This window comes from Saccopteryx leptura, chromosome 2 (assembly GCF_036850995.1).
Source record: "Saccopteryx leptura isolate mSacLep1 chromosome 2, mSacLep1_pri_phased_curated, whole genome shotgun sequence".
NCBI lineage: Eukaryota > Metazoa > Chordata > Mammalia > Chiroptera > Emballonuridae > Saccopteryx > Saccopteryx leptura.
Window position 1 is genome coordinate 218,346,292 of NC_089504.1, and position 1,153,433 is coordinate 219,499,724.

At 42.0% G+C, this 1,153,433-nt stretch overlaps 4 protein-coding genes, 1 non-coding gene and 2 pseudogenes across 9 annotated transcripts; 3 read left to right on the plus strand and 4 right to left on the minus strand.

Annotated features, from left to right (window-relative positions):
- The first annotated feature begins 42,913 nt into the window (after positions 1 to 42,913).
- On the plus strand, positions 42,914 to 43,321 carry LOC136391815 (fatty acid-binding protein, heart pseudogene; annotated as a pseudogene).
- Positions 43,322 to 102,728: 59,407 nt separating this feature from the next.
- Positions 102,729 to 739,401, plus strand: DSCAM (DS cell adhesion molecule). The gene is made up of 33 exons (XM_066370162.1): positions 102,729 to 102,835; positions 235,934 to 236,251; positions 241,910 to 242,056; positions 493,858 to 494,004; positions 504,606 to 504,884; positions 508,492 to 508,767; positions 516,040 to 516,336; positions 517,071 to 517,346; positions 544,221 to 544,499; positions 555,892 to 556,011; positions 575,836 to 576,009; positions 619,085 to 619,281; positions 620,336 to 620,432; positions 621,026 to 621,154; positions 628,900 to 629,067; positions 634,647 to 634,717; positions 650,073 to 650,313; positions 651,793 to 651,939; positions 659,725 to 659,880; positions 664,904 to 665,037; positions 676,849 to 677,002; positions 680,261 to 680,378; positions 682,645 to 682,808; positions 684,660 to 684,758; positions 688,001 to 688,189; positions 689,770 to 690,060; positions 693,691 to 693,867; positions 704,988 to 705,018; positions 710,901 to 711,016; positions 714,472 to 714,621; positions 722,454 to 722,651; positions 724,160 to 724,462; positions 738,441 to 739,401. The coding sequence occupies exons 1-33, from the start codon at positions 102,793 to 102,795 to the stop codon at positions 738,791 to 738,793; spliced, it is 6,039 nt and encodes a 2,012-aa protein (XP_066226259.1). The 5' UTR covers positions 102,729 to 102,792; the 3' UTR covers positions 738,794 to 739,401.
- LOC136396485 (U6 spliceosomal RNA) lies at positions 507,478 to 507,581 on the minus strand. The gene has a single exon (XR_010749771.1). It is a non-coding gene; the product is annotated as a U6 spliceosomal RNA (small nuclear RNA).
- A 95,814-nt stretch (positions 739,402 to 835,215) lies between the features above and the next one.
- PCP4 (Purkinje cell protein 4) lies at positions 835,216 to 885,277 on the minus strand. The gene is made up of 3 exons (XM_066365923.1): positions 885,161 to 885,277; positions 860,302 to 860,353; positions 835,216 to 835,619 (listed from the first exon to the last, which is right to left on the minus strand). The coding sequence occupies exons 1-3, from the start codon at positions 885,167 to 885,169 to the stop codon at positions 835,492 to 835,494; spliced, it is 189 nt and encodes a 62-aa protein (XP_066222020.1). The 5' UTR covers positions 885,170 to 885,277; the 3' UTR covers positions 835,216 to 835,491.
- Positions 885,278 to 918,272: 32,995 nt separating this feature from the next.
- On the minus strand, positions 918,273 to 920,896 carry LOC136393309 (unconventional myosin-VI-like). The gene is made up of 2 exons (XM_066365924.1): positions 920,308 to 920,896; positions 918,273 to 918,430 (listed from the first exon to the last, which is right to left on the minus strand). The coding sequence occupies exons 1-2, from the start codon at positions 920,779 to 920,781 to the stop codon at positions 918,392 to 918,394; spliced, it is 513 nt and encodes a 170-aa protein (XP_066222021.1). The 5' UTR covers positions 920,782 to 920,896; the 3' UTR covers positions 918,273 to 918,391.
- Positions 920,897 to 936,747: 15,851 nt separating this feature from the next.
- Positions 936,748 to 1,101,302, minus strand: IGSF5 (immunoglobulin superfamily member 5). Of its 5 annotated transcripts, XM_066370163.1 has the most exons (9): positions 974,616 to 975,021; positions 970,961 to 971,039; positions 964,140 to 964,457; positions 961,907 to 962,206; positions 953,090 to 953,230; positions 949,975 to 949,999; positions 946,100 to 946,212; positions 944,416 to 944,489; positions 936,748 to 937,352 (listed from the first exon to the last, which is right to left on the minus strand). In XM_066370163.1, exons 2-9 carry the CDS (start codon positions 971,016 to 971,018, stop codon positions 937,257 to 937,259), a joined length of 1,125 nt encoding a protein of 374 aa, XP_066226260.1. In that variant the 5' UTR covers positions 971,019 to 971,039; positions 974,616 to 975,021; the 3' UTR covers positions 936,748 to 937,256. The 5 variants fall into 5 exon arrangements, 3 of the variants coding, with proteins under 3 accessions (XP_066226260.1, XP_066226261.1, XP_066226262.1); XM_066370164.1 differs by lacking the exon at positions 970,961 to 971,039 and having other exon boundaries at positions 974,616 to 975,031; XM_066370165.1 differs by lacking the exon at positions 961,907 to 962,206 and having other exon boundaries at positions 974,616 to 975,022.
- A 33,121-nt stretch (positions 1,101,303 to 1,134,423) lies between these two features.
- Positions 1,134,424 to 1,135,531, plus strand: LOC136391822 (tropomodulin-2-like; annotated as a pseudogene).
- The last annotated feature ends 17,902 nt before the right edge of the window (positions 1,135,532 to 1,153,433 follow it).

Genomic DNA, 1,153,433 nt, shown 5'->3' on the forward strand with positions numbered 1-1,153,433 from the left:
TTTTTGAAATAGCTTGAGAAGGATAAGAGTTAGTTCTTCTTTGAATATTTGGTAGAATTCACTTGTGAAGCCATCAGGCCCAGGACTTTTCTTTTTTGGGAGTTTTTTGATAGCTGTTTCAATCTCATTTGTTGTAATTGGTCTGTTTAGGTTTTCTGATTCTTCCAGATTGATTTTTGGAAGATTATATGATTCAAGGAATTTGTCCATTTCATCTAGGTTGTCTAGTTTTTTGGCGTACAGTTCTTCATAGTATTTTCTTACAATATTTTGTATTTCTTGTTTACGCACCAATTTAAATCCCCTTCCATTCATTACACATTCTTATGTCATCAACGTTCTGGGGGGACATTGGCAAGTCAGATGATGATGGAAAAAGAGCAAGCTATTTGTCCCCACAGCTCATGTCTACATAGAAACTTGGGTCTGAAAAGTAGATTTCCCATTTTATTGTTATTTTGTTATCTCCTCAGGCCTTGCCTTAAGAACACACTTTCTGGAACTTCAATCCTTGGAAAGATGAAGTCTCTTTTGGAGTTAGTAGCTATAAGTTAGACAAATGCATGGCCTCATAACCATGGTTGGCGTGCCCTCCAAGTGTGCTCTCATTGCATAGACCTTGGGAAGACAGGGCCAAATATTTCCCCCAATCTGACTTACATGTGATTTCTAGAATAGCATCTGCAAGAAGTTTAAAAACAATCTTTTTAGTTTCTATTCAGTTACACCTCTGCCAGAAATGGAGCATGGGCTTGATGGATACAATTGCGCTGCAAAAATAACATTGTTTGGGATGAGAATCTGACAGTATGGGGCAGGGGAATCTATCGTGATGGGGCTGGCGTGGCCGGACAGCAGAGACAGTGTGCTCACATGAAGGAGGTGGCTGTTGAAGGGCCTTTTCGCTTTTCTCCAGGTTGGCCAGTGTGTTTGTTTTCCATTGCTGTATGACAAATGACCAGAAACCCAGTGGCTTAAAACAACGTGCATTTACTATCTCACAGTGCTGGAGGTCAGAGTCCTAAAGTGAGGAGTCAGCAGGCTGGTTCCTTTGGAAGTCTCTGAGCCCTGTTTCCTTGCCTCTGCCAACTTTTAGAAGTCATCTGCATGCCTTTGTCTGTGGTCTCTTCCTCTACCTTTAAAGCCAGTGTTGTAGCATATTTGATCTCTCTCCTCTCTCCGACTCATGCCTCCATTCTGTCATCACACCTCTCTGTGTCTCTGTCCCTCCTGCTTCCCTCTTATAACCATCATAGTGATTAGATTGGCTATGTCACACAATCCAGGAAAATCTCCCCATCTCAAAATCCTTAATCCCATCTATAAATTCCCTCTTGGCATGTACGGTAACAAAGTCACAGGTTCCAGGGATGAGGAAGTGGGCATTTTCAGGGACTATTGTTCTGCCACCACACTAAGGACCAGGAATTGTTTCCTGTGGCCCCATCCCAGGGCTCTTGAGCAACCTGACTCAGATGCTGCCAGCTTTGTCATGAGTGGCACAGCTACTGGGTGACATTCTGCTCTGATGACCTGCTTTCATTTTGAAGACCACAACAGCAAAACCCTTTGATAGTTTAAAGACAATAAAGAGCATCAACTCTGAAACAAAAGTCCTTTTCATCCCAAATACTAGCTGCGGCTCTCTATGAATTAAGGCAACTAGAGCTTCAGAAACAAAATCAATACTCTGAGGCCAGCCTCTTCAAACAGGAGAGTTTTCCAAAATTCTAGCTCATGAGTGAGTGCATGGTGGTATTGACATGAGCTGCTTTCTCTCCTGCTCTGAAGGGAGCCCTATCAGGCTTGGTTTTTGTTTTATTTTTGTGGGTTTTTTTTTTTCTTTCAAAATTCCTCCTCTGGTACTGAGGGGTCTGATCTGGAAGTTCAGGGGACTTGTCCCCACGGAGGGCACACCTATTGATTTTGGGCATGTCTGCTGTTTTCTTTCCCAGAGCTTCAGTCACTTTCAACAAAACAGTGAGAGAGGGTTGATTACCTCTGAAAGTGGCAGACTCAGGTATGTAATCAGCGCTAATTGGAATGACTGAGTGCTGAGTCTGGCCCCTCAGATGGGCAGACTCCCCCCAAGGGTTGTGGGGAGGATAAGTACAATGCTCTGTGTGGGCCTCTTGAAGCCCCTCCATGCTTCATAACAGAAATGGAAGCAATCAACACAGTTGTTTGAGCTGCATGACACAATTCCAACCACCTCTCAGTAAACACGATTAATCCTCTTTTAAAAACGTGTGGTGAGAGAAAAGAAATTGCGTTTTGAAAATCTCTCCCCGCTACCCAGAGCTGTCCGCACCGGGGCTCAGCTGGGGAATGAGCTAGAGACAGACCAGCCCACCCAGATGTGGACCCAGTGACAAATCGTATGTCACAAACAGATGTGCACAAGGTTTCCCATTCCGATGAGGCTCTGTAGGGTAAGACTTCACTTCTGGCCATTTCTGGGTTTGTCCAGGTGCAGGGCTGGCTGAGGTCTGGGTTTTCTGCAGCCCAAGGTCTGGGGAAGCTCTCTGCTGTCTTTTAAAAAATATTATGGAATGGGTCTAGAGTAGCCCATTCTTAGGGCTAGTTTATCTCTCTACTCAGACATAGCCCTTCTCGTGTCTGTAACGAATGCCCCATGTGCTCAGTGAACAATTGCTATCTGGTGGGTACCTGCATAATCCCCAGTCATGTGTGAACTCTGGAATGTTTTAGCCTATAATTACCACAAATAAGTTTTCATTCCCCAGTCATTGTTCCTTGTCCAGCCTTGTGGCTTTTTACCTTGCACCATGTGCAGATTCGTATTCAAGGGACTCCTTGTGTAGATTTTTAAAGCCTTTCCCTGTTTAGGTAACTTCCTTCTCGCTGGGTAACTGCTCCACAAGTTCTACCTGCCACATGGCTCCTGAAGTCTAGCCGTTTTCCCAGCCCAGCAGATGGCTGGGTTCTGTTTGTGTTCCCTTCTCTGTCTTGTGGCCGGAAACTGCTTCCAGGAGTAGAACCTGGACATCCCCCTTGCTTCCCTCACTTGCTGTCCTTAATCAGGAATCACAGCTCTGTACTGTGTATTGTCCAATGTCCAAAAATATCTATTTCATACGTTTTTCTACTCTGTTTTAATGGCAAGCATGCTCATACTCTATCAGTTACTCTTCTATGGGCAAAAACAGCAGTTTATATATTTTAAATTTAATTCTTAAAAACCTAAGAGATTAGTGTCATTATTAATCCCATTTAAGGAAAGTTAGTCACTGAGGGTTCAACAAATTGATTATATCACTTAGCTAATGGTCATTTAGCTTTGTACCGGTAATTAATTAATTAATTCATTCATTCATTCAACAAATACTGAGCACTTACTTTGTTCCATTCAACAGGCTATGTCTAGAGTGATGAATAAAGCATGAATAATTATTTACTTTGCAATTTTCAGGTAATGCCCAGCATCATGCCTGGCCTATTGTAAAAGAAAAATTTTTTGACTTTCCATCAATATATACAATTGAGGTCATAAGAGCCTCAGCTAATGTGTGGACAGAGGGCCTCAGCCTTGGCTCTCCACTCAGTGCATTTCCACAGTGTTCCTGGGTCATGGTTATGCAGCTTTGGCTTGGTTGCTTCCCATGATAGGGAGCTTGTTATCACATAGGGAGTACAACCCATTTTGGATATGAGGGGGCAATGGGCAGATGGAAAAGGGTGGAGATTCTCTGCAGAGGGGAAAGGGCATGGGGTTGGGAACCTGGGAGCTCTGAAAGTAGACTTCGTTTATCACTCTTCCCGGGGCCAGCTCAAGTGTTGTTCATCTTTAAGTCCCCGAGGTCCCTCCCTCGGTGCCCTAACTCAGCAGTTGAATGACAGCTTGTCAGAGAGGCTGTGCAAGGAACTCATGTATGCTGTGTGAGTGTCGGGCTGGGCTGGGCTGGCCTGGCCTGGGTGACTGCTAGGATTCTTTTGACATCTAAGACCTTTGATTCAAGCTTTCTTTTTCTACTTTTATTCAGAAGCCTTATTTACAGCCAGCCCTAAATAGTATAAAAGCTAATTTCAGCATATACCCCTTTCTGCATAGTCTTTTTAGGAGTGTTTATGAAGGGTTCATTTAAAATCTGTCCAGTATTACCCTCTGCACTATATGATTGAATTTCTTCTGGCCCATCACCACACTTTTCCTTATTCTTCTAAGTCCTGGCTCCCACCCCCAAATTCTATTGTGTGCAATTGATCCGAAATCTCAGAGATAGTAAGACTGTTGTCAGTAACAAGGGCCTGAGGAACCCATGTTCCAATGTCTCCCTTTGGGCCTGGGCAGCCAGGTCTACCAAGTACATGCCACATTTGTAAACGGAGAAGTTTTAAAAGAAAGTTCTATTTATTTTAATAAAGAATTTTAATTTACTTTGGAGAAAGCAAGAGAAGTCTAATTGAAAATAAGGGATAAGATTGCCCTATAAAAAACATGGTTCTATCACAGTGATTTCAGGCTTTGAATAACCTTGTTAATTCAATTCAACTATGTGCCCGGGCTAGCTGAGCTGGCGCTTAATCCAAGGAGACAATGGGGTAAATTGGATTGCTCGTAGCTAAAGCACACTTCCTGTCCTGCTGGCCGGCTTCCTTCCCAGGACAACAGATGATGCACACACTTTGGCTTTAGCCATAAATAGAACACCTGCTTAACCAGCAGAGAAATATATTTAACTGAGGGAATGAACCTTTAGCATGTAGATTACTTTTCACATAAATATTTCAAATAATGAATATGAGACAGAAATATTGATTGTTCAGAGTGATAGTATTAAGAATCAAATGGGTCTCTGCCATGCCGTATGGATGAGCCTAGGGCAAACCTGCAGCTGGACAGCTCACTAGGAAGCCCCTTGTGCACGTCTCCAGTCAAGGATTCACAAGTCTATCAGCAACGCCGGTGGGAAGTCCCAATTTCTGGGACATATAGGATGATTTTTTAAAATTTAATTTTATTTATTTATTTATTTTTATTTACAGAGACAGAGAGAGAGAGAGTCAGAGAGAAGGACAGATAGGGACAGACAGACAGGAACGGAGAGAGATGAGAAGCATCAATCATTAGTTGTTTGTTGCAATACCTTAGTTGTTCATTGATTGCTTTCTCACATGTGCCTTGACCGTAGGGCTACAGCAGACCTGGTGACCCCTTGCTCGAGCCAGTGACCTTGGGTCCAAGTTGGTGAGCTCTGCTCAAACCAGATGAGCCTGCGCGCAAGCTGGTGACCTCGGGGTCTGGAACCTGGGTCCTCCACATCCCAGTCTGATGTTCTATTCACTGCGCCACCACCTGGTCAGGCATGATGACTTTTAAAATGTGCTAGAGCCTGGTATTTGATATACATGCCCTCTACATGGTTATAAAACTCACACAGTCTTCCCAATAATATTCTTTCTGCTAAATTTTAACTACTTTGACTGTTTGCACCTCTCATTAACCACACATGTGTCTTAACTATCCCTCAACACCAAGAAATGGATTCTGTGAGAAGTTCTCCTGGCGTGGCCTTGCGTGACCAACAATAATTATTTTTGCTTCACATTCTTCCCCCAAAGCTATATCCTGACCTTCTATCTCTCCTTCCCCCTAAAGACTTAGCCCTGCACACACAAACACATTTATTTTTTGAGGGGGAAGACAATTTTGAAGATCCTAGGTTATTGGGGGGTTTTGGGGGGGTTGCTTTTTAAAATAGTATCGTTAAACATTGGAGATCCAAAAAACCCCAGGGAACACATGCAGAGCTTAATTAGTCATTCTAATGGGAACACACTTGCACCTGAGACCCAGGCCAAAATAGTGCTTTGCTTTCACCCAGAAACTTCTCCATGGGCCTCACTCCAATCACACCAGATCCCCCAAAGTAACCCCCAAAGTTTCATAGTGACAACTGCCTTGCCTGTCTTTACAATTAAACCCCCCCCCCAAATACAAATCCCTAGTATAACTTGGCTTATTCATTTTTTTCTCTAATCTGACAGTTTCTGAAGCCTTTGAGTCTACATGTTCCCATCCATCCCTTCCATCTCCTTTCTTGTTCTTACAATGTGCGTGTTGAAGCATCTGTGCTGTGTGACCTGCAGGCTTTCCCAGGTTAGATTTTGCTGAATGCACACTCACCATACAGCTAGGTTACATTTTTTTAGATAATATTTTTCTTCTTTTTTTTGGGCAGGGTTTTACTGTGCTCTAGATTTCTATCATGGCTAGTATCTATTTTTCCCAACCCCCCACCCCCACCATTAACCAGATGGTAAACATGTGTATTATAATACTACATGAACTCCTACATGTCACATCTGCGTGGATGCAGGTCACTCACTCACACAGTCGTTACATTGCATGTTGGAGAGGTAGAGCTCTTGAGAAACAACTTTCTTTTTTTTACAGTGAACACAGGTAGCTCCAGGTGACAAAGGAGATGCCTTTGACTCAATCCTCTCTCCTCTCCTCTCCTCGACAAGCATGCAGGAACAGGCAGGCATGACCCTCAGCATCTCCAGTCAGTCCCTAATGCTCTCCTGTGTTTAAGCCACATCCACTGATCACAGTTCCTGTTCTCCTCCCCCTCTCTCCCTCCTCCCACTCTGAGCCGGTATCTGTCCTTGGGGTGAACCCAAGGACCCAGGTCAGTGATAAAAGCTTCACACTGTGTCTCTTCTGCCTTGTCTTTGCCCAGGCCCTCTTGGGAACATTGATTCTTCCAGGATACCCCCTCCATTTTAAAATTATTTATTTATTTATTCATTTTTTAGAGAGGAGAGGGAGGGACAGAGGGAGAGAGAGAGAGGAGAGACAGAGAGAGAAAAGGGGGGAGGAGCTGGAAGCATCAACTCCCATATGTGCTTTGACCAGGCAAGCCCAGGGTTTCAAACCGGCAACCTCAGCATTTCCAGGTCGACGCTTTATCCACTGCACCACCACAGGTCAGGCATCTTTTTTTACTGGGCAATGTTCCTGGATAAATCATGTATCCCCCCAAATTTATATACTGAGACCCTAATCTCTAATGTGACTGTATTTAGAGATGAGGTCACGAGAGTGGGCCCTAATGCAATCTGACCAGTGTCCTAATAAGATGAGGCAGTAAGGACAAACACACAGAGGGGCAGGCATGAGACGAAGCAAGGAGAGGACAGCCATCTATGAGCCGTGGAGAGAGGCCGCAGGAGAACCCAACCCTGCTGACACCTTGGTCTTAGATTTCCAGCCTCCAGAATGGTGAGAAGATAACTTTCTGTTGTTTCAGGCTCCCAGTCTGTGGAACTTTGTTATGGCGGCCCTAGCAAACTAACACAGGCTTTAAGTGCAAGATACCAAATATCAGTTTTGAGTCAGATGCAGTAGTACTTTTAGGGAGAGTCTGGGAAGGACAAGGACACAGTTCATTGGCTGAGAATATTTTTATGTTGAATGCTCATCATTCTTTTACTCCAAATTAAATAACTTTAATCACATTTAAATAAATCATATGTACATTTTATTGTATTATTACTTTTATTGAAATGTAGTGGACATATAACATTCTGTTAGTTTCAGGTGTATGGCATAATACAATAGTTCAGTATCTGTGTACATTGTGAAATAGTTACCACAATAAGTCTAGTTAATCTCTCCTTCACCCTACATAATGATACGTCTATTTTAATAAGCAAAATAGTACTGTGTTTATAACTGGGCACGTTCACTCTTTAATTTTTGAGAATAGTGAGGGTGATATTAAGAGTTCTGACAATACACTCTAAGAAACCCCATTGAATTCAATGGGGATAACCCTTTAGATGGTGCCTTTGTGCCTTATGTCCTATCTTTGGAGAATGATTTATAAACAGAGGAAAGATGTGTACAGAAAATAATTGAGATAGGAAGGAAAGTTTATTTCAACATTCAGAGAAATTTTAAAGAAACTATGAAAAATCTGTTAATTTCTTTTAACTGAGGAAAATAGAATATCTTTCAATAAAAAAATCCCCCTGGGTTCTCTTAAGTGCCATATTTCCAAACCTCAGACCTGGATTGTTTCCTGAATAGTCTATGGCCTCAGACAAGGATGGTCAAGCTTATGACCTCTACCTCTTGAACCTCCTATTATGCTAAGTGCAGTCCCACATGCATAGTACTGGTCCTTAACACACCTGTGCCCACTTATAGATGGTACACGAACAAGGGGAGAAGTCTAGAATGACCTTCATCTTGTATCCTGGGTATGTCAGTGGTGGAACCGCCACACGAAGAACCTAGTGACTTCAGCCTTATTGTATGTATGATGTAACATCATTCGATCTAGTTGCCTTAGAACCCAGGTCCAGCACTGAGGCCTGCCCTCTACTCGTCCTCCTGTTAAAACATAAAGTCCCAGAGTGACTGTTTTAAACCCCTTAGAGACTCCCAAAGAGTAAAATCCAAGCTCCTCACTGGGACCAAGGAGGTCATGTAGGATCCGCCTGGTTGGAGACTTAGCCTTGACTTATACCTTATGTCCTCAATGTATGCGGTCCCAAAGACCATTGTTGAGTTTTCCCAATGGTCTAAGCCAGGCATGGCCAACATACAGCCCGCGGGCCAAATTGTAATGAGTTTATGCGGCCCCCCGCAATTAAATTTTTAATATTCTCCGCTACTTTAAAATCTCAGCTACTCAGAAGCTGAAGCGTCTTTGATTATTGGAAATCGAGATATTTAAGAAGATAGTGATACATGGAAAAGAATTCTGGATGTGACTAATCTAGGGTTAACTTCCAATAATTGGTCGAATGGATTCACAATACTTCTTTATTTTTTAAAAAAATTTCATTTTAAAGATTTACAACTTTTGTACTCATCTGTACTTGATATGAACTGTTTGACGTTTAGCGGTGATGTGAAACCCACATTCTTTTAGGTGGAGTTTGCCAGTATGCACCCAAGGTCAAACAATTCGTTATTTTTGTGGTCAAGTGTGCTGAATCAAGTGGCATTGTAGCATAGACAATAGCTGCAGTTGATAACTGAAAATGTGTCCAGGCTGTTTGTAAAATGAAATAATTGCAATGCAGTTTGGATATTTATGTAGTATGTAATTATATTTTTATTAAAATATATTTTTATTAAAATAATATTGTATATTAAATTTTTTTCACTCACATTTATTCATAAACAAATTACATAATAAAATTTTATTTACTTAAATTAATTGTTTTTGTATTTAACATTTTTAAATTTTAATATTTCGTCTGGCCTGTGAAAAAAGTTTTTTCTAATCTGGCCTGGGAGCAAAAACTATTGGCCATGCCTGGCTAAGCCCTTTTCAGCTCTGGGGTTGTTCTGTCAATAGAACACACACAAGGGGTTGGCCAGTGTCCCAACCTGGATGAAATGGTTTCCTATACTTTTTCTTTATGGTGCTGTCTTGGTTATGAGAATATTAATTCTGTGTAATCAGTTACTACAGCTAGTGCTCGACTTAACGACCACGATTGGTTCTGACAGATGGTTGTAACACGATTTGGTCATAAGTTGAGTAGGCTATATGTACAGTACTATAAAATGATGTTATAAAAATCTCTAAGTCATATTTTATCATAATTTTCTTTCATTATTGTTATATATTATAATTTTCTTTGTTCATTTATGTCATTTGTATTATCTCTACACCATTTTGTTTCTTATTTTTACATTCATCAGGTTTAAGCAAAACACTGCATTACCAGTACAACTGGTTTAATATTTGCAAAGACAATTTCCTCTTGGTAGACATCTTGGGAGGGGTTTGATGAAAAATATCCAAGACACAAAACACAAATTGCTGTACCGAGTCTGGGATAACAGTTAAAATGGTGCATGTGGAGATGGTAGTGCTGCCGGAAGCTGGTCCGCACTGTTGTACGCCCAGCTGGGCAACGCTTGTGCTGCCAGACGTGGAGCAGTCGAGGCTAGCGATTGTGGTCGTAAAGTTGAATGGTTGTAAGTTTCATAGGTTGTAAATTGATCAATATTTGTATCTAATTCACATTACTGTAATTTCCACAAAGGAGGGGTCCTATCTGTTCTGTTCACTGATCTCCTCTGCACTAATATCTATTGTTATAATAATTGTACTAGTTGTTGACTATGTGAAAATGTATACAGGTTTCCTGAGCTTTTCCTCTTTAGGAAAAAGAATGCTACCCTGGGACACTCCCCATTTTGTTAACTGATGCTCATTAGCAGCCGGGATTAAATTTGTAAGCAGTTTGAACTAGAGGGCACATTCATCACCAGTAGAGAGGAGATTACCCCTTTGTAGTCTTAAATGAGGTCTCCTAAGAACACACCCTTGACCTTGGGCAATTGTACATTTTCCTTATATGCAAATGAGGTGATTTAGATACCCTTTCCCTGGCCCTGACATTAACATTTGATAAGACCATAAACAACTATAATAGAATACTAATGTTTGTGTAGTATTTTTAAAAAAGATTTTATTTAATGATTTTACAGAGAGGGGGAGAGAGAGAGAAAAAAGGGGAGAGGTACAGAAAGCATCAATAGTTGCTTCCCATATGTGCCTTGACCAGGCAAGCCAGGTGTTTTGAACCAGAGACCTCAAGATTCCAGGTCAGTGTTTTAGCCATTGCGCCACCGCAGGTCAGGTTGTATAATATTGAATAGTTTACAAAATAGCAGTTTCAATTTGCACATAGCTTCTGGGGAAGAAAGCATTCCTTGCGTGCTCCTTTATGTTGGGTCCTGTCTGTGAAGGCCTCCCAGGCACGTGGTGCACAGCCAGCCACGACCTCCTTCTTGGCCTGGTGTCTGCAACCTATAGGCTATGGGCCAAATGTGGTCCCCTGTCTGTTTTTGTGTACCTTGTGAGCTAACAGTGTTTTTTTATATTTTGAATTGGTTGGGGGAAAAACCCATCAAAGAAGAATACTTTGTGACATTTGATAATGACAGGAAAAATGTAAATTTCAGTGTTCATGAATTATTTTATGGGAGGACAACTGCCCCTATTTGCTTACTTTTTCTTTCTTTCTTTTTTTTTTTTTTTTTGTCTGTGGCTTGTGCTGTAATAGCAGAGTGGGTAGTTGTGACAAGTGCAGTTTGCAAAGCCAACAATGTGTCCTAGGCTGTCCTTAGTAGAAAATGTTTGCCAGCACCTGCTTGTAGATGACATGCTCCCGGGTTCTCGTCTCGCCTGCCGTCAGCCCAGCTCCTCTCACACTGTAGCATCTCAAAGTCAGTGCAATTCTTCCTGGTTAGCCTTCCAGACCCTAGCTTACTTGGGGTCCCCAGTCCCTACTTTCTTATAATTCTGGCCCCTCCCCCAACCATACTATGTTTTTCCTTCCTAACACTTGCTACAATTACTACTGGTGTGATCTGTGGGTTAAAATTCATCCTCCCCTATGGACTGGAAGCTCTGTGAGAGGAGGCGCATGTCTGTTTCATTCACCATTAGGTCAGGAGTAGTCAACACGGGACAGAAGAAGTATTTGTAGAATGAATGATTGAGGTTTTGAATGCCATCTCATACAGAGAAGAACCATCTTGTATTCAAGAGAAGGTACCTCTAGGAACTCATCCTTTGTACCATCCACTGTCCATAGCCATAGGCTATGAGGCAATCATGGCTGATGAGATCCACAGGTAAACATCCTCTTTCTTTAACTCAGGAAATCTCCAAGGAATTGTTAATCAGAAGCAAAATAACCAGTGTTTGTACTACTTGGAAATTTTTACCAGATCCTGGAGCCTGCAGCAGCAAGCAGCCCCAGTGATGAGCTCATAATGCGTCCCAGTAGAGCCCAAGCTCTACGCCGATTAGGCATCCCTGATTCAACTTCCCTGTGAGGTGGGACACTCCTGCTTATCAGCAGGACTGGCAGTCTTTTCGAGACTACTCTTGAGGTGGCTATGAGGATGCTACTTCTCAGTGCCCACACTAACTGCCACCAGAGGAAAGACAATCAACACGCAAGTTAGTTGCAGGAATCACACAGGCAGTTTATTACTCACAAATCCTTTTGCTGTGCCTGGGTACAGCTTAAGGGGCCCTGTCGGCGTGCTCCTCTCAGCTGTCTTTGGTCAGAGCAGCGGAGACAGTCCACGTTCATGTTGGAGTCTGGGCGACTACAGCAGGGGGCCCTCAGCTTTAGTACCTTTTCTGGCCAAGGCCTTCTAACAGATGTCAATCTACAAGATTATCACCTCAAACCACCTTTTTGGAAATTCCTTGCAGGGAGCCCTTTTTCTAATAGTCTACTGAAATGTTACATCAAGCCACTTTAAAGATGTTCCTAGGGAAGCCTCCTGTCTACGTCAACCCACAGAGTTATGACATCAAGCTACTTCTTATCTATATGTAACTTCACGCACACACTGAGCCCTGCTCGAAAGGCAGAGTCTGTTTATCATAACTGTACACACTATATTAATTCCTATCCAGACAGCATAACTTTATTTAATTTCCTTAATTGCTTTTAAAATTATATTCTAATTATTTTTATATATCTTTCATGTTTTTCTATAGTTCTATATATTTAATTACTATAACCTTATATTTCTGCCACATAATGATTGGCACATATGTTACATCAGGGCTAAGTATCATGGGTGTTAAGAGGCAGTGATCCTAGCCCCCATTTTACAGGTGCAAAATGCAGGCAAAGGGTATTAGTCTTGTCCAGAGTCAGAGTTAACGTCTAGACCTGTTTTTCCCATCGTCCCATAATGGGTAATTGCATAGGGATGACTAAATGCCAATTTCAGAAATTTGCCAACACCTTGACATTCTGGGGGCTGCAGATGCTGCCAATGACACGTAGAAAGCGGGCTTCTAAGGGCAGTTGAGCATACATCTCAACCCCAGTAGCTGCTTCAGTTTGCAGAGTATCTAACTGGGAGCTGAGGATATGTTTATAACACAATACTGTGAAAATAATCTATTTAGAAGGTATTTTTCTCAAGATTTCCCTTGGATAATCCTGAAGGGCAAAGTAATTGTGAACCCAAAAGCAAATAGTATTTATGGCGCCCCCTTGTAATGGAAATAATGCCAGTGTTACTGCTTGGGGCCTCTGGATTCAAACCTAGCTAAAGGATACAGGAAATACACTTTTGCTAAGGTCACGTAATGCTTATAAACCACAAATATTATATAAGGTAAATATAACTGCTGACCATCATCTGCTAAACAACACCTAGTCAATATGTTTTCCTTCACCTCCATCTCCAACTTGACAGGCAGCAGCCTGGACAGCAGTCTTCGTCTGTCTAGGTAGATTCCAATTTCTGACTTACATAATTCTTCATTTTCCTAGAGGACTTATTTTATTATTTCTTATAGCATAACTCTGTTAGCCATGAATTCATTCAGCCTTGGTCTGAGAAAGTCTTTATCCTTAAAAAATGGCATCGGACTTTATGGATTATTGAGAGAGTCAAACTATCAATCATACCTTAGACAACAAAGAAAATATTTATTCTCAAAGGAATAATTCAAAAAATGACATTTTTAAAATCAGAATTCAGTAAGACTGAAAATGGATATCAATATTCTAAAAAAATTACTTAACCATAAACACTTATCATATATATCATCCAAAGTCATTGATTTTCCTGTTTGTTTAGGTGTTTCTTGTTTTAAGTGTATAAAAAAATCACATATGCTCTAAGTAATATCTTCTTTATCTTCTGTGGGCATATAGGACAAGAGACTGATCACTTCAGTCCAGTTAAGATGATTGTAAATTCGGCTGAATGTAATTTTAGCAGATTCTTTTTCTTATCTGGTAAGTTCCTGTTTCTTGGGTGTGCTCCTAGGTTTTTGCTCAATCACCTCACCTCAGAATATTCTATGCCCCAGGGATGTGAGCCTCTCACCTTTCACAAGTTCAGAAAATTTGGCAAATGTCTTGACCCAGTGTATATTTTTGGCAGGGCCCCTTCCTCTCATGGGATGCTGGCCCCTAAGGGACTCCAGGGAGATTTGCCTCAGTTGCTATGCCCAGCCCCCTTATCCGGCATGACTGTCCTAGACTTCTGATTGACAGTCTCTGTTTACTCAGCTCTGAATATTCAGTCTTTCAGAGTTTCTGAGCTTAGCTCTCCCTTCACACAAGTGCAAACACAGCTGATCACTTCAGAGGGAGACTGCCTTTGTTTTGGGGGCAGAGTTTTTGTCTCTGCTGGGACTTGGTCTCTTAAACTCTGGATTACGGTATGAAGTGGCCGTCTATGTTTGTCTGGCTTCCAGCGCTGCTGCAGAGCTCAGCAAACGTCCACAGGGAGGACATGGTTTTTCAGGGGCTCTGCTGGTCTCCAGTCCCTCGCTCTTTGTACAGGTGCCTGCCCAACATCTACGAGCAGCACCCCTCACTGTGGGCTGAGCCTGATCTTCAACTCATGTCCAGACCTGACAAATATGCTGAGAAGAACAGCCAGCAGTTCCCACTTCACCTAGGAGGAGCCCTGGTACCTCTGAGCCTTAGCACTTCTGGTCTCACCTTCATAGTTCTTCAACCTTTTGAAAACATGAGCTGTGTAATTTATCCAGATTTTTAAAAAAAACTTTGTAGCGGTCATGTAGGTCTACCATGTCTTACTATATCAACCCAGAATCAGAAGACTTAGATTATTACTTTTTTTTTATAAGAAAAAACAGAATTCTTTCATTTTGGCATTTTCCTGCATAGACCACTCTGGCAGTAGGTCTCAGCAAGGCTAATCCTCACCTACGGGCTCATCAAAGTAGCTGGGAATATGCAGTTACTCCTACATGTTCAGAGCTGGTCTGTCAAGAAGAGAAGGAATCCGATATTTGTGTTTCCAACTTAGAAAAGTATAACAAACACACATCTGTCTCTGGTTCTTTTTTTTTATGGTATTCTTTTAAATCATTTTTTAAAATTAAATTTAATTCAGTGACATTGATAAATCAGGGTACATATGTTGAGAGAAAACATCTCCAGATTATTTTGACATTTGATTATGCTGTATGCCCCTCACCCAAAGTCAAATTGTCTTCTGTCACCTTCTATCTGGTTTTCTTTGTACCTCTCCCCTCCCCACCCCCTCTCTCCTTCCTCGCCCCCTCCCCCCTCCCCCCCACCCCCAATTACCATCACATTCTTGTTCATGTCTCTGAGTCTCATTTTTATGTCCCATCTATGTATGGATTCATATAGTTCTTAGTTTTTTCTGATTTACTTATTTCACTCCGTATAATGTTATCAAGTTCCATCCATGTTATTGTAAATGATCCGATGTCATCATTCCTTATGGTTGAGTAGTATTCCAAAGTATATATATACCAAAGCTTTTTAATCCACTCGTCCTCTGATGGACACTTGGGCTGTTTCCAGATCTTCGCTATTATGAACAATGCTGCCACAAACAAGGGGGTGCATTTCTCCTTTTGGAACCGTTCTATGGTGTTCTTAGGGTATATTCCTAAAAGTGGGATAGCTGAGTCAAAAGGCAGTTTGATTTTCAATTTTTTGAGGAATCTCCATACTGTTTTCCACAGTGGCTGCACCAGTCTGCATTCCCACCAGCAGTGCAGGAGAGTTCCCCTTTTCTCCACATCCTCGCCAGCCAGCACTTATTCTGTGTTGTTTTGTTGATGAGCTCAATTCTGCCTGGTGTGAGGTAGATATCTCATTGTGGTTTTAATTTGCATTTCTCTAATGATTAGTGATGTTGAGCATTTTTTCATATGCCTATTGGCCATCTGTATGTCCTCTTTGGAGAAGTATCTATTCATTTCTTTTTCCCATTTTTTGATTGGATTGTTTGTCTTCCTGGTGTTGAGATTTACAAGTTCTTTATAAATTTTGGTTATTAACCCCTTATCAGATGTATTGTCAAATATGTTCTCCCATTGTGTAGTTTGTCTTTTTATTCTGTTCTTATTGTCTTTAGCTGTGCAAAAGCTTTTTAGTTTGATATAGTCCCATTTGTTTATCCTGTCTTTTATTTCACTTCCCCATGGAGATAAATCAGCAAATATATTGCTCTGAGAGATGTTGAAGAGTTTACTGCCTATGTTTTCTTCTAAGATGCTTATCATTTCATGGCTTACATTTAAGTTTTTGATCCATTTTGAGTTTATTTTTGTGAGTGGTGTAAGCTGGTGGTCTAGTTTCATTTTTTTGCCGGTAGCTGTTCAATTTTCCCAGCACCATTTGTTGAAAAGGCTGTCTTTACTCCATTGTATTTCCTTACCTCCTTTGTCAAATATCAGTTGTCCATAGAGCTGTGGGTTTATTTCTGGGTTCTCTGTTCTGTTCCATTGATCTATATGCCTGTTCTTATGCCAGTACCAGGCTGTTTTAAGTACAATGGCCTTGTAGTATAACTTGATATCAGGAAGTGTGATACCTACCACTTTATTCTTCTTTTTTAAGATTCCTGAGGCTATTCATGTTCTTTTTTGGTTCCATATAAATTTTTGGAATATGTGATCTATATCTTTGAAGTAAGTCATTGGTATTTTAATTGGTATTGCATTGAATTTATAAATTGCTTTGGGTAATATAGACATTTTAATGATGTTTATTCTTCCTAACCATGAGCACGGTATGTGCTTCCACTTGTTTGTATCTTCCTTGATTTCTTTTATCAACGCTTTATAATTTTCCAAGTACAAGTCTTTAGTCTCCTTGGTTAAGTTTATTCCTAGGTACTTTATTTTTTTGGTTGTAATTGTGGAGGGGATTGTTTCCTTAATTTCTCTTTCTGACTGTTCATTGTTGGCATATAAAAATGCCTCTGATTTCTGAGTATTGATTGTCTCAGGTTCTTATGAGCATTTGAGGCAACCCTGTACAGAAGAATTCAGCATCCAGAAGGTGGAGCAGAAAGCACAATATCACGCAAAGCAGAGGAAAACTGGCTCCAGCCTGTGGGGCACTTTAATTAGAGCCCAGAAAACTGCAATTTCTTTAGAAACAACACAAAGAACAGGAAACATTCAGGGTAGAGTCACAAAGGACTACTTAGAGATAGACCAAAAAAAATTATCCTGGAAATGGCGAACAGGGGAGAGAAACTCAGAAACAAAAGGAAAAAAAGAAAAGTTGAATTTAAAAAAATCTCAAAATGTTTCAACATTATATAGCACTAATCAGGTCACACACTCAGAACACACAGAAAAACCAGAAAACCACCATGTTAAATTCTCCACATCCCTGGCAAGGACATGAGCTGTCAAGCACATAAGAAGGCTGTAAGACAAATAGTCTATGTGACTTTGAAGTGGTCAGAGTGCAAGATGGTGGCAGGAGGGCAGGGAGTGACAGTACGAATCTTGGACTGCACAGATCTTTGTTCACTTTGGGAGTTCTCTAAGGTTGAGATGTGTGCCGTTCAAAATAGAGGAGTGCACTATACACATGCATTTGTGATGATTGTGTGAACTGGAACAAAGCCTGGGGAACTGTGAGCCACTAGTTGTACACTTCGATACGGGCATTCTCCTTTCTATGTATGAATGAGAATAAATAATCTGATGTGTATGTGTACTAAAGGGTCCCAAGGAAAAATTCCAGGCACATTGAGATACTGTGCTGTGTCAGAAAGAATGTGGATTCTAGAGTCAGATGTAGGTTCAAATCCTGACACTACACTGAACTAGTGGATGAGAATGAGCAAGTCATCAACCTTCCTGAGGCTCCAGTTTCCTCCTATGTAGGGTGGAAACAACACCTAGTTCATAGGGTTTTTGTTTTTTTTTTTAAAAAACTTAGTCTTTTTTTTTTTTAAGATTTTATTTATCCATTTTTATTGAAGAGAGAGAGAGAGAGAGAGAGAGAGAGAGGAAAGAGATAGAGAGAACAGGGGGAGGACCAGGAAGCATCAACTCCCATATATGCCTTGACCAGGCAAGCCCAGGGTTTTGAACCGACAACCTCAGCATTCCAGGTCAACACTTTATCCACTGCGCCACCACAGGTCAGGCTCATAGGGTTTTTTTGATGATTACATTGATACATGATTACTATCAACCACGGTGCTGGGTACATGCTGGGCATTCCAAAAATCACAGCTCTTATAACTACGTGGTGCACAGGAGACAGGAATGATCAGGTCGCTCTTAGTAGGACATGACTAGAAAGGTGACATTTCAAGTTGAGGAAGAGGTTTATTGGTAGCACGTGGACTGATAAAGTCACAAGATTAGAGGTAGAGGGAGCACAATTGGAGGATGAAAGCATCTAGTGCAAGTATTACAAGAAACATGGGTCCCAAAAAGGTAAGAAAGAAAATTACTGAAAAATGCAGAATGCAGGGGGGGGGGGGAAGCCTGTGATTAGCTCCCAGAAGTGATTCCCCAAGTGTGGCTCCTTTTAGGTTCTTCTGGGCTGTAGTTTAGTTGTGACCCTGTCTTCTCATCAGTCACAGTAAATCTGGCAGTCCACTGTCTCCATGGTTGTCTCCATAAAGCCAGTCTAGGGTCTGGTAACTTCAAGGATTCATGTGTGACCTAATTCTGCTCACATGAAGTCACCATAGGGGACTTGGCAAGTTACCTGATGGCATTGTTCCTACCATCCTCCTTTGTAAGCTGAGGGGGCTGATATCTTTGAAGACTTTTTCAAGGCTAGAAATCAGGGGCCTGGAATCTATGGCTCTTTCGATGGCTCACAGACAAATCTTTAATAAAAAAAAATAATAACTTAAAAAAGATAAAACATTCTCATGTATTGCAATCCATTCATTTCCTACTGCTCATGTTCATGGTTGTGGGTGGCTGGAGCCAGTCACAGCTGTCCTCCGGGACAATACCAAATTTTTATTGGATAATGCGCAATGTACACGGGTCATTGTATGGCTCTCATGGAATTACATTTTAAAATATGTGGCGTTCATGGCTCTCTCAGCCAAAAAGTTTCCCGACCCCTGCTACAAACCCAAGATGTCTAAGTTGATGAAACACCTGACAATATTTTCAAAAAAGGATCAAAGTAAGTAAAAAGTGTATAAGTGTCACATGCAGTGAGAGGTAAAAGAAATTGCAAGTGACTTCTGTGAGAATCAAAGGAAAACAATGCAGTGGTCATAGTGAGCTACAAGCCAGGAGCACATCTTTATCTGTGGCCACTAAGAAATAGGGTAAATGAGGAGAAGGAGCAATTTGAATTGTGTGATGAGATCAAATAACCATCTTGGGTAGGGTGGGGGTGAGGAAAGATGAAAGTCAAGGAGCTAACTCAGAACACAGTGCTTCATTCAGGTAATGAGAAATAGTGGCTACTTCCTTCTTGACAAAGTCACTGCGGAGAGTGGTTTAGAATGTGGTTCACTTTTGCTTCTTTGGCTGGGAGGACTTTTTCTCACTCTATTTTTAGCCTTTGGCATGATTGGGCAAGCTGAGTAATTGGCCTCTTAATTAAATTTTCCTGATGAAGAAAACATTTTGTGCTTAGTCAAACAGTGGGTAAGAACAGGGTATGGAAGCACACCAGTGAGGCGGAATGAGTGTACTTCTCATGAAGTTGGAAGAGAATTCCAAGGAAAATCCAGAACAAAGTTGATCGGAGTGGATGAAGGGAGGATGGGCCAGGTTTCCAGGAGGAGAAGCTTCCATGTGTGACCCCTCATTCCAAAATAAGATGCTGGCTGCTCCCAAGATTAAGCTAAGGGCATTCGGTTCTGTGCAGGGGTGGGAAAGGGTTAGTGTGACCTTGGGTTTCCTCCCACACCTAATATTTATGAAATGCAGCATTTTGTTCCAAGGTATCAGAAGTGATTGGACCGTCTTCTCTCTCCCCCATTCCATTCTGTGCAGGAGAATGTAGGTCAGAGGGATGAGTGAGAGGTGACCCTGCTCTCTGGCCCGGATACCTCCTGCCTTGTGGTTTGCGGCATGGAAAAGGGGGATACCACCTGGTAGCCCACTTTTCTCTCTTTAGCTTTGCCCCTCAATGGGGAATAACCATAGTTGTTGCAAAGTGATGGTGTCACTTCCCTTGCAAACAGCTGCTGGATGCTGTGCAGGAGAGAGAGGTGACAGTTCTCTTTAATTTTATTTCTTCCTGTGGTGGACAGAGCCTCTTGTGATCCCCAATGATCCCATGCCTTTGAGAAACCCCTTCCAATGAGTGGGGGTGGATACCCAATTCACATGTTATTAATAGAATATTCCAAAGGAGTTGAGATTCCTTATAATAAGGCTGTCTTGTTCGAAGTCCGGCTCTGCTCTTCTGCCTTGAGGAACATACTGTGGACTATCTATGGAGAGAGCCATGTGGCAGGGAACCTTAGGCATCTGTAGGAACTGTAGACAGCCTCTGGCCAGCAGCCATGGAGAAATTATAGCTCTTCATTCCTATGACTTCAAGAAAATGAATCCTGCCATCCACCTGCATGAGCTTAGAATTGAAGTTCTCTTTGGTCCAGCTTCTAGATGAAACCACAGCCCAGCGGACACCTTGACTGCAGCCTGTGAGACCCTGAGCAAAGACCCAGATTCGCTGTGCTCGACAATCCTGAACCACAGACACTGTGACGTAATAACTGGGCGTTGTTTCAAGCTGCTAAGGTTGTGGTAACTTATGCTACAGACTATATTCTATATGGGGATTTGATACCTTCATGTTGAGAGTCCTTGAGGCAGTGGTGATGGTGCCCAGTTCCTCTATCCTGTAGGCTGTCCACAGTGGCAGGTATGCAAAGCCATCCACAAGGGGCTGACCTTCTAAAATGCATCTTTAATCTCAAGGGACAGCCAACAACATGACAGACCCACTCTACAGAGGTTAATGAAGGCAGTGCTTCTCTTGGGCATGGATTCGCCTATTTCCTGATCTTCCTGGGTGTCAGACTCTGGGCGAGGCACCCTGGTGGAAATAGTAATGGTGAAGACAAGGAACTGCCCACAGAAATCTCAGTCCAGGGGACAAGAAGGGTATTTGGATAAACAACCTTAATTTAAGGCACATGTATGGTCCAGGCATGAGGTGGTCCTGAGGTTCACAGGAACCAGAGAAAGGTGCTGGCTGTCAGGGGCTCTGCTCATCACATCCTCCCTCAAGCTGACATCTCTGCCCGTTTGTTCATGCTCTAAGACAGGGCTCACAGTGGGCCTCATTTCCCACCCCAGACATGGTGAGTTTTATGGCATTGTCCAATGCTGCGTGTTCTGTTTTCTGAATATTTCATTATTCAGTGGTTCTCATTTTTGCACAATTTTATATTAAGTGAATCTCATCTCTGGCACATTGGTCTTTAATTCCTGCACCCTTTGCCCCTCAGAAGTCTGATTCCTTCCTCTCTATCAAATGCTGGTCCCCACAAGAAGCATCTACTATGTCAGCCCTCTCTTCTGACACTGTCTTTCAAGTGGACCTATGGAACTGACCCTTCCCCAAGGATACTTGCAGATTAAGTTTATCAGTGTGGATTAAAAGGTTTGGTTACCATTTAAATGGAATTTCCATTTGGGATTGTCTAGGAAGACCTGTATAGACCATTAAGTAACAACCTGATCTGCCTGTGCATAAGACTAGCCCCTCTAGTGTCACCTGTGGCTAGTGCTACATGGTCTATCTAGTTAGTATCACAAGTGAATTTATGACAATGATTCTCAACCAGAGAAATTTTGCCCCCTACTGGACATCTGGAAATATCTAGAGACATTTTTGCTTGGCACAATTCAGGGGTGGGGACGTTTCTACTGGCATGTGGTTCATAGAGGCTAGGGTTACTGCTAATCCTCCTACAATGCACAAAACCGTCCCCTACATTGAAGAATTATTCAGCCCAAACCATTAGGAGTGCTGAGGTGGAGAACCCCTGATTTAACAGACTTAAAGTGAACCCCATATATTTGGCAAAGACAATAGCACCAACAGCAGCACTAGATGAACTTGGAATTCCTTCCACTGACCCCATTCTCTCCCTTCAAACCAGCCCCTCTTGCCTTGACTGGGTGCATGTGCAGCTCAAAGAGGAACAAAGTAAGGTAACTTTTTCCTTTGAATCACTGTGGGATTTTGATATTTGTCTTATTAACTTTGTCTTGAGTGTGCACATGAGGAGTTCTGATTAGACATAGGTAGGCCTTATTCATTGTTCTAGCAAGTAGTGACCACTCCCTGATTTTTACACCCTGGGCTGATGTGATGAGAGCCAGGTCAGATGTCCTACATAGACAAACTTCAAAGTCTGCATCTAGGTGAATAATGAATGGTCTCTCCTCCCTTTTTCAAAAAGAAAGAGAAAAATCTTTGCTTATGAGGGGTGGAAGGGAAAGGAGGCTGGGTTCTCATTATTAACTATGGAATGTTATCACGTCCCTTCAAAGGCCCAGTGAGCCCTGGTGCCCAGGTGCAGGGACCTGGAGCAGTTTCCCCTTCTTCCCCCTTGAAACATAAACATAATTCTAGTATCAGGTAAATCTCTCTGGGGTTCTATCACTCTCTATGCAGCTGTGAGTTAACTTCCCAAGGATGTGAGTTAACTTCTGGGGGCAAGATGGCTTCTCTCTTCTTGCTCTGGAACCTTCCAGTTCGTAAGAATGGAGCTTGACCAGTCTCAGTACCCACCTGCGGGCCTTGCCCAGACAACAGGGCATTTCTGGAGGTGCTCACAGTGACGGAGGGTCAAGTGAAACACGGTCCCATTTTATGACAAATGGGGCCACCTTTTAATTAAAGGATGGACAATAGGTCACATTGATGTTTCAAAATATAGTGGCTTACAAAGATTCAAATAACATACATATCAGAGTTTTGTGCTGTAAAATAATACCTTTTCATGGAAATTTGGTGTGCTTATCTGGGCAGTTGTGATTGCCTAAATACTATTTGTTAGTACAATCTTGGAGTCTGGGGGTGTGGCTTAATGGTCCTGGGCGCAGACTTTTAATAAGTAATTTTGTGGTTCTTTTTTCTTCTTGAAGGTAAGTATGGGCCATTATTCTTACGGCCTCCCATTAAGGCTGGCATGCCCTGCAAGAAATCTCATTACATTACTTATTTCTGAGTCAAAGTGCTTACGTTCTAAAGCAGCTAAAATTTCACCTGTAGGAAAATTGGCACAATTTCTTATTTTACCCTGTTCAGTGCCAAGCACACACAAAAAATGCACTTTCTGTTTGGGTAATTTTGCACAGCAGGAATTTTAAATTATTTACAGCTTTCCTTATCTGGAACCAGAGGGAGCACACCATTTTCCTTGCCACAATTTACACTGTGAAATGTTTTTAGAAAAAAAAAAATGACAGTAAATGATTGATAATGTACAAGAGTCAGAAAGAACAAAGGCACACTAAAAAACAAGGGGTGGCTTTGTCTTGCTTTAGCCAAGGCAGATCTAAAGGACTCTTCTGGGGCAGGAAACACTACGGTGACTAGCAACTGCTTTGTTCTTGGTGGCTTCTGCTAAATGGTTCCAAAACAAGCTGCTGTGAATGACCAAGGGCTTGAATGAAGGAAACCTGGGTGTGAACTTGGAAGCAGTGCCCATGGAGGTGTCAGCTGGTGGGCAAGGTTGTGTCTTGAAAGTTGGTCCATGTCTTTTGGGAACGCAGTCCTCTGGTTTCCTGGGCAGAGCGTTTTTTGCACACCTGGAGAGACAAAGGGAGAACCACAAACAATATTCCTTTTCATCAGCCTTTGGCTCACTCTCCCTTCCCATTGAATATCCCTGTGTGCCTGGAGATATCCTCCAAAGAGTGTTACTAAGCATTGCTACACGTTAATCAGTCCTAGTCCCCACTGCTAATTAAGAATTTCACATCTTGTTTTATTTTATTTTTTTTTTATTTTTATTTTTTGACAGAGATACAGAGAGGCACAGATAGGGACAGACAGACAGGAAGGGAGAGAGATGAGAAGCATCAATTCCTTGTTGCGGCACCTTAGTTTCTCATTGATTGCTTTTTCATTTGTGCTTTGTTGGGGAGGTTGCTACAGCAGACCGAGTGATCCCTTGCTCAAGCCAGCGACCTTGGACTCAAGCTGGAGAGCCTTGCTCAAACCAGATGAGCCCACGCTCAAGCTGGTGAACTCAGGGTTTCAAACCTGGGTTCTCTGAGTCCCAGTCCAATGCTCTATCCACTGTGCCACCACCTGGTCAGGCTCACATCTCGTTTTTGAACTGATCTCTCAATTTAATTAGTGAGAATGAATCCACAAAGAGCCTAGACCACTGTAGTTAAAGACCTTACCTTACACTGGAGAGAAGGGTCGAGGTGCCATTCTTTTTGGATCCTGCTTCTAATTCTATTAATTGACTCAGTTCAACTAAACATAGCAGTAACAATGACACTATATTCATTGAGCAGGCATGAGTGAGTATCATAGTCCTATCTTCCTTATCCTCACTTCAATTAAATACATAGCCTCACACAAATTTCACAGTTAGAGAAGAAGCTGATGCTCACACAGGCAGGAAGAGGTGTTGTGAGTACCCAAATTAGACACTCTGCCTGCAGAAACCTCCCTCCCAACCACGTGCTACACTGAGTCACAAGCAAGCCCATGTCAATGCAAGTTATTGTTTGATGTAACTCATGAAGCTGTCCCTTGGCGTCCATTTAGTTCATCAACTGCCCTTGTAATAACATTATTGATAGCAAAATATTTATTGAGTACGTTATAATTTGTGGAATGTTTTCTCATTTCATGAACTTTTGAGCCTCACAACAATCTCAGGGGTAGGCAGGACAAATGTTTCAGCCTGTTTTATGAGAAAATAGCTTAACTCAAGAAACAGTGGTGAAGACTACTTGCTAAATGAGCAAAAGAACTAAACACAGCCCTCTGAACCCAAGGCCTAAGCATTTTACTTTATATCACAAGCCAAGCATACCTCTCCCATTCTAGGATGTCTTTTCTCAATAAAGAAAATCATCTTCATTAAATATTGGCAATGATGAGTGTCTGGGTTCAAGCTAGATGAAGCACAGTGCTGGGCAACCAGGCAGCAAACAGTGTTAGAGTTTGTCTGGTTCATTCCTGCTTGGGTCTTGCACCCGGCCAGGAGGCATGCCAGAGCTCAGGGCAAAGAAGGCTTGAGTCTTAAAAAAAATTGCCACTGGCAAGGCTGGACAGAAGAGAGGAACCAAAGAAAAAGACTAAACTTATAGACAAATTCAATGGCAGTTCAGGGACTGGCAAATGGGGTGAAGAGTCAGAAGGCAAAGGGAGGTTAAGAGCACATTTGAAGGTGGGACAGGAGCTTCTCTGTGATGGTCATGTCAATAGGAGAGTCTGTGTGAACTGCAGGAGCTCAGCATAGGGAGCAATGACAAAAACAGGCATGGGGGCTTTGGCAGGGGTGTCCTGTTGAGAATGAACTTTGGAACACCCCAATATTTCATAACATTACACACACACACACCACATCTTTTTATCCATTCAGCAATCGATGGACACCCAGTCAATAATATTGTGGTAAGTTTGCATGGTGACAGGTGATTACTAGAATTAGTGGGGTGATCACATTGTAAGGTCTGAAAATGTCAAATCTCTATACTGTACACCTGAAACTAATATAACTAATATAATATTGTACATCAACTATACTTAAATAAAAAATAGACCGATGCAATCATCAGAAGTTTTTTATGTAAATACCAAAAATTTAACCTCATCCTTCAAACAACTGTTTCTAAATGAACAGATCATAATGGATTTACACATTTCTAATATCATTTACAGTTGGTATTAGGGTTTCTAATATTGATATCTACTGTCTATCATATTTTTTTATTAATCTTTACTTATATTTTTATTTATATTTTATAAAGAGCCCCAGGATAGGCAATGGGCAGCAAGATTAGGGCAGAAGTTAAAGGTTTGACAGAGATGTCTGACCAGGGTTCTGAGGTTGAGGGCTCAGGAGAAATTAGTGCCTTCAAGTGTAGTCACACCAATCCTTATGGATATGTGGTTTGTCCCGCAGCCCTCAGCAGACAGGGGCCAAGCGCCCTCTTTGTGTTAACCAGAAGCTAGAAGAACGTAGGCTTTTCTTCACTTGCTGAACATTGTATGTCCCATGCATATTCACAGGGAAGGCTGGGTAGAGCCTTGTCTGAAGGGCCTCACGCCCTGATAATACAGTCATTACCAACCCTACATCTCCAGGGGGCCTGCGCTTCCTGACTCTGCCCACCAGCCCAAATGCCATCCCAGCAGTAATCATCATAACTACAAGTATATGTTATACCCTGACTTCATTTCTGGAGCTGTGTGATCACCTTTGCATGGATTGTTTTAATTTCCATAGCAAGAATTGTGTATTATGTCACTTTTTAGACTCAGAAAAAAAAATTGATAACCTATTCAGACCCCTCAACTTGGGGGTTTTGTTTTGAGGTTTGAGTGGTGAGATTTGCAATATTCCATTCCACCTCTTCATACACTCAGTTAGTTCTTACCAACCACCCATGTGTGCCAGGTGCACAGGCTGGTGATGAGAAGACAGAGGTGGCCTCAAGGAACTTACAAACCAACATAGGACACTTCACTCTCCTCTGTGCACGAGTCACTCCCACCATCTGCACAAGGAAGCAAGATTGTTTTAAGAAAACTTGACACAGACGTTTTGATGCCATTCTTGACATTAGCAGGGTCATGACAACTCTGTCAACTTATAAAAACACTGTTCTTTAAATACCAAATCAGTTTGCAATAGACGTTACTAAACCTGGCTGAGTTCTTAACTCCTTTGCTAAAAGGTATTTCTATTTTCCAATGTAGCAATTTCTATAGTGTTTATTTTCTCCCTCCTTCCCTCCTTCCCTCCCTCCCTCCCTCCCTCCCTCCTTTTCTTTTTTCCTCCCTCCCTCCCTCCCTCCCTTCCTTCCTTCCTTCCTTCCTTCCCTCCCTCCCTCCCTCCCTCCCTCCCTCCCTCCCTCCCTCCCTCCCTCCCTCCTTCCTTCCTCCCTCCCTCCCTCCCTCCCTTCCTTCCTTCCTTCCTTCCTCCCTCCCTCCCTCCCTCCCTCCTTTTCTTTTTCCTCCCTTCCTTCCTTCCTTCTTTCCTTCCTTCCTTCCTTCCTTCCTTCCTTCCTTCCTTCCTTCCTTCCTTCCTTCCTCCCTCCCTCCCTCCCTCCTTTTCTTTTTTCCTTCCTTCCTTCCTTCCTTCCTTCCTTCCTTCCTTCCTTCCTTCCTTCCTTCCTTCCTTCTTTCTTTTCCTTCCTCCCTCCCTCCCTCCCTTCCTCCCTCCCTCCCTCCCTCCTTTTCTTTTTTCCTCCCTTCCTTCCTTCCTTCCTTCCTTCCTTCCTTCCTTCCTTCCTTCCTTCCTTCCTTCCTTCCTCCCTCCCTCCCTCCCCCCTCCCTTCCCTTCCCTTCCCTTTCTTTTTCCTTTCCTTTCTTCTTCCCCCACCTGCTGAGAACAAATTGCTTTTATGATAAAAAAAAAAAAGTAATAAGGATTTAAAAAAAATGTTAGAACTGGATTCATTTCTAAACATTGGCAGCCTAGTCACCCCAAATCATACTTTTTAAAGGGTTTATGATAGTAAATATATTACAGACCAATAGAAAAAATACTCAGTTATTGAATTAAGAATTTCCTGCCATAGCTAGATGCCTAATAAAGGATAGCTCTGCAGCACAAATGTCCTCTTCTTCTTTATCCCCTGGCCCTGTGGTGACATGGTCCATGCAGGCCGTCAAAAGGTAAGCATAACTGTGAAGCCACCACAAAGCAGGGCTGTGCAATGTGAATGGTACATTTAAAAAATTTTAATAGTATTCATTTTTAGATGATCTACTTTTTTTTTTTACAGTTTTTACATGACTCATTTGCATAATGTTTACAAAGTGCAAAAGAGAATGTGTCGTTTTTCTTCAGTTCTTTTCTGCAGATGCCCAGGTCCCTTCCCTGGAAGTGGCTGAGTGGTGGCACACAGAGAAACACACTGTGAGTGGGAGTAATACACATATGTGTGCACACTATATGTGTGCACATGTATATATACACGTATCTTTTAATGCAGATAGAACCTGGATTACAACTCTAGATCACGCAGTTTACATGAATAATAGCACTGTGCTCATGTGTCATATGTCGTCATCACCTTTCACAGATCCTTTTCTAATGAACATTCATCTACAAACTGGCATCCTCTAATCTGCCTCCATACCAAGACACACTACTATTTTATGTGCCATTAAAAAAGGGGGGGATTGCTGCTAATAAGCCACAGCATCTTTTGTAAAACTGATGCCAATTCTCAAGACACATCTTAAGAATGGAGGAAATATAGCAGATTGTCAGTCAAAGCTGTACGATCAATTCCCAGGAGTGAAACTGCAAGTTCTAAGTGTCGGTTTGTTTGTAATTTTTAAATACCTAGTTGTGCCCACAGAGGCTTTGCCAATTTACACGTGGACCAGCCAGTGCATAAAATTACTGTTCTCTACTACTTGTCAAATCCATGGATAAACAAACATTTTATGTTTTCTAATCTGATAGATAATAAATGGTATCTCAGTGTGGTTGTGTTTTGCACTTCTTTTCTCATAATGTGTGATACTAAACTTCACTTAAGAGCTATTGAAGTTTTCTTTGAGAACTATTATATTCTTTGCTTATTTTTTCATTGATTTGTGCTTTAGGTATGGCTTTATAGGTAGGTGCTTTATTCTATTTTCAGAAAGCCTTTTGTGACATGAGTTACAAGTAATTTTTTCACAGTGTTCCAGTTCTCTTTTTCTTTGATTATGTTGTTTTGTTATGCAGATTAAAACAAAATTATGTTGTTGGCTTTGGTCGGTTAGTTCCATTGGTTAGAATGTTGTCCTGCAACACCAAGGTTGAGAGTTAGATCCCCCGTCAGGGCATAATATACGGGAAGAAACCAATGAATGTACAACTAGGTGGAAAACAAATGAGTCTTTCCCTTTCTCTGTCTCTCTCTCTCTATCTCTTACTCTATCTTTCTCTCTAATATCAATCAATAAACAATAATAAAAAATTATGTTGTCAAATATATTTATTTTCTCTTTTAAGGCTCTTAGATTTTGTATCATACTTAAAAAGTCCTTTTGAAGTATAAGATAAAACAAATTATCCATACTTATATATAATACTTTTATTATTTCCATTTAAAAAAAATTCTGAAGCTTGTTTTGATTTATGGATTTATATATAAATTCATAATTTTTTGAATGGCCATCAAGTTTCTCCCATAATATGAAATACCCTAAACATATAATAAAGTCTATGCATTTGGGTCTATTTTTGGAATCCTTCCTGGTTCTCATGACATCATCACTTATTACTATTCTTCCTTGGATCTTGTTTTTTTCTAGTGGATTCAATCAGTTGACTTTTGGACTCAAATGAGGTTTTTTATTTCCTGTAAAATAATACATTTCCTCAACCCTCTGTTACTCCACATGTGAGTCTACACATTTTCTTCTTTTTATAGCCAAACTTCCAGAAAAAATTTTTTCTCTATTTTCTGACTTTGGGTTTACTCCTCAGTTCTCTGTGATCTGGATTCCACCCAATTCTGCATTGAAATTGTTCTTATTAAAGTCACCGATCACCTTGAGTTCTCATCTCTCTTCAGTCTCTTGACAGTGGTAGCTCTCACGTGGCAGCTCTCACGTGGCAGCTCTCATGTGGCAGGCCTCGTCTCGCCACAGCCTCTGTTCCTGGCCTCTGTAGCACCACCTGTCCGGGGGCCTTTCATCCCTCAAGTGGACCATCTCGATGCCATTTGCAGGCTGGTCCTTACTGAGCTCTCAAATGGAGCTTCTTGATATCTGGACCCATTTCCCCTTCTTTCAGTGACACGCTCTCTCCCTGGGGAGTCTCCCTTGCCCACAGCTGTCTTCCACCAATGCTGGATGTCCTCTGAGCTGGTCCAGATTTGTGTAGCCAGTTGCTGACTGGGAGGTTTGGTTGACATGTCTGACTTGACAGGTTTGATTCTCATCCCATGATCCCAAACGAATGCCTTCCCCTCTGCACTGACCTGGTTTTCGTCCACATTTCCACTCCGAGTGAGTGATAGGCCATCTACCTCCCTATGTGAGCCAAGCTTCTCGCGTGCTTCCTGGACCTCTGTCTTTGTGCTTGCTGTGTGCCGGAGCTGGCTTGGACTGGCTCACGACAGCTGCTTCTCAAGTTCTCCAGTCTTCTTCGAGCTGGTTTTTAAATATCAAATTATAAAAATGCAATTATCAAAAAATAAGTGATATCAACTTACAAGTAAATACAGTATACTAAAAATAAAGGTAGTAAATATGGGAAACCACCACTTAACTATTTTACTACATATGGTGAGAATCAACTGGCTATGTGGAATTGACAGTGAAGAATATTCTAGATGGTGTTATTATCTGTAAATGATTGGGATAGTTCTTCATTTTACTACCTTAGTCCAACCACTGCCATCTCTCCAATGAATTACTGAGTTAGGCCCCAAAAGTGCCTCCTTGTGGTCATTCTTGCCCTCTCCATCTTTTGAAACCTAAATGTCATCATTTATCTTTTTCTTTTGATGAATACCTTGTTGAGGGACTACTATGTGTGCTACTCTAGAAGCTGAATGTATACAGAAGTAAATAAAACAGACATATATCACATTCCTCATGGAGAATTAGAAATTAATAAATATTTTACCAAAAAAAATGGAGTAGAGAGGGGGTGAGAGGGGGCAGATGGTAGGTTTGTCCCTGAAATAATAAAAATTGCCCAGGATAGTTGTATACCATTGCCTCAGAGACCTGCTCTGGCTCTACCCACTAGTGTCAGCCTTGAACCCAGTTGGTCCATTCTATTTGACATTGGTTGTAGGTCTCCTCCAGCCCTACCTTGTGGCAGCTTTTCCTCTTCCCTCATCCAAGTTCCCATGCAGCCAGTGAGAACCCAGCCAGGTGAAAGCCTCAGGCTTCTAGTATGCTTGAGAAAAGAATTTGAATAAAAATCTGAAGCCATAGCCTTATTGCAAGGAAAATTTTTTCCCTGACAGTGATTGCTAGAGGGAAAATGTCTAGGGTGAACTAAAATGTCATTGAAAGTGCACATATTTTAAACACAGAGGGTGGAATTACACTGTGCAGTGTGATGAACTATGTTACAGATGGCGTGCCTGACACAAATGAGTCCTTCTTTCACGGGCCCCACCTGCTTGCAGGGACATAACAATGACCAACAGTCCCGGGGCTGTCCTGGTTAATTAGAAGACCCTTTTTCTTCACAATGGCTGACAAAGTATGTTAGTTTTCTATGGCTGCTATAAAAATTATGACTAACTCTAGGCCTTACAACACAAACCTATGACATCACAGTTCTGGCTATGAGAAGTTCAGAATGGCACAGCTGGTTTTTTCTCTGGACCTCACAAATCCAGAATCAAGGTGTTGGCCAGGTTGGGCTTTTGTCTGGAGCCTCTGAGGAAAGATTGTCTCCAGGCTCACTCAAGCATTGGAAGAATTCAGTTCTGTGCATTTGTAGGACAAAATTTTCTGTTTCCTTGCTTGCTGGTGTCTAGAAGTTGTTCTCAGTTTCTAGAAGCCTCCACATTTCTTTGGTCATGGCTCCCTCCACCAACAAAGCCAGCAACAAAGTCTCTCAAACACTTCTCCAGCTTTATGTCTCTGACTTCCTTTTCTGCTAATTTGAAGGGCTCCTATGATTGCATTGGTTCCAACAAAATAATCCAGCATAATGTTTCTATTTTAAGGTCATTTGATGAACAGCATAATTACATCTAAAAAGTCCCTTGTGCCATCTTATGTAACATATTCACAGCTTAACACCAGGAATCTAAGTCATGGGGACCAACGTTCTGCCTACCACATTTGTCCTATAGTCCCCAAGATCCACGCCCATCCTTCATGCATCCTAAATCTCTCAGAGGCCTCATCCCATCACAGCATCAACTCCAAGCCCAAAATCTCATCAGTTCTAAAGAACCAGATCTCACCATCTAAATCAGGTGCATGGGAGTAAATCTATAAGTTCATCTTCTGAACTTCTGGGCACAATTCCTCCCATCTAAGAACCTGTGACACTGAAGAGATAAGATACCTGCCTTCAACATATAACAGTGGGACAGGCACAGGTTAACAGCAATGGGCATTATTATTCAAATGGCAGGAAATGGAGAGTAAGAAAAAAATCATCAATCTAAAAATATTTTGATATCCAGCCAGGCAAATGACTAGATTTCAATGCTCACAGTTTCACCTCTGGGCTCTCTTCTTCTTCTTCTTCTTCTTCTTCTTCTTCTTCTTCTTCTTCTTCTTCTTCTTCTTCTTCTTCTTCTTCTTCTTCTCCTTCTCCTTCTCCTTCTCCTTCTCCTTCTCCTCCTCCTCCTCCTCCTTCTCCTTCTCCTTCTTCTCCTTCTCCTTCTCCTTCTCCTCCTTCTCCTCCTTCTCCTTCTCCTTCTCCTTCTCCTTCTCCTTCTCCTTCTCCTTCTCCTTCTCCTTCTCCTTCTCCTTCTCCTTCTCCTCCTTCTCCTTCTCCTTCTCCTTCTCCTTCTCCTTCTCCTCCTCCTCCTCCCCTTCCTCTTCCTCCTCCTCCTCCTCTTCTTTTCTTCTTCTTCTCCTTCTCCTCCTCCTCCTCCTCCTCCTCCTCCTCCTTCTTCTTCTTCTTCTTCTTCTTCTTCTTCTTCTTCTTCTTCTTCTTCTTCTTCTTCTTCTTCTTCCTCCTCCTCCTCCCCTCCTCCCCTTCCTCTTCCTCCTCCTCTTCTTTTCTTCTTCTTCTCCTTCTCCTCCCCCTCCTCCTCCTCCTCCTCCAACAACTTCCTCTTCTTCTTCTTCTTCTTCTTCTTCTTCTTCTTCTTCTTCTTCTTCTTCTTCTTCTCTTTCTAATTCAGTGAGAGGAGAGGAGGCAGAGACAGACTCCCACATGTGCCCAGACTAGAATCCACCTGACAAGCCCAATAGGAGGTGATGCTTTGTCCATCTGGGGTGTTGCTCCATCGTGCGGCAATCGAGCTCTTCTTAGCACCTGAGGCAGAGGCCATGGAGCTATCCTCAGCCCCCAGGGCCAACTCACTCTAATCAAGCCATTTCTGTAAGAGGGGAAAAGAGAGAGAGAGAGAGAGAGAGAAGTGAGAAGGGTAGGGATAGAAAAGCAGATGGGTGCTTCTTCTGTGTGCCCTGACTGGTAATTGAACCCAGGACATCCACACACTAGGCCGATGCTCTACCACTGAGAAAACTGGCCAGGGTGGAAAGGTAGCATTTCTTTCAGCTGAGAAGTTTCATCTACCTGCTTCCTGCCAGTAGAATTGGGGGAAGGTGTCCAACAGCTTCCTCTCACTCATCCTGTCTCTGTCCCTTTTGGTCCAACTGGCAGTGCTTCCACTCATACAGAAGAGAAAGATGGAAAAATGAGAAAGAGAGAGATAAAAGAAACAAAGAATTGTAAAAGAGATTTCACCTTTTAAAAAATTTGGGTAAATACATTTCTTTTCACTATTTTCAATTAATTTAATAAAAAACATCATAAGTCCCTATTCTATGCTCTGATCTATTCCAGGCACATGGATTTCAATAGTCGAAGAACAGTTACAATGACCTTTGGCTTCATGTAACTTGGATTCTATTTGAATCTCCCATTGTCCTAAGGGGAGTCCAAAAACATGCAACTGCATGGGAGTTACCTTTTGCATGGGGGCTCTCTAGTTATTTTCATTTCAGGCACATTCCTGCCCTCTGAGTTACCATTAGCCTAGACACAGCTATAACTATGCTAGTGAGCAAGTGTTAAAGACTTTCTTAAAAATTTGAATTGCATTTCAGTCATTATCTGGTATTTGACCCTGTCACCACATAGTGATGGTCCTTTAGGTGAGAGCCAGATGGTCTAATTTTATTTTATTTTATTTATTTATTTTTTTTGTATTTTTCTGAAGCTGGAAACGGGGAGAGATAGTCAGACAGACTCCCGCATGCGCCCGACCGGGATCCACCCGGCACGCCCACCAGGGGCGACACTCTGCCCACCAGGGGGCAATGCTCTGCCCCTCTGGGGCATCACTCTGCCGAGACCAGAGCCACTCTAGTGCCTGGGACAGAGGCCAAGGAGCCATCCCCAGCGCCCGGGCCATCTTTGCTCCAATGGAGCCTTGGCTGCGGGAGGGGAAGAGAGAGACAGAGAGGAAGGAGGGGGAGGTGGAGAAGCAAATGGGCGCTTCTCCTATGTGCCCTAGCTGGGAATCGAACCCGGGTCCCCCGCACGCCAGGCCGACACTCTACCACTGAGCCAACCGGCCAGGGCCCAGATGGTCTAATTTATATGAAGTATATCAGCTACTTTTGAAGTAAACCTAAAAAAACACTTTCCCTCCAAGCAGGTTAGTATTCCGTAAACCGAATACTGATTGCATGTTTAATTTCCCTATGGGCTAGAAAGAGTTTAAAGGAATCAAAATGTGTTACCCAATTTCCTGCAGAAACTGAATCATAAAGATTCAGATGATACAGTAAGATTCTGATGCTGAGTCACAAAGCTTGGTGCATCTAGGCACTGGTTGCCATGCTTCATCTTATGCAGATGCAGGAAAATGTTTTCTGTAAAACTCAAACTTCCTATCCTCTGCACTCCTCTGGTGAACATCCACATTTGATGGTCTCTGATTCTCTTTCAGAAATTCCCTTCAGTAAATCTGATTCAATGCAGAGCAGAGAGCATCTGCCTGGCCACAGAGCTGTGATTTGGCTGGCAAAGCAGAAAGCCACATCTTACATCTTAGAGAGTTTCAGCTGCATTACAAATAATAAACTCAAGCTAAAGTCAACAACAGTTTCATTGCATGTTGTATGGAAAGCTACCACAATTTAGGAAGAAGGCCTTATTTTATGTTCTTTTTTCTCTGTAAAAGCTAGTATTTCATGGAAGCTAGTATTTAATATATTATCCTATGAATAAATTATTCCATATATTTACCAATTTTAATTTAGTTTGTCTTTATTAATTCAGCACATATTTACTGAATTCCTACTATGTGCCAAGCTGACTGAGCTGGTTGGTTGAACATAGTACTTTTCATGTTTTGGGCTGCTCACTCTACATTTGAGTCCTCGGTTTCCTTTTTCTGTTTCAGTGGATGGCCTCATTTAGTTCCCTGTTTATCATGAAGTATATTGTTAAAATATGAATTCACTTCTCCCACTTTTCTAAAGCAATAATCATAATAATTATGATTATAAAAGGGCAAGCCTATTCAACGTATTCAAATGTTAACTTTATTGCTAATTTCAGTGCCAACATGTTTCAAGTCACTATTATAAAAAAGGGTTAAATATGACTAGAAAAACAAAAGAACTCAGGTACATTGTGCCCATCAATGACCTTGAGAACTTGTCGTAAAAATCTTTTAAATTTTGAAAGGATGAAATACATGGTTGGAGAGTGACATTTAAAAAAATTATATGTAGTTATAACAATACACTCAGCTAACTAATTGGGGCCGGTTTTCAGTAAAGACCCAGCCTTTTGTCCATCACCAATGCAACGGAAAGCGCTAACAATGTGACATTGTGTGCTCAGGGCACGCGGAGGGTTGTGATATGAAAATTATCCTTCAGTACACTTCTTCAACCTTGATTTCAAATTGAACCCTTAAAGGAATATTTGGTCAGGACTATGCTTTCAAAATAAAGCAGATGAACTTAAACTTTTCTTAAATGTTAGAGAAAATGGCTTTATCAGATTCATGGGGATTAGGTGGATGTAGCTGTAATTTTATGCCAATGCCTTAACCACTCAGCTGTTTGGGCACCTTGTAGCTGTAATTTTAGACCAAAAAAGGTTAGTTTCAGGAGAGTCTCCAACAGGAGTTTAAAAAAGTTAAACAAAACATGCTCATGCAATGAAATTCCATGATGGCAGCTTGGAGAACAGAACGAACAGGTCGGGGTCGGGAAACTTTTTGGCTGAGAGAGCCATGAACGCCACATATTTTAAAATGTAATTCCATGAGAGCCATACAATGACCCGTGTACGTTACACATTATCCAATAAAAATTTGGTATTGTCCCGGAGGACAGCTGTGATTGGCTCCAGCCACCCGCAACCATGAACATGAGAGGTAGGAAATGAATGGATTGTAATACGTGAGAATGTTTTATATTTTTAATGTTATTATTATTATTTTTATTAAAGATTTGTCTGCAAGCCAGATGCAGTCATCAAAAGAGCCACATCTGGCTTGCAAGCCATAGGTTCCCGACCCCTGGAACAGGTGGTCTCAGCTCAGAACAATAATCAATGATGGTTAAGACAAAAGGAAATCAAAATATATAAAGTACACCTAGAGTTTTTATAGGAGTTTACTCATTTATTTATTTTTGACTGAAATGACCTATTCCGGTAGGAAAGCTGACTTTGCACTGGGTCTTCTAGTGGAAAGTCAAAGCAAGGGGGTGAGACAGCACATGTCAGAGGAACTCTTCTCTAAAATAAATAAAAAATACATGTACACTATCTCTGATTCTTCTAGCCTATGCATAATGGACTGGTGGGCCTCCTTCCTGTCTACTACTTTCTTTCTTTCTTTCTTTCTTTCTTTCTTTCTTTCTTTCTTTCTTTCTTTCTTTCTTTCTTTCTTTCTTTCTTTCTTTCTTTCTTTCTTTCTTTGCCTTTTCTTTTTCCCCAGGACCCACCACATTCATTAAGACCTGAGCCCTTGACTCACGTTAACCCCGAAGCCCCTCTCCTCTCTATTATGTGTCTGACACCTCTTTCTCTAAGGGCCTCTGGTAGTTTTCTGTCCTCTGCTTTAAAAAATTACCACAAACAACATGGCTTAAATCAGAAAAAAATTGTTCTCCTACAATTCTAGAAGTCAGAAATTTAAAAGGCCACTCATGGGGCTCAAATCAAAGGGGTGGAGGGGCTGGTTGAAAGCCTAACCCTCAGCGTGATGATGTTCAGAGGCCGGACCTTTGAGAGGGGAGCAGGTCCTGAGGATGGAACCCTCATGAACCAGACTAGTGCCATTGTTAAAGGGCCCCTGAGAGCTCTCTATCTTTCTCTGCTACATGAAGACAAGTAGAAGATGGCTATATGCAATAGGAAGAGGGCCCTTACCAGAACTAGACCATGCTGGCACCCTGATTTCAGACTTCCAGCTTCCAGATCTGTGAGAAATAATACTTGTTGTTTAAGCCACTTGGTCTGTGGTATTCTGTCATAGCAGCTCTAGCTGACTGAGGCACTTGCCTTTCTCAACTTTTAAAAGGTGCCTGCATTTTTTGGCTTGTGGCCCCATCTTTGCATTGCCCTGACTTCCGCTCATCTCATTGTATCTCCTACTGTCCCTCTCATCTCCTGCCTCCCTTTTATAAAGACATTTGTAATTTCACTGTCTTGCTTAGATAATCCAGAATAATCCTCCTCTCAGAAGGTTTTTAATTTAACCACATCTGCAAGGTTTTACACCACATAAGGTGACACATTCACCAGGGATTAAGAGGAGGGCATCTTTAGGACCATTATTCAGCCCACCACATGGCCCATCAAATTCTCCATCAGAAGATGTCCTATGTCCTACAGCCTGCCACATTTTCCTCACTGCCTGGCTCCCTCAGCAGCTGGAATCTAATGGTTTTAGTTATCCACTTATATGCCAGAGGGGTTTCCAGCCTTTACAATATGTACTGTCCACTGTCCACTCTGAGATATGTTTTTGGGCCATTCTGAGCTCTGTTCCTCAACATGACAGGGCTGGGCTCCTGGGCTGTTGGCTGGTTGCATTCAGGCTGAGTTCCTGCAATGGATGCAATGGAGAAGGGAGATGCCAGGGCATCTCTCATCTTCTCTCTGGGTCGTTGGAGCTCCTGGCATCAGCTGCATGTCCTCCATTGAGCCCCTCTTGCTGGTGGCCCCATTCCTGCTTTTGTCCTCTCCACTTGTGTTGCTGATTTCTGGGTTCCCTTACTTTCTCTTACATGCTCTTTCAATCTCCTAAACCCCTTGTTGTTAATTCTCCAAATTATATTCCCTCTACTTAATTATCTGGTGGAGATTTTGTTCCCCCAGCATGTTCCTGATGGATACACTTTTTCAACAATGTGGGTACCAGGGAGACAAACCGTGGCTTCATCTGTGTTCTCAAAGGCTGAGGAGGCGACTGAGGACACACAGGAGCAAGAGAACCTGCAGCACAGGATGAATAAGGCTCCACCCTGCACCAATAAGATGCCATGAGACACAAAGGTAGGATTCTGCCAGAGACTATAAGCTTGACAGGCATTTGGTTTTGAAGGATGGTAGAATTTCAAGACAACAGGAAGAAAAAAGACATTCCCAGAGGAGGAAGGAGTCAGTAGAGCATGGAGGCAGGGAGGTGGGGGTGGCGCTGGGGAGTGGACACCAGCCCCGTTTGGCTGCAGGGACATGTGCAGGGACAGAGGAAGAAAGGGCAGTAAGAGGGAAGCAGGCTGTGTGTCAGTTTTCTGGGGCTGCTGCCATAAAGGTCCACAAACTCAGTGGCTTAAAACAACAGCATTTATCGTGTCTCATTTCTGAAAGGAAGAATTCCCACATGAAGTTGTTGGGAGGGCTGTGCTCTCTCTGAAAGCTCTCCCAGTTCCTGGCGATTTCTGGCAATGATTGGTGTTCCCTGGCTTATAGAAGCATCACTCCCATCTCTGTCTTATCGTTACATGGCAGTCCTCCAGTGTGGGTCTTTGTCTTTGCCCAAATCTTTCTTTTTTTATAAAGACACCAGGATTTAGGGTCCACCCTAACCCAGCCTGACCTCATTTTAACTTGATGACATCTGCAAAGACACCATTTCCAAATGAGGTCACACTGCCATGTAACAGAGGTTAGGGAATAGACATATCCTTTTGGGGGACACAACTCAGCCCATGGAGAGTCCCTTATGCCAGGCTGAGACATGTATATTTGTGACGGGCCATGGTTTTAGCAGGGAAGTGACACAAGGACTCTTGTCTCTTGGTACATTTCCATGATTATTTAAACCAATCTCATCCTCTTCTTTAATAACAAAAGCAAAACTAAACAGCAACCTTCTCAACCCCACACTTCTTCGGGGACACCTTGTCCACACTCGCTGTCCTCCCCATCCACTCCTTTGCCCACTGAAATCTAGGTTCTGCCCCCCCCCACTATCACCTGCTCTCTGTGCTGTGACCTGCCATCCTTCCACCTGTTGCTGATGGCACTCCACTCTACTAAGTAGTGCCACTCACCAGCCCTAAAGCACCTGCAACTCACTGTCTTCAAAATGGAACTACTTTCCCCCCCCAGTTCTGAGTCCTCTGTGGCAGTGAACCCTACTAACCCCCAGCTTTCAAACCACCCTCAGCACCTTTCTGTCCTTCCTGGAACCTCCAGGCCTCCCGTAATCTAACCTCTCCCACTGGAAGGCTGCTCCCATCTCCTACGGAGTTCCCAGGCTCTCAGTCCAGCAGCCCTATGGTGCTCCAAGCAGCCAACTGATTTTTAAGGATGTGATTCTGTTGTGTGACTTTCCTGCTTAACACCTCTCCAAGCCCAGTGAGATAAGTCAGACAGAGAAAGACAGATACCATGTGATTTCACTTATATGTGGACTTTAAAGAACAAAACAAACAAAATAGAAACAGATCTGTAGACACAGGGGACTGGTGGTTACCAGAAGGAAAGGTATTTGGAACAGGATGAACAAGGTGAAGGGACTGAGAAGTATAAACTGGTAGTTACAGAACAGTCACAGGGACGTTGAGTCAAACAAGAACAGCACAGGGAATATAGTCAATAATATTGTGGTAACTATGTGTGGTACCTGGTGGGCAGAGGTGGATTTAACGGCAGGCACAATGGGCGCATGCCCTGGGCCCCGACTTCTGAAGGGCCCCACAAAACCCCAACTCTACACTTTTTTTCTAATGACACCAAATTTGGCTTCACATGTACAATTTTAACATTGATAGTACATAATATTTTTTATTTATTTAAAAATATGGTTAGCATATATTTTTATTTTTCCTGTCTCTCTCTCTTTTTTTTTAAAGTGGCCCAATATTTTCTTCTGCACCTGGGACCTCAACTGACCTTAATTTGCCTCTGCTGGTGGGTACTGGAAATATCAGAGTGACCGCTCTGTAAAGTATATGATTGTCTATCCCAGGGGTCCCCAAACTATGGCCCGTGGGCCGCATGTGGCCCCCTGAGGCCATTTATCTGGCCCCCGCTGCACTTCCGGAAGGGGCACCTCTTTCATTGGTGGTCAGTGAGAGGAGCAGAGTTGCCATTGAAATACTGGTCAGTTTGTTGATTTAAATTTACTTGTTCTTTATTTTAAATATTGTATTTGTCCCCGTTTTGTTTTTTTACTTTAAAATAAGATATATGCAGTGTGCATAGGGATTTGTTCATAGTTTTTTTTATAGTTCGGCCCTCCAATGATCTGAGGGACAGTGAACTGGCCCCCTGTGTAAAAAGTTTGGGGACCTCTGGTCTAACCAATATGCTATACACCTAAAACCAATACAAAATAATACTGAATGTAAATTGTAATTGAAAAAAAAAAAGAAAGAAAAGAAAACCTCTCCATGATTTCTGATTATCTGATTATCTAGAAAATACCCCCTGACCTGGCTGGTCTCTGCTTCTCACCAAGCAGGGTGTGTGTTGCCCTGCATGATCTCTCGGCTACTCTGAAACTCACACTCCTGTCCCCTAAATATGCTGCTTCTCGCCTCTCTCCTCAAGGCCTTTGTCCAAGAGAGAAGACCCTCCTCCCCCCTCGTTACCGAGCCAATGCCTACTTGTTTCATTTTAATGAGGCACTTAACAAAGAGAGTGTGTGAAAAGTGGACATTGCAGTTACCTTTCTGTAGCTCCCTACTTACCCTCCCTCCAATTCCCTTCACTTAGGATGGAACCCAGGCATCCTCTCTCCTAGCACCACAGGACCAAACCTGCCATGAAAGCAGGACCAGTAGCCAGCCCACCTCCATCACTCACACCAAAGGGCAATTTCCTAAATGATGAGAGCGCTTCAGACACTTATCAGATCCCAAATGGAGGGGGTAGAATTGAAAGTTCAAATAACTCTTTGATTTCCAAGCCAAGAAGATATAATTTATGTAAATGACCAAAAATGCATGGTTCTTTACACCAAAGTCCCCATGTGGACAGGAGTACCTGACCATTCATGCAGGGACGACTAACAGAACCCACATCTATAAGAACATCCAAGTGAAATCCACCAATTTATATTTTGGGAAAGGACAATGATATCAATGCTGACAAGGGTCCTGGTGGTCACTTGGTCCAACCACTCTTCTCAATATAGGTAAGAGCAGATGGGTGTCGACAGAGAAGGTGACTCACTCAAGGTGACTTAGCTTATTATGGAAACAGCAGATACAGGTACTATGTACCTTGAGCCCCACATGAGTGTTACTTTAACAGGCACTTGTTCTTTCTAGTGACTTCCCATCCCCATGGTAGCAGAGCGAAAAACAAGTCAAGAGAGATTTGGAATCTGCTCACCAGCTCTGTGATCCTGAGGAAGCTGCTTATCTAAGCACAAGTGCCATGTGCTGTCATCCTAGTGCGAATAAAAATAGCATCTCTCAGGCTTTCCCCCCTCCGGCTATGTGGAAGGTTGTGGCTGGGGCCTGCTGTCAAAGATGCTCTTCATAAAGAGAGGCCAGCCTGTGCCTGTGACATCAGGCTTTGGCCTTGGTTCTCTCCAGGTGCCGCTAGCCAACATGCTGTGATGCTGGGTGTCTTTGTCTGCTCAGGCTGCTGTGACAAAACACCAGAAACTAGGGGCTGAAACAACACAAATGTATTTATTACAGTGCTGAGGGGTTGAAGTACAAGATCAAGGTGCTGAGCAGTTTGTTTTTTTTTTTTTTTTTTTTTTGTACTTTTCTGAAGCTGGAAACGGGGAGAGACAGTCAGACAGACTCCCGCATGCGCCCGACCGGGATCCACCCGGCACGCCCACCAGGGGCTACGCTCTGCCCACCAGGGGGCGATGCTCTGCCCCTCCGGGGTGTCGCTCTGCCGCGACCAGAGCCACTCTAGCGCCTGGGGCAGAGGCCAAGGAGCCATCCCCAGCGCCCGGGCCATCTTTGCTCCAATGGAGCCTTGGCTGCGGGAGGGGAAGAGAGAGACAGAGAGGAAGGAGGGGGGGTGGAGAAGCAAATGGGCGCTTCTCCTATGTGCCCTGGCCAGGAATCGAACCCGGGTCCCCCACACGCCAGGCCGACACTCTACCGCTGAGCCAACCGGCCAGGGCCGCAGTTTGGTTTTTGATGAGGCCTCTCTTCCTGGCTTGCAGATGGCTGGCTTCTCACCATGTCCTCACCTGGCCTTTCCCCAGTGCATGTGTGTGGAGTGACAGAGAGCGGGTGGGCTTTCTGGGGTCTCTTACAAACATGCACATCCTATTGAGTCAGGTGCACCATGTGACTTCATTTAACATCCTTCATTTCCTTTGAGATCCTGTCTCCAAATACAACCACACTGAGAGTTAGGGCTTCAATGTATGCATTTGGGGGGCACAAACATTCAGTCCCTAAGCTGGGGGCAAGAGTGCTCACTCTGATGCTGCTGACGTTCCCCTGCTGTGCAGACAGCTCGTTCTTGTATTTTTGGTGTTCCCAGAAAGATAATCATCCTTTAGGCTTTATTCTTTATTTGTTTGGATGAGCAGAAAAGCATTGTCAGGATGTTGGTTCCTCTTTCTGGAATGGATGGCACTGTCCTTGCATGTACAGAATCACATGGGTCTGGGACACTGTGGTTGTGATCTTCTCAGCAGACAGAACCCAGTTTTCCATTGGGCTCACCCAGCCCTGCATTTGTCAGCCCCATTGCAGAGTAGAAACGTTGTCCCCAACCACAGATCCTGGCTGAAAGGTCAATGACAAAATACACTCTGCCAAAACAAAAAGGAACCCGAAGGGGGTCCTAGAGTCCTTCCTCTCCAGCGTTGTCACTTCTTCTCTCTCAACCTAGCCCAGCTTCGTCATGATGGACGCCTTTGTAGGCACAGGGAAGCTAGTGGACAGCAAGAATTTCGATGACTGCATAAAGTCAATCAGTGTGGGTTTTGTTACCAGGCAGGTGGCCAATATGACCAAGCCTACCCCAATCATTGAAATTAAAGGGAACATTATTCCCATAAAAACACAAAGCACCTTCAAAAGCACAGAGGTCAGCTTTAAGGTGGGAGTGGAGTTCAGTGAGACCAAGACAGATGACAGGAAGGTCAGGTCCATCGTGACGCTAGATGGAGGCAGTCTTGTCCTTGTCCAGAAATGGGACAAGCAGGGAACAAGGCTTGTGCCGGAGCTCATGGATAAAAAACTTGTTCTGACACTCACCTGTGGCAGTTCAGTCGGTACTCACTCTCGTGACCGCCCACCCCGTCACTGACCACTCCTCTACCAACTGGTGCCCTTGTTTATCCTCTGGAGTTTTGTATCAATCCACCTTGGTTGGGGAAATTCTTCTGGGGTCCAGTGCACCATTCTGGATCCATTTCCAGTTCCCATTTTGTTTGTTTGTTTTGTTTTCACTGCATCCAAAGAGTGCTCTGAGGCCAATAAAGCAAAGCCAAGGCCAATTATTAATAAAAAAACAAACAAAACAGAAGGGAGGGACTGAGATGCAAGAAAAAAGCTGATGAGCACAGATGGCAATAGAATGTAAATCTAACTGACGATGAGCTATAAAAATGAGTATTTTTTTCCCAGGTTGATAAATGGGGAATTAAGTCTGGACAAGAAAGGTAAGAGAAAATCATATTCATTTTATCAAGAGGGGTTGGCTAGAGCTATTGAGATACAAAAAAACTTTTTATTCAATTAAAGTGGTAATAAAGTTTGTGCATTAACAATTTCAGAGTAACAACCAAAGAATAGAAAACGATTTGTAATTTCCTAACCAACAGAGATAAGTGCTGGTGAAGAAAATGTAATAAAGAAATCAATTTAGCCAAAGGCAGGAGAAGAGGAAAATAAAAAAACAAAGCAAAGGATAAAAGCATCATAACAAAATAAAATGGCAACAATAAATTAAAATATGTCACAAGAAATACCAGCTCGAACATGAGGTTGTCATTTTTTTTTACGTAGAACATTTGAATATTGGTATTTGCATATGGTTTAGATTATTCTATAGCACAATTATGTTTCCTCAAAAAAGACAAATAAGGAAATGGATCTTTAAAAATTCAACTTCCTGATGCTGGAAAGAAACACCTACACAGAGTGTGGGAGGAAGGGTGAGAGCAAAGTCGAATAGAAGAGACGGCGGTCAGTACCAACCCAGACGAAGCCAATGCAGCTGGAGAAATGTCAGCCATACAGAATTCAAGGTGCAAAGCACCACCAGGGACACAAACAGATGCTTTAATAATAAAACAGACATTTTCCTGAGAATAAGCAGCAACCACAAACCTGCACATGTCTAAAAAATATGCAGCCTAATAGATACAAAAAAGACAAACTGAAAAACAAATCTACTTAGTTATCTATCTCAAAAAATTATAAGAGGAAGGTGCGCCCTGGCTGGAGGCTCAGTTGGATAGAGGGTCATCCTGCAGCACAGAGGCTGCCGGTTTGATCCTAGGCCAGGGCACATACAGGAACAGATCGATGTTCCTCTCTCCTCTCTCTCTCCCTCTCACTAAAATCAAGAATTTTTTTAAAAAATGAGAAATTGACCTATGTACAATATTGGTGAGAAAATTTAACACAACTATATCAGAAATTGATAGAACAAACAGAAACAATTATAATATTATAAAAGATAAGCAAAAAACCATTTACACAAGGCTGAAAAAGAGTATATATCTTCTCCCTTATAAAATGCAGACTACACCATTTTTTCAAATCCATATTCAGCAATGAAAAAAATGGTCATGTGTTAGGTCATGAAGAAAAATATTCAATAACCAAATAATTGCTAGTATCCAAGTTATAATGAAGTTAAATAAAATTGGAAATTAAGACAAAAACTTATTGTGTGGGATATTGCCTTCATGCACCAGGAGTCCCGAGTGCACCCCCAGGCGGACTGTCCCAGAGGTGATGCCGTAAAAGGAGCAGATGACCGTATTAAGATGCAGGTGGAGGAAGGGTAAAGTATCACGCTCAGAGCAGGTGCAGTGTGAGCTTCCTGCATCCAGGGTCCAGGGTGCTCATGCGTCCTGTCTCTCCTCTGCCATGTCAGCTCCCCACTGAGGGTGTGGTCAAGAGGACTGGAGTGAAGGTTCCCTGGGGAACTGGCACATACCTGCTCCTTGGATGAGACACTGGGGCAGGTGGATTTGGCTTGGCTGTAGTTCCCTAGTCTATTGAGCTATGGTTTTCATCTGTTTCTTGGGCAGAGCACTGGGATCATGAAGAGGCCATAATGGGTGTCACTGATGGCTGGCCGCTTCTGGGGGAGACTTCATTAGGCCAGACATGACACAGTCATGACTTGTTTTCTATCCTGTGTCTGCTATTTAGGCAGAACCTTCTTTAATACATTGTATTTTAAGGATTTATGTCATCTGCCTTGACATGTCTTGTAGGTCAGTGGTCCCCAACCCCCAGGCTGTGGACCGGTACCGGACCGTGGGCCATTTGGTACCGGTACGCAGAGAAAGAATAAATAACTTACATTATTTCTGTTTTATTAATATTTAAGTCAGAATGATGTTTTATTTTAAAAAAATGACCAGATTCCCTCTGTTACATCCGTCTAAGACTCACTCTTGATGCTTGTCTTGGTCACGTGATACATTTATCCGTCCCACCCTAAAGGCCGGTCCGTGAAAATATTTTCTGACATTAAACTGGTCCGTGGCCCAAAAAAGGTTGGGGACCACTGTTATAGGTTGTTAACTTACTTTTTATACTTAACATATCTTTCAATTTTGGCTGTGTTTCATGTGCTACTTAATTACTCATGATCTGTATCTAACCTACCCAATGCTTTCACTTAAGACTTTATTTAAAAACTATGCTTAACTCTTTTTGTGGTTTGATAATAAACTCCGCACAATCTTTAGAGCACCTGAATGAGCTCTTTGGAAAACACACTCAAAGGTTTTAGCCTGGGTTCAGACTCTTGGGGCAGAATGACTGCGTGCGCGCGCGCACACACACACTCTCTCTCTCTCTCTCTCTCTCTCTCTCTCTCTCGGTATACCCACAGGGGACAGAAAGTGACTTTGGGTGCTTCAGATGGCTAATGTGCATCATTCAACAGCTTCATTTTTCACTCCTCAATAGGTAATTTACAATCATCTGATGGTGGAAGAGGCTGTAGCATGCTTCACTCTGTGAGGGGTTCAGTTTACACCCACAGTGAACCCCACTGGCAGTTGTAATTGGAATATAAAAATAAAAATACTCTTATTATATTTATATCCTATTATTATATTTATAGCCTATTAATTTTATCATTGTTAGGATATTGATAACAATATCATAAAGGATTCTGGGCCTTTGCCTTCCTCTGACTTTAAATGAGCTGTGCTCTTCCTGAAGGTCTCTCTTTCTCTCTTCCCTCATACCCAGTATTCTCACCACCGTAAACTCACAGAGTCTTACAATGAAACTCAAGACTGTTATGTCAGCCCTGACATAGCCAGCTTCTTTTTTCCCATCATCATTTCCTTCTTACAAGGAAGGTGGGCTCTTTGACATTGGATGACAAAAATAATCGGGCATGTCTCATCATTTTTTTCCAAAGCAGAACCCCTTGTCTGACCCTGAAATGCAATAGAAGAAGCTCCATCTGAGCTGCCCCTGTTCAATGTCATGTGCAGGAAAGAGAGCGTGTTGCCCTACGGTCAGCTCAGGTGGGAAAGGCAGTGGGTTTTTTCCACCATCCAACATGATGTTTATTCGAGAAGGGGTAATATAAATTTTAAAAAGTGAAAATATAACTCCATTGAGCTCTTCACATTTTGTCATTTACCTGAGTTAGAAAATTGGTATTAGTATTTTATTTTTTAATTTGGAGGGCAGAAGTGACCTGTGTGTGAGAGGGTATGGGACAAAAACCTAGTTGCCACTTCAACCCCAGTTGGCACTTTTCAACTGGTAAGAAGAACCACATCTGTTTAAATCAAGAACTCAGACTACAAACTGGAGAGAGAGATTACATTTCACAGGCCTTGTCCCCTGGAGCATCTGTTAATCTCTTTATATGTGGAGCATCTGGGATTTTCAATAATTAAAAGAAAACTCAGAGCAGACATTTCCTGGAGGAGCCCGAAGATTTCAGGCTGCAGGTTCTGTATAACCCCTGGCACTCTGACACTTCCAGTACATTGGTTTAAATTGGGCATTTTAGATCTATTGGTTGGTGATGACTAGAAACGTGAATGCAAGAGGAATACATTTCTATTTGTTTTAGATACTCGCACTGCAAGGACACTGTTTCTCATGGTCATTTATACAGGTAACCAGTGGCCATGGCAGGTCCAGTGTCCGACTCCATTAATCCTTCTGGTCTTGGTCAGCCCTTTACTGCGGCCCCTTTCCCCGCCCCTGTCAGTGTCTCAGCAAGATCTATATGGTGATCCCTGGCCTCTCGTGGGGACAGCCACCACCCGTGCCCCAGCCTTCCCCCCTGCCTTTGGGATAGAACAGGCTCTAGTCCTTGTTGCCTTCCTTTTTCTCTACGCACCTGGCTTTGCTTTTACCAACCACTGCTAATGAATGAAATTTGTGGAGTTATGATTTCCCAGGACAGGTGAAGATTTCTCTCCACTCCCCAACACCACATTTGAAAAGGGGAATTTCCCCTCCAGATACAGCTCATAGACTATTTGCATTTAGACTTGACTTTCATGGCTGTCACTGTTCAAAGCTTCCTAGTGTAAAAGGGCACAAATGCTGGTCCCCCAGACACTCACTGAGCTCAAGGACAATGTGTGAATAAAAGTACACAATGCATTCTAGCATAGTAGCACCTCCAGTGTGCAGGGCTGTTCTGAGGTGATTGCACCACTGGTGATGAGCGGGACTCCCCATGAGCAGTTGCATACTATGTATGGCCATGATCACCCCTAGAGTTGCTGCTCGGATTTCATCTCATCCTGTGCCACTTATGTAGAAAAGAATGGGTAAGGGTCAAGCAAGCTCTGAAGCTGTTGCTGTGTATGTGAATTACAGTCCTCACAGGAAACCCACAGGGCAGTCTCCAAGGAGGCAGGAACTCTTACCTTCTAGCGCCAGGCTCTTGGCAGAATTCTCCAGCTGGGGGTCAGTCAAGGACAGTCATAAATCCTCGACCAAAAATTTAAAATCTTTACTTTCCAATATACTCAATTAATCAATTAAGTCCATCATCTCATAGCCAAATGGGGCAACAGGTCAACCAGATGCTAAAATTAGGTTAAGGCAAAGCAGGAAAAGAATGAGAATGGGACACACTCTATTAAGCCCCAAAGCAAAAAACAGATTTACATTTTACATTTCTAGACACATCTAAAACAATCCCTGAACGTTAAAAATCGTGCACCCATTTGGAATAATTGAAACTGAAATGTGAAAAGCATTGCATCTCACTAATCTGTTTTCAATGGTATAAATTGCCTCTCATAGCTGACTGCCAGACAGGCTGCTTTATTTAAAAAAATTTGAGCACTAAAGTTCCCTCCTGACCCAGGCAAAAACTGTTTTGCCACCAACAGTGGGATTTTCACCCCTTCCTCCCATTTCCTGAGGTGGCCTGGCTGGGATCCAGGGCCTTCCAAGATCTCAGCCAACAGGAGGAGTCCCTGCTCAGCCTATTCCCAGCATCACATGGGCCTTATTCTGCACATGGTGAATCTTGAGGACACAAAAAAGGCATAAAGAACACATCTTGTTTTGTTCCTAGGCCGTGATGGCTCAATACCTTATAGTTGATAAGAATAGAATATGCATGACTATTATATCTGAAGAGCAAGAATGGGGATCCTTAGAACTTTCTCCACAATAAAATCATCAGAAAACTTCTGAACCAGGGCACCCCAGGGAAATGGTGTCAGTGAGACGCAGATGGCTGAGCAGCACGGGGCTTTGGGGGTTGCTTCTCCCAGGCAGCAATGGCTCGGGGCCCATTTGTACAGTCCTGCTGTCTTTTCAGTCTGAGTTCTCCTGCTGCTTCGGTTTTGTACAGGTACATGAAGCATTGATTTGCTCCATGTAAAGGCTGGAGGTCATAGAGGTGTTAGGAGGAAAAGGGTTGGACAGCAGCAGTTCTCCCGGGATGGGTCATGGACCTCTGGGAATTTTGACATTAGACATACTTTCGTGTTATCATATTAGCAACACAATTTTCTTAGTATAATGAAAGAATGCCACTTGTCTTTTTTACAGTGTAGACATTTGCACTGATAATGCCGAAGCAATGGTGGGTGTATTAGTCAGAGTTCACCATAGAAACAGAAACAATAGGTTGTGTGTGTGTGTGTGTGTGTGTGTATGTGTGTGTGTGTGTGTATGTGTACATACCTATATACACAGAGAGAGAGAGACATAGAGAAATAGTACTCTTTGGTGGGACATGCATATATAATATACATCTAGCTACAGATTACATAAACAGATACATAGACAAACAGAGATATTGATAGTGACACACACATAAGTTAAATTTATTTTAAGGAGTTTGTTTACAAAATTTTGGGGGCTGGTGTAGTCATAATTGGTAGGACGGGTTGGAGACCCAGAGGGGAACTGAGGCTGCAGCCTGAGCCTGAAGGGTGACTGGAGGCAGGATTCCCTCTTCCTTGCGGACCTTAGGTCTTTGCTCTTAAAACCTTCATCTCATTGTGTGAGGCCCACCCACTCACAGAAGATAATCGCTTTATTCAAAGTCTTCTGATTCTTCCTTTTAAACCATCTTCTGTCACTATATACTTGGCCTTCTTTACCCTCCACTATCCCTCACCTCTTCCCTCTTGTAACTACCGTACAATTGTCTATCTATGAGTCTTAGTTTTATATATATCCCACAAATGAGTAAAATTATATAGTTCTTAGCTTTCCTGATTTATTTCACTTAGCATAATGCTCCCAAGGGCCATCCATGTTGTTTAAAATGGCAGTGTCTCATCTTATAGTATGTTTTTTTTAAATTTTGCTTTGAAAAGGTGTGTTGCTTTTTAAAAAAATAATTCTTCTTTATTTAGAAATTAAATTTTAATGGGATGACATTGATCAATAAGAGTACATAGGTTTCAGGTACACATCTCTATAGCATTTGAATAGTCGATTACACTGTGTGCCCATCATCCAAAGTCAGATCATTTTCTGTGATTATCTGTTCCACTTCACTCCTCTTCCCCCACTGCCCTCTCCTTCCCCGTAACTCCTTTTTTTTTTTTTTTTAATAAATTTTTATTAATGTTAATGGGATGACATTAATAATTCAGGGTACATATATTCAAAGAAAACATGTCTAGGTTATCTTGTCATTAAATTATGTTGCATACCCCTCGCCCAGAGTCAGATTGTCCTCTGTCACCCTCTATCTAGTTTTCTCTGTGCCCCTCCCCCTCCCCCTAAATCTCTCCCTCCCTCCCTCCTGCGTCCTCCCTCCCCCCACCCCTGGTAACCACCACACTCTTGTCCATGTCTCTTAGTCTTGTTTTTATGTTCCACCAATGTATGGAATCATGTAGTTCTTGTTTTTTCCTGATTTACTTATTTCACTCCGTATAATGTTATCAAGATCCCACCATTTTGCTATAAATGATCTAATGTCATCATTTCTTATGGCTGAGTAGTATTCCATAGTGTATATGTGCCACATCTTCTTTATCCAATCTTCTATTGAAGGGCTTTTTGGTTGTTTCCATGTCTTGGCCACTGTGAACAGTGCTGCAATGAACATGGGGCTACATGTGTCTTTACGTATCAATGATTCTGAGGTTTTGGGGTATATACCCAGTAGAGGGATTGCTGGGTCATAAGGTAGTTCTATTTGCAGTTTTTTGAGGAGCCACCATACTTTCCTCCATAGTGGTTGTACTACTTTACATTCCCACCAACAGTGTATGAGGGTTCCTTTTTCTCCACAGCCTCTCCAACATTTGTTATTACCCGTCTTGTTGATAATAGCTAATCTAACAGGGGTGAGGTGGTATCTCATTGTAGTCTTGATCTGCATTTCTCTAATAACTAATGAAGCTGAGCATCTTTTCATATATCTGTTGGCCATTTGTATTTCTTCCTGGGAGAAGTGTCTGTTCATGTCCTCTTCCCATTTTTTTATTGGATTGTTTGTTTGTTTGTTGTTGAGTTTTATGAGTTCTTTGTAAATTTTGGATATTAGGCCCTTATCTGAGCTGTTGTTTGAAAATATCAGTTCCCATTTAGTTGGCTGTCTGTTTATTTTGATATCAGTTTCTCTTGCTGAGCAAAAACTTTTAATTCTGATGTAGTTCCATTCATTTATCTTTGCCTTCACTTCTCTTGCCATTGGAGTCAAGTTCATAAAATGTTCTTTAAAACCCAGGTCCATGATTTTAGTACCTATGTCTTCTTCTATGTACTTTATTGTTTCAGATCTTATATTTAGGTCTTTGATCCATTTTGAATTAATTTTAGTACACGGGGACAGGCTGTAGTCGAGTTTCATTCTTTTGCATGTGGCTTTCCAGTTCTCCCAACACCATTTGTTGAAGAGGCTTTCTTTTCTCCATTTTGTGTTGTTGGCCCCTTTATCAAAGATTATTTGACCATATATATGTGGTTTTATTTCTAGGCTTTCTATTCTGTTCCATTGGTCTGAGTGTCTATTTTTCTGCCAATACCATGCAGTTTTGATTATTGTGGCCCTATAATATAGTTTAAAGTCAGGTATTGTAATGCCCCCAGCTTCATTCTTTTTCCTTAGGATTGCTTTGGCTATTCGGGGTTTTTTATAGTTCCATATAAATCTGATGATTTTTTGTTCCATTTCTTTAAAAAATGTCATAGGAATTTTGATGGGAATTGCATTAAATTTATATATTACTTTGGGTAATATGGCCATTTTAATTATATTTATTCTTCCTATCCAAGAACAAGGAATATTTTTCCATCTCATTGTGTCTTTTTCTATTTCTCTTAGCAATGCCTTGTAGTTTTCTTTATATAGGTCCTTTACATTCTTTGTTATGTTTATTCCTAGGTATTTTATTTTTTTTGTTGCAATCGTGAAGGGGATTATTTTTTTGAGTTCGTTTTCTAATATTTCATTGTTGGCATAGAGAAAGGCTATGGACGTCTGTATGTTAATTTTGTATCCTGTGACCTTACTGTATTGGTTTATTGTTTCTAGTAATCTTTTTGTGGAGTCCTTTGGGTTTTCGATGTATAGGATCATATCATCTGCAGAAAGTGATACCTTTACTTCTTCTTTTCCAATATGGATGCCTTTTATTTCTTTGTCTTGTCTGATTGCTCTGGCCAGAACTTCTAGCACCATGTTAAATAAGAGTGGAGAGAGTGGACACCCCTGTCGTGTTCCTAATTTAAGGTGGAAAGTCCTCAGTTTTACGCCATTTAATATGATGTTGGCTGATGGTTTATCATATATGGCCTTTATTATGTTGAGATATTTGCCTTCTATACCCATTTTGTTGAGAGTCTTAAACATAAAATTGTGTTGTATTTTATCGAAAGCCTTTTCTGCATCTATTGATAAGATCATGTGGTTTTTGTTCTTTGTTTTGTTGATATGGTGTATTACGTTAACCGTTTTGTGTATGTTGAACCATCCTTGAGATTCTGGGATGAATCCCACTTGATCATGATGTATTATTTTTTTAATATGTTGTTGTATTCGATTTGCCAGTATTTTGTTTAGTATTTTAGCATCTGTATTCATTAGAGATATTGGTCTGTAGTTTTCTTTCTTTATGCCATCCTTGCCAGGTTTTGGTATGAGGGTTATGTTGGCCTCATAAAATGTGTTTGGAAGTATTGCTTCTTCTTCAATTTTTTGGAAGACTTTGAGTAGAATAGGAACCAAGTCTTCTTTGAATGTTTGATAGAATTCACTAGTATAACCGTCTGGGCCTGGACTTTTATTTTTGGGGAGGTTTTTAATAATTTTTTCTATTTCCTCCCTGCTGATCAGTCTGTTTAGGCTTTCCGCTTCTTCATGACTCAGTCTAGGAAGGTTGTATTGTTCTAGGAATTTATCCGTTTCTTCTAGATTGTTGTATTTGGTGGCATATAATTTTTCATAGTATTCTACAATAATTCTTTGTATATCTATGATGTCTGTGGTGATCTCTCCTTTTTCATTTTGGATTTTATTTATTTGAGTCCTGTGTATTTTTTCCTTGGTGAGTCTTGCCAAGGGTTTGTCGATTTTGTTGATCTTTTCAAAGAACCAGCTCCTTGTTTTATTGATTTTTTCTATAGTTTTTCTGTTCTTTATTTCATTTATTTCTGCTCTGATTTTTATTATCTCCTTTCTTCTGCTGGTTTTGGGTTGTCTTTGTTCTTCTTTTTCTAGTTCCTTAAGGTGTGAAGTTAAGTGGTTTACTTCGGCTCTCTCTTGCTTGTTCATATAGGCCTGAAGTGATATGAACTTTCCTCTTATTACTGCTTTTGCTGCATCCCAGAGATTCTGATATGTCGTATTTTCATTTTCATTTGTCTGTATATATCTTTTGATCTCTGCGCTTATTTCTTCTTTGACCCATTCATTTTTTAAAAGTATGTTGTTTAGTTTCCACAATTTTGTGGGATTTTCCCCCTTTTTTTTACAGTTGAATTCTAGTTTCAAGACTTTATGATCAGAAAATATGCCTGGCACAATTTCAATTTTTTTAAATTTGCTGATATTGTCTTTGTGGCCCAACATATGGTCAATTCTTGAGAATGTTCCATGTACACTAGAAAAAATGTATACTCTGTCGCTTTGGGATGAAGTGTCCTGTAGATGTCTATCATATCCAGTTGTTCTAGTATTTCATTTAAGGCCACTATATCTTTATTGATTCTCTGTTTGGATGACCGATCTAGAGCCATCAGCGGTGTATTGAGGTCTCCAAGTATGATTGTATTTTTGTCAGTTTTTGTTTTAAGGTCAATAAGTAGCTGTCTTTATATTTTGGTGCTCCTTGGTTTGGTGCATATATATTAAGGATTGTTATGTCTTCTTGATTCAGTGTCCCCTTAATCATTATGAAATGACCATTTTTGTCTCTGAGTACTTTTGCTGTCTTGTAGTCAGCATTATTAGATATGAGTATTGCTACACCTGCTTTTTTTTGGGTGTTGTTTGCTTGGAGTATTGTTTTCCAGCCTTTCACTTTGAATTTGTTTTTATCCTTGTTGCTTAGATGAGTTTCTTGTAGGCAGCATATAGTTGGATTTTCTTTTTTAATCCATTATGCTACTCTGTGTCTTTTTATTGGTAAGTTTAATCCATTTACATTTAGTGTAATTATTGACACTTGTGGGTTCCCTATTGCCATTTTATAAATTGCTTTCTGTTAGTTTTGTATCTGTTTGATTCTTCTCTTTTGTTTTTCTATCGTTTGTTTTTGTTTGTTTGTATTCCATACTTCTTTCCTCTGTTGCTACCTTTTTTAAGTCAAGTGTTTTTGTGGTGGTTTTTTCAAGGGTGGTTACCATTAAGTAATGAAAAGGGTACCTACCATATTCATTGTAGTACCCTTTCTTGTGAGTATTTCGTCCTTTGCTACTGTTAATCTTCATCCTTTCTCCCCTTTTTTTTCCTTTTGTTGTCACAGTTTAAGTTTGGTTTTATTGTTTTCTTGGTGGAGCTGTTACTTGTGGTTATGTTTTCTTTTGTTCTTTGAATCTGGTTGGAAAACCCCCTTTAGTATTTCCTGGAGTGGGGGCTTTCTGATGATAAATTCTCTCATCTTTTCTGTATTTGTGAATATTTTTATATCTCCTTCGTACTTGAAGGATAGCTTTGATGGGTATAGTATTCTTGGCTGAAAGTTCCTCTCTTTCAGGGCTTTAAATATTGGGGTCCACTCTCTTCTAGCTTGTAGAGTTTCTGCTGAGAAATCTGATGATAATCTAATAGGCCTTCCTTTATATGTTGTATTCTTCTTTTCCCTGGCTGCCTTGAGAATTTTTTCTTTGTCATTGGTTTGTGTCATCTTCATTATGATGTGCCTTGGAGTGGGTTTGTTGTGGTTAAGAAAACTTGGTGTTCTGTTTGCTTCTTGAATTTGAGGCTTTAATTCTTTCCATAGGCTTGGGAAGTTCTCATCTATTATTTGTTTGAGTATATTCTCCATTCCATTTTCTTTCTCTTCTCCCTCTGATATACCTATTATTCTTATGTTATTCTTTCTGATGGAGTCAGACAATTCCTGTAGGGCTTTCTCGTTTTTTATTATTTTTGAGTCTCTTTCTTCTTCTCTCTGTTGTGCCTCAAGTTGGTTGTCTTCTATTTCACTGATCCTGTCTTCTATCTGGGCTGTTCTATTAGCTAAGCTTGTTACCTTGTTTTTCAGCTCTTGAATTGAGTTTTTCATTTCTGTTTGATTTGTTTTTATAGTTTCAATTTCCTTGGTAATATATTCTTTGTGATCGTTGAGTTGTTTTCTGATTTCCCTAAATTGCCTTTCTGTGTTTTCTTGTATATCTCTGAGTATTTTTAAGATTTCTATTTTAAATTCTCTGTCATTTGGCTCCAATGCTTCCAATATGTTAAATCTTTTCTCCATAGATTTTTCCACATCTATTTGTGTTACCTCTCTGTCTTTTGTATCCATAATGTTCGATTTCCTTTTTCTTATTGGCATCTGAAGGTGGTCTTGATGATAGTGTTAATTGGAATTAATAAAAAATAAAAAGAAAGAAAAAAAAAAGAAAAAAGGAAAACACTCCACAAAAAAAAAAGTAATAATTTATTATTTCCCCCTTTTTTCTTTCTTCTCTTCCCCCCCCTCTCACCTCCTTAGGGAAATATCGTGATGACCTGTGAATTATATTATGCTAAATGGAACAAAAACTGCCTATAATGGAGCGCCTAATTTGGGGTGAAGAGTTCAAGGGGCAAAAAAGGGAGTAGGGACCTACTAAATACAAAAAAAAAAAAAAAAAGGGGGGGGGAGAAAATCTTAGACAAGCATATAATTATTTGCTTGTAAATGATGGTCGACTAAGAGATATAATGAGAGGGATGAGAGGGAAACAGAAAAAAGGAGAGAAAAAACAATAATTAAAAAAGAAAAAAATAAAAATAAAAATAATAAGTAAAAATCTCTTGTATTAAGTGGAGCGAAGACTAAATACAATGGAGACTTTGGGTTGGGAGGAATGCTAGTGAGTTAAAAAGCAATGTAAAAAGTGCCCAAAATGCCACAAAAACAAACAAATAGAGGAAAATCAAGAACAAAAGCAGAAGAAAAAAAAAAAAAAAAGAACAACAAAAAAAACCCCACAAAAACTTGAGTCCCAAATTAAATAATTTGTTTGTGATTGAGGCTTAAATGGGAGGAAAAGTAAAAGGAGAAAAGAAGAAATGAATAGAAAGGAAAAAATAAGAGTAAGAGAGAAATGAAGGAAGAAAAAAAGGAAAGGAACAAAAATAAACAAAAGGGGAGAGAGTGAGAGTTAAGGGTTTTGGAGTGTAACCCTAAAGGAGAGTTAGGATGAAGAAAAGAAATAAAATGTAACACTCATGGGTAGTGTAGTTCAAGAAAAGGGTAGCATAAGATGGGCAGAGAGTAAAAGGACCGAGGTGGAAGAAATAGAAATAATAATAAAAGCAATAAGATAGAAGAAAGAAACAACAACAACAAAGAATTAGTGGAACAAGTTATAAAGTCTGTGGATTTTTCTTGATTTTGAGAGGTTAACTTCTTCCTTTTTTCTTTCCTCCCCCTCTTCCTGGTCGGTGACTCTGTACCCCAGGTTCTGCCCCTGTGTCACTCTTAGGTAGGAATTTGCAGTTGATGGGATTCTATGGCAATGTCATATAATTGGCTTTAGTCTCGCTGGTAGTCAAGGCTTGTTGGCGTTTGCAAAGTCCAACAATGAGAGAGTTTGCTTTCCTGGAGTCTCTTTCCTAGTCTCTCCTTCCTGAATTAGCAGCCTGTAGATCCAGCTATGAGGCTGCCACTGCTTCTGTCTGGGGAGTAAGAGGCTCAAAGAGCTGGGAAATCCCCACTCTATCTTCACTCAGCGCAAGGCTCTGGGTAAGGCTCTGGCAGTCAGAGCCTCCAGCGTAATCAGGTGGGGCTGGGAGTCAATTGTTGTCAAGGTGACTGTTCAGCGCCTATCATTCAGTTGGACCACTCAACCCAGGCTTTCCACACTTGGTAGCCTGTTTTGGCTGGGAAGAAAAAGCACTAGTCGCTGTTAGCTTTATGGATCTTAATATCTGCCAAGTCCCTCTTGTTAGGTATATCCCTGAATATGGAGGCTCTGTCAATCAGAAGTTGCCCCCACCCCTTTAGCGAAAGGCACTGAAAAATATCACGCCTCTTGTCTTGGATCGCTGAACTGGGAGAGATCTTATCAATTAGAGCCCTGTGGGTACGTAGATTTCGTGGGTTAAGCTAATTTCAGTGATTGGATCCGCAGCTGTGCTCCAGAAAGTATTTCAGGCTGGCTGCGCGCCCCTCCCCCCAGCGCTTGATTGTTAGCTTGAATGGCTGGGTGAGGTGCCCCGCCCACGGAGAGAATCTACTGACTAGGAAAGACAGCCTTGGCGCTCCTCCCGGACCACGGCTCGGGGCGCGTGCGCGCGGTTTCTCGGCACGCCAGTGGCCGGGGACCGCGGCATGGGGCGCGCGCGCGGTTTCTCAGCACGCCAGTGGATGGGGACCACGGCACGGGGCGTGCGCGGGGTTTCTCCGCATGCCAGTGTCCGGAGACTGTGGCACGGGGTGCGCACGCGGTTTCTCAGCACGCCAGTGGACGGGGACCGCGGCACGGGGCGCGCACGGGGTTTCTCCGCACGCCAGTGGTCGGGGACCGTGGCACGGGGCGCGCGCGCGGTTTCTCAGGGTATGCTGGGGCGGCTGCCAGTGCCCAGGCTGTGGTCCCCGAGTGTGGGCGGGCAGCTGCACATGTGGGTTGACTCACCACAGGTGTGCTCTCTCCTCAGCAACAGTCCTTTTGCTTTCAGTGTGTGTGTGGAACTCCGGAATGCTCCGAGGATAAATTTTTGTTTCTAGTTGATAAATTTGTTGAGATTTTGGGGAGATCTGTCAGACGCGCTGCTCACAGCGCCATTTCCGTGACGTCACTCCTCCGTAACTCCTTTTAACTAAGTCCATGACTCTTATTTATTGATTGAAATTTATCTAAATTTACTTATTTAAATTTACTTATTTAAAAGCCTACTGATTTAATGTTAATCAGGTATTTTTAAAAACCTTCACAGTGACAACTAGACTGGTGTTTGATGCAGCAGCTGCAGACCGCAGCCCCGCCACATCGACACGTGGAATTAATTAACTGTCATGGTGGGTAAAACTGCTGGTGCCTTGGCATGAATGAAGGCCATGGCATCAGACTGTCCTAGTGGCCATCAGATTCTTCACTACTGGGCACACACAGTGAAAGGAAGGAAATAGTGAAGGAGAGGAAGGCAGTTTCAGTTTCACTGAAGAATACTGTTGGTGAAAAACTAAGAAATACTTAATCTTATTCAATCTTGTCTATTAGTATATACTGTGTGACGAGATGGGCAAGATGAACAAAATACTTCTGCTGTGCGTGGAAGCACATCTGTTGCCGAGAAAAAACACTTGTGTGGTTTCAGCTGCCAGCTAAACTAGCCTCATTTGGGTTTTTCCAGATTTCCACTCTTACCCAAAGGAACAAGTGGCAAATTGGTTCCTCAGCTGTGGGTGCGCATCAGGCACTGCCATGAAGATGAACTCATTGATCCTGTTTCTTCAAAGTCTGAGAGTGAGTCAGCTGGCCCTCCCTGCCGTAGGCAGCCCTCTCGATTGCCACTCTTTCATTTTATTAAAAGAGAATGAAGGAGAAGGAAGAGCTTCTTCACTGGGCTCAGGTGGGAACAAGGAGAGTGACCCTTCAGTCTGCAGTGGTAGAATTTGGAGGCCAGTTTATAATGCACGCAAAGTGGGAAGAAGTATGCCTGACCTGTGGCACCAAGATTCTGACATTGAGTCACTGGGCGATCAATGGCTCCTTTGCTTGAGAAATAGAGAAGGAGAGGCATTTCAGGGGAAATTTGCAAGTTCAACATTGCACATGTCTAGTCTAAGGGGCCTTTGGGACATCCAAGTGGAGAAGCCCAGTCTTCAGGTGGAAATTTGACAGGAGGCTCAGAGAAGCCCTGGAGATAAGGCTGGGGCACCAGAGTTTATGGTAGAGAGCATGCTTTTCTGGGCCACTGGCAACCCCAACACTGATGGAAGGCATAGAGATTCTAGAATCTTCTCTATATTTACGATGGAGCCCGTAGTTAGTAAAAGGTACTTTTATCTTCCTCCTCTCTCTCTCTCATCACATTTACCTCGTGATATTCTGGATATCTTATTTTGGCTCCTAGAACAAACTCACTTTGCCCCACCAGCAGCCTCACTGCAGGCAGGCCAGATCAGCTGAGATCAAAATGCATTCAATCTGTCGCATCTCCCTTTCATGCCTTGCACCCTGCATCCCTTTCCCAATCTCAGTCTTTTTTTCTTTCTTTCTTTTTTTTTTTTTTTTTTTTTTTTTTTGTATTTTTCTGAAGCTGGAAACGGGGAGAGACAGTCAGACAGACTCCCGCATGCGCCCGACCGGGATCCACCCAGCACGACCACCAGGGGCGATGCTCTGCCCACCAGGGGGCGATGCTCTGCCCCTCTGGGGCATCGCTCTGCGGCGACCAGAGCCACTCTAGCGCCTGGGGCAGAGGCCAAGGAGCCATCCCCAGTGCCTGGGCCATCCCTGCTCCAATGGAGCCTCGGCTGCGGGAGGGGAAGAGAGAGACAGAGAGGAAGGGGGGGTGTGGAGAAGCAAATAGGCGCTTCTCCTATGTGCCCTGGCCGGGAATCGAACCCGGGTCCCCCACACGCCAGGCTGACGCTCTACCACTGAGCCAACTGGCCAGGGCCCAAGCTCAGTCTTTCCTATTCTTTTAATACTTACCTCTGTGCTGACCACCCAGAACTTCCAGGTCCAGAAAGCCTGCAACACCCCTTACTCAGGGCCTTTTCTCTAGTTTCCTCTGCTGGGAGTGTTCTCCCTCTTTCCATACGACTCAATCTCTTTGTTCTTTCCTTGCACATCATTGTATTGGGGAGTATTTTTTTACTGCCCTATGTAAAGGGATACCTTGTCATTTCCTGTCTCTTGACTTTGCTCTGTCCTTTCATATACCCTTCTAGTCTGACCTTGAGTTAGTAGTGGCTCCCTGTGTTTCTACCCCCTGGGTCTGAGCCCAGCGAATGAAGGGCGCTGGTCTGCTTCAGGCACTGTTATATCCCTGTGAGTTAGAGCAGTGGTAGGCTTACAGCCTGTGTTCAATAAATACTTGTGAATAAACTGATTCACCCACAAATTCTCCCCTTCCCTTTCTAGGTATAAATAAGGGTTTTTAAAACACACTTTTTAAAATGAAAGAAGGAAAAAGAATTTCATAAATGACTGCATTCCCTTCCTCTCCCAACTGCACGTCTCACTTGACAAATTACCATCTCATTGGGAGCATTCCTTAGTGGGAGCTTCACATGGTGCAGCACATTTGAGGTTTCCATGTCAAAGTGACCCGGACACAGTTCTATCCACTCAAGTCAGAGAAGACTTCTGTTCTCACACCAAGACATTCTCAGTCAGTGCCCACCAGGGAAGCAGAGAAGGGGGCAGAAAAGAGACATTTTAAAATTTATGAAAATCTTAATTTTAAAGCTTATTGAAGTAATTATTTTTCTGTTAACTATGACAGGAATACATGTATATTGCAGAAATTTTGAAAAAATATAAAAATTTAATTTTATTTATTGATTGACCTTATTTGATATACAATTATGTAATGCTTACCCTGTGCTGGGCACTAGTCCAAGAACTTTCTTCAGAACAACCATGGAAGTAGATACTATTATTATTCTTTTTTTTTCCCCCGGTGGAGAAATTCAGAGAGGTTAAGTAATTTCCTTGGGATCACACAGACAGTTAGGGGTAGATGTGAAATTTCCACCTGAATTATGGCTCCAGAGCCCATTCTCTTAGACACTGTATATAAATAAAATAACAACTAATATACAAACATAACTGTATTGATATCATGGTATTTTTCTCTTCTCTGTGGGATTTTGTTTTCTTCTTTCTCTTTCATTCTATCTCTGTCTGTCTGTCTGTCTGCTGGCAAATTCTGAGTCATACTGCAGAGTGCTGTTTAGTTTTATAAATAACTTACTTAATAAAATATTATATCATTTTAACATTTTTCCAGATCATTACATCCCTTTGAAATCATGACCGTAGTGGCTTCATGGCACTTGGTCCCATGGATGTAGCAGAGCTAACTTAAGCAGCTCTGACAACTGAACACTTCTCAGGTTGTTCCATGTTTTTCTCTTTCAGGAATCCCCCCTCCCCCCATCGCTGTTCTCCCTGTGAAACATTGTGGCGAGAGTCCAATGTCTTTAACCTTTAAAAATGCTTTGACTTCTGTTGTTCTGGTTCCGTGGGGACTGTTAGGAGCAAGATGGGGCTCTGACTGGCATCTCTGATGAATTCCATGTATTTTATATTTCTGACAATATTACCTCTGAGACTGAGTTTGAACCTCCATCATCGGCCAGTAGCAGAGTGGCCAGAACAATGTGTGTGCTCGACGCCACTGAACGCACAGTGCTTGCCCCTGGCATGCCCAATGGTCCCCGCCAGTGATATCCAGGGACAATCTTCACAGGAAAGAGAGGATTTATTTCCATCCCCGCCCCCTTCCCAAACTTTCTATCTCGGGATGCACAATGTGACCTGACCTGTTGAGCGTCTTTCAGGAAAGATATCTCCCGCCGAAGTGCCCTTTCCAGACAACAGGAGTTCACTGCTTTAGCTGCTGTCACCTGCGCCAGCTACTTTTGTTGGAAATATGTTCAAATTCAGCTTTTCAGGGCAGGGATGTGGTTGTTATCATATCTCTGGGGTCTGGAAGAACATCTGGCACGAGATCAGGCACTTCACAAGTAGTTGTAATGTATTGAATTCATAAAGTAGGGTTGGCCCCATCTCCTGCAAAGGGAACCCCGTAAGCAGTTCTGCATGGCTCAGGATGACACTTGTCCAACCTACCTTTCCTGCCTGTGGGACAGCTGCAGCACCACCAGCCCCACTCCTGCAGCACGCAGCCTCAGGGCTCCCTCGGTGTGTGCTTGCTCTCTGTGACCTCTCTTTGTGACTGCTGCCACCACCTTGTTACTGCTGGTCACATCTTGTTATCAGTGCTGCTTCTAATCTGATGTTGGCCCATTAATTACTAATGAACGTTTGAGAACAGTACAGTTGGCAAAGCGCTTTTACAGTGTAAAAAAAAAATCAGACAATGTCGTTATTAGCATCTTAAGGTATTTCTTGTGACAAACCTGTGGCCAGCAGAGGTGCTATGAGGATGTCGTGAGGCATGGCTGAGGGTGTACGTTTGACACCATTTCCCTGCTTTGCCTCAGGCATACGAAGATATTTGCTGCAATTTGTAAGGTAACAGTAACTCCTGTGAGGGTGTTAGCATTTGTAAGGAAGAGCAAATTTATCAGCACTGGGTCAGGGACAGCAGCCCAGAAGGAAGATGAAGTCAAAGAAGTCTAAACATTGCCTGAGGAAGAAGGGAGTGGTTTCTGAAAGTTTGATGCCTGAGAGATGGGGGTCTCTCTATTTTAGGTATGATGGGGAACCTGCTTGCTGAGAACTTGGCTCAGCTTAATGCCTCAAAGCTTCTAGTCCTCCTTGACCCGTGTGTGGCTTGGGGTCCTCCATGAAGCTGGTCTAGGCAGAATTCAACAGCCAAGGGACTCAGCGAGGGGTGCTTGTGCAGGATAAGCCAGAGAGGGAACACAGAGAGTCGGAAGGGCTTCAGGACACAATACAGGTCTGACACCTGTGCAAGGAAGGTAGGGAGAACTGGGAGAAAAGAGCTTCGAACTGAGATGTGGCTCAAAAAAAAAAAAAAAAAAAAAAATCTTGGCCGGGCTGGCAGGGAGCCCCAGAGCAAATTGCCTTAGAGAATCCCAGCGTTGGGCAGGAATGTCCTGGTTTCTGTACCCTACTAGAGCTGCCTGGGGTGTGTAGCCTCAGGGTCAACTCTGTAGCAGATTTTGAAGGTGTGGCAGGGCACTGCCAGCCAACTACCCTCCTCACTGCAGGTTGTCAGGACTCCACTACAGGACTCTCTGCTCTGATCGAGTCCTGTCAGGGTGACAAAGAGCTCCGAAGGCTCCTTGAGCTGGCTGTTCAAATTTGACCTAGTCCTGGGACGTTCTCTGCTCTGCTGGGCCTGACCACTGACCTGGATGGTTGCATCTCCCCAGTGTGCTGGTCCTCTGGTTTTCAACAGAGCAGAGTACCAAGTGGGAGGCAGGGGTGGAGGACTTGCGGGTAGGAAGGGAGACAGAGGTTTGGAAATAGCTTTCCATGTTAGTCCCTGGGTCCTTGACACCTTTGTCCTGATCTGCCTACATCTGAGAAGGAGGACCTCTCATTGAACTCTCCTAAGAGACCTAAGGGACGACAGTGAAGACACTTCCCCTCTAGCCTGGTGGGGAAAGCACTTCCTTCTTTCCATGGAAGCACTAGGTACCTTACCCGTAATGCTATCACTACCTTTCCTCCTTACAACACACAGCTGCCCCATGTGGAGGCCTTTGACAGAGGACACAGACACAAGGTCTCTGACTCTCCCCTACTCCGCCATATCTGTCCTACCCCTAATTCTTTAATTTCCTGAATTTTTCTTTAATTTTCTCAGTAAAAATTCCCAATTTTTTTTGTATCCATTAAGAGTTAAGTAAACATCCTTTGAAATATTGTTTCTGGTATAATATTTATCCCAACTCAGATCACTGAAACAAAAATATAGATGTTGACCATTTATTTAATTTCACAAGTTTCTCACATCTATTACTATTTGTACTAAATTTTGCAAATAGCTTGTTCCATTTTTCCTGCAACACAGCTAGGGCACTCTGGGCTTAGCTCCATGATGTTGTGTACAAACAAGGAGGAAACAGTTGTACCTCTCATGGAAACATCAGTTAAAAGTAGTTATGCCAACCTAATGGAACAGATCCAAAAGATAATATAAAATGAAATATATTCATAATTTGCCATAAATGCGGTCAAACATATGAGCAGACTTCCCTTGCCTGTTTTGTTAGTATCATTGCCTTGTTAAAAATTATTTTTTTGTAAATAAATTGGCCAATCATACCTGCTTTTAATATTGGCTTTTTACTTGAACTTGGTATTTCTATCAAAATAATGACTTTAAGTTCCCTTTCTCCAGGTGCCTCTAGTGAACTTCAAACAGTGTATATCAGAAACCAGTACAAACACAAAGTGGAATCTCCCTCATACCTACCCTAAACCTATTCTTGTTTTCAAACCTGCCATGAGGGAACTGAAAACTTATCACCAAAATTTCTCACGGCACAGCAAGAGGTGAGACACAGTGTAATTTGGCTTTTAGTTTGTTCGCTAAATAGATTTTATGTGTGAGAAACCTATTCCCTTCATCTACAACATTAAATTTTTGTTTTTTATTATGGTGAGAAAAATATACCATTTTAACATCTTTTTTTTTTTTTTTTTTTTTACAGAGACAGAGAGAGAGTCAGAGAGAGGGATAGACAGGGACAGACAGACAGGAATGGAGAGAGATGAGAAGCATCAATCATCAGTTTTTCATTGTGACACCTTAGTTGTTGTTCATTGATTGCTTTCTCATATGTGCCTTGACCATGAGCCTTTAGCAGACCAAGTGACCCCTTGCTCTAGCCAGCAACCTTGGGTCCAGGCTGGTGAGCTTTGCTCAAACCAGATGAGCCCACGCTCAAGCTGGTGACCTTGGGGTCTCAAACCTGGGTCTTCCGCATCCCAGTCAGATGCTCTATCCACTGTGCCACCACCTGGTCAGGCCATTTTAACATCTTTAGTGATATGAGATACATGCACCATCCTTCTCCAGAACATTTTCATCCTCCCCAGCTGAAACTCCCTATTGAAACAATGATACCCCATTGTCACAACGTTTGTGAAGCTTGATTCTACGCTCAGTGTAGAGTCTCCCTAGTGTCACATGAATGGCTGATGAGCACATGATCCTTATCCAACTTGTTTATAAAATATAAACACCAGATGTCTATACCATGGGTCTTTAATATGCCAATAGCGAACCCATTGGTCACTATAACAACCTGTCTGTCAACTGGCACTCTGGAAGCAGTTGTCCAATCAGCTACAATCCCTCCAATATTTGGCTTCCTCGTAGCTCTCCATTGAGTTCATAAGAATGTCAGTCTCTGTCAAAGGACTTGCTGAAGTCAAGCTAACATGGCCTGTGAGCTTGATCCCTAAGATCTAACAGAGCCTTCTGATCTAAGAGGCCAGTAATCTTTCTTAAAAAAAAAAAAAAAAAAAAAAAAAAAAGATGCTTTTGGCATCTTTTTTTCAGGCCCACATGCTTTTTGTTCAGGCCCACTTATTGGCTGTTAATTGCTGTTCTTTGCTCATAATCACACTGCAAGGCCTATTTGTTCCCAGCATATTCAGTTGTTCTCATCAGGGAAATAAGTGGAGAACTTGTCTGTACTATAAAGTGACAGGTACATCTCTAGAGAATATGTCCAAGCAGGTGCCACTTCTTTCAATGATCCCTGCTGCCTGGTATGGCCTTCAATACCTAGGTACTGTCTGTTAAGCACCCTCCACCATGGCTGTCCATCACCTCCTCCACACCCTGGCACTGGCTGATCCTCTGGGCTGCCTGCCAGCCTGTTAGGCACTTCTGGACCCTCCTTCCCCTTCCCCAGGTGCCACCATCTCTTGCAGTTCTCTTGTGACAGCCTTCCTTCTGAATTTTTCAGTAAGCTCAGATTCCTCTCTTCTCAATCAGCTTTGTGAGTCTGACTTATATTCATAGAGCCTACCACTTGCCAGGCATGGTTTTACTCTTTGAATCCTCAAAACAGTCTTTTGAGGTAAGTATTATCTGTTACCTCCATCCTGAGATGTGAGATTGATTATGACAAAATGACATGACCCGCCCAGGAACTGGACCCATGTGAGGCTGCCAGGCTCTTAGCCCTGTGCCACCCTCAACTCCTGAACACACCAGTCCTTTCCGGCACTTAAATGTCCCCTTGTCTCTCTTTTTAAGTCTCCTAAGATAAAAAAATTTCAAATATTTAATTTATTGATTTTAGAGAGAAGAAGAGAGGAGAAGACAGGAACATCTGTTCCTGTACGTGCCCTGACCGGGGATTGAACTGGCAACCTCTGCACTTCAAGATAATGCTCTAGCCCGGGGGTCCCCAAACTTTTTGTACAGGGGGCCAGTTCACTGTCCCTCAGACCGTTGGAGTGCCGCCACATACAGTGCTCCTCTCACTGACCACCAATGAAAGAGGTGCCCCTTCCGGAAGTGCCGTGGGGGGGGCGGATAAATGGCCTCAGGGGGCTGCATGCGGCCTGAGGGCCCATAGTTTGGGGATGCCTGCACCAATCAAGCTATCTGGCCAGCGCTTCTAAGATAAAATTTTTAGCATTACTGCTAAGTCCATGACGGACTCCTGTTCTCCTTCAGATGAGTGAGGTTTCCATCAGAGGCTCACTCAGCAGAAACCCCCAATAGCGGTTACACACAATGCAGATGGGGCTTTCCTGTGACCAGGTACAGGAGAGCCCCGACTCTCCTCACCCACAAGCTCATCCTTAGAGTCACTCTCATTCTGTGGACCTTCAACTAGGTAAGTGTCTTCTGGACACAAAGTATCATGACTTAATCTCTCTCATTAAATATTTAGTTTGGAAAGGAATAAAGCAAGTATCACAAGTGCCACCCCATACATACGGCAAAAAAAAAAAAAAAAAGAACCCTCCCTCCCAAATGTATTCATATCTTTAATCTAAATTTGTAAGCGTCATTGGTATGATGCCTCTACCATTTTATATCTCTGCCCTGCGTTCCTGTGTCGGAGCCAGGTAGTCTCAGGGGCTGTGTCATATGATTGCACACACACTAATGTTTTCTCCCAGAAATTAGGCAAAAACATGAATACCAAACCAGGAGAACAAACCCTGTCAGGCCAGCATTGTGCCACACTGCAGTTAAGGGTGGCCTGGGCAAAGATGCTGGAGAGAGGGGAGGCCAGAGGGGGCGACACCGCGGAAACAAGATGGAAGTCCAGCAGGTACGGGAACTATCAACATGACGTGCACACTCCAACACCGAATGTTCCGCTGTAAATATGGATTGGCCATGAGTCTCCTTTCTGACCTCTCTCTTATTACTTTGCCTCTTTTTTTATATTAAACATTTTCTTCCCGCCTGACCAGGTGGTGGTACAGTGTATGAAGCATCGGACTGGGATACAGAGGCCCCAGGTTCAAAACCCTGAGGTCTCTGGTTTGAGCGTGGGCTCACCAGCTTAAGTGTGGGGCCTCTGGCTTGGGTGTGGGATCAGAGACATGACCCCTTGGTCACTGGTTGAGCCCAACGTCGCTGGCTTGACCCAGGAAACAACTGCTCAGGCATTCGGATGTGGTGGTCTGGGTTCAGTGGGGCAGCCGTTGAGTCACAATGGCTCCCCATAGCTGTGTGGACAGGTCACCCACATCAGAGGCCAGTATTTGGCAGGTAGATAGTGTTACTTCTAGTCTGTAGGTCTGGGCCAGCACTGTGTTAACTTTTTTGACTTGTGTATTTCATTGGGTTGTGGCTTCAATAGTTGACATTTATTGCCACCATTCCCTTTTGTCTGGTACCCAACCCTTCCTGAACTGGCCAGGCTCCCAAGTACAGATGTCATAGCAGAGATGACATGGTGTCACAAAGTAACGCTGAATCTTATTTGTCTATTTAGTTGTGTCTTGTACCCTAGCAAGTGACAGCCATGAACTCCGTCTCTCCAGCTGACTGTTGCCAGTTCGGTAGGGGCTTCACGCATTGCAGAAAGAAGAACGGACTCATTGGTAGGCACTGCAGTGTCCCTGAAAGAATGCAGTATGGCTATCACCTCACCAAGACAAACACGTAAATTGACAAACGAACCATTCTAGTGACTTTTCCTCCATGTGGGCCTGAGGTTGGTCCAGCCCTCCAGTGGGTTAGCCTGGGGTTTGGATCATTTCTCTCTACCCAGAGCATGGCCTTCTCTCCAGAATGATATTGACTAGTTCTTCTCCGTGGCTTCCTGCACGTCGAGTGGACTAGAAATCCCTGGACTGAGAGAGGTCCTCTGAGAGAAAATCATCTCTTCTTTTATATATAATATCAACAGAAACGCATGTTCCTTTTTTTAAGTACTCCAATGAGATCCCAAATACTGACTTTATTTCCTTTTACATTTTAGTTTTCAATTCCAGTCTACATTCAGTATTATCTTGCATTATTTTCAGGTGTGCAGCATAGTGGCCAGACTGTCATATGCTTTACACAGTGTACTCCCTCCTCCCCTGATACTAAATCCATTTTCTTTTCATCGTGTCATAAAACACTGGAGGAGTGGGGGGCGGGTGTGAGAAGAAATACAACAGCCGTTGGGTCCGCTGTCACTGTGACTGTTAGTTAACCTGGGTGTTTTGGGGCCGGACAAGCATGAGACACGAGGATGCCTGTGTCTGGGGACAAATAAAGCATCTGTTTATTGGACATGGGACTCTGGAAAAGGAGCAGCCTGTGCTGCCATGAGCCCTTGTCATCCTCGGGGGTGGGCTGGCAATGCCCTCAGCACAGAGGGATCATTGGAGGGATGAGAGGTTGTACAAAAATCAAAATGCTTGTTTTTATTCTGGTATTGAAGGTGGGGAGGGGATGCTGCCATAACAATATACACGAACCACTGAAGAGATTAGGGTTTCAAATTAATGCTCTGACATGTCATTGGGGCGAAGAGTTCTGGGGGTGGATCACCAATGAGCTTTTTTGAAAAGGGCAATTTCTTTCTCTGAAAGCAAAAACTCTAGTGGTGTGAGTGGTTTTATGTTTTATTATTTGTTCTCCGGTATATTCCAGGCTTTTATGTGGGTCTGTCCTGTTAGAGGTGTAAACAATGTACAATCACTGGAATACTCAAATATGCATCCTCCCACAGTTCCCTGCAGAGCAAGAAATCATGCAGCTGGTTCTAGGTTCTGCCAGTGATGCTCGTCATGCACGTCATGCAGTCATGTCCTGGCCACAGAGCAGAATGCAGCTGAACCCTCAGGTCTGGAGTTGGTGATGACTACAGTTCATTTTGTTCTGCTTTGCCTGGAGTTACATGATCTAACTTACAGTCCCCTGTCAATGTAAGGTGATTCCAAATTAAATGTAAACAGTGGTTCAACAGCCTGGTGAATCTGTGTGCTGGCTCTCTGCGCATGTGCCCTGTTTGGGTACCAAATAGTGAGGGGTCTTGGGGAATGGCCCTGTGCATGTGATATGGAACTTCTCTCTGAGTAGCTGACTGAGAGATGAACAAGTGAAATCTTGGCAAGTTATCTGTGGACATCACCTGTTAATAGCATGAAGATTACTGCCACATTTCTCAACATGCACCACATGGGTAGGCACTAAACATCTCTACGTTGCTGAGAGAGTGGCAGTGAGAACAATAGCCACTTCTCAGGCCTTTGAGTCGGGGGAGGGGTATGGCTTTGGTGAAGCAGTATGCATGGATTGATTGGTGGTATTGAGAATCGTAATGAATAAATTACAGCAGGTGACACATATTGAACACTGACCATGCCTAGAGCTGCTCTGAGCATCTCTGAGATTAGATTCACTTCATCTTCTCAGCAGCAGTATGAAGCCAGGGGTCAGATTGGGCTAGGCCAGGACAACTGTGCCTGCAGTAGTGACATGCTGGATTTTCAGGAGGATGCTCAGAACCCCTGACAGACTTCCACACCTGTCCTGAGACGATGGCCATAAGCTGCCATCACTGACCCCCAGCCGACTCTGAACAGCTACGAGGACCTTTCGTTGGCAGACTCTAACTTGGACCCACAGCTAGAAGAGTGGGTCTCCAGGCTGTACCCCTAGGGAATAGGGGAGAATTTTGAGTCAGTGTGGTACTAAACATCAACACATACTATCCAGGACTCACAGTAATACTTCTATTATTTTGATTGTGCAGAGAGAAAACTGAGGCACAGTTTGATGCACTAGTGATTTGTGCAACTGGTTGTCCAGCTGGTGAATGGTAAGCTAGAAATCTAAACTCAGGGAATCAGCTCTGTAGTTCATGATCCTAACCGCTGTGACCATGCCACCTGTCTTCCAGGTTCCACTTGTGCCAGCTGCTCTGGCAAGGGCTTCAACTCAGCCACCTCATCTATTCTTCATGACAGCCGATGAGCTAGACAGCAGAAGGTAGAGACTTAATTGACCCCATTCTAGCGGTCAAGAAGTATGCTTGAAGTTGTGGTCTCCCTAAAGCCTGCTGGCAACTTCCGCGCCAGTGGAGGAAGGAGCTGGACCACATCCTTCCCGACTTCGCAGAAGGAGGCAGAGTCATGGTTGTCAGGAAAAGGCTTCCACCAACAGGAAGATGTCTGATGTGAACTCGAGCAGCAGGTGAGGCAAGCCATAGCATGTGTCCATCATGGGGGCCTCTTGTCTGGTGGGGATGGCAGAGGGTGTGAGGTAGCTTCTTGAAAAACCCATGAGAGTGTCTGTGAGAGAAGGAGCCTGCATTTGAACTTCTGTCGTGAAGGACCACAGGGTGCACTGATGAATCAAGTTACAGTTTTAGGTCTCCAATGGTCTCACTTTCTTGTCACTCAGGGAGGAGGCAGAGAGAACATGGTCAAGGAAGGATGGGAGAAACAGCCTGCTGTCTTCCTTATAGATTTTCAAACCTTAGTCATGGCTGAACTGTGGGAAAATCATTAAAATATTGAAATCTAGGAATTAGACTAGACGAACTTTTTAACATCCAAAAATGAGGCTTTTTGGATATCTGAAAGTGACAAGAAAAGCTATGGGTTTCTTAGAGACATCATCCAACTCAGTAGAATAGGGAATTGAAAGCAGGTTTGAAGATTGTAGTATGTTAACAAAAGTGAGACTGATTCTTGATTACATGCTCCCCAAGTTCAACCCCTTCCATAAACTGGTTACACAGGCATTGTCAACATCCATCTTTTCAAAACACTCTCAGGTCAGGTCATTATCTCCATTATACAGACAAGAAAACTGAGGCTCAGAGTGTTTACTGATTTGCCTGATGTGAGATCACAAAGCTCAGAAATAGAACCTGACAATCAAAAAATGTGCTGTTGTGTTAATACAGTTGAGTTGGTTGAAGACTGCTTGAACTCGTATGTGTTGATTGACTTCTTTTTCGAAAGTTGGTTCTGTCTAGATGTTAGACACTTGGCTGTGGTATTGTAATAAAATTTCATGGAAGCGATTATTAGATCAGCACTTAATGAGAAACTGGTTTGTAGTTAATGAATCATTAATATTCCAGCAACGCAGCCACTAATTGTGATATTTGTTAAAGAATCCAAGTCTGAGTCACTATTAATACTTGCCTCTGACATTGATTTACTCAGAAGGACATTAGGTGGTATTTTTACTACTTGGCATGAGGAGGGGCCAGGCTGAAATGACAGAACCAAGAGATCAATAATCCCTTTGGGAGCAATGATCTGTTGGGAAAAAAGAGAGACGTGAAAATGATGACAGCAGAAAGACAGTGATTCAAGACTCAGTTTAATCAAATTAATGCTAGAAGTCACATAATTTTTATCCTGTGAAATATGCCTATAACCCTTAAACACAGCAACCATGCCAAAATTCTAAAACACTCACTGATTAAATTTATAAGAAAATATATACAATATATGGTATAGTATAAAATAGCATTTAATGGAGCTTTTGAAAAATGAAATATGGAAGATACTATGAAAAAGTAGAGTGGGAAACTAAATATCAGCTTTGAGACACCATTCTATGCTTTGTTTTTATTTATCCTTGTATATTTGAATCCAAGTGCCTGCTAAAAAGATAAAATAAAAGGTTCACGTTGCCCTGACTGGTTGGCACAGCAATAGAGCTTCAGCCTGGGTTGTGGATATACTGGGTTGATTCCCATTCAGGGCATACAAGAAAAGGGACCATCTGCTTCTCCCCCTCTACCCATTTCTCCTCCTGCAGCTATGGCTCAAATGAGCAAGTTGGCCCCAGGTGCTGAGGATGGCTCCATGGCCTCACCTCAGGCACTAAAATAGCTCACTTGCTGAGCAATGGAGCAGCAGTCCCAGATGGCAGAACACCAGCCCCAGATGGGGGTTGCCGGGTGGATCCCAGTCGGGGTACATGCAGAGCCTGTCTTTCTACCTCACTGCCTCTCACATGATTTAAAAAAAAGGTTCATGTCTGTGGGCAAAACTTCTTAACGTAGAGTGAAATTTAACAAATTACTACAAAGTCAACTAAAAGTGTGCCAGTAATTCATAATTCTGCACCTGGGTCATTAACAAAGTTTTAAGGCAACATGAATACAGTGCCTCTTTGCCTTCAACCAGAAGCAGCAGGGCGTGGTCATCACACACTCACAGTCCTGCCTGGCCTGCCACCCTGGAACACTCTGGGGAGTTACGTTGGTGGAGGACGGAGCTCACGATGATGGCTGTCCACACAACAAGCTTGCTATCCAACATTCTTTTAACTATAGCTCTTTAAAAAAATCTCTCCACTATGAGAATTGATGTCCAGAAAAATAACCGCATTGCTGAACAAACAAGGGACGCTGGATGAGTGTGACTTTGTAAGCCCTGACCTGATACTTCTCTAGGATGCTGGTTCCTTCTTTTCCTCTTTCTCTTATAACTTAAGTCCTTTTCCTTTCTCATAAAGTTATACTTTTAGATGAATAAGCATATATGCTTAAAGAGGTAAAATATGAAACTTTTTTCAGTGGTAATTGACATTTACCTGTGAGCAGAAGTCCAAGTCACAGAAGTGAAATACCAATGAAGAAATGCCAGGCATCGCTGAATTGTTGAAAGGTATTTGGGGGGGGGGGACGACACAAGAATATGACCTTGAATACAGAGGTGGAGGTACAGAGCCGACTATACAATTCTGAACATGCCCTTTGATCATAAAGACTGCACTGTATTCAAATGGTTTGGATGTGGGGTACCTAAGTGCAGTCTGTCACATTTAAAAAACAGTGATTGGCTTATATGAAATAATAATTTCTTTTTTTAAAAAGATCCTGCATCAAGAAGTGCCAGGCATTGTGCTAAGTAAGTCTTTTCAGATTTGTTTAAGCAAACTCTTGACCTTGTCTAGATATCACTGAACCTTTCTGGATCTACTGAAGTCCTTAACCTTCAATAACTTTTCCAAACCTGTCCCACCTCAGTGCTCCTCAGCTCCCTCAATAGCATTATGTTTGTAGTTAACTCATTAGTCTGGGGGTTCAAAAAGCCAGAAATGAAATATCTGTGACATGTGAGAGTTATGTGAAATTTAGATGTATGTCCATAAATAAAATTCAGTGGGAGTACAATCACGCCCACTCCTTTCTCTGTTGACTGTGGTAGCTTTTGTGCTGAGAAGGAAGACTTGAGTAGTTGAGACCAAAATCATATGGTCCAGAAAACCTAAAATATTTACCCTCTGATTCTTTTGGGAAAAGTTTGCCAACCCCTGCACCAGACCATTGCTCTTCCATGGAGACCCATGCCTTGAGTTATTTCTGACCTTCTCACATACTGAGAGACACACGAAGGGGGCATCTGCTTTGTTCTGTGTGTCACATGAGGAACAGTAAGCAATTCCCACGAGACAAGACATAGGTGATTCACACAGTGGATAATGGGGATTTCACCATATATAGGAAAACGTAGCCAGTTCAGTAAGTAACTTGGCTACATTTATTTAGTGTACCCCATGATCCAAACTCTTTACAAATAGCTTACTTAACTGTCACTTCAGTCCTGTGTATGGGGGATTATTACACCCACTTTACAGATGAGAATGCAAAGGCACAAATTGGTTAAGGGATTTTCAGGGGTCCACTAATCAGTTGCCGGGGAAGAGACAGTCTTGAAACTAAATCAATGGACTCTAAAGACTGCAATCTTAGCTACTTTGCTGTCATGAGAACTTTGATGGAAAGCCAGAGCGTGAATTCAAATCTTTGCTCCTCCAATTTTTAGATATGTGATCTTGGACAAGTTCTTAAGCTCTCTGGTGGCCTGATGAGAGTTACCACATGGGCCTGCTAAGAGGCTAAAAGGAGGTAGTGTCTATGGATATGCCTGGTAGACATCACACAAAGTATGGTGATCAAGTATCAGTAAGTTATGGGCTTTATAAAATTTCTAAATGCCCTATACCATTTATTCTTGACTTAAAATGTACTGTTTCCATTGATCACAATATTTTATTTCATTATTTTAACCATTATGTGTCCAGTGACTTTGATATTGATCTACGTTGTTGGGAGAAAAATAAGCCCAGACCCTGAGCATTCATTTTTTGGACAATGCTTCTTCTACAATATCACTGAATAAACGAATTCAAATTGTAGCAGCAGTGGGCTAGGGGAAGATAAAAGAATAAAACAGTTTTTATTTTTCTTGAAAGAAAGATTTGATAAGGACTGCACTGATAGCACATGAACAACAATTTTGTGCAATTTGCCTTGTGGATGGTAAAGAAATACATTGTCACAATTTTTTTAGCTGAGAATATTTAGCTGAAATCTTCTAGAAAGTAGAAAAGGAAATCAGGAAAGGACTTCCAGAAGGTAACACCCCGACCCTACATGGTGAGGTCAATGGTTAGGTTGAATCAGGCTGGTGAGTCTTTTTCCTCATTCACTTATTGCTCCTGGCTTGCGGTACTCCTGTCTAATAAATATTTTACTATTTCTATTAGGTACTCTGACTAGTTTAATGTTAAAAATTGTAGCCTTCCTATTATGTGATAGCAATAAACAGTGATTTTAGAAAATTCAGACATAACAGGAGTGGTGGTCAGCCCTGCTTCTCCACCCAGGGCAGAAATGGCTGGGAGGGAAGGTTGAGAACAGGAGGGGAAATGGCAGGAGACACCGATCCAAAACGTGGAAAGAAAAAGGATGAGTCTCCTGTTTCCAGTCTTCTCCCAGATCACTCTCCTCAGCTCAAACCCATCAAACAGGTGTCTGGTCACAGGGAGAATTCAAGAATTGTGGCTGCTTTCCTGGGAGTCCCAGGAACCATCCGTCAACAGGTAAGCCTGTGCAGACATTGGCCACCAGGTGGAGCCCAACTGCACAAAGGACCAGCCTTTGTTGGGCCATGTGCCCAGATCTCCTGGACAGGCAAGCTTACCCTGATCATTCATTAGCCTTGAAAGAATGCCATCAGCACTGACACTATTGACTTATTTTAAATGCCATTTAAAAATGGCACTGTATTCTAGCATTCCTAGATTTAAAAAAGGGGTGGAATACATGACTCCACCCCTCCCACCTATAGCTTGCACTCCCCCAAAGCAACTTTCAACATTTTAAAGCTTATCTGCCCACCACCAAGTATTTGCCTCCATTATTTCTCAATAACTTCCTTAAATTGTGATTTCTTCATTTTTTTTTTTTAGTTGGAGAAATGATCTACTGACTTCCTGCTATGGCTCATGGAGTTTTAGTTCTCATACACCTCTTCTGCCCACCACAGACATCGGCACTGTTCCTCCTTACTTCTTCCGAATGTACTCGTGTAATGACTTTTGCCTAGTTCAATTTTAGTATTTTTGCAATCACTGTGTACATATTAGTCACAGTTGGGTCAACAATTCTACAATTATATCTCCTTTCTTGTACGCGTGTTTGTTACTCCTGAAGGTAACAGGTGCTGCATGTCCTCCCTCTGTGTTATTGTCGACATAACTACTGTGAATTTGTTTTACACAGTCAATCAGAACTCTCATTCTCTCCATTCATTCAGAAATATCTAACCTCTTAGTTTTTTGTTATTTCTTGGAAACCTACCCCTTCAAGCTTTCTGTGCCCTGACCTAAAATGGACCAGCCGCACTTGCCAGCGGGTGATACTTCTGTCCTGGGAGCTTCCTTCCCAGTCCTTCCGGGAGGGCCCTTTGCCTTTCTCTCACAGGAATCCCTTCTTCCTGGGGGAGGTCCCAGGGAATGTCCTTCTCTTTCACGCTTCACTCCCCAGCTTTGCTCGTCTTCCAGTAGATTCCTTTCTGAGAAAGGATTCATGGGAAGGGACACTTTATTCCAGCCTTCCTCGATGAGATTAGTGATGTCATCCCTCCGTTTTCAGATTCTGTTCCTCTGCATTTTGGATTGCTATTGAGAAATAAGGTACCCTTCTGGACCAGGATCCATGAAAGTGGGAGTTTTTAGGAAACTTTTAGGGTTTCTTCTTATCTCTCATGGTCATACATTTCCTAATAAAGAGCTTTGAGATTTTAATTAATTATTGAATTAGTTCATTTTTGTGCTGTGTGTTCAGTGGGCTTTTTCATTCCAAAAGTGCGTGTCCTCCAGTTCTGGGAAAACTTCTTGCATAGTTTTCTCAATAATATTTTCCTCTACATAGCCTTCATTCCCTTTTTTTTTTAAAACTCCTATAATTCAGATATTGGATTTCCTTGATTCGTTTTCTAATTATTATTTTTCCTCCTATTTTTCATCCCTATTTTTGTTACTCTTCTACTCCTTGGGAAACTTCTTGATAACTCTATCTTCCAATCCTACGAATTTTTAAAAATTCTGCCACTGCATTTTCAGTTTTCAAGAGTTCACTCTTACACTCTAAGATGCCCTTTCCTAACATGATATTCCTAAATTCTTGTCTCATGGTTGAAAATGTTTTGGTTATTGTTCTGAGTCATTAATTATATGAGGATTTTTTTTTTTCATTTTAGTTTCCTTCTTCTTAGGTTTGGACTTTCCTAAACAGTCTGTTAATTCTTGGTTATATGTTTGTATTTCAGAGCAAGAATCCAAGTGTTGATAGGAAATTCTACATGTCAGTGCCATGCATGTGCGGTGGGAAGAGTGGGCCTATCTCCAGGCCATTAGTGGGAGCCCCAGCTTTTCCACTGGGGAGCCTCATGCCAGCATCTGTGGTCTTTCTCCTGTGGTGGTCACTTCCTCAATGTGCAGGCTGCAATTTTATGGAGGAAGAGGCGGGTGCAGGCAGGAGTGGTGGAAGCTTGGCTGCCTGCGTGGAGCCGAAGCAAGGGGAAAGGAACCTTCCCAGCTTAGGGGTGTAGATGTCAACTGAATTCCTTTTGTCAGGAGTGACAACCCACCCCAGTACACATGGTTCCTGGTGACCAATCCAGATACTCTCTGGAGGTTCATATAAGTCTCCTGCTGGGATCTGGGAGAAGCCTACATTAGGCTGTCTGGGCTAGGGTACCTGGCTACACCCCTGCTGCTGGAAGATACTCCTTCAAGGCACCTGGCGCCTCCAGGCCCCTCAGCCCTTCCAGGGCCCTACACGGCAACTGCCTTACCTCTGTTGAACTGTCTCCCACCCACAACAGCTCCAGGTACTTTCCTATCCAGTCAGCACACACTGGCCCTCTGTGGCTTTTCCAAACGCATCAGCTTCTTTGTCCTGTGGTCATCTCCCCTCCCATTATTTGTCCTTTTTGGACTCAATTCTTTAACTGCCATTTGAGTAAGGCTCCTGAGGGAAGCTGGACACCAACATTACCTGGAAATCCCCTAGCTTTTACAATACAGTGTGTAGTTTTAGGCCTTTAGGGAATGATCCACAAAGAATTTAGGAAATGTTTCCTTAAAGAATAGTTAGGAAGTGTAAGGACAAATGTGGCGGCAAGCCACAGAATATGACAACTGGCTAACAACAATGGCCAGAATTTAGAAAGACTGAGCTTTGTTCCTCAACCACTTGGTTGTTCCAGGAGGGGTCACACTTCTCTAAACCTGCTTCCTCCTGAGGACAGTGAGCGGACCCTGCTCCTACCCTTGCACCCACTGCTGTGGACTGGGAGGAGCAGGGAAGCATGCTAACTGTCTGAAAAGGTGAAGCATGACATTAAAGGCCGCCTATTTTCATCACTTACCTTAAAGTTGGTACATTTATTAGTGCGATATAATATTTCTTTAGCCCTTTGGAAAACATACTTTGGAACATGATGTAAGGCTAGACTGCGCTTATGGGCCTGGAGTATACACTGCAGACCAGTCCACCTTTGCAATTTGGAGGTTGAATCTACTCGCTCCCTGCTGTTCTTCCCTCCCTCGCACCCTGGTTCCCCGCTGCTGCTTTAAGACTGCAGAGCGCCCCCAAGGCCAGAGGCAGGGGAGGGGTCCCCGCTCACCTCTGCTCTGCTGCTCGCTCCTCGCCCGCCCGCGCGCCTCCCCAGGAGGGAAGGTGAGCAGGGATCTCTGAGACTCGGACCGCGGGAGAGAAAAGATGCGCCTGCCCGCCCGCCGGCTGACTGGATGCGGAGGCTGAGGGCCGGCGCACCCGAGGCCGCTTGCTGCGCAGTCCGGACGGCGGCGCCCGGGAGCAGGTGTGCAGGAGCGCGGCGCAGCGAGCGCAGCCCTCGCCCGGAGGCTGGCCTTGCCGCGTGCCCGGGCGGCTCGGCAGCGGCGGCGGCGGGCGGATGGCGGCCCCGGGCAGGTGGCTAGAGAGCGGAGCGAGAGGAGCGCGGGGGCGGAACGCCGGGCGCACAGGGGACGGTGGATACTGGCCTTGTCCATGTTGCAGAGCTTCGCCCAGTTGAGCGGTCACCGCCCTGCTGGTGTTGGTCCTTTGAAATCTCCTCTAGTCAAGCGTGGACATCACCCTTCTAGAAAGGATTTCGGTGATTTATGCCCTTTTGTGTTACAAGCGGATGAAGAAAATGCAGACAACTCAGTCGCCTTTCAAACTGGACTCTATCTAGCAAAGCCACAACTTAATGGAACTTTCAATCAATGGCCCTTTTATTTTCTCAACTCCCCTGCCCTCACCCTCTACTCCGTACCTGTGCACATTTCAGAAGAGTCTTCTCACCTTCTTGCCAGGCGCCTCTTCTGGCTGGTTCAAAAGGGACAGATTACAGTGTTGTGCTAAATAGACATGTTCAATTGTGTGTTGCTGCAAAAGTAGCGGGTAGATTCCGTGAAGGGGCCACATAGTGATGCCTGCGCTCCACATTGGGCTTAAATTAGGGCTGACACTCACCTGGTGGCTGCTTTTACCCACTTTTTGGTTTTGCTGTTGCAGTTGGCTTGAGAGCTTCAGTGGTGAGTCTTTTCTGGACAGAATAGTCAGCGACATGGACTGATTCTGGTCGCACCCCTTTCGGGTCGGACTTTTATGGAGCTTATGATGCACAGGGGTGAGTTCTCCTGTATCTTGAAGCAAAGTTGGGGAAAGGCATCCAGGTGAACTAGTTTTCCCACTCTGGCAGAAGTATACCACTTTATTCCCCCTGGAGGGCATGGGTCTTCTCTGTGGACACTCCTCCAGGCTCCTCCTTTGCTGGTATCTAATGACAAATTCAATGTTCCCTGCATGTGACTGGGAAGGAGAAACTGGTTCCTGTTGGCCTGAGCCCTGTGCCTCCCCCTCCACAGGGAACCTGTTCTGTTTTGGAGCTGGATAATGATGATTGCTTTGTAATTCACATATTTTTGTCACTGTTGTTGCTTTCCTTTTGGTGAGAAGCCTGGCAGGCGCGCAGCATTGCCTGAGCACCGGCTGCGCGTGCCTGTCCCTGGGTTGGCACCGTGCAGGAATCAGCTCACTTGATCCACGCATGGACCTTAAGAGGCAGATGGGGTTCTCCTCAAGGTGCATTGTCGTCAATGGTAGGGGATCTGCCTGAGCTCGCACAGCAGGGGGATGTATGTGAACGCATGTCATCTAAGAGAGAAGCTTGGAGATTAATTTCTAAAAATCAGCCCTGACCCCCATACATTGTTTGTATGAATGTAAAATTGTGAACTCGCTTTGGAAAACCATGTTAATGTTCCTCAAAATGTTACAAGTTGACTTAACATGACCCCAGCATTTCTGTTCTTGGGTATATACCCAAGAAAATGAAAAGAAATCTCCACACAAAAACTTGTACATGAATATTCATAGCTGCATTACTCATAATAAGCAAAAAGTAAAAATAACTCAAATGTCCATCATCTGACAGATAGATAGAAGGTAAATATGATGGAATATTATTCAGCCATGAAAAGGAATAAAGCACAGACATATGCTACAACATGGATGAACCTTGAAAATACTGTGCTAACAGACACAAAGGTCACAGAACATGTGATTCCATTCATATAAAATGTCCAAAACAAGCAAATTCACAGACAGCGAGTAGAATGGTCCCTGTCTAGGGCTGAGGGCAGGGGTGGTAGTGGAGGGAAATAGGAAGAGAAGTTTAATGGATATGGGGTTTCCTTCTGGGGTTGAAAAAATCTTCAAATTATATTTGTTGATGGTTGCTCAACTCTGAATTGTACAGTTTAAATGGGTCAAATGTAGGATATATGAATTATCTCATGAAATCATATCTTATGAAAGATATCAGCTCTGTAGGTCACAATTACTTGGACATATTGAATGTGAGTGATTTAGACCTTGGGAAAAAACCTTGAAAACGGGAAAGAGAAAATAATTTTCCCTTTTGGAATCCTAGAGGTATTATTATTTTTGTGAACTTATTGACACACAGGGATACGGATTTGAAAAATTTTAATCATTCTTCTCTGAGTAAAATATTAACCTGTGTTTGCACAAACAGACGGGTAATAATCGATCTACACTACCTGTTTCTTCATTGGGTTCAATGAGGAAGCATAAAATAATGGCCCCTGGAGCACCATGGATTTTTTTTAACTTTAACCCTCAGAATTTAAATATTAATATGAAAAACACATTTCTATCTTATATATCTGAATTCATAGTCATAAAATAGAGAATTAATAAAAATAAACATAGGATTCTCAGTAACATAAATGGTCTACATTTTTATTTTAACAATGTGTTTGTGACAAGAAGAAAAAGGCACAAGCAATATTATTCCCACTTTATAGTCACTTAATATCAAGGGTTATAGAAGTTAAGTGACTTACGTCTTATTATGTGAATTACTGCACCAGACTAAAACCCAGGGCCCCACACTGAGCTTTGTCCTACCTGGCTGCTCCATTTTAATGCAAAGGGAATGACTCCATCCCCCCATCTGATGCCCAGTGAGAGACATACATGGAGTTTATTTTATACTTAAAATCCTCTCTCTATTCCTCACCCTCAGTTTTTACATGTGTTTATGATCTCAGAAATCTAGTGGAAGATCTGAAGGAAAATTGAAACATTCGCTCCTCGGTGACACTTCTCCCTGTGGAATCCCATCACCCTGCCACAGTTCTGAGCTTGGAGAGCAGACTCGTCACTTCCTCCAGGAGACAAAGGGTCTCCAAGAACAAAGGATGCCGCTTTCCTGGGAGGTTCATCATATGGCCTCTTTTATTTCTTCACGGAATGTTTGAACTGACCCAGAGGTGGGGGTAACGAGGAGAAACTAGCAAGACTAGTCCGTATCTCCTGTGAATGATCCACTTCTGGTGATGGAAGCCGCACCCGGAAGAAGTGCTGCGTGGAGGGGTGGAGGTCTGGATTGGAGCCAGGAGACCTGGGCTTGATTTCCAGCTCTGTCACTACCTGGCTGTCATCTCAACCGAACCTTCTGAGTTTTTATGGTTTTATACAAACAAGAGCTAGGCTACTGAGAATTTTTATTTGACATGCACACAGGTGAAGACAGTTTATTAGCTGTACCGCCAAATATGACCATGCACAGTGGACATTTTGGTGAATGAGGTCGGACGAGGTACTTTCCTTGATTTTAGACACTCTGCACAGCCTGGTGCTGATCCAGATGGTGGAGAGGCGAAGGTTACCTTTGATGCCCTGTCAACCTCAGCATCAGTGTTTGCTCAGCACACATGACCCTCCCGAACCTCACATGTCTAGCCTCCATCTTTCTAGCACTGGGAGGAAAAAGGCAAGGGGACCAGCACTGGGCAGAGTTTGCCCAGCTTCAGCTCACTATGGAGAATGCTTACATGGGTCACTCTGCTCGGGTGCTGTCGACGGAGGCTGTCAGATAATCAGAGAGGGACTGAGATAGGATCCTGCCCAGAAGCCATAATGTGTTAATAGTGACAGGTTAAAAGGAATCAAACATTTTGAGTCACTCAAGCATTCCTTTATCTGTTCAACAATCATTTATTATACATCTACCGGAACATTTATTAAACAGCCTTGCCTGCCATGGGGGGTACAGAGATAAGAGGCTCACACTGTCAACCTCGTGAGAAGCTCTCAAGCCAATGTCAGCCTTCTGGGGACACTGTGGGTGTCCAGCGCTGACTCATCCGGTTTGATATCTTGGCCACACCAGCTACTAGCCATGTAACTTTGGGCAATTTTTATAACTTCCAAATGTTGGGTTTCCACTTAGCAAAATGGAGGGAGACTTCTCTTGACCTCTGAAGGTGTTGGGACGCTTGAGTGAGCGGACACTTTTAAAGAGCATCCCATGGGAGGGGCCAGGAATGCTCAATAAAGACCTGATATGTTTGAGTGTGGTTCCTGCATGTGACTCCTGATGGCCCCCAGAGGAGATGTGGGTAAACAGATAGCCCTGTGGGAATGTGGGCAACCAGAGAGGGCGCCAGACCTTGACCTGGATGAGAGGAGGTGACAGCTGAACAGGGTCCGAAAGGTGAAGGGTGGGATCTCCCCAGGAGAAGGGAAAAGGGGGTTTCTGGCCGAGGAACCAGCATCGTATACTTGGTGTTAAGGGAGCTGTGGATGTCCCGTGGTGCTGACACTTAGTCCGCCTGCATGATGGTGACGTGGGCGAAGATGGGTTTCCAGGTTGGGATGTGGTTTTCAAGGTCCCTCTATGATATGGAAGGAGCCTGGTTGGAAATAGGTTTTCCAAATTCTTTCCAGATGCTAATGTTTACATTATACTGTGGTCTATTAAATGTGCAATAGCATTATGCCTAAAAAACAAAAACAAAAAACAAAATAAAAAAACTGCTAACCATCACCTGAGTTTTCAGTGAGTAGCAGTCTGCCGATGTGAATGAATCTGAAGGACCGGGGCCTTTGGCCTCTGCAGACATACAAACTTCAAGATAGAATGTGATATGATGATTCTGACCCCAGAGGGTTCATGTACAGTAAAAAACTGATGTGAGATGTCCTTTCTTCACTGAATCCCCAGCAGCAAACATGGCAGTCACGAAGAAGGACCATGTGCCCAGATGTGGGCACCAAGGAGTGGTGATGATGTAGCTAAGTAATGGTGCTAGCAAAATTAAGGGGCGAGGGGCATGGAGGGGGTCACAGGCCTCTCGTGATAGTTCAAACAAATGTGGAAGACAGGATCACAGCCATGAGGACACAGGCACCGTCCTTACCATGGTATGGTGGGGAGGAAGGAGGGATGGTTGGCCAGACCCCTGTCTCCCTGCCTTCTGGTCTCCTGTTCCAGTCTGTATGGGCTGAGCCCGCTGGCAGCCAGAGTATGGCCAATGCTGTTTAAGAGGTCAGGTGCACAGAGGGAAAGGAAGGGCCAAGGGACACATGGAGACCAACCAGCCCCACAATGTTGACTCTGTGTCTGTATTATATTTTTTAAGTTGTCAGAAAAATTAGTTGAATTAGCATTCTTATTTTATTTCTAAACATTTTTAATAGATCAAGAGCTATTGCTATGAAACATTTGATCTCATGTGAAGAATATTATGGCTTCAAGGGGGAAAATTATCTAGAAAGCAAAGAGCTTCTATGCTCACTGAGAAATTTGCATAAATATCATCTGTAGCATCATACCTGCCTTTTGCTTATGCATTTTTCAAAATAGCCACATTGTGATGTTATTCACATACTATGCAATTCACCTATCTAAAGTGTATAAGTCACTGGTTTTTAGGATATTCACAGAGATGTATACCCATCAACGCATCTTATTTTAGGGCTTTTATGTAATCCCCCTAAAAAAACCCTTACCCATTAGAAGTCAATTCCCACTGCTCCCTTAACCTCCCCCTCCCCTAGCCCTAGGTAACCATGAATCTATTTTCTGTCTCTATGAATTTGCCTACTCTGGACATTTTATAGGAACAAAATCATATAACGTGGGCTTTTGTAACTGACTTCTTCCACACAGCATAGTGTTTTTAAGGTTCATCCATGTTGTAGCATTCCTTTTTATAGCTGAATAATAGTTCATTATATGGATATACCATATTTTATGTATTTATTTATCTGTTGATGTACATTTGAATTGTTTCTGTTTTTTTGGCTACTATGAATAACTGAAATAATTATGAATTCTAAAATATTCATGTACAATTTTTTATGTGATTATCAGTTTTTCTTTATGTTGAGGAGATACCCTAGAATTGCTGGGTCATATGTTAACTCTATGTTTAATTTTTTAAGGAACTGCTAAGCTGTTTTTCAAAGGGGCTATATATCCTTTCACTTCTCCAGCAACACTAAAGAGGGTTTTAATTACTTCAGATCCTTACCAACATTTGTTACTATCTTTTCCTAATATTTAGTTAAGTGCTCTCTCATTGGTGTTTTTATTTGTATTTCTCTGGTGACTAATGATGTTGAATATTTTTCTATGTTATTGTTCATTTGCATATCTTCTTTGGAGAAATGTCTAATTATATCCTATTTTCAAATTGGGTCATTTATTTTTTAATCATGACAGTGTAAGAGTTTTTTTTTTAAATGTATTTTGGATACAAGTCCCTTCTCAGATGTATCATTTGGAAATATTCTCCCTGTCTATGGACTGTGTTTTCACTTTCTTGATGGTAGCATTTGCAACACAAAAGCTTTTCATTTTCATGAAGTCTGACTTATGCATGTTTCTTTTGTCACTTGTGCTTTGGATAAAACTTTGCCTAATGCAAGGTCACAAACCTTTACTCTTATGTTTTCTTCTAAGAGTTTTATAGTTGTAGCTCTTACATTTAGGTCTGTGATTAATTTGGAATTAATTTTTTGTGTATGGTGTCCAATTTTATTTTGTGTGTAAATATCTAATTGTCTTAGCTCAATGTGTTAAAAAGATTATTCTTTCTCCTTTGAATTGTCTTAGCACCCTTGTTGAAAATCAACTCACCATAAATGCAAAGGTTTATTTCTGGACTCCCAGTTCTGTTCCATTAATTTACGTTTCTGTCATATGCCAGTACCACATTGTCTTGATAACTATGGCTTTATAGTTAGACCCCCACCCCAGTTTTATTGTTGTAAATGGCAAATAACATGTATAAGTTGAAAGTGTACAACCTAATGACTTAATATTTGAAGATATTGCAAAACAATGTCCCCATGAGCATTTCTGCTGTGCCAGCACAGCTGTTATCAGAGATGGTGCTTTGTTTAACCTCAGAAGAATCTGTTAGCATTCCCATATTGCAGATGAGGAAACTGAAGCCTTGAGAGATGGAGTGAATTGCTTAAGGTCCCAGTACTAGTAATTAGAGAGACAAACTTTAGCCCTCATCTATTTGACTCTAAAGTTGATATAATTAATCTTTATTTGAAGAACTGTCTTTTGTTCACTTATAATGTCTCCCATAAAAGAGAAATTAATTGGGAAAATTCATTTATGGAGAACATGCCATTAACTACCCTTGCTATGGTACTTAATTACCCTTAAGAATGGATTGGGTCACTGTAAAAAAAATAGAGGACTGGATGAAGAAGATGGGGCACATATACACCATGGTATATTATTCAGCTAGGAGAAATGGTGACATTGGATCACTTATAGAGGAATGGTGGAGTCTTGGTAGCATTGTGCGGGGTGAAATAAGCGAATCAGAAAAAAACAGGAACTGTAGGATTCCATACATTGGTGGGACATAAAAGCGAGACTAAGAGGCATGGACAGGAGTGTGGTGGCTATGGGGGGGTGGGGGGAGGGAAGGAGGGAGAGGGGGAGGGGGAGGGGGAGGGGTACAGAGAGAACTGGATGGAGGGTGGCGGAGGATGATCTCTCTTCGGGTGATGGGTATGCAACAGAACTAAATGACAAGATAACCTGGAAATGTTTTCTTTGAATGTATGTACCCTGATTTATTGATGTCACCCCATTAAAATAAAAATTTATTAAAAAAAAAAAAGATTAGATGTTGTCATCCTGGGTCCAGACAAAAAAAAAAAAAAGAATGGATTGGGTAATGGTTGACCAATGTAAAATTGTCAATACTTATTTAATTTGTATTCAGAACCACTTTGGTAGATAAAGAGAAAAATAAAACTGACTCTATCATATTTCACCCCTTTGCATCTTCTAAATGAAGGCAGACCATAATGAGGTTGTATCTTCTGTTTTTTTTTCAATCTGAGAACCAATGATTAGCAAAAATGTATTATTTAATTGCATCCTGACTCCACTACCTTGTCTTGAGGCTCTCCTGGTGAAATGCCTGGCCTGGGACAGGATGTTCTCTGTGAGCTGGGCCAGGTCCCATCTTTGTCTCACTTTCTTGCATGGTGAGTTCAGATCAGGTTGCTATAATAAGCTCACCCTCATAAAAGTCTGCAAATGAGAATAGAAGAGTGTTTGGTATCAGGAGATTTATATTCTTCTCATGGTAGCAAGAAGGTCATTTGGTGCCCTGGCCAGTTGACTCAGCAGTAAAGCGTCAGCCTTGCATGTAGAAGTCTTGCATTTTATTTCAGGTCACGGTACACAGGAGAAGCGACTATCTGCTTCTCCACCCCTCCCTCTTCTCTCTCTCTCTCTCTCTCTCTTTCTCTCTCTCTCTCTCTCTTCCCCTTCTGCAGCCATGGTTCAAATAGATGGAGCAAGTTGGTCCCGGGCACTGAGGATAGATCCATGGCCTCACCTCAGGCACAAAAATAGCTTGGTTGCCCAGCAATGGAGCCGCGGCCCCTGAAGGGCAGAGCATTGCCTGGAAGGGGGTTTGTCAGATGGATCCTGGTAGGGGTGCATGCAGGAGTCTGTCTCTCTGCCTCTTCACCGCTCATATGTGTGTGTGTGTGTGTGTGTGTGTGTGTGTGTGTGTGTGTGTGTAAAAGAAGGTCATTTGGAATATCTGCTCGCAGGTAAATACACAGCTTTGTGCTTTCTCTGCAGGTTCTAAGTCCTCTCCTTTAAGACAGCTCACTGCAGTCTCTTCTAGGAAGTCCAAATATAGAAAAAAGAAATTGACTGAAAGAACATTTGTATTCATCCACACTCCTTCCTCTAGTGGTTGGTTATGGAAACCCCCAGGCTGACAGATGGCTGGGCGTGGGGTTTCGTGTTGAAGATACTATTATTAACAAATGAAATGCATGTGTCCTCTACAGAGGGTTCTCTGGAGGGCAGCTCTTCTGCCAGATGCTGAGCTGAAATCCTGTTAGCTGGGACTAAGGCAACTCTGCACACAGAGGGAAGAATCTTAGAATCAGCTACTTTCACACCTTTCTGAAGGGCAAGGATAAGAACTAATTCTTCATTTATCTTCCCCCTGATTGGAAGAAGACTTCTGAGTCTTAAGAGTGACTTCCTGGGGATTGGACTGGCCAGGACCCCAGTTTGAGTGGCTAGGGAAGATTTAAATTCATACCAAACTGATTAAGGAACCCAACTAAAAATTTCAGAGTGGAAGGGTGGGCAATCGCTCACTGATACATTGGTTCTCTGTGATTTATTGAGCCAAGTGTATTGCTAACACCCCTTAGGGATCTGTAGTTACCCAAGCTTAACTTTTAGCTGGGACTGTGGCTTCTCAGAGCCAGGCGGCACCTCAGAAACCTAAACCAGTCAGAGGATAAGGGATCTGAAAAAAAGTGTTGCCACAATAATAAAAAATTCAGATGATTTTTGGCTTGTTATTTATTTTTTATTACTTTAAGCTTATAAATAGCATCAATAAATACTGAATAATTTAGGTTGCCATGGGGCAAAAGTACCTAGACACTGTAATACTTAAAATATATGCAGGATAACTTAGAGCCTTAAATCACACTGTCAAAGGTTAAAGGGATGAGTGTCCCGCTTTCCTGGTGGTTAAAGAAGGTGGGAGATGGACAGATGTTAAGTTATATTTAAAGAAATGCCAGTCTTGTTCTATGGTGCAAAATCAGTTCCGTATTTTTCTTCTGCCTTAACTCTACTATGAAGAGCTAAGGCTTAGATATTAAAAAAAAATCTCTAGCTCCAGGTTTGAGAAGAATACAGTGGTACTTCGAGGTACGAGCAGACCAACATACTATTTTAAGATACGAGCTGCGAGTTGGTCCATATTTTTGGTTGAGATCCGAGCAAAATTCCGATATACGAGTTGTGATTTGGGAAGCTGTTGCTAGTTGACACGTTGGCACACGGGTCCAGTATCGGCAGCACAACACTAGCTTCTCGTTCTTTCTCATGTGTTACCCACAGAATCAAGTCGAATCTCATGCACTGTATTCGTTCTTGCATCATTTTTGCATTTTTTACTAACTTTTTTTGTGTGCTATCATGGGGTTGAAGAAAGTGAGTGTAAAGGACAGTAGTGAGAAGAAGAAGAGAATGATGTCAATAGACGTAAAGCAAGAAATAATAGAAAAACATGAGCGTGGTGTACGAGTGATTGAACTGGCAAGGCTGTACAACCACAATACATCTACAATTTGTACCATCCTTAAACAAAAGGATGCCATCAAAAGCGCAAATCCAGTGAAAGGAACTACAATTTTGTCTCAATTAAGGACAAATATCCATGAAGAAACAGAGAAGCTTCTGCTAGTGTGGGTGAAAGAGAAAGAGCTGGCAGGAGATACAGTGACGGAGACTGTAATATGCAAAAAGGCACGTATTATTCATGGCGACTTGAAGAAGAAAGAACCATCAACTTCAAAAGAGGCAGCAGAAGATACATTTAAGGCAAGTCATGGCTGGTTTGAAAATTTCAAGAAGAGATCTGGCATCCACTCGGTGGTGAGGCATGGTGAAGCTGCGAGTGCTGACGTTAAGGCAGCTGAGGAGTACATCGCACATTTTGCTGTGCTTATCGCAAAGGAAGGTTACATCCCCCAACAAGTGTTCAACTGTGACGAAATAGGATTGTTTTGGGAAAAAAATGCCCCGGAGGACTTTCATCACCGCAGAGGAGAAGAAGTTGCCAGGCCATAAGCCCATGAAGGACCGTCTGACCCTTGCATTGTTTGCAAATGTTAGCGGTGACTGTAAAGTAAAGCCACTGCTAGTGTATCATTCTGAAAATCCTCGAGCCTTTAAGACTTGCAAGATTCTTAAAGAAAAATTGCAGGTTATGTGGCGTGCCAATGCTAGGGCATGGGTTACGCGGCAGTTTTTTATTGAATGGGTAAATCTCGTCTTTGGTCCTGCAGTGAAGAAATATCTTAAATATCTTCAAGAAAATAAACTCCTGATGAAAGCATTACTAATCCTGATAATGCTCCAGCTCACCCACCTGGTCTTGAAGATGACATTCTTGATGAGTTCAAATTCATGAAAGTCCTCTACCTCCCACTCAACACAACTTCAATCTTGCAACCTATGGATCAGCAGGTCATTTCCAACTTTAAAAAGCTTTACATAAAGCATTTGTTCCGCTGCTGCTTTGAGGTGACTGAGAATACAATTCTAACCTTTCGAGAGTTTTGGAAAGATCACTACAACATCGTGATATGTTTACACATTATTGACTTGGCGTGACAAGAGGTTACAAGAAGAACCTTGAACTCGGCATGGAAATAGTTATGGCCTGATGTTGCAGACAGGGATTTAGAAGGATTCGAACCAGAGACCAAGACTGAGGTAGAAGCGTTGGAGGATATTATGTCCCTCAGAAAGTTGATGGGTCTCGCAGGCATCCCCAAACTACGGCCCGCGGGCCACATGTGGCCCCCTGAGGCCATTTATCCGGCCCCTGCTGCACTTCCGAAAGGGGCACCTCTTTCATTGGTGGTCAGTGAGAGGAGCACTGTATGTGGTGGCCCTCCAACGGTCTGAGGGACAGTGAACTGGCCCCCTGTGTAAAAAGTTTGGGGACCCCTGGTAGATGAGGGTGACGTAACGAGCTTGTCAAGGAACATGAGGAGGAACTCTCAACTGAGGAGTAGAAAGAGACACAGATGATGCAACATACAGAGCTTCTGCAAGAAATTAGTAGTGAGGAGGAGGTAGAGTCGGAGGAAGTGATTTCTACAAGTGAAATTAAAGACATTCTGGCAATGTGGGAGAAGCTTTCAAGTTTCATTGAAAAGAAACACCCAGAAAAAGTTTCAACTGGTCATGATTCAGCACTTTTTAATGACACTTGTTTGTCACATTTCTGTAACATTTTTAAAACGCAGGCGAAAGCAAACCTCTTTGGATAGATTTTCATTTGAAAGTCCTGCAAGTGCCGAAAGTGCAGCCAAAAAGGCAAAAACAGGTGATGATTAAATGAAAAATACGTTATGTTAAGCTTATGTTAAGTTTAAAGTTAAGAAGGTGCATTTTTTTACAATTAAGTTTTTGTGGTTTTATTTTAAGTAAAGAAAGTGCAGTTTTAGTTTTGTTTAAAGAAAATGCAGTTTTAGTTTACATTTAGTGTTAAGAAAGTGCAGTTTTAGTTTACATGTCTACAGTGCCCGGATCCCTTCCTCTCTCCCTCCTCCTCCGCCATTCACCTCCATTAGCCGCACTCGTCTGTCTCCAAGGTAAGAATACAGTACTAAATAACACTTTTTTCTTTTATTTCATATATTTTGTTATGTGTTGCTAAAGTATACATGTGTGTTTCTTAATTAAAAACATGTCTTTTTTCATAATTTAGGATGGTTTGAGGATGTTTCACAGGGCTGGAATGGATTAAATCTATTTTAGTTATTTTAAATAGGAGAAATTTGTTTGATATACGAGTTGACTGACTTACGAGCCCGGTTACAGAACTAATTGAACTCGTATCTCAAGGTACCACTGTATTCAGCTCTGTCCTATAAAACTGTCTGCAATAGTGAAAGCATTTGATATCTGCACTGTCAAAATCCTAGCTACTAGCCATGCGTGACTACTGAGTGTGAAGCGACTAAATTTTTATTTTAGTTTAATTAATTCACTTTAAATGTAAATAGCCATATGTGGCTAGTAGATGACATATTGGTTCTGACATATTTGTTCATAGAGTTCTGACATGTTGGACAGAACCATAGATAATAACATGAAGTTCATTGATATTCTTTTATGCTAATGACTTAATTGAAAAAGTATACATATGTATAGGAAAATGAAATAAAATTAATAAGAAATTATCTATTTTATAGAAAAGACTATTTCATGAAGTTATGTATTCTTCCCATGTCCTACTCCAGTCCCCTTTCTGAGATGCAACAATGAACAATAGCTTCTTATCTCTTCCAGAGGTTGTCTATACATTTATAAACATGCAAATGTATACACATTTTATTATGTAATGGGAACATACAGTAACCACTGTTTTCTCTACCCTACTTCTTTCACTTCAAAACATTCTGGAGCACTTGAGATATGGGTGCTAAAGCTGCCTCATCTTTTTAAAGGCTACATAGTATTTCACTACCTAGGCATACCATTGTTTATTTAACTGGCTCCCAATAGTGGACATTTGATTTTTACTTCCAATTGCTATTGCAAACATCACTTTAATGACCCTACATCCACTTATATCTTTATATGAATGTATACCTATACCACTGCTATCTTTTGTGATTGTAAATTGCATGAAAAGGGAACTCTTAAAGACAACACCAGGATCAAATCAGTTAGGATTTAATAAGTTGCTTTCAGAGCAAACCAGAGTGAGTATAGTTTCTATCTGATGGGTGTAATGCTGACTGTAAGCCTCAAGGGTGAAGTGGTTGTCATTTGTTCACCAATGTAACTCATGTGCCCAGTGTCCTAGACCACAGCAGGAACAAAATATGTTTTTGCTCTCTACCCATTCTGTAACCATCCAGTCCTCCTGCCATTCCCTAAGTCACCTCTGCAAGGGCTTCTGCCAGGTAGGCCCTGGAAACAGGCCTGTCTTTCTACTGTTACCTCCACTGGGTTTGGGCTCCTGACCCGAAGCTCAGCCCTCTGAGGGAGAGTGGGAAGTGGACATGAATGTGTATGTCACATCACTGAAGGATTTTTATAATGAGGAAAGGCCAAAACAGGTTCTCATCCAATACATAGTCAGTGTAGTGGGACTCAGTGTGCACTCCTTCCTACTGTGGCTTCATCAGTTTGCTAAGTGACTTTATGTATTTCATTAGTGTCTCTTAATTTAATTTTTAAAAATTCTTATCTAGAAAAAAAAAAAAGATCACCCTGGCCAGGTAGTTCTCCAGGTTGGTTAGAGTGTTGTCCAAAATCACAAAGGCTGCCGGTTCAATCCCCAGTCATGGCATATATAGGAACAGATCCATCTTCCTGTCTCTCTCTCCATTCCTCTATCTCTAAAATCAATAAATAAAAATTTTTAATAGAAGAAAAGGAATCAAACAACTCAGAAAAGTATAAAGAATAAGCTGATATCTCACTACAGGCAACTACTATTAGCATTTGAATTTGACATTTATATTTTATATAAGTGAGCTCATGTTAAAAATGCTGCTTTTTCTAAATGACCCCCCATTTTTTCTTTTTGTTTTCCATTTAGGATTTTTAATCTTGTGTTGATAATGAAAAAAAATTTTATTTTGAAATTAAATTTAAGAGGATGACATTGCTCAACAAGAGGACAGAGGAAACCCCCTTTTTCCTTTGAGTTATTTTCTCCTTTCTTTTGCCTCCTTCCTCCACCTCAGCCCAAACAGGTAACAGAAGTTTATATTTGTTGTGCAACATTTTCACACACTTACAAGATTGCTTGCACATACACATACACACACACAGGATTTCTGTGATTTGTTTTACAAAAAAAAAAAAAAAAGGTATTTTGTATGCTCCAGTGCATCTTGCTTTTGTCCTAAATAAATGTGGTTAAAATGTCTTCACGTACTAATTTTTTTTACTGTAATGTTCTAATGTTTGCATATTACAAAATTTACTCAACATTCCCCATTCATGGGCACTCAGATAATTTTCTTTATCTTTTTTTATTTATGTTTACTCAGAAAATAATGCTGCAGTGGATAGAATTGTACAAATAGTTTTAAGTACCAGTTATTTATTTGTACTTTTTACTTCAGTAGGACAGATTCCCAAGAGTAGGATTGCTAAGTTGAAAGGTAAGTGTATTTTATTCGTTTTGTTTCTTTAAAAATACATATTGCCAGAATCTGTTAAAAAGAAAGCTATGAAAACATCACACCGCCACCAGCAATGTCTCAAAGTGCCCTTTATCCCATCCCTGCATCCCACCGACATTAGAGTTTCTACTTCTTTTGATTCCTTTGGATTTCATGGTGAGATGCAATATCCAATTGTTATTTAAATTTTTATTTTGTTGCCTCTGAATTTGGTTGAGCATTTTCTCGGACTTGCTGGCCCTGGTGTTTTCTTCTCTCATGAACTGGCATATTCAAATCAAATGCCCATTTTTTTTTTCTATTGATTTGGTGGTCTTTTTGTTATCAATTGGTAAGCATTCAATCTTTATCAATATAAGACCTTTATCTGTCCCCAGACCCATCCTCCCATTTGTGCTTCACTTTGTTTGGCTATATTTTGCAAAGAACGCCTGTAGTTGACTGTCTTTTATAGCTTCGGGGGCTTCTGTCATGTTTACAAATATATCCCTGGTCCCTAGGTTAGACATACTTTCTCCAGGATATTCTACTCTCTGAATTGGCTGGCTTAATTTTTTAATCATTTAAAATGTTTCTCTTATTTAGTTTATAAATTAAGCATATTTCAGCTATGTCTGACATGAGATCAGGGTGCGATTTTATCTTACCCCAGCTTTGTCTCTCTAAAGCCGTTAAAATTTGATTCACAGAAATCAAAAGGAAGCCTTTCAATATTTTTCTACTCTTTTTCACCTACTGCTGCTTCCCTCTATCCTTCTTTCTGTCTTCTCCAGTCCCTGATCTGACCTGTCGCTCCTATTGTGCCCTTTCCTTCTGCTCTTCCATTCTTGCCTGAGCCATAAAGACCTCACCAAGTGCAGCAGCAACAGTAGAGGCGGCGGCAGCAACCACTTATGTTTCCTGGGCTCTGTAGGCTCTTCATGTCAGGCACCGTTCTACGTGCTCTCCCACTTTAACTGGTCTAGTTGTCTCTGCAGCCCTGTGGCCTGGTCATGGTGAGTATGGTAGACTTTTGGGTCAGAGACTAAGCCACCACCCAGGGTCACACAACTCCATGGGGCCTGCCAGGGCCTGACCCTACAGCCTTTGACTTAATGACCCTTGTCCAGACCCACAACACAGAACGGGAACATAAGACTTGATCTCCTGGCCTTGCTCACTTGCTGTTTGGGCCCCTTGCTGCTCCCTGTCCATTTTCCCTCTGGTGTTTCAACAACACTCCTCGGAAAGGTGTTTCTGTGCAGCTCACAAAACCACAAGAGCTGAGTTCTGTTTGGGGACATGGGAGTCTCCTGATGAGCCTGGCCTGCTTTCCCTACTGACACCCTCAAGCCACACAGGTCATGTTGCACATTGTCAAAGCTCCATGCTAAACCCAGATGGATCGCTTGTCCAAGTTCAGAAGGAGGCTACTGCACAGCTACCTCGAACACCTCGTGTCTGCGGGAATCTTGTGGGAACTCCAGTCTTTCCAGAGGGGCCAGTTTGCAATGCCTGGTTTCAGACCCAGGTGGACAGACAGGGGTGGGCCAATGAAATGCCTCAGGCAGATTTCCCCTGCTCTCTCCTCTTAGCCCCTTCCCTCCATCGTCCTTCCCTTCACTCAAATCCCAAAGGGCTGATGTGATTGGCGCTCTCCTCACAGACTTGTACTTCCCTTTGAAGTGTTCGCTGCTTCTAAACCGTATTTGATACCAACCCCTCCTGGACCTTCTCTTCTAATTCAAATCCCTAGGCTCCGTAACTGTCTTCATTTGAAAAATAACTTGTTAGAGTGCCCATAAGCAAGCCACTTGACCAATGGGGAGTAAAGAAATATTTATTTTGATGAAATGTTTATGCAAGTTGGATTATTTGACATGTAAGAAAGTTGTTTTCCCCTTGTATCTGGGTCTGCTTTTGTTATCCCAGTTCTGTGTGTTTCCCAGGAAGTGAGACAGAGGAGATGGAATGCAGGGTTTCTGAGGTTTTGCTTCATATGAACTTTCCCTTGAAAACCTAGTCTTTCTTTTGCACCATTCAGCTGGTATTCCTTGAGCACTTACTACATGCAGAGCATTATTGTGGGTGTAGTGAATACAACAGTGAAGAGAAAGACAGAATCCTGGTTTTGTAGAGGTGGAGTACATAAACATCAGAGAGTAAATACTGACAGAGTAGGCATGCTGTTGGTGTAGGACAGGGGTCCCCAAACTACGGCCCACGGGCTGCATGCGGCCCCCTGAGGCCATTTATCCGGACCCTGCTGCACTTCTGGAAGGGGCACCTCTTTCATTGGTGGTCAGCATTCACATCCTGTGCTCTTAGAGTACTGTATGTGGCGGTGCCGCAAAGCACGGCGTTGCTCACGTACAGTACTACTTCCGGTGATGCGGACGTACGCGTCATGGCTCCAGAAGCATGTCATATCACTTGTTACGGCTACCAGTGACAAATATGGAACTGACATTGACCATCTCATTAGCCAAAAGCAGGCCCATAGTTTCCATTGAAATACTGGTCAGTTTGTTGATTTAAATTTACTTGTTCTTTATTTTAAATATTGTATTTGTTCCCATTTTATTTTTTTACTTTAAAATAAGATATGTGCAGTGTGCATAGGGATTTGTTCATAGTTTTTTTTATAGTCCGGCCCTCCAATGGTCTGAGGGACAGTGAACTGGCCCCCTGCGTAAAAAGTTTGGGGACCCCTGGTGTAGGAGGTTGTGAGGAAAAGCTTCCCTGAAGGGAAGGCCTTTGTGTTGGCAGTGAGGGAGCCCTGGGGGCATCCAAGATGAAGTGTTTATGTAGAGGGTGGGCATGTGCTTGCTGGCTGTGCTTGAGGAAAATCAAGGAAACCAGTGCCAAGTGTGCAAGTGAAAACACAACAATTCTGCCCCAAAGTCTGGTGGTAATGGGGGTGGCGGCGGCAGCGGCAGTCGCGGAAAGCACATACACATATAAGGACATTGGATTCTATGCTGTGAAAGGTCAGAAGGCAATGGAGAGTTTTGACCAAGATGTCCAGTGATCTGGTGTGTGTGTGTGTGTGTGTGTGTGTGTGTGTGTGTGTGTGTGTGTGTGTTTTAAAAGATTATGCTGGCTGCTTTATAGACACTGGCATGTGGGTGTCAAGGTGGAAGTAGAGAGGAACATTAAATGCCTCTAAGAGATGATGGTGTTCCTTTATTTGTTCAGGAGCTCCTCTGACCAGACAGGCATCCCAGATGAAATCCTGGGAGTCACTTTGGTGTCCTCCCTATCTCTCCCCACTTCCTGCCTACCTCTCTCCACTTTCCGCCCACCTCTCCCTGCTTCCTGACAATCTCTTACTACTTCCTCCCTTTCTCTTACCACTGTTCAGAGAAGATCAATCTTTTCCAGTCCCCAGAGTGTTGTGTTTGGATTCAGGCCAAGCTCTGTCCCGTACTAAATGGGTGCTACAGGGCATGTTTCTAAACCTCTCTGAGCTGAGGTTTCCTCATCTGAATGGGAGTACCAGTAATAGCACTTACAACCCAGACAAGAATTGAATTCAGAATGTATGTACAGTACTTGGCACTGAACTAGACATACCAATGCTGAGTAAACATCAGTGATGAGTTGAAGAACTGCTACATTGACATTGATGGCAGCTGTCATCACTATTAGTAGTATTTCTAAGTTCTGATTATCTTACCTTTTAAACGTCTTCCAATACTATGAGATACAAATGTCTTCATCCCAGTGCCCTGGCTTTCATCAGGTCTAAATCATTTTCCATTTGGACTCAGGCTAATTTTTTAATGGTCTTCCTGCATCCTTCTCAAACCCCTTAGGCCATTTTCTACTTTGTCCTTATCAGGGAATGTTTCCAAAACATAAATCTAATCCTGTCACTTCCTCCTCACCATACACCCGTGGTTTACTCTTGTCTTCAGTAAAGTCCAAATACCTCCTTGTACGGGTCCTTCCATCCTTCCATGCCTGTCTCATTTTCTGACACACACACACACACACACACACACACACACACACACACACACACACACACACACACTAGCTAGCAGACAGATGTGCCACCTCCTGATTGTAGAGTTTATCATATCAAATTATTGTACTTATTACCTGAATCCCTCACTAAATTGTAATATTGGTAGGAACTATGTTTAGTCATTTTTTATATACAGTGAAGGAGTAAACTATACTATTCTCAAATATGCAGCTTGGTGAGTTTTTATATGTGTATGTGTCCTTGTAGCTCCTACTCGGATCCAGATAGAGAACATTTCAAGTGGCCCAGAGTTTCCCTAGAACCTTTCTGGTCCATACTTATTCATCTTCAAGTTCCCAGGATCTATTCTAGTGATAGCAGGTAGCAGGTATGGTCCAGATATTTGTGGAAGGTTTCCATCAGTTCACTAGAGGAAGAAATAGATGGGCCATTGCTGACACTCTTGACCATTGCTGCCCTTTGCAGTTCTGAGACCAGCGGTGTAATAGTGCCTGATTTCAACTTAATCAAAGCATCACCAGCCAGAATGAGGCTTTGTCAAGTAATAAATTTACTAAATGGTTTTACAGGCTCAGTTGCAGACAATAACTATTTCATACAATTGTTCTCTATGTAATCTTTAACGAAACCAGATCCCATATCTCATTTGATCATCTCAACAATCCTGTAAGGTAAGAAGAACAGGTATGATTGATTCATTTCCAAGGGAAGAACCTGAGACTCCAGGAACTTCTTCTCTGGGCATATGCACCACGAGCGGGCCTTTGGTACACATGGTACAAGTGAGAGGTGGGGAAGGCCTTGGAGCCATCGTCCAAGTCCACGGTTCTTTCTGTCAGGAAACCCTGCCCATGCCTTTTGCCTTTCTATTAAGGTATCTTAGGTCCTGTATGGATTGAATTGTGTGTCCCCCAAATGGTATTAAAACCCTAATCCCCAGGATCTCAGAATATGACCATATTTCAAAGTAGGGTCATTGTAAGTTGCAGATGTAATTCCTTAGGATGAGGTCTTCCTGGATAAGGGTGAATCCCTCATTGATATGACAGCTGTTCTTGTAAGCAGAGAAGAGACACAGAGACACACACAGGGGAAGGCCATGTGGAGACAGAGAATGGAGCAATGGCTCTACAAGCTGAGAAAGGCTGAGGACTGCCGGCACCCACAGAAGCTGGAAGGGGCATGGAAGGACCTCCTCTCCAGGTTTTGGAAGGACTGTCCTGCTGACACCTTGATTTGAGATGTCCGTTCACCAGTATCGTGAGACAGTATATTCCTGTTGTTCTAAGCTATCTGTGTGTAGTCCTTGTTTCGGCAGCCCAAGGACACTAACACAGGCAAATATTTGTCTTCTGGGTCAGAATTAACCACACATCTCAGAAGGGTGTGAGCCATCCCACTGTGGTCACTGCTGCCTTCCCACCCACAGTGCCTCCTCATGCATTCCATCTACCTTTCCCTCCTTTAGAACATGGCTCAAATGCCACCACCCCTGTCCTTGACCCTCCAACGAAAAGCAGAGGCATGATAGACAATGTAATTGGTTGATACTGCTCACAAAAATATGTGGTTTCTCATTTAATATCATTCAAATGGACACAGAAGCAGTCTCTTTGGCTTTGTCTCTCCGGGAGGGCTGACAGTAAGCAGACAGCATGGGGGATTGACGACAATTCTATATGAAAGGCTTTCCGGTCAAAGGTTGATCTTCAGGAGGCCAGATATTACATTAGTTAGGAACACAGAAAAATAATTGCATTGTTGGAGGAGGTATTAAGAGGGACAAACTGCAGGTTGATTCCGGGCCGGAAGGGGAAATCAGAGGCTCCTCCTCCTAATCCTTCACTCCTCCTTCCCGTACTAGGAGCCCCTTCAAAGATGAAACTTTGGGAGAGCAGGTATTGCTGAGATCGTCTGGAACCTTTACATGACTGAACCTCATGAAGGCCTCCACATAAACTCTTAGGATACTGAGAGGTGGGAGTGGCCAGCCAAGACAAGCCTCATACTCTTGCTTATTAAAACTGCTACCTACCTATCTGTAGTGGCCCTCAAATGTCACCTGGGTAACCCCTGAGGGGGCTTCAAGCCAACACATGTTAAATCTGAATGTGTTTGATAAAGTTGGCTTTTCCTGATGTCCACTGGATGAAGGTGGAATGCCCCTTGCCTTGATTCAATTTTCATGTTGACATCTTAACTGAACTTAAAGGCTCAGCTCAGTTGACATTGACTCCAAAAAGACTTCTCTGAGGTTGACTACAAAACACGCTTTCTCGTCTTAATTTCCATGGCACCTTCTGAGTATGTATCTTGGAATATGGGTCATTTTCCACAGGTGTTTGAGATCTGCATTCCATTCCAGGAATATTTACTGGATGGGTTCATGTACCAGGCACCATGCTGGGGCTTTGAGGACACCTTCTTGAACTGGGGAGATGCAGTGTCTGAGTATGGAGCTGACAATTTCATGGGATGTGTTTTCAGACTGAACTATGTTCTAAATATATTTGTGAAAAAAGTTTGATGCTCTGTTAGGCCAATTCTAGATAATTAACCAATTCATTCTACACAGGTACATTAGACAGATAACCACAGAGGGCTGGCTTCATGGGGGTGAGACCAGTGTACTTATACTGAAAATGACCTACAACCCCAGGGCTTGCACTTGAGGTTTAATGCTCTGTAGTTGTCATCTTGAACTTTCTGTTAATTTTAGAAATTAATTTTATTCCTTTATTTACAGCTCCTGAAGCATCCTTTCTCCCACAGACTGCCTAGGAGGTGTTCTTGGCTGACTACTTCTCCATTCCAAGGTGCCCTGGGCCTTGACCAGCCTCTGTCCCCCAAGTCTGCAATCACTCCTGCTTTTTTACAGGGCAACAACTGGATCAAGTTGGAAGAGAAGGCCTGCGTTCTGTTAGTTACCCTCAGTCTGCTGGTGGCAGAGGGGCTGGGATCCATGCAGAGGAGTGGGTGTGTGTACCTGCATTTGAGAGGTATATCAGGGTGGGGCTGGCAGCAGCTGTCTGTCCCTGCCACAGGCCACCCTTCTTGTGGCATAGTCCACCAGTGTCTTGAGTAGGGAAAGCCTCTTTCCACCTCTGATCTGGGTTAGTCCTTCCCAGCTTGTCCTTCTATACCTGGGGTATACCTGGGGACCATCCCTCCACTGAGCATTGTGGCAGTAATCTGTGGGGAAAAGAGACTGGTTGCTCCCCCCTCCCCAACGCTGGCCAGGGACACAGCACATTGGTTCAGTGGAGGGTGGTAGATGTGGGTCACTAGTGCTGCCTTGAGTCACATTCAGTCATGGGCAACTATTACTATGCCCAAGGAAGCATTGATGTTAAATAATAAAAATTTAAAAAAGCAGCATGACATGTGGACAGATACTGAGAAAGAAAGAGATATGTCTTATATGTTAGTACCTTTAATGGTGCTTTTTTTCCTTTTTAAAAAAGGAGCCTTTCATTTCCATTTTGTCCTGGACCCAAAATATGTAGTGGGCCCTGTCCCCAACCTCAGTAACAACCATAGCCATCACTTCTGACAGTACCAGGTGCTGGGAATGTGCCATCAGATCTTCTCAATCATTATGAGTTAGGGCCTTTGATAACTTCAATTCTGCGTAGGAGGATAATGAGGCACAGTGCAATGCATGAGGCCCATGTTGAGTAAGTAGCCAAGCCGTTCTCTGCCCCCAGGTGTGTGGGACTCCAGAGCTTGAGTGCTAATATGGATGCTGAGTGGAACCTCCCAAATGGCTAGTGTGCAGTGAAGTTTGTGAATTGAAAGCATGTCGCTGGGAGCTGGCTGCAGGAATAGGAACCACCCCACCACCCGCCCCCTGGACTGCATTCAGGAGAGGCTGTGAGTGCCCCTCACAGCGTGCAAAGCTGGAGGATGCTGGGGCATGTGATAGAGCAGGGCTGGGCCGAAGTCCTGAGTGGGCAGCAGCACGTGACCACCTGCAGCTGCAGAGTGATGGCGAGCTTGCAGCATCACTGGCTCAGCTGGCCCTGTCTTGTACACAGGGCCTGGCCATCTTGTGCCCAAGTCGGGTAAAGCACCATTTTGTTTCTGCCTCACCATTTGCTTTTCCTGTTATTTGCAAGCCACTGTAGGTGTGTTCATTCCCCTCTTGTATTTGGAGAGGCTCATGGGGCTGAGGTGGAAGACACCCACACCCTGGAAGCCCACTGAGACCACCCTCCCCTGCAAATGCTCCTCCTCAGTGAGTTTGCCTGGCCTCTGGGGCATTCCATCTTGGATCCTAAATTGGGGTGCAATCCAGCCCTGTGGACCATTATTTTGCAAAGTGAGGAAATATGGATGCATCCCCTTTTTAAAGCCTTTATTTGAATATTATTATGACTTCAAGAACCTTACAGAATATTCAGGAAGTGTGATCATACTGGCTTCTGACAGTAATGTGGGAGGGATTATAGGTTTGGAATTACTCAAATTATCAGCAATTTCATTCAGGTTTTTATTCCCCACCACTCAGAAAGCAAAATTAGAATTGCCTATGTTTGTAGTTTACAATGTATTGGAGATGATTAAAAATTGGCTGGTGAAACCATAGAGATCTTTTATAGTAGCAGCAAAGATTTGGAAGCATCATTCCCTCCAGGCAAATGAACTGGACTTTTATGACAGTAAATACAAAATCTGAATCCATCCGCACATTTTATTAAAACTGCTAACATTTCATGGTCACCTCTGCTTAGCTGACAACCTTCTGGAATAGTCACCCCTAGCCATATCTTACTTGCAACCGGCAAGCAAATAACTAAAAATAATCGGCTGTTGAAATGATTATTTAAGCCTCTAAGAAATGCATTCTGATGACTGTGCGTGAGTGTGTAGTGGCTGCGCTCTCGCCGGTCCTGCCTCCAGTTCCTCACCACTTCTCCGCTGCTGCTTTAAGACTGCAGAGCGCCCCGGTGGCCAGAGGCAGGGGAGGGGTCCCCGCTCGCCTCTTCTCGGTTGCTCGCTCCTTGCCCGCAGCCCGCCCGCCCGCCCGCCCGCGCGCCTCCCCAGTAGGGAAGGTGAGCAGGGATCACTGTGACTCGCGGCGCGGGAGAGGAAAGATGCGCCTGCCCGCCCGCCGGCTGCCTGGATGCGGAGGCTGAGGGCCGGCGCACGGGAGGCCGCTTGCTGCGCAGTCGGGGCGCCGGCGCCCGGGATGAGCTCACGCCCGCGTCGGCGACTGTGTGCACCTGCCGACCTGCCGGCGGCCCCCTGAGCCGACGGCGCACCTGGGCTGCAGCCCGGCGGGCCCGCTCTGGCCGCAGCGTGGGGCGCGGCGCCCGGGAGCAGGTGTGCAGGAGCGCGGCGCGCGGCGAGCGCAGCCCTTGCCCCGGACCCCGGCCGCGCCGCGTGCCCGGGCGGCTCGGCAGCGGCGGCGGCGGGCGGGCGGCGGCCCCCGGGCAGGTGGCGAGAGAGCGGAGCCGGGCGGAGCGCGGGGGGCGAGGCCGGCGCGTCGCTCGCGGGAGGCCGGGGAGCAGCAGGGGCATGTGGATACTGGCCCTCTCCTTGTTCCAGAGCTTCGCGAATGGTGAGCCTTTCGGTTTGTGATGAATTTCATTTCTTGAATTGACTGGAGTGTGGGGGGACTGGATGCATGGGTGAAGTCTGTCCCAGTTTTCCCCATTTGTGCTTGCTTATATTTTCATGCATTTATTTTTAAATTATTTTTTATTTATTTTGGGAGGAAAGGAGGCTATGAAGAGGCCAAGGGAAAATTGGCTCTCTGATCATTTAGAGGAGCTTACCTAGCAAAGTGACAGCTTGGAGATAACTCCAGTGCTAGGTAGCTACCTCATTCAGAATCAACCTGGTTTGGGGAGAGGAGAGACAGGGAGATGGGCACTTTGACACATTACAGCCTCAAAGGGAGGTGACATTCCAAGTGCAGGCAGGTGGAGAGGCCAATTAAGAGCATTTGCCTTCGGATCAAATCTGTTACAATTGAGCCCCAGCAGCAGTGAAGGCTTTAAGAAAGATCTGTCTTCCGCCCCCGCCCCCCACCTTCTCTGTAGTACACTGTCCTCACAGACGTTTATGGAAAAATATGCACTCATAAGCATTACATCATCTGAAATGTGGACCAATTTTTAAAAACACCTGTATAGTTGTAAAAATGAAAGCAGTGAATATTGTCAATAAGTAGCCTTGCTTTCCTCATACCCATCCAATATTACATTTTAAAATGCTTTCTTCCTGAGTATTTGAAAAGCTATTGCTCTTGACTGAATCAGACCCAATTAGTAAGTGTGACTGCACCTTCGGCTGCCTGTCACTGCGTAAATATGAACTTACATGTCTGAATAGCTTCCTCTTATTTGGGAACGAGAGGAAATTGTCACCATTTGGCATTGCCTGGGAGTAGCTACAGCGTCAATTCCTATTTCAAATTTTGTAACACAGATCTGCATGATATGTATGACCTGCTGACAGTTAAAATTAAAGCATTGAGAAGAATCCCCTACTCAGGAGAGGGAGGGAAGAAGAGGGGGAGGGAAGGAGAAAGGAAAGGAGAGAGAGAAGGAGAAAGGTGGTGGGGGCAGAAATCTTGCCCTTGTGAGAAAATACCAGAAGCCAAGGGGAGGCTCTAAGATTTTCTTGGAAGATGCATAGGGAAGCTCCCAGTGTTAGCTGCATGGGGGTACATTTTCTTTGCCCATCTAGATAGTCCTTAAAGAATCAACACACGACAGGCCCAAGGAAACCCATAAACTTTGCAAAATTATAAAGTAAAGATGACAGAAGAGGGAAAGCTGAAAGAGGGATCTCCTCAAATTCATATTAAAATGATGCTTTGCTCTCTAATATAACCTAAAGCAAAGTGTTCAAAACTTTCATTTGGAAATTTCCTAGCAGGAAAGAATTGCAACAAGTTCTGACATGACACCCATCTTTCCCAGAGGGCACTACACCTCAGCTGCAGCCTCGCGGGAATTTACCTTGGGGGATAGATCTGCTTTGGCTAATGTGTGGTGATGCATCAGGACATTGGCCCTTTATGCTGCTCTGCTAAAGCGAACTCAGAGAAAATGTAGGCATGCACACATACGTGTTTCCAGTGCCACAAAGCCTTGACGGCGTGTCTCACCTGTCAGGGCGTTCATCTTTGAGCTCCTAGGAGAGGCCTGGATTACAGGATGAAATACAATTTCCATGCTATTGGGAAGTGTGTTTCAGGATGACTAAAGAGATTGTGCTTGTGATTGTCAGTCAATCAGCACTCGTTTTACCGTTTCACTGTTATATGTGACAAAAATAGTGTGGGAGAATTTCTGATACAGAGGTGCCATCAAATATTGAATCAGTGTTTATACTTAATATAATTATAAAAGGCTCACATAGATTGAGAAAATTGTGTAAAAACCTCAATTGGTCTACCCTATGGAAAATATATGCAAAGCATATGTATGGGCAGAATACCAAGTTCTGTGAGCATTATCCTTTACACCTTTTCCAAGACATTTAAAGTTGATTGATAATCAACCTGACTGGTACTGTAATGAACGCAGGCAGGTTTCACAATATAAGACATAGATCGGACATGCACATGTATATTTTACATTGCTGTATAACGTGTTCTGATCCTGTCTACCAGAGGCTGTGGGACTCTCTTACATAAAAATGGCTCTCTCTTTATGTGATCAAGCATGGGGGTGGGGAGTGCCTGACTGTAGAGCATTGAACTCTTTCCTTTTGAGGAAGCTTTGAAGAGTTTTTCAATGAATGATGCTCAATGTTCAATGCATATGGTGCAAAGAACCATAAAATACATAGTCATATCAAAAATGAAATGAGTCCAGTTTGAATGCTGCCTGTTCATAGGACCATATGTCAAAAATGTGAAATTAAGGGGTGCCTACCTATCTGAATAAGACTTGAAAAAAAATGGAGAAATACGCTTTTTCAATAACTGTCACATGTTGGTCTACCTTAATTTTAAAAAATCCCCAAATGTGCTTGATAAAAGATTCATGAACTCTAATACCTAAACTGATTACTTCTAGGCCACAAACATTAAATGGTCTGACATGCTTAAAAAATATCTATTTGTAAAAGATTATGTAGTTTGACATGTGGGATGCTAGCAAAATGAGATCTATCTGTATTTTAACAGTAGACAGCAGCGTTTCCCCTGCAGATGTAATGGGATATACATTTATTCCTTACTATAAGCATGGTTGCTGGACAGGCTACAGAGAGTGTTTTGGGTAAAAATGAGGAGTCAGAGAGCAGTATATCATGGGTTAAAGCCTTGAATGAATTACCTCACCTGATCAGGTGCAATCATCATGTTTAAAGCAGTCAACTTGTTCTGTAATGTTCCAGAAACACTCATGGGAGAACTTCAGTCACGGTGTAAGGAAACGGGTCCACATACATGCAGACCCACATGTCCCTCCATGTCTCCTCAAGACAGAATCATGCTACATTGGGTTTTGTCACAGTTTCTCTTGCTTTTAACCCAGCGAGCATATTCTAGACTAGAATTCTTTCTAAAAGCATAGGTGGGCCTCCAGATAAGCAGAATACGGAATAGTAAGCAGATTACATATATATATATGACAAATTTTTGTCAGTATCCTGGCATCTCTGTTTCACATGCACATGTGTCTCTCACATCGCCTCTTTCTGAGCCGTGGACTCTGGTGCTTTGCTGCGTTGCTGTTCTCAGGGAGCTCGGACATTAGGGAGGGTGCGGTGGTAGGAGAGAGAGGGTGGTTGTTAGAGAAGATGGGTGCCCAGAGCCTTCAGGCATCACCAGTTCATCTTGACAAGGAATTACATGCCACCAACTTGGTACTATTTTTAAATTTAGAAGCAGACCTTTGTGAGTACAAATGCACTCACATGGCTTTTAAGGTGATTTTCCTTTAATTCATGTAAATATTTGTAAGTGAATAATGGTATCAGGTGAGTAATTTCAGGGCCTCCTCCCCTCCTTCCCCTGCCCTGTATTTAATAAGCAGATTCAAATTCTATCCCAGAATTTCAGGATTCATCCAAAATTTTTAGGTCTCTTAAGTTGCATGCCCCTACAAAATGCCATGCAGACCTTTAATAAATGGCAGCTGATCCTTCCCGACTCCCGGACTATCTTCTGGATGCCACTTTGCTGTGACCACAGTTCATTGCTGCCCCCGGGGGATCAGTGACTCCCTGGCCAGAACTGGTACCATACAGCATGCTGGTATGGAAAATAATTGCTGATGGCAAAGAAAGAAAAAAAAAAGCTCATCTAAATCCCCAATTCCTGGACCCCTACGTATATAGCTGTCAAAGTGTTTTATGATGTGCCCAGGATGAGGGGCAATGAATATTCCTAAAGAGACTCAGTGCAGTGTGCATGGAAACTGATGTAGGGCAGGGTGGGGGGAGGAAGAGGGGGAGATGGAAAAGGTCATTTCATAAAGGGAGACCTATGGACACTGCAGGAAGCTGGAGATTTGTGTTTGGAAAATAGAAGAGTGGATTTCTCAGCGGATATATTTACATATCCATGGCATCCACATTTCACTAAATGAGTCAAATTCTGCGGGTGAGATTATGAATGTGCTTCATTCATAATTAATAAGCAGGGAAAATAACACAGCATTAGGCTGGGCAGTGGCGTGTTCAGAGTCTCCCATTTTCTCAGTCTCCTTGTGCGTCCAGCACAGCGGGAGGAGCGTGCAGAGCCCTGGGGTGTTCACATGCAGACCGCTGCACCTGGGCAGTTTCCTGGCTGCTGTGCTGAAGTGCCTGCTGGCTTCTGGTGACCGGCTCCCGTCAGCGGCCTGGGAGATAGTAAGGTGGTGCTACCTGCATGTCAATTGTGTCCCTGCCATAGGACACTAGTGGGCGGCAAACCTCACAAGACTGCTGCAGCAAGCCTTCAGCAGAGCAGGCAGCCTTGCCGCCTCTGAGGGGGAAATGCTCTGTGTGGGGTGGTCAGAGGCTTTCTTCCCAGCATTTGATTTCTCAAGTTCACGGTGCCGGACTCCCATGTGAGGGAGTTCATTCCAACTGGAGCCAGGGAAAGGCTACAGCTAGCCAGGCAGGGTCTGGCTGTCTTTGTTTCTGATTTTACAAAGGAGGGTCATGTTCAGAGCAATATGTTGAAATCTAGATGGTCCACGGAAAGGCAGAGGAGGAACCTGGGGGCTGCTGGGCCTGCACCCCCTTTCACATGGGCAGGAGAGCCCTGCCCAGCCTGTGTGCATCTCCTCTCGGAGGTGGCAGCTCCAGGAGCAGACCCGCGCCTGATTGGCTGACCTTCCAATGTCATTCCAGGAGGCAGTGCTGGCTTCTCCTCCTGCCTCTGGTGACAGGGGTGATGATCCTCCGCAGTCCATCAGACTGCTGGCTTCGGTGTGCTTCTCTGGGCAGCAGCTGGAGCCCCCACACCCACCCCAGGGAAACTGAGCAGCACCATTTCCCCTGGACTAGGCATCAATAACTCTTTGCATTCCAAAGAACTGCTCGGCACAGAAATTCTCATCACTCCCTGCCCCTCCCCCACCATATCTATCTATCTGTCTATCTATCTATCTATCTATCTATCTATCTTCTATCTATCTATTATCTATCTATCTATCTATCTATCTATCTATCTATCTATCTATCTATCTATATGTTCATGCTTTGAAAATGAGAGAAAATTCAAAGTTGCATGTCCTTCACTGCATTTATGGACTAAGATAAGACAGTGGGAATATGAGATTCCAGCAACCTGACATGTACTCACTGTGCAGTTCTGAATTCCCAGAGTGCAGCCTGAAGGGTGCCTTCAGCAGTTGATATACCAGCCACCAAGGTGGTGGGAGGGAAGCACCACGGGTCAGGTGCACATAACCGGGTTTTTGTTCAGCAGCTAGATAGCTTCTGCTCAGGATGTTCAGAAGGGTTGGCTCAAAGACCCGCTCCCCCAAATTAGATTCCTGCACTGTGCTCTGTTACCAAGCCTTGCACGTTCCCCCAACCATGTCTAGGGCAATCTGTAACTCTGTTTATTTGGTACTTATTTGGTTAGCGACTGCTTCCCTCCCTGGGTGATATGGTTCACAGGTCAGGCCCCTGGGATGCCTGAGTGTGTTCTTGCACACGCATGTGCAGAACACATGCATGGAGGAGGGGGACACCCATGTTTAGTGATTGAGTGAAGAAGGGTTGAATAATTCAAGGAACCTTTCTCTCCTGCCTCTATCTCCTTCCTGCTGAGTTTGCTCCTTCCTGGCCCCAACCTCCATTTCTAACATTGTGCAAAATGTATGTAAGCCACTGTGTGGATTTCTTGGCTTCTGCCATCTTGCACAGACACGCAGACTCCATGGCTGTAGAGGCATTTGTTTTCGAGGATGCTTTCAGGGCATTTTCTCCCCTTTTCCAAGGGGGGCTTGCGTTTGAATAATGCAATGGGACTTCATCACTGTTACAGAACATGATAGGTTGGGGTGATGGCCCTGCAGCCAGGAGTGGCTCAGATGTCACAGAGATAAGTTTGTAAGTGCAGTGGGCCCCTTGCGCTCACGTGTGTTTGCCACGTGGCAGGATTCAAAGCCCTCAATGTCCAGCTGGATCTGGACACCAGAAACACCACACCGATGTGTTCGTTTTTTTCCTGCAGGTTCCTGGGAACTCATTTCTCTATCACAGAGTCACCTAGGACATCAAAAAAAAGCTTAGCTCTTAGGCCTTAATTGTCTTAAAAAACAAAACAAACAAACAAAAAACAACTAAAAACCTATATACCCTGTTGATTGATGGGTTTCTCATCATTATCTGATTTTTGTATTTTGCCACAGAGCCAAATGTAAAAGTTTGTTCCCTCATCAAAGTAACACAAAAGGAATATATTTTCATCATTGTTGCAATTTTAATTTTTTAGGCAAATATGAGAATTAGGTGTCTGATAGCTTAAAATATTTACCATCTTTTAATTTTTAGAGGTCTGTGTTTGCTCAATGATGACCAATACTTAGGATTTTTTTTTAAAAAGTCATTGAATTTGTTTAATTTTTGTTTTTTCAGCCCTCCCCCCAGGTTATATAAATATATATATTGGTGTAACAGAGAGGGGATGAATGGAGTTGACAAGATCAGTGATGAGATAAGAAGGAGGAAAGGCTACTCCATGGAGAGCAGCATGGCGAAGACTGATGAATTTTGCCTGCTTCCCTACTTCAGATTATTTTTACACAGAAGACAGTGAGTGAGATTTAAGAGTGACCAAGCTGTCCTATTTATAGAAAGCTGGTTTTAAATGAGGCTGCCAAGAGAGGAAAGAGAGAACCAAAAACACAAGAGATCACCTCCTTACGGAATGCTGCTTTCCCTAACCTCCTGGTGCCACACAGAATTTTTGGAGGAGGAAAAAAGCAGAGCAATTCTTTCTGAAACATTGTGAAATCACTTTGACTTCACAGAACCTCCTAGAAATACTTTCAGGATTTAAGTCCATGTCAGACTTGGGTGGCAGGTGATGAGGAGTTAATATATATATAATTTAAAAATTGCTCTCAAGTGATGGTCAGATGTTGAATTTGCAGCTCTGCTGCAAATATTTATTTCATAATAAGCTCGCTCTTCTGGCAGAATCCACATGCATGTTTATAGCAGAGCCGTTACTGAGAGAAGCTTTCAAATGTGGGGTCTTGGGATTGCCACAGGTCCCTTCATGTTAATGAGGTATGACATTTCATGACATTTAGGAGATCATTTTTTATCTATTCAGTGAGAAGTGGGGAGGCAGAGAGAATGCACCTCAACCAGGATCCATCTGGCAAGCTCACTGTGGGGTGATGCTCTGTCTGGGACATTGCTCGGTTGCTTAGTAACTGAGTTCTTTTTAGAGCCTGAGGCAGAGGCCATGGAGCCATCCTCAGTGCCCAGGGCCAACTTGTTCCAATTGAGCCATGGCTGCAGGAGAGGGAGACAGAGAGAGAGAGAGAGAGAGAGAGAGAGAGAGAAGCAACAGGGGGTGGAAAAGCAGATGGGTGCTTTTCCTGTGTACCCTGACTGGCCAGTCAAACCCAGGACATCCACACACCAGGCCAATGCTCTACCACTGAGCCAACCAGCCAGGGCGACATTCTGGAGATTTAAGTTGTGGTTTATGCTCTTCTCATTGGTCATTCAAAGGTGGCAGAAGATGTCGCTGCAGGTTGTTTGATTGACATATATATTACTAGACAAAGAAAAAAAGAACACACTTGCTCTGAAAAATGAAATAATCTTTCTCGTAGGAAGGCATCTCTTCCTTGTAACATTTTGGTTTTTACTAGATTCAAGTGGTCCATATTTTCTATGAAGAGCAGAATCCTCAAATTTGTATGGCAAATATGGGTTGATTTTAGATTGGTAGTCTGGACAAAGCCAGGTCCTGACCTGCCCGTGAACCTGATGCTGTGAAAAGCATTTGCCTCTGACTTATGAAGAACCATATGTGAAATGGATGGCATGGCCATGCTTGATGAGGTGATGGAAAGAGATGTAAATAATTTAATTACCAATTTTGACTCAGGTGAGCCTTGCCTCTTTTAATATTAAAATGAGGAACCAGGAAACAGTTTTTAGCTGGTTTTACACAGCATTGAAGCTACTCTTGTTGTCCACTACATAAACACTGTGAAAATCAATTTATAGTTCTTTCTAGAGTCCCAAGCTCTCAAATTATTGGATGCTGCTGCCAAACAACAGTGGTGCCTTCTGTATCCTCATGGGACCATCAGGATTACATGTGAAGCTGGGGTTACAGCCAGGTGAATGGATTGCCTCAGGTAGGCAAGATGCTGACTGAGGTAGACTGTGTCCCACATGGAAGAGCCATGTCATTTGAAATGGCTGATGGCCAGGGAGACTTACTATTGATTCCTTTTCCTCATATTGAGTAGACCACTGATTTTTTTTTTCATGAGTCCCATCTTATCACTCATCACAATAACTTTAGGGTGATGGGAAAATATTTACTATTATACTATAGGACCAAGGCAAAGTCTGAAGATAATTAGAACCACTGCAATTCTGTGTGTTTTTAAATTTTATTCCTTTTTTTTTATTCCTACATAAAGACCCTGAGTGGTATTATGGAAAGTTTTGAGTCAGCATGCTTTCCTGTTAGAGAAACTGCTGTTGCATGTAGTCCCTCCACAGTGGCCCCCTGGGGCAGGTTTGATCTTGGGTTCCCATAGGGCACAGAAACCCCCAAGCCCCAGTCTGCATAATTACAGTGTTTACTTCTTAATATCAGTGGTAGAGCATTTTTAATAACTGATTTGTAGCTACCAGGGTAGAAATAACAATACTTTGTAATATTACATGTGGGACTTCAGGAATAGCTGAAGACCCCCTACAACAGCTGGCTGTATGGGCAACTTGACTCCACAGAGTGAGCGCCATGGTGATTTCATCACCCTGGCTGTACCTGGGCATTGCCAGTTCCTGCGAAGGGCAGTCATTTATCTAATCCGTTGGCCAGTGGAAAGGAAATTTGGAAAATAAAATGGGAAATGCTCTCTAAGGAACAGAATTCTTTCATAAATTATGCAGGTTGGTAAAACCCAATTTAGCAGTCTCTTTCTGGTACCTTGACGTGCCAGCAGAGAGTGGGTAGAATGGTTAATTACCAGGCATGTGCGTGCGTGTTATGACTTACCAAAATCAATCGCCGTTAAATCTTCGGTGGCTACTGTTTTGCAGTAGGCTTGATGGATATTTATAAGGAAACGTGGGGAGGAAAATTGGACCTAGATATGACCTATATATTTGCTTTGGGTAATTACTTTGATCAATTCTTGGTTCATCTGTGTCTTGTGGGATCTCAGATTACCAACTACACCCCCCCCCCTTGTTATTAAGTCACAAGAGACCTCCGCCTTCTCCTTCCCACTCCCAGTGCCCCATGGCTGAGACTGTGGGCTTCTGTGCTATCAGATGCTTGAAGGCAATTGAAGTAAAGGTGATGAGAAGTCTGAGAATATGGAGGAAGGGGCTTCACCAACCCCCAAGTCAGAATAATAGAAATAAGAGGGGGGAGGAAGGAGAATGCAGGGTGCCTCGGGGCCACAGCCTGCAGACACCTTGAGCCCTAGTCTAGTTAATGTGCCCTGCCTTGACCTTCCCAGGTAAGGATCAGGGCACTGGTCCCAAATCCCGTGTGGGCTGGCTCAGAGAGGAAGAAGTTACAAAATTCCCTAGAGAGCCTTTTTCCTCACAAGCCTCCCATTGGAGATCCTGATGCTGTTTTGGAAATGGGCTGTAGTTTGAAAAGCTATTCAGGTCTAATTCTGATCTATATTTTTGGCATCTTTTCCCCACCCCTACAGGGGCCCTCAGCTTGACTGTGTGTAGGCTTACCCGGTACTTTATATACTCTGTCAAGTGGTTTCCCAGGTATGGTTCTGCACCTTTAGGGTATGCATGGCTTAGGACTCTGCATTATTACTACAATCTAGGTTAGGTGACCCGTAATTTACCTCTGGAAGAATATTCACTTAAAAAGGGGCTGCCTTGTCCCTGTTTGAAGTAGGTCAGATATAGCTAGAAAGTCAACCCCATAAAGTTTCAAGTGGACCCCAATGCACTGTTGAAGAACTTGGTTTTGAGTAGTGATATATTAAGGGGGGGGGATGTATGTGCAATCTTAGGTTTGCACATACATTTGAGGAGAGTGGTACTGGGGGCTGCTAATGGGAGACCCTGAGTGGAGGGAGGTGAGATTCCTCCTGGGCACTTCTAATTTGGATGCTAGTAGACTGAGAATCATTTATGTACATATCTACTACCTATACATATTGGTATCTACCTATATAAATAAACGTGTGTATATATATGTACGCCAGTTTTTTAAATTGTCTTAACACATCTGATATTCGGGTTAATCACCAGCATGTGTTCTGCTTATGGACTTGGGTCCATTGTGTTTTCTTGTATGAACCCGGCAGGTATCCTAGCAGAGAAGCGCTTTGAAACCTCAATGTGGCCACATTGCTCCATGTAATAGCTTGATAATAGGAAACCATTTGGGTTACTGCACTGAACAAGCTTAAAAGGTGAGCTAGGGTGGAATGAGACAGGACAGGGAAAGGGATCTGCAGCTTGAGTTTTGCTTTGGTGCAGGCATGGGGAAACACCAGACGCCCTCACTGAAGTGTCAGTGCACAAACTTCTCCCACCACCAGATACGTGTGACTTGCAGTCATTTGCTTGCTTGGATTTTCTCTGCTGCCTTTGTTTAGGTAAATGTCCCCAAGTTGGCTGTATTTATCACATGAAGCAGGTATCCTAGGTTGTTGTAAAAAGGGAAAATGCTGTATAAGGACACACATGCATTTTAGACCTCGTCACATATATGATAAAATTGAGGACAGTTATTAGTGGCAGAGTAATCTGTTCAAAACACCGTGGCCTTGATTTTTGAACTAAAATAGACTCGAATGTGTGCTGGAGTGAAGCCTAAACTCAGAAGCTTAAAAATATCATTTTGTGTCCTGAGATCTTGTTTTAGATCATATTAAAAATAACTTTTCCTCCTAGGCATCTTAAACAAGTTTGATGTTAGAATGCTTTGGCGGTTTTATTGTGATTCACTATAGAAATTATCTTTCAGAGCGGCTGTTTTGATTTTTAGCTTTAGAAGAAAACGGCATGAAAGACCTTGTAGGCTGAACAGACGTGATTTCTGCTTACTCATAACAGCACGAATCAGGGCAGTGCTATTTCTTCGCTGCGGTGGGCTTCGATACCCATGTCCCTTTAAAAAGTGGGGAGGGCATCATGCTCAGAAGTCACAAGCTCTGCCAAGAGAGTTTGTACAAGAAGATATCAGTTTAAAATAGCTCATGATTCCTTTTTGATTTGGAGTTTTCCCAACCTGCACAGCATTGTACAGACTGTTCTCTTTTAAATTTCCAGCAGAGTAGGCCAACCTTTCTTCATCTCTCTCCCATGGGAAAGCCATTAATGCACCCGTCATCAAGTGGAATAACCTGTGGTAGACTCATGAGTAACTGAAAATGGTTAAATGTGTTGCTTAGAAAAAAAATACACGGAAAGATTATGTGGCTCAGGTTTATTATTAGATCGAACTGCTTTAACGGTTATTTATTGCATACCTTAATAAGAGTTGAGCGTTCTTCCCATAGGTTGCTAACAGCTCTCCATAAGAACAAATGTGAGTAGGTGCAGTTTGACTGATGGCCAGGGCTCTTTAAGAATTGCTATTGTAGTGCAGACACATTTGCAAGAAATGGAGGGGTTGTCTTCAGTCTCTCGTTGTCACTTGCACCTTTCTCTCTCCCTCCTTGGGAACTCGGAACAAATATCAGAGTGTAGGTCCACACAATGAGAGTGTGGAAAGACAGTCTGGTTCCCCAGGGTCTGAGCCTTCCCTGCCTCCTCTATTGGTTTCCTATGTCTCAGGTGGCTTGCTGTCATGTGGGCAGGTAGAGGGACACTGCTCTGATCCCTCAGCTGCTCAGGGCTCCTGAGGGCTGGAAGCAAGCAACAGTGGTCTTTCAGCCTATGGATGTTCCCCTCGGGGATGCCCCTGGGAATCTTCTGTGTCTCTCTAGCTATCTTTGAATGGGGTTGTGGGGGGGGGGGGGGGCGACTGATATTTAATTATTTATTTTCTGAAATGCATAGGCATAGATGTTATGGGTTATTATAAAGTTCTAAACAGAGCCATGAGATACAAGGCAAACTCCATAGAACTTATTTTAGGCTTATTATTTTTGACAGGTGGGTATAAAAGACTCCCCCACTCCTTTCTATAGTTTGATTATTTAAGAAAAAAAGATTTGCTCCTGACAAATTGCATTCTTCAGTTAAATTACTGGTTTTAACTAAGGATAATTTGACCCTTTAGGGAACATTGAGCAATATCTGGAAACATTTCTAGTTTTTACAATTCTGGGAAGGAGGGGCTGCTACTGGCATCTAGTGGTTGGAGGTCAAGAATGCAGCTAAACATTCTATAATTCACAGGACAGCCCCACGACAAATAATTATTTGGCCCAAAATGTTAGCAGTTTGAGCTTGAGAAACCCCAAGTTAAATAACTTGGAGTCAAGTTGCTTCAATATGATATAGTGTTGTGCTTTTCTATGAATGCTAGGTTGATCCTGGAGACACAGCAAGAAGGAATATGTTCTAAATCTCAATTGTAATTCCTTTGGCTATAAAAACCATAGCTAGTAATGCTTGTCATTGATTAAACGGTATTTACTATATTTCATGTAAGAAAAGAAAAAGAAAAAATACAAATCTCTGACCCCTTTTTCATCAGTCACTGACAACATGACTACATGATTGTTAAGGTCTTCCTGGGTTCCCCAAGCCATTTTCCACTCAAGTAATAATGCTAATTAGTGTTTGATCATATGATCAAATTATAACTCTATTAATCCTGTGTGCTAAACACTATGATTGCATTTTTTCTTGCCTGGTTACCTTGTGCCCGAAGAACCTGTTCTGCAGGCTGATGGAGGACTGTCCTTCCTGATGACATCATTTTTCAAGGCTCTATAAGACCTCTTTGCTGCCTAAGAGAAGGAAGAGAAGATGTTTTTATAGCCTGTTCTCCCAGGCAAGGGCTGGGCTGCAGAGGGCTCTGGGAAATACAGAACCCCAGTTGGAAAGCACTGAGTATTTGAAGTGATTAAATGCATAGAAAGGTCGGAGAGACCTCCCTGTTTGCATTGCCTTCACTTCCAAGTGTCACATGAACATAAGCTTTTTGTGTCTGTGGGGAACATGGACGGTTGTCTTTAAGTTTATTTCAAATGTGTATTTTCTTTCTTTTTTTTTTTAATAATTTTATTTTTTTAATGGGGTGACATCAATAAATCAGGATACATATATTCAAAGATAACAAGTCCAGGTTATCTTGTCATTCAATTATGTTGCATACCCATCACCCAAAGTCAGATTGTCCTCTGTCACCTTCTATCTTGTTTTCTTTGTGCCCCTCCCCCTCCCTCTTTCCCTCTCCCATTCCCCCCTCCCCCCCGTAACCACCACACTCTTATCAATGTCTCTTAGTTTCACTTTTATGTCCCACCTACGTATGGAATAATGCAGTTCCTGGTTATTTCTTTTTTTTTTTTTTTTTTCTGAAGCTGGAAACAGGGAGAGACAGTCAGACAGACTCCCGCATGCGCCCGACTGGGATCCACCCGGCACGCCCACCAGGGGCGATGCTCTGCCCACCAGGGGGCGATGCTCTGCCCATCCTGGGTGTCGCCATGTTGCGACCAGAGCCACTTTAGTGCCTGAGGCAGAGGCCACAGAGCCATCCCCAGCGCCCGGGCCATCTTTGCTCCAATGGAGCCTTGGCTGCGGGAGGGGAAGAGAGAGACAGAGAGGAAAGCGCGGCGGAGGGGTGGAGAAGCAAATGGGCGCTTCTCCTATGTGCCCTGGCCAGGAATCGAACCCGGGTCCTCCGCACGCTAGGCCGACGCTCTACCGCTGAGCCAACCGGCCAGCGCCTGGTTATTTCTGATTTACTTATTTCGCTTCGTATCATGTTATCAAGATCCCACCATTTTGCTGTAAATGTTCCGATGTCATCATTTCTTATGGCTGAGTAGTATTCCATAGTGTATATGTGCCACATCTTCTTTATCCAGTCATCTATTGACGGGATTTTTGGTTGTTTCCATGTCCTGGCCACTGTGAACAATGCTGCAATAAACATGGGGCTGCATGTGTCTTTACGTATCAATGTTTCTGAGTTTTGGGGGTATATACCCAGTAGAGGGATTGCTGGGTCATAAGGTAGTTCCATTTTCAGTTTTTTGAGGAACCACCATACTTTCTTCCATAATGGTTGTACTACTTTACATTCCCACCAACAGTGTATGAGGGTTCCTTTTTCTCCACAGCCTCTCCAACATTTGCTATTACCTGTCTTGCTAATAATGGCTAATCGAACAGGTGTGAGGTGGTATCTCATTGCCGTTTTGATTTGCATTTCTCTAATAGCTAAAGAAGATGAGCATCTTTTCATATATCTGTTGGCCATTTGGATTTATTCCTGGGAGAAGTGTCTGTTCATATCCTCTTCCCATTTTTTTATTGGATTGGTTGTTTGTTTGTTGTTGAGTTTTATGAGTTCTTTGTATATTTTGTATATTAGGCCCTTATCTGAGCTGTTGTTTGAAAATATCATTTCCCATTTAGTTGGCTTTCTGTTTATTTTGTTATCAGTTTCTCTTGCTGAGCAAAAACTTCTTAGTCTGATGTAGTCCCATTCATTAATTTTTGCCTTCACTTCTCTTGCCTGTGGAGTCAAATTCATAAAATGCTCTTTAAAACCCAGGTCCATGAGTTGAGTACCTATGTCTTCTTCTATGTACTTAATTGTTTCAGGTCTTATGTTTAGATCTTTGATCCATTTTGAGTTAATTTTTGTACAGGGGGGAGACTGTAGTCCAGTTTCATTCTTTTGCATGTGGCTTTCCAGTTTTCCCAGCACCATTTATTGAAGAGGCTTTCTTTTCTCCATTGTGTGTTGTTGGCCCCTTTATCAAAAATTATCAAATGTGTATTTTCTTAAAAACTCTTCTACCATTTTGTTTATGTTTGTTTGTTTGTTTTGAATAGCGTGGCTAAGATGTTGGTGTTCATCAGTGTTTGCCTTTAGTGAGTTTCCTGTTGCAGGCCAGCTACATCAGTCTAGGTAACTTTGAGGTCTGTTGAGTTAAAATGCTTATGAAATGTTTTCTGATCTAAGACAATGAAGAATGCATAAGGAATGACATAAGTGAGAAATACCAAGCTGTGTTGCTGTCAATGCATTTCTGCTCTTGAACCAGAGGTTACCATAGTTCGTTTTGTAGTTCCTGATGCCCAGCAATGATTGGACTTTTCCTTACACCCTGTTACTTTTTCACTCTGTAATAACATAATGAGGTAGTCTGGTAACCAGAAATGTACTTAGAATATATATATAGGTAGGGTTTTTTTGTTGTTATTTTTTAATATCACAACGTGCATGTGTTTTCATCTCACCGGAATTTATAGCATCCTTCATTTAAGAATGGGCCACAAATGAAACTATATTGCCCTAGTCTCATATAAGACCTTCTGGTCCTCCAGAACTAATGACAATAGAGAGCATAATTATCTGCTTAGATTTTCACATCTCCCCCAGTCTGAAAACCATACAATATCATTTGTAGAGGTTAAAATCTCTTGATTTTCTTGGAAGAAAGAAACCCTGCCGGTACTTCTTCTCATATGAAAAAAGGAATGTGAGTAAGAGGAAGCTTATGTTTGCGGAGCATCTAAAGTGTACAGGTATTTGGCTTACCGTGTAATACACACTAGTGATGATTAATATAATAATAGTCGTGATAATTTGTCAGTGGTAATAGCTGACACTATTGATTGCTAGACAAGAGGCACTACTATAAGTGTTGATGGTATTTCCAATAATGCCCCAAGATGGGATGTTGGCATCATGACGCCCTTGGAGATAAGCTGGAGTTAGGCAATGTGCTGCTCATCACAGTTGTTAGATGGCAGGACTGGGCCTCCATCCATGTCGCTTACAAACCTGCTGGTCTCTGTGGCCTCCATTCATCCTCAGACAGTCCAGTGAGTAAGTTCCTTTAATCCCAGTGTGACAGAAAACGAGATCAGTTTTGGAGATAGTGAATATCTGCTTGTGGTCAAATGGGACTGTGATTTAAGGGCTTAGTGTCCCCAAATCTTTCAGAGCCACATGTATTCATTTAACTTTTTGCAACTTTGAAAATGATTATGTTAAAATTGCTTTCAAGTTAAACCATAAAGAATTATTTTGAGGAAATGAAATACCAGTTTTTATGAACCAGTGTATAATGGGGAAAAATTCATTTATTCTTCCTTGTCAACCTCTATTCACTTACTTGAGTTCAGTTAGGTAAGTAAGATGGTGAATTAACTTTTATCCATTTCAGTTGTTGGACTATTTTGTGATTCTGTGTCCTATTTTTAGTGTGTTTAAGAGTGAAATTGGAGGAGGGGTGACATTTATGTTATATTCATATTACAATATGGTATCTTTACTAACCCCCAAGTATGAATTGACTATCTGTCTTTAAGTACATTTAAAAATGTTTCATTTGGCCTGACCAGGCAGTGGTGCAGTGGATAGAGCGTAGGACTGGGATGCCGAGGACCCAGGTTCGAGACCCCGAGGTTACCAGCTTGAGTGCAGTCTCATCTGGCTTGAGCAAAATAAAAAATGCTCACCAGCTTAGACCCAAGGTCACTGGCTCAAGCAAGGGGTTACTCAGTCTGCTGAAGGCCTGTGGTCAAGGCACATATGAGAAAGCAATCAATGAACAACTAAGGTGTCGCAACGAAAAACTGATGATTGATGCTTCTCATCTGTCTCCATTACTGTCTGTCTGTCCCTATCTATTCCTCTCTCTGACTCTCTCTCTCTCTCTGTCCCTGTAAAGGAAAAAAAAATGTTTCATTTGTCCTGAACTGATGATCAATTTTCTCAATGCCAAAATATCAGATAAAAATATTTTTGAAAGTGGTAATTGGAGACTGAAATTGAATGTGCATTCTGTATCAGTTAGGGCTTTTATGAAAAAAGACACCAATCATTTTTATTAATACTAGTCTGAGCCTTATTGCTGCAGCTAAATTATTTTATGGTTATATGCACAGGACATGTTTCTTGAAGAGTTTAGACAATTCTACCTAGACCTTCTTACCAACTGAACTTAAATAAAAGTTCTTGTAATTACTACTACTAATAGTGTGAGCATGTGTGTGTGTGGTGTGTGTGCACTTATAAGTCATGCTATGGTAACACTCATATTACCTTTGATATTTTGGTCACATTCAAACCAGTTACTCACACATACCTATTTGCCTTCTGTGATGTGTGGGAAGTCCCACTGTCTGGATGTGATGAACATTGTCAGAGCTAGAATGGCCTAAGATTCCCTTAGCTGCTGGCTGCAAGGTAGCAGAAGTCTTTCTATTGTCTGGGTGGCTCCCTTGCACTGCACTCTCTGTCTGGTTCTCATGGCATCATGGCCCAGATCTCCCAGTTGGGCCCCCGTCATGGAGGTTGCCTTTATTCCTGTCCAGGCAACCATATCATGAACCTTGGGTTGTGGTCTCACAAAGGACCTGACCACAGAGCAAGGAAAAGATATTTGGTGTCCTCTCTACTGGCTAAGCAACCTTGAAGTTTATGGCTATGATAACACCTACAGAACTACTTCTTTAATGATTGATGAACCTATTTATAATAATTTCTAATACTTATTGATCTCTTACTGTACACCAGGAGCTATGCTAAGTGTTTCAATGTGTCATCTCATTTAATGCTCAGCAAGTGTTTGAGGCACTTACTTGTATCATCCCCATCTTACACTTGGGGGAAATCAAGATGTGAACGGAATTCCATGAAGTCACATTCCCATCTAGTGGTAAGGGCAGGATTTGAAGCTGGGCAGTCTAATTCTAGAACTATACCTTACTACTGAGCTATATTCAACAGTTAACAAGTTGTGGTATTTGGCCTGGTCCCTGAGCATGCACACTATTTTACGTGACAATACTTATCTGAAGAACTGGAAACATAAGATACTAAAATCCCCAACAAAATATTAGCAAACCAGATCCAGCAATACATTAATAAGATCATATACCACAATCAAGTGAGATTTATTTGAAGGATGTAAGGTTAGTACAATGTTCGCAAAACAATAAATGTGATGCATCACTTAAACAATATGAAGGATAAAATCATGTGATTATACTAATAGATGCAGAGAAAGCGTTTGATAAAATCCAGCACCCATTTATGGTAAAAATTATAAGTAAAGTGGGAATAGAGGGGTCACATATCAACATAATAAAGGCCATGTATGACAAACCAACAGCTAACATCATACTCAATGTTCAAAAACAAAAACATTTCCCCTAAGATCAGGAACAAGGCAGGGATGTCCACTTTCAACACTCTTATTTAACATAGTGCTGGAAATCCTAGCCACAGCAATCAGACAAGAAGAAGAAATAGGAGGCATCCTAATTGGAAAGGAAGAAGTAAAATTGTCATTATTTGAAAATGATATGATACTGTACAAGGAAAACCCTAAAGACTCTAGACTAAAATACTACTAGAACTGATAAATGAATTTAGTAAAGTAGCAGGATACAAAATTAATATTAAAAATTGGTGGCATTTTTATACACCAATAATGAACTATCAGAAAGAAAAATTAAGAAAACAATTCCATTTACTACTGCAGCAAAAAGATAATAAATAAGGTACTTAGGAATAAATTTAACCAAGGAAGTAAAAGACCTATACTCAGAAAACTATACGGTACTGAAGAAAGAAACGGAGGAAGACATAAATAAGTGAAAGCATATACTATGTTTATGATTTGGCAGAATTAACATCATGAAAATGTTTAAACTACCCAAAGCAATTTATAGATTCATTACAATTTCTATTAAAATACCAGTGGTATACTTCATAGAACTAGAACAAATATTCCAAAAAACTTTATATGGAACCATAGAAAACCCTGAATAACCTCAGCAATCTTGAGAAAGAAGAACAAAGTTGTAGGTATTACACTACCTGATAATCAAACTATACTAGAAGACCATTGTAATCAAAAGAGCCTGATACTTGTATAACAACAGGCATATAAATCAATGGCACAGAGCAGAGAGCCCAGAAATAAACAAACCCACACCTTCATGGTCAATTAGTATTTGACAAAGGAGGCAAGAATATACAATGGAGTAAAGAGAGCCTCTTCCTAGGAAAATTGGACAAGTATGTACAAAAAAAAAAAAAGAAAGAAAGAAAGAAAGAAAGAAAGAAAGAAAGAAAGAAAGAAAGAAAGAAAGAAAGAAAGAAAGAAAGAAACTAGACCACCTCCTTATGTCATAAACAAGAATAAACTCAATGGAAAAAAGACTTAACAAAAAGACTTAAATGTAAGTCATGATACCATAAAAATCCTAGAAGAAAACATAGGCAGTAAAATCTCTGATATCTCTTGCAGCAATATATTTGCTGATTTATCTCCTCGGGCAATGGAAAAAAGGAAAAAAAATAAACAAATGGGACTACATCAAACTAAAAAGCTTTTGCACAGCTAAAGAAACAATCAACAAAATGAAAAGGCAACTTACTAAAAGGGAGATCATATTCACCAATTATATATCTTGATAAGGGATTAATTTCTAAAACATATAAAGAACTTATACAACTAATACCAAGAAGACAAACAGCTTAATTAGGAAATGGGCAAAAGATCTGAATAGACACTTCTCCAAAGAGGACAATCAGATGACCAGTAGACATCTTTTATGAAAAGATGCTCAACAACACTAATCATCAGAGAGATGCAAATTAAAACCACAATGAGATATCACCTCTCTCCTGTCAGAATGACTATCATCAATAAATCAACAGACAACAAGTGCTGGCGAGGATGTGGAGGAAAGGGAACCCTCCTGCACTGCTGGTGGGAATGCAGACTGGTGCAGCCACTGTGGAAAACAGTAAAGGGTTCTCATTTGACCCAATGGTCTCTCTTCTGGGAATATATCTGAAGAAACCTGAAACACTAATTCCAAAGACTATATGCACCCCTATGTTCATTGCAGTGCTATTTATAATGGCCAAATCTGGAAACCACTCAAGTGCCTATCAGTAGATAAATGGCTAAAAAAAAGCTTTGGTACATTTATGGAATAGAATGCTACTAACCCATAAAAAAGAAAGGTATTTTACCTTTTAGGACAGAATGGATGGACCTGGGAATTATTATGCTAAGTAAAACAAGCCAGTCAGAGAAAGACAAATGACATAAGATTTCACTTATATGTGGAATCTAATTAACAATAATTTAACAAACAAAATAGAAACAAAAGCGTAAGTCAGCCTCAGGTGCTAAAAATGGATTGGTTGATTTGAGAGCATCAGTTCATTCCAGATGGGTTGCAGGATAGATCCTGGTCAGGGCATATGTGAGAGACTGTCTTACTATCTCTCCTCCTCTCACTTAAAAAAATAAAAATAAAAGAAACAGAAGCATAAATACCAATAGACTGATAGTTGTCAGAAGGGAGAGGAGGTTGTGGGGCTGGATGAACAAAGGTGAAAGGATTAAGTAAAAAATATATGGCACAGTCACGGACAAAAGTGTGGTGATGCCAGAGGGAAAGTGAGGTGGAGGAGGTACAGGTGGGCAGAGGGGATCAATAGGGACAGAAAGACACTTGACTTTGGGTGGTGAGCGCATGATGCAGTGTGAAGATAATGTTTAATAGAGTTGTACACTTGAAACCTGTATGATTTTATTAACCAACATCACAATCAATTCAGTAAAATAAAAAAATTATAAAGTACCACACTATTTCAAAAGAAAAAAAAAAGTCATCCCCCAAACACTTATTTTTTTCTTATTTATATACTATGCTTCAGATAAATCTGTGATATGGTTAAAATATATATAAGTTAAATTATTGATTCCATGTTATAAATATCCAGTTTTCTCTGTTCTTAAAATCGGTGGAATTTACCATATTTTTGCTCCATAAGATGCACCTGATCATAAGACACACCTAGGGTTTTAAAGAGGAAAATAAGGAAAAAAATATTCTGAACCAAATGGTGTGTTAAAATAATATTTAATAAAATACCATATTTTTTGCTCAATAAGACACACAGGCATTTCCCCCTCCACTTTTTTGGGGAAAAAGTGTGTCTTATGGAGTGAAAAATATGGTAACTTAGCTTCAAAATAATGTACAGCTCAGTTCATATTCCACATTTGTCCTCTCATATTTTTTTTGTTATGTGATTTATATGGTTTCTCTTGATTTATTTTTTCCCCATCTCCTTTTCTCTCTTCCTTTCTCTCCTCCCTTCCATGCTCATTCACACACACAATGTATCCTGAGATTAAGCATTATTTCTCATAATTTATTAAAAACTCCTTTGCTTTTGTACTTGTTGATAGAGAATTGTATTTTCAAAACTGAAAAATGAGATAAGAAATACACACACACACACATACATATTGTGACAGACTGGCTGACCATTTGTAACAAAATGTTAATAATGTTAATAATGACTAATGAAACCAACATAAACTGGCCAATAGGTTTTCTCAGGAGACTGTTAATTAACCTGAAAATACTGTGGTTGTTTTATGCCCTTGGGGAATAGGAAATAAGATGAGAAAAACAGAAAGATTATTTCTATTCTTAAAAAATTGGCCATTTCATTGCGGAATTATGACATAAACAACTACAAGGGAATAAAATCTTTTAAACATTGAAGTATAAACTAATTAAATAAGGAGATAAATTTGGTAATCTAATCTAGTTGAATTAAAAACTGAGTTGTTTATGGTTCAGAAAAGACATTGAATTTGAAAGTTGAGGAGAGAGCAAGCTTAGTTAGCTAAAATCAGGGAAGGCTCCTGAGAGGAGGAGCAACTTCAGCAGAATACTAAGATGCCTGAATCAGGGCTGGACAGCAATTTGAGGAATGGGCTGGGTGTTGGCAGCTATAGTGTGTGTGTGTGTGTGTGTGTGTGTGTGTGTGTGTACACATGTGTGTGTACACACATGTGTTGCATGTGTGCAGCTTGCAAGCTTGGAATTAGATGCGAGTACTATAAATTTGGAGACTGACTGACAGGTTTGTAGGAGTCTGAGGAGCAACATTTCGGCAGCAGCAAGAAGCTTTCAAAAACTCTGAGAGTGAGGCTGTGTGGGAAAAACTCAGTTTCACATTACAGAAGGGCATTTGGAAATGGAGGCACTTTTGTGGTGTTCCCGCTTGAGGCAAACAACTGTATGGAGGAATGGAGAGTGGCTCTAAGTTTTTGCCACATGGAAAGAACAGGGTTTTGTTTTTAGCAGGAAAAGAGGAATGAGAGAAAGAAAATGAGGGAAACCTAGTGAGTTCTCTGTCAGTTACAAATGAAGAGTTTACAAATGGTAAAACTTATGACTCTCAGGATTCTTAAACCAGCCACGTTTTATGATTCTGTCATTCTCTAAAACATGTTGCACAGACCTTGTTGTCTGTGCACACTTAGGGGTTTGTGTCGCAGCTGCAGGGGGGAAAGGCAGCCCCTGGGCGAAGATGATGTGACTGTGATGAGTGTCAGGAAAAAAAAAGACCTTTAGTTAGTAATCAAAGTCTAACCTGGTCAAATTTATTTTAATCCTTTTAATAAGCAAATAAAATTATATTTTAGTTCCCAACTGATGAATACACGACGTGGATTAGCTCTCCCCTCACCGCATCTGTGTGTCCAGGTCCTTTGCTATCGTTTAAAGTAGACCCACTTCCTAGATAGCCTGACGCTTCTTGTTTCGCATGCTCCTTTGTAACAAGGGGGATTCTACTTTTTCAATGTCTACTCATTGAATGGTGCTTTGGGAAAGTATTCTGGAAGTGACATAATGGAATAACTAAAAACCTGGACAGATGTGAACGGGAAACTTGACTAGGATATGACTGTAATAGCTGAGGGTCTGGAAATGTGAAGGCTTGGACTAAGAAGTGGTCATTTCTTTCTTTCTTTCTTTCTTTTTTTTCAGAGACAGAGAGAGAGTCAGAGAGAGGGATAGACAGGGACAGACAAACAGGAATGGAGAGATGAGAAGCATCAATCATTAGTTTTTCGTTGCGCACTGCAACACCTTAATTGTTCATTGATTGCCTTCTCATACGTGCCTTGACCGTGGGCCTTCAGCAGACCGAGTAACCCCTTGCTCGAGCCAACGACCTAGGCTCAAGCTGGTGAGCTTTTGCTCAAACCAGGGGAGCCCTCGCTCAAGCTGGTGACCTCAGGGTCTCAAACCTGGGTCTTCCGCATCCCAGTCCGATGCTCTATCCACTGCGCCACCACCCAGTCAGGCAAAAAGTGGTCATTTCAAAGAGATAAAAGCATACAATCAAAAATGTCCCGAGTCATAGGATGTGAATAGCCGAAAATGACAACTTGACAAAATCAAAATGGTGGAGCTGTTTTATGGATCTAAAACTGAGACTCATGGACCTAGATAAAAGTGAAATGGTTACCTGGGGGAGGAATTAGGAGGGGTGTAAAGAGGGACAAATATATGGTGATAGAAAATAATTTGACTTTGGGTGATTGCCACACAACACAGTCAATAGTTCAAATGCTCTAGAGATGTTCACTTGAAATCTATTACTCTTATTGATCAATGTCACCCATTAAATTTAATTTCACAATAAAATTAAAAAAATTTTTTTATTTATTCATTTTAGAGAGGGGAGAGAGAGAGAGAGAGAGAAAGGGGGGGGGATCAGGAAGCATCAACTCTCATATGAGCCTTGACCAGACAAGTTCAGGGTTTCGAACCGGTGACCTCAGCATTCCAGGTTAACACAATAAAAAAAAATTTTTAAATAAAAGAAATTGGAGTAGACCTGTTTTTCATGTTGAGGTAAAGTTACATGCTTTACTAGATTATTGAAAGGAAATGTTAAAACAACTCACTAAGTTACAGGCATAATAAAATACAACCTATCATTATGCTCTAGAGAAGTCTTTGCTCAATAAGGAAGTTGATGCTAATTCCCACACCTGCGGGGTCACTGATGGTTAATTAAGTTGGAGTAAATCCTAGATGGAGCTGGGTTCTGGCCATGGTGAGCTCCTCATCCAAAGCCCCGCCCTCGTGATTTTCTGTCGCTATCTTTTCTCATGGCTATGGGCTTCAACTTGAAGGTAATATTTGTCTTTTCTTTTTTTCTCTCAGTATACAATTATGGCTCAAATTCTTTCCTGAAGTGCTTTTTATATTTCTGGTCACACAGAGCAGGTAGTCATTTATGTATTTTGATATGCATTATCCTCCCCCACAGACATTCCCCTTCCCACCTCATCCCTCTCCTGACAATGACACCCTCCTTTCCCAGGTGTAAGCCTTGGGGTCCTAAAACCATGGACAGTTAGAGATGGAAGGGGCTTGGGCAAACACCGTGACAGGTGACTTTTGTTTATGAGATGAGAGGGAAGAAAGGATCAAAGACGTAAACTGACTTCTTTCCTAAGCCACAATATGATGTGGACAGAACTGGGACTTGACCCAAGCTCTCCTGCCTCCCTGCTCTGGGAAATTTATGTGATCCCAAATGTGTGAATGGGAAGGATATTAGAAGACATCAGAAAGGAAAGTATAGGTCAAAGCCGGTCAGTATGTAATGCCATATTGCATGATCTGTTACAGGAGCCAGACCCACGATCATCTACTTAGTTGACTCGGGTGGGTGCTTCATACAGGAAGTTGGTGAGGATCAGTAATTACCTGGCATTAGCTCTGTGTTCCTTGCATTCCTGGTGTAATGGATGCTAAATGTGGCTGCAATTGGAAACATGGACACAGCCATTGCAGGCTTGGTCCCTACATTTTCCTCCCAGGATAGGGTGTCTTTTGTGAAAGTCCAGAAAGATGTCCTAATGAGAAGGGCAACCCCTGGCCTGGGAGAGTTAATACAGGGCCAGAGAATGCCCGTTCCCTGGGCACAGCCCAGCAGAGTGCTGTGGTTCAGGGCACTCTATGTTCAATTATGGTAAAATGTTAAATTAGCTGAAAGAGAATTTTTCTGGTTACTTGAATCCGCCTTTTGGACTCCATTAATCATTCACTCATTAAATCATTTACATTAACCCTTTCTTACTAATCCTAGCATAATCAACTTTGAGGCCGCTTGCTGTTTCTTCCAAACTTGATGGGAATATCACATGTGTACTTTAGATCTAAACTTTATTATAAATCTAAGAATACTTTCTTATAAAATAATTGATTACTTAAAAATAACAATGTCCTATTCCAAAAATCATCTGTTTTCTTTTTTGAACAACTATTCCTTTTTTTCTCCAGGGGGTTTTAGTTATTATATAAATATAGGATTATCTTAGATTTTATCATATGTTCTAAAAATGATATTTTAAAATACAAATATTTTTAATGCCATCCTATGTAACCAACCTCAGTCTTGGTGGAAATTAGAGAAACCATATGCATTTGTGAATTTATTTCCAAACCTTCAGTTAACTTTGGCTATTCCATGAGCAAATCACTCTGTGCATGCTTGAGCAGGGAATAGATGTCTTTCGTGTCTTGTTTATTTAAAAGAAAAACAGTACATGCCCTGGGGGAGGTGTTCCACAGGCACAGGGCCCTGAAGGGATGGGCGGGGCCTCTATTCCAGTGCATTCCAGTGTGTGCCTTGGGGGGCGGTCCTCCCCAGGAGTTGGGGAAGCAATGAGCTCTGCAGCCTCACGTTCCTTTGCCTTTTCCCCCGCTCTCCTATAAATGATGACAAATTGCCTAACTGTAAATTTGAAAGTCCCTCAATGGCATTTTTAGTCAAAGCCTTTAGAACTAAGTGCTTACTCAGAGAGATTTTTAAGTCTAGAAAGACGGGGTGCCGGGGAGCAGGACTAATTATTATGCATCATGACACAATGCATTATGCATCATGCTGCTTTTCTGCTTTTTAAACACTTGTCATGGGTGATGAAACTAATTTAAATGGACAAACAGGGCGCTCTCCTGCACATTATTCCTGTGATGTCATCTTCCTCCTCCCATGGAAGCCCCTCAAACATGCATATTTTAATAAGACACTATAATAATTAGCTTAGAGATAATTGCCAGTCAAGGGAAAATAACCTTTTATCAAAGGTGCCTTGAAAGTGGCGTGTTCAGGAAAGAAACAAGTGATCTGATTTGCACTTAAGGCTTGTTCCCTTTCCCTCCTGGCGTTCATACGGAATGAAGTACTACAAACGGGGAACTGTAAAAAAAGGCAAAGTGTGGGTGTGGAAGGGGAAGCCAGAGCTGTCAAACTGTTAAGACAAATGGGGCTTAGAGAATCCTAATTAAACTTGAAATTGCTTAGAAACAGGAAGTATGTATTCCTAATTGTTGGCACTAGGAAAAAGAAAACCTAACTTACTGCATATCTTTAATAAGGATAACCCATTATTCAGCTGTACGAGATTTGAGATTTCAATCCTTACGTATCGTGTAGGTGAGTGTAGCGATTTTAAATGCTGTGAAATTCACCTGCAAAGTTCAACACTGGATATAATAAGGAACTTCAAAAAGGAGCAGAATTGGAAAGTAGGTGTAGATTCTGTTTTTAATTTTCTTTTCCTGGATGTAGTCTAGTTATATCCTGGGGATAATTTAGTGTGTTTGAACCCTCAGAAATATTATTTGAGTGTTTGAAAAATAAATACAGGTATATATTCTAAAGACTCAAGGTGTATATTCTAAAGAAAATAGATTGTTTTGAAGACAGTCTTGTTGTATTGCTTAAAAATAATAAAATGCTATCTGCCGAGCTGGACTTTGGTTCTGGGAGCATGCTCAGGACCTCTGAGGAAATGGTGAACCAAGTTCTCTCCTGCCCCTGCAGCTCTTGGTGGAAATGACCACACACACACCACCACCACCACTACCACCACCTATTTTTTTTAATTTGGAGTCAGGAAAGGCTGCCACAGTCTTGAAATCTGGAATTCGTCACCACACAGTTAAGGGCAGAGCTAAGGACAAGCTGCAAGCTTTGCCCAAGCTTCAAATCACACAACCCCTCTCTCTTTGACTTCCATTTATTTAAAATACACATTTGACCCAAGAACCAGTTTATTTGCTTCTTTTTGCTGCTTTTTTTAAATTTAGAAATTAAATGTAATGGGGTGACATTAATCAATAAGAGTACATAGGTTTCAGGTGAACATCTCTATTGCATTTGAACTGTTGTGTTGTATGCACACCACCCAAAGTCACATCATTTTTCATCACTGTACATTTGTCCCTCTTTACTCCCTCCCCCTGGTAACCACTTCACTTCTGTCTATGTCTGTAAGTCTCAGTTTCATTTCCCACCTATGTGTGAAATCATAGTTCTTAGCTTTTTCTGATTTACTTAGTATACTGTTCTCAAGGTCCATCCATGTCATAAATGGCAATATATAATCATTTTCATGGCTGAGTAGTATTCCATTGTATATATGTATCAGATATTCTTTTTTTTTTTTTTATTGTATTTTTCTGAAGCTGGAAATGGGGAGAGACAGTCAGACAGACTCCCGCATGCGCCCGACCGGGATCCACCCGGCACGCCCACCAGGGGCAATGCTCTGCCCACCAGGGGGCGATGCTCTGCCCCTCCAGGGCGTCACTCTGCCACGACCAGAGCCACTCTAGCACCTGGGGCAGAGGCCAAGGAGCCATCCCCAGCGCCCGGGCCATCTTTTGCTCCAATGGAGCCTTGGCTGCGGGAGGGGAAGAGAGAGACAGAGAGGAAGGAGGCGGTGGGGGTGGAGAAGCAAATGGGCGCTTCTCCTATGTGCCCTGGCCGGGAATCAAACCCGGGTCCCCCGCACGCCAGGCCGACGCTCTATTGCTGAGCCAACCGGCCAGGGCCTCAGATATTCTTTATCTAATCCTTTATCAAGGGACACTTTGGTTGTTTCCATGTCTTACCTACTATGAGTATACTGTGGTGAACATGGGAGTGCATGTGTCTCTGTGTATCAGTGTTTTTGAGTTTTTTGGGTAGGTGCCCAATAGAAGGATTGCTGGGTCATATGGTAATTCTATTCTCTTTTTTTTATTTTTTATTATTATTAATTTTACTGCGGTAACATCAATAAATCAGAGTACATATGTGCAAAGAAAACATGTCCAGGTTATCTTGTCAATCAATTATGTTGCTTACCCATCACCCAAAGTCAGATTGTCCTCCGTCACCCTCTATCTAGTTTTCTTTGTGCTCCTCCTCCTCTCCCTTTCCCTCTCCCTCTCCCCCCACCCCCCGTAACCACCACACTCTTATCAATGTCTCTTAGTCTCGCTTTTATATCCCACCTACATATGGAATAATGCAGTTCCTGGTTATTTCTGATTTACTTATTTCACTTCGTATGTTATCAAAATCCCACCATTTTGCTGTAAATGATCCAATGTCATCATTTCTTATGGCTGAGTACTATTCCATAGTGTATATGTGCCACATCTTCTTTATCCAGTCATCTGTTGATGGGCTTTTTGGTTGTTTCCATGTCTTGGCCACTGTGAACAATGCTGCAATGAACATGGGGCTGCATGTGTCTTTACGTATCAATGTTTCTGAGTTTTGGGGGTATATACCCAGTAGAGGGATTGCTGGGTCATAAGGTAGTTCTATTTTCAGTTTTTTGAGGAACCACCATACTTTCTTCCATAATGGTTGTACTACTTTACATTCCCACCAACAGTGAATGAGGGTTCCTTTTTCTCCACAGCCTCTCCAACATTTGCTATTACCTGTCTTGTTAATAATAGCTAATCTAACAGGTGTGAGGTGGTATTTCATTGCAGTTTTGATTTGCATTTCTCTAATAACTAAAGAAGATGAGCATATTTTCATATATCTGTTGGCCATTTGTATTTCTTCCTGGGAGAAGTGTCTGTTCATGTCCTCTTTCCATTTTTTTATTGGATTGTTTGTTTGTTGTTGAGTTTTATGAGTTCTTTGTATATTTTAGATATTAGGCCCTTATCTGAGCAGTTGTTTGAAAATATTATTTCCCATTTAGTTGGCTGTCTGTTTATTTTGTTATCAGTTTCTCTTGCTGAGCAAAAACTTCTTAGTCTGATGTAGTCCCATTCATTAATTTTTGCCTTCACTTCTCTTGCCTTTGGAATCAAATTCATAAAATTCTCTTTAAAACCAAGGTCCATGAGTTTAGAACCTATGTCTTCTTCTATGTACTTTATTGTTTCAGGTCTTATATTTAGATCTTTGATCCATTTTGAATTAATTTTAGTACAAGGGGACAAACTGTAGTCCAGTTTCATTCTTTTGCATGTGGTTTTCCAGTTTTCCCAGCACCATTTGTTGAAGAGGCTTTCTTTTCTCCATTGTGTATTGTTGGCCCCTTTATCAAAATTTATTTGATCATATATATGTGGTTTTATTTCTGGGCTTTCTATTCTGTTCCATTGGTCTGAGTATCTATTTTTCTGCCAATACCATGCTGTTTTGATTGTCGTGGCCCTATAATATAGTTTGAAGTCAGGTATTGTAATGCCCCCAGCTTCATTCTTTTTCTTTAGGATTGCTTTGGCTATTTGGGGTTTTTTATAGTTCCATATAAATCTGATGATTTTTTGTTCCATTTCTTTAAAAAATGTCATTGGAATTTTGATGAGAATTGCATTAAATTTGTATATTGCTTTGGGTAATATGGCCATCTTGATTATATTTATTCTTCCTAACTAAGAACAAGGAATATTCTTCCATCTCATTGTATCTTTTTTGATTTCCCTTAACAATGGTTTGTAGTTTTCATTATATAAGTCCTTTACATTCTTTGTTATGTTTATTCCTAGGTATTTTATTTTTTTTGTTGCAATCGTGAAGGGGATTATTTTTTTGAGTTCATTCTCAAATGTTTCATTGTTGGCATATAGAAAGGCTATGGACTTTTGTATGTTAATTTTGTATCCTGCGACCTTACTGTATTGGCTTATTGTTTCTAGTAGTCTTTTTGTGGATTCTTTGGGGTTTTTGATGAATAGGATCATATCATCTGCAAAAAGTGATACCTTTACTTCTTCTTTTCCAATATGGATGCCTTTTATTTCTTTGTCTTGTCTGATTGCTCTGGCTAGAACCTCTAGCACCACATTAAATAAGAGTGGAGAGAGTGGACAACCTTGTCTTGTTCCTGATTTAAGGGGGAAAGCCTTCAGCTTTGTGCCATTTAATATAATGTTAGCTGATGGTTTATTATATATGGCCTTTATCATGTTGAGATATTTTCCTTCTATACCCATTTTGTTGTGAGTCTTAAACATAAAATTGTGTTGTATTTTCTTGAATGCATTTTCTGCATCTATTGGTAAGATCATGTGGTTTTTGTTCTTTGTTTTGTTGATATGGTGTATTACATTAACTGTTTTATGTATGTTGAACCATCCTTGAGATTTTGGGACGAATCCCACTTGATCATGATGTATTATTTTTTTAATATGTTGTATTCGATTTGCTAGTATTTTGTTTAGTATTTTAGCATCTGTATTCATTAGAGATATTGGTCTGTAGTTTTCTTTTTTTGTGCCATCCTTGCCTGGTTTTGGTATGAGGGTCATGTTGGCCTCATAAAATGTGTTTGGAAGTATTGCTTCTTCTTCAATTTTTTGGAAGACTTTGAGGAGAATAGGAACCAAGTCTTCTTTGAATGTTTGATAAAATTCGCTGGTATAGCCGTGTGGGCCTGGACTTTTATTTTTGGGGAGGTTTTTAATGTTTTTTTTTTTATTTCTTTTCTACTAATAGGTCTGTTTAGGCTTCCTGCTTCTTCTTGACTCAGTCTAGGAAGGTTGTATTGTTCTAGGAATTTATCCATTTCTTCTAGGTTGGTGAATTTAGTGGCATAAAGTTTTTCATAGTATTCTACAATAATTCTTTGTATATCTACGATGTCCATGGTGATTTCTCCTCTTTCATTTTGGATTTTGTTTATATGATTTCTTTCTCTTTTTTTCCTTGGTAAGTCTTGCCAGGGGTTTGTCAACTTTGTTCATCTTTTCAAAGAACCAGCTCCTTGTTTTATTAATTTTTTCTATAGTTTTTCTGTTCTCTATTTCATTTATTTCTGCTCTGATTTTTATTATTTCCTTTCTTCGGCTGGTTTTGGGTTGTCTTTGTTCTTCTTTTTCCAGTTTCTTAAGGTGTGAAGTTAAGTGGTTCACTTGGGCTCTCTCTTGTTTGTTCATATATGCCTGAAGTGATATGAACTTACCTCTTATCACTGCTTTTGCTGCATCCCATAGATTCTGATATGTTGTATTGTCATTTTCATTTGTCTGTATATATCTTTTGATCTCTGCACTTATTTCTTCTTTGACCCATTCATTTTTAAAAGTATGTTGTTTAGTTTCCATATTTTTGTGGGATTTTTTTTCCTCTTTTTTGCAGTTGAATTCTATTAATAGTTTCAAGGCTTTATGATCAGAAAAATATGCTTGGTACAACTTCGATTTTTCTGAATTTGCTGATGTTGTTTTTGTGGCCCAACATATGGTCAATTCTTGAGAATGATCCATGTACACTGGAGAAAAATGTATACTCTGTCACTTTGGGATGAAATGTCCTGTAGATGTCTATCATATCCAGGTGCTCTAGTGTTTTGTTTAAGGCCAATATACCTTTATTGATTTTCTGTTTGGATGACTGATCTAGAGCCATCAGCAGTGTATTGCGGTCTCCAAGTATGATTGTATTTTTGTCAGTTTTTGTTTTAAGGTCAATAAGTAGCTGTCTTTATATTTTGGTGCTCCTTTGTTTGGTGCATATATATTAAGAATTGTTATGTCTTCTTGATTCAGTGTCCCCTTAACCATTATGAAATGGCCATTTTTGTCTCTGAGTACTTTTGCTGTCTTGTAGTCAGCATTATCAGATATGAGTATTGCTACGCCTGCTTTTTTTTTTTATGTTATTTGCTTAGAAAATTGTTTTCCAGCCTTTCACTTTGAATTTGTTTTTATCCTTGTTGCTTAGATGAGTTTCTTGTAGGCAGCATACAGTTGGATTTTCTTTTTTAATCCATTCTGCTACTCTGTGCCTTTTTATTGGTGAGTTTAATCCATTTACATTTAGTGTAATTATTGACACTTGTGTGTTCCCTATTGCCATTTTATAGATTGCTTTCTGTTAGTTTTGTGTCTAGTTTGATCCTTCTCTTTTGTTTTTCTATCTTTTGTTTTTATTTGGTTGTATTCCATACATCTTTCCTCTGTTGCTATCTTTTTTAAGTCATGTGCTTCTGTGGTGGTTTTCTCAATGGTGGTTACCATTAAGTAATGAAAAGGGTTCCTACCCTGTTCATTGTAGTGCACTATCTTGTGAAACTTTTGCACTCCATCGTCCTTTGTTACTGTTAATATCCATCCTCCCCCCACCCCGTTTTCTTTTGTTCCTGTCACAGTTTAAATTTGGTTTTATTGTGTTCTTTTTGGAGCTTTTACTTGTGGCTTTGTTTTTTTTTTGTTCTTTGTATCTGATTGGAGAACCCCCTTTAGTAATTTCTGGAGTGGAGGTTTTCTGAGGATAAATTCCCTCATCTTTTCTGTATCTGTAAATGTTTTTATTTCTCCTTCATATTTGAAGGATAGCTTTGATGGGTATAGTATTCGTGGCTGAAACTTTCTCTCTTTCAGGACTTTAAATATTGGGGTCCACTCTCTTTTAGCTTGTAGAGTTTCTGTTGAGAAATATGATGATAATCTAATGGGCCTTCCTTTATATGTTGTATTCTTTTCCCTGGCTGCCTTTAGAAGTTTTTCTTTGTCGTTGGTTTGTGCCAATTTCATTATGATGTGCCTTGGAGTAGGTTTGTTGGGGTTAAGAAAACTTGGAGTTCTGTCTGCTTCTTGAATTTGAGGCTTTAATTCTTTCCACAAGCTTGGGAAGTTCTCATCTATTATTTGTTTGAATATGTTCTCCATTCCATTTTCTCTCTCTTCTCCCTCTGATATGCCTATTATTCTTATGTTATTCTTTTTGATGGAGTCAGATAATTCCTGTAGGGCTATCTCATTTTTTTTTAATTTTTGAGTCTCTTTCTTCTTCTCTCTGTTGTGCCTCAAGTTGCTTGTCTTCTATTTCACTAATCCTACCTTCTATATGACCTGTTCTATTAGCTAAGCTTGTTACCTTGTTTTTCAGCTCATGAATTGAGTTTTTCATCTCTGTTTGTTTTGTTTTTATAGTTTCAATTTCCTTGGTAATATATTCTTTGTGTTCATTGAGTTGTTTTCTGAGCTCCCTAAATTGCCTTTCTGTGTTTTCTTGTATATCTCTGAGTATTTTTAGGATTTCTATTTTAAATTCTCTGTCATTTAGCTCCAAGGTTTCCAAAACATTAATTTTTTTCTCCATAGATTTTTCCTCATCTATCTGTGTTACCTGTCTTTTTTTTGAATCCATGATATTCGATTTTCTCTTCCTTAGTGGCATCTGAGGGTGGTTTTGTTGATAGTGTTAATGAGATTTAATAAAGAATAAAAAGTTAAAAAAAATAAAATAAAAAATAGAAAAGAATTTAAAAAAATTAAAAATTAAAAAAAAAAAAGAAAATTATTTTTCCCCCTTCTTTTTTCCTCTCCTCTCCTCTCCCCTCTTTCTTGAGAAGATCTTGTGGTGAACTGTGAAATATATTGTGCTAAATAGAACAAACAATGCCTATAATGGAGGGCCTGAGTTGGGGAAAAGTAATAAAGGGGCAAAATAAGAGGGTATGGACCCACAAAATGCAAATAATGAAAAAATTTGTGTCAAGAATAAAATGATTTGCTTTTAGGTGTTGGTTGACTAAGAGATATGATGAGAGGAATAAGAGGGAAACAGGAAAATGGGGGGGGGATAAAAAATTACTATTGTATTTAGTGGAACAAGAAATAGATAAAATGGAGAGCCAGGGTTGGGAGCACTGCTAGTGAGTTAAAAAAGCAAAGTAAAAAAAACCCCAACATGCCACAAACATAAGTTTGAGTCCCAGATAAGATAATTTGTTTGTTATTGAGGTTTGTATGAGAGGAGACATAAAGGAGAAAGGAAGAAACTAATATAGAGGGAGAAAAGAAAGAGAGGAAAAAAAAGAAGGAGGGAACCACTAAAAGAAGAAAAAAGAAAAAAAAAGGAGAGAGAGAGAGAGTTAAGGGTTTTGCAGTGCAACCCTCATAGAGAGAAAAGAAGAAGAAAGAGAAGATAATGGGAGATGTAACACTTATGGGTAGTGTAGTTCAAGGAGAGGAGAGAGTAAGACCAGCAGAGAATTAATAACCAAATTGGAAGAGGAAAAAAATAATCAAGACATGAAGATAAGAGAAATAAATGAACAAATATAATAAAATGGGATAGGTTATAAAGTCTGCGGATTATTCTTGATTTTGAGAGGTTATCTTCTTGCTTTTTCTTTTCTCTCCCTCTTCCTGGTCGGTGACTCTGTACCCCAGGTTCTGCCCCTGTAGCACACTCAGGTAGAGGTTTGCAGTTGATAAGTCTCTATGGCGATGTCGTATATTGGGCTTCAGTCTCGTTGGCAGTCGAGGCTCATTAGTATTTGTAGGCTCCAACAGTGAGAGAGTCTGTGTTCCTGAAGCCTCTCTCCTAGTCTTTCCTTCCTCAATTAGTATCCTGATAATCCAGCTATGGGGTTGCTGCTGCCTCTGCCTGGATAGTAAGAGGCTCAAAGAGCTGGCAAATCCCCACTCTTTTCCCACTCAGCACAGGGCTCTGGGTAAGGCTCAATCAGTCAGAGCTGCTAGCATAATCAGGCAGGGCTTTCGCCCACCCAAAGACCTCTGACTCTGCCACTCTGTCTGGAAACACGGGCAGGCGCCCACTCCCGGGGCACTTGGAGGAATCTGTCACTCACTATCTGCGCGCACAGCCCAGGATATGGAGCAGGCCGTCTCTTACTCCGAATGAGACCCCCGCCCATACGGAAAAGTTCCAGTGTTGGAATTAGTTCTCGCTCCCTCCCCATGTGCGCCTTTTTCAGGGTGCTGGGGCGGTCCTAAGATTCCACTTTCGGCCCACACAAAGGCCCCTGACTCTGCTCCTCTGTACGGGAACATGGGCGCCCACTCCCGAGGTGCTTGGAGGAATCTCTTGCCCATTCTCCGTGCGCACCAACCAGGATATCAGGCCAGCCGTCTCACACTCTGAGTGAGACCCACACCCGCACAGAGAAGTTCCAGCTTTGGAATTAGCTCTCGCTCCCTCCCCATGCACAGCTTTTTCAGGGCACTAGGACGGTCCCGAGATTCTGCTTTCGGCCCACACAAAGGCCTCTGACTCTGCTTCTCTGTGGGGTAACACAGGCGCCCACTCCTGGGGCTCTAGGGGGAATCTCTTGCCCACACTCTGTGCGCGCCGACCAGGATATCAGGCCGGCTCTCTCACACTCCGAGTGAGACCCACGCCGGCATGGAGAAGTTCCGGAGTTGGAATTAGCTCTCACTCCCTTCCTGTGCGCGGCTTTTTCAGGGCACTGGGGCAGTCCCGAGATTCTGCTTTGGGTCCAGACAAAGGCCTCTGACTCTGCTTCTCTGTGGGGTAACACGGGCGCCCACTCCCAGGGCGCTCGGAGGAATCTCTCACCCACTATGTGCGCGCGGACCAGGAGATCAGGGCGAATGGCTGCCCCACTTGTCTTTCTTTTTTTTTTTTTTTTGTATTTTTCTGAAGCTGGAAACGGAGAGGCAGTCAGACAGACTCCCACATGCGCCCGACCGGGATCCACCTGGCACACCCACCAGGGACGATGCTCCGCCCATCTGGGGCGTCGCTCTGTCGCAACCAGAGCCACTCTAGTGCCTGGGGCAGAGGCCAAGGAGCCATCCCCAGTGCCTGGGCCATCTTTTGCTCCAATGGAGCCTCGGCTGCAGGAGGGGAAGAGATAGACAGAGAGTAAGGAGAGGGGGAGGGGTGGAGAAGCAGATGGTTGCCTCTCCTGTGTGCCCTGGCCGGGAATCGAACCCAGGACTTCTGCACGCCAGGCCAATGCTCTACCACTGAGCACTTGTCTTTCTTTGTGTGGGTTTGGCGCGAGTGCTAGCTTGTATTGGCTGGGTTGCCACAGGCACAGTTTTTCCTCGGCTTGGATCTCTGTGCCACAGCCTACTTCAGCCAGTTGTGCCGCAGCCTGGATCTATTCACCCCCTTTGCCTGCCTTAGTTTCTATACTCTCAGTTCCCAGTGAAAGCAGCCCTATTTAGGTTAGTGAGGAAGGTGGAGTATTTCTTACTCCCTATTTCCTTCGGGGTTTGATTATATATTTAGCCATTTTTTCAGTCGACCATACCTTCAGGTGTATTGCGGAACATCTGGAGGCTCCGAGGATAGATTTTTCTGTTTCTGGTTGAAGATCTCGTTGAATTTTGGGGGAGATTTATCGGTATCACTCCCTATAGCGCCATTACTCTGATGTCACCCAGTAGTTCTATTCTTAATTGTTTGACTTATCACCACACAGTCTTCCATAATGGCTGTACCAGTTTACATTTCCACCAGCAGTGAACGAGTGTTTCTTTTTCTCCATAGCCTTTCTAATACTTGTTATTTATTACCTGTCTGTTGACAACAGCTGATCTAACAGGCATGAGGTGGTGGTGGTATTTCATTGTAGTTTTTGATTTGTATTCTCTAATAGCTTGTGAGGATGAGCATTTTTTCATATATCTGTTGGACATTTGTATGACTTCTTGGGAGAAGTGTCTGTTTAGGTCCTCTCCCCATTTTGTAATTGAGTTGTTTACTTGTTTGTTGTTGAGCTTTTTGAGTTTTTTATATATTTTGGATATAACCCTTTATCAGAGATGTTGTTTGTGAATATCATCTCCCATTTGGTTGGTTGTATTTTTATTTTGTTGTCAGTTTCTTTTGCTGTGCAGAATATTTTTAGTTTGATATAGTCCCATTCATTTATTTTTGCCTTTACTTCCCTTGCCTTTAAGGTCAAATTCATAAAATGTTTTCTATGGCCAACGTTCATAGATTAGTACCTATGTTTTTATCTATGTAATTTATTGTTTCAGATCTTATATTTAGGTCTTTGATCCTTTTTGAATTCAATTTTTTTGAATGGGGACAAACTGTAGTCAAGTTTTATTCTTTTGCATGCGGCTTTCCAATTTTCCCAGCACCATTTATTGAAGAGGCTTTCTTTTCTCCATTTTGTGTTTTTGGCTCCTTTGTCAAAGATTATTTGTTTATAGATCTGTGGTTTTACTTCGGGACTCTTGGTTCTATTATAATGGTTTATATGTCTGGTTTTCTGCCAATACCATGCTGTTTGATTATCGTGGCTCTATAGTATAATTTGAAGTCAGGTAGTGTGATACCACTGGCTTTGTTTTTTTTTTTTTTTTCCTCAAGATTGCTTTGGCTATTTGAGGTCTATTATGATTCTATACAAATCTGGTGATTTTTTTGTTCTATTTTTTTTTTTAAAAAGGACTTTTGGGTTGTAATGGGTATTGCATTAAACTTGTATAATTTGTATATTGCTTTGGGTAATATGGTCATTTTAACTACTATGTGTTAATTTTTCTGATCCATAGACATGGAATATTTTCCCATTTTATTGTGTCTTTTACAATTTTTTAAAATAATGTTTTGTAATTTTCATTTTAGGTCCTTCACATCCTTTGTTAAGTTTATTCTTAGGTAGTTTATTTTATTTTTGTTTCAATTATAAAAAGAATTTATTTTATTTTATTTTCTGAAGTTTCATTGTTGGCATATTGGAAAGCATAGATTTTTGTGTATTGATTTTGTATCCTGCAAATATACTGTATTTTTTTATTGTTTCTAATAGTTTTTTGATGGAGTCTTTGAAATTTTCTATATACAGGATTATGTCATCTGCAAAAAGTGATACCTTTATTTCATCTTTCCCAATATGGATGCCTTTTATTTTTCTCTTGCCTGATTGCTCTGGCTAAGACTTCCAGTACTATGTTGAATAAGAGTGGAGAGAGTGAGCAACCTTGTCTTCTTCCTGATTTTACAGGAGAAGCTTTCAGTTTTTCGCCATTTAGTATGATATTGGTTGATGGTTTGTTATATAGTGCCTTTATTATGTTGAGATACTTTCCTTCTGTATGCATTTTATTAAGTGTTTTAGACATAAAGTGATGTTGTGTCTTATTGAATGTCTTTTCTGCATCTATTGATAGGATTATAAGATTTTTGTCCTCTGTTTTGTTGTTGTGGGGTATTACATTGATCAATTTACAGATGTTGAACTATCCTTGTGCTCCTGGAATGAATCCCACTTGATCATGATGTACTATCTTTTAATGTATTGTTGTATTTGATTTGCTAGTATTTTGTTTAGGATATTTGCATCTATATTCACTAGAGATATTGATCTGTAGTTTTCTTCTTTTGTATTGTCCTTGCCAGGTTTTGGTATCAGGGTTGTTGACCTCATAAAATATGTTAGGGAGTATTGCTTCTTCCTCTATTTTTTGGAAGGATTTAAGAAGGATAGGTACCAAATCTTAGAATGTTTGATAGAATTTACTAGTATAGCCATCTTGTCCCAGGCTTTTATTTTGAGGGAGATTTTTGATAGTTATTTCTATTTCTTCTCTGCATATAAGTCTATTCAGGTTTTCCACTTCTTCATGACTCAGGCTAGGACGAGTATATCAGGCTAGGAAATTACTAATTTCTAGATTGTTGAATTTGATGTCATATAATCTTTCATAGTATTCTAGTATGATCTTTTATTTATATATGATGTCTGTGGTAATTTCTCCTTTTTCATTTCAGATTTTGTTTATATGAACCCTTTCTCCTTTTTTCTTAGTGAGTCTAGCCAGGGGCTTGTCAATTTTATTGATCTTTTCAAAGAACAGATCTTTGTTGTATTAATTTTTTCTATAGTATTTTTGTACTCTTTCATTTAGTTTTGCTCTAATTTTTACTATTTCCTTTCTTTTGCTGAATTTGGGTTGCCTTTGTTCTTCTTTTTCTAGTTAAGATGTGATGTTAGGTTGTTTACCTAGGGATCTCTCTTGTTTCTTGATATAAGCTGTCTTATTACTGATTTTGCTGCCTCCCAGAAGGTCTAGTATATCATGATTGTGTTGTCCTGTACACAGGATTTTTCTGTATGTGTCTTTTGATCTCTGCTTTTATTTCTTCTTTGACCCATTTTTTTAAAGTATGTTGTTTAATTTCCACATTTTTGTGGGTTTATTTATATCTTTTTTGCAGTTTAATTCTAATATCAATGCTTTATGACCAGAGAATATGTTGAGATTAGTTTTGTGGCCCAATATATGGCCTGTCCTTGAGAATGTTCCATGCACACTAGAAAGAATATATAATCTGATGTTCTGAATTGAAATGTTCTGTAAATGACCATTATATCCATTTGGTCTAGTGTGTCATTTAAGGCTGGTATTTTTTTTAAAATTTATTTTCTGTTTGGATGATCTATTAAAAGGTGTCCATGGTGTGTTGAGACCTCCAAATATGATTGTGTTTTTGTCTATCTTTTTTGTTCTGTCAGTAGATGTCTTATATATGATATTTTAGTACTCCCTGATTTGGTGCATATATAGTAAAAAGTGTGATGTCTTCTTGATATAGTATCCCCTTTACCATTATCAAATATTCCTCTTTGTCTCCTGTTACCTTTGTTGTCTTAAAGTCAGTATTGGTAGATATAAGTATGGCTACACCTGCTTCTCTTTGGGTATTATTTGCTTGGAGAATTATTTTCCACCTTTCACTTTGAGTCTACTTTTGTCACTGCAGCTTAGATGTATATCCTGAAGGCAGCATATGGTTGGGTTTTGCTTTTTCATCCAATCTGCTACTCTGTGCCTTTCAATTCATGAGTTCAGTCTATTTACATTTAGGGTAATTATTGACACATGAGGGTTCCCTATAACCATTTTATGTTTTGTATTCTGGTAGCTCTGTGTTTCCTTCATTTCTTTTTCTTTGTGTTTCTGTCAGTTGTATTTGTTTGATGGTATTCCATGCTTCTTTCCTTTATTTCTTCTTTTTTAAGCTATGTATTTTCAGTTTTGGTATTTTCGTGGGTGGTTATAGTTAAGTTATTGAGAAAAAAAAATTTATATAGATGAGAGTCCTTTGTCATATGAGTGCTTCTGCATCCATCCTCCTTTGCTACTTCAGACCTTAATTCTTTCCTCTGTTATGTTTTTGTTGTCACAGATTATCCTTGTTTATATTGTAACCTTGTTGGAGCTTTTCCTTGTAGTTTTTTTGTTTTTCTGTTCTTTGTATTTGGTAGAATAACTTCCATGAATATTTCCTGCAGTTGGGGATTTTCTGATGATAAATTTCCTCAGCTTCTATATGTCTGGAAAAGTTTTTATTTCTCCTTCATATTTGAAGGGTAACTTTGATAGATATAGTATTCTTGGCTGGTAATGCCTCTCTTTCAGTATTCTGAATGTTTGGGTCTCCTCTCTTCTGGCTTGTAGAGCTTTTGCTGAGAAATCTGATGGGTCTTCCATCTTATGTTATAAGCTTCTTTTTCCTAGCTGCCTTGAGGATTATTTCTTTGTCATTGATTTTTGACAGTTCTATTACAATGTGCCTTGGAGATGGCCTGTTTGGGGTGAGGTAATTAGGTGTTCTACTTGCTTTTTGGATTTGAGGATCTCTTTCCATAGGCTTAGGAACTTCTCATCAATAATTTGTTTGAGTAGGTTTTCTATTCCTGTCTCCCTCTCTTCTTATGAAATACCCATTATTCTTAAATTATTCTTTGTGATGGAGTCAGACAATTCTTACAGAGCTCTCTTATTTTTTTTTTAAAAAATTTAAGTCTCTCCTTTCCTCTGTATCATCTTCTAGTTTTCTGCCACTGATTCTCTCCTCTATCTGGCCTGGTCTATTAGCTAAACTTGCTATCTCATTTTTTAATTCATGTGTTGAGTTCTTTATCTCTGTTTTTTAAGTTTTAATCTCCTTGGTGAGGTACTTATTTTGTTTTCTGAGCTCATTACATTGCCAAGCAGTGGTTTTTTGCAATTTGTTCAGTATTTTCAGAACTTCAATTTTGAATTTTCTATTATTTAATTCCAAGATTTTCCTCTGATTGAAATTACTTTCTGAAGATTTTACAATTTTTTTCCTGAACTATATCTCTTTCTTAGGTACTCATGGAATTTGTTTTTTACACCTTGAGGGTATTAGAGAGTCATATTGTTAATAAATTGAGCAAAGAATAACAATTAAAAATAAAAAAAATAAATTTAAAAATGAAAATAAAATAAGGATAAAAAATAAATAAAAGAGAAACCCCACAAAAACAATAAAACAAACAAAACAATAAAACAAACAGCAAAAAAATAAAGAAAAAGAAAAATATAGAAGAAAAGAAAAATCCCCCCTAAACACCCAAGTAGACTTCCAAGAAGTTTTTCTTTCTCTTCCAGTAGGTGGCACTGGATTACAAGTTTTAGCTCTGTTAAATTCCCAGTCTGGCCTCCACTGAGAAGCTGCTATTCAATGATGTAGGCGGGGCTGTAGTATTGATGATGGGTGGGGCATGCTCTGAGGGCTTTACTTTAGCAATGGCAATCGCAGGCCTCTGGGTGCTCCTCACTGTGTCCCAACAGACCAAGGTACCAGACACAGAGCACCTCTGTTCTTCAGGGAAAAGAATGGCTCTGGAGCTAACTTTAGGGTATATGTCTGCTACTCTCCATACCCATGAGGAGGAACGTGGGATCTGTAAGACTGGGGGGCTACACTTTGTATTTTTATGTCCCCAATAACAGGCTGTGGCAGACCACAGGAACACTGGCCATGACCCCTCATTCTGCCGCAGGCTTTGGTTTAGTACAGTGGTTGGCAAACTCATTAGTCAACAGAGCCAAATATCAACAGTACAATGATTGAAATTTCTTTTGAGAGCCAAATTTTTTAAACTTAAACTATATAGGTAGGTACATTCCTTATTGAGGTAGCGCCCGCACGTGGTATTTTGTGGAAGAGCCACACTCAAGGGGCCAAAGAGGTGCATGTGGCTTGCGAGCCACAGTTTGCCAACCAGGGGTTTAGTATCTCTTCAACTTCCCCTTGATCTCATTGCTCCTCTCTGCAGAAGAAGACCCAGTTGCTCTGGGTTTCTCTTCTCTCTGGAGCTGACCACGAGTGCATCTTATCTATTGTGCTCCTTCTCAGCCCTTCCTACCTTTAGTCCATTCCATGTGTGGATCTTTCAGGCATACCTGCAAGCCCAGCTGGAGTTCCTTCACTCAATTATAGCCATTCAATTTGTTGAAATTTCAAGGGGAGAGATCAAGGGTATCTCTCATGTTGCCATTACTCTGGCATCATCCTTTTTGATGCTTTTTAAGTTGTTTTCATGGTGGTTTGGAAGAAGTGATAAACTGGGGTCAGGAGCCAAATCTTCTGTTGGTGGTTGAGTTTCTAACTTTGGGATCCTACTGGCTCTTAGCCAGGTAGCTTCGTTGGTGGTGATGATGATGACGACAGCAGATATAACAGTAATAGCTACATTCCATTGAGCACTGTACATCAATCTTTGATCATAACATTTAATTCTCATAGGAAGCCTTTACTTTAAAGCTCTCTTTACAGATTGGCAAACTGAGTCACAGGAAGGTTGAGAAAATTGTCCAACATGAACTCAGATCTTCTGACTCAGGACCAGTATCAAATCCCTAAATACTGGCTCAGAGTGCATATCATCTTGTATACCTCACAAAGTTATGTGAACATCAAAGCAAATAGTCCCAATGCATGTGAAAATGCCTTAAGAAAGGAAATGGACTCTGGTGTCTACCACCTCACTATTATTATCACTCTCTCAGGATTTCATCTGCAAAACACACATATTGCAGCTGTCCTAGAAGACACTGGCATTCAATAAGTGGAAGAGATTTGATTAGCATTGGAAAATTTTGCCTTTTAATTTTTCCAGCAGAGGTTGGTTCCAGCTTTATCCTGGGAGATAAAGGGACCTACATTTGCTCAGATTCACTGAATAGGTTTTGCATCTCAGTGAGGGAGCAACTTTCCTTTGAAACATTATCTGTGTCAGCCCAGGTTATGGGCTCCAGGAGGGGAGCCTGCTAGTTGAAACAAATGAGTTTTGTTTAGGGGGAAAATAGCCTTATTTATGTTAAGTCTGTTCATTTCTGTTTGTTCTGAGAAAATTACCAAATGATAAGCACCTCATAGAGGAAAAATGCAGTTTAGATTGAGGTGGCCTTAAGATTGCTTTTTGTTTTTGCAACTAGCAATAAACAAAATGGCGACGAGAATGTTGAGATGGGTGACAATCGGTTTCTTTTCTCCATCCGACCTGAAAACTGTAAAAGCCTGCTCCCATCACATTTCTGTGGCATTTGAGCCTTTTTTTTTTTTCAGAAGCTGAACAGGTCATGTTTAGAAATTTTGATATGTGGTTCTTCTCTAGTGCTGGTTTTTATTTGTATCTATTTGAACTTTTAAATTTTCATCACATTTTAAAATCTTGCAATTATTGTATTTTTTGAATTGCTGTTTTTCACTAATAAGAATATGAGATAAATAGATATTCACAGTATTTTCTTTTGCTATTAAACAATTGAAGCTCAGTGTGTGAAATGCCTAGATATTTTAGTTATCTGGTCTACCTCCAGCTAATGGACTTGCCTAGTCGCCTCTTGCGGATAATCCTGTTTTATTTCTGTCTGTAGAGCTGCAAGGATACAGTTCTAAGTCAGTCATTCACATATACAGGTCAACATCTCATTTATTCCTTCCTTCTATTATTTTTTTCTTCTCTGTCCTAAGATTAAAATCTCTCCATGTCAAAGAGCTGTTTGTCGATGTTACTGCTAATAGAGATATACAGCTCTTTTCCTCATCAATGCATTTCTTTATGTGAGCTGTAAAAATAGCTACTAGATGTAACTGAGAAAAAGCAATATTTCTTTTTTCACAGTACATCTTTTCAAGAGAGGTTTCAGCATTTCTACCTTTGGTCCTTTCTCTACTACAGTGAGGTGGGGCCCCCATATTGATTGTTCTTAAAATTCCAGTAACAACACCAGTAAAGCTTTAGGCATTTTAACTTGAGGTTAAACATTGAAAAACTTTTCTAAAAGGTTCTGAAAGGAGCAATTGGATATATACATAACTGGAGAGTCTGCTTGGCTCTGTGATTCTTTATATGTATGAGAATTGTTCAGTTGGCATACCCATCCCCACTTTTGGGGGCACAAATAGAACTGTTTACCAGTATGCTCCAGTGACATTCTGGCCACCTGTGCTTATTAGTGCCTCTGCTTTCTACTTTCTCTTGGGTATTTTGTGGTCACTTGGCTGCAGCAGTGACTTTCAGTTGTGTCTGTGTGACTAATAGAAAATTGCAACTAACTAAAACAGTCAGTGAGTCAGGTCTGCCCCCCTCCCCCATCTTCGTGTGCCACAGTTTAGATTAATGGCTATGTTTGGTCTCATTGGCTTCTGTTTTCTTGCTCAACTGTGGTTTTCAGATCAAAGAGATGTGGGTTCAATGCCAGTCAACTCACCCCCTAGTCTTTTGTGGGATGAAGTAATATTTTATTTCTGCTGTTTCCACCATCTCTATTATGTAATTTAATATATATTTGTCTACATTTTCATGCACTTGAGTTCTTTCTTGTTTATTTCACTTTCTAATTTCCTCCTATCTCTCTCTTTATACTTCAAAGCCAGATTTCACTAAAAGCCTGCAGCACTCACTGACCTCATGTCCTTACCTTGTAGTCACTCGTCAGCCAATCAGCCCTTTTCCTTTACTAAAACAGTTGACTCCAAGGTCACCAATTACTTCCATATTGCTAAATTCATGGACAAGTTTCAGTTCTCACAGTGCTTTTCAACACTGGTGGCCACTCCTTCCTCATTGAAACAATCTCTTTTTTTGGCTTCCAACTTCCCTCATGCTCCTGCCTTCTCCTGTTTTTCTAGTCTCTGCCTCAGTCTTCTTTGCCAGTGCATGCTTGGCCATTACATGTTACAATTTATTAACACTCAACTCCAGGTTCTCTTCTGTCTTTATTCTCTACTTCTTTCCCGGAAGATAAAATGCATGCCCATAATTTACTATTTTCAGCTCTACTCGGAGAGTTTCAGACCTGTGTATTCAATTGTCTAGACATATCCATCAGGAACTCTCAGTCACTTCTAAAGCAAATAGTCCACACCAAATTTTGTTGTTTCCTTCTGTCCCCTACAAGTAGTCATGCCTCAAAGTCACTTCTAAAGCAAATAGTCCACACCAAATTTAGTCTTTTTCTTCTGTCCCCCACAAGTAGTCATGCCATAAAGATGTGGGTAAAATTGTTCATCTGTATCTAGAGGGGAGCACAGGAGGGGGTGGGAATCCAGGTGTCATGGAAGCCTGGGCGTGATTGTTGAGAGCTGTGGTGGCAGGGACAGTTGTCAGGGTGTTAGGGGACAGTGCAAGGAGGCTGAAGATGTGAGCACTGGGAAGTCACCTGAGAAGACAGGGCTGGCCATCACCATCTTTCACACATTCTGGTTGTGGCCTTTGACCTGAGTACCTGCAGTGAAAGTGACCCTCAAAAGATCTGTTTCTTGATACTGGGGTGAGGCAGTTTGTGAGGTTATATGCTAAGGATTTCTGGAGGCAGTTTTTGAAGTTATATGCTAAGGATTTCTGGAGGCAGTTTGTGAGGTTATATGCTAAGGATTTCTGGAGGCAGTTTGTGAGGTTATATGCTAAGGATTTCTGGCTGCCATCTATTTGTTATATATTCTCGGGTATATTGCTTTCTGCCCTTTGTTGGTTATTTCTTCGCCGTCTAAGGAGAGCTCCACTTTCCATTCATTTAACAACACTTTCCCTGCAAACCTCACATCCTTTCCTTGTTCTATTGAACTTCCCTTATCAGCCATCACTTCTACTCCTGAGTCCCAGGAGGTTGGTGGATGGAGAAGGAATGTTCTCTTTTCAACAAAGCATCAGTGCCTCAATGGAGAATACAGTGGTTGTAAATTATGATCCAAAACCAAGCTGGGCTTACAGTGGTTCCAGGTTTTTGTCCCATAGGAGATCCTACACAAGTCTTCATCAGTCTTCTACCCAGCCTGACTCAGCCCACAGGAAGAGCAGGAGGGAGACACAGATTTCTCAGGATGCTGAAGAAGGACAAGGCCTGAAAAGTGCCCCAAAGCTGAACGAGCTGCCCTCAGTCTCCAGGCTCACACAGGGTTTCACCTGTTTCTCTTAGAGTGCCAGCTCTGTTTTTCCTGCTGACCTCCTTCCTCTGCGCTCTGGCATGGCCTGCCCTCTCTGCTGTTCCCGGCCCCCTTCCTGATTTCTGGAGGAAAGAATCCATCTCCGCTTTGGCCCATCTATGGGTGAAATTTAAATTTCTTTATAGTACACTTTCTCGTATGATTCATGTTGGTGAAGTTGTAGGAAGAATTAAGTAAAATTCAACAATCACGACCAATCATTCTTAGCTATCAGACACTTGACTGAGTGAAGCCAGGATTGATTCTCAGAGAGTCACAGTTTTAAGAGAAATACTCACATGAAGCCCTGGCTCTCTAAAATGTGGAGCCTCAAATACTAACTTGGAAGTTCTGGCTAGCACATAATTCCCCCAAAAAGTCACTCTGTGTTCCATATGTTACAGGATGCTCTTCCTCTTCCTCTTTGAGTCTGCATGCTCTAGCATGGAAGTGGTGAGTTCAGACTGTCTTCTCACTGGTGGATGCTCACTAGAAGGGCCTTTTGAAACCCCCAGCAAGAGTACACCAAGTCTTTGGTTGTATTTGATGACTGGCTGCACCAGGGCTCTGCCCATCTAACTTAATGACATGCTCTCTCCTGGGGCTTCCTTGGCACCTAGCTGAGTATTTCCCACACTAGTCATGGTACATCCTCTCATTTCAAACATGCCATGACCTCGAGTAGAAAATTTTATTGTTTTAGTTGCACAAGTGAGAAAACCGAGGTCCAGAGTGGTTAGAGCTTGGGGAGCAAGTAACCGATGGGCTGGATCCAAACCCAGATTCTCGGACTCAAAAGCCTAATGCTCTATCCACCCACCTACATCCTGGTTTATATAACTTCCCACAGGAGTAGTTGTTGGGTCTCCAAGGCCAAGGAGAACGTCCAGTGAATCCTTCTCTTGTGGTGGAAGTTCTGTGCCCCTTCACAGCCAGCCTTCGAAGAGAAACAACCTACATCTCTCTAGAGTGGGAAGTAGCCCCCGATGCCTTCTTGGTTCGCAAATTCAGCCATGTGTCCAGAACCTGACAGTGTCAGTGGAGCAGCTAGCAGCTTCTGGCCCTGTGGATTGGAGTAGTGGACAGTTGGCTGCCCTTTTTTAAAAAAATTTTTCTCCTAAGACTGACTTGCTAGGTCTTTAACTAAATGTCCCATCGGTTTCTTTCTTTTCTTTTCTTTTTCTTTCTTTCTTTTTCTTTTTTTTTTTTTTTACAGAGACAGAGAGAGAGTCAGAGAGAGGGATAGATAGGGACAGACAGACAGGAACAGAGAGAGAGATGAGAAGCATCAATCATCAGTTTTTTGTTGTGACACCTTAGTTGTTCATTGATTGCTTTCTCATCTGTGCCTTGACCGTGGGGCTACAGCAGACCAAGCAACCCCTTGCTTGAGCCAGCGACCTTGGGTCCAAGCTGGTGAACTTTGCTCAAACCAGATGAGCTCGCATCAAGCTGGCAACCTCGGTGTCACATCGATTACTTACACCCAAGTCATCACACTTTTTTCCTTCACTGTGCTAGTCAGCTGCTTATAAGAGTCTATTTTAGGGGAAAGGTTTTGTAAAACCTTTTTATAAAGCATTATTTTAATGTCTAGAAAATGTCTTTCTTTCTTTCTTTCTTTCTTTCTTTCTTTCTTTCTTTCTTTCTTTCTTTCTTTCTTTCTTTCTTTTCTTTTTCTTTCTTTCTTTTTCTTTCACCTCCACTGTACTCCAATTCAACAAATAATTGTTGAATGAACACTATAGGCAAGGGACTCGGCTATAAATATAACAAAGATGAAGATACCAGCCAATGAGAAGCATTATGTTTGATGGGGACACAGACACATGTCAACAAACTCTAGTCTATGGCTAGTGGGGTCTGACCCCAAGGTTCAGTTGACTAGACACTACCTAACTTTATTTTTAGCATCTTAATTGAGCTATAATTTACTTAGCATAGAAGTTATTTGGAGGTTTATCTGTGCTGTAGCATTCATCGGTGCTGCATGCCTTTTTATTGCCATATCCTGTTCTATCACATGGCTAATACCATGCGGTGTTTCTCTCTTCTCTAGTTGATGGGTATTTGGATTAGTTCCCATTTTTGGTGACTATAAATAATGCTTCTGTGAAATTCTGGGTACAAGTTTTTGTGGGACCTATGTTTTCATTTCTTTGGGGTCTATACCTAGGAGTAGAATTGCAAAGTCATACGGTAAACCTATGTTTAACTTTTTAAGAAAATGACAACCTGTTTTCCAAATTGGGTGCACTAATTTTTCCATTCTCACATTCTCCACATTCTTGTCATCACTAGTATTATTTAGAACTTTTACTAGAGCCCTTGTCCTAGGTGTGAGGTGGTATCCTATGGTGGTTGTAACTTGCATTTCCCTGAAGGTGTAATGCTGAGCATCTTTTATGTGCTTACTAGATATTTATATATATATTTTTTAGATAAAATCGTCATTCAGATCCTGTGTTTATTTTTTTTTTCTATTGTTTTTTAAAAAACTGCAAAGGATGTTGAACAATGTAGAAGTCTGCAGGTATGGTTGGTTTTAGAAATTAGCACCAGTGCAACATTCAGCTGGCTCTGAACCTGGTCTCCACCATTTCCCTACATACCTCAACAACCACAGCGGAGTATGAGGCTCAGTCAGTCTGCAGCCTGGAGGGGAGGGGACGTGGAGTGTGTTTGCTCTATGACATGTTCTCTGCCCCCAACAGATGCTGTCTGCACCCAGCCAGGTACCTGGACCTTCAGTGACACATGAAGATCTCCACTACCAGTGTCTGTCTCCTCTGCCTGGGGCTCTCTTCCAAACAAGGCAGGCCATAAGTGCCCGAGGATTAACACCTCCCGCTTTCCATGGCAGCCCTCAGCTGACAATTGATGGTTGTTAGTGGTGGTGGGTCTCTTAGTTCACGTTCCTATAACAAAGCACTGTAGACATGGTGGTTTATCAACAACAGAAATTGACTTCTCACCTTCCTGGAGGCTGGAAGTCTAAGACCACAGTGCCATCAGGGGCAGGTTCTGGCGAGGGCCCTCTTCTCGGTTGTGGGCTGCTGTCTTTTTATATCCTCACATGGCAGAATAAAAGGACGAGTGAGCGAGCTTTTAAGTGGTTAGGCACTGTGAATAAATCAAAGTCACCCCCTTCTTGGTGTATTGGACAGATCTTGTAGTATTGTGGTCACTTATCAGGAATAAGCCTAGGGAGTGGACAGGAAGTGGCTCCTAGAGGGGTGTGAGCGCAGTGGGACCAAGAACCTGCAATCTAGTCAATAATAGTTAAGGAGAATCAAAAGACCAAGGGCAAGAACTAGCTCCTAAGTGGCCAGCTGAAGGCTCAGGAGGCTAACCTGGAAAAAGGAGGCTATGAGAACCCATGTTCAGACCACAGGTTTGTAGGACATAGATGTTTTTCTTAAGGAAAAGGAATTGGATACCATATGCTTAGGTGGTCATTCAGCAAGAGAGTTCAATAATAATAAACCACTAATCAAATATTTATAACCCTTTACATTATATATTACCTTGAGTCTGCTATGATGATGCAATTAATGGGAATCTGACCCTCAAATGCATTTGTAAATATTAAAAAAAAAAAAAAAAAAAATATATATATATATATATATATATATATATATATATATATATATATATATATATATATATATATATAAAATAAGCATTTATAAATTGTTTGGACTCCATGACCATCGAAATGAAGGATGAGTCTTGAATATCTCTAGGATTTGTAAGTAAATGGTGTCACTTTCTACTTAAGGTTATCCAAAGCTATTTAAGTAGCAATCCTGCATTTATAAGAGCTCCAATGAAACTTTATCATCAAAGACCCACCGGGTAAACTGGGGATATGAATTTGTTGGTTAACACATTTTTATTGAGCACCTGCATGGTGCCAGGCATTGGGGGTGTTGGGTGCCACCCACATGGCCCCTGCCCTTGTGGGGCTGACATTGAAGAGCTATGTCAATAACAGCAGTATTTCTGAGTATATCAGCAGCACAGTAGACCACACATTGGGAGCACAGAGTGGGTGACTAAATCAACCTCTATATCACACAGGGCAGTAGGACCTACCTCAGTTGTGACAAGGCCTCCAGGAATATAAAACATGGCATGCTGAGGGCTCTAAGAAGAGGTTGGCAGGATTGGAGTGCAGAGGACAAGGGCTTACCGATCCCAACAGGAAATGAAGGGCACTCTCACATCAGAAAAGACCAGGAGCGTTTAGTAAAGGGAACCTTTCCAAAGGTGTCAGGAGAGCACAGAGGATGGTGCCATGTCCTCACACCTGTGAGGTCTGACGTGTCACTGACCATAAGCCTGGTGATGTGAGGGGATGATAGAGTGATTCCCAGAACCTGGAAGGAGAGGACCAATGTGATGGGATAGTGACCTGTGGTTGATGGATGCAGTAACCTCAGGAGGCCTGTGAGGAAGTGAGTCCATACTGGTCAGCCTCACAGGCCTGAGAACAGGATGCAGATAGGACGTGGATCAGCAAACAGAAGGGATCTTTCCAAAGAGAGGGAGGGTGACACAGGACAAGTCTGACACAGGACTGACTGGAGAAATGAGCAGTGGCCAGGTTAGAAAGAGATGGTTTTTTCATATTAAGGATTGTTTTACTCAAAGGCCACTCAGCAATTATTAAAGCATGTAAGCAAGGGAGTGATGTGGCCATATTATTATAGGAAGGTAATGAGGTAGCAGAGTGGAGGATGGATTTGAGAGGGACAAGAGTGGATTCTGGAAGGACATTTAGGAAGTTGTTACAGCTTGCTAGGAGAGGTGAGGGGAGCTTGAACCAGGGCCAAGGAATGCAACACAGAGAAGCAAGGCAATTCAAGATGTGTTTAGGAGAGTCTGTTTCAGACACAGAGGGAATGGGCCTTTCACAGTTGAGGAAGCATTGCAGTTAGAGCAGTTTGGGGAGTGAGGAAGGAGAGAACATAAGTTCAGGTGTGGGCCACATTGGTTGAAATGCCCATGAGCACATTCAAATGGTGTGTCAAAGAGCAGTGGGCCTGCAGATCAGGAGCCAGGCTTGGGGAGTATGGAGAGTTTGCTTATAGACGGCAAACTAGGCAACGGCTATGACTGAGGTCTCTAAAAAGAAAATATAGTGTGAATTAAGAAAAGGGCCTTGGTTATAGTCCTAAAAACACCAACATTTTGGGGATGGACAGGGAGAGGTGACTCAGCAAAGAAGACTGAGAAGCATTGGCCATAATGGTGGAACATTGCCAAGTGAAGGAAGAATGGGTCAGATCGTGGCATGTCTGGGGATTTGGTGGTGGTGGCAATGGTGGTGGTAAAGCGCTTCAAGGGGTTTGACCTGATGGCACTCCCTTTTCCCAATAAGGAGGGAGGGAAGCCTGGTTCCTGAGAGTGAGGGCCTAAGGCTTGGAGAGGTTAGAGAAGGTGAAAGGGCATTGTGGAGAGCAGGAGAGGGAACCTCTCCTTGGACATGGAGGGGCCTGGGTAGGTTAGTGACCATACATGTGTTGTGACACACTCTTCCCAGTTGTGTGATTTTCTTCAACACTCAGGAGTCCAGATAAGAACCCAAAGGTGGCTTTTCTCCATCTTGGGGAGGGTGACAGGGTGGCACATGCGCACTCACATGGCTGCTGGTGGTCTCATTCTCTCACTGCTTTCCTGGCAAAGAGAGGCCATAGGAAAGTCAAAGCCATCATTTGCATTTGTAAAGCAAAAGCCTCTGATCACATCTGCGTCAACCATATGGCAGACATATAGTAATTGTTTTTAAAAGCATGTGAGTTTTCAGCTGTGCAGCACTCATCCAAGACTTGGGGGAAGAAACAGAGATTCAAAAATGGGTATTCCTTTCCCTCCTAGAAATCCATTTACCCGACGTACCTTCGATTTAATCCTTCTGAAGAGAATCAGAGCTTGTCACAATTCTAAAATAGCACCAAAAATGTGCCAAATTGCTGCTCTATGGAGAATTCTGTAGGATGGGCTTCATCTTGCTGATTAGTAGTTGTGGTAGCTGAACAATGCTTCTATACCCCCCAGGAATTGGTGTCATAACTCTTGGATATTACCTTATATGGCCAAAGAGATTTTGCAATTGCATTTAAATTAAGATTCTGGATGTGGGGAAGTTATCCTGGATTATCTAGTAGGCTTGATATAAGCACAGGCATCCTTCCAAAAGGGTAACAGGAGATAAGGGGGTGGTGAAATGAAAGGTTGGAATGAAGTGAGGGAGGGGTCACGAGCCAAGGAAAGCAGGAAGCCTCAAGAAAGTTGGACAAGGCAGGGAAACAGATTCTCTCCTAGAGCCTCCAGAGGGTGCATTGCTCTGCCCACCCCTTGATGTTAGCCTCATGAAACTGATCTTGGATGTCTGGCCTTCATGTCTGTAAGAGAATACATATGTATTGTTTTCAACCACCACATTTGTGTTAGTTGGTTACAGTGGCAACAGGAAACTCATGCTGTAGGATGATTTAAGTTTTTTCCCCTTGTGTTTTAATGATCAGTTACCCTGATAAAGTTTCATGATTGCTTTTTCTAGATAAGGGGAGGTGATACAAGCAATAAAGTAGAGTTGGTATGTTAGCTCTCATCTCAACCCAGTGGCAATGTGAATGTGTGGATTCAGTTAGTGAGGAGGCCTCACCCACTCTAAATCTCCAGCGATCTCATTCTGTCAACCCTACTCACTACAAAACACATCGGGTGTTCAGTTGCAGACACAGACTCTGAATTGAGGAAGTGGAATTTTTCTTTGGGTCCACGCTATCTCCTTACATATATGACTCAACATTATCCTTTGCCTACAAGCATAGCTGCTAATCTCTAAAAATGTCAGTGTAGAGTAGTGACGTTTGTCCAGAATTTACCAGATTACTCCTAGAAGTAAGATATTTCAGTTGTTTAAGCTATAATTTTATAGCATTGGAAGAATTTTTCTGCCCATTTATGCTAAAGTCTTTGGTCTGAATTGTTCCAGTTTCAAATTCTTTAATTTTTTTTTAAAATGCTGATTATCATTTTTTCTATTTGTAAAATGATATATATCAAATGTGTAAAATTTGTAAAATTCTTGAAGCACACAAAAGCAAAGCCAAGAAGGCAGTCATAGTTCTACAGTGTAGAGATAGACAGTGTTACTATGTGCGGATTTTTTTCATCAGATGTTTAAAATTAGGTGCTTTTTTCTTTTTCTTTTTTCTTTTTAACTGCTTCCATAGCATTCTGTTTTGCTATATGTGTCGTCTACAACAGACTTAGGCAGTTCCCCTCTTGTTGTGAATTTAGGTTGTCCCTGGAATTTTGTTGTTGTTGTGGTTGCCTGTTCATTTGCTTTGCCCATTTCTTTTTTGGTATGATATTTGAAAAATAGGTTTGGAAGTGTTTTGTTATGTGTTAGGGTTATTAATTTTTTAACAGATACGTAAAATTTTGAAGTTCATTGTTTGTGTTGTTATTTTGCTTATGGTGAACTTTTTGATACAGAATATCATTAAATTGTATGTACTGTGAACTATTTGGCTTTTCCTTTTTGAGGGCATCTGTGGTGATTTCTGTGCTTTAGTCTTCACAGATTGATTTCCTTCCATTCTGATGGGGTGCCAGAACTTAACCACCTTCTCCTTTTAGATCAGCTAGGCAGTAGTGTTTCTAATTCTTAACCTATAACTTTGGTCATTCTTTGTTAAGAATAGAGGTTTGTTTTTTTTCTGTTTGCAAATTTTTGACCTGAAATCTCCTTTGTTGGCTAATTTGATTGTTTGACCATGTAATCTCATCTTTTAGGAGCTCCAGGCTAAATTCAAAATATATAAGGATCAATTTGATGTGAATCTGTGAATGTCACATATTTATACTGTGAATTAAATACCTATGAAAAGTGTTTGCATCCAATGAATAGTCTTCTTTACCCCCACATAATCATGAAAGAAAATCCCTGGCATATAAGCTTTCATTTTCTACATATAAGTGATGTTTCTAATCTTAACAACATAAACTGATAAATTAGAAAAAAAAATTAGATCCTTTCAATTGTGTTAAAATTTGAAGAAAAGAATGATTTCTTTGCAACAAGGCAGGGGAAGAAAATAACAAGCTGAAAAAAACTCTGGGCTTCTGGAATTTCCCATTCAGCTCTTTCTCTGCTTATGTTCCAAACAATTGCGTAAAAGCAATCCTAAGCAAGTGTTTATAGAGGCTGCACTCTGAAATACTGGTAATGAATTCTACATAACAAGCACACTCTTTCTCCCGGCTGTTTGAATTTAAAGTATACATTTTGCAGTAATTTTGATGACTTCATTTTGCAACAGTTCCTAACAGACATTTTGGAAATGTCTCACGTCATGAATTTATTTATAAACCAGCTTGTCAAAAACCTTAGTTTTCACTGGGGAGAATGTGTCTCAGATTCTTGGGTAGTTGTTCTACCTACATCATCCTCCATTTTGGAAGATCATTACTCGTTCCCACTTCTACTTGGATGGTCTAGCTCACTGCCACTGGGTTTTAGGATTGGAGAAGAGACCATGACATTGAGTTCTCATCTGTGTAGCACTGGGTAAGGCTTATATTCCTCTCCCAGTTATGATGATAACATGTACCGGGGAAGCTATGGTGGTTACTGGTATGGTTAATGTTCAACATCACTCATCAAAAGGGTGATAAACAAATAATGGTACTTTGGAACAGGAGAGTAAAAATAAACACAATGTGTTAGTTTTTTTTATGTGCTAACATCCCCTAAAGAGAACTAATAGGTCTGAATGTTTATTTGTTTAATAAACAAGCCATTGGGTTGTGAGTAAGAGGTCAGTATAGCAAGCAATGAGGTGGGAGCTGCTCCATCAAGGGATGTTATTTGGTGGCTAGAATAAGTATGGGAAAGTTCTGCAGTAATATCATGGTAGTTACAGTACATGGTTCTTCCCCCTCTGATCTCCGAGGAGTGAGGAGAATAAGTGAATGCTGGTGTCTTGCCATTCCCAGTTGATAGCCCTTTGATCTTGCCCTGTCCTGAGGCGTAGCCATCATGCAGAAGTGTTAAACCAGTGCTTCTTACATGTCAGTGTGAAAATGCATCACCTGGAGAGTTTGATAAAGGCTAGATTCTGGAGTTGGAGGCTGATATTCTGCATTTTCAACCAACTTTCAGTTTATGCTCATATAGTTGTGGGTCTTTGGACCACATTTGGAGGAGCATGCTGATTACAGCTTACAGGATGGAGAGAAGAGAGCCCACCAGAGTAGACACAGGGACTCTTCTAATAATAGAACATGTGCTGAAGGGGGAAGAAGAGTGTAATGGATAAAAGTGTAGGCTCTGGGTGTGTACCTGGGTCTGCCATTGTTAAGTTTGGGGTAGTAGCAACCAACTCCCAAGTCTCTATGGCCAACAATAACAAAGATCTAGTTTTTTGCTCATGTGATGCAGATATTGAGCTGAATGTTGGCCACAGATCTGCTCATTTAGGATTCACCACAAAGGCAGCCTTATCTGGAGTGTGCTCATTTCTCTACTTCTGTTGGGAAGCTGCAGTGACTCCTAAAACTTCTGCTTGGATTAGCATATATTATGTCTGCTCATATGCCATTGGCTAGAGCAAACCATATGGCCAAAAGGGAGTGGAGGGTTGGGATAAGAACAGTCTCTCACAGTCAGTGGGCAGCTCTGTGCTCTTGTTATTTTCACAGGGTTGTTTCCAGGACTGAATGAGCTGAAATGGATAGCACATAGTACCTGACATGTAGGAGAAGTTAATAAAAAAACACAAAAAACAACTTTGTAATCATAATTGTTATTGTTCTTGTTCTTATTCCTCACTCTGATCCTCAATGCTGAGTTGCTGCATCTTCCAGGCTGGGGAAGACCCCCCTCCCTGCCTTCCATGACACCCGGGACACACAGGTCCAGTACAAACCATGCAATCAGCTCACCTGAGTTAGGCACTCACCCGCAGTTCCAGGGGGCGGGGTTTCATGCAATCAGTTATTTCCAAATAATTTTAGTCAGTGGCTTAATTTTCCAGCCCATTACATATTCTGAGTGTTTAACTTGAATATCAGATCACTTGATTTCTCTTGTCTATTCTTGTGTTCTATCTTATGACCCATTCTTTGATCATTTCATCTACAGATATTTATCAAGGATCCAGTGTATGCCAGATATATGAGGAGCAGATATACCTATATCTATCTATGTGTATCTATCTATCTATCATCTAGCTATTAACTGTTATCTATCTATCTATCTATTTATTCATCTATTATCTAAAGTATGGTACTGTTGGATGAGAAGTTGTGTCTGCCACATGTCAGTCCTCATTCATTACCATCTAACTGTCAAGTGCTTGTGGATGAGGCTGCAAAGGTGGAATCCAGCTTGAACAAATGGGAAAGTGCAAAGCTTGGGAATATTTAGTGAGTAAAGGGGAACTATTATAGGTTTGTGAGCAGGGCAGGTACATTACTTGGGCTTAAAGAAAAAATAGTTGGGTAGTATGTGAAGGCTGTAGGTGTGCCCAGCGATTGGGGACTTGGTAGAGAGAGAGATTATAGGCATGTGGGCTGCAGTGAAGTGACAGGGTTGGGACATATGTACATATGGGAGAGGACTGTAACCAGTGACTATGGACCTCTAAAGATGATCATGATGCCATAGAAAGAGGAATTGTAATTAGGAAAATATTTTAGGTGAGAGGAGGAGTAATGCATTCAATATGAAATGTGAGTTTGTGTTGCAAGAAGGATAGCCAGATAGAGATATCAGTAAAAGTGTTTCAGATAATCCCCTAACCAGCTAACCAGATCAACTGGCCGAGGATCCATTACATAATATAAATACATGTTAAAGATATATCAGTTTTAGTGGACCAAAGGAAGAATGCAGACCAAGGCACACAAGTCCTTCAATCCTGATGTCTTTCTTAATGTAATGGCTCCTGGTGGGAAATTTTTTTTTCACTTTGACTAATACTAGGCAGACTGAATTCACTACTCTTTGTTTTTGGAGCTGCATGTTGCAAAATAAAGTTAAATGCTTTAAATTTCACTGTGATTTAAATTGATGTTGCCAGACTATCCAGAGAACTATGAAACACAAGTGGGGTAGAAAAAACAGCCACATCCACTGTTGCCCAATGATAGAAAAGATGTAAAAATCAAAGGCATCCGCTTAGCCTCACTGTGCAGCAAGGAACAAAACTGGATTAATAATGAATAAACTGAATAAATAATTTAAATATATCACTTATTGCCTCTTTATTGCTCAACACTTGAAAAATTATTTCAATTAGAAACTTAAATGGAGTTTGATAGATGATGAAGAGTGTGCGGCTCAAGATAAATGTAAATCCCTTTGTGATATAAAAATTTGATTTTGCAGTATGAGGGCTATTAAAAAGAAATTAATAATCTCCAGAAAAAAAAAGATCATGCCAAGAAAGGTTGGCCTTTTCTCACAGAATATTGCTTATTGTAAGAGGGAAAAAAATCCATAAGCTTATTACAGAGATAATTTTTTTAAGGCACACCACAAAATACTAACCACCAAACCTCGCAAGCAACAAAACTAATAAACTTTTGTTTCTGGGGTATCATATTAAAATCGTAGAGTAGGAGTACTCTCTGTATTTCACACACACACATATTTTCTTCTCTGCCCCAGGAATTGGTTCATTCTCTGTGTGCATTTGGCCTTGTAAGTTGACAACTGCCAAAACTGGCATGGGTGGCTCAGCTAGTCGCGCCTGCAGAGGGAAGGATCTGTCTGGCTGAAGCCATACTGGATCTTCCCCAAGACAAGAGTGTCATAGAAAGTTAGTTCACTTTCTGTGCTTCCATGTCCAGGGGCTGTGAAGCCCTCCCTTCATCCTTGAGGACAGAGTGACTAATTAAAGGGAGCACCAGCCTGTGTATGTCCCATCTAAAAAACCAGAATCCTTCTCATCCCAGGATGTCCAGCAGTCACCGCTGGCAGATCCAAATGGGCTGGCACCATGAAACCTGCCCATCCTCTGCCTGCGGTTCTGGGAGCTAAGGATTTGTACCATCGATCTGACATAGTATATAAATAATTCGTCCGGTTTGTTAATGACAAGCACACATCTATCAACTTATGTTTTAGTTCAGGCTGTAGGAATGAGTTCTTTATATTCTGTCTGTGAACAATAAGGGCCAGAAGTAAAGTTAAAAAACACACACAATTCAGTGATGTGTGTAGTCTAACTTTTGTTGTCTATGTATACATCCGAGGAAACTAAATACATGCTACGAATCAGCTCCCTCCTCCCCCCCCCAGAACACATGGAATTCTCATCACCCAACAGAAAGCAAACACAAAGCAAGTGAGCAGCTGGGCCACCAGTGCCAGAAAACAAAGGGGTTTTGTATGAGGAAGGACAGGAAGCTGCTGGCGGGGAGGGGTCCTTATAGAAGGGAGAGAGGCATGAGGGGAGTTGGACAGTTTGTTCAGAGAACTTGGGATGTGATGGAGAGTAATTGGAGGACCAGCAGTTGAGAGTTGAGTGTGTGTGTGTGTGTGTGTGTGTGTGTGTGTGTGTATGTGTATGTGTATTGGGGGTTTTAATGTAGGATGAGGATGCTAATTTTTTTGACTCTGTGTAATGAATGTAATTGCCTTTTGGCATACTTCCAGAGACTTCTGTAAAGCTTTAATTTTACTTAAAATTTTTTTGCCTGTCAGCCTGGTGTTTTTTTCTGATGTGCTTTGTGGTATTTCTCAGCTCTGCCATACATCATGGGCGAGAGCATCTTAGCAGGCTTATAGAGACATACATATATGTATGCATGTATGTTAATGTATATACAAATCACACATATAAACATATGCACATACATGTTTGTGTGTATGTGTCTATATATGAAGTTGAAGTGGGTTTTGGTTTATAGTGGGCTTAATAATCAATAGAAGTTGACCAATCTCATATCAGGCATGAACCAAAGAATTGGCTTCCAGATTTATAATTTTAGACAAGTTCTTATTTTAATCATGATTTCTTTATCAAGTAATTTGACTCAGTGCAAACTGGTAATCTGTCTGTTGTTTGCAGGTCATCATTTCTTTTCAGGGGGAACTAGTCTTCGCAAGATCAGTGTGTGGCACCCATTTCATTGGTATGAAGAACCTGTTTTTGTCCACAGTAATAATATTGCCCTTAAACTTAAAAGGAATGAGAGGCGGAGGCCACAAAGGGGTCTACTGGTTGAAGATGGTTCTTACATTTTATAAGTTGTATAAGTTTACCACCATAGCAAAGTACCACAAACTGGGAGCTTAAACCACAGAGATTTATTGTCTCACAGTTCTGGTGGCTAGAAGTCTGAGATCAAGGATTGGTTCCTTCTAATGGCAACGAGGGAGGAGATTCCAGGCCTCTCCCCAAGCTTTGGTTGGTTGCTGGCAGTTGTGGTGTTTCTTGGCTTACTTATCTTTACCTGGCATTCTTCCTGTTTGCATGTCTCCGTGCCCAATTTTATTTTCTAAAGACAGCCATGTTGGATAGGTGCCTTCTTCCTCTAGTATGATCTCATCTTGACTAATTACATTTGCAGGCTAATCTATGGATGAGAATCTTCAATAAAGCTAAAGAAAATCAAATAGGCTTCAAATGAAATGAGTGTGATTTTCCCTTTCTGACGTGTGTCTCAGAGGATGCATTATTTAGATCCCTTAGCTGAGCCAGGTGAGGGCTGGAGGGACGGACAGATGTGAGAAGCCCACACGCATCAGTCCATGTTCAGCGAGCTGCGGCACAGCCTGCAATTTCGTGCTTTGTTTCTTAATCCAAGCCCAGGTTCCTGAGGCTTGGATTAAGATAGTATGAGAACTGGCCCATTTATTTATGTCTCAAATGATTAGGCAGCCTCTTAGGAACAGGATAAGAAGCCATTTCAGGTCCTGGCCATTTGGCTCAGTGGTAGAATGTCAGTCCATTTTGTGGATGTCTGGGTTTGATTCCTTGTCAGGGCACACAGGAGAGGCGACCATCTACTTCTCCACACCTCCCCCTCTTGCTTCTCTCTCTCCCTCGCTTCCCCTCCAGAAGCCATGGCTTGATTGGAGTGAGTTGGCTACAGGCATTGAGGATGGTTTTGTGGCCTCTGCATCAGGTCCTAAGAATAACTCTGTTCCCGAGCAACAGAGCAGAGCCCAGATGGGCAGAGCGTCACTTCCCAGGGGGTTTGCCAGGTAGATCCTGGTCAGTGCACTAGTGGAAGTCTGTCTCTGCCTCCCCTCCTTTCACTGAATAAAAAAAGGAAAAGTAGCCATTTCACTGTATTCTTATTCCAAGAATAACAACAATGAAAAAATGACTTATTTTGATGTTTTATTATTTTGTTTATTATATTTATATAAATAACTAGTGATGCTATGACTATTTAAGAAGATGCAGTCAGAGTATATTGTATGCTGTTTTCCTCCTCGATTTATTAAGGCCTTTTGGAAGACAGATATAGATGCCTATGAACCTCCATTCATCCATGTGAGTGCTCATAAAGGCTTCTGCTTCCATCAGCCCTTCAGTGCCAAACACATTGCCATCAAATGTTTTCCCCATTATAGGAAGCATCAAGCATGCATTCTGGATGAATAACCAGCACGAGTGGCATGTTTACTGTTTGTTTGTTATATGATCCCTAGAGAGTATTATAAACTCTTATATAAGTGATCAGTTGTGCTCTGTCCCATGGCATCCCAGACATCTCTGATGTTTTACTGCACTGGAAGCATCACACGGGCATGCATGTTCATGCACACGCGTGCATACACACTGATTATTCTTTCCAAAAGTCAGCCAATCCCACTTGCCTGTTCAAGTGATTATATATAACAAGATGATGGGAATACAAGCATCAGGAAGCCTTGATGGAAATCATTTACATGAATTTATCCCGTGTCATGTTCTTTAAATTTCAAGTACATGCAAGGATGAGGAATTCTGAAAGCAATTCCCTCACAGAGAGCAAAACAAGCTGTCAGGACCACAACAGGTCCCATTATATATATGATAACTTGGAATTCCATCAGGGCCTATGAGACAAGCTGCCTATGATAAGCTAAATATAGGTAAACATTCAAATGGGGAGGGGTTTTTTAACTAAAAGATGTGAGGAGCCTATGAATTCCGGATAGTGGCTTGTGACTCTCTGCTTTTGGGAAGGAATGGGACTCACCCATCCGTCTCTTTACTGAGCCTTAAAAACCAAGGCAAGGCTCAACCCTAGTTGGGAGTAAGAACCAAAACCCACTGATGCTAAATTGGCTGAGATGCCAATCAGAGCAGTGGAGATGGTACCTCTGTGGTCCAGGCCTCCAGTGTTGAGGCTGGGAATGAACATCTGACTTAAGAAGTAGAGCAGCCTGGCCAGGCAGTGGCATTTGGATAGAGCGTCGGACTGGGATGTGGAGGACGCAGGTTTGAAACCCCGAGGTCACCAGCTTTAGTGTGAGCTCATCTGGTTTGAGTAAGGTTCACCAGCTTGAGCCCAAGGTTGCTGGCTTGAACAAGTGGTCACTTGGTCTGCTGAAGCCCCCCCTTCAGTCCCCCATCAAGGCACATATGAGAAAGCAATCAATGAACAACTAAGGTGATGCAACGAAGAATTGATGCTTCTCATCTCTCTCTCTTTCTGTCTGTCTGTCCCTCTCTGTCTCCCTCTGTCTCTAACACACACACACAGACACACAGACACACAGACACACACACAAAATAATAGAACAGAAAAATCAATCTACTCTTTGGCCTCACGTGTGACATTTTAATTACCTGGGCATCTTCTCAGGACAGAATGAAGCAGCTGCTATGATTATGGAATTTAGTCCTAATTGTTGACAAAGCCCCAAAGCTACTTCTGTGTCCTTGTTGTCACATCTCACAGGCTTATGTTCTAGAGCAGGGGTGAAGCCCGATTTATTGTCCAACCTAGTTCATCGCTCCATTGCTGTCACTCTTTGGAGCCAAAGGACCAAGATTTGAGTTGTTCCCCAAATGTGTGACTCATTTTTATCACAGTTGTCTTCTTCTGCCCTCGGGAACCTTTCCTCATTGTCTCATTGGCCTCAATGCCTCTCTGGTTTCATTCTGTCTTACAATATTATGCAACTGCTCTGCTCTGTCACTGTCCGTCTGACTGAAGGGGGTGCAGTATACTCCCTGCGTATCCCAAAGGATGAAAGGAAGCATTTACAGTAAAATACCTGTCACACTTCTTAGCAATATTCAATTATTGTTTCAACCCAAGTGACAACTATAGTCCAGGCAATGGCATAAAAATATTAATATTTTTCTAGTAAAAATTCTAGACTTAGATTCGACTTGCTACGTGGAAAACACTCCTTTTATTGGTTAAATCTAAAAATATGGTACTGCTAATACTGTTACATTACACTATAAAACAGTGTAAACTACTGCTAAGTTAATCTTTTTGATTGATTACTGAATGTCCTTCCACTAATCTGTTTTAAATTAAAAGTTGGATTATGGTTTTCGATTTAAATTATCATCGAGTCTCTTCCATATGATTTTTTTAACAGTAAATGAATTCTGATATTAAAACAAAATCCACATGTAATATTCCCTAGGGAATTGCACACAGTGTGTGCCCAGATCGCTGAATTTATAGGGCACTGGTGTTTGGAGAATGTGGTTAAAAATAGCCACTGCCAGAAATCGTCTAATATGATTGGTTCTAGGATAGCGCAGGGAAGTTGGAGACAGTAACCAGCAATTCCAACACCCAATGAAATGGAAGAAATGGACCAATATGGGTAAGAGATGCAATAGTTTTAATAAGCATGGCTCTGCTTCCATTTTGCCTGGGAAGGCCATGGTACAGCATTTCTTCCAGTGGAGCTATAAAATGAAACTTCTTTGTTTCACCAACCAAAGCTACCCTTTAAACCCAAAAGGTAACCAAATTTATTCACAAATAAAATACAATAGGCCGGTCACATCCCTGTTGCCTGAACTTTCATTGTGTTGTCCTTTTAGATTAAAAAGTAATTTGTATGTGCTGGTTAAACATTTATTTTTATTCAAAACACAGAAATACAGATTTTTAAAAAATCCATATCCATTTGTGTGATAATGTTTTCTTATTGAATAATATGCATTCATTTTAGAACTAAACACATTTTAGTTAATTGTGAATATTTGAGGAATTCTTGGAAGAGGTGAGAGAAGCAGGAGGCATTTTTGATTCTGATACTAATTTGCTTGAGTGTTACACATAGAAACAGTCAGCTCTCTGTGTGGCAAGACAGGTCCTCCGCTATGGGTCAGCTTTGCCAGCCAGCAAGGAGGTGGCCACTCCTGCCTACCTCACACAATGTCCGTGTGTCAGTGGCTTCTTTTCTTCATGTTTGCCACTGATGATTATCTAAAACTGATTTATTCAGCATAACATTAGAGAAGTAGTGGAGAAGATGATTATTAGAGCCTGGGTTTTCCCATGTCTTCTGGGTCTGATACTATCTCTCCCCTAAGTCAACCCATGGGTAGAATGCTATATCAGAATATGCTAGACTAACTGCTGTTGTTGAGTGTACATTAATTTCAGCTTGAGCAGAGCATAATTGTAAATGTGAAGAGCCTCATATCACATTGACCTGCTTCTTGGCACATGGAAGGAATTTAATAAACAAGCTCAAAATGGATGAGTAACAGTGAATGTATGTGAATCAACCATGATGAGAAGAGTCTAAGATGAGCCACTGTTCAGTTTTAAACAGTACAGGACAACCCAAGTGTTTTGACATTACAAGGAAGGTGAATGAATGTTTATTTGAGAAATGGTTTCTGTAGGCTATAAGTGCCAAGCATGATATGAGCAAGTGGTATATCCATTTGGGCCAACTATTTGCTGCTAATGGGAGGAGATTACAAAAGTCCACTGTGAGTGTGGACCAGGCCATATGTGACTTTTATGTTGCATATGTTAATGGCATGCCAATAAAGACAATTTGGCAGGTGTATCTGATATCCGAGGTCTGGAGGAAACCTTTAAAATGTGTGTGACTCACGAGTGGCTGGAGTGTAAACTTTACCTTTTAAAAATGATGACACTTTTGATGGAACCCTGAGCCCCACATTTCTGGGGGCTTCTCCATGTGGAGTAGAGATCTGATGCACTGTGATAATTTTTCTTTTGTGAAAAGACTTCCCCAGTCTGTATTTTCTGTATTTCATGGACTAGACCTATATGATCTTCAAAAAGTAATAAAAAGCTGTATTCACACTTGGGGAAGTTTAGTGATCAAATATATTTACAAAACTGCCATAAGTTTTGAACTGAGCCTTTTGGCTTTGAAATCAGGCAAGGTGGGGTTCTAATCTCTGTTGGTAAATTGCTAGCTGTGTCATCTCGGGAAAATTACTTAGCTTCTCTGAGCTTCACATTTCCAATTTGAGAAATGTCAATAATATTTAATTTTTAGTTTTGTCTGAATATTAAATATAATTATATATATTTATAGTTATATCTAGTGCATAACCTAAATAAATATTCTATAAATACTAGTTATTATTCTTGTTTTTATTATAGTTAGTAATGATTTCTTCCTCTGAATATTTGAAATGAACATCAAAGACTCTGAAAAAACCCATGGCGAAGAAATTGATGACTTGCTTTAACCAACAATTTTCCATGCTAACTGACCAGCAGTCTCCTTTCTTTATGTAGCACCCAGATGTGGAGTTCCCTGGAATGAGCTTTCGGAAAAGCGACTTAGAGCAGTGCGTCTTAAAATGGAATGTGCGTGAGACCCCCTGGGAGTCTTGTTAAAGTGCACATTCTGATTCATTAGGCCCAGTTCTTGCATGGGGCCTCAGAACTACTCTGATATCGTAGAGCACATTTAGTATCCGTAACTGCTCCATGCACTGGTGTGCTAGGGCCGCTGTGACAAAGGATCACAGATTGGGTGGCTAGAAAAACATTTATTTTCTCACAATCTGGAGGCTGGGAGGCTAAGATCAAGGTATTAGTGGTGGTGTTCCTTCTGAGGCCTCTGTCCTGGGCTTGTATACAGCTGTCTTTGTGTGTCCTCCATGTTCATCCTTCTGTGCATCTGTGTCCTAATCTCCTCTTCTTATAAGGACACTATTGATTTAATTAGGGCCAACCATATGACCTCATTTATCTTAATTACCATTTAAAGGCCTTATCTCCAAATATAGTCACATGCTAAGGTACTGGGGGTCAGAACTTCAACGTATAAATACCGGAAAGACACACACCAGTCCATAATACTCTGTTTGGCTTTTCATTGCCTGAAGTGTGAACACAGAAAAATAAATTGTTGCTTCAAAGAAGCAATTAGACAAGTGAACCTTGAATGTTGTTGCTTTGGACCTTGACAAATTTAAAGCAATATTTTTGTGGCCAGGTCTTCTCTCTGAGGGTTGTAGTCTGAATATGGACACCTGGAATTCATTCTCTATTGTAAAGGAACACGTTTGCTTCTTCTTTGGGATCATAAAAAAAAAATCTCTTTACTTATCAATTAAGTGTTATTTTCTCCTCTGGATGGAACTCTTAAAAGGGCCACGTGCTTTTAGGAACACGTTACTGAGCTAGCCATTCTAATCAGAGCTTCCAGCCCATGGCCATCCCCCTTTAAGCTGCTTAGGATGTGGCCATTTGGTTATGATTGATTACTACCAGCTCTCTCCTTGTGTTTACCTCTGGGAAGCTAGTTCCCTATGGAAGAGACTCTTGGGAATGTACAGGTAAACCCAATTGTTATAAACTCAAGCCATGCATTGGGATTTTTCTTCCTTATCTTTTTCTTTACTTCCATCTTGTCTTTAATCTCCCTTCAGAGAGAGAGAAAAATATATCTACTGTGCCTCTTTTATTTTAGCTGATGACTGGAATATTTAAGATGGAAGGCAGTGGTTTGTTTCCTGCAAGGCTAGAGAGCAGTTCCTGAACTCAGTCATTCTGAGGAAGGGAACCCGTTTGCCTAAAAGACTGTAAAAGAGAACACTCGTTCGCCAATGACTTTTTCCCAGATCAGGGCAAGTGGTGGTGGCAGAGCGAAGATAAGTCACTTGCCCACACTCACATGGGCTGTTGGTAGCAAATCTGGTAATTTGAGCTACTCCCATTTCTGCTATTTCTACAACTCCCTTGGGTTACTGTGGGCATTGGATATAAATAATGCATGATACAAATTTAAATGGAGGCCTCTGACTTCTTACATAAGAAATGCAGATGGATGATAGAAGACACTTGGAAGTCTTCCCGGTCTGATTCTGCAGTAAATTAGACAGTATTCCATAATTATCCAGTGAACCAGCCAAGCCAGACTTCAGGGGCATGACAAGTGGCAGCTGTGATTAGAGCATGCTTAGGTCATCCTGTGAACAAATGTAAGAGTTACTACAAATAATGACTGACTGAAATTACTCAGGGGACATCACAGCATGGTGGTAGAGAACAGAGTCCCTGGAGTCAACACACCTGGCTTTAAATGCTGGCTGTATCACCGAGGGACTGGACGACTTTGGGCAAGTTACTCAATTTCTTTGTGGTTCCCGTCCCACATTATAAGATGGGGTTAATGATATACTCTCTTATAACAATGTAATGATGATTAACTGAATTAAAATAAAACACTTAGGTAGAGCGTCAGCCTGGCGTGCGGAAGTCCCGGGTTCGATTCCCGGCCAGGGCACACAGGAGAAGCGCCCATCTGCTTCTCCACCCCTCCCCTTCTCCTTCCTCTCTGTCTCTCTCTTCCCCTCCCGCAGCCAAGGCTCCATTGGAGCAAAGATGGCCCGGGTGCTGGGGATGGCTCTATGGCCTCTGCCTCAGGCGCTAGAGTGGCTCTGGTCGCAACAGAGCGACGCCCCCTGGTGGGCATGCTGGGTGGATCCCGGTCAGGCGCATGCGGGAGTCTGTCTGACTGCCTCCCTATTTCCAGCTTCAGAAAAAAAATACAAAAAAATAAATAAATAAAATAAAACACTTAGAACAGTATGTGGCACATAGCAAGGGCTACATAAACGTTGGCTACTCTTAAGGTTACCTGTTGGCCTAATGGCTCACCTTGATGCTTCTGATTTTCCAGACATTCTAGTGCTCATATAGATAATATATGTCAAGTCTTGTGAGAAAGGATGGTTCCTAGCAATGTGTATTGACTTGTGAGGATCACCTTTTGGCAATCAACTGATGAGTTTTTGTCCCTGGCCTACTCAACTGAGTCTGCGCACTTATGAGGTTGTCTTCTCTACCCTTTGGGTAAACCCAGCCTGGAAGCTTTCTTAAAACACACATCAAAATAATGCAACCTGAGCTCAGTTTTAACTTTGTGCAAGTCCATATATGTTAAATTTCACTAAAACTTTAGAGTAATGACATTGGAGATAAGATCTCAAGTAAGATGGCCAACCAAGTCTAGGTCACAGACCCTCCTGCCCCCAAGCATTAGTGCACTTAGGAAAGCACACAGGCAAAAACTAATGGTGGGGCAGTAGGTGGTGGGTGAATTCCAGAAAAGTGAGTCCTCTCCAGGCAAGGAGAGATAAGCAGTCTCAAGAAACCATGCCTGGCCTCGGCCTTCACCCTTTCACCAGTAGATGACCCAGAAAGTTGAATGGACAGTTTTGAAAACCTCAAGAACATCCTCATTTCCACCCAATTTGGAGAAAAGCAGACTGATGGGGGGTTGGGATACCAGATATAGCAAATATATTACAGGAGTCCCAGTTAAACTGGTTCCAGATGAACAATGAATACTCTTATGTAAGCCAAGCATTGCATGGGGCGTTTTGTTAGTTTCCTCAATCTATCAAAGTGCCACAACCTGTGTGGCTTACACAACAGAGAGGAATTCTCTCATCTCTCATAGGCTGGAGGCCAGGAGTTGGATTGAGGTGGCAGCAGGGTGGGTTTCTTTTGAGGCTGTGAGGGAGGATCTGTATCATGCTTATCTCTGGAGTTTGGTGGTCCCAGGTGGTCCTTGGTTTGTAGCTGCCACACCCCAATCTTCCATGGCTCTGTCCCTATGTGTGTCTGAGTCTAAATTTCCCCTATATGGACAGCAGTCATTTTGGATTAGGGACCATCCAACTTTACAGCACTACGACTTCATCTTAACTAATTATATCTGCAGTGACATCATTTACAAACTAGGCTACATTCTGAGATACCAGGGATTAGGACTTCAGCATAGACAAAGAATTTAAGTATTTAGGGGAGGGGATACAATTCAACCCATAGCGGACTTGCTTATATTTTAAAAGTATTTATTTATCTGAATTCAAATTTAACTAGGTTTCATGTATTTTTATGGGTTAAATATGGCAACCGTAGCGGGAGGTTGGGTTAGTAGGGAAAACAGGAATAATTTGGAGGCTTCTTACCACCTGAAAAATGCTGAGGGAAGAAGTACTGGAAATGACCATTATGTATGTCATTGGTTTGCAGGAAAGAGAATAAAGGTGACTGGTAGGTTGTAATCGCCCATAATTAATTCCATCTAGTGATAAACAAGCATTCAGCTGAAGGCATTGGTCAGAAAAAAAAAATGCTAAGGAGGCCTGTGGCCCAAGGCAAAGGGACACAGGAAACCCTTCTGAAACCTTCTTTATCTTCTGTAGACTAACTGGGCCCCAGTCAATGGCTTTCTCTCTCTTATTTCTTCAATCATAGAAGTAAAGGCAAGGTGACTTCGGGGGCAATGAGGGCCTTACCATTCCTGGTACAAAGTCTCCCAGGCCCACCTTGGGTAGAATGATCACCCCTCTCCAACCCAAATAGGTTATGACTCTGACTAGCTGGAGTCAACCTGGGATGAGATTCCAAATTAAGAAGCAGAGTTTGGTGCTTTCAGCCAGAGTCTTAGAGACCGTCTGGTGCTCAGCACCCAAAACCAAGCTCCCCCTTGGCTGCAGACTGATCTCAGCTTCAGAGAAGTGTACGGACTGCAAATCACCAAGCTACACCTCAGAATTTCTGAAAGTTAAAATCTAGTTAAAGTGGGCAGAGCACCAGGAAAAATGTACCTACTCTGAGAGAAATAGGAGGACTAGCTTGAGCTGCTCAATTTAAATGTGAGTAGCATATAGAGAAATTGCACAGGAACTCTGCAAAAATAATTCATAGAAAGAAAAGCAAAGAAATTAACATGTAAAAGACCTATGAGAAACCCCTCTGGGGAGAAAAGCACTCAGAAAGAGAAGAAAATACAGTGTTTTGTTTGTAAGAGAATTTCAAATATCACAAAGCCAACTGAAGAGAAAGGAAAGTAATTGATAAAAATATAATTTGATTAAACAATATATGGTTACTGAGAAACAGGATGAGAACCAAAACTCACATTTTTACAAACTAATATATAAATTGGACATGGCAATAAAGAAGAAAGACACTGGCCCTGGCCAGTTGGCTCAGTGGTAGAGTATGTGGATGTCCCAGATTCAATTCCTGCTCAGGGCACACAGGAGAAGCACCCATCTGCTTCTCCACCCCTCCCCCACCCCTTCTCTCTCTCTCTCTCTCTCTCTCTCTCTCTCTCTTTCTTTTTCCTTCCCATAGCCATGACTTGATTGGCCTCAGGTACTGAGGATGGCTCCATGTCCTCCACCACAGGTGCTAAAAAAAAATGGCTCGGTTGTTGAGCAATGGAGCAATGGCCCCAGATGGGCAGAAAATCGCCCTCTAGTGTGCTTGCCCAGAGGGATTCTGGTCAGGGTGCCTGCAGGAGTCTGTCTCTCTGCCTCCATTCCTCTCACTAAAAAAAAAAAAAAAAAAAAAAAAAAAAAAAAAAAGAACGACACTGATGGAAATGAATTGATTTGGATGGCATATAATAGTGGTTCCCAACCCCCGAGCCGCGGACCGGTACCGGTCCATGGGCCATTTGGTACTGGTCCACAGAGAAAGAATAAATAGCTTACATTATTTCCATTTTATTTATATTTAAGTCTGAACGATGTTTTATTTTTAAAAACTGACCAGATTCCCTCTGTTACATCCATCTAAGACTCACTCTTGATGCTTGTCTCGGTCACATGATACATTTATCTGTCCCACCCTAGAGGCCGGTCTGTGAAAATATTTTCTGACATTAAACAGGTCCATGGCCCAAAAAAGGTTGGAGACCACTGGCATATAATACATATGGTATTCTTTCTTTATTTAATACAATCATTTTACTTTTCAATTATAGTTGACACACATCATCATATTAGTTTCAGGTGTACATCTCAATGATTAGACATATAAGTTACTAAGGGAACATCCTGACCAATCTCATACCCATCTGACACAATTCATAGTCAGTGTTATACCATTGCCTCTGTTCCCTATGCTGCCCTTCACATCCCCAGGACTATTCTGTAACAACAAATGTGTACTTCTTAATCCCTTCATTTTATCACCTATCTCCCCAACCACCCCAACCCCAATCTGGAAATCGTCAGAATGTTCTCTACCTATGAGTTTCTGTTCTGCTTGTTTGTTTATTTACTTATTTTTTTTTCATTCAGTTGTTGATTGGTATTTAATCATTACCATTTTATTGTTCATATTTTTTAACTTTTTCTTCTTAAAGAAGGTCCTCTTTCTCGTGACTCATTTTTTTACTTTATTGTAGTTATATTTTCTCCTTTTTTTCTTTGCATAATGAACTTTGTTTATTTATCTTTTGCCTGACTTAGTTAGGATTTATTTTTTTTCAGCTTCTGTATGTTTAACTTTACCTTGGGATTTTACCATGTGCATTTAAACCAGCAGAAATCTATGGTTAAGTAACAACCTAGCCATCCTCCTCCACAAAAACAAAACAAAACAGGTGCTATAGATTGTTCTTGGCTTTCCAAATATCATGCTGAAATCCTAACCCCCAAGGTGATGACATTGGAGGTGACTAGATCATGGAGCCCTCCTGGGTGGGATTAGCGCCCTTATAAAGGAGATCCCAGAGAGCTCCTTGCCCCTTTCCCCATGTGAGGTCACAGCAAAAGGCACATTCTGTAAAGGAAGAGAAATTTCACCAGACATTGGAGCTGCTGGTGCCTTGATCTTGGACTTCCAGCCTCTAGGACTATGGGGAATTAATACCTATGGTTTATAAGTCACCTGATCAGACTAAGACAACAGAGTATGGGAGCACTTGATTTTGATCACCTATCTCAAGACAGACATGCTCTTGTTGTTCTGTGACCCTCTGCATTTCATTTTTTCAATCCCCAAATTAGGCATTATTTTCATATTGCTTTACTCAATGACATTTGTATGGATTTACCCTCAGCTTTACCACTTCATTTGTTTATTCCTACTTGGATCTCAGATCATCCTTGTGGGATCATGTTCCTTTTTTTTTTAAAGTATGTCTCTTAGACTTCCTTTCTTTCTGATCTCTGTGGCACACGCTCTTAGTTTCTGCTCTGTCTGTACTTCATCCTATCTGTGAAGGAGTTCTTGGCTGGGTACACAATTCTACCATGACTGGTATTTTCCCACTGCACTTTGAAGGTGATATATCACTACCTCTGGCTTTTATTGGTGTAGGTGGGATGTCAGCTGTCATTTAAATTGGTTTTTATAGGTGATTTGTTGTTTTACTCTGGCTGCAGTTTTAGACCTTCTCTTTGTATTTTATGTTCTGTAATTTTGTCAAAACGTGCTTAAATATAGATATTTTTATATATCCTACTTTCATTTACTGTAGTATGTTATGCTTTTGGGATTTTTGTTTCATGTTTTCTGCCAGTCCTGGAGATTTTTAACATCACTTTCCTATTAATTATTTCCTCTTACTCATTTTTATATTCTTGAGATTCCAGTTAGATGTACATGGCCTTCTCGTTCTATTCCTCATTTCTCTTAATGTAACTCATATTCTCCATCACTATTCTATTATTGTCTGCCATATAAATGATCTTCTATAATTCCACACGGGACATTTATTAAAGATAGTGATGACAATGATGATGATTTTAGTACTTTTTCCCCCTGAATTATGTCTCATACAGGGTTCATGTTTTCCTTGGTCATCTTCTTTTATGATGTGGGCTTTCCTTGAGTGTCTAATGGCTGTTGGTTGTCTATTTATATTAAGATTGAACAGACAGAAAGAGAAATGGGAACATTATGTAGGTGGTCAGGGCTCATGGAATCACCATTTTTGCCTTGTGGTGAGAGGGTCTTTACTTTAGAATTTGTTGAAATCTCTTGATTGCTGGTAGCTCTATTTTCTTTGTATTAGAGTTCCCCCATTTTCTTAGCCCTTTACTCTTATTCAAAGGAAGGTTTGGGAGAGAAGAAAGGGCGTTGGTAGATTTATTCTGCCACCTTAAATTAATAAGCCAGCATAATTTTTTTTCAAAAGAAGAGTCCCTTCATATTAATCTCTTGCTTTAAAACATGCTAATTCCTGGGCCTGGACAGTTAGCTTAGTGGTAGGGTGTTGGCCTGTTGTGTGGATGTCCTGGGTTTGATTCCCGGTCAGGGCACACAGGAGAAACAACCATCTGCTTCTTTACCCCTTCTGCTATCACTTCTCTCTCTCTTCCACTCCTGCAGCCATGACTTGATTGGAGTGAGTTGGCGCTAGGCACTGAGGATGGCTCCATGGCCTCCACCTCAGGTGCTAAGAAGAGCTCAGTTGCTGAGCAAGGGAGCAATGTCTCAGATGGTCAGAGTATCACCCCCTAGTGGGCTTTTTGGTGGATCTCAATTGGGGCACATGCAGGAGTCTGTCTCTCTGTCTCCCCTCCTCTCATTAAATAAAAAGATAAAATAAAAATAAATGCTAATTTTCCATAGAACAAAGACCAGCATCCTAGAACTGCTCAAAAAGGAGAAATGCACCCCCATGTTTGTGGCAGCATTATTTACAATAGCGAACATCTGGAAACAACCCAAGTGTCCGTCAGAGGACGAGTGGATTAAAAAGCTTTGGCACATATATACTATGGAATACTACTCAGCCATAAGAAATGATGACATCGGATCATTTACAATAACATGGATGGACCTTGATAACATTATACGGAGTGAAATAAGTAAATCAGAAAAAACTAAGAACTATATAAACCCATACATAGATGGTACATAAAAATGAGACTCAGAGACATGAACAAGAATGTGATGGTAACAGTTGGTGGGGTGGGGGGGTGAGGAGGGGGCGAGGAAGGAGAGAGAGGGGGTGGGGGAGGGGAGAGGCACAAAGAAAACAGGATAGAAGGTGACAGAAGACAATTTGACTTTGGGTGAGGGGTATGCAGCATAATCAAATGTCAAAATAATCTGGAGATGTTTTCTCGGAACATATGTGCCCTGATTTATCAATGTCACTGTATTAAAATTAATAAAAATAAGATTAAAAGAAAAACAAAAAAACCCCCAGCATCCTTATTGTGATCTCCAAAGTTCTAAATAGATTTGTCTCTAAATGCATTTTCAAGCTAATCTTAAGTGACTCTTTTTCTTATTCCTCCATCCATGTGCCTTCAAACCCCAGAATAGAGAAAACTACACTCGTAAATAGCCACATAGCATCATGTGTCCTTTGTAGCACTTACGAGAGAAGTAATTTTACTTTTGTTTCTATGACCACCTGGTTAAATATGTCTCATTCCCAAAATAAGTGCCATTAGGATAGTAATTATGATATATCTGACTTTGCTTATCATTTTATTCCCTAGTTTTTATTCAGTGAAACAATACTGTATAAATGAATGATAAGTGACTAACAGCGATAAGGTCTATCTCAGCCTCTTTTTTGAGATTACTTAGATCTGAGTTGAGCCCTTTAAGTGATCATAACAAGATGTTTAAACTGATTCTCAGACTCATCTGATATACAAGTAAGACTATGTAATGATTAATGTGACTTCTAGTATAAAGGTGCTTTATTTATGTTTAAGGTTTTTAATGTGGTCTCACATAATTGGACTAATTTGATCTTCATACTTTGTGAGATATTATATGGCTCATTTGAATGCACTAGAATAAGACTGGTTCATATCATTGTAAGTAATGAGTGTTTATTAGAAAGGATTCATTTGGGAGTGAGAATGCTAGGATCCTCAGATACATGACCAAGTATCAAGAAAGAGAGAAAAAAGAGAACTATAGCCCAGGTGGACCTTCTGGAAACTAGAACTGGAAGACAACCGTGGCTTTCAGACAGCTCTGGAGTACACATCTCATTGACCTTTCCCGTGCAATGCATGAATCTACACTCTGCTTCCTACCAGGAGCTTCAGTTTGTTAGGTGCTGGGCGTAGCCACATTTATCTACGTGCTTCTTATTTCATGGCCCACTGTGACATATGCTTGTCTTTCCCTTTATCACTCTGATGATCTTTGACTCTGTATTTTATATTAGAATCTCAGAGAGAAGGAAAAGATTGACTTTATAGCAAAGCTGTCACTGTCACCAGCCCTGGGCTGTCTTTGTAGGATGTGGTGGAAAGGCACAGCTCTCTGCCGGAGCTCAGGGGCTCTCTCCTGCCAGATGGTTGCTCAGCTGGCACGTTCCCCCTGTTCCTAGTGGGGGAAACTCAACCCAATTTCAGTTTCCCGAGGGACCAATGGCTTCCCTCCCATTGTGGGGTGCACCTGAACCAAGCTGTCAGTGTATCCCTAAGGCTCCCAGGTGCGGGCCATCCAGCCTTCCCAAACAACTGCTGCACACAGCTGGCCCTGCAGCCCACACTGCCCTGGGCCCAGCTGCCTGACTGTTTCCTTGCTTGCAGGATTGTGCTCACACTTGCCCTATATAAGAAGGGGCAGCAGCACAGGGGAGGGGACCTCCCTGGAATTCACAGCCACAATGACATGTCCATCAGTGTCCTGAGCCAACGTGCCTTTCTGTGGGGTCAGAGATTAGAAACATATGCCTTCTCTTGCTGATCCTGTCTTTTAGGTACTTGGCTCAATTGTCTTAGTTTGGTATAGTGGATTGAATAATGTCCCCCAAAATCAATGTTCACTGGGAACCTCAGGATATGACCTTATTTGAAATTAGGTTCTCCAGATCCAGAAAGGATTGAAGATAAAATAATCTTGGATTTACAGTGGGACTTAGAGAGTGTGAGGAGCTAGGTGAGTCTGGGATGGAGACTGGACTCGGCTTGACCTCCCAGGACCTCTCTGGAGCTCAGTGTCCTATGGGGCTTGTTCTGCCTGTGCAGGAAGGACAACCTTTTGAACTTTAGGCCAATCAAGACTGACTGTGGGCTCTTTCAGGGTGAGCTCGTTCTCATTTGGCAGAGACATTCTGTCTGTGCCTGAGAATGGGGGGGGGGGAGTCTCATGATTTGGAGGCACAGGGTATTTGCAGGAGAGGCTCATGAGCCATAGAGGCCATTGGGATGGACGAGACTCCCACTGAGGGGAGAGTGGGGCAGTTTCTACATCAGCGCAGCGGAGCTCCGGACAGAACCCCAAGCCACCTATGGATGGTATAGGGTGCGAGTCTGAAATAGCTTTCACTGAGAAGAGAGAGGTAGGTGGTAACCGCTGTATTGCTTTTTATCTATTACTCACAAAACACTTAATAACAAAAACTAGAAATAAATTTGTGTTGACATAATAGGACATTATTTCAGTCCTTATTATAAAATTCTGTATTGGCTCCATCAGTCCCAGCCATATTATTTTGCAGTATTAGCATGGGTAGCAAAAATGAATATTTTCTATGGCCTCCTTCCCATTAATGTGGTCACATTTTATGAAATAATAAAAAGCATTCACATAAAGATGACATCATCAACACTGGTCTTGATATTTTGTTTTCCCCTTCTCCATCGTAGGCGACGCGTGCATTTCCCTTGGAAATGAAGCATGCATAAAAAATTAAATTACCTGGCTATTTTAGGTTGCATTCCCAGTATACCCACTTAGAACACCTTTCCAAATCAAAAACAGTTTTTGAGGCAGTAACAATAGCATCACAAATCAAACAAATTGGTTTTCAGAGTTTTACCTAAAGTGATTGAGAATAAAAAAGGTATTGTTCAGGGTTCCCCATCTTCCTTGTGCTTGATTTGCTTAGAGGCACAGTTTGGATGGAAATGAACCCCGCACCGAGGGACAGAGAATGCAGGCTCAGCCAGTTCCAGAAATGCACCCCTCGGTAGCGGGTCCACAGAGGTGCCCGGTCTCACCCGGTGTAGGTGATAAAAAAGGAAGACTTGTTCACTGTCCTAGACAGCAGCACCCATTTTCAGAATTCCACATTCTAGAAAAATTTCAAAAGGCAGACTGTTCTTTGAGATGACCTTCACTGCTTTCTACTCCTGGGACGACCCCCTCTATCTGGCTCCCATCATCTAGCTCCTCACCGAGTTATGGCCACAGCCTGAGCATGCTCTCAGGCCCTTGAAGGACCCCCGGTGCCTGCTCAGCGTGAACACCCAGAAAGACGAGCCACGTGTTCTTGTGTGGATGGAGGCTCATTTTCCTTGCATGTCTCCATGTGCCCCCTTCATGCAGCACACCAGCTGGCCCATGTCTCACAGCACCATGCCCACACTTCTCTGTCTGCCCGGATGGTCTGCAGCCCCCCAGCTGGAGTCGCCAGCCTGGGAGCAGTATGTCACACCCAGACGCCTCCCCATGCTCCCCATGTCTGTCCCATCCTCCACCTTCATTGGAAGGCACATTGGCAGTGTCTGCCCAATGGCAGGTGGTAACTGTTAGCTCTTACTTCTTCTACATCTAATCATGCTGCTTTTTCCTTTCCAGACATTCTAGATCTTTCTAGGAGTTTCCAGAAGAAAAGACTGCCCACGTCCTCGTGTGCTGCTCAACTTCTTCTTTTCAATTTTTAAAAATTTATATTTATGTTTTATTTAGATTTTATGTTTACTGAGGCTCTCAATACACTTTTGCTTCTTCTTAGTAACTTCTACAAAGGTTTCTGGCTTGGGCTTTAAATATTTTGGAGTTTGATGCTCTGTGTCTTTTACCAGCTGTATGGTTTGGGCAGTTTCCCTGACCATTTGTGCCTCAGTTTCCTCAGCTGGAAAGTGGGGAATAATAGTAACATCTGCCTCCTGTAGGGCTGCTGTGGAGACTTTCCCCTTTCCCTCTTAGTTCTTTTGGCTGGTCGAATAATTCAAATGACGTATAACAGATTAACAAGAGAAAATTAAGTTTACTTACGTCTACATCAGGGGTCCCCAAACTTTTTACACAGGGGGCCAGTTCACTGTCCCTCAGACCATTGGAGGGCCGGACTAAAAAAAAACTATGAACAAATCACTATGTACACTGCACATATCTTATTTTAAAGTAAAAAAACAAAATGGGAATGAATACAATATTTAAAATAAAGAACAAGTAAATTTAAATCAACAAACTGACCAGTATTTCAATGGGAACTATGCTCCTCTCACTGACCACCAATGAAAGAGGTGCCCTTTCCGGAAGTGTGGTGGGGGCCGGATAAATGGCCTCAGGGGGCCGCATGTGGCCCGCGGGCCGTAGTTTGGGGACCCCTGGTCTACATGGAAACTCCCACAATCATGAAAATTCCAAAGGCAGGCAACATGAGGTATGCATGTCATTCTGGACTAAGGAGGGGGAGTCAGGGGTCTTAGGACTTCAGAAGCAGGTGAGGAGATTCACAGGAAGATGATCAGAGTTAATGTTCAGTGAACAAATGTTTGCTGGGCCATCTGTAACCAGTGGACACAGAGAGGACTTTGATCAAATGGGCCTTGCATGGTTCCTTCCTGACTATCATCTAAGTGTTGACAATGCTACACCATCTTTTCTAGAAGACTGCTCTGAAAATTCAAATGATTGGGGGAACAATTAATTTATCACAGAGAAGTAAATGCTCCTTTTTTTTGGAACGTTCCGTGTGTGTGTGTGTGTGTGGTATCTGGCTTTGATCACAGCCACTCATGGTTCCTTCCTGACTATCACACTATTCATATTAAACTATACTTACCTAGGATGATAGCTCTCTTCCTAAAGCAGGTCTTCTACTAAATGCTTTTAGGCTATTGCAGGGGAGGTCAAAGGTTCTTCCTGGCTTTTCTGGGCTTTTCTGATTTTCAGCTTGAAATAATCTGCATGCCAGAGGGGCACATCATATGGAGACTTTTGCAAACTCCCACATGACACAGCTTCTAGAGCAGTGTCTAGCCAATGGCAGGTGGTGAATGTTAGCTCTTACTTCTCCTACATCCCCAACCATGCTGCAGAGATGCACAGGGCTGCATGCCCCAGTTTGGCTCCACCTGTGAGCTTGATGACACTACACTCTGATTTCATGGGGAAAACTCAAATATTATTTTTGGGTGAGTTTTGAGGCTGGTGTAGGACCACCCCTATACTTGTGGTTCCAGACTTGGACGGGGCCCTTGTGTATGAGTGTATCAATGTCCTGAGTCCTGGAGAGGTGCCTTCCGGTATGCAGCCTTGACTTGTGACCTTAACATGCCAACAGAAGAAAAAGTGTTGAAAAGTCTTGGAGAACTGATTCTAAATTTGTTTTTCATATTTCAGTAACTAGGAGGGGAAACTGAAAAAAATTAGGAAAACAAGTCTTTTAAAATATTAAAGGTCATGATCTATTTTGTTTTGGGGGGTGGAGAATGAAGACCAGTATGTAATAATTCCCTTTTATTTTTAGGAAGATAATGGATATCATTTAGAGGATGATCTTCAGTCTGACTTGGGGGAGAACTCAAAGTGCTATGTTGCTGAACCAGGCAAAGCCGTGAGACCCCCTCTTCTCCAGGGTAGTGGAAGGAGAGCTGGCCTAGGACTCAAGCTCTCGGTGGGGTTCTCACCATGATGCTACCTGACACCGGGTGCTGGTAAACTCACCTGGTGTGCCTGAGTGCAGGGCTTACCTCCTCTAGAATCTGAGTGTTGACAATGCTTCACCATCTTTTCTAGAAGACTGCTTTGAAAATTCAAATGATTGGGGGAACAAGTAATTTATCACAGAGAAGTAAATGCTCCCTTTTTTTGGAACGTTCCGTGTGTGTGTGTGTGTGTGTGTGTGTGTGTGTGTGGTATCTGGCTTTGATCACAGCCACTCAGAGCCTTAGTGGAGGTGGCAGAGGATAGGGAAGGACCCGTGAGCCTCACAGGTATCCCCAAACTACCGCCCGTGGGCCGCATGCGGCCCCCTGAGGCCATTTATCCCCCCCCCCCCGCTGCACTTCCGGAGGGGGCACCTCTTTCATTGGTGGTCAGTGAGAGGAGCACTGTATGAGGCGGCCTTCCAATGGTCTGAGGGACAGTGAACTGGCCCCCTGTGTAAAAAGTTTGGGGACCCCTGTATGTAGACTTAAGTGAGTCATTACAAGCAAACACCCCCTACTGCCTTCTAGAGATTTTTTAGCCCCCAAATGACTTCCCCTGTCATCAAAGGAGGTCTTTACCTACCATATTTAATATCAATCCTTCTGATAACCTCCCCTTTCGGAAAAACTTCAGCCATATTTCTCATTGACCTCTACTTTCCTTTTGAAAGGAAAAGCAGTGGTTTTCTCCTTCTCCATAAGCTCCACCATCCATACACTTGCCCATGGTCTAGTGCAGGGGTCCCCAAACTTTTTACACAGGGGGCCAGTTCACTGTCCCTCAGACTGTTGAAGGGCCAGACTATAAAAAAAACTAAGAACAAATCCCTATGCACACTGCACGTATCTTATTTTAAAGTAAAAAAACAAAACGGGAACAAATACAATATTTAAAATAAAGAACAAGTAAATTTAGGCCCTGGCCAGTTGGCTCAGTGATAGAGCGTCGGCCTGGCGTGCAGGAGTCCCGGGTTCAATTCCCGGCCAGGGCACAGAGGAGAAGCACCCATCTGCTTCTCCACCCCTCCCCCTCTCTTTCCTCTCTGTCTCTCTCTTCCCCTCCCGCAGCTGAGGCTCCATTGGAGCAAAGTTGGCCCCGGGCACTGGGGATGGCTCTATGGCCTCTGCCCCAGGCGCTAGAATGGCTCTGGTTGCAACAGAGCAATGCCCCAGATGGGCAGAGCATCGCCCCCTAGTGGGCTTGCCGGGGTAGATCCCGGTCGGGCGCATGCGGGAGTCTGTCTGACTGCCTCCCCATTTCCAACATCAGAAAAATACAAAAAAAAAAAGAAAAAAAAAAGAACAAGTAAATTTAAATCAACAAACTGACCACTATTTCAATGGGAACTATGGGCCTGCTTTTGGCTAATGAGATGGTCAATATCCGGTTCCATATTTGTCACTGCTAGCCGTAACAAGTGATATGTGCTCCTCTCACTGACCACCAATGAAAGAGGTGCCCCTTCCGGAAGTGCAGCGGGGTCCGGATAAATGGCTTCAGGGGGCCACATGCGGGCTGTGGGCCGTAGTTTGGGGACCCCTGGTCTAGTGTTTAACATCTGTCCCTGGTAATTGCTGGCATCTCTCTGATCACAATTAACATGTTCCTTGGGAAACCTGCCTTCCCCTTGAAATACTTCCAGAATGGGTGATCAAAGTGAATCAATATTTCTAAAAGCTGACGATTGCTACATTTACCCAGGAAAGACTGTCCCGTGATGTTCACTGAACCTAGCAAACACCTGGAAATGGAAACGGTGTATGATGAGAATGAACTTGAGTCTGAATTTATTCGTTAGGCCCAGATATTGGCTGGTCACTAGTCTTGTCCTCACCAGTTATGCCTGCAGGAATTCCTGGGATGGGAAGAAAACAGTAGTTTCTATTGGTGGAAGACAAGATGTGACTAGGACAAGCATTATTAGATCAGACAGTGCCCATAAAGTCACTTGGGCACATGCATAAAAATGCAGGGTGAATATACAGGGTGGGCAAAAGTAGGCTCACAGCTGTGAGCTCACGAGACAGAGTTAATAAAGCGACTGTATAATAATCACAACCTACGTGTCTCTTTCTATACGAACAACTGTAAACCTACTTTTGCCCACCCCTGTATGTTAGGATGCTGTTCTCAAATGATCACACCACAGTCCCCAAAGGCAGTGTCACTGTAAAGTAATGGGACAGGTGGGTAGGTCCCCTTTAGCAGCCCAGAGCCTCAATGTTGGGGAACAGAGTGGGTGTGGGTAACTGTTTTCTTTAGTGAAGTTATAGCTTCTGTGCTAAAGCGTGGATGAATTTCTAAAATCCACATTTCCATTGTTCGCCATTATTTGTCAATGTTGGAATGTTTTATAAGTCATTTTCAAGTATTCTTGGTTTAAGTATTTTTTCTTTCTCTTTGACACTGGCACCAAACCTCTGCATTTGCAAGGAAAATAACATGGAATATATCCTTTAGTGAAGAGAGACAGAAAGAGAGAGAGAGAGAGAGAACCAAAACACATAACTGGCGAACTGGCCATGCTAGATCATAGGTAATACAGCTCAAAAGATCCCAAATGTCACATGGGGCCGCCATCTGCAGAACTGGCAGTTCCTCTCGTCAATTTGCTGTGATGCCCAGGACCAAATATTAGCTGGGCTGGAATTAATACCAAGTGAGGTTTGCATCTGAAATTCAGTTAGGAGCTGTGGTGAGCTGTCCAGTGCTAAGGCCGCTGCTCTGAATGTCAGAGAGGCTGGTGCATTTAAAGGGGGTGGCTTCTGTTCCCGGACACACACAGGGTACACGCTCTTTCCTCCCATCCTGGCTGTGGAAGCTTACTTGCATATGTCATCCTAAAGGTCACCCTGATCAGGCTGAGAAAGAAAGCAGGCCTCGAGGAGTCCTTGTTCAAAGGGATGTGGACCCCATGTTTCTGGTGGGATCTGTCAGTGCTCTCGTTTTGCCCCATTGAGTCACATGTCTAATTCGATCCCCGTTATTTCAGGCTGAATAGTTGCCTGAGATACCCCTACTGGCTGAAGGTAGCTATGGTCACTTCCTTGCACTCACAGAGCCAGGAATGTCGCTCTTTTCAGAGTAAAAGTCTTCCACATTCTCTCTTTTATTTTTCTAAACTCACCTCTGCCATCTCGCACTGGGCTGCTGACGTGTGTGTGTGTGTGTGTGTGTGTGTGTGTGTGTGTGTGTGTTTGTGTGTGTGTGTATGTGTGTGTGTGTTTTAAAATTTTTTAAATGTTTTAATTACAATTGATACCCAACATTATATTAGTTTCAGGTGTGCAACATAATGATTAAACAGTTATATAACTTCCAAAGTGATCCCCCCGGTAAGCCTAGTGCCCATCTAATACCTTCCGCAGAGATCACAGCATTATTGGCTGCATTCCCTGTGCTGCACTTCACTCCCGTGACTGTTTTCCCATCCGGCAGTGTGCGTGTCTCCGGCCCCGCCCCTTTCTAGTACATGTAGTGGATGGAAAGACCCATTTGTGTCTCATCTTTTTCTTTTCCTCCACTACCCCCCCGCCCATAATCCCACATAGTCCTAGTCCAGCACTTTATCTTTTCAAACACAGAGCCACAAAATAAGAGGCTGTTATTTTTGTTGTTATTTTTAAAAATCAGCGACGGCCATCAAAATTAGAAAGCAGTCACTGGGGTGAGATGTTCGGGGCTTTCTCTCTCTTCATTTCATTCATCACCAGCAATCACTGTCTCACAGAAAAAAAAAATCATACAGAGAAAGAGTTTGAAATGACCTACTTTAGAAATGACATCAAACCTTAATGTTCATATTCAGTATTGTCATATAGTCTCTCAGTGTGTAGTTTATGCCATCTTCCATTAGGTTTGAGAATGTCACGCATCAGATAACCTGCTCTGAGATGTGCTCGGTGCTTTGGTGTATGTACCCATCTCTACCAAGTACATGCAAAATGGGAAGAATAGAGTTTGTAGTTTGCTCAGTGGGGGAAATGGGAAGCCTATCCTTACTCTGCAATTTGGCCCTAACAGTTCATTATTTTTAATAAGTAGCAATCTCACCAGTAGCACTTTCCCACTGCAGGTTTAATAAGCCTTTTCCCCAATCCTTTTGCTCGTTGACAGAGTCGAGAGGAGGGAGACGGCGGCAATTTGAAACCTTGTTAGAAATTTATGAAGTGCTAAAATGTTTTATTCCCAGAGGCTGGCTTGCCAGCTGTCACTGGGGCGCTGGCTGTCTGCCTCCCGTGGGTCCAGGGAGCAGGGTGGAGGTTTGGCTGCCAAGCATGGGCCTGGCATGGGGCAAATGAGGCCGTGTAATTAGCGCAGGGTAGGGGAAGCTAATTATTTTCCCCACCGTTGACCATGGTGTGGAAGACAGACCGAGGGGCATCTGGAGAAGGAAGAAACAAAGGGCCAGAGATGTTGAGCGTCTGCTGTCCTTAGTAACACACGTTGGCGTGCCAGGAGAAGGTTCGGCTTTGGTCATGGACATCAAAACAGATGAACACCTATGGGGGGGGGGGGGTCCAGCAGGTACTGAACCTATTTATAGCAAAATGGCCCGGGACTAGTTACTTCCAGAGAAAACCCCTTCTCGCAGCTCTCACAAGGTGTCAAGGCAGGTCTTGTGTGGGGGAGCATTTGACTTGATGCCTCCAAATCCTTCTCCTCTGCTTCTCTAGTGCCTTGGATTCCTTTCTCAGGGGACAGTTCTTTTGTTGTTCTTAACTGGAGGTTACCATTTGTGGCCACAGACACCCTGAAGAATAAACATCTCGTAATAAAGGTGCAGAGGGTGTACACAGAGCTATGGGCTGCAGGGAGAGCTATACCTGGTGCCTGATCTGTGACCCAGTGAAGTCCAGGAGGTCCCACAGAGGTGGCAGGGTGAGCAGGATGGGGCCTGGCAGCCTCCAGGCTAGGAGAAGTCGGGGTTCCAGGAACAGCACTCTCTGCCTGTCTCAGAACACCTCACTGGGGGTGTGGCGGCTGCCCTGCCCATTTGTGCTTTAATGCAGTGGTCCCCAACCCCCGGGCCGCAGACCGGTACCAGTCCGTGGGCCATTTGGTACCGGTCTGCAGAGAAAGAATAAATAACTTAGATTATTTCCGTTTTATTTATATTTAAGTCTGAATGATGTTTAATTTTTAAAAAATGACCAGATTCCCTTTGTTACCTCCATCTAAGACTAACTCTTGACGCTTGGCTCGGTCACGTGATATATTTATCCGTCCCACCCTAAAGGCCGGTCTGTGAAAATATTTTCTGACATTAAACCTGTCTGTGGCCCAGAAAGGTTGGGGCCACTGCTTTAATGCATCCTGAGAAGTCAGTGACTCAGAAACTGATGCCCTAAGCCCTCTTCTTATCCAAACAATTAGAATCAAACATTTTGAAATTTCTTGTAAGTTCATTTAAAAAAATATTAATTTTAATGTACCAGGACCCTATTTATGTGGGTTCATATCATTTTTATCTGTATCAGTTTGCTGAGGCTCTTGTAACAGGCACCATGAACTGGGTGGTAAGTAACACAGCCCCGGGGATGGTTCCTCCCAAGGGCTGGGAAGGTGTATATGTGCCTAAATTTTCCCTTTTTATGAGGACACCAGGCATTTTGTACTGGAGCCCACCTTAATGACCTCATTTTACTTCTGTTAAAGATCCTATCACCAAATAAGGTCATATTTTGAGTTAATGGGGTTAGGACTTTAATATATGAATTTTGAGGGGACACAGTTAAGTCCACAACACTGTCTGTCTATCTAAGAATTACATGTCAAGAATCCATCAAGGACAAGCCCTGTGAGATACTAAGCTTTAGAAGACATAGCTTCTCCCCTATAGGTCTGCACAGCCCTTTGTGAGTCATGGCAAGTGTGGGCATTGTTGTAGGCTGAATAATGGACTCCTAGAATGTCTATATCCTCATCTCTGGACAATGATTCACCCAGAGATGTCCTCGTCCTAATCCTGAAACTGGTGAATATGCTACCTTAGGTGGCAAAAGGGACCATTTTGCAGGTGTGATTAAGTTAAGGATCTTGAGATGAGAGATTGTCTGGGTTATCTGGGTGGGCCCAGGGTCACCATCAGGAGATTTATATGAGGAGAGCACAAGGGAAGAAGAGGGACAGAGAGAGTGAGAGAGGTAGATGAGAGAGATGGAGGCAGAGTCCACGAGCTTCAGACTACACACAGCCTCTAGAACAGGGGTTGGGAAACTTTTTGGCTGAGAGAGCCATGAACGCCACATATTTTAAAATGTAATTCTGTGAGAGCCATACAATGACCCATGTACATTACGCATTATCCAATAAAAATTTGGTGTTGTCTCAGAGGACAGCTGTGATTGGCTCTAGCCACCTGCAACCATGAACATAAGCGGTAGAAAATGAATGGATTGTAATACATGAGAATGTTTTATATTTTTAAGGTTATTATTTTTTTATTAAAGATTTGTCTGCGAGCCAGATGCAGCCATCAAAAAAGCCACATCTGGCTCACCAGCCATAGGTTCCCTACCCCTGCTGTAGAAGCTGGATTAGACAAGGGAACATAGTCACTCCAAATATAGTGTTTGGAAAGAACTCATCTGGGCTCTGACCTCTAGAACTCTAAGATAACACATGTATGTTATTGTAAGTCACTAAGTTTGTGATGATTTGTTATAACAGCCATAGGAAACTAGTGCAGGTATCAAGCTGTGGGCTTGGAGCAGCCAAAGCTGCACTTGCAGAGTAGAGAATGAGAAAGTCCCCTGGTTGTAGTGGAGTCACTAGCAATTTCCAAGCCCCGCACCAAGGTTCCATTCAGTTCAGATGCCAAGCCAGCAGGTTCCGTAGGGAGTTACCTGGTTACAGGTGGGATGGAGGCATTCAGGGCAGGATGGTAGAAATTTAACAGTGATCGCTATGTCATACGTGGAGAAAGATGAGATGAACACCGCCTGGCTGTGATCCAGGGATCTCAGGGTTGTAAGTCCTTCCATCCCTTTTGAAACTGAGTTGAGGCTCTGCAGTGTCTGCCTGTCTCTCTTTCTAATGTATACACAGGCACACGCACACGCATACTGCGAGGTGTGAATTGGTGACTCCCAGCAAGGTGTCTTGTAGGACCCTGTCCTGATTAAGCTGCAGCTCCAGCCCCAGAAGGATGAACGGTTGGGTGGGAAGGACTGTTTGGGGACAAGAACAGTTTCCCAGGAACAGGGGATGGACAGGCAAAGCATAGGCCAGTGGAGACTTGAGGAAGATTTGTCCAAAAGGAAAATTTCTCACAGCTACAGTGACTTCCCTGGCTCTTGTCTACATTAATATGGCCAAGCAGCTCTGCTTTGAGCTTTTGTAAGTGGCACTTTTACCCTTCGTGCTTGGCCTGCGATCAGGGCCTCTGTGGTCTAGGGTAGGGCTGGCCAGGTAGCAAATCTCTCAGCCTTGACTTTCTTACCTGAGAAGTGGGAACCATCCTGTAATAATTGGAGCAAGGACCAACAGAAAGAGTGCATGAAAGTTTCAAATGCCCAGCCTGATTCATTAGTGGGGCTCCGGAAGGCGAATGCGCTGCTTACCACCCCCTCCATCCCCGTGGGGATGGAGTAACAGCTGGATTTCTATCTGGGGCAACAGTGCTGGAAGGAGGGTGGGAGAGGGGATAGGGGTCCTGAAAGCAGAGGCCCACCCAGGGGGCTTACCAACAGCCACCAGGTAGCCATCTCAGAGGTAGTGGGCAGGGGGTTATGGGTTTAACTTTGACCACTTGTATTTGAGCCAGAGTTGGCTAGTTCTCATGCTAATTTAATAAGTGCTCTGGGGTCCACCAACCACAACAGTAAGCTCAGCCACCCGAGAAGAGGGCCAGCTCTGTGCTGAAGGCAGCAGAGAAGGCTCTTGTGTCCCTTAGTGCCTGGAATGCCAGGCTGAGGCCAGATTGTGGGGTCACTGGGAAGTGTCAGAGATGTATCAGATGTTTGTTGTCATGGAACCAATCATGCCAGGACTTCGTGCTAAAAGCAGTGAATATTGTGATGTCTCCTGATTCTGTGGGCTGGCCAGGAGTTGTCCGTGTGCAGGCAGGCTCTGTGGGAGGTGAACTCTATTACATGTCTGGGCTGTAGTTGGGATGGCTGGACAGCTGAGCCCTACACGCATTCCTATGCCCCAGGGGGCTAGCCCAGTACATCCACATGGTGGTCGCCTAGTCTCCAGCAAGTCCCAATGCCAAAGCACTTTTCAGCCTTCTGCTTGCCTCACATCTGCCGATATCGTATTGGCTATAGAGAGTCACATAGGCATGCCTAGATTCGTGGGCCTGAGAAGCGGACTCATCTCTTCATGGGAGGAGCAACAGACACATCACACATGGGACAGGAGAGTGCATTATAGCCATTTCTCAAAATATATAATCTACTATGGAAGTTGAATGATATGAACACTCATATATGTAATAGAGTAAAAATGTATATATATTACTACATGGTTGATAACTTTTCTTACAGAGCTATGGAATATTCTAGAGATTAATTGCACAGGCTTACGAGCTGCATCACTTGGGTTGCAATTCCAGCTCTCAGACACACATTGTGTGACCTTCAGTCAAGCTTCCCGTGTCTCAGTTTCCTTACCTATGAAATGGCAATAAAAATTCCTTTCTAGCAATGTGGGTGGTCAGGATGAAATGAGTTAAAATATATAAAGCATTTAGCACAGGACCTAACACATTGCCATTGCTAAGTAAATGCTCTCTGTTTTCATTAATGCATCGTTTCGTTCCTGAACTGTCAGCTAATGTGTGAAGTGCTTGTGTGCGTGGGGATCCTGGCCCGGCCCACCACACCAAGGCTGTGGGTGACTGTGGTGCTGCCTCTTCCCTGCTGTGCCATTTCCATCCTGCTGCGGCCTCTCGGGGTGGGAGGGCTTCCCTCTCCTCATGGCCTCCCCCCGGCCCATGCAGAGTTTCTACATCTCCTACCAGTCTTCCTGCAACACAAAGATCCCTCCCGAGAGCCTAGGCAGCAGCTTCCTGTCTCATCCTGCCTCATCTCTCCATGTTGCCGGAACTCGGCCTCGATGTCACACCCTCGGTTCCCCCCCATCATGCTGTAAAGCCAGACTCCATCATCAGACCTCCAAACTGCACTTGCCTTTAATACAGGAGGAGAATGCTGGAAATTAGAAAATCCTTTTTCCTCTCAGCCACCCATAAAGCTTGTCTTTCAGACTGAACACTTACCCTGGACACAAGGGATGGAATTCTAGGCTGTATGTGTTCTCTCTGACGTTCTGGCTGCTGCCAACATGGTGTGTGAAGTAGCCACAGGGCAGCAAAGAGACAAAAATGCCTGGTTCTGTAGCAGATGTGGTTGGGGCCCAGACCTTCTCATTCTTAGTAGTTCCAGCAGGTAGTCAGACTCGGAGCAGCGGACAGAGGCAGCATATTGCCAGGGCTCTTCCTGGAAGACAGAGGTGTCTGGGCATTGATTCCTGGGAGCAGCCCTCAACTAGTGACTGCTGGGAGTGGGTGATACAGACCTGAGCTTCTCAGGCAGGCTGAGGTGTGTGGTTGTCACTGGCTCTGCAAGTGTCCCAACAGTTAAGCTATCTTTGTTCATACTGGTGACTTGCCTGATAGCTCACCCTCCATTGGCCATCTTCCGTCTCCCATCTTATTTTCCCCCTTCCTTGCCTATGTTTTCTGAAATCACCTCCTAAAATAAACTACTTTCACCTGAGCCTCTGTATCGGGTCTCCTTCTGAGAGAAACCAGAGGTAGACAGAGGTAGTCAGAAGCATTGCTTGCATGGCAAGTGTTTCCAGAAAATGCCTGTTAGAGGAGTGGAGACTGGATTGGAGAAGTGGCACTGGTGAGGACTCTGCTGTGGCGTTTGTTCCTGGTCCTGTGTCCTGTGCCTGCAGGGGGTGGTGATGAAGTCAGGAGGGCAGGACTTTCCTAGTCACAGGTCACCAGAAGGGTGGCCCCAAGGTGTTCGGTGTGGTGAAGATGTCTGTCCCACCAACTGAACTGAGCAGACTCTGTTGTTATTTCTCCCCCATTTTAGTCACTGCCATGTTCATAGCTTCACTGCCCACAGGAGCTGTGAGAAATGTCAAGCACTTGCACAACCCCCTCCAATTTTTCGAGGGAAATTTGAAGTACAGAGAAATTAAAGTGGCAAGCTCAAGGTAGTGGTCAACTGTAAAACAAAAGATGACTAGGTATTCTATCACCAAAATAATTAATTCAGAAAAAAGAAAGGATTGCAATCCGATACACGCAGACATGGGGAGCCATGTGCAGGAACTGAATGGACAAGATGGAGGAGGTGCTTTACAGAGGGTGGGGGGAGTTCAGAGGAGGAGCTGGGATAACCACAGAGCTCTGTTGCAAACATAGAGCTTATCCTGGAGGGGTTGGGGAGGGGGTATCTCACAATGACTTGAGAATGTGAGAGCTCCTCCCAGAGATCCTTTAATTTCTGCCCAGGTTGAAGTCTCTGTCATAAATTTTAACATCATAAGCTGCTGAACCAGGAACAATGACTGAGGCTGGCTTTGCTCAAAGGACTGTTCAGGTTTTTGTCTTAATTCATGGAACAAAGTTGATCTTAAACTTTTTACTTCTGACTCTTCCAGTTGTCCTTTTTAAGGCATACTAGGTGTGTGTCCATTAGCCTGATCTAAAGTGTAATTTCTACAATAGAAAAGGGAGTTAAATAGGATATTTAAGGTGACTGTACTCATCTTAAGGTTATTTAAAAGCAATTACTACCATTAGTTGAAAGTGCCACCTAAGGCTACGCTGATAGTAATGTGCACCTAACCATCCAGTTAGTTTGTAAATGGATTAGTTTATTTCTTGGTCAATGCATTTGCTTTAAATTCAGCATGATACAGGTCTAAAGAGTGTCAGTTTTATCTGCTTACTCTTTGTATAAATTTGTTGTTTCATCTTTAAGTGGAGGATCTAGCCCCATTAAATGTAATTTTATATATAATTTTTATTTTTAAACTATTATTCATGTCATTTTTTAATCTCCTAATCCTTATTAAATTATTTTATCTCTTTCTATAATTTCAAGAATTTTTAGCTGGCTTATCCTGAGCATCCACTGGGCAGATGTGACTACTGAGCCCTTGAAATGTGTTCAGAATGACCAAGGATTGGAATGATTAATTTCATTTAATTTTGATGAATTTGAATTTAATAGCCACATGTGGCTGGTGCCTGCCATATTGGACAGCACAGCTCTGGAGGAGAAAGAACTGCAGCGGAGCTATGGGAGGTTTGGACAAGACCAAGGTTCTCTGTAACCCGGAGGTACAGGGCTTGATGTCACCACATTGAACTCGCAATGTATAACCAAATTCTCTGTGGAGTAACATCATTTTCTGGGACCCAGAAGACCAAGGAAAACCTCCTGGATCACTAACTAAGATGGAATCTTGTAGATACTCTCCCAAAACATATAATAATTAAATGAAATAGTGTGTTCTCAAACAGCTGCCATGGGGCAGGAGCATAGATAGGTTGGCAAGAGACAGAAGCAAATCTTTCGTAGTGGGAGCTGAAGGGCTGATTGTGTGGGCTCAGGTGTAGCATACCTGACAAGGTGTTAGAGATTTGGGGTCGTATTGTCTTCAGTATGTCTGACATCTATTATTTTCTTCATTCATTTGACAGATATTTTTTGAGTGTATATTATGTAATAATTGTTGAGCCTATACTAGTGAACAAGACACCTTCTTTTCCCCCTTCTCCCTCCCTCCTTCCTTTCTTCCCTTCTTCCCTCCTTTCCTGCTTTCCTGCTCCCCACTCCCCCTCCTTCCTCTCTTTCCTCCCTCCCTTCCTCCTTCCCTCCTCCCTTCTGTCCTTTGTTTCCTCCTTCCTACATTCATGCATTTATTTATTTTCTTGAGCTTTATCCACAGGGCTTCCTTTGAACATCTGTGTTCTCATCCGGTGCTATAAGGATATTTTAAATTAACTGCATGTCTTCCCACATATTAGTTCAGATTGCCAGAGATAAGTAGAACCACAGGTAATTTTCCCAAGAAAGAAAGAACATTTAGTGGCATCTCTGACTTATGGCACAGTTTTCAGCTGTGGGAGCATGTTGAGGACCTGTGTGTGGGCGAAGAGGGACCCACCTGCTCTCAAGGCAAAAAGGCATGCTGGGCTGGCCTTTTAGAAAACGAGGGACGGAGCAGAAAGGAAGCAGCCACCCATTCTTGACAAAGCAAACCTTTGGGAGCCCACTCTCTTAAGAGTACAGACCCTTATGCTACCAAGGAAAACCCTGGGGTTTGTGTAATGAATCAGTAATTGTTTCATCATTGCCATGTACAAAGTGCTGCTGGGAGATGCAAAATAAGGGATAATCTTCACCTTCTCCTTCCCTTGACTGTTCTTGGGGGTCACTCTCTTGAGATGAGTTTGTCATGCATTTTGGCTCCAGAGCTAAAAAGAATAGCCTGATTTTGCTGCACAGTGAGTTTGTAATACAGCCCGGTAAATAGAACAGAACACCAGAATGATGGTGGAACCATTTATATTAGGAATATTGGAATCTGGAGAGGTGATGTGGTCTGATGTGCTCTAGTGATTTTTCTTGTCTTTTTAAAATGCAACTAACAAAATATAAGCATGTAGAGAATCCTTGTCTAATTTAAGAAACTGAAGAGTGTCCTTGAAAATTCTCTTGAGTTTCTGCTCTAATCATGTCCCCTTCCCTAGAGGGACCCCTTCTCCTGAATTCGATGTCAGTCAATTCTTGCTATTCTTTGTGGTTGTGCCATGTGTGTCTGTAGCCTTGCTAAGATGCGTGTGCTCATGAACTTTATGTAATTAGAACCACAGAGGAGGTGTTCATTTGGGACTGGCTTTGTGCACAGTTTGTTCATCCATTCAACAGAAAATTCAGGGAGGGGGAATTACTGTGTGTCAGGCACTGATTCTAGTTGCTGGGGATATAGAATGAACAAAACAGGGAAACCCCATACCCTAAGGTACCTAAATTGTTGTGAATGAGAGGGGCCAATAAAGAAGATTAATAGTCTGCTGTATTATAACTGGGGTACAGAGAAGAATGAAGCAGCAAAGAAAAGTAATGTTAAGGGAAGAGTAAGGTTAGGGAAGATGTGGAATTTCAGAGAGGGAGGCTAAGAAGGGGACACTCGGGTGAATACCTGGAGGAGGTGAGGAAGAGTCATGGAGGTGTGTGTGGGAGGTAGGTTTGGGGGGGGGACTTCCCAGGCAGAGTGAACAGCCAGTGCCAGTGCCCTACTGTGGCCTGGGGTCTGGTGTGTTTCAAGTACCATAAGGAGGCCACTGTGACAAGAGCCAGGTAAGCCAGGCAATGCAGTAGTTGATGAGAACAGAGAGGAAGGGGAGACTGAAGTCACTGAAGGTGTTTGAACAGAGTGACATTATATGACTCATTATGTGGCAAGGTTTCTCTGGTCACTGTGGTGGAAAGTAGACCTAATAGAGGCAGGGCAGGGAGCTACCTGACCAGATAGGGGTCATTGCAGGACCGCTCATGACCGATGATACAGACAGGGAGAAAGGTGGGCATGCGTCCAGTAGATATAAAGGTTGAGTGTTCGGATTTTCTGATTAATTTGAGTTTGGTGTGACAGAGAAAATGACGGTTGCCTTCTAGTTTTAAGTAAAATTGCTATAGGCTGAGCTATTAGGCTGTCAGAGGTGCTGCTCATGGAGCTGGGGGAAAAGACAGGAGAGGTTGATGGTCATGGAGAGAAAGACCAGAGGCACCATGAGGAGTGTTGTTTGTGATGCTAAGACAACATCCTGGAGAAGCTGGAAGGAGGCAGCTGGGTGTAGAGCTTTGAGATCAGAGGTCTGGACTAGAAATAGAGATGTGAGAGATGGCAGCCTGGAGATACTCTTGAAAACCTCCAGAATGGATATGATTGTTAATGGAGTGAGTATAAGTAGGGATGGGAAAGAGTCCAGGCACCAAATGCTGGAATGCTTCGAATTTTAGAAATGACAGAATGGGAGGGAACCAGCAAAGGAGACCGGGAGGAGCAGTAAGAATCTTCCTGTCATAGGGAAGTAAACCAGGCATGTACACTGGTATCAGTGTCCTTGCCTGGGTGACATGTGGGTCACTGCTGACTTCTGTCAGGTTTTGGTGGAGTGGTGGGGACAACAGTCTGCTTAAATTGGAAGAGAAGAAAGCTGGAGGGAAAAGTGGAGTCATGGAAGGATTTGAGGGGAGAATTAATATTGAATATTTCAGGTATTTATATGATGTTAGGGATGATCTAGAATAAATGGAAAATTTGATGATTTGAAAGAAAAAAGGCAAAAATGTCTCCATAATATCTCTGGTCAGTTAAATACATAGATAAATAAATAGATGATAAATAGATTTGAATACATAATTAGTAAATAATATATTCCATGATTAATAGGTTTTTGCATAGTACGCAGGTTTTTGTTTTGTACAAATATATACTAGCAGCAGAAGCATGCGTCTTTATTTTAAATAATTTTATATTTTTTAATTACAGTTGACAAACAATATACATATGTTAGTTTCAGGTGTACAACATAGTGATTAGATATTTATATAACTTGTGATGTGATCATCCTGGTAAGTCTACTACCAATCTGATACCATATGCAGTTAACACAATATTAGTGCCTCTGTTTCCTATGCTGTAGTTTACATCCCCATGACTATTTTTTTTTTAAATAAATTTTTATTAATGGTAATGGGATGACATTAATAAATCAGGGTACATATATTCAAAGAAAACATGTCTAGGTTACCTTGTCATTAAATTATGTTGCATACCCCTCGCCCAAAGTCAGATTGTCCTTCGCCACCCTCTATCTAGTTCTCTGTGCCCCTCCCCCTCCCCCTAACTCTCCCCCTGTCCTCCCTCCCCCCACCCCTGGTAACCACCACACACTTGTCCATGTCTCTTAGTCTCATTTTTATGTTCCACCAATGTATGGAATCATGTAGTTCTTGTTTTTTTCTGATTTACTTATTTCACTCCTTATAATGTTATCAAGATCCCACCATTTTGCTGTAAATGATCTGATGTCATCATTTCTTATGGCTGAGTAGTATTCCATAGTGTATATGTGCCACATCTTCTTTATCCAGTCTTCTATTGAAGGGCTTTTTGGTTGTTTCCATGTCTTGGCCACTGTGAACAGTGCTGCAATGAACATGGAGCTACATGTGTCTTCACGTATCAATGTTTCTGAGGTTTTGGGGTATATACCCAGTAGAGGGATTGCTGGGTCATAAGGTAGTTCTATTTGCAGTTTTTTGAGGAACCACCATACTTTCCTCCATAATGGTTGTACTACTTTACAGCCCATGACTATTTTTATAACTGGCAATTTTCACATCTTAATCTCTTCTTTTTTATCACTTATCCTCCCTAACACCCCTCCCATCTGGCAACCATCAAAATGTTCTACGTGTTCATTTCTGTTTTGTTTTTTCATGTATTTTCTTTTTTTATTTCACTTATAAGTGAAATTATATGGTATTTGTCTTTTTCTGTCATACTTATTTCACTTAGTATAATATCCTCTAGGTCCATCCATGTTGTTTGAAATAGAAGATTTAATTCTTTTTTTATGGCTGAATCATATTCCATTGTGTATATATATCAACTCTTATTTATCCATTCGTCTATCTATGAACATATAGGTTGTTTTCATATTTTGACTATTGTAAAATAAGGCTGCAGTGAACATTGGGATGAATATGTTTTTTTAAATTAGTGTTTTGGGTTTCTTCAGATAAATACCCAGAAGTGGATTTGCTGGGTCCTTCTTTGTCTCTTGTTTTAAAGTCTATTTTATCTAATATACATATTGCAGAATGAACTTTAGCGTAGATCTGGTGCCTATCAAGTTCACTGTTTGGATGTGTCATTTGGGGAGGTTGTAGATGGTGCTCTGATATGTCTGAAGCTGACCACCAGCTGTGTTGGCTCTGAGACCTCTTGGGTGGGTGCTCTGGTATAGGCCAAGGTCAACCACTGCCTGTGCCTAGCCCAGTGCTATGTGGTAGTTGCTACAAAGTGATCTACAGATTGTTGCCACTTATGCTTGGCTTAGGGATGCCTGGGAAAGGCTAAGCTATGAACTGAGGCCACTGCCACTAGTGATGGGCTTGGGGCTGCTTAGCAAGAGTTACAAGTTGATGAGGCCAGACACTGCTTGCTTAGGGCTTGTGAATCTTTGAAAGATTTTAGCAAAGTCTATAGCATAAGCTAGACAGGTTAGTTGTATGAAAAGCTGCTGGGAAGCATCTTGGGTGGACCAGCAAGTTGGGTGGGTAGAGTCTCAGGGCATTAATTGAGTGATTTATCTTTTTTCTCTTGTTTTTTTGGGTTTTTTTTGGTTTGTTTTGTTTTTTGAGTAATTATGCATTCTTTATGCTAATTCTTTTTAAGTTATATTGTTACTAAAGCTATAAATATCTTCCAGTTTGTGGCTTATATACGATATTTTACCTTACTGTTGTTTTTCTTGATTAATAGGTGACCGTAGATTAATTTTACAATTGTTGATTAGTGTTTTGTGTCTTAAAAACTGCTTTCCGGCCCTGGCTGGTTGGCCCAGTGGTAGAGCGTCGGCCTGGCATGTGGATGTCCTGGGTTTGATTCACATCCAGGACACACAGGAGAAGCGCTCATTTGCTTCTCCACCCTTTCCTCTTTACTTTCTCTCTATCTCTCTCTTCCCCTCCTGCAGCCAAGGCTCCATTGGAGCAAAGTTGGCCCCGGGCTCTGAGGATGGCTCCATGGCCTCCACCTCAGGCGCTAGAATGGTTCTGATTGCGACCAAGCAATGCCTCAGATGGGCAGAGCATCACCCCCCGGTGGGCATGCCGGGTGGATCCCAGTAGGGCACATATGGGAGTCTGTCTCTCTGCCTCCCGCTTCTCACTTCAGAAAAATACAAAAAAAAAAAAAAATGCTTTCCTACTGTAAGATTTCCTTTTCCTCCCCTCTAGATCATTTTGTATTACCTTTCTTTCCATTAAGGCCTTAATTCATCTAGAATTGACTTCTGTATGGTGAGAGATAGGGATTAAATTTCAGTTACCTCCATCCAGATAACAAAGAGCCCCAGAATCATTAATTGAACTATTTCATTTTTTCTTCCCATTATATCTCTGTCCTATGGATACCACTTTTCCACATATGTGCAGGTCCCTGGACTCTAATTTGTTCTAGAAGTCTGCTAATCTATTTCTATACCAACACGGCAATGACTTCATTAACAGAGTTTCATAATCAGTCTTGTTTTCTAGGAGGGCAAGTTCTTGCTCTTCTCACCTCTTTAGATTTTGGGGTAAATTTTGAAGTAAGAAATTCAAGTTCCTCTTAAAGTCCTCTTAGAATTTTGATGAGAGCTTGAAACATTATGCTGAAAGAGACAGGCTCTGGAGACAGTATGCTTAGGATAGAATTCTGGCTCTGCTTCCTGGTAGCTTTGTGCCTCGGTTTCCTCATCTGCAAAACAGGAATGACTAAAGTATCTGCTCCTAATGGGAAGAGTAAAGAGTTACTGTCTATGAAGACTGTGAACATTGCCTGGTACATGGGAATTGCTATGTAAGTATAAAGCACCAGAATTATTCTTTTTTGTTGGACTTTACTTTCAGTTGATTGATTGTTTTAGGGAATTTGACTCTATCACAAATGCAATGACAAATTTTGAGGGATGATTAGGAGAGTTCCTCAGATCAAAAACTTGTGAGAAATACTGAGAAGTTTTGACCAAATAAAATCATTGTCTCTGAATAACTTTTTGTGCCATGAATAAATTTTATTTATAAAATTATGCATTATAGAGTTAACATTTATAAAATTTAATTTATAATAAAATTTATAATTTTTCTTCATCTAAGATTGTACTTTTTAATATAAATTGAATTTTTTTCTTTCCAATCTGAGCAAACCCTCATTGCATTTTTTGGGTGGGAGATGAAATTTTACCTCTCTAGTAGGCTGACAATCTCGTTATGTCCGGGTGGAGAAAAAGTACAGAAATGGCAATGCAGATGGAGCAGTGTGGCCTCCAGGAGTGGATGATGCAAAAACAGTTTCTTTTGGGGACGATGGTATTGAATGGCGTGTAGTCAGTTGCATTTTACCATGTTAATTGCTGTATAAACTGTGTCTGTGGACCACCTACAACACTCACGTTTGGGATGGGCTGCTCTTCTCAGGTTGCTAGTGGGGAAATCTGCTCTGTAGCTCTTTGGAAGTGGTGGCTTTGGCCACTTTGCTTTTAGGCCATAAGATCATTAACTGGTAGACTGCTATGTTCTAATTGGAGTAGAATTTTAGAACTCAATGCAAAAAACATTTTCAGATAGTAAGTGTTAATTTGTTTAGGGGAAAGTATATTTTGGAAATTGTACTTTTGAGACAAGTATACATGGGTTTCAATCTCCACTACTTACCAGGTGAGTGGTTTGGGGGACATTATTTAACTTTTTTTTAAATTTAGTTTTCTCATCTTTAAAACCAAAATAGTGGTGGTGATGGTGATGGTGATAATTATAATTATAATGATAACGATAAAGACGGTGATGATGATAATGATAGAAGACAAAGATGATTATGATGATGATAAAGACGGTGGTGGGGGTATTATTGATGATGATGATAATGGATGATGATGCTGTCACCTTTCTCACATGATTGTTGCAATCTGTGTAAAGTAACCAGCACAGAGCCTGGCCAACTAAAGAGGGGAGGGGTCAATAATTTCACTTGCTTTTAACTTTTCTCCCAAACCTCTATTTCTCTGAATTTTTAAAATTTGAGTACACATAACTATATCAGTTTTATACTGCTACTGTATCAAATAATCACAAACACACATTAGTCTCTTACGGTTATGAAGTTCAGAGGTCCAAAATAAGTTTCACTGGACCCAAGTCAATGTCAGGAGGATCATGGTCCCTGCAGAGGCTATAAGGGAGACAGCAGTCTCTAATCTTTGCCACTCTAGGGCTCTGTTCCTTGTATTCCTTGGTTCCTAGCCCCTTCTATTTTTAAAGCCAGAAGTGTAGCATCTTGTCAACAGTGGTCACACTGTTTCCTTCTCATGTATCAAATATCCCTTGGTCTCTCTCTTATAAGGACAGTTGTAATTGCATTTATGGCCTACCCAGATAATCCAAGATAATCTCCCATTCTCAAGATCTTTATCTTAATCACCTCTGTGAAGTCCTTATTGCCATATAAGGAAACATTCACTGATTCCAGGAATTAAGGCCGGGATATTTAGGGGGCTGTTATTTAGCCTACCCCAGCAGGAATAAAGTAACTTCAAAAGGAAAATACTACATATTGGTTACAGTTCATTACAAAATAAAACCACCATGCTCAACAAAGTCATAAACCATAGTGTCCCTTAGAAGTTAATAAATGCAGTAATTATACAAAACAGAATAATACAAAATCAATTCACTGGTGCTATTGAGACTTCCTGTAAAGTCTTTGGCAGTGCCCACAGCAGAGGCTTGAAACTTATGTATTCTACATCTGTAAGTGCCAGGCTTTCCTTGGGCTTCAAGCTCAGATGTTGTGTGTGGCTGTACGGGATGTGTACAGAGATGTGAAGGGCACCCACTGGAGGTTGTGTAGTGTACAGCTTGTGTGGCTGTAAATGGTGGGCTTTTCATGATGCCCACCCAACTATCAACTCTAGAAATGTGTAACCCATGGCCATCTTAGATCCCCATTGCCACTGCAGTGCTTGGCATTACTAGGCATTTGCATTTGTGAGAACAAAGGAATGAAGAGAAGAATGTTCAATACAAGAACTACTAATTAACCCCTCAATGTGGGACCCAAAGCAGCGGTTAGTCAGCATTGGCTACACATTTGAGTCACCTGGGAGAGATCTTTAAAAAGATACCATATTTCCCCATGTATAAGACGCACTCTTTTCTGAAAAATTTGGGGTCTAAAAACTGGGTGTGTCTTATACAGTGGGTTGTAGATTTTTTTTTTTACTTGCATTTCCTGCTTTTTTGCACTTGTCTTTGTGCTTACTGTTTTGCACTTGTTACCAGTTTATTACGGTAGGTTACATTTTGCCACATTCTTCCCAGAAATGGCTCAGAAAAGATTTTCTCACAGGGCTGAATTCAAGTTAAAAGTGATCCAGTTTGCAAAAGTGAATGGAAATCGTGCTGCTGAACATAAGTTTGCACCTCCTCCAACTGTGAAATCAATCCAAGACTGGCTACGGGAAGAAGAAACCCTACTGAAAATGCCACAGCAGAAGAAAGCCATGAGTGGCAAGTCAGCAAAATGGCCTGATTTAGAGAGGGAATTGAAGATATGGATTGAACAGCAAAGGGCAATTGGAATTCCTGTGTCCACAAAGATGGTGCATCATAAGGCAAGAAGAATTGCTGATGATAAAGAAGTTACTGATTTCAAAGGAGGACACAATTGGTGCTTCAGGTTCACAAAATGGTATGGACTAAGCATACATACATGCACCAGGCTTGCCCAAAAGATGCCTGAAAGCTATGAGCAGAAGGTCCTTGAATTTCATCGTTTTGTCATTCAATGTCAGAAAAACACATCAGTTTGAGTTGGGACAGATTGCAAATATGGACAAAGTTTTCCTTCAATTTGATGTCCCCAGTAAGAGAACTGTTGATAAGAAGGGGGTGAAAACTGTAGCTGTGAAGACAAGTGGACATGAAAAGAGCCATTATACAGTTGTTCTAGCAGTTGTGCTGATGGAACCAAACTGCCTCCTGTGCTGATTTTCAAATGCAAAACAATGCTGATAGAAGACATTCCTCAAGGAGTGATTATCCATGTTCATGACAAGGGTTGGATGGATCAGGATGGAATGAAGATCTGGTTTGAGAAAGTTTGGAGAAGGAGACCAGGTGGGCTCTTACGTAAACCTGCCCTTTTGGTGCTTGATCAGTTCAGGGCACCCATAACAAAAAACACAAAGAAGATTGCTGCAGAGCAAAAAACAAAACTTGCCACCAACCTGGAGGCTTGACATCCTAGCTCTAACCACTTGATGTCAGCATTAACAAACTCTTCAAAGTTGCCATAAGACATGAATGGAACCAATGGATGAAGTCTTCTGGGAACAATTTGACAGCAGCAGGAAGAATAAAGAAACCAACTATAGAAGAAGTTTGTACCTGGGTGAAAAGATCCTAGGATAATAACAAGATTGAGATCACTGTCAAGTCATTTAAGAAGTGTGGCATTTCAAATGCCATAAATGGAACTGAGGACGGGGCAATATATGAAGACAGTGATTCATCATTAAACACAGATGAGGACAAACTAATGGATGGGAATTTTGACAGTGATGAAGAGTTGTATAAATTTTATGATAGATAAAACTTGAGTTCAATAACTTTACATAATACATTTTTTTTTTCAAATTTTGGGCCCCCAAATTAAAGTGTGTCTTAAATATGGGAGTGTCTTATATGATATATAGGGAAATATGGCAGTTCTGGGCCTGAACTCTATTCATGCAGATTCTGACTTATTTAGTCTGGGTAGGGCCATGGTATATACTCTTTTTAGAAATATACCAGATGAATCTAGTGTTCAGCCAGGTAGCTAACCCTTGGTCTAGACTAGTGGTTCTCCAACTTAAGTGTACATTATAATAACTTGGAGAGCTCATTAAAACACAGGTTTTCTGATTCCATAGGTTTGTGGTTGGGGCTATGTTATGCATTTCTAACAAGCTCCCAGGTAAGGCTGATGCTATTGGTCTGGGAAACCACACTCTGAGAACCGCTGCTCTGGAAGGTAGCAGACAAGCCCCTTTGGTATGCACAGGGACAAATAGTTGGGGGTGGGTGGTGGGAGAGTGTGTGTGTGTGCACATGTGCATGATTGTTTATGCAGATATAAAAGATATTAGGCACCCACCCTGTGTAACTTAAATATGCAGTTTTATTCTGTCCAACAGCCTTTCAACTAGGCATTTTTTATCTCCAGCATAGCCATGCTTGATCTTTTCAGTACGTCACAGAGTCACACCCTCTCAGAAACTAGAGATCATTCTGCTGTGAGAGGACCCTTGGAGCTCATGCTATTCTCCCCACTAAGTTCCATATGAGAGGAATAGAATTTGTCCTACCTGCATTGTACATAGTGGCTACTTAGCTAAGAAACCTTGAATTAATTTGAATAGAGAGACTGCATGCTGACTTATCTAGTCTTGGCAAATGACATTACATATGTACCACAACTTTTTTTCCCCTGCTCATCTACTGATGGACATGTGGGCTGTTTCCAGATCTTGGCTATAGTATTGTAAATAATGCTGCAAGGAACACAGGGGTGCATATATTCTCTTGAATTAGTGTTTAAGGTTTCTTTTTTTTATATATAAATAGATTTTTATTTTAATGGGGTGACATCAATAAATCAGGGTACATATATTCAAAGAAAACATGTCCAGGTTATCTTGTCATTTAGTTCTGTTGCATACCCATCACCCAAAGAGAGATCATCCTCCGTCACCCTCTATCCAGTTTTCTTTGTACCCCTCCCCCCCTCTACCTCCTTCCCTCCCCCACCCCCCCGTAACCACCACACTCCTGTCCATGTCTCTTAGTCTCACTTTTATGTCCCACCAATGTATGGAATCCTGCAGTTCTTGTTTTTTCTGATTCGCTTATTTCACTCCGCATAATGTTATCAAGATTCCACCATTCTGTTGTAAGTGATCTGATGTCATCATTTCTTCTAGCTGAATAGTATACCATGGTGTATATGTGCTCCATCTTCTTTATCCAGTCTTCTATTTTTTTTACAGTGATTAAAAACCTTTAAGCAAACTCGTGGCCAATACAGCAAGAATCCATAAAAGAGTAGTGTCCTTAACATGTTCACCAAGTCCAAGTTGGCCCCATCACCATGCCAAATCCCTGAAAAATGCAACGCAATCACAGTTCAGTCTGTTAGGAGCTGTCACAGGGAGCAGGAGTCCAAGAAAAGTACACATCCAGGAAAAGTCCGCATGGCACTGGAATTGTTGTCACCATTCTATACATTGCAGCTCATGTCCAAGTCCCAATGACCACTGCTTCTAGCTGGTAATGATTCAGGTAGACTGGAAAAGCCATTTGCAGCATGTGTGGATATGGAGCTCTGTTCTCCTCTGCCTGGATAGATGAGACCAGGTTGCTTTTCCCTGGAGCTCTGCGACTGTGGCATGGTAAAGAGAACCTTGGGATACACTAAGCTAGGTGGCAAAGGTAGATTCATAATAGAAGTTGGCAAAAGGGGGAAAGAGAGCTCTAAATTAGGAGTAGGTCCCAGCCTGAAATATGAGTGGGGCATTGAGGTAGGAGGGATAAAGGAAACACTATATATTAAGCAAAGCTGCAGAAAATAGGACTATCAACACCCACAACAGAGATCTTTGAGGGAAGAATAAAAAACCTGACTATTCAGGCAAAACATAGTTAAGTGGCCTTTGTGCAAATGAGATCAGTTTACCTGCTTCTTGGAAGAAATACCCTAGGCTCGTCCACAGTGTTGTAGATGGGGCCGATGGCCCTGGGCACCTTCAGCCTTCAGTGGCAAACCCCAGCTTTCTGGGCAAGGTTAGGACATAGGTGGCTGGAGCAGGGCTGGGAGAGACTGAACCCTCCCTTAGAGGAGCGAGGGGGAAGCCTACCTTCCGGTGTCCCTGTCTCCTCACAGCAGAGGCATGTAAGCCTGGCAGGCTTTAGCTCAATGACCTTCCTTTCCACTATTGAAGCAGGACCCAGATGGCATCCTATGAGACCCCTTTGGGGCGTTAGAGCCTTTACGGGTGTATCCTAAAAGCTGGTAGTTCCCCTGATCTCTATTGGGCTTTTTCTGCCTCTAGGTATCTTAAAAGCCATGCTCAGTAGATCTCGCTGAGGGGTTTGAGGATCCCCATCTGCCTATATAAATCTTTTCCAATATCTGGATCTATTTGGAAAAAGACAAATCAGTGTTATTAGCTGGATCTAATAAAGAAGGTAGTAGTTTGCAGGTGAAAAGATTTGGTGTCTCCTGTTCATCAGCATTCCAAAGAAATGTAAATTTTTTTTTTAAGTAAAAAGCATGATATGGTAGACCTGTAGGTGTTCCAGGATATAACTACCCTCTTTTAAATTTTTTTTTTAAATTGACCTTAAAATGTTTGCTGAGTACACTTTAATAATACCTTAACTTTAAAGATTGTAAGTATGACAAAATACAGTAAATGCTTTTGCTCCATATGCAGGAGCATTTTCAGTTTAGCCAGTTTAGGAAATCCAATAATAGAACAATGCATACAGACCATGAGCTATAGCATGCTTAGCAGCCTCTCCTGTTCTGACAGAGGTTACTATAGATCCGGAATATGTATCCACTGTAATGTGGACATACGACTGTTTGCCAAATGAAGGTATATGAGTAACATCCATTTGCCAAAGTTGTCCTGGTAGGGGTCCTTGAGGGTTAACTCCAAATGAAGGGGCAGTATAGAACCCCTTGGACAGGATTTCCCAATCTGCCGTGCTGCTTCCCGAGAAAGTTAAAACTGTTTACACTGGGCTGCAGCGTTCTGGTGATGAATAGTATGAGACTCACTTCCTCGGTCTGTCATGGTTGCTCCATATAATTTTCTTTTGGGTAGCTTGATCAACAAGGGCATTCCTAGGCCCTGGCCGGTTGGCTCAGTGGTAGAGCATTGGCCTGGTGTGCAGGATTCCCGGGTTCGATTCCCAGCCAGAGCACACAGGAGAAGCGCCCATCTACTTCTCCACCCCTCCCCCTCTCCTTCCTCTCTGTCTCTCTCTTCCCCTCCCACAGCCAAGGCTCCACTGGAGCAAAGCCACCCCGAGCACTAAGGATGGCCCCATGGCTTCTGCCTCAGTCGCTAGAATGGCTCTGGTTGCAACAGAGCAACACCCCAGATGGGCAGAGCATTCCCCCCCTGGTAGGCATGCCAGGTGGATCCCGGTCAGGCACATGCGGGAGCCCATCCGACTGCCTCCCTATTTCCATCTTCAGAAAAATACAAAAAAATAAGTAAATAAAAGAAAAAATATAACAACAACAACAAAAAAAAAAAAAAAAAAAAGGAAAAGAAAAGAAAAGAGAAAAAAAAAGGGCATTCCCTTGTGTTAAAGCTCCAGGGAGCATGGAGTGAGCTTGAGTATGTCCTATGAAACATGGAGCTCTCTGTTAACATATAAGTCTTTGAAGAAGGAGGAACTGCTGAAAGAGTTCATCAGCATTTGTCCCTAAGACAGCAGTCTTTATAGTGGAAACACCATAAGTAAATATTTGCTGTCTGTCTATAGATTAAAGGGGGAATATGGCAAATGCTGAAAAGCCATGATCTTTGTGCCCCTCCCCTCCCCCAACCCCCTCCCTCTCCTCCCCCCACCCTGTAACCCCAACACTGTTGTCCATGTCTCTGAGTCTCATCTTTATGTCCCATCTATGTATGGAATCATATAGTTCTTAGTTTTTTCTGATTTACTTCTTTCACTCAGTATAATGTTATCAAGGCCCATCCATGTTGTTGTAAAAGATCCTATGTCATCATTTCTTATGGCTGAGTAGTATTCCATAGTATATATATACCAAAGCTTTTTAATCCACTCGTCCACTGATGGACACTTGGGCTGTTTCCAGATCTTTGCTATTGTGAACAATGCTGCCATAAACATGGGGGTGCATTTCTTCTTTCCAAACAGTGCTATGGTGTTCTTGGGGTATATTCCTAACAGTGGTATAGCTGGGTCAAAAGGCAGTTCGATTTTTAATTTCTTGAGGAATCTCCATACTGTTTTCTACAGTGGCTGCACCAGTCTGCATTCCCACCAGCAGTGCAGGAGGGTTCCCTTTTCTCCACATCCTCGCCAGCACTTATTCTGTGTTGTTTTATTGATGAGCACCATTCTGACTGGTGTGAGGTGATATTTCATTGTGGTTTTAATTTGCATTTCTCTAATAACTAGTGATGTTGAGCATTTTTTCATATGCCTATTGGCCATCTGTGTGTCCTCTTTGGAGAAGTGTCTATTCATTTCTTTTGCCCATTTTTGGATTGGATTGTTTGTCTTCCTGGTATTAAGTTTTACAAGTTCTTTATAAATTTTGGTTATTAACCCCTTATCAGACACAATGTTAAATATATTCTTCCATTGTGTAGTTTGTCTTTTTATTCTGTTCTTATTGTCTTTAGCTGTGCAGAAGCTTTTTAGTTTGATAAAGTCCCATTTGTTTATCCTGTCTTTTATTTCACTTGCCTGTGGAGACAAATCAGCAAATATATTGCTGCGAGAGATGTCAGAGAGCTTACTGCCTGTGTTTTCTTCTAAGATGCTTATGGTTTCATGGCTTACATTTAAGTCTTTTATCCATTTTGAGTTTATTTTTGTGAGTGGTGTAAGTTGGTGGTCTAGTTTCATTTTTTTGCAGGTAGCTGTCCAATTTTCCCAACACCATTTGTTGAAGAGGCTATCTTTACTCCATTGTATTTCCTTACCTCCTTTGTCAAATATCAGTTGTCCATAGAGCTGTGGGTTTATTTTTGGGTTCTCTGTTCTGTTCCATTGATCTATGTGCCTGTTCTTATGCCACTACCATGCTTTTTTTAGTACAATGGCCTTATAATATAACTTGATATCCGGAAGTGTGTTCCCTCCAGCTTTATTCTTCCTTTTCAAGATTGCTGAGGCTATTCGTGTTCTCTTTTGGTTCCATATAAATTTTTGGAATATGTTTTCTATATCTTTGAAGTAAGTCATTGGTATTTTAATCGGTATTACATTGAATTTATAAATTGCTTTGGGTAATATAGACATTTTAATGATGTTTATTCTTCCTAAAGTGTTTCAGGTTTCTTAGGATATATTCCCAGAAGTGGAATCACTGGGTGAAAAAACATACTCAATGAGAAAAAACTACAAGTGTTTTCCTTAAGATCAGGAAGAAGACAGGGATGTTTGCTTTTACCTCTCTATTCAATAGTACTGCAAGTCCTAGCCACAACAGTCAGACAAGAAGAAGAAATAAAAGGCATCCAACTTGGAAAGGGGGAAGTAAAATTATCATTATTTGCAGATGAAATGATATTGTACATAGAGAGCCCTGAAGATTCCACCAAAAAAAAAATACTGGAACTAATAAAAGAATTTAGTAAAACCAGTTGCATTTTTATACACCAATAATGATCTATCAGAAAGGGAAACCAGGAAAACAATACCACGCACAATTTCTTCAAAAAGAATAAACCACCTAGGAATAAATTTAACCATGATGTAAAAGACTTGTATTCATAAAATTATAAGACACTGAAGAAAGAAATTGAAGAAGATACAATCAAGTAGAAGCATATACCATGTTCATAGATAGGGAGAATTAACACCATTAAAATGTGCACATTACCCAAAGCAATCTATAGATTCCATGCAATTTCTATCAAGATACCAATGGTGTATTTCACAGAACTAGAACAGATATTCCAAAAATTTATCTAGAATCACAAAAGACCCTGATAGCCACAGCAATCTTGAAAAAGAAGGATAAAGTTAGAGGAATTATGCTACCTGATATAAAACTGTACTACAAGGCCAGAGTAACCAAAACAGTATGGTACTGGTATAAAAAACAGACATATAGATCAAAGAACAAAACAGAGAGCCGAGAAATCAACCCACACCAATATGGTCAATTAAATTAATATTTAACAAAAGAGTCAAGAACATAAATGGAGTAAAGACATTTTATTCAATAAATGGTGTTGGGAAAATTTAACACATATGTGTAAAAAAATAAAACCAGACCATCTTCTTACATCATATAGCAAGAATAAACTTAAACTGGATTAAAGATTTAAATATTAGACAAAAAACTATAAAAATCCTAGAAGAATATATAGGCAGTAAAATCTCAGACATTTTTTGTAGGACTATTTTTTCTGATATATCTCCTCAGCCAAGGGAAACAAGAGAAAAGATAAACCAATCAGACTATATCAAACTAAAAAGCTTTTGCACATCAAAGGAAACTATCAACCAAATTAAAGGACAACACATTGAATGGGAGAACATATTTGTTGATATCTCTGATAAAAGTTTAATATCCAAAATTTATAAAGAACTTATAAAACTCAACACCAAAAACAACAAATAATCCAATAAAAAATGGGCAAAGAACCTGAATAGGCACTTTCTAAGGAGGACATATAGATGGGTAAGAGACATACAAAAAAATGTTCAATGTCACTAATCATTAGAGAAATGTGAATTAAAACCACAATGAGATACCTCCTCACACCTGTCAGAATGGCTATCATCAATAAATCAACACACAACAAGTCTTGAAGGGGTGAGGAGAAAAGGGAACCCCTAGGCAGTGTTGGTGGGAATGCAGATTGGTACAGCCACTGTGGAAAGCAGTATGGAATTAGCTCATTCTCAACTTCTGATATTTGACTAGTACCTGGCAAAATACAGGAGATGTTTTCAGGGCCTTACCACTTATCTTAAAGTCTCCGGGCAAAATTTCAAAGGAGTCATTGCTCCTTTGCTGGCTATCTTTCCTGTTTCTCTGAGCCCTCTCTCAGCCCCAGGGTCTCCACCCACCGAGAAATATGTGGTCTCCAGCCTGCCTTGCTTGGGTCAAAGACCCTAACTCCATCCAAATGGATCCAGACCTTCCCTTCCATCCACCTTATCCAAGCTGAAGCTGTCCATTCTTGAAACACATAGCAGCACTCAACTAATGCAAGAAATTGTGTGATTAAGTTAATTTGCACTAAGATGTAAATGAGGCTTGATGCTACTTGGAAATCTTGAATTTTAAAGAAGAGCTTATCGTGCCTGTCCTGTATGGAAATGTACTGGGGAAGGGGGTACCTGTGGACAGCTCCTCACTTGGCAACCTGAGTTTATCTGGCAGGGACCAAGCACAAGGCATTAGGTTTCTGACCAACTCACTCATCCCCTGAGCTCCCTTTGGCTTTGCCAGGAGGCTGCAGTCAAGCATGTCAGACTTGGGCAGGCATGGCTCAAAGCTAACTGAATATTTGAGGTTGCAAGTCTCAGATCTGAAAGAAGGCTGTCTGTCTCACTTTATTCCTCCTTACAGTGGCTTTAGGTTTCCTTTCTCTCAGAATTTACAGAGCTCTTCAAGGGCAGTTTACAGTTGCCAGCAAGGGCTGTCCATGATAGGAGCTTCCTTCGCTCATATACAGTTCTCACCTCGAGCCTAGCAAAGATTTGCTTCGTGAAGTTTTGCTGTGGCTCTTGGTTTAAATGTGGCCAGGAAAAGCCTCATGTGCTTTGTCCAGAACTGGTCTTTCCAGCTGGAAGTCTCTCCCTGTGATAGTGGCCAGCTTCTGAAACTCACGTCTGAGAACTGGAGACTTCAGTGAACTGAGCAGCTGAGACTACACCGCCCACCAGGGTTAGAAGGTTTTCTTCATGGGAGAAAACTGTAATAGACATGTTTTAAGTGAGAGTGACCATAGGAAATAAAAGCTGCATATTATCCTCAGTGCTGTGGGCTGAATTGAGTGCTCCCCCCAAGAAAATTTCTTATATGGAAGCCCTACCTCCTAATATGTCAGAATGTGCCTGGATTTAGAGATGGAACCTTTAAAGAGGTAATTAAGGTAAAATGATGTCGTTTAGGCTGGGCCCTAATCCGATATGCTTCATGTCCTAAGGCAGGGAATAGGACACGTGTACGCAGAGGGAAGACCATGTGGGGACACAGAGAAAGAAGCCATCTATGAGCAGAGGAAGGAACCTCAGAAGACACCAAACCTGATCTAGACTCATAGCCACCAGAACTGAGACAAAATGAATCTCTGTTGTTCAAGCCCCCCAGTTTATGGTGTCTGCTATGGCAGACCCAGCAATCCAATACATTGACATTAAGTTACAAAAAGAAAGGCAGAAGTTGTTGGTGAACGTGCCCCTTTCTTATATATACAAGCATCTCTCAGTCACTGCATCCCCCCACCCCACGAAGGTGGAGCTTCTCTGTCAGAGAACTTAGGGGCAGGACCCTACCCACTGTCACAGCAGACCAGGCTCCTCCCTTTGTCATGTGGTCCCCTGTCCAGATCTGGTGGGCACTTCTTTTCATCTTGGTCAATGGCTGAGATACAGAGAGATAATGAGAGGAGGAAACATAATCCTGTCCTCAGCGGAAGTGTGTAAAGCAAACAAAATTTACATAAGATCTTTATTATTGCTACTATTTATATTTTAATACTAATAATATTAACTACCCTCCACTGAACATTTATTGGCCAGAAATAACACTAAATATACATATTAATTTGCATGAACATAAACTAGTTTTTGTGTCTGTTTGGTAAATAAATGGAGGCTTGTATAATTTAGTTTGACCTGGGTCCCGTTGCTGTCCAGCTCAGCAGAGCTCAATGGGGCAGCCCAGTGAACAGAATGGTCCAAGAAGAGGTCAGCAGGAAGTTGGTCAGTACTGTAAATGTCAGGTAAAGCAAGCCTACAAGTAGGAAGGAGCTGCCCCAGGCTCTCCCCTCTGGTTTAAGTTCATAAGAAGAGACTGAAACAAGGCCGACCCAGGATTGTTTTCTCCTCGCTGTGACTTAGTGCCATCAGCCCTGTAATTAGTTGTTGATCTATGACATATGACTCACTACCCAGAGAGGTTGTGGAGCTTTTAAGTGCCAACTTCTCCAGTAGATGGGTAAAGTGCTGATTTATTTCCTTATAAAGCTGTGTCTCTCTTTTTAGCAAATGTGTGATTTTTATAATATACATCATTTCTGTGTTGCAATGAAATCAAAACCTGCCTTTATAACTTACAGTCAAAATTCAGAAACCCATTAGTAAAAGCCATCCATTGTAAAAAAAAAATAGGGAAAATATCTATTATTTCCTAACTCCCATAATTCTGGAATATTCCTTATATTCTTTTTTATTATTTTTTTTGCTTATATACTTGTTTCTCTAATTGAAATCACTGTGTAATCACAATTATGCTTTCTGTTTACATTGTATTTCTATAGTATTTTATAGTCTTTTTAAATATAATTCTTGATCCATAATATTGTACTCCATAATCAATTTTCTTCTTATGGCTTATTTTAAAATTTAAAAAAAAAATTTATTTATTGATTTTAATGAGAAAGGAAGAGGGAGTGAGAGAGAGAGACAGGAACATAGATCTGTTCCTATATGTGCCCTGACTGGGCATCGAACCCGCAACCTCCATGCTTCGGGATGATGCTCTAGCCAACCGAGCTATCAGGCTAGGGCTGTTATGGCTTATTTAGATAATTTCCAATTTTGTGGGATTTTAAATGAGGTTGGAAAGGATGACTTGATGCAAAAATCATTTATGCTATTTGATATTGTAACCTCAGAATGCATCATGGAAGGAAAACCCTGGGCTGGCAAATGTCACAGGTCTGGTTTGAGTCGTGGCTCTGCCACTGTTTAGTCATGTGGCCTTCGTGGCCATCCATACTTGAACTAATAAATAGGAGCCTCTGTTTCTCATTCTTAAAATGAGACCACTACCCATCCCACAGGATTATTGTTGTTGCCTGTTGAGGATGAAAGGATACAATGACATTTAAGGTGTCTTAGCACAATTATAGTTAGGTACTTCACGAAAGGTAAATATTAATACTATAATATAGGCTCCCCAACAGGGAAATATCAGATGAAAGGTTTTTCAGGATCTTGGCATGCTTTTCTGAGGCTGGTTTACTAAGCTGCCCCAGGGCAGAGCGTAGGAGTGCAGGGCCCTCCACAGCTCCCCTCACATTTTTCAGGATCTGTGACCAAGTTGCCTTCTAAAATGTGTGTACGCTTTCATTTTAAATGAATGCAAATGCATTTTTTAAAAAATTTTCAAACATTTGTTATTCTGGGGCTGCTTGTACCAGTCGGCAATGACCAAAACAAGGATTAACTTAAATCCAACTTTGTCCAGATCAGGAAAATCTGTGGGTCAGAGGGAGGAGTTTGTGAAAATCACAGACACATTTTAAAGGATTAAGCAACTCACATGCAGTGTTCTTCCATGGGAACGGCCAAGTTCCGTACTATTCCAACACTCTTCCCAATTTATACTGACTTGGTTTTTTGTACTATTTGTTTTCTAAATGTCATAATATACTACCAATTAAAGATAACTTGTTTCTGCAAGATTCCTTCCTAAAAAATCAAGTGATTCTGGAAAAATAGGGACTTTCAGTTATTCACACATTTCTGTAAACTTGTTTAATGACACCTGACACCAGCTGTGTTGGAAAAATAGATGGAGGGGCTATGACTAAGAGGAGGAGAGAGCAAGTAATTTTTGGAATTTGGAGACTTTAGGAGTTCAGATGGACCAGTGATGGGACTGTGGTGGTGAATACAGAGTGCCAGGAGGGGAGGGGAGCTTGATGAGAGGTGTACCGGATCCTGAGAGAGTAAGGCAGAAATTGAGGTGAGGGGATAGATAAGGATACAGTTCAATAATTTGGATCTTTCTAGAAAAACATCCATTGGCTCAGAGGATAGAACATAATAGTCTTTCCTCTCTTCTGCTTGTCTTTATTCCTGCAAAGACTGCCACCTTCCCCTACCATTTATACTCAGGCTAACATGATTAATACTGTGACTAGTCTATTCTGGGATGTATTAGCACTTTTGGTCTACTCTGGGAAACTGATTACCATGAACAACATTCATTTTTTTAAATTGATTTTAAAGAGAAGAAGGGAGAGAGAAAGAGAGAACTATCTATCTGTTGTTCCACTTATTTATGTCTTGATTGGTTGATTTTTTTTAATTTTTTCTTTTTTTAATTAATTTTAATGGGGTGACATTGATAAATCAGGGTACATATGTTCAGAGAAAACATCTCTAGGTTATTTGACATTTGATTACGCTGTATTCCCATCACCCAAAGTCCAATTTCTTTAATTGAGATAAATTCTTCATGTTCCTTCACTAGTTGTATTTCCTCTTTTGAGACTTATAAGCTCACGTATGCTGTGAACTGAATTCAGGTCGAGGAACATTTGTAAGTATCTCACTTGCATCAGCACTGCACTAGGCATTAGGCATGCAGGGACAAATGGGATTTGGTTCTAGCCTGTCTGGAATTTTCATTCTGGTGTGAGAGAGAGGGCATGGGAATCAACATAATAGGATGATGTAGGCAGCAGCAGGCGTGTGGACAATGGAAGAGGAAAGAGTATTGGTTCCTTTGCCAGTGTATCTCTGGCTGCCTTAGCAAGTTCTATAAATTGAATTGCTTAATTTTCACACCAGTGAGCACCTCTGCTTAAATTTCACACCAGTGAGCACATTTGTTTTGTGTCATAGGTGCAAATAAAGATGACGAATCAAACCCCAGATTCTCTTACTTTTCTCCTCTTCCAAAAACATGTTACATTTTTTCTTCTGCATAAATACATGTGTGAGGAGATGCCTCACCCTGTGGGACCCTCGGAGGTGGAGTTGACAAAGCCAGAGGTTGCTAAAGATCACATATCTTAAGCAAGCAGAAAAACTAACTCCCTAGTTTTGGAAGAATTCATACAGGCATCTGTGAGGAAATAAGGTGTGAACTGAAAAAAAAAAGAAGTCCTGGAAAACCCACTGGGAAGCCCTGTATTCAAATTCTGACTGCTGTGGTGGGGGGAAGGGCTTAATTGAATCTGTAGAGACCAGGCTGCCTGTGTGTTATGTATGGGCAGACCTCACAAACAAATCTACGTTCATTCAAAGGGACACATTGGACCCACACTGCAAGACGAGAAGAAAGCACAGTGATCACCACATGGGTTCCATCCTTGGAAGGAAGGACCTTTGATACTCCTGGCTGGACTCCAGGATGGTCATCATCGCCTAAAGAGGCCTTTTCCCAGGTGCTTACTGATCCTTTACAAAATATAATTCTTTAATGTTAATATAATTTAACTTTGAAATTGATATATAATTAACATATAATAGATACTGGCTTTAGGTACAACAACATAATCTAGATTCAGTATATGTAGAGAGTGTGAAATGATCACCATGATAAATCTAGCTAACCTCCAGCACCACACAGTTACAAATTTTTTTCAATTAAAAACATATTTTAAAGGCTATTCTAGAGTAGCCCTACAGTCTGATCTCTTTAGAAGCCATTAAAACCAGAGCCTCTAGTTAAGCTTTCCTTGAATTGGAGGCCCTCAGTTTTGTCCTCATGCAGGTTCAGAATTTGTCGGCAGGGCGCTAGTGCCCCTCCAGGTGGTCCTCTGCACACACATCTGACTTGGTCCTCCTGGAGCTCGGTCTCCTCCTTGTTTATTATGTGGTGACATTTGGAGAATTTAGTTAAGGCCTGTTATCTATTTTAAGTTTTAGGGTAACTGATGCTGGTATTTTAAAGATGCTAATGATACATCCTGGTTCCCTTCCCACACCTGAAGAGAAAGGGAGAGAGATAAGGAGAGAGAGAGAGGAGTCACATGGAGATCAAAATACCATCATTTTATGGCAAAGCCTCAGTTTGAAGCCCAGAGCCAGGCTGAGCTCAGAGTACCATGTGGGGGAGAGCTGACCAGAGCACTGGTCCCTGCAGGCGGGCATGGGGCAGCAGGAGAGGGGAAGGGAAGGAAACATGCCCCTTCTTTCTCCCCAGATTGCCTTTTGTCTGGGGGGAGGGCAGAGAGACTGTGGATGTCCCACTCTCACACAGGGTTTCTCCACCATGGTACCGCTAGCTTTGGGGGCTGGATAATCCTTCCTGCGGGCCCTGCCCTGCATCTTGTAGGAGCTTTAGCAGCATCTGGGCCTCTAATCATCAGATAATGTACTACGCCCCCCCTCCAAACTCCCAGTTATGACAACCAGAACAAATTGGCCCTCAGTAGAGAACCACTTCTGCAGTAGAAGGAACCCTCAAATGGAAGAAAAGACCTGGAGCGGGGAATTGAAACTGCCAAGCAGCCAGCGGCAGCATTGTCCCCAGTGCCCCTTACAGGCTGACAGACAGCACCCCTCACAGGCTGACAGACAGCGCCCCTCACAGGCTGACGGACAGCACCCCTCACAGGCTGACAGACAGTGTCTACTGCCCCTCTTGGCTCTGTCCCAGCGTTGTGCATACCCCCTCCTTCCCACTTTCTCCACCTCCCTTCTTGTCATTACTGTCACCTGTGGATTAAAGCAAGGGCAGAAGCCACCTGGTTTTATGTTCCTCCAGTGCCTACCTGCGCCCCTAAACCCCACCGGCACTCCCCAGTCCCAGGCCCAGTCTTTAGCATAGTATGGCCCCATGGATGAATGGGAGTATTGATTTTGGAGAGTGTGTTTCTTGGATATTGCAAGAAAAATGGATGTGAACATTTTTCCATATAAAACTTTGGCTGTCATTGTAATTTCCCCAAATCATTTTATGCATTCATCTGACCTGCCAAGTGCATAGATCTTACCCAGCACAAAAAATGGAGACTTTTACAGAAGTAGGAACAATATAGCAGGTGATCGTCAGCTTCAGATGCTGGCTGCATGCCCAGGCCCAGCACAGAGCATCATTACATAGTAGTAATAGTCACATATATTACCTTCTTCACATTTTGATTCCTGTCAAAAAGTGATTTTAATTCATCATTCTTATGCTTGTATCTTGGGTTTCAACTATAATCTTCCAGTTATATGATGCATGCAACTAATTTAGGACTAGTTGAGGGGCAAAAAGTAATGTAATTTTGCCAAGCATGTTCACTTGAAATTGTCTCAGTGATTCTGTAAGTTATTTTAGGGATTAGAGCAGATGTGTAATTAATTACAAGACCCTTTCCACATCACTCACAAAGGGAGATTCCAAGAGGATCAAGTGATAGAATCAATATATCTATTCCAAGGCAGAGAAGTATGCCTCTGACAGTTATAGTTATTTCACGCTTCTTAATAGAAAGGCGGAAACACCCAGACATTGTCCAGTCAACCTTCAAGGCCTGTGACTGCAACAACACATCACTCTCCTGAAACACAGCAACACTGGCCTCAGCGTTGGGCAATTCTCACAGTCTGCCTCATGTGGAGGCAAAACCTGCCTTCCATTAACTTCCTTCTTGTGGGTGCTGGAGCCACAAGAACATTTCATCCAATTGCCCTTAGCTTTCATTGCAGAATCTTCAGAATTCTTCTATCATACATGTCTCAAATTCTCCTTTTCTGCCTCCATTTTTGTTTTTCTTTTTTATGGACTGAATTGTGTCCCCCAAATTTCTATGTTGAAGCCCTAACCACTAGTTTTCCAGAATCTGGTTACATTGCAGATACAGCTTTAAAGAGGTGTTTAAGACCACCTGAGGATATAGAGGGAAGACAGCCATCTGCAAGCCAAGGAGAGAGGCCTCAGGAGGAAAAGGCCTGTTGATGCCTTGATTTTAAACTTCTAGTCTCCAGAACTATCAGAAAATGAATTTCTGTTGTCCAAGTGACCCAAGTCCGTGGTTAAGATGTTATGGAAACCTGGGAAGACTAATACACTTCCTACTGGCCCACCCCAAAAGTGTAACTTGTCAATAACCTGACTTAACTTTCTCCCTGTGAATGGAGACAATGGTACCTGCCCCGAGGGGCTGATGGGGGATTAGAGGAGATAAAAAACAGTGTTCCACACAGTATTGAATGAATGTTACTTTTTGTTAATATTATTCTCATTATCATTGCTATCATTATATTATCTTTGTTTCAGTAACTACTAAAAATGTTAAATAAGACAAAGAGGACCAATCTAATGCCTAGAGACCTCAGAATTTCTTTAGGGTTGACTTTGATTCATTTCTAAATACACTGCTTACAAAAATTAGGGGATATTTCAAAATGAATATGAAGCGATAAAAAAAGAAGCATTTTATTTATTTTTTTATTAAACAAGAACATCAGAAAAGCAAACAAGTCAAAGAAAGTTGTTTGATTATGCAAATGAGATGCAAAACCAACTTTTATTTCATTGGTGAAAATGCACTATACAAAAGGCTGAAAGTACTGGAGTATCTGCACATTCTGATCCCCTTATTTTTGTGAGCAGTGTATTTCTTCAGACATTTCTACTTATGGTTCACATTGTTGCATTCATACCTGCCTTCCTGAAATTTAAATTTCTTGTCTATGGCATTTTTCTAGTTTACTGGCCTCATATTTTAAAGAAATGACTCAAAGATATATCAATTTCTTTGTTTTCAAGCATATAGAGTTGATCCAAGTAGGCAAACATGAAAATAGGTCTTGTGATGATTCCTTAGGACCGTGGGATTACTTTCTATTGGCTATTTTTTTCTAATAGAATTGCTTTATAATATTTCCTAGTGATATTTATGTTGAATTTCAGTAATCGTGAATGACTTGCATGCACTATGGTTGTTAATATGATACTGTAGCCATTCCAAAATAGGCAAATAAGGATACTACTGATTTAGAAGTTGGGATATGGTGAGTCCTGCTCCACATTCCAATACCCTCCTTTCCTGTACATGGTGTTGCTTTGGTAACTTCCTCGTCATCATCTTACACCAGGTTATTATCCCTTGGACAGAGTCATAACAGGATCAAAGCATGCTGGGCTTTGATAGACGGGGCATTATTTTCTCCATATAATACCATTTAAGGTCTTTACAAATAAGATTGAGTTTTTATCAAACTCTGGGAAGGACTGTGAGTGGCGCTATATTCATGCTTCCTTTTGGAAATGAGTGATGCCAAGTTGGTTTAATTTAAAATTTTCCAGTAATAACTTTTAGACCTTACAACTCAATTTGATTTTCAGAAGTCATTGTGAAGGGAAATTTTAAAAGTCTTACTCCTTTAAGTTTAAAAATGTTCTGGAGAATTAATTTGGCAACAGCCAGCCACCCACTCCAACCCCAACCTTCTAGAAAAGATATGCCTTCAGGACATTTCTCCAAATGAAGTGTCAAATCCAAATCAAGTCAAGTTTCCAGTGTGGGTAATGGACTCTATTTTATGACCTTCTTCGGAGCCCAGAGCTGCTTGGGCCCATTGCATAGCTGGTTGGTGGACATCAGGAAATGGATTTGAGTGGTTGTGTAGTTTCTGCTCGATGAAGCCCAAACCACATTTCATAGGTTCTGGGGTTATCTAGTTGCCTTGAAAATCTTTATATTCTATTTTGTTCTGAATACTTAATAGCAAGAAGAATGAGATTCTTCTCTTTTTAATGAACTTTCTGTGAGTCAGCGAATCCATTCTCTAGTGATAGGAAAACTGTCAAAATTAATGAATTCTAGCTGAGAGTTAGTCCCCTGAGGGAAAAGCCCCATGCAGTTGTAAATTAGCACTAATGCCACAGTGTATTTGGAACTTGCTACATTTCCAATGTGGAGCCTGGCCTGGGGGATGTCTTTAGAGGAAACCAGTCTGAAAGTCCTGTTTTCTAGTTTGGTTGTTTCAGTCCTTAATCACAGTTTTAATCTTGGAAGGAAGTACACCAAGGTAGATAATTTTCTAGGAAAAAAATAAAGAAAATAAGTGGTATAATCAAAGACATTTCAGTGTCAGAGGGTTCTGTGTGTGTGTATGCAATTCTCACTTAAAGATATTGCTGAGCCTTAGTCTCCTGGAAGGTGCATAATTACAGAGATGCAAGGTGACAGAGACTCAGTTTATAAGGCTTTGTTTGCAACGAGCCCCGAGAGATTCAGTACCTAGCCCCGTATGTCTTGTGATGAGATTCGAAAATCATTATTCTGCAGTAACGTTTAGATCAAAGGTGTCTAACATGGGGATTTTGACCTGTAAGGAACTGAACAGAGAATCCTACGTGCCTTTGTGTCCCTCCTGAGGAGAGAATCCAGGACTTGCCTCTCGTTCTTGGAAGGTCTGAGCCTGATCCCAGTGACTCCTGGGACCAAGTCCTAGATCTGTTTCTTACTACTGAGGTCACAGTCAATGTGGCCTCTCATCTCTAATAGGAAAACAAACCTGTAAGATTTGTTTGAGGATTAATGAAGTTTTATATTAAAGTACTTTGCATGGTTCTGACACATAATACACATTCAGCAAATGTTAGCTATTCCATTATTGTACAACCAAAAAAAAGGCAATGCTAACAGATTTAAATAAAATTTAAAATTTAGTAAAGCATTGGCAATACTGTCTTGGTAGAAATGAGGCCAGCAAGCCCCGTAAAGAAAGATTACAATAAAGTCATATATAGATGTATCTCACTGAGTGAAGGGGACACTCTCTCTCTCATCTTTGTACTGCTCAGATCACACACACTGGGAGGTCCTGGAGAGATAAGTCCTTTCCCTTCTCTTGACCTCTGTCTTGTTACCTAGTACAGGGTGTAACAGTAGACACTCCCGAGACTGAATGAGACAGCGGTAGGAGGAGAGGCTTTGGAATGGAGAAATGCTCTGTAAACATACAGGTAGAATTTGAATCACTGATAGTGAATGGCAAGTTGAAAATTTTTATGTTTTTCTTTGAGATTTTTTATTTGTATGGAGTTGAACTGAATCAATCAGTTATGTTTTCAAGAAGATATATTGAGATACACCAGGGAACAAAACCCACCAAACATCTGTCCTTTAGAGACTAAAATTTGAAAGGGAGGAAGAGTCTGACAATCAAAAAGATAATAAAAGCAATCAATGAACAACTAAGGTTCTGCAACTACGAGTTGATGCGTCTCATCTCTCTCCCTTCCTGTCTGTCCCCCCGTCTCTCTCTCTTTCCCTCTTGCTAAAAAAAAGATACCAAACATGTAAATTATGCAGGGAAAAGTAATCAATGCCATGGACAGAAACAGTGATGTGAATAGCCATGGTTCCTCGCTTTGGCGGAGGCACTTGGTCAGAGCAAGCCTCAGTGAGGAGGGGATGGATTGGCAAGGACTTGAAAAGGTGAGGGATGAGTCAGGGATACTGGTAGAGCATCCCGGGCAGAAAGGGAAGGGCATGTGTAAAGGCCCAGAGGTCCAAGCCCACCATAGGGATGGTCAGGGGACAGCAAGAAGGCCAGGGAGGCTGGAATGGAATGAGCAAAGATGAGTAGGAGGTGACCTCAGAGAGGGGACAGTGAGCATAGACCACAGAGAAAGATGAGCTTTTGTATGAGAGAATGGGGACCCTGGAAGGTTCTGAGAAGAGAGAGATAACTGGACATGTTCAGCTGGGTGGCTCTGGCTGACAGATCAGAGTGTATGTGTGGGTAGGGGCAAAGTTAGTGGCAGAGGGAGCCATGGACACCATCCTGGCAATCCAGGGCAGAGGTGGTGGTGGCTTGGCCCAGGCAGGTGACAGAAGAGATGGCAAGCTGCTTATTCTGCATCAGTTCTGACGGTGCAGCTCATGGACTTTCTGATGCAGGGAAGGTAAGTAATGAGAAAAAGAGAGGCACCATGGTGGCCCCAAGTGTTTGGTCCAAGCAACTGAAAAAATAGGCGGCCATTAGCTCTTTTATTTAAAAACTCATAGTTTATGGATCGCATATTTGTGTATGTGCCTTGTGAGGTTCTGAGTCCTTTCTGAATTATTATCAAACAGGGGAAAAAATCACTTGTAAAAGGAGGAGATAGGAAACTATCTGATATGTTAGGAATGCTGGATCCCACATTATGGGTGTACCTTGGAGGACCAGAAATTTTGGGGAATAATTTACCAAGATTTAAATCAACAGAAATTTTTTCTAAAGCCTGGAGTATGTGTGCCTCCCAGATAAGCCTGTGTGGGTGTGAACGCCACACCCTGCATTCCGTCATCAAAAGCGAGTGTGGTGTCAGTGCTTCATGCTGGGTAATGGAGGCAAAATATCGGCCATGTAATTGGATACGAGGAAGGTGTTGTTCTGCTTCTGAGCATAATTGGAATGAAACACCCTCTATAGAAACATGTTCACCTACAGACTTTTGCTTTCTGTGGTTTTTTCCTTTCTAAGCTCTTTCTCTGTATCGGGGTGGGCAGAAGTAGGTTTACAGTTGCATTGCGACTTTATTTTTTATTACTAAAGCTTTTGTAATCATCATAACCTGAATATTTTTTTCCATAGCAGTTAACAATAAACCTACTTTTGCCCACCCCTGTATTTTCAAATTCTCTGTTTGCATTGAAATATTTATGTTTTTAAAGACTTGTAAATCTATTTTATGGGCTATGAATACCTTTCCTCCTAATCTTCTATTTTTTCCATGTAACAATATTACCATTTTGGTTTAAATTAATATTTAGGGTTTACATTATTATAACTGTGAATATTTACTACAGCTGAGCCACATAGCATATTATAAACAGTTTACCTTTCTATGGTAGCCTCAGGTTTTCCCTAGGATTAATGATCACTTACTTTTTTGTTTACTTGGTTTTTACTGCATGTATAACTAATTCATCCCCCAAATTCTACAGCAGGACTAAATACGCCTTTTAATCCTCCCAGACACATCAGGGTCTTCAGAGGTTTATTTATGCATTTGTTTTTTGAAACCCCTCTCCGGGCACTTGCTTCCTGCACTGACCGGACTCGCACCAGTTGGACAGTGACATTGGAGTCTCCCAGTCGCTCTGGGAACTCCTTTTGTTTCTCACCAGTGTCTGAACCTCCATCTCCTGTGTGTAACCCATTCCTCTTTCTTGGGTTGCCGCCTTTTCATTCATCGTCTAGTAGCGTTGAGATAGGGTGCACGGCAGTTTTGACTTTGCCTTATCTAACCATGTCTTTGTTGACTTGCCTGATACTGCATGGAGGATTTTAGGCCAGTCTCATGGGTTTTTCTATAAATGGGCACACAGAAGTGCAGAGAGCGAAACAGCATGCCCTTGGCCTCCCCTCCTCAGAGATCAGAAGAGCAGTTTTTAGCTCTGGAGAACCCTCAGGGAGGTAGCAGCTTTTGTCCCAAAGAAACACCCTCCTACTTCACTGGAGGCCTGACTTGAGTGACATTTAAGTGTCCATTGCATTATCTGTGTCCTCAGTGCCGTGTAAGCAGATGGTGTGAATGGACAATAATGTCCCTTTTGGTACAATGCAAAATACAGATGGATGTTTTAGCAATGAATCAAGTCACATGATGGAGAAACATCTTGCAAGGGCAAAACAAGGCAGGCTGGATAAGCTGGTGTGAGAGCGCCAATGCCAGGGAAGTCAGGGAGTTCTGTGCCATGTTCCCCAGCACCCTGTGGTGAGACAGAGGGCTGTGTTGTACCTGGGCCCCAGACACAGGTTTTTTTTGTCACTGCTTTGGAGACAGCAGGCATTGCTGGTAAGGCAGGGCAACTGTGCATCCATGCTCTGCTGCTATTTGCCCACCTGCCCCTGAAGCTCCCTCCATTAAGATAATAGTGAATAAAATTACACACAGTCCTAAGGACAGTGAAGAGATAGGGAAGATGATGGCATCAGTTAGATGCCAATGGCAGTAGATGAGTATGTGTGTGATTTAATGTTCTGGAGAGAACTAAAGAAGTCATATAAGAGGAAGCAGTGAGTGGTCTCTAACTTAGACTGGTGCATTGGAGGGACCAGGTTAGACTAACATCAGTCCTCTCAGAGTCTTTCTTGTTCAGAAAACTGTTGTCATATAGGGTGTATTTGTAACTACGAGAACGATCATTTGTTTTATTACAAAAAACACAAAATAAATTATATAAACTTCCTGAAGAATAAGTTACTTTAAAAATTAGAGTTATGCAAGTCCTCAGACCACAGCAAAATGGAAAATTTAGTGCCCTTGGGTAGCATGAAGTTCTAGCAAAAGAAAATGATGCTGAACAATGAGATGAACAAGAATATGTATCATTTTGTCATCGACTTCCCTGCTTTCTCTTAACACTGGAGCTCAGGGGTTCACTGCTGGACTTAGACCTTATACTTCTTTCTGTTGAAGTCTCATTAAAGTCCCTGGTTTGAATTCATTTTGCCCCTTAATCATAGGATAGGTGATTGAGTCGGCTACAGTTAATTTCATTCTGCCCATCCCTTTGATAGTGTTATTTTACTGTTGCTTTGCTGCTTTGTTTTTAGTATATATTGCTGTATTTCTGGACAACATTCTTTTTTGTAATTTTCTCCTTTTCACCAAGCCTTTTAATCTGTCAAAAACAGTTTTGTCAACAATATCATAATGTTCTCTTTTTCTCCCCACTCTGCTTGTTGATGATTTCTTAAATTTATAAGTCCTTATGTGAATCTGCACTCATCCCACTTTCTTCACTAATTTGTTCTATTTTTGTTCCCAAATCCTAAGGAGTCATTTACATTATTTTGGTTTATTCATGTGCTTTGTTGCATATAGTCATAATTCCCAATGTATCTTCTGCTCGTTCCAAATCACCAGCCACTTTCATGCCTTTTGAAACCTTTGAGCTTAAAATATAAATGCCAGAACATAGCAAACTACACGCACATTACTCATTACAGAGTCTGTATTCTTTGAAAATGTACACTTAACCTCCAGCAATGTTACTGAGAGTGACTTTCATCCATCCAAAGGGACAGAGACTTTATCTCTAAGATGAATTCCCTATACACATATGGAAATAATTCTCTGGAAGGATATTGCAAACAATACTAAGACATTTTCTGGGTAACACATTAACATTTTTCTTATTTTTTCCCCTCCAGAGATTTGTAAAACACATAGCAAAATTGAGCTCTTATTCCTTGTAGAAAAATCAGTACAAATATTGGATAAAAAGAACATTCTTACACATAGTTGCTAAAAATCTCATAAATGTGTTCTTCTTAAAACATCTGAGAAATTCCTTCTCTCAGCCACTTGTTCTATATGATGAGATTTAGAGTATAATAAGTGATGTATATGAATTACATTTTAAATATTTGTTCATTCAAAGAAATTATATATATATATATATCCATAATATAATTTTAAATATTTATTTATATCTTTTTGGGGGGCTTCTGTTATGTATTACTAACTACATTGTATACCAGGAATAAGGTTTCACTGTCTATATATAAGGTGCCTCTTGTAGGTTACAGTATAGAACGTGGAGGGGGGGATAACACACACACCAAGGAGCTAATATAAGATTGGGGAAGGAAAATGCAGGAAGCTGAGAGGACATCGGGTCTAGTGTGGGCGATAAAAGACCAGGAATGAATTCCAAAGCAATTGATGCTTAAGCTGAGATTCAAAGAATGAGTAATATTGAGCAAAGGATGGCGAAGTATCCCAGCACAGAGTCCAGTTCTTTTGTGGGTCTTGAGGTAGGAAAGAGTTTGGAGTCCTTTCAAGGTATGGAGGAGACCTGTGTGGGTGGACCCTGCTAAACCAACCATTGGCATAAGAGATAAGATTGGATTTTTTGTATGTACCATGTATTAAAATCAACATACAAAAAGGCCGATTAATATTCAATAAAACACATTGCTGTATCACCCTAATGGCAGTTAGCACTAATAAAGAAAGAAACTCAGTTCTCAGTTGTCTCTAGTTTAAAGTTCTCTTATTAGGTACATAAACCTTTAGGATTGTCATCTTGGTGAATTGACCATTTCATTAGTAGGAAATAACCATCCTAACAATATTTCTTATCTTGAAATCTACTTTGATATTTATGTAGCCACTCAAGCTTTTTTAAGAGTAGTGCTAGCACAGTGTATTTTTCTATGCTTTTGGTTTTAATCTACCTGATTTAAAAATATACATATTTATAATGGGTTTCTACTGGATAACATATAGTTAGATCTTGATTTTTCATCCATAAGACAATTTCTACCTTTTAATTGGAGTGCTTAGGCCAGTGGTTCTCAAATTGTGTGCCAGGGCGCACTGGTGCACCCTAGAAGATTTCCAGATGTGCCCTATGGTATTCCAGAGAAAATGTGCCTGTTAGGGACCAGAAAACCAACAGAGTTTTTGGAGTTTAGATTTTTTGGGGACAGAGGTGTGGGGAATTGGCTGTAAGCTGACAGTCTGCCCAACTCCCCACCTCACTGCCTGATTAGCTTGCAAAAGGCTGTTAAGCTGTGGTGCTGGATTGTTTACACTACCCCCCATGTTCCCCAGAAAGACTGGAGGCAAGTTTCTTCTATCCTTTGTTTGGTGTAAAGTTAAGATGATATGTATTGTGTGAGTTTTCTGCACTCAACACAATTAAGAGTAAAAAGAGAGGAATTCTTCAATGTATTGATGAGGAAATGAGAGTTTGCCTTTCAAATATATGCCCAAACATCGAAGAAATTGCCAGGACAACACATCAGGCTCATGTTTCTCATACACACAAGAATGAAAAAACTTAACACATTCACGCCGGGACCTGCTGAATTTACTAAATCTTATTAAGAAATCATATATATATATATATATGTATATAAAGATAACTTTTTTGTCTTTTTAATTTTTTAACCCCTCTTTTTTATGAATTCTAAAAATCATAACACAAAAAATGTAACAAAAATGCTTTTTAATGTCAGAATAAATTTAATTTTGTCATATTTATTTCATTTAATTACCATAAAAGCATGCTTGAACTTTATTTTTTTCTTTAATATTTGACTTAATTATTATATCATATTTCTCAGAAATTTGTATATAGTACACCTCCAATTATTTATAGGATTTTAAATGTGCCTCAACTTCAAAACGTTTGAGAACCACTGGCTTAGGCCATTTATATTTAATGTGAATGTAAATGTGTATAAATCTAATATTGTAATATTTCAGTAGCCTGCATTTCTACTGAAAGAATTTACTGCTGCTAATAGCACGTATTTTCCAGCTTGTGTCCAATATTTTATTGGATGTCAAGTGTCATAAATGTTTGATTATTGATTATTGGATTTTGTTGTTTTTCATTACTTCGTATTGGATTTTATTTGTTGTGCAGTTAGGTTACTTGGAATCAACTTAATTTCTTCTGGTGTCCATTCTGGGATCCCTGTCACGTGTGTTGACTACTTTGGTCTCCACCAGTGTGATGATACCCTTTTGAGCACTCCATCTGATACCTTGTAAGTTCTTTCTACTCTGTCTGTCTGGGGCATGAACTCGCTCTCCCCCTGAGAACTTCAGTGACTTCACTTGCCACTTTATGGTGTCTCTTATTCAGCATCAGGAGTTTTCTGACACATGTGCAAAATCAGTAAACAGTTGAAGACTCATCAAAGAGTTCCTTCTTCCACTCTCTGGGGCTCCCTCTCTGTGTAGCTTCCTTCTCTGTGCTCTGCAGATCCAGCAACCTTGGCCTCCCAAAGCCTCTCATTTTGTCTACTCTATGGAGAAATCCCACCAAGTCTATTTAGGTTTTCTCCTTTTGAAATGATTTGGGAACTCTCTCTAGGAAGTAAGCTGGGCACTAGCAAGGAACCACCTCCTTTGTTCTCTTCTTTCATGGCTCACTGTTCTATATTGAGAGGATGTTTACATGCAGGAGGATAAATCTAGTTCCTTTATTGTTTTATTAGGGATAGATTTTCATATTTTTAAGTTCTATGTCATTGTGTGAAATTTCATCTGATTTTTATTCAGAAAGACATTGCTTCACTCACTGCTTCAAAGGTAGGAAATAGAATTACTGAAATATATCAGAGTTAAATGCACAATTGTTATCTTTTTTTAACCTGTTTTGGAAATATTTTATAAAAGTTTGGAATGCTTTCCCAGTAATGATTAAACCATACATTTGCCCGCTTTCAGATTGTCTGATCAAGATGACACTAAATTTCAAAGCATTTATTCAAATATAAAGAAAATATATAAATATTTTGGAGTATTAGAATCAGGTAAGGGTTATGCTTTCTAGTTAATATTTACCTAAGGCTAAGTTATACTGTATTTCTTTTCATTTTGAAAAACCTTTACAAAAACAGTGTATTTTGCTAAGCATATCCACTTACGTATTCCTATAAAATAAATAAAAGTATCTGATTTTAAATGGCATTTCCCTTCAAAAGGAGTATATCCAATTTGCAAATCTAAGGATCCATTTTAGTTCTCAGGTTTGCTGATCTCTCTGAAGTAACTGACACTTTTGAAAACCCCCAGGTGATGTCCCCAAATGCTGTCCTTTTGTTTTAAGGCATCCTTCTCTTTAGGATTTGGGTTACTGACCTCATAATTTCTTCTTTATATTTATGCTGGTTCTTTCTTTTCCATTTCTCTAAAAATATTTACTTTTTAAATTGAAGTATAGAATATATACATAAGGTGTGTAGAGTCTACAGCTCAATAAAATTTCATCAGCTGAACACATCAGTGTACCCAGCCCTGATCGAGAAAATGAACACAGCTGCAATCTGGATGCCCCTCATGTCCTTTCCATTTTCTCAGCCCCCCTGCCACTGTGGGTAACCATTATCCTGGCTCTTAACATCATAGACAGTTATTCCTATTTGTATGCTTGGCTTACATGAAATAATACACTATATATTCTTGTGTTTCTTTGATTTTCTTCAACATTATGGTCATGAGATTCATAATATGATTGCATAGATTATTTATTTTTATTGTTACATAGTGATTCAGTGTACAAATATATCACAGTATATTTTTTATTTTATTACTGATGGATATTTGAGTGGTATTTACTTTGGAACTCTTACAAATAGTGCTGCTATGAATAATACAGTATGTATTTTTCTGTGAGCGTATGTCTGCATTTGTGTTGGATATATATCTAGGAGTTGAATTGTGGAATCATAGGGTATGCATATATTCACACTTTGTAGCTACCGATGAATAGTTTTCCTCAATGATTTTTATCAATTTTCATTTCCACTTGAAATTTATGAGATGTCTGTTGCCCTATATCCTTGAGACACTCAACATATTCTGTCTTTTCCATCTGAGTTATTGAAACAGTTGTGTAGTAGTAAATCCTTGTGCTTTTAATCTGCCTCTCCCTAATGACAGTGATATTGAGAAGTTTTTATGTGCTTATTGAATACATTTATTAGACTTTGTGCCCATTTTTATTAGGTTATCTTTATTTCTTATTGACTGCAAGAGTTCAGTATGTTTTTGGGGTGCAATCCTTAGTCAAAAATCCTTTTCTCAACTTGTATATAGTAACTGTCTCCGAGGCTCCATCTTAGGACTGTGTCTCCTTGTTCTTCACCCTCTCCTTGGTGTCTCCCCCAGTGATGGGCTTCAGCTTCCCTTGCTGTTCAGTATCTCTCTGGGGTCTCTGACCCCTATTCCCAATTTGCTAGTGGATGGCCCAAGAACAGTGCCCCCTTAACCTTAGTGAAATTGACACTGTTGTTTTCTCTGCCCAACCAACTCTGCCTTATATGTTCTATGTTTTTATTCACAGTGTAATTGCAATCAGGTAGACAAGCTATTCACTTAGGATTATAGTGGCTTTTTCTTTTTTTCTTTTTCTTTTTTTCCTGAAGCTGGAAACGGGGAGGCAGTCAGACAGACTCCCGCATGCACCTGACCGGGATCCACCCAGCACGCCCACCAGGGGGCGATGCTCTGCCCATCTGGGGCGTTGCTCTGTTGTGACCAGAGCCACTTTAGCGCCTGAGGCAAAGGCCATAGAGCCATCCCCAGTGCCCGGGCCATCTTTGCTCCAATGGAGCCTCAGCTGCGGGAGAAGAAGAGAGAGACAGAGAGGAAGGAGAGGGGGAGGGGTGGAGAAGCAGATGGGCGCTTCTCCTGTGTGCCCTGGCCGGGAATCGAACTTGGGACTTCCGCATGCCAGGCCGACGCTCTACCACTGAGCCAACCGGCCAGGGCCTATAGTGGCTTTTTCTGAGTCCTTACCCCCATCACTTCTCTAGCCCTGACGACAAGCTCTGGTGGGATCCATTAGACTTCCTCCTTTCTTCTCACCTCAGTGCCCAGGGAAGGTGGGGCTACCCCTGCAGCCTCGTCTGACTTCCGGCTCTTGCTTCACTCCTCATATACCTGCATTTACTTTGTAAAACAAGAATTTGAGATATTGTATGTTCTGTGTCAAGGCCTTCATTGACTCCCTATTTTTAAACAACTTTATCGAGATATAATTTATGTACAATAAAATTCACTCATTTGCACTGCAATGGTTTTCAGTAAATTTGCAGATATGTACAACCTTCACCACAGTCAGTGTCAGACCATTTTAATCATCTCAAAAGGAATCTCTGCATTCTTTAGTTATCCCTCCCTTCCCTACTCACACTTTCCTCCAGCTGGAAGTAAGCTGTGCACCTACTTTCTGTCTCCATAGAGTTTCCCATTCTGGACATTTTATATGTCTATAACCATAGAGAATGTACGTGTGTGTGTGTGTGTGTGTGTGTGAGAGAGAGAGAGAGAGAGAGAGAGAGAGAGAGAGAGAGAGAGAAGAGGAGAGAGAGAGAGAGAGAGACTGGCTTTTGGCTTAGCAAAAGGTTATCAAGGGTCATTCATGTCCACAGCATTATCAATGTTTCATGTCTCTTCTGCTGAGTAAAATTCCATTGTGTGGCTATACCAAATTGTGTTTATCCATTTTGTATTTGATGGATCCTTGATAAGTTCACACATTTGGCAATTATAAATAATGCTGCCTGAAACATTTGTCTACCAGTTTTTGTGTGGAAACACATATAATACATATTTCTCTTAGTTGCATACCTAGGCATGGCACTTTCCACTGCCTGCAGAATTAAGCACCTACTTTTCAGCACGAGATTTGACATCTTTTGATCTAGACTTTCCATTGAGCATCTGAATGTAAGCTCCTGTAAGTCATCCTTTAAGCCTTGGTTGTGAGTGTGTCCCCAGCCCTTGGCACAATGCCAGGTCATTAGTAGGCACTGAGCAATTATGCACAGAATAAGTAAGTGCATAGAAAGAACCTCCAGCCCCCACTCCTAAAGCACACATCCCTGTTAGTTCTGTCCTGCTGTTCCTGTGATCTAGCATCTTCTCATTTCCTTCCTTCCTGTGACAAGTCAGTGTCCTAACATTATAATGCCCCCTGCCTAGAGTCTACTGCCCTTCTTTCCCCTGGAAAGCTTCCCCCATCTTCCCCAGGTTGGGTTAGTTTCTTTATCACTTAGGCTCCTGTAACATGTTGTGTGTAATTCTGTCACAACACACAGCCAAAGAATTATCACCGATCTTTTCCCGGCCATGGCCCCCTCCAGACCAGAAGTTCCAGGAGAGCAGTACCATGACTCATGCTGATTTGCATCACCGGGACCTTGCACAAGGCTTGGAACACAGCAAGTGCTCAGCAATGAGTAATTGTGTCATTGCTTCCTGTGACATTTCTACCTCATCTCTTCTTTTCGCCATATTGAAATTTTTTTAAAAAAGTACTATTGACTTGTTTTTCCTTTTAGCATAACATTCTTCTTCCTGTTGTCACTGGAGCCTTGGCTATACCATCTGCTGTAATGAGATAAAATATGGAGAAATCTGCAAATAGAGTAACAACCCTCCCCCGCCAGCCCTCCCTTCAGTGCCCTCAGGGTCCATCCCCAGGATGTTAGATCTGAGCCACACAGCAAGGTTATGCCAAGTGTTTTCCTTAGCTTTCTGTTATTAAACTGCAGTTATTTTCAGGGAACTTTCACACACATATAATTCACATTAAGATTGCCTGTGCACTTCCTGGAGGGAGCAAATGTTACTGTATTTAAAGTGCACACGGCTCTCTATAATATGAAATGCTATTATTGAAGCAGATGGATGGTCCCTTAGATGGAACAAACAAAAGCTGTTGGAATATAGTTTTTTTGTCTGTGGCCATATGATGTGTATCTTAGAGAATGAGTCTATGTTACATTATTAAACTCAATGGTGTGAAACAGAAAGACTAATGTAAAATACCTTTAAAAAAATGTAAGGAGAAGTGACAGTAATCCAGTAATCCCTCTGAGGTCACTTATCACTTTAACTATGAGGATCAAACATTTATTTAGCATTTTTCTCACATTCATTTAAATAATTTCACAAGCTGGCTCTTGATATATGGTTACAATAGGAAACTGTACAATTTAACTTGGAAATCTGTCTTGTACACATTCACATTTTCAGACTTGCTATTCTTAACAAGGCTCCTTTTATAATACAAAAGAATAAATTCAAATAAGTCTAAATTTTATTTCATTTAAATTATCCATATCCAGTTGACTGAAGAGTAATGTGAGGAGGGGAAAAAAAGAATCTAGAAGAATTAATTAGCTCTGAAGAGTGACAGTTACCTTGTTCCTAACAATATGTTTGGGGTGATGTCAGTTTCCTAGAAAGCTCAAATAAAAACTCACAACTATGCTTGCGATCTGAACTAATTCTTAGTTAGTGGTAATTTTATATTCTTATTTACAGAGTATTGCTAAAGACTAGAGTTATGGTTGGAAGAGAAAACTATCAAACAGTTACTACTTGAGAAACACCCCTGTTTTCTCTTTGAGTAAATCTACTGCTTTCATAAAGTACATTTTTCTCCACTGTCTTTTGACAAATGGTATTCACTCCGCTTTCCTAGCTTAGAGCTTGTCAGCACTGGCTCCTGGGGCCAAACTCATGGTTTCTGCAGTGAGAGAGACTAAGAGACAGTAGATGAAAGTTCAAGTAAAATATTGGAGGATACTAAAGCTCATGAACACAGCTTCCTTGAGATGTGGCTTTGTAGAATAAAGGCAGCTATATCATGAAATAAAATCTTCATCAGAAAGCTAAATCAAGTTCTTCAACCTATTAGCCCTGAATCCTTGGTCAAGTGACAACCCCTCTGAATCTCCAAATTATCTTCCCCAAAGAGGAGCCTCCAATCACCTGGCAGAACTGTTGTTCACAAGAGTAAATAAAATAACACCTCCAGGCCCTGGCTGGTTGGCTCAGTGGTAAAGCGTCGGCCTGGTGTGCAGAAGTCCCGGGGTCGATTCCCGGCCAGGGCACACAGGAGAAGCGCCCATCTGCTTTTCCACCCCTCCCCCTCTCCTTCCTCTCTGTCTCTCTCTTCCCCTCCCACAGCCGAGGCTCCATTGGAGCAAAGATGGCCCGAGCGCTGGGGATGGCTCCTTGGCCTCTGCCCCAGGCGCTAGAGTGGCTCTGGTCGCAACAGAGCGAGGCCCCGGAGGGGCACAGCATCGCCCCCTGGTGGGCAGAGCGTCGCCCCTGGTGGGTGTGCTGGGTGGATCCCGGTCGGGCGCATGCGGGAGTCTGTCTGACTGTCTCTCCCCGTTTCCAGCTTCAGAAAAATACAAAAAAATAAAATAAAATAAAATAACACCTCCAGTCCCATAGCATTGTCCTGGTAAGACATTGGTGCTCAGTAAATGTTTTCCTCATCTCTGCCCAGTGAGGCTAATTCCAAGTCTGGGGTTTCTTTTGTTTCCTGTGAAGGTGTAACTGGGGTGTGCATTTGTTCTTAAAAAGTCACGTATAAGCACACATGTCTGAGAAGTAGGTCTTTGTGGCATTTATAATATTTTGTTTAATTTGGGGGTTCTCAATGTTGAGTTTCCTTTGTTCACATAAATGATACTCCATAACTATTTGTTACTGAGTACAGTAAGGTATTTTTCCCCACCGAGAAGGAAGGAAGAGGGCTTGGAGCCGCAAAGTGTGGAATAAGTAAATGGCTTTATTGAGTACAGAGCGCACACCCCGCCCGGCAAGGTTTCCTGGCCCCGAGGAAAGAAAAATGGAGGCTAGGGAAGTTGCAAAGATTAAACCGTGTGGGAGGTATTTAAAGGGTCCCTGTAGGGAAGTGGAGCTAACATGACGTGGTGAAATTTCACTGGCTGGCAGACGATTGCTTCTTTCCAAATGGTTCCTGGGAAGCTTCCTTTGGCGGGCTTGATTGTGGGCGGTCCTAGCCAAAGTGGGCAGGTCTGAGTTCCCCACATGACCATGCCCCATTATCCACTGACCTTACAAGTACTCAATAAATGAATTAAAAATCCAAATGTGTGTGAAGAGCTTTACAGATATTTTATTTGTAGTAATTGAAACAAAAAGCAATTAAGTAACCATCTTTGAGATGTCAAAGCGTCTCTTGACTGGCTGCCACAGCACCTAACCTTGCTGTATCTAAAACTTGGAACTAGTGATGAGTTGGTAAAGTCTAAACTATGCCCTGAATTTATTGCATAAATCATTTTGTATAAAATGTATTGCATAAATAATATTATATAAAATGTGTATCCATTAACATTTACTTGTGAAGTCTGTATAGAAAGATGAAATTATATGTACGAAATAATGTCAAGAGAATGAAGCAGTCTATAACAATTGCCTTTTTTATGTATGCACATTCTAACATAGTATAATTATATATATAGGTAAGGCATGAAGGCAGATGAACCAGAAGAGAAAATATAAAAATTGAGACAAACTGTCTTAGTCTAATGGAATTAAAGGATGCTTTTTTATGTCAAAATTCTCTTTATTATTGCTTTATACTTTCAATTTAAAAAATGCATTGTTGATTGGATACTATTTTGCTTTTTAAAGTGCTTTACATATGATCTTCAATTTTACCAAAAAAGAATTGTGACTAATTTCATTCAAAATTAGCTCTCAATGTACCTATCCACTAGAACAATTTGATCCTAACAACTGGATCTGGTCATTCATTCATCCAAGCTTCTCTTTGCTGAGCAGTCACTGCATGCAAGGTAATAGTATAAGCAAATCAGTACACTGTTCTCATAGGGCATGTGTTCTGGTGGGAGGCAGCTAAAACGATGAATACAAAATATGTAATATAAATTCTGATAGTGGTCAGTGTGGAGAGGACAGAACAAGGCAGGGAGCTTAAGATTCTGAAAAACTTAGATGACATCTGTGTACAAAATATGAAATGAGGATCCTAACTTAATTTCCAGTACCAGCCTCTGTCTAAAGTAGGTTGGGAAATGTTGAATAATTGAGTTTTAGTGGAATCCTGTGATTATTTCTCAAAATAACTTCCTAAGGCCAGGCTGATTGAAAGTCAAGTTCAGAAGGAGTGCTTCACTAACTGATTCTTGTGTTTTCTTCTTGTAGTTTTCAGTGAGGACCTTCACTCCAGCCTCTACTTTGTCAATGCATCTGTGCAAGAGGTAGTGTTCGCGAGCACCACGGGGACCCTGGTGCCCTGCCCTGCTGCAGGCATCCCTCCTGTGTCTCTCAGATGGTACCTAGCGACGGGCGAGGAGATCTACGATGTCCCCGGGATCCGCCACGTCCACCCCAACGGCACTCTCCAAATTTTCCCCTTCCCTCCTTCAAGCTTTAGTACCTTAATCCATGACAATACTTATTATTGCACAGCTGAAAATCCTTCAGGGAAAATTAGAAGTCAGGATGTCCACATCAAGGCTGGTGAGTCGAGTTTCTCAGACTTTGTTCCTTCTTGCCTGCTTGGGTGCGGGGCCGTGACGAACATTAAAATGCCATCAGGTGGGCAGCAATGGAAACCCAGCCATCAGTTCCTTCTGACGGTGCCAGTAGCTGTTTTGAGAGTATCTCTTGACTGTATTTCAGTGTACCTGACGTTGTCAATAAAAATATTTGAAATTACTGGTTCTCATTCTTGGGGAAACAAATACACAAATGCCTGTAAATAACAAACTTTCACCATTTTCTTCCTGACATATTTCTGTTTTCATTCTATATTTTTGCCATTTGAACAACGACATGCCAAAAAAAAAATGTTCAGTGCTTTTGCAATCCCTTAAAACTCTGCTTCTGCAACTCACCCAACACTGGAATATTGGGGAAAATTCTTCTGTGAAATGAACATTAAGTTTTCAATGCAATACTTGGGTCAATTTGAATATATTCACTCAGAAAATATTGTTTTGAGCTTCTGGATGGTTCTGACACTTTGCCAGAGTCAGGGAATAGATGGGGAAGAAAGAAATGGTGTCTGCCCTCATGGAACTCACTTCCTAATGGGGAGTCAGACATGGGCAAAGGAGCAAAGTTGAGTCAAAGTTTACAGTGGAAAGTTGGCCTCTGCACCAGGCAGTGTGATATTTGCTGAGGATGTTGTGAAAAATTCAAGCAAGAAAAAGAGAAAGAAAGAAACAAAAAACACCATCAGCTGAGAACCAATGGAAACTCTATCATCAATTCAATGTGAGACTGATGATGGCTTCTTTGAGATGTCAGAGCATCTTTTGACTGGATGCCACAGTGCCTTACAGTGCTGGATCTAAAACTTGGAATAGTCATGAGTTGGTATGGTCTAAACTGTGCCACGAATTTACTGCATTTTGATTAATTGATACTCTAACTCAGTCAGTGTCTGAAACCCCATGTGTTTGTTTTCTGTTCCTCTTTCCTCCCCACACTCTGTCCTAGAGGTGGGTAGTGGAGGGGGCAGGGAGGAGTCAGAGGGACAGAAGAAAAAGGATTGAGCTGGAATAAAACCATAGCAGCAACGTGTGTTGTAAGTGAAGCAGACACAGTCTAATACTTTTACATCCCTTGTGAAATGAAAAAGGCACCATTAACATTTTTGATGGTGTCACATGTTGCTGAAACATTGTCCATGGATAAACCTTGAATTGGTTTTTTTGTTGCTTTTAACATCATAATGTATATATATTTAAAATTGTTATCACTACAAGTCAACTCAGAAATACAGCCTCTGGTTCATGGACATCAAGAGTTACACATCTGGGACATACTGTGTCATTCTAAAGATTTAACAAACCCCTGGAAAACAAAAACAGACTCCAGTTAGCAAGCAGTGTTTTAATTTTTATATTATTATTATTATTATTATTATTTTTAAAAAGCCTAGCTTTTCAAATACTGGTATACTGACTTCATGTAATGGCAGGGCAAAGAGAATGTGATTTTGATTGTTGTCTTGTGCACTGGGTAGCCGGGGGAGCTTTGCTATCATTTCTGTGGCAGGTGAGGAGGTGTTCCTTGAAGACATCACAACATGAGCAGAATAGGAAACGTTTCCAAAAGCCTGCGTGCGATCCCTTTGATGTAAGTAGTCAAACATCAGACTGACTCATCCTGCCAGAGTGTCACTTTCCCAACTGTATTTTGATCTCTGTGACATGCTCATGAATTCCAGGACTGGTGAAAAAAAAATGCACTTAAGGAAGAAAAAAGATTGGCTTTAATCAAGAATTGTGAAAAAAACAATACACCAAGTAATTAAAATCAAGCAAATTTGTGTAGGGACCTCTAAACCTGATGACAAGGGAAGTTAGTGAATGCCTTTTACCTGGCAGGCTGAAGATTTTTTTTAATGTGTCATTAAAAAAAACATATTTATAGACTACAAAGTACCACTTATAGCAAAACCTAGAACTTCAAACAGCTATACTTGTTATGTGCTAATCTGCTATTTCTGCCTCAAGTATCCTGTCAGGTAAAAGAACTAAATGCTTACTCCTGTTTTAAGTGCTGTTTTCCAAATTTGTCATAGGCTTGATTGCTTTAGCACGGCAGTGGAAGTTTCAGAGGGTGGAAATCCCATCGTCTTGTCTGGCATCTCTACTACCTTGCACATAGTGCACATTAGTGCTGCTTGTGTGCCCGTCTTCCTGACTCATGATGCCCGACAGGGTGTGAGCCCAGTGTCCACACAACTGCTGTGTCTGTGCAGACTTGCAAGAGAGACAGTCACGTTGCCCCAATGAAATTCCTTTTCTCATTTAATTTTACTTCTTCTTAGGAGAACATTATGGTTGTAATAATGTTTATCAGCGGCTTGAAACCTGGCTTTCCCCCTTTTAGGTAGATGCTGGTCCAGAATGAGTTGCCATGCAGAAGAGCAGCTGAGGGACGTCTGGTGCCCAGTGATGGCTGTCATGTAGCTTGGACTAGAATGAGCGCTAACTCAGGAGCCATCCCCCTGTGTGTTAGATCTTCCTAAATGTCTCAAGGCCCCGCCTTTAGCAAGAGTTCCCTCGCCTTGATGTGTCCTCTTAGTAATTTTCAAACTAACAAAGTAGACCTTAATGTACACTATGGACATTAGTTGATAAGAATATATAAATATTGGCTTGTTAATAATAAAAAATGTATCACACTAATTCAGATACTCACAATGAGAAACCACATGGAGTGGTGAGGGAGTATGGGGACTCCCTGTATTTTCTGTGATGTTTTCTATAAACCTAAAACATTTAAAAAAAGTTTATTTGCCACAAAAATTAAAAAATACTTCAACTCATTTAATATATAAATGGAGTCCCCAAAGGAATGGATGATTAAAAAAATGTTAAAAATACAGGCCAAAATTGTTCCAAATTTGATGAAAACTATAAACCCACAGATTTAAGGAGCCCAAAAAACTCAAGCACAAACTTTATGGAAAAATATAAAATACAGCAAGGCACATCATACGGAGATTGCTCAGGACCAGTGATAAAGAAAAAATTTTAAAAACAGGTAGAGAGAGAAAAATACAAAAAATAAATAAATAAATAAATAAATAAAAACAGGTAGAGAAAAAGGGCACATGACCCACAAATGGGCAAAGGCAAGGACGACGCCGGTGTCTGTCAGAGTGGGTGTGAGGGAACCGCGTTGAAAGGAGAGCCGCCTGGGAACCCAGACACCAGCGCGCAGAGCATCCGTCAAACATCAAAGTGAAGTGCAGGCTTCTTGGACACACAGAAACTGAAAGAACTCAGCAGCAGCTGACTTGCACTATTAGAAATCATTTTGGGAAAAAAAAACGTGTCCTACCATTAGAATAAAAATGACATTGATGGCATCTACTCCAAGGAAAGAAGAAGAATGGAAAAAAGTAACTACACAGATGAATAAATCACCTTCTATGTTATTTAAAATCCTTTAAAAGACAATTGATGGTTTAAACCAGGGGTCTCAAACTCAACTCAGCATGTGGGCCGCAGAGCAAGATCACAGCCATTCGGTGGGCCGCACTAGGTCTACAAAAGGCAACTGTTACGCAACACTTTTCTCACTGCAGTTGAAAACAAAAAAAAAATCAGTACAACAAGCACAATCGTGCATGCAGTTTACTCAGTGTCACAAAACGACCAGAAACTGTAGTTCGCATCACAACTGCTGTTAACTAAGCTAATATCTAGCTAGGATGCTAGAGAAATGAAAAATACAAGTAGGCCCCTAGGCTTACTTAATTTTATCCAAAATATTTTGAACTTCGTGGATTAGTCTGCAGGCCGCACAAAATTGTTCGGCGGGCCGCGAGTTTGAGACCCCTGGTTTAAACAAAGTAACAACAGTGTCTTGTGGGGATTTTAACATATGTACAAACAAAATGGATGACAACAGTAGTGAAGACACGGAAGTACAATACTTTAGAGCAGGGGTCCCCAAACTGTGGCCCCCTGAGGCCATTTATCCGCCCCCGCCGCACTTCCAGAAGAGGCACCTCTTTCATTGGTGGTCAGTGAGAGGAGCATAGTTCCCATTGAAATACTGGTAAGTTTGTTGATTTAAATTTACTTGTTCTTTATTTTAAATATTGTATTTGTTCCCATTTTGTTTTTTTACTTTAAAATAAAATATGTGCAGTGTGCATAGGGATTTGTTCATAGTTTTTTTATAGTCTGGCCCTCCAACGGTCTGAGGGACAGTGAACTGGCCCCCTGTGTAAAAAGTTTGGGGACCCCTGTTTTAGAGTACTCTCATTCTATGGGAACTTGCAGAGCATCACCTGAATATAAATGAGAAGTTACACGTATAGACCATAAAACCTAAAGCAACCACTGAAGTAACTAAACAGAGAGTTAATAGCTAACATGCCAACAAGGTGGAAACATTGGAGTCATTAAAAAAAAATAATAATCCAAACAAAGAAGAAAAGAGGAGGAAAAGGGAAACGAAGAACAGGGTGGAATTGTTACCTCTCCCCAGGAAGACATTTACCTTTTGAAACCACTCCTATCTTTGTTGACATGTTATTTTTTTAAATTAATACCATGCCAGGTTTCTTGACACATATTTTCCAATGAATAACTAAAATTTTAAAAGGGCTGATTACACGAGAGTAAGTTAACTCTGTGGAGATCTTAGGAAGTGCAAGATTTGTAAAATCCAGACCTTGAGGGTCTTGTCCCAACACCCTTGTGGTAGATATTTTCAAACTTGGGGACAATAAAGCCCAGGACAAGGGAGCCTGCACCCTGATTTGAAGAGCTGGAATGAGGTTTAAGTTGGATGGGACACATGCATGTCTCCTTGTCCCGAGGCAGAGGCCTTCCCCTCAGCAGAGGTGGTGTGGACTCGCGTAGCTTCATCCCAGCCTGTTGTGAGCGCTTTATCCACGATACCTGAGTCATTACAATTGCCCTATGTGGTAGATATTTTCATCAAAACCCCTGTTCTATAGATGGCAAGAGAGACAGCCTGCCCACTGTGTAAGTACTAGGGCTTGGATTTGAACTCAGGCAGTTGGATTACAGAGCGGGCCGTGAACCCCAGCACTACCCTTCCATTAGCCCATCATGGGGGTCCCCTCTGCACACTTTCTGGGGCACTCCTATTGTCGGGGGTTTGGACAGGCTCCGTGATTGGTGATGGGAAGCAGGATCACTGTTTCCCAAACTGCTTTGCAACTGTCGCAAAAATGTCGCTCTTGAAGAGTTATTAAAATTGTCATATAGTTTTCAAAGATTTCTAGGGGAGGTTGCTTTTCTTGAATTTTTAAATTATTTTTCTTCCTAGTCTGAATTTTTTTTTCTTGGTCCTCAGGATATGGAGGGCAGGATTTTTTTTTTTTTTTTTATCATCATAACTTTTCTAATAAAGCTAACTAGCCCCATACAGCTACATGGAGTGGGTAGGTGAACTCTGTTTTGGCATATTCTTGCCCTGCAGTGTATGAGGTAGCTTATTGTGAATGAAATGAAAGTTTTAAAACATAAAATGTAGGTTGCTTAAAATTGTTTCCAATAACTCTCTCTGATGCAATTTGTATATATAGAAGCTATAATGCATGTATTCAAATGAGCTCCTCTCAGAATAAGGTTGCCTGCATGTGTCACTGAGGGTCCACCTCCTCCTGTCTTCCAGTTTTACGGGAGCCCTATACAGTCCGTGTGGAGGACCAGAAAACCATGAGAGGCAATGTTGCGGTCTTCAAGTGCATTATCCCCTCCTCGGTGGAGGCGTACATCACCGTCGTCTCATGGGAGAAAGACACTGTTTCACTCATCTCAGGTAGGCTGCGTGCCCCCGGTGGGATGCCGGGCCCACAGCTTGTCTCAGCCGGTGCACTGGGTGTCTTTCTGCGTCTTTATCACACATAGCAAGAACCGGTATGCTTAAGATGGGCGCTATTTTATGATTACATACAATCTCAGTGTTTTCTGTCGGTTTACATGGCTCTGAGTGAATTGACTGTTGGATAGAAACTAGTTACTTGCGCCATATGTTACAGCTGGTACTGTGGTTTTATTTCTGCTGCTGGGGATGAGGTGGTAGGACTGTCATGTCTCTGTCTGAGACCTCGTTGATACATTTAGGACCGAATGTCTGCAACTAATAACTAGAAAATGGATCTCATACTGCTGTGCACCTTTCCAAGGTCTTTGAGTTATGCGGTATCTTTGACCTCGTTTTTGAAGGTTTTATTTAGAATAGTTATGCAGCCCTGAAATAGATGTATATTTGTATGTAAGTGATTTCTTGCCTTCTTTTTGGGATCCACAAAGGCCACTTCTTCATGCTGGTTTCTGAGTTGGGCTCTCTGCCCCGCAGTGCGCACCCAGCAAGGCCGTGCAGGCACGAGGCTCAGCTTTCCTGTTTGGCTCATCGTTGGATAATGACCACTGGCTACTTTTGGGAAAAAGCTGTGCTGAGCCCTGAATGTGGCATGCCGGGGTGTAAATGATGTGTTTCTTTATATGTGATGTATGTGTAGACAAGTCTGTGTGTACATACACACTGTGATGTAATTCTTGAATACCATCAATTTTGTCAATTTATGGAGATGAGAAATTAGAACTGAACTCTCATGGTGACACAGCATTTATGATTTTCCACTTACTGATTTGCTAGACAGTATGGGTTACTATGTAAGAGCAATGGGAAAAAAATCATTAAACCATTAAAAAGTCCAAATCAAAAATTAAATCGTTGTTCTCTGAAGTATATCCTAATAAAGTAGGATGTAATAGATGTTTTCACCTTTATTTTACATCATCTTTACCATAAAGTTGAAGTCCCTCACACTTCACTGAACAGTAAGTTTCTTGCCGTTAGGTTGATTCATCATCCTACATATGTGTTAGAGTATTGGAAAAAATACTATGCTTTAGAACTGAAAATTCTTGTAAGAATAAGAGTAGGCACTCATCTGTACACCTCTGTTTGCTAATTCTGATTGTTAATGGTTTTAATTGCTTCTCTTTAGAGGTCATTTTAGTTTTTTGATGGCAGATGGAGAGATTTGACTGTAACGAGTCCCTCTGGCTGAGCCCAGACTCAGCTCCTGAGAACTTGGGAGAGAACTTGCAGCACCGTGTGCAATCTCCCGCACCTGGGGGTCCAGGCTGATGGGGCTCCACCGTCTCTTAACAGCCATCTGACAACCTCAGTGTCTGCCCTGTCGGGGGAGAGAGCAGGGAGAATTGCACACTGCCTCATGCTATACTCATTTGCGGGTTTCATCTTTTTGCAGTCAATGTGAATACTCTTTTTTAAAAAAAACAAAAACAAACATGAACCCAATTAAATAAAATGTAAGGAATTTTGTATCTATCTGCTGAGACAGAGTTGGCGCACTCAGGGGGACTGATGACTCCCAAGTCTGCTCCGCAATCATGGAGCTTCAGAGCTTCAACCTTCGGCAAAATTCAAAAATAAAAACATCTACCATGGATAAGCACCTGGCTTTTCTTTTTTTTACAAAAATATCCAGAAAACAAACATAGTACCAGTATATACTTTTATCTCACTTAGGAATACATTAATACAAGTTTTTATTTGTGAGTAAGCCATTGAACCAAACATGAAGTCTTCTCAAGAGGCTCTACATGGCAGAGATAGATGGATGATAGATGAGAGATAGATAGATAGACAGAAAGATAGATAAGTAGTAGATAGAGATATTGAGACAGACAGAGGGAGAGATTCTGACAGAGAGAATGCAAGATATTTTCATATCTAGGCAGTTCAATCTGAGAACAAGGCCCCAAACAAGTATTATGATCCATAAGTAGAAAGTCTGGAAATTCAGCCTTATGATGTGACCTGCTATGGCTTACTGTCAGCCCCTGTTCCCAGTGTCCAAGCCCCATAGAAGAGCCTGCCAAAAATGCCCAGGGAAGGAGATCGTGAAGCCACTGCAGATTCAAATGGCAAAAGTCACTGGTGATCATAATAAACTGGTTTTGGCTTTTTTAGGTGGAGAAGGTTTACATTTCTCTCTGCTAAGTAGGATCCTGAGTGCAACAGGGGTGCTGAGAAGCTCAGAGGAAAATCCTGGCTGGGACCTCCCTCCCCTGGGGCTCCAGGGGCTGAGTGGTTGGCATGGCACTCAGATTCTTTTTTTTTTCTTCGAAGGATTTATACTATCCAGTCTCAAACTTAATGATAAAGCGATAGTAATCAAGACCACATGATAAGCATGCTGACTTTGCGTGGAGAGTCTAGAAGGAAATAATCACATGCATGGCCAATTGGCTTCTTTACTTAAGTAGAATTTAAATACAATGTTACATTCATCCTAGGTGTACAATGGAGTGGTTCAACATTTATGTACCTTACAATGTGATCACTACAATAAGTCTGGTAACCATCTGTCACTGAACAAAGCTATTTCAATATTATTGATTACGTTCCCTGTGCTATATATGACATCCCCTGACTTATTTTTTTATAGCTAGAAGTTTGTACTTCTCATTTCCCTTCACCGGTTTTTCCCTTCCCACCTCTATCCTTCATTTTGGCAAGCATTAGTTTGTTCTCTATCTCTATGAATCTCTGTTTTGTTTTTCAGATTCCACATATAAGTAGAAGCATGAGGTATTTTGTCTTTCTCTGTCTGACTTATTTCACTTATCATAATACCCTCTAGGTCGACCCATGTTGTTACAGCAAGATTTTATTCATTTTGATGGCTGAGTAATATTCCATTATATATATCTCTATATATACCACATCTTTATCCACTCATCTGTTGATAGACACCTAGGTTGCTTCCATATCTTGGTTATTATAAATAGTGCTGCACTGGACATGGAGATGCATATATCTTTTTGAGTTAGTGTTTTTGTATCCTTTACATGAATTCCCAGAGTAGAATTGCTGGGTCTAACTTTAGGGCTGCCCTTGAACAGCACAGAGTTCCCAGGAACTGAGGGGCTTTTTCTGAGTTAGCCATGGGCTCCAGGAGAGTCATCGCAGATGTCACGTTCACAGCAGATGGTCTCTAAAAGATTAATGTGTCTCTGTTTTGTAAACCTGATGAGCCCAATAGCTCCTTGTCAAATGAATTTAGATTTAGTCATTGGCAGTGGCTGTGACCCTGCCTGTCTCTTCCTGGGATTCTGAGACACCCCAGCCTCCCGTGAGCCTGGCTGCGAACACTTCCTTCAGTTCTGCTACTCTGCATGGTAAAAGTGAGGAAATGCTTCAGCCACGAAACGCAGCCTGTGTGAGTGTCTTAAAGCAGCTCAGAGAGTTGGGGAGAGGCCTGGGAGTGGCGGCTTCCCTGAGGAAGCTGGGAGTTGATGACAGTCACAGGAGGGCTGTGGCCAGAAGTTACCTGCATAAAGGGACCTGCCTGCTGTGGTGATATTTAGTTCCACCCCTCAGCACCCTGGGTCCAGAGCAGCAAGGGCCTGCTTTTCCCAGCTGAGTATTGGGTTTACACAAATGTTCTAGACCAGGGCTCTTTGTAAGGTGAATAGGTTTTTGTCATCTAGAAACTCCTTTGCAATTAAAAAAAATTAAAATATTGGTGTATTTCTAGAAATAGGAGCAAAGTGGTTTTCACTGGCATGTCTTACTACTCTTTGTCCTTTATCTTTGATGAGGAAATAAGTGACTGGGTTATGTTCTTACTGGGGAGGGAAATATCCACCAAGTGTCCGTCTGGGCTTCCATGTGAGCCCTGAAGTTTCAGCAGCCATTCCAGCATTTGCTCTCGTTAACTCGTTGCCCAGGAGCCCATATGTGATTTCCTCCTGGGGGAAGTTGAAGTTGACCTGATGCTATACTCAGGAATCAAGTTGTACCTCTTTGTAAGATGAGGTCATTAGACCACTGATGTTCAGAACATAAATAATTTCATTTATTTTAAACAATCTTTGGAAAGACTATCCCAGTGGTCTTGTTATGGACAGAACATTTGTGTGCCCTCAGAATTCATTTGTTGAAGCTCTATCCCCCGATGTGACGGTATTGAGAGATGGAGCCTTTGGACGGTTATTAGGATTGGGTTATTTCATGAAGGTGGGGCCCTTGTGATGGGACTAGTGTCCTTATACGAAGAGACAACAAAGCTCTGTCTACCATATGAGGACAATGTGAGAAGGCTGCTATCCACAACCCAAAACGGGAGGCTCTTGCCAGAACCCAACCATTCTGGCACTTTGATCTTGACCTCCTACCCTCCAGAATTATTAAAAATAAACGTGTTGTTTAAGCCACCCAATCTATATTTTGTTAAAGCAGCCCAAGGTGACTAGGACAGGCCTAGAAGCTGGAATCCCATCATTCCCCAGGGAAGGAGAGCCTTTGAAGGTCTGATGCTGTCTCCCTCTGCTTTGCCATCTGCCTGGGCTCTTCCCCTGGGCCCTTCACTGGGGCTACCAGGTACCACGTGGGTGACCTCTACTCTCAGACTCTGGAACAGTGGATCCCAGGAGGTTTGAAAATGTGTAGAGGAAAAAATATTTCAGAGCCAGGTACACACCCTGCCATCTGATGTCCTCAAATTTTATGGTGGATCCTGACTTAACTACCACCTTTTTGGCTAACCAGAATGAGCCAGAAACATGAGTGATGATGTATGTGCATTTTAAAAACATTCTTATCACTTTCCTAAGCCAAAAAGAGAGCCTTCCAATTATCAGCTTTTGAATGTAGCCCAATGAAACTATTGTAGTTGTGTTAGTGCCTTCAGAAGTTTGCTGATGTAGAGATAGATATGCTATGTCTCCATCCTGGAAGAGAATAATAACAACAGCTTCAGTTTGGGGTTTCACGCAGTGGCCTGGTGTGAATTTCTTCCCAGTCAGGAGGGCCAGCAGTGAGAGAGCCCAACATCCCACGTCTGCTTTTGCTGATAAAATTCTGAGGCTCTCACTGGATGTTTCGCTACATTAACATCAAAGATACAGCCCAAGGGTAACGGGATTTGGAAAATGGAGAAAGCAAACATTTTGCTCTTCCCTGAGAATCTGCCTCTCTTTAGCTCTTCCAATTTGCTGTTACAATAGTTCCCATGGGAACATCTCTATTAGTAATGAGTCAAGGAGGACTCTCTATCTCTTAGGATCAATGAGTTCCAGTCCATGGATGATTTTCTTCTTTCCGTGTTTTGGATAAAAGTGAACAATTTTCTGCCCACCTTAAATATCAAAGGATGTCAGCCTAGCACTTCATTCACATGAGGCGTCTGTTATGGTTCTTGGGTGCCACATTTGGGTCTGGTCATTGTAGATAAGGCAGGGCCTGTGTTTTAGGTAGCATCCCTTCCACGACCCCCCCCCCCCCCGTGAGGGCTTCTGCTCTCAGGGAGCCCCAGGGAGAGCTTACTGCGCTGTGTGGATGTGAGGGCTGTCACAGGCACACGGGCAAGATGCTTCAAGGACACACACCCTCAAATGATTTTCTGGGGATGATAGTGGCCACTTAGGAAAGTCTATTAGCATTTGAGGGTTTGAGAGAGAAATGTATTAGAGATACAGTCAGCCCAATTAGGCACAGTTTTCCTTAAGCATGCTCCAGCACACTTGACCTAAGAGCAGATATGCTAGGGTCTACCGTCTTTAGGAGGGGCGAAGGGTATTCCATGGTGGGTGTGTCACTATGTATGTGCTCTATGACTGACGTAGGGCTCTGGGAGTCCATGTTCTCTCTTCCTAAGGCATTTATATTTTAATTTTATTCTTAGTCACTGAGCATGTTCAAGGTAGCCTGCTGCATAGCTGCTCAGATTGCTATGGTGATAAGATCCTGTTTGCCCTCAAGGTGCTTATAAGTGAAGGGAATGAGATCAACCTCAATATGACTTAAAGAACAGACCTATAGTCACCAGGAAGTGCCCTCTTTGATTTAAAAGTACCAGAAATTTGTAGGATTAAAGAACCATTTCTGTAACATGCACTAAGGACAAATGGGTAGGACTAAGTATAGAAACTGTAACAAAACATCCTTCCTTCCTTCCTTCCTTCCTTCCTTCCTTCCTTCCTTCCTTCCTTCCTTCCTTCCTTCCTTCCTCCCTCCCTCCCTCCCTCCCTCCCTCCCTTCCTCCCTCCCTTCCTTCCTTTCTTCCTTCCATCTATCTATCATCTGATTTTTGGCAAATAGAAGTCACACTTCCAACACTGGGCATTATTTTTAGCACAGCAGGTATGCAGCAGACTGGAATTAGAAAAAAGGACTGATGCAATATTTTCCCTGTGTCATATTTTGGGGAGTGAGGTAACTGGTACAGGGCTGGGAAAAAGTGCATTAACTGTTGTTATTATGGTCCAGGCAAGCTGTGGTCATTATAATAGCTTTAGGAACTCAAGAGAAGGTCTCATGGCACAGTAACCCTACTTTTGTCCCCCTGTGCCTGCAACATGATAGCTCACAGATAGGGGGGTCTTATTCTCTTTTTTTTTTTTAAACCACAAATTGATGACAATCTTGACATTTATGACTACTGCTCACTAAATTCATCTTTACATGTTACTCTGCTGCCACCTGGAAGTAATTAAAAACTGGGTTGTTTATGCATCTGGAGGAAATTCTTCAGGACACCGAGAGTGAAGGTCATATTATATGAGTGGCTGGAGTCAGTGCTTCCAAAAATAACCCACTAACAAGATCCTGAAAGATGGAGAGTAAACAGAGAGTCTACTACATGTCAGCCTTTGGAGAGAAGGCAACCTCCCCTTCTCCCAACTGGAAACTGTGTTGTAGAAGACAGCCCCCCACCCCCACCCCAGAATATATGTTTGACTTCTGAAGTACTGGGCCACATAAACACATTGCCAGAGACATCTGATCATAGTATTTGAGAGAAAGGAAAAGAAAGAAAGAAAGAAGAAAAGAAAGAAAGAAAGAAAGAAAGAAAGAAAGAAAGAAAGAAAGAAAGAAAGAAAGAAAGAAAGAAAGAAAGAATGCGGGAGGGAGGGAGGGAGGGAGGGAGGGAGGGAGGGAGGGAGGGAGGGAGGGAGAGAGGGAGGGAAGAAGAGAAAGAAAGAAAGAAAACCAGAAAAGTGTGGTAACCAATTTAGGCTGGAAGATCTTAGGAGAGCCGTGTGTGTGTGTGTGTGTGTGTGTGTGTGTGTGTGTGTGTGTGTGTCACACCCCATCTGCTATGAAGGTCAACCTAAAACACCCCTTGCTTTCCCACTCCTAGTGTTCCCAGGAGAACATGCCTCCTAATCACAGCTCTAACACAGAGTTGCTCATGATCTAGGAAAAGTACCTCTTTTTTTGCATCATCTTCCTCATGTAGATAAAAAATAGTTTCACTGGTTCCCCTCCCAATAAAATGTCAGGATATAAAATCCCAAACTGAATATTTCATTTATCAGGCCACCTACTGTCCAAGTTATGTTTTTCCTTCTGAGATTGAATCCCATAGAATTTCCATTATCTCTGTGTGTCAGAGGTTCAGTGGGTGCATTCCCAAAGCTTGGTGCATTGTGCTCCTCACTGCTATGATTCATTACAGGGAGGGACACAGAGCAAAATCAGCAAGGGAAAAGGCACATGGTGGGGGAGACCTGGGGGAAACCAGGCATAATCCTCCAGGAATTCTCTCCCCGTGGCATCACACAGGAAACACTTAATCCCCCTACCAAGGAACAGTGTCAACCAACGAGAGGTGCTACCTGCCAGAGAGGCTTTTTAGAAACTTGATGCCCAAGGTCACATGGGCGCCCTCTGATTGGCCTATACATTAATTCCAGACTTCCAGGAGGAAGACAGGTGGCCAGCATAAACAGTACTGTTTGCACCATGTGGGCACAGTGAGCCACTCTTATCCTTTAGGGTGGTGGAACCCTATAGAAACCCCAGCTCCCAGACACCAGCCAAGAGTCTAACTTGCAAAAAGGACTTTTCAAGGAAAGCAGTCCCAAACCTACTATGTGGACTCCTTTCTGTATAATTCAGTTTCCTCACTGATGGTGGCTCATTTTTCCACTCATTTAACTCACTTTTGGAATATGCCCAACACCAAACAGTGGAGAAAGCAAGTGAATGAGTCACGCGATACTTCAAGGACTTCATCACCAGGTATTCTCAGCCTTTAGTTAGAGCTCACCCCAAATTATTTTAATATCCCCAAACACACTGACCCAGACTCTTTCCTGGCTTCACCTAAATGTCCCTCTAATTTTCTATTCAGCCGGGAGGAATCTGCCTACTTTCCTCTCTTTCTAAGACATTTGGTTCTTTCTAGACAGAAGAGACAGATGGTCAGCCATGTCAGTCGGATATAGTTTGGACCCAAGAGTATTCTCTGGTCTCTCATTCATCCATGAGTTTTCATAGCAGGAGAGCTGAAGAGGATAACAGGATCATTCACAAAATAATATCAGGCAGTACTAACAATGATACTGTTAATATCATTGTCATCAAGCTAAAATCAAATATCAGGAATCAAAATTTGCTTAGGCAATGTGCCATTGTATAAGAAACCCGAAACCAAGATTTACAAACATAAATCTTACACAGAAAGATTTAACTAAAAAAATTTATAAACATAAAGAATAGGAGGTCAATGCCCTGGTCAGATAGCTTGATTGGTTAGAGCATCGTCCAGATACACAGAGGTTTCTGGTTCAATTCCCAGTCAGGGCATATACAGAAACAGATTGATATTTCCATCTCTCTCTCTTCCTCTTCATCTCTGTTTAAAATCAATAAATAAAAAATTTTAAAAAGAAAGAGGTCAACACGAAATCAAGGTCAAGACCTGAGATAGACATAGATTGTACTGTAATCACTGTAATCTTGACGCTGCATCAGTTGTGCTGGGCTGACCCATGTGGAAGAAAGTCCCTCACTAGGTGGATTGGTGGCAGGAGCTCCAGAAAATCACCAAACAGAGTCCCAGTGATTGACATCCTTTTGCAGCTTTGCTCCTGTGCAGCCAGGACAGGGCAGTGAAACTTGTAGCACCTAGACTTCCTCCCTCCTCAGTGGCTCCATCACCAGTAGTCTCCAGTCCAGGTGGTTGCCACCATTTTCTTTTCCCTCCTCCAGCCTGATTGGCATTGCTATGGATTGGTACACTAACCACTCATGCCAATTGATTTTAGCTGACCCTTCATTCTTTCTTTGAATCTTTGAATATTTCTGTTGAATCCTTTCATATCATTGAAGGCAGCTTAGCCAAGCTTCTCCTCAGAGGCTTAAGCTCCCCATTTCCAGCCTTTCCTGGATCTACTCTCTAGTCTTCAAAGGGTTATCTGTTTATGTTGTGGAGTTTGAAACCAGCCCTCTCAGCTCTCCCTCCTACCTCAAACATTGCATTTATGATTATGTTTTCTCTCACAAATGACAAGATCTTCCTTCTTCCTTCCAGGCTACACCTCAGCCAACACTGTTGCCACAATTCCTGGCATTTTCTAAGACCTCATTTCATCAGGTTTCTCCTCTTGCCTCTGTGATCATCTCTTTAGTGATGACTGGCACAGGTGCTTCAGGTCCCCCAATTCTTTTTTAATTTTTAATTTTTTTTACTCATATTTACAGAGGAGGGAGAGAGAGAGAAAGAAGGAGAGGGGAGTGGGAAGCATCAACTCCCATATGTGCCTTGACCAGGCTAGCCCAGTGTTCCAGGTCAACACTTTATCCACTGTGCCACCACAGGTCAGGCCAGGTCCCCCAATTTTAAAGAAACTTTTTCATTGCCAAATATCATACTACTATATGTTTTTGTTCTTTTGCTGGAACACATGAAAATAATAGTCTATCCCCACTACTATTCCTAATTTCTCCTGATTTGGGCTCTGCCTCTTAAATTCTACTGAAACTTAAAATTTCAAGGTCACCCATGATTTTCTAATGTCACATTCCAAGGAAATCTCAACATGGTTCTCTCTGACTGGCTCCAAGAACCTGCACAGCTGACCTCCCTCCTCCCTCGGTGCCTCTTTTGGTTAACAAACACTATATTGTCCCAGTTGATTTTCTTTTCTCTGATCATTTATTCACTGTCGTTTTCTTTAAATTTTCTTTCTTGCTCGGAAATATAAGTAGACCCCAAAACTCAGTCTTTGTTCCCTTTTCCCACCAATCTCCACTTTCTCTGTTGGTTGTTCCATTTCTTTCCTGGGACTTCATCCACCACTTCTCTGTAGATGATTCTGACTTTAGACTTGTCTTCTCTCTTGGCTTGCTTGTGCCCCATTACCTGATCCTCCCCTGCCACCTCCAACCAAATATTAATTTGCTTTTGCATTACTCTTTTCTTTTTTAATCTGATGGTAACTATTAGTTTCCAAAATATCACAAACTAGGTGATAAACAACACAGATTAAAACAACACCTTCAACCCCACCTTAAAATAATAGAAATGTATTCCTTCACAGTTCTGGAGGCTAGAAGTCTAAGATCAGCAGGGCCACACTCTCTCTGAAGGATCTAGGGGAGAATTCAGCCCATGCCTCTCTCCTAGCTTATTTCACTTCAGGCAATCCTTGTGTTCCTTAGTGTGTAGAGGCATCACCCCAATCACTGCCCCTGTTGTCACATGGCCATCTTCCCTTTGTGTGTGTCTCTTCTCCTCTTCTTATAAAGACACCAGTCATATTGGAATGAGGGCCCACCTTATTCCATCATGATCTCATTTTAACTAACCACATCTGCAGTGACCCTATTTCCAATTAAGGTCATAAGGTTCTGGGAAGAACATGAATTTTGGGAGGACACAGCTCAACCCAGAGCATTAACAAATCCTTCCAATACCTTTTTGACCTTCTCTCACACGTATTTCATGTCTTCCTATCTCCTGCTTCGCACATAGTAGGTAGCCAATAACTGCATATTACATAAGATCCTTAGATAAAAATAATTTTTAAAAGGAAGAAAACAAAAAGCAGAAATCCTTGTCAAGAAGTGCCGATACCAGCATGCCCCCATACTGCGGCTGTAGTCCTGCTGCACTGTGTTAGAACACCAGCTGGCAGCCACACCACCTGTCCCTCAGCTCCTGTGGCCTGCCCTGTGTCAGACTGGGTGGGGAACCAGGTTGGAGACAGAATCAAGATGGTCCAGGGTCAAGACACCAGGGACTCTGGGCAAACTGCTTGGCTTGCATTTTCAGGTCATGCTATGGACTGAATTGTGCCCCCTACCCAAATTCATAAGCCCTAACCACTAATGTGATAGCATTTGAAGATAGGATCTTTAGATGGTAATTTAGGTCTAATGAGGTCATAAGTGTTGGGCCCTGATCCAATAGAAACGTGGCCTTATAAGAAGAGGAAGAGAGGCATATGAGCCTACAGCAGGAACAAAGCGAGACCTCACCAGTACCTGACCGCTCTGGCATCCTGCCCTTGGGCTTCCAGCCTCCAGAACTGTGAGCAGATCAATGTCTATTGTTAAGCCATCCAGGTTATGGTATTTTGTTATGTAGCCCTAGCTAATGAATACAGATAATACGCATCTAAACTCACTTTCAAAAGCTAATTCTGCAACTTCTGAACTCCTTGTGTCACGTTACTCCCCTGCCCAACCTTCCGGGTTCTCAGGGGCATTACTCTGTGGCAGACTGAGTGAAGTGAGCTGGTGATACTCTGAACACTCAGGCTTCTGATAAATGCTACTATTTTCTTGTGCAGTAGGTTATTCGGCATCTGAGTCCTTTGTTTCCCTCCTCTAAAGGAAGGGGGACATAGTGTCCCTCCTGCTCAGGACTCCATGGTTTTAAAACAAATAAATTGATTATTTGGTGGAGCTTGTTATGTAGTAACAAGAGAGGTAATTCTATTTCAGAAGCATTTCAAAAGTGTGAGGTGCGCTCAAGGAGTAATGGCTAAATGACCTGAAATCCTACAGTGTCAATATAAGAACATCAGTGTGCTACTGAACTAATAGTCTGCTGGATTTTATCAAAATAAGCAACTCTTCACTTACTTGTGAAATGTTAACATCACACAAAAATTGGGTGATGTAAAACAAGCCATGAACTTCAGTGAAAGGGTTTTTGTTTTGTTTTGTTTTGTTTCCTTAATCAGCACAGATAAATCAGAATACATTTGCAGGAAAGGTTTGGACTTGTATTACAACACTTGCATACATTTGGGTTATTGAGAAGCTAATAATATATGTCAAGTTCTATCTTACAACTTTGCAACAACCTTATAGGCAGTTGTTCTCCTGGGCCCCACTTTACAGATGAGAAAACTGAGGCACAGAAAGTTCCAGAACTTTTCAAGGTCCTGTCTTGTAATTCTCACTCTCTAGTAGAGCTTTTTTTCTTTTTTAAAAATAGTATGTTTCAGCTTCCCACTATGCATAAATACCTGAGAGTCAACAAAAATTGTCAACTGAATGACATGCCAATTAACCAGCCATAACTTGACAGTAGGGACATATTTAAGCAAGAAAAGCATTTTAAATATGGTATGATCCAAGCTAGATATAACCTTCTGGACATTTGACATATTTAGGGCACTCCATTGTGGTTTGAGGACAATATACTTAATGTTTTCTGAAACAACATTGCACAACTAGAGAACAATCAAAATAGGTGAGGCTGTTTAGGATTCAAATTTTGTTTTCAATTTTTTAAAATTTCATTTAAAATCATCTCTTCCCATTGACCTCAAGTATAACACAATGATGCCTGCCACAAAGTAGGAACTTAATATTTACTGAATAAATTTAAATGAGCAACTTTTCCATCAAAATAATGGTGCTATTTTCTTTCAAATGACTTTTGATATTTTAAGAAGAGCTTTTACTTTCCTATACTTTTTCTACTCTTTCAAAGTGCAGTTTTTCAGCCCCTCTGCTCCCAGTGCAGTGTCAATGGGCAGGCAAATCAGAGGCAGCCTGGGCGTCATAGCTGACATTGCAACATAATGCTGTTCAAAGGGAAGTAGATGTTTCACGTCCCCAAGACCTATCTGTCCCAAATCCAAAGCTGTCTTCTTTGATTTTCATGAAATGATTTTAATTTTTAAAGCCTCCTTAGAATTTATACTGCAGCATTTGTTAAAACACAGCCCTTAATATGAGTGAGTGTGCAAGTCAATGGAAATCCTCATATCCAAGATGTTTGGAGGCATTTTGTGGCCTTTCCTGGTGTACTAGATCCACAACCAAGCCATTGTGCCTGGGACTTTACTTTTCTAGTTTTCCTAAGGGGACACACACACACTCACACAATAAATATAGCATCATCTTTTATGGCTTTTATGTGTGGGTGTGCCTATTTCAAATAGGGATCAGTATGCTCCACCAATTGATGAAGGTTCAGCTCAAAACTTTAGAATTCCTGTGTGTTAGAGTGCTGGGTATCTTTCTGACCTTGATGGTGGAGCCCTGGAAAGGTGGGCAGCAGGAATGGTGGATCCCTAGCCCGTGGATGCACCCACATGAGCCTCCCTGTGGAAGGGAGTGTTGCCTGGAGTATCCACCCATCTCTATCACAGGGTCAGGTTGCCTTGGGAAATGATTTCACGGATGAAGAAGGAGTCTCCTGGGCAGTGGACTCAAACCCGGGATTTTGCTGTGGTTGTTTTTCCACTGGGAATGTATAGTTCCTTCGTTCCTGTCATTTAAGCACTTATTCTGCATAAAGCATTGTTTTTAAAGTTGTTGTATGTTACTGTATGAGCCACTTAAGAGCACAGGTAAGAAAGAGGCACACCGGATAGAACATTTAAAGTCAATAGGTTTACTCTACTGAAGAAACTACCAAACCTAAAGGGGCGATTTTAACTACTGATTTGAAAGAAGTTTATTAGAAATTGCACTTCTCAAAAATGAATCATTTTGAAATTGACTTAGAATTCTGAGTTTGAAAGCTTTAGATCAATATCAAATATTGGTAATGCATTTTGGTGCAAGCAATATGTTGTGCACCTGAGACTGTTTACCTGTAGTGTCTGGAAGAGATATATACCCACATATATTTCTTTTGGGTGGAAGTGTCCTTAGATGAATGGTTCTTGACTTTTTTTGGATCAAGGACATGCTAAAGAGATCAGAATGCTATGGAACAGTGGATCCCCAGAAAAACACACAAGCACCAAACCAGCACGAATGTCAGGCTTCATTTGCTTCCCTTTAATCTTATTACCCATCACTTAGTCTAACTGGGGTTCATACCATGTTGAACACTCTGATATAGATGTTAGGGAGTATCTTTTTTAAACTATGTTTCATATCAATGTCCTTCCTCATGCTCACTCCTTTTCTGACCTCCTATCTGTCCTTGCTTCCATTGCTCCTTTGTTATGTATGCATACCTTTTTTTCCTCCTCTTTCTGTGCCCATTGCATTGTGCTAGTAACTTTTACTACAATTGTTCTTATGCCAGAAAAAAGAAGGTTTTTTTTTTAATAAAAAGCCTTCATCAAGCCATTTTGAAACTCCAGATGATATTAGGAAAGAAAGAACATACTGTGTCCCCCCCCCCCCTAATTAGATGGTAAAATTTTTAGTTCTTGGCATTATTATCTGATTGAATTGAAACCCTATCATTGAGAAAGCCAAATGAACTTGAAATTGAGGAGGGCCGTTTCCCAAAAGGGAATGCAGCCAGGTTTGAGCCCTCTGCGGAAAGCCAGAGCATTCACCATCTGGATGCCCATGACCTGTTTCTACAGCTCGGTTTCCGAGCTAAGTAATTTGCTCTTTAAAAATTATTCTAGGATTCAGGATTTTCAAACATGGTCTCTATTACACATTCCCACCATGAAAAATCAACTGTTGAAGGAAAGTGATCTCAGTCTTACGGATAATTTTTAAATGATTCACAAGAATTACTAAGGGCCTGTAAACTTGGCATTGTCATAATTTTCTGTCAGCCTACGTCCGGGTCTGTGCCCCGGTTATTCCCTCTTCTGCAGAATTCTACTATCTCTCCTGTCATTGGGTGAGGAAAAATAATGCTAATATGTGCCTCCACCAGTTCCACTGCTGTGTCACCAAGTGAAGAAACTGAAACACCCTGATGCTGATCATGACTTCAATGATTCTACGCTGGAAGGTGCCCATGAAACTCAAGTTGATTTCAGATGTGAGGTCCACAGAACCTCTGGGTTCTCCGAGGCCTGAGGAATGACCTTCACTGAGACCCTTGCATGGTTTATTTGTGATTTTGCACATGTAAATCTCGGTTTATTTTTCTCAATCTCTTGTTCTTTGTTTACTGGGTGTGATTTGTTGATGCAAAAGATCCATTGTACATATATGTCCCTCTTGTCTTTTACAAAAATTACCAAAATATTTATTTTAAATATTTTTAATTTTAAATTCAGGATTTTAAAAACAATTTTTTTTGTAGATGGCAAATGCATGCATAAGTGTCTATTAGAGAAAATAGAAAACTACTTCTCTGTACTTAAAATACACATTTATTGCACATTTATCACAGATATTTCCAGATTTTATTCCTATTTGCAAAAAATATCCAAATATCTATTGTTGCTTCTATTTTTAAATTCAGGATCTACAATTGGGCTCCTTTTTACTAATAGTGTCTTGATTTATAATCATTCATCTGTACCTTGTAAAATGGTTATGCAGAAGGAGAATAGGAAGGGACTGCAGATCCTGACTGAGGATACTTCTGTATCAGAAGGTCTGGGAACTGAGGCAGCGTGGGCATCAAGTGTAACATCAGGGCATTCAAGGTGATGAGAGTCAGACCTATGTAAAGGTTCAGTACAATTCTTTGTGTACATCAGGTTATTACATAGGATGTAAAATTCATTTTTTATAGACCAGTTTTTTTATTAGTAACTATCATATGTGACCAGAATTTAAAGTCTCGTAGGATAAGAGCATTTTAGAATGCAGTTTTTCCTTTGGATTTAAATTTGACTTATTTATCTTTGTTCTCCAGTCCTTTTTTAAAAGAATGTAGATGGGACAGAAACTGTAAATCAGGGACAGTTATGTGAACTTAGTTACAGCGTTCTATAAGAGAAACTGAACATTAGAAATGAAAGAAAACTAGAAGAAAAAAAGAAAAGCAAATTGGCCCTACGTATGCATTTCACTCTGTGCAGCCTTATTCTCTCTGACGGCTGCATGATTAATTCAGAAATATATTGATTTTTTTTTTCCTCTTTGCTCTAGCCCACTGACCTGTTTTTGTTGACAGGTTTGTGTGGATCAAATGGATCTGACAGTCAAAAGTGTGCTACCTTCTCGGTCCCTAATTTACAGATATTTTATACCGAGACCTTATCGGCAGTAACTGAACATGAGAGAGACTCGTTAACATACCTCCCTGTGCCCCGCTATAGAATAGAATGGTTTTAGAGACATCAACCTAAAAGCAAAAGCAATGATAATTATGTGTTTTGTGCACTTTGTGTGTTTACACATGTATAAATGTTGGGTTGAGACTTTCACTCAGTCACAAACATTAACTGACAGTTAGCTCTTAAAAAATGCCTTTCTGATATCTGGGATTTACTTCCAATTAATCCAGGGTGTGGGAACAGCATACAGGAAGAGTTGATCAGTGTCGAAATGGGTAGCTCATTATACTCGTTTTTATCTTTTGTTTTCATTTAAAATACTCTATAATGGAAACCCGAGGAGAATATACCTGCACAGGAAACCAAGGTTGCTTTTATTTGAACCTCCTGAGTGCACAGTTAAACATGAACAATTGGCACGTCATCAAACCAGGACTAGGCAGATTATGAATGTCATGTTTTAAAAATTAATGATACATTCCGTGGAGTGTTGTTTTCCTGCTGGTTATGAGCCCTGCAAGTCTAGGACAGGGCTGGAACCATAAGGAGGACTGTCCTTTAAAATTAGTGATGCTCCTCCAAGTTGAGAGTGTTCCTTCTCAGTAAAAAGTTGGGATATTTTTAGCCAGCATTTTCCAAGCTGTGTCCATGGAGAAGTTAAGTGGATAGGAAAAAGATCATGTGCTTTCTGGGTTCAAAAAAAATTTAGAAAGGATATATTTAAAAATAACAGCACAGTTATTTACCAAAGGACCATGACCCATGAATCCTAAGTAATCAGGGCAATGTTCATTTTTATTTACTTTTACCTTTCTTTTTTTTATTTTATTTTTTATTAAGTGAGAGGTGGGGAGGCAGAAAGACAGACTCCTACTTGAGCCCTGACTGGGATCCCCCTGCCAAGCCCTCTACCAGGCAGTGTTCTGCTCATCTGGGGCCCTGCTCTGTTGCTCAGCAACCAAGCTATTTTAGTGCCTGAGGCAATGTAATGGAGCCATCCTCAGTGCCAGAGATCAACTTGCTCAAACCTATCGAGCCATCACTGCAGGAGGGGAAGAAAGAGGGAGAGGAGGAGGAGGGGTGGAGAAGCAGATGATCGCTTCTCCTGTGTGCCTTGACCAGAAATCAAACCCAGGACATCCATATACCAGGCAGACACTCTACCAGAGCCAACTGGCCAGGTCCTATTTTTACCTTTCAAGACCAACCACAATCCTTCTTATAAGACAACTTGGGAATTCCTACTTTTGAAATCAAGACAACTAAAACTGATTTGTGTAAAAACATTTTTCTTTTAAGCCAAGATTAAAGAGTAAGTTTGGCCTAGATATTTTCATAGGACTGGATGACACTTACAGGTAGAACAGAGCTGATAATTATATTTTTCTAGAATCTAGTTTATAGATGTCACAGGTTTCATTGAATTTGGATTTTATTTCATACCTTTCTGGGCATCATTTATACCACTACTATAAATAAAGCAAGGCATCATTGTGGCCAGCTCCGGAAGGGCCAGGTGTGGAGGGGGAAGAAAGGATGGAGCAGGAAGAGGGAACCAGTCATGTGTGGGTCCTCAGGTGGGAAAAATGCCCCCAAGAGACAGGAGCTTGGAGACGGAAGCTGAGAGGAGCTAGGGCCTCCTGGGCCCCATTGAGGAGTTTGGGTTCTTTTTTAGGGATAATGGAAAACTACTGCATAGGGCAGGGGTTGGGAACCTATGGCTCACGAGCCAGATATGGCTCTTTTGATGGCTGCATCTGGCTCGCAAACAAATCTTTTTATTATTTTTTATTATAAAAAAAATAATAATAACATTAAAAATATAAGACATTCTCATGTATTACAATCCATTCATTTCCTACTGTTCATGTTCATGGTTGCAGGTGGCTGGAGCCAATCACAGCTGTCCTCCGGGACAACACCAAATTTTTCTTGGATAATGCGTAAGGTATACAGGTCGTTGTATGGCTCTCATGGAATTACATTTTAAAATATGTGGCGTTCATGGCTCTCTCAGCCAAAAATATTCCCGACCCCTGGCATAGGGGGACCATGTGGCCGTGATTGCTACATGGAGAATAGTGGGGAGTGGGACACTGCATCAGCAAATAAGTAGTCGGGAGATGCAGCGGACACTTGACTGACTAGTAGACCCGAGGACAGACTTGAGAAGAGTCTGGGGAAGACTTGATGTGTTGGCTGATAGACTGAGTGTGAAAGGTGAGGGGAAGATGGGCACCAAGGACGGCTTAGATTTTTGGATCAGAGAATTTAATTGATGGCAGTACTATTAATAAGGTGGAGAAACATTATTTAATTTTATCAAATAAAGTGAATAGCTTCTAATAATGGGCACAGACCTTTAGGAAATCTCTTCTTGGTGTGGATGGGGAGGAATGTTCCAGCAACCTCTCAAGCTCACTGAAAATGTCCCTACAGCGAACTTTGTGCACTTGCACCAGGCATCGCCTCCCGCCACACTGGCCCGGCTGTCTCGGTCCTGTCTCCCCAGGGGCTCCCTCTGACTCTCTCTGACCTACCTCACCCCTGATGTCAGCCACATTCTCTCTGACCAGTGTCAGGGTAGACCAAATCAAGAAAAGGAAATGGGATTGGCATTTGAGACAGAAAAAGGGATGGTGGGCTCTGCTCAACTGCCCCACCCTAAACACTCTGGGAACAAGTTTATACCTTACCGTGATTCTGTCTTTAATTTTACTTCATCTAAGCCATCAGGAGCACGTTCTGCTCTTTTGTCTGTGTGTGGTTTCTTGGAGAAGCACTGTTTTATGTTCTCCTTATCTTCTAGGTTTTATCTCATTGAGCTTTCAAGTTGTTTTTAATGTGTCTTTATTCGTTTAAACTATTTTCTACTTGGCCCATGTTTGCCCCTTCCTCATTCTTGGTTACTATTTTTTTCTAGGCTATACTCAGCCATTTCCTCTTCAGAAGAAATTCTTCTACATCTTATAAGTTTATAATTTTCAGCCTTTGGGTCATTTTCTTTGCTCTCTTTGATCTCTCTCCAAATACGTCTCCATTTAGGACAGAGCTAAAATTTTCTTCTAAAATCAAGTGGTGGGGAAAAATAACTTTTCTAGAAAGTAAATGTGGTCAAATCAGTTTTCTCTGGAGAAGCTCAATGTGGTTCCAATTTCTAATTAGAGCATGGATATGACCTGTGTCCTTCTCAACTTGTCCCATGCTTTTGTCTTACAGGGTGATGTGCTTAATTTTTTCTTAGTTTTAACTTTTAAATCAAGATGTGTTTTCCTCTAATTGAATAGCAATGTTATTTGATGAAGGCCAAGTATTTTCTTTAGTACAAGTTACATGAAAAAAATATATATATATATATTTGACTTGTCTTCTACTTGTGCTATTTGATTTTAAGGAAGAATACTAAGTCACCTATGCAGAGCAACTGGAGACTAATTTAAAAAAAATTGTTGAGGGGATATTTGCACACCCATGTACACAGCAACATTATTCACAAAGCCAAAAGGTAGGAATATCCCAAATGTTTGCAGACAGATGCCTGGATAAATGGAAGGTGCTATATTCATGCAAGGCAATATTATTCAGCCTTGATAAAGACAGAAATTCTGACACATGCTACAACATGAATGAACTTTGGGAACATTCTACCAAGTGAAATAAGCCAATCATAAAAAAACAAATACTATGTGATTCCATTTATGTGAGGTACCTGAGTAGTCAGGTTCATAGACTTGGACAGTGGAATGGTGGGGGCCAGGGACTGGGGGGATGGGGTGGGAAAATAGGGAGTTAGGGTTTAATGCAGGGGTAGTCAACCTTTTTATACCTACCGCCCACTTTTGTATCTCTGTTAGTAGTAAAATTTTCTAACCACCCACCGGTTCCACAGTAATGGTGATTTATAAAGTAGGGAAGTAACTTTACTTTATAAAATTTACAAAGCAGAGTTACAGCAAGTTAAAGCATATAATAATTACTTACCAAGTACTTTATGTCAGATTTTTGCTAAGTTTGGCAGAATAAATCTTTATAAAACAAATTGCTATAATTAAATCTATCTTTTTATTTATACTTTGGTTGCTCCGCTACCGCCCACCATGAAAGTTGGAACGCCCACTAGTGGGCGGTAGGGACCAGGTTGACTACCACTGGGTTAATGGATCTAGAGTTTCAGTTTTATAAAACAAAATGCTCTGAAGATTGGTTGCACAATAATCTAAATATACTTAACAGTACTGAATTGTACTCTTAACAATGGCTAAGATGACAAATTTAATATTATATGTATTTTACCAGAGTTAAAAAATAATTTGGGTGGGAAAATTGGTTTTGTTAATACATAAAGACCTTAAATATATTAACTTTAAATTGCTTTATATGTGTAACATTGTATTTTAGAGACAGCTTCTTAAATCATCACAAGAATGATTTTGTCCTAGTGTTTTTTCAAAGAATGTTGTTGATGGTATTGTATTTGCATAGTTTTTTTTTGTTTCTTTTTATATAGCCATATATTTTTAAAAAGGAGTCAGCCCTTAGGAAATGAGAAAGAAATAAATTTTAGACTTTAAAATTGTAATAATATTTGGAGAAAAAAGGATAGGAATTTACTAGTCTTTATTTTCTTTAATGCTGTGGTTGCCTGAATGATCTATAACTGTGATATAAGCTACAAGAAAGAAGGGATTTGTTTGATCAGTTTTGTTAATGTCTAGACAGTAGCTGGCACCTTGTGTAAACTCAGTGGGTATTTACTTGATGAGTACATGTGGAAGGTATCTGTGTACCTGGGCACGTGGTGGGTAGAAGAGTGTGCTCCTCAACCAGTCTTCCTGTGTTTCTAGATATATGGATTCTTGGTGTTTGTTTATCATCGATCATTTATCAGCGAGCTTTTAATTGCTAAGTATTTTGTATCTTAGAGTAAATAATTCGAGCAGATCATATAGATAAAAACAGTGAAAAACTGAAGGATAAAGAGTTTTTTTTTATTGTTTCAAAATAAATGAGTAATAGAGCTGTCCTCTGTTCAGGAAACTAAATTATGCAATAAGTATTTAGTGAGTATCTACTATGTGCAAGCCCTGTGCTTGTCTTTGTGGATATAGCTGTGAGTATATCTGTGAATGAGTGAGAAGCACAGTCCCTGCATCAAGGAAGGGATTTATCAGCTGGTGTGTATTAAAGGGAGGAGATGATATAACTTGTTAGTGTCCACCCTCTACCACATCGTCTTGCCTTAGCCCCCATTTCTGAACATTATCTTTATTCTTTCTCAATCATCATCCTTTGGTGGGGCGATCCTAAAGAAAAGAAACAGAATCCTCTGGCATCTCCAGAGCTCTGCATCTTACAGACAAGTTGTTACATGGCTATTAGTTTCTGACAGTGATACCATAGGCAGCCTAAACTGTATCACAGCCTATGAATTCAAAAGATAAAATGTGATCTTCTGTTGTCCTAGAATAGCATTTCTGCAATTTCTGTGTGCACTGGACCATTCAGGGATCTTGTTAAAACAGATTCTGGTTCAGTAGTTCAGGGAGGGGCCCAAGAATCTGAATTTCTAGTGGGTTCCAAGTGTTGCAGAATCTGCTAGTCCAAGGGCTGCGTGGTGAGTGGAAGACTGTAGGTTCTTGGTCCTGCAGTACATTCTGACCCCTCGATGGATCTGATATACACTGATGCGCTGTTCTCAGAGATTCACTTTCATTGGTCTGGCTTTGGCCCTAGCATCCCTATTTCAGACAGTTTAAATGTGCTGTTGGTGCTGAAGACCACTGCCCTGGACAACCGTGACAGGTACTTGTCTGTCACTCTGTGTCCCTCAACCCACTGATGTGATTTGGTACGTCCCAGTGTTTCTTAGGGGTGTAAGGAAAATAGGGGAAATGATCATGACAGCACCAAGCACAGGAACAAGAGTTCAGAGATATGTTTGTTGGGCAAGTGTATGAGGTGACTGATCGTTTCCAGACACTGCATATTATGGTGAGTGACTTCGTCCCAGGGCCACAGTCTAGTGTTCCAGCCACTGACTTAATGGAGGGAGAAAGGGGCCGTGTACTCTTAGATACATTGGGGCAGGTACTGGAAAAAAGTTTACATCCATGATAGATGATGATAAATAAAAAGATGATAGATTATGACAGATTTAAAAATGATAGATGATAGTTAAATAGATGATCAATCGATAAATAGATAAGGCAAGATAAGATAAAAACAAAACAAACATGCATGATGGAGGTGTATGAATGCCCCTGAGGGACTGAAGTTGGAAGTCACAGATAGACATTATGGGTAGATAGCTTCAAAGATGTTTAGCAAAATAATCACTTATTTTTTGGCAACATATTTAAATAAAATTAGAAATTAAGCTTTAAAAACTTCTCCTGGGCCCTGGCCGGTTGGCTCAGCGGTAGAGTGTTGGCCCAGTGTGTGGAAGTCCCGGGTTCAATTGCTGGCCAGGGCACACAGGAGAAGCACCCATCTGCTTCTCCATCCTTCCCCCTCTCCATCCTCTCCATCTGTCTTCCCCTCCCGCAGCCAAGGCTCCATTGGAGCAAAGTTGGCCTGGGCACTGAGGACGGCTCCCTAGCCTCCACCTCAGGTGCTAGAATGGCTCTGGCCACAATGGAGCAATGCCCCAGATGGGTTAAGCATTGCCCCCTGGTGGGCATGCCATGTGGATCCCAGTAGGACACATGCAGGAGTCTGTCTGTCTCCCCACTTCAAACTTCGGAAAAAACAACAACAACAACAACAACAAAAAACTTCTCCTGGAAGAAAGTATGTTTCTCTTGCTAAAGACTGCTTTTCAGATGTTGCCCATTTGCATTCCAGCCCATGACAGATGCTGAGAAGCAGGATCTCACTGTGTTGGTAAAGATGTGAGGAGAAAGTATACTCTTCCACCAGAGCAGAAAGCGCTTTCTGGTTTATTTTATGAGCTATTATTTTTACTGCATGATGAGACCTACACAGGATGTGGCTTTCCTGTGGACTGATCTTTCTAATCAAGCTTCTGAAAGTCATGATGAGAAACATTTTTCTCCATAGGCCTCTTCTCCAGTAGGTGCAGGGTCAGAGAACAGTACACTGCCTATGTAGCTTTGGGGTAACCAAGACCACATGCAGTGGTTTCTAAAGGTATGATGGCTACTTTAGGAGCTTTGCAAGGCTGTGCAGTATCCCTCTCACAAAACACCTGCCATGCACTAATGTTGGGAATAAAATAATTGAGGACAACCAAATACCAAACACAAAATTAAACTAAGTAAATTTAATTTTTTTTTAATTTTTACTTATTTATTTATTTTTACAGAGGCAGAGATAGACAGGGACAGACAGACAGGAATGGAGAGAGATGAGAAGCATCAATCATTAGTTTTTCATTGAGACTTTTTAGTTGTTCATTGATTGCTTTCTCATATGTGCCTTGACCACGGGCCTTCAGCAGACAGAGTAACCCCTTGCTGGAGCCAGCGACCTTGGGTCCAAGCTGGTGAGCTTTGCTCAAACCAGATGAGCCAGCGCTCAAGCTGGCGACCTTGGGGTCTCGAACCTGGGTCCTTCCGCATCCCAGTCTGATGCTCTATTCACTGCGCCACCACCTGGTCAGGCTAAACTAAGTAAATTTAGAGATCGAATTGGCTTCATTAAACTATTCATGAATTAGGGAGCATCTTGTCCAGCAAGCAGAGTGATAATCTGAGCGGTTATATAAGATGGAAACCCTTTGTAGAAAGAAAGGTGGGACTAGGAAGTTATCAGCAAGAAAAACATGGAAGTTCATTGAAGGAAAGTAAGAATTCATTTGAAGACAGCTTTTCATTGGCTGAGCTGCAGCATTTCCATTGGCTGGGCTTGTTGCTGGGCAAAAAGAAAACTTTCCTTTCTCCCGCTGGAGTACTAAAATAGTCACACTTCCTGTTTGGAGTCTCTAACAGAATTGACTATGTAATTAAGGTTGTTTTCCTGCTTGGGGTTACTAACCATGGTTGGTAGTGCTTTCTCTACAGGCCTTCCCAAGTCCAATTTTAGTTGAGGTTTTCTTTATTAATTTTTATGCAAGAAATCCAGCTAATACGAAAACATTAAGTTAAAAAAGAATCAACTAGCCACAATGACTTTTGCAACTCTTGTGCTTTGCTGCACATCACTTTGAAATAATCTGTGCAGTCCTTGCTTCTGATTCTTGGGACATTTGGCTGGTTTTTGTGTCTCTGCTGTTTAGTACTAGCAACAACTACTCCTGCAGAACTTCAGTCTACTAGGAAGGCATGGGGCAGAGTAGCCTGGGTGTGAGAACTGAGGGCCTAAATGCTTCAAGGACAAAAGGGACAGGAAAACATTTTTCAGGGACTTTCCTGTTCTCATAAAATGGAGGTGTGGCTGTCCTGACCTTATTATGCAGAAGGAGCCATTGTAGGGACAGGAAGGGTCGGTGACAATGGACAGGGGTGGAAAGCAGCCATGTTCTGCAGTGCAACTGCCTGGAATCTGTGCTGTGCCACTTCTTTGTGGTGGGATCTTGGGCAAGTTACTTAGCCCCTCTGCACCTCGGTTTCCTCTTCTAGATAATGACACTGTTGATAGCCCTGTTAAAGTGTTGTTTTATGGACTTAATGGGATATCTCATGGAAAGTACTCATTTGGGGCCTTGCCATGCAGGTTGTTGTGTTTGACTGTCATGGTCTTCATAATTTGAACACTTTACCATGGAGATCCATAGCATGTGAGTGAAGCATCTGGGACAGGAGAAAAGCTTCTTGCTTCCTCACCTGGCATTTTTGAGTAGTTGATCTCCCTATGTCACCATTAGATGATTGAAGGCCCCCACGGAGAAGAATCAGTCAACTGTACAAGAATCTGTGGCCCATGGCTGGTCCTCAGGCAGATGTGAACCAGAAGAGATGTTTGTCAAATGGAAGTTGGGGAAAACCTGGCTTTGGGACACAGGGATGAGTGGCACAAGGAATTCAGGGAATGTAGCTGTAGCATGTGGAACCACCATTCTGAAAACTTTCCATCCAAGTCTTCACATCAAACATCATGGTCATCAAAGTTCTCTGTCCTTAAGAGAGGCAGGACTGCACACGTTAGTCATATTCATTCAGTGATTCATTTAATGAATGTTTATTAGGCATCACTATGAACCAGATATTGCATGAACAGAGTGCAGAGTGTGGAACAGTGAGCAATAATGTGGGGTTCCTGTGTTCAGTGGTCTTGAGGATGCCACAAATAACCATGCAAATAATTCTCTAGTTTAATTGTGAGACATGATAGAAATGGAAAAGGGGATGGGCATTGTAAGGGGAAGTTGCAGTGGACCTTGCCTATTGGAGTCCAAGGATGTTGTTTGGATTGGTGGGAGATAGAAGGAAAGGAGGCACTCCAGGCAGAGGAACAGACTGTGTGAGAACCCCAAGGAAGGGTGATGATGACAGAAGGAACTGACAGAAGCTGGGAGCCTATAGTGGCATGAGTGAGGAGGAAATGGACCTCCCATGACACACTTCTTATTTACTGAGTTGGTTGTTATCCCCTTGATCTGCTTTTATTTTCTTCTCATGTCTACCACCAGAATACTCTATTGCCAGATATTCAAGGGGCCTGGCTGGTCCCTTCTTGCCATTCAAATCATGGTTCAGAACAAACTCATCCAGAAGGCTCTTTCTGACTGCTCACTTTGCATCTGCCACCACCTCACACCTATCATGGTAGCAGTTACCACCATCTGAGACTGTGTTTTTCCCTTCCTCCTGTGCTTGCTTAGCATCTGTTTCTTCTCCTCTAAGGAGAACTCCTGAAAGTAGGCTCTGTGTTATATCCAGTGCCATCCCTGTATTTACAACAGTGCCTGGCATGTCATAGGCACTCACTATCAAACAATGGGCAGCAGTTTCTAGTATGGCCAATGTTTCAGTAGCATAGCAACACAAAAACATTTGCACTCACAGGTCAAATACACAGAATGACTTTGCAATGCGATTCTTGACACAAATGTCTTACTTTGACTGTTTTTCTGGGTTTATGTCACTTGTATTGGGACCTTGAGCTTGCAAAAAATAAGGAGGGTGCGCAGGGACCAAAAGATGAATGGGGAGTTTACTCTCTCAGCCTACTTGGAGGTTCCGTGTCTTTCTTAGGGTACATTTGTAACCCCCTTTCCCAAGACAGCCGCTCCTCTGTTCCCTTAAATGGAAAGTTTTTGTCAATTTCTCAGGAAGCAGGATTATAGTCCAGTTAACCTGCACTTTCATCCATGGGGCAATAACTAAATGACTCAAGATGTAAGGAAGCAAACTCATGCAGGAAAACACAGGCCTGATAGTAGCACACATAGAGAGCGAGTGACCAGGTCTTTCGGAGATGATGAGAAAATCCACGCATCCCAGTGGACAGACCCCACTTACTCCTTCTGTGAGAGAACAGACTTTTCCAGATGCCACAGCTGGTGCTGCACGCACATGCTGGTGTGGGGAGATGTTTCTCAGCCTGGGGACAGGAGCATTTGCGGGGGGGGGGGGGAGAGACAGATGCTTAAGGAGAGGAGCACTGGCTTTCTGAAGATGAATATATAATTGGTGCATCTATTGTAACCTGACGATATTTAGGCAGATGGGCATATAAAGACATATTTATAAGCATTATACACTTGTAATTCAGAAGTACTGTAATTTATTTATTTTGCAGCAATAAACTAAGTTCAGGAGTTGGGCAATAATTTGCACTAGCCAGGAATCTTTTGATGACAAATGACAAGCAAGAACAAAAAGAGGTCTTTGCCAGTTGGCTCAGTGGTAGAGCATCAGCCTGGCATGTGGAAGTCCCAGGTTCAATTCCCGGCCAGGGCACACAGGAAAAGCACCCATCTGCTTCTCCACCCCTCCCCCTCTCTTTTCTCTCTATCTCTCTCTTCCCCTCCTGCAGTCAAGGCTCCACTGAAACAAAGTTGGCCCAGGCACTGAGGATGGCTCCATAGCTTCCACCTCAGGCACTAGAATGGCTCCTGTTGAAATGGAGCAATGCCCCAGATGGGCAGAGCATCACCTCCAGTGGACATGCTGGGTAGATCCCGGTTGGGTGCATATAGGTGTCTGTCTCTCTGCCTCCCCGCTTCTCACTTCAGAAAAATACAAAAAAAAAAAAAAAAAAAAAAAAAAAAGAAAGAAAGAAAGAAAAAAAGAATGTTATTGGTTCACATAACTAAAAATTCCAGGAGTTGCTGCCTTCAGGCCCAGCTGGATCAGGCTGTTCAAACAGCTGTGACAGAAGCACATCTCACACTCGCTGTCAGTCTCCCTGCACTGGCATTCTCTCTAGGTTAAATTGGCTCCTTGCAGGCCAGGTGCAGCTTGCCACTGGTAGGGGGAAATAGTTCTATTCTCCAAAGTTCGTGGGGTGCGCCCATGTCACAGGTCCATTTATGAACCTCTGCCATGTCTAGGGTTTTAGTAGTGGTAATTGTGGTCTCATGCCAATGATGCATGGTCCTTCCAGAAGAACCAGGTACTCTTACCTTCAGAAGGGGCAGTGGAATCCCTGACACAAAATGACAGGTGTCCATAAATCCGTGTTAAAGGAGTGGTGGTGGAGGGTTGGCAACATGGACAATCCAGTGTTATATGAGTCTGGCTTGTGCGTGACAGGGTGGCCCTGGGCACTCATGCCAACAGGACACACACACACCATTGACAACCAAGAAAACCCCTGAGAATTTCCAGAAACCCCTAAAATTGGTCTTCTGATGAGCACTCTACTACTTTTTTTTTTTTACCTCCGTATTCTCTAAGTGCCTTGAAAGGAAGTGAAAGCAGTCCACTGGGACAGCTGAGGGTGAAGCAAACCCTGGATAGGACTGTACTCGGCATCTCCTCTCCAGGTGTGCGTGAGGCGGGTGCAGGGAGGTGCGCCTGCGCACGTGGGCGTTTCCAGCTGAAGCGCAGCTCCCGTAGATGCCTGCTCGCAAACCCAGCATGCCTCTTTTGAGAGGAAGATACAAAACAGACACATGTGGACATGGACGTGTCTGTCATAGAATCAATTTTGATAGATGGTAAATAAAGAGAAAAGATCACTAGAACTGTAGGATCAAAGATCACCAGGAACATACTTTTCCAGAAAGAAAGATTAACAATGACCATTCTTTAGATATTTGTTTCTTATATATTGTAGATGCTCATCAATTCTAGTGTTTTTGTCGCTATCTTTTTTTTTTTTTTTTTTTTTTTAACAACTTGATGTCCTTGCACTCAGGCTCTCAGGATACCTCTGTGACACTTACCAAGGCCAATCCCCGTGGGCTACCAAGAGGCTGGCAATGTGATTTTATGTTCTAATTCTATGTGCACAATATGTACTTTGGAAAAATAAAAATAACTTGATAGAAATATTCACAGTAATGAAAAAATCTCAATTTTGTAGTTTCATTTCTTCAAATACTTATTTACTATTTGGCTTACATTTACTCCCCATGCAAGGAATTTCTGTCAAAGAAATAGGCCTAGTTTTGGAAAATGTAGTTAGATGTCTTTCCATTTCATATTGCCTTCTGTCCCTTGTTCAAATTCTAAGGCAGAGATCCTGCTCTCAGCAGAGATCTTCACGGCCTCGGGTCCTCCTGTCTCTCTCCCTCCCTGATTGATGGTCTACCCTCAGGTTTTTGTATAGTTTGAGGCTATGTCACTTTGATAGGGAACTCTAGGATCATTAATTATTTTACAACCTAAACTCTGCTCAGTGAAGCAATGCAACACTCTTCTCATCTATGCTATGAAAAGTTAGTTTCCTAGTTCTAAAGAGACATAGTAAATTGATAACAATTTGTTATTTTAATTATGAAACCTTTCACATAGGGATTTTGTCTGTTTTTTCCCTCATCTGGTTCAGTGCCAGGCACAGAGTAGACACTCAGGAAAGTTTATTTTGTAGAAATGATTGTTGAATAAATACATGCATGTCAAATAAACATAAAAAGACAGAGAATAATAAAACAGGCACTTCAACTCAACATAGAGACAAAAGTTTATGCTTTGCCACATTGTATTCTTTTTTTTCATAAATAATATTAGATAGAACAAAAGTCCCACTCATATTTTCTATGCATATTTTGATACCGTTACAACCTACTTATGAATCCATAAGTTATAGTAGCTGTTACTTGGTGGATTTTAAAATTTATATAAGTGATACTATATATGTTAAGATTTACCTTTAGGTTTCTTTCATTTTTCCAAACTCTCCCTGCTTTTCTACAGAAACTGCATCAAAATATTCTATTTGCCAAGCCTCAAGGTCAAGGTTTGGTGAGCCTTAGGGTGTAAATGTAATCAGGGTGCAGCAGTGGCTGTCCTTGGGCTCAGACTAAACAGGGTTATGAAATTAGCCTGGAGGGGAGAAAGGATGATGTCAGATCTTAATGTGATAACATTGCCCCCGGTTCTCATTGCAATAGAGCAGGCTGCTTTTTCTTCCATCAGTTATTGAGATGTATGCTTCTTTTTTTATTACGTTTCTGTCATTGCTGGCTTGGCTTTGATCACAAGTTGTTTTCTGGTTGCTTTGATTGTCAAGGACATTTTATGGCACAGAGATTCTTTGGGTCAACGGACACTACAAGCTCCCAGCCCTTATCCAAACCTTGGGGACCAACTATGTTTCAGATTTCTCAGGTTTTAGACAAGCGACAATGTGCATATTCTGAATGTTCTATACACCCCACCCCACCCCCACTCCCCGGTGGAGCTTGGGGCAGCACTGCTTCAGTATTTCTGTGGAACTTTGGGATTTTCATTCCAGGTGTGATTAACCAGGACCAAACTCTCCCCTGTCAATTAGGGCCAGGTTTGGCAGGCAGACAAATCATGAAGATACTTTCTCAGCTCTCAAATTTTTTTTTGATGTTGGAATTACAGACTGTAGCTGTGTGTTGTTGTGGTTGTGGTTGTTACTGTTAGATTAAAAATTGTACACTTTCTGGCCATTTGGTGGCATCATTCCTGTTTTCTAGCACTGACTCAGCTGCCTCCCTCACTCCTTCCCTACCTTCCTGCCTCCCTTCTTACCTCCTTCTCACCTCCTTCTCTCTTTGGTCATTTCATTAGGATTCGCAGAGAGGCAGCCATGTGCGGTCTTTAAGGACTCGGGTTTAAGTCAAACAGATCTACGCTGTGCTCTCTACTGCTCAGGCCCGAGGAACTCTTAGGGCCTGCTCCCTGAGATGACCCCCTCCACCTCCTCAGGTGTGTGAGGACATGACAAGGGGATGGGTGTGAAAGCCATGTGACATGGCTCTCAGCACGTAACTAGCGCTCTTTGGGTGGCAGATGCTATGTACCGCTGTTGTCATGTCACAGTTTCACAGAGTGTCACACAGAATCACACTACTTCTGAGCAATGAATTTATTCACATTGTTTTTTTTTAAATTGTGGAATGCATTAGTCTTTGCTTCCATGTAAGTTATTTGGTAATACTTTTCTGAAAATACTCTCTATTGTGGTTTTCTCCATCAGCCTTAGTTTTAAAGGCCACCTGAAGTATATGTTTACACAAACATGCTTCCCATGTTACAGGTAGATGACAGGTAGGTAGGTAAATGATAGATAGCTAGATAGATAGCTAGATATATAGATAGATATGGATTAATGATAGATAGGTGACAAATATGGATAAATGGATAGATAGGTAACTCTGAATGGATGGATTGACGGATGGATGGATGGATAGATAGATAGATGGATGAGTGGATGATGAATGATGGATAGATAGATGTATAGATGATAGATATATGATTGATAGATAGATAGATAGATAGATAGATAGATAGATAGACAGATAGATAGATCTGAGACTCAAGTGTTTATTGACAGGATGTGCTATGAACTCCCACAGGATTCTGCATTTACTGCGGACCAGAACATATCCAAGATTCTTACCAAAAGTGAGAAAAGAAGAATTCATACAGGCAAAGATTATTTCTTGCTAGGAAATCATAGTCCTGACAGAGTTTTAATTACCTCTGTTTTTTTTTTTTAATCAAATAACAGATACATGTATGTACTTGAGCTCCTAGCTGACAGATTGGCACATCTCAGCACGCAAAGCCATACTGAGGGTCGTTCTGTTCATATGTTGCTGAAACCCGAGTCCTGGTTATTTCAAGGTGCTCCACTCTGCTCCTCTCCAAAGTAGCCCTTAGGATCTCAAGTCGCTAATCTCAGAGCTTTAGGACCTGGCCTCATTTGGCTGTTACTGAACTGACGGGATGTGCATGGAGCCTTCGCAACTTCCTCTTTATCTCAGTAACTGAGTCTGTATTATCTTCAGGACTAATGTCTTACATTCATGATTTCATTTGATTCTTTTTTTCACCAATTTGAATACTGTAGTTGATTACAAGTACATAATAAGACCTTTTGTGTGATCGGCATTTTTCTTTCTCTGGGTAAACAGAGTGCCTCTTGATCTGTTTTTCGTTTTCTTCCTTTTCCTCTTAATTCGCTCTCCCCGTGCTGCTCCACACACAGAGCCGGGGTGTCTCCAGGGAACCGTAGTTTCCTTGTTCATGTTTCAGACTTGAAAGCAGTATTCAAATGCAGCTGTAGTTTACAGATTGGCAATTTTGCTATAATTAAGCTTCATGAATATGAAGATTCTTATAGAATTCCCATGATGCCCCCATGGTGAGGATTCGCAATAAAATTTCTTCTCGGCTCACTGTGACCTATTAGAGTGTCACTTTGGCTCAACTGCACCTTGATGTTTACTCATACGATGTGCAAACCTCATATTAGTTCATTTATAAGCCTTCACTGAAGCAGAGAGGCACATTTGTCCAGAGGGCTTGACAGAAACCCCGAGAAGGTCGTGTCTTCACAGATCCAGAGAGATTCCGAAATTAAATGCTAATGCTGTGAACCCAGGAGGAGGTGACATTTGTGGAGTGGCTTTAGTTATGTTCTCTTCCCCCAGGATTGGCTTTGTCCTGGTGAAATCTTAGAATGAGCCAACTTCTCTGTAATAGAAAAGGGGCTCTTTCTTAGGGATGGCTGTTTGGTGACAGGTCCTGGCAAGAAAGCTTTACCTGGCTGACTTGTTCCCACAAAGAAGCATCATCTGAATTGGAGATTACTGTTGTCTGGTTCTTATTATTTTATTTACTTCTGAAAATAGGTAAAACATTATTCATTTAAAACTCAAAAAGCATTTTTAAAAAATAGAGAGAGAAAAGTGTAGCTCTACCTGTCCACTCCCCTATCCCCGTTCCCACATCTGTAGACCTGACCCTCAAACAGGTACCTACTGCTGTTTGTTGTCTATCCTTCCAGAAACTCTCTGCTTATAAACAAATAAAAATGTATCACTTTGTAGTAGTCAGCACACATTGGCTTTCCTGCTGAGCACTTTCTCCTCTAACTGTAACATTGTAGAAGATTTCTGCCTGTCCACAGGACCTCCAGGAAACGGTGGCCATGTGGCTTTAGGCTCCATTGTCAGAGCACGAGGTTATTTCTTCCTTGTGGCTCTCTGGCTTTGCTGTTCTCAGATGAAATGAAACCCTGGACTTGGCCCTTTTCACTTTTTTTCCTTGCAATCTGAAAGACACTTGGACTAGCCCCCTAATGTTGTTGCTTTTAACTCCTTTTACATTTAAAAAAGAGTTGTACTCTGGTTCATTTGCTCCTATTATCTGAGAAGATAGCCTGAATAATTAGGCCAACAGAGAATCACATCTTACGGGCTAGTTATTGATATATTTCTCATGTCAGTCTGACAGTCACCTCTGAGGATGGAAGGTTAGGTGGAGCAGCCCTGCCCGAGCGTGAACACTGCTCATTACTCTGTAAGCATCTGTCCATGCAGGGTCATACTAAGGCGATTCACACACTCCATCACCATCCAGAAAGACAGCCACCCATGTGGATAGTATAAATAACCAATCAACTCATTCCTGCAAAACACCACCACCAACAAAACAACTCACTTTATATTGCAAGATTTGGTGAAAGTATATATTTTAATTTTTAAAATGGTTGTCTTTTCATCGATAAACATAAAATTTGGGGGTGCCATACTTGCATGAAGGGATTAATGCAAAACTGTGCTTTGTATACAGTTGGCACTGAGTATTTTCGGCTCCCCCAGTTTCAACTTTGACCTAGATTGGATAGGCTAGCATAAGATACACTCCACCGCCAGACCTCAGCATACACCAAGCTGATAGCATTGTTTCTATTTCTCGTTTTTCTCACTGTGGGCCGGAACTGCTTGGGCGTGGCTATTTTTGTCCACGTGTTACACCTAATTAAACTCCAGCCTTCAGATTGCCAACATCAAAGCCAGCTAGGAGAAAAAATTACACGACTGACATTCATTGTTTTGCGGTAGCCACCACCACATTAGTGGGAACCTGACAACAGGGCAGAAATGCCCCACCTCGTTCTTTCCAGCGAGGATGCAGCGGGCATGTGCCGAACTCATGCTATGTAGCGAGGTGTCTAATAGTGCATTTCGGCTTTTCCCTGTCAACGGAGTCTCGGGCAGAGAAATAACACCCAGCTGGTTTGACAGCTACTCACAGATCAGCTGACTATAGCTGTTGGTCAGGCACCGTACGGGCTTGGCTACAGGGTTTGCAAAAAATAGATGAAGAATTTTCACCTTAGGGTTTTGAAGGGAGTCAGTCGTGAGGAACCTGAGGTCATTACCATTTGTGTATGAAAATAAAAGACTTCCAAGAAAGATAGCATGCAGCCTTTAAAGGGGATAAAAGGGACGAAGTGAAATGAGAGTGATATTGTCGATTCCCAAAGTAGGAGCAAGAGAAGCAGAACCCTTACACATCTCGTTCTTGGCAGGATGTCTCTGTGTGTGCGGCCTGCTTTGGATTGGGCACTGCAAGGAGGCTCTGGGGAGAGCCTCTGGCTGCCTCATTCCCTGCCTCAACCAGGGATCACATCATATAAACATGGGTCCATGTTCATCTCTCCATCCAGACTGAGAGCCTCTTGTGGACAGAGATGATATGTTAATTCATGGCTGCTTATCACCTCTGGGCCAGAGCCTGATTCTATGTACAGTCAGCCGAATCATCAGTTTCACGTCCTCACTTCCAGAATGTGGCACTATGGGACCTTACTTGGAGAAAGGACTTTGCAGGAGAAATTAGAGCTCTTTAGATAGGGAGGTTACCTATATCAGCTAGGCTGGCCTGATGTCACAAGGGTCTTTATAAGGGAAAGGGGAGGCTGGAGGCCCAGGCTCAGAGGGGTAGGAGGTGAGAAAGAATCAGTCCCCCATTGCTGGCTTTGAAGATGGAGGAAGAGGCTGTGAGCCAAGGAATGCAAGTAGCTTCTTGAAGCTGGAAAAGCCAGGGAACATCCCCTGGAGCACCCAGATGGAACCCAGCCCTACCAGAACCTTGATTTTAGCTCAATGAGACCCATTGAGGACTCTGATCCCTAAATCAATGGGATCAAACATTTGTGTTGTTTTAAGCCACCAAATTTGTGGTGATTTGTTGCAGTAGCCTCAGGCGGTTAGTCGAATCAGCAATCAAAATGGACTGGATAACCTTGCTACACAGAGGCTGTGACGTGTGCCCATGTTACCTCAGCCAGGCTAAGAGACGCTACTGATTCTGTCTAGTTCTATGTACTTGTCTCTACGTATCCATTTTGTCTTTGGCTTGCACATCTCCCACTTGTGTTATTTCCTAAGTAGTCCATGTGATTTGTAAGGAAAACAAAAAGATTTTTATTAACCTTAGGATTTTTTGCCTAGGTGATTGGGTTAAAAAGGTAACATATTTTTATGTGTGTATTATATGTAGAGCTCTCAAGCCACGAGCATATTATGTGTTAGAATTTTGTTTTTATATATCAAAACATTGTTTATAATATATACCACATTGCACTGAGTGAGGAAATCATTATTTCTTTTGTTCATGATGATCATACTCGGTTTAAGAATCACTCAGTCATGGTCTTTTCCAGCCTGCACTTAGGGGGGACTTCTCTGGGCTGGTTCAGAGGTGGTGCAGACAATAGAATAGGTGAGGAGTTGAAGACAATGGTGGGAAATTGGGGTCAGGGCCAAGACATTAGTCCTTTAAGTTCAGGCTATGTGGAAAGTGTTGGCATCCAGTGCACATCTATCTAGTCCAAGCACTTCCTGTGTGACCAGGTACAGGAACCTGATGACTATCAACCTAAGGGAAGTGATGGAAGTGTGTGATGCCCAGTCCTGGCTCAGCTAGGGGCATGGTTCAGCTCAGGACATTCAAACCAAATAAACTATCACAAGAGCAGCTTCCAAAATCAGAAGTATAGGAACGATCTGGTGAATGATTGGCCCTGTAGTTTCAGACACTGGATGAGCAGTTTGTGTGTGCGCGCGTGTGTGTAGACATGTATAGTCAGAGAAGAAGTTTATTTTTTAATTTAATGAGTGATTTGTATAGCTGTACAGGTTGTTAAATATTTTAATATCACCCTGGAAATGTGCATTGCAGGAGTTACTGAATCTTTTATTCCCCTTTTGCAAAATCTTATTTTTTATGATTGTAAGAATATGACCTATAATAGTGATGCCATTGTAGTTTTTCTGTTTATTTCTCTTGTCAACCTGTGCATATTCTCTTGCCTATTCCACCCAAACTCATTTTATTCCCTAATGAATGTCAGCATCTTTCCTCCCCACTATGCATTACATTACTGCCCACTCAAATCATTATTTGACACTTTCAATGTGCAAGACACATGGGTGGATGATTCCAGAGCATCTGGACATTTAGAAACAGCTGGGTGCTATTCAGCATCTTATTTTTTTATACAGATGTGTGGTATCTTATAAACCAGTCACATTTTTATTATTGTTGAAAATCCTAGGGTTTCCGAGTCATGAAATGAAAAACAGCTCTCACTTATCATACATAATCTGATGAATTTGAAGGTAAATAGTTGCAGAAGGAATATTTTGAATTGACGTGATTTTTCAAGTGGTGTATAGTGTATATTCTGACTATCCAAAGGTTCTGTGTTCTAACTATGTGGGCAGTGTTAAATCTGGGCCCTGTTCCTAGCAATGTTGCCATTTTAGGCAGGAGAGCCAGACCTTGGACTGTAGTTTTTACAATGGGATTTTTTAGAGGTCAAATTTATTTAATAATAAAAACATATAAAATTTGCCATAATACATCAAATGTTACTTTGTATCATTAACCCTAAGAGTGATGTTTAATCAGATATTTTTGAAATGTATGATTTGGAACATTTAATAAGCTATTTACAGTTATTTTCTCAAATATGTCTGAGAGAGAAACATTACAGAAGATTCAAAAACACTTTGCAGAAAAAAAATAATACAAAAATAATTACTAGAGAAATAGCACTTGTACCCATAGGGCTAAGGCCCGAATTGCTACTGTTACAATTTAGGGGCAAGTCTTAGGAACTGAAAATATGACTACAATGCAGACCCCAATACAGTGATGATTATTGGATGAGAAGCCTCACCTTCACACTGAAAAGTTAACATGGCCCAGTGAATAGTCACGGCTTGAACTTTTCCTCCGTAAAAGCCCAGAGTAAAATTTGAACCACTTTGTGTCTTTGTGATGTTTAGATGCTCAACACGAACAATCAAGGCTATAGCAAACTTTGGAAGAAAATACTGGAAGAAGACCTGAGGGGCTGGACCAGGGCCCCATTTACTGTCACATGTATGTGTGTGCCTGGGGCACAGAGCTCCTTAGAAACTCTGGTGAGACTTGGGGACAGTCCAGTTACTCTAGGGACACTCAACCACATGGTGCTTTCCACTGACTGTGTTTATTTCATGTTCCATTTCTTCTGTATTCCTTTAGGCCTAATAATCTGTCCTCTTAGATACTTTATGTTTGAGGTCAATATATCTGTCATCTCTAAATACTTCATCCTAGGAAGAAAAACTAAGATAAACTGAAAGGAAAAAAAAGAGAAACTGAGTTTGTAGGAAGTTCAGTGGCCAAGAAAACAAACTCTAAGTCAGTGACACACTATTCCCTTTGGGTACAGGAAATCGGAAGTCAGGCTATTGGGTGAATGCCCACTTTCTCCAGTGATTTATTTTTAGGGTGATTAAATTCTTGGCCTTATAGCCATCAGTATTTCTCACTTTTCAGTCACAGATTTTTCAGCCAGCTTCCCTCATTGGTTCAGATAGTTTCGTGGCGTTAGCCCTGGCTTCCTCCCCAAGAAGGATATCTCTGTAAGTTACTGCAGTTAATTTCATGGCCTGAAGCATTGGGTTATAATATGTGTGTAGTTTTCATCATGCCTTTTCCACTCTGCACACATTATACTTGTAGAGGAAATGTCTTTAATGGCATAAGATTGCTTAAGTAATCTATTGCTTTGGAATGTCCCGCATACAAAACAAATTATGGTTTAGTGTAAATGTTGTTTTTTTCTGTCCTCCTTTTCTTCCCTCCTTCCTCTCCCCACGAATTACCCTCCATTTAGAGAGAAACTACAATAAAGAGACTTTCATGTTAAAAGGTTCTATGTTTCCCTTTTGTCTAACTGAGTCGGATTTAAAAGTGAGTGAGATAAAATGCTGTGTAATCACTACGTGGTGTTTAGGCCCTCGTCCCAGTATCACATGTGATAGCGGTTTGCAAATGATGGGAGTGTTTGTCTCAGACAGACCATCAGAATGCGTAACAGGAGGGAGGACCCCTTGTGTTCTTGCTGACTCGCGTGGGATTTGGAGACTCCTCTTACCTAATGGGGCTCCTGTGACTGGTGGATAAAGCCTTCAGTAATGAGTGGCTGCCTTTCAAACAGCAGTAGGGAAGGAAGGACCACACTACTGCACAAGAACAGGCCATCCCCATTCACACTGCTTCGCGATAATTCAAGTAACAGCCCCTCTCCACTCTAGCTAAATCTCGTCTCGACGTCTCATCATCTCTAACAAAATCTTGTGTCCATAGCTCATGAGCCACCTGCTCTTTCTCCAGGACTTCAGGTTTTGTTCTTGTTTCTTGTGGCTGTGAGTGCCAATGGGACATGTTAAATTATGCTGACCAGGAGAAAAGGTGCTGATGGTTATTCCTGTGCCCAAGAACACTTTTTCTTAATTGCTGTAGATTTCACGACATCAAACAACTGCCATGGAAGGAAAGAATGGGAAATATCAGGGAGAAGAGAGGCAAGGTGAGAGTATATAAATTCTTCATGGGAGAGTCCATTAGACTGTCATCCTAGAAAAAATGTGGCTGATTTGACAGTTTCCAGTGTTTGTGGCCAAGCCTAGAGCTGGAACAAAACAGAGCTTTTTATTTTTTGTATCCTCATTTGTGAAAGTTAATAAAAAGAGAGAGAGAGAGAGAGAGAGAGAGAGAGAATGCCTGGCTTCTAGTGATTTAAAAAATAATTTAAGATATCTGGCCATTTTGTACAGATAGCTTTCCTACAGTTGCTCATGGTCCCCCCTTTACATTTACTACCTGTGTAGCTGCAATGACGTGACCTTCAGTGTCCACCACATGAGCCACACTGGTGCTGCCATCAAGACTGTGATGTGGCTTGCTGGGGCACCTTCTCCTGATGGCCACCCCCTCTGTTCTTCTCATTAGACAACCCTTCCTGTCTGATAACGGCGAGAGGAAAAACCGACACTGACCACCACATACACAATGCTGTGCAGGGTGTTCCCTTCTCTACCAGCTGTGGGGGTCTTTCTGCAAGCCCCCCATGTGCGTCCCCAGGCACAGGGCTCAGTTATAGCTGTTCTCTTCTCACCTGCACACCGGGATGAGATGATTTCAGTGTTTGTATTTCTTTCTGAAAGTGGAAATGTTTTCCTAACTTGCTCCTACATACTATTTTAAAAAATTGTAGAAGTTCTTAGCAGCTAATCTCTCATCAGCTTCTCTCCTAGAGTGTGATGTATATGTGTGTGATGTGTCTGTGTCTGTGTATGTTATATGGCATGTTTAGTATGTTTTTGGTGTATGCCTATGTAGTGTGTGTGTGTCTGGTGTGTTTTGTGTGTGTTATATGTGTATATGTGTGTATGATGTAGGTATGGTATGCATGAGGTATGTAGTGTGTGCTGTGTGTTCTGTGTGTGTGGTGTGTGTGTGGTGTGCTTATGGTGTACATGTGGTGTATGGGTATGTGTGTGTTCTGTGTGTTTGTGTGTAAGGTATTTGGTGTGGGTGTGCTGTGTGTGGGGTATGTGTGTTGTGTGTGTCTGTGTGTGTGTGGTATGTGTGTTATGTGTATATATGATATGTACATGGTATGCATGAGGTATGTGTATGTTTGTGGTATATATATATAGTATGTGTGTGGTGTCTGTGTCAGGGGAAGGAGGGACAGAGAAAAGGGGAAACTATTTGATTGTTTTGTTTTCTGCCTCTTTCTTTCTCTGAAGCCTTTTTGGATGTTTACACAAATGACTAATGGCAGGTTGAGCCCTTGCATACACATGTCTAAGGAACCTCTGTCCTCCACACCTTCCTTTTCTTCCCAGGCTCCTCTTCTCCCCAACACCTGGCTTCCTAGAAAATCCAGTCCCCGTGTCTCCCACTGAACCATACATTAATCATTGGCTATCCATGTGAACTGAACTGACTTTCTCTAAAGCTTTGCATTATTTATTTTCTATAGTACATTTCCAGCTAAAATTTTATGAGGCAGTTTGCACACAATTAAAGACAGGATGGCTGCCTCATTCTTTCCCTTGCTAATAAGAAGGTGTAGGTCAAGGAGGGAAGGCTTAGGATGACCCAAAAGGGAAGGGGCAGAGACCAGAGTCCAGCCCAGGTCTGTCTGATTCCATCTGTCTTCCAAGCTGCCCACAGTTATCACTGCAGCGAGAGGTCTGAGCCCATTGCCAGGGGAGAAAGCCTAGGAACAGCAGGCTGCAGCATCCCCTCAAAAGGCAGAGGCATCCTTGCCTCCCTCCAGTTCCTCCCCCCATGTTTCTTCCATGGCTGTTCCTGGCGTCCCTCCCGACGGCTGCTTTGAGGGGGGTTACCTGCAGCCACACTCGCCCCTGCTTTGCATTCTGTGTACCATAGTGGCACCATCTAAGGCTCATTAAGGGAACTAATCAATTCCACACATTGCTCTAGCACAGCAGATAACCACACACACAGCCATTAGGAGCCAAGCATTAACACATGGTATTTCCGTGAATCAATATGGAGCCCATGTAAGACAAGGTGTGAGCTTCCTAGCCCCCACCTCATTAAGAAAAACTAATGCCAGAAACAACTTTTCTATGTTTTCAAGTATGCCACTTAGGAAAAGGGAAATCATGCTTTTTTTCCCTTGAAAAATCATGCTTTTGTGTGGGCCAGTTGGGGACCATGATGGCTTTTCTTTTTCCTGGAACTGTCATAGGACTTAGAATTTGGAATTGTACCCCAAGTAATCATGATATACACAGAAAAATGTTTTCAAAGCATCACAAAGAAGTATATGCATGGAGAACACATTGTTTGACACACAAGTATTTACTCTAAAACAAATACCATATTTAATATGAGCTAAAACCTATGTTCAGTGAATGGTAAGTCTATATGTGCTTTCTTGTCATGAATTAATTTTTTTAATATAGTTTTTTAGCCCATACAAACTATTATGTTAATAACACCAACTAGAAACATGGTGGCTAAAAGTGAATCCAAATATATTTCCCCACAGGTGTTATCAATACACCTGATGCCTTGTTAGCAACTAAAATGTAAGTGTTGTGCCTTCTTAACATTGTACTCAACGGCTTTGGAAGGAAATCTTGGTTGTTTACTGGACAGTGTATATTAACTTATTTTACCATGATGGGAAGGAAAAGGACTTCTATTTGTAAAAGTGATGAAAACAATAGCAATGTTATATTGCTGCTTTATTCATTTTATTTCAGACTAGGCTGAGTTTCTGCTTTACCTGAATGCTGGACACAGAAGAGGTGCTCGGGAGGTCTGCAGAGACTCCTGTAAGATCACACGTGCAGGGATTGGAGGGCTGTGGTGATTGGAATAATTAGTAAATGGGGATGTTCCTTGCTGAAGAGCTGTCACAGAATGCAGGCTGGCTCCAAGTACCTTGAGCATGCTGGTATCCCTTCAATAGGATCTAAAATGAGAGCTCTGTCAACAGGGAGCGGGAGAAAGGCCTCCTTCTATTTTTAAAAAATATCCATCATTCATGTTTTTTTTCATATTTTCATAGCCTGTAATTACTCCTAATCAAAGTACAACAAATAGTAAACAGTAAGAATGAAATAAATGTCACGACAGTTTGCCAATAGCGAGGAGAAAATGTTCCATCTGTCTAGCCGCGAGTGAAATGGGTGTAATTACTGCTCATTTTTCTCCTAATTGCTGAGTTATTCGTTTAAAGCTTACACCCAACTGGTGAGCAGTGAGTACTACCCATTCCCTAATTACAGCCCCGCGCTGCCGAGCTGACAGAGCCATCTGAACTCACCCTGCTTGCAGAGAATGGTGACTGTCTTATTTAATTTGAATTTTATGGACTCCGGTTTCCCTTGCTACCCAAATATTAAACCCCAGTGCTTGTCATTCTGCTTTGAATTACAGTTTATTTTTAGGCTAATAGTCTTGAATCCATTTTCAGGGACAAATTTGTGAGGTCATTTTTGCTAGGAATGATCCAAGCAGACTACTACCTTTGTGTCTCACTTGTTAATGTAACACTTTGTTTCTTTGTAGCCAGGACTCTGTTGGTGGCCATGTTAGCATCTTGTTATTAAGAAAATGCCATTGGAAAGTTCAGGAGTACACATGGGTAGCCAACCTTGACAATACAAATAATGTAGCAGGGCAAACATAGAAAAGAGGATTCTTCCTTGATTGTTTCTGTTTAATACAAATTGTCACATTAAGTCAAGTATAGCTGCAGCTTATTTATTCTTATACTGCATTGCCTTATCTCTGAGATTCACTCAAGAAAGACTGAATTTGATTGTCTCATTAGAAAAATGAAGACCATGGATACCTCGGCCTATGATTATTTCAGCAAGAATAGCTGTTCTAGGTCAGTTCTATTTGGATCCATCTCTTTGTTCTAGACAGGGAATTAGAACTCCCTTCTGATGAAGCTAGTGTTCCAGTGATGAGGACGGGCTTGATTCTACAATACGTTTGTCACTGGGTTCTGGGGCATTCTGAGTGAAACCTGCAGGTGTGACATGCCTGTGATCTAGGAACACTGACAACAGGTTAATTGATTTGAAAGGCACATTCTTATGCTACGGAGTATTTATTGAATGAGATGTTGTGAAAAGAGCCATGAGAATCCTAGATGAAAATACTTAGATGGCTGTGGCATTCCTCCCCGCCCCCCAACAAGTCTAGTCATTGGCGTTATCAAAGAGAAGACAATGGAGATACAGCCCATCACCGTCATTTCCGTCCTCTCAGCCTGAGGGATAGCGAGGCATGTTTGTCTGTGTACATCAGAGGTACTACCCTGAGAAAAAGAAGGGTGATGGTCACATGGAGTGTGGGATGTTTACCGGTGCAAATCTCATATTTTCAAAAAGAGGGGAGCTGAGGGGAAGGCTTTAGTGGTTATGAGATAACCTAAAACCAGAGAGTCAAAGTCATTTGTATTCCTAGCTGCAGAAGCAGCAAATTTCTCTCTCTCTCTCTCCCTCTCTTTCTCTCTCTCTCTCTCCCTCTCCCTCTCCCTCTTCCTCTCCCTCTCCTTCTCCCTTCATCTCCCTCTCCTCTCTTATCTCTCTCCCTTTGCAGTAGAGAGAGACTGTTTAACCTCTAGGTGGAGATAAGCTGGTGAAAATCATGAAACTGTATTTTAAAAATCTGTGTTCTAAGCCCTCGGGAACTGCAGCCTCCAAGACTGTTTTGAACTCCGTAGCTGTCTCCCTGGATCGCCAGTGCATTACGCATAATCCTTCGGCTGTGTTAGCCAGCTGCAGAGCAGAGATAGGGTGTGCTGCAGGCTGGCAGCTTTAAAAATGGTGCCGATACTTCACCCAGAAGCAGAGAAATGAAACGAGTATTTGCATAATCTATCCAAAGTTACCCAGGCTTCTTTCAATCTTCTTATCATGTTTTTTAAAAAAAATACATTAAGAGAATATTAGAACAAAATGCGTCTTCCTCTTCTGAGAATTTATTTTTCCTCTGACTCTGGGTCCTACAGGGCTTTTCATTTATTTTACTTTATTTCATACAGGGCATTTATCTTATTTATTTATTTTACTTTGTTCCTACTATTGTCTATGTGAGGCAACAGCATGTTTAGGTCAATTCTTTTGACTTGGAAACTTAGTTCCAGGCCATTGTACAATAATTATCAAACAAGGTCCTAAATAAATTGAACTGTGAATATTGTGAGTCTCATCTCCTGGAATTGAAATAGAGAAGCTAAAATTCACAGTGCCAGTGGCATCTTAATTTCATGTCAATTTCTCCCTTTGACTTATAAATTTAGAAATCATGATAAAGTTAGTTTTTGTGTACTTGAAAGGACTTACTCCTGGGTTTTTGCCATGTTCTCAACAAATATGCATGCTCCGGCACACACATACACACAGACACTCACATACACACTCAGACACACACATTCAAATACTCAGACACATGTACACACACACACTAACACACACCTTCTAAAGTAATAAGCCTTCTTCCCAGATTCTGTGCTGCTAACACCTGCTGGTCGGTTGGCCTCCTTCACTCTCTTTCTTCCTCAATAAAATTGTTTTAATTAACTCTGTTCTTTAAATCTTAGCAATTTGCCAGTCTGGATCCTCCTGAAACCACTTTCTGGAAGGTCACCCACAGTATTTCAGTCTGAATCCCATCGTCAGTACACTCTGGACCCCACATGGGTTTGGTGTTGCTGTCTGTCCTGCCTCCCTCCTGAGCGTGCCTGTCCCTGCTCCCTTCTTTCTCTTCTGTGTCTCTTTACCCTCCTTCTTTCCTCTTTGTTGATTCCTCTTTGTTCTGCCGTGGCTGCCCCTCTCTCTGTACCCCTCTCTTTATCAAACTGTGACCTCCACACAAGCTGTTCCCAAATGCCTTTACCCTTCCATTCCTCGAACACGTGTTGAGCCCCTGAGTGTCTGTATGTGCTGAGTACTGTCCAGGACAGGGACACATGGAGAACAGAGCAGACAGGAGGTCCTATCTTTGCACAGCTTGCAGTCCAGTGGGGGAAGAAGCTAGATAACTATTCGAGTCAGCTTGTAAAATATGGATGTTTGATGATAAGTGCTGCAGAGAAAAACTTATCAAGAAAGGGTGATGAGAGGGTGAGGCTGTTTCAACTTTAAATGGGACATTGGGGGACAGCTTCTTGGAGAGCTGAGTGAAGACAAGAGGGGGGAGATGAGGATATTTAAAGGAAGAGCCTTCCAGGTAGACAGAAAGTGAAAAATCAGGAACATTTTCATGGAGGAAGTCACAAATGCCCCGTAGCTGTTGAGTGAAGAACCTGAGTGAAGGTTCAGGCTGCAGGGGGGTGAGGAGACTGGGGACAGCTCTGTGCATATAGCAAAGGGCTGATGCCACAGGTTGTTACACAATGGGCATTCTCCAGGGATCTTTAAATGGAGCTGCTTACATGTTGTGTCCTTGAGACTTTTAAGGAATATATCCTAATATACTGAAGAATAAATAGCTGTAGGTTTTCTTTCTTTCTCTTTTTAACATGAGAGGAGGGGAGATAGAGAGACAGATTCCCACATGAGCCTCAATTAGGACCCACCTGGCAACCCCTGTCTGGAGCTGATGCTTAAATCAACTGAACTATCCTCAGCACCTGAGGCTGATGCTCAGACCAACTGAGCTATCCTCAACACCTGGGACTAACACTCAAACAAACCAAGCCACTAACTACGAGAGGGGAAGAGAAAAAAAAGGGGGAGAAGAGGGTGGTCAGATGGTTGCTTCTCCTGTGTGCCCTGACCAAGGATTGAACCTGAGATATTTGCATGCTGGGCTGACACTCTATCCACTGAGCCACTGACCGGGGCCTATAGGTTTCCTTAAAAAAAAAAAATAGTCGCCCTGGCTGGTTGGCTCAGCGGTAGAGCGTCAGCCTGGCATGCAGGGGACCCGGGTTTGATTCCTGGCCAGGGCACATAGGAGAAGCGCCCATTTGCTTCTCCACCCCCACCGCCTCCTTCCTCTCTGTCTCTCTCTTCCCCTCCCGCAGCCAAGGCTCCATTGGAGCAAAGATGGCCCGGGCGCTGGGGATGGCTCCTTGGCCTCTGCCCCAGGCGCTAGAGTGGCTCTGGTCGCAATAGAGCGACGCCCCGGAGGGGCAGAGCATCGCCCCCTGGTGGGCAGAGCGTCGCCCCTGGTGGGCGTGCCGGGTGGATCCTGGTTGGGCGCATGCGGGAGTCTGTCTGACTGTCTCTCCCCGTTTCCAGCTTCAGAAAAAAAAAAAATTAGTCTATGTTCCTGGTTTAAGAAAAAGAAAGGGAAAATCCACTGTGTCCTTCCTTTGAGAAGAAATAAGCTTGTGTTTCCAGTGTGTGGTGCTCTCCAAGTTACACACACCCAAACACCTTCTGCCTTTGACCACTCCGTCCCATAACACAGGTGGCCCTCATTTTTTTGCTCTATTGTGCCCATCAAATTGTTCTTACCCTGTCATCCTAACTGATGTCTTATGTGTAGTGATCGCATCTACACTTTCTGGCCGAGCCCCTTCTTTTTTCTTTTTTTTTTTTTTTTTTAAATAAATTTTTATTAATGGTAATGGGATGACATTAATAAATCAGGGTACATATATTCAAAGAAAACATGTCTAGGTTATTTTGTCATTAAATTATGTTGCATACCCCTCGCCCAAAGTCAGATTGTCCTTCGCCACCCTCTATCTAGTTCTCTGTGCCCCTCCCCCTCCCCCTAACTCTCCCCCTGTCCTCCCTCCCCCCACCCCTGGTAACCACCACACTCTTGTCCATGTCTCTTAGTCTCATTTTTATGTTCCACCAATGTATGGAATCATGTAGTTCTTGTTTTTTTCTGATTTACTTATTTCACTCCTTATAATGTTATCAAGATCCCACCATTTTGCTGTAAATGATCTGATGTCATCGTTTCTTATGGCTGAGTAGTATTCCATAGTGTATATGTGCCACATCTTCTTTATCCAGTCTTCTATTGAAGGGCTTTTTGGTTGTTTCCATGTCTTGGCCACTGTGAACAGTGCTGCAATGAACATGGGGCTACATGTGTCTTCACGTATCAATGTTTCTGAGGTTTTGGGGTATATACCCAGTAGAGGGATTGCTGGGTCATAAGGTAGTTCTATTTTCAGTTTTTTGAGGAACCACCATACTTTCCTCCATAATGGTTGTACTACTTTACAGTCCCACCAACAGTGAATGAGGGTTCCTTTTTCTCCACAGCCTCTCCAACATTTGCTATTACCCGTCTTGTTGATCATAGCTAATCTAACAGGGGTGAGGTGGTATCTCATTGTAGTTTTGATTTGCATTTCCCTAATAACTAATGAAGCTGAGCATTTTTTCATATATCTGTTGGCCATTTGTATCTCTTCCTGGGAGAAGTGTCTATTCATGTCTTCTTCCCATTTTTTAATTGGATTGTTTGTTTGTTTGTTGTTGAGTCTTATGAGTTCTTTGTAAATTTTGGAAATTAGGCCCTTATCTGAGCTGTTGTTTGAAAATATCATTTCCCATTTAGTTGGCTGTCTGTTTATTTTTATATCAGTTTCTCTTGCTGAGCAAAAACTTTTTATTCTGATGTAGTCCCATTCATTTATCTTTGCCTTCACTTCTCTTGCCATTGGAGTCAAGTTCATAAAATGTTCTTTAAAACCCAGGTCCATGAGTTTAGTACCTATGTCTTCTTCTATGCACTTTATTGTTTCAGGTCTTATATTTAGGTCTTTGATCCATTTTGAATTAATTTTAGTACACGGGGACAGGCTGTAGTCAAGTTTCATTCTTTTGCATGTGGCTTTCCAGTTTTCCCAACACCATTTGTTGAAGAGGCTTTCTTTTCTCCATTGTGTGTTGTTGGCCCCTTTATCAAAGATTATTTGACCATATATATGTGGTTTTATTTCTGGGCTTTCTATTCTGTTCCATTGGTCTGAGTGTCTATTTTTCTGCCAATACCATGCTGTTTTGATTATTGTGGCCCTATAATATAGTTTAAAGTCAGGTATTGTAATGCCCCCAGCTTCATTCTTTTTCCTTAGGATTGTTTTGGCTATTCGGGGTTTTTTATAGTTCCATATAAATCTGATGATTTTTTGTTCCATTTCTTTAAAAAATCTCATAGGGATTTTGATGGGAATTGCATTAAATTTGTATATTGCTTTGGGTAATATGGCCATTTTGATTATATTTATTCTTCCTATCCAAGAACAAGGAATATTTTTCCATCTCATTGTATCTTTTTCGATTTCTCTTAACAATGCTTTGTAATTTTCATTATATAGGTCCTTTACATTCTTTGTTATGTTTATTCCTAGGTATTTTATTTTTTTTGTTGCAATCGTGAAGGGGATTATTTTTTTGAGTTCGTTTTCTAATATTTCATTGTTGGCATAGAGAAAGGCTATGGACTTCTGTATGTTAATTTTGTATCCTGCGACCTTACTGTATTGGTTTATTGTTTCTAATAATCTTTTTGTGGAGTCCTTCGGGTTTTCGATGTATAGGATCATATCATCAGCAAAAAGTGATACCTTTACTTCTTCTTTTCCAATATGGATGCCTTTTATTTCTTTGTCTTGTCTGATTGCTCTGGCCAGGACTTCTAGCACCACGTTAAATAAGAGTGGAGAGAGTGGACAACCCTGTCTTGTTCCTGATTTAAGGTAGAAAGTCCTCAGTTTTATGCCGTTTAAAATGATGTTGGCTGATGGTTTATCATATATGGCCTTTATCATGTTGAGATATTTTCCTTCTATACCCATTTTGTTGAGAGTCTTAAACATAAAATTGTGTTGTATTTTATCAAAAGCCTTTTCTGCATCTATTGATAAGATCATATGGTTTTTGTTCTTTGTTTTGTTGATATGGTGTATTACGTTAACCGTTTTGCGTATGTTGAACCATCCTTGAGATTCTGGGATGAATCCCACTTGATCATGATGTATTATTTTTTTAATATGTTGTTGTATTCGGTTTGCCAGTATTTTGTTTAGAATTTTAGCATCTGTATTCATTAGAGATATTGGTCTGTAGTTTTCTTTCTTTGTGGAATCCTTGCCAGGCGTTGGTATGAGGGTTATGTTGGCCTCATAAAATGTGTTTGGAAGTATTGCTTCTTCTTCAATTTTTTGGAAGACTTTGAGTAGAATAGGAACCAAGTCTTCTTTGAATGTTTGATAGAATTCACTAGTATAACCGTCTGGGCCTGGACTTTTATTTTTGGGGAGGTTTTTAATAGTTTTTTCTATTTCCTCCCTGCTGATTGGTCTGTTTAGGCTTTCTGCTTCTTCATGACTCAGTCTAGGAAGGTTGTATTGTTCTAGGAATTTGTCCATTTCTTCTAGATTGTTGTATTTGGTGGCATATAATTTTTCATAGTATTCTACAATAATTCTTTGTATATCTATGATGTCTGTGGTGATCTCTCCTCTTTCATTTTGGATTTTATTTATTTGAGTCCTGTGCCTTTTTTCCTTGGTGAGTCTTGCCAAGGGTTTGTCAATTTTGTTGATCTTTTCAAAGAACCAGCTCCTTGTTTTATTGATTTTTTCTATAGTTTTTCTGTTCTCTATTTCATTTATTTCTGCTCTGATTTTTATTATCTCCTTTCTTCGGCTGGTTTTGGGTTGTCTTTGTTCTTCTTTTTCTAGTTCCTTAAGGTGTGAAGTTAAGTGGTTTACTTCGGCTCTCTCTTGTTTGTTCATATATGCCTGAAGTGATATGAACTTTCCTCTTATTACTGCTTTTGCAGCATCCCAGAGATTCTGATATGTCGTATTTTCATTTTCATTTGTCTGGATGTATCTTTTGATCTCTGCGCTTATTTCTTCTTTGACCCATTCATTTTTTAGAAGTATGTTGTTTAGTTTCCACATTTTTGTGGTTTTTTCCCCCTCTTTTTTGCAGTTGAATTCTTGTTTCAAGGCTTTATGATCAGAAAATATGCTTGGTACAATTTCAATTTTTCTAAATTTGCTGATATTGTCTTTGTGGCCCAACATATGGTCAATTCTTGAGAATGTTCCATGTACACTAGAGAAAAATGTATACTCTGTCGCTTTGGGATGAAGTGTCCTGTAGATGTCTATCATATCCAGGTGTTCTAGTATTTCGTTCAAGGCCACTATATCTTTATTGATTCTCTGTTTGGATGACCGATCTAGAGCCGTCAGCGGAGTATTGAGGTCTCCAAGTATGATTGTATTTTTGTTAGTTTTTGTTTTAAGGTCAATAAGTAGCTGTCTTATATATTTTGGTGCTCCTTGGTTTGGTGCATATATATTAAGGATTGTTATGTCTTCTTGATTCAGTGTCCCCTTAATCATTATGAAGTGACCATTTTTGTCTCTGAGTACTTTTTCTGTCTTGTAGTCAGCATTATCAGATATGAGTATTGCTACACCTGCTTTTTTTTGGGTGTTGTTTGCTTGGAGTATTGTTTTCCAGCCTTTCACTTTGAATTTGTTTTTATCCTTGTTGCTTAGATGTGTTTCTTGTAGGCAGCATATAGTTGGATTTTCTTTTTTAATCCATTCTGCTACTCTGTGTCTTTTTATTGGTAAGTTTAATCCATTTACATTTAGTGTAATTATTGACACTTGTGGGTTCCCTACTGCCATTTTATAAATTGCTTTCTGTTAGTTTTGTATCTAGTTTGATTCTTCTCTTTTGTTTTTCTATCATTTGTTTCTGTTTGTTTGTGTTCCATACTTCTTTCCTCTGTTGCTACCTTTTTTAAGTCATGTGTTTTTGTGGTGGTTTTTTCCAGGGTGGTTACCATTAAGTAATGAAAAGGGTACCTACCATATTCATTGTAGTACCCTATCTTATAAGTATTTCTGCACTTCATCGTCCTTTGCTACTGTTAATCTCCATTCTCTCCCCCCTTTTTTTTTTCCTTTGTTGTCACAGTTTAAGTTTGGTTTTATTGTGTTCTTGGTGGAGCTGTTACTTGTGGTGTTGTTTTCTTTTGTTCTTTGAATCTGGTTGGAAAACCCCCTTTAGTATTTCCTGGAGTGGGGGCTTTCTCGTGATAAATTCTCTCATCTTTTCTGTATTTGTGAATGTTTTTATATCTCCTTCATACTTGAAGGATAGCTTTGATGGGTATAGTATTCTTGGCTGAAAGTTCCTCTCTTTCAGGGCTTTAAATATTGGGGTCCACTCTCTTCTAGCTTGTAGAGTTTCTGCTGAGAAATCTGATGATAATCTAATAGGCCTTCCTTTATATGTTGTACTCTTCTTTTCCCTGGCTGCCTTGAGAATTTTTTCTTTGTCATTGGTTTGTGTCATCTTTATTATGATGTGCCTTGGAGTGGGTTTGTTGGGGTTAAGAAAACTCGGTGTTCTGTTTGCTTCTTGAATTTGAGGCTTTAGTTCTTTCCACAGGCTTGGGAAGTTCTCGTCTATTATTTGTTTGAGTATATTCTCCATTCCATTTTCTTTCTCTTCTCCCTCTGATATACCTATTATTCTTATGTTATTCTTTCTGATGGAGTCAGATAATTCCTGTAGGGCTTTCTCGTTTTTTATTATTTTTGAGTCTCTTTCTTCTTCTCTCTGTTGTGCCTCAAGTTGTTTGTCTTCTATTTCACTAATCCTATCTTCAATCTGGGTTGTTCTGCTAGCTAAGCTTGTTACCTCGTTTTTCAGCTCGTGAATTGAGTTTTTCATTTCTGTTTGATTTGTTTTTATAGTTTCAATTTCCTTGGTAATATATTCTTTGTGTTCATTGAGTTGTTTTCTGATCTCCCTATATTGCCTTTCCGTGTTTTCTTGTATATCTCTGAGTATTTTTAAGATTTCTATTTTAAATTCTCTGTCATTTAGCTCCAAGGCTTCCAATATGTTAAGTCTTTTCTCCATAGATTTTTCCACATCTATTTGTGTTACCTCTCTTTCTTTTGTATCCATAATATTCGATTTCCTCTTTCTTATTGGCATCTGAGGGTGGTCTTGTTGATAGCACTAATTAGAATTAATAAAGAGTAAAAAGTAAAAAACAAACAAACAAAAAAAAACAAACAAAAAAAAACAAAAAAAAAAAACAACAACAACAAAAAAAAAACCAGAGGGTAAAACACCCCACAAAAAAAAGCAGTAATAATTTATTATTTCCCCCTTTTTTTTTTTCTTTGTTCCCCTTCCCTCCTCTCCCCTCCTCAGGGAAATATCGTGCCTATAATGGAGGGCCTGGTTTGCGGTGAAGAGTTCAAGGGGGCAAAAATAAATAAATAAAAAAAAAAAAAAAAAAATTAAAAATAAAAAAAGGAAGAAAATCTTAGACAAGCATAAGTTGATCTGCCTGCGGGTGACGGTCAACCAAGAGATATAATGAGAGGGACAAGAGGGAACCAGAAAAAAGGACAAAAAAAGGAATAATCAAGAAGAAAAAATAAAAATAATAAGTAAAAATACGTTGTATTAAGTGGAGCAAAGACCAAATACAATGGAGACCTTGGGTTGGGAGGACCCAAAATGCCACAAAAACAAACCAACCAGAAAAAAACAAAAACAAAACCGAAAAAGAAAAACAAAGCCAAAAAAAAACAAAAAAAACAAAAAAACCCTTGAGTCCCAAATTAACTAATTTGTTCGTGATTGAGGATTAAATGGGAGGAAAGTAAAACGAGAAAAGAAAAAACGAATAGAAAGGGAAAAATAAGAAAAAGAGAAAAACGAAGGAAGAAATAAGAAAGCAAGAGAAAAAAACAAAATAAGGCAAAAAAAAACAAAAGAGGAGAGAGTGAGAATTAAGTGTCCTGGAGTATAACCCCAAAGGAGGGTGAGGATGAAGAAGAGAAATAAAATGTAACACTTATGGGTAGTGTAGTTCAAGAAAAGGGAAGCATAAGATGGGCAGAGAATAGAAGGACTGAGGTGGAGGAAATAAAGACAATAAGATAGAAGGAACAAACAACAACAAAAAAAAACAAAACAAAAAAAAACAGTGGAACAAGCTGCAAAGTCTGTGGATTTTTCCTGATTTTGAGATGTCAACCTCTTCCTCCTTCTCCTCTCTCCCTCTTCCCGGTCGGCGACTCTGCACCCCAGGCCCTGCCCCTGCGCCACACCCAGGCAGGGACTTGCAGTTGATGGGGTTCTACGGCAATGTCACACAATTGGCTTTAGTCTTGCTGGTAATCAAGGCCTGCCGGCGTCTGCAGGGTCTAACGACGAGAGAGTTCGCCTTCGTGGATTCTCTCTCCCAGTGCCCCCCCTCCCGAACCAGCAGCCTGGCGATCCAGCCACAAGGCTGCCACTGCTTCTGCCTGGGGAGTAAGAGGCTCAAATAGCTGGGAAATCCCCACTCTATCCCCACTCAGTGCAAGGCTCTGGGAAGGGCTCTGACAGTCAGGGCCTCCAGTGTAATCAGGCGGGGGTGGGAGTCAATTGTTGTCAAGGTGATTGTTCAGCACCTAGCATTCCGTTGGACCTCTCAACCCAGGCTTTCCACACTTTGTAGCCTGTTTTGGCCGGTAAGAAGAGGTACTAGTCTCTGCTTGCGACTAGTTTGGTATAGATCTTATTATCTGCCAAGTCCTTCTTGTTAGCGTTTATCCCTGAATATGGAGGCTCTATCAATCAGAAGTTGCCCCCGCCCCTTTAGCGAGAGGCACCAAAAAATATCACGCCTCTTGTCTTGGGTCGGTGAACTGAGAGAGATCTTATCAATTAGAACCGAGGGTGCGCAGATTTCACGGGTGAAGTTAATTTTAGTAATTGGGTCGCAGCTGTGCTCCCGAAGGTATTTCAGGCTGCCTGCGCGCGCCCCTCCCCCAACGCTTGATTGTTAGCTTGAATGGCTGGGTGAGGTGCCCCGCCCGCGGAGAGAATCTCCCAAGTAGGGAATACCGCCCTGGGGCCTCTCCCGCTCCCCGTGCGCGGGCCGCTGGGAACGTTAGCGGTGCTCGGTCTGCAATGCTCGGTCTGCAACCAGACCGGGAGCGCGCCAGCAGCTGCTCGCCTCTCGTTCTGCAACCGACCCGGGCACTGCCCGCGGCAGCGGCCGCGGCTGGCGGCGGCTTCCGAGTGCGGGATGACTCACCACTGGCGAACTTTCTCGCGGCTTGAATGAACGTCCCTGCGGTAGCTTCCTCCACACCCTCGTCTCTCAGATTCGAGCGATAACAGTCCTTTTGCTTTCAGTTTGCTCCGAAGATAAATTTTCCTGTTTCTAGTTGACAAATTTGTTGTGATTTTGGGGAGATCTGTCGGACGCGCTACTCACGGCGCCATTTCCGTGACGTCCACCCCTTCTTTTTTCATACTCAGTTAATCCCTCAAATAAAACCAGCATATGTGCATACTAAGGACGTACACATGCACAGAGAGGCTTTAAACTTTTATGTTGAGATTAATACATTTATTTAACCTGGGATTTTCTAAGTAATTATTTTATATTTAGGCATATTTTATTTTACTGATTGCTTATTTGATTTATTCAGTTGCTGTTTGCCAAGAATAGGAATTTTGAGGACATACCGAGTGCACAGGGTGGGTCCTTTGTGGTTACGGCCGCCCTGGCGCACCTGAACTGTGGTGAGTTCATGTGATGCTGGCGCATCAAACACCACACACCCAGACATGACAGGAAAGCAACTCTGTGGTCTGATCTTGCGAAGTCATTGTCTGCCTCCCAGGACCACCACAGCTTGATAGTGCCTTCCTCCATGACCCTGTGACAGATACCACAGAAAGACATCATCACTCTCTACGTCCAAACCCAAGTACCACCTTCAGAGTTGGGATCTATTAAAGTAACTAGCATTCAGCGTATCTTTTTATTCTCTGGTGATGACATATTAAATAGGGGAGGACCACAGACTGGGAAGATAGCCATAAGCTATTTAAAGGGGTTTGAAAAGCAAATCGATGTAGAAAAATGAATGGAGGCAATGACCAGGAAATGGGTAATTAACTCCCCTCCAAGCCATTTTGTAAAATCTTTGAGAATAAATGTCCTGAGGACAAAGCTAAGGAAAGAATGATGCATAGGAAACCTTAAGCAAAGGGAATGGTGTGAGTGTACCTACAATCCCTCAGGTCTCAATGGTGCCCTGGTGTGCAAGTGGAACTAACATGCCCTTGCAGGGACTCCCATGTGGTCACATCCACTTCCCAGTCCCAGAGCCGCTGGGCCCTCGGTTGACCCAGTGTGGTCGTGTGACTCCTGCTTTCTCAAATTGCTGCCCAAAGTCCAGACAATGAAAACTACAGGTTGGGAAATAAGGAGGATGTGAGGGAATGGGCATGTTTCCCCTGAGCCATCGCAGTCTGTGATACAACCAAGTCCTCCCAACAAGCATGTGAATCATTTCCCTTTAAACCTGAGGGTTCATAGACCAAGGATAGTTATAACTTGTGTGTGTGAGCACAGCAGGAACTGTTAGGTGCTTTATGCTTTACCTGCTTAGCGAGTGTGTGTATGGGTATGAAACAATTTTAGTATATGTGCATATCTGTATAGAACAACAGTTTGATAGGATCATGTATAAAACCATCCTTTAACATATGTATGCCTTTTAATATATGTGTATATTTATATATAAATGTCTTATATGTAGGTACATATATAACATGGCCCTTTATGTGTGTATATATGTACATATGTAATTTTGCATGCATGTATGCACATACACATGTATATATGCCTAAGACAGCCCTTTTGCATGTGTGCATGTGTGTAAAATGATCCTGTAGAGTAGGGACCATTATTCTTCTCATTTCACAGACAAGAAACTTGATTGGCTGAGGGGCCCATATCTACTAGGTGGGGCCTGTGGTCACAGCACTACCCCAGACCACAGAGATTCACCACTCTAGAAGGGCAACTCTGCTGGGCCAGTGTACAGAGTGTCCGTAAAGTCATGGTGCACTTTTGACCCGTCACAGGAAAGCAACAAAAGATGATAGAAATGTGAAATCTGCACCAAATAAAAGGAAAACCCTCCCAATTTCTGTAGGATGATGTGGCAGCATGTGCACATGTGCAGATGATGACATAACATCATGTATACAGCGGAGCAGCCCACGGCCATGCCAGTCGAGGTGTGGATGGTACAGAGGAAAGTTCAATGTGTTCTGTGGCTCGCTAAATTCGAATCTGTGACCAAAGTGCAACGTGAATATCGGCGCGTTTATAACGAAGCCCCACCACATAGGAATAACATTACTCAGTGGGATAAGCAGTTGAAGGAAACCGGCAGTTTGGTGGAGAAACCCCGTTCTGGTAGGCCATCAGTCAGTGACGAGTCTGTAGAGGCTATACGGGATAGCTACCTAAGGAGCCCTAAAAAATCTGTGCATGAGCCCACATCGAACTGCACTGAATAGGTATGAAACTGGGAGAGTTTTCCTTTTATTTGGTGCAGATTTCACATTTTTATCGTCTTTTGTTGCTTTCCTGGGACCGGTCAAAAGTGCACTATGACTTTACGGACACACTGTATAAACAGGTAGAGTCTTCTCTCCAGTTCTGCTTTCTGTATATCTAATTCAATGAGGGCATAGAAAAAGTGCCTCACTAATCAAAGCTTAGAAGGATTCCCAAGATGGTTCCTGGGGAGAAGACAGAGGAGAAGCTGTGTTTCCGCCTCCTCTAGCACTTGGTCCCCTCCCTGTCCCCTCTGCACCCTGACCCTGGGTCTGGGCCGAGGGGTTTTCTTTATTTTCTGGAGAAATTTATGGCCTTTCCCTGGTTAATAGCTCCAGCCTCAATCTGTCACTCCATCAGTTTTTGTGATGTAGTCTGTATACCAACAAAATTCTTTATAATGTGATTTTTCTGATTAAACCCCAAATACCTATAAGCTTTTTTGACTTTATTTGAATATTTTATTCAACTTACCTGGATAAATATTTACTGAGTGCCCACTACATGGCAGTCTGTGCCAAGGTTCAGGGATGGGGTCCTCCTGGAGCTAAATAAATGGCTGCCAACCATGTGATGATGGATGTCACGGGTCTGTGCACACAGCCATTTGGGACTGCTGAACCCAGCTCTGACAAATGAGGATGCACTGTGCAGGGAGGAGCAAGGGGGAAAGACATTGGGAATGTCAGAGAAATACCATCTGCAGACTCACAGGACCGAAAGTGTGTGTGTGCAGTGTATAAAGAGTGACATATTCATTCATTCTTTGTTTCAAAGCTAATTTTTGAGCACTCATTTTACACAGGAAGGCCCTTTGTCTCAATGGAAGGACAAGTTAAACTTAATTGGGCAACACAGTTGAATACAACTTAGTCCTTGTTTCCAAGGAGACCAGAATTAAAAACTATAACATGAAGTACTAAGTCACTTGTGGGGGGGGGGTAATAAAACCACCGGGGGTCTTCAGATGCCTCCCTCCATCGTGAGGGAGCAGGGGAAGGGTCAGAAGACCCTGCCTTATCCTGGGCCTTTTGTCTCTGCCCCCAACCCGTGCCGGGGATCTGACACTTTAGTGCCTTCCTACAACTTCCTAACAGCCTCTCTCTCTCTCTCTCTCTCTCTCTCTCTCTCTTTCTCTCTCAGTTACAATCTCATAGCTACTTGACAGTTTCAGTTTAAATTAATCCCCTTAGAACTCTGCCTCATTTATTTACCTTGACTTGTGGCATTGCCTATCTGTTGAGTGACGTTTTGGGTCACATCAGAATTTGCTTTAACCAGTGAGGTTCTGAAACAAGTTCTGTGTCATTACAGAATTTCAGACTTTACAGGGGCCACTTACCTTTACATATATTTCTTATGGTTTTTATATAAAATACTAATTTAATATTTGGATTTACCATATTTCCCCATGTGTAAGATGCACTCTTTTCCAAAAAAATTTTGGGTCTAAAAATGGGTGCATCTTATACAGTGCTCATGGCATTTCAAATGCCATAGATGTAACTGAGGACGAGGCAATATATGAAGACAGTGATTCGTCATCAGACACAGACGAGGACAAGCTAGTGGATGGGAGTTTTGACAGTGATGAGGCGTTGTATGAATTTTATGATGAATAAAACTTGAGTTCAATAACTTTATGTAATACTTTTTTTTCCTCAAATTTCAGGCCCCCAAATTAAGGTGCATCTTATACTTGAGAGCGTCATAAACATGGGAAAATAACGGTATTTTACACGTTGTATTTACATAAGGGCTGGCGATTTTAGAACTCTCTAAAGTGGATCAAGGAACTCTGATTTCTATCTGGTTCAGATCACAGCAGCACACTGTCACAGAGCCCTGGAGAGCAAGGGAACACTAATCAGAGACCTCACTGCTCAGGTACATTTGAAGGGCAGGTCAGACCCCTGGCTTCACTGGCGAGAGCCTGGGCTGTGTGAAGAGGCCACTATGCCTGGGCAGTGCTCAGAGGCTGATGAATGCTGGGTGCTGAATAAATGGCCAGGGTTGTGCTGCCAAAAGAAACACAAAAGGACTCCAAGAATAGCTTTTGAGGCAAAACAGCCAGGTTTCAAAACCAAGGATCAGTTAAGGAAAGCTGAGTGCATGGAGACACCGTAGGTGTGTCCATGGCCGTTAATGCTCTCAGATGGCCACAGAGGACAGGGCAGCCAGGGTGGGGAGGCATCACCCACCCATCCTTCCTCCTCACGTGGGCTGTGAGATGAGGTGGTGCTTACAGGTGATGCCCAGATTGGGCCCGACTTGGTTGGGTAGCTCCGGCTGGTGGACAGCTGCTGTGTGCATTGCTGACAGTGAAGCCCGCTCTGAGCGCTGTAGGCTAGCTGTCCCTGTGCTGGCTTTGGGCAAGGACAGCAGAGGTGCCCAAGCTCCTGTCTTCCAACGTACTCTGAACCCGTAGCACCCATGGCATAGCTGTGGCCGTGTATGGTGCAGCTGATCAGAACCAAGAGTGCCGTGAATATTAACCACATGCAATATTTCAAACATGTGGTACAATATAAAAGAATGTAAATTCTCTTGTTAATAATATTTTATATAGATTAGATATTGAAAGAATCATACTTTTAATATACTACATTAATGAGCTATATTGTTAAAATTAACTTCACCTATTTCTTTATTCATTTTTAACATGACTTAAAATCTAAGATCACACTCATGGCTCTCTCATTTATGGATCATAGTACATTTCTGTTGACCGACACTCCTTTAGACAGAGGGTGTGTGGTGAAGTTTAGTTGAAGAAACATGCAAACACTCTCCCTCTTCAGGTTTCTAGTGAACATATCTGAGGACCTTTGGGTCCTGCAGGGGACACCTGTCCACATTAGGCCACTGTTTTAGGCAGTAGTTTGACCATGCATGGGATCCATTCTTTTTGACACCCTAGCTATTCACCATCCATGAAACATGCTTAGGGAAGCATGGGGAGGTGCCTGAGGCTGCGGTCATGGGAGTGGGTCAATGAATATTGCATCTCGTGACAGAAATTATAAGCATAGTTTGCTGACCCATCACCCCTCCTCTTTGGGGGTAGGGTGTGGGATGAGGTAACAGAAGAAAGCTGGAGTCAAGGACTTTCCCAGAATTGCACAGCATTCTAGGAAACATGCACACTTTCCCCTGGGGGCTGGAAGTCACATCCCTCTGAGGAGGACAGAGCCTTGCCAACTCCAGTGTTTGGTGCAGCCCACACTTCTTCACAGAGGTCTGGGCTGTTTCTTAGTTTGTGTTGTTTCTCTCGTTCGCTTCAGTTTGTTGAGGAGGCAAATCCAAGGTAGCATACAACCTCAGATGTATCCTGCATGCAGAGGCGTGTCTGAGCGATGGGACATGGAGGGGAGAGTCTGGACTGTGTTCAGTCAAAGCACCATGTTGTCCTGCAGTTCTCTGGCACTGGCTGCCAGTATCGTGGGCATTTCATTCTTTCTACCATAGACAGTGGGTGTTTTCTTGCTTTGTGGGGACGACAGGAGATGCCGATGTGCCATTTCTCACCACAGACTCCTCAGGATTGCCATTTGGACTATGACTCTTGCCCCACTTTTATTTAAACAATGTTTGATCATTAGGAAAGGTGTTCTGCAGCCCTATGAGTCTTGGAAACCATCCGTCTCCCTATAAGGTAGAATTGTAGTGTCTTATACATTAATCCCACAAGCACCATGACCCTGTCTGATAGGCTGTTACCAGCATCATCTTGAGACAAAAACACTGAGTGATAAGAAGCATTCTAATCATCTTGATGGTCTCACCGCCATCTGTGCATCCTGGGAGCAGTCTGCTCACCCTCTTTGCGAAAGCCAATACTGCCCTTCCATTACCACTATTTCCCATACAGTGTTTCCATTGTAGAGAACGCTCCTTCCTCTCCAACCAGAACTTCCAGTTTCATTTTTGCCCCCATTCCCAACAAAGCTGTCCTGCTCCTGATCATCTTTCTTCGTACTCGCTGAGGGGCACCTCCCCTCCCCACAGCATGATTAGGAGGAGCATTGCATTGTGTTAGTCTACACAGAGCAGAGATGCAAGACACCTCCCTATGAGCATAAATTTTAATTGCTGTCCTTGCTATAAATCATAAAGAACCCTAGCCCCAGTATCATTAAACATAAGAAGAAAGAAAGCCAGGCAGAACATAATAAAAAGGTATTAATTGATAACTAACCAGGTGTTCTATCTTGTTTCAGTATCAATTTTATGACACTGATTAAGTTAAATTACTTCTTCTGGCACTGAAAATTCCATGTGACATACAAAGTTTCAGTCTTCCTAGACCTGATTGTAGAAAATGGTGATGTAGAAACCTGAAACAATGCGTGGAGTCAAAATCTACACCTGGGAAGAACATAAAGATATCCCTGGGTATGAATCTGGAGTAGCTCAGACAACTAACACCCGGATTTTAAGGAAGGAGAGATGGAACGGTAGCCTGATGTCTTTGTAACCAACAGTGCCTCATCATTAAAGAAAACAGGGCATTTAACTTCTTAGTAGGTCAAGTTATTATTTAGGTTTGCCAACAAATAAAATAAATCAGTATTTCCCAAATGAAGTTCCATCAAACACTTCTCTGGGGAATTTGGAATTTGTGCATTTGAATCCTGGCTTTGGTAGTCAATAGATTTGAAAATTACTTCATAGCAGAGATCTCTTTTTGAGAGTTTAAAGCATATAAGCAGAATAAAAGTGTTCAGAGATATTATGGTAAAAATACCCATTTCACATTCTCTAACTCACATTTTCAAAGTCTGTTTGGGTATAAAACCACTTGTTTTGAGCCATGTCTTTTATTTTCCTTAGAATGCCAGTTCAGGAGATGCAACAGTACACACTGATGCATGGTGTAGGACGGGCTGGTTTGTTTTTGTTACTCTCCTGGGAAAATTCAGCCAGTTCCCCCTAATTGTATTGAATGCATTTAATCACAGAATATTTTATTGTTCTTTCCACCTTAAAATATATTTTTGAAATATCAGTCTCCATAACTCACTCCATTAAAATATACTTCCATGGCATTCCAAGCTTATAGCAATGGAATATAATGTGATGATGTCACCAGGTTTTTAAGACAATTCTTTTTTCTGTTGTGATATGAAAATCTTTCAGTAAAGTTTATTATGATTGTATGTACTTCATAATGAACCTCCTTCCAGCATTCGTGGTGTCTTTTTATTATTATTATTTTTAATTTATTGATTTGAGAGAGAGAGGAAGGGAGAGAGTGGGAGACAGAAACATCCATCTGTTTATGTGTCCTTACAAGGATTGAACAGGCAACCTTTGCAGGTCAAACGATACTCTAACCAACTGAACTGTCTGGCCAAGGCTCATGGTGCCTTTAAGTTTGATACTTCTCTCTTTTTAAGAACTTTGAATGAATGGATCGCCAGTGAGAGCCATGGTGAATGCAAGCCTGAGCTCTCCAGCAACTCCCCCATTGAAAGCTCCCCTTTCTTTGTTGTTTCTTTACATCAGCCTCTGTAGGGCCACACTGGCCCACCCCCTTCACACCAGCTTCCTCCTCCATCTGGGAAGGAGCACAGTGAACAAGACAGGTCAGGGTGAGAATATTCTAACCCATTGTCTGTGCTTATTTTACCCCTTGAGGATCAAGTATTGCTTTCTCCTTAAGAAAGAGGTGGACTGAAATCCTTGGAAAGATGAAAATTTTTTTTCTTTCTACCAACTCAGCATTATAGGCCTGTGTCGTGCAGGGGAGTCAGTTCTGAATAACTTGGGATGCCTTTGTTGAATAAGATGTCCTTTGCAGACTTTGTCCTGCAACTGATTGGAACCATTTATCTTGCTGTGATTTCATAGCACAAATTTAATCGTGATTGTTTTACTGGTTCATTGCTGATTAAATGAAATATAATTGTGCTGTTTGGGTGGGAGGAAGAAGAAATTATGAAGTTAGTTGATTTTAAAAGGCTGCCTAGAAATATAGGCAGGAAGATTACTGGTGTTTTCAGTGGAAGAAAATGACACGGTGGATGGACTCAGTTTGGAGCAGGGAAACGTTAGTTCCCTGGAGGCATAAGAGGTACATTTGATGGGAGCTGTGATGGCGCCCAGAGACAGTCTTCTGGGCAGCCACAGTGCACGCCACACCTGTGGGACCTTGGGCAAGTTCTCAACTAATGGGGTTCCCTCGGGTAAAACTAGGGTTTAGACTGGAGGGCAAAATCAGCCAAGAGCCAAGTTCAGCCAGATAGAATATTTCTGTTTGAGCTACATGGTGTTGTCCTATATGATGCTTAAACATTTATTTTGATTAATTGCCAACATTTAAAATTTCAAAGGTTCCAAATAATCTAGATGAACTGTTCCATTTGAAACACTGTAAATTTAGCAACACAAGTTCTTATTGCCACTCTAACTCTTTGAGCTCTCCTATCCAGGTCACCAGTGTCCCCACCACCCACCTGGAGGTCCCTTGCACTGAGACAAAATACCAGTCACCAATTATATTCACAATATGTGACTGTTTCTTTATAGTAACTTAGAAGTATTAAATGATTTGTGGGAGTCACATGTGAGTGAAGAGTAAAATAATTGTTTCAAGAAAAATAAGATACAGCATATTTTTTGTAGACATAAAGAATATGTGTTTAACATATAAGTAAAGAGTATTTTATTTTTTATTTAAATTCCATCCAACTTCACTCATGCTTGCAGCTACCTTGGCCCATGATGGCAGGTCAGTTTGTAGCCTTTAGAGCAGGGGCTAGCAAACCATGGCCCATGGCCAAATTCAGTTCACCACCTGTTTTTATAAATAAAGTTTCATTGGGTTAGAGCCATGCCCACCATTTGCATCAGTCTGTTGCTGTTTTCACATTCAAACTGCAGACTTGAGCAGTGGCAATAGAGATTGTATATCTCGCAAAGCCAAAAATACTTTCTTTTTGACCCTTTATAGCAAAAGTTTGCTGACTTTCAGTTTTAGCTCTGAAATGTGTAGAGCTTGGGAGTCATCACTCAACCCCTTCACGACAAGAAAAAATGCTGAATGAACTGAAAGTCAGTGACTTTGTTTAGACTCACCAGACAATTGAGGTCACAGGGCAAACCACCACTCTGAAATCTGGAGAGACAGATCCAAGCAGACAATGACAGCTAAGGTCATCTTCTTGGGAACAAAACTGGTAGGAACATTAAAACAAGTTTGACAAATTGCTGGCAGCTAAGTATGAATGACTAGAGAGTGAAAATTTCCAGGGAGTCCCCATTCTTTCCTGAGTTTTACCTCCAGGAACCTCATCACGTTCTCACATGGAGATCTGAAAAAAATCCCTTCTTGTTTCAGGTGTGGGGAGTGGAAAAGTTGCTATTTAAAATAACCCTAGTGCATTGTCAGTAATCCAGTCCTGGCTTCTAAGGAAAATTACTTCACTAGAACCTTACCTGACTTGAGAAAGAGCAATTAGCCAACTGCAGCCCCCTCTAGCTTCCCTCCTATCTCACATAAAGGAGGGGAAGCTAAGCAAAAATAAATAAGCTAGCTTTGAAGGTTGCAATCAGGGTTGAGGGGACTCAGGGATTTTAAAGCATAAGATTTAGTCATACCATTATGGGAGGCTTCCTCTCCCCACACCTTGCCAGCACACCTTCCCACCAACTCCACGGAAGCCCAGGATAATAGTAGTGTATTATAACTGAGAGAGTAGCCAGCTGCAGACTCTATCTAAGAAGGAATTCCTAGAGAAGTACAAAGACCCCAAGAGAGAGAAATAAAAATAAAACAAGAGAACAGAAACGTCTGACACCTAGGGCTACATCAAACATTAGAGATAGCCCAGATCCAACCACACTAAAATCCTAATTATCTCAATTCCTATAACTTGATATATTAAGACTGTTTTCCAATAAAAAAAACTATAAGGAATGAAAGCAAGTGAAAATATATCTGTAGAGACAAAACAAGAGTCAGAACCAGACTCAGGTATGACCCAGATATTAGAATTATCAGGCTTGAAACTTAAAAAAAATATGATAAATATGCTAAGGGCTCTAATGATAATAGTAGACAACATACAAGGAATGATGGGTAATGGAAACAGAGATGGAACTCTCAGGAAGAATCAGAAAGAAATGCTAGGGATTAAATTCAACGTAACAGAAATGAAAGAACACTTTTGATGGGCTCATTAGTAGAGTGGAAACAGCCACATGAGAGTCACTGAACTTGAAGATATGGCAATAGAAACTTCTCAAGCTAAAATTCAAAAAGAAAACAAAAAGAAACTGAAAATTCAAACAATGTGGGAGTATTACAGAAGGTGTAATGTATGCATAATGCAAATGCCAGAAGGAGGAGAAAGAGAAAAAGAAACAGGAAAAATAGTTGACAAAACAATAGCTGAAGTTTCCAAAATGAATGAAAGACACCGAATCACATATCCAAAATGCTTAGAAAACATTAAACAGGACAAATATCCAAAAATTGTACATCTAAGCATGTCAAAGTCAAACTGAAAAAAGCAAAATAAAAAAGGAAATATTGTAAGAAACCATACATAAAAAATACCTTACCTATTAAAAAAAGTAGTGTAGGAAAACTACACAGTGTACAGATGATGTGTTGTAGAGTTGTGCACCTGAAACCTGCATAATTTTGTTAACTAGTATCACCCCAATTTATTCAATAAAAAGAAAAAAGAAAGGATTTTATTGGACCTTTTGCCTCAAACCATGCAACCAAGGGAGTATAGTAAAATATGTAATGGGTCAAAGAAAAAAAAATCGACTAATGTAAGATTTCATGTTCAACTTAATGATTCTTCAGAAGTGAAGGAGAAATATTTTCTTAGACAAAGACAGGAGGAATTTATCAGCAGGTGATCCGGTGACCTGCCTTGTAGGAAGGTCAACAGAAGTTTTTCAGAGAGAAGAAAAATGACATAAGATCTACATAAGAAAGGAGGGGTATTATAAAAGGAATGAATGATGGTAAAATAAAATTTGCAAGGGAAAATACACAAACTCATTATTGTAGAAACCTCAGCATGTCTCTATCAGTGACTGACAGAGCGTCCAAGCAGAAAATCAGTGAAAAATCGCAGACCCGAGCAGCACCATGACACCACAGAATCTAATCAACATTTATAGAGTTCTTCAGCAACAGCAGAATGCACGTTCCTTTCTGACTTACATGCGATATTCACTGAGACTACATTCTGGGTCATAAAACATACCTCAACAGATTTACAATCATACCAACTGTGGTCTCACACTGCAATACAATTAAACTACATTGGACTTAAATTTAATTCAATAACAGACAAAATAGCTTGAAATACTCTAAATATTTGGAGAACAAAAACACACTTCTATATAAAAATCAAGTTTCAAGGGAAACTGAAAAATATTTTGAAATAAAGGAAAATAAAATATAACTTACAAATATGTGTGGAATACATGGAAAACATTGCTTCAACAGAAACTTATAACCTTAAAGGTGCATTAGAAAAGAAGAACTATCTGAAATTAATCATAATGCCTTCAACTTAGGAAGCAAGCAAGAAAGTGCACTATAACACTAAAGCAGGGGTCCCCAAACTATGGCCCGCGGGCCGCATGCGGCCCCCTGAGGCCATTTATCCAGCCCGCCGCACTTCCGGAAGGGCCACCTCTTTCATTGGTGGTCAGTGAGAGGAGCATAGTTCCCATTGAAATACTGGTCAGTTTATTGATTTAAATTTACTTGTTCTTTATTTTAAATATTGTATTTGTTCCCGTTTTGTTTTTTTACTTTAAAATAAGATATGTGCAGTGTGCATAGGGATTTGTTCATAGTTTTTTTTATAGTCTGGCCCTCCAAAGGTCTGAGGGACAGTGAACTGGCCTCCTGTGAAAAAAGTTTGGGGACCCCTGCCCTAAAGCAAGCAGAAAATAAATAAATAAATATCAGAAAACAATTGAATTGAAAGCAGGAAGTCAATAGAAAAAATAAGTAAAACTAAAATATAATTTTTTTTAATAAATGAATTTTTTATTTAAATGGGGTGACATCAATAAATCAGGGTACATATATTCAAAGAAAACATTTCCAGGTTATTTTGTCATTTAGTTCTGTTGCATACCCATCACCCAAAGAGAGATCATCCTCCGTCACCCTCTATCCAGTTTTCTTTGTACCCCTCCCCCTCCCCCCTCCCTCCTTCCCTAACCCCACCCCCCGTAACCACCACACTCCTGTCCATGTCTCTTAGTCTCACTTTTATGTCCCACCAATGTATGGAATCCTGCAGTTCTTGTTATTTTCTGATTCGCTTATTTCACTCCGCATAATGTTATCAAGATTCCACCAATCTGCTGTAAGTGATCCGATGTCATCATTTCTTCTAGCTGACTAGTATACCATGGTGTATATGTGCCCCATCTTCTTTATCCAGCCTTCTATTTTTTTTTTACAGTGATTAAAAGCCTTTAAGCAAACTCTTGGCCAATACAGCAAGAATCCATAAAAGAGTAGTGTCCTTAACATGTTCACCAAGTCCAAGTTGGCCCCTTCACCATGCCAAATCCCTGAAAAATGCAACCCAACCACAGTTCAGTCTGTTAGGATCTGTCACAGGGAGCAGGAGTCCAGGAAAAGTCCACATCCAGGAAAAGTCCGCATGGCACGGGAATTGTCACCATTCTATACTTTGCAGCTCATGTCCAAGTCCCAGTGACCACTGCTTCTAGCTGGTAATGATTCAGGTAGACTGGAGAAGCCATTTGCAGCATGCATGGATATGGAGCTTCTGTTCTCCTCTGCCTGGAGAGATGAGACCAGGTAGCTTTTCCCTGGAGCGCTGCAACTGTGGCATGGTAAAGAGAACCTTGGGATACACTAAGCTGGGTGGCAAAGGTAGATTCATAATAGAAGTTGGCAAAAGGGGGAAAGAGAGCTCTAAATTAGGAGTAGGTCCCAGCCTGAAATATGAGTGGGGCATTGAGATAGGAGGGATAAAGGAAACACTATATATTAAGCAAAGCAGCAGAAAATAGGACTATCAACACCCACAACAGAGATCTTTGAGGGAAGAATAAAAAACCTGACTATTCAGGCAAAACATAGTTAAGTGGCCCTTGTGCAAATGAGATCAGTTTACCTGCTTTTTGGAAGAAATACCCTAGGCTCGTCCACAATGTTGTAGATGGGGCCGACAGCCCTGGGCACCTTCAGCCTTCAGTGGCAAACCCCAGCTTTCTGGGCAAGGTTAGGTCATAGGTGGCTGGAGCAGGGCTGGAAGAGACTGAACCCTCCCTTAGAGGAACGAGGGGGAAGCCTACCTTCCAGTGTCCCTGTTTCCTCACAGCAGAGGCATGTAAGCCTGACAAGCTTTAGCTCAATGACCTTCCTTTCCACTATGAAGCAGGACCCAGATGGCATCCTATGAGACCCCTTTGGGGCGTTGGAACCTTTAAGGGTGTATCCTAAAAGCTGGTAGTTCCCCTGATCTCTATTGGGCTTTTTCTGCCTCTAGGTATCTTAAAAGCCATTCTCAGAAGATCTTGCTGAGAGGTTTGAGGCTCCCCATCTGCCTATATAAATCTTTTCCATATATCTGGAGGTATTTGGAAAAAGACAAAACAGTGTTATTACTCTCCAACCCTCCCCCTCTCCTTCCTCTCCGTCTCTCTCCTCCCCTCCCATAGCCAAGGCTCCACCGGAGCAAAGCCACCCCAGGCCTAAGGATGGCCCCATGGCCTCCGCCCCAGTTGTCAGAATGGCTCTGGTTGCAACTGAGCAACCCCCCAGATGGGCAGAGCATTCCCCCGGTAGGCATGCCAGATAGATCCCGGTCAGGCGCATGCGGGAGTCCGTCTGACTGCCTCCCCATTTCCATCTTCAGAAAAATACAAAAAATAAATAAAAGAAAAAATACAGCAAAAAAAAAAAAAAAAAAAAGAAAGAAAAAGAGTAAAAAAAAAGGGGGGGGGGCATTCTTTTGTGTTAAAGCTCCAGGGAGCATGGAGTGAGCTTGAGTATGTCCTATGAAACATGGAGCTCTATGTTGACATATAAGTCTTTGAAGAAGAAGGAACTGCTGAAATAGTTCATCAGCATTTGTCCCTAAGACAGCAGTCTTTATAGTGGAAACACCATAAGTAAATATTTGCTGTCTGTCTATAGATTAAAGGGGGAATATGGCAAATGCTGAAAAGCCATGATCATTGTGCCTCTCCTCTCCCCCAACCCCCTCCCTCCCTCTCCTCCCCCCTCCCTGTAACCCCAATCCTGTTGTCCATGTCTTTGAGTCTCATCTTTATGTCCCACCTATGTATGGAATCATATAGTTCTTAGTTTTTTCTGATTTACTTCTTTCGCTCAGTATAATGTTATCAAGGCCCATCCATGTTGTTATAAAAGATCCTATGTCATCATTTCTTATGGCTGAGTAGTATTCCATAATATATATATACCAAAGCTTTTTAATCCACTCGTCCTCTGACGGACACTTGGGCTGTTTCCAGATCTTTGCTATTGTGAACAATGCTGCCATAAACATGGGGGTGCATTTCTTCTTTTCAAACAGTGCTATGGTGTTCTTGGGGTAAATTCCTAACAGCAGTATAGCTGGGTCAAAAGGCAATTCAATTTTTAATTTCTTGAGGAATCTCCATACTGTCTTCCACAGTGGCTGCACCAGTCTGCATTCCCACCAGCAGTGCAGGAGGGTTCCCATTTATCCACATCCTTACCAGCACTTGTTCTGTGTTGTTTTATTGATAAGCACCATTCTGACTGGTGTGAGATGATATCTCATTGTGGTTTTAATTTGCATTTCTCTAATCATTAGTGATGTTGAACATTTTTTCATATGCCTTTTGGCCATCTGTGTGTCCTCTTTGGAGAAGTGTCTATTCATTTCTTTTGCCCATTTTTGGATTGGATTGTTTGTCTTCCTGGTATTAAGTTTTACAAGTTCTTTATAAATTTTGGTTATTAACCCCTTATCAGACGCTATGTCAAATATATTCTCCCATTGTGTAGTTTGTCTTTTTATTCTGTTCTTATTGTCTTTAGCTGTGCAGAAGCTTTTTAGTTTGATAAAGTCCCATTTGTTTATCCTGTCTTTTATTTCACTTGCCTGTGGAGACAAATCAGCAAATATATTGCTGCGAGAGATGTCAGAGAGCTTACTGCCTATGTTTTCTTCTAAGATGTTTATGGTTTCACGGCTTACATTTAAGTCTTTTATCCATTTTGAGTTTATTTTTGTGAGTGGTGTAAGTTGGTGGTCTAGTTTCATTTTTTTGCAGATAGCTGTCCAATTTTCCCAACACCATTTGTTGAAGAGGCTATCTTTACTCCATTGTATTTCCTTACCTCCTTTGTCAAATATCAGTTGTCCATAGAGCTGTGGGTTTATTTCTGGGTTCTCTGTTCTGTTCCATTGATCTATGTGCCTGTTCTTATGCCAGTACCATGCTGTTTTGAGTACAATGGCCTTATAATATAACTTGATATCCAGAAGTGTGATCCCTCCTGCTTTATTCTTCCTTTTCAAGTTTGTTGAGGCTATTCGTGTTCTCTTTTGGTTCCATATAAATTTTTGGAATATGTGTTCTATATCTTTGAAGTAAGTCATTGGTATTTTCATTGGTATTGCATTGAATTTATAAATTGCTTTGGGTAATATAAACATTTTAATGATGTTTATTCTTTCTAACCATGAGCACGGTATATGCCTCCACTTATTCGTATCTTCCCTGATTTCTTTTATCAATGTTTTATAATTTTCTGAGTACAAGTCTTTTATCCCTTGGTTAGATTTGTTCCTAGGTACTTTATTTTTTTGGTTGCAATGGTAAAGGGGATTGATTCCTTGATTTCTCTTTCTGACAGTTCATTATTAGTGTATAAAAATGCCTCTGATTTCTGAGTATTGATTTTATATCCTGCCACATTGCTGAATTCATTTATCAGGTCTAGTAGTTTTTTTACTGAGACTTTAGGGTTTTCTATGTACAATATTATATCATCTGCAAATAATGATACTTTTACTTCTTCTTTTTCAATTTGGATACCTTTTATTTCTTTTTCTTGTCTGATTGCTGTGGCTAGGACTTCCAGGACTATGTTGAATAAGAGTGGTGAAAGGGGGCACCCCTGCCTTGTTCCTGATCTTAAGGGGATTGCTTTTAATTTTTGCCCATTGAGTATGATGTTGGCTGTGGGTTTGTCATAGATGGCCTTTATCATGTTGAGGTATGTTCCCTGTATTTCCACTTTGCTGAGAGTTTTGATCATGAATGCGTGCTGGATTTTATCAAATGCTTTTTCTGCATCTATTGAAATTATCATGTGGTTTTTCTCCTTTCTTTTGTTTATGTGATGAATTACATTGATTGATTTGCGAATATTATACCAGCCTTGCCTCCCAAGAATAAATCCCACTTGATCATGGTGTATGATTTTTTTCATATATTGCCGGATCCGGTTTGCTAATATTTTGTTGAGGATTTTTTCATCTAAGTTCATCAAGGATATTGGCCTATAATTTTCTTTTTTTGTGTTGTCTTTGCCTGGTTTTGGAATCAAAATTATGCTTGCTTCATAAAAGGAGTTTGGAAGTCTTCCTTCCTCTTGAATTTTTTGAAATAGCTTGAGAAGGATAGGAGTTAGTTCTTTGAATATTTGGTAGAATTCACTTGTGAAGCCATCAGGCCCAGGACTTTTCTTTTTTGGGAGTTTTTTGATAGCTGTTTCAATCTCATTTGTTGTAATTGGTCTGTTTAGGTTTTCTGATTCTTCCAGATTGATTTTTGGAAGATTATATGATTCAAGGAATTTGTCCATTTTATCTAGGTTGTCTAGTTTTTTGGCGTACAGTTCTTCACAGTATTTTCTTACAATATTTTGTATTTCTGTTGTGTCAGTTGTTATTTCTCCACTCTCGTTTCTAATTTTATTTGTTTGAGTCTTCTCTCTTTTTTTCTTGGTGAGTCTCATTAAAGGTTCATCGATCTTGTTAACTTTTCAAAGAACCAGCTCCTGGTTTCATTGATCCTCTGTATTGTTTCTTTAGCCTCTATGTCATTTATTTCTGCTCTGATCTTTATTATTTCCTTCCTTCTACTAGCTCTGGGCTTTACTTGTTTTTCTTTTTCTAGTTCTTTTAGATGCAGGGTTAAGTTGTTTATTTGAGCTTTTTCTAGCTTCTTGAAATATGCCTGTAATGCTATAAACTTCCCTCTCAGGACTGCTTTTTCTGTGTCCCATAAATTTTGAGTTGATGTATGCTCATTATCGTTTGTTTCTAGGAATTTTTTAATTTCTTCTTTGATCTCAATGTTAACCCATTTGTTATTTAATAACATGCTATTTATTTTCCAAGTGTTTAAATGTTTTTCAATTTTTCTATTGTGGTTGATTTCTAGTTTAATGCCATTGTGATCAGAGAAAGTGCTCGATATGATTTCAATCTTCTTAAATTTGTTGAGACTGCTTTTGTGCCCTAACATGTGGTCTATTCTAGAGAATGTACCATGAGCGCTTGAAAAGAATGTATATGCTGCTGTTTTAGGGTGAAAGGTTCTGAAGATATCTATTAAATCGAGTTGATCTAATATATCCTTTAAGTCTGCTGTTTCTTTGTTAATATTCTTTCTTGAGGATCTATCTAATGATGTTAATGAGGTATTGAAATCCCCTACTATTATAGTATTGCTGTTGATCTCGCCCTTTAAGTCCATCAAAGTCAGCTTTATATATTTAGGTGCTCCTATATTAGGTACATAGATATTTATAATGGTTATATCTTCCTTTTGGATTGCTCCCTTTATCATTATGTAGTGATCTTCTTTATCTCTAACTATGGTCTTTGTTTTAAAGTCCATTTTGTCTGATATAAGTATTGCTACCCCAGCTTTTTTTTCATTTCCATTTGCATGAAATATTTTTTTCCATCCTTTTATCTTCAGTCTCTGTGCATCTTTTGATTTAAGGTGTGTCTCTTGTAGACAGCATATGTATGGGTCCTGTTTTCTTATCCACGCAGCAACCCTATGTCTCTTGATCGGATCATTTAATCCATTAACATTTAAGGTTATTACTGATATGTAATTGTTTATTGCCATTTTTTTCTTTAAAACTGTATTCCTCTTTTGTTGTATTCCTTCTTTATTCCTTCTTTTTTTCCTTTGATCTGTTTACAACAGGTCCCTTAGCATTTCTTGCAGCCTTGGTTTGGTAGCAGTGAATTCCTTTTTTTTTCTGTAAAGCTTTTTATTTCTCCTTCAATTTTAAATGATAGCCTTGCTGGATAAAGTAGTCTTGGTTGTAGGTTTTTGTTCTGCATTACTTTGAATATTTCTTGCCATTCCCTTCTGGCCTCAAGTGTTTTTGTTGAGAAGTCAGAAGTCATCCTTATGGGGGCTCCTTTGTAGGTGATAGTCTTTTTTTCTCTTGCAGCTTTTAATATTTTCTCTTTATCACTTAGCTTTGGTATTTTAATTATGATGTGTCTTGGTGTTGGTTTCTTTGGGTTTCTCCTTAATGGAGTTCTCTGTGCTTCCTGAACATATGAAATGTTTTCCTGCCTTAATTGGGGGAAGTTTTCTGCTATGATTTGTTTGAACAAAGTCTCTATCCCTTGTTCTTTCTCTTCTTCTTCAGGAACCCCTATGATGCAGATGTTGTTTTTCTTCATGTTGTCACAGAGCTCTCTTAGAGTTTCCTCAGACTTTTTGAGTCTCTTTTCTTTTTTCTGCTCTGCTTCCGTGCCTTTATTTATTGTGTTCTCTAACTCGTTGATTCGATTCTCTGCTTCATCCATCCTGCTTCTAATTCCTTTCATTGTATTCTTTATTTCTGATATTGTATTTGTCATTTCTGACTGATTCTTTTTTATTATTTCAATGTCCTTTTTTATATTTGTTATCTCTTTATTTAGGTTTTCATAATGGCCATCTATGGTTGTTCTAATATCTTTGAGCATCCTAACAATTATTTTAAACTCTGCATCTGGTAATTTGGTTATATCTGATTCACTTAGGTCCTTTTCTGGGGATTTCTCTTGGTTTATTTGTGTTGTATTTCTCTGCCTCTGCATTTTCTCTTCCCGGGAGTGGCTGTGATCACGTGCTCGGGTGCACAAGTGCTGGTGGCCTTGGCCTTTGCCCCGCCCCCATGTGTGACGTTATGCTCGGTCCTGAGGGCACTGGCGAGCACCTTTGCTCAGCTGCGGGTCTCTGCCTGTTTCCAGGCTTTCGCCCTGCCCTTGTAGGAGGAGCCTGCTCGAGGAACGGCTGCTAGCCTTGGCTCTACCACCGGGCAGGAATGCTTGCCCAAGCTCAGCTCAGTAGCGGAACTCCACCTCTTCTGGGCTTTTGGCTCCACCCCCGTGGGAGGCGCCAGCTACCAAGTCAGACCGCAAGCCTGGGTTGCACGGGCGGGGCAAGGCTGTGCTCCTCTGCCCTCTGCCCTTGCCCCAGGGCTTGTCTCCACCTTTTCTGGGGTTCCCACCCTTCTCCCGCAGGCTGGATTACAGGCTGCCGGCAGCTGAGTTTGACCGTTTTTGCTCACCCCTTCCCCCAGCTGGGCAAGATTGAGCTCACACCTGAGCCCAGTGGTGGCCAGCTGGCTTCTACCCCTGCCTACAGAACTGTGCTTTTGTCTCCCGCTGCCACTGGCCCTCCGGCAAGCCCTCAGCCGCGTGGGTGGGGGCGTTGCAGCTCGGACCCTAAGACTCACTGCTGTAGACCCAAAAGCTCCCTCCTTCTATGCAACTCTGCTCTGAGTGCTGTGGGGGAGCTTGTTTGGCTGCTCTCCTGCTTCCCTTTGCTGATATTGCTGTTTCCAGGGGAAATATTCACTTCAGCTTTGGGGAGTGACCCGTCCCAGGGGTTAGGGTGGCTATCTCCCAAAATGTTTCTCCCTGTGCCTCCTAGATTATACTCTCTTCCTGTTACTCTGGTCCTCTCCTCTCTCCCTCCGTCCCCAGGAGCCCCGGGTGAGTGTTTGTGAGAGAGATATTCTGCGTGGTTCCTTTAAGAAGGATCCTGGGTCTGAGAAATCAGACTCTTTCTCACAAACAGTATCCTGACATATCCAGCTAAATACTGTCCTTACACCTCTTCTGGGCTCTGGGGCTGCAGGCTGGGGCTTTGTTCCTGGGGCTCAGGACCCTTTCCCCTCTGCTAAACTCACTTCCCGCCACGTGAGTCTCTCCCTGCTGCTGTTTGCTCCGGGGAGCTGGGCAGGCCTCTCCACATTTCTGCTTTTCCTACCAGTCTCGGTGTGGCTTATTCAGTGTTCCTTGGTTGAAGGGTCCTCTTAGTTTAGTCCAAAGTTGGTTTTTCCAGATGATAGTTCTTAAAATTAGTTTGTATTCCACTTTGTTTCTGGGAGGTAGATGTTGGTATGCCCGCCTACTCCAGCGCCATCTTGTCTCTCCTAGAACTTGTAAAATATAATTTTTTGAAATAATCAAACTGGTAAACCTCCCACTAGTGTATCAAGAAAAATGGAGAAGATACAGATTATTAATATCAGAAATGAAAGAGGGGTTATCATTAATGATCCCACGGACATTAACATGATAATAAATGGCTGTTATGAAAAACACTATGCCCACAAATTTGGTAAGTTAGATGAAATGAGCTAATTTCTTAGAGGACACAAGCTACTAAAATTCATGCAATAAGAAATAGATCAGCCTGACCAGGCAGTGGCGCAGTGGATAGAGCGTCGGACTGGGATGCAGAGGACCCAGGTTCAAGACCCCCAGGTCACCAGCTTGAGTGCGGGCTCATCTGGTTTGAGCAAAAGCTCCCCAGCTTGGACCCAAGGTCGCTGGCTCGAGCAAGGGGTTACTTGGTCTGCTGAAGGCCCACAGTCAAGGCACATATGAGAAAGCAATCAATGAACAACTAAGGTCTCGCAACGAAAAACTAATGATTGATGCTTCTCATCTGTCTCTGTTCCTATCTATCTGTCCCTGTCTATCCCTCTCTCTGACTGTCTCTCTGTCCTTTTAAAAAAAAAAAAAAAAAAAAAAAAAAAGAAATAGATCATCTGAATCAGGCTATATGTATTAAAGAAATTTAATTTAATAATTAATGACAGAGTTCATTGGGGAACTCTGTCAATCTTTTAAAGAAGCAGAGAAAATACCTCATAAGTCATTCTGTGAGCCCAGCAATACCCAATATAGGCATGCCTCATTTTATTACACCTTGCTTTATTGTGCTGCACAGATACTGCATTTTTTTTTTACAAATTAAAGGCAGGACCCTCCATCAGAATAAAGATTACAAGTCTCCAAAGGCTCAGCTGTTAGTATGTTTTAGCAATAAAGTATTTAAATTTTTTAAAATTTAATTAATTGGGGTGACAGTGGTTAATAAAATTATACAGGTTTCAGGCGCACAAGTATATAATACATCATCTGTATAGTGTGTGTTCTGTGTATAGTGTTCGCCATCTGAAGTCAAGTGTCCTGCCACTCCATCTGTCCTCCCTCTACCCTCCTTTACCTCAGCCACCCCTTTTTCCTCCTGCAACCCCTACACTGTTGTCTGTGTCTATAAATTTGGTGGGGTCTTTTTTTTTTTTTTTTTTTTTTTTTTTTGCTTAATCACTTTACCTTTTTCATCCATACTGTCCAACCCTCCTCCCTTTGACAGCTTTCACTCTGTTCTCTGTATCTATGAGTCTGACATGCTATTCACTGCGCCACTGCCTGGTCAGGCGACAGCCCAATTTTTAAAAGGGCAAAAATATAATAGGTAGCAAAAGAGCACTTAAAAAGATGTTCAGCACTTTATATCATTACTGGATTGCAAAATAAAAAAGATATCACTTTACAGCTATTGAAATGCTAAAATCCAAAAAACTGCACCAAACACTGCTAAGGATGTGAGGCAATGGAAACTTTCTTTTATTGCTGGTAGGAATGCAAAATGGTAGAACCACTTTCTTGACTGTATCCCAATGTAATTGTTTTTTTGGCATGGCCATCCACCATAGGATTTACAGAGGAAAATAATTCTCTACAGTTTTTAGTATTATATCACTTGTGTTCAACTGAAAGGGACTTGTGAGAAATAGCAGAATTTCAAATGACATATTGTGTAATGTATGAAATGATGAAGGTGATTTTTCTGGAAATAAAAAAGCCCAACAAAACAACAAAAGCAAATAATATCACAGTTTAAATTATGTTCCTAGGACCAGGTTTAACATTGCATTTTGGAACATTAGTTTAAGCGAGAAACATTTGTGAATAAACACCAAATGTTAGCAGCTATTTAAGAGTTAAGTCTAACTTACTGATGAACATCAGATATGGGTCCCCTGGAGAATGAGTCCACATGTCATGTGGTTAAAAGATGCTAAACCTGCTTGGTTTACTCTGGGAGGAACTCTGCCTCTGAATATGTAATTAAATGAACTCTCAAACATTTGTCAGAAACTCATCAGGCTGTGTATTTTATTGGATGAAAATGACATTTCAATAAAGTTCATGAAACTAAAAATCCAAAAACAGAAGAACTCTTGTTAACATGCTGCCGTTGGGCATGAGCTGTAGGTTCTCACCAGTTAGGAGTCAACAGGACACAGGGAACAGTCATGTTGCCATGTTGCCTGTCCAGCCCCTTCCTCTCTATTCACACTGAACATGGTAGCAACTTACCATTCCCTCCACCGGTTTCCCTACATGTTTTCCGGCCGTGCCTATAGAAGTTCTGGATCAACATTCCTGGTCTTGGAGCATCTAGGAGTCCTACCATTATGGTCATCCATTTCTCCCCTGGAACTGCAGGAAGTGCCAGTGGAACCTTGGATGGCAGAAAACTAGGCTCTGTGCAGTAGCCCTGACTAGGGTTCTCATCTTGGCTCTATCTTTTACAAGTCTGTGATCTTGGCCAAAACACAGCTCTGTGTATTGATCAGTTAGCCTTCTTTCCCAGAGTCAGGGCACAGAGTGACAATTCTTTGAAATTTTAAAAAATATGTAGTTTCAGTATATGAAAGCATAGAATGTGAATGTGGGATTGGAACACTGACAGGGGAGGCTGCCAAATCATGGCATAAGTGTAGAAGTTTTCACTTTATTCCATGGCAGAAGTGTGTGTGTGGGGACTAGCTATTTACAAGTTATTAATGTCAGAGACTTAAATAAAATATGGCATTTTTTTAAAGTCAAGTCCCAATATATAAACTATATCCTTTAACTCATCAACGTTCAGTGTAATTTATGTTAAAAAGTTTCTAAAGCAGTTCCAAACCTCAGCTTGGGGTATAAAACATTTTAGTCCTCATTTTGAACAATTCAGGACCTATTTTGACATTTCAGACATCGTCAAATGTATTTTGTTTTACATGTTCCAGAACTTATTTCAGTTTAACCACTAACACATTATCTGTGGTTTTATTGACACAACAAATATTTATTGAGTACCTAGGTTGAGTTCTTATGGACTCTCTTAAGGGCCAGGGACAGTGACATGCAAAAATGAGACCTTATGTTCTGTGGGAAAAAGTCAAGTATGTAATGATCATCTAGGGTGACACTGGACTGGGGACGATGGGACAGATGGTTAGAGCCTCCTCTAAGTGTTCTCTGAATGAGTGACACTTCATTCAAGACCCAAATGAGAAGGAAGGAGCCAGACAGAGGAACAGCATTGGCAAATGTGAAGAGACAGGAAGGAGCCTGATGTATTGGAGAAAATGGCTGTTTCACAGAGAACGTTTGTGGAGGAAGATGTCTCAGGATGACCTGGGAGAGACTGAAGGGGGCGAAATCAAGCTGAGTCTCATAGACAACAGTGAGGTGTTCTCATTTTATTTTAATTGCAGCAGGGAGCCATTGCCCCAAACCAGGGGATAATTGGCCCTTCTGTTGCCAATTTGAGTCTCTTTAGTTTATAACAAACATCGTTAAAAGACACAATCCCCTACAACCATGTGATATTTGATAAACATTGAGCTAATGGAGTTTCCAGGCTAAATCAATAGTGATTTCTAGTCCTTTAGAATATCCTTACTGATACTTTGACTTAGGAACTACATCAGAACTCCTTGGGGAACAATCACTTTTTAAGGCTAATTCCTTGCCTGAAAATATAGTACTTATGTATATGAAAGTCAGATTAAAAGTAACATTTAGTGTTAAAACTATCTTGGGATATCATCTCCTTCCTCACAGGAATAGACCTTCTCCTTCTCTGTCACACATGTAGCAATTCTCAGTGCCACTGGGCAGCGGGGCTGTGCAGAAGGGTCCCCGTTGAATGAGGTTTGAGGAAGGCCCTGCCATTTCTCACTGTGTTTTTCTCAGGCAGATCATGAAATTTCTATGGCAGGTGCCATGGGCCAGCTGTGAAGGGCTTATTTAGGTCTCGAGCGGGAACAGTATGGAATTGATGAAAATAGACAAAGAATTAAAGACATATAAAAGATGGGTTTCAGGAGGGCATTACAGCTCCCTGCCAACAGTAACTCCCACTCTGGCAGAGCTGCAAAATATGGCTGCCCCTAGAAACTACACCCTTCTTTATTTACAGGGAAAACTTGAAATTAGCAAATCAATGATGTTTCCAAGGCAACCCAAGAACTCCACCAGGTACAGAAAATCCCCCACCAATACTTAACATACACAACCTTACACAAAGAAGTAACTTCCTTCCAGTTTTTCTGGGGAACATGGGAGATAGGTCGAACTGAAGCACAGCCTTTTGCAACTTAATCAGGTAGGTGAGGTGGGGTGTTGGGCAGACTGTCAGCTTACAGTCAGCTCCCAGCACCTCTGTCCCCCAGATATCCAAACTCTAAAAATCTTGTTGGCTTTTTTGGTCTTCAACAGACAGGCAATTCTTTCACATGTCAAATGGGCTGATGTTTGCTTTGTCGACTAACTGCAAGGACCCAACAAGCTGATCTTAGGGAAATGGATGATGAGCTGTTAAATGACATATACATCCAAGGCATTTTTTTCTTGAAACATCCATAGAGTCAGTCCTTAGTTGACATATGATTAAAGATTGAAATGGAAATTATTAAACTAGAATTCAGTGTATCCCTTCCATAGCTGTGGAACTTTCCTGTAATTGCTCTAGGAGCCCAGGCACAGTCATAGTTCAGTAGCCCACTTACTTCTTCCGGCTCTCACCTGAGATAGAGTGACTCCAGACACCTCAACCCTGGTATGCACTGCTGCTTCTCACAGTGGAATTTGCATTCCCAGGACAGCCCCCCTGCAGATTTGAATGTTTCAGATACCGTCACAATATGCAAGCTAAATGACCTTTCCTGACTTCAATCAAATTGACTACATGTGCCCTAGGAGTACTGAGACCTTTAACAAATGGTGTTATATGAAAAATAACGTTATATGTTTAGGTGACTTGTGTGCTTGGTTCGTCATTGGTGGTAGTGTGAATGGCTGTTGCTTATTCATTGGCCCCAGGGACACACATTCTGCTGGACTTCAAAATCGCTTCCTCATTAGAGAAACAATGTGTGACTTCTTTCCTGCCACCCTTTCTCAGGTCTACCTGGTGGAAAGTTTAGACAATTAGGAAAGGTGGTCACGATGGGGAACCTCAAGAGGAATTTTTATTTTATTTTGGGTTTTTGGGTTTTTTTTTGTTTATGAACCCCATCAGCTAAAATCTTGACCCTATCTATATTTGCTTTCATTAATATTTTATAGTTGTGTTGTTCTTCCTTTTTTGGAAATCATCTGTTGGCATCAGACTTTCGGCTAGTTCCCTACTGAGGAAGGAGTCTGTACTTCATAGGCAGTCTCTCTTCTTGCCCCTGTGAGATTTCAGTCAAGGCAACACCTTTCCCTTCACAGGCAGGGTATTGAAGGACCCAGACAGGTGAGTTCCAGCTGCTCCCCCAAGCAAGGCAGATGTTCGGGGACTTCACTTTTCTAAGGTGCAGTTCCCTTTTCTGAAACAAGATAGCCACCATCCTGGAAAATGTCCATGCCATTTTTTTTCAAATGATTGTACTTATCAAAACTCAGGGAATCTATTTCTTCACATCACACTTCTGAAGTTGAAGATGGTGTCAAAGAATTGGCAAAGTCAAAAAAATTCTTTATATAAAAGGGGATATTGGAAGAACTAGAAAATCATCTCAAACTTTTCTCTTCTGCTTTGCAAAGCCAGCACTTAATTTGAAGCTCAGTCATCCATTGTCTCCTTCTTGAGTCTCTCTCTCTCCTTGCTCTGGCTGTCACACTTGTTCCCTCCATCTCCTCACCCTGCAGTTTGTAGAGTGCTCACTCTTGATGCTGCACACATCTCTGGGTGCCTGTTTACTTACCCCCTCTAGAAGGGAAGTCCTCAAGGATAGGGATCTGCTCTGCTCTGCTTGCTGCAGCTGGGGCCCCAGCACCCAGAACACAATCACTTATACAAGAGAAATGAAGACTGCATTGTTGATTTATGTCTATTACTGCCTCTTTCTGAAAGCTTGTCTCCTTGACATCTCTCAGAAAGAGAGTGGAAGAGAGAAAAGAGCCCCAGCCCCGCCCAGGGCTTGGTTGATGACTCAGCCAAGACAGAAGACCTCTAAGTCTTTGTTCATCAGAGAAATGAGGATGATGGTGTTGTGCAGGACTTTCAGTACTGAGATGATATTCAAAAGTCATCTTAAAGAAGAAAAATGCCAGGTATAGTCTCTTGTTAGTTTTTCTTTTCTTTCTTTCTTTTTTTATGTTTACTTTGAAACATATTTTCTTCAAAGTGATATTATTGCTATACCACCTGCTGATGGATTACTATCCCAGCACTATGCTAAGCCTCTTTGTTTGTTTGTTTTTTAGAGAGAGAAGGGGAGAGGGCTCTGGAAGAGAGAGATGAGAAGCATCAACGTGTAGTTGCTTTTTACTTTAGTTGTTTATTAATTACTTCTCATATGTACCTTGAATGAGGGATTTAAGCTGAGCCAGTTACCTTGGGCTCAAGCCAGTGACCTTGAGATTTTGTCAGTGATTCTTCACTCAACCCAATGACCCCATGCTTAAGTTGCGAAGCTCCTGCTCAAGCTGGTGACCTCTGAAGTGGGACTCTTAGCATTCCAGGATGACATTCGATCCAGTGTGCCACCACTGATCAGGTGATGCTGAGCCTTTTAAATATGTTATGTCATTTACTCCTTCCAGTGACTCTATGATGTTGGGCTTACATTCTTCCCATTTTATATATGAGGAATCTGCAGTTTGAGAGTTACTTAACTTTCCAAGAGTTCACACAAATAGCAGAGGAGAGTGAGGATGTGATCCCAGGTCTCAGAGCCCTGGGTGGAAGCCTGTGGAGACTCCCTGAATGGTCAGTGTGCCCAAGCTGGGTGAGGAAAGTGGACTTAATAGTAGAGCACCAAATAGGGGATATTAGAAACTCACATATTTCCAAGTATCACTGTCCACATGATTAATATTCTATATTTATACAGTTTCTGTAAGCTACAGACTTGGTATATGAATCTAGGCCTTTGACTTCTGGCTTGCTCTTTTCCTTTGGGTATGAAAAATATTTCATTTTGGGTCTGTTACTTGGGCACATGGAGACTTCAGTTCAAGATGTGGACTCTCTTATAAATGGCAGAAACTGACTGCCAACCCCCATTAATGCACTTCTAGGGGAGAGGAATTGGATGTTAGCAATGGCTTTTCATCCTTCAAGAAACTGGAGGGTGGAGGGGAAAGGGTGTGCTAATGTCTAATGGTGGGTTAGAAAGAGAGCCAGTTTGTTCGTAGAACCTCTAGTTTGCCTCTCGAAACATGAGCCACCAGAGGACAAAAGAGTATATAACACAGGGCTGGGCAAACACTGGTTTATAGTTGCATGTGTTGGAAACAATGCAATAATTAACTGATAATAATACAAGAGTAAACTGTGTTTCCCATACAAACTGTAACCCTGCTTTGCTCCCACACTGTAGATCTATTATTTTTTCAATAGTTTTCATTCAGCAGTTGGGTAATGACGGTGGTTCTGTGATGCTGGCAGGTGCAGAGGGCAAGCCTTGTGTGATTTTCATCACTGCCTAGGATTTAAAAAACTATCAGCTTACTTCACTTTCCTTAAGGGGGAGAATACCCTATATCTTAAAAGAAACCTTCTGTTTTTTTTCATGTTGTTTGGCAAGGAAGCATGCATGAAACATTAATTGGACTGTATCGACCACCAAAGTATAGAAAATGGATTTTGGAAGGAGAGCTGCAGGGTAGATTGGTGGTTCTTTATTGATTATCCCCATGGAAAATCTGACTTGTTGATAGATTGCCATTTTGTTGTGCATGATCGTTACTTTTGCAGACTTTGGAAAACAGCTCAGAGAAGCTGGCAGGAATACACAGGCAGGCTGTGATGTGTCACGTGAAATAACTTGACTGAATCTTCTCTTGTCCCTATAAATAAAGCCTTGAGCTCCTCATTATTGAGATAGAAAATTCGGCTCTTGAAAAGAAGTCTACAGAATAATGATAATTAACTGCTATTTCCTCTTCTTTGCATAAGTGGTTTCACTTTTTTTTCTGCAAGGATAAACTTTTCCTTCTTTCTTGGTCAAAATAATTTCTTTTGTTCTTATGCAGTTCTTTTTCTTTTTTTTTTATAGTTTTTTAAAAATTTATTTGTGATTTTAATTTGTGTTTACATAGATTCAAGTGTCCCACCGAATATATCTCCCCCCACCCCTTTATTTCCCTCAGCCCCTCCAGGCCCCCTTCCCCCAATGTCTCCTCCTTTTCCTCCAGGATTTGCTGTCCTGTTCTCTATAATGCTGTGTTCATTAATTTCTTTCCCTTCTCTGATCCCGTCTTCTCTTCTACTTTCCCTCTGACTGCTTTCCCTCTGGTCCCTTTGATCCCGCCTCTGCCTCTGCTCCATTGCTCAATTCACATTGTTCATATTTGAGGTCATATGGTATTTTTCTTTCTCTGCCTGGCTTATTTTATTTAGCATGATAGTTTCCAGGTCCTTCCATGTTGTCATGAAAGGTAATATTTCCTTCTTCCTCATGGCCGTGTAGTATTCCATTGTGTATATGTACCACTGCTTTTTAATCTACTTGTCCACTGACGGACACTTGGGCTGTTTCCAGATCTTGGCCATTGTAAACAATGCTGCAATAAACATGGGGGTGCATTTCTTCTTTTGAATCAGTGATTTGGTGTTCTTAGGGTATATTCCTAAAAGTGGGATGGCTGGGTCAAAGGGCAGTTTCACTTTTAATTTTTTGAGGAATCTCTATATTGTTTTCCACAGTGGCTGCACCAGTCTGCATTCCCACCAGCAGTGCAGGAGGGTTCCCTTTTCTCCACATCCTCGCCAGCACTTATTATATGTTGTTTTGTTAATAAGCGCCATTCTGACAGGTGTGAGGTGGTATCTCATTGTGGTTTTAATTTGCATTTCTTTAAGGATTAGTGATGTTGAACATTTTTTCATATGCCTATTGGCCATCTGTATGTCCTCTTTGGAGAAGTGTCTATTCATTTCTTTTACCCATTTTTAATTGGATTGTTTATTTTCCTTTTTATGCATTTCTTCACTTGTAGAATAGTGCCCATTGAATAGTATACCCAGAAAAAATCCTGTTTTTCTTTTTTTTGTCTATGTCATGAGAAAATGAGAGACTAGAATATTTACACTATAATTATGTATTTTAAATTGTCATTATTTATTCCTTTGCTAGTCAGTTGTTGTTATCCATCTTTTCTTATGAATCTGTAATAAAACAAGAGTAAAGATACACTCTCCATAATATCAACAAGTAGAGCATATCACTCAAAAACATGACAGTTCCACAATTTTTCCCTGTCACCACGAGCTGAAACTTAAGGCATCCACTGGTGCTTATAGAAGCTTTTGTCATCCAGATCTTTTCTTGAGATCAATTACAAGTTTATTTCTCCTACTTAAAGATTTTTCAGCCAATGTTGATATTAACCAAGTGATATTCACAAAGTAAATTCTCCTGAACACGTGACAACATGTAATGTCAGAAGGTTGTGCCATGCAGTGAGAATGCACTTTGAAGTCAGTAGAAATGGCCTCTTTCTGGCATAACTGAGGGCTGGCCAAGGTCCCGAGAATAAACTGTGGAGTACGAATCAGGAATGATTTAAGTACAAGCCTGATACTTTGTACCCCAAGCCACTTGCTCACCAGGCAGGAAGAGAAGGGACTGGTAGTGTTTTTTGTCCCCAAACACTGAGCAGGAGTCTGAATTTTAGATAATCCTTGTATCAGTCTTGTGAAGTCCTGTGTACCCAGATGCCTGATCCTACAGACTGGAACCAGATGAAACAAGGCTTGTGAAGTCCTAACCAGGTGGGCAGCATTGTACCAGGAGTAGCCCTTTGTACTGGAGAATCAGAGATGGACTGTTGGCAAGGATTAAAACCCAGGCTCACCCATGCACGGGCTTTGATCTTCCCCAAATCCACTGAGACAGTGGAAATTTCATGGGAAAGTGACAAGGACTTCCTAAACCAAATGCAAATAAATGTTTAACTTTCAACTTCAGCTCAAGCCTGAAGGCTTTGCAAGTGCATAAAAGGAAAACCCTGGCTTATAAATCAGAAAAATGTTGATTTTTACAGAACATTCCAATTTGAATGGGCTGAAAGTTAAATTACAGCATCTTTAAAAAAAGAGTAAGTTCTCATATAGCTGATTCTTATAAGATTTCAATGATAGATAGGTGTTCCATAGAGATAATGTTATTCAGAGGGTTTTTTACTAGAATTTGGAAAGTGGCAAATTCAGTTTTTTTGATAAAGACCATGCATTTTCTTTTAGTAGTACAGATAATTAGGGGCTCTACAGCCTTTTTTCTCCTTTAAGTAAATGATGCTAAGAAAATATTGTACAAAACTTAATAAACACAGAAAACATTTTCCAACATGAATGCATGTTATAATTAACATAGACTTGTGAATGCCTCGTTAAAATGTCAGTTTATAGATAAGCATTTTTATAGGGAAAAATATGTAGTTATGAATTATAGTACAGAATTTGTCATGAAAAATTATGTGCTTTAGATTCAGACATGGCCCTACATTTCTGGTAAAAAAAAAATGTGGAGATAAAAATTAGGTGATTTCAAGGTAATTTCCAATTAAAAGACTGCCCTCTGTGATCTTTTCCAAATCTTCTTGAAAGTCTCATTTCACTGATGAGATTATTATTATAGGCATTGTTATTATTAATTTGTTCTTTAAGTTATTATTCTCCTTTTTTGGGGGTGTTTGTTATTTAGTTTTTATATTTTCATTAAAATGATTTTAATAGGTTTAAAAATTTTTTAGAAAAGATTCTGTCCTTTAATGGACCCTTTGAATCACTCACCAGCTCTTCTTAATTTCTGTGCAATGGAATGAGTGACTTGCTTTCTTTTCAGATGCCATGTTAAGTGATTGCTGCCCCAAATGTCATCTTGGCTGCCTTTTAAAGTCCAGCCTCCCCTTGTCCTGTGGTTCAGTTTCACGATTATGAACAGAATATGGGATTATTAGGTACAGAAATTTGCTTTAGAAACAAATGGCAGGTTGCACAGGTATTGAGGGGACAATGGTTCTGTCCTCAGTGGTCAGGGTCTCCAGGAACGCGGGGTTGGGGTATGGGTCTTGTCTCTGCCTTCTGGGTGTAGTTCTGCTACTGTGCTGTCAGAAGCATCTTGTCACCCTGAGGGTATTTGTGTGGCTGTCAGCACTTGCTGGGCGCTGGTCAGAAAGGCAGACCCTCAGACCCTTCTCAGACCTCTTGAATCAGAATCCACATTTAACCCTGGCTGGGTAGCTCAGTCGGTTGGGACTTCCTCTCAAAACACCAAGGTTGGGGGTTCGATCCCGGTCAGGGCACATATGAGTGTCAAACAATAACTGAATAAATAGGTGGAACAAAAAAAACAAAACTCAATGTCTCTCTCTCTCTCCCTTCCTTTCTAAAATCAATAAATTAAAAAAAAATTCACATATAACACATCCTCAGGTGATGGTTACACACACCAAAGTTTCAGACGCGCTGGGCTAAAACGTCCTGTCCTTCACATCAGCCTTAGGCTGGAATTTCTAAGGGCTCCCTCCCAGGACACAGTTCTTTCATTCTCTGTAATCTCCACTGCCTGTGGGATATTGAACATCGAACATGATGCTCTCACTCCGTCAGTTACATCTCATGAGAGGGGCATGGGGCCATTTTCCTGTTACCATTAAATGAGGAACAATGAGCCCTCTCTGAAATCACCTGTGTTTCTTGCTATTTATTGCCTTGGCACTCTAAACAACAACAACAAAAAAAACCCTGTAAATGTATTAATATTCACAATTTTTAAGTATATGTCCTTTTAAGCATTTTCCTCTAACATTTAATGACATTCCTTCATGGAGCTGATGGGCTCCAGGGCATCCCATCTCTGACCCTCTATGTGTTTCTATACCTGGGGATCATCGGAATCACCTGGCCTTACAGCTTTTAGCTCTAGAGCTGGGACCACAGGCCCCAGACGTTGTATTTGTGAAAAGCTGCTCAGGATTCTGGAGACCCACCATCATGGGGGCTTCTTGCTCTGACTTTGTTGAGCCCCTGTCCCCTCTTCTCTGAGTGTTGGAGGTAAAAGTGCTTCACACACTGCCTGTGGTACCCCACCTCTCCCTGGGCCCTTTTTCTTGTCCTTCCGTTCTGCGGTGCTTACAGACCTTATGGGTCCATGCTCCATTTCCCAGCACCTCCCTGCCCCTCTGCCAACACTGCTGAGATGGGAGTGGATTCCAGTCCTTATCCTCATAACTCTCTTCCATCTGACTTGCAGATGGATTTGCAAAGTATATATAATTTGTTTGCTTCCCCAGGCCCAACCCAGGGACCTGTGCTCCAGGTAACTCACACCGAAAGCTTGGAAGCTGTAGCTCTTGGTGCCCAGGTGAGCTGTGCCTAGACCCCTGCCTGACGTCCAGGGAGGAGCCAACAGGAGGGCTCACAGAGGAATATTGCATTTTTCTTACAGATTGCTCCTTGATATACATGGGCAGTTGGGATCGAGCTGTAGGGCTGTCTCTGACTGGTGTAGAAGTGGTTTTCCCCTCCTAATTCCATTTATACCAGCAATTTGCCCATTTCTTTATGCATAGAAATCTTGCCCTTCAGAAAGAGAGAAGGGCAAGACCTCTTTCATTACTGGATTTTACTTCCTTTGAGTCTTTTGTTTTTTTACAAAGCTCAGTATGATGCCTGATGGTCATAGTCAGATAGTCAGAGATGCTAATCACTCAGCTCAAGCGTGAATCCACATACTAGATGACCTGATGCTGCTGCTGTGAGCCCTGAACCTTGCCTCTCTGCAGAGGGTGCTTCATCCCCAGACCACTCAATCACCTTCAAGGGGGTAATGGAGGTGGGATGATGACGTGATGAGACATAAGAGATTTTTTTTTTTAAGTTGGTAACTCTCCTTCACAAATGGGTGATTTTCTTCTGCATATAAGAAAGCTTTTAATTTCTCATGAGCCATGTTAATGGGTCACATGACAGTATACTACATAAGCCAATCAAGACCAAGTCAGTCAAGGTGTTGGCTGATTAGCTGGTTAGAGCTTCCTCCCAAAACACCAATGTTGCAGGTTCAGTCCCCGGTCAGGGCACATTCGGGAAGCAATCAATAAATGCACAACTAAGTAGAACAGCAAATAAATGTTTCCCTTTCTTTGTCTCTGTCCCTCTCTCTCTCTTTTCCTCTACCTCTCAATAATATAAAATAAAATAAGGCTTAAGAAAACAGTCAACACATCTGGGGTTTGGCTCCATCATCTACACAACGAGAGTTCAGATGGCACACCAACATACTCTAAAACACTCCATCTTCTGGCTTCCTGGTACTGTAGCAGAACTCAGTCATTACGCATGCACATGAGCCCAGTTCTTGAGCATTCTCCTGAGACTCCCTGATTACTTATTGTTTCATTGAACATTTTAGAAAGACTCAAGAAAATTTTTTTAGAGCCAAAAGGGAATTCACACTTTTTAAAACTTAAGATATATTCTCACTCTTTTCACTTTTCTACTTTCTCACAGCCATTCCCCTGCTTGGTCTGGGGACCCTCAGAGTGGGGGTGATGCTGGTTAGAGACCACCAGGGACAGCTGAGGCAGGTGTAGGGCTGTGGCAGAATAAAGGAGAATAAGGTGACACTCGTGTTCTCTTCAGCACCCACGCCCAGAAGCTATTTGTGTCTATAGGCTCACTGTGGCCTTTCCTTGTGAAAGTTGTGCCACAAATGTGTCTTTTTGAAGTTGAATGACCAAACACCAAATTAGTGGAAGTCAAACTCAGCCTGGAATTGTTAACATAATCGGTCCTCAACCTGGAAGCCAGCGAATGCTTTGGACAGGACAATGTGTGCTTGGCCCAGATAGTCTTCTGTGTTGCTGGTGGGGACCATTTCATACCATTGCTTTCCATTTATAAAATGGGTCTCTTGGAAAATACAGGGCTGGTTTTATAGACATTCTTTTATGATCCCATCTTGTACTTTTCTTAATTCTTAAGTGGTCTTTCTTCAACAGTCCATAGATAGCCAGTTGTCCTTGGACTTGTTTTCTTTTATTGCTTTCTAAAATGTTGTGGTGAATTTAATTCCATTCTCCCATCTACTTATGACTTTAATAGTCTGCTCCAATTATCGCATCACTTCCCTATTGCTCAAATATCTGTATGCAGCCTGTATGAAGTTGTGTCCCTTTGTCTACCTAAGGACAGTTGCCCTGAGTCATTTCTATGGTTCCATCGGACCCAGGGTGTAGGTTCTGATCACTCATACTCTCTTCCGAATCGAATGTACTTTGTTCTGAACGCTCGCATTTTGCTTCTAGCTAGGCAATGCTCTGGATACCCTTTCAACCTCTAGTAAGTACTGTATTTATGAGTAAGGCCCTATGTTCTCTAATCAGTTTTGTTTTCTCCAGATCTTATCGTCACGTGCGTGGGATGTGTATAGAATCACAATGGTTGAAAGTCCCTTAAATATTTATTATGTGCGTTCATATCTATTCACATTGCTCTCTGTCCTCCTGCAATAAATGGTGCATTTTAAAAACACTTTCTGGGAATGTTACAGAGGGTGTGTGTTTACTACCTGTATGTTTATGACATATAACCCATGAATGTTTTATTTTTGTTCTCACTCCTTCTTGCTGTGACTGTATCTTTTTCTTTTTCTTTTTTTCTGTATTGTGGTATTGGTGTGTGTGTGTGTATGTGTGTGTCAGAGAGAGAGACACTGAGTTTCTTTGTGTGTCTATTTTCCATTTTGGAACTAAAAGAAAATAAAATAGCTACAATCTGAAGGTCACAGTGAAAACATTGATTTACGATTTGTGCTTTTGAATAAGTATTCTCATTATTTCAACACAATTGTGCATCTCTTTTTGCTGTAGTCTGATATGAAGATTTCAATTTAGACATGAACTCAGCCACCAGGGCATCCACTCAGAATGGACTTGAGAATGAGTTACTTTGGGGATTTTATTACATATAGTTCCCAGGACTAGGTAGCCCATTCAGGGAGGGCTTAATCCATCACTGTTAAATACTGGACTTTAGGACTATAATCCTAAACCACCAAATGACATTTATCTAAAGTAATTACCTTGTGACTAGTATTTGCTAATCTCATCGGCATATGGGATCAGGGAATTAAAAATAAGAAGCAGCTCAAATAAATTACATTTTATAGCTTCCTTAGAGGATAATATGTGGAACTGCAAATACGTTTGACTGAGTTACTTGTTTATATGTTTTTATGTTTTATACTTGTTTATATGTTTTTAAAGGAGAAATTAGAAGAAATAATTCCCAACATGAAGATGCTGTTAAGCTTTAAAAGAGTAAGAATAAATTAGTGTAAGCTATGAATCTCCAACTCTAATGCCTTCTCAACTGTTTCTGGGTAAGGCCTGTGTGTTCAAATTCTGGTGTACTCTGAAAGGCCTGGGTGCCAAGTGGATGCCCCAACCTTGGGAAGATATCCCAGGCAAAGCTAACAAAACTTGAAAGTCATTCTTGGGAAGAATGAAGGAAAGCGAACATAGTGACCTGACATTTTCCCGTATTTCTCTTCCTGTCCCAATCCCCCCACCCCACACTCACACTGGGGAGGAACAGGAAGTTGCTGCAGTTTTAGGATTATACATTTTGGAATGACACAAACGAGTTTGAAACCTGGCTTCCCCACCAGTTGGCTGAGCAAACGTGGGTGTGCTATTTGACATCCCCAGGCTCTTTGTCCTTACTTGTCAAGTAGGGGCGACTGTCCTCATCTCAGCACTGTAGGGTGAAGGTGTAAAAAGATGTGGTGTGGACGCTTCCAGCTTAGCACTTGACACAGAGCCCCGCCACTCAGGATGGTGCACAAGCAGCAGCAGCCCCTGTGCCTGGCAAACACTAGACTCCTTGCCCCTGCAGGACACTCAGCAAGCATCTGCAGGAGAGAAAGCCAGTGTTCTGTTCTTCCTATGAAGGATACTCTCGTGATTCAACTGCATTGCTGTGGTTCACCCATAGTTGTGTCTCCTCTTCATTCCTAACTGTTATTGGCACCTTGTTGAAATACTTTTCTATATTATTACTCTTTTAAAAATATATAACTTTATTTTAATCTCACATTTTGCACTTGATATCTTCTAAATAATTTTTAGTTTACTTCATTCTTCTAGCTTATATCGTTGAATATTAACTAGTTTGTGTTCAGTCTTTTTCTCTCTTAAAAAGAAGTATATTTAAAGCTATAAATGTCTCTAATGAATACTGCAGCTACACTACCCAAAATATATATTTAAATCCATTGTAGTTTGTTTTTAATGGGTCATTTATATTTCCTTGGATCTCTGATATATTTGGTATTTTTCATTCATCACAGTTTGTCCTTGACTCTTCTCCTATCCTATGGAACATCCCTGCTGCCCATTAAATTGCCTGAGTTTTCCTTATTGCTTCTACTGGTGTGGAATTTACAAGTTCCATCCCTACTATTTGTTGTTAACCTAATGACTTTGCCAGCTATACTTCACCTGCAAAGTTTAAAGTTAGTGAGCATATTTATCCTTTTCTTAAACTTCTTGCATTCTAATCTCCTTCTCCTATTTTCCATGTTGCTCTTTTCTAGAATTTTAATTTTATCTTATTTTTAACATCCCCATTAGTCTTTTTAAATGCTAATACTTATATAGATTTACCACTGTATTCTCGAGTTCTTTATTCACCATTGTTCCTAATGGGATGATCTAAATAGTTGAGCACAGGTATCCCTCAGCCAGTCAGGAAATGGCTGAGAACAGTAGTGAGCACACTGACTGAGGGCCCACTGTTACTACAGGGCTCCTTTCCTTCTTGCTGAAGTACAACTTTCAATAATTTCTTCAGTGGGGATTTGAGACTAGTAAGTTCTCATTCTTTTTATGGCTGAAAAGATTTTTCTGTTTCATTTGGGGTTGATAATATAGCTGGGTATAGAATTCTATATTGCCATTTACTTTCCCCTAGAATCTTTTGGTGTCTTATTCTTATTTTCTCATATATTGTATTGCTTATAAGCAGTTGGCTATCAAATTATTTGTTCTTACATTGCTAGTAATCCATCTTTTTCTCTTTGATGATATAATGGCCTATGGTTTTATATAGTCAAGCCTTTAATTTAAAAAAAAATTTATTCAGCTTAGGTTGGAATATTTCTGGAACCAGAACAGTCATATTGTTCATAAACTCAGGAATTTCCTTTCAGTTTTATCCCTTCAAATGCTGTCTCTCCCATTGTCTTCTTTCAGCATCCTGTTAAAAATGCTTTTGATTTCTTACTCTTTTCTTTATTTGTTTTAACTTCTTTTTCACAGAGTTCAACTCTACCTCTCTGTGATGCACCTTGGACCATTACATCATATGAACTTATAGCAATCTTTAAATTTTCTGTTCCTTTTTCTTTTATGTCTAGTATGAAATTTTGGTTTTGTTTGTTTTAAGTTTAGTTTCAGAGGATTCTAGGACTCTGCTGTCATGTTGTGGCACACTGTGGTCATTACTCTATGTGAGAATCCCTCACCCTTGTTCTGTTTATTTCCTTTTATTTCCATTGCCCACTCCCTGGGGGCTCCTCCCATCATTAACACAAATGTGCTAATGTGTCATCTTTTTGTATGTATTTTTGTGCACTGTGTATTGTTTTGTGCAAATGTTGGTTTAAATTTACATGTTCAAATGATGTCATACATCTTTTCATTGTTATGAACATGGTGTTTGGGATTTTTCCATGCTGCTATATGTAAATTGAATTTCTTGTACCTTACAGCTACATTGTACTCTAGTTTGTAGCTACCACATTTTATTTATCTATTTCTCCAGAAATGGAGACAGATTTATTTTTAAGAATATATCAACATAAATATCACTACACTGAATATCCTCATATTTGTCTTTTATTAGACCTGCTTTAGAGTTTCTTTGGGAGATATGCACAGAAGGATTTGACTACATATTAACAGATTATTCTGTACCATGGCTTGTTAGCCTACACCCTACTTACAAAGCATGAGGGTTTCTACATTCTTATATTCTTACCAACCCTTGGAAATACCTGGTTTTCTAATTTTTGATAAACAAAAAACCATAAAATATCTTGCATTTTAATTCTTTTTTTTTTCTGATTACAAAGAACCTATGGGCTTTCTTTTCTAAAAAAAAATTATTTATATTCTTTGCTCTGTTACTATTGGTGTTTCTGTTCTTTTTGATTTTCAAGAGTTCTATATTTATTAAAAATTAAGTTTTGTTGATTTTATACTTTGAAAATATCTTCTATTGTGTCAGCATTTTAAATTTGTTCATTGTCTCTCACATTAAACAGAAATTTATATATTTTTCTTATTCATAAGTTTTTGAGTTATAAGTATATAAGTTTTGAGTTTCTTATTCATGATTTTTGAGTTATAATTTATGTATAAAATGCACTGGCAAAAAATTTTCAGCTTAATGTGTTTTTTCATTTGAATATACTCTTATTAACACTACCCATAATGAGATGTAGAACATGGCAATTAACCACAGAAAATTCCCTTGTTCTCATTGCTAGTCAATGTCCAATCCTCCACCCCAGAAATGCAGCCAATTTCTGATTTCTATCAACACAAAGTAGTTTTTATCTATTTGTGGTTCATAGAAACAGAATCATACTGTGTGCATTCTTAGGTACCCAGCTTCTTTTTCTCAAAATAAACATGTTTAAGTAAGTCACACATGTTGCAGCTTCATAAGTTTGGTTCTTTATTTAAAAAGAAAATTCCCATTCTTATTTTGTCAAACTTTTGGGCTGTTTTCAGTGTTTGACGAAAATGAGAAAGGCTGGTCTAAATATTTTTATACCAGTCTTTTTGTAGAAATGTGTTTTAGTATTTCTCTTGCATAATGATTGGGAGTGAGAGTGCATATTTTTTAGAAGAAACTTCAAAAAGTACCACTTAAGGTCTTGCCAGAACTGTATGATAGTTGTTGTTGTTCCTTGGTCTCCTCAAGTTCTAGTATGACTTTATTTATTATTTGACTATCTTGGTGTATATGAATGGTGTTTATTAAGGTTTTAATTTGCCTTGTCTTATATACTAATGGTGCTATTTCATATGTTCATTGGTCATAGTATATCTTTTTTGGTGAACTAACTATTCATGTATTTTGCCTAGTTTTTGTTGGATTGCTTGTCTTTCTATTACTTAGTTGGAAAAGTTGTTTATAGATTTTTTCGATATAAATTATTTTACAGACATAATATTTTGTTTCCTATTTGTAGCCTCCCTGTGTATTTTTGTGTGTGTGTGACAGAGACAAAAAGAATCAGAGAGAGGGACAGATAGGGACAGACAGATAGGGAGGGAGAGAAATGAGAAGCATCAATTCTCATATGTGCCTTGATGGGAGGGGGGGGTGCGCTACAGCAGACTGAGTGACCCCTTGCTCGAACCAATGACCTTGGGCTCAAGTTGGTGACCTCTGGGTCTTGAACCTGGGTCTTCTGCATCCCAGTCTGACACTCTATCCACTGTACCACCGCCTGGTCAGGTTCCCTGTGTATTTTTTAAGTGGTGCTTCTCAATTAGCAAATTTAAAATAAATTGATAAAGTCTAATTTCTTGATCTTTTTTTTAAATTTCTTTTTTATAATCAGTGCCTTTTTGTCCATCTAACAAACTTCTATTCTCCTAGGCTTTCATTTACTAATGTATGGTTCCAGAATTTACATTTGGGCCTTATGACCCATCTTCAATTAATTTTCACATAAAGAGTGAGGTAGGACTCATGCTTCATTTTCCTCTGTCTTCTTACAACATCAGTTGTGAAAAAGACTTTCCTCACCCCACCTTCCCATTTAATTCACTTCGCACCTTGATTAAAAGAATATTTGTGTATGTGTAGGTTTAATTTTTTCCCCCTTAATTCTGTCAATTTTTGCATTATGTGTTTCGATGTTCTTTATTAGGTGGAAATAAATTTAGGTTAAGTGATTTTTAACATTATGAAGGATTTCTTTTTATTTCTGGTGTTACTATTTGTCTTAAATTGAACTTCATCTGATATAAACACAGCCTTAGGTAGTACATTGTTTGTGAACATTTCCTTTTCAACCATCTGTTACTTTATGTTCTGAGTGTGCTTGTTGTAAGAGGCATACATTTGGATTTTGCTTTTATTTTTTATAATGTAATCTTTAAGTACAGTTTAGTCCATTACTATTTAATATAATTTCAACCATGACTGTGTTAAAAGTATTTTATCTTGGTATAGGTTTCTTTTTCTTCCTGCCTCATTTTGAATGATCAAGTAATTACTTAACCCTATGTAAAATTTTAAATATATATATATTTGTTATTTTTAGGGTTGCTAGAAATTATAATATGTGTCTTTAATTTATTGTTGTCTAATTTCCAATTATATTAAGCTCTACAAGATGTAAGAGCTTCACAATTATATAATTCCATTTAGCTCACTGCCGCCCCTGTGTTCTCTTATTCCTCTGTATTCTATGAACCCCACAACATGTTATGATATTTGCTTTGAAAAAGTATAGCTTAAATCAATATTTGATATATGTTACCTATATATCCCAAACATACATGCATATAAAAGATAATAAATAGGTTTTTTATTTTTACCCATATATTGTACTTTCTGTGGTTTTAATTCTTTCCTACAGACCTGAATATCTATCCTGAATCATATCTCTTTACCCTGAAGAATTTCTTTTAGGATTTCTAGTAGCTATAAAATCTCTAGTTTTCCTTTGGCTGAAAGAGTCTTTATTTAGCTTTCATTTTTGATATATACTTTGGCTAAATATAGAATTCTATATTGTCAGCTATTTTTCTTTTGGCATTGAAGATTTTATTTTACTGTGAGAAATTCAACCATCTTTCTATACTTCCTTTCCTGGCACATGACATTGCTTTTATTTCCTGCCTAGTTTTAAGAATTTCTTTTTCATTTTAGCAGCGTGCCTCTGATGCACTAGATATGATTTTTTAATTCTTGATTTGATTTATCACCTTTGTGGTTTGCTGAATTTCTTCGATATGCATATTGATATAGTTCATAAATTTAAACATTATTGACTATTATCTTTTAAAATACTTTTTATTTTATATCTATCTCTTCTCCATCTGGTACTCCAATTATTGATATTGCTTGGTCTTGAATACCCTGTTTTATTTTTTTTTCTCTTTTTATTCTCTTTCTATTTCAGTCTAGATAGATCTATTGCTTGCCTTTGATTTCACTGATATTTTTTTCTTTGCTGTATTCAATGTGCTAATTAATTAACCCATCAATTCAGTTCTTTTCTGATATCACATCATTCCATTCTGATAGTCCAATTTGAGTTTTGTCTTTACTATTTCCATTTCTCTGCTGAAATTTCTCATCTGTTCATATATGTTGTCAACATTTGTTTCTAGATTCTTCATTCTCATGGCTTTGAAGTCCTGAGTAATAATTCAAACATCTGGGCCATTTCCATATTTGTTCTCTTTTTTAAACATGGGCCCCATTTTCTCACTTCTTTGTGTATCTTGTGATTTTTCACTTCATGATAAACACTATGCTGGAGTTGAAATAAGCAATATTTGCCCCTGAGAATGACATGGCCTTCTGTCAGGCTGGTGGTGTGGGGTGGGGCTGAGTCAGTCTAACACATCACTGAGCTGGTTCTGGACTCTCTTGCAGAATTAGAATCTTTAGTTACATTCAGTTCACTGGGGGTTTCACACGTTGTGGAGGTGGGATTGAAAATTTGCTTCAGAAGGCTTGGGATCTGAGCACCAGCCAGACTCTTTAGATCTTTTTGTGCTTTGCAGTCACCAGCTTTCCAAATCAGGGAGAAGATCTTTTTGTTCTACAGCCTGCCTGCAGCATTTTGAGTTTCTGGAGAGTACTCTATACTCATTTCTGACTTTCTGCACATGGGGGCCTCTCTTTCTTTTCTAGGTATCTGCCCTCAGCCTTTGGAGTGTCACTGCCGTGTACATGATGAACATCCAGGGATCTTTATTTTTATAGGGACTTGTCTCAGTTTTTCTGCAGTTCTCCCAGATTTTGACATTTATTTGGTTTACTAAATATATTCTTGCCTCTTTACTTTTCTACCATAAAGTTTCTTTTGCTGTTTATTAATTAGGCACTATGAAATATTTTGTGTGTTATATTATGACATTTAAATCTATGATATCTTATTATGTTGATATCTTAAATCCAGTTTGAGGGAAAAAAAGAGGGCATAGAAAAACAAATAAGCAATTTAATAGAAGGGGGAAAACCTAAGTTTTGAAAACCTACAAAGAAAATTTTTCATTATTCAGAACTGAAGCCTATGAAAGATGCTATGTTGTTCTGGAGCAAAGGTGCATGTATCAGTCAGATTGGTCAGAGACCATTGGAGAAAGAACCAGTAGGAGATGAGTGATAGAGTGATAGATAGATAAATAGATAGATAGATAGATAGATAGATAGATAGATAGATAGATAATAGATAGATAGACATGTATTTCAAGGAATTGGCTCACACAATTATGTAGTCCAGATAGATAGATAGGTAGGTAGGTAGATAGATAGATAGATAGATAGATAGATAGATAGATAGATAGATAGATAATGTATTATAAGGAATTGGCTCACATGATTATGGAGTCAGGGTAAGTCCAAAGTCCATGGGGCAGGCCTTCAGGGCAATCTGAAAACTCCAGAACAAAAGCTAATCTGTAGTCCACAGGAAGAATGTCTTCTACCTCAGGAAAATCTAAATTCTTTTTAAAGCCTTTTAATTGATTAGATCAGTGGTAGTCAACCTGGTCCCTACCGCCCCCTTGTGGGCGTTCCAGCTTTCATGGTGGTGGTAGCAGAGCAACCAAAGTATAAATAAAAAGATAGATTTAACTATAGTAAGTTGTTTTATAAAGATTTATTCTGCCAAACCTAGCGACAATCCAACATAAAGTACTTGGTAAGTAATTATTATTATATGCTTTAACTTGCTGTAACTCTGCTTTATAAATTTTATAAAGTAAAGTTACTCCCTTACTTTATAAATCACCACCAGTGGTTGGTTAGAAAATTTTACTACTAACAGAGATACAAAAGTGGACAGTAGGTATAAAAAGGTTGACTACCCCTGGATTAGATGATGCTCACCTAGATTACCCAGTGTAATTGCCTTTACTTACAATCAACTGGTTGTTTATGTTAGCCACATATCCACATATACAAAATATATCACAACTATATACAAAACATATACAAAAAACTAGTACTTGTATTTGTACTTTACAGCAACACCTAGACAAGTATTTGAATAACTTGGTGCTGCCACCTACCTATAAACTGACACATAAAATTGACTATCACAGTGGAGATGGGTATATTTTACAATGTGGTACAAGTATGCTTTAGAAAGAAAATAAATGTAAACAAAAGAAATGAAAAGGTTTCTCATCATCCCACCAAGAGGCATGCTGGTGCTGGGTATCCTAGATAGTGGGTAGGTTCAGTTGAAGAAGTTCTCTGCATCCCATGAACCTCCTATTTTATAAGCCTGTGCAAAATCCCCCTAAGTAAGGGGGTAAGCATTGCATCTAGGGTTAGCATCAGCTGCTGCTGGGATTGTTGGTGAGAGCCAGCTGCCTAGCACCTGGAGACGCCCCAGCCCATGGGAACCTTCCTTCTATGCCCCAGTGCCTCTGTCAGGGGAGGAAGCCTCATTCAGATGCAGCCCTTCTGCCAGCAGAAAGGATGGCCCTGCCCCCAGTGGGCTCATTGCCCAGTGACCCTGCGTCAACTCCTGGGGCCATCTCAGAGCATTCTGCTCATTGCACCCAAATCGTTTGTAGGGGAGTCACCCAAATGTTAGCAAAAGGCACTTTGTTTTTGTAGGATGTGATTTTATGATCATAGTTCTTTTTCCCCCTAACCTTTCTATATTTAGAGAAGTTTTTCTTCCAATGGGAATCTATTAATTTTATAGTCAGAACTCAATGAAACTACGTATTAACATTTTGAATAAAAATGGCAATGAGTTTATATTCCACAAGGCAGAAAAGATGGTTATTAACAGTTTTGCCTCTTCCATAAGGCTTCACCTATAATCACCGTAAGCTTCTCCGTGAGTGTGCAGCCTGGAGTGTGTGCATGGGGGCAGTGGGCCACCAAGGAAGCCCTGAACCATGGAAAGCCTTTCTTTGCAGGAAACAGGGAAGTTCATACATTTGAGATATTAGAAGTTATTAACCCAAAGTTATTGTCTTTTTTCAACTAGATCAGAAAATCTTAAGAAAAAAATTAATTTGAACACTATGCTAAAACATTGTGTGCTTTAAGGAAGTTAGCCCAGTAACTTGGCCAATGTGCACGCGATGCCCTTCTTGATTTATAGAAAACTGTCAAATTTACATAAAATTTAGACAAGAAGCTCCAGAATATGGAGAGGAATGTGGCAGAAGAGGAGAGGGGTGGCACAGGCATATTCTGCACCCATGCTGAAGTCTTCTGTCAAAAGATATTTACATACTGGAAATGGAAGAAGGATAGACAGATAAAGTATTCTGCACCACCAAAAATATGAGGTCACATTGTAGTTTTGCAGAGGAAAAAAAATCCTCATAGAAAGTACCCCCCAAAAAAGCCTGAAGACTGAATTTTTAATATTTTTCAAACTAGTGTTTCTGATGATAATTTTCAAGCCAAGGCACTTTAGCAACTAATATTCACCAGGAGCTTATGTTGTGCCTGACACTAATCTAAGTGTCAGTAATAATAACACAGTAGTAAACAAAACAGACCTACTCTTGCCCTTAGAGTGCTAATGCTCCAGTGAGGATGAAGAGATGATGGACATCATAAGTAAGTCTGTTATAAAGTAGGTTAAAATGATAAGTAAGGGAGATAAGGCCTGGGAAATGGACTTTGGTGTATAAGGAGAATTGTTATAAAAGATGAAATAAAAATCCTACTTAGTACATTCCTTGAAGTGGGGCCATTTGGCTAGTTCCCTTAGGTGTGAGTGGGTGACTGACAGAAATGGCCCTGACCTCATGAGGCTCACTTTGTCTGGATGCCCAGCTCAGTCTCTCAGCTCCCACAGAGAGATGTCTGTGGTCTTGCCACCATTAGTGTTTATCATTTTATGGAGTAAATTCTCTTTTTATTGTTATTTGGTCGGGCAAGGAGAAGCAGAAATGAAGAGCCTGAGCTTTGCCTCAAGTCCAAAGCCGGGTGCTATCATCTCCATTTCCTTCATCCTGGTAACAAGGACATTAAGGAGTGAGCTGCCCTGGGCAAGGGCAGTGCAGTTCACAGGTGTTGGAAGACTGAGCCACTGGTATGAGGGACCCCACGCCAGGGTCAATTTATCCCCCACGCAGTAGGCACAATGTCTAAGGCCATGGTGATTCTAGGTGCCTATGAAAATCTTTTAATTTCTTTTACAATCAGAAGAAACAATAAACATCATCCATCCCAGATTATATTAGTGTTTATAGTGATGCAATCATAAAATACAATCTTTAACAGTTGTGTTGTTGTTTTTTTAATGGAGGAAGGACTGTGAATATCCTAATGTGGCCCTGCCCACAGCCCCGTGTCTTTCACAGTACAGTTCCATCACCCTTCCTAGTGGTTTGTCATTGTTTCTCCCTTGCACTGAAGAAAAGATTCTTAGGAGAATGGAATGGGGTCATCTCCAACCTGTGCTCATGTACCTTCTTCATGTGTCATAAAGAGATGCATGCAGAGGAGCAATAAGGCCTTAATTGTCACCTTCCATGGAGCCCAGCGCTCAGTAGTGGTATGATGCATATCTGAGTGAATAAATACCTATGAATGGACGCTTGGTGAGTGGATGCTTCCATAAATGAAAAAAGGAATAATGGAATGAATGAGTAATAGATGAATGAGTTAAGTGACTCACCAAGTGAATGAATGAGTAAACTTGAGTGAGTGAATGAAGAGTAAATGAATGAATGATAGAATTCTTGAGTGAATGAAGCAATACTTCAGTGAGTAATGAAAGAATACATTTTCAGTAAATAAAGGTTTGAATGAGTAAATTCTTGAAGGAATAAAAGCTTGTGTGAGTGAGTGAATGAATGAATGAATGGATTCTTAAGCAACAGGATAAGTAAAAGAATGAATGCATACACGAGTAAGTGAAACAACAAAACTCCCATGCCACTGCTGGTTGTGGTGATGTCACTTCCTTTTCTTCCTAGCTGACAGACTATTTTTTTCAGAGAAATATGGCATCAACCCATGGAATGTTGCAGACAATGGGGTTGTTTTAAAAGCATCCTGTGCTACATAATGTATACTACTTTAAACTAAACAAAGCATCAAAAATAATTCAGAGTTCAGTTAAATATAAATTTGCTGAGCCCATGAAAAACTCAAATGACTTTTGAGCCATGAAGAGCATATTGGGTGGTGAGCAGCAATGTGGACAGCCAAGCCTAGGGCATCAGGGCTCTTAGAGAGTCTTAAACCACTTGGGTGCTGTTGAGGGTCAAAGGTCTAGCTATTTCTGTCTTTCAATGTAGAGAAGGTTCCACGGGTTCCCTTGAATATGTTATTAAGAGTTGAGTTTATTACTTTTCATCTTTCCCTTCCTCTGTGTGATGAAGTGTCCGGGCGTGGGTCAGGTCATGGCACCCTGCCAGCGTCTCAGGATCCAGTCCCAGAAGCGACTGGCTGTTCCGCGCCACAGTTCCCTGCATCACTCACTGTGCCAGGTGCTCCATGCTGACTCCTGAAGCACGTGCTTAGGACAGGCTAACTGGAAAACCCTGAGCCATGAAGTTTTGGGCAGCAATAATATATGTGAGGGTGGGAAAGGGATGAAAGCTAAATGATCCCTTCAGCAGAGGAAACAGGACTGGGGTTAAATCTGAACTGAAAGGTCATCCCTTTTTGGTGTGAGCATTGACATGTTAACGTTATTTATGGGCCCTTTTTCACAAAGCTTCCATTGGGTAGTGTGTGAAGTTTATCCAAAATGTTCCTCTGTTGCAGGTGTGTGTTGGAGGTGGGGCCCGTGCATGTGTGGAAGCAACAGAAGCTATAATAATCCCAATTTGCAATATGAGGTTTCAGAGGAAGAACTTTGTAGTTTCCTAAATGTGGCTGAAAGTGATACATTAAGAAGTATTTTCTTTCCTTTAAAGCTAAAGCTCGCCTTTTTATGTAATGTTAAAAAATGAGTGTGGACAGGAACCGTTATCCCGTGCATAGATGAGGAGGTCTGGCTGCTGTTTCTGTCCATCTTGGAGACCCCAACGCGCCGAATGGAAACATATGGTGGTTGATGATAATTCAGAAGTTGTGGGGACAGCAATTGAGTTGTATGCAAATAAATTCCAATTTAAATCTGATATGTGATTTATCCTGGAGTGTCCCTTATGGGGGACTTATCTCTGAGTACAGTGTCATGAGGCTTCTCCTGAACACATTAGCATCTTAGCCTTCTTTTTGGGGGACTGACATTAATCAGTTGAAATCCTGAAATCCTGGCTGGTCTGGAGTCATCTCAAAGATGCGTTACCACCACGCTGACAGGAGAGTCCGTGGAGCCCCAGGAGACTTCTCTTTTCTGTACAGGTAGAACCTATTCTCTTTTCTTTCTCCTCTCCAGGATTAGTGTCTTCTCATCTAACTGCCCCAGTTGGCTGGCAAGCTCTCAGGTGAAATAAGCCTCATTGGCCACCTCGGTCATTCAGTCACAGGTGCCCAGCAGTCCTGGGACCCAAGAACAGGTCTGGCTATAGAGTGGCCTGGACCTTGGCTGGCAGAAGGCAGCGCATGTCCAAAGGCTGCCTCTGTGATTTCCGTCTGTAGTCTTCCTTCACTTTGTAGCCTTAATGGCATCTCACCTTTAAATACTATGGAAGAGACAGCACTCTGGGATCATGTGCTTGGGGAAGCAGCATTCTCCCTGGACTCTACTGGCCAGTCACACCCCTCGGCTTCTGATGCCCACTTTGGAGGCACACCTTATAGGCACACATATTTTCCTTAATGCCAAGTAATGCTCACTCTCATTCTGAATTAAAATAAGCTCACACATATTACTCATAAAATGTAGTTCATGCATTTTTTAAGCCAAAATACAAAACTTTAAGAAATTTGGTGCCCATGTCAGACACTGGAGACTTTGTCCATGGCAGGTCCTTGCCACTGTCTCAGAGTCGAGCGACCCAACAGCGTGTCTCAGCCTCTTCACGCCTTTCTCTTTCCCTTCTCCTCCTAGAGCCAGCCCCCTTCCTTCCATCCGGTGTCAGAGCTTCTACCACTTCAGGCATCTACCCAGCTGCATTCAGCTTCTGTCCTCTGTCTGTCTGCTGACAGCTTTTGTAAGTCACCCACCTGGACTCCTCAGGCAGAGGATCTGCTATTCAACATGCCACCCAGGGCACGCCCCAGCTCCACTGGGCAGCCTCAGGTCAACCATCATGAAGTGTGAAGCCTGACCCTTTGGAAGGAAATCCCGGAGGTTGGGGAGATGAGGGAGCCTTTCTAAGTTTCTCTGGTGGGTCAGGGGAGCTCTGTGCTCCTCCACACTGTCCGACCACTACAACTTTGGATTCCACTTGGCTCCCCTTTTCCCTTCCCATGGCCATTTCTCTCTCTCTCTCTCTGAGTTCTGTGCAATTTTTAATATCCCTCCCCTCTCTTTCACCTGCCAACATAGGCATGGATCTCATTCTTGAGTAAGTCTTGAAAGCCAAATGCATTTGTTCAACATGAAAACCAGGAAAGAGTTTGATGCTTTAGAAGACATAAGCACTGTAAGATGCTTTTTTGAATGGCGGTTCAGTGTGGGGCTGGTGGCAGCCCAGGGCTGAGTCTGGCCACAGGAAGCAGGAATGGGGCCAGGTCTGCCTTGCACCATGGGCTTGCTCTTGGGTAATTCAACTCAACCCCTCTGAGGTTATTTTTAAAATAAAAACAAAGGATTTGCAAGGATGTGTGCAAAATAAAAACCTGGTGGTTCTCAACACTTATCAAATCTAAACTCTCTCTGGATAATAAATATATGGAATAAACCTTTACTCTCTGAAGTGAATCTTATAAATAATATTGCCGATGTACCTATACATAGGGTTTACATTCGTAGGCATCCTAGTCAGACTGATTCATTGCAGAGGGGCCAGCTTCAGGCCTCTTGTGTCTGATCATGTACACAGGGAAATACTTATTTTATTAAAGATGATTTTTATGTTATCTTTAGAGCATACTTAATTCATTATATTGAGTTTTAATACCTTTATTCGGGCATAATTAACATATCATAAAACTCACCCATTTTACATGCACCACTTAATAATGTTTAGTATATTTACAAAGTTGTGAAGCCATAAGCAAAATCTAATTTTAAAACCTTATCATCAGCCCAGAAAGAAACCCCACACCCGTTAACAGTACTTCCCCATCCTCGTCCCAGCATTAGACAACCACTAATCTACTTTTTGTTCCAGAGATTTGTCTTCTTTGGCCATTTCATGCGAATGAAATCATGTCATGTTTGTGGTCTTTTATGTCTGAAAATATTTGTGCTCAATAAGCTAAATAATTTTTTAATTTTAATTTTTATTTATTCATTTTTTTTAGAGAGGAGATAGAGAGAGGGAGAGAGAGAGACAGAAAGGAGAGAGAGACAGAGAGAGAGAAGGGGGGAGGAGCTGGAAGCATCAACTCCCATATGTGCCTTGACCAGGCAATCCCAGGGTTTCGAACCGGCGACCTCAGCATTTCCAGGTTGACGCTTTATCCACTGCGCCACCACAGGTCAGGCCTTTAAAATAATTTTTTTTATAAAGACTTTATTTATTCATTATAGAGAGGGGAGAGAGAGAGAGAGAAGGGGGGGAGGAGCAGAAAGCATCAACTCTCATATGTGCCTTGACCAGGCAAGCCCAGGGTTTTGAACCGGCAACCTCAGCGTTTCCAGGTTGACACTTTATCCACTGTGCCACCACAGGTTAGGCAATAAGCTAAATAGACTTAGATTCTGGAATCTGATAATTAACAAGTTTCTCATCTATATCGACACAACAGGGCATTAGAAGGCTGGGTGCCATTGTTCCCCATGTAGGGGTAGCTCTTTACCTTTGGGACTTTCAGAATCCTGGCTTCTCCCTGGCTTGGCTTTTGCAGCCCCACCCTAGCCCCAGGCTTCCTGGATGCAGGAAGTTCTCAGAAGTTCCCAGAATGTCCCTGCACCCTGGGCTGGCACTGCCCCATTGAAATTGCACTAATGGAGCCCACCATGTGGACCTTTGTGGACTATTTACAACGTGCTCATCATGACGCTCACATCCTGCCTGCTCCTTCCTTTCATGGCTCTGACTTGGCTTGTAGAGGAGGGGCCTGTGTGAAGCCAGGGATGTGCTAGGCACTGACTCCAAGTGTGTGTGTGTTTGAACTGGGATATAGGAAACCAGAAAAGGTGGCAGAAGAGGAGCAGGGGGAATAGGGTGGGGCACTGAATAAATAAAGCTGCCCTGCCTCCCACACTTGGGCTTATTCCTGTGCGAAAGCAGAACTGTTTCCGCAAATTTACTCTGAAGATTAATTACCCAGCCTGAGTGGAGAACTTCCATGAGGCACATTCACCACTGCTTTCATTTCTCTCTCTTGTGGGGAGACTCATGCTTTAGAATCTTTCTGTTTTGTTTTGTTTCTGCAGATGGTCTGTTTTGAAGAGTACCCTAAAGCCCTAAAGCACTCTAACACAAGGTTTCTAGGGGGGAAAACTGCAAAAGATGTTTTATGGTGGTTTCCGTCTCCATATTTTAAAAGCCTGACCAAATACCTTGATTGTAGTCATCATTAAATGTTTAATATTTAAAACGGAGGGCAGGGTAGAGGGTAGGTGTTGATGGACAGGGAGGTTAGGCCAGGTACCTCCAGACACTGCCTCTGACAGCCCTTCCTCCCACCTCCACCCTGCAGGGATATGCTTTTTCAAGAGGCTCCTTTTGTTTTGTTTTGTGTTTCTATAGCTTTGCTTCTAAACATGCAACAGAAAACTACAGGTTACTAAATAAGCTAGAAGTGATTGTCCACTGGGGAATTTTGTTATATATATCTCCCTCACAATCAAGGTAATATTGATCTAGTAAAAGTTTGCCAACTTCTGGATCTTTCATTGCTTCTTGCTATTTGCTAGTATGTCTCATGGTAACAGGGTCATTAATTCTCCTGGGTACCGGGGACAGAGGAATGACTTTCAAAATGATTTGAAAGTGACTTTAAAAGCAATTTGATAAAGGAGTGATTTTCAACTGCGATGCGTGACTTTCAAAACCAAAACCTCTGTTTTCAGTTTGCAAGAGCAGCCTGGCCACTTCTGCATAACTTTTCTTGGGGTAGAAGTCAACCTGCCTCATACCCATTGGCCATAGCCTTCAACAGCTAGATTCTTCACATGCTTTATTTGAATATCTCTCTCCTTCCTGTTGATCATCATGTGTCGGCTGCTCAAGTCCCATAGCGTCCCCTCTGATGGGCCTTTTTCTAAGACAGAGTGCAGTAAAGAATGAGGTTCTGTGTGTAGCGCAGTGAGGGGTCATTTCTTTTCCCTTTGCAAGGCTATGCAGGTGACCTCCGGCAGCACTATGGTGAGACACAGGGCTTTAGCTTCCCACACTCAGACACATCCCAGGGTGCCTCGTTTAAGATCAGTATAATTTTGTGCAATTATATTCAATTGCTCACTCAATCTCTGATCACTTTCTAATGAGCTGTTATTTTTAGAGGTAGTAGAAAATCAGTTCAGGAAGAGATGCTGATGTGAGGGAATAAACAGGGAAGTGACTGGTGAGGAGGAAGAATTCAAGGTAAACAGCTAAGTTCTATAGGGGCGGGGTGCATTGTTTGATGTTGGAAGGATGTGGGAGAGCACACAATTATTTTACAAGAGCTGAGCACACCTCTCTCCCAGGGAGAGGCTGCAATGTGGGCAAAGTCAGGAAAATGGACAGATGCTAGATTTGTGTAGTCTTTGAAACAGCCAGCAAAGTCACTCCTTTTTTAAATGTAAAGACTTTTTTTTTAATTAAGTGAGAGGAGGAGAGACAGAGAGACTCCCCCATGCTCCCTGACCAGGATCCACCCCCATTCCCCCTATGTAGCGATGCTCTGCCCATTTGAGGCCATTGCTTTGTTGCTTGGCAACTGAGTTATTTTTTAGCACTTGCGGCAGAGGCCATGGAGCCATCCTCAGCGACCAGGGCCAACTTGCTGAAACCAATCAAGCTATGGCTGTGGGAAGAGAAGAGAGAAAGAGGGAGATAGAGAAAAGGAGTGGGGGAGGTGTAGAGAAACATATGGTCACTTCTCCTGTGTGCCCCGAATGGGAATCAAACAGGACATCCACATGCCAAACTGATGCTCTACCACTGAGCCAACCGACCAGGACCAAATTTAAAGACTTTATACATATAGAGTATTTTTAGATTCGCAGCAAAATTGAGGAAAGGCACAGAGATTTTCCCTTGCCACCCTGACCCACACAGGGCACAGCCTCCTCTACTATCAAATCCCTCCACCAGACATTACACTCGTGACAGTTCCTGAACCTACACTGATGTGTCATGATCACTCTGAGTTCACAGATTTGTTCTTAGTGCTGTACATTCTGTGGGTTTAGATAAATGTATTAATGACCTGTATTCATCACTACAGTATTATACACAGTATTTTCACTGTCCTGACACCCCTTTGTGCTCCACCTACTCCCTTCTCCCTCCCCCTCACAACTCCTGGCAATCTGAACCTTTTACTGTCTCCATAGTTTTTCCTTTTCCAGATTTTCCTATAGTTGAAATCACAGTGTACAACCTTTTCAGGTTGGCTATTTTCACTTAGTAATATGCATTCAAGTTTCCTTGACATCTTTTTATGGCTTAATAGGTCGTGTGTGTGTGTGTGTGTGTGTGTGTGTGTGTGTTCCTGAAGTGAGAAGCGGGGAGGAAGAGAGACAGACTCCCACATGTGTCTGTCCAGGATCCACCCGGCATGCTCACCAGGGGGTGATGCTCTGCCCATCTGGGCCATTGTTCCATTGCAACTGGAGCCATTCTAGCACCTGAGGTGGAGGCCATGGAGCCATCCTCAGCACCAGGGCCAAATTTGCTCCAATGGAGCCCTGGCTGCAGGAGGGGAAGAGAGAGATAGAGAGAAAGGAGAGGGGGAGGGGTGGAGAAGCAGATGGGCACCTCTCCTGTGTGCCCTGACTGGAAATCAAACCCTGAACTTCCACATGCCTGGCTAACACTCTACCACTGAGCCAACTGGCCAGGGCCGGTCATTTTTTTATACTGAATAATATTCCATTGTCTGGATGGATCACAGGGTTGTTGTTTTTTTCCATCCATTCACCTACAGGATATCTTGATTGCTTCCAAGTTTTGGCAAATATGATTAAAGTCACTTTTAAATAATGAAAAATGTATGAATTGAATAGTTAAAAATGCAAAATATACCTCGACATATTAAAAAATTAACATGTCCACACTGGGTCCCCCAATCCAGGCTCCCTTCGTCCTTTGGCCATGGGTTTGGTTTCCCCTAAGCAATTTCAGCAGCTGCCCAGACCTGCCTGCCCATCCCCTCAGATGGAAACAACTGCCTTGTCTGCTTGCTTTTGTCATTATTCTGTTTCAAGAATGTCATCGGGAGAGTTGGGATCTGAACTAAGATTGAAGCAAAAAGAAAGAGAAAGTAAAGGAAATCATCTCGTGGTGACAGGCCTTCACAAATCCCATATTTTATTAAGAAGTGAAACATTGGAAGAAAAGCCAAGGGACAACAGAGGAAATGAGGTGTCATTTCACCAAACAAACTGATGGGTGACCAAATAAATTGTCTCAAATGACAGCCCCCAAAGCAGTACTCTGTCACTGAGGAAACAGTTAGTGGAAACAGATTTCAATGAAAACAAGGCGTTTTTCTAAGAACTTTCTTCTGTGAGAAAGAGATAGAACGTGTATTTGACATATTCACGTGAACTTATTTTTTGTCAGTTACACTTTAAAAAAATTTATGTATTCCAAAAGAGAAACAAACTGTTGCATGTGGGATAGGTTGTCCCCATGGGATGCTGGGTGCTTGTGCCCTTAGTCTGAAGGGCTGGGTTTTCACTGTAGACGGTGTCCGCTTTAGGCAGGGTCAGTGTGAAAATGGCGGGCATGCCCCAGGGTCGACTCTAGCCCAGTTCCCTATCAATCCAGTCTGAGCCATTAACTGTTACACTCTACTGTTCAATATAATGTTGGCAATATCACACTTGTCCATTTCAGATTTTTCTTTCTTTCCCCAAAGTAGCATTTATTATTTGTTAACCCCTGGCTCCTAATGGGTAAACAAAGAGGACTTAGTGAACAAAGAGGAGTTAGTATAATATTAACAATGGACAGACTGGAGATGCCCGTGTCCTCACCATGGTTCAGCATGGTGTCAATGTCAACATCAAGGTGCTTGTGCTTGTAAATATTCACAGGAATGTGGGGTCATGGATTCTGGAGCTGGCCAGGACTTTCCAGATTACACCCTCCAATTCCCACATGACACAAGTGTCCCTGAGGAGCTACTCTGCCTCCCTGACTACTGGGTTTACAGTCTTGCTTGGAAGGTTTTGGGGCACCTCCTACTTCATAGGGACTTATTTTATTGAGGAACATAAAGGCAATTCATGGGAAATTCCCGTGAATCCTGCCACTCGGGACTGACATCTTCTCATCTTCCTTAACAGTGAATGAGAATTTGACAGGTGTTGAATTTAAAAAACAGAAAGTTTTGAAAAGCCCAAGGACAGACTTTAGAGGGAGTCACAAAGTACTCAAGTATCTGATCTTTGAGCAACTCCACTGCAACAGATATTGTGATGAGAGAGCTTTGGGTGTGACGGGTCTGTCTTTGATCAGTGTTAGTGTACGCCTGCCAATTTTTTGTCTGTTGTCTAAATGAGACCATCAGGCCCCAGCACTACAACTTGAACTTCTAATGAACTTCCTGTGAGTTCTGTTCTACACCCACGTGGGGAAAGTTCTCATCATTTCTTTTATACTTAATATTGAAACCCACAAGGGAAAAGAGGTATCAGATTACAGTGCCATCTCTACTTCATGGCAAAATGGAAAGAACAAGCATCAATAACTTCAATGAGAATTCTTAATATTTCTTTCTCATTCCGTTAGCAATGAAATAATTTGTCATATGGGCCACAGGAGAAATAAAAATAATAATAATAATAATTTGAAAGAATTTTCAATATGGTTTTCAAAACTGTTAGCTCAAGCAATGTTAATTTGTTTGGATATGAAGTAGCAGATAAATATTCTTCTCTTCTTGACCACGTACTGATATCTAAGAGACAGAAAAGCTGTCAACTCTTGCCTTCGTTAAACAAAAATGAGACCAGGTCTAATATTTGAGGTGGTTTATTTGGTTGGCAAAAGGAGAAATACAGGGTTGTTCCCCACAACATCACTGGGAAAAAAAACCTCCCACAGAGAAAGGATTGTAGGGGGAAGCCTCAGAAATGGCCAGGGGGCAGTCAGAAATGGACTCATTTTCCAATCAATGCACAGGGAGCTGGGAATTCCAGGGCAGTAGCTAAGCTTTGAGCTCCATGGCCCCCCCCCCCCCCCCCCAGCCCAGCTCTCAACCTGGTGGTACTCAGGTGCTGAAATCACCTGTTAAGTCTGCTCAGATGGCAGCCCAGTATTAAGACTTATTTATTTGTGTGTGTGTGTTTGTGTGACAGAGACAGAGAGAGCTACAGAGAGAGGGACAGACAGACAGGAAGGGACAGAGATGAGAAGTATCTTTGTTGTGGCACCTTAGTTGTTCATTGATTGCTTTCTCATATGTGCCTTGACCAGGGGAATACAACAGACCGAGTGACCCCTTGCTCAATCAAGGCAGTGACCTTGGGTCCAAGCTGGTGAGCTTTGCTCAAACCAGATGAACCTGCACTCAAGCTGGCGACCTCAGGGTCTCGAACCTGGGTCCTCTGCATCCCAGTCTGACCCTCTATCCACTGTGCTACTGCCTGGTCAGGCCCAGTATTAAGTATTTGATGTGAGTAACCCTTCCCCAATCTCACTTGTAGGGATTCCCTACCAGGAGTTGTGGCCAGCCGATGCATGATTCCCTTTGGAAGGCAGTGGAGGGCAGTCAGGAGGGTTGTCCAGAGCTTCCCCCACTTTGAGGTTTAAAGTTTGTCAGTGTCCTGCATTCACAATTCTAATAACTATTTTGTATAAAAACATTAAATTCATATTATTTCTATAATTGAATAGAATATGTGAATTGATAAACTTTTCATTCTGAATATTAATTTGACACCATTAAAAAGTATAGTTGCAATTGAATCTTAATTTTAAGCTACTTTCAGAAGCCAATTTAATAATGCCTTCAATCACTAAATACTACAGCGGTGACATATAATAACTTTCTGGTAGTGAGGAATCGTTATTGCTTTTTGGGTTTGACCATTGAAACATTTTTATATTCATCTATAAAATATCTGCCTGTGTTAAGGTTTATATGCTTTTGTTTTTGTTTCTATTTTTTTTTTTTTTTTTTTTTTGTGGCAGAGACAGAAACAAAGAGGGACAGATAGGGATAGACAGGAAGGAGAAAGGTGAGAAGCATCAATTCTTCATTGAAGTTCCTTAGTTGTTCATTGATTGCTTTCTCACTTGTGCCTTGACTGGGGGCTACAGCAGAGTGAGTGGCCCCTTGCTCAAGCCAGTGATCTTGGGTTCAAGCCAGTGTCCTTGGGCTTCAAGCCAGCGACCTTTGGGCTCAGGCCAGCAACCATGGGGTCTTGTCTATGATCCCATGCTCAAGCCAGCAACCCCGCACTCAAGCTGGTGAGCCCACACTCAAGCCTACGACCTTGGAGTTTCAAACCTGGGTCCTCTACATCCCAGTCTGATGTTCTATCCACTGCGCACCACCTGGTCAGACAAAAGGTTTATGTATTTTAAGCACTCAAGATTACGTGTACTTTATCTTTCCTGAGTTCCCTGAGCAGGTGGCATGCTACCTGGATTCTAGATATGGCTTTCCTATGTAAAGGGTATACAAACCGGAGCTAGTCACTCAACTTTGTCGTTTTTCTGAAAAGTGGAGCTAGCAATGCCTGAATATTTAATTTTGAAATATGCATGTTAATAATTTTTAAAGTGTTTTGGAATATAAGGTATTTATCACTTTATTCACTGACCCATATATTGATTCATTAATTGAGTCATTTACTGATTTATTAATCCATTTGTCAACAATTTATTGAATGCCTTCTGTGTGCTCAGATCTGGGCTTGTTGCTAGATACTGAAAAATAAATGAGACATTGTCTTTAAGAGACCCACAATGTAATGGAGAAAGCTGAAAAGGAAATCTACATTTCTAACACAATGTGTTAACTGATAAATTCTGGTACAATGGGCTAATGGTTACAACAATGCTTTGAGATGTCATTAGAATAGATTATGTTAGTATCCTACAGAAGCTTAGCAAAATGCATTTTTTATTTCACATATAGTTTGGTCTGCCATCTTCTAAGAACACTTAAAAATACGATTCACCTCTGTAATTTTTAAAACCATACTCCAGTGGAATACAGACTGTGAGGAGATATGTATCGCTGTTTGTGAGTGAAAGAATCATCTCTGTATACTCTTCTGAGTCAAGATTGCCAGTGACATTCTTTACTCAACACCATATTTAGTACCCAGTGGAATCCTTGTGACTGTTGACTAGATGACTGTGAAGACTGGCTGATTTCCTTAGAATTTCCCACATGGTAAGAGACGTGAGGGACCCTGAGGGGCTGGGTTCATACAGGACCATCTCCTATGGAACCAACCAGGAGCAAATGTCCCTGCAGCAGAGGCAAACATTTCCGAGGCACAGTAAACCATCTTGTTTTCACTCATAAAAATGGCAGCTACCCTTTCCTCTGGATCTTTTGCCTGAAGACTTCACCAGGAAATGGCCTGGTTTTGTTGAACTTCTCATTATGTTCTTTAACTTTTTAAATTGGTTCAGTATAACATTGTAACATCATAAAAAAAAAATCAGATAAAAAAACCCCACCAACCAACAATCTAAGCTTGTACAAATGACAAGAAAACAAATACCCTACTATAGGATTTGGGATTTTTGGTTGTTTTTCTTCCCAGGCTTGGCTCCTCCACTTGCTGTGATCCAGATGAATCAGGTAAACCCTTGGGCCTCAGTTTATCATGTCGATTGAGCAAACTGATCTTATGATCTCTCAGGAACCTTCCATTTCTCATTGTCTTACTTCAGTGACACTATAACTGCCTTAGGATGTTAAAAAAAAATTACAAGTTGAACTGCATTTGAGAGTAGAAACAAATTGCTGGTGAGTGTTTCTCAAGCTTCTGGATGCAAACTGGTGCACTCTCTTGAGAATTAAGACTGAGAAGTGTTTTGGTATTTTACCACAACTCCTGGTTGGCAGAGGAAAGATTGGTTAGAAGAGTTGAGTTTGTATTTGGTTTAATAATATTTAAATATCTTATTTGTTTGCAAAGATTTAAGAAAAATCGTGTCTGGATTTTCCTGCATTGCATGTTCTAGGCAGGGAGGGCCTCCCCTCCACGCCCATCCCAGGAGGGTCTTCTACACAGGCGGTCCCTCAGGAGAGGAGCCCTGATGACCTTTGCTCCATGGGCCCTTCCACATGAAACGCTCATTCGAATGAGACATTTTTCTGGCGTGGGTCTCAAGGAGTTACTGGCAATGGTCAGAGGGAAGTAGGTGATCCTCAGAGAGAACGTGTGCCCTTGCTGAGATATCAGAGTGAGCACTCCAGTACTGGTACAACAGCACCCCTCACATGTAGTAACAGAACCCTAGCTGGGGTTCTACAATAGAGACAGAAATATTGGGACATGTGCTGTTTCTTCTATTCTTAAAATCCACCAATCAAGACTGCCTCTAAGAGGCTTTGTCCCTTAATCTAGGCTGATGGTTAAATGATTTGTTGTCTTACAATTAAGTGCAGATGGTTTTTGAGCCACAATTAGATAAACAAAGATGCGATTTAGGGATGGTTCAATTTCCGGGTTGGATTTGCATCCTAATCCTAGGCTTAAAGAGTTAGAAAACTATGTCCAAATGACCTGTATGTTCTTTTCTGACAATCAGAGTGATACATCAGGAGTCCTTACACAGAGGACATAACGCCCATTATTATGCTGGGCATGCAGGAAGCTTTTAAAGAACAGAACATATAATTGTAGTCTCCAAACTGTTTCCAGGGCACAAATCATAGTGAAATTAGTCTGCAAAAGTGGGTAAAAAGGGCAAAATGCATAAAGGTTGTGTAAAGTACCAATTTCTGTAGATTAAAAAGAGTGAATGAAAGGATTTGGTCAGATGTATTCAATTTAAATGTAGTTTGAAATCTGGTTCAGAAAGAAAGGGGCCGGGACAGATAACCTTTGGAAACCCTGTGTGTGTGAACCCGCTGAGGTGGAGTATGAGGTGGTGCAAGAAGGTAGAAGTACTTCTGACAGGTGGAAGATCTCGGGGCAACGTGGCCGATGCTGGACACGGCTCATGCTGGAGCACAGTGGGCAGATGCTCACAGGGTCCACAGGGAACCTCCGGATCCCAGAAGGGGAGTTTCTGGTGTGTCCTCGTTGAGGACTGCAGTATGCTGAAGGCCACCACCCTGACTGTCCATGCAGATCTGCTGGATTCCTGTCATCCTGGATAGCTCTGGGAATGGGCAAATGGTGCTGGTGCTTTCCTGGCTTTCTCACTTTGGAACTTCCACGACTGGGGTGTTTTGTTGCTGGAGTCCTGTGGCGCTGGACCTCTCTTTTTCAGCCTTGTCTGTCAATCCTGAAAAACAGCTAAATCATCCTTAAAAACCTGGCCTGTGATCAGCTTGATGATGCAGTTTCCATGTGCAGAGAAGCAGTGGACACGGCCCATACACAGGATACTTGTATGTCATGGACTTGGTGGGGAGCAGTTATTGAGAGGCTGCCAGTAGGACTACAGAGCATCTCCTGCCTCACAATTTAAATTCTTATTCAAACCGTTCCAAGAGGTCAGTGTTTTGATCTGAATGTATTTCTTTTAATAATTTAGCTTCAACTTTTACCAGAACCTAGCTTGAGTGTCTTGTGTGCTTGGTAAAATCCCCTGTGAATTCTCATACTCTAAATTAAAGAAACAGAGGAGATTTCCTACTTGCTGGTTGTGGTAGGCCGAATTCTCACGTGAACTCTGAAGACCCTTGCCTGTGTCCAGTTTTCTCCCATCAAGTGTGGAAGGAACCAAGAGCAAGCTGAGATCTCACTCATGTGATTATGTTATATGACAAAAGGGATTCTGTATTTCTGATTAAGGTCCTAAATAAGCTGACCTCAAACTAGGAAAATGACCAGGGTGGGCCTGACCTAATCACATGATCCCTTTAAATCCAGGTCAAAGGTCAGCAAATGAGAAGAAATTGAGAGGAGGTGACCACATGGTAAGAAATTGGGCGACCTACAAGAGCTGAGATCAGCCTGTAGCTGACAATGTGTGAGATCATAGGGGCCTCAGTCCCCAAGCCACAAGGGACTGGGTTCTACCAACAACAAGATACACTTGGAAGCAGAGTTTTCCCCAGAGCCTCCAGTGAGGACCCTGCCTGGCTGACTCCTTTATTTCAGCCTTATGGCATCCTGAGCAGAGAGCCCAGCCATGGTGAGCATCTGATGCATGGAACTATGAGCTAAAAAATGGGTAGAATTTTCACTGCTGAGCTCATGGGGATTTTTCCACAGACATAGAAAACTAATACACAGGCTCATCAATAGTCAATTAGACCATTTCATTTCTTCCATTAAATATTTCAGCTCCAGTAACTGAGAGGCAGAGGCACGAGGGTGAGAGGGGGGAAGCTCAGAGAAAGAATGTTGGTTGAGTTGAGTTGAGTGTCAAGCCTGGGGTTAGATGTTGGTTTGGAACTGGATTCAGTGACCAACTCCCAGCTGGATGAGGGTAGACATTTCCTGTAGATTAGAGCTGGTCTTCTGATGGGTTTCAGTTCATGAGGCAGTAGGACTGAGAACACAAAAGACTACAAAGGACCAAGTAGTGTTTGATACTTCATAGACATTCAATAAAGCCAGGCTGCTTGCTTAACTTTTTGTTATTTCACTCACTTCAATGCTATTTCATTCATTTCAACATTTCATTTATTTTTATTTTATTTTTTTTAATTTTAATTTTATTAACTTTTAGAGAGAGAGAGTGAGAGAGGGAGAGAGAGAGAGAGAGAAGGGGGAGGGAGGAGCAAAAAGCATCAACTCCCATATGTGCCTTGACTAGGCAAGCCCAGGGTTTTGAACCGGCAACCTCAGCATTTCAGGTTGATGCTTTATCCACTGCGCCACCATAGGTCAGGCTCAACATTTCATTTATTAACTTTTATACAGCAAATTCTTAAGTAACAATATTTCATCCAACATTATTTTGTTATAGCATTAATGAAACACCTTAAGAACTTAACATTTGTTTGTATCCATGAGCCTATGGTGAAATGGGTGCATTATACGTTGTTTCACTGAAAGTTACAGAACCTATGGACAGTGTTGAGTGAGGCCTTTCTGTATATCCCACATGCAGAGGACTGGACAAGTCTTGGCTTAGCCAGCAGGCTTTGTCAGCTTGTAAATGAGTGGTTATCAGCAGCTTCCTGTGTACCTCCAGGCGGTCTGTCCCATTGCCATTGCCTCATCCCTTCTCTCCATTTGCTTAGCTAGAGTTTCAAAAACCTCAATATAACAGATACTGCCTTTTAGTTAAATAAGGAGGAACATGAGGTTACAATCTGATCTGTCCCAAAATTTAATACCTTCCTCATGGAAGAGGCAGGATGAGAACCTGAGTCTTCCAGTCCCGAGGGTCAGCTCTCTCACTCCGACTCACTATTTAACCTTATTAAAGTAACACAGTCTACCTGGCTCAGCACCACAAATCATCATTTCTGGGAGCTGAATTTTATTTAGTTTGGTCACAGAAGCTGAGACACCATTGCATAGCAACGCCACTTCCCCTTCTAGCCACTCTCTTTGTCAGCACAGCTTCATAACTTTGGGTCTGGTTTTTTGTTTTGTTTTGTTTTTTCATTTCATTTCAAAGCAGATGACCAAAGAATCTTCTGGAATAAAACTTAATACCTTGGCCTCTTTGCTGTTCCATCAGTACCTTAGGAATGTCCTGCCAATCTTGGTTTAAAGTTCAAATTTACACCTTCATTTATCTTTAATTTTTTTTTTTTTTTTCTCAAAACAAGAAGATAAGAGGCATTCTTAATATTTTACCCTATTTCAACACTTTGATATCTTTGGGGAAATGCACTAGATTTTTAACTCTCTGGGCCACTTTCAGATAAAATTTCAATGTGTACTACTCTTGATATATTAATTTGTCTTCTAAAAGACAATTCTGGATCCCAACCCTGTGATTGCTTAATGGGGCCTTGGGAGAAAGGGCCAGTTTAATGATCACTCTTTGTAGGATGCGGAAAAACCCTGATGTCAGTCTTCCAACCCCGCTGCATTCAGCTCAGTAAATTGAGAAAAGATTTCAAGAGAAGAAAGCTCTCCTTGGGTGTTGGGATTGAATGACTGCTTTAATAAAATTGGAAATGGTTTCAGGAGTTTGCTTCTGCTATTAAGCTTTTTCTCTGGTAATTCAGAAGAGGAAATAAAAATGCAATATGTATTTTCATATATGGTATCTACTACGAGAGTATATATTATCGTGCATTCTATTTTACTAGTTTACTATATAGATGTTCCACTACATTTTTTTATTTTTTTGATTGGAAATTAATCATGCAGGGTCCTTAATTGCTCCCGGCTCTTTACCAGTCACCTACAGTCTTGCAACCATGCGGGGAATATTTGACGTGGGCACTTTAAGCTGAGCTGGTTTGGCATTTACTTACTTAGTTAAAGATCATCACCAAGCAGAACCCCCTTGGGAGGAGTCACTGGCTCATTGGGCCCCATGGGGAGGGCAGTAATTAAACTCTGAAGGCAGCACTGATGTTCAGCTAAAAGCTTGTCTTTAAATAGTAATACACTTGCGTTGTAAAGTGGTAGGCCCTCGGGTAGCTGTTGACACAGTGTGAGGAGCTGGCTTTTTTTTATATAAAAGCCAAATTGAAGAAACTGTTATGAGCTCATCTGCATAAAGCAATATGATTCTGCCTGAGGGTGCAGGCAACGGGGAGTGATTAGGAACTGGCTCTTTCCCTGCTCCTCCACGGCTCTGTGTTAACACACCACTTGTCACTAAAAAATTGGAGACACCATATGCCAGGCTGCCTCTGCCAAGCGCCCCCTGCTGATGACAGGGCGAGGAATTCCTCCCCGCTTCTGGAGGCTGCAGGGGAGCTGTGCCCCATCTGCAGAGGGAATGTGTGCATGTTTCTGCTCCTCCTCTCCTCCCTGCTGTTCCCAATGAGGACTGGGACATCCCCTCGTTCCTGGAAAGGTGATAGAGGCCTCCTGAGTTTGCTCAGACAATTTGATGCACATATGAAGGATGGTGGATGCTTTGGTCCTTCCAGAAACTGGCCTGGCTCTGCGTGTCTCCTCTTCCCTGTGCATGCTGCTTGGGTGGCAGGCAGCATGGGACCTGAGGACACAGGGGTCATGAGGACCCCCTTCCTCCCTCGGAGTTCCCACTTTAAAGCCTATTTTGTGTCTTGTCTCTCTCTATTCTGTGCTCTATTAATTATGCAAACCTCTTTTGCTCCAATGTATAAACAGTGCATTAAAATTTTAACCTTGAGGGGAATGGTTTTCATATGGTCTGACAGCTGAGTGCAGGGCTTTGAGAAAGAGCGGGCTGCCCTTGGCCTTGAGGCGTGAGCTCTGAGTTCCCTCCAGGTGATAAGCTGGGTGCAGGGCAGCTCCTGGGCTGCTGTGAATTTGAGCCACCATTTCATGTTTCAGCCACCTGGATTAAGACCTTTGTCCCAGCGGGCAACTGAGAAGGAAGGGAAGGCCAGGTGTGGCGTGTGCAGGGAAGGGGACTGTAGAGAGGCAGCAGCTGCATTCTGGGTGCTGTAGGGCCCTCACCACCAGAGAGCAAGGCCATGGCCTCCCTGGGTTGGGCAGGGTTGGGGACAGACAGGATGATGCAGACCCCCCTGATGGAGAGTGGACATGTCATGGCACCATTTGGTTGCTTTGCTTGGCCTACGGGGGAATGTGGTTGGCTGACTACGCCTCCCTCGAGGAGAAATGTTCTCCAGCAAGCCCATAAGAGCATCAGCCTTCATTAGGTGTCCTCCAGGCCCTCCAGTCCAGCCCGGGCCACCACAACCACGTTGCTTCTCCCTAGCCCTCTCTGGTAAGTCTTACACAGTCCCAGACAAATTTTTGTTAAATTGATCATACTTTTAAATGAATAATCTCCATCCAAATAAAAATAACCTACAAACCTAAATAAAAATAACCTACAAACCTAAAGTCACACAAGGCCTAATTCCATGCCCACCAGATATATAAAATGTATAAAACCACAGCCGCCTCCCTTCCACAGGCCCCCTGTTCATAGCCCTGAGACCCCTGGGACCACGTTTTGAAACCTACCCCTCTACCATCTGGATTGTGAGGGAGAAGACACCGGGCTGACAAAGGCGTTCTTGTGACATTCTTCACCCTAACAATTTTCTTTTATTACAACTTCACATTCAAGTCGAATAGGTCATTTCCAAAATGTCTCTAAGGGATATTGTAACTTCCCTCTTTGGAGATTAAATGCTTACTTTTGAAACATTCTATAGGTTTGGAATAATCAAGCATCACCCCCAAAATTAATTAAGCTCATACTGAACCTTGAAGAGATGGCCAGTGAGAAATAGGAGAATCAGTTAATACCCCACATTTTCAGATAAGTGCCCCTTGCGAAATCCCTGAGCCTAGTGTGCCTTTTCTTCCAGCTTCCGTGGTGTGTTCTGCTCTGCTCTTGGCTTCCAGCTACCGACCCATGCAGGTAGCCTGCTTCGTGAGTGTCACAGCTACATCATTCCAACTGGACTTTTCCTATTTTAAGAGACCTGCTGAAGACCACAGCCAGACGCTATTGCTGTCCACTGTGACACCTACCAGGTCCAAAGCAAAGATGAATTTATATTTACCCCAAATGCCTACTTTGTATTACTTTTAGGGCAGCATATGTTGCTCGATTTAGATGCATTTCTTCAAAGTCTTTCTGGACATCAATATCCTGGACAATGATTCCTCCTTGAGGATAGTCATACCATCTTACCTATTAAGGTTATTTTTAATAAATAGAATAGAACCACAATTTGCCAAAAGTTGGTCTTAGGTCTTATAATACATATATTAATATGTATCTGAAAACCCACAGGATTGCACATGTATTCAAAGTATCTTTTTCTTAACTATGTCTTCATTTAAAATTTTTGACAGCTGGTATGCCCTTACTTTGCGATAGGTTTCAAACTTATATGCGGAGTGCATCAGACTTGAGACCCTATCAGAAAGGAAATTCCATTTCTATAAATTATATGAACACCCTCCTGAATAATGATGTGCACACATTAAAATTTTTTTCTAGTAAACATGTTAACCTCTGAACTCTGGAAAGGTCTCCATACATTTACTAGTGAGACAGTAACTTTTAATTTATGAAGGAAATTAAACCATAAAAATGGGTGCAAACAACAGTTGGTGAAGACATTTCTTGTGATTCTTCCCTAAAAGTACTAGCATTTCAGCTTTGCCATTTATTCTTGCGTATTTATGACTTCTGTCATCTGACACTTATTGGCATGTCCCTTATTTTGTTTATAAATTCGCCTTTTATATAGGTCCAGTTTCAGTGTAGTCTGTGACTGAAGCATGTGATGACTCAATATTAAACTAGACTCTACTGTAGAAACTTCTGGGTTAGTTATAATGTAGTAACGTGGATTGCTTTTTTTCTTATTGAAAATTTATACATGGCCCTGGCCGGTTGGCTCAGCGGTAGAGCGTCGGCCTGGCGTGCGGGGGACCCCGGTTCGATTCCCGGCCAGGGCACATAGGAGAAGCGCCCATTTGCTTCTCCACCCCCCCCTTCCTCTCTGTCTCTCTCTTCCCCTCCCGCAGCCAAGACTCCATTGGAGCAAAGATGGCCCGGGCACTGGGGATGGCTCCTTGGCCTCTGCCCCAGGCGCTAGAGTGGCTCTGGTCGGGGCAGAGCGATGCCCCGGAGGGGCAGAGCATCGCCCCCTGGTGGGCAGAGCGCCGCCCCTGGTGGGCGTGCCAGGTGGATCCCAGTCAGGTGCATGTGGGAGTCTGTCTGACTGTCTCTCCCAGTTTCCAGCTTCAGAAAAATACAAAAAAAAAAAAGAAAGAAAATTTATACATTTTTTCTGTAACTTGTAGACTAGACAGATAAACAAAAATAAAGATGATGGCTTGTAAAAATAACGGCATTTAATATTTTTATATAAAAAAGGCCTGTGTATCAAGTTTATATTTCTATGTAACTGTGTTTCCCCCTAGCTATCTTATAGTTTCATTTTCAACATTTCATCTTTTAAGATATTTATGATTTCCTTTAATAAAGTATGTTCTCAGTGTGGTGAGGTGGTTGGCTCAGGAGTTCCTGTTGATGAAGTTATGTGGCTGAAACCAGCCTGTAGAGGATGTAAGTGGGACCAGGTGGCCTGAAAGGATGGACGACCCTATGAGGACATTTTGACATAAAGCAAAGGCAATACAATGAGTGGTGATAGATGGAAGGGTAGGCAGAGGCTTCCTTTTGTAAATGTTTGTTTGTGATCAATATTTTTACGATTGACATTTTTTAAGCTTTTGTGTCATAGAGAATTTTATTTGTTGGCTCCTTTACCAAGCTTCGTACACTTTGGAAGAATCGAGGCCACATCTAGTGAGAGTACACACACAGAGAAGGTGAAACATGGTCCTGGTGCCCCAGAGCTCGCCGTGTGGGGGTGACAGGAGGGAGGGGCTTTGGAGATTATGATGGACAGAAAGAAGCTTACACCTCGTCTGAGGGCAGAATCTCCAAGCCCTCTGAAAGAAAGAGAGAGTGATTGGTTGTACTATCTGGAAAATTGATGGAGTCATCTTAGAGGAATTAGTTGCTCCATGTGTCCTTTACCTTCTCAAGAATCTAAATGAATCTTAATGAATGTTTAGTGAATGAAATAATGAATAAAGACTTTCATTTTTCTCCACTTTTTGGTTGTGCTTGTGAATAGGCGTCACATGTAGAAGGAAAAGCCCCTAAGTTTGACAGCTGATAATTAGTCAATATTTTTAAAGAACTCGTAAGTTCCAGTAAGGATATTTGGATAATCATGCTTAAAAATAAAGCAACCTTAAATGTGTAACTCAACTCAACAGAAAAATGTTTGTGAAAAGGTGTTTATACTAAAATAATAGGTACTAGGCATATAAGTGCAGTATCTTCTTTTTAAATTCTATTTCTTCCATAATACCTAAGAAAATTTAGGAACATAAAACATATTTGTGGCCATGATAAATTAGATCAGTTGGTTAGAACATTGTCCTGAAACACCAAGGTTGTGGGTGTGATCCCCTGGTCAGGGCACATACTGGAAGTGACCGGTGAATGCACAACTAAGTGGACCAACAAATGAATGCTTCTCTCTCTCTCTCTCTCTCTCTCTCTCTCTCTCTTCCTCCCTTTTCCTCTCTCTGTCAATCTAAAATCAATCAATAAAAATATAATAAAAATATTTGTAAATAATTATTTGTGAAAAATGATATTTTATTAGGAAAGCCATTAGATGAAATGAGATACACCTGGAATGCTCTGGATTATGGCCATATATGGAGAATACTCTTCAAAACTAAGTGTAGAGACCTTGGCTGTATTTGTTTTTTTCAGAAATTCAGGAACTGATTGTTCTTTCAAGTGAGCTATCTCAATATCCTCACTCATCCTGTGAAAACAGGAGAGAAACCAGGATTCTTGCTCTGTCACTAAATATAGGTGATTTCACCACAGTTCATCTCGCTGTGACTGTTTTCTTTGCAAGTGGTCGTGGGCTTTCAAACTTGTTTTTAAGCAATAAAACCCATTTATCAAGTAATACTTCATTTGAAATTCATTATTTCTAACAAGTAATCAATCTCAGGTGTTCTGGTTGGTTCTGTGTGGACATCTGGAGTTCAGCCCCCTTCCCAGCCTCCTAACACCTTGCACTCTTCCTCTGGAAGCCCTGTAGCTGCTCTGAAAAACCGGCACTCCTGTTGTATGGGGGGAGGGGCTCCCCAAACAACCCTGGACTATGATCATAAGGGTCATTCCAATCCCAAATTCTAACCTGTGAAAAGTGCTTCTGAATTTCTTTTTCATTCTATGAAGTGCAAGCCTTTTTCTTCAGTATATGAATTAATTACCTCAATGCCCCAACCACTGTGCCATGTAAGAAATAGGGGACCTGGAGAAATAGATCTAGACCTCTGTGAACCACCTGGATGGCTAATTCACACGCACAGTGCTGTCCTGCTCCCTTCCTACGCCTGGAGCAAATCTGTCAGAGAGGCCTTCAGATCTGATTTGAAAACAGCATCCCTGATGCTTTTCACAGCAGGTGGTCCAGAGAGCACACTTGGAGAAATAACAAAACAGAAAAATAAATCATTGCTCTAAAAATCCATAGATGGCACCCACAGGAAGTTAGCACAGCATCTAAGCAACATTTCATTTCATACTTAAGAATTGCTTCCTTTTTTAATTTGAGCCAAATTCTATTTAGCAATATAAAGAAATCAGAGTTCTTTTTTAAGATGGAGTCATTTCCAAGGGTGATTTAAAACATAGACACTTTATGCTTTGGGGCTGTTCCTGGAAGTCAGATAAGTCAGATGTTTGGGGAAGCCACTCACTTTGGTGTTGCCAACAGCTCTTGGTTCCACAGGATGGCACTGGACTGGGGGCACTGATCCTGCTATATTGGGTACCCCACTGTTCCCCCATTTCTTATGAAATGCTTTGTGTTAAATAAGGATCCCCTCATCTTTCTCAACTAGAAATGAAAAAGAGTAAAACTTTGTTGGGGCAAGTAATTGAGGGGGAGGAGCTACCCTGCATTCTTTACTGGGAAACAGACTTTTCTTTATCCAGCCTCACTGTTAGCCAAACCCTACATCTGTCCCTTCATCCCTCTCCTTTTCACTAGCTCAGTTGCTCACCTACTGCTGAAGCATGTATTAAGCATTCCAAAGTCCAAAGAGGGCTGCCTGGCACTCACTGAGAGAGGCTGTGAAGCCACATGGGAGAAGGAAGAGTGCTTCACAGAATGCAGGAGGTTCCTGGGAAGTGGGCCAGTTTGCTCGGGTTGCTGTAACTGTGTACTACAAATGGGTACCTTAAACAGCAGAGATGTGTTGTGTCACTGTCTGGAGTCTAGAAGTCCAAGGTCAAGGTGTGGGCATGTTGATGCCTCTTAAAGGCTGTGAGGGAGCATCTGCTCCATCCTCTTCCAGCTCCTGGTGGTTTCTGGCAAACTGGAGATCCTCAGCTTATAGAGGGACCGCATCTCTGCCTTCATCTTTACAGGCAGCAGGGCCTGCTCTACTCCAGTGTGGCCTCATCTTTGAGTCACATCTTTGACAATCCTACTTCCAAATAAGGGTCTGAAGTACTGAGTATTAGAAATACCATGTCTTCTCAATATGATTTGGTCAAATTGTGTTAAAAAAAGGAAAGGATGTGGGAGGCAGGAAGGAAGAGAGACAGACAGACAGACAGACAGACAGACTGACATGTGGACTATTACATATCTGTCCATGCAAACATTTCTAGAAATAGGAAGTGCTTTTGAATAACTGTGAGAAAATGAAAAGTATGCTTTCACTGGTGGCAGATCTAATGTAGCAAGAAGAAATTAATGAAAGAAAATGCTAAGGGGTAAGGATTGAATTATGTCCCCCAAAATTTATATACTGAGAATAAGTTCTCTCTTTCTCCCTCCACTGCCCCCTTCCTCCTCCAGTACTTTGTTCAGTAGGATGGATGAATGGATGGATGGATGGATGATAGATGAATAAATGGATTTCTTTTTTAGAAATATAAGTCAGATCATACCTTTTGCTTACAACCCTCTGTTGGCTTTCTCTTTTCTTAGAGGAAGAGCCAAAGTTCCAGGAAGTTCTTCCTTAACTGCCCTGGTATAAATTGAAACATACCTCCTCACCTCTGATTTCCCCATAACCTTAACCCCTAAGGAGGTCATATATCTTTGTTATCTGTACCCACCCCCAACCTGGGAGCTCCACCATTTCACTGAGTGTGTCACAGCTGTGAGGGACCATTTCTGCACAGACGGCTCTCTCAAAGCCTTAGGAATGGGAAGGAGATATGTCCACATAGAGACTGTGGCAACCCCTAGGAGGTGGGGTTGTATGGAAAGGATTTTTCATATGCCATTATAATTTGCAGAGCACACTTCTGACCTGTGTGACATGCACATTAATTAATTTCTCTGGACTTCAGTTTCTTCTGCTGAAAAAGTGGGGATAGTAATGGTACCAGCCTCTCGGGGTGATTCTGAGAGTTCAGCAGTTAATGTAAAACTCTAGGCCAGCACCTGTATTGAGAACAACTAACTTAGTACATTTTCACACCTTTATTCCCTTACTGCTTTTTTTCAAAGTTTTCTATTGCGAACACAAATTACCTTTATGATCAGAATTTTTTTAAAACAATGTTTTAAAAAGCAAAACAAAGAAGGAAATAACAATTACATGGGGTCTGGGCTAAATGTTGGTGCCCAAGAACTTTGCTCAGGGATCAAGTTTGCACCAGGGGCCTTTGCCACCAAAGATACGATAAGCTGTGGATGTACCGGAACTCCTGGGTCCTCTGCAGCTTCCCCTCAACGAGGTAACTGTGTGTCACACAACAGATTGTACTTCCTGTTCCACAAAGGCTCTTTTTATGATATTTCCCAATTTATATGCTCTTTAAAAACATCCTTTTGATTCCCCAAACCATGATGTCACCTTGAGGGGGCATTATACATTTTGATTGTTAATCATGCAGAATCCGAGGCTCTGATTTTTGCCCTGAATCATGTCACTAGAGAGTGGCTGAAGTAAATGACAAGTGTCCAACTTCAATTATAGGTCTTCTGCTCCAGGCTGTCTCCATTCTGTGATAATATCTCTCTCAGATAAAGCTCTTTGAAACCCTGTCCATGCCTGCCAATGGGAATTCTGTTAAGACTAAGCCAAGATTCACCGGTCAGTACCTCCTCCTTGGCCCAGCTGCCTTCCCTTGGTGACCTATGTCTTCCTCTGCCTATAATTCCCTTTAGACTCTGAGCTTCTAAACATAGAAACTGACTCTTCTTATATATCCCTGACCCTCTGCTCCCTGGACAGTGCCCAGTGCATAGTAAATGCTCAATTAATATCTGTTAAGAATGAAGATGAATACACTTAATCTAAAGTGAATTGAATTTTATTGTACTCATTATGCTAATAATTTATTTTTCAACCACAGAAAACATCATGAATCTTGTGTCCTTATTAGTAAATGCAGACTGAATGTAATTAGACTAATGCCTATCAAGACTCAGTGTGGCAGGCATTTGCCAGGGACTTCACCCACGTGACCACAGTTAGCTTTCTGTTCCTGTTTTGCCTGACTTTACGGATGAGGACATAAGTCTGGGAAAGTATTTGCCCAAGTTCTTACATGGTATAAAAGATGAGTAAACATTGTTGTAACTATTCTGCATGAAGATGTATTTGAAGTCTTCTAATCTATTATTATCTCATTTAATTCTCCCCGAAACCTCTGGGATAGGAAGTACCATTATAGCCATTTTATATGTAAGGACAATTAGGCACAAAGAATGTAAGGAAATAGGCAAATTATATAGAGATCAGTGGCAGGACAGGATTACGAGCCAGAGACTTGGTATGAAAGTTTCCACTTGACCCTGACCACCTGTCGGGTAAACTAATCTCATCTGGAAATGTCTGTCACTAAAGCCCTTGGCCTTCCCCCAGAGTAGAATTCTCTCTTTTTCTCGTCCTCTATCAGATGGCTGGACACAAATTCAGAGACTCAGTGAAAATGCTCTGGTAAATCCAGAGGCAATCCTGGGAGAGGTCGCTATGGCCACCTAGTATTGGATACAGTTCCACACATTATTCCCAACTCAGAGGATAATAAACAATAGGTAACATAAGCGATATAGAATAAATTAATAAATATATTATCACTTTTACATAATTATCCTGGATGATAAGCAGGATATACATACATGATCTTTGGGTGGAGAAGATTGGGCAAGGCAGCATTTTATGAAATACATTCATGAAAATTAACAGGATGAGAAATGCATCGCCCTGCAGATTAAAAGGACGAAGCTGGTGACATGCAGGCAGGGGCTCCAGATCAGCATCCCAAACTGGGCCTGCGTACTGGGTCACCTGGGTCCCTCTCTAGATGTGAGGGGTCCCTTCAGCGACTTGCCAGGTGATGCATTTTCTTGTCGCTCTTCCTGGTTTTGTTTTTTTTTATAAATGAGAAAGTAAAACCTTGACTTTCTCCTGAACTGTCACAAATGACATTTACTTTTTTCCCCCCTGTGGAAACTACTCGAAATAATTACTATCCAAGAATATAATCTTTATTCAACTACTTTACTCCTGGAGAAAATCGAAGGTTAGAAAATATCAAAAGGAATCTGAATTGATTTTGCCACCTGAGGTCAAATTTTCTAGTCTCATTATGAAAGTCAATTTTTATTAAAAATATTTCACATACTATGACTTGGCAATATCCTAATTTCAATGGATAAAAAAAGAACCCATGCAGTTGCCTGTTTAAAATTTTATTTTAATACAGAGCACTGGTATTAAGTTTACCCTCTATTGTTGTATAAACTTCTGATCTTCCATAGGAATTACATAGAAATGAAGTCACTCAAGTATATTCTAAAATATCCAGCCATGTTAATTTAGATCATACTTATAATGCATTACGTATCTGTAACAGGATTTATCAAAAACAGTAAGAAGGACTCATCTTAGGAAACTTGCTCCAAGAAGTTATCTTCTAAGTCTCTAGACTATTGTGTGGGATTACATGCTGCAATAATTTAAAGAGGTTTTAGGGCCTAATTTTCAAACCTAGGTGAAGGAGGGTCATGGATGGTTAAATGTATGGATGGATGGTGGATGGATGGATGGACAGAAGGACGGACATGTAGACTGATGGACAAGTGGATGGATGAATGAGTAGATGAGTTGGTGAGTGGACATATGAATGGGCAGTGGGTGAACAGATGGACAGAGGGACAAATGGATGTATGGACAGATTGATGAACTGACTAATGGATGGGTGGGTGAATAGGTAGGTAGAGGGGCAGATGAATGAAAAGATGGGCTAATGGATGGGTAGGTGGATTCATTTCCTATAGTAATGCTTCTACATTGGTTAAGTTTTTTGCTTCAGAACTTTAATTAGGAAACTGAAAAAATAGAACTAATTTTTAAATATGTTTGGAATATTAAAAATATCATGTGTCTGTATGTACATAGGACGACACAAAGACAATGATTTTTATACTCATTAACACATGCATGGATCCAGTCACACATACAGGGAGGAGGTCAGGGAAGCTTTGATTATTATGAAGCCAAAATAACAAGGGACCCTTGTGTTTACCATATCCTTAAACAATCTTAGGATCCTCAAAGTCCTAAGAAACTTTAGGAAACTGACCATTTTGTTAGAAAGATAAGGTACAAGCACACATAATTTATCAGTAATATACACAATGGTGTCAGTGATGTTAAAATCTGATGGTTATAGTAGAAACATTTCTTTCTTTTAGTTCAGAGAAGATCATTCTCTAGTATATATAGGGAAGAGATATTTTCTTTTATATATATATATTTTTTAATTTTTTGTATTTTGCTTAAGTTGGAAAATGGTAGGCAGTCAGACAGACTCCAGCATGTGCCCGACCGGGATCCACGCGGCATGCCCACCAGGGGGCGATGCTCTGCCCATCTGGGGCGTCGCTCTGCTGCAATCAGAACCATTCTAGCACCTGAGGCAGAGGCCACAGAGCCATCCTCAGTGCCCGGGCAAACTTTGCTCCAATGGAGCCTTGGCTGCGGGAGGGGAAGAGAGAGACAGAGAGAAAGGAGAGGGGGAGGGGTGGAGAAGCAGATGGATGCTTCTCCTGTGTGCCCTGGCCGGGAATCGAACCCGGGACTCCCGCACGCCAGGCTGACGCTCTACCACTGAGCCAACCGGCCAGGGCCGGAAGAGATATTTTCTATCTGGGCTATCCTAGAAAATCCAGGACAAGTGTTTATGCATATTGCATTTGTAAAAATGTTTATTTTTATACTCTTTAAATATATATATAATAAAACTACAGAGACCAGGAATTCATGTAATAGAATTATTCCCTCATCTTCTTGGAGGGGCTGCTTTAGTACTTAAATTAATGTGGTGAGTCTTTCTTCGTGTCTGTTACATTTTATCTGAGCCACATGGGAAAGAGGAAAATTCCAACATATAATGGAATTCTGGAATTTCACCATTCAGTGTGGCCCAGAATTTGTTGGCTATGACCATGCTTTATATCATGGAAATCTTTGTGAGGTTAAAGCAATAATGTATCAAGCCATCAGGAGAATTTTGCAGGAATACTGCAGTCTTTGTCATGGAAACACTTAATAGCTTTAAAATGGAGTACAGTTTTCTGAGAGAAAGAAAGGGGGTTTCTCCCTTAGAGGCAGGGGTGGCTTCATGTTTTCTGTGCACCAATTGTGACAAAGCCAAATCAGGCCTTGCAAGACAGAAGTACTGGATTGTTCCAGAATATATCAGTTATCCATTACTGTGCAACACATCACCCCAGCTCAGTGGCTTAAAAACAACAGCTCTTTATTTAGCTCATGATTCTGGAGGTTGGCAGTTTGGACTGGGCTCAGCTGGACATAGTCTTGAGTTTGTAATCAGCTGCTGGTCAGGAGGACGACTCTGCTTTTGGGTTGGCCAGCTGTGTTTTATGGTGATGGGAGGAACTGAGCCAGTTGTCCTTGTCACCTAGCAGGCTAACCTGGGCTCGTCCACATGGCATCTCAGTGGAGTTCAGAGATAGACACAGAGAGAGATTAACAGAGAGAGACAAAGAGGGAGAAACAGAGAAGGAGAGAGGTGGAGAGAGACAGAGAGAGACACACAGAGAGAAACAAAGGGGTGGGAAGAACAGATAGAGAGAGACAGAAAGAGCACAGAGGTGCCTAAGCCTCTTGAACCCTCAGTTGGCACAATGACTTCTACCATGCTCTATAGGCCAATGCAATATATAAAGCCACTCTATGTGATTCTTTCCAAATTGCCTCAAAATCTGGTCCATGAGGTTCCTGGCCCTCCAGCAGGTGCTCATACCACTTTCACTGTCTTCTCTATGTGAATCCTACCTGCCTGCCACACCAACTCTAACCCCAACCTCTCCTGACAGATGCCTTGTCTTCCAAGCAGCAGAAAGAGGAGGACAACGAATCAGCTCTGTTGAATATTCTTATCACAGGACCAGTGTCCATAGGAATCCTGTGAATGTCCCTCCCCTCTCCTCTCAGAGGCCTGAAAAAGCCAAATAAGAGTGGGTGTGACTGGGGCAGCGCCACTGCCCTGGAAAGCTTGGCTTTGTGGTCAGCCACCGACAGGGCATGAGCAGTGTCCCCACCCCTTCTTCTATACTCAGGTCTCTCCCAAAAAGTTGTGGTCCTTGTCAGGTGCTCAGAGGGGTCGAGGTGAGTACTGAGAGTCACAGTTCTACATTTGGGGGTTATTCCCCATCTGAGAGGCAGATAGGGTCCCTGATACTGGATCCCCCAGAAGTAGACCCTGAAACAAGAAATTGAGTGTAAGGATTGTATTTTAGATGCAGTGTCAGAACATATGCTAAGGAATCGAGGAATGGAGTCAGGAAGGGAAAAAGCCAATAAAAGGAGAGTGTCCAGTGGGTTACTGCTGATGGTAACCAGGGTTACCCTGCCTGGGAAAACTGAGGGACCTGGTAGAGCATCCTTCACAATGATCTTACCTGAGGGACGAGGAACCTGTATACTGGTTCCTGAGGGCTGCTCCTGTGGCTTTGACCCCTCGCCCTCCCTGTCCTGTCTGAAGGCTCTCACAGGTTTGCATTGGGACCCTTCTTGGCTGGAATTGGAATGTGAGTTCCTCAAAGCATCAGGGGAATATTGTGAGATGACACAGGCAGGACTGAATCCGCCTGACTTCAAAATCCTGTTCTTTTTTTCTGGACGAGGCACCATGCCAACCCAGAGCATGCTGTTCCCCATACGGAAAGAAGAGAGGGACAAAGTATCCTGGGGAAGGGGCAGTGAGCATGGAAGGGCTGAGGTCCCTAAAGGTGGAAATGAAGGACATCGTTGAAATTTGGACCAAGTCAGTAAAACAACAACAACAACAAAAAAAAAATCAGAAAAAAAGAGGAAATGGTGATAAATTGTTCAAATCCAAGACTCCGAGGCGGGATATTTCATCAGTGCACATAAGGCTTCGGAATGAATCCAGACCCACTCCAAAAAGTTAATTGGTTTAATATTTTAGCAAACCACTGATACATTCAGGGAAGGGTTTATTAGCAATGTGCAATTGTTCTTACACAAATAATGTTTGTTTCAGGACATTTTGGGGCCTGTAACACAGAGTCATTGATGACCAATGAGGTTGCTGTGTATGGCTCCATATAGACTCTACTGGTCCCCAAAGACATCTGTTTGATTTGGTTTGAACTGCACCCCTGCCCACAGCTAGGCAGAAAAGAGGAGACCTTTCCATCCCCCAACAAATTACAGGCAGGTTGTGATTCTTCAGTGTAATGTTTTGTTCCCAAGTGTATTTATTTGATGCTATGTTTTAGATGAAATAAATCCATCACAAATAAGGAACCACTTTGGGAACAATACCTATAAACACAAGTAGTATGAGCATATTTATTTGTAAAGTTATGATGAACTTTTTTGAGATCTCTTTTTAGCATCAAATCATGTGAATTTCACAGGTGTCTGTGAAATTTTTAATAATGCATTTCTGTTCTGAAAAAATGCTCCTTTCATCCATTTTTAGAAAAAGCTTTCCATAAGCCTAATAAGTCACCCTTCAGCAGGAAACTCAAGCAAAAAATGAATGAATTAGTTTTTTGTTTTGTTTTGTTTTGTTTTTTACAGAAACAGAGAGAGGGATAGACAGGGACAGACAGACAGGAACGGAGAGATGAGAAGCATCAATCATTAGTTTTTTGTTGCACGTTGTGACACCTTAGTTCATTGATTGCTTTCTCATATGTGCCTTGACTGTGGCCTTCAGCAGACCAAGTAACCCCTTGCTTGAGCCAGCGACCTTGGGTCCAAGCTGATGAGCTTTTGCTCAAACCAGATGAGCCTGCGCTCAAGCTGGCAACCTCGGGGTCTTGAACCTGGGTCCTCCTCATCCCACCCAGTGTGACACTCCATCCACTGTGCCACAGCCTGGTCAGACTGAATGAATTAGTTTGATAGTCCAAATTCTGTGTTGAGCTGACATGTTGTATAGGAAGAGTGTCAACATAAAAAAATGCTGGAAAATCTCAACTTCTTAAACTATGTGTATATATGTTATATGTGTGTGTGTATCTAATCTTACATATAATATATGACCATCTATATATGTATATATGTATGATATATAAATTTTCTTAGGGACCAAACTGCTATTAACAGATTTTTCCCCTGGAGGGTAGATACTGGAATTTTTTGTTATCAATAAAACTTTTTTTATCCATTCAAGTTCTCACATTTATTAAAGAAGTACTTGAGAAATAATGAAAGTTGAAAAGTATTTGGGTTTTTGCAAGCAGTAAGTCATTAGAAAACTCAAGCAGGAGCAAGTTACGTCTCCAAGGTTAACAGAATGAATAAATACATAGCCTTCATCCAAGTCTTGGTCTCTTGATTTCTGGTCAAAAGATGGGTAAGTATAATCATAAAGCCAACTTCCTGCCCCTTCAGCATTCATTGGTCATTGAACGTTATCATATTGTTGACTTATTGACTTTGTGCTTGGGTAACAATTATTCTTTGCTTCTTCCTTCTAATCCCTAAGTCCCAGACTACCTCCAGCTCTGTATGCCAAGGTTGTGATACAGAATTGAAACTGGAGTAAGGAGGGAAGGGACATTGTCCCACTGCCAGCTTTTGACATCTGAATCCTATAAAACCTTGACCAACCTCCCCCCCCAAAACAAAACAAAACAAAACAAAAAAAATCCTTATAGAGAGAGATTTAATACCTACCCAAAATAAAATTTGTTTTGCTTATAAATGACTATAGACATCAGCTGGTCAATTTTGTTTTCCTTTCAAAGAAAAATGTTAGTCATGGACCGGCCAGGGGTTAAGACTCCAGTTTGAAAAGATTCACCATGTAGCATCTTTAAAACTGAGTAACCGTAGCCCAAAGAGATAATGGGACTGGGATTTAGTTATCAATATTTATTGTTTTAAAAGGGGAAAAATCAAATTAATGAAGGCATTTAAAGCGACATTGCATTCTTATTAAATACATTTTGTAGGATTTGAGCCTGATGATTGTGAACATCAAATCTGACTTTGCTGTTGAGCAAAATGAACTATAATCAAGTGGAACAAATTACATTGCTCTTCCCTCTTCCTGTGGATGTGCGTGAGCATGTGGACGTGGAGCTAAGATGGGCTTTGTTTGCTTGGCACTTCTCTGAAGGAGAGCTGCATGCCATTTTGCATAGTGAATTTATTCCAGCTTCCTGCCTACTAACTGACCAGTATTGCCCTTGCTTTTATCAAGAGTTCCACCTCCCTAGTTCAATTATAACACATGCCAGTGGAAAGCACATAACTTTATGCCTAATTTTGTCCCAGAGCATTTTTCAACCTCAAGGTTGAGCTTGGATTTTTCAACCTTAGCCATGTTGACATTTGGGGCCAGTACCTCCTTGTTCCAGGGCAAGCAAGGCTGTCCTGTGCATTTTCAGACATTTAGCAGCATCCCTGTTCTCTACCCACTAGATGTCAGTGTCACCCACCCTCCCGCTCTTGGTTTTGACCAAACTATCTCCTGCTATTTACTGCATGTCTCGGGAGGGCAAACTTGCCCCCAGTTCAGAACCACTGTTCTAGATACAGCAGGGGTTCCATGATTATTATAAAAGGACAGAGAGAACAAAGAGTGGAGCCTCTTGAAATATATTAGAGTCTGTTAGAAGCTAAGCAAACAGCCTGTTTTGCTCAACTGTCATGTGCTAGTTCAAATTTAATTACTGTTGATGCCTTATATACATATGCAGGGGTGGGCAAAAGTAGGTCTGCAGTTGTTTGTATGAAAAATGATACAATAATTAATGAATAATAATATAAGAGTAAACTGTTTTGCATACTCACAACTGTAAGCCTACTTTTGCCCACACCTGTGTTATTTCCATTCATCCTCAGTTTAACATTGGTGGGGTTTTGTTTTGTTTTTCTGAAGTTGGAAACAGGGAGGCAGTCAGACTCCCGAATATGCCTGACCGGGATCCACCCAGCACGCCCACCAGGGGGCGATGCTCTGCCCATCTGGGGCATCACTCTGCCGCAACCAGAGCCATTCTAGCGCCTGAGGCAGAGGCCACAGAGCCATCCTCAGCGCCCAGGCCAACTTTGCTCCAATGGAGCCTTGGCTGCGGGAGGGGAAGAAAGAGACAGAGAAGAAGGAGAGGGGGAGGGGCAGAGAAGCAGATGGGCGCTTCTACTGTGTGCCCTGGCCGGGAATCGAACCCAGGACTCCTGCATGCCAGGCTGACGCTCTACCACTGAGCCAACCGGCCAGGGCATATTGGTGGTTTTATTTATTTATTTTTTGCTCCCTCAAGTACTCTTCAAAGTATAAACATATTTAAGGCAGTTTAATTGTTGACAGCAATCTTGGATTTTAAAACATTTTTATGAAATACATACTTGTGTTGCGTTCAGTCCTGCCCTTCATGATTGACTTGCTGTAATTGTAAATAATCACTTTCTCCTGAAAAAGAAAGGCATTTAAAGTCAAGCAGAGCTGCTGACATGCACATCTCCTGAACGCAGGCCTGTTGGGGCACCACAGAAATTCAGTGTGAAGTTTGTAGCATCCTGGCTCACAGATTCTCTTCAGACAGAAATGGATCCCAGCATCACAAGTTAATCTACTTCATGCATAATGTAGGGCAAGTGGCTGTCACTCAGGAAATATACTGGTTCCAAAGACCAAAATGCCTTCCAATAGATGATAGATCCGAAATCGTGCAATCATTCACTTATAGGAGGAGACAGGGACTACAAATTTTGGAGTCTAGGATAGGGCAAGAAGGCATGTCACGTGTTTTATGATCCAATTTAAGTTACCCAGGTGATTTAAGTTTCAAAAGTGCCTGTATTTGTTGTTGTTTCTTGGGTTTTTTTGATTCAAGCATTAGTCAAAAACATATTGCATTAGGGTTTTCCAGAAATAATAAAACCGATAGGATATATATAGTATCTATCTATCTATCTATCTATCTATCTATCTATCTATCTATCTATCTATCTATCTATCTAATCAGTTACTTCTCCAAGGTTAGCAAAATTAATAATAGAAAGTCTTCATAAGAGTTTTGATCTCTTGGTTTTAGGTTAAAAGCTATGTGTAATGGAAACATAAACCCAACTTTCTCGTGTCCATTGCTCATTGAATGCTTTCATGTTTTTGATTTATTGACTTCACACCTATCTGAGAATTCTACTTTGCTTCTGTGTGGGACTGACAGCTCAGGTTGGATTTCTATGTTACCATCTTGGGTCAGAACTACTTCTCCAGGAAAATCAGTGTTGACTCTTAAGAGCCTTTTTTACAAAAAGTAAACATGTTGTAGATGTTAACAACATCTTCAGAAAACCTTTTCTGGCAATATCTAGATTTGTGTTTGATTAAGTCACTAGGTACTGTCATCAGCCATGTTAATATATAAAACTGCACGTATACACACATTTAAGAGGATTAAAATAGAAGGCTACTTGGACAATACCAGGTTTATAAACATTATGATGTATGGATTTTCCTCCTAAAATTCAATGGAGGAGCATCATTTCATAGATGTTTCAGGGGATGATGGCATGTCAACACAGACAGAGCCTTATTGACAATATGTGCAAGTTGGCCTGTAAGACTCTTTAACCACCTGGCTGCCACATCTGTGATGACGGAGCCTGTGCTGCATCCAGATAATGAAGCAAGACATGTCTCAGGCCTTTGGGGTTTCTTGAAAATAATCAGAACACAAGGGGAATGTCCTTCCACACTACAGGTCTGTTAGAGTGCACCCATAGGGTGCTGTGTTCAGTGATACCACTATCAAGCTTCCTCATCCCCTGCATGGGCCCCTGTACCACCGGACCCAGGGTACCCCCCCTCCTGCATTCACTACCAATGTCTTTGTGAACTGAAGAGTTCATCAGCTTAGGGCACAGCCAGAAGCCATGGGACCCAGAGGCTGGGACTACTACCTACTAGGTTCCTAAAGTAGCATTTTTATGTTTCTCTTGTTTCTTAGAATCCACATGTGGATATCGATTTGTATCTCTGAGGCCTATACCCATTATTATATTGTTATTAAAATGTAATAAATAAAGGCAGCAATGAGTGTACATCCAGAAAATACCAACTAGATTTTTCCACCACTGTTGCGCACGGCAGAGTTCCTGCCTTCGCTCATTTGCTCCCTGGAGCTGGCCTTCCTTTCCTTTCTGACCCCTGACTAGTCACAGAAGGAGATGAATTTTGACAGGGCCAGGAAGAGTTGTTCTATTTCCATGGCAACGTCAATTCGCATTCTGCAGGTATATCAGCGGCCACCCAGGCCACTGACTAACTGAAGGCTCGTGAAGGTTCTGTGTGTTGCTGTGACTGGCCAAAAATAACTTGGCATGCCACCGCTTCTCCCAGCCTTGTGGAGAGCAGCATTAAACCGCCTGGATGCCAACTGTCAGCTCTGGTCCTGTCTTCTTGCTAAAGAGGAAGAAACAAGCACAGCCTGTGTTTGGGGGAGGGGAGCCCCTGGGCTGCCGCGTAGTTTCCATGGTCTCAGAAATAGCTGAATGGAACATGAGCTATATTCCAACTCGTTCACCCTGGGGGCACCAGGTAATTTGTATTTCAGCAAAAGTATTATAATTACATAGTTTAGAGTTAGAATTAATTAGAATTTTGGGAAGTAGTAATAAAACCAAGCACTTATTAAAAAAATAATTTTAATAGAAGTCAGTTTGGAGAGTCTTGCTTTTCTTTTGAAGGTTTTTTTTTTTTCATTTGCAGGAGAGGGGGGTGCAGATTAAAGGATAACATGATTCAATGACCCCCATCATCAACCTAGAATGATAACTAACCTTATCATTGGGTATTAGCACTGGATGTTTAAAATCCAAACCAAATGGTACAAATGTCAAGCATTTTTCAAAATATGAGTTGGTGGTAATGTTTCAGGGTTATGTGTGTGTGTGGTGGTGGGGGAGGGGAAGTTTAGTAAAATTCTTAAAAAAATAGATGCTCCCAAATACACGGGTCTTATCAACATTATTAACATTAAACATGGTTGAGAATTACTTCATATACAGAATAGAGCAAAAGTAGGTTTACAGTTGTGAGTACATGAAACAGAGGTTTTTCTTGTATTAATTAATTAAAGTATTATTTTCCATATGAACAACTGTAAGCCTACCCTGTATTGTTCTGGACACACAAGATTCTTTATGGTTGGAAAAATAATGTTTGAAATCAGCAAACACTGTCTTTGCATGTGGTGGGTCTGGGGTTCTCCTAGGGGCTCCTGGGCACCTGGGAGTAAGGAGGTCATGTATTTGTCATCAAGGAGCCTTCACTCTGTTCATTTGCAGGGAGTGAGGAGTCCAAAAAAAGGCTTTATAATGAAGGAAAAGTGATTTTACCTTTGACTGGAGTTTTACAACAATACCATTTGTACATTATTAAATTCAGACAGTCCCAGTGAGATCTTAATTTTCTAAAATCAATCTCTGTGCCATAGTTATGCAAAAGCCTGCCCTTAGATTCTTAGAAGAAAATTTTGATGTACTTGCGGGCAAAAGGGAATCATGTCTGCAAGCTGTTCTCAAACTGCTGAGCGGCAGCAAGAGGAATGATGACTGTCGTTAAAGAAAAGCCGGGTGCAATGGAGGAAAGTGGCGAGGCTAAGGGAAAGCCATGTGGCAGGTGACTTGCTCCTTGTGGAAACGTTCCTATTCAAAATTATAAGTTACAACATTAATGGAGCATATACCTTTTGATGAAACTATAACTTCCAGAAATAGTTAAGAAACTATTGCTTTAAAAAATGATACTACTTCAGAAACCTTGATATACTCAGAAAGGAGCAGGAAATAGTGTTTGTTTCCAAGAAGAGGTGATGTGCAGAATATTTTTTTATTTTGTCTTAAAGAACGAGTTTCCAGCTTTTATTAAAATCTAGATCTTTAATACTTACAGGTTTGTCACTTCAGCTTTTATATTTAAATGATTTTTCAGTATTTTTAAATTGTATTTACATCATTAAATATTGCTACAGAGCATTAGTACATACATTGTTGCAACCTGGGTAGTCTGACCCCTGTCTATGGAAATGTCTGTTGGTTTTATGCAACACCAAGAAAGAAAACAGATCCTGAAGTTGTATGGTTTATTTTATGTGGAGATAAACTCCTTACTCAAATTCTGAATATTCTGATGTGTTCAGTTGGAGGCTGAGGCATTTTCATACTAATTCAGAGTTCTAGCCATGAGCTGTGTTTTAAAAGAAGTATGAAGTAGTAAAATTAATAAGACAAACTTGTCCATTTTCCCTAGGATGACAAGGCATCACTTGGGGTCCTGGCCTGGTGACAACATAGGGTGGGAGAAAAGGTGATTCAGGAATTGTTAAAAAGCTACACAGGACCACAGCGACAGCTCTAATCTACCCTTTTGGGAACAATGATATTTGTTGGATTTTTTTTGTACCTGCCACTGTTTTTCTTAAATGATTTCAGGAGGTTGCTTTTGTTTTTTTGAAAGGCAGAGTTTTGAATAGAAATGTGTGCCTGCTAGTTCCTGCCTAGTGGTTGCTTGTCTCTGTGGACACAAATGGCCCAGGACCTCGCATGTGGATTCTGCATGCAATCTATCATGGTATCCTTTACCTAGCAGTCTTGAGACCAAAGCCTCAGAAATGTATAAAATGCCTTTCTGTTTCCTCTTCCATTCTGTGATCTGGCACCTGGAAATAGCTTGACTATTTTTCATGATGCTTATGTTTTCTTTATTGTTGTATACATCTTCCGATTTTAAAATTCTGCTTCTAAATATGTTATTTTTCTTGTAATCCCTCCATTTACCCAACATCCATGTGCATGTTTTTGTTCTTAGATTTTTTTGTTTGTTCCAAAGATGGCTTTTATTCTCCTAACCTCTCGGTGCTTTCTGCACTCCAATGTAAATAGCACATGCATATGTTCTGAGTGGGAATTTCCCTTCTATCTTAACAAGATGCCTTGAAGTACCCACCTCTTTCTGTCCAGGGACAAATTGCATCTTTTTGGAGATGATGAGTGACCTGAGTGAGAAGTCATCGCTGTCTCCTGCTATGATCTGTGTTCTTTGTTGTTGATAATTACACTTCTCTGCACATAGTGAAATTTAATAGTATTTATGGCCAGAGGGAAGAGAAAACAAAAAGAGAAGGTAGACTGAGTAGGTATAAAGGACACAAGGATGTCAGGAAGACAAATAGAAATGAGAGAAAAAAAGGTGATGGTAATGAAAAGGCAGAGGAGAGGGACATGAGAACCCCGTTCCATGCACCATTGAGATATGCTGTTGTAAATTGTGAAGGAAATGGACCAGCCCAGAAGCTGCAAGTATGTGTGGTCCTTTCCTGCAGTTCTGAGAGTGGCCACCAGGGACAGAGTTGTGCTGTTAATGGCTCTAATGAAGGGCCTCCACCCTTGTGAACTGGGGAGGTCAAAGCACATAACTATAAAGTGGTACCTACTTACTATGAAAAGATAAAATCTACAGTAAAATTGAAAGATTATGTGCAAAGGTACAAATTGAAAACTGTTCCCATTACTGATAACCAAGTAGTTAGAAGTTGATGCTTTCTGAAGGATGTCCAATTATAGGAAGCTTTGAGAGCCACTTGGTCTTAGAATAGATGGACATGGAATAATGAATGCAACATGGAGGAGGCCCTACTCTCTCTCCTCCACCCCTTCTTCAAGCTTTGATGATTCTTTTTTAAGCTTTGATGATTTTTAAATGCTACTGTCTCTGACAGTTTAGACCCTAGACCATCACAAGGTGCCCATTATTTCCAACAGCTTGAGTAATAAATGTAAGATTTAGAAGGTCAGTGAATATGCCTGTTTATTCGCTGTTGTATACCCAATGTGCAATAGGGTGACTACACAGAGAGGTGTTACTTATAAATTGATATACATGAAGGAAAATACACTCAGTCTTTTTTGTGAGTGAGAAAAAACAGGATTCATTCAAGATAAAATGGAGAGATGAATATCTTCTCATCTGTGATCACTGAGTGAAATTTAAACAGGAAGTGATCATTGTCATGTTGATCCTCTGGCTGAGACAAACTCGACCCCTCTTATTGCAAAGCTGTACAACATGTCTCTCTCTCTGTTCTCATCCCAGAGTACTTCTTTCTGTGTGCAAGTCTTTTCCTCAGAAGCAACACCTCCACTCAGATACCTTTTAGATTGGTGAAAGGGGCTGATGCGTAGTCAGACACGCAAGGGGCTTGTTTTGGTTGAAGTTAGGTCATAAATTTATTCAGTGAGAATAAAAAAATCATAGACTCATGGCATGTTGGAACTGAAAGGGACATTGGTGATCTGATTCTGGTTTAATTATTTCCCTTTTTTTAGTTGAGGCCTTTCTTTGAAGAAGTGGTAAATTTTCTCAAACAAGATCACAGTCATTTTGATTATTTTTGTGACTAAGTAGCTTGCATTGAATGTATTTTTTTTCCAGTGGGAAGAAATTTACTACTTTAACAGAGAAATTTATGGAATGACTTTCATTAGGCTTAATCCTCCACATTTTAAATTATATAATATATAAACATTTTTTAACTTCACTCCTTATCAGCTCTGTTTTTTGGGGGGCTATTATGAAATTTCTATTTTTTATCTGTAAAATAGGTATAATAATATCTGTTCTTCTCTCTTCTCCCCTCCCAAGAGTGCTGAAAATATGTGAAAGCACCTTATGAAATATAAAGTAGCATACTATAAATAGAATTACACAAATTAATAACACCCTCTCTAATAAATCTAATCTTTATTATTAACACATATGTACATGATAGAAGGCAATTCTGACTTTTTTGTTTGTTTGTTTTTGTTAAATTTATTGATTGATTTTAGAAAGAGTGGAAGTGAGAGAAAGAGACAGATAGAAACGTTGATGTTTCTGTATGTGCCCTGACTGGAGATCGAACCTACAACCTTTGGGCATCAGGACAATGTTCTAACCAGCCAAGCAATCCAGCCATGGCAATTCTGACATTTTTTCAAAAGTTTGAAAGTTTATGAAATTTTTGAACTATAGAACAAAAACAAAATTTTTTCAAACATAAATGTCTTGTTTTTATTCTAATGTAAGTAAATATGACTGTAATGTCTTGAAAACTTAAAAATATATTTCTAATTTCTAAAAGAAAGATTCAGTAAAAGCAACAACTAGTCACTTATGACTAGGTTTGCTGAAAATAATAAATTCTACTCTCAATTTGAGTGCCTTCTATTGAAGTATAGTCCAAATAGAGTTTATGTCATATAAAATTTACCTATAATATAGTAATTTCATAGTGATGTTTTTGTCATTTATTTTGGGATGTTTGTGGGCAGTTTTGGAGTCATTCAGAAAAAAATTTTTAAACACTTCTTATAAAATTCTCTTTCTATTCTAGTTTTGTTTTAGTTCACAACGCATGCATGAAATTTTTTGTGTTTTCACAAAGTGTGAAGTCATTGTGCTTGAACCTTATTTCCGCTTTTTAATGTGATTCTACATGACTTGTTCACAGAATTTTCCCCAGATAGCTGCTGTATTTGAAGTGCTTCTTATTGATCAGGTCTGAGTCCAGTCTTCCTTGTCAATCTGAACCCGCCTCATATTGACTTTTGCCTTTGGGGTGAATGTGCACAGGCCCAGTGGGGAGTCAGGGACAGGCGCCTGGCTCTGAAATGAGATGAACAAAGGGGATGCAGCATTTCCCCTCTAGGCCCCCCAATAAAGAGAAGAAAATCTAATCTCCATAGGCCAATGCCTGTGGGCAAGTATCGGTCTTCATCCTTTAGTATAAGAGACGTTGTCTTGGGAAAAGACCCAAGCAGATTACTAGGAGTCAGTGGAAGGTTTGGCATCATCTAAGCATTGCATGGCACTGTTTAGACTCCTTTTAAATTCTGCTCAGTGTTTTCTATTTTTGAAATCTATGGCTACAAATGACTATGCTTTTGGAAGCTGAGGGTCCAGTGAAAGCTCTTCTCTTTCTTACGTGACACAGACTGGACCGCCGATCTCAATGCCCCAAAACAGTCATAATTTGGTGGGATGGGGTTGGGGGCAATGAAACCTTTTCTAATGAGGAGAAGTTGCAATTTGAAGAGGAAGCAAGGATCACCTTGGCTTCAGACATTAGGTGACATTCCCATGTGCATCCCTGGTTTTGCTTTTACCAGTTCTTAATAGTCAGTAGCAGAACCTTGGCTTCAGAAGCGCATCATTCTACCATTATTCTTTCCATGAAAATGTCATTTTCTGCCTGTTCACATGCCAAACTGTTTAGTTAGGATATTTTTTATTTTGATTTAAATTAACCTATGCTTGGGATCTTTTTGCCACTACTAGTTTGCATTTAACAATTAATTATTCTAATAACAAAAAGTATCCTTTTTGTGTCTTGTACAGTCTTCTTTCAGGTTATAAATAGCATGTTCATTCCCATTTAGATGTGAATAAAGTGTGAATCTCAACATGTTCCATTTTATTGAACTTACTTTCCAAAAGTTACAAACGCAACCTCTGTTTGCTTGGGCAAGTCGAATGATTCTGAATGGTACATGCCCACAGCCAGCAGTCTCCTTCTCTAGTTGGCAGTGTAATAATGTATCTCCTCACGAGCTTCCCTACACCCAAATCAAATATGCCCTCTCGATTTCTAGTTGTTCCACTTTAAGAAAAACAAAAACAAAAAGACACAAAACAGAAAAACTGACATTGAAATCTACCCATTTTCACAAAACTCCATTTAGCAATAGCTGTAGATTTGTGGTCGTAAAGGTCCAGAGATTGATGCTTTTATAGAGCAGCTCCATAGGAAGCATCCATGCAGAGGTGAAATGTAGGAGGAAAGTGGGCCAGGGATACGGAGGAAGTCACCATAAAACAGCCTCTCGAAAGGGCAGATCTAACCAACTCCCGTAAATGCAAGTGGTTTTAAAAAAAAGTGGGACACATCCATGGGAACTTCATGACTTAGCTTCATATCCAGACAGCGGTGTCTGTGTGACCATGTGAGAGCTGTGACTCATTCATATGTCAAGTAGAGCAGTGGCCCCCAACTCCCGTGCCGCAGACCGGTACTGATCCATGGGCCATTTGGTACCAGTCCTCAGAGAAAGAATAAATAACATATTATTTCCATTTTATTTATATTTAAGTCTGAATGATGTTTTATTTTTTAAAAATGACCAGATTCCCTCTGTTACATCTGTCTAAGACTCACTCCTGACGCTTGTCTCGGTCACGTGATACATTGCCGCTAAAATTAAACCCATAAACTAGCAAAATGAGTGAAAAACAAAATTTCATCGAAAGTTTTCTTGAGAAGTGGAAAAGGGCCAGTGAGGAGACAGGAGAAGAACCTATGACCTCGAAGAAAAAGAAGGCTTCATTTAACAGACAATACCAGGAGTCCTACTTGAAGTATGGATTTATCGCAACTGGTGATTATCACGCACCAAGGCCGCTCTGCATAATATGTGTTGACCGGCTAAGTAATGAGGCAATGAAGCCTTCAAAATTGCTTTGCCACTTGGAGACCAAGCACCCTACTTTAAAAGACAAGCCTTCTGAGTATTTCGAAAGAAAAAAGCATGAACAAGAAGGACAGAAACAATTACTGGTGGCCACTACATCATCAATAAATGCAAGTGCACTGAGAGCATCATACTTGGTGGCTAATCGTATTGCTAAGGCTAAGAAGCCATTCACCATTGGTGAAAAATTGATCCTTCCAGCCACTAAAGACATTTGTCATGAACTTCTAGGAGAGGCTGTGATTAAAAAGATAGCACAGATGCCTCTTTCGGCTACCACTGTCACACAGCACATTGAGGAAATAGCAGAGGACATTGAATCATAATTGTTGGAAAAGATTAATAAATCACCGTGGTACGCTCTCCAGGTTGATGAATCTACAGATATTGACAACAAGGCAATGCTACTTTTTACGTGCGTTATCTTTATCAAGAGGATGTGCATGAGGATATGTTATGTGCACTATCATTGCCAACCAAAACCACAGCTGCAGAACTATTAAAATCGCTGGATGACTATATATCAGGAAAACTGACATGGTCTTTTTGTGTCGGCATATGCATAGATGAAGCTGCTGCCATGACCGGAAGGACGTCTGGTTTAACTACTAGGATTAAGGAGATTGCACCTGAGTGTGAGTCTACGCATTGTGTCATTCACAGGGAAATGCTGGCTAGCCGAAATATACCACCGGAATTTAACAGCGTATTGAATGATGTCGTTAAAGTTATTAACCACATCAAAGCACACGCCCTTCACTCACGCCTGTTCAAGCAGCTTTGTGAGGAAATGAACGCGGAGCACAGACACCTTCTCTTATACACAGAAATAAGATGGTTGTCCCGAGGGAGGACCCTGGCCAGAGAGTTTCAATTACGAGAGCCGCTGCAGAGATTTCTCTCAGAAAAAAAGTCACCACTAGCAGTACATTTCAGTGACGAGGAATGGGTCACAAAACTCGCTTACTTGTGCAACATATTTAACCTCCTCAATGAACTCAATCGGTCACTTCAGGGGAAAATGACAACTGTCCTCAAGTTGGCAGATAAAGTAGCTGCATTTAAAGCCAAACTGGATTTGTGGGGACTACGCGTGAACAGGGGTATATTTGACATGTTTCAAACATTCGCGGGAATTTTGGAAGAGACTGAGCCCAAGCCTTCATTGTTCCAGCTGGTGCACGATAACCTGTATTTGCTTTTAAAAGAGATGGAACGCTACTTCCCAACCACAAAAGACCCACAAATTGCCAAGGAATGGATCCACAATCCATTTGTCAACAAACCAGGTGAATCCAGCCTGTCTATGCAAGAAGAGGATCAACTACTGGAGATCGCAAATGACAGCGGCCTTAAAAATATGTTCAAGACTACAACTCTGCCGGTGTTCTGGATTAAAGTCATGGCAGAATACCCCGAGATCGCCACAAAAGCACTAAAAACCCTGTTGCCATTTCCGACATCCTATTTGTGTGAAGCAGGATTTTCTGCAGTGACAGCAACCAAAACAAAATTACGGACTAGACTGGACATAAGCAACACACTTCGGGTGTCATTGTCTCCCACTACCCCTAGATGAGACTGTCTCGTTGCAGAGAAACAAGCTCAGGGCTCCCACTGATTTAGCATTATGGTTGTTGAGAGATAGGCTACTATCTCTCATTCTATATAAACATTATAATAAATAACCCTTAACTTACAATATTCATAACAATGGTGAGTTGTATTTTTCATGCACTTTGTATTTGTTTTTGTGTTGTATCTTATTTTTAAGGCATGTTTAAATGTTACCATAGTGATTGGAAAGTATTTGGAGGCAGAGAGGATGTTACTCATGTTATGTTGCTGGTGTGATGTTAAGAGGACGCTTCTAATAAAGTTGCATACGAGTACACAGTGGATTCATGTTTATTTCTATTGTCGTAGGTTCATGATTGGTAGCAAGTCTGAACCTATCATGTTACATATTGATGTCAGACATGAAATGTTGTCAGAATAACAAATTTAAATACAGCCTGAATAATGAGGACATGCTCGTTCCTCCTTTAAACTTAGCCCAATAAATATCATAAGTTCAACAATTATATTTAAAAATACAACAGTTTTTACGCTGGTCACATAATTTTATTTTGTGCATTTATCCATCCCACCCTAAAGGCTGGTCCGTGAAAATATCTTCTGACATTAAACTGGTCCGTGGCCCAAAAAAGGTTGGGAGCCACTGAAGTAGAGGGCATGTTTTAACTCTGTATTAGACTATTTTCTGAGCTAAGACCCTGGCATTTAATAATTGTCACTGTTATTTTCACAAGGAGAGTCTGTTTTCAAATGTAGAGAAGTGTGACTTCTCTAATACCACGTTTTGTATTTGTGGTTATTTGCTCCTTCTTGCTTTATTGTCTTAATAATAGAAGCACCACATACTTCTTCCTACTTTGATTACCCCCAAGTCAATGTCTTCCCTGTTATAGTTGGGGGTTACTATTTTAGTAACCCCTCAAAACACTTTATTTTTCTTCTAGCTCACCACCATTTCTTTGGCCACATACAGATTTAACACCTCAGTGAGCAGATATGCAGAAAGGGCTACAAGCTCTTTCTACCTGCTCTCTCACTGTAATTGTGCTCAGACACCATTTACCACCTCATCTTTGAAGGAAGCAGACATTGTTTGTATCACTAAGTTTGGTCAGTGAAGCAAGATGAACCAAATAACTGGCCAGACCACCTTGAATTCTTCCATCTCTCCTGGGTGGAGTCAGGGGGCCAGCAGCTCCTGTATTTATCCAAGAAGCCATAGGTAGTGGTGGGTTCAGGAGAATGGCATCAAACCTTCAAACTGCAGCTATCATTAGCCAGGTGACTCATTCTTTATCGCCTGTCTGGAAATCAGATGAGATTGCTGTCATCCTCTGAGCGTGTGCAAGCCTGGTGGTGGAGACCAGTGGTGGGTAGACCTTGACAAGGCTCATTTGTCTTTGAGATTTCCAGGGTAGCTTATGAAATAGATTACGCATTTCTGAAATGCAGTCTTGCACTGGTTAGTAGCAGAGCTTCCCTAGTAAACCTGTAAGGCCTCCAAAGAAGCACAAGTTAGCTCAAGAGCATTCTGTTACATTTTGACTTCTCAGTGGATGATTTTGTATCTTGTTTTCCTTTTAATGGTTCTTTGCATTATCTGAAACATCTCCCTGAATGAAAGAGAGCCCATTATAGTTACTCTGCTCATTTCATAGTTATCCACGTTGATTAATGGAGTTCTTGGTAAAGTGCTACAGTTCGGGAATGCTGCTATCTGCACGTACACAGGGACAGGATCTGGGACACGTGGTGGGATTTGAAATAAGGGGCACTGTATATCGCAGTCATTAAACAACTCTCTGAGAGATCTTCCTTGATGAGCAAGGATCCTCAGAGAGCGATTTAATGGGCATCTTTGAAGGCATACAGTTCTGACGGCCACCTCCTACCTTAGCAACAGTCTGTAATCTTAGTAACGTCAGCGTTCCTATAAACAGGTGGGGAAATTAAGGGACTCCCAGTGTTCCTCAGGTGGAGAAGCCTCATTAGAGCATTTGCCATTTACGGGTGTTCTCCTGAGTTCTGTCACGCAGAGAGTGAGGAAGCAACAAGCTACACTAAAAAGCATTATGAAAGGTCTGAGGAATGGGTTTTTCTTCAAATTTACCAGTCTCTCTGTCTCTCTTTTTATTTTTAGAATGTTGTAAGTGAATGATAAGCATCCCTAGACATCCCTATTCCTATAAAATAGCAAATAAACCAATTTAAAATAACTGGAACAATGTTTCAGCATGTGAGAACACTCACCTATACAACAATGACTTTGGGCTCTCTGTTGACATTGGCAAGGTCAAGTAGCACACCATTGTCATTGTGAAATTGTGCTGAACTTCTGCCAGGTTCTGGACTCTGTAGCCCATATCAGTTTGGGTCCAGTTGTGCTACCTGAGTGATGGTGGGCTAACTCATGTCCTTTCACCTTTTCTTCTCAAAGTGAGTCTGCACTTTCCTAGCATAGCAACCACCTGTGAACTGACTGAGCAGGTTGGAGGATGCAGTTGCCACCAAACACCAGATCGTAAGAAGGGCCTTCCCTCCCAAATGGCAGAGGCTTACCTTCCTTTGACTCTTCTTAGTCTCATGATGCCTAGAGACCACATGAACACCCCACCACCTCCCTCCAAGGAGGGCCTGAGAGCAGGTGCTACAACTTTACTATTCAAAGTAATAGACATTCTTTTCTGATAATAATACTCATGCCCTTTGTATAGTTTAAAAACTGCAGAGAAACACTGAGAAGAAGATAAAAAGCACGTACAGTTTCACCCCTAGAGAGATCATTCAGATGACGCATGGTTCCACATGGGGGTGTCCTACATTCACCTGGAGCATGGGGTGGTGGCAGCCCTGTGTCTTGCAGCTCGGGAACCTTCACCTCAGCTAACACTTGAGGCTGTATGTTGATCGAGTAGTTTCTATCACCTCTGCTGTTTTCTTTTGCTTTACAAAATTGGCATCAAGCCCGATGGACAGGAGAAAGCTTGCTTCCCACGAATGCCGATAAGCACAGCATTCTGCCTCGGGAGTTCTGTCCACAGTGTGAGGGGCACTGCTTCCCTAAGGAAAGGTTGGGGTGGGGACAAGGGCTGGGCTTGGAGACGAAGCAGTGGGGGATGGGAAGGCAGGGCTGAGGCCTCCCATTCAGCTCTGTGTCCTTGTGGCAGTCACAATGGTCATGACCTGAGTACTGATGGCCACCTGGCCATCATCCCAGTATAGACTGGATATTAGTGATGGGCAAATTCTCCTTCATTTTTTCCTCTCTTTCCTACCTTTCCTTTTCTCTCTCCTCTCCTCACTGTTTCAGGTCTGGTGCATGTGATCTCCTAGGGCTGGCCAGGCGGAGCAGGAAGTAAGATGTCTGTGTCCCACGAGTCAGCTCTCTCAGGCTCTTTGGCTCCCAGTGAGAAACTTCGAAGGTGTTATGAAATAGCCCATGGCACCTCTCCTTAAAAGCCTGGAAGGGAAGTTCTCCTAGTCAGGGAACTGGTGACAGTGATTAACTACTGTGATAATCAATGCTAATCAATCCGCAATGGCAATAAATTCGTGTTAAAGTCAGAGCTGAAGTTCAGTGTATGGACTAGGTAGGGCTATAGGTGACATGGTGAAGATGCCATCCAGCTTAAAACAAACAAACAAAAAACAGAAACAGCTCTCAATCTTTGTTACTAAAAAAAAAAGCCAGAGGAAACAGAGTCCTGACTACACCCTTCAGTTGAAGAGACTGATCATCAGTGACAAAGATTTTGGTTCCAGTTCTTAGTGTGTTTTTGCTCAAGAGTTCTTACAGCTCGCAAAGAAGGTCACAGGCTGACAAGGCAGTACAGCGGGGTGTGTGGCTGCCCCGGCGGCTCCTCCAGCACCTGTACACCCACGTGTCCATGCATTCTGGCTGCAGTGGCCAGCGGGAGGGATGTGCACTCTTGTCATACATGCATGTTGATGAGGTCTTTGTTGAAAAAGCAAGAAAACCAGCAACAAAAATGACCAGAGTTTATTTTTCATAATTATTTTACTACTCTGGTCAGATGTTTTTGTAAGAGAGGGGCATATGTGGGCTTATGTTAATACTAATTTTCTCTTAATCTGAGCATATCAGGCAATAAGTGAGCACATTGTGATGTAAAAAAAAAAACCTGAGGGAGCAGGAGTCTCAGCTCAGTGGACGCAAAGTGTTCTGTGACTCATTTGAGGTGTGGCCTTTGGCACAGTGCTCCTGACCCTGGTTTTCTCATTTATTACAGCCACACAATGAATCCTCTTACTGTGGAAGGGTGTTGGAAGTAGGCAATATGGAGGATATGCATAAGTGATGCTTCACTAGTTGTGCTGGTCCTCAGCTCCCCTTCCCTGAGTCAGGTTCCTTCATCCATTGAGAGCCGTGCAACTCTCTGGCAATCTGATACAACCTATGGAACCCTCCCCTGAATAGTGTTTCTAAATTCATAAAACAGACCATACAGCATTATAAAGGAAGCCATTTATCAAAGTTTTATTAATATATATAGTAGGCAGAATAGTGACTCCCAAAGATGTCCGTGTCCTAATGCCCAGAACCTGTGAATATGTATGCTACATGGAAAGATGCAGATAGAATTAAGTTTACTAGTCAGCTGACCTTGATGTGAGAAGATTATCCTGGAATATCTGTGAATATTGGCAATGATGTTGAGTCAAAGAATCATTTTTGCTCTGAATGACGGTCATTGTTGAGTCTCTATTAATTTAAATACTCCAATGTGACTTAAAACCTATTTTAAGAATGATTTTCAAAGTCTCATTTTGTAGAACTGTGGAAACAGAACTGAGTTGACATTTAATTGGTGTAAGTTACTGCTTTGAAATTATAGCACTTATTTCTTGGTGGCATGTTTATTGTGAGGGAAAATGTGCTAATGGTGCTCAGCAGTAGAAATCTTATTTTTTTCTGTTCAGTATAAACCTCACTCTCAATAAAAGGAGAAAAGTTATGTGAACGACTCAAAAGTAGTCATTGTTAGAGAACCCTCGTTACTCCATTGCTGGAAGACGGGTAAGGGGGGCCAAGGACAGTCAAGTGTCATTTTCATATGAGAAGATGAGCAGAAGCTGAAATATCACTGAGGCAGGAACATGGTGTGCAGCCTTTATTTTAAATGCTTCCCCCAGACTGAGTATTGAGTGTCCCAGTTTGGTGAATTAGTTGACCCTTCAACAAAGAGGCAGGAATACACAGACACTGAGAACAAATCTCAATCTAAACCCCTACAAGAGAAGATGACTGATCTCAAGAGTGATGGAGACTTTCCTACTCTTGCTTGTCACTTGGTGGGTGTCACAGAGGCCTCCTCCGATGACACAGTGCCATGGAAGGGATTGCTGCTCCTCATGAGCAGCTTGCTTATGCCTCCATTGCTGTTTTCCATGTGTATCTTGCCCTACGACTAGCAAAATTCAATAGCGACAGATTCTTTAGGATTGCACAGATAAGATACTGTGTCAAAAATTGTAGAATTCATGGTAGCAGTGAATTTTGAAGAGAATTTTAAGAAAGTCTAAGTGAGGGCATCAGGGGGGCCCATCTTGGTTTTTTAACCTCCCAGTTCATCGAATCTGGGCCCAGATAGACTTGACCTGCGTTATGGGTTGAGTAGTGTTCACCCAGCAAATTCCTATGTTGAAGTCCTAAACCCCAGTACATCAGAATGTGACCTTACTTGGAAACTGTCATTGCAGATATAATTAACTAAGTTAAAATGTGATCGTACTAAGTCAGTAGGACTGGTATTTTTATCAAAAGGGAAAATTTGCACCTGGACTTACTGTGAATGATATGTCAAACCAAGGAACTACTGGAAACTAAGAGGAAAGATGGAAACAGCTCCTTCCCCAGCACCTCAGATGGTCACAGCCCTGCTGATACCTTGGTCTGACTTCCAGTCTCCAGAACTGTTGTTTCAGCCCTCAGGTTGCAGTGATGTGTTCAGGTGCTCCTGACAAACTGGTATCACCCATTCACATGCTCCAGCCAAATGAAACCCACAGGTGCTCCACCACTCAGATGTGCCAGGCACATTATCTTGTAAAAAAGAGGGAACAACAACAGCATCCTAGCAATAGCTAATGCTAACATCTCTATTAGTCACAGCTTGTCTGGGTCTTAAGTTTTATTCATCTGCTAATTGAGTAGGTTTTATTTTTCTCCAGTCTTTCAGTTTGCCTCCCCCTAAGGGCAACATGACATAAAACCCAGAGGGTTTGGGCTTTGCCCAAAGCAGTCGGCTGCCAGCTTCAACCATCTGTGAAACCTGTATTAAGTCTTAAATATTCATGTGGATTTTTATTCTTGACAACATTATATGTTTTTGGTTTAATATTAAATAATATTTGAGAAAGCATATCGCTAAGTTACATTGAACCATTGGTACTGTAGATGACATTTGTACCGTGGACTCATATTCACATGTCCCTGTTACTGGGACCTCTGCTTGGGAACCATGGGTCTGAATTGGCTAAGGTTCCTTCTAGCCCTAACCCCTGTGCTTTGGGGTTATTTGTGTATGAGGTACATCGTTAAAGACAGATTGTGTCTCTGTTTGTACGTCCCCGAGAACTTTGTGGGTGCCAAAAATATATACTTGCAGAATGAGTTAACATAAAATTAAAAGACCAGTCATTAAAATTATTTTACTGGATTGTATGAAAATTATGTGTCTAAATGGAGTGTGTGTCTTCTGGGAAGCTCCCCAATGGGACACTTTGATCACAATGAATTGCTAAAGGCATCCTTTCCTTTTGTGTATAAGAACTGATGACAGTCAGGAAAAGGGCCTCAAATTAGAGTCTGTAATAATATGCTACTTCTTTCTTATTGAAGTAGTTTGTGACCAAGTCACTTAAAGCAAGACCATCGTGCACAGCCTCGCCACCCTCAAGAGGGAAGAGCTCCCTCTGGACTTGGCATTGCCATCAGCTCTGCTTAAACCCCTTGCTATGAACCTGGAAAGTTTCCTCATCTAAAACTTGGAAAACAATCCACTGTGGGTCTACTATGAAGACTAAGATAAGGTGCATTAAACATTTTTATGAATTCTAAAGGGCTGGATAATTGTCATGAATTATTTGCCATATTTCAAAATAGACCCAAATGGCATTGAGGGGTCTTCCAGTTGGGCTGATCTGTCTTGTGCTCGGGGCCAGCTTAGTTTATGATGAATTTGAACTAGAAGATTGAACACTGAGAACAATATGCTTAAGTCTTTAATTAGTGTAAACATTTTCGGGGAAAATAAGATTAACCACATGATAAGACTGAAGCAGTTCAGTGACCTGTAGGTAAAGGGTGAACAGATGTCAAATGCATTTTTCAATGTAGTGTAGTATGACCAATCATCTTCCAAGAATACAGTGGGTTTGTATTGTTGAAGAACCAACAAGACACATTAGTAAAACTCAACAGGAGTCATATGATATATTAAGGGTAAAATAAAATGAACACAAAAAAGTGATGGTATGCATCAACATGGTTAGACTGGACTTTGCCATGAAAGCATCTAACTCCAACACAATTTGACTTTAGCTATCATTTTTTAAAGAAAACAACAAAAGACCCAGTTCTCTTGATAATTTGGAGGGGAACTCCAAAAGTAATGGACACAAAACCAGCAGGTGAATACAGCATATGTGACTTTAGAATAAATACATATGCCCTGGCCAGTTGGCTCAGTGGTAGAGCATTGGCCTGGCATGCAGAAGTCCCGGGTTCGAATCCCAGCCAGGGCACACAGGAGAAGCGCCCATCTCCACTCCTCCCCCTCTCCTTCCTCTCTGTCTCTCTCTTCCCCTCCTGCAGCCGAGGCTCCATTGGAGCAAAGATGGCCCGGGCGCTGGGGATGGCTCCTTGGCCTCTGCCCCAGGCGCTGGAGTGGCTCTGGTCACAACAAAGCGATGCCCCAGAGGGGCAGAGCATCGCCCCCTGGTGTGCAGAGTGTTGCCCCCTGGTGGGTGTGCCAGGTGGATCCCGGTCGGGCGCATGCGGGAGTCTGTCTGACTGTCTCTCCCCGTTTCCAGCTTCGGAAAAGTGCAAAAAATAAAAATAAATAAATAAAAAATAAATACATGTTATGTTGTCTCAGAGGAATGGAGACTTTTATACAGACTTGTCTCCATATGTGAGGGACTGTACTATAGGCACTAGCTATACAGAAGTAGACTTCTACAAAAGACAAAAATCTGTGGTCTCATGGAGAATATATTATTTTTTTTCCTTAAGTGTAAGGAGAGGAGACAGAGACAGACTCATATGCCCCCTCTGGGATCCACCTGGTAATCCCTCTACCAGGGGATGCTCTGTCCATCTAAAGCCATTGCTCAGCAACCAAGCTATTTTTAGCATCAGAGGCTATGGCTCCATGGAACCATTCTTAGTACCAGGGCCAACTCCCTGCAACCAATTGAGCCATAGCTGCAGGAGGGGAAGAGAGAGAGAGCCAGAGGAGAAGAAAGGGGAAGGGTGGAGAAGCAGATGGTTGCTTCTCCTGTGTGCCCTGACTAGGAATTGAACCAGGACTTCCATGCACCAGGCAGATACTCTGCCACTGAGCTAACCAGACAGGGCTGAGTATATATTCTAATAGCAAAGGTGACAGACAGATAGCTATATATCACAGAGGCGATGGTCATGTCCAGAAGAAGAGCAGGGTAAAAGGTTAGGAAAGGTAGAGATGGTACTATTTTAATGGAGCTGGGCAGAAAGTCCATAAATAAATAGAGGAGCAAGAGAACAAACCATGTGGGAATGGGGAAGCAGGGAGTCAGAAGAGCAGGTACAGGAACCCTGTCATGGTTGTATGCCTAGAAAATTTGGGGTCCCCAAGAAGGTCAGTGTTTCTGAAGAAGAGCAGATAAAATATGGGAAAAAAAGAGATGAAATCTTATTGTTGGGGTCAGGTCACAGAAAAATTCCGTGAGGACTCTGAGCTTCATTCTGAGTAAGATGGGAATCAGTGGATGAACCCCAAGAAGGTCAAGGGGAGGGGGCAGCAGACACCATCTCTTGTGACCTCAATGCAGACCGACCAGCCATGGTGCCCCTTTGCCTCCTCAACATCGCCCACCCTGGGTGAGGTGAGCTACCACGTTGGCACCATGAAGGCAGGGTTCCAAGAACGTTCATACCCGGCGGATCCCAAAGATCACCGTCCCTTCATTGAAGGAACCTCTGGACTCCTTTCAAGCTACAGAACCACAGCCTGCTTGCTCTTATGTGGGGTCTATAAATGTGTGTTTCTTATCTTTAAACTTATACTGAAGATTCCTAAGTGAGGGCTCTTTAAAATTTTTGTACTTGCCACTTACACACGGAAGACACATAACAAAACTTCAGTGCCTTGCAACAGAATACAAAAGCTAATGCCTTTTAAAAATATATATTCTCATGAGAAAAGAGGCAATTCAAAGATGACCTTAATGGGAATAAAATCAGTACATTCTGAGTGGAGATGATCTTTATATATGGAAAGGAATAAAAATAGAGAGCATAATTTTTAAAAAGGGAGGACCCAAGAATTAAATTGGAAAGGGAAACAAAACTATGAAACTCACAGGGTGAGTGCTAAATATAACACTCTTGGTGAAAACTCATGGCTTGCCCTTGTCCTTTGGGACAGAAGTAATAACATTCATTCAAAAACACAGGGCTGTCAGATTAAATACAGGATACTCACTTAAATTTGATTCTGATAAAAAAAAGTACAAGCATATCCCAAATATTGGACGGGCCATAATTACACTGAAATCATGTACTGTCTATCAGAAATTCAGATTTAACTGGTGTCCTGTATGATTTTTAGCTAAATTGACAACCCTACACAGAAGACATACTGACTTGTTATCCCCAAGCTGTGTGAAGTGAGTAAGTCTTGCAGTAATAGCCAGAGCTTGTGTTGAGTATCCTTGCAACCTCCATTGGCTGGTTTGAGAAGAGCAATCATGGCTGCACACTTCCATACTCCTCCCCAGGGCCACTCGTTCAGCTGTCTCCCCTGCTCTGGGCGCCAGGGGGTTGATGCATCAATGGGGTCCTTGGTCATCTGGCTTGCTATTGAGTTCAGCTAATGGGAGACCCCAACAGAGACTGGGGGGGGGGGCTGAGAATGCTGTCCTGTATTTGTTTTATTTTACTGGCTTTTTCCCTGCTAGGTTATAGCTCCTATCAGGCCCCCATTAACCCTTGGGCCCTAGGGAAGGTGATAGCCTTGAGCTACTATAAGCCACTAGGAACTGCACTAACTTTGTAACTTTTTTAAAAAAAGTTTCCCCTCAAATTGCTAAGCATGAGGGTTCCATCTTTTTCCTTCTGGAAATCCTTTGTGATAAAGAATATGAGATGGATATCCAAGATGAAGGGGTATGTCTACAACCATGAAAGCATGAACTGCAAACAAACAAAAAGAGATTTGAAAAATAAAAGGGCAGATTGGCATTCTGGCTATACCATGCACACAATGAGGTTTTGATAAAACGGGTATCTTCTCCTGAAACATTCCCAGAAGAATGAGTAGACATAAGAGTATTCAGCGTCCCAAAGAAATAAAAAACATTCTCTGTGGAAACAAGCAATTTATTACAAGAATGCCCATGTCTCTCACAAACAAGGCCATCAATTCTGTAATTATGAAACATTTGTACTTAGGAGGGTTTCAGAAATTTTAAAAATAAAAATATTTAGTGAATAGAAAGGCAAACACTAACAAACAAGTTATGTCTTATCTTGAAACCTCTTTCCTGCAATGGCTGGTCCTTCCAGGCTCCTCCCCTGTCCCTCCTCCCAGTGCTTCCAGAGTTCTCTTCTCAAAGGACAATGCTCAACACTGCGCCTCCAGCTAGATCCTCCCATGACTCCTTTCCTCCTTTCTTTGCATCTAGTAGGTTTTCAAACAATACTTGCTTAACTTAATTGCATTTCTGTTCCTTTGACCCAATTGTCTTAAATATGATTGTGGAAAAAGCAATGGAGACATAAAATTAAATGTTCTAATTATTCCTCTAAACTCTGCTATAGAATTAATGGGCATTTTGACCCATGGCTCATCCCACATAGTAAAGAGGTCATGCACCTTGCTGTTGGGTGCATCCTTAATCAAGAACTGGGATCTTTTGTCTAGAGAATGGTCCACATTGGCCGGTTCTAGCTACCGTCATCCTGTCAAGGGAGTGGTAGCCTTCCAATGAAAATGTTCACTATTGTCTTCTGGCCACTAGATGCCCCCGTTGAGACTTTCCTGCATGATTCTCTCATTTATGCTTCCTTGCTGTTCTCCTGTGGGTCTGAGAAATCGGTGAAGCTATCAAAAACTACTAACTTGGGGAACCCTAGTGTATGCAGGTTTGGGGTTCCCTACCCCATGTGGGTGATGAGGGGACCCTCCCTGGGCACCTGTGGCAGGGCTTGAAGGGAAGATAAATTCTGAAATCAGAGGTCAGGGACCAATCTGGTGGAACCATCTGCTCTGGGGGGTGGGCAGGAAGTGAGTACAGTGCTGAATTATTTTCCTTCTCTTATTTTTATATAATTGAACTTCATTGATCTACATTATATTCAAGGCAGCACAAATGCTAAGCAAGCCAATTTCTTAATTTAAATGGAATTTATCCTCATTATGTAAAACATATACCTAATAATAAAGCAGAATTTATCAAAGACCCTGAAGCTCTGAAATAACATTTTTTTAAAAAAAATAGGGAAAACACTTGATTTATTCAAAAAATATTTATTAAGTGCCTGTTATGCACCATTCCCTGATCTAGTTGTCTAGGATACTTTAGTGGACAAAACAGACAGAAGTCTTCCCTCCTGGTACATCTGTGGGGGAGCGGTACACACATTAAACATAATGAACGTGTAAGTTATGTGCCGCGTGAGAAGGTGACAAGCAGTGTGGATGGAAGAAGGGTGGGAATGAGTGTGCCCAGGTGAGGGGTCAAAACAAGGCTCATTGACCTGGCATTTTAGGAAAAGAATAAAGAAAAGAGGGAGTTGGTACTATGTACTTGAATGAAGAGCATTTTGGGCCAAGAGAAAAGCTAGGCCAGGTTCTAGGAGAGGACGTGAATGGGGGTCTGCAGAAATGGCACAGCAGCCAGTGTGGGGGCCGGGTTGAGTGAAAGTGGTGTCATAGGGTTGCAGTAAGTCAGAAAAGGAATGGGGAGTCAGTTCTCATGGGCATTGCAGCCCCGTGAGACCTTTGCAGTATGGGGAGCCATTGCAGGGATTGAAGCAGAGGATCTGACGTCTGTCGTAGGAACTGCAGTGTTCACTGAATTGAGATAAGACAGTGATGGTGGTGGTGGGGTCGACACTAGTGACAGGGAGATCTATGAGCAGCCGGTGGTGGCAGGACGCCCAATATGACAGTGATAGCAGAGGTGTGCAGAGGAGGTCACGTTCTGGATACAGCCTGCAGGTAGAATGAATGGGATTCTCAGAGGACCTGGATATGAGATATGAGGAAAAGAGAACATTAATGGTAAATTCCCCAATGCCCTGCATCATTAACTTTCAAAATGCAAAATTGATTTCTCACTAGAAAATATTTATTCTTGGAAAAAAGTATTATATTTGAAAGTCCCAAGATGATGGCAAAAAAGACGGAGCCAAGAGGACAGCAAAGGAAGGCACTGGGCGACCCATGTCCTCTTGAGTGCCAGGAGCGTCACCTGCGCTGGTCATTTACTTCGTTCCCCTCTCTGTCAGGTCCCGGTGGGGTCTAATCTGGGTAGTTTCGGTATAAAAAATCCCAGGCAAAATACTCTCAAATCTTTTCTCAGGAACAAAGGGGGCAGAGAGACAGCCGCGCCTCTGCACCCCTTCCTCTTACCTTGCCTTCCGCTTGCTAGCTCCTGACCCAGGAGCAGCATGGTGCATGATCAGCCTCCCAGTGAGAAAGCAATGGTGTTCATGTCCATGTAATACACCTATGCTATGGGGCCATGAAAAGGAAAAAAACAAAAATTGTTCAGACTTGCACCACAGGTCTAGATTTTTCTTTAATGTGCTACATGTATCATATGCAATAGCTTTCTTAGGAAATCAGACAAACCTATGACATCTCACATAGTATCCTGGCCAAAACAATGTATCTTTCATCTTTACTTCTATTTACAAAATGGTGGCAACAGAAGGATTTTTTTCCTTCATGCATATTTTATGGTGTTACGGTTATTTTTAAAATTTTTTTGATGCATAGGTTTAGATCATAGTGTCCATGGCTTATCCAATTACACATGAGTATGGCATAATGTGGTAGAATTTAATCTAATATTCTCCTCACAGAGCTGGTCAATCACAGAATTTTCCTATTCTGTGACCTCTCCTGAACACATCTTTGTCGCCAGTTGGTGGGAAAATATCTAGAATGTAAATTGTGTCTGCAGAGGTTGATCCTGGAAATGAAACTAAGGAAAGTAAACCTTTTTATTAATGTCTGGATGAACATAGGATTTGGAGCAGAGAATAATAAAATTAAGGTTTTCCATTTCACTGTTCAAGCTGCAATCAGGATAAGCCTCTTTCCCTCCCAAGTTAGATGTTTTCTAGCTGGAATCTTTGAAGGGACTCTCAGGAGAACGGTGTCCTTAGTGGGATCATTTCTCTTTACTCCCTTCCCCTGTGGGTGGGTGGCTTTCTCCTCTTCTTGATGTGCATGTGTTGACTGGTGCTCATGGAGTCATAAAAGGATACAAAGCTTATTGCAGTGGAGTTGGACTCCAGAGCTGAGAGTTTTTTTGTTTGTTTGTTTTTCTATTCCAACTATCAGACAATCTTGGGCATGACTGAGTCTTTAAACAGTAGTTAGCAGAGGCCCAAGTCCATCCTCCCGTCCCTCTGTGGGGAGCCACAATCTCCACTGAGAACTGTGGGTCCGTTTGGTTCCTTGTCAGCAGCTTCATCCCTCATCATGGAAACTGGATCAGGGAGGGCAGCGAGGGAGCTGCTCCGGGTGCCGGTTCTCTCATCACACGTGACTGTGTCTGCCCAAGCCAGCTGCCACCATTACTGTTCCAGGTGTGGAGCCTGGGGAGGTGAACCCACTCTTGAGTTTGAGGATGAGTTCCCTGAGGACAGGTGCCTAACAGAAGGACATATGGGTTACTCAGGGGCCTTAATTCAAAGCCTGGCCCTGGGAGCAGCAGCAGCTGCAGCACCTGCATCACCTGGGAGCATGTGGAAAGAGAGAAAAGTCCCCCACCCCAGATTCCTGAACTGGTCTGTATTTTAACAAGTCACCCAGGAAATTCAAACGCAGTGTTCATTAGAGTTTGGGAAGCACTGGTCCAGACTATACATGAACTAGAATGTACATGAATTTGACTACAGTTTGCTGGTGAAAGCCTCTGCCCACTGTGCCTCTGCTCTCCCCTAACTCAGTGAACAGCAAAACCAAACCTCTCATCTCCCTGGAAACGACTCTCCTTCCCCATGCAGAGGCTCTGTAGCTTCTCCCCGGAGAGATGTAGAAGCTGCCCATCCTCACTGCCACCTCCCGTTTTGCCCCTTTGGACTACTAACCTTTGCGTGGCATTCCTTGCCTCCACTCTTTCCCTTCCAGTGACTTCTCTACCCTGAAGTCATGCTGACTTTGCAAAGGTTCAAATCTGCTTATGTCAGCCTCCTGCTGAATAGGCTGAGGGGCTTCCCCTTGCTCTGGGGGTAAACCCACTGCTTGGTGTGGCTTCCAAGTCCCAAGGCGTGTCATGCCAGGTGACCCCTCCAGGCTCACTTTGTGCACCACCCCAGCCTGCTTGAGATGGCATGGTGGTGCGCTTTACCTGGTGAAGTCTCACCTGTGACACCAAGACAGAGAAAGAGGAAAGGAGGGAAATAAGGAGAGAGAGGAAGAGAAAGAACCCCCCTCTCCCTGAGATTACTCAGTTATCCCATAGAAAGGCCAGAAACCAGGAATCTTATAAAAGCCCACAAAAGACTGCATTTAAGGGAGTGAGCTTCACCAGTGTAGCTTTGAAGATGCTACACTTCAGGCATGGGGGAGTGCCACATAGTCTCAACCCATTTGTGCTGCACATGGTCGTTCCCTCCTCATTTACCTGGTGCTCCTAGCCTCCTAGAACGAGAAAATGAGGACAAGCAGGTTGTCAAAAGGCAGGCACTGATGCCACCCAGCCAGGGGGCAGGCTCTGCAGAAGGAGCAGAACTCCTATAAGGAGACAGTAGGAGATCAGGGAGCCCATGTGTGTGGAGCTGTCCCACAGATTTCCACCCTTCTGTTGGTTTACTTCCAGAACTGTCTGACACTCGTGTTGCTCACAAGGACTACAGGCTTGAGTCATTCGGGGGACACGTAAAGCCGGAAAGGAAGTGCTCCCTGGTTTGCTGGAATATCAGCTTACTCTATAGAAATTCAAAGTGTTCGCTTTAATGCTAGAACTGTGCCCTATTATAAGCTACAATACAATATCTGTGTGCACGTCAAGGAGAAAGCATGCAGTTTAAAAATATCATTTTACCAGTCATGGTCTGCTTTATGCTATGACCCCAGGCCCCACAAGCCAGGTAACTACAGTAGCCTTATGTCAGTTGTGTTTTGGGGAACCTGCACAAAGAGCTGCCCATGAACACTATTAAATAGTTTCTCTTTAGGAAGTAAAATCATGACTCTCACACAAACATAAAATGTGAATCAAAGGTCGTGTTTAACTCACTTGTTAACGAGGGACCTGGGAAGCTGTTGCAGTTGGTGTCATGGAGCACTTGACACTCAGAGGTGAGTGTTCTCCAGGGACACAGTCTCATCCTCTGCATTGTTACAGACAGGAAAGGTTGACCTCCCTGTGTTTTCTCTTAGTTAACTTCTATCTCTATGGAGTTGTAAATAGTTGAGTCAAAGACAAGCAAAGATAAGATGTGTCAACTAGGTAAGGACACCCAATGCCCACTTTATCATTTTTTTAGTCCATTTCTGTCTTCTACAATTTCCAGACGACATACTTGGAATAGTGAAATATTGGTATTAACCCCAACTCACAGTCTTTTGATTTGGCCTCTGTCTGCAGGGGGCGGGGAGTCTGCTGCAGGTTAGCAGACCTGGAGTGGGGCAGTCTTGAAAGAAAGGCCAAATGTGATCTTTCATCCACTAGGACCCCTATTACTCCACAGAATTATCAATTTATAAATGTTGGCCAATAGCAGAAATATTGAGATTGAAACAGCTTAATTACTAAAAAAATAGAAGTGCTTGCTCAGTGCCTTGGGAGAGAAAGAAATGATTAGATATTGATGATTACCTTCTTTTCATGGAAAACCAGTAATGCAAAAGATATGCATGCTAGGGCAACCCAGCACACCTCAGCTCTACTGTTGACATGACGGAGGAACCAGGCCCACTTCCCGAGCCCTCCCATGGATGGTACTCTTTAAAAGGCTAAATAGTAATCAAGACTTATTTAGTAACGGATCGTCATAGTTTTTTGTTTTTTGTTTTTTTTTTAGAGAGGAGAGGGAGAGAGAGAGAGAGAGAGAGCAAGGAGAGAGAGACAGAGAGAGAGAAGGGGGAGGAGCTGGAAGCATCAACTCCCATATGTGCCTTGACCAGGCAAGCCCAGGGTTTCGAACTGGCGACCTCAGCATTTCCAGGTCGACGCTTTATCCACTGCGCCACAACAGGTCCATAGTTTTTAAACCAAGTATATAGAAACTGAATCTGATAAACAGTTTAATGAGTTTTATTATAAATATTTAATTATAATATGTCATTATTATATAGAAAAATAACAGATGTTAGTGAAGGGAACGTTTTCATAGTTATTTAATTGGACAAAGACATCATGGCTCATCAATCCACACAAAAATATTGCTATGAAAATGTTGCTAATAAGGATATGCTTCCTGTTATAAATTCTTATCAAAGTGTTTAGGCCAGTGACATAAAAACCAACCAGATTTAACTCTTAAATTGATATGTTGCCCATTTAGCACAACTTTCTCTTTTAAAAATCAAAATATTTTAAATGACTAAAGTTACAATTATAAATATTATCCACAATACAGTCCCAATAAATGTTTACTCGTATTGCTGTCCTTTGCAAATAGAATCAAGATTAAATTAAAATAAAGTCTCAGAATGTCAAAACACTTTTGGAAATTTTTACACCCGTATTTAAATTTGTAAGTGATGGCAAATCATTAGAAGTTTGCGCTTCTGTGTCTGTGCACACACCCATTTACTTTTTCACTGTAAACTGCGTTTTATTACAGTATGTTCTTAACCTTCCAGATATTAAGATGAATTGTGTGCACTTCTAAAAATATTAGCCACAACTAATTTGTTGTCAAATTTTATGAGAAGCCTTTGACTGACATAGTCTGTCAGTGTATAAAAAGCTAGTCAGGCTTTTTTTTAAAATAACTACACCAGCAAACACAGCAAGTCTGCCTTAATTACATTTTCACAACTAGGCAGGCTGTGTGTCATTAGTGTCCCTGATAGCGTTCTGTGTATTATCACCTCATTTGCAAGCACACATCTGTTGGAAGTGAGCCATGCAGCCGTCTCTATTTTTCTCTGCTTTGCACTTTGAAAAGTGCTGAGACCCAGTGCTAAGTCAGAAATTATCTTGCAAGAATTCTTCAGGAAAAAATACAGGGGCCTCAATTAATAATAACAACAGAAGGAATCCAAAATTCTAGAATCACAGCATTTACTACCCTCCCCTTTTCAGGCCTAACTTCCGGGAACATGGTCACCTTTTGTTCTGATTCTTTTTGTAATGACTCCCGAGAATGGGAGCATGTTGCGATTTCTCTGGACGTGATTCTCAAAATCAATAAAATTATCCTTTAGCTCAGCTTCAAAAACATGGAATTGTTTCAAATGATGCCTGTGTGATAGTAGGGAAAAACTTTGAGAAATTCTCTACTTAAAATAAAAGAAAAAAATTATAACCAGAGAGGACAAGAAAGGCCAGTGTGAAATGTCTACATGTAAACAAAGTAATCATTGGTTTTAATATTAGGGGCTCAGTATGGGATTTTAATGTATGCAAAGAAAATATGTCCAGCTTAGTTATGTTATTCTATAGTTATAAGGGCATAAAATTAAGTACCTGTTAGAGAAAGTCTTCAGAGTAGGTAAGTATACAGTAGTTATGTTTAGAATAGTGGTTAGCATGGCCATATTAAAAATTGTGAAATGTAGGGACGGCATTTACTTAAGTGAATGAAGAGGCTAGGAGTGATGTCCTTTTCTATGCAAGAATGACCTCAGAAGGGGGTGTGGAGCCATCTTCATGTGGGAATAAATAAAATGTGAGCTCACAGAAAAGGAGAAGAGCGCTCTTGTCCTTTCCATGGATTGTGTTGCTTTGATAGAAATTATAGTGACTTCAGCAACTCCTGAGCTTTCTTCTTTCATGCTCAGCTGGGGCCCTTGCATGGACCCCCTGGGGGTAGCAGTGGCCTTGGGTCCTGGTTCTTGCTCTGTCGTTCATCCACTGGCACATGGCATCATGAAGCTACTGTCTCTCACTCAGCTCCACCTCCCTCCAAGGTACCTGCTACCCGTCCTGTCGGCCTCCCTGGGTAACTTGTTCTGGAGAACCCAAACCCAATTCTATGAAGTGATTAGACACCACTGCATGTGAGTTAAAACAATACTTTTCATTGTTATAATTCACTGTTCTCACTCTTAATGTGGTTCTGGCTTTATTACACATTTTTTTTCAAATAGAAGAGAATCATACTTCTGTTGTATCGTTGAATTATTTTTTGGCATTCCCAGCAATGCTGAATAATGTTGAGCATTGCGTACATTTCATATTCCTGGTCAAGAACAACCTGTTCTTGTCATGAGCCTCAGTGAGTGACTTTTGTTGTAGGGGCTTCTGTGGGAGGAGTTAACAATGAATTTAATAGCTTTAAAAGTTTCTTTTCCAGATGAATAGACATTGTTCATTCTTTTCCAAATCAATATATTTGAGAGATTGACTAAAATGGTTTTTGATTGCATCAGAGAGAAAATACATAAGCATTATTATCTAGAATGTCTTTTGTCTTTGAAGCAGTATTATCTTTGAGCCCAGTTACCTGAAGTCTGAGTGGGGATGAATAATGGCATTTCTAGTGGATACACTTGCACAGATTGTCACTTTGACTTTGTATGGCACCTCCCCTGTAATGATAATGCAGTCAGTCTATTACTAATCCCTAAAGTAATAACTTTCAGCAACAACAGTGTCAAATTTCTACCATCAAAATTATATACATTACATATTTAGACATGTCTTAATATGGAATGTATGTGAGAAATATGTGATTTCTACATTGGTTGAAAATTCATCTTGACCATGTTTCTGGTTTTTTGGAGAACAAAGTCCATAATGTTTATAAAAGTCACCTCAATTTCTTATGCATAGAATTAGACTTCCTGCATATGAACCTGTGAACAGACCACATCAATCTCTGATGTACTGTTTATTGAAGAGAATTTAGGTGCTTGAAAGGAGAGAGACCAGGAGAGGAGAATCTGTTACCCCCTTTCCTCACAAGGCTCTGGGAAATGGTTTGTCTCATGCTTTAATAATTCTGTAACTTTTCTGGGTGAAGCTGCCTCCAGATAAAGAGAACAATCCCTCTTCTAAACAGCAGCCTAAGCCCAGGCACAAGAAAATGTCTCTGGGTCTAGAGGCCAGAGCAGCCTCCAAACACAAGTCATAGAGAAGAGCTCTCTGACCTTTTATCTGACCTATGGCCCACCTTCTTCCTTCTTCATATGGTAAACAGAACATTTCTGTCTCCAGTACTGAGTTTGAGGGAGAATGTTAGTGCATCATGTTCCATTTTGCTACGTTAAGCAAATAGCATGGTCAGAGGAAGCCTTACGTTAGATATTAATTTTGGTTCTGGCTCATACACCTTGCTATCATTTACCTGATACAAAGGACCATTAGACATGTGTGTGTGTGGGGGGGGATGCACTCACATGTATGAAAATAAAATCTAAAATATTAGCAAACTTCCCTTCAAAATTTAGTTAAAAGAAGAACATGTCTGACAACCCATTCGAGAATCCACATGAGGTGTTTCTAGAAGGACTAACACAATAGCCACATGAGAGAACACCGAGGAGCAGTATGTTAATTATCCTCCTCTGTCTCCCTTTGTCAGATGCTGACAACCCATGTGCTTCCAGGAGTGGAAGCAGGAGCCTTGGGCTTTTAAGAGCTAAGTTTAGAGTCCAACAGACCTGGTGGGTAGCTTTGTGGTCATGGTCAAGTCGCCATGGTCATGTCTCTGGCTTTCTCATGGATACTGGGTACAGTGATAAACTCTACAGGGCTATGGAGAAGATGAAATGCACTGTTGTGAAAAAGCATCTAGCACCGGGCCTAGCGCACGGAAGGTTAGTTGTTACTTGTTATGTTGTTGTAGTTGTGGTGGTAGTGGTTAGTAGTAATTGTTAAGGTTAGATTTATAATTTTGGGCTCACTTGAAATTACAAATCTTGCTTATTGCCAAAAATTGATTTTTTTAGGATATTCCACATGTATGGAAGATTTTACATAACAAAGAAATGACCATATTTTTAGTATAACATGATACTATTTCATTCGACAGGTAAAAAGAAAGGCAAGTACAACCACCATGGGAAAACTATCAATATTTAGGAAGCTGGTCATGTGCCAGTTCTATGACAAAGCCATTCCACACCCAGGTCTGTCCCCAACACAAACATTTCTCCTTGTTTATAATGCACAGGTACTAGAATGCTCTTAACCTCACTCTTCATAATAGCTCCAGACAAGAAGCTACCCAAATTTCCCCAAATAGTTGAATGGAGAAATTAGGTGAAATATGTTCACATAATGCATAATAATACAAGAAAGTGAGAATGACCCACCAACAAGGATGCACAAAGTTGATGCATTTTACAAATGCAATATTGAGTGAAAGGAGCCAGACATAATATGTAGTGTGTGGTCCTATTTATATAAAGTTCAGAAACAGGCACAACTAACCTGTGCTGTTAGAAAGGGGAGAGGGGCCTCTTGGGGAGCTGGTCATTTATTATGTCTTGATGTAAGTGTTGGTTACCAGGGTGGGGTCAGTTCGTGAGAATTCAAGTGGACTGTTCATTTAAAATAAATGTAGTCTTCTCTAAGTATGTTATACCTTATTGGAAGGTGGGTTTTTTTTGTTTTTTTTTTTTAAGTAGGCAGAAGAAGTATAGAAAATGTATCATCTTTAGCTCATAAAATACTGAGCACAGTTTTAACAATTTAAATGGAAGCATGTGTCTGGATTTTATATCAAGTCTACAATTTTGATAAAATTCTAAAATAATTGTAAATTTGTACTCAAATTAAGAAAATACCTCTCGGGATTGATAGACACTCTCTGTAACTGAGCACACAAGGACTGTGGGTTGTCCCTTCCAGACAGAAAAAAGTGAAACATTGAGTTTGAATGCACTTTCTAATGGGTGGATTCACTGGAGAGGATGTAAGTACGTATGGCAGAAATAATTATAGGTGATTCATGTAACTCAACAGAAATTAAACATTCCTCTGAAGCTCCAGTGCTGAACATCAGAGAAATTACAAAATTCTGTTTTAGAAAAGACTAGCACATAAATACTATTTTAGCCATTACCAGTTTTTTACTTTCTCCTTTTTTTTTACTTAACTTTCAATAGATCAAGTTTGAATTATCAATGGCAGATAGAGAACTTTTTTTTATTTTTCTAGACTATTCATCAAAAAAAGTTTATTTTCATATTTCTCTTAATCTGTGAATATTGCATGAATGAAGTTTGAACATAAATCTTTTATAAAGTTTTTTTTAACTTTTTAAAATTTATTTACTCATTTCAGAGGGGAGAGAGAGTGAGAAAGAGAGAGAGAGAGAAGGGGGGAGGAGCAGGAAGCATCAACTCCCATATGTGCCTTGACCAGACAAACCCAGGGTTTTGAACTGGCAACCTCAGTGTTCCAGGTCAACGCTTTATCCACTGCGCCACCACAGGTCAGGCCTGAACATAAATCTTTTAAAAATGCATTTATGACCTTTCCGCATGGAGATCCTAAGTGCTCTAGAACTTTAGTTTTCTTCTTCTGGCTCTTCCAAATGTCCCAATTTTATGCAAGGAAAATATACTTTGTCATTTGAACTTAAAGATATATCATTTTAATAATAAATATTATTTTTATGAGGGTAGAAGATCTAGGTTTGTCAAAACCACGATTGCAGGACTAAGGTGAAGGAGGACTCCTTCTCACTCCTCCTTCTGAACTTCCCCTCAAGTCTGCTTTCCAGTTCGTGGTTAACTGCATTGATCATATTGATTCAGTCTTCATAAACACACTCAAAATCGCTTTGGTTGGTTAGTTAAGCCCACAAACACTTTAGCTGACAAAGTTGTGACACACTGTATTTTAAGTCTACATTTTACTAAATATTTGCCATCATCACCACCACCATCATCATCATCATCATCACCATCACCATCACCATCATCATTATCAATCAATTACCATGTGCCAGGCACTTAGCTGTGCATTCTGCATGCATTATCTGAATATTTAAACCTCATAACAGCCCAGTGGGTGGTATCCACCCCACCTAGCAAAGGAGAAAACTGAGTTTCAGGAAAGGTAACGCTAAGGAGTGGTCTATATTCACATCAGAAATGAATGGCTGAGCTGGAGTTTACACTCAGAATTAGCCTTCCTTTCCCATACTGTATTACTTCCCTAAACTATCAATGTATCTGGACAAAGTACCTTCATATATGGACATTTCCATAGAAATACAACTGTTGCCAGAGGAAACAGGATTCTAAGGCATCCGAGGAGATGCATTTCAGAGACTCACACATAAGAGGATTTGGGCTATAGTAGCAAGATTTATTGGAGTGAAAGCAAAGGAAGGGCTTAGGCACTGTCTTACCAACAACCAGGTGGCTCACTCCATCTAGCTGCAGGAGATGTCAAGCTGCTGGTGCTGCAGGCCCTCATTGCCCAGGAGGAGGGCCAGGACCCAGAGCTGCTGTGCCATTGGCCTGGCATCCAAAGCTTCAGTAGTCCAGCACCTCCTGTGTTCCCTTCTAGCCAGTGATCAGCACTGCACTTCACTTCTGCCCCGCAGCTGCTAAAGGGAGAGAGCTCAAGGCTCAGGCCTTAATTAAGCTTCAGTTATATTTCCTTGGGCTTGGGGAGATCAGGCTTTCTTTTGAACTATCCAATCTTTTTCCTGGATCTTCCTTTGGCTATGCTGGTATCTCCCCCTACCCAATCCCTCTCCTAGATCTTCCAGGGGTTTGTGCCCTTATTCTATCTGATTTTTCCCAGGTTTTTCTCCTTCTCACCATTTTTGTTGCTACTGCACACGCCTTATAGTAAAAGGACCGGACCTCCCACTGTACCTCTTGGTTTCTACTGCACATGTCTCAGTAGAAGAATTTCCCCTTGCTCTTCCCCCCACCTCGTTAACCTGGGGGATGGGCTGGTTGTTCTCTGGGACATTGGAAAGCCGGTTTTTCCTGCCTACTCAGGGAATAGCTTCATTTGGTGGAGGATACAGCTGTCCTTTCCTAGTTAATACAGCTTTGTTACATGTCTGGCCCTCTTCTCTTTTGCTCACATCTCACTAGCTGCCCACTGCAGCAAGCACATTTCAGATAAAGTCTTTTCCTCCATGGGGTCCATAGTTTAGCTGGGGAGTAAAGTAGCATCCCAACAGAGATACATGATACAGAATAAAGTCGCCTATGGTACTGAATAATTGATAACATAATAACTAGTTTGAATCACCTACAAAATCATTTACATGACAGGCCAAGGAAACTTGAAACTACCCAAACTAAATAGGTCGACCATTTTGCATGTAAAACTAAGCACGTTCATTAAGGATCACATTGATAATATAACTGGGGATAACACGATTCCAATACCTAGACTAAGATGAAGGTGACAGAAAGAGCCCTGACTAATCTACAACCATGAGGAAGGGCCCACAGTCCACTCCAGGAGAAGGCTTCCTGCCATATCTAATCCAGGGTTCTCTGGGAGAAGAAACCCAGCTAGTCCCGGTGGCCCTCAAAGATAGGTGCACCCCAATCCTATGTCTCTGAAGGGCCATGGTCTGAATGTGGAGACCCACATCAAAGCAGAGTTAGAAAGCTTAACCACAGTAAGCTCAGGAGTGTCCCAGAAGAGCTGACGACAGGGCTAAGCCGTGGGAAATGCGAGCTGAGGGAGGGATGTGAAGCCCCGCACTGGTGAGGGAGCTTCTGAAAGGATCAGGCCTTCAGTATGAACGGAGGATGGTCAGGCAACCACTCAGCTTGCTACTGTCTGTGGTGAGAGGCCTTCTCTTTCCCTGTAGAAATGCAGATCTTCAGATGACCTGGAGAGCCTTGCAGTCTGACTTTGAAGGTTGGCCGGCCAGGTCCTGTTCATCTGATGCCCCAAGTCTGCAAAATCCAGGCTTCCAGGGGGGTCTCCTTGCAGGGACTCTCAGAGGACATGTCAAGAGCAACGTTTCCCTCCATCTCTAATGGACTCAGACCCTGTTACATGCTTGCACACACACCACACACACATGGTCTGCCTGCACAAGCCTAAGGTCATCATTATTTATTATGTCTTGGGGAGTGCTGCTAGCCCCCGTGACAACTGTGATTAATGATAATGTGCAAACCTGAGGTAATTTGCTGACATATTAGATCTTCACAAGGCTCCAGAATGGAAGCGGCATTTTTCAAACTCTGCTCTGCCAGAGCCCCAGGGGCCGCGCTGGCATGGGCTGCAGAAGCAGGAAGTAAGGGCTGTGGGGGTGGGGAGGGTGGTAGTTCTCCTGGCTGCTGCTGCATCTTTAGCTATTTTATGGGATTCTTTGTCTATCATTCTTGTTAATATTTTAGATAAAGATAAGTAAGTGTTGCCTACAACAAAATTAAAACACAATAGCAAAAAAACATGCTAAGGGAGTACTTGGACCATTTTCTGGAAATTTCTAGACCCATATGTGTATGTGTATGTTTCTTTTTTTTTCTTTCTTTTTTACAGAGACAGAGAGAGAGAGAGATAGGGACAGACAGGCACGGAGAGAGATGAGAAGCATCAATCATTAGTTTTTCGTTGCAACACCTTAGTTGTTCATTGATTGTTTTCTCATATGTGCCTTGACCGTGGGGCTATAGCAGACCGAGTAACCCCTTGCTCGAGCCAGTGACCTTGGGTCCAGGCTGGTGAGCTTTTGCTCAAACCAGATGAGCCTGCGCTCAAACTGGTGATCTCGGGGTCTCAAACCTGGGTCCTCTGCATCCCAGTCCGACATTCTATCCACTGCGCCACCGCCTGGTCAGGCTATATGTGTGTGTTTCGATGATCATCTGTAATGGTTTGTTAAGGCTGCCAAAACAAAGTACTACAGAATGGGAGGTTTAAACAACAGAAATTTATTTTTTCACAGTTCTGGAGGCCAGAAGTCCAAGACCAAGGTGTTGGCAGGGTTGGATTTTTCTGAGGCCTTTCTGGTTGGTGTGTACATGGCCATCTTCTCCTGTGTCCTCACAGGGCCATTTCTCTGTGTGTGTCTGTGTTCTAATCTCTTCTTAGAAAGACACCAGGCACTGGATTAAGGCTCACCCACATAACCTCATTTTAATTACCTCTTTAAAGACCCATCTCCAAATACAGTCACATTCTGAGGAGTTGGGGGTTAGGAATTCAGCGTATGATTTGGGGACACAGTTTAGCCCCTTATCTGAAGAACTTATATATGTATTTCTGGGTCTCATGGGATCGCTATGATCTGCATGATTGATGTTTACAGCCTCGTTTCAGAGCCCTCATTTGGGGCCATATTTCACCTTCCGGCAGGTTGGAAAGCATGGCTGTCTTTTTTGGCCCGTTCTATTGTTAGAATGGCTTCTTACTCATCCTTAGTTGCTCTTATTTCAGTGGTAGATTCTCAATGAGCTTCATGAGAAATTCCAACATTTGTCTCACTATGTTCACACTGCACATTTGTTATTAATTTATTCATCTGTAGGTCCACAGAGAAGGTGTTACTCATCCATGAATGCCAGTCACTGTCTTTCTATTTCAGTCTGGCTGATAAGTTCATGGTCATTAATTAAAATGAGTTGGCCATTCTCGCTGGCAAGTAAACTGAGTTACTATATGGCTGTTCTTAGCAATATCTCTGCCAGTTTGGTGAATTGGTCCCCTGTTCTCCCAGAATGACACTGGTATTTCTGCTCAAACAAAATAGTGCTCCAAATGGACTATCTTATTTGCTGGAAATAGGTTCACAGCCCATCAAAAAGCTGTCTGGTATGACATTAGCAACACAGATACTAAGGTGGTATGACACTAGCAACACAGATACTAAGGGCCCTGCCGTGTTTGTGCTAGTAAGCTGCAAGGAGCTGAGAATGTTCTCTTGCTGTGGCCCCCATCATACCGAGATGCACATGAACTTGCCTCCAAGTCCTGCACTGTGCTTGGCTCTGCGGAGAGGGGTGCTCTAGAAGAGGACAAAATAGGACACATATCACATCATTGTTTTGAAAAATGAGGACTAGTGGCTTTTTTTTAAACCAGAAAATACTTTAACACACATAAGTTAAAAATAAGCCACCCCCTTTAAAACTAATATACAAATGAAACAAGCCAAAGCTGCTGTTGCTGTGTTGGATTTGGCCCATTCAAGGCACACAAGAGAAGCGCCCATCTGCTTCTCTACTCCTCCCCCTTTCACTTCTCTCTCTCTCTCTCTTTCCCTCCTCTCCTATAGCCATGGCTTGATTGGAGCAAATTGGCCTCAGGCACTGAGGATGGCTCCATTGCCTCCACCTCAGGTGCTAAGAAGAGCTTGGTTGCTGAGCAACAGAGCAATGCCCCAGATGGGCAGAGCATCACCCCCTACTGGGATTACCAGGTAGATGCTGGTTGGGGCACATGTGGGAGTTTGTCTCTCCACCTCCCCTCCTCTCACTGAATTAAAAAAAAATCTTCACGTTCCCACCGATCTGGTAATGAAAAATCTAAGATAAAATTAATTCAAAATGAAGTTTTGCCACTCTTTCTTTTCATTTAAGAAATAATATAGCCAATACAAAAAGATACACGTGCATCTCCAATTAACCAAAACAAATTTATGAAAAATAGAACTGGTATGCTGATATGATTAGAAGATGATTATTTCTTATAAGTTTTCTTGAGTTAAAAAAAAAGATTTACTTTAGGATTGCTTTAACTAGCTCTTCATGAATTTAAAATATGATTCATTATAGAAAAAAATTCACACCTATCAACTCAGGAACATATGTTTTCAAATGTGATGTAATCTTGCATTCTAATTTTAAGAACTGAAGGACGAAATGTCCACATTCCCCATATTTATGCACAGACACACTCATCACTTTGACATGTCTAAATGACATAATGGAACAAAAAGCTTCTTGAAGTGACTAAGGGTCAGGAAAGTGGAATCAGTCCAGCTCTATCACCAGACAAATGTCGAGGCACCTGGACAGTCTCTTGGCTCGTCTGAGCTTTCCTTTCTGGCAAAATGGTGGAACAGAGCTTCTCCCTCTAAGCAAAGGATCTGATGTGTAACCGCTTTGTGGAGCAGGGAGCCTGGTTACCTGGGAGTGAAAATTGACTCCACGCTTTGTCAGTTGTGTGTCCTTGGGCAGGTGGTTTACACATTGTTAACTTCTCCATTAATACAATAAGGAAAACTGAGACTCAGCTGATCAGATTGCCATGGAAGACTGAATTATTTAATGCCTGCAAAGCACTTAGAACAGAATTGGGACCCAAGTGCATTCCATATACATGGTTAGTTGCTGGTCCCTGTCCACTGTGCCAAATGCATTGACATGAGCTTGTTCTCTGACACATGAACAGCCCGCTTTTTCTAAACATGAGGTCAGAACTTTAGAAGAAGAGAGTTTTAGATAATGAGATAACATGCTACTAATTTGGTCAGAGTTCACGTCAATTATGCTAAACCTCTGAAAAGAAAGTTGCTGTTTACAGATCTTTACCAATTACATCTTACCACCTCTGGTGCATTAAAGGGAGAAATACCAGAAGAGAAATGGCAAGATAAAACTGAATATGACAACCAGCATCTAGAGAGGAAAAACCATTAAATGTTCCTAATAAAAATGAAATCATTAACTAAAACCAAAAAAATTCATAACAATTTTTCTTGTGTATGTGGCATTCCAGGACTTCTGGTTTAAGATTGTGGATTCTTTATTAGCCTTGAGTTAATAATGTTAATTTAAAAAATAATTGTTCCAGCTTCGTGGCTAAGAGTAATCTTAATGCTGGGTTCCACATGAGGGAAGCTTAAGAAGGATGGATGGGGAATTGACCTATGGTGTCACTTTGCAGTTGACTCCACTAAGACAGGGAGACACTGAGCTCTGAACTTCTGTGAGTCTTCTTGGAGAGTCAATCTTGCCTAGGTGAGGGAAATGCCAGACAACACCAGTAGCTTTGGTGTGACATTATTGTAAGCCTGGTTCTGGCATAATCATAGGATCCAATGCTTCCTTTATCGTTTTCAATTTTTTTTTTATCAAGTGAGAGGCAGGGAGGTGGAGAGACAGACTCCTACATGCACCCCCATCAGGATCTACTCAGCAACCCCCTGTCTGGGGCTGATGTTCTGTACATCTGGGGGTGCTGCTCTGTTGCTCAACAATCGAGCTATTCTAGTACCTGAGATGAGGCCATAGAGCCATCCTCAGTGCCTGGGGCCAACTTGCTTGAACCATTAGAGCCATGGCTGCAGGAGGGAAAGAGAGAAAGAAAAAAAAAGAGGAGATGATTGCTTCTCCTGTGTGCCCTGACTGGGAATTGAACCCAGGACTTCTACACAGGGACGATGTGCTACTGCTGAGCCAACTGGCCAGGGCCTATCACTTTCAATTTGATAGGCTTATTAATTTTATGTCATTATCCACATTGCTGAATGTGTGCCTCCAGAAATCTCTATATCTCTGAAAACAGAGCATTTGCTCTTTCCCATAAAATGGCCATATGATAATTCTTACAACTATAAACATACAAACCACAAAAACTTAAATTTGTGGATAAAGATTGATTAAATAATAAATAATTACTTTATGGATTAAAACTGTGTGAATGTATGTGTAAGGAGAGAGTGCATTGAATTACTATTGATTTTTAAAATTTTTTCTGATATATCTTTGTGTCAGTAACAGCTTATATTTAAATTTGATTTTTGTTTCTACAAATCACTTTATTTTCTTTTTTAAAAAAACTTTATTGAGTTTAGAAAGAGAGGAAGGGAAAGAGAGAAACTTCAAATTTTTTTGTTCCACTTATTTATACATTCATTGGTTGATTTTTGTATGTGCTGTGACCGGGGATGGAACCACAACCTTGGAGTATCGGGATGATGCTCTCACCAACTGAGCTGCCCTACCAGGGCCTCCTCTTTGTTCTTTTGTTTAAATACAGGTAAAGTACTCATGTCCAAAATATGGGAGCCCTCTGGTGGTAAAAGGTGGTAAAAAGACCTTTAGATACAGACTATCCCTCTGCTTAAAAATCTAGATTCATTATCCAGTTATTTTAAAGTTACTTCAGATATAGCAAAACAATAAAAAAGATAAACAAAGTTAATTTAAAAATTTAAATAATAAATATACTACATTAGGAAAAATATGTGGTTTTTGCAGGTGATGATCAGATAAGTTCAACTATAGTAAGTTCTTAAGAGTGTTTCTGGAAACGAACAAAACTCTAACCTATATGTTAGGTCACAGGAGAGTTTCAGTGTCCCTGAAGCCCTGATTCCCACTGTAAGCGATTCAAAAGCCCTCTGAGATGGCCCCAAAGAAATTGCTGACACCATGCTTTGGAGAAAGTGATGATATGCAAGCTGAAGAAAAGAGAAGTTGTGTGAGCTACCCGCAGGGGTCAGAAGGCCCACATTTATAATAGTGATTCTATTCCTCACTGGCCAGGAGTGGGACAAAGCACCTGCAGGTCCACACAAGGAAGAACTTACTATTTAAAACAATATTTCAGTAAATGGATTGCCCTGCCTTGTAAGGTAGTGAGCACCCCATCACTGTCACTATTTGAGCAGAGGATGGAGACTTGCCTGTCAGAATCACCATGGAGGGGATTCATATTTTCAAGGACTGGCCAGGACTACATGATCCCTTCCAACCTCCAACCCTGGGACTATGTGGACTGATAATCAACAGTCATGTGGGAGTGTTTCAGGAGTGGAAAGTGGTGTCAGTGTAAAAGGTAGGACTAGAGCAGGGTGAATGTCATTTGGCTCAAGTTCCAGGAGGGTAGATGCACACAGGCTGTGTGTTGTCTTACTTTGAAAGGATAAAAGCACAGACCGTGTCTGGTCTCGACGACTCTATTTGTTCGTGATCTATGCATTTAGAAGCACAGATGGGACCGTGCATATGTCTGTGGGATGCTGGCATTTCTTTGTAATCAACAGTTCCATTTATATTGCACCCCTTGTGACCACATCTGCATATTTCACAGTCTTTTTGAGATTTTTTTGCAGGCATGATTCTGTCACCCCAAACTGCAAGGATATGCTCTCTTTTATTTTCATGCTTTCAAAAACAAACAGAACTTAGAATTGGACAATCTTGCCGAAAGTATTTTTTTTACCAAACATGTTTATAATCAAACAAGTTGTCAGAGCAAGGGGTCATTGTTCCCTCCTTAAATATTGCAAGAGTTAGATGTAACACCCTTTGAAGAGAGAACACAATTTTATTCCCTAGAGGGAATGCGTGAACTCATCTAGTTATTTTTAATCAGACACAGTTTCTGGTGTTGATTTACATCCATCTGAACAGGTATTTGTGCTGATACCTGACTCCCATAGGGAAGGATTCCTAATTTGGTTGGTCTGAGGGGCAAAGGGGGCAGGGCTTTGGGAGTCTTTAAAAAGCCCCAAGGGATTCCAAGTGCTGTAAAGTTTGGAAGTCAGTTCCCTGCCCAAATCAACAGCTCCATTAAGCAAATGGATCTCAAATGTGCATCACACCCAACTTACTTGGAGAGTTACCGCTTTCAGAGTTTCTGTTTCCAAATATCTGAAGATATGTCCAAGGATTTGCTTTTCCAACCAGTTCTCAGGGGCCACTGCTGCCACTGGTCTGAGACCCTCTGCTTGGCTGAAGAAAGCTCTTGGGTCTGCTTGCAGGTGGTCTGGCTGGAATTATATGTATTTCTTGAGTGAAATCTTCTTGTAGACACCTGCAGGAAAAGACTTCCTATGGGAAAAAAGTGGGTTTACATGTGCTCCCTCCTGCCTTATCTTCCTCCACTCATTCTTCTGTTCTTTTGCTCAGTATTAATTTCCTGTTGCTGCTTTATCAACTTAGCACAAACCTAAGTAGCTTAAGACACACAAATGTCTTATCTTACAGTCACGGATGCCAGAAGTCCAGTGAGCTAAGTGGGAGTCCCAGGCAAAAATCAAGGAGTGGGCAGGACTAGGGTGTCCTGTGGAGCTGCCAGGCAAAGAGGAGTCAGTTTCCTCACATTTTCTAGCTTCCGTACCTGTATTCCTTGACTTCTGTCTTCAAAGCCAGTGATGGCTGGTGTGGTCTTTCAGATATCACTTTCCTCTAACATTGATTCTTCTTCTGACCCTCACTCTACTTTTAAGGACCACTGTAATTGCATTGGGTCCACCCAGAATATCTGGGATAATGTATCTGATTTGAAGTCAGCTGATTTATTCGCAGGTTGTGGAGACTGGGCCATGAGCTTCTGTGGGCCACAGTTCTGCCTGCCCTACCTGCTGTCTGGACTCCTGACTCCAGAGGCAGAATGTAGAGTGTGAAGCCAGCTCTACCACTTGATAGCTGGGTAGGGTGACCTGGGACAGGTGATAGAACTTCTCTAAATGTTTGGATGTCATGGAACTAAAGTGCCTACCTCACAGTGTTAAAAATAGGATTAAGTTTCACTATTATGAAAATAAGAGACATTTATAAGAGTGTGGTGGTTACGGGGGGGAGGGGGGAATGGGAGAGGGATAGGGGGTGGGGAGGGGCACAAAGAAAACAAGATAGAAGGTGACAGAGGACAATCTGACTTTGGGTGGTGGGTATGCAACATAATTGAACGACAAGATAACCTGGACTTGTTATCTTTGAATATATGTATCCTGATTTATTGATGTCACCCCATTAAAAAAATAAAATTATATAAAAAAAAATAGGATTAAGTATGTGGATATTTAATTGTAGATAGATAGATTGGGATAGGACATAGACATATAGACACAGACATTGATGTAGACAGATATGCCAGATGCTAACAAAGGGATTTCAGAAAGGCTTAGCTATTAATACTGTTTTGTCACATTTTTATTCAGAGTATACACTTAGCCATAGTCGCCCAATTTCCCTACTTCATAGTTGAAAATTGTTACCAGTTCTTCCGGTGCCCGTTCAGAGATAGTATGTGGATTTCCAAACGTAGGCAAGTCTATAATTTATTTGAACAAGTGATGGTTATAACTCACACCTCCCTCAATAATACTTTAATTCACATCCGTTTCCCTACTCTTAACCACTGTACCGTTTCTACATCATGAATGTATTTCAGTTTACTTAGCCATCTGTTTAATAATGAACATTCAGTGATAAAGGGGGGTCTTTTGGGGGTTTTTTTTGGTGGGTTTATTTTGTAATTACAAACAGAGCTATAACTAAAATTCTTATAAAATAATAAGTCTATACACAGCCCTTATTTGTCATATAAATTCTTAAAAATGAACCTCTTAACTCAAAGGTAGCACACACTTTAACATGGATCTATAGTGCCAGACTTGTCTCTCAAGGTCTTTTATCCATCTCCACTCCCATCAGCAGGACGTGTGAGTGTCCACACAGCTCCGGCTGGCCCATGTCGTCAGGCATCTGTACATCTGCCCCAGTGATAGGTAGGAACAGTATTTCAGACACTTGGATGACCTCTCTCATTATGAGCAAAGCACGCATCTTTTCACCTACTTCTTTGCAACCGTACTTTCTTTTCATTTAACCATCAATTTATGTCCTTCGTTCATATTTCTTTTTGGTGATTGATTCTTTTTGGTGATTAATTTATAGGATTTCATCAAAGTTTTAAAGAACTATCTCTTTTACAAGATATGAATTACAAAATTTGTCTCACTTTGTTGGCTTTTGGTTCTGCCAAATACAGAAATATTTGACTTTTACGTGGTTGAATTTATTTATAAATTGATTATGACATCACAGTTTTGTTCCGTACTTTGAAAGACAATTTCTATCATAGGTTGTATAACAAAATGTTCCCATTTTTCCTATAATGATTTTATTATTTTATTTCTGTTGTTTGAATCTCCGTGACTTGTGTTGATTTGGTGAGCTAGTTAGGGATGCAGTTTCAATGTTTTCTAGAAGGTCCGATTGACTCAAGACCATTTTATTGAATAATCGTTTTACTCTCTGCTGGTACCCAATACTGTTTTGATCACATGCTAGACACTTACATTTATTTGTTTTTTCAGTCTGTCCTTTCTGTCCCATTTCTCTGCCTACTCATGCACCCTGCCACAGCCTTGAACTACATATATTTAACTCTCTGAGAGATCTGTCCCTGAGTGCTTGGCACCCTTCCTCACCTCATTGTGCCCCCTCGCACACCTGGGAACAGAACCTGGACACAGGAATAGAAAGTCCCCAGAACATGGAGAGAGCGCTGACCTTTGAAACAGATGAGAGAAAACAGAAAATTGCTCTTGTTTATGGTGAGCAGACTGCCATGGTGACTGGCTGTCCCATTGGCACAGATGTATCTTTTCATTTCTGCTTATTAATGTGCTATCTTCTTCATCCCAGTAGGGCAGGGATTTGGGGCCACAGGGGGACATGGTTCCCACATCAAGGCCCTGGTGGAGAGTGAAATTGCTTTCACGTGATGTGAACAGTCTCGGCTAAGGGCCCATCCCTCCCTTCACTGCGTTTAGACACGCTCACTGACTTTGTGAACCCAGGGACCAAGGTTCTTATTACTTTCTCAGCCTCATTAATGAGTGATCGCTTCACCGTCTCAAGTTTTCGGTTAGAATCACTTACAGGACAGCAAGGGCTGTTTGCTCTGTGTCCACGCTCAGTGCTTCAATCATTTTAAGTTGCTTGTCTGAATGTTTCTTAATTAACTGTTTCCTATTCTTAGGGAAAGAGTTGTAGCCCTTTAGAGGTTCTACATGTACTTACCTCTCATCACCATCAAAAACAGTAGATGTTTACAACACTGCACTAACTTATACTCCCGTGTTATAGTCCTCCTCATAATGTCCTGGATCAGGAGGCGAGCCCTGGTCCCCAGGGACAGCTGGAAGAAGGCAAGGGCTATGGAGGCTCTCTGAAGCATGTGTAAAAGTGCAGGGGAAAGCATGCATGCCATTGTTGAAGGCATTTTGTGCAGTAAGGACATGAAGTCATTGGCTGGTTGTAATAGAAAATCCACCGAAACTGCAGCTGTCAGCTTGTCAGTGTGACCTTCTCCAGTGTCACACGCCATGGGCTTTCATGTCACACTAAGGCAATATGACAGAACTTGGCATTGCTTTTTCAGTGAGTCTCCCCATCCTCCTTTTCTTCTCAGAGAAGAATACGTTCCAAATGGGAAAAGGGATCGTGTTCATTACCTGTCTGTCCTGTGAGCTCAGAAGGCAGATAAAGTTTGCACATTAATTATGCTTTACTTTATGAAATTCTGTATGTGAGTATGTGGTATCACCTATGTGTGTGTGCACAATTCTGCATGTGCACATTCACAAGCATGCAGCTCTGACAGTTCTAAAACACAAGCAGCCATCTTTCTGACTCACAGAAGGAAAGGGGAGATTGGAAATATCAGAACTCATTTCAAATGTCATTCTGAATTTAATATGAAATTATCCAATTATATCTAATTGAACAACTGAGACATAAACTACTAATTTTAGCCCTAGCCAGATTTTTTGCAGATTTGTCCCATTTTCCTGTATAGAATATAGCATTTGGCACGGATCCTAGAGTAGACCTTTTTTTGCAGCTGCATCACTAAGTATTAGCCTTGAGAGAGACTTATTTGCATCATGCATCAAGAAGGAAAAATCCCGCCATGTCCCATTTCTTTCCTTCTGCTGGTAGAGAACTCACACGCACACTGATCCCCCACAACCAGGGAGCACCCTGCTTGCCGGAATGTCAGCACTACATTGTGTGCTTGGTGTAACAATATATAAAACTTTGCTCAATACCAACAGCTAGTAATATATTTCATACTTTGAATACTACTGATAGGTAATTGTAACCACTATTGAAACTAATTTTTAATGGAAAAAATACGTTTACAGGATAAACAAGAACTGCATGTGGAATCACTTTAATTTCTTAGCTTCCCTCAGAGAGCCTCACCTTACAGACATCCAAGTGCACACTGTTCCCACACCAGCCTGTAGAGCAGGGGTCCCCAAATGTTTTACACAGGGGGCCAGTTCACTGTCCCTCAGACTGTTGGAGGGCCGGACTATAAAAAAAACTATGAACAAATCCCTATGCACACTGCACAAAGCTTATTTTAAAGTAAAAAAACAAAATGAGAACAAATACAATATTTAAAATAAAGAACAAGTAAATTTAAATCAACAAACTGACCAGTATTTCAATGGGGACTATGGGCCTGCTTTTGGCTAATGAAATGGTCAATGTCCGGTTCCATATTTGTCACTGCTAGCCATAACAAGTGATATGATGTGCTTCCGGAGCCATGACGCGCGCATCCTGAGTCACCAGAAGAAGTACTGTACGTGAGCAGCGCCACCACATACAGTACTCCTGTGCTCCTCTCACTGACCACCAATGAAAGAGGTGCCCCTTTCAGAAGTGCGGTGGGGGCCGGATAAACGGCCTCAGGGGCCTCATGAGACCCAGCCCTAGGGTTGTAGTTTGGGGATCCCTGCTGTAGAGGATGATTGTTCAGAAATCACTTTGAAGATTGAATTTATATTTTCCAAGTTATATGGAAGCAATGGCAGGGTATTTTCCAGGGTAATTTTTCCTGAGATAACTCATTTAGATATTTACTGCTCTGTATCTCCATTTGTCATGCATTTTCCCCCATATTTCATTCATCTTGATTTTTGTGTAGATAGGCAAAAACAAATTTTAATTTTGAGCTTTGCCTGGTTGAGGGGCCTCTTAGTACGTTAGTGTCCCAGGAAGTAGGATAATAGGTCATTTTCAGCAGTAACACTAACTATTGAGGGGCCTGCCATCATAACCAGTATCTACAGTGAAGCAGTAATTCCTTGTTAAATGCTGCATTTGTACAAACCAGTTAAGTATGTAGTTTCTGGTATGCACATACCTTGTAGCTATTCTGGAATTCTAACTGTCAGGACTTGATTTATTTGTACACTGGAATGCCAGTCAGCATGTGTTCTAGAAACAATTGCTGCTAAGTTACTATCATTATTGTGCTCTACCACACTAATGTTTGATGCAATGGAGAAAGCAGCTTTAATTTAATTTATTCTGGCAACTATATATACCTGCTACAGAGTTACTATTACCCAAGCTATGCAGGCACTCTCACATCTGGTTAATATGAGCACACCTCATGGACACACACCCTAGGAAAATTCATTGTGTTATATATTTGAAGTGGAAATTCCTTTGCCATCCCAAGTCTGTTACGTTCCATACACTGTTAAAACTGCCTCACTAACTTTTGAAATTAAATTTATTTGAATAACATTGATTAATAACTATATACATTTCAGGTATGCAACTTTATTATATGAAGACTGGATACTCTGTTGTGTCGCCACCACCTGAAGTTTTTTACATAGATTTATGTTTCTTTCAAAGAGGAGGGCTATCTATGCTAGGAGAGACTGTCCTGGGAAGGAGGACGATAGTGGATAGGTACTTCTTTTCATTTAATCGCTTGCCTCCTTTTCGCAAACCCTGGAGCCTGGCCTTCTCTTACATCATGACCCTTTGAAGTCTGATGGTTTCACCTCAGCCATTCACTGGAGACCAAATTGCAACTGGGAAGAGTTTTTGGATGATGAGGCTGAATTCACAGTGAATTCAGCTACACATTCCAGAAATATCCCACCTTCCTGTCCCTCTTCTAACTCCAGTATGAAAACTACAGGATTATTTATACACCTGGCCTTGAAGAATAAGATATATACGTTCATGTACCCTGGAATGGCCCAGCTCAACCAACTGGTCAGCATTGACCAACAGGACAAAATCTGCAGCAGGAGGGCAGTAAACCACAAGTTCACAAATCTACAAAATGCGATTGTAATTCTAAGATGCAAGGTTATAATATATATATATATATCTTTTATATATGCTATATAAGTACTATTGTTCAATTGTTGCTGGACATTTTCATATTAATTCTACATAAACTACACAGCCTCCTAAACAGTTCCTTCCAGAGCTGAAATGATGTTCATAATTAAAAAGCAGCAGCAATAACCAAACATATCTTCAGTAAAATCTCAACATGCGCCATAGAAACCATATATAACCTGACCTTGTGAGCCTGGATGGCTTAGATAAACTGAACCTATGAAAGACAAAAATCTCAAAAATTTGCAAATAAACTTTATTTCTGAATTCAAACCTAGGTCATTAGTCAGACACATAGAAGTCATTGTCCGTGAAAGGACATAGAATCTTACCCCAGAGCTTTGTCCCTGTAAATGTTCATTGGCCAAGGCCATCATGGGTAAATGACATTGATTACATTACCCAAAGTAAAGTACTAAGTGTCATCATGTAGTTGTGAATGAATAAGATTCTGGCCAAGGTCTGGTCTTCTCCTTTTCCACCAATAAACTAGTGTGATCTTTATATCATATAGCACACAGAGTTTCTTTAGAGATAAAAGACAAATGCTTAGCAGTGAGTCAGACAGAGAAATAGATGATTGAAGGAAAGGATGCTTGGTATTTTCAGCCCTGGGCACACCTTGGGCCCCTTGGCACTGAGCCCCTTATTGCAATACCCGAATTTGTGGTGTCCCAGCAAACTACTTTTGCATGAGCTTTTAGCCAGGAAGTTCAAGGCATAGTGGCTCCTTAGCTATTTTTCCCCCAGGGACCTTCAAGTGTAACATTGTTCTGTCCTGTCCACAAAAGAATAGCATGTTATAAATTGTGTCGATGTGTACTTTACACAAAACAAAGACATAAAAAAATTTTTCCTTTTAAAAAACAGCTTTATTGATATATAATTGACATACAATAAACTGTACACATTTAAAGTGTTCGATTTAATAAGTTTTAGCATATGTGTCTGCCCATGGCACCACCATCACAATCAAGGTAGTGAACATACTCACCACCCAAAAAGTTTCTTTATACGTGCCCTTCGTAGATTCTTCCAGCAATGTCCTCCCCCAGCAACAACCAATATCCTTTTTATGAATTAGTTTGTATTTTCTAGATTTTTACATAAATGGAATCTTATCATATGTGCTCTTTCGTGTCTGTCTTCTGTCACCCAGCATGATTATTTTGAGATTTACCTCTATTGTTGCATTTATCAATAGTTCATTCCCTTTTACTATGGAATAGTATTCCATTGTATGGATATATCACCATGTATTTATCCACTTGTTAATGAACATTTAGGTTGTTGCAAGTATTTGGCTGCTGTAAGAATTTGTGTACAAGTCTTCCTATGGATGTATATTTCATTTTCTTTGTGTGTGTGTCTATGGGCTTTTTTTCCCTTTGCTCAATCCCCTTACCTTTTTCACCCAGCCCCAACCCCCTTCCCTCTGACAGCTGTCAGTCTGTACTCTAAAGACTTTTAAAATCCTGTTAAAATGATTGTCATAATAAATGTGAATTAAGGAATCTAAAGGACTGAACCTCAAAACATTCATCTCGATCACACTAATGACCTTGAAAAGCTATCTTTATTTTTAATGTCAATACACATTGTTTAAACTATTGAAAAATCTTCCAGGAACATCGCAAAAGGCTGTGGTTAGTGTGGAGGTATTCTCGGTGCCACTTCTCTGGCCCAATCAAAAATAAGGTCCCAGGCAGGAATAGAAAGCTAAGGCTCTGGTTTAGCCTTTGTTTCCAGAGGAAACGGTGTTTTCATGAGCCTCCCGCCATAGGCAAGTTGATCCTTCCTGAAGCCAGAGCACACACACAACTAACACATGGTAAACAGGCAGTTGCTAGTCCATAAGGCAACTTTGTGCAAAAGGAAAAGGGTATTTCTGCTTCAGGATACCTTATGTTCTTCTGTTGAAGAATTATCAGATTATACAAATGTTATTAGAACATATCACCACCCTCTGGGAAAAGGTGACATAAACTCTCTGAAGTAGGGTGTCGATGTCTGCGGTACACAGGAAGCTGAACCCAGGTAGTCTGACTCCACCAACCCTGCACTTTGCACCTGCATTCCAGAGCCTCATGAGAGAACAGAGGTCTGCTAATCATCAGAAGAGGCACACTGGTTCTTGAGAGCAACAATATGTCATCTCACCTCACTAACCCTCATTTTTTAAGTTGTTGGCACAAAACAAAGGCCAAGGGCAGCTTTTCCTTTGGCTGACATGAAAGCTGTCACCCCATAATCCCTGTGTAGAACCTGCCTATGAGATCCTGTTACCAGCAATGACATGTCCACTAGATGGTGATGGGACTTCTGACCTTCAGGGTGGCCAAGAGCATGCTAGAATTGCAGTGTTTTCTTTGGTGCCATGACCTGTAAGTCTTCTCAAAATATATACTGTTTATTTTCTCTATTTGATTATTAAATTTTTTTACAGTATAATTTTTTTAAATTAATTTTAATGGGGTGACATTGATAAATCAGGGTACATATGTTCAGAGAAAACATCTCTAGGTAATTTGACATTTGATTATGCTGCATTCCCATTACCCAAAGTCCAATTGTCTTCCGTCACCTTCTAACTGGTTTTCTTTATGTCCCTCCCCTCCCCCAACCCCCTCCCTCTCCTCCCCACCCCGTAACCCCCACACTCTTGTCCATGTCTCTGAGTCTCATTTTTATGTCCCATCTATGTATGAATTCATACAGTTCTTAGTTTTTTCTGATTTACTTATTTCGCTCAGTATAATATTATCAAGGTCCATCCATGTTGTTGTAAATGATCCGATGTCATCATTTCTTATGGCTGAGTAGTACTCCATAGTATATATGTACCAAAGCTTTTTAATCCATTCGTTCACTGACAGACACTTGGGCTGTTTCCAGATCTTCGCTATTGTGAACAATGCTGCCATAAACATGGGGGTGCATTTCTTCTTTTCAAACAGTGCTATGGTGTTCTTGGGGTATATGGATTATTAAATTTTTAAAATTTATTTAACTCACCATTCCTTCATCCATTCATTCATTTATTCATCAACACAATAAATGTGTGAGAGCATGCTGTGTGTCAGGCACTGTTTTAGACCTTCAAGATACCAAAATAAAACATGACAATCTTTGGCCTCAAAAAATTTATATTCTAAGTCAGTCGCAGCACGAGAGTAATTTTTACTTTTCAAAATCCTTAGTAAATTAATTCAACATTGAGGCAACTGCTCATAACATTTAAAACTTTGTTACATTGATATATTTGTATCACACAATATTTATAACATGTATTTGTATACTTGTACAACACAGTGATTTGACATTTATATACCTTACAATGTGGTCACCACAATGAGTTTAGTACCCATCTGTCACTGTGAAAAGCTTTTATGGTATTATTGACATATTCTATGTGCCGTATACTACATCCTGGTGCCTTATTTAATTTATAACTAGAAGTTAGTACCTCTTATTCTCCGTCACCTGTTCTACCCATACTCATATATAAGTAATTCATTTTATCTTTAGGGGACGTGGGGGAGGGAAGGGGGTTATGGGCACACAACATAATCAATAGTTCAAACGTTATAGAAATGCTTCCCTGAAACCCATGTATTCTTATTGATCAATGTCACCATGTTAAAATTAATTTCCTAAATAAAATGTAAAATTAAAAAAAGAAAAAACTTATTTTAAAACTTCAGAGAACTTAATAAAAACAGTTATGTAACATAATTTATTAAAATATTATATTCTAGACCAGTATTTTCTATCCACTGGTCTGCACACCAGTGCTGGTCCACCAGAAATATTGTGCCAGTCTGCAGAAGAGTTAACCACCCGGATGTTGTACAAAGATTATAAACCCAATGATCTTAGTTCAATTCGCTTATGCTCAGGATGATTTCTGCCTTAGTGGTCCCCAAAATAATTCTCCTATTTTTACCTGTCCCCAAGTGTACAAAAGGTTGAAAACCACTATTCTAGACTATTTTTGCCTTGGACAAAATCACAATGTATATCTTATTGTGTTTGATCATTAAATGAGATTAAATGACCTTAGGATTGAAAGGACTTCAACATTTAAAATGTCCTCCATATTTTAACCTCAGTGACAAAGGGCTTCCCCAGGGTCCATGGTCAATCTGTGGCAGAACTCAGATGAGATGCTGTGTCCCCAGGTTCTTAGTCCTGCTTGTCACTCCTGTGGCATTTAGTTGTAACTGGGTCCTGAACATGGGGTCCATGCTGCTGGGCTCCAGTCCCAGCCTTTGTCTCTACTTGTGGAACTTGGGAAAGTTACTTAACCTCTCTGTGCCTCCATGCCTTACCTGTGTGGTAAAGGTACTCTCTCCAGAAGATCTTGATATGGTGTCTAACCAGGTATTTCTTGTGACACCTAGTATACTGCTGGTGATCCATATAAGTTTTATTGAGAGTAGTGAGTAATTACACACATACAGAAATCTTCCCACTTCTCACACAGGGCGTGTTGGAATTGCTCTTGGTAGTTATAATTGAGGTGCTGCCATGTTATTTTGTTATTTCCACTTGTTGGCCTGATTAGGAAAATTGCTCACTTTGTTTCTCTGGCATAACGTGCCATTAGGAGGAATGATTACTGAAGAGTCTGTGCCCTGAGCCCCCAGAGAGCAGCCTGGCCTGGCCTTGTCCATAAGACTCTGAGCTCAGCCACGTAATGTTAACCATGATTCAAATGATCTGGTTTTCCAAATCATTTTTTATTTTTTAATTATGGCTGACATACAATATTATATTAGTTTCAAGTATAGACCCCAGTGATTAGACATTATATAACTTATTAAGTGATCATCCCAATAAACCTTGTACATACTCACCTGGCACCATCCATAGTTATTAGAATATTATTGACTCTGTTCCCTGTGCTGTACTTTACATCCCTGTGACTGTTCTGTAACAGCCAATGTGTACTTCTCAGTCCCTTCACCTTTTTCACCCAGCCCCCAAAACTCCCCCCAAAACTGGTAACTGTCAAAATGTCCTCTATATCTATGAGTCTGTTTCTGTTCTGTTTATTCTTTTATTTTGTTTTTCTTTTTCTTTTTTTTTAGATTCAGTTGTTGATAGATATGTGCTTGTTGCCATATTTCAAGATGGGTATTTAGGTTAGATCTGAGATGTTGGAAGTTTGAGTACTGTTGTGCATTTGCTGACATACCATTTCACACACCCCCATTCTCGACATGACAGTTCTCTCTCTGTGTACAAGCTGCTCATTCTACAGGCTCTGACTGAAAGGGTGGACAGTTCTTCCTACACGTGTCCATTGGTAGGACCCTGAATATATTATCTTCCGGTGGAGTTTATGGGTATTAACATTCAAGAGTAGAAGTGACCTGTCACTGAATTACCCTGTGTGTGCAAACACTCTTGGGAAAGAAAATAATGATGAGTGGTTGGCAAGGGAAGGTGTGGAGTTGCATAGACTGAGCAACATAGACGTGAGGACAGGGACCCAAGGGAAGGCTAGGATGGGAACCCAATTAGGCGTATGGTAGCAGATGGGTACTAGGCTTATCAGGTTATCACTTGGTCAGTTATATGATTATCCAATCCTATGTTGTATGCCTGCAACTAATATAATATTATATGTTAACTGTAATTGTAAAACATTTTTTAAAAGTGAAGACCCAGTAAGGAAGCAGTAAGGAGGATCAGATATGGCCTGAAAGTCACCAGCCCATCCCACGTGAAACCTCATGGCTTTGACTCAGGTGATATTGTCCAGCCCTTGCCAATCATTTACCTAGACAGAAGGGAAGTGGGAAGAATGGACCCTGGTTCTGTCACCAGCCAACAGCGAGAACAAACCCAATGCCTCCAAGCTTTCATTTTCCTTTATTGATAATTAAATTTTAGAAAAAATTGTTTTCCAATAAGAATAATATTGTGTCCAGGTTTTGAAGATGAGGCCATTCCAACAGAAGCAGCCTGTGACCGGGCGGGTGCCAGCCTCGGCCCGTCAGCCCCGCACATCATCCCGGCAGAGCCTGCATGCTCTGGTGCTCACCTGGCTTCTGGCAGATGCAGTAATGAAGGAGCAATGTGACTGATTGCTGTCCCTGTAAGGTGCTAATAACTCGAGACAGAACATGTGCAGCAACTATAGGAAACATTTGCCTTTCATTCCAGGAAAGAATAAATAAAAGGGACCACGTGTGATCCTGTTTACGAGAACATGCTTTACACTCAGGTGACCTGGATGCAAATCCCAGCTCAACAGCCCTGAAACGTGGGCAATGATGTGACCCTCTGGGCCTCGGTTTCCTCCTCTGTGCAACAGAGAGGGTCACACATGGACCATAGGGTTGAGTTGATGTGTGTGGCAAGATAAAGGTTACTTATTATTCTCTTTTTTTCCCCTATATCTACTTATAGCTCTTTTTCTGACTCCATGATAAAAAAGGGCATTCAATATTAGAATGAGTTTAGAGGAAGCTTTTCCCTACCTGGTAAATGAAATACCCCCCCTCCAATATGTCTGCAGCCTCAATTCCAGGAGCTTGTGAATGTTCCCTGAGAGGAGAGCCCCGTCTGCCTGGCTGCAGAGTCTGCACTTTTATACTAAATAGATGCAATACTACTTTTCTAAAGTCTGTAAATGGAACACTTTAAGTTATATTTTACAAAAATTTACAAAATTGAGGCATTGTTTGCAGTGAAATAATTTTTACTGATGCCATATGACAACATCTAAACTTTGGGTGTGACTGGATGTGCCATAAGAGCCATGACTTCATCTCATCTCTACTTTACCCCCTGCCTGGTGGCCCAGAACCCAGAGTAGAGATGTGCTCAGTACCTCTGTGTGACTGTAAAGTTGGGATGTTAAAAGGGGGTTACCATGATACTTGTGAAAGTGCCCAAAATGCATGATTTCTACACTCCAATACATTTTATGTATTATCATATTTCATTTTTCTGACTGGAAGGAGTCACATAATATGGGGTGTGTGTGTGTGTGTGTGTGTGTGTGTGTGTGTTGGGCCATTATATGAAAAAGGAAGTGTCAATATTCTCAACACTAAATAAGGATATTTGCCGAGGGACTTTTACCTTCATTATCATCCCCTTTGTTGAAATACCATATCCCGTATTTCCCCATACATAAGACGCTCCCATGTATAAGATGCTCCCATATATAAGATACACCTTAGTTTGGGGGCCCCAAATTTGAAAAAAAAATTATTACATAAAGTTTTTGAACTCAAATTTTATTCATCATAAATTTCATACAACTCCTTGTCACTGTCAAAACTCCCTTCCATTAGCTTGTCCTCATCTGTGTCTGATGACGAATCACTGTCTTCAACAATGAGCACAAACACAAGCGTGAAAAAAGCAGGAAATGCAAGTAAAAAACTATAACCACTGTATAAGACGCATCCAGTTTTTAGATCCAAAATTTTTTGAAAAAGGGTGAGTCTTATACGAGATCTATACACATCTGTGTTTTTGTGTGTATACACAAGGTGGGAAAAAGTAGGTTTATAGTTGTACATATAGAAAATAATGCAATAATTAATAAATACTAATACAAGAATAAACTATTTTGTGTACTCACACCTGTAAACCTGCTTATGCCCTACTCTGTATGCACAAATTGTTGATTAGGAAGTACAGGATTTGAGGTTAATGTATACCTTCGAATTTCGTAAAGCAGAAAAAAGGCTGTCATTCAATTCAATCCATTTAAAAAATTAACCAGGAATTTAGGGAAAGTGAATTTTAATCTCAGGTATAGCATTAATGCTTTGATCCTAACATTTATTTAAGTGAGTCAAACCTCAGTTCTGACTTTTACTACAGGGTAGAATGGCGTGATTGTCTGGAGTCCCAAAGTTTGAAATCCAGGTGTCGGCAGGACTGTACACTCCCTAGTGTCCATCCTAGCCTGATCCAACCCTTGGCATGCACCTGCAGTCCTTGGCATCCCTTGGCTTGTGGCCACATCACTCAGTCACATGGCTTCTGTCTTTTCCCTATGTCTTCCCATCATTTCCCTCTGTGCATGTCTGTTTCTGTGTCCAACTATCCCCTTTGTATAAGGGTGCCAGCCCGTCATATTGGATTAGAACCTGCACAAATAACCTCTTCTCATCATGATCACCTCTGTAAAGAACCTATCTCCAAGTAATGGCACCTTAAGAGGTTCTGGAGTTAGACTTTCAATGTATTATCTTTCTTGGCGGAAGAAACATAATTCAATCTATAACATAAGTTCTAAATGAAAAAATTAAAGAAATATATTTTAAATTTTACATCATGCTATTAAGGTATCAACGCATGAACAATATCCAAGTCTCATTATGCATGCATGTAAATTTCAAAAATACAATAATGACACTGTTTAACTTTGTATTTTTGGAAATAAACTGTTATTTTCATATTAGTTTATTAAAATGGGAGAACTGTTATTTGATATTTATAAAAAGGTAAAGAACAATGGCAAAGAAATGAAATACATTGTTTTGTTCCCAATATTTCTCTTAATTTTTATTCTAGTATTGCACCATCCTCTCTCACCCACACTCCTCCACCTTTGGGGCTTTGCCCAATAAGATTGCTAGCAGGAACATTTATAAAGTGTTAATTTTACCACTGATGAGGGCCCAAATGAAGGTCTTCAGATTGTGCATACCTATTGTCAGGTGTGATTCGGGCTGGAAACTGAGGCACACCTGATTCTGAGGCTGAGGGGGATCATCTGTAATGTATGAGTCCCAGTGCCCTTGCACTGACTAGAGTCTCAGAACAAATTTCAGTCATTTCATGCATAGCTTCAAATATGCCCTCCAGGGATGCTCTGTTCCACAAATGTCCTTATTTGAGCCATGCACTGTAGCTAACACTTTATTACAATTGCTTAATTTTAGTGGATCTTGTCACATTGCTTAGGGATATTTATTTTTGCAAATTCTGAAATGGAGAAGTCTATAATCTGTTGACATATGTGTTCTCTCATATGCTTTATGGATAATTAATGATTTCCCTTGTTAATGAAACCTTGTGTATAATATTTCTGTTCAAAATGTTCATCAGCAGAGTCAAAATTAAATTGGGAGAAGATACCCATTTCATATAAAATGCTCCCATATTCTCTTATGAGCCCCTGCTCATAAAAGTCAGGAAAGGGTAAATAAATTACCCAGATGATACCTTTTATGCCCTCTGGACTTTTATGCCTTGTTAGTGTCTAAGGTTACAGAAAAAAGAAATGGAACACTGCTGTTGCCACGGAGACATCCAAGTCCTGTCAACACCTCTTGCTCTAATAGTGACAAATGGCACTTATTACATCAGGACTAATTTCTTCGGTTTCTGCTCAGATAAAGATACTTAACCTTTACTGATAAAATTGTGTCATTATAATTACTTACTCAAAGACCTTATTAGACAACAGTAATCTATGTCTACAGATGCACATTTTTTCAGGTTTCTTACATATTTTATTGACGGTATATCTGAAAGTTTGCTTTTTTTTGCAAGACCTTTACTGAAAAACCCTGCAGTGATGAGATCTTGGTTTTGTGGCAATCTCATTTAAGGGGAAAAAAAAGTATGATTTCTGCAAATTGTTACTGATAATCCTGAATAAAACACATGAAGTTTTAAAAATTAGGCTTTGCATTATTAAGCCTGTTAAAATAAGGCTTTCTACCCATGCACAAGAAATTAAAATAGCCTAATACGTCACACAACTTTTGGGCTTTTAGGCAATAGTCCCTCTAAGCCAGTGATTTTCAACCTTTTTCAACTCATGGCACACATAAACTAATTACTAAAATTCTGAGGCACACCAAAAAAATGTATTTTTCATTGATCTGATAAAAAATATAGGTATAATTTTGATTTATTCACATTGGATGGCTATTGTTATGTTGGCGGTTGTCATTTTGTGACAGTAAAGGAAAAGAAAGATAGTTAGGTATTGCATTTTTTAAAAAAATGCTTGCAGCACAGCCATGTGACTGTTGCAGCACACCGGTTGAAAATCCCTGTTCTAAGCCAAGACTGGGAATTTCAAATGCCAGCTCCATCTGATTGGGAGGGGCTGCCTAGAACTCAGAGCTGAGAGGCATCCTGAAGTCCCCTCTGGGCTCACCAGAAAGGAGGACAGAAACTGATTAGTAATGTCTGCTATTGGCGTGAGCCGGGCTTGTGCTGGTGGACATATGCAATTGTCATTCCTGGTGTAAGTCCAAAGAAAGAAGAAGATAAATGATGTGAGTGGGGCATGTGTTGTTATGAACCTTTTCAATCTCTTCCATGTGGGTTCATGCTCAGAGCCTCTCACCCAGCTTCTTCCCAGGCAGGGAAACCACAGCCCCATGAGATAGTTCTCAACGTGACAGAGAGGTCACCCTGCAGGTTCCTTATCAGCCTGCCGCTCTGCAGGGGACCCAGGAATAGATAAGTGTCCTCCACAGAGCTGTTTGGGCACTGTCACTGATCATGAAAACTCACATTCTTTCCATTTCCCTTCTCCATTTTGGTTTCACCTTCTTAGGTGCTAATTGTGCTAAAGCAGTCATTGGTGGTAGCCTGTGTTTCTCACTCCTGACACCCAAAGATACAACCCTTCATGGTGAAAATTCTAAAATGAGGGGCCATGGGAGAAAGGATCTGGGCACATGACCATTGTTTCTAGTACCCAGTCAAAGTCACACAGCCACGGCAGCCCCGGTGAGACCAGCCCTAGATAAAATCTGATTTTTCCTCATTTGGAGAGACATCTTATAGGATCCACACCAATGTCAGAAGCACACAGGCAATTCTGCATAAGAGGCACACACAGAGACATGCAGCAAAGTGTAGGATTAAGGCATGCTCCACTTTCTGAATCCTCTGGTTCCCTTGCAGGGGTTCGAGCTTACTGAAGGCCAGTCTTCCCTTTGAGGAGAGAGAACAGGCACTGTACACCTAGCTTCTCTCCTCTGCCTCAGCAGTCCTAGAAGCACACTCAGATTCTGACACCAGGGGCAAGGTGCAGCCAGCCAGGTGAGGTAGGGCAGGGGGAAGGGTACAGGGGGTGGCCTCTGTAGCCGTAGGGGAGCCACCTCTTCTCCAGGTTTCCCAAGGTTTTAGAATAATCAATTTCTCCTGTTTTTATGGCTGTAACAACTGTCATGCTCACATATTACCTTAAAAATTGGTGAGAAGGTGACAGTTTTGAATCTGTGCCTGCGGATGTAGTAGCTCCCAGGGGTTCTCCTAAACTTCTGTATCAGTTTGCCATAAAAAAAAGAAAGTGCTGCCCTGGCCGCTTGGCTCAGCGGTAGAGCGTTGGCCTGGCGTGCGGGGGTCCCGGGTTCGATTCCCGGCCAGGGCACAAAGGAGAAGCGCCCATTTGCTTCTCCACCGCCCCCCCCCCTCCTTCCTCTCTGTCTCTCTCTTCCCCTCCCGCAGCCGAGGCTCCATTGGAGCAAGGATGGCCCAGGCGCTGGGGATGGCTCCTTGGCCTCTGCCCCAGGCGCTAGAGTGGCTCTGGTCACGGCAGAGCGATGCCCCAGAGGGGCAGAGCATCGCCCCCTGGTGGGCAGAGCGTCGCCCCCTGGTGGGCGTGCCGGGGGATTCCTGTCGGGCGCATGCGGGAGTCTGTCTGACTGTCTCTCCCTGTTTCCAGCTTCAGAAAAATACAAAAAAAAAAAAAAAAAAAGTGCCAAAAAAACTGGATGAAACCACAGAAATGTATTTTCTCACAGTTCTGGAGGCTGGAAGTTTGAGATCAAGGTTTGGGCAGAGTTGTTTGTTTCTGAGGCTGTGAGGAAGAATCTGTCTCATTTCCTACCACAGAGGTTCCTTGGCTTATAGAAGCATCACCCCAATCACTGCCCTCATGGTCACATGACGTTCTGCCTGTGCGCGTGCCAATTGTCCAAATGTCCCCTTTAAATCAAGACACCAGTCAGATTATTGCTCACTCTAATGAGCTCCTCTCAACTTCAGTTATTACACGCGCAAAGACTTTATTCCCAAATAGGGTCACATTCTCAGTACTGGGGGTTAGCACTTCAACATAGGAACTTGGGGGAAATACAAGGCAACCCATAAAAAACTAGGTTCAAACTTAGTGATTTTCTCTGTTCTTGCAACTCTGAAGATTTCTGATCCTCCCACTTTTTCCATAAAGTTCAACTTTATTACTTCAGTTCTCCTCAGGGTTTCAGTTGTTACCATCCTGGGGGAAAAAAGCACACATATTCTAGATAATAAATATAAGACATTCTCATTTTAGAAGATTTACATTTGAAAAGGATAAAGTAAACAAAATCATAGACCACCAATCTCAGATCTTGAGACACAGCCAGGCCCATATGCATATTTGTCCATTTCCTTTTAGACTTCTATATACATGCCGATTTATTTCAAAATGAGAGTTGGGGTTGCTTACATGTAATTTTTACCCAGCTTATTTTATAAATTTTTATATTGCAATTATTTCATCATATTATTCAATATTCTTGAAAGCATGAGTTTCATTACAATTAGTCTCTGTTATTTTCTTTTGGCCTTAATGACGTTTTGTGTCCTATTTTCATTTCCTTAATATGTCCTTTTTTCTTAACATTTTCTATATGGCCTTGTTTTCATAACTGCTTTTTCTCTAGAGATTTGAAAGGTATGCATTCACTATTTATTCTACTCATGAATACTCCTACATATTTATATAAATATAAGCAGATGAATTTGTATAGTTATAAAAGCCAAGAATAAAAAATATCTGCATTTCTGAAGAGGACAGTAATTTCATATGCCTTTAATTTAGTTATTTTTTTCCCTCCAGTGCTCTGATTCAATACCAAGGGATGGAACTTGATAAGATGATAATGATGATAATAATAATAATAATTATAGAATTGATTAGTCTTTTATAAAGTTATATGAGCATATCAATAACATATTTTGATGTATTTTATATTCAGCTGCATTATTATAAGTTATGCAGTATATTCTTGAGATCTTTATTTTAACTTTTGTTGTCGGAATATTATAGTAATTTTTTTCCAGGAAGAGCACATGTGTAGTATAGCTGTTGAGACCTTGAAGATAAAAAAATCTCTCTCTTTGCCCTCATATATGAAAGATAATAAGGCTGGATATAAAAGTTTGCTCAGAGAGCTCTATCTTCTTCTCTATTAATAGATAACCTGTAATATCAGCCTATATAACAGAAGACTTCCTTTATCCTCTATTTCAAAATGTCTTCTATATATGTTAAGAATTCTTCTATTTTCAATACAACTGCCTGGTACTCTATGAGTTTCTTTATATGAAAAGCACAGGATCTTGAAAGCTCCTGAATACTTTTACTACTTCTTTATTTCCCTTTTTTATTCTCAATTACTGAGATTTATGGCCAAAATGGGTTAGATATTCATGCTCAGTTCTTAGGTCTTAAATTACATTAGCATTTAATTCCTTTAATTTTGGTTTCTAAGGTTTTTGTTTTATCCCACTTATTCAATTTTATGTAATATTTCATCTTAAATTAAAAATTTTAAATTTAATAATCATGTTTTTCCTGTACCTACTCAGTTTGTTCTCAGCTGATCCCTTAATTTTAGCAGATTGTCCTAGTTTTTATATATACAATGTCTTATTTACATTGGGATAATTAGATGTTTCTAAAACCATCTACTCTTTATACTGTTTGCTACAACAGTCATACATTTGCCCTCCAGTACTGGAAGTCCTGAGCAAGAAAGGATTTGCCTTCACAGAAAATAAAGCCCAGGTTTTTTGTGGCTATAATCACACTTTACCTAAATATCTTCTCTGGAATGCCACAAACTTCTTCTATGCCAAGCTACAGAATTATAAGAATTAGGCTCATACATATCATAGTTTGTTTCAGCATTTCAGCCTTTATTTTGAACTTCAATCTAAATTGGTTGATTAAAATATGAGCTCTTTCATTCAGAGTGTCTTGCTCAGGTGACATGTGAAACGTTTACAGTAACGTCACTGAATCCTTTCTGCTGAGCAACCTTATTTTCCAATCTGTCAACTGGACAATTTGTCAGAATCCAAAGTGGATAACATTGAAACTTTATTCTCTTTATAGTTCTATAGTACATCAGTGGTTACTCCCAAGGACATTTTCCCATCTTTTATTGAGAATTTTTTAAAAAAATTTTTAGTGAGAGGAGGTAAGACAGAGACACAGACTCCCACATGCACCCAGACTGGGATCCACCCAGCAAGCCCACTAAGGGGTGATGCTCTGCCTATCTGGGGCCTTTGCTCTGTAGCTCAGCAATCAAACCTTTTTTTAGTGCTTGAAGCATAGGTTACAGAGCCATCCTCAGCGCCTGAGGCCAACTTGTACGAACCAATTGAGCCATGGCTGCAGGAGAAGAAGAGATGGAGAGAAGGGGGAAAGGTAGAGAAGGAGATGGTCTCTTTTCCTGTGTGCCCTGACCAGGAATCAAACTCAGGACATCCACACACTGGACTCTACCACTGAGCCCACTTGCTGGGGCTCAAGAAACTTTTGTGTAGAAGAAATAACATACATATTCAAGCAAAAGATCTCAGTTTGAATCTGCATGAGTCATTCATTCACTGAGTAATTTTAGGCAAGATATTTAACCATTTGTATCCTTATTTCATTATTTATACATGGGGATCATGATAGAGGAGAGGCATTTTGCTCAAGAATAAAAGAGATAATATATATGATGAAGTTTCATTATTGTGGTCATCCATGTCTATTAACTAAGGTACCTTAACTGTTTGTTAGTGATTTTTCTTCAAAAATATTAGTACTCTTCTTGAAACTATCATTTATTAAGCACAGTGATTATTGTTTGCTGAATTAAACAGAATTAACCTAGAGCTACACCTACAAATCTCTGGGTGGCTATTGAAGCTTAATTTCATTCTATAAGAGTAAGATAAAATTTGAGTTATTTACTGTCTAATAGGGAAATGTGTGTGTGTGTACATCTACAAAGCTCTTTATTTTTCTTGTCCTCAAATATAAAATTCAATGTGATATTAGACATATTAGATGAAATAATTAACTTATGTTCATGTTTCTCAAGTGAATTCTAGTGTTTTCTGCTATACCCAGAAATCACCTATTTCTTTGAAAGATTTTTATGATTATTTAGAGATCAGTTATTTCTTATCTTATGTCTTGAAAATGAGTTTTGATAAAAAAGAACAAAATCTCTATGAAATATTATATGTTGACAATAAAAAATAAAAGCAAAATTGAAATAAAAATATATATGTACTTAATTCTTAAAACTTTACAAATCTATTAAAAGAGTAACTTTAGGAAACTTTCTACTCAATTAGGAATTATCATATAGGAAATGAAAATATAAACACCAGAGTTATATATGTAATCAAATGATTCCACCCCATTAGGTGAATATCACCTTGTCAGAGACAGAATATTAGACTGAAAAATCTTGAAGGAATATTAAACATGAGTCCTTTGGTTTGCACAAACAATAGCAGTTTGTTACAGGAGAAGTGCTTGAATTTTTAAATTTTGAAGAACTTTTTCACAAAATGTTTATTAAAATAATATTTTAAATGTTATGTACATAGCACTCTTTGCCTTTTAAAATCTTCCTGAATTTATCTGAGTGTCTTTCTCTAGAATCCAACCACTAGAGAGTACTGTAATACTATACCTAGACACAATCAGTCATGAAATATTATTGTGCTATTTGCATATAGTATCTTTATTATTTTATTTTACTAATTCAAGCATTTACATTGACCTTAATATAAATCCCCTTAATTTCCTTTTTCAAATTGCTGAATATGATTTTACCTCTAGATCCTGAAAATTATTATTTTTAATTTTGATCGGACTTTGTCTTAAAATAGGAAGAGTATGTTTCAGTCTTGTCTCCATACAATTTGTCTGCTTATTTTGGCAAAACAATAACATGTGTGCAAGACATGATCAGAGGAATGTCTGTTATGTGTATGAGATGAAAATTCAGTAAACACCTGTTACACACAAGAACCTCACAGGCCCAGAGTGCTAATTAGCATATCTCTGCAAACAGTTAGAAGGCTTTTCCCCTCCCAAATCGATCAAACACTCAAGCACAGGCAGACAGGTGAGGGCAGAATGCAGCAGTTCAGGAGATTGGTGCAGACCAGGAAGTTGGGACAAGGAAGAAGCCTGTGTAAGGTGGGGTGGTCAGGAAGACACGGAGAAAAAACAGGGAAGTCTGAGGGAACACTGGCTTGAAGGACAGGTAAGAATTGAAGGGTTAAATCCAAGTAGCACAGTCCAGAAGAAGAGAATGACCTCAACATCCAGCCAAAACAGGACATTTCAGGTTACATTGCAAATAAACCATTGGCCATCTAGAAGAAGGAATATGTTTGCAGCCCAGAAAGATTGGTAGGTCTGGATGGTGAATGGCATCTCATGCCAACTTTAGGAGTTTGAAGGTAATCCTTTGCATTGAAAGGTCTCAACATTTTCTTCATCTAAAAAAAGAAAGCTCAAGTTTTAAAACAGACACGTCATTAATAAAAATGAAGAGTATTGTATAATCTAAATATATATACAAATTTTATTTGTCAATTATACCTCAATAAAGCTGGATGGAAAGAAGTGGATAGCGTGACAGGGATGTCTAACATGTGGCTGTCCCCTGGCGAGGTGGGTGGTGGAGATGCATGGAGACTGTGGTGGTGGTGTGGAGAGCACAGAGGGAGGAAGTGGTCGGTGGAGTGTGACAAGGCCTCCGGGTGAGTCTCAGCTGCCCACTAAGAGGCATCTGAGAAGGGTGCCTCTTGATGATCACCTTGCTCTTACAGAGATAGGGGCTTGTGCAGAGCAGGGCTCACTTCTTTCTCTGGGTCCTGGGCAACATCCCAGTCCAGGCCTAGGCCAGTTACCTGGTCCTTCAGAACCCTCGGCAGCTGTTCTGGCACTCACCGCACAGTCTCCAAATCAAACAGCCCACTACAACACACTCCTTGCAAACATCTGGTTCATCCCCCTAGCATCTTGCCTGGTAACCATTGATTGAGTCCTGGTGTCTCTACCATATACCCATTTCTCTTCAGATATGTACAGAAGTTAGTATATTAACTGCATATGCACTACAAACAGGCTGACAGTGGTGCTTCCCCATCTTGGAGAGATGTATGGAGGAGATGACCATACCCTTTTATATTCAGGGTGGTTATACTGCTATTTTTATTAGACTTTATGTCAAAGTCCATCTGCTTTTCTTTTTTTATAATAACTATTATAAAATCATGACCTCTTCATTTAATTATAACTACAGAGTCATTGGTTGGAAAAAGTCAATCTCTCTCTTTTTTTTTTTAACAGGGACAAAGAGAGAGAGAGAGAGTCAGAGAAAGAGAGAGATAGGGACAGACAGACAGGAATAGAGAGAGATGAGAAGCATCAATCATCAGTTTTTTGTTGCAACACCTTAGTTGTTCATTGATTGCTTTCTCATATGTCCCTTGACCATGGGCCTTCAGCAGACTGAGTAACCCCTTGCTCAAGCCAGCGACCTTGGGTCTAAACTGGTGAACTTTTTTTCTTTTTGCTCAAGCCAGATGAGCCCGCACTCAAGCTGGCGACCTCGAGGTCCTGGACCTGGGTCCTCCACATCCCAATCCGATGCTCTATCCACTGCGCCACTGCCTGGTCAGGCCCAATCTCTTTTTTATAATAATTTTTGTATTAATATTATAAGTTTTATGGATTGCCTAACATGTTCAGAAATGTCCAAATCAAATTTTAGGTGTGCTCTCTGTCTCCTGACTAATTCCTTCCTTTGCTTTCATCAATCCTACCTGTGTTTCTTGACTTGATCCTGGAAGTTTTCAGGAATGTATCACAAATCCTGCAATATGGAACTGGGGATATATTTTATTGAGGGTGATAAAATTTTCTTTCAGTTACTCATGAATACTCATCAATATGCTGAATGAAGCTGAAACTTTTAAACATCCCTTCTTGCCTTTCTCCTATCTCTTGACAAATCTCTTTAGCTTTCTGGCCTCAAGGTTCACCTGATGATTTGTCAGAACTCTATGTAGCCTTAGGCAGGCTCATGTTGGCAGGTGAGTTACTTGTTTGAGGCTTTTTCTGTACTTTGATTATAATAATCTGTGATTTTCGAGACCAGCCTATATGGCTAACCGAAGCAGTGTATTTCAGATTGCAGGATGCAGCCCATTGTTGGGTTATAAAATAAGTTTCATATTTTAGGACAAGCATTAAAGAAAAAAAGGAAAGAATAGACTAGAAATCTCAGGGTATATCATATGGAAAGAGTAAATTATTTACAAACATTTTGCATTCATTTCCTCAAGTAGTATAAGAGAAGTCCAGTGTCTCACCTTCTCACCAGCACATTTTAATTGTAGTTTTTCTAGGAGTGATGTAATGAGTGGTTTCTAACTGTGATTCCCTGATAATGATATTAAGGACTTTGTAATATATTCATTGGCCATTTGTATATCTTTGATGAAGTAAGTGTCTTTTTAAATATTATGGACATTTTTAATAGCAATGTTTTTGTCTTCTTACCATTGAATTCTAAGAATTCTTTATATATTCTAGATACAAGTCTTTTATTAGATATATGCTTTGTAAATATGCATTCGTAATCAGTAATAGGACTTTTTGTTTTCTTAATAGTAATTTTAGAAGAGCAAAAGTTTTAATTGTGAGAAAATTTATTTTATCAATTTTTTTTTGTGGTTTATTTTGTGCCCTAGCTAAAACATTTTTGCCTAGCCCAGGGTCACTTCAGTTTTCTCCAAAGTTCTCTTCTAGAAGTGTTATAGTTTCAGCTCTTATATTTAGGTCTGTGTTCCACTTTAAGTTAAATTCTGTATATGGTTTGAGGTGATAACTGAGGCCATGTTTTGGCATGTGCATATCTAAGTTATTTTTATATGAAGAGCCATGTCTTCTAGCACCATTTTCTTTAAAATCAATTCTTTCCCTGTTGAATTACTGTGATACCTCTGTCTAAAATCAATTGATCATACGCGAGTGGGTCTATTTCTGGACTCTGTTCAGTTCTATTGACTTACAGGTTTATTTTTATGCCAATAATATATTGTCTTGATTGCATAACTCTATAATTATACTGAAACCAGGTAATATAAGTCCTTTAACATGTTACTAAAAGTCGTTTCACCTATCTTTTTAATTTTCTTACACATTTTAGAATAAGCTTGTCAATAGTCTGCTGGGATTATGATAAGGACTGTGTTGAATCTAACCATAAATTTAGGAAGAATTGACACCTTAAAAATTTTGAGTCATCAAACTCAGGATCATGATTTATCTCTCTATTTATTTAAGATTGCTTTTATTTCTCTCATCACTATTTTATGGATTTTAGTTTATAATTGTTGTATGTTTGAAAAGTTTTACCTAAGTATGTTTTATTATTCATTATATTATAAATGGTCTTGTTTTTAAATTTTTAATTTCTGATTATTTATTGCTAACGTATAGAAATAAAATTTTATTTTTTTGGTGTATTGATTCTGTAAGCTTGTGAAGTTCAATTTTTAGTTCTAGTATATCCTCTGGTAAATTACTTAAGAATTTTTTAATATAGATCATCATGGCACCTATGGATATAGTTTTACATTTTGCTGTCCAATCTCTATGCATTTTATTTCTTTGTCTCGTCTTATTGCACTGACTAGGATCCCCCTGCAATGTTTAGTAGAAGTTTGGAGAGCAGACATATTTGTCTTGCTTTTGATCTTAGAGGAAAGGCATTCAGTCTTTCTTCTTTGCATGTATTGAGATGATCACATGGTTTTTCTCTGTTAGACTGTGTGTCATTTGGGTCTTCTAAAAAGCTGCCAAACAGAAGAGATGTGCAAAAAATGTTATGAAAAATGCCTGTTAAAAATAAAGGGCAACAGGCACAGGTGTGGGTGGAAAGAGCTTTCAGGCACCTGTGAAAGGACAGAGGGAAGGAGGTGCCTCAGACTGCAGTGCGTTTCTGAGAAACTCTCAGAAATGTTCCCCAGCTAGCAGAAATGGTTATTTAGTGCCCTCGTTGTACCCAGTATTCTGTGAGTCATCTGGTTACAGTGACGTTTCGGCATTAAGTTCTAGTGGGTCTTGAGTCTTGTTGCGAGGTGGCAGTCAGCCAACTACCTCAGTCACAGCAGATTCTCTTGAAGTGAGATCTGACTGGCACAGCTCATCTCTGACACCGTCAGTCTGCAAATCTAGCAAATGACACTATTTATTTTCATATGCTAACCCTCTCTAACCAAGAGAGATAACACTTGACCAAGCATGTATATATTGTGGGATTCAACTTACAACAATTTTTTGAGAATTCTTTTTTTTTTCCTTTAATGCCTTTGATTTTAGAACAAGATTCATCCTGGACTCATGACATTAGAACATGTTCCCTCCTTATCCACTTACTGAAATGTATGATTTAGAATTGTCTTATTTCTCTTTTAAATGTTTGGTAGAATTCGTCAGTAAAACCATCTTTGCCTGGGCATATTTGCTATGGGTTTGTAACTATAAATTTGATTACTTTATTGTTACAGGACTATTCACAGGTTATCTATGCCATATTGGATGAGTATTGGTAGTTTGCAGGGTTTCTTTCTTTTTGAGAAATGATCCATTTCATTTAAGTTGTTGAATTTATGTGCATAATGTCCATGTTACTTCTTTGTTATCCCACTAATATCTAGGGGGTCTTAGTGAGAATCTCCATTTCATTGTTTAGGTCTCAGGGGGAGAGAGGGAGGGAAAGAGAGAAAGAGAGAATGCAAACCTGGAGTTCTGTCTTTTGGGGTCGAGGGTAGGATGATGAGGGTTTTGTATGTTCAGCATTTATTGGTGAATTGAAAACAAGAACAAGAATGAAAAGTGAGTCATGGGAAGGGAGAAGTGAAGTCACTCACTCAAGGGGTCAGTAACCTGGGTCACCCAAGCTTTCTCAAAGGGGAACGTCGTGGGTGGGGCTGCCTGGCTCTTTATTTAGTTGTGTGGCTGGCAATGAGTATATTGGAGATGGATGTCTGAAGAGAATGCATTGGCAAAGTCATAATGTCAGACACTGACATTGCAATCAAAAGTGCTCATTGTCGGGCACGTACACGGACCTTGCTACAGAGTTATCCTCTGCTATTTTTTCCTTTTCATTCTAGTTGCCTTGGCTGCCTCCAACTTGAAGCTCTGTGCCCTCAACTCAGAGGAGAGAGCCTCGGGTTGTTTGGGTCCCCTCCCTGCCCTGCATCGTGGCCAGGGACCTCTCTCCAGGCCGTGGACCAGGAAACCAGACAGATCACCTGGTGGGTTTTCTGTCTCTCAGGGTTCACTGTCCTTGCATGGTCTGTTTGCTAATTTCATAAACCGTTATGCCAGGTATCTTGTTTACTTCTTTGGTTAAGATGAAAAGGTAAATGTGGGCCTTCTTCCTCTGTTGTGCCTGAACATGGATGTGATTATTATGTAACCTGAAATTGTCAAAGTCCCAGTAACTTTCTCGTGAAGGTTTTTAATGATAAAACACTCTCCATATTCATTTACTAAAAGTATTGCCAGTCTGTAATTTTTTTTATATGAATGGCCATTTGGAATGTAGTCTTTTAATCCACACAGAAGTATTTGAATCACTCTTTATGCTTACCATGTTTTTTCCCCGCAGAAATATTAATATTGGGCCATACACAGTTATTCATAGAAAAATTAAGTGATGTTTTACAGAAAAAAAATAAGCACAAATCATCTAAACACCTAGACAAGTCAGATGGTAATATTCCAATCCCGTTCCTAACTCACAGAAGATGGACTATCTAAAATTGCTACCTGGTAGAGAACAAACACCTCATTAATCAAAACCACATCATCCTGAGAACATGAGGCATGTTGTTCACAATGAAGACTGACATCCCCGGGTGCTCAGCATTCTGCACCACATGCATGAGTGAGCGCCTCCACCTCTGCCACCCAGGTGTGTACAAGAGGGGGCTATGCACACCCCTGTATGAATAAATAGGCTCAGGTAGGGAAGTGCAGAGCCAGCCGACAAGCAAAAACAAAGCCTACTAAGTATCCATTTTCATAAAGTGTCTAACTGAATCTCAGGATAAAAGAAACCCCTGACAAGAACTCATACCAGTTTCAGACTTGCAAGTCAGTTGCTTGGTCAGTTGCTAGAATTGAGTTTCCAGTTCGTCAATGTCCCTCATTAAATATGTCCCCCAAACTGAAGGTGATGCCTGGAGGTAACATTCTATCATCATTCATTCACTCTGAACCCCAGAACTTTTCATTCTGTGCAATATCTCACAACCAGCATTTTCCTTTATATTATTAGTAAAGAGCTTTGAAATTCCTGAAACCTCACAGTTCTCATTGTATTAACTGTTTTTAATTCTGACTGCAATCCACCTTACTAGGATACCTGAAATTCCAGCTGGTCTTTTTTTAAATTTATTTTATTATGTATTGATATTTAGATAAAGAGATAGGGAGGGAATGAGGGAGGGAAGGCGGGAAGGAGGGAGGGAAGAAGGGAGAGAGGGAGGGAGGGAATTTGAAAAGAGAGTAACCTCAATTTGTTGTTCTACTTATTTATGCATTCATTGGTTGATTCTTTTATGTTGACTGGGGATTGAATCCACAGCCTTGCCATATCAGAATGGCACTCTAACCAACTGAGCTACCGGCCAGGGCTCCAGCTTGTCTTTTAATGCACTGGCTATGTGCCTATTATGAAACTTCATGTGTAATGTCTAGTCTTTTCTTCTCACCAGCCACACAATTGACGAAAATTGTCAATGTAGCCTGGAGTCCTGGCTTAGTGTCCTTTATTATTTCTTTTATTTCATATATATTTTTATTAACATTTTTTAAATTATTTATTCTCATGTTGAGTAGTCTGATGGCCCAGGGCTTAAGTTGTTCTATGTCCCTTAGTAGCAGTACTAGCCCAAACAAAGATGCACAATCTTTCATGGTTGTTACTCTTTTTGTTAACAACTCAATGGACACAAACCCACCAAGTAGCCAGAGAACCTGATAAAGAGTGGGGTTCCTTTAATGGGATCCCTGAGAGACAGTATTATACCTGCGGTTGGTTTGATTGGATCTGGTTCACACAAGAAAAGATTGTGTCTATGTTAAGTTCTTAGTAGATGCTTAACAAGTCACCCTGAAATGTAATGCCTAAGATAAACATGATTTTGTAGCTCATGATTCCTGGGGACAGGAAGCTTAGCTGGACAGTTTTCTGCTTATCTCTACACCTCACAGTGTCTCTTGGGCTGGGGCTGAAATATCAAAGGCAGTCTTTCCACCTGTGTAACCCCTCAGCTGATAGCTCACGTGGCTGGTTGCGCCAATGCTGGAAACTCACTTCTCCTTCTCATGACCTTTGTTTCTGGAAGGAGCATCTTATTGTCCCAGGTCTACCTGCCACGTGAACTGTGGTCTCTTTCCATCATCAGAGTTGAGGGTCCTTCACTTGGCTGCCAGAATTTAGTTGAACTAAGGTAAAAGCTATAATACCTTCAAAAAGATGGTCTTGAAACTCCCAGGATGTCAACCTGCATGGCATTCTTTTGGGCAAAGCAAGTCACAAGACTATGCCAGATGCAAGGGATAGGGTGAGAGGCATAGATTCCACCCCTTAAATTTAGGATTTGAGGCAAAGTCTGATCACAAAGAGAATGCTGACCCAGAGAGGCTTGATTAATTGGGGACCGTTTTTAACAGGTATCACAAAGGCTTATCCCAAGACTGCACCAGTGCTTATGATTCTGGTTCATGGTAAATAGCACACCGTCTAAATTTAACTATAACTATTATACACATATGGTCTCAAAAGGCTAAGATGGTCAGAAAGCTTCTCTGATCCCACTTAGGTGGGAGAAGTACCCTGTTAGATTTTCTCAGAGTCCCCTTTGCTCGGTGCCCTCTGAATATCAGTGTCACTCAGTAGGAAATTCTCTTTTTAGTCGATTATCTTCTCCATTGGACTCTCAGTCCCTGGGGACCGTGTCCTGTTCTGTTTGTATCTCCCACACTTGGCATGATTCCTGTTATAAAGGAACTATCTCTTCACTGAGTGAAAATAAATAATTCTACTTTAATATTGTATATATTATATGAAACAAAATTAAGAACCTTTTACAGTACCCACATTAGATTTTATTTCTATCTCCTAGGTGCTAGATCATCTGTGTCTAGGAACTGAATGAATAAGTGAAAAGTGTTCCCAATGCAGCTTCGTTTTTATGCCGTTTCCCCCCTATCACGTCTCATGCTGCTTGTCTCCTCCTATGACTCATTGTCTTGCAAGGCTCTTCTTGATCTAAATGACAGTCGGGCTGAAATAACATTCCATTCAGTGACTTTATTCTGCTACATAAAATAAATGTGATTGTGTGCACTGGGTACGCCTGCAGACCTCATGGAAATCAGTTATTCTCGGAAAGAGGACCCATTCATTAAATCAAATGGAAATGAATACAAATCAAACAATGTCAGGTGTACACATTGAAGAGTGTTCCCAGACAGTGACTGCATGATAGGTCCCAATCAAGGGGAGAGCACATCTTGCTTTACTCATTCGGTTCACAGCCAAGGGCATAGAGCCTCATAGATGAGGAACCCTATTTGTTAAGTAGATTTTAAGTGATTATAGAACTTTCTAAAGAGGATACCTAAAAGTGGAATTCTTCCCCATGTTTATTTATTTAAATGAAGTACAATTCATAGAGCAGATTTCTAAATACAGAGCAAGCACTTGGAAAATGTGACATCTGCCTGACCAGGCAGTGGCACAGTGGATAGAGCATTGGACTGCGATGTGGAGGGCTCAGGTTCAAGACCCCGAGCTCGTCAGCTTGAGCGTGGGCTCATCTGGTTTGAGCAAGGCTCACCAGCTTGAGCCCCAGGTCGCTGGCTTCAGCAAGGGGTTATCAGTCTGCTGTAGCCCCACAGTCAAGGCACATATGAGAAAGCAATCAATGAACAACTAAGGTGCTGCAACAAAGAATTGATGCTTCTCATCTCTCTCTCCCTTCCTGTCTGTCTGTCCCTATCTGTCTCTCTCTCTGATTCTCTCTGTTTCTGTCATCAAAAAAAAAAAAAAAGTGACATCCTGAGATGTATTGAAGAAGCACCTGGTTTCCAGGGAAACTCTCTTAACCTTGTGCTCAACCTTCGGTCTCCAGTCCTCAAGAGGCCACATGAGCACACAGTTCTAACTATGAGAAAGGGTGAGTTTTAGGAACTCGTTTGCAAAATTTTACCCAATGTCAAATATATTCTTTAAAATTTTTGATTTAACAGATCTCCAACCTTCTCTTTGTTTGCAGAATCTGAATGATTATGTTTCATATCTAAATCCTTTCCCTTTTGCCATTCCTGTGAATTTCCAGAACACTTTCCAAATGTAAAGTGTTTACAACAGCATTTTGTTTGTCAGAGAAGAATCCCTTTGAAGTTAACCAATAGTGAGACAGTTGTCAGATGATACAATATAAAGTTGTATTAATAAAAGACAAGAAAGGTATTGATAGAAGTCTGAAATAAGAGGGCATCAATGTGAGAAACTGAATTCCATATCAGAGTTTTCTCACTGTATGTTTTTGTGGTACTGTAGACTAAATATTTTATATCCCATGAAAATTCATATATTGAAATGTAGCCTTCAATTTGGTAAGATTTTGAGGTGGAACTTTTGGGAACTTATGAGGTCATGAGGGTGAATCCCTTATGAATGAGATCAGTGCCCTTATGGAGGAAGCCCCAGAGAGCTCCCTCAGCCCTTCCACCATGTGAGGACACAGCAAGAAAACACCTGTTCCCATCAACGCACATGCGTACATGTTCCCATCAATGCAATGTGTACACATGAACCAGGAATCAGGCCCTCACCAGACACTGAATCTGCTAGCACTTTGATCTTGGACTTCTAGCCTCCAGAACTGGAAAAAATTCATTTTTGTTTTTTATAAGTTCCCTAAACTGTGGTATTTTTGCTATAGCTGCTTGAATAGACTGAGTTATTAGGGAATTAAATGAGATATTCTATGCACATTGTTTGGCACAATGCTTACCAGGTGGTTTAATCAATCGTTGCCCTGATAATGATGATGATTAATGTCAGGAAAACAGAAATGCCTGAATTTCATATTATTTTCTGAAAAATTTTATTAATCAAATTTTCTGAGCACTTAAAACTGTAACTGATGTATCCTTGAAAAATGTTCAAGAGAACATCCAAGGCATAAGAGTTATTACAGAGGGTAATGTCTTCATCAGCTTCCAAGTCTAAGGGCCCCTATCAACATTTTAGGCTCAAGTGGATTTTGCCTGATTTTGTGATTGGTATCATTGTGACAAATCTGGGATCCCCGTAAGAGTAGAAATGTGCATGAGTGTGAACATGCTATATGTGTGTTGATGGGAACAGTGATGTCAGTGTCTCAACAAGAAGTGGATGTCCTTGTGGGAGGTGGCCCATGACTGGGATGCTTCCCTGCTGTCCTGCAGCCAACTCTCTCTTACCTCCAACTTCCGGTGTACCAACAATATCAGCCTGGCAAACCACCCATGTGAGAACAGGGTCATGTAGAGCATAGTTAGGTAAACTACAAATCTAATTGTCAAGGTATCTAATTCCAGTGAGCTCTGTCTTCCATTTATCCTTTAGAAAATAGATTTATAACCACTTGTACTTAAAACATTGTTATAATTTTATGTTAATATATGAACGTACATTCTCTGTTAAACTATGCTAGTTCACTGACACATTTCCTTGCGGGTATTTTAAAGGATCATGGGTAATAGATAATGGTAAGTCTTATAATTACATCCATTCTGATCACCCTGTGTCACCAGCACTTCCTTATGGAGAGCGCCTCACACATGGTGTCAGGGGTGTGCTTGATGGAAGTGACACAGCGTGGGCACGTTACAGGAAGTGCCTGCATGAGAGGTAACGGAGGAGACAGGCGGATAATTAAGTGGGTCATGACAGAGAAGGACTAATATGGGAGAGAGAGAGGAATAACATGTCTTCCAAATTTTCTCAAATTTGTTCATTCATTTTTTTCTCAACTTGTCCCTGTCGGTGATGTGAAGTGATGATTTATCCCCAGCTGCTATATTACTCTGAGTTTTAGCATGTCATTAAAATCCAGCCTTAAATTTTTTGAGTTTCAAAAGGTAAAAGAAAGTTAACAAAGGGTGACCTGTTTTCCTAAAGTTAAAATTCAAAATATATGTTAGAATCAATTGCACTCAGAACTTCCCTTTTAAGAAATAGTTATTAAAAACAACTGGACAGCCCTGACCAGGCGGTGGCGCAGTGGATAGAGCATCGGACTGGGACACAGAGCACCCAGGTTCGAGACCCCGAGGTCGCCAGCTTGAGCGTGGGCTCATCTGGTTTGAGCAAAGCTCACCAGCTTGAGCCCAAGTTTGCCGGCTGGAGCAAGGGGTCACTCACTCTGCTGTATCCCCCTGGTCAAGGCACATATGAGAAAGCAATCAATGAACAACTAAGGTGCCGCAACAAAGAATTGATGCTTCTCATCTCTCTCCCTTCCTGTCTGTCTGTCCCTATTTATCCCTCTCTCTGACTCTCTCTCTCTGTTTCTGTAAAAAAAAAAAAAAAAAAGCAACTGGAACAAGACAGTGTCAGTTTTGAGATAGTTTCATTTCTTATCTTGTTCACCTCCAAGGAGCCATAGTCTGCCTAACCTAAGGTGAACAGAAGCAATAGCATTCAGAAATTTACAGATATTTCACTCTCTTTAGGAAAATGGTCTTTTCTCCATGTAGAAATCATCTCATATTAAGCTCTCTAGAAGTTTTGTTTTTCCCAAAGCAGACACTTTTATAATACTCTGAGATAGCTAAAACCGCTTCTTAGGAAACAAATATCATTTGTCCCAGAAAGAATAAAATTCACTTGGCAATTAGAAATCTGAACAGTCCCCTGTCCACTGCAGTGGGGGTTAGAAAGGAGTTGGGTTATGTTGTAGCACTGCTTTGTTCTGTCTGCATCAAACACTGCCAGCCGGTCTGAGTGGCCTTCTGTAGAAAGAACTAGTAGTTCTAGCAAAACGGGCCTTTAGGTCAGCAGGTCAGCTGTCTCCAGAGGTGGAGAAGGGGCAAGTTTGGGAGGCACAGCCCTGCTGGGAATGTGGCTGTGTGGACACTGTCATGTCTACTCCCCTTAAACCTTTCCGAGACACAATGTGATTCCACAGCACACTTTGGCCATAATGACAAAGAGCAGCAGTCTCAATATGTGGCCCTGGGCCTGACCAGGCAGTGGCGCAGTGGATAGAGCGTCGGACTGGAATGTGGAGGACCCAGGTTCGACACCCCCAGGTTGCCAGCTTGAGTGCGGGCTCATCTGGTTTGAGCAAAGCTCACCAAGGTCGCTGGCTCGAGCAAGGGGTTACTTGGTCTGCTGTAGCCCCACGGTCAAGGCACATATGAGAAAACAATCAATGAACAACTAAGCTGTCACAACAAAAAACTAATGATCGATACTTCTCATCTCTCTCTGTTCCTGTCTGTCTGTCCCTATCTATCCCTCTCTCTGACTCTCTCTGTCTTTGTAAAAAAACAAACAAACAAAAAACAACAACAAAAACAAACAAATATGTGGCCCTGGACCCCCCGAGGGTCCCTAAGACACATGTAGGGACCTGCAAGGTCAAAAGCATTTTCTCTCTCTTCTCTCTCTCTCTCTCTCTCTCTTTCTCTTTTTGTATTTTTCTGAAGTGAGAAGCAGAGAAGCAGTCAGACAGACTCCCGCATTTGCCCAACTGGGATCCAAAAAGCATTTTCAAAATAGTGCTAACACTATTTTCTTTTGTCAGTACACTGATATTTGCGATGATGGACAGCACAGCTGGTGCCTTAGCGTGAATAAATCTGGGGCCTGGATGCTCTCATGTTGTAGAAGGGTTAAACCCTATCCTCTGTGTCACACACTCATATCCCTTATGCAGCCCTAAAACTATTAATTTTATTAAATCTCAGCCCTTGTGTACATGATTTCCTAACATTCTATGTAAAGAAATGGGAAATGTGAGTAAATTACTTCAGCAGCATACACAGAAAGGCCGGTTACCATGAGGAAAAGTGTGAGTGCCATTGGGTCGCAATGGTTTTGTCTGGTTTTTATCTGGTTTTGTCACAGAACACCACTTAACCCTAAAAGAGCAATGGACGGAACAACTATGATTAATCAGATGATACACACTTAGCCAACATTTTCTTAAAAATGAACTAAGATGAGCCTGTCACTTCCCAGAAAAATCACTGACAACTCAAGGGTAAAATTTGAACTTGCAAGCACAGCGTTAAAGTTTAGGAGAACTTTTATTCACCACCATGTGCTTGACAGCCTCCCAATAGTTAACGACTTTTCTGATAAGAGCTGTGATGACATTCACAAATATGACTTTTAGATTTTATTTGGAAATGTGTCAACATTTAGAAGCACTGCGTCATTCTGTGAACATGTATAAGTGACTCATGATACAGTGATTTTTTCATTACAATGTTTTATATTTATGCAATATTTCATTTTTATAAGGATTAATACATAGGTCATAATCCTTTTAAATGTCTGCCATCCTAAATATCAGGAGCTGTAAATCACATAATCAAAGGCTAATTGAGGTCCTCGGTGGTTTGTAAAAGTGGAAAAAGCGTTCCTGAGATCTAAAAATATGAGACTCAACTGCAGTGCGACATCGGAGCAAGGTGCCCTGGAAGGAGGGGAGAGGTGAGACGGGGCTTCTCTGCACCACTGCGCCTGCTTTGATCTCAGCAAATTTACTGGTCACGGCTTTTCATCTGGGATTCTCCCACTGGAAGAGTTTACTACAGATCTATGGAAAATTTAGAAATATGATACAGAGAAATTCAGAGACAGAAAAAAATCATTACTTAATTTCACTTGCCATGTCCCACGAAAAAGTATAATTATTTTATGTGAGTCAGTGTTTGTAGGGCACTTAGAACACACTTGTCACTACTCAGTTTAAACAAGTGCTTGTCAAATAAAACTAATAGCGAAGTTGCGATATTTCTGAGTTTTTTCTTCTTTTTAAGTTTTGGTGATTTAAGGAAAAGAAAGTAATGAGTAATATCTTGCAAAAGCAATTATAAAATCTATACAAAAATCTCCAAATTGTATTTTTAAACTAATCAACAGTAATTTTAGTGTTCCTAAAATATGACCTTACAAACTACTCTAAATTCTTTCAACCTAAAATAGAGAGGAAAATGTTAACAATTTCCAGATAGAAAAACCTGCTTTGTTTTAGAGCTGCATACCAAAGAGACTAAATTTTTAATTCTGAAAGTAAAAATAGACATGATCTTTGGAAAGAGAAAAATTTTGTTCTTAAATATAACTTTCATTTTCTTTCATTAAAACAAAAACAAAATCCCAGAATAGCCTCTTCTCAAGGTAAAAATACAGAACCATACCAAATTATTTTTGAAGCCAGTCAAGAAAGGAAAGGGAGGAGGAAGTTCAAATACAAAAATTACCATTTGTTAACTAGAGTTCACATTTTCATAAAAATATTGCAAGTCTCTTGACAAATTAGATTAACTGGATTCAGTATACTTATACCAATTATAATCTACTATGTAAAATTACCTAATTCTTTCTTTCCTTTCTTTAAAATGTGCCTAATGGTCCCCTTGGGGAATAAGTAATGCGTATTAAAGATGGTGGGATTTACTGATTTTTAAAGCCCTCTCCGTCCCAGGACTACCTATCTTTCTGTCTCTGTGCTAATGCCACCCAAGACTCTACAATTACACACAAAATCAAACATAAACTTGTGTGCCTTTGGTCCTACAGTTCTATGTTAAAAATTCTCCTTTCCCCTATCCTTTGGGTGAAATTAGAAAACTAAGCACAAGGTAAAGAGTTTCTCCCATCCTCTCATCCTCTAGGGAAGAGATGGCTTTGTCCTCTGTGCTTTCTCTTCAGTATATGTTTCTGTCTGAGCAAGGGGTTTGGATGACTCAGTGTGCCTGCTGGGCTCACACTCAGGGAGGAAAAAGCAGCCTTCCCAGATACATCCACAGGCAGGCCCCCAGAGTGGTTAGGATGCAGCCAGACCATAGGGGGCAGTGCAGGTCTGTGTACTCTATTTTTCATCTTAGCTGGAGCACTGGGAATATGGCACTGGGAGTCAGGCACACCCGGAATATGTGACCTTAGTCCTCTTGTTATATGACCTTGCTGGACCTCAGCTTCCTTATTCAACTCATAAGGGTGTTGGGGAATTAAATGAGCTAATATGCAGAATGTCTGGAACATGGATATCGATGGAAAGTTGCTGCACTTCCCTGTCACCCCTCATGTCTGTAGACATTCTGAGTGAGGTGGACTAAATGGTCACTGCTGAACTTAGATCCCCAGCAGACTGCCATTGTGTTAAACTACTTTGCCGCTATAGTGTAGAATTTATTCCTGGACTTTTCTGAATATTCACCAATTGATTGTCTTTCTTGAAAAAAGTATAAGTTTGGCCCCAGAAACTTTACTTAAGGGATCAAGTTAAAGAAATCATTAGAAACACAGATAAAGATCTATGTGGAGAGTTTTATGGTATTTTAATTATAATAGTGAAATTTCAGAAGTACTCAAAAGAAGAGAAGTTAGTTAAATTAGTGTATACCTACCTGATGGATTATTACACAGTATTAAAATGAAGTATTAGAACCTTTTCATGACAGGAAATCATTCATGACTTAGCAACATTTGTACAATATCCATTGAGTGCACACATGATAAAAATATCAAGTTAAATAAACTAAATGTAAAACTATGTAAATAACAATATAATCTCAATTATCTATTGATAAATATACATATATGCAGAAAAGTATGGAAAGAAATACACAGAATCATTTGTAGTTGTCAGCTGATGGTCAGCTCTTCCGCCTTGCTAATGGAATTAGGAGAGATTTATATTGTATTCTATACAATTTCTTTATTTTCAACATTTTTAACACTGTGGCTATATTTGTAATAAAATATAATTTAAGAAGACCCTGTAAAAAAGAAAATATGGATTCTATATACCTTGAATTTTAAATATATACTGATAAACATAAATTTAATAATAAAAGCCAGAATTTTCTTTGTATTTTCTCCTCCTATAAAATATAAGCTCCAAGAGCTGGGAATTATGTCTGTTCATGTTTAAATACCAACTCACTTCTTGGTGGAAATTTACTCATGTTTCATTTTTTTTGTAACTGATATTTATTGTCATTCTGTGCCAGACAGTGTGTACTTGGGCCCTGAGAGATTCTCAGGCAGTGAGGGGATGTACCAGGTCCCTTGGGTGTGGCTTTTAGAAGTGAACGAAATTTAAAGAATCAGTTTATTAACTGGGTTATATTTCTCTGAATTTGACCTCTAGATTTGAGATGATTTTAAACCTTCATCCAAGAATTTAGTGGCCTCAATCTGAAGTCAGTATTAAGGAACCACACAGGGTGTGCTAATGTATACAGTGTGCATTGTGTGTGGTCTTATACTTGAGTGATCTCTAATTAGGCACTAATGTTTAATTATTCCCATATTTATCACCTCATGGCTCTTTTTAATACTGGTTTGGGGTTATAGATTTTACTATCTTTTAAATCTTCTAAAGCATTTGATAAAGTCCAGCACCCATTCATGATCAAAACTCTCAGCAAAGTGAGAATACAGGGAACATACCTCAACATGATAAAGGCCATCTATGACAAACCCACAGCCAACATCATACTCAATGGGCAAAAATGAAAAGCAATCCCCTTAAGATCAGGAACAAGGCAGGGGTGCCCCCTTTCACCACTCTTATTCAACATAGTTCTGGAAGTCCTAGCCACAGCAATCAGACAAGAAAAAGAAATAAAAGGCATCCAAATTGGAAAAGAAGAAGTAAAACTATCATTATTTGCAGATGATATGATATTGTATATAGAAAACCCTAAAGCCTCAGTCAAAAAACTACTAGACTTAATAAATGAATTTGGCAAGGTGGCAGGATATAAAATCAATACTTAGAAATCAGAGGCATTTTTATACACTAATAATGAACTGTCAGAAAGAGAAATCAAGAAATCAATCCCCTTTACCATTGCAACCAAAAAAATAAAGTACCTAGGAATAAATCTAACCAAGGAGATTAAAGACTTGTACTCGGAAAATTATAAAACATTGATAAAAGAAATCAGGGAAGATACGAATAAGTGGAGGCATATACCATGCTCATGGTTAGGAAGAATAAACATCATTAAAATGTCTATATTACCCAAAGCAATTTATAAATTCAATGCAATACCGATTAAAATACCAATGACTTACTTCAAAGATATAGAACACATATTCCAAAAATTTATATGGAACCAAAAAAGAACACGAATAGCCTCAGCAATCTTGAAAAGGAAGAATAAAGCGGGAGGTATCACATTTCTGGATATCAAGTTATATTATAAGGCCATTGTACTCAAAACAGCATGGTACTGGCATAAGAACAGGCACATAGATCAATGGAACAGAACAGAGAACCCAGAAATAAACCCACAGCTCTGTGGACAACTGATATTTGACAAAGGAGGTAAGGAAATACAATGGAGTAAAGACAGCCTCTTCAACAAATGGTGTTGGGAAAACTGGACAGCTACCTGCAAAAAAATGAAACTAGACCACCAACTTACACCACTCACAAAAATAAACTCAAAATGGATAAAAGACTTAAATATAAGCCGTGAAACCATAAACATCTTAGAAGAAAACATAGGCAGTAAGCTCTCTAACATCTCTCGCAGCAATATATTTGCTGATTTGTCTCCACAGGCAAGTGAAATAAAAGACAGGATAAACAAATGGGACTTTATCAAACTAAAAAGCTTCTGCACAGCTAAAGACAATAAGAACAGAATAAAAAGACAAACTACACAATGGGAGAATATATTTGACAATGCGTCTGATAAGGGGTTAATAACCAAAATTTATAAAGAACTTGTAAAACTTAATACCAGGAAGACAAACAATCCAATCCAAAAATGGGCAAAAGAAATGAATAGACACTTCTCCAAATAGGACACACAGATGGCCAACAGGCATATGAAAAAATGTTCAACATCATTAATGATTAGAGAAATGCAAATTAAAACCACAATGAGATATCACCTCACACCAGTCAGAATGGTGCTCATCAATAAAACAACACAGAATAAGTGCTGGCGAGGATGTGGAGAAAAGGGAATCCTCCTGCACTGCTGGTGGGAATGCAGACTGGTGCAGCCACTGTGGAAAACAGTATGGAGATTCCTCAAGAAATTAAAAATCAAACTGCCTTTTGACCCAGCTATACCACTGTTAGGAATATATATACCCCAAGAACACCATAGCACTGTTTGAAAAGAAGAAATGCACCCCCATGTTTATGGCAGCATTGTTCACAATAGCAAAGATCTGGAAACAGCCCAAGTGTCCATCAGTGGACGAGTGGATTAAAAAGCTTTGGTATATATATACTATGGAATACTACTCAGCCATAAGAAATGATGACATAGGATCTTTTACAACAACATGGATGGGCCTTGATAACATTATACTGAGCAAAAGAAGTAAATCAGAAAAAACTAAGAACTATATGATTCCATACATAGGTGGGTCATAAAGATGAGACTCAGAGACATGGACAACAGTGTTGGGGGTACAGGGTGGGGGGAGGAGAGGGGGGGGTTGGGGGAGGGGAGGGGCACAAAGAGCATGGCTTTTCAGCATTTGACATATTTCCCCTTTAATCTATAGACAGACAGCAAATATTTACTTATGGTGTCCACTATAAAGACTGCTGTCTTAGGGACAAATGCTGATGAACTATTTCAGCAGTTCCTCCTTCTTCAAAGACTTATATGTCAACATAGAACTCCATGTTTCATAGGACATACTCAAGCTCACTCCATGCTCCCTGTAGCTTTATCACAAAGGAATTCCCTTTTTTTTCTCTCTCTCTCTCTCTTTTCTTTTCTTTTCTTTTCTTTTTTTTGTTGTTGTATTTTTTCTTTTATTTACTTATTTTTTGTATTTTTCTGAAGATGGAAATGGGGAGGCAGTTGGACGGGCTCCTGCATGCGCCTGACCGGGATCCACCTGGCATGCCTACCAGGGGGGAATGCTCTGCCCATCTGGGGTGTTGCTCTGTTGCAAACAGGGCCATTCTGGCACCTGGGGCGGAGGCCATGGGGCCATCCTTAGTGCCCGGGGTGGCTTTGCTCCGGTGGAGCCTTGGCTGCAGGAGGGGAAGAGGGGGACGGAGGGGAGGGAGGGGAAGGGGTGGAGAGGTAGATGGGCGCTTCTTCTGTGTACTCTGACTGGGAATCGAACCCGGGAATCCTGCATGCCAGGTCAATGCTCTACCGCTGAGCCAACCGGCCAGGGCCTAGGAATGCCCTTGTTGATCAAGCTACCCAAAAGAAAATTATATGGAGCAACCATGACAGACCAAGCAAGTCAGTCTCATACTATTCATCACCAGAACATTGCAGTCCGCTGTAAACAGTTTCAACTTTCTCGGGAAGCAGCACGGCAGATTGGGAAATCCTGTCCAAGGGGTCCTATACTGCCCCTTCATTTGGAGTTAACCCTCAAGGACCCCTACCAGGACAACTTTGGCAGATGGATGTTACTCATATACCTTCATTTGGCAAACAGTCCTATGTCTACATTACAGTGGATACATATTCCGGATCTATAGTAACCTCTGTCAGAGCAGGAGAGGCTGCTAAGCATGTTATAGCTCATTGTCTGTATGCATTGTTCTATTATTGGATTTCCTAAACTGGCTAAACTGGAAATGCTCCTGCATATGGAGTAAAAGCATTTACTGTATTTTGTCATGCTTACAATCTTTAAAGTTAAGGTATTATTAAAGTGTACTCAGCAAACATTTTAAGGTCAATTTAAAAAAAAAATTCAAGAGGCAGTAGTCATATCCTGGAACTCCTACGAGTCTACCATATCATGTATTTTACTTAAAAAAAAAATTTACATTTCTTTGGAATGCTGATGAACAGGAGACACCAAATCTTTTTCGCCTGCAAACTCCTACCTTCTTTATTAGATCCAGCTAATAACACTGTTTTGTCTTTTTCCAAATAGCTCCAGATATATGGAAAAGATTTATATAGGTGGATGGGGATCCTCAAACCCCTCAGTGAGATCTTCTGAGAATGGCTTTTAAGATACCTAGAGGCAGAAAAAGCCCAATAGAGATCAGGGGAACTACCAGCTTTTAGGATACACCCTTAAAGGCTCCAACGCCCCAAAGGGGTCTCATAGGATGCCATTTGGGTCCTGCTTCATAGTGGAAAGGAAGGTCATTGAGCTAAAGCCTGCCAGGCTTACATGCCTCTGCTGTGAGGAAACAGGGACACTGGAAGGTAGGCTTCCCCCTCGCTCCTCTAAGGGAGGGTTCAGTCTCTTCCAGCCCTGCTCCAGCCACCTATGACCTAACCTTGCCCAGAAAGCTGGGGTTTGCCACTGAAGGCTGAAGGTGCCCAGGGCTGATGGCCCCATCTACGACACTGTGGACGAGCCTAGGGTATTTCTTCCAAGAAACAGGTAAACTGATCTCATTTGCACAAGGGCCACTTAACTATGTTTTGCCTGAATAGTCAAGTTTTTTATTCTTCCCTCAAAGATCTCTGTTGTGGGTGTTGATAGTCCTATTTTCTGCTGCTTTGCTTAATATATAGTGTTTCCTTTATCCCTCTTACCTCAATGCCTCACTCATATTTCAGGCTGGGACCTACTCCTAATTTAGAGCTCTCTTTCCCCCTTTTGCCAACTTTTTTATGAATCTACCTTTGCCACCCAGTTTAGTGTATCCCAAGGTTCTCTTTACCATGCCACAGTCGCAGAGCTCCAGGGAAAAGCTACCTGGTCTCATCTCTCCAGGCAGAGGAGAACAGAAGCTCCATATCCATGCATGCTGCAAATGGCTTCTCCAGTCCACCTGAACCATTCCCAGCTAGAAGCAGCGGTCATTGGGACTTGGACATGAGCTGCAAAGTATAGAATGGTGACAACAATTCCAGTGCCATGCAGACTTTTCCTGGATGTGGACTTTTCCTGGACTCCTGCTCCCTGTGACAGCTCCTAACAGACTGAACTGTGGTTCGGTTGCGTTTTTCAGGAATTTGGCATGGTGATGGGGCCAACTTGGACTTGGTGAACATGTTAAGGACACTACTCTTTTATGGATTCTTGCTGTATTGGCCAAGAGTTTGCTTAAAGGCTTTTAATCACTGTAAAAAAAATAGAAGACTGGATAAAGAAGATGGGACACATATACACTATGGTATATTATTCAGCTAGAAGAGATGATGACATCGGATCACTTACAGCAGAATGGTGGAATCTTGATAACATTATGCGGAGTGAAGTAAAGGAATCAGAAAAAAACAAGAACTGCAGGATTCCATACATTGGTGGGACATAAAAGCGAGACTAAGAGACATGGACAGGAGTGGGGTGGTTACAGGGGGTGGGGGGAGGGAAGGAGGGAGAGGGAGAGGGGGAGGGGGAGGGGTACAGGGAAAAGTGGATAGAGGGTGACGGAGGATGATCTCTCTTTGGGTGATGGGTATGCAACAGAACTAAATGACAAGATAACCTGGAAATGTTTTCTTTGAATATATGTACCCTGATTTATTGATGTCACCCCATTAAAATAAAAATTTATTTATAAAAAAATCTTCTATTTTTATTTTTTGTTTATTATTAAAAATTGGCCTGGTGGCTCAGCTGATATTGACACAGCTCAACAACAGGAGTTTCTGGCTGTGCCCACTGTATGTTTTCTTACCTACGTCACGTACCTTGGGACCTCACTGAGTTTCAACCATTGCTTCTTAGGTTATGTTTGCTCTGATGTTCCTGTCTGGTCCTTCTATAATGTGTCTCTCCAGCTGCAGCTCAGAGCTTGGTAGGAGCCCAGGGAGGAAGCTCAGAGTTCCAAGTGACCCAGGGGTTCCTCTGCCCCACATGTGATTGCTCTTTCTTTCCTGAGTTGCATAACATATGCTCCATCCTGGAATTTGGGGTGTGATAAGAACTGTGTTCTGTCCTTCTTTGTGATTTCAAGGGATACTTAAACTTGTGTGATTATTACTTTCTAAGTTTTATTGGGGTAGTTTCTTAGAAAATAGTTCTAAATTTGTTCTGTACAAGAATATTATTTTCTAGTCTACTCTTGTTCTATAAGTAATTTTAAATATAGTTTATTTTGGAAAGGGTATGGCCTGTAAATGAACCTCTGATCTGATCATCTAAGGGTTATTTTATAGGTGTCTACATTTTCCAAATACTTACCAGATGCTTTTTCTCTTTAACCCACACTAGGATAATAAATTATCTTTAGAATTGTGATAAATGGTTTGCAGATATTTTAAAAATAGTATTAATATAATTATAAGATTAGAAAACATGGTGGAGTAAATATGCAGGCATTCCTCTCCCTTGGTCAGTGTTCCAATGTGAAATTTAAAAAGTGTATTGAATGTTTGATGAGGATAGGTAGAATAACCGTGGAGATAGTGAGGGGAATAGAAAGAGAGATAGGCGTCGGTGGCAGACGAGGAGGCCCACGGGTCTGTGCTGACAGCCAGCGTCCTCCGTGGACTGCGGACGCTGAGACGGATTCAGTCTCTCCCTACTCAGGGTCAATTACATACCATAATTATTAGCAAATGGAATAACTATTAAGATGACATCAGCCAGACTTCTCATATGTCACATGAAGATATCAAAACAATTGCCGGGAGATGACGTCAGAGTAATGGCGGGGTAGGAAGCGATTCCGATAAATCTCCCCCAAAACTCAACAAGATCTTCAACCAGAAACAGAAAAACCTATACTTGGAGCCTCCAGATGCTTCGCAATACACCCAAAGGTATGGTCGAGTGAAAAATTGGCTAAATATATAACCAAACCCCGAAGGAAATAGGGAGTAAGAAATGCTCTGCCTTCCTCACTAACCTAAACAGGGCGGCTTTCTCTGGTAACTGTGAATATAGAAACTGAGGCGGGCAAAGGGGGTGAATAGATTCAGGCCACGACACAAACGACTGAACCAGGCTGTGGCACGGAGATCCAGGCAGAGAAAAAACTGATCCTGTGGCAACCCAGGCAATACAAGCTAACACTCGCGCCAAACCCAAACACAGAAAGACAAGCGGGGCGGCCATTTTACCCGGTCTCCTGGTTGGTGCGCAGTTAGTGGGCGAGAGATTTCTTCCTAGGCTCCGAGAGTGGGTGCCCGTGTTGCCCTACGGAGAGGCAGGGTCAGAGGCCTTTCTGTGAGCCGAGGGCAGCGTCTCTGGGCAGCCCCAGTGCCCTGGGAAAGCCACGCACGGGAGGGAGTGAGAACTAATTCCAACGGTGGAAATTTTCCTTGCTGCTGGGGGTTTCACTCAGAGGGAAACGCGGCCGGCCTCATATCCTGGTTTGCGCGCGCAGATAGTGAATGAGAGATTCCTCCGAGTGCCTCGGCAGTGCGCGCCCGTGTTATCGCACAGAGGGGCAGAGTCAGGGGCCTTTGTGTGGGCCAAAGCGGAATCTCGGGCCGCCCCAGTGCCTTGCAAAAGCCGCACACGGGGACGGAGCGAGACTCAATTCCAACGCTGCAACTTTTCCCTGCAGTTGGGGGTTTCACTCAGAGCGTGAGACTGCTGGCCGGATATCCTGGTCTGCGCGCGCAGCTGGTGAGTGAGTTTCCTCCAAGCGCCCCGGAAGTGGGTGCCCGCCTGTGTTACCGGACAGAGTGGCAGGCAGAACCAGAGGTCTTTGAGTGGGCGGAAAGCGCGCCTGATTATGCTAGCAGCTCTGACTGACTGAGCCTTACCCAGAGCCCTGTGCTGAGTGGAAATAGAGTGGGGAGTTGCCAGCTCTTTGAGCCTCTTACTATCCAGGCAGAGGCAGCAGCAACCCCATAGCTGGATTATCAGGCTACTAATTGAGGAAGGAAAGACTAGGAGAAAGGCTCCAGGAACACGGACTCTCTCACTGTCGGAGCCTATAAATGCTAATAGCCTCGACTGCCAACGAGACTAAAGCACAATACATGACATTGCCATAGAGACTTATCAACTGCAAACCTCTACCTGAGAGTGCCAAAGGGGCAGAACCTGGGGTACAGAGTCACCGACCAGGAAGAGGGAGAGAAAAGAAAAAGCAAGAAGATAACCTCTCAAAATCAAGAATAATCTGCAGACTTTATAACCTATCCCATTTTATTATATTTGTTTGTTTGTTTCTCTTATCTTCATTCTTGATACTTTTTTTCCTCCTCCAATTTGGCCGATTAACTCTCTGCCGGTCTTACTCTCTCCTCTCCTTGAACTACACTACCCATAAGTGTTACATCTCCCATTATCTTTTCTCTTCTCTTCCTTTCTCTCTATGAGGGTTGCACTCCAAAACCCTTAACTCTCTCTCTCTCTCTCTCCTTTCTTTTTTCTTCTATTAGTGGTTCCCTCTTTTTTCTCTCTCTCTCTTTCTTTTCTCCCTCTATATTAGTTTCTTCCTTTCTCCTTTACATCTCCTCTCATTCAAACCTCAATAACAAACAAATTATCTTATCTGGGACTCAAACTTATGTTTGTGGCATTTTGGGGGGGGGGGTTTACTTCACCTTTTTAACTCACTAGCAGTGCTCCCATCCCTGGCTCTCCATTTTATCTAGTTCTTGTTCCACTAAATACAATAGTAATTTTTTAATTTGTCTCCCCATTTTTCCATTTTCCTCTTATTCCTCTCATCATAACTCTTAGACAACCAACACCTAAAAGCAAATCATTTTATTCTTGACCCAAATTATTTCCTTATTTGCTTTTTGTGGGTCCATACGCTCTTTTTTTTTCTTTTTTTTTTTCTTTTTCTCGTTTTTCTTTTCTTTTCTTTTCTTTTTTTTTTTTTTTTTTTGCCCCTTTATTACTTTTCCCCAATTCAGGCCCTCCATCACAGGCATTGTTTGTTATAATTCACAGTTCACCACAAGATTTTCTCAAGAAAGAGGGGAGAGGAGAGGAGAGGAAAAAAGGAGGGGGGGAATAATTTCCTTTTTTAAAAACTTTTTATTTTATTTTATTTTTCTTTATTTCATTATTAATTTTTTTTAAAAAAAACAACTATTTTCGATTTTTTATTTTTTTTATTTTTTTTTAACTTTTTATTCTTTATTAAATCTCATTAATACTATCAACAAAACCACCCTCAGATGCCATTAAGGAAGAGAAAATCGAATATCATGGATACAAAAGAAAGAGAGGTAACACAGCTAGATGAGGAAAAATCTATGGAGAAAAAATTTAATATATTGGAAACCTTGGAGCTAAATGACAGACAATTCAAGATAGAAATCCTAAAAATCCTCCGAGATATACAAGAAAACACAGAAAGACAATTTAGGGAGCTCAGAAAACAACTCAATGAACACAAAGAATATATGTCCAAGGAAATTGAAACTATAAAAACAAATCAAACAGAGATGAAAAACTCAATTCACGAGCTGAAAAACGAAGTAACAAGCTTAGCTAATAGAACAGGTCAGATAGAAGAGAGGATTAGTGAAATAGAAGACAAGCAACTTGAGGCACAGCAGAGAGAAGAAGAAAGAGACTCAAAAATTAAAAAAAATGAGATAGCCCTACAAGAATTATCTGACTCCATCAAAAAGAATAACATAAGAATAATAGGTATAACAGACAGAGAAGAGAGAGAAAATGGAATGGAGAACATACTCAAACAAATAATAGATGAGAACTTCCCAAGCCTGTGGAAAGAACTAAAGCCTCAAGTTCAAGAAGCAAACAGAACTCCGAGTTTTCTTAACCCCAACAAACCTACTCCAAGGCATATCATAATGAAATTGACACAAACCAACAGCAAAGAAAAAATTCTCAAGGCAGCCAGGGAAAAGAAGAATACAACATATAAAGGAAGGCCCATTAGATTATCATCAGATTTCTCAGCAGAAACTCTACAAGCTAGAAGAGAGTGGACCCCAATATTTAAAGTCCTGAAAGAGAGGAACTTTCAGCCATGAATACTATACCCATCAAAGCTATCCTTCAAATATGAAGGAGAAATAAAAACATTCACAGATACAGAAAAGATGAAGGAATTTATCATCAGAAAACCCCCACTCCAGGAATTACTAAAGGGGGTTCTCCAATCAGATACAAAGAACAAAAAAAAAACAGAGCCACAAGTAAAAGCTCCAAGAAGAACACAATAAAACCAAATTTAAACTGTGACAACAACAAAAAGAAAGAGGGGGAGAGATGGAGATTAACAGTAGCAAAGGACGATGGAGTGCAAAAGTACTCACAAAATAGTTCGCTACAATGAACAGGGTAGGGACCCTTTTCATTACTCAAAGGTAACCACCATTGAAAAAACCACCACAGAAGCACATGAGATAAAAAAGATAGCAACAGAGGAAAGATGTATGGAATACAACCAAATAAAAACAAAAGATAGAAAAACGAAAGAGAAGGATCAAACAAGACACAAAACTAACAGAAAGCAAGATATAAAATGGCAATAGGGAACTCACAAGTATTAATAATTACACTAAATGTAAACGGATTAAACTCACCAATAAAAAGGCACAGAGTAGCAGAATGGATTAAAAAAGAAAATCCAACTGTATGCCGCCTACAGGAAACTCATCTAAGTAACAAGGATAAAAACAAATTCAAAGTGAAAGGCTGGAAAACAATACTCCAAGCAAATAACATCCAAAAAAAAGCAGGTGTAGCAATACTCATATCGGATAATGCTGACTACAAGACAGGAAAAGTACCCAGAGACAAAAATGGCCATTTCATAATGGCTAAGGGGACACTGAATCAAGAAGACATAACAATTCTTAATATATATGCACCAAACCAAGGAGCACCAAAATATATAAGACAGCTACTTATTGATCTTAAAACAAAAACTGACAAAAACACAATCATACTTGGAGACCTCAATACACCGCTGACGGCTCTAGATCGGTTATCCAAACAGAGAATCAACAAAGACATAGTGGCCTTAAACAAAACACTAGAGCACCTGGATATGATAGACATCTACAGGACATTTCATCCCAAAGTTGACTGAGTATACATTTTTCTTCAGTGTACATGGATCATTCTCCAGAATTGACCATATGTTGGGCCACAAAAACAACATCAGCAAATTCAGAAAAATTGAAGTTGTACCAAGCATATTTTCTGATCATAAAGCCTTGAAACTAGAATTCAACTGCAAAAAAGAGGAAAAAAAATCCCACAAAAATGTGGAAACTAAACAACATACTTTTAAAAAATGAATGGGTCAAAGAAGAAATAAGTGCAGAGATCAAAAGATATATACAGACTTGAAAATGACAATACGAAATATCAGAATCTATGGGATGCAGCAAAAGCAGTAATAAGAGGGAAGTTCATATCACTTCAGGCATATATGAACAAACAAGAGAGAGCCCAAGTGAACCACTTAACTTCCCACCTTAAGGAACTAGAAAAAGAAGAACAAAGACAACCCAAAACCAGCCGAAGAAAGGAGATAATAAAAATCAGAGCAGAAATAAATGAATTAGAGAACAGAAAAACTATAGAAAAAATTAATAGAACAAGGAGCTGGTTCTTTGAAAAGATCAACAAAATTGACAAACCCTTGGCAAAACTTACCAAGGAAAAAAGAGAAAGGACTCATATAAACAAAATCCAAAATGAAAGAGGAGAAATCACCACGGACACCGTAGATATACAAAGAATTATTGTAGAATACTATGAAAAACTTTATGCCACTAAATTCAACAACCTAGAAGAAATGGATAAATTCCTAGAACAATACAACCTTCCTAGACTGAGTCAAGAAGAAGCAGAAAGCCTAAACAGACCTATCAGTAAAGAAGAAATAGAAAAAACCATTAAAAACCTCCCCAAAAATAAAAGTCCAGGCCCTGACGGCTATACAAGCGAATTTTATCAAACATTCAAAGAAGACTTGGTTCCTATTCTACTCAAAGTCTTCCAAAAAATTGAAGAAGCAATACTTCCAAACACATTTTATGAGGCCAACATAACCCTCATACCAAAACCAGGCAAGGATGGCACAAAAAAAGAAAACTACAGACCAATATCTCTAATGAATACAGATGCTAAAATACTAAACAAAATACTAGCAAATCGAATACAACAACATATTAAAAAAATAATACATCATGATCAAGTGGGATTCATCCCAGAATCTCAAGGATGGTTCAACATACGTAAAACGGTTAACGTAATACACCATATCAACAAAACAAAGAACAAAAACCACATGATCTTATCAATAGACGCAGAAAAGGTTTTTGATAAAATACAACACAATTTTATGTTTAAGACTCTCAACAAAATGGGTATAGAAGGAAAATATCTCAACATGATAAAGGCCATATATGATAAACCATCAGCTAACATCATATTAAATGGCACTAAACTGAAGGCTTTCCCCCTTAAATCAGGAACAAGATAGGGTTGTCCACTCTCTCCACTTTTATTTAATGTGGTACTAGAAGTTCTAGCCAGAGCAATCAGACAAGACAAAGAAATAAAAGGCATCCATATCGGAAAAGAAGAAGTAAAGGTATCACTTTTTGCAGATGATATGATCCTATACATCGAAAACCCCAAAGAATCCACAAAAAGACTACTAGAAACAATAAGCCAATACAGTAAGGTCGCAGGATACAAAATTAACCTACAGAAGTCAATAGCCTTTCTATATGCCAACAATGAAACAACTGAGAAGGAACTCAAAAGAATAATCCCCTTCACGATTGCAACAAAAAAAATAAAATACTTAGGAATAAACATAACAAAGAATGTAAAGGACTTATATAATGAAAACTATAAACCATTGTTAAGGGAAATCGAAAAAGATATAATGAGATGGAAGAATATACCTTGTTCTTGGCTAGGAAGAATAAATATAATCAAGATGGCTATATTACCCAAAGCAATATACAAATTTAATGCAATTCCCATCAAACTTCCAATGACGTTTTTTAAAGAAATAGAGCAAAAAATCATCAGATTTATATGGAACTATAAAAAACCCCGAATAGCCAAAGCAATCCTAAAGAAAAAGAATGAAGCTTGGGGCATTACAATACCTGACTTCAAACTATATTATAGGGCCACGACAATCAAAACAGCATGGTATTGGCAGAAAAATAGACAATCAGACCAATGGAACAGAATAGAAAGTCCAGAAATAAAACCACATATATATAGTCAAATAATTTTTGATAAAGGGGCCAACAACACACAATGGAGAAAAGAAAGCCTCTTCAATAAATGGTGCTGGGAAAACTGGAAAGCCACATGCAAAAGAATGAAACTGGACTAAAGTTTGTCCCCCTGTACAAAAATTAACTCAAAATGGATCAAAGATCTAAACATAAGACCTGAAACAATTAAGTACATAGAAGAAGACATAGGTACTCAACTCATGGACCTGGGTTTTAAAGAGCATTTTATGAATTTGACTCCACAGGCAAGAGAAGTGAAGGCAAAAATTAATGAATGGGACTACATCAGACTAAGAAGTTTTTGTTCAGCAAGAGAAACTGATAACAAAATAAACAGAAAGCCAACTAAATGGGAAATGATATTTTCAAACAACAGCTCAGATAAGGGCCTAATATCCAAAATATACAAAGAACTCATAAAACTCAACAACAAACAAACAAACAATCCAATAAAAAAATGGGAAGAGGATATGAACAGACACTTCTCCCAGGAAGAAATACAAATGGCCAACAGATATATGAAAAGATGCTCATCTTCTTTAGCTATTAGAGAAATGCAAATCAAAACGGCAATGAGATACCACCTCACACCTGTTCGATTAGCCGTTATTAGCAAGACAGGTAATAACAAATGTTGGAGAGGCTGTGGAGAAAAAGGAACCCTCATACACTGTTGGTGGGAATGTAAAGTAGTACAACCATTATGGAAGAAAGTATGGTGGTTCCTCAAAAAACTGAAAATAGAACTACCTTATGACCCAGCAATCCCTCTACTGGGTATATATCCCAAAAACTCAGAAACATTGATACGTAAAGACACATGCAGCCCCATGTTTATTGCAGCATTGTTCACAGTGGCCAGGACATGGAAACAACCAAAAAGCCCATCAATAGATGACTGGATAAAGAAGATGTGGCACATATACACTATGGAATACTACTCAGCCATAAGAAATGATGACATCGGAACATTTACAGCAAAATGGTGGGATCTTGATAACATGATACGAAGCGAAATAAGTAAATCAGAAAAAACCAGGAACTGTATTATTCCATACGTAGGTGGGACATAATAGTGAAACTAAGAGACATTGATAAGAGTGTGGTGGTTACGGGGGGGAGGGGGGAATGGGAGAGGGAAAGGGGGTGGGGAGGGGCACAAAGAAAACAAGATAGAAGGTGACAGAGGACAATCTGACTTTGGGTGGTGGGTATGCAACATAATTGAATGACAAGATAACCTGGACTTGTTATCTTTGAATATATGTATCCTGATTTATTGATGTCACCCCATTAAAAAAATAAAAGTATTATAAAAAAAAAAAATTCAAAAAAAAAAAAAAGAAAGAGAGATAAAGAAGTAAAGATTCATCCTGAGTGGTTGATATGTCTTGGTTCCCACATCCTGAGTTCCCTTCCCCTTTGCACATCTGTCACTTCCCAAGAGAGGAAGATGAAGGACTTGTCAAAGTCCCTTTCATCTAGATGAGCCAGGGCCACATGCCAAATCATAGTATATGCAAATTGCATTAGCATACTATATTCAAAACGACATTGTGGAGTGAATAGTTCTTCAAACTTTTGTAATAAGGAGCTTCCCATAAAAGCAATGGAATGACACATTTCTGTAAATACTGCTAGTAAAAAAGCATCCAATACAGAATGGCATGCCTAGTGCCATATGGGATGTTGTGGGGGCACCAACATCCTCCTCCAGTTCACGAGGGACATGCAGCATGGAAGTGCCTCGTCATTGACAATTGTGCCCACCCTCACCCTCATGTAGAGAAAAGCTCCATAGTGGGCACAAATATTGGAGAGAGGAATGAATCTCCACACAGGCCAGCAAAATTAAAACTGTTTCCTCCAAGAGAAAGAAAACGTAGGATATGTTGTAGTTTTGCTTTTAAATCACTTGTAGGCACATTATTTCATTTGATTAAACTGAGTGGGTTCCCTCATATTTTCACTGATCTGAGATTTGCATTAAAAACAGTGGCATTCTTATCTCAAAGACAAGGTTAGCACATTGTCCAAAATTTCTTCAAGATTTCTCTGTTTGGGGTTTATGCACACATAGACTGCTTCATATAGAAGTGGCTCCTGAGTTCAAGCTCATCCAAATGATTAAATGAACCTCTGTGCTCATTCTGACAGCCAGAGGTCTGCCCCCAGGAAGAGCCCCCAGCAGGGTATGAGCAGCAGCTGCTGGGGAGACCACTGCTCCGTGAGTGTGTTCAAGAGCACAGTGATTTCATGCGGCCAAACCCAGCTCACATGAAATGCTATGTATTTTGGACTCTTGTTCCATAATAAAGCTATTCTTTTAAGAGAAACTCTCTCCACCTTCCTCCCTTGCAGAGAGAACTCTAGGCAGAGTTTGCTCACTCTTATCTCAACCTTGGTCAACATGAGATGGGCAAGTATGTGCTTCTTTGAGATGCTGTTATAGGTTAAATTGTGTCATGCTGCCCAAATGATATGTTGAAAGTCTCAACCCCTTAACCCAACTAGCTCAGAATGGGTACTTATTTGGAAATAGGTCATTACAGATGTTATTAATTAAGATGAGGTCATAAGGTAGTAGGCTGGGGCCTTAATCCAATTTAACTGGTACACTTATAACAAGTGGGAAATTTGGACACAGACTCAGAGGGAACATGGGCAGGTGAAGGCAGAGATACAACCTGGAGTCATGGCTATAAATCAGAAATGTCCAGAGCTACTGGAAGCTGGGGGAAATAAGGAAGGATCCAGTTTCAGAGGTTTTGGAGGGAGTGTGGCTCAGCTGACCACTTGATTTCATACTTCTGGCCTCCAGAAATGTGAGAGAAGAAACCTCTGTAAATTAAGCCACTCAGTGTGTGGCACTTTGTAATAGCAGCCCTAAGAAACTAACACAGGCATCATTTGGAAAGATGAAGCCAAAAGTAAAACATTAAATAAGTGGCACAGACGATCAGTTCATCAAAGACCTTCTGTTTTCTGCCATGAATGATCCAAATCTTGGGGGTTTTTGGTTTTGGTTTGGTTTTGTGTGTGTGTGTGTGTGTGTGTGTGTGTGTGTGTGTGTGTGTGCACGCACGCGCCTGTGCACCTGTCAGTTTGAAAACAGAGATTGTCATCGCTTGGCTGGCTATTATAGACCCTTCTAAAATTGTTGCTGTCTAACAGATAACTGATAGGCTCCACATGCTATAGGCTGTGAGGTAGAGCGGAAAACGGACAAAAATTGAGCTTTGGGCTAAACTTTGAGATTAGGCTCACACACCTGCTGAGAAAGTCTGCATATGAAACTGGGCAAGAGAAGTCAAAGGATACTTGGTTATGCAAAACTGAACTGCGACACCACCAGTCTCTTCCCCCAACATTGTCATATGACTGACTTCCTCTCCAAAAGGATTTCATAGGGATAGGAGGTAGAGTCACACAATGACCAGGTAACAGCTGGGATTTATTCTCAATGACATGTACTATAATAATGATCCCCAAGATCATGAACACCCAGGTTTCCAACTCTGGCAGCACAATATCTGAGGATACATTTGCTCTTAATTACTTTCCTTCTTAGCTACACATGTGGTCTCTCACATTCTAGCAAAAATGGTGCCCACTGAATAAGAAATCGAGCAGGCAATAAAAGTTGGCCACTGTACGTGAAGAATTTTGGAGGAATGCTTCTCCCTCCAGTAATTATAAAATATTTTCTTTTCTTTTTTTAGTTAGGAGTATGCTTTATAACTAAATTTATTAATCTAAATCATTGAATTCAGAAATCTCTTGCACTTCAGCTGTGGTTTTGATGGTAAGTAACATCCTGGTCAACTGATTCATGAGGTTAAAATGATTTGGGGAATTTAACAAATAATTTTGTTAACATACTTGGAAAATATTAATGCTAAGAGATCTATGATGGAAATTCAGCATTGATCTTGTATAGTCCTTTGTGATGTTTGCTGTATACACAATGGATCTTTTAAAATGGGCCAGAAAGAAAAAGTGATGCCTGTTAGTTAGATGTCTTTTTTGATAATATTTAGCTTTTCCTTAATACCCTCATTTATGCTATTTTTATCCATGAAATACTGGTTATTTAAAAGATATTCTCTAATTAAAATTTAATACCAAGAAATGAAAGAAATATGGCTTCAGTGTGAGACACTTATAATGACTTTATTATATCCTTACTCAAATGATAAGTTGAAGTTTTCTCAGCATGACATGAGAATAATTTATCAGAAGGTATCAAAATGAGTAAAATGTCTGCTGGAGAAAATCCTTCTGTGCTTTCTCTCTAGAAGAGAGCAAATTATCTTAAAACACAAGGAATTTTTATTCACCCTTTATAATGGAATATGCTGCTTTTATTAAACACATGTTGAATTAGATTGAAGAAAAGAGCAAATTTACCATGTTGTATTCCATGATTTCTGAATGGTACAGGAGGGTTACATTGCACAGTATATTACTGAGAAAGTTGCTTGTAGAAACCAATATAAAATGAACATGTTCTACATGGATCTGTAAACAACTATTAGGTGGGAAGATATGGGGAGAAAATGTAGAAAAAAATTTTAAAACAAGATTCACTTACCTTAGAGCAATGAATTCATCATGCCCACTACATCAGTGCATTAGAATGCAGTCTAGTAGATTTTAGTAAGATTAGACACATTTGTAAAAATACGAAGTTGACAATGCTTCTAATTTTGTGCAATATTTTCAAAGGGCACGTCCTGACTAATTAGTGGAGGTGAAGGGGTTAAAATGGCCTTAATTCCTATAGTTTTGCTATTGAAGATTCAATAAAGTAGTGATCACAAAACTCCTCTGTAAGCTGCAAAGCACACTGTCTGGTTTCTCAGGTAGTAAGTAGGTGCTTGTCAGGTCAAGGCATGGGTGGAGTGGAATTTGTGGGTCAGCATCACAAACATACTAAAGAAATCGCTTTCCTTCAGGTACAGATAGAGTGACACTGACCTACCTCGTGTTCAGTACCCCAGGACTTCAGAATGCCCCGCCTCCCATGGCTGCCCTCCCACCTTAAAGGCTACTGTGCAGTGTTCTAGGTACATCTTATTTTTATATCTACCCTACTAGTCATTATTATGAATGATCAGTGGATGCATTTGTCGTTTGGTTAGTTACTCATTCATACCCATTTCTTTGTTCATCATTACTTTCTGCATCTCTTTCTGTCCTTGGTCACACTTCCCCTTCCTGAAGCCTATCCTTGATTTCCAGGCTGGAGTCTATTACTGGAAAGTTTATTTTCTATCAATTCTAGGAAATTTTCAGATTATTTTCTCCAGATATTGCTCATCTGCCATTTTCCCCCCAACTTTCTCTTTCTGAAATTGTAATTATCCATATAAATCTCCATCTCTCCTCCAAATCTCTTAACCTCTCTTTCATCTTTGTGTTTCTTTTTCTCTTTAGGCAATATTTTGGGTAATTTCTTTATATTTATCTCATTATACACTAATCTCCCCAATTCTGTCTAACCTAAATAGCTACATCAAAAATTACCATATTTCCCCATGTATAAGATGCTCCCATGTATAAGACTCACCTTAATTTTAGGGCCTGAAATTTGAAAAAATATATATTACATAAAGTTATTGAACTCAAATTATGTTCATCATAAAATTCATACAACTCCTTATCACTGTCAAAACTCCCAATCCATTAGCTTGTCCTCATCTGTATCTGATAACGAATCACTGTCTTCAACAATAAGTACAAAAACAAGCACAAAAAAGTGGGAAATTCAAGTAAAAAAAAATCGAAAACCACTGTGTAAGGCACACCTAGTTTTTAGACCCCAAATTTCTCAAAAAAAATGTTCATCTTTTACATGGGGAAATACGTTATACTTTTATCTTCTGCACATTCTGTTTCATTGTTTCTGTCTTTTTTTTTCCTTCTTTTCCAAGTGAGAGGAGGGTAAATAGACAGACTCCTGCATTGCCCCAACCAGGATTCACTGAGCGGCCCCTGTCTGGGGCCAGTGCCCTGCCCATCTGGAGCCTCTCACAACCAAGCTATTTTTAGCACCTGAGGGAGAGGCTCCACGGAGCCATTCTCAGTGCCTAGGGTTGATGAGCTCAAACTGAGCCATGACTGTAGGAGGAGAAGAGAGAGAGAGAGAGAGAGAGAGAGAGAGAAAGGGGAGATGGAGGGAGAGGGGTGGAGAAACAGATGGTTGCTTCTCCTATGTGCCCTGACCAGGAATCACACCTGGGACTTCCACATGCCGGGCCATCACTCTACCACTGAGCTAACTGGCCAGGGCTGTATCTGTCCTTTTTGCCATTATCCTTTCCCTTTCTCTTATTTTTGATTCGATTTTATATTTTAGCAAACATTTCAAAAATATTTATTCAGTAATCTATGTACAGTGATTCCATTTCTGAGGTCTCTGTTGCTTCTCGTCTTATGGTAAATTGGTCTCTAATGTGTTCAGTGGTTTGGGGTTGGGAGCTTGGAACTGGAAGGAGGAGTTAGGCCTAGTCTGTAAACATCCCTGGTGGCTCAGTGCTTCAGGAAACACCTGCCTTTGTTCCTGTCAGATATTCTAGGAAACTAGGTCATTTGTTCATTTCTTTTCCAGAGGCTCTTAGACCTCAGAGAGCGTAAATCAAAACCTGGGACCTGTGCAAGGCCAGTGCTGGGGTTAGACACGCTTCCTACCCAAAACTCAAACAGGGACAGGCAAGGCTATTTGCGAAATTTTTATTTCAGTCCACTTATTTAGCGAGGTTGCAGCTTTCTGCAGAAGTTTGGTCAACTTGCGGAGGACTAAAGCCATCTCTTTTTTTTCTGTCCTTATTGCTTCTCAGAAGAGAAAATGTCCCAGAGCACCTCTCACATTGAGATCTTTCCCTAGTGTTCAGTTTCCTCATTCATAGATCCCTAAGGATTTCCTTCCCTGAAAACTCTTGTTCACTTAAGTGGATGCTTATTATATTTATTTATCATCCTAAGCTTCTTATACCAGGAAGAATTCATAATGATTAATTTTTTTATATCATCAGAATTGCTCCAACTTGCATTTGACTTATTGGCCATAATAAAGTATTTGGGGGAAAAAATTGACAAACTAAGATCCCAAATAATGTACAATATTTTCATAACAGGAGTGACCAAACGTCAATTCAAGGAGTTTCATCTCAATATTCTAAAGGAAGATTCTTTAGATGCTTGTATAACAAATATGCAATTAAAAGTAATCGGAAATATATAGAGGATTGAAAATAATAATTCCTAGCACTTTAAATTGAATAGGAATTTTACAGGGTACTATCGAAAGATAAAAATTTTCTGGTCATTAGTGTCTAGCAGAGCCCAAGGAGGACTAAACATAGGCATCAGTTATACATTAATAAAACAAAAACAAACATTACCTGACATTAATAAAGAAGTATTAAGGGACTGCAAATAGACAGGAACTCACTATTATACTTCTTAGAGCATCTCCCATACCATGTGTGTTCAGTCCTGTCCTCCTGGCCCAGCTGCTGGGCCTCAGACTAACAGCAGGGCCCAAAGCTCTCCACGCCGGGACAGGGCAGAGCCATCAGCTCAAATAAATGCCTGGCCAAGGAGCGCACTGTGCCAGTCCATCTGCTGCCTGTAACACTCAGTCATGTTCACAAGTCTCAGAAACAGCCTGGTCCCCTCCACAGATGCTTCAGCTAAAGTCTCCAAGTCTGATAATCTGTGAAGAGACTTAGGGTCCTGTGTGCGTTTTCCTTTTCATGTTTCCAAGGAGCTTACAAAACCCATTAAGAGTTGCTTTGCAATAAAAAGTAAATGTGGCTTATCTAAGTGTTTATTCCCTTTTAAAGGCTTTATTTCATTTATATTTGCCTAGGAGGTGGCCCACAGCACAATGAAATAAAGCACTGTGTGCAGGTGTGCTGGCCAGCCCACAGCCGTGGGTAATTAACGGAGCGCGATGTTGCCTCCCACAGTGGTGGGCACCAGCACTCACCCATGGCACTGCTCGTGGGTGGTGGGATCCAGCCTCTTCTCGGGTTACCATGGACAACCTGGGGAGGAAGGGACTCTGCTTTGAGGCCCTGAGGCCATGACTGATGGCGATACTCCAGTAGCCCAAGGGGACCCTGTTCTGGCTGTGAATCATTTTACCTAACTCTTTATTTTACATTTAGGATCACTTCATTACTTGGAATAACTTAACCTCTTCTTTCTGGTGAAGGCTTATCATTCTTTTTTAAATGGACATTATGCTTTTAAAGGAAAGACAAAGCATTATGCCAGGTCCTCAGGGAGGACCAATTACTGAGAACACACCACTCCCACCCTGTGTCCAGGGGTCTCATGAGTACCACCCACCTCAGCCAAGCAGTGACACATGCTGTACCAGGCGGGCCTTTCAGAAGTCATGTGGCATTGCAGGAAAATTGGAAACATAGCACCTCTCAACCCAATAATTATATATCCAGGTGAACATGTCAGCGAGACTCTCATGTGTAGGCCAAGGAAGATGATACATTTTTCAAAATAGTGAATGATTGACATCAGATATCTTAAAGTGGAATAAATGAGTTCATTTTTTCATTTGACAGATATTTAATAAGCAACTATTATATAATGTGTGTTGTACTATTATTCTAGGTGGTAGGACTACAGAAATGAAAAAAAAACAACACCCCAGAAAAAGTCATGCCTCAGTTGAGCTTCATTGTGATGATCATGAGTTATACATATGACAGTATTTCCATTAAAAAAAATGGACTAGATGTGTCTAAATCAACATAGAGAGAGCGTAACAAGACAACATTGTTTGGAAAAAGCAAGTTTTTCATGATAAATAGTAAGCAATTTATGCAAATTTGAAAAAAAAAGAGAATACAGAATGATATGATGTATATATAGTTCATGGGTGCATACACGTGTGTGATAGCGTGACACCTGTAACCTGGGAGCCATACACTTACTTCCTGAAAAGGGTGGCTTCTTATGTGAAAAAGATAGGCAAGGGGAGGGAGCAAAGAAAAAAATTTAACTTTTTCTGTTAAGTTTTCTTTCATTAAAATAAGTTTTAACAATGATCGATTCTGAGTGATGGGTACGCAGATGAGATTTTATGTTTGTGCAGATGGTTTGTCCTTTTTCAATTAAATGAAAAAGGAAAGGGGGGGCAGAGGAAAGAGGAGAGGACAAGATTGAAGAAGATAAATAGGCCAGAACATCCCCTAAAGGAGTAGTCCATTATAGTAAGCCTAAGCGATCCCTTATGAAGCTGAGCCTGTCTCCCCAGAGTTTCTGCCTTGGTCTCAGGCTGCTTGGCTGGTTTTTCCCATCGGTCACCTCTCTCAATGTCTTTCAAATCTTCCCCACTCAGCTCTCAGCCACATTCTCTATGTAACTTCAACAGGTTGATTTCTCTTCCTCTTGAGTTTTACCTCTTGCCTCACAATCTGAAAATCGTCCACAATTTGAAAATCTCCTGGTGTTACAGTTGAAAATGGAGTTCTTTTATGGAGTTGCAGAGAAAGCCATTTACAGGACCCCCATCTGGAGAAGATGAGCCTTCTGCAGTAAGATTTATTCAGGGTTGAAATGGACTGCCCATAGGTTTCCAGTGTCTCATCTCCATCGGTCCTACCCAGGAAAAATCCAGTCTTGACTTCATTAAGCCCAGTATAAAGACCAAAGTCAAAATATTCTGCACCATGGTTCAGTCCCTCTCAAAGCTTAGTCTGGTCCAGCCACTGCTCAGAGCCTGTATTTGGGAGACTGTGGCTGTCAGTCCACGCAGCATGGCTGCTCAGGAGCAAATGTGGTGAGTGCACATTCCCAGGTGAGGGAAGATAGAGCAAGAAGTACTAGATCTTTGTTAGTCCCATGTTTATATTTGTAGGCTGGAAAAGACCAACTTTTCTTTAAGACAGCCAATTAGCTTCTTAATCATTTGTGGTCTTGCATTGGTTCCTCCCACTATTGATCATATCCTTTTTCTAGGCTAGACTGACAGGCCTCTATGGGTACCTTCTTGGCTTCCAGCGAGCATGCTTAAAGTGGAAGCGCAGAAGCACATTTCCTCATGGTCTGAGGTTGGATTGGTTTTACTCTGGGGAATAGAAAAACTGGTTCTCTCTCCCTACGCGGGAGAATGAGGGAGTGTTAATCCTTTTAGTGTGGCACTCCCCGGGCGTATCCAGAATTGTAAATGTTATAGCTTCCTAATACATGGAATACTGTAGCTTCTTACTGAAGCAGGCTTTCCAAATTTTATTAAATATAATATCTGACTCTCTTTGCTCCTTTCCCCCTCAATATCTAGCTACCTTCCCACATTAGCACTGGCACCAACCCCTGGGCCATCCAGAACCCCTTTCTACCATTCATGACTTCAGTGGTCTAACACACAAAGTTCCTGCATTGAGGTCACCCCATTGCTCCTTTTCTGGCCTTCAGTGAGCCCAGATTTCTCTGTTGCAACATAGGAAGTTGTTGCATGCAGGTGACCTGCCAACTTCTTACGTTGTTCTGAGCAGTTTCATCTTTTCCTTTTTATCCCTGTCTTTAAGGAACAATATGTAACTAACCTGTTCTTGGAAGCATCACAAATATAGTGCTTCTCAAATGTTGGTCATTCATGAACCACCTCAATGATTTCTGTAATCTCATAATGCCATTTTTACTATTAGATATTTTTGTTTCTTAATTTTTGTTTCTTATTTGCTTAAAGCAATGTAATTATAAAGAAAATCTTCATTGCTACTCTTAAATAGTATTACTACTCATATATAGATTGCAAATAATGATACAGTTAAAACAAAACAACAATATTAAGTGCTTGCCATGTCCAATTGCTTTCCAAAGCTGGTGGGTAGCTAAACAGTACCTTCCCAAGGTTTTCTCTTTGAAAATTTACAAAACTCTTTTTTTGAGGGGATTCCTACAGGGAAGGAAAATTCTCACTAAGTGACCTAATGGCATTTCTCTGTGGAGTCCCCACAGCCTGTGGACCGGAGTGGTTCCCACTTAACCTTGATTAATCATAGATGTAGTATTTTCAGCCTTGTTTAATCATGTCTGTTTTCTTTCTCTATGACCAGGAACTATTCTCTAGTAGCAGGGTTACCGTCAACTCTGTTACTGGCTCTGTAGATTGTAGACAGATGCTGTATGACTATAATGGTAATCTTTTGTTACAAAAGACATGCTAAGAAATTAGTTTCATGATCAGTTAAGTCTGGAGAAGCCACAGAGAGACTTGAGTTATTCTCACAGCAAAAGGCTCTGGAACACAGTGTTGTAAAGTACCCATTCCGCTGGGTTTATGTAGAGACACCAAGTCCAAATGAATTTTTAAGGAGTTTTATTAAAAGGAGGAGATTTATTGTATTTATATGCTGGCCACATATGACTAACACAGGGCATAGTTGACCCAAATCGTGCAGAGCAGAATATAGACCTGAGGCAGGTTAGTATACCCTTGATCACACACAGGTTGGCAGCAAAAGGAGGAGGAGGGGAAGATGACATAATTATTAGCAAGCTTATATGATTTATAAAAAATATTTATACATATTAAAACTTATAAGGTAACACAATAGTGAAAAATGTTGTTTTACATATTAAAAGACATTCCAAAATCATTTAGTGTTCATCTGCCCTCCCTTTGTCTAGAGGCATATACATCAACTATACGCCTTCAGGGTGGGAGGGGGAGCCCACATGGCGGCCCGGGGATAGTGTTTGTGAATGGCTCATTGAGGGGAGGAAAAGCACTCACTTATTCTTTCTTCCCTTCCCCCTGCACCTGGCTAGGTGTTTATTCTCTTCGTCACAGGTGTGGGAGGAGGGAGGGAATACAAGTTTCTACTCCACTTCCACTCAAAACCCAACACAAAATCTCTCTATTTACAACACAATGCTGTCGTCCATCCTGAGCTGGTTTAAATCACACACAAGTATAGAAATCATGTTTACAAAATCTCTCTGTATGCTAAGCACAAATTATAAAATGCCCTTTAAGCTTCCTAGTAAAATGGGGTTTCCTACACAGTATGTCTCTGCAAGTCAGGAAACTTTCACATTTCTCTTCCCTCACTCTCTACAGAAAGGAGGAGACAAGAAACCTGACTCTTCCTCCTAAAATATTAATTTTTTCAATTCTTTGGTATCTTACCACAACAGAAGCTGGTATTAAAACATCAATGTCATCCCATTGGGTCAGGCCATTTATATGACGTGGTTTCAATCATGGGGTGTTTTTGTAAGTATATGTTTGCATACATATTTGTTTGAGTGGCTCAATAAACCCATTGTAATTTCCTTAGATATCTTCATGTGACATTATGAAACAGACATAATCTAAGATATTCAAATGATGTAGCTTGAAAAAGAAATTGATTGCTTTATCTGCCACTGTTGCTGTAAATGCAGCCATGTCTGAGGTCATATAGACTTGTCAGTCTGTGGCCACATAAATTTGTCAATCTGAATGTTTAGAAGGAAGACTTTAAGAATCCTAACTATACCAGGACTATTAGACATGCTTGCACACAGGAAACCTAGTCAAAAATGAATAGCTAAATTTCCAGGATGCTGAGCAGAGTTCTTCAAACATTTTTACTCTGACTCCCAGTAAGAAATACATAGCAAAACTATACTATATAAAGGGACCTAGTAAGTATATATGTATACATAGACACATATATACATATATATACACTCACAGTTCCATATAGGCACATGTAAACTAAAAGTCTTCACATAACACTTACTTTTACTATTTGTGATGTATACTGATTTTACCTACTCTATTTTATTTTTTAAAAATAAAGTTATAGCCCATGTAATTGATTTCACAGCCTGTTAGTAGGTCACCACCTAGCATGCGAAAAACCATCATTACCCCATAATATTAAGTGGCCACAATGTAGTGTCTATTTTCATTTTTAATAGTTCCTGTGTTTTAAACTTTTTCCCCATAACCCCTACGTCATGTGTATCTGGCTACTATTATGGTCAATTTTTATTGTTCCACCAGCAGGCCTGAGTCTTCAGTTTCATTTAGGTCCACACAGAGTTTGGTAGGGAGGCACAGTCTCTGTGGATCAAAGCGCAGTGTTCTCTCTGCTCTCCCTTCCCTTCCTTTTCGTTTTTGAACATGTTGCTTTTTAATTGACAACATCACACAGCTCTGACTGGTACAGTCAGTCACTATGAAATGTGCATTCCCTTTCAGCCTCAAAGTCAGAAATACCCTGGGACAGGAAATAGCATGGATATGCTCCTGCTGAATACACATTAATGGGGGACAGCAAGCCCACTTAGCGACATTCTTCTTCTTACTTCTTCAGTAAAGGACTATTTTTAATTCCTGGAAGTCCAAAATAAGTAACCCTCAGATGAGTGCCACACCCCAGGGCTTCTCCTTCCCTAAGACATTCTTTTTTACCCACCTAGGACCTCTCCCTGAAAACCTAGGAGTTACCTCTAACCATTTCTTTCTGCCTCCCTTTGGCATCCAGGCCAATTCTATGAGAGTCAAGTTTAGTTTTTAAATATACCTTCTTTCATTCCTTGAGCATGCCTCAGCACTTCCCACCTCAGGCCTTTTGCACGTGCTTTCTCTTCTTTGTTCTTAGCCCTGCTGTTTCTATCCTTTGTGCCTCTTTGTAGATGCACCCTCCATGGGAACCCTTTCTCTCTCTCTCATGCCCCATGTCTAAACAGCTCCCCTTTGTCTAATTCAGTCTCCATGTCTTAATTATCTTAAGAGCATTTGTCATGGTTAGTGATTTTTTTTCTGTTTTTTGTTTTTTTTTTTTTTTTTTTTTAATCTATTTACTGTGTCTTTCTCCCAGTCTAAAATATTTTCTCCTAGGGGTCAGTGGCAAAACTGTTTTGCTCATCATATAAATGAATAAACACAGTTTATGCTTTATAAACTTCTTTTCTCTTTTTACAAAGTCCTTAAAATAATTTTTTTACCTCAAATTCTATTTTTTTCCAAGGCTTACTTCTTTTAAATAACTAGAAATCTAACTAGAGGAGAGATTAATGGTGGACTCAGAGATCTACTCAAGAGCGAAGATCTGATCATTAACAGCCTAAATAGGGTAATTAGGTGTGCAGTCTGGGTGCAGTGTTCAGGCTTAAATTAACAGTGTGTAATTAAGCCTTGTCTAACTGCAGGAGAATTTCACTGAGAGAATTTTATTTACATAAGAAAAATATCTAAGTGAGATTGCTTTGAGAGAATTTCAACATCTAGATGCCAGATTACTCCTTTCTTATCAAACCTGTCCAATGGTTGCTTGCTAGCTTATTCCTCACATGCCGAGTACAGAGATCATGTCGCTTTTTCTGGCCAAGTACCTCTTCCAGACAGCTTAAAGTCCAGACTGGGGCTTCATGACTTTTGGATACCGTGATGGTACTTGATAAACATACAGGCCCCAACAATATGATGCCTTATTTCACTGGGACAGTTTTGGGGAAAATTCAAAAAATATACATTAAGATCCAAGCAAGTATTTAATGCAGGCAGAGGAAAGAGCAGATAAGTAAGGCAGATGAGGGTCACTTTGTCCTGGAAGAGGCTGCTGTCATTTGGGGAAGGCAAGGCCAGCACACAGAAACCAATAGACTGAATACATTAGGTGTGGAGTTATGCGTTTTCAGAGCAGTTCAGGAAGACCTGGGGATCCGATCCACGGTGCATCAGAATTTGGGTTTAGGTGTTTGGAGGGGAAGGATTACCAAGGCCAGGGGAAATATTGAAAGCCCACCCTTCTGTTTTTAAGCATGTACAGATGTTGATCAGATTGAAAACCAAGAAAAACAAAAGGCCATTTGACACATTTACTCCCAACATAGTTTCCTAGACTTTCCACCTTCCCCTCTGCCGTGCTGCTCGGACAGGTTTGGTCTGCACCTGCGGCTTCCCTTTGCTCACCACCCAATGACACCTTCTTCAAAATGAATTTTAACTGCATGAGTAGTGCAGGAATAGAGCTTCCTTTTAAGATATTCAAGCCCATAAACCCATGAAATAAACACAATTCTCCCTTCCTTTCCCCTAATCCAGTCATGACTTCAGAGGCAACTGCCGTTAACATTTGGGTAATATCTGCTGACACCTTCCCCTCTGTTCATGTATATACACAAATTTGTAAACACACACACATATTCATTACTTGTTATATATAGCACTATATATTTTTATGTAATTACTTTATTGTTAGGTCTTAGAGATCTATCTTTCCGTGGAGTATGTACACATTGACCTTACTGTTTTTTAAATAACGGCATAGTATGGATGCATCCTAATTTACTGACTTATATATTCACCCCTTGATTGGCATTTAAGTTTGTTTACAATTTTTAATTATTTTAAACAATGCTGCAGTGCATTTCCTATGCATACACTGATTTGGCCACAGATATGACTGCTTCCATATTGACTGAGTCTTTGAAGGGGATGGGTTGTAGTGAAATGTATTCGTTTCTTGCCTTCGGAATATGCTAGCATATTGCCCAACAAAAACAAATGGCTTCACGAATGCCCTTGCCAACACTGTGTATTATAAATACATATTTTAATTATTTTCTAATCTCCTGGCTGAAACTAGTATCTCATTTAATCTGTATTGACTTGGCCAGGTCTCAATAAATTCCGTTCAGAAATCAAGTAATATAATTAATTTCATTTGTGCAAAATTGACATATTTGCAATATTGAGCTGTCTAACCCTGGACTTTGGTATGACACTCCATTCATCCAGGTCTTCTATTATGTCCTTTGACAATGATATATAGTGTTCTTTGAGTTCATTTTATATATTACAAGTTGTTTGTAGGTAGATATTTAATATGTTTATTGATCTAGCAAGTGTGGTATTTTATCATCATTATTTATTGCTGATTACAGCTATCCTAGAGTGCCTTTCACTAGCAGGCACATATATAAACGTTCTTTTTAATATCACAGTATCTCCAAGAAGGTAATATTGCCCTATTGTGCAGAAGAGGAAACTGAGGCTCTGTTAGTTTGTTTCTATTCTAGGTTCTGGTGATAGGAAGACACAGAGCTGAGATATTTTCACCTTGCTTTTCGGAAGTTCTTTGTTCCTACACTTACATAATTTCATACTCTTCTGGTCTCTGTCTCATCTGTCTCACTGTGTCTTTTGCTGACCCTCTTCCCTTTCTCCTTCCCTGGGGGTTCCTGGGCATCAGTTCCCATAAAGGACCCCTGATATGCACAATTCCCAAAACTTTGCCTCCAGATTGACTTTTACCACCTGCTCTAGGTGACCCAGCCTACTCAGGGCTGAACTGCTGTCTGTTCACCCAACTTCTCTGCTCTATCAGTGCTCTGTGAGTCTTGTGGGTCCCTTGGACTCAGCACTTGGAGGGCTCTTCTTCCCAACCCAGTCTGTTGATATTTCTACTTTAAGTACGTTTCTGTGCCCATCGCTTCTGTCCCAATCACTGTCCCCCCGCTGGACCCCAGCCTTGTTGTGTCCTGCTCCAGCCCTGACTCAGAGACAGGGGGCTCAGAGGGTGAGGGCGTGAGTTCCTAGCCAGAACGCCAAGGTATCACACTGGCTGGGCTACTTCTAGTTGTGTGAACACAGGTTAAGTCACTTTCCCTCTGTTCCTCACCTTTCTCATCTATAAAAAATGTGAATAATGACAGTACCTGGCTCATGGGGACATTGTGAGAACTAAGTAGGTCAAAGCATATGACATTTAGAACAATGGTGGCTTGTACTCAGCCACCATGCCTGTTGGCCCCGATTAAGCCTACTCATGCCCAGATAGTTTTGTGGACAAATTTCTGCTTTTCCCAAGGAGAAACATCCCATTGGGTTAGGGGCTTCCCTACTCTAGTAATGACCTCATCTTATCTAATTCCATCTGCAATGACCCTACTTGCAAATAAGGTTGCATTCTGATGTACCAAGGGTTCTTATTCAACTTATCAATTTTGCAGAAGACCAAATTTAACCCTTGTGATCAGGTTAGACATCTTGTCTAAGGACCTACTCGCTGCTCCCCCTTAGGCACAGCTTCTAACACAACTGTCCTTAAGCAGTCATTCTTTTCAGGCTACCCAGCTGCTTACAAAATGCCTGTTGTTTCTTCATGCCTGCCTTTAGTCATAGCTTGATGCCCATCACATTACAGACATACCTCAGAACCAAACTGGGAGGTCCATTTTATTCCAACCCACACCTGAATTTGAGAAATTTATAACTTTAAAGTTTTCATTGATTATGTATATACATTTTTTCTATTTTTACTTCTATTTTAATTAATGCTAATTTAACTTTCAAACTAAAAAATTGTAAGATATCCATTTGGAAACTCATCCCATTTGTCGTGTTATATACTTAGAACTTGGAATCTTGTGTCTGTCTAATTTTTCAGAAACTATTATGAAAACTGCTCAGGAGAAAGTTCGGTTCTGTTACACAGTACGGCTGTTCATCAGAGGTAGCAGGCCCGGCTGATAGAAGTGTCACAGTGTTGCACTACCATTTGGGATCTTATTAGAAGAACCATTTTTTAAAAATTACTATTAACTTAGTTTAGATGGAAATAACCAGGAAAAAAACCCCTAAGATATATTTTTGACTAAGTGAAAAAATTAAATATGCTTTTAAAATCTTCCTGAACATGTGAATGTCCCTATTGCAGATCGAACAGCCTGGCGGCACAGGACAAAGGAGCATAATGGAGGCATAGTTCACACCAAATCTTACAATATGCTCATTTCTCTATGAGAATATATTATAGTCACCCCAAGAGGGGGAAATGCTCTTTTTATGTATTATACATGAGGAAGTTTCAGGTTGAAACCTAAAAAGAAATATTTTAGTTTGCTTTCTTTTTTATTCAGACTTAAGAAGAGACCTTTTGTATCTGAGTAATGACAGACTGTTTCATCTACCCATCTCTTTCAAACATATTTTTGGATAGCTTAGCCACATACTTCCCTGTAATGCAGAAGAAAAGTTGAGCAAGACAAATGAAGTTCCTGATATTTTAGTTGAACAAGAGAAATGTGAAAACAGTTTCCAACACACGCGAGATAACTTCACATCAATGTATAAAATCAAGTGCTCTGAGCAAGAGTGATCATGAATGCGGTCAATGTGTACTGGCTGGCATTGTTGGGAAGTTGTCTTAGGAACTAAGCCCAGATGATGGGAAGGAGTCAGGGACCTTCAGGCCCAGTGATTAAAGGGACAGTGTGACTGGGTCATGATGGAAGAGGGAGAGAATGGAGGAATGGTTCTCGGAAGATGCAGTCAAAGCCTGAAGCATTGTAGTCCACCCTGAATGATTTGGTGTAGCTCACTCTTTTGACACTAAATGATTGAAATTATTCATTATGTTAAATGACCATAAATGATGAGTGGAGAACAGTCTGAGAGAAGGTAAGGAAACAGAGTGTGGAGAGGCTGGATCTTTAGTCCTGGGTGGGGCAGTGGAGAAAGAGGGAGGTGCATAATCAGGATATATTATAGAAGAAGGAACAGTCAGACCAGCTGTTGGATGAGAGGTGAAGAACAATTAATTTGGAAAACTTTCGATTATGTGTCTGATGTACAGATAGTGACAAATATACCAGGGAATATTTTCTTACCATTAAGTTTATTAGAGTGACATTAGTTAAAAAGATTTATAGGTTTCAAGTATACATATTTTCTAAAGCAATATATGGATTTAATGAAATGTCCATCAAAATCCCAATGATATTTTTTAAAGAAATAGAACAAAATAAAATATTATCAGATTTGTATGGAACCACAAAAGACCCTAAATAGCCAAAGCAATCTTGAAAAAAAAAAAAAAAAAAGAATGATGCTGATGGTATTATAATCCTTGATTTCAAATTATACTATGAATTGATAGTAATTAAAACAGCATGGCACTGGCCAGTTGGCTCAGTGGACAGAGCATCAGCCTGACATATAGATGTCGCAGGTTTGATCCCCAGTCAGGGCACACAGGAGAAGCCACCATCTGCTTCTCCCCCTTCCCTCTCCCCAGTCTCAATTTGTTCAAGTGTTGGCCCCAGGCATTGAGATAGCTCAGTTGGTCCAAGTATTAGCCTCAGGCACTGAGGATAGCTCAGCGGATCTGAGCATTGGCTTCAGGTGCTGAGGATAGCTCAGTTGATTTGAGTATGAACCCCAGACAGTGGTTGCCAGGTGGATCCCAGTTGGGGCACATGAGCGAGTCTATCTATGTCCCCTCCTCTCACTTAAAAAATAATAATAAAATAGAAAAGAAACAGCATACAAACTCATGTCAATTAATATTCAGCACATTCTTATAACCCATTTACTCTCAGTTTATGTAAAGTTCTAACAGCTTTAGTTTGTCTGGTTTCTACCTTTGCATCTCAAATGCATCAAATCATGAGGGAGTTGACAGAGATACTGACAACAGGGAGAAGGAAGGACTAACAGCTTGGTAGTAAAAGACAGAGCAGGTAAACTATTAAAGTCAAAACCAGGGACTTAAATACCTTGGGACCATATAGTGTATGGTGAGAAGTCAAGATACCTTCTGAGACATTCCTCTAATAACTGAGCAGCACAGCTCAGTAATCGTCCTCAGTGATGACCCTGAATCCAAAAATCATTCACTATGATCCAGTTGACTGAATGGCAATGTGTTTAACATGACACAAAGTATATACTGTAATTAGAAATGTTTCCATCTAAAGTGCTAATAGTTTTCCAAGGGAAATAAAGTAACCTATACAATTTTGGGTTTGCACGGTTATATTTTACCAGACAGTTCTGAGTAGTAAAGGGAGGTATGTATGTGTCTGTGTGCGCATGTATAGAGGGAGAGAGAGAGAAAAACAAAGACAATGTGTATACAGTTTATTAGTGTCAGTATTAACATTAATATTTTATACGTTAATATTCTGCTATTTCAGTGGAAGCATATTTTTCAATCCCACTTAAGAGACTATTTAATTCAAATGATACAAATACCTTCCTTGATATAAGGCAGAAAATGGGGTGCAGTGGCAAGTTGAAGAGTTAAGATGACTCTTTGTCACCACACAACTTTGTTGTGCCTTCGTTGTCCCCTGAGAGTTTCATAAATCTCAGAGGAGTTCAGATGGACCCAAGGACCCTGAGCCTTCGTGGCCCTCCCCTAACTAAAGGCTTCTATTCTTCATCCTAATTGTATGCTTTAAAATGTTGATCACTATTGAGATAGGTTTCAGTGAGAAGTGAGGGGCTAGACAGAGATGGTTTGAATTATGTACAATAATTCAGTCAATGTCTTCTTCCTTCATGAGAATATTTCAGAAAATGTTTAAGACAAACAAGGTTCACGTTTTCCCGAAATGACATGTCTTAGAGAGTCTTATTTGCATGATAAGTCAGTAAAAAAAACAACAACTCATCTATTACAGGAGCAAAAACAGTGATTAAATTAAATGTGCCTAGAGAATAGGGCCCTCTCTGGAACTGGCGGGTTAATAAACGCACACGTTCCATATCCTGTGCCTCCCAGACACCTATGAAGGGCGGTACGCACGCAGAGCGCTTTCCACTTGGGGCAGTACGCGCACAGAGCACTTTCCACTTGGGGCGGTACGCACGCAGAGCGCTTTCCACTTGGGGCAGTACGCACACAGAGCACTTTCCACTTGCATTTGCCACCACTGATGGCTCGTCAATTCCAATAAAAATGCTCCATATTAGAAAGGTGACAGCAATTACATGGATAGTATTTTTTGTCCCTCTTTTCTGCCTGTCACTCTGTACATTAAAGGAACTGGTTATTAAAGCTTTATATAAGCATGCAAACTATATTGAAAGAGAAAAAAAATGTTTCAATTATGCACAATATATACTGGTAAGAAATACTTAATGTGTCATGACATGTGGTACAAGGTATTTTTAGTTTCTTTCAGGGAAAGGATGAAGCAGAAATTTCTAGAATATACAGCATTAGCTTTTCCAGCTATTCTAGTATTTCGTGTATTTATAGCATATTTTAAAATAAGCAACCTTAAGGAATTGTTTAAAAAGTGAACTTATTACATAAAGATATTTGATGTGATGTTTAATTTGCATTCTTTTGGAAAGCTTATGCTAGATCACTATTTATCTTGTGATCTTTACTTATCTAATTCCTTTTGAATTGCTCTTATTTACATAAGAAATCATAAGCCCTTTTTATTTGTGCAACTGATCTATGAATAAAACATAGTCCTTACAAGAAATAACCAAGGACTGTAAGAATTGTGTTCACCATATGAATGTTTGAGACCTAAAAACAATGAAACCAAGATCCCTGGTATATTCAGATTAAAATAAACCAAAAGATGTGTTAGATGAACCTAAGGAAAATAAACAATAAAAGAAGATGATAGCCTTTTCGCAAAGAGACAAAATCACATTCTCTTTCAAGTGAAATTACATTAGATGTAGAAATACTCCATAGAAAGTGTCCAACATTGACAAAGTGTAGAGAGTCTCTGACCATGTAGGTACAATAACTCACTTGGGGTTTTATTCATTTGCCATTGTTTGAGTTATCATCAAATTATAATGTAACAGTAAATATTAAAATAAAATAAATTAAAAAATAAAATAAAATAAAAAAATTACTTTATCAAAAGAAAAAATCATCATCTTTCTTAAAGCAACACTGATATTTATCTCTAAATGTTGGTCATTTCTGTACAACTAGAGTTGTACAAGCTGATATTATTACTGAACTGAAAGGGTTCATCCCCATGTGTGCATTAAATCCCAATCAAATGCCAACAGGAGTTTGCAGCCAAAAAATTAAAGGTTTATTTTTAAAGAAATGGCAACACACCTAAAGTCATAGGTGAGTTCAAAGGTCTGGGTCCCTGATGGCTTCCAGAGGATGGGTTACATAGGGGGAAATCATTAACTATGGTGAATAAGGGAGTTAAGGTCCTGGTTAGGGTCAAGTCAGTGCTAGAGTAAGAGGTAGGTGATCACTACACCTAGTCCTGATGTCAGACATGGAATCATTCTTCCTGTTTTCATGTGGATCTTGTTGGTGGGCTCTTTCAACTTTCCTGGGTCTGGAGCTGAAACACAACAAAAGCCTGGATGTTATCGTCCTCTGTGGTCAATAAATCCTGGGCTTTTTTTCCTAGGATTATTTGATACCATAATGTGATTGTCCTGAGGACTTCATGATTAAGGGAGTAGATGTTCAAGAGAGGGTGAGACAGGTGAGGCAGGGTACTCTTAGGTTTGAAGAGGCTGGTTTGAATCAAAAGGAAAAAAATATCAGGGTAAAGAAAACGAGGTTCTGTGCAGTTATAAAATCATAGGTCATGCAGAAAACATACTATGTCCCATGTTGATATGAAGGAAGAATGGCTTGCCTGACCAGGTGGTGGCACACTGGATAGAGTGATGGACTGGGACACAGAGGACCTAGGTTCGAAACCCTAAGGTCACTTGAGCACGGGCTCATCCAGCTTGAGTATGGACTCACCAGCTTGAGCACAGGGTCACTAGCTTAAACCTGGGATCATAGACATGACCCTATCTATGGTTGCTGGCTTGAGCACAAAGATCACTGGCTTAAAGCCCAAGGTTGCTGGCTTGAGCCCAAGGTCACTGGCTTGAGCAAGGGGTCACTTGCTCTGCTCTAGTCCCCCTCCCCAGTCAAGGCACATATGAGAAAGCAATCAATGAACAACTAAGGTGTCACAACAAAGAATTGATGCTTCTCATCTCTCTCCCTTCCTGTCTATCTGTCCCTATCTGTCCCTCTCTCTGATGCTCTGTCTCTGTCAAAAAAAAAAAAGGGGGAGGAGGGGAAAGGAATGGCTGAGTGTAGCTGTTTTCTCCCTGAGGTGAAAAAAATTATTGTCAATTATTTGAGTAGTAATAAAGAAATAGCATGAAAACTATATGATTTTATTAACCAATGTCACCCCCAATAAATTCAATAAAATGTTTAAAAAGATAATCAAAGTACTCTAAAACACTAACTCTAAGAAGATTTGACCTTTGTCTTAAAATGTAGCAATAAGTGTTGGTTATTGTTATGGGAAAATTAAATAGTGTTTCCTGGGAAGTTTGTGGAATATTTTATTGCTTGATTTGTGTGTATGTGTGTGTGTGTTTTAAAATACTTCAAACTAAGGCAAAAGTTTATACTTACAGGAGGTAAAAATTTGCAAAAGAAAGTTAATATTCCCTTAATCTGTCACATGCTAAAATAAGTATGGTCAAAGAAAATTCACTAAATTAGTTATCTACCAATTATATGCCAGCTCTGTTGCTACAATACATGTACATGACCGAGACCTAAAAAAATAATTTATGGCATTACATTTTCTAAGTATATATTTATTGTGCAACATACTTCCTAAAAACTCCTAATTTAGACTATTAAAATTTTAAAATAATTTGGACCCTTAAATTAATGCACACACAGAGCTATTATTATTATTATCCTTTGCATGTGGTTTCTTCAAGTGACAACAGTTGTTCAATGACTTGGTTGATTTGACCAGGTTGCTTTGGTCCCTCTCTTGCAGGATCTAGATTTCTCATCACATCCACGGGAGCCTTGTATATTAAAGATGTACAGAATGAAGATGGATTGTATAACTACCGCTGCATCACGCGACACAGATACACAGGGGAGACGAGGCAGAGCAACAGTGCCAGACTGTTCGTATCAGGTAAAAGCTGGTCCAGGCTGCGTGCACCGTTGCCGCTCTGCATTCATTAGTATCCCGAGATGGCTCAACCTGTGTTGTGAAAGTCATAACACAAATGAAGCCTTCGGGGTTTTTCCCCCCCAAATATTTGTTCAACTGAAAGTTCTTGAAACCAATACTAGTAAAGTACAGTACACATATAGATATTCCAAGTGCAATCATTTCACATTTTGTGAAATTCCATATTCCTTGAGCCCAATGTGATTTCTCTTTGGAGGACAATAATTCTTCACCATATATATTTGTGTGCTCTGTCCTTGACAATGCCAGCTAGTACCACAGTACCTCCCACCCAGCAGAACTGAGGGAGAAGAGCAGAGTCATATGGAATGAACATAGCTCTTGGTTCACATATTATGCCTGAAATGTTGGGAGGAAATTGTCTATATTTAAAGATATAGGCCCTGGCCGGTTGGCTCAGCAGTAGAGCATCCACCTGGCGTGCAGGAGTCCCGGGTTCGATTCCCGGCCAGGGCATACAGGAGAGGCACCCATTTGCTTCTCCACCCCTGCCCCTCTCCTTCCTCTCTGTCTCTCTCTTCCCCTCCCGCAGCGAGGCTCCATTGGAGCAAAGATGGCCTAGGCGCTGGGGATGGCTCTGTGGCCTCTGCCTCAGGCGCTAGAATGTCTCTGGATGCAACAGAGCGACGCCCCAGAGGGGCAGAGCATCGCCCCCTGGTGGGCATGCCGGGTGGATCCCGGTCGGGCGCATGCGGGAGTCTGACTGCCTCCCCATTTCCAGCTTCGGAAAAATGAAAAAAAAAAAAAAAAAAAAAAAAAAAAAAAAATATATATATATATATATATATATATATATATATATATATATATATTCATGCTTTCCCACACCCTTCCAGAATTATTCTATAGTAAAGGAAATCTGAGAGCAGTTGATTCCACTCTGATAAATATTCCAGCTTTGTCCTTTCTTCGAAGGGATTTATCGTTGGAGAAAATATCAATCTTTGGCATAATCTCCACCACTGCCTTATTATTGGCCCATTTGTCAAATAAGGAAGCATGCAGTGATGCATTAGTACTTCACAGAGCATTCTGAAAATATAAAAAGTCCATCTCAGAATTAGAAAATCACGTGCAAAATACAGTATCTGAGCTTTGCCCTCTAGAATGTTAAATTGGTCTGTGCAATGGATATCTTAATTGTGTTTATAGCAATACTTTGTGAGGGAAAAATGATGTAAAGTGGTTCAACATTGGGGAGTAATTAAAACCATTGTCTCCTGGACACCTACTGATTGTCCCTGATAACACTCTGTTTGGATTCCCTTTCTCATCCCTTCAAAACAACCGAACCCCACTGGTCTTTTAAGGCTCCGCACAAAAACATGGCAGAACTAAATGATTTCTTCTCTGAACATGAAAGCATTTTTCTTACCTATTTTTATTCATGTCAGTGGTAACTCTGTCCCTTGTTACAGTTGTTATGTATTGTTGGCTCTGTTAAGGAAAATTGTTCATGCTGAAAGATGAGAACGCAGACAGTGAGTGCAGATTACTCTTTGAAAATGCTAAGCTTTGAAAGAAAAGATAAATGAATTTTATTTTATATTAGATTTGTGTTCATTTTAAAATGTATGCATGGGTACACATGGTCATGATGGGGACATATTAATAGCAATATTTTTAATGATTCCAAACTTCTACTGAAGTTAAACAGAATAAATGGAATGATAAAAGACAAAGCACATGGTTGATGTCTTCACAAAACTAAGTGATGGAAGTCCCCAGAAACTCTTGAGTATGTGTAGACAATCTACTGACAGCAATAGGACCAGGGTGAAGGGGACAGAAGCAGTGTCACAGAAACTGTTAAAAGACCTGTTGGAATGACCATATATTCACAGAACTGCAAAATAATCAACAAACACTCACCTCCAAAAGCAGAAGACGATATTTTGAGTAGAAACCTGGGAAAATGTGTCTAAGAAGGACCACAACATGTAGATAGACCTGCGTGGACTCTGAGTTGAATACACGTACAAAAAACCATAATTGACAATGATCACACAGTCTGGTGGTGGTCTACAGCCTCAAATATTATATATTGGAAATATTCAGAAAATACTCCTTTGTGAAGAACAGATACTCAGCCAGAAGGAGCTGCTGGATTTATAAAACCAAATTAGCCAGAGAGAATTCTAACAGTGACAGGGAGAAAAGGCTCAGATAGTATGGAGGCCCTAGAGGAATCATCTCATATAATGTTATAAAAGAAAAATATAAGGTGGAAAAGTAAGACAACTGCCTCGGAAATCAATCATTAACGTGGGGATCTAGGTAACACATGGTTAAGGTGGAAACCCTCCCCAAGCAGGCATAGCTCTAAGAAATGGGCTAAACTTTGAGTACTTTATAATGCTTTTGGGGGGGGAGGACCTGGAAGCGTGTTTGACCCTCTCCTGCAAGATGCTTCCCCTACTTGATGAAGAACCCTATCTCATTTTAAAATGGAAAAAAGGATAAAGGATTTAACTCCCATAAATTTATTACAAGAACAAAGATAAAAATGAATCAAATAATGTTTTGAAAATTAGAAGTAATTTTAAATAGTGGGTACAAATTATGTGAAAACTATAATTTATTTTTTGAAAATGACTGAGCACTTTGGAAGAACAGCATAAATCAGAAATAAAGAGCTCATAAATAGAATGGCCAAACAGCATGAACCTGGGAAACAAATAAACAAAAAAAAGGCATAATTTAGGGAAAAATTAGAAAAAAAGTAATGTTATAAAATTAAAAATGCATAGACTAAAAGATGATAAAAAATGTATAATTAGAGTCTTTTAAGAAAAGAAATCAAGCAATGTATCCAAATATGTATTTAAAGCAATGATTCAGGAGCATTTCCTGTAGCTGAGGAATACAGATGGCTACATGTAGAAACCTCAGAGTGCTGGGTACCTGAGGAGATGGACTCAGGATGGTGAGCATGTACTGCATTCTAATAAAACTTATGAACTGTAAATATGAAGAATAAGTCATTTGAGCATCCAGGCAATAAGTTCAAGTTACTAATAACAGATCATTGTAAATAGATTAATAGAATAGAAAACAGATTTAAAAACACAATAAAAGTAAATAATACACATGTCTTCTTTAAAAAGTCAATAAAACAAAGTTTTATACTAGGACTGGGTTATTCAAACCAGTTGTGTCCTCCTCTGAGGACAGCTAGAAAGGCTGTTTAAGTGTGTGAAAAACATGTTCTTGAAGTTGTTAGGAGCTAATGTGAAAAATCACTGGGTCAAAATACAGAAGAAAACAATGGCAAGAAGTTAGTCTGGAATTGAGAGCAGTTTTTCCAGGAGGGGTGATTCTAGGGGAGACAGATGAGAGCCCGAGCCAGTGAGGCATTCTTCTGAAAGCTGAGTGGGGTCAGAGCACAAAAATTGTCATTTAGGTCCCATCACTGTAGAGCATGATTATGCTTTGGATTGAAATGTCAAAGGACTATTCTCTAAGAATCAGGTGGAAACAGAAATGGAACTGCCCTCCCAGGATGAATGCACACCTTCATGTCACCCAAGTAGTAAGTTTAATCAAGCTGACCTTGCACTACTAGTGCTGTGGTGACATCCTTTTTGCATTCCTAACTTTGCTGGGTTTTGCTTTCTTGCCTTCCCCTGCCCTTCTTGATCAGTCTCTCTGAAGTTTTAAAATAATACATCATTCCCTGCCCCAAGCAGAATAATTATCAACATTAATAAAGTTGCACATGAATTTATTCTTTGAGCAATTTACCTAGAAAACTTTCCCAATGATGGTATGGCAAAAGAGTGCCTCACGCACAAAGTTACTAATCAAAGAATTTCTTAAATTAGCAAAACCTTAGAGACAACTTTAATATCTATCAATAGGGGATAATCACATAAATTAGGGGGTAGATACTGAATGGAGAGTAACATACAGACACAAAAAGGAATGAGGATGCACTCTGTTACTGAAGTGGGGTAATCTCCAGGATATATTGTTAAATGAAAAAAGGAAGGTGAGAACTGTATATAAAATATATATACTATCTTTTATGTAAAGATGGTAGAAGAATATATGTATGGATCTAATTATAGTTGTGAAAAGGCAATTGGAAGGATAAATTAAAAACTAATAAAATTGCCTCTAGGCTAAATAGCAGAAGGGACTTGGATATAAATATTTATTTGAATATATCTTGTTATAATACATAGTTTCAACTTTAAAATCATGTATATTGTTGATATTTTGAAATATTTAAAAAGTTAATATTAAAAATGAAAATTATGCTGAAACAAATGAATGTAACTGCATATCAACTATTAAAATTACCAAATATAGAAAATAATTATTTCTAGTAACTCTAAGATATAATTTTGATGCTATAGCTATGACAAATGTATTCTAAAGATAAATACAGCTTAAAATAAGTCTTTAAAGTTCATTTGGTTGCCTTATTTTTTAAAATATTATTAGAACTCTTTTTTGAAAACTATATTTGTAAAAATATTATTATTAAATTTTTTGAAAATTATATTTATTTATATTTCTAGTGGGAGATAAATAGGAGAGGGTGGAAATAATTATGTTTATGTTATTTTTATTCAAAACCAAGACTTCCAGTGTAAGAAAAAAGCTTCAAATTAAAGAATTAAAGTAAAAGCATTGAAATGTCAAACTTCTATGCAAACTATCAGTACACACTTGTTTTTGTATAGTTTTCTTTTTGAATATGTATTTTCAAGGACTTTCTACTGGAAACAATGGCAACCAATAACAACAAGCACCTCTAACACCGACATTACAGTGTACTTTAAATATCATGTACCACTGACAGGGATAAAGTCTCCTTGGAAGAATGGAGGATTATAGGTCTGGGACAGCAAATGTATAAGGTGAGCCTGAAATATCCATGAAGTCTCCTCAAAATGATACAGGAGCCAACTTCTGAAAGGGCTCTTATTGATCAAAAGTATGATGAATACCAAAATAATACTGATTGCAGTTTACTGATAACCATTAAATGTGTAGAAATCTCTTGAGTTTTCTATGATTTTAATATACACTTATGCACAGATATGTGCATACAGTATATGCTTCCATATACACATAAACATTTAATGATAAGAAAACTAATACTAAGAATCTCATTGGTCTACACAGCAGTAACTAGAGCACCAACTAAAATTTCTCCCTGCCTTTTCTTTAGCTATTGTATTTTAAGATAACTAAATAATTATAGTTCAGAAAGTGGAAAAGAAAATTAGAAAATCACCATTTCAACTCCTAATAAACTAATTCAGATGAACATTATCGCATGAACTTGATGATCAATTTAACAGCACTAAGTGTGGGAAAACCACACATTATGTGGATGCAAAGAGAAAGAAAAAAAGGTTGAAGTTATCTAATCAACCCATTAGAAGTAAATTTCAGTTTATAAGAAATATGGAAATACAGGAACAAATGCAATGACAGCTATGAAGAAACAAATTCAGAAGGTGGGATTCCCTGTAGACAACTCACCTGGTTTCTTCAATACATCAAAGACATTGAGGGGGAAAAAGGTATATCTGCTCTGGATTAAAGGGACTCAAGAGAAATAGCAACAAAATGTTAACTGCAGAACAATCCTGACTTAATTACCTCAGTTCTAATAACAATAACAATAAACATTTTTAGCTCATCAGAAAAAATGAATATAGAGTAGACAATAGATAATACCAAGGATTTAGTTTTACAGTTGTGCGATGTTGACATTTTGGTTACATAAGGAAACTCATTTTTATTAGAGAAACATACTAATGGTATAGTGATAACATAGGTTCTGTGATTAAACTCAAGTATGTCAACACCAAAAGCAAAGATGACATAAAAATAGATGAAGAATAAAATAATAAAATAAATATTGATGACTTTTGAGTCTGGGTGATGAATGTATGGGATGCATTGTATTATTTTGCTGACTTTCTGTAAGCTTGCAAATTTTGGTAATAGAAACTAAAAATGTAGATGAAACATTTGAAGATTAAATGATGAAAATTAAATACAGTGCTGTTGTTTGGTTGTACCAAGTCTATGTACATAGGACCAAATATCACCGTGAGAGCAGGTCTCGAGCATTGTTTAAAGTGTGTACTTTAAATATACCAGAAATGTGCCTTCCTTTTTTGTAAATAGTTTTATTGAGATTTAATTTACAATTATAAACTTTGCCCATTTTAAGTATCCAATTCAATGATTTCAGTAAAATGTGTAACGTTGTGCAACTATCACTATAATTTAATTCTATACCATTGCCGTCATCCATAAAGATCCCTGCTGTCTCTGCACTCAATTTCAGTTTCCCTCCCCAGCACAAAGCAACTGCAAATCTACTGACGTCTCTACAGGTTTGCAATTCTGAATATTTTATGTAAATTTAATCATACAGTATGTGATTATATATCAGGCTTCTTTAGCACAATCTTTCGAGGTTCATCCATGTTGTAATATTTGTCAGTATCAACATATATACTGTATATATATATATATATATATATATATATATATATATATATATATATACACACACACACACACACACACATTTTGCTTATCTATTCACTAAATGATGGACATTTACATTATTTTCATTGTTTGGCTATTATGAAGAAGCATGCTGTGAACATTAGTGTACAAATCTTTGAGTAATCATAGGTTTTCATTTGTCTAGATGAGATACCTAGGAGGGGAACTTTTGGGCTTTATAGTAAACTGAAGTTTAACATTTTAAGAAACTGCCTAACTGTCCTCCAAAGTGGCTGCCCATTTCACATCCCATCAGCAATGTATAAGGGCTCCAGTTTATTTCCCATACCCTCACCACCACTTACTCTGTGTGTTTTTGGATGTAGTCATCCTAGTGGATATGAAGTAGTAGCTCACTGTGGTTTGAATTTGCATTTCCCTACTGGCTAATGATGTGTTTTTCCATGTGTTTATTATCATTTGTCTCTCTTCTTTGATGACATATCTCATTGAATATATTGCCCATTTTTTAATTGGATTGTTTCTTCTAATTATAGAGTTGTAAGAGTTCTTTATATTTTTTTGGATATAAGGTCTTTATCAGAAATATAATTTGAAAATATATTTTCCCAGTAGATCACTTCTCTTTTTTTCTTTTAAATGGTATCTTTGAAAGTGTAAAATATTTTAATTTTGATGAAGTTTAATATATTGATTTTTTTGTGGCTTATGTTTATCATGTTGTGTCTAAGAATTCTATCAAATCCAAGGTCACACTTATTTTTTCCAATATTTTCTTCTAAAAGTGTTATAGTTTTAGCTCTTAGATTTAGATCTATGATCTATTATTCTGTGTTAATATTTGTAGGTAGTATGAGCTAAGACTCTACTAGAATTATACAGCACTATCTTGAATATATTTGAGAAATTTCTATCAATAATTAGTTTTAGGCAGAATTAAAAAATTTTTTTAGTACATAATATTTTTTATTTATTTAAAAATATGGTTAATATGTATTTTTATTTTCCTTGTCTCTCTCTTTTTCTTTACTTTTTATTAATTTTAATTTATTGTGTTTACATGGATTCAAGTGTCCCACCGAATATAACTCCCTCACCCCCCACCCCCGTGTTCCTCTTTATACCCCCTTGCTCCCCTTCCTTCAACACCCTCCCCCTTCCCTCTAGGATTTGCTGTCCTGCTATCTATATTTCTGTGTTATGTGTATACACACACACACACACACACACACACACACATATAATTTCATGAATCCCTTTACCTTCTTTGATCCCAGCTATCCCACTTTTAGGAGTATATCCTAAGAACACCAAATCACTGATTCAAAAGAAGAAATGCACCCCCATGTTTATGGCAGCATTGTTTACAATATCCAAGATCTGGAAACAGCCCAAATGTCCATCAGTGGACAAGTGGATTAAAGATCTGTGGTACATACACACAATGGAATACTATGTGGTTGTAAAAAAGAAGGAAATCTTACCTTTTGCAACAGCATGGATGAACGTGGAGACTATTATGCTAAGTGAAATAAGCCAGGCAGAGAAAGAGAATTAAAATTTTTAAGTGCAATCATTGGGTGTTGTTTTGTTTATGGCTAGCATTGGACGTGAGAACCTTGTCTTTTCTGAGATTGTGGGCTTGTCCTGCAAAAAGGTTTTATTAGCCAACCCACAGAGGAGAATGATAACTGGTTGGTGTCACCTTCTCTTATCTGACTCTTACCTCCTACTCCAAGCAAAATGACAACTTTTGTAACTATTTAGTGCATATGAAAGTAACTTCTTTAAAACAACACTTTTTGAAATTTGTCTGTGATTTACTTTGGGAGGTGTCATGAAACAGTAATGTTTGTGTGACAAGGGCTCCATACCTGGTATTTGGGGCCTTTTATGTCTCTAGTCCCTCTGGCGCCCCATGGTCTACCATGTGCATGAGTGCAATTCTGGGATACATAATTCTTCAGTTAACGAATGACGGGACTCTAGAAGAGTCCTGGAAACTTTCTCACAGATTCCTTAGGAGATGAGTTAGGTCCCCTCCTCACATCCCATGAGAACATTCACATTGTTCTCTGAAGGCACCAGAGAAGTGAAAAGAGCTGCAGGCTGGTCAAAGATTTCTATCTCTGTGATGCAACAGGAAGCCACAGAAGTTCCTGCTGAGAGATTTTGTCCTGTGCCTGCTGTCTGCCCCTGGTGGCTGGCTATGGAATCACAGCATTTTAAAAAGATCTTTCTATTGTAAATGGTTCTTACTGGATGAGAGGATATCCAGTCCTTTACTTTGGTGTTATCTGCAGGTGGACCAACACAGCTGTAGTGCTTTCCTAAGACAAAGATAAGACAGTGTCAGGAGTCCACATCTGTTTTGTAATGTCCTCATGGAGACCAACATGGCCTTGTGCTGTTCTGTACAGGAAGAATTAAAAGATAGGACAAGTGAAGGTTATTGAGTTTTATTTTTATTTTTTAATAATTTTTAATTGATTTTTACAATGAGAAGGGAAGAGGGAAGAGAGAGAGGAAAACATCAATCTGTTGTTCCAACAATCCATACACTCATTGATTGATTCTTGTACAATATGTGCCCTGACTGGGTATCGAACTGGCAACCTTGGTGTATTGGGATGATACTCTAACCCAGTGGTCCCTAACCCCTGGGCCGCGGACCGGTACCAGTATGTAGGCCATTTGGTACCGGTCCACAGAGAAAGAATAAATAACTTACATTATTTCCGTTTTATTTATATTTAAGTCTGAACAATGTTTTATTTTTTAAAAATGACCAGATTCCCTCTGTTACGTCCGTCTAAGACTCACCTTGATGCTTGTCTCGGTCATGTGATACATTTATCTGTCCCACCCTAAGGGCTGGTCTGTGAAAATATTTTCTGACATTAAACTGGTCCGTGGCCCATAAAAGGTTGGGGACCACTGCTCTAACCAACTAAGCTACTGGCAAGGGATTATTAAGTTTTATTTTTAACATCCAATTGAGGATCTCTATTTTACATTCTCCATGGTAATCCCTGAAAATATTACCTCCTACAAGCAAGCTTGGATGTTGAGCTGAGTGGTGTCCACTGCCCCAGATCTTAAGAACATCTTGTCCTTTTCCTTATTTGGCTCAAGATTATAGTGCAGGTCAAACATCACTTGGTAGAACAGCTAGTCATTCATTGTAAGTTTTTAATAACAGGGTAATAATATCATTGATGATCCACAAGTGTCTTTTTTGTTTTAACCAGTCAATTTTTACCATACCTTGACTGTCTTCCTCTCACTTCAGATATCATTTCAGAGAGGATGTCCATGAAGTCCATTCCTGAAGTCGCCTCAACACATTTACCTTCACTTACTTTGTCACCCATTTATTTTCTTCATTGCACTTACTACGAACTAAATTATCTTTATGTATTTGTTTACTAAGACATTTCCTGCTGTACACACACACACACACACACACACACACACACAACTACAATGTAAGCTTCCTGAGGTCATCCTTCCTGTCTTATTCACTCACTACTGCATCTGCAGTACCTAACTCTGGGCTGGTTCCTGACTTGGGGTTCAAACACTGTTTGTGAAATAAGTAACTAAGACACTTCCCAACTTAAAAACTGTATGTAAAATTCTTGTTTGTGACATAAAGTATACTAATGTTTAACAACTATTTCTGTTACTGTCACTCTCTTGAAAGGGGAGGTCTAACATTTCACTGGTTATAAGAAGACCCAATTCTTGGCTTAGGAGAGCAACTCCTGTTGAACCATGCTGATTCTGAAGTTCTTAGTATTTAGTAGGGGGTGAAAAGCAGAATCTTTTCTGCTTCAAATTTGTGCAAATTCTGAACAAAAGAAATTTTATATAAATAGAACTTCTTTTCATGTTCATATACAAAACCTTAAGAATCTGTATCAATAGCTGGTATGACGTATAGAATTTCAATAATGCATGAGGTCCTATGATTCTAAATGACCACATCAGCTCTCCTCTTTCACTGTGTCTAAGAGTTTTTCTTCCTTCTGCAGACCCAGCGAACTCAGCCCCATCCATACTGGATGGGTTTGATCATCGCAAAGCCATGGCAGGGCAGCGCGTGGAGCTGCCTTGCAAAGCGCTTGGGCACCCTGAGCCAGATTACCGCTGGCTGAAAGACAACATGCCCCTGGAACTTTCTGGAAGGTTCCAGAAGACTGTGACAGGGCTGCTTATTGAGAACACTCGTCCCTCAGACTCAGGCAGCTATGTGTGTGAAGTGTCGAACAGATACGGAACTGCTAAGGTGATAGGCCGCCTGTACGTGAAACGTAAGTTGGACTGTAACTTGCAACAGTGATGTTGGCTGCCATTGATAGAGCTCTTGTTACAAGCTGACTTCCAGGCTTTCTCTGTAGCATTTCCTTGATCGACAGCAAAGTACTGCTGAGACAGATATTAGCCCCATTTTGCAGATGAGGGAATTGATGCTAAAATTTCTCAAAGTTATACAGGTGAAGTTTGGTGCTTAGAGTTGAATTCAGGTCTGTCTGATTCCCATGCCCAAAATTCCAAGATTTCCATTTGGCCCCAAGATAACATTACCTAGCTATTGAATTAAGAATGGCCAGCCTCACTGAAAACTGAGAGAAGAGGGGCAAGGTTGCGCTAGCACACAATCAAATCAAAATGGTTGCCCTTGCCCTGTTTCCAGATGCTACTTTAAATTCTTAAGTGGGGCTATAATCAGCAGAAATGTTGGGCTGTAAATTATTCAAGCAGAGGACTTAGACTTGATATGATTGATCATTTCATCCAAGTGTGGTGGATATGCTTAATCTGCAGTTGATTTGCGGGGACTGTCTTGAGGGATGTGTGGAGAAGGATGCTTGCTGCAGGCAGACTCAGAGGAAGGAGGGTGTGATCACAGTGGGGAGCACTCTGCTCTAGTTAAACACCTCAGTATCACTCCTGTGGGCACCAATCAAAATGAGTGCCCCAAGATCAGAGAGTCAGGGCAGACTGCCAGACTTTGGTCCAAATAGATGTCTCTTAGTTGCCAAGATATAATGTTTAATAGCTAGCTAGGTAGATGATAGATAGATAGATAGATAGATAGATAGATAGATAGATAGAGACACAATTTGGTGGGCTGAACTAAACAAATTGAATCACAAGAGTCCAACCCTAAAAGGGAGGCATTTTCTTATGCTGTCTGTTTTCCAGCCCTATGCCTGTTTATGGAAGTGCCTCTTCAGTGTCACCCCGAGTGTAGACTGTTTTAGCACAATCCTAGCCCAAGAGAATATATTTAAAGTAAATATCCTAGGGTGAGTCCCACAAATATCATTCCAACTTGCTTAGGCGAGGTTAGGAAAAAATGGAGGATAATGCCTGCACATTTATATTTTCATTGCTGAAGAACTTTGTACATGAAGTAATAAAACTAGTAAGAATTATTCCCATAGGCTCAAAATCTCCTCTGTGTAACACATGTTTTATAGTTCCCTATTTTCTGTTGAATAAAGTTTCTAATTCAGGAATCATCAAAACCATCTCAAGTGAAACTGCCTGGTCATATTTCCCATAGTTTTTCTTAAAAAAAAAAAAAATACACACACACACACACACACACACACACACACACACACATATATATACACATATATATACACCTGCTATATGTAACTTCTTCCTATTCTTTGTACAAACCCAATTCCTTTCCTGATTGCAAGTCATCAAAGGTGGGTTTCAAATACTTGAATATCTAAAACTTTCTATCTTTCTAATATTAATGCAATGTCTTTCCCCTAAGACATTTCTCATCCCCCTTACCCCCATCTTCTGCTCAACTCAGTGCATTCTAATGCTTTCTTGGTAAAAGTATTTATCACGACTACATTTTGAAAGTCATTTGTGGAAAAGTCTTAATTTTGAGTGTGTTTCCATCATTGTATGCATCTGCCACATTAGCATTGGTTCTCAAACATTCCCATCCTCCTTTCTGACTGTTCTTTTGTTTTTTCTGTCTTCTCTCTTGACAAGGAGCAATCTCTTGGGCTCCAAATCAGAGCCCTCCTCTATTCGATCTCTTCTCTTTTCCTTTGGTGTTCTCTCTTATTCTTGTGGCTTCAAATTCCTCCCCTCTGAAAATCACCCTGTAAGTAAATGTTTAGCCTCTGCTGCTTCTTTGAGTGTCAGTGGAGTATGTTTCCCAATTTTATATCAGGTGTTTATCTGGCACTTCCAAAGAGCAATGTCACAAACCAAACTCTCCACCACCTCTACCTTGTAAAAGGCTCTCCTTGTTATTCCAGACATCATTCCCCCTTGAGCCACCTCCAAATGCAAATTATAAATCCTTGGTTCTCTTTAAGCTTCTTCTATGTCCAAATCCTGTCCAGTCCTCGAGGTTGTACCTTGGTGTTTCTCAGCTCCTCTCTGTCTTAGATTGAGCCTGAATTCAGTGCCTCAGCAGCACATTTGCAATGTCTCTTTCCTGACCAGTTTTCCCACTCTCATTTGTCCAACACAATATGATCAATCAATTCTCCTAAAAATGTGCTTGACTATAAAACTCACTTGCTAAAAGTTCTAGAAAGTTTTCTTTAATTCCATTGGAATTAAAGAACCTAGAGACTCTTTGCAATCTTATCTCAGACTGCCTTTGTCGTTTTTCTTCCACTAATCCCCTTCAGAGACCTTATGTTGCATCCACACTGATCAGACCCTCCTCCTGAGGTGGAGCTGTGCTTTGGGCCCGACTCAGGCATGCCCCAGTCCGCAGTGCCCTCTGGCCACAGCTCTACCCATGCTTGATAAACCAGGACTTTCTGTTGATTCTCTGCCATATATTATATGTCTCCAAGAGACTTTATTGGTTTCTATATTTATTCTAGTAGTTGTCTTACCCACCTGGAAGCCTAAATTCTTTTTTTTTTTTTTATTCATTGTCTCCTTGTGCAGGGGCCATGCTAATCTTCTCTGTATCGTTCCAATTTTAGTATATGTGCTGCCGGAGCGAGCACTGAAGCCTAAACTCTTTAGAATCAAAGACTTCACAATGTGGTGACATGAGCAGTAGGAATAACTGGGATAAAAGAAACTGGTTTTTGCCATTTACCTATTTAGTGGATTTGGTTAGTTATTTTTTCTGAATAACCATTGCTTCTTCTGCAAAATGGAGACAATAACACAAAGCTTGCAGGATTATGGGAAGACTGACTTAAATAATATACAAAAGATGTTTGCTAACTTTATGGCACATGCTAGTTGTGCCAGATGTTCATTTTTATCTCACCTGTGATTTTAATCCTGTCCTTGGTATACAGATATTCAATAAGTGCTTGCTAACTTGAATAGAGTTTGTTGAATGAAAACATAGGAAATCCACGAATGAGATTTCCAACCCTGTCCCAACCAGTTAGCCTAATTTTAAACAAACAAGCAAGCAAACAAACAAACAAAACTGTTTTATGGTCACAACTTCTAATGACACCTGTTTTCTTACAGCTGTTACTGGCCCAGGGTAAGCCACATTAGTGATGTGAGTGAGTATATGTGTGTGAGAATGGCCTAGGACAAAATCAGCCATGCCACCTTGAGACAAGGCAAATGGGGTGTAAATATTCAAATATTTCTGTCCTTCCCTGTGTGCAGAACATTACATTTCTTATTGTCAACAGGTTAATATGCACACATTTTCACTGAGAAAGCAATTTGACCAGTATTGGTCTATTTGCTACATAGAGAGAGAAGTCCAGAAAAAAATAGCAGAGGGTCCTTCTAGACTACATGTGGCACCCAATAGAACCCTGAGTGTGAGACTTCGTGGGGTGTGATGCACTTGCCTTGTCAGAAGTTCACCATGTTGTTGAAATGCTACTACATGTATGATATTTTTTACCTTCTTTTTTTCTCTCTTACCAAAATCTCCAGAGCCCCTGAAAGCTACCATCAGCCCCAGGAAAGTTAAAAGCAGCGTGGGTAGCCAAGTTTCCTTGTCCTGCAGCGTAACAGGAAGTGAGGACCAGGAACTCTCCTGGTACCGAAATGGTGAAATCCTCAACCCTGGAAAAAATGTGAGGATCACAGGGATCAACCACGAAAACCTTATAATGGATCACATGGTCAAAAGTGACGGGGGCGCATACCAGTGCTTTGTGCGCAAGGATAAGCTGTCCGCTCAAGACTTTGTGCAGGTGGTCCTTGAAGGTCAGTGGGCCTCGTTACAGGGTTCAGCTGAAAAAGAGCCCAAACCCAGAGCACTCAAAAAGAAGAGTGAAGGGTGAAACAGTGCTGATAACTCCCAGTTTATACCTTTTGGACCTTTCTTTACCTATGTGACCTTTATACCTATCTGTACCTTTCTATCTATCTGACTAGCTAATAACTCTACATGATTTTTCAAGATAAATCTGACAAACAAAAGATTGGGTTCTGATGAAATGAAAATTGTACAAGGTATAAGTAACATAATAATGTAATTTAACATATAGTTAATTAGCATAAAGGTTGCCCACTCATGTTTAATCTTACTTGTCAGGATGTAGACTTCGGAAACTTTGAAACTTAAAGTTTTGATTGACAATCCACTATGCTTTGTGCCAGTGTTTCTCAATAATGCTTTTTTTTTTTTTTTTTTTTTGAGGGCTCTAGAATTTTAGCTACACTTCTGGCCTCTACCTACTAAATGCAAGTAGTACCTTTCTACAAAGTGTGACAGCCAAAAAAAAGTCTCTAGATATTTTCAGATGTCCCCTGGGGTGCAAAATAGCAACATTTTGAGATGCAGAACATTAGAGGCCAAATACAAGTGATATTTCAACATTGTGCTTGATGGAGTGAAAAATGACATCTGGTTCGTAGGGCTGTTCCTAGTTCGTAGGCTGTTCCTAATATTCAAAGATTTAGATGAATGGAACTTCTGGGGAATTACCTTGTGGTATAATAATAGGTTTTAGGTATGTTTTATTGTTGTTGTTGTTTTATTTAACTATCTACTGCCAACTTGCATCTTCAAGCTTATCAATCAGCCAGGGAAAGAAGCTATTAAAGTAACATTCAAGTGAGACATATGTTTATCACCAGATAATTGAACTTGCTTTTATCTGTATATTTGTGTGTCTTGTTGGAAACGGTGTCTTTCTATATAAATTAAAATTTATATGTTATCAATTGATAAAATAATAACATGACTTTCATGTATCTTAAAGGGAGAAAAAATAAAATCCATTTATGGGTAAAAATAACTTTAAATATATCTTGGTGTTAAAAGGATAGTTCTATCATTCTTTTTAACCTTAGCCAATTTTTAAGAAGTAGACTTAGAATGGCATTCTTATTTTCATTCAGGCATTTTCTTGAAGACGATGAGATTTCTAAAGCAGAGGTGAAATTAGCTGAAGGCACAGCTCTCATATTAAATGCCTGACACTGTGTTCCACATAATAATTAAGTGCAGAAAGTAATCAATTTGTACAGGGCTCGTTTGGTAATGATGATGCACCACAGCCTGTATATAGTCACTATTTTTAGATTGCTAGCAGAAAAGGGAGAGATTACCTTTCTAGGCCTAGTTACCATGGCAACCATCTCACAGGCCTAAGAAACCTAAAGAGCATATTGATAATCCATAATGATGTCTAAAGGGTTCAGGTTATCACAGAATGACAGCTTAAAAAAGATTTCAAAGACACTCGGTCTCACTGGGAAATTAATGTCTGCTTTCATCTCCAAAAAAACCTGTCACTTGAATAAGAAAAAAGGATCGAGGGGCTCACTGAGCATCCTCATCGACTTATTTGCTGCATGTTAGCTTCCATTCAGGACAAGAAGCCTCACCCTATTTTTTTTTCTCTTCTGAGAAATGATGGTGATAATGTAGCAAAGTAGAGAAGAAATAGAACTGCACCTACAAATCTAGTCTCTTCCCTAAAACAGTGTCTAACTAGTATCCCTAATGAAATAGCTGTGGATTAGCATAAGTGTAAAAACTCACAATTCTCGAAGTAATAATGGCCACTGATATAATGCACAATCAGAGAGGGTTTCCTGCTGGGTCAAAGAAACTGAAGTGGCAGTCTAACAAAACTGGAATCTAATAGTAGTTATACATTCAAGACAAAACAAGGTTAACTGGAAAATGGAATTATGAGAAAAGAATGGGAACAGGTCCTATTTCTGAAAATGATAGAATAGCATGTGTCAGGCTAACCTGCAAGAAGATTAGAATTATGAACTATGGGAAAAGCAAAACTATATGCAGACACTAAAACGACAGCCAAAGGTAGGCAGAAGGAATTAGCCCTTAAAAAAGGGGGCAAAGGTTAGGTGTTACATACATTGAGAGCACAGCTCCTCTAAAGATATTCTCCAGTTTTTGTGGGGTAGAGAATAGAGAACAGGAAAGAAAGCAGAAAGTGCAGTTGTATGGGACTGAGAGATAGAAGGACAAAAGTCTGGGCTGTTGAGTCACCTGCAAATTGAGACAGGTGAGTAGAAATTCCAAGAAGGAGAAAATAATAGTAGTGAGTCTTAAAATAGGAAAATAAACTTCCTTGAAAAACTTGGTTGACTCCTGAACTGCAAAAATTTAAAAAAGAATCCAAGTGTACCATAAAAATAACTAGATGTCCAAAACAAACAAATAAGAAATAGGATACTATGGCTAGGGATCAAATGACAAAGTAGAAAATAGACCCTGAAAGGATCCAGATATTAGAATGAGTAGATAAGGACTTCAAAGCTATTTAAAATATGTTTAATAACTTAAAGAAAAATTTGGGCATAACGAATGGACATGTGGGAAAGACCAGCAGAGACATGGAAGCCATAAAATGAAACACATAGGAATGAAAACATTCACGGTGTTGGCTTTAATGGAAGATTGCAGAAGGAAGAAGAAAGGACTAGTGAACTTGAAGATAAATGAAAATAAATTATATTATCTGCAGCACAGAGAGAAAGCAGACTCCAAATGAAATTAGCAGAGCCTCAGAGACATGTGGGATATTTATCAGATGCTCTTATAGACATAATTAGAGGCCCAGAAGAAACAGGAGTCAGAGAATGAGGAAGAAAAACATTTAAAGAAATAATGACCATTATTTCCAGAAATTTAGTATAAACAAATAACATTACAGATGACAATAACTTAAGCAAATCCAGAGAAGAATAACAAAGAAAATCATATGCAGATGCATCAGAGTCAAGTTTCTGAAAATCAATGATAAATAGAATATTTTATGGTTCTAAGGGAGGAAAAATGCTACATAAAGGGAGATAACAATATAAAATGTGGGGAACTTCTCATCAGAGACTTTAGAGGATAGGAGACAAAGGAGCAATGTCTTTAAATGGTATAAAGGATTTGAAACATCTATCAACCTAGATATCTCCATGTTTTTAATAAACAAAAGCTCAAAGGATGTGTTGCCAGAAGACCTGTACATTAAGAAATAGTAAATGACTTCCTCAGGGTAAAGAAAATGACCTAAAATGGGAACTTAGATTACTGGGAATAAAAATTATAAGAAGTAATAAATATTTTAGTAAACATTTAGCAAAATAGTTTTCTCTCTTTTAATTTCTTTAAACTATAATAGATTCATTATAAATTACCACATTGTATTATTACATAATTTATAACATAGATATAATAACACAAAGGACAGAATATAAATTAAATTATTTGAAATCATTTGTTGCAATATTCTTATGTTTCACCTGAAGAACTACAAATTTAACTTCTGGATGTGATTGAAATTGTATTTACATGTATACACATAAAATATTAATTAGAAAAAATATAGATGAAATATATACTACTACAGACTGCTGTAAAATATTTTTCACACACAAACATACATTTATATATGATATATACTATACACATGTCTGACAAATATTATATATAATTTATATAAGATATCTGACAAATATATTGTGTGTGTATTAATTATATTCAGTATACATAAGGAACTACAAATCAGTAACAAAGGCAAACAGTCTAACATAAAAAAAAATCACAAAATCTTTGAGCAGACATTTCACAAAAGGAAACACAGAAACAGCCAATAAGCACATGAAAACAACCTCACTTCCATAATATTTGCCAAAAATGCACAAGCTGCATCTGATCATGAGGTACATCAAAGAAACTGAGTTTGAGCAACTGGCTGCAAAGTAACTTCAAGTATGTCAAAGTGAAGAAATGCAGAAGCCACAAAAGAATATTCCAGATTGAAAGACAGTAAAGAGACATGACAGATAATTGTTAAGTATGACACTGATTGGACTGGGGGAAAAATAGCTGGAAGGGACATTTGGGTCAATTGCTAAATTTTTGGTATGGACTGTCCATTAGCTTATGGTACTGTTCTGAAGTTACATTTTCTAATTTTGCTAACTGGTCTGTAGCTGTGATGGAATATGTGCCTCTAGAAAGAGCACACTCTCCATGATTACATGGATTAAAGCTCAGGAACAGGCGGAGCTAAAACATACAGTTAGAAATCAGCACAGTGCTTGTATATGGTGGGTGGAGACCACCAACATCGGGATGATGGGGAAGTTTTGCATCTTGATTGTTTTGGTGGTTACAAATATATAGTGTTACCATATTTCCCCATGTATAAGACACTCCTATGTATAAGAAGCACCTTAATTTTGGGGCCCAAAATTTGAAAATAAAAAGTATTACATAAAGTTATTGAACTCAAGTTTTATTCATCATAAAATTCATACAACTCCTCATCACTGTCAAAACTCCCTTCCATTAGCTTGTCCTCATCTGTGTCTGATGACAAATCACTGTCTTTATATATTTTCTCATCCTCAGTTCCATCTATGTCATTTGAAATGCCATAAGCACTGTATAAGATGCACACAGTTTTTAGACCTCAAATTTTTTTTAAAAAAGGTGAATCTTATACTTGGGGAAATATGGTAATACAATTCATTCTGTTTGTACACTTAAGTCCTGTATATTTCACTGCACATACACATTATCTTAAAAAAGGGGTTTAATGAAAAAAATTAGTTTCTAAACAGATTGTAAAAGACTTGAATCTTGAGGTACTTAGTATAAAAATCAGTGCAAAGACATTTACAGCTAAATACATCCTAAAATGAAAAAAAGCATTGACTTATGAGGTCAAATGAGATACTGTATGTACACGTGCCCAAAGGCTGGCTATGTCCAGTGAATAACAAGCACGATGGCGTCTGACATCCCAGTCAGTTAAATGCAGAGTGCTCTGAGGCAGCGTCTGCAGTAAGCCACAGGATCATTGTTTTAATATTGTGAAGTTCTTTTCTTCATCTTTGGCAGTTAAAGAAAGTTGTCTGCGATCCCAGGATGCTGAAGCATGCTATGTATGAATATATCTGGGAAAAACATAGTTGAGGGCCTTCTCCAGCCACCCAAAACTTGAGTTAGAATGAAAACATTAAGATTCCAGAATTTGCAAATGAAAAGGTGGTAGAAGGCTGTCAGGAAGCACCCGGTATAACTCACCCCCAATGAGAACCTTGCACAGCTGGCCCAGCTGGCCACAGAAATAGGCTTGAAGGTTTTAAGTGATAAATGTCTCTTTCTTCCACAGTTTTTGGAAGTGTTAACAGTTGTTTTTCTGTGTTGAAATTTTAAGCTATTTTCAGTTTTGTTTCCTACGCTTGTTTTGCTTATATTTTTCAACAATTAATATAACTTTTAAAATAAAAATTGAAAACTAAAAAATACTCTGTTAATTATCACCTTTTGTTAAGGATAAACTCTTAAAATGAACATGATTTAAAATTATGTTCTCCAGGAAGGTTTATTACCACACTCAGAAATCCTGTTTCATGTGATCACAATTATGTTAAAATGACCCACTTATACCTAGGAAGAAAAAATGTGTCACCTTGTTTATTTATGTGACTGAGTCTGCTCAGCCTATAGGTAATTTGTTCTTCTTTTGACTTGTACAGTTCTCCTTATTTTTTTTTTTTTTTTTCATTTTTTTTTTTTTTTTTTTTTCATTTTTCTGAAGCTGGAAACAGGGAGAGACAGTCAGACAGACTCCCGCATGCGCCCGACCGGGATCCACCCGGCACGCCCACCAGGGGCGACGCTCTGCCCACCAGGGGGCGATGCTCTGCCCATCCTGGGCGTCGCCATATTGCGACCAGAGCCACTCTAGCGCCTGAGGCAGAGGCCACAGAGCCATGCCCAGCGCCCGGGCCATCTTTGCTCCAATGGAGCCTCGGCTGCGGGAGGGGAAGAGAGAGACAGAGAGGAAAGCGCGGCGGAGGGGTGGAGAAGCAAATGGGCGCTTCTCCTATGTGCCCTGGCCGGGAATCGAACCCGGGTCCTCTGCACGCTAGGCCCAGTTCTCCTTAATATGCATGAATCTCTCTTTTTTTTTAAATGGAGAGCCATATAAAAAATAGAAACATGAATTTGTGAGTACTACCATACAATATGAGGAAAATAGGGACAGGCAGACAGGAAGGGAGAGAGATGAGAAGCATCAATTCTTTGTTGCAGCACCCTAGTTGTTCATTGACTGATTTCTCATATGTGCCTTGACCAGGGGGCTATAGCAGACTGAGTGACACCTTGCTCAAGCCAGCGACCTTGGCCTCAAGCTGGTGAGCCTTGCTCAAAGTGGATGAGCCCATGCTTAAGCTGGCAACCTTAGGGTTTCAAACCTGGGTCCTCCGTGTTCTAATCCAATGCTCTATCCACTGTGTCAACGCCTGGTCAGACCCATTAATACTTCCTTAAGGTTAAGATCCTAGTTTGTTTGGGACAGTCTTGGGTTGTGCCTGTTCTCCTAGCATAATTGTACACAGTACACACTTCATCCTCAAAGGCGTCCCAGGTTCTGTGATAAGTTATATGGCCACCTCACTTAAGATACTTATAGAGATGTTTAATACATGCCAGAAGGGTCAAACTTTATTTAGCATCATGGAAATTTATGTGCATTTATCATATGTCATTAAAATTCTAAAAGATGATTTCTTATGAGAAAATGAAGTTGAGATTATCAGTCTCTCTCTCTCTTTTTCCTTTATTCCTCTAACCAGCTCCCTGATGAGCAATCCCTAATTAACTGGGGAGGAGTGGAAAGTTAAAGTGAGGGTTTGGGGTTGTGGGTTTCTTCTGTGCATATAACTTTGGGAGGGGACATCCAGTTTTGAATTGTAGATTTCTTGGGCTAACATTGTTTAACATGAATATCAGGGTTGTATCATCATTCTTGTCATTATGAAAATCAGCAAATATATAAATGATTAAAGCTTTGCTAATGATGTCTAGACCTATTTTGAAAATTAAATCAAGTTCTGATTGGAATTTGGTTGTATTGATAGCACCAAAGTTTTTTGCAGTATTAATGAGCACTGCATCTACTTCTGAATCATTAAATAAACATACTTGGAGGTTGTTTAATTATCTGTATGTGCCACTTGCTTCCATAATTTGTCTTCCTGCAGATGGAACTCCCAAAATTATTTCTGCCTTTAGTGAAAAAGTGGTGAGTCCAGCAGAACCCGTTTCCCTCATGTGCAACGTGAAGGGCACACCACTGCCCACAATCACATGGACCCTGGACGATGACCCGATTCTCAAGGGAGGCAGTCACCGCATCAGCCAGATGATCACGTCAGAGGGCAACGTGGTCAGCTACCTGAACATCTCTAGCTCTCAGGTCCGTGACGGGGGAGTCTACCGCTGCACCGCCAACAACTCAGCCGGCGTCGTCCTGTACCAGGCTCGAATAAACGTAAGAGGTGCTTGTCAAATCAGCTCCTCAAAAAAACACACATACCTCATTGTAGTGGAGAAGGAGGTTGCTGCATGCACCGAGCTGAGTCCTGGAATGCCGAAGCGGAGTAGCTGCCCCTTCCCATTTCCTACTCTTTTCTTCTTATTCAGGAATGGCACCGACTGGGATAATGTTGGAGATGGCATTTCGGTTTCTTTAGTCAGCTTGTTCTCCAGTTCTACTCTTCGATATGTCCACGTGACCTGTCCTTTCCTGGTTTATGCTCTGCATGTTCTTTCCTTCCTTTTCTTCTTCTGCTCTACAACATTCGTGGTAAACCTCCATGGACATGGTATTTAACCTGCATTCATAGTGCAACATGGCATAACCTCCATCTCCATAATCTATAGAGAGTGGATCCATTGACTTGCTGACAGTGTCTCCCCAGGAAGAGCATGCTTATTCGGTGCAGATGAGTTACATGTTATTGCCCTCTATCATGTAGTTCAAAACGTTCTAATAGAAGTAATTAATAATTAAAGTATTCGACAATCATTCAGTTCCTTTGAAAGTAGTGAAACTAAAAGAAATGAAAGCATCTTAGAGAAAAATGACCAAATGCAGAAAAATTTAATTGAAAAAGATGTCTGACATGAAATAATCTACATTTTTAACTCAAGTGTGTCAAGAGTGTAACTGTTTCCACACATAAAGTGTACCCTTAAATTATTTTCAAGAGTTTCTTTGTGTCTCTCCCAGGGCCTGCAAGTATTCGACCAATGAAAAACATCACAGCAATAGCAGGACGGGACACATACATTCACTGTCGTGTGATTGGCTATCCCTATTACTCCATCAAGTGGTATAAGAACTCTAACCTGCTTCCTTTTAACCACCGCCAAGTGGCATTTGAGAATAATGGCACTCTGAAACTCTCAGATGTGCAGAAAGAAGTTGATGAGGGAGAGTACACATGCAATGTGCTGGTTCAACCACAACTCTCCACCAGCCAGAGTGTCCACGTGACAGTGAAAGGTAAGGCTGGTCTCCTCTCTGTCCCCACTCAGCTCACTATTACTTAGCTCAGGTGTTTCAATGATTAGGAGTGGGATAATCTAAGAATCTGCATATGTAAAATAAAACAGTCATATTCCTCTGTTATAAAGACTGAGGAGTGATGGATTATATTTGATGTCCTGTCTTCTGTAACACTGCATCTCCACAAGACCTGTGGTTAGTAGAGCTTTCCTTTCATGTGAATTTTTGGCTTGGTGTCCCAGAGGACATTTGTTCTTAATATAACCCTAGAAAATAAAAGAAATACTTCACTGACCTGATTATCTAGTTGTCTAACAGGTCATTTTAAAATTTTTTCTTTTCCTAAAAACTCCTAAAAGCTAATTCTTCTAGCATCCAGCTGAGAGAAGGAGGACTTCCAACTTCTCCTCTTGCATAGATGAGCAGGTCAAAGCAACAATATAGGAATGAGATGACTAGAGGACCCCAATTTTTAAAATTATTCTTTATATCATGACATCATGACATGGACTATCCTGGAATCTGACCTTCAGGATGAACTTTGGAGATCATGTAACTTGACTCCAATCTACTTATTTGTTAAGACAAAGTAACAAAATATACCCAGTGACACACAGTTTTGTAAAGGCAGATGCTTAGGGGAAACTGTTTCTTCCATTCCTCAATTCAGTTTTCTCAGAGGAATATAAAATGAAAAATTTTTAATTATATAAATAATATATATGAAGAAGCTCATGAAAATAGCTCTAATATATTAAGAAAAAATTCAAAAATTTTTGGAAGCAGCCTCCTGCCCTGCTAAGCTGCCCTACCAGAATGTTTCAAGAGATTTCCCTTAGTACCAATAATTGTCTCTTAGCATTCTGGTTACAAAATTGGATAGGTTTATCAGAGTCTTTTCCAACCTTCTTTTCTCACAAACCCTGTTAGTTTACCTTCTTTTAGGACCACCTATACACAACACAATATGTAAAATATTATGCATTATAAATTATACATATACTATGTATTATGTGTTATATATAATATTAAATTCACCTACACATAAATAATTTTGAAACTTTTATTTTAATAATCACATATCTTAGGAGTTTTCTCAAATCATTAGAAATAATTGGTAAATCAGACTGGTCAAGGCTGCCTAAAAGTTTATTTTGTGCTTGTATGTATTTCTTCAACCATCTTTCATGGAATATATACTCTATGCCAAGTATTACTCTAGGCTTTGAGAAAAACAATAATAGAGAATTAGACAAGGACACTCTTGGAGCTCTGCTTCCCATCAGAAGATATAAACAATAACCAGATAAAACAAGTGAATAAACTATAAACACACACACACACACACACACATACAAAAAACCCACTTGGAAGTAGTCAATACTACATAGAGAATTAGACCATGTTATCTAAAGGTTAGCTTCAGTGAGAATTAGGAGACATATTGATGAATTTTTCATACTCTTTTTTTTAAAAAGATTGCCTTTTGAATAAATATTTTACCCATACATGGTTTTGTTACATAATAAATTGAACATTTGAAAATTATTGGTTCACTAGTTCTATAGATCTTCCAAATGTTGACATAATTCATTATACAATATAAAAATTTCACCATGATCTCATCAGAAAAGGATTTAAGCATTGAGAAACTGTTGAGCTCATGGTGACAGATACAGGTTTTCCAAAATTCTATTATTTTTGCTTGAAAATCTTAATTTTATTATTTGCAACAAACACAACCAGTTATAATTATAGGAACAACAAACTAATTTATTTTCCTTTACAGAAAAATGCCTACCAATTATAAAAGCCTGAATAACTATAGTTTTTAGGTAGCCACTCTTTAAAGAGCAGATGGTATACCATGGAAAAAGTGGCTAATTGAGCCAACTCAAACAGGTACACAAGTACTTTGCTTCTAGTCAAAACTCTCACTCATAGGTGGCAGACATACTTTGTGCATTCTTCCCCTTTTGTGAACAGAGAACATTACAAATGACATGAATTCAAAGATCAAGATTTCTTAAAATTATTTTTTATGGCTTTATCATGTATCCTTACATAAAACTGCTTTTAAAAATAAACTGGGAGTGTGTAGTAGTAAACAATATGTGACTACTCACATATTTTGATGTCACTTCTGTGATTTGTGCTAAGTCCCCAGCAGTCTTATCCTTTTTACTTTTCATATCTATGCAAGTGTCAACACAGTAAGAAAGTTAAATTATGTCTTGGTATTACTATGAAAATGGTTCCTTCAGAACAGCTTCTCCATATATAACAGGTATATTGGTCCTGGCTATTTCTGGGCTCACATGCCCACAACTTACCGTGGGAAGAAGAGAGATCTGCTCTGAAAATTCCAATTAGGCAAGTTTTAGGGAGGAACTCTGGCTGGCTATTGATAGGCCATCAGCCCACTCCTGGACCAATCACAGTAGCTAAAGCTAAGATGTTCCTGGATAAGCTGCCTGCCTCCACCCATACCTTTATGTCAGGAACATAATTTAGTCATCAAGAGAAGGAGGAAAATGACAACAACAGACATTAAGATAGTGAATTAAAATGCAAACAGTCCTGATAATGACTTCAAGAATGTGTGTTGACTTATTAAAATGTGCTCAGTAAAGCATGGTCCTGAGCAGGTCAATACCTCAGAAGATATACTTTTTCTATGGCTAAGCATTCTTCCGAAAGGAAACCAACCCCAGAGATAGGAATTATATTAGACAATGGAAGCACAGCAAAGACAACTGATAGGGAGGGCTGGGGAAGGGGCCAGATGGAAGTAAGATGTCAGGCGTGCAATCAAGTTAGAAAGACAAAAAGAGCAGAATTCCCTCCAGAAACAAGACTGTAGTGAAATCAAAGGTCTCCATGAAACTTACAACCACCAAATAAACAAAGCAAGAGCCATCCCTGCAGCAGTCTCTAACAATAACCTCTTAGGTGACATATAAGATCACTCCATGGACCTCTAATCTTAAGAGAATGTCACACACAAACAAAAATTTGATTAGAAAATCTTTAACAATGGGATTACCAAGAAGTGGAAATAACAGAACTTGTTCAAAAAATATGTGTTTAGTTGCTGTTCATTAGATGTAAATTAGTTTCTTGTGAACTCTTTGTTGATCATTGCTCCAAAGCATGTCTTCTTCTATTTTAAGGAACATTTTCTAAACAACACAATTGTTGGCCCACAATACTGCAAAACAGCCTGCCTTACTTTTACTTAATTTCATCTTTTTTGTGTAGATAAATGAAACTGTGCATGTTAAAAGAGGAAATTATAGATAGGAAGGTTAGAGTTTAGCCTGTTTAAGTCCGTGTAGGACTTCCCAGATAAAAAAATAATAAATTCCAGATTCTTATATGTCAATTTAGAGCACCCATTTGTTTTTGGCATATGCACATGCATTGAACCCTAGCAAAAATACTCAGAGTAATTCGGTTTAAGATACCACTTGCATTTCTTGCTTAAGATGACCTCTAACTTTCAATATATATTAACAATTATATACTATTAACAGTTTTAGGCCCTGGCCAGTTGGCTTAGTGGTAGAGCGTCAGCCCAGCGTATGAATGTCCTGGGTTAGATTCTCGTTCAGGGCACACAGGAGAAGCAACCATCTGCTTCTCCACCCTTCTCTCTCTCTCTCTTCTCTCTCTCTCTCTCTCTCTCTCTCTATCTCTATCTCTCTCTCTCTATCTCTCTCTTCCCCTCCTGCAGCCATGCCTCGGTTGGAGCAAGTTGGTCCTGGGCACTGAGAATGGCTTCATCACCTTGCCTCAGGAGCTAAAATAGCTCAGTTGCTGAGCAACAGAGCAATGGCCCAGATGGGCAGAGCATCACCCAGTAGGGTGCTTGCCAGGGGTATGCTGATACAGACACATGAAATAACTTGTTACTCTGCCTCCCCTCTTCTTACTTAAGAAAAATTAAAGAAAATAAAACCCCACAAGTTTAGCCTTTGCTCAGGTGTCATTAGAAAGCTATAACCAAATTGACTTTGGAGCACTGAAAATTGAAATGAAATATATAGATTAAAGGCACACCTCAGTGGTCAAAACTGTAAGTCCATCAGCTTTTTAAATAATAATCTTTACTGTCTTCAATTAAGATAAGGATTATGATAAGGAGAAAGATAAAGGATCAACTGAATTACAAGGAAAGACTGAGGTCTTTGACCTTTCCTGTAGATCAGGATTGAAAAAGTCTTTCTTTTTTTTTTTTCATATAAATACAGTTCTGTCAACTTTCCTGTTAGACGACACAGTAAATACTTTTTTCAGATATTTTTCAAAGAGCAACTATGATGCCTTGAAAGTTGGCATTGTTTGAAAGTGGTACCATTTGTTTGTACCAATAATGCTACAAATATGAGACCAAATGATTTTTATATTGTTTCCAGGAGGTTCATCTCTAACACTGAATAGATTGTGTGTGTGTGTATGTGCATACGTGCTTTTTTAGATGACATTTGGAAACAATCCTATTTTCCAGTCACGTCTTTTTTGGTAATGGTCATAACTCTTTGCTTTTTTTGTATTATGATATGCAAATTTGGGGGATCTCAAAGATTGACATAAATAACATGTTAATTATTGATAATGCCTGAAACTTACCCCATTCTGAAACACAATGACTAACTAGAAGCACAGCTTTCCTGCCTTCAAACATGCAGGGAGACATGAAAGTCAAAATCCTTTTTTTCACATCAATTTAGCAAGCAGTGCTATATTTAACATATTTCAAAGCTTTTTCTTTTTCATTTTAGGTGCCACACTGAACTTGAACAGTGACTAATTGAGTGTTCTAATTGCTAGGAACTAACACTGCCAAGAAAGTTAATTGGCTGCTAGATAAAAATGTCACCTTTTATTTATATTTATATTAAACTTCATAGTTTTATAGTTTACAAAACACTTTCATATGTGTAATCTTAAAACTCACAGTGACTCTGTAATGTAGATAAAACATAAAGAAACAATAAGAAAGTTCAGGAGAATAGCTCAGAGTTGTTCAGTAATGTATTCAGGATTCAAAATACACATCTTTGGATTTCAGTACAACTGCATTGGGATGTTTTAGAAAAGTAATTCCCAGAGCAGTGGGAAGCCAGGATTGAAGTGAGGAGAAATTGAGGCAGCAAACCCAGAAAGAAAGTTTATTTAAAAAGGAAGAAGATTATTTTAAGTAAGGGCACAGGATATTGAGGGCCTAATTTGAGAGAGAAAAATAATTTGTTAAATTAGAGTTAAAAAGGAAGGACTGGATTTGATAAGCAAGGGTAGGTACAAACCAAAGATGAGTCCAGAAACTCCGACCTGAATGATAGGGAGGCTGAGACAAGGAACCTGACATATTGGTGGCTTGCGGGAGGCTTATGAAAGATATAGTTTGGTCTATAGTATCTGTGGACCTCCATTCTGGATTCAGACCATGGGAATTTTGAAATAGGATTTGGAGGGCTAAGATTCATAGAGTGAGGGTTGAAACTGAGGATGGGCAAAAGTGTCTAAGAAGATTCAAGCTTTCAGAGTTATATTTTATGAGTTCTTAAAATTCATATCTGCCAATAATGAGGTGAAATGATGATGGTAAAAATGCAAAAGAAACAATCATGACCATCAGCTCTTTCATATTTTATTCCCATTTTATATTTGTAGCACTCTCCCATTCTATCATAAGACAAATTTATACCATGTCCTGCTTCAAACTGAAGGAAGAATTAGGTTTCTTCTGTTGTCTTTCCAACTCAGGGCAGTGAACATTCAATGTTCTGTAGCCTAACAGAGACAAGGTTCTGAACAACTGGACCTAAAAATTCTGGTTCCACTACAGTTTTTGTCATGTTCTGCATCTTGTCTGTCATCATAGCATTTTTACAGAATTCCTGCCAGTGCAGTTGGGGAAATGAATACGAATTTAAAACGGTACTGATACTCTATCTGTTCTCCACCCATCTCTCCGTGGGCGGCCAGGAATGCCACCTTCTAATGACATCATTCTTCAAGGGCACCAGACAGCTAATGTCACTTGGCCCAGGCAGAGATACAGCTCTGTGCATAGAAACAACCTTAACAGTGTCACCTGCTCTCACTTTGTCACACTTGCTCATTGGCTGTTCCAACCATCAACTTGTACCGTCAACTTCCACCATCAACTTCTACCAGATCTCAAACCCAGCTCCATCATGGAAGAAATCTTTCTCTCTTCATGGCTTTTCCTTTCTTCCACTTGCTCTCTCTAGCTACTGTTTATAGGAAACATCGCAATACTGTTTATAGGAAACATTGCAATTCAAGGTGATTTTTCTCTTGTAGGTGCCTCATTAAATTTGAGCAACATTTAATTTAGGGTTCTATTTGCTGGGGTGTTGCATGGCCATACATTTTAGTCATTTGAAAAATTTTTATATTGATTTTCAACAACTACTTAGGGAATACATTGTTCCTATTGTGAATAATATGGGAGAAAATAGACCTAAGTAGAGGAACATAGAGGTAATACAACAAATGTGCACTCCTTTTGTGGCAATTTTTGATTTCAGTTGAGAATTTAAATTCTCTTTGTTAATTTCATATCCTGATGTGGAAAAAAAGAAGTCTGATAAAGTGGGGAACTTTTACTCTTCCTTCATTCCATACTGCATGAGAACTCATGCTTAAATGTGCTTGGACGGCTGCATGTGCTCACTGGCCTGAGCACCCGTCTCCCCAGCATCCACAAAATGTCACAATTGAGCTTCAACCTCAACTTGCATACTCTCCTCCAGGCAGGTTTGTCCTGGAGGTAGAATGCCTTGCAATACCTCTTTTAGTCTAGAAAATGGAGCAGGTACTTTCTTTAATAAAACTTTTTATTAGTATTTTTGTAGAAAAAAATTCAAATTCTTTTTCTCTAAGTTGTGTCTTTTCCAAAACTGTCTGTTGTCTCTTGTCTTTGATTGTCTTCACTGGGATCTTGATTAAGAATCACTGAGCTCATGAAAGATGCATTTCTACATGCTTTTTAATATCTACTCTTATGTTTCTATTTCCACTGTCCACATTTAGGTCTTTAAACTACACTGAGGGTAGTACAGATAGTAGAAATGAGTGTCCAATTTCTTCTTTCTCTGTGTATTTTTTTAAGTGAGAAGAGCAGAGATAGTGAGGCAAACTTTCACATGTGCCCCAGGATCCACTTGGAAACCCTGTCTTGAAGTGATGCTCGAGCTATTTCTAGCACCTGAGGCTGACACGTTCAGACCAACCGAGCTATCCTCAGCACCCAGGGCCAATGCTTATTCGAGCTGCAGGAGAGGAAGAGGGAGAGAACGGGAAAAAGGAGGGGGAGAGAAACAGATGGTCACTTTTCCTGTGTGCCCTGACAGGAAATCAAATCCAGGATGTCCATACTCTAGGCCAGGGGTCGGGAACCTTTTTGGCTGAGAGAGCCATGAACACCACATATTTTAAAATGTAATTCCATGAGAACCATACAATGACCCGTGTACGTTACGCATCATCCAATAAAAATTTTGTGTTGTCCCAGAGGACAGCTGTGATTAGCTCCAGCCACTCACAACCATGAACATGAGCGGTAGGAAATGAATGGATTGTAATACATGAGAATGTTTTATATTTTTAACGTTACTATTTTTTTTATTAAAATTTGTCTGTGAGCCAGATGCAGCCATCAAAAGAGCCACATCTGGCTCGCGAGCCATAGGTTCCCAACCCCTGCTCTAGGCTGATGCTCTATCGACTGAGCCAAAATGCCAAAGCCCTTTCTCTGTGTATTGGGTCAGTTTTCTGTATATGGTTTATTGGATGACCCATGATTTTTTCTCTTCTCTGTATACCACAATGCCATGGGGTAGTGGTCAGAGACAATTTTAGTTCTGTGCAATATACTGTAACTTTCTCTATGAATGTTTTTCTGGCCCTGGCCAGTTGGCTCAGTGGTAGAGCATTGGCCTGGTGTGTAGGAGTCCCGGGTTCAATTCCCGACAAGGGCACACAGGAGAAGCGCCCATCTGCTTCTCCACCCCTCCCCCTCTCCTTCCTCTCTGTCTCTCTCTTCCCCTCCCGCAACCAAGGCTCCATTGGAGCAAAGTTGGCCCAGGTGCTGAGGATGGCTCCATGGCCTCTGCCTCAGGTGCTAAAATGGCTCTGGTTGCAACAGAGCAGCACCCCAGATGGGCAGAGTATCGCCCCCGGTGGGCGTGCCGGGTGGATCCCGGTCGGGCACATGCAGGAGTCTGTCTGACTGCCTCCCCGTTTCCAACTTCAGAAAAAATACAAAAAAAATTTGTTTTTCTTATATTGTTGAGCATAAATTTTCTATATGAGGTTGATTCAATTTAATAATCATACCTTTTAAAAATTCCCTTTATTGATCAGTTATTAGTGTCCAACATTACCAAATAGAATTTTTCACTTACCTATTTTCTGTTCCACTGTTGATTTTTTTGGTCTTGAAATATCTATTATATATTTGGAAATGTACTCTTCTTGCCTCCCTTGTTTCACATTTTCCTGGTAGATTTTTACTCATTTCTTGAACTGATTTTCTGTGGCCTTTGTTTTATGATGCAGCTTGAATCCCATCTTTAATCCTCTGTGTATGTATGGCTTCTGATGCATGTTTAACTCATATTTTTATTTCAATTAAAATTATATCTAAAGTTATGTTAATCATATAAAAGATTATTTTAGTAGTTATAGATTTTACACATAACGATAGTTCCATATATTTATTTATTCCCCATTTTCTGTTGTTCCTTTACTTTGCACTAGATAGACTCTCTCAAGTGTTGATCATTAAGTTTATAATAAGACCTGTTTTTACTAAATGGTTGTGAATATACTGCAATCATATCTCCATGCACATGCATTTCCTTGGGCTAACTATTCAATTCAGTGAAAGAATTTGCTAGTTTATTCAAGATCAAACCATTTGCTTGGTATGCATATTGATCTAGGCATGGTAAAAAAAATACCTTGGCTGAATTTTTGAAGTTATCTACAAGCAATAAAAATACCTGGAAGATTTCATGCTGACCTTTTATTTTATTCAGAAATTCCAAACATATCAGTACTATGAGCCATCTTGTCTGAATCTTCATCCTGAAGCAATTGAGACCAAGAGAATTGAAGAGACCGGTGCAGGGTCTCATAGCTGAACTAGAATTGGTTTTGCAAATTTATGCCGATATACTGTTGTATAGATGGAATACACAGATGCAAATATTTTATTGGTCTATTTTCATGCATTTAACAGTATTTTGCCCTCATTATATCACTAATTCAATGCCCTGAGATTTGTTAAAATAATTAACATAGCTTTGTTGAAATAGCATAAATACCTTCCTTTTTATACCCTTGTCTTCACTGTTACATATTTTATCATCTTGCTTAAAATGCAGCCACTTCAAGTCAGGTATGATTTATAACCAAGCTTCTAAAAAAGGATGACCTTTTTAAAGTCAACTTCTTGGGAAATATTCCTCAAGTAAATAACTTGCTATTATTACCAATCCTTATTTTAAAAGCTAATGGAAACAGACACCAATTTTTTAAATGCATGTCCATGATTTGGTTATCCCTGTCATTTAGCCTAGCTGTCATCACCTCTGCTTGCTGTCACATGGATTTGCTCTCATCAGCAGCCCATATAAACAGAAATAAAACAATCACAACTCATCTTATTGAATCTTTCTCCACCTGCACTAGTAAAACATGAGCTATGTTTTATTTTCTTGAGGCCATGAGGATTCAAGAAACTTTTCTTTAACTATTAGAGATACTGGTTAGTTTAAATTAATCAGAAAACCACTCAGTTTTATTGCAAAGTCTTCTGTGTAAGTGTGTTATTGTCCTCAATTAGGGGAAACAAAGTTGTTCCTCTCGGTCCAAGGTGACTCTGATTGTTAAATACAGAAGTTCTCATAAATTCTAAAAGTATTCATTATTTTTTAAATGTTAAAGAACTATTTATTTCAACATAGTGTGATTATGGCTATGATTTTCCTTCCTCAAAAAACCTTGAAGAAACATCTCCTATGACTAAAAACTAGTATCACCTCCAGAACCACACAATTCCTTCTACCATGTCCCACAGCAGGCATCTGGTTGACCTATTCTTCCAGGAAGTGCTTCTGAAGAAGATGCTGTCGGGCTTCTCAGAGTTGATGTTAGTGCTTTCACATCCCCAACTCCCAAGCAGTTTGTTGTTTTTTCCTTTTTTATGTCTAATTTGTGTCTTTATAGCTGATGAAAGTAATAGTTTCTGTTTCTCTCCCTTATAATTCTACATTATGCCTTAAGAATTTTTTCTTTTTTTTTTGTTTATAAATAAATTTTTATTAATGTTAATGGGGTGACATCAATAAATCAGGGTACATATATTCAAAGAAAACATGACCAGGTTATCTTGTCATTCAATTATGTTGCATACCCATCACCCAAAGTCAGATTGTCCTCCGTCACCCTCTATCTAGATTTCTTTGTGCCCCTCCCCCTCCCCCTTCCCCTTCCCCTCTCTCTCCTTCCCTTCTGCACCCCCCTCCCCCCCACCCCCAGTAACCACCACACTCTTGTCCATGTCTCTTAGTCTCGTTTTTATGTCCCACCTACGTATGGAATCATGCAGTTCTTGGTTTTTTCTGATTTACTTATTTCACTCTGTATAATGTTATCAAGATCCCATCATTTTGTTGTAAATGATCTGATTTCATCATTTCTTGTGACTGAGTAGTATTCCATAGTGTATATGTGCCACATCTTCTTTAACCAGTCTTCGGTTGAAGGGATTTTTGGTTGTTTCCATGTCTTGACCACTGTAAACAATGCTGCAATGAACATGGGGCTACATGTGTCTTTACGTATCAATGTTTCTGAGGTTTTGGGGTATATACCCAGTAGAGAGATTGCTGGGTCATAAGCTAGTTCTATTTTCAGTTTTTTGAGGAACCACCATACTTTCTTCCATAATGGTTGTACTACTTTACATTCCCACCAACAATGAGGGTTCTTTTTTCTCCACAGCCTTTCCAACATTTGCTATTACCTGTCTTGTTGATAATAGCTAATCTAACAGGTGTGAGGTGGTATCTCATTGTAGTTTTGATTTGCATTTCTCTAATAACTAATGAAGATGAGCATCTTTTCATATATCTGTTGGCCATTTGTATTTCTTCCTGGGAGAAGTGACTGTTCATGTCCTCTTCCCATTTTTTTATTGGATTGTTTGTTTCTTTGTTGTTGAGTTTTATGAGTTCTTTGTATATTTTGGATATTAGGCCCTTATCTGTGCTGTTGTTTGAAAATATTTCCCATTTAGTTGGCTGTCTGTTTATTTTGTTGTCAGTTTCTCTTGCTGAGCAAAAACTTTTTAGTCTGATGTAGTCCCATTCATTTATCTTTGTCTTCACTTCTCTTGCCTTTGGAGTCAAATTCATAAAATGCTCTTTAAAACCCAGGTCCATGAGTTTAGTACCTATGTCTTCTTCTATGTACTTTATTGTTTCAGGTCTTATATTTAGGTCTTTGATCCATTTTGAATTAATTTTAGTACAAGGGGACAAGCTGTAGTCCAGTTTCATTCTTTTGCATGTGGCTTTCCAGTTTTCCCAGCACCATTTGTTGAAGAGGCTTTCTTTTCTCCATGTGTGTTGTTGGCTCCTTTATCGAAAATTATTTGACCATATATGTGGTTTTATTTCTGGACTTTCTATTCTGTTCCATTGGTCTGAGTGTCTATTTTTCTGCCAAAACCATGCTGTTTTGATTGTTGTGGCCCTATAATATAGTTTGAAGTCAGGTATTGTAATGCCCCCAGCTTCATTCTTTTTCCTTAGGATTGCTTTGGCTATTCGGGGTTTTTTTATAGTTCCATATAAATCTGATGATTTTTTGTTCCATTTCTCTAAAAAATATCATAGGAATTGCATTAAATTAATAAATTGCTTTGGGTAATATAGTCATTTTGATTATATTTATTCTTCCTATCCAAGAACAAGGAATATTTTTCCATCTCATTGTATCTTTTTCGATTTCCTTTAACAGTGCTTTGTAGTTTTTGTTATATAGGTCCTTTACATTCTTTGTTATGTTTATTCCTAGGTATTTTATTTTTTTTGTTGCAATCATGAAGGATATTATTTTTTTGAGTTCGTTTTCTAATATTTTATTGTTGGCATATAGAAAGGCTATGGACTTTTGTATGTTAATTTTGTATCCTGCGACCTTACTGTATTGGCTTATTGTTTCTAGTAATCTTTTTATGGAGTCCTTTGGGTTTTCAATGTATAGGATCTATCATCTGCAAAAAGTGATACCTTTACTTCTTCTTTTCCAATATGGATGCCTTTTATTTCTTTCCTTGTCTGATTGCTCTGGCTAGAACTTCTAGCACCACGTTAAATAAGAGTGGAGAGAGTGGACAACCCTGTCTTGTTCCTGATTTAAGGTGGAAAGTCCTCAGTTTTATGTCATTTAATATGATGTTGGCTGATGGTTTATCATATATGGCCTTTATCATGTTGAGATATTTTCCTTCTATACCCATTTAGTTGAGTGTCTTCAACATAAAGTTGCGTTGTATTTTATCGAGTGACTTTTCTGCATCTATTGATAAGATCATGTGGTTTTTGTTCTTTGTTTTGTTGATATGGTGTATTACGTTAACCGTTTTACGTATGTTGAACCATCCTTGAGATTCTGGGATGAATCCCACTTGATCATGATGTATTATTTTTTTAATATGTTGTTGTATTCAATTTGCCAGTATTTTGTTTAGTATTTTAGCATCTGTATTCATTAGAGATATAGGTCTGTAGTTTTCTTTTTTTGTGCCATCCTTGCCAGGTTTTGGTATGAGAGTTAATGTTGGCCTCATAAAATGTGTTTGGAGGTATTGCTTCTTCTTCAATTTTTTGGAAGACTTTGAGTAGAATAGGAACCAAGTCTTCTTTGAATGTTTGATAGCATTCACTAGTATAACAGTCTGGGCCTGGACTTTTATTTTTGAGGAGGTTTTTAATAGTTTTTTCTATTTCCTCCCTGCTAATAGGTCTGTTTAGGCTTTCTGCTTCTTCATGACGCAGTCTAGGAAGGTTGCATTGTTCTAGGAATTTATCCATTTCTTCTAGATTGTTGAATTTGGTGGCATATAGTTTTTCATAGTATTCTAGAATAATTCTTTGTATATCTATGATGTCTGTGGTGATTTCTCCTCTTTCATTTTGGATTTTGTTTATATGAGTCCTTTCTCTTTTTTCCTTGGTGAATCTTGCCAGGGGTTTGTCAATTTTGTTGATCTTTTCAAAGAATCAGCTCCTTGTTCTATTAATTTTTTCTATAGTTTTTCTGTTCTCTATTTCATTTATTTCTGCTCTGATTTTTATTATTTCCTTTCTTCGGCTGGTTTTGGGTTGTCTTTGTTCTTCTTTTTCTAGTTCCTTAAGATGTGAAGTTAAGTGGTTCACTTGGGCTCTCTCTTGTTTGTTCATATAGGCCTGAAGTGATATGAACTTTCCTCTTATTACTGTTTTTGCAGCATCCTATAGATTCTGATATGTCGTATTGTCATTTTCATTTGTCTGTATATATATTTTGATCTCTGCGCTTATTTTTTCTTTGACCCATTCATTTTTTAAAAGTATGTTGTTAGTTTCCACATTTTTGTGGAGTTTTTTCCCTCTTTGTTGCAGTTGAATTCTAGTTTCAAGGCTTTATGATCAGAAAATATGCTTGGTACAATTTCAATTTTTCTGAATTTGCTGATGTTATTTTTGTGGCCCAACATATGGTCAATTTTTGAGAATGTTCCGTGTACACTAGAGAAAAATGTATACTCTGTCGCTTTGGGATGAAGTGTCCTGTAGATGTCTATCATATCCAGGTGCTCTATTGTTTCATTTAAGGCCAATATATCTTTATTGATTCTCTGTTTGAGAGCCGTCAGCGGTGTATTGAGGTCTCCAAGTATGATTGTATTTTTGTTAGTTTTTGTTTTAAGGTCAATAAGTAGCTGTCTTATATATTTTGATGCTCCTTGGTTTGGTGCATATATATTAAGGATTGTTATGTCTTCTTGATTCAGCGTCCCCTTAATCATTATGAAATGACCATTTTTGTCTCTGAGTACTTTTTCTGTCTTGTAGTCAGCATTATTAGATATGAGTATTGCTACACCTGCTTTTTTTTTGGATGTTATTTGCTTGGAGTATTGTTTTCCAGCCTTTCACTTTGAATTTGTTTTTATTCTTGTTGCTTAGATGTGTTTCTTGTAGGCAGCATACAGTTGGATTTTCTTTTTTAATCCATTCTGCTACTCTGTGTCTTTTTATTGGTGAGTTTAATCCATTTACATTTAGTGTAATTATTGACACTTGTGAGTTCCCTATTGCCATTTTATAAATTGCTTTCTGTTAGTTTTGTATCTTGTTTGATTCTTCTCTTTTGTTTTTCTATCATTTGTTTTTGTTTGTTTGTATTCCATACTTCTTTCCTCTGTTGCTACCTTTTTTAAGTCATGTGCTTCTGTGGTGGTTTTTTCAAGGGTGGTTACCATTAAGAAATGAAAAGGGTACCTACCATATTCATTGTAGTACCCTATCTTATGAGTGTTTCTGTACTTCATCATCCTTTGCTACTGTTACTCTGTCCTCTCCCCTTTTTTTTTGCTTTTGTTGTTACAGTTTAAATTTGGTTTTATTGTGTTCTTAGTGGAGCTTTTACTTGTGGTTTTGGTTTGTTTTGTTCTTTGAATCTGGTTGGAAAATCCCCTTTAGTATTTCCTGGAGTGGGCATTTTCTGATGATAAATTCCCTCATCTTTTCTGTATTTGTGAATGTTTTTATTTCTCCTTCATATTTGAAGGAAAGCTTTGATGGGCATAGTATTCTTGCTTGAAAGTTCCTCTCTTTCAGGGCTTTAAATATTGGGGTCCACTCTCTTCTAGCTTGTAGAGTTTCTGCTGAGAAATATGATGATAATCTAATAGGCCTTCCTTTATATGTTGTATTCTTCTTTTCCTTGGCTGCCTTGAGAATTTTTTCTTTGTCATTGGTTTGTGCCAATTTCATTATGATGTGCCTTGGAGTAGGTTTGTTGTGGTTAAGAAAACTTGGTGTTCTGTTTGCTTCTTGAATTTGAGGTTTTAGTTCTTTCCACAGGCTTGGGAAGCTCTCATCTATTATTGTTTGAATATGTTCTCAATTCCATTTTCTCTCTTCTCCCTCTGATATACCTATTATTCTTATAGTATTCTTTTTGATGGAGTCAGGTAATTCTTGTAGGGCTTTCTCATTTTTTTAAATTTTTGAGTCTCTCTCTGTTGTGCCTGATGTTGCTTGTCTTCTTTATCACTAATCCTATCTTCTATCTGGGCTGTTCTATTAGCTAAGCTTGTTACCTCGTTTTTCAGTTCATGAATTGAGTTTTTCATCTCTGTTTGATTTGTTTTTATAGTTTCTGTTTTCTTGCTTATATATTCTTTGTGTTCATTGAATTGTTTTCTGAGCTCCCTAAATTGCCTTTCTGTGTTTTCTTGTATATCTCTGAGTATTTTTAGGATTTCTATTTTAAATTCTCTGTCATTTAGCTCCAAGTTTTCCAATATATTAAATTTTTTTATCCATAGATTTTTCAACATCTATCTGTGCTACTTCTCTATCTTTTGTATCCATGATATTTGATTTCCTTTTTCTTAATGGCATCTGAGCATGGTCTTGTTGATAGCACTAATGAGAATTAAAAAAGTAAAAAAAATGGAAAAAAACCCAATAATAATTTATTATTTTCCCCCCTTTTCTTTCTTCTCTTCCCCTCCTCTCTCCTCCTCCTTAGGAAAATATCGTGATGAACTGTGAATTATATTATGCTAAATGGAACAAAAACTACCCATAATGGAGGGCCTGAGTTGGGGGGAAGTGTTCAAGAGGCAAAAAAGGAAGTAGGGACCCACAAAATGCAAAAAAGAAAAAAAGTTGGGTCAAGTATAAAATGGTTTGCTTGTAAGTGATGGTCGACTAAGAGATATAATGAGAGGGATAAGAGGGAAACAGGAAAAGGGAACAAAATAACTATTATATTAAGTGGAGCAAAAACTAAATAGAATGGAGATCCTGGGTTGGGAGGAATACTAATGAGTTAAAAAGCCAAGTAAAAAGCACCCAAAAAGCCACAAAAAAAAAAAAAACTTGAGTCCCAAATTAAATAATTTGTTCATGATTGAGGATTGAATGAGAGGAAAAGTAAAAGGAGAAAAGAAGAAACTAATAGAGAGGGAGAAATAAGAAAAAGGGGGAAAGGAAAAGAAGAAAAAAAACAGAGAGAGTTAAGGGTTTTGGAGTGTAATCCTCATGGAGAGTAAGGAAGAAGAAAAGAAATAAAATGTAACACTTATGGGTAGTGTAGTTCAAGAAGAGGAAAGAATAAGATGGGCAGAGAATAAAAGGACTAAGGTGGAGGAAATAGAAATAATAATAATAAAGACAAGAAGATGAAAGAAACAAGAAAAAATAGTGGAACAAGTTATAAAGTCTGTGGATTTTTTTTATTTTGAGAGGTTAACTTCTTCCTTTTTCTTTCCTCTCCCTCTTCCTAGTCAGTGACTCTGTACCCCAGGCTCTGCCCCTGTGGCACACTTAGGTAGAGATTTGCAGTTGATGAGACTCTATGGCGATGTCATATATTAGGCTTCAGTCTCGTTGGTAGTCAAGGCTTGTTAGCATTTGCAGGCTCTGACAATGAGAGAGTCCCTTTTCCTGGAGCCTCTCTCCTAGTCTCTCCTTCCTGAATTAGCAGCCTGATGATCCAGCTATGAGGCTGCCACTGCCTCTGTCTGGGGAGTAAGAGGCTCAAAGAGCTGGCAAATCCTCACTCTATCCCCACTCAATGCAGGGCTCTGGGTAAGGCTCTGGCAGTCAGAGCTGCCAGCATAATCAGGTGGGGCTTGGAGCTAATTGCTCTCAAGGTGACTTTCTATGAGCCTCCAGACCTGTTCAGCATGCCTAGCACTGTGTAGGACCACAGAGTGGTCCCCAGGCTTTCCGCACTTTGTAACCTGTTTTGGCTTCGCCTTTAGTGTGTGGAACTCCCGGACACTCCAAGGATAGATTTTTCTGTCTCTGGTTGATGAACTTGTTGAAATTTTGGGGAGATTTGTCGGTCGCGCTCCTCATGGCACCATTTCTCTGACGTCACTCTGAATTTTTTTCTAAAATACTTTAATTATATTGTCACTCATGAATTTATTTGGTAAAATGTTAAACAATTTTTGGAAAAAAAATAGTTATTTTTCTCACCTTCCTACTTATGCTGTCATATGTATGGCTCTACAGTTTTCCCAGTCTGGCGGTCTAAAATGCCTTGTTAAATTATCACTACAGAAAAGTTAGCTACTCTTATCTCTGAGTTATTCCAAAGTAAAACTATTTTCTGTTAACTGTTCCCCTCTGTTTGTTGCACCATAATTTTGAGACTTCGCCTACTGGGAGCCCTTCATCCAGTGCATGTGGTGCAAGTGTGCTTGAGTGTTAGACTGTGTGTGTCTTTATGCATTTTGGCCATGTTTTCTTGTAGCTTTTGGTTGATCCATGAAATTTCTTGAGAGCTAATTCCAATATGAGCAATGATTTCTTTCTCATTTTAGTTCGGTTTGATATGTGCTTACCGAACTTGTGAATATGCATTTTAACCCATATTAAAAATAAAGACAGAATTTCAGTTCTGAACAAGGGCCAAATGGTTAAAAACAAACACTTTCTTAGGTAATAAGCCACAATCTTAAAATTGATCTTTTAGACTATTTTCACCTGCTTTCATTGTTCCTTTTCTGTTCTGTGGGAGAAGAGGAAGTTACTATTACTTGTGAGCAAAGGAGTCTTATTAAAAGAGAAACCAGTACACATGATACTTCTCCTTGGGTCATAATCCAAAATTAGTAAATGCAATATGGACAGATGGATGTTTGGATTACACAGAAGCAGTTTTACAAACAGACCCAGTTTTATTATTAATAGTATCAAATTATTATTTTTTACTTTAGATAAAGTAAACTGTTATAGATAGACTTGTCCAAAGACCAGTTTCTGAGAGAGTTCAGTGGACAGGTGTTTATCAAGGATGCCCTAATGAGTGACACCTGTAAGGAGGGAGAGAAAGCAGAATTGGGTACAGGCTGAGGAAGAGCTATCCTACAGGTGAAGGACAGCTCACAGGGAGCTCTGGAACAAGAATGGCCTTTTATAGCTGTCCTGAGTTGGGACAAAATCACCCTCCTAAATCAGTCATTAGATATAGGCCACCTGAGAAAGGACCTGTCCTTGGTGAGGTAGATCTCTGTAGGGACAATTTTTGAAGTGGCTGATAATTGAAGAATGCCATCTGACATCGCTCCCAGAATCTGGGGCACGCATATTGTTTTCTTCTTAAAAAGGAATCTGGGCCACGTGTCTCTATGTACATTAACTCCTACCAGTTACATAGATGTCAGAGAGCTATAAATGTGCATGTTAAACACCTTTAACTAAAAATACTTTTCATTAAATCACTTCCGCTTTCAATAATGACATTAGTCTAATATTTCAAATAAGAAGTGAAAACAATCACAGTGTATAATTAGATTAGTAGCATAATTAGATTCTTTCTTTGTCGTTGAAACAGTTTTTAACTGTAAGAATCTCTAGTACTTTGATTTCTTTAATTTATTAAGGTAATGCCTGTGCGTCTACTGTTAATGTGATCAAGTAATAATAGGATGTCTGCCAAAAAGAGGTTGAGGTCAGTAGGAAGACATACAGACAAACAGCTACAACACAGGGCAGCAGGTAGCAAATGGCTTGAGAGAGAAGCAGCATGGGATGAGAAACAGAAAATATGTCAGCTGGCTATTGGAGATCAGGGGATAGGCAATTAAGAAAAACACTGATTTCAGTGGAACACCATCAAAGAAGTATGCATGAGATGTGTTAAAAGCAGAGACAATAGATGGACCCAATTTTGAGGGTCAGGTGGGAGGGGAAGTCTGAAGTCAAAACAGGGTTTCCAGGAGAAACTGAGTTGAGCCTCAAAGGAATCTGGGGCCTGTAAAGATCTCCAAAAGCAGTAACTACTGAATTAAAATGTTAGGGGTACGAATCAGGTTGGGGTGGGGTATGGCAACAGAAATAGAGACAGGTATTTCCTCTCAGTCAGTCACTACTGCTGAAACAGAGGGTGCTCACTGTAGGAGAATGAGGGAGGCAGTGCAGAGACAGGAGTCAGATGTTGTAGCGTGTGTTATCTCCTGCTCAATCCTAAAGGCAGGGAAGTAATTGAAGCTGAGGGACATGCTCACACAGTATTTGGGGAAAATTAATCTGGTCATGGTATATAAGATGGATTGCAGTACTGAAAGACTTTAAAAATGAGGAAGGCCAGTTAGGACACAATGGAAAAAAAATTAATAAAAGGTGATGGTTGTATGTTTGTAAAAAAAAAGGATCCAGACATAGGAGATAGTGAGAAGTGGTTAGAGATAGACATGGGCAATTAAGGATACTTATTATTCTGAGCATCCTACATCTAGGAGACTTTGGTAGCACTAAGAGGGATAGAGAATGGAAGGTGATGCATGGTCTAAGGGGGAGCATGATACATTTGGTTTGGACTTTGAGAAGCTTCCTGGCCATCTGGATATTAGCAGACAATTGCACCAGCAGACGTGGAGCTTGAGAAGGAGCTTCTGGTTAGAAATGTAGATTAGGGAATCAACAACCTTGAGCTGACACCTAAACAGAGGGGGAGATGACATCATCAGGGAAACAGGAGAAGGAGGCACAGCCGGAATGGACACTAAGGAGCGAGGTTCCCATTGAAATGTGAATAGGAAGAGGACACAGTGTGCAGGGGAATTGCTGAACTACTTTGCCATGGGATATATGGACTCTTATAAGCTCTTATAAAACGTTTGTCTGTGTTTTATAAATATTCATAAGGAAGCAGAGATGGTGGTAAGATTTATTCTGAGAATACATTAAGGGTCTATTGTAAGTAACTTAGAAAAATTTTCAAGTTATATTTACCATACAAATATTGTGTAATTCAATTCTAGTAATCGAAAAAAAACCTGACACCTCATTGGCTATATTGGAAACTTTATTGCATAAAATGAGGACAATAATTTTACATAAGAAAAATAACATGCATTAAGAAATAACAGCACCATCAACAAAGTGAAAAGACAACCTATGGAATGGGAAAAAAATATTTGCAAACCATATATCCAATAAGAGATTAATACTCAAAATATATAAAGAACTCATGCAACTCAATGCCATAATTAACTAATTAACTAATTAAATTTAATAATGAGCAAAGAACCTGATCAACTATGTTTTTCTGAAGAAAAGAAATGAAAGGCCAACAGGTAATGGAAATATGCTCGGTATAATCAGTTGGTCATCAGGGAAATACAAACCAAAACCACAATGAGATACCTCAACCCTGTTAGATTGGCTGTCATCAAAAAGACTAGAGATGACAAGTGCTGGCGAGGATGTGGAGAAAAGGGCCCCTTGTATACTGTTGGAGGGAATATAAACTGGGGCAGCCACTGTGGAAATAGTATGGTGGTTCCTCAAAAAAAAAAAAAATTAATTAATTAATTAATTAATTAATTAATTAAATAAAACATTGTGGTCCAGAAATTCCACTTCTGGGAAAATATCCAAAGGATAACACTAACTTGAAAAATTATCTGAACCCCCGTTTTTATAGCAGCATTGCTTACAATAGCCAAGACATGGAAACAACCTAAGTGTTCATCAGTGGATGAATGGTTAACAAAAATGTCACACACACACATACACACACACACAATGAAGTATTATTCAGCCACCAAAAAGAGAAAAGAAAGAAAATTACCATTTAAGACAACAATGGATGGCTTATAGGCATTAGGCTAAGTGAAATAAGTCACAGAGAACAGAGAAAGACAAATACTGTATGGTCTCACTTATATGTGGAATCTAAAACACAAAACAAAATAAAAACACCAAACTCATCAGCTTCGTGGTTACCAGAGGCAATGCAAGGGGGAGGGGCTGGACGAAGAGGGTGAAAATGCACAAATTCCAGTTATAAAATAAATAAGTACTAAGGAGGGGATGTGCATCGTAAAGACTCGAGTTAGCACTGCTGTGTGATAGAGAAGTTGTTAAGCCTTGTAGTAGGTCCTACAAGGTCTCCTCACATGCAGAGTTTTTTTTTCCCCCTTTCAATTATGTCTATATAACATGATGGATGCTAACTAAACATATAGTGGCAGTCATCTGACAATACATGTAAATCAAACCATCATGCTACTCCTTAAACTTACACAATGTTGTTTGTCAATTATTTTTCAACAAAACTGGAAGAAATTAAATTTTTTAAAAATAAAAATAAAAAAAAACCCAGCAGAAAATGAAATAGTTGTAATCTATTGTAAAAATTGCAATCTAATCCGAGAAAAGTGAATCCCAGCTGAATCTACAACAAATACTAGTCTAAGGCCAGGAGGTCAGACACTCAGGGCTGCAGCTGTCCTTGCTCATCCTGAGAGAGAATGGTGCAATGTGGTCAATATGGTATTGGGTTTCATGTGTTTGTTTTTAATTGTAAGGAATGTTTCGAGTTTCTTTGAACCTGGGACTTTCTGAAATTGGGCCAAATATTGGTGATGTGGTCCTACTGTTATTTTCTGTTCATGAAGGAAAGCATGTCTTTATAATGTAGAATTTGGCCAGAACTGAGTCATCTCTGAAACTCTGGTTTACTGTTTCTACTTATAAAGCCTGTCTTAAGAGACCACTAAGCCACACAGATTTTCCTTATTTGAACAAGCCTTAAATTGTTCACTGTATTTGGAATTTTGGAAATTTCTCTAAATGTACCCAACTCTCCCAGTTCACTCAGCCACCAAATATAACATAAATGGGCTTTTCAATCTGTGCCTGGAGAAAAATAGATATTCTCCAACATGTTTTATTTTTATGTGTTCAATGATTTGGGTTGCCACAAATATACCTAAGACACAACTCCCTAAGCAGATCTTAGAGAGAGACCCTGAAAGGCATCCCCATTACTCCACAAGAACAAACACCCTACTGCCTATTTGGCCTTCCCACCCAGCAGCAGGGCCAGAGCACAGCCTGCTGGCTCACTCAGGCTTGTCATTCCCAGGTGAATGTGTGTCAGTTCATGACAGTTTATATTGAACACCAAGGGGAGCTTAGAGCGAGAGGTCAGGAAGGGCTTCCAAGGGAGCACACCTTGATTTGGACATGCTTAAGCCTGTTTTGTTTGGCACCTGCTGGCTCTGACAGTGCCCTTCTTAACTCCTGTATTATGTCCTCCCTGAATCTCAGCCTCATGCCTTTCCTCCTGCAGCAGGCACAGGCCCCAATCCCGTGGCCTAATTCATGGTGATGCAGGATTAGCTCTGGCCCAGAAGTTGCCTATCTCAGGGCAACAAGCCATCTAACAGTTCAGGGTTGGCACAAATGGCCATAACTGAATATGCAAGGCCAGGTCTTGACTTTATTTCCCCAACTTGCCCTACTAGTTGACATAGAGATAGCTCAGTGGGACCCCTGGCTAGAAGTCCTGGGCCTCTAAGCTAATCAGACCATGAAACAGAGACCTATAATCTGTTCCTTCTATGTCTTGGTTGTATCTCTCTTTTACTCACAACTTCAGGATTGTCTGACGTTCCAAGAATAATGACATGTTCATCATTACCTCTACAAGGTATTTTCAAAAACTACTATCCAATTAAGATGTGCAAGGCACTATTTATTCCACTAGTTATGGGAAATAAGAAAGATAAATGTGATAGATTTCCTGACTCTTGGGTCATTCTACTTAAGGAAGTAACCATGTACAAAGATCGCTCTACCTGTGTGAATCATATTGTAATACATCCCATTGTGAATCTTGAATAGGTTCTTAGACTGGATAGATGAAGATCTAAATTGGGTCGTGTAAACAGGGTGAAGAACTATTATATATCACATAGAGTAAGTAATCTATAATTTTGGATTCTGAAGCATGTAGCACAACTGGACAACTAACCCATCTCATGGGTAAGGGACCATCGAGTGCTGTGTTCCCTGTAGAAGTCTCACATGTGCATCACTCATGGGTTTAGACTACAGCTTGCATTTTCAATGGACAGCGCAGAGCTGTAAGCCTGTGCAGGTCCTGGGCTTGCCCAGTAGACGACGCATGGGTGTGGAACTGAAACCGAACTTTCTGAGATCTGCCATGGGATTTGCATTCCCGTGATGAGTGGGATTAGCCGAAGCAATTTTTGTAAATTTCATGAAGCAAGGAAGATGTCAAAAAACAAACAAAAACTCCTTAAAGAATGAGAGAAAGGATCTTGATAGACAGAATGAAGAACAGGAGGGAGACAAGACAGAGAGATGGGCAGATTAAAGTATTTATTGCTATGACTCAGAAGGCTGGCTTGAGGTCGGCACTGTGAGCAATCGGGACCCAAAGCCGTCAGCCTGAGAACCACATGGTTAAATTTCCACTAGGAAAAGAGAGACAAAATATGGGACTGAGGAAATGACACGTGCATTTCCTTAGTCCCATATTTCTGTGCATTTCAAACAGAGCCTCAGTGTGTCTTAGCATCCATGTGATGTGTTTAATTTTCCCAGTGAATTATGGGCTGTGGACAAAAAAAAGTGTTAGGAAGAGGAAAGATAGAAAATTGCTATTGAGTGGCCTCTACGCCCCCCACCCCTGGCTCTCTGCTGCCGCGAGATAAAGCCCTCTCCCAACACTTCCATGAATTGTGTTTCATTAGCACCATTTTATCAGGAAAAATAGAAGCAGAGTTAAAGACACTGGATTAAGAAAAAAATTGCTTGTGACTCAAGACTGACCAACACCCAACCCTCGTTTTTTTCAACATATGCTTCTCATCTCTGGGAGAATAAAAGAAATTGTTTGGAAAAAGAATGTACAATTAATTTCTGAGGGGAAAAACACAGAGATATTAACCTTACTAAAAGTTTCTGTGAAAGGTTTAGAAAGAATAAGAGTTATATAGTATTAAGAACAAGAACATTTCATTGATTTTTTTAGAGTCTGATTAACATTTGGCAGCCTTCAATGTCTCTGAGTAGTCTCAGAGAAGGGAACTCCTACCATTGTAGGGAATGAAGTAAGCAAACCTGGACGTAAGTGACATTTAGCAGATAGGTACATGCTCCATGTAGGGAGGTTATATCAGAACCTGTTGCAGGTCACATTCGGAATACTACTAGCTCTCGCTATTGATGAGATTCAGAGAATTTACCGTAAATGGTGATACAATGAACTAGATAAAGTAAGCACTGTGTCTCAAAGAGGTGATTTGGCTTTACCAAAATCATTATGAGTTTTTTTATTATTTGGTTTACTTTTTTCCTCCCATTTTAATATCTTATGAATGTAAAATGTAAGATTTGGGACTCTTAAAAACTTTTAAAAACATTTTACACAGCAGATCTGTGATTCATGGCTAAAGCCAGGGGGACAGGTTTGCAGCAAGAAGTGGTATGGCTGACAAATGGGTCTGTAGACTTAATATGCATTGTAAAAAGTACATCCTGTGGAGCAAAGCCACAAGTAACAAACCTGATTTTGCATTATTCTGGGGATAGATTCTTCCTTCCTCCTGAAAATATTTATTTTAACTATTGGGATAGATATTTTTGCATAAATATGTTTTAATATATTTTAGCTCTATCTCTTTTTACTTTAGCTCTATCTCATTTACTACAGTAACTATAATTTAGGCTCCAGAGTCTTCATTAAGTACTATGGTTCTGTTTTAATTGCATAAAAGTGGACTAGCAAGGGTCCCAGCACAAAAGGTCACCAACTGCAGTGTGTGTTGCAATTCTCATGTCTAGTGTCCTTTACACCTAGTTTCTCACCCCTGGGGCTTGCCAGCGGGTCTCTGACTGAACTTCACACTGAGCCCTCATCAGTATCCTTGTATTCTCAGCATCTGGCTTACATGAAGAAATGAGACAAGGAGGAGCTTGTAACGGTTTAAAATACAATGTGCAGAGCAAGAGATTTTTTCCTTATAGTGACACGCATGCAAGCGAGTAGGTCGGCTTCCTGATGTTGCTTTTTCACTGTGTTCACTGCACCTTTCTGCATTTTTGCTGGTATAGCTTTGTGGCTAAAGTTTCTGCAATTAACTTCTGTCACTATGATGATATTACTTAGAACTGTATAAACCAATAAATTGCAGATATTCTGCATAGTGGAAGCATGGTTTTTGTTTATATATATTAAGTTCATTTCTGTATGCCCAGCACTCAGTGCTGTGGAGCACATAGCAGGGCTCAGTAAGCACTTCTTATGTGAATGAATGAACGAACAGTTTCTAGTCAGATGTTTCTCAGCAGGGTCCCTTACAACTCCACCAAGTTGATAATTGCAGTGAAACTAAAATTGATTTAATGAACAAACATCCTGCTATTTAATAACTTCATTCTGTGAATCGATTTAGTATAATAACTGGTTAATATTAGGTTATTGCACGCTTAATAATCTTAGTTTGCAACCTTGGTTATATCCAAGCCCCTGCAAGACAAAAAAAAAAAATAGTAGACAGGATCTGAGCCTTTGCTCTATAGTAAAGTGGTTCCATGGTAAAGGACAGAGTAACACTTTTGAGTTTGTTTTCTCCGTTTATGAGGGGAGGTTGTGAATGACTACCTCATAAGGTTGATGGGGAGCACATTGAAAACTTTCCCACAATTCTATAACTAATAAACACCGGAGGTAGGGTTTAAACTTGGTTCCTCTGGCTCCATTGGGTGGTTCCATCAGAACCATTTTCTGATGAAAACCAAAACGGCCAGCTGGGAAGGTCCTGAGGAAGAGTAGTTCAGAGGTCAGAAAGATAAATAGGAGTTAATCAGGGAAATTAAATCAGGAAAGAGCTTTCTAAACCGAGCTTGGCTGTGTCTGCCACTGGCCAAAGGCTATGCCCTTGTCCTCATTAGCAACACGTCTCAACAACTCAAACCCTGGCTATGAGTTATTTCATCATTTGAGATCATGTACATGAAATGTGTAAAATTGAGGAGTTTGGAGTTTAGATGTCGTTATCCTAACATGAAATACCTATTTTTAGTTAATAGTCACCTTAGTTGGATGTTGGATATAAAAGTATGTTTAACAAAAATTTGGAATCTCTGTTTCCTCCCCAGGTTTCGGGTACACCTGTTGACACGCAGATGGGCTAAGGAGGGCAGTGACTGTAGCACTGATAACAGCAAGGCAGGAAAGAATGTCCTCTTCTACACATCCTTTTATAGTTGCTAAAGGAAAACCAAACCCAGATCCCTCTTCCACAGAATTTGATGAGCATAGAGACTGAAATGTTATCATTCCAAATAATTATTGTACTTAAAAAAAAAAAAGATTATTGCCTGACCTGTGGTGGCACAGTGGATAAAACATCGACCTGGAAATGCTGAGGTTGCCGGTTCAAAACTCTGGGCTTGCCTGGTCAAGGCACATATGGGAGTTGATGCTTCCAGCTCCTCCCCACCTTCTCTCTCTCCTCTCTCTCTCCCTCTCTGTCTCTCTCTCTCCCTTTCTCTCCTCTCTAAAATGAATAAATAAATAAATAATTTAAAAAAAAGATTATCAAAATGAATCACATTAAGCATATGAAGAGCACATTTTCCTATCTTCTAGTGGTTTATACATGTAAATGCTGTTGCAGTGACATGCAAAAGGTTTAAGGGGAAAGCAAATGTAGAATATTGACACAGCCCATTATTGTCTTTTCTTTTATTATTTTTTTCCCTTTTCTTTCAGTCCCTCCTTTTATCCAACCATTTGAGTTTCCAAGATTCTCCATTGGACAGCGAGTCTTCATCCCTTGTGTTGTGGTCTCAGGGGACTTACCCATCACCATCACCTGGCAGAAGGATGGCAGGCCCATTCCAGCAAGCCTGGGCGTGACCATCGACAACATTGACTTCACAAGCTCCTTAAGGATTTCCAACCTCTCCCTGATGCATAATGGAAATTACACCTGCATAGCCCGGAATGAGGCAGCAGCCGTGGAACACCAGAGCCAGCTAATAGTGAGAGGTAAGCAAGAGATACAGGATCCATGGCGTCTAAGCAGCTGATTTATGGTGTTTGCTTGAAATATTTATATTATGAAACTGTAACTAGAATTCATAGAATGTGCTGTCATGTGCTCTCATTTCATTAAAATACACACACACACCCCTATAGAAACCAACTATGAACTCCCCCAAACTCTAAACCAAGATTTTATTGACCTAAAATATGAAACTTCTTTTTTTATTGAATTTATTGGAGTGACACTGGTAAATAAAACCATACAGATTTCTTGTGTACGACTCAATAACAAAGAAATGTGTGAATGAAGACATTGGAGCTATAAGATTTAATTTAGGAAATAGGGCTTTCCTATATTAATTTAATGATTTTTGAGTATCAAAGTCCATGGGCTCTTCTGTGTTGTATTTATTGTATGTAGAACTTTTTATAATATAATTAGTTTGATGGTTTAAAAAATATTTTTCAAAGCCATATATCATAGTTTTCCTAAAAAGTGAAAAAAATTATAGCTTTTTAATTGTTTTGTTTTAGCTTTAGAAATGTGATTTCCTTTGTTCAGCTTAGCATCAAATCTGTCATAATTTTGGGAGGCTATTGTGACATTAACAAGCAAACTGTGATTATGTTTATGCTCAATATGTAGCAAGTTTGAGGTCCATCACTCTGGGTAATTTGAATATGCAGCTATTTTAGAAGCCTGGATTATTTTTTCTAAATGCAAAAGAGAGGTCATTGGTGACTTTAAACAGGTCAGTGACATGACCTAATTTAACTTTTTAATGATCACTCTAACAGCTGTATGATAAATGGACCAGTCCAGAAAGCAGTGATAATAAGTAAGAGGCTATTTTTGAAGTTCAGGCAAGATAAAAGTGCCCTGAATGAAGGTGGTAATGGTCAAAGTAATGAGAAACAGTTGAATTTGCGATATATATCAGAAGAAAAGCAAAGAAGGCATGTTTATTAAGTGAATATTGTCAATGAGGGGAAGAGAATTTTATAATAAAGCACATATTTCATCTAATAAGGTAAATGGAATTGTCTTCAACATAAGAGCAGAAGATGCAAGGAGTAGCAATTGTGACAAGGGAAACAATGATGTGGGAGAAACAAGAGGGTCTGAACACAAGGCGTTCCAGTGCTTACGGTTCCAGAGGAAGGGGGAGAATCAGCAAAAGAGACAGAAAGGAGGAGCAGCCAGTGAAATAAGAGAAAATTCAGGGGACTATGAGGTCTTGAAAACAGAATAAGAAATCTATTAAGAAAGATAAGTAAAAAGTATATCAATGCCCACTGAAAATAGAAAAAGAGGAAAGTCAATAATTGGTCATTGAGTTTAGGAAGGATGGATACGATTTGTGACCTTGAAGAATGGCATGGCTGCAATAAATGCCTGATTAGAGGGGGTTAAGAAAGGGGATGGGTGAATGTGTATGAACTCAAGAAAAGGCAGTTCTTTTCATATTTGCAGGTATGTTGCCATGACAGAAAATAGAAAATGGAGAGGTTAGTGATGAACATGGACAAGGAAAGTTTACATGCTGATAGGAATGAGTCAATAGAAAGGAAATAAATGAGACAGGATAGGCCCTGGCTAGTTGGCTCAGCGGTAGAGCGTCGGCCTGGCGTGCGGGGGACCCGGGTTCGATTCCCGGCCAGGGCACACAGGAGAAGCGCCCATCTGCTTCTCCACCCCCCCCCTTTCCTCTCTGCCTCTCTCTTCCCCTCCCTCAGCCAAGGCTCCATTGGAGCAAAGATGGCCCGGACGCTGGGGATGGCTCCTTGGCCTCTGCCCCAGGCGCTAGAGTGGCTCTGGTTGTGGCAGAGCGACTCCCCGGAGGGGCAGAGCATTGCCCCCTGGTGTGCAGAGCGTCGCCCCTGGTGGGCGTGCCGGGTGGATCCCGGTCGGGCACATGCAGGAGTCTGTCTGACTGTCTCTCCCCATTTCCAGCTTCAGAAAAATACAAAAAAAAAAAAATGTGACAGGATAATGAAGAAATAATTATAGTATTAAAGTCTTTGAATTAATAAAATGAGATTAGATTCTTTGCATGCAGTGGAATGTGTTTAAACTAGTGTAGTAATAACCATAGTTGGAGGCACCAAAAGTAGAACCAACAGAAATGGTTGGAAATTTCAGAGAGGCAGATTTTGGGTCAACTAAATGCAATGACTGTATGCAGTGACTGAAAGAGGGAATTCAAGAAGAGAGCATAATTTTAAAAAATGTATCAAAAGGAAACTCTAGATCTGAACACACATCTAAAATGAGAAATTCACTGGATCTATTTAATAGGGTATCGGATTATTGGATACTACAGAACAAAGAATTAATTTAAAAGAGGTCAAGAAAAAAAATCCAAAATTTTCACAGAGAGTTGAAAGACTAAAAATTATATACAGGGACCCAATGAATTTGGGACAATGTCAAGTGGTCCAACATAGACATAGTAGGAGTCTCAGAAGGAGGGACAGGGAAAATATATATTTGAGTAATAATTGAAAGGAAAATTTCCAAATGTGATATATATATATATATATACATATACACATACACACACACACACACACACACACACATATTTTCAGATAAAAACAATCAGTGAAACCCAAGGAGAATAGGCACAAAGAAAAATCATGCACAGCATATCATAATAAAATTGTTAAAAAGTAATGATAAAATATTAAAAGCTACAAGAAAATTTAGATTGATATAAGACAGCAGAACCAATTAAGAAAACCTCAGACTATTCATCAGAAAAAAGACAAGCCAAAAGAGAATGACATAGCATTTAAAGTGCTAGAAGAAAGGGACAGAGGATGAAAAATATTGTTAGTCTAGGATTCTTCAAAAGTCAAGGATAAATAAAGACATTTTAGACAAGCAAAGGCTGATAGAATTGAACAACGGCAAAATTTTACAACAATAAATATTAAAGAATGTTATTGAAACAAAAAGAAAACAAATCCAGATGTGAAAACTGACCTACAAGAGGAATGACAATCTCTGAATATGACAAATGTGTGACTAAATATAAAAGACATTTTATTATTTTTATTTCCTTTATAAATATTTGCATGTTTAAACAATAACACTTTACTGTGTGATTTATAACATACAAAATATTCAACAACAATACCAAAAAGGACAGGAAGAAGGAAAATAGAATTTTACTGTTATAAAATTCTATATTATGCATGAAGTGGTATATCTCTGAACGTAGATGTTGCTGGTTAAATATGTACATTTTTAACTATTGAGCAATTTCCAAAAATGAAACAAATAGGTAGATATTGCTACTGAACAGAACAGGTAAAAGAGAACATTAAAATATATTCAATTAAACATAAAAAAGTTAGGAAAAGAGGGAAAGGGTGATAAAATAAGAGATGGAAAAAATGAGAAACAAGTAGATTGCACACTTAAACACAAGTATGCTACCTGCATTAAGTATAAATGGACTAAGTATAGCAATTGTAAAGAAAAGATCGTCAATCGCGGTAGCAAAGCAAGATTCAAGTACATGCCATCACATTTTAAATATAAAAGTATGGCTCTACCACCTAGCTGGTAGTAGGACCCTCCAATCATCCTCCATTTAAAGAATTAATAAAGGTAGAACAGAGGTGTTCAGTCATATTTTCTAAGGTCAGTGAGTAATAAACAGCACCAAGTAGAACACAGAGGATGTGCCATGGTTGGGGTTTGCCCATCTGCTTGTTCCCTTGAACCAGTGCATGCTGGCTATAGGAAGTGAGTGGGGAACTACAAATTTTCTTGCACCAACTGTATTCAGGGAAGAGGACCCTCTGGTGAGCAGTTAACAGGCTGTTGCTCTGTAGACAGAAGATCCAAGGAAAGGCTTCCTGGCCTTTACACCTGAATTCAGGCCTTTTTCCTGCATCCCTCCTTTCTCTCTTCTTCCTTTTACCCTTTGTCATGATTTCAACACCTATCAGCTGTGACTTTGGAACATGATTGAGGACACATCACATAAAAGAGGCCACAGTGTAATCCAAGTATCAGGCAATTAATTAGAATCATGGTCTTGGGAATACAGCCAAAAAGGTAAAAGCACAATATAGCTTTGTAGAAGCTACAGCATGGGGGACCCATTGCATGTGGGAGATGGAGTCTGTAACTCTGACATTTACACTGAGGTATAGGATCAATGGGAATGATAGAAATGGAACTGGGGGACCCAACTCCTAATTTCTCATTATTTCTTATGTCACAGTTGTATGACCTTGGGTCATTTTAAAGTTTAGCACACTTTTTATAGCCTAGATTATTGGGAAAATTTATAAAGACTTAATTTAAAATAAATGAACTATTATCAGGTAAATGAAAAGGAAAAAATCTTAGCTCTACGTGTGTACCCTGTGGCTTACATTGGAATGAACCAACCATCTCCCTAATGTCATGCTCATTTGTGTGACCTTGGCATTAATGAAGTCACTGGGGATAAGTGACTGGATTTAAGGACAGAACCACTTGCCCTTTTGTTCCTACTGTTGGCTCTACACCACTAAGGGGAAAGCTGCCAACACAGTAATTTTTTATCTGCGCTTTTTCTCACACTTCCTTATATCCTATGATGTATCTATTGTTTCTTCATTTTAATGATGAGTTTAACATGCAGAAAAACAAATACACTATTTAAAAGGCCTTTATTTGGAAAGAAAAATTAAAATTATGCAAGTATACAATATACAGATGATGAATTATAGAATTGTACATAAGAAACCCATTTAATTTTATTAACCAATGTCACCCCAATAAATCCAATAAAAATTTTAAAATAATAAGATAATATAAGACAATACAAGTCTATCTTATTGTTATGTTTATTGATTTTCAGTTTTTGATACCATATTTATGCTTTTATTTTACTTCATCCATTTATTTATTCTTCCAACAACTATATATTAACATCAATTTTATAATAGATATCCTGAATGCTGGGCTAGAGTGGTAATCAAAACAGAGAGACCACATCCTACCCCATAAAACTCATATTCCAGTGGAAGTGAGAGATAAGAAATAAAGAAAGTCAGGTACCTAGCTACATGTCCTATGAGAAATAAAGCTTGGTGAGAGGATAGAGTTAGAAGATGGACAGGGTAATTTGTTCTGAAGAGTTTGAGCAGAGATTTGACTAACGTGAGAGGGTAAGTTACAGAGCTCTCTGCAGGAAGCATGTCCCAGGCAGACAGACCAACAAGTACAAAGACCCAAGTCAGGAATGAGTTTTGTGTGTCCCACAGATAGCAGGAGACCAAAGTGTTCACTGTGCAATAAGAGAAGATGGAAAAGGTTTGATGGCTGGGGCCAGGTCATCTATTCTGGGTATTATGGAAATCATAGAATTGTTCTTTTTAGTGTCATTAATTAAAGCTTACCTTAACTTTCACGAATCACTATCTTGACTAAACACCATCCAGTAGACAATGGCAATATTTCTTTATACTCCCCTTCCCCTCAGCTGCCACCATCAAATAGCTTTCAGTTGCTTTGCCTTAAAAAAGTGGAATCCTCATTCATGTTGCCGGCTAGGGAACCCTATATTCATTCTTTGGAAATATATAGCTACTTAGAGGCTATGGATTTCAAACATAAAACATTGGACTACACATAAGATTGAAAATACCTGTCCTGTTGTAAACATACTATTTCCCCTTTAATAAAAAAATGAAGCCAAAAGTCACTGTATTTTTATAAAACAAAACCAAACCTCATTTTAAGCAATACAAGCAAAAATATGTCCTCAAAACAATCCCTCTGAGGTTTCAGATACTATCAGAATATGTGCATCCCATGACAGGATTTGTATATTTAAGAATATCTCACCCTGGCTGGTTGGCTCAGTGGTAGAACATCGGCCAAACAGGTAGAAGTCCCGGGTTCAATTCTCAGCCAGGGCACACAGGAGAGGCACCCATCTGCTTCTCTACTCTTCCCCCTCTCCTTCCTCTCTATCTCTCTCTTTTCCTCCTGCAGCCAAGGCTCTATTGGAGCAAAGTTGGCCTGGGGCACTGAGGATGGCTCCATGGCCTCTGTCTTAGGTGCAGAAATAATTCTGGTTGCAAGCAATGCCCCAGATAGGCAGAGCATCACCCCCTAGTGGGCATGCCAGGTGTATCCCCAGTCAGGCGCATACCAGAGTCTGTCTTGCTGCCTCTTGCTTCTCACTTCAGAAAAATATAAATAAATAAATAAATAAATAAATAAATAAATAAATAAATATCTCTTTGTCTCTATGTCTCTCTCTCTCTCTATTTATCACCTATCTATATGCTTCAGATAAATGTATGCCCCAAAATGACATACATTGCCTCTTGGGACATAATTATTTGGCTGAATTTCTCCTTTTCTTCTTTTTAATTACCCTCATCTCTACTGGAAATATCTCTTTATTAGAAAGCTGACTATAACAGCAAATATGCTTACTATAACCTACCAAAAAAATTGTTACAAAATAAAAGATAAACAAAATATCATTTTAAAAAAGAGGAAACCAGCAACTTTGGGGAATTATACATTAATACAATACAGAGAAATTAAAGTTTTATAACTAGAATACTAGAATAACTAGAATATTTATAACTAGAATAATAACCAACTTATTCATTTGTCCATTCAATAAATATTGGCAAACTGCTTTCTATGTCCTAGCAGTGTGCTCCATACTGGGGATATAATGGTTTATGAGGAAGTAATGGTTCCTCTCCCAGAGTGTGCAGCCTGATGTGGGAGATGGACAATTAAACTGGCCATACAAAACCAGTGGGATAAAGGCTGTGCCAGGACAGTTCAGGGTTATGTAGAAACACTTTATCTCCTCCACAGCATCATAAAAGGTGCCCTAGACTAAGTGGGCTTTGATGAGATGTAAATAATAATAATAATAATAATAATAATAATAACAATAACTGAAGAAATGCAAAAACATGTGTGAAAACCCAGTGGCAAGAGTGATCCTGGGAACTAGAGAATAGATAGGACTTTAGAATGGCTGGAGCCAAGGCTAGAAGAGGAGAACATCAAGAAATGAAGCTGGAGCCTGACCAGGCGGTGGCACAGTGGATAGAGCATTGGACTAGGACGCGGAGGACCCAGGTTCGAAACCCCGAGGTAGCCAGCTTGAGCATGGGCTCATCTGGTTTGAGCAAGGCTCACCAGTTTGAGCCCAAGGTTACTGGCTTGAGCCAGAGGTCACTCAGTTTTCTCTAGGCCCCTGGTTGAGGCACATATGAGAAAATAATTGATGAAAAATTACAGTGCCGCAACAAAGAATTGATGCTTCTCATCTCTCTCCCTTTCTGTCTGTCTGTTCCTATCTGTCCCTCTCTCTGACTCTCTCTCTGCCTCTGTCAAAAACTAAAAAAACAAAAAAGAAAAGAAATTAAGCTGGAGAGCAAGGACCCATGTCATAAAGAGCCTGCAAAATATTGTATGAGTCTGGATTTTATCTAGGAACAATGGGAATAGACTGATGCTTTTTTTTTTTTTTTTTTTTTCATTTTTCTGAAGCTGGAAACGGGGAGAGACAGTCAGACAGACTCCCGCATGCGCCCGACCGGGATCCACCCGGCACGCCCACCAGGGGGTGACGCTCTGCCCACCAGGGGGCGATGCTCTGCCCATCCTGGGCGTCGCCATGTTGCGACCAGAGCCACTCTAGCACCTGAGGCAGAGGCCACAGAGCCATCCCCAGCGCCCGGGCCATCTTTGCTCCAATGGAGCCCTGGCTGCGGGAGGGGAAGAGAGAGACAGAGAGGAAAGCGCGGCAGAGGGGTGGAGAAGCAAATGGGCGCTTCTCCTGTGTGCCCTGGCCGGGAATCGAACCCGGGTCCTCCGCACGCTAGGCCGACGCTCTACCGCTGAGCCAACCGGCCAGGGCTAGACTGATGCTTTTAAAGAAGGAAGTCACAGTCATCCAGTTTGGGTCTTAGGAGGATGATTCAAGCCATTGTGTGGAGAAGGGGTTCAAGTGGGGCAGTAGGTGGCAGGTAGACCAGTTTGGAGGCTGTTGCAGAAACCCAGATACTAAGTGCCATTAACAGCTTTGTCTCAGTTGAGTTCTTCTGAAAGCAGAGTGTTAGGTGCAGCATTGACTGCCAGTTGCCTATGTGAGATGTAGTTCCTGGATCCAACAGTGACAGAATGGGGAAAAATGAGGTCAGAAAGGAAGGAAAGTCAATAGAAGTTTTAATAAGCTAGTTGTCACTGTGGGCAACTGGGGCTCATTTATAGTGGGTGGGGATCCTCCAAGGAATCACAAAGAACAGTGGTTCTCCAACTGTGGATTCTGGACCAGCAGCTTCAGCCTAACCTGGGAGCTTATTAGAAAGGCAGAATCTTGGATCCCAGCTCAGATCTACTGAGTCAGAATTCTGGGGATTGGGCTCAGCAATTTGTATTTTAATCAACTCTTTGGGTGATTCTGATACCCTCTAACGTATGAGAAGCACAAGCATAGAACATGCCCTAGAATTATCCTACAGGATTGCAGGATGGAGAGGCAGGGCACTTATCCCATCTCCTGTCCTTCAATGATGTACAATTGTCTCCCATGTTTCCTGGTGGCATCGGTAAAGGTGAATAAGCATTTATGACTTCAGAGAAGAGCCTGAGACAGCAGAAGGACTCATGGTCTTGGTGCAGTACCTTAGAAAAGTGTGTGGAACTGTCCATCCCGGGGTGCTGAAAGCAGATAGGCCAGCTTAGGTGACACTTCACCATGCACCCTGTTTACCCTGTCATCATGACTGGGCCATGGCAGTGAAGATACACAGAATTTGAGGATATGTGATATATTTTCCAAGAATCATTAGTCCCTAATGCAAAGAGATGAAAGAGAGGGATATGAAAGATAATTCTCAATTTTATGGGCCATTTCCATCTGTAATTACCTTACACTTAAAATATGTCAATGATTATTTCCCATGCAAATCTCTTTGATCAGTTTTTAAGTGGCATCCATTTGGATTAGAACCAAATGAAGGGGAGTGGTCATGGATCAATTATAATTAGGCATTCTTCCAGAGGAAGTACAAGAGATTAGTTACCTGCTCATTTGACAAGGGGTTCTTTGCTCTTAGCTGAATTTGAGCCAAACAGAGTGCAGAATGTAGATGTCTGCATGTTTGCTTTCCACCTGGGCAGGATGAATCTGCCATGATGTCAGAAACTTTGTAATTTATCCTTGAGGTTGATGAATTATTTTTACTAGAAAACTTTGCTCTATAAATTTTCTTATATTTTTTTCTTAAAAATAATTTTCTCAGCATGAGGTAGTAATCCCTGATCACCTTGTTTTAAATATATTTACATTTTTTGAATATACTTTTCTCAAGATACCACCTAAACAAACTGCTTACTAGTTAAGCAATATTGAAGAGATCCATTGACTGTGTAACTTATTTAATTAGCAAGTTGGAAACTGTGTTTGTTGGCCCTGGCCGGTTGGCTTAAAGGTAGAGCATTGGCCCAGCATACAGAAGTCCCAGGTTTAATTCCCGGTCAGGGCACACAAGAGAAGCAACCATCTGCTTCTCCACACCTTCCCACTCCTCCTTCTCTCCTGCAGCCATAGCTCAAATGAGCAAGTTGGCCCTGGGCACTGAAGATGGCTCCATGGCCTCACCTCAGTTGCTAAAATAGCTCTGTTGCCAAGCAATAGAGCAGCAACCCCAAATAGGCAAAAGAACATCATCCCCAGATGGGGGTTGCTGGGTAGATTCTAGTCAAGGCACATGCAGGAGGAGTCTGTCGCTTTGCTTACTTGCCTCTCACTTTGACAAAAAAAAAAAAAAAAAAAGAAACTGTGTTTGTTATGTTAAAGCTGGACGTAACAGCATTTCCTAAATTAACCAGCACCCCTACAGCATTTAATATCTTCCAGGCACTGTTCTGAGAACATTTATAATCTTAATTCATTTGATCCCCACACCAATTCTAGAAGACGATATTATCCTCCAGTTATATGTAAGAAAATTAGAGTTAGACATTTGATAACTTGCACAAGATTGTCCCACTGAAAGTAGCAGAACTGGAGACCCCACCCAGGTGTTTAGCCTTTGGCTTGCTCCATACTCCTAGCCTTCACTGCATCGTCTCCTCCAGAAACACAGTGGTGGGTTCCAACAACAGCTGCTTCTTATGTCTTAATATTGCCCTCTCTTCTGTGGCTGGTTTATGACCAAAATGATCTTCACCATGGTTCATACAATTTAAATGTGCTTCCAAACCCCTTGCTAATGTTGGCTCCCAGTCCATTTCATGTGGTGGCTGGAACTCCTCTCGATCTACATGGACACATAAGTCCACATTTTTGTTTCAGAATGAAAAATTATAAAAATTGCAAGGCAGACAAGGTTAGTTTTCCAAAGAATTATGAAAAGGAGAGGAAGATCACCCATATTTGCTAAGGCATAATGTGTTTCTTCTCACATAATCCCACCTCATTGAAAGCCCATCTCATAATTAATCATTGATCTTCTGGAAAAGATTCCAAGATTTTAACATCTTCAGATGCTACCTTTCCTGGAAGAATTTGTATTTTCTCTTTAAGAGAAGATGAATACTCTTAAAATCACAATACCTTAACTCAGAGCATTTGCTTTCTCTTGGCAGGCATGTTTTCTTTGAATTGGATGTTTATGTTTCACATAGGGGTGGAGCTTTTTCAGCACCACACAAAACTCACCAAATAAGCAGCTACTTAATTTGCTTTTTTAAATAGCTACACTATAAAGGTATCATGGTACCTTATTTCAACTGACCTCCACACCACCTTTGGCCCAGAAGGGTGCTGACATCAAGAATAATGGTCTGTGTATCTTCATCAGACTTTGGAGAGTTCAGTAGCATGCTTTATTCTTTATTCCCTTTAGGGAATGCCTTGATGTTCTCCCTTCATCTCCTATTTTAGGAAAAATAGGTATCAAGTGGTTTGAGCAGTACACACCAAGAAGAATGCTTAATCTTGATAATTACTATTTGACAAGAAAATGTATTTTCTGTTCTTTAAATTGTGCTTCTGATTCTAATTTCCATGGAATAGATTCCTGAAGATATTCCAAAGCACAGTCAAAAACAGAATGTCATGTTCCCTTGGTTCAGTCCCACTCCCACACTCCAGGGTCTCGTTTTCCCAAGAGCAAAGTAACTTCTGTCTCCTGAACCTCACTAATATAAAATAAGAAAAGTTGCCTACAATGAAGTAGCTTCCTTAATTTGTCTCAAATTGTGTTGATTTTTAATTTCCCATATATGTAAAACATTCTTTGTATTTTAATGTTTGTTAAATTCTTGGATTTCTTAAAAGTGTGCCTTTAGTAAGTTATGGTCTTGTCTGAATTACTGGTGATATGTCTCTCTTTTCAGTTCCTCCCAAGTTTGTGGTTCAGCCACGAGACCAGGATGGGATTTATGGCAAAGCTGTCATCCTCAATTGCTCAGCTGAGGGTTATCCTGTACCCACAATAGTGTGGAAATTCTCTAAAGGTATGAAGTTACTTGTTTGCTTGTTATCTGCCAAATATACATACATTCCAAAGAATTAGATGAGAATTTCTAGTGTTTCCAGAGATGTTCCTTGTAAGTAGGTATGTCTCCAGCTTCACTAAATCTGTCTTTCTTTTACTCTCACATTTACCACTAGTATTCAGCCTAAGTGTTTTTATTCAGACCATAAAGGTGTCTGTTCTTGTATAACATGCCCTAGGAAAGATCATGAATGGGGAGGCAGGTTACTCATGTCAGTTATTTTAGCACCTGGGATATTTCTGCATTGTCTACTGATACTGGATAACCATGACCTACTTGAAGGCCACTGCAAACCTTACAGGTGGAAGTACAAGTAGAAATTGTCAGAGTTTTTCTTTTCAGAGAATTACTTCCCCAGTACATATTTGTACATTTGAGAGTAAGTGGTCATAGAAAGTGAAAAATAAAACTGTTGATTCTTTTACTTACCTGGTTACCTTAGAATATACAAATTACATACAAAAACATGCACATCCAATATCTATGGTGAGCTTTCATCCCTAATCATGCTTTCTTTTCAAAGGCAAAGCAGTATTTCTCTTTTAAGGTAACACTGTAAACATGACATGAATAATCATGCGCGGTGTCAACAAATGGGAAACCATTGTAGACACTGTAAAAATAATTTACGTCCATCTTGAATTATCACCATGAAAGGTTCTTTAGCTGTGCTTATAACATATCAGAAGTTCTTTCTCTTTTCTCATTTAGTAATTTTTTTTTATCAAACAGTTGAGGGGCAATATATAGCAATGAGATAAACAAATAATAAATTTAATCTTTTAACAATCTGAGACCTACTATATATGTTTAATTGTTATAAGTGCATTTATGTTTATTTAATCTTGGTATGTATTCTGGAAGCTGATTTTTAAAATATTATGGTGAATTTTCTTATTATGAAAATAACAAAACTAGAAAAAAACAAGTGGCACCCTTACCACAATTCCCTCTAGTTTATTTCCCTTCAGAGTAAAGGAGAAGGGCCAGACCTCACTGGATTGCAAGGGGTATCTTTGGACTGCGCCACACATTGTCCATGTGAAAAGCACGTTATTCCCAAATAAAAGCCTGTCATTCAGAGTGTCTGCCCAGGCAACTACTTCTTTCAGGTCATCTTGGAAGCCCCATGTTGCATGTGTGATATTATGTACATTTTTCATGACACTTTTCTTCTTTAAGATTATTTCTAAGGTTTTCTATGTGGATGTTCCCTGTCTCTCCCTTAGGTTAAGTCCACTTTCTCACTGCTATAAACACCACAGCAATGAATATTCATGTATGTTAATGCAATGTGCACCTATGTGATTGCTTTCCTGCTCAGTTCCTAGCAGGAAAATAGCATGAGCACATTAAGGATTTTGGTCTGTATGGGTCCAGGACCCTTTGGAAAATATTAGAGTAGTTTATACACCTACCAGCACTATGAAGCTGTGTGTGTCCCTGCATTCTTGCCTGTTAGATAAGATCTTTTTATTCTCAATCTTCACAATGTGGTGTGGGAACTGGTTTTAATTTGCATATTGAGATCACAAATGTTAAAAATGTTTGTCCTACGATAACTGCCCACTCCTGATTCCCCTTGGAAAATTTCTTATTCATGTTCCTTCAACATGTTTCAATGTCTTATTTATTTGCAGGAGCATTTTTTTTGTATTTTTTCAAAGTTAGAAGAAGGGGCCCTGGCCGGTTGGCTCAGCGGTAGAGCGTCGGCCTGGCGTGCGGGGGACCTGGGTTCGATTCCATGCCGGGCACATAGGAGAAGTGCCCATTTGCTTCTCCACCCCCCCCTTCCTCTCTGTCTCTCTCTTCCCCTCCTGCAGCCAAGGCTCCATTGGAGCAAAGATGGCCCGGGCGCTGGGGATGGCTCCTTGGCCTCTGCCCCAGGCGCTAGAGTGGCTCTGGTCGCGGCAGAGTGACGCCCTGGAGGGGCAGAGCATCGCCCCCTGGTGGGCAGAGCGTCGCCCCTGGTGGGTGTGCCGGGTGGATCCTGGTTGGGCGCATGCGGGAGTCTGTCTGACTGTCTCTCCCCGTTTCCAGCTTCAGAAAAATACAAAAAAAAAAAAGAAGCAGGGAAGCAGTCAGACAGACTCCTGCATGTGCCCAACTGGGATCCACCTGGCATGCCCACCAGGAGGCGATACTCTGCTCATCTAAGGCATTGCTCCCTTGCAAACAGACCCATTCTAACACCTGAGGTGGAGGCCATGGTCCTGTCCTCAGTGCCTGGGGCCAACTTTGCTCCAATGGAGCCTTGACTGTGAGAGGGAAAGAGAGAGACAGAGAGGAAGAAGAGGGGGAAGGGTAGAGAAGCAGATAGGTGCTTCTTCTGTATGCCCTGACCAGGGATTGAACCTGAGATGCAGGAGCATTTTTAATAGATTAAAGAATGCTTTGTCTGTCATGGATATTACATACATTTTATTACACTTATGTGCAAATTAAGTGACAGTAGCTTTATTATGTTTAGATTTCATATGCAGTATAAAATCATCAAAGAAAAAAATTAGAAATTACAACAAACTAAATTTTAAAAAGTTAAGTTCCCCCCCCCGAATAACATCCTTCAAAGATAAGTATCACAAACATTTTTGCTCAGCTTTTTAGAACTGTCCCCAGGCAAATATATTTTTATCATATAGATAGATATAGATATAGATATAGATATAAATGATATATAAATATGATATATATGATCAATGTAAACTGATATATATATATAAAATGTTTCTGACTTATAATATCCTTTCTTTAGTTAACAATATGCTATAAATGTCTTTCCATGTCAATACATATGGGTGTTTGATATTACTTTAATATCTGTGTAGTTTATATTAATCATCAATAAGTACATCTAACTATATACTTTTGCCTTTGCTAGAATCAGATTCAGTGACTTAAAGCCACATAAGTCTGGATAGAGATAATTCAGGACTAATTTGTTTGCTCCTATAAGTTATCTGGGACCCAAACTGCTCATATCTGTCTGTCTGTTTTGCTCTTAGCAAGCCTCTCCTACCATCAGAAAAAGAACAAAGGGCGATGGCTGCCACTCCCACCTGAGTCACCTCTCTTGTAGGGTCTTTCCAGAGTGTGTCATTAGTCAATTCTGCTCAAGTCCTGGCTAAGTCACCCTGGGCCACAAGGGATCTGCAAGCTGTGTTGTAGCTGAGCTCACTGCCCTCAGGACTACCACATGTGTTATAACACTAAGAGCAGAGGATGGACACATGGCGATTAGGTGTGTCCAGCGCTATTGTTGGATATTGTGTGTTTGTTTTTTTTCCCAGTTTTTCACTGTTATAAATATGTCACAATGACTTCTATCTCATTGCTATTTGTATATGTGTCCATTTTCTCCCTGGGGATAAATTTCTATACATAGAATTGCTGGCTCAAAGAGTAGACAACCTCTGTGGCTTTCCATAAGCATTGACCAGTGGCCAGAATCTTAATTTATACATTCCCTCACAGTTTACCACATTGCCTGTTTCTTACAACCCAGAAAATACCCAGTAGTATGCTTACTTTTTAATAGTTCCCAATAAAATATAGGGATATTGTATATTATTTTTTGAATTATGCAAGTAATAAAGGTATTTCTTAAAGGTAGCCTTGTTTATGGAATGTGTTTCCAAGAGTGAAGGTGCAGCTCCCTTACATGGGACAAAAATGATGCAGACAAAAGAGACTAGGGTTATTCATCTGACAGACAGAGCAATTCATCCCAGAGCTGCAGCATTTCTGAGCAAATTGCAGTGGTTTAAGGACAGTGATTGCAGAAATGAAACGCTCCTTGCTGAAAAATAATGTTGTTACCCTTTTGACCTTGGGTCTGGATACACGAATTCTAAGACATTCAATTCTATCTCCTGGTTTTTTGTTTCTTTTTTTTTTTTTTTTTTTTTTTACATGAACAAATGAGGCCTCTTGTCTGGATATTTAAAAAATATCAGGGCATAATACTATGATGGGCCTCACCTACGCTCCCAGAAATCCACAGCTAAGCACATCTATGTCACGGATGGTGGAGGGAACGGGTTGCAGTCACTGTCTTGAGGGCCAAAGCTACGACCTAGTTAGCTGCTGAGGACCAGAGAGGGGCTGCTCATGCACAGGCCCATGGCCTGCTTGGGCATCTTTTGCTCACTTGTCACCCACAGAAAAGGCTGCATCTGACCTCCAGGGAGGCTTTGGTCATGGGAATGTCCAAAGACAAGAGTCAGGGTGTGCCTGGGTTTCTGCAGGTGAGGGAGAAATGAGGAGTTGTCTGCTTTTAAAATGGGGTTGTCTTTTTAGATGGGGTTGTCAAGGAAGGCCCAAGGAGAAGGTAATATTTGAGCAAAGGCTTAAAAGAGATGAGAGATGAGTGGTAGGCACACCTGCGGGGGGAGTACTGAAAATCAAGGTACAAGCCAGGCCAAAGCCAGGGGCGAAAGTGTCTTTATGCCTGAAATGTTCCAGAAACACCATGGAAGACACTGACTCTGGGGCAGAGTGAGTGAAAGGAGATGCTGGAGGTCCCAGGGGTTCAGAACCCTCGTCAGTCCTTTCAATCATTGTTTGGATGTGGTTTGGCCATGGCGACGTGAATGGGGATCTGAGCCATGGTGGTGGTGCTCTCTCCTTCCTCCCATTCTCATGCTGAAGCCAGGACCGAGCATACTGTTGAAGTAGTTCAAGAGAAGTGTGTGATCTTCCTAGTCTTTGAAAAAGACCCCACTGGCCCTGCTGTGTGGAGACTTTGGAGAGCAATAATTGCAGCTAGGGACATGTCAGGACACCTGTGCTGTCATGTGGCTTGGAGCAGGGGGATAGCCATGAAGGAAGGAATCTGGCTGATGGACTGGTTGTGAGTACGAGAGAAAGGGCAGAATCAAAGATGGTACCCCTGTAGTTGAGAAGAGGGGGTGCCACTTACTGACAGGAAGACACCTTAAGACAGCAAATTAGTCTGGGATCAGGGTCAGTAGTCTGGGCCTCTCTCTCTAAAGACACAACCATCAATTTCCAATATAAACAATGATACATTTTCTAACTGTCTTAATATTTTTTTTATAAATGCTTTCTCCATTGTCAGAGCTTGTACCTTCCACATTCTAGTCTGCCACCACCTGCCCAGCCTTCGTTTCACCTTGGTTCTCTGTCAGACGGTCCCTGGGCTCACGCCCCAGTCCTTCAGCCAGCCTTTCCATTGAGGATTATCCCAAGTTCTTTGTGCACAGAAGCTTGCTTGCTTGTCTGCTTCTTTTTTGCACACAAAGTCAGTTTAGCTGGTAGGAGGTTGGAGGCTCACATTATTTCCCGGGAGGGAGAAGAGGCTGCCTGAGTTCCCATTAGTAGGGACTTAATCATTTTGACTATGCAATCTAGTAAATCTATAGGCTGTGCTTTGATGTTCTTTTTCTGGGCTCAATTTACCCACAGATGTGGTGTGCCTATACACTATATATATTCAGACCTTTTATTTAAAAATTTTTTTCTTTCACTATATCTCTAAATATCTATTCTCTTCCATGCTCTTCATTCCTTCTTCTGGGTCTCCGATCATGGTACCTATTTCCTGCACCCGTAACGTCTATTCTGATTTTTTAATGCATGTACTCCCCCTTTAATTTGTTTATTATTTCTCCTATCTAGTCTTTGTGTCTTTTTCCTGCTGGGGGACCTTCAAAGTGTGATCACTGACCAGTTTCCCCAGATCCTTGTCGTGGCCATTAACACTCACATTTATGAATCTTGTTTCCTTTGATGGGAGCAACAATCCATATAATATGGGAATGGATCATTCTTCCCATTTCATATATGATGTGATTAAGGGTGCAGAGAGAGGTAGCTACTTGCTCACTCAAAGGCAGTCTGTAAGTTTCAGAGACAGCCTCAGAACCCAGCTTCTTCTGACTCTGAGCCACGTGCTCTCTCACTGCAGACTAACAAAGTTTTAAGACTGGAACACAAGAAGAAACAACATTTGCTGCCACCTTCAAAGTGGACTCCCTTGGTGACACTAGGCTATTCTTTCTCCACTCTGCCCACTTCCTCAATCCTTGAGCACACTGTGAGGCATACCTTTTCAATAAAGAAGAAAGGTCACACTGTAATAACACAGCAGTAATCCAGCATGCGCCTTACGTAATGCTTTCACATTTCTTTTCCTGTAATAGAGCATTAAAACTGTCCCCACTTGACCCCAGTTTTCCACAGAAAATTGGCAGCTTTTTAATGAATGACTTTTGGTTGCTATAGTATATCTTCTCGCTAATTACCAAAGTGCTCACCTTATGCTAACAAGATTACAGAATTTTGAATATTGTACGTATTGTTAAATTTTGCTCTTTACAATAAATGATGGATTTAAAGCGAATGATGGACAGTTCTATTAAATCACAACAAAGTCCACGTCCCTCAGTTGGAACAAGTGCTAACCCTTGGGACTGCAGTCCTGCTGGTGGAAGAAGGCGTTCACTCTTATTTTGTTTAGCAGCACAATCAGATTTATAAATGGTGTTACCTTTCATGTTAGCTTCATTTTCTGCTGGAAAAAAAAAAGTTTTCAAATGCATTTATACTTTATTTCTGTCTTCATTTGGACCTTTCAATAACAAGGCAACCTTACCTTCCATATAGATATTCATAGATAAGCCATTTTGGCTGTTTAATTGTGACAGCTTAATAATGTTAAATTTTATATTTCAATGCTTTAGTTATAAATGGATCAAACATAAATAGTGTGATTCTGGTGGAAATTCTTTGAGGAAAGGAACACAATGTGTTGTTGATGTGAACAGTCCTGTAACTTTCTCATATTGTTTCAGCATTTTATTAGATTTAGCAGGTTTTTGTAACACAGTTTTACATGATTAATAAGTTCCACAGCATTTTGAAATTTCCTGGTTTGCTGCCTTATGGATATATTTTTTAAATCCTGCATTTGTCTGATTTTCAGGCTGTGTGTTTTCTTTTAATTTTAATGGGGTGACATTAATCAATCAGGGTACATAGGTTCAGAGAAAACATCTCCAGGTTATTTTGACATTTGATTATGTTGCATACCCATCACCCAAAGTCATATAGTCTTCCTTCACCTTCTATCTGGTTTTCCCTGTGCCCCTCCTTTCCCCCCACCCTCCCTCCCCCTCCCCACCACTGGTAACCACCACACTCTTGTCCATGTCCCTGAGTCTCATTTTTATGTCCCACCTATGTATGGAACCATATAGTTCTTAGTTTTTTCTGATTTACTTATTTCACTCCGTATAATGTTTTCAATGTCCATCCATGTTGTTGTAAATGATCCGATGTCATCATTTATTATGGCTGACTAGTATTCCATAGGATATATATACCACATCTTCTTTATACAATCATCTATTGAAGGGCTTTTTGGTTGTTTCCATGTCTTGGCCACTGTGAACAATGCTGCAATGAACATGGGGCTGCATGTGTCTTTACGTACCAGTGTTTTTGAGTTGTGGAGGTATATTCCAGTAGAGGGATTGCTGGGTCATATGGTAGTTCTATTTTTAATTTTTTGAGGAACCATCATACTTTCTTCCATAATGATTGTACTACTTTACATTCCCACCAACAGTGGATGAGGGTTCCTTTTTCTCCACAGCCTCTCCAACACTTGCTATTACCTATCTTGTTGATCATAGCTAATCTAACAGAAGTGAGGTGGTATCTCATTGTAGTTTTGATTTACAGTTCTCTAATAGCTAATAAAGATGAGCATCTTTTCATATATCTGTTGGCCATTTGTATTTCTTCCTGGGAGAAGTGTCTGTTCATGTCCTCTTCTCATTTTTTTATTGGATTGTTTGCTTGTTTGTTGTTGAGTTTTATGAGTTCTTTGGGTATATTGGATATTAGACCCTTATCTGTGCTGTTGTTTGAAAATATCATCTCCCATTTAGTTGGCTGTTTGTTTTGTTGTCAGTTTCTTTTGCTGTGCAAAAGCTTCTTAGTCTGATGTAGTCCCATTCATTTATCTTTGCCTTCACTTCCCTTGCCTTTGGAGTCAAATTCATAAAGTGCTCTTTGTAACCAAGGTCCCTGAGTTTAGTACCTATGTTTTCTTCTATGTAATTTATTGTTTTAGGTTTTTGATCCATTTTGAATTAATTTTATTACAAGAGGTCAAACTGTAGTTGAGTTTCATTCTTTTGCATGTGGTTTTCCAGTTTTCCCAGCACCATTTGTTGAAGAGGCTTTCTTTTCTCCATAGTGTGTTTTTGGCCCCTTTATCAAAAATTATTTGACCATAACATGTGGTTTTATTTCTGGGCTTTTTATTCTGTTTCATTGGTATGAGTGTCTATTTTTCTGCCAGTACCATGCTGTTTAGATTGTCGTGGCTCTATCATATAATTTGGAGTCAAGTATTGTAATGCCCCCAGCTTCGTTCTTTTTCCTTAGGATTGCTCTGGCTATTCGGGGTTTTTTATAGTTCTATGTAAACCTAATGATTTTTTGTTCCATTTCTTTAAAAAATGACATTGGAATTTTGATGGGAATTGCATTAAATTTGTATATCGCTTTGGTAGTCATTTTGACTGTATTTATTCTTCCTATCCAAGAACAAGGAATATTTTTCTATTTTATTATATCTTTTTCGATTTCCCTTAACAATGTTTTGTAGTTTTCATTATATAGGTCCCTTACATTCTTTGTTATGTTTATACCTAGGTATTTTGTTGTTGTTATTGTTGCAACCATGAAGGGGATTGTTTATTTGAGCTCGTTTTCTGATGTTTTATTGTTGGCATATAGGAAGGCAATGGACTTTTGTATATTAATTTTGTATCCTGTGACCTTACTGTATTGGTTTATTGTTTCTAGTAGTCTTTTGGTGGAGTCTTTGGGGTTTTTGATGTAAAGGATCATATCATCTGCAAAAAGTGTAACCTTTACTTCTTCTTTCCCAATATGAATGCCTGTTATTTCTTTCTCTGTCTGATTGCTCTGGCTAGAACTTCCAGCACTACATTGAATAAGAGTGGAGAGAGTGGACAACCTTGTCTTGATCCTGATTTTAAGGAAAAAGTCCTCAGTTTTATGCCATTTAATATGATGTCATAGATGACCTTTATTATGTTGAGATATTTTCCTTCTATACCCATTTTGTTAAGTGTTTTAAACATAAAATGATGTTGTATTTTATTGAATGCCTTTTCTGCATCTATTGATAAGATCATATGGTGGTTTTTTTGTTTGTTTTATTGATATGGTGTATTACGTTAACCGTTTTACATATGTTGAACCATCCTTGAATTTCTGGGATGAATTCCACTTGATCATGATGAATTATTTTTTTAATGTGTTGTGTATTCGATTTGCTAGTATTTTGTTTAGTATTTTAGCATCTGTATTCATTAGCGATATTGGTCTGTAGTTTTCTTTTTTGTGTGTTGTCCTTGCCAGGTTTTGGTATGAGGGTTATGTTGGCCTCATAAAATATGTTTGGCAGTATTGCTTCTTCTTCAATTTTTTGGAAGACTTCAAATAGATAGGAAGCAAGTCTTCTTTGAATGTTTGATATAATTTACTAGTATAGCTGCCTGGCCCTGGACTTTTATTTTTGGGGAGGTTTTTAATAGTTGTTTCTATTTCCTCCCTGCTTATGGGTTTGTATAGGCTTTCTGCTTCTTCATGACTCAGTCTAGGAAGATTGTATTGTTCTAGGAATTTATCCATTTCTTCCAGATTGTTAAATTTGGTGGCATATAGTTTTTCATAGTATTCTACAATAATTCTTTGTATATCTATGATATCTGTGGTGATTTCTCCTCTTTCATTTTGGATTTTGTTTATGAGTCCTTTTTGTTTTATCCTTGGTGAGTTTTGCCAAGGGTTTGTCAATTTTGTTGATCTTTTCAAGGAACCAGCTCCTTGTTTTTTTAATTTTTTTCTATAGTTTTTCTGTTCTCTATTTTGTTTATTTCTGCTCTGATTTTTATTATTTCCTTTCTTCGGCTGATTTTGGGTTGTCTTTGTTCTTCTTTTTCTAGTTCCTTAAGATGTGAAGTTAAGTGGTTCACTTGGGCTCTCTCTTGTTTGTTCATATAGGCCTGTAGTGACATGAACTTTCCTCTTATTACTGCTTTTGCTTCATCCTAGAGATTCTGATATATTGTATTGTTATTTTTGTTCGCCTGTATGTATTTTTTTATCTCTGTGCTTATTTCTTTTTTGACCCACTCATTTTTTAAAAGTATGTTGTTTAGTTTCCACATTTTTGTGGGTTTGTTTACCTCTTTTTTGCAGTTGAATTCTAGTTTCAAGGCTTTATGATCAGAAAATATGCTTGGTATAATTTCAATCTTTCTGAATTTGTTGATGTTATTTTTTTGGCCCAACATATGGTCAATTCTTGAGAATGTTCATGTACACTAGAGAAAAATGTATACTCTGGCACTTTGGGATGAAATGTCCTATAGTTGTCTATCATATCCAATTTTTTTAGTGTTTCATTTAAGTCCAATATTTCTTTATTGATTTTCTGTATGGATGACTGATCTAGAGCCATCAGCAATGTATTGAGGTCACCAAGTATGATTATATTTTTGTCAGTTTTTGTTTTTAGGTCAGTCAGTAGCTGTCTTATATATTTTGGTGCTTCTTGGTTTGTGCATATATATTAAGAAGTGTTATGTCTTCTTGATTCAGTGTCCCCATTATCATTACAAAATGACCATTTTTGTCTCTGATTACCTTTGCTGTCTTGTAGTCAGCATTGTTAGATATGAGTATTGGTACACCTGCTTTTTTTGGGATGTTATTTGCTTGGAGTATTGTTTTCCAATGTTTCACTTTGAATTTGATTTTATCCTTCTAGCTTAGATATGTTTCTTGTAGGCAGCATACAGTTGGATTTTCTTTTTTAATCCATTCTGCTACTCTGTGTCTTTTTATTGGTGAGTTCAATTCATTTATGTTTAGTGTAATTATTGACATTTGAAGGTTTCCTATTGCCATTTTATATATTGATTTATGATAGTTTTGTATCTTGTTTGGCTCTTCTCTTTTATTTTTCTATCATTTGTTTTTGTTTGGTTGTAATCCATACTTCTTTTCTCTGCTACTTCTTTTTTCAAGCCATGTGCTTTTGTGTTGGTTTTTTCAGGGGTGGTTACCATTAAGTAATGAAAAGCATACATATCATGTTCATTGTAGTACATTATCTCATGAGTGCTTCTGCACTCCATCCTCCATTGCTACTGTTAATCTTTGTCCTCTTCCCTTTTTTGTTTCTTTGTCACAGATCAATCTTGTTTTTATTGTGATCTTTATTGAGCTTTTACTTGTTTTGTTTTGTTCTTTGTGTCTGGTCAGAAAACCCCCTTTAGTATTTCCTGAAGTGGGAGTTTTCTGATGATAAATTCCCTCATCTTTTCTGTATCTGTGAATGTTTTTATTTCTCCTTCCTATTTGAGGGATAGCTTTGATGGGTATAGTATTCTTGGCTGAAAGTTCCTCTTTTTCAGAACTTTAAATATTGGGGTCCACTCTCTTCTAGCTTGTAGAGTTTCTGCTGAGAAATCTGTTGATAATTTAATGGGCCTTCCTTTATATGTTGTATTCTTCTTTTCCTTGGCTGCCTTGAGAATTTTTTCTTTGTCATTGGTTTGTGCCAGTTTCATCATGATGTGCCTTGGAGTAGGTTTGTTAGGGTTAAGATAACTCAGTGTTTTGTTTGCTTCTTGAATTTGAGGCTTTAGTTCCTTCCACAGGCTTGGGAAGTTCTCGTCTATTATTTGTTTGAATATGTTCTCCATTCCATTTTCTCTCTCTTCTCCTTCTGATATACCCATTATTCTTATGTTGCTCTTTCTATTGAAGTCAGAAAGTTCCTGTAGGGCTATCTCATTTTTTTAAATTCATGAGTCTCTCTCCTCTTCTCTCTGTAGAACCTCTAGTTGCCTGTCTTCTATGTCACTAATTCTCTCCTCTATCTGGCCTGTTCTATTGACTAAGCTTGTTACCTCATTTTTCTGTTCATGAATTGAGTTTTTCATCTGTTTGATCTGTTTCCATAGTTTCAATTTCCTTGGTGAAGTATTCTTCCTGTTCATTGAATTGTTTTTTGAGCTCCCTAAATTGCCTTTTTTTTGCTTTCTTATATATCCCTAAGTATTTTTAGGACTTCAATTTTAAGTTCTCTGTCATTTAACTCCAAGGTTTCTAAGCTATTGAAATTTTTTTTCTATAGATTTTTCCTCATCTATCTGAGCTAGATCACTGTCTTTTCTATCCATGATGTTTGATTTATTTTTCTTTAAAGGCATTTGAGAGTGGTATTGTTAATAACACTAAGTAGAGTTGATTAAAAATATATATTTTTAGAAAATACAGTGAAAAGCTGAAAATTCTATTGTGCTAAGTGGAGCAAAAATACATAGAACAGAGGACCTGGGTTGGGGGGCAGTGACAAAGAGGCATAAAACGAGGCAAGAATCCACAAAATGTCACAAGGAAAAAATTTGGATCAAGAATAAAATAATTTGTTTGTAAAAGATGGTCAAATGAGAGAAAAAGTGTAAGATAAAAGGAAAAAGAGGAAAAAGAAAAAATACAGTGAAAAATGAAAATTCTATTGTATTAAGTGGCACAAAAACTATAGAATGGAGAGCCAGAGTTGGGGAAAATGCTAAAAATATAAAAAGCAAAGTAAAAAGCACACAAAATGCCACAAAGAAAATATTTAAATTCAGAATAAAATAATTTGTTTGTGGATGAGATTTGAATGAGAGAAAAAGTGAAATAAAAAAGAAGAAACAAAAAGAGAGAGAGAAAAAAAATTGAGTTGTTTTTTGGAATATAACACTCATAGAAAAAAAAGAATAGAAAATGTAATACCTATGGGTAATAACGTTCAAAATGAAAAGAAAATAATAAAACGAAAAGAGGATAAAATGATCAAGCTGGAAGGAAAAAAAAAAGATAAAAAATACAAGAAAAAAATGGAAAAAGATATAAAGACTGTGGATTTTTCCTGGTTTTGAGAAGTTATCTTCTTCCTTTTTCTTTCTTCTCTCTCTTTTTGGCTGGTGGTGCTATACTTCAGGTTCTTCCCCAGTGGCACTCTTAGGCAGAGATTTGCTGTTGTATCACTATGGTGATGACATAAACTAGGCCTCAGTTCCATTGGTAGGTGGGGCTTGTTAGCATTTGCAAGCTCAGACAATGGGAGAATCCATGTTCCCAGAGCCTTTCCCCAAATCTCTCTTTCCTGAACCAGCAGCCTGGGACCCAGCTGTGAAGTTGCCCCAGCCACTGTCTGGAAAGCAAGAGGTTTTAAGAGCTGCCAAATCCCCCCCTCTATCCCCACTCAATGCAGGGTTCTGGGTAAGGCTTTGCTAGCCAGAGCCACCAGCGTAATCAGGCAGGGCTGGGAGCTGATTGCCTTTCAGGTATCTTTCTATGAGCCTCTGGGCATGTCTAGTATGCCTTAGCACTCTGCAGGTCTGCTCTCCAGAGGTTGTCTGCAAGCTGCCTGCAAGCCCTTCCCCCCACCACTTCTGCAGTTCTCTTCCCCAGGAGTGTGCTTTGTTAGCTGTATGGCTGGTGGAGGTGCCGCACCCAGACAGGTCCGGGTGTAGGGAAGCCGGCTTTCATGCACTTCCCATGCGCTGTTGTTTGGGAAGCTGGGGTTATTCAGAAACTCTGGTCACAGCCCACACAGAGGGTCACTACTGACAGTCTCCGACCCAGCCCCTCCATCTGGGAATGTGGGTGGATCCACACACTCCAAAGTGCCAGGTGGATCCATTCACACACTGCCTGCGCTTGTCGACAGGAATACTGGGAGTAAACAAGGCAACTGCTTGCCCACTCTGCTGGGGTCTGCCGCTAGCATTAGCTTCGTATGGGCTGAGCCGTGGGCACACTCTTTCCTCAGCTTGAACATCTCTGCACTAGCCCAGCTTTTTCTGCGCCCTCAGCCCTCACTTTCTCTCAGTTCCAAGTGAAACAGCCCTTGCTCAGGTCACTGAGGAAAGTGGAATACTCCATTCTTTGTATGATTTCCTTCAGAGTGGGTTATATATTCAGCCACTTTTCACCCAATCGTACCTTTGTTTGATGTATGTGTATTTCAGATGCTCCTGAGATTGTTTTTCTGTCTCTAGTTGTTGAATTTGTTGAAATTTCAGGGAGAACTATCGGGAGCACTCCTCATGACACCATTTCTCTGACATCACTCAGGCTGTGTGTTTTAAACACAATCTGGCTCCCAATTTGCTGTTAACTTTGAGAAAGGCATCAGTAGCCTTTACAGATTTTTCAAACTATGCACCCAATTTGAACTCTTAAATAAAAATTAGAGGCTGCTTTCTTGATTTTAAAGTTCCAAGGTCCATGCTATACATAGGAAGGAACTTTATAATTTATAAGGCCAAATCCTTAAAACGTATCATCAACTTTTATAGGGTAGAAATCATATGGTCATCTCAATGGGTGATTAAAAAGGAAGATGGTAATATTCACCAGTTAGTCCCCATTATACAGCAGGGAAAAAAATAAAGTTTTGTAAAATAGTCACATAGAAACATTAAGACCCAAAGGGTTTTGGCAGATGAAGGGGAAAAAGACGAAGAGTCCCATAGATTCGTGGGCAAAGAATGTGGACAGACCACTTGCCAAATGACAACTATACATTGCTGATGATTTATGAAAAGATACTCAAACTTGTCTATAATATGCAAAACAAGAAAGAAAACAATTTTAAAAAGTTAAATCATGCAAATACAGAGGTATCTACTGTATTGATGAAGATCAAATTAATTAGTAGTATACATGGATGAGGGAAAAAATTACCCCCCTGCCAACACTGTTGGAGATAAAATTGGCACATCTTTTCGTAAGCAACTTAGCAATGCATTTGAACATGTAAATGTATAGATTTCCACTCCAAGTGTTAACCCAAGAGATTGCCTTTCACTGTTTCTTTCTCTCTATTGATGGATTCATTGACAAGTGGAGAGGTTCATTGCAAGGTGGTGCTTATTCTTGTGGAGTAGGAAAGACAGAAAGTCAACTAATCATAAAATTAAGGTGACCAATCATCGTCCTTTAGGGAAGACAGTCCTTCTCTTGTAAGTTCCATCCTCCCTCCAAAAGTGCCCTCCTACATGTCCTCCTTTTTGATATTGGAAGACTAATCTGTACATGTCCGTATTTGATCAATGCAGTCGATCCATTACGTGTGATGTGATGTATTTGTATTTGACATGATGATTCGTCAAGGATCAGTACAGTGCTGCGAGATGCGATTATGAGACACATGCACTCCACATGGGAGACCTTGAGTGAGCATGCAATATACCAAGTGCACAAATGGCTTTGTGTACTTCTTACTGAAACATGATATGGCACATATGACATTGTAGACTCACGATTATTTCTTTCTCAGTGAATATTCAATCATAGACAGGTAAACACAATTCACGTTTTATTAATTCATTATCTATTTAATAATTTCCAAATACATATCATTCTATTTACAAGTATTTGCCCAAAATTTGAGTTTTAAAGTGGAAATCTAACCTCAAACCACATCTATTAATAACACATTTTGATTAAATTGCATAAAACAGACATTTTTAATTAGAAAATGACAAATATACCTGAATATCACTACAAATTAGTGGTTTTGTTTGATATTTAGTTTTGTTAATTCAGCTTCTGGAAAATTCACCTATCATGATGTAACATTTTCAGTTCTAATGTGCTTGCATCATTTGTGTAGCTCTTATTTTATTTTTAATTTTAAATTTCATTTAAGGGATGGAAAAATCATAAAAGAGAAAAATACCATTTCAATGATAAATTGAAAAAGGAATTTCCATTTCTCATATCAAAGAAAGATACCATTACCATTTCTTTCTGCAATATTTGCAGCAGAGAATTTTGTATTTCAGTTGGGGGTAGAGCATGTTCTACAATTATTTGAACCTCTTCATTCATATTTTTTAAGTTTAGACAAATGTCCCAAAATCCTGGAATCACTTTTCAATAATAAAATATCTGAGATATTAATATATTTGGTACATAATCAAGCATCTGTTTTTCACAAAATGATTCAAAAGATTGAAGGTGAACACATTTCAGTTACAGAAGTTAGTCTTATTTTGAATGACTTTATCCTTCAATATAAATCTCATTTTGAAGAAAAATGTCTTCCTTTAATTATAAAAAGAAAATTGTCAGATTAGAGGAATCAAATCTGGGCATAACAGGAAAGTTTATCAAAGAAGTGCAGAATTTTTACCAGACATGTTTTCAATATATCAAAGAATGGTCTGAAACAAACATCATGGGTAATAAGAGTTTTCAATGGTGTTTTTTACTTCATCACAAGTATTTTGGACAGATATTGAATCTTGTCTTGAGTTTTTATCTAAATAAATTTCAGTCATCAAAATAGATGAGAATTGTCTCTTTGAAGAAATTGGAAGACAATGTATATTTAAATTCTGAAAAATTAATACAATGGGAAAATAAACACGTCAAAATTGATAAAAGATGGGTGGAAATATTCAGCCATTTCAAAAATGAACATATTCCATGTGAAAATTTATTTATTCTTGTTCAGTTTACATTGTGCTGCCCTGGAACTAATGCAGCAGTTGAAAGAGTTTTTTCAATTGCTAATGATTTTTGGACAAGTGAGAAATTGAGATTGAATGTTAACACTCTAGCTGCAGCACTTGCCGTAAAATCCAATATGAAGGATATTTCTTGTTCAGATATTTCCAATATAGTGTTACAAGATGATACATTGACTAGAAATATTCATTCAATGGAAAATTACTCATTTAGATAATATTTTTTTACAATTTTTATTAAAAATTAATAGGCATGTAAGCATAATTACATTATAAAATATTATAAATGTTTTATTATGCATTTATCATATTATAGTGTATTATTGTTGCCACGAATAAAATGTTTCTTTTATTTACAATATTGTTTTCTTCAATTTATTTTGTCCTCCTTTTCATTGTAAAAAATTTGGTCACCATAATAAAATGATTAAACAATTACAAATAGAAGTTTTTTTAAAAAAATTTAACAATAACACAAAAATATTTGGGGGTTTTCCAGATATATATGTGTTACTGATTTCAATTTTAGTTTTTCTGTGAAAATTGAACATAATTTGTATTATTTTTATCTTAGAGAAGCTATTGGAATTGGTATGATGGCCCACATATTGTTTCTTTTAAGAACTGTTCTAGGTCTGCACAAAACTGATACATATTCTACCTTTGTAGGATGTAGAAGTCTATAAATGTCAGTTAAATTAATTGATACTGGTATTAAAGTCTTCCATATTTAAATTATCTTCTCTTCTGCCGCTTTCTTTCTTGTTTTAAGATGATAGTTACTCAACGTTAGAACACTTGATATTGTTCCAGAGCTCTAAGACCATTTGTTCTGTATTTTTCACTCTTTTTTGTGTTGTGTTTTACTTTTGATAATCTCTATTGCCCTAGCTTTGAGTTCACGAATTATTTCCTCTGCTGTGCCCAGTTTGCTTATTAGCTTATTTAAGGACCTCTTTATATATATACTACTGTGTTTCTTGTGTCTATCATTATCTTGGTCTGCTTCTTTTGTGTAGTTTTGATGTTCTTTCTGAATCCTCCTAACCTGTTTATAAATATTAATCAAGCCCTGGTTGGTTGGCTCAGTGGTAGAGCATTGGTTCAGCATGTGGAAGTCCCAGGTTCAATTCCCAGACAGGGCACACAGGAGAAGTGCCCATCTGCTTCTCCACCCTTCCCTCTCTCCTTTCTCTCTATCTCTCTCTTCCCCTTTTGCATCCAAGGCTCCACTGGAGCAAAGTTGGCCCAGGCACTGAGGATGGCTCCATGACCTCTGCTTCAGGTGCTAGAATGGCTCTGGTTGCAACAGTACAATGCTCCAGATGGGCAGAGCATCATTCCCTAGTGGGCATGACAAGTGTTTCCCTGTCAGGCATATGTGGGAGTCTGTTTTTCTGCCTCCCCACTTCTCACTTCTGAAAAATACAAAAAAAAAATTAGTCATAATTAGTATAAACTTCCAGTCTTATAGTTCCATACCAAAGTTCTGTTACTGTTTTCTCCTCTGGTCTTTTTGTTTGTTTGCTTGCTTGCTTGCTTGCTTGCTTTTTTGTGTGTGTCATTATATTTTACTGAGTTCTGGCCATGGTACATAGAAGAATAGAGATGGGGTAGGTTATAGTTATTTCCAGATCTTTACTTCCTGCCTTCTTTTATGCCCATGACCTTATGCTCCCATCGTGAGCCAAAGATGAAATTGTTTGTATGACCTGTATCCACTGGCAGGGCTTTTAACTCTTCCCAACTAAGTGTTTACCTAGTGGCATGTGTCTTCAAAGTCCTGACTCATTCAAAGAAAAGCATGGTATTGTAGATTAACAGTCTCCCTTTTGTTGTCAGGATGGAAGTGACATTCCTTTGTGTCTTCCTTTGTCCTTCACAGAAATGAAACCATCTTTTATATATCCTGTCTAGTGGTTTTGTTTTGATAGAAACCATCTGTTGTCAGGATTCTGCTTGTCCTCCTTGTTCTGTGTGAAAGGCCCCCTTATGTACATTATTATTTCCTTTAACTCTTTGCTAGGGCAGAAGCATCTGGAGAGGAAATAAAGGAAGGAAAGGCACAGCCGCTGTCTCTGCTCTTGTGCGCCAGGGGTCACCAATAGGTAAACAGTCAGTTTGGTGTGGAACAGCAGGAGGAACTGTCTCCCTGTCTCATGTTCCCAAATATAAAGCATGAAGCACTCTGCATGAGGAACATGGTGACCTCCCACTTGTTAGCTCCTCTAGAGGTTCCAGGCCACATAGACCAGCAGCCCCTCCCTGCTGCACACCCTTAGCCCACGTTTGGGCTTCCTCTAGGAAGATGGAAATCGTCTTCACCCCCGGGTCCTTCCCCAACACCTCAGTCTCAGGCCAGAGAAGAGAGAAGTCTATCAGCCTTTTAAGGCTTTGATCATGCCCTCCTAATCCCACCTGATGACCCAGGACCCGAGAGAGGGGCAAGCGATATAGCAAGTTAATCTAAGCCACTATCACCCCAGAAATCTCTCAAGACATTAATCTTCTGTTATGTTATTTCTAAAATACATTTTTCAAAATAGTTTCACGTGGGTCTCTCATTTACATTACATCACATTCACACCATTCTCTCCTTGAGTGTAGGCACTCTGAGGGGAGTGGCACTTCAATGCAATGCTCTGACTTATTTAAGTAGCACAGCATGTGTTTCTAGACAGAAATGTGACTGCACTTAGAAGAGAAATCTGCGATACTTGTATTCTCTTCATAGATTCAGATGTGGGTAGTGAGCGAGGTCTTCAAATGCTATGTCCCAGGAGCACTCCGTGTTTACATTCATGTGAAGTCCCTGGGAACACAAGGAATTTATTTAGTGCCATGAGAGATTTCCGCTTCTGGAGTCACTCTACTGTGATGCCTCTGAATAATTTATCAGCTACTTAACACTCATTAACTGTGTCTTTTTATGTAGAAACTAACTGTAAGGCTTCTTACTCTCTTTCTCAGAGTTTGAAATACTGTCATTTGAAATATTTTTCTCTCCAAACAAGAATGTTAGTGCTGGAGAGAAGGAAAAAAGAACATGGTGAACCCCATGACCATCATCTATGATAGATGTTAAACGTCAATCGCTTGCTTCTCTTTATTATTTTGGGTGAACTTGAGCTCATCACTGTTTACATCACTGTTCCTTCTTTTTATTCGATTCCAGGTGCTGGGGTTCCCCAGTTCCAACCAATTGCCCTGAATGGCAGAATTCAGGTCCTCAGCAATGGGTCTTTGTTGATCAAGCACGTGGTGGAAGAAGACAGCGGCTACTACCTCTGCAAGGTCAGCAACGATGTGGGCGCGGACGTCAGCAAGTCCATGTACCTCACGGTGAAAAGTAAGAAAGAAGAATGCTTTGTTTTATCTAAACAGGTCTTTGGGGGCTTAAATTTTCTATTGTCTCCATATACATTTGATTAAAAACAAAATAAAATGAAAAGAAAATGTTGGTTTACTGGGACTGTCTTGATGTTTTGCTGTCCTAGAAACACAGTTGAAGTGGAGGGTAAAAATCAGCCAATTGTTCAATGCATGCCTGTGTGCCCTTGGGACTGGGGCCTTGGGTAACGGAGCCACTTGCCTCTCTTCCTTCAGTCCCATGGTCTTCAGTATAGGCTCTGGGCACTGGACAGATGAGTGGGTATCTGCCTTTAGCAACTATGTTTCTATTCTATTGTTTTATTGTGAAAATGTCCAATATGTACTCTCAGATGTATTCATTTTAGAGGTCCATTTTCATGCATTTTATTATTTGAAAGCTGGTTTTGTCCATAGATTTCCTTTTTTAAGATTTTTATGAAATCAAACAGACCACTTTATAGTAAGGGCCCCTATAATGAAATTATTTTCGTACTTTGGTAACTAAATCATGAATGAAGAACATAAAGTGGACTGATGTTTACTGAACACTGCTCATTAGCAGATGGTAGTGTATCGAGTTTACGGTGAATGACTTCTGTCTTTCTACATGGATATAATTTTCTACTAGATTAATTGGGATTTCTTGCCAATTACAAGGATTTGATAACCTTCCTCTTTTTTATTTTAATTGTGCTATTGATAGATTGGAAAAGTTCTCTACCAGAGCACTTATTAGGGGCATGGGATTTAAAAGTCAGTTTCAGTGGTGTGTATGTGTGTGTGTATGTGTATGTTATTGAAAAGCTATATACACAGAAGACTAATATTTATTCCATTTTATTAATAACTTATTCTATGGTCTATTATTTCTAACATAAAAATGAAAATACTAAGTTATCTTTTCTATATATTTTTTTCTATATATACTTTTATATCATGAAAAATATATAGTTCTGAAACAGGGCTGCCTCAAACTATGTTTTGCACATATCCAGTGCCTGATTTTGACTTCTAAAATTTTTGAGGAGCTCATTTGCAAGACTCTGAAGACAAATTTTTGTATCACTTAAATCCAAAGTTGAAATGATAATTTTGAATAATAATAAATTGGTGAAATTATTAAGGAAGCCCAAAAACTGAGGGCCAATGCTGATTAATGTTGATCTGCCTTTCCCAACAAAAGGCATGTGTTTTACCATTGCTTTGATACATTTTAGATGTATAAAACATTTTTCTATCCCATACACACACACATACATTCTAAAAGATAAAAGGTACTCTAAAGGATGTAAAGACACTCAACTGTGGACTTGATCTTCATGGGTGAAAGGGCTTAGGCTTGGAAGAGGAAGTAACAAGAAAGAATAGAGTGCCTACTACCTTGAATGCCAGGTGAAGAATACTATGGTTTGTAGATGAGTGTTTTAGAGGAGGACAGAACTCTCAGCTTGAGGAGATTAAGCTTCATGGACAAAATTACCTTAAAGAGTGAGTGGAATTTAAAAATGTAGAAATTGAAGATTTTCCGCACATGTCCTCTCTTCTTAGCTTTGGTGCTGGTAGCAAGCATGGGGGAAGACCACACAGGTGGGTGCCCCTACCCTCAGTGAGTCTTCTCTGTTGTGGGGCGATCAGGCATGGGTGGGGACAACTCCTGTCCAACAGGTGCACTAGTGTCAGGATAGAGGGCAGAGCCCTGAGGGCACAGAGACAAGGATGCATTTATAATAGTTGTAGAATCTGTGGCTTCAGAATGCACTGTGGCATTTGAGTTCGGTCCTAAAGAATGCAGTGCATTGCAGAAGGTAGAATTGTCATGGGTAGGTAGAGGCACTGCAGTGAGAGGGATCCGATGTAAAAAATGAAGAAAACTGAGACAGGAGGGAAGTTTGTGTGGGTGTGCTCCCCGTACTGAGGGGATTGCTTACAGGGGGAAATGTTTAAAAGGAACGTCCATCAGGGAAAAATGGTTCTTAAGATGGCCAGTGTTAGGTCCTCTCAAACCATCCACGCTATTTATTGAGAGGCACATTTATGTAACACTTAATTTTACCAGTTTGTAATACCCTTAGAGTGGCTTTATAGAATATTTCAGCTTTAAGCATTTGGTATTTTTAAACCTATAAGATGATAATATTTAAATTCTAAAGAGTAAAGGATAATTCAAATAAGAGGTATGGAAGCATGAAGACAGAAGATATACAGTGAATATATTTGTTGCTCAAATAACATCACAAGCATGAGGGACAATTTCTACATTTTAAATTCCACTCACTCTTTAAGGTAATTTTGTCCATGAAGCTTAATCTCCTCAAGCTGGAACTGTCACATGTTCTTTGGGCAGTTATTGGGCCAGACTGTCGTGTGTACACATAGGAGCACACCGAGGGAGCAGCAGCTGGGATGAACGGGAGATCGGCTGTGTGGGGGGCAGTGATTTTACTAAGAATATAGGGAGGGAGATGGAGCATGGAGCTGACGGGGGCACAGCTCGCACCTGGGTCACGGCCACACTGCCCCCTGGCAGCGGACCGAGCGGCTCTGAGGTCCCTGTGTGTGCTGACAGCATTGTAGTTGGCATCACAGCAAAGGAGGCTCTGGGCTCCTATCTGACGTGAACCAGGCTCACATCAGGCACAATTTCTTCAATGTTTTGTTGGATTTTGTACAGATAAAAGAGGGGGTGTACTAAAGTGCAGACATGCACACTCTGACATACAGATGTGAGTGTACAGTATGCTTGCACCAAACCCACGTGCTTTCCAGGTAGTAGCAAGAAGAAAAAGAACCACCCTCTCATTATCCTTTACTGTGATCTCTTAACCACCCTAAAAATGACATGTATACACACTCATGTATACACACACCCCATTCCATACAAACAGAAACCATCAGCACAAATGAGCTAAACTATTGGTTCAAAATGCAACAGGACAGGAATGACAACAAAACATGGAGCCCTCCTCGGCCAGCCACTGAAGAAATCACTGCATGGCATCACTCAAAAAGGGACCAAGTTCTCTCTCTTTGTTCCCTTACCATTGATTATAGTCTTTTACACAGTAAAATATTTCTCAATATTGTTGGAATTTATTACCTGAAAATTATAGCAAGTCTACTTTGATGTGGTAATGAGTATTTCAACAATCTTTAAACAGTGGCTGCCAAATGAGAATCCTGTTGGAGGGGGAAAAAAAAGGAATCTTACCTCTTCTCATCAAAATCAGGGATGTCCTATAAGACTGTGGGCCAGACCTGGAGAGAGAGGAAGAAGGTTGTAATCAGTGGGGCCCGGGCTATTGGGAAAAGGTCTCTGCGATTGCATCCAAAGGAATCTGGTTCTTCTGCTTCCACCACTTCCAATTGTTCTGTGATTTGGGAAAATTGCTTTGCCTCTCTGAGCCTGTAAAATAGAGAGTCATACCTTCCTCACAGGTTATCATGAAAATTAAATGGATAATACATGGAAAAATACAAGGTAAAAAAGAAAGCACTGTGCATATGTATTCCAAGAAACACAGGTAGGGAGCGATCCCGGTGGTTGGAAAGAAAGAGAAAAACTAAATATTGACGATGCAAAGCACGGGAACACTTCCAGAAAACCGTTCCGAAGAAGAAAATGTAAAGGTCATAGGACAGGAAGAAGGAAAAGGAAACCTGACTCCCAGACCCACCATCATCACCCGCATAATGCCGGTCTGTACAGGTGGTGCCTTCGGGAACTCTGATGACAGTATTTGTTCCTAACCCTCGTTGTTTAAGAAAAAAAAAATGTTTGCGAATTTCAAACTGAAAAAGAAAACATTAATAGAAAGGAAATTGTCTTATCTTAAATAAAAATATGAAGTATGGTCCCTTTTCTATAAGTTGTTTAAAAAAATAAGCTACAAATATTTCTAAGTTCAGTGGTAGAAAACGTTCGGCCTGAGTGGGTAATGTCAGGAATTAAGGCAGCTTCTCGGATGAGGCTCTGAACACCCAGGATGGTTGGTGCCGAGGTTTATACCTCAATTCTCCCCACAGGGCCTGCTGCTGGGGGCTCACTGGGCAAGCTGGGAACAACTTATTGAGTCTCCTGTCTAGGAATTTTTCTCACCATTACTCCAAAGCTTTTAAAATGTACTATAAAGACAGAGCACTTTAACATTTTTGGAACTGAACATAAGCAGGCTGTGGGCAGAGAAGAGATTAAGCAGTCGAGTTTGGAGTGGATGGTCGGGCCAAGCAATGAGATAGAAAAAAAAAAAGCAGGGCCAATCCTTTCAGCTTTGTTGGTATTCTTGCTTCTGATTGTGCTTATTATCTCCGTTCCATTTTGTTTTTACCAAAAATTATCACAGGCATAGGGATTGAACATGTCGGACAATATTAAAGACTTGGCAGAACAGGCAGAGGGACTACCCCTGCTGTCAAGCACATCCAGCCCCCAGTGGTGACAGCACACCCTTACCCCAGGCCCACGGAGGCGGCAGGAGCCTCTTTCTCATGGACCAGGGGCCATGTGGCATCTGGGGAATGTGGTCTTTTGTGATAAGAAAAACATTCCCAAAACTGCTGGATCTCTCAAGTGGCTGAGCCATCACTAATGTATCTCCCAGGTGCCCCCTGCAATGCACCACCACTGGCCCACCTGAGCTTGGGTCTTACCAGGGACCTGACTTCCCATGGATCTGTGGCCCAGGGTACACAAGCAGCTTTTCCTTTGTCAGCGGCCCTGCACAGGTCCTCTCAGATCCCTGTGTACAATACAAAAGGGCGACCCTCCCCTATCAGACAGGAGCTCATCCTTCCCGGAAGTCCAGTTACTCCTGGAATCTAACGAGCCCAGGGTCCACCCACGGGCTCCAGTGCATCTCTGGTCCTGCATGTATATTTGACCACTGCTCACATGTTTATTCTTCCAGGTCAACTTGTCTATTTCAGAGTCAACTACAGGGAGGCAGTGATTAAAATTTCACTTGATTTGTAGAATAATTTGGAATGAGGGACCCACGTCTTTACAATATTGAGTCTTCACATCCAGAAATACAGAACTTCTCTCTACTTTTTCCAGTCTTCTTGTATGTTCCTTAATGGAGATATACAATTTTCTCCATTTGGGACTTAAAAGCTATTAAATTATTTTTCCCCACAGAATTTTCATTTTCTATGCTATTTTGAATAGCTATTTTGACTTTCCTTCTTATTTATATAGTTAAAGACTCACTGAGAAAGTCCTACTTATCAGTGGACTTCCTGACAGCCTTTGTGCCCTACCAAAACCTATACCCACCGCCATGCAAACCTTATGGCATCTGGGTTTGTGTTAGTTAGCTATAGCTTTGTAACAAATTATCCCAGACTTAGCATCTTAGCACAACACATATTTATCATCTCCCAGCATCACTGGGTCAGGAGTCCAGCACAGCTTACCTAGGCCTTCTTCCATGTCTCTCTCAACACTGGGATCAAGCTGAGAGCTTGTTGATCTCTCAACACTGTGATCAGATGAGACCATGGCTGGGGTCTCAACTGAGGCCCAACTGGGAAGGCTCTTCTTCCAAGTTTGTGTATTGGTGTCAGGATTCAGTTCCTTGTGGGTATTGAACTGAAGACCTCAGTTCCCACTTGGATGTTGGCCAGAGGCTGCCCTCTGTTCCTTGCTGAGGGTGACTCTACTGTGGCTACTTACTTCACCAAAACATGCAAGTTGAGAAGGCAATAGAGAGAGTTGTAAGATGGAAGTTAGACTTACATATAACCTCATCATTGGAGTGACAGGCCATCACATGTGCCATATTCTATTGGTAAGAGTACCTGGTCCTGCTCAGATTGAAGAGGAAGGGATTTCACAAGGGGCAGGATCACTGGGGTCATCCTAGAATCTGCCCACCACAAATCACATGCTTTTTAGGTACTGCCAATTCCCCCAAAAAAGTAGAGGAAAGAGCATGCTTTTCAGTGGTCTACACTCTCCATCCCATGGTTAGCCCCGTGTCCATGTAGCCCTGTCCATGGTGGCCAGTTTTATACTCTGGTTCCTTACCATCTCCAAGCTACATCAGCAGCTTAGCTTCCGCACCCTATTTCATTGATGACAGAAAAGAGAACAGCACAACGCTCTACAGCAGTGGTCCCCAACCTTTTTTGGGCCACGGACCAGTTTAATGTCAGAAAATATTTTCACGGACCGGCCTTTAGGGTGGGACAGATAGATGTATCACGTGACCGAGACAAGCATCAGGAGTGAGTCTTAGATGGATGTAACAGGGGAAATCTGGTCATTTTTTAAAAATAAAACATCATTCAGATTTAAATATAAATAAAATGAAAATAATGTAAGTTATTTATTCTTTCTCTGCAGACCGATACCAAATGGCCCACGGACCAGTACCGGTCCGCAGCCCGGGGGTTGGGGACCACTGCTCTAGAGCAAGGGTGTGGGAGCCCAGAATCTGCAGAGAGCCCTGCACCGCCCTGGCAGGATAACACGGGTGGAGGTCAGCAATCCCAGCAGTCAATGCAGCTGGCCTGAGACACAGGGAAGGAGGCCAGGAAGGAGAGGATTTTGGAGACTCTGAGGCAGGGAACACATTGCTCCCAACCCATCCCCTCACTCATGTACCATTTAAATCCTGGGTGTGTCAACAGAATCCTTTGTTGAAGCAGCACTTAATTACCTCTGGCAGCCTGCATGGACAGAGCATGTCAGTAGTCGTTCAAATGGTCTCATTAGCAGGAAGGTGGGATGTCGGCCCAACCCAGGGCCATGCACAGCCGTCACCGGGCTGCTGGTACTCTGTCTCTGTCTTAATACGCGCTGCCCTTTCACTGATTAGCAACAAAGATGAAAGGAGGCCGGGGGAGACTGTCTGGAGAGTTGGAAATACCGGGCAGGCTCTTCCTGAGAAAATGTAAAATGCTTGTGTTGTGCACCATGTTAGCAGGCGATCTATCACATGTGTTCACCATGCAATTTTAAAACAACTATAAATAAACTACAGAAGATGCATGAAGTTAAAATTTTTATTTGCAGCTCACCACATAGTACTATATACCTACTCTCTTTTTATGGCTTTCATTTTTGTCCCACTCACCCTTAAATGGAACAGCCATGACCATTGTCTCCCTCTTCCCACATCCCAATTCACACCACTGACTTTTCTTTAAAGCACCAAAGCTCTTCACCTCTGTAGGAATTTTCCAGTGATGCCAGACCCCAGGGAGGATGTTGGGCTTCCCAGATACTGCAGATATGAAACTTACAACTGGCCATGATGCCTGGCCTTCCATCAAGTGCTCTGCCTGCTTGCAGCCTGGAATTGCAGATCCTAGCCTTTAACACACACAGTCTCAGATTGAAATTCAGAAGTCATGGAGTCAAGGTCACTGTGAGCAAAATCTCTGAAGAAACAGCACAAGGAGAAGGAATGCTGAGGCTTCAGCATCAAAAAGGAGACCACAGCTCCACCAATCCTATGACTTGTGTCAGCATGGGGGCCTCCAGCATTGAGAGGCAGCCTGACTCGGGGAGCCATCCCCTGACACAGGCTCTGGTGGAGCGGTGGGAGGGCACTTCATGCTCCGGAGCCAGCACCACTGCTGGGTTTGCTCACCAAGTCACCAAAGCAGGAACTGTGCCTCGAGGACTCTTCCACCTGGGGTTCCCCCCTGCTGTCTCTGTCCCTGTAGGGCAACGGTTCTCAACCTGTGGGTCGCGACCCCGGCGGGGGTCACGACCCACAGGTTGAGAACCGATGCTGTAGGGTGACAAGGCTGTGCCCTCCTCCTCTGGCCACAGGAAACCACCCTGTGTCCCCATGAGCTCATGATTCCTCAAGTCTAGGCTCCCCAAACTGAAATTCCAGCATACAGGAAGCGAAGAGAGTTCCTGTCTCAGCCTGCCCCTAAAAACCCCTCATGCCTGTACTTCAGAGCAAAGGCTGCTTTCAAGGACAACCTCCTGGAACTTCCTGCAATGTTGGCTCCATGCGTGTCTTTGGTCACAAAGCTATGCACCTTATATCCCGGAGGTCTTGACTCCCCAATGGAAAGGGTGGTCCCACAGTCTCCTCCTCCTGCTGAAGGCTTTAGCCCCCTCCCAACAACCCAGGAGGGGTCTCACTGAGCCTAGGTTTAGATGCATCTATTGACAGAGAGCTCACTACTTCTAGAGGCATCTTATTCCAATTGAAATATCACAAATAATATTTTTATAATACTATTATTGAATTCCTCTGGTGTTGTGGCAAACATAGCAGACACTTTAGTGTATTTCTATGCTATAACACTGCAATTTGGGTCCCTACGTTTGACCCTGTTTCAAGAGATGAAACTGTTATTCATCAAGGTCCAAGATGACCCAAGGCAGCATAAAGTGAACAACTGTCCCAGTTTACCTGGGACTCCCGGTTTTAGCATTCACAGTCCAGCATTCTGGGACTCCTGACACTGTAGGAACTGATGGGGCTGAGGTTGAAACCCTTTCCCTTCCAGGTCCCACACTATCGACTTCCGTCTGTTTTTTAGTTCAGCTTTCCAGAGTCTTACTGTTAACTGCTTTTTCTCTGTGTTAGCGCTTGCTAACCCCAAGTCCTGAGCAGGACATACCCACCCACCCCAAGTTTCTGTTCCTCGTGGCTGACTCCTTGCTCCATGGACATGTGGGAAGTGGGTATGGAATCCTTGTTGGTGTTCACCTGTCCTAGCTCTCTGTACAGGCTTCCTGATGAATCTTTAAGGAACATGGATCTCCCCTGAACTAGAAGACTGTTCTTTCTCTGCATCCCCCATTTCTCCTCCTGGCTACATTTGCATGAAAGCATCCTTGGCCTTCCCAATTTAAGAGTGATGAGAAGGGTAGAGGCCCATAGCAAACTGGACATGCACCTCCCTTGGCTTAGAGAGGACCATTACAGTGTCTTTCCCACTGTTGACTCCTGGGATCAAGGGAGAGGAGAGATGAGTATTACTATCTCTTCCAGCACCCACCCCAAAGAGAGAGAAAAAGAGAGAAGCATACTGTGCTCCAGGCACCTGGCAAAATGTCCATGCCTGCTCGAAGTCTCAGGGGCGTTCCTGTAGGAGAGGTGGAGGTGAGGGGTCTGCAGAGGCCATGCTAATGCCAGCAAGCAAGGGTGGTTTGGGCCACACCCAGCTCTCTCTTTTACTGCTGTATCCAGGAGAAGCTTGGGTAAATCCTGCAAACACAAGAAGTTCTCAGCTGCAAGGATTTGCTGTCGGTAGAAGAACAGCCCCTTTGTGTCCTAATGAGAACCCACAAACACACTGAGAGGGATGAGCAAGCTCGCAGGGCTGTTTGCTCCTCTTCAACCATTGGCACAGCTTTGATTTAAGGATGTGCGCTTTAATCACCCATCACTTGTCGTTACTCCGACAGACAGTGGCAGCCGCAACACACACGCACCGATAAATCTCTCTGAAAGTCACTGGAGTGGTCCTTTGTTGATTTTCTCTCCCAGCTACTGTGTGGCAGCTCACTGTTGTGGGAACAATGCCATACCTGTTGCAGTAAGGTGAACAGGGAGCTAAGGGGGTCTCAGACTCAGATCAACCCTCTTTGATTCTCTTGCTGCTCCTTTAAATTAAGGACTCTTGGAGTCTGCTGTGACTTTCCTTTTATTTTTGGACAGTCTTTTCTCTAATATCTTTTTTCTTTACAATAAGTACATTGATTTTTTTTTCTTAACTTAGGCTTTTCTCCTTTTTGGTTCCCTTTCTTTTTTTATTCTAATTTCTAAAACAGCTACAAATATCTTAGTCATCTTCTTAATCTGTTTCTCCTCAAGGGTGTCTCTATTATTATAAACTTTCTGAGCTACTTCTAAAAATTTGGAAATTACCATCCCAGGAAGCCTTGTAATTTTTGTAGTTTCTTCCTAATATTTGGAGCTGACTGGCACATGAAAGCTAAGCTAACTGCCCTAGCATTTTCTGGTGCCTCTGGGTCTAAAGGTGTATAGACTCTGTAAGCTTCCTGCAGTCTCTCTAAGAAAGTTTCAGGAGTCTCCCAAGGACCCTGGATAACTTCTGACACCTTAGACAAATTCATGGGTTTCTTAGCAGCTCCCCTGGTCCCAGCTAACAGAAACCAGTAAAAAGTATTCAGAGCTTCCTATCCTGCAGTGGTGTTGGGATCCTATTTAGGCTGGACAATAGGGAACATCTTCTCAAGGTGGTCCCGATTGTCCTCCTCAGAGCCATTTCTCCCCAGCATGAAAGCTTTTCTTGCCTCTGATTTGATTCTTTCTCTCTCCCCAGTAGTGAACAAGGTGACTAAAAGCTGCTGGTAATCATCCCAAGTGGGGCGGTGTATACAGCACAGATTCTAACGGTCCTGTTAGAGCCTAAGGCTTCTCCAAGAAAGGGGGATTCTGAGCCTTCTAATTACATGAGTCACTAGAGGAAAAAGGAATGTAAACAAGATAAGGCTCTTCCCTTTCCCTCCCCTCTGTTAATGGGCTTCTCTTAAGGGTAAGAGGGGCTCTGCTTCCTTTTGCTTTTCTTGCCTCCTAGTCCATCTTGGTACTGGCTCTGGGCTTTCTGAGGTGGGTGAAGCTGACGGAGGAGGAAGATTTGGAGGGGTAAATTCTGAATCTTCCTGAACAGCTTGTAAAACAGGAACCTTCTTTTCTGATTTTGGGGCTGTTGCTAGCAAAACATATGACCACCTCTGACAGCACAGCCTTTCAGCCAGGGAGAGGGGTTCTCTACTAGGGCCCTCCACTGATCTATATATGGGAACTGTTCTGGATGGCCTGGTGGCTTAGCTATTACATTCCATACAGCTCTGACATCTCAAGAATCTAATGAGCCTATTGTGGCCACCCTACCCCAAAGGATGGCCATTCTAGTTCACAAAGAGTTTGAAGTCTCCCCTTGCTTATTTTTACACTATAATCATCAGAAAATCCACTTTTGAAATTCTTAAGTATACACTCAATAGGAGTTTGACTCTTACTTTGCCCTTCCCCCATTGTTACAAACAATATGAGTACAAATGAATGTCCCAATATCACAGAAGGGATCAAGAACTAAGGTCTGTGCCAGTTTTCTAAAACGTCCCCCGTTGGATCATACTGTGGAGAACCAAGGACGAGAACTTTCAGACAAACTTTGACGTACAAGGGAAGGGGGTGCCCATGAGGAGCCACAAACTGGAAACTCAGGCTCAGGTACCTGAGCTCCTTATTCACACATTTACTCAGGGGTTTTCAGTATAGAGACAGAGTAACAAAACAAAAGCAGAGAATGAGATCTCGGCAGGAGCAAAATCAGAGAGGGACCCTTGAAAATAAAGGTCCTCTATTCAGTGAAAAATGCAGGGAGGAGATCCCAAAGAGGGACCAAACCAGGAGATGTCCTTTAGGATAGCCTGTAAAAATAAACAAAAGTGCCCAAACAAGCAGAGGGCAGGCATATGAGAGAGCAAATCCAAACGTGTCCCAGGAAACATGAGGTGGGACATAGTCTCAGCAACTGTCCTCCCAAGAGCATGCAAATCCCTCTTCCAAATAACTCTCCACCAATGTCTTGGTACTGGAGAGCCTATTGTGTGAGTGTGATCCCATCCATTCCTTGATCACAATAGTATAAATGGCTAGCCACAAACAAACCACAAATTGAACAGATTGCAAATCTGCTCTGCTTTACCTCTGGAGGCTTTCTTGATGACTCCAAATGGGTGGATGGGTATGTTGATCATCCACAGCTGACTGTCAGCCAGACAGAAAAGACCAGTGGGGCCCTGGAATGTCTCAGGTGGTGCCTCCCCTGCTGGGTTTCTGTTCCCGGCAGTCAGGTCAAGGAGGTCAGCCACCACGCTGGTGTGGCAAAGACAAAGACAAATGTGTCCAGAGGACACAAATCTCTCTGGGGCCTCCAATGTGTCGTATCAGAACAGCAAGAAACAGATGTCCTGCCTCACAATCAAGAAGCCAAATTAAGGAGTGTTTAATGATGGCGTGACCGCATGCAGTCCTAAGTCGTTCAAATCAATGCAACCATGAACACAGTTTGGGGCTAGCTTTTAAAGGCAAAATTACATACTGACTGAGGAATGGGGAGGAGAGGAAGCATAGCAGTAGGACAAAGCAGTGAAACAAACTTTCTTACAATGTTTATCTATAGGGTTAATTCAGGGAGAAACATTCTGAGAACACCTGCAACCTTGCAAAGCTAGTCCAAGACCATAGTCTGGGAGACCAGCATCAAGGCCAAAAATAGGGAGTCTTTTTAGAAAAGTAAGTCCTGCTAAGTCTCTTTGTTTTAGAGAAAGTAAGTTCTGCTAAGAGTTATTCATGCTAAGGGCCTTTCTTTTCTATATTTCACTTGCACATGCAGATGATGGCAGCACTGAACTTTCTTGCTCTTTAAAGCACTGCTTCCATCTATCCTGCCCTGACTGCTGGAGAAAAATGAGGCCTGATTACTTCCATGGCCTCCCTGCCTCTTCTACCTGCCCCTGGCACCCACACCTGCACAGGCTTCTACCTCCAGCTTCTGCTCACCTGGCTTTGGTGGAGAACACCTCCAGTGGCTTTCATCCATCACCCCATTTCTCTGGGATTTATCTTTGAGACCACTTAGGTCTGCATTATAAAAAAACAAAATGCTAAGTAGTCACGGGTTCTTACAAAATGATGAAACAGGAAATAGTGGATACAGCACAATTGTGAATTTCAGTACCTGTTAGGCCGGAGCCCATGTGTTAACAGATATAGGTTGTTAGACTGCTGTGAGAGAAGGGTCAGTTTTCATACAGCAGCATACCAGTTGAGAAAGGGTCTCTTCTGTGGGTAGTGTAAATGTGAAAAGAGAAATCCATTTGGGCTTTCTGTGAGCTGTGCATTCTGGAATTGACAAGGCTGTAATGAACATCTCAGATGGGAAATGGGAGATAGATACCCCCCACCCAACCCAAGAGCTCCCTCCTCTGCTGGCTGTCTGGGTCCCTGTCATGGTGGGCCCTGTCTGTGATATGGGGGAAATTAATGGGATGACAAGTAATGAGAGCTCCTGAAAAGCGAGTTCCTCTCTTTCTTTGCATGAGTTCTTTCTCCTCCAGAGGCGCTGTTCTATTCAGCAATCACAGCCTCTCACTCTCCAAGGTCAGGGGATATAATACAGGCACAGAATGCGCAAGGGCAAAATAGACTCTAGAGTCATGCTACAGGCACACCAGCATCATGGGGAGCAGCTTGGGCAGGCATGCTGACCCTAGCATTCAGGAAGGCTCGTGCGTGAATTAATGTGGTGCTGTTGCCATCCAGAAATTTGTCCTAATTTTTGAACAGGGATGGGGACCCACATTTTCATTTTACAAAGAGCCCTGCAGATTATGTTGACTTTTTACAGGTAATATGTGTGAAATTAGCCTTGTTATAAAAATTACTCATCTCTTTTCTTCTCCACTACCTATTACTTGTTATAAAAGAACAGGAAGTACAGTAAAGAATGGGTCTGCACCAGGAGTCCCATGTCCCAAGTTTCTTTACCAAAGCAAACCAAGCCAACTCAGTGTTCAACCCCCAAACCTCTGCCCCTAAAGACTTATTTAAAAACCCACTTTTTCCTCTCTTCCTCTATAATTTGTTCATTTCCTCACATCTAGCCTGTGAAATGTACCAAGACTGTGGTAGGAAGAACTTCCCTCCTATGAATCAGGGTTCTGGAGTCAGTGTGGACATGCATGGATGCTCGAACAAGGGATGCTCCCAAGTCAGAGTGGACAGCCAGCTGTGAGCCCTGGACACAGGGAGTCCTATCATGTTACTAAACTAAGACTGGTGGTATAATGGCCCCATCAGGGATGGAGGTCAGGGGAGAGGCACAGGGTTATGGCTGGAAAAGTGGGGCAGAGATAACAGCAACTGCAAGCCTAGGTTCCTTCTCCACATGTGTGTCCCACTGAAATGAAACTCTCCAGAAGAACTGGGAGCTCTGTGAAAGTGCAGAATGATGGGCTAGCCCACACGCATGAGGACACATCGCAATAGGAAAGGGACAGAAAGCCATGGGCTCAGGTGACCCGATAGCTCAGTGAAAAGAGGCTGAAGCTCAGATGCTCTTCCACGTGGGTACTTTCGGACACACATGTTGACTGATTCATTCATCAGAGGTCGATTGAAGTCTTTTCTTTGAGCCAGACCCTGGGGTCCAGACTTAGAATACCTGCCCTCAGGAAGCTGTTTCTACAATCTGGAGACGTGGGCAGCCAGGTTCAAAGAGTAGAGTATCAGTTGTGTAGGAAGAAGCTGGTTGTCTATATTTAGGTGTGCAAATTAAAGGAAAGGCACAGAGAAACATCACCGCCGAGCAGTGTTCCCACTCTCGATAGGCTATTTGTTCATAAAACCACATTCTGCTTCATTACTGGGGCCCTTGGTAAATTCAATTTCAGCAAAACAACCTTCCCTTTGAATGATGAAAAAATTACACATGTAATAGTGAGCTTTTCCCCTTAGTCCCACTGATGATACGCATGTATGTTGATCACATCTAATATGTGAGAGCTCTTTCTATAATGATGATGGCTGCTAATGTGGTGTAGATGGATCTGACTTTTTTTCTCTTTAAAGAAGCGCAAGCCTGATGCATCATCACTAACTTCATGGTGTGCTGTCATTAGAGTGAGGCTAAATGTGCTTGCAAGTGAATACATTTGAAGAAGTGACAAATGAGGGGTCCTAGGCAAGGGACAAGAGGATGAGATTTGAATGGAAGGCAGTGTTTGACTCTCATGAATGTGGTACCATTTTCTTCTCTTTAAATGGAGTCCACTCTGCCTCTCACCTCACTGGGCTTTCATGCTGAAGGGGGACATGCCGATTAGAGGTCAGAAAGAGTCTGACACAGACCAAAGTAGCAGCTCTATTAGTCTTAATTATTGACATTTATATAACATTCTTCAGATTAAATATGAAAAAAAATTAATGACTCCATATTTTTGCAAACCTGACATTATTCTCTCTTATATTTCCCTCCTTCATAAGTAAAATATATTTCATTGTGGCAGCTCTTACAGGAGGATACCATGGAATATATACCATGAGGCCATGGCTGTTTGAAGTCTCACTTATGTCTTCCTTCTGTGGCCACCATCAGCCCCAGCCACACCCTGTGCGTCAGTAGGCAGTTATCTCCACAGTCACAGATCCATCGCCAGCGAGTAATATGAAGATGTTCACTCTGCCGGCTTGGGTCACTTGTGTGCAGTCTGTAGTAGATTGTTAGGAAGGTAAATTTATTATTAACACTATGACATTTCTGAAGAGACTAGTTGCACACAAAATTTTATTTATAAGGTTGACTATCATCATAGACTCAGGACAACTAAGTCATATCTCTGATGTGCATATAAAGGTTTAGAGCTGGAAGGAGACTGAGTGTTTGGCAAATTGAAACCTCTTGATTTAAAGAAGAGGATACTGAAGTTCAGGCTAGACCAGCACTCGGGGTTTATGACCCTCCTCCAGTCCTGGGCTTCATGAATACCTGTCTTACTCCTATTGTGCCTTAGGAAGAACAACTCTGCAGTTCAGGATATGTGAGGTAGTATCGTGTATAAACAGAAATGCATGTGCACCCAAATAATTGCCAACTGAATGTTTTCAATGCTCCAGGAAGGAAGGACAGGAACCAGGTAATTGCATAAACATGAGAGACAAATGAGACAGTGAACGGAATCAAGAATAGCACACAAGAACAGGAAACAGAAGCCAAGAGGCCACAGTATATATAGAAGTATAGATAGTCGCAGAATTTTCATCTGACTTATTTTCTAAAAGTTAAAAAATCAACCACATCTTGTATCAGTATTACCAAGTATGGGAAAGCATAACCATAGTTTAACTTACTGTTTGCTAAGACCCAGACTCTTGGTAATGGAACAATACTCTGATTGTACAATTCCATTGATCCTTTCATCAGCCTCAGTGGTGGGCATGACCATGATCTCCATTTTACAGATAAAAAAAATGTGGCTCAGAGATGTTCAGCAATTTTCCCAAAGTCACGGAGCTATTCCATACCATAGTCTGGATTTGACATCAGGGCTGCAACAGGTGCAAAGTCCACCCTCTTTACCACTTTCCTGGCCTTATCAGGATAACTTAATTTGCCTTGAATCACAACACTAAGTCATCTAAAAAATTACTCCAGCCTGATCAGGTGGTGGCACAGTGGATAGAGCATCGTACTGGGATGTGGAGGACCCAGGTTCGAGACCCCAAGGTCACCAGCTTGAGCGCGGGCTCATCTAGTTTGAGCAAAGCTCACCAGTGTGGACCCAAGGTCGCTGGCTCGAGCAAGGGGTTACTCAGTCTGCTGAAGGCCTGTGGTCAAGGCACATATGAGAAAGCAATCAATGAACAACTAAGGTGTCACAACGTGCAATGAAAAACTAATGATTGATGCTTCTCATCTCTCCGTTCCTGTCTGTCTGTCCCTGTCTATCCCTCTCTCTGACTCTCTCTGTCTCTGAAAAAAAAAAAAAATTTACTCCGTGCTTAAAAGGGAAAAAATAAGCCAGATAGCTATTCTAAGTAATGGAATGTTATGAGAACTTAGACACATTTAGGACTTCCCAACTGTGCAGATTGACTTTGGACAAGGGCTGTTTTCATGCTGAAATTTCTAAAGCGGGGCCCCCTGGTTAAGAGGGAGGGTAGCCTTCTGTAGTCTGGGAATGGAGATTTGAGGCATGAAGAGCTAGACGGGCCAGGAAATTGTAGTGGGTCACACAGTGTCCAAGTGAGAGGTGTGTGGCCTTTATCTGAGGTTGTCAGATGTTGACACAGCCTGGAGGCACCTTACAGTGCAAGAAAAGTTACCAAGCCCTGAATCAAAGGGAATGGGAGCAGTGCTGACTTACTTGTAATTGCCATGAGTATTGCTGTATAAGAAAAGTCACGTGCAAGGCCTGGCTGGCTGTCTCAGTGGTAGAACATTGGCCTGGCATATGAAAGTCCTGGGTTTGATTCCTGGTCAGGGCACACAGGATAAGCGACCATCTGCTTCTCTCCCCTTCCCCCTTCTCTCTCTCTCTCTTCCTCTTCCATCATCTCCCACAACCATGGTTCAATTGGTTAGAGCTCATTGGCCCTGGGTGCTGAGGATGGCTCTGTGGAGCCTCCACCTCAGGTGTAAAAAATAGCTCAGTTGCGAGCATGACCCAGATGGGCAGAGCATCGGCCCCAAATGGAGATTTCCAGGTGGATCCCAGTTAGGGCACATGCAGAATTCTGTCTCTCTATCTCCCCTCCTCTCACTTGGAAAAGAAGAAAAGAAAAAACAAAAAAAAGAAAAGTCATGTGTTTTCTTGTTAGAATCACCATCTTTCAAAATTCAAATGTGTGGATGCTGTGATGGCCCTGGGTTTTGTGGATAGTGGATCAGCACCAGTTGGCTTGTAACTGATCCAAGGAAATGTGGGGGAATGAGGAATGTCCCTGATCTCTGCTTCCTTCTCCCTTCAGAGCCTAGAGGTTACTGAAGGGACCCCTGCCTTTGTCTTCTCTCCATGGTCCCAGTGAAGATTAAGTGGGCCCCGGGGTCACAGGAACAGGGATGCAGGAGGAAGAAACAGCTTGCTTCCTGGGATCCAGAGATTTGTGTCACCAAGGTCGGTGTTATCTCAGAGTTGATGGGGCGGCCACTAAACCAAGGGCTCCAGAGTAGGCCTCAAATCCACACAAGAGGGGTGGAAAGAAGACACCATAACTTTGCTCACATCTGGTAAGTTTTAGGCATTGTGGAGACAGGAAAAGGGAGGGAGGAAATAGAAAAAAGACAATATGTAGAATATTTGAGAGTGTGATGGAGAGTGGCTGGGAGATTGTGAGATACTGTGCCCAAGGTCCCTGGAGGGACAAGGTTGGGATGGAGATGAACTTCCAAACACAAGGCAGACATGTTGGGCTTGATGCAAAGGGCCACCAAATGATGGTGAAGATCAAGTGGTCATGTCAGGTTTTACAAACAGGAAAACAGGCAGTCACAAGAGAGAAAAACACAAGTGTACGTGTATAACTGTAATCACTGATGGGCACTGTTGGCTTGAGAGCTAGCAACGTCTTTCAGGCACTTTACCTGTCTGGGACTGGGGTTTTCATCATTTACCAATAACCTGAGCATGCGACATGTGTATAATACATGTATGTGTACAATACATGTATGTTATGTGCCATCAGTTCCTAGCACACACTGTACCCACTTTAAAAGAATGGTCTTCAATTCAATCAATTTATATTTATCAAGAGTCCATGGTCAACTACATTTGGGATTAAATATTTAAGCGACAGGTCAATCAATCTAGGACAAGGAACAATGACGTGTTATCTTTTAGAAACAGGTGGCATTTTTAGTTCAGAAATTCTCTGGTGTGTGTGTGTGTGTATGTGTGTGTGTGTCTAGCCCTTGAGACAGTTATCCTAATTAGTGTCACTTGAAGCAATTTGAAATCTCAGATACTCATTTTAGAAAATATAAAAGTCAGTTTTTAACTTTGTAATTGGTGACTATGTCAAAACTTCAAATTAGAATTTGACATTTTTTATTGCCAGTTATTGCACTCTGCTTACTTAAGCATCAGTGTTTACTCATGGACTTAAACTCCTAATCAGTGCTGTAGATAGACTTGGTGCGTCGAGTAGAAAGCTGTACACCCTGGGATCCCATCAGAGGCAACTTCCTAAGGAGAACATGGCTTGCGTTCTGACACCTCACATTTCTGATGAAATATTATTAGAAAAGATAAATGCTATGTGAAATAACTGTGATTGTTTTCATGGAGGATCAAATCTATTTTTTCCTGTCTCCTTAACAGTCTTTTTTTTTTTTTTTTTTTTTTTTTTAATTTTTCTTACAGGGACAGAGAGAGAGTCAGAGAGAGGGATAGATAGGGACAGACAGACAGGAACGGAGAGAGCTGAGAAGCATCAATCATTAGTTTTTCGTTGCAACACCTTAGTTGTTCATTGATTGCTTTCTCATATGTGCCTTGACTGTGGGCTACGCAGACTGAGTAACCCCTAGCTCGAGCCAGTGACCTTGGGTCCAAGCTGGTGAGCTTTTCGCCCAAACCAGATGAGCCCGCGCTCAAGGTGGCGACCTCGGGGTCTCGAACCTGGGTCCTTGCCATCCCAGTCCTATGCTCTATCCACTGTGCCACCGCCTAGTCAGGCTCCTTAACAGTCTTAAAGTACTACATCCCAAACTGCCAGGGAGGTTTCAGTGTCTCCAGATGTGTTCTTGATGGTCATTTAACCAAGTCTTGTTTGGAACCGTGTTGTTTACAGTGCATCAGCAGTTAGTTCCTGAAATGCACCTTAGTTTCTTGGGGAGAGAAATAGACAGAATTATAGGATATTTAAAGAGGTTTTCATTTTCAATATAAAATTCTCTCCATTCCATTTGTACTTAGCCAAATGCACTCTGTTATCAAGCCCTGGTGTTGCTATGACACTGGGGTGATTTGAAGAATCCGTTTGGACATTTCTCCTGATGTCACTTTGTCTTCTCTTATCCAGAATCTAGGAAATGCCCATTTAGTTCCCATGGACCCCAGCGCAGGGAGGGGGGTGTAGTGATCCTTCAGCCCCAACCTGTCTGAGCAGGCGGAAAGTGTGGGTAGGGCTTTTCTGAGTATCCTCTGTGTTAGAGAGGCCTTTCACTGCATTTCCAGTGATGTTGTCACTTTCATATCCAGAAATTCTTCTAATCTTCATATGTGAAAGTAACATTTTTCTAATGTTGTGACTTTTTAAATTCCACATAGAATAATTGCCTAGGCATTTTGTTGGGTCATGCTGATGACCATTCTTTATAGCTTTGAGGATAAGAACAAACCCATTTCTATACATATATGAATGTGTCTATGTTTCTAATTATTATGTCTTCATGTTAAATACAAATGCCTGACCAGTCCAGGATTACCCCATGGCCTATCCCAGGAGGACCCCATGGCCTGTCCCAGGAGGACCTGTGGCCTATCCCAGGAAGACCCTGTGGCCTGTCCCAGGAGGACCTGTGGCCTGTCCCAGGAAGACCCTGTGGCCTGTCCCAGGAGGACCTGTGGCCTGTCCCAGGAAGACCCTGTGGCCTGTTCCAGGAGGACCTCGTGGCCTGGCCCAGGAAGACCCTGTGGCCTGGCCCAGGAGGAACTGTGGCCTGTCCTAGGAGGACCCTGTGGCCTCTCCCAGGAGGACCTCGTGGCTTGGCCCAGGAGAATCCTGTGGCCTCTCCCAGGAGGACCTCGTGGCTTGGCCCAGGAGAATCCTGTGGCCTCTCCCAGGAGGACCTCGTGGCTTGGCCCAGGAGAATCCTGTGGCCTCTCCCAGGAGGACCTCGTGGCTTGGCCCAGGAGAATCCTGTGGCCTCTCCCAGGCCTCAGTCTTGCCCTTATTGGCCTTTACTCTGTAGTCCAGTTACTAGGAAGTCACTTTCAGGGGCTCACATGGGCCGGCCACATGACCACACACCTCTGTGCCTTTGAATGTATTGCACTCTCTCCCTCCTTTGGATAAACATTTTGTAATATTAATCTTACACAACAAATATCTATATTTATATAGCAGCTGCTATTCTGATAATTGGAATCTACACAATGGAGACATACTCTTTGAGATCAAGGAGGTAATAGTCTGGAGGGGAGTGGAAGTGGGAAAGAAGTGAGGTATAGATAAAAATGCTCACGTGACAGAACATGACCTGGGAGTTGTGGCAGGAGCCCCAGGAAACTGCCCATAGGTATTTGGTGAACACTATGGGCAACAAAGGACACGTTGCTGCCTTTGGGAATGTTCAACCCACCTCCTCATTTATGAGCAGATAGGTCTGCTCATCAAAATAGTCATGCCTCTCTGCGCATTGATGAGAACTGAAAAAAATAAACAGCTGTGATGCCACATGCTGGAAAGGATGTGAAGAAACTGATGTCAGGCATCACTAGTGGAGAGGTAAGACAGGGCCCACTGTGGCAAAAGCTTAGCAGTTTCTTGTAAAACTAAGCATGCACTTACACAATCCAGCAATCCCAGAGACATGGAAATGTATGTTCACAAAAATCCCTGTATGTGAATGTTCAGAGAAACTTTATTCATAACAGCCAGATTCTGGGAGAAACTCAAAGATCCTTCAACAGGTGAATGATTGAAAATCTCTGGTCCATCCATCCATACAATGGAATACTACTCAGCACTGAAAAAGAATGGGCTGTTGATGCTACACAACCTGGGAGAACCCAATAGGTGATGTGCTTAGTGAAACTACTTGATTTCAAACGTTCTGCTTATACAACATTCTCAAATGACAAAACTGCATGGATGGAGAATAATTTAGTGGTTACTAAGGGACAGGGAAAGAGGTTGGGGTGGGGATCAGATACAATTACACAGAAGTAGCAAAAGGGACTTCTTTTGTGGTGATGGCACAGTTACATATCTTGACTATGGTGGTGGGTATATATCTATACTTAGATAGTTATGCAGAACTGCTCTCTCTCTCTCTCTCTCTCTTTCTCTCTCTCTATCACACACACACACATAATGTGGGTTTTACAATAGTGAAAAACCAAGTCAGGTGTATAGTCTAGTTGAGAGTAATGTTCCAGTGTCAGTCTCATGGTTTTGATATCTACCACGACCACATACATTCTCAACATTGGAAGAAGCCAGGTAAAGGGCACTCAGGACTCCATACTATTCTTAAAACTCATTATAAATCTATATTTCAAAATAAATAATCTTTAATAACTAATACCAAAAAAAGTAATGCCAGAGAGAAAAAGAAAGCAGATGTTTATGTAAAATATAGGTGATAGGACATTAAAAAGCTGAGGGTATTTAGAGAACACAGGTCATCTTGGAGAGGTGAGATCAGAAGAGGCTTTGTGGGTTGGGGGAGCTCAATGCGAGCTGAACAAGGGAGGATGGGTGGGAATCAGGTCAGAGACATGCAGGTAACTTTCAGAAAGGCAAAGCAGTGCCCACCAGCCCAGGCAGGAAGGTGTAACATGTTCCCAGACCACACTTACAGGAAGGGGGAAGTGGAGGAACTCACAAAGCAAACTCAAGTTCAGGCATAGAATGTTTGGTTAAAGAAGGAGCTGGTAATGGGAAACAGGCTGCAGCAGGACTATGCAATGCCTCAGATTTTAAGCTGCAGAAATCGATAGTAGATTGTGAGAAGCCATTGTAAATCGCAAGTGAGAGACTGTCAGACTGGAAGTGGCATTTCCCAGAAGCTGAACCTGGCAGAGTTTAGAGCAGAGTAGAGTGGGGACAGGAAAGAAGGGGCAGACCAGGGGACTAGAGTACTGTTGCCATCTGATTGCAGCTTGAACTAAGGGAGTAGAAAGAACTCCTCTGTTTTGAAAGATGCTATGAACATTGAGCAGACGGACCAGCCCACTGATCTGCGTGGGGTCCTGGGATCGGGCTAGGGTTGAGCCTGGGATGCAGTAACAGGGATGGGGAGGGAGACGGGAAAAATGGCCACATTTCGTTTCCCCCATGTTGAGGTGGTGGTGTGCCATCCAGTTGGAAATATCTGGCTGACTTCTAAGACATGAGGCTGCAGTTGAAAGTAGGGGGTCTGGACTTCAGTATAAATCACCCAAGCAGGCCAAGCAGCTGAGAGCTGCAGGGTAGAAGTGGACAGAAGAGCAGACACAAAAGGAGAGCAGTAGGGAAGCACCAATGTGGGCGGACATTCTCCCATTCTCCACACAGAGTCTCAGAAATAAGGACCACTTATTTTTGAGACTCTTCCACGTCACTTACCCCTTCCTCTTGTCATTCTGTTCAAAGCCTGATACCAATCTAGTCAGGTCCAAGCTCGGCCACATACCCTGCATAACCCTCTACTCACCCTCCCCCACCGCTTCCTTAACAAGCTCCTGCCACAGGCTACTGTCACTGTGGAAGCCTTGAGTTTCATCAGTTATGGAAACCAGCTTGGAGAGCCCCTGACTGCAGAGAGGGGATGATCACTCATTGTCCCGGTGGCTCCAGACAGCCTCTCTAAGCTCACAGACCTCGTCTCTACAATTAGTGCTGATTGCAGTATCTCAGAAGTGTGCCCCCTCATTTAGCTGTCAGCTTCCTTGCACTTAGAGCTCCCATAAAGCAATCTCAATAGTCAAACCTTATTTGGGGGCAGCAGTTTGTTTTGAGGGCTTTTTTTTTTTTTTTTTTTTTTTTTTTGTATTTTTCTGAAGTTGGAAACTGGGAGGCAGTCAGACAGACTCCCGCATGCGCCCGACCGGGATCCACCTGGCATGCCCATCAGGGGGCGATGCTCTGCCCATCTGGGGCGTCACTCTGTTGTGACCAGAGCCATTCTAGCACCTGAGGCAGAGGCCATGGAGTCATCCTCAGCGCCCGGGCCAACTTTGCTCCAATGGAGCCTCGGCTGCAGGAGGGGAAGAGAGAGACAGAGAGGAAGGAGAGGGGGAGGGGTGGAGAAGCAGATGGGCGCTTCTCCTGTGTGCCCTGGCTGGAAATTGAACCTGGGACTCCTGCATGCTAGGCTGATGCTCTACCACTGAGCCAACCAGCCAGGGCCTTAAGGGCTTTTTTATTAGTTAGAGGTGGAGGGCTGGTGCCTGCTACCAGCAAACATTGCTCAGATCTCCCTAGAAGGTTGTCAGTTCAGCCCTCTTTCCATTGCTGTTTGGTGTGTAATATGAGGGTGAGTAGAGGAGGGAGTGAGGCTCGGGCATGTGGGCAACTGTCCAAGGAGAGGCTGCAGCTGCCTGTCCACAGCTGTGTGGCACAGCCTAAAGGAATTCTGTTCGGGGCTGCATTGGATCCTTATACAGAAATGGCTGTCTCATGATAACATTTTGCATGTTCTCACCACGCTCCAAATGTTTCTTCCTATGTGAGAGGGAGAGGACAGGTGCTTCTTTTTCCTGAAATTTTCCAACCACAGTTTGCATTCAACACTATTCCACACCAGTTTCACATGTACGGCAAAGTAGCTGGAAAACTATGCACTCTCAGAGTGGCCCCCTCACTGCCCCAAACACTCCCTGACCCCATACCCAGTTAGTTATCTTGATATTATTGACTATTTTCTCCAGCAAAAAAAGAAAAAATAAATAAACGGAGCTACAGTAAACTAAAACATTTTTGCACCATGAAAGAAACCATCAACAAAACAGAAAATCTACTAAATGGGAAAAGATATTTACCAACAATATACTGGGTAATGGTTAATATCCAAAATTTATAAGGAACTCAGATAACTTACCACCAGAAAAACAGCCCAGTTAAAAAAGGGTGCTTCTTTCCTATCCTATCTCCCTACCTGAGGAGAATCGAGACTCGGGAGGCAGCAGTTTGAGTCCCTGGGAGATAAGGTGCAACATCTGTATAAGCACTAGCTCAAGTCTGGGGGTCCAACCAGAACCTTTTGGGATTTGCTGCCATTTGCTTTGACTATGATATTGCCATCCCAGTGATGCAACCTCTAGAAGCATCTTCAGCAATGACTTAAAGATATTTACCTTTAGACATTGAAGACAGGCACCTTTTTTCAGGTGGTCGCTGTGCTGCTCACATCGGAATCTGGGCTATTTTGATGGGACCTTGAGCTCAAGCCATGAAGCTCATAATACCTCAAAATCAAAATGCTTTTTCTTTGTTCTGCTTATAAGTGTGTTTATTATAAAATATTCAGACAAATCAGAAGAGATAAAGTAGAAAGTGAATATTACCCATTATTCACTGCTGTTAATGTATTTACTATCTTTTAAGACATTTTAATTTTTGTTCCTACATATAGAGCTATTTATATGCAAAGAGAAAGAGAAGTAAAGAGAGAAAGAGAGGTATTCATAAATACATTTTTTTTTAAAAAAGTGATTGTGCCCACAGGCCTTTTTATTCAATCAATAATATATTATAGATACTTTTATAGACCTAATTATTGCCCCCAACAATTATGTGTTGAAGCCCTAACCCAATGTGACTGCATTTAGAGATGGAGCTTTAAAAAGGTAACTAAGTTCAAATGAGGTTGTAAGGGTAGTGCCCTAAGCCAATAGGATTGGTGTCCTTATAAGAAAAGGAAGAGACACCGGGGTGGAGTGCAAAGAGAAGAGGCCATGTGAGGACATAGTGGGAGGATGGCCATTTGCAAGCCAAAGAGGGAGGCCTCAGGGGACACCAATCCTGCTGATACCTTGATCTTGAATTTCTAGGCTCCAGAACAGTGGGAAAAAATAAACTTCATTGTATAAGCCACCCAGTCTGTGGGATATTATTATGGCAGTCTTAGCTAACTAATGCACACCACTTTGTGGGATTTTAAATACAGTTTTCAGTGTTTTAATGGCCGAATGACATTCCATTCTATGACTGTGTAATCATTTAGGCAATCATGAACATTAATGATGTGCCTAAAGGTTTTGTATTATAAACAAGGTTGCCATGAGCACCGTCACACATAAATCTGTATTTCTTTGATTTCTTAGGATAAATTATAATGGAATTGCAGGATTAAAAGATGTGCTCATGTAAAATTGTGTCACACGTGACCAAACTGGCTTACCAAAAGCCAACGTCCTTTCCATTTTCAGGATTTGAGTACTAGCGTCCCCACCTCCAACCAAACTGGACACTCTCAGTCTTGAACCTGCTCTGCATTAGTAGACAGTATTTATCATTTAATTTCATCACAAACCAATTTTAATATCTTGATATTTAATTATTAACATTTTATTTTTCTTTTAAAGTAACCTCTCTGTTTCTTTTTTTACTTTTTTTGATTTTTTTGTTACTTTTAATATTTATAGACACCTGCTATCACAGAATAACCCTTCCATCAGGGCTGAGCCTTCCTGGTGGGTTTTCACATCATTTAGATGTTGTATGCAACAATATCTTTTTTGATTTTTCATTATTTTACTTTTATCTGTTTGCTTGTGTATTGCCATACAGAATTCTTAAATTGTTATGTAAGTTTTATCTTATGGTTTCTGGCTTGGACATCATACACATGATTTCCCTTCTTTTCCTCTAAATTTTCACCTAAATTACTTTTAAATAATTTTATAAATATCAAGGGGAGGTCAAAAGTTAAGGATATTTGCTAGATACATTATTTGAAAATTTAAACAAATAACAGTATTTATAATTTTTGACATAAGAAATCCAAATAGTGGTGTCCCAGTGAGTCAGGAGAGTGTTTGGAGCTGGAGTTCCTTGTTGCTCTGGGCCAGTGGGTCTCAATGTATGGTCACCAAACATCAGCACCATCACGGGGGCTTCCTAGACATGCAGGTTCAAGGCACTCCCAAGACCTGCTGAGTCAGGTGCTCAGCCTGGCCAGCTGTCTGTGCCACAACACACCCACCAGGTGACACTGGAGGGGAGTCTGGCCTGAAAACCACTGTTTTGGTGACAGCAGACAGCACTGCCCCCTGACCTCACATCGTTTCCCCAGAGAGCATCTTTCAGGGAATTGTATCCTCATCCCTACTTGGCAAGAGGCACACCCCCACTTGGTTGATGGGTTCTAATAGAACTCACTCACTATTAACACAGGCAGAAACAAACCTACACTCATGTTTACAGCCCTGGTGACATGCATGTATTAACATGACATACTGTTAGAACTGGCTGGATTTCAGAAAGAGAGAGTTCCTTACAGCACAGGGGGAGTATGGAGTCAGAATTCACCGTTCCTCCCCCTTGAACACTTAAGTCCCTTGAAGAAGGAGAAAGCTGCCGGGCACCAGGAGCATCTGCAGGCACAATGCTTCCATTTACATAGAAAAGTTCAGATGAGGTCAAACATTTAGTACCTGTTGCACAAATACTCTGCAAATGAGATGAAGAGAATAATGCTATAGTCTTTTTCTCACGGGGCATTTACATGTGATGCTTTTAAACATCCTTTCATATGCTGAGTATTTGGAGACAGGCTTAAATATTCCCTATACCTGCTTTATACAAGAATCAGGGGATATGCACAACCTTCATCTATAAAGACACAAATTGGGGGTTCCATAAAGGAAATGATTTCCATGTAATACTTGAACAGCCTGTTTCCGTGGCTGTTCGCTGAGACATGCGCTGCAGGCACCATGTCCCTGTGCTCAATGAGAGCCGTGAACATCATGGATGCACTGCTTGGCACCACTCACTTCGTCAGGGCTGAGTCATCCTAGCGGGTTTCTGCTTCATTTAGAGCCATCAATACCTCAATTAGTGCCTGCTCGCCTCCCCGGGGAGGTACAGTTACACGTGTCTCTTCACAAGCCTCTGAAATCTAAAACCCCCTGAACCGCTGGGTCATAAACGTCTGCTGATTAACAGTGCTGTTTGCCGGGTGTCCATCGCTCCTCTCTTCCTCTCCCTGGTGAGATTTATCAACTGCCACAAGCAAGACAGCAAGAGATGCTGCCTGCCAGAGGCTACATTGAAAATATCCCCGCGGCTGTGCTATGTGAGGGTTTACAGATTTATACCTTGATCTGAAGTTCACAAGCCCACAGCACAAAGCAAGGGAAAGTGCTAATTTTCTTTGTATGTGTGGGTAGGTGTGCTAGTGTGTGTGTGTTAGTGTGTGTGTGCTAGTGTGTGTGTGCTATTGTATGTGTAGGTGTGCTAGTGTGTGGGCACATGCACTTACTTGTCCTGGCATATTTGCTCTGAGCTAGGACACAATCTCCATCCTGTAGGATCATTAATGTTACAATTCAGTGCATGTGGAGAATATCCTCTACTTTGAATTAGGAAGGAAAAGGCAGCTGGTGCAGGCACCCCCAAATCTAGGGTTAGCTGTGCTGCTTGCTTTTTAAGGAGAGGTGTTTTTGTCTCTGCAAAGCCGTTGTTGTTATTGTCTGACCACAGCCTCTCTCTCAACCAGACATCACTTTAGAAACCCTATAAAAAGAGTAGTACCTGAGACCATCTGAGCACTTTGATTTCTTTTCTTTTTTGAGAGAGATATTTTTTAAAAAGAAATATATAATGGTGTATTTATATTCTAACAAACATTTAAAAAGCATGTCTTCTTGGATTTTATATAAAGTTTGGAAGAAAAAATTTTAAATAATTCAAATGCTCTAATGGCTCAAGAATTTTTGTCTATGCCTCCAATATACACACTTGTGCTCATGTTTGTACATCCATGCATATGGGTGTGCCCAGCCCACATGCACAAGTACGGATGTACGCAGCACGCACATATATTTAAGAATGCGTACACATGCACACATACAGTCTCCTGTATGAATCTATGGCAATAACTCCTTTGAAAACAGCACTCAAAACTCTCTCCTTGGAAAGTGAGCAGACCATCACCCCATTCTCTTTATACCAGGTTACCAGGATTTAGCACTTAAAAAGAGCTCCCCTTTTTCTTTTTTCAAATCTATGCTTCCAATTTTCTAGATAATATGATGGATACAGACATTTTATTATGTACCAAATCTGTTAAAACCTACAAAAGTGAAATTTACTTTTAAATGTATTTTGTTTGTTGTTCAAACTTAATAAAAATCACAGATCACGTTTAAATCTTTAAAATCTCAAAGATACCAATACCCTAACACTGTTTCTGTTTTTCCCTTCCGGTTCTTGCCTGCATACCTATATATTTAGCTTCAGTAGAAGGTAAATCTAGTTTAGAAAACAAGTCTTGATACAAGTATTAGCTAGAGAAAAAAAATAACTGGTATTCTGAACCCAGTACAGTCAGTCTACAAAGGACTTCCCGTGTGTTTGGCTCTGTGTTGAGGGAGCGTCACCATCGTACCCACCGAGGAATCAGCTCAGAGGGTTAGTCCTCACCCATGAATTGGCAGCACCAAACTGTAGAGTCGTCTTCTGTAACAGCAAGTCCTGGACTATTTCCATACACCCTTTCGTGAGGCTAGAGAAAGGCTCTGGGAGAGTTGGGGGTGGGGAAGGGGTGGTGCAAAGACCTGCTGTCAAGATGGTTCTCACCTGGACTGCTGTTCAGACAGGTCCCTGGCCCAGAATTTGCATTTTTAGTAAGTTTCCAGGTGATGCTTCTGTTGCCCGTTCCAGAACCACTCTTAAAGAACCACCGCTGTAGACAAACATATAACAAACATAGCTGATAAGGCTGCAAACTTGTACAAATATTGCCGAAAACTGTGGCCTTGTCTTATAAATTTAAAGCTATGCATATACCTTGATGTTACTCTTCTAAATGCTCCCTACAGAAATTCATTCCCAAGTGTCCAGGGTTCACTTACAAAAATGTTTATAGTCAACATTGTTTGCAATGGCCAAAGTCTGAAACCTCCCAAGTAAATAAACTGTGAAGCATTTGTACAAAGAAAGAGTATACAGCCATGAAAAATGAAAACCCCTGCAGGCACTGCATATATGTTATAGATATTATACAAACATAACAGAATGAAAGGAGCAAGACACAAAAGAGTACAGACATATGATTGTATTGTACATACAATTCAAACACAGGCGAGGCTAATCTCTGTTGTTTGCAGATGCACAGGCTACCTGCATGTTCTGGCTCCACCACTTGCTACCTGTATGACCTTCAATGAGACATCCAGTCTATCTATGCCTCACTCAATTACTTCACTCCTAAAAGCTGGGGGTAATAATAGCACCTAGGGTTGCTGTAAAGATGAAAAGCTCATAAAATTCTCAGCGCAAGACTTAATACATGTCAGCTGTAACTATCATCATTATTATTACACTAGTTGTCTTTAAAGGGGTTTGATGCTCACATAATCACATTATAAAGATATGGAGGGTAAAAAATGATAACCCAATTAAATAGAACAAATATTATCACCAAATCCAGATAAACAAATGAACAAGAGCACATAGGCAGTGCATACAAGCAGGTGGGACTCGACCTCCAGTGCCCAAATGCAGAGGGTACTGGGGGGCAGGTACAGACAAGGGGTGAAGACTGAGTGGTCAAAATGGCTTCAAAGAAAAGGCGAAATGTGTCAGAAATTAAAAATATGGTGGGGATGGCAGAAGCAAAGCCCTGGGCACTGGCCCATCTTTCACAAGGATCTTCAGGTGGAAGAAGGTTCTGGAATGCCCTAAAGAGGGGTGGCTTGAGACACTGTCCTGGAGACCAGGGATCTGACAGCAATGGGATGTGAGGCTGGTCACCACCAGGATGTGGTTTATCTTCTCTCTCTTTGATTCTCCATGCTAAACAGCTGTATGTAAAGCACCTGCTCAAAGGTTAGAAAGTGACTTTAGATCGGACTGTTCTGTGTATCCATCCCCAAGCCACCAGACACTGCTGGTTCTGTTTCCATGGAAACCTCTTGCCTTCCGAGAACTGTATCAGAATACTTTAGAAGGCAGAAGACTTGACATATCCAAGCTCCTGTATGGTGTCATTGGCCATCCTCGGATACTTGTAGGCTGTTGTCCAGATACTTGCATTCACCATGGTGCTCTCCAACCATCTGGGTGTCCTGGTGATATGATGCAGGTGTCCCTGCAGCCAGTGATCAGAGAAAGAGAGAAAGAGAGAGAATTTCAGTGCTCAAGATGGAAACCCCAGTCCTTTCTAATGTAACCTCAGAGTATTCACCACCACTTCAGCCATATTCTGTTGGTCACAAAGCCCAACAACTCTGATAAAATGTAGGAGGGGACTGTAGAATGGTTTGCATACCAGGATTCAAGGATCACTGGGGTTTGTCTGGGGGGTAGGGGCTTGCCTAATACACCACGGTTATTTTTTTCTAATTAATATTCTGGACCTCTTCTACTTTTTCATAATAATTCATACATTTTTAAATTCATTCTTTTACTATCACTGATGGCAGGAAATTAAAGTTGACTTACTATTTTTTTCTACCTATTTATAAAGAAGTTTTATTATGAGGCAAATGTAGCACCTATGTATATGACCAGACAAAGGTCAAAATGACCTCCCTTTATCTATGTGAATTGGAGGGAAAATACTGTCTTTAGTATTGGGGGGTTAATATTCATACTTGTCATGCAAAATAAATCAACTTTCTTTCAATAATGTGACTTGAAACAAGTTCAGAGTGAATATAAAGTAAAACCTAAATGTTCTCCATGTTTATGCTGACACAATTCATCATGTCAGGAGGCCCTGGCAAAGCTGCCAGTGAGTGCAGAGGCTGTCAATCTTGCTAAAGTTTAACATCAAATACAGCCTACAGTTGCTTGGAAACACATATTTGATTAATGGTTATAATCAAAGTAACTTCATTATGTAAGCATAGTAACCCGGCCAAGGAGATATTTTAGTATGTGCTGAGAACTTATTAATTCCTGGCTGGAGAAATCATTTTCTTTGCAGGGATTAGAGCTGCCCAGTAGGCAGCCTCACTTGCTAAAACTTTTATGAACAATAAGTATTTGGACTGGAGGAATATTTGATTCTGCCGTAGTGGTAATAGAACTTTGTGTTTCGGCAGGGATCTTTCTTCCAACACACTCAGTGGGTCCCGCTAAAATAATCTCATTAATCCTCATCACAGCCTCGGGAGGCTGCAGGTCTCATTATTCTTACAGATGAGGCAATGGAGATGAGGCTGGAAGGCAGAGACCCAAAGGAGAGAAAGCCACTGGCCACAGAGCTGCAAACCATTGTCACTTGACAAGTGCTACAAACGTTTTCAAGAAGAACACGTTGTACACCCATGATCATAGCAGCATTAGTGGCACTAGCCAAAAGGTGATGAGTCCATCAATTGGTGAACAGGTGAATAAAATGTGATATATGCACACAACAGAATAGATTCAGGAATAAAATTCTGGCACATGCTAGAACACAGATGAACCTTGACAACATTATGCTGTGTGACATAAGCCAGTCGCAAAAAGACAAGCAAGTACTGGGTGATTGCTCTGCTATGAGACCTGAGAGTGGTCAAATTCAGAGACAGGCACAATGGTGGGTGCCAGGGCTGAGGGAGCGGGGGGTGTTAGTGTATAAAAGCAACAGAGTTTGAGTTGGGGAAGATGAAAAAGCTCCCGAGATAGGCAACAGTGACGGCAGCACACAGCATGCATACACTGAATGCCACTGATCTGTGCACTTCAACGTGGTTAAAGCAGAGACCTTTATGTGAGGTATGCCAAGGACAGCATGTGTTTGCTGGGACAAGGAAATGCAGCTGCAGGGTCCTCGATGGCAGAGACCCAAGTGACGTCAGGACAGCAAGCACAGTTACAATGAAAGACAATGTTGGCAGGCAGCACTGTCGGAGAAAAGGGGCTAACGGCTTTCCTCCTTAGGGTCTGCTTTCATGTGCACAGCCATCCATCACAGCACTAGAGAAAGAGGAGGTCCCCGTGCCATGTTCAGACTGCCTTAGCCACGCCCAACTCCTGCCCAAGAGACTGGGCCCTTTCAGCTCCTTTACCTCCCTCCATAACCAGGCTACTCTTTTCCACCAGAAACACCAGCAGCTGCTTAGGAGACTGAGTATTGATCAGCTTCCAGGGCCAGGGTCCTGGATATGTGACCAATGCAGTGACATGGGCCCCTGAGCCCCCAACGGCCTGCACTTGGGGTTTAATGGTCTTTAGCTGCCATCTTGAAATTTTTAATAATTTTGTCTTTAAATTTGTGTTTTATAAGTGAAGTCCAGTGGAATACTGGACATGAACTGAGGACATGTAGCCTTCGCTCGGTGCCATGCCACGTCTGGCCACCTCCTGCCTCCCATAATGGATTCCCTGCTGCCCATGCTCCTACCCCCTGGGCACCAGGCTGCCACTTCTCTGCATCCATTCAGTAATAACCAAGGTTCTTCACCTAGGGGGACTGGGTGTGTGTTGAAAGCTCGGGGTCAGGCTTCACATGGGCATGGTGGCAGCCCTCTCTACCCAGAGACAGCAGCACCATAGAGCTTTCCAAGGTTGACTCAGGGAAACTTGAGGATCAACCATCCAAAACCTGGGATATCAGTCATCTGGTGGGACCCACACGTGTACACACCAAGTCTCAGGTTGGGTCCTAAGTACCTGGGAGGGTCAGCACTTCACCAGCCCCAAGCCAGAGGGAGCAAGCAGGACATTAAATAAAAAATATAGATCATTGTGACATGTGGAAATAGAGGCCCCAGAGGAAAGAGAAAAGCTTTGTATTTTAGAACTTTAATGGCACTGTCTTCCTGCTGTTGGAACAGGAGGGCACCACATTGTCATTCTTCTCTGGGTTCTATGAGTCCTGCAGCCAGTCCAGCCGGCGTCAGCTCTCTTGTGTGCAGCGGGCTTGCAGGAAAGACGCTGGATCCTTATTACACAGCGGAGGGAAGGGAGCCATCAAAAACGTCATGGGGACTCTCACTGAATGGGAGGGGCTTCCAAAGAGGCTCTGGTGGCCTCATGCCCCTGTGTTCAGAGGCTCTGTGCCCTGTGTACCCACCTCAGGCCCTCTCTCTGGGTGGGCAAAGAGGCTTTAAACTTGAATTCAGAAGAGCTGGGTCTCTTCAGATTTTCCATGTGTAAATTGCATGGCTTTAGGCTAATTACTTACCTCTGCAATCCTATTTGAGTGTGATTAAATGGTTGAGAGTCCCCTTGTCTACTGAGAACATTCATGCTCTGTGAGATCATGTCTGTAGCAGTGATCTGAACCATGAACGGATACAGTAGCGCAGATTTATTAGTTACTATGTGGGGCTTAGCTTAGACCCACGTAGCTTCCCCAGACCCTAGAGGAAAGGAAGAGTCATTGTCTCAGGGATTAAAGAAGCTAGCTTTACTCCACCACTTTTGTGATAATATTGATGGTTTTAAAATCTTACTAGATGAACTAGAGCTTTTGATAAGGGATAGCAGAGGGGCACAAAGGGAATAGGTCCTGCTTCAGCCGGTTTTAAACCCACCAGTTCTCTGTTTATTTATTTATAAATAAAGGGGGAAGGTGACAAAATGAAATTTATAAATAAAGGGGGAAGGTGAAATGAATCCTGAAAGTCTCTTAATTGTAACCTTAATCCCCCCCCTTCAAAATAGCCTGTTGTCTGGTTCTCTTTGATGGCGTGCATAGTCACCTGTTAATATCAATTTAAATACAGTGAATCGGCTAGGAATATTAGTTCTATACATCTAACATATATTTGTAGTATAATTTGGAATCCACTTAAAATGATATTCATAAGTATGTCTGGGGTCATTTCTATGGTGAGAATCTCTATCCTGTTGGATTCTTGTATGTATTAAATATATGCATAATATGTGGAAAAGTCCCTGGCATACTGTCAGCATATATAAAAGTTAGCCATTGTTCTTATTATGGAATTATGTGTGTGAGAAAGAGAGGACGTAGTGAAAATGGGGGAAGAAGGAAGGAAGGAAGGAAAGAAGGAAGGAAGGAAGGAAGGAAGGAAGGAAGGAAGGAAGGAAGGAAGGAAGGGAGGGAGGAAAGAAGGAAGGAGGAAGGAAAAGGGAAGGGAGGGAGGGGAGGGGAGGGGAGGGGAGGAAAGGGAAGGGAAGGGAAGGAGGGAAAGGGAGGGAGGGAAGGAGGGAGGGAGGAAGGAAGGAAGGAAGGAAGGAAGGAAGGAAGGAAGGAAGGAAGGAAGGAAGGAAGGAAGGAAGGGGGATTAGGAAGGAAAAGGGAAAGAAAAGGAGAATTAGATCTGGGAAAGGTTTGGGGGGTCACCTGTTGTATTGTTTTAATACAGGCTGTATCACTCGGGAAACTTTAGGTTAATCCATTTCTAAGCCCCGCCCCAGCTCTCCTAGGTAGCAGATGAGAAGACTGAGGCCCAGGGCAGCCAATGATCTTGCCGTCTCTGTCCCTGGATGGCATGAGGTTGGGGTCCAGCTGCTTGCTCCTGGTGTCTTTTCTCACTTCCTCTTCTGATATGACATGTGTAAGAGGGGCCCTGCTCTAACCCAAGGCCGCCAGATCCCACATCAGATCTGCAGAGCCCAGTGTCCAGCATTCCAGTGGGCCACCCTGAGCAGCAGAATTCAAGAAGAGAGCTGTCCTCTCACTGCCTGATCTCTGAGACACTCACTGCATCATGTTTTCACCTACATCTTTTTTAAATAGAATAATGAAAATTACTGTATGTAGTCAATGAATTTTGATTGACTGATGAGCTAAAGTAAAAATAATTTTAATTCAGGTCTACACGTGAAATGTCCACTGTGGAATCCCAGCAGTAGGTATCTGGCTGCCAACTTTCTGTATGTTTGAAATATTTCATCGTCAAATGTTGGGGGGATATAGAAGTAGCTGAAGAAGCACTTTAAAATGTTCATGTGTGAGAATATCTCCCTCCCAGCTGGAAACCCAAGCGTCCCTGCCTCTGTTCTCCAGTTTGGGTATTGGGACAGCCTTGTTGCCTTGTTCTTGGTCCCAAACCCTCCCCTCCCCTCCCACTTCTGTTCTGACCATTGTAGGGGTTGAGAGACTTCCCAGGGTGAAGGGCCTTCCTGCTCAAACATGGGAAGTCCTGGGCACCCAAAAGGTAGGTCACTCTCTATGTTGGGGGTTGTTATGATGATAATGATGGTTTCAGAGTAGGGGTTATTAAAGTCCGATCCTGGCTGATTCTTCTTTCTGAGCCTTTGACACTCATTCCTCTGCTTTAGTTTTCTCTTTTCTTCTCTGTACAATGAAGGGATTGAACCAAATGCTCGTGACAGGCAGGTTGTCTAGCCAGAGTGCTTGGTATTTTCTTTGTTTCTTTTTCAGTGGTATTTTAGAAGACCTAGAAAGGGAAAAGGGCATTTGAATCAGTTTTGTATTATTGGTGGAATCATTAAAACAGGAGAATATATTTTGGAACTAATCTTTAATATCAATGATTAATTAACATCAATTTTTATTCTCTCTGTAGCCTTGTGTTGAAAAATCAGTGTATGCATCAGTTTATTGCAGAATTACCTGTCCAAAGGTACAGTGCACTGTTCTTATTATGTAGGTTTACTGGATAAGGTTAGTTACTGCTCTTGGTAAACTCACTCACTCCTCAGTGCCTCTGTTGTGATAGAAACGCCCTTTAAAATCATTAGTGTTGGGACACGACCTCCTATGTAGGGTTCTGGTCAATGTTAAACAACTACCTGTGGAGATGGAGGGAGGAAAGAAACCCTGATTTGTAGCACTGGCCAATGTCAGTGGTGTAAATCCACCCACCATATCCTATTTCAAGCTAAGTAGGTAACATCACCAGACAGCCGAGCGGGGTTGCCATGTACATCATCAGCTCTCCCTGGCTGGTCACAGCAGAGCCCCTGCATCGCTTCGTCCTTCTGCTTCGGGAAACTAGGTCACAGAAGGCTCCCTGACACCGCAAGAATACAGACTTGCTGAACATGATGGGGGTGCTGTTAGCTGGTATCCTGATGAGGAAGGAAATTTATACATCGATATTTAATGAAGTAAAACAGCACTGCCCCCTTAGGGGCAATGTGCAGGAGAAGCACACAGCACGCAGCCTTTGAAGAAAGCCCTCTTAGTCTGGGTTCTTTAGGTCCTGCCAGCAGGGCGGCACAGCCTTTCCTGGGACCAGTTTCTGTTATACCCCATTGTTTGTTATACTTCAGAAACCCGTGCAGAAAGCACTGGTTACCGACACGTTGTCCTCCTTCAGTGCCCATGACCGTGACAACTAAAAAGGTTGGGCCTTCTGACCTTAGCATTGTGAAGAGCCATGAGAGTGATCCATTTTTAAAAAAAATTTTTGACCACTCTTTTAAAGGGCTGAAAATACTTAGTTAGAATAAGAGAACGTGGGCTTGCCGGAATATTTCTGACCAAATGCAGGATTATGAGGCAGAACTACCATGCCCGCTTTGGTGAGGCCCTCTTCCGGAGGAGAAATAGCAGCAAATAGAAGAGCGTTTTTTGCAGAGTAAGGAGGACAAGCCATAAACCAGGGGTCCATGGTTTAGTCAAGGCACTTCTCCCCTGTAGAATGCACACAGCTTCTCATTAAGAACAAAGGGGGCAGAAAATAGGTCCTGGAAGCACTTCTGTGTTCTGGAGAGCAACAACCCGTTCTTCTAGCTGGTTATTTTAAAGGAAAAGGAAATGACATTCCAGACACATCCCGGCTTTCAAAATGCATTTGCTCCCCTGCATAGCAGCTCATGAGGTGGGACTGGGACCCTTATTTCAGAATCGGTTCACACTCATTGGAACATGAAGAAGAGAGAGTGATAAAATACCCTGGGCTTGGGAAGTGACCACACTTGCCCTGTCCTCACAGAAGATCTGTAATTTTTCTTGCCCTGCTATTTTGCAAATTTCTTTTTTGGAAATACTGCATCATGGGAAATCCTGTCCATAGCTCTTAGATGCCCGTAACACTGAAAGCCATTAGCATGGGTTGCTTTCCAGCTTTCTAGCTTTGCAGCTTTGCAAATAGAGCTTCCCTGCTCTGTGCTCAGCAGAGGGGCTACAGAAATCCAGCGGCAGCTCACTGCAGAGACTGGGGGCCACATTACATGGCTAAATTGTATGTGACTTTCCCCATTTCTGAGTCATGTTTCTCAGCTTTGAAAACGTGAATGAGGAGTAAACTTTTGTTTACAACAGATTTATTCATGGTTTTGCCATTTAGGTTACTTGTGGTCACTTTGGGATCTTTAAATTATCGTGAATTAGCCTCACACATTATGAGAAAAATAAAATCTTGGTTAATGAATCTGAATCCAAACTGAAGATGTGTTTAGTAAAGAAGCCTCAAATCAAAGCCCACATGTATTCCTCATCTGAAGACCCCACATGCCCTGCGGCATGAAGGAATACCTATAGTGAGATTCATGGAGATGCTGTCGATGTATGCTCATAGAGCGCCGACTCTGTGCTGTGGGATGACTTCTTTTATTCTCTCAACAATTATTATCTCCATTTGACAAAGGACAAAATTTAGGAACAGAATGATTAAGTGACCGTCTAAGGCTACACAGTGAGCCAGCGGTACACCTAATGATTCAAACTAAGGCGACTACCATGTTCTACCTGATGCTGACCACCCAGCCAAAAATGATGAGTACACGACTGGGTGTCCTTACCTCCTTCTCTGCAGAGCCATCAAATAGAAATTGTTTCTCAGTGTAAAACATATTTCCCCAAAGAGTCTAGACTGATGGTTAAGGTCAGCTCAAAACAATTCTCAGTCTCCTGTTACAGAAAAATCCAAAATAATAATGGATAAATAAAATAATTTCTCTCTTTCTCATGTAAACTTTTTCTGTATAGCCTGAATGAGGCAGGCCAGTTTTGAGAGGATAGCTTCAGGGGGTCATCAAGGACATAGGCTCCCATCATCATAGTCACCTCATGGTCCAAAATGGTTGCTGGTGCTCCAGCTATCAGGTCTTGATTTCAGGTTAGCACAGAAAAATATAGAAAGCCTAAAGGGAGTCCAGCCAGCTGAGCATACCTCCTAAAAGTCCTACATATATAATTGCATTAAGCTCAGTCATGTGTCAACACATAACCATAAGAAAGGCTCATAAATGCATTCTTTTATTTAGGCATATTTTTTGTATAATGTTACATACTAAAAAATTGGGAAAGAAATGAAAAATGGGCTTGGAGAGGCAACTGAAAATCTCTGCTCAAGGTCACTAGTTAATACCTACTGTTACAGTTTAAGAGGGCCCAACAAATAATGCTCATGAGTTCAGAATCAAGCAAAGGATAGACATTTTATAAAGATATTTTAGGGTTATTTTTGGCATTTTAGACACAGTTTATAATGCTTCATTTTTCTCATAAATATGTGGTTGAGGTTTACTGAGATGATGCCATGATAAAGAAAAATCTTTATATTTAAAGAAATGATGAAGAGACATGTCAGAGGAACCTCACAGATTGGCCTGGACTCTCCCATAACTACATTCAGGAAAGCGGTCCCCAGCACCATATTGAGCATGTGTTGCAGTGCCCCCCCCGGCAGGCTGGGCTCATAAGCAAGTCTCCATGCAACCGAGCCAGTGTGCCCACTGCCCAACATGCAGGTGTCCAATGCTCCTGTTCAGCTCCTCCTTGGTCAAGGTGTGAGCTTCCCTTTCAGCTTTCCCTCTGCACACAAGATGTCCAAGGCCTCACACCCTGTTCAAAGAGGTTTCATAGCATCCAGAACTCCTTGATGGTGAACAGTGCAAAGTTGAAGGCAGGAATATCCATAGTTGGGGAGAAAGATGGAGAGAAGGAGTCCACTCTGCTTCCTGCTCCTCCTGGAGCTTCACCCTGACCTTGGTTGCTGCAGAAGACACGCAGGGAAGGGGTGAGCATATCCTGCCTCCTCTCTGGGTAGGGGGTCCACATTGGGGGGTATCTGGATCTATTAACAGTTCCTTTACATAGAGCCATTGAACTTCTAGGGCTTTAGTCCCTCCCATCAGTGAGGCAGAGGACTGAGAGAAGGCTCTGCTGTTCCAGGGTCCAGCTCAGGAGACATAGGACACCTGCTTCGTGACCTCAGAGGAGGAGCCACCCTGGGCCCTGTGTGTGCTTAACTCTCCAAGGTGGCCCATGCTGACCCCTCCTAGGACCTCCCTCCCACACTCGGCACCTCCGTAGTCGAAGCACAGAGGCAGGCCCAAGGTTCCCACGGCCAGTGAGCATCAGCTGGACGGGAAGGTGCCAGGCCACTTCTTGCTGCTTTATCCATCCCACGGTTAAAGGTGATATTCCTGTCCCCTTACCATAAACTTTGAATCTTAACAGCCCTTCCCCCTTCCCTCTCTGTGTTCAGTCTTCCTGCATGGAGATTACAAAATGAGAACACAGTGTGGCAGTTCTTCAAAATGTTAACCATATAATTGTTTTGCGACCCAGCCATTCTGCTCCTAGGCACCTACCCAGAACAAATGAAAATATAGGTCCACACAGCAGCCTGTACATGAGTGTTTACTGCAGCATTATTCCTCATGCCCAGAAAGTGGAAACAACTGAAACGCGTATCAACTGGTGAATGAACAAAAAAATGTAGTCTAGACGTGCTTTGGAATGTTACTCAGCAAGCAACAAAAAGAGCACACTATAATGTGGATGAACCTTGAAGTCATTCTCCATGAAAAAGGGCTAGAGAGCTAGACACAAAAGAATACTCACTGTAGGACCCTGTATGCAGGAGATGTCCAGAAAAGACAGACCTTGAGGAATAGAATATCCATTCGTGATGCCATTTCTGGGGATGGGAAAGGGACAATATGTGACAGGAAGAATCTTTATAGGGCAGTGTAAGGGCTCTGAGGTTTGATGTTGTGATGATTACCCAACTCTCATAGTTGGATTGGATTGTAACTGTTTGTGCGTGTTGAAGAATATAAATATACTCATATTGGGTGGAATAGTGCCCCTACAAATTCATATCACCAGGAACCTCAGAATATGACCTTATGTGGAAATAAAGTGTTTGCAGATATAATTAGTTACAATGAAGTCAGAGAACTGGGGGGGGGGGGGGGTGCTAAATCCGGTAAGTGGTATCCTTGTAAGAAATCCATGTGAAGACACAGAAAAACACTTAGGGAAGAACCAGATGTGAAGGTAGAGGCAGAGGTTGGAGTGAAGCTGCCACAGGCCGAGGAATACTTAAGGCCACTAGAAGCTAAAGGAGTCAAGGAACCGCTCTTCCTTGATGCCTTCAGAGAGGACCCTGCTGTCACCTTGATTTTATACTCGTCTCTAGAAGTACGATGAGAGAATCAATTCCTTTTATAAGCCCCCAGCTTGTGGTAAGTTGTTATAGCTACCCTAGCAAATGAATACAGAACTAAACCCCATCCAATTGTACACTTTAAAACAAGTGGATTTTAGGGTATGTAAATTATACCACAATAAAGGTGTCAATAAAAATAAAAAATTTTGTTAAATAGGCCAGAGGAAGGACAGGCTCTAGACTAAAGACTGGAATTGTGGAGCCAAGGTTGCTGCTTCTCAGATATGCTGGGGGAGGAAAGTAAATCACTCCAGGTATAAGGTCTCCATGGGGGAGCAGAGTCACACCAGGTGTAAGATCTTCCAACTGTAAGACTCAGTGCTGCTTTTCCTCAGTCCCCAATCTGTCCACCCCATGTTGTGTTGTTATCTTGGCCATGTGCCTGTTGACTGTACAGAAACTTGTAAGTGCAGGTTCTTTCTTGGGTGCCCAGGCTACAGACATGGTAGATGTTTGACTTGCTGTGATATGTCCCAAACCACTGCAGTAGGTGGTATGGAAGACATGACCCAGTATGTACCAACCTTACAGGAAGGCATGGGGTTCCTATGGTCAGTAGCCCAGGGAACACCAGAGGGTCTCTGAGGTGGTCTAAAGTGAGCTTAACCTTAGAAATGAAATAGGATTTTTTCTTCCCATCATTGGCAAAATGAGGCAAAAAAGCAGGTGAAATATAGGCTCATTTTGGTCATTTTTCAAATCTTCCTTGTCCTTTTTGATGGCATCTTGTTCCTTTCTCGTGTTTTTAAAATACCTTTAAACATTTTGTGTGTAACTATTTTAGGATTTGCGTCAGGTCATTTGAGCATCTGAAGTCCTTTCGGGGAGGGCTCATTTCCTGGTGAATTGTTTTTCATGCTTTCTGGTTTTGGTTTGTGAGCTCATGTTGAGCAGGAGTTGATCCAGGAGAATGCCGGTGGGTCTGGATGGAGGGCGCATCCCTCTAGCCATGTTTGTGTTTGCTTGTGCTGCGTTCCTCAGGCCTGTTGCCAAACTAAGCTCACCATCATGTATGCTTTAGCTTGAATTCCACTCCAACCTATGAGTCAAACCAACTACAGATTCTCAGGAGAGATCTTTTTTATTTCACTCATAATATAAACCAAGGCACTGCTTCTCCCTTTGTCATTGTGGATTTTTTTATATGTTATATTCTTGCTCTGAAGATTGAGTTCTTTGAAGAGCCTTGAACTCCCTGTTCTCAAGTAGTCAAAGTACCAGCCAGCATCATCACACTTCTGCACTTTCAACATCCATTTTGGTTTCTTTTATTTGTTGTTGTTCCCTTCTTTTCCAAGTGAGAGGAAGGGAGATAGATAGACAGACTGCCACATGTGCCTGGTCTGGGATCCACCTGGCAACCCCCATCTGAGGCCATGCTCGCACCTGAGGCAGAGGTTCCACAGAGCCATCCTCAGTCCCCAATCTAGCATGGCTGCAGGAGGGGAAGAGAGAGAGAAAGAGATAATGGAGGGGGGTGGGTGGAGAAACCGAAGGCGGCTTCTTTTGTGTGCCCTGACCGGGAATCAAACCTGGGACATCCACATTCCAGGCTGATGCTCTACCACTGAGCCAACTGGCCAGCGCTCACTTTGGTTTCTGACTCCTGGGTTTTCTCTCACTTTCTTGTAAACTTGGTATGCATTTTAAAAGATGGTTGGTATAGGCATTTCTAAGTGGTTTGTGAACTGGGAGTCAGTCTCATGCCTCACAGCCAATTGCCAAAAATGGAAGTCTGTAAATGCATTGTGACCTGGGGGAAAGGGAACTTGAGATGTTCACAAGTAAAGGTTCTGTTTTTTCAGTGATTTGGGGTTGAGGTTTCCTGCCGTAAGTCATGGGAGAAGAGGAGGTCTAAGGTCTCCAAGTGACTATAAAAGTGTGTAACAACTGTGGGAAACAGGAATGTCTGGAAATAATTTCAAGGATTGGTTGACAATAATTAGATCTCTACCTAAACTGATTAATAAGGTTTCATGTCCATGGTTGAAAATGGATGGTTAGACATATATGATTACAGAACAAAGAGCATAATTCTTAATGAAAGCGTTCTTCCCAAGCTAATCATCAAGTACAATCAATCATTTTCCTTTGTGTCCTAGGGGACATGGGCTGTGCCTGTGACCCACATCGACCCTCTATGGAATTGGAAAAGAGTAACATCCCATGAACATGAAGCCACACGGCAACCTGTGTCCTCTGCTTAGGAGTCATTTAATCAAGTTTCATTTTTCTACCACTGTCCCTCTATTTTCATCATGATTCTCACAGTTTCTTGAATAGATGTTACTTTGAAAAAACATCTCTTAAAGCATGACTTGGCTGAGTGTCACGGTGGGGAAAATCAATAATGCTATATTCCAAATAAATTGTTTTTCTTTTGGGTTTCCAGTTCCTGCGATGATCACATCCTATCCCAACACCACCCTGGCCACCCAGGGGCAAAAGAAAGAAATGAGTTGCACAGCCCATGGCGAGAAGCCCATCATTGTCCGCTGGGAGAAAGAGGACCGGATCATCAACCCCGAAATGGCCCGTTACCTTGTGTCCACCAAGGAGGTGGGAGAGGAGGTGATTTCGACCCTGCAGGTAAAAGTATGACAGACACCACAGATCAGAATCATTGGCAGAATGAGTCTCTTTCCATGCAGGTGTGTGTGGGGGGGTGCTTAATAAACAGCAAACCATCTTCTAGAGCTCATATATGAAGCACCCTTCCTCTCCCCCTTCATGAGGGGAGATTAGTGAGGAACCCACAAAAATGGCACATCCTCTTAAGTGTTATTAAGAGTAAAATTATTACGAACACGGCAGGGAACCCAACTGAAATTTAAGAAAATGTGAGAAACAGTCTCTTAATAACAGTTCATCCTGGAGGAATGACAGCCTGCGCTTCGTGCAGGTTGTAACTTCCTATGTAAAGAGAAATCAGATGGGCATTGGGGCAAAATATTATCAGGAAAAGTATTTTTGCCTCTTTGGAAAAAATCCAACATCACAAAATCCCATCCTCCTCATAGAATAACAAAAGCTAGGAAAAAAGTATTCTAGTCACCTATTATGGAGCACAATTGGTAGTTAACTGAGTGATGCTTTGCATAGAGGGGAGTGGGATGCTGAGCACACACGTGGGGACAAAAGCCACATGTGTGAAACGCTGATGCTGATTCACTCACAGGGTTCCATCCTGCAGTCCTCCTAGAGCGGACCTCTAATGAAGGTCCTGCAAGACCGAGGCTTTAGTGCAGTATTTATAGATCTATTTCCTTAGGCAGGGTTATTTTGGATGCTTGAAAGGCAGAGTGTGAGGGGGAAAAAGTATATGTGGAATATATATATCAACTTGATCATAACTTCCACCATAAAGTATGCATCCTGTTTAACGAGCTGGCAGCTGAAGTCGCTAATGTACATTGAGCCCATCCATCTGCACTGTTATAGTTGTGCAGAAATGATTTGCTGTGAGATGTGTATGTATGTGTGTGGTGTGCATGTGTGTGTGTGTGTGCGCACGTGTGTGCTTGCACATGCGCTGAGGGTGGGAGGAAGGTGGGAGTGGAAACATTTTTACAGCCAAACCCTTTTAGCTGTTTGCTCATTCCATGCTATGGATAAGATGATTTTCTTTCTGCCTTGCATATAGATTTTGCCGACGGTAAGAGAAGATTCTGGCTTCTTCTCCTGTCATGCTATCAATTCTTATGGGGAGGACCGTGGAATAATTCAGCTCACAGTACAAGGTAGGAAGGAGACAGCGGGGGGAGGGGGAGCAGGTAGGGGCAACACAACTGTTTTAGGACAGTGAGTATATGCCCAGGCTCAGGCATCTGCGTGGACCTGGCTTATTATGTCATGGCTCCTGATTCTCCGAAAACTTTGAACACATGAAAGCAGTATTTTGTAATGCCTGTGAATGTGTCAGGAGGCAGCCCAGACACAGAACCCAGCCCTTAAAGGCACTGAATCAAAGGACTCAGCAGTCGCATTTCTTCTCTGCTCAGTTTTAGGGATCCTTCCCCTGGACAATCTGAATGAAAAGACAAGTTTTAACATTTGAAGATGAACTCAAAACAGGTTCTGAGTTACAGATTCCAAACTACATAGAACAGTGGCATTTCAGTCCTCCAGGTCAGGCCCAGCTCCACAGGTGTTGTCTGGGTCATTGGCCGTCGGGGAAGAGGGGGTTTCTCCTCCCTAAAATGAGACTGAGGGTGAAAATGCTTCCAGGTAGCAAGTGTCTTCCAGTATGGGATGCTGGCAAAGCATCTGTGAGGCAGAAGCAGTGGTGCCACTAGCCTCTCCGGTCTGAACTAACCCCAGTGCTGTGTTGCAGAGCCCCCGGACCCTCCCGAAATCGAGATCAAAGATGTGAAGGCACGCACCATCACCCTCAGGTGGACCATGGGCTTTGACGGGAACAGCCCCATCACAGGCTATGACATCGAATGCAAAAACAAATCAGGTAAGTCCTTTATTTCCTCCTCCAGCTTGAGGTCCACTTCAAATACCCTTTTGTTTTCTCCCATTTTTATTTATTTAAGAACATGTAAGAACAAACCTGGACTAGAGGAAACTCAGAGGGGGCTCTTCTTCCCAATTTGCCTCTCTTCTCACTCCAGTTCCCCAGAGCTTCCTCCTGTGGGGTTTTGTGTATAGATGCCCCTCGTGGGCTCAGCTCTGCCTCCTTTCTCTTTGAATCTCAGTCTTGCTTCATGATGGCCACTTTGGCTTTCTTGTCACCAATTGGCACGTAGGCAGCTACTGCCAGGTCCTGGCTACCGTCATCATTTCTGCTACCTCCCCTGCTGCCCTTCACTTCCCATGTGGACTTCTGCTGCCTCACACAGGAGATGAGGAATTAGAGCACCACCAGCATGTGAAGAGTTAACAGGGTTCTCAGAAGCTACACAAGCAGGCTTATTTTTCACTCTGCGAGCACTATGGATTGCCCAGTCGGTTGTGACCTGGTATTCCAGATCTGAAGTGAGTGGCTGGGTCAAAAAGGCACATAGAAAATGGGGCATGGGGGGGGGATGCTCAGGTTGCTCATGTCAGAGACTCAGCCAGAGGTCCGGGGACTAGGCAGTGCCCACACAGGGCCCAGGGAAGCCTCGGAGGGGAGCCACACTGTTACCGCCAGAAAATGTGACAGAGCCAGTGCTGGTGGGAAGATGGGGAATCCTGACCCCCAATGAGCAGGCTGAGGATGGGGCTGGCCCAGACAGGGATCTTGGAGGAACTAGGCTGAGCAGTCTTCCCCCCAAGGCCAATGGGAGGAGAGGAGCACCAGCCTCTGTTCATAAGAATAAGGCCAGTTGAAGCCAGAGTGTCCGAGTTCTGAGAGCCAGCTCTTGAAGTAATGGGAGAGCTTCTTAGGTGAGCAGCATGTGCTGGCAGAGAACAACCTGGAAGCTCATGGCAGCAATGAGAGCTCAGGCGGATGTGGCTGTGAGTCAGGAAGCTGCTCCTCAGAGTCCTGAAGTGAGAGGGGGCCCCACCAGTCTTTTGGCTGAGCACTGACTGACCTCAGGACCACTGGCTTCCATGCCCTCGGAGCTAGAGCCTAGGCTGCCTGTTGGGAGAGACTCAGTGCTTCCCGTCTTGAGGGAGATCCGTCATTTCCAGGTGCTGGGAACTAGTGGTTCCACCCTGGGTTCGGGGCCAGCCTGTCCTGGCTCCTTTGCTGGCCCTGCCTCTCACCACCTGTGCACCTTTGCTGGTTCCCTCCACTCACCATTCTCTTCTGTGAAATGGGACACACCATAGCATCTTCCTGTGGCAAGCAAGGGTCCCTCAAAGGCCACAGGCTGCCTTCTGCCTGAAAGGAACCTGTCCCTAGACCACATGGTTACTATTGTTCCTCTGCCTTCTGCTTAGACCCCACTCCTCCTGTCACCTCTACAGGGACATATCCCTGGTCCACGTGAAGGCCACACTTTCTCTCACATGATCTTCTGGCATCTCCCCCGTCTTCCCTGTCAGGAGACGTCACGTGCGGTCACATACTTATTTCTGTGATTGCTTCTACCTTTCTTTTTCTTTTTCCAAATTTGTCACCATTTTCTTTAACTGCATCTGGATTTCGAATCATTAACAAAGCTGTCTCTCCACTGGGGCTATGAAATAATTCACCTGGTTTCTTCTAGTTTTCTCTCCCTTTTGGAAATTTAGATCTCCAATCCATCGGGAGTTTATTCTTCTGAATGCTGGGAAATGAGGATCTAATTTTTCTTCTCCCAAATGGGTATCCTCTTATTACTAAAAGCCCACCACTGCTCAGTGACTTCAGGTGCCCTCTTGGCCTCATATTAACCTTCCGTGTGTGCGTCCGTCCGTCTCTGGACTTTCTGTTCTGTCCCACTGCCTTGTCTATCTGTTAGGGTACCAGTACCACACAGTGTAAGTCACAGAAGCTTTATATTTTACTCTCTGGTAGAGCTGGTTCACCCTGGTGACTTTATTTCAGGGTTTTTATGGTTTTCTGTATCTAAACTTTAGGATAAATTTGTCTCACTTCACAAAAGCACTTTTTTTTATTTGCCCTGAGATCATATTAAATTTCTACATTAACTTTGGGGGGTAATGACATTTTTATGATGTGGATTGAATCGTGTCCACCAAGAAGATATTGCAGAATGCAACCCTATTTGGGAAGGGGTCATTGCAGTTGTGATGGGTGATTCTTGTGTCACCTCAACCAGAGGGGAGGCTCCTTTGGGCTCCTGTGCCTTTAAGGACTAGTTTTGGCCAGACCATTTCTGCAGCATCTAACATGTTGTCAGCCCCCAAAGGATGTTTGGTGAATTCTTTTTATGAAGGGCATGCATTTAAAGCACTTTTCCTGCTGCCCAGTGCAGAGTAAACAGCCAGCAAGTGGCAGCATTTAGTATTACTCAAGCATGCAAGGAAATGCTTACATCTAAAATGCCTCTAAAACCATCTGTGCTCCTTAAACCAATGGTTTTCAACTTTTTTACACTTGGGGACTGGTGAAAGTAGAAGAATTATTTCAGGAACCACAAAGGCAGAAATCACCCTGAGCATAAACAAGTTCGACTAAGATCATTGCATATGTAATCTTCATAAAACGTCAGAGTGGTTAACTCTTTTACAGACTGGCACAAAATTTCTGGTGGACCAGTCCACGGACTGGCAGTTGAAAAACACTGCTTTAAGCTACTCACCACCCATTTCATAATCCTCAGTATCTCCCATCTCCTGGAATGTAACTATCTAGGGCAGGGGTAGTCAACCTTTTTATACGTACCGCCCACTTTTGTATCTCTGTTATAGTAAAATTTTCTAACCGCCCACCAGTTCCACAGTAATGGTGATTTATAAAGTAGGGAAGTGACTTTACTTTATAAAATTTATAAAGCAGAGTTACAGCAAGTTAAAGCGTATAATAATAATTACTTACCAAGTACTTTATACTGGATTTTCACTAAGTTTGGCAGAATAAATTTTTTTTATAAATAAATTTTTATTTTAATGGGGTGACATCCATTAATCAGGGTACATATATTCAAAGAAAACATGTCCAGGTTATCTTGTCATTCAACTCTGTTGCATACCCATCACCCAAAGTCAGATTGTCCTCTGTCACCTTCTATCTAGTTTTATTTGTACCCCTCCCCCTCATCCTCCCCCTCTCCCTCTTCCCTCCCCCCGCCCCCCATAACCACCACACTCTTGTCCATGTCTCTTAGTCTCGTTTTTATGTCCCACCAATGTATGGAATCCTGCAGTTCTTATTTTTTTCTGATTTACTTATTTCGCTCCGTATAATGTTATCAAGATCCCACCATTTTGTTGTAAGTGATCCGATGTCATCATTTCTTATGGCTGAATAGTATACCATGGTGTATATGTGCCACATATTCTTTATCTAGTCTTCTATTTTTTTTTACAGTGATTAAAGCCTTTAAGCAAACTCTTGGCCAATACAGCAAGAATCCATAAAAGAGTAGTGTCCCTAACATGTTCACCAAGTCCAAGTTGGCCCCAATACCATGCTAAATCCCTGAAAAATGCAACCCAACCCCAGTTCAGTCTGTTAGGAGCTGTCACAAGGAGCAGGATAAATTTTTATAAAACAACTTAACTATAGTTAAATCTATCTTTTTATTTATACTTTGGTTGCTCCACTACCACCCACCATGAAATCTGGAATGCCCATTAGGGGGCGGTAAGGACCAGGTTGACTACCACTGATCTAGGGCAAGAAGCCATTGTAGGTTGTTTTGTTTTTGTTTTGGGGGTGTTTTTTTGAGGGAAGGGGTGTTGGTTATATACTAGTTCTTACCTTTTGTGAATTCTGTCTCTAGAACTTTTGGTCACCTTCACTCACTCTGGTCTCTTGCAATATACTGCTTCAGGTCAAGTTCAGACTCTTCCATTTGTTCTCGATGAGGTACCATCCTCCTGACTCAGGGTGTGTGACCCCCAAGCTGAGCTCACCAGCGAGCACCCAGGACAACCACACTGGCTCCTAGCCCTTTCCCAGAGGCGTTCTTTGGAATTTCAGAGATAGGAATGTGATTTGGAATGTCCCCGGCCTTTTATGCTATCATCTGTCTGGGCCTTTCATGGAGTCCTGCTGACTTTTCAACAAATGCTTCTGACATCTTCTTTCTGAATGAAAGTACAGATCTGAGCATGAGCAGCTCTCCCAAACTTAGTTCCTACAAGCCCATAGATGTCACAATAGTTTTTGGCCAAAGACCTCCTTTTTGCACTTGGTCAGACTCTACATTGTTCCTCCTCATCAGTAAACCAACTCAAGAACTTGTTAGAAAGTCTTCATCGGAGCATATGAGACTTTCAGCAGATGTATGGAAAACTGAAATCCCGTCCTATCAGGTGTCCTACAGAGAATACATGGAGGCCACCTGCTTCAGGAAAATGACCTGGGCTGTGGGGATGACACATCTGAGGTCAAATTCCAGCCTCACAGGATGTGAGTTTCTTGACCCTCCAAATGAAAATAAAAATCCTTGTCTCAGCAATGTTGTAAGAATTTCATCAAATAAAGCACTCTGCCCAAACTCTAGCTGTGACTCCAAGTGACCCAGAGAGGGAGGCTTTTTTAAAAACACAGGTTCTGGGCACCCCTACTGGTGAAAATCCTTTGCTGTGGGAAGAGTCATTGTGGCTTGGCAGCATAAAGGCCGTGTTTTATACTTCTTGCATAATGGTTGTGGTACAGAAAGAGTGAATGGACTCTGCACCCCAATGTCTGCTCTATAGCAAGGAATTTTGGATTCTGGGCACCACCCCCCAGAGGGTCAGTGGGTTTGAAAGTGTCATTGTCAAAGCTCCAAGGTGTTTTCAGTTTGCCCACAGATTTGGGGACTGCAGAAGTCACATTACTATCATGCCTTGCATAGTGCCAAGCAAACAGACATGACTCCACGAGTGAGTTCCCTTTGCTGCTCGTTGTCTCTGACCACGGCCTTGACCTTCCCCACAAACACCCTGCTGCCCTTCTCTGGGAGGCTGAGCTCCTTAGATTGCACCATGCATATTCCTTTCCCCTCTGGCTTCTGGTTGGGTTCACCCAACGGCAGGCAAAGAGAATGAAGCTGACAAGAACCCTGGCAGAGGCTGTTCTATATGCACAGCTTCCCAGATGGGGCTCCTCTTCTGATGTCTGGCCTGGTCTACACTGCAGTGACTCTGTCGCTTCCCTCTGCCCTCCTGGCCCTGAGGGGGAGCAGCTTTCCCGGCTTACTTGATGATGGGAACCTCAGCATCCCCTTTATCCAGTGCACACCTCTGTCCATAAACCCTCAGTAAGCATCTTCTGGTGTGACTTTTAAACCTCCATGATGCTACATCTGTTTTCTGCATCTGGAAGGTGCTATCCACTGGGCAAGGAGACCTGTAATGAAACCCCATAACAGTTTCATGCCTGGCCCTTCCTGTTCATGCCCTTCCCAAACCTTCTCCTTTCATGCCTGCCTCCTTGCTCTTGGCCTTCCAAGCATGCATTTCTGTTTGTGACTTATACCTATGAGACTGTTAGATTGCCTGTGGCATATTCTTTTAGTCTTATTTGTGTTTCAGCTTGCAATTTGATTCTCCTGAGTCTCAGGGACTCTCTGTGCTTGTTTTTTATGCCCTGTGCTATTGGCAGAGAGGCACTCTGTTAATTATCCACAACCACCTGTTTGCACATCAGCAGCACACATGTCCCTTTCCTGACTCCTTGCGTAGGCACTGCCTGTTTTTACTCCTCCTTTGATGACATATAATTTGCCAGAGTATGTTTAGGGGATTTAACTACACTCCCTTTCTCCATTCAAATACTTTAAAATCCTTCAGGATAACCCATTCTTTTTCATCTTCTGGACCTTTAGCTAAAAATTCAATGTCTTGCTTTGAACTATATTCTATAATCATGATCATTGATGTCATCTTTTTTTTTCTTTCAAAGTATAATCACTTCTAGGAAGAAACTAAAGCACAGTACCTTCTCCAAGGCTCTTTCATTTCCTGTCCAGCATGCCCCGCCTTGGTCACTCCCCTATTGGCTCTCAATATAAGTTGATTGTCAGGAAGACATTAATATGTCTACATTTCAGGATCTTCGCCACCTCCCTGACACATCCTCCAGTGGGGATATCTTTATTGGCCCTGCCAAGTCCAGAATTCTCCATGCTGCCCTGGGCAGAACCATCACCCACTGCAAATGATGAGCTTCCTGGGGCTAGTCAGCAACTTTCTCTGCATCTTGCAATATCTGGGCTTCCTCTCTTGTCCTAGAGGTCTTCTCCAGCAGGTGTGGTTTCCTCTTCTGGGACAAGGGCTCATATTTATGTGTCATTTCCTTGATATTAACATCCCTTTCCCCCATTAGTCCTCTATTGAGTCATCTTGTTCTCTTCCATTGATTGTCAGTATCTTCTCTTTTCAAGTCATGTTGTCCTGCCTTCAATCCTCTTGACCCAATGATACTTTTTCTTTTAGCTGGGATCTTAGTTGTTAGTTTCTTATATGTCCTATTCCCTGATAAGATAGAGCAAAGGCAGGCTGAAGACCATATATATAATTTTTGTTGTTTGTTTGTTTTGCAAGTCCAAAAAATCTCTTGTATTTAGAGTTACCTCTGGGCCAAACAGCCCTCTGAACTCCATAGTGTGGGGTATGGGATCATTTACAGGATTCAGAGGTCTGTGTATTTGCTACTTATTCATCCATCTATTAACTGTATGTTCATTATCTGTCCAGTTCTGTGTGAACACTGGGGATATGGCATTGAACAGGATAAGCATGGTCTCTGCCCTCATGGGGCTTAAAGTCCAGCAGGGAACACAGAATCTCAATCAAATCCTTACAAATGTGATGGGCACCCCACACGAGTATCTTGGGGTACAGGAGTATATGAGCATTCCATCTGTCCTCCATCTCAGGAGGTTTCTTTTCTCTACAACCAACAGCATCTCTTGACCACCCATCTCCAATCAACACCTGCCTAAACTCTTTCTGAAATAAGAACCATTTACTGATGTTCTCATGATAGGTCAAAACCCTAAAACCAGCCGGTACATATGGTCATGGATTCATTCAGTGATCACTCTTCATATGGGGCATATGCTGCCTTTAAAATTAGCTGTCATTGAAAAATACTTCCTATGATAAAGGAGCTGAGACTAGATCATTTCAAACATTAGAATTAAGAAGTACATTCAGGAAGCAGTGTTTATACTGGAAACTAAGATTAATTTTATATGGATTTTGTTCTTACTGCTCTTCATTTAGAGAAGAAGGGATCACACTTGGCTGAAGTCTTGCTGCTTTGCAGACACCTTTTTGGTGGAGCAGTGTCTGATCCCTACTGCCTTTTGTTATACTGTAGATGAGTGCTTAGATATGCTGTTTCTTTCACTGACATGAGCCCCCACCACATCAGGGTCCCTCCATGATATCCACCCTAGAACCGATATGTTGCCTCAGAGGTCCCTAAACTCAGGTTCCACAGCTCTTTTCCCCCTCAGTATAGACAATGAGTGTGTGGGGTCATCCTCCCTCAGATGGCCCTTCTGCCAGAACACTGGGAACCATGCATTGAGAATTTCACATTGAGTTGTGACTTTTCTTTCTTTTTTTTTTATTTTGTTTATAATTCCTGCTTGTGAACTTTCAAAGGCAGAGGAAAAAACTCACATCTCTATCTCTTCTTTTTTGAAAAATAAAACCCAAAAGACTCCTGGGATTCTGCTCAGAGAACCAAAGATGTTTCCCCTCAGCTGAACTCGGCCACCATCATTGATATCCACCCTTCCTCCACCTACAGCATCCGTATGTACGCCAAGAACCGGATTGGCAAGAGTGAGCCCAGCAACGAGCTGTCCATCACCGCGGATGAGGCAGGTGCGTGTCCCCGGCTGGAGGCCCAGGAGCCTGGAGTGGGCTTTTGGGCTCAGACGGTTAATGCAGAATCAGTTCTTTGATGAGAGCACTCTATAGCTCCATGCCTTACCAAAGCACCGTCTTTTGCCTTTTACTTGGAAGGCACTGCTCTTGAAATGGGGCTCAGATCAAGGTTCTCATACCCTAGACTTAAAAGAAAAATGTAGGACACTAACAATCTAATGAGAATTAAGGAGCCTTGCAATTTTTACAATTCCTTTGTTTGAGTGCATGGAATCACATTGACAGAAGAACCATGAGTTTATGTCTTGCCCAAGACTCTGTGCTGTCCTGCTGAGGGAAGAAGGCTTTAGTAGGAAAGGGCCAAGAATCTGCCTTGTGTGGAGAGTTGGGGAGATCGTAGCATAGGGTATTTCATTGACTAGAAATGTCAGTATTTCCATAATAAACTTTATTGTTCATTCTCTTATTAAAAAGTATTTCATTTAGTATTGAAAACTTAGAAGATAGATATAAGTAGTTTGAAGAAGGGGAAACAGGTTCCATAATCCTACCATCTAGAGCTATCTATGAACGTATTGATATTGCCTACTAAATCATGTTAGTAACTCATGGCATCACACACACTTGTCTGCATGCACACTCACCCACACATGTGCACACATGCAGGAACACAAAGTATACACACACCCTTCAATACCATGGTTCTTTCTTGGCTACCAGGGGATGAAATTAACTGGTGTATAGAGGATTGAGCCTTCAGACAGTGGCAATGGATGCTGATTGACAACCTACCTCCTGGAAGGAGAGGAGGAAGCAAGCTGCCCTTGGGTTTTCCTGGGGAAAGAAAAGGAAGGAACCAAGGCTTGACTCCTCTCCTGAGGGGTCAAAGAGTGTCCAGTCCCCAAAGCTAACTTTACATTGCCTGGCAATAGCCAGAGCTACAGCCACCTGCTGTGGTGAAGTTGGAAGCTTAGTCTCAGATCCCTAGTTCTCTGTCACCAAGGTTAAGGTCATTCCCAAATGGCCAAGAGTTCAACGTGAGGTTTGCTTCCTCTTTCAGGGTTGTTCTTAACTTCCTTTTTACCACCAACTTCTCTGTTGCCCTCATTAATCACATTACAAGCAGATGTTACTCTTATATATCTCCTAAGAACTTTTCTACAATTTGTAATGGTGCCTTCCTATTTATTTAACCAATTCTACATGGTTAAGCATCTCAGTGTGTTCAATTTTTTTATTATTGTAAACACCACTGTGATGAATATCTTTATGGTATATCTTTTGCCATTTTCAAAATTATTTTATTAGGTTAAAAAAGCAAGAAGTAGGATTTCTGGATCAATACCAATGCATAATTTAACTCTTTTGATATGTGCAGTCAATACGGCTCCTCAAGAAAATAGGTTAAAATTTATCATTCTTCCTGAACAGCAGATGAGCACTCACTTCCCAACCCTGGAACATAGCAGTTCTTGAAAATTGTTTTTAAGGGAGGGTGACAGGATAGCTTTATGCTTCAGTGTCTGAAGATGGGCCGTTTCTAATACTTTCATATTAAACAAGATTTCTTATCTATAAAATGGACATAATGATGTCTTTCTCTTCTCCTTACCATAAACATAGTGGATAAATTCTAGGTTTTGAAAACACTTTTCATTTCTCAGAAATAAGTGAAAGATGAGTATTTGCATGTTTCTACAGAAATGGAATCTTATTTATTCATATAAATAACCCACTGACTACCCAGAATTTCATTATGCCGGATATTTAGGGACAATATGCTGCCTCCCCAGCATATGATACAATGCAGTGCTCAGCCTTCTCCTTCCCCTTCACCCGTTCCTAACCCTGCCCCATCTCGACAACCTTCTCAAGGTAATGCTATTGTCCCCATGCTGCATTCTGTGGCTGCTCTCTGGATTGCCATTAGGAATGCTGGTGTTGTTGCTTTTTATTCCGTTGCCTCGGTGACCTCCACTGCAGCTAGCCGTTGCCATAGCAGCATTTCTCTCCTCAGTCTGAGACCAGGTGAGCAGCCCATCCTGGCGAGCATCCGCAGGGCAGAGACCTGGCATCTCTGCAGACAGACTGACATGGGAGCCACTGGCTTGGCTCCTGGAGCTGCCCCTGGCCCACACAGCCTCTCCCACCTACTCTTCAGGGGAGCTCAGGGACAATGCAAGGGCAGAGACAGGCAGGAGCAAAGCAGAGCTCCAAATAGAATCTGTCTTTATCTTGGCCTGTAGGTTTGCATGACAGAAATCAAAAGTCATTTTCCCTTGTGCGACTCAAGTGGAATGGAAAGCCACTACCCTGACCAAAGACATCCTCCCTAGAATTGCGTGCGGAGGCCACAGGTTGCCCCTCTCTTCCCAGCAGGGATGTCCAAAGGTGTAGCCCTCTCAAGATGACCATTCTTTACCCCGACTGCCCCCTCCCGTAAAAAAAAGTGGTCATCTCCCAATCAGTGAAAATCGTTAGCAGAAGCTTCTGGAAAGCCACTCATTTTTATAGTAAGATAGTGCCCAAGTCCAGAGCACCTGAGGACACCTCTCAACCCCCACCTGGCTGAAAAAAATGAATCTGTGGGTTGTTTAGGCTGGATGTCCTCCACCCGACTAGTGGAAACGCCATAGGACTCCCTGTGGCCCAGTCAGTGACATCCTGCTCTGCCCTGCCCCCTCCTCTGCATACCTGCTGAGTCCCATCTGGAAGGCCCTCCAAGTCCTCTGTCTCCTCTTCTGTACTCTTTTTTGAAAAGCCAGGTCAAGGGCTCATATTTATGTGTGATACCTGCCCAGTCTCACTGGATGACAATCACGCCACCCCTCCCCCCAGCCCTGAGTAGGAATCTTTCCAACAATGGCCTTTGAGCCAAACTGTCATATCTGCATGAGGCTATGTGCTATTCATGTCTCCTTGTGTGTGTCTGGCACAGAGGAGACTGCACAGTGTATGTGGGTGAAGTATCGATAACTATGCTGTAGGGTTTTTTTCAGAATAGGTATAACAATGAGCACTGTGTGCGTGTATGTGTGTGTGTATGCACACATGTGATTATTGAAAAAATAAATGGTGGATTAAACCAACACTGAAATTTTGAAGGACCTCATAGAGAAAGAAAAGTAGAGAAATAGGGTAAGCCTGGCAGAAGGTGGAAGAAAGAAGCAGGCTCACCCATCAGTGCTACACTGAGGCCACATGCAGCATCCATGTCTGTGGCCAAGACACCCTCCCATCCTGGTGGGGTGGAGAGTGGCCCAGGCCCTACCTGCAGTGTGCGTGGTGGGCAGGCCTGTGGGGGGCATGTAGGTTGGGTCTGCCTGTTGTTGTGCATATCCTTACAATTAGATGTCAGTTTTTAGAATCTGGAGTCAAAATTTAAATTTTGAATTTCTTTGAGTGCCTGTTTAGCAAGAACCAGCTGGAGCTAAGCATGCAGTGGTTACCCTTTAGGCTGGTGCTATTCCCCAACTAACCCCCATCCCCACTCTTTCATTTAAGGGGTCAGAAAACTAAAAGCCTCTGAACCAAAATCCAGAGTTAATGAGGTCAGCTCCTGATGGGCAGAAGTTCATGGACTTGCCAAATTTCTCTGAGAGAGAGCAGCATGTCACATCCACAGCTGACCCTCACCCCAGACCAGCTTCCCCATTAGCGGCCATGCCCTGGTCACGTGTCACTTAGTGCCTGTGACTGAGTTTGGGGTGGCTGACCCCTTCATAGTTTCCATTATTGAATCTGTCCTTAAAACATGGCAGTTCACTTATGCCACAGCTCCTTGTGAAAACACTGAATTTTCACAGACGTGTCTTTATCTTGGCCTGTAGGTTTGCATGACAGAAATCAAAAGTCATTTTCCCTTGTGCGACTCAAGTGGAATGGAAAGCCACTACCCTGACCAGAGACATCCTCCCTAGAATTGCGTGCGGAGGCCACAGGTTGCCGCTCTCTTCCCAGCAGGGATGTCCAAAGGTGTAGCCCTCTCAAGATGACCATTCTTTACCCCGACTGCCCCCTCCCGTAAAAAAAAGTGGTCATCTCCCAATCAGTTTTCACAGACGTGTCAGGATGGAAGGTCAGGATTATGGCAGGGTCACCACATGGAGTCCTTGGCTTTGTATTGAATCTGGTGGTCTTTGCCTCCTCTTCTATCACATTCCAGAGCAGTAGTTCTGGTCCAGGAGAAGAGTTTCTCATGCTGAGTGTGATGCTGAGGGGATATGGTAGGGACTTAAGGAGTAAAAGGCATCATCAGTGCGTTACGGTAAATATATATATGAATATCAGTGCACGTGAGCCCGGTGAGGCATCCACTGTGCTCGTCAAGGAGAGAGTCAGACACAGGGTCTGCCCACTGAGAGCTAGTCATGCAGTTACAAGGCTGAGCAACTGTAGTCTACAGTGTGGTAGTAAATGCATTTTCACTTACGATATTTTCAACTTCCAACGGGTTTACCCAGACATAACTCCCTCATATGTGGAGGAGCACCTATATACCCTGTTATTACTCAAAACTTCTTCCTCTGAAAAAATAAAAAGATTTCCCTTGACTTTGCCTCTCTCCAATCTGACCTCTATCTCTAACCTTTCACTTTCAAATTCTTCAAAATTAGTTTACATTCACTACTTCTGCTTTCTTAGTTCCCACATGCTCCTCACCCTTCTGCTAAGGGACATTCGTGTCCGCAGAAATGGCCTTTTTGCAGCTGTGATTGCAAAACAGTCAATGCAACAGCATGTTTACATCCAAAGGGGTCTCTGAGGCCTGCTGACTCCTGGGTCACCATTGGCTTCTGCTTCTCAGATGATAGTTGAGTATAACTGTGGAAGGTTGTTGGCTCTGTGTGTGCATCCAGCTGCTCTGGCTGACCATGAACTTGGGGTGGACAAGAAGGCTTCACATTCCTTAGTTCTACACTGTGTCCTTAGCATGCGGTACATTTCCAATGCGTATTAATTGACTGTAACAGGATGTCACTGAAATCCATACAACCATTAGAAATAGGTTGGTGTGAACTGCACACTTTCTTTTGCTTTTTAAATTTGCTTCTGCCATCTGTGGCGATTGTCCCTGGTTAACAAGAATTTTTAATTGGGCAGTATGAAGAACTAAAGCAATCAAAGAGACTCAGAGACAGAAGGATCCTGATCTTTTTATTTATTTTTTGTCTTGGTAGCTCTGAGCAACCTGTTCCACCCCAAAGCTTTGTCACTAAAGGAGACTTCCAAAAGAAATAGACGGGTCTTCAACGGCCGCTACAGGCAGTGTTGTATACAAGGAACTTCCTGTCTCACCCATTAACATGTTCACATTTGACGTTTATTAAACAAGTTGTCGAAGACATGGCGGGGAAGACTGCAAGGGCAGCCCTCAGGATTCATTTCTCCTGGGAGCAAGGAAACCCAGGGTAAACTCAGTGCACAGTGACCCTGACAGGTTGATTTGCCCATGAATGCTGAGCACACACGTCCCTGGCTGAGACGGCCTATCTCCTGGGCCTGCATCCTGCTGGATAGGTTTCAGTCCACTGCAGAACTCGCTGCTAACCGGCCTATGGGTTTTGGTCTTTCAGCTCCCGACGGCCCACCTCAGGACGTCCACCTGGAGCCCATATCGTCTCAGAGCATCAGGGTCACCTGGAAGGTAAACCCAAAAAACTCTCGCTTTTCTGGCACTTTTTCCGTGTGGGTGAGCACTTCACTCACATTAAGTGTTATGATGCCATGACACTAATGTTTAGTTTTGCAAAATTAGATTAAAAGTCCTTTTCTTTTCTTTTTTTTTTTTTTTTTTTTTTTTCTCAAACGCCGGCAGGAATCATCATTGATCAAAAGTCCTTTTCTTAACGTCCAATATCAGTATCCACATTTCGAATGTGTTTACAGCAAATTCTCCATCCACAGACAGTGAAGTTGCTGTGTCTTGTTTTTATTTTTTGAATCCCGATTGAGTCCTAAGTGCTGGTCCCCAGACAAACAATGAAATCAGCTGCTTCACTGACTGCGCCCCAGGGGAGGCGTTTACTAATTGCTTTCCCTAAGTGGCCAATCACAGAGCAGTGCGGTAGCTGGTCCACTGAGCTGGCGGGAAGGAGGGAAGTCCTCCCTGTGCCGCGCCGTCCTCATGCATGCCCCCCATTGCCTCATCAGGACTAAACTGAAAAGCCCCTGCCTCCCAGGCAGTGGTTCCAGAAGTAGGGCCCATAGTACAAACTGGCCACTGGCCAGATGAGCGGGTTTGTTAGCTGTCAGTAGGAGAGAAAGAACGCTTGAGCCCTGAACACACAACTACAGTGGTCAGCGCTCTGATTTGTCTGGCTGATGTGTCTCATAGCACAATCTTCCCAGTAAAGAGAGCAGTTGATTCATAATCTGGTGGCAGCTCATCACAAACGAGCACATTAGGGCTCCACTGCCCCGAGAACCTTACCTGGCATCACTTACCTGGCAGGTGAAACTGCCCTAGGGACTAGTCATCCCTGAATATACTCTTGAGAACAAGTACCTTGGACCAATCTCCAATTTACCTGGAGTGCTGTTGTTGGCTCTAGACCTCTGTCAGTTACACTTACTCATCTAGTTCTGGCTTTTTCTCATTGCATGTCTTTTCTTGCCTCTTTCCTCCCTTTTTCCCCATGTTCCCAGAGAAGAAGGGGGAAAAATAATAAGACAATGAGGTCTTCCAGGCACCCACCTTATGTAACCATTAAAAGTCAAAACTGTCCTTGCATTTTTTCTTGTAGCATCAGCTCTTTCCCTAAGTGACCAATGTCCATATTAAACAGGATTTTCATTTTAGGGGTTAGAACCCCCTTAGGCATTAACACACGATTCTGCACAAGCCCCTTGGTGTCCATGAGTTGTGATTCCAGTGGGCAGCGTGCCACAATGGTTCAGCTGCTCAGACCTTGTATCTGTGGTGGGGGAAGGATGTCATTCATCTTTGTGAGCTCATCCGCCAGCTGTGAGCATCACACACCATGTCATAAAAGGCCCCCGGCAAGCCCTAACACTACAAGCAGACCGCTGACTCGCTGGCTTGTGTGAAGGACTGTGAAGTTCCACTCACCTGCCTTCCTCATTCCCTTGCATTTTTGCCCCTGAAAAAGGCTAGTGATTGCTTTGGCCCCTAAAGCTTTTTGGGGTTCTGCTTGAGAAAGATATCTGTCCACAGAGCTCTTATAGCTAACAATGGAAACTTTCCAGGTCTTAAGAGGCATTACATCCTTTCTGTGTCCATTAAAAAAAAAACAAAAAACAAAAAACAGCAGTAGAGTCAGTAAATTGCAGTTAAATTTCTTTTTCATGTCAAACAATGGCCATGGTGCAGGCCATTCAAAGGAAGCCTTTGCTTCCATTAGCTCATGAACTGATGGTAAGATGCTGTTCACAGAACAGGGATTTATCTCAGAATAGTGGTAGTGGCTGTCTGGCCTGTCCGCATGCAGACAGATACACGGATGATCTCACCACCAAATGAGGGAAGGGCTGCCCACTGATTAGCTTGACTAGGTGAGGAAAGTCTGCCATGGATTCAGAAGAACTGTGTGCTCTCAGCCATCACCTAAAGTATATGTAAAGTAGGATATGGCATGGTGCATAACGTATGCCTTTACTTCTGTATAAAAGTTCCAGATTTATGTTTTGTGTAAGGAGGTGGCAGGGAAGGAAAGAAAAGAAGGAGGGAAATGGCATTAGCCCAAGGAGCGAGCCTCACCTCAGGCAGCCGGAATGGGAAGAGCAGGAATTGTACGTAGAGACTAAGGTAGAGACTCCATCAGGGTCACAGGGCAATGGACCAGGAATAATAGAGGTGCTGGATGGAGAGACATGCAACAGAGGGGGTTTGGGTGGGAAAATTGCCACTTTAGATGCCAGAGCTCTTAACAGTCAGGTTGATGGCCTTTCCATAAACACAGAAGATAGATGTTAATTTAACCATCACTCACTGTCACAGACACCTTCTGAACAAAATGAGCAATGTTCTCATTTTATTTCAGTTATTTCTTTCACCAAAGAAAAGTTTCAAATTTTGAAGTCTGGCACAGCTTGCCCATGGCCTCCTGAATAGAGACAAAACCCAGAAGACATGCTGGTTATTCAGTATCAGGCTGCAGCACCTGTTTCAGGCTTGTCCCTCTGTCCTCCCCCAGGTATAGGGGACCTGTGGGTCCCCAGAGCTGGCATCACCTCTCTTCCTCTGCCATTGTATACTGTTTGTGACACTGTCCCCTCACTTGTCCAGTCCTGGTCTGGCATGACTCTGTCAGCATGTGTGAATCTCCTGAGTGGACTTAGTTGTCTGATCCTCTCTGCACCCATTCCTCTGGCTGATGGCTCAGTGACATTCTCACCACAGGGTTTCTGCAGTCCATTTGCTTGCATCTCTTTGCTGTTCCGTGAGCTCCTTAGAGGCAGGAAGTATCATTCATCTTTGGTCCCCAGTGGTTGGCACATTTGCATGAATGAATGAATGAATGAATGAATGAACAAATGAGGGAATAAGTGGGTGAGTTCACAGGTGAGTCAGGAATGACAGGGCCTGTAGTATGAGTGTTTCATATTGCACCAGCCTCTGAAGCCTGCCTTTCAGAAACTGCCATGGAGAAGGCGTCCTAGCTCTCGGTATCTCAAACACCGGGCTGTGATATGATCTGGGTCTAGTTCGTGAGGCGGTAAAATGTCTTTGATTGTACAGTGGCGGACACCCAGATGTGATCTGTGCTCAGTGTACCAGACAGACCACTTCACATGTGGTTTTCTACTATAATTTATTGAATAGCAAATAACAACAGTGATCCAAGAAATTTGTGTTAAATCCTAGAGGAAGTGGCCATTGGCACATCCCTTGGAATGTCAGCCCACAGGAAGATGTCCAAGCAGCGCCACATTTAACTGCCTAAATTATTATGCAAGAAGGCTCAGAATGGGCTCTTAACATCTCTTACATATTTTCAGTTAAATAAAAATGCAAAGCAGTACCTTGACAGGAATTCAAGAGCTAATGTAAGTGGTTCTATATAAAATAAAAATAAAGTGAAGGATAGTAGAGATTCCTGTTGCTCTTACCCCACACCCTTTGCAGAAGGAAGAGGGCCTGCATAAGCACACTCAGCTGCCTTTCTTGTATGTTTTGCTGCATGCTTTTCTGATTTCAAAATCAGAAACAATAATACTTAAAATTGCACATTATTGATAACAATATATTTGGTTAAGTACCTGAAAATGGCAAAACTCAAGAATTCTTTGGCGTTTTCTTTTTGTTTTGTTTCTTTTTCAGGAAATTCTGATTTTAGTCTATCTTCTAAGTATAAAAATACTGACAGGACAAATCTCTTTTGTCAATCTGTGCCTGTCACCTTGTCCTCTGTACAGTCTCAGAATCAACTCACCCAGTTTGATGCAAATTAAGGAGTTTCCCTGCTGTTTGCATGTGCTCATAGATTAAACCTTCAGTTTGAGGAATATTTAATGTTTAGTCTAATCAGTATAGATATCCCAAAACATTTCTCCAGAGAGAAATTAGGCAGAGATTTTTTTTCCTATCAATGTACGTTTTGTTTCAAATGAGAAATTTTCTTAGAGCCACAGGCTGTCCCAAAACACAAAATTTTCAATAGCTTAAATATTGCAATGCCGAAAACAATTGTGAAGCTGATGGCTCAGGATAAAAATCCGGAAAATAATTTTACCACTTTATTGAGCCTCAGTCTTATCCCCTCTGGCCGGGTTTTATTTAAAATAAGGAATGTTACAGAAGAGATGCACGATTTCCACCAAATATGGATATTTAGTATTTAGAAATGTAATTAAATATCAACAATATCTGAAGAATAGATTGTAACTGGAACACCGTATCTCTACAATCCCCAATAATTCCAACTAATTGAGGCATCATTACAATATGTTATGTGCTTCAGAAATGAGCTCTGACAGTAGGGAAAGGGCTAGGTCTGCCATTTAAAACTGGTGACCTTCACCGTAATGATTTAATAAACTGTCGGCTCCACTTTTACATTTTGACTTTTACATTTAAACCCCTCCATCTCCAAGAAATGGCTTGCACATTGGAAAAGGAGCACCTGCTAGCATCACTATGTCCTGGGTCCTTGGGAAAGGCATCTTTCTAAGCATTGCACTCATCTCTTGCATACATTATGCCATGACATCTGAGCACTGGGTGTATCCATTTCTGTACGGAGGGGATCCTAAAGCTGGAAGGACTTGCCAAAGATCTGAGGGCTGTCAGAGCGAGGACCCCCACCCAGGCTGTCTGACTCAGCCTCGTGGGCTTCTAAGCAACTGATAAGCAGGTTAGTGTGTAGCACCAAGATGTGGGCGCATGTGTAGTATTACAACAAATATTACTTTCTCTTCCTAGTCCTCACAACCTCATACTAGAAACTTTCTCAACCCCACTTAAGTTAGAGAAAACAGGCTCAGTGTACATTTTCACCTACAGTAGTTGAAATTCAAAATAGCTGCCTTGGATTCATTCTGCTTCGTGATCTTTTTAGCTCTCCATTTAATCCTCAGGCCATGAAAACTTTAAAAATGTATACTTCTATGAACTAATCAATTGGCTCTAGGGTTAGATTTATAGCATCTTTATTAAAAAGCCTGATGATGAGGGCCCTGGCTGGTTAGCTCAGTGGTAGAGCATTGGCCCAGTGTGTGGAAGTCTGGGTTCACTTCCTGGTCAGGGCACACAGGAGAAGCTACCATCTGCTTCTGCCCTTCTTCATCTCTTCTCTCTCTCTCTCTCTCTCTCTCTCTCTCTCTCTGTATCTCTCTCTCTCTCTCTCTCTCTTCCCTTCCCACAACCATAGCTCAATTGGTTCAAGCAAAGTTGGCCCTCAGTACTGAGGATGGCTCCATGGCCTTGCCTCTGGTGCTAAAATTGCTCAGTTGCTGAGCAATGGAGTAGTGGCTCCAAATGGCCAGAGCATTGTCTGGTAGGGAGCTTGCCAGGTGGATCTTGGTTGGGGTGCATATGGAGGTCTGTCTCTGCCTCTCCACCTCTACTTAATTAAAAAAAAAAGAAAATGCCTGACGAAGACTGACCTGCGGTGGCACAGTGGATAAAGCATCAACCAGGAATGGTGAAGTCGCCAGTTTGAATCCCTGGGCTTGCCTGGTCAAGGCACATATGGGAGTTGATGCTTCCTGTTCCTCTACCCCTTCTCTCTCTCTCTCTCTCTCTCTCTCTCTCTCTCTCTCTCCTCTCTCCTCTGAAATGAACAAAAAGAGTCTTAAAAAAAGATTTTAAAAAAACCTGATGACCAACATGCCGGACAAGTATTTAAGGCAGGGGTCGGAACCTATGGCTCGCGAGCCAGATGTGGCTCTTTTGATGGCTGCATCTGGCTCACAGCAAATCTTTAATAAAAATAATAATAATGTTAAAAATATAAAACATTCTCATGTATTACAATCCATTCATTCCCTACCACTCATGTTCCTGGTTGCGGGTGGCTGGAGCCAATCATAGCTGTCCTCCGGGACAACACCAAATTTTTATTGGATAATGCATAACATACATGGGTCATTGTATGGCTCTCATGGAATTACATTTTAAAATATGTGGCGTTTATGGCTCTCTCAGCCAAAAAGGTTCCCGACCCCTGATTTAAGGAATTAACAGCCCTCCTGATATGAACTTGTCTGACTTCCTTCCCTTGTAACAAGAGACTATTAAAAAAAAAAATTTTTCAAAATCTTTTAGTCATGCATATAGAGTAGGATCATTCTCTCTTGACTTCTTGCAGATGATTAATCTGTAAATTCTGTGAAGGTAGAGGAGATACTTTGTTCACTATATCCTCAGTAGAAGCACAGTGAATTGTGTTAAACAAATTCATGAATCTCTCCAGTGTTTACTTTCACTTTAAAATATTAATATGAAGAAGGGTAGCTTTTCCTTTGGCAACTGCTGTACTCTTGACCTGACTATATTTGCATCTTAACTTCTTGTGCACATACAAAATATAAAGAGACTTTTCATAAAACCATTCATCACTTATTGTCATCATTTGGAATATAGCCTGCATCTCTCTTCATCTGTCCATATTGAATTGGCCCTCTTGGTGTAGTCCTGTGATTGGCCTTCTCCAAGGACCCCAGTTATCTGTTCCAGAGCAGAGCCAACAGCCTGGCCACGCAAGTGTCCTGGCTGGCCGCCTGACCTCAGCAGGCAGTTGTCTTGTTTGCCTGCCTGAGAGTACAGGGAGAAGATGCTGCCCACCTTTCCAAAGCAGTTCGGCTGCCAAGAGTGCAAGATCCAGGTCTGACACCCAGACATGCTGAGGAGAGGTGTTGGCTGAGACTCTGCACAGGGAGCACGTCTCTATTCAGTCCCAGTGGAAAGGCTGTACCTCTCCAGCTAATTGACCCTGACAGGACAGAAATTGAACTTGGACAAAAGACTAGGACCAAGGCCACTTACATTCCTCATTTGGCAAGCCTTTCAGGTGATTTCTACCGAAAGCTTTACATTGAGCCCCCAAGTTCCCCAAGGGAACTTGGCATAGTGTATGACATCGCAGGGTGGGCACTTTCCTCATTCTCTTTTAGGATGGTTAGGTTATAAATTGGTTATGAACTAGTAGGTTACAATTAGTTAGGAGTAAAAATGGCATTTTTCCCCTTTACCTAGGGAACCTATTATCATAAATGCAAATATAAGTAATGAGTAGGAACCATGAGGCTACAATTAAAATATCGCTCTAGAGGTCTTTCTTGACTGAGTTCATCAACATCACATTTTATAAATGGATTAAGTTCTAAAATTAGGCTATCAAGATAAAAATTGCTAATGGTCAGGATAATATTAAAGATTGCTTAATCCTCTTAAGTACACTATAATTTTAGCTATAAAAACTTGGTGTCATATGCGTATGACTATGTACTACTTACAATGAAAAATGAAGAGTATATGTAAAACTATAACTTGACAATGTCATTACAGTACACATAAAGTAGGATCAGCATATGTTAAAAGCATCTATGGCAAGTTAATTGTGTATAGTAAGAATACTTTAACACAGGGGTCCCCAAACTATGGCCCGTGGGCCGCATGCAGCCCCCTGAGGTCATTTATCCGGCTCCCGCCGCACTTCCGGAAGGGGCACCTCTTACATTGGTGATCAGTGAGAGGAGCACTATATGTGGCGTCGCTCACATACAGTACTACTTCCGGTGAGGCGGGACGCATGCGTCGCGGCTCCAGAAGCATGTCATATCACTTGTTACAGCTAGCAGTGACAAATATGGAACTGGACATTGACCATCTCATTAGCCAAAAGCCGGCCCATAGTTCCCATTGAAATACTGGTCAGTTTGTTGATTTAAATTTACTTGTTCTTTATTTTAAATATTGTATTTGTTCCTTTTTTTTTTTTTTTTTTACTTTAAAATAAGATATGTGCAGTGTGCATAGGGATTTCTTCATAGTTTTTTTTATAGTCCGGCCCTCCAACAGTCTGAGGGACAGTGAACTGGCCCCCTGTGTAAAAAGTTTGGGGACTCCTGCTTTAACATATAAAAAAGACTTGGGATTAAACTTTAAGAAAATTAAATACTACTCTGATCTCTACATCTCATAAAAATGACCTTGAGCAAGTTACTTTGTCATTGCTTAAACTTGAACCCTTTTCACTAGTTTCAACCTGAGTGTCCTTTTCAGTATATTATAGACAAATAACAGCACATCTAAACGACAGTCTCTTTCTACTCAACTCACAGCAGGGACTTGATAACTGTGAGGACAAAGGATGTGAGAGCAGTTCAGAGTAGCAGGTTGGTCCCTTAAATGACAACCCAGATTTTGATTCCTACCCTGGACACTCAGCCCTCTGATGGTTCTGCACAGCACGGTCCTTACTGATAAAAAGATATCCCAGTAAATGCAAATATTATTAAATTATGCCTGACAAATAAATAAAAATGTTAAATGATCTAATTACTGGTAGGTAGTAATTTTAAGAAAAGCATTCAAAACACTGCTCTATGTATCATTTTACTGGTTCTCATAAATATATCATCTCCACTTTTCACAGAGAACAAATCTGAAAATTAAATTAAAGTGAATAAGGCATAAGGACATTTCAATAAGTGATGAACCACCTATATGAAGGTGGTAAACCATATAGCCTGGGTATGTATATCCCTGACATTAAGCCACGCATGACTATAAATAAATTGATAGGTTTCCATAGGATGAGTGAATGAATGAATGAATGCACATTAATTATTTAATGCGCTTAATTCTTTTAGCTGTCATGAAGCCAAATTGCTTATAACTTTTCTCATTTTATCAGAGAAATCAAATGAGATAGATGTTAGTACTTGTAGTACAGATTTAGAAAAAAAATTAAAGGAAATAAAGAAAAACCTATGTCTAATCAAGAATTCCGTAGACATTAAATGACATCTGCTCTCTTGTGGACATCTCTCCTAAAACAAGGGCAAACAATCTGATGTTGCTTTCATCATTTAAGAGAGGCTGGACCAAGGTCTTCCGGGTCTGTTGCAGGAGGAACTCCAACCATGGCAACCTGAGCCAACTGCCCTAGGAGACTTTTCTGCATCAATGTCCACATTCTGTTTAGATCAGCGGTTCTCAACCTGTGGGTCGCGACCCCGGCGGGGTCAAACGACCAAAACACAGGGGTCGCCTTATCGGCTTTAGGCGACCCCTGTGTTTTGGTCGTTTGACCCCGCCAGGGTCGCGACCCACAGGTTGAGAACCGCTAGTTTAGATGGTCATAGAGAGCAAAGGAGAAAAACACAATATGCGCTGTCAGGTTCTCATCACTAATACAGATACATTTAACCTAATGCACTAAGATGTAATCAGCTTACTCTATTCAAGGAAACCTTCTGTAATGTTTGTAAAGACCAAACTTGTCTTTGTATTAAAAACTTTGAAAATTGATCTTTTATTCTTTCAATGCCTATGAGGGATTCCTCTTATTAGGGCATTCTCTTGAAAATAAAAGGGCTCCCTTTACCTACAGGGAGCTACTCCAGGTTGGGTACCATCCCCTCATCTACATGGGAGAGAGCAAGCCTTCTGGGATCACTCAGCTATGACTAAATAGTTGGGTCCCATCCTTAGGATCCCAGACTAGTACACATTCCCTCTGACCATCTACACCAAAACCCCTTTCCCTTGAAATTTCCATTGCCTTAAGACTTAGGGTACAGGCTGGACCAGTCCCCCAAATCTCACCGTCCCCAGGGGGATTATTTCCTAGTGGGGCCCTGGCTATACCCTCTGTGGCCCAAAGAAACTTCTCCTGCAGACCCCCTCCTCTCGCTCTCTTTCCCTGGTCTGAACCCAGGGCACCTCTACTCCCCCTGCCACATCTCTGACTGACCTCACTCCCAGGCTCGGGGACACTCATGGCTGGCTCAGAAGTTCTGTCTCGCCCCTCTGAACTGCAGCAGCCCCATCCCTCTCCTTACCAGCTACCTGAGTTGACAAGAGAACCATAAGAAAAAGTCAGAGCATCTCTAGAGGATGTGAGGTTAGGTGGGATATACTCCCAGAGACCAGCTCCCAGAGATGCTTTATACAGAACAAACCCTGTTCTGCATATGTGCCCTGAATTCCTTTGTTGGGTCATTGGCAGACACCACTCATAGGTAAGCCTTTATGGCTGGTAAGAAATGCAATGTGTGGCTACTAGACAGTGTGATGGGCAAAGGACAGCAAAATTCACACACAAAAAAGGAGGGACCCAGCAGGAGTAGCTATTCAGCTAATGTTTATTGGTTGGATGAAAGGATGGATGGATGGATGAACAAATGAAACGAAAGCTACCCTATTAGTTTAGAAATGGAATCAATGGAGTCATATTTTGCAGTAATTAACCTCAATTTCTTCCCATAACATTCTAAGAACCTGTTTCTAAAATTCTTCGTTTGTGTCCCCAGCCCACACACACCCTTGGATGCCACCTGCTCCTCAGCTGCCAAGTCTAACTAGGATTTGGTGACTATTGGCTACAAGTCAGAGCTCTTGACTTCTCAAAATAGTGTGTACTTCCAACCTCTGTCATTCATCATTATTCCTCAAATCTGAATTAAATAGCCCCTTTGTTCTAAGTACATCTTATTGTAAGATCACGTGTCCACTATTTACTTCATAGTATGTCAACCCCTCAGTCTTCCCAGCCCTCGATGGACAACCACATTGAGCAATGCATGGCTATACATATCCTGTATGAGATCTGTGATGCAAACTCTGTATTTAGTGTAATGCGATTCTAAGAAAAGACAGAAATAAAAACACACTTTGATGGGAGGTTTCTTCCCTCTCTGACATGACTCCATCAAAGTCATGGTCCACTCACTGAGCAAAGCTGCACTGTGAGTCTCAGCTGAGCCAACATCCCTACCCTGTCCAGCAAGGCACCTGTTCCCCTCCAACCAGCCCCATGTGCAGCAGAGTCCCTGTGCCATGTGACTTGCAGGACCATGAAAGGCTCCAGTCCTATATCCATTCATTCCCTTTTGTTCTGTAGAGAGAGAACAGGGAATTGGGTTACTGGTGATCTGAAAAATCAGGGAATGCAGAGTCATTGCCTTTTAACTAAATCAACCATCCCAAGCGAGGCCAATTCTAAACTTTTTAATGACTCCCCAAAGACAGGAGAGGGTCTCCGACTTGAGCATGCCCCAGAATCCCCGGAGGACTTGTGAAAATAAAGCACAGGTCACCAGCTCCCTGCCCCAGCATGCATTTCTGATCTGAAGGTCAGGATGGGATCTGAGTGTCCCCTGAGCTCCCTCTACACTCCTGCCAACCCCCACCTGACAGGTGCTACAGTTTCTTTCGGCTGGGTCACCCTGAGCTTCATTCTCCATTCCCGGGTTGTCTCTGGTTCCCGGTTAACAGTGGTGTAAGCTGATTGTTATTGTCACCGTGTCCTCAGCAAAGGCTGGTCTTCCTTCAGGCTCAGATGATGTGCCCCTTTCTCTGGGAATCTTCTGCCCTTGTTTGGAAGAGCACCTCTCCTGTATCACTTCCCTATCACACTGCGCAAGCCTGAATTCAGCTCTGCAAGCCCGGGTCCCTCTTTAATCACGGAGTCACCAGGTCTCCCCACACAGATGCCTGTGCGGAACAGGCAGCCCTTCCTGCTGTTTATGAGGAGCAGGAAGGCAGCAGCTGGAGGGAGGGCACAGAGATGCAACAGCAGTCCTCCACCCTGTACGCAAAAGGAAATGGGGCAGGTTACATTCTAGGTGATTTTGGAGGAATCTAAAAGGAATTTTCAATTCTGTTTTCAACTGAATTTCTCAATGTGCCGAAGCGATGCTGCATTTTGAGATGTGGAATTCTGCAGTGGACGCTCTCAGCTCCCCACCAGCAGGTGCATCCCGGCTTTGAGCAAAGTCCATTCGCCTGCAATGGGGAGGGTGAGGGGCGTGTTCAGGAAACAGGACTTGGCTGGCGGTTTTCTGAAGAAGAGATGCCTGTTCTCATCATTCACACCCACGATGGTGCTGTACATGTTTGCATATCCCTGCCTTCTCCATTTCTCTCTCAAGAGTGGAGAGTCGGCAAAGGGCAGCTTGCAGGCTGATTTGGATGGATGCATAGAAGACAGGTGCTACTGTTGTCATGGAGATAAAAAGAGACAGGTTCTTAAAGGGAGTGGGGGTTGGGAGGGGCTTGGAAGCTGGAGAATGGTGCCAGGAAGGATGAAAGAGAGACTTCAGTAAGGGGCAAATGCCAGGCTGGAAAGGGGAGAGAAAAGGCTGCATGTGGCAGATACCAGAGGTGACTGGAAAGAAATTGGGCTCATTGCTGGACCCAGAGGTAAATGAAAGGAAGAAGAAAACTTAACACAGAAAGACAATGAATTCTTACATGAGAAGCATAGCAGTGAATAGTCAAGGCCTGCTCTTAGAATTGTGGTCCATTCAAAGGGATTTGAGAGAAGGTAAAAACAGAATCCTCACGTATCGCGGCAGCCGGGAAAGTCAAACATGTTTGTGTAGGAAGGGACTCACATTGTTGAATTCTTGACTGTAGAATGAAAAGTTTAGTTTGTTTTGTTTTCATTCACTTACTTTCCAAAGTCATCTTTTAATATGTATTCAGAGACCTCAGTTACCAGGTGATATTTACTATAAATATGTAGGTCTTGTCTTAAATGATCCTTATTGAAAATATATGTTACCCACCAGCTGGCTGAACACATGAACAAACTCTCTGGAATCTTTGTTTTTAGGAAGAAAAAGAAATAGATGACATGGTCCAAATAAATGGGCTCAGAAGACTAACCAGGAATACTAACTTCACATCACTCTAGAACTACAGGGTTAAAATTCAGTTCTGAGGGAAATGCACCGGATGGTTTATTTATTTTTATCAAAATATTGAAACTGAACAGAACAGAGCCACCTGTGTTGTCTATCATACTTAAGCTAGTTAGAATGGGTTTTTTTACCCATGGAGGGGGGGGGCAAAAGAGGAGATTCCTCCACCTACTTGTGCAAACAGACCACAGGAGTGGCTAATCCCCCCAACCCAAGGAGCTCCATGTCAAACTGGTTGCTGTAAGCAAGCACCTCTCTCCACTCCCCAGGCTTCCTCCTTGGCCTGACTTCACAGACCCATGCTGGGGTCCTAACCTGTAGCTTAGGAAGGGCTTAAAGCCTCACAGAGAGCCAATTGAAAAATTAAAATACTTAATGGGTATAAACCTAACTTAAAAAAAAAAAAATATATATATATATATATATATATATATATGGCCTTTGTATTGGTGTCACTGAACTTAACATTTAAAAACTATGTGCAATAGAAGAATATTTGTTTTAAATTTGCCTTTTAGATGACTTTTGCAGGAAGATTAATTGTATTAATTAAGTAAATGATACAAATGCAGTTCAGTGGTTTAGTTAAAACAAATTCCAAGTCATCAAATTCTCAAAATCTAAAATCTTCATATCCAATTTCAAAGTGAAGTGAAAAGTCATAGTTAATCATGTAAAGTCAACACCACATAGGCATTTGCCTGTAGTAACAAAGGTATGAGCCCTCATGTTAGGGTCTAACTGTGCCAATGTGACTGTTATATCTGTTAGCACTGTGTTAATACATGAAATCACTCTGGATGCAAAAAGCCATGAGAATCCAAGAAAATCGTAAATGAGGAAACTTACTTTAAAGATAAATGTGATTTTCCTTCTCTTGTGTAGCTTAGACTAACACCTAAAGACAGCCGGAGGCATCTAATCCCATTGGGAGGTTGGCATGTTAGGCAAATCCATAAATATTTGCTGAGTTCATTAATGCTGCTATCTGCTCACAGCCTTCTTCTGCCTTCTCACTGTGGACGCTGGTTCATATTTTGCAGCTGACCCAGGACTCGCCCCACCAGGCAGCTCCACTTGTAGGCTCTCTGTCTGCAGGGTCCCACTGCTGTGCGTTAGGCACCGTCCATGCCATTCTAACCCTGCCATTTCCACAGGCTCCGCCCACCACTCCCTCCCATCCTCTTGCAGAGCACCGGCCACCCTTCCTTGCCCACCTGGGGTCTGCCTCTTCTGGCTGCTTCTTGCCACTCTCTTGTCACCACTTCTGGAAGCCTGCAAGCCCTTACCATCCAGTACCACACACTTGGACACTTCAGATTTCTCTACAGTTCCCTGAGTGTTTATTTCCTCTGTCCAACTGGACTGTGTGTGAAGCATTGTCAGGGAAGAGAAAGCATTTCAGAGCCCTGAGAGGTCTAAACCCATGCTTTGTACTGAAATATACATATGCACCTGTACGTGCACACACGTGCACACACACATGCATGCACACTCACACATAAATACACACAGATGTAACAAAAACACATGCACACTTGACTACACACATACCTACTCACAAACATACACACACATGCACACTCAATATAAGCACACACAGACCTAACACAAATACACACAAACACATTTACTCGTATGCACAGACACGCATCTGTTGACTGCTTGAAAGTCTACAAAACCTTTATTACTTAACACCATCACTTTGGTGTCATTCTTATAGCACATTTGCAGAGAGTCTGGTTTCTCCTAAAAGGCCAACGTGTCAGCCCAAACTCTTCTGTCTGTGACTCAGCGTGCCCTTTAGCATTAGCAGAGAAGAGTGATCTCTGGCTTCCCCCACCCAGTTTAAATTGCCATAAAATAATTCCAAAGTGACTTCAGACTTAATGAAAGAGTTTGCCTTCCTGTCAGCAGTGGACTCCCTTCCACATCCAGCTTTCAATCCAGAAACACCTTTATTCTGGAATACTCCATTAGTGTGTGAGCTCCAAGAGGGCAGGGACCATTTAAAAAAGTCAAACAAACAAAAATGCTTCTGTCCCCCACTGCCGAGAACAACCTGGCTGAGTGGCCAGCTCAGTCAATCTTGCCGGGTGATTGCAATCGCGTGTTGACTGGTGTGTGCGGAGACACCACAGACACAATCCACCTTCGAAACACTTCCCCACTGATTAGAGAAGTTGGCTGGGGAAGCATGACTGAAGGGTGGAGGGCACAGGCTCTGGGGCCATGTCCCCTCTGTCTCCAGAGATGGATTAAGGTTGGTTGAGGCCCTGGGTGCTAAAGAAAATATTGAGCCCCTTGTCAATAAAAAAAAAAAGTGTAAACTTGGGGTTTTGCAGGGCCCTTCAGAAATCGGGGCCCAGGGCGTGTGCCCAGTGTGCCCCCCGTTAAATCTGCCTCTGTCTGTCCCTCATGTTGTGTGACCTTCTGTATCACAGAGTTTTGGTGAGGGCCGCCACATTCACCCGGGAGAAGGAAGGGTGCCTGGCCCAGAGCAATCACTCTCCGTGTGGTGGCTTCTGCTAACACTGTCACCATCACCCCACCCTGTTGTCTTTCCCCTGGTTATTTGGTTTATTTTTGTTTCCCTAATGAAGGGTCAGCTGCTGGCTTCCATCCTGTCGAGTATTCTATAGTGTCCTTTTCTCTTTCCGGTTTAGGCTCCCAAGAAACATTTGCAAAATGGGATTATCCGAGGCTACCAAATAGGCTACCGCGAGTACAGCACTGGGGGCAACTTCCAATTCAACATTATCAGTATTGACACCACTGGGGACAGTGAGATTTACACCCTGGACAACCTAAATAAGTTCACCCAGTACGGCCTGGTGGTGCAAGCATGCAACCGGGCTGGAACGGGACCTTCTTCTCAGGAAATCATCACCACCACCCTCGAGGATGGTAGGTTCTCCTGGACCACGGCTCGTGGCTTTCCTTCCTCCAGGGCTTGTTCTGGTCGGGTGCTGGTGGCCCCCAGCCTGGCCCCTGCTGACCCTGCAGTGACAGGCACAGACAGCTGGACCTGCAGGGAGAGGGTCTCCGGTGGGGAAGCTTGCCCTTATTAACTCGAGGACTGCATTGATTGGGTTCCACCCTTGACACATCTCGATTGCAAAGCCAAAATCCATTTCCTTTCCAATATCTACATCATTTGTTTCAAAATAAGACTTGGGCTTTTCCCTAGTGAAACCACGTGCTCTCTCTGCGGAAATCTAACCGGAATGCAGAAATCAGATTTTCTAAGAATTTCCCCCAAATCAATGTTATGGAGGATTTCTCCCCACTTTTTTCGTGTGATTGCTTTCTATTTCCAAGCATCTGAGGCCAGTGAACAGGAAATGAGTGGACTTCCTAGGGCAAATCTCACGGTGCCGGAGCGCCCCCTAGTGACCATAAGAATTAATTCTCAATTTTAACACTGAAGGTAACCTAAAAGCTCCCATTTCTGGTAGTGCTTATAAAAACAGACAGAATCCTGGTGTCCAGAGACACAGTGTTTTAGGTGCAGAAATGAGATATGGGGTTAGCTGAAGCAGTAAGTACTAGATATTAAGGCAACAGCTTGCACTGCAGTTGTTTCCTGTGCAATTACCCACTTGATCTTAGGTTTGAGGAGGCACATGACGATTTACATCTAGAATTTTCGACAATGTTAGAAACTTGAAGGCTGGGATTTTCTTTCTGCCTTCATAACCTTTGCCATAGTGATTAAATATGTCCTTTGGTTTACACTTCGAAGCTCATTTTTCATTGATGTATGTGGTTCAGTCAATATTTTGTCCCTCTCCTAGATACAGGGATTAAGGTTTGCATAAACTCCAAGTGAAAAATACTTCAAATATTTTCCTAACCTGTATCGTAGTCCATTTTTTCTCTTTCCTCTGACAGGATGTTTTAGTATTGAAAGGGAGGCTGGATGGGGGTGGGGTAGTGAATAAGATTTGATTATATGCCTGCTTTTTAACACTTTTCAAGCTAGGCTTCCAATTTACATGCCAGCTATTCCTAAATAGAGGGAATATATGGTACAAAGTAAGTGCAACTTAAAGCAGTAATGTACAAGACTAATGGTCAAGTATACCAGACAAGCAATGGTCTTCGTTTATGCACTGAGATCAGAAGCCTCCTGAAAAGGGAAGTAGTTCACCTGGAAAGAGAGAGAATGGATGTCTATTAGGACATATGCATAAACTCATAATATTTTGCTGGGTCGTAATTTTTGCATAGAGGGAATGATAATCATTTTTTCTTAATTTTGGGAATAAAGTGCATTTTTTCTTTTGCTTGCACATTGCAATATAAAACTAATATTGCTTATTTAGTATTGCTCTGCTAAGAAAATCACCCACCGTATTACAGATTCTAATTATTTAATTTCAGTGCCCAGTTACCCCCCAGAAAATGTCCAAGCCATAGCAACATCACCAGAAAGCATATCAATATCCTGGTCCACACTTTCCAAGGAAGCCTTGAACGGAATTCTCCAGGGGTTCAGAGTTATTTACTGGGCCAACCTCATGGACGGAGGTAAGAGGATTCAACTAGGGCTTTGAGTTTGCCCCAAAGGATATGAGATGGAATTGGCAGACCCTGGTCCTAGTATGGGTCAGGACATGAAGGGCATTTCTTTAGCAGGGAACAGTTTTCTCTTTTCCGCACATCATTCTGTTCTTATTTTTCACCCTGCATTTCAACAGGTATATACAGCTATTCAAGGCATCACAATCCTCCAAAAGGCAACTAGAGGTGTAAGAGGGGGTGGCGCTTGGGAAGTCTAGGCACAGGTGTGTTTTCCTAACTGTAATGATCTATGTCAAGCCTCTGCAAGCAGCACCAAAACCTTGATCTGTATCTAGAAAGTTCTATAGAATATATATCCTAAAAGGTTGACTTCTTCCTAATCACCAACAAAACTCAGCAGGAAATTTCTTAAATTCCTGTCACTAAATTCCAAGGGGGCTTGGAAGGAATGCTGGAACACCTTGAGGGGAATATTATCACTCTGCATGAGGACCCATTATATTCATAACTCTCCATTTCTGTCTCCTTCTCTGCCTGTTTCTTTCTCTCCTCCTCCCTCCCTTCCCCCTGCTTTTTCTCACTCATTCTTGTTTCTTTGTGGGGGGGTTTTCTTCTTTCAAGTTGTAGTACAGAAATTCTCCTGTTTGGGCAAAGTACCTGCTCAGGTAGTGACAAGATTGGGGCCAGAAGTTTCTTGGTTCAAATAGATGTTTATGTCTTTGCTTTTCGAGGTTGGTGTTTCTGAGCCTGGCTGGCCCCCCTCCCTGAGCATGATGGGTTCCCACCTGCACTGCAGCCCTCACAAGAAAGGCTTCCCAAGGTCACCTCGCTGCTTACGTCCAGATGTGGGCAGCCCACACACACATCCTCCCCGGCTGTTCGTTCTCCAGCCTCCGCCTGCACCCCTGCCCCTGGGTCCTGCATCCCCGGGTGTCTCTCAGCCTCTCTTATTGGGTTTGGCCTCCTGGTGCATGCTCATCACTGAGTTTGAGCAAACACAGCCAGGGCCCCTGGCTGTACCCCACTCCTGCTCAGGACCCCCTGTTCTGCTCTGCCAAGCAGGTAAATGGACCTCAGAAGCTACAGGGAGCTCGGCTCTTGGTGCCAGAAGAGAGGAAAGAAGAGGCATTAGCAAAATTATCATAATTTGCTAAGTAAAAAGCAGTGTCAAAGCCTTAGCTGCTCATGCCTGTAACCAGGCTCACTTCTCTGGGCCAAGGATCAGGCCCAGTTCCTCTTGATATGCAATGTAGCTCCTTGCACAGCACCAGGCTCTGGGAGGCATTCGGGAAGGAGTCACATGCTCGTCCTTGCAGCACATGGGCTTACTGAGCACCTACTCCCTGCTGGACTCACACTAGACACTGAGGAAGCAGCGTCTGCCCAGGGGATGTTCTAGGCCAGTGAGCAGGGGAGGGACTCCTGAATGGAGAGCCACAAGCCCAATAGTGCACAGCCAGCCCCTGGGGGACAGAGTTAAGTAGATGATTCTTTCACAACTCCACTGTCTCCTCCCCAAGAAGCTTTTGAAAACACCCTAGATGTAAAGTTTAAAACAAAAATTTGCTGAAGGAGCTCTTTTATTAACTTAACACTATAGTATATCATTGCATATGTGTTTCTGTTCCTCATCTTTTTTTTTTTTTTTGTATTTTTCTGAAGCTGGAAACAGGGAGAGACAGTCAGACAGACTCCTGCATGCGCCTGACCGGGATCCACCCGGCACGCCCACCAGGGGCGACGCTCTGCCCACCAGGGGGCGATGCTCTGCCCCTCTGGGGCATCGCTCTGTTGTGACCAGAGCCACTCTAGCGCCTGGGGCAGAAGCCAAGGAGCCATCCCCAGCGCCCGGGCCATCTTTGCTCCAATGGAACCTCGCTGCAGGAGGGGAAGAGAGAGACAGAGAGGAAGGGGGGGGTGGAGAAGCAAATGGGCGCTTCTCCTATGTGCCCTGGCCAGGAATCGAACCCGGGTGCCCCGCACGCCAGGCCGACGCTCTACCGCTGAGCCAACCGGCCAGGGCCCTGTTCCTCATCTTGAACAAGATAAAAGGGAACACCTTAACACACTCACCTAAAGACAGCGTTACACTAAAATTATTCCATTTTTGTTCTTATTGGAAATACTTCCAGTACCCAGTGGTGACTCTTCGTTCGTATTTTCACACAGCACTCGTGCTCACTGGCCTGCCTGCCAGTATCTTAGTTCTATGATGAATGGTGTGGCTTATCGCGTTCAGTCAACTTCACACTCTTACTCTTTCAAAACTTACATATTCAAACACATAAACTTAAACAAATAATGCTTTGGAAATGCATAGTGTTTCTAAAGATATTTTTACTCACTGTGTTAAGATCAAAGTGATATGGCCCTGGCCAGATAGCTCAGTTGGTTAAAACGTCATCCCAATAAACCAAGGTTGTGGGTTTGATCCCCGGTTAGGGCCCATACAAGAATCAACCAATAAATACATAAATAAGTGGAACAACAAACAGTGTTTATCTCTCTTTCTCTCTCTCTCTCTCTCAAATCAATTAAAAAGGTCAAAGTGATATGCTCAATGTCTAATGTAGAAGTCCTATACTTAACTTCCCTCAGAGAGAAACCTGTTTATGACAGTCATGACTTCCCTGCTACCTGTGAGAGAACACTGATGAATGAGCAGGTAATTCCACAGAATTACTGGATGCTTTTGGACAAACTCCTCAGGCTGTGGCCCTGAGGTTTCCACAGACATAGAGCATATAGTGACTGTGTAGCGAACTATGCCCACTGATCCGTGAAAACATATTGCACACACATACATTCTCATTCACACACACATTTACACACTTTTATTCATACACACATTCTCTCATACATACAAACACATGCACACACTCACAATACACATGCACACTCACACATACTCTTTCACACACACACACACACACACACACACACACACTCACACAGGCTAGAAGAGGCAGAGGTAATTACTGCTGCTGTGATTAGCAATTGCCCCAAACATTTTCAAAAATATTAATAAGTAATTTGTCATTGTTAACATGATTAGATTAAGTGAAATTAGTTAACATATCTTTGATAGCATAGGTTAAACACACAATATGTTGGTGAAATTTCTGAGTATTTTATCATAACCAGAAGGTTAAATAATGCTTGTGACCTAGCCAAAGCCATTTATCTGACATTGCTGGGGCATCCTGAAAAGTCACCCCTTCCATTGAACCCAAGCTACTGCTCATCACTTTTGTCTTTCTTCAGGAAAAACATGTTTTAGAGCAAAGTAATGTACAGATACAAAGTGGGGTGACCGCAGCCACAGCCATGGTAAGTGGCTACCTTAACACATTCTGAGAATGAGAGAGAGTTGAAATAAATACATAAATCTATTTTGTTTCAAAATATACATTTTTTTTAAAAAAAAGCTTTTTGTAAAAGAATTAGTGTTATTTCTGAATTTGTTTTATAGATTCATTTCATAGTGTTTTACTTTGATGACCAACCAGACACTCTTCTCCACTTCCCATATTTAAAAAAATAATAACCCTGTTGGTGCTATGAGAGATAGATGACAGATATCCATGTTAAACCATGAAAAGAGAACCAGATCTAAAAAATAAAATGGAAAATGAAGCGTGCTGCTTTGCATTTGGCTTTTTTCATAATTTTTCTTCTTATTTCCCCTGTATCTGCTAATCATAGAGGCTCTCCTGACCTGGGACACCCCGCTACCAGGGGGCATGAGGGACATTGTGCAGGGTTGAATCTGGCAGTCGGGTAGTTTTAGAAATCTTTGGGGATCATTTTGATTGAGAATTTTATTTATTTATTTATTTTTTTTGTATATTTTTTTCCAAAGTCAGAAGCAGGGAAGCAGTCAGACTTCCACATGTGCCCAACCGGGATCCACCCAGCATGCCCACCAGGGGACGATGCTCTGCCCATCTGGGGCATTGCTCTGTTGCAACCAGAGCCATTCTAGTGCCTGAGGCAGCGGCCATGGAGCCATCCTCAGCGCCCGGGCCAACTTTGCTCCAATGGAGCCTCGGCTGCGGGAGGGGAAGAGAGAGACAGAGAGGAAGGAGAAGGGGGAGGGGTGGAGAAGCAGATGGGCACTTCTCCTATGTGCCGTGGCCAGGAACTGAACCTGGGACTTCTACATGCCAGGCCAATGCTCTACTGCTGAGCCAACCAGCCAGGGCCTTGAATGGGGGTTTTAAATGCAGTCATATTCCTGGTTCATGATAACTGAGTTCATCAAAGCAATATAAACCCCCAATATGAATAAACACCCTAACACTCATTGTAATTAGCATGGTCACTGATGAGCAGGTGTGATTCTTTGGCTTAATTGCTGCTCTTTGGAAAGACCAGGCGCCCCACTTGCCTTCTCTCCCTTACTCCTCTCCTCCTTCTCCTCCTCCTCCTGCTCCTCCTCATGGCCTCATTCAGGAGCAACCCTTCCTATGGGTACAGCCTCTCCCACATTATGTATTTGAGCCCATTTTCTCTGTGCGGTGGAGACTCCCAGGCCCCTTTTAAAGAGAAAAGCAAACAAATGAAAGGCAGAGGCCCCAAGAGGTCAAATGATTTAAGTTCTCATGACTAGTTCCTGGCACAGCCCCAGGGAACTCTCTGTCTCCTTAGAAACATTTCCCCTGAGTGTGTTTGCATGTGTGCAAGTGCATATGTGTGTGTGCTTGTCAGTGCAGCCATGAGTGTGCATGTGTTTATATTTGTATGTGTGTTTGTGTGCATATGTGTGTGCTGGCATGTATATATGCATGTGCTTCATGTGTGTGCATGTGTGCAGCTGTGTATATGTATTTGTGTGTGTGTATGTGTGTTTAATTTTTGGCACAATGTATGTAGAAGTGTAGAAGTTTCTTTTTTTTTTTTTTTTTTTTTTTTTTCTGAAGCTGGAAACGGGGAGAGATAGTCAGACAGACTCCCGCATGCGCGCGACCGGGATCCACCCAGCACGCCCACCAGGGGCGACGCTCTGCCCACCAGGGGGCGATGCTCTGCCCCTCTGGGGCATCGCTCTGTTGCGACCAGAGCCACTCTAGTGCCTGGGGCAGAGGCCAAGGAGCCATCCCCAGCGCCCGGGCCATCTTTGCTCCAATGGAGCCTGGGCTGCGGGAGGGGAAGAGAGAGACAGAGAGGAAGGAGAGGGGGAGGGGTGGAGAAGCAGATGAGCGCTTCTCCTGTGTGCCCTGGCCGGGAATCAAACCCGGGACCCCTGCACACCAGGCCGATGCTCTACCACTGAGCCAACCAGCCAGGACTGTAGAAGTTTCTAAATCTGAAAAGATCTTAGAAGATTTATGCTTATACTTTTTCTCATTAACATTTAGAGGTTTTATTCTAATCCAATTGCCCTATCTTAAATATGTTCAGAAAAATAAAAATTATATGTGAATAATATAATGGTAAAAGACCTTTGGTCACCCAGGATGGACCCTGCCTTCAGAGGGAGTATTCCTAACTCTCCTGAGTCTAACATGACTGACTTAATGAATGCGCAATGCCACACACATGAGCAAATAGTTTTCTCATATTCATAAGCATCTGTTGAGGCTTCCAAATTGTGGTCCCTAAAAATCTTTCTTCTTCTGGCCTCCCCAGAAGACACTGGGCTAACTGTGTCTTTTGAGGGCTGCCCCATTGCCTGGCTCTCTCCTCCAGCAGAGCATCCTGCCCCCAGAACTTGCCCACCATCTGTTCACAGTGCAAACAGGCCTTTAGCTCACACTCAGGTCTGAGGCTGAGTCTGTGCCCCCACATCCCTCGTGTGCCCCTTCCTCTACTGCCCTGTAACCCTCGCCACACACAGACTCCCAGCACACATGTGACAAGACTCGCCACCCATGCGCTACTTCACAGTCAGCATTTCTCCTGTGCCTGCTTCCACTCTGATCCTCCTGGGGATGACCAAAAGCAAACATTGAAAAGGATATCTCCATCATCACAATGACAAATAGGTGGCTATTAATCTATGAAATTCCATGCAATATTCCAGAAGAATGGAGACAAGAAAGACAAAACTCAGAAAGAGAAAACCAGGCCATCCAAAAGCCCATGGCACCTAGCTGATAGTACATTTCCATGGAGTGGCCATGGCCCAGTGGCTGAGATGGTGGACGGTGGTGTTAGGCCACACACTGTGGTTCCACGACCTTGCTCTCAGCCACTGTACCAGGGGTCTCCAAACTTTTTACACAGGGGGCCAGTTCACTGTCCCTCAGACCATTGAAGGGCTGCCAAATACAGTGGTCCTCTCACTGACCACCAATGAAAGAGGTGCCCCTTCCGGAAGTGCAGTGAGGGCTGGATAAATGGCCTCAGGGGGCTACATTGCGGCCCGCGGGCCGTAGTTTGGGGATGCCTGCACTGTACTGAGCTCTGTGACCTTGGACTATGTGTTGGTCCTCTCTCTGCCTCCATTTTCTCTCCTGTAAAATGTAGAAATACTAGAGTCCCTGTAATGGTTAAATGAGTCAATGCGTGTGCCTAGAACAGTGCTGATGCCCAAGCAAGCACGTGCAGCATGCCAGTTACCTCTCCTCAGGTAAGAACAAGCAGAGAACTAGTAGGCAGCCTTATGGCTCTCTACATGTTTGCAAAGTCAGCCTTTCTGACCGCCAGCTGCCCAGAGAGGATCTCTCTGTACCTCTACCTCCCACCCATCCTCTCAGTAACTAGGCACATGGGACGGGGCGCAGGCAGTCCCAAACCTTCCATGGTCGGACACCTGCCTGTGGAGTGAGCCATTCCTCGGGCCTCTCCCTCCTGCTCTGGCTCCTCCACAGGTGGCTCCTTTCAAAACCTAAACATAGGTGGAGGTATTAAAACATCACCATTAGTTTTCTCAAATCGCCATGTATAACATGCCCAAGAGGGGAGAGCATAATGTTCCACCTTTGAACATTATCAGCTGATCTCACCCCAGAAGACAGAGCCTTTTTCGCTAACAGCAAGTTTCTGACACATCAGCATGTCATGTCAGCGAGGATGTGGAGAGGGTTATTCCAGGTGAAAAGAGTTTGCTAAGCCACCTCAACTTAGCTCAGAGATTAGAGAAGAACAGCTGAGGTTCTTAAAGATACGTGCATGTTGATTTTGAGTAGGTTTTAAAAACAAAAGCAAAAAACAAAACTCGGCCTGCAGTTGTTTTTGGTTTTTTCTGGAGGTGATGCTATGTCTACCTTGATTGTCATAATGGTATCACACATGTATGCATATGTCCAAATTCATTAAAATGTACACATTAAATGCATGCAGAGTTTTAAAATTTATTTATTAATAGCAGTTGACATATAATATTATATTAGTTTCAGGTGTACAAGATAGTAGATAGACATTTATACACCTTCCGAAGTGATTATCACGTGTCACTGTACATGGTATGATGCAGAAGCTTCTTAATGAGCAGTCGGTAATGTGTCTACGGAGTGAGCAATATATGGTCCTCAGCTTTTTGGGATTGGGGTGCAAGGGACATGCGTGATTAGCTGGAAGAATTCAGGGGCGTGGCAACCGTGGTGTTGGCGTTGGGTTTATAACACTTAACTTGGAGTGAATGGCTCTGTTTTCCAGACAGATGTCCCATGGCATTTTGATATGAATGATCTTGTTCAGATGGAAAGGCCATGCACAGTCCTCTTTGAGCAATTTTAGGGTGTGGCACATGGAAGCGCATGGCCCCATGCTGAACATCCAGGACAACACCGGGAAAGGCGCATGCTCACAGCCGCAGTAACCGGATCATGTGTTCTTGTCCTCCAGAGCTAGGTGAGATTAAAAACATCACCACAACGCAGCCTTCCCTGGAGCTGGACGGGCTGGAAAAATATACCAACTATAGCATCCAGGTGTTGGCGTTTACCCGCGCCGGAGATGGCGTCAGGAGTGAGCAGATCTTCACTAGGACCAAAGAGGATGGTGAGAAATGGGGTGGGTCTGGGTACAACACTCAGTTCCTGTCTGAAACACCAGGAGACATGGGAGGCTCCTGCCAAGTGGCAGCATTCCCAGGCTGGAGCTATTGTTAGGAAGTCTCGATGGAAGAGCTCACCTTAATTTGCTGGGCTAATTCTTAACTTTGTGCATACCTTCTGCTGCCCTTCAAACTATGCCAGCATGATTCAGACCATCAACTTCCTAGTGCCTTTGTTTGGATATCCATTGTTTCTCTCATCCCCTATAATTTTTTTGGCCAAGTATTATTTTAAGCAAAAAAATAAATAAATAAAATTTCCTTTTATCTCAGAGCTGTAAAAATTGCCATACATACCTGTTTTGTATACCGTGAGAATAATTTTAGTGACTCTCTAGCTATTAAGCATAAACTCTGATTATTCCCAGCCTTCTACTTGAAAATTATGTAATGGTCAAGTCATATTATTCCATGCCAGCTTTAGAATCACTTTAGAATAAGCCCTTATTTTGAGAGCTTTATGTTAATTTTTAAAAATTTTAATAAGAATCTATGATGACTTGGTGAAACTTTAAATCACAGTGTCTTTTGTTTCAAACCATTAATTCTTGCCATTTCATGTAATTTAGACTTGGCTATGTGACTATTTCCCAAAGCTACAAAAACTATATGACAAATAGTTGGGTTTTTAAAATTATTTTAAGAGAAACTAAGGACCTTATCCAAGCCTGTCTGAAGAACAGTTCAAGTTCTAATAAATATTATAGGAATGAGAAAAGCAGTTTTCACTTTAATAAAGGAAGGATCAACTGATGTCCAGTTGACCCCATATGTAAGCCCCCACAGGAGAGCACAGTTATATCAAAGAAAGGGTTGAGATGAGACCATGATACCTAAGCTCTGTGCTAATTTGGCTCTGAGATTTGTTTGTCCTTTTTCCAGCTTCCTGTCCCCCAGGAAGCTGGTGGGTGGTTGGGTGGAAGCACAGTTACATATTGCAGAGAACTTACCATGTATTAACAACTTTGATGTCTCTGCAACCCATTCCTACCTAGAATGTCAAACATGTGGCTACTCCAGCTCCTATTCTCCCTATGGCTGCGAAGCCAAGGACCATGCTCCAAGGCCTGGGTAGACGCTTCTCTTCAGCACTTCTGTCCCCTAACAACATGTCCCTGAGCCCTGGCCGGTTGGCTCAGTGGTAGAGCATCGGCCTGGCGTGCAGGGGTCCCGGGTTCGATTCCCGGCCAGGGCACACAGGAGAAGTGCCCATCTGCTTCTCCACCCCTCCCCCTCTCCTTCCTCTCTGTCTCTCTCTTCCCCTCCCGTAGCCGAGGCTCCATTGGAGCAAAGATGGCCCGGGCGCTGGGGATGGCTCCTTGGCCTCTGCCCCAGGCGCTAGAGTGGCTCTGGTCGCAGAGCGACGCCCCGGAGGGGCAGAGCATCACCCCCTGGTGGGCAGAGCGTCGCCCCTGGTGGGTGTGCCGGGTGGATCCCGGTCAGGCGCATGCGGGAGTCTGTCTGACTGTCTCTCCCCGTTTCCAGCTTCAGAAAAAAAAACAAAAAACATGTCCCTGACATTCACAACCTGCCGCCTTCCACCTCACTCTGCTCTGACCTCAGCAAACCAGGTCCTGCTCCCTCAAGCAGTCCCGTCCCTCCACCCCACTTAGTATTTGCACTGTCTGTCTGGCCCTCCTTGTACCTTAGGACCTGCACACAAATTCAGCCTCATTTAGCTTTCATTTTTCTAAAATATTCAGGTAATTCTTCCTGGGAAAGTGTAAGTGTCAGCCAATTCTGCTCAAAGGCATTGGGTTATTTAGAGAAATTTTGTATCTGAAAGCAATGCCATAAGAAAGGCACACATTGGTAGAGAGGTCTGTAAAGTTATGTCCTGAGTGAAGACAGCTCTAATTTAATTTTTTAAAAGGAACAGACAAAGAGCCACTTTTAGATGCTGCAGCCCGTGGGACTTTGGGCACCTTACCTAACCTTCTCTGACTGTCTTCATGTACAAAATTTCCATAGCTATCAGACAGAATTAAGATATAAAAAGTAAAGTGATGTGTGCAAACACCTAGTTTGACACATTGTGGGATGATTCTTGACATTAGATATTTGATTATTTGATCTCAACTCCTTCAGTGCAGGGGCAGAACACTCTTTTGCATTGCTAAGTAATAACACAGATGTCACTGGAATTATTATTTAAAGAGCAAATTGATCAGCAACATGAATTTTAACACCTGCATTATTCAGAAGAGTGTGCAATTCCAATAAGAAGGGAAGGCTCACCACAGATTCTTACTGACTGGTCATTTTGGATCAAATTTTAATTAATTCTCCAGTATTAGAAATCATAGAGTTCTGTCTCAAAACTTGACCCCGAGACCCAAAGTCTAATCTCTCAGTCATAATTCTCTGCTTTCGCTACCAGTGCTAATGGTATATGGAGATGTGATTGACTGCTAGAAGGTCCTGCCTTGGGTATACCAGTTACCCCGGGCAGCAGGAGAAGCACTCCATGTGTACCTGTGTGTGGGACAAGGGGTGATGCAGAATTGAATGTCATTGTTCACTTGGGATAAGTCATCAGCACTTTTTTAAGGAAGCAGAGCAGAGATTAAATGGAAAGAAGGGGAAAAATAATATAATAATGAAATTATCTCCTAGATTCACATGAAAAAATCATTAGTGTAGAAATGATAAAGATTTGTGCTAGCCACCTTTATAGATTGAGTATCTGTCTAATATAAATAGACATTTTGGGCAGTTTCTAGAACCAAATGCAATTTTGTGTCTGACTCAAGGAAGGCACAAAAGCTAATGACCATAGGAGGAATGCTTAATAAAGTTAAGCATAGGTCTTGTGTATTAATCTACTATGAAGCCTTATGGTTTTGAAGTTTGGAATACACCATCAACTTCAGTTAAATTATGTAAAAATATGGGTAAAATTTTAGTAAAATAATAATTTCCCATATTCATAAAGTTGTTCCTCAGCGAGGCACTGTTGTGGGCACGGGTGGAAGTTTCCATGGTCATTGGTGTCTCACATGTAAGGAAATACTAATCATATTAACAAGAAATAGTCAATCTCATCCTCTATTTCCAATACATTCCCTAAACTAGGGATCCTAGCCCCTCAGTGTCAGGAGGCCTACAGGTTTCAATTGTGGTGTTCGGTGACATCTTAAAAAGGAAAAATTTATCACTTTCTAATAAAACACAGAAAGACAAAATAAATAAATACTAGATAAAAGAAATACATAGAATCAAAAATAAGACAAAATGTTTACTTCTGCAGGGGATAGTTTACAATCAAAACATTTGTTTATGGAGCAAGTTTTCTGTACCCAAAACAGAAGGATTCTTTGTTAATAGACATATTCCAAGGTCCATAGATGTTTTCTTGGGCCCACAGATTAAGTCTCAGGTCCATAAATATAGCCTTTGATCCCTGGACATATTCTCAGGGTATATGATAATTTCTCAACTTTCAGGTTCCCTTCCAAGGACTTCCAGTCAAATGAGACCATGCACCTCTGTTAAGCTACAAGAACAGAAGAGAATGTGTGCTGGTCTGGCTTTCTGTTTTGTATACAAGGCAGCTGATGTTGAATTCGAGAACATTTGTGTAATCCTAATGCTGTTTTATTTGCTGAGACTACAACCAGAGCCAAGCAGTGAGGAAAGAAGACACAAACAAAACACCATCTATAAATTTTCCAATTGTTACTTTCACTGTGGGGTGGGGGTGGGGGTGGGGGCGGGGCATAATGTAGCTTCAGTCCTGATCCTCTTCTGCAAAAGCAGACGTTGTGCGTGTGTAAAGAGAGATGGTTGTGCTTACTTTCAAAGATTTCCTGAGAGCCTCACTAGTGCACATCACTCTGAAAGGCACCCTGTGGGGAGAGGCCCGTGGGAGGTGTCACGTGTGATTGGTGCTCCCTCCCCAGTGGTTCACAGTTTCTTTGTTGGGACAGCTGAAAGTGGAGCTGAGTGGGTGAGAAACAAACAGGCGTCAGGCTGTCTCTCACCCTCTCATAAGTCAGTCAACACTGCTGAGGATCGCAGGGCCCACAGCGCACAGCTGTACTGCGTCGTGCTCTGTGCACTTGCGGGAACACCAGCAGCGCAACAGACCAGATGTCCTGGAAGATCCTCAGCCGTGTAGATTCCAAAGCGCCCTCTACTGCAATGACTCTCATATAGGTGCCTGTGAGGTCCATGGGCTTGGGGGGCCCCACTGGACGGGGTGAGCCCCGAGGTCCAGTGGGGACGCCTTGCTCCTCGCTCTACTTCAAGAAGAGCCACTCCACTTCACCACAGCTATATGGCAGTTTCCCACATGAGACTTGAGTTAAAAGATTTGTCTACTTTAAAGAATGTCTGAAAGCCATAGTAGGAGCAAAATATCAGATTTTGTGGAAATGGAAAGAGAAAGGGGCATGTATGCACTGCTGGGCTGTGCTGAGTGCAATGTGGATGCATCCATCCAATATCACCCCATCCGCTCACGGCTCAAAGACACCACTGTGGGTCTGAGGCTCCCATGGCTCCTGTGGCGGATCACATATGTGCATGCATGGGTGCACACATATACAGCACAGCACTCACACACACTAAACACACACACCCTACACACATATATCACACCACACACATAGACACACATACCACACACATCATAAATGCATGCACGAACACACACACACACACACACGCCTGCCTATGCCTGATCACCAAGGCCAGGAAAGGGATTATGACAAAAGTAAAGCAGAATAAAGTATCTGTATAACACTTAGTCAGACTTCTGTCAGACTTCAAACCAAGGCGGTATTTTTTGAGAACAACTTTGATGTTTGACATTACAACACATTATCAGAGGCCTTAACTGAGCAGAGGGTGTGGCGGGGTCCAGATGGCAGGGGGTGGGGCAGGGTCGGGTCACATCAGGCAGGTGGGCCTGAGTGCAGGTGTTGGCAACATGGCTGAGACTAAACTTGTGGCTCTCGTGTCTAGTTCCAGGTCCTCCTGCAGGCGTCAAGGCAGCCGCGGCCTCTGCCTCCATGGTCTTTGTGTCCTGGCTACCCCCGCTCAAGTTGAACGGCATCATCCGGAAGTACACTGTGTTCTGCTCCCACCCCTACCCCACAGTAAGTTGGTAAATAACCAAGTGCCTTTCAAGCCTCTTCAGCCCCAGCAGCAAGGGCTCACTGGGGACAGTGCTGTCCCTTCGCTTCCCACCTACTTGGGTCTGCCCAGTGGTTTTCTTTTTCCCCTGTTGTCTCCACACACAAAGCAACATCCTCATTTGTGCATCATTTGAAAATGCACGTCTAAATCCCAAGGGACACAATTGTCTAGAATTATTGTTTATTTGGTGACTTCCCACAAAACTGCCAGCGGCTTATCCAAATCAAAACCCAGGCTCCTTGATTGTGCCTTAATTGATAGTCAGTGGACAACACCTATTAATTTTGCTGTTGGACTCGTGACTAGATGCACTTCATACCTTCCCCCCACCTCCCTCTCCCTCCTTCCCTCCTTACTCCTCTCTCCCACCCTGACCTCTTCTCCTGCTCCATCCCCACTAAGAAGCAGCAGCAGGCAGACCCTGTTGTAATAGAGGGACTCTAATGAGGAGCAAAGACCTTTACTGACTAGTCAGTTGAGCTCATTGTGAAGGAATTAAAAATCAGAGTACTGAATATTTCAAACTGCAATATTTATTATCACTAATATTACCACCAGTGAAGTATACCTATAAAATATTTCTTAGACCAGCTACAAAAGGGAAATTTTAGAGAAAAGAAAAGAAAAAATGGTTCACTAAAATTAATGATGTTTCCATGGAAATTTTTATGACTTTTTTTTTTAGGTAAGTACCATATCTAATCCATTTTTATATCTCCCAGTATAGAATTGACATGCATAACCTTTCAATAATTATTTGTGGAATATATGTGAATTTATTTTGGTTTTATCCTGGTAAATATTGTACCTTAAGTTCACCATTTTTACTATTTTAAGTGTATAGCTCTGTGACATTAATTACACTCCTCTTGCTGCAGCCATCATCCTCATCTATCTCTAGAACTTTCTATCTTTCCCAACTGAAACTCTATCCCCATTGCACACTTATTCCCCTTTTCTACTCCCCCCCCAGCTTCTGGCCCCCACCATCCTACTTTCTGTCTATATATTGAGCTATTCTATGGACCTCATGTAGGTGAAATTACACAGCATTTGTCCTTTTGTGACTGGCTTACTTCACTCAGCATCGTGTGTTCAAGATTCAACCGTGGTATCACAGGTGTCAAAACTTCCTTACTTTTCAAGGCTGAATAACATTCCTAACTCATGTGTTCATTGATCCTTTAATTAACGTGATATGTTTTTCCAATTCTAGTGTCTGTAGGAGTCCCCAAGGGCTGTAGACAGTGGCCATGCTTAACGGTGGGGAGGTGGGCGAGCATGTGTGCAGCACCCTGAGGGCCAGCTCTCTGCTGCAAATAGCAAGTTGTGTGTTCTGCTGAGTAGATGTCAGCAGCGGCACCTCTGGAATTGAAGTAGATTTAATAGAAGATGGTCAAAGTTGGGTTCCAAAACTTATTTGTGAATTTCTTATTTGATTTCAAACATGCTGTTCATTCTCACCTGCTGAACCCTACCATCAAAGCCCAGAGGTGCAAAGCAGTGCAGATGCCCAGTTGAAATGCTGGCCAGTTGTATTCCTCTACTCGGAGAGGCAACTAACTCACTGAGGACCGCTCTTGCTAGCCCTGACAGAGACAAGATTGTTGTCACCATATCACCAAAGAGAGACGGTATTATTGCTGAGTAAAGACTACCCATACTCCATGATAATATGAAATGCTTCTTTATTTTTATTCATTCATGCATTCAATAACCTATTTGCTGTCAGATTCACATTTGCCATTTTGACTCTAACATGCTAGAAAGAGGCTAGCAGGGTACAGAAAACACCAGTGCATCACTCTGTCTCTGATTTCCCAACCTGGTCTTTACCTCTAAACTAAAAAATTCCACCTGGCTTATTTGGAATTAGTCCTGAGTGACCGAGGCTTTGTGAATGCTGGGAGCCCTGTAAGTCCCCATGAAAGCAGCCTATGAATGTCACACACTAAAAAAGGAAGAGTTATTCTCCTGAAGTCATGATCAAACAGTCTGCAGAATGGAATAGAAAGCATCTGCCTGGGATTTCCACATCCCATCATGCACAGAGCACTGGAATTTGACCACCCAGTACCTTCTTGATAAAACTCTTCTAAAAAATGATAGAAATGAGATCAAGGCAACCAGCAAAGGTGGAAAATACCTGAATTTCTCACCTGGCAGAGGTCTTACAGCCACCAGGAGAGCAACTCTGTGCTGCCTTTTGAGCATATTGGAAACCATGGTAGATCTGGGGATGTGGTCATCACAGTGCCTGTGGTCTGCCATGTGGCCTTGAAGTGCTCTACTCCCTCTCTCAAGCCCCTTGCTATTCCTCTACTTCAAACATCGAAGGACACAAAGCCTATTTTTCTCACAGTCCTTTTTTTAGAGTCATTTTAAGTTGACAGTAAAATTGAGTGGGAGCTACAGAGGTTTCCCATGAAACGCCTATGTTTTAAACAAACAAAAAAATTGCCTTTATAAGTAAATATCAGAGAGAATGAATACACTCAACTTTAGAGGTGAGCACATGAAAATCCCATCTGTTCTGTTTCTTATCAATTCTATTGAAAGATGATGTTTCCTTCATTGGAATTGATAAGAAATTCTAAGTGTCTAGAAAGTGGGTTTTTTTCCTCCCCATCTTTAGTTTATGTAATTATTTTAAGTCAGAAAACTGGATCTATCAGATTTCCAGAGGCTCATCCACGGCTGCCTATGCGGCAGGTGGACACCAGAGGGCAGTGCTAGCTCTGTGTATTTTTCTTGCTCCCGTATCTGAACCGCTTTTCCTTTGAAATGATCTCAGCTGAATGTGGAACATGAGAGGGTAACTCAGGACACAGCATGTCTGTCATTCCATCTTTTTTATAAGGGGCCCTCTGCTAACCTCCTTACTGATGTAAATTTTCTCTCAAAGTCCCCAAGCACTTTGTCAAAAGACACAGGCTCTTTTCTCTAAGGTGTGGAATCCATTGTCTAATCTTATGCATTTGCTTCATGGTGTTTTCTCCGTTCAGTTTAGCAAAAGATGGAATTTGAAATTTTGTGAGTGGCCTGACAGTAGACTACATGCTTGCAATGTCTGATGTCTAGGAGTGGAACCGGATAAATCTTGGTCTCATTGTCTGAAACCGGCAAAATGAATTAAAGGAGGGGGAAGGATGACTGTTTTCAGAAGACTACATATAAAAGATAATATGCAATGTCTCCCACACCCTGAAAAAAAATCAAAGTCTAATAAATATATGTAAATTACAAAACGTAAAGGCTATTTAGAACCATTTCCATCAGAATTGGCCATGAAATGCAGAGGTTATTTCCAAGGAAACATCCGAAATGGACTTCCCAGGAGTTTTTATGAAACCAGAATTGGTTTTCATAGGTCTGGGATGCTCAGAAGTAGCTTTCTCTCAAAGAAATTTGTCTAGGTTTTCCCCAGCCACATGAGGGCATGCTCAGGTGCAGAGTGCAAAAGGAAGCGCTGGTGGGTCCCAGGGGCGTGTAGAGCCCAGCCCGGGCCTGCACACAGAGGCTCTCTCCACAAAGCCCCGATGCACGAGTAACTCATTGCACATGTGTAAATGAAGCATGACTGCTTTCTTAGGCCAGCTTTTGGCATCTCCATAATTTCTAGTTTTGTCATTACAGAAGAAAGAGACCCACCCATAGGTCCATTAAGCAGAACTACGGAAGGATGATTTTCCTGTCAGTGATCTAAATGCACAGGCATTTTATCTAACTCCTGCTAAAATAGAAAGCATCCTACAAATTATCACACCCTTTCCAGCCTTATTAAGCAGAAATTTCATTATACAATTTAATCTCTATAGCAGGGATCGAGAACCTATGGCTCGCAAGCCAGATGTGGCTCTTTTGATGGCTGCATCTGGCTCACAGACAAATCTTTAATAAAAAAATAATAATGTTAAAAATATAAAACATTCTCATGTATTACAATCCATTCATTTTCTACCACTCATGTTCATGTTTGCGGGTTGCTGGAACCAATTACAGCTGTCCTCTGGGACAACACCAAATTTTTATTGGATAATGTGTAACATACACTGGTCTTTGTATGGCTCTCATGAAATTACATTTTAAAATATGTGGCATTCATGGTTCTCTCAGCCAAAAAAGTTCCTGACCCCTGCTCAATAGGATGACTCACAGCCATCATCCGTAAAATTTAGTTCAATGCAACATTTGCTGAACATCCACTATTTCAGCATGATTCTGAGTTTTTCAAAGGCATAACAATGACTGTGATTTTTGCACTTAAATTGACAAGCCACAATGGGGTCCAACTATGCCCCTGTCAAACAATAACATAAGAGATTATGGTCACGCAAAGTGAGGTTGAGAATCAGTTCTGAAGATCACTGAGATGAGAGGGAGCGAGCTTCCCGGGGATGGTGGCAGGCTGTTGGGGTAAAGAGCTGGACTCTGAGCTCAGACACACACACTTTTACGACACATGGTGTGGGTGTGGCTCAGGTACCGGACAGGGTAGGGTTAGTAGAATATGACACTGGCCATGAGCTGGAGCTGGACTGTGGAAAACTGTATAGGTCAATGTGGGGATTTTGAACTATTTTTAGCTAAAAGAGAGAAGTCAAGAAATTTGCACAAGGTAGTGACATGATCAGATCTAGACTCAGGTGTAGAGATGTGGTGTGTTATCTTTTATATATATAGTCTCTCTGAAAAAGGTCATTCTTCCCCCTCCTTTAACCCATTCTCAATGAACCAGCCAATAACTTCTCAATCTCTCTGTGGAATCTGTAATTTAATTTTCTTTTTTTTAATCATTGTAATGATCATTCAAATTCACTGGGCATCCCTGCCCTGGCCAGTTGTCTCGGTGGTAGAGCGTCGGCCTGGCATGTGGAAGTCCCAGGTTCAATTCCCAGTCAGGGCACACAGGAGAAGTGCCCATCTGCTTCTCCACCCTTCCCCCTCTCCTTTCTCTCTGTCTCTCTCTTCCTCTCCCGCAGCCAAGGGTCCACTGGAGCAAAGTTGGCCCGGGCACTGAGGATGGCTCCATGGCCTCCACCTCAGGCACTAGAATGGCTCTGGCTGTAACAGAGCAACACCCCAGATGGGCGGAGCATCACCCCCTGTTGGGCATGCCAGGCAGATCCCAGTCGGGCGCATGCAAAAGTCTGTCTAACTGCCTCCCTGCTTTTTTTTTTTTTTTTTTTTTTTTTTAACAGAGACAGAGATAGAGTCAGAGAGAGGGATAGATAGGGACAGACAGACAGGAACAGAGAGAAATGAGAAGCATCAATCATCTGTTTTTCATTGCGACACCTTAGTTGTTCATTGTTTGCTTTCTCATATGTGCCTTGACTACAGGCCTTCAGCAGACTGAGTAACCCCTTGCTCGAGCCAGAGACCTTGGGTCCAAGCTGGTGAGCTTTGCTCAAACCAGATGAGCCCGTGCTCAAGCTGGCGACCTCGGGGTCTCGAACCTGGGTCGTCGGCATCCCAGTCCAATGCTCTATCCACTGTGCCACTGCCTGGTCAAGCTGCCTCCCCGCTTTTAACTTTGGAAAAATAAAAAGAATAAATAAATAAAAATAAAAATTCACTGGGAATTAAGGGAAACTGTCTCGAGGCTGTAATTGGTTAAAATGCTGGTGACATGCACTTTCAAGTTGGGAGAAACCTTGGCCTTGAGAATCCTAAGCCCAATTTTGGACTTTATGGAGCAGGAGAAAAGAGAAGCCAGCCCTAGAAATCTCATTTGGAACCTAATTTTGCAAGACAGCCTGCCCAATTTTGCAGAGAAATTGCCAATAAGTCTCCTGGCCTTGCAGTGGTGCTCATTCAGACCAGGTGGACAGCACAGTTCCTGTGGAGTGTATGCCCTGGCTGCTACTCCGAAGGCACAGTGTACAACGTCCTTTGGGTCGACCAGTTCTAATAGAGTCCAGCTTTGAAACCATCTCTTCTTTTTGATTTGGCCTGACACAGACTTGTGGGACTATTTAAGGAAATAAATTGGCTTCAAATATTTTTTAGTTAAGACAATGAAAATGGCTATTTTTCTTCCAATACTGCATTTTATGTGTATATTCTTTTTTATTAACAAGAATAGCCTATCCAGTCTCACTAGTTTCTTTCTTCCATGTGATGAGTTATATGATGGTAAACTAGGTCTTTTTGAAGACTTTATTGAATAGGTGATAGCAGTCAAGTTAGTAAAGCACAGTCACAAACAGATAATGTGCATGGCAGAGGGTGGGACAAAGGAGAAGGGATAAGGCGAGATTGCAGGAAATGGAGGTGATTCTGTTAGAAAGTGCCTGGGAAATCTAAGGCATGTCAGTCTGGCTTATTAGGCAGTTGCCCCTGATTTGAACAGTAGCATGGAGAGACTAGTTTCTTCCATGCTTTTTCTGGATATCAATTTAATTCACTTACAATACATTATAACAATGACTTTTATTTTTGAAAGGCAAAAAAAGTAAAATATGTTATGATTAGAAGGTTTTTTTTTAAATAGCCATGGTCATGTATAAAATAGCAACTACAGAGATCTCAGTAAAATGCAGAAGAAACCACCCAAATTGATTCATATAAAACAAGTATTTTTAATGTACTATTTTTTCTATAAGTGCTGAATACCCACCTTATCCCTTTAGGAAGGTCTTTGTGCTATATTTTATCTGCTTTTAGAGATGAAAATAGTGAAATAAAATGAAAATAAATTGAATTAGTATATATATTACATAAGAATTTTAAAAACAGAGGCAAATTGTTTTTAATTGATCTGGTTAATGGCCCATTGTTAATGTCAACCAGGCCGTTTCTCTGCCACCAAACAGAAGTTTATATATTTTGAAAGAACCATTGCCCAAGAATTAAAAGAATTATCCATTTTGTTTATTCTGCTTTAGGGAAGGTTTTTTTAAAGAAAATCACTGCTGTGAGCATTCTATCTATGAAATCAGAGCATTTGAGGGGTTTTTTTTTTTTTTTACTGCGTGTTAATAATTAGATATAGTGCTTTTTAAAGTACCATAGTTCTTAGTAGAATTAGTTTTTTATTTAAAAAATTAATTAAGTTTTTATTAAAAATTAATTGAATGTTTAAGTGGCATTTTTTTAATATCCATCAGACACACCGAATAATTTGATCTGAGCAGCCTGCCCTCTACTTATTTTTTATTGTATTCAAATAATTTCTAGGTCATTATGAAACACATTTAATACCACAGACACTCCCTCAGTTCAACCCAGTTAGCAGCTAGTGGGTCCCGACTCTGCAGGGCTCTGACCTGGACCCTGTGGCTTCCTGGAGGGAGGGTGAGGAAGGACCACCCTTGGAGAGCCTGAATGCTGTGCAGCAGGGGAGAGATGGGAGGGGCACACAGGCTAGGACCCAGAGGAGAATGAATATAAGGATTGTAAGAGACACAAACAGAAGGCAGATAGGGCGCCCAAGGGAGGGGATTAGAGAAAGCTTACATGGCTCTACAAGTTCATCTGTTGTGCTAAATAGTGTGAGGGATTTGGAAATGAATTCAGCAGTTATTGGGGAAGCATCCAGTTTTATAGAAATTACTAAAGAGCCTCTAAAGCAGCTCATGGTGGCCAATTTTATGTTATATACTGGTTTAGGCATTAAAAGAGAAAGACTTCACCAAAACCACAAGGCAAAATAATTCTGGAATGAAAGCAGGTCTGGAAGACACTGCCCCTGGGCTTTTCATGGGGTTACACTGAAGCACTAGAGCCTTCCAGCGACCTTTCCATTCTTCTGAGGAGTATACTGTCAAGTTCCTTAGAGATTCATGCCTCTATCTACCAGACCTAACGCAATGACACAGAAAGGCAGGCCACTTGAATGTGTGCTGTCTGGCTCAGGGATTGTAACACTTATACCATTAGATGCATTTTCCACACTGGGCACAATTTTTTTTTATTAATTTTAATGGGGTGACATTGGTAAATCAGGGTACATATGTTCAGAGAAAACATCTCTAGGTTATTTTGACATTTGATTATGCTGCATTCCCATTGCCTAAAATCCAATTGTCTTCCGTCACCTTCTGATTTTCTTCATGCCCCTCCCTTCCCCCAACCCCCTCCCTCTCCTCCCCCCCCACCCTGTAACCCCCACACTCTTGCCCATGTCTCTGAGTCTCATTTTTATGTCCCACCTGTGTATGGAATCATATAGTTCTTAGTTTTTTCTGATTTACTTATTTCACTCAGTATAATGTTATCAAGGTCCATCCATGTTGTTGTAAATGATCCGATGTCACCATTTCTTATGGCTGAGTAGTAATCCATAGTACATATGTACCAAAGCTTTTTAATCCACTCGTCCTCTGATGGACACTTGGGCTGTTTCTAGATCTTTGCTATTGTGAACAATGCTGCAAATGGGGGTGCATGTCTTCTTTTCCAACAGTGCTATGGTGTTCTTGGGGTATATTTCTAACAGTGGGATAGCTGGGTCAAAAGGCAGTTCGATTTTTAATTTTTTGAGGAATCTCCATACTGTTTTCCACAGTGGCTGCACCAGTCTGCATTCCCACCAGCAGTGCAGGAGGGTTCCCTTTTCTCCACATCTTCGCCAGCACTTATTCTGTGTTGTTTTGTTGATGAGCACCATTCTGACTGGTGTGAGGTGATATCTCATTGTGGTTTTAATTTGCATTTCTCTAATGAATAGTGATGAGCATTTTTTCATATGTCTATTGGCCATCTGTATGTCCTCTTTGGAGAAGTGTCTATTCATTTCTTTCACCCATTTTTGGATTGGATTGTTTGTCTTCCTGGTATTGAGTTTTACAAGTTCTTTATAAATTTTGGTTATTAACCCCTTATCAGATGCATTGTCAAATATATTCTCCCATTGTGTAGTTTGTCTTTTTATTCTGTTCTTATTGTCTTTAGCTGTGCAAAAGCTTTTTAGTTTGATAAAGTCACACTGGGTACAATTTTAGGGAGGCAAATATGTTAGACATCTTATTTAAAAAAAGAAAAAGAAACTTAGTATAAATATTTTTAAAAATCAAACTCATGAAGTTTCCACTTATTTTTCTAGGAATGTTGCCACTATTAATCTTGTCCTCAACGATGAGAGAAATCCTGTTAGAAGAAAAATTCAAATGATTTCATTCCTAGAGTTTTAGCAGAAACATGTCAGAATCCTATCTTGCCTCATTTTAATTAAATCCTCCATTTGCCGAGCCATGATCATTTTTTGTTCTGTTGGGACAGAGACTTACCTTGTAATTTACACACTGGGGTTGAACTAAGTAAATGCCTATGCTTTCTAACTCCGTGACCATTTACGAGCTCTTGCTATTACTAAGCCTGGAGCTAAGAGTCCTTACATGAATTTTCTCACCACAACCCGAAGTGGCGATGTGTGAGACAGGAAGTCTGGGCGACTGGCGCCAGGTGGTCTGTGCCTCTTATTGTGGAGCATCAGACATGGACCTCTGCGCTTTCGGCGGAGTTCTATTGGTGTGCTACCGAACAGTGAAAACCATGAACATCGTGTTTCTAAGTGCAGAATTAGTAATAGCTCCATAGATAGCCTGGATAATGTTTTATATTTTAAATATGTGTCTCAAACAGAACACCAAAGTCTTCCCTCCAGAACATTATGGATGGGTCCTGGTATGTTACATTGGCTAGAGGAAAAAACTCACTCTCTATTCTGTAATCTCTGATAGACAAAGAAATAAATAACTTGGCTGCCTCTTAGAACCATTTCCATTTAGAATAGCTAATTAATAAATGTTAGGTTATCTACAGGTTCTGATAGAATTAACATGTTTAAATACATTTTAGATGAGAAAAAACAGACTTTCTCTCGAGTGGTTAACAGGAATGTATGGTAGACACAGGCTAATTGGTGACCCTGTCCACAGCTGTCCTGTCCACTTTATCATGCCAGGCAGAGAAGAATGAAAAGTGAGCTATGGGGCAGAATTCCCTATCAAGAACCATGACTCTGCAAGTCATATGCCTGGCACCAAAGCTTTCCTAACGTTGATTGTTTTTGTATTTCCTCAGATCATAAATTAACACTAAAATCTTCCTTTGAAACAAATGTTTAGCCCAATTATAATCATGCCTTTCAGATTAATTCACATTTTGCACACAATAAAATCATCTGGAGGCCCTGGTCGGTATACTCAGTAGATAGAGCATTGACCTGGTGTGCAGATGTCCCAGGTTCAATCCCTGGTCAGGGCACACAAGTTAAAGAAGCAACTATTTGCTTCTCTTCCCCTCCCTCTGCCCCTTCTCTTCCACAGCCAGTGACTCAGTTGGTTCAAGCATTAGCCCCTGGTGCTGAGTATAGCTCGGTTGGTTTGAGCATCGGCCCCATATAGTTTCAAGTGGATCCAGGTCAAGGTGCACATGGGAGTCTGTCTCACTATCTCTCCTTGTCTCACTTAAAAAACAAAAATCTTCTAGAATAGTTAATATTCCTGTCAGCTCTGAAGATGATGAGCCTGGAGAGTTAAAGATCTACTAGAAGAAAATCAAATATTTAGGTATTTAAATGTTAGGAAAGGTTTTTTTCCCCTCCCCACAAATGTCTCCTTCTGCCGTATTTGATTCACTAATCCCTTAGAAACACTGAGCATTTCCTTTTCTATATGCCACATTCTTTATCTTGTGGTGGTTGGGAGTCAAGTTCCACTTTGTTTCTTTCTATTCCTCCATGCTCATGTAACACGCCACAGTCTTTGGTGTATCCTCCTCACTGTAGGGTCAGGAGAAGCCTGGAAATAAAATTGATCTCTTCTTCTCATTGAGCATTCCCAGAATGTGGAAGGGAGTGTCACATAGTGAAATGTATATAGAAATTAGCAAGCCAGCTGAAATGCAATTAGATCATTGTGTGGGAAAATCTTGTATCCAATAAATAGAAAATGAATAAAATCTAAATATAAGCAATGCTTTATAGCTCATACTAAAATACTGAGGAAATGTTTCATAAGAAAGTGATAATGCATCCTCCCTCTTTCTCAGAATAAGCATTTTCAGCTGAACATTAAGGACAAGGATTTAATCTAATAGATTTGCTTTGCTACACTCAGTGACATATTTTTCCCATTTTACTCTTTTTTTCTTACCTGTTGCCTTGTTAAAAGTGGTTTAATTCTGTACCCTTTATGGATAAGTGATGCTGTTTAGACTAGATGTTAGGTAATTTGCAGGGCACTTATCTACTGGAGAAATCACATGCCTAAGAGCATCCCTCTCGAAACATCCAGCCTTGCTCTCTCTTCTACAGGACCAATGTGTAAGCTCCCACTTGGTCTCTCAGTTCTGTCTCCTTGACTCAAGGAGCCCTTCCTGGGCTCCCCTCCCTGTGCCATGGCCTGGAATCTCTGCAATTGTATGCCTTGCCTCATTTGTCCCCCACAGTTCACAGACCACTGGCCTTCAATACCTCGTGTGCAAAGCCTTGGTAACTGGTGTTCTTTAGTTGTTTCTGGTAGGAGGGAAAACCTGTTTCTTGCTACTCTGTCTCAGCTAAAAACAGATGTGTAGTCTGTTCTCATAGTTTAAGTGGTTAATTTAATTCCTCGTCAGTGGCTGTCAAAGCTGCTTTATAGAGAAATGTAGACTATGGGGAGATAGATCTATATGTGGAGATAGCAAATCCAGCCTTTTAGAGAAGGATTAGTGGTGGGTTTTGTTTCTTATGATAGGTAATGTGTGACTAACCATTCTTCTAGGAAATTCCTATGTGCCTTTTACCTCCTTGAATGTGGGAACCTTTCTGTCTCCTCCCACAGGTGATCAGCGAGTTTGAAGCCTCTCCTGACTCATTTTCCTACAGAATCCCTAACCTGAGCCGGAACCGTCAGTACAGTGTCTGGGTGGTGGCTGTGACGTCAGCCGGGAGAGGCAATAGCAGCGAAGTCATCACAGTAGAGCCCTTGGCTAAAGGTATGCCACCAGAATCAGGACATAACTTCTCATTGCCATTTGGCTGTTTTTAAGTCTCTGTTCTATCTGAAATAAAGCTTACAGTGCCCTAAAAAAATCAAGTAAACCAGAATATTACATGTTATCACATTTCAGCCCAAGAAATAGTGTTGCTGCTAGCTGGCACTGGGCTTTTGTGAAAATCAGGAAAGAACCCTCCTAGAGGTGAACACAGCACTAAGGGTGAGTGGCTTTACAACTCAATGTGTCTTTGGGAAAATTAGAAAGAGGAGCCCCCACTCACCCCTTTGCGTAGGTGAAAACCAGGACATCACAGCTTCCCAAGGAAGTGCTACTTTCCTCAAAGTCAGGCATCACACTTCCTAAAGAGAAATGTCTGTATTTTGGTCTGTTGAATTTGGAACCTTACAACTATAAGGAAATCATGTGCTCTTCTCCTATTGATTGAATGCTATAAATAAAGACCTTAAGTAACAGTGGGAAGTCAGAGTCACCAAATGAAAAGTTCCTGTAAGTGAATATGATACCTTCACACTGAGATGATATACTGGTCCTGTAAAGCACATACTTGTAGGCACAGAATATTCTTATTCTACTTCTGTTCATTGCTGCCATCCTGTGTTAAGGATTGCCCTAAATTAATACTTATCCCAAGTAAATGTATTTATATCACAATCCCAGGCCAGCAGGGCATGCCACCTGATTTTGGAATATAATTTATTACCAATAAGGCCCAGAGGTGCCTGAAAGAGAAATAAATATTTCAGGATTCCAGTGTCACCTCTATGAGCTCTTGTGCTTGTAACTGTGGTAGCTAAGACAGAGGCAGAGTGAAACAGTGAGAGGAAGATTCAGAGTAGTGTCACACTGTGAATACAGATATAAAATAATTGTATAGTTGATAGGAAAATTAATTAATGGATTTTTTTGGTTAGTTGTGTTTGGTTATTCTATCTAGCCACCCCTAACATTTAGAAAACAAGGATCACCAATGGGCATAAGAACTGCTCTGTGGGGTCAGAAAGGAACTGTGACATCGATGTAAGATTAGTACTAGCTGTATTTCTTTCCTATGTTTATGTATCCAAAGTTATACTTCCAGGCATAGCCAGAAATGTCCCAGCTAATGTAAAAGGATGTGATATAGTCAGAGGAGTCTCAACTGACAACTGGCTACTACCACAGGAATGAAATTTGTCTGGGGAGAATAAATGCCATGAGTCATTTAGTAAAAGGTTTTGAATGCCTATTGTATGTCAGGTGCTATGCTAGGGAAACACAGGTGCCTGACAGCTGAGATCAATATCCTGAAAGCTTCAGTGGCTCAATATAATAACACAGTCAGTCCAACACAGATATTTCTGGGCAGGTGGCTCTCCTGGGTGGCTCATTCCATGTGGTGATTCAGGGATCCAGGCCTCTTCCATCTTAGGATTTGAAATCATTCATAAATCCTGCACTTAAGTTTAGGGGTTCTAGCCAGCACATTAAAGAACTAAAATGGAGTAGAATGGAAGAGAGTCAAATAGTCTAAACTAGACTTGAAAGAAAGTAGACAATATCAGAATGCATCATACCCAGTAAATATTAATTTGTGGGACTTTCTCTTCATGCACACATATGTCCCAATATGTGTGTAGCTTCAAGCTTTCAATGTAAAATATATATATTTCTCATAGTAGGAAGAGGGCTGTTTAAAAGCTTGAAAGCCCCTAACTTCTACTGGATTTCCCTAATCATTCCTGTTTTGCTTATAGAATATTCTTCATTCTATAAGAGGATGGCCTGATGGGTCTGAAAGGGAAATGCCAAATACCAAGGCTAGAAATCCGTCTAATGTTACCTGACCAGGGTATTTTTGTCGCCATGATGAAAAACCAGAGATTTCAATGACTCATAAAGTTGTCTCTGCCCTAGAATATTCCATTTAATGGTGAAGGGTGCCATCCACAAGCCATTTCTGAAGACCCTGCTCTAAGGAGGAAGAGCCTGAGTTTTCCCCTCTATCAGGGAACATTGCTTCAGGCACATTGTTACATTTTGCTGTAATATTTGCTGTAAAAACAGACCCAGCTTCGGAGTCCACTGGCATTTCCTCTCTCTGTCTCTCTCTTTCTCTCTGCTCTTGCCCACAGCATTTAGAACAAGAACTGGAGTTGTTTGGTAGCCAGCCCTTCAGGGCAAGGCTTGTGTTTTAGACCAGGATGACTCTATCATAAGTGGGCTCCAGGAGCCCCACCTTTCCTAGAATTCCAGAGCTTTCCTGGAAAGTCTGCTTCCTACACCTATTGGCCAGTCCAAACCCTGAACCCAAAATCGAGCAGGGGTCCCAACACTGTTTCCATCTTTAGGGGTCTAGAATCAGATTAGAGCCACATTCCACCTGCAGTCTCCACGTTCATGCATCTTGCTGGGCTGAGCTTCTGGAGGGAGCATCCCAGAGAGCTGTGTCCCAGTACAGCAAAGGTCAGGCAGACAGCGTAGCTCCAGAAAATTGGTGTCATGGTACCTCAGTCACCTTTTGTGTCTCACTCAACAAGGTGGCACAGTAACCTGTCCATGCTGGGTCCCCCTGGTCAGTAAGGAGGCCCCTGCTGCCACAGGTCCACCCTGGGCTTTTTCTTCTCTACCTCTGAGCCCTCCTGCTACTTTGGAATGGTGCCAGTGCCAGAGGCCCCTGGCAGCGCACCTGGTCAAGCACCTGAATCTCTGTCCTAAGCAAACTGTTATAACTCAAGGGAGGCCACTTCTGAATATGTTTATTTTCCCTTACACTTGTGCTGAAGATCAGGTTGATATAATAAGGTTAGGAAAGTTGTTCCAGTCTTGCTCCTTCCTGTCTTACGTATCTTTATGTTTTGTATTGTCTGTTCTCTCTGATATTAAAAGTATATTTTAACATGCACTTTTAGGTGTTGAGATAAATTGTTTAATAAAGTGTTTTGAAAAATAATTGGGCTCCTAGAAAACAAAGCTTGGAGCTTCTGGGCTTATGAAGCCCCGAATATTTAATGTGGCTCCTTGTGTTTATTCAATGGAGGGGGGAAATTGCTACAATGGGAATTTTCAGCTATTTGTATGCTCTTACAATGAAAACCCCTTATCAAACCCTGAAGCCAGGGAACAATGGTGACAGGTGGGATGTGAATGGCAGGACCACACCCCCTTTTTTGGATTGCTGTATTGGGGACAGCCATTTGACCTCTGTGCAGACAAGTCTTTGAACTGACTGGGCTTCTCCTCTGTTTGGTGCCCCAGCTCCAGCACGAATCCTGACCTTTAGCGGCACGGTTACTACTCCATGGATGAAAGACATCGCCTTGCCTTGTAAAGCTGTTGGGGACCCTTCTCCTGCAGTAAAATGGATGAAAGACAGGTAACCAGTAACCCAATGTATGCCTTAAGTGACACTCTGGCATTACAGCAAAGATACTGTGTTGGGTCTGGTAGTCTAATTTTATATTCATTTGCATTAGTGAAAACTAAGAAACCTACCAACTCTTCCCAGATAAAGTGGATGAGAGAGGGGAGCTGATTGGCCATATAAATACTCCATAAATTCAGAGCCTTTCAAGTCACAAGAGAATGAGTGCAAGTAAAGTAGGCTAACTGACCCGATAGTCTTTTTTTATTTTTGAGAGTGAGTTTATTATAGTTGGAAAAAGAGCAACAAACGATAGGCTTAGGATAGAAGAAGCAACAGGAGAGGGCCTAGGCAAGCAGTTTTGGCTCTCTACAAATGTTATGGGAAAGAAGTGGGCCACATTGGACTGCATGAACTCACTAAGAAGTAGAAGTCATAGTAATAGAAGCGAACCAAGGCAGGGCTTCTGCTCATCACTGAAAAGTCAAAGAATAGGGGGCTTTGGAGACCAGCTGCTGCTGCCCACTGCTCCCCTGGTTTCAAGTCTCATAAGAACCTTTAGAGCAGACGTCCCCAAACTACGGCCCGCGGGCCTCATGTGGCCCCTGAGGCCATTTACCCCCCCCCCCCCCCCCGCCGCACTTCTGGAAGGGGCACCTCTTTCATTGGTGGTCAGTGAGAGGAGCACTGTATGTGGCAGCCCTCCAACAGTCTGAGGGACAGTGAACTGGCCCCCTGTGTAAAAAGTTTGGGGACCCCTGCTTTAGAGTATAGGAGAAAGAGAGTAGAGATACATGCCTAAGGGAGCCAATATTCTTTGTGGAAGTTTTCTGTGCCTTATCACGTAAATTTCTCATATAACTGAGATGAATGTACCCAAGGTTCTTTTTATTTCTTTTTTTTTTAATTTTTCTTAAGTGAAAAGTGGGGAGGCAGAGACAGACTCCTGCATGTGCCCCAAGCAGGATTCATCCGGCAAGCTCCCTCTCTATGGGGTGATATTCTGCCCATCTGGAGCCATTGCTCCGTTGCTTGGCAACTGAACTATTTTAGTGGTTGAGGTGAGGCCATGGAGCCATCCACAGCACCTGGGGCCAACTTGCTCCAACCAAGTCATGGCTGTGGGAGAAGAAGAGAGAGACAAAGTGACAAAAGGGAGAAAAGGAGGGGTGGAGAAGTAGATGGTCACTTCTGTGTGCCCTGACCTGGAATTGAACCCAGGAAATCCACATACTGGGCTGATACTCTATCACTGAGCTAACCAGCCAGGACTCCAACATTCTATAAGACTTAGCACTCATCTCTTCTACCAAGATGGAGTTAGGATCAATAACCCTAACTCCAATTCTCTTAGAAATAACTGTAAGAAGTGGAATGCATTAAGACTTTGCTAATGTAAGATCTGGTTTCCCATACTCAATAGTAACTTTTAAAATAACAGCAGTGAAGGCAGAAGGGAGAAAGTGGGTGAGATATATTGTGTCTATGTAACTGGTTAAAGTGCTTTATCTCTATTCAGAGGAAGAAATTAGGATATTAAGGGTGGAGAATTCCCAGTTGAATGAAGAGTTTAATATAAAATGGATTCACAAGAGACCTATTCTGAAATAAAAGCACTTAAAAGGCAAACTATTGAAATAATGGTCTTGGTCCAATGCCCACTTTTCTCATCTCTTTCAAAGTCTGTTAATCTGAGGAAGAATGTAAGCTCCCAAGGTCAGGTGGCATTCTGCCTGAGGTGGGGATGGCCCACATGACTGGACAGTCACCACAGTGGCCTCGGTTACAATGGCAAGGGAACCACCCTCATAGTAGGGTCAACTCATCACCCCTTTGACATACCACAGCTTATTTTAATGTCAGAATCATTGACAATTGTATGAACCTAGAAGGGATCACACAATTTAGTTGTCCATATCCATGGCTTGGTCAGAATGGCACTTCTCTCTACAGAAGGAATCTCTAGAAAGGGAAAGTCTCGGGTGCCCACATGGTGGAGGAGGAAGAGGCCCACTGACGACATGACAGACATGGAATCCAGGCCCCCACACAGACCTAACTTCCATGCAGCATCTTTTGTTTTATTGTGTTTTGTTTTTGCGAAGTACACATCTCAGCTATCATATTGTTTTCGTGATATAATCATAGTTTACTTCTAATTAATACAAACTTCCAAATGCACTGTTTGCTTCAAAGAGAGTCTGGATGCTCTTCCCCAATCTCAGCTAATTTGGATTGTAATTTTTTTAATCTGTGCCTTTTTCTTCCTGTGAGGCAGTAACGGGACACCCAGCCTGGTAACGATTGATGGGCGGAGGAGCGTCTTAAGCAACGGGAGTTTCGTCATCCGCACGGTGAAGGCAGAAGACTCCGGCTACTACAGCTGCATCGCCAATAACAACTGGGGATCCGATGAAATCATTTTAAATTTACAAGTACAAGGTACAACACTGTGGGACTCTTTGTAACGATATTTTTGTTTTGTATGCCTGCCTATAGGCAAAGTGTTGCATCAAGCAAGTTGAAAAATCAGCCTTTATAAATGAGCTAATCACTATTTTCATGTTGTAAATATATATGTTTGTTCTGGAAATATAATCAAACAAAGAAAATAGAAAGCATTCACAATCTCAGAGATAACACTGGTTACATTTGTGCATATAGAGAACTATTCTCATTTTTCTTCCCATGAGCATCCCTGAGTAAGTCCCTCTCGATAACTTCCACCAATTGCATGGTTTACTCTGCAATATATAAACATAACCCAGAAGACACAAACAAAAAAATGTGTCTGAACTGAGGTCTTTTATGTCTGCTTATTAACTAAAATTCTTATATGCAAAATGTGAAAAGGACACTAACTGAAACTCCACACTGCTATATTTAATTTTATTTTTAATATAGCATGTGAAATTTTTCTTTCTTTAATTTTTATTGAATTTCTTGGGGTAACATTGATTAATAAAATGATATAGGTTTTGGATGTACAATTCTACAATATATCATCTGTACATTATATTGTGTGCTCACCACCCCAAATCAAGTCTCCTTCCATCACCATTTATTCCCCCCATTACCCTCTTCTACCTCCCCCAACCCCTTCCCCTCTAATAATCACCATACTGTTGTCTTGATGGCATACACAAACAGTACACAACAAGCTTAATGTTGCAAATTAAAATCAAGTGAAAAATTCCTGATGGCCACTGACCAGGTTCATATCTGGAGGCACACTGATGTTTTATTAGTAGAGAAACCAAAGTGCATGCCTCTTTGGATTTAAGTGTTGTCACATTAATAATCACAGCCAGTGAAAATAAAATCAATATTGTCCTCAGAGGAAGGGAAGGGGAGGAGAAAACTACAGTACAAAAAATAATAATAATGCAAAATTGATCTGATATTTCAAGCTGATTGAAGTCAGGAAAATTCTAAAACATTTTGGAAGATAAAATGCTATATTGTAACTCTAAAGAAATAGGACCATTTTTCATGCCTCTTTCATGCCTTTGGGTTAATATATCGGCTTCTCAGAGGAAACCAGAAGGACATTTTATAGAAAGCTTTCTCTATAATTTGAGTAACCTGATTCTGAATTTCCCTGGCGTTTCTGTCCTCCGCACTAATCCAAATAATATCAAAGCCCATTGGTTAGAAGTATGTATTCTTCAAAACTTGTTATGAGCATTAAAGTTCAGGTGCTCTCACTCAAAGGCACACCTTTGATTTCTGGAGCTCAGTGTGTCTGTGTGTGTGTGTTTGTGTGTGTGTGTGTGTATGTGTGTGTGTGTGTGTGTGTGCACGCACGCATGCTGTCCTGGAGGAGTAGCTACAAATAATGAAGAATTTTGCAATTATTTTCCCCACAAGCCACTCTCCTCCCTTCTTCACATCCCTGAGAACAGAATAGTGGATGCCGCTTATCTTCCTCACTTGAATCATGGTTGAAATTCAGGGTAAAACACTGCATGTATCCTTTGTGAGCTTAAAGAAGATTCAATTAGTGATGAACAACTCAGACATTCAAGCAATTGGTGAGGAAATGAGTTAGATATAAATTCAACTAGCAACGTGGTTGAATTCTTTTTAAATAATAGATTCACTCCATTCTATCTCTTTAGCCCAGGATATCAACTAAATAGACACTTTGACAGAAGTGAATCGCATATTTTGGCAACTTTAAACACTTATTTAATAAATGGCTGTTAAAAATGATTTGGTAAATGACTGTTAAAGAAAATTAGAGATGTGAAAAAACTAATTCTTGTTTTCTCACAACTGTTTCTTATCTAGTGCCACCAGATCAACCTCGGCTCACCGTGTCCAAAACGACGTCCTCTTCCATTACCCTCTCCTGGCTCCCTGGAGACAATGGGGGCAGCTCTATCAGAGGTGATAATAAACAGATTGTCCACAATGATTGATGAGTTGCCATTATCCATAGGCTGATAAGTGACACATCTTCATCCTATAATTTTATGTTAGTTTATTCCTCCAAAAAAATATATCCTATGATTAATTCTTCCATTACCTAAATAAGAAACTGCACCTATTTTTATGACATTTGTTGAAACGTATTATTGCTCATCTGAAGAACCCCATCCACAAAATTATTGTGTCTTCAATCTGAGTTAAAGAGTAACAGGTAAAAAAAAGAAAAAAGAAATTTGGAAAACTCTCCCCCAAGATTCTCAAGATTCTGCATACCATTTCCTACCTGTGTTGTCATCACTGTATCATCTATTCATTAATGTACTCAGTCATTCATTCAAGTAACCATGGTTACTGTTGTTATAAGGTATTGAAAGGTGGAGAACTTAGAATTTAGATGGACAACAATCTGTTTGCACAGAGCTTTTGCAATGAGTGCATAGTAGAATAGAATAAAGGAAGTTTATACAAAAGGAATGAGATAGCGTGATAATTCTAGCATATGTGGAGTTGGGAAAGCATCGTTCTGTGTGAGTTGTAGATCAAGGAAAGGGGGTCGTTCCAGGTGAAGAGACAGAGGGTGCACAGGGGTGAGAGGCTGAATGACCAGGGAGGTTCTCAGTGGGTGGGAGAAGATAGAAGTCTTAGCTTTCCAAAGGCAGGGGATATTCTTTCTTTGAGAAAGGAGGAAGGGTGGTGAGAAGTCAAGTGGAAATGTGGGGACATTTTAGGGTGAAGCCAGTAGGACCTGGAGCCCCACCTTCTCGCTCCTTCCAGCATATGAGAACAAGTTGTTGCGTCCCTTTCCAGCTTTGCACTCAGTGACTGCAGCCAGGCTGGGCGTCTTTACCAACCATTGAAATCAGAAATGCTACCAATAAGACTCTTTCTTTCTCCCTAAGAGCCAGTTGTTAAACATGTATTAGCACTCCCCTGGGTGAAGGGGAGGATCTTCCCTTTTTTAGGAAAGAGGTGAGATTTTTTTTTAATTAGTAGTTCGGTGATTAGGGGTGAGGATGCTCTTGTGGGTTTGAGGAGTGTGGGAAATGTCTGTAACAGCAGCCGTATGAGCATACAGGGCGTCATTAATAGAGGAGTGAAGTCATCGCCAAGTGGGAGGGAGGTCCCAGCTGCAGATAAACAGCACAAATTGTAGTAGTCACAGTTACCACAGTTTAATGACTTTCTAAAGTGATGCTGGGCAGCTGGGAAGAAAAACAGATCCCAGGTGACCAGGGTTGGTGACTGGCGAGATAAGTGAAGCAGGAAGTCAGAAGATGAGTGAGACAGGCTCCTTATTAAAATGGTCTATGAGAGGTTCTAGGCTGACTAGACTAGAGGACCTTTATATGGAAAGGAAAAAAATGCACTGAGGGCAGAGTCCAAAGGGCCTTCATGTCATAGGCTGAGATGAAGTTTTGGTTCTGCAGGTGTGAGAGCACGGGAGAGGTAGTGGAGGACAAAGTCAGAGTAGAAGGACTGAGGTGAAGTCACTTTTAGTGATGAAACGTTTTCAAGAAAAGGCAACCAGTGATTCGCAAAACACACAGATGGCCAAAGCCATTAGGATGGGGTTTCCATAACCAAGATTTAGAAAAACTTCCTAGCAGAGGTTTAGGTAGAGGAGATTGTTAGGAGAGGATAATCCCACAGTGTGCAGGGCACCCAGAAGGCGGTTTAGACAGAGCTGGAGTAGACATCAGGATGTGATGGTGGAAGCAAAGAGCACACAGATCCATCACACACCTGTCAGGTCATAAAGGTGCTGTGACTAGTGAAGATCAGGGACACAGACAAGAAAATGAGGATCAGGAGGGAGGAGGGACCCCAAGGCTGCAAAGGGCCAAAAGGTGGGGCGAGAGAGGAAGGAGTAGGGAAGACACTGACCATGACCGTGGGAGGAGGAATCAAAGCTGGGTGATCTCCATGTAAGATGTTTGGACAAAACTTAATGCTGCCAGTTGGGGTTTAGGGGTGTCTATAGTAAGAAGCACTTTGCCAGTGTTAAAAATGGAGCTTATGGCAAGATAGAAAATACAAGTGCGTTGGTGTAAGGACGCCGTGCACCAGTCAGGCTAGTCCTGGATTGCCTAGGTGTGCACACCTAGGAGACAGCTATGAAGCAGATAGGATATGTTTGCCCCAGGAAGGTGGCTGGCGTAACAGAGATGGTCATCACAAGGAGGAATGTCTCAGTGACCACAGGGGTGAGGAGCATGGGCTTTAGATTCTGACATTGGGGTTTGAATCTCACGGACCCTAGGATGGTTACCTAACCTCTCTGGACCTCAATGTCTTCATCTGTACCTTGGAGAAAACAATTGCTATTTCATAGGTTACATGAGGTAATGCATGTAACTGGCTGAGGATAACACTTGGCACATAGTGAGAGTTCAAAAAACAGACAATTGTTGTTAGTAGAGGTGAAGTAGAAGTGACGGGAGTCGTGTGCAGAAAAGAAGTGTTGTAGGGATTTTTCAAACTAAGGTGAAGCCAGGTTCCCTTTGCAATGTTGGGAGGGCTGCAGGGTTCAGAGCTGAGTTTCTATCTGGTTGTGAACTGAGTAGAGGGTGGTCGAGGGGATTCCTACAACCACTGATAATATATCCCTTTCCTAGAGCTTTGGTTCTCTTAAAAATAACTAAGCCTCCTGCCTGACCTGTGGTGGTGCAGTGGATAAAGTGTTGATCTGGGAACGCTGAGGTCACTGGTTCAAAACCCTGGGCTTACCTGGTCAAGGCACATATGAGAGTTGATGCTTCCTGCTCCTCCCCCTTCTCTCTCTCTCTCTCAAAAAACTGAGTAAAGTAAAAATTAAAATATTTTTAAAATAACTCAGCCCCAAACCATGATCATGCCCAAGATTTCGGGCACATGTGCTATGAGGGGCAGCCATCTAGAGACTGAGCGTCCATTCCCCTCTGCCTAGTACACCTTCTAAAAGGGAATGGACAGAAAGCAGCTTTATCGCCACCACACCACCCAGCAATGCCACCATAGTAATGCCCAGTGTGGCCTAAATGCCCCACTAATCAATGTGTCCTCACCGCCCTTCTCCCACCCTGGAACCAGGAAGAGTTCCAGCATTTTCTTCTGAAGACATGAACATTTTGAGAGCTCCCCTCTGTACAAAGTGCAAACATTGCTCAACTCCTGCTAGAAAGTGAATAATGCTCTTTTTGAATATATCTTGTCTTCTCAAGGCTACATCTTGCAGTACTCGGAGGACAACAGTGAGCAGTGGGGAAGTTTTCCCATCAGCCCGAGCGAACGTTCTTACCGCCTGGAGAACCTGAAATGCGGGACCTGGTATAAGTTCACTCTCACCGCACAAAACGGAGTGGGCCCCGGGCGCATAAGTGAGATCATAGAGGCAAAAACACTGGGGAAAGGTATGTACGCCTTCTTCTTGTCTCTAGATTTCCTCCATTTTCTGCATTGAAGGGGGGATTGCAATCACAAATATGTCCTATATTTCGCATGTTTGTTTGTGTGCTTGAACTTTATTCCCAAGATGGGTCTGATGGTGTCACAGCACAAAGAGAGAGATAGCTGGACCTTGTAAGTATTCTGGTTTTGTGTGTGTGTGTGTGTGTGTGTGTGTGTGTGTGTGTGTGTATGTGTGTGCGTGTGTGTGTGTGTGTTTCAATATCTTATTTGCAGTTAAAGAGTGTCATTTGAAAATCAAGGGCTTTCATACCAAACTGAAGTATCCAGCCTGGGCAGTCATGAATGTGACATTTATCCTCTGACCATCTGATGTGACCTTCCCCCTTTCCACCCCAGACCCCCTCTATCGATAACTTTCATGTTGCCTCCTAAGCCCTGCTTTTCAGGTGGGAAGTGCCTGGGGCAGATTGTTAACCTTTAATGTGAGGTGGATTCTTTTATCTGAAACTTGGACCTTCAAGGAGATGAACCCCAAGGGGAATTTGCAGCCCTGGGAGACCAGGAAGAGGGAGGGTCATAGCTGTAGGTGAGTGTAACTGAGGAGGTTGAGAGAGGGCCTTTGTAGGTTTCCCTCGCATCTGCCTGCTAACCAGTGCAGTGGGCTGGATGGCAGGGGAGCGAGAATCGAGAAGGCAGAGGTGTTACTTGAATCTGGTGCCTAAGTTTCAGATAGCATGTGGGAAGGGTTCAGATGATGAGAGGTTGACTTCTGCAGAAACACATCCATGAGATCTCTGGACTCTAGTGTGAAGCATTCAGATAGTGAGGGATACCTGTTGATGGTTTTCTAATCCAACCCTGTCTTCTCTGAGTCAGGTCCACCCCAGAAAACAGGTGAGCCTAGCACACCACAGCAGGTCTTTCAGAACCACTCAAGTATATGCATACATAAAAATAGCATGTTCCTTAGGGAACCAGAGCACAGGGGGTCCTCAGGTTATGACACAGTTCCATTCCTACGACAGTGATGTAAACTGAATTTTGGTATAAGTTGAAACACACCCTAGCCTAAGACAAATGAAACACTTGTGCTTTTAATAATCCAAAATGGTGGAGGTAAGCATACTGGGGACACCAAATCACTCACTTACATGCTGCATTACTGTGTATTCTTCCACTGCGGGCAACCAAACTAGTTTGCCCATGTAGGCCATAAGTACAATCTAATGGCATAAGTCAAAACACACATATCTCAATTGTTTTAAGTTTTTATGAGTGTGAGCATTGTAAACTCAAAGCATCATATGTTAAGACTGTCATAAACCGAGGACCCCCTGTATACCCAAAGTAACCTCTATCTACCCAATTTTCTCTCACACCTAGGTCACTGCAGTAGGAGACAGCCTACATTGGTCCATAAGGGTCCTATCAATAGTGGACAAGTTGGGAGTGGCCTTCGACCCCAACTTGGACTGAGCTCCCTTCTTAGATGAAGAAAGGAGCCCGAGGGGAATGTGTGCCACCTCTGACGGCTCTTGTTCATGTATCCCACAGCTGACCCCCACTGTGCCTTCTCCTGCAGAGCCCCAGTTCTCCAAGGAGCAGGAGCTCTTCGCCAGCATCAACACCACACGTGTGAGGCTGAACCTCATCGGCTGGAATGATGGCGGCTGCCCCATCACCTCTTTCACACTAGAGTACAGGCCCTTTGGGACCACAGTCTGGACCACAGCTCAGCGGACGTCTCTCTCCAAGTCGTACATATTGTACGACCTGCAGGAAGCCACGTGGTACGAGCTTCAGATGAGGGTGTGCAACAGCGCCGGCTGTGCAGAGAAGCAGGCCAACTTCGCCACGCTCAACTACGACGGCAGTAAGCTGGCTGGCTCTGTGGCCCTCCTGTCTATGTCTCAGGACACATGCACATGCTCGCTATCTCTCTTCCATCTGACATTCATCCTTGGCACAGAGTGACTGCTGCCCACAGATTCCATTAGGCTTTGGGGCCACTCCCTCCAGGGCTCCCTAGTTCATTGTACCCACATGACCAGGGCTGCCATCCAGAAATAAGGGTCTGAGGGCCAACGGGACTGTCATTAGGGAGTCTTGGTGCAGAAATGATTCTCTTTGGGTTGAAGGATTCTTCACCATGTGGTTCTGTACCTTGTCAATGACTGTGAGCTAACATTGCTTTTGTTGTCTCCCACCCCTTTCCCATCCCATCCCAACCCACATAAAAACTTTTTGTTTTGTTCTCATTAAGCCCTTAAACTGCATATGCAACACCAATATTTCATGATAAAAGGGCTTATGTTCATCTCTGAGCAGAAGTAGAGGCGCTGATGGAAGAGAAGTATGTCATAAGATGTTAGTGCACATATACTACATGAGCGCGTGCACACATGAAGTTTGCATGGGCTTTTTGAAGACCAGATGGGGTGTCTTGTGACATTTAGTTGTCTAAAAATAAACAATTGATTTTTATTCTTGTTTTCTAAAACTACTATTCAAGGGCCATTTATTGATATTTGAACAAATGCCCAGCCCAAGGAAGCTGATGGGTAGTGTGTCTTTAGAAGGTGTGTATTTAGAGAACTTTAGAAAGTCCAAGTAGCAGCATGTTGGTATTCATGCCTGCAGCCCAGCAGTGATGTCTCTCAGGGAGTGGCCGTGACTGAATTAGGGCTTTAATCACAAGACAGAACCAGTTGCAATTAATCAGAATGTCTGGGCTCCTGGCTTAGCTCCTGTCAGTGCCTTCTGTCCCGTCTTCGTGGATCAGATCAGACCACAGTGTGGATGACTTAGCCTAGAAAGTCTGTGCCTGAGCCTGAGCCAGCACCCCAGTACTTTATTTACCTCTAGGCAGGCTAGAGAATGTCCCTCCTCTGCTTATGTGCACTTGGGACCTTGATTAATTAACCCTTTGAGTAGTGAGTTTTTTTCACACTCGCTGACCTCTGGGAGTGAGCATTTTCCCCCAAAAATGAAATTAGTTCTAGTTATAGTTTTATTAACTTAAAATCATGTTTGTTTTATAACAACTTTATGGAAACAAGAAGAACATACATTTGCCTTTTTTAAATGTTGCCTTATACATTTTTAAAATAAATTGATCGTACCCTGAATGGTCAGGAGGCATGAGGATGTACATGAATGTTCGCACTACTCAAAGGGTTAGTTAAAGCTCTGGAACTTCCCTGGGGAATAGGTCATACTGTCCTAAGAAAAAAAGGCCCATGAACCCAAGGATCCTCAGGATAAATCAAAGGACATTCATGAGGTGAGGTATACTGGGACACTCATCTGGACGTCCTCTCCTGGACTGTCCCAGGTGATGGCCTTCAGCTGCCTCCTCCCACTCTGGCCCAGTGTGTACACTCACCTGAATTTCCTGTCCATGGCCATATCTCTACAGAGTCTTCCTTGGCCAGAGTTCAGGCTCATCTCCAGTAGTTTAAGCCTGGCTGCAAGAACATAGGAAGGTCCTCAGGTGAAAGCTGTCCTGGTATTGTTACACCAGCCTGGCCCACCCCTGTGACACACTCTTCCCCATGGCAGTGGGACAGCCAGCCCAGCTCCTGGATGGTAACAGTTCTTCTCCTGGGCAGATGCATTCCTAACTTTCCAGACCTCAGTTCCATGTGACAGCATTCAAAGATGCTCCTTCACACGGGCAGAGTGGCACTTCCCACATGCTTTCACCTCAACATCATTTAATGATTTGGTCTTATAAAACAAAGGGTTCTGACACTTACCAAACACTTTACTTAGTATTTAAGGCTTCCCCAAAGTCTTTTCCCAGCAGGTATCTATTTGGGTAGCAAGTAGATGTCTCGCTTTAGAATTTGTGCTAACCTTAATTGACACAATCATCATACTCTGACAGGCAGCCTCTCTGTAATCAGTATGGATGCCAGAGTGATCGATATGCACATTGGCAGGTGATACGTTTATAACTAACCGTTTAATTAGGAACCACTTATGTGCAGTTTAGTTAGAAAGTGTGGTTCTAACTCAAAAAAGTGTTCCACAGATTTTAAATATTTGTCATTTCTAAAATAAAAAGTGTAAATGTTCTCACCCTATCCAGGATCTTAGATTATAACCATGAAAAGTCCTGCATTTAATTTTCCAAAATCTGAAATGATTTTATTACTCCAAGAAACAAGACTACACATTTATATTTTCCTTGCAAAAGATGACAGGGTTTTTTTGAACCAATTTCATAGATATAGAGCTTTAATATCTCTTTTGTCACATCTGCCTGAAGAATTTTCTTCATTTTGGAAAAAAACAAACATTCACAATGAACCTCACATCTACACGAGTCAGATTTTGGATTCTTCCATTTCTTTCTTTGGCTCTTTCTTCTGCCATTTCCTTAGCCACACCTGTCTGCTTGTCTTTGTGTTGCCTTGGCTCACCTGCATTTCTCATGTGCCTCTTACCTGGGCTCTGAGCATTTGTAGACTTGGGTTTCTAGCCAAAAGCTAAGGTGAAAGGACACTCGTCTTGGCCTTAGCAGATTGCATAGAGAACTGGGGTTCTGTTATCCCTGCTCTGCTCACTGAATACCAGGTCCCGATCATGTTTGTTCAATGGGAACTGTATTATTTTTTTTCTAAATCACTGGCATCCTGGTCCTTGTTTTACATGGAAAATACAGTGGGGTGGACTGGAGCATTTTACGTAAAGGAGGATGCCAATAGCACATGGCCCATAAAATGTGGATGTCCACGTCTGAATCTCTGCACCATTATATTCAGCCTGTGCAGAGAAATCAGCTTACAGTAGTTCAGTGCTCAGCCTGCTTAGATGCTTCATTATCATTCTAAATAATTTGAATTTCATAGTGCTGTCTGACAGGGTCTGGCGCAGAAGCAGCTTATGTTGGGTACCTGGATGGTTCCCCTCTAATAAGTGGTTTGTGGCTCTCAGACCCTAAAACAAGAGTTTCTAAAGTAGATTCGATCTTTCCCCTGTGGTAAAAATCAAGTGAATAACCAAACAGAAGGAGATTTTATGCTCCTTTCAGCTAGGTTACCTGACACAGTCTCTCTGCAGACTCTCTTCTGTTCCTGGGCCAAAACTATTGTTTCTTCTTTGATGTGCTATTTTAAAAACAGTCTCTATCAGTTGTGCTCTGGGTGGCACTTGAGTCCAATAAATGCACGTGGCTTTTTTCAGTATCTCACCTGGACATTATGCATCCAGGTGCCCACACCCAGCAGTTGCAAAATGAAGTCTCTTTCAGGGAATTGTGCTTTACCCTCAGTGTAGATTCTGACCTGATATGCCATAGACTAAGTGCGAAGTTGAGCAGGAGGAAGAGAGTGAGCAAATAGATAAATTAGCAAGAACCTAGATAAAGACTTTTTCTCATTCCCCATCACCAAGGACACCTTGGATCATGTTGTGCGATGGTTGTAACCCATCATCCCTAAAACTCCACCATGCTGTCTTCATTAATAGCCATCTAACATCATGGCCCTGCTTTCAGGTACAATCCCTCCACTCATTAAGTCAGTCGTCCAAAGCGAAGAAGGGCTGACGACCAACGAGGGGCTCAAGATGCTGGTGACCATCTCCTGTATCTTGGTGGGGGTCCTGCTGCTGTTTGTGCTGCTGCTGGTGGTGCGGAGACGGAGGCGGGAGCAGAGACTGAAGCGGCTGAGAGGTGAGTGGAGGCCGGCTGTCACGCACCAGGCCCACTGTCACTGACTTTTCCTCCAGAGCCAGGTCCCCCATCGGCCTGATCCTGCGATGTCCCTTCAGCAAGACTGGACAGCCTTCAGGGAAACGTCCTAAAAACCACTCAGAAATGGAGTGAAAGTCACTCTCCTAGATCCTTGAGTTCTTCAACCCTACTTTCTTTCACTTTTAGCCAGTCCAGTAATGCCACCAATCAGGCTTCCTTTGAGAGGACCTACCAGGTGTGTTCTGGAAATGGGAACGATTTCAATGGTGCAAGAGGAAATTGAGGGCTGGTGATATTGGTGAAGCATTACAAGGCCGAAAACACACTTTTCCGAATTAGAAATTTGAGCTGGAGCCCAGTGGAAGAGAAACTAGGCTGGAGGAATCCACTGTTGGCAGGCCCCACAACAACAGTACCCAGCTCCAAATTCGGGTGATGAGGCTATGTCCAGTTCAGGCCAACAGCCGTTACTGCCCTGGCTCTGTGGTGTGAGGGCAATGAGTTCTTTCAAGCACAAAACCCTATCTATGCACGACAAATGCATCTGAGTCCTTTGCTTTTTACTTACTGTCAGAGTATTTAATGGGGTCACCTTTTGGTAAAATGCACATGCAAGTTGTTGGCATTTTAGGTCAGTGCAGTGTGGAGTAACGTCATGCAGGGTTCTGTGTATTCCTTAAAGTGGCATGTGAGGAGCACATCTGGAATCACTCCCCCTCCCCAAACACATCTGTGATCTCCCAGAGCCTAGCAGATGTATGTGGAAAGCACTACTCCTCCGTAGAAACTGAAGCTGGCCCGGATCTAGTTAGAGCAGCAGGACACGGTGGCATTCCTGCCTGTGTCCACTTACCAGAGCTTTCCTCCTTCTGTGACCCTACCACATTTTACTGTGGATTTGCTTCCACTCTACCAACAAATTAAAATATTTGAAGTGCCTGGCACTCCATCTGTACACTTCAACAGAAGTTTAAATCTTCTGTAGCCCGGTAATTCCAATGCAGCATCCCTCTCATTCCAATAGCTTCATAACCACTGACTACTTACCTTGTCTTGTTGCAGACCCTCCTTGAGAGAGTCCTGTATCCTAACCCCACATCAGACATTTGATGTATAAAGACAGAAAGAAAGTGCCTCTGAACTCTAGGTTTAGTGTGTGTGTGGGGGAGGGGGGGGGATCGGGGGAGACACATTGATATCTACCAGGAAAAAAACAAAAGATGTCGTGAATGCTAAAAAGGAGCTTCAAATTCTGTGTAAGCACAAGACAAGGAGTGATTAATCCCCTGACTGGGGAGGGAAGGAGAGGCCGGTTAAGAGCTATATAATTCAGCACTGAAAAAATATAATATTGCCTGAATACATTGAGAAATTCAGTACAAGATGAGCTGTGCTGAGTTTCACTAACAGTGTTCATCACTAAATACCAAAGGGACATTTTTATAACCCTCCTTCACAGAAAACAGAAGTCTCATAGGCTGGATATTAGGAACATTATTATTGAGGTACCAATAACAGACAGACCAAGAAAGGGTCTGTTCTGTGGCATGTAGACAGCTTAGTTGCATTTAGAAGACTATGAATTGCCCACATTTCACTTTAATAAACCAACATTTTAAATATATATATTTTTTATTAATCATGTCTATCTGATTACAAGGATTTGGCAGCAAATATTAAACCTCAAAGCAATTCTTGTTGACATTCTACCCCCCTCTGCCAGATTCACCTTTTCTCCACCCCACCCTCCACCCCCAGGCCCTATTGCTTTCTCCTTCCTACCCAGCTATTCTCTTAGACATTGCTATTCTACGTAGGACTTCAGTACCCCAACCTCACTTTTTCTTACCAAGGGCAAAGAAGGAAGCTAAAACTCTTACTGACTCTTGCTGAAACAGTTGGGTCAGACTGATGGTGGTCTATGCCTCCTTTATTTCCATCCTTAATAGTTCCTGTAATTTAGTTACTACTCTACAAGGGCTGTATCCGGAAAATATGCTGGAACTGACAATTTTATTGTACGCACCTCTACTTCTAGACACAGCGTTTGGTAGTGGGTCTTGGTAGAGAAAGCAACGCTGCACGTCAGAGAGCATGCTCATTCCCCGGAAACAGGTCTCTTTTCTTTGGGCCAGAGAAAAGATAGAGCCTACGCCAAGGTTTCAGGAGGAGGAACATAATCACTGTGGCATAGAGGATGTATTCATCAGGGATGCTGAGGAGCAGCAGAGTCCAGAGTAGGAGCTTGCCTGGGACAAGGGCCTCTCTCCGCAGGTTGGCATTTTGCATGCTTTGGATGAAGGCTCCACCCCAGGAGCCTGAGAGGAGAGCAGCAAGAATGCAAAGGGCTGGCACCCAATTCCAGCTGCTTCCTCACACAAGTTTTAATGTGGGTGCGCTGAAACACATTCAATCCAACAAACCATTATTGATTATCTGCTATGTGCCAGATGTAACATTTTTTTATACCCAATAGTAAAATCCTCTTCTTGGCCTGACCTGTGGTGGCGCAGTGGATAAAGCGTCGACCTGGAAATGCTGAGGTCGCCAGTTCGAAACCCTGGGCTTGCCTGGTCAAGGCACATATGGGAGTTGATGCTTCCAGCTCCTCCCCCCTTCTCTCTCGCTCTCTCTCTGTCTCTCTGTCTCTCCCTCTCCTCTCTAAAATGAATAAAAAAAAATTTTTTTAAATCCTCTTCTTAACCATTTCTATTGATCACAAGAGTTTGACCAGGCCCTAGAGAGAAACGATTACAAAGACTCTGTCCCAGAACTATAGATGCTGACACAGCAGCAGTGAATAAAGGTGTATAAGGGACAGGATCATCTTCCTGTAGCGCTGAGAAGTGTTCCACAAAAGGGCCATATTAAACAGAGTTCATTAGTAAGATCACCCAATTCTAACCTGACCCACATAAGGCACAGATCCTGTGCCTGGGTTAGAATGAGTTTAAATATATTTGCAGATTTTTACAGAAAGAATTGTTTCATATAATATTTTTTATTGTCCAAAATTAAGAACATTCCTAATATGTCTATGTTGCCTGAGCAAGCACCAATCAATATAAAAATAAGAAAATTTGGGTTATAGAAAAATATTGTAGGGCTGCCTAATGGGCACTGTTAAGGTTACTATGTAAGGTCAACTTCATATTGTTGACTTTGTTTGATTGCTATGAATGACTAAATGTTTATAAGCAGTGTATGTTTTCCCATAGAGACAAGCAACTAGGTAGGTGAATACAATAACATGTTATTTAAAAAAGGAAGGAAGAAGGGAAGGAAGGAAGAAGGGAAGGAAGGAAAGGAGGGAGGGAGGGAGGAGGGAGGGAGGGAGGGAGGGAGGGAGGGAGGAAGGGACTCAGCAATTTAGCCAACCTATATTCTCTCTTCCTGAGCATGTTACTAATTTTAGAGCATATCAGCCTCCTAAAGTCTAAGTTATTAAGTGCTACATTTTTCCCCAACGTATAACCTTATCCAGGAGTTCGGGAGCCACATTTTGATTTTAATGATACCCTGATTTCCCCCCCTCCACACACACTTCTAGATCCTTTGAAGTACAAGGTTATAGGATGAATCACTGGCTGGGCCCACAATCCCAGCTGCCTTGACCTTATAAAAATTTGATTCCCATGTCAAGTAATCAACTCCAGGATTACTCAAAGCTTCCTCCTTTAGTAGGAGTTTACCCAAGAGGGTGCAAAGTTATGTTGGCACTAGACAGCCAGTACCAAGCCCAAAAGCTTCTTCTAAAACTTCAAATAAGCTAAAGACAAAAATCAATGGCTGATATAAAATGTGACCATACGTCTGTGGCAAAATGCCTTTATTTCCTTTATTATTTTACACATGTTTTGAAGTGGGTTAATATTATAAAACTGATTAATTCGGAAGGCCATTCCAAGAGAGAATTTGGTCATGTGGTTCTGCATGGGCACATTTACCTGCTCTGCAAATGAGGTTAAATCTCTTCTTATCTGTAAAACTATAAATTGGCCTGAACTTTGATACTCTAAAGGGAGAGGAGTGTGCAGCTAGGAGCCAGTGACGTGCAGACTTGAGGCAGACTTAGACGAGCTCAGAACCACGGACTCTGCAACTCTTTGGTTCTATGCTCCTTCCTCCCTCCCTCCCTCCCTGCCTCCCTTCCTTCCTTCCTTCCATCCCTTTCTGGTGACACTTGGTCCACACTTCTGGGCTTGACTAGCCCTCCTCCTGATGCATGTGAAAGCAGAGCAGACTTTGCTCCCGGCCTTCTGTTAATTCCATGACGTTGTCTCAAGTAAGCTTCTTGCTCAGCACAGCTAAACAGCCTTTTAATCACCTGTCACACCTTTTCACAAACTTCAGCTCACTCTGAGATTTAGATTTTGTGACACCTTTCTCCAAACCTCTTGCTGCTCCTACATATCTGTCCTGGCCTCCTCACTCCCCATTTAATCTTTCGCATTGGGAAATGACAAAGAAATGCCACCAGGAGAGCCCAGGGATACTAAAATGTGGAAGAAAAGAGTTTGAAAAAATACCGTTTGCTAACGCTCCATATGCACAAAGAGGGGTAGGAAATGATCGCTGAAGGTAGATTTGGTGGTCAGAAGGTGACTGGTCATCTGCCTCAGGAGAGCAGTCTCATTGGGGTGGTGTGGGTCACAGTGACATGTGAGGATCTAGGAATCACAGAGAGTCAGGGAGCTGAGTACAGAATACTTTTCCAAGAATTCAAGTGGGAAAGTGGAGAGAAGGGCAGTAGGTGGAAGACATGCTAATAGGAGTGGGGGTTTTTTAATATAAGGAAAACCTGAGAGGTAGTGAATATAGAAATAATAATAAAAAGAAATAAACCATATATTTTTGATGGGCAAAAGTAATATTAGAAAGTAGCTAGTGATACTCCATTAATGCTTCTTCTTTTTCTCTGTTTCACTGATAAACCTTCAGAAGCTAACTTACTATTTCTTTCTTTTTTTTTTTTTTTTTTATAATAAATTTTTTATTAATGGTAATGGGATGACATTAATAAATCAGGGTACATATATTCAAAGAAAACATGTCTAGGTTATTTTGTCATTAAATTATGTTGCAAACCCCTCGCCCAAAGTCAGACTGTCCTCCGCCACCCTCTATCTAGTTCTCTGTGCCCCTCCCCCTCCCCCTAACTCTCTCCCTCCCTCCCTCCCATGTCCTCCCTCCCCCCACCCTTGGTAACCACCACACTCTTGTCCATGTCTCTTAGTCTCATTTTTATGTTCCACCAATGTATGGAATCATGTAGTTCTTGTTTTTTTCTGACTTACTTATTTCACTCCTTATAATGTTATCAAGATCCCACCATTTTGCTGTAAATGATCTGATGTCATCGTTTCTTATGGCTGAGTAGTATTCCATAGTGTATATGTGCCACATCTTCTTTATCCAGTCTTCTATTGAAGGGCTTTTTGGTTGTTTCCATGTCTTGGCCACTGTGAACAGTGCTGCAATGAACATGGGGCTACATGTGTCTTCACGTATCAATGTTTCTGAGGTTTTGGGGGATATACCCAGTAGAGGGATTGCTGGGTCATAAGGTAGTTCTATTTGCAGTTTTTTGAGGAACCACCATACTTTCCTCCATAATGGTTGTACTACTTTACAGTCCCACCAACAGTGAATGAGGGTTCCTTTTTCTCCACAGCCTCTCCAACATTTGCTATTACCCGACTATTTCTTTCTTGAACATTCCAAAATCTGAAGAAGTTTCATGGAATGACAGTTGGGGTAGGTGACACTGATCAGGGCTCTCTGCGTTCTGCCATCACTGGTGTGTAATTTTGGACAAGTTCCCTTCAGTTTTCATGTCAGCAAATTGGGCAAAATAATGCCAGGTTTCTATCTGACCTATTTGCACAGCTATTAAGTGATGGAAACAAGATAGTGGGTAGCATAGGATTATGGAAGAGGAAGGAGATGTCAATACTCCAACTGATACATGGTTCAATTAGTTCTTTGGAAGAGGCAACCCCAGTTGGGTCAGGAGCATCACAGCATGGAGGGAGGGAAGAAAGGAGAAGAAGGGAGGGAAGAAAAAGTGAAACTTGGGTTGCTTGAAAATCAGAGCCCCTGACTATTTAAATTGATTTATTATTTCAAAACCTACTATGTTCTTGCCATTATGGGAGGAGGGGAAGAGATTGTACATTAAATAATATTCCCAATCCCCTTGCTAAGACGGGAGGCAAACCCTGTTTACAATGAACTATTACACAATTGCCAAATGAAAAGCAGTGGACACACTGTGGACACCAATCATTGCTATGATCATCCACTGAAGGGAGAAATATTTTTCCCACTGGGAAAATGAAGGAAGGGGTCATGGGGTTCCAGTATGTAGACTCCAAAGATCCTAACATTTTAGAATTCTGAACAAAAATTTTCCAGACATAATCACAAGACCTTTGTGTTTAATCTTTAAACAATCAAATTAGAGGAATTAGAAAATAGTTATAGTCCATACCCATTTTCAAAGACAATAAATTAAACTCTATAAATTATAGATTGAAGTACATATGGTTATAGAGAGGATAGTCTATGAGCAGTCAGGAAGTGGTGGTTGTCACCAGAGGCCTGGCCAAGCCACCTGCACATTGACAGAGCTGGCCAGGGAGGGGGCCCCAGGCCACGCTGGAGGAAGGGCAGCTGGGCTGATCTTGTGTGGGCACAAACCCAGGTGGGAAAGCTAATGCATCAGAGGGAAGAATCCAAATTGTAAAAGATTTTGAAAGGCTGCAGCCAAGGAGATGAAATTTAATAAGGATAATTGGAAAGTCTTCTATGTAGTTGTGAAAATTCATTTGCAACCCATATAATGAGCCTTGTGTTCTCACTGATGTATGAGAAGGAGGATATCACAAAAATTACCAGCTTCTGAGCTCAACCTCACTTAATAAAGGACAATAAGAAACCACAGGTGTTTCATAGAGAAGAAACCTGTGTAGAGAATGACCTGAAAAGGATGCCATCTGAGAAGTGGGAGAGGAAATTAGAGAATTTGACCTGGAAAAGAGAAAGCAGAAGAAAAAAGAAGCAGACAGGGCCACCCGAGACCTATCCAGATGCCTTGTGAGTGGTCCTGGGAGGTGTGGAAGGCCTTGGAGGAAGCAAACAATGGGGTTCCCTGCAGAGAAGGCAAGACTAAGAGACTCAGGGAGAGGGTTGAGGTCCTCAGTGAGAGGCCACAGAGCTGGACAGATGGTGTGGGACCAGCATATGGAGGTTGGTCCTCTGTGCTGGGGAGTCCCACTGTCAGGGAGGTCCCTTCAAGAGTTTCAGAGCACAGATGTGACACAGTAAAGGGTGTGTTTCAGATCCATTTTCCTTTCTGCAGTGTTGATGTCACTTAGAGAGCTGAGGGTCTGAGGTTGGGCAGCCCAGGGAGGGAACTGTTGGCTTATAAATGAGATGTGGACGAAGGAGACAGAACAGAGGACTGGTCCCATGAAGACAACTTGGGTGGTAAAGACCAACTGACTTGATGAGCAGGTCAACTCCGGGAGCGTGAAGTGGGGTGCCATAGGCACAGTGACAGTGTGGACCCTTCCTGGAGCCCCCGTGGCCCAGCTCCTGTTAGCATCTGTCCCAGACACTGGGGAAAGGGTGCAAACATTTCTTAAGAGGCTGATTTGAAAATTCTTTAATGCTCATAGACTCTATGATTTCACGATGTTTTAAAAATTAACTTGTCCAAGATTCTTCTATTATCCCACAGAGGTGTGTCCAAGATTCTATCGTCTTTCTACTGTCCCCACATGAACATGAATAAAACCCCGAGCCTCATCTCAGCCCTGACATCTTTCTCAAACTTGATTCCAAATCTGCCTTGAACAGCTTCACCGAATGCCCCCAACTCACTTTAATATGCTAAGTACTCCCATATTCTGGAATTTGAAGACAAAGACCTCAGCCTTCACCAAGCTGCTGCTTCCATATCCATCTACACTCCTGTGCCTGCCACTTGTGTCACCTCACACCCCACCCTGTATGTGCCACATCTTGTGGTCTCCCTGACCTCCCAGCTGTCCCTCTGCCCTCACACCCAGCAGGTCCCTGATTCATGCAGGCACCCCCACCTACTATAATGTTATCCACTCCCTGTCCCCTGCTCTCACTACAGTCCTCTAATCCAACCCTCACGACCTCCCTCCATTGCCAACACGTCCCCGCCCAACCCCCATTCTGAGCGCTCCAGATGGCCTGATTCGTGCTGGTTTATAGCACCCACACCTATTCCCCACCACGTCTACCCTCCTTCCACTCTTCCCCTTGGGCCACTTTATATTCCAGATTATATTCAGTAACACACAGTCACATCCCCTTAGCTCCTTCATGTCTTGACCATCCCCAAGCACCACTGGAAATTTCTCTGTCCCGTCCAACTGACGGACGCCTTGATTCCTACAGGATCTCGCAATTTGAATTCACACCAACTCTGTGCCATGGAGCACTCTCCCCACTCTAGTCCATGCTCCCCAAGCTTCATGCTGCCCTTGAGGTGTGGACAACCTTGCAACCCTCCAGACTGATCCAGCCTGAGACATTGCTCTCCTGGGATCATCTCCATCAGTCAGCTGGCACTAGGCATTGGCTCCTCTGTGTGTTCCTGAAGATATGACACTTATCCCACTCTGTGTACAAAGGGCCTTAAGGATAGTGACAATAAAGGAGTTTGAAGCAACAGATGTTGCTTATGAATTTCAACTCAGCTACAAGTTAATGACTGAATGTTTCTGGATCAGGACATAATTCCCAGGCAGAGACTGATAGAAGGGAATACAAGCTAGCGGTCCTGAAGTAACTGGCAAAACCAGACTCCTAGTATGTGCTTAACTGTGAGCCCAGCTCTGTGCCAAATTCTCCAGAACACTGTGACCTTATCCAGAAAAACTCCACCAGAGCTTCTCATAGCTGAACTCATAGAAGTGAATTTCCATTAATATAAGTTTTCTCACACTAGTTGATGAAATCAAAAGGAGGAAATAGGAGCTGAGATTTCAAAAAAAGAGGGGATGTGCTCTAAGATGATAATCATAGGGAAGGATAGACCAAAATGTCTTTGGTTGCCTACTCCTGCAGGCCGGCTTAACCTCAGTGAAGATGCTGGAGACAAGGAAAACGCGCAGGTGGAGCCCGTCGGGATTTGAGGGGAGCTCTGTTCTCACTTGTGGGATCCCGCAGTTCCTTAGTACACTGAGGTGAAAAAGTCACAGGAGAATAATCTGTGATGACTGACCAGAAAATAGAAAAGGAACACTAATGAGCAAAATGAGGAAAGTAGGTCCCTTCCAAAGATGTTGGAGTCTGAGTTACCTTCAAGTCGGGAGCTAGAGTACAATGTTTACATCTTGGAATGTTTCCTCTCTTTCTCTCCAGTGTTGAACTAGCCACTGCCTGGTTGTTATACAGAGCTAATTATCCCCAAGCTGCTGGCATTTTGCATACATGTATTTACTTTGCAAGTGTGAAATCATTCAGGAAGAGGAGAAACTCATCTTATTTTCTTTGTCTTTGTGATAAATATAAAGGCGTGAGCTGGAAATTAAATGCTGTTTTGCTTTCTTTGCTTCACCATGTGGGTGGGGCGGAAGGGAGCTGTTTGCTTTCCTAGACTGGACCCATCTGTGCATGCAGCCGGGGCCTGGGCACGAGGTTGCAGTGGGAACTGACATGGCTGACTTGAACTGAGCTTGGGTCCCTGGGAGTGCCCGCCCACCTGTGTCCATCCCTGTGACTGTCCTCACCTCTCAGTAACCGCATACTGCTTGCTCCCCGACAGGAAAATTACTGCATTTAAATGTCAGCCCCCAAAAGATGAGAGATGAGAGAAAAGTCTCCAACATATATATTTCTCCACTAGACAGGCAGTTACACAGTCACCTGAATGCATTTCCAGAAAGTTCTGTTCACTGAACACTACATCAAGACTTTTTTTTTAGACAGCAATGGAAGAAAAACAAAAAGAGGGCTTTTGTGTTCTAAGAATGGAAACATTCATTTTTGCCAGGACAAAATGTACAAAAAAAGAACAAATTACCGTATTTTTCGCTCCATAAGACGCAATTTTCCCCCCAAAAGTGGAGGGGAAAATATCCGTGCATCTTATGGAGCAAAAAATATGGTATTTTATAAAATATTTTAACACACAATTTGGTTCAGAATATTTTTTTTCTTATTTTCCTCTTTAAAACGCTAGGTGCGTCTTATGGTCAGGTGCGTCGTCTTATGTAGCGAAAAATACAGTATATTTTAAGGAGAATGTAAATTTTAAAGCAATGTCATCAAAAAAGTGGAATTGTTTTTTCTACATCATTTTTAGGCACTATTACTTTGGTCAGGAGTGCAAACAAGGTATTGGTAAACAAGGTCCTAAGAGGAAAAAAAAAATTTTTAAATCTTATTTCTGAGTTTGAAATAAACATCTCAGTTTCCAGATGATGATATGCCAATTATACACTTCTTTTTGTTCAACCTAAGGGAATCACAGCTCTAGAATAATGCCTTTTAAAAGTGATCTATGGTGCAATAAGCTTTTTAATTTTAATATTTGAAAACAAAAAAGGTACAATTTATGTTATATAAATGAATTAGTCTCAAAATGTTAATTTTCTGTCTACCAAAATTAATGTTGGGTTTTTTTTAAGTGGTAAATAAATATGTTGTAATAAAACCTTTAATAAGTGTCTGGGAATTTTAAGAAAACTTTTAATAGGGGTCTGAGAATTTTTATGGCTCCAAACTGTTATGTTTTTTTTGTAACTTAAAAATATATATAGTAATATGTGGTGTGTGTGTGTATATATATATACACACATACATATATGTACATACATACACATATATATAATTTATAATATATGTACATATATATACATATATATATATATATCTTTCATGTAGAAGAAATAAGGAATCCACTAAACTTTTGGTTGTTAGTGAAATGTCTGTATAATTACTTTTCAAAGTGGCTATTGTCATCTGACTCTGTAGAATACTGTCATTTGTCATAAATGCCTAAGTGAATGTAAATGAGATGTTTATCATGTACTAACATTAACTTTCTTTCCCAGATGCAAAGAGTTTAGCTGAAATGCTCATGAGGTAAGAATAAATCTACCATTCCAGATATCACGTTTAAAAGAATAATTTTCAACTTGCCTTAATGATTTTTTAAATGACAGCCTACAATTGATAAGACATAGTATTTTTGACATATAATTTCTGTTCTATGTACCAAAATATCCATGTATTACCTAGTTAGATAGAAACATAGCAAATAGTATACTTTTCCATATGCCATAGGTAGTTTTCTTGTTGACTGGACTCAACCAATAGAATGATTCCCATTAAACTGGGAATTCAGAAACTATATTATACGTGAGTAGCTTTGGTTTTGCTCCCACCCAAATATATCACCTTTGAGGTCAAGCCTTCTTCGTAGTGGAGTTAGCAAGAGAAGAGTGAAGAGGAAACCACAAAAAGAAATTTGTGGTTTCCTGTGCTCTCCCAGTACAAGGGGCTGATCAAGGAAGATTTGTCTTGCCCTCAGCTCCCAGGGCACCTTCAGAGCCCCTCCACTAGAGTACTCACCAACCTCTGCTGCAAATATCTAGTTGTGACCTGTCTTGGAGGTCATAGCCTACTTACGTCATCATCATGTTAGCAGCATCTAGCACTGTTCTTGCCACACTTGTTATCATTGAGTAGATAGGTGGCCAGGGCCAGCTGAATAAGTAAGCAAATGTTCACAACTATAGAAGACACCCCAAAGTTTGCATTTGAAATCTTATATATTGTGATAATTAAACCAAAAGTTGAAAGGGATAATCAGAGGCTAAGACCCAGATAAGAAAAATATCAGGGACCCTGATGGTGAATTTGATGTTGCCATATGGGATGCTCCATATAGGAAAGAAAGAGGATGGGTTATGGAGTCGCTTCCCACTCCCCACCCCACCACAGCTGGCTTTAGTTTTCTTCCCTTTCTTTGCATAAAATGAATACTTTTTTGTTATTCACAAAGAGCCCAGGCTCTGAATTCCCAATATCTTTGAAGACCTAAGGTAGAGGTGGATTGTCATTGGCCCATGGAATACATTTCCCACAGACACCTCTGTTTGGCCACTATGTGTTAAACCAATGTGAGCTGCAGGTAAAGGATTTAGAGTCATCAAGGATAATTCTGAGATATTTGATGTGAGCAATTTGATGAACATTGGAGTCATTTGTCAAAATTAGGAAGATAGATGCAGAATATGGACTTTTTTACAGGGTAGAGGAAGGGGGTTGTTGAGAATGAAAAGACCTGTATGGGTCATGTTGAATTTGGGATGCTTTTTAAGCATACAATGGAAGTGTCAGGAGGCTGGTAGCAAGACACTGGAGCTCAGAAGAGAATCCGGAAATGCCAATGGCCTGTAAAATATCTCCTTCATAGTAGGTATCTAATCACATCCCCCTAGTTCAAACTTGCATGAGAAAATTATGAAAATTTATACAAAATTCCCTGAGTCCATGCTCTTGTGAAAGTCTGCTGTTGTTTGCTAAGTAAGTATTAGGACGTTTCTGTGCTCACACGGAAGCACCCAGACATGTGTGCACTTGAGGTAAGCAAATCTGACAAAATATTGGAAAACTAAACAAGACACAGCCATTCCATTTAAATAACATATCTACTTAATAAAAGAAATTTCTGAGGTAGACTTTAAAATATGAATTTATTGATGACAGTTAGAAACCAAGAGATTTCACATAAAATTTTGGCTTTCTGACTTCTCTTAAATACACTCTGGCTACATAGGGCCCACCCTAGTTGACAATGGCTGGCTGGAGCTTCGTACAGTACCTCATGAGACTGCGCAAGACTTTTGCTCAGCACAGCCAGGCCCTGTCCCTATCCCCACTCTAGTCCATTCTACTGATTTGTACCCCAGCCTGGTTCCTGCAGTCCTAGAGAGCTTCTGACCACTTCCTCCCCCAATCCCAAACCATAGTTCATGCCTCCGGCCAAAGTCCAAGATACTGGAGTCTGTGTTTTCCAACAAGTTCAGCATTTGTTTCATTAGGATGATTTGATGTCTATTAGCTTCTCTGCTGTCCTAGAATGCATCCCTCCCCTTTCTCATTAGCCCCAAGCAAGACATTAGAAAGCATCTTCTTCATTAATAGGGCAATTACTGTGGTTGAAAGGCTACCTGTTGATTTGAGCAGGAATTAATAGTGGTATTCCCAGTTGACAGCTTCCAACATGAAATTAGCAACATTAAAATTAGTAATTACCCCGAATTTAGGTAGTTGAGGTGGTTTTCTTCCAAAGGGTGACAGTGATTGAAAAGGCAGAGAATTCGTAAGCTCCACAAATATATAGGTGGATTTTCATGGGATTGGTTTAGAAGTAAGAGCAAGGCTTTTAATCATGCAAAGTCAGTTCAATCTGAGATAGGCAGGTTAACAGGTCAAGCCACAAAAGACCTGGTCACCTACCTGGTGAGTTTAGGGCCATACTTATGTCGAATGTGGCTGGGGTAATCTAGGTCTGTCACATGCATCAGTACAGAAAAGGCTACAAAATTGCTGTCCCTGACTTTTGCTGCTACTTTCTTGGAAAGTCAAGGACTTACCCCATGCTTAAGCTGGGGCAGTAAGAACATAGGACCACATGCCTACATTCTAGGCCTAATTCTGCCACCAGCTGGTGTGGTGATCTTGGGTATGTCATTTTCCTTTTCTATGTTAATGTCCCTCCCCTAAAAATAGCAATTGAGAGTTGTTCCTAGCTTTATCATTCTATGATCTTGGTGAAGATAACATTTATTTTACAACCATATTCCACAAAGAAGTCTTTGCGTACTTTGGTGGGATTAGCTGGCCCAGGGCCAGACAAGCCGAGGCAACTGGAGGACACACACAGACAACCTGGAGCCTCTTCAGGGGTGCCATCTCCCGTGTCTGGGCCTCATGCTACTGGACACTCATCCCTTTCACCCAAGCCAGTGGCCCCAGAGAAGGGAGAGAAGAGAACCTTCACCCACCATGGTCAGATGGAAAGGATTCTCCTTTTTATGATGAGGCAAAAGTGATTTTTTTGAAAAACACCAGTATCTAAGAGGTGAGAGTGGCCAGCCTGATGGCATTAACCTGCCCATGACTGTTGTCCAAGGACCAGTATTAGTAAGGGTTGGTTGGAAGCAGAGAAGCATTCAAATTAAGACTTTAAATTTGTTTAGCATTTTTGGTGTTCAGATTTTTGTACACATTTTATAAAATATCTACCCAACTCTCATAATGACATATGATTCTGATAGCCCTAGTTATTTTATACTTATAGATTGTTCCATGTCATGGGGGGAGGGGTGATGTGCAGACAGAGTCATTAGTTTTTTCTCCATAAAGCTTTAGGGAATAGTAAAACTTCAAAGAGTTCTAGCAACTGCACATAATTTATTAGCTGAGTCCAGCAATGCCGTCTGCTGTGGACCAGCCTCAGCTCTCTGTTATTTTAATCAGCAACGTGATGGCAAATGGCTGGTGGAAGATTCCACTTTAATAATAACTAATATATTTAGCATGATCCTATATTATATAAAAGATGCAATTTTGTTTCCACAATGCAAACATTCAGAATCTTATTTCAGGTCACAAATGAGGTTGCTGCAAATAGCTCTTTTTCTTTTTTAAGGTTGGTGGCTGTTCCAATGACCAATTATTATAATTTTTGAGACTCAGCCTTCGTACAATAGATTACAAAATATGGCAGCAAAGACTAAAATAATAAAATGGTTTAGTTGGTACCTAATAGCCCATTTAGAATGAAAACATTATTGTCCTTAAGCAAAGCTTCTGAAAGCAGTCACTCAGCTCACATTGTACCCCCTAAAACAACATAATCTATCAATAACTTTCAACAAGTATTTATTGAGCAACTACTTTGGCCATATACTGTTCTAAGTTTTAGGAGACACAGGGAAAAGGACAGAGGAAAATACCTCTTGTAGAGCTTATATTCTAGTGAGAAAGACAGATAATAGATGGGTCAATTAAATATAAGGTCTACCGGAAAGTTCTGTTCGTTTCTATCACAACAAGTTTCGACAAGTAAGCACATGTTTATTTGGCGCATGTGTGCCTCTCTATTTTTATCACTTAGTGTATACATACTGACGTAGCAAATTAACCAAAACAAAGTTGATTCACATTAGTCTTATGTGTGAAGTGATAGTGTACCCATGGCTACTGATAAAGTTCATTTACGCCACTGTAATTTTTACAAATTTCAACAAGGAAGAAATGCTACAGAAGCGTATCTGTTGCATCCACCATATTCCCCGGACTTAGCACCCTCCGACTATCACTTGTTTTTGTCCTTACAAAATTTTTTGAAGGGCAAAAAATTCAAAAATGAAGAAGATATCAAACAAGCACTGGTTCAATTTTTCGCATCAAAAGATAAAACATTTTTCAAAAATGGGATATACAAATTGCCCTCATGCTGGCAAGAAATCATTAATAATAATGGCAATTATATTATTTAATGAAGTTTATTGACGGTAAGAAAAATTTGTATTTTGTTTTATTCCCAAAACGGACAGAACTTTCCAGTAGACCTTATATATGCTAGGAACTCTTGAATGCTAAGGAGGCTACATTAAGCAGAAAAATGGCTAGAGAGGAAGCCTGAGGCATTCCCAGACAGGGATGACCTGGCTCCATTGAACAGATGAAGAGAGGGAGCCAGCCATGTGGGTACTAGGGTGAGGGTCAGGTGCAGTGTTCTCAGCAAAAGGACAGCAAATGCAAAGGAAGGGAGGAACCATTAGCCCCCAAATCTCCAGGTTTGTTGGGCCTTTTTTTTTTTTTTTTTTTTTTTTTGCCTCTGGCCTATGGGACTTTGAAGCAAAAGTCCTTGGAAGATGATTTTAGCTCCAGCTTTGATTGCCCTTGTCCATGAGTGTGATCGTATTCTGAGTCTGGATCAATCACTGTGGCGTAGCAGTCACTATGCTTGTTTCCTGTGTCAGTCTGATAGCAGACCCCTCAGCGTTGAGCACAGCCCATGCCTGACTCCAGCGCTGGTTAGCAGAGCAGCTGCTGACTGCCTCATAACTATTCATGATGAGCAGGAGGAGCGGGCTTACACTTCTATTTTTGGTACAAGGACAAACTCAAGTCCCTAGTGAAGTTTCTAAACAGATCCTTCCGGTATTCACAGGAGAGTAGTTCCCATATGTTTTGGGGGAAATAGAGCTTGTCTAGGTATGAGATCACCACAGCCCCCAAAATACTCTTTGTTTTACACAAGTATTTGAATCTTTGTTTTAAAAAGCATACCTCCAAAGTGAGAACTTAGTGAAGTAAATAGCTTAAAAGGGTACAGAGTCCTTGTGAGAAATTCAGGCCAAAATGTTTGAATCTGGGCTCTGCATAATTAGCATAATCTAGCTACATAACCCAGTTACTCATCTGTGGAGCAGGAATTCTGGTTCAAGATCAAGTCCTAGGTAGGAATGCTGCACCTTGCCGAAGCTGTCGTTTTCATGGGCTGTTTTCCCAATGCAAAGGTCTAAAGGGCCTCTTGACTGAACTTGACCTTCAGAGTATTGGCATTCCTTCAGCCACGTGATTCAAGAGTTGTCAGGGACAAGGAAAGATCTGAAACTCCTGATAAAAGTTTGGTTAGATCAAAAAGTACTTGAGATGTAGGATGGGTATCCCCTTTATTCTATTGATAGGTACAGAGCTAGTCTCTATTGACAATTTGTATTTTCTGAACCTCACAACTGACTGCTGAAATTTAATATGAACAAATACAATTTGAATAAAGAAAAATTCTCTTGTCATGTGCTTCTTCCCCCCTCCTCTCCTCGAGGCATTCATATAGGCATTCATATCATTAGATAAGAAACCAAATTGGTATACAAACACATGTTGCCATAATGTAACAATGAGCTGTATTTGTTAATGCATCTCTCCTCTTTTATATCCAGTAAGAATACTCGGACCTCAGATACCTTGAGCAAGCAACAACAGACCCTGAGAATGCACATCGACATACCCAGGGCTCAGCTTCTGATTGAAGAGAGAGACACAATGGAGACCATTGGTAAGGTGCCATGTTTGCAACTCTATGCAATGTAGCTGCCACAGCCATGCCCTCTCAACCCACACAATGGAGTATGGGAAATAGTAGATACAAAAACATCTTGAATGCTACATGAATAAAGAAACTAGAATGTAAGAACAGGCACTGAGGGGAATAATGAGTACCAGCAAATGTGGGGGGAAATGAATTTATATATAACCTCAAAAGTCATCCAAGATAGGAGTTCTCCAACTCTGATGCACTTTGTATCTTTCCTGGAGAGGCTGTTGGTGCCACTCCATAGAACAAGCACCTGTAATCAAATAAACCTAGAAGGGCTGTGCAGTAAAGCCCTGTCTTGGAGGAAATCTACTGAGTGTTCTCCATATTAACTCCATCAAGGCCTTCATTAAAGAAAATGTTTAAACTCTATTTAACAGCTAACAAACACATGCTCTTTACACAGGGCCTCTTTTCTTCATCCCCAAGCACCCTATAAACATCCTAGAAGGTTTCTTCACAGTGCTTGGGGGTCACCCAGTTCCTAATCCCACAATTGCAAAACAGATACCTGGAAAGTTTTTGAGACTTGTTTGCCCAAAACCCATGTAGACGTTTTGACTCCTTCTGGCTTCTTTCTGCTCCAAGTCCACCATCCCATACTGCCTGCCTTGCTAGTTCTATTTACTCCAGAATCCGAGACTTCATATTTCCAGGCAGTAATGATCAAAATAATAGCTCACATTTATTGAGATCTCTCTAAATGTCATATGCTTTTATAAGTACTTTATGTGCATAATTTCATTTAACCCCCTGCCAACATAGGAAAAAGGTACTATTTAGTAACAGGGATGTAGAAAAGTTATGTAGCTTGCAAGGTCACACAGATGGTTAGGAGCAGAAGCTGGGTGTAGCCCCCACCAGCTACCTGCTTCCATATCAATGGGCTACTTCCCAGCACCCCTTGCTTTAGAAGTACCCCTGAGCATTCCAGTACCCATGGAAACAGGTTGCCGAGGCTGCCGCTCTTCAGACTTCACTCTGTGTTTGTTCTGGAAAGTGTTTGCTGGCACTCAATCCCAGGGCAACACTCTCCTATGGCTTGGCTAAAACTACTTAACTCCTGGCACATACCCTAGGTTCATCCTACCAAGGCGACAATGGTAAATGGCCAGGTTGGGAGGATACCTCCATTGCCCCTTGCCTCTGCCCTGCTTTATTATGTTCTAATAGAATAGTGGAGATGTTGTGACCTAATGGCTCATAAATTCTGAAGCTGGGGCTGCCCCGCTGGATTCAAGGTTAGTCTAGGTATGCGCAGGTTGGTCAGGTCCCACTTGGCTTTCCATCAAGTGAGCTCAGTTGAATACTACCCATGTTATATGAGGGGTCCCTACTTATCTAAAGAACACAAGGTTTCACTAGCTTGCTCACAACAGGATAAGGCACCTGTTTGTGATCATCTTTTCCTTTCAGTGGTATATTTAAAATTTTTTTTATTGAATTCAATAGACCAGGCATTAAAATGAAAATTTACTTTGACATATCAGTTAAAAAATTCTTTGCCCTTAGAATATCATTAGGGTATTTTTAAAGTGTTTCTCACTAGACTTGTTAATAATTCCACCCATGGCTTTTTAAAATAGCTTGCTGGGCCAGGGAGTGGCATTGTCCCTCATTAGCCAGTAGCAAGCTTTAACCAGCCCAAAGCAGAGAAAGAGGTGCCCATCATTTCTGTAGACCCATCCCAAACCTCACAGGATCATCCATCACCAAGAGTCACTAGCCTCCCGATGATGCTGACAGTTGGTCAATGGCATTTTTTCTAATTACTAGGGAAGTAGAAATATGATGCTTTAAAAAGTTCTGGGCTCAGACTACAAGAATTCAATATGAAAGTGCCACTCATTTCTGCCCGGAATGAATGGTTAACCTCACAAACTGACAGGCACCTGAATTCCCCCATTAAAAGTTTGTAACCTAGCCCCACAGATAATCTGGCCTGCTCCTTGCAGGGCTGTGTGTTAGAAACCACAACACATCCATATTATCGATGGAAAGCAAATGCAGATATCAGGCCTCTGATGCCAGGTCCAAGTGTAAGGAATTGACTCTGTAGAAAGGCCACCCTATTTAAGTGAAGGCTGAGGGGCCAGCCCCCCGAGCCCAGCCCTGCTCCTGTCTGAGAACCAACCTCCACTGTGCCACACGCTGGGATGCCAGCAGACACCTTGGCAGCCTTCCCTCTCATTCTCTGCCAAGAAATTGTGTTCTGACTTCAAGAGGCTTTCCTTTCCTGCCAGAGCCTGAGTAATTGGATTTTGTGAGGTTCATTCTGTCCAGAGCCTTTTTTGGGCACAGAAGTCTCGCTGTGCTGGCAACTTTCACTTTACCATCCCGTGTCAAGGCAGGCTGTAGCTCGGTCCCAACAGACAAGCAGCAGCCCAGGCTGAAGTGCCTGAAAGTTCATGAAAAATCCATCTATCCCACACTTTCCCTCAAAGTGAGGAAGTTCCTGATAAAGTGTGAAAAGGGTCACAACAACATAATGAAAATCCTGAGACACCCAAATGATGACATGCAGCTCAACCAACTGCTCCTCCAAGCATTCAAGTGTGGCCAATGCATCTCGAACCTTCATGGTGCAGGACTCGGGAAATCTGACAAGGAAGTCATTTTAAGCAGTCAGTTAAGGGATGTTCTAGAATCATTGGACCTCAGAAGAGATGGGAAGAAAGGAACGTTCCTTAAAACTTAAAATAAAGGAGCCTGACCTGCAGTGGTGCAGTGGGTAAAGCATCAACCTGGAACACTGAGGTTGCCGGTTCAAAACCCCGTGCTTCCCTGATCAAGGCACGTATGGGAGTAAATGCTTTCTGCTCCTGCCCCCCTTCTCTCTCTCTATCTGTGTGTGTGTGTGTGTGTGTGTCCTCTCTCTCTAAAATGAATAAATAAAATCTAAAATAAATAATTTTTAAAAAACTTAAAATCAAGGAATCCTAACCTCTGAAGATGGCCCTTTTCTTCTCTTCCCCAAACTCTACCCCCAAATATTTGCCAAGTTCAGTGTGAGAGCTGCCCCAGTAGACACCACTGCAATGAAGTTTCTCTAGTGCTCAAAAGAGCTTCCTTCAAATGGCAGCCCCATGGCTGGTTGGGGCTGACATCGCTGGTGAAGTCCCAGGTGAGCTTTTGGCAAACACATCCATCCCAAACCCTATTAAACAGGCAGCTGCAACAACAAGCAGCCCACAAATCAACGTTTTCTCAATGAAAAGACCAAGCCCCAGGGAGTGGAGCAACCCTCCTCTGAGGTCATTTTCTTTAATCCATGCTTCAAAGTGCAATGCTTGAATTTTCAGTTGTTTTTGTTGCTCTAGATGAGGTTATTATTGCTGTGGTTATTAAGAAAAAAGCCAAGGAGTCATTTAAAGGTGGATAAACATTCGGCTTTCTGTGTCCCTGCTGTTCTGTAGATGATCGCTCCACAGTCCTGTTAACGGATGCTGACTTTGGAGAAGCAGCTAAACAGAAGTCCTTGACGGTGACACACACAGTCCATTACCAATCAGTGTCGCAGGCCACCGGGCCTTTGGTGGATGTTTCAGATGCTCGCCCAGGAACGAGTGAGTAGTCCAACGACACTTAGACTGTGCACGTTGCCGAGGCTAACAACACGCTATCTGCTCTGTCCTCGTCAAACAAAAATGGGTCGGGGCAGCAGGGGAGCTGTTCAGCTCTATGCCAAAGATGCCAATAGGGACAATAACATCTTTAATTGGGATATTGAGATTTTATCACTCGATCTAAACTTATTAAAATTGTGTCGAGTGTAAGCAATCACTCTTGGTATTGGTTTACTATGAAAGTGCTAGAAATTTCAGGTCAAGTTCATTCATTATATTTAGACAACACAGGAAAAGAGAAAGGTAATTAGTATCAGTGTGTGTCTGCTCTGTGAAGGATTGGGATAGAAAGACGATGTCACACCTGTTATTTTGCAACAAACCTTCAAGGGATCTACTTCTACAGTAGATAGCATAGCTTCTATTTTACAGAGAGAAAACTGAAGGTCAGGGGAGTTAGGTTGTATGTGTACAACAGCCCAATGTTGTACACATAATATGTGGTGAACTAAGAATCAGTTGTCAGTCTTCTGTCCTGGAAGTGCGTGCTTTTGTCCTGAATGCACTGTTTGAGAAAATAAGCTAGAGTTCTGGAGAATTTGGTGATTATGTTGGGTTTAGTTATTAATATTTGCATATATAATATATGAAAATTAATTACTATAATGAAATGAAATTCCGTAATATGTATCTAGAGCTTATTCATTAGATATTCTTGTTCTTTCATAATTGAAATTGTTCCTAAATTCTTTTAAAAGCTGAAAAATTGCTGTCCTGATTATTTCCTTTTTGGAAGCTTTGATGTCTAGCTTTTTAAACCTCTAATCACTCTTTGCAAAAATTTACATTCTTAGAGTGCTATAATTAGAAAAATAAATATGACAATGTTAAAAGCTATTCTTTGTAACCCCTGACTGGGCAGGTATTCGTGGAATACCCTGAGCTTCATGAATTCAACCAGGCGACTGCTCAGTAGCAGTGCCTGTCAGGGAAACTGGTTTAACCTTTGCTGAAATTCACTTGAAAATTGGTTTTCAAGTACATGCTACACAAGCCTTTCGTTTCCCCCTTCTGTTTAACCTCACCTCTTTCCTTCTTCGGTGACATCAGCACATTCCAGAGACCTACCCAGCGCCTGAGTGAGATTGCAAAGGGGTGTGCAAATGAGAGCCTTGCTCTTAAAAATCGCTTCTAGGTCCTTGACATGCTCTCCAGCTATTGGCTTTCTGTCATAACCTGCCTGACCCTGCTTCTGGCCACTTCAGGACTGCATGGATGGGTTGCTGAGCCACTTCTTGCTATTCAATCAGGGCAAGATTATACATCCCAGGGGACTGAGATCGATGGATCCTTGACTTCAGCATTCCCCTATCCCAGTCAGCAGAGACATTAGCATTGGAATTACCTGTTTAAAATGCTCATTATAGGGCTTCACCACCTGAGGTTCTGACGCCCCTGGTCTAGGGCAGGGCCCAGGAATCTGCACTGTAGCTGCCCTTCTGGGTGATTCTGATGCGGCTGGTCTGGACCCCCCTGGTCATTGAGAAACACTCCCGAAGTGTCAGCGCAGGAATGCAGGGTCCCTCCAGCATGCCATGCCCACAGCACTTCAGTTCTACCTGCCAGGGGGCAAAAAAACCAACATTTATTTTTCATCTCCCTTCCACTGTTTGATCAACAAAGAAAGCACCAAGGCTAGTGGTAAATGGTCGAGGTGGGAGAGGAGGCAGTAAAACAAAAGCATTGGAGACCCTCCCCACGGCAGGACCGGCCCCAGAGTAATGAGAAAGTTGATCTGATGACATTCCGAACATCCACTGAGACCTGAACCTGAGTCAAAGCAAACGCCATAATGAGTGAGAAGGGGGTGGCAGAGGAGGCACACCGGAGGGGCCTGGCCAGGTCTCTCGTGTCTATAAAGTTGTAAACATGTTTGGAAGCTTTTATGAATTCATTCCTTCAGACTCAACAATAGCTATTGAGGTGCTACTTTACAGAGGGTCCAGTGCGCAGGCATGGTGGGCACATCATGAGTGAGACACAGAAAGACGTTCATTTCATTCTAGTCGAGGAAGTTGGACATTCAACAAGGACTTAATGCATTTTTCATGTATCAATATGTTCTAGGAAAAAATAGAACAGAATAATGTGACAGTGAGTCAGCAGGGGAGAGGAGACTTCAGGGGGCGTCTTTGGGAAGATCTCTATTGCGATGGTGTGAACCACAGCCTGGTTCACCACTGGGAGCCAGCCTGCCAGGCAAGGGGAGCAGGGAAAAAAGCTCCTGAGGCATGCTAGGGACAGAAGTGGCACCAATATACATTGAGTGACAGGGAAGGCAGTAAGGAATGAGCCAGAGAAATGGCTGGTCTGGTCTCAGAAGGCCCCTAGGCCAGCATCATTCATTTGCATTTCACTCTGAGCATGGTGGGGAGTTTCACTGGAGGGTCAAGTCCCATGGAAACACTGCAGCTAGAGAATGATGCTTCTTCCCTCTGCGATGAACGTCATTTAATAATGTTGACAAACGTTAGGCAAATCTACTCAAATTCAGGTGTCAGTTTCTAGTTCAAAACAAAAATTGAGTTTTTCATTTAGTGTCTGCAGAGCATTATCTATTAGTAAAAAAATCTTTGGGATCATTTTTCTTTAAATATTCTCCCTAAAACACATTGTGAGGGAGGGGCTAAGAGCATTTCTTTTTTGTTTATAAGTAGAGGTGGTGGGTGCTTGGCCCCCCAGAGAATTACCCCAGGAGTCTGAAGCCCTTCACTTTCTGAAGCCCAATTCTCTGGTTGCTTCTTGTACCACAGAGCCTGTCACCTCTGCCCAGCTGTGACAGCTGTGTCACCTCAAGCCCCTGGAGCAGGCTCTTGTCCCTGCCATCAGGTATATTTGCAGAGATTCATTCATAGCTAGTTCCTCAATTACAAAGGACATTATCACTCTATTCTGGTTACAGCAGGGCTGTGTTGCCATTGTAGGAATTCTTTGTTTTTAAGAAGAGCATCTAAAACATTTTGTTTGCACACTAGAATGTGACAGCATCCTGGCGGTTGCGTTTCTAAGCATTTTATCAGTCTGCCATAGAGTTGCAACAAATATTTATTAGAATTGGAGAAATTGCACAGTTTGCTGTTTATCTCTTTCAACCTATGAAACATGCCTTGGCTGTGACCACAGCCACCTTTCTTCTCCTGTCTGTCATGTGGGTTAGGGCCACCGAGGGCCGGGCTCTCCTCATATCCACACCCCCAGTGCCAGCCACAGGTTCCCATGCAGTAGACATTCAGCAAATACATTGAAATACCGACCCGTTCTGAGGTCAGAGTAAAGGGGATGGAAAAGAAAGCACAGTTAGTATTTTAAACAGGACTTGGGCAATCTGTTCTTTCCCTTTCTGTTCTCATTTCCTGAAACATTAATGGGCTGAATGCCTTTATCTCCTCCCCTAGTTAGAAATGTCCCTTTTAATATGAACACAATCCTCCAGCACACTTGACAGAGACTTACCAATGAGATTTTTACCTGGAACTTAAATCAGCTCTTTTACTTACAAAATGTACAATGTTATAAACACATGTAAAATGATGAATCCTAGTTCTGACCTGGGTTTTTGTTTTGTTTTGATTTCATATTTATCTGAACTCATCCATTTGTTCATCATATATTCGTGCGAGGAGCACTGAGCCAGCGGCCTGACGTGCACAGGGTAGGGCTGGGAGGTGCACGAGGCACAGCCCCTGTCCCCACCAGCTCTACTGGTGACCTCCTTCTGCCCCACAGGCATCTCATTTTAGTATGTGAATGAGTTGTGGGGTTTTTTTTCTGTAAAACCCTCTCAAAGGAACTTTTGAGTTGTCCTGGTCAACCTGCCAAATGTCCTGCCACCATCTTCCCATTAACCAGGACGTGCTCCATCCTGGCCTAGTGTTTGTCACTCAGGGGCCATGGGCTGGGCCCCGAGATTTACTGAGTCCTCCCTTGTGCTCACAGCACCCTAACACGCTGATCTCACCACATCTCACAAAGGCTCTGCAGGTGGGTGATGTTGTCACCCCAGCCTCAGAGGTGAGGGACATGGGAGCATCATTGGATGAGCTCACGGACGGCAAGTCATAACACTACATCAGGCTTAGGGCACCTGGTTGCAAAGCCCCTATGCTCAACCCCTCCATGTTGCCTTTAAGTAGAGATACTGCCCCTGAAGGGACCTCCAGGGACCAGTAGAGCCCAATATCTATTAAGTGAGAAGACTTTACAACATGGGTTGAATCTTTTTTTTTTTTTTTTTTTTTTTGAGACTTTAAAAAGGATGCACACTTTATCACCCAAAACTGTAGTAGACAGAGCCCTGCAGAAAAAAATGCTGGATGTGGGTGAGGAGCATTCAGCGTATAATGATCCAGGGATGAATATTTCTTCATTAATGGACAGGAATGGTTCAGTTCTGCAATTCCATCTTCTCTCTGAGACAACTGAGGAATTCATCACAAAGTCCTGAGACCTAGGCATCTATAATAGCAGGGAATAAAAATGGATTAATACTGTGATCACAGTTCACATGACATGTTTTATAACCCTGTTATCTATAAAATGCTCTCTTATCTCAAACTCAGGATCATTAGAATCATGTGATTCAATGGGCAGAAGCTTAATTCAGATCCAGATCCGATGCTGAAAGGCCAAGAGTTATTTACATCACTTATCCTCTAATGAGTTCACTGTTGAACAAGCATGATACCTCGTCACTAAGTTGTATTTATAATACAATGTTGGGGAGTCAAATAAAATACCCTCTGTGCTGGGGCAGTAAATCCCAACACGTATTTGGTTAGTAGATTAGCTAGTAAAATCCACAAAGGAAGAGACCATGTAGAATCCGAGTTAAATTTTTATTTTAGCTGCTATCTCAGGAGCTATCAGACAGAAAGGTTCAATTCAGGTAAAAATCAGCTCCAAAAACCTGATTTTTTAAAAATGTGTCAACTACCCCCAGTATTCTATCTACGAAGACAATTTTTCCCGGAGCAGAATGGAACTGCAGACTGTGGTTCAAGGAAAATAATGTTATGACCTATATTTCTGGCATTATCAGGCCACTAGCAGGCTGTCCTCACCTAGAAAAAAAAACAACAGAATAATGAGTCAAATAAATTTGAAAGGAGTTCTGGCTTTGACTAGAAGCTGACAGGGGTTTGTTGACTATGGCACTTTCCACATAGGGTGATCTCAGTGAGAAAAGGGGCTGGGGTGTGGAATACTCTGCCCCATCATTGGCAGGTGGACTTGATGGGAGGAAATGCAGGTAAGGGTTTTAGGGGGGTGGAGGACATTGTGTCCTTGAAATGGGACTATCAAGCTGACCCCCTCCCCCAGAAGCATCCATACCAGGAATAAACCTCATCCTCAGCCATAGTTGCAAGAAACTTCAAGAAGAAGAAGAATGAGAACCCTCAAAATTTATGTAAGGGATTGGGTAATTTTCTGGAAAAGATTCATTAGCATTTAAACAACAAGCTCTACTTATTTAAGCTCCACTTATCAAGTCAATATTGCCTGGAAGACATTTAGCCTGCTACCCAGGAGACTGTTTTTTCCATCTCTTTGAGAACCTGTCTCCTAGCATTTTGGGGGAGAAACACAATTATCATTCATTCCTTGCTGTCCAGAGAGCTTGGCACTCTACCATAACTCACATTCTAATCAAGGCAAAAAAAAAAATCTCTCAATAAAGTATTCCATGAAATTTTGCAAGTAAGGGATGAAATGCATCCTAAAATCAATGCCCCAGAGAATATGAGCCATGACAGAGCATATTAATGACCCAGGAAGTCTTAAAATATATTGATTTGGCTGACATCTTAATGCTTCTCTCCAGCATTATAGAATGATGGATTAGGTTCACTCCAATAACTAGAAACTTACAAAGAGGAAAATCCTCCATTTAAAAAGAAAGTCATCTCAACACTTTCAGATGTCCACCTGGCATGACCCATCAAGGAATTATAAATGAACCACCATCACACAGACACTACAATAGTACGTTTAGATGTGTAGGATAAGAACATGTGTGGTCAAGTAATATGCACTCTCTAAATCAAAAGGTAAAATCTTGGGCTCCATTTTCATCACTTAATAGCTGTGTCCCTTCTCTATGAGCTTCTATTGCTTCATCCATAAAGTGACCTGGACAATATGTATTCATGCAAAGACTTATGTGTGCCAGGGTGAGCTCTACCAAGGGACCCAAGGATGAACACCCAGCCCCTACCCTGGACGGGCATCCAGGCCCATAGGAGCACATAAACAGCTGGTAGAATCACACTGCAGCTTGGCCCTCTCAGTTCTGTGCCTTTGAAATTGCTTTATTAGTGGTGAGCAGTGAGGATAGACTGCTGTGTTTAGCTGTGGCCAGACCATTTTAAAGATAACTGCGTAACATTTCTCTTGGAGAAGCAGGGAATTCAAAGGTGGAAGAGGTCCATGCACATCTCATGCCGCCTTCAGGCTGGAGCCCCAGAAAAACCATTGCAGATAACTGAGCCTCTCCACTTTTCCATGGGATTCCAAAAAAGGCAAAGCATGACCCCTCCGGTGTCCAACAGTTTGTGCTGCTAGGGCATCTTTTCCTTAGTTCACCAGAGTTGAGCAAGGAACTCAGTCTACCCCACTGACTTGTTGCCTTTGTCTCTGGGTTTAGAGAAAATGAAACCCATGTGACGGCAGCCCATATATACACAAACCCATGTGCTTTGGAAGATGGTAGACAATGACATCCAGACCCTCATTAACCACTGAATATCCACATTGAAAATCCAAGTCTTTGTCAAAGTCCCGGCAATTTCATTGATCAGTTAAGCTACCAGATACAAAGGTCTAAGAGAGTGTTTGGACAAAATGGTATTGTCCCTCTACTCCGGGGACTTGAAATTAATGGCAAGGCAGTAAGTCAATATGAGAAAACAATACTATGGGAGATGGCCATGTGAGTTTCCTGGGGTTGCTGCCACAATGAACCACAAACTGGATGGGTTAGACCAGAAATTATTGTCTCACAGTTCCGGAGTCCAGAAGTTCAAAGTCAAGATGTCAACAGCTGCATGTTTTCTCTGAAACCCATAAGGGTGGATTCTTTCTCATTTCTTCCTAGTTTCTAAAGGTTGCTGACAATCTTTGATGTTTGTTGGTTTACAGCAATAACACTCCAGTCTCTGCCTCCATCATCCCATGGCCTTCTCCCCTCCTGTGTCTGTCTTCTCTTCTTATAAGGACACCAGTCATGTTGGATTAAGGGCCCACTCTACTCCAGTGTGACCTCATCTTAACTAATTATACCTATCTGCAGTGATCCTATTTCCAGATAAGATCAAATCTTTTAGGAGGACACAATTCAACCCATAACAACACTGGAAGGTAGGAAAATTGTAGAAAGGAAGCCACATGAGAGCATGTTTGGCTGAGGCCCCTTGTATGATGGAAGATGGTAGGGTGGTTCTCAGGAAGTTTAAGTGATACACATCAGGTCGTGAAACTTAATTAATATTAAGAGACAAAAGCAGGGATCAAATCTGTAAAAACTGAGTCCAATTCTAATGTTCCTTTTCTTACAGGGCTTGCTCACATACTTAAGAATCACATGAATGTATCAGGCCATGGAGGAAAGGAAATTAATACTTTGGACAGGGGTAGTCAGGGAGGGCTTCCTGCAGGCATGAGCCCCGCAGGGTGGGTCATAGGGCTAAGTCAGGAGCACCACACTCAACACCTTTAGCACAGCAGACCACACAGCTCTAAAGACTAAGACAAACACTGTTATTGATTCTTCACAGATCCCACCACCAGAAGGAACGCCAAGGCTGGACCCACAGCAAGAAACCGGTACGCCAGCCAGTGGACCCTCAACAGACCCCACCCCACCATTTCAGCACACACCCTCACCACAGACTGGAGGCTGCCAACGCCCAGGGCTACAGGATCAATGGACAAGGAGAGTGACAGCTACAGCGTCAGTCCCTCACAAGACACAGGTAGGGCCTGCCCACCTGCTCCTCAACCCCAAGGTTAGGCCCTTTATCTGACAGACACCAGTACACTGTACAGCCTTGCTGACATCCAGGGGTCAGTGACTTCTCAGCACACAGTCACCAGGCATCTAGTTTTTAGGTGTCTCAAATCTCAGGTCTGTGCTGCATTCCGCTTGCCATTCCCACCCTGCTGACAGGAACTTACACTTTTACCATTCCACCCACACAATTGCAGCAATTTCTGATTACACTCTGAGGGTGTCTTACCCATTACCCTCTCCGAGATTAAGACACTGCACTTGACATTACATGACAAGTTCAGAACACCCTCTAGGGTGAGCCATTTGACAACTAAGCAGGGGTTGATTATAAGGTAAGTTATCTAGTCTCTGCCATCCACCACCAAGATTGTGCTTCTGAGAGAAGACAGGGCCTAAAAATAGCACTGGATTGCCTACCCCGCCCCCATCTTAAATTAAAAAAAAAAATCATCTAAACCTAATAGCTGCAGGAAATTTTAAGACTCACTTTCTTTTGTTCTGGATAATATACTGCAAAAAATAGTGTTCCCAGGATGGAGTGTCAGTGTATACCTTTATTTATTTAATTTTTTTTTTACTTATATATTTATTTATTTATTTGAGACAGAGGGAGAGTCAGAGAGAGGGATAGACAGGAACAGACAGACAGGAACGAAGAGAGAGATGAGAAGCATCAATCATCAGTTTTTCATTGCGACACCTTAGTTGTTCATTGATTGCTTTCTCATATGTGCCTTGACCGCGGGCCTTCAGCAGACCAAGTAACCCCTTGCTTGAGCCAGCAACCTTGGGTCCACTGCGCCACTGCCTGGTCAGGCAATATACCTTTGTTTTTATGGCTGTTATTTCTCTTAGAAGAGTCTCAGAGTTCCACAGAGGCAACTACAGAACTCTGAAACTCATGGGCTTAAACTGCAGAGAATTGTCTGACCAGACACACCCCTTTCAGTCCTGATGGTTTTCTAGTCCCCATAAGGGGGAGAGGGGCAGCAGATACAAAGCACAAGTCCCAGCACAAGTCCCATTCTGCCTAGTGGCCTATTTCCTTGCAAAGTCACAGCTCTGTATCTAACACCCTTCAGGTCTCCCTGGCCTTGTCCACCAAGGCTGGAGGAGCTGAGCCTCCCAGCCACAGTCATTCATGCCCATTACAGAGTCTCTATGATACAAATCAATTTGGACAAATGAGTAGGGAGGGGGCCCTGCAGGTCATTTATGTGCATTCCCAATTGTTTTCATGAAAAGCGGAATTTTTGAAGTGGGATGCATTCCTGATTGGTGGTAATGTCCCAGGCTGGCAGACTGAGCCCCCTTTGCTGAGGCTTATGAAGCTGGCAGACAAAGACCCAGGACTTCTGCTGGGTTGTGCTGTGACCTGGGATAAATAGGCACACGCCATAGAGGGCCAGCGGTCTGTGCAAACCAAGAGTGGTAACTCACCCTCCATGTTCTCTCTGCTGCATGGCACAGATCGAGCTCGAAGCAGCATGGTCTCCACAGAAAGTGCCTCCTCCACATATGAAGAACTGGCCAGGGCCTACGAGCATGCCAAGATGGAAGAGCAATTGAGGCACGCCAAGTTCACCATCACCGAGTGCTTCATCTCGGACACATCATCCGAACAGTTGACGGCAGGGACAAATGAATACACAGACAGTCTGACCTCCAGCACCCCTTCAGAATCGGGGATCTGCAGGTTCACTGCGTCTCCCCCCAAACCTCAGGATGGAGGACGAGTGATGAACATGGCGGTTCCAAAGGCACATCGGCCAGGTGAGAGAAGACACGTGTGTGCGCAGTTGTTCAGGGAGGTTCCTCTTTCCCGAGTCACACCTGTCTGCCTTGAGCCCTCTTGGTGTTGAGACTAGGTCTTCTGTTTACTGACTACAGCACAGTGAACCATGCCAAAGCTATTGCCTTACAACAACAACAACCACTTACTTGTTTGCAAGTCTGAAATTTGCTCAGTGCTTCAATGGGGAGGTTTACTGGGGACTGGAGGAGCCCCCTCCAAAGTGGCTCTGTCCCCTGGAGAGATGGCACTAGCCACATCTGCCCTATGTAGGTTTCTCCATCACAAAATGTTTTGGGCTTCCTCATATCATAGTGACACTGTTCTAAGAGCCAGTGTGCTGAGAGACAGATAATAACAATGACCAATTTTTTAAGACTGGGGCTGGCAAGTGACATATCACTTCTGCATATTCTATTGTTCAAGGAGCCAAGACTCCAGAGAGGGAGATTTCCCCCCCAACCACCACTTAATGGGAGGAGCGTCACACATACAGGGCTGGGTTTTAAAACTGCTTTCCTGGGGGCTTCAAAGGAGAGAGTTCCTCCAATGCACCAGCATCTGGGATGGTTTTTTTGTTGTTGTTGTTGTTTTGTATTTTTCTGAAGCTGGAAACGGGGATAGACAGTCAGACAGACTCCCGCATGCGCCTGACCAGGATCCACCCGGCACACCTACCAGGGGGCAACGCTCTGCCCACCAGGGGGCGATGCTCTGCCCCTCCGGGGCTTCGCTCTGTCGTGACCAGAGCCACTCTAGCGCCTGGGGCAGAGGCCAAGGAGCCATCCCCAGCGCCCGGGCCATCTTTGCTCCAATGGAGCCTTGGCTGCAGGAGGGGAAGAGAGAGACAGAGAGGAAGGAGAGGGGGAGGGGTGGAGAAGCAGATGGGCGCTTCTCCTGTGTGCCCTGGCCACGAATCGAACCCAGGACTTCTGCACGCCAGGCTGACGCTCTACCACTGAGCAAACCGGCCAGGGCCATCTGGGATGCTTTTAACTGAGTCACTCAGCATGACAGTAACTGGCTGATTGATGTTCCATCCACTTATGTTCCATCTTTGCCTCGAGCCTGGAAGAGTGGTCTGAGTTTGTGAATGGAGCTGCAAAGGCAAAGGCCTGCAGGGGCTGGCGGACCATATAAATGAGTGAAGAGGCGATAGGGCAGGGGAAAAGGGAATGATGGGACATGTCTAGAGCAGCATGACCCTAGCAAGTCCCCACCAACTGATGCCAAGTGAAAATGGGGACTTTATGTGAGTGAGTTTTTATATGGACACACATTTTGTTTTTAAGTGTCTGCTCAGATGTTTGCAAAGCATTATGCAGGGCAAATAAAACACATCTTCAGACTGAATTCAAACCCAGGCAGCCAGTGGTAGTTATTCTCTGAAAAGTCACTTTTTTTTCTTCTTGAAATAGGGACCTATAAATGCCTGTAGGGTCCATCGCTTCTGGTTGAGTCCAGTTTTCTTTCTCTTTCTCCCCTGTCCTGAACCATGGTGCAGGCTCTATTTTAAAATTTTATCTCCTCTTTTAAATTGCTGCAGTTCCTTTGGGCTTTATGGTATCAGGCCCAGCTGAAATGAGCCTTATAAATGCATTAAAATATATAAAATAAGAATTGCCTATCTAGCAACTAATCTTCCAAACAGTGAAATATCCATACCAGCCGACAATAAAGAGGGATGGCTTCATTTATTTTCATTCTGGCTACCTCCTCAGGGAGACAATGAGCTGTTATTTCTGGTCGTTTTTATTTCAAGGATTTTGTTGACATTTATGTGCCGGGCACATGCAGGGAAATGTAAGACAAAGGCCAGGACTGTCTGTGGCCCTCCAGCCTGAGGGTGAGGAAGACAGAAGAAGAGAAAACATGCCTGTGGGCACGTTCCCAGCCTTGCTGGGCCTCAGTTACTGCATCTATAAAATGGAGAAACATTGTCCTCGTTACCCAGCAAGAGCTCACCGTCCTAGACGCATAGACACCAGTACAATGGCACCAGCTTTTGAGAAAAGAAAAAGCTCTGATTCCAAGGCTGAATGGCAAGGCGATGGGAGGCAAGGTACAACTCTGTCTCCCGGATCCAGGGTTCAGAGCAAGATTTAGGAGGACTCAGCACTGAATCTTCCTGGGCAGCAGGCCCTTTGCTTCTTGAAAGGGTTCCCCGTGTGCAGGTTTTGGTCCAGTCTTGGTCCTTTGGTTCTGGGGAGGGAGTGGGGGAGTTAAGGGTTTACAAGTGTGACTCTTGAGTGGTGTATCCAAGGTTTACACTTTGGTTCCCGGTTGTTAGAAACAGGACAGGAGCAGTCTAAGCTGGCTCTGTGGTTATAGACAGTGGTGCCTCTTTTACTGGGCTTGTGTAAGACGGATGTCGCGTATGCAGGTAGGGCAGTGAGCAGTTGTCTCTGTTTGCTGCCTATTGACATTGTTGTTAGAATTCCCAGTGACTCCAGCTGCTGGTTTATTTGGAGATTGTCACCTGCGCTGGCTCTCTTCCTCTTTCCTCCTTTTGTTCATTTTCCTTCAGCGCCTATTGCTGTCCCAGGAGGTATCCACCTCACCTGTGTATCCCCCAGTTAAGTATGATATGCTTCCATCTAAGGTTCATGGCCACCATCTCCCCTTCGCGGATGAGCCCCTGGTTACGGGACTGTCCTGTTGGGGGCAGCCTTAAAATAAGTAAAGGCTTGAGTTTCGTTCTGATGACTGGTTCCTATGTTGGGTTGATAGTGAAAGAACGTGTAAACCTTTCTCATGCCATTGTTGCCTGGTTCCATCAGCGCAATGAAAAGATTGCAGCTATGTAAGGTCTTGTCACCTTAATAGACTCTTTCAGCTAAAATGACTGTATCACATTAGGTGTGAATAATGTTTTAAATCAGTGAGCATCCTGAAGTTCACAAACTTTCTTTTGTCCACTCCAGATGACTATAGTGTTAGCATTTGATAGGCTTTTTAGAAAAAAAAAAAACTTTTATCCTTCGGAAGCTTTTCTGTTACTCCTTTATGATACCCCTAAATTTCACACTGGGCACAGAACCCAAGGTCACAATTTATTATCCTGCCAACGAGGGGCTGTGTCAGAATTAGCGGTTTCTTGAACTGTATGCCTATGTTTCCATGTGGTTCTAGGTGGTGGTCAGTCAGTATGTGTCTCTGGGCAGTCTTCAAACCTCTGGATATCTTTCTTCTCGCAGTCAGTTTCTCTATTTTGATTATCTTATTTTTTTTTTCCATTTAAAATACCAAGCTTCTAAACTCTACCAATGAGGATCAAGTTAAATGAACTTGGCTGAAGTATGGCTTCAGGAAGATAGGAAACATGTCCTGTATTTCTCTCCTGGTGCTAGCAGATATCTGGCAGCTGGCTGACTGTTCCAGAAACACATTTAAATGATTTAGTGAATTGAATATACACCCCTGACACTGTGTCTGGCATATAGTAGGTGCCTGATAAACTTTACTGAGCGAATGAATATATCAGAGTTGTGACAATGGTAAGGCGGGCCAGTTGGTTAAAATGTGACCATCATTAGGAATTATTAGCAAAATACCAGAGGACATTTAAGGGCATGTCATCTTCTAGTCTAAATTTAAGCAAAGTAATTTATTTTCTGTCCTTGCTCTTAACAAGTCTTCCTCAGACAGGGGGGCACTCCCCATGAAATGCGGGCTACTCATGCCTGAGGCAGACAGTAGGATCTAGCGGTAGGTGTTTAGTAATACCTGAATTTTAAGTTTGCTGCATTTTTAGGACTTGTGTATTTTAAACAAAATGCCAGGTGTGTAATTGTTCTGTTTTCTTCAATAAGAGATGCTGTTCCCATCTTTCTAAAGAAAAGAAAAAATAAAATAAAGCAAACAAACCAAACTCTCTATTCCTCGGAGGAACAGCTGGAAGGGTCAACAGTTTCTTTCCTCTTGGTCAAGATGGTGGCCAAGACTCTGATTACAGTCTTGAGTCTTGGTTTCAGGTAGCATCTTGAGCCAGTTTCTAAGGTTCTTGGATGACTGCTTCTTTATTCATGATGTTTACTCCATGCCATCAAGAGATGTCACTGCACAGAGCTACTTAAATCAAGTTCAGATATGCAACCTAATATGGCTTGGCCCTGCAAGCAGCAGGGGAAGCACCCACCCCTTGGAGCTCAGCTGTCACACCCCAGGACCCCAGCTGTGGGTGTGTACTCGTCAGTGGTTCCATGATGAAAGCAGTTGACCTCTTCCAGGTGGAAATGGCCAGCCTGCTGCTGGCTTGTTGGTTCTCTGAATAACCAGTTAGATGAAGTGGTTTGAGGATTTTAATTTTAGGATCCAACCATCCAAGCTCTCACACTCTCTCCTGGGTGTTTGTGCTCAACCATAAAGAAGAGTATGCAAAGTGACAGATGGGCTTTTACCTGAAGATAAGTGACCTCTAAACTAGGTCGCACCCTCTGACTGTGGCTGGCCTCCTTATTCTCAGTTTTCAGTGTGATCCTGACACTGTCCCCCAAGACATGTGGGCTCTTGAATCAAAATTAGATTCCAGAGATCTTCACTGCCAAATAGCCCCCTCCCGATCTCGCCCTACGCACCTCTCCCTCACCCCTGAGGATTTGAGCTCTGCTCCTGGCAGACCAACTGGAGCAGCACCCACTTCTTAACTCAAGCATCACACAAGTGTGTTCCCTCCTTCTTGTCCTTCTTTGCGTCGGGCAGCTGGGGCCCCCGGACTCAGGCTTGCATTCTCCTCTTATGTTTTATGCATCCATAAAATTCATTTTGAAACTTCTATCATGAATGTTACTCTGAGAGCTGTGGAAAGGGTCTCCTTCCAAATGTGAGTAGCTTTGATGCCTACACATGTGCCATGCACACACCATGTGTGCACACACAGGCATGCACACATACATACATGTGTGTGCATGCTTGTACACACATACATATACACTCAGACACCATGCGCATGCACACACTCACATACACAATGTTGCCCTGGCCTCCAGCCTTCTAGTGATGGCCCTGCTCCTGCCCTCCCAGCCCCTCCACTTCCTTTGCTTCCTTTGTTTCCTTCGCTTCCTCCAGCAGTGGGTGAGTGCCCACTCAGTAACCAGCCCTGCTTCAGGAACTAGGGATACAACAGTAGTCAGCATCTCATTGACACTGCTTTGAAGGTGCGTACATCCCCGGGGGAGACACACACTAATGAAGTAAATGAAAAGTTGCAGATCGTGGTAAGTGCTGGCAAGAGAAGACAATCAGGGGATAGTACAAAATCAGCAAGGGGGTACTTTGAAAAGGATGGTCAGGGAAAGCCTGGAGACATGAGACATGAGCTGAGATCTAAATAATGGATAGGAGAGAGAGAGCCAGGCAGAGATCTTAGGGATCAGTGGTCCAGAGGGAAGAAAGAAGATAAAGGTTTGGAGACAGCAATGACCTTGAGAGCAAGAGTTTATTCTGAGCTGCCAAACGTACCATCTTTCAAGTGCCCAATAAATTAAAGTTAAAAGGATCCTGGGGCCATTAACCTCACATAGTGTTCTTCATCCTCTGCTCTGGGTGGACCTAAATATTGGAATGTGCTCACCCTGGCTCCCTGCTAGTCAACCAAATCTCTCTGATGTGTGTTTGCAATTTGATGTTCTTACGAATCCAGCTGTAATTTTAGTCTAATGTCCCTGGGACACATAAAGTGATGGGAAGGTTTGTTCTGAAGGGTCCCAAGCCTGGAACTCTAAGCCCATTTGACATTTTCAGCCACCTCCTCCTTATCCTGCACTGGTCACAGCGCCTGTGCCCGCTAACCCTCCTCTCCTTTCTGCACTGGTCACAGCGCCTGTACCCGCTAACCTCTGCAGGTGCTTGCTGATCTAGTCCAGCTGCTGTGTGTCTTCTCATCCCCAAGTCTGGGTTTCTTGTGCCCCAACAGTATTTCTCTGACTCCTGAGCTCCTTAGCTAGCTCATTGGTTTTCTTGGCTGTCTTACTGGGGTTCGGCTGCTTTAGTTGTTGGGGAGACCACAGATGGCGGAAGGTAAGGAGGAGGCCTGTGCCTGACAGACCTGTGATGGAGAGGCAGGAGGGCTCCCTGCGTCCTGCAGAGTGAACAGAAGGAAGCTTCTAGATTCCAGTGCTGCAGATGGCAACGGAATGCTCACCACTGTGATTGTCTCTACAGAAACACAACTATATTGCACTCATTTATTCATTTCATATTTATTGAATATCTTCTCTGTGAAAAGATACTGCATTATATACTCAGACATAAAAGTGTTAATATATTAAACCAACGCTTCCCACAGTCTCCTTAGTTTATCAAAATAGCATGTCATATCATAGGCAGCAGACCAAGAGTTTCAAAGACATAAGACTGACAAATGAGAGGGTCAGAAAAACAAGGCAAAATCCAGCTTGTGGAAGATAGTCACCACCTGCGCACACGCACATGCACGTGTGCGCATGCGCACATACACACAGACAACACATGGCCCAGTAAGATGTCATGATGAGTCAAGAGCAACCTGAAGGTCCTGAGAACATACAGAAAGATAAGAAAAAGACATCAAAGACCATTGTCTTTCACTGTGGTCCCATATAGCTGGCACCAAGTTCTAATGCATCCTACTTCCCAAACTGAGAAGCCACGAGCCATAAATTCAAGTGAAGTAGCCAACCCTCTCACACTGAAATCCCTTGCGTGTCTTCCCACCACTCTCAAGATAATGAGCTCCAATGTCTGAAAGGATAGTCTTGTCTTCCTCACCAGTCATGACCCCTGCTCTCTGGGCTCCATCTCTCTATAAGCGTATACATATTTCCTCCATCTGCAGTTTTCTCCTTTCTAGGCTAACTCAGTCCTTCCACGGGATAGCTCAGTCCTTCTGTGGGATGACTCAAGATGCACAGGGTTGTTGAGACATGTCTGCCAGCCTCATGGTTGAGTGGGGACAAGGCCCCAGCCAGGGTTCCTCAGACCCAATGTGTGGGTTCCTGGTGGTCTCATGTGGGAGCTGTCCTTGAACCTCATGGCCCCTTTCTCACTGGGGGCTTCAAAGTCCCAGCTAATGAGTTCCAAGCTTGCCTAAAAGTCAGAGCAGGTTTTCCAATCCTGCTTTTTGTTCAGCTCTACTTCGGTTCAAAAGAAACTGGGAGCAGGAACAAGCTCTAAGCCCCACTTCTCACACAAGTATAGTTTTTAAAGTTCACCAGTGAGTAGGAGGGTGGCAGTATCAATGAACTCTTAAAAATGCATGAAGCCTCTAAAGTACAGGCCTAAAATGGGAATCAGATCTGTGTCCATGGACCTCTGATATCAATCTCGCATTATTTATTTAGGGGTTTTTCTGGTTGCCGTTTGGGAGCAAAGGTTCATTTACCAAGGGAGGTTGGTTTACTTGCTTTGGCTTTAATATTAACATAAAGAAGTGTTAGATCTCGCCCGCCTCTGTCATGGGCAGATCATAAGCTTCCCCACCCCCCGCCCTTGTTACCAGCTCTTTGAAGCTGAAGTGTGATTGCAAGTCTGGTTTTGTGATTTTCATTGATTGCTCGAATGCAAGGTTAACATTCTGTGCTTCTTACTTTTGCATTAATATCAAGCTTCATCCAAGCCAAGATATTCAACCTTGTTAGAAATTGATGAAAGCTCCTTTTTAGGTGGTCCTGGTGGAGAGGTGAGTCCCTAGAGACTTACTCTGAGGCACTTTCATTCCACACAAATTTGGATGTTTCACAGTTGCTAATAAACAGAAAGGAAGGCTAATTTCAGTGCACCTTGGAATTTGAGGTTCCCAGAAATGCATTTATTGGTTTCATACTTATTCCCAAATTCCTCACACAGATGTGCTTAACCAGTTTTCACTGGTGGAATAGTTCAGAGCATACAAAAGAATTGTTTAGGCTTAAAGGGGCCCTTAGAAATTAACATGCCAGCCTGACAGGCGATGGCGCAGTGGATAGAGCGTCGGACTGGGATGCCAAGGACCCAGGTTTGAGACCCCGAGGTCACCAGCTTGAGCACGGACTCATCTGGTTTGAGCAAAAGCTCACCAGCTTGGACCCAAGGTCACTGGCTCGAGCAAGGGGTTACTCGGTCTGCTGAAGGCCTGCAGTCAAGGCACAAATGAGAAAGCAATCGATGAACAACTAAGGTGTTGCAATGCGCAACGAAAAACTAATGACTGATGCTTCTCATCTCTCCATTCCTGTCTGTCCCTCTCTATCCCTCTCTCTGACTCTCTCTCTCTGTCTCTGTAAAAAGAAAAAAAAAGATATTAACATGCCAGCCCTGGCTGGTTGGCTCAGCGGTAGAGTGTCAGCATGGCATTTGGAAGTCCCGGGTTTGATTCCTGGTCAGGGCACACAGGAGAAGTGAATATCTGCTTCTCCACTCCTCTCTCTCTCTATCTCTATCTCTCTTCCCCTCCTGAAGCCATGGGTCAAATGGTCTGAGCAATCTGGCCCCGGGCACTAAGGATGGCTCCATGGCCTCACCTCAGGCACTGAAATAGCTCGGTTGCTGAGCAATGGAGCAGCTGCCCCAGATGGGCAGAGCATTGCCCTTATAGGGGTCTTACTGGGTGGATCCCACTTGGGACACATGCAAGAAAGAGTCTGTCTCTACCTCCCTGACTCCTGCCTCTCACTTGATAAAATAATAATAATAATAAAAGAAATTAACATGCCCCCTTTAATTGACTAAAAATAATAAGTTAAACTGAAAGCATTCACAGAACTATCCAGAGGCAGAGGCAGGATTTTGACATAAAACTCAGAACTCCCTGATTCACCTCATTCCATTGCTCCAAGCTCCTGCCTGTCAGATCAAGTTGGAAGAGGAGCATCTGGCTGCTGCTCCATGTGGCCCATACCTCATTTTCCCATAAAGAACTGAGGTCATAACTCCTTGTGGACTAGATGAGGCTGCAGAGTATGAGTCCCTATCCTGATTGAGTTCAGTGTTTCTCAAGTGAAATAAGGATCCACCTGGAAATACGCACTTAGACCATCCAGAGTCTCTCGGCAGCAGGGTCATTCCGGTTGGGACTATCCTCTGCATAGCAGGGTACTGAGCAGCGTCCTGGCTGCTCATCCCTGCAGCCTTCCTCTGTCCAGCAGAAGGTGATAGCTAGCCCTTCCCTCAACTGTAACCACCCAAAATGTCTCAGTCCTAGCCAGATGCCCCCTGGGCAAAATCACCCACAGCTGCGAATTGTTGGTCCAGACTTGAGACATCTTCCCCTGATATCTGCATAGTGAATGGCAGTAACCATTGTCTGAGAATAGAATCATGGAATGCACACCCATTATAGATTTTCTGAATTGATTGCATTCTTGTTCTGTTTTGGTATTGATTTTGCCCTTCCTCTTTCAGAGCTGAAATGCGTTCAAACTGTGTATATGAATCTGACTCTATTGAGACAGTTCAGGAAGCTTTGCTTTCCTGATAGGAAGGGGGATTCTCCTGAGTTTTTACTAAAGAGAGGTAGGTTTAATACAGCAGTTTTCACACAGTCGAGCCAGCCATGGCCTGAAGGCCCCATGGGGGAAGCAGCAAACTTCCAGCTCTATCCCCTGATGGATGTGGCCCTGCCAGACAGTCTGCTGGTTCAGGGCTGGAGGCAAGGAGTCGTTACTGCACTAGTGAGCAATGCAGTTAGGAACAGAGGGGGAGATCGATGCTGACTTATTTAGTCTGAACTTTTGTAAACATTAGTGGTACCAGAGGTCCCCAGAGGGCAGTGACAGGGAATAAGAAATGAACCATTATGTCAGTAATAAGGCATACCATGGAAAGAATGGCTAAATCGCCCCTAGTTCCTCGGGGCCTGAGTCAGAGGAGCAGGCGGCCTCCAATGGCATGGGGTGAGGGGGAAGCTTGTGTTCTGGGAGGCTTCAGGTCAGTGAGACAAAGCAGAGAAATGCTGCCATGCACAGATGCCCCAGGGAGGGTGGGCCATCACTGTCAGGCCAGGGGACCCCTAGGCCTCTCGTCACCTGTAACCTACCTGTGTTCTCATTGTGCTGCCTCCTTGTCCTCTCTCTTCACTGTCTCTGCCACATCCCATGATTCAGTTCACTTGTTTCTTTTCCCACCTGCCTTTCTCTGTTTGTCTCCCGGTTTCATCTCTCCCTTGTCTGTCTCCATGTTTCTTCCCTCTGTTTCCGTGTGTGTTTGTGTGTGTGTGTGTGTGTGTCCGTCCATCTCTCTGATCTCTAAACTCAGAGAGATTGTGAAGAGGAAATCTGGAAAGAAAAACAAGGAGGCAGAAGTTAAATAACAGACCATATAAATCCTTGCTAAAAATAGACATGAATGCCACTGTAACAGATTTCACTAGAGTCAGCCCTAAAGCCAGGCTGTGGCTCCTGAGGTTCCTTGCTAATTAGCAATAGATATGGTGTCCCATGGAGCATGCAGAGGGTTGAGAGGTGAGGGCAGATCAGACAAATGCCTTCAAAGAGGCTTCTGCTCCCGGTTGGAAAAGATTCCAGAAGAGCCACGTCTAACCTAACCCTGAGGGGTCTTTGGGGGCCAGATGGAGAAGCATCTACTTTCCCAAGCAGCAGGGAAACTGGATGAAGTAACTCTGGCTTGGCCTCAGTAGAGAAGGAAGGACAGATGACAGGGTAGCCCACAGAAGGGTTCCTATGAGCTCAGACCACAGGAGGGGACTGTGTAAACAACAGCCATGTTGGCTCCTGATCATGAAGGAGAGAGTCCTCCTTTCCCATGCTTGAGGGAAGCAGACTGCCACCTTACAATAGAACTTTCAGAGAGACTTCACGTGATGTTCCCCTGCCCACCCAAGCCAAAAAGGAAGGACATTTGTGTTAGTGTCCAGTGGCTGCTGTAACAAAGTACCACAAACTTGGTGACTTAAATCTACACAGATTTATTCCCTCACAGTTCTGGAGGTCAGAAGCCCAAAATAAAAGTGTCAGCAGAGATATGCCCTCTCCAGGAACCCTTGGAAATAATCCTTCCTGGCCTCTTCTGGTTTCTCTTGGGCCCAGGCATTCCTTGGCTTGTGGTCACATCACTCCAACCTCTACCTCCATCTTCACTCCGCCACCTTTCTCTTCTCTGTGTCTCAGATCTCCCACTGTCTGTATCTTACCTCACTGGATTTAGGACCCACCTTAAATCCGGATAATTTCATCTCAGGATCCTTAACTTAATTACATCTGTAAAGACTCTCCAAATAAGGTCACATTCATAGATTCTGAGGGTTAGGACATGGACACATTTTTGGGTGAACACTAATTAACCTACTAAAGACAGAAAAGAAGGATAAAAAAGAGTTCCCAGCTCCTTTCCCTGGTGGATCTCCAGCCCATAACTTTGGCCCCTCTGATAAGGAAGAATCTGACAGCATTTTTTCACATGCATTATCTAATTCAAGCCTCACCATCACCCTACATGGTAGGTTTGGCTGTTGGTCCTATTTTATGAATGAGGAAACTGAGCCTAGAGTTCGATCAGATTAAATGTGAGCAATGTCATCCAGACCTCTATGTTTAATCACTACTGTTATAATCATTGTTCAGTTTCTGTGTACAAAACAGGAGGGCAAGGGGGTTAAGAAAAGCAGGTGCCCATATCCAAAAGGTCACCACAGTTCTCTGCTTCACGTCTCTCTTTCAGGAGTGATGTGTGCAGGGGTTGTCTCTGTAGGCGTCTGAAGAACATACAAATGGATGGATGATGAGAGAACCCCATTTCCCAACTGGTCCTTGGACTAGCACAGGGGGTAGGATTTTAATGGATACGAAGTGTCTTTAATAAACAAAGTTCATCACTGATGACGCTGGTGCTTCCTTCTGTGTGAGTGCATGAATGATTAAGAGAGCTCATTTGCAGCATTCACACTGTTGAAAGGGCAAATTCGGGTGCTAACCAGAAAACACACACTGTCGAAAGAGCTAATTAGAGCATCATGCAAGTTAATAAAGCTTTGCTTGAGAAACGGGATAACTCAGAAATAGTGGCTATTCAGAGTTACCTGGCAGACCTAGAAGCAAACCCCGGTAGGCTTTGTATAAAGATGTGGCACTGAGCTGTTGCCATTATCCAGACATTCTAGCTCTCACTGATCTTTTCTAGCTATCCAAACCCTCTTGATCACTGAATCTAAAGTAGGAACCCCTGCGGGCTGCAGCAGGTAACATGGGCTTTGTCATTTGGTTCGCATACATTTGTTCCATGTGATCTAGGACCTGAGCATCCTGCAAGCCAGCTGGGACCAAGACGTGATTGCTTTTTAAGAGTTTAATAAGCCCAGTTCATTCAGTGGGGAGCTGCTAGGGTAGAAACTCATTCCCCAGCCTGTGACAACACATTACAAATATGTCAAGTGTTCAAGATTTAGTTGGATCTCAGAAATAACATAAGGCATTCTTGACCTACATTTTTAAATAACCCTGGAGGTAAATGAATACCATATTGTGTCAAGTATTTTTAAAAAATACTAAGAAATCTTAATAAATAAGAAATACTAAGTCATGTTAATAAATAAAAGAGCAAATTAAAGTGCTTAAGATAGTTATTTCTAGGAAATTGGATATATAAAAATTCACAAATTTCAAGATTTGGTAAATTAGAGTATGTTGATTCATATGTAAAAGGTTCTTCACACAACAAAAGGATTTTCCAGTTTATTTTTTAATGACAGCTGTTAATGTTTTTATGATGTTTGTTTGCTAATAATTAACCCTCAATAGAGAAAATGAATAATCCATTACCAAAACTGAAGATAAATAATTTTCCATGTCATTGTAAAAGGCATTCAAGACATGAGGTTTCATTTATTTTTTAATTAAATACTTTCATTTTTCAGAAATAAGACTAGTGCTCATCACAAGATATGCCTGGATCTTCGACCTTAAAATCAGTAATGACAGACCTCATACCACCATTGCTTCTAAGCCTGACTCCGGATACATCGTTACCAAAACTTTTTCACAAGAATGCCAAATTATGTAATTTCTTCCTCTAAGAGTGTTATGCGAATTATTGTCAAGGTATTTATTATTGGGCTTCCCTTTGGCCCAGTTCACCACTGTATGAAACCAGTGTTGAATTTGAGTACCTTTGTATTTATAGAGCCAAATCCAAAGTGTCACTGGCCCATTTTCACCAAAAGCAATCAGAGAAATCTGGTAGTTTCAAAGTCACACAATTTTGTGGAATTCCCAAGACTAGACCCAATGGTCCATTATTTTTCCTTGTCACCCCTGCCCCCTCCTCAAGCCCTGAGCCTCCCCCTCACTCCCTGCCCTAAGCTCTTCCCATCACACGTGGGAGTCGGTCTAACACATTTCATGAGTGGTGTGCACTGTAACCTCGGATGTAGTTTTTCTTTCCGTCATAAGCTTTGGAAGGATCTTGTTACCTCCCTCTGTCTGGTTAAAGCAGGAGTAGTCAATGTTTTATACCTAGTAGAATTTTCTAACCGCCCACTGGTTCCACAGTAATGGTGATTTATAAAGTAGGGAAGTAACTTTACTTTATAAAATTTATAAAGCAGAGTTACAGCAAGTTAAAGCATATAATAATAATTGTTTACCAAGTACTTTATGTCGGATTTTTGCTAAGTTTGGCAGAATAAATCTTTATAAAACAACTTACTGTAGTTAAATCTATCTTTTTATTTGTACTTTGCTCCACTACTGCCCACCATGGAAGCTGGAATGCCCACTAGTGGGCGGTAGGGATCAGGTTGACTACCACTGGGTTAAAGCATGACTTTGAATTGCCAGAATCAATGTACTGTGGAAAGGCGAGCACATTAGATGTGAGGGTGGCTCCACCTGCCTTTGCAGTAGGCTCTGATGAGGGTCCTTGACACCCTCACCTGGGCGCAGTGACATTTCCATCTCTGAGCCCTGAGCAGCCAATCATGTGCGCACCAGAGCCCTGGATACCTGCTCTCCAAATGAAAAAACCGACTAACTGCGCTGTGTTTCCTTACAGGTGACCTCATACACTTGCCTCCATACCTTAGAATGGACTTCTTGTTGAACCGAAGTGGCCCAGGCACCAGCAGGGACCTGAGTTTAGGGCAGGCGTGCTTGGAGCCTCAGAAAAGCCGGACCCTGAAGCGCCCCACGGTCCTCGAGCCCATCCCCATGGAGGCCTCCTCCTCCACATCCTCCACCAGAGAGGGACAGCAGTGGCAGCAGGGGGCCGTGGCCACATTACCTCAGCGAGAAGGGGCAGAGCTGGGACAGGCAGCTAAAATGAGCAGCTCCCAGGAATCGCTGCTCGACTCCCGGGGCCATTTGAAAGGAAATAACCCCTATGCGAAATCGTACACCCTAGTATAACAGACAGCTTGACTGGACAGCGCTTGTAAATACGATTTAAAAAAAAATTCAATCAAAGCTACCTTTTTTTTACGGAATTCCAATATTTATAATTAAAGAAAATTGCCAAAATATATTAAAAAAAAAACCCAGAAAATACTGAAACCACAGACAGTGCGAAGACTCTCCTGCTTTTTTTCTCTCTGAGTGTGAGCTCCATCCGCCTGGGCATCTGATTTTTTGGGAAAGAAGTCCAGTTTTATGACCTTCACAGGCTACTGCATTTTTACTGATTTTCTACACCGTGCATGGGGGACTAATTAAACCTTCTAACGGGAAGTGCTATCACACGAGATTCAAGAAAGAAAATGGGGGGGGGGGGGAAATTACGCTCTTTGCGAATTGACAAGGAACGTTGATTTGGGGGCAAGGGGAACTTTTAGTCATGTTTGCATACCCTTTCTTTCCCATTAGAAACTGGGTCCTCGATCCGACCATCTTCTGTTGTTAATTAGGATGAGTGCCGTCAGTGAAGGGGAGGGGGGAGTCAATTTGGTTTCCTTTTTTTGTTTGTTTGTTTGTTTATTTTTTAATTTAAAGAGACACTCTTTGCATTTTGTCTAAGTGAAATAAAGAAGAAAAGGTTGTCTGCCTTTATTTCAATGTCTACTTCTCTTGTCTCCTCCTGATTGCTGGGCCCTCCTTCCTACGGATGCTGGTGTTTGCAAATGCTGGGACTGAAGCCAGAACCCAATGGGATAAGTCAGAGAGGCTGACCATGCTTGGAACTCCCTGGGAATGTTGAGGGAGAGCACAGAATGCACCTCTGATCTCGGTCTTAACAAGGGGCTGACCAGGGATTCTAAGCCTCCCAAAGGGGATGCTTCTTGCCACCTGGCCCTCTAGCCAGACTAGAAGTCAGCAATCGATGGCCTGTGAGCCAAATCCAGCCCACTGCTGTGTTTATAAATAAAGTTTTATTGGAACACAGCCACATGCACCATTTGCCTTTTGTTGGTTTTGTGCCACAGTGGTGATGTTGAATAGTTAGTCACAGCAGAGATATAGTATGACCTGCAAAGCTGAAAATGTCTACCATCTGCCCCACTACAGAAAAAGTTTGCCAACTGCTGCTCTAGTGTCCCACGTTTAGCCTCAGCTTGCTGGAGAAAGGAAGGGAGGGCCAGGAGGCATCCATGTGCCCTCCCCTCCGGGACCAGTCCTGGTGCTCTGTGACTGGTATCTGAATTTGCAGTAGTTGTTGCATCTGAGTAGTTGTTGCCTCCAATTCACTGTCTTGTGCCCAGAGGAAAACCAGTCAATAGTAAGTGATGATTCTCTAAAATCTGACTTTGAACCTTCCTTCCTCTCAGTTTAATGATTTACCATTGGGCTCATCCTAACAAAGGACTTCCTCTTAAATAGTATGAAGGGCATTCTTTGTTTACAGCCCAGACAGAGTGTGCTATAGGAAGAGTATGTCATCCTCCCAAACAGCCTTCCAGATTCTCTTCCCTAGAAGGGCAAGATAACCAGGACTCCAATTCAGAAGTTTGGCACTGAACAGAAAAACGTGGTCAGATAAATGTCGTGAGTGCTCGGTTGCCCAGGTAATAGACTGCACAAGACCATTCTTCGCCCTTAATCATCTCTTAGGCTCCCCTTTAAGCACAAGCTGGTTCCAGTTATTATCACCTGGGAACATGTTCAGAAGATTCTTTCCTTCCTTCCTTCCTTCATCCCTCCCTCCTTCCCTCCCTGTGTAGTTTCCTCCTTCCCTTCTTCCTGGTCCCTTTTCCACTCTTTCTTGTTTTTATTCATTTGGGGGGCAGGTCCGCTTGCCTACTTAAATTCAGTGACACTGAGTGCCTACATGAAGGGCCCAGGACCATGTCAAGAGTGCCTTCTGGGACTGACATTAGGTGACTCCGTAGATGTCTAGTTTTTTTTTCCTTGCTACAATTTCAGAATTTAATCTGTGTTGACAGCTGATTCGGTGTGCCCTCAAAGACTGCTTTTCTATGCAAAAGAAATGAAATGCTACTTCCTGGGGAAATAAAAGCTCTATCTTTCTTCAATCTAAAACTTCTATATTTCCCCCAATTCAAAAGCTTTCCTTTTTTTATTTTTCTCTCTCAAGCTGTGCAAAAATAAAAAATTCTACATCATGTCTGCTTCTGAAATGGATTGCTTTCAAGAATGCTGCCTTGAAAATACTTATTAAAATGGACTCGATGTGTAAATACTGTACCAAAAAGTCCACCTCCCACTCTCAAGTAAGGACCCAGTGTTCATGTCCAGCAGGAGGCCCAGATCTGTGCATTAAAGGGGCACTGTGTATTTAAAAGACCATTTTTGAGAGTAATAATAATTAATTTTCTTCTGGACCTCTGCCTGTCTCTCATCTGATTTATAGTGTCTTTGAGAAGTCATTTTATTAGTCTAAGGTCTGTAGCCATATTGCTCTATCTTGGTGTGGCGAAACTCAGATAAATTCTTTATCCTTCATCCAATAGCTATAGGGACAATAGACTATAGCTATTCTGTCAATAGGCTGGGTTCCCCCCAAGGCATCCATCTGGCTGCCAGTCTGACAAACACCTATCTTCTGAATGAGCAAGGCCTTCGTACGCAGCCAGAAAGCCACAGAGCACTCCGCTCACACCTGCAGGAACCCAGGTGCCGCCAGTCAGTTCTCACACCCACCATATCCATGTCTGCCATGACCACTCATGAAGAAAAGAGGGTGCAGAAGTAAAGATGGGCAAAGAGGGGAGTGAGGTGAGATTAAGTGGTCACAGGCTAGCCTAGACAAGCTCCAGTCCCACCATCTTTGTGCCCATGTTACCAATCTGGATAATATCTTAAGACACAGAAAACACTTTTGCTTAAATTGTCCTTAAAATACAGAGGGTGGGGCAAAAGTAGGTTTACAGTTGTACCTGAAACACAGACTTTATTCTTATATTATTATTTATAAATTATTGTATTCTTTTCCATGCAGATCTACTTTTGCCCCACCCTGTAAGCCATAGACCACCTCTCAGTTAAGCTCCATCAGAACTGGACCTTGACCCATATGCCAAAAGCTTCATGAGATTTTTAAGAAAATAACCAAGGCCTTCCAGAGAAGGTGTGAACTCTGAATCTGTGTCCAGCAATGGTAGGGAACAGCCTCCAGAGACGGACTAGGACAGGGAACCCAAGTACCAGCTTATTATAGATCATTTATTGAGAAAAGTTTAGTAGGAGCTAACAGTATATCCATATTCCAGAGCCTTTTTTACCTCTCTAAAGAATGTGGCCCACAGGGTATCATCAGCTCTCTGATGGTCACTTGGGAAGAGTAAGTGCCAACAATTTAACATCTAGGGGTCCTGAGCCTCACGTTACTTCTCCACCCATGGGTCCATGACCTGTCAATCCCAGGGCCAGAGCAACAAGACTGGAGTGCAGGGAAGGGTTCTGCAGCTCTTGGGAACCACGCCACCACATCTCTAACAATGGCTGGAATGAAGAAGGCATCTTCAGGCCTGGGTCAGACTGTGCTTGTTACTCTGTGTGTGTCTGTTCGAGAAGATTTTGACAGTGAGGCTCTTGAGTAGCCTAAGGAGTTGCTGAGTCAGATGAGCCTGACCTAGGAAAGAAGTAGGTGACAAGTAAGAAGGACAAGATCCTGGCTGAGCCGAGCCCTTCATGCTGGTGAGTTGGAACTGAAGACTGGATGGACTTCAGGTTTCCTTGGGTCATTCCATTGTCATCAAGCCTGGGAGTGGGGAATAACCACTAAGAGACTATACCTAACAAGGCTTTAATGCTTGTGTGCATATTCAGAGCAGAGCTGTTGACAGGTCCTACTCTGTGTTTTCTTTTCAACGATGTTTGCACGACAAATAATCTTGGAACAGGGAGATCTATCTCTCAGCTGGGCGAAGGCAAATTTGACTGCTGACCAGGGTAATGAAAACAAGGTTTCCCTGTGACACAAAGGTTGGCAGGTTTGCCAGTAGCCCCTCTTTAAATGTTTGGGGTTTTGTTGGCATGAGGCACAGGCATCCCAACCCTCATCTCCCCTGTCTGCCTGGGTGGTCTCACACGGGCTCCCTAACATCCCAGATCTCCATGCCACTCTGATCCCAGTGCCGCCCTCCCTGGACACCCTGGTTAATGCCACACCCAGCCCCTCCTGGGTGTGGCGTCCCCTGCATCCTCTCAGCCTATCTTTCCACTCCCTTGTCATCTCTAACTTACTGCATCATTAACTTCTTTAGAATTTATTGACTTTCATTCTCTGTGTCCTGCCTCTGAAATGTCAGCTCTGTGAGGACAGAATTCTTCATTTTGTTCACTTGTGTTCCCAATTTCTAGAATAGTAAGTACCTGGCCCACAGGAGGTATTCTATAAGTATTTATTGAATTGGGAAAAAAAATTGGGGGTGTTCTAAACTCAGGGTTCCTCAGCTGTAACACCAACCTGCTGTGTGCACAGTGCCACTGGGGCTGGTCTGCATCACCCCATGGGCCTTGGGGGTACAGGGCAATGCATGCCAATTGCTGAACCGTGAGGACTAACACAGTCCCTAATCCGGGCATCTTCTGTCTTCTACCAGCCGCATGGAACTGTGGCAGGCCAACTTGTTAGCTTCCACAATGCTAAGGATCGGAGGTCCTCTACGGTTCTTTACAACAACCGACTAGACACGGGAAGCACCAACTCCGTTCTCAGCTCTTTCCCAAGATTAGCTGCAGCTTAGACGTCTGGGTATGATCCACTCACAGTTTTTGCCATTTAGTGGCAATGTTGGTTTTGTTTTTTCCTCTTTTCAGTCTTTCACATTCAGGAAGAAAAAACCTGGAAAAAGTAGCTCTGAGCACATGGCGAGGGGTGCCTATTTCATCTCCGAAGAGAAGTTTGGCAAAGAAAGACAGCTCTGTGTGTTCCAGAAACTTCAAATCAACAACAGGAAGGAAAGGCAGTGTTTATAATCGCTGGCATTGTGCCGCTGACAGAGGGCTGTGTTCTGCCTCAAAGAGGCAGCGCTTCCAAGCAGAAAACAATGACAGGCACATACATCCATGTGAGTGTCCGGGGGGAAAGACGTTCAGAAGTGTCATTGGGGACAGCAGGGCCTAGAGCCACTCCATCACCTAGCCGGTTACCATGTCTGCCCTGGCAGGCAATCATAGGAAAGGCAGCATTTCCATCTGGGCTACTGGTGGGTCTGTTCTCAAAGAGGTAAGTCAGTGACTGTCCCAGTCTTTCATCCTCTGAGGTTCCCCTAATGGCTCAGCCCATGTGAGTGGGCTGAGTGACTCTCTCAATCAAGAGCAGGAATCTCCTCATCCTACTCTGCAGAGGAATATTTTAGTCATCTATTTAAAAGCTGCTTCTTGTGTCTAAATCCAGAATTTTAAGTGTCTTATCAAAGTGCAACTTTCTGAGATGGGGTGATGACAGTCCTGGGGTGCTGACCTAGCATTCGACCCCCAGGTATGTGGAACCCCCTTACTCTGAACGAGAGCACCATTCTTCATGCAATCACCATGCCCCACCTGGTGACACACAAACACATCCCACACACCATGCCAACAGCCCTCCAGCATTTATTTCTTATCCAAGGAGAGACTGCTCTGCCATTGTCCAAGAAGGTGACCTGCTGACAAGCCCAAGAGATGCACCCTGCACATGCAAAACAAAGCACCATTCAGGTAAAAATGTCCATGTTAAGGTGGATTTTATTTCTATGTAGCGTTAGCCTAACACTCTGCCTATTTCTCTGACTGCTTAGCCACATGATAAGATACATTCTTGTTCCACTGAAACTTTCACTTTTCTCTTAAAATTATTTCACAATCTTCAATATGGTGACTTAGTAGGAGGCACTCAGCCTACTCATGTGGCAAGAGTGAGTCCTCAACATCAAGGTTTTGAAGTTTCCAGTAAGAGTAAGAGTCTATTGTATCAAACCAAGCATAATGAGGATGCTTCCAACAAAGTCCATCAGAGCATGCAGGCAGGGAGCATTCACACAGCGATGGAGCTCACTGGAAAAGCTTCCAGAGTCCATCCTTGTCCAAGACTGTTCTCAAGTGTGTGTACCTACTGGCCTGCCTCATATTGCCCATTATGCCAAGCATAAAAAATTTTGTTTGTTTAATGACATCAAATTATAAGAGGATTTGGGGCTGGCCAGGGACATGGTGTAATAGCAAGAACACTGCCCTGAGAGGCTCAGCTCCAGCACCAACAATTTCAGGAATTCACCATGAGGTCACGCCCTTGGCTCTCTGGCTTAGACATTGGCAAAAAAACCTGATTGGTCCAGTTCTAAATCCCTCCGGGATTAACAAGGAGAGGGTGTTTCTTGATGTGATGTCAATCTCATTGGGTAAATACTTGCACTCCTGGTGTGTGACAGGTAAAGACTACATTTCATCCATTCTTTTTTTTCAACCAAAACTGATAAGTGTTTTTAAGTGACTCTCACGACATGAGCATCTGTGCTCAGATGTTTTGTAGAATATTAAAAGAATGATCTAGAAGATGATGTCAGAGTAATGGCGGGGTAGGAAGCGATACCGAAGAATCTCCCCCCAAACTCAACAAGATCTTCAACCAGAAACAGAAAAACCTATCGTTGGAGCCTCCAGATGTTTCGCAATACACCCAAAGGTATGGTCGAGCGAAAAATTGGCTAAATATATAACCAAACCCCGAAGGAAATAGGGAGTAAGAAATGCTCCGCCTTCTTCGCTAACCTAAGCAGGGCGGCTTTCACTGGAAACTGAGAATATGGAAACTAAGGCAGGCAAAGGGGGTGAATAGATCCAGGCCACAGCACAAATGGTCGAACCAGGCTGTGGCACGGAGATCCAAGCCGAGGAAAAACTGTTCCTGTGGCAACCCGGGCAATACAAGCTAACACTCGTGCCAAACCCAGACAAAGAAAGACAAGTGCGGCAGCCATTTTCCCCAATCTCCGGGTCAGCGCGCACAAATAGTGGGCAAGAGATTCCTTCCAAAGCCCTGGGAGTGGGCACCCGTGTTACCCCACAGAGAGGCAGATTCGGAGGCCTTTGCATGGGCCAGGGGTGAAGTCTTCGGGCTGCCCCAGTGCCCTGAAAAAGCTGCGCACGGGGAGGGAGCGAGAACTAATTCCAATGCTGGAACTTCTCCATGCGGGTGGGGGTTTCACTCGGAGGGTGAGGCGGCCGACCTGATATCCTGGTCTGCGCGCGCAGATAGTGAGCGAGAGATTCCTCCGAGTGCCTCGGCAGTGCGCACCCGTGTTATCGCACAGAGGGGCAGAGTCAGGGGCCTTTGTGTGGGCTGAAGGCAGAATCTCAGGCTGCTCCAGCACCTTGAGAAAGCCGCACACAGGGATGAAGCAAGAGCCAATTCCAACGCTGGAACTTTTCTGTGTGGGTGGGGGTTTCACTCGGAGTGTGAGTCTGCCAGCTTGATATCCTGGTCTGCGTGCACAGATAGTGAGCGAGAGTTTCCTCCAAGTACCCCGGGAGTGGGCGCCCACCCGTGTTACCGGACAGAGTGGCAGAGCCAGAGGTCTTTGAGTGGGCGGAAGCCCCGCCTGATTATGCTAGCAGCTCTGACTGACTGAGCCTTACCCAGAGCCCTGTGCTGAGTGGGAATAGAGTGGGGAGTTGCCAGCTCTTTGAGCCTCTCACTATCCAGGCAGAGGCAGCAACAGCCCCATAGCTGGCTTATGAGGCTACTAATTGAGGAAGGAAAGACTAGGAGAAAGGCTGCAGGAACACGGACTCTCACTGTCAGAGCCTATAAATGCTAATGAGCCTCGACTGCCAACGAGACTAAAGCACAATACATGACATCACCATAGAGACTTATCAATTGCAAACCTCTACCTGAGCGTGCCAAAGGGGCAGAACCCGAGGTACAGAGTCACCAACCAGGAAGAGGGAGAGAAAAGAAAAAGCAAGTAACCTCTCAAAATCAAGAATAATACGCAGACTTTATAACCTATCCCATTTTATTATATTTGTTTATTTGTTTCTCTTATCTTCATTCTGATATTTTTTTTTCCTCCTCCAATTTGGTCATTTAACTCTCTGCTGGTCTTACTCTCTCCTCTCCTTGAACTACATACACTACCCATAAGTGTTACATCTCCCACTATCTTTTCTTTCCTCTTCCTTTCTCTCTATGAGGGTTGCACTCCAAAACCCTTAACTCTCTCTCTCTTTCTCTCTCTCTCCTCTTTATTCTTTTTTCTTCTTTTAGTGGTTCTCTCTTTTTTCTCTCTCTCTCTTTCTTTTCTCCCTCTATATTAATTTCTTCCTATCTCCTTTACGTCTCATCTCATTCAAACCTCAATAACGGACAAATTATCTTATCTGGGACTCAAACTTATGTTTGTGGCATTTTGGGGGGTTTTTACATCACCTTTTTAACTCACTAGCAGTGCTCCCATCCCTGGCTCTCCATTTTATCTAGTTCTTGTTCCACTAAATACAATAGTAATTTTTTAATTTGTCCCCCCATTTTCCTGTTTCCCTCTTATTCCTCTCATCATAACTCTTAGTCAACCAACACCTAAAAGCAAATGATTTTATTCTTGACCCAAATTTTTTCCTTATTTGCTTTTTGTGGGTCCATACCTCTTTTTTTTTTTTTTTTTTTTTTTGCCCCTTTATTACTTTTCTCCAATTCAGGCCCTCCATTACAGGCATTGTTTGTTCTATTTAATACAATATAATTCACAGTTCACCACAAGATTTTCTCAAGAAAGAGGGGAGAGGAGAGGAGAGGAAAAAAGGAAGGGGGAAATAATTTCCTTTTTTTTTATTTTTATTTTATTTTATTTTATTTTTCTTTATTTCATTATTAATTTTTTTTTAAAAAAAACTTTTTTGATTTTTTATTTTTTTAACTTTTTATTCTTTATTAAATATCATTAATACTATCAACAAAACCACCCTCAGATGCCATTAAAGAAGAGAAAATTGAATATCATGGATACAAAAGAAAGAGAGGTAACACAGCTAGATGAGAAAAATCTATGGAGAAAAATTTAATATATTGGAAACCTTGGAGCTAAATGACAGAGAAGTCAAGATAGAAATCCTAAAAATCCTCCAAGATATAAAGAAAACACAGAAAGGCAATTTAGGGAGATCAGAAAACAACTCAATGAACACAAAGAATATATTTCCAAGGAAACTGAAACTATAAAAACAAATCAAACAGAGATGAAAAACTCAATTCACAAGCTGAAAAACGAGGTAACAAGCTTAGCTAATAGAACAGGCTAGATAGAAGAGAGGATTAGTGAAATAGAAGACAAGCAACTTGAGGCACAACAGAGAGAAGAAGAAAGAGATTTAAAAATTAAAAAAAAATGAGATAGCCCTACAAGAATTATCTGACTCCATCAAAAAGAATAACATAAGAATAATAGGTATATCAGAGGGAGAAGAGAGAGAAAAAGGAATGGAGAACATACTCAAACAAATAATAGATGAGAACTTCCCAAGCCTGTGGAAAGAACTAAAGCCTCAAATTCAAGAAGCAAACAGAACTCCGAGTTTTCTTAACCCCAACAAACCTACTCCAAGGCACATCATAATGAAATTGGCACAAACCAACGGCAAAGAAAAAATTCTCAAGGCAGCCAGGGAAAAGAAGAATATAACGTATAAAGGAAGGCCCATTAGATTATCATCAGATTTCTCAGCAGAAACTCTACAAGCTAAAAGAGAGTGGACCCCAATATTTAAAGTCCTGAAAGAGAGGAACTTTCAGCCACAAATACTATACCCATCAAAGCTATCCATCAAATATGAAGGAGAAATAAAAACATTCACAGATACAGAAAAGATGAGGGAATTTATCATCAGAAAACCCCCACTCCAGGAATTACTAAAGGGGGTCCTCCATTCAGATACAAAGAACAAAAAAAAAACAAAGCCACAAGTAAAAGCTCCAAGAAAAACACAATAAAACCAAATTTAAACTGTGACAACAAAAAAAAGGGGGGGGGGGAGAGGATGGACATTATTAACAGTAGCAAAGGATGATGGAGTGCAAAAGTACTCACAAAATAGTGAGCTACAATGAACAGGGTAGGAACCCTTTTCATTACTTAAAGGTAACCACCACAGAAGCACATGACTTAAAAAAGATAGCAACAGAGGAAAGATGTATGGAAAACAACCAAATAAAAACAAAAGATAAAAAAACGAAAGACAAGAATCAAACAAGATACAAAACTAACAGAAAGCAATCAATAAAATGGCAATAGGGAACTCACAAGTGTCAATAATTACACTAAATGTAAACGGACTAAACTCACCAATAAAAAGGCACAGAGTAGCAGAATGGATTAAAAAAGAAAATCCAACTGTATGCTGCCTACAGGAAACTCATCTAAGTAACAAGGATAAAAACAAATTCAAAGTGAAAGACTGGAAAACAATACTCCAAGCAAATAACATCCAAAAAAAAAAGCAGGCATAGCAATACTCATATCTGATAATGCTGACTACAAGACAGCAAAAGTACTCAGAGACAAAAATGGCCATTTCATAATGGCTAAGGGGACACTGAATCAAGAAGACATAACAATTCTTAATATATATGCACCAAACCAAGGAGCACCAAAATATATAAGACAGCTACTTATTGACCTTAAAACAAAAACTGACAAAAATACAATCATACTTGGAGACCTCAATACACCGCTGATGGCTCTAGATCGGTCATCCAAACAGAGAATCAACAAAGATATAGTGGCCTTAAACAAAACACTAGAGCACCTGGATATGATAGACATCTACAGGACATTTCATTCCAAAGTGACTGAGTATACATTTTTCTCCAGTGTACATGGATCATTCTCAAGAATTGACCATATGTTGGGCCACAAAAACAACATCAGCAAATTCAGAAAAATCGAAGTTATACCAAAAATACTTTCTGATCATAAAGCCTTGAAACTAGAATTCAACTGCAAAAAGGAGGGAAAAAATCCCACAAAAATGTGGAAACTAAACAACATACTTTTAAAAAATGAATGGGTCAAAGAAGAAATAAGTGCAGAGATCAAAAGATATATACAGACAAATGAAAAATGACAGTACGAAATATCAGAATCTATGGGATGCAGCAAAAGCAGTGATAAGAGGGAAGTTCATATCACTTCAGGCATATATGAACAAACAAGAGAGAGCCCAAGTGAACCACTTAACTTCACACCTTAAGGAACTAGAAAAAGAAGAACAAAGACAACCCAAAACCAGCCGAAGAAAGGAGATAATAAAAATCAGAGCAGAAACAAATGAATTAGAGAACAGAAAAACTATAGAAAAAATTAATAGAACAAGGAGCTGGTTCTTTGAAAAGATCAACAAAATTGACAAACCCTTTGGGAAGACTTACCAAGGAAAAAAGAGAAAGAACTCATATAAACAAAATCCAAAATGAAAGAGGAGAAATCACCACGGACACCATAGATATACAAAGAATTATTGTAGAATACTATGAAAAACTTTATGCCACTAAATTCAACAACCTAGAAGAAATGGATAAATTCCTAGAACAATACAACCTTCCTAGACTGAGTCAAGAAGAAGCAGAAAGCCTAAACAGACCTATTAGTAGAGAAGAAATAGAAAAAACCATTAAAAACCTCCCCAAAAATAAAAGTCTAGGCCCTGATGGCTATACCAGCGAATTTTATCAAACATTCAAAGAAGACTTGGTTCCTATTCTACTGAAAGTCTTCCAAAAAATTGAAGAAGAAGCAATACTTCCAAACACATTTTATGAGGCCAACATAACCCTCATACCAAAACCAGGCAAGGATGGCACAAAAAAAGAAAACTACAGACCAATATCTCTAATGAATACAGATGCTAAAATACTAAACAAAATACTAGCAAATCGAATACAACAACATATTAAAAAAATAATACATCATGATCAAGTGGAATTCATCCCAGAATCTCAAGGATGGTTCAACATACCTAAAACGGTTAACATAATACACCATATCAACAAAACAAAGAACAAAAACCACATGATCTTATCAATAGACACAGAAAAGGCTTTTGATAAAATACAACACAATTTTATGTTTAAGACTCTCAACAAAATGGGTTTAGAAGGAAAATATCTCAACATGATAAAGGCCATATATGATAAACCATCAGCTAACATCATATTAAATGGCACTAAACTGAAGGCTTTCCCTCTTAAATCAGGAACAAGAAAGGGTTGTCCACTCTCTCCACTCTTATTTAATGTGGTACTAGATGTTCTTGCCACAGCAATCAGACAAGACAAAGAAATAAAAGGCATCCATATCAGAAAAGAAGAAGTAAAGGTATCACTTTTTGCAGATGATATGATCCTATACATCGAAAACCCCAAAGAATCCACAAAAAGACTACTAGAAACAATAAGCCAATACAGTAAGGTAGCAGGATACAAAATTAACATACAGAAGTCAATAGCCTTTCTATATGCCAACAATGAAACAATTGAGAACGGACTCAAAAGAATAATCCCCTTCACGATTGCAACAACAACAAAAAAAATACTTAGGAATAAACATAACAAAGAATGTAAAGGACTTATATAATGAAAACTATAAACCATTGTTAAGGGAAATCAAAAAAGATATAATGAGATGGAAGAATATACCTTGAAGAATAAATATAATCAAGATGGCCATATTACCCAAAGCAATATACAAATTTAATGCAATTCCCATCAAAATTCCAATGACATTTTTTAAAGAAATAGAGAAAAAAATCATCAGATTTATATGGAACTATAAAAAACCCCGAATAGCCAAAGCAATCCTAAAGAAAAAGAATGAAGCTGGGGCATTACAATACCTGACTTCAAACTATATTATAGGGCCACGACAATCAAAACAGCATGGTATTGGCAGAAAAACAGACACTCAGACCAATGGAACAGAATAGAAAGTCCAGAAATAAAACCACATATATATAGTCAAATAATTTTTGATAAAGGGGCCAACAACACACAATGGAGAAAAGAAAGCCTCTTCAATAAATGGTGCTGGGAAAACTGGAAAGCCACATGCAAAAGAATGAAACTGGACTACAGTTTGTCCTCCTGTACTAAAATTAACTCAAAATGGATCAAAGATCTAAACATAAGATCTGAAACAATTAAGTATATAGAAGAAGACATAAGTACTCAACTTATGGACCTGGGTTTTAAAGAGGATTTTATGAATTTGACTCCAAAGGCAAGAGAAGTGAAGGCAAAAATTAATGAATGGGACTACATCAGACTAAGAAGTTTTTGCTCAGCAAGAGAAACTGATAACAAAATAAACAGACAGCCAACTAAATGGGAAATGATATTTTCAAACAACAGCTCAGATAAGGGCCTAATATCCAAAATATACAAAGAACTCATAAAACTCAACAACAAAGAAACAAACAATCCAATAAAAAAATGGGAAGAGGACATGAACAGACACTTCTCCCAAGAAGAAATACAAATGGCCAACAGATATATGAAAAGATGCTCATCTTCTTTAGTTATTAGAGAAATGCAAATCAAAACTGCAATGAGATACCACCTCACACCTATTAGATTAGCTATTATCAACAAGACAGGTAATAGCAAATGTTGGAGAGGCTGTGGAGAAAAAGGAACCCTCATACACCGTTGGTGGGAATGTAAAGTAGTACAACCATTATGGAAGAAAGTATGGTGGTTCCTCAAAAAACTGAAAATGGAACTACCTTATGACCCAGCAATCCCTCTGCTGGGTATATACCCCCAAAACTCAGAAACATTGATACATAAAGACACATGCAGCCCCTTGTTCATTGCAGCATTGTTCACAGTGGCCAGGACATGGAAACAACCAAAAAGCCCGTCAATAGATGACTGGATAAAGATGTGGCACATATACACTATGGAATACTACTCAGCCATAAGAAATGATGACATCGGGTCATTTACAGCAAAATGGTGGGATCTTGATAACATTATACAAAGTGAAATTAGTAAATCAGAAAAAACCAGGAACTGCATTATTCCATACGTAGGTGGGACATAAAAGTGAAACTAAGAGACATTGATAAGAGTGTGGTGGTTACAGGGGGGAGGGGGGAAAGGGAGAGGGAAAGAGGGTGGGGAGGGGCACAAAGAAAACAAGATAGAAGGTGACAGAGGACAATCTGACTTTGGGTGGTGGGTATGCAACATAATTGAATGACAAGATAACCTGGACTTGTTATCTTTGAATATATATATCCTGATTTATTGATGTCGCCCCATTAAAAAAAATAAAATTATTTAAAAAGAATGATCTAAATATTTAGGACCCAGGAAATAAGACAGATTTTAACCTTTTTCATAAACTCCAAAATTTATCTAATTGTGAATTTTCTCTCTATCCTGGGAAGAGGGGGACTTAAAGAAACACCTTGGTTATTTGAAGATTTCAGGTAATGGAGACGTCACTGTGTGTTAAAAAATCTCACATACTGCTGTTGCAAAGACTGACCTTCCCTCAGGCCCTTCTAAATAAAAACTTCTCTTCAGGTAAGCACCTGCCAAACATCGTATTTAGCAGATTTCTAAGTTTGTCCTGGTGAACCTTGTGCAACCGTCAGCAGAAAAGTGATTTTAGTTGTTGTGGCCATCACTGGGAGAAAGGCTGATAGTTTGTCCTTGGTGGGTGCAGCCCCATCACTCACAGTGGCCCACGCACTGCTGCTGGCGTGGCACACCGGTCAGTAGGCACACCCTACTTCTCGCTCTCAGAAATGTACGTCAGTACGTCAGTGTTCTGCAATTGAGGCCCCAGCACAGCCAGCCCTTCTGATGCTAGCCCAGGTCTCCAAGGGCTGGGCAGACCCTTCGGGACACTCTCTAGACGCCATCCCACCTTATGTCCATACTGTGAGCAGACAGACAACCAAGAAAACAAGGAACCTTAAAAGGCATTTCCTTTTCCTGCATATGCACCCCCAGACTCTTCTGAGCTTCACCCCTCCTTAGTCTTGTCCTGCCCTCCCAGGGAGTAGGAAAAGTGTCCCCCTCCTGCTCCCAACTTCTCTCTCCATGTGGACTATAAATTCAACCTCTCACACCTTTAAAAGACCCTCATTACCCCTCCCACTTTATATTCCTCTCATAGCCACATGTAAAGATGTTCAAGTCTTTTCCATAAAGGACAAAGAAGTCTCGCCTGCCACCCTCCACACACACGGGACATGTCCTAGGTCTCCCCTTTCTCCTCAATCCGCGTCCTGAAGAAGGGCACCCTGGGGTCCCAGTCCCTCACCTCCTGTTTTTCTCCCACCTTCTCCTTCTTCTGAAGCTGCTGTCCTTGAGGCCACTGTGGACACCCTTGCAGCCCTTCCTGGGGCCCTGGCAGCCCTTGTCTGGGTTGATGTCTTCTGCCGCCCTAGGGAAGTGCTCTTCTTCCTGATCTCTTCTTCTTTTACTCTTTGCGCTCATTCTCCACAGCTCATTTCAAATGTGTGTGTTCCCAGATTCTCATCCTCATTCTGTTCATTTTTTTTCCACCCTGGACAATGTTAGCATCTCATCTGCAACCAGAGAGTTAGTTACCATCTATATTCTGCTGATTCCTAATTTGTACCTCCAGCCTGAACTTCTGCTCTGGGCTACCCATCCACATCCAGCAACCTCCTGGCCATCTCCATATGGCTGTCCCATGCAGACCCCAAACTCCAGCTACACAACCTTGATGACTGTATATGAGCCCACTGCTCCAGGTTCCCCTCCTCCTCAATCCCTATCCCAGGGGATGCTCTTACCATCCCATCCAGAAGCCCCTTCAGCCCCACACTCACTAGCCCTCTGCTTCCCAGTCTCCACAACTGCTCTGGCTCTGGTCCTCCCTCACACGTGTGATTACAGTGACTTCCTGAAACAGGTCTCGATGTCTTCCCAACGGCACCCTTTCCAGTCTCCTTCTCTACACCAGTGCTATACTAGACTTCCAAGCATGCAATTCTCAGAGTCATTTGTTGCTTACTATCTTTTAGGGATTTTTCATTTCCTTAATTTAAAAATCCAAACTCTTCAGTATGCCATATAAAACCATTCATGACCGGGCTCTTGTCTAGTCTAGTCTTTCTGCATTAGACTACTCTTTTGCCTCTCTGAACACGCCTTTACCCTCCAGACAGAAAGACGGTAGCATCTTGAAGATGTGGCAAAGATGCTTGATTGGAAATAACACCCTGTGAGTTCAGGCTATTGCACTTCAGGATGTAGCACGTATTTTAAACTAACAGCCATTAATGGTGCTCAGTCCCCAGTGGTGGAACACGTGGACCCAGAAACAAAAGTTTGGCAATAGGAGTAACCTTAATCACCATCATTTTCAATGATTCAAAAAGAAATCTGTGATTTCATTCCCACAACGTTTGGTTCTGGGGGTCTAGAGGCCCCAGTTGCCAGGGAAAAGATGTTTCCACCGGCAAGCACAGTAAAAGTTCTATTTAACTTAAAGCTAGAGCTATTTCTGATCATTTTGGGTCCATTATAACAGCAGATCAGCAAGCCAATATAGGTGTTTCCATCCAGCAGGAATAATTGACCTTGATCATTGTGAAGAAAGACAGTTTCTACTTTAGGAAGGCAGAAAGAATCATGTTTGGCACTCATGGGGCATCTCTTGGTAGCCCTGTGTCTTTGTTTAACTGTGCCTGGGCACTTGCAGCAACCATGGCTTTAAATGGGCATTGTTGCCAGGGGTTCCATCCTCTCATGGATGAGGGTCTTGGTGTCCTTGCTGCACAAGCCACCTAGACCAGCAGCAGTTCTCGCTGACAGTGAAGGGACTTTGGACCGAGGCCCCAAGGAAAGATGACGAACACTGGCTGCTGCCTTGAGATTCACTGCCTCATCAGGGGCTGCATTCTGTCCCACTAACTTCCTGGGAGAAAAGGGTGACTCCAGGCAGAGACAGGGGTGGGCCGCAGTGGACCTTGCTGGGGCGCCGCCCAGTCCCTCAAGTCCTTTTTTGCCCCTCCTGAGTGCTCGTGCCCAGACTCGTGTGCTTTCCTCCCAGGCAGGCGGCAACTTTCTGCGCAGACTGCCCCCAGCTCCTGGATGGCATTCTCCTCAAGCACAGAGAGCAAAGGGGCCGGGCATGGACACCCACTGGGGAGAGCTCTGCTAGAGACTGACATGCAGGACAATGGGATCCCAGCTTCCTCCCCTCGGTGTGGAGAAAGATCTGAGCTGCAATTTCTGCTCCAGATTTCCATGCAGAATTCGCCTGCAGCTGGGTCTGCTTCTCCTCCACTCCCTTTCTGTTTTCTCTTGGTTGCACTATAAGAAATCATTTGCATATGAATCTACATCTGAAGATCTACTTGTAGAGAGTGTTCATCATTCTACCTCTGTACCTACCTCAGTGTTTGTGCCTACCCCAGTGTTTGTGCCTACCCCTGTGTTTGGTATATACGAGATGTTCAATAAATATCTAACACTAAATAGGAGTAGGCAACATTGCAAATGTGAATGTCTCCTTTGTTATTCTTCTCAGGAAGAAATAGTATTAGTTTCTTTATTAACTTTTTAAGATTTTTTTGGAGAGATGGTTACTAAATAAATACTGTCTGAGTTTCTCAATGCACACCTCAGCTCACTCAGAGCCAGAAGGAAAGGAGGAAGTGTAAGAGGACATCCTCTTGAAATGCAAACTGCACCGCTGCCCTCCTGCAGGGACGCGGGCTGCCCTGGGAGTCTGCTCTGCAGCTGCCCAGGGCCAAAGGCAAGGCCAGCGGGAGTCAGCAGGGTGCCCACTGACATTGTGTTCCAGGGCCAGCCAGGTGAAAGCTTGTTCTAGGTTGAACCTTCGCTCCCAGGTCCTCTCACAGATGAAGACTGGCTGGGCACTGCCAGAGCAGGCCCTGGGCAAAGAACATATCCATCTGGACAGACGGGCTCGGGGCAGGAGCAGACAGTTGGGCTTTGAAGCCAAGAATGGTAGTCGATCTGTTTCTCCAGAGGGGTTGCACTCAGCCAGGAAGCACCCGATTTTAGCACAAACTTTGATGACAAGATTCTTTCCAGGGTTATAACCTAATGAGGATTGACATTTGGACTAGCAGTAAGGGCTTTCAAAGACAGAAGGTGAGATACATTTGAGGATGTGAGAGTTGAGGAGACCCCATAGATAGAGGGCAGATGAATCAAATGTAGCAGCAGGCAATGTCGGAGGAGGGGTCACTGTCCCGAGGGTAGGGACACTGCTCAGCCAGAACCAAGAAACATCTGTAATATACAGATGCCAAGTGAAGCCCAGTTCCTCACCTGCTGAGGTAACATCATTTCGTCCTAGAATGAATGTGCCCTGTCTGACGAGAACGGGGGTGGGGAAAGAACCTGGGTATTCCTTGTTTACCAGGAATCAGGGAGGTTATGATTCTGCTCTTTGCAGATAGGAGCCTCCAGGGGCCAAGTGAGTTACATGCCCATGAAGTTCTGGAAGCTGGTTAAACAGCCCTGCCAGGCCGTGGTCTTTGTGTGTGGTCTGCTTCTCCAGGTCCACAAGGGAGGCAGTGGGGAAGGGTGGACGGGTATCAGGTGGAGAAGAACGAGGCCAGGTGGAACCTATCAGCTGGAACCTGAATCCATGACAACAGACTGGGTGGCCCTCTGCTTTGAAAAATCACCTCTTCACCTTGTTGTGAGGGTAGGTGTTTTTACCAAAGCCTATGGAGATGGTCAGACACACAGCACCTGATGCAGGACAGATGAGGCTGAGAGCGGCTTGATGGTCACAGGTACTCAGGGCCCAGTGGGGAGGACACTGCACACAGGGCCACACGAGTGTTACACCTGGGAACAGAGTGAACAAGCAGGGGCCATGGGAGCCAGGCTCTGCAGTAACAAGATGTAGATGATGAGGTGACCCCTAAATTGCCACCAGGGGATGTGGTTCGCTTGTTTGAATAGCTCTGCCGGCTGGCAGAGAATGGAAACCTGCCACCGGCAATTAGCAGGCCCTGTGCCTGGTCCTTGTGATGAAGAGAGTGGGTTAGCCAGGGTGGGGATGTCTCCGCAAGAGCATAAGAGGGAGGAGGACATGCGGTGAAGACACTTGAGGTGTCCCGTGTTTCCCCAGGTGTGAAGGCACATGTAATTCAGGTCTTACACTGATCGCTTACTCCTCTAAGCCTCCACTTCAATGGCAGGTGGTGGGGTGTCCTGCAGGAGAAACTGGCATTTCTTTCATCGAGCTAAGCCCTCCTCCTGCCCAGGAGTCGGAGTAGCACAGCTGAGTCACCCAGCTGAGCCACCAGATGAGGACAACATGTACTGCAGTGATGGTAGGCCTGAACCCTGTGCATTGACCTCCCAAGGGCAGAAGGACCCTGGTTACTGCTTCTCCTTCACCATGAAAATCTCATGCAAATGTCCTCTGGCCCCTAACCCCATTTGGGGAGGGAATTCTGGGAAATGTAGTTTCAGCTTGGGCAAGTCAACGTGGTAAAGCCACCACATCATCCCCAGCTTTTTTCCAGGCCCAGAGTGAGTTTCATCTTCTCCAGGGAAGGTTTTCCTGACTATCTCAGCTGAAGATGGCCCCTTTGTCCTCTGAACTTCCAAAACACTTTATCCTTCTCTAATGGTGTTCCCCATATTTTGCTGGATGACTGTTTGTGATGACCTTTCATCTCCCCTAATAATGACAGATAAGCCATTCCTTGCCAGGCTAACTTACTATATGTTACCTCTGATCTTCCCAATGGCCCAGAAAACAAACATTATCATCCCCATTTTCCAGGTAAAGAATCACCACCCAGGGAGGTGAGGCAGAAGACAGTGGCAGTGAGGCTGAGAGCCACACCCAGCCTTCGTTGGCTCTGCCCAGGCTCCCACCCAGCTCTCAGCTGCCTGCTGGGGGGGGGGGGGATTGTGTCTATCTGTGTAATGTTTCTGACAACTACCTCTGTAGGGTAGAGAGATAAGAATGTCCTCTGGAGCCATTAAACTATTTTCCCGGTATGCAAAGAATAGGACCCATTTTTACAGAGACCAGAATTGCAATTGGTTAAAATCTTAAGCTGCCATGCAGTCATTATTGGCAGAACCTTCCCTATTTACATGGACTTAGACTATTCTGATGACATCTCCCAGTCCTAAGGAGCTTATGGGCTCCACCAGACCTGGGCTGTCTTCAGCATAGGAAAAGAAGTCCATGGGCTCTTCCATGAACACAGCTACTGTGTCACCTCCCCACACTCTCCCCAGCCCTCACAGGGCAGCACGGCTCCTTCATGATGGCCTTGAGGAGTATTCGAGACAGTGCGCCTGGGGCAGCATGAACCTCTACCATTTGACATTGCAAGATTCCAGGAGTTCCCTGTGGGTTTGGTGAACACCTCAAGGATACACTGACTTGTGAAAATCCAGTCTGGTGGGGAAGAGGGGTCTGCCAGTAAGATTCTGAGGGTGGGACTACCTATACTGGGGGCTGCAGAGATAGCACGATCTCCCTAGGGTCTTCCAAAGGATCCCCTGTGTGTTCACCCCATGAGGGACCGAGCTCATTAGAGCACCAAGGTCATCAGTGTTGGTCAGAAAGGCGGCAATAACCAGTAGACCAAACTGTAATGTTCCCCAGTCCACCTAGTGACCACTTGCCCTTTTCCTGTCAACCCCCCAACCCCCAACCTCCCAGCCTCCCCCTCAGGAACCATTGCCTAGAAGGGTGAGAGGAAGCCAGAGGAAGATGAGAAGGAGAGAGATGGGGAGGAGGTGTGACCTGCTCTGCAAGAGGACCAGACAGGCGTCAAACTTGAGAGCGATGCTTGCAGAGGATCTGAGTGCTGAGTTCTAAGAACTGACGGGGCTGAGAAAGGCGTGCAGGTGCTGGGCAGGAAGCCGCTCAGGGGGCTGGGGCTTCAGGAGAGGGAGTTAGTTCATCCTAGTGGCCTTGGGAAGGACAGATACTGGAAAAACAAAAACTGCAGGGTTCCTGGTCATCACCTCAATGAGCTGACGCTTTGCAAGAACCCCAACTGCATTGTAAATGTGAGTAAACAAATATGTTCAAATTTCAAAAAGTGGGGATTTTAAATTTGCACTACAGCCTGGGGCTCAGTCTGAGTCAGCACCTTCAGAGGTACTTCATATCAAGAAATGTGAAAGAATAAATAGCAAATCATCAGCTTGATAATAGGAGCAGAAGACACATAATTCAGGAAGCTCTTTCCTTTTCCCCTGTGTGGCCCTGAGTTCTAAGGTGGTAACAAAAGCCAGCCCTCTTCATTCACAGCAACCTTAATTTTAATTGAGAGAAAACTCTCCAAAAATTAGTTGTTTTGATGAACACTACTTTTACCTTACAAAAACCATTAAGCATATATGCAAAAACAAAACAAAACCATGTTTACATAAAGAAGCGTCCTGTAAATTCAACCACTGCTACAAAGCAAGTCTCAAGACCTACCATTTCAGACAAGTGAATTGTACAGGAATTACTTCGAATAGGGGAGTCGTGATGGCCCACCTATTCAGGAAGTCCCAGTTGCCTGTAAAAATTTTAACATAAAATTATGATCTTTATAATTATTCTTAGTTCTATTTTATTTTTTATAAAAGAAATTTTCTTTTACATATTTTAAAGTTGCAACTTACCCAATTATGTCCTGGAACTTTGAAAACACTAATTGAATATACTTAAAGGCCCATTGTGAGTACCTAGAATGTCATTCACACTAGACCCCAATAAATTGCTATAAGGGTCCTGCTATTTATTTTTGACAAACAGCAAAAGGGAGCCTTTCTGGCCTGAGCTTCCTTCTCATGAATCCCACTTCATAACTAGGGAAATAAAGTAGAGGGATTTAAGTTGCTCTGCCCAAGGTCACGAAGCAAGTGCATCAGAAGGTGAAACGGGTATTCTCCTGATCCTCTTGCCTGTCCAGTGTGCGCCCAGATGGCTAACCATGGTGAGTATCGTGAGGGTCCTCCACTTTTATTCTTCCAATGTTCAAGCAGCCATGAAGACAAGGTCTTCTTCTTCCTTAGGTTGTGACTCCAGACAATAGATATTCACTTCTAACACTGGAAGGTGTCAGTCACTGCCCAAGTTATTTCTGTTTTTCTTTACAAAACTCTCTAACTCTCAAAATAATTTAAAGAACATTGTTAAGAAAAAAAACATCAGTGCTTCTTGCTTACCTGTTTAATTAAGCATTGTTCCTGCCTGTACTCCCTTCCCACATGCAGAAGCCCAGGGAAGTCTTTTACACCAGTGCTCTGAATCACTGCTGTGGGCCTGAGTGGGTCCGGCCTGGAGAAAGCTGGGCTCAACCAGTTCTGATGGCTGCAGTGTAGAGTTCAACCAGCGTGGTAACTATACTTGGGGCAACTAACATGGCCCCTATACAACAAAACCCATTTCAAATTTTATTTCATTATCCCATATCAATAAAAGCACATGATCACTGTAATCCCATCCTCAAAATCCCAAGGTCAGATATGATCAATATTTCCTAGGACTTTACATTTTTGTAACAAAGCCTCTGAAAGCCACACAGACAAATGGGTGCAGGGTGGTAGAGTGTGTCTTGCACCGAATTAAATCTTCCAAAAAGATATGTTGAAGTCCCAACCCTATCCTCAACCTGGGAATGTGACCTTATTTGGAAATAGGGTCTTTGCAGGTGCAATCAAGTTGAGGTCATACTGGATTAGGATGAGCCCTAATTCCAGGGACTGGTGTCCTTTATAAAACGCAAAATTTGAACACATGGACATGCAGGAGAACGCCAAATAATGAGAGAGGCAGAAATTGGAGGGGTGCACTACAAACCAAGGAATGCCATAGTCACCAGATCCTGAAGAAGTTGAAAAGAGACAAGCGATCTCTTCCTAAGAGCTGCTGCCACCTCCAACCAGTACCTTGATTTCAGACTTCTGGTCTCCACAACTGTGAGAGAACACATTGCTGTTGTTTAAATCAGCCAGTTTGTCACACTTGGTTTCGCAGCCCTAGGAAATCAATACAGGGCTGTTTGTTTGTTTGTTTGTTTGTTTGTTTGTTTTCAATTACAGTTTACAGTCAATATTATTTTGTATTAGTTTCAGGTGTGCAGCACAGGATTAGATAACCATATGCTTAATAAAGTGTTCCCCCCGATATTCCCAGTACCATGCATAGTTAGTACAAAACTACTGACTACATTCCCATGCTGTACTTTATACCCCCATGACTATTTTGTAGCTACCAACCTGTACTTCTCAACCTCTTCACTTTTTTCACCCAGCACCATCCTCTTTCTTCTTTTGGCAACCCTCAGTCTGTCCTTTGTATCTGTAAGTCTGTTTCTGTTTTGTTTGTTTTTTAATTTCACTCATTAAACAGCATGTGTCAGAGGTTACACACCTCACTGCCATGTCCATTTCTCCTTTGCTGAAACTCATAAATATCAGGAAAGTGAAACCCATGACCCCCAGCCCTGGCAGCCCCACATTTAGTCTTCTTCAGCTCAAGGCCACAGTGTATCTCATATGGAGAGAGAAACCACATCCTGACCCACCGCACACCTGGATCCTGGCCACAAAGCATCCCGGGCACCTGTTTGGCCAATAGCAGAACCACCCTAAAATGGCAGGGTTGTGAAAACCCAGTATATACCTCGGAACAGCAATGGGTTGTGTAAAGCATGTCCAGCAGAATTCTTTAAGCGCTCGCAGAACCATGTGTGAGAGCACGTACCCTGATAGTTCAATGACCTGTGTCTCCAAACTCAGTCAACCTGGATGGAGTATGGTTAGAAGTCGGAACACAGGGCCAAGAGTCAACAACATTGGCATGCCTATTTCTGTCTCCCTGCTGCTTCTTTCTGTGGACCATCCTTGCCTATCTGGACTCTGGTAACCCCCAAATAACTATACCTAACTCCCTAATATGTTAAGTGACCACATTATCACAAGGGGCCTATGAAAAATAAGGAGTCCCACTGGAGCTAACAACAAAGTGATTTGAGTTTCTCAGAGGTGGGAGAGAAGGTATATTCAGAATACCTGATTTGTTTAAGACCAGTGCCGGTAGTTCAAGTGAGCAGATGCTAAGAGTAATGATTCTGCATATGGCATTGACTCTGAGCAGTCACCTTATGCTAACTGTTATTAATAGTCATGATTGATCTCCAACTCTGTAGCATCCTTCACACTGGCCAGATTCTGGCCTGCTGTGTATATTTGGGATGCTGTGAGCATCCTAAAAACTGCATCCAGAAAGCCAAGCCCTTGCAGCAATCTGACTATAATCTGGATATGAAAAAATAAAACCATTAAAGCAACACCACTCTGAGATGACCTCAAAACCAAAAGAACAGCTCTCCTGTAAAAACCCATGAGGAAATGCTGATTCCATTTAGATTCCAAATGGCAGGAGGCCAAAGGGGGCTAGAGCACAGACACAAACGTAAAGGGCCCATACTGCAGAAGGAAGAGCTGGTGGAAAGTATAGTCCTTCGGGGGCTAATTTCTGGCTGCCCATGATAACCACAGAAACCAGAACAGTGGGCACATGTTGTTATAGGTTGAACTGTGGGCTCCTCCCAAATGATCCATGGAAGTCCTAACACCCAGGACCTCAAAATTAACTTTATTTGAGATCAGGTCTCTACAGGGGTGATCAAGGTAAATTGAGGTCATTAGAGTAACCTTAATCCAATATGACTGGTGTCCTTGCAGAGGGGGAAATGTGGACTCAGAGATGTGACTAGAGGGAGATGACGTGAGGACAGAGGCCTGGAGCAGATCTTCCCTCACAGCCTCAGAAGACACAAACCCCTGCACACACCTTCATTTTGTGTGGCCTCCAGACTATAAGACAATACGTTTCAGTTGCTTAAGCCCCAGGTACTGTGATATTTTGGTAGCACAAGTCAGCTTTGTTAGCAAACTAACACAAATGTCATCTCCAACACCCTCAGTGAGTGCGCCTCACCATGAGACCAGGAACCCTGCTTTAATCAGATTTTCAGCCCCAGCATACAACATAGTCGCTGACACAAGACATAGTTTTTTAAATCTATTAGTTATGTGGAAGAATGACACTTATGTTCTGAATCTCATCATCAGAATCCTGTGAAATGCTTCTCTTTGCTGCACAAAATTCAGGCTGCCTATATTAGCAGGAAATAGGACAAATGTGTGAAAACAAACCTCTCTGATGGAATGATGTCCATAATATCTTGGGAGGCACCACTTACATTGGCATTGCTGGCATCATTAACAAATGCAGGTAACCCTTTAAACACTCTTTGGTTGAAAGAGTTACTTCTAATATGTAAGATGAAAATGGATGTGTTTCTGTGTCTCTCCATCAAAAGTCATCCTTTCCCTCCCTAGTAATGGCAGATCAGGGCATCTGTTAAATATGTTATGCCTGATAACATATAATCAACATAAAGATCATATTCATTCCTTTCCTTGGACATACATTAAGTATTTTCTCATCATCTAACATGTGCAGTAAGAATACAGCAATGAACAATGGTTATACACACAATACAAATTATTATAGAGAGAAGATATATTAGTGAAGTGAACAAAAATGTGACTAATTATTTCACTGATCGTGACCTATGCAATATGAGGAGGTCCTCATATGTAACATGAGAACATTGTGATATAATAAAAATATAACTATCTGATCTTTATCCTCCGTTCCAGGCATACAAATCCTAAAATCCTTGGAATCTTCTGTGTGCCAAGGGCATTACTGATGGTTGGGGGCCCCTAGATAGTTTCAAGTCTAGACAATAGAAAGATAAGGACATGATTAGACGGTTGGAATTTTCAGCCCCACCTTCACCTTAAAAGAACGGAGTGGGTATGGAGGTTGAGTTCACTTACCAATGGCAATGATTTAATTAATCAATAAAACTTTCATAAAAACCCCTTGACAATGAGGTTCAGGGGACTTCCAGGTTGAAGAACACATCAAGATGCTGGGAAGATAACCCGCCCAGAGAAGGCACGGGTGCTCCCTGCACCCCACTCCATCCCTTGCTCCAGGCATCCCTTCCATCTGGCTCTTTCTGAGTGCTATCCTTTATAATAAACCACTAATTAATAGTAAAGCACTTTCCTGAGTTCTTAGTCATTCTAGCAAATTGTCTAATCTGAAAGAAAGGGAGTTGTGAGAACCTCCAACATTGCAGACAAAATGCGTGGGGATGGTATAATAAGAAATATATTTGGTCTTTGTCCCTGTTCTTGGCACACAGTTCCTAAAACCCTTTGAATATCTGGAATGATAGGAGTATCATTTGTTATTCATTACAAGCCCCTTTGGATAACACCTGAGTTTATGCTAATGAGGTGACTTAGGGTAAGGCCTCTATATAGCTTCTATAGGGTGAGTCATCAGAAGGACTTCCCAGCCTTGGACTGGGAAGGACTACGTGATTAGACTTCTGGAAAAGGGAATAGAGGGCTAGAAATTGAGCTCTGTAAGAACTTTTGAACAACAAGGCCTGGGAAGCACTGGGTAGCTGAGAACTGCCCCTCCCCCCCCCCCCCCGAGGTGCTGGGAGTCCTACAGAACCAGAGAAAGCCCTGCACAGACCTCCCATACCCAGCTCTATGCCTCTCTTCCATTTGGCTGTTTTGACTTGTATTCTTTATAATAAATAAACCAATAAACATAAATGAAGTGATTTTCTGAGACCTGTGAGCTCATCTAGCAAACTATAAACCTAAGGAGAAGGTTGAAGGAACCCTCAATTTATAGCTGGTCAGTCAGAAGTACAGGTGGCCTGGATTTGGGGCAGTGGCGTCTGAAGTAGAGGCAGTTCCGTGGGGCTGAGCCCTTAACATGTGTGGTCGGAGCTAACCTCAAGCTATTAGTGTCCAAATTGAGTTGAACTGTAAGACAGTCAGTGTCCAGAGAATCATATAATTGGTGATTTTGGAGAACAGCAATATCCAGAGTGGATAACCCAGGGACAAGAGACTGGCAACTGAAGTAGGGAAGTCTCGTGGGACTGAGCCCTTAATCTGTGGGGTCTGACTGTGACTCTGGGCGCTGTCAGAGTGAGTTAAATTGTAGGAGAACAGTTGGTCTACTCAGACAACTGAAAAATTGCTCGATGTAAAAATCCCCACACATTTGGTGTCAGAAGTGTTGTAACTAAAACCAGTGCCAGCATTTTGGAGAAATCTGTACATACTGTTTTTATTTTTATTTTTTTATTTTTTTAAATAAATTTTTATTGATGTTAATGGGATGACATTAATAATTTAGGGTACATATATTCAAAGAAAACATGTCTAGGTTATTTTGTCATTAAATTATGTTGCATACCCCTCACCCAGAGTCAGATTGTCCTCCGTCATCCTCTGTCTAGTTTTCTCTGTGCCCCTCCCCCTCCCCCTAACTCACCCTCCCTCCCTCCTGCGTCCTCCCTCCCCCCACCCCTGGTAACCACCACTCTCTTGTCCTTGTCTCTTAGTCTCGTTTTTATGTTCCACCAATGTATGGAATCATGTAGTTCTTGTTTTTTTCTGACTTACTTATTTCACTCCTTATAATGCTATCAAGATCCCACCATTTTGCTGTAAATGATCTGATGTCATCATTTCTTATGGCTGAGTAGTATTCCATAGTGTATATGTGCCACATCTTCTTTATCCAGTCTTCTATTAAAGGGCTTTTTGGTTGTTTCCATGTCTTGGCCACTGTGAACAGTGCTGCAATGAACATGGGGCTACATGTGTCTTTACGTATCAATGATTCTGAGGTTTTGGGGTATATACCCAGTAGAGGGATTGCTGGGTCATAAGGTAGTTCTATTTGCAGTTTTTTGAGGAACCACCATACTTTCCTCCATAATGGTTGTACTACTTTACAGTCCCACCAACAGTGTATGAGGGTTCCTTTTTCTCCACAGCCTCTCCAACATTTGCTATTGCCCGTCTTGTTGATAATAGCTAATCTAACAGGGGTGAGGTGGTATCTCATTGTAGTTTTGATTTGCATTTCTCTAATAACTAATGAAGCTGAGCATCTTTTCATATATCTGTTGGCCATTTGTATTTCTTCCTGGGAGAAGTGTCTGTTCATGACTTCTTCCCATTTTTTTATTGGATTGTTTGTTTGTTTGTTGTTGAGTTTTATGAGTTCTTTGTAAATTTTGGATATTAGGCCCTTATCTGAGCTATTGTTTGAAAATATCAGTTCCCATTTAGTTGGCTGTCTGTTTATTTTGATATCAGTTTCTCTTGCTGAGCAAAAACTTTTTATTCTGATGTAGTCCCATTCATTTATCTTTGCCTTCACTTCTCTTGCCATTGGAGTCAAGTTCATAAAATGTTCTTTAAAACCCAGGTCCATGAGTTGAGTACCTATGTCTTCTTCTATGTACTTTATTGTTTCAGATCTTATATTTAGGTCTTTGATCCATTTTGAATTAATTTTAATACACGGGGACAGGCTGTAGTCGAGTTTCATTCTTTTGCATGTGGCTTTCCAGTTTTCCCAACACCATTTGTTGAAGAGGCTTTCTTTTCTCCATTTTGTGTTGTTGGCCCCCTTATCAAAGATTATTTGACCATATATATGTGGTTTTATTTCTGGGCTTTCTATTCTGTTCCATTGGTCTGAGTGTCTATTTTTCTGCCAATACCATACAGTTTTGATTATTGTGGCTCTATAATATAGTTTAAAGTCAGGTATTGTAATGCCCCCAGCTTCATTCTTTTTCCTTAGGATTGCTTTAGCTATTCGGGGTTTTTTATATTTCCATATAAATCTTATGATTTTTTGTTCCATTTCTTTAAAAAATGTCATAGGAATTTTGATGGGAATTGCATTAAATTTATATATTGCTTTGGGTAATATGGCCATTTTAATTATATTTATTCTTCCTATCCAAGAACAAGGAATATTTTTCCATCTCATTGTGTCTTTTTCTATTTCTCTTAGCAATGCCTTGTAGTTTTCATTATATAGGTCCTTTACATTCTTTGTTATGTTTATTCCTAGGTATTTTATTTTTTTTGTTGCAATCGTGAAGGGGATTATTTTTTTGAGTTCGTTTTCTAATATTTCATTGTTGGCATATAGAAAGGCTATGGACTTTTGTATGTTGATTTTGTATCCTGCGACCTTACTGTATTGGTTTATTGTTTCGAGTAATCTTTTTGTGGGGTCCTTTGGGTTTTCGATGTATAGGATCATATCATCAGCAAAAAGTGATACCTTTACTTCTTCTTTTCCGATGTGGATGCCTTTTATTTCTTTGTCTTGTCTGATTGCTCTGGCCAGAACTTCTAGCACCACGTTAAATAAGAGTGGAGAGAGTGGACAACCCTGTCTTGTTCCTGATTTAAGGTGGAAAGTCCTCAGTTTTACGCCATTTAATATGATGTTGGCTGATGGTTTATCATATATGGCCTTTATCATGTTGAGATATTTTCCTTCTATACCCATTTTGTTGAGAGTCTTAAACATAAAATTGTGTTGTATTTTATCGAAAGCCTTTTCTGCGTCTATTGATAAGATCATGTGGTTTTTGTTCTTTGTTTTGTTGATATGGTGTATTATGTTAACCGTTTTAGGTATGTTGAACCATCCTTGAGATTCTGGGATGAATCCCACTTGATCATGATGTATTATTTTTTTAATATGTTGTTGTATTCGATTTGCCAGTATTTTGTTTAGTATTTTAGCATCTGTATTCATTAGAGATATTGGTCTGTAGTTTTCTTTCTTTGTGCCATCCTTGCCTGGTTTTGGTATGAGGGTTATGTTGACCTCATAAAATGTGTTTGGAAGTATTGCTTCTTCTTCAATTTTTTGGAAGACTTTGAGTAGAATAGGAACCAAGTCTTCTTTGAATGTTTGATAGAATTCACTAGTATAACCGTCTGGGCCTGGACTTTTATTTTTGGGGAGGTTTTTAATAGTTTTTTCTATTTCCTCCCTGCTGATTGGTCTGTTTAGGTTTTCTGCTTCTTCATGACTCAGTTTAGGAAGGTTGTATTGTTCTAGGAATTTATCCATTTCTTCTAGATTGTTGTATTTGGTGGCATATAGTTTTTCATAGTATTCTACAATAATTCTTTGTATATCTATGATGTCTGTGGTGATTTCTCCTCTTTCATTTTGGATTTTATTTATTTGAGTCCTGTGTCTTTTTTCCTTAGTGAGTCTTGCCAAGGGTTTGTCAATTTTGTTGATCTTTTCAAAGAACCAGCTCCTTGTTTTATTGATTTTTTCTATAGTTTTTCTGTTCTCTATTTCATTTATTTCTGCTCTGATTTTTATTATCTCCTTTCTTCGGCTGGTTTTGGGTTGTCTTTGTTCTTCTTTTTCTAGCTCCTTAAGGTGTGAAGTTAAGTGGTTTACTTCGGCTCTCTCTTGTTTGTTCATATAGGCCTGAAGTGATATGAACTTTCCTCTTATTACTGCTTTTGCTGCATCCCAGAGATTCTGATATGTCGTATTTTCATTTTCATTTGTCTGTATATATCTTTTGATCTCTGCGCTTATTTCTTCTTTGACCCATTCATTTTTTAGAAGTATGTTGTTTAGTTTCCATAATTTTGTGGGTTTTTCCCCCTCTTTTTTACAGTTGAATTCTAGTTTCAAGGCTTTATGATCAGAGAATATGCTTGGTACAATTTCAATTTTTCTAAATTTGATGATATTGTCTTTGTGGCCCAACATATGGTCAATTCTTGAGAATGTTCCATGTACACTAGAGAAAAATGTATACTCTGTCGCTTTGGGATGAAGTGTCCTGTAGATGTCTATCATATCCAGGTGTTGTAATATTTCGTTTAAGGCCACTATATCTTTATTGATTCTCTGTTTGGATGACCGATCTAGAGCTGTCAGCGGTGTATTGAGGTCTCCAAGTATGATTGTATTTTGTCAGTTTTTGTTTTAAGGTCAATAAGTAGCTGTCTTATATATTTTGGTGCTCCTTGGTTTGGTGCATATATATTAAGGATTGTTATGTCTTCTTGATTCAGTGTCCCCTTAATCATTATGAAATGACCATTTTTGTCTCTGAGTACTTTTTCTGTCTTGTAGTCAACATTATCAGATATGAGTATTGCTACACCTGCTTTTTTTTGGGTGTTGTTTGCTTGGAGTATTGTTTTCCAGCCTTTCACTTTGAATTTGTTTTTATCCTTGTTGCTTAGATGAGTTTCTTGAAGGCAGCATACAGTTGGATTTTCTTTTTTTTTTTTTTTTTATATAATTTTATTTTTTTAATGGGGTGACATCAATAAATCAGGATACATATATTCAAAGATAACAAGTCCAGGTTATCTTGTCGTTCAATTATGTTGCATACCCACCACCCAAAGTCAGATTGTCCTCTGTCACCTTCTATCTTGTTTTCTTTGTGCCCCTCCCCACCCCCTATCCTTCTCCCATTCCCCCCTCCCCCCCGTAACCACCACACTCTTATAAATGTCTCTTAGTTTCACTATTATGTCCCACCTACGTATGGAATAATACAGTTCCTGTTTTTATCTGATTTACTTATTTCGCTTCGTATCATGTTATCAAGATCCCACCATTTTGCTGTAAATGTTCCGATGTCATCATTTCTTATGGCTGAGTAGTATTCCATAGTGTATATGTGCCACATCTTCTTTATCCAGTCATCTATTGATGGGCTTTTTGGTTGTTTCCATGTCCTGGCCACTGTGAACAATGCTGCAATAAACATGGGGCTGCATGTGTCTTTACGTATCAATGTTTCTGAGTTTTTGGGATATATACCCAGTAGAGGGATTGCTGGGTCATAAGGTAGTTCTATTTTCAGTTTTTTGAGGAACCACCATACTTTCTTCCATAATGGTTGTACTACTTTACATTCCCACCAACACTGTATGAGGGTTCCTTTTTCTCCACAGCCTCTCCAACATTTGCTGTTACCTGACTTGCTAATAACAGCTAATCGAACAGGTGTGAGGTGGTATCTCATTGCCGTTTTGATTTGCATTTCTCTAATAGCTAAAGAAGATGAGCATCTTTTCATATATCTGTTGGCCATTTGTATTTCTTCCTGGGAGAAGTGTCTATTCATATCCTCTTCCCATTTTTTTATTGGATTGTTTGTTTGTTTGTTGTTGAGTTTTATGAGTTCTTTGTATATTTTGGATATTAGGCCCTTATCTGAGCTGTCGTTTGAAAAAATCATTTCCCATTTAGTTGGCTTTCTGTTTATTTTGTTATCAGTTTCTCTTGCTGAGCAAAAACTTCTTAGTCTGATGTAGTCCCATTCATTAATTTTTGCCTTCACTTCTCTTGCCATTGGAGTCAAATTCATAAAATGCTCTTTAAAACCCAGGTCCCTGAGTTGAGTACCTATGTCTTCTTCTATGTACTTAATTGTTTCAGGTCTTATGTTTAGATCTTTGATCCATTTTGAGTTCATTTTTGTACAGGGGGAGAGACTGTAGTCCAGTTTCATTCTTTTGCATGTGGCTTTCCAGTTTTCCCAGCACCATTTATTAAAGAGGCTTTCTTTTCTCCATTGTGTGTTGTTGGCCCCTTTATCAAAAATTATTTGACTATATATATGTGGTTTTATTTCTGGACTTTCTATTCTGTTCCATTGGTCTGAGTGTCTATTTTTCTGCCAATACCATGCTGTTTTGATTGTCGTGGCCCTATAATAGAGTTTGAAGTCAGGTATTGAAATGCCCCCAGCTTCATTCTTTTTCTTTAGGATTGCTTTGGCTATTCGGGGTTTTTTATAGTTCCATATAAATCTGATGATTTTTTGCTCTATTTCTTTAAAAAATGTCATTGGAAGTTTGATGGGAATTGCATTAAATTTGTATATTGCTTTGGGTAATATAGCCATCTTGATTATATTTATTCTTCCTAGCCAAGAACAAGGTATATTCTTCCATCTCATTATATCTTTTTCGATTTCCCTTAACAATGGTTTATAGTTTTCATTATATAAGTCCTTTACATTCTTTGTTATGTTTATTCCTAAGTATTTTATTTTTTTTGTTGCAATCGTGAAGGGGATTATTCTTTTGAGTTCCTTCTCAGTTGTTTCATTGTTGGCATATAGAAAGGCTATTGACTTCTGTATGTTAATTTTGTATCCTGCGACCTTACTGTATTGGCTTATTGTTTCTAGTAGTCTTTTTGTGGATTCTTTGGGGTTTTCGATGTATAGTATCATATCATCTGCAAAAAGTGATACCTTTACTTCTTCTTTTCCGATATGGATGCCTTTTATTTCTTTGTCTTGTCTGATTGCTCTGGCTAGAACCTCTAGTACCACATTAAATAAGAGTGGAGAGAGTGGACAACCCTGTCTTGTTCCTGATTTAAGGGGGAAAGCCTTCAGTTTAGTGCCATTTAATATGATGTTAGCTGATGGTTTATCATATATGGCCTTTATCATGTTGAGATATTTTCCTTCTATACCCATTTTGTTGAGAGTCTTAAACATAAAATTGTGTTGTATTTTATCGAAAGCCTTTTCTGCATCTATTGATAAGATCATGTGGTTTTTGTTCTTTGTTTTGTTGATATGGTGTATTACATTAACCGTTTTAGGTATGTTGAACCATCCTTGAGATTCTGGGATGAATCCCACTTGATCATGATGTATTATTTTTTTAATATGTTGTTGTATTTGATTTGCTAGTATTTTGTTTAGGATTTTAGCATCTGTATTCATTAGAGATATTGGTCTGTAGTTTTCTTTTTTTGTGCCATCCTTGCCTGGTTTTGGTATGAGGGTTATGTTGGCTTCGTAAAATGTGTTTGGAAGTATTGCTTCTTCTTCAATTTTTTGGAAGACTTTGAGTAGAATAGGAACCAAGTCTTCTTTGAATGTTTGAAAAAATTCGCTGGTATAGCCGTCAGGGCCTGGACTTTTATTTTTGGGGAGGTTTTTAATGGTTTTTTCTATTTCTTCTCTACTGATAGGTCTGTTTAGGCTTTCTGCTTCTTCTTGACTCAGTCTAGGAAGGTTTTATTTTTCTAGGAATTTATCCATTTCTTCTAGGTTGTTGAATTTAGTAGCATAAAGTTTTTCATAGTATTCTACAATAATTCTTTGTATATCTACGGTGTCCGTGGTGATTTCTCCTCTTTCATTTTGGATTTTGTTTATATGAGTTCTTTCTCTTTTTTCCTTGGTAAGTCTAACCAAGGGTTTGTCAATTTTGTTGATCTTTTCAAAGAACCAGCTCCTTGTTCTATTAATTTTTTCTATAGTTTTTCTGTTCTCTAATTCATTTATTTCTGCTCTGATTTTTATTATCTCCTTTCTTCGGCTGGTTTTGGGTTGTCTTTGTTCTTCTTTTTCTAGTTCCTTAAGGTGGGAAGTTAAGTGGTTCACTTGGGCTCTCTCTTGTTTGTTCATATATGCCTGAAGTGATATGAACTTCCCTCTTATCACTGCTTTTGCTGCATCCCATAGATTCTGATATGTCGTATTGTCATTTTCATTAGTCTGTATATATCTTTTGATCTCTGCACTTATTTCTTCTTTGACCCATTCATTTTTTAAAAGTATGTTGTTTAGTTTCCACATTTTTGTGGAATTTTTTTCCTCTTTTTTGCAGTTGAATTCTAATTTCAAGGCTTTATGATCAGAAAATATGCTTGGTACAACTTCAATTTTTCTGAATTTGCTGATGTTGTTTTTGTGGCCCAACATATGGTCAATTCTTGAGAATGATCCATGTACACTGGAGAAAAATGTATACTCAGTCACTTTGGAATGAAATGTCCTGTAGATTTCTATCATATCCAGGTGCTCTAGTGTTTTGTTTAAGGCCACTATGTCTTTGTTGATTCTCTGTTTGGATGACCGATCTAGAGCCGTCAGCGGTGTATTGAGGTCTCCAAGTATGATTGTATTTTTGTCAGTTTTTGTTTTAAGATCAATAAGTAGCTGTCTTATATATTTTGGTGCTCCTTGGTTTGGTGCATATATATTAAGAATTGTTATGTCTTCTTGATTCAGTGTCCCCTTAGCCATTATGAAATGGCCATTTTTGTCTCTGAGTACTTTTCCTGTCTTGTAGTCAGCATTATCCGATATGAGTATTGCTACACCTGCTTTTTTTTGGATGTTATTTGCTTGGAGTATTGTTTTCCAGCCTTTCACTTTGAATTTGTTTTTATCCTTGTTACTTAGATGAGTTTCATGTAGGCAGCATACAGTTGGATTTTCTTTTTTAATCCATTCTGCTACTCTGTACCTTTTTATTGGTGAGTTTAATCCGTTTACATTTAGTGTAATTATTGATACTTGTGAGTTCCCTATTGCCATTTTATATCTTGCTTTCTGTTAGTTTTGTGTCTTATTTGATCCTTCTCTTTTGTTTTTCTATCTTTTGTTTTTATTTGGTTGTATTCCATACATCTTTCCACTGTTGCTATCTTTTTTATCTCATGTGCTTCTGTGGTGGTTTTTTCAATGGTGGTTACCTTTGAATAATGAAAAGGGTCCCTACCCTGTTCATTGTAGTGAACTATTTTGTGAGTACTTTTGCACTCCATCGTCCTTTGCTACTGTTAATCTCCATCTTCTCCCCCTCTTTCTTTTTGTTGTCACAGTTTAAATTTGGTTTTATTGTGTTCTTCTTGGAGCTTTTACTTGTGGCTCTGTTTTTTTTTTGTTCTTTGTATCTGATTGGAGAACCCCCTTTAGTAATTCCTGGAGTGGGGGTTTTCTGATGATAAATTCCCTCATCTTTTCTGTATCTGTGAATGTTTTTATTTCTCCTTCATATTTGAAGGATAGCTTTGATGGGTATAGTATTCATGGCTGAAAGTTCCTCTCTTTCAGGACTTTAAATATTGGGGTCCACACTCTTCTAGCTTGTAGAGTTTCTGCTGAGAAATCTGATGATAATCTAATGGGCCTTCCTTTATATGTTGTATTCTTCTTTTCCCTGGCTGCCTTGAGAATTTTTTCTTTGCTGTTGGTTTGTGTCAATTTCATTATGATATGCCTTGGAGTAGGTTTGTTGGGGTTAAGAAAACTTGGAGTTCTGTTTGCTTCTTGAACTTGAGGCTTTAGTTCTTTCCACAGGCTTGGGAAGTTCTCATCTATTATTTGTTTGAGTATGTTCTCCATTCCATTTTCTCTCTCTTCTCCCTCTGATATACCTATTATTCTTATGTTATTCTTTTTGATGGAGTCAGATAATTCTTGTAGGGCTATCTCATTTTTTTTAATTTTTGAGTCTCTTTCTTCTTCTCTCTGTTGTGCCTCAAGTTGCTTGTCTTCTATTTCACTAATCCTTTCTTCTATCTGACCTGTTCTATTAGCTAAGCTTGTTACTTTGTTTTTCAGCTTGTGAATTGAGTTTTTCATCTCTGTTTGATTTGTTTTTATAGTTTCAATTTCCTTGGACATATATTCTTTGTGTTCATTGAGTTGTTTTCTGAGCTCCCTAAATTGCCTTTCTGTGTTTTCTTGTATATCTCGGAGGATTTTTAGGATTTCTATCTTGAATTCTCTGTCATTTAGCTCCACGGTTTCCAATATATTAAATTTTTTTTCCATAGATTTTTCCTCATCTAGCTGTGTTACCTCTCTTTCTTTTGTATCCATGATATTCGATTTTCTCTTCCTTAATGGCATCTGAGGGTGGTTTTGTTGATAGTATTAATGAGATTTAATAAAGAATAAAAAGTTTAAAAAAGTAATAAAAAAAATCGAAAAGAGTTGTTTTTTTAAAAAAAAAATTAATAATGAAATAAAGAAAAATAAAATAAAATAAAAATTTAAAAAAAAAAAAAAAAAAAAAAGAAATTATTCACCCCCTCCTTTTTTCCTCTCCTCTCCTCTCCCCTCTTTCTTGATAAAATCTTGTGGTGGACTGTGAATTATAACAAACAATGCCTGTGATGGAGGGCCTGAATTGGGGAAAAGTAATAAAGGGGCAAAAAAAAAAAAAAAAAGAAAAGAAAAAAGAAAAAAAAGAGCGTATGGACCCACAAAAAGCAAATAAGGAAAAAATTTGGGTCAAGAATAAAATTATTTGCTTTTAGGTGTTGGTTGTCTAAGAGTTATGATGAGAGGATTAAGAGGAAAACGGAAAAATGGGGGGACAAATTAAAAAATTACTATTGTATTTAGTGGAACAAGAACTAGATAAAATGGAGAGCCAGGGATGGGAGCACTGCTAGTGAGTTAAAAAGGTGAAGTAAAAACCCCCAAAATGCCACAAACATAAGTTTGAGTCCCAGATAAGATAATTTGTTTGTTATTGAGGTTTGAATGAGAGGAGATGTAAAGGAAAAAGGAAGAAACTAATATAGAGGGAGAAAAGAAAGAGAGAGAGAGAAAAAAAAAAAGAGGGAACCACTAAAAGAAGAAAAAAGAAAGGAGAGAGAGAGAGAGAGAGTTAAGGGTTTTGGAATGCAACCCTCATAAAGAGAAAGGAAGAGAAGAGAAAAGATAATGGGAGATGTAACACTTATGGGTAGTGTAGTTCAAGGAGAGGAGAGAGTAAGACCGGTAGAGAGTTAATCGGCCAAATTGGAGGAGGAAAAAAAAAAGTATCAAGAATGAAGATAAGAGAAACAAACAAACAAATATAATAAAATGGGTAGGTTACAAAGTCTGCAGATTATTCTTGATTTTGAGAGGTTATCTTCTTGCTTTTTCTTTTCTCTCCCTCTTCCTGGTCGGTGACTCTGTACCCCGGGTTTTGCCCCTTTGCCACGCTCAGGTGGAGGTTTGCAGTTGATAAGTCTCTATGGCAATGTCATGTATTGTGCTTTAGTCTCGTTGGCAGTCGAGGCTATTAGCATTTATAGGCTCCGACTGTGAGAGAGTCCGTGTTCCTAGAGCCTTTCTCCTAGTCTTTCCTTCCTCAATTAGTAGCCTGATAATCCAGCTATGGGATTGCTGCTGCCTCTGCCTGGATAGTAAGAGGCTCAAAGAGCTGGCAACTCCCCACTCTATTTCCACTCAGCACAGGGCTCTGGGTAAGGCTCAGTCAGTCAGAGCTGCTAGCATAATCAGGCGGGCTTTCCACCCACTCACAGACCTCTGGCTCTGCCACTCTGTCTGGTAACACAAGCGGGTGCCCACTTCCGGGGCGCTTGGAGAAAACTCTCACTCACTGGCTGCGCGCGCAGACCAGGATATCCGGCCAGCAGTCTCACGCTCTGAGTGAAACCCCCGACCGCAGGGAAAAGTTGCAGCGTTGGAATTGAGTCTCGCTCCGTCCCCGTGCACGGCTTTTGCAAGGCGCTGGGGCGGCCCGAGATTCCGCTTTGGCCCACACAAAGGCCCCTGACTCTGCTCCTCTGTGCGATGACACGGGCGCGCATTGCCGAGGCACTCGGAGGAATCGCTCACTCCTTATCTGCGCGCGCAAACCAGGATATGAGGCCAGCCGCTTTCCCTCTGAGTGAAACACCCTCGGCAAGGAAAATCTCCACCATTGGAATTAGTTCTCACTCCCTCCCGTGCGTGGCTTTCCCAGGGCGCTGGGGCTGCCCAGAGACTCTGCCCTCGGCCCACAGAAAGGCCTCTGACCCTGCCTCTCCGTGGGGCAACACGGGCACTGACTCCCGGGGCCTAGGAAGAAATCTCTCGCCCACTAACTGCGCACCAACCAGGAGACCGGGTAAAATGGCCGCGCCGCTTGTCTTTCTTTGTTTGGGTTTGGCGCGAGTGTTAGCTTGTATTGCCCGGGTTGCCACAGGATCAGATTTTCCTCAGCTTGGATCTCCGTGCCACAGCCTGGTTCGGCCGTTTGTATTCACCCCCTTTGCCCGCCTCAGTTTCTATATTCACAGTTACCAGAGAAAGCCGCCCTGTTTAGGTTAGTGAGGAAGGCGGAGCATTTCTTACTCCCTATTTCCTTCGGGGTTTGGTTATATATTTAGCCAATTTTTCACTCAATCATACCTTTGGGTGTATTGCGAAGCATCTGGAAGCTCCAAGTATAGGTTTTTCTGTTTCTGGTTGAAGATCTTGTTGAGTTTTGGGGGAGATTTATCGGTATCGCTTCCTACCCCGCCATTACTCTGACGTCATCTCCGGATTTTCTTTTTTAATCCATTCTGCTACTCTGTGTCTTTTTATTGGTAAGTTTAATCCATTTACATTTAGTGTAATTATTGACACTTGTGGGTTCCCTATTGCCATTTTATAAATTGCTTTCTGTTAGTTTTGTATCTTGTTTGATTCTTCTCTTTTGTTTTTCTATCATTTGTTTTTGTTTGTTTGTATTCCATACTTCTTTCCTCTGTTGCTACCTTTTTTAAGTCAAGTGTTTTTGTGGTGGTTTTTTTAAGGGTGGTTACCATTAAGTAATGAAAAGGGTACCTACCATATTCATTGTAGTACCCTTTCTTATGAGTATTTCTGCGCTTCATCGTCCTTTGCTACTGTTAATCTTCATCCTTTCTCCCCTTTTTTTTCTTTTGTTGTCACAGTTTAAGTTTGGTTTTATTGTTTTCTTGGTGGAGCTGTTACTTGGGGTTCTGTTTTCTTTTGTTCTTTGAATCTGGTTGGAAAACCCCCTTTAGTATTTCCTGGAGTGGGGGCTTTCTGCTGATAAATTCTCTCATCTTTTCTGTATTTGTGAATGTTTTTATATCTCCTTCGTACTTGAAGGATAGCTTTGATGGGTATAGTATTCTTGGCTGAAAGTTCCTCTCTTTCAGGGCTTTGAATATTGGGGTCCACTCTCTTCTAGCTTGTAGAGTTTCTGCTGAGAAGTCTGATGATAATCTAATAGGTCTTCCTTTATATGTTGTATTCTTCTTTTCCCTGGCTGCCTTGAGAATTTTTTCTTTGTCATTGGTTTGTGTCATCTTCATTATGATGTGCCTTGGAGTGGGTTTGTTGGGGTTAAGAAAACTCGGTGTTCTGTTTGCTTCTTGAATTTGAGGCTTTCGTTCTTTCCACAGGCTTGGGAAGTTCTCATCTATTATTTGTTTAAGTATATTCTCCATTCCATTTTCTCTCTCTTCTCCCTCTGATATACCTATTATTCTTATGTTATTCTTTCTGATGGAGTCAGACAATTCCTGTAGGGTTTTCTCGTTTTTTATTATTTTTGAGTCTCTTTCTTCTTCTCTCTGTTGTGCCTCAAGTTGCTTGTCTTCTATTTCACTAATCCTATCTTCTATCTGGGCTGTTCTATTAGCTAAGCTTGTTATCTCGTTTTTCAGTTCGTGAATTGAGTTTTTCATTTCTGTTTGATTTGTTTTTATAGTTTCAATTTCCTTGGTAATATATTCTTTGTGATCGTTGAGTTGTTTCCTGATTTCCCTAAATTGCCTTTCTGTGTTTTCTTGTATATCTCTGAGTATTTTTAAGATTTCTATTTTAAATTCTCTGTCATTTGGCTCCAAGGCTTCCAGTATGCTAAATCTTTTCTCCATAGATTTTTCCACATCTATTTGTGTTACCTCTCTATCTTTTGTATCCATAATATTCGATTTCCTTTTTCTTATTGGCATCTGAAGGTGGTCTTGTTGATATTCTTAATTAAAATTAATAAAGAATAAAAAGGGGAAAAAAAAGAAAAAAAAAAGAAAAAGAAAAAACAAAAAACAAAAAACAAAAAACAAAAAAACAAAAAAAACACTCCACACACAAAAAAAGTAATGATTTATTATTTCCCCCTTTTTTCTTTCTTCTCCTTCCCTCCTCTCACCTCTTTAGGTAAATATCGTGATGACCTGTGAATTATATTATGCTAAATGGAACAAAAATTGCCTATAACGGAGGGTCTGATTTGGGGTGAAGAGTTCAAGGTGCAAAAAAGGGAGTAGGGACCTACTAAATGCAAAAAAAAAAAAAAAAAAAAAAAAGGATATCTTAGACAAGCATCAAATGATTTGCTTGTAAGTGATGGTCGACTAAAAGATATAATGAGAGGGATAAGAGGGAAACAGAAAAAAGGAGAGAAAAAATAATATTTAAAGAAGAAAAAAATAAAAATAATAAGTAAAAATCTGTTGTATTAAGTGGAGTGAAGATAAATACAATGGAGACTTTGGGTTGGGAGGAATGCTAGTGAGTTAAAAAGCAATGTAAAAAGTACCCAAAATGCCACAAAAACAAACAAATAAAGGAAAACCAAGAACAAAAGCAGAAAAGAAAAGAAAAAAAAAAAAAAAAAGAACAAACAACAAAACCAAAAAAAAAAAACTTTAGTCCCAAATTAAATAATTTGTTCGTAATTGAGGATTAAATGAGAGGAAAAGTAAAAGGAGAAAAGAAGGAACGAATAGAAAGGAAAAAATAAGAAAAAGAGAGAAACAAAGGAAGAAAAAAGGAAAGGGAAAAAAAACAAAAAGAAAACAAAAGGGGAGAGAGTGAGAGTTAAGGGTTTTGGAGTGTAACCCTAAGGGAGAGTAAGGATGAAGAAAAGAAATAAAATGTAACACTTATGGGTAGTGTAGTTCAAGAAAAGGGTAGCATAAGATGGGCAGAGAATAAAAGGACCGAGGTGGAGGAAATACAAATAAAGACAATAAGAAAGAAGAGAGAAACAACAACAACAAAGAATTAGTGGAACAAGTTATAAAGTCTGTGGATTTTTCTTGATTTTGAGAGGTTAACTTCTTCCTTTTTCTTTTCTCTCCCTCTTCCTGGTCGGTGACTCTGTACCCCAGGTTCTGCCCCTGTGTCACGCTTAGGTAGGGATTTGCAGTTGATGGGATTCTATGGCAATGTCATATAATTGGCTTTAGTCTCACTGGTAGTCAAGGCTTGTTGGCGTTTGTAGAGTCCAACAATGAGAGAGAGTTTGCTTTCCTGGAGTCTCTCCCCTAGTCTCCCCTTCCTGAATTAGCAGCCTGGTGATCCAGCTATGAGGCTGCCACTGCTTCTGTCTGGGGAGTAAGAGGCTCAAAGAGCTGGGAAATCCCCACTCTATCCTCACTCAGCGCAAGGCTCTGGGTAAGGCTCTGGCAGTCAGAGCCTCCAGCGTAATCAGGCGGGGCTGGGAGTCAATTGTTGTCAAGGTGACTGTTCAGCGCCTATCATTCAGTTGGACCACTCAACCCAGGCTTTCCACACTTGATAGCCTGTTTTGGCTGGAAAGAAGATGCACTATTCTCTGCTTGCTGTATAGATCTTAATATCTGCCAAGTCCCTCTTGTTAGGTATATCCCTGAATATGGAGGCTCTGTCAATCAGAAGTTGCCCCCGCCCCTTTAGCGAAAGGCACTGAAAAATATTATGCCTCTTGTCTTGGATCGCTGAACTGGGAGAGATCTTATCAATTAGAGCCCCGTGGGTGCGTAGATTTTGTGGGTTTAGCTAATTTCAGTGATTGGATCCGCAGCTGTGCTCCAGAGAGTATTTCAGGCTGCCTGCACGCCCCTCCCCCAACGCTTGATTGTTAGCTCGAATGGCTGGGTGAGGTGCCCCGTCCACGGAGAGAATCTCCTGACTAGGAAAGACAGGTTTGGCGCCCCTCCTGGACTGCGCCACGGGGCGCGCGCGCGCACGGCTTCTCAGAACACGCCAATGGTGGCCAGCACTCCCGGGGACGCGGGGCTCGCGCACGCGGCTTCTCAGAGCAAGCCGGTGGTTGCCGGCACTCGGCACTCCCGGGATGCGGCTCGGGGCGCGAGCACGCGGCTTCTCAGAGCACGCCGGTGGTTGCTGGCACTCCCCGGGGCGCGCGGGCGCGCGGCTTCTCAGAGCACGCCGTTGGTTGCTGGCACTCCCCGGGACGCGGCTCGGGGCGCGGGCGCGCGGCTTCTCAGAGCACTCTGGTGGTTGCCGGCACTCCCTGGGACGTGGGTCGGGGCGCGCGCGGCTTCTCAGAGCACAGAGCACGCCGGTGGTTGCCGGCACTCCCCGGGACGCGGCTCGGGCGCGGGCGCGGGGCTTCTCAGAGCACAGAGCACGCCGGTGGTTGCGGCACTCCCTGGGACGCGGCTCGGGGCGCTGGGACGCGGCTCGGGGCGCGCCCGCGTGCGCGGGGCTTTTCAGAGCACGCTGGTGGTTGCCGGCACTCCCCGGGACGCGGCGGGGGCAGCTGCACGTGTGGGTTGACTCACCCCAGGCGTATTCCCTCCTGGGCAACAGTCCCTCTGCTTTCAGTGTGGATGCTCCGAGGATAAATTTTTCTGCTTCTAGTTGACAAATTTGTTGAGATTTTGGGGAGATCTGTTGGACGCGCTGCTCACGGCGCCATTTCTGTGACGTCACTCCCATACTGTTTTTAAAATTATGAATTTATAGGCAAAGTATAAAGAAGTCAATCTGAACAATAACTGTATTTTACATGGGAAAATTACTATGCTAAAATACTGTATATAAAATATATTTCCATGTCTAGAATATTCCAGTTTCCCATAAAGATTCTAGAACCTTGCTCTTCTCTTTTTAGTTTTTGTTCGGGTATTTAAAATGTCTTTCTGAGTTTGGTAGTGGCATGAATTTTCACTAGTGGGGATTGCCATTGTCTAAGAGAGAAATAAATAGAAGTAGACTCTGAAGATGATCTGGTCTAATGTGAAGAAATTCAGGTATGAGGACACTGAGGCTCAGGGTCATTGAGCACTTTCAGCAGGTCACCAAACTAGTTAGTGGCAGAATCAGAGCTCAGTAGCTTGAGTCTCAGTCCAGATAGTCTTATTTAAGACTGTAACTCTCCACTTAAAAGAAAAGCAGAAAGGAAGGGACCCTCAAGGAATAACTCCTCTTCTTTAAATAATCACTATTTCCAGACCAGCTCTGTAAGCAGAAACTATGATAGCTAATGTGTTGATTTTCAGGCAAGGCTGGGAAGTCAAGATGTGTTTTATGGTCCTGAATGAAGACTGGGAAATACATCAACCATTCTTTTCTTTCTTGAGAATCCTTTCCTTTTGCCTTGTCTAATTATGAAATAAAAAGGAACATTTATCTTCTTCACCCAATCAATTCTATACATTTTGAAATCTACATACTTAATTGGGCTCAGTGACAATAGTTCTGATCTACACAATAGTGACCTACAAGGCTTATCATGCCATCGGTAAGACCTCATTCTTATTCAAAGGATCTAGTTAATGTATCATAAATATCCACTCTTCATACTTAATCTAAGCTTTTCATATTGGATTCCCTTGTTGCTAACTGCATAAAAGTAAATGAAAAACAGAGCACTTAATGGTTGAAATGAAACTGGTAAATGCCTTTGGAAGGCACTTGGATGCTCAGCAGATGTAGGGGAGGGTAACAACTGCCTGGTCCAAGTGAAAGAAAGATGGCCTCCTTTAATTTCCTTAATGGATGAGGTCACTTGCTTCTTCCACTCCAGAATCAGTATAAATCAGCTGCCTATAACAACAGTCAGCCATTGGAATTAATTCTTGGTTACTATGTACTTATTTCCTAAATGGAAAATACCTATTAGCATAATATTCAAAAGGCACTGTAGGCCATTAAAAGTCCATTTGTTCTATAAACAACACACTTGATGATTTTGGAACCATCCTTGTTCAAGCAGTATCCGCAACAGAAACATTTAGATCTTCAAAGTCAGTCTTTTGAGCTCACAATAAAAAACAGGATTGTATTCACTTGCTGGATAAATTATGCTGTCGTGCTGGGAATTTAATCTCTATTCTGTCTTGATTTCCCAGGATCGTTAGATTTCTGAACTGTGCAATAGAGTCCAACTTCGTGAAGTAGTCAGTGGAAGCTATACAGAATTGTCTGTTTCCTGAGATTTAGTAAAATGGTCACTTAGAAAGGGGCTGGGACCCCCAGGATGTTTCTTAAACTCTGCCAAGATTTTTATAGCTCCAAAAATTATTTCTGCCAACAGCAGCTTTGTGCTGTAATAGTCTTGAAGGTAATCTCACTGCCTGCCAGGGATTTCAGAATGTAAAAAGATTGAACGAGAAGAATTAAACTTAGAAACCCTGGAGAAAGGGCACAGATTTCCCAAGTGGGTTATCAGGCCATAAACACTGATTTAATCTCCCCCTCACTAAGGCATCTGCCTGCCCCGAGGAGGCGTCTGCCTAAGAAAGGGGTAGAGAGAGAGGGAAGGAAGGGACCCTGAGGCAGCCAGTGAAAAAGATATGCCCCATTTTTTATGGCCAATATGTGGACTAAAAAGGTATGAGAATGTCGTCTTTACTCTCAAGCTATTATGAAGGTATGTATGCATCATTAGGAAGGAAGAAGTAGTGCTTAAAATTTCTTTTTCAAAAGAGCATGCCATTGCAATTTGGAATAGAGTCATGACACGTGCTCTCCCACCCCAAGTGGACTTTTTCATCTTTGAATGCAAATAAACTAGTACTTTCTCAAGAGTAGCTGTAGATGTTTTATGCTAAGACAGCTCAGAAAAATGAGGCATACGATACCGATGATGATAATCGCAATTATGGAGTGTCTAGTATGCCCCAGGCACCTCACTAAAAATTCATACATATCACTGCCTTACATTTAATCTGTGTAAAAGATGTTACTCTCCATATTTAACAGATGAAAAACTGAGGCTAAGAGAAGTCAGGTGACTTTCTCCAGGTCAAGCACAGCTAGGAAATGACTCAATTGGTGTTTAACCTCAGTCAATCTTACTCCAAAGACAGGAGTCTCTTTTCTTGGCAAAAATAATGTCCTGGAAAATGAAAATAATAATGATATTATTATTATTATTATTATTGGGTTGTTTCTTACTAGGGAAGATGGGACCCATGTGAATAAACAACTAACCCATGAACTCCGTGGAAAATGTGAATCAGAGGTGATTTTTTGGGAGAGCTCACGGCCCACTACACTTCCCCATAACCTTGGAGTGAGATTCCTCCTCTCTCTGATTGGATGGATAAGAGACATTTAAAACACTAGGAAAGATTAAGTAATAATTTTTTTAAAAAATCAATGATTCAAATTTGAACAAAATACAGAGAAACAAGGTCTGATGGTCAGTACTCATTTTTTCATTTATCACGCATTCATTGACTACCTGCTGTGTGTCAAGCACTGAGGGCAGACACTGGGTATCCTACCCCAACAGTGAATGTGATGGATGAGCTCCCCATCATCATGGAGACTTTGTCCTCATAAAGAAGATGGTAAGCAAGAACACAAATATATATACCTTGATTTCAGGTCCAGCCAGATCTATATGGCATTATGTTGGATCTCCTTACAAGCCACGTGAAGTGAGGATTCCCAAGGCCAGAATCATAGAACTGGAGAAGACTAGCATGGCTTCCAACTTGACCAACCATATATATTGATGTCCAGGAACAGAATGGCATGCATACTAAAAGAAAGTTTGCATCCTCACAATATTTTGTTCCCAAGCCTCCATTTCTCCCCTTGGTTGGGCTCATTCCCTGTGTTCTGCTGTCTTGTGGTGCCTGTACTTGCCCCTTACCTCCCCATCCTCGCTTTGCTCTGTAGCTATTGCTGTCCACCTCTGACCCACATCTCCTCATCCATTCCTGCTGACCCTGACCCCCTGATTGCGGGAATGTGGGCTGTCCTGCCAGCCCCAATCGACAGTCGCTGCCTGTGGGTCTGGAGTGAAGGCCAAACACTGTAGTTTGAGAGGCAAGAAGTCACCTTAGACTCCAAAGATCTCCCCCATTAACTCTTGAGGGAGTTAATATGCCATTATTTGAGACTAACTCCTTTGGATTTTTACTTACAAAATTCCTTATCTTAAATGAGAAATTGTGTGACTAGTACTACCAGATTCAAAGATTTAATCAACCTAAGTCCCAATATTATGTGCAAATACTAAAAATTCCAGAGCTATGCAAAGAGTCACCCTCCAGAATCTAACCAGGAAATTTCAAAATACCTTGGAGGGAAGAGAGGAAACTGAATTCACACAGAGTGATATTTCTGTTGGTACAAGTTTTGACTTTTTAAGAAATATCTCATGGAAATAGAGTTACAACAACGTGATGGGCTTTCTCTCTGTTGTGTGCTGTGGCTTAAGAGAAGTAGTGGGTTGATTAGTGTCCTCCCCAAAAGATGTGTTCACTTGGAATCATGAGCCTCATTTTATTTGGAATAAAAAGTTGGAAGGAAGGCAGGAAGGCAGAGAGGGAGGGAGGGAGGGTAGAAGGAAGAAAGAAAAAAAGGAAAGAAAGAAAAGAGGAGGAAAGGGAAATCCTAAAAGAGGAAGAAAGGGAAATCCTAACGGCTTCCACTTTTACTTGTGATATAGAAATAAATGAAAGACTTTAGCTCCCAAGGAAATAAGAAATCACCAGCAGAGCTACAATAAAAAAAAAAAAAAAAAAAAAAAAAAAAAAAAAAAAAAAAAAAAAAAGCCCTTACACTTTTCTTAGTAGCATCGAAGAGCTGTGAACACAAAGTCCAAAAGAACCAACCTCTGGAAAGACAAGACTTTTCCAAGTCAATGGAAAATATAGGACACATTCACACCTGAAGCTGAAGCTGGGGGCAGGTCTTTGCAGGTGGGCTGCAGAAAAAGATAAGGTTATCCTGGATTATCCAGGTTGACCATAAATCCAGTGACAGGTGCCCTTGTAAGAGAAAGACAGAGAGAGGTTATACAGACAGAAGAGGAAAGGCCATGTGGCCACAGAGACAGACTGGAGTAATGCTGCCACCAGCAAAGGAATGCCTGCAGCCGCCAGAAGCTGAAAGAGACAGAAAGGATTGTCCCTAGAGTCCTCAGAAGTATCACAGCTCTGCTGGTTCCATGATTTCCCAGAGCTGAGAGAATACATTTCTGAAGTTGTGAGTCACCCAGTTTATGATAAAAGGCCTAAGAAGTTCCCAGATGGTGTGAGAAGACACCTCTGACTACAACAGCCTTTCCATCAACTCTTTAGGAAGCCCACATGCAATTATTTGACATGAACCTTTGTGGATATTGGAAGTTTTTCAGTTTTCAGAAACTGTATATTAAAATGGTTGCTTAAAATGTTAAAGAAAAAAAAAAGCTTAGTGAGTATTAATTTTCCAAACATGACTCCTACAAAATAGTAAAAACCTATAGGCATGAAATCCTATGTCGGTCGCTGTAGGGGAGACACAGTGTGTAGGGTGGAGGCCAAGGCAGGAGCATCTGACATTTTTGTGACACACACACACACACACACACACACACACACACACACACACACACACACAATAAGACAAATGACTTTAAACCCCAAACCATGCCTTCTGTTTTCCCCAAGAGCTAAAAGTGACTTTTTGGTTGTTCTATAGTTTTAATGACTCACAAAAGCTATGAATCTTTAATATGAAATTGATGCCTTGAGCCCAGATGCAGGCTCCCTGGGAGACATTTACTGAGGCTGTTGTTACATACTCCTAATTAGACTCTCTCCAGTACAGACTCCCACTAATAACACTCCTCCTTTGTGAAACCACTCCTCAAATTCAGTTGAACTGGAACTTTTGTTTATCCACAGACCATCAATGGGAGTTAGCTGAAATAATTTAAAGAGACAGTTGTGTGCTCCTGGCAAAAATAAAATAAAATAAAAAAATTAAAAATCAGCATTTTGTGGCCCTTAGCTAGCTTAAACCAAATATACGTAGGGCAGAACCATTTTCCTTCAGTTTGAAATTTACTGTGCTGTTTTCCAAGGATGGCAAGACTCTGGGGAATGGCTTCCCAGGCCAAGAGCACTGTAGATAGAAGGACAGGGGCACCAAGAGCAGTTGTGTAGCCTGACTCAGTGGGTTATCTCAAAAGGAGGGGGATACAGGGCTGAATCAGCTGAGCCTCTCCTGGAGGGGGGTAGTTGTATCTGGGGCTTGGAAAGGAGGTAGCTCCAGGTTACCCGTGGTTCTGAAGGACAAACATTCTAGGGGTCATGCTTTTGGACAGATATAGGATTGCTGGCTAAACATGAGGTCATCTGTACACATAGCCTTGGCATATTAGAGACAAACCAGAACTCCCTGAAAAAAATGGGAGAAGTTTATAAACTCATCAGTAAATGGAACATTCTGGAAAGCCAAACATGCTGCTGGACTTCTTGAAAACACACATAGATATTTGCATAGATATTGGTGACTGAAAGGAATAGGAAATGCCTGTCCAGAGAGACACTTGGAAATAAGCTCACAGGCAAGGCTGCATGAGAGCTGTGGTCCCCAGGGCTGTCCAGGGCTGCAAGGCCATTTGTCAAATGAAAGAATGTCAAGTTTAAATGGGTGGCTTGACCAAGTAATGTAAGGAAATCAAAGTCTATTTTAAGATCAAGGAAAGACCTATAGAGCCACTTCTCCCAAATGACTACGCTGTTTGCTTTGGTAAGACCCAAGGGCAAGGTGCCCGCTGACAACCACAATCTATTCTTGCCTTCCAGGCTTACTCAGCCAGGGGGATTTAGCAGAAAGACTCCATTGCACCCTAACTCTAACCTGGGTTTTCAGTGACCTACAATCTCAGAGCTGACATTAATCCTTCGGTTTCCTGGGGAAGCCTTTGTAAACCTTTGTCGTCCTCAGGCTAATCTGTTTCCCTGAGTTAGCACAGCAGAGACCGACCCACATAGAAGGAACTTCCACGTAATAGCCCCAGAGATGATGAGGCAAAGGGAAGAGATGTTACAAGAGGGAACAAACATTTTGCTTAAAAAGTAAAACCCTATATGTCATAAAGAAATAAACCATAGCTTCTAACTCTTTAAAAGAACACTATTTAACATATGAACTTGATTTTTGAGAGGTCAGTATGCTATCAATTAAAAGGTCACCCACCCTGGCTATGCCAGTCTACCAGCGAATGTCTCCACTTAAAAGGCTCTCTTAGCATATCAGATATTTTGTTTGCACCAGATTAAAGCTGCTTTAGAACACAAAGGTCATATTTTCAGTGATTTATCTTTTTAAAGGAGGCATGCTGAGTGTCTGTTAAATAAAGTCATCAGGAATAGATTCTGAAAAAACCTTTACATAGCCAGTTGGTGGACAGTGACTTAGGGAGGACCCTCTCCCTAAACTGCTTTGGGCACAACCAGAACTCCCAGAAATTGCCATTTCTGATCATTGCCAGGAAAATCAATTTTAGTTTTCTCCTCTCTTAACTATACCAGCACCCATTTACTACTCCTCACTTACCACAACTCACTATGTGCCTGGTGTTCTCCTGCCTACTTTCTAATCTTCACAGCAACCCCGAGAAACAGATAGTGTTATCTCTCATTCGAGGGCGGAAACCATGACACAGGGAGACATTAAATCAATTGTTTCATTGCATAAATAGGACTTGAACCCAGACTGTCTACCTTCTCCACACTGGGAAAGTTGTCTTCCAGGGGCACAGGATTGCTCCCTAGAGGCACTGTGATTGTCCCCGCGCACTGCAACGAAGCCTGGTGCAGATGTACCCAACTCAACGAGCTGGGTACTGCATGTTAACAAATAATAAGACATTTCAAAACACTTCAGAAGATTTCAAAACACTTTATTTCAAACCCCTCTAGGAAATTAGGACTTGTGGTGTTTAATTTTATGTGTCACCTATTAAAGTGCCCAGCATTTGGCAAAACATTGTTCTGGGTGTGTCTGGGAGGGCGTTTTTGGATAAGATCAACATCTGAATCCATTGACTACAGGGTCTAGCCGATTGTCTTCCCCAATGTGGGTGCCTCTCGTCCAATCAGGTAAAGGCCTGAATAGAACAGGAGAGGAAGCATCTCTCTCTGCCGACTGCTAGAGCAGGGACATCAGTCTCTGCCTTCAGACTCAGACTCAACTGGAACTAGGTAGCTCTCCTGGCCTCCAGCTTGCCACCTGCAGATCTTGGGACTTCTCAGCTTCCATAACTGTGTGAGCCAACATATATAACGTATTATACATGTACATGTATATGTATACACATATTCTATTGGTTCTGGATGACCCTGCCTAAATCATGAATCCTCAATGCTCCTCAAGTCATTTTCTTTATCATTTGAGTGAACAGCAGTGTCAAGAACAGGCCCCAGCAGCGTGTGGAATGTGGCTGGAGGTGAGGTGGTTTGGTCTATAGCCCCCAGTATGAGCTGCGCATCAGTCAAAACCAGGTTCAGGCCTTAACGCTAAGCCATCGTTTTCCCATCTGAAAATTGGGTGTTACTAATAATAGTAATCATCTCAAAGAGTTGTGCAGATTAAATGTATTTATGCCCGGGAGAGCATGCATTTAAAGCATTTAGCTCAGTGCCCAGTGTGCATGCTTATTTAATAAATGCCAGTTTTCCTGCATCAGTAAGCATCACTATTAAAGACTCATTCTTTCACTTGCACCTTGAAGATCTTTTCAAGCTCATGATATAAATACAAATAGCCCTGGAGATCTGGCCTGTGAGCCCTTCTCAGCCTTAACTATGGATACTTTAACAAACATTAGTTGACCACCAGCAAAGATCAAGGCCCTGTAGAGGACCAGGTGGGGGGGGCAGGGGGTGCTGAAAATTCAGGGAGGTGGACGTCTAAGACAGAATTCCTGCTGCACAACTTTATAGCAGGCCAGCCCACAGGTAATTAATTAGTTATTAACCACTATTTTTAAAATATGGACAGTTCCATATTGTTAATAATGAGGACAATGACAATAATAAACTATGTGTGTCTAGTGTCTGTTACCAGTCCGGCTCATGCTCAGTGCTCCAGATAAATATAATGTTGCTCTTCTTGGGGTTAGGCTGAGTTTGTGCTTGTAAAACCACATTTGATCATGGCTCAGTTGTAACACAGCCGTAAACATCTTTGGGGGTGTGCTCAGTGGGGTTCTGGTTCTTTGGGTGGAAGCCCCACATTCTGTAAACCCTGGTGGACAGCAAGGCTGAGTGTGCCACCCTGACTGCTACTGAGTGGGCATGTGATTTTTACTTGGCCAACAAGGAGCCCCGGCCTCGGCCTCTGAATCCAAAAGGGTGACCCAAAGATGCCAGAATGATGGAGAAAATGGCTTGTGGTGGCTGCCACACCATGTCCAGGTGACCTCCGTCTCCAGAGCACATCAGCATTGGCATTAGATGTCCAAGAATGGCCTCAGTGCTGACCATGATGCCCAGTCTGGGGGACCCCTGCTCCAGCCTTACTGCTGAGTCTGCCATGGTCTCTGCCCTTTCTCTGAACCAGCTTCTCCAGCCTTCCCTTCAGTTCTAGAAGCTTCCAGTGAATTCCTTCCTGTGTTACCCTAGAAGTATTGATAATTCATAAATGGGCAATGACCCTCAAGATGGGAAACGGATGTGGCAATATCTGGGCTAACAGTGCCACGCAGTTTGAGCCGCACAGGTGAGTATCCTTCTGTGACTCAGTACCTAATTTACATTTTCTATGAGCATCTAAACTATTAACATGTACTTGTTTATTCAACAAATAATATTGAGCACCTCCTGGATGCTAGTTTTATAAGATGCTATGTTCTCTGAACAAAGAGCTGGAGCCTCAGACTCCTGTACATCTGACTTGGCGATGAGGAGATACACCATATTTCACAGCCGGCTTCTTCTGAGACGAACTGAAAGAGAAAGTCATTTGGGACACAGAGGACTAACTCTAAGTGATGCAATTAGATCTTCCTTCTATGTCAGTGCTTCAAAAGTCTCATTTTTCAAATTATAATTATAAAAATGGATATGAGTGATAAAATGCCTGGTTTTTGGCTTTATAATCAAACCATAGGAAAGGGCTTTACAGAGAGACAGGTGCACACTCATTAAACCCTAAATTTCACTGATTGTGAAAGCATTCAAGTACCTTAAAGAATAGTGCCAGGCCAAGATAATGAGAAAAATCTCGGTTCTAATTGAAAGGAATATCCTTGCTCTATTTCCTAGCCTGTTTTTGGAACAGTCATCAGGCGTGAGGAGAAATTGGAAGCTTTCTTCTGTTCCATTTGGCTTCTCCCAGTGAAATTTCACTGTAGTAGATGTTGGATGAGTAGGAGGCAGAGGTGGCCATGGAGAAGGTTCCGGTCGAGGCACACAGCAGCAGTCAGGCCGATGTCTTGGAAAGGCAGCCTCTGATGTGGTGACCGGTTGACTTCAGTGTTTCCACTCCTGGTGACTCTTCCTGTGCCCTGTCATGCCTCTGCCAGGTCAGGGCACAAGTATCTCTTCCTGTGCAGTCCCTTCGTGTTGCAATGACACAGCAGAACCAGGGAGTCAATTCACAATTTTGAATTTAAAAATAAGCTTTGCGGCTCATTGGAAAAACCATAGTTTAGTTTAAAAGAATAGCTGTTTGAGTCACAGAAACCACAATCCTGAAAGACCCAAGGAAACACATGTTACACCATAAACAACAGATTTGAAAGAACATAAGATAAAGCGAGAGCCAATGTTTCCTGTCCCTTGCAAGAATTCATACCAGGGATGAATAACAGATAATGAGACAATGACAGAATTTACATGCCCAGGGTGGGGTGAAGGAGCACAAGAAAACATACCTGGCAGTTAGTGGTTACTGGTGTCCTGAGAAGGGACCCCATGCCCACACTGGTCATGCAGGGAGGGGTGCAATAACTGATGTTATGTGTCAACTTGGCTGGGTCATGGGGCTCAGTTGTGTGGTCAACACCAGCCTGAATGTTGCTGCAAAGGTATTTTGCAGATATGAGTAACATTTAAATCATTAGGCTTTGAGTGAAGCTGATTACCCTCCATAGTGTTGGTGGGCCTTGTTCAATCAGTTGAAGGCATTAAGAGCAAAGACTGAGCTTTCCCAGAGAGGAAGGAATTCAGACTTGAAACTGCCACATAGAGAGAAATCCTGCGTAAGATTCTAGACTGCTGCCTGTGCAACTTGAACTAGGACTGTCACATCAACTTTCAACTGAATTTCCAGCCCGTTGGCCTGACCAACAGAATTCAGATGTTTCGATCCTCACAATCACACAATCACGTGAGCCAAGCCCTTCAAATAAATCTGTTTCTTTGAAAAGCCCTCACTAATACAAGATGGAAATGACAGATGGGATTCATAAGACGCTTTTCCTTTCCAAATGGGTCTGTCCAATACTTAAGTTTGAGAAACATCCTTATACTGAAGCTGGGGGAAGACTCAGGTCAGAAAACTTGTTCTCCTTTCCTGGCTCAGTTACTCTCTCATTGCTGGTGAGTTACTTCACCTCTAGTGATGGTTTTGAAAATTAAATAAATTAAAACACAAAATGAGTGATATAAATTATAAGGTTGTATAAAACTGTATTTATTGTCCACTATAATTTAATCCCAGCACTGTAGAATTAGACGTGCTAGGAATTTTCATAGTAATTGGCTCTGTGTGCGTGTGTGCATGTGTGTGTGTGTGTGTATGCGAGTGTGTATGTGTGACTTTTGAAAATGAAACTAAAACTCTAACATTAAAATTATAACCATGGAATACCATATCTTTCCTGTTGAAGAACAAAAAAACATCCAGTTTGTATAAATTACTGTTGCTATTTTTGGAAAAGGCAACTCATTAATTGTGGAGTACAAATGAAAATGAATTCAAATAGCTGGTGGGGCTGGAAGGTGTGGATAAGAGAAACTACTATCTTTTGCTCCATTAAAGAGCTTGATAACTTGCATAGAGGGGATCTTGATGCTGGCCCGTGGCCTAGGGCACTGAGCATGTCATAGCCACTAGGGAGCAAAATAATTACTCTATTAAATTGAGTGCAAAGTCATTCAACAATATACCATCAAAATAAAAATGGAGCTTCTAAATGTAATTTATCTCCCCAATGATATGCTTGTGTTGGAAGCACAGAAAACCTAATCTAAGATGCCCGGAAGGTTCCTAGCCAGAGGCAGAAAAGAAATGCTGTGATTTAAAGCAGTAGAAATACTTTATGGGTCATTCATAAGAAAAAGGTTGAATTTTCTTCCCCTGTCCAATCTTCTGAACAGTCTAGTCTTTCCTGTTAGAGTAGGAACCATTGCCTCTTCACCAGGTGTTTAAACACACCTTCAAAACAAGGAATGAATAAAAAATAATGAGACAATGAAAGAATTCATGTACCAGGATGAGCCCAACGCTCTCCAAGTAGCCACCTTGAATCTCGGGGCTGTCTCAGTGATGCTGAAACATTGAGAGCCAGGTTAGAATGCCTTTCTGAACATGAATATAAGTGAGTCAAGAAATATGGGTTTAAATTGTTTCTTTAAACCCTGTTTTTAGCTTGCAGAGAATGCCTAGGTCTAATCTCCTTTACTTGCTATTCTTAACACTGAATGGTTTAGTTGATTTCAAAAAAAAAATTGAATCCACCCTCAAAAAGCAAGAATTTAGCAATGGTGAGGAGATCAGGGCCATCTTCAGGAAAAGTTGCTGTTGTCCACTGTGTTCCCCTTGCCAGCCCATATGCCTCATTACTAAATGGCCACATTTCTGGACTTGTTTAGAGTGTTTTGGAGATGTGCTGCAGAGGAGGAAAAAACAACATTTCTCCTCCACTCATCTTAATTTCATGGACTTGAACTGCATAAATAAGTCTGACAAAAGATGGTTTAACAAAAGCAAAAAGTTGGTTAATACGTGTAGTGTGCACGCACGGGAACCCTCAGCGATGAGCAGCTAGCTCAAAGGGGTGGTTAGATCTCAGATACATAGAGCATCTTAACAAAAAAACCACATTTTTAGAGAAGTGTTGAGACACAGGTAACAGATTTTGCTTTCTAGGGGTGGTAAACTCTGGGAACATAAGCATGTTGGGGAGCTAATGGGAGGTAAGGGCCAGGTATACAGTTTGTTGTGAAGATCCCTCTGGAGCCTTTCTGGGATGATAGGGACCTAGAAGCTGTCTCCAGGGGTTAACATCTGTCCTTCCTGGTAACAAGGAGAGTGGGGCACCTTTCCCAATTTATGTCCTGCTTTTAGGTAAATAGGAGGACTGACAGCTTTTCTTATATCAGCTCTGTCTTCAGATCAAAATAATCCTCATGCCGAGCGTCATATTTTCAAGGGGCATGTTCTACACCCTTCAGGGCTGTCAGCCAAGCAGGGCTATTTGATGATATACTTGATTTTTTTTTAAACCTACTGGTATTTATACATTGAAATAAAAGTGGTTCATCATTATGGGAAGAAATATATTAACTTAAATGATGCTGCTGTTGAACAAGTTGGTTGTGGAAGTCTTTTGTTAGAATTTATATAACACATACCATAGAGCATCACCAGCTCACTAGGAGTTCTCCATTAGGCATTTCATCAACAGATAGCAAATGATACCAGACAAGACAGAAAGTTCACATAATCCATTTGTTTCTGCATCATTTTAGGGGATATAGCCTGCTACCCAGAAACTACTCTGGATTGGGAAAGACTAAGAACCAGGAGACTGAATTAGTTCAGGAGGTGACCCTGGCAGCAAGTAAGCCTACTGCTCCAGAAGTAACCAGCGCTGCTGTGGCAGGGGACCCACAGGAGAGAGAGGGGAACTCCGGAGGACTCTTGCAGGGCCTCGTGGAGTGCTGCGGTATTTCAGCTGAACCCTAAAGAATGGCTAAGAGTTCAGTAAGCAAAAAGGAAGATGTTACAGCATGTAAAAAGGAAGATAAGGCAGGAAGTTGCATTGGAGGGAAAATAGGACAGAAAGTGGCGAAAAATATCAAAAAGGATCCCTGGAGGGGTACGCCGAAAGAGGGGGCGGAGGTACAGCTCTCAGCAGTGAAGGTGGCTGGACGTTTGGGAGTGGGGAACGCAGAGAAGAAGCCTCTGGGCTTTGTCAAGAGGTCACCTGAGGGCCTCACAGGGAGCTTCAGAAACAAAGGGTGTAGGACGTGAGTGGGAAATGAGGCAGACACAACAGTGACAGCTGAGTGAAAGGGAGTGGGAGGGTGGCTTTAGGAAGGTGTCAGAGTTTGACGGGGAGGGAGCAGGTTTGTTTCCAAAGCCAAAACAGAAAGGTTACCAAGTTGGAGAAGACCAGAGCAGAGGGAGTTTCCACGGCGGGCCAGGGCATGCGCTCCACGGCGCAGGGCCTCCAAGGAACCGGGCACAGGACAACAAATTGGGATGTTTCCTTTTGAAAGAAGTATGTGCATCTGCCTGGGTGGGCTGCAGTCACCACGGGGCAGGCAGCGCTCCTGCCGCACCAACCACAGAAAGGTATATTTTTAGCACATCGGATGACTGTGGAAGCGTCAAGGACTAGGTGAACTGAGACTTCACATGTGGAAAAACCATTCTGAGGTGGAACAATGATGGCTATCCTCTTTCCCAGGGAACATTCTGTTCCAGTGGCTGCTGAGGGTCAGGGCGCGCTGGGGCTTTGGCTGGGAGAAAGGGAAAGTGCAGAGGTCCCAGTCACAAATGAGGCTGCTGCAGGGACAAACTGGGAGCAGAAAGGGCCTCTGGACATTCTCAGCTCTAGGGCCACTGGGAGTCTGGGGAGGAGGATCAAGAACTCTAAACAATACTGTGACTTCTCCTGTACTCTCTCGGTGCTTTAGAAAAAAGGCCTGGAAGAGGATCTGCCTCCAATGAAGGCAGACTGTCCCTGAAGATGTTTGCCAGATTTTCAAAGACTCATGTGTTCACAAATTCTTTCAGACTCTTCCCTGCTGTGGACCTACATCCCCTTTCCTCGAGTGTGGATCCTATTTAGTGACTCCCTTCTAAGGACTAGAATGTGGAAGACATGATGGAGTGTGACTCACAGGGTCATAAAGATCAAGGTCACAAAACATTGTGATTTCTCTTGCTCTCTCTCTTGAATCACTCATTCTGGAAAAAAACCACCTGTCATGTCCTTAGGACACACAGTGTGCAGTAGACAGGCCTCGTGGTGAAGAGATGAGGCAGCCAGCCAATTGCCAGAGAGGAAGAAAGAGCACAGGCCAGTGGCCAAATGGCCAGGCTTGCAAGTGGCCCTTATTGCTACAACCCTGTCTTCCTGGGGTGGCAGCCCCAACCAATGTCTTTTTTTCTCAGGTTCTTAGTACAAGTTATTCTTGTTATAAGTTCAATTCCATATCTGACATTCAGGATTATTGAATGCTTTTTGTGTCTGTTTTAATTTTTTTAATAGTTGACATTCAATATTATTTTGTATTACTTTCAGGTATGCAGCATAGTCATTAGACAATCACATACATTACAAAGTGTTCCCCTTGATATTTCTGGTACCAACCTGGCACCATACATAGTCATTATAATACTATTGACTGTGTTCTTTATGCTGTACTTTAGATTCCATGACTATTCTTCAACTACCAATTTATACTTCTCAGTCCTTTTACCTTCTTTCATCCAGTGCCCCAACCTGCCTCCCCTCTGGGTACCATCAGTCTGTGCTCTGTATCTATTAGTCTGTTCTGTTTTGGTTCTTCATTTATGTTGTTTCTTAGATTCCACATATAAGTGAAATCATGTGGTATTTGCTTTCATGTAGTATTTGTCTTTCTCAGACTTAGCATAATGCCCTCTAGGTCTATCCATGCCCCATACAAAATCTTGACTTTATGAATGCCCTTTAGTCAAGTCACCCAGCTAAGCTGCTCCCAAATTGTTGGACCACAGAAACTGAGATAATGTTTCTCACCTTAAGCCTCTTAAATTTGGGGTAATTTGTTACGCAGAAAGAACTAACCAATACAGATGGGAGATAAGGAGCTAAATTGAAAACTCCTAGAGGGCAGGACTGAACTTGCTGGTCTTTCAAGGCTGAGATAAAGACCTGTCGGGCCTTAATCAAAAGCCTAGAACAGTAGTGAGCCAGGTGTGAACTGGGTCTCCCGAAAATTGCTGCTCTACAAGCAACTTGGCTCAATCCTGATGGTACTCAGGGAATCCACCTCTTATCCTCTCTGCCTGACAAAGGAAAGAACACATTTTTGTTTTTGTTTTGACAGAAGATCAAAGCAACTAGAATCTCTACTCTTTTTTTGTACACAATATAAATTTTTCAAAATTATATATGCAAAGAGGAAAGACCATATGACCAATAGTGGGCAGCAAAAATATTTAATAGAAGTAGAAAAAACAGGTAAGGTAGATATTGAAGATAGCAAACAAGGATTTTAACTTGACTGATACTTTTTTTTAATGAACGTAAAGAATTATAATATAGATTTTTAAAAAGACACAAGAATTTTCCCAAGAACTAAAGTTCACAAATAACCCAACAAAAATAGAAAATTGAAAAAGTATGATCTCAAGTTGAGATAATAGAGGACAGGTTTCACAGCAGCTCGGCCATGCAGAACACAGTCATAGTAAGCTGGAAGAAAAACAGTAGAGACCACCACAATTTCAATAAGAAAAAAATATGGGAAAAATAATCAAGAGCATAAATGTCATATAATATACTGTCAGAAATCCAATGTACATATATTTGGTGTCCCAAAGAGGAAAAGAGAAAAAATGGGCAGAATAGTCAAAGAAATAATGGCTGAGAATTTTCCAGTGATGAAGGAGGAGAGTGAGTTCCTCTTCTGAACTATTGAGGGTGAAGAGGAATTCAGATATCGAGGTGTGAGAGGCCAAGAGTGAGGGAGGATTTACAGAGCCATATCCGCTTAACGACACAGGTAGGACACAGGTGCACCTTGGGAGAGGGGGGCAGTTGAAGAAGGTAAGTTTGAAACTTGAAGAGACTAGAAAAGGGGTTGGTAGATCAGCCACTGTGGGCTACTCGCTGGGGAATTAACTAGAATAAACAGTTAAGAAAATGTCAAATAGCAAGGAGATCACAGCTGAGGTTCTATAAAATAATCTGGTAGTGAGAGTAATAAACATAATTGAGTGTCTTTCTCTAAAAACATCTAAAGGTTCCACATCAAGACTGAAAAACATGTCCATGTTCATGCACACACAAATGCACACACTCATGTGCACACAGGAATTTAATCAGCACACAAGAACTGAATCAATGTTAAGCAAAAACAAAACAGGCGGTGAGGACATGCAAGCAGGCACTGAGATTTAGGACACCAGAGAGGGCAGTTAAAAGGGCTGATTATCTGAGCCCTGCAAAATGGGGAAACTGAGAGAAGTCTGAGGGACTAGCTAAATTAGGCTGAGGTTACAGGAGGATTGGTTTGATGAAGAAAAAGAAAAACAAAAAACAAAAAACATTTGGAGTGAGGCAGCGGAAGAGACTAAAGGTTGTAGCCATGGTGAGGATTTGCCCTATTGAAAGCAGAGGAAGTCTGGGAGTTACAAGATACAAGAAAAGACTATGCATGACAATTTCAGAAATGAAATGGAAGTGAAGATTTTTTATGTAAAAATGATTTTTAAAAAAAGTGTACTTAATTTTTCTAAATCTGAGGAAGGAGCCTGGATCCTACCCACACACCGTGTCCTACCCTTTATCTCCTCTCCTCAGTGCCCTAACGTAAGCTAAAATGCGCTGGCCTGTTTCTGGGGTTTTTAGTTACGTCATGATTTTTAAGAAAAGTTTCATTCTGTAAGCTGCCTTGCTGACATAAAGCAGTCTTTTAAATGTCTGCTCAAACTGTTAAAAATAAAAATATAGAAATAACACTCTTTGAAAGCCACCCTTTTATAAATGCTTTGCCTATTTATCTTTTGGAACCCTGGCTAAAGATAACATAAAACCTTCCAGAATTTGAACTTCCAAATAAATCCACCTGGCTCTTGAAATTCAAGGCAGAAAACATCAGATCAGCAAGTTTCAAAAAAAAGGAGCAAGTAAGAACATCCACCTCAACCTGACAGCCCAGCTTATCCAGACATCAGCAGGCAGCTGCAAGCTGGTAGGACAACTTAGAGAAATGATAGGACAGCCGTGTAGTGACCATGGCCCCACAGCTGCCCCTTGTAATGACCGTGACGTAACAGTCAAGAATGCTGTGTGTGATCTAATCCTAATACTGGTGATCCCTACCTTGTGGAGTTAGAGTCATCACTTGTGAAAGTTTAGGCTGATGTGTTCTGTGGGTGCCTGGTTGTAGGCGCTTGGAGAGTCAGTTAACAGAGGTTTAGGTGCCTCTCAAAATGGGTATCTGTGATTTAATCACACATTCATAGCAGTCTTCATCCTCATCCTCAGATAAACTGAACTTCTGAGACCCTCAGAAGTTCCACTTCTTCTCATAAAACTTAGTTTTCTTACCATTTACTGCTAATGTTTTTTTAATTGAGTGTTTAGAAGCCAGCATCCATCTTTAACACCAAAGGCAGAGTTAGCAGGCTCACATAATTTTTCAAAATACAATTGCTGTTTAGTTTTATTCTACTGTGTACCGTAACTCCCCAAGGTCAGAATTTATTTTTAAAAATCTATTGTGCAGTGTTTATTGAGAGTGCTGAAACTAGAAAAAAACTAATTTTTCATAAGCTTAATTTCATTTGCATGACATTGGCTTGCACTTCTAAGTTTTAAAGGTATTAGTAAGCTTCAAAAATAGTTTCCTGGAACAATAGCTAAGGGAATATGGCCAGTTTTTATCTGCAGGAAGCCTGACTATCCTTGGATACACTTTTTCTTTTTTAGCATAATAAATTCATTGCACAAAATTTGCTTTGGTTCTGGGACTTGGTAATATAGTAACAAATCCAATTGAAATCTATAAGGAATCAACAACATAAGGGTTTTCCTAATTTTGTACCAATGTGACTAATACAAGATTGATAATATTTGAAATCACTATCTTCCTATTGATCAGAGATAGCTTGTTCTATTTTTCCTTCAAGCTTTTCTTTCTCCAGTTAGGACCTTTGTGCAGCATAAATTTAATAATATTCAAAACCAGTCACTCTTTCTCCTCTAAAATGTCAGCGAAAGTCTCAGTTAAATCAGCAAATAAATTTCAGAGAAGCCATCATCTAAATTATTGATATTTTTCAAGCAAAGCATTTTTTATGTTAGTCTTCCCAAATTTTAAAGTTTCAACGGTAAATCAATGGGTTCAAATCCCACTGAGTTCTAGTCCACTAACAATTCCACTTTGGGGGGAAGGTTGCAGAGCCTGTTACACTAGCCCATTGCATCTTGACAGGGTGCTTCTATTTTTAGCAATAAGCAATTTAAATTTTCTCTAACATCATCCTCCACTGCTAGCTGTAGAGGTAGCTGGGAGAACTGATTTTATTTCTTTATATTTTATAAACCATGTAAATCTCTCCTTCTTTAAGATCACTATTTTAACATCATTCCTTACAGCTGTACCCTGGGCCAGCTGTATTTGAGGGCTATGCAGGAGGACCCTGGACCCCTGGGCTAAGGCAGAGTGGGGGAAAAGTCACACACCACACATGGCACATCTTCCCTAAAGACTGACTTAATCCACCGGTGGGTGATTTCCAATGCAAACCCTAAAGAATACAATGAACTTGAACATGAATTGTTAGGCTTTTCAAACACATTTGGAGCCTTTGGGCTGCTCATGTCTTGGGCTGGCCATGACATAAAATATAACTTAAAGTTGTCCCTCTATGGTCTCAGAAATGAAGTCAGTCAGTAAGAACAGCCATTACAGAACTTGAGATTCAAAACAGATTCCCTCTCTGATGAGAAAACACCCCAGAGTGTCCTATTCCGAGGTGGTGGACACCGCTAATTCACCTGGGCAGCAGTCATCCAGCAAACAGTCACTGAATGCCAACATGGCAGGTATTCAGCTATGCCCATGGTTCCGCCACCAGCTCCCAGGTCTGCTGGGTTGATCTTCTCTGTCATGTTCTAGAACTTCACCAGCTTTTGAGGCCCACTCAGGGGGCCCCATTCAATTCCCAGCTGAAAAAGTTTTTTATTAATATTTAGATTCAATATTAATAATAAATGGAGAACTGTGACTATGTCTGTACCAGATAAAATCTAACTGCATGCTGATGCCAGGCTCGTGTGCTTTGAAAGTTATAAAAAGCAGGTAGCCTGATTTTTTTTTTTTTTTTTTTTTTGTATTTTTCCAAAGTTAGAAGCAGGAAAGCAGTCATAGACTCTCCAATGCACCCAATTAGGATCCACCAGGCATGCCCACCAGGGGGCGAAGCTCGGCCCCTCTGGGGCATTGCTCTGCTGAAATCCAAACCATTCTAGCGCCTGAGATGGAGGCCATGAAGCCATCCTCAGCGCCTGGGCCATGGAGCCTTGGCTGTGGGAGAGGAAGAAAGAGATAGAGAGGAAGGAGAGGGGGAAGGGTGGAGAAGCAGATGGGCACTTCTCCTGTGTGCCCTGACTGGGAATCGAACCCGGGACTTCCACATGGCAGGCCAACACTCTACCACTGAGCCAACCGGCCAGGGCTGGCCTGATCCTTGTCTTTAAAATAACTCATAATCTCAGTGCGCAGAAGAGTGTACATGCAATAATTGATGAACAACCTTTAAAAATACACAGAAAAAGAAAGTATAACGAGGTACCATGTATGCAGGACATAGCTAAGCACGGGAAGTTCGAACTGGGTAGCTCACAGCACAGAAGTATCAGGAGAAAACCACGACTCAGACCTCAGCAAGGATAGAGGAACCAGAGCTCCCCAGAAGTAGGTAGCAGGGCACCCAGAAGTAGGTAGAGAAAACACACAACACCAGTCAGGGGCCCTACAGATCCGCACCTGTTTAGCCAGGGCAGGACCAGCCCAGGGCACAGAATTCAAAGACCATCACTTGGCAACCTGCACATTCTGGAGCTTTTGTATGTATCTGAATCTTTTTCTTCCAGGCATTTGACCACAGGCCTTAGGAGTGACGTGGAGTTGACAGGGTATGCCCTGGGGTGGCGCGGTCCTCTCGCCTGGGCTCTGGTTCTGTGTGGCCCGATGATGTGAAGGCATCCACACCGTCTCAGAACACAGAAAACCCTTCAGCCCTGAGTCTAGGGTTGCAGGACCTTCCCAGTGGCCGAGCATGTGCTGACTGCCCAGGTCTCTCAACGTGGCCGCTTTTTTGGTATTTAGAGCACAGTTGCTCCAAAAAGTATCTGACAGGCCATCCACAGATGTGGGCCTGCCACCTCCTGCATAACAGTGTCACATTTAATATTAATAGGTTTTTTATTTAGATCATTTGCTGCTTAATGGCCTCCTGTAGATAATCTTCAGAACCTTTAATATGTCAGATCAGCTGCACGCCATTGGTCTCTAGCTCATTCTTCCTAGAAAGCATTTTTATAGACTCATTAGTCGACCAGCCAGTCCTGGGAGAGGCAATGTGTTTGCAGAGTACCTCACTTATGATAGGCCCAAGAGACGAGGAACACCCCAATGGAAGAGTGGCGGTTAAGGCAACCATGACCACATTAATGTCCTGTGGCTGCTGCAATAAATGACCTCACCCTTAGTGGCTTAAAGGCAAGAGAAGTACCTTCTCTTGCAGTTCTGTAGAAGTCCAAACTCTAGGTGTTAGCAGGGTTGCCCTCCCTCCAAGTACTCCAGAAAGAATCATTCCTGCCTCCTCCAGCTTCTGGTGGCTTCAGGTATTTCTTGGCTTGTGATCTGATCACTCCACTCTCTGCCTCTGTGGCTGTGTGACCTCTTCCTCTGTGCATATAATCTCCCTCTGCATTTTTTTTTTCCAAAAGACAGTTGTCAATGGATTTGAGGCCTATTCACATCATCCAGTATGATCTCATCTTAAGACCCTTAATGTAATTACATCTACAAAGATGTAATTTTCTTTAAAAATACTCATAAAGGTATTGGGGTGACATAGGTTAATAAAATTATACAGGTTTCAGGTGCACAGTTTTAGAATACATCATCTGCATATTGCATTGTGTGCTCACTATCCAAGTCTTCTTCTGTCACCATATATCTGACCCCCTTTACCCTCTTCACTCCCCCTATTTTCCAAATAATGTAACATTCACAGGTTCTGGGCACTAGGGCATGGGTATATCTTTTTGGAAACCAACTATCCCAGTTTTCCTAAGACCAGGGCATTTCCCAAGACAAGGGAATTGTAGTGCCAGCATGGAGACTAGTCAGTCACCCTAACTCTGAGCAGCAGACTCCGGAAAACTCACACCCTTGGAAGAGGTAGGCAGTGGTTCCCCAAGTGGGGTCCGCCAACCAGCAGCAGCAGCAGCACTTGGGAACTCCTTAGAAATGCAAATTATTGAACCTCATCCCAGGCCCACTGAATGAGAAACTCCAAAGGTGAAAGGTTCAGAAACCTGCCTTAATAAATGTTCCAGGTGATTGTAATCTATACTAAAATTTGAGAACCAGTTGAGTAAGATTTGAGTCTTGGCCCCAAAAGAATAAAAGTTGGACAAATGGGGAAAAAACCCACCAGAGCTGTGGCTCTCAGCTCTGACAGCACCTGGGAGTCACGTGAATAGCTCTGCGAAAGGACGCTGCCTACACCGCATAATTGATCTAGGGTGGAGCCCAAATGCTGGTGTTTTGTAAAAGCACCCCAGGTGACTATAGTGCAACCCAGGACCAAGAACCGGAACCACAGGCCCTGCTCCAGGGCAGCATTATGAGTGCTTGAGTGTGTGGGTTTCAAAGGGGGTGAGCCCCAATCCTTTGTACTCCAAGTCACAGCATTAACAACACCGTGCTTTCAATTTGAACTTGAAAAGAATGAAAGACCATATTTCTTTGGTCTAGCTACAAATGGACTATAACATGTAATTTCAGAGTAATTTTGGAAATAGGAATGTATGAAGAGTTGAGGAGTTTAACAAGGTCCCAAATTAAGGCAGAGGAAGGAAAAGACTGAATGTGGAGGAAGGGCACACACACCGACTCTTGCTGAGGGGAGAGGCTGTTTCTCACTCCTGGTGATGGGGAACCACCCAGGACTTCTGCCCTTGTTTTTAGCCATTGTAATGGTATTTTGGCTACCATATTTTTTTTCCTCAACATAATCAAATCAAAGGGTCATTTCCCTCAGGTGTGTCTTATATGGAGCTTGAGCATTAAAAACCAGGGAGCTGGTGTTGGAGATCTGGTAGCCGACTGATGGAAGCCATGAGTATATCTCAGATTCTCTTGGGGAGAAGAGATACAAGGCAAGGGTAGCCGGATGCAATTCCTCCATCTGTTGGTGTGCGGGAGGAAAGGGACAGACTGGGAGAGGTGGAGGAGGAAACCAGGAGAGAGGCAGTGACAAGAGGGCAGAGACACATGGGCTTCTCTCTGAGAGGGCGCACGGTGAGAGGACCCTCAGTGACACGTGGAAGGCTGCCAGTGGGACCAGTCCACAACCGCTAGGTGTGTAAGTGCTTTCAAGAAGTATAGACAATTTTTAAACAGAAATGTGGCTGTGAAGGGATGGAGAGGAGTCTTAGGAAATGCCAGGGTCATGGGATGATTTTGTTTTAAAGATGAGTAGACCTAAGTATATTTTTACAGGGAAAACGTAGGCTGTGATGAGAGAGAAACTAAAAAGTCAAAAAAACAAATAAAATTGTGAGTGCCTTTCCTAAAGAGAGCAAAGAAGATGATCCCACACAGGGGCAATGGGGCAGCTTTTCAGGGAATAGACCAGTGGTTCTCAAACTTTTTGAAGTCGGGGTGCATTTAAAATTCTACAAATAATTGTAGGCTCATTATATACAAATTTCTGAGAAATATGTTATAATGATTAAGTCAAATATTAAATAAAAAATATATAAAGTCCAAGCGTGCATTTATGATAATTAAACAAAATAAATATGAAAAAATTAAATTTATTCAGACATTAAAAAACATTTTATATTACGTTTTTTGAGTTATGCTTTTTAGAATTCGTAATAAAAAAGGGTTAGCCCTGGCTGGTTGGCTCAGTGGTAGAGCGTCGGCCTGGCATGCAGAAGTCCCGGGTTCGATTTCCAGCCAGGGCACACAGGAGAAGCGCCCATCTGCTTCTCCACCCCTCCCCCTCTCCTTCCTCTCTGTCTCTCTCTTCCCCTCCCGCAGCCGAGGCTCCATTGGAGCAAAGATGGCCCCGGGCGCTGGGGATGGCTCCTTGGCCTCTGCCCCAGGCGCTAGAGTGGCTCTGGTCGCAACAGAGCGACGCCCTGGAGGGGCAGAGCATTGCCCCCTGGTGGGCGTGCCGGGTGGATCCTGGTCGGGCGCATGTAGGAGGAGTCTGTCTGACTGTCTCTCCCCGTTTCTAGCTTCAGAAAAATACAAGAAAAATAAATAAATAAAAATTTTAAAAAGGGTTAAAAATAAAAAAGTTATCTTTTTATATATATAGATACATTCTTAGTAAGATCAGTAAATTTGGCAGGTCCCAGCATGAATATGTTAAGTTTTTTCACTTTTGTGTTTATGAGAAACATGAACCTGATGTGTCCTAGTGATTTCTTCAATGTTTCGGCATATATTTGAAAGGCAAACTCTCATATCCTCATCAATACATTGAAGAATTTCTCTCTTTTTACTCTTGTGTTGAGTGCAGAAAACCCCCACCATACATATCATCTTAACTTTACACCAAACAAAAGATAGAAGAAACTTGCCTCCAGTCTTTCTGGGGAACATGGGAGGTAGTGTAAACAATCCAGCACCACAGTTTAACAGCCTTTTGCAGCCTAATCAGGCAAGTGAGGTGGGGGGTTGGGCAGACTGTCAGCTTACAGCCAATTCCCCACACCTCTGTTCCCCCAAAACCTAAACTCCTGTTGGTTTTTTGGTCCCCAACAGGCACATATTTCTCTGGAATACCATAGGGTGCACCTGGAAATCTTCTAGGGCACACCAGTGTGCCCTGGTGCACACTTTGAGAATCACTGGAATAGACATTTCTTCATAAGAAGGAGCAAGAGCAGATGTGGAACTAAGAGACATGGGATCTGGGTTTCTGTTGTAGCGGGAGGTGAGGCCACCCACAAAGAGCTCAGGGGGCAGCTGGCAGTAGAGTTGGTGTCTAAGGAGAGTTTAAAGGGTGTGTGGCAGCTGCAGTAGAGAAGCAGCAGTGACTCAGGAAGAGGGAGTGGTCCCCAGGGAGGATGGGCTGAGGCTCAGGTGAACACCGACGAGACAGATGTCACCGACTACAGGAGCACTGATTGAAGTCTGTGTGAGGACATTATATACTGAGTTATCCACCTCAACCTGGCAGAAGGCTGAAGTTTATCCCCCAGAGAGACTAACACAGAGGCAGAGGATAGAGAGCTGTTGTCATGGCATAGATCAAAGCACGAGAAAATTAAATTAAAGTTTACATACTCAGTGGTGAGACCCCTGGGCCCTTTCCAATTCAGTTTGGAGCAAACAGGCTGTGAGCCTTAGACTTCCACACTAAGAGAGTTTCAGATTTCTCTGCAGCTCTGACAGTGACCTATACAAAGCAATGAAAAGACCCAGCCAACTTTTTCTGCACTGAATCCACCAGTCAACAAGCTCCGCCAATAGATAATTTTAAATTCACGTTGAATATGAACTGATAGCCGAGGACCAACAGATATCTGACAGATCATCTAGCAGCACAGGATTTCTCAGGCTCTGCACCACTAACATTTTTGGCTAGATAATTATTTGTAGGGGTCGGGGGTATTCTGTGCTTTGTGAAATGCTTAGCAACATCCCTGGCTTCTGCCCACTCCAGTTGTTACAACAAAAAATATCCCCTACATTGCTGAATATCCCCTGAGGGAAACATGCTTCTTTCCTCATCCCATGCCCACCTTCCCAGTTGAGAATCACTGATCTAGCATGAAAGGAAAGGTGAATTCTAAAACAAGAAAAAGGAAGCAAGGGTAGAACAAGGGGAATAATGTATCTTTGGGGGAAAATACTATACTTCTTGGTGGATACTGTTTTAATAAAACAAGAGTAGAGTGTTATTAAAAGAAATTACATTCAGTCAACAAAAAATAGATATTGGAAACTAGAAATATGGAATCAAAATAGAAAATGCAATGAAAGTATTAAAAGAAAAAAAAACCATTTTAAATCTTTCAGCTAATAAAACAAAGTTCAAGGAAGATGAAAAATCAGAGAGAAAAATAAACAAAATGAAATGATTATTCCAGAAAACCAGCATCCAAACAATAGATGTTTTAGAAAGTGAGTTCAGAGAAAAAGAATAGAATAAATTACCAAACAAATAACTTAGGAAAATTTCCACAAACTGAAGGACATAAGACTTCAGTTGGAAAGTTCACTTGTTTTGAACGTTTGGTACAAGAGGATGAAAGAAACTTACTTCAAAGTACATCACTGTAAATTTTCAGAAAACTGGGATAAAGGGAAAAAACTACAAGGCACAGACAAAAGATTAGAAAACAGAATGATATTTTATTCCTCTTTATCAAAATGAAGCCCATAATGTAATAAAGAACACTTTCAAAAACCTTAAGAAATAATACCAAGTGTTGACAAGGATTAGTACAATTAGAATTAGTATAATTCCCATACATTTGCAGGTAGAAAAGCAAAGTGACCTGGTCACTTTGGAAAATAATTTGGCCATTTCCTATAAATTTATATATAAACTTACTATATAACTCAGAAATCCTACACACTCACAGAGAGAGAAATAAAATTTCCACACAAAGATTTGTATGTAAATGTTTATTGTGGATTTATTAATAAGGTCCTAAAAATTATTCAAAACAAATATTCATCAATTAATAAATAGAAAATAATGCAGTATATTCATACTATGGGATATTTTTCAGCCATATAAAAAGAACAGGATATTAATACATGTAACAATATGAATAAATCACAAAAACATTACGGTGAGTGATAAAGGACAAACACAAGAGTCTAAAAATTGTATGATTCCATTCATACAAAATTTTGAAAAAGGGAAAATTATAACAGAGCATTGGTTGCCTAAGGATTGACTGTAGAGGCGGCAAGTTTTTAGACTGATAGAATTGTTCTATATCTTACAGTAGTGTTCACACAATTATATATAATTATCAAAACCATAAGATGATATACTTTTAATGAATGAATTTTGTTGTCTGTAAATAATGAAATTAATAAAGCCAGGGGAATAAAACAATATAAGAAATCTGAATGTAATTATTTCATAGCATACAATTTTATACCTAGCTAAGCTGTCATTTAATTGTTAGAGTTAAGAAAAGCCTGGCCCTGGCCAGTTGGCTCTGTGGTAGAGTGTCAGCCCGGCATGTGGAAGTCCTGGGTTCAATTGGTTCAATTCTCAGTCAGGGCACACAGGAAAAATGACCATCTGCTTCTCCACCCTTCCCCCTCCCCCTCCCTTTTCCCTTTCCCTCTTCTCTCTCTCTCTCTCTCTCTCTCTCTCTCTCTCTCTCTCTCTCCCTCTCTCTGTTCTCCTCCTGCAGCCATGGCTCAAATGGTTCAAGCAACTTGGCCCTGAGTGCTGAGGATGGCTTCATGGCCTTGCCTCGAGAGTGAAATAGCTTGGTTGCCAAGCAATGAAGCAGTGGCCCCAGATGGGCAGAGCATCACCCTGTAAGGAGCTTGCTGGTAGATCCCAGTTGGGGCACATGTGGGAGTCTGTCTCTGCCTCCCTGCCTACCCGCCTCTCACTTAATAAGAAAAAAAAAGAAAGAAAGAAAAGTCCATCTTTGAAAATAGACGTCTCAAAAATTACACCTTTCAGATACTCTTTTCTAGTAGAAACTCAAAGATATATTTCATTCACATGAAAGTTAATCAAGAAAGAGGAACATATAACATCCAGAAGATAGGAAGTTCAACACAGAGTAAAGTTAAATGACTGGAGGATGGATAGATTAGATAGATAGATAGATAGATAGATAGATAGATAGATAGATAGATAGATAGATAGATAGACACTCCAGGGTGAAAACTGTGCTGTAGTCCTAGTGGAGAAGGAGGATAGAGGAATATGTCAGAAAAAAAATAAATAATGAAAGAAACTTGAGGTATTTAAATATATTAAGGACCATATTTACTTTTGATGGAAAGTTTGAGGTTGAAATAGTGGTCAATACATAAAACCTAAGCAAAGAAAACATTAAGCAATTATTAACTCTGGGGAAAGGAAATGGAGAGACAGTACATTAAATGACTCAGCCCTGAATTATATTAACATAGACATGATGAAAATAGCAAAACTGATTGAAACATAATTATATATATGGAATAGGAGAAGGGAAAGATTGAGAGGGAGATAAACCTTCACATTCCATTTAGAAGTCCATATATAACATCTGAAACAGAAAGATTAAAAGTTGTACTGTGTAAGCATGTTTTAGAAATATGATGGTCAATGCTCAGAAAAATATCTGAAACAGCTGAAAGATATTTCCGTTGGGAGACACAATCTGGGGACAGGAAGCATAGTGCAAGAGCATTGTGCCTTTGTTTGAAGCCTTAGAAAACTAGGTAACATTTTTTTTTATAATAATTTTATTTTTTTAATGGGGTGACATCAATAAATCAGGATACATATATTCAAAGATAACAACTCCAGGTTATCTTGTCGTTCAATTATGTTGCATACCCACCACCCAAAGTCAGATTGTCCTCTGTTACCTTCTATCTTGTTTTCTTTGTGCCCCTCCCCACCCCCTTTCCCTCTCCCTTTCCCCCCTCCCCCCTGTAACCACCACACTCTTATCAATGTCTCTTAGTTTCACTTTTATGTCCCACCTACGTATGGAATAATGCAGTTCCTGGTTTTTTCTGATTTACTTATTTCGCTTCGTATCATGCTGTCAAGATCCCACCATTTTGCTGTAAATGTTCCGATGTCATCATTTCTTATGGCTGAGTAGTATTCCATAGTGTATATGTGCCACATCTTCTTTATCCAGTCATCTATTGATGGGATTTTTAGTTGTTTCCATGTCCTGGCCACTGTGAACAATGCTGCAATAAACATAGGGCTGCATGTGTCTTTACGTATCAATGTTTCTGAGTTTTTGGGATATATACCCAGTAGAGGGATTGCTGGGTCATAAGGTAGTTCTATTTTCAGTTTTTTGAGGAACCACCATACTTTCTTCCATAATGGTTGTACTACTTTACATTCTCACCAACAGTGTATGAGGGTTCCTTTTTCTCCACAGCCTCTCCAACATTTGCTATTACCTGTCTTGCTAATAATAGCTAATCGAACAGGTGTGAGGTGGTATCTCATTGCCGTTTTGATTTGCATTTCTCTAATAGCTAAAGAAGATGAGCATCTTTTCATATATCTGTTGGCCATTTGTATTTCTTCCTGGGAGAAGTGTCTATTTATATCCTCTTCCCATTTTTTATTGGATTGTTTGTTTGTTTGTTGTTGAGTTTTATGAGATCTTTGTATATTTTGGATATTATGCCCTTATCTGAGCTGTTGTTTGAAAATATCATTTCCCATTTAGTTGGCTGTCTGTTTATTTTGTTATCAGTTTCTCTTGCTGAGCAAAAACTTCTTAGTCTGATGTAGTCCCATTCATTAATTTTTGCCTTCACTTCTTTTGCCATTGGAGTCAAATTCATAAAATGCTCTTTAAAACCCAGGTCCATGAGTTGAGTACCTATGTCTTCTTCTATGTACTTAATTGTTTCAGGTCTTATGTTTAGATCTTTGATCCATTTTGAGTTAATTTTTGTACAGGGGGAGAGACTGTAGTCCAGTTTCATTCTTTTGCATGTGGCTTTCCAGTTTTCCCAGCACCATTTATTGAAGAGGCTTTCTTTTCTCCATTGTGTGTTGTTGGCCCCTTTATCAAAAATTATTTGACTATATATATGTGGTTTTATTTCTGGACTTTCTATTCTGTTCCATTGGTCTGAGTGTCTATTTTTCTGCCAATACCATGCTGTTTTGATTGTCGTGGCCCTATAATATAGTTTGAAGTCAGGTATTGTAATGCCCCCAGCTTCATTCTTTTTCTTTAGGATTGCTTTGGCTATTCGGGGTTTTTTATAGTTCCATATAAATCTGATGATTTTTTTATCTATTTCTTTAAAAAACGTCATTGGAAGTTTGATGGGAATTGCATTAAATTTGTATATTGCTTTGTGAATTGCATCTTGATTATATTTATTCTTCCTAGCCAAGAACAAGGTATATTCTTCCATCTCATTATATCTTTTTCGATTTCCCTTAACAATGGTTTATAGTTTTCATTATATAAGTCCTTTACATTCTTTGTTATGTTTATTCCTAAGTATTTTTTTTTTTTTTTGTTGCAATCGTTAAGGGGATTATTCTTTTGAGTCTGTTCTCAATTGTTTCATTGTTGGCATATAGAAAGGCTATTGACTTCTGTATGTTAATTTTGTATCCTGCGACCTTACTGTATTGGCTTATTGTTTCTAGTAGTCTTTTTGTGGATTCTTTGGGGTTTTCGATGTATAGAATCATATCATCTGCAAAAAGTGATACCTTTACTTCTTCTTTTCCGATATGGATGCCTTTTATTTCTTTGTCTTGTCTGATTGCTCTGGCTAGAACTTCTAGTACCACATTAAATAAGAGTGGAGAGAGTGGACAACCCTGTCTTGTTCCTGATTTAAGGGGGAAAGCCTTCAGTTTAGTGCCATTTAATATGATGTTAGCTGATAGTTTATCATATATGGCCTTTATCATGTTGAGATATTTTCCTTCTAAACCCATTTTTTTGAGAGTCTTAAACATAAAATTGTGTTGTATTTTATCGAAAGCCTTTTCTGCGTCTATTGATAAGATCATGTGGTTTTTGTTCTTTGTTTTGTTGATATGGTGTATTATGTTAACCGTTTTAGGTATGTTGAACCATCCTTGAGATTCTGGGATGAATCCCACTTGATCATGATGTATTATTTTTTTAATATGTTGTTGTATTCGATTTGCTAGTATTTTGTTTAGTATTTTAGCATCTGTATTCATTAGAGATATTGGTCTGTAGTTTTCTTTTTTTGTGCCATCCTTGCCTGGTTTTGGTATGAGGGTTATGTTGGCCTCATAAAATGTGTTTGGAAGTATTGCTTCTTCTTCAATTTTTTGGAAGACTTTGAGTAGAATAGGAACCAAGTCTTCTTTGAATGTTTGATAAAATTCGCTGGTATAGCCGTCAGGGCCTGGACTTTTATTTTTGGGGAGGCTTTTAATGGTTTTTTCTATTTCTTCTCTACTGATAGGTCTGTTTAGGCTTTCTGCTTCTTCTTGACTCAGTCTAGGAAGGTTGTATTGTTCTAGGAATTTATCCATTTCTTCTACGTTGTTGAATTTAGTGGCATAAAGTTTTTCATAGTATTCTACAATAATTCTTTGTATATCTACGGTGTCCGTGGTGATTTCTCCTCTTTCATTTTGGATTTTGTTTATATGAGTTCTTTCTCTTTTTTCCTTGGTAAGTCTTGCCAAGGGTTTGTCAATTTTGTTGATCTTTTCAAAGAACCAGCTCCTTGTTCTATTAATTTTTTCTATAGTTTTTCTGTTCTCTAATTCATTTATTTCTGCTCTGATTTTTATTATCTCCTTTCTTTGGCTGGTTTTGGGTTGTCTTTGTTCTTCTTTTTCTAGTTCCTTATGGTGTGAAGTTAAGTGGTTCACTTGGGCTCTCTCTTGTTTGTTCATATATGCCTGAAGTGATATGAACTTCCCTCTTATCACTGCATTTGCTGCATCCCATAGATTCTGATATGTCGTATTGTCATTTTCATTAGTCTGTATATATATTTTGATCTCTGCATTTATTTCTTCTTTGACCCATTCATTTTTTAAAAGTATGTTGTTTAGTTTCCACATTTTTGTGGGATTTTTTTCCTCTTTTTTGCAGTTGAATTCTAGTTTCAAGGCTTTATGATCAGAAAATATGCTTGGTAAAACTTCGATTTTTCTGAATTTGCTGATGTTGTTTTTGTGGCCCAACATATGGTCAATTCTTGAGAATGATCTATGTACACTGGAGAAAAATGTATACTCAGTCACTTTGGGATGAAATGTCCTGTAGATGTCTATCATATCCAGGGTGCTCTAGTGTTTTGTTTAAGGCCACTATGTCTTTGTTGATTCTCTGTTTGGATAACCGATCTAGAGCCATCAGCGGTGTATTGAGGTCTCCAAGTATGATTGTATTTTTGTCAGTTTTTGTTTTAAGGTCAATAAGTAGCTGTCTTATATATTTTGGTGCTCCTTGGTTTGGTGCATATATATTAAGAATTGTTATGTCTTCTTGATTCAATGTCCCCTTAGCCATTATGAAATGGCCATTTTTGTCTCTGAGTACTTTTCCTGTCTTGTAGTCAGCATTATCCGATATGAGTATTGCTACACCTGCTTTTTTTTTGGATGTTATTTGCTTGGAGTATTGTTTTCCAGCCTTTCACTTTGAATTTGTTTTTATCCTTGTTACTTAGATGAGTTTCCTGTAGGCAGCATACAGTTGGATTTTCTTTTTTAATCCATTCTGCTACTCTGTGCCTTTTTATTGGTGAGTTTAATCCGTTTACATTTAGTGTAATTATTGATACTTGTGGGTTCCCTATTGCCATTTTATATCTTGCTTTCTGTTAGTTTTGTGTCTTGTTTGATCCTTCTCTTTCATTTTTCTATCTTTTGTTTTTATTTGGTTGTATTCCATACATCTTTCCTCTGTTGCTATCTTTTTTATCTCATGTGCTTCTGTGGTGGTTTTTTCAATGGTGGTTACCTTTGAGTAATGAAAAGGGTCCCTACCCTGTTCATTGTAGCGAACTATTTTGTGAGTACTTTTGCACTCCATCGTCCTTTGTTACTGTTAATCTTCATCTTCTCCCCCTCTTTCTTTTTGTTGTTGTCACAGTTTAAATTTGGTTTTATTGTGTTCTTCTTGGAGCTTTTACTTGTGGCTCTGTTTTTTTTTTGTTCTTTGTATCTGATTGGAGAACCCCCTTTTGTAATTCCTGGAGTGGGGGTTTTCTGATGATAAATTCCCTCATCTTTTCTGTATCTGTGAATGTTTTTATTTCTCCTTCATATTTGAAGGATAGCTTTGATGGGTATAGTATTCGTGGCTGAAAGTTCCTCTCTTTCAGGACTTTAAATATTGGGGTCCACTCTCCTCTAGCTTGTAGAGTTTCTGCTGAGAAATCTGATGATAATCTAATGGGCCTTCCTTTATATGTTGTATTCTTCTTTTCCCTGGCTGCCTTGAGAATTTTTTCTTTGCTGTTGGTTTGTGTCAATTTCATTATGATATGCCTTGGAGTAGGTTTGTTGGGGTTAAGAAAACTTGAAGTTCTGTTTGCTTCTTGAACTTGAGGCTTTAGTTCTTTCCACAGGCTTGGGAAGTTCTCATCTATTATTTGTTTGAGTATGTTCTCCATTCCATTTTCTCTCTCTTCTCCCTCTGATATACCTATTATTCTTGTTATTCTTTTTGATGGAGTCAGATAATTCTTGTAGGGCTATCTCATTTTTTTTAATTTTTGAGTCTCTTTCTTCTTCTCTCTGTTGTGCCTCAAGTTGCTTGTCTTCTATTTCACTAATCCTTTCTTCTATCTGACCTGTTCTATTAGCTAAGCTTGTTACTTTGTTTTTCAGCTTGTGAATTGAGTTTTTCATCTCTGTTTGATTTGTTTTTATAGTTTCAATTTCCTTGGACATATATTCTTTGTGTTCATTGAGTTGTTTTCTGAGCTCCCTGAATTGCTTTTCTGTGTTTTCTTGTATATCTTGGAGGATTTTTAGGATTTCTATCTTGAATTCTCTGTCATTTAGCTCCAAGGTTTCCAATATATTAAATTTTTTCTTCATAGATTTTTCCTCATCTAGCTGTGTTACCTCTCTTTCTTTTGTATCCATGATATTCGATTTTCTCTTCCTTAATGGCATCTGAGGGTGGTTTTGTTGATAGTATTAATGAGATTTAATAAAGAATAAAAAGTTAAAAAAAATAAAAAATAATAAAAAAATAAAAAATCAAAGAGTTGTTTTTTTAAAAAAAATTAATAATGAAATAAAGAAAAATAAAATAAAATAAAAATTTTTTAAAAAGGAAATTATTCCCCCCCTCCTTTTTTCCTCTCCTCTCCTCTCCCCTCTTTCTTGAGAAAATCTTGTGGTGAACTGTGAATTATAACAAACAATGCCTGTGATGGAGGGCCTGAATTGGGGAAAAGTAATAAAGGGGCAAAAAAAAAAAAAAAAAAGAAAAAAGAAAAAAAAGAGCGTATGGACCCACAAAAAGCAAATAAGGAAAAAATTTGGGTCAAGAATAAAATGATTTGCTTTTAGGTGTTGGTTGTCTAAGAGTTATGATGAGAGGAATAAGAGGAAAACAGAAAAATGGGGGGACAAATTAAAAAATTACTATTGTATTTAGTGGAACAAGAACTAGATAAAATGGAGAGCCAGGGATGGGAGCACTGCTAGTGAGTTAAAAAGGTGAAGTAAAAACCCCCCAAAATGCCACAAACATAAGTTTGAGTCCCAGATAAGATAATTTGTTTGTTATTGAGGTTTGAATGAGAGGAGATGTAAAGGAGAAAGGAAGAAACTAATATAGAGGGAGAAAAGAAAGAGAGAGAGAGAAAAAAAGAGGGAACCACTAAAAGAAGAAAAAAGGAGAGAGAGAGAGTTAAGGGTTTTGGAGTGCAACCCTCATAGAGAGAAAGGAAGAGGAGAGAAAAGATAATGGGAGATGTAACACTTATGGGTAGTGTAGTTCAAGGAGAGGAGAGAGTAAGACCGGCAGAGAGTTAATCGGCCAAATTGGAGGAGGAAAAAAAGTATCAAGAATGAAGATAAGAGAAATAAACGAACAAATATAATAAAATGGGATAGGTTATAAAGTCTGCAGATTATTCTTGATTTTGAGAGGTTATCTTCTTGCTTTTTCTTTTCTCTCCCTCTTCCTGGTCGGTGACTCTGTGCCCCGGGTTCTGCCCCTTTGGCACGCTCAGGTAGAGGTTTGCAGTTGATAAGTCTCTATGGCAATGTCATGTATTGTGCTTTAGTCTCGTTGGCAGTCGAGGCTCATTAGCATTTATAGGCTCTGACAGTGAGAGAGTCCGTGTTCCTGGAGCCTTTCTCCTAGTCTTTCCTTCCTCAATTAGTAGCCTGATAATCCAGCTATGGGGTTGCTGCTGCCTCTGCCTGGATAGTAAGAGGCTCAAAGAGCTGGCAACTCCCCACTCTATTTCCACTCAGCACAGGGCTCTGGGTAAGGCTCAGTTAGTCAGAGCTGCTAGCATAATCAGGCGGGCTTTCCGCCCACTCAAAGACCTCTGGCTCTGCCATTCTGTCTGGTAACACAGGCGGGGCGCCCACTTCCGGGGCACTGGGAGGAAACTCTCATTCACTTTCTGCGTGCGCAGACCAGGATATCCGGGCAGCAGTCTCACGCTCTGAGTGAAACCCCCAACCGCAGGGAAAAGTTGCAGCGTTGGAATTGAGTCTCGCTCCGTCCCCGGGCTCGGCTTTTGCAAGGCGCTGGGGCGGCCCGAGATTCCGCTTTGGCCCACACAAAGGCCCCTGACTCTGCCCCTCTGTGCTATAACACGGGCGCGCACTGCCGAGGCACTCGGAGGAATCTCTCATTCACTGTCTGCGCGCGCAGACCAGGATATGAGGCTGGCCGTGTTTCCCTCTGAGTGAAACTTCCTCCGGCATGGAAAATCTCCACCGTTGGAATTAGTTCTCGCTCCCTCCTGTGCGCGGCTTTCCCAGAGCGCTGGGGCTGCCCAGAGATTCTGCTTTCAGCCCACAGAAAGGCCTCAGATCTGCCTCTCTGTGGGGTAACACGGGCACCCACTTCCGGGGCTTAGGAAGAAATCTCTCGCCCACTAACTGTGCACCGACCAGGGTAAAATGGCTGCCCTGCTTGTCTTTCTTTGTTTGGGTTTGGCGCGAGTGTTAGCTTGTATTGCCCGGGTTGCCACAGGATCGGTTTTTCCTCGACTTGGATCTCTGTGCCACAGCCTGGTTCGGCCGTTTGTGCCGCGGCCTGGATCTATTCACCCCCTTTGCCCGCCTCAGTTTCTATATTCACAGTTACCAGAGAAAGCCGCCCTGTTTAGGTTAGTGAGGAAGGCGGAGCATTTCTTACTCCCTATTTCCTTCGGGGTTTGGTTATATATTTAGCCAATTTTTCACTCGACCATACCTTTGAGTGTATTGTGAAGCATCTGGAGGCTCCAAGTATAGGTTTTTCTGTTTCTGGTTGAAGATCTTGTTGAGTTTTGGGGGAGATTTATCGGTATCGCTTCCTACCCCGCCATTACTCTGACGTCATCTCGCCTAGGTAACATTTTTAAAAGTAAAATTTAACTGGAAACATACAGGCAATGTATCAAGAGAGGAGGGTAATGTGTACCCTGAAAAAAATGGTTGCAGTGGAGGCAGAGCTGAAAAGAAAATGAAGGTAAAATGAAGATGGTTGGAAGGAATAAAGAAAGAGATTAGAGACACAGGTCACGTGCCCGTGGATGAAGAGCAAGGCTAATAAATGATGGTGTTTGTAGAATGTGGAAGGAATTAATGGAGATGGCAAAGGGATTCAGCAATCAGGTCAGAACATTTTGTTTGGAACCCATCTTCATCAACTTCCTGTTTCTTTGCAGGTCAAGTCTGTAAATACCTCATTTTCTTTCTCAAACACAATGTTCCCTTTTGTTCTATTCTGTATAATTTTATTAGTAAGGAGTCATAATAGCTAAGGATAGTTATGAAGGCAATAACTGCTAGTGCTCAAGTTTTAAAGAATCATATGACATTAAATAACTATATGCTACAGCCCATCACCAGAAACACTTTCATCTGCAGGGGATGTGCCCATCTTTCAATACACTCGTCTACAAATCAAGAGTAACTAGAAGACTACAGCAGTTTTGATGTACTGATTAAGAAAACAAAACCTAAATTGTTACCTGAATACTGTGATTCGTGAATTGACTTCAAAGAACCACAAAGCATAGATAAACTAAAAGTCTTAAAGTCTAGAACACAATCAATGACTAAATACCTCTTCAAAATAAAGCTCATCATAGTGCCCACCTCATAGGATCAATATCAAGGTTAAATGAGCTAAAATGTCAGAGTACTTGGAAGAGCACCTAGCACAATATGTGTGCTCAGTACTCCTCTCTGCAGTAATGATAGTAGTGGTGGTGATGGTGGTGGCAGTGTTAATGGTGGTGGATGTGGTGGTGGTGGAGGTGATGATAATGATGGTGGTGGAGGTGGGAGTGGTGTTATTGATGGTGATGTGGTGGTGTTGAGGGGGTGATGACAGTGTTGATGATGATGATGGTGGTAACAGTAGGGGCACTAGTGTTAGCAGTGTTGATGGTGGTGGCAGTGGTGATGGCGGTAGTGATGGTGGTGGTGGTGATGGCAGCGGTGATGGTGGTGGCGGTGGTGATGGTGATGGTGGTGGCAGTGGTGATGGCGGTGGTGATGGTGGTGGCAGTGTTGATGGTAATGGTGGTGGCAGTGGTAATGGCAGTGGTGATGGCAATGGTGATGGTGGTGGCAGTGTGATGGTGATGGTGGTGGCAGTAGTGATGGCGGTGGTGATGGTGGTGGCGGTGGTGATAGAGGTAGTGATGGTAGTGGCGGTGTTGATGGTAATGGTGGTGGCGGTGGTGATGGCAGTGGTGATGGTGGTAGCAGTGGTGATGGTGGTGGATGTTTTGATGATGGTAGCTGGCATAGTAAGAAGTGGTTATAAAGTTGCACAAACTCACCTTCTATTTACCCATGGTATCTTCTTTTTCCTTGCAGATGGTTTCTGCCCATTTCATAAGTTGGAATGCAGTCACATAGGCACAGCTAACTGTGAGAAAGGTGGTCTGGATATGTTCCCAAGACAAGGAGAAGACAAGCTGCTGAACTGCTAGCCTCCTCAGCCAGCGTGGCCCTCTCTAATCTGGCCAGCCTTCCCCCACCTCTCCAGGCTTCGATGCCAGCTGGCCACTCTGAACACCCCATGCATTTGGAGTAGCTGTGTGTGCCCCTCCTGGAATGTTCCTTTCCGTGTCTTCATATAGCAAAGTTCTATGCTGTCTTCAAGACCCACACCTCCTCATGAAGTATTCTCTTAATTAAAAATTGAGAATACTTGGCCTGACCTGTGGTGGCGCAGTGGATAAAGCATCAACCTGGAAACGCTGAGGTTGCCAGTTCAAAACCCTGGGCTTGCCTGGTCAAGGCACATATGGGAGTTGATGCTTCCTGCTCCTCTCTCTCTCTCTCTCTCTCTCTCTCTCTCTCTCTCTCTCTCTCCTCTCTATAATGAATAAATAAAATCTTAAAAAAATTGATCTCATTCCTTCCCCATTCCTCACCTATCTATCTGTCAATGAACTTGACACTGTTACCTTATTTGTGGGCTTGTCTAACACCTCCATTAAAAGCAATCTCCCTACAGAAAGGTGGTCACATCTTCACATTGTGCCTAACCCAAGCAGACTGCAAAAACTGTTTGTGCCAACTGCATCTTTCACTCTCTGTCCCTAAACAATTGATACATGTCTTGTACTAATCAGATGTAAAGTGAACCAGTGCTGACTCATGCCCTCAGGTGCCCCCATCCATGACTGACCACAGCTTTCAGGCGCTACACTGAAACCGACTGCAGGTGAAGAGGCTGAGGGCGGCTTAACAGAACTCCCAGCAGCATGGACACTCTCCGGTTATGCACTTGTCACGGGCATGGTGAGCAATGTCTTCTCTTACCTCAAAACCAAGCTAGAGGAAAATGACTTTCTTTCCTTTGTCTTTTTGTTCTTTTTCTTCTTTTCCCTTCCTGCCTCTCCCCTCCCACCTTTTTTGACTCTTCTCTTCCTTTTCCTTACCCTTCCTCTGACCTCTCTCCTCTCCTTTATTTCTTTTAAAAAATACTTTATTTTCTCTGCTATGTGTACAAAATAGACTGGGATCAATATCCAGTGATGAAGTACAAAATTACACAAGCATCTTTTTGTAGCTTGTTTGGACTGCCACAGCCAGCAGAAAGTTTTCCAGAACAGAAGAGGCTGCAGGAACCCCGATGCCCTCCTGCCCACATGCCAAGAATCCTAGGGCTTCTTGCTCACAGTGTGCAGTGCTGCTCTATTCAGACAAGGTAGCTTGGACCCACTTCAAACAAGCTGCCGGTTGATGTTTTGCAGCTTGAGGTAACGCTGCTAGAGCTTCTGGGACTGCAGACCCAGGCATAGCTGAAGTAGAAATGAATGTGCAGTATCCTGTCCCCCCAAGTCCGTAACTGTGCTCGGCGTACACACACCAGGCTGCACCAGCCAGCATCTCTTCCTTGGCAGATGAGCTTGTCATCATTTACTTCAATAACATGGGACATCCGCATTGTCATTCCTGTCGATTGGTGTCATCTGGTTGCTAGACTAGAAAGTAAGAACTTGGGCTGTTGTATCACTGCCTGAGATGTCCTCTGACAGGTTTCCTGTGGAGAGAAGACCACTGAGACACTATGCAGAGTGAAGGGAAGAGCGTTTCTGAGGGAAGGCAGACCCAGTAAGCACTTTGCTCCAGGCACACCTGTCCCCAATGATGAGTAAAGGAAGGTCTGAGAGCAGGCTGTGGACCTGTGGGGGAGGGTGACAACTCTGTCCCACGGGACAAATAGCCAGATGTCAGTCCAGTTCGAGACCTCATCACAAGGAGCTAGCAGCCCTAAATCAAATGAGAGATGTTCTTATTAGAGGAAAAGATAGAGAGGAGGAGACACAGATGCACAGAGAAGAGGTCCATGTGAATACGGAGGCAGAGAGTAATGTGTCCACAAGCCAAGGAAACTCAGGGACTCTGAAAACAGGGGCCCTGCTCAGTGAAAATAGGGGTTCTGCCTTTTATAAATGACCTTGGTTTCCGAATCGTTCAAACAATTTGAGTTTCCTCTGTTTTCTTCTCTGAAAGTTGGATAGCTAACAGTATCTATCCTGGAGGTTTCTTTGAGGATGAAAATGATTTAAATGAGACTGTCCTTGCAAAGTCCTTAGCAGACATCTGGCATAGAGCAAGTACTTTCTGAGTATTATCAGTGTCAGAGACTAGCCAGGTGCCCACCACCTCTGTTTCCTCCCTCTGACCAAATGGGAAGACTGTATTTCCCAGGCTCCCTTGCAAAAATGACATTGTGTGTAATTAGTTCTGGCCAGAGGAATGTGGGTACTGTGTGTAACTCTAGGATTGACAATTAAACAAACCAGGTTAATAGGGGTAACGTTTCCCTCCACACAAAAGATATATTCAAATCTTAACCTCCAGTATCTGTGAAAGTGACCTCATCTGAAAAAGTAAAAGTCTTTGCAGATGTAAGTTAGTCAAAGATCGCTAAATGAGATAATCTTGGGTTAAGAGTAGCCCTAAATCAAATGAGAGATGTTCTTATTAGAGGAAAAGATAGAGAGGCGGAGACACCGATGCACAGAGAAGAGGTCCATGTGAATATGGAGGCAGAGAGTAATGTGTCCACAAGCCAAGGAAACTCAGGGATTACCGGAAGCACAAGGCATTAGGAGGAAGGAACGAATTCTCCCTCAGCATATTCAGAAGGAACCAATCCTGTTCACATCTTCATTTTGGACTTTGGCCTCCAGAATAGTGAGACAATAAATTTCTGTTGTTTTAAACCACTTGGTTTATGATAATTTGTTATAAAAACCCTAAGAAACGAATACACCTGTAATCCCTCAAGCTCTTTCTCTCGGTAGCAAATGTCCCAAAGAAAGCAGAGTCTCCCAAGATGTAAAGCCTGAATCTCTGGACGGAAGGTGGTGTAGAAGATCTTTGAATGCTCATCAGACTTTATCAGAGTGCGAAACATGATCCTGTGCATTAAAACATTGAGATGTGAGGTTGTTTGCTCTAGCAGCTGGCATGAATGATCCTGAGTAATATCATTATTATTATTGTGAGAGCTGAAATCAGAATCTAGATCAGAATGAAGGGAAAAGCCTCCTGAGTTGTAGGAAAGGTGGAAAACAGAAGCGTTAAGCAGTTTTACCTCCCTATTCTCAGTGATATATCAAGTTCTGGATCTTTCTCATGGATATGGGTCCAGGGTAGAATGACCCACACAAAGTCCTGCTCATCCCACCTTATCCCCACTGGAGTTGCTGTTGTCTCAGAGATGAAGCCAGACCACTCATAACGAAGCAGAGTTGTGAAGTCCAGAAACCCCATGGGGAGACACCGACTTGATTCCCCAGGGAGACTTCACATGGAGAACAAGCATAGTCCCAGGCCAGAGCAAGCCAACAGGCATAGCCCAGGCCTGAGTTCTTCCAGATGATGCATTCAGTTTTAAGCTAGATAAAGATGATATAATCTAGGAGAGAACTCAGCTTGTTTGATTGCCCATTAAGACAACTGAGAAATCATAGCCTGCCACTTAGAAACCATGGGCAAAGAGGAGAGACGGAGCTCAGGAAATGTTGAGGGGCCACCACCGTGCAATCAGTCTCAAGCCAAACAGAACTGATTTTAACTGGGATAACTCTTCATAAATAGCATAGGTGCTGAGAGACAGACTCAGCTCTGTACAGAAAACAACCTCAGGTTCTCTGCAGCTAGCACCACAGAGAGCATGTGTTCATCAGAGAAGTATTGTCACAAGGTGTCAGGGAGCTTCCTGGGAAGCAGTTACCCCTCGGGAAGAGATCCTTGAGAGAACTAATATAGAACCAAACTCAAGGAGTTGTCCTCGGGGGGCAAGAACCATTCTGAGAGTGGTCTGAGGATAAGGGGCCCAGAGAGCTTCAACAAATAAGCACGTGGACATATGAAAGAAGCAGAAAAAGTAGACAGCAGCTAAGACCATGGGGGTGTGAAGGAATGGGACTATGCCTGTGTAGAGAACACCACCTCTGCTTAACCCAAGATGCAGAAGCAGATCCAAGCAGATCCCAGAGACCTGAACACTGCATCATAACAAATCAATAAAGAAAGTAGTGTCCCTATAGCGACCTGAAATTTACATTCTGCTAACATGAAAAAGCACAGAGAAGGTGCGTATGCAATTCCCAAGGAACCAGAAGGGAGAGTTTCACGGTGGAACTTCCTGTGGTCAAGTAGGTAAGGTTGGTGCAGAAACACTTGCTCTTATTATGGACATTATAACCTTTGTTCTTGGAGTGTCCTTCCTCCTCCTGCCCACCTCTCCAGCCCTAGAAGCTTCTGGCTTCCCAATCTGCCCACGGAGACCTCTTCATTGCTTAAGGACACCCTCGCTTTTTCATATGCACTCCACTGGGACATGTCTGGCACTGCTCTCTCAGGCTCTTATTTGCCTTCTTGTACACTTACATTTTTTTTAAATTTTATTTATTCATTTTAGAGAGGAGAGAGAAAGGGAGAGAGAGAGACAGAGGGAGAGAGAGAGAGGAGAGAGAGACAGAGAGAGAAGGTGGGGAGGAGCTGGAAGCATCAACTCCCATATGTGCCTTGACCAGGCAAGTCCAGGATTTTGAACCAGCGACCTCAGCATTTCCAGGTCGACGCTTTATCCACTGCGCCACCACAGGTCAGGCCTACACTTATATATATATATATATATATATATATATATATATATATATATATATATATATATTTTTTTTTTTTTTTTTTGGTGTTCCCATCCATGATTTTTTTTTAATTTATTTATTAAATTTAATGCAGTGACATTGATAAATCAGGGTACATATGTTGAGAGAAAACATCTCTAGATTATTTTGACATTTGATTGTGCTGTATACCCCTCCCCCAAAGCTAAATTGTCTTCTGTCACCTTCTATCTGGTTTTCTTTGTGCCCCTCCCCTCCCCCAACCCCTCTCTCCTTCTTCACCCCATCCCCCCTCCCCCCACCCTCCACCCCTGTTGCCATCACATTCTTATTCATGTCTCTGAGTCTCATTTTTATGTCCCTTCTATGTATGGATTCATATAGTTCTTAGTTTTTTTTCTGATTTACTTATTTCACTCCGTATAATGTTATCAAGGTCCATCCATGTTATTGTAAATGATCCGATGTCATCATTTCTTATGGCTGAGTAGTATTCCATAGTATATATGTACCAAAGCTTTTGAATCCACTCGTCCTCTGACAGACACTTGGGCTGTTTACAGATCTTCGCTATTGTGAACAGTGCTGCCCTCAACACCAGGAAGACAAACAATCCAATCCAAAAATGGGCAAAAGAGATGAATAGATACTTCTCCAAAGAGGGCATACAGATGGCCAATAGGCATATGAAAAAATGCTCAACATCACTAATCATTAGAGAAATGCAAATTAAAACCACAATGAGATATCACCTCACACCAGTCAGAATGGCGCTTATCAACAAAACAACACAGAATAAGTGCTGGCGAGGATGTGGAGAAAAGGGAACCCTCCTGCACTGCTGGTGGGAATGCAGACTGGTGCAGCCTCTGTGGAAAACAGTATGGAGATTCCTCAAAAAACTGAAAATCGAACTGCCTTTTGACCCAGCTATCCCACTTTTAGGAATATACCCCAAGGATACCATAGAACGGCTCCAAAAGGAGAAATACACTTACATTTTTTTATCTCCCATTGGAATAAGCCTTCCAGGGGAAGTAGAGGCCATGTCTCTATCGTTTTTTATCTACAAGACTTATCCAGAGCCCGACACTAAGCAGATGTCGGGCTCCTCCACCTTCCTTCACCTTTACAGGCAAGTTTTTCCTTCAAGGAAAGGAAGAAAAAAACTTTTGATCAAGAAAACTAACTCAATTGTTACCCAATTTAATCTTAAGAGGCTCAAATCTTAATAAAATAAGGTTGTGAAAAATATGACATAAACAAAACAGATGGTACACGTGGCCCAGACTCCTTGGAACCGGGAGCTGAGCTGAAGATGCCCACGCATCTCCCTTTGCCATATGTCCTGGGTGAGGTTTCCCCCCAGAGCAAACACTAAAGCAAGACTTTGGATGTAAGTGGCTCATCTGAGAGGTTATCCAAGGAAGCAAGAGAACGAAAGTGGGGACACAACCCAGGAGTGGAGTGAAGCCAATAAAGAGTGCTTCACTGAGCAGTTTACACTGGGCACATCTGTGGCTAGCCCCTCCAGGGAACTCAAGGAGGCAGGATGGACCAGCCTCTGAGCAAAAGGATCTGGCCTGGGGAGCAAATAAGCTGGATGGTTATCGTCAACCCCTGCCGGTGATGAACAGAAGTGACACCCATCACTCCCATATACTCTGCTTGCAGGCCAGGAGCAGCCCCTGGGGTGTCACTGAAGCTTGTGGAGGAGGACGCCATGGCATTACCCAGAATGACCAATGCTGGGAAGAGAGGGACAGACTACACAACATCCCTCACATGTCCCCAGGCCATGCACAGCAAGAGAAGTGGACAGATGCCCACTATTTGGGGAACTTGAGTCATATGCATGCTCATATCCAGAATTTAGGCCACAAAAGATGGCCCATGTGGCAGGGACCATGCATCATCCCTCTCTATCCATCATCCCAGCCATCTGCCCGTGTTCTCTTCCTGGACGCTATGATGATCCATCTCAGCGCAGGAGAGGAGGGGCAGGACAACCAGGCAGAAGGGACACTTGTCCTGATACCAGGAGCTGCTCTCACAACCCTGAAATGCCTCCTGCAGACCGTCACAACTAAGACATCCCACTGTGGGAGACTGTGATGTGGGGTGCTAGTTAAAACCGCTGGAGCTTCCATCTGACGCCACACCTCCTCCCTCCACTCTGCTGAGATTTGGTTTAAAATAGCTACCAAGTGACCCATGGTTCATTTGCTTCTGATCTTTCTTCCACTTCCATTCCCAGGGAACTCTAGCTAAAGGTGGTGCCACCTGGCCAGCAAGAGGCCCCTTGAGGCCTGGCTGGGGGAGGGCTCAGCCTCACACGCTGATGGAGCATGGAGGACGGGATGCACCAGCCCTGTTTGTGGGTCAAGCTTCATCAGGAGACACACCATCCCTGAGGAAGTCTGGGCTGGGGCATGACCGTGTGGCCATGGACAAGCCACTCTATTTCTCTGAACCCTGCTTTCCTTGTTTATAAAATGCAGAGTAGACGAGGTCCCTATGGCAACCTGCAGCCCTGACTGCTCTTTGATTTATGACCATGAAGGTGCCGAAGGAGGCCATGGATGAGGCGAGAGTGCCCAGTAAGGAGAGCTAGACTGGGAGCCCAGTTGCTCACGAGGGAGCTAGAAATGCCTGTGTTCTATAAATAATCACAGAAACAGAGCCACTTCCAGAGGTGCCACCACAGCGGAGCCGCCCCTATGGTGTCCTTCTCAAACCTGGGAATGTTAGAGCAGGCAAGACAACCTTTGGACTGAGCTTAAGTAAACTCGTGACACTAAGAACTGTTTGCAGAAATAACAAGAGAGCAGATATTAGGACTACTGGACTGATGACTACCAGACTGAAAATTAAAAACATTTTTGAGAATTAGCATCACTATGTTATATTATCTGCACCAATTGAAATGCCTCCCTTTCAATGATGTAATTGTCCCCCTCCCCTTTCTAATAAACACTGCTAGTCTTCTTTGTCTCCTAATGCGAACACTGAGCTTCTGCCTGAATTAGTGATTACCAAATAGCTATTCTTACTGATATCAAATAAGTTCGTGTTTGCCTCTCACTTTGAAAGGCCATTTTATTTTTAGGTTAACAGTCCATTTAGACCCAATTACCGAAGCTGAACCCAGACACTCCCGCACAGCACCCGGGAGTTTCCGCACCATCACATGTCCACCTAGGAAGTTATCAAGTTGATAAAATGTCTCGCTTCCTGCTTTGCCACCCCACCCTGCCCTCCACCAGGAGGATGACAGAGAGTGTGCCTTCCTCTGCTCGGAGCCTGACTGCAGTGTGGGGCCGGGGAGGCTTCAGGGACATTCCGAATGGCACAGAGTCGGCCTCACTAGCCCCCGCTCACCCTTCTGCAGCAGCAAGGCCATGTCTGCAGCCACTGAGTCCACTGGCCTGGCTCAGTGCCCTGTGCTGCAGAGGCAGCCGGCTGTGTTGCAATCAAATCACATAAAAGGGTCTGAGCCACAAGAAAGCTACAGTGACAGCCAGCGCTGCCAGGCCAGTCTACTGCAGGACACCTTTGTGTGTGGACGCTTGCCCACAGTTGTCTGGTCACGGTAGCTGCAGACACCATAAAGCTGCCCTCTGGCTTCAGCCATCAGCACCTCCCTGTGTGAGGCGACACCACCAAGACTGTGGGTGTGATGATGTTGTGTGTGGCCTCCATCCCCAGAAACCGGGCTTGGTGACACAGTGACCTGCCAGTCATCTCAATGTCCTCACTACTGGACTATGGTTTTGGAGACCAACAGATTTCTTTCAACCCGCTTATGTGTCTGCACTGTCCTTACAGAGATGGAAATCTGTGGTCCCCCTCCCCAATATCAAGGGCTTCTCCATTAACTTGGGCAATAATTTAACACACACATATCAGTTAAGCTTCAAGACCACACAAAGTGTTAAGTAAGGCACAAGACCCTGGCCGGTTGGCTCAGTGGTAGAGCGTCGGCCTGGCCTGCAGGAGTGCCAGGTTCGATTCCTGGCCAGGGCACACAGGAGAAGTGCCCATCTGCTTCTCCACCCCTCCCCCTCTCCTTCCTCTCTGTTTCTCTTCCCCTCCCGCAGCCAAGGCTCCATTGGAGCAAAGTTGGCCCCGGGTGCTGAGGATGGCTCTGTGGCCTCTGCCTCAGGCGCTAGAATGGCTCTGGTTGTAACAGAGCGATGCCCCAGATGGGCAGAGCATTGCCCCCTGGTGGGCATGCCGGGTGGATCCCGGTCAGGCGCATGCGAGAGTCTGTCTGACTGCTTCCCCGTTTCCAACTTCAGAAAAATACAAAAAAAAAGTAAGGCACAAGAGCCATGGCACAAAAAACACAATGGTGTTAGTCTCCAATGGCAGCTGTAACAAGCTGCCAGGAGCTAGCCACTTACACAACACAAATGTACTGCTACAGTTCTGGAGGTTAGAAGTCCACAGTGAGCTTTGTGGAGGAAAATCAAGGTGTTGGAAGTGCTGGTTCCTTCTGGGCTCTCCAAAGAGAATGTGTGTCCTTGCCTTTTCTAGCTTCTCAAAGTCGCCTGCTTTCCTTGGCTCACAGCCTCATCCTCCAGCCTCAAAGGGCGTCACTCCAAACTCTACTTCCATAATCATATCTTTTTCTGACACTATCTTTCTGTCTTTTTATTCTAAAAACCCATGATTACATTGGGCCCACCCAAAAAAACAGTATAATCTCCCATCTCAAAATCCTTAACTTCATCACATCTACAAAGTCCTTTCTGTCATGTTAGGTAACATAGGCACAGGTTGCAAGAGTCAGAATGTGGACACCTTTAGAGACCATTATTCTATCTACCACCACCACTGTTGGGATTCAGAGGCAAGAAGAACCCCTCAGGATTTGAATGAGTGAGGGAAGTATCATAAGAGCACTGAAGACTGTAGAACCCTAACAGAACCCTACATGGATAAGAAATGTTGTAAGTAAGACACATTGGAATTCAATGCCTTATACTGGGCGATATAGATGTCAAAGACTGTGGGATTTCAAGACAGACCCAGATCAGAAATCCCACCGCATCCCTCACTAGCTGCATGACCCTGGGCAATCCTTACCCTCTCTGAGCTTTAGTTTCCTCATCTGTAAAATGAGGATAAAGTACCTACTTTATAAAATAATTAAGTTTAATTGAATTAATGCACATAAAATGCTCAGCAGCTTGTTCATCCTGACACACAAAAAGGGCTCCACTTTTCCCTATCATCCTGGGGAATTTATTATGTTACCACTTTACAGAGGAGATGCGGCCAGAGGAAGTTGTGGTTCTCACACAGACGTCACCAATAGTGGTGACTGAATTGAGACAAATTCAGTCCAGGGAAGCTTACCCAGGGAAGGTAAGAGAAGAGGAGGTGATGTTCTATGTGGAAAGAATAACATGAAAAAATGTGACCAGCAAGATCCTGGATATGCAGTATTTAGGCACCTGTTGTCCTCGAGGCCACCACAAGCTTGGAGGGGGAAGGAGTTAGGGAGGAAGTGGCCTAGAGTTGTACCTCTTCTTGGTGTCCATCTGTCCTGAACTTTATTGTACATTTATCCATTGTAAACCAGGATGACAGGAAAATCCACAACACGTTGGCTTTCTAAGACTCTTTTTGAGAAGGAAAATAAAAAGCCTACGGGCATGGCTGACTCCAAACTCTGACCAAAGCAGGACCTTTCTTGACTGTTTACTGAATAAAAACACAGAGGGAAACGTGCAGTTAGGATAATACTTTCAGCATCAATAAAGTTCATGTGGAGCACTGCAGGGATGTGTGAACACCTCCAGTCTGGGGGGGGGGGGTGATTGAGGGCTGTCTGATTTTACCTGTGTCTGTGTTTTTGTGCAGGAATCCATCTCAGCCTGGGTTTGGACAAGACCGTCTAACTGAAGCTCTTCCGTTCATCTCATAGATGGGCTAATGTGGCCCTTGGGTTGGGACTGTAAGACTGAAACTCAGAGAGCTTTATAAGAGAAGCACATCTCCACCCTTTGTGAGCTGCTGTGACTCGTGTGACAGCATATTTTTAAACATTCAGGTGACAGAGACGCTGAACCACAGGCACATAGAAGTAATGAGACTGGTTAACTTTGGGGGTTAACCAGTTCAGATCAGCATCACAGGGCAAGGAGCAGAGAGAGAACAAGCTCGGTGGTTCCACTTTTGACAGTTCTCTGGTTGCTATATCCATAAAGCCTGATAGGACCCTGCCCACATTATCTGTGCTCTGCGGGGCCCCTAACTCCTGGGGAGGTCACAGAAAGCATAGCAGCATTTCATTCACTCTTTGATTCTTATTCAATTAAGCATCTGTTCACAAAAGAGCAGACTTTCAAAAGGGCAATGTGGCACTGAATGGAGACTGCCAAGGCTGTGGTCACAGCCATGAGAATCACGGAGCCAACGTTAAAGAAACATCTGAGAGGAAGTAGGGACAGGCAGTGGCAAAAATCCAAGCCATGTAGCAAATCTGCAAGGCAGTGGATGGAGTCCAATGCGTTATTCGGTCTGATCACATTTTAGTAAATAACATCAGGAGAACTGGGGAGCCCTGTTTCTAGAAAGGTGGATGTTATGGACTGAATATCTGTGTCCCCCAGAAACTTACATGATGAAGCCCTAATTTTCAATGTGAAGCTTTAGGAGATGAGGCCTTTGGGAAGTAATTGGGTTTAGATGAGGTCATGATAGTGGAACATGATGGGATTGGTGCCCTTATAAGAAAAAGATACACCAGATCTCTCTTTCTACACCATGTGAGGACACAGCAAGAAGGAGGTTGTCTGCCAACCAAGAAGGGAGCCTCATGGGGGATTGAATATGCTGACACCTTGATTAGACTAATAGCCTGCAAGAACTGTGAGAAATAAATACCTATTGTTTAAGTTTAAAATACTTGTCATAGCAGACGGAGCTGACTAAGAACTAAGACACTGGACACTGAAGATTGACCAAGGCACCCCACCTCAATGATCTATGCTTGGAGACAGAATTAAATGGAATGCCATTAATGAGAATCTTCATCTTAAACATAAATCCTAAATAAGCTCTAACCCTAAACTCTTTCTCTCCAATCTTCCCTTATAATTTATACTAACTTTTTCAGGTTGATCTTCAGGGTATATACGTTTTTTACATTCATTGCTACAATGAGAAGACTGCAAGACTTGAGAATAAAAGACCCTCTGAAGTTAAAATCATTCAACCCAAAGTGGTGGCCCATGAAAAGACCACTTCAGGAGATGGTCCACTACTGTCACTGGAGACTGAAATAATCCCTAAACCTTCCTCTGAACACAGGGATAGACTATACAAAAAACATGACAAGAACAACCACAACAAAAAAGCTAAAAATAGTGAAAAAGAAGAGACAAAATTATTCTTATTTGCAGATGATAGGACTTTCAACCTGGGAATCCTAAAGAATCTACCAAATACTGATCAGGTAGTCTGTAGTTTAGTAGCCTGAGTAGTTATGGGGTTAAATATACAGATATCAGTAGTAGTTTTCCTAGATAACAACAAAACTAACTAGACTCTGCTCTGGGGAAAAATTTTTATTTAGAAGGACAGTAAAACCCTGAAATACTTAGAAATAGAGCAAACAGACCTATATGTAGAAAATTATAATATCATAAAATGCTATAAAGACAATAATAGAAAGACATCAATTCTTTCTCTATTGTGCTTCAATTTATGTATAAATTTAGTGTAATTCTGCCTGCCTGTGGTATTCTGTTCCTTTGGAGTGTCTCCAGTGTATTATTCTTGGATATCTATGAGACCTGCATAATTCTCTCTTTTTCAATCATGTGAGTGGGTTTCTGCTCATTGCACCCAAACAACTAACTCAACCTCAGCTACCCTCTCTCTCATGGGCCCATATATATTGGAGTTCAGATCCTCTCATACATCTCTCTGTATCTCTCTCCAAATGGGCTCATGCAGCTTCCTGTAAAATAAACAAACAAATAAATAAATAAATGTTTGTTTTGCTTTTTTTATTTTTTCAAGATTTAAAAAAAAATATTGATTTTTTTTAGAGATAGGAGAGAGAGAGAGAGAAGCAGCAAGGGGTGGGGCAGGAGGAGAGGAAAGCATCAGTTTGTAGTTGCTTCCGGTATGTGCCTCAACCAGGCAAGCCCGGGGTTTCAAACCTCAGCATTCCAGGTCAAGACTTTATCCACTGCACTACCACTGGTCAGATTGTTTTGCTTTTTTAGGAAAAGAGCTTTTTTGCAGGTTTAACTTACCACAGTACCAGCCTAGCCCCAATTCAACAACTTCTTGCCATTAACTGGCTCATTTCCCATGACCCTCAGTTCAGACTCCCAAGAGAAGGATTCTGATTGACTGAGCTCACCCATTGGGTCAGGTTTCCACCACTGCCCCAGCAGGCTGCAGCCAAGAAAAGCAGAGCGCCATGGAACTCTGGGCCAGGATGAGTCAGGAAAAGAGGCAATGATGCACTATAACACAGGTATACCATTACTAATGGCTTTCACTTATTAGATACCTGCACTGAGCCAGGCACCCAGCTATTTAATCTCATTTTAATTTCTCACATTTTTCTATCCACCTTGACAAGTAAATTTTATCATCACCTTGATGATAAGGAAACCAGCTTCTCAAAATGGGTAACTTCTCTGTGGTCTCTTGGTTGCTGACCAATAAGTCAAAGATGATTCCAGTTCTAAGTCTCAAGTGTTGGGGTTCTCCCAACCCAAGTTGCAGTTGAAGGGCCATGTCCCCCAAGCAAGAATGTTTTAATAAATTGTGCCTCTGAGTCTACAAGACTGAGTACCTCCTGCTCCCGGGCCTTACCCAGACACTTCTCCACTAACCAGCCACCCACCTCTATTTACCCAGTAACTCCTGTCATCTTTCCAATCGATTGTGGAGGGTGGCAGTTTCCCAGGAAGACTAGTTGGTTTTCCAAACCTGGCTGAGCCTGGCTGAGCTGCCTACCCTCTGTTCTGCAGCAGCATGAACCTCCCCATATTTATATCTGTTTATCTGGGCCACTTCCTCACCAGCCTGCCAGCACCTTGATGAGGGATGGTCACAGCACTAAGTACATACACATAGTAGGAGTTCAATACATATGCACGAAATGACACTGAAATAGTGATGTCCCAGCTTGCTCAGGCGCACCCTGAGGACATTCCCTCCTTCCTTCTGGGATGAACACTGCAGCCCACGGGAACAGGAGGACCCTCCAAAGCCTGGAGCCTAAGCCACTCCTCTTTCTTCAAGCTCTACAAGGCCATAGATTCAACACACCCAATGCCCAGGCAGAGGAGGCATAGGTAAAGTCTTCCCTTTGCTGTTAGCTGAGTTTTACACTCTCATGAATCCAGCTGAGAAGAGAAAAATTAAATTCACCCCTGTGGCTCATAGGAAGTAAGACGTACACCTGACCTGTGATCAGAACAAAGGAGGTATATCAGGGCATTGAAGGCCCCTCCCACCATCAGAGCCCTCACCCCACTCTCCTTCTGCACCAATGGGCCATTACTGCGGAGGAAACGCAGCCTGTCCCTCAGGAACACTGGAGAACCACTCCCTAGGATTGCATGGACAGTCCCCTCTAGGGGGAGCAACTTCACTGTAAAATCAGACCTGCTTCCAGATGGGTCAGAGCGGGAGGAGACCTGACCACGGATCCAGACACACCCACTAAGGGGAGCCTAGCTTTCTGTCTGTGAAGTATTCAGAGGATGAAGAAACAATGGGGATGCTGGGTACACTGGTTGCAGAGGGAATTCATCTGGATTATGTAAGCACTTGTTTTGTTCCCAGCTTCCTTTCCCCTGGTACTTTAGGGCACTCCAAAGGAGATTCCATCACAGCTCTTCTAATTTATGTGGCATTTGTACTCCCTCCATCTCAGGTAGCTTTTTATGAGGTGTCCCCTCAACCTGCTGTCCTCTTTTTAGTGGGGACCACAGGCCAGCAGATGCTCCAGGGAGCCTTACCTGGTCCCTAGTGCCAAAGTGATTCTATTTAGTGGTTCTCTAATTAGAAACCCATCATAGGGGTCCAGAGTTTCTGCCCCCATACCACCCCTGTCCCTGACAGAGAACTGTTCAGGAGAAATCTCCTTACACTAAACAATAAACATGTTTTCAGATGGAGTTTTCAAGACACTCAATCCCCCTAAGCATTCCCATTTTTCTCCATCTGTACCCTCGAGATGGCAAACAGGTTGCCAGAGGAGCAGCCTCCACTCCCGTCATCACCTCGCATGCTGCTCACTGCTTCCGCCATGTACCACCCCACCCCCACGTACACAGCACTGTCCCTCCCATTTCCACCATTTTTCACACTCTATCTGGATCCTTGGTTAAGGAGCTGGCAAAAACAAATCAGATGACCACAGATGTATATTGTGTTGTCACAGAGCCCCTCAGGGTGCTGAGGACAAGATGCAATGATGCACTTCCCACATAGGTCCTCACGAGAGGAGGCTCAAGCAACAGCTAGATGTAGGAGCTGGATGGTCCTGCCACCTGGGGCCCCAAGGCAGGGACACACCAACCCCCTGGCTTTTGACTCCATCCTCCCTACATGAGGGACCATTCCTGGCTGTCTGCAGAGCCCTTTGAGGTGAGGTGTGTGATGCCACTTACCTGTGAAGCTCACAGCGGAAGAGACAGTGTGGGAGAGAGCCAGACAGCTTCTCCAAATTGCAGGTTGTGGCAAATAATTTTAACAGGTAGCAAATCACAGGGTGAGGAGCTCGGGAAGTGGGAGAAATGAGAGCACCACCTTCCCCTGGCACCCTGCAAGTGCAGGGCTCTGCCGGTAAGTGGTAGAATGGCCCTCATTGGTGGGGCATCCTGTTTAGAGATGCACCTGCTGGACTAACCTGATTGACATGTGCCAAATGCAGATGTGTCACCCTCCCCCTTCTAATTCTCCTGGGTGAGTCATAACCCTCAGTGAAACTTCTGAACCTTTGGCACCCTGGAATACAGAGCTCTACTCCCATAATAAGAAGGAAATGTATTGCGATCGCCCAGTCGGCAGTTAGGACTCTCCAGATGAGGCAGGCAGGCTGTGAGTGGGTCTCTCGTCCTCAGCAGAATAGCTCCTAACAATGGCACTGTGTTTCAGCTCTAGCCTTAAGGGGCCGGGAAAACAGACACCTGGTTTGTAGTCCTTTAACAATGGGAGTATCCTGGGTCAATGTAAAGGGAGAGACAGAGTCAGACACTTGAATCACGCATCTTAACTCCATTTTATTACAACATCAAGGAACGGAGTAGCAGGAGGAATGAGACCGGAGATGAACACAGAGATAAAGCCACTCACAATCACATTGTCTACGCCTTCCTACGGGGTACAAGTGTCGGGGTCTCTGTACATGCATGGTGGGACTGCTGTATGTGTGTTGTATGCAGATTATTTTTTTCTCTCTAGGGCGTTTTCTTTAATTTTTTGACAGATGATGGTTGAAGTTGGTGTCTTCTGGCAGACTAGGAAGGGGCTCTCCTGCTAGGACTGGGACCCAGCTTTTTTCTTCTGGAATTTTCTGAACTGAGACTGAATGGCCACGGCCGCACGTTCTGTCTCTGGTGCATCCATGTCGATGTCAAACTCTTCTTGAACTTTCTTCTGCCCATCTGTAACAAGAAAAACGGAGACATAAGGCAATCACTGGGCTGAAAGCAAGCAGGGAGGCAGACAGCAGCTCCAGATGAGCACGGCCACCTGTCCACCACAAGGCACATGCCACCCCCCACCCCACAAGACCTCGTTTGCACACTAAACCCAGTGGTATGTGTCCTGACCCTCATCCGAATCAGCCGACTCTGGCTGCCTGAGCACTACACCTGCAAGGCACAACGAAACTCAAGGACACAGTCTCAACATCTCAGACATTTTCTGTACAGGTTTTTCTGCTTCTCATGTTCATATTTTATACACAATGTTAAGCATATCAGTGGTGCCATTACTTTCTCCTGGTATTCCATGTAGATGCAGTTAAAATAGTTTTGCAGGTATAGACCCCAGGGCAGCTGATATTCACAACAGCTCTGCATTAACATCACTGAGTTTCCATATAAACATCTACGGTCAATGAGGTCTGCCTATTGAATTAAGATGTTTGTTTCTATACTCTCAAAAATGAATGACACCATTTGACCTTCACAATTAGGTTGAACTTTCATCAGTCTTAACATTTTGTTCCAGCAAGGCAGGCTTAGCAATTTGTTTGCTAAGGCAGAAAGATTTAACTAATTCACAGAGTAATGATGTTTGAAAACACAATACAAGCCAAATCCAAGTTAAAACATCAGCTGATGTTCCTCTGTGCTGCATACCTTACTGAGCACTGGCCAACTTCTTGCCAAATACTAAAAACGAAGAAATAAAATGCACCAGTCACAAAAGGGAAGAGTTTCTAAAACCCCTCAGTCCAGTGAAAGCTAATCATCAGAGTCAAAGGCATCTTTGTATTTTTAAATATAGACAAGGGGCCCTCCCCAACTCAGGGCTCCCTCTTTTGCACAGCCACAGGGGGAGGGCTCCTGGGAGCAAGACCAAGTCAGAAGGTCTATGTCACTGATGGTGGGGCCTGATAGCCCACTTTTCTAAAAGGCCCTCAAGTGTCTCTCAGATGCAGTCTGAATTGAGATCCATCTACTTTTTCTATAGCTGAAGTGACAGATAAGGACCTGGAGGCACAGATAAGGACCTCAAGGTACAGTTGGAGACAACACCCAACCAACATGGCACCTGGGCCTCACTGCCATCTGTGTTTGCCCCTGGAGCCTGGTGGTATGAGGAGTACATCCAGGTTGGGGACAGGAGAACTGGGGACATTGAGGCAAGATAGCGGGAACAGGGACAGGACTCTCCTCCTGACTTTGTCACCAGGCAGCCTGAGGGCATCATTTAGCCTACATGTGGTCCATTCATTTCCTGTCTCAGTGACTTGGAATGATAATGCTGCTGAAGGAGCAGCACTGAGGGTGGAGGACACTGGGGTTCCTGGGAAGTGAGGCAGGTTGTTCTCTCCTGCTTGTTCTGCACTGTGTCTGTCTCAGATAGATTAGATAGATAGATGATAGATAGATAGATAGATAGATAGATAGATAGATAGATAGATAGATAGATAGATAGATGATAGGTGGGTAGATAGATTGCGATTCTTACCCATCTATTTCTTTTATACACGTGTCTAGGCCCTTATTTCAGAGGCATCTGGTTGTCTGACTCTGCCTCTGCAGATCCCAGAACAGCCTCATCTCAGTTCTCCTAGAGACTCAGCAGGTCCCCCCTGGAGCTGTGCAATCACACCTTCATCTGGGAGATGACACCAGCTTCTTAAGCCTCACCGACTGATTGCTTCATGACCTAAATCAGTAGAATTGTTTTCCTCTATCCCAGATTTGCTGCCAATGCCCATCAAAGCAGAGATTTCAAGTGTATTGGTGGCCACGGACTCTTTGGAGGGTGCATTTGTTTTAACCCACAAGCACTCAAGTGATGTGTGGGATCATCTCCTGCATAAGGGAGCCATGTAGGTAGAGCACAGAGCACATTCCTAGTAGCTGTGGCTGATGCTCTGCTGTGAGAACACTCCAGCACTTGAAACCCTCCTAGGCACACCTAGGTGGGAGCTCGCTTGCTGTAAGGAGTAACTCAGCACCAACCAGGCAGCTCCCTGACCTTTTCAGCCATTGGCTGTGAAGGACACGCTGTAACACCCTATAGGCTGAACCTGTGTATATAAGCTAGCTTACTTCCTGAATAAATCGGATTTTCATCACTAAACCTGGTCCCCAGAGTCGGGTCTCTGCATCTCCGTCATCCTCACCCCCGGTGGGCTTTGTCCACAGAGCCATTCATACTTTGATCTACACCTTATCAGCCCTTTCTTCGGGGGGCTCTCCTAAGGGTAGGGCCCTTGGGACAGGCTGGAGTTTCCTGAGGTTCAGGTCAATGCTGCAAGACGCTTCATGAACATTACCACAGGAGCAGAGCCCAAGGAGGGAGCATCAGCCAAGCTGAAGTGTGCATGGCTGCAGCCGCGCGATCACAGCAGCCAGCCCTTTGGCACCAACAACACCTGTGTACGTAGCACCTTCACACTAGGAACTGTCACTTTCACAAGATGATGCAGAGTCCCCAGTCCTCTTCCCAAAGGAACCTTTGTGACTACCATATCACGGTCGCAAAAGGAACACATTAGCTCTGGTTCAGAAAGAAATGAAAGATTTCCCTTTTAGATCTAAAATATTGCTGGAACATGAAGTTTTTGAAGGGCTGGATTCATCTTTTTCTTTTATTATAAAAAAAAACAAAAAAACAAAAGCAACATTTTTCAACAAATGATCAATGAAGACACAGAAAATTATGTATATTTAGAGACTGTATAATGAGACAGTAAGGACAGGCTGTAAAAATGAATTTCACAATTATATCTTTTTTTTTTTATTTTTTTTTTTTTCATTTTTCTGAAGCTGGAAACGGGGAGAGACAGTCAGACAGACTCCCACATGCGCCCGACCGGGATCCACCTGGCACGCCCACCATGGGGCGACGCTCTGCCCACCAGGGGGCGATGCTCTGCCCATCCTGGGCGTCGCCATATTGCGACCAGAGCCACTCTAGCGCCTGGGGCAGAGGCCACAGAGCCATCCCCAGCGCCCGGGCCATCTTTGCTCCAATGGAGCCCTGGCTGCGGGAGGGGAAGAGAGAGACAGAGAGGAAAGTGCGGCGGAGGGGTGGAGAAGCAAATGGGCGCTTCTCCTGTGTGCCCTGGCCGGGAATCGAACCCGGGTCCTCCGCACGCTAGGCCGACGCTCTACCGCTGAGCCAACCGGCCAGGGCCTCACAATTATATCTTAAATGAATATCTTTCAGCCAAAAGTGATTTATAGATTCCTCCCTGGTCAGAAAAATATTTACAGCATTTAAAAAACAAACGACTAATATTTCAGGAATCGTTCCTTTCCATTTACTTTGTAGCCGAGCCTCCCCTGGAGAAGGTCTGCACTGTCCTCTCTCCTCTGAGCTGGCCCGGGACATATAATGCAGAGGACGGGGACATAGATGTTGGCAGAGAAGGCACAGCTAATTAGATGCAGTGGCACAGGGGTCCGGGAGATGAAAATGCACAGTTCTGAGTGCCCAGACTCAGCAGGAGCGCAGGGACGATGAAGGATGGGATCTGGAGGGACAGCAGCCAGGTTGCAGCCTCAGAGCCACTCTGCAGGGCCTCAGTCTCTGCACAAATTTGAGTCATCGAGTTGCTTGCTGAGGCTCCCCTTCTGTGACCTTGGTAATGACAACAGCAGTGAGGTTCAAGCTGGCCCTCTGAGAGCCTCCCTTCCCTACAATTCCTCCAGGATGGAGGCCGGGTACCCACCAACAGCACCAGGTACCCTTTCTGTGCTGAAGCCTTGGCCATGTCTGCTGGGAACAGGAAGGGCACTGGGAGGGTGTGCTCTTTGTGGTGTAACCCATAGCCTCACCCCACATTACTGTTCTTCATAGGGCCACTGCTACCTCACAGGACTTCCTCTGCTCCCTGGTCCATGGTCTGTCACCCCACCACAGTGTGAGTTCCACGAGCAGGAGACATCACATGCTTTGTTCCAGCAGCTCACACAGGGCCCGGCACACACTAGTCAGGCATGGCCAACATACGGCCCGCGGGCTGGATCCTGCCCACGTAATGAGTTTATGCGGCCCGCAATTAAATTTTTAATATTCTCCACATGACTCACTGTGGAAATAAAATAAGTGGTACTTTTAAATTGTTATACATAAACTACGATATCTAACCATTGTACAACAATGAAAGTTAAAATAGCTACTCAGATGCGAAAGCGTCTTTGATTATTAGAAATCGAGATATTTAAGAAGATACTGATATGTGGAAAAGAATTCCAAGTATGACTAATCTAGGGTTAACTTCCAATAATTGGTCAAATAGATTTGCAATACTTCTTTATTTTTAAAAAAAAAAAATTCCATTATAAAGATTTACAACTTTTGTACTTATCTGTGCAATTTTTATAAGCAATTAAATAATGGAAAATATGGAAATTTAAAAAAACTTGCCAAAGAATATTTAATAATCTTCAGCTCAACTTATATGTGTGAACAAACTTTTTCTTTAATGAATCTAAATAAAAGTACAGCAAGATTAAGATTGAATGATTTACGTTCGGAGGCTGTGTTAAGAATAGCTACTACAAGTATAGAACCAGATATTAACAAAATAATAGGTGATGCAAAGTGCCTCAACATGTCACATTAGCTTTTTTGTTAATTCGTTGTACTAAATTACTTACATTTATTCATAAACAAATTACATAATAAAATTTTGTTTACTTAAATGAATCGTTTTTGTATTTAACATTTTTTAATTTTAATATTTCGTCTGGCCCGTGAAAAAAGTTTTCTTTCTAATCTGGCCCGGGGGCAAAAACTGTTGGCCACGCCTAGGCTAAGTGTTCAGTTAGTAACAGTTGAGTGCATTAGTGAATATACTAGGCAGCCGTTTGGGGTGTGCCTTTATCTGGGGGACTAACTCCTGCCAGTCACCCACAGAGGTGACCATGTCAGCTTCCTGTGGAAGGGTCACCCCACTGCCAGCACCGGGCCGCTAGAGGAGGAGGCTGGGAGGTGCCATGTCAGAGCCTCCTTGGGGTCAGCCGAGGGGCACCATCCACAGACAACATGGTGAAGATGACCAGAAGTTTCTCTCTTAGATGGGAAATGTGGCCACACTGAATATCAGGGGGACACAGGTGTCCACAGGTGGGCACTTTTACATATATAGCCGCTGAGAAACCCCCACTAATGTGGGTTCTCGTGATGGGGAGCTCTGGCTGGGCTTTCCATCCCCTCCGTGAAGATCAGTGTCTGCCTCCAGCACCTGGCCAGGGAATAAAGGAAAGGCAGGCCTGGCACCAGACAGTGCCCTTAGGCCACCTGGGGAATGAGGCTGACTTCCTTCCAACCCAAAGACCCCACCCCACCCCCACACACACCCCTCTCCCGATGAGGCAGCAAGCAGGAACAGGGCATTCGGGTCCAGGGAGAGTCTCTGACTCTCTCTGTGAAGAAAGGTGCATAGTTTCTCTGGGTCTCAATTTGTTCATCTCCAAAATGGAGAAATGCTTTCTTAAAAGCCTGATCCACCTAGGCACCAATGTCATGAGCAGATCGAGGCCATTTGTAAATCAAACATCAGGAAGAGTGATGCTGGGCAGGACATTCAGGAGCTGCCAAGCAGGTGAGACAGCTGTGACAGTTACCTGGCCTCCCAGCCCTGCGGCCCTGAGTCTGCTCAGTGGTAAGACTCGCAGAAGCTGGGGTCCTAATGCAAGGCAGAGGCAGGCTTTCTAGCAGGGCCATCCACACAGCCCTCAAATATAGCTGAAGCCTGGTATCAGACCCTCCCCAGCCTCTCAGGAGGTCAAGGCCATTCATAGGACTGTAATGGGATGGTCCCCGCCCAGGAGCACAAAGCATAGAGATTATACATGAACATTATACTAAAGGCCCATGGCAGGTCCTGGGAATATACGCTTGGGACATGCACAACAGGGTCTCAGTCTCTGTAGCTGGCAAGCCCTGAGTGCACCTGGGCCTCTGCACAGCTTCTGGGGGGGGGGGGGCAGTAGACTCAGTGAGCAGTGTGGAGAACATGTGCCACAGTCATTTCCAGGTGGCTGTGCAGCCCTGTCCTCCTCCTTCTCCTGTGGCTTCATCAGAGGCCTGAGTGGGCTCTAGCTGATATTTCTAGTTGGGGTTCCACTGCCTAAAGTGGGCAAATGCATAGGCACCTGTTCCCATCAATGGCTTTTTGTCAGTCTGAGCAAATGAGCAGTTATTTCACCAGAACACTTTGTATGCTGTGCAGTTACACATGGTCGCTATTATTGCTTTCTGTCTGGGGTTCTGGAATTTTGCCATTTCTGTGTGTTCTTCCGTGAAGAAATTCTGAAGCTGACCAAGATAATGGTCAAGAGATTCTTCACACCAATGAGGTGGCTAACTATAAACAGAGAGTGATTGCTACCTCCCTGGGAGAAAGAACGTACCTGACTTCCTGGCTTCACAGCTCAGGTGTGAGAAGGACCCCATGTCCACAATACCCTGTGTTCCCCAAGGCGTGGATGGAGGGGCAGGACCTGCCAGCAGCCTTTTGGAGCTCACCCAAACCTTGCCAGGCATGTCCCCTGGCATACCTGTTCTCAAAGTTAGGGGGCAGTCTGAGGAATTGAGAATGAAAATCTATCAGGCTAGACAGCTGACATTATCCACCTATCCACTAACCACCTCTTCGTGTGTCCTCTATCTTCTCTCCCTGCTTCTTCCTCTCTCTCAGAACAAAGAGCACAGTTGCAAAATGGTCCCAAGTAATTAGACTTCTCTCCCTGGGCAAAACTGTCATCTAACAGCCAGCATACAACACAGGGCTCTGCCAAGGACCCTGGCATAATGGAGAAATGATGTCCCTGAGGCTCAGGACATCTCATAATTCGGCTCTGCCATGACCTCCCATCCAGGAAGGGAGCCAGTCTTGTTCAGATTTACTGTAGATATTTCTTAGGCTCTTTTCCTGAAACATTGTCTTTTCCTTGCAGAAACTGAGACAGGGGGAGGGGCCCTGTTATTTTGGATCTTATTACATTCAGATAGTCCTTCCTGAAGACGTTGTTGTAATAACAGCCACTCTTTATTGAGCATGAAATCCACCCACTCTCAGACGACAGTGGATTTTCTTTTACAGGTTTCATGGCCAATGGAAAACAGAGGGTTATAACTATAAAGGAAGGAGCTACTACCAACTGAAGACAGCCGCAAATGAACATTGTGAGTCTCTGCCACTGTCTGGAAAGCCCATTGGATGGGAATGGTTTACCCTACTCAAATCCCGTTTGTGTGCATCTATTCCCATAAATATGGGGTCTGATGCTGGAGTAGTGGTCATCACATCAGCCCGGTACTCATCAACCTGTTCTTACCCAGAAGCTGTGTTCAACTGCAGGGCTGCCATTACAAAGTACCTCAGAGTGGGGGCTTAAACAACAGACAGTTAATCTCTTACTGTCTGGAGTCTGGAAGTCCAAGAGCAACATGGACAGGTTTGATTTTTACTGAGGTCCCTTTCCTTGGCTTTCAGACAACCATCTTCTTGCTTTGCCTTCTCATGGTCTGGTGTCTTTTCATCTTCTTATAAGTCAGATTAGATGAGGACCCACCCTAATGACCTCATTTTAACTGAATCACCTCTTTAAAGGCCCCTTCTTCAAATACAGCCACATTCTGAGGGACAGTGGGTCAGGGATTTGGCCTATGAATGTTGGGGGGCACGTAACAGCACCTTATCTAACACCGGGGATATGTAGATATTAAAATAGTTTGTACTCTTTGCCTTGTTTAGCTTCTGCAATTATTTATGAGAGCAGGGACTGTCCATGGTCCCCCTTTTAGAAAGGTGTAGAGATGACAACATAGGTCACCCAAAATCCCCTGGTGAGTGCTGGCCAAGAACTGATTCATGATCCAGGTCTTGTTCCAAATCTTGTTTCTTCCAGCTCCTTAGACATAGGCCAAGATTTCAGCCTTCTGTATGGACCAGTTAATGTTGCTCGGGGGGGGGCGGGGGGAGCTCATAACTGATCCAAGTCTAAACACATGACACAGTCAACTAGTTTGCCAAATCGGCTTGTTCACCAGGGGTTCCAGGAGAATTGATACCAAATTCTGTCATTTAGTCAATGGTCTAGAATGCCTACTAAGGGCCCACTACCATGCTAGGGGTTAGAGGAGGGCAGAGAGCCAGGCCAAGCCCCTGCTCTCCTAGGGAGAATGGAAAATAAAAAGGAACAAGCACAAATGAGTAAAGAAATCTCAGAAATAAAGCAGAGTGGTAAGAGGGAGAGCATGTGTTAAGGGAGTCAGGTAAGGTGTGGGGAAAGAGGACACCTGTCCCCAAAGCTTGCCCATCTGCCGAGGAGGGAAGGGGACCAGGAGCCTATCGTCGACAAGAAACAACACTTTGAAAAATCAGTCTTCACTTTTCGAAAAATTATTCTTGATTTATGTATTCATAATCTAAGTGACAGATTTCAAGTAGTTAGCATAAATTCTTTTAGAAATTAACAGACATGCAGTCATCCAGGGCAAAACAGAAATACTTATGGATCCTGAACAGCCCAAGATAAGATTTTTTTAAAAAGTTTGAAACTCATACCATTCCAAAATCTATTATATTAACCTCCACACTTGATTGAAGGAACTCAGATAAATACATTTCTGAGTTTATGATAATGTAAAGTCAATGCCTAGAGCAATAAGCCATGAACACAGGGCTTGCATGCACACATACACACACAGAGAGTGATAAATGTTCCATTTACATACTTATAACTCTCCATATTTTAAGATATATTTTATGGAAACAAATTACCTCCTAAGGTCTAATCCTGTAGATCAGAAATTTGTGCATAAGCAGTAAATTGGGATATAATTGTCCTGAGTGGGAGTCCGCCTGATTAGGAGGTGCAGCACAGAGTGTACTAAAAAGGACCTACCGTTTAGCATGCCATAAAGAAATAATAGTCATTTAACTTAAGTACACCTTGCAAATGGGGTATTAGAGTGCCAAGGTTCTCAGAATGCCCTACCTTCTTTCAAAGTGTAACACTCACTTAGAAAGCATGAACTGTTGTCAGTTGTGCTGTGCTGCATAGACTTAAGGTAACTGACACAGTGCTTGCTACAGTGCTTGCCTCCCGGCCTCTTAGCAGGGTGTCCACCCTCTCCTGCACCAGGGCCACCTACGGCTGAGGAGAGCCGGTGTGACTTCCTCCTCAAAGACCCAAACCCGAGCCTTCAGGACAAGAAACACAGAGACAAGTAAGAAAATCAAGTAAAGATTGGAATTTTTATCCCTTAAGCCTCAAATTGGATCAAAATATGCTCAGAGAACAAGGCATCTAGTGTTAGAGAAAAGGTCAATCCTGCCCAAGGAAAAAAAATAAATATATATGTCCAGTATCTAGCAAAGCTGGCATAGAGCATCCATGTTATGAAATGCCAGCAGGAAAAAAAACAATACATTCCTTTAAGAGCCAGGAAATGAAGCTGAAGGGGACATGGTATCTGGGCCAGTGGTTCCTGGGTTCAGAGAGTCTCTCCATCGCCGGGCAGCAGGTGGGAGTCAGCAAGCAGTCCGGGAGCTCCAGCTCCCAGCCACCCCTCATTCCTGCCCACTGGTTCGGGGTTTATTGGACAGGACTGCTGGTGTGGAGAATTGCAATTTTCCAGGTCTTTACTAAGCAGCAGAGATTAACGAGCAGGGTCAGGCATTAGCAGCAGCAGGCAAGGGGCTTTTTGCATCTAAAGTGTTCTCACACCAAATCAAAATGCAACTCCCATTTCTGCTAACTTTCCATTCACCAAGTTCACCTTCTCTGGTACTCGCAGTTTTTTCCAAGAGAATGAAATTCACTTCTGCCCTAAAATAGAGGTGCTCTGACCCCCACTGTCTCATCTCTGTTCGCACACCGGGCTTTGGTTAAAGCAAAGCCTGATTTGGCAGGCCGAAGGCAACAGCTCGCTCCCAGCTCCTCTGGGTCCTCTGCTTCCCGTTATTCCATTTCTCTGGTCCCTACCCAGATGCACCTTGCTTTTACAAAGTGACTCCTCAGCTGTGGTATGTAGATCATCAAATGAATCCATGGAAAAGAATGATCACTGATAAGATCAGACTTTTCTCCACATTCGTTGAGGGAACAACAACAATCAAAAAAAGACAATGGCTATATAAATGTGTTTTTTATCCCTGTTGTTAGACCTCCAAATTATGATCCAATATGGCTGCCTCAGCACCCTGCCTCTATAATTTTTCTATTAGCAAAAGAAAATTGGTTCCTAGTTGTATTAGTCTGCTCAAGCTGCTGTAACAATGGGCCACAAACTGGGCAGCTTAAACCACAGAAATGTATTTCCTTACAGTTCTGGGAATGGGAAACCCAAGATCAAAGTGTCAGCAGGACACCACTGAGGAGGCTTCTCGTTATGACTCATAGATGGCTGTCATCTCCCTGTGTCCTCACATGGTCATCACTCTGTATGTGTCTGTATCCTAATCACCTCTTCTAATAAGAACCAGGTTATATTAAATTTGAACCCACCTTAACAACCCATCCAAGCTCCCCACCCCACATCCAGAAGTTCCTACAGACCAAAAATAAAGCAGAGTATTTTCATTTCAAGGACTCCAAAAAACAGAGAAATGTCCAGTGTCAGACAAAATGATCCAAAATTATTCTGTTTTGAAATAGGTTTAAAAATAAAACAATTTTTCAAAGGACTGACATTGAATATCATCCCTTGATGATATTCAAAAGAAGTTGTAGATGTATTTCTTTCTAGATCAAAAAATTTAAGCAGTGATAAAATATCCATCTTTGGTTGCTGTAGCTCCAGGGAGCATTAATAGAGGTTGATGTAAAAAACAAACAAACAAACAAACAAACAAAAAACTGATGGGGGAAACCAATTTAGATAAATTGTTAAAGGGGAAAGTGTCTAACGTCAGCCTATTAAAGAATAGAAGCATTCCCCAGAGCAGTAGCAACTGACCTTTTGCTAAAGTCATTTTCAGCTGAACTGAAGAAATGTACACCAGGGGTTATATTTCTCCAGCTGCGAGTGGCCAGAGTGACCTAACGGGCTCCTCCAGTCCACATATGTAATTGGAAGGATTTTATGATTTTGTTCAACTGTTAGATAAGGGACCAGAATAAGACTGACCATTTTATCTGCAGGTAGCTCATAATATCTTTCTAGGACCCAATTCTAGCTTTGCACAAACTAACCTGGCTCATGATTTCAAAATTACAGTTCAACTCTGCTGTGCATTACCATATTTAAGGTGTCAATGGGATGGATTTATAGAAAATGCAAGTGAGACTTTTTGAGAAGTAGCTGTAACTCAAAATTCAGTCGCCGTTGGACTGGAGAGGAGACCCGGCACCATCACTCCAGGTCTAATGACGTGTGGTACCAGGTGGCATTGTCCAGGTCCATGTGTGAAAGGGCTATAAAGCTACCAAAGAAAATTGGAATAGCTTCTGGTTGTAAAACTGCACTAACAGTTTAATCTCAGAGGTATCAGGAGGGCCGGCAGCAGCATTTTTATGTGCCCTGGCGTGTCCATTTTGGCAGTGGGACCCACTCACCTCTTCTGTGTTCTTGTAATATGCATGGACCAGTATCTACATTTGTCCTCACCTGGAGGGCAGTCACTGCCTGCGCTGCCTCATTGCAAAACAAATGCCTGCCATAGAAGTACAGTTTGTCCTGATAAAAGACAGGATTTTCCCATTTCCCCCCATTTCATCGGAATAGTGACATTATTTTATCACATGTTCACAGCCGGTGACAATCCCATTCAGTTGCTGTCCGTTGTCACTTCTCTCCCCTCTACTGCTTCCACCAAGAAACAACATTGGGTTTCTCCTTTGGACTCAGGCCATATTCCCTCGATAGCATCAGAAAATAAATTCAAAAGAAGTCAAATGTCTTACAGTGTCCCGAGACACAGATAGCCACAGGATCATAATGTGCCAAAATAGACAGGAGCCTAAAGACAACAGCACCCCACAACGAGGAATGGGGACCCAAAGAGATGAGAGGATTCAGTCTGGGGTTAAACCACTGACAAGCGGCCAAACTGCAGGGCGGCAGGGACTTGGAACTCCGGGGACTTGCCCCTCCCCCGCCCTTCACAGCAAACGGAACCGGACGTGGCCCCTTGCCTGGGCAGCCAAGCGGGCTCAGAGGCCTGCAACCAGGGGAATGGCCTAAAAGTAAAGATCCTGAAAGCAATCGACTAAAGTGCCAAAATGAGGCTGGAGAGGAGGCAGCGTGGAGACAGCTAATCCATGATTAAACCCAGCAAAAATTAGATGCTAAACATTTCTCCATTTTCTTCTGAAATTCCTAGGAAATGACTATTGACTACCTGACTGGGAGAAACATCTGGAACAGTTAGTTTTCATGGCCGGAAAATGCGTTGTGATCAATGACAGGCATTGTCACGGGCCATTTCTGATGACCCAGCCCCTTCTCAAAGCACGCTGTAAAAACGCTTTCTCTGCAGACTGGTGGGAAAGTGAATTTTGGTGAGTGTACATCCATTCCAACTGTCATTTGCCTTAAAACCCCAAAGCCATGAAGTCTCAAAAAGGTCAGAGGCATAAGAAGCACTGTCCCGTTGTGATCAGCCTAGTTAGTGACTCTGTGCATGGGGCATGAGTTCTGCTGTGTAAAGTGGGGTCCTGGTGTACTTGGGTCCCTGAACTAATGTGAGAGGAGGAGGCTGACTCGGGAACAGCAGGGTCTCACCATGAAGGCCTCTTCCTGACATCCCAGGGACTGTGCTTTCTAAATGAATGCAGAGTACCATTCAATTCTCAATTATCTTCAGGCTCGGGGACGGCAGAACAATAGAGAAAACGTGCTTTAGAAATATTGAAGAAGCCACTTGCTGAGCACAGAAATAGCAGCAGGCTTCCACTTCGCATAATCATAAATTACTGAGGGTGCCTTCTCGTAAATTTTGTGAAGGTGGCCATATCACTGTCCTCCTTCCCCCTTCCCTGCCCAGACCTGGGTCTGTGGAAATCAATACCTACTTCAGCCAGTCAATGGTCACTTGATTCCAGATCCCAACAAGAAAAAGGGACATGGCAGCTGGAACAGGACAGCCATGGCCACAACCCGAAGGATGCCCAGAGGGTAGATAGGAAGCAACTACTGTTTAGTTCATTTATTGGGAGGATGTAGGTAACCCTCAAGGGGAATATAATTTTTAAATATCTTATTAAATTAAATCTAGCAATACACAAGTAATTAGCCTTCTTGCTCATGACAGGGGCAATTTCTGTTAAAGGACGTAATAATAAATACTTCACTTTAATGCTGGGAAAAGCAAAGTTTATGAATAGTTACATTCTAAACTCAACAATCCCACAGTAATGATCACCCATGTTTCTTCCTGAACATTCAAAGTACAGTTACATTAAAGGGGATCAGATCCTCCTTTCTTTAGGGGATACCCTCACTGAGGTGCCCGAGAGAATGATTCCCCTGAATTAGAAGAAAGAGATGGTCCTTACTCATAGTTTAAAGCAGTTGATGTTGCAGTCACAAGTTTGACATTTAACTCAAGGTTTTGAAACTGAGGACTCCAAGAGGGACCTCAGTGACAGCAGATTGGGTCCCTGATGTCTCAGGAGCCTGGAGGCCTGTTGTAGCATCTTCTACATCTCCTACCTGGCCCGTCAGCTGGGGACAGCTCAAAGCTGCGTCCGTCCGTCCCATATCAACTCTGAAGCCCCAGGCCAGCCGCCACTCAAGTCTCCTCAGACTACGCCGGAGGCACCCACCTTTCCCGGGCCAGAGTGGCTGAGTGTGGCTCCCACTTCCAGCTCACTGCAGGGGGCATGGCCATACTCCAGGCCTATTTGGTTCCTGGTGGCCTCAGATCCCTGGAAGCTGCTGTCACCTCCCTCCTGCTGTGACAAACCCGATTCTCCGGGGAACCGTGCCTGCTCTGCACCACCCCCACCTACATCCATTTTCCATGAGGCGTTGGCTCCATTGGTGTTTCCCTGCGGAGTGTGCAGCTCTGCATGCGCCCCGCCCCCTCACATCCTGGCCACATTCCTATTAAGTACCCCCACCCCTGTCTTTGGCCCCTCCCTTTTGTTCCTGAATGACCCTTGCAGAGGGTTTGGGGTTTTAGCTGACTGCCTCCTTGCATTAACCTGTACAGGGACAGCCTGATTGGTCTAAGAATGTCAAATATGTCATCTTTCAAGAATACCTCTGACAGTTTTCCTTTCTTTAAAAATATTAAGCCAACCAATGACACTACACAGTTTAAATGAAAGGGTGATATTGATGGACTGCTTTTCTTTTACCCTTTATTTTTAATTTTCTGAAAACAATCCAGAATTCGTGTATAAAAATCATTCCTGCTTTGTCTTTGTAAAGCTGCAATCACTTATAGCGTAAGAGGCTACATTTTTAATTAAGAAAGGCTGAGAGGGGCCCGGGGTGATCTGGCCCCAAGGTCCCCGGAGAGAAAGGCACTGGCAAGAACCAGTGCGATTTTCAACGCTGCCTTCCCAAGCCACTGCCCACCATCTCCACTCTCCTGGCCAAGTGCTGGGGCTGTGCTTGGGTTTGCCCAGTGGGTGGGATTAGAGACCATCCACGACAGAAAGAGAGAGATCTAGGTATTTATTGCTTTGCCTCCTTTCTCCTAGGGTTGCCAGATAAAATACAGACTATTCAGTTAAATACGAATTTCATATTTTTAAAAAATGTGCAGTCTAAGTATGTTTCAGGTACAAATTTATACACAAAGAACATTTTTTTGTTTTTTGCTTATCTGATTCTGAAATTTAACTAGATATCCTGTAAGTTTATTTTCTAAATCTAGCATCCCTAAATGTCTGCAAAATTGCCCAAAGTTCAGGTATGTTTGTCAACAAAAGAGCGCAGCCCATCAGGCTGTCCCCTCCACACAGCATCCTCCCTGGGTTCTGGCGCCCTCCATGCAGGCCCTGCCATTGTGAGTCTGAGAGGCTACAACATTCTTTGTGGGCTCCCTAAGCCCCATACACACCTTTGCAAACGGTCCCTTCTGTGGTTAACCCCCCTGAAAGTACTGAAGGTGGCCTGTGCCCTCTACCACCTGCCAGGACCATGACTGACACATTCGCCGCTGAGGACTTCTGCCCCCACTCTGCTGGCATTGCTTTTTGAATAGATCCCATCACCAGCTCCGTTTACAATCTCTAGCAAGTGCTCAGCAAATATTTCTCGATTGAACAAATGAACAAAACAAAGCTAGAGTCCATACTGTTCTGCAATATCCATTTTCTGCTTTTCAAAGACATTATAGGTCTATATCCTGAAGAGATTATATACTAACTTGGAAGCAAGAGAAAAACAATTGGGGATGTAGCTGAAGTGGAGTGAGAGGTGGGAGGCCAGCCTACGTCAGCAAAGATGAGAGGTTTCGGTATGTTCCGGTTAACTACTGCTGTGGAACAAATTACCAACATTCAGCTGCTTACACACAAGCAGTGAATATCCTCTCCCCCAGTTCTGTACATTGGCAGGCTCAGCTGGGAATTCTTTGTTAGAGTCTCCCATATGGTTGCAGCCAGGTAGTCCTGGGGCTGGCGTCACCTGCAGGACCTTCTCACACCTGTCTGCCATCCAGGCCGGGGTAGCCAGCACTTACTGGCTAGTGGGGCACCTCTGTGGTGGCTGCTGTAGATGGCTAGCTCAGGCTCCCTCCAAGCACAATGGCTCCAAGGAAGTCGGACTTCAGTGGCAACTGGCTTCTCCCACTGCAAGTACACCTAGAGAGAAAAGGGGGAGCTGCCAGTTTCTTAAGGTTGGGACCCAGAAAGTCTCATGCCTGCCCTCTACCAAGTGCTGTTGGTCTGAGGGGTGACAGCCTGACCCAATGACATTGAGAAAGGGACTCACAACCACCAGGGGTCAAAGACTTTGTAGCCATCTTTAATTATCCACAAGGTATGATCCAAAACCAGAAATCACACAAAATCACACCCAATATACAAAGCAATTCAGGAATATTCACCAAGTCCCTTTAAAAGTATGGAAAACATTTGACTTTGAGTGATGAGTACACACATAATCAACAGTTCAAATGCTATAGAAATGTTCACCTGAAACCTATGTACTCTTATTGATCAATGTCACCCCATTAAATTTAACTTCTAAATAAAATTATTTTTAAAAGGTTAAGTCAATCATACTTGTTACAATTCCATTGTTCTTCTTTTTTATGTTTTGGGGTTATATTGGTTAATAAAATTGTATGGTCTCAAGTGTAAAAATAATAATAAAATAAAAGTATGGAAAACTAGAAAGAGCAGGGAGTTTTATGCTCCTTATTTGGAAAATTAGATTCAAATTAATTTTCACACCAAAAAGTTTCCAATTATCTCTCTGCTGTGCTTAAACCAAGATAGCAGCTTAGAAAGTAGTGGGGGGAAATAATACATTGGGAAAAAATGATACATATTTATTTTTAAAAAAAGAAGTTTGTATGTGGCACACATCATGGGCCATCCTCACAATGGGCAGCGTGGGCAGAGCTCCCACTGGAAGGCCCCCAGCTTGACTAATGCTCTACCAGGCAATTTTTTTAACAAAGCTCATGTTTTCATTTTTCCATGGACCCTACATTTGATGGAGCTGGCTCTGTCCTGCATAGAGAATAGGAAAGGGAAGGGGTGGCCATCAGACAATGGGGAGTGAGTTTGTTAGGGTTTTGTCTTCCAGAGCATGTCGATGAGTGAAATCACTCCAATCTTGAGACACTAAGGCATTCATTTGCTCTCCTGAGTCCTCAGAAAAGCAAGTGGGAGAGGCAACTGCCACTGGAGCAACACCACAGTGATGTCACAGTCTTCTTGGTATGAGTGCGGGACCAAAAAGCCCACTGTCACATTTGGAAGTAATGAACAGCACAGGTTACAGTCAATAGTATTGTAATAACTTTGCACAGTGACTAGACTTATTACAATGATCATTTATATGTCGAGTCACTGCATTGTACACCTGAATCTAATATAATTAAGTATGCCAAATATATATTAAAGGGGATTCAGGGCCAGTCTGTCCTCAGCTTGCCCACAGTAATGAAAACTGGTCCCTTCCTGAAAACAAGGAGAAACCCACTTAGGAGAAAATAAAAATTGCACTTGAAATGAAACAGCACCTCATCTCGATTGAATAGTCCAAATAGAGCCAAACTGTCACAGTTAATTAGCATCAATGGGAAACTGCAATGCATTATTGGCTAAGAACACTGGAAGAAGCTGGTCAGTAGTGTTGAGTGGAATTTACACGTGCTCACAAACAGGCCCCTGGTTCTTCCCACAATGCTCTGTTCTAAAATTGCTAGCAGAGAGCTTTCTGGAGAGACACAGGAAGGCATCAGACCTCAGCTCTGAAGCAAGCTACCTGTGGTGGTTGTACGGACGCCCCTGAGACGTTCCCAGAGACTCCGAGGCTCCCTTGTCCCTGTGTGACTCGGATGGGGAAGCAGATCCTGCCTAAGGAAACCCAGCTTCTGAAGACAACTAGGCCCACTCCACAAGCCAAGAACATCCCTTCCCAAGAAGCACTAAAATCTCTACATGCCTTTTTTAATCACAGGTGAAGCCACTGATTGAAAACCCACACATTTGAACCATCTTATCATGTAGCCCGGGCTGAAACTGAAGTTGATTCTCACTTCCAAAAAGCTACTTGCCAGGCAAATTAATTTTATAAATAAAATTATGAGTGTTTCACCTACTTGCAAAAAGTTAAATGTTTTTAAACCCTTAGAACACACTATTTTTATATTTAAAAAATTGACAAGCAGACTATGAAATGTTCCAATCTCCTGACTGGGGCAGTATACCTAAGGGTTGGATTGCCATTTTCCTAGTAAATCTACTTCATAGGCTTAAAAAGACCTTACATGACAATTTTTAGCATACAGTAATGCCTTGGTTTTTGTTGGCTATGGTTATCATCGGTTTTGGTTTTCGTCGATTTTTTTCCACAAAAAAATTGTCAAGGTTTTCATCGGTTGCTTCAGATTTTCTCGGTGTGCCCATGTGACCTCACTGCTAATTTTGCAAAAACAAAGGGCAACCCACGCGTTCTCCTGCTCTGTGTGGTGTTGTTTCTCATTGTGTGAGCATCACCCCGCGCGTCTAGCCAAACAATTCCATTCTTTCCAGTGTTTCTGTGCTTTTTTATTGATTGCGAGTGCTAATACTACAATTACATGTAAGTGATTACTGCATATATGATATTCAGTGTAATGTGTTTTGGGTATGTATTTTGGAGTATCTAGAATGAATTAATTGGATTTACATCGATTCATATGGAAATAATTGCCTCGGTTTTCATAGGATTCGGATTTCACTGATTGTTTTTGGATGGATTATCAATGAAAACTGAAGTATCACTGTAATTTATAACTTCAGTTTTGCACTAAAGCATATGGGCCTTCTCCATATGACAGGGAACAAACTTTTGTCTTCAGATAGTCTAAAGTTATCCCATGCTTAATCTCAAAACAAAAAAAGGAAGGAAAGAGAAAAGGGGAAATATGGATAAGCCCACAAATTAACATATTGCTTTATGTTTTAGTTTTAAAAATTAACATGGCTGCCCCTGTAACTACTCTGAGATCACATATATACCTGCCAAAGGCTAGTTAACTACATTGAAGAGATGATGGTGCTGTTGAGAATGCATTGTCAGCTTGGCCAAGATCTAAACCTGTTAATCTCATTCTGTTCCATGGGCTCTCCTCTTCTGATTGATGCAACATTGGACAAATCACCCGATTTCCTGAGAAATTTTGCCTGGCATGGCCTCCCTACCCATACTCTAAGTCTGCAATAAAATCAGACAGAAGACTGTGTGTAAGAGCATTTTCAATTATACAATGTATACAGATGCAGAGAATTAAAACGAAGGGCAGGAACAACTCTCCATTCCAATTGACAATGTTTCAAGCATGTTTACTGGGTTAGAATCGCGGTATTCACAGAAACTATTACTTGCACCCTTAAGTTATTATAATGTTCAACCTAAAGGGCAAAAAAAAAAAAAAACCCTCACTTTTATAACTGACAGTGATGGTAATAAATTTCTTGTCAGCACTGACTCCAGAAACAGCCACCACATGAAATCCTCTCACTTGAACGATGTTACTGTTGACCAGGTTTGTGTGGGGAACCTGATGGCTTAAAGATCTGGCTTTAAGGCCCTGGCTGGTTGGCTCAGTGGTAGAGCGTCGGCCTGGTGTGCAGGAGTCCCGGGTTCAATTCCCAGCCAGGGCACACAGGAGAAGCATCCATCTGCTTCTCCACCCCTTCCCCTCTCCTTCCTCTCTGTCTCTCTCTTCCCTTCCTGCAGCCAAGGCTCCATTGGAGCAAAGTTGGCCCGGTCGCTGAGGATGGCTCTGTGGCCTCTGCCTTAGGAGCTAGAATGGCTCTGGTTGCAACAGAGCGATGCCCCAGATGGGCAGAGCATCGCCCCCTGGTGGGCGTGCCGGGTGGATCCTGTTTGGGCCCATGTGGGAGTCTGTCTGACTGCCTCCCCATTTCCAACTTCAGAAAAATACAAAAAAAAGAAAATCTAGCTTTAATAAGCAATTGCAATTTCATTCTTTCCCCACCTGGATTGATACCACAATCAACCTGTGTGCCTGTATCTTCCTTCTGGAATATATATATAGATTCTTCAGTGTGCTCTGAGCCAGCAGCGTAAAGGACATATCCCACTAGTAATATTTGAAAGCCACGTTAGTATTTCATCCACTGTGGTTTTGAATTTTTCTTTCTGGTTGCTTCAAATATGGAAAAAGGAGGAGCAGAAGGCCAAGAGACCCAGACGGAGACTAGAATCCTTTGACTTTTCACCTTGAAAGCATCTGCGGTATTCACGGCAACACTCACGATAGATCAGCACAGGCGAGTCCTGGGCTTCATGTGGCTCATGGTTGTATTACAGGAACATGAAAAGATTGAGAGCATTCTGGCTTGGGAATGGTGGCCCACCTTAAAGACTGATCACTTTAAGCAAATGGATCCCAGGCAAGAACTGCCCAAATCAGTTTGTAGGTATCAATAGATCATCAGGTGTCAAGAACACCAAAGAGACATTTTTAGTATCTACTGGGTGATCTGGGGCCAAGGAGGGAGTGTAGAAAGCGCTTTGGGAATAAATATTGAATTTTATTTCTTTTTTTATTTTATTTATTTTTTTACTTTAGAAGAAGGAGAGAGAGAAGGGGGGAGGAGTGGGAAGCATCGACTAATAGTAGTTGCTTCTCATCTGCACCTTGACAGGGCAAGCCTGGCATTTCAAACCAGTGACCTCAGCACTCCAGGTCGACACTGCATCCACTGTGGCACCACAGATTGGGCTTGAATTTTATTTCTTATTTGAAAATCCATGGTCAGATTAATAGTGTCTATCTGTCTATGCATCAGGTCTTTCTCAATCGTTCTATCTCTCCACCGAGCTAATAATAGAAAAATAAATTTACAGTGTGTGGGGAGAGGTTGGATAGGTGTATGCCCTCAAATCTAAAGGTGAGATAAATTTCTAGGGCTTTGGTTTTATTCAAAACAAGGGGAGGAGAGTACCCAGAATAACAATGTTTCAGGTTATTCATTGTTAGCAATCATATAATTACATCAAAGTAAACTAAATCTATGTGCTCCTAGCTTCCCCTCACACCTATTAGAAAGTTCTCAAGCCACAATCTGTTACCCCTCCCCCCAAAATTATCACACCTATTCAATACGATTCCTGAGTGTTTGATTAGCTACTCACACCTCAAAGAAACAACAACCCCCATCAGCCCCAGAAATAGCTCACAATAATGCCTGCCCTGTGGGCATTACCAACAGGTGGGGTTGCAGGAGGTTCTCTTACTAAAATCAGGTGCATCTGTGCCGCTCACCTCCGAAGACAGAGCCTTTTGGAAACAAATGTATCACAGCTCACTAAGTCAGGAGAAATCCATGCCCGTTTTAGAAATTCAATTTAGCTTGGGTAAGCCTCCAAGCTCTAAAAGTAAGCTCTGTCAGAGGTTTATTATTCATAAATCTTCCCTTCGGGTTGGAAGCCTCCCGGCAGCCACTGTCGCACAGTTTTTTTCTACTTTTTGATGTCAATAAAAAAATTTAACTCTTAGAGTCTCCCTGGATGATGAGTTTTAAGATACGAATCAAGATATCCATCAAAATTGTTGTCATGCAACAACAACAACAAAAAAACACCTTTTAATTGTCTCCAGACTGCTAATGAGTGGTGAATAATCTAGACACAGAAAGTTGCGTCTGTATCAATGAACATGTCCAATTTCAATGAGGCAGATGGGCTGTAACCGGAGCTATGAATTATGGTTCCACTCAATTAGGGCATTATGTCAAGAAACAAATGAAGTTCTCGGCCTAAACTAATCATATAATGAGGATGCTTTGTTCATTTGGGAATGGAACTCTCTGAACCACCAAGATCCTAATGAATTTATTTTTTAATTAAAAAAAATAATAATGGCCCTAATATGTCTGAAAAAAAAACAAAAACCTATCTCCAAACCACAAATGAGATGAAGAACATCTGAATTTGCTGGGTTGTGTGTTCAGAGGTTGGCGTCCTGGAAAGTGAAAAGGCATTCTGGGTACAGAGTAGGTAAATGTTATATTTCACATCAATAAATACCATGGCAACAAAAACAGGAATCTAGATTCCCAGCCAATGGCCCTCTTGAGATAATATTTAGTATAGCAAAGTTCAGCAGAGCCCAAGAATCTATGTCCCTCTGGAGTTTTAATATATCTGACCTTTGTCTTCTATGATGCAAATTACGATTTTAAGGTGCTCACAATTCACTCAGTAATCTTGATGCTTTAAGTGTTAAATGGAGACCTAAACTGAATTTATAACATTTGAAATGAGAACACTTTGCCTTGTAGATGACTAATGAAATTGGGGACTAATTGACTACTTACAATTAACTGGCTACTAGCCAAATCTCTTAACATTTTCATGTTCTGTGCTTATAGTTCTATTCTCATGGGTCTCTGCTCCTTCAAATACATCTAGGCAGCTTCATTTGTATTAGGAAATATACGTTAAGATAAAAGACCTCTCTGGATACCCGTGATAGCAGACTAAAATAATTTGATTTTTAATGGAATGTAAATTTAGGTTAACACAGAAATTCCAAGATGATCTTCTCATATTATGAATTTAAGAATAAGAAATTAAGCAACTTAGATTTTTAGAGAAATGTCTTTTAGATCACTTCTAAAAGTCTTTATCCTAAATGTTGTTGGGTTGTTACAGACCTTTGTCTTGGTTCATTTTTAGAGGCAAAAGCACAAACTCAGTATTACAATAAAATATCATTCACAGATATGATACATGAGCAGTTTTGTCTAAAATTAGGGTACATGTTAATAATAATTTGAATTTATACAGCACAATTATTCTATAACCATCAAATAATTGCTAATTCTAAATTTCTCTTTTTCTACTCTGAAGTAAATATCCTCTGATATCTAGAATTATATAAAGAAAAGCTTTAACCATATCATCTTGAATTTTTCCTTTCAATTAATGTTTATACTCAGAAAAGACATGCTCAGTTTTCACGAGAATGGATCAATTTTTGGCTGCAAGAAATCCCATCCCCTGAAATGGCAGAAAGTAATGTCTTCTGCAACTGCTGATAATTCCCTTTGGTACAAAGCACTGCGCATGTAGACATGCTTCAAAGGATCTATGCGACGCCAGGCTAAAGCCAACTGACAGAGGCATTCTGTCGTGGGCACAACTGTGCCTGACCTGCAGGCTCCAGGCCCCAGGTGTGACACGGCGGTTACGCCAGAGCACCAGTTCTCAAGGTGTGGACCAGGTGCCCTAGGGGTGCTTCCCTCCTTTGCAGGAACACTCAGAATCAAAATTATTTTTTAACTACCAAAGTTTTGTTTATTTGTTTGTTTTGTTGTTTTGCTTTATAAATCTCAGTCTCTCATGAGTGCACAGTGGAATTTTCTGGAGGCTACATGACCTACAACATTACTGAATGCAGAGGGGCATTAAAGAGATTGGCAAAATCGTCAACCATTACGACTCTTTCATTACATTTATTTTTTCTGTTTTGGAAAATGTACTTAGTTTTTGTTTTAAAATAGAACTTGTCATAGGTATCACATTAGTGAAAGCATGGGCAAACTTTTTTAAAATGGATATAACCACCATGAACAAAAATTCTATGGGGTCCTTGAGCAATTTTTAAGAGTGGAGAAAAGTGAGAGCAAGGGATTTGAGAACAGGTGCAGTAAGAGACCTCTTGGGAGTCTCCTGACTATAAAGCCCCATGATACTAAGGTTCTGAGGGTCTATGGAAATGAACTCCAATGAAGAGATGGATCTGAATCTATGAACCCAGAAAATCAGGAAGCTCCTGCCTGGCCAGCAATCTACCCTTCCCCAACTCACACAGAGGGGACAGAGAGAGCCCTGGACCTCATAAAAGGCTTGTGAAAGTACTCATCTTTTTCCCTGCCCTCCCTGCCATCTCTGATCAGGACATGCTTGGGCACCAAATCCTCTGCTTATTGCTATAATGACTTTTCATCCCAGGGGTCACCACCCTAACTCTCCTTAATAAGATGTCTTGGAACAGCTGGGTGAGTTAGCAGGTGCAGATGCATATAGGACAGAAGAACATTCTAGTAATTGGGTTTTGCTCAGGCCCAAGCTCAGACTCATGATGGAGCATCCAAAGTGGTTTGGAGAGCCCCAGGGAATGTTTAGAGCTGGCGTGGCAGATTGGCACTTTCCACACAATTGGATGAGTAGGCACCAGTGTCAGTCTCACCCAGTGGGAAGCAGGACTAGTTTTCCACATAATGGAGTTCATTTTATAATTAACAGAAAGTAAGAACACCCAGAACCAGAGCCAAAACTCATAGAATTCTCAGGGTTTACTGGGGATTTTTCATTATTATGAGTCAACTTCTGTTACGGCCGCTAAAGTTGGGGACCTAGGCTTACTCTCGGCTCTGTCACCATCAAAATCCATGTTCTTCCCATTGCTGTTCATATCCCAGCTCCTCCACTCCACGCCTGAATTTCCCCATTCATAAATTATGATTATTCCTACAAGTGAAGGCCAAATGCAGACTAGTCTCAGGATGCAAATACTCTGGTGTCTACTACATACTTTTAATTCCTGGTGAGTGACAGGGGTGCTCGCTGACCCTGCCCCTTCCCTGGGACCAGCACTGCGCTCCGTGTACAGGAAGGGTTGAAGCAGATTTTAAACCCTTTTTTAAGGAGTCAAGCATTTCACAGTTTTCCAAGCACTTATCTCATTTGATCTTATTTTATCCTCACAACAACTGGGATGGTTCTCACTAACCCTAATGAAGAAAGCAGAGAACTATATTTGCATTGTAATTATCATGTTGCCCAAAATGGGAGTCCTCCACTGGGGAGGAAATCATTCTTACCACTGCATTTAGCTAGCTCAGTTTCTTTTGTAAAACCAGACCATCTATCTGAAGCACAGACATACACAGTAAGCTGACTTGTATGGAAGGCATGGTCCACACCTGCCGCGTGCCCAAGGCTGAGATGAGAAAACAGTGAGTAGTTGGACTACTCATGCCATCTTACCATTTTCACCAGATGTCTTGTCTTTTCCATTGGTTGCCCCAGCACCTTGTCGCTAAAGGCATAAAAAAAAGAAAAGAATTGTTATCAAATGTATTTAGAATTATTTTTTCTCTCTTATAGTTTCAAATAGCTCTTTCATTATATCAAGTTCTATATTACATTAGCTCGGGTGGTTAAAACAAGGTGCTCATGAGATCAGGAAATAATCAACTGAAAAAAAGGAGCTACTGAAGTGGCACAGACTACCTCCCTCGCCCACATCAAGGCACGGCAGGTGGGAGACTGTTGTTGACAGAGCATAACCTCACTGAAAATATGAAGGAAAAAGCCAAGGGTTTGTGCCAACCATGAGATCAGAGCTGTCACCTTTGCCAATGGTGGTCATTAGACTGCTACATCTTCACTCCAACCACAGCATCCAATGTCTTATTGAAATGAATTTTAATCAACTAAAAAATTATGTCGATAGTCACACTTTCTCCTGTTGTTGAGTTATTTTTCTGTCATTGTTTATGCCTCTCCTGTGCATTTTTATTTTACCAGGTTGACCAGAAGTATGACTATTTCATGGTTAGACTTGAATCTTTGAGCAAGATGGTCCAAGTAGAAGGTCGGAGAGCTGTGTTAAATGTGTTACACGTGTAAACGTATAAGCATATTTCCTCAAAGCTTATTTAGCTTTAGCTTTTTTACTCGTTTTAAATAACACGATGTTCAGAATTATTCTAAGCCATGAAGAGAGAAGTATTTTGTCAATCAAATTTTCTGGTAATTATCAGAAAATATGCTTTAAATTTTAAAAGGATTGAAGAGATGTAAAGTCTCTTAACTTTTAGGTGAGAAAAAAAATTAAGCCAGTTAGGGAGACTGATTTGTCCAAGGTCACGGGCAAGACCGGGGACTGGATTTCCTTGCCCAGAGGTGAGTGTTGCCCAGGAACTGTCATTGTTACGTAACTCTGCATGGGACCTTAGAAAGAGAGGCAGAGCACTGGATAAGGAGAAAACCTCGAGCACTGACTCCCACTGAGGGATAAAGGAGCCCTCAAAAATGGGTATTTTGGTTCAAGACTTCAGCCTAAAATAATATCAAAGAAATAATAATCAGTTAATTAGTTCCCATTAGTGTTCAATGTTGTCATGAGAAATTACCTGGTCCTTAGTCAAACTTGATTGAGAAAATGTCAGGACCTGACTGGTGTAAACAAATGGGGTGAGCAATAAGGATTTATGTTAACAAAGTTAACCATCCTGTGTTCGCTTATTGCCTTCTGTAGATGATAGCCCAAGAGAGACAAAATCAAGTCTCCTGATCATTACCAACCCCACCACACACACGCATGCGCACACCCCATCCCAGCCAATGTGAAGCATAAATATCCACCCAAGTCAGGGGGTGCTCTGTCCCATTCTGAGAGGGAAAAAACACCTTGCTCTGGCAGGAAGTGGAAGAAAAGGTGACAAGTTGGAAAGTTGACCTAAGTGTGGGTCCCTTCTTCATATTTAAGTCAGTACACATAAGATTGTCAGAATGATAGATCTTTCCTAGGGTCCCATGCAGGGAGACAGTTGCAGTTCTTAGCCAAACATCAATTATTCTTTGAGACACCCCATTAAGTCCCCATGCTATAGTATCATTATCTAAAGCACTCAACCTGTATTATATACACACCATCTACATTTAAACCAAATTACATATTTCTTAAAGATCGTGGATTTGCAAGTAAAAATGCCCCTTTCTTTTTTCCTTGTGCTTAACTTCACAGCTCCTCTTTTCAGTGACAATTGTGGTAATTCCTGCTCTCATGGAAATGTGATCACCATTGTGGAGGATCAAGCCAGCAGCACAGCGGCTTTCCCCAGTATTCAAACACTCTACCCTTCCCACATTATGGATAGAAGGCTCATTTAAAAAAATCAAATTCCAAGAAATAGAAGAACAGTGTTCTAGAGTTGAATAAAGTCAAATTAAATGGCTTACACGTACAAAATAGGTGCACACTCAATCCCACCATCTTTAAATACATTGACAACTTTCAAATGTTACAAATTCTTCATTTTATAAAAGATCACTTTTTAGGAACCCAAGGAAAATCAAAATGAAATGCATGGATTAAGGAACAAAAAGGAGTCTTCTTTCCAGGATTTCTAAGGCAGGGTTCTTGCATCAGGCCTCATTCGATGGAGGCAAAATGCAGCTAGTTGATAGGTGTCATAAGGAAATGGTGTCTTGGATCAGAAAATGATCCTGACAGGGGAGAACTGGTTATTGAAAACATCCTTTTTTCAGAATCCTTTGAGACCTTGTGACATTTTTCAGGCAAATCTGAGAGCAGTGGGGTAATTATCTAAGAGCTTTCCTGTTCCCAGGATCTTGCAGGTCATCACACATGATTGTTCTGTCACCAGGTCCAGGTGAGAAGACTGATATTCCCCCAAATTGGTAAATGAAGAGAGTCTAAGTCAGCCTGGTGTCAGGGTGGTCATGGCTCACACATGCCACAGCCAACATGCTCCAAGGGCTCCCGGACATCATCGACTCATTAGAATTACAACAACATCTCTGACAAAGTATCCTCATTATCCTCATTATCCTCATCAGCCTCACTTTACAGATTGTATCCTGAAGTACAAAAAGGATTTAATCAAGTTCACGCAGCTGGGAAGTGGCACAGACATGACTCCAACCCAGAGGCACCTGCTCCAAAGCCCTCCCTTTAAACTTCTGAGCATGAGCATCTCTCCCAATATCCTCCTGAGGGCCTCCCTCAGCAGGTGGGGAGTACTGAGACAGAAAAAGTCCTATGTGAAGGTCACTGTGACTTCATTAGCACCCAAGAAAAGGTTTTGAAGACACCCGACTTATGGAAAGCAGAGTCAAACCAATAGTCCAGGGATCAATCATACTGCTATGAGGTCTTTTGTGAATTTTTAATAACACAGGATCCCATAACTAGACTATGCTGAAATGGATGGATGGATGGATCGATGGGTGGATGAATGGATCAATGGATCAATGGATGGATGGACAGATAGGTGAGATGGATGAATGTCATTCTCCAAATATCCAGTTGGGAAAAAGTTCTTTTTCATGAGATGATGAAAGTCAATGCCCTGAGCAAGGAGGCTGCCTCTTCCCCCCACCCACTCACATGGCCAAGTGAGAGAAGACCCTGCCTCCTCCATCCATTAGCCCAGTCATGTGATCAGCACCATGGATGGGGACCTGTACTACCTACTGAACAGTAGGAGCCACAACTCAAGAATGTCATCTATTCTAATTGGACTAATAATAAGATGAAATGTTAAAGAAGAAGGGCATGATGAACTGTCTTCAGGGAAAACCCTGATGTGAGATTCTACATGCTGAGCTCTTTTCTAGGAAATGATTCACTGGTACCGTGAATACCACCACTGAGTCATTCAGTCTACATATCAACCCAGCTTAATACACTACGGTGTGCAGAAAGCAGGAAAATCCTCTGACCAAATATGCAGTCACAATCCCCAGGTTTTTTATCATCTGCACCTTCTTGTGGCACTTGACCCAGACGTTCTCATTCAGATCCTTTCTTGGTCAACTCCAACCCCATTCCCTAACGACTTCATGTTCTTAAAGCACTCCTGTTTGGGACCCTCTGCGACACTTTGTCCCACCACAGACACAGCACCTTTCCATGTTCTCCCAAAAGTCTAGAAGAACGACAGTACCTTCCTTCTTCAGCTGTCTGATGGCAGAGCCCCTGCTGCTGAAGCCCGCTCTGCGCCTACCCTCCTCTGGCACACTGGCATTCCATCCTCAAACATATAAGACAACATGCCTGTTGCCATGCCTCAGACCTCTTTAAAGGATAAAGGTCCTGTGTGAGGAAGTGTCTTCCACTCAATTTACCCTTAGGTAGTGGGCATGCCGGGTGGAGCCCGGTCGGGCGCATGCAGGAGTCTGTCTGACTGCCTCCCCACTTCTAACTTCGGAAAAATTTTTAAAAAATTAAAAAATAAAAGGAGCCTAGATACAGAGCAAGAGTATGAGAGCTCCTCTGATAGCCAAGACTCTATAAAAAGGCAAAAGTGGTATTAAAAGGCTTAATTTTTGAAGTAATTTTGCCTGACAGTCCGGTTGCAGCAATGGCTACAGGAAAATGACAAAGAATATGCCTTCACCTCGTTTCCCATAAAGCAGAGCCTGAGACAAACGCCGTCTGTGCTACAGATAAAAAAGGGGTGACCAGGAGGAAGGGAGAAACGGTGGGAAAAGAGAAGAGAGCCTGGGAGGATTCATCGCCCAGCTGACATTGCCAGGTAGCTGCACGCAGACGCTCATCTGGTGCCTTTAAGGTTGTGTGATCCGTGTCTGAGCACAGATCCCAGCAGAAAAAAGGTGACTGAGTTATCAACTGCCCTGCCTCTCTCTGGTCCAAGACATGCACCACAGAGTGTCAATTCCTGATGCTTCTAGACTGGGCAGTGTTTCAACCTTGGCATCTGCCCAGGGACAAGGAGGAAGCCCCAGGGCAGGAAGTCGAGTGGTGGAAACTCACAGCACAAGATGGGCAAGAGGTGACATATTGTCCCTTCACACCTGCTTGAAGTCTGTGGAGCCTCTGTCGAGCAGGTCACTCACAGTGGATCTCACCAATAGGTCTGGGGAGAGGTGTGTGACTCATCACATAAATTTGGCTAGCTGACTCTCTTCAACCAAGTTGCAAAATCACGGACAATCCCTTTACATAAGATACTCCACACCAGCAGGCTACGCCAACTTTCTAGTAAGTAACTGACTTCAGATCCATTTCTCCCTGCACCTTGAGCTTGGAGTGGCTATGAAGGCATGTCCGATCTCTTCCATCCTACACCTCGAGGATGAACGCACATCAGTAATACAGTGTCTTACCAGTCAGTTTAAATAGGAAGCATGCTGTTTTACTGACCATCACCAGCAGACCCAGAAATAGCATGATTACACATTGGTCGCAAAGCCTAGGTTTCCTTTGAAAATGAGCGACTCGATTATTTCTCCACCCATATTGTTCCTTGTGAAATCTACACAAAGTCTTGGTGTTCGTGGAGTAGTCACCATTGGGTGAGGTGAGTGAGACATTTCTCAGACACAAGATACAAGGGTGGGCAAAGGTTGGTTTGAATTCAACCACCTCAGGAGGCAGTGGGCCTAACCCAGGCAGGTCACCTAAATTCAAGTCTCTTTACTGATTTTCAAAAACTGCAGGAATGTGTAAATAAGGAAGGCTGGCAATTGGAGCACTTATGAAATTGTACCTGTCTCCCCTGTGCCACCATGATGTTCTTTCGAGTTAACAAAGCTACTGTAGTCATCATAACCTGCATGCCTTTTTCCATACGAACAACTGAAAACCTACTTTTGCCCACTCCCTGTATTAGGGGGCACCAAGAAACTCATTAATCAAGACAAATACTGCACAGGATCACTCCTCCATGGAATCTGAGAAAATACATCAAACTCATAGAAACAGAGTGGAATGGTGGTTGCCGGGGCGGGGGACTAGGGGACATATGGAGAGGTTGGTGAAAAGTTACAGACTTTCAGCTACAAGATGAATACAATCTGGACAGCTGGTGTTGAACATGACAGTTACCATTGATAACACTGTGTTGTATATTTGGAATTTGCTCGGAGAGGGGAACTTACGTGTTCTCACACACAAAAAGATAAGCATGCTAGGGGATAGATGGGGTAATTAACTCGACGGGCAGACTCTTTCACACTACACACATCTATCAAATCCTTGTGTTGTACTTCTGTAAGTATGCTAAAATTTTGTCAGTTGTACCTTGGTGAAGCTGAAAAATATTAATTCAATATTTTAGAAAAGTCAAAAGTACTGCAAAGAGTCATGATAAGCAAACATCAGCATTTGACATAAAGACACAGTCCATCCATATTACTAATGTTTCCTTTTGCCTCGGCTCCTGTGTGGCTCCACCAGCCTCTGGTCACATGAAAGTAAAAGGTTTGAGACGTGGGGTGATATTAAGCCTTTAGCAAATTATTCTAACGCCGTCTTTCACACCTTTGATCCGCAGCTTTCTCGTGGGCCATGATTGCAGGCTATGAATGTGTGCTGTCATTTTGAAAGTTTTTCTGACGTGATTTCCAGAATACTGTGGTATTCATCTTTTGGGTTATGCCAGGATGTTTCATTTCATCTTTAGGATGAAATATAAGTTCCTATTAAAAGCTAGTTATTTTTTTATTTCAAAAATTTGAAGAGAATAAACACAAAATAAATTATAGCAGGTCAAATATGGGGTAGAAAAAACAATCCAAGAATATTTTGAGTCAATATTTACAGTATTTAAGTAGATAAATCTGTATTTACTCCAGGAACTGGGCTTGGTATTTAATTTGGTGAGATGTGTCTTGATTAGAAAGTCCCCACTTCCAAAGCTCCTTAAGATTGGGGAATAAAGAGCCCTGTAAGGATTCTAGGTCATCCCTCAGGGTCCCCAGGATCCTACCCCCTCTCCACTCTTTCTTCCCCATCTCCCCGAAAGACTAGCTCACTTTGCCACCAAACATTGGAAAGAGAGCTCTCTCTATGCACGCATTTGCTTTGGCAACCCTGGAGAAAGTACAACAGCCCTCATGGAGTCCAGTCCCTGGGTGACAAAGGACAAAGAGATCCCCCAGCAGCCTCTAGTTCACAGAGGCACTTCTTTTCAATCCCTTATTGAGCCACCAGGGGAGGACAGGAACGAGCTTCTCACAGTCCCAGGGCCAGTCTCTCTACACAGCCCACAGAAATTTCTCCCGTTAGTGGACTTTGCTCTCTCCCAGGTTGAGAAATAAAAGATTCTTTTTAAAAGCTGACTGTCAAAATGAGGTACATTCATCAATGTGCAAAACCACAGGCAGGCAGTGAAGGTCACAGATTCAGGATCAGAGGCCCAGACTCAACCCACGGTTGGGGGTGGGAGTGAGAAGGTAGCTCATTGCTGGGACTGTTTATTTTTCTTCCCATGAGCCAGACCCGGAGAGTCCCCAGGAGAAGGGCACATCCTTCCTCTGACTGGCTCACAACCTGGAGGGACAGAGAGAGACTAACCCAACCACCTCAATACTGTGGGTAAGAGCTTGACCCAAGGTGGCTAAGATCAGGGGCATGGGTGGGAGACCCCAGTGGGGATATCAGAGAGGATTTCCACCTCTTGAGAAGACATGTGAGTGCTAGCAGCCCCAGCAGCTATGCATTGCTGGGAAATCCCTTGTCCAATCTCCGTTCCCTCCCTCTTAGAACCCATCAAAACCTCTGGCTCTTACTGGCCAGTTGTAAGGACCTGGCACCCAGTAGGTGTGCGCTTCCCACCGGCCCATCCTGACAGTGTTTCCCATAAGAGATATTATTTGGTGCTATCAATCCGATGGCAACTGTGTATCAAGAGAAGGGTGAGTCCTTGTTTTAAGGTACTTTTTAGCAACATCTGGCTCTGTTGGACTCTGCCTACCAAGTAGTTGCAGAGATTTGGCAAAGAAGGAAAAGAAAAATCCATCTTATTTTCGTGGTGGCTTAGAGACTCTTATTAGCGAGTGCTACTGAATGCCACATAGCCCCTGGTGATGCTTTTGTTCTTAAGTAATTTTTCTTCTCAGTGTTGTCTTCTTTTCATGCCGCTGCATCCCAGGACTTGCATTTCTAATGACTCCAGCATTTCCAGCACCACTGAAACAGTATCATGACAAGCAGCTCCTCAGATGGCTCATAAATAAGAGGAAAAGCACAAAGCTGTGTATCTTTGGCAGAGATTGGTTCAGATATTGCAAATTCTTTGAAAAATCGACACCCAGCCCCAAAGAGATCAAAATGGAGACACTTGCCTCCTGCCCTGCCCCAAGGATCTCTGTGCATCCCTCTCAGTGTTTTTCTGAGCTTTCTCTGGATCGCCGTGCTTATTGAAACAATAAGTAAGAAACACCTTCTTGTTTCTCTATGGTTCTGTGTTTCATGTTTTATGAACAGAGGCTCATGTGTGTCTTAGACGAGGTATCAGACCATGGCGAAGGCACAGTGAAATGGGGTAAACAGCTGGGGCGGCCAGCAGGTCACAGCCCATCACTTGGGGCCAGTGCAGTCATTAACCCAGTGGCTTCTCAGGAACATCAAAGGCACGTCATTAAAGGCCTCTCCCAGATCAGAGTTCCTGCATTTTTCTAAAAAGCAGAAGAGTCTGACCTGTGGTGGCGCAGTGGGTAAAGCGTCGACCTGGAAATGCTGAGGTCGCCGGTTCGAAACCCTGGGCTTGCCTGGTCAAGGCACATATGGGAGTTGATGCTTCCAGCTCCCCCCTTCTCTCTCTCTGTCTCTCACTCCTCTCTAAAAATGAATAAATAAAATAAAATAAAATAAAATAAAAAGATAAAATAAAAAGCAGAAGAGACTTTCCTGCCAACCTTTTGCGATGAAGACAGGATAGATAGAGTTGCTTGCCTCTGATAGTTTTTAATCATCTAGAATTCTATGAGTACCATTCCAAAAATTGAGCATTAGAAACTCCACTAATTTAATCTCTCAAGGTGTAGACCAGGGGTCCCCAAACTACGGCCCACGGGCTACATGCAGCCCCCTGAGGCCATTTATCCTGCCCCCACCACACTTCCGGAATGGGCACCTCTTTCATTGGTGGTCAGTGAGAGGAGCATAGTTCCCAATGAAATACTGGTCAGTTTGTTGATTTAAATTTACTTGTTCTTTATTTTAAATATTGTATTTGTTCCCGTTTTTTTTTTGTTTGTTTGTTTGTTTGTTTTTACTTTAAAATAAGATATGTGCAGTGTGCATAGGGATTTGTTCATAGCTTTTTTTATAGTCCGGCCCTCCAATGGTCTGAGGGACAGTGAACTGGCCCCCTGTGTAAAAAGTTTGGGGACCCCTGGTGTAGACATTCATGTCAGAAGAGAACTTTGGCTGTGTTTTCTTCTTTTTCAAAAGATGGTTAAAAATAAAATGATGGGTCTTTTCAATGACAGGTACATTAATTAACCCTTACAGTTCTTCCTCATTTGTCCCTGCACTGCTCTCACCTAGCAAGACCCGAAGGCTGAGCTTCTGCCTCAACACCACACTCTGCCCCTAGCATTTCTATTCTGACCTTCATGGTAATAGAAATAACTAGCTTTGCTATCATTTTGGGAGGCCATGTTTAGGGATTTTGTCTTCTTGAAATTCGTTTTATATTTTATCCTATAGTCATGTTTTTTAATTAGTATTTTCTACCCTTAATTTTTTTCTTTGTGTCAATGTTCTTTTTAAATAATGCTGTTTTACTCGTACATATAGAGCAGGCAGACAGCTGTCAGGGTGGGGGCTGGGTGAGAGAGGTGAAGGGGTTGAGCAAAAAAGGACAAAAAACAAGAAAGAGAGAGAGAGAGAGAGAGAGAGACATGGACACAAACAACAGTATGGAGACTGCAGGGGCGGGGTGTGGGGAGGAGGTGGAGAAGGGCACAGGGGTGATAAATGTGATGGACAAAGACTTGAGTTGAGGGGGATGAAATACAATATGGAGTAGAGATGTGATGTAGAATTGGGCACCTGAAACCTGGATAATTATATTAATTCATGTCACTCCAATAAAACGTAAGTAACAATATAACTACCTCATCAGTTTGTGAGAGTTAAATGAGATTTAAAAAGCAAAAACAGTCAAATAGTGTTGATCTGGTCCCTAAAATAAAAATGACTGCAAAATAATAGTAAAAGAGGGCTGCCCTTTTCTTTCCCATTGTATTCAACTGGCAGGAAGATACGGTAACGCAAGCACGTTGGGCTCAGCAGCTGGGAGACCAGAAGGAACCCCAGCTCTCATGCGTGGCCGAATCACTGTGAACAAGTGATTTCACTCATATCTTGGCCTCTTTATATGCTCAGCTTCTTCTTCATGAAGGACAAAATTAAATTAAATTAAATTAAATGTGTATCTCATGTGGCTACTATGAGAATCCAAAGAAAGGATATCAGTATTTGTCACCATTGTTTTCATAAAGTAAGCAGCCTCTACCTGTTAGTTACGAAGTTATTAATTTCAGTTGACATTTCCTGGGCCCCTGATCCTGGCATGGATGTATTCTATGTGTTCGGTACCAACCACAGCTTGTATTTTTCCTGAAAAGAGAAGTCACAGGAGGAGGGTGGAATGATGGCCAAAGGAAGAGTGTGGAAGGAAGCTGGGAGGGCTGAGCGGCCGCGGCACAACTTGTGTGCCTCTAACTCAATCCACAGACACTCCAAAGAAATGCTTATTCATCCAGCCCCTTCCTTCTTTGTCCTTCCTTAGATTATTCTCAGAATAGAGGCTGTTGGTATAAAGGTCAGATGCTTTTTAGAATGGCTGCTGTGATTGAACAAAAGACAATAGGCTTTCAGACAAAGACATAGATATTCACTATTACTTCTCCCGGTCTACACAGGAGGTACCAATTCAAGCAGGGCAAAAAAAAAAGACAGAGGAGATTTGCTCTCTCCTGTCCCAAGAAGTTATGACTGACCAGTCAAACACCAAGGGAAATAAAGGAGATAGACAACTGTCAATAAAAGATAAATGTAAATGCAGAATCCAAGACATGCCAGTGAACTACCTCATTTAAGGGCACATCTACTTTATATACAGATGGTGAGAAAGAAAACCAACAGGCACGGCCAGTTTTCTAGAGCTAAATGAAATCTATTCAGTATCACTGTGAAAGCACCAACCCTGCTCATCCCCCCTAGAATCGTGTGATTTGGGGGGAACTTCTATATTTCAGAGGCCAGAGAAGCTGACGTAGGATCAGAAAATCCACAGGTAGTTTCCCCAAATTACAGAAATTCGCCACAGAGAAAAAGACCCAGTTTTGCTTTGCTTTCAACATTAACACCAGCATTGCATTCCCCCATCTCTTCCCGAACGCTGCTACTAAAGCACAGTGCTGGGTACAATCAAAGGAAGGCAAAGCATGGGCCCACAGAAAGAAAATGTCCCTGTGGCCAGGAGAATCGTGCCCTGCCAACCCCTACACAGCCACCCAACCTGGGCATGAAATGGTTAGTCACCATGGTCAGGTGGCTCCACCATGGTCAAGCCAGTCATGATCTACTGAACACAACTTCCTCACCAGGGGAACAAAAGAATGAGCAGGAGAGGAAAATACACAACCAAACCCACTGTGCAACAAGAGGAGCCACGCTTAAGGCTGAGTCAACGATGATGCTTACAGGTTTGGCAAAGACATTTTCCTATTTTGCACCAAGGCATTATTAGGCACTTTCTCTGCAAATGCAAACCGCTTAACACTTCTATGGCAACAACCTGTGAGGTGGATATGACAACTATCTCAATTTGATAGAGAGAAGACTTCAGGCACAGAGAGGTTTGGCAACATACCCAAAGACCTAGAGCAGCTAAGTGAAAGAGATGGAGTTTGAATCCGGGCAGACTGGCTTGGAAGTCAGCACACTTGCCACACTGGCTTGGATAATAGAAGACCTAACTTTGACACCCCCTCTGCCACCAACATCACAGATGATTTATGCCTCGGTTCGTTGGGTGGCAGAGGGGGAAGCATGCCTCCTGACTCTCCTCATTGTGGAAAATCATGACATCCCACAAAATCCAATGCATGAAAATGTTTTCCTACAGCAGTAGGAAAACGGGTAAACACACTTCAAAGGATTCTCGAGAACCCTGGCACCACATGTTGCTAGGTTCAGCACCCATTCTGACACCGTGTCACCCAAATCTGCAGCTGTGACCTGCACCTGTGAGGTCACGGCTCCAGGACCATGCGGACAGCTCTCGCTCGGTGATCGCTCTGCCTGGGTGTCCTGCCAGGTGTTTCACACACTTAACCAGCTTCACGGGCTCTCGTCCATATGCCTTTCCTATGAGAGCCAAAGCTCTGCCCTCATGCGCTGACTTCCCGTGATGGGGAGCAGATGCTGACTTGGCATGCTGGCTACCCAGCGTACTCTTCCAAGACGGGGTGTTTCAAGGCTGCAGAAACTACAGACTTTCTTTTTTGGTAATAAAGAAGCAGCCAGGGTTTTTTCCTCCACTCAACTAAAACAAAAATAGCTTCAGGACATGGCAGAAGCCTGAGGTTGTATACTCTTCCAAGGAAGGGGAATGGTTTGTCCTAAATCAGCTGTCACAACTCAAGCCAATTGAGACACAGATTAGAAATCAGGGATAAAGGTTACCTGGCCTATTCGATCAGCTGCTCCCTGGGAAGGCAAATTTTCCAGCCCTCTCCCCACAAAAACAAAATACACACATACCACCACCTCCACCAGCACCATCGCCTTCATGACAAATATGTGCTCCTTATTTTATTTTCAGATCTCTCCAAAACCCAGAACATAATTTGCTGGAAAATAACCCCTGTTATAATTCGGTTGAAGGTGGCCTTCTAGGGTTGGGGCTGAAGCTTCTGCCCTGGGATGCTACACATCTGCACTCATTGACCTTGACTTCCTATGCTGAGGACTCTCTACTTCCCAAGCACGCAAATGTTTCTTTAATGGAACAGGCCTAAGACATCTGCCCTCTGTGTTCTCTGACATGGCACACATAGGAGAGAAGGTGAGGATGGAAGATGAGTGTAGGACAAAGACCTCAGGACAAAACAGGCCACTGAAGCGTTCATCTGAGTGAACCACCAATGCTCAGTAAAGACATTTGGGACAGAAATTGGGTGGATTTTTCACATGGGGGTTATAATTTAGCATTTACATGGTCTTTGAAAATATACACACGTTCCAAGTGGTTTTGAATCAATTTAGTTACAACAGTCCTGCAAAGGCAGCCAGCATCACCTAGCTTCTTGTTCAAGCATCCTGCTAAATGGGCTCCCTGTCTATCTATCAGTCTGTCTGACTGTCTGCCTGTCTAACTATATATCTATCTCTTTTCCCACTAAGAGCAATCAGACAGCCCCATCCTTACCCAGGTGTGCAGGAGAAGAAAGGTCAGCCTCATGACCATGTGACCCATGTAGTTACACAGGGCATCTGGCTTAGAAAGAACCTCAGCTTGATTTAATGCTCTGTCATCATTGCCATGAAATTCTTAATAACATTGAACACAGAGTCCCACATTTCTGTTTTTTTGTTTGTTTGTTTGTTTGTTTGAATTTTTCTGAAGCTAGAAACCAGGAGAGACACTCAGACAGACTCCCGCATGCGCCCGACCGGGATCCACCCAGCACGCCCACCAGGGGGCGACGCTCTGCCCACCAGGGGGCGATGCTCTGCCCCTCTGGGGCATCACTCTGCCGCGACCAGAGCCACTCTAGTGCCTGGGGCAGAGGCCAAGGAGCCATCCCCAGCGCCCGGGCCATCTTTGCTCCAGTGGATCCTCGGTTGCGGGAGGGGAAGAGAGAGACAGAGAGGAAGGAGAGGGGGAGGGGTGGAGAAGCAGATGGATGCTTCTCCTGTGTGCCCTGGCCGGGAATCGAACCCGGGACTTCTGCATGCCAGGCCGATGCTCTACCACTGAGCCAACCAGCCAAGGCCCCACATTTCTTTTTTTTACGGCCCTCACAGATTGGGTCATCGGCCCTGACCCCGCTGCCCAAGTTCCAGCTCACTCAGACTTCTCCATTCTGTCCGAGCTACTGTCCGCTCAGAAGGGGTTTACTGCCGAGGTGGATGGGCAGATGACCACAGTTTTGCTTGCTTTTAGATTGGCTCATTTCAGAGGATCTGCTTGACTCCTCAGTTCGTGTCCAGCTTCCTTGCGTAACACTGAAGGGACACAGGAATGGGGGCAGGGTCCCCTGAGGGCACGGCTTATAGTTCTAAAGTCACATTACTCTGCATTTGTATTTTTGTAATGTGGGAATTCAAAATCCGCATCCCAAATCCAACCGTGGGGGAGCTCTCCCCTGAACTTCAGCCAAATCTAACTATCAGTGAGAACTCAGCAAAAATGATGACAGGGAAAGTCACAAAACAGTACCCAGAAAATGAAGCAAATCTCCTTTGAAGATGGGGAAAATTAAATCTAGATGAAAAAATAAATGAACTCACAGGAGGTATTTGGAGGAAGTGCTTGACAAATTGTTACGTCTATTTTAAGAAGTTATCTTCAAGAAGAGGTAAAATAGCCCACATTTCTGAGGTATAGAACACCGCCAGGCAATGTTTGCATTGTGACACTATATTACCTCTGGTTCTAACGAGTAGGACTCTGAAGATTAACCGTCAGTTATGGTGACTATTCCTCAATCAGTACTGTACGGAGCCCCTGCTTTTGTCAGTGTTGACTTCATTGGGAAGGTTTTCCTGAGAACTCCTTCCCCTCCTTGGGTCTGCACAAGGACATCAGCCATGCTTCCCTAGTACTTGATTGGCACACTGAACAGAGCTGTCCTCTGCATGGACCCTGTACTCCAGTGAGTATCATATGATACCGTTTCCCCCACCACCCTAGAAAGTCCTTGAACTGTAAAAACCATGTCTTACTCATTCACCAGCACAAACTCCAACATAAAATGGTTTCTCTATCCATGTGAGTTGAACAGTATGTGCTGGGACATGAAAAGGGACAGGAGACACAGTCCCTTTCCTTTAAAGTATCATGATTTAGAAGGCAGAGAGAAACGTGACTAACAACATAACTGATTACCAATTGTGCATACGATGATTTTTACCCTAGAAAGGGCCACCACTCCCTGGGAACGTGTTTTATAAGAGTTTCATCTGGGAGTTCAAAGTGCTCTTTTTTATTCAAGCAGAGCCATGGAAGAAGGTAAGGGAAGGAATGGAGGGGACTGGTGTAAACGCAAAGTCGGGGAACTCTGCCTGACAAGGCAGAAGAGAACTCTGTCCACAGGGACTTAGCAAGAGGCTCAAAGGAGCAGCAGTCCCAACGTCGGCCATCCTCCCCATGTGTGACTCGGTCAGGAGGCCCAGGCAGGCAGCGTGGACACCTAAATCTCTGAAAATAAAGCAGAAGACCCGGTGAAGGAAAGAATGATTTTGTCAAGGCTTCAGTCATCGTCCTTTTTCTATTGGAGAATAATAAAAAATAAAAAATTCCAGGACAATATTATTTTTAATATATTTCATGTCCAAGCCCTAAACGGAATTGGGACAAGTGGAAAAAAAAGAATGTGGGTTGTAGAGAGGATGTGACAGAAAATGAGAAATATAATAGGATAGGAATTGTGTAAGTGAAACCTAGATGGGCTTTTCCTCAGGAAGCTCTGTGATTTTGTACAAGATTAGCCTTTGGGCACTCACTTCCCTATTTTAACATGACTATTTTGAATGAAATGACAAGGATGGCCTCCTTTAAGTCCCTGAATACTAAGTAAGATCATAGAAACAACAGTCTTTCCCTAGGTCAATGGCCTTTAAGCAGGCTGACTGCACCCCAGGGATGGGCAGGGCTACCATGTTTGGTTGCACAATTTGTGCCCAGCACAACCTCTGGGGGTGCCATTGGTATAAACCTCAGTATGATGGCACCCCTGGGGTTGTGAGATGCTGAATTCCCATAGCCATCCATGGTGAAGAGGACTTTAGAATTTCTATTTATATCTCATTAGGATCTCAGAAGATCAATTTAAAAAATTAGGTTTGATCAATAGCCAATATCTGGATTGATGCTGGCATTGTCCCTGGGTAGGTAGGGAAGAGTAGGAGTCCCACGACTGCAGAATGTCCAGGACACCCTCACTCTTGACCTGCTCTCAGAATACTGCCTAATGCTGCACTGTAGTTCCTTGTGCTCTGTGAGAAGATGTGTAGATTATACAGTCTACCTTTAACTAATCTTCCCACAGTGGGAAAGTGACTTAAAAAAATTCCTGCACAGTCACATGATACAACATCGATGAACCTTGGGGACAATATGCTAAGTTAAATAAGCCAGATACAAAAAGACAAATACCATGTGATTCCACTTAGATGAGGTAACTAGAGTCATCAGATTCATAAAAATACCAACTAGGATGGTGTTGACCAGGGATTAGTGGGACAGCAAGGAGGGGAGTTGTTGTTTAATGGGGACAGAGTTTCAGTTGTACGAGATAAAAAAATTCTAGAGATCTGTTTCTCAACAACATAAATAAACATAACACTACTGAATTTTACACTTAAAAATGGGTACAATTATAAATATTATATGTGTTTTTCTTTCGCTGCAATAAAAATATTCCTGCATAAAATTTTCACAGACTGAAAACAATACTTATACTGCCAACAAAAGCAACAAAAGAACAATGGAACGCCAACCAACCTTTTCCTATTAGAATTCTCCCTGAGCGCCAACAAGAGCTTAAAAACCAGTCATTGAATTAGTCTCAGAAAGAAGTGCAGTTACCAATACCACATGAATTATAGATTTCCATGCTTTTCCATTTACAATTAATTAACTTTCACAAGTACACAGTGTGTCTTGAAATTTTGGCGAGGGTTAATAAAGCCATTACAATTAGCAAGATATCTAAAAGAATGGTTTTCTTTATCATTCTTTTTTATCATTCTTTCATTTTTAAAATATTTTTGTACATTTTACAACTACTTATGGTAATACATTAGCACATACCTAATTTAAAAATAAATTTTAAAAATTTATTGTGCATGCATGCATGTTCAAAAATGTATCTTTTTAATGTTTATTGTTTGTTTTATAACTACACTTCATATATTAGCACATTAGCACTTATACATAACTTTAATATAAATTTTTAAAAGTTTGTTGTGTGTACATGTTTAAAAATTTTTCCTGAGAAGGTACACTACCCAAAACTGTAGAGATGACTATTCTAAGGGAATGTGCCCCAAAATTAGACACCACTCCATTGTTCTGTCATGGATCTGTGGAAAGACTGATCAGATAGTTTACAAAAAGTTGATAAGCTTTGAATGTCCATTCTTAAATATGATATTTGTCAATGGTTATTGTTAAAACAATGACAGCTAATTGTGGGAAAGTCAAAGTGGGAATGGAGAGGATTGTGATCTCACAGGAAGAAGACAGAATCATACTTAGTCACCTTGAACTGTGTGGGGATATGTCCTATCGTATGCTGGTTTGAAGTTTTGCTTGTTGCTGCCTCCTTCTACAGTTTTTTGAAACAGAAGAGATACATTTTTTTTTTTTTTTACAGAGACAGAGAGAAAGTCAGAGAGAGGGATAGATAGGGGCAGATAGACAGGAACGGAGAGAGATGAGAAGCATCAATCATTAGTTTTTCGTTGCGACACCTTAGTTGTTCATTGATTGCTTTCTCATATGTGCCTTGACAGCTGACTTCAGCAGACCAAGTAACCCCTTGCTCGAGCCAGCAACCTTGGGTCCAAGCTGGTGAGCTTTGCTCAAACCAGATGAGTCCACACTCAAGCTGGGGACCTCGGGGTCTCAAACCTGGGTCCTCCGCATCCCAGTCCGATGCTCTATCCACTGCACCACTGCCTGGTCAGGCGAGATACAAATTTTAAAGGAGGGCTCCATGCCCTCACCCATCTTGGATGTGGGTGATTTTGTGTCAACACTGATGTCTACTGATGACCTCACACCCCGCAGAGACCGGCACCCTGGCTGCTCCGACGCAATTACACTCAGGCTCACAACTGAACCAGTTCATGATGTTGGAGATTTCTCTGCACAGCAAACAAGTGTGCGGACATGTGAAAAAGAAAAACCTAAGTATATTTGCAAGGCTCAAGAAAAAAGTTATATTTTTCTAACAAAACAGTAGATGTTGCTTAACAAAGAAATTAGGTACTTAAGAACCTTAAATTTTAAAACAAGTATCTTTTCTTAGTTTTTAAATATTGGAACCTAGTCACATGGTGGACAGAAAAGATTAGCTAAACAAAAGATCTTGGGAGAAAAAGAGGACGTATTTCCTTGTCCTGATTTTACATCTTGTTTTGTTAAGACAAATGCTAATGAAGATTGTCAACCTCTGGGGTCCTCTTTTCAGGCATTGTTTAAAATTAAAATAACTAATCACTTGGTTAGACTCTTGGCCAAGGCACAGGTGTGGTGATCGAGGACAGACGAGCATTTTTTTTGTCATGCCACTCCATGACAGCTGTGGATGTGAAAACCACATAACACCCGGGAAAGCCCAATCTCAAACCAGCGCAGGTGCAAACCCAGCTATCAAATCGTCACAAACTAGTATTTAAAAACTAACATTCGAAAGACCTTCCAAACCACTGAGTGAAGGATTGAAGTATGGATGACCAGAGGCAGTTCAGCCTTAGCAAAGTCTGCAGTGCCCTCACACTGGGGACAGAGACCTTCCAGAAAGAGAACTCCCCTCTTCTCCATTCTAGTTCCATTGCAATATGAAAATTGCTTCATTTGAATAGTTCACACATTTTGGCTTCTTTCCCCTTAGATGTTCTGCGGGATAGTTTTCAATTTGTGGATGATTACCTTCCTGCTTTATGATCCTAATTTGTCTTTCTTTTATTTATAAGGTGGCGGTTTAAGAGTAAAATATAAAATAATGGCATTTAGTGGGTGATTGATATTTCCACTTGCAATGTTATAAATATGGCCAAGCATTTCCCTTTCAGAAATGGAATGAGAAGTGATTCAGTGAGACTTCAAAGCATAAATTTAGGGCTATTTGCAAGCAGATTGATGCCTGGAATGTGTAACTTATGCTGAATTGTTCACGTGAATCAGCCCAGAAATGCATGCTGGTTTTATAGGTCTGGGCCATTGACGGGTGTGGCAAACTCACTTGGTTTATGATACAAAATAGTGATCAATAACATAGCCTCATACCCATACCCAAAGGGCACCTGCACCAAATTGAATGGGAAATGTTTCTCTATTCATATTTATACCTCGATTCTTTGGGGTAAGAGTGGTAAAGGGTTTTTGCCTGGAGATAACAAGGAAGAGGACACAGACCCTGTTAGACTGCACAGGGGAAGGTACACAGTTCAGTGTCCAACCTCCCAGCAGAGTAAACGCATATGAATTGTCATGTCTTCCTGTTTCAAATATAAGTTAATTTAAAATATTCAAATAGGCACATATAATTAATGTTTGTTTTAATTAATATCAAAATTGAGGATTCATTTTTAACAATTAATTATAATATTTAAACATGCCATTTGCTTTCTACATGCTTGATAGATCCTGCTTTCCACAATATGCCCGAATTTGCAGTCTGGCTGACTGTGACTCAGCGTGAGGAGCTATCTTACTGAAGATCTGCTTAGTTTCTCTCTGATTCCCCTATGAGCACAGCCAAATTGGTTTTCTATTTCAACAGAGCCAACTGTTTTCCAAGGCATTCACGGGCTCTGCCTCACTCGCTACACTCCCTTTAGTTCAAATTTTATAGAACTCATCTCAATGGGGAAAACCCTGAACTACAGGATATTAGATTTCTCCACCCCTCCTCCAGCATCCCTGTTTTCCTTGTCATCTTCTCTAATATCAAGAGTTCTTTCTGTTGAGATCCTTCCCAGTGTTTCTCATTTCCTTTGCCTACCGTGAAAGCATGTGTTTTGCATGTATAACAATGCCTTCATTTCCAACATAGAAGAGTTTAAATGGACAAACGCAGGTTTCAGACCAGGAGTACAGAACAAAAGGCAGAACTTTCCCTTTTCAGACCTACCCAGGCCACACATCTTAACATTTAGAAAAGAGGATCTGGTCCATGGGTCACATTCACTGACAAATCCACACCCTGACATCCATGTATTCATCTGGTGACTAAACATCACCGAGTGCCAAACCAGGAGCCAGGCCTCGTGGATGACATAAAGTTGTCCCTGTCTTCAGGAAGTTCACCATCTAAATAGGATAATGCTAATAAACAAAATGTAACTTATAATACTTGCCATGGACTGGGTGTTTTCTATTTTTCCAAGATTTATATGCTAAAATCCTAACACTCAAAGGTAATGGTCTCAGGAGGTGAGGCCTTTGGGAGTTGAGTAAGTGAGGAGGATGGGGCCTTTGTGGATGGGATCAGTGCCCTTAAACAGGAGACCCCAGAGTCCCTCATCTCTTCTACCAAATGAGGACACAGCAAGAAGTCTGTGACCCAAAAGAGAGCTCTCACCTGACTATGGTGCACTTTGATGTTAGACTTCTAGTCTCCAGAACTGTGAGCCGTAAATTTCTGTTGTTTATAAATCACCCAGCTATGGTATTCTATTATAGCGACCAAACTGAATAAGGCAACACGTTAACAGCATGACCTTTAATGCTGTGCTTTATTAAAATATCCATCAAATACAATATAAACCTGTGCATATGCATCCCACCAAAATCCTTCTTTTACCCAGTAGAAAGCCCTTTCCAGAAAGTCACTCAAATTAATGAAAAGCCCCAAGCTTGGCCTCATGATATTATTCATGTATTCAAAGAGTGCAGTGTACCCAGTGGATGGAGAATGGGACCATAGACAGATTGTGAATGCCTTCCACCTAGGAGAGCGCCTCTAATACAGCAGGACGGCAGAAATTAGAATTTTAAAAAATAATGCCGAGAGTATGCTCATCATAAATTCAAGACGATTTCCCTTTTCATCACAAAAGCCCATGTTTCCTTGTCATCTTGATCACATTATTACACTAAACCTTTAATAAAATCCACTGAGGCTCATTTATTCAATCTTTCTTCCTGAAAATAAAAAAATACATCTTGCACTTGTCCTTCTCAGAATTCAAAAGAGAAAAACAGCAAGAGCTCTCATTCTCACAGCATTCCTTAATGACATGCAGGATCAGGGACACAAAGTATACGGAGCCCGTTTGTCAGCCCCCCAAACGCATTTGTGGCTTAATTATGGTCTCTGCCCAGTTAGGAAGAGGTGCACTCCAAACCCAAGCTGTAATTGGTGCATTTCTAGACCTACCATCTCCAGTGAGAGTACAGAGAGTGTCTATCACTGTGTGATGCAGCAAAATCATATGGATCTTACTGAATCTTCCCATATCTTCACTGCATTATGCCTCCACATGAGGTTAAAACAACATGAGAAATTGAATTGTCATTTGACCTTCTGTTGTTAGGCCTTTGGGGCCAGTTGAAAAATCCACATTTTATGCATTTACCCTCAGAATCTGTGTCTACCTGACTGAAATGTACACTTCATTGCAAACCTAATCATCCACTATTAGCATGTCTTTAGTTCAGATTACATCATAGGAGGCACACAACTACAGTAATTCTCACTTTAGGTCTGTTACATCTTACTACGTGTCTCACCGATGGGTTACCCTCATGGCTAACATGGGTAAGCCCCAAAACAGTGTAACCAATGCCTACTTTTGACGAAAGAAAAATTCTGTCTTCTCTACGCCCCACCCCAAGATTTCAATGGGACTAGCCTCCCATCACAGTCTCTGTCCAGCACATTCCCTGCTCTCCTTTTTCTCTAGACATTTAATATATATAAGGCAATAGCTTTTGATTCTGTGCTAGGGACAGACATGTGGCTCCAAAGATGTGCCCTTAAATGTCCTTGGTGTGTTCAAACCACGCCTCTGACAGGCACAGTCCCTTCCTCATGGCCAGTCTGGGTGGAAGACGTGGTCCTAACCCTGGCGCTGAACTGCAACACCCTAGCCAAGCCCGTGAAAGAGAGGCACCCGTGACAGGAACGGAAAGATCAGGAGGATGCTTGCCCAGAGGGGTCTCAACTCTAATTAATAGCTGTCAACTGATGGATTATGCAACTGGGAGCTCCTCCACCCCCTCACAAACAAGCTGGCTGTGTATTGTTTTCAAATCAAATCTCCAAATGTTTCCCTTTGTGAATGAAAATTTTACTGCTGGCTCTCCTAAATAACTTCTTTCGCAAACCAACTTAAAAACAGACACCTGCCAAGAAAATCAGACTGATTATCATTGTTCATGGAACTACCTTTTTTCAAATTATACTAGATGACTAAACAAAGGGGCCTTTTTATCTTTCCTGTGCCTGGGGGTCTGGGGAGCACAGAGGCTGCATTACGTAAACTACTTGGTGGCCAGGAGTGCTGGTCTGGCTAATATACATAAGCCTGCATTTTGATCCCTGCTAAATTATCTTCCACTCATCTCGTACATTGCTCCAGGCACATCTGACATACTTTAATACTGAAATTTAAATTAGACGCCCCCACAAACCGCCTCCGCTCTCTCACGTTGCCCTAAATTTGGACTTGACTTTCCTTGCCATACTTGAGTTGCTCTTTTCAATCACATGTCATTTTCCCCCAAAAGCATTGTCACAGGGGATAAAGAAGGCATTGTGTTGTCAAGTCACCTGGTTTAAAGCCAGCTCCAGGCTGGAAGACCTGAAGGAGCAGAGCCCACCCCAGGGAGCATGTGGCCCTTGAAGGATCTCTCCACCTGGCTTGGCACATGCACTGACCCCAGGACAGCTGTGAATTGGGGAATCTGCAATGGGCCCTGAATCCAGACCGCTACAGCAGGAACTATGTATTTGCCAACTAGCCTCAAATAAATCAGTCAGAGGAAAGCTGACAGAATCCTCTGCTCTGACCCTTGCAGTAATGAGGTACGCAGGTAAGTAAAGGATCATGGGAAATCCATCTCTGCCTGAACATTATTAAAACTAGAAGCCACGTGTAATTCATCCAAAAAAAAAAAAAAAAAGGAGTGGGGATAAGGGGGGTAGGGGGGGTTCAGTTCTCTCCCCAGAAAAGAGCCTCTGTTCAACTTTATTAAATGTTTTAAGCAGATTTAAGTTTTAGTGGAAGGGCACATTCCCACTCTCCAAGGAGCACACCCCCAGAAACTGGGAGATCAGCCAGAGTGTTGGTCACTCAGCTGGTGGCTGGAGCATAAAGGCTGCATGTGACATGAGGGAAGAGGGCTACAGGAGGGGCAGGAAGGAGGAAGGTGCTGGAGCAGGAAGGGTTTGGTGGCAGTAAAGGGAGGTATGTGTGCTGTGGGACTTTATCAGTACTAAAGGCACGGAGGCAGAGAGTTCTTGCGGTCGTCTGCCATCTTGGCTGAGGGAAAGCTGAGGGTGGGGCTGCCCCACTTATACATCCAGCAGAAACAAGGGTGTGACCCTCATCACAGAGTGAGGTCTGGGATGTTTGATCTCTCCCAGGAGATTCAGAGTTAAGTGAGCACCTCAGAGCTGGGGCATTCTGGAAAGTTCATAAGTACAACACCGGGCAGGATGATGTCTAGCAGAAGGTGGGATGACCAAGCCAACAAGGAGGACAGCTGGCAGGAGGCCCGCCACTGGAGAAGAATCCCTGGCAAGCAACTTGATCAAAGAAAGGGGGCCCTGAGGCTCTGCTGGTTTTCAAGTCCTCTCCATATGAAACTAGTAAGTCGTATATAAAAACTCACTGCACAGAGCCATCCCTTCTTGTTGTGCGCGAGGTGAGCTGACACAGAGAAGCTTCTGGAATCTCCATAGAACCCAGCAAAAAGCCCCCACCCATGCATGTAGGAATGGAGGCCTAGATCTCATTTCCCTGTGTTTACTTCAGAACCCCCACCTCTTTCTCCTCAGCTCCCACCCTCCTCCTCCTCTTTCTCCTTCTCCAGCACCTGCTATGCAGAGAATTCCTTATGCACTTGGACATCAACATCCACCCAGCATTGCAGCCCAAGTCCTGGCTCTGCTGTTCAGCAGCTGGTGGCTTTGAACCAGTTGACCTTGAGCTTTTCTGTGCCTCAGTTTCCTCATCTGTCAAGTGGGAATAATACAAGGACCTACCTCAAAGAGCTGTTGAGAGGCTCAAATAAGGTAACGTGAGTGAAGTGCTACATGCCCAGCAGGGCACTGAGGTCACTGGGCCAGCGGGAGCTGATGTTTTGGTTACCACTGCTGTTGTTGGAAGGGTTTCAGCCTTTCCAGCTCCCCCCCCCTCCAAACACCCCCCTCCTCCTTGCTCAAGCCCTTGGCTCCATCCCAAACCCCACTCCTAAATTTTTATGAGGCTCTACCGGCTCTTTCTTCCCATCATATTTATATCAAAAGTCACCTATCAGAGATAAAAGCAGTGAAGAGACATTTTATTTCTGAAGTTGTTAATTTTAATCTAGAATTCCAAAAAAAGGATTACCCATCTGTCAAAAAAAAAATAGACAGAGAAGATAAAAGATGTTAGAAAGTAATTATTTAAGTGCCAACCAAAAGGACATGAATGGACTGTCTTAGTTGTGGAGTCGGATTAGAGGGGGGGTTACATGACCCAAATCTGCCCCCTTTGAAAGAAAAAAAAAAAGAATATGATCTTTTTATAAATAAATGAGCTATCAGCATGTCCCAACAAAATATATTCTGTATTAACATATTCAAAGAGTAACTTTCCATTTAAAATTGTTACTTCTCTTCTGCCAAGTCTCTCCCGTCTCAGAGCCACAGACCTAGACCCACAGACTGTTCCCAGTTCGTTCAAGTTGCATTTCCTTCCCTGGTCCCCCAAGGAACTGTAAATGTAGCGTGTACAGCCAGTGCTTCCCCATGCCGTGCAACGACACCCTTTCCCCACTGCTCTTCCTGGGAAGCCAGCTTTCCCTGATTGCCTGCCTGCTAGGTGTCCCTTAAAGCAAACGCAGGCAGAAAGTAGCACCAATCTTCTTTGTGAGAGACTCCCTTCTGAGGGCTAACACCCAAAGCACTTCCCAAAGTCACAATTAAATCAGAAGCAAACAATGCATGCCTTTCTCTTTCAAGTGGAATTTTTTAATAAGTTGCACACTTCACCAGTTTCTGCACTTGCCCTGGCAAAGCAAGCTATGAACAATGTTGGTTCTCAAAGCAAATAGTTACAAGGCTGACATGCTCTCCACCGCTGGGAAACACTTCACATTTTCTGAGACTGTGGAGGCCCCTCCTCCAACCCAAGTTTCCCTCTTCGAGTAGAAGTACCACTCACCTCACTCATGATGTTTTAAACGCAGCGCTGGTCCTGCCGCTCAGCACAGAGAACACTGCTCACGGGTCGCTATTCCACCGGTCCTGGCTTTTCTCTTAAAAAGGGCTGCCTAGTGGCATCATGCCTCCTGTAAGCCAATGAGATGCATGCACCTGTCTGAACGCCTGGCAAATATCTGAGAGCAAAAGGGCCACCTAGTGGAACAAAGAGGGAACACATGCCAGGGCGCTGCTCCAGATCCTGTCCCAAAGAGAAGGAAATGACAGATATCTTTTTAAAAAGTCAAAGCCAGAGAAATAAAGATTGTCACAGGTTTGCCACTGTTCACTAATTCAAAAAGTGCAGGATTGCAACACATGGAAAACACATTTTCAATGTCAGTGGGAAAACAGTTTGTTTTCCTTTTTTATGCAGTTTATATTCAATGCTGTATTAGTCTCAGGCATACAGGACAGTGGTTAGACATTTATATAATTCATGAAGCGATTCCCTCCAGTAATTCTAGTACCCACCTGGCACCGTACACAGTTATTACAATATTATTAACAATATATTCCCTGTGCTGTACTTTACATCCTCATGACTATTTTGTAACTGCCAATGTGTATTTCTTAATCCCTTCCCCTTTGTTACCCAGTCCCTCAACCCACCTCCCCTCTGTCAACCATCAGTCTGTTCTCTGTGTCCATGAGTCTATTTCTGTTTTGTATGTTTGTTTATTTTGTTCTTTAGGTTCCACATATAAGTGAAATCATGTGGTATTTGCCATTCTCTGTCTGACTTATTTCACTTAGCATAATGCCCGCCAGGTCATTCCATGCTGTGGCAAATGGTAAGATTTCATTCTTCTTTATGGTCAAGTAATATGCTATTGTATATGAATATATGTATATATGGCGATTCTTTATCCACTCATCTGTTGATGGGCACTTGGGTTGCTGCCATATCTTGCTGTTGGAACATTGTTGTCTTCAAAGGGAGCGCACTTCTGAAGCACAGTCATGTGCTCTGTCTCCTCCTTCCTTGTTTTCTGGGTACCGCCAGCTTTCCTTGCCCTTTGTAGCACGAATCTCAGCCACTGGAGTTGAGCATTTCCACTCTTTCTCCCTGATCCCAAATCCTCCAGCCTACTAATACCCCAGGCCCTTCATCCCTAGTTGAAGGGCGTGAGCAGGACGGGCACATGAACTTGGAGGATCACGCTGTGACAAGAGAAGAAAGGAGGTCCCCTAGCTTTATCTGTGGTTGTCATAGTTCCACAGCATTGGAAAGACTCTGTTTTGACTCTAGATTCTGCTGAAGGTCTGATAGCCTCATCTTGTCCAGCATCTATGCGAAGAGAGTTAGCCTTCTTGCCCAGTCCTGAACTCATGAGACCCTGAAGAGTCTTCACAACACCTAAGTGGACCCTTGACTTTCACAAGGCAGGGGCCACAAACTGGAGAATGTGGCCAACACAGAACTGAGATACAGGCCTAAGCACTTGGCAAAAGTATTTAGGGGACTTGGGGGTGGCACAAAGGAAGACTCAAGGAAAATTGGTGTCCTATTATCTGGCTGGTCCTGGGTCTGGCACGAACATTCAAGTGTCCTCTGACACCTTCTCCCACACCTGTGCCCCCTCCCTCTGCTCGCTGTTCGGGGAAGGGCACTACACTCCAACCCGGGAGCTCGGGTTAGCCCTCTTCTCACCCTAACTCAGATCCACTCACTATGGCCTCTTCCTCTGGACTTTCAGTCCTCCAGCCAGATGCGCACCAGGACAACCACACTCCTCAGGGACACCTCAGTAACTAACGAAAGCCACGTGTCTCCAGACAGGCACCACGGGCTGCCCAGGGAAACCGAGGCCAGGAGCCATTGTCCAAGCTGCTCAAACATGAGTGAGCATGAGCAGGAAGAACACAAGTTTCTGTGGCTTGTGGGAGCCAATCATCGTCATCTGTAACTACTTCATGTAGGAATTTGTCCATAGAAAGGCCTCTTCCAAAGGGAAGGTTGGTACATTGTTGTAATAACTCGTATTTTGCAGGGCTACAGAAATGGATTGCCTGTATTTATATACATCTATTTATACTTAGGTATCCCAACCACAAAACTCATTGGCAAGCTGTGAAGGATCTGCCAACCAGCACATCCTGGCAGCATCCTCCTTATCTGCATGCCTCCTCCCCTCCCTGCGCCAGCTGCACACATGGGAGTGCCCGGGCAGGGTGCCTTCAGCATCCCCCAGGTGGATAGAAATGGGAGAAGAGAAGGGGGCGGTCTGCAGATGTTCAAGAGGAAGGAGAACAGGCAGGGCAGCAGAGCCACACCCTTCCCAGGGGCCGCCTGTCTGGTTGAAGCTTGGAGGTGGAGGGTGAGACTCCCCAGGGGTGATGCTCAGAATCCCATGTTTGGTTTTGCAGGTTGTACTCAGGTAGAGGGGACACAGAGAACCAATCTGTGCAAACATGACATTTCTCATAATACAGATGCACATATCGATTTGCAATAGCTTGGGGCTTGGGAAGCAGTCAACAGTTTCTAGAGTTTCCAGGAGTGGAGACAGGATTGGAGATGTGCAGGCTGGACTGTGGCATTGCTGAATAGAGGACCCCATTATTTAAGACAAATCAGAGGCTTATAAAGGCCATGGAAGAGAGGATGGATGACACTATGGGCTGAATCGAAAACCCCAAATTCATACATAGGCAGAGCTCATTTTACCGCACTTCACAGATACTTTACTTTGTTCAACATGGAAGCAAGACTGTTGACCAGCAAAAGGATTAAGATTCACTGAAGGTTCAGATGATGGTCAGCATTTTTTTTTTAATCAATGAAGTATTTTTAACCAAGATAAGCACATGGCTTTTTTTAGACATAATGCTATTTGCATGCTTAATAGACAACTGTATGGTAGAAACAACTTTTATATGCACTGGGAAATCAAAAAGTTAGCGTGACTAATTTTTTTGTGTTGTGTTGATTTTGGAGAAGAACATGCAGAATATGGTTATGGAGGGGGACCCAGCTAAACGCGGGAAATCAGTGCCCACAGGGGATACACGTAGCACACGTAGCACGTGAGTGTGCCCCACATGGTTCCACATATGATCACAGGCACAGAATGTTCCACCCATTGTGTGCCAGCAGGTGGGCCCTCCGACCACAACTCCCGGCCCCATACATTCTCTGGGAGCAGTGGTGCCCCAACATGTCCAGCCATCAGACCAAGGATCAGAAAGACTCCCTGGACCTCGTCTCAGAATTCCGAGGGACAAGGATGGTAACTGGGAGGTCTTTAAACCTTTCCATGTAGGTCTAATAGGCAGTCAAGTGTGAGAATCATTACTTGAAGCAGTGATAGCATATACACGGATATATGGACACGCACACACGCACACACCCACATACCCACACTCACTCCTTCCAAACTTTCCCAATCTCCCTTTAGTATCTGCATTACCACTTCTGACTCTCACATGTACCAATCTTATTTAAACGGCTTTAACACATCCTATAACTTTCATCATATCAGACAAACATCATCATACACGGTAGATAGAGTTACAAACCTGAGCTTAGCACCTTCATCCTTGACATGAGCAATAGTTTTCCGCATGAACTTGGCAGAGTCTCACCATTCCTCAGTGTCTCATTTCCTCTGCTGGTAATGCAGAAATATTAAAACCTTGCATCTGCCAAGCTAAGCAAAAATATATACGCTAAACATATTGAACTGAGAAATAAATTTTGAAGGAACTGCAAGAGAATTCAATCTACACCTTCATATATTAGATGTTGGGGAATGCTTCAACCTTGCTATATAAAAGACAGGCAAGGCATTTTATAATTTATGAGAAAACATATAATTTAGGTAGATTATTTTCATCTTCTTGGAAGCATGATCCTGTCTGAAGGTATGGAGTTGGACCAGGCCATCTTTCAGGATTTCCCTTTGGGATTATTCAAAAGGACACTATATGAATGACCTGGAGCTTTGCCTCAGACTTACAACAAATGCATCACATGTGTACAGTCTCGGGACATGAGGGCTATAAAAAGCCACCCCCTTCTTCATTCTGCCACCTGCGCTTCTCTCCCTCTCCATGTGCTGCTATGTACACAGGCTACGTCACCCTCATCTCTGAGCTTCTTTCTGGACGGAAAGAAAACATGTCATCCTCCTAGAATGGTGGCTTCATGGCCCAGTGTTGCACTGGGCTCCTCCTTCCCTTCTGCCTTCACGGCTCCACAACCAGAGCCAATTATTGTCCCTGGGTGTTTATGCAGCCCCCACCCCAAGACTCAGCACTCCCCAACCTCATGGGGGCAGCAGTGGGCTCGTCTGATCTGCCACCTTGCTTTCCGCTGCTCTGAATTTTAACCCTACCTACAGAGTTTAGCGCTTTGCCAACCTCTGGGTGTCACGTGGCCCAGACTCTGGAGGTCACCCCATCATCTCTACAGATGTGGAGATGAACTGTAATTTCTAAAACTTTCATTTATTGCAATGTTTCATTCAGGGTCTGCTTCTTCACCTGCCTGACATCAGCCTCTTGCAAGAGGGCAAGGCCACCCTCCCTGCTCCCCCTCCATCACCACGCCTGGCCTGGAGCCCAGCACCACGTCAGCTCCAAAGCAACTCTCCAACAAGTATCTTCTCAGTTACTGAGTGTGAATCTTGCCATATCAAGAAAACCTTTTTTTTCTATAAAATTTGATTCGCTTTTCAAAGGCAACATGTAAGAATTTTCTTGTTTGAAAACGAGAAAACAGGATATTTCAAAATCTTTATGCCATCAGATTTTAAGCCAACTTTTTAAAACGTAAAAAAAATCTTTTCTGGCAAAACAGACCTGACTAAACTTAGATGACTGTTTGACTGTTTTGTTGCCTTTTAAAAGGAAAAATAGATTAATACAAATATTAAGCTGCGGCCTTCTAAAATTTTAGTAAATCATACCACAGGCCTGCCACTTAGTCCCCAGCCAAGATCGGTGCCTTCTCATGCCCTCAGTACTCCTGTGGTCACCTTTAACTGGCCACTCTGAATAATAGCTGTTAAAGATATTGAAAATGCATTACCATGAGCACTGGATTCTTCCTCTCTTTCTTTCTCCCTTCCCCCAACCTCATCCCTCTCTCTTACCTAAAATAACTGTGCTTACATATGCGACCTCCCTATCTCACCTTGACACTCAGCAAGGTCTCTCTTCTTAAAAAGGCACCAGCGAGTAAGAGAGAAAGGGGATGACTGACTCGGACAGGTCAAATCTGTCTGCCGCGGCTCTGTGGACCTCTGTCTTATCTCATCTTCCAATTTCTTCTGCTGCAGTCTTACCTGAAGCTATTACTATTTTTAAGGCTGTTTATAGATGAAAAGGTCATTTTATAAACTGCCGTCCCTTTTAGCCCAATTAAGTGCCCAAGCCTGTCTTCAGGGTAAGGACAGCCTGAATTGCTTGCAGAGCCAGCGAGTCAGTCACCTTTTCAACCCTGTCTTGGATGAAAAGGTCAGTGGATGTTTGTGTGCAAAGAGCCCTGGGTCTGATGCCTCAGCCCAGGTCCAGCGCTGAAAGCCACATTGCGGGCTTGCTGATAGGGTTCCAGTCTTGGAAGCCGGGACAGCTGTGCTTTGATTCCTTAGTAATTTTTCCCATGCTTACTTCCTACACTGGTAGGAAGTAAGTGACACAAGTCACTCTCCAATGACTGTTCCCCAAATTTCCAATCAGTGCAGAGCCAATCCACTTGTCTGGTGTTATAGGCTGAATTGTGTCTCCCCCAAATTTATACATTGAAGCCCTAACCTCCGATGTGATTGTATTTAGAGACAGGGCTTTTAATGAGGTTATTGAAGTTAAATGAGGTCATAAGAGTGGGGCCCTAATCCCATAAAACCAGTACCCTTCTAAGAAGAGGAAGAGACATTAGGTATGTGTGTGCACCATGTGAAAACATAGGGAGAAGATGGTAGTCTACAAGCCAAGAAGAAACCAGGCCTGCTGGCACCTTGATCTTTGAACTCCAGCTTCCAGAACTGTGAGGAATAAATCTCTGTTGTTTAAGCTCCCTGCCTATGGGACTTGTTATAGCTCAAGCAGACTTGAACATCTGGACTGTGACTAAAGTTCTTTCTGCTTAAGACACTGTGGTGAAGTCCCCAGCCCCTACCCCTTCAGTACTTAAGTATCCACTCCCTAGCTGCTGAGTGCTGATCCTGGGCCCAGCTCTCAACTCAGTCCCCTGGGAAGGATGCTCTCAGCCAAAGGGAGCTTCCCAGCTCAAAGCCAACAGGCCATTCAGGTGACACACCTACACTCAATTCATAATACAGGTCCACATCCAGGTAAGGCCTGGCCTTTCTTGTCCCAACTTGAAACAACCTTGCAAGGTCATCCATGCGAACTTCAAAACTTTCTGTGGGACCCATTGAGGCATTTGCTCTGCCTAATTACAGCCCAAGTCCCCCTTCTGCCCCACGCCACCCTTCACTCTCACATGGGCGTGACAACAGGGCACTCCCATTTCACCCTGCATTCTAACCTGCACCTTTGAGTCAGCTTCCAGGGGAGAGCTGACCCAGTCATAGCAGGGATGGAATATACCACATAGGTCTGGAACATTTCCATGAGGTATTTCCTTCCCCAAAGCAATAAGGAACGTGCTGGTGAGAGGGGTTTCAGTATAAAAGAGTAGCCTGGCAGCATCTACCTTCCTCAGGTCAGGACTGGTGGAAGCAAGAGGAAGCCAATACAGGGCCAGGCCTCCTGATAACTAGGGAATGGTAGGATCCAGAAATAATAGAGGCCAAGTGGCAACACTGAACTGTCAAATGCAAGATGGGTAAAATAATCATAATGAACGGGAAGGTCTGAGGGAGCCAGAGCATTATGTTGATAGTGTTAACAGAACACAGCACCATAAAGGCAAGAGAAAGGAGCTCAGCCTATATGAGTGGTTCCAAAGGAAGATCAAAGGGACCAACCCCTGTACTGGCAATGGCTGGAGGCATGTTTTTGGCATCACAAGTGGAAGGAGATACTTTTTTTATTGTTTCAACCTGGGGTGAGGGGAGTCTTACCAGTATCTAGTACGTAGAGACCAGGGATGACACTCAGTTCTCTACAATATCCTGAACAGTCCCCCACAACAAATAATCATCTGGTACAAAATGTCAATAGCGTTGAGGTTGAGAAACCCTAATCTGTACAAACACCTCTGTAGACGGATTTCTACAAATCTGTACAAAACTAAGGATGGATAGTCAGGTGGCTGAGAGCAGCCATTGCCATGCAAAGCCAGGATCCCTCACCCAGTTTGCAATCAGAGCCAGTTTTTAGGCTAAGCAGCAATTGACTGAAAGGGGGGACAGGTCCCCAGAGAAAACCACCCACCAGCATCATGGTCATTGTGTGGAATATTAATTTTCCCAGTTACTCTTCAAGAAAACTTGTGATCATTTTCTTGATGAACTGTACACTAAAAAGAGGAACACTCCCAAATTTGGAAGACAGTTACATACAGGGTCCAAGTGGAAATTAGGGACCCAGAACAGCCACCACTCTGTTAAATTGGAGGCACAGGGGAGCCAAGTGTAAATGTAATCCTGGCACAGGTTTGACATAAAGGGGGTCCGCTGGAAATAGACATATTCAGCACTTTAGACTCTCCACATTGGATGCATGGCCTGTGCCATAGAGTCTTCATGGTTGAAAAGACCAAGTACAAGCTCTGAAACTGCCTCCACCTCAGCCAAAGTGATAGTCAACAAAAACAATATCACATTCCAACAGAATAGCAGAGATTTGTGCCACACTTAAAGACCTAATGGATACTGGGGGGGTGGTTCCCAACTTATCTTCATTTAATTTCCCAGGCTGGCCTCTACAGAACCCAGTCAGGCCCTGTAGGATGTCTGTAGAGAAATTCAAACTCAACCAAATAGCAGCCCAACTGCAACTGCTGTCACAGATGTGGAGTCTCTGCTAGAGGGGTTAGCATGGCCTCGGATACATGGCACGTGGTCATTGATCTGACAAGTGTGTCCTCTTTCTGCATTATTAGGAAGGAGGGTCAGAAGGTAGGATACCCTGATATGGCACCACCCATATCAGGGTGCAAGCCCTTTGGTGCAAGCTGATGTCTTTAGACCCTTTCCACCCTGAAAGAGAAAGAAATTCACCTTAACTAGGACTGGAACATATCCTGGCATGAGATCCTTTTGCTTCCCACAGGCTACTATCTAGCCAATTCCAGCATCACTATTCAGGGGCTTAACGTGTTTGACCCACTGACTCAGGATATTTCATAACATCAACTTGGACCAAGAGACTCATTTTATGTCAACCAAGGTATGGTAAGGGCTGGAGTTAATGCACCATGTAAGTCTGGAAAATGCCAAAAAGGCATTACCTTTACCAGGGGGCATGCAGGAGACTAAGGTTTGCAAGTGCAAGCAGCAGAAAGGAGGCTGCTGCAGCGAGCACTGCAGAGCTCTGCAGAGGCTTCCCTTGGATGATGAACTGAATACTGATTTATGAAAGAAAATAAAAGAAAACTCCTGAAGCCAAAGTGCAGGAAACTTCCCAATACTGGGAAACGAGCCCTGGAATAATTCCTGGAGCTCCCCCAGAAATGGAAATCATTCCTGTTCCCACTAGCCAAAGTGGAGTGACCTTGAAATATACAGACATTGGGAAGCAGCCTCATCAGGCCTCGGCTTAGTGGTAGGGATAAATTAGTCCCAGAATAAAGGCTGTTCCTGGCTCACAATAACAAAGCCTGAGAGCAAGCCTCAAAAGACCCAAACTGATCCACAGTTTACTTTGTTACATGCCAGGAAAGTGATCCAACATTCTTTAATGGAACACAATAGAATGGAGCACCCATAAATGACATTTATAATGTCTGGCATCCAACACTTACCAGGGGTACAAAAAGAGCAGGCACTCACTCATTTCATAAAAACTAATCACAGAGATGATGGAATTAGTAGGTTCTCCCTCCCATGCCACTGCTCTACAGTCCTGTACCAGGCATTTACCAGGCATTATGGACAGCCACCTCCTTCCATAATCAGCCAAGAGAAAGCAACTTAAGGATTCTGGATGGCTGGAGCAGGGAGGAGAGGCATGCTTCTTCCTGTTTCATTTTTTTCTCCTTCCTTTTTCCTTCTTGCTTCTTCTTCCTGTTTCCTGCCTACTCCTTCCTATTTCCTGCCTGCTTCTTCCTGTTTTCTTCTTGCTCCTTCCTGTTGCCTTCTCACTTCCTGTTTGATTCCTGTTGCCATTGATGGCAGCACTTTCTCACCTCAATAGTGGGACTTCCTCCTGGCTGCATTTAATTTGTAGTTTTTCCCACATTTGCAGAACAAACCTCACCACACGTTCCCCCAGAGATACAAGCACCAGCTGAGCTGCATCCCTTCCTCAGAGGTCTGAACTTCATTCAGCTCCTTTGGTTGAGATCCTTCCCCTAAGCGTCTAAATTTTAACAATTCCAACCACCATATATTTCCAGGGGCACCTCTACTACACTATACTGTACAGCATTTAAATGGGTCATGGTAGATGAATCATATATGGCCACCACTACCTGGGCTTAATGCAAATGTCAATATAACAATGGAAACTACTAATGTCTTTAACAGGAAACACAGACATGATGTCCTAAATTGATCTGCAAAACCTTCCTGTCATTTTAGTTATTTCAAGACTGCAAAACATTAGCATAAAAAGTTCATTTCACTTAATATGAATACTTGTTTTAACTAATTCCAAATACTAAATCATGCTGAAGACCTTATTACCAAAGTGGTAAAAATTATTATTTAAAAAAATCTCAATTAAATTTAGCGACCTAAGAGTCTAGAAAAATTTAATTCCTTAATTAAGCAGCTGAGGGTAGCAATGCTCCCACCAGAGCAGCCAGAGTTGCCACCTTGTCAATGAGCTATTCTAACTAAGGCCTGACTGCAGAGAATGAAACTTAGCAATGCAGAAAAGCCATCAGATGCTAGGATCCCAAAAGGCAACGTCATTTTCTTCACACAGAGAAATTAACCAGAAAAGCTTTCATTTATCTTTTGAAAAACAGCTTTTGCAAGCAGGCATCTACAAGTCAAAAATATTTGGGGTGATAACATTCTATTCAGTGACTCTATTTTAATCTGAACAGTCTAATGGCCAGAATGTCACCTATAGCAACCTCCCTCCCTTCCCAGAACATTAAAGTGTGGACAAGCTTGCTGCCTTGGTTTGAGGTTTCAGAGGAGTGAGATTTGTTCCAGTGAGGAGGAACCAAGGAGAGATGGTGATTGGATGGAGCAGGTGGTAAGTCTGTACCTCTCTGGTTTCACAGAGCTCTGATGGTTAGAGGCATGAGGACTGGACACTGATGAAACTACACTGTCTTCACCATGAACATGTCCAAGGTAAACAAAGTCAGACAGCAGCAAAAGTCAGAAGGGTGGGTTTTGTTCAGTGATAATTATTGCAGTGGAGGAGAGGGCTCAGCATGAATTGAACTCAACCTCACCAAGATGAACATCAGGAGACTTTTTTAATGCCCGGGTGTGAAAAGGAAGGAAGGAGGGAGGGAGGGAGGAGAAAGGAAAGAAGGAAGGAAGGAAGGAAGGAAGGAAGGAAGGAAGGAAGGAAGGAAGGAAGGAAGGAAGGAAGGAAGAAAGAAAGAAAGAAAGAAAGAAAGAAAGAAAGAAAGAAAGAAAGAAAGAAAGAAAGAAAGAAAGAAAGAAAGAAAGAAAGAAAAACATGGAAGGGCATTAAGGAGTTGGCCCATGTGACTAGGCCATTGGACTTGTTCATTGATGCTTATTCACAGAGAAACAAACTCCTTGTGTGTCTAGGGCAGGAGACAGTGGTACAAGTTAGTAGATGTACCACTAGAGTTAGGCCCTTTCTCTCCCACAGGGACAGGGAGGGGGAGCAAGTTAGCAAAAAGTCATCTCGTTCGATGTTGCTCTTAGGACCTTGAGAAGATGGCTTTTTGTGGTAGCAGATGTGTATCTCAAAGGGGAAGAAGAAGGACTTACAAGTCTGTGTTTGTTTGTCCTTGCCCTTGTCTGTTGCATTCTGAATGCAGGGTAAGCCTCATGAAACCAAAGGGGTAGCATCTCATGGAACCTAGAAATCAAGCCCTCTAAGACCCATGTTTTGGCTCTTTGGCTGCACTGATGGCCCCTTGGCCTCACAGAGAGATCACATGACAAAGGTTTTAGCTGCCAAACATATTATTTTAGTTTCTAAAGCATGTTCACATGCCAAATGACATTTAATCCCGCCGTGATTAGGTCACAATTAACTCATTTTAAATGGAAAAAAAAGACTTCAGAGAATTGAAGTGACGTCTGTACCAGTTTCCTGTTTTTGCTATAAGAAATCACCACAAAGTTCATGTCTGCAACAACTCAAATCTATTGCATAGCTTGGAGGTCAGAAGTGTAGAATGGGTCACTAGAGCAGTGTTCCTTCTGGAAGTTCTAGAAGAGAGTGTTTCCTTGTCTTTTCCATCTTCTAAAGGTTGCCTCACCCTGGGCTCATGACCTTGAATCACTCCAACCTCTGCGTTTGCTTTTACGTCATCTCTGGCTCTCCTACCTCCCTCTTCTATCTTTTAAGTTCCTTTGTGATTACATTGGGCCATTGGATAAGCCAGGAAAACCATATCAAGAGCGTTAACTTAGTCATATTTGCAAAGCCCTTTCTGCCATATAAGGTGACAGTTTCACCTGTCACAGAAATCAGGATGTAGACATGTGCACAGAAGTCAATATTCTGTTGACCACACTGCCCACATCCCTTCCTTTAAATCCCCCCTCACGTGCACACACACACACCACTCGCGCGCACACACTCACATACACACATACACGCGCACGCACACACAATCTGCCACTATGAGGCTTTAGACTATGAGAAATCCCAACTCCACTTAACATGCCCTTCTTGCTGCCCCCCGAGGTGTAAGGAAAAAGGAATGCTGTGGACTCAGACATGAAAAACCCAGACCGAGACGTGGGTGGAGCTGGACCCCTGGAGGAGCTCAGCTACACTCCCAAGACACTACAGGTTCCCTAGAAGGGAGATGATTCACCGGGAAATTCAACTCCAGCAAAAACGTTCTAGGAAATTCTCATGTTTCACAGAATTGCCCTAATTGTCTGACGCACTGAGAATCTGGTTCTGATTCTGTAACAGGCACAATCCATATTTTCAGATAAATTAAATGTACTATTTCTTCATAATGATGGCCTCTAGTACTAGAATTACAAAAATAAAAGACTAGTGTAAATGTTTTCTGCTCTTACCATTCCTTACAACATCTGAGGGTGGAATCAGAGATAATTCCATTAGTCAACATTAAAAGTATTATTTCCAAGTAGGTCAGTGGTTTTTATGAAGTTAAAACTTTGGAGATAATTAAGCTGGAATACTTAAGGGGTGATGATCTGAATACAAGGAAAATAGATGCTCTTAGTGCCCACAAAAAAATCCATAGGTAATAGTTACTTGATGTGGAAAGAACCCATGTTCTTATATCAAAATGCATTCACTTACAATGCATTTCCATGTTATGAAAATTAGCACAAAAAAATAGGTGATTATTGGATACATGTCCAAACAAATTATGAAATCAATTTCAAAGAAGGATTTCAAGGGGGAAAAAATGTTATTAAGTTGGGAAACCAGAAATTTTTTCTTTGGAATATATTTTAATTAATAACAGCTTCCAGTTTCACAGGTAATTTACCTTTTTAATTATGGAAAATTGAACAATGAAAACTCAGTTTTTCTTAAAAAATATTAACCTCCTGTGGAGTCAAATTAAGATACCCATGGTCACACTTGCATGAAGATGAACTTGATTTTCTGAAGAAGGATTCTGAAGCATGGCTCATCATCACATTTTGCTATGTACACAAAGCTGGAACAGGCAGTTTTCCTGCTTAGGCTTATTTGAGTTTCAAAACCAAGAACCATTTTCAACTGCCTGAAGCCAAAGAAAAGGGCTAATTGTATGTAGCAGGCTGCCTCCTGGAACCCAAGGACAGGAAGCACGGGATCAACAAGGAAGGCTGGACCTGGGATCTGGAGGCCCTAAGGGACCGGGAACCACTAATGATTGGTTTCTACTTTTCTTCTTTGCAAACTTGCCTTCTTGGCTACTCAAGGCAGAGAAGGTGGAAGATGGCCACCCACAAGCTTAAGTCCACATGTGTGCTTCTTACCACATGGAGTCTTCTAAGTGTACACATAGTCAGGATCCCCAGAAATTAGTCCAGCTTGGTTAAGTACCCACCCCTGGATGGACTGACTATGCTTGGGGAATATAGTTACATAATTGATATGTGACATGTCAACTATGGATCCAGGAAGCAGCCCTGAGCCTGGCAGACCAGCACATCCTCAAAAGGAGGACTAGTCAGATTGCCTCTCATCTCTTGGCGGAAAGAAATTCCTGCCTGAGCAAGTGCAGATTCTGTTGTCCAAAACAGCCTGGGGTTCATTTGGGCCATGTTACTAAAGATTAAAGAATTGGCATTTGGAGCAGAATGGTTGATTAATGGTCAGGAAAGCCCATACATTGTAGGGAACTTAGAGAGCCCCTGGTCTACCCAGTAAATACCAAAAATCATTGTGACATTGAACCAGCCCATTTTGTCTTAAGCCCCTCCTTAGTGAATGGCAATACATCCTGATGAAAAGCACTGGACCTCACCCTGGCCAGATGGCCTGGCTAGAGTGTCATCCCAATATGCAGAAGTTGCAAGTTCGATCCCTGGTCAGGGCACATACAGGAACAGATCGATGTTTCTGTCCCTCTCTTTCTCTCTCCCTTACTCTCTCTCTAAAATCAGTAAATAGGCCCTGGCCGGTTGGCTCAGTGGTAGAGCGTCGGCCTGGCATGCGGGGGACCCGGGTTCGATTCCCAGCCAGGGCACATAGGAGAAGCGCCCATTTGCTTCTCCACCCCCCCCTCCTTCCTCTCTGTCTCTCACTTCCCCTCCCGCAGCCAAGGCTCCATTGGAGCAAAGATGGCCTGGGCGCTGGGGATGGCTCCTTGGCCTCTGCCCCAGGCGCTAGAGTGGCTCTGGTCGGGGCAGAGCTACGCCTCAGAGCATCGCCCCCTGGTGGGCAGAGCATCGCCCCTGGTGGGCGTGCCGGGTGGATCCTGGTCGGGCGCATGCGGAGTCTGTCTGACTGTCTCTCCCCGTTTCCAGCTTCAGAAAAAAATATATAAATAAAAATAAAAAATAAAATCAGTAAATAAATTTTAAAAAGAGAGAAAAACACTGCATCTCAGTCCAAGTTTTTCAAAGGTGTGTGTCTTCACCCAGAACAAGGTGAAAACTAAGACAAGTTTTGAACACAAGACTACTGGCCATGTGACTCTAAGCAAACATCCCTGAACTATGGCTCTCCACCATCCAAAAAATGAATTAAATGATACCTTCCCCCATAGACTTACTGTGAAGATTAAGAAAATGCAGTATCAGGTTGAAAGGTAGGAAGTTTCTGGTTTTGTAAATCAAACAGTTGACTCTCTGCAGTTTCCTAGGTTTCAGAGCAACACAGTGCCAGGCGTTAATACAGTGCCGGGCACAAAACAAAATAAAAACAGGCATCCGACAAAGACGCACGTTATACTTGGATTGTGCAAAATACAACTGAAAACACAACATCTAGAAGACAGAACTTTGCATCCCACCCTCAACCTTGGACAGCAGAGTACACACCATTATCTAAGTTTGAAACAATGGTGGAGAGGGGAGAATCTTTGCAGAAATTTTATTTAAACACCATCTGTGAGAGCTCATGGCAGTCGGAAGGGCAGAGAGAAGGCAAAGTCCCAGCGGAGTCTCAGAGCATGGTGGCCATCTGTCCTCCGGTCCCGGAAGGTGTGGAGAGAGCTCTGACCTAGGATGACTCCGCAGCCTCGCTCTCCTCTCTGGCAAGCAGCCAGTGGGGCTGGGGCTGGAGGGCTTGTGAACTTGGAGACGGTTTTCATTTTTGTTCCAACCTCACGTTTTGCATAATTTTGTATAAAAAAAAACTTATTTCAATCTCCTCAAGTCCTTAACCTGAGTGTCCCTTGGCCCTCCAACTGGCTGTGTTCAGGAAAGCACAGTCAGCTCCTTGGGTACAAAGTCCGAAAGCCCCACCCTCTCCACTGGCAGCTAACTTTTAATTAACAGGTAAAAAAAGACGATAATTATCAGCTAACAAATTTCCATCTCTATCCAGACAAGGAAATGAATGTGTTCTGAAAAGCCTCGATTCTTTCTTGCAGTTTAGAGAAGGGGTGATGCGGAGGGTGCAGCCTGCGCCTCCCCGCCCGTCTGGCTTCATGAGACATGGGCTCACCCACGGCCATGCCCCCACCTGCTGGCCCTGCTCAGGGGTTAAGGGCCACGGGATAAATACCCTGAGGCAGAAGGGGAAGCTGCTGGCATGCTGGTGACAGGATGCATTTGTCCACGTGCAGAAAGCTGCCAGAGTTCAGAGAATCTTCTGCTCTGGTTGCATTATTCACCCCTTGTGATCTCCCCAAAACCTCCTCCTCAGAGAGTCCCCCTCCTTTTTCCAGAACAGGCATTTTCTTCCCCTCCTTTCTTTCCTTGGAAGGAAAACTGAACTGGTAACTCTTACTTAATAAGAGCCAGCCAGTCAGCCACTGAGAATGGAAAGTGGAAGGGTCAAAGGTCCAGACTCGCAGATGAACTCTCATTCCCAGGCAGCCAGGCCCAAAGGTCACCCTGCTTGGAAGACGCCATCAACACCACAAACAAATGAAAACTTGGGTCAAATCTAGCAAAAAAAAAAAAATGTTTCTTCATTTACAAGACCCCAATGTAAGTTGTGTTTTATCTCCTCTCCTGGACCATGAGCACAGTTTGAGGTCACAGGAATGAGGGCAGGGGTGAGGAGGAAGCTTTGCCAAGGTGGAGCCTGAGATAGCGCTGACCCACGTCAGTCAAACAGCCTCTTTGCCCGGAGCGCAGGGAAGCGTGCTCCACACCGGCCTATGCCTCAGCACATGTGAGCCCCTGAGCAGTCAGAGAATCAAATGGAATCAAAGTGGAAAATGAAGAATGGTACATAGGACGTAGAGTGATGCTGTGGTGTTACTTCATCATGTCCCCTAATAGCTTACAAATGCATGACTTGGACACCACGGCCACTGGTCCAATCATTGGGGTAAACTTGGAGCCGTGTCCTCCTCCCTGCAGCAGAGAGAACGGTGCACAGCCAGCAGGGTGGTGCCTGTAACGGAAGTTAGTCCTGGAAAGAAGCCAAAAGTTCCCTGGTACAATGACACCAGGGTTTATTGTTGTTGCAAGGGGAAATGACAAGGTAATGTAATAGGAGTGGCATCCCATTCATTGGGCGAGACCAACTGTGTTGTCTCCAAGAAGAAATAGTATCACGTTGCTCAGGTGTCCCTCTTTTGCAGGTGAGCCAGGAAGGCTGATAATGAGACAGAATTAGAGGTGGGGCATACCTTCCTATGCACCCCTAGGAACAGTGCTGACCCTTCCAGCAGCCACAGGGTTCCCCAGCTGCACCCAGCCCAACCCAGAGGTGCTCAGAATTCCAGACTCTTGAAGAGACCACAACACAGAAAACACAGTCCTCCCAAGGGGAGGGGAAGAGTTCCCAGAAACCCACCAAATCCATCAGTGAGGAAACAATATGCCCCTCTCTCTATCCAGGATGGGTCTAGATAAACAACTATGACATCCTCAAGGTAAAGACGGCAAAAGCCCCAACACTTGGTTAGGATCTGGTGCAAAGGTTAGAGCCCACCTCATCCTCACCAGGCCCCTTCATACAATAGCCTAGTGCTTCCCAAGTCAAAAGAAAATGAGACAAGCATACAACATTCCTGAAGCTTGAATAAATAAATAATTCTGAAAAAATGTGACTGCTCTAATTTAACTGTTCATTTCCTTCTTATTGTCTATGCCTTACATCCTTAAAACATAACTTCCTAAGAACTCTAGCAGCTGAAACTTTGTGCATCATCCATGTTCTATTATAAAGGCCTTATTTTTATATTACTCTCAACTTATTTGGTCAAGTCCCTCACATAAACCACCAAAAAAAAAACAAAAACAAAAAAACATCATCTTGTGTAGATGAAGGTCAGGCTTTCCAGGTCAGGAAGTCCAGTATCCTTAGTGTGAGGCATGCGTACTGGAAAGACTCACAAGAGCTTCATAACCCATGAAGGTTAAAATTCCTTGCCCTTTGCCAAAGAGAGTAACCTACTGTATTGCCTCAGAAAGGGTGGAAGAGAGGATCATTTATTCATTCAATGTACAAGGTATTAAGACTCAGCACCCATGCAAATAATACTCATTGAATACAGATAGTACTAAAGCCATGAGTTCGCTAGCATCTTTTGATGCTGGTAGAATGTAGGAATAGGAACTCATCCTAGAAAAGCCAACATCTCACTAATAATAATAAAACACCAACAGACAACTAGAGTACAAGGTTAAAATTGCCAAACAAGAGTTATAGATGCATTGCTATATGAATTTTATTTCCTGCAAAAGTTTATAAAACTTTAAACCTAAAAAAAGGTAAAAAATTGCAACAAACATCTATGTGCTCTTGATCCCCAATCACCAATTGCTAACATTTTCCCACATTCACCACTTTCTCCCTTTTCTCTCCCTCTCTCCTTCTCCCTCTCTATTTCTCTCTGTTATTTGAAAGTGAGTTGAAGTCATTATAACATTTCTTTCCCAAATGTTTTATCCCCAAGAGTGTCTTCAAAAAAAATGGCCTGACCTGTGGTGACACAGTGGATAAGGCGCCAATCTGGAATGCTGACATTGCTGGTCCAAAACCCCAGGCTTGCCTGGTCAGGGCACATATGGGAGTTGTTTCCTGCTCCTCCTCCCCTTCTCTATCGCTCTCTCTTTCTTCTCTCTAAAATGAATAAATAAAATCTTCCAAAAAAATATTTTCTACATGACTTGAACATCACTGCACAACCAAAAATAATAATAATAATAACATTGATGAATAATATTATCGAATATACATGTATATGCATATGTCCTGGTCATCTGAAACCCTATCAAGGATTAGTCAATATATTTAATCATCGTATCTCTTTAATCTATTTCTACCTAGAACAAATCCCTTACCTATGTTTTTTTTAATGTTTGTTTTCATTTGTAACATATTTTTTAAGAATCCAGGCCAGCTGTTCTGTTGAATGTCCTACAGTCTGAATTTGTCTCATTGTGTCCTCATGCTGGGATGCAGGTTAAACACTGGACCAGAGTGCTAAATATTTGATGCCCTTCCCTTACATCAGAGCAGAAGCCCATGATGTCAGCTTCTCCTGTGACCCTGATGACAGATAGCTGGGCTGGGAGGGAAGTTTCCCCTGTAATTAATTATAACCCAGGGAGTGCTCCCCTGAGTCCATGTGACTACCTTGTTCCCCAACAGCTTTTCATCTCATGATTTCTCCTGATCCATGAACAGTGATAATTGCAGAAGAATAATTTTTCAATTCTATCATTTTCTATCTAATACTCTTTCCTCCTGCCGTTTGGTTCTGTTTTGTACTGACCATGTGGATTTGAAGGAGGGCCAGATCTCTAGCTGGGATAATAGAGGAAACCTCAGAAAGAAGATGGCATTGGGGAAGTGGGGAGAAATTGAAAAGGCTCCATTTGGGGCCTTATATTGGGACACAGATACTACAAACCCAGACAGGGTGTCCTGACTGGGCTCGTTGATGGCGGCACTGCTTTCTCAGTCTTCTGTGGTTTGTGTAGACACACATGTGAGGAGTCACATGAGGGAAAGTGAGACTAGAACTGGGTTCACAATCGGGGCACCAAGTAGCTGGGGCAACAAGGGAAGGTCAGGCTCTGGCCCTGGGCTCCTTGATTCCTCTGGGGGCCAAGTACCCCCATGTTTGTCAAATACACAACTGTAGCGATGCATGCTTAATACAGCATCCCAAAGCATCAGTGATGAACGTTTGGAAAAAATAGACCTTTTTATATTTAAACAAGTAGGACTATAAGAAGAATGCAAATCATAGACAGATGAAATATGAGATGTATACAAACATTTTGTGTATTTCGTGAGCCATTCTGGGACACAGGGGCACACATCTCTCCCTGTTGCAAAGACAACACTGAGAGGGACATCTGAAAAACACTGCCAGTGAAGTGATGGGTGACCACAAATGTCAGATATGGGGACTGGGAATAGATAACAGTAGACTTGGTTATACCAGAATGAAGGGAAAATAGACCAAAAACTAACTACTTTGAAATCAATCTATGGTCACATGAAGGGAGAATTACTAATAATCTTTAAACATGTTGTTTCATCCAACACCCTACTGGCAGAGAGAGAGGGCTCTCACATGGCACCCTTTGTCTTACCCTAGAGATGACTAGAATATTTCACGGATTGTGCTGGTAAAGAGAAAACAAGTTCTAACTCTTTTTAGGGTTTAATTTTAGGGTCTTATTTTAGGGTTCAAGTTCTATATTTTGCACAGAATGAGAACACTTTAAAAACCCAATCAAATGGAAGAAACATTCCAAAGTCTTATCAGGATTTGGAACCTGGCCCATCATTTTATAAAACAGAGAAAAGAAATCAATGCTTCAAATAGAACAAAATGAAATCATTCTTTATGTGGAATTTTTGAAAATCCAAATTTTGAGGGCTCAGATTTAGTTAAGCTCCCATAAAATGAAAACCAATAAAGCCAGTAACTGTAGACTTTTATGAAGTGGAAACTATGCTAATTTTTATAATTATAAAGTAGGAGACTTTTTTGGGCCCACCTGTCCATTTTAATTCTGAGCTTTCCTAAATATTTAATTTATTGCCTCTTTGGAACCAAAGTCTCAGCAGCTGAAATTTTAACGATATTAGAAAGCACACTCGGCTCACGCCACTGGCTCTGCCTGGGGAGTGTGCTAGGTATAGAAGACCACATACTCACGAGGACAGCAGCAGTTCTCTCCAAGAACCCGGAGCCTCTAATGCACCAAGAGCAGCTGATCATCATACTTCTGGGTCCTTCCCACTGGGGATGTATGTCAGGATATGCACAAAGGTAAACTGAGTGTAAAACTCCACTCACCCAAAACCAGACAATCCTAAACCCAATCTCAACTGAGTCCTTCCCACACTTTCTTTCCTAGTATTTATCAGCTTATAGTCATATATCTGTTTGTCTACGGTATGTTTCCTCAGCTATACTGAAAGTTACATGAGGCTGGGGATCATGGTCCTTGTCTTCCCAGGCGTACCCAAGACAAACATGTGCTGAATGAATGAATGAATGAATACATGAATATATGAATGACTCCCAAGTAGCAATTCTGTCTGAGAGTTTTCCTCCTTGGTAATTAATTGGTCTACAGCCAAGCTGGACTTTTCTTTAATCAAGTGGGTAGGCTCAAGGCTCTGACTTCATGCAAATTCAGTCATTGATCCAGCTAATGGTCTCTGAGCCCCATCATGTTTCAAGCACTATGGCTGGAGCTGGGCTATAAAGACCAACAGGGTGCAAACAAATGTGAATACATCAACCAAATCAAAGCCTGCAACACCATTTCTTCACTCTTAAAATGCAATACAAAGAAAAAGAGAGAGAAACTACAAACTTAAGAAGAAAAACAAACAAACAAAAATAGCGGCAACCTTGATTCACCAATATCTAGGCCCAGAGGTGATAGGCTCTCTGATTTCACCCCTCAAACCTTAAATTTCTCTAAGTCTCCCAGGACATGGAATAGAGCCCAAGACATTCCTGATTTAAGTTATCCCAAAAAGATTCCCTGTGTCACTTCCCCATGACAGAGAGCCCTTCCATGTTCTGTTATGATCATTCATTTATTCTCCTGCAAGTTTTGCAAAGACAAGGATGATTTCTCATTCATCTTTGTTATATTAACCCCAGAACAGTAACCTGCTACATAATAGGTTCTTATTAAATATTAATTTAATAAGTGAACAGAAAATCTTACACCAAGAAGATGGAACTGTTGGTTCAACACTAGCAACATCTGGATATTTGAACCATAACCGACACCTTCTATAACAGAGAAGTAGAAAAACTGAGTCAAGAATCTCTGAGTTGGAAGAAAAGGATAAATGCTGTTCAATGTAAGGCAGAAAAGTACTTATATTATATATAGCATATTAAGGTATACATGTTATATAACTACTGCTCGTTATACATTTTTTATCAAAAATAGCACAAAATACTGTGATGTTTAAATATATAAAAAGCAGCCCTGGCCAAGTAGCTCAGTTGGTTGGAATGTTGCCCCAGTATGCCAGCGTTGTGGATTCAATCCCCAGTCAGGATACATACAAGAAGCAACCAATGAGTGCACAAATAATCAATGTTTCTTTCTCCCCCCCAAAAAAATCAATAAATAAATTTTTAAATGTAAAATATATATAAGGCAATTATGAAGAAGTCAACAACAAAAACAAAGAACCTAACTTAAAAATCAGTAAAGAACTTGAATAGCTATTTCTCTAAAAAATATATACAAATGGCCAATAAGCACATGAAAAGATGCTCAACATCACTAGTCATTAAGGAAATGCAAATCCAAACCATAGTGAGATACCACTGCATACTCATTACATAGCTATGATTTGAAAACACAGAAAATAACAAGAAATACAGTATTGCTGGAGGCGTGCAGAAATTGGAACCCTTGTGCACTGTTGATGAGAATGTAAAATGGCACAGTTTTTGTGGAAAGAGTATGGCGGCTCCTCAAAATAATGAACATAGAATTATCCTATGATCCAGCAATTCTACTTCTGAGTATACACACAAGGAACTGAAAGCTGGGACCAAACACAGATTTGTGCACCAATGTTCACAAGAACCAAAAGGTGGAAACAACTCAAATGTCCATTCATGGATAAATGGATATGAAAAACATGGCATACACAAATAATTTTTTAGACCTATTAAAGGAAACGAATTCTGACACAGTTCCAACATGAACAACTTAGAAGACAAGCTTAGTGAAGTGCACCATACGCAAAAGGACAATATTATATGATTTCGCTTCTATGAGCCAACTAGAGGGACCAAATTCATAGAGACAGAACATAGAATGGTGGTTGCCAGGGGCTTGGGGGAGGGGAAATGGGGAGTTAATTTTAATAAGGATAGAGTCTCAGTTTGGGAAAATGAAAATGTTCTGGAAACGAATGGTAGTGATAGTTGCATAACCATCATGCCCCTTAAAAATTATTAGAATGTTAAATTTTATGTTATGTATATATTGCCACAATAGAATAAATATAGTTTTGAAAAGGAAAAAGACATATGCCTTTAGGAGTATGTTATTTCACCTTTGTGAATGTAATTTACATATTTAATCACAAACATGTGAAAATACATATATATATATATAATGTTATTTGTTGCAGCATTGTTTATAGTAGTAAAATATTGAAAGCCATCCAAATGGCCATCGTGAAAGCACCAGCTACATAAATTATCATTCTAAGCATACAATGGAAAATTTTGCAGCTGTAAACGTGAATAAAGCTGCTCACTATAAACGGAAAGTTTTCCAAGGTAAATAATTGAATGGAAAAGGCAAGGTGTAAAGCAGAGTACATAGCATGCTATGATTTATTTCAAAAATGGAGGAGAATGTGTCCTAGAATTGCTTGTATGTAGGTAAACTTCTCCTAGGAGAATCGAGAAAACTAACAAACAGTGTTGCCCTGAGAAGCTGGGGGGGGTGGGGAGGTGAAGAGGGGGTGAAGACATGAGCAACACATTCCCTGTTTAATTTTTGAGTTGAGCTATGTGAATGCACTGTCTGTTCATGAAGATTGATAGAAACTACTTTTTAAAATAAAAATAAGCTGTTCCAACAAGAGTAAAAAGTGATTATGGGGAGATTTTTACTTCTATTAATACACTGTATTAGTTTCCTAATGAGGCTGCCATTACAAATTACTACCACAAACTAGTTCATGAAAATCAGAGGTTTGTTCTCTCATAGTTCCAGAGCTCAGACATCTAAAGTCAAAGTGTTGGCAGGGCCACATCCTGCTGAAGGCTCTCCCAGAGGCTCCCCCCTTGTCTCGTCCAGCCTCTGGTGGCTGCCAGCACTCCTTGGGTTCCTTGGCTTGTGGTTGCATCACTTCAAACTCTGCCTCTGTCTTCACATGGTCTTCTTCCTGTGTGTCTGCATCTCTGTGTCTAAATTTTCCCTTCAGATTTAGGGCCTTTCCTAATGACCCCATCTTAATTGTATTACATCTGCAAAGGCCCTGTTTCTAAACAAGATCACATTCATAGATTCCATCATAGGTTCCGATGGACATGAGTTTGGGGAAACACTAGTGTACTCAGCATATACTCTGAAGATTATGCTGGTGTCTGAGTGTGCTTTTGTAATGGTCATTTTTCTTGACCCCTTCATAAGGATTTTTCTTTCCCAAGAAAGGTAGGGTAGAGGTGCACCCAAAAGAAACACCCAAATGACCTAACAAGACCTGATACATCCACTCTTCCTATTACTGTTGTCGTAGTCTCTCCCAATTTCAATTCTCTGACAATGTTGGTCACCAGTCTCAGGTATTTCTATTTTAATCAGTGTCGGGGTTATTTTAGTTGTAACATTATATATACTACCATACTGTGATAAAACTTTGAGCACATTTGTTCAATCAAGTATAAGGCACTAATCAGAGACAGAAATGAGTTAGGTCTTTACACCTTTCTTCCTTAGGAAATAAATAATACTTCTCTAGCTGAGAGAAACAGATTAGTTTTGCAGCCCTGACCATGAAATCCATAGATCATGGTGTGATGTCTTATTCTCAACTGTACTGAGCAGTTAACAAGCTGGCTTTTCATTTTATTCAAAGTCCAGTTGTTCTGCTACTAAGCTCTGCTACTCCTGCCAACAATGCTCATGGGCTCAATTCCTCCTTATCCATCTCCTTTGCTCCTCTTAATGCCCTCAGCTCCCAACAAGCCCTGCATAACACTGTGTTCTCTATCTGCTTTTATGAGGAAGGAAAGACAGAGAAAATAATGGTCAAAACACAGGATGTGGAATTAGACTACTGGACTCAGATCTCATGTGTTACCAGCAAAGCAGCCTCAGCAGGTTACTGAACCTCTCAGAGCCTTAGATTTTCCATCAAGCAAGGAAAGCCTCTCAGAGGAGGTGACAATGAATCTGAGACCAAAATGACATGAAGATAAATGGGAACAGAGTTCAATGCAGAAGATCAGCAAATACAAAGTCCCTGAGATGGAAACAAAATTGGCTGATGTGGGAAAGACAAAGTAGGCCAAGGAGTATACAATGTATACAATGTGTTGTTCCCATGTGTTTGTGCATTAATGGAGGGGGCAGTAAGGTAAGGAGTGACAACTGAAGTCAGAATAATAAGGTAGAGCAGAATTAGGGGAGACTGGAGGATTTTTTTCCTTAAATATAATAAGCCATAGGATAATCTTAGCAAAACAATAAATGTTATCTGGTTTACATTTGTGGACATTTCTTGCTATTTGAACTAAGCTAGAATGAAAGTTAAGAAGACCAGTAAAAGCCATGGCCAGTTGGCTCAGTGGTACAGCATCGGCCTGGCGTGCAGGAGTCCTGGGTTTGATTCCCAGCCAGGGCACACAGGAGAAGCGCCCATCTGCTTCTCCACCTCTCCCCCTCTTCTTCCTGTCTCTCTCTTCCCCTCCTGCAGCCAAGGCTCCATTGGAGCAAAGTTGGCCCGGGCGCTGAGGATGGCTCTGTGGCCTCTGCTTCAGGCGCTAGAATGGCTCTGGATGCAACAAAGCAACGGCCCAGATGGGCGGAGCATCGCCCCCTGGTGGGTGTGCCGGGTGGATCCCGGTCAGGCGCATGCGGGAGTATGACTGCTTCCCCGTTTCCAACTTCAGAAAAACACAAAAAAAAAATAAAAAAAGAAGACCAGTAAAGAGAGTGGTCATCTGGGTGAGAGTTAATGGTGGTTTGTAACAAGACAGGAGCCATGGGAAGCAGCTGGGTTGGGGAGTATATTGTGGAGGTGGAGCTGGCAGGACTTCCTAATGCATTCAGATGTGGCAATGATGGAAAGAAACAAATCAGAGATGACCTCTATTTTTTTTTTCCATTTTATAGTAGGGGACTCGATCTGTTTGGGACCTTTTGGTGTGAGAAGCTTAGTAGACCTTTAAGTAGAACTACCGAGGGGGCAGTTGTGGACCTGAAGTTGGAGCTCAGGGAAAAAGTGAGGCATGGAGATAAATTTGGAAGTCTTCCTCATTTAGATGCTATTTAAAATCACTTAAAGAGAAAATGTAAACAGAGAAGGAAAGGAGGTCCTGGATGATGAGTTAGTTCCTCAACGTGTAATCTGGTTAAAAAAAATAATAAAATAAAAAAATAAAAAAATAAAATAAAACAAGTAACAAAGAAGGCAATTCAAGGGAGAAGGAAAAATCAAGAGAATGAAACAACATGAATGCCAAAGAAGAACGTGTTTCAGAAGAAGGAAGTAGCTTACTTGGTCAAATGCTGCCAAGAGGACCAATGAGAGAAACCCTGTGGCTCTCTAGACCTGGGCTAGATGGCGGTCATTAGTGACCTCGGCATGCTGATTCCCTGCTGTGACTGGGACAGAAGCTGAACTGAATTGAAAGAGAATGGAGCGGCAGGACTGGACATGCAAAGGACACCTGCTAGCAAGGAGTCTGGCACGTGGTCACCTCCCGTAAATGTGACGACATATTATTATCCACCACAAGGCATGTCTCGTGTGCAGCTCCATGTAACACCTAAGTTGTAGGTTGCTGCAGACAGCAATACTGAAGCCAATATGCACTCTAAAATGCTACTTCAAGCAGGAAGAGGGTCCCACCAGAGGAACCTGACCAAGAGAAATTAAACATTTTTTAAAAGGTAAATCAATGTAAATTTCTATTTTAAATCATAGTAAAAAAAAATCTTTGATATAAACAACAAGAAAAACTTGTGATGTAAACAAAGCACAGTTCTGGTATGACAATTGGGTCCTGGCGCACAGGTGGGAGGAAGTGGACAGTGAGATGGAAGAGATCTCCTGGACGTGTAGACCAAAGGACACACCTGCTGCTGGAATTTCTTTCCTAGATGAAGAGTTGTTCTGTGAATAAGTATCTTTTTAACATCACATGCCCTGATGTCCCAGCACTTCAGCGATGTCATCAGAGATGAGAGATGCTAGATGCATGACTTAGTCAGGAAGGTCATGCTTGCTGACCTAACCTGCAGGCCATGACCACATGGCACCAGCTCATTTTGCAAATGAGAGGAGGGAAAAACATTTTTCCAGCCATCATGATATTCAAAACCTACATGAGTTCAGCAGAAAAGGAGCAAGAAAAATGTCATGACCTGTCATACCTCCGAGCCCTGAGGCAGCAGCTGACCAGCCCGTCCGACCTCCCCTTTTCTGACTTGCCCCTTGAACTCTAATTCTGCTGTGTTGGCATACACTCAAGGTGCCAGCCCAATCCGGCACCACTGCCTTCCATAGCTTCACAGAGACTCTTCACCCCGCAAACCCACTGATGTGTTCATCAGTCTGATAAGGAATTAATTCTTACAGAAAATTCGGAGCATCTCTCTCCATTTCCTCTCCATACACCTGAGGTGTGGAAGAGATGGATTCATTGAATCATAAACTTAGAAAACCCAGCCATGTCTTTCCCTTTACTCATTCATGTAACAAAAATATATTAAACCTCTACCATATGCCAGGAGCTGCTCCAGCCAGCAATACGCAAAGCAGCAACACACGGTAAACTTGAGGGGCCCTCATGGAGCTTCTGCTCTAGTGGCAGAAACAGACAATAAACTAGCAAAGGACTGTGTCTCTAATATTCGTTTCAAGTACTAAGAAATGCAATTAAGAATAATACAGCAGTGAAGGAATAGAGGTGGCAGGGATGGAAAGTGGGAAAATTATCAATTCAGCCAACATGGAGGTCCTGCCCAAGGCAGTGCTGTGTTACCACTAACTGAATGGAATGCGGGAGCAAACCCAGCCAACATCTGGGGGGAAAAAAGGGGTCGGGGCCATGGTGCAGCAAGGACACAAGCCTCAAGGTAGGGATAAGTTTGGTGTGCTCTACAAACTGCAAGAAGACCACTACGGTTGGAGCAAAATGAGAGAGAAGAAGCATGGAAGAATTCAAGATCATATAGTTACATAAACATCAAACGCACAGAAACTCATGAGCCATAATAAAAAATTTGGATTTTCTCCTAAATGTGTTGAGAAGCCTTTAGAGGCTTTGGAGCAGGATAATAGCATAATCTTATTGATATTTTAATATATCACTTTGATTATTTTACAAAGTAGGAGCAATTGAGAGACTATTGCAGGTGAGAGATGACAGTGCCTTTGACAAGGCGGCGGCAAATAGGGGTCATATTAGTTTTCTATTGCTGCTGTGACAAGTTACCACTAACTCAGATTCTTGTAGCAACAGTGACTTATAACTTTCAGTTCTGTAGGTCAGAATTCCAGAACAATCTCACGATGCCAGAATTAAGGTGCTGGCAGAGCTGCAGGTCTCTCTGGAGGTTCTTAGAAGAACCTGCTTCCTGTTCATTGGAGTTGACAGAATTCAGTTCTTATGGCTGTGAACCCGGGTCCAGTTTCTGGCAGGCTATAAAAGGCTGTTCCAGCTTCTGGAGGCTGCCATGTTCCCTGGAGCCTGACCTCTTTTCCCTCACCTTCAAAGCTAGCAATAGTGGATGAGCTCTTCTCATGTCATATCTCCCTGATCTGTCTTTCTGCCTTCCTCTTCTGCTAAGAATTCATGTTATTAGATGGGGTCACCAGGTCATCTAGAATCTGTAACCTTAATCACATCTGCATAGTCCCTGTTGCCATATAAAGTGACATTTTTCTGGGGATCAGATCATGGAAATCTTTTTTTTTGGGGGGGGGGACATTATCTGCCTATCACAGAGGTGGTGACATGGGTGGATTCCAGATACAGTTGAAGGATATTTCCAACAAGACAATGTACTGATCCAGCAAGCAGTGGGTTTGGGAAGAAATCTAGTATTGATATGTAGATTTGAGGTGTCTAGCCAGCATCCAAAGGAGATGCTAAGTAAATTGGATAACAAGTCTGGAGTTTAGGAGGGAGGAAAGGATGAATATAAAAATGTGAAACTATCAGCTTAAACATGGTTTTTAAAGCCACAAGATGAAGTGAAATGTGAAACTACCTAGGGAGGGACTAGAGACAGAGAAGAGAGTCAAAAACTCAGTCCAGAATGACCCGACATTCAGGTATCACCAGAATAGAAGAATCCTAAAAAACAAACAGAAGAAAAAAATATATAGAAAAGAAGTTAGTGAGGTAGGAGCAGGGATATGGAGCTTCATGGACTCCAAAGTAGAGAGGTTTCAGGAAGAAGTGACCAACTGAACCATATGCTGCCTACACAAGCAAGATGAGGAAGATAAAGTGTCTGCTAAAATTGACAAAAGAACAGTTGTGGGTGACCTTGATCAGCATAATCTTAATGGGGAGGGTAAAAGCTTGATTGGAACTGGGAGGTGAGATAGTGGGAACTGTGGTCTGGAGCAACATTTTTGAGGAGTTTTGTTATAAAGAATAACAAATTGGGTTGGTGACTAGAGGGGGATGAGAATGTGTGGGTCTGGGAGATGATGCCGTGTACTTGCTGAGGGGAGTGATGCACGAGAGAAGAAAAAAGTAATATGCAGGGCAGCCACCTGGATTGGCCAGAGGAGACAGGAGCCAGGGCGCTGTGGGCTGGGGTGCGTGTAGACACAGCAGGCTCTTTGCACCAAACAGAAGACAGTTTTGATTGCTAGAGAAATAAAACAAGATCATTAATTGGGAGTGATTATTATTCAGCAAATATTCACTACCTTCCCCCATCATCTCCATCTGAGGAGGTGACTTTCCCACCACATTGAAGTGGGGCTTGGCTTGTGACTTAATTTGGCCAATGGAGTGTGAGTAAATGTGAGAATTAAAGTGACCTGACCCAGCTAGATCTGGTTCTCTTTGCTTCTTCCATTGCCATGAGAAGAATGAGTTCCTGGCCACCAGCTGGTACCAGAATAATGAGAAACACATGAGACAAGCTACCCTGATTGATCCATAAACCTGTAAGCATAATCACAGATTCTTACTGTGGTATGCCACTGGAATTTTGTATTTATTTGTTACACAGCAAAAACTGAAAGGTACAGAAGGGTACTGGCAGTGTCAAAAAGAGAGGAGAAAGTATAAAATAATAGTCTCTGGGTATAAGAGGAAAAACTGAGCCAAGAAAGTAACAGGACAGCTGGGTAGTGCTGAGGAAGTACATGAGGTTGAGGTTGTGTCAAGAATTCAAAGTCAGACCAATTGGCACTGTTGGTGATTTTTTCTAGCCACAGTCAGTTGCTGGGAAGCAGGTATGAAATAGTCAGGACATTGCTTTAGCTAAGGCTGGAGTTTTGTCAAGCAAAGTCAAGAGGGGCAAAGGAGCTGAAAGTGTTTGCAAGGGATTGATTATATTTAAACACCATGAACTGTCAACTGGTTTAAAAAAGGAAGAGCCCACACAAGGCAGTAATAATCAGTGAAAAAGAAATAGGGTCAGTAAATTGGTAGACCTGTGTGGATAACAATAGAGGGATAAGAGTAAGAGAAGAAGAGAGGAATCTGAAAGGACTCTGATTAGAATGAAAATGTCAGAGGTCTGATAAAGGACCAAGGGAGTAGACACTGAGACCAAGCAGAGAAAATGTGTGTGAGCAGCGAGGAAATAAAGGAACTGAGAAGTTCAAATGCAGTGGCTTGACCTGAATGTTGAATCAGCAAGAAAGCTAGAGCCGTGCTAAGACAATGCTGAATGCTACGTATTTGTATTTGTTCATATTAAATTGAAGGTAGACATGAGTTTCCAAGCAAGAGCAGACTAATGATTATTTATCATACCCACACCCCTTTCGCCACACCCCAATTCTCACCCCTGCTGTGATGCACCAAGTGCTACACAGACTACGTTCTGCAAATGAAAATATGAATGTGGGTGGTTATATAGGATGGCTTCTAGCCTTCCTTCCTGTAGGGCCAGGAGCCGCCATCGTGGCCATTCACATGCAGGTTCCCATTGGATTCGGGCAGACGATAAAGAAATGGCGGAGTCAGAGGACGGGGGGCCATCCTATTTATTGGTGTCTCACCAAGACAGGCAAACCACAAAAGAAGACAAGGGAAAAGCAGAAAACCAGCTCTTCCCATGAAGGGCAAGGGATCAGGGAAGCCCCTGCAATTGTGATAGCAGGAACTGTGTGTCCAAGCTCCGGGTCTGTCCCACTTTATAGTGTAGAAAACCAAAATCCCTTAATCCAATATACAAACAAGGAAGTCCCCGATACAAAGTCACCCATCCAAGGCATAATTGGATTCCTCGTGAGAGTGCACCACCCAGATAATACAATCATTCAAGGGTGTGGGGAAAAGCTTAGTCCCAAAACCAAACCCCAGGCTACAACGACCTGGCCTGCCTATAGCCTGTCCCCCACACCCAATATAAGTCACAAGCGAGCAAACATATATATCACATTTACAAACTTATTTGACCAACATTCCACCCCTTTTGCTCGCTTTACAATCTAAACCACAGGCATCTTCCATGATGGTCACTGTGCAAGGAGTAGGATACATTGCATAAACAGAAATAGTACCAACTACAGCAATAGGATTAACAGATCAAAAACTATGGGCGAAATGAGAGAGCTGTCAGTGGCACCAAGAGAGGCAAATCTTTTCCCTCTGGCAGAATACAGGCCAGAGTTTTGTCTGCAGACAGCACCGTAGCTGGCACCAGAGGCCGCCCTGAGCGGGCATACCAAACCTTATTGGCCAATACACCAGCATCTGCTGGTTCTATGTGTAGTAAAATAGGGGAACTCATTATTGGCCATAAAGAAATTACAAAGGTGCCCTTCAAAATGCTGTCCCCTTGAGCACTCAAGGGATAATACACTTCTACCTTAGGTGGCCAGGTGCTGGTTGCCCAAGGAGTTAACTGGAGGTCCACCTCTAACCCCTTTCCCCATGGTGCCAACAAGGCCACCCATCTCAGATGGGGGGCCTGTACAGTCCAGGGCCAAGTCCATTGAAGCCGTTGTCCTTTAAGAAGGGCTGTTGGAGCAGGCAAGAGCACGTTGCCCTGCTGTCCGAAACCTGGCTTGAGTAAAATGTCCTTGGTGCGTATCTGCAACTGAATAGGGGCAGCTGTCCGATGCAGGAGGGCCTCTACTGGAGCTGGGCTTCCCCGTCGAGGTCGCTCATTCAAAATCCGAAGTACTGTCCATAAGCGGCGTGTCCATCCAGTAAGAGAGCCGGTGCCCCCCTCCTGTCGCAGTCCCTGCTTTAAGAGTCCATTATAACGCTCAATGATACCAGCAGCCTGGGGGTGGTAGGGAACATGGTACTTCCAGTCCACCCCCAGCTTTTGAGCCCATTGCCTCACCGTTGAACCAGTGAAGTGGGTACCATTGTCACTTTCAAGGACCAGCGGTCGCCCGTATGCAGCACTCAGGCGGTCCAGAGCCTGTATGACTGCCCTCTGGTCAGGGTTACGAGCGGGGTAAGCAGCAAGCAGCCCGGTGGCAGTATCTACACAAGTGACTGCATACTGGTACCCTTCTGACTTTGGTAAGGGTCCAATGATGTCTATCTGCCATCGTGTCAGTGGGACATGACCCCTCTGGATCTGTCCAGGTGACACCAGTGGTCTCCGAGGGTGTTCCTTGGAACATACTGCACATTGCTCACAGGCTGCAAGTACCTCTGCATAGGACACAGGCAAGTTCCAAGCCTTAACCGTAGCCCACATAGTTTTCTGTCCTGCATGGAGCAGGCGCCGGTGGAGCCACTGTGCCACATCACCTGCAGGTGCAGTCTCCAACCATCGCACCCTTGCCAACGTATCTGCCTCATCATTCCCAGGATGGGCTAGAGGGGCATGCCCTGTGACATGATATACTGTCACCTGCTTCTGGTGTCCTATTTCCCATAAGTCCTGCCACATGGCCTGACCCCATAATGGACGGTGCATTACCATCCACTGGTTAATGTGCCAAGTAGCAATCCAAAGGGTCAGTCCACGATAGACAGCCCAACTGTCAGTACAGATCACCAGAGGTGAAGGTTCATTATGGGCAACTAGCCAAACAGCTCTTAATTCTGCCCATTGGCTGCTTTGGCCTGTACCCGTGTCCATCCAAATAGTCTCAGTGGCCGGATGGAAGGCGATAGCCGTCCATTTGGCAGGTTGGCCCCTGCTGGAACCATCAGTATACCAGGCATCTTCGGGGATGGGCACCCGCCCCTCCTGGTAGGGACTGACCTCAGGTTCTGCCTCCTGAGCCCCAGTTGCACCTGACTCTAAAGTCGCATAGGTGACTGGACCCAAGACTTCCTGCAGTTCTGCCCTCAATGGGCTGGTGCTAAGAGCACAGCGTTGTTGCAGATAGGCACCCCACTTGGCCAGGGTAGACATTTGGGCCATACCACTACGTGGTTTAGTTGCCCAATCTCTCACCCATCCAGCTATAGGGTATGTTGTTTTGACTGTAACTGGTGTTGTGGTTGTAATACTCTCAGTTGCCAGGAGGGCAGCATACACAGCTGCCAGCTGCTTCTCTACTAATGAGTAACGAACTTCAGCACCTTTCCACAATTGGGACCAAAATCCAATAGGTTGCCGTAGGTGCTCTGTCCGCTGCCACAAGCCCCATCCAAACCCCTCCGAGGTTACATGAACATCCAGCTCACAGGGCCTGGCAGGATCAAACACATTCAAGGCCTGTGCCACCTTGACAGCTCTCTTAGCAGCTGCAAATGAACCTTGCGCCTGCTCAGTCCAATCCCAGCGAACCCCCTTTCGAATAAGGTTGTACAAGGGGCGTAGTAACTGAGCCAAATGCGGTATAAATGCTCGCCAATACCCCAACAAACCTAAGAATTCCTGTAACTGTTTTACCATAGTGGGCACGGGGTAGGCTTGAATCTTATCTATAACTGTGTCAGGGATAACTTTTGTCTTACCCGACCAGACAACTCCCAAGAATTTAACAGATAACCCAGGTCCTTGTAATTTGTTCTCGTTAACTGCCCAGCCACATGCTTTCAAATGGGATAGCAGGGTAGGGACTGCTTGCTCCAATTCTGAAAGAGAATCACTAGTTAGCATAATATCATCAATATAATGGTACATGCGGACTACCTCTGGCTGTTTCCATTTAGCCAGGTCAGCAGCCACCAGCCCATGGCACAAGGTGGGGCTATGCAAATAGCCCTGGGGTAACACTGTAAAGGTCCATTGTCTCCCTTCCCAACTGAAGGCAAATTGGTCTTGACTCTCTGCGGCTATATCAATAGAGAAAAAAGCATTGGCCAAGTCTGCCACAAAGTGGTATGTCCCCAACTCATGGCTTAGCCGATCCATCATGTTAGCTATCGAAGGAACAGCAGCGTGCAAAGGGGGAACAACTTTATTAAGTTCCCTGTAATCTACTGTCATTCTCCAGGTTCCATCTGCTTTGCGCACAGGCCATACTGGGGAGTTGTAAGGACTGTGTGCTGGCCGGATGATCCCCACCTTTTCTAGCTCAAGGATTGTCCCTGTGACTTCTTCATAACCACCTGGCAGGCGGTACTGCTTGGTGTTAGTCACACGCCGAGGGACGGGTAATTGCAAAGGGGAATGTGATGCATGTCCCCGCAATACTGCCTTCACAACCCTGATCTGCAGCCGGAACTCCCCAGCTGTAGTTTCCAACCACAGTCCTTGCAAGACATCTACCCCCAAAATATATTCAGGAATAGGAGATACATACACCTTATATGGCTTAGGAGGCAGTCTCCCTATCCCCAATGGAATAGTTATTGGCTTCACTTGAACAGTTTGGCCCCCATAACCGTCAATGGCCACTGGGGTCCCAGCAAACCGCTCTGGGTTTCCATAGAGAAGGGAACATTCTGCACCTGTATCCACCAAGGCCAACACCTGTTGTACATTGGAAGGGGACCAGTGGATAGCCAGTTCCACATGTGGCCTCCGGTCCCTGCCCATCCCCGTTAGACGGGTCCCTCGGCCTTTTTCCTATTCAAACTGGTACAGTGGGTCTTGGGAGTTCCCCTCTCCCTTGGCCGTCTCTATCATATAATCTTGTAACCAAGCTGTGCGCGCACCAAACGTTTTATTGGTAGCTGCTGGGGCCTTTCGTCTCAGTGGCTGGAACTTCTGTTCTGGTTTAAGCTGCCGCCAAAGCTCCAAAAGAATTTTATTAGACTGGCCATCCAATTTCCCCTTATCTGCTCCAGCCGCAATCAAGTCTACCCACATCTGTGTTCGGGTAACCTTTACAGACCTGTTTCCCTTGTTAGTTGGGGGGGAAACATAGGCAGCAGCCCTCACTGCTTTATGATCCCGAGCGGCCTCCAGCTCTCCCAAATCTGCTACCATCTGTGTAACTGCATTGATGGGCTGCCCCACATAGGGGCCCAAGATAGCCACAAGTGACCCAAAAAGGGCTTGACTGGGCGCTAGCAAGGACAAATTCCCTCATTTTGGCCGTAAACACTTCCTCGTCTGGCCCACGAGACCCAGGGTTGAAAACAGCATTCTTCATACCTAGTTCTCGAAGGACCTTTACTAACTCACTGTAGCACTGCCACTGACTCATTGCCCCCGGCAGTTCTCCAGCATTCTACCAGACCATACGAATGGCAGCCATCACCCATTCTAATAGGGTATGGTCTCCTGGGTTGCCATGGCAGTTCTGAAGACGCTGCCTCAAGGAAGAGTGTGCGGTAATGGCGGCCAATTTCTCCATCTCTGTTCCGGAGAGCATGATGCCATCCACCCCTATATCCCATAATCGTAGTAACCAGGCTACCAGGGATTCAGTAGGTTTCTGCCTAAATTGTGCCCCCAACTCCATCAGCTCTGCCTGGGTATAGGGCCGGACCACAGAGTGTTCCATTACCTGGGCTGGAGGCTGTGGCTGCCCCTGAGGGACTCTTTGTTGCTGGGTTTTTACCTTCTTGGCGACAACTGGTCGGGCTCTCAGTGTGCGTATGGCAGCTTCAGCCTGAGCCTTCTCATCCTCAGAAGAGGAGTCGCAAGCGCCTGCTCCCGCTGACTCAAAGCCAATCCACCGGCACGGATGCTGCTGCTCCTTTGGTGACCGTTTAGGCTCCTGTGGCTGCTGGCTTTTGGCCAGAAGCTGAGACTCGAGCTCTTGAATCCGCAGTTGTTTCTCCAATAACTGCCGGTGAACACGTTCAACTTCCAGGGTAAACTGCAACTCGCGAACCCGTAATTCCTTCTCCAGTGCTCGCTCCAATTCCAGCCTTTTCTGCCGTTCTATTTTCAATTCATACTGAAGCTTTTGACCTCGGGCAGTTTCCTCTTGAGTAAAAAACATGTAGCCCATGGCCCCTAAAAGGACAGCCATGGGGAGCCAGAGCGGCAACCAGTACTCTATCCCACCCATCAAGGGTGGTGGCTCCATACCAATCTCTGAATCCTGCCGGAAACTACGCCAGTTGTAGGGCCAGGAGCCGCCATCGTGGCCATTCACATGCAGGTTCCCATTGGATTCGGGCAGACGATAAAGAAATGGCGGAGTCAGAGGACGGGGGCCATCCTATTTATTGGTGTCTCACCAAGACAGGCAAACCACAAAAGAAGACAAGGGAAAAGCAGAAAACCAGCTCTTCCCATGAAGGGCAAGGGATCTGGGAAGCCCCTGCAATTGTGATAGCAGGAACTGTGTGTCCAAGCTCCCGGTCTGTCCCACTTTATAGTGTAGAAAACCAAAATCCCTTAATCCAATATACAAACAAGGAAGTCCCCGATACAAAGTCACCCATCCAAGGCATAATTGGATTCCTCATGAGAGTGCACCACCCAGATAATACAATCATTCAAGGGTGTGGGGAAAAGCTTAGTCCCAAAACCAAACCCCAGGCTACAACGACCTGGCCTGCCTATAGCCTGTCCCCCACACCCAATATAAGTCACAAGCGAGCAAACATATATATCACATTTACAAACTTATTTGACCAACACTTCCCATTGGAAATAAAACTTATCTCCTGAGTTGGACAATAGTTGAAGTGGTAAAAGATTTTATTCAGAATGATTGCAAAGGAGGAAAATAGACCTCAGTAGAAAACCAAGCTCAATTCCAAATACAGCACAGGCAAATGAGAATTCTAGTCAAGGAACAGGGTGAGGTCAGTAGATGGAAAATCCCTAAGAGGAAACATCAGGGGTCGGGGGGGATTCTGGCTAAATGACCTAACAGGACTCTTGCTGAAGGCCAGCTAGTGATCAGACATCTCCTGGGAGTGGTGGGAAGTGAGGAACCTGATCAGATATGGAAGGCAATCAGATATCAAGGGGGTGGGGTTCCGGTTAAAATGCCTTGGCAGGGTTCTTGCTAAAAATAGATCATTCAAGGAAGCACAAGCTTGGGCCTAGAAGATTCAAGAGCCTGACTGCAGTTTGGTCAAGCAAAGAATCTTTGTCACTCCCTCGTGCAAATAAATTCTCCTGGGAAAAGATCCTGGGTCCTTACCCTTGGAAATGTAAATAAAATGACATTAAGAAGAAGGAAAGATCAGCGTCTCCAGCTTCAAAACCGCGTGGGGACATGGGATGGTCGGGTCTCATCCCTGTGTCTCCTCCTCACCTGAAAATTTAAACACATACTCTCAAGAGAGGCAGATCTCTATGGAAAGTCTCCCCCTATTTAACCACCCTCTAACTTCCAAGGCTCGTTCTTTTAGCCCAGGTACCAAGTTTCAACAAAATGCTCTCAAAAAGCTCTAACTGTGTAGAAACATAAAAATATTTCTCTACATGTCCCCAGATAGAAAGGCAGAACAGCGTCCAACCCTTCAATGAACATGAAGAAGGGACCAGAAGATGAGCTGAGCACTGTGACAAGTCAGCGTGGTATGATGACTAATTGTATGTGTCAACTGGACTGGGTCACAGGGTGCCCGATATCTGGTTAAACATTTTTCGGGATGTGTCTGAGGGTGTGCTGGATGAGATTAACATTTGAATTGGTGGACAAGGTAAAGAAGATTGCTCTCTGCAGTGTGGGTGGGCCTTGTCTAATCCATTGCAGGCCTCAGTAGAATACAGTTCTGAGTGGAAAAGAATTTCTCTGCCTCACAGTCTCTGAGCTGGGAATTCTGGTGACTTCTCTCCCCATGACAACCAATACAGAGCCCACCACCTCCCTGCATTTGTTCAACCTTCCCTGGGCTGCTCTGTCACCTGCCATCTCTCTTCAGTCATTTATTCACCATTATTAAGAGTCTGCCTTCTGACAACTCTTTCTCAACTGCCCAAACTCTGTGTTCTTCTCTGGCAGGTGTACTCAATGTTTGTTGGTCACAGTGCCAACTTCATGTCATCTTTGGCGTCCCAGTCTAGTCATCCTCTATCGCCTCTGTTCTCATTATCTCTTCCTAAGTGTCAGTCCTTGACATCCACTTCTTTTAAAGAGCTCACTACATGGAAACAGCATGTTGCTTTCTTCCCCTAAATGGACTCGGAACCACAGACCCCCATACTCACTACCTTGCTGCTCCATAATGAGGCAAATAGCTCCCTTTTTTAAAACATTCCTTTAAATGTTTTCATAGTTGACTCTACATTATCTAGTCTCTCACCTCAGGAGCCTGTTCTATATTATAAGCTTTTAAGAAGACATAAATTACAGCCTTATATTATGTAGTGTCACATTCAGACAGATTATTTTTATCCTAACGATGAAAAGAGAAGCCAGGAGTTCGTTGATGCTTTTCTGAAACACGGCCCGCTGTAGCAATGCTCTCCCACTGCAACTTACCATTGGTCTTTGAGGCTCAGGGTTGTGCATTTTTCAGAGAACAGATCTGAATTCTTCCTCAGATTTGCAAGGTTTGCAAGGTTGCTATTGCCCCATAAAGATAAATGAGTTTAAAGAACATCATACTCATTAACGTTTAGGTTTGGTTCCTCCTATCAGGATAGTCTTTAGGAGAGCCACGTGCAGTGCCGTGACAAGGAAAGAATGCTTGTCATTTACCCCGGCATTCTTCATTCATTTGTTCCCTCATAAGTATCATAGTCAGAGAGCAGCTGTGGGCAGGCACAACTTCTCCACAGTGTGCCAATAACACACAGAGACTTCAAGTAGTCAACTCCTGATGGCAGTTGTATGAACCACATTTGAGATATCAGTCCTCATCCTCCACACTTGCCTGGATCTGTTTGACTGTGGGGTCAAACAGGAAAGGGAAAAGGGAGCTGAAGCTGGCTGTAGCAGGTGCCTCGGTTCAACCTCCATGACCACTGTCCACAGATGTACTAAGAGGGTGAGATGAGGGCAGACTCAGGCCTGGGCAGCACCCCGCCTCCTGAAGCCACCATGGGTCTTTCTATACCTGTGTTCTGGGGTCTCTCAGTGGATGGGAGGGAGGGAGGGAGCAGGTTGATGTCCCAGTTGATGGGAACGGAGCAGGTGAACAGCATTACAGCCTTCTGTCCAGGTGGGCCTTTCCGGCAGTGTCCCTGATTCCTTGTAGGAGCCCTGGCCTCAGCCTGAGCCCTCGCTGTCTCAGCAGCATGCCCTGTTGGCTCTTTGTATCATATTGACAACATCCATGCCCACATGTTGGCTTTCATTCCTTACCTGCCTCCTGGTCCTCATCCCCTAACTCCGGCTTCCAGGAATCACTATCTAGTGAGCAAGGAGATGCCAGCTAACATGCCCTCCCCATTAATATTGCCACTTGTGTAGTCAGGAAGTTGGGTGAGGAGGTAACTGAATTTATGAACCAATTTTAATGATCAGTGACAATTTTGGATCATCTGAAAATTTCCCTGATTCTCTCCAAAAGTATGTGGCCAGTCTTTGAAGAAATATAAAGTAGACGGACCTGAAGCAGTGAACGCACAACTAAAGTGAAAGCAACTACAAGTTGATGCTTCTTGCCCTCCTTTCTTATTTCTCTCTCTCTCTTAAAAAAAAATAAAATAAAATAAAAAAGTAAACAGACCTGAGAAGCAAAGATGTTTCTATCTTTCAGATACAATAGTTCACGTGAAAACCCAAACATAAGTCCACTGGGAGCTTATTGTAAGTAGCAGTCAAGTTGAAAACTGCTCTGATCAAACCAGTGATTTGAGAGATCTATGCAGACAGTATCTGAGTCTTTGTGTTCAATGGAACTTTGGAAAATCGATAATGAGTATTGACTGACTTGTAAGCCTCAATTTCAGAGTGCAAAATAAACATTCTGAAGCAAATGTGACCATAATACTTCTGTGGTCCCAGGGACGCCGTATCCCAGAGAAAATCCTGGCTTTATCCTAGAAATCAGATCATCTGACGATGGTACATCACCGGCCTTAGCTATTCCTGTTTCATTTTTATGTAACATTCACACCTAGTATTTGCTGAGTCACATAACAGAAAAGTATTTTATTGAAATTTTCTTCTCTGTTTTTCATACTGACACAAGGCATGTCATAGCAACAAGTAGTTAAACAGCACTCCTTGTATATAAGTACATATAAATACTCCTTGTACAGAGATACATAAAAACAGACTTTGGGAAAATGTCTGTGTGAAAATATTTCAGGATTTAGGCATGAATTTCTACAACTCTAGGGTCATTCTCATTACGTGTGTTTTTGGTACATGAAAGGAGAGAGAAAGAGAAAGAGCCAATTCAGAATTGGGGGACTACCTTATTACCGATAGGCCTAAAGGCACAAAACCCACGATTTTGAATTATGGGACATCAGTACCAAGATCTGACATGTTATCTTCAAAAATTATTTAAATGAGAGGTGCATTCAAATATCCTGCATGTAAAGATGACAGAAAAGTTCATGCAGAAGGAGTAGCATAGAGAAGTTCATGTAAACAGTCAGAAAAAGGGCAGATGGCTTTGAACTGGCAAGGACATTCACAGATAAACACTGCTGGGCTTCCCTCAACAACAAGGGCCTGAACCTGCCCCTCAGGAGCAGAGAATATCACTGCCCCCTCTCCCAGAAGCTCAAGGCTGTTGCTTTGAGTGAAGGGTCAAGAATTAAGGTGGAATTTCCTGCTTTTTCCTTCTACTCCCTGCCCACACCACCCCTGCAATGGGACTTAAATATCATCAGCAAGCCTATGCCACCAAGCCCTACCTCTCTGGAGAGTCCTGGGTAGAGAGGTCCATGGAGTAGAATGTGAGTGTGAATTCCCAAGGTCTCTCTGCAGCCATGCTAGCCACACCAGGCCTGTGGCAATCAGTTAAAAATTTAGCTGATTTCTTTGAAACATTTTCATAGCAGAGGTGACTTCCTCCTCTTCTGCCACAGGATGGATGTCCTGTCTTTTCTGGGAGAGAGTCTCCCCTCCTTGGGTTTCAGGCTACTTGATTGCTCATGACTTCAGCTCTCTGACTGATGGGTCCAGGAAAAGCTATTGATTTTGCGGTTTCTCTGGCTTTTTCTCATTAAAGTCCGATGGCGTCTGTTCAGCTTTCTACATGCCAGGCAGAAATGGAGCCCATTTCCAATTTGAAATGGCAAGTTTGCTGCATGTAAATTCAGCACCAGCAAAAATGTCTTTGCAAGCAAGACAATGTCCAGCACAGCACCGTAATTACTTCAAAGCTCTGATGTCTCTGAGCATTCTCTGTGGCTCAAAAAAAATGTTCAAGAAATATGTAAACATTTACTTAAGAGGACCAACAGATGGGAAGAGAAGAAACTGATACCTAAAGATGCTAATTTGGGGATTCCTCTCTTCCCTCCGCCAAATCTTTAAGTCACATGTCACTGTGGGATGGGGGAAATGTAGGGGTACTTTAAAGCTGAAAGGACATTCACAGGCAGGTAGACTAAAGGCTCTCACTCTTTCATACGCAACCTTGTTTTGAATAACAACTATTTTGCACCGCCCATTCTACTATTCTGAAATAATATTCATAGACAACATAAGTTATCTATATACCTAAATTTCGAGACAAAAACTCCAACATAATGCCCTGTAGATAATATAGAGAAGTCTTTTATAAGACAGCAAAGGCAATGCTCAGTAGGACTGCCCCAGGAGACAGTAGAAGGGCTGTCATCAATCCATCATCTGCCTTTACATCCACCAGAGATGCCACCACTCCAAATCCAGGTGGATCCTGGTGTGTCACATGAGTAACTCAGACACTACAAGTGGCAGGCAGTGGCAAACAACTATTGATGAACTGTTGGCAAACAAATCAGCTTTAATCTTCTCTTGATTTTCGAGGTCATAGCAGTCATGGAACATTTGATGCATCTTATATGTGTGACAGATATATTTTATCTTGTATTCACTGTAAAATATTGATAGTGAAAAAACAGGTGCAGATACGAAGGATTACCACTGACACAAATGTCTGATGAGACATGTGAAAGTTTTCAGGCTTTTCCCAAGTACTCTCAGACAGCTAGGACCCCTCCCTCCACTGAAAGTCGCCAGCACCTATCAATACTAAGAAATTCAGGCACCCACCCAAACCCACAAGGAGAAGAGCCAAACCTTTTCCCAACAAGTGTATGGCTCAGAGGAGTCAGGTGACATCTTCAAAGTCACACAGCAAGTTGGCAGCAAGCCTAGTGGCTTCTTGCCAGAGTCTTTCTTCTGTGTCACCCTTCAGACTCCAAAAAGGAAAATTCCAACTCTACAATGACCCAATCCCACAACCCAAAAAATCATACTGGTTACCTTAAAGGCATATCTTACAGCTGCGGGTGTGGACATGTGTCCACTTGGCTTGAGATGCCATGGCACCAGGTGAGCCAACGAGTAGAAAGTGGCCGCTGACTTACATTAGTCAACAGGCCTTGACACCCTGGAGAACCTGAAAACTGTGACCAACTGCTTGAAAGCAACATTGACTTGCATGTCCCTTCGCTGCCTTTGGGATAAATCATTTATTCTATAAGCATTATTGACACGCGGACTGTGCCTGGCGTGATGGAAGCAGTGCCAGCGCCACAGGGGGATGGAAATTAATGGGAAAGAAGGCATTCCATGATTAATTATGACATTTAATATAGTCGAGTCACAAGCCACAAGGGTGGGAGTTGGAGTTCCATCAGGGAGCAGAATGTTTCAAGTGATAGGAATAAATAGTTCACAATACTAGGGACCAGGAAAGGAAGCCAAGTGGCTTCTCTTGTGTCTGGGATGGACCTACAATCACCGTGTCAGCAAGAAGAACTGGACATGAAATACAAGTCACCAATGACACAAACTCAGACCTGGGAAGGAAAACGGGACCCCTGCCTCTTCCTCAGCTTGCCTGACCCAAGACATGGGGGACCTGCTAAAGCTGGCACCCTTCCTACATCGCTGCACATGCACCGCCAGGACTCAGAGAGGCAGCAGCAGGTCTTGACTGAGCTGACGTGTTTGTAGACCCAGTGACAGCCTACCCAGTGAGGGGGCCAGCTGATCAGTTTCAGCACCTGTAAGCTTGGGCAAATTTCTCCATGTCCAGCTCCCATCCAGAACCAGAGAGGAAAGAGTAGCTCATTGACCTAGTACAACACCATCCAAATGGCTTCATCAGTGAGAATCCAAAGGATCAGCTTAAGTTGAACAAAGTGAAGAGAGAAAAGAAGAACATTCGAAGCTTGTGCAAAGGCCCTGCAGTGGACAGGACCATGTACCCCATGGACCTTTCTGCGCTGTGGTAACTGGCGTGCAATTCGTGGAGCATAGTCATGGCCAGGGAGTGTTGGGGGTAGACCCAGCCGGGCGGCCTCATGAGCCATGATAGGATTTTAGATTTTCCTAAAAGTGGTGGAGAGCCAGGGAAGTTATCACCCAGCACAGAGAGCAGATGGCACCAGTTTTGGAGTCAGAAAGACTTGGGTCAGAAGACATACATGTCACTCTGTGACCAAAGGCTCATGGCTTCACTTTGCTCTTTGGTACAATGGAGACAAGAAAGCACCCCAAGGTTAAGGGAGAATTGTGCAAAGTCATCCATGAAATTGCTGTGTGTGGGAGACCAGCCAGCACACTTTCCCTGCAAAGGACCAGAGAGTAAATATTTTGGGCTTTGTGTATCATGCAGTCTCTTGTCATAGCCGCTGGACTCTGTCATTGTGGCATGCAAGTTGACACAGGCAAAATATAAAACTCTTGGCTGGGTTCCAATGAAACATCACTTGTGGACACTGAAGTTTGAATTGCATATCATTTTCTTTTTTTTTTTTTTTTTTTTTTTTTAATTTTTTTTTAATATTATTTTATTTATTCATTTTTAGAGAGGAGAGAGAGAGACAGAGACAGAGAGAGAGGAGAGACAGAGAGAGAGAAGGGGGGAGGAGCTGGAAGCATCAACTCCCATATGTGCCTTGACCAGGCAAGCCCAGGGTTTCGAACCAGCGACCTCAGCATTTCCAGGTCAATGCTTTATCCACTGCGCCACCACAGGTCAGGCCGAATTGCATATCATTTTCATGTCAAAAAATATTCTTCTTGGCCCTGGCCGGTTGGCTCAGCGGTAGAGCGTCAGCCTGGCGTGCGGGGGACCCGGGTTTGATTCCCGGCCAGGGCACATAGGAGAAGCACCCATTTGCTTCTCCACCCCCCCCCTTCCTCTCTGTCTCTCTCTTCCCCTCCCGCAGCCAAGGCTCCATTGGAGCAAAGATGGCCCGGGCGCTGGGGTTGGCTCCTTGGCCTCTGCCCCAGGCGCTAGAGTGGCTCTGGTCGCAGCAGAGCGACGCCCCGGAGGGGCAGAGCATCGCCCCTGGTGGGCGTGCCGGGTGGATCCCGGTCGGGTGCATGCGGGAGTCTGTCTGACTGTCTCTCCCCGTTTCCAGCTTCAGAAAAATACAAAAAAAAAAAAAATTCTTCTTTCTATTTTTCCCCAATCACTTAAAAATGTAAAAACAAGCTTTAGTCTGTGGGCCACATAAAAATAAGCAGCAGGCTGAATTCGACTTGTGAGCCATGGTTTGCTGACCCCTGTGGTAGACACCAAACAAATGTCTCTCTCTTCCCTTGTTCTTTTTACACACACGCACACACACATACACACAAATGAATACATGCACATGAACACAGCACACAGAAACACACACACCACAACTGTGACAGAAACGGACAATTCTTCCTTCGGCTGCTACCGCATGACACCAACCTTCTGGCGAGCCTCATTTCCCCTAATCTGGTCCAATTTGCACTTTTTGAGAGAAAAAAAACTAAATCAACTGTTATTTTTTAAGTTTTTTATTTAGACAATGACTTGCCACTGTTTGAACTGCCTCAGACTTTATTAGCCATGAAATTGAAGCATAATATTACCAATTGTTTCCAAATTGTTACCCTCTGAAACATCATACATCCTTCAGGTTGCTGAAAAGAAATGTAGTAGATACATTCTGTGCTACACCAACTTTACTGGAACCTTCTAAATTTTCTGCTTTCCTAACCTGGTATGATTACGAGGCCAGGCATGAATCTCTAAGTCCAAAGCCCATGGTTGGTCAATAATCCTCACCAACCTTCCCTGCCCTGGGCCCCACCCCCTGTCTGAAGGCTCAGAATCTCCTTGTATTTTTAGAAATGACAGGAGGCACCCAACCAAAGAGGGGAGGCAAGAGTGGGGCTGCTTACAGCTGGGGACCCAGCCTGCTGCCCCAGACGCTGTGTTTCATCCAGGTCCGGCTGAGAGGCTGGAGCATGTGTGCACTTCATGGATTTTGAAGAGTGAGCTCCACCCCCACCCCGAGGCCATAGCCTGTGGTAGGATTCACAGTCTGTGCTGGGAGAAATTAAATGCTGACCATCTGCAGAGGGGCACAGCTACCTCTCAGTGCTCAGGGACACGGCGCAGCCTCATCCTAATGACTGGGCCATGTTAGATGGGGACAGGCAGGGGTTTGACAGGCACATTCTTCATTTACTGATCTCTGATTTCTAAATTTTGTCAGGTCTTCCTGGCTGGGTATCTTCTGCCTTCTATTCCATATCATTTTCCATCCCCCTCCACCCATATGGATGGCATCAGTGGGCATTCTGGAGCTCTGGCTCAGGTTGGGCTTGGTGAACGGGAAGCATGAGCAGGAGAGTGTCAGAATGGCTTCGGAGACCAGAATGTCACTCTGACTCCCTCCCTGCCACATTTCCATGGCTTGACTGTGTCCATCCACCAAAGGTCCAGCAGCTATCTGGGACCCTCTTTGTACAGGTCTAACTGCCTCTCCCTGCCCATCAGCACTGTGGATGGTAACAGCAACTGAGGCCCACAGATCCCACCGCAGGCCTGCTGGACTACCTGTCCATCACATCCTGTCTAGTACACCTTCCCCCTGTACCCTTCCTTACTGGTTTGCCCCTCACTTACTTTTCCTGTCTCTGAAGTCTTCTTCTTGACTGCTCCACAGAAAGAACTACCCTCCCTCTTTATGCAGGGTAGAGTGTCTCCCCATAGGCATCATAAGCACTTAAATGGCAGACTGCACAGATAGACTCGGCGTCTCTTCCTGTATCCTCTGAGGCATCTGGTTATCTTTTAGGCCATCTAACTCCTAGAAACTGGCAACCTGATTTGCACGTCCCCAGTTGTTTTCCAAGGTCAGGGTCACACAGAGTAAAGGAAGTGATTTTATTTGAGTTCTCTAATTATCTTCAATATGTTGGCATGACCACATAAGCGCTCCTCTAGGTAAATTATGGAAGATTCTGACTGCACGGGGCAGGCTCCGAATCTGACAAAGTAACCAGGTCCATGACCCCTAAAAGGATGAGCCAGTGTGGTTTCCCTGGCTAAGATTTTATGACACAGGGCTTTGAGGGATGTTTGTTTAAATACCAACAACATTATCAGCTATTCATTAGCAGAGAGCCATACCTATCTTTCTGAGAAACACCCTTGGCCATGACTATTAGATAAACTGATTCCTATCACCCTGTCCTGCTGAGCCTGTGTCACCTCTCTGCATGGCAGAAGTGAGAGATGAATTTTGCACATCAGCAAAACACCATTTTCAATTGCAAGTTGCCTTGGGGTTTGCAGGATTCCTAAATAGAAACTGGCGAATGTGCAGGCATAACACCAAGAGAAAACACAGCTGGCATGTCTATGTAAAAGAGCCCATCCTGGACACATCAAGGTCATGATCAAGTAGATCATGGTCAGCATGGTCAAATAGAACTGTGTGTAGCCATGAAGCCTGTAGTCTGTCCAATATGGTAGCTGATAGCCAATGTGACTATTGAACATTTGACATGTGGCTAGTACAATTGAGGAAATGAACCTTATATTTTATTTAATTTCAGATAGTTTAAATATGAAAAGTCATATGCAACTATGGTATTGGACACTGAAGATCTTGATAGTTTTGTTTAAATAACTTATCTACCAAAAATAATAATCGTAAGAATTTATCTACTTCTTGTGAAATAAAGACTGGCTGGGATTCCTTTGAGAAACATACTCCTAGAATAAGCTACCTAAAACCTATTCATTGATGACATAGGAAAACTTCCCACAATCTGATAAATGTAAAAATATTTTAAGAGTGATTCAATAGCATGTACTAAATTAGAGAAATTTCTATGAAAATCATTTGGCATCGAGTTCCTGAGTTTAGAACTTGAAGTTCAATTCTATTCTACATGCAACCCCACCCCCAACTCCTAAAAAAAAAAAAAAAAGCACCGAAATACAATTCTTACAGCCAGCAGACAGCAAATATTTGTTATAATTCAATATACTGTCTTTCTCTGTATTGATCTGTTTGATAACAATATTTCCTGAACACCTACAGAATGTCAGATTCGGTAAAGGTTACAAAAGGCATAAATGACATGACATTTGCCTTACTGTGGGATCTGGGTTCTGTGGTGATAGAGGAGCGTAAATTATTAAGCAAAGAATGTGAAGGTCACTTATTCAACAGCTCTACCCAAGGGGTCTCCTGACCTTCTATCTTTCTCCTTGACTTGTACTCATTCAAGGACAGTGGTAGGGGTAGGGGAACAGAATCACACTGGCAGAAAGTCAAGAATTATTGTAATGAACAAGTCTCATTTTTAAGCAGGTGAATTAGCCATTTTTCCCATAAAGTAGGCTCCTAGGAAAGTGAAATAGTAATGAGTTTTTGAAATTTTGCATGTTACTTCTATCCCAAAGAAAGTAGACAGCCAATCCTCTCACTTTAGGGTTTCTTTTAAAAGAGATGACATTTTTTTAGGATCCTCCAAACCATGGTGATATTCAAACTATTTGACAACCAGTAAGGAATGATCAACACAGGATCAGAAAAGATAATAGCGTATGAGCACCAACTAATCAGAATAGCCATGTATGGGCACCAACCAATCAGAATAGACACTGTATATGGGCATCAACCAATCAGAATATACATTGTATGTGCACTGACCAATCAGAATGGGCACAGATCCATATGCTAGCAAATATTCCTTGAATAAGCTGTTGATTCATAGGAGAGGGTGCATGATTAGAGACCAATGTCATTTAAGGTCATAAAAGTATTTTATGAATCATAGTTTCATATAGACTTGTCTACCATTTAATGGACCAGCAAGTAGGGTTGTTGAGTAATAAGAAACATTGCCATGATGGGGATTCCAAGATGCCAAAAGAGTAGGCAGATGTTCCAACTGCCACCTCCCAGGGCCAAATTGGATTACAACTATTAATAAATTTAAGAACAATCATTTTGAAAAACCAACTTCAGACTAAATGAAGAAGAGTCCATAACCAACAAGTCACAGAAGAAGCCACACTGAGATTGGTAGAAAGGGTGGAAACGTGAAAAGGGCTGCCCCCTCTCCCAGGAGCAAGCAGAAGTGGAGGGCCCAGAGGGACTCTCACTGCAGGGAGGTTTGCCCTGAGAGGGGATGGTCCTCAGCCCCAGTCAGGGCATCCCAGCCTAGAGCCCCAGAGCCTAGAAGAGGTGCCCACACAGCATGTAGTAGCAAAAAGAGCCGAGGTTTGTGTCTGCGGGAAAGAGACTAGAGTTCTCAGAGATGCAGGCACCATCTTAAAGGGCCAACATAGAAAATCTCGTTCACAGCCACTTACCCGGGTCTCCAGCAGGGGAGGGCTGAGAAGATGAAAGTTGTGTGAGGACATTGTGAAGTTGTTGGCCCAGGGAGAGACACAGTGGGGGACAACCACCAGAACCCCTGTGCTGAGTTATTCTCCAGTACTGCAGTCGCCATATTTCTTGGGTGGAGCAGTCCCCTTTGTGCAGCATCAGTCTGAGGGAAAGCAACTGCCCCACCCTCAGGAATCTATCCTGCCCCACCCTATAGAGACTGGGCCATTCTGAGAAGAAAGCCAGGAATCACCGGGCCCAGCACTGACTCGGTTTTCTGGCATTGAGGCCAGAACTTTACCCCACATGCTCTCAAGTCTGACAGGTGCTTCCACCTCACAGAGACTCAGTAGAAATTGTCCGGACTGCTGGCAGACCAATCTCTGGGTGTCAGAGGCCACACCCACTGGACTCCTGGGGGCCTGTGAAAAATAAGGTCTGTGAAAAATGTCAGGACCTACTGACACCTGGGGCTGAAGGGCTGGAACCACACCCACCACTCTTCTTAATGCCGGAATTGCCTCAGGTGTAGACTCTATCAGAGGTTTTATTTCAGTGGCCCAGCCCAACAAGCAGCCAGCTGATGGAGGCAGTAGGAAGAGTGTCTCAGGGAACCTTGGGCCTTTTGCTAACCTTCCCTCAGGTCCAAAGTACATAGAAGCCAGCATAGGTGTGTAGCTTGGTATTTCCATGTGTACTTGGGCCCAAGAGAGGTGGCCACAAACTCTGGTTTGCTTGTAGCTCCAAGAAGGTTGCTGAGGGCCAGTCACTGGTCTGCGATTCCCCCCAAGAGGGCCAGGGCTGGCACATCCAGTGGCCAGCAGAAGATAGCATGGGTTCCGGAGCCTACCCTTGCTGGTGGTGTGTCTGAAGGGAGGGCTTGTCAGACACCGGGTCCAGCTGAAGCGAGTTCTGCTTTCTGTGATCAGCACTTTCACAGTGGCTCACGAGTGCATTAGACAGGGTGGAGCTTCACAGTCATCCAGACTGGGTCCCAGATACCCTGCCCACTGGGCTAGGTTCCACAGGGGGAAGGGAGAGAGGCTTAGAGCACAGTCATTCAAACTATGGGTTCCCTGGGGCCTATTATTGGGATCGGTTGAGAGGCTGGGGGCACTATCAGCCCCAGTGGAGGACTCTCTTTGTCTTCCTCCCTGAGACCAGGGATGCCCCAGCTAGAAGAACTTCTGCAGAGGGTACTGACAAGCCCCACCCAATCTGAACCTGCTGCTCACCTCACGGGAGAAATAGGAGTATCCAGCAGTGTCTAAAGGATTAAGCTCTGGAGTAGGAGCCACTTTCCCCATACTGAGCTCCTGACCAGGTCTCTCTAACGTTGTATTCCCAACCCCTCAGCTGCCCTAACCCACCAAGTTTGCAACCTCTAGAGGGGCTGGTGGGGTGAGGCCTGTCTAAGCCCACAGTACAGTCTTTCTACAGAAGACTCTGTGGGAAGACCACGCAGCTGCAAGAGGAAGTGGAGCAGCTGAAAAGTGGAGACAATTCTTACCGAGTTTGGAATTTTTACGGAGCTGCTGTCATCTCTAAGCAGGAAGAAGCTGATCCTTATATACAGGTTGGCCTCTCCCACATTACCCAGGCACAAAAAACCCAGACTCAAACAGCAAACAGAGCAGTAGCTCCAGACAGGTAGTCCATGGTGGGTTACAAACAACTGCGGATACCAATCCATACCCAAACCCACCCAAGAGGACCCAAAACCAATACAACCAGTAGTGGGCAGCAGACTGCAGCAATGACAGACTCACCTAGCCACACAAGCGGCACACCCAAAGGAGGAGTCCAGCAGGCACCAGGCACTGCAGAGAATAAATACACCCAACAGGACAGATGCTGCACTGTGTCTAACATACATGATCAAGGTTGACCCTTAGAGCCAGCCAGCCTGAAGGAATAATTCAGTGGTAGGATTCAGCCAGTTCTCACTGGTTCAACAAAGCCAATACATAATTTTTTGTTGAATTTGGCAAACCAGTTGTTAAAATGGCACTTGTAATCAGGGTCCTTTCTAAGGTGGACGCCTGGGCAGCCACCCAATGTGAAAATCACAAATTTACATTCCTTACTCTTTTTTAACATTCATCTGTGCAACAGCGTATTCTAAGCGCCCATAGTAATGTTCATTCCGCCCATGAGTGAAAAAAATTTGATGGAAATATGCTTGTAATCTTTATTCATTTCATAAAACTCATCATATCTTTAATGAAATACTACATTTTAATTCCTTTGCATTTGTTACTTCAGTAAAAAAAAAAAAAAAAAATGTAACATAAGGAGAAAAAGTGCCAAACAACTAGAGGGTGACAAGCTGTCATTAGAAATACCTTAAATAACAGTTTTACTATTTTTTTGCCAGGTGTTATTTAATATTTATTCATTAATATTTTAAAACTCTTTCTTATAATCTAGTTTTATGTAGCTCTTTTGTTGTTCTTATTTAAGTATTAAATGCATGAAATAATAAACTACCTTTTGGTGTATCATTTTTTTATACTTAAAACGATCATTAGGGCAGAGAACTGGTTGTTAAATTATTTGAATCCCATCACTGGAAGGGAAAGAAAGGTGAGCAAGATTGAGAACTACAAATTGCCAGTTACAGAAATAGTCACAAGGATGTAAAATACAGCATATTGTAATATTGTAATAGTTAAATGTGGTGTCAAATGGGCACTTGACTTATTGGGTGATCATTTTATAAGGCATATAAAAATCTAATCATGATGTTGTTCATCTGAAACTAGTATAACACTGCATGTCAAGTATAATTGAAAAATAAAGTAAGAGATGTAAGAGATTTGGTAATCAAATACAATGAACCCAGTCTGGATCCAAAACCCAAAAAAAATCAAGAAATAAAAATAAAGAAATAACAAGACAATGAGAAAAGGTATACTACCAAATCACTCTTTGATGATATTAAAGAATTTTTTTTTCCATTTAAAAAAAAAAAAAATCCCTTCCTGTCTGTCTGTCCCTATCTGTCCCTCTCCCTGTCTCTGTCATAAATAAATAAATAAATAAATAAATAAATAAATAAATAAATAATAAAAGAAAGTGTTCGATTCCTAAACATTATGATTCTGTAAACTGCCACCTAAATCATAGAGTTAAGGAGGCAATACAGGCTTTTTGGTGTCTTCTCTTTTATTTATTAAAGAACACATTGCCAATTTTCTGTTTTGACATGATGTTAGTGATATGTGAGCTAGGTACCCTACAAAGCTTAATCCACATCTAAGTCATCTGAGGACACAGGAGCAGACTGATAAGGGAGCGGATAAAAATGAATGTCTTAGTGCAAATACCCAATAACAAGACATTTCACCAGGTGTGCATTGCCTTTAAAATTTAATCTTATTTTTTAACCTATGAATTCTGATTTCCCAGGCAATTTTAGATGTCTGACATCTGAATATTTTATCCTCTTTTTCCCACTGATCAGATGCAATAATGCCCACATGCAACACATACATAAATATAATCCTCAGATGCTGTAAGATAATAAAAAATGTTTTTAAAAACACAGTAGGATATAGACTTATCTACCATTTATTAGATCAGCAAGCGGGAGTGTGCCATGAGAAACATTATCACGGTTAGTTTGCAGCTTTTACTTAGTAACTTTAAGAAATTCACTGAAATCTTGAAACACGTTAAAAGTTAAATTCTGCTTTGGAAGTTGGGACAATCAATTCCTTCTCTCGCTGTGAAATCGCCATTTTGGTGATTCCAACTCTGTGTCTTCCAGATAACGCTGGCAGAAATGCGGCCTCGAGACAAAAGGAACAGCAATGTTGACCTCGTTGGGATGCAAGTCATCAGCCAAATGCAACATCTTTATTATACGATAGTCACATTCCTGACCTTCCTAGGACTGGCCACAAAAAAGGAAACATGTTGGCGACTTGTCGGGATTGGCTGATGGTGATCCAGCCCCTGGTGACGAAGGGAAAAGAGCTGATTAAATCGGTTACAATCACCGTACAAGACACACGTAAGAGGGACGCTTTACCCATCTGATAAGACAACGTGAGAATGCAGAAAGGAACACTGATATTAACACATGCCCTTCCTTTACTTAAGTATTTTCAATGACACACACTCTAGAAGTTTTCCAAGTTCAGTACCTAAAAAGTGATCCAACTAAAAAAAAATACTTGTTTGTATGAAAGCAAATTACTGCAAAGAGGCACCTCTTTGTCTTTCAGTTTTCCTATAGATATGCTAGCTTTTGTAGGAAAATATAAAACATTTCTAACCTTCACAACACACATTCCTTCTAAGGGAGAGGGGTGACACTGAAGGACTCAGTCCACGCAGATCACCCATCTGGCTCCTACGAGGCGTGTGATCCCAAGCAATCCATTTAAGACTATTGCCCCATTAAAACACATGCTACAGGCTTTCCTGCCAGTCTTCAGAATGCGGCTCAGCTTCCAGAGTACTGTGGCTGTACTTAGCATCTTAAATAATGTAACCGGTCACCATCAATGATTTACGGGGCGATGGAATGGCGGTAAGTCTCAAGGACAGAATCACTCTGGCTCCTGGTCTTAATTTATTGACTCCCGTCCACACAGACGAGAGAGCTAATGGGACTCCCTTAGCAACATGCCACAAGAACTGTGCTTCGCCTGTGACCACGCTGGAGATTTTTGCTCTTGTTGGACCTTTGTTTTCACTGCTGGGTTGCACAAATGTATTGTGCTGTTTGCTACATTTATCAAGAATTTATTTATGTTGATCTCAACAAGGAAGTGATTAATGGGAAAGATCTGATTCAGGCTTCAAGCTGTTCATATGCTCATCCCCCAAAAGTGACAGACATGGGACAGGAAGACACAGAGTTGCCCAAAATAATCAGAAAAATGGACCCATGGTGAATTGAGGCTTGGAAAGAAGAGATGGAGTGGGGTAGGGGGGGGAAGGATTGTTTGTTTTAAATATTAATCAAGATGCAAAACATTTCCAAACCCCATGGCTTCGGATAAAAGTAAAAGGCGCTTGCCTTTCCCATCAACTGTAATATTTAGTAAGAATTTCTCATTGTATTCATTAGTTTTGTCCTAATGTGTTCACACGAGGTTACACCTGAGTTAACTGTGTTCCATCAAAAGAAGCTCTGGTCTGGGAAATAATAGCAGTGTTCTAACTGTAGATTCAGTCAGAATAGAAATAATCAGGGTAGAAACGTGTCCTGTTTTGGTATGTGTCGGTTTTGAAAATCAGTCTCTTTCTTTCCTTCTAAACCTTCCTACAGTTTAATGTATGACCTGGGCTCTCTACAGCCTGAAGTCCTATTTCTTTCATTCATACTGAATGCAGTGTGCCTAAGGACCCAGTGTTTCCCAACTCTGTGGACTGTGTCCGGACTTTCCTGTTCGACACTCATCACAGCCCCCCACAAGCATCGCCACGTTCTCCCTGTGCTTGGCGGCAAGCTCAGGGCTGCAGGCTTGTGAAATCCAAATCATTCCCAATGCAGTTATAAGAAACCTCCAGATCTACAAGATGACATTTCCCTAGAAACAATGCTATACATATCTGCTATATTTTCACGCTGAGCCACAGAATATTTTCCTCCGAGCAGATCACCTGTGAGGCATGTGATAGAAATACCCATTCTTTGGCCTGAGTTCCCAGAGAGTCTGACCCAGAAAGTCTAGAAGAGGGTCTGGAGGGTACATCTGAACAAATGCCCACAGAAGCCCCTGAACTGAGAGCCACCGCAGCAGGGCACCCGAGTGAAGGTATCTGTGGGTGTGCAAGTACTTCTATGTGCAGGAAGCATTCTGTGGGGTCCAAGTACAGGAAACACATCCCCATTTCTGCCATTCGGTAGCCGGAGCAAGGACTGCTCCCTCTCTCAGCCTCTGATAAACAATGCCACGCCCACAGGAGAACCTGGTCGGGGAGTGGTCTGAGAGGTGGGGTGAGCAAGGGAGGGTCCCCACACAGCCAGCTGGTGCCTCTTCCCATAATATACAACCCAGCATCATGCGATCACCTGACCTACCCCAGCCACCAGCCCCTGTAGCTTCAGACCACAGTGGTTGTCTTGTGTAGTCAAACCTCCAGCACTGTAGACACTGTCCCCAGTTACACCATCCCAGAAACAAGCCTTCAACCCTTCTGAGGTATTCTAAGGATTATCAGCACTGAAAGTATCAAGAGATACTAGGGATAAAAAAAAAAGAAGAGGTTCCTCATGAAATCCCTTTTTTTTTTTTTTTTGGTATTTTTCTGAAGTGAGAAGCGGAGAGGCAGAGAGACAGACTCCCCGCATGTGCCCAATCAGGATCCACCTGGCGTGCCCACTAGGGGTCAATGCTCTGCTCATCTGAGCCTTTGCTCCGTTGCAATCAGAGCCATTCTAGTGCCTGAGGCAGAGGCCACGGAGCCATCCTCAGCGCCCAGGCCAACTTTGCTCCAATGGAGCCTTGGCTGCGGGAGGGGAAGAGAGAGACAGAGAGGAAGGAGAGGGGGAGGGGTGGAGAAGCAGATGGGCACTTCTTTTGTGTGCCCTGACCGAAAATCAAACCTGAGACTTCCACATGCTGGGCCAATGCTCTACCGCTGAGCCAACCGATCAGGGCCCCATGATATCCCACCTTGATCTTCCCCATGGCAGCATGGCTACGGCATTCCAGAACTAGATCGAAAGAATGTCAAAGGAGCAAGAGCAATGGGGGCTGGTGCAGTGGCAGATGGGCTTTCTACCCCTTCCTGCAGCATTAAAACCCTAGCCTTCTATTGTAGCAACTGCTTAGTGTAGGGTGTAATTAAAATCATGCTTGGTGAGGCATGACAAGGACGTGGCAGTGGAGGCTCAGAGGCTCGCGACAGCCTATAGATGTGGACACAGATGTGTGGAACGCTGGGAGGACAGGAAGATGTAGGGTTGAAGGTGGGGGGAGAGTACCCCCCACAGACCGCCACGCCCAGCCCTGAGCAGGCTGTGGTCACACACTCCAGGGATCAATGTCTGCACACTCCTCTACTTGCACAGGATTTCACATGATTGCGGCAAGAGTACAGGCACCGTCAACCCCGGGGAGGGGTTGTACTAGACCCCTCCCCCTGTACAGTTAGCACAGGTGTCATGAATGCTTTGGGACTCTGTGCAAATGGTAATTACTGAGCGGTGTGAAACTATAAAGTAGACAAGTTGATTTCTGGTAATGCCCCGCTCTCCGTTCCAGCAACCACCCCCTTCCATCTTGCTCTAAAGAAGCCAATAACTCTTAAACCTAGCCACCTATCAGAACCCCCGTGTTCTAAAACACAGATGCGTAGGCTGCCTGCCCATCTTTACCAAGCCCAGAGGTCCACAGGTGGGGACCAAGAATCTGCGCCTCCCAAAGGCCATAAGGACAATTCCCTTTGGCAGCCCCTGGCCCTACACACTCCCCCTTCCTCGGATTTATGTCTGAACCGGAGACCTTTCAAGAAAACCAAAATACCCAAGACCATTGAGGATAAAATGACAACTTGACGTAGAATGATTTACGTTTCTTCAATGATCCAAAACCTACTGTTATCTTTACCTTGCACGTTCATCTACGCCGGTCTAACATCTTTGTCATGACTAGATTGTGATTATCAGCAAAGGGACTGTGTTTACATGCAAACACAATCCTTGTATCACTCTGCTTGTGACAGCACATGCTGGGCATGGAAGACACTCTCTCCTTTAATGATTAACTATCCAGTGAGCACCCGGTAATGCTGTGCGGTCTGTGGGCTTCCAATGGCCACCTGTTAGGTAAGACCTTCTGAAAGTGCCATCGGCTAACAAGACCAGCAGGTCAAGCAGAGGGGAAAGCAGAGCACAGACACAGGTACAAAGCAGTTGCTCTCCTATTGACAAAATCAAGATCACCCTGCTCTGAGACCCAGGACCATGAAGCAGGAGCTTTAGTTGCTGTCTCTACAGACAGGACATGCATCTGACCCAACCAGCTCCACAGGGATGAAGACTGGGTAGCACTTTTACTGCACACTGAATCACAGCTTGAGTTCTCTCAGTTTAATCTATAGACTTTTCAGGACCTGGTCCTACTGCAGAGTTTCCACACAATGGTATATTCTGTGGTCAACAAGCCAGAACTCTAACAAACTTCTGCTTCTGGGGCAGGAGCCCCACAGGGCACCTCTCTGAGCCCACGGAGCCTGTGTGCATGGAATGCCACCCCCACCCCAGCAGCAGTGCAGGCAGCAAAGCAGCAAATTGGAGTCACATAGAGGCATGCAGAGAGCAAGCCAGGATGAAAGGCCAAGGGAAGGTGCTTTAAAGAGCTCACAGCTGCCTCTCCTGGGCCCTTGAGGGAGCAAGCTCACTGCGGCATGGAGAGAAGTTACAAGAGAAGAAAGCACAGATGCCATCGTCCTGGCATGGCCTTGTAGGTTCTGAAGAAGGTCCTCCTTAGCCTGCAGAGCAGGAATAAGGCCACTTAGCCCAGGGCTGCAGGCCTGGCCTTGGGAAGTTACAAAAGGAACTGCTGTTGTTAGGGTCACCTTGACCTGCTTCTCTAGGCTGTGGTTTGGCCACCTGGAAGCTCTCAAGTGGCCAGTTGACCACGTGCAGGACTATATGCTCTTTGGGCCAAGGACACAGAAGGGAGCTGCCAGGCTTTTGGGCCAGACCTTTCCTTTCAGTGCCTCACAAGAAGCAGAGCCCATGGTACATCTCAAGTCCTCGTTCTCCAAAGGGGTAGCTGCACACAGTGTGTGGGCCCATACCCACAAAGGCACACACTTTAGGAATCAAACGTGGACCTCTTCAGAACTGCCTAAGTCCCCCACTGTAAGTAGAAAAATCCAGCTATTCAAAAACCCTCTGAAAGTTTCTATCTCAGACAATATAGGTTCCCCTCTTTGCATCCTATTTGTTCCTTAAGGACCCAGAGCTCTGGGCTAAGACACATGGCTCACCTGAGAGCCTGACAAACAATTCAAGAAACACAAGTGTGTATTCCCAGCTCTCTGGGCCCAGCATGATGGCAACTGTTCTTTTTCCACCAATAGATTATTTAACTGGTTACATGTTTAAGTAGCAGAAACGTTTTAAATTTCTCTCCCTCTCTGTCTTCAAAACAACACTTCAAGCTTAAGAAGAATCCACTCAGAGCCCCGGAACGTCATTCTCCATTCCTGTTTCCAAACGCCATCTACAGTTCCCCTTTCTCCTCATTTATACTTGAAAGGGAATCGGCTGATAGGACCCTCTTCTGAATTTCCTCCCCACTTACCCCATCCGCCTGCCCCAGACCCAAGCACGTTGGCTTGTCTAGTGGAAAGACATGTGACAGGAAAAGGTAACTACGGAAAAGCCACAGAAGTATTGGGTGGCTTGAATGTGTTCTTGGGTGACCATACTTGGCGCCGGGTCAGAGAGAGTCCCTTCATCCCCCCCATGACCCCCACTCAGGTCCAGGTGTGGGGATTGGCAGGCGACATTCTTTCCAGCCTGGCTGGTGGTGATTCCATCTCCCCAGCCACCTCTTCATCAAGAGACCGCCATTCTCAAGGGAGCCTGCTACATCTCTGCAGCCCTCCCTCCAGCACCAGATCAAATGCATGGGAAGAGAGCAACCTGGATGGGCAGGCCATTACCTCTCCATTTTTCTGACACGCAGCCTGAGGAAGTCGCTCGGACACACAGTTTGTCACACAGGCCCATCTTCTTTTGTGCCACAGACCCCTCATATTTCTTCCCGCCCGGCTACCTTGGCTGCCACTAATAGCATCACTTAGGTCCTCCTGCTACACGGCTGAGCATCTGTCAAAGCTCCCCTTCCTGGCTCCCCTTCTCCTGAAGGCCTGTGAGGCACACACCCCCAGCAAGATGGATGGATGGAGCTGGATCCCAACTGCAGGGAAGAATATTACAGCCAGGAGCTGCCTGGGAGTTCAAGTGAACATCTACACCAAGAGATAGTGATGTGGCTCAAAGGGCAGCCTCCTCCCGCAGAACCACAGGCTAATAGCGACTCCCGCCCACAACAGAACCAGGGCCATCTGACCCAACGCGCTGGAGGAAACCCCACCTGTGAGTCTGGCTTTCCCAAAAGCTGAAAGGGGGAGAACTTCCATTCTTTTTGGGGACACCGTCACAGGACCATAAAAACGGGCTTCTCATTGGAAGTTATATTTCTATGGATCCAAAAATAGTGCTGGTGACTTATATTTTGGCCAATGTGATTTTGGATAAAAAACAATTGTGTTTTTGGCATATAAACTCTAATTTGTTTGTGTGTGACAAGCAATGCTGGCTCTGTGTCAGAGAATTAACATAGTGTGTCCTCACTATTCCTTAACTCAGTGGTCCCCAACCTTTTTTGGGCCACGGACCGGTTTAATGTCAGAAAATATTTTCACGGACCGGCCTTTAGGGTGGGACGGATAAATGTATCACGTGACCGAGACAAGCATCAAGAGTGAGTCTTAGGCGGATGTAACAGAGGGAAATCTGGTCATTTTTTTAAGAATAAAACATCGTTCAGACTTAAATATAAATAAAAAGGAAATAATGTAAGTTATTTATTCTTTCTCTGCAGACCAGTACCAAATGGCCCACAGACCAGTACCAGTCCGTGGCCAGGGGGCTGGGGACCACTGCCCTAACTGACTTTGTTTTCTTTAAGTTAACATTCTTTAGGAGGACAGCACCTGTCAGAATGTGCCTAAAATGTGTACCTCTCCCAGGAACTCCAGGCTTGTGCACCCCATGGCACATTCGCCATCTCTAGGGGATCTCTAACATACACCTCAAGATCTACAAGCCCAAATTCAACTTCTGGGCTTACCCCCCACCCGAACCCCACTACAAAAGACAAGAGATACAACATGTCCTAGCCCTGTTCCCTCCAGGATGATCAGTTGACCTGGAGGTAAAAAAAAAAGGCCACGTTCTTCCACCATTCACCTTAAACCACAAGACAAGGATTTTTGCCTGGCGAAACAGAGTCCAAAAGGGAAAGGAAATGGTCTCAATTACCTGCTGAGGCTGCCCACGGCGCTGTCGTTCAGCACCACCGGAGTCATAGAACTCTGGAGGGAGAGAAGCAGTCTCTGCAACAAAGGAATGATTTTTAGAGTGACACAGGACAAACACCTAGATGCACAATCTAACAGTTCTGATTTATGAAGAAATGCATTTGTTTTTAATATAGCACCCCCAGCGTAAAATAATCCTGATCCATAAAAAATTGCTTTTAGAGTTCCCTTGGGGTTCCATGTCTTTAGAACTAGTTCTCTAATGAAATAAAACAGTACACGGACTCAGAATCAGTTCCTTTTTAGATGACGTTCATCTCATACAGGGACAAGGTGAATTCATGGCTTTAATTGCTGACTAAGGCAAATAAACAAACATAGGGCAGATGGAAAAAAAAGTAAGCAAAGAGGTTTTGTTCAGGCCCTGATCCAGGTCAGGCACTCGATTAAAGGCTCAAAATACTAATGAATAAGCATGCGCTCACAGGATATTCTGCAAGAAGCTGAGATCAGATTATCAAAGGAAACAGTCACTGCTTTGTGGAATTCTTTAAAATCCAAAGCATGCAATTTAGAATGTTCACGGGCAGCAGCTATGGCAAAATAAAACACAAGGGGCCACTGAGAATTGTCCTGATTTTAGTAGTGGGGTGGGGGGCAACTTATTAGGTCTGGGTCTCCTTCCTAGACTCCTAAAGAGTAATTCGTCTGCCTAACAGAAGGCTTTTAGTTCAAATCCTAATCCTGCCTCTCATTAATGACCATGCATTGTGAGAAGCCCCCCATTAGGACTGTATTCTCTCAAGGCAAGACACTGAGACACTACTAAAAGATTTTTTAAAATTGGGTTGCATTCGTGAATGTTCTCCCACTCCTGGCCAAGGTGACTAGGGGCGGATTTCAAGTGGAGTTTCAGTTTTACACAAACCTAGCTGAAGTTCTGGGGAAGGTACCCTCAGTGTATGAAAATGCCCCCTTGCCAACTATAAGGTAGAAGAAGGCTTTAAAGAAAGAGAAAGTATGAAAAAGTTTTATTTTAAAACCATGTAAATATCCACTCTATTTTTACATTTCAGATAAATAAGGTGGACTTTTTTTTTCTTTTTTTACTGTTAAGCTAATTCTAGACTATTTCCAGTTCTGGAACATCTCCTTCTTCTAAAGATGACCCAAAAATAAGGTGACAACTTTTTTACAATGAAAAGGAGGACAAAAATGAATTGAAGAAAACAATATCATAAATAAAAGAAACATTTTATTCATTGCAACAATAATAAACTATAATATGATAAATGCATAATAAAAACATTTGTAGTATTTTATATTGTAATTATGCTTACATGTCTATTAATTTTTAATAATAATTGTAAGAAAAAAGTACTCATTTAGATACAAATATGTCACATCACACGCAATGGATCGACTCTGCATTGATCAAACACGGACATTTGCAGATTAGTCTTCCAGTATCAAAAAGGAGGACATGTAGGAGGACACTTTTCAAGGGAGGATGGAACTTACAAAAGAAGGACTGTCCTCCCTGAAGGAGGACGATTGGTCACCTTACCCAAAAAGGAATGAGCAGCAATAGCTAAGTCATCTGCCCTGTGGAGCTGGTGTTTGGCAAGCCCACCCCGAACCCGCGGCACCGCCAGGTCTTCCCTTCGCCCCGCCCACCCACTCACTTGTGATCTTCAGCTCATCTGAATTGTAGGCGTAGTTTTCATTTCCATTTTCATTTCCACTTTTTAACTTTGGCTCAAAAGTTTCTTTGCTTGTCTTCACATTTTCAGGTTTCCTAGAATTAGACCATTTTGAAAAACCAAATGTTAATCTGCAATGGATATTAATTTAGTTCACACTGCTCCACCCAGAGCATTCTCACACATTGAACTTACCACACGAGCCACAGCTCAGTCTATGGCTTGAGGGTCGGGGGGTGGGGGTGGGCGGGGGCCTGAGCATCAGGATGGACACCCACATGGCTGTGTAGACAGCCTATGTGCTCACATACACCCATTAGAGGGAGAGATGGAACTTTATCATGAGAGGTCCATGGACCACACTACCAAATCTGTACAGGATTCTCAGACATCAGTGACCAAATAAAGCAACACTGACAAGCTACAACCCTCAGGCCAAATCCAGCCCACCACCTGTTTTTATAAATAAAGCTTTATTAAAACACAGTTATACCTCTCTGCTTCCATATTGTTTATGGCTGCTTTCATGTTCAACAGCAGAGTTGAGTAATTGAGACAGAGAGCACGTGGTCCACAAAACCAATCATATTCCCTATCTGACCCTTTATGTAAAAAAAATAAAAATAAAAAAAAAGTATGCAACTTCTAAAATAAAGCCAATATTGGTGCAGCTTCCCAGGGATGAGAATTTTGGAAGTGGATACTCAAAGATTTAAAAATATTCATGCTTGACCGCTAAGAATTTATTATAGGGAAATAATCTAGGATATGTGCAGAGATTTGCTTAAAAGAATGTTCATTCATGAGCTAGTTACAATAGCAAAAACTACAAACAACCCAGATGTCCAACCTTGGGGGACTAGTAAAATAAATGGCAACACATGTCTACAGTGGAATCCCACCCACTTGGAACAATGACCATGGATGAGAACTCCCACACACTGCTGGTGGAAGAGTAAACCACCACATCTACCTTAGAAAACTGTGTGCCAGGGTGGTCTAAAGATGAAAGTGCCTTCCCTATGACCCAGCTCTCACTAGTAGATACAAACCCAACAGCACATGGTACACATATCACCAAAAGATATTAGAATGCTCAGTGCCCCACAACTCATCATGGCCACAACCTGAAAACTACCCAAATTCCCATTTATATAACATGGAAAACATAAATTGCACTATCTGCCCGAATGTCATATTATATTATAATAAACTATCTAAATCTCTCATCAGCAACTAACCAACCATGGGTTAGTCTCACCGTGGGAAGCTCAGGAAGGTCCATATGAATAAGTACAAACATATGATTTCATTTATATAAGTTTATGAGTTTAATCTCTGGAGATATAAGAATAGATGTCAGAAGACCTTTGAATAAGGCACAGGCAGTGATTTAGTGGGGGCCTGAGTGGGCTTGGGGTGCTGGAAGTGTTCCAGTTCTGTCTGTGGGCAGTCAAGGCACGTGCACATGTGCTTTGTGAAAAGTAATCAAGCTGCACACCTATAATTTGTGTACTTTTCTGTACTTATGTTATAATTCAATAAGATAATTTATTAGCAAAAGAAACATAAATGTCACAGGCAAGTATTTTTTAGCAGAAATCATCTTCAGAATAATGTCAAGTGAGAAGAGCAAACTATAAAATAACATTTGTTATAACCCAAATTTCACAAAATGCATAGGTGTTTATCTATGTGCATCTGTGATAACCCACCTGTGTAAGGATATACATACTTAGATAACAATAATTACTACTGGGCAATAAAATTATGGGTCATTTTAAAATCATTTCTTACCCTGGCCAGTTGGCTCAGCAGTAGAGCATCAGCCCAGCATGTGGAAGTCCCGGGTTCGATTCCCTGACAGAGTACACAGGAGAAGCAATCATCTGCTTCTCCACCCTTCCCCTCTCCTTCCTCTCTATCTCTCTCTTCTCCTCCCGCAGCCAAGGCTCCATTGGAGCCAAGTTGGCCCGGGCACTGAGGATGGCTCCGTGGCCTCTGCCTCATGTGCTAGAATGGCCCTGGTTGCAACGGAGCAATGCCTCAGATGGGCAGAGCATTGCCCCCTGGTGGGCATGCTGGGTGGATCCCAGTTAAGCACATGCAGGAGTCTATTTCTCTGCCTCCTCGCTTCTCACTTCAGAAAAATACAAAAAACAAACAAACAAAAAATATTTCTTACACTATCTTTGTTTTTTAATTTTTCTATAACAAACATGCATGGATTCTGTAAAAACAGTGTTGCTGTTGTTGTTTTCTGTGAAGTCTGCTAGCAGCTGGCATGAGCGCTGTTGACCAGTGCGAGTGGAAAGCAGGAAGGTTCAGAGGTTCCAGTGAGCACCCCAATTTCCCTGCCCTGGCCTCCAGCACCCAGGTCTCCATGCAAGAGCTGCATGTGGACCTGGCCCAGGCCCTAAGCAGAATAGCCTGGTCACCTTCTGACCCGTCCACTCTCTAGATGGGAGGTACAGAGCACAATAACTAACCTCTCAGCACCCCTCAGTTTCCTCATCTGCCAAATGGGAAAGCAGCCTCATGAAATCACTGTGAGAATTAAGCAAGATGAAAGCTTTGCCCAGTGTAGACTGGCACCTGGCACGGCTGCCAGGCTCTCAGAACGTGGATGTTACTATTCTTACTGCCACTGTCATGTCCATTGCTGCCAATGTTATGATGGCAAGTCCCTCCTGTTGCCCTGCATGGCTGCTGACCGCCGGACCATGTTTTGAAGCCATCTAAGATCCCAGTGACTAGACATGGAAGAGGCTCCACAGTTGGTAATGGTGAACCAAAGAATTCATACTGCCATCCTGCTGGGGACAGCTATCTGCAGGATTGCGAGAATAATGACCAGGGTCACTTTTCCTTCCTTGCCTTAAGTCAGGCCCCAAAGGAGGTGTACATTCAGACTGCTGCTCTGTGATGTCCTTGGAGAGAGGTGGCCACCTCTCGCAAAACACACCCTCCCCAGGGGATGAGCGGAGTCTGAGGGGGGATAGGTAGATTGTTACACATGAGTATACACATCTTCAGTCACCATGTGTAACCTAAAGTTATTTTAAAATATCAGCCAGCCTTTCAAAAATGATCTAATAAAATACTGACAATTAGATATAGTTAAGTTATAACCTCCCACACACACAAATCCACAACTGCCTAAAAATCCCTCTCCTTATACATTTATAAGTATGTAAATATTGCAGACACTCAAACTGGTTATTGTATTGTTGCAAAGGCCTTGACAGTTCCCTTAAAAGTGCTTGCAGTTGATGCTGGACCATGGGAGGAATGGCAGGAATCTCTCAGTCCCCTACCCTCTCCAGCGTACAAGCAGTGAACGCCACTTCATTTGTCTGCCTGGTCAGTCTCATGTGCCTTAACCCATCCAGCTCATCTTGCTGTTTCCACCCCGGAAATTCCAGCAGGACCTCTGCCTGGTTCTCAAATATCCTTGAAATGGTCCTTACGTTCCTATCCTTAACTCAAAGCCAGAGGGACAACAGTCATGGTGCACAGTGTCCTCTGGTGGAAAGAATTGCATTTACCAAACACCAAGTAGAAAAATCTCAATTTTCCTAATTGAGCCAGGAAAAGTCAAATGTAGACAGCAGCAGTCCACCCAGGTGTTCTACAATTAATGTTGCCATATGAGTTTGTGATGGCACAGGTGTTTTTCAGAGTTGACCATTTTCAGTACTTAATTTTGAGTAACATAATCCTAACCTCCTATTAATGTGTGTGTGTGTGTGTGTGTGTGTGTGTGTGTGTGTGTGTGTGTGTGTGATTGGTGGTATTTGGTTGGTTTTCATTCGTTTGGTTTTTGTTTTCAGAAATAGATGTGATTTCAAGCTTACCTTATTTGACTTTGATAACTGGATACTGGGGGAGAAAAACAAAATCACATTAGCAAAACTCTGAAAATAAAATCTCATGAATTTTTATAGATCCTTCCCCCCTAATTTTAATATATTACTGAGTATTAGTGACCCAGCAGGCATTAAGTTCTCCCACACAGAAATATCAAATAACTTCTAAGCATAAGGAAAGTAGAATTCATTATTTACTATCATAAATATAAAGAATGCTCTGGGTTCCCATGCCTGCTGTCATTCATCCAGTACTAACTGTGAGCCAGCACCATGCCAGCTCTGTGCAAGGTATTATCTCACTTCACCGTTACGACAACCCAAGAGGTAGGTGGTTGTGTGATCATGTTTGAAGCAGACTAGACACCATTATATTAGCATTACCATATTTTTAACAGACAAAGACTTATACTGCTTAAGCACTGTGTTTCTATAATTCTAAGATGTTCAATTAACATGTACCAATGGTAACAATTCACACAGTTGTGTTCACTCCCCAAAGACTGTCATTAAATTGCTTATGTCTTTAGTCCATGAGTTCTTGTACTGGAGGAAATATAGAATTTGAGAATAGGAAGTAATAGAGCCACACTCCAGCCCCCAACCGTCTGTCTCTCAAGTCAGTGCTCTTTACAACCTTGCTTCCCTATCTATGCCTTCCATTCATGAAGTTGTATGAGAGCTAAAAAGCATTCATTTTCCTTACTTTGTAGATAATGTTTTCACTTATTTTCAGTTCTAATAGCACCTGCTGAAAATAAAAATCTCATGAATTTATTCCCACCCTAAGTTGAACCTCAGAAGCAATCTTATTTGAAGGAGAAAGATTGCCTGGTCCCCTCTGGCAACAAGGGAGCATTGCTGATGCTCCCGCAAGGACTGGGCTGCAGGACGTGCGCTCTCAGTCCCTCTGTCCCAGGAGCTGTGATCCCAAGGCCTCTAGGTCAGCGGAGTGGGGTCTTCAGCTGTCCTCTGCCAGTCCCCAGATAACCAGCCAGAACACTGCAAATTCTCCAGAACCAGCAAAGCAGAACATCAAAAAATATTTTTGAAAACAATTGATGTTTAATATTTGTAAGCATAGAAATAATTCCAGGACTTTACCGGAACCTTCACATTTATATCAAGAGGAAGTGTCATGTCTGCTGTGTGCTATGCTGGGCTTCCCGGGGCAGGGAGGTTTTGTAAGTGGGTTGTCACAGGCCCTTACCTGGACCTGCTACAACCACATTCACTATATTAGTTTATTTAATTCTCACAACCAATCTACAGGATAGTACTTATTCCTAATCATGCTTGTGCACATCCTACAGAGGCCACCACATCACAAACCTTCTTAGTAGGCTAGTGTGAGACAAAAACCTCTAGCAGAATCCAAACAACCAGAATGTTCTCCAACTCTGCCACAAGAGCCAGCATTAAAAATAGTCATCTGACAGCACTGAATAATCCTCACTTCTGAATGAAAATATAAGCTATCCAATAGTTTTCATTTAAATTCCAGTCTATTTTATGTGAGTAATCTGTCTGTGACATAGAGGGCAACTCCCCAGTGAAAGCAAACAGCCATCGAAGCTGGATCAACAAGAAGGTATGACTTCGCATTTTCTGTTTCCTAGGGAATAAAGCTGTCACAGAATGAACACCCCAGTCACAAGCCGACTCCGCGCAAGAGCTAAGGCTAGACCATGAGCCTAGTTAAGACTAGACCACTGTCTTTACATGGAATATCTCATAAGAGATGTATTTCATGTAAAAAATTTACTTAACATGGTGCCTGGTACACACACACACACACACAAAATGTTCATCAAATGACCATTACTGTTAGTAAAATTTTAAATGCAATGAAACTGACATGTAGTCTAACATCAAAATTCCAATGTTAAGACAAATAAGGTCTTTGTAAAAAATACTCCAATAAAAGCTGGTAAAATTTTTACGAGACAAAGATAAGGGTGGGCGTGCCCATTTGGCACTTGGAGAGTTCTGAGTCGTCCACCTACCAAAGATTCTATGGATTCGGATGTTGCGAACTGCCAAACTCTACAACAAGCCCATCCCAATATGGAGTCTGACCCCTGCCCTCAAATAAGGTCACTGCCTTCATATATCTTGCAACATTTCAAACACCTCATTCAAAAAAAAATGTGTAATTATTGTTTTAAATTATATTTGTACTGTTTCTGTTAACAGAGCACCTTTTTTCTTTCTACCACTACATCAGCATTCACCTACAGAGGAAGTTTTGGAAACCTACAAAATAAAAAAATAATAATAATAATCTTTTAAAATGCTCAGATAGCCTGACCTGTGGTGGCGCAGTGGATAAAGTGTCAACCTGGAAACGCTGAGGTTGCCGGTTCAAAACCCTGGGCTTGCCTGGTCAAGGCACATATGGGAGTTGATGCTTCCTGCTCCTCCCCCCTTCTCTCTCTCTCTTTCTCTCTCCTCTCTATAATGAATAAATAAAATCTTTAAAAAAAATAAAAAAAAATAAAAAAATAAATGCTCAGATAGGTAGGCATTATTCTAGGGGAAAAAAACAGCGTCTAAACGATGGATCACATTAGCCTTATATCCTTGCAAATAAGCATAAAAATCAAACACTCGGTATCTTTGGTGAGAAAGATGCCACTTCATTACCTTCCTGAAAAGTGTGAAGACCTGTCCTCCTGGGGAAGGGGAGGACTGCATCAGGTCCCAGGAGAGTGACTTCCTTCCTTAAGAAAGTTCTATCCCCCTCTGCAAACTTAACACATTTCCTTCCAAGGACTCCAAAAGACAATGAAAGTACTTTTTCATTTATTTATTTTTTTTAGTTTTTTTTTTATTTTATTCATTTTAGAGAAGAGAGACAGACAGAGAGAGAGAGAGAGAGAGAGAGAGCAGGAAGCATCAACTCCCATATGTGCCTTGACCGGGCAAGCCCAGGGTTTTGAACCAGCGACCTCAGCATTCCAGGTCGACGCCTGATCCACTGGCCACCATAGGTCAGGCTGAATGTATGTTTGGAAAGAGTAAGTTGAGCTCATGAACAACAGTTTGTACCAAAAGTTAAAAACATATACAAATCTATATGAATAACAACAACAAAAATTACCTTTTTTCTCTTTCCTGGAGATGCAACAGCAGCAGAATATTATAATCAGAACAATTATCAGGATGAAAAGCAATGAAAGGGATACTGCAAGTAGGATTATCGCCCAGGTAGGGAACGAGGTACCTGGATTATCAACACTGCCTATAAGGTCGAAAGAGAAAAAAATAAAACATTTTAGTGTGCTAGCTGCCTTCTGGACTATGTCACCCCTGGTTCTGCCACCCTCTGCATTAGATTATGTTTTCCAGTAATATTATAACCCTCTGGCCTGCTACCGTTAGGTGTTACGGACCAACTTCCCTTCAGTGTGAATATTCAATCCTTAACAGTATGTTCCATTACCACACTTACTGCTGCCAATGAACACCTGCTTAGGAACACCATCCAAGTCCTCATCAGTTAATGCCTCTCCTGTCCCTGAGAGGCAGATGAGGCTGGGCTGGAGGAACAAGCCTCATGCTCAGACAGCCTTTATTTCGCCAAGAAACACTTAGTGAGCAGCTACTGCCAGATGAGCATGGAGATGGCCCTTGGGTTCTTGCTCCCATGTCCCCACCCATCGAGAGTCCAGAAACCCAAAGGAAATGAGGACAAATTGAGACAGGGTCACTCTTGAAGGAAGCCTGCACTCAGGGCCACCCAGCCCCCCACCCAAGAATTCATTTCTCATGTCACAATTGCTCTTCCCATGGGCCTTCGGAAACCACCTTCCTCAGTCCACTTGGCCCTCTGGACTCGTACAGTCCTCACAGAGTTGGGGAGCGAGGGGCAAAGGCAGGCAGGGCTCCGAGGAGATGAAAGGGGGGTGGCGAGAGAGGACAGAGAGAAGAAAAGCCGATCTGATTTGTTACAGCTGTGCTTTAGCCAGAGCTGTTTAGTACACGTCATGCAGATATCTAAAGTCAAATTCAAATTAATTAAAATTATATACAATTAAATGTTCAGCGCCTCAGTTGCACTGGCCACATTTCAAGGGCTCAAGAGCTGCAGATCCAGGCACATCACCTTTTTCACGGAGAGCCCTGTTGGACAGCGCCGCCTACCCTGTGCTGTGGGAACTGCACCGATGTGCCAAAGCGCCCTGACCACTTCCCCCTTTCAAACCACCAAGTCAATCCACACTTAAGTTCTACTGTTTAAATGTGAATTGCTATTCAGTAGAGGCTGCCACTCAACCCTGAGTGCCTGGTATCTCAGTGTAAATGCATGTTACTTCATTAGATGTGAGTCATTGGAAAATATTAAAACAACAAACTTCGTATGAAGGATGATAAGCTTTGCTTTTAAATCAATGAAGCTTCCATATATGGTGGTCTTCAGACTTCATGTCAATGGAACCAGTGAAATTTCATGGCCATTTGCACGTGTGCTCCCTTTGGTCTTTGACTCACTGATCTGTGACCATTCTTGGCCACACCAGGTTGTTCAGAGGCTCAAGAGGTACGTGTGGAAGTGCTGAGAACCCTGAGGGAAGACGCACACGTTCGGGATTGCTGTGGTGGTCCTAAATACAGTCTGATGAGCTGTTTACAAATGGAACCTTGGGCCTGACCTGTGGTGGCGCAGTGGATAAAGCGTCAACCTGGAACGCTACGAGTAGATGCTTCCTGCTTCTCCCCCCTCTGTCTCACTCTCCCTCTCTTTCTGTGTGTGTCTCTCTCTCGCTCTCCCCCCCTCTCCAAAAATCAATCAATAAAAAATTCTTTTTAAAAAATGTTTTAAAAAATACAAATTGAACTGTGGAAATATTAGGAGCTTTCATAGTAAGTGAGCCAGCTGAGGTTAAACATTCAGGTCTGGCTTAAGATTCAAGAGATAGGCTTATAATTCATACTGGAAAAAAAAGTCAACACACTTGTTGATTTACTGTAACACTCCACCCCTCCTGGAGAGAATGATCAGCGTGCTATGCTGCTGTAAACCCGATCTTGGCACAATCATCTTTGTCTTGACGTGATCGAGCACAGGGACAGCCACTAATCCTCAGGGAGGACCTGTTTGAAGAAAGGGAAGGGCCACCTCACTGGGGTTGGTGACCAATTCAAGGCTGATTCAAGGACAATTCAAGGAAAAGAGTAGATGGTATTGTGACCACACTCATTCTCCGGTCCCTTAATTTAAACATAAGTTTCAGCAAGTGATACCTGCACTCCCCTAAAAGCTCCAAACACTCACCAAAATGATAGTGGGTACCCATGGCTCATTCCTTCCCTTCCTATTTTGTGACCACACTCCATTGGAGGTTAGATCTCCCTGGGCTTCACGCATGAGGAGGTGTGATTTGGTATCAGAGCTACACAGAGGAACTTTTCTTACTTTAATAATAACTTTTAATTTACCGAATATAACAAATATAAGTATACACAGATGTCTATATATCATGGTTCATTTTAGTAGGAAGCTAATTTTTTAAATAAATATATTTGCCATGGGTTGAAAGAAACCTAAATCATAATCTTATATTGGTAAATCAAACCTTGCAACAGTGGACTATCTCTTGGGATGGTCTCACCCTTAATCCAATGCTTTCCTCTTGCAGGTGAAACACTTGGGACAAAGAGACAAGTAAACTGGTCAAGGGTGCCCAGAACAGGAAAACCCAGAGGCGTGACTCATGGCTTTCCCATCTGCCACATAGCATGTCCAGTACAGAGTAAACCTTCTGGGGAAGACAGAGCCCAGGTCGCACAGGAAATAGGCAGTCTAGGTGGACACTGTCCCCAGAGAAGTGCCTTTAGTGATGAGTGCGGGCATGATGACTCAAAGTGAAGGGCAGCCTTGCTGGAGAGGGTGAGCATACTATACCTGAGTAACCCACAGATAGCGACTAGGGGAGGTTATCTGCAAGCTCAACATGACTTGCCTTCCTCCTCCCCTCCATCCCTCTCCACAGGTCTGTGCACAGCAAGGGCTGTGTTACTGAGTTTACTATAACTGTGACTTCAGTCTCAGCTTGGAGACTGGCCTTTTCCCATCTGTGAAGAAAAGGAAAATAGTACTACCCAGACGCTCTCACCAAGTTTGGAAAGATTACGTGCAACTTCTCAGAACCAGCTGGATCAATAAAAAATGTCACCTCCAGCACATGCAAAGCATGCTCCTGTGCTCACTAGAAGGGACGCAGGAGATCTCTGAATCAGTAAAATAAATGATGACAAGCCCTCACTCTGCTGGCCTGTGTGCTCTGAGGCAGGGACTATCCTATCTGCATTGTAACCCATTTACAGCTCACACCAACAACAACCTATAAAGTAGATGTTATCATCTCAGTTTTCCAGGTGGAAAAACCAAAGCACAGAGAAATTAAGTAACATGCTCAAAGTCACAGACCAAGAAGTAGGCATGCTGGCATCTAAGTCCAGGCTCTCTGGGGTCCAAGTCTGGTTGGATAGTAGCACCTGATTAGGCTGTGTCGGGAGTAGGGCCTTTGAGATTTTCCAGTTCAGTGGTTCCCAGTCCTGACTGTCCAGGAAACTAATTGGGGAGCTTTTTTAAAAGCTTCCTAGGTCCTACACAGACCAATAAGATCAGAGCCTCTGAATGGGGAGGGGCATCCTTCTGTGTTCAAGCTCCCGCAGACTGACAGGCAGCCAGGAGAGGAAACTTCCGTTTCATTCTCCTTCCACTTGGGTTACAGGCAAGAAGCTGATCCCAGGGGTCAGCAAATGGCCCAAGTGCACACAGCCAGCGCCAGAGCTACGATTCAGGACTGACCTTCCTACCACTTTGTCTGCCTTTGAAATCACCACTTTCCGCAAAGCTAAGATTATAACCAGGAGTCACTGCATTCTACAGGGTGCTCATGTGTCCTACAGAGATGGCTTTGGTTTACCGTTCCACAGCCCACACATTACAGTAGGAGAACCACCAGACAGGCACAGGGCAGTGCTCATCTCCGGGCAGTCACAACAGTAAGGGGTGTGTGTGTATGTGTGTGTGTGTGCACGCTCATGCTCCCACAATGCTTGAAGCCTGTGTGACTTCCAGAATCGAGAAAATCGATTGTTTAGAAAACACTGGCTTTAGCTCTTTCAACATGCTTTGCTTTGAAAGACCAAAGAATGTGTCATACATTTTGCTTGAAAGAATTGGACTTCCTTAACTGCCATTGGCATTCTTCTTTCGATGATTTAAAGGCACGAGTCTAGAACTGAACAGAGATTCCTCGCATTTTTAGGAAACGGGAGTCAGGCCTAATGTCTCCCCAACTCCTGAGGAAGCCAGACGGGCGTGGGCGCGTGGGTCCTGGGCTCCCCAGGAACCCGGTGTGCTCCACGGAGCCTCTGGCTGCCAGCTATGCCCGCCGAGGCCGCGACCAGGCCTTCGGCTACTAGAACTTACGTAAAGCACACAACCCACAGCCAGCTACCAGCTGCTCTGGATCCTGATGAATAATTCAGAAACAAATTGCCCTTTCCCAAATGAGTCCAATAAAGTAAGAGTCATTGCCGCATGCCCACTGCGGGGCTGTGGGACTCCAGCGGCTACAATGAAGGCTGTGCACGTCACCAGTCCTCAGTGAGATGGATTCAGTGGAATTAACCCTGATCAGGGGAAGCTGGGTGTCCCTTGCCCTTCCCCTACAAAAGAAAAATTTGGCAGGCAAGCTAATCTCCAAAATTCATTTCCACGGGCGTCATCAATCAGACCAGAGCCCTTCGCTGCATTATTACCTTGTTAAGACGTGTGGTTTAAACCAGTGGTCCCCACCCTTTTTTGGGCCACGGACCGGTTTAATGTCAGAAAATATTTTCATGGACTGGCCTTTAGGGTGGACGGATAAATGTATCACGTGACCGAGACAAGCGTCAAGAGTGAGTTTTAGACGGATGTAACAGAGGGAATCTGGTCATTTTTTTTTTTAAATAAAACATTGTTCAGACTTAAATATAAGTAAAACGGAAATAATGTTAAGTTATTTATTCTTTCTCTGAGGACCCATACCAAATGGCCCAAGGACCGGTACCGGTCTGCGGCCCGGGGTTTGGGGACCACTAGTTTAAACAGTCCATTTCATGCCTTTTGGACCCAATGAAACTTTTTTAAATTTTCCTATTTGAAGCCCGGGCCACACTATATCATTTAAATAGCTTAAAGCAAGCTGGGTTGGCTCACTGGAGAAATGGCAGGTTACACGCTGGAACAGAGGAAAAGCTATGGGAGTTTGGGACACCTTACTTGGCCAAATGCTCAAAAACTAACCGGGACATGTCAGAAGGCCGCCAGAGCCAGCTGGAAGGAATTCCCCACCCGCCAATCTGAGCATCAAAGTAAATATTGACAGGAACAAATTATCATGTATTAAATAAAAATGAGTTCATACTAAAACTGTTTTGTTTGTTTTTTTTAAAAAAGTGGGGGGCGGACAAGAAGTCTTTTTTTTATGGAAGAATGTCAACTTATCAATATAGAAAAATGAGGGGCCCAAAAAACCACTGATTCAGGCAGCGACTTATTGATGAATGCAAAAGCTATCAGGTGAAAGAATATTGAAAAACAAGACATTCAGATTATAGATTATATGTTAATTATAAAGGCAAAAGTTACCTTTACATTGAAGAAACTCAGGGACTCCACCTTAGCCAAATGATCAAACTCACTACCAATGATAGAGAAAATTGGAATCATTCACCCATATGGCATCACCCATGTTTAGCCTAAATCAAAGTGTGCTGGAAAAACTCAGACAAACCCATATGGAAGGGCATCTTGCAAAAATGACCTTTTAAAAATTATTATATCAGGAAAAAAGTTTTTAAATAAAAATTATTATATCAGGAAAGACAAAGAAGTAGGTAAACTGTTGGAGACTAAAGAAGACCTGATGGCCAAGGGCAATGCTTGGTCTTTGATTGGATATTGGTTTGGGGAAAAAACAGACCTATAAAAGACAATTGGGGAAATTTTAATATGGACTGTATATTTATATAGTATTGTATCAGTGTTAAATTTCCTGACTGCCCACTACATTTGGGTTATGTGGAATGGCCTTGTTCTCATGAAACACATACTGAGGTATTTAGGGGTAAAGTATCATAAAGTCTCCAACTAACTCTCAAATAGTTCAGCAAAGGAAAGAAGAAAGAAAAGAAGGGAGGAAGGAAGGAAGAAAGGAATGAAAGGAGAGAGAGAAGAAGGGAGGGAGGGAGGGAGGGAGGGAGGGAGGGAGGGAGGGAGGGAGGGAGGGAGGAAGAAAAATTGCTGAGAGAGAAGCAGACATGGCAAAATGCTAACACCTGTGTATCTAGGTACAGGTACCCTGGTATTAATTGTACTGTACTGTTCTTGCAATTTTTCTCGGGTTTTTAATTTTCAAAATAAAATTCTAACTTAATAAGCTGAAATAAATTGACCTTGACTTAAAACCAAAGAAATATCAATTCCTGCATCCTTGACCCTCAATAGTACCAAAATGTACCAGAATCAGGTCAGAGGTCTGGCAGCCCTGGGTCCCCATGCCTGTTGGCAACCCAGCTGAAACCTTTACAGCTACTCCTTGTGGATGGGGCATGCTGTCTGATTCCCACCGCTCTATCTTCTACCTGATAGGTATTCTCTCATGCTTATTTCTGCTGTCCACCTGGTCTCTAGGGCAACTGAGCTGGAGACAGAGACAAGAGCCTACACCGGGGGTGGTAAGCTTGTGTGGGACTGCACTGGGTGTCAATCCCTGCAGTGCAAACACAGAGCCACTCGTGCTGACCACACTTGGCTCCAAGTGGCTTATTATAGAGTCACAGAGACACCATCTCGTACAGGTTGAATTGTGTCCCCTCAAAATTCATGGTAAAGTACTAACTCCTGGTACTTCAGAGTGTGACTTTATTTGGGAAGAGAGTATTGAAGGTGCACTTTAATTTTTTTTTTCAAAAAATATTTTATTTATTGATTTTAGAAAGAAGAGAGAGAGAGAAAGGGGGCAAGAAACAGGAAGCATCAACTCGTAGTAGTCCCTTTTTTTTATGGAAGGTGCACTTTAATTAAGGAGAGGTCAGACTGGGTATAGAATGGGCGTACGCCAGTATTATTGGTGTCCTTACAAAAAAGGGAAATTTGGACACAGACAAGCACACAGGGAAAATGCCACGTGGAGATGAAGGCAGAACTCAGGGTGATGCATCCGAAAGCCAAGGAATCCAAAGATGGCAGCAACCATGACAAGTTGGGGAGAGGATGGGAGAGGCTCCCTCATGGACCTCAAAAAGAACCAACCCTGCTGTCGCCTTGACTTCAGACGTCCAGACTCTAGAACTGTGAGATGATCCACTTCTGTTGCTCAAGCCACCCTCTTACACTTGGTTTCGTCAGCCCCAGGATACTCCTGACCCCTCCAAGTAGCTGCTCACACAGTGGAGGGCAGAGGACAGGTGATCAGATTCTGAAGACAGACTAGCAAGCTCATCCCCACCATTTATTCACTCTAGAAACATGGGCAAGTTCCAAACAACACTGTGTCCCTGTCACCTCACCTTTACAAAGAGAATAGCAGCATCCACTCACAAGGCAGTTGCACAAGTTAATTTAGGTAATATTTGAGAAGTTTAAAATAGTGCCCTTACTTGGTAAGGGCTATGTACTGCTGATTATTATTATTGATATCATCATCATCATCATCATCATCTTGCTTTGCCTAAAGTTTTGTTTTAAACTTCTTCAAAAGACATTAGGCCCCTGGCCGGTTGGCTCAGTGGTAGAACGTCGGCCTGGCGTGTAGAAGTCCCGGGTTCGATTCCCAGCCAGGGCACACAGGAGAGGCGCCCATCTGCTTCTCCACCCCTCCCCCTCTCCTTCCTCTCTGTCTCTCTCTTCCCCTCTCGCAGCGAGGCTCCATTGGAGCAGGGATGGCCCGGGTGCTGGGGATGGCTCCTTGGCCTCTGCCCCAGGCGCTGTGGTGGCTCTGGTCACAGCGGAGCGGCGCCCCGGAGGGGCGGAGCGTCACCCCCTGGTGGGCAGAGCATCGCCCCTTGGTGGGCGTGCCGGGTGGATCCCGGTCGGGCGCATGCGGGAATCTGTCTGACTTTCTCTCCCCGTTTCCAGCTTCAGAAAAATACAAAAAATAAAAATAAAAATAAAAAAGACATTAAGTAAGCTGGATGACCTGACAAAGCATAGCACTTCTCCAGGCCTCCCTTTCTGTCCTCTTTTGTAAAAGAAAGGTGCTCAGGTCTATCTCCAGCCCCACTACCACCCCTGCTCCACTTTCTCATTGGCCCAGGCTGACTCCAAGCCCAGCAGGCTCTGCAGCCCATCAGGGTGTGTGGTTAGAGGTTTTCATAGGCCAAACATTCTACAGTGACTCTCTTTGGGATCTAACCTTTAAATTGATGTCATTTCGTCCCATTAAAAATATACATAGACTTGGTACTTTTAAATACACTGTGGATTCACTGGGAGTGAAAAAAAATGAAACCTTATATTTCCACTAAGATTGGAAGGAATCTGAAAGAAAGCTGTGCACCATCCTCAAGTATCAGAAGAACTTGCTCCATATTCGCCCCAGGATGGGATCAAACCAGAACAATGGAAAAAGCTGGAGAGAAATGTTAAATTCAAGTACTTATTTATCTCTGAACTTAGATTCTTAATCATTTTTATATGTAAGTAGAAAAGGGTGAAATACTTGAAGATGGGGTTTTTTAAATCAAGTGACAGCACAGGGTCATTGATCTAACACTGTAAGTAATTTGCCTCCATGACTGTTCCTACCTGAATCAAGACCACAATACGATTTTCCCAGACATCGCCATTAGGCAGCAGGACATATAAAATATAAGCATGCAATAATCATTTACATAAAGCAAAAAAGTCTTCACTTACCCAAAGGAGACGGAACCACAGTAAGATTTACAGTGAGAGAATTGCGGACTTGCAGCCCCTTCACGTTAGCCACGCAAGTCAAAGTCCCATTGCCCCGCGGCGTCAGAGCCAGGACGCTCAGCGCGCTCTGCAGGTCGTCCGGCTCCGGGACGGAGTAATAACTTGACTGACTCACTCGAGCACCGATCTCCCAGGAAAGGTCCGGGAGCGGGATCCAGCCCACCGCACGGCAAGTCACATTACAAGGTTCATCCACAATGACTACAAGACTGTCACTGGGAATGAGCAACTTCCCCATAACTGAAGAAGAAAAGAGAAACATTCTGAAGCCATGACCACGCCTCTCAGTTCCAGGTTTTCTTTTATTTTGCCTGCAAATCACACTGTATGCACGCTACCTGCCCAAACTGCTCAGTCTGCAACAGGAAACCCTAACTCAGGGTGTATCTGTGTCCTCATTTGCGCCTTCCAGGTCCACCAAGAAAGGTGAGGTTGCTCACTAGAGGACATATAATTTCAGAGAAATGGATAAAAATTACTACATACTGGCTCAGTTAATAGCAGAAGAAACCAACCCTCAGAACACAAGCATTCTAGAGTTTGGTGTGTAATTACTTGGTGGACTGGGCAAACGCAGCCATCTGAATGAAAATTTTCATTTGTGATTCAACTTTTCCCGTCGGCTCTCATGAAGGTTAGCCAGGAGCACAACACTTTATATAAGGTGAGAGCTAGAACAGTTTGCATAGATTTTTGGATGACTCAATATGGACTTAGGTAAAGTCTCTTTATTTTTCTTTTTGATACTTGAAGAGAATAAAATGATCTTTGGATAATTCACTTCCAAGATAAATTAGATGAAGAAATTGACCCTATTGAGGAATCACCAACCAGGTAAGTGATGAAAGCAAAACCAGAACTCATATGTTTGATTCTTTTTCTGGTGTTCTGTCCTTTATACCACAAGTTATTATGATAAGAATCTGGTCATGCAAACGAGGCCAGTAATCCAGGTGACCTCACAAAATGACTTCATAGCATAAAATCACAAAATATCATTGTGCCCCTAATTATACCACATAAAATTAAAGACACATAAAGTAACAATACAACAATTTGGCTAAAGTAAAAGAATGCAAGTAGAAATAGGTAGACGTGTATCTGCACCTAAAGTTACCCAGTTTCATTTGACAGCAGCATGAATACAGATTAAATCTTTGGGAATTTCTCCTTCAGAAGAAAATAAATAAATGTAAGAAAAATTTTAAAGACATAATTGGTCTGTTGTAAAAAAAAATCCCACCATAGAAAGCAGGAGCTCCGCCAGCTCCAATGTGTCTAGAAATAGTATATATAATCACTTTTTTAAGGAATGCAAAATTGATTAAACTTTGATAAAGATGCTCTGAATCCTTATAAATCATACTTTTATTTTTTTCATTATGTAGCATGACCTTCAGCACCTAAAGATTAACTTTGCAAATGCAAATTAAGTTATCCATCATTATAAATGTTGTTTACTCTTTTCTCTAAAACACTTGGCACACCTTTGTAAGGACTACTGGCAGTGGGGAAGTATAATAAATTGGGGAAATTAAACTGGAAAAAGGAAAAAGTTAAAGCATGATTCAAAGCTGATGAAGGGGTCAAACCAATGTAAGGTCAAAAATGATGTTAGGCAAAATAACAGTCAAGCACATAAAAAACTGGAGACAGGGCAATGACTGTCGCTCTCTCTGAATCATAGACAAGTGACAGCACCTGGCCCCAGAAGGCTTCCTGGATACACTTCCAGAAAAGCTACTAGGTTCCGAAATGGGTGAGATGGGAAAGTGATAAAACCTGTCTTTAAGAGTCTTAAGCATAGAAACAGAAAGAAAAGGTGGAAGGAGAGAGGGGGAGTAACAGGGAGGAAGTAGAAAGAGAGTCAATGAGGAAGGCAGGAGCGAGATGAGCAAATAGCAAAACAACAAGCACATGTCAGTTCAGAATAATTCTCAGTGTAACACTAACTGACGACTAGCCCATATATGAGAAAAAGGAATAGAGAGGGGAGGGAGGTGATAAATAAGACAAAACATTCATCAGGTCAGAATAATTCTAAGGGTAATACCAACTGGAGGTCCCATATGTCACCACATATGACATGAACCTCAGGAGGCCCCTTCCATTTCTCTGACACTTAACCCAGTGGATTCTAAATGTGCCTCTCTGGAGTTACCCACATACGCACCTTGGACAGAGAGAAAAGCAGACCCCTCAACGTCACTGTTCTGGAGGCTGCATCTGATATGCCCGGCATCTCTGAATTGCACGTCACGGATTATCATCTCAGAGACGAAGTTATCGCCCTTTTCATAACTCGCAGAGGTGAACCGGTTGCTGGTGATGATGGGCTCCTTGGGCGTGATGCTCAGGACCACCGTGCCATTCATAGCCCACATGATGAGCCGCCAGCCCTGGGTGACGGTGCAGTTGAAGCGAGCCTCCCCACCCACCAGTGCCGTTGCGTTCGTGGGTCCTTCTATGATTTGATTGTTGGATTGAGATGCTAAAAGACAACCAGTTTTATATAAATCAATCTATATAAATCAATTGCAGAGTTTATCCCTTCTGCACACAAGTTGTGACCCCTGAGTGACCATCCTGTGGCTCAGACTCCATGTCGTACTGGTCCCATCACCAGTCCCCCCAGAAGGGCAGAAGCTTCCAGTGGACAGGAAGCCACTCCATCCCTCCTTTCCACGTCCCTCCCCTCAGTTCACAGTCCTCAGCATTCCAGCTGGATTGGCAGTGAGGGAGCAATGCTCTTCTTCCATTTCCTGCGAGATGTTACCTTAATGATCTGATCCCATCTTGGCCCAGAGAGCTACCACTAGCTCAGCTCCATCACTTTCAGGAAGTTTTTCAGCCTTGCTATGAAATGAGCATTTTTTTTCTCCCCCAGTGACATGAGGAGGACCTTCTCCCAGGGCTCAGAGGGAACAGTGGAGCACCTTGTCTTCACAAAGAGGGTGGGGACCCCATCATGCTGTGATTATGGCCCAAGCATGCCCCCTGCACCCTGAGAGCCCCCACATGGGGAGCTTAGGGCAGTGTCTGTGGCTGGAAGCTGCAGAAGGTTGCGAGAGAAGGAATACAGCCAGGGGGAGATGAACGCTGGGTCCCAAGTACACTGTCATGGAGCTATAGGAGAGTAAGTCTCGAAGTAGCAAGAAGACAATACTGTCACTGAGGCCATGCCCCTCCTCCTAAGGACTAGATGAGACAGAGAAAGGGATAATGGATAGAAAGACGTAGGTCGGTAGAGCCCTTTATGAGAATGCTCAACAGATGCATTTGACAGAAAGTCTCACTACATCTCATGTCCAGTTTAAATCTCAACAGACTAGAACAGGGGTAGTCAACCATTTTATACCTACCACCCACTTTTGTATCTCTGTTAGTAGTAAAATTTTCTAACCGCCCACCAGTTCCATAGTAATGGTGATTTATAAACTAGGGAAGTAACTTTACTTTATAAAATTTATAAAGCAGAGTTACAGCAAGTTAAAGTATAAATAATACTTACTTACCAAGTACTTTATGTCAGATTTTCGCTAAGTTTGGCAGAATAAATCTTTATAAAACAACTTACTAGAGTTAAATCTATCTTTTTATTTATACTTTGGTTGCTCCGCTACCCCCACCATGAAAGCTGGAATGCCCACTAGGGGGCGGTAGGGACCAGGTTGACTACCACTGGTCTAGAATATAAGACCACAGATTCAGATTCCAGGGTCCTGGCTCACCAGGCAAGTTATCTCTACTTCTCCATGCCCCATTCTGTCGGCTGCTGAACAAGGACACCAGTACCACAGTGACTTATTTCAAGAACCAATATGACCCATGTAAAGCCCTTTGACACACCGTCAGGCACTCAGTACACAGTCACTATTACATGACCTGCAAAAGAGATCTCACTGATCCACAAGATGAGCCAAGAAAATCGTAGATTAAACTAACATTGTTTTCATCACACTTCACAACATTCTGACCTTCATTCACCAGATGCACTCTGACACTGGTTTTAACTGGGATGACATTCTAACTGGTCTTCCTCATGGATTACATAGGGGGCTATCCAGTTCACATGAACTCAGTCATGATCTCTTGTCATGAAGAGTATTCCGCACCTGAGGAACTCAAGGAATCTTTGGGTCATGGTGGGCTGATTTTCTGATCACCCGAGAAGAGCGAATTGGCAGCCAGAGATTTCCTAGACTTTCCCGTGTAGGTAATAATAATTCAATGTCTGGCCATGGGTAGTCTTCAAGATTGCTCATTCCCATCTTTCACCATCTATATTGTCATGTTGAGAAAATGAGGACCAGCAATATCCCGGGACTTGCGACGATAGTGGTGCTGAGAACTCTCCACTCTGAATTCTCCTCTTTCCCACTCTTCCCCCTCTGCTCTCAGGGTTTAAAGCAAAAAGACACTCAGGGAGACTGCACACCTGCCACATCAGTAAAACTGTGAGGGGCTCCTATGGCCTTGTGGAGTTGTGTGATCTCTGTGGGTGGACCAGGCAGCCCAGCATATAGATTGAGTGTCCCCAAATAACTGCAACTCCCCCCTTTCCTTCCAACCTGATAAGGTCAGGCTGTAAGGCAAGTTCTAAAAGAATTTTATTAGAGCCCTAAATGTTTCTGCAAAGAAAGCGCACAGCTGGACACATGTTCACACAATAACACTTCACATGGGTACCCAGAATACACCGTGGGAATGCACCACAGGAATAGGTTAATGGCAGAGAATGAACCACTGCACAGACAGTGTCCTGAGGTCAGCAGGACTGGGCAGGGAGGCAGCCAAGTTCAAGGAGGAGGTCACTGACTCCAAAGAGGCAAAACTGAGGGAAGGTCAGATGCAACTGAGGCTATCCCTATGTTTAAGTTATCATGACCACTATTCTCTATTCTTGGCTTTACCCCCGGGCATGACAGAAAAAAGGGGAAAAGTGTGACTTAAATAACAATTCATATTGGGTCCTCTCCCTTACTCCTGGGCAAGTAGCTCTGATCCAGGGTCCCTTTGATCTGGGATTGTTTCTTAATATTTTTTTTTGATTGATTGAGTTTAGAGAGAAAGGAAGGGAGAGACAGACAGACAGAAGGAAAAACATCCATCTGTTCCTGCGTGTGCCCTGACTGGGGATCGAACCTGCAACCTTTGCATATCAGGATAACATTCCAACCAACTATAAAAGAACAAAAGCTTGAAGAAGGTAAGTCACAAATGGTTCCCCAGGAAAGCCACAGCTGCTGTGCCAGCTGGGCTCTTTCCACAAGCCCTGAATTGCACCTTCAGAAGAAGGACGAAAGAAAAGAAATAGTCAATTCCACATGCAGAGGGAAGACAGGCAGACATGCCCTCATACTCCGTAAAGAGGTAATGCTCTTCCCCACTTCTGGCTGGGTGCAGGGCTTCGGAGATGGGTGGGACCCAGGGGGGACCCAGGTTTGCCACTGCAATGGCAGAATAAGCATCTGAGACCACGGTTCCTTTACTGCAGCTAGAGCAGTGAGAGAGACGGAGAGAGGAAGGGCCCTGTACCAAAAGAAAACTCTTTGAGTTTGAACTTGAGCTTTCAGTTCAGCAGGAGGCACCAAATCCTCAGCACTAAATTGCCCTGACAACACAGCCTGCATCTTTGCCCCCACCAGAAGGACGTGCCCCTCCAGTTCCTCCTTGTGACTCAGAAGCTGTCTTTCTGGAAATGTGTGGGCCAGGAACCTCATTCCTCTCTCCTGTATCCTGTCAGCTGGCAGTGTATGTAACCCTGTCCCACCCAGGACAAATATGAGAAAACTGTAAATAAGACCTTTAATCAAAGTCACCTACCTCCACACAAAGCCTCCCTCTCCCCTTTCCTCTCCCTTCCAGTGTGTAGAGCAAAGAGGCAAATGAGGGGCAGAGCTCTGGGAAAGATCAATGTCCCCCACCCAGGAACTGCCTGTGGCCACCAGCTAGTGTGGTCACCCAACACCAGGCCCCTCCCCCAGGAGGAGGTTATTCTCTTGCAAGATATTTATTCATGCCAGCCATCTCCAATTCCCAGATGCACATCTCCAGCCTGTCCCCTCAGTTTCTCTCCTGCCCCCACCTCCACAGAGTGGACAGGCACCTCCACAAAGAGGACGGGCTGCTCCCAGGACTGAAACACTTCTCTTCCACTTGCTGCGTCCTTCCATCAGCCAGACTGAAACCACTTATTCAGTAGTGCCTTCGCAGCTTCTGTGGCTCCCACCTGTCCTCCATAAATTGATCCTGAACATGAGTCCTGTTCTTCTCTGACAGCTTTTGCTTAGCTCCCCGGGATAGCAGCCTGTTGCCTCCCTCGCACGGGGGGGGGGGGGACCCCCTTTGTCCCTTTGTTCCTCAACTCTCCTCTTCTCTGGCTTCTCTCATTGCACCTATAGGCCCCCTCACCTTTCCCCATCTCTTACTTGACATTGGAAGTGAATAGAAATCAATTAAAAGTCAGAAGGAAAAAAGGGAAATAACATGGAGACCAGGAGAAGAGAACTGCTCTGTGGAGGCGAAGGAGAAAGTGAGAGTCCATGCCTCTGGGGCGGGACCATCAGAAGGAAACTGAGGGGTCAGGGAGGGGGTCTTGATGGGTCTGAACTTCCTGCTGACGATGGCAGGAAGTGCCAGCATAATGACTATGCTGCCACCACCATGCAAAACTGCTTTCTGTGTGGCAATTACAGGAATCTTCTCAACACATAATATGATCAGGAAACCTCCCTTACCCATCCCCACTTCCACATCTTAGACTTTGTTTAAATATTTCCATCATTTAGGGTAAACACCAGATGATCCTTAACATGACCATATCCTAAGACCCTACTTAGTCTCACATCAACTTCACTTTGCCCCAAATGCCACCCCTTTTTTACCTACGCTTTTTTTTAAACCAACACTTTCTGCCCCAGGGCCTTTGCACATGCAGTGACCAACCTGGCATGCCAGTCTTATGCCACAGCTCCCAGCCAAGTTGTTGCCTCTTTAGAGTGCCTTCTCAGACCCCCCAATTTAGGTTAAATTATCCTACACCAAAGTTTTCAAATTAGTGGTGCAATCATCACAAGGGTGATTTTATATTGATTTTTATATCAATTAATGCCTGTTTTCCTGATGGTTCTGAATATTCTGTTGGCAAGGACTATGCCTGCTTTTGCTCATCACTGCATCCCAGTGCCTGCAACCAAATGGTGCATAACAGGCCCTCAGTGAATATTCACTGAGTGAATAAATAAAGGTGGCTGAGTCCAAATAATCCATTACACTTGGGACTAGACGGAGAGAAGAGAGATAGCAGGGTTTACTGGGTGCATATAGGGGTGGCCCTCTGCCATTCAAAGCCAAGTCTGCAAACAACAGGGTCTCTTCCTCAACAAGCATCTGAAGGGATCCGTCTTTTGCTATAAACCCCATGCCCCAGGGAGGCTCTAGAATTAGCCCATAATACTCCCCTCTCCTAGAATAGCCATCTCCAAGCCTCAGCCAAAGCCATTCCTGCCTTCAAAACAAAATGGCAGGAAAAATGTCCACAAGAAATTATGGATCCAGAGTTCATCAGTCTCCCACTAAGTGTCCTGAAAAGATTTTTTGCAACTGTGGGCAAAATAGCCTAGTTGGAGCCCTGTCCCTACAATGTGTGCTGAACCCGGTTTGCCAGCCACAGAGTCCCTAAGCTCCATACACTGGGGAAGAGGTGGGGGTGGTTTCCTTTCCACTCTACAAACAAATTTTATCAAGCACCCACTAAACACTGGGCACTGCATACTCTCAGGCAGAGCTTTCGGACAGCTTTGCCCCCAAACACATGTTAACACTACAGCCTGCTGCCCACATATAAATAACCCCAAATCAAAACGTATAAAATAGTCCTCACGGCATCTAACACGGGCTGATGGTCCCTACTCTAGTTCACTCCGTTTTGTTTTCTCAATGCTGTCACGGCCAGAGTTTTAAAAATATTATTTAGCCCAGTGGTTTCCAATCTTTTTATACTTGGGGACCAGTGAAAATAGTAGAATTATTTCAGGAACTGCTAAGGCAGAAATCACCCTGAGCATAAGCGAATTCTACTAAGATCCCTGGGTCTATGATCTTCACACAACATCAGGATGGTTAACTCTTTCACCAACCAGCATAAAATTTCTAGCAGATAGGCACCGGTTCGCAAACTGGACCGGCGCTTGAGAAACACTCACAGCCATTGGAAATAAAGAACACGTGCATATAAAGTACAAATGCAGCAGGACAGATCCATGGGGGGGGGGGGGGAGGAAACACCCCTGGAGCATTCCTGGTCTTCTTGCTGACACCAAAGGTATTCGGCTGTGGTGGCCCTTTAGGCTGCGCCTTTGTGACTGTGCGCTGTCTTGTGTGTAGCTTCCTTGTCACTGCAAGGCCTCACAGCCCCTGCAGGGATGAGCACAGGATGACCGCCCTGAGGAGTTTAAAATCTAGCCAGAAAAACAAGACAAACAAGAAAAAAATGGCCTGGGACAACCTGGGGGCCATTCTGACTGACAGAGAGAGTTCAGAACAAGGAGGGGCTGTTCACAGCCCTTTGTTCTGTCAAAATGGGAACTGAGATTGTCACCCCGAAAACTGCAAGGTCAGGAAGGCTTCCTGGAGGAGGCAACACCTGAGTCAGCCTTCCTTGAAGGCCAGATAGAAACAGAAGAGGGACAGGACATTTCAGCAGGAGCAATGACTTGTGGAGAGATACCAAAGGCAAATGCCCAGGAGGTGCGAGCCCTGATGAAGAGAACTGGTGGGATCAGCTGCCCCTGAAGGCCCCCCCCCCCCAGCAGTGAGTCAGTGCAACAGAAAACGAACCCCACTGAAGAGAACCACGGTGGGAAAGGGACGCAGAAGAAAGCACCTAAGGAACGACCTTCTGGCAGCATGTGCACCGGCACCTCCTCTGGCTTCCCTTGCCCACTCCAAGTAGAAGCCCTGGAACCATCCACCACACTCACATGACCCTACCTGCTAAGCCAGCCGCGATGACCAGCGCAGCCAGGATACCTTTCCAGCTGCCCTCCATCTCTGCATATTCCTCCTCACCCTGGGAAAACAAAGCAGGCAGGTAAGTCTACCACCAATTAGCGTTACCACCAATGAGCGTTTACCATGCAAAGCTATGCAGAGCCTAGACCAGCCCCTGTGTGCCGGAGGACAGATGAGTCATGCTTCTCAGTGTGGTCAGTGACACCGGCCTCACCTAGGAACTTGTTAGAAAACCAAAAGCTTGGCCCACCCCTGACCTGCTGGGTCAAAGACACCAGAAATGAGCAGCCACCTATCTAAACAATGTTCAATTCTGGCATGTGCTCAGGGTTGAGAATCACTGTATTACATGATCTTACTCTCAAGCCCACGTATAAGTTATGGGATGCCTACAGTATACCATTACTGCTGAATTCTGACCACAATGTAGCAGCCTGGGTCTACGGTATTCACTTCGTCATGATGCTCTAATCATTGAGAAAAGAAAATCCTGTGCACAAGTTTACATGGTCAAAAGGGGAAATAGGCAACAAAATGAAGACATAGAGCATAAGCCTATTAGAAAGCAGCAAGAGGTATGGAGAAAGATAGAACAGGGGAAAGTGTATGAGGGCTGTGTGTTTGGGTGGGCTGGTTGTCACCTCACATAGGGAGGCCAGGGAAGACTCCCCAAGAAGGTGTTCTCTGAACAGTGAAGAAAAAGAGGCAACACAATGTGGATATCTGCAGAAGAGCTTCCCAGGCAGAGAAGCAGTAGGTGCAAAGGCCCTGGGGTGGAATCATGACTGACACATTTGAGAAACTGCAGCAAGGCTCTGGATTTGGGACAGAATGAGGGGTGAGTGAAAAGGGGACAAGTCAGAGGTAGGAGAGGTCAAGGGTGGGCAGAGTAAGGTCTCATCAGCCCCTGGCAGCAGGCAGGGATCCTGTCATGTACACCTCTCGGCCCTTCCTTTCAACCTCTATGCTCTTTGATCATGTTCTTGCTCATCTTCCATTCCTACAATTTTTTGTTTATTTTTCCCTTCTCACAAAGACAGGGCTATCCAAAGCAGCACTGGTTGGTCTCACTGAAACATTTAGGTATAAATCATCCACTGAATGTATCATGAACCATCTAAAAAAATAAAATATCAAAATAAAAACAAAATAACAACAAAAACCCAGCTCCTTAACCCCAGAAAAGGATCTCTGTATTTGAAATGTTCTTCAACCACCATCATGGGGAGCACAGTGACCTGGGAGTGGCGTTCCCTCCATCTCTGGCATCACCCAGATTTCACAGCTGTGCTGGGAAAAGCCAAGTGTCCCTTCTGAACATGAGGGTGGCTGGGTTCCATTGGAGCCCTGTGGCCGGATTTTTGCAGCATGCTGATGCCCCCATCCAGGGCTCTGGTTCCTTTCCTCCCTTATAGGCCATAGGGGGCAGACCCACAAGCAGAAATACAAGACCTGAAATGGGCACCAGGAACTACCTGCCACACTGAAGTCTGCAGAATACACCTCCCCCAGGTGCTGAGTCAAACAGAGCAGCAGTGTGACAGATCGCAGCGCCCCTCAGGCCTAGACTACACACTCCACACGAGTGTGTTACTGGGTGGTCATAGCCCATAAGAAGAACGTGGGTTCCTGCCCCTCTGCTTTCTGATGTCTCTGGAAAGCAGAAGTCAGTATGTGTACTAAACCATAACTCCTCACGTCTGTAGGTGAGGTTCCGAGGGTCTGTGCCAGAGTACCACTCTGCTGTGGAACTCCGGCCCCTCACAAGGATCTAAACTAAACTCAGAAAATCCCTAAAAAATGACAGGATGCCTCAACAGCAAGTGGCCCAGCAGCTATGTACAAACCAAACTGAAATCACAGCCTTCCACAGTTGGTTCAAGACCCCCAATTAAATCATTCACCCGTTTTCAAGGTTCAGTGAACACAACTTGACATGTGAATCACTACCGATTGTCTAGAATGCTAGACCCCAGCAGAGGATGAAGGAGAAACTGAACCACGGAGTCATAAACAGGTGACACATTTTACTGAAAGCCATAAATTAAAAGTATAGACCAGCGTTATAGAATCCTCGGCAATAGCTAAAGGTCATTAGGAAACACTTGAGTCAGGCTGTAGACTGAGCACTGATGACTTAACCCGTTTGGTGCCCTGCTCTGCCACTGTCTTCACATACCTTTCTTGCTTGTTTTTTTGGGGAGCCTCCGCTTCTAAAGGAGCCAGGCAGAACCCAGGACAAGTAGTGTCAGGTCGGGCCAAAAGCTATAGATATGGACTGGCAAGGGGTCGGGATCGGAAGGGTGTATGCAGGAAGGAACTGTCATAAAACTGATTTCAAGTCAGGACTGAAATCAGACAAGTCACAGTAATTGCCTGAGGGCCTATGCCCAGTCATTTGCAAAATTACTATCTCTACCTGGTAGTTTGACAGGTCCCTGAATGTTAACCTCTCGTTTGTTTCATTGTGGAAGAAGTAAATTACCCACTTGTAGATGAAGACCTCCAAGGTCTTCCTAAAATCTTCAGTTTTATTAAATCGTATTGATTTAACCCCCAACCAATTCCTTAATGCCCCGAGAAAGCCAAAACACTCAGATGATCAGGACCTACCCAGATAGTCATCTCAGGAAGAAAACCGCTGAATTTGATCATCTCACTAAATTACCTCATGCACAGACGCTCGTTTCTCAGTTCTTGGAAATAGCTTGACATCAGAACGTCCAAAGGACCCTCTCCGGCTTTAGACAGCAGGAACCTCAAGCCCAAAAAGAAAGAAGTGCTTCTCATGGCGCGTGAGAATGAACTAGCTTAGCTGCAAACCTCCATGCCTACAAGGGGGCACCAATGCTGCTACACTCTCAGCACCCCAGCTCTGCGTGCCCTACACCAGTGTTCCCCAACCCCCGGACCGCAGACTGGTACCAGTCTGTGGGCCATTTGGTACTGGTCCGCAGAGAAAGAATAAATAACTTACATTATTTCCATTTTATTTATATTTAAGTCTGAACGATGTTTTATTTTTTAAAAATGACCAGATTCCCTCTGTTACATCTGTCTAAGACTCACTCTTGACACTTGTCTTGGTCACGTGATACATTTATCCGTCCCACCCTAAAGGCCGGTCTGTGAAAATATTTTCTGACATTAAACCGGTCCGTGGCCCAAAAAAGGTTGGGGACCCCTGCTCTACTCCACTGGCCAGGCTTAGGCAGCCTTGGAACTCGCACAGACGTCAGACCCCTGTCCTAAGGCCTTCTTGTCAGGCATCTAATCAAATGCCATCTAAAAGTTTATCAGATGAAACAGCATGAGTCACAGTAATTTTCCAGCATTTGAATCCTGGCCTCCCAAATTCCAGCCCAGTCTCAGCTTTCATCGCATCCCCGAGAGCGGCTCGCAGTGAAAGGGACTCTTCGCTTGGTTAAAAGTCGTCTCAAATTCCTACACTCGTGGGGCAGTTGCTCTTTCAATTTTTAACTATGTGGAAGTTGGGGATCAGAATGCGTTCTGATCATCCAGTGCTTTCCCTGGAGGACAGCTAGCACACCCCACTCCCTGGGAGGGGACCCTGTCCCTGGGAAAAGTCCACGTCCAGCACCTGTCGGGGAGCCACACACCAGAGCTGTCTTACCTCCGGCAGGTAGAGCGTCTCTTCAGGGCCTTGGTGAAGGATGTCTGTTTCCCGAAGGCTTCCTGGCCTCCATCCTTTCTCCACACAAACACAGGAACAAATTTAATCCGGCCCGCAGAGGATCCTGACCCGACCTCAGCAGCGAACAGGAAGTTCCTCGTGAAATTGTTCTGTCACGTCACAGGCCAGGCTCTAAACACCAAGGTGGCCTCCACCAGCCACAGGCCCTCACTCCCTGAAGGTGTGTGCGTGCCAGCATGTTTCCAGTTAATCATTAGCCAGCCCCAAACAGCAGCCCGGGAAGTCCGGCCAGGCCCAGGAATGCCAAGGCTTCCGGGCCGGGATGGACCTCTGGCTTGGCGTCAAGTCCCTGGTCCTCCTCTGGGCCTGTCCCGAGCCCTGCGGAGCCCAGAGCGCCCAGGCCCAGCGTCCTCTCCCAGCTGCAGGCTGGCAGGCCCTTCCTGGCCACCCTCGCTCCCTCTGGACTCTGGCGCAGGCCCAGGGGCTGGTGAAGCCGGTTCCTTCTCCCTGCCAGGCACTTCCATATCTACAAGAACAGGTTCTTTGTGAAAGAAAGAAAAAAAAAAAAAACAAGAGTCCTTGGGGTGCAGAGCTCTGGAACATGGCCACCTTGAGGAGTGAATCACGGTTTCCTGTGAGCATTTGCAAAGAACTGTTAAAAGGTTTACTGAGGACCTCCCACGCCCATGCCCAGCCCCTCAGAAGTAAACAAAGGAATTTGGTTTTTCCAAAGGCTCTGGGGGAAAACAAAAACATTTCCCAAAATCCCAATGTGCAGCCCTATATTAAACTGTCCTCTCTTATGTGATTCTTTTTCAATACCTGGCTTGTCTCCCCCATCACATTTTAATCTTGTCAGGGGACTCAGGGTCAAGGACATCTGCACAGAATAGGCACCAATGGAAAATGAGAACCATATACCCAGAGTAAGACCCAGATATAAATAAACAGGGAAATGTTCCTTCCGGCTGAAGGGGATCAGAGTGTGCCACTCCAAAACAGTCGCTTTGGCATAAAGATTATTTTAAGCTGAAGACATTTGAGATTCAACAGATGAAGAAAAAAAGATAAAAGAACCTCAGAGCAGCATAAATTCTTCCCCCGGCTGGATCTACTCCAGGAAGGCAAAACACAAATATCCCAACCTCCTTCTCTGGGGGAGTTCATGGTCCTGAAAATGGAGAGACCACTTGTACCTACAAACATTCCCACTAAGGTTCTTATCTCCCATCGTTCTCCTGAAAATCTACTTATCTTTCCTAAAGAAGCCTACTTGTTTGTCCCATAAGAAGCCTGTTCTCCCTTCTTCCCATTCTCCTACTAAATTAGGTATATAAGCCTTTAACAGCGTGATGAGCCAATGACTTCTTTTGTTGGGTCCTATATGCATGCAAAATAAAACTTTTTCTCCTGCTAATCTAATTTTTTAATTCACAAGCCCCAGCCACTGAACCTAAGAGGGTAAAGGAAAAGGTTTATTTTTTTTCCTTCTCTACAAAGCCCTATGCTAGGAAATGGTTAGAAAAAAATGGTGAGCAAAACAGATACTCTTAGTATGATAATCTTACAAATCTTATTTTAAATCTTACAGATCTTATCAGAGCATCTTATTCATGTGTCTCTGAAGGCCCAGCATAATTCAAAGCTCAAATAATCTTAGAATAAGGAGCCATTGGAGGAGCTCCAAGATGGCAGCGGAGTAGGCGGACGCACAGACGCCCAGCTCTCAACACCAAACTGGAATACAAATCAATTTAGGAAAAATCAGCATGAAAAACCAACACTGAACTGCAAGAACAGCTCTCAAAAACCAAGGAGCAAAGAGGAAGCCACAATAATCCTGGTAAGGAGTGCCTGAATCTCCTCTGCTTACAGGAACAGAAGGGGGGGGGGGTGAGGCTGAGAGCACAGAGAGGATTTCACAGAGGAAAAAGAGCAGAAACTACTGCTCACAGCCACTTACCTGGCGACCAGGGAGCAAGGTGGGTTGAAAAGACCAGCTTATCTCCCAAGTGGAAAGGACAGGGAGAGGGACAGACTGTGAGGGGCTAAGGTATGCAAGAAATGAAATAAAAAAGCTGACTCATTCGTGCTGGAGGCGGCCATAGCTGGGAGAGGGACTGAACCTTTCACAAAACAGAGCTGAAGTGCTTCCGGATCAGAGATCTCCAGACATCTATCCAGCTCCAATCAGCGCAACAAGACACAGCTGAAAACAAGAAGTGGGGAGGAGGGGCAGTAACTCAGGTCTCCATGGAGATCTGAGATACACCTCCCCCTACTGAAGCTGAGAAAAAACCCTGCCCCCAGTGAGATTAGTTGGTGGAAGAGACCTTCAGCGTCTCAGGTTACACCCACAGCATTCCTGGTTACAGTTTCAAGGAAGCCCCCTGCTGAGATCAGTTAACAAGACTATCACCTGTTAAGAAAACAAACAAATCAAGACTTTAAAGCTGCCCAAATCCGAAAGTGGATTACAAATAATAGCTGATACCAACCCAAGAAAACCTAGAAATAACACAACTGAAAACTGGAGGCAGACAACACCAAGCCTAGACTCAACCAACTCTACAAATAAAACACCATGATGAGAAGACAAAGGAGTGCAACTCAAATGAAACCACAAGACACACCTTTGAGAGATGAGCTGAGTGATATGGAAATAATCAAACTTCCAGATGCGGAGTTCAAAATAATGATTGTAAGGATGCTTAGGGATCTTAGAACAACAATGGAGGGGCAGTTTGAAAACCTAAATAAAGAAATAGCAAGTATAAAAAAGAACCAATCAGAGATGACAAATACAATATCAGAAATAAAGACCACAATGGAAGGAATTAAAAACAGGATAGATAGAGCAGAGGATCGAATCAGCGAGTTAGAGGACAACTGGAATGAAGGCATGAAAGCAGAAAAGAAAAGAGAAAAGAGACTCAAAAAGTCAGAGGAAACTCTTAGAGAGCTCTGTGACAACATGAAGAGAAATAACATCTGCATCACAGGGGCTCCTGAAGAAGAAGAAAAGGAACAAGGAATAGAGATGTTGTTCAATCATATCATAGCTGAAAATTTCCCTAAATTAATGCAAGAGAAACTCTCACAAGTCCAAGAAGCACAGAGGACTCCATTAAAGAGAAACCCAAAGAAAACTACACCAAGACACATCATAATTAAAATACCAAAGCTAAGCGATAAAGAGAAAATATTAAAAGTTGCAAGAAAAAAAAAAGCTATCACCTACAAAGGAGCCCCCATAAGGATGACATCTGACTTCTCAACAGAAACACTTGAGGCCAGAAGGGAATGGCAAGAAATATTCAAAGTAATGCAGAACAAGAACCTACAACCAAGACTACTTCATCCAGCAAGGCTATCGTTTAAAATCGAAGGAGAAATAAAAAGCTTCCCAGACAAAAAACAACTCAAGGAATTCATTACAACCAAACCAATGCTGCAGGAAATGTTAAGGGGCCTGTTGTAAACAGATCAAAGTGGGAAAAGAATATAGCAAAAAAAGGAATACACCTTTAAAGAAGAAAATGGCAATAAACAACTACATATCAATAATAACCTTAAATGTAAATGGATTAAATGATCCAATCAAAAGACATAGGGTAGCTGCATGGATAAGAAAACAGGACCCATACATATGTTGTCTACAAGAGACACACCTTAGAACAAAAGACACACATAGATTGAAGGTAAAAGGATGGAAAAAAACATTTCATGCAAACAGAAATGAAAAAAAAGCTGGGGTAGCAATACTTATATCAGACAAATTGGACTTTAAAACAAAAGATATAGTAAGAGATAAAGAAGGCCACTACATAATGATAAAGGGAGTAATCCAACAGAAAGATATAACTATTATAAATATCTATGCACCTAATATAGGAGCACCCAAATATATAAAACAGACTTTGATGGATTTAAAGGGCGAGATCAACAGCAATACTATAATAGTAGGGGATTTCAATACCCCACTAACATCACTAGATAGATCCTCAAGAAAGAAAATTAACAAAGAAACAGCAGACTTATTGGAAACACTAGATCAACTCGATTTAATAGATATCTTCAGAACCTTTCACCCTAACGCAGCAGAATATACATTCTTTTCAAGTGCTCATGGTACATTCTCTAGGATAGACCACATGTTACGGCACAAAAGTGCTCTCAACAAATTTAAGAAGACTGAAATCATATCAAGCACTTTCTCCTATCACAACGGCATGAAACTAGAAATGAATCACAGCAGAAAAGCTCAAAAATTCTCAAACACATGGAAACTAAATAGCAGGGTGTTAAATAATGAATGGATTAAGAATGAGATCAAAGAAGAAATAAAAAAATTCCTAGAAACGAATGACAATGAGCATACAACAACTCAAAATTTATGGGACACAGCGAAAGCAGTGCTGAGAGGGAAGTTCATAGGACTACAGGCACACTTTCAGAAGCTAGAAAAAGCTCAAATAAACAACTTAACCATGCATCTAAAAGAATTAGAAAAAGAACAGCAAATAAAGCCAAAATGTAGTAGAAGGAAGGAAATAATAAAGATCAGAGCAGAAATAAATGAAATATAGGCTAAAGAAACAATACAGAGGATCAATGAAACTAGGAGCTGGTTCTTTGAAAAGGTAAACAAGATTGATGAACCTTTAAGTAGACTCATCAAGAAAAAGAGAGAGAGGACTCAAATAAATAAAATTAGAAATGAGAGAGGAGAAATAACAACTGACACAACAGAAATACAAAATATTGTAAGAAAATACTATGAAAAACTGTATGCCAAAAAACTAGACAACCTAGATGAAATGGACAAATTCCTTGAAACATACAATCTTCCAAAAATCAATCTGGAAGAATCAGAAAACCTAAACAGACCGATTACAACAAATGAGATCGAAACAGTTATCAAAAAACTCCCAACAAAGAAAAGTCCGGGGCCCGATGGCTTCACAACGGAATTCTACCAAATATTCAAAGAATAACTAACTCCTATCCTTCTCAAACAATTTCAAAAAGTTCAAGAGGAAGGAAGACTTCCAAGCCTCTTTTATTAGGTGAGCATAATTCTGATTCCAAAACCAGGCAAAGACAACACAAAGAAAGAAAATTATAGGCCAATATCTCTGATGAATATAGATGCAAAAATCCTCAACAAAATATCAGCAAACCGGATCCAACAATATATGGAAAAAATTATACACCATGATCAAGTGGGATTTATTCTGGGGAGGCAAGGCTGGTACAATATTCGTAAATCAATCAATATGATTCATCACATAAACAAAAAGAAGGAGAAAAACCATATGATAATTTCAATAGATGCAGAAAAAGCATTTGATAAAATCCAGCACCCATTCATGATCAAAACTCTCAGCAAAGTGGGAATACAGGAAACATACCTCAACATGATAAAAGCCATCTATGAGAAACCCACAGCCAACATCATACTCAATGGGCAAAAATTAAAAGCAATACCCTTAAGATCAGGAACAAGGCAGGGGTGCTCCTTTCACCACTCTTATTTAACATAGTCCTGGAAGTCCTAGCCACAGCAATCAGACAAGAAGAAGAAATAAAAGGCATTCAAGTTGGAAAAGAAGAAGTAAAAATATCATTATTTGCAGATGATATGATATTGTATATAGAAAACCCTAAAGTCTCAGTCAAAAAACTACTGGACCTGATAAATAAATTCAGCAAAGTGGCAGGATATAAAATCAATACTCAGAAATCAGAAGCATTTTTATACACCAACAATGAACAGTCAGAAAGAGAAATTAAGGAAACAATCCCCTTCACAATTACAACCAAAATAATAAAGTACCTAGGAGTAAACTTAACCATGGAGACTAAAGACTTGTACTCGGAAAATTACAAAGCATTGATAAAAGAAATCAAGGAAGATACAAACAAGTGGAAGCATATACCGTGCTCATGGTTAGGAAGAATAAATATTATTAAAATGTCTATATTACCCAAAGCAATCTATAAATTCAATGCAATACCAATTAAAATACCAATGACATACTTCAAAGATATAGAACACATATTCCAAAAATTTATATGGAACCAAAAGAGGACACGAATAGCCTCAGCAATCTTAAAAAAGAAGAATAAAGTGGGAGGTATCACACTTCCTGATATCAAGTTATACTACAAGGCCATTGTACTCAAAACAGCCTTGTACTGGCATAAGAACAAGCATATAGATCAATGGAACAGAACAGAGAACACAGAAATAAACCCACAGTTCTATGGACAACTGATATTTGACAAAGGAGGTAAGGAAATACAATGGAGTAAAGACAGCCTCTTTAACAAATGGTGTTGGGAAAATTGGACAGCTACCTGCAAAAAAAAGAAACTAGATCACCAGCTTACACCACTCACAAAAATAAACTCAAAATGGATAAAAGACTTAAATGTAGGCCGTGAAACCATAAGCATCTTAGAAGAAAACATAAGCAGTAAGCTCTCGGACATCTCTCGGAGCAATCTATTTGCTGATTTATCTCCACAGGGAAGTGAAATAAAAGACAGGATAAACAAATGGGACTATATCAAACTAAAAAGCTTTTGCACAGCTAAAGACAACAAGAACAGAATAAAAAGACAAACTACACAATGGGAGAACATATTTGATAATACGTCTGATAAGGGGTTAATAACCAAAATTTATAAAGAACTTGTAAAACTCAACACCAGGAAGACAAACAACCCAATCCAAAAATGGGCAAAAGAGATGAATAGACACTTCTCCAAAGAGGACATACAGATGGCCAATAGGCATATGAAAAAATGTTCAACATCACTAATCATTAGAGAAATGCAAAATAAAACCACAATGAGATATCACCTCACACCAGTCAGAAAGGTGCTTATCAACAAAACAACACAGAGTAAGTGCTGGCGAGGATGTGGAGAAAAGGGAACCCTCCTGAACTGCTGGTGGGAATGCAGACTGGTGCAGCCACTGTGGAAAACAGTATGGAGATTCCTCAAAAAACTGAAAATCGAACTGCCTTTTGACCCAGCTATCCCACTTTTAGGAATATACCCCAAGGACACCATAGAACAGCTCGAAAAGGAGAAATGCACCCCCATGTTAGTGGCAGCATTGTTCACAATAGCAAAGATCTGGAAACAGCCCAAGTGTCCGTCAGAGGACGAGTGGATTAAAAAGCTTTGGTACATATATACTATGGAATACTACTCAGCCATAAGAAATGATGACATCGGATCATTTACAATAACATGGATGGACCTTGACAACATTATACGGAGTGAAATAAGTAAATCAGAAAAAAAACTAAGATGAATCCATACATAGAAGGGACATAAAAATGAGACTCAGAGACATGAACAAGAATGTGATGGCAACAGGGGCGGGGGGTTGGGGGAGTGGGGATGGGGTGAAGAAGGAGAGAGGGGTTAGGGGAGGGGAGGGGCACAAAGAAAACCAGATAGAAGGTGACAGAAGACAATTTAACTTTGGGGGAGGGGTATACAGCACAATCAAATGTCAAAATAATCTAGAGATATTTTCTCTCAACATATGTACCCTGATTTATCAATGTCACTGCATTAAATTTAATAAAAAAAAAATAAGAAAAAAAAAATAAGGAGCCATCAATGAGAATAAAAATCTAAGACCAGTGTAATGCATTTCTACTCTGATGCTCTTTTTTATTATTATTGTTATTTTCTAAGCTTCAGTTCCAATATTTAGAGTATCAGTCCACACTGGAAGTCACAAGGACTAGCATTCAGTTCACAGAATCACATCTGACTTTCCCCCAAGATTTCCAGCCCCAGCCTTAGCATCAGCATTATAACCAAAGAATATTGTTTCCAGAAATTTTTGTTATAATAACAATGAGTGTGTTGGGGAGGAAGAAAAAAAGCTTTTCATCTTTTCCTCTACTCTCCTCAGTTTTTTTGGTTTGGCCCCTGAAAATTAAACTGACATAGGACAGCCCTGACAAGATAGTTTGGTTGCTTAGAGCAGCGGTTCCCAACCCCCAGGCCGCAGACCGGTACCGGTCCGTGGGCCATTTGGTACCGGTCTGCAGAGAAAGAATAAATAACTTACATTATTTCCATTTTATTTATATTTAAGTCTGAATGATGTTTTATTTTTTAAAAATGACCAGATTCCCTCTGTTACATTCGTCTAAGACTCACTCTTGATGCTTGTCTCAGTCACGTGATACATTTATCCGTCCCACCCTAAAGGCCGGTCCATGAAAATATTTTCTGACATTAAACCGGTCCGTGGCCCAAAAAAGGTTGAGGACCACTGGCTTAGAGCATCATCCCAAAGCGCAAAGGTTGTCGGTTTGATCCCCTGTCAGGGCACATACAGGAACAGATCAATGTTTCTGCCTCCCTCTCTATCTGTCTATCTCCCCCTTCCTTTCTCACTAAAATTAAAAAGATAAAAAATAATAAACTGACATAAGACAGAGTACCAGGACAAAAACCAAAGATTAACAAGAGTTTATTAACAGGTATACATGGGAGAAAACCAGTGAGCAGTAATTCAAAGGGGTGATTAGAACTTGGGCTTACACAGTTAGTATCTTAAGACAATAAATCTGTAGAGAAGTAACAAGGTGAAGGAAGAGAGGTGCAGGCTTTCTGGGGTGGCAAACTGTGGGAAGATGACCATATGGGGGAGATTAATGGAAGGTAAGGGCTGTTTTGGAAAGGTTTGTTATGTAGATTTTGATAAAAGTCTCTGGTGATTAAAGTTCTTTTACCCTTCTTGGTACAAAAGAAGGGAAGGCAGAGAGTTTGGTGTCTGCTGGTTTTCAATTATCTTCAGCTTAAAATAATTCCCATCCCAAGTGGCATGTTTTAGGGTAGCATATTCTGAACCCCTACAAGTGTCCTAACAACATTACATAAACAATGATAATAACCACTCTCAGTTCTATAGCAAATGCAGGGTCTCCCCCTTCCCTGCCCCCACTGACACTGATCCCAGGGGACTCCCGTCCACCACTTACTGAGAGGTCACCTACAAGGGAGTGGGAATGCAGTTGTGAAATGGTGCCATCCTGTGGGGCTTTTTTTTTTTTTAATTTGGGAGATTTGCATTATTTCAAAGTTTGAGCATAAAGAGAGATTTTACTAATATTTTTAGCCTATGCTATTTTAAAATCACAAAGTTCAAATTGAAATAAAACCTTCTCACTGTAATTTAAGTTGTGGTAAAGTCTTTGAAGGAAGCTTTGAAGAAGGAGTGGAGGGTGGGGAGTCTCCCTTAAGAAATGGGGTTTCAGCTCAGATGGGGGTGGGCATATTGGGAGTGAGTTGAGTAGGAAGGTGGAGAGAGCCTGGGAGACCACCTCCTAGGGCAGAGGGGGCAACACGCATTCCAGGCAGCACCTAGCGTCTCAGATGGCAGGAACCCAGTGCACATGAGGAGACTAAAGAGGCCCATCGGCCATGAGTGAATGCAAAGAAGTGAGGGACAAGAGTAATCTTAGATGAGCTCGGAGGGGAGGCAGGGTCCAGATCAAGCATCCAGTCAAGAGGTTGGTTTTTATCTTCTGATATAAAAAGAAATATAAGCAAAAGTGGTTAAAAGCTTTGAAACAGGCCAAGAAGAGTATAGGTTTGTCTGATTTAATAGGACCTGAGCTATCTTCAAGCTATTGCAGACTCTTAACTTCATGATGACTAATATTATGTGTCAGTTTGACTAGGCCAAAGGATTCCCAGATATTTGGTTAAACATTATTTCTGGATGTGTCTGGGAAGGTGTTTCTGAAAAAGATTAACATTTGAATTAGTAGGCTGAGTAAAGCAGATTGCCCTCCACAATGTGGATGGGTCTGGTCTAATCCGTTGAGGCAGAATAGAATAAGAAGATAGGAGGAAGAGCAAATTCTCTCTCTCTAGCTGGCAGGGGCACCAGTCTTCTCCTGCCCTCAGACATCAGTGCTCCTGGCTCTCAGGGCTTTCGACTCAGGCTGGAACCTCCACCAGCAGCCCTTCAGTTCTCAGAAGTTCGGACTTGGACGAGAACTGCACCACCTCTCCTGGATCTTCACCTTGCAGACAGCACATCGTGGGACTTCTCAGCCTCTGTAATTGTGTGAGCCAATTCCTCGTAATAAATATACATCTCCTGTTGGTTCTGTTTCTCTGAATTCTCTAATTAAAGATTGTAAGAAACTGATAGTGATACAAATTATTCTAGTACTGATAGAAATGCAAATAAACTTCATCTGGTGAACATGCAATGGATTTTTGCCCTGCAAACATTGCCCTGAAGTCAATGTTGGTAAATGTTTCAGTATTCAGGATGGCACATTTATGTGTGTTCTTTAAATTCTCCATGGAGTTTGTTGTAATATCGTGCTGGTCCCTTCATTACCTATTAAGTTAAATGAAATCTTAGACATGGCTTTCTTTTAGATCTGTATCAGGACCACCATTTGAAATTTTCTAACAGGAACCCTCTGAGGAATATAAGGGTACAGGTGGCATAAAAACATTAAAAGTAGTACATTGAGCCATATAAAAGTGTCCACACTGAACTGGTTTTTTGCCTGCAGAAACAGATTTTTATATAAGGCTTAACCTAACATAAAGATGAAAATAAGGTGACGTCACGGAAATGGCGCCGTGAGCAGCACGTCCGACAGACCTCCCCAAAATCTCAACAAATTTGTCAACTAGAAGCAGAAAAATTTATCCTCGGAGCATCCACACTGAAAGCAGAGGGACTGTTGCCCAGGAGGGAATACGCCTGGGGTGAGTAAACCCACACGTGCAGCTGCCCCCGCCGCGTCCTGGGGAGTGCCGGCAACCACCGGCGTGCTCTGAAAAGCCCGGCGCGCGCGCGCGCCCCGAGCCGCGTCCCAGCGCCCCGAGCCGCGTCCCAGCGCCCCGAGCCACGTCCCAGGGAGTGCCGGCAACCACCGGCGTGCTCTGTGCTCTGAGGAGCCACAGGCGCGCCCCATCCACGTCCCAGGGAGTGCCGGCAACCACCGGCGTGCTCTGTGCTCTGAGAAGCCGCGCGCCCGCGCCCCGCGTCCCGGGGAGTGCCCGCAACCACCGGCGTGCTCTGAGAAACCGCGTGCGCGCCCCGACCCACGTCCCAGGGAGTGCCAGCAACCAACGGCGTGCTCTGAGAAGCCGCGCGCCCGCGCGCCCCGGGGAGTGCCAGCAACCACCGGCGTGCTCGGAGAAGCCGCGTGCTCGCGCCCCGAGCCGCATCCCGGGGAGTGCAGGCCACCACCGGCGTGCTCTGGGAAGCCACGCGCCCGCTCCCCGAGCCCCGTCCCGTCCCGGGGAGTAGCGGCCACCACCGGCGTGCTCTGAGAAGCCGCGTGCGCGAGCCCCGCGTCCCCGGGAGTGCCGGCCACCACTGGCGTGTTCTGAGAAGCCGTGCACGTGCGCGCCCCGTGACGCAGTCCAGGAGGGGCGCCAAACCTGTCTTTCCTAGTCAGGAGATTCTCTCCGTGGACGGGGCACCTCACCCAGCCATTCGAGCTAACAATCAAGCGTTGGGGTAGGGGCGCGCAGGCAGCCTGAAATACTCTCTGGAGCACAGCTGCGGATCCAATCACTGAAATTAGCTAAACCCACAAAATCTACGCACCCACGGGGCTCTAATTGATAAGATCTCTCCCAGTTCAGCGATCCAAGACAAGAGGCATAATATTTTTCACTGCCTTTCGCTAAAGGGGCGGGGGCAACTTCTGATTGACAGAGCCTCTATATTCAGGGATATACCTAACAAGAGGGACTTGGCAGATATTAAGATCTATATAGCAAGCAGCGAATAGTGCATCTTCTTCTACAAACGCCAACAAGCCTTGACTACCAGGGAGACTAAAGCCAATTATATGACATTGCCATAGAATCCCATCAACTGCAAATCCCTACCTAAGCGTGACACAGGGGCAGAACCTGGGGTACAGAGTAACCGACCAGGAAGAGGGAGAGAAAAGAAAAAGGAAGAAGTTAACCTCTCAAAATCAAGAAAAATCCACAGACTTTATAACTTGTTCCACTAATTCTTTGTTGTTGTGTTTCTCTCTTCTTTCTTATTGTCTTTATTTGTATTTCCTCCACCTCGGTCCTTTTATTCTCTGCCCATCTTATGCTACCCTTTTCTTGAACTACACTACCCATAAGTGTTACATTTTATTTCTTTTCTTCATCCTTACTCTCCCTTAGGGTTACACTCCAAAACCCTTAACTCTCACTCTCTCCCCTTTTGTTTTCTTTTTGTTTTTTCTCCCTTTCCTTTTTTTCTTCCTTTGTTTCTCTCTTTTTCTTATTTTTTCCTTTCTATTCGTTCCTTCTTTTCTCCTTTTACTTTTCCTCTCATTTAATCCTCAATTACGAACAAATTATTTAATTTGGGACTAAAGTTTTTTTTGTTTTTGTTGTTTGTTCTTTTTTTTTTTTTTTTTTTCTGCTTTTGTTCTTGGTTTTCCTTTATTTGTTTGTTTTTGTGGCATTTTGGGTACTTTTTACATTGCTTTTTAACTCACTAGCATTCCTCCCAACCCAAAGTCTCCATTGTATTTAGTCTTCACTCCACTTAATACAACAAATTTTTACTTATTTTTATTTTTTTTCTTCTTTAAATATTATTTTTTCTCTCCTTTTTTCTGTTTCCCTCTTATCCCTCTCATTATATCTTTTAGTCGACCATCACTTACAAGCAAATCATTTGATGCTTGTCTAAGATATCCTCCTTTTTTTTTTTTTTTTTTTTTTTGCATTTAGTAGGTCCCTACTCCCTTTTTTGCACCTTGAACTCTTCACCCCAAATCAGGCCCTCCATTATAGGCAATTTTTGTTCCATTTAGCATAATATAATACACAGGTCATCACGATATTTACCTAAAGAGGTGAGAGGAGGGAAGGAGAAGAAAGAAAAAAGGGGGAAATAATACATCATTACTTTTTGTGTGTGTGGAGTGTTTTTTCTTTTTTTGTTTTTTATTTTTTTTTTTATTTTTTTTTTCTTTTTTTTCCCTTTTTATTCTTTATTAATTTTAATTAAGAATATCAACAAGACCACCTTCAGATGCCAATAAGAAAAAGGAAATCGAATATTATGGATACAAAAGATAGAGAGGTAACACAAATAGATGTGGAAAAATCTATGGAGAAAAGATTTAGCTTACTGGAAGCCTTGGAGCCAAATGACAGAGAATTTAAAATAGAAATCTTAAAAATACTCAGAGATATACAAGAAAACACAGAAAGGCAATTTAGGGAAATCAGAAAACAACTCAGCGATCACAAAGAATATATTACCAAGGAAATTGAAACTATAAAAACAAATCAAACAGAAATGAAAAACTCAATTCACGAACTGAAAAACGAGATAACAAGCTTAGCTAATAGAACAGCCCAGATAGAAGATAGGATTAGTGAAATAGAAGACAAGCAACTTGAGGCACAACAGAGAGAAGAAGAAAGAGACTCAAAAATAATAAAAAACGAGAAAACCCTACAGGAATTGTCTGACTCCATCAGAAAGAATAACATAAGAATAATAGGTATATCAGAGGGAGAAGAGAGAGAAAATGGAATGGAGAATATACTTAAACAAATAATAGATGAGAACTTCCCAAGCCTGTGGAAAGAACTAAAGCCTCAAATTCAAGAAGCAAACAGAACACCGAGTTTTCTTAACCCCAACAAACCCACTCCAAGGCACATCATAATGAAGATGACACAAACCAATGACAAAGAAAAAATTCTCAAGGCAGCCAGGGAAAAGAAGAATACAACATATAAAGGAAGACCTATTAGATTATCATCAGACTTCTCAGCAGAAACTCTACAAGCTAGAAGAGAGTGGACCCCAATATACAAAGCCCTGAAAGAGAGGAACTTTCAGCCAAGAATACTATACCCATCAAAGCTATCCTTCAAGTACGAAGGAGATATAAAAACATTCACAAATACAGAAAAGATGAGAGAATTTATCAGCAGAAAGCCCCCACTCCAGGAAATACTAAAGGGGGTTTTCCAACCAGATTCAAAGAACAAAAGAAAACAGAACCCCAAGTAACAGCTCCACCAAGAAAACAATAAAACCAAACTTAAACTGTGACAACAAAAGGAAAAAAAAGGGGAGAAAGGATGAAGATTAACAGTAGCAAAGGATGATGAAGCGCAGAAATACTCATAAGAAAGGGTACTACAATGAATATGGTAGGTACCCTTTTCATTACTTAATGGTAACCACCCTTGAAAAAACCACCACAAAAACACTTGACTTAAAAAAGGTAGCAACAGAGGAAAGAAGTATGGAATACAAACAAACAAAAACAAATGATAGAAAAACAAAAGAGAAGAATCAAACAAGATACAAAACTAACAGAAAGCAATTTATAAAATGGCAATAGGGAACCCACAAGTGTCAATAATTACACTAAATGTAAATGGATTAAACTTACCAATAAAAAGACACAGAGTAGCAGAATGGATTAAAAAAGAAAATCCAACTGTATGCTGCCTACAAGAAACTCATCTAAGCAACAAGGATAAAAACAAATTCAAAGTGAAAGGCTGGAAAACAATACTCCAAGCAAACAACACCCAAAAAAAAGCAGGTGTAGCAATACTCATATCTGATAATGCTGACTACAAGACAGAAAAAGTACTCAGAGACAAAAATGGTCATTTCATAATGATTAAGGGGACACTGAATCAAGAAGACATAACAATCCTTAATATATATGCACCAAACCAAGGAGCACCAAAATATATAAGACAGCTACTTATTGACCTTAAAACAAAAACTGACAAAAATACAATCATACTTGGAGACCTCAATACACCGCTGACGGCTCTAGATCGGTCATCCAAACAGAGAATCAATAAAGATATAGTGGCCTTAAACGAAATATTACAACACCTGGATATGATAGACATCTACAGGACACTTCATCCCAAAGCGACAGAGTATACATTTTTCTCTAGTGTACATGGAACATTCTCAAGAATTGACCATATGTTGGGCCATAAAGACAATATCAGCAAATTTAGAAAAATTGAAATTGTACCAAGCATATTCTCTGATCATAAAGCCTTGAAACTAGAATTCAACTGTAAAAAAGAGGGGGAAAAACCCACAAAATTATGGAAACTAAACAACATACTTCTAAAAAATGAATGGGTCAAAGAAGAAATAAGTGCAGAGATCAAAAGATATATACAGACAAATGAAAATGAAAATACGACATATCAGAATCTCTGGGATGCAGCAAAAGCAGTAATAAGAGGAAAGTTCATATCACTTCAGGCCTATATGAACAAACAAGAGAGAGCCGAAGTAAGCCACTTAACTTCACACCTTAAGGACCTAGAAAAAGAAGAACAAAGACAACCCAAAACCAGCCGAAGAAAGGAGATAATAAAAATCAGAGCAGAAATAAATGAAATAGAGAACAGAAAAACTATAGAAAAAATCAATAAAACAAGGAGCTGGTTCTTTGAAAAGATCAACAAAATTGACAAACTCTTGGCAAGACTCACTAAGGAAAAAAGACGCAGGACTCAAATAAATAAAATCCAAAATGAAAGAGGAGAAATCACCACAGACATCATAGATATACAAAGAATTATTGTAGAATACTATGAAAAACTATATGCCACCAAATACAACAATCTAGAAGAAATGGATAAATTCCTAGAACAATACAACCTTCCTAAACTGAGTCATGAAGAAGCAGAAAGCCTAAACAGACCAATCAGCAGGGAGGAAATAGAAAAAACTATTAAAAACCTCCCCAAAAATAAAAGTCCAGGCCCAGACGGTTATACTAGTGAATTCTATCAAACATTCAAAGAAGACTTGGTTCCTATTCTACTCAAAGTCTTCCAAAAAATTGAAGAAGAAGCAATACTTCCAAACACATTTTATGAGGCCAACATAACCCTCATACCAAAACCAGGCAAGGATGGCACAAAGAAAGAAAACTACAGACCAATATCTCTAATGAATACAGATGCTAAAATACTAAACAAAATACTGGCAAATCGAATACAACAACATATAAAAAAAAAATAATACATCATGATCAAGTGGGATTCATCCCAGAATCTCAAGGATGGTTCAACATACGTAAAACGGTTAACGTAATACACCATATCAACAAAACAAAGAACAAAAACCACATGATCTTATCAATAGACGCAGAAAAGGCTTTCGATAAAATACAACACAATTTTATGTTTAAGACTCTCAACAAAATGGGTATAGAAGGAAAATATCTCAACATGATAAAGGCCATATATGATAAACCATCAGCCAACATCATATTAAATGGCGTAAAACTGAGGACTTTCCACCTTAAATCAGGAACAAGACAGGGTTGTCCACTCTCTCCACTCTTATTTAACGTGGTGCTAGAAGTTCTGGCCAGAGCAATCAGACAAGACAAAGAAATAAAAGGCATCCACATCGGAAAAGAAGAAGTAAAGGTATCACTTTTTGCTGATGATATGATCCTATACATCGAAAACCCAAAGGACTCCACAAAAAGATTACTCGAAACAATAAACCAATACAGTAAGGTCGCAGGATACAAAATCAACATACAAAAGTCCATAGCCTTTCTATATGCCAACAATGAAATATTAGAAAACGAACTCAAAAAAATAATCCCCTTCACGATTGCAACAAAAAAAATAAAATACCTAGGAATAAACATAACAAAGAATGTAAAGGACCTATATAATGAAAACTACAAGGCATTGCTAAGAGAAATAGAAAAAGACACAATGAGATGGAAAAATATTCCTTGTTCTTGGATAGGAAGAATAAATATAATTAAAATGGCCATATTACCCAAAGTAATATATAAATTTAATGCAATTCCCATCAAAATTCCTATGACATTTTTTAAAGAAATGGAACAAAAAATCATAAGATTTATATGGAACTATAAAAAACCCCGAATAGCTAAAGCAATCCTAAGGAAAAAGAATGAAGCTGGGGGCATTACAATACCTGACTTTAAACTATATTATAGAGCCACAATAATCAAAACTGTATGGTATTGGCAGAAAAATAGACACTCAGACCAATGGAACAGAATAGAAAGCCCAGAAATAAAACCACATATATATGGTCAAATAATCTTTGATAAGGGGGCCAACAACACAAAATGGAGAAAAGAAAGCCTCTTCAACAAATGGTGTTGGGAAAACTGGAAAGCCACATGCAAAAGAATGAAACTCGACTACAGCCTGTCCCCGTGTACTAAAATTAATTCAAAATGGATCAAAGACCTAAATATAAGATCTGAAACAATAAAGTACATAGAAGAAGACATAGGTACTCAACTCATGGACCTGGGTTTTAAAGAACATTTTATGAACTTGACTCCAATGGCAAGAGAAGTGAAGGCAAAGATAAATGAATGGGACTACATCAGAATAAAAAGTTTTTGCTCAGCAAGAGAAACTGATATCAAAATAAACAGACAGCCAACTAAATGGGAACTGATATTTTCAAACAATAGCTCAGATAAGGGCCTAATATCCAAAATTTACAAAGAACTCATAAAACTCAACAACAAACAAACAAACAATCCAATAAAAAAATGGGAAGAAGACATGAACAGACACTTCTCCCAGGAAGAAATACAAATGGCCAACAGATATATGAAAAGATGCTCAGCTTCATTAGTTATTAGAGAAATGCAAATCAAAACTACAATGAGATACCACCTCACCCCTGTTAGATTAGCTATTATCAACAAGACGGGCAATAGCAAATGTTGGAGAGGCTGTGGAGAAAAAGGAACCCTCATACACTGTTGGTGGGACTGTAAAGTAGTACAACCATTATGGAGGAAAGTATGGTGGTTCCTCAAAAAACTGCAAATAGAACTACCTTATGACCCAGCAATCCCTCTACTGGGTATATACCCCAAAACCTCAGAATCATTGATACGTAAAGACACATGTAGCCCCATGTTCATTGCAGCACTGTTCACAGTGGCCAAGACATGGAAACAACCAAAAAGCCCTTCAATAGAAGACTGGATAAAGAAGATGTGGCACATATACACTATGGAATACTACTCAGCCATAAGAAATGATGACATCAGATCATTTACAGCAAAATGGTGGGATCTTGATAACATTATACGGAGTGAAATAAGTAAATCAGAAAAAAACAAGAACTACATGATTCCATACATTGGTGGAACATAAAAACGAGACTAAGAGACATGGACAAGAGAGTGGTGGTTACCAGGGGTGGGGGGAGGGAGGACGCAGGAGGGAGGGAGGGAGAGTTAGGGGGAGGGGGAGGGGCACAGAGAAAACTAGACAGAGGATGACGGAGGACAATCTGACTCTGGGTGAGGGGTATGCAACATAATTTAATGACAAAATAACCTAGACATGTTTTCTTTGAATATATGTACCCTGAATTATTAATGTCATCCCATTAACATCAATAAAAATTTATTTAAAAAAAAAAAAAAAAAAAAAAAAAGATGAAAATAAAACCTATCTATAATTTCAGTACCACCCATAGATGAGCATTATGAATTTTAATGAATAACTTCTATTATTTTCCTTGTTAGAAAAGTGATACATATTCCCTATAGAAAAAATTAGAAAAATGCAGATAATTAATCCAAAAGGAGAAGAATTTTAAACAGACAACTCTTAAGACCACCATGCGGGAACAAGCACTGGAAACAGTGTGACATGTGTCTAATGAGAAATATTTGTTTAGTACCTATTGTTTAGTGACCAGCTTTTATTACTTAATATATTAACCTCTGCCCCCAGTCAGTAAATGCATTATTTTTAACTACTAAGCATAACTCCATCCCCTGAAGGTAGTACCACTTACCTATGCAGGTTCCTACTGTTGGCCTCCACGTCACTTGCAATTTTTACCATCATCTGTGGTGGTGAGCACCGTCACAGCTGGATGTGGGAGGATGCACCCATTTTTTTAAGATCAATTCTGAAGACTGCAGTTGCTATTATAGAGGCAGTAAAAAGATCAGTGATTGCTGGGGAAAGGAGATAAAGAAGAGAGGGTTTTTAGGTCAATGAAAATACTCTGGTACTACAATGTTAAATGCATGTCAGTATACATGTGTCAAAATCCATAGAATGTCCATCATGAGTGAGGCTCAGTGCAAACCTCGAAGTCTGGGTGATAACGATGCGTCAGTATGGAAGAGGGAAAGGGTAGTAAAGGGTGAAGGGGGAGATTTGACTTTCAGTGATAAACACAATGTAATATACAGATGATATATCAGAGAAATGTACACTTGAAACCTATATAATATTATTAACCAATGTCACCCAATAAATATAATTTTTTATAAAACCACTATAATTAAATAAAAGGCTCACAGGATTGGATAAGGCCCACTGGGATAAGCTCCCTTTGCCCTATAATCAAACATAGTCGTGGGTCCCACCCACACTCTAAGTGGTGGGAGATATAAAGATGGAGGTCAGTGGTGGTCACTTGAGGGTTCTTCCTCCAATCACTCTCACTGTATACTGTTGGCCACACAATCACGGAGTCCAGCATCAGGGAGAGGGGACTTAGAACCCCCTGTGGAAAAATTCCAAAAAACTTGGGGTCATACCTTACAACCACCACATACATCCTCAAGCCACTCTGGCTGTGAAGAGAGGACATGAGAAATGGAAGGAGATGACCCGTGCTTGCCAGGTATCCTAGACAAGCAGGCTCTCAGCCCTGGGCCACGGGTCTCCAGTGTCAGCTGTCCTTCAGGTGACAAGAGGCCTTGGGAGGACAATCTGGTGTTGTCACAGGGCAAAAAAAGCCGTCATTAAATGTGGGGGTTTTCTGTGGGTATCCTGGTCCTAAGCCAGGAGTCCCTCACTTAAATACTGTCCTGTTCTCACACCAATTCAGATTACATACTAATGGTGGAACAAAAAGCAAATAAAAGTGACCTTTGAGCCTTGGCCGGTTAGCTCAGCTGGTTAGAGTGTCGTCCCTATACACCAAAGTTGTGGGTTCGATCCCTAGTCAGGGCACATATAAGAATCAACCAATGAGTGCATAAATAAGTAGAGCAATAAGACAATGTTTTTCTCTCTCTCCCTTCCTCTCTCTCTAAACATCAATCAGGTAAAAAAAAAATTTTAATAATAAAAATACATAAAAGCAGCCTTTGAAAGGGAACTTAGATTTTAAAAGACAAATAAAAAATTGTCTTAAAAATGAACTCCAGTGACGTCACGGAAATGGCGCCGTGAGCAGCGCGTCCGACAGATCTCCCCAAAATCACAACAAATTTATCAACTAGAAACAGGAAAATTTATCTTCGGAGCAAACTGAAAGCAAAAGGACTGTTATCACTCGAATCTGAGAGACGAGGGTGTGGAGGAAGCTACCGCAGGGACGTTCATTCAAGCCGCGAGAAAGTGCGCCTGTGGTAAGTCATCCCGCACTCGGAAGCCACCGCCGGCTGCCGCCGCCACCGCCGCCGCCGCCGCCACCGCTGCCAGCCGCCGCGAGCAGCGCCCGGGTCGGTTGCAGGGCGAGCGGCAAGCAGCCGCTGGCGCGCTCCCGGTCTGGTTGCAGACCGAGCATTGCAGACCGAGCACCGCTAACGTTCCCAGCGGCCCGCGCACGGGGAGCGGGAGAGGCCCCAGGGCGGTATTCCCTACTTGGGAGATTCTCTCTGCAGGCGGGGCACCTCACCCAGCCATTCAAGCTAACAATCAAGCGTTGGGGGAGGGGCGCGCGCAGGCAGCCTGAAATACCTTCGGGAGCACAGCTGCGACCCAATTACTAAAATTAACTTAACCCGTGAAATCTGCGCACCCTCGGTTCTAATTGATAAGATCTCTCTCAGTTCACCGACCCAAGACAAGAGGCGTGATATTTTTTGGTACCTCTCGCTAAAGGGGCGGGGGCAACTTCCGATTGATAGAGCCTCCATATTCAGGGATAAATGCTAACAAGAAGGACTTGGCAGATAATAAGATCTATACCACACTAGTCGCAAGCAGAGACTAGTGCCTCTTCTTACCAGCCAAAACAGGCTACAAAGAGTGGAAAGCCTGGGTTGAGAGGTCCAACGGAATGCTAGGCGCTGAACAATCACCTTGACAACAATTGACTCCCACCCCCGCCTGATTACACTGGAGGCCCTGACTGTCAGAGCCCTTCCCAGAGCCTTGCACTGAGTAGGGATAGAGTGGGGATTTCCCAGCTCTTTGAGTCTCTTACTCCCCAGGCAGAAGCAGTGGCAGCCTTGTGGCTGGATCACCAGGCTGCTGGTTCGGGAAGGGGGGACTGGGAGAGAGAATCCACGAAGGCGAACTCTCTCGTCGTTAGACCCTGCAGACGCCGGCAGGCCTTGACTACCAACAAGACTAAAGCCAATTGTGTGACATTGCCATAGAACCCCATCAACTGCAAGTCCCTGCCTGGGTGTGGCGCAGGGGCAGGGCCTGGGGTGCAGAGTCGCCGACCGGGAAGAGGGAGAGAGGAGAAGGAGGAAGAGGTTGACATCTCAAAATCAGGAAAAATCCACAGACTTTGCAGCTTGTTCCACTGTTTGTTGGTTTTTTTTTGTTTTGTTTTTTTTTGTTGTTGTTGTTGTTTGTTCCTTCTATCTTATTGCCTTTATTTCCTCCACCTCAGTCCTTCTATTCTCTGCCCATCTTATGCTTCCCTTTTCTTGAACTACACTACCCATAAGTGTTACATTTTATTTCTCTTCTTCATCCTCACCCTCCTTTGGGGTTATACTCCAGGACACTTAATTCTCACTCTCTCCTCTTTTGTTTTTTTTTGCCTTATTTTGTCTTTTTCTCTTCCTTTTTTATTTCTTCCTTCGTTTTTCTCTTTTTCTTATTTTTTCCTTTCTATTCGTTTTTTCTTTTCTCGTTTTACTTTCCTCCCATTTAATCCTCAATCACGAACAAATTAGTTAATTTGGGACTCAAGGTTTTTTTTGGCTTTGTTTTTCTTTTTCGGTTTTGTTTTTGTTTTTTTCTGGTTGGTTTGTTTTTGTGGCATTTTGGGTCCTCCCAACCCAAGGTCTCCATTGTATTTGGTCTTTGCTCCACTTAATACAACGTATTTTTACTTATTATTTTTATTTTTTCTTCTTGATTATTCCTTTTTTTTGTCCTTTTTTCTGGTTCCCTCTTGTCCCTCTCATTATATCTCTTGGTTGACCGTCACCCTCAGGCAGATCAACTTATGCTTGTCTAAGATTTTCTTCCTTTTTTCTTTTTTTTTTTTTTTCTTTTTTTTTCTTTTTTTTTATTTTTTATTTATTTTTTTATTTTTTGCCCCCTTGAACTCTTCACCGCAAACCAGGCCCTCCATTATAGGCACGATATTTCCCTGAGGAGGGGAGAGGAGGGAAGGAGAACAAAGAAAAAAAAGGGGGGGAAATAATAAATTATTACTGCTTTTTTTTGTGGGGTGTTTTACCCTTTGTTTTTTTTTTTTGTTTTTTTTTTGTTGTTTTTTTTTGTTGTTTTTTTGTTTTGTTTTGTTTTTTACTTTTTACTCTTTATTAATTCTAATTAGTGCTATCAACAAGACCACCCTCAGATGCCAATAAGAAAGAGGAAATCGAATATTATGGATACAAAAGAAAGAGAGGTAACACAAATAGATGTGGAAAAATCTATGGAGAAAAGACTTAACATATTGGAAGCCTTGGAGCTAAATGAAAGAGAATTTAAAATAGAAATCTTAAAAATACTCAGAGATATACAAGAAAACACGGAAAGGCAATATAGGGAGATCAGAAAACAACTCAATGAACACAAAGAATATATTACCAAGGAAATTGAAACTATAAAAACAAATCAAACAGAAATGAAAAACTCAATTCACGAACTGAAAAACGAGGTAACAAGCTTAGCTAGCAGAACAACCCAGATTGAAGATAGGATTAGTGAAATAGAAGACAAACAACTTGAGGCACAACAGAGAGAAGAAGAAAGAGACTCAAAAATAATAAAAAACGAGAAAGCCCTACAGGAATTATCTGACTCCATCAGAAAGAATAACATAAGAATAATAGGTATATCAGAGGGAGAAGAGAAAGAAAATGGAATGGAGAATATACTCAAACAAATAATAGACGAGAACTTCCCAAGCCTGTGGAAAGAACTAAAGCCTCAAATTCAAGAAGCAAACAGAACACCGAGTTTTCTTAACCCCAACAAACCCACTCCAAGGCACATCATAATAAAGATGACACAAACCAATGACAAAGAAAAAATTCTCAAGGCAGCCAGGGAAAAGAAGAGTACAACATATAAAGGAAGGCCTATTAGATTATCATCAGATTTCTCAGCAGAAACTCTACAAGCTAGAAGAGAGTGGACCCCAATATTTAAAGCCCTGAAAGAGAGGAACTTTCAGCCAAGAATACTATACCCATCAAAGCTATCCTTCAAGTATGAAGGAGATATAAAAACATTCACAAATACAGAAAAGATGAGAGAATTTATCAGCAGAAAGCCCCCACTCCAGGAAATACTAAAGGGGGTTTTCCAACCAGATTCAAAGAACAAAAGAAAACAACACCACAAGTAACAGCTCTACCAAGAACACAATAAAACCAAACTTAAACTGTGACAACAAAGGAAAAAAAAAAGGGGGGGAGAGAATGGAGATTAACAGTAGCAAAGGACGATGAAGTGCAGAAATACTTATAAGATAGGGTACTACAATGAATATGGTAGGTACCCTTTTCATTACTTAATGGTAACCACCCTAGAAAAAACCACCACAAAAACACATGACTTAAAAAAGGTAGCAACAGAGGAAAGAAGTATGGAACACAAACAAACAGAAACAAATGATAGAAAAACAAAAGAGAAGAATCAAACTAGATACAAAACTAACAGAAAGCAATTTATAAAATGGCAGTAGGGAACCCACAAGTGTCAATAATTACACTAAATGTAAATGGATTAAACTTACCAATAAAAAGACACAGAGTAGCAGAATGGATTAAAAAAGAAAATCCAACTATATGCTGCCTACAAGAAACACATCTAAGCAACAAGGATAAAAACAAATTCAAAGTGAAAGGCTGGAAAACAATACTCCAAGCAAACAACACCCAAAAAAAAGCAGGTGTAGCAATACTCATATCTGATAATGCTGACTACAAGACAGAAAAAGTACTCAGAGACAAAAATGGTCACTTCATAATGATTAAGGGGACACTGAATCAAGAAGACATAACAATCCTTAATATATATGCACCAAACCAAGGAGCACCAAAATATATAAGACAGCTACTTATTGACCTTAAAACAAAAACTAACAAAAATACAATCATACTTGGAGACCTCAATACTCCGCTGACGGCTCTAGATCGGTCATCCAAACAGAGAATCAATAAAGATATAGTGGCCTTGAACGAAATACTAGAACACCTGGATATGATAGACATCTACAGGACACTTCATCCCAAAGCGACAGAGTATACATTTTTCTCTAGTGTACATGGAACATTCTCAAGAATTGACCATATGTTGGGCCACAAAGACAATATCAGCAAATTTAGAAAAATTGAAATTGTACCAAGCATATTTTCTGATCATAAAGCCTTGAAACTAGAATTCAACTGCAAAAAAGAGGGGGAAAAACCCACAAAAATATGGAAACTAAACAACATACTTCTAAAAAATGAATGGGTCAAAGAAGAAATAAGTGCAGAGATCAAAAGATACATACAGACAAATGAAAATGAAAATACGACATATCAGAATCTATGGGATGCAGCAAAAGCAGTAATAAGAGGAAAGTTCATATCACTTCAGGCCTATATGAACAAACAAGAGAGAGCCGAAGTAAACCACTTAACTTCACACCTTAAGGAACTAGAAAAAGAAGAACAAAGACAACCCAAAACCAGCCGAAGAAAGGAGATAATAAAAATCAGAGCAGAAATAAATGAAATAGAGAACAGAAAAACTATAGAAAAAATCAATAAAACAAGGAGCTGGTTCTTTGAAAAGGTCAACAAAATTGACAAACCCTTGGCAAGACTCACCAAGGAAAAAAGGCACAGGACTCAAATAAATAAAATCCAAAATGAAAGAGGAGAGATCACCACAGACATCATAGATATACAAAGAATTATTGTAGAATACTATGAAAAATTATATGCCACCAAATACAACAATCTAGAAGAAATGGATAAATTCCTAGAACAATACAACCTTCCTAGACTGAGTCATGAAGAAGCAGAAAGCCTAAACAGACCAATCAGCAGGGAGGAAATAGAAAAAACTATTAAAAACCTCCCCAAAAATAAAAGTCCAGGCCCAGACGGTTATACTAGTGAATTCTATCAAACATTCAAAGAAGACTTGGTTCCTATTCTACTCAAAGTCTTCCAAAAAATTGAAGAAGAAGCAATACTTCCGAACACATTTTATGAGGCCAACATAACCCTCATACCAAAACCTGGCAAGGATGGCACAAAGAAAGAAAACTACAGACCAATATCTCTAATGAATACAGATGCTAAAATTCTAAACAAAATACTGGCAAACCGAATACAACAACATATTAAAAAAATAATACATCATGATCAAGTGGGATTCATCCCAGAATCTCAAGGATGGTTCAACATACGCAAAACGGTTAACGTAATACACCATATCAACAAAACAAAGAACAAAAACCACATGATCTTATCAATAGATGCTGAAAAGGCTTTTGATAAAATACAACACAATTTTATGTTTAAGACTCTCAACAAAATGGGTATAGAAGGAAAATATCTCAACATGATAAAGGCCATATATGATAAACCATCAGCTAACATCATATTAAATGGCACTAAACTGAAGGCTTTCCCCCTTAAATCAGGAACAAGACAGGGTTGTCCACTCTCTCCACTCTTATTTAACGTGGTGCTAGAAGTTCTGGCCAGAGCAATCAGACAAGACAAAGAAATAAAAGGCATCCATATCGGAAAAGAAGAAGTAAAGGTATCACTTTTTGCTGATGATATGATCCTATACATCGAAAACCCGAAGGACTCCACAAAAAGATTATTAGAAACAATAAACCAATACAGTAAGGTCGCAGGATATAAAATTAACATACAGAAGTCCATAGCCTTTCTCTATGCCAACAATGAAATATTAGAAAACGAACTCAAAAAAATAATCCCCTTCACGATTGCAACAAAAAAAATAAAATACCTAGGAATAAACATAACAAAGAATGTAAAGGACCTATATAATGAAAATTACAAAGCATTGTTAAGGGAAATCGAAAAAGATACAATGAGATGGAAAAATATTCCTTGTTCTTGGATAGGAAGAATAAATATAATCAAAATGGCCATATTACCCAAAGCAATATACAAATTTAATGCAATTCCCATCAAAATTCCTATGAGATTTTTTAAAGAAATGGAACAAAAAATCATCAGATTTATATGGAACTATAAAAAACCCCGAATAGCCAAAACAATCCTAAAGAAAAAGAATGAAGCTGGGGGCATTACAATACCTGACTTTAAACTATATTATAGGGCCACAATAATCAAAACAGCATGGTATTGGCAGAAAAATAGACACTCAGACCAATGGAACAGAATAGAAAGCCCAGAAATAAAACCACATATATATGGTCAAATAATCTTTGATAAAGGGGCCAACAACACACAATGGAGAAAAGAAAGCCTCTTCAACAAATGGTGTTGGGAAAACTGGAAAGCCACATGCAAAAGAATGAAACTCGACTACAGCCTGTCCCCGTGTACTAAAATTAATTCAAAATGGATCAAAGACCTAAATATAAGACCTGAAACAATAAAGTACATAGAAGAAGACATAGGTACTAAACTCATGGACCTGGGTTTTAAAGAACATTTTATGAACTTGACTCCAATGGCAAGAGAAGTGAAGGCAAAGATAAATGAATGGGACTACATCAGAATAAAAAGTTTTTGCTCAGCAAGAGAAACTGATAACAAAATAAACAGACAGCCAACTAAATGGGAAATGATATTTTCAAACAACAGCTCAGATAAGGGCCTAATTTCCAAAATTTACAAAGAACTCATAAAACTCAACAACAAACAAACAAACAATCCAATAAAAAAATGGGAAGAAGACATGAATAGACACTTCTCCCAGGAAGAGATACAAATGGCCAACAGATATATGAAAAAATGCTCAGCTTCATTAGTTATTAGGGAAATGCAAATCAAAACTACAATGAGATACCACCTCACCCCTGTTAGATTAGCTATGATCAACAAGACGGGTAATAGCAAATGTTGGAGAGGCTGTGGAGAAAAAGGAACCCTCATTCACTGTTGGTGGGACTGTAAAGTAGTACAACCATTATGGAGGAAAGTATGGTGGTTCCTCAAAAAACTGCAAATAGAACTACCTTATGACCCAGCAATCCCTCTACTGGGTATATACCCCAAAACCTCAGAAACATTGATACGTGAAGACACATGTAGCCCCATGTTCATTGCAGCACTGTTCACAGTGGCCAAGACATGGAAACAACCAAAAAGCCCTTCAATAGAAGACTGGATAAAGAAGATGTGGCACATATACACTATGGAATACTACTCAGCCATAAGAAACGATGACATCAGATCATTTACAGCAAAATGGTGGGATCTTGATAACATTATAAGGAGTGAAATAAGTAAATCAGAAAAAAACAAGAACTACATGATTCCATACATTGGTGGAACATAAAAATGAGACTAAGAGACATGGACAAGAGTGTGGTGGTTACCAGGGGTAGGGGGAGGGAGGACAGGGGGAGAGTTAGGGGGAGGGGGAGGGGCACAGAGAACTAGATAGAGGGTGGCGAAGGACAATCTGACTTTGGGCGAGGGGTATGCAACATAATTTAATGACAAAATAACCTAGACATGTTTTCTTTGAATATATGTACCCTGATTTATTAATGTCATCCCATTACCATTAATAAAAATTTATTTAAAAAAAAAAAAAAAAAAAAAAATGAACTCCAAAGCCCAGAAAAGTATAAACTGCCTTTGGATCATCATCATCTCATTTCTCCCATTCTATTTTTACTAAAGAATCCTCATTTCAGGCCTGTCAAAGTGGCCTGACACACCACAGGTGCGGGGCTAAGGAATGATTGCATTGTCCTTTTTTAGCAATCAATGCTCACGCGAGAGCCCACAACTGCTCGGCAATGGAGCTCTTGGGTGTTAATGCCGGCTCTGTGAGTGAGATCGCTCTCGCCTCTGAGGATGAGAGTTCAATTTACTTCTACTTCAGATATGAGCATCCATCATGCAAACATCATGGGTGGGAGTATACCTCCCAAAAAAAGATACGTTGAAGGTCACACCTGCAGGACCTCAGAACATGACCTTATTTGGAGATGGGGTCTCTGCACAGAGGAGTCAAGTTGAAATGAGGTCATTAGAGTGGATGCTAATCCAATATGACTGGTGTACATATGAAAAGGAGAAATTTAGACACAGAGACAGACACAGAGGAAAGACAGAGAGGACAGGCAACATGAACACAGAAGGCAGAAACTGAAATCAGGCTACCATAAACCAGGGAATGCCAGGGGCCACCAGAAGCTGAAAAGGTAGGAAAAATCCTCTCCTTACTGGTTTCAGAGAGCGAGTGCCCTTCCGACACCGTGGTTCCTGACTTCCAGCCTCCAGGAATGAGACAACACATTGTATAAGCTGCTCAGTTTGTGGCTCTTTGTTCCACCCTCAGGCACTAAGACACCAGGGTTTGCTGAGCTCACTGCTTTTCCTAGTAGCTCCACATTGGTCATTGAAAATGCTGCCATCTAATGAATCTTTGCTGGTCCCGTGTCTCTCGTGTCCCCTCTACTGTGTCCCCTTGTATATTTCCTTCCAAACTGGAGTCAGAGTCAAGGGGTTATTTTGGTATTTTTCTAACATACTCCAGAGACCTGTAATTCAAGCCTTAAACTGGCTTAATATTACTTTCACTCTGACCCCCATTAAATGTTTATGCTGTGGATTCTTACAGCCAGAACCTGCTGACTGATTATACAGGGATGCTCACCCCCCCACCACCACCACCACGGTACCTTACCATTCCATGGGCCACACTGGCTACTTCTACCTGCTGATGAAACTTTACTTTTGGGGTCTCCCTCTTCTGAATTCAGAGACAATTAAGTGTTTGTCTTTCTATTCCCAGCAAGGCTCTTCACCATGCCATGCACAAAGGATAACTCATGAATAACTGCTGGTGTGCCCCAATGTCCATTTCCCGTACTCTATGGCCATGGAGTCCTACTCTTTAGCTGGGCACAAACACAGCCTGCGTCTCCCAGCCCTCCCCCTTGAAGCGAAGCATGTCCATGTGCCTAGGTTGCCTTCAGTGCAACATGAATAGACCCTGCCCTTAAAGAGAAGTCTGTTCTCTCTCCCTTTCCCCTGGCTGGAGAGTGGAGGCGGTGATGAGCCACCATAAACCATGCCCAAAGGGGGCAGAGCAAGGAGACATAGAAGGAATCTGAGCCTTAGAAGCTTCTTTAAAGATGGCTACCCCACATCTAGCCTTCTGTAGACAGAAATACATTTCTACTTTGTTTAAGCCACTGTTGTTTTGGTCTCTATAGCAGCCGAAACTGCATCCTAACTAACATATTTGGATACATAAATCAAAGCTAGATAGCATTAGGGAAATTCAATACTTACTGGGCAAGGTTTTGGTCCCACAGAGCTAGAAAGAGCGTAGATTTGGGATCACAAATGATACAAGTTACATAACCTCTGCCGACTTCAGTTCTGTACAAGAATGATACTGATATCTACCACATGGGGTTGCAGTGGACCAAATTTGATATGTTAGTAAAGTGCCAGCATATCATAGTGGCAAGCAAATGGTATTTCACAAAAGAAGAAAAGGTCATTCAGAAACCTAAGCCTCACTTAGACACTAGTGTATCCCTCCCTACACAGCACAGCAGCTGCTTAACCTGGGTCTCCGAAGAAGACCCCGAGGTAAAAGGATTAATGAACAAGGAGTTTATCTGAGAGGTGATTCCAAGGACCAGGAGAGACAAACCAAAAGCTTGCTGTGTGTCCTTAAGCAAATGACCTTACCTCTCTGAACTCCCAGTATCCCCTGCCTCCTGGTATTCATGCTTTTGTGTCATGTCCTCCCTTTGATGGAAAGTGGAACTTATAAGAGGCTTCTAACCTGCAGATTACAGAAACAGTGATGTCACCCTTGTAATTACACAAGACAGTAACCCCCATCTTGCTAGCAGGCAGTCTCAATTGTGGATCCTTCATCCATCAAGCCTTCAGATGACACCCCAGCCCTAACCCACACTTTGACTGCAGTCTTGTGGGGACCCTAAACAGAGGCCCCAGCAAGTCGTGTCTGGGCTCTTGACCCACAGCCACTAGGAAATAATAAACATGTGCTATTTTAAGCTGCTTTTGTGGTAATCTGTTATGCAGTAATAGCAAACAAACACATTTCTCACAGGTAAAATGAGAATCATTCACCTGTAAAGGAAAATAAGAGTGACAATACTGTCTACTTCTACAGCTTTGTGAGGACTAAATGAGATACTGCATGTAAACTTCCTGCAGAACACCAGGTACTCAGAAGTGCTTTATACTGCTGGTGCTTTCAATGATGTTGATTACTTTCCATAATTAATACACACTTGAGCCCTGGAGGCAGTAAGCACAAGAGAAGTGCCTCTGCTTTGGGGAAGCTCCTGTTCTAAAAAGGGGAAACAGATGATCAGTAAATGAACTTTCAAGGTATGTTCGATGAGAAGACAAAAAAGGTAGGGTACAAAAGAGATGGTAACAAGGGAAACTATTTTAGTTAAGGGTTGTTTTGTTAGGTATATTAGTCAGGATGGGCTAGGCTCTATCTTGGTAACAAACAATCCCAAAATCTCAGTGACTTAACTCAGCCCAAGTTTACATCTCACTCACATAACATGAGTTGTGGGAGAGTTCCACTCATCTTGCTCACTCAGACACCAGGGTTGGTGGAAGATTCATCTTAAAACTGCTGCAAAGGGACAGAAAGGTGACAACTCAATGCTGGCTCTTAGTGCTCCCACCGTAGGCATATAACACTCTTTAGCTGGGCACAGAAACATTTCTGCTTATATTTCACCACCCAGATCAAACCACATGGCAACACCCAATGTCAAAGGAGACAAGGGAAGGAGAGAAACCCCATACTCAGTGAACAGCACTGCTGACATTGTGGGGGTTCAGTGGTTGTTACGGTTTCCATACAGTTGTCTTTGCACTCTCCTGCCCTGGCTGTAAGCACTAATGAGGTGTCCTTCCTTCTCCTTCCTCTCTGCTTGCCCTTGGCAGGTTCTCTTGCCAGCTTCCTTTCCATTTTCAGTGTTCTCTAAAAACACTCCTCTACAATGAGTCTATTTCAGGGTAAAGCCCAGACTGTCATCTGTTTTTGTAAATAAAGCTTTATTGGGACACAGCCATACTCATGTGCTCACATGTCTGTGGCTGCTTTGGGGCTCCAGCAGAAGAATTGAATAGTTGTTACAGAGACATGTGGACCACAGACCTGAAAATATTTACTGTCTGGTCCTTCACAGAGAAAGTTTGCTGGTCCTCGGTATAAACAATTCAGACTTTTTTGAATGAGTGTGATTTTTCATTTTATTTCTCTTTCTAAGGAAATAGCCAGGAATGTGCACATAGTTTATATAAAAGAATATACAGTAGGACAGTGTTCTTGATAGATGACAGGTGGGTGAATAGATAGATGACAGCTAAATGAACGATAGATAGATAGATGATAGGTAGGTAGATAGATAGATAGATAGATAGATAGATAGATAGATAGATAGATAGATAAAGTAGATGATAGATAATAGGTAGATAGGTAGGTAGGTAGATAGAGTTTTATGTGCCAAGTTGGATAGGTTATATTCCCCAATTATTCAATTAAACAGTAATCTAGGTGTTACTGAGAAAGCCTTGTATAGATATGATTAGCATCTATAATTGGTTAGATTTTTTAATGTTTCTCTTTGTTCTTATTTGCATATCTCAAGGTAGCTACAATGCACATGCTACTTAGTGACCTGAGTGAGTAAGGCAATCGTCCTGAAAACCCCAACCTCCTTCCAGCTCTCCAGCAACATCTGCCCATCCTCTGGAGAGACTCTCAACACACCTCTGAGCATTAAAGCAGTATCCACGTCAAAGCAAGGGGGGCCCTTCTAACCACTCTGCCATCTTGCTGTCTGTGTGCTTGTTTATTTTCCCACATCACTCTAACGCCCCCTCAGTCCTTAAGACGCTTTCCAGGATCTTTCGAGAATGAGTTTCCCTGTTCCCCACTGGTGAGCGTCATGTGGTTTGACAGTAGGGAAGAAGCATATTATTATATTTAATGCTGCCTCATTAGAGCCAGGACCTGACACTATCGGAGACCAGTGTGGTCCACATGAAAAAGGACACCATAATTTTTAATCATTTTTTTATTTTTCAATTGCAGTTGATATACAATATGATATTGGTTTCAAGTGTACATCCTAGACATTATATAACTTACCAAGTGATCATCCCGATAAATCTAGTACCCATCTGATGCCATACATGGTTAATAGAATATTACTGACTGTATTCCCTGTGCTGCACTTTACATCCCCGGACTGTTCTGTAACAGCCAATTTGTACATTTTAATCCCTTCTCTTTTGTTACCCAAGGACACCACATTTTTTAAGCACTTGGCTATTTAAACTGTAAATTAAAACCTCGTGGATTTAGATTTCTTTAATTTGGAATTTATGATACTATCAAATTTGTAATTATTTGAAAGTATTCTGAACAAAATTAGCAATGCAAATAAGACACTGGGTTTTACTTGTATGGGGTATAATTTTTTTAAGGACTTTCAGCATTATTAGCAGGCCAATCCCAATTGTTTACAACAGGCAATAAAAGTTGGAATGATGTTCCAGCTTTAGATTGTGTATGTACCAGAAAGAAAACTAATTTACTGGATTAAACACAATTTTGCCAACAGAGTTTCCACATTCAAATGAGCCTTCCTTGTGATTCATGCCCATTTGTGGGCTCTCATTGGAGGAAGGCGCTATGTGGGGGCCATTTCTGCTCTCTCATTAATCAGCCCAATAGTTGTGAGAGGTGAGTATTTTTACACCCATTTTACAGAGTCTAAAACTGAAGCTCTAAATATTTCATTATGTTGCCAATTATCTTGCCATTTGTAGCCAGGAGTTTTGCCTCTAACTCTGACTCCAAAGTCTCCCTTGTCCTTCCCACACTACTGCACTGTCTTTTAATTAAAATATTTATGATTAAGTTGTGAAATTGAATAAAGAAAACCTCATTTAAAAATTTATCACACAGAGCCTGGGCTTGGGCCACCAACTTCTAAAATGTGTCTTTTAAGGCATCTCCTGGTCCACAAACTCTTCTTATAAAAACCCATCCTCCAACCCACAGAGAGAGTGGAGGGGATGGCTGGCAGCCATTTTTATACTTGGTGTCCCTGTGCCCACAACAGCAGCTGGCAGCAGGGACACCTGACTTAGATGGAGGATCGGAAGCCATTCCTTGGGAACTTGGAATTGAAGCCCAAGACTCTGGTCAGTCTCCAGTGGTCACCCAAGGAGGAAATGAAATCCTAGGAGCCAGGAGGGCCCTCACAGGAGGGAGGAGGAGGTTAAGAAGGAGGAAGGAAGGGAGGAGAGAGAAGGACATAGAACTACAAGGAGAAAAAGGTATCCTGCGGCCTCAACAGCACCAGAGAGCCCATGCCTGGCCTCCTGCAGGCCTTCCAGCTCCCAGTTCTGGAACCCCGCTGTTCAGATGAACACCATGTCCATTCTGGCAGCCCCCAAACTTCAGCGTGCTCCCTGAAGCTCCAGCAGCCCCGGCCTTCCTGTCTGTGTGACACTATCAGTGTTGTCATCCTGGTGACATCCAGCCTGTAGCACAAGAATCAGGGTCTTATCTCCAGATCCTCCTCTTGTATTGAATAAGGAAAAATGCTGTTATCATTAATTTACCCAGTAACAGTTCTCTTTGGAGACCATTTCCCCAAGATGTCTTCCCCACAAGTGAAGGGCTGGACCCTGGGCTCGGAAGCATGCTGCCTGCCGCCTCTCCTGCCAGAGCGCCCATGGAGGGCCTGCCCACCGCAGCTGCAGCCTGCCTGCTCTCACCTGCCGCTCAGGGTCTGCTCCTGAATGAGCCCTGCCCTGCAGCCTTGAACTGTCTGCCACACTCCTGCTTTGGGGACATGCCTGACTTCCAGTCTTCCTGCATATCCCTTCCGTGGGACTCGGGGGTCTGTTGTCCCAGATGAGCTACCCAGATAACTGAGCCCATCCTCTGAGGTCTGTCACCACCTAGTGGCCAGGAGGGGCCTGTAGGGAAATTGTGCTCAGAACGAAGGTAGCCCGGTGGCCTTCTCCTGGGACCAACCAGGTGAAGTAGCATCATCCATGGACCCCTACAAGAGTCAGAGCACCCCTGGAGACCAGCAGAGTCAGAAGCCACATAAGTCAGAGAACAGGAGGCTTCATCGGCTGGCTGACAAGCCACGGTGAAGAACACCACGCTGGCTGTAGGGACCTCCACGTTAGCATGGCCTCTCCCCCACCCCATGCAGGGAGCTGCCCTCCACCACTCCACTGTGCACCTGTATGGACTGGCAAGTTCTTCTCGCCACCTTGCTTATCAGGCCACAGCAGATTGGCCCAGACAGAGGTGGACACAGACTAGGATGGGTCAGTGTGAATTCCCCAGGAGGTATTGACATAAGACCCAAAGATACAGTCGGTCCTTCTCCAGGGCTGCAGGTGTGAAATGCCGAGGCCTGGTGGCCATGTGCACTGGCAGGGAGCAGTAGGAGCTGGTCTTCACCAGGCACGGGCCGGGGAGGATGGGAAGCAGGAAGGGATGCAGTGTCTGGCTCTAGCTGTGCCTGAAGCCCATGCCTTGTCCGTGACACCTGGGAGTCACCCTAGTGTCATTATAATAAATTTCTCATTTTTATTAAAATAATGCACATTGGATTCTGACACTGGCAACCAATCAAACTTCATCCTAGCAGCGGTGGCTCAGACTCAGGCCCAGCTCACAGCCACAAACTGGCTGCCAGTCTGCTATGCTCAGCTGCCCACAGATATTGGTCCCTCGCTGAGGGCCTTAGTGTGTCCCCTTTCTGTGACACCCTGTTGGGGGGAGAGCGTGGGAGCCCCCTTACACACTCCCAGGCTCTCCCCATGCCCACCGCTGAGCTGCATGTGCGCTGCAGCAGGCTCCACACCCACAGCACAGCGCCCAGAGCTCTGAGCTGGCATTTCTCTTTTACCGTGTGAGAATCTTCTTGCATTTTCCAGCACCTTCCAGGACCTGTGTTCAGTTCTTCCCATGGCCCCTGGTTCTTCCTAAAAATCTGCAAAGTTCACTAACTTAAAACAAATGAGCTGATAATAATTGCAGTCCATACTTTGATACACAACACAGTCCACACCTACAGATACAGTTGAAAATAGAAACACAGTTAAATAGCTTGGGCTTCTGCCTCCCGACCCAAATGCATGCTTCTCGGCGAGGAGTGGATCATGGTCACCAGAGGTAGGTCATACAGTGAAGAGCCTGAGCTTCATTCTAAGCAAGAGGTGGTTTCCAATGCCAGATCTGTCCTCAATATATATATATACATATCTGATCTTAAGTTACTTAAACTCTCCAAGCTAAGGTTGCCAGATCTGGGGTGGGGAGTTAGGGGGAACAAACAACAAAAACAGACCATCTGGTATAAATAGCTCACATATTGCATGGGATATACTTATACGAAAAATTATTCATTGCTTATCTGAATATGGGGGACATACTTATACTAAAAATGACTATTTGTTGGTTATCTGAAATTAATTGAATGCCCTATATGTTACCTGGAAACCCTTCAAGCCTTGTGTCTTCATCAGTAAAATGAGGATAACATTAAATTTATCTTTCATGTGCTTACTGTGTTGATTTTATGAATGAATTCATGGAAAACATTGGTGCATCATAAATGGTCAAAAAATGGATCAAGTGCAGGTTTGCCTTTGACAGTCTTATTTTATTCCTGTTGCCTCTGGGAAATTATTAACAGTTCTCCTTTTTTGCACTCCAAACCATCTAAGTTTAGATAATACATTTACATCACATTTTCATCCCAGGTACATGAATGAAAAATTTCTATTGCTCACAATGATCTGAGTGTAAACTGAAATGGTGTCCTTTCTTCCAACCACCAGATGCCACTACAGGGCAATAAACTGAATGGGAAACAATTGCACATAAAATTGTAACCTAAATTGGCTTCCACCAGCCACACACACACACACTCCATTCTAGTTAGTGGGACTGGATGATGACTCAGTAATTCTATGAATGCTTGCCCTAAAGTTAAAACACAAAGAAAGATGGTGATCATACTAATTATAAAATCTATGAATGATTATTCTTCAGCCATATTTTTTTCTTGAACAAAATTGTTTTTCTTTTTTTTTTTTTTTTTCATTTTTCTGAAGCTGGAAACAGGGAGAGACAGTCAGACAGACTCCCGCATGCGCCTGACCGGGATCCACCCGGCACACCCACCATGGGGCGATGCTCTGCCCACCAGGGGGCGATGCTCTGCCCATCCTGGGCGTCCCCATGTTGCGACCAGAGCCACTCTAGCGCCTGAGGCAGAGGCCACAGAGCCATCCCCAGCGCCCGGGCCATCTTTTGCTCCAATGGAGCCTTGGCTGCGGGAGGGGAAGAGAGAGACAGAGAGGAAAGTGCGGCGGAGGGGTGGAGAAGCAAATGGGCGCTTCTCCTGTGTGCCCTGGCCGGGAATCGAACCCGGGTCCTCCGCACGCTAGGCCGACACTCTACCGCTGTGTTTTTCTACTATTATAATTCAGGTTAAAAAATAGCCAGAACATGGTTTGTACCCTACAAGAGCAGTGATCTATTTTTTAATCTGTTTACAATGTATCTTTAGTATCTAGAACAATATCAGGCATAGATAAGTGCTCAATGGAGAATGGATGAATGAATGAATGAATGAATGAATGACCTGATTTATTAAGAAGGTAAATATATGACTCTCCATAGCTTAGACTGAAACTTCGTGAAGGCTGGAATGATACGGCCCAGTTAAAAACAGAAGCACATATTTATTTACATTCAGAGAGAGACCTTTATCAGGAATTATCAATTGTATGTCTTAAAAGAGAGTATCAAATTCTCAGCTTGGGGAAACGGGGTGAACTAGAATAAAAAACTAAAATTTTCATCAGCTCCATTTTTGCTAATTCCACCCTCAATATGAAAATAAAGGTTTTTATTTTTCCCTTTAGTGGAGAAAACAAAAACATATTCAAGGGAGATCTTTGGACCCAGAGTTCAGGTGATAGCATGCACCAACCCACTATCTGGTCAAAAAATAAAAATATGTTTCCAGGCCAGCACACCAAGAACAACATTAAATAATTTATTTTTCAGTTCTATTTTCAAGACACACACACACACAGAGAAAAAAAATCTCAAAAAATATCCATCAGCAAAACAGAAGAAGCATTTCAAACACTGAGCCTTATTTGCTTTTTGAAATTTATCTAAAAAGAACATTTCACATGATAAGCAAACATGTGTATTGGTTAGTACAATATATTTGTGGTCGAAATAAAACCCCAGCATTACAGAAATCTCCACAACCCCTTCCCAGCAGCAGCTGGAAGACAGAAGGAGGATGGAAGATGCACTTTAAACATTTGTGGTACTGACTCCCAAAGCACAGTCTTTATAATAAAAATGAAAATCTAAATTCATCAGTCTTCCTGAGAGGATTGTGTAGGTATAACAACACCCACCCACCCCCATCTGAATCGGTCCCTTTTCTTTTTAAGATTTTATTTATTCATTTTAAAGAGGAGAGAAAGAGAGAGAGAAGCAAGAGGGGGAGGGAGGGAGGGAGGGAGGGAGGGAGGGAGGGAGGGAGGGAGAAGGAGGGAGGAGCAGGAAGCATCAACTCTCACATGTGCCTTGACCAGGCAAGCCCAGTTTTTGAACCTGGGGCCTCAGTGTTCCAGGTTAATGTTCCATCTCCTGCACCACCACAGGTCAGGCTGAATCGGTCCCTTTTATGACAACTTGCTTCGCCCCACCCTCCCACCTCTCGGCAGTAATTTTGCAAGAGCACCACCTGGAGTCTAAATGAACATGCAACACACGGGCATTGAGGACCACGAACCCACTTGGGAGCCAGAAGGCTCGCTCAATGTCTTGCTGAGAGCAGAGCCAGCAGCTGGAAGCACACCCCAAGGGGCTGAGCTGCATCATATCAGACCAACTCAGGCTCTGTGGTGGCACACAGCATCTAACTCTGGGTCATAAGCAAAATGTGGGGGAACATCAGGCAGCTCAGAGAACGGATGGAGCTGAGAACTGGGTTTGGAAGCAGGTCCAGATCATAGTGTCTATGCAGCAGGACTTTGCAACCCTCTGGTTCAGGCCCTGTCCGTGGAATAGATGTGTTCCCACCACCTTTTTCCACCCTTGGACGATCTTCCTCAAGATTAAAGTCCCAGGGAGAGTCTGCATGGGCTGTGAGCCTGCCTCTTGGCTAAAGCTGGCAGAACACCTTGACTGACAGCCCCCCATAGCTCACATGGGCAGGGAGTACTTTTCCAGAAGAAGGATTCGGTGTTTTTACGAAGTAGGAAGGGATGCTGGGTAACCAAACCAACAAAGCACCTCTGTGCTGAATGGAGGAAACCACTTCCTCTCTCCGCGAGGCCTGCCTGCTCGTGGAGTGGGCAGTGCTGGCCTCTTGGAGTGCTCTGCAGGCCCGTGCTCTCTCCTTTCCTCTCTCCCACTTTTCCCCATGGGAACGACAGAGATTTGGGCAGGGGAGTGGGGAAGAGGCACCCTGCCTGGCCCTGCTCCTTCAGAACACAGCTTCAGGTTAGCCTGATCCCAGGGCACCTGGGCATTCTGCACATTCCCGTCCTCCCTGTGTGAAGCTCACTGCGTCGGGGCCTCAGAACTCTTTCTGGGAAATAGGTCCTGGGTTTTGGGACTGTCAGGACGTTGGCAGAGCAGGCTCCCTCCTGCAGCCTTGCACACATGACTCTTCCAAGGCAGGCCAGTAGAGGATGCTAAAATGGGCTACCCAAGGGGCCCCCGGCTGCCAGGAGTGTCACCTAACATGGCTCACAGTTTAGTATGTCCCCAGGAGTGGTCTCAGCCAAAGGGAGCTGCTTCGCCCAAGCTTTCACTGCTCTCCCAAGGGCGGCCCATATCCAATGGCCCACAGGTATGGGGAGACAAAGATCCCACCCCCAACCTCAATTCAGGACATACCTGAAGGGCCATCTCACCTTCACAGCACCATGGGGTTGGTCAAGCCTCTGTTACAAGCACACTGTTGCTGCTCAATTTCCCTTTGACCCACCCCGCCTCCCCCGCTGCCTGTGGGCTGCTATTCCCAACAGCACTTTAGTGAGGCTCTGCACCCCGGTCTCCATCTCTGTGTCCGGCTGACAGCCAGAATGGCACTAGACCAAGGAAGTGGACTCTGAAATGGGAGTAAGAAGTTGGCTCATCCACTGTTTGGCTAACAGTGTGGACTTCACACCGGTGGTAGGTGAGGACCGACGGCTCCTGGAACAGTTCTGTATACTTGGATAGTCACCTGTCGGCCCAGGCGCAACTGTGATGCCCTTCACGGGTGATGGACTGGGATCTCAGTGGAGGGATGCCCTGAGAGGTTTAGTACATAAGGACTCTGGGTTCAGAGGGCTATGGCCAGGCACTATCAACACAAAAGTTTGATGGTGATCAGTTATCAATTTAAGGTGAAGGTGGAAGCCAGGGGGCCTCCTAAGCCATATATTAAAAGACTCTTGTTGCCTGCAGCTGGTGGGTTGAACAAGTTGAGGATCAGGCCCAGGAACTGAGTGTGAGGGTGATAGAACACCAAGGAGGGCTGATTGCTCAACCACCCCAAGCCTGGTACGCCAGGACAATGGCTCTGACTAGGAAGGGCCAAGACTCAAAGACTTGGGATGGAGACACTTGAGAGTCAATACACCTGAAAATCCTAAACCCTCTGGCTCTATACAAATGGCCAACTCTCCTGGATTAATGCACCCTCCCTCGATCTTGCTTGAAGGCAGTGCAGGAGCCCTTGCCTTGTTAGAAAACATGTGCCTACCTCCACCTCCTTCCCAGAACCTACTCCAAACTCACCATCAGGCCAACAGCCTGGGCCAACTTGCAACATAACCCAGCAAAGGCAGAGTTGGGCTGGCTCAGGAAGAGAGAGACTCTGCCCCACTGGAGCTGCAGAGCCCACTAACGGGCACCTGCCAGAGCCAGGAAAGCATGTGTGGGACTTGTCCCTAAGTGTGCTGGCTCAGCTAGGGTAGAACATAAAGTTAGATAAGGGTGTTTATCGACATGAAGACACCTTCCTGTGAGACAGAAGTCAACATCCTGGCAAGGCTTCCAGGAAACGAGCCAGCTGGGATGGCCCCTGGAAACCTAAAGGAAGCAAGGCCACATGAAGCAAAGTCGAAATGCCAGACTGCAGTGGCAGAGATGGAAGAAGGCTCAAATGTCTCAGAGAAGCATACACACCTAAACACATAGACCACGCAAGGCCTGAAAAGTGAGCCGCCTCAGCTGTGTTCTTCAGGACGGTCTGGAGGATGCTCTGCTTACAACAGCGGTCCCCAAACTTTTTACACAGGGGGCCAGTTCACTGTCCCTCAGACCGTTGGAGGGCCAGACTATAAAAAAACTATGAACAAATCCCTATGCACACTGCACATATCTTATTTTAAAGTAAAAAAACAAAATGGGAACAAATACAATACTTAAAATAAAGAACAAGTAAATTTAAATCAACAAAATGACCAGTATTTCAATGGGAACTATGGGCCTGCTTTTGGCTAATGAGATGGTCAATATCCAGTTCCATATTTGTCACTGCTAACCATAACAAGTGATATGACGCGCTTCTGGAGCCGTGACGCATGCGTCCCGCCTCACCGGAAGTAGTACTGTACGTGAGCGATGCGGCGTTTTGCAGCCCCACCACATACAGTGCTCCAGGACTCACTGACCACCAATGAAAGAGGTGCCCCTTCCGGAAGTGCAGCAGGGGCTGGATAAATGGCCTCAGGGGACCGCATGCGGCCCGTGGGCCGTAGTTTGGGGACCCCTGCCTTACAACATGGTGAGGAATTCTCAGGCAAGAGGCCACCAGCACTGTTAGGAAGCAAAGTGACAGCTGATAGTAGGAAGGACTGAGCAGAACTCTGTGCAGGGCTGGGCTCCCTGGTAGCAGTGGGAGGAGAGAGTCTGCCAACTGCAGAGGCCAGGTGGCCACGTTTCCCATCAGCAATTATTTCCCAACAGACACAATTATTGCAAGGGAAGCAAGACTGGAGGGGCAGCTAGAGGCACCCTGGGGGTGGACACTAGAACAGTGTTCCCCCAGGAGCAAGACAGGTGGCAGCCAATAGAATATTGTCCTACCGCTAGTCAACCAAAGTCAAGGATGGGTGATGGGGATGTGGCAGGCAACCACTGCAATGACAAGTCACAACTCTTGCCTCGTTTCTGTACCTGAGCCAGTTCTCAAGGATGAAGCCCACTGACTACAGGAGACACCAGGCTCCCAGGAGGAAGGAGCTTCAACAGCACAGCAACTGCACCTGGTAATTATTCCCCAGTCACTCCCCAAAGAGCCCTTTAGCACTTATGACCACTTACGTGGGTGACTGCACAGGGAAGAAAGGGTTCACTCACAGTTGTTGACATTGTAGATTCAAAGCATCATCAGGGTGCTCCTTTTGGAGGGAGGATACAGGTAGTGGGGCCTAAAGCCAACAGGTCCACAGACTCACCCAATGGTCACTTCCCTGTCCCTCACATGTAACTGGCAAGAACAGACATGTGTTCTTGAATGGCAGAACTCATGTGTTATTGGTTGAATTGCGTTCCCTTTAAAATTCTTATGTCAAAGTCCCAGTTCCCAGTATCTCAGAATGTGACCTTGTTTGGAAATGGGCTTATGGCAACTGTAATTAGTTAGGCTGAAGCCACTAGGATGGTCCCTAATTTAATAGGACTGTCATCCTTATAAAAAAAAGAGAGAGAGAGAGAGAGAGAAATTTGGATGCAGATACACACAGGAAGAAGGCCATATCATGATGAAGGCAGAGAGCAAGATGATGCTTTGACAGCCAAGGAGCCCAAAGACAGCCAGCAAACACCAGAAGTTGAGGGAGAGGATGGGACAGATTCCCCCTCACAGCCTCAGAAAGAACCAACCTTCGGACACCTTCATCACAGACTTCTGACTTCCGGTACTGTGAGACAATAGATTTTGATTGTTTAAGCTGCAGCGTGTGGTTCTGTGTTACGGCATCCCCAGGACACTGGTAACCCACACATGGAATTTTTTGGCGGGTGAGATAAGAGTTACCACAAGAGGGAAGGCCAAATGAAACTTATGAAACTGAATTCCAAATGAGATAGTAAATCAAAAACAATATTTCCTGGGGGAAATGACAGGCCTTTAAAGACCACTGAGGGAGCAATAGAGTCTATCACCTCCCCCGTTTCATTCACTAATTGGGCTCCTTTCAAGTCATAGAGAGTTTGGAAGGGAAAAATGAGCTCCTGCAAGCTCAACCATGCAGTAGCCCTGAACGCAGCTGGTGTGCCAGATGTGGTCTCTTTTCTAGAGCCTATTAGCATAGACAAGGTATGCAGGCATTGATTTGATGAATGCATTATCTTCCAGCTTTATCAGAAAGGAGGATTGGAAGTAGTATATATTCACATGGGATGGATAGCAGTATTTATTTATAACTCTGCCCAGAGCTCTATTAATGCCCCTGCTCTCTGTCATAACATAATCTGAAAAGACCTGGGCCATCTGGACGTTGCTCAGAACATCACACTGGCCCACTCACTGTATAGATGGCACATTAAGCAGACTGAATGAGCAAAAGTGTCAAGAATGTTGGGAGTCTTTGTAAGACACATGTGCTGAAGAAGGTGGGAGGAAAATGCTATGGGGATCCACGGCATCAAAACATTTTCAAGGGCTCAGTGGTCTGTGGCTTGCTGGGACAGCCCCTCCAAAGTAAGGGATGAATTAGTGCATCTTAGCCTCCTGCCTCTAAGAAGGCAGCACAGGCCTGGACCACTACCCCGGGTTCTGGGGGTAGCACATTCCAGGCATGGGAACACTGCTCAACACATGTACTATGTGACTTGGCAAGCGCCATCTCTCAGTGATGCCTAGAGAAGGAAGGGACACTGCAGTAGTTCCAGGCGAGGGGGCAAGTGTGCCTGTGTCTTGGCCCTCACTGGTTGGTACACCTTCATATTTCTGTGGCGGTAATTATACCATGTGCCTCTTGAGATAAGCCTCAACAAGAGACTCACAATGTGGACCCCCTAGGATTCTAACGCAGGATCATGCCCACTGCAGAAGAAAACTATACACTATCTGAAATACAGTGTTTATTCTGGTACTGGGTCCTGACAGGGATCGAATACCTGACCATGGACACCAAATGACCATGCAACTGTAATTGCCCATCATGACCTGGGTCCTGTCAGGACCCGTAAACTCATAAGGTCAGGCAAGCAATCAGCAAATAATTCTTATAACAGAAGTAAAGCCTTCAGACAAGGTGCCAGCAGGGCCAGAACGCACATGTAAGTTGCACCAGTGGGAGGCTTAGACTCCCAGCTCATCGACCTCTGTTAGATCAGCATTTCTCCTTCAGTTTAAACCTATGGCCACATGAGTGAGAAATGCCCCTTATTACTTGCTAAAACAGAAGTAACAGCTAGGTTTATTTTATTGATGAGTTAGCTTTCTATATGATACTACCTGGAAATTGACTGTTGCTGCACTACAACCCCTGGGTTCTCAGTGGCAGCTCCAAAAGACATGGGGAGGGAATTCCACCCAATGTGAAGAGCTTCAAATAGCCCAGGGGTCGGGAACCTCTTTGGCTGAGAGAGCCATGAACACAACATATTTTAAAATGTAATTCTGTAAAAGCCATACAACGACCCGTGTACATTACACATTATCCAATAAAAATTTGGTGTCCCAGAGGACAGCTGTGATTAGCTCCAGCCACCCACAACCATGAACATGAGCAGTAGGAAATGAATGGATTGTAATACATGAGAATGTTTTATATTTTAAACATTATTATTTTTTTATTAAAGATTTGTCTGTGAGCCAGATGCAGCCATCAAAAGAGCCACATCTGGCTCGTGAGCCATAGGTTCCCTGAAATAGTGCATTGGTCATCCATTTGGGGCAGCAGATCGAACATATAAGGAGTAGTGAATGGCTTAGCTCATTGTTGAGTGGCCTGGAGAAAGAAAGATTTTAAGACTACAGACAACCAGGTCTGTGGATGGTCCAGTGGGAGTGAGAATTAAGTGTAAAGATCTTTGTGTTCTATGTTAACATCCACCATAGTACTAACCATGGAAGATACACATCCAACAAGCAAGTCGATAGAATGACTTCACCAACTGGGGACAGCCCTCTTCAATCATTGACCACACCAGAACTTGCTCAATGGATACAGGAACAAAGTAGCTGCTGGTGGGAAGGAAGCTAGGCATGGGCCCAACATGGGTTCCAAACTCACCACAGCTAATCTAGTTCCTGCCACTGCTGAGTCAACCTGCAAGTTCAACCCTGAATTCTCAATATGGTACCATCATTTAGACATCAACCAGCCATCCTGGATGGGAATGACTCATTTTAACTGGTATCAATTTATATGCTGCTGTAAGTTTGCTTTCTTGTTCACAGGACCTCAAGAAACATCACTAGCTGAGGGCTTACAGAGAAGTATGGATCCTGCATAACATCTCATTGGACCCACTGACACACTTTACACAAAGGAAGTTTGAAAGTGGGATAATGACCATGGTTTCACTGGTCTTATCTCATACAGATTCACCCTGAATCTTCTGAGCCAGTTGCACAATGGAACAATCCTCTGATGACACAGGTAAAGTTTCAGCTTGAAGATAAAACCCTACCTGGCTGGGTACTACCCTTTAAAATGTGGTGTCCCCTCTAAATCAATAACCAAGATGAGGTTCTTTGACCCTAGTAAGTATTAATATAACCATGGAACTCAGGGTAGAAATCATATTGACCCTACGCACCATCACCCAAAACGACTCACTTGGCCAAGTGTGCCCATCATTGCAACTCTGAGCTCTGTGGGAAGAGATCCTTCCCAGAGAAGGGTCCCTTCCATTAAGGAACATAGCAAGTCTCCTAAAACCTAAAACTGTGACTGCTTCCCTGATGTTTCAGGCTCTTTGTGCCATACAGCCAGCAGTTAAGGAAAGACATCACCAGTCTGGCAGGAGCAATTGACCTTAATCACAGGAAAGAGGAAAAATACTTTTGGCACTCACATGACCCACTGACTGGGGTATGTGTTGATACTCACTTGTCTGATTTTGACAGTAAATAATGAGGTGCAGAGCCATGGATTGAGGACAGCCTGATGACTAGAAACTAAAACTCTCCAGGGACAAGAATCTTGGTTCCCCACCACTCTAGATCATAGAGGTCTAGACCTAGAGGTTCTAGATGAGGGTGAAGAGAATCAAAACTGGATGGTGGAGGGGGGAGGTGAATAGCAGTCATTTCCAAAGTTTACTTCAGTGTGGGACAGAAGTTTGCCCTAATAACCTCCCTCCTGTAGGTTTCTCCAGGAAAGAAAGCAACCAGAATCCTGGAAGACCTTTTTCCATGTAGGGTGAGCTTATTATTTATTTCAAATTGGTCCAAGCAGTACAACAGGTGGACTAGAGTGACCCCCATGGTATGTTGGCCACCACCCACCTTCAGTTCAGGTCACTCATGTCCTTAAATGCCAAAGTGCTTCTTGCTAAAGGCTCACATCTGAGTTCCTCTTCAAGTTAGTCCTTGATCAAAGGGAGCTGCCTTACCCAAAGGTCGCCCCCTCTCTAGAGATATCCTGCATTCAGCAACTCATGGATGTTGGGATGCCAAAACCCAGATCCCTAGATGGCTGGCATCCACCTAAGTTTCAGAGTTCTCCAGGAAGTCAGCCGAGGGCTCAGGTGCCTCGGCATGGCAGTATAATTTCTGTCCAGTCCTGTTCTCACTCCTTCATAGATGTTGCTCCTGAGAGCCCCTTCCACCCCCAATCACTACCTGCACAAAATACTTCATCTCAGAGCCTGTTTCTTGGGGGATGCTAACCTATGGCAAGGTCAAAAGTCTAGATTTTGAAGAGGTTATAGATGAAGGAGCATAAAGATTAAAGTTCAGGCTCTGGACTAAAACATATTCCCCCAACCATATGAGCCAGTGAATCAACTAAAATACTCTGATGTCTATTTTACTCTACTTTTTGTTTCTTAGTCATTCAAAATAAAAAAGGGACAAGCACCTTAAGAATACCAACATACCTGACTCCCCCATTTACTAGTTGAACTTATTTAGAACAATAATTGTCTGTAACCCATTCTGTTGTTATTGTTAAGTGGAATATTCAGTATAAATTATTTAGCACAATGTCTAGCATATCACTAGAGTTCTCAGAATACCAGTATCTCAACCTACAAAACTCAGGTAAGTAATGTAACACTCCTTAATTCTGTTTGTTACATTTGGATTTAATTTCTATCTCAAGCTTTCCCCTACCTCCTCTGCGCAGAATAGTCATTGATAATTTAGGGTCAACTCAGTTATGTCTGTGTAAACTACATCAACCAGGAGTGAATTTCCTCCTCCCTCATCCCAGGTTGGCATTCAATTTCCATGAGTCTCGGCATCTTGAATGAGTAGGAGAGTCTGGTTGCTCCAGCGTCAACCCTCCAGGGCTGGCATCTGCTGAGACATTCGATGCCTGCCTGGTTCTTGGCCAGCATCACCCTGCAGTGGCTGCATCCCCTCTGGTCTCTGGTGGTTGGGATTGTTGCATCCCCATGGCAGATGCACTGGTTAAGAGAGTAGGCTCTCAAGCTGGTCCTACATTTGCATCAGAGCTCTGCTATTTCCTAACTGGGAACTGGCCAGGCTTTTTAACTTCCTAGTCTTAGAATTCTCCTCACCTTTTGTGTGTATGAAAGAGACAACAAAAGAAGTCAGCCTGCCCTGAGCCATGTGTCAGCCTTTATTGCACCCTGAGCATAAATCCCAAGTCAGGTGCTCAACAATATTCATTGTGTTGCACATGGAGCAGACATGAATCTTTGGCAGACTGTGGCAAACTGAATAGTAGACCCTGAAAGATGTCCACACTCTAGACCCCTGGCCACACAAGATAAACACTACTCTACTCTTGGTCACTGTCAGTGAGATTAGTGTTTTCTAGAACTCATATCAGTGCAATCATACAGTATTAATTCTTTTGTATCTGGCTTCTTCTGCTCAGCATTGTGTTTTTGAGATTTATCCATGTTGCATGTTCCTTTTTTATTGTTGAGTAGTGTTGTATTATATGACTATGTCACATTTATATATCCATTTCCTGTTTATGGACATTTGGGTTATTTCTAGTTTGGGTTACTATAAATAAAAACTTCTATAAACATTCTTATCCAAGTTTCTTGGGAGCGGGTAGATGCTATTTTTAAATTTAAGGAAATTGAACAACAGAATCAAATTTATTGGCAAGTTACCCACACTTAAGTTGGATTCACATGAGAAGATTACACATCCTATTTAGGGCTAAAAAATAACATAAGCCTTATAGAATATAATCAGTGTTTCCATAAATATTCTTCGAGTACAAAGCACTCATTTGCACAATTTAGAGTGAAGTCACCTCGACCTGGATTATAGAATAAAGCAAAAGAAACCCAGCTTTTATGATGTCTAATGTAATTGAGATTATTTGCCTAGTGAGATGTTTCTAGGAAAAGACCCTGTGGTGTTTATTTAAGTAATCCATTACACTGCACTGTAATTTATCTTGGACTCTTGATCACATAAACATTTTCTCTGGGCTCTTGATTACTCTATCAATTTGCTTAGCAAACACTTCATAGTATGACAGGAAACAAGAAACCAAAGTATAACAAATCCCTAGTTCATGAGAACCAATTAAAGTGTAACTTCAGCTGATCACATTCAGGATCTCACCAGCTCAGCCCTGAGGACTGGCGAGCTCCTCCAGTCCACGCAAGTGGGTGGGACTGGAGAAGTTGAGGACCCACAGAGAGGAGCCACCCTCTGAGCATCACTGAAAAGCAGCTTTTGGCAACAATGTGAGCCAGTCCCTTTTAGTGCAGATGCTCCCTAGTGGGAGAATTCTTAGATGCACTTCCATCCTAAGGAAATATTATATTAAATGATTAAAGGTAGTAATAATTCACAGTAATCCTGAATACCTCAGATCATCCTGGGATGGTTGATCAAACAGAAATGTCAGAAAAATGGGCCTATTAAATTTCTCCCCAAAAAAGAAATTGAGTGTAGCATGTTTGATAATCTGCATTACATATAATTTTAAAATGGGAAGCTGATGGAGCTCTGGCCAAGACCTTACGTGACTCCTCCTCCTTGGGACAGCTCCTAACAGACTGAACTGGGGTTGGGTTGCATTTATCAGGGACTTGGCATGGTGTTGGGCCAACTTGGACTTGGTGAACTTGTTAAGGACACTACTCTTTTATAGATTCTTGCTGTATTGGCCAAGAGTTTGCTTAAAGGCTTTAATCACTGTAAAAAAAAAATAGAAGACTGGATAAAGAAGATGTGGCACATATACACCATGGTATACTATTCACTCATAAGAAATGATGACATCGGATCACTTACAACAAAATGGTGGGATCTTGATAACATTATACGGAGTGAAATAAGTAAATCAGAAAAAAACAAGAACTGCAGGATTCCACACATTGGTGGGACATAAAAACGAGACTAAGAGACATGAACAAGAGTGTGGTGGTTACGGGGGGGGGGGGGGGGGGGCGGGGGGGCGGGCAGGGGGGGGGGGGGCCGGGGGCGGGGGCGGGGCACAAAGAAAACTAGATAGAAGGTGACGGAGGACAATCTGACTTTGGGTGATGGGTATGCAACATAATTGAATGACAAGATAACCTGGACATGTTCTCTTTGAATATATGTACCCTGATTTATTGATGTCACCCCATTAAAATTAATAAAAATTTATTTATTTTTAAAAAAAAGACCCTATATGAGTTCAGAGTAAATAAAAGCCACTATCCTATGACTGATTCTTTCAGCATTCTAGCCTCTCCTTTGGGAGTGGATGTAGTTATTGAAAGCCTTTTATCAGGAGAAATGTGTCTTATGGCTCACTCTTAAGAAAATTATTTCAGCAAGAGCCTTGATATGTTCTTTGGGGACACTCAGTCTCAGGGGTGTACAGCCAGCCTTGAGGGTTCCCACGAACTTATTATGTGAATCTCTATTGGAAGCTTGAAATAAGCCTTGGTGGGAGTATTTACACCACAGAAACTGGCAGATGCACAAATCAGATCCCTCCACCCCCAAGCATTTGCCAGCATGCCACAGTCAATGAGGCTGTGTGCTGGTTGACCACACCATAGCCAGAGCTCAATTAAACCAAATTAACTATGAAAACTGTTAGTAAGTTCTCAGAATGAGGGTAGGAGGCTTATTAGAGGTTAAAAAATTGAATTGAATTTTTTTTTAATCAACAAAAAAAAGTGAACTGAAGAAGATAAACTTCTTAATACCTTATTGCTGATGAGTGCACACCTTGTTCTTAATACATTAACTTAAAGCAGGCTAATTAAAGAATGCTCTCCTTTATTAACCAGAGGTGTGGTGGATTTTATGGAGATGATTGAAGGGGAGCAGAATACACCATCCCAAATTATGCCCCTTTGGCATATTGACTATTTTAAGAATCAGCAGGTGTAAGAAGCACACACTGACCTGCCCTGCAGGGTAAACTCTCCCATGTGAAAGGTGCCCTCTCTGTACCAGACACAGGGAATTCAGAGCCAAGAATCACTGCTTCACCAATTGACTGCCCCAAACCCAAGTCCTTTTACCTTGTCAATTCTGCACAAATTTATAGTTTCTTTATCTAAAAGGTATAAAAGCTGCCTGCTTTGGTCACTTCTTTGAGTCTCATATTTTTGTGGGGCTCTCAAACATATAAAATTAAATTGGTTTTTCTCCTATTAACCTGTGTTGTATCAATTCAATTATTAGACCAGCCAAATAACCTAGAAGAGAAGGGAAAATTTTTCTTCCGCTACATTAGACACACCAGGAGACCATTTTTTGTGACAAAAACAGAAAACTTGACAAATAATAGCTTTAACAAGTAAAGAACTTTGTCTCTCTCATGTAACAAAGTTTAGTGGGAAATAGTCCAAGGCCAGCACAACCACTCAGCAGCCAAAAAAGGATAACACACTACATAAGAAGAACCAAATTAAACTATGAACACTTAAAATACTATAACCAAATTAAATCTAAATGGCTGAAAAAAAACTAAATGGCTGAATTTGACAGCATAGTAAACTATCAGAAGTGAAAATTACTAATCTAGAAGCTGTATTAGAAGTAATTATTCAGAATTCTATACAGAAACAAAAAGGTAAAGGAAATAGTTTAATGTATTCATTAAGAAGGAGGGTAGAATGAGGTAGTACACATAATAGCTGCTTAAGAAAGAGAGCAGAGAAAGAAAGCAGCAAATAATATTTGTAAAGATATTAGCTAATAATAATCTAAAAATTGATGAAAGACACCAACCCACAAACTCAGGAAGCCCAATGATTCCCCAAAGAAGATAGATATAAATAAATTTATATCTATAGTGAAACTGCAGAATACGAGACAAAGAAAAAAAACTTGTTTTTATTTACTGATTTGAGAGAGAGAGAGAGAGAAAGGAAAGAGAAAAAATATTGATTTGTTCTTCCACTTGTTTATGCATACATTGGTTGATTCTTGTATGTGTCCTGACCAAGGGAACTAACCTGGAGCCTTGGCATATCAGGACAATGCTCTAACCAACTGAGCTACCCGGCCAAGGCCAAGAAAAAAAATCTTAAAGTGAAGAAATAGCAGACTGGAAGTTGCTTTCTCAGCAGCAATGGTGGAAGTCAAAAGGTGAATGGAATGGAATCTAGAATAAACTTAAAATAAAACAACTGCTTACTTTATAGTCCATATCTAGTGAAATTTTGAAGGCAACAGGAAAATGATCTCAGCTGGCAGGTCTAACATGGGTAAAGATAAGTGAACATTGACTATAAAAAAGCAACAACTAAATAGGGTTAAAAGAGAAAAATAAGATATACAACATTAACATATGTCAGAAGGTACAAACAGATCATTAACACATTTAAGCTTTGTATTAGCCAAGCAGAGATTTAAAATATTGATAATTCTAGATCTTTTTTTTTTTTTTTCTGAAGCTAGAAATGGGGAGAGACAGTCAGACAGACTCCCGCATGCGCCCGACCAGGATCCACCTGGCATGCCCACCAGGGGCAATGCTCTGTCCACCAGGGGGAGATGCTCTGCCCCTCCAGGGCGTCGCTCTGTTGCGACCAGAGCCACTCTAGCACCTGGGGCAGAGGCCAAGGAACCATCCCCAGTGCCCGGGCCATCTTTGCTCCAATGGAGCCTCGGCTGCGGGAGGGGAAGAGAGAGACAGAGAGGAAGGAGAGGGGGAGGGGTGGAGAAGCAGATGGGCGCTTCTCCTGTGTGCCCTGGCCGGGAATTGAACCCGGGACTTCTGCACGCCAGGCTGACACTCTACCACTGAGCCAACCGGCCAGGGCCGATAATTCTAGATCTTGATCAAATAAGTATCTGTATTGTAATTTCTAGGGTTATCACTAAAACAATAGAATCAGAAGTCATAATTTCTAAACTATTAGAGCAAAACTAATCACACCATAAGAAATCAAGTGAGGAGACAAAAAAAAGCAGAATGAGTATAAAAATAAAAAGCTCAAAATAATATGGAAATCCAAATAGATCAGTAATTATATTAAAGGTAAACAAACTGAATGTTCCAGTTAAAAGGCAAAAAATTGTCTGATTGGGGGAAAAAATCTAACTCTATAATATTCACAAAAGATACACCTAAAAATATAAGGATAGCCTGACCAGGAGGTGGCACAATAGGTAAAGCATTGGACTGGGACACAGAGGACCCAGGTTCGAAACCTCACGATCGCTGACTTGAGCATGGTCTCATCTGGTTTGAGTACAGTTCACCAGCTTGAACCCAAGGTCGCTGGCTTGAGCAAGAGGTTACTCGGTGTGCTGTAGCCCCCCAGTTAAGGCACATATGAGAAAGCAATCAATGAACAACTAAGGTGCCACAACGAAAAATTTATGCTTCTCATCTCTCTCCCTTCCTGTCTGTCCCTATCTGTCCCTCACTCTCTGTCACACACACACACACACACACACACACACACACACAACATATATATATGGATAGATTAGGGTTGAATATCACAGGAGGGAAGAATAAATCATGTTAAAAAAATAAGCAAAATAAAGCTGATATAAAAATCAACTAAAGACTTTAAGACAAAAAGCATTATTAGGTTGAAATTACACAAATCGCAATGGACCAGGATGATATAACAAGTTTTAATTTGTACATACTTAATAAATTGGCCTCAAAATATATGTAACAAAATCAACAATCATGGTGGGAGAATTTTAACATCCTTCTGTTCGTAATTGATAGAACAAGTAAACTAAAAAAAATGGTAGAAATTAATATCATAAATAATAAATGTTACCTAATGAATATATCTCAAAAATCTTCATATGTCAGGTAATAAACACACTCATAAATTAGATAATATTCTGAACTGAAAATTTATAAAAATACTAAATATCAAAACTGCAGGGCTGTAGCTAAAGCTGTATTAGGAAGAACCATATAACCTTAACTATGTATACTAGAAAGGAAGAAGGGCTGAGAATTAATGAGCTAAGACTCCATTTCCAGGAGTAAGAAAAGGAACAGCAAATAATGCCCAAAGAAAGTAAAAGATGAGCCAAGTGGTATAATGCAATGTAATAGAAGCATTGGCTACATATTCTTTGTCTTGTTATAAATTGAGGAAATGCTGATTAAAATTTCAAGGAAATACCATTACACACTCACCTACTGGTAAACACTAAAAGAGCTTGGCAGTACCAAGTACTATAGAGGATTTAAAGCAGTAAGACTTCTCAGACTTCTTGTAGAACTAAATTAGTATACCAGTCTGGAAAACAGTTTTATATTTTCTATTAAAGTTGAAAATATGTACCCCAGAAGACCTAGAAATTCCACCTGAGGAATACATACTCTTGAATACAAGTGTATATAGACACAGGGAAACATAACAGGAGTCTTCACAGCATATTGTTCTTAACCAATACAGCCAAACAACCCAAATGTCCACCAACAGTAGACACTCAATTTGGCAATGCACATAATGGAATATACTACAACAGTATAAATAATTAAACTACAGCTATAAAACTAAAAAATAGACAAACTTCACTATATTGTTTAAGAAAGCACACATAGCCCTGGCCGGTTGGCTCAGCGGTAGAGCGTCGGCCTAGCGTGCGGAGGACCCGGGTTCGATTCCCGGCCAGGGCACATAGGAGAAGCGCCCATTTGCTTCTCCACCCCTCCGCCGCGCTTTCCTCTCTGTCTCTCTCTTCCCCTCCCGCAGCCGAGGCTCCATTGGAGCAAAGATGGCCCGGGCGCTGGGGATGGCTCTGTGGCCTCTGCCCCAGGCGCTAGAGTGGCTCTGGTCGCAACATGGCGACGCCCAGGATGGGCAGAGCATCGCCCCCTGGTGGGCAGAGCGTCGCCCCCTGGTGGGCGTGCCGGGTGGATCCCGGTCGGGCGCATGCGGGAGTCTGTCTGACTGTCTCTCCCTGTTTCCAGCTTCAGAAAAATGAAAAAAAAAAAAAAAAAAAAAAAAAAAAAAAAAAAAAGAAAGCACACATAGGCAGTAGAACTAAAAAGACAGGCAAGAAATTGATTACCAAAAGATTTGCGTTAGAAGTTTCTAGCATACTTGTTGACCCAGTATGGTTTCATATGTTCACCTTACAATTACTCATTAAGTTGTCCGGCAAGTGCTAGAATAAATATCATCTACAAATCAACAAATCAACAAATAAAAAGTGCTGGCAAAGATGTGGAGAAAAAGGAACCATCAAGCACTGCTGGTGGGAAGGCAAACTTGTGCAGCCACTGTAGAGACAGCATGGAGTTTCCTCAAAAAGTTAAAAATGGAACTGCCTTTTGACCTAGCTATCCTTCTTCTGGGAATATTTACTAAGAATCCTGAAATACCAATTCAAAAGAATATATGCACCCCTATGTTCATTGCAGTGTTATTTGCAATAGCCAGGATCTGAAAATAGCCCAAGTGTCCATCAGTGGACGAATGAATAAAAAAAAGCTGTGGTATATTTACACAATGGAATACTACGCAGCTGTGAAAAAGAAGAAAATTTTACCTTTTGTGACAGCATGAATGGACCTGGAGATTATTATGCTAAGTGAAATAAGTCAAGCAGAGATAGATAAATATCACATGATCTCACTTATATGTGGAATCTAGTGAACACAATTAACTGAGGAGCAAAATAGAAACCAACTGACACATGTCAGAAGGAAGGGGGTGAGGGGACTGGATGAAAGAAGGTGAAGGGATTTGCCAAATATCATACACTCATAACACATAGATAAAGACAACAAGGTGGCAATAGCCAAAGGGAAAGAGGTGATAAAGTAGGGAGGAAAGCAAAGGGGACAAAATGGGGATAGAAAGAGACTTTGCTTGGGATGGAGGGATGTACAATGGGTGTGTAGATGGAGTTAGATTGAGTTGTACACTTGAAACCTATATGGCTTGGTGAACCATGTCATCCCAATAAATTAAAAATAAATTTTAAAAATAAAAATAAATAAGTATCCTGACCAGGCAGTGGTGCAGTAGATAGAATGTTGGACTGGGACAGAGAGGACCCAGGTTCAAAACTCCAAGGTCTCTGGCTTGAGTACAGGCTTATCTGGCTTGAGCGCGGGGTCACCAGCCTGAGTGCAGGGTTGCCAGCTTAAGGGTGGGATCATAGACATGACCACATGGTCGCTGGCTTGAGACCAAAGTTTGCTAGCTTGAACCCAAGGTCTCTGGCTTGAGCAAGGGGGTTAGTCACTCTGCTATTGCCCTCCGGTCAAGGCACAGATGAGAAAGCAATCAATGAACAACTAAGGTGCCTCCACGAAGAATTGATGCTTCTCATCTTTCTCCCTTCCTGTCTGTCTGTTCCTGTCTGTCCCTCTCTCTGTCTCTCTCTCTCTCTCTCTCTCTCTCTCTCTCTCTGTCTGTCTCTCTCTCTCTGTCTCTGTCACAAAAAAATAAATAAGCAAATTGTCTATAAGTTTCATGTTTTATAAATATTGCTTTTCTTAATGTGAAAAAGTAAGTAAAAGACAAAAACCATACACCAAAAACTGAACAATAGCTAAATCTAAGGAGCATTTAGTATGAATTACTTTGATAAGGAAAAATAAAACTCAACAAAAAGTTAATGAAAATCTATATTGAATAAATAATAAAATATCTGAAGGTCACAATGTCTGGAGAGGTAAGTCAGATATCCAGCAGGGATAATTAAAGACCTCTTCAACCTTTTCGAGGAGTCTGGAGGGCAGTATCAGCCCAAGGGCAGTGAATCTCAGGTCTACTTATTAGAATTATTTAGAGTGCTTTTAAATCCCCAGAGCCCAGGATCTAGTCAGACCAGTTAACTCAGAATCTCTCAGGAGACCCGCAAGCATCCATATTTTTAGTTTCTTAGCTGATTACAATGTTCAGGCTGGGCTGAGAACCACTCTCTTGGTTAAGTTAATCTTGGGGAATTAACTTTTTCTAACATCTTTAAATTATTTTGTGTGTATAGAGGCTCCTCCTTTCCCACAGTTATTGGAGAGAGCAGGAAAGATTAACAGTCAGGTGTCTGTATAATTAAAAGTGCTCTCTTACCTTGGACAAGGCTGAGGGCTTTATCTAATCAAAAGCCTATCACAAAAATATATATATATAGGTTTAGCCATTTCCCCCTCACGTTCTCATATAACTCTGAGGTGTGTTTGATAGGTTGTAGGTGGTGCAGTGAAGCATTTGACAAATGTCGTCTTTCTTGTTTTGCATTGTTCTTTGAGAGGCCTGGTTTCTACATTGCTACTATTTAGATGGACTGTGCAAATCCAAGAAGAGCCCTGCGAAAGTCAACTGGTCAGTGAGGAAGGGGTTTGAATGGCAGTATTGGAAATGGTGATGGTGAATAGTCAGAATTTCAGCATGTGGGAAGACTGTTTGAAACCAACTGAATGGATAAAGCGTCGACCAGGAAAATGTCAACCTGGTCAAGGCACATACGGGAAGCAACTACTATGAGTTGATACTTCCCATACCTCCCCCCTCTTCTCTCTCTGTCTCTCTATCTCACTATCTCTCTGCCTCTCTTTCCTCTCTATGAAAATTAATAAATAAAATCTTTTTGTTAAATAAAAAAGGTCTTAACAAAGGTTGTAAATTGAAAAGCTGACTGAAAAGATGTCCTTGAGTGCTACAAAGGGCTGTGGGTCACCTGTGTCTTCTGTGCCCCTGATGGGGTCAGTAGGCATGCCTGTACCCCCAGTGAAATGGCGAGCACATCATCACTCCCATTGACAAGCACAGCTTCCTGTAACTTATGTAAATTACACTGACATAAATCTCTAACATACTTTCTTATCTTCCTAATCCAGTTATATAGTTTTGTCCCAGCTTTATGATTCTCAAAAGCTACAAAAATTGCTTAGTTCCTATTCATGTTAGTCTGCCAAGCCATTTTTTAATGGCAATATAGTTCTCTCATAAGAAAGTAAAATATATTGGTGACAGGCTATAGAGGAAAAAAATATTCAATTGAATACACATCCCTGCTTGCTGTGATAGTCCAAGATTTTGTGGAGGAAACGCACGCACTGTTTCATAATCACTTAACTCAAATGTGCCCTCTGTTACTAGTATCAGATAGTACCTCTGTGCTTCATAGAGACCTAAGCCACATTTGGAGTGCTACCATTTCAACAAGTGGCCACAACACTCACTATCAACAGCAAAGAAAAAACCTGGAGACTCACACCTGTTCTTCTATATTTCAACCCAGAAGCCACACCTGACATTTCTGCTTACAGCCTATTGATGAGAACAGGTCACATGATCTCAACCTAGTAGCAGGGGAAATCCATTGTACCCAGGTCAAGGATTGTGAAGTCAAATGAGACTGTATATGAAAGTGTTTTGTTTTATAACAATAAAGTGCTATTTTTAATTGACTGGGTTTGGGGGGATTTTTTCTTGTTTTCTTTTTACAAATTAGCTTATTTTTAAATAAGTCACCACATTACAGTTTTGCTTTGAAAGATAAAACAATAAACTAGGCAAACCAAATTTCACCTTGTAATGGAATGGTTGGTTCCTCCATCTGCTTTAGATACAATCTACATAATAATGAGCTTACAACATCTGCATTCTCCTCCGTGGTGTAATATATTATCCAGAAACAGAATTCTCGTGTACAGGGACCCTGATCAACTGGAAGTTTTGATTTCACTCCAAGACTAACTGGTGGTGCTGCTGGCTTATAAATATAGTCTAAAGAATAAAATGAGAAGTAATTTGTCCCAGCTTTATTTTTTTGTCTTTTTTACTTTTTATCGTGGAACATGTCTAACACATATTGTGGAAGGCAGAATAATGGTCCTCTCAAAGATGTCAGCATCTTAACCCTCGGAACCTATGAACATGTCAGGTTATGGCAGCACAGAGGAACTGAGGCTGCAGATGGAATGAAGGCTGCTAATCATCTGACTTGAGACAGAGATAAGATCCTGAACAAAGCCCGTGAGCCAAGTGTAATCAAAAGTGTCCCCCAAATCAGAAAACTTGTGTTGGCTACTGAGAACCAGAGAGAAAGTGACAAGAGAAGGCCTCAACCACCCTTGAGGAGTTGAAGATGAAGGAAGAGAGTCACAAGCCTAAGAACACAAGCAGTTTCTAGAAGAGAAAAAGGCAAGAAAACAGATTCTGCCCTTGATTCTTCAGGGAGGAATGTAGCTCTGCCCTGTTGGCACCAGGCTCAGAGTCCAGGGAAACCCATGTTGGACTTCTAAACTGTCAGACAATAAATTTACAATTGTTTTAATCACCACATTTGTGGTGATTTCTCACACCATAGGAAACCATACATAAAAGAAAGTAGAGAGAATAGTGTAACAATCTGCCATGTACACATTAGCCAACTTCAATAATATTACACACACACCTTACTTCATTGACACACCCTATCACTTCCTCCCAATTATGCCAATTTATCTTGAAGCAAATTGCAGGCATGTTATCCTTCAATCCTTAAATATTCTGGGATATGTTTGTAAAAGACAAGGACTCTCCTTTTAAACATAACCACAGTACAACTATCTTGGCTAAATATCCTCAAATAGCCAATATGGGAGGGAGGGAGGTGTGGTGGGAGGGACGGAGTGAAACATAGATAGGAAGGAAGGAAAAGAAAAGCCAAATGTAAACCTAGTACAATCAAAACCACCTCTCTTTATCCCCAAATTCTGCTGGTTTTAGTTGCCATTTATCCAAGATTCCATTCATACCTATCTCCCCAAGAAATTATAAAGCTATTTTATGCCGTATTTGTCCCCTATTTTACTATAATCCTTTACATTAGGTAAGTCATTTTTATACATAAAAAATGAACAATCTAATATCAACAATATTTTATGGTTCTAGCTAGTATTTATCTAATGATTTATGCCACACATATCATCTCATTTTCTCTGCTCAGCAATTACTGCAGGTGTGTTACCATCAACCCTTTTGAGGCAGGGACTCAAACCAAGGTCCTCTGCACAGTGTTGTTTATGCCCATAGAACAAGATTGAGTTTAGTAAAGCAGAGCAGAAACTTTATTTTTTGGTCAAGGAATGCTCTAAAGCAGCGGTTCTCAACCTGTGGGTCGCGACCCCGGCGGGGGTAGAACGACCAAAACACAGGGGTCGCCTAAAGCCATCGGAAATACGTATTTTATTTAAAAATGTACTGTATAATAACAACTGACACAACAGAAATACAAATTATTATAAGAAAATACTATGAAGAACTGTACGCCAAAAAACTAGACAACCTAGATGAAATGGACAAATTCCTTGAAACATATAATCTTCCAAAAATTAATCTGGAAGAATCAAAAAACCTAAACAGACCAATTACAACAAATGAGATTGAAACAGTTATCAAAAAAATCCCAACAAAGAAAAGTCCTGGGCCTGATGGCTTCACAAGTGAATTCTACCAAATATTCAAAGAAGGACTAACTCCTATCCTTCCAAGCTATTTCAAAAAATTAAAGAGGAAGGAAGATTTCCAAGCTCCATTACGGAGCGAGTATAATTCTGATTCCAAAACCAGGCAAAGACAACACAAAGAAAGAAAATTATAGGCCAATATCCTTGATGAATTTAGATGCAAAAATCCTCAACAAAATATTAGCAAACCGGATCCAGCAATATATGGAAAAAATCATACACCATGATCAAGGGAGGCAAGGCTGGTACAATATTAGCAAATCAATCAATGTGATTCATCACATAAACAAAAGGAAGGACAAAAACCACAGGATAATTTCAATTGATGCAGAAAAAGCATTTGATAAAATCCAGCACCCATTCATGATCAAAACTCTCAGCAAAGTGGGAATACAGGGAACATACCTCAACATGATAAAGGCCATCTATGACAAACCTACAGCCAACATCATACTCAATGGGCAAAATTTAAAAGCAATCCCCTTAAGATCAGGAACAAGGCAGGGGTGCCCCCTTTCACCACTCTTATTCAACATAGTTCTGGAAGTCCTAGCAACAGCAATCAGACAAGAAGAAGAAATAAAAGGCATCCAAATTGGAAAAGAAGAAGGAAAACTATCATTATTTGCAGATGATATAATATTGTATATAGAAAACCCTAAAGTCTCAGTCAAAAAACTACTGGACCTGATAAATGAATTCAAAATAATGAATTCATTAATACTCAGAAATCAGAGGCATTTTTATACACTAACAATGAACTGTCAGAAAGAGAAATTAAGGAAGCAATCCCCTTCACCATTGCAACTAAAAAAATAAAGTACCTAGGAATAAATTTAACCAGGGTTATTAAAGACTTGTACTTAGAAAATTATAAAACATTGATAAAAGAAATCAAGGAAGATACAAACAAGTGGAAGCATATACCGTGCTCATGGTTAGGAAGAATAAACATCATTAAAATGTCTATATTACCCAAACCAATTTATAAATTCAATGCAATACCAATTAAAATACCAATGACTTACTTCAAAGATATAGAACACATATTCCAAAAATTTATATAGAACCAAAAGAGAACACAAATAGCCTCAGCAATCTTGAAAAGAAAGAATAAAGTGGGAGGTATCACACTTCCGGATATCAAGTTATACTAGAAGGCCATTGTACTCAAAACAACCTGGTACTGGCATAAGAACAGGCATATAGATCAATGGAACAGAACTGAGAACCCAGAAATAAACCCACACTTTTACGGACAACTGATATTTGACAAAGGAGGTAAGAGCATACATTGGAGTAAACACAGCCTCTTCAACAAATGGTGTTGGGAAAATTGGACAGCTACCTGCAAAAAAATAAAATAAAACTAGACCACCAACTTACACCATTCACAAAAATAAACTCAAAATGGATAAAAGACTTAAATGTAAGCCGTGAAACCATAAGCATCTTTAAAGAAAATATAGGCAGTAAGCTCTCTGACATCTCTCACAGCAATATATCTGCCGATTTATCTCCACAGGCAAGTGAAATAAAAGACAGGATAAATAAATGGGACTATATCAAACTAAAACGATTTGCACAGCTAAAGACAATAAGAACAGAGTAAAAAGACAAACTACACAATGGAAGAATATATTTGACAATATGTCTGATAAGGGGTTAATAACCAAAATTTATAAAGAACTTATAAATCTCAACACCAGGAAGACAAACAATCCAATCACAAAATGGGCAAAAGAAATGAATAGACACTTCTCCAAAAAGGACAATACAGATGGCCAATAGGCATATGAAAAAATGCTCAACATCACTAATCATTAGAGAAATGCAAATTAAAACCACAATGAGATATCATCTAACACCAGTCAGAATGGCGCTCATCAACAAAACAACACAGAATAAGTGCTGGCGAGGATGTGGAGAAAAGGGAACCCTCCTGCACTGCTGGTGGAAATGCAGACTGGTGCAGCCTCTATGGAAAACAGTATGGAGATTCCTCAAGAAATTAAAATCAAACTGCCTTTTGACCCAGGCTATCCCACTTTTAGGAATATACTTCAAGAACACCATAGCACTGTTTGAAAAGGAGAAATGCACCGCCATGTTTATGGCAGCATTGTTCATGGTAGCAAAGATCTGGAAACAACCCAAGTGTCCGTCAGTGGACGAGTGGATTAAAAAGCTTTGGTACATATATACTATGGAATACTACTCAGCCATAAGAAATGATGACATCGGATCATTTACAACAACATGGATGGACCTTGATAACATTATACTGAGCAAAATAAGTAAATCAGAAAAAACTAAGAACTATATGATTCCATACATAGGTGGGACATAAAAATGAGACTCAGAGACAGGGACAAGAGTGTGGGGGTTGCAGCGTGGGGGTTAGGAGAGGAAGGGGTTGGGGGAGGGGAGGCATGGGGAGAACCAGTTGGAGGGTGACAGAGGACAGTTGGACTTTGGGTGGTGGGAATGCAGCATGGTCAAGTGTCTAAGTGACCTAGGGATGTTTTCTCTGAACATATGTACCCTGATTTCTCAATGTCATCCCATTAAAATTAATTAAAAAAGAAATATCAGCAAAGGCAAAGCCAGAGAAACTAGAAATAAAATAAATAAAAAATAAATAAAAGTCACACCAAGGGAATCTGCCTGACCAGGCAGTGGCACAGTGGATAGAGTGTCACACTGGGACACAGAGAACCCAGGTTTGAAACCACAAGGTCAGCAAGGCTCACCAGCTTGAGCTCAAGGTTGCTGGCTTGAGCAAGGAATCACTCGATCTGCTGTAGCTACCCAGTCAAGGCACATATGAAAAAGTAACTAATGAACAACTAAGGTGCCACAACAAAGAATTGATGCTTCTCATCTCTTTCCCTTCCTGTCTGTCTGTCCCTATCTGTCCCTCACTCTGTTCCTCTCTCTGTCTCTGTCACAAAAGAAAAAAAAAGAAAGATAGATAGATAGATAGATAGATAGATAGATAGATAGATAGATAGATAAAGGTTGACTATCAGAGGAGAGAAGAATAAATCATGTTAAAAAATAAGCAAAATAAAGCTGATATAACTATTAAAAATCAACTAAAGACTTTATAAATAAATAAATAAATGTCATAACAAGAGAATCTTTTTTTTTCTTGTGTGGTTCTGGTACCTCTTGATCAGGGTAGGGTTGATTGTGTCCCATTTTTAGGAATTACTTTCTAATCTTACTTTGATTTAATTGGTTAAACTATGTAAAACACTTGCACGATTCAAAAATAAAACTACAGTGTGTCCGTAAAGTCATGATGCACTTTTGACCAGTCACAGGAAAGCAACAAAAGACTATAGAAATGTGAAATCTGCACCAAATAAAAGGAAAACCCTCCCAGTTTCTCCAGGATGATGTGGCAGCAGGTGCACAAGCACAGATGATGACGGAACACTGTGTATACAGCGGAGCGGCCCACGGCCATGCCAGTCGCGATGTGGACGGTACAGAGGAAAGTTCAGTGTGTTCTGTGGCTCGCTAAATTCGAGTCTGTGACCAAAGTGCAATGTGAATATCAGCACGTTTATAACAAAGCACCACCACATAGGAATAACATTACTTGGTGGGATAAGCAGTTGAAGGAAACCGGCAGTTTGGTGGAGAAACCCCGTTCTGGTAGGCCATCAGTCAGTGATGAGTCTGTAGAGGCTATACGGGATAGCTACCTAAGGAGCCCTAAAAAATCTGTGCATGAGCCCACATCGAACTGCACTGAATAGGTATGAAACTGGGAGAGTTTTCCTTTTATTTGGTGCAGATTTCACATTTCTATTGTCTTTTATTGCTTTCCTGTGACCGGTCAAAAGTGCACCATGACTTTACAGACACACTGTATATACTAAAAATATTCGTGGAGGTGTTCTCCCCACCCCGTCTTCCTTTCCCTGTGGATAAGTATTATGATTAGTTTTGTGTATCCTCTCAGACTTTCTTTTTTAAAATATAAGCATTCAATCAATTCACAATAAAAAGTAGCACAGCATTGGCGCTGCTCTGCACCACGTGTTCTTCTCCTAACAGTAGATCCTAGACATCAACCTGAATCTGTACAGAGAAACCCAGATCTCCTTGCTTCCAGTTTTTCTGCCTATGTCTTAACCCGTAGAGAAAAAACCAGAGCAAGGCTTCACTTATAACTTTACAAATATTAGCAAACACCTGTGTACCTACTACCCAGAGTTTACACGTTTCCTTTAGTCATTTTACTGAAGAGCCTTTTTCTGCTCTTGCAAAGGGTTCCTTGGCATCCTTTACCCCACCCCCATATTATTTTTTAGTCCAGTTTGTCACATCCTGTATGAATCCTTACTGGGATTTTTGTTAAAATTACACTGAACATAGGAAAATTTTAGGAAGCGCAACATCTTACTACATTGGGTTTTTCCAAACATAAATATGTATGTCTCTCCATTCACTTAATTCTTAATTTTGTTTTTCCATTAAGATGTTATGGCATATTACTGTTAAATTATTCATAAATAGTTTATAGCTGTTGCTGTGGCTCAAGAAATTTTTAAATAATTACCGTACCTTCCAAACACTTTTATTCTGCAATTGTTGTAGACTCACAGGAAGTTGCATAACATAGAAGGTATTCTTACTTTTTCACTGGTTGTTGGTATAGTATTGACTTATGTACACTGATCTTATATCCAGTAACCTTGACAAGCTATTTGTGATTTTAATAGTGTTTCTAAATATTATCTTTCAATATTTAGTCACATCACCTGAAACAATAAATATGTTTTTCCATTCAAGTCCTTATATCTCTTTTTTACTTGTTTTATCGGGCTTTCTGGGCCCTTCAGTATAATGCTGAACAGAAATAATAACAAACTCTCTTGTCTTCTCTTTTACTTTACAGTTGGGTTTCTAGATCTCAGCATTTTTAACATGATGTGGGAGGCTCAGCAGCATCCCTGGCCTCCCACATCACTAGATGCCAGGTGCCATGGCAAAGCGCCCATCCTTGCAGGCTGTGGCAATGAAAAATTTCTCCAGGCATTGCAAAATGTCCTGTGGGGAGTAACATTGCCTCTGGCTCAGAAGCACTGATTTAAAGGGTAGTGCTCCTAACATGTCACCGTCAAGTTCGATTCCTGCTGTCAGCTTTCATTAGATATCAATTAGGGTTACACATGGCAGACACTGACTCAAGAGAACCTGATCACAAAGGCAAACAACAACAAAGAAGTATCGAGTTTCTAACAGAATCAATGAGAAGGCCGAAAAAGCAGGCTTAGAGAATGGAAATGAACCAAGGAGACCATGGACCCAAGACCCAGGGAAGTTTCAATAACAGCCTGTAAGGCAGGGGTCCCCAAACTTTTTACACAGGGGGCCAGTTCACTGTCCCTCAGACCGTTGGAGGACTGCACTATTAAAAAAACTATGAACAAATCCCTATGCACACTGCACATATCTTATTGTAAGTTAAAAAACAGGGACTAAACTAAGAGGACTCTTCAACCAAGGAACACTGAAGAAGCCACACCGAGACTGGTAGGAAAAGTGGAAACACAGAGAGGGCTGCCCAGCTCCCCAGAGCGAACAGCAGCAGGGAGAGACTCACGTGGCAGCAAGTGAGTTTAGCAGAGGGGGAAGGGTCCTGAGCCCCAGGAACAAAGCCCCAGCCTGCAGCCCCAGAGCCCAGAAAAGGTGATAGGACAGTATTTAGCTGGAAACAAGTCAGGATACTGTTTGTGAGAAAGAGTCTGATTTCTCAGACCCAGGATCCTTCTTAAAGGGACCGCGCAGAACATCTCTCTCACAACCACTCACCCGGGGCTCCTGGAGACGGGGAGAGAGGAGAGGACCAGAGTAACAGGAAGAGAGTGTAATCTAGGAGGTGCAGGGAGAAACATTTTGGGAGATAGTCACCCTAACCCCTGGGATGAGTCACTCCCCAAAGCTGAAGTGAATATTTCCCCCGGAAACAGCAATACCAGCAAAGGGAAGCAGGGGAGCAGCCAAACAAGCTCCCCCGCGGCACTCAGAGCAGAGTCGCATAGAAGGAGGGAGCTTTTGGGTCTACAGTAGTGAGTCTTAGGGCCCGAGCTGCAACGCCCCCATCCACTCGGCTGAGGGCTCGCCGGAGGGCGGGCAGCAGCAGGAGACAAAAACGTGGTTCTGCTGGCAGGGGCGGAAGCCAGCTGGCCACCACTGGGCTCAGGTGTGAGCTCAATCTTGCCCGGTTGGGGAGAAGGGGGCGTGCAAAAGCAGTCAAGTTCAGCTGCGGGCAGCCTGCAATCCAGCCTGTGGGAGAAGGGTGGGAACCCCGGAAAGGGTGGAGACCAGCCCCTGGAGCAAGGGCACAGGAGCACAGCCTTGCCCCGCCCATGAAACCCAGGTTTGCTGTCTGACTTGGTAGCTGGCTCCTCCCACAGGGGTGGAGCCAAAAGCCCAGAAGAGGCAGAGTTCCGCTACTGAGCTGAGCTTGGGCACACAGTCCTGCCCTGCGGTAGAGCTAAGGCTAGCAGCCGTCCCTCGAGCAGGCTCCTCCTGCAAGGGCAGGGCAAAAGCCCGGAAACAGGTGGAGACCCGCAGCTGAGCAAAGGTGCTCGCCAGTGCCCTCAGGACCAAGCATAACGTCACACACGGGGGCGGGGCAAAGGCCAAGGACACCAACGCTTGTACACCCGAGCGCGTGATCACAGCCACTCTCGCGAAGAGAAAATGTGGAGGCAGAGAAATACAACACAAATAAACCAAGAGAAATCCCCAGAAAAGGACCTAAGTGAATCAGATATAACCAAATTACCAGATGCAGAGTTTAAAATAACGATTTTTAGGATGCTCAAATATATTAGAACAACCATAGATGGCCATTACGAAAACCTAAATAAAGAGATAACAAATATAAAAAAAGGACATTGAAATAATAAAAAAAAAATCAGTCGGAAATGACAATACAATATCTGAAATAAAGAATACAATGGGAGGAATTAAAAGCAGGGTGGATGAAGCAGGGAATCGAATCAGCGAGTTAGAGGACACAATAAATAAAGGCACAGAAGCAGAGCAAAAAAAAGAAAAGAGACTCAAAAAGTCTGAGGAAACTCTAAGAGAGCTCTGTGACAACATGAAGAGAAATAACATCCGCATCATAGGGGTTCCTGAAGAAGAAGAGAAAGAACAAGGGATAGAGACTTTGTTCAAACATATCATAGCGGAAAACTTCCCCCAATTAAGGCAGAAAACATTTCACATGTTCAGGAAGCACAGAGAACTCCATTAAGGAGAAACCCAAAGAAACCAACACCAAGACACATCATAATTAAAATACCAAAGCTAAATGATAAACAGAAGATATTAAAAGCTGCTAGAGAAAAAAAGACTATCACCTACAAAGGAGCCCCCATAAGGATGACTTCTGACTTCTCAAGAGAAACACTTGAGGCCAGAAGGGAATGGCAAGAAATATTCAAAGTAATGCAGAACAAGAACCTACAACCAAGACTACTTTATCCAGCAAGGCTATCATTTAAAATTGAAGGAGAAATAAAAAGCTTTGCAGACAAAAAAAAAACCTCAAGGAATTCACTGCAACCAAACCAAGGCTGCAAGAAATGCTAAAGGACCTGTTGTAAACAGATCAAAGGAAAAAAAAGAATATAGCAAAAGAGGAAAACAGTTTTAAAGAAAAAAATGGCAATAAACAATTACATATCAGTAATAACCTTAAATGTTAATAGATTAAATGATCCGATCAAGAGACATAGGGTAGCTGTGTGGATAAGAAAACAGGACCCATCCATATACTGTCTACAGGAGACACACCTTAAATCAAAAGATGCACACCTACTGAAGATAAAAGGATGGAAAAAAATATTTCATACAAATGGAAATGAAAAAAAAGCTGGGGTAGCAATACTTATATCAGACAAAATGGACTTTAAAACAAAGACCATAGTTAGAGATAAAGAAGGTCAGTACATAATGATAAAGGGAGCAATCCAAAAGGAAGATATAACCATTATAAATATCTATGCGCCTAATATAGGAGCACCTAAATATATAAAGCAGACTTTGATGGACTTAAAGGGCGAGATAAACAGCAATACTATAATAGTAGGGGATTTCAATACCCCATTAACATCATTAGATAGATCCTCAAGAAAGAAAATTAACAAAGAAACAGCAGACTTAAAGGACATATTAGATCAACTCGATTTAATAGATACCTTCAGAACCTTTCACCCTAAAACAGCAGAATATGCATTCTTTTCAAGCGCTCATGGTACATTCTCTAGAATAGATCACATGTTAGGGCACAAAAGCGGTCTCAACAAATTTAAGAAGATTGAAATCATATCGAGCACTTTCTCTGATCACAATGGCATTAAACTAGAAATCAACCACAATAGAAAAATTGAAAAACATTCAAACACTTGAAAAATAAATAGCATGTTATTAAATAACAAATGGGTTAACATTGAGATCAAAGAAGAAATTAAAAAATTCCTAGAAACAAACGATAATGAGCATACATCAACTCAAAATTTATGGGACACAGAAAAAGCAGTCCTGAGAGGGAAATTTATAGCATTACAGGCATACCTCAAGAAGCTAGAAAAAGCTCAAATAAACAACTTAACCCTGCATCTAAAAGAACTAGAAAAAGAACAGCAAGTAAAGCCCAGAGCTAGTAGAAGGAAGAAAATAATAAATATCAGAGCAGAAATAAATGACATAGAGGCTAAAGAAACAATACAGAGGATCAATGAAACCAGGAGCTGGTTCTTTGAAAAGGTAAACAAGATCGATGAACCTTTAATGAGACTCACCAAGAAAAAAAGAGAGAGGACTCAAATAAATAAAATTAGAAACGAGAGTGGAGAAATAACAACTGACACCACAGAAATACAAAATATTGTAAGAAAATACTATGAAGAACTGTACGCCAAAAAACTAGACAACCTAGATGAAATGGACAAATTCCTTGAATCATACAATCTTCCAAAAATCAATCTGGAAGAATCAGAAAACCTAAACAGACCAATTACAACAAATGAGATTGAAACAGCTATCAAAAAAACTCCCAAAAAAGAAAAGTCCTGGGCCTGATGGCTTCACAAGTGAATTCTACCAAATATTCAAAGAAGAACTAACTCCTATCCTTCTCAAGCTATTTCAAAAAATTCAAGAGGAAGGAAGACTTCCAAACTCCTTTTATGAGGCGAGCATAATTCTGATTCCAAAACCAGGCAAACACAACACAAAAAAAGAAAACTACAGGCCAATATCCCTGATGAACTTAGATGCAAAAATCCTCAACAAAATATTAGCAAACTGGATCCAGCAATATATGAAAAAAATCATACACCATGATCAAGTGGGATTTATTCTTGGGAGGCAAGGCTGGTACAATATTCGCAAATCAATCAATGTGATTCATCACATAAACAAAAGAAAGGACAAAAACCACAGGATAATTTCAATAGATGCAGAAAAAGCATTTGATAAAATCCAGCACCCATTCATGATCAAAACTCTCAGCAAAGTGGGAATACAGGGAACATACCTCAACATGATAAAGGCCATCTATGACAAACCCACAGCCGACATCATATTCAATGGGCAAAAATTAAAAGCAATCCCCTTAAGATCAGGAACAAGGCAGGGGTGCCCCCTTTCACCACTCTTATTCAACATAGTTCTGGAAGTCCTAGCAACAGCAATCAGACAAGAAGAAGAAATAAAAGGCATCCAAATTGGAAAAGAAGAAGGAAAACTATCATTATTTGCAGATGATATTGTATATAGAAAACCCTAAAGTCTCAGTCAAAAAACTACTGGACCTGATAAATGAATTCAGCAAGATGGCAGGATATAAAATCAATACTCAGAAACCAGAGGCATTTTTATACACTAATAATGAACTGTCAGAAAGAGAAATCAAGGAATCAATCCCCTTTACCATTGCAACCAAAAAAATAAAGTACCTAGGAATAAATCTAACCAAGGAGATTAAAGGCTTGTACTCGAAAATTATAAAACATTGATAAAAGAAATCAGGGAAGATACAAATAAGTGGAGGCATATACTGTGCTCATGGTTAGGAAGAATAAACATCATTAAAATGTCTATATTACCCAAACCAATTTATAAATTCAATGCAATACCGATTAAAATACCAATGACTTACTTCAAAGATATAGAACACATATTCCAAAAATTTATATGGAACCAAAAAAGAACACGAATAGCCTCAGCAATCTTGAAAGGGAAGAATAAAGTGGGAGGTATCACACTTCCAGATATCAAGTTATATTATAAGGCCATTGTACTCAAAACAGCCTGGTACTGGCATAAGAACAGGCATATAGATCAATGAAACAGAACAGAGAACCCAGAAATAAACCCACAGCTCTATGGACAACTGATATTTGACAAAGGAGGTAAGGAAATACAATGGAGTAAAGATAGCCTCTTCAACAAATGGTGTTGGGAAAATTGGACAGCTACCTGCAAAAAAATGAAACTAGACCACCAACTTACACCACTCACAAAAAATAAACTCAAAATGGATAAAAGACTTAAATGTAAGCTGTGAAACCATAAGCAGCTTAGAAGAAAACATAGGCAGTAAGCTCTGACATCTCTCGCAGCAATATATTTGCTGATTTGTCTCCACAGGCAAGTGAAATAAAAGACAGGGTAAACAAATGGGACTTTATCAAACTAAAAAGCTTTTGCACAGCTAAAGACAATAAGAACAGAATAAAAAGACAAACTACACAATGGGAGAATATATTTGACATTGCGTCTGATAAGGGGTTAATAACCAAAATTTATAAAGAACTTATAAATCTCAACACCAGGAAGACAAACAATCCAATCCAAAAATGGGTAAAAGAAATGAATAGACACTTCTCCAAAGAGGACACACAGATGGTCAATAGGCATATGAAAAAATGTTCAACATCACTAATCATTAGAGAAATGCAAATTAAAACCACAATGAGATATTACCTCACACCAGTCAGAATGGCGCTCATCAATAAAACAACACCGAATAAGTGCTGGCGAGGATGTGGAGAAAAGGGAACCCTCCTGCACTGCTGGTGGGAATGCAGACTGGTGCAGCCACTGTGGAAAACAGTATGGAGATTCCTCAAGAAATTAAAAATCGAACTGCCTTTTGACCCAGCTATACCACTGTTAGGAATATACCCCAAGAACACCATAGCACTGTTTGGAAAGAAGAAATGCACCCCCATGTTTATGGCAGCATTGTTCACAATAGCAAAGATCTGGAAACAGCCCAAGTGTCCATCAGAGGATGAGTGGATTAAAAAGCTTTGGTATATATATATATATATATATACTATGGAATACTACTCAGCCGTAAGAAATGATGACATAGGATCTTTTACAACAACATGGATGGGCCTTGATAACATTATACTGAGCAAAAGAAGTAAATCAGAAAAAACTAAGAACTATAGGATTCCATACATAGGTGGGACATAAAGATGAGACTCAGAGACATGGACAACAGTGTTGGGCTTACAGGGTGGGGGGAGGAGAGGGAGAGGGTTGGGGGAGGGGAGGGGCACAAAGATCATGGCTTCTCGGCATTTGCCATATTCCCCTTTATAGTATAGACAGACAGCAAATATTTATGTATGGTGTTTCCACTATAAAGACTGCTGTCTTAGGGACAAATGCTGATGAACTATTTCAGCAGTTCCTCTTTCTTCAAAGACTTATATGTCAACATAGAGCTCCATGTTTCATAGGACACACTCAAGCTCACTCCATGCTCCCTGGAGCTTTAGCACAAGGGGATGCCCTTTTTTTTTTTCTTCTTTTTTCTTTTTTTTTTCCTTTATCTTTTCTTTTCTTTATTTTTTTTATTGTTGTATTTTTTCTTTTATTTATTTATTTTTTGTATTTTTCTGAAGATGGAAATGGGGAGGCAGTCAGGCAGACTCCCACATGCACCTGACTGGGATCCACCTGGCATGCCTACCGGGGGGGAATGCTCTGCCCATCTGAGGTGTTGCTCTGTTGCAACCAGAGCCATTCTAGTGACTGAGGCAGAGGCCATGGGGCCATCCTTAGTGCCCGGGGTGGCTTTGTTCCGGTGGAGCCTTGGCTGCAGGAGGGGAAGAGAGAGACAGAGAGGAAGGAGAGGAGGAGGGGTGGAGAGGTAGATGGGCGCTTCTTCTGTGTGCTCTGACTGGGAATCGAACCCGGGAGTCCTGCACGCCAAGCCAAGGCTCTACCACTGAGCCAACCGGCCAGGGCCTAGGAATGCCCTTGTTGATCAAGCTACCCCAAAAAAAATTATATAGAGCAACCATGACAGACTGAGCAAGTCAGTCTCATACTATTCATCACCAGAACGCTGCAGCCCGGTGTAAACAGTTTCAACTTTCTCGGGAAGCAGCACGGCAGATTGGGAACTCCTGTCCAAGGGGTCCTATACTGCCCCTTCATTTAGAGTTAACCCTCAAGGACCCCTACCAGGACAACTTTGGCAGATGGATGTTACTCACATACCTTCATTTGTCACAGTCGTATGTCCACATTACAGTGGATACACATTCCGGATCTATAGTAACCTCTGTCAGAACAGGAGAGGCTGCTAAGCATTAAGCATATTATAGCTCATTGTCTGTATGCAGTGTTCTATTATTGGATTTCCTAAACTGGCTAAACTGAAAATGCTCCTGCATATGGAGAAAAGCATTTACTGTATTCTGTCATGCTTACAATCTTTAAAGTTAAGGTATTATTAAAGTGTACTCAGTAAACATTTTAAGGTCAATTTAAAAAAAATTTTTTTTTTAAAGGGGGTAGTCATATCCTGGAACTCCTATGGGTCTACCATATCATACTTTTTACTTAAAAAAAAAATTACATTTCTTTTGAATGCTGATGAACAAGAGACACCAAATCTTTTTTGCCTGCGAACTACTACCTTCTTTATTAGATCCAGCTAATAACACTGTTTTGTCTTTTTCCAAATAGCTCCAGATATATGGAAAAGATTTATATAGGCGGATGGGGATCCTCAAACCCCTCAGCGAGATCTTCTGAGCATGGCTTTTAAGATACCTTCAGGCAGAAAAAGCCCAATAGAGACCAGGGGAACTACCAGCTTTTAGGATACACCCTTAAAGGCTCCAACGCCCCAAAGGGGTCTCATAGGATGCCATCTGGGTCCTGCTTCAATAGTAAAAAGGAAGTTCATTGAGCTAAAGCCTGCCAGGCTTACACACCTCTGCTGTGAGGAAACAGGGACACTGGAAGGTAGGCTTCCCCCTCGCTCCTCTAAGGGAGGGTTCAGTCTCTTCCAGCCCTGCTCCAGCCACCTATGACCTAACCTTGCCCAGAAAGCTGGGGTTTGCCACTGAAGGCTGAAGGTGCCCAGGGCTGTCGGCCCCATCTACAACATTGTGGACGAGCCTAGGGTATTTCTTCCAAGAAGCAGGTAAACTGATCTCATTTGCACAAGGGCCACTTAACTATGTTTTGCCTGAATAGTCAGGTTTTTTATTCTTCCCTCAAAGATCTCTGTTGTGGGTGTTGATAGTCCTATTTTCTGCTGCTTTGCTTAGTATATAGTGTTTCCTTTATCCCTCCTACCTCAATGCCCCACTCATATTTCAGGCTGGGACCTACTCCTAATTTAGAGTTCTCTTTCCCCCTTTTGCCAACTTCTATTATGAATCTACCTTTGCCACCCAGCTTAGTGTATCCCAAGGTTTTCTTTACCATGCCACAGTCACAGAGCTCCAGGGAAAAGCAACCTGATCTCATCTCTCCAGGCAGAGGAGAACAGAAGCTCCATATCCACGCATGCTGCAAATGGCTTTTCCAGTCTACCTGAATCATTACCAGCTAGAAGCAGCGGTCATTGGGACTTGGACATGAGCTGCAAAGCATAGAATGGTGACAACTCCAGTGCCATGTGGACTTTTCCTGGATGTGGACTTTTCCTGGACTCCTGCTCCCTGTGACAGCTCCTAACAGACTGAACTGTGGTTGTTTGCATTTTTCAGGGATTTGGCATGGTGATGGGGCCAACTTGGACTTGGTGAACATGTTAAGGACACTACTCTTTTATGGATTCTTGCTGTATTGGCCAAGAGTTTGCTTAAAGGCTTTTAATCACTGTAAAAAAAATAGAAGACTGGATAAAGAAGATGGGGCACATATACATCATGGTATACTATTCAACTAGAAGAAAAGATGACATCGGATCACTTACAGCAGAATGGTGGAATCTTGGTAACATGATGCAGAGTGAAATAAGTGAATCAGAAAAAAACAAGAACTGCAGGATTCCATACATTGATGAGACATAAAAACAAGACTAAGAGACATGGACAGGAGTGTGGTGGTTACGGGGGGTGGGGGGAGGGAAGGAGGGAGAGGGGGAGGGGGAGGGGTACAAAGAAAACTGGATAGAGGGTGACGGAGGACGATCTCTCTTTGGGTGATGGGTATGCAACAGAACTAAATGACAAGATAACCTGGAAATGTTTTCTTTGAATATATGTACACTGATTTATTGATATCACCCCATTAAAATAAAATTTTATTTATTAAAAAAAAAGAAAATAAAGTTAAAAAACAAAACGGGAACAAATATAATATTTAAAATAAAGAACAAGTAAATTTAAATCAACAAACTGACCAGTATTTCAATGGGAACTATGCTCCTCTCACTGACCAGCAATGAAAGAGGTGCCCATTCCGGAAATGCGGGGGGGGGGGATAAATGGCCTCAGGGGGCCGCATGCAGCCCCACGGGGCCGTAGTTTGGGGACCCCTGCTGTAAGGTAACTGGCTGGGTGCTTCTGCACCTGCGCAAGAGAAAGAGCCCCGAACAAAACCTGCCCCTTTGTGAAATCCATTCTTGATCAAGGTCACTGGTAAAGCACACGATTGACTAGGATTAAATCACAAAGCGGCTGGGAGTGGGAGCGCAGGGACAGGAGCTACCTTTTGGACTTTCTAGTGTGAAAGACGGGGCCAGACTTTCAGTGAGACCCACAGAAAAGTCAATCTCCCAAGTGTAGGAAGGAGATGCAGAGCTGGGCACAGGTATGAGGTTATGAAAGATAACTAACATGTGCTACAATTGCCTTTATCAGGTTAAGGAAATACCTTTCAAACCAACATTCTCCTGCTGTTTTGTTGTTGTTGCTGCTGTTGGCATGAGGGGTATGATGGTTAGCATGATACGTCAACCTAACTAGAGTCCCCAGTTATCCAATCAAACACTAATCAAGGTGTGGCTGTGGAGATAGTTTATAGCTGTGTTGAACATCTACAATCAATTGACTTTGAGTGAAGCTGGTTAATCTCCATCACTGAGTGGGCCTCGTCCAATCAGTTGAAGGCATGAAGAACAAATAGAGAGGTTTCCCAAGGAAGAAGAAATTCTTCCCAACGACTGCAGCATAAGCTCTTGCTTGAGAGTTTCAGACTTGCCAATGTGAACAAATAAAACTCGCAAGCTCAGTGACCAAAAGTAACCTCACAGTGTGATCTGACCACAAAGTCCTAACTGGGCCTGTCATAGTGGGAAGTCATGCCCAGGCCTGTAACTTCCCTAGTGAAAGGTCTGTCTTTGCCCTAAGCAAGCCCTGTCCATTGTTCTTGTACATGGAGGTCAACACACCTTTGAAATGCCAGAGTGATCCTCACTTTCCAACCCCTCAAGGTATAATCACCCTTAAGGGAGCACATGATCTCTTTAATTTTCCTGGAGTCCAAACACAGATTCCTCCTCCTTCCTTTCTCCCACCTTCATGTAGTTTTTCTTAGTACCCTCCTTAATTCAACATGTCTAAAAAGGACGTGAGAATCATCATTCTCCAGATAATTTTTTTTGTGTGTGTGTGTGTGTGTGTGTGTGTGTGTGTGTGTGTGTGTGTGACAGAGGAAGGAACAGACAGACAGGAAGGGGAATGAGAAGCGTCAATTCTTGGTTGCAGCACCTTAGTTGTTCATTGATTGCTTTCTCATATGTGCCTTGACCAAGAGGGGCTACAGCAGACCGAATGACCGCTTGCTCAAGCCAGTGACCTTGGGTCCAAGGTGCTGAGCTGTGCTCAAACCAGATGAGCCCTGCATTCAAGCCAGCAACCTTGGGGTTTCAAACCTGGGTCCTCTGCATCCCAGTCCGATGCTCTATTCACTACGCCACTGCCTGATCAGACTCTCCAGATGATTTTGAAATCTTGCTTCCTGGCATGTCATCAGTTCGCCCAAATGAACTCTAACAAACTCTCATAATAATTTTCTATAGGTTTGGACCTTCTTACATCAACACCACCCCAAAAGGTGTTTAATTTTGTTGAATGTTTCATCTGCATTTCATGAGAGAGTGGCAGAGAGCTACTTTTCCCATTATTTTTCTTCTGTAGTAATAAAGTTTCAGAGGACACGACCACTCAATATTTCCCCCAAATCCCTCACATCTAGATATGGCCATAGGACTAAGTCTGGCTAGTGAGCTGTGATTTAAAGAAGTGTATGTAATTTCCATGTCTTGCCCTTCAAGGTGCAGGGAGGGAGATGGGGTGGAGAGGGACCATTTCTTCCTTCTGCTAGCTGAAATATATCAGAAGGCAGGAGCTGGAGAAGACATCTAAATGACAAAATAGAAGCCATGTGTTGAAGGAGGCAAAGCAATGACAGAGGCTAGGCCACTGTTGCCCATGAGTCCCTTTACAGGCTTTATGTGAGACACAACTTTCTATCTTGTTAAAGTTGATATTATGTCAGAACTCTCCATTCTAGAAACCAAACTTCATCCAAAACACCCTATTAATGTAAATTACACCAAAATATTTTCTATTATTAAACAATACTCTCATATTTTTTTAATATTCTGTACCATCCATTTCAGTAATGGGTTACTTATGATTTTTACATCTATTTTCATAGGTGAGATTGGTCTATGTTTTTCCTTTCACTGTGCCTGTCAAGTTTTAGTAATCAAAGTCACATTAGCCTCCTCATGTTCATTGGAAAATGATGTCCCTTTTTCTATATGCTGGAGTACTGTAATTTGCATGCAATAAAAATTATTGAATCTTGGAAAATAAATTATGTCCTATAGATGCTTTAGATGGTGGCCCTTTTATTGACCGTTGACACAATTTTTACAGTTGAGCCATATGTTAATATATGGCTGTAGTTATATTTCTTCTTAAGCCAATTAATTATCTCAGTTCTTAGATGTTTTCAAGTATTTTTACTCATACTTTGTTTTATAATTATTGCATATTCTAGTTATAATTTAACTTCCTCTTAAAAACCTCTAATTCAGGAACGGAGAGATGAGAAGCATCAATCATTAGTTTTTCATTGTGCGTTGCGACACCTTAGTTGTTCATTGATTGCTTTCTCATATGCGCCTTGACCGTGGGCCTTCAGCAGACCGAGTAACCCCTTGCTCGAGCCAGTGACCCTGGGTCCAAGCTGGTGAGCTTTTGCTCAAACCAGATGAGCCCGAGCTCAAGCTGGCGACCTCAGGGTCTCGAACCTGGGTCCTCGGCATCCCAGTCCGATGCTCTATCCACTGAGCCACCACCTGGTCAGGTCAAAAATCTCTAATATTATCTGTTGATTCTCTCTCTTTTTTCTTCTGTTTGTTGTTGTTCTCTCTCTCTCTCTCTCTCTCTCTCTCTCGTTGATTTCTGCTCTTGTCATTATTTTATTACTACATTTTGGCAATTGTTCTGCTGTTAATTTTTGTACTGAGTGGTTACATCATTTTCAATCCCTCTTTTTAAATATGCACGCTTAGAGCTACAATTTCCTCCTCAGTCCCATAACCCATCCAGGCCTCTCTGGTCCAGCTGGCCTCTTGGTGCCTACTTTTAAAAGGTGCTGTCTCTGGGTGGGCACAGCATGCTAGGTACACCACATGGCAAGTGGCTGGTGCTTCTGTTTGGAATAAAAAAGTCGCTCTTCCTCAGGACAGACACTATCCAGCATGTTGGGGCATATTTGGTGGCCAAATTTCAGTGTCCTGACCCCCCAAAATATACTTGAATGTGTTTGTGATATTCCTTTGGCCTCTTTTACACATTAATTCTTTAGAGATATGTTTTTCAGCTTCCAAACAAGTGAAAGTGAGGAAGGAAGAGTGGTTGTCTGTTCTTTATTACATTTTTTCTTTTTATATTGCACCATGGTCAAAAAATGTGGTCTGTATGATTATCACTTTTAGTATTAGATCTATTCCATAACCTAAGCTAGGTCAGTATTTATCAACATTTCTCCTGAGAGAAGAAGTTCTTATTGTAGCTATCTTTTTTTCCCTTTAGATGTATGAGTAATAAACTAGCCATTTTTGAAGGAAAATAGCTTGATTTCACCCTTATCTGTTTAAAACAATGTCATCATTTAACTTTTACAATTATTGGATAGTGTAACTAAGTAAAAACATCTGGGTCAGAAGTAATAGTCCCTGAGAGAAAAACTCCCTCCCAGCTACAGACATTGATGGTGAGAAGGCCAATGCAATTCTGAAAACTGTTATTTTTTTTCTCCAAAGTTTTTAGAATCTTCTCTTTTTCCAAATGTCTTTAAATGCCCTGATGGTTGATGTGGCTCTGTTGTCATCCATTGTGCTGAGCACTTGGCAGGTCCCACAAAATTTGCGAACTTATTTCCTTCAATTCTGGGAAATGTTCTCCAAAATTTCTCAACTAGTGTCTCCCCTCCCATTGTCCCCATTTTCTCAGGTCTTTCCCTCCAGACCGTCTCTTTTAGGATGCAAACTATCCTCCAATTCTACAACCTTTTCTGCCCTCGTCCATCTTTTGCTCCACTGACTAGATTTCCTCTCCCATTTATCTTCCAACTTCTGCTGAGACATTTCTTTCCTGTTGTCATGTTGTTAACTTCCAAGAAATCTTTTGGTTCTCTAGTTGTTTACATTTTAATACCCATCTTTTGCTTCTCCTTATAGCACCAAGAGTATTAGTAGTAGTTTTTGAAAATCGCTTCTGCTTCATTCTCTCTCAGTTCTCCGGAAATTACTGCTACATGTCATATATTTGGACTATTAAAAGATATTACCTTAATTTGTTCTCTAATAAGGTCAAACCTTTTTTTAAAGAGTTTATTCATTGATTTTACAGAGAGAGGAGGGGGGGTGGAATAGTAGTTGCTTTATTCTAGCTGTTCATTGGTTGCTTGTCATATGTGCCTTGACCAGGCAAGCCCCATGGTTTAGAACCAGCGACCTCAGTGCTCCAGGTTGGTGCTCTATCCACTGTGCCACCATAAGCCAGTAAGTCAAATCTTTTTAACTTGGCTTGAATATATTAATTTCTTATTGCTGTGTAACAAATTACAGGACTATTTATCTCGCAGTTCTGCAGGCTAGAAGTCCTAGTGTGCAACTGCAGGCCTCCCAGGGACCGTCACAAGGTGTCAGCCAGGCTGGGACCTCAGTGGAAGCTTTGGGAGAGAACCCACTTCCAATATCATCCAGTTCGTTGGCAGATTTGGTTGCCAGAAGCTGTAGGACTGAAGTCTCACTTCTGAGCTGACAGTCAGCTGATGATGCCCATCTTCCCGTTGCCACATCTCCAAGCCAGGAACAGAATGCTGTGTCCCTCTCAATCTTGGAGCCACTCTGACTTTTCCATCCACCACCAGATAAGAACAACTCTCTGCTTTTAAAAGGTTCACGTGATTAGACTGGATTCACCCAGATAGCCTCCCTTTCCATTAACTCAAAGACAACTGATTAGTCACCTTAATTACATCTGCAGAATCCTTGTGCCATGTAATGTGAATAGTCTCATCACAGTCACCATCCCGGAGGTTTGGGTGGGAAGTCACGGGGGACCAATTTAGAATTCTAGCCTACCACATCTGGTAAAGCCATTCATCACCTAGCTCCTCATCATCTAGTCTTGCCTTGGTCAGCTTTGGGGCCATGACAAAGACAACAGACTGAGTGGTTTAAACAAAGGAAATTTGGCTGAAAGTCCAAGATCAAGGTGCCAGCTGATTCAGCTCCTAGTGAGAACTCACTTCCTACCTACAGGTAGGAAGCCTTCCTGCTGAGTCCTCACATGGACCAGACAGATCCGCTTGTTCTTTTTTTTTTTTTTAATTTTGAGAGTATCTTTATCAAAGCTAGGGACTGTGAAACAAGGAAGGACTTAGGGTAGAAGAAGGAACAGGAGAGGACCTAAGCACGGCTGCCCTGGCTCGCTGAGAAATCAGAGAAAAGGGGGCCTTGGAGATAGGTCCAGGGGCTCAGCCTGGGCCGTTGCTCCCCTGGTTGCAACCTCTTGGAGACCCTTGGAGTTTAAGAGATGCACAGTTTAGAGAAAAAATGGGGGGGGGGGGGGTAGAGGGAAAGGCATGGGTGTGATTCACAGGTGTGTTCCTGGGAGGGAGAGCAGCCTTTTGTCTCCTCTTGTAAGGGAACTAATCCTATTCATAAAGGCTTCACCTTCATAACCTCCCAAAGGCCCTGCCTCCTGATTCCATCACAATGGGGACCCAGGCTTCAGCACACGAATTCGGAAGGTGGACAGACATTCTGTCCATAACAAGGCTTACCCTTTTGGGCTCTGCTTCTGCTATAGTGAAAAATATTTTCTTCTGCATCAGTCTGCATTCCCACCAGCAGTGCAGGAGGGTTTCCTTTTCTCCACATCCTCGCCAGCACTTATTCTGTGTTGTTTTGTTGATAAGCGCCATTCTGGCTGGTGTGAGGTGATATCTCATTGTGGTTTTAATTTGCATTTCTCTAATGATTAGTGATGTTGAGCATTTTTTCATATGCCTATTGGCCATCTGTATGTCCTCTTTGGAGAAGTGTCCATTCATTTCTTTTTCCCATTTTTGGATTGGCTTGTCTTCCTGGTGTTGAGATTTACAAGTTCTTTATAAATTTTGGTTATTAACCCCTTATCAGACCTATAGTCGAATATGTTCTCCCATTGTGTAGTTTGTCTTTTTATTGTGTTCTTATTGTCTTTAGCTGTGCAAAAGCTTTTTAGTTTGATATAGTCCCATTTATTTATCCTGTCTTTTATTTCACTTCCCAGTGGAGATAAATCAGCAAATATATTGCTGCGAGAGATGTCGGAGAGCTTACTGCCTATGTTTTCTTCTAAGATGCTTATGGTTTCATTGCACCCCCATGTTTCTGGCAGCATTGTTCACAATAGCAAAGATCTGGAAACAGCCCAAGTGTCCGTCAGAGGACGAGTGGATTCAAAAGCTTTGGTACATATATACTATGGAATACTACTCAGCCATAAGAAATGATGACATCGGATCATTTACAACAACATGGATGGACCTTGATAACATTATACGGAGTGAAATAAGAAAATCAGAAAAAACTAAGAACTATATGAATCCATACATAGATGGGACGTAAAAATGAGACTCAGAAGCCCTGGCTGGTTGGCTCAGCGGTAGAGCATCGGCCTGGCGTGCGGGGGACCCGGGTTCGATTCCCGGCCAGGGCACACAGGAGAGGCGCCCATTCGCTTCTCCACCCCCACCCCCTCCTTCCTCTCTGTCTCTCTCTTCCCCTCCCGCAGCCAAGGCTCCATTGGAGCAAAGATGGCCCAGGCGCTGGGGATGGCTCCTTGGCCTCTGCCCCAGGCACTAGAGTGGCTCTGGTCGCGGCAAAGCAACGCCCCGGAGGGGCAGAGCATCGCCCCCCGGTGGGCAGAGCGTCGTCCTTGGTGGGCGTGCCAGGTGGATCCCGGTCGGGCGCATGCGGGAGTCTGTCTGACTGTCTCTCCCCGTTTCCAGCTTCAGAAAAATACTAAAATATATATATATATATTTTTTTTTTCTTCTGCTCACAATGCTGCTGCTCGCACACAGCCTTCGCACATATTCCTCTCTCCTTGCTTGCTCTGCCCCACCCCCTTCCCCGGGCGCTGGGTCTCACACAGGACCCAGGTCAGGTCTCAGTGCTCTGCCCCCAGGGCTGGGTCTCACACAGGACCCAGGTCAGGTCTTAGTTCTTCTGGAGAGCTTTTCTGGCCCCCCAAGGACACGTGAGGTGCCTCTCAGTGAGCCCCACATGACACTTATCACAGCCTTCTACACCGCACCATGAATGCCTGGCCACAAACCACTTTTTGTAATAGAAAACGAGTTCCACAAGGACAGAAACTCTGGCATACAACAAGCATTCAACAAAAATGTGAGGAACAAATGTGTAGCGTTGTCAGTCAGTAAATTATTGGAACTTAAACATGCAATTTTACCATGCCTGCTCTTAAGCGTGTAACCTGGGGCTCAAACCTGAATCCTAGGCTTTGCCACAGTGGAGCTGGAGCTAGAATTCCAGAGTTGGCTCAGCTGTATGGAATGAGTGCATGTGTCCCCCTCCTTCCAAATTCTTATTTGATGCCTTAGTTTTCAATGAGATGGTATTAGGAGGCAGGCCCTTTAGGAGGTAACTAGGTTTACATAAGGCCACGAAGGGGGAGCTTTCACAATATGATTAATGCTCTTATAAGAAGAGAATGAGAGAGATGGGCTCTCTCTCTTCACCACATAAGGACATACCCAGGAATTGGGGTCACCAGACACCGAAACTGCTGGCACTTCCAGACACCAGAATGGTAAGGAATAAATTTGTCATTTACATCACCCAGTCCATAGTATTTTTATTGTAACAGCCCCAGCTGATGAAGAGATACGTAAGAGAATTATTTAAGTTCTGTAAGCCTCTGGGTGGAATGGTTTTAAGTGCGAGGTCCACTCTGACATATGGTAGGGTCTGCAAATAATAAGTCTTTTTTAAAAGATAGTATCATAATTGCTATGATTTAGTGTGGCATTAAAAATCCAAAATAAGTAAAGTGATAAAGAAATGAGTAGAAAGGCCTTGTTTCTGATGTTGTCTCCTATAGACCAGAAAGGTCTACCTGGGCTCCTTCATCTCTACAGTAAGAGACTCATGCTTATTTATCCTTAGGGCCCCTCGTCTGGTAGTGTCAGCTTCTGACCTGAGATGAGCAAGCATTACTAATCACATTGCTGCTAAAAGCACTGATCAGAATATTGTCTTCATTTAGGGTAGCCAGTTCTCTCCACTGGACAGAAATTTAATAGTTGAATTCCAATCTCTGTCTGTATTGACAAAAGAGTGTCCCCAGAAAGCCTTCAAGGACACAATGCTATTCAAACGGTAAGAGAGAAAACAGAAACATCTGTCATTCGAGATTTGGGAAGGGCTGCAGATGCATTGATGAGAAGAATGGTCGATCCTGGTTCATAGGCAGAACACTGGCCATAACTCTGCACATGCAGACCAGAGTCTCCCAGAATGCTAAAGACAGGAATGGGTGTTACTGTGGTTTACTACCTAAGTGATCCTTCTCTGCCCACCTTACAGCTCTGCTTCACGAGATGGTACCTGAACAGGGATTTCATCACAGTAAAAGGACATTCTTTTGTTCAGTCACAGCTCCATTTGAAAAAGAAAATCACCCGGCCCATGTGACTGACAACAAGTTCATTTCCCCTTTAGCTTCTTAATAATCTAGTGCAGTGCACTTTGTCTGTTGTAAAGTGGGGATAATTCTAGAAGTTATTCAAATGGGATCTAAATGAAATAATGTATATAAAACAATTACTAAATGCTTATTATTAGCCGACCATTTAGGCTATTCAGGACTAGTGGACTTGTGAGCAGAAAAGGTAAAAAGGTTTTGCTTAAGAAGTACGTCTGAAGGCAGTGCTTTTTATATTCGGTGTACCGCAAGAATTTTTAAAACATGCAATCAATACCTGACTATTGAGTCAGGGGCACTGACCTCTTTTCCCCTAAGATTGTCAAATTAAACAAATGATAACAGCCAACACAAAAATGGCTGCCCAATGTGAATGAATTGAAATTATACCTATTTTTTTGTGTCAGATCGGCAAAAAAATGTGCTGCAGAATTTTAGTAATTAGTTTATGCGGGCCATGAGGTGAAAAAGGTTGACAGTCACTGTCCTAAGGTATGCATGAGAGACATACATGAGTGCCTGTCTCCTCCCAAGACAGATACGCCACTCTGGAATTTCACTGTTACCGCTTTATTCCTTTTGCTTGCCTACCAACCTCTTGGTGGAGTCCCATTATTTGGTCTGGGCAGCACTCTCCCCAAAGGACAATGTATCCCCCTTTCTAATTGCGTGGTTCTGATGACACTATATCCATCACTGCCTGTCACCCCTTGAGGCAACAGAGCCACAAGAACAGGCCATGGCTCAAGCATGGCCAACCACAGCTCCCCCATCAGCAGCACGATTGACCCAAGGCGTGGGCTGTGACACAAGCCAGCCAATCAGAGAGTTTAACGGGGACTGGCCCACACAAGCTGGTCAAGATTCTCCTTCTGCCGGCTGTTACAGCAGAGTCCATGGCCTCTATCAATGGCAGAGGACTTGATACCATGGTCATCTTGATACAAGGTCATCTGCAAACAAAAGCAGGGGAGCAACTGACTTCCAGGGAGTCCTGGGGTCCTCTCCATTTATAGACCAACTTCCCCTTCAGTCTGGGGTGAGGGGAGGGAGTCCCCAGAAACCTGGCCAGCCAGGTGGGCCAACAAACTGCCCTTGGACTGAAGCTATTTGGAGAAAGTGTCTTTCACATATCATTAAAACCATACTAACTCAGCAATTTTTAAGAACTGTTATTTATATTAAGATCTACTTTCCATCTTCACAAAGTAGTAATATCTAAGTAGAGACAGCCACATACAGAGCGTGTGCAGCATGGATGGACACATAGTAAGATAAGAGACGGTATTTTTAATGGCCTCTTCAGAAAAACTAAAAATCTGGTGACCCAATGTCAGTCCTCCAATTTCAGGGGCCCAACAGAGATAGCCCACACTCCTACCAGGTCTGTGTTGGTCTTCTTCTTTCCATCTAGGCTCCCAGATGAGGGACAAGTGGTCTCAACCTGTTGTTGAGCTGGCTGTGTGTCCTCAGACTAAGGCAGAGAGAAAGCCCAGATGCCATAAGTGCATGTCTGGCCATCCCAGAGACCACAGTCGGCACTCAGGACCCTGCATTTGTCCTAACACACAAGGTGAAGGATGTGGTGTCACTACTCTTGTTCCATTGACCTCTCCCAACAGAGACCCCACCCACCGGCCCCACTCCTTCTCAGTCTGGCCACTGGAACCACAGGCCTACCCTCCAACAAAAGCCACTTGCCAGCCAGATGGACAGCACTGGTGTCCCCACCAGGACGGTCACCGTACAGGGGCGAGGTGAGGAGAGAATGGGAGCTGAGGATGGGGTGCTGGTGGGAAGGCTGTTCTTTGGAGAAATTTTAGTATTAAGGGGGGAAAAGAGAAAAGGGCCAGTACTGGCAAAAGGAACAGCATCTATGAAGTTGTCTCTGACTGGGAAGTGGGAGTATGTTTGTGTGTGCTGTGAAAATATTCTAGAATGTTCTAGACTAAAGCTGCAGATGGGGTGGGAGGAGAAAGTAACGGGAGGGGAGTCTGTGAGGAGAAGTGGAAAGGACAAGTGGGGCTGGATGGGTCTTTGAAGGGACCACAGAGAGCCCCACTTTGGAGGGCAAGGCCAGCCACAGGGTGGGGAAGAGCAGGTCATTGGTCCTAAGACATTGCCTACTCCACCCACCTCCAGGCACCCCATGCCTCTGGCACACAGCCCTGCACCCCCTCCCTGTTCCCGCCCTCAGCTTCTACTTTGTCTCTGAGATAGTCTGGGGACACATCTGCACAGAGCGTGGGTGAGCAGTGACCTCCAGACTTGCAGCCGGCATGCATTCAAGTCAAAGAAAACACACCTCTTTCAGTCATTTTATTTTCATTTAAGTGACACTTGGAAAGATCAAGGATCTAATCTATACCTCAGAGATGAGTTACTATGAAGATTATAAAGGTACAATCATACCCAACCACAAGGCTTGATCTCTTAAACTGAAATAACAGCTTTTAAAAATATAAATATACCTGAGAGAAAGAAAATGCCCAAGGACGTCTGCCTCATAATGCCCCAGGTGTATAATTCCCAACAGGATACCTCAGTCCTCCCCACTCACCCGACCCTGCCCCTTAATGATTCTCCAAGAGTCAGAGCCCTATTTCTTTGCTTTGAAAATCCAAGTGAAACAAGAAATCTCTATCTCTTACAAAGGAAGTATGTCAAGGTTGTTCAACATAGTTTTTTCAATATACAAAATCAAAGTAGAATTTTAAGAATATTTTCCCAAACACAAAATATAGAAAACATATTTAAAAAGAAGAAGAAAATAAAGATTGTCCAGTTTAGAGCATACATTGCCGAATTTTCAGGAAGAACCTAAGATTATTACACCTATCTATAACTTAGAACTAACTCGTGTAAACACATATGCTATTTCAGTAATTTAAAATATGTGTAACATTAAAAAAATCATAAATAAATGCATATGCCCACTCCCAGAATATGACATCAGAGAATAGTAGATCCCTCTAAAGCAGAGGAAAATAATATTTTCAAGTATTGTTCAATAAAATTTACTTTCACTTCTTGTCTCTTAGGAAAAATAAAATCTGACCACAGCATCTCCTTGGTTGGCATTGAGTAATATCCAGTCATGCTAGATTTTTCCTGATTTCTTATTTGACAAATATAAACTTAAGTTGACTCTCCCAATCTGATATTTTCAGAGCAGAATTTAACTAAGGGTACCATCACTTCTTTGGTTTACCTCTTTGTTAAGGGACGAAAGGACTGGACCCTTGAGAACACCAGCCTTGCATTGACTTCCCCAGAGCACAATGTGTGGCAGCATCTATGGGCCGGGCTGTGTAACTGCCACACTAGTCGCCTAAACTCTGCCTGCTTCAGATGCTACTTTCTTCAACCAGAGAAGGGATGTAGTGAAACAAACAGATGATGCAGAACAGGGTGAATCCAAAAATACACTTGGCTATGGAATAAATTCTTCAATTTAGATTTCAGGTTGAGTACATCTGACAACCAGTCAGTTGTGCCCCTTACGTCCTCGAGCATATATTCACACACCATGGTGCAGGCCAGACCCTCGTCTTTGTAAATAAGCATGACAGAAATGACCCACCATGATGGCTCAGTAGGTAGAAATATTATTAGATTTGACAATTGGCCAGGTCTGCCAGGAAAGCCAAAGCCAGAGATCAGGAAAGACTAGTCTATGGTCACCTAGCACATCAGTGGCAGAGGCAAGACTAAAACCCACTGTGATTCTTGGGTGGCCCCACTACTGATAAGTGACAACATAAGAGCCTCAGGAATCTTCTTGGAAGCAAATGCCTCCATGCAGCAGCCAGAATGACCCAATATCACTAAATTCTAGTACTCTTTCACCTCTGAGCCAGGGTAGCATGGCCACTTAAATCACCCCAGAGCAAAGCCCAGTGTCTGCCTGGGAGAGAAGACAAGATGCTCTATATTTATATTCAATTAAAAGCAATAGGTTTGTGGGAGGAAGACAGAAAGTCATTCTCCTTCCTGGAAGCCAACCAGGGCATCCTCATGCCAAGATTAAGAAGGATAATGACAACAGCCAGACTAGGGGGAAGAAAAGCTCCTATGAGGCCTCAGGAACCTGGCAACATAATAGGAAGAGAAGGGGCAATCAAGATGGGCACAATGACCTTTGCAAACCTCCTGCAAAAAAAAGCCAATGGCCCCGCCCCTTATTGGGGAGAAACAGCCTCTTGCAAGTGCCAGCTCTGCACATGTGGCAGACATGAGGACAGGCTCGCTGTGATGGCTCATGCTATGTGACGGCAGGACTGTGGGGCCCAGTTGTTTGGTCCACACCACACTAGATGATGCTGTGAAGGTATTCTAAACAGGTGATAAACATTTAAATCAGTAGCCTTTGGTAAAGATTAACATTTAAATTAGTAGACTTTGAGTCAAGCAGGTTTCCCTGCATAATATGGCAGACCTCATCTAACCAGGTGAATGCCTTCAGAGCATAGAGTGAGTCTTCCCGAAGGCAGCATCTTTCTCAAAACAGCAACACAGAACCTCTGTCTGAATTTCCAGCCTTCAGACTCAAGAATGCAACATCCTTGGCTCTTGTTGGAACTATCCCTTAAGGTCAGTTGATGCTTTCCCTGTCTCCTGTTGGTTCTGTGCCTCTGCAGAACCCTGCCTACTGCCCTCCGCATCTCCCTCCACTCCCCTTCCATGTTGCCGGTACCTTCAGCCACCTCTCCAGCCAGGTGGGAGCTCTCCGAGCTGACCCCCAGTCTCTTCTCCCTCCCTCTGCCCATGGTCAGTTGACCATCAAGCCTAAGTGTTTTCTTACTACTGTGGTACTTACTCCAGGCAAAATTTAAATTTTTACCCTTAAAAAAAAATAATTGTGACACCAAAAATTGCATTTGGCTGTGGAATTGATTTTTCCATTTATATTTATGGTTGATTATGTCTGATAAGGAAAGATTTGTTTTTCAAATTAAAAACTAATTTTTGTCAGTATTTCGATTGGCATGTGCCCCCGCCCAGAACCTCCAAGGACCTCTGCTCCACACTGGGGGTGGGCAGCAGAGGGGCTCAGTTTCACGGCCCAACTGAGTCCAGGGGTCTTTGCTGGTAGTCATACTTGAGAAGCAGGAACTCACACGTCTCAGTCCCCACAGCTGCAATCCTTCCATTTATATCCCAACAGAAAGCGCAGACACATTTCCTCTCCCAGAGATAGAATTAAGAGTTTATTTCTAATACCCCTCGGCCCATGAAAAAGTTTCCTAATGTTCACATACAGATTTGATGTAGGTGCAACCAAAACCAAATAAAAATGAGTGGAAATAATAAAATCTATCAAAGAGGCTCAGGAACTGGTGTCTGAGGGGAACTGACAGGTCACTGAATCCTCCAGCCCACCCTCTGCCTGACACTTCCTTGGCGAAATCACCTTTAAACCCAACAAGTAATTATCTCATAGCTCCTCCCCACTGGGCACCACACCAAGGACATGGACAGAGAAGCCTGACAGATGTTTACAACCTCCTGGAAAATAGCTCAAGTGCCAGTCTTGATGCAACAAGTGCTAAAAAATAAATTCTTTTAAAAAAAACCATGAGAAAATAAATAATTCCAAATAGAAAACATGGAGAAAAGGTAAACATCTTCTCAATCATTTTTCAAACAAGGGGGCACAGCAGCTGTTATACTGACCAGACTTGTGAATTTTCATTCTATCAGAGCTGTCGAGCATTAGTGTGGTGAGCCCACGAGAACCACAGGCAAAGCCTCCCTCCTTCCGGCCTGCAGGCCAGGGCAAGGGGACCAGATGACTGAGTGTGCATGCACAGCTCCTGCTTAGAAGAAACACATCCAGATTCAATAAGCTGTCTGATCTCTTCCACCTTACTTCACTCTTTCTAGACATTCCGCCTGGACGTTGGCATGCAGGTAAATATGACTAATTGCAGAACACTCCTGCAGCCCGTTTCCACCACATCACACATGGCAAATGCTTGTTGTGTAATAAGTGTGAGACCAATTGTGCAAAGGTGAGAACAAGTGAGACCTCTCAAGCTGCACTCTGTCATCCGCAGTAAGAACACTGGGGGCATCTGCTTTTGCAAACTGCATAGGCAAACCTTGCTCTTTAGTGGCTTGCTGGCTCTCAGGTAGGGCAGAAAATGTTCAGAAACCAGCTGACTGAGCACGGTGCCTCTAGTCAGAGCCTCGGATCACATGCGCAGGTGCATACACACACACACACACACACACACACACACACACACACACACAAGTTGCTAGAAGCCACATGTCTAAAGTGTTGAACCTATGCTCTTTTGAGAGATGGCTTGTTTTGCAAGGGCTGTAGGTAGAGGGGGAAAGTGAGCTGGATTGAACTAGAGGGGTTCGTGCTCTGAAACCAGACGCTTGTTCAAGCCAGCAGATGGAGACCTGGGTGACCTCCAAGGACCCTGCTAAACAAGAGAATCTTGGAAACACCACAGATGACAAAGGGTCAAGCCCCAGAAGGTCAAATAAGAACAGGAAGGAGCACACAGAGACAAAGGTCAACAGAGAAGTGGGAAGATGTAGAAAAGGGACAAGATGGCAGAGCCCTTGTGCTGAGCTGCACTCGGAAGACTCGGGATGCTTTGCTCACCCTTAGGCACCATGGGCCAACACGCAGCATGTCCTGCTGAAGGGTAGGCAGGGCATTAAAGGGGCTGGGTCTCTGCCATACCTGAGTCCCCCGGGCAAGTCATCAAGTCCTAAACCTCCATTTCCTCAGCTCAAAACCAGGGGGTTCACTGTCATTAGCATAGTTATCTGAACCGGCTACTGTGAGGATTGATTCAACAGTACTGAAAGTGTGGAAATGGTTTAGGATGTGTGTCCACAGAAGGGGCACTGAACAAACATTTCTTTCAATTGTCAAGAGGACAGATATCCCAATCATCCTTCTGACACTGCCTATTTGCCCAGCTAAAGCTCTGTTTGCCAAGAACCTCAGCTTGACGCTCATTCCCAACGTCCTATAAAGAAGTGCTGTGCATATCTGCCCAACACATGAATACATAAAAGAATGAAGGACCGGTGTTAGCTTTCTGATGCTGGTTTCTGATCCTGAAGTTGCCGCTCACTAAAGGACTTAGCAAAGTCACTCCATTTTCGGTGAGCCTTGGTTTTCTCATCTGTGGAAAAGAGGCTGTTTTTCAAACTGAAGATATCTCTAAGGCACATTCCAGCTCTATTTTTTAAACCAGTTCAGATTTTCATACATCCTGAATTAACCTAGGCTAGAACACCATGTTCTATGATTTTAAAGAACACCACAGATATAAAATTTTCTCCAAGGGTGCGAGGGAAGATCCCAAGGAGATAAAGGAACAGGAACTGAAAGTCTCAGAGACTCACCTCAAGGATTTCTTGATTTTCACACATATCACTATAAATATGCCATCACAGCATGCACCAAAACTCACAGCCCACACCGCGACCATAGTCATAGCACACACAACACAAAAAAGCCACATGTGTTGTCCCAACCAGCACAATAACCCTGTAAGGTGGGAACCACTGTTGTCCCATTTTTCAGATAAGAAACCCAAGATAAAGAGAAGAAACTGGCTTACGGGAGTTAGGGAGGGAGGTAAAATTCAAATCCAGGCAGCCCAACCCTGGAGTAACTGCATTCAAGAGTTAATTAAATAAAAGACATGAAAATGAATTCATTTTGTTTTATAAGTCCATTTTAGTGCTTCATGCCAGCATCTGGGGGTAACTGGAGCAGTGCCAGGGTCCCCAGCAGGAATTGGAGTCAATTGGCCGACGACCCCTGGAATGGTCCATAGCTCATGGACAAGACAGGGCGCCCAAGGACATCACTGAGCTTCTCTGTGTCTGAGTTTCCTAATCAAATATGCTTTTAAAAAAAAGAAAGAATAAAAAGACTCTGGGCCCTGGCCAGGTACCTCAGTTCTTAGAGCATCATCCCAAGATGCCAAGTTTGTGGGTTTGATGCCCAGTCAGTGCACATACAAGAATCAACCAATGAATGCATTAAGAAGTAGAACAACAAATCAATGTTCCTTTCTCTCCCACCTTCCTTTCTCTCTAAAATCAATAAGTAAAATTTAAAAAAAATAAAAAACAACCCTGGTTATAATGTAGAGGACAGGTGAAAAGATAGCATGATCAGATCCATGAGACCAATTAGGAGGCCGTGCCGGCCCAAGTCCAGTTGGGCCAAGAGGATGGCCTGGACTGATGTGGAGAGAAGAGGTCAAATACACAGGGCTGGTAGCCATGAGATATGGCAGGGCCAGGAGAGAGGACAGCCACAGAGTGACGTACACGGCCAGATGGGCTATTACAACATTTCCTGAGACCAGGAGGTCCGGAGAAAGACAGGCTCCAGGGGAGGACGGTGTGGAGTGTGGATCTGGTTTGCTGTGTTCCATGTATCTTTGGGGGGGGGGGGTCTGAGAGGAGAAGGGAACCAGGCTGTTGAGCTGAGGGGCAGAGCTCAGAGAGAACAGACCTGTGAGTTTTTGTTGGTTTGGGTTCGGGTTTTTCTTGCCTCTCTTTTCACACAGAGTGCTATGTGGCTGCAATGGTGTGCTTTAAGACAAAGAGGACTTAAGCCCTGGAACACCAAGCCAGGACCCCAAGTCCAGAATTTACCCATACAGCTCAAACAAGCTGACACTGCTCTGTAGTTCTGGGTTGTTGTTTTTTTTAATAACCTCAAATATTGGCATAATGTTGTCTATAGTATCCCAAAGATGCATATGTACATAGTTAATTTATATACAGAAGATAATTGAAGTGGAAGGTCACTCTCATGACCCCATGTATATTTCCTAACAACTTAGTTTATTGTTGCCATTGTCCTGGGACTAAAAGTTGGGAATGCTTGAGGAAAAGAGGCTCACTTCTATAATCATCAAAGCAGAAGGAGGTTGTAGATGAGAGACAAGATGGACCATGGGTGGCTGGGGATGGGACGGGGGGTACGGGGCAAAGTCCTGATCTTCTGCTGTGTGTGAGGTTTTCCACTGTAGAAAGGGGGGCGTGAGGTCAAGCAGTGCTGCCGCATAGCATTTCTAGGTTTTCAGGTCTCAGCTTCAGTGAAATGCACCCATTTCCCCATTTACTGATTCACTTGGAACCACACTGTGGGCTGTTTGAGAAGTCCTTCCCCTTCCCGTCCAGATTTACCTTCTCCCCTCCAAAACCACCTTTAACTTCATTCGACAGACACTGATTGAGCACCTACCATGTGCAAGAGCTGTGCTAAGAACCTTAAATTCATCCGGGAAAAGAACAGAGATCCACCCCCGCAAACCTTTTGTCCAAGAGGGATGAAATACAAACATCAAACAAAATAGATACATAATAATACATAGGTATTCTATTCTTTGTAGAAACTGCTAAGTGCAATGAAAAAAATATATATAACAAAGTAAGGAGAGGTAGGGTGGGGGGAGTTTAATTTCACATGAGGTGGTCAGGGCAGGTCTCATCAAGAAGGTGATATCTGACCAAAGACTTGAAGGAAGCTAAGGAGTGGGCCATGAGAAAATCTGAGGAAAGGGTGACCCTGGCCAAGGGAAAAGCCAGTATAAAAGTCCTGAGGGTGGTGGGGCATGCCTGGGATGCTCTAGGAAGAGCATAGGGGCCAGAGTGGCTGGAAGTATGCTGCAGCTTGAGGAGGAGTGGGAGGGGGTGAGGTCAGGGAGCGGGGAGGCAGATAGTGATATTAACCCTTTGAGTAGTAAAAATGTTCATGTACATCTTCATGCCTCCTGACCATCCAGAGTATGATCAATTTATTTTAAAAATGTGTAAGGCAATATTTAAAAAAGGCAAATGTATGTTCTTCTTGTTTCCATAAATTGGTTATCAAACATGATTTTAAGTTAATAAAACTGTAACTGTAACTAATTTCATTTTTTGCATAAAAACTCACTCCCAGGGGTCAACGAGCATGAAAAAAGCCCACTACTCAAAGGGTTAAGGGGTGGATGGCTCTTACTCAGCAATGGGAAGTCACTGGATGGCTTGGAGCAGAGAAGATACTTTGATCTATATTATCAGAGAGCACACTGGATGCTGTTTTGGGAGCACACCAAAGAGATGTGGTGATGGAAGCCCAGAGACCAGGAAGATGCTGCCCCAGCAATGCAGGGAGGGGATGGGGAGCTGGACAAGGGGCAGTAGTGGAAGTGTCGGGAAGTGATCAGTTTCTAGGTCTAATTTGAAAAGGGAGCCAAATAGTCTCTCTGGATGCACCAGCTGAGAGAGGAGTCAAGGACAGCTGCAAAGATGGGGTGGCCATCCCCCAGGTGGTGAAGGCTGCAGGTGAGGCAGACAAGGAGGGGGAGGCGCCATCTGAAGTTCAGTTTTGGATTAACTCATTAGGCAGTGGAATGTACTGAAAGGAGAACAAGAGTGAGTTCTGGGCCGGAGATGAACGGGACATCAATACAATGGACATTTAACACCCCGAGGCTGGATGAGAACACAGAGCAAAGAAGAGCCAGGGAAGAAAAGGGGTCCAGGGGGGCCCTGGGCACACCCACACTAGAAGTCAGAGCAAACATACAACCAGCAAATGGGACGGAAAAGGAGTGGCCAATGAGGAGGAGGAGAACCCAGAGCATGGAGTGTCCCGGAAGCCAGTGACGAAAGCTGGGCCAGGAGCAGTGAGGCCAGCTGTGAGGTCTGGCAAGACGAAGACTGAGAACTAACCATTGGCCCAGGAAATTGAGTCATCAGTGACCTCCGGGTCATGAGAGATCTTGATAAGAACCATCTGATGGAGGGACCTGAAGATGGCAGCGGAGTAGGCGGACGCACAGATGCCCAGCTCTCACCACCAAAATGGAATACAAATCAATTTAGGAAAAATCAGCATGAAAAACCAACTCTGGACTAGAAGAACGGCTCTCAAAAACCAAGGAGTAAAGAAGAAGCCACAACAAACCTGGTAGGGAGCGCCTGAATCTCCCCTGCTTACAGGAATGGGGCGGGGGGGTGAGGCTGAGAGCCCAGAGGGGATCTCACTCCAGAGAAAAGAGCAGAAAATACTGCTCACAGCCACTTGCCTGGCGACCAGGGAGCAAGATGTGTTGAAAAGACCAGCTTATCTCCCAAGTGGAAAGGAGAGAGAGAGGGACAGACTGTGAGGGGCTAAGGAATGCAGGAGACAACCTAAAAAGGCTGACTCATCCATGCTGGAGGCAGCCATAGCTGGGGGAGGGACTGATCCTTCCACAAAACAGTACTGAATTGCTTCCAGATCAGAGATCTCCAGACATCTATCCAGCTCCAATCAGTGCAACAAGACACAGCTGAAAACAAGAAGTGGGGGGGAGGGGCAGTAACTCAGGTCTCCATGGAGATCTGAGATACACCTCCCCCTACTGAAGCTGAAAAAACATCCTGCCCCCAGAGAGATTAGTTGGTAGAAGAGGCCTTCAGAGTCTCAGGTTACACCCATAGTATTCATGGATACAGTTTCAAAGAAGCCCCCTGCTGAGATCAGTAAACAAGACTATCACCTGTTAAGAAAACAAACAAATCAAGACTTCAAAGCTGCCCAAATCCAGAAGTGGATTACAAATAATAACTGATACCAACCCAAGAAGACCTAGAAATAACACAATTGAAAACTGGAGGCAGGCAACACCAAGCCTAGACTCAACCAACTCTACAAACAAAACACCCAAACACAGATAATGAGAAGACAAAAAAGTGCAATCCAAATGAAACCACAAGAGAAACCTTCAGGAGATGAACTGAGTGATATGGAAATAGTCAAACTTCCAGATGCAGAGTTCAAAATAATGATTGTAAGGATGCTTAGGGATATTAGAACAAAAATGGATGGTCACCACGAACACCTAAGTAAAGAAATAGCAAGTAAAAAAAGGATATTGAAGTATTAAAAAAGAATCAGTAGGAGATGACAAATACAATATCAGAAATAAAGACCACAATAGAAGGAATTAAAAACAGGATGGATAGAGCTGAGGATCATCAAATCAGCGAGTTGGAGGACAACTTGAATGAAGGCAAGAAAGCAGAGAAGAAAAAAGAAAAGAGACTCAAAAAGTCTGAGGAAACTCTTAGCTCTGTGACAACAATAAAGAGAAATAACATCCACATCATAGGGGTTCCTGAAGAAGAAGAAAAAGAACAAGGGATAGAGACTTTGTTCAATCACATCATAGCTGAAAACTTCCCTAAATGAATGCAGCAGAAACTCTCACAAGTTGAAGAAGCACAGAGGACTCCATTAAAGAGAAACCCAAAGAAACCTACACCAAGACACATCATAATTAAAATACCAAAGCTAAGTGATAAAGAGAAAATATTAAAAGCTGCAAGAGAAAAAAAAGATATCACCTACAAAGGAGCCCCCATAAGGATGATATTCGACTTCTCAACAGAATCACTTGAGGCCAGAAGGGAATGGCAAGAAATATTCAAAGTAATGCAGAACAAGAACCTACAACCAAGACTACTTTATCCAGTAAGGCTATCATTTAAAATCGAAGGAGAAATAAAAAGCTTCCCAGACAAAATACAACTCAAGGAATTCATTACAACCAAACCAATGCTGCAGGAAATGTTAAGGGGCCTGTTGTAAACAGATCAAAGTGGGAAAAGAATAGCAAAAAAGAAATACAGCTTTAAAGAATAAAATGGCAATAAACAATTACATATCAATAATAACCATAAATGTAAATGGATTAAATAATCCACGCAAAAAACATAGGGTAGCTGCATGGATAAGAAAACAGGGCCCGTACATATGCTGTCTACAAGAGACACACCTTAGAACAAAAGATACACATGGATTGAAGGTAAAAGGATGGAAAAAAACATTTCATGCAAATGGAAAAGAAAAAAAAGCTGGGGTAGCAATACTTATATCAGACAAATTGGACTTTAAAACAAAAGATATAGTAAGAGATAAAGAAGGCCACTACATAATGATAAACGGAGTAATCCAACAGGAAGATATAACTATTATAAATATCTATGCACCTAATATAGGAGCGCCTAAATATATAAAGCAGACTTTGATGGATTTAAAGGGCGAGATCAACAGCAATACTATAATAGTAGGGGATTTCAATACCCCACTAACATCACTAGATAGATCCTCAAGAAAGAAAATTAACAAAGAAACAGCAGACTTATTGGACACACTAGATCAACTCGATTTAATAGATATCTTCAGAACCTTTCACCCTAAAGCAGCAGAATATACATTCTATTTAAGTGCTCATGGTATATTCTCTAGGATAGATCACATGTTACGGCACAGAAGTGCTCTCAACAAATTTAAGAAGATTGAAATCATATCAAGCACTTTCTCCAATCACAAAGGCATGAAACTAGAAATGAACCACAACAGAAAAGCTCAAAAATTCTCAAACACATGGAAACTAAATAGCAGGTTGTTAAATAACGAATGGATTTAGAATGAGATCAAAGAAGGAATAAAAAAATTCCTAGAAATGAATGACAATGAGCATACAACAACTCAAAATTTATGGGACACAACAAAAGCAGTACTGGAAGGGAAGTTCATAGCACTACAGGCACACTTTAAGAAGCTAGAAAAAGCTCAAATAAACAACTTAACCATGCATCTAATAGAATTAGAAAAAGAACAGCAAATAAAGCCAAAATGTAGTAGAAGGAAGGAAATAATAAAGATCAGAGCAGAAATAAATGACATAGAGGCTAAAGAAACAATACAGAGGATCAATGAAACTAGGAGTTGGTTCTTTGAAAAGGTAAACAAGATCAATGAACCTATAACTACACTCACCAAGAAAAAGAGAGAGAGGACTCAAATAAATAAAATTAGAAATGAGAGTGGAGAAATAACAACTGACACAACAAAAATACAAAATATTATAAGAAAATACTATGAAGAACTGTATGCCAAAAATCTAGACAACCTAGATGAAATGGACAAATTCCTTGAAACATACAATCTTCCAAATATCAATCTGGAAGAATCATAAAACCTAAACAGACCGATTATACCAAATGAGATCGAAATAGTTATCAAAAAACTCCCAGCAAAGAAAAGTCCAGGGCCTGATGGCTTCACAAGTGAATTCTACCAAATATTCAAAGAAGAACTAACTCCTATCCTTCTCAAACTATTTCAGAAAATTCAAGAGAAAGGAAGACTTCCAAGCTCCTTTTGTGAGGTGAGCATAATTCTGATTCCAAAACCAGGTAAAGACAACACAAAGAAAGAAAACTATAGGCCAATATCCCTGATGAATATAGATGCTAAAATCCTCAACAAAATATTAGCAAACCGGATCCAACAATATATGGAAAAAATCATACACCATGATCAAGTGGGATTTATTCTTGGGAGGCAAGGCTGGTACAATATTCGTAAATCAATCAATGTGATTCATCATATAAACAAAAAGAAGGAGAAAAACCACAGGATAATTTCAATAGATGCAGAAAAAGCATTTGATAAAATCCAGCACCCATTCATGATCAAAACTCTCAGCAAAGTGGGAATACAGGAAACATACCTCAACATGATAAAAGCCATCTATGAGAAACCCACAGCCAACATCATACTCAATGGGCAAAAATTAAAAGCAATACCCTTAAGATCAGGAACAAGGCAGGGGTGCCCCCTTTCACCACTCTTATTCAACATAGTCCTAGAAGTCCTAGCCACAGCAATCAGACAAGAAGAAGAAATAAAAGGCATTCAAGTTGGAAAAGAAGAAGGAAAACTATCATTATTTGCAGATGATATGATATTGTATATAGAAAACCCTAAAGTCTCAGTCAAAAAACTACTGGACCTGATAAATGAATTCAGCAAGGTGGCAGGATATAAAATCAATACTCAGAAATCAGAGGCATTTTTATATGCCAAAAATGAACAGTCAGAGAGAGAAATTAAGGAATCAATCCCCTTTACCATTACAACCAAAAAAATAAAGTACCTAGGAGTAAACTTAACCAAGGAGACTAAAGAATTGTACTCAGAAAATTACAAAGCATTGATAAAAGAAATCAAGGAAGATACAAACAAGTGGAAGCATATACCATGCTCATGGTTAGGAAGAATAAACATCATTAAAATGTCTATATTACCCAAAGCAATTTATAAATTCAATGCAATACCAATTAAAATACCAATGACATACTTCAAAGATATAGATCACATATTCCAAAAATTTATATGGAACCAAAAAAGAACACGAATAGCCTCAGCAATCTTAAAAAAGAAGAATAAAGTGGGAGGTATCACACTTCCTGATATCAAGTTATACTACAAGGCCATTGTATTCAAAACAGCCTGATACTGGCATAAGAACAGGCATATAGATCAATGGAACAGAACAGCGAACCCAGAAATAAACCCACAGTTCTATGGACAACTGATATTTGACAAAGGAGGTACGGAAATACAATGGAGTAAAGACAGCCTCTTTAACAAATGGTGTTGAGAAAATTGGACAGCTACCTGCAAAAAAATGAAACTAGATCACCAGCTTACACCACTCACAAAAATAAACTCAAAATGGATAAAAGACTTAAATGTAAGCCATGAAACCATAAGCATCTTAGAAGAAAACATAGGCAGTAAGCTCTCCGACATCTCTCACAGCATTATATTTGCTGATTTATCTCCACAGGCAAGTGAAATAAAAGACAGGATAAACAAATGGGACTATATCAAACTAAAAAGCTTTTGCACAGCTAAAGACAATAAGAACAGAATAAAAAGACAAACTACACAATGGGAGAACATATTTGACAATATGTCTGATAAGGGGTTAATAACCAAAATTTATAAAGAACCTGTAAAACTCAACACCAGGAAGACAAGCCAATCAAAAAATGGGCAAAAGAAATGAATAGACACTTCTCCCAAGAGGACATACAGATTGGCCAATAGGCATATGAAAAAAATGCTCAACATCACTAATCATTAGAGGAATGCAAATTAAAACCACAATGAGATATCACCTCACACCGGCCAGAATGGCGCTCATCAACAAAACAACACATGATAGGTGCTGGAGAGGATGTGGAGAAAAGAGAACCCTCCTGCACTGCTGGTGGGAATGCAGACTGGTGCAGCCACTGTGGAAAACAGTATGGAGATTCCTCAAAAAATTGAAAATCGAACTGCCTTTTGACCCAGCTATCCCACTTTTAGGAATATACCCCAAGAACACCATAGAATGGCAACAAAAAGAGAAATGCACCCCCATGTTTGTGGCAGCATTGTTCACAATAGCGAAGATCTGGAAACAGCCCAAGTGTCCGTCAGAGGACGAGTGGATTCAAAAACTTTGGTACATATATACTATGGAATACTATTCAGCTATAAGAAATGATGACATTGGATCATTTACAATAACATGGATGGACCTTGATAACATTATACAGAGTAAAATAAGTAAATCAGAAAAAACTAAGAACTATATGAATCCATACATAGATGGGATATAAAAATGAGACTCAGAGACATGAACAAGAATGTGATGGCAACGGGGGTGGGGGATGGGGAAAGGGGGAATGGGGCAAGGAAGGAGAGAGGGAGTGTGGGAGGGGAGGGGCACAAAGAAAACCAGATAGAAGGTGACAGAAGACAATTTGACTTTGGGTGAGGGGTATACAGCATAATCAAATGTCAGAATAATCTGGAGATGTTTTCTCTCAACGTATGTACTCTGATTTATCAATGTCACTGCATTAAATTTAATTTTAAAAAATGGAAAAAAAAAAGGAATAAGTAAAAAAAATAATAATAATTCCAGTCAAAAAAAAAAAAAAAAAGAACCATCTGATGGAGTGGGGTGGGGGTCCCTAGCATCTGATTAGACAGGATTTCAGAAAGAATAGGAAGAGAGGAATTTTAGGAGACAAATATATGAAATTTCCCTGAGGGATTGAAGTGCCAAGCGGACAGAGCTAAGCCAGTAAAGGAAAGGGTGTCAAGGAAAGGTTGCTGATGTTTCCTTAAGGTGAGAAATGACAGCATGCTTATGTGCTGTGATCTGGCCCAGAGGGAGAAACAGACAGTGAGGGTGGGCGTTGCTCTGGAGGAGATAAGAAAGGTAGAAATCAGATCACAAAGTGCAGGGGCTGGTGCCTCGGGAGCCCAGCAGACAGCAGGATACCGGGGCTCAGACACTGGAGGGCGGGCATGAGTGGTGGTGGGAAAGGGGGACGGAGGAAATGCCCAGCACCAGTGCAGGAAGGGAGCTTCTGCCTCCGCCTGAACACTGACAGTCTGGGGCACAGGATTGGGTGTTACCAACATACAGTGCCCTCAACAGCATGGGCTCACATTCTATTTCTGCTTCTTTCAGTTATGTAACCTCAAGCTACCTAGTCACCCTCCCTCTCTGCCTCAGTTTCCTCCTCTGTAAAGCAGGTATACTAGCAGTAACCTCCCAGTAGAACTGTTGTGAGCATTTAAGGAAGTAGTACATATGCAGCCTTTATCTCAGGACCCAGCAAAAAGCATGTGGTATCAGAACCATGCCTCTTGGGATGCCTGTGAGCGAAGCCACCATATCATCAGCCTGCCTCCTACCCAGAAACCTAAGCCAGGCTTTCCCAGAGTTCCTTACTCTCACATACAAAATGAGGTGGCGTGACAGGACACTCTGAGCTTGACTGTGCCTGCTGCAACAAGATAGCAGCAGTCTTGTATCTGGGTCCCTGGGACCTTTACTTCCATCTTACACAAAGGCAGGGTGGAATAAACTCTAAGTCCTTTCCAGGCCTATAGTCACAAAATAATTTTTCCCTAGGGAAAAGAGTTTGTCATTGTGTAGAGAAATAGAGTAGGGAGAAGACAGGATGCAGCACATGCCAGTGCTCATGGCTGACACTGAGAAGGCCAGACCCTGAGCCGCCGGTGCAGAGGCAGCTGGCTCGACTGCCCTCTGCCACACCTCACCCACCAAGCCTGGTAACCACACAGGCACACATGGCAGACAAGGTGGACATCTAAGCACAGACCCAGCCCTTCTGCTGATCCAACACCTTTACCCTCAAAGCTACCATTATCTTCAGGACAAGAGGCAGCCCATCCTATGGGACTAAGGAGCCTGGTTCTGGCAATGTCTTGGCTTCAGAAAACAAGCTCAAGCTCAGTCACTAATTTTCTCACCTGAGAAGAAGGCTTTTCTGAACATGACCAGCATGTTCAGAGCAGCCAGGATAAGGAAACACGTCCACGAAGTAGCTCAATCCAGACACACAAAAAGGTGCTGTGCAAAATAGGACACCAGACCTCATTTTACACCTTAACTTGACCATTTGCAGCAAATATCTCTTCCTGAGTTCAGGTTAGAGTTTGGTCCAACATGTATAAATTATGCAGCCACATGAGGCCTTGGCTTTGAGTGCTGGTAAAGTCAAGTCCAATAAAGTAAACAATAAGAACCATTCTTTCTTATGATCAGCAGCATGATGACCTTGCATGTAATGGGACAGTGGCTGAATGGGCAGAAACCCTTGCAAAGAAGTCCCTTGTTTTCACACAACCTTGCAATACTCCAGGGAGAACACTGAAGGTTGAACTCCACACCAGAAAACTCAGTTGTTTCTTGGCCACATAAGAAATTCAAAGAAGATGAGCTTGGGCCAGGATTGGGAAATAGATACAGGAAGACTGTTTTCCTTGATCGGGGCTCAGTCCAGTGATCAGCATCCGAGAGGGTCCTTGAAAGCATCTTCACTTAAATCCACTTTAAATTCGCAGAAGAGCTCCAGGAATACTTCATAGAACAAGCCTTGCACCCGACTGGCTTCCACTTTGAACTTGGAGACCTAATGTACAGACCGACCGCATCTATAGCAAAGAGACAGGATGGTGCAGGTGGCTCAGAGGAGATGCCATGCTCTTGTGGAGGTCAGCAGTGTGGCCAAGAGGTCTGTGCAACAGGCCAGGCTTTGCAGCGACTTCTGAGCAAAATGTAGAAAGACTGATTTCTCTGGAGCTGGCCACTCCTTGGGGCCTAAGCCGCAGCCACGACAGGGTATCTTCTGGGTGAGCCAAGTGCAACACTGCTAACAGGGACTCAGTGTTCACCCAGATCCATCACAGGCAGGAAAACAACTGGGGCTGTGTGTTCATCCCCAGGTTTAGCACTAAGGAGCACAAGGATTGGGAGTTGAGGAGGAGAGGACTCCCAACATAGATGAAGGGTGCTGGGAATCAGGCCGTGCTCTGAGCATCATCACCACCATTCTCTTGCAAGGCTGGTGCCGGCCCTCGATGTTCCTCCCTGCTCCATCCTTTGTTGGCTGTGAACCTGGGGACAAGTTACTGTACCTCGCTAAGCTGCTGTTTCCTCCCATGTAAATGGGATAACAGCCCCCATCTCACGTGGATGCTGTCCCCTGAAATGAGAAAACATAGGTGGGCATCAAACACCTAGTGTGACGGTGCAGGTATCCAGCACATTCAGAGCAGCCAGGATAAGGAAACACCTCTGCAAAGCAGCAGCTTGATTCAGACACAGAAAGAGGCCGTGCACTGAGTTGAAATTAACCAGCAGTTTCATTTGAGGTTGCATTCTAGTTTAGATCTGGAACACTACTGGATGTCACTGTCCCTCTCTTTCCTGCCCTTCCATCTCCCTTTCTCACTCCCTACCTCGCTGAGGATTCCCAGCAATGCCATCTGAAGATCTTTCAAAAACCATCACCATGGGTTGTCGGAAGTATGTCCAGCTGTGCTGCTGGGCTCCCCTCACTCAGCCGGACACTCTTCACCCAGGGAACTCTCCAGAGCCTGCCAATAGTTCAGCATCTTTTGCGGCTGGACAAAATGGCACGCCACGATCTTCTTAAACCGGCATGTGGAGAAGCTGAGCCCGCTTGGGAAGAAGGTCTGCGTGGAATGAAGCTCCTCCAGGCTGATCCTCAGTTTGGCGAGGCAGAGCCCCACGAAGACGTCTTCCAGTTTAATGAAGGGGACGCTTTCAGAGACGTTATACACCTGACTCGCAACATCACCGGAGAAAACATAAGCCGTGCCGGAGCAGAAAGGCGGGTACTTGTCCCATGGATACTCATACTTACTGACGAACCACTTACTCTGCTTTTCCCGAATTGGAGATTCGTTCATTTTCAAGAAGCCAGTGAAAAACCTAGTGGTCCTGTTTTTCTGTAGGAGTAGTTCAACCAGATAGTAGACATTGACAAACATGTCAGAGTCTGTTTTCATCACGAAAGCGGCCTGCGGGCAGAAGCGGTGGACCCACTCCATCCCCATCATGGTCTTCAGCGTCAAGTTGAAATAAACGTCCACAAAGTCCTTCTGGATGACATCACGATGTCGCTGGCTTTCCTGGGCCACTGTGCGTGCTATGTCTTCACTGGGGGTGGTTCCCAGGAGGAAGAGCGTTTTTACCCGCTTTCCTCTCATAACCTGTTCTTTCCCCCACGTGTTCCGGATGACCATGCGTGCATACAACTGTTTGTGGGAAGATGTCACCAGCAGGACAAGGAAGGGGGGGTTCTGCTGACAGTCTACATCTGGGAGCTGGAGGAACTTCCCGTGTTCTTTCTTGAAAAGAAATGGCTCTCCTTTAAAAAGAGACAGATCATCCATGCTGAAATACAAACAGAGGGCTCCCAGAACCACAAGGGAAATGTACATCCATCTCATCTTCACGGAAGCCATCTGAAAGGAATAAAACCAAATGGTTACGCCCCCAAAGCATGTTAGCTTGACCCCAGGGAGGATGGGACAGGGGAAGAGACCCATGTGTTGTGGCTGCTGTTTCAGAAAATCTGGAATCTTACCTCACACAGAGCAGATGTCGCGGTTCAACAGTGAGGCATAGGCGGCCGCCAGGGTCATCCACTCCATGCTACATGCTCAGGACCACAGGGAACGGACACTGGTCCTGGCTCTAAGGCCAGCCAGCCCTTCACTGTGGGAGTCTCAGATTTCGATATGTGACCACATCCCTCCCTAGCTCCTTCCAACTCTGCCCTTCTCTGACCCTATAATGAAGTCCAGCTGCAGAGCCTGCAAGGCCAGATGCTGCATGCTCTAGATCTAAATGTACGGACCATTTGCATTCTTCTGGGGTGGAATTAAGTACCCTTTTATCACGCCCAGAAAGAAAAGGTCCGGTTTCCTGGTTTGCACTACTACTTTGACATTTCACCTCTGCTAGTGGTGGTTGTTATTTTATTATTTTAGGTTATTTTGGTTTTTTTACTCTCCCATCTGATTCTTTCATCTTTTTCCTATCCATCTCTGCTTGTTCTCAACAAAGCCAGATGAGCCACGTTAACATTAAAACATTAAGAAAGCAAGTAACTCACGTTTTCGTGGATAGAGCTCTGGTTTGAAAGCTAAGCCATACGGTAGATTCCAAGGGGATATTTGTTCCAAAGAGTTGTCAACAAAGGCTGTTCTGCACACTCAGTCTCTGGGCTTGGTTATTTTACCAAAAATGATCATCCTCTTCCTCACTATAAGGAAAAAACAAACAAAAAAACCCATTCAAATCACTTGTGCCTCACAGGCAGCTCTTTATCATCTGCTGTGCCCAGGGCTTGCTATAGTACTGCCCTAGCACCTGCTGATGTAACCTTGAAGGGACAGTAAAGCCCCATCCTGTTCTCACTTTTCTCATCTGTAAAATGGGAACAATGGAGACAAACTCCATTGCATGGTTCACCTGTGGACGATAACATTGTGCAAGTATCCAAGCATCCTTTCTGTCCTAAAGGACTAGGACAGTACTCAGAGCTCTGTACGGAGATATTAAGTCAGTTATAGTCCAATTTCTCAGGCCAATATCAACCCTCTCTACAGAGCATGGCTGATGCTTAAAGACCTTAATACGGAAAGACAGCCATCAGTTCTCAACTCAGTGTCCATGTCCTCAAAACGTCATCCTCGGTGAGAGGACAGAGGGGCCAGAAAGAAAAGGAACTGACCAAGGGCAATGAAGAAAGAGTTGGTTATTTTGCTGGCAAAAGAGGACCTGAAAATTGTATTCAATTAAAATTTTTGTTGCAAATGTATTCAAGTATATTCCGACAAGAAGCAGAATAATGATGGAAGTTTCCCAGAACTAGCTAATTCTCTGGAGGCCAACGTGGTCCAGGTCCTGCTCTTCTCGGCCCCCCAAGGTGCTTCCTCCAGCTGGAGCCCCCACCGCCTTCAGAGAAATCACCATGGGAGGCTGATGGGCAGTGAGAACGAGTCTGAGCCAGTGCCCAAAGGATGCTGAGAATTCTATTTCCTTCTTTCTTTCTCTGTGAGATTGTTTATTTGCAGGCCTATGATGTGTAGTTTATTTTGGCAGGGGGAGGAGTGAGAGGAACCAAATTGCATATCCCCCACAATACGTGCTGGAGAAAAATATGAAAACCCAATGCAAGAGAAAGATGGCATTTCTCTATATTGCTTCCTGTCTTGGACAAATCAGCTCTGCCTCAAGAGGAAACCTTAAGCTCTTGTGCCCCCAATGCACCTTTGCTCAGGACCCTATGCAAGGGCCTCAGTCTCCAAGGATGGATGCTCAGCCCACTGCCTGCATGGATCTCGCTGCATGCCAAATGGCACCCAGGAAGCAGAGCAAGTGATAGGGGCCCACATGGCCAAAGCTCTTTGCCATGGTGTTTTTCGTGTGCAATTGGAACACTCTTCCTGCCGACAGAGGGGAGACCGAAAAACAAACTCTCCAGGAGTTACACCTCACAATCCCATCCACAATGCATTCACATCTTCGATTGAATCTCTACCATGTACTCTAAGGATTTGAGTCCAACCTTCCACTAGAGGTGAATTTGAGGAGGGCCCTTGGCACCAAAAGGGGACAGAGCCGGAACAGCATGCTTCCAGGAAGGTCAGTGTGTATCTCCGGGTTCTGGCAACCCCAGACCAGCTGGAGTCAGGAGCCCTTAGCCTTACCCGGGGCAGAGCCATGGACAGGCACTATGTCGGCTATGGAAGCCCCACCAGCCAAGCACACCTGGACCAAGCAGGGTATCCCAGCCAGCCAGTCCATAAGGGAACAGCAGTTTATTTAAGCAGATTCTGCATCCCAAGCTTCACTCTTTTAACACAGATACAGAGCCTCAGAACCGGAGTCGATACGTATTGTATATGAATTATAGATCAAGGCAAGCCAGAAGGTGGCAGGCCCTTTTTTCCCTTCTCTTCCACCTCCCACCATCCATGGGCTTCTCAGCAGAAAGCTGAGGCTTAAGGGACTTCACACAGGAAAGAGATCTGTCTATTCTCAAGTCACTGTCCATGTCTTCAACTCCAGCATCTGCCAGCTTCAGCTCCAGGCAGGGTCACTGTGCCCCGTCTGGGCTGGAGTGTCCCTAGGGCCCTGGGCAGTGGTGGGATTAACAACCAGTTCTCTCCCTTATTGACCATCTTAACTATAAAAAAAGATATAACAAAAGGTAGTTTATTATTTCATGCAATTAGTACTTAAATAAGAATAATAAAAGAGGTACACAAAACTAGACTGTTATTAAGACAGTTTTAAAATATTAAAGAAAATATATTAAATAACACCTGACCAAAAAAAAAACAGTAAAACTGTTATTTAAGCTATTTCCAATGACAGCTTGTCACTCCCCAGTTGTTTGGCACTTTGTATCTTTATGTTATATGTTCACTGGATTAACAAACACAATGGAATTAAAATGTAGTATTTCATCAAAGGTATGAGTTTTATGAAATGAAAAAAATAGATATTACAAGCATATTTCCATCAAATTTTTTTTTTCACCTATGGACAGAATGAACATTACTATGGGTGCTTAGAATACGCTCTTGTGCAGATGAACGTTAGAAAAGAATAAGAAATGTAAATTTGTGATTTTCACATTGGGTGGCTGCCTAGGAATCCACCTTAGAAAGAATCCTGATTACAAGTGCCATTTTAACAAGTTTATTAAACTCAACAAAAAATTAGGTATCAGTTTTGCTGAACCAGTACAAACTGGCTGAATCCCAGCACTGGCCATGGGTATGCACCCCTATACCCCAGAGGGCTGCACACTGGTTCGGCACTGGGCACATCTGAATTACAGAGGAACGAGTAACAGCATGTAGGAGACGACTCTGCACCAATATAAACGGCAGTTAACTGGAGAGCAAGGGTTAACTGGAGACAGGAGATCTTGGAGTGTGTTGGCCATGGAGAGACACTGGCCTGGGTTCCTTGAATGCAAGTACGCAGGATTCTTGGAAGGATGCCTCAAAGAACCAGATGTCCTTTGTGATTGATAAGCTCTGGGACTCTGACTCTTCTTGTGTCCTTGTTCATGAAAGAAACAGTAGACGTGCAGGATTGGGGGTGAAACAGATGGGAAAAAGGCTTGTATAACTTTCTAGTTTTATCTGCTGAGCTATGGCTTTCGGAACTCAATAAATATGCAGTAGCGCTGTTTCTCGCAGTTTCTGATTCTGCCTGTTTCAGCCCTCTGCCAATTAACTTGCATCTGGTGTGTCTTTTGCCTCACAAGTCCAAACCGTAAAGAAATTCGTAACATCTGGCGCACAATGTGAGGCACAATCCCACAAATGGGGGCTTGAAGAGGTCATAGTTTGCAGTCTCAGGACCATCAGACCAAAGGGGGTATAAGACCGCTCGGTAGGTAAGCGAATCCTTCAGGAGGCAGAGTAATTGGGAATTCTCATGCCAATTCCTCATCAATAGAGACCCAGTACATGGAACTTCTGCAACATTATTAAAAGGGTCTGGTATAACTGTTAAAAATAAAAGTAAAAATATTAAGTTATTATTTAAAAATATAAAGAAGCATTGTTACTGGCTTCAGCCACCAGGAAAGGTTGCTTTAAGTTTAAAAACCTGGAACCAAGTAATGAGAGCTTTACACCATGATCATCAACAAGGAAACACTATTCCTCTTTCTGTTTGGTTTCTCTGCAATTTTATTTCTTTGGCTTTGCAATCTTTGCAGTCTGATTCTGAATCCTCATGGCCTCCAGCTCGTCAGGTAATGTCTGATATTGATATAGGTTGAGCAGTAACTATTAAAAGGAGAGAAGCTTGAAGCATTACATCAATTGGTACAAACTCAATTAGAATTAGGACATATAAAAGAATTACAAAGTCCTTAGAACTCCCCAGTCTTTGTAATAAAGAAAAAATCTAGTAAATGCAGAGTGCTTACTTATTTTTTTTGGTGTTTTGGCTACGATCCTCTGAGCTAACATTTTGTTTCTTTCTTATTCTTTGCCTGGAAATTTAGATGGGGGACTCCTGATGGATCTGATTACAAAATCTCTTAGTGGCCACCGAGTTTTATTTTCTTCTCAGAAGATTTTGATTACTCTTATCCATCCTTAGTCTCTGTTAGAAAATACCCTGACTAAAGTCAGGCAGGCATCTTTCTAGTCTGTGCTCTGAAATCCCAGTTTTCTCTCTGGTTTGTTTGGTCTGGTTTGTCTGATTCTAATTTCTGTTTAGTTTTTATTTGATGTTGTCTAAAATGTGGTTTTTAAGGCCTGAATTAAGTTCTTGCATGCAAAAATTGGAAGTGCCAGTTCTTATATTGAAAAAATAGTTTCATCCCTACATTTTTTCTTTTAAAAATTAGAACTTGTATGGAGCGCTCATTTAAATTTAAATTGAATAGAATATGGATCCTTAAGACTTGCTAATTTGGTTAATGCATTGTAAGGTATATTTAAAGTTAAAAATCAAATAGTAATTCAAGTATTAAGATTAATCAAAGTTATATGTTATATTTGTGTTTCTGTTCTGAAAATTGTCTTGTTTGTGTGTAAAGATATGCTCAGATCTGTGAAACAAAGGAATTAAGTAAAATTAAGTCATTTCAAAATTTTATCTCACGCTGCTTCAGGCAGTTGGCTGCTTGTCAGGCATATCCTGCAAAAGGGGCCCAAAGGAAAGTGGGAATTTGGCTCCTCTAATGACCTAGAATAAAATTAACAGTACAAAAAACTTTTAGATATAGAAGCTAATGCATCTCTTATTGCTAAGCAACACTGGTTTTCTTCCTGGCCCACTTATGCAGTAGTCATTAAGCTGCAAGGCTTAGGGCAAAGTCCCTAACAAAGCTCTAAATTTTTTTACAATGGGAAGACAATGAGGGTCATTTTGGCCTCTAATGAGGAAAAACATTTATCTTCTAAACAATTAAAGGAAAGACTTTTAAACTTTCTGACAAGGAGTTTTTTATTACTTAATATGACCAAATCCTTGTCAAAACTCTTAAAGAGTTAAAAACAGCTTGCTCCCAATATAGAACTAACTGTCCTCATATGCAGGAACTGCTATCCTCCTTCACAGACTCTGAATGTTTTATCTCAAAAAATTTAGAGATGTTAGCTCGGATTGTTCTTTCAAAAGTGGAATACTTACAATTTATGACTTAGGAGGAGAATCAGGCTTGTGTTCAAGCTAATCAGAAAGCTAACGCTAACCCTTTTGTTAATATTACATGAGATGAACTTTTTAGATAGGGACAGTTTGCTAATTTACAACAGCAATGTAGGTAAAATATAGGGGCGAGGATTTGCTTTTATTTCCACAGATACGGGAGACCAGTAGATACCCTCCAGAAAATTGAGGTCTCAGCCTGAGTTGGAAATAGAAGAAATAAAAAGACTACACCTAGAGTCAAAGGTTATTAGAGAAATAAAGATAAAGGCAACTACAACACAAAAAGCTGAACTGCCTACTTAGGGGAAACTAAAGAAACTTACCCAGAAGGCAAAAGATATTTTAATTAGAACTAAGACTTCAAAACCATCCTTGACTCTGTTTCTAGCAATGTTAGCTGTTGTGTCTATAACAATAAGCAGAACTAACTATTCTTATTAAGTTTATATTACTTCCACAAGAAATGTTAAATAGCCTGACATTATGTCAAAATTATGTAAATCAACCTTTAGAAAAAATTCATCAGAAATATCCTCAATCTTTGATAATCCATTATATGGATGACATACTGATAGCTTGTGAAAATAATGATGAACTTTCAGTCATCCTTAAAGATGTTTCTGAAACCTTGAATCAGTATCGTTTAATTATAGCTGAAGACAAAATTCAAACATCTTGCCCTTTTAAGTATTTAGGGAATATAATTGAGAATCAAAGAATTATTCCTCAAAAGGTCAATTTACAAACTGACTCTTTAAACACCTTAAATGACTTTTAAAAATTATTGGGTGATATTAATTGGTTGAGACCCTCTCTAGGAATCCCTACTTATGCACTAATGAATTTATTTAATATTCTTTAAGGAGATCCTGATTTAAACAGTCCTAGACAGTTAACAGAAATAGCAAAACAAGAGCTATTATTAATTGAAAAAATTATGCATACTGCTTATTTAGATCAAATTGATACACATCAACCTATTCAATTAATTATTTGTCCCTCAGAACATTCTCCTTCTGGCATCATATGGCAAGAAAACAAGATATTAGAATGGCAATTTCTGCCACATAAGACTCAAAAGAAATTATGTACTTACTTAAGAGAAAATCTGTACTTTAATTACTAAAAGTAGACTTAGGATAAGACAACTGACTGGAAATGATCCAAATAAAATTATTGTACCTTTAACATGTAATCAGATTTCAAACAACTGCATTAGCTGATTATTTTGCTACTGTAAAATATTTACAGTAGCAAAATAATCAGCATCCTACAAATAAAAGAGTTCAATTTCTAAAAAGAACACAGTGGATTTTGCCGACTAAAGTATCAGCTCAGCCAATTCAAAAGGCTACTTTTTATACTGATGCAAATAAATTAGGTATCATGGGATATACTAGAACAGTGACAAAAGTAATAAAGACTCCATATACATCAGTTCAAAAGGCAGTTATCTGCTGTATTATTACTCCTTAATGATTTTTCTTGTCCTATTAACATTGTTACTGATTCACAATATGTAGAACATACAGCTAAACTTATAGAAACTGTTTACATTTCAAATGATGGTTCTGAATTACACAAATTGTTTCAAGAGTTACGAGATTTATTGTGAGAACAAAATTCGCCTATCTATATAACTCACATTCGTTGTCATACAGCTTCTTAAGGTATGTCTGTAGTGCTATGAACTTCCCTCTCAGAAATGCTTTTGCTGTGTCCCATAAATTTTGAGTTGTTGTACACTCATTTTCATTTGTTTCAAGAAAATTTTTTATTTCTTCCTTGATCTCATTGTTAACCCACTCATTATTTAATAATATGCTATTTAGTTTCCACGTGTTTAAATGTTTTTCAGTTTTTCTATTGTAGTTGATTTCTAGTTTCATGCCATTGTGCTCAGAGAAGATGCTTGATATGATTTCAATCTTCTTAAATTTATTGAGACTCGTTTTGTGTCCTAACATGTGGTCTATCCTAGAGAATGTACCATGAGCACTTGAAAAGAATGTATATTCTGCTGCTTTAGGGTGAAAGGTTCTGAAGATATCTAGTAAATCCAGTTGATCTAGTGTGTCCTTTAAGTCTGCTGTTTCTTTGTTAATTTTCTTTCTTAAGGATCTATCCAGTGATGTTAATAGGGTATTGAAATCCCTACTATTATAGTATTGCTGTTGATATCACCCTTTAAGGCCATTAAAGTCTGCTTTATATATTTAGGTGCTCCTATATTAGGCACATAGATATTTATAATGGTTATATCTTCCTGTTGGATTGCTCCCTTTATCATTATGTAGTGACCTTCATTATCCCTTACTACAGCCTTTGTTTTAAAGTCTATTTTGTCTAATATAAGTATTGCTACCCCAGCTTTTTTTTTTTTTTCTATTTGAATGAAATATTTTTTCCATCCCTTTACTTTCAATCTATGTGTATCTTTTGTTTTCAGGTGGGTCTCTTGTAGACAGCATATGTATGGGTCCTGTTTTCTTATCCACATAGCTACCCTATGTCTTTTGATTGGAGCATTAAATCCATTTACATTTAAGATTATTATTGATATGTACTTGTTTATTGCCATTTTTTTTTTCTGAAGCTGGAAATGGGGAGAGACAGTGAGACAGACTTCTGCATGCGCCCGACTGGGATCCACCCGGCATGCCCACCAGGGGCGACGCTCTGCCCACCAGGGAGCGATGCTCTGCCCCTCCCGAGTGATGCTCTGCTGCGACCAGAGCCACTCTAGCGCCTGGGGCAGAGACCAAGGAGCCATCCCCAGGCCTGGGCCATCTTTGCTCCAATGGAGCCTTGGCTGTGGGAGGGGAAGAGAGAGACAGAGAGGAAGGAAGGGCGGGTGGAGAAGCAAATGGGTGCTTCTCCTATGTGCCCTGGCCGGGAATCGAACCCGGGACCCCCGCACGCCAGGCCGATGCTCTACCGCTGAGCCAACCGGCCAGGGCCGCCATTTTATTCTTTAAATCAACATTCCTCTTTTACTAGATATTTTTCCCCTTTGTTCTGTTTACAACAGGCCCCTTAACATTTCTTGCAGCATTGGTTTGGTTGTAATGAATTCCTTGAGTTTTAGTTTCCCAGGAAGCTTTTAATTTCTCCTTCATTTTTAAACAATAGCCTTGCTGGATAGAAGCCTTGGTTGTAGGTTCTTGTTTTGCATTACTTTGAATATTTCTTGCCATTCCCTTCTGGCCTCAAGTGTTTCTGTTGAAAAGTTGGATGTCATCCTTATGGGGGCTCCTTTGTAGGTGATTGACTGCTTTTCTCTTGCAGTTTTTAGTATTCTTTATCTCTTAGCTTTGGTATTTTAATTATGATGTGTCTTGGTGTAGCTCTCTTTGGGTTCCTCTTTAATGGGATTCTTTGTGCTTCTTGAACTTGTGTGACTTTTTCCTTCATCAATTTAGGGAAGTTTTCAGCTGTGATTTCTTCAATCAGGTTCTCTATCCCTTGTTCTTTCTCTTCTCCTTCAGGAACCCCTATTATGTGGATGTTGTTTCTCTTCATGTTGTCACAGAGCTCCCTTAGAATTTCCTCAGACTTTTTGAGCCTTTTTTTTTTTTTTTTTTTTTTTTTTTTTTTTTTTGCTGTTCTGCTTCCATGCTTCCACTTCTCTTGTCCTCTAAATCACTGATTTGATCCTCTGCTTCATCCAGCCTGCTTTTAATTCTTTCTAGTGTAGTCTTTGTTTCTGTTTCTGATATTTGTCATTTCTGTCTGACTCTTTTTTATGATTTCCATGTCCTTTTTGATGCTTGCTATCTCTTTGTTTAGGTGCTCATTATGTCCATCTCTTGTTGCTCTAAGATCCTTGAGCATCCTAACAATCATTATTGTAAACTCTGCATCTGGTATCTTGGTTATTTCTATCTCATTCAGTTCTTTTTCTGGGGATTTCTCTTGTTGATTCATTTGGATTGCATTTCTCTGTCTTCCCATTTTGTCTCTGTATAGACTGCTCCTTTAGATGTGCTGTTTGTGTAAATAGCTGAGTATAGGGTTGGTTCTGTTTGCCTCTAGCTTTCAGTTGTGTTGTTTCTAGATCTTCTTGGGTTGGCCTCAGCTGTTGTATGTAATCCACTGTGGGCTACTTTTCTGCTGCCACTGCTCTTTTTGTCATTTGTGTCAGTGTTTTCTATGCCTTAGCTGGGTCAGGTGTTTGGAGCCCTTCCTTAAGATACCACTCTAACTAGGGTTCTTAGGTTTTGAACTGATGCTCTCCGTATCCAGCCACTGGATGCACCAGCCCTGGACCTCCCTGGCCAGAACCTGGCACAGACCATCGGGGGTCATTGCTTTTGACTGGCCCTTAGCAACCTTCTTGGAGCTAGAGGCGATCCAGAATTTGTGGCTGCCTCTGCTGGGCCCTGATTCCATTGTAAATATCAGTTGCACTCCTAGGCTGGCTTTTATCTACTCTTGGCCAGTGTGTGTGGCCTCTTTATTCCCAAGGTGTGGTCTTTCCACAGGCCCACTGACGCCACCGCCTCCTCGGACACTCAGGCACCAACACTGCTGCTCAGACTCACCAGCTGCAGCTCAGGCTGCCCCGCGGGTGCATGGGATGCCTTGCTAGGCTCCGCCCCCCATGGGCGGTGGGACGCCTCTCCCCACCAGGCTCTGCCCTTTTCCGTCACCGCTGCACAGCCTACCTTGCCAGGCTCTGCCCCCCGCTGCCACAGCAGGGCCCTCCCACCCTCCACAGAGTACTCAGCAGTTCAGTGGGGCGGTGTAGCCCAGACCTCAGCACTCAAAACCTATGTCTCTGATGTGCCCCCTGCTTCTAAGTGTCTCTGCACTGACTGGAGCAGGAGAGCCTCTGGTGGGCAGGATAAGTGCTTCCCTTTGCTGTGTTGGTTCTCCCAGGAAAAATGGCCACTTTAGGTTTGGGGAGAGACCTAGTATAAGGGTCAGGGTGGCTGTCCCCCACTGTCTCTCCCTGTGCCCCTGAGACTACACTCTCCTCTTGCAACTCCAGTCCTCTTGGCACTCCCTACTCCCAAAGCCCCAGGTAAGAGAAAACCTTGCAGGTTTTCTGTGCAGTCCCTTTAAGATGGGGCCTGGGTCTGAGAGTTGTATCTCCCTCTCACAAACAGTAATCTGGCTCTTCTTTCAGCTAAATACTGTCCATATACCTCCTCTTGTCTCTGGAGCTCCAGGCTGGGGTTCCGATCCTGGGGCTGAGGACCCACAACTCTCCAGGCAACCCACCTTGCCATGAGAGACCCTCCAGGGCTCCTCTCGCTCCTGGGAGTGGGGCAGCCCTTTCCACATCTCCACCCTTCCTACCAGTCTCATTGTGGTTTCTTTGGTGATGCTTGGTTATAGATTCCTCTTAGTTTAGTCCAAAGTTGGTTTTTCAAAATGATTGTTCCTTAGTTGTAATCCACTTTGTTTCTGGGAGGTGGGAGTTGTAATGTCAGCCTAGTCCATCATGATTTTATCTTCCTATCATGACATCTTATCAGAGAGTGCCCTTTAGTAGTAGAGGTGGCATTTCGGTTATCCCTTTGTAGTCCCACCTTGCTAGAGCATTCTGCCCACATACTCGTGGTCACAGACAGGCGGGTGCACTGTCCACAGGATGACCTGAACCTCACAGACAGGCAGGTGCACTGTCCACAGGATGACCCAAACCTCACAGACAGGCGGGTGCACTGTCCACAGGATGACCCAAACCTCACAGACAGGCGGGTGCACTGTCCACAGGATGATCCGAACCCCAAGTAGAACAGGAATGGTGGTCTGCAAGTTGCTCTGAAAGCCTCGCTCCTGACTGATGGCTCATATCCCAGGTCACATCTGATGAGAGCCCAAGGGTACCTGGAGGGAACACAGCCTGGGGTCGGCCATTGGACACCAGCTCAAGGACACTAGGACAAGGAAGACAGCCTGGGAGGCATGTGGACACCAACCTGGGGACACCGGGAGAGGGAATACAGTCTGGGGGCAGCTGCTGGGCACTATCCCAATGGCACTGCGAGAATACACCAGAGAGGAACAGTGAGTGACCCTCTCCTGGAGAGGCAGTGAGAGGGACAGATTGGGGCCACAGGAAGTTTTCTCAAGAAGGAAGCTCTTCCCAAAGTCAGTTAAAGAACCACAGACCCTCCACAAACATTTTTACAGCATGGCTCTTTCTAACACGGTCATCAAACAAAATACACAGGATTAAAAAGGAAATCAACTACACTGAAACAAGTTTATCAAAGCAGTCCGGAGTACTCTGTGCCAGAGAGCACTCCTGGTGGCTGTATGCAGCGACAGCTTCTAGTGCCACGTCCAGCCACCACCTGCATTGTGAGGGCAGCATAGCTTTGTCCATATTTAGAAACGTCCACAAATACTATTACAATGTGAAAATACCCGTGACCTCATTTGGAGACAAAGTCACAGATTCCCTTACTGTGTGGGTCAGGGCCTGTGATGGGCTAAATTTTGTCCCCTCCAAAGTTCATATTTTGGAGTCTAGAACCCCAGGATCTCAGGATGGGATGTTATCTGGAGATTAGAAATTGACCAAGTTACAATGAGGTCCTTACAGTGGACCCTAATCCAATATCACTGGTGTCCTCATTAAAAGGGGGATTTGGACACAGACATACACACAGTTAGAAAGTGTGTGACAAGTGACAATGACGCCAGTGATTGGGGTGATGCTTCTGCAAACCAAGGGACCCAAAGATGGCCAGCCACCTCTCCCCTGGGGGGTGAGGATAGAGCAGATTCCCTCTCGCATCTTCCGAAGGAACCAATCCTGGCTCTGGCCCTCTGGCTCCATGATAGAACATCAGCCCAACGTGAAGATGTCCTGAGTTTGATTTCCAAAGGAGAAGCAACCATCTGCTTCTCCACCTGTCCACCCTCACACTCTCTTTTCCCTTTCTGTAGCCATGGCTTAACTAGTTCAAGCACATCAGCCCCAGGTGCTGAGGATGGCTCCATGAAGCCCCCACCTTAGGTGCTACAAATAGCTCAGTTGCAAGCATGGCCCCAGATGGGCAGAGCATCAGCCCCAGACAGGGGATTCAGGGTGGATCCAGGACAGGGTGCACGTGGGAATCTGTCTCTCTATCTCCTCTCCTCTCACTTGGAAAAGAAGAAAAGAAGAAACCAACCCTCCCCACAGTTCTGGAGGCATCTTGGTTCTGCACTTCTAGCCTCCAGCCTGTGAGACAATAAATGAATACCTGTGTTTAAGCCCCTCAGTGTAGTACTCTGCAGCCCTAGGAAACTACTATAGCACCCATAATCGTGATGGAAGTAGTGCTAAAATTTGGTTCAAGGCTCATAACCATAAGAATATAACTTCGCTCCCATCAAAGGTGTCAGACCCCAGGTGATGACTCCTGCTCTGGTGTTCTGAGTCTTCTATGGGCTTACACACCTGATGGTCACACTTCAAACCAGTGACGGCTGCAAGTTGAACGGCGAGAAGGCAGCACTGTGGCTAGCCAGGGCACTGGGTGGGGTCACCACACGTTGCCAGCCATGCTGAAGTTTCTGGACTCGGGGGCCACCCCACCAGTTGCCAGAATCTACACACAAAAGGTGCAGAGGGTGCACAGGGCACCTGGAGGCTGCTCTTCAGTGAGAAGGGAACTCAGAGTCCCGACCCAGGGAGGAACAGTCTTTCTCTGCCTTCCCCATCACCCCATCAGCTCAGCCAAGAGCAGTGAACAAAAACCCAAAAACCTCATTCATCAATCACCCCTTGTGCTGGTATGACTATAGGGAGTTTATTAGGCAGGGCCACCAGCATAGCCTCGGAGTGTGCTGTGCCCATCCATGGGGGCTGACTGGCTGGGACAAGAACACTTCCTGCCAGAGAAGGCCCCCGGGTAACCTGTCCCAAGAACCAGCAATGCGCCCTCATCCCAGGCTCTCCATCCCTCGGGAAACTTTATCTTGAGTGATGCAGGTGGGGCTCAGGGGCCCAGGTTTCAACATAAGGAGCACAAACATTTGAGGAAACATGGCCCACGGGACAAGCGAGAGCAGTTACCACCCCAGCAAGGAGGTGTGTGAGCCTGATAAAGACTCTCCTTGACCACACATCACTCCTCTGAGCCCCTTTCTCAACCAGGTCACAATCTTTGGGCTTCCCTGTCTGTCTGCGCATCACGCAGTTGTAGCAAAAATCCTGCTAAGTGGGTGTGGCCAGATCCCCCACCCTTAACATCTGGGCACGTTCCCCACCTCCCAGGTTCAGCATCTGGTCAGGCCATCCTGCCTTCTGCAAGAAACCTGGCACATTGGCTTGGTCGGAGTCCTTCCCCCACCGGTAATTTCCCACCCACTGACCCCACCCTGTCCCAGGTCTAACAGCCTGCCCACCAGGCTGTTTACGGAGCTGAACTCAGCTTGTATAGAGAAATCTTGCTTCCCCTACTGCAATAGTTTCTGAACGAAATCTGTCTGCCACTTTCTCCACTGTCCAGCTGTTTTTCTCTCCTATGGTAAAGGAGAGGACAAAGGTCACAGCTGGGGATATTCAGGGGAGCTGCACTAACAAGGCCCACGGGCAGAGGCAGGAAGTCCTGAAGGGCCTGGCGGGTTACAGAAACAGGGCATGGCACAGAGAGAGAGCTTGGAGTTGAGGTTGGAGACCAGGCAGCGTGGGCTCAGCATAGCCTTGAGACATGAGGAGTCTGACCTTTCCTGAAGACCTCAGGGAATCCACAGGCCTTCTCTCGGCTTTATAGACTGATGAGCCAGGGGTCCTTTGGGACCTCTCCCCTATCCATAATACAATGAAGAAGCCCCCACTGACTTTGAATATGGCATCTCCTATCAAATCAGGAGACTCAGGAGATGGAGTGCAGGGATTCATACCGATAATCACTCATCTCAGAATCAATAAATTCAAAGGCTTCGGAAGGCATGTCAGGGAGTGACACTGAGGCAGTTCGGGCCATAACAGAATGCCACAGACTGGGGAGGCTTAAATAACAGATATTTACCATCTCAGGGTTCCAGAGGCAGGAAGTCAGAGACCAAGCTGCAAGCACGGTTAGGTTCAGGTAAGAACCCTTTCCCTGACTTGCAACAGCCTATTTCTCATCATGTCCTCAGATGACAGAGAGAGAAAGAGAGAGAGAGAAAGAGAGAATATGTGCTGGTGGGCTCTCTTCAGTCCCTGGATCTCACTTTATAAGGCACTAATCCCATCATGGGTCCCTCATGTAAACTTAATTACCTCCTAAGCACCCCAACTCCAAACACTATCACATACGTATGAATTTGGGGAGGGACCTGGATTCAGCCCACAGCAGGGATCATCTCCCACATTTACTATGTACAGTGTGTCTGTAAAGTCATGGTGCACTTTTGACTGGTCACAGGAAAGCAACAAAAGACGATAGAAATGTAAAATCTACACCAAATAAAAGGAAAACTCTCCCAGTTTCATACCTATTCAGTGCAGTTCGATGTGGGCTCCCGCACAGATTTTTTAGGGCTCCTTAGGTAGCTATCCCGTATAGCCTCTACAGACTCGTCACTGACTGATGGCCTACCAGAACGGGGTTTCTCCACCAAACTGCCGGTTTCCTTCAACTGCTTATCCCACCGAGTAATGTTATTCCTATGTGGTGGCGCTTCATTATAAACGCGCTGATATTCATGTTGCACTTTGGTCACGGATTCTAATTTAGCGAGCCACAGAACACACTGAACTTTCCTCTGTACCGTCCACATCTCGACTGGCATGGCTGTGGGCTGCTCTGCTGTATACATGGTGTTACGTCATCATTTTTGCATGCGCACATGCTGCCACATCATCCTGCAGAAACTGAGAGGGTTTTCCTTTTATTTGGTGCAGATTTCACATTTCTATCATCTTTTGTTGCTTTCCTGTGACCAGTCAAAAGTGCACCATGACTTTACGGACACACTGTATATGCTATGGGAAAGGCGTGGTGGTGAGGGTGAAGTCTGGGATCTCCCTGCATTTCCCTCACTTGCATGACCTCACTCTCCAGTTATGCTTCCCAATGGGAAGCTCCATTTCCAGACCTTCTAGACTCTTACTCTCCTTGAACATGGAGAAGACCACCTTGAGCCTCAGACACTGACGGCAAAGGAGATGTGCATGTGCTATGGGGGGTCTGTACTCATTCAGGCTCTGCCTCTCACTCTGCAATCTACCCCCTGCTGAAGCTTTCTCTACTATTTAAATAAGTAAATAAAGTGTCTTTACTTGCAACTCCCAAACCTTAAACAGCCAAGAGCATGACTCAAGTTTTGTAAAACTGGATTCTCATAAACCTCTGAAGCAGTCTTTTCTGAATAGACCAGATAACACTGAATGGTTTTATCAGCAGCATCAAAAAGAACCAAACGAAGGCATCCAGAGATTTAGAAAGACTAGTTTACAATGCACTATAAAAAATAAGCTTTCAATAACTTTAACATGTTAAAAATGGGGGGTCTTTCTTCTTGAACAAAAACTAAACAAAACAAATGAATAACATGTCAAAAAAAAACAAAACAAAAACCACAGCAGAATGACACCTCATGGGGCTGCTGATTGTGCCGTGCGTACCAACGGTGTCAGAAAGACCTGAAGACTCTGGGAACATTCCTCAATGGCCTTGGTCCAGTGAAAGGAGGGACAGTACTCATTTGCCCTGTAACAAACACCTTGAAAACATATACAAGAGATTTCTCTCAAAGAAAATCTTCTCCCAAATTATTCTGGATACCTGTGGCCTGAAGAGTAGAGCCACAGAATCTCAGCTGCTTGACTGGTCTCAAGATAGGACTTAAGAATGATACAGATTCAGCATGCAAACCCCAGGGTCGCCCCAGGGGAGGAAGAAAAATAATCAAAAAAGGGAGTTTACTCATTCTGGAAATTTTTATCTGCCCAGATTTCAACTGGGATGAACCGTTCACAAGAGGCTATGGGAAATTCAGGTTGAAGGTGCTGTGTGCATCATGACTTGAAATTTCATTGTTTGATCAACAGCTGACCAATCCCTAGAGCGCCTTACAAACCAGCCCCCGCCCTGACTTATCTGTGCCAGCCAACCTCCGCCTGCCTCCAACCTCAGGCCACACTTGTTCCCGAGCCCCTCTCACTAGTCCCACTTCTGCTCAGTCAGTTCCAGCTTACCCTTCCCTGTCAAGTACTTTCTTTACTACTCATGACACCCACTGTGTGGCATTTTATCCATTTCATTAATGAGATTGAATGCTACTATTTCTTTGTACAATCCTTGGACTACTACCCATCTTCTTTCCCACTGGTCACTAACACGAGAAGGACAGCGCATTCTCTGTACTTTTCACCATCGTAGTGTCTGCAGATGCACAGTATTTGGCACAAAGGAGCCCAAAGGAAAGTCCTGAATGAACCTCGAGAGATGCCCACATCTCCAAAAGCTGAATCATGCTTCTGTGCAACTGGATACATTTTCTACACAAGAACAAACGCTTCATGTGGCATCACCTTGGGATGGAATTGTTCAACCAAATTTGTCGGTGCATTTGGTATTTTTGCTTTATGTACATTTCATAAGACTGTGATTGATAATTTCTCAGAAGAATTGAGACCTGGCTTATTTCAATGGCAGAGGAAGCAGTATCATAATATCAAGAGTTTCACCCACTGTTCACACTGAAGAGGCTGGTGGGTTACCTGAGGCCAAGTGTGGGCCGTTATTGGGAGTGTTTGGGAACATATGCCAGGCTGCTCTAGCATAAAGGGGATACAGCGCTGTGCAGAGAAGAAAGATGGGGCACTAGCAAAACATGCAGAGCCTTAAGTCAAGCATCTGCATGTGGGTCCCAGGACATATGCATAGTTAGAGGTTGGATGATCACCTTCGTTCAGAAAATAGTGCACACACAAGGACAAAGTACAGCTGTCCAGGCACAAACTTAAAAGGCACATGTTGGTCAACATAGCACAAGTGACTCTTTCAAAAGCAGCTAACCCTCCACAGACCCTCCTGACACACACCCCTCACACTCTGCACGCAGAGATGGCACTCACCCTGCCGCCTCTCATTGCGGGAAAGCTCCCTCCTCAAAGATACCATCACTCACAGCTGTCTCCCAGTCCTGCCAGAAGACTACCGCAAACATCTGCAAATGAGCAAAAAGCCGAAGCCACACAGCATGTGTGTGGTTCACCCAGGCAGGCCCACTCTTGAGACTGTCATTGCTAATTGCAATTACCACTGTTTATCGTCTTATAGAATGTCCTTTGGACTGTGGGCTATTTTGTGCCCTCGATTTCACTGCTGAGAGCAAGGTAATGTTCCAGTTTCACAGCGGAGGCTCCTATAACCAGATGGGTGATTTGTAGCTCAAGGCGATGAACTACTTTCTTAGGCCTATCATTTTTCCTATATGATGACCACATGGCTCCCTCCTTCATCACTTGCCCTTGCCTTTGGGAAAGCGAGAGATTCTACTGAGGACACATGACTATAGAATGCACTTAGAGTTGTTTTTTCAATAGGAGTAGAGCAAAACCTCATGACTTCTGCCCACTGAGTTCAAGATCACTTGGCCCGGCCTGAGGCAATTCCTGAATAAAATGTTGAGCCCATGACTCTTGGTCATGACACCCGCTGATGCGGGAGGGTTAAACCCTCGTTTATTTTATTCAAACACTGACCTACACAGTTATCAAAAGACTTCACTCAAGCTTCCAAAAGCACTCAGACTTTCATTTACAAATATGAGCCAGGAATAGTAAAATAGTAGACATTTGAGAATTTGCAACTGGAAGGATGGATTAGGAGAAAATCTTTGCAGTCTTAAGAAAGCAGATTTCTTTTTTTTTTTTTTTAATTAATTTATTTATTTATTCATTTTAGAGATGAGAGAGAGAGACAGAGAGAGAGAGAGAGAGAGGAGAGATAGAGAGAGAGAAGGGTGGGAGGAGCTGGAAGCATCAACTCCCATATGTGCCTTGACCAGGCAAGCCCAGGGTTTTGAACCGGCGACCTCAGCATTTCCAGGTCGACGCTTTATCCACTGCGCCACCACAGGTCAGGCAGAAAGCAGATTTCTACAGGATACCCTAGGAACAAATTTTAAAAAGCCATCTGTGTATAAATATTGTGCTGGTTAATCTTACCTAGAATGTTACAGGACAGGAACAAGGCCAGAAACAGGTCTGCCTCAGGTCAGCCTGTGGTGTGTGAGTTCTTGACTCCATGCAGGAAAGCTCTCACAATACGAGTTGAGATGGTTTTAGAAGTATGTTTATTACAGTGCAATAAGACGGGCTGAGGATAGAATAAAGCAACAGGAGAGAGCCCAGGCGGGGCTGCTTTGATTCTCCAGAAACATTTATGAGAAATGAAAAGTCAGAGAAAGGGGGCCTTGGAGACAGACTCAGGGGGTAAGCCCTGCATAAGCCTCAGCTGCCCACTGCTTCTCTGGTTTCAAGTTTCATGGGGACTTTTAGAGTTTAGGGAGAAAGAGTGCTCCTGAGAAAGAAATGGGGAAGAAAGGTGCAGGAGTGTTCCAGAGGCAGCCTGCACTAAGTGCTTGGTCTTGAAGGATTTTAAAGGCTGGGAGTTCAGGGAGGTCTTAGGGGAGAATCTCAATAGAACACTGAGCTTTATGCAGATGTGCCAGAATGAGATTTAGTCCTCTGATTTCACCTCTCCTGAGGTGCGGTTGGCACAAATGGTACTAACTGGATTTCTGTTATCTATCTCCCTGAGTAGGGAGATTTAAGCTATTTACCCTCTCGTTGGGGAGGAGAAGGGTAAACCATTTACTCTCAAGCGTCCTTGGTTACAAAGATATGATTTTGCAATTTACTATAGTAGATGGCTGTAAACTGCTTGGCCATTTACCAACCTGTCTCAGTTTCCTATTCCACTTTTCTTGGTTCACTGGCCTGTCTCGAGATCAGAGTGTAGGCCTTGTCAGGACCCCCTATAGCTACATTCTGTTAACCATCTTGTACTTCCAGGTGCTCCCCAGATGCAAAAGCAAGAATAGTGAATGCTGTTATACATCATAACCATTTTGTGAATTTAAACTGAACTTTCTCCAATTATTAACTTTGGAGCACCCCACTCCAATGGTGACAAGTAATGCTGAGTCACATCTACCTTTGAGATTTCTTTTATTAACAAGGGACAAGGTACAAGACAGCTGGTCAAGGCCAACCCTTGTGGGCCCCATGCCATGGACAGAGCCACCATCTACCTCAGCTTCCCCTGCTAGATAAATCATGGCCACCACTCCCCTGCTCCCAGACCTAAACCATTCAACCTTCAAAAAGAAAAGTCCCACCGTCACTGCACTTTGGAAAGCTTTGGGTCAGGAATAAATTAGCATAGGAAAGATAAAATATTGTCTCTGCCTTGCTACATTTCCAGGAGCCCCAGGAGCCCCCGAAACCCCAAGGCCTAGCACTGTGCAAAGGAAACTGTAGAAGATGCACAAATATTTGTTGAACAAATAATCTAAAATGAAACATCTCGGTAGAGTCTATGACTGTGAAACAAAGGACACTCTTTGCTGCATCAGTTTAAGTTCCAAAGTGTATCCACACTCATGCCTCCAATCCCTGTCCTCATAATGTTTAAGTAGAAAAGGTCCACATTCTGGGATCCAGGCTTCTGATTTGGTGACACTGTCAATTGTAATGACAATACATATTAACAACGAGCAATGCTAATGGTATTGATTTTTCTCTTAAGATGAAAGCCATTGCTTAGGTGGATTTCTACTTTAAGCTTGATTGCAAAACAAACATTCACTCTAAAAAAAATGTTTAAAGGTCCTTATCTTAATCACCAATCATCTGGCCAGTCTCTTGTCTTCTCTCTCTTCCTAATCCACCTTCTGGAATAAAGAGCCTGTGCTCACCACTGGACTGCCTCATCCACCAGTTATTAATCTTCAACCCACTGAAATCTGCAGCCACTCCCACTGTTCCTCTGAAATCATCCTATCAAAGGTGACCAACAGCCTGCTTTGGGTCAGGAAAGAACTAACATAAGAAAGCTCACAGCCATTTCTCTTCACAATCTACCAAGAATCCTACTTTTACCAGCTTGTCCCTTGCATAAAATAAGGGTAAAGGATAAGGGAAGAATTGAGAAATTCTGGAAAAAAGTAGATACTAGTAGAACAGAACAGAACCAACATGGAGGATCAGAGATGCGGGGGTGAAATAAAAGGATGGCAAGGGCTGAACTGGAGAGACATTTGGAGAATTTAGAGGAAGGGAACAGGAGAACTTGGAAGCTGGCAGATACAGAGAGGGAGAGGGAAGAATTTAAATGATTGTTGGTATCATGAATGGACTTGCCTTTGCATTCTTTGAAAAATTTCAGCAAAGATTCAGATTGCCTTCCATATATCAAAGTGATGATACATACATTTATATCTGATAAGACCTTGCTTGAAGATATGGTGTCACCACTGACCCACAAGCACATTGGCTGTGCGCAGGCTTAACCTTCTATGACCTACCTGTGATGATAGGTGTTTCCGCCCAAGCTTTTTCCATGTGCCCACCACAGTCCTTGGCTCCCACGGTGTGCTCATCTGTTTCTCCTCCCATCCTCTAGATTTTTCACTATGATTCTCCTTGGTTGCCCTTTTTGCCTCATCCTGCCCCTAAAATTCAGCGGTGCCCCTGACCTTCTCTTCTGATTGACAGTGCCTCCCTTATCCACTTCTATAATTATATACAAAATAATCTGCAAATCCACGTTGTCCTTCCACACTCTTTGCCTAACTCCAAACCCAAACACCAACTCAGCATCCCACAGACATCTTAAATTCCATTCCTCCTTTCAGGCTGAAAGGCCACATAGTCTACTCTGCGAGATAAGCACTAGCCCATGCCCATTGCCACTGCTTTATCTCACAATCCCCAGACTCTACCACCTCCAGTCCAGCCGCCATGCTGTCAATCAACAGAACTTTTCAAAAGCACTGATCAACAGTGTCACTCCAATGATTAAAACTTTCCAGTGGCCACCCATCACCTCCACAGTCATCCTACACTTCTGCCACAAAGGGTTTAAAGTTCCATGGATGCACCATTTTGTTTCAGACATCCGTGCTGCTCTTTCAATCAAAAGGACTATGGTCTATCTACCTAGTGAAATCTTCAGATCCAGCTCAAACTTTGTTCCTTCAGCGAAGCTTGCCTGACCTCTCCCCAGACTTGACCATGTTCCTTCTTGGTACAATTCCTTGTATATACTTTCACCATAATGCCACCAGATTACAGTTATTTTGTTTATATATCTCTCTCCTACTTAAAAGTAAGTGGCTTTGGACAGGAAATATTAATTTTAAATCTCAATACTTCACACTGTACTTTTCACAAAGGTCACTCAGTAAACACCTACTGGGTGCATAAATATTTACTGTTATGGGTTGAATTGTGTTCCCCCAAATTCATATGCTTAAATTCTAATCCCCAGGACCTCAGAATGTGACCTCATCTCACAATAGGTTCATTGCAGATGAGATCATAAAAATAAAAATATTGGACACAGACACACATACAAAAAAGGCAAAGGCAGAGACCAATGTGATGCTTTTAGAAGCCAAGGAACACCAAAGATTGACATCAAACCACCAGAAGCTAGGGGAGAGGCCCAGAACAGCTTCTCTACCACAGCCTCAGAACTTGCCCTGCCAACACTTTGATCTTGGACTTCCAGCCTCCAGAGCTGTGAGACAATAAATTTCTGTGGTTTAAGGTACACGGTCTGTAATATCATAGTATGTAATGGTAGCCCTAACACACTTCTACCTTTACTGAGTGAATCAATAAACAAAAACATTCACAGCAGTTATGTGCTGAGTAGATGCAATGTGCCCTTTCTGTGCTTCACTAAGGGACAAACACAACAGCGATATTAGAGGGAACTCTGCCCAGAGCAACATTGCATTTAGTTCTGACACTGCATGCTTTGTCCTTTCATTACAAATAGTTTGAAAGGAAATATATTTCCACACTAGACTTTTGTTAGCAGAAAACTCTACGGACAGGTGCAAACAGTTACATTAAAAATTTGAAACAGCTGTGTCCCATCCTTCCTTTTGGCATTTCTGCCCGCCTTACCTCCCAGGGACTGTGGTCATCTCCTCTGACCACCTCTAGGCAATCACAACTTCCCAGTGAGTCTGCGGAAACCATCTTCCTTAAAACAGAAAAAGGAAACGTTGACATGCAAACATCACCTCCTACTCAAAGGTCAGACCTCTTCTGTGTCTTTCACTGTTTCTCACTTGAAAACCCAGCACAGATACCACAAATCCATGTGGCAAGCCAGAAATGTGTGAGAGAGAAGTTTCACTGACCTAGATCACCAATACCCAAATAGTCACTGAATGGGACGCTCTCATGAGAATGTTGGGGAGTGTGGCTAAGGCTGTCACAGGGAGTATTAACAGAACCAAGACACAGCTGCTCAGAAAATTCCCTCTCCGACATCCAGGTGTACCATGGAATCTGCTTCCAGCTCACTCTCCCTTCGTTCCAAATCTGAAGAAGAATACATAGCTCTCCCTAAAGACAATGTTGGCAGAAAACCATGGATTTTAATGTGAAATGATTCACAGTGAAAAATATGACACTTCTTAAAAGTTCATTAAAATTGTTAAACATTGGTGGGTTTGTCAGAAAGCTCTACTGTTCCGCTTGACAACAGCTCTTCATTTCTTCACTGGTCTCTGGCTTTGAGTGCCAATTGTTACAGCACAAGCTGGGATGGTTTTCTTATGAAAACCAAAGGTAGCAATGTGCAATAAGGATTTTGTGGAGAATATATATTATATTTTAACAATAAAAAATAAAACATATCAATTGGAGAAACAAGAACTCAAAGTTAGAGAAAAATAAGTAACTTGTAAGCACTATTTTCAAATCCTCATCATTTTCACTTTAAATGAGCATTTCTATTATTATAACTTCATGTATTTCTGAATAGCAATGTAACTGTCCACAGACTTAAGAGGGAAATAAGCCATCATCCTGATTATAAAGCAATAAAATTAGTAATTAACATTAATTTTGATCAAGATCATCAAAAATCCCAACCACTTAGAAATAAAGAAAATTAACTATGAGGTCAAAGGATAAATTGTGCAATAACAGATTAATTATAAATAAGACAGATGAGAATACTAGATATAACTTTTCAGGATGTGTTCAAAGCTGCTTTTAAAGTCAAATGCAGCCTGACCTGTGGTGGCGCAGTGGATAAAGCGTCGACCTGGAACGCTGAGCTCGCCGGTTCAAAACCCTGCACTTGTCTGGTCAAAGCACATATGGGAGTTGATGCTTCCTGCTCCTCCTCCCTTTCTCTCTCTCTCTCTCCTCTCTAAAATGAATAAATAAATAAATAAATAAATAAATAAATAAATAAATAAAGTCAAATGCATAGTCTGAAGTATTTTCATTATTAAAGCAAAGAAAGTCCTCATAGAATTTAGAAAAAAAAATCATAGAAAAATGGAATAATAAAACTAAAAGCAGAATTAAATTTATTCAAAAATTAAAACAAAATATTACTGATAAATATACACACACCCTCTTCTTTATAATGGACTAAGTTTTACCATATACAAATAAATACAGAATGTGGGAGGAAAAAATACAATGAGCAACGGACATGGGAAATGCTACAGATAGAAGATAATCAATGTTAAGAGTTCTGTGTTTGGATCGCAAAGGAATTGGGTCAGACCTTAAGTCTTACACTTGTTAGTTATGAGATTCTGGGCCTACCTGCCTTCTTATGGTACTTTCCTCTATAAATGAGAAGTGGGAAAATTTTTTAATGAGAAAATAATGCTAACTACTACCTCCTAAAGCTTTTGTGAAAGTCAAATAAGTACTTTCTGGTTCTCAGGAACTAGTAAGCTCTCAGGCAGTATTCTAGATCATTCCTAAGACTTATATGATGTCAGTTTGCTTGAATTGTAAGGCCCTGCAATCCCTTCCAACACAGGCTTGGGATACAATCACTTGATGTGGTCCCATTAGGTCCACTGTGCAAGTTGGCACTTGTCATTTCAGCTTCAAAACAATGCAATTCATAGAATTTGCTGAAAGGTCAAATTCTTCCAGATTGGAAGTGGCACTGACATGGAAGGATCTGGTGAGAAGGTAGGTGACATGGAGTGATTTGACAAGAATCAAAATGTCCTCCAAGCAGATGCCGTCAGAGTAATGGCGTGGTAGGAAGCGATACCGATAAATCTCCCCCAAAACTCAACAAGATCTTCAACCAGAAACAGAAAAACCTATCTTTGGAGCCTCCAGATGTTTCGCAATACACCCAAAGGTATGGTCGAGCGAAAAAATTGGCTAAATATATAATCAAACCCCGAAGGAAATAGGGAGTAAGAAATGCTCCGCCTTCCTCACTAACCTAAATAGGGCTGCTTTCACTTGGAACTGAGAATATAGAAACTGAGGCGGGCAAAGGGGGTGAATAGATCCAGGCCACGGCACAAACGGCCGAACCAGGCTGTGGCATGGAGATCCAAGCAGAGGAAAAACTGTGCCTGTGGCAACCCAGTCAATACAAGCTAACACTCGCGCAAAACCCAGACAAAGAAAGACAAGCGGGGCAGCCATTTTCCCCGATCTCCTGGTCGGTGTGCGCAGATAGTGGACGAGAGATTCCTTCCAAAGCCCTGGGAGTGGGTGCTAGTGTTACCCCACAGAGAGGCAGAGTCAGAGGCCTTTGTGTGGGCTGAAAGCGGAATCTCTGGGCCACCCCAGCGCCCTGAAAAAGCCGCGCACGGGGAGGGAGTGAGAGCCAATTCCAACGCTGCAACTTTTCCGTGCAGGCAGGGGTTTCACTCAGAGGGTGAGGCGGCCGGCCTGATATCCTGGTCTGCGGGCACAGATAGTGAGCGAGAGATTCCTCTGAGCGCCTCGGCAGTGCGCACCCGTGTTACCCCACAGAGGGGCAGAGTCAGGGGCCTTTGCATGGGCCAAAAGTGGAATCTCCAGGCCGCCCCAGCGCCCTGAAAAAGCCGCGCACGGGGAGGCAGCGAGAGCCAATTCCAACGCTGGAACTTTTCCATGCGGGCGGGGATTTCACTCAGAGTGTGAGACTGCTGGCCTGATATCCTGGTCTGCGCACAGATAGTGAGCGAGAGTTTCCTCCAAGCGCCCCAGGAGTGGGTGCCCACCCGTGTTACTGGACAGAGTGGCAGAGCCAGAGGGCTTTGAAGTGGGCAGAAGCCCCGCCTGATTATGATAGCAGCTTTGACTGACTGAGCCTTACCCAGAGCCCTGTGCCGAGTGGGAATAGAGTGGGGAGTTGCCAGCTCTTTGAGCCTCTTACTATCCAGGCAGAGGCAGCAGCAACCCCATAGCTGGATTCTCAGGCTACTAATTGAGAAAGGAAAGACTAGGAGGAGGCTCCAGGAACACGGACTCTCTCACTGTTGGAGCCTATAAATGCTAATGAGCCTCGACTGCCAATGAGACTGAAGCACGATACATGACATCGCCATAGAGACTTATCAACTGCAAACCTCTACCTGAGCGTGCCAAAGGGGCAGAACCCGGGGTACAGAGTCACCGATCAGGAAGAGGGAGAGAAAAGAAAAAGCAAGAAGATAACCTCTCAAAATCAAGAATAATCCGCAGACTTTATAACCTATCCCATTTTATTATATTTGTTCGTTTGTTTCTCTTATCTTCATTCTTGATTTTTTTTTTTCCTCCTCCAATTTGGTCGTTTAACTCTCTGCCAGTCTTACTCTCTCCTCTCCTTGAACTACACTACCCATAAGTGTTACATCTCCCATTATCTTCTCTTTCCTCTTCCTTTCTCTCTATGAGGGTTGCACTCCAAAACCCTTAACTCTCTCTCTCTCTCTCTCTCTCTCCTCTTTTTTCTTTTTTCTTCTTTTAGTAGTTCCCTCTTTTTTCTCTCTCTCTCTCTTTCTTTTTATTAGTTTCTTCCTTTCTCCTTTACGTCTCCTCTCATTCAAACCTCAATAACGAACAAATTATCTTATCTGGGATTCAAACTTGTGTTTGTGGCATTTTGAGGGGTTTTTACTTCACCTTTTTAACTCACTAGCAGTGCTCCCATCCCTGGCTCTCCATTTTATCTAGTTCTTGTTCCACTAAATACAATAGTAATTTTTTAATTTGTCCCCCCATTTTTCTGTTTTCCTCTTATTCCTCTCATCATAACTCTTAGTCAACCAATACCTAAAAGCAAATCATTTTATTCTTAAGCCAAATTTTTTCCTTATTTGCTTTTTGTGGGTCCATATCCCCTTTTTTTTGTGGTTTTTTTTTTGCCCCTTTATTACTTCTCCCCAATTCATGCCCTCCAGTACAGGCATTGTTTGTTCTACTTAGTACAATATAATTCACAGTTCACCACAAGATTTTCTGAAGAAAGAGGGGAGAGGAGAGGAGAAGAAAAAAGGAGTGGGGGGAATAATTTCTTTTTTTTAATTTTTATTTTATTTTTCTTTATTTAATTATTAATTTTAAAAAAACTCTGATTTTTTTATTTTTATTTTTTTAACTTTTTATTCTTTATTAAATCTCATTAATACTATCAACAAAACCACCCTCAGATGCCATTAAGGAAGAGAAAATCGAATATCATGGATACAAAAGAAAGAGAGGTAACACAGATAGATGAGGAAAAATCTATGGAGAAAGAATTTAATATATTGGAACTTGGAGTTAAACGACAGAGAATTTAAAATAGAAATCCTAAAAATACTCAGAGATATACAAGAAAACACAGAAAGGCAATTTAGAGAGCTCAGAAAACAACTCAATGAACACAAAGAATATATTTCCAAGGAAATTGAAACTATAAAAACAAATCAAACAGAGATGAAAAACTCAATTCACAAGCTGAAAAACGAGGTAACAAGCTTAGCTAATAGAACAGGCCAGATAGAAGGTAGGATTAGTGAAATAGAAGACAAGCAACTTGAGGCACAACAGAGAGAAGAAGAAAGAGACTCAAAAATTTAAAAAAATGAGATAGCCCTACAAGAATTATCTGACTCCATCAAAAAGAATAACATAAGAATAATAGGTATATCAGAGGGAGAAGAGAGAGAAAATGGAATGGAGAACATACTCAAACAAATAATAGATGAGAACTTCCCAAGCCTGTGGAAAGAACTAAAGCCTCAAATTCAAGAAGCAAACAGAACTCCAAGTTTTCTTAACCCCAACAAACCTACTCCAAGGCACATCATAATGAAATTGGCACAAACCAACAGTAAAGAAAAAATTCTCAAGGCAGCCAAAGAAAAGAAGAATACAACATATAAAGGAAGGCCCATTAGATTATCATCCGATTTCTCAACAGAAACTCTACAAGCTAGAAGAGAGTGGACCCCAATATTTAAAGTCCTGAAAGAGAGGAACTTTCAGCCATGAATACTATACCCATCAAAGCTATCCTTCATATGAAGGAGAAATATGAAGGAGAAATAAAACATTCACAGATACAGAAAAGATGAGGGAATTTATCATCAGAAAACCCCTACTCCAGGAATTACTAAAGGGGGTTCTCCAATCAGATACAAAGAAAAAAAAACAAACAAACAAAGCCACAGTAAAAGCTCCAAGAAGAACACAATAAAACCAAATTTAAACTGTGACAACAAAAGAAAGGGGGAGGAGAGGATGGAGATTAACAGTAGCAAAGGACGATGGAGTGCAAAAGTACTCACAAAATAGTGCACTACAATGAACAGGGGAGGAACCCTTTTCATTACTTAAAGGTAACCACCATTGAAAAACCCACCACAAAAGCACATGATTTAAAAAAGATAGCAACAGAGGAAAGATGTATGGAATACAACCAAATAAAAACAAAAGATAGAAAAATGAAAGAGAAGGATCAAACAAGACACAAAACTAACAGAAAGCAATATATAAAATGGCAATAGGGAACTCACAAGTGTCAATAATTACACTAAATGTAAACGGATTAAACTCACCAATAAAAAGGCACACAGTAGCAGAATAGATTAAAAAAGAAAATCCAACTGTATGTTGTCTACAAGAAACTCATCTAAGTAACAAGGATAAAAACAAATTCAAAGTGAAAGGCTGGGCCCTGGCCAGTTGGCTCAGCGGTAGAGTGTCGGCCTGGCGTGCAGAAGTCCCGGATTCAATTCCCAGCCAGGGAACACAGGAGAGGCGCCCATTTGCCTCTCCACCCCTCCCCCTCTCCTTCCTCTCTATTTCTCTCTTCCCCTCCCACAGCAAGGCTCCATTGGAGCAAAGATGGCCCGGGCGCTGAGGATGGCTCTATGGCCTCTGCCCCAGGCGCTAGAATGGCTCTAGACGCAACAGAGCGACGCCCCAGAGGGACAGAGCATTGCCCCCTGCTGGGCATGCTGGGTGGATCCCGGTCGGGCGCATGCAGGAGTCTGTCTGACTGTCTCCCCGTTTCCAGCTTTGGAAAAATGAAAAAAAAAAAAAAGTGAAAGGCTTGAAAACAATACTCCAAGCAAATAACATCCAAAAAAAAGCAGGTGTAGCAATACTCATATCTGCTAATGCTGATTACAAGACAGCAAAAGTACTCAGAGACAAAAATGGCCATTTCATAATGGCTAAGGGGACACTGAATCAAGTAGACATAACAATTCTTAATATATATGCACCAAACCAAGGAGCACCAAAATATATAAGACAGCTACTTATTGACCTTAAAACAAAAACTGACAAAAATACAATCATACTTGGAGACCTCAATACACCACTGACGGCTCTAGATTGGTCATCCAAACAGAGAATCAACAAAGATATAGTGGCCTTAAACAAAACACTAGAGCACCTGAGCCCTGGCCGGTTGACTCAGTGGTAGAGCGTCGGCCTGGCGTGCAGAAGTCCCGGGTTCGATTCCAGGCCAGGGCACACAGGAGAAGCGCCCATCTGCTTCTCCACCCCTCCCCCTCTCCTTCCTCTCTGTCTCTCTCTTCCCCTCCTGCAACGAGGCTCCATTGGAGCAAAGATGGCCCAGGTGCTGGGGATGGCTCCTTGGCCTCTGCCCCAGGCGCTAGAGTGGTTCTGGTTGCAACAGAGCAATGCTCCAGATGGGCAGAGCATCGCCCCCTGGTGGGCAGAACATCGCCCCCAGGTGGGCGTGCTGGGTGGATCCCGGTTGGGCGCATGCGGGAGTCTGTTTGACTGTCTCTCCCCGTTTCCAGCTTCAGAAAAATACAAAAAATAAAAAAATAAAAAAAATAAAAAATAAAAACACTAGAGCACCTGGATATGATAGACATCTACAGGACATTTCATTCCAAAGTGACTGAGTATACATTTTTCTCCAGTGTACATGGATCATTCTCAAGAATTGACCATATGTTGGGCCACAAAAACAACATCAGCAAATTCAGAAAAATCGAAGTTATACCAAACATACTTTCTGATCATAAAGCCTTGAAACTAGAATTCAACTGCAAAAAGGAGGGAAAAAATCCCACAAAAATGTGGAAACTAAACAACATACTTTTAAAAAATGAATGGGTCAAAGAAGAAATAAGTGCAGAGATCAAAAGATATATACAGACTAATAAAATGACAATACGACATATCAGAATCTATGGGATGCAGCAAAAGCAGTGATAAGAGGGAAGTTCATATCACTTCAGGCATATATGAACAAACAAGAGAGAGCCCAAGTGAACCACTTAACTTCACACCTTAAGGAACTAGAAAAAGAAGAACAAAGACAACCCAAAACCAGCCAAAGAAAGGAGATAATAAAAATCAGAGTAGAAATAAATGAAATTGAGAACAGAAAAACTATAGAAAAAATAAATAGAAAAAGGAGCTGATTCTTTGAAAAGATCAACAAAATTGACAAACCCATGGCAAGACTTACCAAGGAAAAAAGAGAAAGAACTCATATAAACAAAATCCAAAATGAAAGAGGAGAAATCACCACGGACACCGTAGATATACAAAGAATTACTGTAGAATACTATGAAAAACTTTATGCCACTAAATTCAACAACCTAGAAGAAATGGATAAATTCCTAGAACAATACAACTTTCTGAGACTGAGTCAAGAAGAAGCAGAAAGCCTAAACAGACCTATTAGTAGAGAAGAAATAGAAAAAAAACATTAAAAACCTCCCCAAAAATAAAAGTCCAGGCCCAGACGGCTATACCAGCGAATTTTATCAAACATTCAAAGAAGACTTGGTTCCTATTCTACTCAAAGTCTTCCAAAAAATTGAAGAAGAAGCAATACTTCCAAACACATTTTATGAGGCCAACATAACCCTCATACCAAAACCAGGCAAGGATGGCACAAAAAAAGAAAACTACAGACCAATATCTCTAATGAATACAGATGCTAAAATACTAAACAAAATACTAGCAAATCGAATACAACAACATATTAAAAAAATAATACATCATGATCAAGTGGGATTCATCCCAGAATCTCAAGGATGGTCCAACATACGTAAAACGGTTAACGTAATACACCATATCAACAAAACAAAGAACAAAAACCACATGATCTTATCAATAGACACAGAAAAGGCTTTTGATAAAATACAACACAATTTTATGTTGAAGACGCTCAACAAAATGGGTATAGAAGGAAAATATCTCAACATGATAAAGGCCATATATGATAAACCATCAGCTAACATCATATTAAATGGCACTAAACTGAAGGCTTTCCCCCTTAAATCAGGAACAAGACAGGGTTGTCCACTCTCTCCACTCTTATTTAATGTGGTACTAGAGGTTCTAGCCAGAGCAATCAGACAAGACAAAGAAATAAAAGGCATCCATATCGGAAAAAAAGAAGTAAAGGTATCACTTTTTGCAGATGATATGATCTTATTCATTGAAAACCCCAAAAAATCCACAAAAAGACTCCTAGAAACAATAAGCCAATACAGTAAGGTCGCAGGATACAAAATTAACATACAGAAGTCAATAGCCTTTCTATATGCCAACAATGAAACATTTGAGAACGAACTCAAAAGAATAATCCCCTTCACGATTGCAACAAAAAAAATAAAATACTTAGGAATAAACATAACAAAGAATGTAAAGGACTTATATAATGAAAACTATAAACCATTGTTAAGAGAAATCGAAAAAGATATAATGAGATGGAAAAATATTCCTTGTTCTTGGTTAGGAAGAATAAATATAATCAAGATGGCCATATTACCCAAAGCAATATACAAATTTAATGCAATTCCCATCAAAATTCCAATGACATTTTTTAAAGAAATGGAGCAAAAAATCATCAGATTTATATGGAATTATAAAAAACCCCAAATAGCCAAAGCAATCCTAAAGAAAAAGAATGAAGCTGGGGGCATTACAATACCTGACTTCAAACTATATTATAGGGCCATGACAATCAAAACAGCATGGTATTGGCAGAAAAATAGACACTCAGACCAATGGAACAGAATAGAAAACCCAGAAATAAAACCACATATATATAGTCAAATAATTTTTGATAAAGGGGCCAACAACACACAATGGAGAAAAGAAAGCATCTTCAATAAATGGTGCTGGGAAAACTGGAAAGCCACATGCAAAAGAATGAAACTGGACTACAGTTTGTCCTCCTGTACTAAAATTAACTCAAAATGGATCAAAGATCTAAACATAAGACCTGAAACAATTAAGTACATAGAAGAAGACATAGGTACTAAACTCATGGACCTGGGTTTTAAAGAGCATTTTATGAATTTGACTCCAAAGGCAAGAGAAGTGAAGGCAAAAATTAATGAATGGGACTACATCAGACTAAAAAGTTTTTGCTCAGCAAGAGAAACTGATAACAAAATAAACAGACAGCCAACTAAATGGGAAATGATATTTTCAAACAACAGCTAAGGGCCTAATATCCAAAATATACAAAGAACTCATAAAACTCAACAACAAACAAACAAACAATCCAATAAAAAAAATGGGAAGAGGACATGAACAGACACTTCTCCCAGGAAGAAATACAAATGGCCAACAGATATATGAAAAGATGCTCATCTTCTTTAGTTATTAGAGAAATGCAAATCAAAACTGCAATGAGATACCACCTCACACCTGTTAGATTAGCTATTATTTTTTTTTTTTTTTTTTTCATCTTTCTGAAGCTGGAAACGGGGAGAGACAGTCAGACAGACTCCCACATGCGCCCGACCGGGATCCACCCGGCACGCCCACCATGGGGCGACGCTCTGCCCACCAGGGGGCGATGCTCTGCCCATCCTGGGCGTCGCCATATTGTGACCAGAGCCACTCTAGCGCCTGGAGCAGAGGCCACAGAGCCATCCCCAGCGCCCGGGCCATCTTTGCTCCAATGGAGCCTTGGCTGCGGGAGGGGAAGAGAGAGACAGAGAGGAAAGTGCGGCGGAGGGGTGGAGAAGCAAATGGGCGCTTCTCCTGTGTGCCCTGGCCGGGAATCGAACCCGGGTCCTCCGCACGCTAGGCCGACGAGATTAGCTATTATTAACAAGACAGGTAATAGCAAATGTTGGAGAGGCTGTGGAGAAAAAGGAACCCTCATCCACTGTTGGTAGGAATGTAAAGTAGTACAACCATTATGGAAGAAAGTATGGTGGTTCCTCAAAAAACTGAAAATAGAACTACCTTATGACCCAGCAATCCCTCTACTGGGTATATACCCCAAAAACTCAGAAACATTGATACGTCAAGACACATGCAGCCCCATGTTCATTGCAGCATTGTTCACAGTGGCCAGGACATGGAAACAACCAAAAATCCCGTCAATAGATGACTGGATAAAGAAGATGTGGCACATATACACTATGGAATACTACTCAGCCATAAGAAATGATGACATCAGATCATTTACAGCAAAATGGTGGGATCTTGATAACATTATACAAAGTGAAATAAGTAAATCAGAGAAAACCAGGAACTGCATTATTCCATATGTAGATGGGACATAAAAGTGAGACTAAGAGACATTGATAAGAGTTTGGTGGTTACGGGGGGAGGGGGGAGAGGGAGAGGGAAAGGGGGAGGGGGAGGGGCACAAAGAAAACTAGATAGAAGGTGACAGAGGACAATCTGACTTTGGGTGATGGGTATGCAACATAATTGAATGACAAGATAACCTGGAGTTGTTATCTTTGAATATATGTATCCTGATTTATTGATGTCACCCCATTAAAAAAATAAAATTATTAAAATAAAAAAAAATTTTAAATTAAAAAAAAAGTTATTGCAGTGATCTATCTCTGTTAACTATCCATCGTTTTTTTTTAAACATATTCCAGTAGACTTTTTTTATTTTTTTTAATTCATTTTAGAGAGGAGAAAGAAAGGGAGAGAAAGAGACAGAGAAGGAGAGAGGAGAGAGAGAGAGAAAGAGAAGGGGGGGAGGAGCTGGAAGCATCAACTCCCATATGTGCCTTGACCAGGCAAGCCCAGGGTTTCGTACCGGCAACCTCAGCACTTCCAGGTCGATGCTTTATCCACTGTGCCACCACAGGTCAGGCTGTAACTATCCATTGTTTTATATTTTTAAAGAAAGCAAAAAAAAAAATGTCCTCCAAAAAATACGTCCTTGCAACACAGTTATGTGCTTAAAAAAAAAATGGCCTCCTACTAAAATGTAGACAGGTGACCTGGTTAGAATCTGCCTGCCTAAAGGGGACAGTGAAATGACAACAATGAGACAACATCTAAGAGCGAAAGAGTGAACAGAAAAGACCAGAAGTTAGGAAACAAGATTCAGGAGGGGGAGAAATGGAGGTGAAAGGGGATCAATTATTGGGCACCTAAGAGAAAAACCAGGTTAATGTGGCAAGAGTGGCTAACACTAACACTCCCTGTGTTCCAGCTACTGTGTTAAGCACTTTTCAAGTGATGACTCATTCGTTTTCACCACATATCTATGAGGTGGGTGCTAATGTTCTCTTTAACTGAGGAGACCCCGCAACCTGGGTCCTTGAGTGGTTCATGGTCAAAGCCAGAATCTATAGTATGGTAAAGGCACCCCAGGGTCCACAGTCCTAAAGGCCATTAGTCACCCCCTGCCCCTCAGTGTCACAGAGAAGGATCCCAGGGACCAAAGGAGCCTAAAAAGAAAGGGGTTCTCATCAGTGCCAATTCTGCAGAAAATTGTGGAGCCATAGGCTCTCAGACTTCCAAAAGGCAGCTTCAATAGAGTGGCTAAAATCAGGGAGCAAATGAGAGTCACTTAGGAAAATAAAGGTGATTGGTGGCCAATGGCTTAAATAAAATGTTCTGTACAAGGAAACAACAGTTAAAAAGGCAAGGGTCCAAATGGGATGTGGCTTCTGGAAAGCTCCTATCCATCCCTTTGAACCCTGCTCAGACACTACTACTTCTGTGTAGGCCTCTCTCCCATCTTGTCTTCCCTAGAATTGACCATTCTCCTCTTCCCTGGCCTCCCACTGCACTCTATAACATCTAGTGGAGCACTGATTTTAATTTTACTTTCTTACAGCTGACTCCCTGACTAGACTATGAGCTCACTGTGGTCAGGGACTGGTGTTTATTTATGTATCCTCAGGGTCTAGCCCAGTGTCCCACTTGGAGCAAGTAGGCAGGTACTCAATAAATATTTGTTGCATTTAAAAAAGAAAATAACATGGGATATGGGAAGAGATGGAGCTATTAATTCAAGCCTGAGAACAAGACAAACTAGAAGATTTATAAGTGATGACTAATGGAGAACTATGATGGGAAAAAAGGAGCTGAAAAGAAATAAATGCCAGTCAACGTCTTTCCCAGAACTAACATTCATGACAAGAAGAGTATATCTGTTAACAAGTAGGAGTTCATCAACAACAAAAACCAAACAACCTGAGTTTTAAAAATGGGCAAAAGACTTAAATAGACATTTCTCCACAGAAGATATTCAGGTGGTCAATAAATTCATGAAAAGATGTTCCACATCACTAATCATTAGGGAAACAAAAATCAAAATTATGATCAGATACCATTGCACAGCCACTAGAATGGCGATTATAAAAATAACTTTTTAATTAATGAGTGTGTGGAGAAATTGAAATCCACCCTGTGCATTATGGTGGGAATGCAAAATGGTGCAGTATTGTGGGAAATGGTCCAGTAATTTCTCAAAAAAATAAAACAATTCCTATATGATCCAGTAATTCTACTTCTGAGTATATACCTAAAAGAAATAAAAGCAGGAACTCAAATATCTGTACACCCATGTTCACAGCAGCAACCCAACTGTCCATTGACAGGTGAATGGATAAACTGTGCCATGTACACAGAAGGAAGTATTAGTCAGCCTTAAAAAGGGGGAAAATTCTAGGCCCTGGCCGGTTGGCTCAGTGGTAGAGCGTCAGCCTGGCGTGCAGGAGTCCCAGGTTCAATCCCCGGCCAAGGCACACAGAAGCGCCCATCTGCTTCTCCACCCCTCCCCCTCTCCTTCCTCTCTGTCTCTCTCTTCCCCTCCCGCAGCCAAGGCTCCATTGGAGCAAAGTTGGCCCGGGCGCTGGGGATGGCTCTATGGCCTCTGCCTCAGGTGCTAGAATGGCTCTGGTTGCGACAGAGTGACGCCCCAGATGGGCAGAGCATCACCCCCTGGAGGGCGTGCCGGATGGATCCCGGTCGGGTGCATGCGGGAGTCTGTCTGACTGCCTCCCCATTTCTAGCTTCAGAAAAATACAAAAAAAAAGGGGGGGGGGAGAAAATTCTGACAAATGCTATAACATGGATGAATCTTGAATGCATTACCCTAAGTGAAATAAGTCAGACACAAAAGGACAAATACTATATGATTCCACTTACAGGAAGTACCTAGGGTGGCCAAGTCCATAGAGACAGAAAATAAAATGGTGGTTTCCAGGGGCTGGAGAACTGTTGGGAGGAGTGCCTGATAATGGGTATAAGGTTCCCTTTGGGGGTGATGGAAAATGTCCTGCAACAAGAGAAGGAATAGTTGACAACATAGTGAATATACTACATGCCATGGAATTATGGCTAAAATGGTCAATTTAAGTATTATATATTAAGTACATTACCACAATAATAAAAAAGAATTTGGGGTTCACTGTATTGTCAAGTTTATAGGTAAATTCATGATAATAATATTATGCTCCAATAAAAATATTTGTTAAAAAAAAAAGAAAGGAAAAATATTTGTTAAAAAAAAAAGAAAGGAGAGAAGGAAGGAAGGCAGGAAAAGAATGAAGGTTGAAGGGAAGCCAAGATCAGAACTGAAGGGAACACAGAGCACCTCCTGTCAGTGTATTTCCAATTTCCCAACACTGTGCCCTCCCAGACATTAAGGAAACCACTGTGTGTTTGGGGCAGTGGATGGGGATGGCCGAGACAGGGGGCTGCAAGTTGAGGACCACTGAATTAAAATTAAACAGGCTTCTTTACTGCGGGACTTTATGGAAACTTTACACCAAGTTAGCTTGCACAGTGGATCTCAAAAAAAAAAAAAAAAAAGACTGGTGGGCAGGGTTGCCCAAATTTCTTTGACTCTAGAACACTTTGTAAGAAATACATCCCACAGGCTAAGAGAATCAAACAGATAAAGACGGACTCTGTGGGGTCACCGCTGAGTCAGCAGGAAAGTGAGAGCCACCACGCTTCATGAAGCTCAATGACTAGGAGCCAACCACGCAACAAATGCCTTGCTAACCTCATAACTTTTTTTCTCTAACCAGTTAAACCTCCCACATGGTATTTAACATGACCAGTCTTCATTAGCCTGAAAGAGCACCTCCACTTTACCTGATGGAATCATAAGGACAAACATTTCACTTTGTATCCCACAGGTGCGACAGGTGATCCAGTAAAGAGCCTCAATTAGACAAGTGTTAATCAGGTGTGTCAAAAGTCAATAAACAGGAAACTGAAAGAGTATTTACGTGGTATTTAGATATATGTGCTACACCAGGGGTCCCCAAACTTTTTACACAGGGGGCCAGTTCACTGTCCCTCAGACCGTTGGAGGGCTGGACTATAAAAACAACTATGAACAAATCCCTATGCACACTGCACAAATCTTATTTTAAAGTAAAAAAACAAAATGGAAGCAAATACAATATTTAAAATAAAGAACAAGTAAATTTAAATGAACAAACTGACCAGTATTTCAATGGGAACTATGCTCCTCTCACTGACCATCAATGAAAGAGGTGCCCCTTCTGGAAGTGCAATGGGGGCCGGATAAATGGACTCAGGGGGCCGCATGTGGCCCGCGGGCCGTAGTTTGGGGACCCCTGTCTACACCTTCAGTCTGTGAGGGGAAGTGTAGGGCTGTCAGAGAAGAACGGAGATACACCACTTATGTAGCATGTTGTGTAGTTCCCTTTCATGGAAATGACTTTCTCCCATGGGATAGTCAGCTGGTAAACCGACACTCAGAGCCACAGCAAAAAGAAGACTTAGAAGAGAGGATGAGAAAAACTATGATCTTAAAGTGATTAATCTTATTTGTACATGTTGGCAGGTAACCTCATTAGTTAATAACTAGCAATGAGGGAACTGGGGCACTCTGTCCTTTGTAAGCCAAATAAGCATGAAACTGACCAGAACACACTAAGAATAAGCTGTGGGGCATTTGTCACAGGCTGTATCTGTAAAATGTTTGCCATCATCCTTCCATACACACCTCAAGGTTAGTAAAGCCAACTCTACCATTTATTTGCCTCATTCAAATTTCTCAATTCCTTAACTGATATCTGTTCTTCTGCAAGATATCAAATACTTAGACACTGTGCCAGACTTCATGTAAAACTGGGGCTCTAAACACCCAGTCTGAGCTACTGCTGATGGGTTCAATAACAGTAGCAGCCATTATTTTGTCAATGTGTCATAAGGTGTCGAGGCATTTGTTTCTCTCAACTTTGTCCACACTCAAATGAAATAGTAAGTTTAAATTTGGCAAAAATGTGCAAGCAGCATTAACCCAAAGGGGCAAAACTCTTGGCATATTCCTTGAGAGCGGTGGCCAAAGGAAAACATTGAAAACACCAGAATTTTACCTGTACCTTTTACGAAGGAGGTGAAATCAGGGGAGAGGTGAGGAACTGAAATTCCTAAAAGTCTTACTTGCCTCCCTTCCCAAGCTGGAGAAAAGGTGGTGAGTAGGAAACCAAAGGGAAATGACCCTCCAATCAGATTAAACCTCAAGGCTCATCTTTCTGTATTTCACAGAGAGAAAGGACAACAGGAAGGAGAATCATCTTCCCCCAGAGATAATGTCTTCAACAACAAACAGGCCTTATCAGAAAGACAAGAAGATGTAGCAGATAGGGCAAGAAGATCATCTTAATCTTATAAGAGTTCCTGAAAATAAAAAATAAAATAAAAGAATGGAGAAAATAACAGAGGAAATCTAAGAGGAAATATTAACTGAGAATTTTCCAGAAACAAAGATACAAGTCTTGAAATCAACATTGCCCTGTAAGTCCCCAGCATGACAAGGATAAATCCACATCTCCACACATGACAGTGAAACTGCAGAATTTCAAGGATAAGATGAACGTCTCAAAAGCTATCACAGAGAGAGGGAAATACCCACAAAAGCCTGACAGACTGACAGAAAGCTCTCTGATAATGTCAGAACATAATAGAGTATTATCTTCAAAATGCTGGAAGAAAATAATTGCCTATCTAGAATTTTAAACCCAATTATAACTAAAATGCAAAAATAAAGCCATAATTAAGACCTTTTCAAACACACAAATGGTAAGATTACCACCCCTTAGCCTCACTAAAAGAATTATTAATGGGTATACTTAAACAAGAAGCACAAACCAAGACCTATGTCAAAGGATATAGGATGCAACAATGAGCATAGAAATTAATCCAATACGAGTTTAAATTTAATTAATCTATGTCCATAAAAATAGCTGACATTTAATGCTTAAAAAGTAAAATCTGAACAATAAGCAATGGTTACAAAACAAAAAGAGAGAGTCTGACTTTTTTTGTTTTTACAGGGACAGAGAGTCAGATAGAGGGATAGATAGGGACAGACAGACAGGAACAGAGAGAGATGAAAACCATCAATCATCAGTTTATCGTTGCGACACCGTAGTTGTTCATTGATTGCTTTCTCTTATGTGCCATGACTGCGGGCTTTCAGCAGACTGAGTAACCCCCTGCTGAAGCCAGTGACCTTGGGTCCAAGCTGGTGAGCTTTTTGCTCAAGCCAGATGAGCCCGCGCTCAAGCTGGCAACCCTGGGGTCTTGAACCTGGGTCCTTCCGCATCCCAGTCCGACGCTCTATCCACTGTGCCACTGCCTGGTCAGGCTGAGAGTTTGACTATTAAAGCATGCTAAGGTCCTTGTCATGGGAGGCAAAATGATGGTAATAATGAAAAACTTTAAATTATATATGGTTAAAATACATGACTCAAAATTAAGGATAATCACTAAAAGGATGAAAATAAAGTTTGTAGCCTGCAAAAACCAGCCAAGAGAGAAAATGGGAACATAGAAAACTTTACCAATTTAACAGGAGACAAAAAAATTAAGAGAACTTAAAAAAAATTGATAAAAACACAAGGTAATAGAATTAAGTGTCAGTACCTCAGAAATCATATGTCTTATAAATGCATTAAACTCGGTTATTTAAAAACATAATTTGTCAGGTTGGCAAAAAGGATCCATTTATACTCAGGTTCAGATGATACACTCACAGTAAAGGTACAAAGACAGGGAGAAAAGATACCTCCACGAAACAGGGAAGGCGGAAGGTGGAGATGGCTAGGGCAGCCATGTGAGACAAAAGAGAAGTCAAGCCAAAACCATCAGGGTAACACAGCAAGTCACCTCCTAACACAGAGACTGGATAAACCTGGAACCCTCTCACAACATTGCCTCAAAACATGCAACACAAAAACTGACAGTATTACCAAGGTAAATTGTACTATTTACACATTCCTCTCAGAAAACACAGCATAAATAAACTGAAGAAAAAAAAAACAGTAAAACAATGATTTGATACAGAAAACTAATAAATAATAGGCCAATATTCATGATGAATTTAGATCCTAAAATTCTCAACAAAATATTAGCAAACCGGATCCAGCAATATATGAAAAAAATCGTACACCACGATCAAGTGGGATTTATTCTGGGGAGGCAAGGCTGGTTAGAATATTCGCAAATCAATCAATGTGATTCATCACATAAACAAAAGAAAGGACAAAAACCACAGGATAATTTCAATAGATGCAGAAAAAGCATTTGATAAAATCCAGCACCCATTCATGATCAAAACTCTCAGCAAAGTGGGAATACAGGGAACATACCTCAACATGATAAAGGCCATCTATGACAAACCCACAGCCAACATCATACTCATTTTAACTCCTGTTAAATTGGCAAAGTTTTCTATGTTCCCATTTTCTCTCTTGGCTGGTTTTTGCAAGCTACAAACTTTATTTCCACCCTTTTAGTGATTATTCTTAATTTTGAGTCATGTATTTTAACCATATATAATTTAAAGTTTTTCATCATTTCTTTTCTTTCTTTCTTTCGTTCTTTTTTTTTTTTTCCCCTGTATTTTTCTGAAGCTGGAAACGGGGAGAGACAGTCAGACAGACTCCCACATGCGCCCGACCGGGATCCACCCAGCACGCCCACCAGGGGGCCGACGCTCTGCCCACCAGGGGGCAATGCTCTGCCCCTCCAGGGCGTCGCTCTGTTGCGACCAGAGCCACTCTAGCGCCTGGGGCAGAGGCCGAGGAGCCATCCCCAGTGCCCGGGCCATCTTTGCTCCAGTGGAGCCTCAGCTGCGGGAGGGGAAGAGACAGAGAGGAAGGAGAGGGGGAGGGGTGGAGAAGCAGATGGGCTCTTCTCCTGTGTGCCCTGGCCAGGAATTGAACCCGGGACTTCTGCACGCCAGGCCAACGCTCTACCACTGAGCCCAACCGGCCAGGGCCAAGTTTTTCATCATTTCTATCATTTTGCCTCCCATGACAAGAACCTTAGCATGCTTTAATAGTCAAACTCTCTCTTTTTGTTTTGTAACCATTGCCTATTGTTCAGATTTTACTTTTTAAAAGCATTCCCCTTAAGATCAGGAACAAGGCAGGGGTGCCCCCTTTCACCATTCTTATTCAACATAGTCCTGGAAGTCCTAGCCACAGCAATCAGACAAGAAGAAGAAATAAAAGTCATCCAAATTGGAAAAGAAGAAGTAAAACTATCATTATTTGCAGATGATATGCTATTGTATATAGAAAACCCTAAAGTCTCAGTCAAAAAACTACTGGACCTGATAAATGAATTCAGCAAGGTGGCAGGATATAAAATTAATACTCAGAAATCAAGAGGCATTTTTATACACCAACAATGAATTGTCAGAAAGAGAAATTAAGGAAACATTCCCCTTCACTATTGCAACCAAAAAATAAAGTACCTAGGAATAAATTTAACCAAGGAGATTAAAGACTTATACTTGGAAAATTATAAAACATTGATAAAAGAAATCAAGGAAGATAAAAATAAGTGGAAGCATATACCGTGCTCATAGTTAGAAAGAATAAACATTATTAAAATGTCTATATTATAAAAGCAATTTATAAATTCAATGCAATATTAATTAAAACACCAATGACATACGTCAAAGATATAGAACACATATTCCAAAAATTTATATGGAACCAAAAGAGAACACAAATAGCCTCAGCAACCTTGAAAAGGAAGAATAAAGTGGGAGGTATCACACTTCCTGATATCAAGTTATACTACAAGGCCATTGTACTTAAAACAGCTTGGAACTGGCATAAGAACAAGCATATAGATCAATGGAACAGAACAGAGAACCCAGAAATAAACCCACACCTTTATGGACAACTGATATTTGACAAAGGAGGTAAGAGCATACAATGGAGTAAAGACAGCCTCTTCAACAAATGGTTTGGGAAAATTGGACAGCTACCTGCAAAAAAATGAAACTAGATCACCAGCTTACAGCATTCACAAAAATAAACTCAAAATGGATAAAAGACTTAAATGTAAGCCATGAAACCATAAGCATCTTAGAAGAAAACACAGGCAGTAAGCTCTCCGACATCTCTCACAGCAATATATTTGCTGATTTATCCCCACGGGCAAGTGAAATAAAAGACAGGATAAACAAATGGGACTATATCAAACTAAAAAAATTTTGCACAGCAAAGTCAATAAGAACAGAATAAAAAGACAAACTACACAATGGGATAACATATCCAACAATACGTCTGATAAGGGGTTAATAACCAAAATTTATAAAGAACCTGTAAAACTCAACACCAGGAAGATAAACAATCCAATCAAAAAATGGGGAAAAGAAATGAATAGACACTTCTCCAAAGAGGACATTCAGATGGCCAATAGGCATATGAAAAAATGCTCAACATCACTAATCATTAGAGAAATGCAAATTAAAACCACAATGAGATATCACCTCTCACCAGTCAGAATAGCGCTCATTAACAAAACAACACATATTAAGTGCTGATGAGGATGTGAAGAAAAGGGAACCCTCCTGCACTGCTGGTGGGAATGCAGACTGGTGCAGCCACTGTGGAAAACAGTATAGAGATTCCTCAAAAAATTAAAAATCGAACTGCCTTTTGATCCAGCTATCCCACTTTTAGGAATATACCCCAAGAACACCATAGCACTGTTTCAAAAGGAGAAATGTACCCCCATGTTTATGGCAGCATTGTTCACAATAGCAAAGATCTGGAAACAGCCCAAGTGTTCCTCAGTGGATGAGTGGATTAAAAAGCTGTGTTACATACATACAATGGAATACTATGGGGCCATGGAAAAGAAGTAAATCTTACCTTTTGCGACAACATGGATGGACTTGGAAACTATTATGTTAAGTGAAATAAGCCAGGCAGAGAAAGAAAAATATTATATGACCTCACTCATTTGAGGAATCCAAGGAACAATGTGAACTGAGGAACGGAATTGAGACAGAAGAGAGATCAAAGGGAAAAGAGGACAGAGGCGAAGGGGAAGATAGGACTGGATAAACCTGAAGGGAAGGGAGGAGGGCGCTATGGAGAGGGAGGCAAAGGAGATGTTGAGGGGAATACGGGGGAGGGTGATGCATTCAGGGCAACACTAGAATCTATGTAAACACAATAAATTAAAATCAATAAAACTAATAAACTTCATTTAATAAATATGGAGAGAAATAAAGAATAAATATTCTTTTTAACTGCACACATGCCATTTAGAGGAATAAAAACCAATCTAAAAACTCATAATGAGGAAAAAAAAGGGGTTCTGAAACTTTTAAATATATACATGAAATAATTTATGGATGAAGGAGAAAATCACAATAGATATTTTAACCTCAGTAACAATGAAATAACAATTTATCAAAACTGTGGAATGCAACTAAATGTATAGATCCAAAAAGAAACATTTATAATAAATCAAGCATGTAATACAAGAAGAAAGAAAAAAGACAATAAAGTAAAATTAAAAAGGCAAGAAAGGGCCCTGGCCGGTTGGCTCAGCAGTAGAGCATCGGCCTGGCGTGCGGGGGACCCGGGTTCGATTCCCGGCCAGGGCACATAGGAAAAGCGCCCATTTGCTTCTCCAACCCCCCTCCTTCCTCTCTGTCTCTCTCTTCCCCTCCCGCAGCCAAGGCTCCATTGGAGCAAAGATGGCCCGGGCGCTGGGATGGCTCCTTGGCCTCTGCCCCAGGCGCTAGAGTGGCTCTGGTCGCAGCAGAGCGACGCCCCCTGGTGGGCAGAGCATCGCCCCTGGTGGGCGTGCCGGGTGGATCCCGGTCCGGCGCATGCGGGAGTCTGTCTGACTGTCTCTCCCCGTTTCCAGGTTCAGAAAAAAAAAATTAAATAAATAAATAAATAAATAAATAAATAAATAAATAAATAAATAAATAAATAAAAAGGCAAGAAAGTGAGGAAATAAGGAGGTGAATAACAAAAAAAATAGAGAATAAAATAATCTACATACTCAAAAACTGTTCATTAGAAAAATTAATATAACTAAAGTCCTAGTAAAATTTAACACAAAAAAGAGAAAAGGAGTAGTACAAATAAATCATATTAAAAATGAAAGGGGTCCGCAACCACAGAGAAATAAAGCAATTAATCATAATTAATCATTAACAACTTTATGCCAATAAATTCCAAAACACAGAGAAATTACTTTTTTTAAATTTTTTATTGAATTTATCAGGGTGACATTGGTTAATAAAATTACATAGGTTTCAGGTGCACAATTCTATAATACATCATCTGTATATTGCATTGTGTATTCACCACCCCAAGTAAGTCTCCCTCCATCACCATCTAGAGCCCTCTCACCAGCTCCACCGCCCCCACCCTCTTTTCTCTCCTGCAATTCCCACACTGTTGTCTGTCTGTAAGGTTTTTTTTCTTTGCTTAATCCCTTTACTTTTTTCATCCAGCCCCCCAAATCCATTCCCTTTTTTAAGAATCTCAAATAACAAAGTTTACTGAAGAGGAGCTAGAACCTAAAAAAACAAACTGGAGTCTATAATCAAAATTCTACCTCCTCCTACCCTAAAAGATAACACAAAAAGATATAGTGTAAACTTGACTAAATGTTTTTAAAAAATTCTTTTTTATAACCTGTTTTAAAAAAACAGAAAAAAAATTCTTCAGAGAGGGATAACAAAAGAAAGAAAATTACAAAAAATACCTTTAGAACATAATGGAAAGTTTCCAAATAATACATCAAATTTTTATTAATATATCTATAGTAGTAAATTAAAGAAGGAAAAGAATACATGATTATCTCAAAAGATACAACCTTCCCCAGAAAAATCAATAAAATTCAGCACTAACTCATAATAAAGGGAACTTTCTTAATTTCACAAAGGTTATTCATCAAACACCTACCATAAACATCATACTTAATAGTGAAACCTAACAGAATTCCCATTAAGATCAAGATCAAGACAAGGATGTCCATTATCATTGTTTTTATTAAACATTGTACTAGAGGTCCTAACCAAAGCAATAAGACCAGAAAATATGAGAGATAGAATTAGAAGAGAGGAAACTAAACTATTCCTATTTACAAAGAATAGTGTATTAAATTATTTTACCTTAATGCTATAGAAGTTTATCTTAATCTCAGATGTTTACACTGTAAAAATGTATTTTCATGTAGGCTAAGTCCATTGCTGACCCAGGATACTGTTGAAAGCCAGGTATCCTTCAAATGTTTAGTAATCATTTTATGATATTTTGCTATTAGGACATATTCATATATGTGCTTACACAAGCACATCAAAGAGAAAATGAAGCACCTGTAATTAAATCTCTCAGATTCATCACTTCAACTCCCATTTCACAGGCCAGAAAAAGTAATAGGATCATGCCTAATTTCAAAAATTAGGAAGACACAAATAACCAAAATATCTAATACAATTGTATTAGTAAAACACTCAAGAGAATCTACATAAAAAATAAAAGAGCCACCCTGGTCGGTTGGCTCAGCGGTAGAGCGTCAGCCTGGCGTGCAGGAGTCCCGGGTTCGATTCCCTGCCAGGGCACACAGGAGAAGCGCCCATCTGCTTCTCCACCCCTCCCTCTCTCCTTCCTCTCTGTCTCTCTCTTCCCCTCCCGCAGCCGAGGCTCCATTGGAGCAAAGATGGCCCGGGCGCTGGGGATGGCTCTGTGGCCTCTGCCTCAGGCGCTAGAATGGCTCTGGATGCAACAGGGCGAAGCCCCAGAGGGGCAGAACATCACCCCCTGGTGGGCATGCCAGGTGGATCCCGGTCAGGCGCATGCGGGAGTTGTCTGTCTCCCCGTTTCCAGCTTCGGAAAAATTTTAAAAAATTAAAAAAAATAAAATAAAAAAATAAAAGAGCCAATAACAGAATAAACCAAATTTACTTGACCAGTGGTTGTGCAGTAGATAAGATCATCGACCTGGCATACTGAGGTCTCAGGTTCAAAACCCCAAGGTTGTCGGCTTAAGCATGGGATCATCAACATTATCCCATGGTCGCTGTCTTCAGCCCAAGGTCGCCCAAGGTCACTAGCTCTGCTTGAGCCCTCCAGTCAAAGCACATATGAGAAGCAATCAATGAACAACTAAAGTGATGTAACTAAAAGTTGATGCTTCTCATCTCTTTCCCTTCCTGTTCTCTGTCTCTCTTTCACTGGAAAAAACCCCAACAAATTCAACAAACTTTTGTGGTATTATTAACCTTTTCAGTAGTACAAACGTTCATGTACATCCTTGTGTCTCCTGACCATCCAGTGTACGATCATACAAAAATTTTTATTTTAAAAATGTGTAAGGCAACAGTACAAAAAGGCAAATGTATGTTCTTGTTCCCATAAATTGGTTATCAAACAAACATGATTTTAATTTTAAAAAAACTGGAACTGGAACTAATTTCATTTTTTGAAAAAAGAAAATCACTCCCGGGGTCAGCGAGCATGAAAAAAACCCACTACTCAAAGTGTTAATAAAAATGCATAACTTCAATCTAATTATAAAAAATGTCACACAAATCCAAACTGAGGAACATTCTACAAAATAATTGCCCTGGATTCTTCCAAAATGTCAAGTTCATAAAATACAGAGAAAGACTGAGGAACTAGTATAGATTAAAGGTAAATAAGACTTGCAATCAAGTGCAATATGGGATTTTGGTTGAAGTCCAGAACCAGAAAAATGACATTAAGCAGGAGAAATGGCAAAATTCAAATAAGAAACCTAAAACGAATTAAGAGTGCCATGTCAATGTTACTATCCTGATCTCAATAATAAAATCATTAATGTTTGTATCTTACATAACCACATAAAGGGGAAGCTGGATGAAAGCCACAGAGGAACTCTATGCAATATTTGCAACTTCTCTGTAAGTCTAGAATTATTTCAAAATAAAGGTTTTAAGGTCAGCAGCAAAAATCTCATTTATAAAAGCATCAAAACTGTAACAAAGATATCAAGGACTAACTAACATTATTAAAGAACATTCAATAAATGTAACAATATAATAAACAGCAAATATAACAAAAGAGACGTGAACTATGTATAGATATACCATGTTCACTGATGGAAAGATGCAATCACATGAATATGATGCCATTCCTTACCATAGCTGAAAGATACGAAAAAATGGCTTAAAAGAACAAGGTGGGGACACATACCAACCAGAGGAAGACATACTGTATTATAAAGACAGAGCAATTAAAGGACTGTGGTATTTGGGTAGAAACAAACAAAACTGTGACAAAACAGGAAAGAAATCCCAGAAATAGACACACAAATTTTTGAACTAAGCTTGACAAATGAATTTAAAATACGTATGTAGAAAAGGCCAAAAATAGCTAAATACATTATAAAGAAAAACAAGGTGGGAAAACTCACTCAATATATCATGACTTATTATAAGAGAATACTAGTTAAGTCAATGAGATATTTGTGTAATATAAATAAATTAAGATTAAAGTATGGACAGGATTGTGCCTCCCACCAAAAAAAAAAACCCCTAACCGCAGTGTGACTATATTTAGGAGATAATTAAGATTAAATATACCATAAGGGTAGGGTCCTAATCTAATAGGACTGATTGACATAAGAGGAAGTAAGAGAGACCTCATTCTCTCTCTCTGCCACATGAGAATGCAGCCAGAAAGCTACCATCAGCAAGCCAGGAAGAGAGATCTCAGAATTATTTACAATAGCCAAGACATGGGAGCAACCTAACTGTCTATCACTGGACAAATGGATAAAGATGTGGTACAGATAACACAATGGAATGTTACTCAACCACACACACACACACACAAAAGATGAAATATTGCCATTTGTGACAACATGGATGGACCTGGACTGTATTATGCTAAATGAAATAAGTCAGATGGAAAAGGACAAAAATTATATGATTTCACTCCTATGTGAAATATAAAATAAAAAAGTAACAAATGAATGAACCCAACAAAAACAAAAACAAGCTGAGAGATACAGACAACAGACGGGGGGGGGGGGGGGGGGGGGAGGCTGGTACCAGAGGGGAAAGGGGATTGGGGGAGGGTGAACTGGGTAAAGGGGGTCAAATGCATGGTGACAGGCAGAAACTAGACTTTTGGTAGTGAACACCCATTAGAACATACAGATACTGAAGTATAACATTTTATACCTGGAATGTATAGGATGTTATTAACCAATGTTACCTCAATAAATTTAACTTTTTAAAAAATCTGCAGAAGGTCAGCCACAAAGCTTGAAGGCAGCACATCTTCAGGCCAAGGGCAAAGGGGGAGTCTGCAATTGGGAGGGCTGAGAGGAGCCCTCAGGCATGCAAGGGGCTTTCCTGGGAGCAGCGAGGGGAAGCAGAGACAGACCACGGGGAGCAGGAAGAGAAAGGTCAACTGTCCCAGTAGAGCCCAAGCTCTACCTCAATCAGGCATCCCTGATTTGACTTCCCCGTGCAATTGGACACTCCTGCTTATCAACAGGGCTAACAACCTCTTCGAGACTACTCTTGAGGCAGCTATGAGGATTCTACTTATCAGTGCCCACATTAACTGCCACCAGAGGAAAGACACAACTGACACACAAGTTAGTTGCAAGAATCACACAGGCAGTTTATTACTCACAAATCCTTTTGGCATGCCTGTGTACAGCTTAAGGGGGCCCCGTTGGCATGCTCCTCTCAGCTGTCTTTGGTCAGAGCAGCATGGTGACAGTCCACTTCAACGTTGGAGTCTGGGCGACTACAGCAGGGGGCCCTCAGCTTTAGTACCTTTTCTGGCCAAGGCCTTCTAACAGGTGTCAATCTACAAGATTATCACCTCAAACCACCTTTTTTGGAAATTCCTTGCAGGGAACCCTTTTTATGTTCATTTACTGAAATGTTACATCAAGCCACTTTTAAGATGTTCCTAGGGGAGCCTCCTGTCTATGTCAACTCAGAGTTATGACATCAAGCCACTTCTTATCTATATGTAACTTCACACACACACTAACTGGGCCCTGTGTGAAAGGCAGTCTGTTTATTATATCTGTACACACTATATTAATTCCTATCCAGACAGCATATTTTTTTTTGTATTTTTCTGAAGTTGGAAACGGGGAGGCAGTCAGATAGACTCCCGCATGCGTCTGACCGGGATCACCCAGCATGCCCACCAGGGGGTGATACTCTGCCCATCTGGGGCTCCGCTCTGTTGCAACCAGAGCCATTCCAGCACCTGAGGCAGAGGCCACAGAGCCATCCTCAGCGCCTGGGGCCAACTTTGCTCCAATGGAGCCTTGGCTGCGGGAAGGGAAGAGAGAGACAGAGAGGAAGGAGAGAGGGGTGGGTGGAGAAGCAGATGGGTGCTTCTCCTGTGTGCCCTGGCTGGGAATCAAACCCGCAGACAGCATAATTTTATTTAATTTTTTTTTTCTGTATTTTTCTGAAGCCGGAAACGGGGAGAGACAGTCAGACAGACTCCCGCATGCACCCGACCGGGATCCACCCAGCACGCCCACCAGGGGGCGACGCTCTGCCCACCAAGGGGAGATGCTGTGACCCTCTGGGGCGTCGCTCTGTTGCGACCAGAGCCACTCTAGCGCCTGGGGCAGAGGCCGAGGAGCCATCCCCAGCACCCGGGGCCATCTTTGCTCCAGTGGAGCCTCGGCTGCGGGAGGGGAAGAGAGAGACAGAGAGGAAGGAGAGGGGGAGGGGTGGAGAAGCAGATGGGCGCTTCTCCTGTGTGCCCTGGCCGGGAATCGAACCTGGGACTTCTGCACACCAGGCCAACGCTCTACCACTGAGCCAACCGGCCAGGGCCTATTTAATTTTCTTAATTGCTTTTAATATTATATCCTAATTGTTTTTCTATATCTTCCATGTTTTTCTATATTTCTATATATTTAATTACTATAACCTTATATTCCTGCAACATTAATGGAAAACCATGGGAGGTTATGAGCCTGGGGTGGCAGAAATAAAGCTATGAGTTACTGATTGTTGACAGTTATATTCAGGGGTATGGAATGTGGTAGTTCAAGGTTTCTTTGGTAGGTTCATCTCATCACTGTCCCAGGAAGCTGGGGAGAGTGACTGATAAGGGCCAAGCATGGTTCTTTGACACTGGAACCAGGATGCAAGATCAGGATACAATGCTGGCAGAAAATCAAGTGGAAATTTGATCAGAAGCTCAGTCAAATAGACAAGCATCCTGGGAAAGCAGAGGGTTCCTCTGGGACACCCATGCCTGGCTTGCAGCCCAAGGCCAACTCTATGCCCAGGAGAAAGGTGTGGAGCTCGAAACTGTCCAGGGTTGGGCTGAGCTGGCTGACTCTGCAGCTGTCTAATGCCTGACTGAGGAAGGAGGGCTGCTCGCCCTTGTCCCTGATAAAAGGGTAAAGACTGTCATCCATGAGAGAAAGTCTGGCCAGGTATATGGAATCTCATAAAATCAGACATGAATAGTGGTCCTTGTTTATTCAAAGTACCTACTTAGAAACCTGACAAAAGAAAGGGTGCCCAGTGTCCAGTAAAACCTTTGCAAACAAAGCACCATCCTTGTCAATTTAATGACATTACAGCTTAGTGAAATACCTTTACCCTCTGAGTTGCGTTTCCATGAGCTAAATGTCAGTGGACCTCACATTGAGATCCTTGCTGCTCAGATCAGTTTAATTATTTTTTAACTTACCTAACCAAGGACCTATATAAAATGAACTGACTTGAAAACAAAAGTATATGATTGTCTAACCACTATGTTGCACACCTGAAATTAACACAAAATAACATTGAATGTAAACTGTAATTGAAAAAAAAATTTTCTTTTAATTATAAAAAAAGAAAAGAGATCCTGACCTGTGGTGGCACAGTGGACAGAATGCTGACCCAGAACACTGAGGTTTCAGGTTTGAAACGCGGAGGTCACCAGCTTGAGCACGGGATCACAGGTTGAGTGCAAGGACGTTGACTTGAGTGTGGGATCAATGTGATCCCAAGGTTTCTAGCTTGAGCCTAAAAGTCACTGGCATGAGCAAGGGGTCACTGCCTCAGCTTGAGTCCCTACCCCATCAAGGCACATATGAGAAAGTAATAAATGAACAACTTAAAGTGATGCAACTATGAGTTGATGCTTCTCATCTCTCTCCTTTCCTGTCTCCCTTCCTGTCAGAAAGAAAAGAAAAGAAAAGAAACATAAAGGAAAGGAGAGAGGGAGGGAAGGAGGGAGGGAGGGAGGAAAGAAGGGAGGGAGGGAGGGAGGGAGGGGAAGAAAATGAAATAAGGTACAAAACAGGTCTGAACAGATATACAGCTATTAGTTAAATGGAAGATATATATTTTTACCATGCTGTACATGACATCCCCAAGATTTACTTACCTTGTAACTGGAAGTTTGTGCCTTTTGACCCCCTTCATCCATTTCACCCACCCTGACCCTTCACCTCTGCAACCACTGATCTGTCCCCTGTCCATGAGAATTCAGTTTTGTTTCATTAGATTCCACATATAAGTGAGATCAACAGTATTTGTCTTTCTCGGACTTATTTCACCAAAAGGAAGGTATCAAATGTTCTCCCTTTGAAACAATCTGCATATTACATGTACCTGTTAAAGAACCACCACCATAACAGATGACATACACAAGACTATATAACAACTGAAGTATTTTATCACTTGTAAGGAGAGCAGAATCAACGTGCATGTTCCAAAAGTGAGTCTCCGTAAAAACACTGTCCACAGTAGCCCTTCCCCACCCCCAGCACTCACTGGAATATGACCCTTCCCCAGATCTCTATCTTCACTCAAGTCTCCTCCTCCCTCTCAAAAACAAGGGCAGAAACAGTAAATGCAAGAGATGCAAAGATGGGAGGTGATGCTCACATTCACAAAAGGTGATTATTTTTTCAAGTTTGTCATGCTAATATAGAGTGAAAAATAACCACAGTGTCTGGTTATAGCAGGTTTGAAAAAGGTTTTCTATTACTAGAAGCTATATTTATCCCACAAGAAGTCAGAAACCTAAACAAAACAAGTGAAACAGAAACAAGATAACAAAAAATTAGATGCAGTATTTACCAGGTATATTTCTATCTTGTGCACACACACATACACACACACACACACACACACACACACACACACACACACACTCAGACCCACACATATGGCTGGTTCAGATATTGCCAAAAATGTGGATTACAAAATCTGAAGGCACCCACTGCATTTAGAAATGACCCAAAGAGATTCCCTTCTGGTCCCTTCCACAAGTGAAAACCCGACTGCCACTCCTTACTAAAGAGCTGTCACTTCGCCATATTGCCTGTCAGCCTCCCCACAACTCCCACACTGCAGGAACTGTCTGTGCAGAGTGCTGAGGAGTTGACTTTTTTTTTTCAGACTGGGTTATTCATTTTAACTGTGAGATGTTAATTCCCTGATTTCATCTTTGCACAGTGCCCACAGAGTAACAAAATTTCCTCCTGTTTGGTAGCACAAGACACATAAATAACCCAATTAAAAATGGGGGAAAGACTTGAGTAGACATTTTCCCAAAGAACACATGCAAATGGCCAACGGGTACATGAAAATACACTCAACAGCACTAACCGTCAGGGAAATGCAAATAAATCCACAGTGAGATATCACTGCACATCTGTTAGGATGTCTACTATCAAAAAGACAAGAGATAACATGCTGGAGAGGATGTGGAGAATAGGGAACGTTTGTACACTGTCGATGGGAATGTAAACCAGTGCAGCCAGTGTGGAAAACGGGATAGAACTTGCTCAAGAAATTAAAAATAGAACTACCATATGATCCGGCAACCCCACTTCTGGGTATATAATGCAAAGAAAATAAAATTATTATCTGAAAAAGATTTCTATACCACTCCCTCTCCGTGTGTTCAATGCAGCATTAGTCGTAACAGCCAAGATACAGAAACAACCTAAGAGTCTGAGGATGGATGAACAGAACAAGAAAATGTTGTATGCATCTACAATGGAATATTACTCGGCCTTAAAAAAGAAGGAAACCTTGCCAATTGCTACAACATGGATGAACCCGAGAGTCATCACGCTAAGTGAAATGAGATGTACAGATACAAGTACTTCATGGTATTACTTATATGTAGAATTTCTTTAAAGTCAAACTCATAGAAACAGAAAAGAGAAGTGGTTGCAGGGAGCTGGCGTTGGGAAAATACGGAGAGGTTCTGATGATCTCAGGTGGAACATGGGACCACCCTTGACAACACCGTGTTGCGTAACTGTTTGCTGAGAGTAGAACTCTAATGTCCTCACGCGCGCATACACAAATATAAGTGGGGGGGGGGGGGGAATAAAGACAGTGTTAGACCAAGTTTGATGAAATTTGGTCTGTCACCGTTTTATTTTCCTTAATATAAAAAGACCGCAAGCTGCAGTACAAGGTCCAAGAAAGTACTCGGCGGTCAAGAGCGCACCGGCAGGGCCACCGCTGGCCCCATCCCCGCCCGAGTCCCCGCGTCCGCACCTCCTGGAGGTACCCTAGCACCCCCCAGCCACTCTTGCCCCGTGCACGCCGCGCCCACCTCGCCCGCCCCCGAGCCCCCCCTGACCCGCGCATTCCGATCTCCGGCCCCGCGCGTCCCCCTGTCCCGCGCGTCCTCACCCCCTGACACCCCCGAGCCCTCGCGCCCGCACCTACCTTCTTTGGCCCGGGAGCTCGCCCTCCTACCCGGCTCCCGCGCGCCTGCACCTCCTGGCCCTCACCGTGCGCCGGCGCTCCTGGGGTCCAGGCCGGCCGCGGCCGCCGTGAGCTCAGAGCCGTTAGCGGCCAGCAGACCCCGGCCGAGGGCAGGTCCTGGCAGCCACGGGGTCCGGGCGGAGCGCCGCGAACACCTCCGCACAGCACTTCCCGGTGGGAGGGGTGGCGCGGCGATGCGCACACTAAATCTGATAAGTGACGAGGCAGGCGGCACGGCCAGAGTGGGAGTGGGGGTGGGGGTGGGGGTGAGGGCGGGGGCTGTGCAGGCGACACGCAATGCCCTGCGACTGTCGGGTGGGTGGGGAAACGCCCGGGATTCCCTGCACCGATCCGTGTCAGGCTCGGAGCAGCAGCGGGACGGGCTCTCAGCGCTAGGGAAGGCGACAGGAACCGTCTGCAGTGTTCTGCCTCCGTGGCCTCAAGAGGAAGAGCATCTTTCCCTGAGCAGCAGACATTCACGGTGGTGGAATTTGCTCATATCCCCTTAGACCGATTCTTTGAGCTTGCCTTCTGCCCTCCCAGGGGACAGTTTCAGAGTTAACTTTCAAACACTCTGTACTCTGAAAGCGACTGGTCTTCTGCTCCCCAAACCCCAGATGGCTCTAGAAAGAACACCCTCCCCCACTTTCAGAAAAGAGGTACTTTTCCCATAACTAACGGTTTGGTTATGAACGGTGAGTCAAGGTCAGATTAGGAAATGTGGAGTCATGGGGGCCGTTTAGCCCTAGGATCCGAATAAAGGGCACACTATACCAACTCCCATTTCACAGATGCGGAAATTGAGGCATAGAGATGTTAAGAGGCATGATGAATAGTGAGATCGATGAGATGATGTCAGTGGGACCCCAGCTTTCCCTGGTAGGAAAAACATACATATATTTATGGATTAAAATATATGTTTGTTTGTTTTTTAAGAGTTGGGAACATATCGTTGATCATCTAATTCAGTGGATGTCAACCCTGGCTGCACAGTAAAATCACCTGGAAATTTTTGAAAATCCCCAGTGGTCAGGCCTTACCCCAGGCCAGATGAATCAGGCTTCTTTTCCCTTATCTCATATCTCCAACAGCTTCAAACAATGCCAAGCATCATTTCTCCTAGTTGGTATATGACCTTTTGTGGGCAAAGATGAAGTGAGCTAATATGGGGGAGGGGGAAGAAGATTTAGGGAGATGGGGTGCCAAAGCTTAAAAGATGCAAAATTGGGTTGCTCCTCAGCCACAGCCCCAACCCAGCTGTGGCTCCTCTACCTAAGGAACTGACTGACAGCTCGCACAGGTTCAGGCATGGGCACTGGGAAGGTATTCTGAAGTCCCAGGAAGCTGGCCCCTTTAAATGTTCATGACCCGTGAGAAAACTATGCAAACAACAGTATGGAAATTACAAGAAGGAAAGGGGATGGGGGAGGTAGAGGAGGGTAGAGGGCATAAATGGTGATGGAAGGAGACTTGACTGGGATGGTGAACACACAACACAATATACAGATGATGTGTTATAGAATTGTAACCTGAAACCTACATAGATTTTATTAACTAATGTCACCCCAATACATTCAATTAAAAATTTAAAAATAAAGAAATGATGGCACTCTCTTTTTCAAAAAGAATTGGAGAAATACAAGAACATTGATGAAGATGTGCTTCTTGGCAAACCCTCAGAAAAGAAACTGAAACACTTGGGAGATGTTCCTGATGACCTGGATCCTAAGATTGCCCTGCCACCAGCTGGGTTCCCACAGAAAGACCAGGTGCAGAAAGCAGCCACCTGCCCATTTGGCCACAAGCACCCCTCAAGTACCCTGAAGTACCTGGAGAAGGAGGCTTCAGAACAGAAAGACAGGGAAGACTTTGTACCCTTCACTGGAGAAAAGGAAGGGAGAGTCTTTATTCCCAAGACTAGCCCATAGAATCTCGATAAGAAGGAAAACTGACCCTTTATCCAGAACTGGGAGAAGTTTTGGCCAGCGCCCCTGACATTGAACTCAATGGTCGAGCAGCTGTCTTTGGAGTACACAAGTTGCTCAATTTTCCAAAGTTTGATGAAGAAACATCTCACACTAAAGATGGCACAGGGCCTATGAGGAATGTGGTCAAAGGTGAAAAGGCAAAGACTCTATCTTTGAGGAAGCACCCAACTCCTTAGATGTGAGAGTGAGTCTGCAGCACATGAGAGCAGATGGAGTCTGAAGGATGCCAGTCTCCAAGAAGCCAATCTCCACGACGTTATGAACACTACAATTCCAACCCTAAAGGAACCTGCGAAACACTAAGTGTCCCTAAAGGAACACTCATGTACAGAGGTTCAGCCTGGCTGCCACTCGCAGCAGTGACCCTGTGGCAATTGTTTTTGCAGATATGCTGAACGTAAACAGGACCTTGAAAAGTCTAAATATGGAATTTGGGTTTATAACTGGAACTGGGATCCTGGTCCTGGTAGAGGCACTAAGAGAAAATGACACTGTGACAGAAATCCAGGTCGCTGTCCAGGGCCAGCAGCTGGGGAGAGCCATAGAGATGGAGATAAGCTGGATGCCTGAGGAGAATTCAAGGATCCTCGAATTTGGATATCAGTTTACCAAGCCAGGGCCACGAACAAGGCTGGCATCTGCCATCGCCAAGAATGATGACCTGGCTTGGGAAAAGCAAGTTGAAGGAGGACCAGCAGAAAATTTCTACAAGAGACAAAATGTCACTACAGTGGCCATATAAAAACAAAAGCTCTTCTCCTTCCTTAGCAGGACTGTTTTATCAAAGGTTGTTCATTTTTGTTAACTTCACAATTAATAATTTAGTTGCTATTCTTTTTTTAGCATTCCTTATTTATTTTGGATTTCAAAAACATATACAATTGTTTCATTTGCTCATGGGCACCTCTGCCAACTTGCACCAATGGACGCATACAGACCTTAGTGGGTGACAAAATCAAAAATTAACTGCTTTCAAAGAAAAATTAGAAAGATACAGACTGGGTTGAGCATTTCAGCGTGAGGAAGAGTCCTCAGGACTAGCAGAGGGTGCTGTGGGTTAGAGGGAGGACGCTGGGAAGAAGCTGGGAAGAACACAGTCGGGGAGGGGATCGGGAGCCCAGGCGGTTACAGCACCCCAGCCCTCTGCATTGGCTTTTATGCGGCACTTCTGGTGTAACCAAATGGGCCTGGTGCTCAGGGCTGGGCACTGTTAGCCAGCGCGTCCAGGCGGGATGCAGCCTCGTAGCCATTAGGCTGGGCTGGCACCAGCCCAGAAGGTGGACAAGGTAAGCCTGTTCTCCCTCCACACCCCTCCCCTCACCCTCCCCACCTACCTTCCCCATTACCTCTGATGTCACACCTCTGCCAGCCACAGACATCTTAGCTCAGATGGCTCGCTGGACTAGCTTTGGGCATTCCAATAGACTAGATCACAGGGCAGCAGTTTTTAAATCAAGGGGAAGGGAGCAAAGAAGGTGCTGGACCCAGAGAAAGGTGCCTGGGAATGACAGAGCTGAGACGTGGAGGGCTGTGGCCCAGCAGGGCCTCTGCACAGGGATGGTCCAGCTCACACAGGAATGATGAAAAAGTCACCAGAAAGTGAGGAGGGAACCTTCCAGGCAGAGGGGAGGCCTGAGACAGGAACTTGCCAGCCCACAGCTCAGAGTAATCATGTGGAAAATGAGCTTATAGAACAGAGCAAACCAGACAGGTCAGTGTGCACAAATCACATGGCCATGGGCACACCTGTCACATAAATGAAAGCCCATTTCCTGGCCCAGAGCCCTGTCTGTGACTCTGACCAGGAGAGACTTGGGGCATGGGGACGCAGGGGTCAGGGACTTTGACAAGCTGCAACAGGAGCCCAGGCAGTGGTCTGCTCTGTCCCCTCCACTGTGGGCTGGATCTCACCTGTGGGCCATGCAAATGCTACTGGTGACAGGCAGCTCCCCCTCTGCCCCAAATGTCTCCCACCCACACCCACACATCCTCCAGAGCATGGGGCCTATGACTGACAGTCAAAACATCCAAGCTTCCCACGTTGTTGAGACCCCTAACAGACCCTAACTTCAGCACAACTGACATTTTAGGTCAGATAGTTCTTTGTTGAGTACTGTCCTGTGTGTTATGATATGTTTAGCAGGATCCCTGGCCTCTGCTCACTAGGTGCCAGGAGTAAATGCCACACACACCACATACACACCACACATAGCACAAGCACACACATGCACTACACACAGGGTTGTCTCCAGACGTTGCCACATGTTCTGAAGGGACCACAATTCCCCCGATTGAGTATTGCTGCCCAGGCCCCACAGATAGCTGCAGAACACATTTTATCAGTGATGGCTCCACGGAAGAGGGCATTTTCTCAGACTGGACTGTTACACTGCATACCGGGGCCCCTGGCCAAAGTCCCGCTCCTCCCATCACAGCTTTCTTGTGCTCCACAACATGGACTGAGCTCATTCCCATCACAGGATCTGTGTGCCTCCCCTTTCCTCTCCAGAACACACCTTCCCCATTCACAGGACCCTCCGTGGCTCCCCCAGATTTCAGCTCAGACACCACATACAGAGCAGGCCTCCCCAGAACGCAGACTACAGCACACAGCCTCCCACCCACCTCACTCTCTGTCCCCTTAACACCTTGGTCCTGCTTTGTTCCTGACATGCGTTTGCTCCCGGGTGTGTGACCTGTGGGCCCTTGCAGAACAGGACCTCAGGGCGCACCACCACTTCCCCAGCAGAGGACTCAATCTGGCACAGAGTATTACTCAATACTGTTGAATAAATAAGTGAGGAAATGAATAAGCAAACAGCAAAGATGTGTGCAGTGGCCAGAGGGAACAGAGAAAGCAGGAGGCTCTTTCATGTCTTCAGGTGTGGGCTCAGAGGAGTTGTGGGAGGCCGGGAGAGGCCCTCCCCTCCTTATCCAGGCTGGTGATCACAGAGGTGGAGAGTGTGTGCTTCTCCTGCATCTCTGAGGTCAGAAATAGATCTCAGCAGGAAACCCTGAACATCCTATGGAAGAACCTGGGTAGACCCAGCCTCCACAGCTGAGACTCCCAGGGACCCTTGTGCAAATTTAGGAAACTGATCAGAGGTTCTTTGAGGCCTGAATAACGGTGTTCCCAGGGCAGCCGCTACACTAATTAGAATGAGTATGCCAGGAAGTCTTTTCAGGCCCACAGCAGCTTTCTGAAACATTAAATAAAGCTGTCGAGGGGCAAGGTGAGGGTTGTGGGAACTGAGACTCTGCACTTGAAGGAAATGGCTGCTTTGGGGAGTTTGGTGTACATGCAGGCCATGTGGCCAACCATCCTGGGGTCCTCGGGAAGTGCATCACTGTCCCATTGGGGGACACCCTGCCCACAAGACCTATAAAAGCTTGCCTCTCCTGGGCTGGTACCACCCCCCACAAAGACGTTGGCTTTTCCCCAACTGGATAGCACTACAGAATATATATATATATATATATATATATATTAAGGTGACCAACTTTCTGGAAAGGAGAACAAAAATAAATTGAAGAAAACAATATTGTAAATAAAAGAAACATTTTATTCATTGCAACAATAATACACTATAATACAATAAATGCATAATAAAAACATTTTTAATATTTTATATTGTAATTATGCTTACATGCCTATTAATTTTCAATAATATTAGAAATATTATCTAAATGAGTACTTTTTCATTGAATGAATATTTTTTTGTCAATGTATCATCTTGTAACAATATATTAGAAATATCTGAACAAGAAATATCCTTCATATTGAATTTTATGGCAAGTGCTGCAGCTAGAGTATCAACATTTAATTTCTATTTCTCACTTGTCCAAAAATCATTAGCAATTGAAAAAACTCTTTCAACTGCTGCCCTGGAGGGCAGCACAATGTAAATTGAACAAGAATAAATAAATCTTCACATGGCATATGTTCATTTTTGAAATGGCTGAATATTTCCACCCATCTTTTATCAATTCTGATGTGTTCATTTTCCCATTGTATTAATTTTTCAGAATTTAAATATACATTCAGTCTTCTAATTTCTTCGAAGAGACAATTGTCATCTATTTTGATGTCTGGCATTTCTTTAGATAAAAACTCAAAACAAGAGTCAATATCTGTCCAATATACTGGCGACAAAGTCAAAAAACACCATTGAAAACTGTTATTTCTTGTGATGTTTGTTTCAGACCATTCTTCGATATATTGAAAACATGTCTGATAGAAATTCTGCACTTTTTTGATAAACCTTTCTGTTATGCCCAATTTGATTCCTCTAAGTCTGACAATTTTCTTTTTATAACTGAAGTAAGAAATTTTTCTTCAAAACGATATTTATATTCAAGAATAAAGTCATTCAAAATAAGACTAACTTCCGTAACTGAAATATGTTCACCTTTAATCTTTTGAATTGTTCTGTGAAAAATAGTTGCTTGATTATGTAAAAAATACATTAATATCTCAGATATTTTATTATTGAAAAATGATTCCAGGATTTTAGTATATTTGTCTAAACTTTAAAAATATGAACAGAGAGGCTCAAATAATTGTAAAACACGCTCTGTAGCAGGTATTAGAGCAAGCCATCTAACTTTTGAATATCCTAAAAGTTTTTTGTATTCAACATTTGCTTCTTCACAAAATTGTTTTAAAGTAGCAACAGAAATGGTAAAATGACTAAAATGCAAATAAATTGTAGTTATTGTTACTTCTACATCAATTGGCATGGCACATGACGCTGTGACATGTTATTCACCCCTTTGCGTCTTCACCCACCAAAATTTGTATTTGTATAATATTATCAGCTGTTAGTGCAACAACTTTGGGTTTCAAATTGTTTTCATTTATTACTCTGTATAGATGGTTTGACAAAATTACAGAAGTTTTGCCCTCAATGGGTTCTAAATTTAAAATTTTTACTGGAATGCCCTTGGTAACATTAAAATATCTTACTATTATTGGATACAATTTAATTTCATTATGATTTGATGCAGCAGATAAAATTGTTACAAATGCTGCAGTTTCCAAGTCCTCTGTAAGTATTTTGTTGCAGTAATTTTTAAATACTGATTTCAAAATAGCCTCGCATTTTGTCCTGGCACATAAAAATTTTGCATTGTGAAACTTTTTCAATAATTTAGTTGTACAATCCATACTATGAAAACTTTGTGAATTATGGTATGAAATGCAAATTTTTCCTCCATTGCAGCCAACTGTTTTTCATCTTCAGAATAATTTGAAGTTTTAAAAAAACTTGTTACTTTACAACTGGAAGCTGATGCATCCAATGATTGCTTATGTTTGTTGGTGGTGAAGTGTTTTGTTATCACTGCTCTGCCCCAAACTGCAATACAAAATTCTTTGCTGCAAATATTGCAGAAAACCATGGTATCTTTCTTTGGTATGAGGAATGAAAATTCCTTTTTCAATTCATCGCTGAAGTGGCATTTTCTCTTTTTTGATTTTTCCATCCCTTAAATGAACTGTAAAATTAAAAATAAAATATAGAGCTACACGAATGATGCAAGCACATTAGGAACTGAAAACATTACGTCATGGTAGGCGAATTTTCCAAAAGCTAAATTAAGAAAACTATATAACAAACAAAACCACTAATTTGGAGTGATATTCGGGTGTATTCATTTTCTAATTTAAAAATGTCTGTTTTATGCAACTATTTAATCAAAATGTTATTAATAGATATGGTTTGAGGTTAGATTTCCACTTTAAAACTCAAATTTCAGGAAAATACTTGTAAATAAAATTATACATATTTGGAAATTATTAAATAGATAATAAATTAATAAAACATAAATTGTTCTCACCAGTCAATGAATGAATATTCACTGAGAAAGAAATAATCGTGAGTCTACAGTGTCATATGTGCCGTGTCGTGTTTCAGTAAGAAGTACACAAAGCCATTTGCACACTCATATATTGCACGCTCTCTCAAGGTCTCCCGTGTGGAGCACATGCATCTCATAATCATGTCTTGCCGCATTGTACTGATCCTTGATGAATCGTCATGTCAAATACAAATACATCACATCACACGCAATGGATCAACTCTGCATTGATCAAATACGGACATTTATAGATGAGTCTTCCAATATCAAAAAGGAGGACATGTAGGAGGAACTTTTCAAGGGAGGACGGAACTTACAAAAGAAGGATTGTCCTCCCTAAAGGAGCACGATTGGTCACCACTATATATATTATGTGATAAAATATATATATATAATTAATTTCTTTTTTAGCAAGAGAGAGAGAGAAAGGACAGACAGATAGGAAGGGAGGGAGAAAGATGAGAAGCATCAACTCATAGTTGCAGCACCTTAGTCATTCATTAATTGCTTTCTCATATGTGCCTTGACCAGGGAGGCTCCAGCCAAGCCAGTGTCTCCTTGCTCAAGCCAGCAACCTTGGGCTTCAAGCCAGCGACCAAGGGATCATGTATATGATCCCACACTCAAGCCGGTGACCCCATGTTCAAGCTGGTGAGCCCGCGCTCAAGCCAGTGACCTTGGGTTACAAACCTGGGTCCTCAGCATCCCAGGTCAATGCTCTGTCCACTGCGCCACCCCTGATCATGTTGCAGAACATAATTGTAATCCCCACCCCTCAAGGGGTCACGTAACTATTGGCCAGAGCCAGGATGGCCCTCACAGTTATAACAAGACAAGGCTGTGGCTAGTCACACCCTACAGATGGAACAAGCATGGCCCCTCATCCCTCTAAGTAGATGGGACCACACCATTCCAGACAATGAAGGGATTCTCTCCCTGAGTAAGACCAGAAAAGGCAGTCTATGAAGGTCTCAAGCAGGTCAGATTAGCTAGAAAGGCTGAGATCAGGTGACACCAGCCTCCTCTGATAAAATAGAGCCCACCGGCCCTCAGGCCACAATCATCAAGTAGTTAACAGTATAGGAACTGCATCGGTACACTTGATATTTTTGTATTTTCATGTAAGGATTTTATTTTAGCACTACTCCAGAATAGTGTAACTTTATAGGCCATGAGAAACCCAAGGACTCCTAGAAAATGACCCCTGACTCTCAGCTGTCGGGGTGGCTGTTTATACTAAATATCATCATGAGGCTCCATCATTCACCCAGCAGTATGTACCCCTCAACATCTCCAGTGAGCAGAGGACCTGACCCCAACCAGACCCAAGAGCCTAAAATTAGATGTTCAACGTGATTAAGGCTAGATGCTCCAAGCCAGGGAGAGGATGGAGAAGCAAAGACACAGCCTGGTCAGCCTGCTTCTGCAGCCTCTGGCTCTGCTGCAAATTGGCTACATCAGTTGTTGCTTCCCTTTGTGTTTTGTTGTTATTATTGTTGTTGTTGTCTGTGTTTGGTTTTTATTTTTATTTTTAGAGAGAAACATCGATTTGTTGCTCCACTTATTCATGCTGTCATTGGTAGAGCCTTGTATGTGCACTGACTGGGGATCCAACCCACAACTTTGGCGTGTCAGAACAATGCTCTAACTAACTGAGCTACCCGGCCAAGGCCCCATCAGCTTCTTCATCTGCACAGTGGGCATGGTAAAATAGTTGTCCTGAGGGCCATGTAAGATAGTGCGACTAGAGACTGGGAACTTTCCTGTGGTGTCCCATGATTTCTTGTTATAATATTTGGTTCTAAGGTACTGCTTGTTCTGATTCCGTGTGTCACTGTACAATCAGGAGCCTTGCCCTTGTCACCACACGGCCTTCAGAAGCATTTGCCACCCTGATAAGAAGCTCATTCTTGCAGGCCCACATTGTTCTTGCCAGAGAAGCTTTCTACCTGGTGGCTAAAAGACTTTGAGGCCTTGACAACTTCACATGCAAAGATTTTTTCACAATTGAGGAGATTTTCACATACCCTGCACGCTGTAGATCAGTGGTAGTCAACCTGGTCCCTACCGCCCACTAGTGAGCATTCCAGCTTTCATGGTGGGCGGTAGCAGAGCAACCAAAGTATAAATAAAAGATAGATTTAACTATAGTAAGTTGTTTTATAAAGATTTATTTTGCCAAACTTAGCAAAACTCCGACATAAAGTACTTGGTAAGTAATTATTATTATATGCTTTAACTGTAACTCTGCTTTATAAATTTTATAAAGTTACTTCTCTACTTTATAAATCACCATTACTGTGGAACCAGTGGGCAATTAGAAAATTTTACTACTAACAGAGATACAAAAGTGGGTGGTAGGTATAAAAAGGTTGACTTCCCCTGCTGTAGATGGTTGCTCCACATTGAAGAGAAGGTTGACTCCCTGGATCATTGGCAAGAGAAAACAAACATTTCCAGTGTATAAATTCTGGATCATTGGTTTAACACATTGCTCAATCTTTGAGGAAGACACCAAACCACAAAAACAAACAAATAAATAAATAAATCCATTATCATTCTCCTTCAGAGACAGCCAAAGGCGGAAGAGAGACCAGCTGGTCAGTAATTGATCTTAGGAGTTGGAGCTGGATGTGAATGTTAACAGAAGTTTAACAAAATTAAGGGGAGTACAGAGGAAGAGCCAGGTGATTCTGACTGGAGGTTGGACTTAATTGGGGTTTTTTTTCATATTTTTTTAGCATTATAAATGTCTTTTCCAATGGAAGGTGTGTAGGCTTCCACTGCCTCCAACAAGCTAAGTCAGAGCTGTTCTGTTGGGAGCGTGGGAAGGAGCCTCCAGCCCATTCAACAACCTCTTCCTTCCATCACCCCAGAGATGCCGCCTTGTACCCCAGTACTATGGCCCATGCTGCTTTGATTTCTCTAGACTGAGGATCAGAAAGTTAGGACTGCAAAGGTACAAAGAACTCTCCCTGGCACATAGAGAGCCCTGGGTACATGCCATCTCTGATGGCTCCGTGGATGATCCAGAAGCTCATCTTTAGGAAGTGGGGGTGGGGAGGGTGGCAAGGACCAGTACCCAGGTTCCAATTCCCCATGGAGCCTTCCCAAGCCTTGCTATTCTGTGGTCTTTTGTGTGGTTGTTCAAGCGCCCACAGTAGTGCTTCTGATGTCCAAACTAAGGTAAAAAGTGCTGGCAATGCTTGGTGAATAAATAAATACACTACGTTGTGAAAGCTCTATTTTCATGATTGGTTGTATTGAGTAAAGCCTGGAGAAAGAAACTGATCATAATCACTTCAGGAAGACTCCCTTACATATCCTTTTTAGAAATAAAATTATTATCATTATTAAAGTTCTGTGCATTCATTATTCTAAATGCTCTACAGGCGTTAACTCATTCATTCCTCACTCTTGTTCTGCTGAGGTGAGTGTTGTTCTGTTCCCATTTTACAAATGAGAACACGAAGCCACAAAGAGGTCAAGTACTGTAATTGGCCCATGTAAAGCAATTTCTTGCCAACTAGAAATAACCTAACATTATAATATATGTATACAGTATTACTTTGTTAACCCACCTCATCCTTCCCCTCATTTTTTATCATAAATGTTACAGATCTAAAATGTAAAGTATGGTGGGGGGGATAGAATTAACTCTCTCTGAATAGTCAGGTTTTTTCATGCTCACTGATCCCTGGGATTGAGTTGTTGTTTTTTCAAAAAATGAAATTAGTTCCAGTTACAGTTTTATTCACTTAAAATCATGTTTGTTTGATAACCAACTTATGGAAACAAGAAGAACATACATTTGCCATTTTTTAATGTTGCCTTACACATTTTTAAAATAAAAATGTTTGTATAGTTGTACTCTGGATGGTCAGGAGGCACGAGGACGTACATGAACATTCATACTACTCAAAGGGTTAAGGATGCGGTACTTCTCACTTCAGCCTGAAACAAATGAGGAACTGGCAGAAGAGAGCCGAGATTTCTTTCCAAGGTGGGAACCCATGAAGTTGTAATTAGCCCCTGGGCTGGAACCTAGATGAGATATCTTTTAAAAAGAGATACGGCATTACCAATTACCCTACTTTCGTCTGAGGCAAAACATCCAGGAATAGGGTGCAGAGCAATAAGAGAATTAATTAGAGACAAGGTTAAAAAGAGAAAAGTAAGATCAATGCAAAGGGGGTAAGATGCTCTCTAGAGGTCCCAGAACAGCCAGGCAGCCCTTGCCTGGGGTGCTTCCACTTTCCTTCCTCCTTTACCGACTCAAGAATATGCCTTTTAAAGGTACTCACAGTTTGTGTGTGCTAGGGCAGCACTTACGAAAGCCTGTCCCCCTGGATATTAAGCATGTATTTAAAAACAAAAAAAAAAGACTCTAGGACAGGAGTCTCAAACTCGCGGCCCACGGGCCGCATGCGGCCCGCCCACCAATTTTGTGCAGCCCGCAGACTGGCCCACATACTAATCCACGAAGTTTGATTAGTCTGCAGGCTGCACAAAATTGGTGGGTGGGCCGCATGTGGCCCGCGGGCCGCGAGTTTGAGACCCCTGCTCTAGGATCTCACATCTTAACAACTTTGGAAGACCCTATCTGTACAGTTTTACCAAGATATAATTGTCATATAACATTGTATAAGTTTAAGGTATACAGTATAACAATCTGATATATGTATGTATTGTGAAATGCTTACCACAGTAAGTTTAGATAATGTTCATCACCTGGCATAGTTACAATTTTTCCTTGTGATGAGAACTTTTATGATGGAATCTCTTAGCAACTTTCAGGTATTTCATTCATTGTAGCTCTGAGATCCTTAAGCATCCTTACAATCATTATTTTAAACTCTGCATCCGGTAATTTGGTTATTTCCATCTCATTCAGTTCTTTTTCTGGGGATTTCTCTTGTTGATTCATACAGTTTACATTCTTCTGTCTTCCCATTTTTCTTGTGTGTGGTTTGCAAGTTTGTTATAGTTGTGGGTCTGAGGTTGATTTATGGAATGTGGCTTTTCCTTCAGGACTTTATCCCTCAGCCTCTGATGGTTGCTTGGATTTTAATTCTTCTTAACTAGTAGGGCTGCTTAAAAGTCTTAATTTCCCTGCTGTTTGTTTGCTGAGCCCAGCAGGGAGCTTCTGTGTTTGCTGAGCCCAGCAGGGAGCTTCTGTGTTTAGGAGGGGGGAAGTGGTTGTATCTTGCTCTTTGGCCCCAGTTGAATCTCTGTCCAGGAATGCGGTGGGAGTCACTGCCCCTCCCCTTTACTTCCTCTTTTCCGAACAATCTTTTGTGCTGATTGGAGCTGGAGAGCTTCTTGGAGGTGAGTCAACTGGTTCCACACTAGGCTTGTGTTGGACAGAGGGAGTGACTCCTCCCCCAGCTATGGCCGCCTCAGCACTGGAGAATGATTTAGCTCAGGTATTCTTCTCCCCATCACCATTTGTGTCCCCATGCCTTGATCTCCCCACTCTCCTCATGCAAGACCAATCCTCTCAGCCCCTCTCAGCCCCAGAGCCCAGGCAAATGACTGTGAGCAATATTTTCTGCGCTGGTCTTTTAAAGCTGCAACTTCTTTCGCCAGCCACTTCCCACAGACAGAACTCCTGCTCTTCTTCCTACTCAATGCTGTCATGCTGGGTTTCTAGGCTGGGGATCTGGTCCTGGGACTGAGAACCCCTGCCTCTCAGGGTCTCTCTCCTTGCAATGAGAAACTCTCTGGATCCTCAGCCTCAGCCTCGCCTTGCTCCTGGGAGTGGGGGAGCCCCCACTTCACCCCCACACTTCCCACCAGGCTCAGTGTGCTTTCTTCTGTGCTCCTTGGTTTTTAAGTCCTATTCTTTTAGTCCAAAGTTGGTTTTTCACAATGATTATTCTTAAATTAATATCTAATCCAGTTTGGTCATGGGAAGTGGCAGTCTGTGCATCTGCCTACTCCGCTGCCATCTTGGAATCTTCTCTAGCCACATGCTTTCAAATGGGATAGCAGGGTAGGGACTGCTTGCTCCAATTCTTGAAGAGAATCACTAGTTAGCATAATATCATCCATATAATAACACATGCGAACTGCCTCTGGCTGTTTCCATTTATCCAGGTCAGCAGCCACCAGCCCATGGCACAAGGTGGGACTATGCAAATAGCCTGGGGTAATACTGTAAAGGTCCATTGTCTCCATTCCCAACTGTAAGCAAATTGGTCTTGCCTCTCTGTAGCTATATTGATAAATAAAAAAGCATAAACCAAGTGTGCTACAAAGTGGTATGTCCCCAACTCATGGCTTAGCCAATCCATCATGTTAGCTATAGAGGGAGCAGCAACATGCAAAGGGAGACCAACTCTATTAAATTCTCTCTGTAATCTACTGTCATTCTCCAGGTTCCGTCTGGTTTGTGCACAGGCCATACTGGGAAGTTGTAAGAACTGTGCACTGGCCAGATGATCCCCACCCTTTCTAGTTCAAGGATCATCCCTGTGATTTCTTCATAACCACCTGGCAGGTGGTACTGCTTTATGTTAGTCACACACTGAGGAATGGGTAATTGCAAAGGAGAATGTGATGGGTGTCCCCGCAACACTGCCTTCACTACCTGGATCCACAGCCAGAACTCTCTGGCTGTAGTTTCCAACCACAGTCCTTGTAAGACATCTACCACCAAATTATATTCAGGAATAGGAGATATGTATACCTTATATGGTTTAGGAGGCAATCTTCCTATCCCCAATGGAATAGTTATTGGCTTCACTCGAACATTTTGGCCCTCATAACTATCAATGGCCACTGGGGTCCCAGCGAACTACTCTGGGTTCCCATAGAGGAAGAAACATTCTGCACCTGTATCCACCAAGGCCAACACCCATTGTACATTGGAAGGGGACCAGTGGATAGCCAGTTCCACGGGTGGCCTCTGGTCCCCACCCATCCCTGTTAGACAGGTCCCTTGGCCTTTTTCCTATTCGAACTGGTACAATGGGTCTTGGGGTCCTCTTTTCCCTTGGCTGTCTCCATCATATAATCTTGTAACCAAACTTCCCATGCACCAAATGTTTTATTGGTAGCTGCTGCGGCCTTTTGTCTCAGTGGCTGGAACCTCTGTTCTGGTTTAAGCTGCTGCCAAAGCTCCGAGAGAACTTTATTAGACTTGCCATCTAATTTCTCCCTATCTGCTCCAGCTGCAATCAAATCTACCCACATCTGTGTACAGGTCATCTTTACAGGCTCATTTCCCTTGTTAGTCAGGGGGGCAACATAGGCAGCAGCCCTCACTGCTTTATGATCCCAAGTGGCCTCCGTTCTCCCAAATCTGCTACCATCTGTGTAACCACATTGATGGGCTTCCCCACATGGCCCAAGATAGCCACTAATGACCCAAACGGGGCTGATGGGGCGCTACCAAGGATAGAGTCCCTCATTTTTGTCATAAACACTTCTTTGGCCCACGGGACCCCAGATTGAAAACAGCATTCTTCATACTTAGTTCCCAAAGGACCTTTACTAACTCACTGTAGCACTGCCACTGACTCATTGCCCCCGGCAATTCTCCAGCATTCTGCCAGACCATACGAATGGCAGCCATCACCCATTCTAATAGGGTATGGTCTCCTGGGTTGTCATGACAGTTCTGAAGATGCTGCCTCAAGGAGGAGTGTGTGGTAATGGCAGCCAATTTCTTCATCTGTTCTGAAGAGCGTGATGCCACCCACCCCTATGTCCCATAATCGTAGTAACCAGACTACCAGGGATTCAGTAGGTTTCTGCTAAATTGTGCCTCCAACTTCAGCAGCTCTGTCTGGGTATAGGGCCGGACCACAGAGTGTTCCATTACCTGGACAGGAGGCTGTGGCTGCCCCTGAGGGACTCTTTGCTACTGGGTCTTTACCTTCTTGGTGACCACTGGCCAGGCTCTGAGTGTGCATATGTCAGCTTCAGCCTGAGCCTTCTCATCCTCAGAATAGGAGTTGGAAGTGCCTCCTCCTATCAACTCAAAGCCACTCCACTAGCACAGATGCTGCTGCTCCTTTGGTGACTGTTTAGGCTCCTATGGCTGCTGGCTTTTGGCCAGAAGCTGAGACTCGAGCTCTTGAACCCAGTTGTTTCTCCAACAACTGCCGGAGCCAACATTCAGCTTCCAGGGCAAACTGCAACTTGCAAACCTGTAATTCCTTCTCCAGAGACCACTCCAGTTCCAGGTGCCGTGGTTACACAGCTTTCATATCATATTACAAGCTCGGTCAGCCTCCTTCTTTAGTGCTTGCTCCAGTTCCAGGTGCTGTTGGTGCTCAGCTTGCCTCTCATGCTGCAGTTCTCGGACCTGGTCAGACTCCCTCTCCAGTGTTCACTCCAGTTCAAGCCATTGCTACTGCTCAATTTGCAACTCATCCTGGAGCTTTCAACCTCGGGTGGCTTCTTGCACAGAATTCCTGGTTTCTTTTTGCAGAATAGTAAAAAACAGCCAGCCCATGGCCCCTAAAAAGAGTGCCATGGGGAACCATGCACCGGAGAGCAATGACCAGTCCTCTACCCCACTCCTGAAGGGTGGTGGCGGCTCTGTACCAAGCTGATCCAAATCCTGCCAACTATGCCACATGTAGGCCAGTGGCCGCTGCAGTGTCTGTGTAGGTTCTCACAGAATTTCAGGCACACAGTAAAGAAATAGCACAGTCAGAGGATGGTGGGCATTACAATTCATTGGTGTCTCACCAAGATAGGCAAGTCAAAAAAGAAAGCAAAGAAAAAGCAGCAACCTGCTTTTCGCAGTAGAGAGCAAAGGATCGGGGGGGGGGGAGGGGGGGAGAAACCCAACCACACCTCTCAGTGGCGGGGCAGGATCTCCCTTATCCTCCTTGAGGGGAAATATTGACATCCTTACAACAGTGCTGTCACTTGCTCCTGCACTATTTGCACAAAGGGTTTACAGCCAGTAAACCTATGAGCAAGCCTAACACAGCCATTTTCCCCATATGGAGAAAGGAGATTAAGTAGAAATATGAACTAACAAAATGGGAGAGCCAGAGAGAATGTGTCTAAAGCCAAGGTCCTTCAGTATACAAGCTCATAACCTTGGATGGCTGCTAAACATCCTCAGACCACAGGGCTGTGTGCAGGGTCAGTGAGAACAGCTGGCACCCAGCAGCTTTGACACGTGCCAGGTGAGTGAGAGTGAACGAAGGAATGAGGGTAGAATGGGCTGAGACCCAGAGCCACAGATGTTAAAACACAGGGAAAAGTTTATTTAAATCCTTTATTACCAACTAAAATTTTATTAAAATTAGCCATGGCATGTAGAGTTAGGACCAAAAAAGGCAGAGTGTTTGGGTTTTTTCACAGGAAAGCAGACTGTCTCCGCAGTCCTGAGAATAGGGTCTACACAGGTGTGGAAGGCTGGGCTCCTTGACAGTCTTGAGGGAAAAGCCAAGTTCAGGAATTCCCACAAATTTAGTAAGAGGACTACTTGCCTTTTTTCTTTCTTGATATAAAAAAGATGTCCCGAATCCCCCCACGTGGTGACATCAGTTGCCTGTGAAGGTGAACACCAACGAAAAGCCTCATAAATTTTAAATGACTTTGCCTCTCAACATATTTGAACAGGGGAAACATAGGAGCAAGCCTCTTTATCTGGGACATGCACAACACTGGGGGCACACATGTCCCTTACAAAGCTCTCTGTTCCTTGGCAGTTTGGAAATCCCAGTGAAGTGGAAATATCCTGGCCTCTAAGTCAATGTCATGTTTGAAGTTATATCCTGCCTTGTAAAAGCTATGTGATCATAAGCAAGTGACATAAACTCTCTGAGCCTTGGTTTCTGTATCTGTAAACTGGGGGCAATACCCACTCCTTTATAGGCTGGCTGTGAAGATTAACTCAGACATGAGCAAAACACCCAGCACACAGTAGGCACTCAGTGAAGGTTAGTGTCCTTCCTCCCAATGTGAGAGTCCCGTTTAAATTCATATCCAATAACAAAAACCAAAGACAAAATAATCAATATGACCTTGAATATTTTACATCAAATGAATTATTAGATAAATCAAGTTTTTTTCTATATTCTTTTTTCTCTATTCAGTTGACCCTTACGCAACACTAGTTTGAACTGTGTGGGTCCACTTATACATGAATTTCTTTTTTCAATAAATAGAGTAAATATATTTTCTCTTCCTTATGATTTTCTTAGTAACATTTTCTTTAATTTACTTTACTGTAAGAATACATTATGTAATATATATAACATACAAAATATGCCTTGATTGACTATTTATGTTATCAGTAAGGCTTCTGGTCACCAGAAAGTGGGTTAATTAGTTAGGTAAGTTTGGGGGAAGTCAAAAACTATACATGAATTATTTGCTATGTGAAGAGCAGCATACCTAACTCCTTTACTGTTGAAGCCTCAATTGTCATTTGGAAATTATGCTTTCTATTTTTATTTTTTGAGTAGTTATCATTAAAATTAGACTGGGCATACACGACATAAGTCCAGAGTTAATCAACTCTCTGGTCCTCCTGTACAAGGCAGACCTCAGAAGTGGAGTTCAGTGTCCCAACTCCCATCCTTCCAGTGGTGTTGCCCTGCATCTCACCTTCCCTTTATTTAAAGCCCAAACCTAGTTATCGCTACTTTTATTTTATATAGTTTGTGCTTTTACTTTTAGTAGTGCATTTCAGTGAAGATGCACTTCTATTTTATTTGTCTGAACATGTCTTATTTTGCCTTCAGCCTTCATTAATTTCTAGTCGGGTATAGAATTCTAAGTCGAAGGTTGCTTGCTCACAGCTATTTAAATGGTTCATGCATGGTGTGGGGTGCATGGTGCAGGATGCATGGTGTGGGGAACATGGTGCAAGCTGTGGGGTGTGGTAGTTGTAAGCATGGTCTCTGTGTTCAGAATCCTTGGGATGCAGGCCTGGCTTCATCGGTCACTTGGAGATTGTGGGCTCAGCTCCCTCATGGAGTATGTGGGGATAATTCTGGTACTTCCTGAAAAGGTGGTATAAAGATTGAATAAGAGAGAGAATGTACAGCACTTAGAACATAATAATGCTAAATGACTCAGCTGTTATTTTTATTATTATTGTATTGTCTTCTGAATTACTGTTGTTGTTGAATGTCTGATGATGACTAATTTATATCTTTGTATGTTACTGGCTCAGCTCCTTGGTACCTTCAGGGTCTCTGTTTTTGGTGTTTTCCAGTTTCATTTCCATGTCTCTAGCTGTTGTTGATTTTTACTTCTCCTAGTTAGGTTAATAATTCAATTCATCAGGCTTCCTGACTCTAAGGATTTGTGTCCTTCCACCAGATTAGAAAATTCTCAGTTGTTATTTCTTTGACTATTGCCTGTATTTCTTGCAAGCTCAACCTTGCATTTAGAAAAATCTTTGTTGTATGTTATCCAATATTTCTAGAGGTTGTTTTTTTTTTTTAAGAGCAGAAGGGTTTTCAGTGTATATGGATCATATCAGTGAGAGAATTGGAACTCTTGACTGGGGCATTTTTAAAAAGTTTGTTAAATTTAACATTAAATTCAAATATAATACCCAAGAACTCTTTAGAACCCTAAACTACTTATTTGAATTATTCTTATAACAATGCTAATTTAATCATTGAAAGAAAGGGAATGTTTGAATTTAAATTTTCTCGACTAACACACAAAGGAAGCTCAAAACCCTCATTGAGACAGCATCTTTGTCCTCCAAACGTAACTGCCTACAGAAACCCGACCAAGGCCAATGAGTAAAAGAAGAAGGTACACCCATGTGTGTCACTTCCAGGATCACCAACCTGCCTGTCAGACATCTGTGAGCTAATTAAACATCACAGTGTCATTCCATTAAATGTACCAACAGTAAATTTATTTGTATATATTTGTATAGATATGCTTGCCAATATTTTGGGTCTAAGTTCACACTCAAATACAATTGCTCCCTATTTCTTTTCTTTTAACTTAACTCTTTGCTGGGAAATGAGACAACAGTCATGTCTAACTTTTCTCCATGTACTGACATGGTTTTTCCATCTCTGACTTTAGAATGCTTTATGTCTGAACTTTGCTGAAGTCATTCAATCATAGGCTGTGAGCTTCAAGAGGGAACAAGCTGTCCTTATTCAGCCTTATGCCTCAGCCTTGCAGTATGTACTCTTTAAATACTTGTTGAATGAATGAAAGAAGCAAGCTTTTTCCAAATTAACTTCTCTCCCCAATCTGGAATTGTTTTCATCTCAGTAATCCAAACTCAGCCTAAACATTTCCAGGCCAGAGAACTCTCAACATTATGTGGAAGTCTAGTCCATTCATCACACCTGCCAACCACTAGACCCGGCTGTTCAGTTGTTCACTTGGTTTGGTTTTTTTTTATTTGAGTTACTCTACTTCTTCCACCTATTCTACCTGGTCCCCAGATGATTATTCTGCAATTATACTCTGGTTCGGCATGGTGACCTATAAAAAATCCCTCTCCCTTATCTTGTAATAGACTCCTAGAGCTGTACAGGATCTTGGGTTGGGTCCTGGAAGTCCTCAGTTTTTCAAATTCCCTCAGTGGCTCTCATGCAGTTGATTCACGGGCCAGCAGTAATCTGGTTCACTGTTCTGGTAACAAATTCATCTCCAAATCTCTTCTCTCCTGTTAAACATTCCTTATCCTTTTAACCAGTTCTATAGTGTGTCCGTAAAGTCATGGTGCTCTTTTGACCGGTCACAGGAAAGCAACAAAAGAAGAAATGTGAAATATGCACCTAATAAAAGGAAAACCCTCCCAGTTTCTGCAGGATGATGTGGCAGCA

Bases quoted from the DNA above. Each gene is read 5' to 3' on its own strand.
- IGSF5 (XM_066370163.1), bottom strand. From the start codon at position 971,018: ATGGAGGGCAGCTGGAAAGGTATCCTGGCTGCGCTGGTCATCGCGGCT. The intron at 962,207-964,139 runs GTGCGTATGTGG...TTTCTTCTTCAG, and splicing joins TGCTTTTCTCTCTGTCCAAG to TTATGGGGAAGTTGCTCATT. The intron at 944,490-946,099 runs GTGAGTGGGTGG...CCTTTGTTGCAG, and splicing joins AGATGAGCTGAAGATCACAA to AGACTGCTTCTCTCCCTCCA.
- PCP4 (XM_066365923.1), bottom strand. The intron at 835,620-860,301 runs GTAAGATGGCAT...TTCTTGTTACAG, and splicing joins CAAGACATCTGGTGAAAATG to ATGGGCAGAAGAAAGTTCAA.
- LOC136393309 (XM_066365924.1), bottom strand. From the start codon at position 920,781: ATGGAGCCACCACCCTTGATGGGTGGGATAGAGTACTGGTTGCCGCTC. The intron at 918,431-920,307 runs GTAAAAACCCAG...ATTCTCTTTCAG, and splicing joins GACCAGTTGTCGCCAAGAAG to AATTGGAGCAAGCAGTCCCT.
- DSCAM (XM_066370162.1), top strand. From the start codon at position 102,793: ATGTGGATACTGGCCCTCTCCTTGTTCCAGAGCTTCGCGAATG. The intron at 102,836-235,933 runs GTGAGCCTTTCG...TTCTTCTTGTAG, and splicing joins GTTCCAGAGCTTCGCGAATG to TTTTCAGTGAGGACCTTCAC. The intron at 494,005-504,605 runs GTAAAAGCTGGT...TTCCTTCTGCAG, and splicing joins TGCCAGACTGTTCGTATCAG to ACCCAGCGAACTCAGCCCCA.